Source organism: Balaenoptera ricei, chromosome 12 (assembly GCF_028023285.1).
Source record: "Balaenoptera ricei isolate mBalRic1 chromosome 12, mBalRic1.hap2, whole genome shotgun sequence".
NCBI lineage: Eukaryota > Metazoa > Chordata > Mammalia > Artiodactyla > Balaenopteridae > Balaenoptera > Balaenoptera ricei.
In genome coordinates, this window is record NC_082650.1 from 84,664,941 (window position 1) to 85,585,771 (window position 920,831).

General features: G+C 42.0%; 7 protein-coding genes across 11 annotated transcripts in view; 2 read left to right on the top strand and 5 right to left on the bottom strand.

The window, feature by feature from the left end:
* LOC132376451 (thyrotroph embryonic factor-like) overlaps window positions 1-220 on the bottom strand; it is a 965-nt gene extending 745 nt beyond the window's left edge. The window contains exon 1 of the mRNA XM_059942108.1: window positions 1-220. This exon is cut by the window's left edge and continues 745 nt beyond it. Coding sequence (XP_059798091.1) covers window positions 1-220 — 220 coding nt within the window.
* A 41,954-nt stretch (window positions 221-42,174) lies between these two features.
* On the bottom strand, window positions 42,175-57,969 carry DDX43 (DEAD-box helicase 43). Its single transcript, XM_059941646.1, is given in 17 exon segments — window positions 42,175-42,464; window positions 44,213-44,324; window positions 44,854-44,941; window positions 46,639-46,777; window positions 47,243-47,352; window positions 47,558-47,685; window positions 48,347-48,434; window positions 49,443-49,543; window positions 50,087-50,228; window positions 50,608-50,709; window positions 51,306-51,424; window positions 51,650-51,806; window positions 53,049-53,130; window positions 54,250-54,375; window positions 55,185-55,311; window positions 55,597-55,652; window positions 57,507-57,969. Coding segments are annotated over 17 exon segments (2,430 nt in total).
* A 20,036-nt stretch (window positions 57,970-78,005) lies between these two features.
* On the top strand, window positions 78,006-78,947 carry OOEP (oocyte expressed protein). Its single transcript, XM_059942109.1, has 3 exons — window positions 78,006-78,168; window positions 78,363-78,542; window positions 78,868-78,947. The coding sequence occupies exons 1-3, from the start codon at window positions 78,006-78,008 to the stop codon at window positions 78,945-78,947; spliced, it is 423 nt and encodes a 140-aa protein (XP_059798092.1).
* Window positions 78,948-88,258: 9,311 nt separating this feature from the next.
* Window positions 88,259-89,740, bottom strand: KHDC3L (KH domain containing 3 like, subcortical maternal complex member). The gene is made up of 3 exons (XM_059941647.1): window positions 89,542-89,740; window positions 89,196-89,399; window positions 88,259-88,950 (listed from the first exon to the last, which is right to left on the bottom strand). The coding sequence occupies exons 1-3, from the start codon at window positions 89,708-89,710 to the stop codon at window positions 88,259-88,261; spliced, it is 1,065 nt and encodes a 354-aa protein (XP_059797630.1). The 5' UTR covers window positions 89,711-89,740.
* Window positions 89,741-105,525: 15,785 nt separating this feature from the next.
* On the top strand, window positions 105,526-117,475 carry DPPA5 (developmental pluripotency associated 5). The gene is made up of 5 exons (XM_059941648.1): window positions 105,526-105,637; window positions 105,711-105,888; window positions 106,321-106,417; window positions 107,010-107,035; window positions 117,388-117,475. Exons 1-5 carry the CDS (start codon window positions 105,526-105,528, stop codon window positions 117,473-117,475), a joined length of 501 nt encoding a protein of 166 aa, XP_059797631.1.
* A 38,554-nt stretch (window positions 117,476-156,029) lies between these two features.
* Window positions 156,030-728,480, bottom strand: KCNQ5 (potassium voltage-gated channel subfamily Q member 5). 5 transcript variants are annotated; one of them, XM_059941797.1, is made up of 15 exons: window positions 726,792-728,480; window positions 355,081-355,171; window positions 303,018-303,144; window positions 260,688-260,863; window positions 260,289-260,414; window positions 245,808-245,918; window positions 239,989-240,084; window positions 230,338-230,432; window positions 226,179-226,205; window positions 221,989-222,045; window positions 217,688-217,908; window positions 180,698-180,806; window positions 165,105-165,236; window positions 162,623-162,749; window positions 156,030-160,287 (listed from the first exon to the last, which is right to left on the bottom strand). In XM_059941797.1, exons 1-15 carry the CDS (start codon window positions 727,199-727,201, stop codon window positions 159,400-159,402), a joined length of 2,793 nt encoding a protein of 930 aa, XP_059797780.1. In that variant the 5' UTR covers window positions 727,202-728,480; the 3' UTR covers window positions 156,030-159,399. The 5 variants fall into 5 exon arrangements, with proteins under 5 accessions (XP_059797780.1, XP_059797784.1, XP_059797781.1 ...); XM_059941801.1 differs by lacking the exon at window positions 726,792-728,480 and adding an exon at window positions 569,301-569,393; XM_059941798.1 differs by lacking the exon at window positions 226,179-226,205.
* A 132,269-nt stretch (window positions 728,481-860,749) lies between these two features.
* LOC132376453 (ubiquitin-ribosomal protein eS31 fusion protein-like) lies at window positions 860,750-861,296 on the bottom strand. The gene has a single exon (XM_059942110.1). It carries the CDS (start codon window positions 861,261-861,263, stop codon window positions 860,793-860,795), a length of 471 nt encoding a protein of 156 aa, XP_059798093.1. The 5' UTR covers window positions 861,264-861,296; the 3' UTR covers window positions 860,750-860,792.
* Window positions 861,297-920,831: the final 59,535 nt, after the last annotated feature.

The following is a 920,831-nucleotide window of genomic DNA, read 5'->3' on the forward strand; positions in this document are numbered from 1 at the left end:
CAGAGACGGCCATGGTGCTGGCCGCTGCAGCCTCGTCTTCCTCCAGCTGTTCCTTCCCCTCTTCCTTATCTAGGCGCGCCTCGCGCGGGGGGTTCTCCATAAGCTTCTTCAGGACCAGAGGGAAGGGGCCCGGCAGGCCCCTTTCCCTGGCTGCGCGCCCCGGCCCCGGCCCCGCCTGCGGCTCTACAGGTGGCTTCTTTCCGCCGCCCGCGTCGGACATCGCGCCCAGCGCTCTGCTCGCGCGCCTCGCCTCCCCCGCCCGCCCCCCCCCGAGATGGGACGGAGCTGTGCGACCCGCCGCAGCTGCCGACACGGGCCTCTTTTTTTTTTTTTTTTTTAACAGTTTAGCAGTTCCAAAATGTCCCTTCATTCCTTGCACATTCACATCCTTTTAATTTCCATAACTGAATTTTATACTATATTCTATTAATCAACCCACCATACTTACTTGCAACAAAAATATGAATGTAATAAAATATTCATACTCAATTTAGATATAATTATTTTAGTATATAATTGATAAAATAGCATAACTTATAATTTTGATAACTACTAAACATAAAAAGTAAAATATTATTGAAATATATCTCCTAATGAGATGAGTAGGGCTTTTAAAATTTAATTCACGTATCTGTGGATAAATATTACGTATTAATAAAATAAGACAAGCTTCAGCATCAGTTCTATTCATATTTTTCTTTTTATAATGCAAATTAAAAAAAATAACCAAACACCCTGCTCATATAATAAGTAGAGGGACTGAAAGGAGTTTTATTATAGCAATTCTACCTAATTCTCTGAACTCCTAGGATATATGCCAAAATATTATAGAATCACCCATCATAAAAATGTTTAGTAATCTAGGGACTTCCCTGGTGGTCCAGTGGTTAAGACTCCACGCTTCCAATGCAAGGGACGTGGGTTTGATCCCTGGTCGGGGAACTAAGATCCCACGTAAAAAAAAAAAAAAAAAACCCAAAAATATTTAGTAACCTAGATTGCCCCTGCTATTCTGTTGAAAGCAAAGAAGTAGAAATTACCCAACTTGCAATGGTATTTACTGCTCAGTCTTCGGAATTATCAGAATTTTTCATGAGATACTGAATACACAGACAATGGCCAGATCATATTTGACAACAGTCTCTGACCCACAACCTCTGCACAATTGGCCCAAAACAGTCAGGACTTGTCAGTGGTCAGTGACGGCAACTTCCCTCTTCTTGCTCCTCTGTTTTGCCTTTCAACCCAGGACCAACCAGAGTCAAACACAGGCACACCTTGGAGATACTGTGGATTCCGTTCCAGACCACATCAATAAAGCAAAAAATAAAGCGAGTCACACAAATTTTTTGGTTTCCCAGTGCATATAAAAGTTATGTTTAGATTATACTGTAGTCTATTAAATGTGCAATAGCATTATGTCTAAAAAAAAGTACATATCTTAATTTAAAAATACTTTATTGTTAAAAATGTTAAAACAGTTTCAACAGTAACATCAAAGATCACTGGTCACATGTCACCATAACAAATATCATAATGAAAACATTTGAAATATTGCAAAAATTACCAAAATGTGACACAGAGACCAGAAGTGAGCAAATAGTGTTGGAAAAATGGCACTTGCTCAATGCACCGTGGCCACAAACCTTTCATTTGTAAAAAGTGCAATATCTGCAGAGCGCAATAGTGAGCACAATAAAGGACGGATGGTGTACGCTCCAGAAACCAACCCCATGAGCTTCCCCAGGCCAGTAGCCACTCAGCAGAGCCACCTGAAGGCCTCCCTTCCCACCACGAAGCTTCCCTCCTCTGCCTGACTTCCAGTCTCTACCAAATGCAAGTGATGTGGCCGAGTCCCTTGCCAGAGCACACTCTGAATAAATAACCTGTTTGTTCTCATTTGGATGTTGTATTAGTCAGAGTTCCCCAGTGAAACACAACCAACTGGATACATATAAATAGATAGAAAGAGATTTATTATGAGGTATTGGATCATGCAATTATGGAGGCTAAGTCCTACGGTGTGCCATCTGCAAGCTGGAGGCCTAGGAGAGCTGGCGGTATGGTCCAGTCCATGTCCGAAGGTGAGAACCAGGAGCACAGAGGTCCAAGGGCAGGAGAGGATGGGTGTCCCAGCTCAAACAGAGTAAATTCACCCTCCCTCGCCCTCTTTGTCCTATTCTCACCCTCAAAGATTTGGATGATGTCCACCCACACTGGGGAGGGTGATCTTCTTTACTCAGTCTACCCATTCAAATGCTAATCTCTCCCTGAAATACCCTTATGAACACCCAGAGGTACTGTTGACCAGCTACCTGGGCATCCCCTAACCCAGTCAAGTTGACACATAAAACTAATCATCACAAGGACTTCCCTGGTGGTCCAGTGGTAAAGAATCCTCCTTCCCATGCAGGGGACTCAGGTTCGATCCCTGGTCAGGGAACTAAGATCCCACATGCTGCGGGGCAACTAAGCCCCTGCGTGCCACAAGTACTGAGCTCATGTGCCTCAACGAGAGAACCCATGGGCCTCAAACTACAGAGCTCACGTGTTCTGGAGCCCGCACGCCACAACTGCAGAGCCCATGCACCCTGGAGCTCGTGCACCACAACTAGAGAGAGAAAACCTGCATGCCGCAATGAAGAGCCCACGCACGGCAACAAATAAGATCCCGCACACCTCAACGAAGATCCCACATGCTGCAACTAAGACCTGACACAGCCAAAAAATAAAATTAAAAATAAATAAATAAATAAATAAATATTTAAAAAGGCCTTCTTAATCCAAAAAAAAGTCATTAAAAAAACCCTAATCATTACAGATATTCTTTGTTTATCTCCACTTTCCCTTGCTCTACACAACCAGCCATATCTAGAATCACCCCTTATTTGACAAGCTGAGGTTTTTACTCACTGGGGGCAAAGCCACACATTAAGCTTTAGGTTGGGTAAGAGCTGAGCTGCCTTTCATAAAAAGAGTAAAGGGTAACTGTGAAAGGGAGGTAGACAGGAAGGGAGGACATCTCAACTTGGACGTGTGGTCTCAGACAGACAACCTTAGAAAGGAGCACACGTGGAAGTTTAAGATCGGGAAAATGAAGTTAGACTTGATGCCAAAATCTTGGCTCTCTGCACGGATGCCAAATAGAAATACAGAGGCAGAATTTTGGAGGAAAAAGAGAAAGAGTAGCTATATTTGCCAGGCAAAGCGGGAACACAGCAGGCTAGCGCCTCCAGAACTGTGCCCTGGGGAATCAGGAGAAGTCTTGCAGGTGGGGCTCTCAGTCTGGGATAGGTGATCAGGATGAAAGTGGTGATCCTAACCCTAACCCTAACCCTAACCCTAACCCTAACCCTAACCCTAACCTGCATTATTTCAAAACAGTCACAGCTGGTGTCAGGCAGCCCCGTAATTGGGTCAGTTCCTCTCTGGGTTTTGGCCTGCAACCTTCTTTCTGAAATGCAGAATGCTACAAGGGGTGATTTGCTACAAGGGAGTGCAGGGGGTGTAAACACCAGGTGCAGGATGTAATTCACACAGAGTCAGAGAGTGTTAGAGGTTAGCTTTGTGAAGGAGGACAAGTCTAGCTACAAGTGTTTGTTAGTGGTTACAGCTAAAGAATAATCAAGATGGTTTAACTCTTTCAGGACTGTTTATGCTGTTTCCCCAGCCCGTTTATTGTTTTCTTATTTTCCTTGTTTATCAGAAAAGGCTCATTTCTATTTTTGCTACAACATACTGGGGCTAAGAAAAGGCAGGTATTTAAGAAAAATCTAAAGAATGGCTTTGAAAAAGGAGTCACTTTTTTGTTGTAAAAAGAGATACCTTTAAACTTTACTGGCATGTTTTGGGGTATGTATTTATGCTAACAATATACCAAGGAAAAGGCAGAGTGAAACTATAACATTGTAAAACATGGGGAATGAGTTACACAGAGTTATTTCTTTCTTTTTTTTTTTTAAATAAATTTATTTATTTATTTTTGGCTGTGTTGGGTCTTTGTTTCTGTGCGAGGGCTTTCTCCAGCTGTGGCGAGCGGGGGCCACTCTTCATCGTGGTGCGCGGGCCTCTCACTGTCGCGGCCTCTCTCGTTGCGGAGCACAGGCTCCAGACGCGCAGGCTCAGTAGTTGTGGCTCACGGGCTTAGTTGCTCCGTGGCACGTGGGATCTTCCCAGACCAGGGCTCGAACCCGTGTCCCCTGCATTGGCAGGCAGATTCTCAACCACGGCGCCACCAGGGAAGCCCACACAGAGTTATTTCTTATATACTTAATTTTACAGTGTATAAAGTATAGTCACTACAAATTAGAGTGTGGGGTCTTCCATCAGAATATTAGTCCCTTGAGAGTAGGAATCACGTCTTACTCTGTGTTATATTCTCAACACATATGACACTTATCACAGCCCTTAGAAAAGAGAAGAATCTCAACAAGCATTTGAGAAATGAATAAATGAATAGAAAAGGCAAAAAAAAAAAAAAAGAAATCAGGAAAATGACTCCCGAAAATGCACTTGCCCAGGGAGCCTTTGGAAAGTCTTCAAGGATTCCCAAGGATGTGCCTGCCATGTGAGACTGCTCAGCTACAACAAAGGGGGGCGTCTTCCCTTAAGCCGGAGGAGAGAGAACAGAACAGGATGGGAGTCCATGCGAGTCCGTGTGTCTGTCTGATGACAACCATGGTCTCCTCTGCCTGGTGTGCTTCCACGTAGCAGGTTCTTGTCAGGTTCACATCTCAGCTTCAGAGCACCTCTTCAGAGGAGCTCCCCTGACCTTTCCCTCTTAAGTAGCTGCCTAGTCTATTGTCCTCTATTCTCAGCACAGCACGGCGTTTTCCACTATCTACTGTTTCCCCTTCCTCTTCCTCCCTCCCCCCTCCCCCCCCCCCCCAATTTTCTCCCTTATTTCTCTGTCTCTCTCTCTTTTTTCTTTTTTCTTTTTTTGGCCAGGGATTGAACCCAGGCCCTCGACAGTGAGTGTGGAGTCCCAACCACTGGACGGCAAAGGAAATTCCAACTAGAATGTCAGTTCCTTGCAGGAGCCATTGTACCTGCAAACCTAGGACAGTACTTAGCCCACAGTGTGACACCCAGTATATATTTGCTGAATAAATAAATGAAGAAAAAAATGTCAAGAAGTTGAGGATACTCCTGTCTGGTGGACTGTAATTTCTCCGTGAAATGGGAGGCCAAGTCACCCCTTGAGAGTAAAGGTGAAATGTGGGGTGGGCACGTGGAAGAGAGAGGAGTTTGGGGGGCGGGAGTGGAAGAGAGTGAGGACAGAGAACATACGTGGATTGTTGGGCAGCCTTTAGGCCCTGAAACACTGAGGATACAAATGATTGAATCAACGAACTAATGTGAGCATGTCATTCAGTCGCCACTGTTTTGAAATAGATTTCTGATCAACTGAGCAAAGCTTAGTCACACAAATCTGTTACAGACAGAACAATGGCCCCTCGGAGATGCCATGTCCTAATCCCCCTGTGAATATGTTACTTTACACACGACAAAAGGGACTTTTGTAGAAGTGATTAAAGTTTAAGAACTTGAGGTGGGAAGGGTATCCTGGATTATCCAGGTGGCCCACTGTCATCACAAAGGTCCTGTTCGTGAAAGAGGGAGGCCGGGGAGTCAGAGTCAGAGAGGAAGGTTGAAGCCAGAGGCAGTGGTCAGAGTGACGGGGGAAGGGGCCACGGGCCCAGGATGCAGGCGCCTCCAGGAGCTGGAAAGTCAAGGAGATGAACCTCCCCTGGAGCCTGAGAAGGAACCAGCCCTGCCCACACCTTGAGTTTAGGACTTCCGCCTCCAGAACTGTTAAGATCATACACTTTTGTTGTTTCAAGCAGTCGGTTTGTGGTGATTTATTACAGCAGCAATAAGAAAGGAACTCACCCCTTCAGTCCTGTGTAGACAGTGCTTCTCAAGCTGGAACGTGCAGTCATCTGGGACCTTGTCAACATGCAGCCTGCAGGTCGGTAGGGCTGGGGGGTGAGAGTGCGATTCTGCACATCCAACAAGCTCCAGATGAGGCTGGCGCTGCATGACCACAGGCCACACTCTGAGTAGGAAGGACCTAGAAGGCAATGTCGAGACGAAAGTGAGAAACAGTTCTTGTAAGCGTATAGCATGAGTCTTCATTTGTATAGTTGCCCTGAATGTATACATTATGACGGCATTTTATAAACAGAATTGCTATGAGGCAGATACTGGTATCATTTTCTTTTACTGACAAGGAAAGTGATACTCAGAGAGGTAAGCAACTGACCCAGGCTGCACAGCTGCTCGGTTGTATTTGGCCTGGGGCAGGATCAGGACTTGAGCTCAAGTTTGTTCTTTCCAAGTTCTTTTCACTAAGGCAAACTCAATGTTTAAATCAAGATCCAGAAACAAGAAACAAATTCAGAAGCCTCAGTGTTACTCAAGGACAAGATGCCCCAAGTTAAAGAACTCACAGCAATTCCTGTGGAATTTAACTGACACGAGAATGGATGGGAAGAGAGATGACCTATTATATAATTTTTTACCTTTGAGATTTGACCAAAATGCTACTCATGCGTCAAGTCAACTCAGATACACTTGTACTGCTTTGTATCTTGATAATTAGTGTAAATTTGAGCCATTTTGTCCAGAACCTTTGTATTGCACTTAGCACTTACTGAGCGCTTCCTGTGTGCCAAAGCCTTATGCCAGGTACTACAGAATCGAATATAAATGAGGCATTGTCCCTGTGCTCTGGGATCTCACTGTACGATAGCAAAGAGATAAACGAAACAAAAACAAAAACAATCCTTATTTTGATGATACAATTATAGAAGCTTAAAAGATTAACGGAAGGGTCACTGTACTCTAGAAGAAGAGGGTGTTAAATATGAAAGGCTTGTTTTGTTTTGCCTCAGAGGAAACTGCACCTGTTCCAAAAAGTCTATTGAGATTTTAAAAATAAAGGTTCAATTTATTAAAGTCACAGATTCAAAACCCTAGTTCTTCCCAAAGTTTTAAAGTCCATATTACAATAATCTTTTTTTTTTTTTGAGCAATTATTAACTGTCACTTATAGGAGAGTTGTTATTAATGCTAAGTCTGGCCTATTTACACATTTTATATCTTTAAACTGCATTTGCAAATTTATTTATTTTTGAATTTTATTTTATTTATTTATTTTTTTATAAGCTGGTTCTTATTAGTTATCTATTTTATACGTATTAGTGTATATATGTCAATCCCAATCTCCCAATTCATCCCACTACCACCTCCCCACCCCTGCTTTCCCCCCTAGGTGTCCATATGGCATTTGCAAGTTTAATACATCCCATTTCCTTTACAAGTATTTTGACCTAATAAACAAAACCTAAGTATTAGATAATTCTTATAAATGTAATAAATTGAACTTATAGATACAGTAAAGTTTAATAAAGGTCACATAAATGTTCCAACTTAGGAAGATTTCAAGTTAAAATCACAAGTCTAAATAAATTGCTCGATCTGGCATTTTAGTTATAAAGCTGAAGTTCTAATAGAACAAATTATTTTATACATGAAAAATACCTAAGAAAGTCACACATGTTCCTTAACACAATAATATTATTGTTATGGTTTTGATTTTCCTAAACATTCAGAATCTTACTGACACTAAGATGATGCTTACCCACTAGGAAACACAAGCACACCTTGCAGCGTAGGGCAGTGTCCTCGATTCTAACAGAAGGACCACGGGCAGCAGGATGTCTGTCACGCGGGAAGCCACATGTATGCAGACAAGGAGTATGTGCGAAAACTGTACTTTCCGCCCAATTTTGCTGTGACTCTAAGCAGCTCTAAAATATATAATCTATTAACTCACTTTAAAAAAATAAAAGAAAGACAGTTACCATCTCTGTTAACCGGAGATTTTGGCTGGGATGCTACATTCTGGTCCACAGTCCTCAAGCCCGTGTCCCCGGATCCAGGTCCTACACATCCCCTAACTCCTGAGGCCCTCCCAGAAATCTACAGCCCACGAACATTGATCACTTGGCTTTTAAGACATGTTAATGTTTCTTCTTTCCATGTAAAGGTCTCCGAACCTTACTAAAAACCTGCATTATTTTTATTTTATATGTTTTATAAGCCCTCACAAAACACATGTTTCACAAGGTTTCCACTTACTGGTGGTTGTAATTTATGAAGTCATTCTAATAACAATGCTCCCCCAGCTCTGAGAGCTTATAAAAGAGATGTAGCTAAATAATGGTCCATATGGTGAAATATTCAAGTATAGCAGAAGCTCACATAAGACAAGAGGATGAACTAACTCTTGGTGGGGAGAGGCACTATGTATGTGTTTTCAGAGCACTTGATGATTGGGAAGACCTTAGCATGTTAAATAGGCAAATGCTAGGCAATGAATAGAGAAAGAAATTCCAGTAAAGGATGACGTAAGCCCAAATGCATACAGAATATTTCGGCTAGGACAGTGCCTAACACATTGTATAGTGCTCGATAATCACTTCTTAGGAAATGATGAATGAATTATGAATGAATACAGCATAAAGTGCTCACAGACGACATTAGTCCTAGAGTATAAAGTACAACGTAAGGTTATGGATTTTGAATTATAGTAAAAGAAGACCCATTCCTCCCCCTAAAAATCCCCTGCGCCCCTCCTATTTCTTCGTTCCTCCCCTCCCAGAACCCCTGGCAACCGCCGATCATTTTACTAGCCATATAGTTTTGGATTTTCCAGAACGGCCTATATTTGGACTAGGCAATACAGCTTTTCCACACTGGCTTCTTTCACCCAGCAATATTCACTTAAGATTCCGCCACATCTTTCTGCGGCTTCTTTTTACGCTGTCTTACATTCCTTTGTCTGGATGCATCACAGTCGGTTTATCCATACGCCTATGGAAGGGCATGTTGGTTGCTTCCAGTTTTAGGCAATTATGACTCAAGTCGGTAGAGACAATTGTTTGCAATTGTAAAAGGGGCTGATGAGTGACACTCTTTGTTCTTTTGTCCATGTCCATATTTACACTGGAATCTCTTCCCACGGGCCTTCCTGTCCTGTGTATTCTTATTGTGATGGCAAGCTCTGTCCAGAGCAAGGACTCACCCCTATTAAATCCCTAATAAACTGAATGGTTAAAAAAAGGATGGTGAAATATTTTTCCCACAGTGTGTTAAGTAAGAAATGTTATGCTTACAGGTGAAAATATATAGAGCTTTAATATCTACATGTCATTTTAAGTCCATCAAAATACATAATACTGTTTTTAACAACTGAATAACACAGTTTGGAGTAGCCTTTGCAGATTCTAAGAGTTGCTCCAGAAGCTCTGAGAAATCAAATGTAAGGCCTTATGGTCCAGAAAGAGAGGCCATTCGCTGCACGTGGCTGCCGTACAAGTGAGCGCGGCCCGTCTGAACTGAGATGTGGCTGCTAGTGTGAAACTGATGCTGGATGTTTTTTTTTCTTAAGTCAGTAAAACAAAAACAAACCAGATTTTATTAGGGTTGGTGACTAATAGCAAAGGGGTTTGAAAAAACTTGCCTACAACCATGCTGCATAAACACCTCTGTTCTGAGAGATGGTCTTGAGCAAAAGCTAAAAGGGCAGAGAATCAATAAATCTTCAAGCAGAAGCCAACACAGTTTTACTAACAAGGTGTCAGTGTAAATCTCCACAAACATTTTAACTCACAAACTTGATTCTGTGGAAACTGCCAATGTCTTTTTTGCCTTCAAAGTGTCTTTCCTCACCTGGTATCACTCAGGGAAGTACTTTCCCGTATAGGAGGGTCACAGCATGAGGTCTTCTTGCTGCTGGCAGTCTGGGGTCCAGGTTGGATTTTTTTTTTTTTTAATTTATTTATTTTTGGCTGCGTCAGGTCTTCGTTGCTGTGCGTGGGCTTTCTCTAATTGCGGCGCGAGCGGAGGCTACTCTTCGTTGCGGTGCGCAGGCTTCTCATTGTGGTGGCTTCTCTTGTTGTAGAGCACAGGCTCTAGGCGTGCGGGTTTCAGTAGTTGCGGCACACGGGCTCAGTAGTTGTGGCTCGCGGGCTCTAGAGCGCAGGCTCAGTAATAGTGGTGCACGGGCTTAGCTGCTCTGCGGCATGTGGGATCTCCCCAGACCAGGGCTCGAACCCGTGTCCCCTGCATTGGCAGGTGGAGTCCTAACCACTGCGCCACCAGGGAAGTCCCTCCCAGTCTTATTCTTGTATTTGATTTTTAGTTGCATAGCATGGTGGTTGAAAAGATGCTTGATATTTCAACTTTCTTAAATTTATTGAGACTTGTTTCTTAACATATGATTTATTCTGGAAAATGTCTCATGTGCATTTGAAAAGAATGTGTATTCTGCTGTTTTGGGATAAAATGTTCTGTATATATTTATCAAGTCAATCTTGTTTAAAATTTCGTTTAAGGCCACTGTTTCCTTATTGTTCCTGTCTGAATCCTCTATTGATGTAAGTGGGGAATTAAAGTCCACTACTATTATTGTATTACTGGCAGTTTCTCCTTTTATGTCTGTTAATATTTGTTTTATGTATTTAGGTTCTCCTATTTTGTGCTCACAAACATTTACAAATGTTATATTCTCTGCTTGGGTTGACCCATTTATCATTATGTAGTGCCCTTACTTGTCTTTTGTTACATTCTTTGTTTTAAAGTCTGTTTTGTCTGATATGAATATTGCTATCCCAAGCTTTCTTTTCATTTACATTTGCATGGAATATCTTTTCCATCTCTTCACTTTCAGTCTGTGTGTCTTCAGATCTGAAGTGAGTCTATTGCAGGCTGCATACGGATAGTTTTTTTTTTTAAATTCATTTAGCCATCCTATGTGTTTGAATTGGAGCATTTATTCCATTTACATTTGAAGTGATTATTGATAGGTATGTACTTATTGCCATCATGTTAATTATTTTCTGGATGTTTTTGTAGTTCTTCTCTGTTCCTTTCTTCATCTCTTGGTGTATCCTCTAGTGGTTTGATGATTTTCTTTAGTGTTAGGTTTGGGTTCCTTTCTCTTTATTTTTTGTGTATCTGTTACACAGTTTTGATTTGTGGCTACCATGAGATACATTTATAAAAACCTATGCGTATAGCAGTCTATTTTAAGTTTATGATCAGTTAAATTTGAATGCGTTCTAAGAACACTACATTTTTATTACAACCCCTCACTCCCTGTATTAAATTTTTTTTTTTAATTTATTTATTGTAGTTATTTATTTTTGGCTGCATTGGGTCTTCGTTGCCGTGCTCGGGCTTTCTCTAGTTGCGGTGAGCGGGGGCTACTCTTCATTGCAGTGCGCGGGCTTTTCATTGTGGTGGCTTCTCTTGTTGCAGAGCATGGGCTCTAGGCATGCGGGCTTCAGTAGTTGTGGCACGCGGGCTCAGTAGTTGTGGCTTAAGAACTCTAGAGCGCAGGCTCAGTAGTTGTGGCACATGGGCTTAGCTGCTCCGCGGCATGTGGAATCTTCCTGGACCAGGGCTCGAACCCGTGTCCCCTGCATTGGCAGGCGGATTCTTAACCACTGCACCACCAGGGAAGCCCCTCTGTCTTAAATTTTTAACATCATATTTTAAATCTTTTAATTTTGTGTATCCCATAACTACTTACTGTACTTATATAATTGATTTGACTTTTGTCTTTTAACCTTCATACTTTGTGTTTGATTTACTACCTTTACTTTATGTTTGCTTTTACCAGTGAGATTTTTCCTTTCATATATTTTCTTATTTCTAGTTATGGACTTTTCTGCTCAAAAAAAAATCCCTTTAACATTTCTTGTAAAACTGGTTTAGTGGTGATAAACTCGTTTATCTTTCACTTGTCTGGGAAACGTTTTATCTCTCCTTCAATTCTGAATGATAATCTTGTAGGGTAGGGTATTCTTTGTTGTAGGCTTTTTCTTTCAGCACTTCAGTATATCACAACTGTCCATTTTGGCCTATAAAGTTCCTGCTGAAAAATCAACTGATAGTCTTATGAAGGTTCCCTTGTACGTAATTGGTTGCTTTTCTCTCTCTGCCTTTAAGATTCTCCCTTTATCTTTTACTTTTGACATTTTAATTTGTAAAATGTGTCTTGGTGTGGGTCTCTGGGTTCATCTTGTTTGGGACTCTCTGTGCTTCCTGGATTTGGGTCTGTTTCCTTCACCAAGTTAGGGAAGTTTTCAGCCATTATTTCTCCAAATATGTTTTCTATCTTTTCTTCCCTCCCTCTCTCTCTTTTCCTTCTGGGATCCCTATAATGTTAATGTTAGTATGCTTGATGTTATCCCCAAAATCCCTTAGACTGTCCTCATTTTTGGGGATTACTTTTTCTTTTTGCTGCTCCAATTGGGTGATTTCCACTACCCTGTATTGCAGATTTCTGGTCTGTCCTCCTGCATCATCTAATCTACTGTTGATCCCTCTAGTGTATTTTTCATTTCAGTTACTGTATTCTTCAGTTCTGATTAGTTCTTTTTTATATTTTGTCTCTTTTATTTATTTTTTAAAATTAATTAATTAATTTTATTTTATTTTTTTTGGCTGCATTGAGTCTTCGTTGCTGCACACAGGCTTTCTCTAGTTGCAGTGAGTGGGGCTACTCTTTGTTGTGGTGCGTGGGCTTCTCATTGAGGTGGCTTCTCTTGTTGCAGAGCATGGGCTCTAGGTGCCTGAACTTCAGTAGTTGTGGCATGCAGGCTCAGTAGTGGTGGCTCATGGGCTCTAGGGCGTAGGCTCAGTAGTTGTGGCACACGGGCTTAGTTGCTCTGCGGCATGTGGGATCTTCCTGGACCAGGGCTCGAACCCGTGTCCCCTGCATTGGCAGGCTGACTCTTAACCACTGCGCCACCAGGGAAGCCCTATATTTTGTCTCTTTGTTGAAGTTCTCACTCTGTTCATTCATTATTCTCCTGAGCTCAGTAAATATCTTTATGACCATTTTTTTGCACTCTTTATCAGGTAGATTATTTATCTCCATTTTGTTTAATTATTTTTCTGAGTTATGTCTTGCTCTTTCATTCGGAACATATTCTTTTGTCTTCTCATTTTGACTAACTCTTTGTTTCTGTGTATTCGGTAGATGAGCTATGTCTCCAGGTCTTGAATGTGTGGCCTTACGTAGAATATTTCCTGTGGGTCACGGAAGAGCCATTTCCCCAGGTCACCAGAGCCAGGTGCTCTAAGGGTGTCTCCTGTGTGGGCTGTGTGTGCTGTCCTGTTGTGGTGGTAACGCGGTTGCTGTAGGCATGCCAGTGAGCGGGGTTGGCCCCTAGTGCAGCTGGCTGTGACCCCCACAACAGTTGCAGGCATGCTTGTGGGTGGGGCTGACCTGGGTGGGGAGCCACCCTGGGGGGATGCTAGTCACGGCTGAGGCCACCCACTGGGTGTGGCAGGGAAGGAGGCTCTTTTGGGGGTCACTGGTCCCTGCTGAGGCTGCCCATCGGGCGTAGCCGGGTGGGAGCCAATTTGGAGGGGCGCCTGCGGGGCTGGTCCACAGGGGAAATGCCGCGGCAGGGCAAGCAGCGCTAGCAAGATAAGTGGGGGATGGTGGAAATGGCGCCTGCCAGTGCTGGGCCAGCTAGGCAAGGGGAGAATTTTTTATTTTTATTTTTGTTTTTTAAATATTTTATTTATTTATTTATTTTTGGCTGCATTGGGTCTTAGTCGTGGCACATGGGCTGTTCGTTGCAGCGCACGGGCTTCTCTCTAGTTGTGGCCCGTGGGCTCCAGAGCGTGTGGGCTCTGTAGTTTACAGCACGCGGGCTCTGTAGTTTAGGTGTGCGGGCTCAGTAGTTGGCGGCATGGGCTTAGTTGCCCCGTGCATGTGGGATCTTAGTTCCCCGACCAGGGATCAAACCCGCATCCCCTGCATTGGAAGGCGGATTCTTACCCACTGGACCGCCAGGGAAGTCCCGAGGGAGAACTTTTTAAAATGTCGCCCATCAGCGCTTTGGTCCCTGGAGAAAGTTTCAACAGATCCTGCCCCTTTGGCACTTGCCCTAAACTTAGTCAATGAATCTCCTTCTCATGTGACCCAAACACTTTTCAAGCTGCTGCCTCTGAGCTGGGATTCAGAATGAGTGAGTTTGTGCACAGGCCCACTAAGTGTGGAGTCTTGGTTTCCTATAGCCCCCCAGCTCTCCTGGATGTAGCTCTGCTGGTTTCAAATCCAGATGATATGGGAGCTCGTCTTCCTGGTGCAGGTCCCCAGGGCTGGGGTGCCCGACGTGTGCTCCCCAGGGAGGACTCCACGTTTGTGATGTCCCCTCCTGCTCTGGGTCACTCGTCGGGGGTGCGGGTCCTGACTAGACTGCATCTCTGTCCCTCCTACACGTCTCCACGTGGTTTTCTTCTTTACATCCTTAGTTGTGGGAGAGCTATTCTGCTAATCTGCGGGTTGTTCTCTGGGTTTCTAATGTGAGAAACTCTTAACTATGGAACAGAGCAGATGTCTCCGTTTAAATTTCTCTGGAAACTCTCACTGTCTAAGGCAGTGGTTCTCAAGGTGTGGTCCCTCGACCAGCAGTGTTAGTATCACCTGGGAAGTGGTTAAAGATGCAAATTCTCAAGTTCCCACCCTGACCTACTGTATCAGACACTCTGGATCTTACCTCTGAGCCTTACAAGTGCTCAACACCCAGCCAACCTGAAACAAATCTCCCCCAAAGTTCCGTGACCCCCAGGCCCCTTAGCTTTAACCAGTAACTGTGCTGGAATTGTTAGGAATTTTAGAAATTTGAGGGGCATATTTCACCCCTCTCACTTGGAGCACACCAAGGAATATCAAATAAATTAAACAAACTCAATACTTCTCTCTCCTCACCCACTGCGAGGGCTCTTAGTACATAAAATAAAAATAAAAGACAATTTTATCGGTAAAGAAAAATCCATAGCAAGTTAGAAGGCTGCAGATGCCACGTTAAGATCAAGGTCTTGCGAAATGTTTATTCATAAGGGATATACAGATATTTTGTAAATTTCAGGGACAGGGAAGAAGGAAGGGTGGAGAGGAGTAGCTGCAGAGCGTCAGCGCCTCCTGCTGCTCAGCTGCACACCTCCTGCAGGTGCGCTCACCACTCCTTGGTAATGGTGCTTCTCACCCTGCACGCCATCCTCCCCAGCAGGCCTGCCCTGACCTCCTGGGCACCGTCACCTCCTGCTGCCCCCAGCACCGGCCACATCTCCTCAGCTTCCATTTGCCGTCTGTCTTTTGTGGGGTCACCAGTGCCTTCCTGTCTGTGCTGGGCCAAGGTAGAGGGCACCTGCGCCCTTCCTACCTCCGCTGGCCCGTCCCCTCACCCTAACTGTGCCCCTGATGGGAGGAAGCTGTGCTCACTCACCACCAACGTGCTCTCTTTTAGCTAAAGAGGGACTCAGTTCCAATCATGCCTTTCAGGTTGCTGGATTTACCAAATAGGGATACAGGAAGCCCAGCTGAATTTGAATTCCAGATAAACAACGAAAATTTTTTTCTGTAGTACAAGTCTGTCCCGTTCAATACTTGGGATGTACTTATACTACAAAATTACTCATCGTTTATCTGAAATCCATATTTAACTAGGTGTCTTGTATTTTACCTGACAAGCTCACTCCCAGGGAACAGGGGTTCCCATTTCAGCTGCCTGACCCAGGAGAGGCACTTTCCCTTAGAAAGGAACATATTTAGTCATAAACATAAGGACAAGCTTATCTGCACACGAGCCACATGTTGCAACATATTGATTACATTGAAATGATAATATTTTCACATATTAGATTAAAAGGTATTATGAAAATTAATTTCATGTGCTTTTTACTTTTTAAATGTGGCTACTAGGAAATTTAAAATTTTATATGCAGCTCACATTTGCAATCCACATTACATTCCAATGGACAGCTCTGGCCTAGAGAGGAAGCCAAGGCAGCGAGACCTGATGATCATCAGGCCGGGAGCTGGGTTTAGACTCTCCCCATTTAGAAGCTTGTGTAGCTGAACCGGTTGGGAGCGTAAGAATCCTTGAGTGTAGTTTGTGTTCACAAGTGTTCATTGTATTTTCTACTCTGACCAAACCGTGGTGGTTTTTGAGTGATGATAGAATAGGATTGGAGCTGATGTTTCCTGTTAGGTATATTTGCAGCTGAATCATGACAGTAGATTGAGACACGTGGGAAGAGGCAGGATGGGGTTGAAAGGGGGCGAGATGGGAAAGCTTCTGGTTTCTGGAAGCTGTGCTGAGTTGTTCTTTTTCTTCCTTTGGCTTTATGATTGCCCGTTGGTGGTGGCAGGACAGCTCTGACTGCATTTGCTAGAAGCGATGTCCACATTAATTTGGAATTTTAGAGATTGAAAACCAAGGAGAGTGCACTATGAAATATGGAAGAGGCAAATAGAAATTTTGTCAGACAAGCTAAATCTCTGCAAGTCTCCTGACTTCTGAAAACTATTTACAGAACTGGGTTCTTGGAAGTGGGACACCTTTTTAAAACTGACAGTACCTTAGGATCTCACAGTTCAGATCTAGGACTTAGATTCTCCTTGATCTGCCACTCCCTTCCTCCCCCACTCCCTTACCCTCTTCTGAAGTTCTTGGAAAGTAAAGAAACATTAGTCAAAGCAAAGCAAATAAAAACCCAAGACCTTGTGGAGGCCAAGGGCTTGGTCTGTGGTCAAATAACCTGGTCTTTTCCGAATTCTGTTCATTTGTCTTGGACCATTTTAAAGTCTTTATTGAATTTGTTACAATATTGCTTCTGTTTTATGTTTTGGTTTTTTGGCCCTGAGGCATGTGGGATCTTAGCTCCCCGACCAGGGATTGAACCTGCGTCCTCTGCATTGGAAGGCGAAGTCTTAACCACTGGACCACCAGGGAAGTCCCCCAAATTCTGTTTAAAATCTCTACACCAACCACATCAACCTAAAGAATCAGCTCTTGTGCAGGGTCCACCATCCACCCATGCATTCCCACTTTCTCTCCCCGGTTTCACTACCCACTGCCCGGGTGGCCACACTGCCCCCCACAGGTGCCTTGTCACCAGTTCCAGGACATGACATCCAAGATGTCAGGCCAGTGGGAAGGAGTTGCTGCCACACCACTTAGCAGCTGGCAGTCTAGTGAACCTGGCGGTTATATCATTAATCCGCAGCCCTCCCCGACCCTGGGTCTTCTTGGTGGCATTGCTGTCGTTAATTTGAGGGCTTCTGTAGGACATGGGTGACACATGGCTTTTCAGTAGGAAGAGCTGGTGGCGTTGGCTGGTAGAATGAGGCACAGGGCTGTGTGCCAGGTTCCATTTTCTGAGGAGAACGTCTCACTTCCGTGAAGCCTTGAGATCTCAGACGCAAAGGAGACTGAGGACCGAGCGTGTAGAAGGCGTGGTAGGGGCTGACCGGGAATTCTGAATGTGTGAGGAAGTATTGCTGTGGCTGCATTCTCTCCCTGGTGGGGAACCCTGGCTTGTGTGGAGGGGGGTCTGGGGCAGTGGTTATCTGGCCTGGAGTTCTGCCCGGTGCAGCTGGGGATTTGCCAGACGCTCGTCATACACTGGCCATCGGCCCTTGTCCTAGACCAACAGGAAACTGGAGATGTAATGTAACTTTCTGCATAGAGGTGCCAGGACAGATAAAAACAAAACAAAAAATTTAGAAGTCTTAGGCCCAGCTCAGCAGGCCATATTGCCAAGTGTTAACTGTTGGACTGTGCTTTCCTTTTCCTTATTTCCTTAGTCATAACCATGTTACTCACCTCGGCGTTTGTGCTATCTTGGGTTTCATCCGTAAGGCAGTGCAGTCTGACATGTAAAATCAGAGCTGGTAAGGGCAGCGACAGCGTCTGGATCTTAGCTTCATGCGTTGTCGTGGTGATGGGGGACAGTCAGCAAGGCAGGAGAGGAGCAGGACCCAAGGGCATTGCCGTCTCCAGTCCTGGTTGGGGCATGAAGCCCCTGTAGCCACAGCAGGGATGGAAATACACACGGGCGGTTCCAGTTTTGTACCGCAGCAGAATAAGCCATCCCAGAGTTAATGGTGTAAAACAGAAGTTACGCGTTAAGCTCATGAATTCTGAGTGTCAGGAATTTGCAAAGGGCATGGCGGAGATGGCTTGTCTCTGGCCCACACTGTCTGGGGCCTCAGCTGCGATGACTTGACAGCTAGGGCTGGAATGATGTAAAGACTTACCCACACGTCTTGTTGTGAGACTTTAGCTGGGGCTCTTGGCCTGAATTCCTACACATGACCCTTCCATATGGCAACTTGGGCTTCCTCACAGCATGGTGGCTGGGATCCACGGGCAAGAATCCCCAGAGAAGCAGGTGGAAGCTGCAGATCCCTTTCTGACCTAACCTTGGGAGTCACTTAGCATTACTTCTGCCACACTCTCCTCGTTGTGGAAGTCCCAAGCCCCTGGTCAGAATCACGTGGAGAGGACATAGACACCACTTTTCAGTGGGAGAAGTGATGAAGAAATCTGGGGTCGTGATTTAAAACACAATCTATCCTCTGACCACAATTGCTTACATTCCTGCCACATGCGAAATACTTTACTCCTTCCAAGCACCTACAGAGAAGTCTCACAGCATTATGAAGTCAGGTTCAGCCTCAATGCCCAGGTGCAAATGAGGCACCCTCGGTCTGGTTCCTCAAGCCCAGCTCCTTGAGTACCATCCTTCTCAATCTGAAGGCCTGTGAGCTGAAGGGGTTGGTGATCTGTCCCATGGTGGAGGCGCAGGCATGGGGTGACTGCAGTAGACACCCCCATTCAAAGAGGGGGCAAGCAGGAGACACACAGCAGCCACTGGGCCACAGCCGTTCTGAGACCAGCAAGGCACGTGTCACTAATTTCTTATTAGGGCCCACGGCTACCACTGTCTGGGGATAGCAATTCTGTGGCTCTTTTTTTTTAACTTCTTTTTTTTTTTTTTCAAGGGGCTTCCATCTGCCAGGGGGAGCGCTTCTTTATAACCTTCCACGTCCTTAGGCTGGCCTGATCACATAGACTCCTGGGAATTCTGATTTGAGGTCATCTCCATCTAGGGCGGCTCCCAGAGGCTGGCCCAGCCACGTCGGGTGTTCTTCCTTGGGGCTTTGCCCCACCTGCGCTAGTAGTGGCATTGACCCTCCCACAGCTGCAAGCCCATCTTCTTTCAGGCCGTCCTCACCGCACCCCTCAACCCCTCTCTCCTCCTGGGAGTTGGAGTGGGAGAGGAAGTTGCTTCTACCTGGAGCTTCCCAGGCTTTTTATAGTAGACATTCACTTGTTACATTCTTTTTTTTTTTTAAACTTTTATTGGCCTATAGTTGATTTACAATGTTGCTGTAGTTTCAGTGTACAGCACAGTGAATCAGTTATACATATACATGTATCCACTCTCTTTTAGATTCTTTTTCCCATATAGCTCATTAACAGTACTGAGTAGAGTTCCCTGTGCTATACAGTAGGTCCTTATTAGTTATCTATTTTATATATAGTAGTGTGTATGTGTCAGTCCCAGTCTAATTTATCGTCTCACCCCTTTCCCCCTTGGTAACCATAAGTTTTTTTTCTACATCTGTGACTCTATTTCTGTTTTGTAAATAAGTTCATTTATATCATTTTTTTAGATTCCACATATAAGTGATATCATATATTTGTCTTTCTTTGACTTCACTCAGTGTGACAATTTCTAGGTCCATCCATGTCACTGCAAATGGCATTATTTGTTCTTTTTTATGGCTGATATTCCATTGTATATATGTACCACATCTTCTTTATCCATTCCTCCATTGATGGACATTTAGGATGCTTCCATGTAATTCCACGGCTGTTGACTCTGCTCTCCGAGCTCTTAGTTTTACCCTCTGAGTTACCCTTCCTTGTCCACAAGAAATAGGCTCAGGTAAAGTCAGGCAGCCAACACCTGGGCCACCCTTCTGTAGGGAGCAGAGCTCTGGCCCCTGGGTTTGGTTTAGGAGCAGGGATCTGGCAGTTCCTGGGCACAGATGCTGGTGATAAGGTGAGGGGTATACACCCTGGTCCTTGTTGAGGGGACGAGACAGAAAAGAGTGTTCGACTTCCCTCACACACAGTGAGGTGGAGTGGGGGACCCAGGCAGACGAGTGGCTTTTCTTGTAAAACAAAGAGTGAAGCTCTTTCACTCCACGTGAAGTTGGTCAAATCAGCAAAGCCTTCATGCGTGTTTTTCCCCCAAGCTTAATTCACTTCCTGGAAGTCCTTTGAGAGCTGTATTCTTTCCAGCAACATTAATATAATGCATTAACTTTCTGTTTCCAGGTGGCACAGTAAAGGAGTTTTAACCTGAATTGATTTTCAGTTACAGCTACTAGGACATTTTAGTTATCTCCTTACGTTTATATTGTCACACACTTCCAAATAGGATTGAGGCAGTATACGTTAAAAAAGAAAAGATTATCAAAATAAAAATAAAGGATCAAAGACTATGTAAATAGTATGCTAAAATTAGAGTAAATTTAGTAACAGTGATTGAATATTAAATTTTCTCTGAGCAAATTTCATTCTGGAAAGAGCTTTCATTACAGCTACGTGTGTTTGATGTGTGTTTGAAAATATACAAAAGTCTAAGTACTTGCTTCTGGAAATATTTACTTCCAGCTCCCTTAAAGATGAAACTTCTCCTAGTGTATTTAGAGTGTTGTTTAGAAGTTTATTTTGAATGGAATGTCTGAAGTTGGAGGGGTCTTGAGATCACCAATTCCCGCTCTTTCTGTCTACAGATGAAGGTCAGATGGTCTGAGAGATTCAGGGATCTGCTCAAAGGTCAGACTGACTGAGCAGAGCTGGCGTTGACTGCCAGCCCCTGTACCACAGAGGAGAGATTCTGGGGTCTGAAGTTTTCAGAGTTACTGCTAAATAAAGCTCAGTGAGAAATGAAAAAAAAAAACCTATATATTTGGAATTAGAAATTTTGATTTGATACACACCGGTCTTATTTCAGATAGAAAGGGCCTCCAAGGAGACACGAAGCAGCAGGCTCATGGCGGGACACTGGTGAGCACAGAGGAAGAAGCAGAACCGAGCGAGATAAGGGTGAGCTTGTGGGGAGAGGCCCCAGGGAGACAGAGGTCGTCCTCCCAGTCGCTGCCGCGCGGGGAGGCCCCAGAGAAAACTGGAGATCAAGTCTGGATGCCACGACCCTGCTCTTCAGCATCCAGTGAGGCCAAGGCCATCACAAAGCAGGATTTGGTGAGATCAGAGAATTTCAGCTTCCACGCGGTGTTTGCTGACTTACTTCCTCCGGCGACTGCTTAGGGTTCAAGCCGAGAAGTAGAACCGTGTAAGTGATGTACAGGATTGATTACGGGGCTGAGACCCCACGCAGTTGCGGCAGCTGGTGGAGCCGCCTGTGCACGTGAGTCTGCTGCCCTGTGTCTGTGCGGGGCCTGATGTCACAGCGGCCAGCAGCCCAGCGGGGGAGATGGGCAGGCAGCGGGGGCGAGGAAGGACGCCCTGGGACCCCCATCAGTCAGTCAGTGCTCCAAACTCCGACCTCAGCGACACGAGTGACCTGCTGGCGCGTCCCCCCCCCCCGCCCCAGCACGGCTCAGGAACCTGGCCCAGGACCTGGAGCTGAGGAGGAGCTCCAGCCGGGGGCGGACAAGCCAGGAGCCTGGGGCTGCCCAGAGCCAGCGAGGGGCCACGAGGTGGTGAGTGTGCGTGGACTGCAGCAGTACCTGCCCTGAAGCATGTCCCTCCCCCCCGTCTCCTGCACACCTTCCTGTGGACGCAGCCCTAACCCAGAGCCAAGCAGGGAAGGGGATTCTGGGAGACGCTGTTCCGTCCGAGCTAAAGGGACCTCAGGCCAGCCTGTGAATTAAATTATCCTCCTTATCCTCCCAGGAACCTCACATGCAGGGTTCTAGTCAAAGGGCTGCAGGTTGGCTAGTTATTGATTTTTAGGAAAGCATGGGGGGGGTGGGTGTATGTCAGCACAGACGGTCTTTCGTGAAGCAAGTTAGCGGAGGCGTTCACGGATGGGCACACTGACGTAGGGGTTACGTGGCCATTTCCCATAACTGAGGCACATCTCTACCTGAAATTGTAACTTCTGAACTAGAACCCTGCACTCTGAATGGCTTGAATGTACTTCGTAAAAGAGCTCTGCTTTTATCTAGAGGATAAATTGAACCCTGGGAGAACCTGGATTGATTTGAGAGACGGAAAGAGGGAAGGGACGAGAGGGAAGGAAAAGGAGAGAGTGAATTTGAGAGTAAACTTCAGCACTCACCATGACCTCACGGCTCAGCAGAGCAGGCGGTTTAACCTCGAAGGCTCTTGAGATGTAAACTACAGGGCAGTTACTAACCACACCTTTTGGCCAATCTCCCCCTTGACAGTTCATCTGGGTGCCCTTTGACTGGGATGTGCTTTCACCCTCCCTTTAATAAAGCTAACGTGCACCAGTCCCCGACTTTCTTATCTGTCTGAAAGCTTAACAAAACTTGAAAGACTTCCCTGGACCACATGCCCACAGAAGAGGAAACCTGGGCGCGGGACAGGTGCATTTGCAGGCTTGTCTACGGGGCTCAATCCGGAGGCTGCTTCTCCAAGAAGAGAAACATAGAGGAGAGTATTAGCTTTACTGCTTTGTTGTTAAGTGGGTACTGAAAAGGGGCTAAAATCAATGACCCAGCGAGCATCTGGGGAATGAAGAGACTCAACGTGGTGCTGCATCCTGTTGGGAGCAGTGACAGGCACTGGGTTGGCTCTTGAGTCAGAGGAAGAGTCTGTCTTGGTCTGTGAATCGGGCAAAGTCTGATCACCGTGTCGGAGGCTGAGGAGCTCGCCATCCAGTGAGACAAGTGCTTACGTGCGCCTGCCGTTTCTACAGCACGCGTGTTTGGTTTCTTGAGGTGGCGTGCTTCATTACTCAAGTTCTTTCCAATATTAGAGCACAAGGGTTTTTTTGTAAAAAATACATAACATTAAATTTATCATGGTAACCATTTTTTATGTGTACTCTTAAGTCCTCTAAATTGCAACCTTTGAGCATCCAAAGATGCTATCCAGAAAATAAAGAGCCCACAGAACGGAAGAAAATGTGTCTACATTTTATACCTGATAAGAGTCTGTTCTTCAGAATATATCAAGAACTTTTACCGCCCATCAACAAAAAGACAACCCAATTTTTTAAATGGAAAAGACTTGCATGGACCATTCTCCAGACAAGACATACAGATGGTCAACAAGTACATGAAAAGACGTCAAACATCAGTAGTCAAGATGGAAATGCAAATTAAAACTACAATGTGATACCCCTTCATACACACTAGAATGCTTACATTAAAAAAAAACTAAAAATAACAAATGTTGGCAACAATGTAAAGAAATTAGAAAGCTTCAACATTACTTGTGTAAATGTAAAATGGTGCAATCTGTGTGTACAATACCTTGGCATTTTCTCAAAAATATAAACATGCAATTACCATATGGTTCAACAACTCCACTCCTAGATAAATATCCCCAAAATGGAAAAAAAAAAAAAAGTGTTCAAACAAAAACTTGTACACCAATATTCACAGCAGCACTGTTCACAACAGCCCAAGGTAGAAACAATTAAAATGTCCATCAGTGAGATAAGCAAAATAGGGTAGATCCATAAGCTGCATTATTCTGCCACATAAAGGAATAAAGTAAAATGGTGCAGCCACTGTGGAAAACAGTATGGCAGATCCTCAGAAACTTAAACGTAGAATTAATGAATAATCTGTCAATTCCTTTCCACAGTCTATATCCAAAATATTTCAGAGCAGGGACTGGAAGAGATATTTGTACACTCATATTCATAGCAGCATTATTCACAATAGCCAAAAAGTGGAAGCAACACAAGTGTCCTTTGGCAGATGAACAGATAAACAAAATGTGGTATATACACAATGGAACATGATTCAGCCTTAAAAACTAAGGAAATTCTGACACGTGCTACAAAGTGGGTAAACCTTGAAGTCATTATGCTAAGTGAAACAAGCCAGACACAGAAGGACAAACATTCTGTGAGGTGTCCAGAGAAGTCAAATTCAAAGTAGAATAAGACTGCCGGGGGTTGAGGGCAGTTAGTGTTTAATGGTTACAGTTTCACTTGGGGAAAATGAAAAGGGTCTGGAGATGGATGGTGAGGATATTTTTACAACAACGTGAATGTAGTTAATGCCATAGCACTGTGTACTTAAAATGGCTTAAATGGTAAATGTCATCTGTGTTTAATCACAATGAAAAAAAATGAAGAACTGATACATGTTACAACACGGATATACATTGAAAACATCCTAAGTGAAAGAAGCCCTACAGAGAAGACCACCCAGATCGGACTCGTGGTTGTGTGCTTTGAATCCATGAAGGTTTTGAAAATGAGGCAAAGTCTCAGTAATTGCTCCAAAAACAAAAAAACAAAAAACAAAAACAAAAAACTGGATCAGGATGGAAAAAGTCATTTCCACACAGTTGAGGCAGCTGGTGAAAGTTGAGGTTGGGCCTGTGGATTGGATTATGACGTGGAAACCATAATGATTCCTCATTTGGGGGTTATGTGCCCAGTTTGGGGTGAAACACACTGCGGTATTTCGTGTGAATGTGGAAAACTTTGTCCTGCCCGCTGTTTAAAGTTTCTTTATACTTTTGAAATTTACTAGAAAATTACTTTTCAAAACAACCATGTCAATACCACGCCAGAAAAACAGAAAAGACATCCAACTTTGCCATAGAGGCCAAGCCCGACCCAGATCCAGTTCACCTACCGTGATGAGACTAATCGCCCTGGGAGGAGTCCACATGTTACTAAGAGCCACTACGTCTTGGGTGCTATGGGTGACCTGGACGAAGTCGAAACAGTGGGACACCTGAGTTCTAGTTTTCCACATCCAACCACCGAAAAGCTGTTAGAACTAATAAATGAGTTCAGTAAAGCTGCAGGATGCAAAAATCAACACACAAAAATCAGTTGTGATTCCGTACACGAATGAACCATCCAAGAGAGAAATTAGGAAAACGATCCCGTTTACAGTTGCAGCCAAAAAAAAAATAACTAGGGATAACTTTAACCTCTGATGTGAAGGACCTGCACACTGAAAACGGTAAGACGCTGATGAAAGAAACTGAACAGACACAAACAAATAGGAAGATACCGCGTGCTCGTGGGTGAAAAGAATATCGTTGAAACGTCCATTCTACCCAGAGCAATGTACACATTCGTGCAGTCGCTACCGAGATTCCAATGACATTCTTCACAGAAACAGAACAATCCTAAGACTTGCGCGGAGCCACTAGGTACCCCAAATAGCCAAAGCGACCCTGAGGCAGGAGAACGGGCTGCAGGCATCTCGCTCCCTGACTTCACACTACGTTACGAAGCTACGGTCACCACAAAAGTGTGGAACTGGCACAAAAACAGGCGCACAGACCAGAGGAACAGAGCAGAGAGCCCAGGAATCAACCTACAGGTGTGTGGTCAGTTAACTCACAAGAAAGGAGCCAAGAACACACCCCGGGGAAAGGACAGTCCCCTCAGTATACGGTGCTGGGAAAACCGGACGCCACTCGCCAAAGAACAACACTGCGCTCTGTCTACACCACACACAGGAGTGAACAAAACCACACACAGGAGTGAACAAAACCCCACAGCTCTCCACATCAAGCCCCTCCTCTCCTGGCTCCTCGGAAGACGGACGCCCTCAGCGGTCAGCCACGCCCAGGAACCTTCTCCCCACTCTTCCTCACCTTCTCCCTCAGCGGCAGCACCTCCCGGCAGGTCCTGAGGAGACCCGGCTCCTCTCAGCGTGAACTGGACCCCGCAGTGTCCCAAAGCTGAAGCCCCAGCGGGTCCTGACGAGACCCGGCTTCCGTTAGCGTGGACTCGACCCCGGGTCGTCCCGAAGCGCCGGCATTCAGTATGGACTCAGCCCCGCGTGTTCCAGAAGCCAAAGCCCCAGCGGGTCCTGAGGAGACGGGGCTCCCGTCAGCTGGGCGGGCAGCGAAGTCCGAGGGCAGAACCCGCGTTCCCGGGGCGGGTCAGGGAGGCGGGCTCGCGTTCCCTGCCAGCCAATGGGAACGTGCAGATCAAGCCACCTCCCAGTTCAGTGGAGGCCCCGCCCCCGAGCGCAGGTCTGCTGAATCCATTAAACTGCAGAAATTCAAATTGAAATGGAGCCAAATATCCCATGACTTCTCCTAAATAGTTAAGGAACAATTCATTGGAAACCATATGGAATTAAAAAAAAGAAAAAAGAAAGACTTACACGATCTGAAGAGAAACCAGAGTATACCATATGGAATAAAATAAATGTAGACTCAAACTTTAAAACTTACACCAGGGGCTTCCCTGGTGGTGCGGTGGTTAAGAATCCGCCTGCCAATGCAGGGGACACGGGTTCGAGCCCTGGTCTGGGAAGATCCCACGTGCCGTGGAGCAGCTAAGCCCGTGAACCACAACTACTGCCTGTGCTCTAGAGCCCGTGAGCCACAACTACTGAGCCCATGTGCCACAACTAGTGAAGCCTGCGTGCTTAGAGCCCGTGCACCACAGCTACTAAGCCTGCGCTCTAGAGCCCGTGAGCCACAACTACTGCCTGTGCTCTAGAGCCTGTGAGCCACAACTACTGAGCCCACGTGCCACAACTACTGAAGCCCGTGCGCATAGAGCCCATGCTCCGCAACAAGAGAAGCCACCGCAATGAGAAGCCCGCACACCACAATGAAGAGTAGCCCCCGCTTGCCACAACTAGACAAAGCCCGCACACAGCAATGAAGACCCAACGCAGCCAAAAATAAATAAATAAAATTTTTAAAAAACCCAAAAAACCGTACACCAAATTCACTCAAATTTATTAACAAACATTTAAAATGCAAAACTCTCAAAATTATAGAGATAAATAGGGAAGAAAATCTACATGACCTTGGGTTAGGTCTTTAGATCATGAGCTTTGAGTTTTAGCACACAGCACAGAAAGCCAACCCAGAAAAGAAAAAAAGTAGTATTGTAGACTTCATAAAATTAAAGATTTCCACTCTGAAAAATCTTATTCAGAAAAGCAAAAGACAAGCCACAAACTGGAAGAAAAATATTTGCAAAACACATATCTGATAAAGGATTTGGACTTAAAATATACTCAATACAAAGAACTATGAAACAACTCCACAGGGCTTCCCTGGTGGCACAGTGGTTGAGAATCTGCCTGCCAATGCAGGGGACACGGGTTCGAGCCCTGGTCTGGGAAGATCCCACATGTCGTGAGGCAACTAGGCCCGTGAGCCACAACTACTGAGCCTGCGCGTAGTGCTCCGCAACAAGAGAGGCCACGATAGTGAGAGGGCCGCGCACCGCAGTGAAGAGTGGCCCCCGTTTGCCGCAACTAGAGAAAGCCCTCGCGCAGAAACGAAGACCCAACACAGCCAAAAATAAATAAATAAATAAATTAAAAAAAAAAAAACAACTCCATAAAAAATGGGTAAACGTTATATACGATGTTTAATAATATCATATATGCTCAACATCATATGCGATCAGGGAATTACAAATTAAAATCATGAGATATCACACCACACTTGTTAGGGCTGCTAAACTCCAAACATATCCATTGCTGGAGAATGAGGAATAACAGGAGCGCTCCCTCGTTGCTGGTGGGATGCATCTACAGCCACTTTGTGACACAGTTTGGCAGTTTTTCCCAAAGCTAAACAGGTCTCACCTTGGGATCCAACAATCGTGCTTCCAGGATTTAGGCAACTGCTTTGAAGATCTATGTCCAAGTGCAAACAAGGATGCAATTATGCACGGCAGCGCTACTCATAATGGCTTAAAACTTGAAAAAAATGAAGATGTCCTTCAATAGATGAATGCATAAGCAAATCGGGGTACATCCTTGTCAAGGGGAGCAGAATATGCCACCCCAAAATATGTCTCTTTGGCATAAGGATTGTTTTGGTCTGATTAAAATAAAAAAAGAAAAACTGGGACTTCCCTGGTGGTGCAGCGGTTAAGACCCCAGGCCCCCAGTGCAGGGGGCCCAGGTTCAATCCCTGGTCAGGGAACTAGATCATCCCACATGCATGCCACAACTAAGAGTTCACATGCTGCATCTAAGGAGCCCGCCGGCCGCAACCAAGAGCCGGCGCAACCAAATAAATAAAATAAATAAAATTTTTAAAAAAAGAAAAGAAAAACTGAGTAGAGGTTTTCCTTTTGTGAAATACATTTACATTTATTAGGGAAATCTCCATGTGTAAGGGTGTGTCCCTCTTTGTACTGGAAACAGAAGGATGATTAAATCTCAAGAGACTCTTACCAGTGGAGAGTCTTGACTTAAATCCACATAACAACCATACCCTTGTTTACTGTGCTTTGTGTGATAACCTGCCATCACTGGCTTCTCCCCTCCCCCAAGGTCCTTCATTTGTTTTTAGCTGAAGATGGTATGTAAGGTGATGGCTTTGGCCGTTTCAGCGAGTGACTCAGTTTTCCTGGGTATCTCTCATATATTCAGGAGGTACACATGCTATTACAATTCTTACAGGGGAATCTCAGTCAAGAGCCTACAAGGGTAGAGGGAAAATTGGTTTTCCTCTGATACACAGGCAATGGAATACTACTCAGCAACACAGAGAAATGAGCCATCAACCCATGGGAAGACATGGATGAATCTTAGGTGCATATTGCTGAGTGGAAGAGTCCAGTCTGAGGAGGCTGCACACAGCATGACCTCATTTGTATGACATTCTGGAAAAGACAAAACTACCTTTACCTATAGATGATAAGCAGATCATGGGGTGGGGCGGGTTTGAAGTATTCCACGTGATATTTTAGGAAGGATGCCTGTCACCATGCATTTGTCTAAGCCCATAGATGTGTACAGCCCACGGGTTCAATCATAATCTATTCAAATTTAGTTATTTAGGACATAGGAGTGTTGCAGGATGGAATACACAATGCGACAGAATCCAACTATATTAGAAATGCATGGAAGGTGCTGACCTAAGTTAACTTTGGAAATGAATGGAATCTGTAGACTAAAGGCAAAATGGACCATAATAAACAGTGGGCTTTATTTTATGGCGTTCTCTCCGGGGTGTCGTAGTTAACAATTCTGAAACCTCTGCACATAGATAAATGGCACATGGTGGGCGCCAGGCTCCTCGTTGTGGTGAGGCTGGAGATAGATGGGCTCCAGGTTAGGCATTTACAACTGGCCTCATGTTTACATTTCTTGGAGCAGGAAAAAGTGGGCTTCAGGCCAGACGCTTTCAACTAGCCTCCTGTTTGCATTTCCTGAGACAGGAGGTAGGTGGGCTCCAGGTTAGGCATTTACAGTCAGCCTCCTGTTTGCTCTCCAAAATGGAAGTAACAACAGAAACAGGGTAAATAGCCAAGCTTTGTCTCCTGGGGACACTTTTAAGATAGCAGTCATGGCATGTGTCCATCTTGGCTGAGAGGTGCCTTCGCACCTAGGGGGAGAGTCCTGAGACAAATTAGCCAGGGGGGACAAAGCAAGATGCTTGGCCAGCGGTGGGGACAAAAACCTGGAAAACTGCCCCCTTATAAAGGTTTTAAACTTCCCAAAGGCGCGACTCTCTCTGAGTTTGCTCATGCATCTTTTCACATGTACTCTGCTTTTCTAATAAACGTTTTATTTTTCTCTTTACCTTCCGCCTCCTCGTCAGAATTCTTTCTTCTCAAGGTAGGTAAGGACTGGGGATTTAGGCCCTAGCTGCTGGACTCTGTCTGTGGTCTAGCTGTTACGACTCCTGGTCAGGGAACTAAGGTCTCGCTTCCAGCTACTGTTTACTGCTGCTGCTTACTGCTGCATGAATCCGAAATCAGTGGAAGTGGGAAGTTACAGATACGCAGAGGGAGAGCCTCTGCCCTCATAATCCTGGATCTGAGCTTCCTGGTAAGGCGGTGTGGGGATGACTGGCCAGGGGAAACACACAGATCTTTACACTGGGAAGACCCTGCAGACATAGGAACCTCACACCCCATCTTTCCACCCATACCTGCTGCAAACACTCAGCCCTCCATGATCAGCCAGTTGCAGCTTTTTAGACATTCTCGCCCCCAGGCAGATAAAGGACCATGAGGGTCTTGCATTACCCCTAAGCTGTCCCAGAATCCAGGCCCTGGGGGGTGGAGCCAGGATGGGGGCACCTGGGCCTCTGACCAGCAGCTGGTTGGAAGAAAGGAGACCCGTCCTGAGGGCAGGGGTCCCCTGAAGTCTGTGAACCCCAGTGCCCTGATGGGATTCATCCCCAGTGGGGACATCGGTGGGACCTGCAGTGGTCTGTCTTCCACCCAAGCCCCTTGGTTAAGCCACGGCAGCGCCGGGCTCAGGAGTCTCAAACTCTGACACGACAGCTTTACAACGAAACGGGAATATGCTTCGGAACCTTCCAAAATGAGGGAGAGAGGAGTGAAACTGAAAGAGATGAACCTGAGGAGCTTTTCCTACAAAGTGCACTTTTTTACACTCACCTTTTTTTTGGTTTTATGTGGATTTTTTCTTCTTTTTTTGTTTTTTTGCTGCACTGCGCTTGCAGGATCTCAGTTCCCTGACCAGGGATGGAACACGGACCACAGCAGTGAAAGCGCCGAATCCTAACCACTAGGCCACCAGGGAACTCCCTCACCTTTGGTTTTAAGTGTCCTTCTGTTCAACCTCAACAGATGGACTTTTAGCAGCAACTAAGACACCATTTCAACAGCTGGTTTCAAGCCTGTCTCTCACCACAGGTGACACCAAAGCTAAGTGGTGGGTGCTCTCTTGCTGGAGATCCAACTCTAGGCCGCGGCTGGGCAGGTTTAGAGCCCTAAGGAGGGCCAGGGGCACAGTCTCCTGTCTGCGGGCTCCCCAGGACCAGGGAGGTGAATGAGAAACTAGACCTGGCAACTGCCCTCAAGATAGGGAGACTTCTGCAAGATGGAGGCAGATGGGAAAGTCTGTGACAGCCCCTCACTAGAACATCTGTCTTGGGTGGGAGGGTTTCCAGTCATAGGGGGACCGCCAGGCATTCTGCTGAAGCGTGTGTCAGGCTACAGTGGAACCTGGCCCATGTGGAGACGTGCAAGGTCAGCAGAGTGCCATGGGGGCTCCGTTCCCCTACACAGGTCACTGGACAGGACAGTGAATCTGAAGTTGACCCACACTCATAGGATCAACTGATTTTTGACAAAGGTGCCAAGGCAATTAAATGTGGGAAATCCTGGTCCTTCCAACAAAGATGTGCTGGAACAAGTGGGCATCGTATGGGGAAAAGGAACATTGATCTTCACTTCTCACTATCCATAAATAAATTTGAAGTAGGTCACAATCAAAATTATAGAAGCAAAAACAATCAAACTTATAGAAGAAAACAGGATAAAATATGTCCAAACGTGTGTGTGAGGGGGTGGGGAGATGCACAGGTGACAAAGGGCTTTAGAACCAGAATATAAGAGCTCTTAGATCCAGGGTTCTGGTCACAGTAAGACAAATAGGCCCCCAACAGGAAGACACCTCACAAAAGTTGTACAGTACAGTTGATCAATGAGCACATAAAATATGCTCAACATTATTAGTCATTGGGGGAAATTCAAATGAAAGTCAGCATGAGATACCACTGAACACCCATATGAATAAATAAAATTAGAATGATGGACATAGCGAGTGTTGGTGGGGCTTTGCAGCAACTAGGGCTCTCATCCACTGCTGGTGGGAATGGTACCAACACTTTGGAAACCAGTGGAGCAGTTTAAATAAACTTAAAATAGAATATGACTTAGCAATTCTACGTTTAGGATTATTTTTTTTGCCAGAGGAAATGAAAAATACGTTCACAAAGATTTGCACGTGAATGTTGACAACAGTTTTACTTAAAACAGCCAAAACTTGAAAAAAAAACCCAAATGTCCAACAGATGAACAACTTATGTCTTTACAATGCAATATTAGCTTTTTCAAAGGAATGAACTGCTGATACACATAATATCCATGAATACCAAAAACATTATGCTGAACAAAAGAAGCCAGACACAAAGGAATATATATGATTTGATTTGTATGAAATTCTAGAAAAGTAGATCTAATCTCTGTAGACAAGCAGATCCTTGGTTGCTTGGTGCAGATGGAAATGGGAGGGAAGGGGACAAGGGAATATTTCAGAGTGATGGAAATATTCTCTATCTCGATTGTGGTGGTTGTTAGATGGGTGTATATATTTGTCAGAAGCCATAAAACTTTACCCTTTAATTAAGTTTAATTGCATGTAGATTACACTGAGCTCATAAGAAGATACTTAACATCATTCATCATTAGAGAAATGCAAATCAAAACCACAATGAGAAACCACCTCACATCTAAGACGGCGTCCATGTAAATAGCAGAAACAACAGAAAGTAACAAGACTGGGAAGGATTAACAAGTGTTGGGGAGAAGGTGGAGATATCAGAACCCTGTACTTTGCTGGTGAGAATGTAAAATGATGCAGCCACTGTGGAAAACAGTTTAGTGGCTCCTCAAAAAGTTAACATTACCATATGACCTGGCAAATCTGCTCCTAGGTCTATACCCCAAAGAACTGCAGGCAGGGACTCCAACACATACTTGTACACGAATGTTCATAGCAGCCTTATTCACAGTAACCAAAAGGTAGAAACGGCCCAACCGTCCATCAGTAGGTGAATGGACACACAAAACGTGCCATACACAGTTGACCCTTGAACAACAAGGGTTTGAACTGCACGGGTCCACTCACACCCAGATTTTTTTTCAATAAGTACGTACCACTGTACGATCTGTGATTGTTGAATCCACAGATGTGAAATCAAGGATACAGAGGGCTGACTATAAAGTATACACAGATTTTTGACTGCATGGAGGGTCTTAATCCTTTTTTGATTTCACAGAATTGAAAGCAAAGAACATTAAGATTTTAATTTTGTTAGGGGAATGGTTCTCAGAGATGTAATTTGATGCTTGTATCTCCACCTGCCTGACCTCCGTCTTCACTTTGACGTCTGAGAGACGCCTCAACCTCACCCACGTGCAAAGCCACGACTTTCTGCCCCCCACTCCGTCCTCCACGTGCCTCCCCGATATTTGACGCCTCTTCCTGTTTCTCAGGCCCAAACAACGGTGTCATTCTTGGCTCCTTCCTTTTCCACAAACTCCAGATCTGAACTGAAGGAAAATAAAGCTGATTCTATCTTTGAAATGTATCTAGACCTACCCATATATGAGCACTTGCTTTATTACACTATTAGTACTGGAGAGCAGTGAAGTAGATTTTCAGTAAATGGTGTTTCATCAACTGACCATCTAAATGGAATAAAATCAATCCAACAGAAATCAATTCCAAGTGGCTTGTGGATCTAAGTGGGAAAGGTAGCGCAAATTGGAAGATGACATAGAATATCTTCATGATCTCAGGGTAGGCAAAAATCGGAGGGCAGGAATTTGTGTCTGCTACGTTTATGCTGCGTCTCCAGTGTAGACGCCCAGTATTTACAGAATGAACGTAAAGGACACTTCCACACTCTCTGGAGGAATATACACACATACAAGTACTTGGATCCTTGTGAAGACACACAATGTTCTTAGTGGTCAGATTGAATGTCATATAAATGTCACTTCTCATTAGTGTGTCATCTAATACCATCCTAACTAAAAACCCATTCAGATTTATTTTCAGAATACTCTGACTCTAAATTTCATAGAGGAAAAATGACCAAGAATACCTAGGAAAACCCTGAGGGGAAAAAAGTAGGGACAGGCAATGAGGTGTGATAAGGCCTATCAGGAGGCAAAACATATTTTAAAGCCACAATTACTATCTTTTTTTTTTGCAGGATCTTAGTTCCCCAACCAGGAATCGAATCCACCTGTGCCCCCTGCAGTGGAAGTGCGGAGTCTTACCGCTGGACCACCAGGGAAGGCCCACACAATTGTTACCATTTTGCTAAATCTAGGCCACTATGTATTCCAAGGTGCATCGTTGGTTCGTGTGCCACTAAGAAAAACACTGCCAATTAGCCTATGACGTTAGATGCCTCCTGACTCAAAGATCGCACAAGTGTGAAAAGACACGTGCCTGGGATTGGCATCAATGCATGGATTCTCAGACAGATGAACAAAACAATAAACACGCCAGACATAGACCCAAAAACATGCGTGATTTTAGTAGAAGATAATATTGTAGACAGTTGGGAAAAGAGGGATCTTTCATTGACTAGTATTGAGAAAATTAGGTAGTCATCTAGGAAAAAAGCCTCTTATCTCACACCTGATACACACACACACACACACACACACACACACACACCCTCCAGCTGGACCAAAGCTGTGAAACCAAAACCAAAAAACAATGTTTATATCATCAGAATAGGAAAGGCCTTTCCAAATATGTCGTAAGTGGAGAAGCCACCCAGAAAGGCTGATAATCTGACTGCTTCAAAACAAACAAGACCCAGTGTCGAGGCCAACGGTGCCCCACAATCGAAGTGAAAAACCAAAAGGTAAACTGGGAAGTAGCCTGGCCACTCACCCATCCCATCATGGGTCCAGGGTCTTCATTCTCTCCAGACCCCCGGCCACATAGCTGGTGCCGTGCCAGTTTATATAGGGCCTCAGTCAGCTCCTAAAATGAGAGGGTTACTTTACAGAGAGTGGGTTGAATGGTGGCCCCAAAAGATGTGTCCCCCAGAACCTGTGAAGGGAGTTTATCTGAGAAAAGGGTCTTTGATGCCAATAGACTTGCTCTGCACAAGGTTGCCACAGACTCTCAATTTGTAAAAAAAAAAAAAAACAGAAAAACAATGATCTGTGAAGCGCAGTAAAGCAAAATGCAATAAAACGAGATCTGCCTGCACTTAGTTTAGCCTAGGAAGATGCCTTGGCAGTGCCACCCACTGGCCTAACAGAACAGGGTCACCAAACATTATCACATCCAAACACGTCTGCAGTTGCCTCTGCCTCCCTCGTTGTCCTGCCAGCTCTTCTGCTTTTAGGGAGGCCCTTAAGGTAGCAGCTCTGTGGAGATATAATTCATACTGGGACTTCCTGGCGGTCCAGCGGTTAAGACTCCCCACCTCCACTGCAGGGGGCAGGGTTAGATCCTTGGTCGGGGAGCTAAGATCCCGCAAGAGGCACGATGCAGCCAAAAAAAAAAAAAGAGAGAGAGAGATAATTCATATTAACATGTAATTCATCCATTTAAAGTGTACAGTTCCATGGTTTTTAGTATATTCAAAAGGTGGTATAGCCATCACCACTATGCAATTCCAGAACATTTCATCACCTCTAAAAAAGAAAAAACCATACTTGATTTTTTAAAATATTTTATAGAAACACTCTAATTCTATAGTGCTTTACAGTTTTCAAAAGTTTCACACATGATTTCATATAATCTCATATAATGCCATAATAACCCTTTTTCTCCCCCATCCCTATATTGCCCCTCTCCCTTCCCTCCCCCCACTGGTAATCACTAGTGTGTTCTCTATATCTGTGAGTCTGCTTTTTTTATTAACTAACTTGTATTTTTTAGATTCCACGTATAAGTGTTATCATACAGTATTTGTTTTTCTCTGACTTATTTCACTGAGCATAATGCCCTCCCAGTCCATCCATGTAACTGCAAATGGCATTATTTCATTCTTTGTTATGGCTGAGTAATATTCCATTGTATGTATATACCACATCTTCTTTATCCATTCCTCTGTTGATGGACACTTAGGTTGCTTCCATGTCTTAGCTATTGTAAATAATGCTGCAGTGAACGTTGGGGTGCATGTACCTTTTTGAATTCGTGTTTTTGTTTCTTTCAGATATATACCAAGGAGTGGAATTGTTGGGTCATCTGGTAGTTCTATATTTAGCTTTGAGAAACCTCCATACTGTTTTCCACAGTGGCTGCACCAATTTACATTCCCACCAACAGTGCACAAGAGTTCCCTTTTCTCCACATCCTCGCCCACACTTGTTATTTGTGTTCTTTTTGATGATAGCAAAGAGTGTTCTGCCTATGTTTTCCTCTAGGAGTTTTATGGTTTCCAGTCTTACATTTAAGTCTTTAGTCCATTTTGAGTTTATTTTTGTATATGGTGTTAATGTTCTTTTTTTTTTTTTTTCTGGTTTCTCATTCAGATCGTTTATTAAGAGCAAGAGTCGGGCCGTCCCATCCGTGTGATGCTGCAACACGAACAGTCACATGCACGCTAAGGAGACCCCCACCCCAGAACTGAGAGCCTTTCAACAGTACAGAGCTACAGATTACAAACTTAAAATACAAATGATCCCACCAATTTGGCAGGAAACACGTACAATATGAGGAGGCCTGGAATGGAAGTGTGCTTGCTTTTTGTGATAAGGCAGTTACAAAATGGAAAAAAAAAAACACCCAAAACAAAAAACAGCCAACCTGCACCCCCAAAACACTCCGATGGGCATAAACGGATAACAGGCTTGTGAAACAGTGGAACCTGTACAAGCCTCTGTCATTGGCAAAGATGTGTTCATTAAGTGAAAGCCACTGAAGGGCTTGTGTTTGAAGATGCAAGCTAGATGAAATGACTGATTGTAGACATTCCTACCCTAAGAAAAGGTCCCTTCTTGCCCCCAGCTGGATTCCACCTAAAGAACGGGGTCACGGGCTTCCTTGGTGGCTCAGTGGTTAAGAACCCGCCTGCCAATGCAGGGAACACAGGTTCAAGCCCTGGTCCAGGAAGATGTCACATGCCGCGGAGCAACTAAGCCCGTGCACCACAACTACTGAGCCTGCGCTCTAGACCCCGCGAGCCACAACTACTGAGCCCACGTGCCACAACTACTGAAGCCCGCGCACCTAGAGTCCATGCTCCGCAAAAAGAGACGCCACCGCAATGAGAAGCCCGCGCACCACAACGCAGAGTAGCCCCTGCTCACCGCAACTAGAGAAAGCCCGTGTGTACCAACGAAGACTCAATGCAGCCAAAAAAAAAAAAAAAAAATTAATTAAAAAAAAAAAGGGGTCCACTTTACTCCTCCTAACCATGAACTTGGCAACAGCTTGTAATAAAATGAAAGGAACACAGAGGCGCCCTGAAGCACCATGCGTCCCCGGGCGTGACCTTGAGCTCACCTGTGCTTCAGATCAGCCACCTCGCTCGTTAACAGGGACGGGGCTGCGAATGGCAGGGCCACAGAGCTGCGTCTCTTCAAGTTAGGGTCACCTGAATGACCCGTGTGAAAGGCTCAAGCCTGACCCACAGACCACAGAGCAAGTGCATTTCGTGAGCATTTAGATTCTAAGACAACGTCACATTTCCCACCAGGACTCTGGAACCTTGGTCTTCAATGATAGGCTCCTTCTGTTCTCCCCTCCCGTTCATTTTGCAAAACTCAGCTGACGGCCTTCCCAGCCGTTAGTTGCAACCTGGAGTCCTGCAGGTCGGTTCTCTGTCCCTGAGAGCCAGGCTGGCCTTGGGAACCTCTGCTCAAGGGCAAGGTCTCGAGGACGTGAGGGCAGCCCCCTACAGGCCGGGTTCCCGCTCTGCGGAAAGTGGACGAGCACCAGGCGGGTCAGGAGGGCGAGGGGCTGGTCCAGATGATGCCAGGGTGCTCGGGCGAGTCTTTTCGAATTTCAGTTTCCCCATCTCTAAAAATCAGTGGCTGGGCAACGGCAACTTTAAAGGACTTTCCACCTAAGCTTTGTTTTCTCCATAAAAACAACGTGTGAAGTACTTGCAGGAACATTAAGGTACAAGCCTTCAGGGGCCACGTAACCTTTAAACTCCGCACAGATCATATTTTAAAACCTTCTCGCTAAAACTTTTCCTATGTGAAGTGAGCCTCCGTTTTTGTGATGCAAGCAGGGCACTAAGGCCTCATGTGTCTCGAGGTATTTCTTAGCAGCCTGATAGCGCTCCCTCCTCCACCAGCTTTAGCAACACCTAGGGAGTAGAACCAGGCTGACGGGCTTTCCTCAGCATCTCCAACAAGGAACCAAGTGGACCAACACTCAGGGGGGGAGGACAGCCAGGACACCAAAGTGTCTATTTGCTGGCTGCTCCTTCTAAAGACAAACAGTACGCCCCGGAGCACTGCCAGCAATTAACCTGGCCCCCACTGGCCAGAGACTAAGATGGAAGTTACAGAGAACATAGAAAAGCCAGAGGTTGACAAAGATCGAACAAGGGACTTCCCTGGTGGCGCAGTGGTTAAGAATGTGCCTGCCAATGCAGGGGACACGGGTTCAAGCCCTGGTCCGGGAAGATCCCACATGCCGCGGAGCAACTAAGCCCGTGCGCCACAACTACTGAAGCCCGCGCGCCTAGAGCCCGCGCTCCGCAACAAGAGAAACCTCCGCAATGAGAAGCCCCCACTCGGCACAACTAGAGAAACCCCGCGCGCAGCAACGAAGACCCAACACAGCCAAAAATAAATAAATAAATAAATAACTTTATAAACAAAAACAAAAACAAAGATAGAACAGGCTTCCCCAGGAGGCAGTAAGTTCTCTGTCCTCAGAGGTATTTAAGCCCAGGCTGCTCAAACCCCAGGTGGCAGGTTGCAGGCAGAATGTCTGGACCAGATGGCTAAAAGGCCCCTTCTCAACTGTTGCATCTTGTCATTGTAATGCCTGAGAGCCTTCAGGTGATTTCCATGCAGCAACAACTCTGGGATCCACGGTCGGGCCCCTGAGTTAGTTCCCTCCCCTACTTTCTCCTTTCTACCAGGCAGGTGCCCCTGCAAGAAAGCAGCAAAAGTTCCCACAAAATCAACAGCTGAAATGCCAAGGTTAGATGCAGCATTCTGACTGCAAACAGTTATTAACATCTGCTCCCTGGAAGACTCGCTGTGACTATTTAGCGGAGACCAGAACATCTAACAACTTGGCAGCTGTACCACATAAGTGAAATTCCTCTTCCTTTTACACCACTGGTCTTGAATCCCTCGGCTGCAATCTTTCAGGGGGTTCAGCTATGATCTTTCTCACATGCTGTTGCCAACCTAAGAGTTTGTTCATGGAAATAAGAAGTCTGTCCGTTTGTTTTTTTAAAAAACCTTAAAACGAAGCAACACGAATGGCAAGATGTGACACCCTTCAGGGCATATGAAAGAAGCACAGCAGGCCGGAACCGAGGCAGGAGCTGTGCTCTTTAAGAAGACAACACCAGTTCTGGATGGCACATGCCAGTTTTGCCCAGGAGCACCAAGCGGAGAGAAGGCAATGTGGCAACCTTACAGGTGGAGAGAAGCGCAAGTCCTTGACAGGTGGTTTAAAAATGCAGACAGCCATGGGGAGGGCTGCTTTCACCAAGCCCCACTGCTCCCCAGAGCCAGACAGGGTTGCTTTAGAGGATCGGCCACCTCTAAGAGGCAGAAGCCTCCTGCCCCAGATCAAGCTGTGGGAAGCTGCAGAAGAGGCTAAGGCACGTGGCTTCGTGGTCTGATGAAAGAACAGATTTCTGCACCCAAGAAAAACATGAGCTCAGAGAGCTTTGTCTCTTCTCTCACCTGACATGCTTTCAGAGGTTGAAAAGACACACACAACCTCCACTTTCCGAAGGACCTCTCCTTAGAGGAAAAACAGCACGGGACTGCGTGCGCCCAGCCTCTGGCTGAGGGTGAAAAGTGTCCCGGGCTTCCCGTGGGAATGAACGCGCTCTTCCAGACACACCGGAACAGACAGAGCCGAACACCACAGCTTCTCGTCCAGAGTCTCTCTCAACTGGGCACACAGATCTGCTGTTGAAGAGACGGTGCCATGACCTACACATCCACAATTGTGGCTCAAACATCAGACAGCTACACTTTTTTTTTTTTTTTTCTCAACAGTATGTGGATATTTCCAGAGAGCAGGTTACCAATGCCTTAACCCCATCTGCCCCCAAACTCCAGCCTGATATCAAAACACTCCCCTTGACAAAGGGGGTTTGGTGTTTGATTCCTTCGAACCCTTTCTAACTCAGCTTCTCAGGAAAAACTGACATAAGCTGCATACTTTAGAGCCTTCTTGGTGCCTACATATCAACAGCCTTGAGCTGTGAGCAGCGAGACGCTCTCTAAATACGCACTGAATCTGCACGACTGGAGACACAGAGAGCACCTTGATGTGCCAACCATGGTCGGGTGTATGAAAATACGATCCCCTCAGAGTCTAGAGGATGCTCTATGTACATTCAATTACGCATACTTTAAAAGGCTGCAATCGGCTAGACGTGCATCGTGAGCACTGGTGAAAGCGTGGCTGCCACGGACACACCACGTGTTATTTAGTGAGAGTGTCCTTGTCCACGGAAAGCACGCTCCACGGAACCGAGACCTTTGGCCACTCCGCCTCCCTGCTCGGCAGTGGTGGGGGCGGTTTCTGACTTCTCCGGGCAGATGCTCAGATGAATCCATCCGTGAGACACTAAAACGCTCCACCAGGCCAGGCTGTCCACTGCTGCTTTGATTCTTTGAGGCTTAAGAAAGAACTCAGGGGCTTCCCTGGTGGCGCAGTGGTTGAGAGTCTGCCTGCCAATGCAGGGGACACGGGTTCGAGCCCTGGTCTGGGAAGATCCCACATGCCGCGGAGCAACTGGGCCCGTGAGCCACAATTACTGAGCCTGTGCTCTAGAGCCCGCGAGCCACAACTACTGAGCCCACATGCCACAACTACTGAAGCCCGCTCGCCTAGAGCCTGTGTTCCACGGCAAGAGAAGCCACGCACCGCAACAAAGGGTAGCCCCCGCTCTCCACAACTAGAGAAAGCCGCCTGCACACAGCAACAAAGACCCAACGCAGCCAAAAATAAATAAAATGAATAAATTTATTAAAAAAAAAAAAAAGAAAGAACTCAGAATTAAAACTGAGTAAGAAGGCGATACCTTCGAACACAATATATGGCAAGGTGGTCAGAAATTAGAATTCAAGTCCTTTCTTCTCTTTCCTTCCCGCTCCCTGGTCACACTCTCTGCTCCCCCAGCACACTGACTAGAAAGTTTTGCAAAAGCATACTTTTGGATATAAAGCTTTATTTTCAAAGGATACTTTGGTTCTGATAGAATTAGATATAGGGGTCTGAGTTTTTGAACAGAAAGAAAAAACCAGGGAATTGTTAATACTTAAAAAAGTTTTTTTAGCAATCTTTCCCCCTAAAAGAGAGGCAAAGTGCCCACAGGAATGAGCATCAGACGGCACCGGCCTGTGCTGCCCAAAGCCGTGCTTCCTTGCTGACCCCCCAGTGCAGAAGGTCAAGGCTGCTCACAACTTCCACCCCAGGGCTGGACTCTGGAGCAGGAACCACACGGTCCTTGGCAGCTTTCTTGTGGTTCTGAATTAAGGATTAGTACTTCTGAAAACATGAGCCCCAAACCACTAAATGCATCCATGTGTCAAAGCATTTCCGGCCCAGGAGAACGGCTGAGGTCGCGATACGTAACTTTGCCCGCAGAATGAAGCGTGGAGGGGAGCACCAGGGGCCGCGGCCCCCGGTAGGGCCTCTGCATGTGTGTTTCTGGACCCTCCACAATACAGCTGGGCGCATGGGACTGCCTGAAACCTCGCCTGACCCGAAACCTCCTGTTGGTGTATCAGGGTTTCCTGTACTACACGTGCTGAGCAACAGAAACGGCAGGGGTCTCGGCACCTGGAGCTGGGGACCAGATGTGACAAGGCTGGCACTGAAGTGACAGCTCGATCAGCCAGCAGATGCCGCCTGAGTGCCCGCTGTGTGCCAGGCACAGGGCCGGCCAGGGACCCGCGTCAGACAGACTTGCTGACAAGCGACAAAGCTGGCAGCAAAGCGGGGGTCTGTGTCCCCAGCAGACGGGTCTGCTCACGCAGGTCCACCGCCAGCCGCAGGCTGCTGGACCAGGGCTACACCTCGCGTGAGGCAGCGTGGACTCACACAGTGACTGCCGAGACTGCTGTCACCCACAGTCCCAAGAGAACTGACTTCATGCTTCGTTGATGCGGCCATACATTGTTTTCCTTTCATTCTTTTTCTCATCTTATTTTTTCTTGTTTTTTTTTTTAGTCCAGTGGTTGCCTTAAAAGTCTGCATGTAAACATGCTGAATCAGGAGGACGTAATCCTCCTGACCTAAAAGATTTACAGTATTCATCAAGCTTTTTATTTACAGTAAAACTGAACAGCCTTCATGGGCTTAAGTGTAGCCGACATCAGTGTGCATTAAGCACTGCACTTACCCCTTGAAGATGTGCTCCAGTCTCACTGGAGCCGCTTGCCGCCGCCCCTCATTTCTGGTCCAGTTTGCTGTGGTCACTCTTCACCGGGTAGAAAAGTAAGGAGGGTCTCGTTTTCACTCACAGGTCTGTCCCTGAAGCCTTGGCTGATGGTTTCTGCTCGCTGGGCCTTACTGAAGCCTGGCCTGCTCTGCAGTTTGTAGCGTCCTCTGTAACGTCGGAGAGTGTTCACCTGAGGCTCCTGTCCACGTGCAGCTGGACCTTCTTCTGCGAGGTGCTCTTCTGGACCCTCTTGCTGAAGGATGTGACGCCCATGGGCCGGAGGCAGCAGCTCTGGCCGTAGCCCGGGGCAGCAGCGGGACGGGCCTTGAACCGGCAGCAAGCAGCCCACCGGTCCCTGCAGCCCCTGGCTGCATGCCGAGCCCCTCAGCCCCGGGGTGCCCTCCCCACACCCCCCAGCGTGTTCTAATTGCCGTCTTTCATAACCAGGTGTCCGGTTTTCCCAGCACCACTTACTGAAGAGACTGTCTTTTGTCCCCACTGTGTATTCTTTTTACGTTTCAGTCTGCACTTTTAGGGAAAGATGGGCTCCTAGCTGTTAGCCTAGCCCACCTTCGCTGAAAACCTGTCAGTAGCCCAAACTAATGTTAGTATTTCACTAATTTTAATGCACTTTCACGTAATGAAACTTATTACAAAAATTTATTCTCATTACATACACCTTTTGGTGGGTGTTTGTGGTTCTTGGATCATGAACATATTTCCTCAGTACTATTCAACTTCTGACAGACGATAACATGGTATAAGTAATTATCATGTAGGGAACAGAAAACTACACAAAAGTATAAGGGAAAGTAGGGGACGATGATTAGTCAAAGAAGCTTTCGGGGAAATGAATTTACCCAGGATTTACTTGATCCTGGAGCGCTAGGCTAAAATTTAACAAACAGCTGTTGCATATTTTGGCCCCATGAAATCCTTTTACTGTTTCATTTCGAAGTAGATAAAGTAGTAAGAAAAGTACCACCAAATAAAACACTATGTGGTAAACACAAAATTAAAGGGCTATTGAGAAAGACGGATCAGCTTGTCTTTTTATCACAGAAAAAAACTTATTGTGTTAACAGCATTTTCACTGCTATGACAACATCTGAACAAGCTTGAAACCCTTTAAAGATTGACTTTAACACAGCAACATTATAGGGGACAAAATTTACTTTTATTTCTTTCTTTAACATAAAGATAGCAAAAAATGAAATTTTAATGCTACATTCCTTAATATCGATAAAAAAATTTTCAACTCAAGTTTAAATACTTTTGATCTTATTAAAGTATAAAATACTGAATTCTACATTTTAAACACTATTATTTTAAGAATCAGTCATCTCTTCATACTGCCAGCATGCTTCCAATACTTCCACAGTATCTTAAATAAATATATCTCAAAAAAAATCTTGAATTCTGAAAAACAAGCAGGAAAAACCATAAATTGATGTACTGTGCCATTCTAATGGGGGTGAGGTGATCTTTGAATCCCCTAGTGATTACTGAAGCTGAGCATCTTTAACTTGTTGGACATTTGTATGTCTTTGGAGAAATGTCTATTCAAGTCCTTGGCCCATTTTCTAATCAGGTTGTTTTTGTTCAGTGTTAGGAGTTTCCTATGTCATAGGCATTAGGCCCTTATATGATATGATTTTCTCCATAGTTTATTCATATGGCTCCCTACTGGACATTTATGTCCAGAGGAATTGCTGGATCAAAAAGTATATGTATTTACAATTGATACATTACCACCTGATTGCTCAGAAAAGGTTATACCAATTTATACCTCCACCAGTTCTATTACATTCCATTATACTCTTACGACTGTACAACTTAAAGGTTTTTTCTCACCTCTGAATTAATACTTCTAAGATATATTAACTAGAATTTAGGTAACAGATAAAGAATAAGATCTCATTTATTATGTTAATGACTCTTAGAGATAATGCTGATTGTAATAAACACACTAACAAAGCCTAGTTAAGGAAACCAGGTGTTTGAAAGTCCATGTTATTCAAATTTTACCTCTTTTAAGTAGGCTGGTACCACTTTTCAACATAGACGTTAACAATAAAACTTCTTGGGTTTTCCTTGGGGTCTTTCCCATTTATTTTCCATTTCTTTTTTCAGTTTATTTGCTTTATATCTCTCAGCCATCACCACAAGATCCTCTGGGACACTCTGAAGCCATTAAACGTGTTATTAGGATTGAGGCGATTCTCGTTATATAACAGCTTTTCTACAGTCTTCAGAGAATCTCCACAACTGATTACATGACACCTTCCAAACAGAATGGAACGTGTCCCTCTGCATATGCAACACCGAATCTTCAAGGTATAAAAACCAGCCTAGTCTTAAAAACCCCGTCAGTAAGTACGCGGCCCTCCTGCCGGCGTGGCCCTTCAGCTGCTTCCTGGTGCCTTTGCCTGGTGTCACTTTCTCACCTCGGGGCCTGAGTGTGTCCTCTGCTTCCTCTGTTCTCTCCAACCTCCACCGCACTGGGATCTTCCTCAGCAGGGTCCAGTGATGTTCACCCCTATTAGACCAGGTTCCCCACTTATATACTGTAGTGCTCATCTTTGCCATGCTACAGCCCTCATAACACACTTAATTACTTGTTTAATATCTGTATTTCCTGACAGGCAGTAAAGCCCCAGTACTTGGAATAAATGAAATTTGAACCTTAGAAAACAGAGTTGCATATTCTCACCTGATTTGCTCTTTCCAGAATATTAATTAATTCACCAGCAATCTTCCAATCATTTCTAGTGATAAGGGTAACAGATACCCCGGTCCTCCTTCAAGGGGGAAAAAAGTCAATTTAATTTGATTTATAACTTATATTCATGATTCAGCTAGCAAAACAGAACAAAAACAGCAGCAGCAAAACCTCAACTCTTTCACAAGCCCAACTACGTATGATACATTAAGATTTAGCCATTCAGGGACTTCCCTGGTGGCGCAGTGGTTAAGAATCCACCTGCCAATGCAGGGGACACGGGTTCGAGCCCTGGTCCGGGAAGATCCCACATGCCGCGGAACAACAAAGCCCATGCGCCACAACTACTAAGCCTGTGCTCTGTAGCCCGCGAGCCACAGCTACTGAGCCCGCATGCCACAGCTACTGAGCCCGTGCACCTAGAGCCTGTGCTCCGCAACAAGAGAAGCCACCGCAATGAGAAGCCCGCGCACCGCAACGAAGAGTAGCCCCCGCTCACCGCAACTAGAGAAAGCCTGCACGCAGCAACGAAGACCCAACGCAGACAAAAAATTAATTAATTAATTAAAAAAAAAGATTTAGCCGTTTATATAAAGAAGATGTGGTACATATACACAGTGGAATACTACTCAGCCATAAAAAAGAACAAAATAATGCCGTTTGTAGCAACGTGGATGCCACCAGAGATTATCACACTAAGTGAAGTAAGTCAGACAGAGAAAGACAAATATCATATGATATCACTTATATGTGGAATCTAAAATATGACACAAGGGACTTCCCTGGCGGTCCAGTGGTTAGGACTTTGCCTTCCAATACAGGGGGTGAGAGTTCCTTCCATCCCTGGTCGGGAAGCTAAGATCCCACATGCCTCACGGCCAAAAAACCAAAACAGAAGCAATACTGTAACAAACTCAATAAAGACTTTAAAAATGGTCCACATCAAAAAAAAAAAAAATCTAAAAAATAAAAAATAAATAAATAAATAAAATGTGACACAAATGAACCTATCTATGAAACAGAAACAGAATCATGGACATAGAGAACAGGCCTGTGGTTGCCAATGGGGAAGGGGTTGGGGGAGGGATGGAGTGGGAAGTTGGGGTGAGCAGATGTAAACTTTGATATATAGAATGGATAAACAATAAGGTCCTACTGTATAGCACAGGGAACTATATTCAATATCCTATGATAAACCATAATGGGAAAGAATATTAAAAAAATAGAATGTATATATATATATGTATAACTGAATCACTTTGCTGTACAGCAGTAATTAACACAACATTGTAAATCAACTATACTTCGATTAAAAAAAAAAAGATTTAGCCATTCAGGGCTTCCCTGGTGGCGCAGTGGTTGAGAATCTGCCTGCTAATGCAGGGGACACGGGTTCGAGCTCTGGTCTGGGAAGATCCCACATGCCGCGGAGCAACTAAGCCCATGCGCCACAACTACTGAGCCTGCGCGTCTGGAGCCTGTGCTCCGCAACAAGAGAGGCCGCGATAGTGAGAGGCCCGCGCACCGCGATGAAGAGTGGCCCCCGCTTGCCGCAACTAGAGAGAGCCCTCGCACAGAAACGAAGACCCAACACAGCCAAAAATAAATAAATAAGTTAAAAAAAAAAAAAGATTTAGCCGTTCACACAGCAGTTTGGAACCTAACCTGCAGTTGTTTAAGCAGCATGTTATGGGGATTTTATGATGGTGCTCTCAGAGGGGAAAAAGGTCCTTTTTGTGACGAGAATGGGGAGCCAGGTTGGATGGACTGACTTACCCTGCTCTCCCGGTGCGCCCTACTCTGTGCACATATTCTTCGATGTTCCGGGGAAAATCGTAATTATAGACGTGTGTGACATCATGGACATCAAGACCACGAGATGCTAAATCGGTAGCAATCAGTATTCGCACTTTCCCTAAAGAGTAAAGCCAAAAGAATACAGACACATGCTGGTACAAACCAACCCAAGACATATCTGTCCCCTAATATCTGATCAGGTGAACTATCCTTGCTTTTAATATTAAAACTCTTTTAAAGACAGTGAAGACGGGAAAGGGTTACTTAGCCTTTTTTAACTGCTGGCAAGTTACAACACAATAGATTCCAAAATTCAAAGGGTCCATGAACCATGGCAAAGATATATGCCTCTCAAGTAAATTAAGACAACACCCTCACTGCAAATTACTGCCTTGATATCCAGGTTTTAAACATTAGCTTGAGATAGTTCTGAGAATCTGATTAATATTTAGAACAAGTATAGTTCTGGGATCTGCAAGCTGAGGGCAGATCTTAGACATGGGTTCCATGAAAAGGTGCCATCACTCAAGCAAGTCCAGGCACTGGACACTTTTAAACTGCAATACTAATTGTATAAATGTACCTGTTTTAAAGTTTTTTAATGCTCTCTCTCGATCACTCTGTTCTCTGTTGCCATGCAGAGACTCTACCGATATATGCTGGATACACAGGTCACTTGATAAATGATCAGCCCTGAAGCAAAAGATAAAGTCAGGGGTCTAAGTGCTTATTCTCATACCACCATCAATTCATACTGTTACTTCCACTGGCAAGAGTCTGAAGTAATGTGCATATTGTAAGACATACACCAACCCCCCCCATTTGAAATGCATATACACATAGAAACAATGCCAAAACAAACCATGACTGATGATTTGAATGTAAAAAATATACTCACACAGCTTTCCGGCTAACAAATATTATGACTTTGTCTTTGGGAGACATGCTCTCGATGAAAGTTTGGATAAGCGATCGTTTCTCGTCTTCTGTGGTGACAATTATATTTTGCTTCACGGTACTTACAGCCTAAAGGACTCAGAGATCATAGTTCATCAATATTAATGGGCAAACCCCATATATTGGCTCGAAATCCATCTTATTTCTATCATTGGTTAAATGTTCTCATAAACTGCTAGCAGGAAAAATGGCAGGTCCTTGCAAAATCACTGGTTCCTACTCAAGGATTTATGGCTCAGTCTTTCACTTTTTACCAGTGAGTCACCCACGCTAAGTTGGGAACTCTTGAATACGTGGCAGTGTGTTGAAAGCAGCCAGTTACTATTGTTGGAAAAGGAATAACCACGGTTTGAGGCCAAGCTTACAAAACTATCGCCGTGAATTTGGATATAGCCTTTGCAATGAAGATGTTCAGCTGATGACCCAAAGAGTTTCCATTCTATAAGTATTTTGACAACACAAAATTTCAAAGTATCGCTGGTACCATTTTATTGACCCAGAGATGAAATAGATTCTGAAGCATTTATCCTGTCTTTCGTGAAATCTCATGAAATGAGCCTAGGGCAATGACCCATTATTAATTACCAGTGATTTAAGTAAAACGTCAATTTTCATTAATGATTAGTTGAAAGGCCAATCTCAATTATGAAGTGAAAGGCCAGAGAGCTTTACAATGGCAAAACATTTCCATAATTAATAAGATATAAATAGTAATTAAAAACAAGCTTACAGCTAGATCCAAAGTACCAACATACACAATCATGGGCTCTTTCAAATAAGATTGTGCAAGTCTACGGACAGCACATGGCCACGTTGCACTGGAGATAAAACGTAATACAGAAACATTAAAAATGTATTATAAAGCAAACATTACTAAATTTCCCTAAGAATGCTATGAACCAAATTACTCATGAAAGACAAACTTAGTACTTTTTAATGAGGCCAATTTCACAGAAAACATTTGCTTCACAATGAACTGCTCAATAAAGCTACTAGATTAAACCTTTAAAAAAGTTTAATAGATTTGTAAACAAAAGGTGAAGAAGAGCTATACCTTTCTAATCTATGAAAAGGTACAAGGAATTCAGGTGTTAGATTAGTTCTCTCGGCCTTTATAAATAAGGCAAAAAACCCCAGTATTTTTCATACATTGTCAGCAGGCAAAACCAAATGCTCATGCCAAATAAAAACATTTTAACTGTACCAATGATTGGATATGTACATTCAGATGTTTCTTCAACCATATATTATGAAAGTCACCACCTTCTGTACTTTCACACTAATTACAAAGATGGGAAGTTTAGTAAGAAAACAAAATGAATAAATTTAGTCTACTTCCCCAATCACATACTCTTCTGCTGCCTCAGCTTTATCTTCGCCAAAAAGTATTCTGGACAGGTGATTACTTTTTCCAATCTGAGACCCCCCTGTGGTACAGTCTCCCCTGCATTTTTTTATAGAAATCTTATTCTTTTTCAAACATTTATTTATTTACTTAGGCTGTGCCAGGTCTTAGTTGCGGCACGTGGGATCCTCGTTGCAGCATGTGGGATCTAGTTCTCGGACTAGGGATCGAACCCGGGCCCCCTGCATTGGGAGTGCGGAGTCTTAACTGCTGTACCACCAGGGAAGTCCCTAGAAATCTTATTTTTAATTCAGGAAACCCAACAGTCATTGCTAAACTGTTACACTGAGTTGCTATACTAAGTGATGACATATCTTTCACCAAAGGATCTCAAAATACTTTTAAGAAAGGCTCTAAAATCAAATGGATTTGGTTCCACTGATTTCTACTTTGCAGACTAGCAAATTAAACATATACCTACCTTGTCATGACTGTCTGCCTGTCTGGGCGTACATCTAATAAAATCTTCATTATCTGGGGTTCAAATCCCATATCCAGCATCTTGTCAGCTTCATCTAATACCTGCATTAAAAATGGTTAGCTTAGGAGAATTCCCTGGTGGTCCAGCGGTTAGGACTCTGCGCTTTCACTGCTGAGGGCCCGGGTTCCATCCCTGGTCAGGGAACTAAGATCCCACGAGCCGTGCAGTACGGCCAAAAAAAAAAAAAAGATGGCTAGATTAGGTATGGAAGGTAGCTAATATATATGCTCTGCCTTTATGAATGCTAAGGTAATTTTTTCATTTCCTCCATTACCTAAGCTATCTGTAGTTGCAACACAGATTGATTTAAGTTTGCCAACTAACAGTTTCTAAATCTATTTAATGAAAAAGCAATTTAAGTGTCTAAAATATTCATGTGGAATTCTTTTGTACTTACCTACATTTTAAAATATTTATATAATACTAAAATGGAATGATCTTAAAATCTGTATTTTAACAAACTAGAGGGAATGAGCAACATTCCTAAGATTTAAAACCATTATGAAATGGACAGCCATTCTAAAGGGTTTGATGAAGAGTTCAGTTCTTCCTCCCAGGACCCCGAACCCCTGCTCCACGATTACCAGGTAGGTTACGCTCTTCAGGCACACAAAGTTATTCATTTGTAGATCGTGGAGTCTTCCGGGAGTGGCAATAATGATATCGACACCTTTCGCTAAGTCTTTTATTTGTCCATCTCTATCGCCACCACCATATATACAAACGCTTAAAAAAAAAAAAATACAGAGGTTCATGTTCACGTGGGGAATATCCCATCACAATTCAAAATCCCAACCAACCTAGGCATTTTGGGTATAAAATAAAAAGTACATAAATCCAAAGTCTCAGGTAGTACAGTATTGGCCCCTTTCTGAGAACCATCCACAACCACCAACCCACAGGGACGTGTCCTACGAGAGCCACGGTCGCATCCTTGTTATCTGACCCCACCACCCAGGTTATGGTCGATTTGGATCAGGGGTAAGTAAGCCTGACCCACGCTGAGCCAATCAGCTTCTCAGGCTGTGTGAAAATAATGGGGAGGATGTCTACAGCTACAGATGGTTAGAATGCTGATGCAGGAATGGTCAAAGAAAAGACTCACCTTTTAAGACCTTTATATGAATATTTATGGCACTCAGCTTCCACTTGCAGAGCTAGCTCTCGAGTCGGGGTGAGGACTAACATGCCCGGCCCATTCCTGGCTCTTTGGAGAGAAAACACGTTAGTAAAGTACCCATCTCAGATATACAGGACCTTCATTCAGTGCCTGCAATGAGGGAATTCCCTGGCGGTCCACTGGTTAGGACTCCGAGCTTTCATCTGCTGAGGGCCTGGGTTCAATCCCTGGTCAGGGAACTAAGATCCCATAAGCCTCGAGGTATGGCCAAAAAAAAAAAAAAAAGGCAGCAATGATTGTCAAAGCCACAAACAAGCACCACACATAAAAAGTGGAGAAATAAAGAAAAAGAGCCTAACAAAAAAATCCTAGGGTCCAGACACCAGCCTTTTCATTGAACAGGGCCAGAGCTTTCCTGTGTCAGACATTCTCACAGAATTGTACTGGACACGGTAATTTAAACAATTTGTTTCCAGTGTTTCACTATTAAGACTTTCGGTGGATACTACCTATTGCTTCCTAAAAATGTTTTGTCCATTTATAGCTCAACAGAACAGCACAAGTGCATTTGCCCAAAACTAGGCATTACCTTTCGACCAAGGCAATCGAAGAAACTTGCATTGCATTTTTGGAATCCATATCTGTTAAACCCCTAAAGAGAACCCAGATGTAGTAATTCTTACAGAGGTTGTGAGTCAATATGAATAAATCCAGGCATTAAGTAGGACAATGTCTTCCCCGTTCCAGTCTGAGCTACTCCTATAAGATCTACTCCTTGCAGAATGATTGGCCATGCCTGTGACTGAAACAGAATGAGAAATATTAAAATAAAAAGTGCATTGCTTTCTGTCAAGTGTTCCTTCCTCCTCTCCCAGCCCCAAACTTCTCAGCATTTTGAGTGCTAGGCAGCGGTGGAGGTGCTGGGGGGACACTCATAAGAGACAGCTGCTCCCTGGTGTTATAACTTCTAACGACCAGAAATTGAGGGGGGAAAGTCGATGAAATGTTAGAATTAAAGAAAGCATACCTGAATTGGTGTTGGCCTTTGAAAACCTGCCTTTTGAAGGTTTCTCATAACTTCAGGATAACAGTGAAATGCATCCTCAAAATTACCAACAGGGTTGGGAAGAGGACGTTTCTCACCACCTTTCAAGTCATCACACATTATATTATAATTTTCCCTCCTTTAAGGAAAAATAGAACAAGGATTAGTGGCTTTGGTCACTTTACTCCCCAAGCAAGAAATTTTTTCCAACATTAGTTCAGGTCATATCTAGAAATTCAACTGCAACTGATTAAAATTAGACTGCTGGTTAAGGTACAGTAAAACATAATAAGAAATAGAAGCAAGCCTATCTTTTTTTTACCAGAATAGTTCCAAAGAAGGAAAAAAATTACACTGTATGCATGAATGGGCCAATGAAAATTTCATGGAAAGGTTAAGAATAGAGCCTGACAATGCAGGGGACACGGGTTCGAGTCCTGGTCTGGGAAGATCCCACGTGCCGCGGAGCAGCTGGGCCCGTGAGCCACAATTACTAAGCCTGCGCGTCTGGAGCCTGTGCTCTGCAACAAGAGAGGCCGCAATAGTGAGAGGCCCGCGCACCGTGATGAAGAGTGGCCCCCGCTTACCACAACTAGAGAAAGCCCTCGCACAGAAACGAAGACCCAACACAGCCATAAATAAATAAATAAACAAATACTTAAAAAAAAAAAAAAAAAGAATAGAGCCTGAAAATTATATGCTTCATGAATCACAGTCAGATTTGGCAAACATCTGAGGGCCTATAATGTTTCACACACATTTCCTTAATTAATCCTCAACAATACTTTGAAGTGGGAATTATTCTCATTCGACAGGTGATCTTTAGTCACTTGTCCACGCTCAGGGCCCTACCCCAATCCTAGAATAACTGCTCTGTCTGCTATACCATACTCTCTTAGTTTTAGAACAGATATTAATAGAAAAAATGTTGCCATTAGGACCTATAATTCCAGATAATAAGGACCAAAGAGTAAGAAATTTGTCTAATATTCAGATATCAGATCAATTTCTCATGATTTTCAACACTTGTTGAAATAATTCTCAAAAACTGCTAATACAGCAGGCACTAACCACGTGTCTCTTTAAATTTCAAATTTCAAATTCAGTTCCTCAATTATATTAGCTACATTTTAAGTGTTTAATAGCCACATATGGATAGTAACTACTCTAGATCTAGACACAAATATAGCCCATTTCCCCTCTTCGCCAGAAGTTTTATTGGATAGCAATGCTCTAACATATATGATGTAGGGTGCAACCAAGTTTTCTTTTGAATAGGAAGCTACAGTTTCAAATGCAATCATTTCAAATCTTTTCCTCATGGGTTCATTTACCAGCATAAATCTACAAATACTCAATAAAAAGTAGTAAAACTATTCACCTCCAATTGTCTGCTTGGTCTTGTGACATTGAACTTGTTGTTTCTGACTCCACGTAAAAGTTTTTCTTAATTGGAGGTAAACCTGGGACAAAACCCAAAATTTTAACTTGGATGATTAATGAGCATTTACATTTCATTGACATTTATTCAAAGCAACAGAAATCAAACTAAAATATGTATCAGGTTCACCTTGCACAGATATAGCTCTAGACAGCTGTTCCACACTTTGCCAGCAAAGCTTTTGCCAGCCTCTCAGAGATCTCCATTTTTGCTTTGTCTTTCAATTACATTTTTCACCCAAGAAAGAGATCTTTAATAATTAAATATAAAATAAACCATGCTTCACAAGACACACAGACATCACAACTGATGAATCTTCTCTCATAGTAAGCTAACTTTCTTTTCTTTGAGGGTCCATCCCATTACTGTTTAGGAATAAAATATTTATCCTTATTCTATCCTCTACTTTGAAGCTACTTTGTTTTCTTTTTTAAATGCTTATCATACTTCCACCAAACTTAAATCCTTTTTCTGCTTCCCACCTCCACCCAAATTTCCCAACACATGTTGTTGAGATTGCATGAACAGGCTGACCACCAGAGTGGAATGAACCCTTGTTAATATTTGTCACATGGTAGTGTTCACTGTTTAACTTTAAATAAATGATGTTGTCCCACTGCCTCATTCTGATCAAATTCATGCCTGAATTTACTCTGAAATTCAGTGAATAATGTAAGAACATTATACTCCATATATAATTCCAAGTGAGAAGTAAAAAAACCCATTTCTTCAAGAACTGTACGATCTTATTAAATGTTTTTCCCTTTTTATTTTGCCCTTCTTGGCCAGGACACTCCAAGATCAATTTTTGCTCAGTCATAGCAAAATGTTAACTCCTGGTTGGCATGTTTACTCACTTCATTTCCCTTTTGGCCCAATTTTCTATTTTTATTAAACTTGTGCAGCGAGTTACCTCAAATAAGACAAGGTATAAATAAGTTTTAACTTTCCATTTGTAATGTAAACCGCAACACAGACATAGAAATATCATGTCCTAGAGACTAATTGCAGCATTTCAAATTCTACTGTCATTTTGCATATAGATTTCATTACTAAGAGCAACACATTTTTTATAGAGGTTAAAAACCTCAATTACTAGGAACAACAATACCACATGTAAGTGTTGGGATCCAGCACTAACCTGCCCACTTTTTTTTGTTGCATTTCAAAATATCTTCTCGGAACTTATCCCAATCAACCAATTTCTGATTTCCTGAAACAGCTTTCCTTGCATCTTTTCCATCCGAAGGTTGGACAACAGCAACATCTGTTAAAAATATTCCAAATTAGTTTCCAAACAAATCCTATCAGTATAAAATCCAAAACAATTTTACTATTTTCTGTTTTAATAACCCAACAATAATAATGCTTGAAACATTAAATTTAGGAATTTAGTACAACAGTGCCATGACAATTCTGGTCACGGTTTGCCAGTTATTTACTTCAGATTTCTGAAATGCAAAAAAAAAACTACTGGAGCAGTTAAAAAGCATGAGAGACTAGTGTCTGATAATAAATAACACATCACTTATCATTACGATAATTCTGTGTGGCAGATATTACCCCAGGTAAACAGAAGAAACAGTGTCTTAGAGGCTTTTTAGAGGTTCTTTCCCAAGAAACACTAAGAGGCAATGCTGCCATCTGGACGGAAGACTCTTCTCCTTGTTGCTTCTGGAAATAGTTCAATAATGGCTTTTTCTCTAGTCCAAGTAGATCTGAGATTTTTTTAAATATCAAATAATTAGGCAGTTTTCAAAGTCAGTCACATTCCAGGGAAGGGACCATAGACAGGAGGCCAGGACTAATCCTTGCTGTACCATCAACAGTGAAGTGTATTAAAAGGTTATTTTGTTTTTACTCAAAAGTAAAACTGCCAGGCTTAACAGCAGATATTAAGTGTCTTAGTTTGAGGAAAAGTATTCTGGATTTCATAGAAAAAAATTCTATAACAGACTAGATTTAATGATGGCAAGCCAAAGATTTGTTATCAGGAAAAGCAGCTATAATATGGCTTATAACACTGAATAAAACATTTAAAATTTTACAGGGCTTTAGTGGGCAAAAATTACTTACCAACTTTGGGTTCTGTTTTGTAGTCTTCTTGTTTTTGAACAAGATTATCTATCACTGTTTTCGCTTTGCTCTGCATTGCCTTGGTGCCAAAAATTCTTACTTCTGCTTCAGGGTACCCTTTTATTATCTAGATACAAGGGGGAAAATAGGTGAGATAAGTCCCTTCACCGTCCCCCCCACCGCACTCAACCTCAAATAGAATAAAAGTGTAAAGGAAATACAGGATTGCTATCAATCAGCATCTAAGATATAATGAATGGACTACAGCTTAGGTGAGCTCTTAAAAAGAAGTATGAAGAGCTTTGGCAACTTATCTAAGTTACAACAGTATGTTAATAATTGAAGAGAAATTAGAGTTAGGAATGAACCATAGTTCATCCTCTTTAAGGATTTAAGAACCCAAATAATTTACCTGTATTTTGGTGTATGTTGAGCTCTGGATCTCTTTTATTTTTGACCCACCACGCCCTGTTTTTAAAAATAAAGGGTTTTTTTAAAAAAATTGAAATCAATTATGGGGAACCCACTACCGACTTTGCTCAAAGCCTTCTCTAGTTCTTCCCAGATCATCCAAACAAAGGCTCCTAGGGTCCAGTAATCACTTTCAGTTTGGAAAAAGGGAAGCAGGCGCTTTCTATTCCAAATTGTGGTGGGTGGTAGGAGGTTCCTTTCCCAGAGGTAGATACTAAGGATTCACCATCAGCCCAAGGAAAGACTAATTGGATCCAAAGTGTTGGCAAGGATGTGAAGAAATTGGAACCCTTACACACAACTCAACCAAAAAAGTCCAATTAAAAACTGACCAAAGGTCTTGAATAGACCTTTCTTCGAAGACATAATTATGACCAACAGGTGTATATGAAAAGATGATGAAATCATCAGAGATATGCAAATCAAAACCACAATGAGATATCACCTGTTAGAATGGCTCTCATCAAAAAGACAAGGAATATGGGGCTTCCCTAGTGGCGCAGTGGTTAAGAATCCGCCTGCCAATGCAGGGAACATGGGCTCGAGCCCTGGTCCGGGAAGATCCCACATGCTGTGGAGCAACTAAGCCCGTGCACCACAACTACTGAGCCTGCGCTCTACAGCCCGCGCGCGACAATGAGAAGCCCACGCACCGCAACGAAGAGTAGTCCCCACTCACCACAATTAGAGAAAGCCCGGGCACAGCAACGAAGACCCAATACAGCCAAAAATAAAAACAAATAAATAAATAAATTTATTAAAAAAAAAAAGACAAGGGATAACAAGTTGGCAAGGATGTGGAGAAAGGGAACCCTTATGCACTGTGAGTGGGAATGTAAATTGGTGCGGTCACTATGGAAACAGTATGCAGAGTCCTTTAAAAACTAAAATTAGAACTACCATGTGATCCAGCAATCCCACTTCTGGGAACTTATACACAATTGAAACTAGGATCTCAGAAAGATATCTGCATTCCCATATTCATCATTATTCACGATAGCTAAGAGGTGGAAATCACCTAAATATCTGTCAACAGACTACTGGATGAAAAAAATGTGGCATATGCACACAAGGCAAGTTTTCAGCCTTAAAAGGAAATCCTGCCATTTGTGACAACACATATAAACCCTGAGGACCTTACACTGAGATGAGCCAATCACAAAAACCTGCAGATTCCACTTCTATGAGGTGTCTGGTGGCTGCCAGGGATGGGGGAATGGGGAAATGAGTTGTTGAGAGGTAGATTCAGTCGTGCAAGATGAAAACCTCCTGCAGATCTACTACACAACGTTGTTCTTAGGGTCAACAATACTGTAAATGTATGTTGTTTACCACAATTTTAAAAGGGGGGCAAACCTTAATTCCAGTCATTTCCAAATGTTTTTCAAAAACGAATTTGTAAGACTCACGCTATACTAAGAAAAAGAACACTTTTTTCGGCAGATTAATCATATTCAAGTTACAGAAACTAAGTTCAAGGTATGGCTAATGTTCCGAGCAGCCCTTTAATATCCTACGCTTTCTTATCTTGGGTTAATGGCTCTCCCCGGTGCTCAAACGGACTGACTCCTTTGTTGTTCATTTTGGGGTAAGCTGCCAAAGCTCTGACCTTTCATCCCAAAGATTTCATAAGTCTGAGAGTTGGCGCTCCCAAAACATCGTCTCTATAAACTATACAGAGATGCATTAAACGCCATCACTCTAGCACCAAAGCGTATCAGACAGGTCGGGTGGGGACCCGAGCCGCCCCAGTGGCCGCTGATTGGAGGCGAGGCGGGCGGGGCGGGGATGCCACAGGCCCCGCCCCGCCTCACCCACCCCGGCCCGCCCGCGCAGGCCCTCCGCTCTCACCTATCACCGCGCCCACCCAGTCGTTCTTCAGCTTGAAGGAGAGCGGCGGCTCCCGGAAACCAGCGCCCACGGGCTGCTGGACGCCGGAGGGGCCCCTCCAGCCGCCACCTCCGCCGGCCTTCTGGCCTCCGCGACCGCCTTGGCTCGGCTCCTTCTCCGGCCTCCTTTCCGGAGCCCGACGCAGCGCCGCGCTCCTCCGAGAAGCAACGACCCAGGAGGAGGCGTTGGCGCCGGCTTCCGGTCGAGACATGGCTCCGCGAACAGGATCCGGCGCCTCCGACGTCTTCCGGCAGGCCCTGCACCCTCGAGATGCCGTCGAAGGCTGGTCCACGAGGGCAGCCACGCAGCCGCTGCTCAAGGCGCCCGCGCGCCGACGCCCCGCCCAGGCCGCTGCCTATTGGCGGACGCGGCGCGGTGAGCGGGGCTGGTCCAATGGGCTGCCTCCATCCTGCGCTCCCTCCATCCTGCGCTCCCTCCATCCTGCGCTCCCTCCATCCTGCGTGCGCGCTTGAGTGAGTTCCTGCGCGGGCCTTGTTCTTCTCCGCTGCGGGCTGTCCGGTGCTCTCTGTGCTTTTCGGCTACACACCCGCTCCTGGGACCCGCATCTCAGGAGCGCGGAAAGCGCAGTCACGTTTAACAGCCGGACCCAATACAGTCATTAAAAATTTGAAACAAAAGATTGACGATAGCATTCACCATTGCTGTGTGAACAACACTTTGATACAGTTAAGCATATGTTAGGTTTTAAAATGGTGGTTGTCATAATTGGAAAAGATACATGTACCCCTTGGGCTTCCCTGGTGGCGCAGTGGTTGAGAGTCTGCCTGCTAATGCAGGGGACACGGGTTCGAGCCCTGGTCTGGGAGGATCCCACATGCCGCGGAGCAACTGGGCCCGTGAGCCACACCTACTGAGCCTGCGCGTCTGGAGCCTGTGCTCCGCAACAAGAGAGGCCGCGATGGTGAGAGGCCCGCGCACCGCGATGAAGAGTGGCCCCCGCACCGCGATGAAGAGTGGCCCTCGCTTGCCACAACTGGAGAAAGCCCTCGCACAGAAACGAAGACCCAACACAGCCATACATACATACATACATCCATAAATAAAAAGAATGTAAGCAGACAAGAATAGCATTAAAAAAAAAAAAAAAGATACATGTACCCCAACATTCATAGCAGCACTATTATAATAGCCAAGATATGGAAGCAACTTAGGTGTTCATGCACAGATGAATGGATAAAGAAGATGGGATATGTATACACAATGGAATACTACTAAGACATAAAAAAAGAATGAAATAATGCCATTTGCAGCAACATGATTTGACCTAGAGATTATCATACTAAGTGAAGTAAGCCAGACAAAGATAAATATCATACAATATTGCTTATATGTGGAATCTAAAAAAAAAAAAAATGATACCAATGAACTTATTTCCAAAACAAAATAGGCTCACAGACATAGAAAACAAACTTGTAGTTACGAAAGGGGAAGCAGAGGGAGGGATAAATTAGGAGTTTGGGATTAAAATATACACACTACCATTTGTAAAATAGATAACAACAAACTACTGTATAGCACAGGGAACTATACTCAACACTTGACCCAAATGTTGGCTGTAATTTAAGGGCTAATGAAATAAATTGAATAAATGCCTGAAGCACTCCCATTTTGCAGGCTGGCTCTGTGGCTGGACATACTATTCCAAGGATGCAATCCAGATGGGAGTGCCCCTACTTTGATTAGGATCTTCAAATTCTCTGAAGAGATCTCTGTTTGATCATGTGTTAATCAAACATAGTAGACATCTATTATAATTCTGGGTACTGTGGTCTGCGCCCAGGATTGAAAAAAAAAAAAAGTACTACTCATGGTCCATCCTGGGTTGAATGGGTTAACATGGAATTAACTATAACTCTTAATGCAATAAACCCTGGACTTAATCGGATTACAATGTTATTGCAGCACCCAGGAAACACATAAAAAGATTAATGTTTTATGTATTTAGTCTCCTTTCTCTAATCCTTACTCTGAAGTGGATTGTATTAATGATCTTTAGAAAGAAGTTTTGTTGGATTAGATTTGCTAATATTTTGTTGAGAGTATTTGCATCTATGTTCATGAGAAATAGTTCTGTACCTTTCTGGCAATGTCTTTGTCTGGTTTTGGTATTAGGGCCATGCTGGCCTCACAGAATGAGTTAGGAAGTTTTCCCTCTTGTTCTATTTTCTGGAAGATATTGTAGAAAGTTAGTATAATTTCTTTCTTAAATGTGTGTTAGAATTCATCAGTGAACACATCTGGACCTGGTGCTTTCTGTTTCACAAGCTATTAATTATTGATTTAATTTATTTAATAAATGTAGGCCTATTGAATTTGTCTATTTCTTCTTTTTTTTTAATTTTTGATTTTATTTATTTTTTATACAGCAGGGTCTCATTAGTTATCCATTTTACACATATTAGTGTATACATGTCAATCCCAATCGCCCAATTCATCACACCACCACCACCACCCCACCACTTACCCACCTTGGTGTCCATACGTTTGGTCTCTACATCTGTGTCTCTATTTCTGCCCTGCAAACCAGTTCATCTGTACCATTTTTCTAGGTTCCACATATATGCGTTAATATACAATATTTGTTTTTCTCTTTCTGACTTACTTCACTCTGTATGACAGTCTCTAGATCCATCCACGTCTCTACAGATGACCCAATTTCGTTCCTTTTTATGGCTGAGTAATATTCCATTGTATATATGTACCACATCTTCTTTATCCATTCGTCTGTCGACAGGCATTTAGGTTGCTTCCATGACCTGGCTATTGTAAATAGTGCTGCAATGAACATTAGGGTGCATGTGTCTTTTTGAATTATGGTTTTCTCTGGGTATATGCCCAGTAGTGGGATTGCTGGGTCATATGGTAGTTCTATTTTTAGTTTTTTAAGAAACCTCCATACTGTTCTCCATAGTGACTGTATCAATTTACATTCCCACCAACGGTGCAAGAGGATTCCCTTTTCTCTACACCCTCTCCAACACTTGTTGTTTGTAGATTATCTGATGATGCCCATTCTGACTGGTGTGAGGTGATACCTCATTGTAGTTTTGATTTGCATTTCTCTAATAATTAGTGATGCTGAGCAGCTTTTCATGTGCTTCTTGGCCCTCTGTATGTCTTCTTTGGAGAAATGTCTATTTAGGTCTTCTGCCCATTTTTGGATTGGGTTTTTTGTTTTTTTAATATTGAGCTGCATGAGCTGTTTATATATTTTGGAGATTAATCCTTTGTCTGTTGATTCGTTTGCAAGTATTTTCTCCCATTCTGAGGGTTGTCTTTTCGTCTTGTTTATAGTTTCCTTTGCTTTGCAAAAGCTTTGAAGTTTCATTAGGTCCCATTTGTTTATTTATTTTTTATTACTATTATTTTTTAATAAAGTTATTTTATTTTATTTATTTTATTTTTGGCTGCGTTGGGTCTTCGTTGCTGCACATGGGCTTTTCTCTGGTTGCAACGAGCGGGGGCTACTTTTCGTTGTGGTGTGCAGGCTTCTCATTGTGGTGGCTTCTCTAGTTGGGAGCACTGGCTCTAGGCATATGGGCTTCAGTAGTTGTGGCACACGGGCTCAGTAGTTGTGGCGTGCAGGCTTAGTTGTTCTGCGGCATGTGGGATCTTCCTGGACCAGGGCTCAAACCCGTGTCTCCTGCATTGGGAGGCAGATTCTTAACCACTGCACCACCAGGGAAGCCCTTATTTTTGTTTTTATTTCCATTACTCTAGGAGGTGAGTCAAAAAAGATCTTGCTGTGATTTATGTTGAAGAGTGTTCTTCCTATGTTTTCCTCTAAGAGTTTTATAGTGTCCAGTCTTACATTTAGGTCTCTAATCCATTTTGAGTGTATTTTTGTGTATGGTGTTAGGGAGTGTTCTAATTTCATTCTTTCACATGTAGCTGTCCAGTTTCCCCAGCAGCACTTACTGAAGAGACTGTCTTTTCTCCATTGTATATCTTTGCCTCCTTTGTCATAGATTAGTTGACCATAGGTGTGTGGGTTTATCTCTGGGCGTTCTACCCTGTTCCATTGATCTATATTTCTCTTTTTGTGCCAGTACCATACTGTCTTGATTACTGTAGCTTTGTAGTATAGTCTGAAGTCAGGGAGTCTGATTCTTCCAGCTCCATTTTTTTTCCCTCAAGATTGCTTTGGCTGTTTGGGGTCTTTTGTGTCTCCATAAAAATTTTAAGATTTTTTGTTCTAGTTCTGTAAAAAATGCCACTTGTAATTTGATAGGGATTGCATTGAATCTGTAGATTGCTTTGGGTGGTATAGTCATTTTCACAATACTGATTCTTCCAATCCAAGAACATGGTATATCTCTCCATCTGTTTGTGTCATCTTTGATTTCTTTCATCAGTGTCTTATAGTTTTCTGCATACAGGTCTTTTGTCTCCCTACGTAGGTTTATTCCTAGGTATTTTATTCTTTTTGTTGCCATCGTGAATGGGATTGTTTCCTTAATTTCTCCTTCTGATCTTTCATTGTTAGTGTATAGGAATGCAAGAGATTTCTGTGCATTAATTTTGCATCCTGCAACTTTACCAAATTCATTGATTAGCTATAGTAGTTTTCTGGTGGCATCTTTAGGATTCTCTTATGTATAGTATAATGTCATCTGCAAAGAGTGACAGTTTTACTTCTTCTTTTCCAATTTGTATTCCTTTTATTTCTTTTTCTTCTCTGATTGCCGTGGCTAGGACTTCCAAAACTATGTTGAATAATAGTGGCGAGAGTGGACATCCTTGTCTTGTTCCTGATCTTAGAGGAAATGCTTACAGTTTTTCACCATTGAGAATGATGTTTGCTGTGGGTTTGTTGTATATGGCCTTTATTATGTTGAGGTAAGTTCCCTCTATGCCCACTTTCTGGAGAGTTTTTATCATAAATGGGTGTTGAATTTTGTCAAAAGCTTTTTCTGCATCTATTGAGATGATCATATGGTTTTTCTTCTTCAATTTGTTAATATGGTGTATCACATTGATTTGCGTATATTGAAGAATCCTTGCATCCTTGGGATAAATCCCACTTGATCATGGTGTATGATCCTTTTAATGTGTTGCTGGATTCTGTTTGGTAATATTTTGTTGTGGATTTTTGCATCTATATTCATCAGTGATATTGGTCTGTAATTTTCTTTTTTTGTAGTATCTTTGTCTGGTTTTGGTATCAGGGTGATGGTGGCCTCATAGCATGAGTTTGGAAGTGTTCCTTCCTCTGCAATTTTTGGGAAGAGTTTGAGAAGGATGGGTGTTAGCTCTTCTCTAAATGTTTGATAGAATTCACCTGTGAAGCCATCTGGTCCTAGACTTTTGTTTGTTGGAAGATTTTTAATCACAGTTTCAATTTCATTACTTGTGATTGGTCTGTTCATATTTTCTATTTCTTCCTGGTTCAGTCTTGGAATGTTATACCTTTCTAAGAATTTGTCCATTTCTTCCAGGTTGTCCATTTTATTGGCATAGAGTTGCTTGTAGTAGTCTCTTAGGATGCTTTGTATTTCTGTGGTGTCCATTGTAACTTCTCCTCTTTCATTTCTACTTTTATTGATTTGAGTCCTCTCCTTCTTTTTCTTGATAAGCCTGGCTAAAGGTTTATCAATTTTGTTTATCTTCTCAAAGAACCAGCTTTTACTTTTATTGATCTTTGCTATTGTTTTTTTTTCCTGTTTCTATTTCATTTATTTCTGCTCTGATCTTTATGATTTCTTTCCTTCTACTAACTTTGGGTTTTGTTTGTTCTTCCTTCTCTAGTTCCTTTAGGTGTAAGGTTAGATTGTTTATTTGAGATTTTTCTTGTTTCTTGAGGTAGGCTTGTATTGCTATAAACTTCCCTCTTAGAACTGCTTTTGCTGCATCCCATAGGTTTTGGATCGTGGTGTTTTCGTTGTAATTTGTCTCTAGGTATTTTTTTATTTCCTCTTTGATTTCTTCAGTGATTTCTTGGTTATTTAGTAATGTATTGTTTAGCCTCCATGTGTTTGTGTTTTTTACGGTTTTTTCCCTGTAATTGATTTCTAATCTCATAGCATTGTGGTCGGAAAAGATGCTTGATATGATTCCAATTTTCTTAAATTTACCAAGGCTTGATTTGTGACCAAAGATGTGATCTGTCCTGGAGAGTGTTCCGTGTACACTTGGAGAAGAAAGTGTAATCTGCTGTTTTTGGATGGAATGTCCTATAAATATCAATTAAATCTATGTGGTGTATTGTGTCATTTAAAGCTTGTGTTTCCTTATTAATTTTCTGTTTGGATGATCTGTCCATTGGTGTAAGTGAGGTGTTAAAAGTCTCCCACTATTATTGTGTTACTGTCGATTTCCTCTTTTATAGCTGTTAGCAGTTGCCTTATGTATTGAGGTGCTCCTATGTTGGGTGCATATATATTTATAAGTGTCATATCTTCTTCTTGGATTGATCCCTTGATCATTATGTAGTGTCCTTCCTTGTCTCTTGTAACATTCTTTATTTTAAAGTCTATTTTATCTGATATGACTATTGCTACTCCAGCTTTCTTTTGATTTCCATTTGCATCGGATATCTATTTCCATCCCCTCACTTTCAGTCTGTATGTGTCCCTAGGTCTGAAGTGGGTCTCTTGTAGACAGCATATATATGGGTCTTGTTTGTATATCCATTCAGCGAGCCTGTGTCTTTTGGTTGGAGCATCTACTCCATTCACGTTTAAGGTAATTATCGATATGTATGTTCCTGTTACCATTTTCTTAATTGTTTTGGGTTTGTTTTTGTAGGTCCTTTTCTTCTCTTGTGTTTCCCACTTAGAGAAGTTCCTTTAGCATTTGTTGTAGAGCTGGTTTGGTGGTGCTGAATTCTCTTAGCTTTTGCTTGTCTGTAAAGCTTTTGATTTCTCCATCGAATCTGAATGAGATCCTTGCTGGGTAGAGTAATCCTGGTTGTAGTTTCTTCCCTTTCATCACTTTAAATATATCATGCCACTCCCTTCTGGCTTGTAGAGTTTCTGCTGAGAAATCAGCTGTTAACCTTATGGGAGTTCCCTTGTAAGTTATTTGTCGTTTTTCCCTTGTTGCTTTCAATAATTTTTCTTTGTCTTTAATTTTTGTCAGTTTGATTACTATGTGTCTCTGCCTGTTTCTCCTTGGGTTTATCCTGCCTGGGACTCTCTGTGCTTCCTGGACTTGGGTGGCTATTTCCTTTCCCCTGTTAGGTAAATTTTCAACTATAATCTCTTCAAATATTTTCTCAGGTCATTTCCCTCCCTCTTCTCCTTCTGGGACCCCTATAATGCAAATGTTGTTGTGTTTAATGTTGTCCCAGTGGTCTCTTAGGCTGTCTTCATTTCTTTTCATTCCTTTTTCTTTATTCTGTTCTGCGGCAGTGAATTCCACCATTCTGTCTTCCAGGTCACTTATCCATTCTTCTGCCTCAGTTATTCTGCTATTGATTCCTTCTAGTGTATTTTTCATTTCAGTTAGTGTATTGTTCATCTCTGTTTGTTCGTTCTTTAATTCTTCTAGGTGTTTGTTCTTTAATTCTTCTAGGTCTTTGTTAAACATTTCTTGCATCTTCTCGATCATTGCCTCCATTCTTTTTCCGAGTTCCTGGATCATCTTCACTATCATTATTCTGAATTCTTTTTCTGAAAGGTTGCCTATATCCACTTCATTTAGTTGTTTTTCTGTGGTTTTATCTTGTTCCTTCATCTGGTACAAAGTCCTCTGCCTTTTCATTTTGTCTATCTTTCTGTGAATGTGGTTTTCCTTCCACAGACTGCAGAATTGTAGTTCTTCTTGCTTCTGCTGTCTGCCCCCTGTCTATTTCTTCTTATGTGAGTTTTGCCAGATTATGTCTTTCAAGGAATTGGTCCATTTCACCTAAATTATCAAACTTGTGGACACAGACTTATTCATAGTATTCCTTTATTATCTTTTTAAGATCCATGGGATCTGTAGTGATGTCTCATCTTTCATTTCTGATATTAGTAATTTGTATCTTCTCTCTTTTTTTTCCTAGTTATCCTGACTAGAGGTTTATTGATTTTATTGATTTTTTTTCAAAGAACCAGCTTTTGGTTTCATTGATTTTCTCTATTGATACCTTGTTTTCAATTTCATTGATTTCTGCTCTAATTTTTATTATTTCTTTCCTTTTGCTTAGTTTGGATTTAATTTGTTCCTTTTTTTCTAATTTCCTAAGGTGGAGACTTAGATGACTGATTCTAGGTCTTTCTTCTTTTCTAATATATGCATTCAAGGCTCTATATCAATACTTCCCTCTAAGCAGTTTCCACTGTATTCACAAATATTAGGTTGTGTTTTCATTTTCATTTAGTTCAAACTATTGTTATGAAACCAAACTTGGGCCCACTCTCCTGCCACACAGCAAAGCCAATCTGTTGATACCAGGTTATGGTGGAGGAAATTACAGTGTTTATTTGTGGGGCACCAAGTAAGGAGAACAGGCAGCTCATGCTCAAAAGACCTGAACTCCCTGATGACTTTCAGGGCAGAGTTTTTAAAGGCAATATTTGGGGTAAGGGCTGCAGCTTGTGAAATTTCTGGTTGGTGGTGAGGTAACAGGGTGTTTTGGGAATCTTAGTCATAACCTTTTGTTCCAACCAGTCCAGGGTTTTCTCTCTCTAGTTGTGGCGCTTGGGCTCCAGAATGCATGGGCTCTGTAGTTTGCAGCGCGAAGGCTCTCTTACCAGCTCAGTAGTTGTGGGGCGTGGGCTTAGTTCCCCACCAGGGATCGAACCCGCGTCCCCTGCATTGGAAGGCAGATTCTTTACCACTGGACCACCAGGAAAGTCCCTCATTAGCTTTATATGTAAAATATAATTTAAATATTATTTAAACTTTAAATTATATACCCAAACTATTCATCAACTATAAGGGAAAGTTAAAAATATTAAACATGAAAAACCTTAAAGACATGGCAGATTTAAACACACGGCATTCATCAAGCACCCTGCCAAAATCCCTCTAAAAAAGAGATTATTAAAAGACATAAATGCACAAGGGTAAAGAATGGGTGTGTACACACACACACACTGACACATACTGCAAGCTAGAAAGCAGATGAGAATGTGATATTTGGTTTAGACCAGAGCAAATGGAAAAGTAAGCCTTGAAGAAGGCTGATTTGTTCTGTAGAATCCCAATCTGCTTCAGAAATGAGAGGCATCAAGTTCCTCTGAAAGTGGGGATGAGGGTTCAAGAATCATGTGAATGAAAAATATTGCTGCCATATCAGTAAAGAAAGGATGTTGCAGTCATCAGTCCCTCACATTACAGCTGCCCAGACCGCCTGGATGGTGAGCCCTGAGGGAACTCAGGATGGAAACAGGATGCCTGCCATCAAACTCGCAGCCATTGCAGCCACATCCAGTGGTGCACCCTGAAGGACTCAGGGTGGGAAAGCACAGGATGCAGGCCCCAGATAGCTGAGGTGCATATCAAAGGAACGAGTTCAGTGAGCCCAGACTCTTGCATCTTCCCATACATAGAAAAGCGCTAAATTCCTTGAGAGGTCTGGTTTTCTTTAATCAACAGTAATCTTTTGATGCTCTGCAAAAACTCCTATATATCCTGGCTCCTCCCTTACCTCTTCAGAGCAGTCCCTCAGAGCCATCTGAGACGCTGCCTCCCAGGCTTGAAGTCCTCAGAAAGTCTGCCAGATACAACGTAATTCTCAACTTTTAGAGGGTGCATTTTTTCAGTTGACATTAGCAACCCTTAGGAACAAGGCCCCGCTCTACAGACAGGGAGGGGTGGTGAGCCAGTAGTCTATGTCTTAACTTGCCCTCCAGGTAATTTTGTTGTAGCTCAAGTTTACAAACTATTGAGATATGTTATTTTGCAATGAAACCCTTGAATCAACAAGACTAACCCTCTCCTTAACAAAGCTGCCAATCAAGAGTTTGAGATCAACTCTTAAACAGGAACAGGCATATATAATGAGCAGATTCTCCAAGGAAATCTCTAACATAAAAGAGGCAGAAGAGAAGAAAAAAAATCTGTGAAAGCAGAAACAATGTAGTAGACAGAAGAAGAATTCAAAAGGCTAATTCGGGGGGACTTCCCTGGTGGCACAGTGGTTAAGAATCCACCTGCCAATATGGGGGACACGGGTTTAATTCCTGGTCTGGGAAGATCTCACATGCCATGGAGCAACTAAGCCCATGTGCCACAACTACTGAGCCCACGCTCTAGAGCCCACGAGCTGCAACTACTGAAGCCCATGTGCTTTAGGGCCCGTGTGCCACAACTACTGAGCCCACATGCTGCAACTACTAAAGCCCGCACGCCTAGAGCCTGTGCTCCACAACAAGAGAAGCCACCGCAATGAGAAGCCCTCGCACCACAACGAAGAGTAGCCCCCGCTCGCCGCAACTAGAGAAAGCCCGCGTGCAGCAACAAAGACCCAACATAGCCAAAAAAAGAAGGCTAATTCACATATCTTCTGGAAGACATTACATTCATGAAATAAGAACAGATTATATTAAAAAACTAAAAGAGTTTTATAAAATAGGAAAGAAAAATTAAGAAAAATATAAGAACAGTCTAGAAGATCCATCATAGCAACTAACAGAGATTTCAGAAAATAAAAGCAGAGAAAATGTTGGGGAGGGAATTATCAAAGAAATAGTTGGAGAAATTTCTCACAACTGAAATGGCCTGTGTTTTCAGGTGGAGAAGGCACACTGACTGAATAACAGAAAATTACACCAGCACGTCATCAGGACACTAAAGGACACACAGAAGATCCAAAACACATGATTTTGGGGGGCCATTGGGGTGCAGTGGCTTGAAGCAGGACCTCGGTCCTCATCTTCTTTGAAGAAAGAATTCAACAGAGAGACAGATTGTAAAGCAGATAGAGTGTTTATTAGAAAGCGAAGTACTTTGTGGGGTACACGTGCAGGCTCAGAGTGGGACGCGCCCCAAAGGGGGAGCTTCAGTCACAAGGCGGCAGTTTTCCGGGTTCCCTCTGGCCAGTTGCCATACTTGTGTCCATATTTGGTCTGACTCAGGGCCCTCCCCACGGGGATGTGCATCTTTCAGCCAAGATGGATTCCAGTGCGAGGGTTTCTGGGAGGTTGACAGGACATATTATGTGCTGGTGCCCCTTCCCTTCTTTGACCCCTGAGGAGACTTCCATGCATGTGTGTGGTCTGGGAGGTCTCCTTGACCACAAGAATGAGAAAGATGTGTCTGCCTTATCTCTTGCTCAGGTAGGGGCCAGCTCCTCTCTGTTCCTGCCTTTATCCTTGTCTCAAAGTGCCAGCGGAAGACAAGTTCCAGCTGCTCAGCCTGGGGCCCAGCTATTTCTTGCCTCTCACCTACAGACAGAGACAGAAGAAAATGACACAGAAAAGGAATGGGAACCTATTCTGTGTGACCCTGTAACAGTGGCTATTATACATTTGCTAAAATCCATACAATGGTCAACATCAAGAGTGAAGGGTAATGTATTAAGTATGGACTTTGGGTGACAACGATGAGTCGGGGTGGGTTCACTGATTGTTTACAAATGTCCCACTTTGGTGCGGGATGTTGACAGCAGGGGGGGCTGTGATGTGTGAGGGGGAAGATGGTGTGAGATAGGAACTCAGAGCTCAGTTTTGCTGTGATCCTAAAACTGTTCTCAAAAATAAAGTCTGTATTTATTTATTTATTTATTTAAATAAATGTATTTATTTATTTTATTTATTTATTTTTGCGTTGCGTCCTCGTTGCTGCACACGGGCTTTCTCTAGCTGCGGCCAGCAGGGGCTACTCTTCATTGCAGTGCACAGGCTTCTCATTGTGGTGGCTTCTCCTGTTGCGGAGCACGGGCTCTAGGTGCGTGGGCCTCAGTAGTTGTGGCTTGCGGGCTCTAGAGTGCAGGCTCAGTAGTTGTGGTGCACGGGCTTAGCTGCTCCGTGGCATGTGGGATCTTCCCGGACCAGGGCTCGAACCCATGTCCCTTGCATTGGCAGGTGGATTCTCAACCACTGCGCCACCATGGAAGTCCTAAAAAATAAAGTCTTAAAAAAAAAAAAAGGAATAGGAATCAGAATGGCATCTCGGTTCCCTAGCAATGTTAGAGGCCAGAAGACAGTGGAGAATTGCTATAAAAATTCTGAAGGAAAATTACTTAAGACCAGGATAATATAACCCAGCCAAATTATGGACAGATGGAGAATTTAAAACATTTTCAGACATCCAAGTGTCAACATCAAGGCACTTCTCGCCCAAGAACAGAATGTATCGTACCAAAAGCAGTCAGTTGATGACAGGCTCCATTCAGAGGACACACAACCAAAGCACTGTAGTCTCTGCAGGGAGCACTCGGGCTGAGCCCGCAGCCCCTCTGTCAAGCGCTCTTGAATATTTACATCCCTAGGTCTCTGTCAGAGGCCTTGGCGAGAGCTCTTCTCCAGGAGCTCAGGAGCCTCTGCGGGGGCACCCTCGTGGGGTGGGGAGAAGGGGGGACCGGGAAGACGCCTCCCCACTCTGGCTCAGTATCTGGTACTTTTCCACTCCGAGCCCTTCCTCCTTTCCCTCCTCCTCTGCCCCCCACCCATCCCAGGATCGTAAAACTGCCAGAGCCTTTTGTTTTCCCTCAATTGTGAGACACCTCTGTGCCCATCTACCCGACCTTGTTCCGTGAGGGAAGATGGAAAGGAGGCAACACTTCCTCAGGTTTAGCCTTTTAGCTTGTTGCTTTAATTGGCTACCCTGACCCTTGGCAGCCCCATATTCTCTCTCCCAGCTCAGCTGAGCTCCTGACAGCCTCCTTTCCTCGACATCCCTACCTGCAAAAGCCATTTCATGTAATTTTGCATGAGTGATCTAGACAAGCTCTTGGGGTTTTTAACTGAACTTTGTGGGAGCCACTGACAACTCACTGCTTACTGACCCAGCTGCAAACACGTGCCCCCCTAGTCCTAAGGCAACAGCTGCCCCTGCAAAACTTGATGCTTCTGCTGAACTAGGTCTAGGCTCTCCCTTGACCTAATGGTTCCTCCTGTTGTAACAGATATTTCTGGTGACTGAGAACACACACTTTTGTAACAGCCTTTTAACCCCTTACGAGGTTCTGAAACGGCCTGCTCTCCCCCTCGTGTGACTATTCACCCTCCAATACCTTGAGTCCTGCCACTTGCCTCTCCTACCAGAAGCAGGGGAGCCTCCTGACTTCCGTTAGGGAATGTTCTATACCCTGCTCAGATTTAACAGAGCTCCCCTGGGAACCCCACCCTAACATTATCTGCTGTTGTGTTACACCTCAAAACTGAAAGTGAAGGCAATCAAGCAGGATATGCTCTCACTAATGTAAGCTGTCCTTCAGAGTCTAGTCCTCTAACTGAGGAAAACTCAGCCTAGATGGGATTGCATTTACTAGAACTTGTCAAGTAGCCAAAGACCAGAGGGTACACATACATACTGACAGCAAGCATGCTTTTGGAGTAGTACATGACTTTTGGATGCTTTGGAAGCAAAGGAGGTTTTTTTTCTCTACTGAAAACCCCATAAAACATGGACAAGTTAAGGAACTTTTGGACACACTACTAATTCCTAGAGAGGGGGCTATTATAAATTCAAGGCTCACGTAAAAAGAGAGAATATGGAAGCTAAAGGAAATGCTCTAGCAGATCATCATGTCAAACAAACCATTTTAACCAACGTTACGATCCTATCTAAGCCTCCAAAGGATAAATTATTAATATAAAAGGATGTTATAAAATATCAACATTTAGCCCCTGATTTTGAAAAGGAAGAGGAAAAGCTGGTTGTACCCTTTGCTTAGGTAATCTCTGGCCCTCTCAAGATGGCACTTGGTGGCTCCAGATGATTTCAAATGGCTATTTGCTAAATTTCTCCATGAAACTACCCATCATGGAAAAGACAAATTGGTTATTATCATAAATCAACATTGATGGAGAAACTTTAGAAAGAAAACTAAGGCTGTTTTCAGATTATGTGCCACCTGTCAACACCATAATACTGAAAAAACCGTAAAGGTGGGACATTGCCAGGAAGCAAAGCCTCAAGGGCCCTATGAAGACCTTCAGATGGGCTATCCAGCTTTCACCCTTCACGGGACTTGAGTATGTTTAGTTATTGTATGTCTATTTCCAGGATGAGTTGAAGCATTTTCTTGCTGAAAAGCTACACCCTTTCTAGTCACTAGAAAGCTGCTTGATTTTGTGTTTCCAACCTGGGGCATCCCAACTTTTATATCAAGTGATTGAGGCACACACTCTACAGAAACCTTTATAAAAGAACTTTGTAAGGTGTCATCTCTTATTCAAAAACTACAATTTCTGGAAAGGTCAAAAGGAGGAATTGACATCCTTAAATTAAAATGAGCAAAACCTTCAGAAACTCTTCGAGTCCACTTGGCCACAGGTACTCCCACTAGCCCTTACGGCCGTGCTGTCCTCTCCCTCAGGCACATACCGCTTATCCGCCAATGAGCTGGTAACTGGAAGACACGTATTTAGAGATTTCATTTCTGACACTAGACTCTGCCGACCGCATGCAGACATGGCAGAACACGGCGAGGGGCTCAGGTACTGTACCCAGTCCTGTCACAACAGGTTAAGACCACCGTCCCACGAGTCTTCCTAAACAGCCTCTTCATGATCCTCAGCCAGGAGATTTCAGTAACAGGAAGAGATACCGGAGGAAAACTGCTCTTGAATCTCGTTGGAAGGGCCTTTATCAGGTACTGTTAACACCAAGGAAACACTGAAACCCCAGGGAGTCAACATTCGGGTTCATGCTTCTCAACTAAAAAGGCAATTCACAATTGCACACAACTGGAAAACTACTCCAATATGGGACCTCAAACTCAGGACTCTCGGAGATCTTCCAGAAGCCAATCTCGGGAAGCAGACAGCTACCCCAGACATTTGGAACACACAGAGGACCACAGATAGATCTTGGTCTGCCGTTGGACTAAGATACCTATCTAACTGCTGTTTTCTTTTTTGTCTGCTTGTTTATAATCATTCTTCTCATTTTCTGAAGACCCCTTGCTGTCATCCACCCGTAATGGACCCTTTTCTCTTTTCCCTCCTTATCGTAACTGTGAGGTCAGAACACACTCATTCTAATGCTATTCTTAGATTATCCTGAACAGTAACCACTGCCCTCAGTCTTACTGACTGCTGTATGTGCTGTCCATCAGCGACCCCCATGATAAAACCTGAGAATTACAGCGACGGTGTTTCCATCTGCACCTGTGTGGACAACTGACCTTAAATCAATCTGTGACTCTGCTAGTGTTCCTCTCTCCCAGAAGAAGAACCAATTATTACAAGCTATTGATTGACCCAAGGTAATTCTAAATTTGGATTCAACAATCTTCATAGTGCAATGGGCCAAATATCACTTGGAAGAGACTAAGAGAGATCCAAATATGTCACCCAGCTAATGTAAGGCCTTGGCTCCAACTTCATGTCGTGAACTCCCTTTCTTCCTGGATTTCCATGTGCCCCTACTGGATACTGCTTCCTTTGTGGCCATACTGCCTGGTCCTGTTTGCCTCAGACTAACATTTCATGCACTTCAGGAATAGTATTATGAGACTCGTCTGTATACAGAGACCCTAATTCTATAAATCACCAAGGCTGGAAATCCTGACCCAGACATGGGTGCCAAAATGAGGCCATTCTTGATTATTCAGGCACACAACCTAGGGGAATTACTGACTGATTATTTATGAGAACAGTCGAAGCAGTGTCCCCACTGGTAGGAACCATACAAATAGAAAAGATGGGAAGAAACCTATCACTAACTTTGGCAGAAGTTATTAATGATACCAGACGGAATAGAGATCAGCCTCAACTCATTGGCATGAGTAACAATGGACAATTGCATTGCTGTAGATTCCTTACTGGCTAGCCATGGTGCTGTCTGTGTCATTGCTTATACTTCTTGCTGTACTTGGATCAATGAAACAGGCAAGGTGGAACAAGCTATGTATCACCTTAAGGAAAAGGCACATGACTCTCATGTTCTATTGGATTTGTTCTCTTGGCCTAGGAGGAGCAGTTAGGATAACTGCTTCCAAAGCATTTTACAGGGATTATTAATTCTTGTTTTTGTCATAGTTAAAGAGAAACCAAAATGGAAGCCACAGTTTGAATACAGACCTAGACCAAACACTTAGAGTCATCTAATCAAAACTTAAAGCTGTCCTGATTTCCCTGAAATGATGACTCTGACCTTAAACAAAACTTAAGCTTTCTTCATGTCAGCATAACCTAGCAAATCAGCTACAGTAAAAAAGTAAGCTTATGTAATACTACTGCTCTAAAAGGAACGTAAGTTTCTGGCAGCCAATTAGAATCACAATACAAAACAATGTACCTCCTCATGCTTTATAAGCTGAGCTATAACTGCTCAGAGTGGAGCTTTAAGCCACTTTTGGTTTGGAAGTCTCCCTGTTTGTGAACAGTTTGTTTCTCACTTAATAAAATATTCATCTCAAGTAAAGCTCTCTGAATTTTCTTTTGACACATTCTATCCAGAGTCTTAAATGCTTCTACATTCATTCTCTCATCAGTTATCTCCATGACGATGCAACAAAAAGGGCAAGAAGATCTTGCAATACAGTTGACCATGCAGACAGCTGAGCAATCTCCAAGCAGTGAAGACCTGGATCTTTGGCTTTCCCTGAATTCGTCAACCTCCAGCAAATGAGAGAATTGTCAAAAACAGGGGCCAAGAAACTGAATATACAGACAATGGCCAGACTAAACATAAAAATAGAACTCTGACCCACCATCTTCAGCATGCAGTCCAGGAAGCCAAACAACCCCTATGGCAGTCAACACAAGATGTCCAGGACTTGATTAATAACTGACAGCTTCGCTAACTTTTTGCCCTTGATGTCAACTGAGGACCAACTGGGAAAGCCAAATACGCACCCCTAACCAATCACATACGATGCCCCGCTTCTAGTAAGCCCACCTACAGTTTCCCCAGGCCGACACCTGCCCCTTCAGGCACACCTTTTTTCCACTTTATATAAAGTTTTCCCGCTCCTCTGCCTGCTTTTGACACTCCGCCAAACACAAGTGATGGTGGCTGACTCCCTTTTGCTATAGCAAGCTCTGAATAAAGAGCCTTCGCTTGTTCCCACTTGGGTGATCTTTATTTCCACACAAGATAATCCATGAGTTGATACTTTTTGAAGTTGTAGGATGGGTATACTGGTCATTCATTTATACTATCTTCTCTACCTTTGTATGTTTGAAATTTCCCACAATAAAAAATTTAAAATATTTCAAAAATGTCAATGTCATTAAACAATAATAACAGCAACAGAGAATGACTCTATATTAGCTATACATTATTGGAAAAACTGGGGAAAATGAAATTGGATCATATATTAGACAACCGTATTAGACCAACATTAAATTTCCTGAGTGAATAATTTTGTATGGTTATAGAGGAGAATGTCCTTGTTTTTAGGAGATAACGTTGAAGTACCTGAGATAAAGTGTCATGATGCCTGCAACTTACAAACAGTTCATGAAAAAGTATGTGTAGGTAGAGAAAATAAACGAAGCAAAACGTTAACAACTGGTGAAACTAAACGAAAGGTACTGAGTGTAAATTTAATGTTCTTACAATTTTTCCATTGGTTTAAAGCTTTTCAAAATAAAAAAGTTGGTGCAAAAAGAGCACAATAAAGTACCTGTAATATTACCAAAAAAAATAAAAGCAAAAACTCCCAGATACTTATCTATACATTTTTTTAATGGAAGGATAACTCAAAAACTAATAATAGTTAACTATATCACGGAGGAGAGGAGCAGACAGGATAGATGAGAGGGGACTGAAAACTAGATTCTTCAGAATGTACACTGTCCATAATGTTTTAAAAATGTACTTTGTAAATTACTGTTATATTCTAAATAGCCTGTCAGTGATGATTTTCATTTCTTGCTTTACTTGAATATTACTTAGTAGTGTGGTATAATATCTCCTTATTTATTAATTTACCCATCCATCCATCCATCCATCCAGGGGAACTGGTATATAGTTACTGTTTGTAAATGCTCCTAAACATTAGAAGATTGTCCTCTATTGTTCAGAATACAGCTTTTATTGTATTCTTTTTCTGCATAATTGCTCCTAGTCTGACAGTGATTTAATATCTTACTAGTTTATTTTCCTCATTTTGACCACTTTTCTCTAACTATCTGTGACGTACATTTTGATGTTATTCTTTGGTACAAAAAAACTGGTGTTCATTGTGCTTTGTAACATTTTTCATTGTATAGAGATGTCATCTTAGGAACTGAAGATTACAAGAAGTGAAGTGATGAAGAACATAGATTCTCAATGAGAAATTACAAAACCAGTTCACTCATATACTATTGACTGAACCCAAATACCCTCAGACTGGTTCTTCGAGGGCTAAGCAGATAAAATGAAAGCAAGTGATCCCCTGGAAGTCTTCCTGCTAGTATTTTTAAAATTTTTATGGGGTGCAGAAAGTTTAAATAACTTGCATTCGGTCACACAGCTAGAAAATGCTGGAGCCAGTATTCAGATCATGCCTCTGTCCCACCAATCAGAGTCAAAGCAGGAAGCCTTGGAGGTACAGAGTGACAAAACTGATTCATCTTGGCAGATTCTGCTAAAGCCTAAAAACCTTACAATTCTGTTTTGAAGCTGGCATGGGTCAGCTAATAAAACTCAAGGCTTGCCAAGTGTAGGAAACTTAATATGGGGTCTCTGCATAAGACCCCAAATGACTACACTTCCAAAACAAAACTGAATCAGAAATAAACTTTGCCATCCAGATGAGAATGCCAAAGGAACTTTTCTTGACCTTGCCTTTCTCAGGTATGTCTTGATCTGATGATTAACTACCACAAACCAGCCTTGTGGCTAACTCATGCTACATGCAGGAGTCTGAAAATTTTCAAGGATGTAATTTGAAGAGGCCTCAAGTTGGATGCATCCTGAAGAGAATGGCTCAAGGGAAAAATTATCAATTTATAAAAAGATGAAATCATATCCCTACCTTACGCCCGATTTAAAAAATTAACCCCAGGTGGTTCAAGAATTTAAACGTTATGATAGAAACTTCAAAAGTATAGTGAATGTCTTTAGACCTCAGGGCAGGAAAGGATTTCTTAAGCAAGACACAGAATGTACTTACCCTAAAGACTGATAAATCGGACTATACTAAAATTAAGAATTGTATTCATCAAAAGATACCTTGAAGAAGGCAAAAAGACAATTTAAACTAAAAGAAGATATTCACAGTATACACCATTGAAAAAGAATTAGTAAGAGATTGAGGGAGAATATATGAAAGAGAGAACTTTCATATACTACTTTATATCCTCAAGACTTTTTTTTTTACAATATGCATGTATTATTATGTTGACTTTTTAAATTAAATTGAAGAAATAAAAATATCCACTAAAGTTAGATTCAATATCTCCTCTCAGACAACTGTTGAGGCTTAGAAGATGCAGATGAGGGAATTCAGTACATTAGTACCATCCCCCTTATGTAAATGATCGACACTTTCCGTGAGAAAGACTTAAAAAACAAACACTTCATAACTAATTGTAAGAACAAAGTCGTTTGTACAGCAGACGCTGTCTCTTCTAAAACAACTACCAAACAATACTTGAAGAAATGCACTAGGAGAAGTATAAGAACACGCACGGGTGACACACACCAACTTCAGGACATGATTTCCTGCGGGGAGGGAAGGAAAGGTCTTCACCGACATCTGTTTTAAAGAAGAGAGAGCGAGGCAAATGTGGGAAATATTAACATGTTAAATGGGGGGTAGTGGGGTACATGAGTGTTTGTTATACAACTTTTTAAAATGTGTGAAATCTTTCACAATTTAAACTTTTAACTAAAATTAAGAACATAGGGGGAAAAATGTGCATCAACACTCGTCGTCTCAGGATTTTGGCAATAAACGAGATTTGTCTCCACTTGCTACGTTTCTAGAATGACCACGTCTGGCGTCTGTATTTTAAACACGACGCACTTGTTTGAATGATTCTGAAGCGGTAACGAACCAGAGGCAGGAGATGAAAGAGAAGATGCAGATTCCACGAGCCCGCCCTCGGCCTGACCCGCCTGGGACGGAACCTCAGAACCTGGACCGGGCCTGGACGGGACCCCGCTCCAGCCAACCACACCGTCCATCAACCCGGCGCCTCGGGGCCGGGCGTTACCTGACCGGGCGGCGCCTCCGAGAGCCGCCGGGGTTCCAGGCGGAGGAGAAAGCGGGGCGACAGCACCACTCCCCGTACGAAAATCCCAGCACACCCCGGAGCCCGCGCCCACGGGGCCGCCCGGGAGCAGGGTGCAGGCGCACCGGAGGAGGCGGGGCCGGCCGCCAGCCATAAAGGGCCCGACTTCGCGCCTCTACAAATCCCGCGAGAGCTGCTCGCCCCTTACCCGCGGGCTGCCGGTTTCAGCATGATCGACGACGCGGGCGCCGCCGAGGCCCGGGGGGACGGGCTGCTGGGGTTCCCACTTCCGCCGCCACGGATTCGCTCCCGGCCGTGGTGGTTTCCTGTGCAGGAGCTGAGGAACCCGCTGGTGTTTTCTTTGGAGGCGTGGCTGGCCGACTCGATCTTCGGTGCGCGACCCGGGGCGTGGTGGTGGCCCCCCAGTCGGGAGAGGCCGCCGAGCCGCGCTCCGCAGCCCTTACCGGGCGCGCGGGCCGCGTGTGATGCGCGGTGCCCGGTTTCCTGCCCTACCCGTCCCGTCCTCTTCGGGCCAGCTCCTCCTGCCCTTCGCCGTGCCCCGCTCAGTCTCTCCTTTCGCGTTCAGGCCCAGACCGAGCCGTGGTTCCGGAAATGGAGTGGATGAGCCAGGCCCTGCTGACGGTGGACGCAGTTCACGCCGGGAAGTTGGTGGAAGTCACCGTCTTCGGGCGGCCGGCTGTCCAGCGCCGGGTGAAGAGCGTGCTCCTGAGCCTGGCGTCGAGTCACCGGGAGCAGCGCGCCCGAGGTGAGGGGCATGGAAAACGTGCGTGGGGAGGGAGCCCCGGGGGAGCCACCGGGCCTCCTCCCAGCCTCCATCTTCCCCAAACTCCCAGTATGCTACACGTGGTCCCTGGGCGTCCCTTGTGGGTGGAGTCCAAGCAGGACCCTGGGAAAGTAGGCTGAGATGCGATGCGTTCAGGCCCCTCACTGCCCGTGCCAGCCTCAGCTTGGTCGCGCCGCTGTTTCCAGGTCCTAGGTTCAGAGCTTCCACCCCGAGAAATGATACTGCCAGCACACACCCACCCCCATGAAGGAGTAGTTTGAAACAGTGAGCGTTTTTCCTTCTCCAGCTGAGAAGATGGAACGACTCGAGGAGTTCTTGAAGGCCCAGGCACCAGGTCCCCAGGTCCCCCAGCGTCCTGTTGCATAAGTGTTGTCAGGAGCATGAGAACAGTTCTCCTTCTGCTACTAAAGTTCAAGTAAAGCACATATCCTTAAATCTATGCATTAATTTTTTTCCTGTATCTTGATGGATAGTGGTTTGATTATTTTGCTGCAAATGTGAGTTTGTAGTGCCATTCTAGTAAATAAATGAATTTCCTTTTTTCCAATGGCATAAAGATCTTGGCTCACTCAAAATTAAGCAAATTTATAAAAGACTGACTCTGTTCATTCATATCTTGATGTGAGAGGCTGATAGGTGGTGAGTTTATTTTTGTTTTTTTCTTAGTTTCCATAGTTTTGAAACTACTAACCAACCCTTTTATGATTTTATGGTCAGAGTCAGGCCCTCATGCACAGGGGGCAGAAATGCAGGGTCAGTCTGCTTTGGGTTTCTTTTGCATCATTTGTTCTCAAACTTTAATGTGTGTAAGAATCACCTCGAGAACTTGCTAAAACACAATTTCTTAGCCCCTTTTCCACTGATTCTGATTCAGTACTTTGGGCCCATGAATATGCATTTCTAACAAGCTGTTAGGTAATGCCAGCGCTTCTTCTCTGAGCCTCTCCCTTTTAAGCTGGTGTTTGGTCCCTGAGTAGCAACCAGTGGGCCCATGTGTTTTCTTGGAGTGGAGTCTCTGACCGTGCACGTGGGTGGGCATTCCAACATGCAAGCTGAGGCGATCAGCATTCATTCTGCTGGTGCTGTGATTTACCAGAAGGAGCCACGGTAATGGGCAGCTTGTGCATTGGCAGGTCGCCTTCCAACCGGCTGTCTCCTCTGCCCCCCTCCCCAAGCAGGTGTCCTGCATGGGCTGGGTTGTTTTTCCATTACCCTCTACAATGCTATGACCAATCTGTGCAAAACAGTTCCAATCCCACGCTGCTTCCACTTTCAGGAAGCAGAATTCTTGGAGGAATGATTGCCAAGAGCTCTGTGGCTTTAGACACAAAGTTGGAGTTGATTTAACTCATGCAGTTTCTTCACCCCTTAGCAGTAATGGATTCTAGCCGTTTGCAAGGATTTTAAACACACAGATACACAAATCTTTGATTACAAGGGATATTGAACGTTACTCCACTTCACATTTTTGTTAAACGCTTTTATACATTTTTCTTTATTCATTCCTGTCATTACTTCTTTCAACTCTGAAGATAAGGATTTTTATTATCTGTAGAAGCTTTTGTAACAAATAATGGTCCGTTACAGCCAGTACTGTCCACCCCTTTGCTTCTCAAATTTTTTGCATACGAAAAATTTTTATTGTATGTAGTTAAACCAATTACTGTTTTCTGTGTGATTTTTTTCCCCTTATCCTCACGTTTTACATTTAAGCTTAGAGTGCCTACTTTTTCTCCTTTTGTAGAAATTTGATGACTATTACTACAGGTTTTTCCTGGTGGGATTTTTACAGAATCATGGAATATTTTTGACCAACATTTGGAGGAAGAGGATTATGCTTAATACTTGTCCAGTTTTCCAAAAATTATTCAAAACTAAGTTAGTAAATGATCCTGTTCTCTATCCTTTATACACGTTAACATATTGAAGTCTTAACCCCCAGTACCTCAGAATGTGACTGTATTTGGAAATAGGGTCTTTGAAGAGGTAATTAAGGTAAAATGAGGTCATGTGGATGGGCCAGTATGACTTTTTTTAATAAGAAGAGGAAATGCAGACACAGGTGTGTGCATACACAGAGGAAAGACCAGGTGAGGACACAGCAAGAAGACGGCCATCTCTGCAAGCCAAAGAGAGAGGCCTCAGAAGAAACCAAACCTGCTGACACCTTGATCTTGGACTTCTAGCCTCCAGAACTTTTAGAAAATAAATATCTATTGTTTAAGCCACCAGTTAATTATTTTGTTACAGTAGCCCTAGAAAACTAATGCAACATTTAATATCTAAAAAGGGTAGTTGCTCTGTCATTCTAACTTTCAGAATTTGGGAGTAATATTAGCTATATATTTATTGATAAGAGCTTGTATCACATACCAGGCCCTTGAGCTAAGCACCGAAATAGGATGCTTAGAGCCTAAGTAAGTTGCTGAGATCACAGAGCTAGGACTTGGGGGTGGGTGAGATTTGAACCAAAACGTTGATTCTAGGATCTTACCTCTGTAATATACTTTCCCACGTGCTTTTATTTTTCTCCACAGCTGAATTTTGGCTCATTTTCTTTGTGTGTGTGTGTGTGTGTAAGAGGAATTAGAATACACTTAATTTGTTAAGACTCCACAGTATTTGTTATTCTATTGAGGGACAAGACAATGTTTTTATTCCTAACAAGTTGCTAAGATAGAAGTATCTACTAGTACCACACTGAAAAATAGCATTGTTGATTTTTCTGATGATAAACATACTTACATCCTCAGTATTTTTAAATAAGGCAATATAAAAAGTATTAAAGTAATTACTCAAAAAATCTCACTGCTCATATGGTCCTTTCAAGTAGCTTTCCATTACTCCACATATTTCTCTATAATTTTAGTAAACATTTTATTTATGTATAGCATTCCATTCATACCAAAACCATGTACATCCACAGTGTGAAAAGATTCATCAAACAATACAAAGGAGACACATGCATGTAGCCAGCAGCCAGAGAAGAAAAGATATTACCAGCACTCCAGAAGCCCCCATTTGCATCCTCCCCAAGGATAACTACTGTTGTGACTTAACTATAAATGGACTCAATCTAGGATGTGTCCATGTTGCCAGCAGTTGTAGTTCCATTGTATGAATAAACCTTAATTTAGTTTTCCATCCTGTTGATGTACACTTTGATTGTTTCCTATTTGGACTTACAATGAATAGGGGTACTATGAAAATTGTTGTACATGACTTGGTGCATGCCTATGTGCATTTCTCTTGAGTATATGTCTGGGATTGGAATTGCTGGGTCATAGGACGTGCATAAGTTCAAGTTGCCAAGGTGACTGAACCAGTTGACTTTCAGCAGTGTATGAGACTTCGAGTTGCTCTACATCTTTGTCAACAGTCGATTTTTATTTTGGAGAATTTAGGTATTAGTGCTATTGCGCTGCAGTTTTAAAAAATATAATCACTTGGGCTTCCCTGGTGGCGCAGTGGTTGAGAATCTGCCTGCCAATGCAGGGGACACGGGTTCGAGCCCTGGTCTGGGAAGATCCCACATGCCGTGGAGCAACTAGTCCCGTGAGCCACAACTACTGAGCCTGTGCGTCTGGAGCCTGTGCTCCGCAACAAGAGAGGCCGCGATAGTGAAGAGGCCCGCGCAACGCGATGAAGAGTGGCCCCCGCTTGCCGCAACTGGAGAAAGCCCTCGCACAGAAACGAAGACCCAACACAGCCAAAAATAAAATATATTTTTTAAAAAATTACTATTAAAAAATATAATCACTTAATTGGTTCCATAATATAAAATTGTGAGTGTACAGTTCGCTTTCTTTTTTAGTAAATTTATGAGTTGTGCCACCATCAGCAGAGACCAGTTTGGGAACATTTCCATCACTTCACAAAGTTCCCTTATGCCTGTTTGCGGACAGTCTGCTGGCTGTCTCCACAAAGTTGCCTTTTCTGAACATTTAAGATAGGTAGAATAATATTCAATGTAGTCTTTTACATCTGACTTCTTTATCTAGTTGGACTGTCTCTGCTTTTTGATTGGGGGATTTAATGCATTCTAATTTAATGTAATCATCAGTATGATCGGATTTCTGTCTGCCATTTTGCTTTGTTTCCTATCATGTCTTGTTTTTTTCCTCCATTTTATGTTAGATAAATTTTTATATACACTTTTTTTTTTTTAAAGATTTAATGTTATTTATTTCTGACTGCGTTGGCCCTTTGTTGCTGCACATGGGCTTTCTCTAGTTATGGAGAGTGGGGGCTACTTTTAGTTGCAGAGCGTGGGCTTCTCATTGCGGGGGCTTCTCTTGTGGAGCACAGGCTATAGAGCACAGGCTTAATAGTTGTGGCGCACGGGCTTAGTTGCTCTGCGGCATGTGGGATCTTCCCGGACCAGGGCTCGAGCCCATGTCCCCTGCATTGGTGGGCGGATTCTTATCCACTGCGCCACCAGGGAAGTCCCTGTGTACACTTTTAAAGTGATTTTTCCCCCTTTGTTTTGCCTTAGGGATTATGAAAGTCTTAACTCATTACATTCTGCTTCAGATTAGTGAAAAGGAGGGAAGGAGGAAGGAAAAACAGTTGAAAAAGTGGAGACACTATGTTCTTAGATAGCAAGGTCAAGTGTTGCATATTTGTGGTCTGTTCTTCCCAGAACTCAGTGCAATTCCAATTATAGTCACAACCAGTTTTTAGGGGCTGAGGCTGTAGGATGAGAGTCCTTAAAGTCTGATTTTACATGTGCTTCAGAGGGACCTGAGAAGGCTATAATAAGGTTTTCTGGGTTTTTTTTAAAAAAATAAATTTATTTATTTTTGGCTGCGTTGGGTCTTTGTTGCTGCGTGCGGGCTTTCTCCAGTTGCAGCGAGCAGGGTCTACTCTTTACTGCGGTGCACGGGCTTCTCATTTCAGTGACTTCTCTTGTTGTGGAGCACAGGCTCTAGGCACGTGGGCTCAGTAGTTGTGGCTCGTGGGCTCTAGGAGCGCAGGCTCAGTAGCTGTGGCTCACGGGCTTAGTTGCTCCGCAGCCTGTGGGATCTTCCCGGACCAGGGCTCAAACCCGTGTCCCCTGCATTGGCAGGCGGATTCTTAACCACTGCGCCACCAGGGAAGTTCTATAATAAGGTTTTAACTAGGGTCTAGTAAAAAATTCTGATGAGGTAAATAGGGCAGATGTGTATTAACTAAACCGAAGTACGCAGGTGGACATAACAGAAATAGCCTGTCACTTATGCTCCACAGCTATGTTCCCAAGATTTCCAGAGAACCCATAAACAGCTGAAATTGTATTCTTTGATACCTTTAGTGAGCACACTCAAAGACACTGTCCACACTAAATTATTTGCTGCCAGCCAGTTTACCCTGCCCCCAAAACGTGTAGACAGGATTCGCTCTTCTCAGACTGCCTGCGGTCTTCTTTCTTGCTTACAAATCCTGCTCTTGTTTTCTGACGTTTCCTCATGGTTAGACCTAGGTTATATATTTTTGGCAAAAATACTGGGTAAATCATATTGTGTCTTGCTCAGAGCATCACATCAGGAGGCACATGGTTGGTTTTGTTTTTTCCCCACTCTTAGTGATATTTTAAAAGACCTTGTTTTGATTAGAAGTGTGGAGTTGAGAAATTCTGATGAGGGAAATAGTGCCAACCTGGTGTAAGTAAAGTGGAGTGACAGGAGGACCTGGGGGAGACTGTCACCTGTGCTCCACAGCTGAACCCAAACGTTTTCCACACAGTCTGTCAACAATGAACCTGTTTCTTTGGTGCCTCTAGTCAGCCTACTCAAAAACTGTTCAGGCTTCCCTGGTGGCACAGTGGTTAAGAATCCGCCTGCCAATGCAGGGGACACGGGTTTGAGCCCTGGTCCGGGAAGATCCCACGTGCTGCGGAGCAACTAAGGCCGTGTGCCACAGCTACTGAGCCTGCGCTCTAGAGCCCACGAGCCACAACTACTGAGTCCACGAGCCACAACTACTGAAACCTGCGTGTCTAGAGCCCGTGCTCCGCAACAAGAGAAGGCACTGCAATGAGAAGCCCACGCACCACAACAAAGAGTAGCCCCTGCTTGCACAACTAGAGAAAGCCCACACGCAGCAAGGAAGACCCAAAGCAGCCAAAAATAAATAAAAAATAAATAAATTAAATAAAAAACTGTTCAGACTGACCTCTTCACTAGCCCTCAAACATTTTACCTGCAAAAATGTACAAATAAGAGTCACTGTTCCCAGAATTCTTTAGTTTTTTTTAACTTTAAAAAATTGAAGTATAGTTATTTATAATATTATTAGTTTCAGGTGTACAACATAGTGATTCAATATTTTTATAGCTTATACTGCATTTAAAGTTATTTCAAAATAACGGCTATATTTCTCTGTGCTGCATAAGAGATCCTTATTGCTTATCAATTTTTAAAAAATAAATAAAATTTATTTATTTATTTTTGGCTGTGTTGGGTCTTTGTTGCTGCGCACGGGCTTTCTCTAGTTGTGGTGAGCGGGGGCTACTCTTCACTGCGGTGCGCGGGCTTCTCATTGCGGTGGCTTCTCTTGTTGTGGAGCATGGGCTCTAGGTGTGCAGGCTTCAGTAGCTGTGGCACGTGGGCTCAGTAGTTGTGGCTTGCGGGCTCTAGAGCGCAGGCTCAGTAGTTGTGGAGCACGAGCTTAGTTGCTCTGTGGCATGTGGGATCTTCCCTGGCCAGGGCTCGAACCTGTGTCCCTTGCATCGGCAGGCAGATTCTTAACCATTGCGCCACCAGGGAAGCCCAGGAAGCCCACTTATCAATTTTATACATAGTAGTTTGTATCCCTTAATCCCATCCCCCTATCTTGCCCCTCCCACTGCCTTGTCCCTACTGGTAACCACTAGTTTGTTCTCTGTATCTGTGAGTCTGTTTCTGTTTTGTTACGTACATTCGTTTGTTTTATTTTTTAGATTCTACATATAAGTGATAACAGTATTTGTTTTTCTCTGACCTATTTCACTAAGCATAATACTCTCTAGGTCCATCCACATTGTTGCAAATGACAGAATTTCATTCTTATGGCCAAGTAATATATCACTGTGTGTGTATACATATATATATATATATACACACACATATATACATATATATATATACACACACCACATCTTCTTTATCCATTCTTCTGTTGATGGACACTTAGGTTGCTTCCATATCTTGACTGTTGTAAATAATGCTGGTATGAAAATTGGGATGCATGTATCTTTTCCATAGGAGACTTCTGTAGTTTTTGCCTTCGTTCCTTGACAACTTCCATGGACGGCCTTGGGCCTCAGTTCCCAAACAGAATCTTCCTATCTAATCTCCATCTTCTTTTAATGGGTAAAATACACTCTTCTGTATATATAGTATACATGTCGTTTAAGGAATAAAATGAGCACTACAGCATACCTTAATAGAATAAAATCAATATTTTGGGAAGCCATCTGTATACACCTTTTCCCTCAACTAATTTTGTATGCATTTTAATAAATTGCAAGACTGCCAATTGAACAATGAGTAGGTTAGCCCTCTCAGATATTAAAACATTGTATAAAGATACATAGTTAAAACAGTGGGGTAGATAGAAAAAAATAGAAAAAATGATACACATGGATGTAAAATAGATTGGTAATCTTGAGTTTGGGTGAGTATAGTGAAAGTAGCTTTCATACCATGTAGTATGAAGATAACTGGTATGGCTATTTTGTAGGGCAGTTTGGCAATATAAAATCTGAAAGGGGCTCATTCTTTAACCAGCAGTTCCACTTCTAGGAAGTTCTCTTAGGGAAATATTCCAACGTGGACTCAAGGATGTAGGTAGAAATTCAAGACAGCAGTTTGTAATTGAGTAATTGGAGAAACAAACTAATCAACCACTAAGGGAAGGGGTAAATCAAACTGTACCCATCCTGAGAAAAAGCAAGCTGCTAGAAGAAGGGAAAAAAAGGTGTATACAATTACGTAAAAGTGCAAGTTAAACTTTTACTTCCATAAGACAGTAAGCTTGAAAGGGCAGATAGGAAGGTCTGGGGACTTCGATCTGGGTGAGAACTTGGACGGCACTGGTCCATGCCCTGCTTTGAGAGGAAACTAGTAAGGTTTTTTGTTTGTTTGTTTGTTTTTTTAAATCAACACTTTATAGGCATAAGGAATTTTACCTAAGTGTCATCACACCTAAATGCTTTTACTTAAAGTTCAGTCTCCTTTTCTTGGCTCATCTCCAACCAGGGATGTTTACTGTATCTTACCATTTTCTTTCATAAAATCACCTCAGACATGTCTCTGTGTGTATATGTAGGGTATTTTAAACCTAGTTTCGGGATAGTCACAGAGACTCCTGAATGTTCCATTGGTTTGCTAGCTACCTGCTGCTCAGTAATCTTTCTTGTAAAGGACAGAATTTGATGTTCTGGTCATGTGGGTACTACTTAGAGGGGGAAAAAAAATCAAGATTGAGTCTTAATTCTACTCTGATGTAGCCTCAATTGAAACTTTGAGTCTGCATTAATTTTGAGTCTAAATGTTTAAGGTTCACTCAGCCTTGCCTCTTCTGAAAATAGTTAATAGCCTATTTGTAAGTTCAGCTTTGCATCTTTATTTCCCTTGTTATAAACTAAAGGCTTATTCAAAATTGGAGTGATCATTACTGGTGACCAAAGGGTCTACAATAGACATACCACTCCCTGCTCTTTAAAATTAGGTTTCCTTGGATTTTTAAAATGAAAATTTTCATAGCACTAAATTGACTTGTGCTATTTAAAACAAATCCTAACACCCAGCTGTTAACAGTTTACTTCTAGCCAGGGCACCAGCGTCCCAGCCAGCAGCCAGGAACAGGAAGCCAAACTGACAGAGATGCTACTTCTCTCTACGGTGGTACTCAGTAGTACAACATGTGAGTGTATCACGTTAACATGTTGTACATCTTAATTTACACTGTATTACGTGTCAAATATATTTCAATTTCAAAAAGTGACAAGGAGGGCTCCCCACTGCTGCGGTTACTAGTTAGCAGGGAAGAGTCACCAGCACTGCTTGTGTCTCGCTGGCTTCAAACATCGCTGGAGGTCGAGTGACCCGGGCAGGACTTGGAGACGACAGCTGCGCTGTCCTGGCCATTTCAGTTTTCCCCTAGTTGCCAGCAGTTGCCCGAGCTGGGAAGTCTCTGCTTGCAGCGCTATAATGCACCCACCCGTGAGGCCCGTTGAAACCAAGTTTTCGCATCCCTTGTCTCTGAGTAGAAATATCTCAGGCTTGGAAGTGTTTCCCATGAGGACGGACTCGACGGCCCGAGAGGTCCCTCACCTTGCAAAGCCAGATGCGCGCGGTGAAGGAGCACAGGGGAAGCACCTGCCCGAGGCGCAAGCCACTGCGGCCCCGGGCGGCTAGAAAGCCAAAAGCTCTCACCTGCCTCTGGGTAGAAAGCCGCCTGGAGCAGATAATGGCTGCTGGAGCGACGTGCCTGTCTCTCCCCTTCCCCTGCCAATTAACAGACGTTAGGGAAATTCGATGCTTTATTAGAACTCTTTAGATTCGTGTTTGCAAACATTTAACAGGGAGTGGCGGGGAGCGGGGAAACCAAGAACCACACCATTCTTTTCTCAGCTTCTGCAGCAGAATAGGGTTCCAGGAGGGGCTTCCACTTTGACCTTGCCTGGCTCTCTTGCTTCTGGGCCCGAAACGCACTCAGAACCTGGTAACCGGACCCTGGATAGCTTCGGGAAAGCTCTGGGTGGCCGCCTCCCGGGCAGCGCCGGGGGACCGCTGGGTGGCCGCCTCCCGGGCTGCGCCGGGGGACCGCTGGGTGGCCGCCTCCCGGGCAGCGCCGGGGGACCGCTGGGTGGCCGCCTCCCGGGCTGCGCCGGGGGACCGCTGGGTGGCCGCCTCCCGGGCTGCGCCGGGGGACCGCTGGGTGGCCGCCTCCCGGGCTGCGCCGGGGGACCGCTGGGTGGCCGCCTCCCGGGCTGCGCCGGGGGACCGCTGGGTGGCCGCCTCCCGGGCTGCGCCGGGGGACCGCTGGGTGGCCGCCTCCCGGGCAGCGCCGGGGGACCGCTGGGTGGCCGCCTCCCGGGCTGCGCCGGGGGACCGCTGGGTGGCCGCCTCCCGGGCTGCGCCGGGGGACCGCTGGGTGGCCGCCTCCCGGGCAGCGCCGGGGGACCGCTGGGTGGCCGCCTCCCGGGCAGCGCCGGGGGACCGCTGGGTCGCCGCCTCCCGGGCAGCGCCGGGGGACCGCTGGGTCGCCGCCTGCCGGATCGCGCAGGGGGACCGCTGGGTCCCGGCCTCCCGGGCTTCGCCGGGGCACAGATGGGTCGCCGCCTGCCGGGCTGCACTGGGGGACCGCTGGGTCGCCGCCTCCCCGGCAGGAGGCTTCTCAGAGCCTGGAAGAAGAGCAACGACAGGAGGTCGCACCTGTGTCCCACATACTCTCCACATAAGGAGTTATCCCTTCGGGCTGCAGGGGTGGGAGCCCGGAATCTGAGAGTACGAGGTCAATTTGCTCCTCTGGATCCCTTGCAAAGAGGAAACCCTCTTCCAGTCGAATTAAGAGGATGAGACCGCTGCCCCGGCACAGGCAGGAAGCACCAGAATCCCTCCCAAGGAACCCGGGGCCTGCCTAGGGTACCTTTCATTGTTGCCGGCCCCGTACTTTGCGCCCGGAGTTGGCGGTGATAGTCAGCCAAGTTCATGATCATCGTGGATACATCTTTCTGGTAATAAGGCCGGCCAAATATCAAGATCTCAGCCTCGCCGTCCGGGTCCCACTGATTAACGTGAAGCAGGGTCTGCGACACACACTCGACATGCGGGATGTGCTCTCCGCCCAGGCCTGCGCAGGAAGCAACGAGGCCCTGAGCAGTGGGGCCTGGGAGGGGAGGCAGCGGGGGGCCCGGATGCGAGCCAGAGCCGCGAAGAAGCCGCCTGGGCGCGGCCAGCCTGGGGCCTCGGCCTCACCGCTCGGGCCCGCTCACCGAAGATTGCTTCCACCAGCCAGGCCTCCAGGTGAATCGCCCTCGGACTCTTCAGGTACTCGGAGTGAAACCAGTAGGGCCGCTTGGTGAGGTTACCGAGCACCTCGAAGAGCGTCCCTTCTCGCTGCTCCAGCTGGACGAGCGTCGGAAACCGCTTGGGGGCGGCCATGCCGCGGCGAGCCTCGCAGGGGGCTGTGGGTCCGCTGCCAACCGCCGGCCGCGCATGAAACCCGCCGCGGCGATTGCCCCCGGCCTTATATCCAGGGCTTTCGGCAGGCCCCTCCCCCACCCGCGCCCTCCCCATTGGACGCCAGGCCTCGCCTCCGAAGCCCGCAGCCGGGGCTTCTTCCCCGGAAGGCGCAGCTGCGCTGGGGCGCGCGCGCAGAGCGCTCTCGCTGGGCGGTAGCACCCGCATCCTGCCGCTTCCCCGCGCCCCGGGCTGGAGGCCACAACCGGGAAGCTGCGGAAGCCGTAACTGTGGACGCTGGGCGGCCAGGACAGCCCCGGAGACGTAGGCAAGATCCAACGTCGGGCCGACAGCTTTCAGAGGAGCGAATCGGTATTTGCAGAGAGACCCGGGTGCCTTTCAGACAGTTCTAATGGGACCAGTGTAGCGTTCCCGAGGGGTTGGAATAAATTTTAATGGAAAATCATATTAAGTACGTCGGAAAAACAAACGCTCAAGGAGCAGAAAAAGGTATTCGGAGGCCAAAGTAAGCCCCTCCCCACTTCCCCCTGAACCCTGACCACTGGGCTCCCTCCCAGATGCCACTGCCTCTCCCGCCTCGGCCTTAACCTGTTACAGACGGCTGCGCACAACCAGCAGCGCGTGGTCCGTGTGGTTTGCACCCCAGAGGGAAACCCCTGGAAACTAACACGATGATAGCTCCATTCCTTGATTTTTCTGTCCAGCTGAAAGCGTTGCCTATTAACTGCTGCTCAGGAACATGAAGGTACATAGCTCTCCCACCAGTGGTTGGCGTATCATGCCCAGATCCAGCGGCCAGAGAGCCTCGGAATTCAGTCAGGCTCCTTCTTGTTTGCTCTGTGGCCAAAGAAGTGCATGAGAAATTTGCAGGTGTCTGACAGGGTTAAAAGTCTTCAGACCTAAGCGGAATATGAATTAGGAGCCAAAGAAGGGCTCCATTCAAAGGATGCATTCAAAGCCTCACGGATGGGATAGACTTATAAACGTCCGTGGGTAGGCGGAACAATGAGGAGAGTGTATAACTGAAACCCAAGGGTCTGGGCTCCATCACCACCTTCCCTGTAGGTTCTGGGGGTCACTAACATAGCAACTAGAAATTGACATGTGAGGTCCCATCAGTGTCACCAACGAGAATCCAATTCAGGAAGCATCCCCATGAAAATCTCTAGTCTGAAATCTGTTTCTTATATCAAAATGATATAGGATGATTTTTTTTTCCCTTTGGCCACACAGCATGCTGGATCTTAGTTCCCGCACCAGGGATCAACCCCTGCCCCCTGCAATGGAAGCACAGAGTCCTAACCACTGGACCCAGGGAATTTCCTAGACGATGATATTTTTGTTCCTTGGTTGGCCTAAGAGGATACTGGCAGTTCTATGCATGTTAATGTCATTTGTGTGTGTGTGTGTGTGTGTGTGTGTGTGTGTAGAGATCCTTTACTTCTTTGAAGTTTCAGAATTGGGTAAAGAAATGCTTAAGAGAATTAAAACCATAGTATTAGTAATTGTGTTAAAAAGGAATCTGTCATTTATGTAAAATCCTAGAATATGCAAACTAATCTGTAGTGATAGAAATCAGGGAGTGATTGTCTGGAGATGGGGTGGAGAGAGGAAGGGAGTGGAAAAAGGCACCAGGATACTCTGGGGGATGATGGAAATGTGCATTATCTTGATTACAGTGGTGGTTTCACTGGATGTGTCTATATGTCAAAACTGGTCAAATTGTACACATTTTAGTATAAGCAGTTTATTGTACTTTAGATACTCTCCAAAGTGCTTTAAAAAAAGAAATCCATATACATGGTGCTTTAGGTTCCTATAATATTTTAGATAATTTAACATATTAGAGAGACAGTTTTGCAACTCCAATTTAAAATACATAATTAAGTAATGGATTTAGATGTGTGACTTTAAGATGAAATCCTAGTTTATATTCAATATTGGATCACTGAAGAGAACTTCAGGTTCAACGTATTAATGTTTCATTTATCTGGTTTGAAGGTATTAGTAATTGGGAAGTTCTTATTTGTTATTTGATTAGAGTACTTTGCAATCTTTTTGCCATGTATGAGGATGTTTAGTTAATTCAATATGTCAGTGGGACCTTGTGTCATTCAGAGGCCATTAAACATAATTGTTAAAACTTTCTAGGCTTATGAATAGCATAGTAAGGTTTGAAAGTAAAACTTGAAAGCTTAAGAAAGGACTGGTGGGGCTTCCCTGGTGGCGCAGTGGTTGAGAATCCGCCTGCCAATGCAGGGGACACGGGTTCGAGCCCTGGGCTGGGAAGATCCCACATGCCGCGGAGCGACTGGGCCCGTGAGCCACAACTACTGAGCCTGCGCGTCTGGAGCCTGTGCTCCGCAACAAGAGAGGCCGCGATAGTGAGAGGCCTGCGCACCGCGATGAAGAGTGGCCCCCGCTTGCCGCAACTAGAGAGAGCCCTCGCACAGAAACGAAGAACCAACACAGTCATAAATAAATAAATAAATTTAAAAAAATATGTACTTAAAAAAAAATTTTTTTTTAAAAAGAAAGGACTGGTGGTTTGGTTTTTATAATTTGAGAAAATAAAATATTAATTTTCAAAGCAGTCTCTAAACACTCTTTTGAGTGCACAGAAATCACTCTCACAGAAACCACTCTCAGCATCTTTCACTGTCTTCCTCCAGCTTACCTAGACTCACCAGACCTGGTACCCAACCAGTTCAGTTACACAATTTTGTTACATCAGTATTCAAGTTTATATTATTGTGGTCTTGTAAACAATATTCACAGCTGCATATAGTTTACTACGATTTCTTGCACAAACTTTTGTTTTTCTTGATGTTATAAATTCCTTCTTTGTTCAAATACTACTTTTTATTTTTTCAAATGCTTATTTTTCTATGTACTCCCAAACTCTCCCCAAATGTGTAAATGTCTCTCCAGGACTTCCAGTGGCACCGCAGCCCCTTTACCAGTTCATCCTCACAATATTGCTCCTGCAGTCTTTTTTTTTTTTTTAATTGAAGTATAGTCGAGGTACAATATATAAATTCCAGGTGTACAATATAGTGATTCACCATTTTTAAAGTTATACTCTAGCTCCTGCAGATGTAACTGCTTTTACCTAAGCCAGCTACTCTCTGGGACCCCCTGTGGATTACTAGAGCCTTTTCTGGTGTTGGATCCTGGGCTCTCTGGATGCCATGACTTACTTTTTATTCTTGCTTGTTTTGTTTTGTACATTTTGGAGTAATAGTGATAGCATTCAGGAAAAAATTATTAAATTGATTTGATATAGGTATAATCATCTTCAAGATGATCCTTGTGGTTCCTAGTGTAACTTATCTTTCCTACTTTCTTTCTTTCTTTTTTTTTTCCTGCTTTGTTTCTGATTAGCTTCCAGGAAGCTGGGAATGAACTAACTGAATTCCAGGAAGGAAGCAGAGAATTAGAAGCAGAATTACAGGAAAAATTGGTACAGGCTGAAGAAAGAAATAGACACTTGCAAGCTGATAACCAGACTGAAATATGAAGTGGAAGCATTCAAGGTAATTGTGGTAGTAGAAGCTGGTGTCTACTGTGCCGGGTTGATGAAAATGAGAAATACATTTTTTCAGGTGGAGCTTAAGAGCAGTGGGCAACAACAACAACAAAAAAATGTAAAAACAGGTTGCAAGTGAATTTTTGAAACAAAATGTTCTATTTCATGGAACCAAGGGAAAGGTGGTTTAGAGTTTAGAAGTTCACTTGGAAACCTCATAGCTGTCAGTTTTCTAGCTATAATGTTCCTAGGTATAATATTGTATCCCTATAATTTTCAAAGGCTGTCTGATTATTTGATAATAGATTGCCTCATTCTATAGTATTTGAAAATTGTACATATATGTGAAATATGCATTTATTTCATCGTTGTTCATTGTCTCCTCAGTTTTGGAGTCTAGTTTGGGTTAAAATAGTAGCTTTAAAAAGGAATTTTCAGCAGTAAAAGGATTAATCCCTTTCTTTGCACTTCACTACCTGCCTTAGCCAAATGCTTGGGAGTGTCTCTGTGTCCAGGGAGTGGGTGGGTTTGGGGAAGGTGGGGAGGTCAGGTAAGGATAGGGAATTTGGACTCTGAGTGGTAGTCTACCCTGGGCTTACCTGGGCTGCATTTAGCCTGCGAACCCAGAGGTTCCCACACCAAGTTCAGGGTTTTTGAGGCAATGCTTTCATTATTTTACTTCTCTTCAGGGAGAGACGTCCTTTCATTTTGATGAAGCCAATCCTCTGTCATTTCCTAAGGAAGAATGCGTGTCTGAAAATATTTTCATTCTATTTGCACAGCTAATTGGACATTTGGCTATAGATTCTTGACTAGAAATAATTTTCCCCTCAAAATTTCATGGTTTGCTTCAGTGACCCCTAGCTTCCAGTGATGCTTTTGAGAAGTTTAAGCCTTTCTGATTTTAATCTCTGGGAAATGTTTTAAAATTATTTTGTTCATCATTTTTTCACATCTGTTTTCTCTTACCTCTTTCTAGAATTCCTATTTATTCAAAAGTTGGCCTCTGGACCCATATTCTTCCTTTTTAAAAAATTTTCACCTCTTTGCTTTACGCCGTTTTGGGTTGTCTGGTAAGCACTAAAGCACTATGGAACTCTGCTCAATACTCTGTAATAACCTAAATGGGAAAAGAATTTGCAAAAGAATAGATACATGGATGTGTATTGCTGAGTCATTTTGCTTTACACCTGAAACTAACACAACATTGTTAATCAACTCTACAACAATATAAAATAAAAATTAAAAAAAAATCATTGATGGAAAATGCAGGGGGTGGGTGGAGGTGGGAAGCAGAGCATGTGAAATGGTGAGACTTCCTAGGACATCACATAGGATGATGCTTGCTTCAACCCAGTCCTACAGCAGCCATGACCTTTAACATTCGGTTATAAGATTTTCTCAGAATGATGTATTGAAATAACTCAAGTGTTCAAGGTTTTAACCTTCCAGAGTTTGACTTAACCAACACTGAAATTCTGCCCTTCCATATCCTAACAAAAATCCCCTTTTGCAAGAGGATATTGAGGAATGTTGGAGAAGTAGCCACTTTAAGAAGCAGAAATCGGGCTTCCCTGCTGGCACAGTGGTTAAGAATCTGCCTGCCAATGCAGGGCACCCGGGTTCGAGCCCTGGTGCGGGAAGACCCCACGTGCCGCGGAGCAACTAAGCCCGTGTGCCACAACTACTGAGCCTGCACTCTAGAGCCCACGAGCCACAACTACTGAGCCCGCATGCTGCAACTACTGAAGCCTGCGTGCCTAGGGCCTGTGCTCCGCAACAAGAGAAGTCACAGCAATGAGAAGCCTGCGCACCGCAACGAAGAGTAGCCCCTGCTCTCCACAACTAAAGAAAGCCTGCGCGCAGCAACAAAGACCCAACCCAGCCAAAAATAAATAAAATAAATAAATTTATTAAAAAAAAAAAGAAGCAGAAATCAAGCTACCATAGAGGTGGACAGTGGGAAGGCGGCATTGGTGGGGTGCCGAGTGGTACCCCTCTGGAGAGGAGGAAGACAGTCAGACCCCAGTGGAGGAGGATTGGGTTTTATCCGGGGTCGCGCGGGGGGGGGGGCACAAAACTGAAGGCTCAGGGAAGGCTCAGGCCAGGCTTCCACCTCCAGCACTTACCAAGGACTGCCCAGTCCTACTCCCTCTGGCAAGAGTGTCTCCGGTTATTAGAAGTCTTCCAAGGAGACTAAGTTCCTCCCCTGGGGAAAATCTGCACTCTGCAAATTGTCATAGTTGAATACATATTGTTATGCTCCTTACGGAGCGGGGGAGGGTTTTAAAAAGGCAGAATGCAGCAACATGAAGGGGCTCAGTGATGAAGGGGGAGAACGTGAGGTTAGCTGCCTCTTGTTCCAGGAATTGCCGAGTTGAGGCTGACACCTCCTCCGCTTCTAGGGGCCGCGCGGCTGGGCTTCATCACCAGTGGCTCCACTGGGAGGTCCCCGGGGACGGCGACAAGACCCTGGAGAAACGAAGGGACGGGAACCCTCGGGCCCCCGACCGCGCGCAGGGCCGCCCCAGGGTTGGGGGGCGACTCCGGGCCGGTGCTCTGGCGCCCCTGGGACCTGCGCTCGCTCTGGACTGCAGGTGGTTCGTAGGAAAAACTGGGGCCACGTGTCTCTTGGGCGGGGTGTTTCCCCGTGAAGACGCCGAAGACCCTCGACCCTTCCCCGGAATCGTCCTAGTGGCGGGAACCGAAGTGGCGTCTTAGGAAGGGAGATGAGGCTCCTAGCCTCATCCGATTTAAAACGCGATCTCCTGAGCAGCTCTGTTCCGGGAAGAGCGCGCGTTTCAGGATTCCTTTCTAAGGTCCGGAGTTTGCAGAGAAAGCGATTAGATCTGGCCAGACACCGCCCCGCCCCCGACAGTCCCTGGCGCCCAGTTCCTGGGGGCCGAAGTCGCGCGCCGTCCAGCGCACCCTGTGACCGGCTAAGAGCGCGGAAGGACGCAGGGGAGGAGGGGCGTCGGGGCCCACAGGGTCTCCCCCTCCGTCTCCGTGTCTGCTCGGACCCTGTGGGTCACCTGGCTCGCGCTGCGGGCGGCGGCGCTGGCGGCCGGACCTCAAACTTCCCGGGTGGCGATCGCGACCCTACCCTCAGGTCTCAGGTTCTCAAGGTCCGGACTGGGCTGGGTCTGGGCGCGGGCGCTGGGACTTGGGGCGGGACAGAGAGGTGTCCTGTTCAGGATCCGGTCCCACGAGGGCTGGGGCAAGTCGCCTTACTTGGTGTGAGCAGGAAAAAGGAAGCGCGGGGGCCAGCCCTCCCCTCCCCATCACCTGCCCGCACCCCCTACAAAGACCCGAGGGACACGCTCCCCATCTTCTCTCCCAATCGCTACCGCTTATCCCCTCGGTGGTCTCTGCAGTCTCCTGGCTTTAAATCGCATGGCTATGCCAACGACGCCGGACTCACTTTCCCAGCCCTTCAGGCTTCCCTGTAATTAATCATCAAGTTGCCCTCACCACCCTGTGAGCACACCTGCTACTCCTGCGGTCTTCCCCGCATCAGTTCACAGCAATGCCATCTTTCAGAATTTCCAGCACCAAACCCTGGAGTCCTTCTAAGATTTCTCTTTGTCTTTTTTTTTTTTTTTTTTAACCCAACCCTTCAACAAATCCCCTTAGGTGGAACTTCAGGGTGTATCCAAAGTCTAGTCACTTCTTACCAGCTCCCTGCTACCACGTGGTCCAAGCCGCTCCCAGCTCTCTGGGCACTGCAGCATCCTCCTGTCTGCCCTCATCCCCCTTAGGTATCTTCTCCAACACAAGGGCCAGAGGAATTCCATCGAAGGGAGATTAAACTGAGTCACTTAAACCACGAAAGGCTGCCTATTTTTCTCTGAGTACAGGCTGAAAGTTTTACAGCAGGGTCCCCGCCCTCTTTGATGTGTCCCCACTTTTTCTAGTCCCAGTGCCAGTTCCTTAGACAGTACCCCTACCCCGCCCCATGCTCTAGCTTCAGGGCCCTTGAACTGTCCTTCTTCCCTCCTGAGTGTGTAGCTCGGGCCCCTTCCAGACCCCACACCACCACTAGTATCTTCATGACTTGTACCTGGTTCTCAGGGAGACCTTCCATGTGCTCCGGATTTGAAATCACAACTTCACCCTCCTGACTTGCTTTCATTTCTTCCAAATTATCCAGCCAGGTATGAATTTTACTCAGTCTGGCTTACATGTCTGTTTCCTCATCACCAGCGCTACTACCACTAGACTATGAGCACGGAGTTTATTTTTCTGGGTTTTTTGGGCTGCGCCATGGGGCATGTGGGATCTTAGTCCCCTGACCAGGGATCAAACCCGCACCCCTTGCAGTGGAAGGGCAGAGTCTTAACCACTGGACCACCAGGGAAGTCCCCAGGTTGTTGCTTCTGTCAGTGGATTCTTTTTCTTGCTGTATAATAGTCCATGGTATAAATGTACCGCAGTTTGTTTATCCATTCACTTGTTGAAGCGAATGTGTTGTTTCCAGCTTTTGGCTATTGCAGGTAAAGCTGCTGTGAACATTCATGTGCAGGTTTTTGTGTGGACATACGTTTTCTTTTCTCTTGGGTGTATAGCTAGGGGAGGAATTGCTGGGTCATATGGTAACGATATGTTTAATCATTGGATAAACTATCAGGTTGTCTCTAAAGTTGTTGTACCATTTTCCCTTCCACCAGCAATGTATGAATGAGTGATCTAGTTCTCTGAATCCTCACCGGCTTTGGGGTTGGCCCTGATTTTTATTTTAGTCACTCTGATAGTTGTATACTGTTTTAATTTATGTTTCCCTAATAGCAAATGATGAGGAACATTTTTTCATGTGTTTATTAGCCATCTGTGTATCCTCTTCACTGGAGTGTCTTTTGCTTATTTTCTAATTGCATTGATTTTTTCACTCCTGAGTTTTGAGAGTTCTTTATATATTCTTGATATTAGTCCTTTGTTGAATATAGGATTTGGAAATATTTTCTCCCAATTGTAGTTTGTCTTTTTTTTTTTTTTTTTTTTGCTGCACATGGGATGTTAGTTCCCTGACCAGGGATCGAACCTGTGCTCTCGGCAGTGAAAGTGCGGAGTCCTAACAACTGAACCACCAGGAAATGCCCATGCCTTTTCATATTATTAACAGGCTTTTCCACAAAACCTTTAGGTGAGGTCCAATTGATCAATTTTTTTCTCTTATGGATCAACTGTTTGGTGACAAGTCTAAGGACTCTTAGCTTAAACCTAGTTCCCAAAGATTTACTCCTATGTTTTCCTGTAAAGGTTTTATAGCTATACATTTTACATTTAATCTGCCAACACTGCACAGTCCTGATTACTATATTATTTAATTAATTTATTAATTAATTTATTTAATTATTATATAATAATAATTAAATTTAGGCACACTGATCTTTTTTTTTCAAAATTGTTTTAGCTATTCAAGTTCCTTTATTTTTTCATATAAATGTTAAAATAATCTAGCCTATATCTATGAAAGAACCTTGCTGGCACTTTAATAGGAATTGCATTAAGCCTGTATATCAACTTGGAGAGAGTTTATGGAGAACAAGGTGGAAGCAAAGCGGGTTCTGTGTCCCTGAAGGCTGGGGAGAATCTGGGATAGAGAGGAAGCAGCGAGGGATTAGACCTGAGGTGTCACACAGGTTTGGAAGCACACTGTTTCTCAGAGGCTGAGGATACAGGTGTACCTGGAAGGAACAGCACACTTTGGATGTTGCTAACCAGTTTCCACAGGCCTAGTGATTCTTTTTTTTTTTTTTTAAGAATATTTTATAAATTTCTTTCTTTATTTTTATTATTATTATTTTTGGGGCTGCATTGGGTCTTCCTTGCTGCATGCGGGCTTTCTCTAGTTGAGGCGAGCGGGGGCTACTCTTCGTTGCGGTGCGTGGGGCTTCTTATTGCGGTGGCTTCTCTTTTTGCGGAGCACAGGCTCTAGGTGCCTGGGCTTCAATAGTTGTGACACGTGGGCTCAGTAGTTGTGTGTCGAGGGCTCTAGAGCGCAGGCTCAGTAAGTTGTGGCACATGGGCTTAGTTGCTCCGCAGCATGTGGGATCTTCCTGGACCAGGGCTCGAACCCGTGTGCCCTGCACTGGCAGGTGGATTCTTAACCACTGCGCCATTAGGGAATCCCAGGCCTAGTGATTCTTACAGGTGTGTTTTGTTTTACCCACACCATTTTTTTCTTCTACCTTTAAAAAAAATTATTTTATATTGGAATATATTTGATTTACAATGTTGTGTTAGTTTCAGTTTCTACCTTTTGAATCAGGTGCCAACATTATAAAAATGGGAAATTTCGCATAAAAATCAGAATATCTGGGGCTTCCCTGCTGGCGTATCGGTTGAGAAGCCGCCTGCCGATGCAGGGGACACGGGTTCGAGCCCTGGTCCGGGAAGACCCCACATGCCGCGGAGCAACTAAGCCCGTGCGCCACAACTGTTGAGCCTGCGCTCTAGAGCCCGAGAGCCACAACTACTGAAGCCCACGTGCCACAACTACTGAAGCCCACGCGCCTAGAGCCCGTGCTCCACAACAAGAGAAGCCACTGCAATGAGAAGCCCGCTCACCGCAACAAAGAGCAGCCCCCCGCTCGCCACAACTAGTGAAATCCCGCGCGCAGCAACAAAGACCCAACACAGCCAAAAATAAATAAATAAATTTATAAAAAAAAAAAAAAGAATATCTGGGCTCACATGCCAGCGTGGCAATTGACCAATGGCAATGAATAATCCCCTTTCTACTTGGGGACCTGGAGAAGGGACCTGGTGGGGGGCTGGAGGTAAGGCAGGCTATTTAAGGGATTCCCTCCTGTTGAAAATGGATGGCGGCCAGCACATGCTGTTATACAGAGGTTGAGAGAGCATGCACTAGATAACCTGCTAATTACCTCACACTTTTCTATCTGCTGGTTTTTATGTTCTAGACGTGGTTTTAGGTAGATAGTGGAGGTATCAATAACCTTGCTACTCAAAATGTGATCCATTAACTAGCAGCATGAGCATTACCCAAGAAACTGAAAAATGAGGAATCTTAGGCCTGCCCCAGACCTACTGAACCTGCATTTTAACAAGACCCCCAAGTGCCTCTTCTGTACATTCAAGCTTGAGAAGCTCATCTCTTAGTACCACAGGGTGTGTTGTTACCTAAGAATCCAGGGAACAGATTCTATTTGGTTGGTGTACTCATTAAAAAAATTTAACTTTTAAATACAGTGTTTTGTAATAAAGTAACAACTGAAATCTGGATGCTGCAATTGGGAACCATTTTTATTTTAATCAAGTGATTTTTTTCCAGGTGTTCAAGGGACATTTTTTGAAAAGCAGTAGGTCAATAAATAGCCAGAGTATTAAAAATTCTTCTGTCCTTTTATCTCTAATTCTTTCTGTGTCCTTTCATCTATAAAGGAAGCACTCTCAAATATGTTTAATGAGCCTAATGGTTTATGCTGATTTGTTCAGGACAGTGGATACATGGAAGCCAACAAAATCGGATAGTAAATTTGGACTGAGTATCATAGATAGAGCCGTAATAGAAGCAACTTAAAATCGTTCGTCAATAAGATACAGAGGTCGACATATGCTACTGGAGAGTTCTCACTATACTCGCTCTCAGGTCGTCCCCTCCCTCAGGTTTCAGGATTCAGACGCCCTGTGCCCCCTCCCCCGCGGGTTACACTGAGACCTAAGAAATGGGAAGCCCCGACAGTCGTGCAGGGCTGGAAGCGGCCGCGAGCGGCCTGTGGCAGAGGGTGGCTCAGTGAGTGTCCCTGCGCATTGCTCTTGGTCCTAAGCCAGCCTGAGATCAGCTGCTTGGCTAGGCCTCCAGGAAGGGCGGGGTCGCGCTGAGACTGAGCGCCAGGCCTGCTCATCGGCCCTTGGGGTCCCCAGAGACCCGTGGAAAGAGCTCATCCTTTCCGCCCACCGCGGCCTGCACGTGGCCGACGCCGAGGCAGAGCACGTGGAAATGGAAGAGTGCGTCGGCCTCCCGGGCTCCCACTGCCGCGGAGGCCTGGAGGCGCGGGTGGTGGCCGGAGCCCGCAGGCTCGCGGGGCCCCCGGGGACGCACGTCGGGGTGTCGCTGCCTGCACCCGTCTTCGGAGAGAGTCGGGCCGGGGACCTTCCAGGCGGTGGGCCTCGCGCCTGGGTCCCTGGTCGCCGTCCTTGCTGGCGTCTGCGCTGCGCTTAGGGCCGGGCTCGCGGGCTCCACTCCGCCCGGCGTGACCCCCACTCGCCACCCTCCCTCCGACGGCGCTTTGCGGGGCGCGGCTCCGCGCCCGCTCTCCTCTCCTCAGGCTCCTCCCGAGGGGGAACCAGGGCCTTCTGGGCTCGGCAGTGCCGCACGCGCTGGGCGACGCGAGGTCACGATCCTCGGCGCCCGTGGAAGGGCGCGGGCCAAGGGTCCGCAGGTTCGGGCCGCAGGCGCCCTCACAGTCGCTTCCGGAGCTCCTCCACCCCCGGCCCCTCCGCTCCGTCTCCCCCGGACTCGGCTCGGGCACTGCCGCAGTCGTCGGGGGCTCCGGAGTCAGAGCCGGAGCCGGGAAGCACGTCCCCGGACGTGTCTCCACGGGCGGCGTCGCGGGAACCGGGCGCTGGAGGCCTGGGCGTTCCCGGTGCTGGGCCCTCGGGAGACGAGGCGCAGGCGCTGGGCGGGCCGCGTCCGGAGACTGGAGAAGCCGGGGCCGCTCGGGTGCCGGCGGTGGGTGTGTTTCCGGACACAAGCGCGAAGCTCGTGGGGGTCGCGCCCGCTCCCCCCGCGCAAACCTTGGATCGGACCCAAGTGATGGGCTAGAATCTTCGCACAGGGGCGAAGGAGGGGGAGGACGGACTGCTCATGGGGATCTGGGCTGCGGTGACTGCTCTGGGCCCGAGGGAGCACTTCCTGGAAACTCCGGTAAAATCCCGCGCCCGTGGCAGGGCGGAGGGTCCCTGGCCAAAGAGATGCTGGCCCTCTTGGTGGCCTTTTCCTCAGAAAGAGGAGGGAGGAACGGGTGTCGCCGGGACTGCCTTTGCTGTGGCAGCGTCCCCGGGATTCTGCAGCCTTGTCTCAGTTTGGCCCTGCCCCAGGGGCCCTGGGTCAGTTCCTGAGTGATGGTCCAGATGAAAGGCCGCTGTGTGTCCTCGGGCTGCAAGGACCGTGCCCAGCCGTGCGCTCGGGGGTCCCCTCGGGCTCCCACTGACACGCCAAGGGGTGGATGGCCGGAACTTCAGGTGTGGCTGACCAGGAGGTGCCCTGAGTTTCCAGAAGGCCCAGAGGAAGAGCCCTGGCTGCCTCTGGCACCTCCGGTTCAGTGCACCTGGCACTTACCTGCCTGACCTCTGAGTTCCGTGGTGGGGGACATCGTGAGCTCCCTGCCAACTGCCCACCTTCCATGTTCCCTGCCCAGCAGTCTGTGTACTCAGAGTGGGGGAGAGGGATCATACCCTCCCTCCGGCTGAACCTGAGGTTCCCACCTGCTTCAGATGAAAAGCTGCTGGCCGGTAATATTTGGGATTGAGAGTGAATTTTAAGTGGTTTCGTCTCATGTGTACTCACAGAGCCAGGCTCGGAAGCTAAAGGTGGGCCTGGAGACACAGAAACAACTGCTTCCTAGGAATAAAAAAAAATTAAGATAGGAATCCCTACCCCCCAAGCAGGAAGGAGTTGGTGGCACCTTTTTGAGGAGGGTTCAGGGAGGGGGAATCTAACTCCCCTTAGTAAATCACACTACTCTCCTGCCAGCAATTTGAATCTGCAATTCTAGGTTCAACATCCGTTAATGAAAAATCAATGCAGAGTCACTTCTTCCAGTGGCAAGGCAAACAGCTGAGAATCCTTGATAGGAGTGGGGAAATGGGTGCTTATAAACTGCTGATGTGCCACACCTGTGCTGATTCTAAGCGTACACAAACTCCTTAGAAAGGATGTTAGTCATTAGTATACAAATTTGTTTGATAGTCATACTTTTTGAGCCTGTAATTTAAGTCCCGGTTGTTTATTGTATAAGTTTGTACAGTGTTACAAGTTTGAAATAAGTGTGTATAATTACGCAGGCTTCTCTCTAATACTCTTAAGTTGGACGCAATTCCTGTGCTCATCTATCTGCTTCTTTAAATACCATATCGAGGGACTTCCTTGGTGGTGCAGTGGTTAAGAATCTGCCTGCCAGCGCAGGGGACATGGGTTCGATCCGTGGTCTGGGAAGATTCCGCATGCTGCCAAGCAACTAACCCCGTGCGTCACAACTACTGAGCCTGTGCTCTAGAGCCCGTGTGCCACAACTACTGAAGCCCGCGCGCCTAGAGCCCCTGCTCCGCAACAAGAGAAGCCACCGCAACGAGAAGCAAGTGCACAGCAAGGAAGAGTAGCTCCGGCTCGCCATAACTAGAGAAAGCCCGTGCACAGCAATGAAGACCCAAGACAGCCAAAAATAAATAAATAAATACCATGTTGAACTTGCAGTCAAAGAAATGGTGTGTATATGGGGGAGGGGGGTGTTTAGAAAGCATGATAAAGGAAGTCCTCACTAGGGGATGGTTTACACTTTGTTTTTCCCTCAGAAGAGTTACTTTTTATTAGCTACCTGACACATTAGTACTTTATTTCCCTTTCATTGAAATTGAGAACTACGGAAGAGTAGAAAGAATTCTGTATATCCTTCACTGAGAACCAACTCTTGATATTTGTCACATTGATTCCCTCCCTCCCTCTCTCTCTCTCTCTCTCTCTACATATATAATTTGGGGGTTTCATTTTTGGGGCGTGCTGAACTATTTGTAAGTGGATTGTAGATATCAACACTTTACATATTTCAACATGTTTCTTGTTAGAACAAGGACCTTTTCTTATGCCATAAAGGCACCACACTCTAGAAATTGTATATTATAGAACATACAATGAAACACTATTTTACAATATAGTCCATGTTAAAATTTCCTCCACTGTCCTGAAATGTTCTTTCTCTTTGATTCAGGGTTTGAATCATGCATAGCACTTGGTTGTCTCTTTACTAATAAGATGACCTTCTGCTTTTTTGTTTTCATGGCTTTGACAGACCAGTAGTCCATTGGTCCCATTGTTGGTGATGCTAATTGTGGTCTTTGGTTAAGGTGGCATCTGCCCTCCAAGTCGCTATTGTGAAGGAATATTTTCTTCTTTGTAATTCATAATCTATGGGCTAGGCTTGCCAGAACTCTTCAATATCCAGTTAATAACCTTTCATTTGATAGTTAGCCATTGATTATTATCTGAATTGATTACACTGGTGGCTGCAAAAGAACAACCAACCCACAGGTTTTGATTGCAGGTGAAGAGGTCTGCCCTAATAAGTGGCCATGAAGGCTGCTGAGGGGACATTAGATGTTATCAGAACATGATCTTGGGAAAAGCCAGCTTCATCTCTGTCTGTGAAGCCCTAAACATTGAAACACACCCCCATCGGATAGATTTAGTGCAGTGTTTAGAGCAATCTGTTTTTTTAAATGAATAAAACAAGTTTGTTTAGGGCCTGAAGGCCGGACCACATAGTTTAGGCCACGTGAGCTTCGAAATCCGGGTAGATTCAAAAGTTCCAGACTCAGGGGCTTCAAGGAACGTGAACCGTGGGGCACTTCAGAGCCCCTATCAGGACCCTGGAAGAAAATGAATATCGGAATCTCATTTTCCTCTTTGTTAAGTGGCAGGAGTGCCTCCTCAGTCTCCTGAAGTTGCAGGGCTCGCCCCGCAGTGAAGTCCCGGGGTCCGGCTCCCTTAGGCCAAGGGAAGACACACCCTCCTTTGGAACGTGGAAGGCAGGGGCTCGATTTGGCAGCTGGGTGGCCGTCGCACCCCCAAACCTGTACTGCTTTCCGGGGTTCAGGCCCAGCCACTGTTTCTAGAATAACAAGGGTTTCTAGCGCCGTCTCCCCACTCATTCCCAAGGTGAAGGGATTTTGGTGCAGAGAAAACGAGTCAAACCAGGTGGGAGCCCGAGTCAACTCGGAGACAGCTGGGCCCACCCGCGCTCGGGAGCCGGAGGTGGGCGGGGAAGCGCCCTAGACAGTCAACCGGAGACGAAGGCGGCGCGGGGCGGGCGTGGCGTGGCGAGTGCGGGATTGCGCTGCCGGGCCGGGGGCGGGGCCTGGATGGGGCGGGGCGGGGCCTGGATGGGGGTTGGCCAGGGGAGCGGGGCGCGGGGCGTGGCCGGCCCAGGTGCTTAACTTTCCGCCGGAGGCAGCGTCCTGCCCAGCCTACGTCCGAGCTCCGAGCAGGGTTGGTTTAGACGCCCTGAAGATGGGAAAGCTGCCCGAGCGGAACGACATCCCACCTTGGGTGGGGGCTCCCGAAGTCCTGAAGGAGCCCGGGGTGTTCCAGGTGCAGACGGGGCTGCTGGAAGCCGTGTTCCGTGAGTGAGCCCAGTTCTGACCCGAGTGCCCCGGCCCTCCTGGGCCCGAGCGCTCATCTTCTCACCTAAACAGGCCCCGACGGATCTCGAATCCCATTCGTCGAGCAGGTGAGCAAAGTCGTGCTGCAGATGAAGGGTCTGGAAACTTCGGACCTCGCCGAAGTCATGGTTTACGGCTCTTATTTGTGCAAGTTCCAGACCAAGTGGGTGCTCCAGTCCGTGGCCTGGCGGCACCGCCAGCGGCGCAAGCAGGTTGAGAGGCCTCAGGACCAGGTGCCCTGGACCGGTCTGTGCAGGCGGCCTGGTTCCCGCCCCTCCAGCCCTCCTCACCCCTCCCTAACTATCCCCTCCGGGCAACCACCAACAGCACCTCGGCCAGCACCCACCCGGGGAGGCCTCTGTGTCCAGGCTGTGCCCCAGACTCCTTGGCAGTGCCGGCCCTTGGTCCTAGGGACCCTGGAGTAAGGCTGTGAGAGGTGGCCGGGGCTGGCCTCCTGGGGCGGGGCCTCCCCACCCGCCATGTGGGAATGAGCCCAGTTGGCCCCAGGTTCTGAGGTTCCCGAGAATCCCAGGCCCAGGACGCCTAGCTGGGAAGTCCCAGAAAGGAACCTTGGAAAGAGGCAGAGAACTGTTCAGGCTCTTACCCTCTCCCCTCACATATGCCTGCTGTGGCTTTCTGGTGCAGGGATGCTGCAACCTGAGGAAGCCATGAATTCGCTCGACGTAGCTCCTCGGATGAAGGGAAGCCAGTTTGCAGCCAGACCAACCTGGGACCGTGGGGTAGAGAGGAGGCTGCAGCCAGAGCTGCAGGGGGTCTGGTTTAAACTCTGCTCCAGCCTAACAAGGAACACCCAGCTGGTTTCTGGTCTCTGCCTCTGCCTTTAAGTCCTGATGTCCTTCCCCCCAAGGTTGCTCATTGAAGAATCAAATTTTAAGAGGTTTCTTGATGTGTCTTGATGTGTAGTTGAGGTGTTGGAGATAACATCACAGGTGAGGTGGCCCTTGAGCTTAACCCTTAGTGAAACCCCTAAGGCTAGAAAGAGGTCCCAGAGCACAGGGTGAAAAAGGGCTAGGGGGAAAAAGGGTCTGGAGAGAAAAAGGAAAAGAGTCTAGGAGTCAAGTTCTGAGATGCAGCTCTGACCAAAAAGTCAGATAACCTAGGAGAGATGTGATATTCTGGCACTGAGAGTTTCATATCCTTCTAAACTAAATTGGAGACTGCTGTCTGGGTTCTCATTTGCATTCAGCCTACTGCTGCACATTATTTAGGTTGGAGTGTGAAGAAAATTCAGCCTTACAGATAGGTATACAGGAAAGGAGAACCTCACACAGACCCCTTGTAATGGTCTCTGGAATTCTCCACCACACTTAGAGAATTGCTGCCCTGGCCTCCGAAGGGTAAGTGGGATTAGGGTGGATGAAGCATTACCATAGGTGGGGCTCACTCCTGAGGGTAGAGGAGCCATCAGAACCGGGGCTACAGTTTTCCCTAGTAGAGACCAGCCTGGTAGTTCACAGGCCAGAATGAATCCCCTCAGGGAGCTTTCTGGCCCTATGACCTTAGCCACATTCACTCTCTTACCCCCTCTCCCTGCTCAGGCTCTAAATTAAAGATAATAGCATCTGACCTCATGTGAAGTTGTGAGATTTACATAGGGTACTTAGAGCAAGCATGACACCAGAAACAAGTGTTGACTATCTTTTGGAGCAATTGAACAAAAATGGGGGAGAAAAACTAGCAATGAGCCATTTTCTGCAAGAGGCGTGTGGCCTGTCCATCAGACAGCTGTTCTCGTCCTCACTCAGTAAATGAATGGCACCAGCATTTTGGGCCAGTGGTTCAGGCCCCAAGCTAGAAGCCATCCTTGATGCCTGACCACCCAAAAGGACTTCCTGCTCGAACCCAGTCAACTTGACTTCCAACCTGAGTCCTTCCTGCACCTGTACGTGGTCCAGGCGCCCACCCCACCCCGGCGCCAACCTGCCTTGCCAGAACTGCTGAAAGAGGCTCCTATCAGGTCTCAAGGGGTTCTCTTTTAGTCATCTCACAGTAGGCTCCTCAGCCAGACTTAATTCTTTTTATTTTTTTATTTTTTAAGCATCTTTATTAGAGTATAATTGCTTTACAATGGTGTGTCAGTTTCTGCTTTATAACAAAGTGAATCAGTTATACATCTACATATGTCCCCATATCTCTTCCCTCTTGCATCTCCCTCCCTCCCACCCTCCCTATCCCACCCCTCTAGGTGGTCACAAAGCACCGAGCTGATCTCCCTGTGCTATGCGGCTGCTTCCCACTAGCTACCGGTTTTACATTTGGTAGTGTATATATGTACATGCCACTCTCTCACTTTGCCCCAGCTTACCCTTCCCCCTCCCTGTATCCTCAAGTCCATTCTCTAGTAGGTCTGTGTCTTTATTCCCATCTTGCCCCTAGGTTCTTCTGACCATTTCCTTTTTTTTTTTTTCTGATTCCAATATATGTGTTAGTATATGGTATTTGTTTTTCTCTTTCTGACTTACTTCACTCTGTATGACAGTCTCTAGGTCCATCCACCTCACTACAAATAACTCAGTTTCGTTCCTTTTTATGGCTGAGTAATATTCCATTGTATATATGTGCCACATCTTCTTTATCCATGCATCTGTTGATGGACACTTAGGTTGCTTCCATGAGCTGCAATGAACATTTTGGTACATGACTCTTTTTGAATTATGGTTTTCTCAGGGTATATGCCCAGTAGTGGGATTGCTGGGTCATATGGTACTTCTATTTTTAGTTTTTTAAGGAACCTCCATACTGTTCTCCATAGTGGCTGACCACCATGGTGGTCAATAAATAGCATTTATTGTTTGTAGATGTTTTGATGATGGCCATCAGACTTAATTCTTAAAACGTTAATCAGATGGCCCCTCCTCCAAAAGGAACTCCAAAATTCTCCAAAGTTTTCCAGCCAACTTAACCCAAGCTCCTGGCCCTGACCTAGAACGCCCTGTGTAACCTGCCACCTGCCTGCATCTCTGCTCCAGATCCTTATTCTTTTGCTGCCCCTCAAACAAACCGTCTTGTTACCACTTCAGGGCTTTTATTTTTGCTCTTCTGCTAAGAACACTTCTCACTTGTTTTTATTAAATTTTTTGACCACCCCAGGTGGCTTGCAGGATCTTAGTTCCCCAACTAGGGATTGAACCCGTGCCCCCTGCAATGGAAGTGCGGAGTCCTAACCACTGGAACACCAGGGAATTCCCTCTCATTTTTTTTTGAATGATTCTGTTCCCTTTTTCCCGGTGGTCCATGTTCCCTCCAGAGGTCCTCTCCTTCCCCACTGTCTCTGCTTGACCTACTTTAGTTTTGTTCATGGCATTTTAAACATGACTGACAAGCTAACCGTTCGTTTTCCTCCTCTACCCCACTGGAAGGTAAACTCTAGAAAAGATTTTTTAAAAATAGACAGTATGTAATATTAAATATTGAGGACAGGTTTCTAAGACAAGGACACCAGCTTGGCTGCTTGGGTTTGGGTCTTGGCTCAGCCTCCTTAGCGATGGAACCATGGGCCTTGTGCTTTGGTTCCCCGTCTGTGATAGGATAAGATCCGTCGCATGGGTTGTAGTGAGGATATCAAGTCTCAGAACAATGTCTGACACCATGGGCAGTCACACGTGATTTCTTGAATGCATGAAGGACAGGCCGCAGGACAGAAGCTGGATTGCTCCCTCCCAGGCTTATGGAGGAGGGACTCCAGCCTCCAGCCCCTGTTCTCACGTCGAAGGCTCAGTGAGGGGAGCTGGGAAGTCCTTTGTCAAGGGCACTGTCTTCCTGCCTCCTGGAAATGCAGGATGGTGTGTGTGTTTCCTGGGGTCTTTGGAGGCCATACAGCCTTTAGGTCACCAGGAAGCAAAGGTCCGTTTTGGCATGCTATTGAAGTTCATTTGGAGGAGAGGAAGAGGCTAGGCAGGTACCCTATTGGCATCCTGACACCCTCTCTTCCAACCTTTGAGAATTGCACCAGTACTCTGGCCTGGAAGTCATGGACCACTCAGCACAGCTCCTGCCCAGGATTTTGGAGGAGAAATCCGTCCCACCTTTCCCACATCCCCAGGAAATGATGATTGTTAAAACCATTGGCCCTCTGAGTTTGAAGAACTAGACACACATAAATGACTTTCCTCCTGTTTGGAGGGTCAGGAGGGACAGTTGGCTCAGTTCCGTGTGGAAAGAGGCCAAGAGTATCTACAGATAAATAAACAGGTTGACCTGCCTTGCAGATTTGTTCCTTCCCGGTAAGAAGAGCTGATGGGCTCTCATGGGACAATCATTGGGTGTCAGGATCGGAGGCTATTGCAGGGCCCAAGATGCTACAGATCAGGGAGGGGCTCGTGTTGGGATCAGGTGGGGTCTGGGCAGAGGGCATCTCAGTTTCCAGGGAAGAGACTGACTCTGATCCTGGTCACCTCAGGGGGGTCCCTTGTGGCTTTGGGCACATTTTGAATGCAAGGGCATTGGCAAGATATTTCTGGATACCTGTTAACAGTTGCAACAGTTCCCTACAATCTCACCCAGAGACACCTGCAAACTTTTTTTTTTTCTGATCTGTTAGGTGAACAGTCTCCCTTTTGTACTTCTTGCTTGAGTCTCCTTATGGACCAACAGTTGTGGCCCCCAAATTAGCCTCAGCCAGTGCACCCTTTAAAGAATCAGTTGGCAGTGAATGATTGTGTGTGGGCATGTCAACTGTAGAGTTATGAACCCCAATTTTGCAGTGTAGAGGGGGCATAAAAAACTGCCCTTGCCCCTAAGTCTAGAAATTCCCTAAGGGCAGTGCTTCTAAATGTAGAAAACAGCTTTAGGTTAGTTAATCTGGGTCAAAAGTATCAAGCTTGGAAATTTAAGACTGTGCTATAAATCCCATGCATGCCCTGGACTGAAGATTTTTCAGCACTAAAAAAAAAAAAAAAAATCCTAAGCAACACAAGACTTAGAGCAAATACATAGAAAAGTTTTGGAAATAGTAACCGGAAGGTTAAAAAAAAAAATGGTTGTCTTGCGGTGGTCCTTTTTGTTTTGAGTTTGAAGCTCTTGATCAATTTTCCGCCAAGGGTAAGCAAAAGGGCAACACAACCACTGCAGTGGGTGTGGGTTCGATCCCTGGTGGGGGAAGTAAGATCCCACGTGTTGCATGGTGCAGCCAAAAAAATAAAACTAAAAAGAAAAGAAAAAGTCAAGGCACAGTTATATGGTTTTTTTTTTTGACACAGGGCTGTACATCAAATGAGGTATTATTGAGAGTTTACACAATCCAGATCTAAAGGCCATGTGACTCCCTTATGGAGATCAAGAAGGAATGTTATCTTTTAAAGAGCTGTCCCAGTAATCTTGGGAGAATGTTGCTCCTTATGGTTGAGCGGGTATTTCTGCCGATGGGGGAGCTTGGCTGGTGCGTATTGCTGATACACGATGCACAGCAGAGGGGAGAGAGGAGGCCAAAGGGCACAGAAAATCTTTTTGTGTTTAAATTTTTCTTGTCTTGCGATGAAATACAAATTTCATTTCACAACAGTTAAGGTGCATATCAACGGAATAATTCCAGTGAGCCCAGACTCTTGCATCTTCCCATTCAGAGAAAAGCACTAATATCATTAACTTGAGATGTCTGGTTTTTGTTATTAGTGGTAGTCTTTTGATGCTCAACTACATTTTTTTTTCAGCAAAAACTCCTATATATCCTGTCTCCTCCAATACCTCTTTGGAGAAGTTCCTCAGGGCTCTCTGAGAGGCTGTTTCTGGGCTACAGTCCTCGGCAATGCCCCCAAATAAAACATAATTCTTAACTTTTAGGTTGTGCATTTTTTTTTTTTTCAGGAGACATCTCCATCAAATCTCTATCAATGGTCAAGCTTCTCTTCTAGAACTTCAAGGTGGGCAGTTGGCTGAGAGTTGCCTCACTCCCACCCCGCTCCTAATAGTCTTTATTTTTTAGAAGAGGCTAGGTTCACAGATAAATTGAGCAGAAAGTACAGAGAGTTCCCATAAACCCCCTGCCACACACTTGCCCAGCCTCCCTAACTACAAACATCCTATACCAGAGTGCCAACTACCAACTGGCACTGCCATCTGCCTCTGCAGTCACGAGCCACTGCAGACACTGACCTTCAGCACCCCCGAAAGGAGTTCAGGGTGGAGATCAGGGGTGAAGCCCTCTGTGCTCTGGGAAAAACTGGCAGAACAGGCCTTCAAATAGTTAGATATTTTTAGGAGAAGATTTCATGAGCCCAGTTCTTGCATCTCCTCATGTCTAGAAAAGCACTGAAATCATTAACGGTGACATCTGTTCCTTGTGACTAGCAGCAACCTTCTGCCTAAATGTGTGCTTGACGGCACGTACCCCCTTCACTAAAATCACATACATACTGCCCTTCCCCCCACCTCTTTGGAGCAGTTCCTCAAAGCTACCTGAGAGGCTGTCTCCCGGGCTGTAGTTCTCATTTGCCCCGAATAAAACTTAACTCACAACTCACGTTGTGCATTTTTTTTTTTTTTTCAGTCAACCAGAGAGGTAATCTGTTCGAAAGAGATGAGTCTACACTGACATATAACTAGCACTGAGAAAGTCCATGGTTTACATCAGGGTTCACGCTTGGTGTTGTGACCAATGTATAGTGACATGGATCCACCCTTACAGTGTCATACAGAAGAGCTTCACTGCCCTAAAAACCTCTGTGCTCACCCTACTCATCCCTCCCCCTTAACCCCTGGCAACCACTGATCTTTCTACTCTCTCGTAGTTGTGCCCTTTCCAGAATGTTATATGGTTGGAATCATATACTATGTAACCTTTTCAGATTGGCTTCTTTTACTTAGTAAATGCATTTAAGTTTCCTCTGTTGACAAAGGATGTCATTTCAGTAAACAATGGATGCAGTGGCCGTCAAGCTAAGTAAGTGCTAAGTGCTAAGTGCTAAGCTAAGTAAGTAAGTGGGTAAGTGCCTGCGCACTAGGAAAAAAGTTATATAACCTAAAGCTGTCAATCAACTTGTCAGTCAAATGACACAGTACACAGGGAGGGACCACCACTCTAAAAAACCCAAACCTACCCCCCATTGCGGCGCAGACAGCCTGCTCTCATCCTTTCTCGGGAGCACACCTTCTCTTCGCTTAATAAAACTCCTTGCTACTTAAAACTGCTCTAGGTCTCTCATCTGAATTCTCTCCCTGAAGTGGGCAAGAACCGAGGAAATCGCTGTCCCGCTGGTAACAGCCCTAGATAGTCAAGGTGCCCATCAAAGGAATAACTTCAGTAAGCCCAGGCTCTTGCATTTTCCCATACATAGAAAAGTGCTAAATTCATTAATTTGAGATACCTGGTTTTCCTTTAATTACCAGTAATCTTTTGATGTTCCACTGCCTGGTTTTGTTTTTTTTGGGGGGGGGACGTCACCTCCATGTCTTTTTGTGGCTTGATAGCTCATTTCCATGATCTGGATGGACCACTGTTTATTTATCTGTTCACCTACTGAAGGACAACTTGGTTGCTTTCAAGTCTGGGGAATTATGAATAAAGTTGCTATAAATATCTGTGTGCAGGCTTTTGTGTGGACCTGTGTTTTCAAGTCCTTTGGGGAAAATACTCAGGAATGAAACTCTTAAATTGTGGGGTAAGAGTATGTTTAGTTTTGTAAAGAGCTGTCAAACTGTCTTTCAAAGTGGCTGGACCCCTTTCTATTTCCATCAGCAGCGAATGAGAGTTCCTGCCGCTCTACATCCTCACTAGTGTTTGGCATTACCAGTGTTTAGATTTTGGTCATTCTCATAGGCGTGTGGTGGTATCTCGTTGCTGTTTTAATTTGCATTTCCCTAATGACATGTGATGTGGAATGACATATGAAGCATATTTTCCTATGCTTATTTGCCATCTTTATATCTCCTTTGGTGAGGTGTCTATTCAGATCTTTTTTCTCTTTTTTAAATCTGTTGTTTTCTTATTGTTGAATTTTAAGAGTTATTTGTATGTTTTGGATAAAAGTCCTCTATCAGATATGTCTTTTGCAAATGTTTTCTTCTAGTCTGTAGCTTTTCTTCTCATTTCCTTGACAGTGTCTTTCACAGAGCAGAAATTTAAAATTTTAATGAAGTTCAGCTTATCAACTATTTCTTTCATGGATCGTGCCATTGGTGTTGTGTCTAGAAAGTCATCATCAATACATACAATGAAATACTGTCAGCCATAAAACATAATGGAAGCTTGCTAATTATGACAATACAGATGGCCCTTGGGGACATTATGCTGAGTGAAATAAGTGAGACCGAGAAAGACAAATACCATATGATCTCACTAATATGTGGAATCTGAAAAAAAAAAAAATCAAAAAAGCCAAGCTCATAGATACCTGAGAATAGACTGGTGGTTGCCTGGGGGTTTAGGGGAAGTAGGAGACATGGGTGATGTGGGTTACAAGGTTCTAACTTCCACCTATAAAATAAATAAGTCATGGGGATGTTATGTACTATGTGGTGACTATAGTTAATAATACTGAATTGCATGTTAAAGTTCCTAAGAAGGTAGATCTTAAAAGTCCTCATCACAAGAAAAATAAGAAAGAGAAAATTTGTAGCTATGTGCAGTAACAGATGATAGCTAGACTTATTGTGGTGGTCATTTTGCAATGTATACAAATAACAAATGATTATGTTGTGCAACTGAAACTAATATAGTGTTATGTGTCAATTATACCATAGCCAAAAAAAAAGGCGTCACCAAACCCAAGGTCATCTCAATTTTTCTGCTATGTTATCTTCTAGGAGTTTTATAGTACTGCATTTTAAATTAGGTTTTTGATTCATTATGACTTAATTTTTGTGAAGGGTGTAAAGTTTGTCTAGATTCTTTTTTTTAAATCTGTTTGTTGAAAAGACTATCTTTTCTTCATTGTGTTGCCTTTGCTCCCTTTGTGAAAAATCAGGTGACTGTATTAGTGTGGGTCTATTTCTGGACTCTGTTCCATTGATCTATTTGTCTAGTCTTTTGCCAGTACCACGCTGTGTTGATTACTGTAGCTTTGTAGTAAGTCTTGAAGTCAGGTAGTATCAGTCCTCTGACTTTGTTTTTCTGTATCTTGTTGTTTTAATACATGATTCTCAGTAGTTAAGTAGATCATCTCATGTACTTGTAAGTAACTTATTTTCCTTTTCTGTGAATTGCATAGTTGTGTTCTTTGTCCCTTTTTCTGTTGCGATCTCCATCCAGTTTTTATTTATTTGGAACAATTCTTTACATGGTCTACGTATCAATACCTTGTTGTTGTTGTTTTTTTGGTGTTCAAGTATCTTCTTCAAATCTCTCATCCATTTGATAACTTTGTGATATCATCTTCTAATGTTTTTCTAATTGAGGTATAATTGACATATTACCTTAATTTTAGGTGTATGACATAGTGATTCAATATTTGTATATTTTGTGAATTGATCACAAGAAGTCCAGTTCACATCCATCACCACATGTAGTTACAATTTTTTTAAAAAAAATATTTATTTATCTTTGGCTGCATTGGGTCTTTGTTACTGTGCGCGGGCTTTCTCCATTTGCGGCGAGCAGGGCTGCTCTTCGTTGCGGTGGCTTCTCTTGTTGCGGAGCACGGGCTCTAGGCGCGCGGGCTTCAGTAGTTGTGGCACGTGGGCTCAGTAGCTGTGGCTCGCGGGCTCTAGAGCGCGGGCTCAGTAGTTGTGGTGCACGGGCTTAGTTGCTCCGCAGCATGTGGGATCTTCCCGGACCAGGGATCGAACCCGTGTCCCCTGCATTGGCAGGTGGATTCTTAACCACTGCGCCACCAGGGAAGCCCATAAATTTTTTTTTCTTATGATGGGAAGTTTTAAGATTTCCTTCTTAGCAACTTTCAAATATGCAGTGTAGTATTATGAACCATAGTCACCATGCAGTACGTGACATCCCCAGGGCTAATTTATTTTATAAGTGGAAGTTTGTACCTTTTACCTTCACCCAACCCCACCTTTGGCAGCCATTTGTTGAAAAGATATCCTCAAGTTTTGGGTATTTGAGACATACTTGTCCAAAAAATTATTTATCTAAGAGGCTTTTCTGCCGTTCTAGACCCTCCTCTTTGCAAGGGTTTTCTGTGAAGTCCTGTTGCTGTTAATATACTTATATGTGTTATAAACAGCCAACTTTCTCCTAACATTTAGTTAGGGACAAATTCCACAATAGAGAGGAAATCAGTTCTTCTTGGTCATCTTTTAAGAGCGTAGCTGTAAAACACAAGCATTGCCAAAGACTGAACGTGTGATCATACTTATTTTGCCTAGTGTCCTTTTAACATAACATATGGACACACACCCCCATCCCCCTTCAGTTAGGAATGCTACATCTCTGCAAGTTTGGTAAATTTCTAGTTTCAGTGGTTAGATGCATTGCTGGCCACCAGGTAGGGCTGGAGCCTTATTTATGCTGTTTTCTTTTTTCTTTTTAATTTATTTTTGGCTGCGTTGGGTTTTCATTGCTGCACGCAGGCTTTCTCTAGTTGCAGCGAGCGGGGGCTACTCTTTGTTGCGGCGCACAGGCTTCTCATTGCAGTGGCTTCTCTTGTTGTGGAGCATGGGCTCTAGGCATGCGGGCTCAGTAGTTGTGGCTTGCGGGCTCTAGAGCGCAGGCTCAGTAGTTGTGGTGCACGGGCTTAGTTGCTCCGCAGCATGTGGGATCTTCCCGGACCAGGGCTCGAACCCATGTCCCCTGCATTGGCAGGCGAATTCTTAACCACTGCGCCACCAGGGAAGCCCCTATGCTGTTTTCTATGCACCCTATTCCTGGCTGTCCCATTTCAGAGGTAAAGTAGCCTTCGTCTTATAATTTTTAGGACACTTTCCCAAAGCAGTCTTCATCTTTAAACTCCCCACAGATCATCAAGTAGATAAAGGGCAAAAAGGAAAGGAAAGAACTTCCAAGCTCATCTGCCCATCATGTTTCAGCATAATAACTACCCTTACTTGAGGACAAGTCTCTCGGCGGCCCTGAGCCTGGGGGCGGGGAGGGGGCTCGGTTCTGGGTACAGTCAGCCTCCTCCCCCAGTTGTCTAAGGGGATTTACGGGACTTTGGAGCCAAAGGTCAAGAGCACCTCCCTTTCCTTACCAGGCCCTACATGGATTGATTGTCTCTTTTAAGTATAAGATTGAGAACTTTACAGACATATTGTTCAAAACCACTTTTTGATGAAGATCCTTTTATTTGCTACTCAAGACATTTAGTAATAATCAGATGTTACTCGCGCTGGTTTCTCAGCCCTCTGCTAGTGAGGTTTTTACTGACTTGAATTGTTAAGAATTTGGAAAGTCGCAGCCCTGTGTTTCCTTTGTAGTAGTAGATCTGTAGGAGGAGAGGCTGGTTGATGCTCAAGCCGGTGGACACAGCCTGGTCATAGATTCCTGGGGGGTGAGGAAACTCTTCTCTTTCTTATACCAGAGTTAATGATGATATTTAAAACAACACTTTATCTTTCGTTCAGGTCATGGCATGCTGTTTTTCTTTATACTTTAATAAAAACATTACAAAGTGGCCAGTGAGACTATGATATAGAACCAGATAGAGATTCTGAAGAATATATGATTTCCTGTTCCCCCCTGCCCTCTGCCCTGTGGGTTGTAAATTGAGTAAGTTCTCTTTTGGAAGGGAGTAAACCGCTCAAGACTTGAGTGTCATGCTCTCCTAGTCGTTATTTACCAAATCCCTTTTCTTGTTTATAGGAAGAATTGTCACCTGCGGAATGCCCATGAGTCTCAACCCACCAAGCTGGGCTGGTTCAAGAGCTTCCTGGTCCAACAGCTGCGCTAAACCTTGGCTCTGCAGAAGAGGAGCAGTCACCACAGTGTCTGCTGCAATTCCAGACAAAAGCGGAGAAGAAAGAACATCAACTGCCAACAACAAAATCACCCCAAACTACCCGGCACTTTCATTATCCTGGGCAGCTTTATTCTCGGTAAATGTACCTCTGCTGGACTTTTTCATTTGTTAAAATGGCTTCCACGATTTCATTACTTCCTTCGTGGATCACAATTTATGAAGCATTAGTCTAGGCAGGCAGATAGGAAGATTTATTTTCCCTTTGCATCTAAAAATTATGTATTTATTTAAAACAAAACTTCTCCTGACACAGATGTGATTTTTTTTTTTTTTTTTTTAATGCAGTGAGTGTGAGTTCTACACAGTTCCAGGCATGTGCTAGGTAAACCAAATACACTGTCAAAGCATAAGGCAGGAAACTCATGGGATTTATAGTCTGGTCATTGCAATGAAGATTTATATTCTCTTAAGGGATTAAAAAAGATCCCTTGAAATTGTAGAATCAACTAAAAATGTAATTGTCATTTGAATAGACTTTCTTCCTTTGTAGGAGGTGTGCCAATAATCACATTAACGTTGTATTTTTAATTACACACTTACGAAGATAAACAGTGTGGAAGGATACAAGAAGACAAGCAAAATTCCCCTTCCTGACCATACTTCTTTGTAACCTAGGCTCAGACACCCACCCCCCCCATATCTGGGCATGTAGATTTAACTCATTCTTTTTTTATTAAACTTTCTATTATGAAAAATTTCACACACAAATGAGGTGGAGGAACAGTGTAATGAATCCAATCTATTGTTCAGCTTCAGCAAGTATCAATAATCTTGTTTTTATATTTCTTAAATGTAGATTGTTTTGAGGCAAATTCTAGACATATCATTTCATTTGTAAATAGTTCCTAACAACACCAGGATTAGGCGAACTGACCCTCCACACAGGGGAAAATCCACCCATAACTTAGTCACCCCTCCATATACTGGATTCCTCCCTACCTGCCCTTCTGCATCTGTGGATTCAGTCAACTGCCAAGTGTAGTGCTTTAGTATTTACTATTGAAATAAGTCCGCGTATAAGTGGACCTGCGCAGTTCAAACCCAGGTTGTTCAAAGGTCAACTGTATTTAATTTTTATTACTAGATTTTAACTTTTTACAAGTTTTATATTGATAGAAAAATTGAGTAGGTGGTAGAGTTCCATACTATATCCTTTCATGGTTTTCCCTATTATTAACATTCCCTATTATAGAGTGTATTATATACATTGTTAATAAAAGTATGACATATTCGTTAAAATTAATGAACCAATAGTGATGGACTATTATTAAATAGTCCACAGTTTATTGAATTTCTTTCATTTTAACCAGCTATCCCTTTTCTGTTCCAGATCCCATCCAGGACACATAACCTTTAATTATCATTGTCTCCTAAGGGTCCTCTTGACTGTGACATTTTCCCAGAGTGTTACTGGTTTTGACGTCCTTGGCAGTTTTGAGGGACACTGGCCAGGTGTATTGCCGGATGCCCCTCTTGGAAGTCCTGTGACGTTTTGCTCATGATTTACCGGGGTTATACGTTTTGAGAGGAAGATCAAAGAGGTCAAGCGCCATTTCCACCACGTCCTGTAGGTTTCTCTCTCCAGACAAGCTGTTTCAGGTTCTAGGAGCCTTGGTCTCCTCGCAGGTGGTCACTGGAACGGTAGAGGCCGGGCCCTCGGTCCGTGCTGCGACGCCCCTACCCCAGGCTTGGTTCCGAGCCCCTGGTCCCCCGCTAGGAGGGCAGCTGGTTCCTGGGGCCGCAGGAGACCTGGGCGCGAGAGGAGGGCCTTCTGGAAGGCATGGAGGCTCTGAGGAAGTGGAATCCCCAGAGCCGGCGTGGGTTCCATTCTTCAGCCGCCCCCCTTCACCCCCTGCCCCCATTTCCAGATTCCCTCTGCCTGGCATCCTAGGATCCTGACCCTCGGCGGCGACCCCCGCCCGCGCCCCCGCCCCCGCCCCACGTGGCTGTGCAGCCGGCCAGAGACCCTGACACAAGGTAGTCTGGCGGGCCTGGGGTTCTTCCGGGGCCTTAGAAGGCAGAGGCGGTGACCGAGACCATCCCGGCGCGGGAACTGCTGGTTCACGGGGCAGACGACACGGAGACAAGTCGGGATGAGGGATGAAGGATGCAGGATGCAGGATGCAGGATGCTGGATGCTGGATGCAGGTCGGCGCGCGCGGAAGGGGCGGGGCCCGGCCGCCTAAGAGGCCCAGCGCTCCCTCCCCGCCGCACGGGTCCACGTTCCTCCCCGCGCCCCTCAGGCGCTTCCTAGCGCGCAAAGTCTGAGACAGATGAGGGGCGACGATCACATCGCAGAGGTCGTTTACGTCGAGCCGTGCATGGTCCACGCGTTGTTTGGTGAGTGAGCCCGGAGCTGGCGCCCTCGGACGCCCTACCGGCCGCAGCTCGTCCGCTGCGTCCCACGTTACTCCTCGGGCATGGGGCCCGGATCCGGGTGCCCTGAGGTTTCCTGGAATCCTAGACTATCCAGGGGCCAGGCTGGGTGGACTCCGACCCCGAGGGCCCCTTTCCTCGGTGACCGGAACCTCGCTTCCCCTCCCGCGGCTCAGCGCCCCTTCCCTCCCAGGCCAGGACGGCGAGATGCTGGCGGCCTTCTACGGTTCGTTCAGGGTCTCACTCGTGGTCAGTGCCGTCCCAGGAGGCGGAGTCGGGATCTTCCTTATCGGATCGCCCTGTTACCAGTATGTTAGGACGCTCCTCATTGTGGCAATGACTTTCCAGCTTCGGGTCCACCGGGATCGAGGTGAGTGAGGGGTTTCATGGGCCCTGGCAGGGAACCCGTCCTTGGCCCAGGGGTCCGGGAAGGCGGGCTTGGGTCTCTGCCTCTTTCTGGTTCACTCCAGTTCCTTAGTCTGAGGTCCTGGAACAGTTCTGAAAACAACCACTCAGTCTAAAAACCCCCGGTGTGGGTCCCGGCTCCCGAGTTAGGGAAGGAGTCTTGGCGAGACCCACAGGGGAAAATCTAGCGTATCCGTGACTCCAGATGAGGGTCCCCGGTGGGTCCTTGGAGCAGCATCTTGAGGGGACGTCTTCCGCTGAATCCCTTCTGGGGGCCTGCCTATCACTTAGATATCCTAGGACAGGGGATTTCAAAGCATAGCCCCGGACCAGCAGAATCAGCTTCACCTGGGAACTTTCTAGAAATGCAAACTGGCGCCCGCCCAGACTCAGAGAACCGGAAACCCTGGGGGTGGGACGCGGAGATTTCGGTTTTAACAAGCCCTTCAGGTGATTCTGATGCATCTCCACAAAGCCGCCACCCGACCAGCTGCTTTCTTTTTATCCAGAGCTCGGACCCGACGGCTGCTAAATTTCACGTGGGCCTGGAGGCGCTCGGTTTCAGGCTGGGGCCGGTCCGGAATCCCTCATCCAGATGACGGGGATGGCGTTGCTTGCGGTGGGGGGGTGCTGACCTGGAGGTCGGGAGGCTAAGGCTCCAGCCAGCTGTGTTTGTGCCGTGAAAGGTGAGGATGGGGGTGGGCAGCTCTTCTCAATTCTGTCACGTTCAAGTGACTGCAAGCTCGACCTCTTAAGGAAAGTTTCTGTGGTTTTATAACAAAATGATCCTCACTGGTTTTGCCTTGGTCAGCGTTCTTTCCAGGTTATGATGGGGGAAAGAAAAAAATTTCAGAAAGTGTTTTCAGCTCCTCACCGTGATGGGGGGGCCTGTGTGGAATTTCTGGAGGCGTCCCCAGCCCCTCCCCCGCCCCCTTCCCCGCTCTGGAATCCTTTCCTGCCCGGGTCCCTACTGGGAAGAGTGGGGAGCTTCAGGGAGGGAGGTCCTGCTGTGGGGATTCTGCCTGGCGGTCCAGGCAGGTGAGACAAACAACTGCCCCTTGGCTTGTGTAGCCCAGGCTCTCAGCTAGCTTTTGCAGGAGCTGCGAGGTCTTAGAAGCAGGTATGGAGTGCATTGAAACGCGTCTGGAGTCTGTCTGGTAGACTTGTTTGGTAAGCAGGACCCATGCTCCTGGATGGTTAAACCTGGGCAGTTTTTGTTGAGGTGGGAACACAGAAATACTTGGCAACGGGGAGTGCATTGGGTCAAGAGTGAGTTTATGGCCTGCTGTAGGAAAGGGCCAGATGGCGGGCTGGGGCTGAGGCTGGGGAGGGAGAGGCTACCCACCTAGGGCCAGGTGGGGATATAGAGGCCTTCAAGCCCTTGTGAAAGCCAGAGGGATGCAACCCAGAGCCCTGGAGGGGGACCAGCTTCTGGGAGGAGGGGTGTGTGAGCAGGAGGCCTCAGGGAACTTTGTGGAGAGGTTGCTTCTGCCTGAAGAGAAAGAATACCCACTCTTACTTGTACCTTCTTTGATCTGACCACTTAATCTATGACTATTAACCAACGCTTCTCTAATAAAAAACACTAAATTCTTGTTTCTACTTTCATAACTAATAAGCCCAAACTTATGCTTTAACAAGTGTCATTAGCTCATATTTTTAAGTGATTGAATATGTGAATGAAACTTGTAATGTTTAATTAAATGACAAATTAATATATTAGATTCTCTTAGATGCCCAAAACGTTTGAACGTAGCTAGAACATTTAAAAATTAGATTTGCTAACATCTGAGAGCTTAAGGGCCAGGTCGTGTTCTGCTTGAGATGTGTGATATTATCAGTATTCAAAACAATGATGTAAGATAGGTCTTCTGATTATTTTCTTGAAATTCAGACACAGGGAAACCAAGCAACCTGTTCATGGTCACACAGGCAGTGAGTGGCAGAGCCAGGATTGGAATCTAGGCTCTCATGCCACCTGCCCCTTTATCATTATAATGACCACAAAATAGATTATAACAGTTTCATTAAAACTGGTTAGAGAAATGCTAATATTATGACTTTAAAATTAGTCTCTTCATTACTTCTAAACTTTTTTTTTTAAAACCCTAGTGGGAAACAATTTATTATATATATTCCCAGAGCTGCAATAATATTATCAGGAAATACATTCATGCTGTCTTTGGATTTCAGTCATTTTCATGACCTGAAAAAAAAGAAAAAAGAAAACTATCCCAGACCACAAATATTGGTGGCAGATGGATTCTGGAAGGAAACTGGACCTCCTTTCACAGTCCTGTGAAACCTCAGTCAATCATTAGGCTGAGTGCCTTTTTATACTGAAGACTAGCGAGCTGCTCACGGTGTCTTCAACTTCACAGAGGCTGTACTTAAAACTGGAAATATAGAACGCATGTCCATGGCTGAAAATGCAGAAGATGCAAAAGTGTACGTGGAGCAAGGTAAGCCTGGCTGTCCTCCCCGCCCCTCAGTCATCCAGCCTCTGCTCAGATTTTATCTTTGTCTCTATGTATATATTTTATATGTACACATATGGATGAATTGTAACGTGTGGCAGGATATTTCATGCACTGTTCTATACCTTTATTTATTTATTTATTTATTTATATTTATTTATTTATTTATTTTTAAATTTATTTTTGGCTGTGTTGGGTCTTCGTTTCTGTGCGAGGGCTTTCTCTAGTTGCGGCGAGCGGGGGCCACTCTTCATCGCGGTGTGCGGGCCTCTCACTGTCGCGGCCTCTCTTGTTGCGGAGCACAGGCTCCAGACGCGCAGGCTCAGTAGTTGTGACTCACGGGCTTAGTTGCTCCGCGGCATGTGGGATCTTCCCAGAGCAGGGCTCGAACCCGTGTCCCCTGCATTGGCAGGCAGATTCTCAACCACTGCGCCACCAGGGAAGCCCTATACCTTTATTTTTTATTTTGAACTAATTTTAGACTTACAAAAACATTGCGAAAATAGTACTGTGCCAATATACTTTTCCCTCAACTTCCACTTATGTTGCCATCGTATATAACCATAGGACATATTTGACAAGTACAAAGTCATTTGGATTGTAACGGGTTTTTCCAGTAACGTCGTTTTTCTGTTCGAGGATCCAGTTCTGGGTCTCCTCATATTTAGTCCTCGTGTCTCCTTAGTTTCTTCCCATCTTTGATGGTTCTCCAGTCTTTCCTTCTCTTTTGTGACCTTGATTTTGTTGAATCATTTTGTAGAGTATCCCTCAGTTGGAACTTGTCTGATGCTTTTTCATGATTAGATGGCAATGCAGCATTGAGAAGGAGACCACAGTGATGTGATCATGTGTCCTCATTACATCATATCAGGGGAGGCAGGCCGTCCGTCTGAGCTGCTGGTGGTGATCGTAACCTTGATCGCTTGGCTAAGTAATCATTTGCCTTGATTCTCCACCGTATGCTTACTATTTTCCCCCTTGTAATTATTAAATAGTTTGGAAGAGATAGAGTTCTTCCAGGTTGGATCCTTCAGTGTATCCTTTCAAACATATATATCCTTTAAAAATCTGTGAGCACTTCCTTACTTTTTGGTACCACAAGATGCTAAAGTATCCAAATACATGTTTATATATGCATATTTTATTTATGCATATGTATATTTATTTTAATAGGTGGCAACATATTTCACACATTGGTCTGTTTATTTTAAACCTAATTTTATCTTGGAGATTATTCCATATCAGTACATATACAAATAAACCATTTAAAAATGCTAAATAATATTCCAGTTTATAGATGTTGTACGGCCTATTTTACTGGTCTTCGTTGATGGGCATTTAAGCAACTTTTAATTTTTTTTTTTTAAAGGTCACAGGCATTTATTTAATTTTTTTAAAATTTATTATTTTTTTGGCTGCATTGGGTTTTTGTTGCTGCGTGCAAACTTTCTCTAGTTGTGGCGAGTGGGGGCTACTCTTCGCGTTGCAGTGCGTGGTTTCTCTTGCTGCGGAGCACAGGCTCTAGGCATGCAGCCTTCAGTAGTTGCAGCGTGTAGCTTAGTAGTTGTGGCTTGTGGGCTCTAGAGCGCAGGCTCAGTAGTTGTGATGCCCGGGCTTAGTCGCTCTGCGGCATGTAGGATCTTCCCGGACCAGGGATTGAACCCGTGTCCCCTGCATTGGCAGGCGTATTCTTAACCACTGCGCCACTAGGGAAGTCCCAACTTTTAATCTTTTGCTACAATAAGCAATGTATGTGAGAGGATATTTGTAGGATGAATTCCTTCCTAGCAATGTGTTTGTTTGCTGTTTTTTTAATTCTTGGTCATTCCTGGAAATATCACAATTTTTTTAAATGGTGAAATGTAATACACAAGTAGGAAGGTGCACAAAACATGAATGTAGAGGTCAGTGAATATCACAATATGATTATCCATGTAACAACCATTGAGGTTTAAAAAAAAAAAAGGCCATTGTCCACAGGCACCGGGGGTCCCCCTTGTGCCCTTCCCAGTTGCTCCTTCCTTAACAAAGTTTCTCTTATGGTAATCACTTCTGTGTTTTTGTTTGTATTTATCATCTAAGCATTCATTCCTAAACATTATGTGTAAGTTTTACTTTATTTATGAAAAAGTAGAAAAATACATATTGTGTGATTAGATGTCCAGCATTATTGATTCAGCATTGTTTGTGAGATTTCTCCATTTTGTTGCCTGTAGCTATGTTTCATTCATTTTCCTTGTTGTATAGTATTTCATTGTATAAATATACCACAAGTCGTTTATCCATTCTAATATTGATGGACTTTTTCCCCCCCAGTTTTTGGCTATTATAATGAAGGCTAGAGTGCATATTCTTTTTTTTTTTTTTTTTTTTTAGAAATTTCATGTAATGTCTGAAACATTTATATTAACATATTTCCATACATATTTCCATACAAATACAAATATGATTTTTAGAAATTTCATGTAATGTCTGAAACATTTATATTAACATATTTCCATACATATTTCCATACAAATACAAATATAAGATTTTTAGAAATTTCATGTAATGTCTGAAACATTTATATTAACATATTTCCATACAAATAACCCAATGAAAGTTTAGTATTAGTTGTTTTGTTTGTTTTTTTATACTGCAGGTTCTTATTAGGCATCAGTTTTATACACATCAGTGTATACATGTCAATCCCAATCGCCCAATTCAGCACCCCACCATCCCCACCCCACCGCAGTTTTCCCCCCTTGGTGTCCATATGTCCATTCTCTACATCTGTGTCTCAACTTCTGCCCTGCAAACTGGCTCATCTGTACCATTTTTCTAGGTTCCGCATACATGCATTAATATACGATATTTGTTTTTCTCTTTCTGACTTACTTCACTCTGTATGACAGTCTCTAGATCCATCCACGTCTCAACAAATGACTCAATTTCGTTCCTTTTTATGGCTGGGTAATATTCCATTGTATATATGTACCACATCTTCTTTATCCATTCGTCTGTTGATGGGCATTTAGGTTGCTTCCATGACCTGGCTATTGTAAATAGTGCTGCAATGAACATTCGGGTGCATGTGTCTTTTTGAATTACGGTTTTCTCTGGGTATATGCCCAGTAGTGGGATTGCTGGGTCATATGGTAATTCTATTTTTAGTTTTTTAAGGAACCTCCATATTGTTCTCCATAGTGGCTGTATCAATTTACATTCCCACCAACAGTGCAAGAGGGTTCCCTTTTCACCACACCCTCTCCAGCATTTGTTGTTTGTAGATTTTCTGATGATGCCCATTCTAACAGGAGTGAGGTGATACCTCATTGTAGTTTTGATTTGCATTCCTCTAATAATTAGTGATGTTGAGCATCCTTTCATGTGCTTTGTGGCCATCTGTATGTCTTCTTTGGAGAAATGTCTATTTAGGTCTTCTGCCCATTTTTGGATTGGGGTGTTTGTTTCTTTGATATTGAGCTGAATGAGCTGTTTATATATTTTGGAGATTAATCCTTTGTCCGTTGATTCATTTGCAAATATTTTCTCCCATTCTGAGGGTTGTCTTTTCGTCTTGTTTATGGTTTCCTTTGCTGTGCAAAAGCTTTGAAGTTTCATTAGGTCCCACTTGTTTATTTTTGTTTTTATTTCCATTACTCTAGGAGGTGGATCAAAAAAGATCTTGCTGTGATTTATGTCAAAGAGTGTTCTTCCTATGTTTTCCTCTAAGAGTTTTATAGTGTCCAGTCTTATATTTAGGTCTCTAATCCATTTTGAGTTTATTTTTGTGTATGGTGTTAGGGAGTATTCTAATTTCATTCTTTTACATGTAACTGTCCAGTTTTCCCAGCACCACTTATTGAAGAGACTGTCTTTTCTCCATTGTATATCTTTGCCTCCTTTGTCATAGATTAGTTGACCATAGGTGCGTGGGTTAATGTCTGGGCTTTCTATCTTGTTCCATTGATCTATGTTTCTGTTTTTGTGCCAGTACCATATTGTCTTGATTACTGTAGCTTTGTAGTATAGTCTGAAGTCAGGGAGTCTGATTCCTCCAGCTCCATTTTTTTGCCTCAAGACTGCTTTGCCTATTCGGGGTCTTTTGTGTCTCCATACAAATTTTAAGATGATTTGTTCTAGCTCCGTAAAAAATGCCATTGGTAATTTGATAGGGATTGCATTGAATCTGTAGATTGCTTTGGGTAGTATACTCATTTTCACAATGTTGATTCTTCCAATCCAAGAACATGGTATATCTCTCCATCTGTTGGTATCATCTTTAATTTCTTTCATCAGTGTCTTATAGTTTTCTGCATACAGGTCTTTTGTCTCCCTAGGTAGGTTTATTCCTAGGTATTTTATTCTTTTTGTTGCAATGGTAAATGGGAGTGTTTCCATAATTTCTCTTTCAGATTTTTCATCATTAGTGTATAGGAATGCAAGAGATTTCTGGGCATTAATTTTGTATCCTGCAACTTTACCATATTCATTAATTAGCTCTAGCAGTTTTCTGGTGGCAGTTTTAGGATTCTCTATGTATAGTATCATGTCATCCGCAAACAGTGACAGTTTTACTTCTTCTTTTCCAATTTGTATTCCTTTTATTTCTTTTTCTTCTCTGATTGCCGTGGCTAGGACTTCCAAAACTATGTTGAATAATAGTGGTGAGAGTGGACATCCTTGTCTCGTTCCTGATCTTAGAGGAAATGCTTTCAGTTTTTCACCATTGAGAATGATGTTTGCTGTGGGTTTGTCATATATGGCCTTTATTATGTTGAGGTAGGTTCCCTCTATGCCCACTTTCTGGAGAGTTTTTATCAGAAATGGGTGTTGAATTTTGTCAAAAGCTTTTTCTGCATCTATTGAGATGATCATATGGTTTTTATTCTTCAATTTGTTAATATGGTGTATCACATTGATTGATTTGCGTATATTGAAGAATCCTTGCATCCCTGGGATAAATCCCACTTGATCGTGGTGTATGATCCTTTTAATGTGTTGTTGGATTCTGTTTGCTAGTATTTTGTTGAGGATTTTTGCATCTATATTCATCAGTGATATTGGTCTGTAATTTTCTTTTTTTGTAGTGTCTTTGTCTGGTTTTGGTATCAGGGTGATGGTGGCCTCATAGAATGAGTTTGGGAGTGTTCCTTCCTCTGCAATTTTTTGGAAGAGTTTGAGAAGGATGGGTGTTAGCTCTTCTCTAAATGTTTGATAGAATTCACCTGTGAAGCCATCTGGTCCTGGACTTTTGTTTGTTGGAAGATTTTTAATCACAGTTTCAATTTCATTACTTGTGATTGGTCTGTTCATCTTTTCTATTTCTTCCTGGTTCAGTCTTGGAAGGTTATACCTTTCTAAGAATTTGTCCATTTCTTCCAGGTTGTCCATTTTATTGGCATAAAGTTGCTTGTAGTAGTCTCTTAGGATGCTTTGTATTTCTGCAGTGTCTGTTGTAACTTCTCCTTTTTCATTTCTGATTTTATTGATTTGAGTCCTCTCCCTCTTTTTCTTGATGAGTCTGGCTAATGGTTTATCAATTTTGTTTATCTTCTCAAAGAACCAACTTTTAGTTTTATTGATCTTTGCTATTGTTTTCTTTGTTTCTATTTCATTTATTTCTGCTCTGATCTTTATGATTTCTTTCCTTCTGCTAACTTTGGGTTTTGTTTGTTCTTCTTTCTCTAGTTTCTTTAAGTGTAAGGTTAGATTGTTTACTTGAGCTTTTTCTTGTTTCTTTAGGTAGGCTTGTATAGCTATAAACTTCCCTCTTAGAACTGCTTTTGCTGCATCCCATAAGTTTTGGGTCGTCGTGTTTTCATTGTCATTTGTCTCTAGGTATTTTTTGATTTCCTCTTTGATTTCTTCAGTGATCTCTTGGTTATTTAGTAACGTATTGTTTAGCCTCCATGTGTTTGTCCTTTTTACGTTTTTTTCCCTGTAATTCATTTCTAATCTCATAGCGTTGTGGTCAGAAAAGATGCTTGATATGATTTCAATTTTCTTAAATTTACTGAGGCTTGATTTGTGACCCAAGATGTGATCTATCTTGGAGAATGTTCCGTGCGCACTTGAGAAGAACGTGTAATCTGCTGTTTTTGGATGGAATGTCCGATATATATCAATTAAATCTATCTGGTCTATTGTGTCATTTAAAGCTTCTGTTTCCTTATTTATTTTCATTTTGGATGATCTGTCCATTGGTGTAAGTGAGGTGTTAAAGTCCCCCACTATTATTGTGTTACTGTCGATTTCCTCTTTTATAGCTGTTAGCAGTTGCCTTATGTATTGAGGTGCTCCTATGTTGGGTGCATATATATTTATAATTGTTATATCTTCTTCTTGGATTGATCCCTGGATCATTATGTAGTGTCCTTCCTTGTCTCTTGTAACATTCTTTAATTTAAAGTCTATTTTATCTGATATGAGTATAGCTACTCCAGCTTTCTTTTGATTTCCATTTGCATGGAATATCTTTTTCCATCCCCTCACTTTCAGTCTGTATGTGTCCCTAGGTCTAAAGTGGGTCTCTTGTAGACAGCATATATATGGGTCTTGTTTTTGTATCCATTCAGCCAGTCTATGTCTTTTGGTTGGGGCATTTAATCCATTCACGTTTAAGGTAATTATCGATATGTATGTTCCTATGACCATTTTCTTAATTGTTTTGTGTTTGTTTTTGTAGGTCCTTTTCTTCTCTTGTGTTTCCCACTTAGAGAAGTTCCTTTAGCATTTGTTGTAGAGCTGGTTTGGTGGTGCTGAATTCTCTTAGCTTTTGCTTGTCTGTAAAGCTTTTGATTTCTCCATCAAATCTAAATGAGATCCTTGCCGGGTAGAGTAATCTTGGTTGTAGGTTCTTCCCTTTCATCACTTTAAGTATATCATGCCACTCCCTTCTGGCTTGCAGAGTTTCTGCTGAGAAATCAGCTGTTAACCTTATGGGAGTTCCCTTGTATGTTATTTGTCGTTTTTCCCTTGCTGCTTTCAATAACTTTTCTTTGTCTTTAATTTTTGCCACTTTGATTACTATGTGTCTCGGCGTGTTTCTCCTTGGGTTTATCCTGTATGGGACTCTCTGCGCTTCCTGGACTTGGGTGGCTATTTCCTTTCCCATGTTAGGGAAGTTTTCGACTATAATCTCTTCAAATATTTTCTCTGGTCCTTTCTCTCTCTCTTCTCCTTCTGGGACCCCTATAATGCGAATGTTGTTGCGTTTAATGTTATCCCAGAGGTCTCTTAGGCTGTCTTCATTTCTTTTCATTCTTTTTTCTTTAGTCTGTTCCGCAGCAGTGAATTCCATCATTCTGTCTTCCAGGTCACTTATCCGTTCTTCTGCCTCAGTTATTCTGCTATTGATTCCTTCTAGTGTAGTTTTCATTTCAGTTATTGTATTGGTCATCTCTGTTTGTTTGTTCTTTAATTCTTCTAGGTCTTTGTTAATCATTTCTTGCATCTTCTCAATCTTTGCCTCCATTCTTATTCCGAGGTCCTGGATCATCTTCACTATCATTATTCTGAATTCTTTTTCTGGAAGGTTGCCTATCTCCACTTCATTTAGTTGTTTTTCTGGGGATTTTTCTTGTTCCTTCATCTGGTACATAGCCCTCTGCCTTTTCATCTTCTCTATCTTTCTGTAACTGTGGTTTTTGGTCCACAGGCTGCAGGATTATAGTTTTTCTTGCTTCTGTTGTCTGCCCTCTGGTGGTTGAGGCTATCTAAGAGGCTTGATGGGAGGCTCTGGTGGTGGGTAGAGCTGACTGTTGCTGTGGCGGTCAGAGCTCAGTAAAACCTTAATCCACTTGACTGTTGATGGGTGGGGCTGGGTTCCCTCCCTGTTGCTGTGGCGGTCAGAGCTCAGTAAAACCTTAATCCACTTGACTGTTGATGGGTGGGGCTGGGTTCCCTCCCTGTTGGCTGTTTTGCCTGAGGCAACCCAACACTGGAGCCTACCCGTGCTCTTTGGTGGGGTTAATGGCAGACTCTGGGAGGGCTCACGCCAAGGAGAACTTCCCAGAACCTCTGCTGCCAGTGTCCTTATCCCCACGGTGAAACAGAGCCACCACTCGCCTCTGCAGGAGACCCCCCAACACCAGCAGGTAGGTCTGGTTCAGTCTCCCCCAGGCTCACTGCTCCTTCCCCTGGGTCCTGATGCACACATTACTTTGTGTGTGCCCTCCAAGAGTGGGATCTCTGTTTCCCCCAGTCCCGTCAAAGTCCTGCAATCCAATTCCCACTAGGCTTCAAAGTCTGATTCTCTAGGAATTCCTCCTCCCGTTGCCTGACCCCCAGGTTGGGAAGCCTGACGTGGGGCTCAGAACCTTTACTCCAGTGGGTGGACTTCTGTGGTATAAGTGTTCGCCAGTCTGTGAGTCACCCACCCAGCAGTTACGGGGTTTGATTTTACTCTGATTGCGCCCCTCCTACCGTCTCACTGTGGCTTCTCCTCTGTCCTTGGACGTGGGGTATCCTCCTTGGTGAAGTCCAGGGTCTTCCTGTCAATGATTGTCCAGCAGCCAGTAGTGATTCTGGTGCTCTCGCAAGAGGGAGTGACAGCACGTCCTTCTACTCCGCCATCTTGGTTAATCTCCGACAGACCTAGAGTGCATATTCTTGTATATGTGTCTGTACTTATCAGCTCAGGCTACCATAACAAAATAGCACAGACTGGGTATTTAAACAACAAATTCATTTTCTCACAATTCTGGAGTCTAGAAGTCCAAGTTCCAAAGTGCCCTTGGCCTGGATGGCTGCTTTGTCTCTGGATCCAAATGATCTTTCCTTGGATGAGCTGGGGGAGGGGAGAGGACAGGGGAGGGGGATGAAAGAGCTCTGGTGTCTCTTCTTATAAGGATGCCAGTCTTATCAGATGAGGGCTCCACCCTTATGACTTCACTTATCTCTAGATGCAGTCACATTGAGGGTGGGGCTTCAACATAGGAACCTTTAGGAGGGACACAGTTCATTCCAGAACAGTCTCCCAGTACACCCAGGAGGTGTTTTGACTTTTGCCTTTAGTATAAAATTAACACGCATACCTTGTTTTACTGTGCTTTGCTTTATTGCACTTTGAAGATACTGTGTTTCTTTACAAACTTAAGGTTTGGGGCAACACTGCATTGTCGGGTGATGATTAGCATTTTTTAGCTAGAAAGTGTTTTTAAATTAAGGTATGTACATTTTTTTAGACATTGCTAGTGCACACTTTCAGACTATAGTGAAGTATAAACAGAACTTTTACATGCACTGGGAAACCAAAAAAAAAAAAACCATTTGTGTGACTTGATTTATTGTGGTATTCACTTTACTACAGTGGTCTGGAACCGAGCTCATGATAGTTCTGAGGTCTACTTGTACCTAGAATTTAATAGAAAATTTTATTGTTTTAATTATAGATTCTCATGCACTTTTAAGAGTAATACAGAAAGGTTCTTTGTACACTTTTCCCCAGGCTTGCAGGGATAGGAAGCACCAATTACCCACGTGGGTCACTTGGACAGGGCATGTCACCTTCCCCTCTTGGCTCCTCAACCCTATGTTCTACCTGCTGGTGACAGAGCACCTCATAAATGTCACTGCTGTGGGTCTAGACAGCTTCCTGGAGGAAGGCATGTCGTCTCGTAGGCTGTCATCTCTGAGCTGGCACTTGGGCTGTGATCATGCTGTCACTGTGTGTGCCTGGCAGCTGCCTGGTGCTGTGGCATCTGATGGGACTGGTGATCCCTGGCCACGTGTCCCCTTCTGCTCCTCCTGTGCCATAAAGTGGGTCCCTGGGTCTGAGGTGATATCATGTGGGATCCTGTATTGGTGATGCTGGCCGAGGTCCTGTGGACACACTCGTATACGGAAAATGTGTCTCTTCCTGTCAGAATTACTTGCTGCCCCTTTCAGAGGAGAGGGGGGTCCAAGGCACTCAGCTTTCCCCTAAGTGACTGGGTGGTCTTCCAGGGGATGGCGCCGTAGTGGGGACCTAGTTTTGCTCTGCTGCTGGCAGGACTGGTGCTCAGCAGTGGCAGTCGCTAGACCAGCCTGGGTGACTGAGAGCCGAGGCCACAGGTCCACACACAGGATCCCTCCCTTCACCGTGTCTGGTCCCTTCACGTGTCCGCGGTGCGTGGTGCACGCTGTGGTGGCCAATGACAGAGACCGGCCAACATCGGCTCCCGAGTGGGTTAGTCTACCTGGCCTGGTGGGTGGTTAACTCACACCAGAAAAACACTCGGACCTCACGCCTGCACCTGAATGGATCCAAACACCTGCCTCTACCCAGACCTCCTAGTTTCTTGCTGCCCTTTGGTGGTGGGATGGACTTTCTAGCGGTTAATAGGCTGCGCATGAGGCTGTATGTGCTTTAACTTTGGGTCCCTCTCCACACGGTGGATGACCAAGGGCACCATCTGAAGCCCCTCCCATGGGGGATTCCTCCCCCACACACTGTCTTTCCCAGCCACCCCCATGCAGCCAGAGGCGGGAGCTGAGGGCAGGGCTGCTGCAGCAGTGGTGGGTGATGAGGTCTCTTCCTGCAGCTCCTTGTGCCCTCGGGTCCCGCTTTGGTGACGCCCCGGCTGCACCACTTCCGTCTCATGACGGACTGCTGCTTGGCCCATGGGATCTAGTGACTTGGTGGTTCTGACAGGACCCAGCTCAGGGATTCTGGATGTGGCTGCACGGTCACGTGGTGCCCTATGGCCACCGCCAGGGCCAGCGTGGCAGGAGTGCTTTTCCAAAGGTGTGCGAATCTCCATTGCAGACGACTGTGGCCTTCCTCCAGGGCCTCAGGGTCTGCATTATGACTCTCCCATGGGGGCTTGCTGTAAATTGCACATGGCATTATTTTCCCACCACTGATACCCCTCAGACTATAGGATGTGCAGGATCACTTAGCCCAAAAGACGGGGCTTGCCGTCAGCACAGCCTTGGACCCGCCGGTGTCCTTTTCTGCTCCCAAGTCCACTAAAGCCTGTTAGAGATGCAAGTTCTCAGAACGCACCCCAGACCTACTGAGGTCTGGGGGTCAGGTGCATTCATCTGCGTTTTAACCTTCTTGGGGTCCAGCTCTGGTGCTGGGGTCGTGCCAGCCTCAAGTATGAACGTTCCCATCATACGCTGGGAAATGGGGGCTGGGAGATGACCACCAGGTGGGTATGGATCCAGTGGACCCGTGTGGACCAGGACTCCATTTATCACCTGACTGCCACAGGTCCGCACTCCAGCAGGGGGCCACGATGATGCCCTAAGCCCATAGGTGTCCATGCCAACTAGGACCTTGTGTCCAGTTGCCTACAATGTTTGGGTATTCTCTTTTTCCAGTGTACATTACCTGCGTAAGTGGCTGTAGGTTCCTGGATGTGAAGGACTCCAGGATCATTACCATGTACAGTTGCCACAACACTGCCAGGTGCTTCCTCCTGCAGGGCACTGGGTTTCAGGTTTGAAAACTGGCTTCCATCTGGAGGCTGGGCAACAGCAGGACTTTTTACTGTGGCTGCTGCCCTCAGCCTCCTGATCACCCAGCTTGATGTTTTATGTACAGACTAAGTAGTACCCCTATTGGCTACCCAGATATTTTCCCCCTAGAGATGCCATGTTCCATTAACCCCTGTGAGACTGGCCCTTGGACCTGGCCACTCACGATTGCATCTTCCTGGCTTTGGAGGGTTGAGTGGCTTCACTGAGCCTCTTGTTTGGGGAAGGGTGGTCATCACCCCGACTGCTCTCAGAGACCCTAGTTTAGCACGCAACCTGTGCCACTGTAGTGATAATTAGCACCTCCAGCACATTACACAATTATCCTTTTTTTTTTTTTTGGCTGAGCCACATGGCTCGTGGGATCTCTGCTCCCCGACCAGGGATTGAACCCGGGCCACTCCTAATCCTTTCTTTTTACCAATCCTTTCTTTTTAAAGTTCTAGTCTCTTAGCACATTTGATTATAGTGCAGTATTGTTGTCTATATTCATTATACTATGCGTTAGATCTCTATAGCCTATTTACTACTTATTGTAAGTTTGTGCAGTTAAACTACATCTCTCTTATCCCCCAGCCCCCTGACCTCTGGTAACCACCATTTGTACGAATTTGGCTTTTTAAAATTCCACATGTAAGTGATACCATACTTGACTTGTCCTTCTCTGTCTGACTTAGCACTGTGTACTCAGGGTCCATCCATGTTGCTGCCAATGGCAGGATGCCCTCCCTTCTCTGGCTGAATAATATTCCACTGTGTGTATACACACCTTAGCTTCTTTGTCCTCATCCGTTGATGGGCAGTGTGGTTGCTTCCATATCTTGGCTACTGTGAATAATGCTGCAACAAACATGGGAGTGTAGCTGTCTCTCTGAAAGGATTGTGTTCTCTTTAAAGGCTGAATAACATTCCGCTGTCTGACTCTGAGCCTTTAAATGCATTCTTCTACCTTTTGCTACGTGCCAACATTTCTGCTTCACTTAGTGTGGGCTACTGTTTTCTCTGTTTCTGGGAGCCATCCTAGTAGTGAGATTGCCTCATCTCGGGATCCTTGTCAGGTATTAGACTCTCTGTCTGTCGAAAGTGCTCACAAAATGGATAACCTCCCCCTTATCCAACCTTATGTTCTGCCTGCTCTTCATGCAGTACCACCAGCATCTGGTCCTTGCATCCTCTCCAGGTTCCCGCTGGCACAAGCTGGCTAGCTTCCGCAGCAACTTAACAGGGCAGCACACGCCCAGCCAGCCTGTGGTTAGTTATTGGCCTAAAAGCCTGTGGAGCAGATCCTGGGGGGTTTGGGGGAGGCACACGTTGTGTCTGTATTGTCTTCAAGCAAGCAGGGGATGTTAGCTTTTGGTTTTTTAAAAAAATTTATTTTACTTATTTATTTTTGGCTGGGTTGGGTCTTCGTTGCTGCGCACAGGCTTTCTCTAGTCGCGGCGGGCGGGGGCTACTCTTCATTGTGGTGCATGGGCTTCTCATTGCGGTGGCTTCTCTTGTTGTGGAGCATGGGCTCTAGGCGCACGGGCTTCAGCAGTTGTGGCGTGCGGGCTTAGTAGTTGTGGCTCATAGGCTTAGTTGCTCCGCAGCATGTGGGATCTTCCCGGACCAGGGCTCGAACCGTGTCCCCTGCATTGGCAAGCGGATTCTTAACCACTGCCCCACCAGGGAAGCCCCGGGATGTTAGCTTTTAACAGGGCGGTCTGGGCCACTCCTGCAGGCTTGGAGGGATTGGGTAACAAAGATTTTCAGGGGCATCAACCCAGATATCAGGGTCCCAACCTTTTCCAGCCTTGTCAGAGCTGTCCTTCTTTCAACGGAAGCTTCACTCTGGAGCTCAGCTACTCTCTGTGGGTGAAGACCTGGGCTTCAGCCTTCTCTGCTCTCCTGCAGAAAGTGAGAACCTCTTTTCCAGCAATGAGGTTCCGGCTTTCACACTTGTCTATAACTGTGTCAACTGCACTCAGCCTTTCACTGAGATTTTCTAGGCAGTGGTTCTCCAGGTGTGGTCCCCCAAAGCAGTATCAGCGTCACCTGGGAACCTGTGAGAGATGTAAATTCTCAGAACTCGCCCCGTAGTGACCCAGAAAATCTGGGCCTGGGGTGCAACAATCTGTTCTAACCAGCCCTCGGGGTGACTCCTGCCTTCTAAACTCGAGAATTACTGTTCTCCTTCAGAACTTCAGTCAAGCTTAACAAAGCCGCCTAATTCCTCTGTTGTCCCATTTCCTTGGTATTATACACTGTCTAAGTTGACTAGTGATGGAAGTTCCCTCTTGGATCATGACCTCGTGCCCGAGGCTGTCTGTGCTCCACCAGACACTTGTGTGGGCTCCAGCACCAAAACCCCATCTTTTTGCCCGTTTTGGGGGGACCACTCCTGACGTAATTATCGCAGGTGTAGTTTCTGGGGAAGCAGATTTTGAGATGGTATAATGCGCAGATGCTCCTTAGGGAGCGATCTTGGGTCAGGCAGGTGCGGAGGGGAGAGGAGGGAAGCGGACCGGCAGAGGGGCACGTGGGCCTAAGACGCAGGACAGGTGCTAGGACAGGTGTTAGCCGGCCCCCAGCCTTCCACCTCCACCTGGTCAGGCATCTGGATGTGGGAAACCATGCGGGGCGGGGGTGTGGTGGCCACGGGAGGGGGACACAGCGGGCAGTGAAGGGGCCCGCAGGGCGGCTCTGTTCAGCTGAGGTCCGGCCTGGGTGCCCACAGGCTAGGCCTTTGTGCCTCTCCCTCTCCCCGCAGCCGGGGTCATTCTGGAAGGCCGGGTGGGTTGACACGCCCGGAGCTCAGCGCGCACTGAGGTTCCTGCCTTCACGAGGACTGATGACCGGGCTTTAAGGGAGCCTCGAGAGTCGGGGTCTGCGGGGCCGTGGCGGAGGTTAGGTGGAGGAGGCAGCCCGTGCGTCCCGGGATGTCCGCGCGCCGCACACCTGCTGCTCGTGTGTGCGCCGTTTCCTCAGCAGGTAGGCGAGCGCGGCTCTCAGCGCCTTACCCGGTAAATGAAGAGGCGGTCTTGAGGGTGACTGTCCATTGCAGGTTCAAGCGAGGCCGGAAGGTGTCTTCCTCATCGGCCTCTTTCCCTTCCTAGTTCTGAGTTTCCATGTTGTCCAAGGAAAGACATTCTCAAGGGCAGAGGGTGGGTTATTACCCGGTTTTCACCAATGTCCTCTCATGTTGACTATTCCGAGGACTCTTCCGGACATCCCTTTTGATATATTTCTATCAGAGTTCTGAAGTTTTCCTTTGCTGAAGAACAAACGAACTAACGAGTCCATTTAGGACTAAGCAAGGACCGGGGTCTCCCTCAGGAGACATTCTGGGGGCTCTGGCTTCGGGGCGAGGCTGGGGCAGGTGTGGAATTCTCACCGGCTCCTCACCGGGGGGTTGTAAGTCTCATCCTTTTTTTTTTTTTTTTAAATATTTATTTATTTAGGCTGCGCTGGGTCTTAGTTGCGGCATGTGATCTTTCTAGTTGCAGCATGCGGACTCTTAGTTGCGGCGTGCACATGACCTATGGGATCTAGTTCCCTGACCAGGGATCGAACCAGGGCCCCCTGCATCAGGAGCCTGGTCTTACACGCTGAACCACCAGGGAAGTCCCAAGTCTTGAATAGATGGTTTTGCTGAATGATGTGGATAAGTAAGCTTATCTATTTTTTCCTTTTACCTATTCCCTTTATAAATATGGTTATGTACAGGAAATTGAAACATTTAGAGTGCTTTGGGAAACCGGTAAAACTCTGAGGCAAGAGGCCTTTTGTGTTACTTTTACAGAACTAGCCAGATGTGTAATTGATAAGATGGTCCTCCACCCGGTGGCTAACTCTGGGGTCAGCTCTCGGGACTAGGAATTGACCACATTTGGAAATGCCATAATTCTCTTAGAAATAATAGGAAAAAAAAAAAAAAAAAGCCCGCAAAAGGGCATGGAGGCCAAACCATCAGAGTCAATGTAGTCTTTGTCAGGGCTGTGGGATTCTTGACAAGGCTTGAAAAAAGCTCAGTAAAAAGTAACTCGTTGTCTTTGTATGGCAAAGCAAGCCCCATGGACATTTAAAGGGAGTGGGACGTTTCTATAATGCAAAGTATCCTTGACGAGGACGGGAGGGTGGAGCAGCTCACATCCCTAGAGAAAGGGCGGCCATGGGAGCAGACTTGGAGTCTCACACCCAAGCCTCGCAGTGTTTCCAGAGCCCTGGAGAGGACGCCTGGGTGGGTGGAGGGAGCTGGGGAGGAAACTTGCTGACCCCTTCTCATACTACAGTTATCAGAAAGCATGAAACAAATGAGGTCAATGTTCAACTCCCAAAATTAGAGAAAACAGAATCATCTTAAGGAAACAACAACTAAGGAAATAAAACGATTAGAGCAGAAACCCGTGGAATACAAAACACTAGGAAAAGCAAAGCCAGAAGCTGCTTCTTTAAAAATATTAGTGAGACATGAGTCCATATTGATACAAATCAATGACTGAATAAATAAGCCAGGGAGAATAGACAAACTTCCCATGCAGAAAAATTCTAAGTAAATTCATGCAGATACTCTGCCCTCCGGGCGTGGAACCTGACTCCTTGTGTTTTAATTAGGCGTGGGCTGCACAAAGTGACTGACTTCCAAGACTGCGGTCTGGAAGGGTGTTTGAGTGTAACTTTCCAGTGGAGAAACCTGACAAGCCTACCTTGGCTACAGTGATCAAGGTCAACATGGAGAGTGAAGTCAGGTTGATTGTACACACCTTTGATATGATGGGATGGCACATCACCTCTCCAGCTTCTTTCCCCAAACTCAAAACTCCAGTCTAATCATGAGAAAAGAATCAGACACATGTCAATAGAGGGGCATCTTATAACATACCTGACCAGTACTCCTTAAAATTATCAAGGTGAAAAACAAGGAAAGTCTAAGGAGCTACAACAGCCAAGAGGAGCCTACGGTGACGTGATGATTAAATGTAATAGAGGACCCCAGAACAGGAAAAGAACAGTAGGTAAAAACTAAGGGAATCCGAATAAAGTGTGGACTTTAGTTCCTAGTAATTATAGATATTGGTTCATCAGTGTGTTAAAAGATGAACTGACACTAACCACAAACTATCAAAAAGAGGAATTAAAGAAACAATCTCACAATCGCATTGAAAAGAATAAAATACCTAGGAATAACCCTACCTAAGGAGATAAAAGACCTGTACATGGAAATCTATAATACCCTGATGACATTGAAGATGACACAAACAGATGTTAAAATATACCGTGTTCATGGTGTGGAAGAATTAATATCGTTAAAATGACCATACTAAACCAAGGCAATCTACAGATTTAGTACAATTCCTATCAAAATACCTAGGACTGGGCTTCCCTGGTGGCGCAGTGGTTAAGAATCCGCCTGCCAATGCAGGGGACACGGGTTCGAGCCCTGGTCTGGGAAGATCCCACATGCCACGGAGCAACTAAGCCCATGCACCACAACTACTGAGCCTGTGCTCTAGTGCCCGCGAGCCACAACTACTGAGCCCACGTGCCACAACTACTGAAGCCTGCATGTCTAGAGCCCGTGCTCTGCTACAAGAGAAGCCACCGCAGTGAGAAGCCTGCGCATCACAACGAAGAGTAGCCCCCGCTCGCTGCAACTAGAGAAAGCCTGTGTGCAGCAACGAAGACCCAATGCAGCCAAAAAAAAAAAAAAAAAAAAAAAAAAAAAAAAAAAAAAATACCCAGGACTTTTTTCACAGAACTAGAACAAGTAATCCTAAAATTTGTTTTGTGTATACTGAAGAATCCTTGCATTCCTGGGATAAACCCCACTTGATCATGGTGTATGATCCTTTTAATGTGTTGTTGGATTCTGTTTGCTAGTATTTTGTTGAGGATTTTTGCATCTATATTCATCAGTGATATTGGTCTGTAATTTTCTTTTTTTGTAGTATTTTTGTCTGGTTTTGGTATCAGGGTGATGGTGGCCTCATAGAACGAGTTTGGGAGTGTTCCTTCCTCTGCAATTTTTTGGAAGAGTTTGAGAAGGATGGGTGTTAGCTCTTCTCTAAATGTTTGTTAGAATTCACCTGTGAAGCCATCTGGTCCTGGACTTTTGTTTGTTGGAAGATTTTTAATCACAGTTTCAATTTCATTACTTGTGATTGGTCTGTTCATATTTTCTATTTCTTCCTGGTTCAGTCTTGGAAGGTTATACCTTTCTAAGAATTTGTCTATTTCTTCCAAAACCTGCTTTCTTGAGTAATCGTTAATTTACATGGGTGTCCCATACTTCTTTCTTTGCTTACAATCCCCTAGTGGGATTAACTATTTAATCAACTACTTTGTCCCTTTACTCTGTCCCTATCACATAGAGTAACCCATGCATTTAGGAAATCACTTCTGACTGTGGACTCTGCCATATTGCACGCTTACGATTCTAAGTATTACAGAGGACTTCTATGATGTGTCCAGTTTTATCATCAATAGGTATAAGCAAGCTTCCCCAAATATCCACCTATTCAGCCTCCACATGATTGGAAACTTGGAAATTTAGTCTTTCGAAAGAGACTGAACTTTCAAAAATCAGGAGAAAAACTATCATCATTGCCTTGATTGAAAGGATTTTATTGGGAAACGTTACAGGATCCTTATGTATCGCCCAGAAGTAAATGATCTTTGGAAGAGAACTACCAGACCAAGAGCTTCAGATCAAGCCAATGATGATGTTAGAGAGGGGAGATTTCCCCTTCTATCCCTCTCGAGTTCTTGTGGCTGGACTAATAATAAAATCGACACAAGACATAATAACAGAAGAAAAAGAAACACATTTTAATTGTGCCACTGAGGTCTCATAGAAACGGGGCCTCAGAAGTGGCCAAAGAGGCAGCTTTTATAATTTTTAGACAAACAATAACTCTGTGAGAAATTGACAGGGAAAAGAAAGCTTTGGGTGCTCAGTTAGTGAAGAATCTAAACAGAGTTTGGGTTTGGGTAGTAAAGGAGCAACAAGGTGTGTTTATACAGGTTTCTCGGCCCCCAGTTCCCCATCACTGGTGATAAGGGTGCCCTTCTACCCCACAGGCAAGGAATCCACCTCTCACAGGGGAGAGTTGTTTCCTGCTTCCAGTGAGACAGTAGGGTCAAAATTTCCCTCTTGCCTCAGCTCTTTCTTAAATTACTTTAATTCAAAATGGTCAACATGCCATGATGGCATATTTTGTCCCACCCTGAACCCAACGATGACATGAAGTAGATAACTTCAACTCCAGACAAGAAAACAAGATACGTCTTTGGTAACAGCGCCAGCCTTTTTCATTTTGCTCTATTGTCATTGTCCTTTGGCGCCCCCTAGTGGTGAACGGAAAGGTTTCACGACTCTTTCACAGATCTACAGGCACACCTCCGAGATATTGGGGGTTTGGGTCCAGACCACTGCAATAAAGTGAATATCGCAATAAAACGTCCCATGAATATTTTCGTTTCCCAGTGCATATAAAAGTTATGTTTAACCTACACTGTAGTCTATTAAGTGTGCAATAGCATTATATCTAAAAAAATGTACATCCCTTAATTAAAAATACTAAATTGCTAAAAACTGCTAACCATCATCCGAGCCTTCAATGAGTCTTAATCGTTTTGCTGGTAGAAGGTCCTGCCTGGATGCTGGTGGCTGCTGACTGATCAGGGTGATGGTTGCCAAAGGTCGGGGCAGCTGGGGCAGTTTCTAAAATAAGACCACAGTGACGTTTGCCACATGGATTGATGCTTCCTTTCAGGAACAGTTTCTTTGTAGCATGCAGTGCTGTTTGGTAGCATTTTACCCATAGTAGAACTTCTTTCAAAATTGGAGTCGTTTCTCTTAAATTCTACCACTGCTTTATCAACACAGTTTATGTTGATAAAGCATAAAAAAATCTCATTTGAAATCTTTTGTTGTCATTTCAGCGATCTTCACAGCGTCTTCACCAGGAGTAGATTCCATCTCAAGAATCCACTTTCCTTGTTCATCCATAAGAAGCAACTCCTCATCCATTCAAGTTTTATCCTGAGACTGCAGAAATTCGGTCACATCTTCAGTCTCCACTTCTGATTCTAGCTCTCCTGCTGTTTCCACCACATCTGCAGTGACTTCCTCCACTGGAGTCTGAACCCTTCCATGTCATGCATGAGGGATAAAATCAGCTTCTTCCAGACTCCTGTTAATGTTGATTAGTGTGATTCTTCCCATGAATCACAAATGTTCTGTTCTTAATGGCATCTAGGATGGAGAATACTTTCCAGAAGGTTTTCAATTGACTTTGCTCAGATTCATCAGAGGAATCACTATCTATGGCATCTGTAGGCTTGCGAAAGGTACTTCTTTTCTTTTTTAAAATTTATTTATTTATTTTTGACTGCGTTGGGTCTTCGTTGCTGTGTGTGGGCTTTCTCTAGTTGCGGCAAGCGGGGGCTACTCTTCGTTACAGTGTGGGGTTTCTCATTGCGGTGGCTTCTCTTGTTGCGGAGCATGGGCTCTAGGCACGCGGGCTTCAGTAGTTGCGGCTCGCGGGCTCAGTAGTTGTGGCGCACGGGCTTAGTTGCTCCGTGGCCTGTGGGATCTTCCTGGACCAGGGCTCAAACCCGTGTCCCCTGCATTGGCAGGTGGATTCTTAACCACTGCGCCGCCGGGGAAGCCCAGTGAAATGTACTTCTTAAATAATGAGACTTAAAATCAAATGACTCCTTGATCCATGGGCTGCAGAACGGATGTTATATTACCAGGCATGAAAACAACATGAATCTCGTTGTCCATCTCCACCCGAGCTCTGGGGTGACCAGGTGCATTGTCAACGAGCAGTAATATTTTGAAAGGAATCTTTTTTTCTGAGCAGTAGGTCTCAACAGTGAGCTTAAAATATTTAGTATATCATATTGTAAACAGATGTGCTGTCATGCAGGCTTTTTTGTCCCATTTATAGAGCACAGGCAGAGGAGATTTAGCACAATTCTTAAGGGCTCTAGGATTTTCAGATGGTAAATGAGCATTGGCTTCCACTTAAAGTCGCCAGCTGCATTAGCCCCTGAAAGGGGAGTCAGCCTGTCCTTTGAGGCTTTGAAGCCAGCCAGTGACTTCTCCTCTCTAGCTATGAAAGTCCTAGATGGCATCTTCTTCCAGTAGAAGGCTGTTTCGTCTACCTTGAAAATCTGTTCACCTTCATGAATTATCTTAGCCAGATCTTCTGGATAACTTGCTGCAGCTTCTCCATCAGCACTTGCTGCTTCACCTTGCACTTTGTTGTTATGGAGACAGCTCCTTTCCTTCAACCTCATGGACCAGCCTCTGCTGGCTTCAAACTCTTCTTCTGCAGCTTCCTCACCTCTCTCAGCCTTCAGAGAATTGAAGAGAGTTAGGCCCTTTCTCTGGATTGGGTTTTGGCTTCAGAGAATGCTGTGGCTGGTTTGATCTTCTGTCCAGACACTAAAACTTTCTCCATATCAGCCATAAGGCTGTTTCTCTTCCTTATCATCCGTGTGTGTTCACTGGAGCAGCATTTTAAATTTCCTTCAGGAACTTGTCCTTTGCATTCACAACGTGGCTGTTTGGTGCAAAAGGCCCAGCTTTCAGCCTGTCTCGGCTTTCCTCACTAAGCTTCATCATTTCTAGCTTTTGATGTATACTGAGAGACGTGCAACTCTTCCATTCACTTGAACACTTGGAAGCCATTGTAGGGGTATTAATTGGTCTAACTGCAATATTGTGTGTCTCAGGGAACAGGGAGGCCCTAGGAGAGGGAGGGAGATGTAGGAATGGCCGGTCGACGAAGCAGTCAGAACACACACAACATTTATTAAGTTTGCCAGCTCGTATGAGTGCAGTTCTTGAAGCCCCCAAATAATTATAGATTAGAGGCCACTGCAACAAATATAATAGTAATGAAAAAATTTGGAATGTTGTGAAAATTGCTGAAGAGTGACACAGAGACCCAAAGTGAGCAAATGGTGCTGGTAGACTTGACCCATGCAGGGTTGCCACAGCCCTTCAATTTGTAGAAAATGCAATATCTGTGAAGCTCAGTAAAGTGAAGTGTCATGAAGCGGGGGTCACCTATACACATTTAAACTTAATCCTCTGTAGGGTGTGGAGAAAAGGGAACCCTTCTGCACTGTCGGTAGGAATGTAAATTGGTGCATCCAGTATGGAGAACAGTGTGGAGGTTCCTCAGAAAACTAAAAACAGAACTACCATAAGATCCAGCAATCCCACTCCCAGGCATATAACTGGAGAAAACTCTAATCTGAAAAGATACGTGCACCCCTATGTTCATAGCAGCACTATATACAAGAGCCAGGACATGGAAACAACCTAAACGTCCATCAACAGATGAATGGATAAAGAAGATGTGGTACATATATACAATGGAATATTACTCAGCCATAAAAAAGAATGAAATAATGCCATTTGCAGCAACATGGATGGACCTGGAGATGCTCATACTAAGTGAAGTAAGTCAGACAGAGGAAGACAAATATCATACGACATCACTTATATGAGGAATCTAAAATATGACACAAATGAACTTATCTATGAAACGGAAACAGACTCCCAGACATAGAGAACAGAAGTGTGGTTGCCAAGGGGGAGGGGGGAGGGGGGATGGAGTGGGAGTCTGGGGTTAGCGGATGCAAAGTATCATACATAGGTTGGATCAACAACAAGGTCCTGCTGTAGAGCACAGGGAACTCTATTCGATACCCTGTGATAAACCATAACGGAAAAGAATATGCAGAAGAATGTGTGTAGGCAGGTCCCAGCAGCTGGGGGTGGGGCGTGGGAGGGGCGGCGGCGGAGGCCAGGCAGCCCGGCTTCCCGAAGGCTCTCTGCGCCACGCCCGCCAGCAGGCACCCCGCAGGCGCCGGCCCCCCGACCAGGACGCCCAAGAGCAAGGTCAGCTCCCCCAGGGAGCGGCGAAGGAGGAGCCCAAGAGGAGATCAGGTGAGCTTGTCAGTTAACCGGCTCCTGCGAAAGTGGAACCAAAGCCAAAAAGGGCGGCGGGAAAGGATAAATCTTCAGACAAGGAAGTGCAAACAAAAAGGAAAAGGGGAGCAAAGGGAAAACAGGCCGAAGCGGCTAACCAGGAGAGTAAAGAAGACTTACCTGCAGAAAACGGAGAAACTAAAAACGAGGACAGCCCGGCCTCTGACGAAGCAGGAGGGAAAGAAGCCAAGTCTGATTAATACCACACACCCGGTCCTATCAGCGGTCCCTGTCTCCCTTCTTGCACGATCCAGAGGAATATTTTTAGCAACTATTTTGTAAATGCAACCTTATTAGGAGTTCTAGAAACATTTTTTAAAAGGAGGCTATCCCACCTCATCCCATTTTTTTAAGTGTAAATGCTTTTTTCTAAAGAGGTGAAATCATTTGCTGGTTGTTTATTTTTTGGTACAACCAGAAAATAGTGGGATATTTTTTGAATTTTCCTCACAGCGTTAATCCTAACCTTCTGTTCTATCAATATTGGACATTGACCCCCAAATAATGAACTATTAATACGTATGCTGACTTATGAAGCAAGCTTACAGCAGTAGAAACAAATGTCCTCAGTGACTCCCCGGCCTCCGCGTTAAGGGGCTAATAATTGTCCTGTTTTTCATTGTGATCAATGATATTTAAACTCCCTATTCCGGTTGTGCATCACTGACGTGCTACTTTTTTAAAAAATTGAAATTATATGTATTATATATATATAATATATATATATGTTGTTTTTACGAAACTAGTCCAGGTTTATTGCTGAGATGCTAGAGCGGGGCGCCGCCCTTAGGATTAAGGCCACGGCGGTGTCTGGATCCGAGGATGGAACCGTGACCATCCACACTGGACGCCGTGGCCAGTTTGTGGCCTCACTAAGGCCCCCGGGAGCCACGTTGCCTGGACCTGTGTCCCACCTGGCGCTGGGCTCTGCGGGCCAGATTGTGGTGCGGAGCTCAGCGCGGGAGCGTCTCGGGCTCAGGTCACCTACTCCTCGCACGTGTACTCGGTGACCGGGAGGCTGCGAGCTTCCCTGCCCTTGGCAGAGCAGCCCACAGCCCTCGCGGTGACGGGGCACTCTGTTCTGCTGGGCACGGCCCGGTGTGCCCTGAACAAACTGCTGCCGGCCGCGCCGCCCCTGCCCAGAAGGTGCCCGTGCGCAGCGTGGCTGTGACCCAGGAGCGCAGCCACGTGCTCGTGGACCTGGAAGACGGCAAGCTTATCGTGGTGGGCGCAGGGCAGCCCTCTGAGGTGCGCAGCTGCCAGTTTGCGCGGGAGTTGTGGCGGTCCTCCCGGCGCATCTCCCAGGTGTCGCCTGGGGAGACGGAGTACAAGCCGGGAGAGGCGCGCTGACAGCCTGCCCCGCCCCGGGAGGCTCCGCCCCGCCCCCGGAGGCTCGGCCCCGCCCCCGGGAGGCCCCGCCCCCGGGAGGCCCCGCCCCGGAGTCCGCGGGGAACCGAGGAGGGGCGACCTCCAGCCCACACTCTGGCAGGGGGTGGGCGGGGCCCCACCGCCGCCCAGCTCAGGGATTGGTGGGCGATGTCACTCCAGGAAGCCCCGCCCCTCGCCGGCAGAGGGCCCGTGTGGAGTCCCAGCACTGGTCTCAGCACAGTCCGGGGTGGGGAGCCCAGGTTCATCGAGCAGCACCGCCGGGGCCTGGAGTCAGAATATGTGCCCGCCCACCTGCACGAGCGGATCGACCTCATCTCTGGCTACAAGCAGCGGGGGGCCGGCTGCGGAGGAGGCCCGCAACGTCTTCCGTTACTGCACCTATGAGGGGGGCCGCGGACCTGGACCCAGCGGCGAGTGAGCGGAGCAGAAAGCCCCGGAGGGCATTATCAGCAGCTTCGGGCAGACTCTCCGGCAGCTGCTGAGGGAGCCGCATCCCGCTCGGCTGTCAGCTGAGGAAGCAGCCCAACGCCCTGCGCGTCCGGACGCTAACTCGCCTAGCATCTCCCAGCAGCTGGACCAGCTCAAGGCCTTCTTCGCGGAGGTCATCAGTGATGGCGTGGCCCTAGTCCTGGCCCTGGTTCCCCACCGGCAGCCCCACTCCTTCGTCACCCAGGGCCCTGCAGACCTGCTGGTGACCGTGAGTGCCAGTGGGCTGCTGGGCGCCCACAGCTGGTGGCCCCATGACCGTAACTTAAGCAACTACTTCAGCTTCAGCAGTATATCTGTTCGTTTTCAGATTCTTTCCCATTTAGGTTATTACAAGATACTGAGTACAGTTCCCCGTGCTCTACAGCACGTCCTGTTGCTTATCTATTTTATACATAGTAGTGTGTGTATGTTAATCCCAAACTCCCAATCCATCCCTCCCCTCCCCCCTTCCCCTTTGGTAACCATAAGTTTATTTTCTATGTCTGTGAGTCTGTTTCTGTTTTGTCAATAAGTTCATTTGTATCATATTTTAGATTCCACATATAAGCGATATAATATGGTATTTGTCTCTCTCTGTCTGACTTACTTCACTTACTATGATCATCTCTAGGTCCAACCGTGTTGCTGCAAATGGTATTAGTTCATTCTTTTTAGGGCTGAGTAGTATCCCATTGTATATATGTACCACGTCTTCTTTATCCATTCATCTGTTGGTGGACACTTAGGTTGCTTCCATGTCCTGGCTGTTGTATATGGTGCTGCTATGAACAGTGGGGTGCATGACTCTTTTCGAATTAGAGTTTTCGTCTTTTCTGGCTATATGTCCAGGAGTGGGATTGCTGGATCATATGGTAGCTCTATTTTTAGGTTTTTAAGAAACCTCCATCCTGTTCTCCACAGTGGCTGCATAAGGTACTCTTTTTATGTGGACAACAGGACTTCACCTGATTATTACCAAAACCTATCTTGCGTATATAGAGTAACATTTAGAAACTTTCCAATTTTAAAACACCTACTCCTACAGAAAACTGCTTCTCTGAGAAAGATACTCAGAGACCCAAAACGAGGGAAGAATGGACTATTCAGCAGAGCTTGCAAGAGACCTGGCCAGATAACTAAGTCCCTCTTCATCTCCATTCTGGGTGCTCCCATTCCAGTGGTAGAAATAATCTAACTAGAAAAGGTGGTCCAAAATTTGTCTCTGGTTATGGATAATTACGCAGCCTTTGTTTCCTTCTTGGCCAGCTAAGAACTTCGTTTTTTAGCAAACACTGCTTGCTAGCCTGGTTCACTATTGGTCAGGGAGAATAATTTGTGGTTGGTTAAAAGAAAAGATGACCTGGCTTTCTAGAACAGATTCAGATGGAATAGGACCTGATTTCATGGCCTGGTTTTGAAATCTACGCTCTCTCCTTTGTAGCCTATTAATAGGATTGATAATCACTTTGTTTCTAGTAATTATCTGTATCCTGTCCAGTCTTAAGTGCTACTGTGTAGTCATGAGCTCTTTTTATTTTTTATTTTAATTATTATTATTATTATTATTTTGGCTGTGCTGTGCGGCTTTGTGGGCTCTTAGTTCCTCGACCAGGGATTGAACCCGTGCCCCCTGCAGTGGAAGTGTGGAGCCCTAACCGCTGGACTGCCAGGGAATTCCCTCATGATCTTTTTAAATGATTCATCACCTCTTCTTGCAACCAAAGGCACATGGAACTAACTGTAGTGGAGACGCAGACCGTGTTCTCCAAATAACCGTGTGATCCATGGATTTTGATGATGGGATGGTGGGTCTGAACCCTGTAGATGAATGTCCTTTTGTCTTCTCTCTTTTTGCCTTAGGCCAAAAAGGGAGACTGAAAAGTGAAAAAACAGACCCACGAGTTGCAGCAGGAAGCTGGCAGATAAACTCTAACAAACATTTCTTGCCAAACATAAACATCTCCTGCAGAACATTTTCACTAGTCAAGACCACTCAGCGATTGTGATGGAACAGATGGGGAAAGACCACTTACTCTGTAACTAGATTTGAAACTAGGCAGAGACAATGACACTCTGCAATCAAGACAAATTAATCTGGGAATTCCCTGGTGGTCCAGTGGTTAGGGTTTTCACTGCCGAGGGCCTGGGTTCAATCCCTGGTTGGGGAACTACGATCCCACTAGCCATGTGGCAGAGCTAAAAAAAAAAAAAAAAAAAAGACCAATTAATATCCTTGCCTCCTAAGAATTGCCAAGATAACCACAAATTGTCCCATTAAAAAAAAAAATTATTTAGTTATTTTGGCCGCGCTGGGTCTTAGTTGCGGCATGCGGGCTCTTAGTTGCGGCATGTGGGCTCTTAGTTATGCCATGTGGACTCTTAGTTGCGGCATGCATGTGGGATCTAGTTCCCCGACCAGGGATGGAACCTGAGCCCCCTGCACTGGGAGCGTGGAGTCTTACCCACTGGACCACCAGGACGTCCCACAAATTGCCCCATTTTTACAAAACTGGACTCTGCTTCTCTAAACACTCCTTAGACTCACGCAGCCAAATCCCGTGATAGGCTCCCTCCCACCCATCCCATAAAGAGGCTCTGTGTTCCTCTCTCTCCGTGCAGGAGAATAAAAGAGGCCACTGTGTGGTCGGCAGGCGGCACCCTACGGTCTGAAGGTTTGTGCACCCACAAGGCGCACGCTGAGTTCCAAACCCCCGAGGCGATGGTCTTAGAGGTGAAGCTTTGGGAGGGATCCTCATCATGAAGGTGATGAGTGTCCTTCTAAACGAGGCCCTGGAGAGCTTGCTCGCCCCTTTAGCCACGTCAGGACACAGCCAAAAGGAGGCTCACCAGACGCCAGATCTGCTGGTGCCTTGATCTTGGACTTCCCGCCTCCAGGACTGTGAGAAAGCCCGCAGCCCATGGGATTTTGTTACGGCAGTGCCTGTCTGAACCAGGGAGGCCACTTGGAAACCCCTGCTCCAGAACATTCCACCCCACAACCCCAGGTCTGGTTCACGCCCAGCAGATCTGCTGCAAGATGTGTTCAGACTAGAATGAAGATACTTTTTTTAAAATTTGTTTTTCTTCTTCTTCTTTCTTTCTTTCTTTCTTTCTTTCTTTAATTTCTGGCTGCATCCGGTGTCAGTTGCAGATTGCTCTGTAGTTTGCACCTCTAGTTGAGGCGCACGGGCTTAGTTGCCCTGCAGCAGGTGGGATCTTAGTTCCCCCACCAGAGATCGAACCTGCATCCCTTGCATTGGAAGGCGGATTCTCAACCACTGGATCGCCAGGGAAGTGCCTAGAATGAAGATACTTTCGAATTCCTGGGCATCAGGGAGGCAAACACGGATCAGATAATCCAATTTGGATGAAGGGATTGGTGAAGAGCAGGTAATTAGTTGGAATGGATTTCCTTGAGAGCAGCTGCAGGGCGAGGTCACCCCTCCCTAGGGTGGGTTGTTTAGAGACAATATTTAGGCAGACCCTGGGCCTTTCCAGGTTTCTCTAAGTCCTGTTGGGATGAGTTCCTGGACTTGGCCCTCTTCAGAATCGGCTGGGAGCAGTGGGGCGTGGAGATCAAGCCGTGGCGGACGGTGCCCGAAAACTTTACCTTTCCTTTGGAATTTTACATAGAAGAGGACCAGGAGGAGCCCACGTGTGGTGAGTGGTCCCTGCCCACGCCCCCTCCCCCTGCCTTTCTTCCCTTCCCCGGCCCCCGTCTGTCCCAGCCCATTCCCCGCCCCTCACCTCCCCGCACTGGTCCTCCCGCCCCGCCTCGCAGGCCCCCTGGACCGGACCTGGCCCGCATCATCGAGGCGCACAGCCAGACCCTCGTCCGGCTGGAGACGCGCTTCACGGCCACGGGCCTGACGCGCGTCCTCGCCGTGGGGCCGGTTGAGTCCCGGCAGCGGCTGTTCCGCAGGATCTGGAGCCCCGGGAGCTGGGACCCCCAAAGCCGGGCCCGAGGTGGGTGACCTCAGAGGACTTGATGGTAGAGTCGCTGGCATCTCGGTTTCCTGGAGGATCAGCGGCCTGTCTGGGCATCCGGGGCTCCCCCAGCTCTGCAGAAGGGGGTGCCCTCGGGGAGTGAGGGGAGGCCCCGGGAGACGCGTTTGGGGCAGGCGAGGCCCGGGCTGCGGTGACTTCACTGGGGTCCCAGTGTCACCCCGCCCTCGCCCTGCAGACGCGCGATGCTGCCGTTGGTGCAGAACCTGCCCCTGACCCCGCCCGACCTGGCCGCCCCGCCGCGCATCGCGCTGGACCCGCCGGGCCTGTTTTCGTCCCACGGGAGAGGGCGCACCGTCTCCCTTCGGCCCTCTCAGGCTTCCGCTTACAAAATGTTTGGCTCTAGACGCCTTTCGATTTCGCTCTGGCAGTAAAAGGATTTTGCTCCCCCAGGGCAGTCGAGACGTGAGGGGAGTTTTGGATCCGCGTCGGTAAAAAGACCTGAAGGGCATTGACACAAGGTGGCATTTGTGGCCCGGTCTCATCCCTCAAAGGCCGTAAGTCCCCTGGGGTGTAAGAAAGTGGTCCACCAGCAAGGATCCGCTAGAACAAGCGGCCCAGTGTGCAAAGCCTTTGGTGTGCTGCTCCGTCCTTTGGATGAACTTCTCTGGCCCACGAGGGGCTTCTGGGCCAGTGCAGGAGAAGCCAACAGGAAAGACAACTGCGTCTCTTAGACCTGGAGCTTCCTCAGGCTGCTCTGGGTTGAATGAAAACAGGGGCTTCTAGGAAAGGTCCTCTCCTAGAAGCCCAGGGTCCCCTTGGACCTTAAAAGGCAGACAAGAGGAGAAAGGCGGGAGTCCAGGTGGAGGCAGAAGGTGGTCCCCCGCCAGCGGCCTGGGAGGTGGGCGCTCGGGCACTGTCCCCAGATTGCCAGCCGTAGGGGCTGGGATTGGTCGTGGTGGGGTGTTTCCGGGAGCAAAGCGTCCTGAGGTCTCTCAAGTCATGAATAAATTGACTAGTAAGGCTCTTAAGCCTCCATTCCAGAACTTCCCTGGGTGCCGAATCCTCATCTGGAGCTCTACCCGGGGTTATGGACTGGGGAAACTCCAGAGAGGGAGTTGTGACTGGTTTAAGCCAATCATGGCGGCTGCGGCCAGGTTCAGGAGTGAGCGTGTGACCTGCGTTAGTCTAATCAGGGGCCGGCAAAGGAGTTACATCCCACTGGGCTGGCGCCCCTCCCCCCCAAGAGGTCATCAAGGCGCTGTGTGGTGGCACCTCGTGGACAATGAGAGGAGCCCCCAGTACTTTCCTCCAGACCAGGAGGACGGCAGGCAGGACCGGAACGTTGACGGTGTCACTGAACAATCGGCTCTGTCTGGAGCCACCCTGACCTTCAGTTATGCTGGATAATAGAACGTCCCCGGGTTTTCTTATACCCGCAGCCAAATCTATCCTAACCGATAGGTTACCTGTGGTCAGGTGGTGAGGGTTAAATTCGGTAACACCTGGGAAAGCCCTTATTGGCTCAGCACTGAGCAGTCACTCAGCATGAGTTGCTACTTTTTAAGCTTTTTTTGGGAAGTTACTTGATTTATGAGGTTGTGTTAGTTTCAGGTGCACAGCAAAGTGATTCAGTTACACATATATATGTATTCTTTTTCAGATTCTTTTCCCCTATAGGTCATTACAAAACACTGAGTAGAGTTCCCTGTGCTCTACCATAGGTCCTTGTTGGTTATCTGTTTTATATATAGTAGTGTGTTCATGAGTTATTTTAAAGTCTGGGATCCACAGACTGTAGGCCAGCTCTGGCTATGGGCTTGGCATTGGTAGGGTATAAAGAGGGGTGTGGAGCCGGAATGTGGTTTCATGGGGCTCAGGGAGCAGGGAAGGGAGACGAAACCCCCTTTTCTCCTTGGAGCGACAGGGAAGTGGGAGCAATCAGGCCTCCTGGTGAATGGGCAAAATCTAGGCCTGGGTACCATGTGTGGGGTCTGAGGCAATGTATCTGTCAGTGGAGGAGGGACAGAGGCGAAGGATGCTGAGGCCTGGGGGCGGTGAGAGAGGGGCTGCTCCTCCAGTCCTGCGGGACACGGTCACTCACTATTTGGCGTTCATTAATTTCAGTAATTTCTTTCCCTTTGGAAAAGCCCAGAGACCTTTGGGAGAAGTAGCCGATCAAATCTGTGACACAGTGTGAATGAGGCTGAGGGTCACACCCTTCGTGAGAGAAAGACCTCTGAAGTTAGGGGTTGGAGCTGCTGAAACTGAGTAAAAGGCCAGAGAGACCAGGACACTTTCACCCATTCAGGGTTCTTTTTTTAAAAAATTAATTAATTAATTAATTTATGGCTGTGTTGGGTCTTCGTTTCTGCGCGAGGGCTTTCTCCAGTTGCGGCGAGCGGGGGCCACTCTTCATCGCGGTGCGCGGGCCTCTCACCATCGCGGCCTCTCTTGCTGCGGAGCACAGGCTCCAGATGCGCAGGCTCAGTAGTTGTGGCTCACGGGCCTAGTCGCTCCGCGGCACGTGGGATCTTCCCGGACCAGGGCTCGAACCCGTGTCCCCTGCATTGGCAGGCGGATTCTCAACCACTGCGCCACCAGGGAAGCCCCCATTCAGGGTTCTTGAGCACCTTCTGCCTGCGTGGCCTGGCGGGAGACGCTTGGGGGATATTGTGACATGTTCCCCTCAAGAAGTTTGTCTGGGGCGTCTGACCGAGGTGACTTCGGGCCCAAGGGAGACATTCAGAGCTGATGCTCGGGGCTGGAGACCCCTGATTGGGTGGGACCGCAGCGTTAGTAGCTGAGGTCACGGGTGGAGCCACCAGGGGAGGGTGTGAGGGGAGGAGAGAAGGGTGGGATCTGGAACACTGGCCGCAAAGCAAGGAAAGCAAGGAGCCTGGGACAGTGAATAGAGAGGACTGATCCAGAGAAGCAGGGACAAACGGGGGGGCAGTTTTAAGAGGAAGGAAGACTGTTCACAGCGTTGGCTGCCCCAGAGAAGCCAAGAGGGCTGCTGACCGCATGTGCTCCCGGGAGGTCATGCTGACGGGCTGGAGCTGGTTGTCTGGGGGGTGGGCAGGCGTGGGCGTGACTGTCCTGCTGGCTGGTGGACGGATGCTGGGGAAACAGAAGTACCTCATCCAACTTACGCTATAAATCGTTGGTTCTAAAGGAAGGTGAGATGTGGAGAGAAAGAAAGAGGAGGGTGACTTCTTGCCGTGCTGGTCACGGGAGAGGCTCACTTCTGTTACTGAGGGGGAGATGCCGCAGATACGGGGAAGGAGGGGGTCGGGATCCAGGGCAGGAGAATTAGTCGTCCCTAAGGGAGGAGCTCCCCCGGGGAGCGGCAGAGGCATTTCCGCCCCCGAGTCCTGGAAGCAGGAGGTGGTGTTGTACGTGGCCCGGAGGCCCCGGCGAGGAGTTGCAGATACGCAGAAGCATCTGTTGACCTGGGCTGCGCGTGGTCTGCTGCCTTCAGCACGGGGCTGCCCCAGGGGAAGGTGCGAGTACCTAGTTCCTGGGGTCACGGGCTGAGCAGGGTCTGGCAGTGCAGGAAGGTAGCCACACCACTGTAGGCAAAGGAAAGGGGAAGTAGAAGCAAGTAATGGAAAGAGATGGGCCTCACTAAAAAAAAAAAAAAAAAAAAAAAAAAGCAAGCAGGTGAGAAGTTGAGAAAGTCGGTGACAGTGTGTGGGAACCCTGGACCCTGATGATTAGCCCGGAGCGCACTGGACTTGAACTAGGCAACAAAACCATGATAGGAATGAACGGGCCATGGGAATGGGCAAAGAAATATATCACACCAACGTACGTTTGGGTTTTCTATTTATTTACTGGGACAGAAAAATTGCCCTTCACCAGTCTTGTGGTGCCGTGATTTCGGGGCAGTGCATAATCTGTAGTTTGCACATAGTGTACCTGATAAAGTTCTGCTTGGAAATGTAGTAAAAACCTCAATAACTTGGAGTTAGGTAGGCCAGAGGGTGAAGTCTTATTGTAACTAATTAAAATTTTTTAAAAATTAAAGAAGCAACTTTTACTTGTACCAGATGCTTGAAGTAGTCGAAAGCAGGGTGATGAAAGTGGGCACTTCAAGGTCTGGGAAGCTACTTGTACCCATGATGAGGGTAGAATAATTGTACGTATATTTTGCTTTTAAATGCGGGACTGAGAGAGGCTGTAAGGTAGGTGCGAAAGCGTTTGGAAGCTGTTTACGTTTTTGAGTTGGTCAAGCAAGCGCGGTCCAAGTTTGCTGATTATTTTCACTGTCTCCAGAAGGTGACAGAACAGACAGGGAGACCTGGGTGGGCTCCTCAGAGCCATGGGGGGAGGCCCCCTCACACGACAGCCCCTCACCCTTCCTCCTGCGTCTAAGGCGTCTCTCTTAGGGCTTTGTTGCTTTGTGTTCCAGAGCTCTAACATTCTGAGCCTCCTTTCAAATAATCCCACTGGAGTTAATGATGCACACCGTGCAAAAGTGCTAGTGGAACAGAAGGAGGGGGGGTTCTAGGGCAGAAGGGGAAGATCCCTTTTGGAGCAGAAGCCCCCTGGTTGGGCAGCGCTCGGTAGGTGCTAAAAATGGTCACTATGAGCAGCCAGGGGTTCCAGCATTTGGGCACCTGCTGGTCCCCACTTCTTATCACTCGTTTAGCAAACCCTTTTATTACAGCTAACACAAGGCTCATATGCGCTGGCATCTGTTTTGATATATCAAATAAAAAACATATAAAAGTAAATATTCAGTATAATATCAAGTTAATTTTTCTTATGATACCCTCAACAACATTTGCAAATCTCTCCTCTTCCCAAATTACCAATGATGATTCCTTCAGCAACACTGGAAAAAGGTAATTTTTAATTTCAACCCCAAATCTGTATACGATCAGTTTCATCGACTGGGACCCAGTTAGTTCAGAACAAACCAGTTAGTACGAGATGAAAGCAGTCACACTAGCTGTTTATAGACATCTTTTTAATGTTTTACTTTAAAACAAATAATCCCAGTAAAAGAGAGCAAAGGAAATTACATTTGAATGGTAGCTTGAAATGGATATGATATTCCTGATTTATTTGTTTTCAGGAAACAGACAACTGCATTGTCATACACGAATTCCAGAACTGCTCACTTAAATGCACATAATTATATTAAATTAAGTTTCTCTTACAAAAACATAACCATGTCATTTTAAGGCAAAAAATAGCTTCTGGGGAGATAAGTTAACATTTATGATATTTTCTCAATCTGGATGAAGTGACCTATTCACTTAGTTGCTCAGTTGCATCATTCCTTATAGTTTGCTTTGCAAACAGGCATGAGAATTAGTCACTTTGTGCCTGATTTCCTCCTCTCTGTTAGGCTTGTTTTTTACTGGCAAATTAAGAACGTTCAGAATCACTGAGTCAAGGGGAGGCAAGAAAGGCACCTTAGAACAGGAGATAAAGACTTAAAAACTCAATCAAGTGTCTTCTTTAAACAAAACTTGCAATCTACACATGTTAATTTAGTTGAACAAAATGCAAACATTTAGATCAGACAGAGCAAAATTTTTCAGTTCACATCCTAGAAGGGATGTTTGCCATGAAGCGTTAGCTCGATCAGCCCCACGAACTGCAGAAGGCAGACGAACACGGACTGAGAAAGCCGGCGGCTGATCAGCGCTCAGCTAAATTGTGCTTCGAGACGCCGTCTGGGGTTGACCGAAGGGACTTTGCTAAAGTGTAAGTGGGAGGCCCCTCTCAGCTCCACCGAGAGGAACAGAGCAGACACAACCCTCCAGTTTTCACACAAGACAACCGGCTTTCGACATCCAGGACTTTTTGCGCTATAGAGTAAGACAGACACAAAATGGTCATGGCTTGGATGTATGAAAGCTTTTCCCAACATGGTTTACCACACGGGGCTGTGGGTAACCCTCAGTGATGGGCTTAGGTTTGTTTCTGAATCTTCCGTCTTCAGCAACGCCGGATGAACTGTACTGTGTCTGAGGCCTAAAGGGGCCAAAGAAGGGGTCCCCCGTACATTCAGAGTTCCTGCTGCCAGTGGGGTTTGACCCGGACAGAGTGTGTCCAAGACTCAGTGCTACCTGAAAGCTGCTATCTCCTGCCTCTTCCTCGGCTGACACCTGGAGAGGCCTGCCGTGCACGGCGGGGGTCTGGCCTCGGGTCAGTGGAAGGGTGTGTGTGTGTGTGTGTTCTTGTGTACAACCTCCTTGGGAGGATGGATCACAACTTAAGAGTGGAGACATGGGTAGATGAAACATTGCATTTAATACTTTACTAACAAACACTCTACGTTTTGAAAATGAAAATAATGGCTTCGAAAGCTTGAGAACCTCTTCTTAACTGGAGTGTAAAATTTAGACTCTCTTCTGCCTATCTCCAGCACCCAAGCACACTCTGAACGACACGCTCCGGGGGAGTGTGCTAGGATCCCGGTGGGGCGAGAAGAGGAATCTTGCCAAATTTCAGTGTTTATCAAAAAGGACAGGGTCTTAAAAGGCTGAGAAGCGCATTTCGGGTGAGTGGAGAAGCGGTTTACTTGGGGATGTCGGCTGGTGAAGTCCAGAGGGGAACTTGTGGCAGGGAGCCCATAAGCCTGTGGAGAAGAAAAGTCGGGGGGAGTCTGGGGTGGAGAAACCCGGCTGGGGAGAGAGTTGGGAGGGACTTGGCAGGTGTCAGGGCATCTTCTGGCCTCTGGGTGGCCGGCGACAGCCCTGCTGCGTCCTCCTGGCCGCTGGGAAAGTTTTCCCGGAGGCAGCACTACTGCCAAGGAAAAAACTCTTCCTTTTTAAGTCCTCCTGTGGTGAGAGTTTAACCAGTGTTCTCTCGCTTCTCCTGGCCCTTTGGGTGCCGTTACCTTGGCTGAAGTTCTGCCGGTCTGGGCTAGCGAGGCTGGTTTCTAACAAGCGGTCAACTTTGCTTGCCTTCTGGTACATACATTTCTCCTTTGGTGTCCCTTGGTCTTTTTGCTGCCACGCTATATTATTAAGTGTTTTGATTCGCAGACCCCGCCCGTGTTACCTGACTTCGAACCATAAAATGTTTGTACCAGGAAACTGAACCAGTAATTTCAGACTGGGGGCAACATTCTTGGGAAGAATAGAAAATGTGCACTACAGTATAAAAAGTAAAGGACGTTTAGTTTTAGCCTTCCATATGCAAAATGTACTACCTAATAGCAAAAAACATTCAGGGCATATTAAAAAATAAATGCCTTTCAAAATTCTCTGCTTATATATAAGAATAAGGGATGTTTAGGTAGTTGAATTCCCTAGCAATATTCGTTTTCTACAAAAATCAAGTTCTTTTCTTTTGGTTTGTTTCCCTCTCTCTCATGGCCCTGGAGGGGGAAGTCATTTTCTTGAGCTTCACTTGTTTCCCGGTGTCGCGTCTGGATTCTTTTCAAGCCTTTTCCATCCCCGTCTCGATCACTCACACGTCCGCTCCCAGGATCACTCACACGTCCGCTCCCAGGATCCTGCGTGTGTATCAGCCGTGGGAAGAGCCTCTCGCACTTGCCTTTAGCGGAGAGCGCTGCAGGGCACATACAGGTCAGCCCTGCCCGGCCGGCTGTCCGCTGCTCGGGCCTTGGTGTGCTTGTGCAGCAGCTGATGGAGCGAGCCATCAGGGAATACGTTTCCACTGAAGTCAGATGTGTCAGCGAGTCAGCCTATTTGCCCCACTGGCCCTGAATTTCACCGTTTGCACATTTTCTAACCGACTAACATTCTCGCATAAAGAACATGAAAATGACGTGCAAAGTTGCTGGCCACAGCGTTTAAGCCACCAAAAGCGCACGAACTGACATTCAAATTACATTAATAATAAAATGCCTGACTAGGAACGGGTTGGCAAGTACGTCTTGAACAGGCAGCCGTTTCTGTGATTCCCCAATTCTGCTTTACTGGACACCCTGTTAGCAGCTGATACTATGTTTACATGTACGCAAGTCATGGCCTCATTCTGAAACTGTATTCTGTGTTTTACCACAAAGCAGAAATGCCTGAAATTTGAAGGCGCTTACTCCCATCATTTCAAAACACGGAGTCCAACCTTGTAAACGACCTGACCTTGACATTTTCACACACACCACAGCACCAGCAGTGTTGATTTCTCAGGAGTTTTAACTCGAGGTACCTTCCTGAATGAGGGGTAATGTTGTCCTACCTGGGAAGTTCAGCCATCCCCTGAACATGCATTGTCATGCAATTAAAAGGTAACGGGCTTGGAAACTGCCTTTCCTGCTCTTCCTGATTCTTGGGCATTCAACTTTTGAGAAGGGCCTCCCGAAGAGTTCATGCAGCGACATGTATGGCTGAGAGGCTGCGGGGCAAGGGAAGCGAACGAGGGCCTCATTTCAGCCTGGCGTGGGCCCGGCCGAGGGCCTCCGCGCCTCCCGCCACCGGGCCCGCGCTCCGAGATGATCGGGACCGTCCAGTCCTGAGAGAGTCCGACGCCAGGGCGGGTTCCCGGGCCGGCGGCCCCGCGTCCAAGGCGTCCGACCCGGCCTCCTCCGGACCCGCCTCTTCATCAGTTATAAACAATTTGGATTCCCTCCATTTGGGGTAAAAATCCTGGCTGCCCCTGGAGCCGCTGGACTCGCTCCCCGACAGCGGCACGTCCAGGTCCTCCGCGGACCGGATCAGGTTCTGCACCGACGCCGACTTGCCCCGGTCCTGGGCCGCCGCGGGCCGGACGGAGAGCAGGGCCGCGCCGTCCAGGTCGAGGCTCTGGCGCAGCGCGCGCTCCTTGGCCGCCACGCGGTCCTTGGCGGCCTCGAGGCGGGCGGAGACGTCGGGGAGGCCGTCGTGTGGGCCCGCGGGGCCGGGGGCCAGGGCCCCCAGGGCGGGCAGCGGGGCCGGGATCTGCAGGGTGGCGGGAGCCGCCGGCCGGGCCGCGCCCACCCCCGGCCCCGCCGGGCCGTCGCCCAGGCTCCCGGGCCCCAGGGCCGCCGGGGGGCTCAGCGCGTACAAGGTCTGCGCGCCCAGCTCGCCGGGCGCGAGGATGAGCTGCAGGCCCCGAGCCAGGCCCGCGCTGGCCGAGCGGGGCAGGCGGCCGCCGGGCGGGGCCGGGCCCGGCAGGTCTCTGCCGCCGGCCGGGCTCTGATAGTCGGCGGTGTGCTCGCAGTCGAAAGGCGGGATCTGCACGGGGGCCAGCGCGAGGGCCGAGGCCGAGCCTTTCCGCAGGGCGTGTTGGTAGATGTCCAGCAGGCAGTCCAGCTTGGCCTCGATGGACTGGACCTGAAAGGGGGGAAAGCGCACACCTGTTGATCAGAACGTAAGAAGAAGTCCGGCTATGCCTGCACAGTGAAGTCCGGAGAGGCAAGTAGGATGCCGTCCTGACTCGGCACCAGCTCAGGATGCCCCGTCCGGCCATGAGGGCGGCAACGGGGGGGCTCAGAGGCGGACGCTCCGGCGTCGGTCCGCCTGGTCTCCACTGGCGCCCCTCTGCCTCCCCAGCCTTTAAAATTGATTTTCAGGGGCTTCCCTGGTGGCGCAGTGGTTAAGAATCCGCCTGCCAATGCAGGGGACACGGGTTCGAGCCATGGTCCGGGAGGATCCCATATGCCACAGAGCAGCTAAGCCTGTGTGCCACAGCTACTGAGCCTGCACCCTAGAGCCCACGAGCCACAACTACTGGGCCCACGCACCACAACTACTGAAGCCCACGAGCCACAACTACTGAAGCCCGTGAGCCACAACTACTGAAGCCTGCGCGCCTAGAGCCCGTGCTCCGCAACAAGAGAAGCCATCGCAATAAGCCCTCGCACCGCAACGAAGAGTAGTCCCCGCTCTCTGCAACTAGAGAAAGCCCACGCACAGCAATGAAGACCCAACGCAGCCAAAGATAAAATAAATCATAAAAAAAAAATAAATAAAATTGATGTTTTGAAAAACCATATAAGCACTCTACAAAGGCAACTTCCAGACCCTCCTCCCTGATCAGGTTCCCCTTCCTCAGCCTCTTCCCTGAAGACATTCTGGACTTTACTGCTGTCTAGCAGGAAACTTACTCTCTAAGAAATCAAGACCCTAGATACTGGGACTGCCCTGATGGTCCAGTGGTTAAGACTCTGCGCTTCCACTGCAGGGGGTGCAGGTTCCATCCCTGGGCAGGGAACTAGATCCCACAAGCTGTGCGGTGCAGACAAAAAAAAAAAAAAAAAAGACCCTAGGTATCAATCTAGGCGATTCTAAATTTAAAAATAAAGGTATAAAATGCTTGGAATATTTATAATTAAATTGGGGGAGCATTTTGATTTCTAAAAACTGTCTGTATGACACAATACACTCTCAGGGTCAACAAACATTCAGTGCACTACCATAGTTATTATGCTTTTTTTTTTTAATTGACCTAAGAGAGAGGCAATGAAAATAACCAAAACACAAATAAAAAATAGATCTTCGTTATTCTACTGTTGGAAATCTATAGTTGTTTGCAGTTCGAGTGTTAACTGATGAGAGGAAATTTTCTATTTCTTATATGGAAATCCAAATGTTTTAGAGAAACACTGTCTATGCATAAAGAAAATTTAATTTATTTGCTCTTTCTTGATTTTATTCCTTTTAAAATCTATTACTCACTAAAATGCATCCAACTGCCTATAATCAATCTTGATTAAAAAAAAATTCTGGCTACTTCACTCCTGTTAGAATGGCCGTCATCAAAAAGATAAGAGATAACACATGCTGATGTGGATGTGGAGAAAAGGGAGCCCTCCTGCACTGTTGGTGGGAATGTCAACTGGTGCAGCCACTGTGGAGAGCAGTATGGAGGTTCCCCAGGAAATTAAAAATAGAACTACCACATGATCCAGCAATTCCACTGTTGGGACTATATCCAAAGGAAACAAAAATTAACTCAAAAAGATGTCTGCACCCCCATGTTCATAGCCAAGACTCAGAGACAAGTGTCCATTGCAGACCAATGGATAAATAAGTTGTGGTGTGTGTATATATATATATATATATACACAATGGACTATTACTCAGCCATAAAAAACGAGGAAATCCTGCCATTTGCAATAACAGGGATGGACCTTGAGGGCATAACGCTAAGTCAAATAGGTCAGGCAGAGGAACACGAATACTGTATGATCTCACTTATGTGGAATTTACGACAAAAAACAACCCCCTTCCCAAACACATAGAAAAAGGATCAGATTCATGGTGACCAGAGGCAGCGGGTGGAGGGAGGGGAGAGGAGGCAGGTGGCCGGAATGTACCGATTTCTAGTTATAGATAAACAAGTGCCGGGGGTGTGATGCACAAGGGGATGACTGTAGTTAATACTGCTGTGTGGTACCCAGGAAGGTGTTAACAGAGTAGATCCTAAGGGTTCTCATCACAAGGAAAACAAGTTTTTCTCTTTTTGTGCTTTCGTTTTTATTGTGTCTCTATGAGATGATGGGGGCTAACTAAGCTTACTGTGGTCATCATTCACAGTATTTGTAGGTCAGGCCATTATGTTGTATGCCTTAAACTTACACAGGGATATGCGTCAATTATATCTCAGTAAAACTGGAAAAAAATCTGGCTGAAAAGTTAAGCAGTTTAGTTGAGCTAAACCTGTTACCTGTTTTTCAACCTTGACCACTCGGCCGAGCATGCTGAGGTCATCTGTGGTCTCATGTTCTGCGGTTATTTTCTCTCTGCTCTTCTTATCTGATGGGATTTGCCCTTTTCCAAGAATTTGATCCACACTAGCAGAGAAAGAGATCTGATTATGAGTGCTGAAGGTGGACACTGTCCTAGGCTGGAAGGAAGGGTTTTGAAAAGAAAAATACAGTTATCTCTATTTACGTAAGAGGAAATACAAATGAACTTCTTCCAGTTGATGTGCTTATTTTCTTCACATGAAAATTACACGAGGTTAATTTTCTCATTATTCTAGTCCATGATGGAATCACTTATGGCTGATCTTCTGGAGGCAAAAATGTCCTAAACTACCAAGTAATTTGTCTGTTTCCACCCCTGACCAGGTGTTTCTTGAATTCAACCACTTAAAAATGACAAAATCATAATTATGACTATTTCATGTTAATAACAGAACAGATTTTTCAATGAACATTTATCATACATCTGACATATGGAAGATAAGCAGATAAGAAAGCTATAGTCTCCATCTCAGGATTTCTAGTTGGACAGTATACACACATCACATAAGCAAGAAACTCCAGATTAGTTCTGCGAATTCTGCAGCAGTTGAACTTTATAGAAACATTGGGAGGGCACTATACTCAATATTTTGTAATAACCTGTAAGGGGAAAGAATCTGAAAAAAAATAGATATAAATGCATGTATAACTGAATCACTTTGCTGTATACCTGAAACTAACACAACATTGTAAATCAACTATACTTCAATAAAAACAAACAAACAAAAAAACCAATTGAACAAACATATGTTAAATGAAAAAATGCTGTTTGTAATGTTATGGCATTCTCTCCAGGTCAATTGATTTCTGGAAATTATCAATTTAGTTTAAAGATAGTTTACTTTCAAAAACATTAATTCCTTCACCCTCAGAAAAATAAAACTTTACCAGAAAACCATAAATAATCATAGGAATAAATAACAGGATCCTAGTTTACATTTAACTTTTGTTTTGAATGATTAATGGACGCTATTTATGTAAACTATTTCTACCATGCAGCATGAAATGAAATTTAAATTGCAGATTTTACAGTGTATTTTAACTAGTGACCCCATCACTATGAAGAAAAATAAAAGAAAACCAATTACATTTGTAATAAACAAACAAGCAAACAAAAACGTTGGGCGCCTTAGGTAGTTCTATGAAAGGACTTGGAAAACCTTGGCTACCTGGGCAGAGATTGTAACAGGGTCACAGGTGATTTAAAACAATTTCCAAGGAGACCTAGTCAGCCTAAATTGGACGTACTTTCTTCCTTTTTGTGTGTTTTAGGACTGAATTATAAGGAATATTGACTCAACTTTCCAGTTTACTTTGTGTGCACAAGAGTACAAGCAGTCATGACAGCTAATCTATTCAACTGCAGCTCTACAAGGACTGGGTCATTTGTTCATCTCCGGGTGCCCAGGGTACCTGGCACACGTTGCAGGTTCAATACTTACCTGCTGAAGGAATGGACGAAACAACTGTGATTGCTGTAACTAATGTTATAGAAATCAGCAGGTGTTTTACTAAGCGCCTAGTATATGCGTCACCCTGGGCTAAGTGTGCTCTGGGCATAGACAAACATTGAAGACTCAGTCCTTGTGTTCTAAGAACTGTTCAATCGGATGCTGGTAGTTTGGGCCTGATAGTGAAGCAAGACTGTTAAAAAAAAATGAAACTGACTTAAATATTTTGGCTTCAAGATGACACAATCAAACACATGTTTGGAATAACATACTGAACTCATTTCTTTCAACCACTAGAGAAGATGCTCCCTGGAAAGATGGTGTGTATCTAGCCCTGTGCAGGACAGGCATGAAGGGAAGGGCCCAGACTTGGTCCAGGGCCAGGGGAACAAACTTCCCACAGGGAAGCAGTATAAGAGCCAACCCTGCGTTTCTCAGTTTGACTCTCCGGCACAGTATTCCAAGGTGAGGAGCGCTTTTACTCTCTGCAGTGGACTCTCTACTCTCTTTAGGGGGACAGAGGAGGGACAGGTCTGTCTTTGTGGGCTGGATGGTGGGTCAAGTTTAACGAAGGAGAAAGACTAGCTTTTTTCTGAAGGATGGTTAGGATTCAGGCGATAACAGAAACGACAGCAGCATCAACCATTAACATTCCCTGAGCACTTGGTGACCGTGCATTAACTCATTCAATCCTCACCACGACCCTAGGCGGCCACTGCCAATACCCCATTTTCACAGGTGAGACACTGAGACACTGTCGATACGTTGAGGCTTTTAACGACTGATTTACATTTAAATAAAATCTACGTTTCAACGCAAAAGTCCAGCTGTTCACTAAAAAAAAGAGTTAGAAACATGGAATTCAAGAGTTTTCTCTACTAGGGAGAGGTTCCTCCCAGACAGTTTCTGTGCCTGTTCCTGTAGAACAAGTAACCCCCACGTTGCTCACCGTGTTTGCAGGCTTTTAATTCTGCACAGCATGTCCAGGTGACCAGCAGAATACTGTTCGATGACGTCTTTTACGTCATACGGGCGTAATGTTTCCTTAAACTTCCGTTTTGCAACGTGAAACTTCATAATTCTGTAAGAGCAACATATTACATATGAATCTTCATAACTTCACTAAAACAAGTCACCCAAATGGCTCACTAGTATATAGAGGAAACTCTGGGGGAAAAAAGTCACGCATCAAATTATTTTAAGCTCCTGCAGAAATGAAACATGAAAGCCCGAGGTTACGGTGGACAATTTAAGAATATCTCCTGTGAGGCACAGCTTGAATGTAGAAAAACACACTAAAAAAGAGACTAAACATTAATACTTAAGTCTTGCACCTTTTTAATGCCCATTGAAACCCTGAATTAAAATCAAAGTCAAAATGCAATTCTACCTTTTCCATGTAACCCCAAGAAGTCCAAGATCAACACCAAGTGAATGCATCCCTATAAAAATATAAAAGTTGTTAAAATGGTCTTTTATGTAACTATATGCATTTTGGAGATGCAGATGTGCTACAAAACTCTCATTCTCTCTAGGGAAATGTACATTTGTATAGAAATTTATGAAAAGTTTCATAAATTATTTCTGCAGAATACTGCTCAATTAGCTACCCAAGGGTTTTTTTTTTTTGGTTTTTTGTTTTTTTTCAAATGTAACACACTGATCAACTAAGCTGGATGTCTAAACTCTTCAGAGCCAGAGGTTTTATTTATTTACTTATTTATTTGGCCACACCGAGTGGCACGTGGGATCTTAGTTCCCCGACCAGGGATCGAACCCATGTCCCCTGAAGTGGAAGCATGGAGTCTTAACCACTGGACCGCCAGGGAAGTCCCTCCTTTGCCCACCAGAGGTCTTTTTAATTACAGTGTCTCCCCCAACATGGACTCTGTGTTTTAAAACAATATTTCATCAATAAATTTCATGATGTCATGAATAGCTAAGCTGCTTAAGATAACCAGTTACTGCAGTAACTTGATATAATTCCTGGGGAATGCAAAGAAGCACAGCATTTTAATGAATCTGTGCAGCCTTACTGCAGGTAAATGTTAAACTTGTTGGTGTTTATTCAACTATTAATTGGCTCATAGACTCTTATTATCACGCTCATGGGTCCCAGGCTGCAGGTCAGTCAACTAGGCTCTATGAACCAAAATTTATTGTTCCTTGGAGGACAGTGGGAAGATTAGGAACAAATGTAGCGTTTAAGTGGAAAATTACCTATCCTAAGCGATAGCTGACTGCAACAAACCCAAATTGTTTTACTGGTTATAAAGCCCCAAACTCGATCCTGGAATTGTATTGTTAACTTCAAACTGATTGTCTCCTAATCATCCCTGAATCATTTGTCCGTAATGTTCTTACCCCCTTTCTCGACCACACTGGTCTTCCCTGGCCTACCGGGAGAGCGTCGCGTTCCCTAGCACATCCTACCAGCCCGTGGATGGTCTGGCCTCTGCCCACCCCCTCACCTCATCCTCGTCCACTTCCTCCTTGGAACTCGAGGACTTTCCTCTTCCTGAAATCCTACAGGACGCTTAAGACTCGGTTCTAATGTCGCTTTCTTAATGGAAATTTCTGCGATTCTTTCCAAGCAGTTAGTCACTTGTCTATTAACCTTCGTTCTAGTAACTAACACGCCACACTGTGATTACTTGCTTATATACGGCCTCCACCAGGCTGTAGGAGGTCCTTGACCGCAGGGCTGTCTCTGTCTGGAGGCTCCACCTGGCTAGGGAAGGGGGTGACGGGCGGAGACAGCGCCCCTCTTCTCCCCAGACGCTCATCCATCTCCACCCGCTCTTCTGCCTGCAGCCCCACGCCAGCCCTTCCCGATTCTCTCGTCATCAAAGTGCTCATTTCTCAGAGGTCTGTCCTGGCACGCTACCCGAAATGCTAACTGTTCCAGGTTCAGCTCAAGCACGGACCTCTCGAGGAGATTCACTGAGGTCAGAAGCTGTGTTTTCCATCCCAGCAGCTCATAAGATCGCTGGCAAGGATCAGCGAGTCAGCACGCGCTCGCTGAAGAACCGGATGAGGGCCAGCTCCCCTCTGGCTGCCCAAAGCTGTTTATGCTGTTCTATGCCAAGGCAGACTCCTGACACCTTCTGAACGGAACAGATCTGAGTTCTTCACGGCGCGTTTCAGGGAGGCCGTAAGACTCTGACTCTCTTTCGTGAATACCAAAAACTTTCTAAAGTGAAACAAATTTGTGTATTCGTTACTAATTAGGACCCTGCCTGATTCAGAAAAGAATTCTTTAAATAGAAATGCTTCTGAAAACCATGAAAATATAATATTCTTTTCCCTCAAATTACTAACATAATTAGGATTTCACAGAACAACGAAACCACAAATTATAAGATATCATTATGAGGAAGTAAGGAGAAAGAAAAACACACTGAAAGTCAAGGAATAAATGACACCGTAACCCAGTAAGTACCAAATGTAGAGGGAGTGCTAATAGCAAAACGAAACTGTCCAGGGTGAGGAGGGGAGAGCCTGGTGGGAGAGTAATTCAGTTGGCTGAATGAGTTTTATATATCATAGGACCATCCAGAAAACAGGGATGAACACGTGTGGTTAAAGTCTGAACAGAGTATGACCTTAGTTTTCTGGTCCTGAGAGACTGCTGCAGATGCTTCCACAGCTCCTGCGTGCCAGGCTTGCTCCCGGAGGGCGAGGATGGGAGGCGTGCTCCCTGCCCGTCTTGGCCACTGTATGACGACCCTTCTGAGCCAAGACCCCGGTCATCAGGGCCGGGCGATTCGAGATGTTTACACCATCCAGTCACCTCCGCTTCCCTCCCTCCACCCAATCCCCTTGCCTTTCCGGGGACTGCCCTCGGTTTTCTTGGTTGAAATCAGAAGGCAGAGAGCGGAAAATCTGGGAGGCTAAGCTGAGCCCCCTCACTTCCCTGGCCCCGCTGGATGTCTAGAGTGGCTTCCGTCTCTGCCCACAACCAGCTTGACCCGAGCGCTCAGTGCGCGTCTCCTGGACACGGAGCTGGACGGTGGGATGTGAAGGCCTCGCCCTCCCACCCCCTGCCCCGCCGCCTCACGTGGGGTGGGTCTCCCATCGCTGTGCCCTTGCTGAACGGCTGGCCCTGCCCTGAGCCCTTTACCTCCATTATGTCAATGTGGAAGCCCTAAGAGTTTTCCACCTTTGATATCTGGGTCTAGCGAAGGCTCTGGAGGTCGGGTAACCTGTCCCAGGTCACACAGCTAGTACGAGGCCGGTGTTGCTGACACCCCACTAAGCTCGCACCACAGGGCGCCTCTTGGGCAGGCACACTTGTAAAGGTTCAGGGGAATGTCCAGCTGTCTACTGACCTCCTCCTGCCTCCTCTGTGTGCCCTCTGACCCTCACACAAGTAAACCCGAGGCCACGTGAGTCTATTCATCTCACCGCCAGCTCTGTCTTCCCAGGGGGTCCAGTGCCCTCTGCCCTTGAACTGGCTCCCTTCCTTCTCTCCAAGGCCCCTCCCAAGAATCAGGCCTGGGCCAATGTGTGTTCCCCACCCTAATAATTGTAATGTTTCCCCTTTTGTCGCAAATTCTAGGGGTCCTCTGCTTACTTTACCCCAGTCGTAGGATACACACATTGGTCTCATTGGTCATTGGTTTGCTTTACTGTGTACGTTTCCCAGCTACCAGCTACCCATGATGCACTTAGCTTCTGCGAAGTGGAGTGAGTAGGACGTTTTCTGCTTATTTGCAGGAGAAGTGAAGCCCAGAGTTCAATAATTCTAGATTTCAGGAAAGACATGAAGGTGATGACAATTGAGGAGAATGTCCAAAGTGGCTATTAGACTATGAATTTGAAAGGCCTTTTAATTCTTCGATTTTTTTTTTCTCTCCCAGACCATTCCATGTCAGGTACTAAGCTTTCCGATTATGAGGTGAAGGGAAAAGGTGAGAGCTGGGGTTGGAGAGCCCCGAGTTGGGAGGAAGCTTGGTTCACACAGGCAATCCGGAATGTTACGAATCTCTGCCCTCCTAACGCAGCTGGATGTAAATCAGAGGGACCCAAAGTTTAGACAAGGGGTGGAAAGTTCTTTCTGTAAAGGGCCAGGCTGTAGGTCACATGGTCTCTGCTGAAACCACCCATGTCTGCACTGTGGCATGAGAGCAGCCGCAGGCAGTACGTACACAAGAGAATGTAGATGTGTTCCAGTAAAACTTTATTTACAAACACAGCATAGGGTTGGCTTTGGTTCCACCCTGTCGTTTGCTGACCTCTGGTGTAGACACAAGGAAGTGCCTTGAGGCCAGGCAGAAAAAGAGGCAGGAAACCTTAATGGACGCTTATAAAAGAAGTTGAATATGACCTACGTATTGCCTGGTAGAAAGGAGTGTTTGGGCAAATCATTCCGGAGTAAAATTCAGACCTTTAGAGTACATTTAGTGATTAAAATGACAACACTGCCAGGCGGCACTTGGCAGTATAGTCTGCGAGATGCGGACCCTTGTCAGCCCCAATTTGCAGATAAGGAAACTGAGGCCAAGAGCGGTTAAGTAACTGGCTTGAGCTTAAACAGCTGGTAAGTGTGGGATCTGAGCCAGTGTGGCTCCAGTGCTGAGCTCTTAATCACAATGTTTACTCTTGTCTTTAAGATGTTAATATTTTAACACAAAATAACAGCACAGAAGAGATACTTTGGTATGAAAGGGCTCTTTTTGCTCACACGCCTGGCACATAGTGAACGGTGTTCTTACTGGTGTTGTTGGAAGGGCCTTCGGAGGAGGACAGAAGGCGGGGCAGTAGGTTGCACTCTCACTGTCTTTTCCTCATGAGGGCAAACTGTACCCCTGGAGCTAGTACAGTAGCAGAGGGCAAAAGACCCTGAAGCCAGTCTCCTCCGATGCTGCGGGTACCGAAGAGGCTAGGAATCCCGGAGGAGACCTACGCTCAAAACAGACATGCTCCGCTGTGACCACTAGAGGGGGCCAGAGATTCGCCACAAACCTCAACTGGCAACTGGCTTGAAACGGAAGAAATCTGCTCAGGCAATTTTCTGAGCACGAAGAAATAAACCAAAGCAAAGTTAAACCCCGGGTGGAATATAGGCTATATATACACACAACACATGTGCACTTATAAGGAAGTGTAGGTGCATTTGTTGTGCTGCCATGAGTTACAGAATCTTGCAAAAGTCTTGTCCCAGGCCTCTGAGTCAGGGTAAAAACCCTGCATACGAATATGCAGAGATAAGAACGACGAGAAAACAGAAGCGGCGGTGACTGTGCCACCACCAGACAGATGGACGGGCGGCCAACAGCCAGACCTCGTGTGGGCGGAGGGCTCAGCCAACTGAACCAGGGAGGCAGCTTGATGGGCTTTACGTAAAGGGCAGCAGAGTCCCCAAGCCCCGCCGTCCCTTGCCATCAGCCAGGGAGCCTAAAACACGCCGACGCCTGGGTCCCACCTCCAGAAACGTCATTTAATTGATCCAGAGGCTTTATAAACCTCCTCGGGTGATTGGAACCTGCAGCCCAGGTTATGAACGACCGACAGGAGGTGGGACTGGGGTGGTACTGGGGTGGGTTAGAATGGCCTCCACACGAAGCAGTGACGGCGGGTCTTTGTCGTCTTCCGAGTCACACAAATCGTGCCCACGAGGCAGCGCGTTCATGTGCCTGGGTGTCAGACCCCCAGTCACACACAACCCAGTACCTCCTGCCCCCGCTTCCGGAGTAAGACCCGAAGTTCCACGCAAGAGCCAGCTAACAAGTCCCATCAGCTTCTCAAGGACTGCCTTGGAAGGGGAAGCAAGTGCCGGGTGACGGGTCCATTCATTCTTTCAGTAAATAGTCATCGAGCTCCTACCACGGTGTGTGTGTGGGCCCTGGCTGTGCTGGGAAGGAGCTGAAGAAGCCTCTAGGGACCACGTGGTGCCCGTCCGTCCCTCTGCGGCGTCCTGGTGGGAGGAACTGTCCCTTCGCCAGGAGCTCTAACAGGACTCAAGAGCCCATGTGCCTAGAGCCTGGGGCCCTGGACGAGCTCAGGGTGGTTGCTTCCCTGCGTGATGCTGGAAAGAGGGACCGAATCAGGCACTCGTCACACATTCACTGAGCACCTACGACGTGCCAGGCTCCGTGCTGGAGGCCGGGGATCGGTCAGGAGGGCAGGCAGAGAAGCAGGAGGGGAGCGTGTACCCCAGACTTCTCCCGCATGCACCCCCACCTCTGGGGAGAGATGATCAAATTCCTCAGGGCTCAGAAATGGCCGCCTGATGTCCCAGACCTCCTGTTTTTGGTGTGGATGCGCCCAACTTCATGTCGGTGCGTCGTGTCCGTCACCTCTACTGATGAGCGTTCCATACCCACCTCTTTTGCTGTTCAGCAAATTCAATCCCCTGATTGACTCCCCAGGAGAGACACAGCATCTGTCTGCCTGAAAAGGAGGGGCCCGGGGCTTGTCCTGCAAGTGACCCAGGGCCTCTGGTCACTGACTCTCTCCTGAGGCAGCCCTCTCGAGCCTTTCAGAGTCCAGTCAAGGGGTGGTGCAGATCACGGGGCAGATTCGGCAGACAACTAGGCTGAGAACTTGATAATGTGGGTCACCACCGAAGGCGTGTGGGTCACTAGTTGGATGATTCATTAAGGTTATTTTCCTGTTAATACCTAATCATGACTCAGTAATGCAGGTCTGCATTTGTGTATACGGTATCCAGACTTTGAGACTCTTCGAAACCAGTTATAGAATCGCATACCGAGACTCCTTTACCATCCTGTCATCTCAGACTGGGCTACTAGCCAGTGACTAAGGAGCCCCAGGGCTGCCCGGATGCGCTGGCCAGTCTCATTTTCTTGCTTTCAGCTCTTGATAGAGACGTAAATTAGCCCCACTGTATACAATCTACCAGATGTCCTCACTAAAGGGCCAGGCAGATACCTTCCGTGGCTGACTTAGGGGTCAGGAAAGTTCTGTCGTCACATTGCTCCCATCACTGGGAGTAGGGTTTTTCTTCTAATGCTTAATATTGTTTTATATTCAGGATTTAGTAAGTTCTTCTGTTCATTCTGTTTGGACTTCTTTCAAAGAGATAAGAGTAGTAAAACGCAAGTAAGAACTTCCGGATCCAAGCAAGTCTACAAATGGGTAAATTTCCTTCCTAGGCTTTTGTGAGCAGTAATACGGTAACTACATTTGGGCATTTTATTTTCCTAGGAGTATAAAATCCTGTACAAATTTTAAAGTGTGAAACAAACAAGTAAATAAACAAAGTGCCCATACATACTGATTGCTCTTGAATAGTTTTCGTCTCAGCAATGAATAGGAGATTCAGTTTAAATTATACCCAAATAAAAGGTTAAAAATTAGATGCTGCAAAGTAAGTGCGTTTTCAGTGAACACACTGGTTTAATGAAGTCTCAGGGCAAAATGCGGTCACAAGCAATTATCTTCAAAACAGAAACAAACAAAAAGAATATTCCAGGGCTTCCCTGGTGGCGCAGTGGCTGGGAATCCGCCTGCCAATGCAGGGGGACACGGGTTCAATCCCTGGTCTTGGAAGATCCCACGTGCTGCAGAACAACTAAGCCTGGGAGCCACAACTACTGAGCCCACGTGCCACAACTACTGAGCCCGCGTGCCTAGAGCCCATGTTCCCGATGCAGCCAAAACTAAATAAATAAATTTATATATAAAAAAAGACTATTCCAGGGAGTATATTAGCTGATTAAAAAAATCTCATAAATGATCCATAAAATGTTCCCCAGCAGCGTTCTGTACTGTCATGTGTCACAGACTTGGCTGTCAAGAATGACTTCATAGCGACTTGCAAACCAAGACTCACCATCTCTGCTAAAACAGCAGAGACGCCATCAGCAAAGTCAGGGACTGGTGATTAAACAGCTTGCGGATTTAACAAAAACCCACAGTGGCAAACATGTGCCTCTTCTTCTCTATTTGCGGGGTGTTCTTGCCTGAAGCTTGAAGTGAGGCTTGAGAAGGATGCAGAGCTGAAAATACATTTTAGAGGAGAACGTGCACGCCTCCTGGAGTAGGCGGAGCCCAGGGCGAGAAAACCCGAGAACCTCAGCACTCGCGCCGGCTGACAGCAAGGCCCGCTGCGCGCACCCTCAGAAACCGACTGGTCATCGGTGGGTCCCCGCTTGGCTGATCAGACCCGAGCGATGTCAGAAGAGCCGATGATGAGTCTTTGCTGGTTATAAAGAAATTCTGGACACCTCACCTCTGTTCCTACTAGCGTGAAAGATTCTCACAGGTGATTTGAAAAAATGGCTTTTACCATCTGGCTTCAACCTTTTTTTTGCCTCTACTGAGTTTTTCTCCAACGTCCCGGTGGCTTCCTCGGTGCCGCTTCCCAGGGACCTCCTGGAAAGGAGCAGGTCCCCTTTCTCCTCTTGACCTCTCAGCAGCCTTTCACACAGTGGACCCGCTTTCCGCTCCCAACGCTCCCCCGCCTCGTCCTCCGTCCTCCGTCCTCCGTCCCGTCTCCTGGTTCCGTCTGTCTGGCTGCCCCGGGTCCCTCTCGATCAGCGCCTTCTCTCTTCCGCAGCTCCTTAGGGTTCCTGAGCCGGAGATCCTGTCGGGACCACCGTCTCTCTTTCCTTCACGCTCTCCAGGGGACGCTTCTGGAAACCATCCACGTCTGCGCTGACGGCCGCCGAGGCTGTCCTGGTCCCAGCCGTCTCTCCTGGGCTTCAGATCCAGGGCTCCACCTGCCTGCTGGGCGGCCCCTCAAACGACACTGGCAACAGTGCGCCGTCTCTACCCGCCCCCCTGCCCCAGCGCCCGGGCGCCTGTCTCACCCTCGATTCCTCCGCTCCCTCCTCGCCAACCATTAAAGTCCAAACCCTGTTACTGTTTCCGTCGGAAGAGCCCCGGCGTCGTCCCCGCTTCCCTTCACCGGGACCCGTGGCCCCCGCCCCCGCAGATCCGGCGCTTGCGACGACGAGTGTCCCCTCGTCCCAGCCTGCTCCCGCGCTGCCGTCAGTCACCGTCCTGAGTGCGGGGCGCAGCGCCAGCCTGGGCGGGTGACTTCCGCACGTGCAAGCCCCGCGCCCTCCGGCTCCCCGGACCCGCGCCGGCCCCTCTCGGCCTGGCCTCTCCTCGCCCGTCCGCTCCCCGCCCCCTGGCTCCTGGTCACTGCGGCCGCCTAGACACACCCGCGGGGCCCGCACGACGGCCCCTCCCGGCTCCGAGCGGCGGCCGCTTCCTCCTTATCGTTTGCCCCTGTGGCCGGCGCACGGAGAAGTGTCACGTCTCATTTCAGCGCAGGCTCCGACCCCCTGGGAGGGTCTTTAGAGGGCGGCGTCCCGCGGCCCGTGTGGATGGGGGCGGCAGAGGCGAGTCACGCCCACCTCTCAGGCCCACTGGACGTCGTGGGACGGCGCTGCGCGACAGCGGGTCACCCACGGGGGCTGTGGGGACACTGCCGCGTGCTGGGTGACGAAACTGCCCTTCCAGCCGCTAACGGCGGCGGTGCTCTGGGCGAGTCCTCAGCGCGGGCCTGGTGGGGAGGAGACTTCAAGGGGAAACAGCGGGCGCTTCCTCGGGGAGCCGGTGGGTGCAGGCAGGCAGGCGCCCCCAGGTGCGAAAAAGGCGCGCTCCTTTCACGGGGGCCGCGACAGCAGGGGGAGCTCAGAGAGGAGAGGGCCTGGCCTGAGCGGAGGATGGGCGGGAGGGGGCCCAGCGCCCTGGGTTCCCATGCTGCCCGGCGCTCGGCGCTCGGCACACGGTACCCCGTGAAATCCTCACCGCAACAAAGGTCAGCGCCATCCCCGTCCCCACGTCACGGTGAGGAAACGCACAGAGAGGTGATGTGAGTTGCCCCAGGTCGCACGGCGGCACGTTGGGTTTCTTGCACCACCTTCCTGAGCAGCTTTGGGGGGCAGGGGGGCAGGAAGAATTAGCCAGTGAGGCCTGGTAAAGTCAGGCTGCAGCGTCAAGGAAGGATTGGGAGTCTGGGGTTAGCAGGTGCCAACTGTTACCTATAGAATGGATAAACAACAGGTCCTACTGTACAGCACGGGGAACTGTATTCAGTATCCTGTGATAAACCACAATGGAAAAGAGTATGAAAAAGAATATATATATGAGTATAACTGAGTCAGAGGGAACTATATTCAGTATCCTGTGATAAACCACAATGGAAAAGAATATGAAAAAGAATATGTATATGCGTATAACTGAGTCACTGTGCTGTACAACAGAAATTAACACAACATTGTAAATCAACTATACTTCAATAAAAAAAAAAAAAAAAATGAACAGTAGAAAATAAGATTCTCTGAGTTTTCACCCCAGACCTCACTTATTCATCCGATTCCCTGGAAGGCTGGGTCCAACCGGGGGATAAGAGGTCGCGGCCAGGGAGACACAGCGGGGGGTGTGGAGATTACAGCAGGGCTACCAGGAGATGTAAGGAACGGGATACAGCCCACAGCTTCGGGGCCAGCTCTCCTCCACACACTGAGTAATCTCCACCGCCTGGGTTCGGTTCTCCTCACAAGGAGAACAGGTTGCACCGTATTCTGATTCATTTCTTGCCGACTGACAGAAAACACAGTTATGTTAAGGAGAGCCACTGTTGCTGAGGATCTCGTTAGGAGCGGCCCTGACCCCAGATGTAGTGATTCTATGAAAAAATACCAGTGAGAAGCAGGCGAGCTTCGCCCACAAGGTTCCCACAGACCAAGCTGTTTCCCCAGCCGCCCAGGCCTGTACACAGCCCTCGTGTGCTGTCCTGCTGTGCACAGCTGAGAATTTATCCAGCCCGTGCCGTGCGATGGGAAAACAAATACAAACATCTCTTTTGTATTTTAAAAAATGATGATTCCAAGACCCTTTTATAAATGTAGAGTTGCATTGACTATCACCTTTACAATTTATTATTTCAAATACATGAGCATATCTTAATTTTTGCGTGAAAATTTGCCCAAGACTCACACTTATGTAGTGTTTCCACAGTGCCAAGTGCAAGCTTGAAAGGCAAGCCAGTCAACCTCTTCAGATATTCCTGGATGTCTGATATTGCGAAGGATTATCTGGGTAACTGATGGGCTTATTTTTAATCTGAAAATTTTGATACTGTGCCTGGGAAAATATTTTTTGAACAGTGATAGAAAAATTGGTGTCTTGCCATGTGTTATGGGCTGAATTGTGTCCCCCCAAATTCATATGTTGAAGCCCCAGGACCTCAGAATGTTACTGGCTTTGGAGACAGGGCCTTCAAAGAGGAGAATAAGTTAATGTGAGATGTTAGCACAGACCCTAACCCACTCTGACCGCTGTCTTTATAAGAAGGGAAATTTGGACACAGACACATACAGAGGAAAGACCACCACGTGAGGACACAGTGAGAAGGTGGTTGTCTGCAGGCCGAGGAGAGAGGCCTCAGAAGGAACCAGCCCTGTGAACACCTTGATCTTCGACTCTGAGCCTCCAGAACTGTGAGAAAATAAACCTTTGGTGGTTAAGGTTAAACCAGTTGGTGGTATTTTGTTATGGCAGCCCGAGCAAGTGAATGCACCATAATACAGGGGACACTGGAACAACACGGGTTTGAACTGCTTGGGTCCGTTTATATGTGCATTCTTTTCAATAAATATATTGGAAAAATTTTTGGAGATTTGTGACAATTTGAAAAGACAAACGAACTGTGTAGCTAGAGATGCTGAAAAAGTTAAGAAAAAGTTAGGTATGTCATGCATAAAATGTATGTAGATACTAGTTGATCTTTACCTAAGCATGAGTGATATTTAATATGAAATTAATAATGTGTTAGTTTTCTTACTGTTTTATGACTTTACTTTCAAAGAATTTCATTACTGTACAGCATGCCTCTCTCTCTCTCATAATGGGAGAAACTGCGTATCAGCCTATCATCACAGGGAAGTGGTTTTTAAAAAAATCTAACACTCTTTCAATTCTGTATTATGGATGTAACTGTGATACTGTGTGCAATAAAATTTTTAATAACAATTCATTCATTTGTGTACAAGCTAAGCTACCATGAAGCAATCATACTGCTGCTTCTTCGTTATCAGTACATGAATCGTTATACCTGTAAATACATATGTACTCCTTTTTCATGTTATCTTTTCGTTTTTGATGTCTAGTGTTAGTAACACATATAACATCTATAGTGTTTTGTATTGTATAAGACAATTTTGATGTAGGTACTGAGAGATGATTCGTCTTGTAAGCATACTTATGTATCAATAAACACAGTACAATACTGTAAATGTATTTTCTCTTCCTTGTGATTTTCTTAATAACATCTTCTTTTCTCTAGCTTAATTTTTGGTAAGAATACAGTATATACTACATATAACATACAAAATATGTCTTAATTGACTGTTTATGTTATCGGGAAGCCTCTGGTCAACGGTAGGCTATTGGTAGTTATGTTTGGGGGGGGAGTCATAAGTTACCTGCAGATTTTCTACTGCATGGAGGGTCGGGGCCCCTAACTCCTGCATTGGTCAAGGGTCAACTGTATAGTGGGAGTTGGGTGTGTAGAATGTTCAAGAGTTTATCAGTTTGCTTGTCAATCTGTTTACTTCCCTGCTAATTTCATCTTTCTATTTAGAAATTAATTTGTATGAGTGGATGAAAAGAAATTTAACATTGTTTGAATTAAATCATTAACAAGATAGATAGAACTCTTGTTAAAAATAAGTTCCATTTCCACCCCCAGAGATGAGTTTGAAAACACATTTCCAACAACTTCACGCACTCCAACTAAATAATATTTTGAAAAAAATCTGTGGTAATCCTGGAGGAACTATACAAAACTAAGTATTCTGTCTTTTAAGGCATAGTTTGGAAATATCTAAGAATAGCTGTTGTTCACTACTATAAAAAGTGATGTCATTCATTAAAAGAACAAGTCTCGGTGAATTTGGGTAATAGAATCCAGATGAATTCAGAGAGTGACCTTAATCATCTCATTGCCCGAGAATATTTATTCTCAAAAATAACTAGAAAATGTCAGATGCTGAATAAATATTAATAACTCAAAATAAGAATTCCTACTTTGCTCTTGTGAATGTCATCATATTATTTTCCATGCTGTCATCTCATACATATTTTCTGTTACACATTTTAATTTTAATTTGTCTCTTAGGAGAAAACTATTATTATTGTAAGCGCTACTGGAAGACAAAAGACATGTTCAGGTAGTCATATTAAATAATCAAACAACCAAAAGAGAACAAGGAAAACGCCAAAAACAAAGTCGCCATTTTAGAGTTGAGTAATAGATGGCTGGCACTTGCCATCAGTGACATACACAGAAAATCCTGTTTAAGGTGCGCTGTGAGCACTCGGCATGTTCTAGCAAAAGCACTCTAGTCAACTGATGTTCAGTTTGTTATGTAATTAAACTCATGAAAAGGACACTTTTGCATATGATTTAGGGACTTATACCTGCAAATCCTTTTCAGAAGTGCTAATTGCGGTGGTTGGTCCTTTAATTTTTAGAAATTAAGTTCTATCATGAGTCAAAGATTTCCAATTAAGTTATTAACTACTGACTGTAGCTATTATGTTTTTATAGAATCCAACAATTTTAAATGGAACTTAGAAGTGATTAAAAAAAAAAAAACGCACCAAGCAGAATCAGGATACAGGGAAGAAAAGCACCCCATGAAGAGTTATGAAGTAGCAAGCAGAAAGCTTCCAAAATCCACAAAAAGGAGAGATGTGTAAATAATAAAGTTCCTGTTAAAAATCAGAACCAAGAAAGAATTCTGAAGAGCGAGGGAATTCTGCAAAGGACTTTACAAAAATCAGTCAAGTTTCCAGAGGAAGGGATAATAACAAAGTAAATCGCAAGCTGCTGCTCAAGTGCTGAGCTGGCAGAATAAATCTTATTTCATTTTCTTTTTTGCAGCTCAGGATTCTTTGTGCAGGTTGTGAGGCAAAAGCAGAAAGCTTCAGAAGGTCTCGGGAGATGACACAAATTGGGTTAAGTATGACTTTTAGGAAACTTAATCTGGTCCCTTAGATAAGATTTTACTGTACTTGCTGCAAATTAGACCAGGGGTCTCCGCTGGCTGTAAGGAATGGATGGAAAGAATGTCGAGGTCACTTCGGGGCCAGCAGTGCCCCATAGAGCTTCCCGCCATGATGGAAACGTACTATGTCTTCTCTGCCCAACACGGAAGTCACTGGCTACGCGTGGCCCCTGAGCACTTTAAATGTGGCCGTACCATTGATGAACTGAACTTTACATTTTATTCCATTTTAATTAATTCAAATTTGAATCGCCTGGTGTGACCAGTGGCTACAGTGTTGGACAGCGCAGGACAGATCCTTTCCATCCCATCTACAACTGAAGGCTGTAGACCTCATTTTACTACGTATCCTTGGGTTTTCTGGGATTAAATATTACCCAAGGCTTCTGGGATCCCCCGGGGCAGGGCGATCATATCATTGTCCAAACTGGGAGACTTTGAGAAAGACATGGAGTGTCAGTAAAACAGTCGTGATGAGACAAGAGGCCCAGGACACACAGGACGGGACGGGACGGTCCCCCATCCACAGGGTTGTTGCTCGCAGGTTCTAGAGGGAAGTAACTAGGCTTGACTTCACTTCTGTTTAGGTGGCTGCTACAGATAATGTTTAAGTACCTTCTGGGCACACAGTTTCATCATACCATGATTTTCTTTGCCCCCATAAACATTTACCAAAATCTTTATAACTCACCTCTACTCTCCCAGTGACCCCCGACCACAGAGTTCAGCAATATCTAACAGGATGCTCAGACCAAAGTACAGAATCCATCATATCGATGTCCGAGCTTAGACTGCGTATCTGGGTGGCTAAACTGGGTTGGATAGTTTCAGCTTTCCTCAGGCTTTCTGGTAAGAGGCAGGAAAAGCCAAAAAGAGCAGAGGCATTTCTTTGCAGACAGTCACTCTGCATTGCCTGACAGATACACGTTCTCCCAAAGGGATGACACGGGGCAGGCTGAACAGCAGCAGTTCATTGAGTCCAGATCCTGGATTGTCTGGGGGAGTGGATCCTGGAAGTACAAATACACGTGGCCTGGGACCCTCTCAGTTTTCTGCCATCAGCAGAGGAAGTGTGTTACAGTCAGACTTTACAATTCTATCTCAGCGGGACAGGAGCAACCCCCAGGCTTCCCACGTTCAGAAGTCAGCCTGCTTTGAAATAGCAAAGACGGACTCTTCTTCGACACGAAATACAGAACATGGATTGAAGCACCAAGGCGTACAAATAATTTAAAAAATCCAGTTGTATCTATACGCAGATGTCCTTAAAGCAACAAGTTCACACAACAAGGCAATTCTCATGTAATCTGTCCGGTAAGGTCTGGCTTTTCAAATCCCACCCACCTTGTATAACCCATCTCGTGTTGAACACAGTCAAGTTTTGTATTAAAAAAAAATATTTCAAAATTTAATAGGCATGGGGATGAATAGGAAAAGAGAAAGGAATTATGGCGGGAGATTTACCTGCAGGAAAGAGCATTTAGCAACATAGTGATTCAGATAATCAGGGGGAGGTTTCAGAATCATTTTGTCAGAGGTTTTCACCAACCTGATCGCCCGAATGACAGTTTTCAGTGGTGGGGTGAGGTCCTCCACGGACACGTCACACTGGCATCCTTTGTCATCATACACGTCGTCGGTGCCAAGCGCCGTGTCAGCTGCAAGAGAAAAGGGCCAGTGAGGTAGCAGCACAGCGGCAATTTAAAACTTGTTACCGAATTGGTCTCACGTAGGGATGGCGGGGAACTCACAGACTCGGCTTATAAATTGACACGTATAAGGTCGGCCAATTGTTTTTCCCAGCATTATTCTTTCTCCTTTTCCTACGACCTAACCGATCTCATGTGGTTTGACACGACTGCCTTTCTGAGCTGTTTTCCACGGGGAAATGGGGCTGCTGACACACTTTCTTCCCGGTAGAGGTGATGGATTTGTGTCCATCCACTCATGCTCTTTTGCCCAGTTCTTTTGAAACTAACAGCCAGAGTTTAAATAACAGCTGTTCGGAGTTAGGAAAGCAGTTTTTGGACATTTAGTGAACTGGCCTGTATATACAGAGCTTGAAGCCCATGGCACTGACCCCGGTCGTCCCACGCCCTGAACGAGTGTGCTAAACGTTCGGATCCAAGCACACGGACTCCCCGCCGGTTACTGGACGTGGGCAGCCCAGGACAGAGCTTGCTGACGACAGCACTGCCAAGGCCGAGGGCAGATTCTCAGACTGGATAAGAAAATCAGTTTCCCGTAAACCGAGCAAAATAACTTTCGGCTTAACTGCAAAGTTTGACAAAAAGGCAGGGTTACAATAAACCCCAAATTACTAAGAATTTATAAAATTAATAAGGAATAAGCACATCACTGCAGCTTGGTTTTCAGTAACAGAATACTGAAAGCAGGTTGAAATTCCTGTAACGAGGAATAGGTTAAATAAGTATTGGTAGGTTTATTTAATGGAATATTGAGAATCTGTTAAACATGATGACTAATGACTGGAAAACTGTCACAATATATTATTAAAGAAACAATCTATATCTGGGATTAAGAATGATTTTTTTTTCTGCTTGGCTATATTTTCTAAAATCTCTGCAATGAACATGTATGATCCTGGTAATAAAGTAACAAAAGTGTACTCAGGAGAAAAGACTTATGTAGCCTCCAAATACTACTTGAACCTCTTTACTTATTATTTTTATTTTTTATTTTGGCTGCACAGCTTGCGGGATCTCAGTTCCCTGCCGGAATTCTAACCACTAGGCCACCTGGGAACTCCCCTATTTGAGCCTCTTTAAATGTTGACGTAACGAAGGGACTAAAGCTGCTCTTTGTCTCCTGCCCTGATTAGTGATCATCTACTACGTCATAAAAGGAGGAGGCTTTGCCATGGGCTGTCCTGGTTGGGTTACAGGTCCCGAAACGCTGTAGGAGGCCCATTCACTGGAGTAGTGCTCACATCCGGGATGCAGTTGGTGCATCGCTCGATTCAACGATTCACTGTGTGTTTACTCGGTTTATGGTGTGCTGGGAGCAGGGGTGGTGAGGGGAAGAGATACAGATGGGTCTTCACAGCTCTCTGTCATGGACCCTCTGGCCTTCTGGCCCCCAAGCCTCCTAGGTGGGTTCTCCAGAACCACCACTTCACAATAACAATCCTAATAGCAACCACTCGCTGAAATGTATGCCAGGCGCTTAGACAAAGCTTCTGCATGTATTAGTTTTCTTATTTACAGCAACTGTACAGGTTGGTGATGTTATGCCTGGTTTTTAGACGCTGAAATTGAGGCTCCGAGAAGGTAAGCATAATAATTAAACAGCATAAAAGTCAGGGTCCTTTTGTTGTTGTGAAGTTAGTGGAAAACTTTTTCCCCAGGTAGGTGCTGTCACAATAAGCACAAAAGTAAAGAGAGTGAAACTATAATGTTCGCATTGACTGTAAAGTGGAACGGGGAACATCCCAAACGGTGACAAGACAGTTTTCTCCCTGCCCCCCGTCCTGCACCCCAGTAAGACCTTCTGTCTCTGCTGGTTAGGATTAGGCTGGGCAGAGGATGGGAGACATTGTATCCAAAGCCATTTTATTAGGGAATTTCATTATACCACTTATAACTTGATTATTCAAGGCATAAATCAAGCTCTCAGTCTTTAAAAACAGTTTTTTCTTTTTGTAAGTTTGGTCAGGGCAAACTAATAGGAAATACATCTTTGCTGCCATGTGTTGAAGCAAGGGCTGAGTTAGAGAATTTTCCCCCTTGTTCCAAAGCCACAAAAATGGGGTAAATGCCATCTTTCTGTTTCGTAAGTATCTTGAGATGTCCATATTCTTTCCAGTGAGGTTAATGACAATTAAATGTTCTTCTCAGGATTCCTAGAGGCTTAAAACCCTGCGTGACCTCTGAGGCACCTGGGCGGGGCTGAGCTCCCAGCCACGGCTGGCTCTGTGCTCTCCGCTCTCCGAACACACCGCTGGCCCTCTGCCCTGGCATTTGGAGAATGTGGGTCATGGGAACAGGAGCTCACGTGAGCACCAATCTGCAAAACCCCAGTCCTGCAGGGCCACGTGCCAGCGGCGTGGGGTTCTCCCCAAGCCGTGCTCCGCGTGGGCGAGCCTCTGTGTCTGGTGGGCCTGCCCTGTGCACGCCCCGTCTGTGCTGGGAAGAAAGGAAGCTGGAAATACAGCCCTCTGTCTCCCCCAGGCCGCTCTGGCTCCTAGTAATTAGCTGTGCTCAAGATTTGCTTTCAAATACTTTGTTCCCCCAGGTTTTGGAAACTCTATTCCATAGTTTTTGGAAAGAGCCACTTGGACCTTACATGATAGAGAGGAGGTAAAGAGAAGATTCTGGAAACTTCTGCTACGTCCAAAGACCGTCTTCCTGTTCCCACTATAAATTTTGCCATCAAGATGCAGGTGTTTATGAGAAAAAGGACAGGTAGCTTCTGGTTCTTTCTCTTTGTCACCTGCTCTTACAGATTAGATTTCTTGACGAAATGATTACAGTGGTTTTCAACCTTGGCTGAATGTTAGAAGCACATCTCAGTACTCAGGATGGGCTGGAACCCAGGCCTCAGAGTGTTTACAAAAGCTCCCTGGAGGTGTCCATGTGCAGCCACGAAGGACCACTGACTGGAAGCGGAAAACGGTGCCCCTCGTTTCCCCCAGCCGGAGCCGGGGCACGTGTGTGTGTGACTAGTCTGCTATCGGACTTGGGCTCATCCCCATGTTTCCCCTCGCATCACCAGTGTATTTTGCACAGTTTGAGGCAATATAGGTGCTTCCCAAGACAACAGGAAATAATCACATCATAAAAAACAGAAAAAGAAATCCCTTACGAGCTGGTGACCTGGGAACAGGTTTCATCATCTTATTGTTCAGCCAGGAGGCCTTGGCTTTCTGAATTCCAGCCACTGTTTTCCACCCCTCAGTCACCTGAGACCCGCTCTGCAGCCCGTGACCCTGTTCTCTTTCAACGGAGTCACTACTGTTCTTACACACAGGAGACTCACATGTTCAGAGACAAAAATAAAGTCAAACTGTCAAAACCTAGCAGAAAACATTCGTTTGTCTGTGGAGGAAACGGTAAGGGCCTGATGTTTGGTCACTAAGAGGAATTATAAAGGAGACAGCTGACCGCCTTGGTCATGAAGACAGAAGGTGTTACCACCTGAAATGACCAAATTATAATGCAAAGGAAAGTCCTGATTAGGAAAAAACTGAAAGGTATAAAAAAGCTTAATATTTATAATGTATAAGAAGCTTATTTGAATGTATCACAATCCAAAATATTAATGTATTATACAAATAAGTCAGTCAGGAAAGACCACCAGTAGCAAAAAATGATAGAAAACTTTTCAACCTAACTAGAAATGAAAAAAAAAAATTAAAATAATTTGAAAGTATGGACTTATACCTATTTACTAGCAAAAGAATAATAACTAATACTAACAAAATTGAGGTGACTCTGGTACACTTTGACATTGCTAGTGACCATGTAAATCAGAACAAAGTTTTACGGCAAGAAAAAGTTTAAAAAAATTTAAAATCAACAATCTTATAATTTTATACCAGAAAAGTTATCTTTGGAAAATAATTTCAAAAATAATAATTTTTATTGCATCAGTGCCTATTATAGAGAGATAGCTATATAAATTTCAATGTCCCAAAGTAGGAAACTGTAAATGATAGTATTTCACCATGCTGATGTACTACACAGCTACGAAAATGATAATTTTGAAGAGTACATGGTAGTATGAAAGTATTTTTAAGTGTTCAGTAAAATTAAAATATGAAACCAAATACGTTGATTAGAACTATGTACCATGATATATAAAAAGAAAAGCAGCTAGAAGTAGAAAACCAGCTAGAAGTGAATATATAAAAATGAAATTAGCTGTATCAGGGCATAAGACTACAGATGATTTACATTACTTTTACTGGGTTGGCCAAAAAGTTCATTCAGGTTTTTCCGTAAGATGTTACTTAAGGAATTTAAAGATTTTTTTCCATCACAAAAAAATATATGTTGTTTGAAATAGAGTATTTGAAAAATAGGAAAACAATTAGAACGAAGAAAATAAAATCTTCCCAAGTTGCAGAACTTAAAAGAAACAACTACTGTAATATGTTTCTTATAGTAAAAATGTGAAAGCTACAAGTTTGCAATACATTTTAGGCATTTAAATGGATCACGTAATGATTCTATTCCACTGTGCTATAAGGCACACACATTAAAAAGGCCACTATCAATGGTGGTGATAACTAATTTATTACAACCTGTTACGAAATATAATTGATTTTCTAATTCTGCTGCCGCTTGTCTTTCAATTACCTTTTCCCCGCTATCATTTCCGATACCTTAAATATCATCTTAAATTTACAGTCTCCACTTCAGCCACGTGCTAGTTCAAAGGCATCTCCTTTAATCCAGCTGAGTTTAGAATAACTGCCTGGGTCCTGATGCAGCAGCACGATATTATTTTGCTACGTCCTTGTTTGGGGACTTTCCTTCTGGTCTGTGCTGGGTGCTGCTGTGTCCTCAAGACACTAATAAGAAACCCAGAAAAATACTCCAGATAATATATTTTTTGTTCCAGACTTTTGCCTTTTCAAATAGTTTTTGTTTTAATTTTTTCTCTCATTATGACAGTAATGCATGCTTCTCCTAGAAACTATGAAAATTTGAATTTTAAATTAAATCATGGAGAATGAGTAAAGGTTTTTGTAGTTCTAACACCCGGGCAAATCCTATTAAATTTTGGCCTCTTCCCTTCCAGTACCTTTCTTTGCATCAACTGATGTTTAACGTCAAAGTCTATTTCTCAACACCGATTAGAAGTTGTACATCTCTGGTTGCCATGGGGCGGGGGGGACTTTGCTTTGATAGCTCAAAAGCCCTTATTCAGCCTCATCTTATTGTATGGCTGTTTCATCTCATGCTCCAGCTACACCGGACGACAAACAGTTCCTCAAGGTGCTGTCTAAGCATTATTACCTTTGGCTACTCTCCCAAGGGCTACCCTCTACACACCCCCTTTCCATTTTTTTTGGCTGGCAATCTGCGGGTGCTGAATTTGCAGTGGACAGATGATTATATGCATAGAGCACCCCAAAATGAGAACATCGGAATATTTACAACAAATCACTTGCATTTCAGCATGCGTATAACTCTTGCGCCGTGTTGAAAACCAGAATTTTATTTTGCGGTTTAGCAATTCCTGTTGATTTTGAGTTATCCAAAGCCAAGAGCATGAGGGCAGTAGGACAGAGTTCAGAGCCTGAGATCCAGCTTTCCAGACACAAGGCTTTTGAGTCTGTGGCCTCCGGGAAATGCAGCCTGACCCCCAAGACTGACTCAGCCCTGTCCTCCTGTTCTGCATACATATCTCTTATATCTGTTGTTTACAACCCCTTTCCTCCGCAGACAGTGAGCTGCGAGGGCAGGGACCACATCCTTCATCCACGTATCCATCTTCCCCGTATCTCCTCATCTATGTACCTACCACCCCCAGAGCCCTGACGGTGCACGTTTGCTTCGTGAGTGAAGCATTTCCCCTTGACTCCAATAAAGTCTGGATGTAGGATTTTAGGACTGGGTTTAGGACCTTCGTTCATTCAGTCCTTGTGTGTGAGATGGTTTACAAAGGTGAGCTGTAATTTAAAATATTACACTGCAGGCTGGAAATATCGTGCTCATTCTATACAAATGAGGGAGCTGCAGCTCGGAGTGAAAAATGACGTAAGTGGGGCTTTTCAAATGGGGCCAGAGCCGCCGTCCCGGAGCAACTGCCTTGCATCCTGTTTTCTGACCCTGTGAACTGGGCCAAACTGCCAGCATCCCAAGAAGTCAGCAAGAATGAGAAAACTGTGTTGAAGGGACTGATGAAAATGAACCTTTACCTGGTGACCACTTTGCTGGACTAATCAGTGAAGTGCAAATCTAACAGCTTTACTTATCAGCACCAATGGACTCTTCTTAAGGGCAACCTGTCTCATCTTCCTCTTACTTGTTTCATTAAAAACCCTGATTCCCTCTCCTGTAATAGGGACACTATTTGTGTTTCCACCCCAATACATGCACCTCAAATTGCAATTCTTTGATCCCAAATAAATGCTCTTGCCTCTTGAATTGGTTTCCTGTTTTTTTTAGGTTGATATCAGTGAGCTTAGATGACCTGCCCAAGATACAGGGTTATTAGGGTACAGCAGTCCTTTTAACACTGAGGTCACGCCTCCCTGCGCACAAATCTCCCCGTGTTTTGCAGAGCAAAAGCTCGAGTCTTCAGAAGGCCTGCAGGGCCCCGTGTGCCGCCCCTTCTCCCACCTTCCCGTCAGGGCTCCCCTCTCTCTGTTCCCTCCAGGCCCCCTGGCTGCTCCGGGCACCGTGCACCTCTCTCCCTAGGGCTCCCTCTGGGGGTGCTCCCTTCCAGACGGCCTGGGGGCTCCGTAGCTGCTGAGGCCCCCGCTCAGTGTCAGTTCTCCAAGAGAACCACCAGGACTCCCTAACCCAAGGCCAAGAGTGTCATCTTGTTCTCTGATGTATCTCAAGTGCCTGGAACAGAGTGCCTGGAACAGGGTAAGCAAACTAGTATTTACTCAGGGAACCAGTCAGGGTGAGTGATACTCGTCCACTCCATCTCTCTGATCGATCACAAAGTTTAAGGCACTAGCTAACCACTGGATTTGGCCTTATCGTTTTCTCTTTTACTTTTTTTTTTGTTGTTGTTGTTGTTGTTTGTATGTTTTGGTGATCTTTCATGACTAGATATACTTTGAGGTCCTACTGTGGAAAAAAGATCCAATTTTTCCTCAAAGTGTTTAATTTTTATAGGATTTAAAAATAGGATTTTCCCCCAGTGGTCCATGAAAATATTTAAGAGGCAAAATAAGTTTAAAGTAAAAGCATGAATAACTTCTATAGTAGAACTCAGGAAATACTTGTTGAATAAATGAGGTACACTGCACTTTTACTTTTAGGTTGACACGCAACCTGTAGGTCCACTTTAAATTCTTGAGTCTATAAGTTTACAATTAGTGAATAATAGAAGAATTTTAACATCAGTACAACCAGCAGGAGGGCTCTCTACCCACATCCTCCATATAAATATAATAAAGAAGCCCACCCTGACTTACTTTCCTCTTCAGGAACAATGTATACTAATGGAAATGTAAATATACTACAGTGAGATACAGTGTAACTTCATAAATCACTTTTGGATACTCACTCCCCTGTGCATTTCCAAATGTGACCTTTAACCCAGTGCTTTACAGCGTTAGTACAGCAGGGACAAAGTGTGAGATTTCAGTCATGTGACCATTGTTCACTCAGTTCTGAATCTTAGGAGGTCTGGAGGAAACAGCTTAAAAGTGAGTTCTCATTAAGAATTTGGAAATCATCTCACTGAATTATGATAAAAATAAACTATAATGCTATAAGGAAATTTTTGATCCATCTGTGAACATTTTCTCATGAATTTTTTTTCTAGGCTGTAGAATTAAAATGCTATAGTACTAGGGAAAGAATTCTGAAAAATAAGTATTTGTTTTTATTGAAAAAAAGTCCCAGTATTCATATCTGTGGCCTCTACTGGTTTCAAAATAAAACATCCTTTTGAGTTTTTAAAGCAATATTCTAGTTAAAGAGCGACTTTTAATATTTTGAACAGGTAATTGCATTTTCCTGTGTATTTTTACCAAAGCAGATGCAAATGTTATTAGCACAATTGAAGATTATAGATTGATAGAGACTGCATAACTCAGCTGTGCTTGCTGTTTATTTTAGTTTTTGGTGTTGTGACATTCTCTATGTGGAGCGGAAAATTTGGGACCCAAAATATAGTCGTGGTACCCATAACAGAAATGAAGAGGTACATTCAAATACACTATCAGGGGAAGTGCAGCTGACCTTTTTTTCCAAATAAGAGTTAGATCTAGATTATCCTGTGACTACCACATTCTGAAAAAATGGCTCTATATACCATGAAAACTCCCTCAGCTCCTTAGAAGACTTTCACAGTAAAGAGAAAATACAACTGGCTGGACTTGACAACTTTGCTGTTGGCATGGCCTAGCATCAGTTTCCAAATCTGCTTGACTTTTAGACACAATAAGAAACACACTTGCTATTGCAATCTAGCGTGCGCACGCACACATACACACACACACACACACACGATAGAAGTTCCCTTCTAGGTTAAGACGGTAGAATGAACATACACATCTAATCTTGATCCCTCTGAAAAGCTCACTAAAACTATAGTGATGATACTTTTTAAAAAGACTTAAACACATAAAAGGGTAGAACAGGAGGGGAGGGAGCAACAACATAATCTTGAAAGTAGGAAAGCAGCTGGGCAAGTGAGGTAGCCGACTAGCTGGCACCAGAGAGAAAACCCCAAGCCAAGGCTGGGAAAAGCCAAGAAACAGCAAAAGTCACACTTCAGACAAGTCAGGGCAGCACTCGGTACCTACGGGGTGACTGACCGGAGGGAGGTTGTGTGCACCCTGCCTGCAGCCTTGGGCAGGACTCTGCTTCTCTTCCAGCAGGGTTCTGGCTGGGGGGCTTCGGACAAGGGGTCCTCAGGCATGGGTTCCAAGTGACCATATACAGCTTGAATGCTGAGAGCCCACTAGCGCCCCGTCACCATCTCAACAATGGCAGCAGGACCTGCACCTCCAGGTAGGAGTCTGGAGAAGACCTCTCTGGGAGTCTGACTGGCCCAAGACAAAACAGCTGAAGGTCCTGACCCCAGAGGTTTCCCAGGAAACGGCTGACCCAGATCCACCCATGGGGAAGGTCAAGCTGACCGCCCCCCGCCACATGCTCGGAAGTTCGTCACCCTTGTCGGATCCCACACTTCTCTGCGAGGAGACACCCAAAGCTTACTAAATGCCTGAGGAAATCGTCCGGCACAAAGAGATCAAGATCAACCCAAAACAAAGCAAAAGAAAACACTGTTATTAACATCTTCACAGAGATAAAGCAAGGTACTACATCTGTGAAGCAAAAACAGGAAGCTAAAATAGAGGGACACAGTAAACAATCACAACAACAATAAAGAACCTTAGAAATGATAGGTTTGGATGATAAAGTCGGCCAGAACTCCCCCAAAACAGAACAAAAAGACAAAGAGGTAGAAAATGGGAGAGAAAAGAAGAAAGTCAGATGGCCGGTCCCCAAGCCCTGCCTGTAAATAATGAATTTCCATGAGACAACAGAGAAAATGAAGGAAGGAGATCATTTTAAAAAAAAACACAACAAAACATTTTAGAACAGAAGGTCACAAATTACCAGTTTGAAATGACCCCGTGAGTCCCCACTATAGTAGATAAAAATACATCTGTGCCCAGGAAAATCATTATGAAAATTCAGAACACTGGGGACAAAAGTGGATCCTACAAAGTTCCAAACATAAGACAGACAACATCACACCATTGGTTACGTACAAACATCAGAATGGCTTTGGACTTAACAATCCTGAAAACAAGCACACCAGGGTACAATGCTTTCAAAATTCCAAAGTGACATGATTTCTGGCCTAAAATTGTATACCAAGCCAACCTATCAAGCAGCATGAAGATGGTAAAAAGCCATTTTCTGACGTGTAAGATCTCCAAAAAAAATTTGCTTTCCTTGTACTCTTCCTCAGGAGTGTTCTGGAGGACGCACCCCTTCAAAATGGGGATGTAAATCAAGAGAGAGGACGGCCAGGCGCAGGAGACACGGCTCAGGATGAGGGTGAAGGAAACCCCGGGTGGTCACCGTGGGCCAGGTGGAGACGCTTCCGTCCATGCAGGACTGGCGTGACCCATGCGCAGGCACGTGGTTGGAGGTCAGCAACATGCCTTCCATCATAGGGACTAAATCAAGAAAGACAAAATCATGAGCCCCTGTAGGCTGGGAAGGCAATCTAGAAGAACATCAAAAGGAAGCCAGAAGCTAACATCTGTGCAGCAGGCTTGTTGAGCAGACGGCCCAGCTGAAAGGAGGGTGGCGTCTCCAAGAAACACCGCCATGGAACTGGATCATTTAACTGACACAGCAGACCTTGTGAACAGTTTTACTGACAGATCATTGGAAGACATGGGAAGAATTATGACAGCAACAACAGCAAGAAATAGGCATTTATTTACTACCGGAAAAACAAACAGTAGTAGTACAATATAATACATATAGGTATAATGTAGACCCTGAATTCTGACTTATCAAAAAATTACAAAACCTAGATTGGAAGGATGGGAGGGTCTGCAGAAGGGAAACAGTGAAAAAAGAGCTAAATCTTCATTTACTAGAATTCTAAGTTAATAGAAGATGTTTAAAATTGATTAAACAGAAGTTAGCTGTATGCACATACTATTGAAAAAATATGGACATTTGTTAAGTATCAGAAGAAACAACAGAAAAATAGAAATGGTTGCTTCTGTTAAGAAATCCTGGGGGGGTAGAGTGGGAGAGCTGAGGCAGGGAAACATCATATTCTGATATAAAGAGTTCATATTATTTGACTTTTTATTTATTATTTTAAATTAAACTTTCAGTTTTGTTAGTTGTAACTACAAATTCAAATTTGTAATTGTGGAATCATATGCAGTTGAAAGAAATAATACCGAGGTCCTGTGTACCCTTTATTCAGTTTCCCCCAGGGATAATACCTTGCAAAGCTACAGCACAATGTCACGGCCAGGGTGTTAACGCTGATACAGTCCAGATACGGAATGTTTCCACCGCCACCAGGAGTTCCCATGTTGTCCTTTTACAGCCACACTCCTCCCTCCCATCCCCCCTCCGCCATGACTCCTGGCAACCACTAATCTCATTTCCATTTCTATAATTTTGTCATTTGGAGAATGTTATATAAATGGAATCATAGAGTATGCAACCTTTTCAAATTGACTTTTTTTCCACTCAGCATGATTCCCTCAAGATTCAGCCAAGTTGTGCACATCAATAGCTTGTTCACCTTTGTTGCCGAATAGTATCCCTGGTACATGTGTACCACAGTCTGTCTAACCAATTCACCAACTGAATGACATCTGGGTTGTTTCCAGTTTCTAGTTATTATGAAGAAAAGATGCTATGAACACTCGTGTACAGGTTTTCTATGAACGAAAGTTTTCATTTCTCTGGGATAAATGCCCAAGAATACGATTTCTTAGTCATGCTTAGTTTTATAAGAAACTACCAAACTGTTTTCCTGACTGACTGTATTATTCTACATTCCCACCAGCAACGGATAAGGAATCGTTTCTCTGCATTCTCCCCAGCATTTTGTGTTGTCATTACTTTTTATTTTGGTTATTCTGATAGGTGTGTAGTGACACCTCCTGTAGTATTAATTGGCATTTTCCTAATAGCAAATGAATTTAAACATCTTTTCATGTGCTTATTTGACATCTGTGTACCCTCTTCAGTGAAATGTCTGTTTTTATCTTTTGACCATTTTCTAATTCAATTTTTTTTTTTTTTTAACTCTTGAGTCTTGAGTCTTATCTATGTTGGACATGTGGTTTGCAAATCTTTTCCCTCAGCCTGCAACTTGTCTTTTCATCCTCTTAACATAGTACTTTGCAGAGCAAAGGTTTTAAATTTTCATGAAGTCCACTTTGTCAATTTTCCTTTCATGGATTGTGCTCTTGGTGCTGAGTCTGAGAACTTTTTTGCTTAGCTCCAGATCCTGAAGATTGTCTCTTACGTTTTTTCTAAAAGTTGTATAGCTTTATGTTTCTACATCTATGATTCATTTTGTGTTCATCTTTATTATATGACTTTTAAAACTAGGCAAATGTATTACTTTGGTAAAATATGAATTCTCTGAAAAAAATCTAAAAGGCTCATGAAATAATCCTGGCTCCTACTACTTGTGATGCAGTCTGTTTCCTATTCTGTCCTGCCTCATCCCATCTACCCCACACCTCCCACCTTGTGAATTTGATTTCACGACACTCTACCATAGATTGAAAAGGACTATAGACAGTCTCTTCTGCCTGGTGCAACCCCCATTTTTACTTCTCTTCATGACTTCTTCTTTTCTAACTTCTCCATCATCAGTTCTATCTCAGATGTTTAAAAAAAATCACCCGCTGCTCTTTGGCACGAAAAGATAAAAACTCTTTTTTTGTCCCTTTCACGCCCTTCCCCACCAGGTGGCACACAGAAATGCGTGCAGTCTGCAGCCCGCGTCTCATAAGGGCGGGCAGTGGGTGGACTCCACACCAGTTGAGATAAGTTACGGCCTGGGAAAACGAGGGTTACTCTCATGGCTTTCTCTTTGAAGTTTCTAAGTCACCTCAGAAATAGAACACTGCGTCCCTATTCTTCACCAAACTACATCCTTGATAACTTCCTAAAATATGATTTATCTCAACTTGCAGTGCAAACGTAGCCCATGGCTGATTACTCCCAGGCAGGTAAAACATACCACGCACAGTGCCTGCCGACCACGGGAAACTTGGTTGCTGGAATTCAGTCAAAATGGTAATCTAACCGTGTTTACCAAACACGCTAACCAGCACTCTTGCAATGTGGAAAACCAGATTTTTATTGTGTTTGTTCTCAGGCTTGCTAATTAGCAACATTCAGAAATACTAATTCACACTAATGAGGGATCTATTATGTAAGACACTACTGCACTTGAGCACTTTCTCTGTAAGACCAAAGACCCCACTCACGCTGATTGAGTAGACACGCTGATTGAGTAGATAATTCATGCACTATCAGCATCTTAAATTATGTTAATTATGATGTGAATTTCTCTAAGAGTCTCTATTAGGGATTGTCAATTAACCCTACTTACTGGCTAGCAGAAACGCTGGCAAAAATTCATGGATAGTTCCTGACACTTAATTAAAAGGAGTCTTTCTGTTTTGAGCGATGATATGAAGCTTTGGAGAGTGTTCAAAAATAACTGACGTGGTCTCTGTGCTAAAATTGCTGATCACACCATAACAGTGCCTAGTAACTGCCTAGTAAAATACTTAAAAAATTATTTTGAATTGCACAGGTTACTACTGATATATTCACCATCTTTATTCAAAAGGGAACATTGGAGTATGTTTTATACTTCTTTTAAAATTATTGCAATGATAAGGCAATACAGGAGTTTCATTATCTTCTTAAAAATCACTCAAATATCCAGTTTATTGACTACCTCAGCATTCAGTGATTCAGCAAAAAACACTTTTAATAATAACACACTCTGGGCTTCAGCGATGCATCTCATTTGTGTGGGGGGCTTTTTACAATCCCAAAGCAATTTCTATAAAGAGGTGCAATGAATTGACTCCTGAATAAATAAATATTAAATCATTTATTTGTTCATTATCTGTTAATTATCCATTCACAATAAATATTTTCTAATCAACTATTATGTGCCATGTACTGTGCTGTCATATAGTAAATCAATGCCTCTCTTCCAGAACAAATGCATTATTTCTGTCATCTTTAATAAAGGCAATGAGCCATGATAAAAAATAGTCTGAGATATAATAAGGATAACTTCATTCTTTCTGTGATTATATAAATTATTTACCAGGAAGACTCCTAAAACTCACTCTAAGGAATAAAGAAATAAAGTTTGTGTGAACATATATCTTTTAAACTTCCATTTACCATTGACAGAAATTGCCATCAAGTGCTGGAAGAAAAGAAGATGAAAACATGCAAATTAATCAAGTCCAGGACTTTAACTCATTAAAATTAATGCAGAAATTAGCATTAATGAATTAACAAATAATAACAATACATTCAATGTACTGAGTACCTATTCTGTGTCAGGCAAGAATACTACACACATTATATCTCATTAGTGCACAAACAATCCTATTAGGGAGGTTTTATTCCTGCTACTTTATTTTATTTTATTTCTTTGGCCGCATGACATGGCTTGTGGGATCTTAGTCCCCTAACCAGGGGTCGAACCCGGGCCCTCAGCAGTGAAAGCGCGGAGTCGAGTCCTAAGCACTGGACTGCCAGGGAATTCCCTCCTGCTACTTTAGAAAGAGAGAAGGAACTCAAGCACAATGAGGTTAAGTCACTTGCCTCCTCCCAAACTACCTCGTGGGGGAAGTGGGATTTGAAACAAGCTCCCTTTTATTCCCAATCTGTGTTTTTAACCACTGTGTTGGATTAATTTAATTTTCATAAAAAATTTCTTGAGAACTCACCATACTCAATTGAAAACAAATACATAAATAGTCACAGCTTTGTGAAAATAGTTTTTTTACTCATAGACACATAGATTGACTTTTGTAGACTTTCGTAGTTCTGCCGGTAAGTGATCGCAGTGTGTGCAATAAAAGCAAGGCAAATCCATAGTCCAGCAGGACTGCCTTTATTAGAATGAACGTTCTGGTAATCCTAGCACAGCCAAGTGATTATAAGAAAGCAAAGGCCAACCACACGCAGGTAACTGAGACAATCGAGGGTCCAGCCTGCTGGCACCACCTCAGCCGGCCTCCTTGTACAGTAAAATAACTGAACCAGGTCAAATTGGAAGAGGCTGATGGATAGCTCCTGCTATTCTAGACTAAGACAGACAGTATGTCACCTTAGGGAGAAACATTCTGAAATATGGCAAAGTAACTTAAGAGAACTTACTTAATCTTATCTCCAAAAGATGAGCTCTGTCTCCTTTGAACATATTCAGAGACATCTGATCACAATCAAACAGTCATGATTTGCAGTGGCCCAACAAACTGCAGAATTACAAATCTGCACTATTCATTAAACAATTCTGTTGGGGAATTCAAAATAGATCTGGTAAACTATTCCCCAACTTTCAATTCTTATTAGGCTAGCAGCGATACCGCCAGGAAATGACAACGTGTCGACATTTGTACCATTTGGGTGAGCTTGGCCAGAGATGGCAACGTTTAAGAGTGGCCTTTCAAAAAATAATGGGAATTACTGATGCGTTACATTGACGCTTGAAGGGGTGGGAAACAATACTTATAGTTTACGTAATGACTAACGGGGCATGGCTTGAGCAGATTGGCTATATTAATTGGAAAAGAAGATAACAAATCGTTTGACTAACACTACACTTATAGCTGATTTATTCCACATTTCATGCATTTACTCATTCGTGATGTGATGTATGTGAAAGAAATCTGCTAAGCAGCATGGTAGGACAAGAAGAGCTTTGGAATCATGCCTAAGCGCGATTCCAAACCCCAGCTCTGTATTTAGATTGCGCTACGTGGGCAAGTTATTTACATTTTCTGGGTCTCAATTTTCTTATCTGCAAAACAGCTGTGTGGGTGTTGAAGGAGCTAACAGATGGAAAATGCCTAGATGATTGGAATAGTATTGCCGATTGCTGGAACAAAGCTGGAGCCGTCCATAGGGGTGAATGGGGGACCACTGACGCCAGAAATAACAGTCTCCTACATTGCTGTTGCAACAGTATTCTTTAACAGGGGGCTATCATTACATACAGAGGAGCTGACAAGTGCTTTGGTGCATATAAAACTACATCTTTTTATTCAGATCTTTACACTTGCATTCTTCCCAGGAGCAATATGGCTTTTTCTTCAGCTTTTGTCAATCACACCCATTAATGAATGGTTTTTAAAAGGGTTGCAGACAGTAGGTTGCATGCCTTCCCCTGCGTCTTCTGCAGTGATTTTAGTCATGGCAGTTGGTGGAAAAGAGCCGTGTGGCTGATAGGGTCTTGGTGCTCCGGCTGGGTGTCAGGCTTGTGCCTCTGAGGTGGGAGAGCCAAGTTCAGGACATTGGTCCACTAGAGACCTCCTGGTTCCACATAATATCAAACAGCAAAAGCTCTCTCAGAGATCTCCATCTCAATGCTAAGACCTAGCTCCACTCAACGACCAGAAAGCTACAGTGCTGGACACCCTATGCCAAACAACTAGCAAGACAGGAACACAACCCCACCCATTAGCAGAGAGGCTGCCTAAAATCATAATAAGATCACAGACACCCCAAAACACACCACCGGACGCAGTCCTGCCCACCAGAAAGACAAGATGCAGCCTCATCCACCAGAACACAGGCACTAGTCCCCTGCACCAGGAAGCCTACACAACCCACTGAACCAACCTTAGCCACTGGGGGCAGACACCAAAAACAATGGGAGCTACGAACTTGCAGCCTGTGAAAAAGAGACCCCAAACACAGTAAGTTAAGCAAAATAAGAAGACAGAGAAACACATAGCAGATGAAGAAGCAAGGTAAAAACCCACCAGACCAAACAAATGAAGAGGAAATAGGCAGTCGACCTGAAAAATAATTCAGAGTAATGATAGTAAAGATGATCCAAAATCTTGGAAACAGAATGGAGAGAATTCAAGAAACGTTTAACAAGGACCTAGAAGAACTAAAGAGCAAACAAACAATGATGAACAACACAGTAAATGAAATTAAAATTTCTCTAGAAGGAATCAATAACAGAATAACTGAGGCAGAAGAATGGATAAGTGACCTGGAAGATAAAATAGTGGAAATAACTACTGCAGAGCAGGAAAAAAAAAAAGAATGAAAAGAATTGAGAACAGTCTCAGAGACCTCTGGGATAACATTAAATGCACCAACATTCAAATTATAGGGGTCCCAGAAGAAGAAGAGAAAAAGAAAGGGACTGAGAAAATATTTGAAGAGGTTATAGTTGAAAACTTCCCTAAAATGGGAAAGGAAATAGTTAAATCCAAGAAGCGCAGAGAGTCCCATATAGGATAAATCCAAGGAGAAACACGCCAAGACACATATTAATCAAACTATCAAAAACTAAATACAAAGAAAAAATATTAAAAGCAGCAAGGGAAAAGAAACAAATACAAGGGAATTCCCATAAGGTTAACAGCTGATCTTTCAGCAGAAACTCTGCAAGGCAGAAGGGTGTGGCAGGACATATTTAAAGTGATGAAAGGGAAAAACCTACAACCAAGATTACCCAGCAAGGATCTCATTCGGATTCGATGGAGAAATTAAAACCTTTACAGACAAGCAAAAGCTAAGAGAATTCAGTACCACCAAATCAGCTTTACAACAAATGCTAAAGGAACTTCTCTAGGCAGGAAACACAGGAGAAGGAAAAGACCTACAATAACAAACCCAAAACAACTAAGAAAATGGTAATAGGAACACACATATCGATAACTACCTTAAATATAAATGGATTAAATGCTCCCATCAAAAGACACAGACTGGCTGATGGATACAAAAACAAGACCCATATATATGCTGTCTACAAGAGACCCACTTCAGACCTAGGGACACATACAGATTGAAAGTGAGGGGATGGAAAAAGATATTCCATGCAAATGGAAATCAAAAGAAAGCTGGAGTAGCAATTCTCATATCAGACAAAATAGACTTTAAAATAAAGACTATTACAAGAGAAAAAGAAGGACACTACATAATGATCGAGGGATCAATCCAAGAAGAAGATATAACAATTGTAAATATTTATGCACCCAACACAGGAGCACTTCAATACATAAGGCAAATGCTAACAGCCATAAAAGGGGAAATTGACAGTAACACAATCATAGTAGGGGACTTTAACACCCCACTTTCACCAATGGACAGATCATCCAAAATGAAAATAAATAAGGAAACACAAGCTTTAAATGATACATTAAACAAGATGGACTTAATTGATATTTATAGGACATTCTATCCAAAAGCAATAGAATACACTTTCTTCTCAAGTGCTCATGGAACATTCTCCAGGATAGATCATATCTTGGGTCACAAATCAAGCCTTGGTAAATTTAAGAAAATTGAAATCGTATCAAGTATATTTTCTGACCACAGAACTATGAGATTAGATATCAATTACAGGAAAAATTTTGTAAAAAATACAAACACATGGAGGCTAAACAATACACTACTTAATAATCAAGAGATCACTGAAGAAATCAAAGAGGAAATAAAAAAATACCCAGAAACAATTGACAATGAAAACAGAGTGACCCAAAACCTATGGGATACAGCGAAAGCAGTTCTAAGAGGGAAGTTTATAGCAATACAATTCTACCTCAAGAAACAAGAAACATCTCAAATAAACAACCTAACCTTACATGTAAAGCAATTAGAGAAAGAAGAACAAAAAACCCCCAAAATTAGCAGAAGGAAAGAAATCATAAAGATCAGATCAGAAATAAATGAAAAAGAAATGAAGGAAACGATAGCAAAGATCAATAAAAGTAAAAGCTTGTTCTTTGAGAAGATAAACAAAATTGATAAACCATTAGCCAGACTCATCAAGAAAAAAAAGGAGAAGACTCAAATCAATAGAATTAGAAATGAAAACGGAGAAGTAACAACTGACACTGCAGAAATACAAAGGATCATGAGGGATTACTACAAGCAACTATATGCCAATACAATGGACAACCTGGAAGAAATGGACAAATTCTTAGAAAAGCACAACCTTCTGAGACTGAACCAGAAAGAAACAGAAAATATAAACAGACCAATCACAAGCACTGATATTGAAACTGTGATTAAAAATCTTCCAACAAACAAAAGCCAAGGACCAGATGGCTTCACAGGCGAATTCCATCAAACATTTAGAGAAGAGCTAACACCTATCCTTCTCAAACTCTTCCAAAAGATAGCAGAGGGAGGAACACTCCCAAACTCATTCTACGAGGCCACCATCACCTTGACACCAAAACCAGATGAAGATGTCACAAAGAAAGAAAACTACAGGCCAATATCACTGATGAACATAGATGCAAAAATCCTCAACAAAATACTAGCAAACAGAATCCAACAGCACACTAAAAGGATCATACACCATGATCAAGTGGGGTTTATCCCAGGAATACAAGGATTCTTCAATATACACAAGTCAATCAATGTGATAAACCATATTTACAAATTGAAGGAGAAAACCTGTATGATCATCTCAATAGATGCAGAAAAAGCTTTTGACAAAATTCAACACCCATTTATGATAAAAATCCTCCAGAAAGTAGGCAGAGAGGGAACTTACCTCAACATAATAAAGGCCATATATGACAAACGCACAGCCAACATCGTTCTCAATGGTGAAAAACCGAAACCATTTTCACTAAGATCAGGAACAAGACAAGGCTGTGCACTCTCGTCACTATTATTCAACACAGTTTTGGAAGTTTTAGCCACAGCAATCAGAGAAGAAAAAGAAATAAAAGGAATCCAAATAGGAAAAGAAGAATAAAGCTGTCACTGTTTGCAGATGACATGATACTATACATAGAGAATCCTAAAGATGCTACCAGAAAACTACTAGAGCTAATCAATGAATTCGGTAAAGTAGCAGGATACAAAATTAATGCACAGAAATCTCTTGCATTTCTATACACTAATGATGAAAAATCTGAAAGAGAAATTAAGGAAACACTCCCATTTACCACTGCAACAAAAAGAATAAAATACCTAGGAATAAATCTACCTATGGAGACAAAAGACCTGTATGCAGAAAACTATAAGACACTGATGAAAGAAAGCAAAGATGATACAAACAGATGGAGAGATAAACCATGTTCTTGGATTGGAAGAATCAACATTGTGAAAATGACTATACAATCCAAAGCAATCTACAGATTCAACGCAATCCCTATCAAACTACCAATGCTATATTTCACAGGACTAGAACAAAAAATTTCACAATTTGTATGGAAACACAAAAGACCCCGAATAGCCAAAGCAATCTTGAGAAAGAAAAACGTATCTGGAGGAATCAGGCTCCTGGACTCCAGACTATACTACAAAGCTACAGTAATCAAGGCAGTATGGTACTGACACAAAAACAGAAATATAGATCAACGGAACAGGATAGAAAGCCCAGAGGTAAACCCACACACATATGGTCACCTTATTTTTGATAAAAGAGGCAAGAATATACAATGGAGAAAAGACAGCCTCTTCAATAAGTGGTGCTGGGAAAACTGGACAGCTACATGTAAAAGAATGAAATTAGAACACTCCCTAACACCATACACACAAATAAACTCAAAATGGATTAAAGACCTAAATGTAAGGCCAGACACTATCAAAGTCTTAGAGGAAAACTTAGGCAGAACACTCTATGACATAAATCACAGCAAGATCCTTTTTGACCCACCTCTTAGAGAAATGGAAATAAAAACAAAAATAAACATATGGGACCTAATGAAACTTAAAAGCTTTTGCACAGCAAAGGAAACCATAAACAAGACGAAAAGACAACCCTCAGAATGGGAGAAAATATTTGCAAACAAAGCAACTGACAAGGAATTAATCTCCAAATTACATAAGGAGGTCCTGCAGCTCAATATCAAAAAAACAAAGAACCCAATCCAAAAATGGGCAGAAGACCTAAACAGACATTTCTCCAAAGAAGATATACAGATTGCCAACAAACACATGAAAGGATGCTCAACATCACTAATCATTAGAGAAATACAAGTCAAAACTACAATGCGGTATCACCTCACACCAGTCAGAATGACCATCATCAAAAAATCTATAAACAATAAATGCTGGAGAGGGTGTGGAGAAAAGAGAACCCTCTTGCACTGTTGGTGGGAATGTAAGTTGATACAGCCACTATGGAGAACAGTATGGCGGTTCCTTAAAAAACTAATAATAGAACTACCATACGACCTAGCAATCCCACTAGTGGGCATATACCCTGAGAAAAGCATAATTCAAAAAGAGTCATGTACCACAATGTTCACTGCAGCTCTATTTACAATAGTCAGGACATGGAAGCAACCTAAGTGTCCATCAACAGATGCATGGATAAAGAAGATGTGGCAAATATATACAATGGAATATTACTCAGCCATAAAAAGAAACGAAATTGAGTTATTTGTAGTGAGGTGGATGGACCTAGTGTCTGTCACACAGAGTGAAGTAAGTTAGAAAGAGAAAAACAAATACTGTATGCTAACACATATATATGGAATCTAAAAAAAAAAAAAAGTTTATGAAGAACCTAGGGGCAGGACAGGAATAAAGAAACAGACATGGAGAATGGAATTGAGGACACGGGGAGGGGAAGGGTAAGCTGGGATGAAGTGAGAGAGTGGCATGGACTTATATACACTACCAAATGTAAAATAGCTAGCTAGTGGGAAGCAGCCGCATAGCACAGGGAGATCAGTGCTTTGTGACCACCTAGAGGGGTGGGATAGGGAGGGTGGGAGGGAGACGCTAGAGGTAGGAGATATGGGGATATACATATATGTATAGCTGATTCACTTTGTTATACAGCAGAAACTAACACACCATTGTAAAGCAATTATACTGCAATAAAGATGTTAAAATATTAAAATAAAATAAAATAAAAAAAGAAAATGCCTAGTCAACTCCTGTTGTATATTAGGTGCTAACAACGTTGTCTTCCCTGCCTTTCCTTCTGAGGCTCTGGAAGTGAAGGAAACCATGGGGAGAAACACAAAGCGATCATCCATCGACACCGTGTCCACAGAACCAACTGCACATAATAAGAGTGAGTAAGCTAAAGTGGCGGGTGTGGGTTGGGACAGTGGAGTCCCCACTTCACGTTAGGCCGTCCCCATGATTTGCTGTGACCCTCAGGATGCAGTGGCTGTCACTCTGTGAGCACTTGAAGCGAGGCCTCGGCAGACCTTGCAGGTTCCGCTTCTACTCTTTTAACAGAGAAGAACAAGCTTGACTCCATACTGGATCTGCTTCTTTTACTTTAACCTTTGTATTCTACTACTTTTGCTTCCAGTTAGGAATGTTGCCTCTAGCCTGAAATATACAGAATAGCCCATTCTCAAGGCTCTGACCTTTAAGGGTATGACACCTTTACATTCATATAGAGATAACAAAGTTGCAGAACAGAGAATAACATTTGTCTTGTTCGAGGTTTACAGGAACATTGTGACCCGACCTACACGGACAGCTGCTAGAGCAAAGGATGCTACACAAAGAAGTTTGCAACAAGTAACCACGCCCTTCCCTCACCTGGCCTTTAAAGATGCTTCACTGAAACCCTTCAGGGAGTTCGGGGGTTTTTTGGGGCACGAGCCACCTGTTTTTCTTGCTCGGCCCTGCAATAAACCTTTCTCTGCTCCAAACGCCGACGTTTCGGTATTGTTTGGCCTCACCGTGCGTCAGGCACACGGACTTGCATTCGGTAACACTCTCTTAGGAACCTACCACCACGAGAATCTGCCCGACCTGCTGGAGTCTGGGAGACTGCATGGAGTGGAGATGGGTTCGCCCAGCAGCTGGTCACAGGTGTACAGGTGAGTCCAGCCAAGGCCCGAAGAACTGCCAACAGAAGTGCAGGCTGAAAAAGGGTTGCTGTTTTAAGCCACTAAATCTGGGGGGAGGGGACAGCTTTGTCTGAACAGATAACTGAGACAAATACAAGACAACGTGAGGTCATGACTTTTTTCAACCAAAACACAAAATGATGGGAACACAGGTTCAGTTTGGGGAAAGCTTATTCACTGGCTCCGACATAGTGATGTAGTACACCAGTTGCTACTGCATAAGTTTAATGAAAGATGGAAATCTCTCACCAGGCGGAATCCAGGGTTTCATGTGCCAATGAATTTTTGCGACTAGAGGTACAGGGGTTAATTTTCCCCAGGCAATATTCTTCTGAGCTTTCTATATTTTCAGAGTTTAGGAAGTGTTGTTATGCATTGTACATGGCAACAGAGGAAAGAGATGGCAAGAGAAGGAAAGCTGGGAAAAATTAGACGTTGAAAATAAAAGGAATTTAGAACAATTTGAGCTTCAGACTGCAGATAACAGAAAGCAAAGCCTGGGTAACTCGGCTTTTTCCTGGGTCAGCCATTGAAAGGATCCTGGCCTTTTTTTCTTCTTTCTTTCTTTCTTTCTTTTTTACCCAGTAGAACACTCCATGAGAGCAATTAAATATAACTTAAAAATTGTGTCCTATTGGTTTCTCTTTGTGGAACAGAGAACTAAGTGTGCCTTTGAAGGAAATAGCTTGAAATATATGAATGAAAAATCACCATGCAGCTGTAAAGTGCTCCCCTTATATAGGGGCTAAATTCTGTGCTTTGTGTAATAGCTGACTTTGTGCTTATTTTGTGGAAAGCGTGAAGGCTGCACGGTGAGGAAGATGCCTCCCCGCTCCCCGGGGCCAATCAACACGGTCACTGGGGTGGGGCTGGTGGTAAAGCTTACAGACAAATGGGTCATGTCTACTCACCTGGCCCCTTTAGTGCCGGAAAAATGCTGGCCCTGGGCAGTCCCCCCACATTCGGTGACTTGAATGGGAACCCACCAGTTGAAGGGAATTCACCGTCCTGTGAAGGCTCCACTCTGGAGCGCTCACGTGCACACACACACGCACACACACACACGTCAAGGTAGGCGGGGCACAGAGGACACACTTCTCAGGAGATTCAGGGCTGCAGCCGATAGTAGAAGGGAAGAGACAGAGTGGGGCTCGTGAGAGGTAAGAGGCCACGCAAAGCACTTTTCTCTGCATCGAGGGAGATGAGGGCAGGTCAGAACAGCGTCCCTCAGCCGGTCCTCCCCTCCCTCCTCTACTTTTCAGGGAGGATAAGAGGTGATGGTTAAGGAGCAGTTACAGAACCCGGGCTCAGAAGATCTCTCTGGGGGCGCCTGGCTTGACCTCCTCGGGGCCTGGAGTCCCGGAGTGTTGATGATCCAGGTTCGGGGTGAAGGCGCCCAGGGATGGACTCTCCCACTGGTGTGGGGTCTCTCATTGCTAGACTGTCCTGATACTGAGCTAAAAGCTGGTGTTCACACTGGGTTCTTGTGCCGCTCTCTGAAGTGACCAAGAACATCTCTTCAAGCTCTTGAAGCAGCTAAAGGCGGGCCACACATTATAAAAGAAAGAGCTCTGGGGTAGAGGTTAGCACACTTTGGTTTTCCTCCTGACTAGCTGGCTTCCTGCTTCCTCATGTCCTTTTATTTCTTGTCACAGTAATCAAATGCTTGATATGACTTTTGAAAGGCTGCACTAAGATTGGAACACAAAAGTCTAGCTGTCATGTGATCAAGGCTGACCAGGAGGTGCTGGGGTTTTTCTGAAATATAATACATAGGATTCTGGACGTGACACGGTTAGACTGGAGACCCCAAGCCCAAATGCCTCTAGAGGGAGGCAGGTAATGGAGACGATTGAAAGGGATGGGGAGCTGGTGGTTGGGGCTCCTGGAAAGACAGCAGGCAGTGGTGGAAACCTGTCACTTAAAAGACCTGCCAGTGCAATGGCATCTGTGTAGCTAGCCATTGAGACGGTCCCCAGTGAGTCCACTTCCAGGTACCCACCGCTCTGTGTAGTCCCCTTTACATGGTCCCAGAGTTGGTCTGTGTGACCCTGAGGTCACACAGGAGGAGGTGATGAGATGTTAGGCTATAAAGGACTGCAGCAGAGGTAGAGACAAGGACATGACCTCACCCCTTCTTACGAAAACACCAAAATCACAACTAACTGCTGGACAGCCATCGCCAAGAAAACCGCTGGAACATACTAAAAGAGATATCCTACATCCAATGACAAAGAAGAAGCCACAACGAGACAGTAGGAGGGGCACAATCACAGTTAAATCAAATCCCATATCCTCTGGGTGGGTGACCCACAAACTGGAAAATAATTATACCGCAGAAGTTCTCCCACAAGAGTGAAAGTTCTGAGCCCCTAGCCTGGGGGTCTGGCAATGGGAGGAGGAGCCCCCAGGGAATCTGGGTTTGAAGGCCAGTGGGGTTTGATCGCAGGAATTCCACAGGACTGGGGGAAACAGGAACTCCACCCTTGGAGGGCACATACAAGGTCTCGTGTGCACCAGGACCCAGGGAAAAAAGTGGTGACCTCATAAGGGCCTGGGCAAGACCTACCTATTGGTATTGGAGGGTCTCCTGCAGAGGTGGTAGGCAGCTGTGGCTCACCGCAGGGACAAAGACACTGGCAGCAGCAGTTCTGGGAAGTACTCACTGGCATGAGCTCTCCTGGAGGCCACCATTTTCTCCCCAAGACCTGGCCCCACCCAACAGCCTGTAGGCTCTAGTGCTGGGACGCCTTGGGCCAAACAACCAACAGGACAGGAACACAGCCCCACCCAACAGCAGACGGGCTGCTTAAAGTCTTCCTGAGCCCACAGCAGCCTGCTAAACAAACCCCTTGACACGGCCCTGCCTGCCAGAGGGACAAGGCCCAGCTCCAACCACCAGTGGGCAGGAACCACTCCCTCCCACCAGGAAGCCTGCACAAGCCTCTTAGACAGCTTCACTCACCAGGGAGCAGACAGCAGAAGGAAGAAGAACTACAACCCTGCAGCCTGTGGAAGGGAAACTGCAATCACAGGAAGTTAGCCAAAACGAGACGGCAGAGGAATACTTCCCAGATGAAGGAACAAGATAAAACCCCAGAAGAACAATTAAGTGAAGTGGATATAGGCAATCTTCCCAAAAAAGAATTCACAGTAATGTTGGTAAAGATGATCAAGATCTTGGAAAAAGAATGGAGGCAAAGATCGAGAAGATACAAGAAATGTTAAATAAAGACCTAGAAGAACTCAAGAACAAACAGAGATGACTAATACAATAACTTAAATGAAAAATACACAAGAAGGAGTCAATAGCAGAGTAACTGAGGCAGACAAATGCATAAGTGAGCTGGAAGACAGAATGGTGGAAATCACTGCCATGGAACAGGGCAAAGAAAAAAGAATGAAAAGAAATGAGGTCTAAGAGACCTCTAGGACAACGTTAAATGCACCAACATTTGCATTGCAGGGGCCCCAGAGGGAGAAGAGAGAGAGAAAGGACCTGAGAAAATATTTGAAGAGATAATAGCTGAAAACTTCCCTAACATGGGAAAGGAAGTAGTTACCCAAGTCCAGGAAGCACAGAGAGTCCCAGGCAGGATAAACCCAAGGAGAAACACGCTGAGACACATAGTCATCAAACTGACAAAAATTAAAGACAAAGGAAAAATATTAAGAGCAACAAGGGAAAAGCAACAAATAACACACAAGGGAATTCCCATAAGGTTATCAGCTGATTTCTCAGCAGAAACTCTGCAAGCCAGAAGGGAGTGGCAGGATATATTTAAAGTGATGAAAGGGAAAAACCTACAACCAAGATTACTCTACCCAGCAAGGATCTCACTCAGATTCGATGGAGAAATCAAAAGCTTTACACACAAGCAAAAGCTAAGAGAATTCAGCATCACCAAACCAGCTTTGCAACAAATGCTAAAGGAACTTCTCTAGGCAGAAAAGAGAAGGCCACAACTAGAAACAGGAAAATTACAAATGGAAATGCTCGCTGGTAAAGGCAAACATACAATAAAGGTAGGAAATCATCCACACACAAATATGATATCAAAACCAGCAATCATGAGAAGAGGGAAGTACAAATGCAGGATATTGGAAATGCATTTGAAATTAAAAGACCAGCAACTCAAAACAACCTTGTTTATATATAGACTGCTATATCAAAACCTCATGGTAAGGGCAAACCAAAAATCTACAATAGATACATACACACAAATAGAAAAAGCAATCCAAATACCATTCTCAAGTTAGTCAGCAAATCACAAGAGAAGAGAACAAAAGAGGAATGGAAGAAAAAAGACCTACAAAAACAAATCCAAAACAATTAACAAAATGGCAATAAGAACATACATATTGATAATTACCTTAAATGTAAATGGATTAAATACCCCAACCAAAAGATATAGACTGGCTGAATGGATACAAAAACAAGACCCATATATATGCTGTCTACAAGAGAACCACTTCAGATCTAGAGACACACACAGACCGAAAGTGAGGGGATGGAAAAAGGCATTCCATGCAAATGGAAATCAAAAGAAAGCTGGAGTAGCAATACTCATATCAGACAAAGTAGACTTTAAAGACTGCCACAAGAGACAAAGAAGGATACTACATAATGATCAAGGGATCAATCCAAGAAGAAGATATAACAATTTTAAATATATATGCACCCAGCGTAGGAGCACCTCAATACATAAGGCAAATACTAACAGCCATGAAAGGGGAAATCGACAGTAACACAATAATAGTGGGGGGACTTTAACACTCCACTTACACCAATGGACAGATCATCCAGACAGAAAATCAACAAGGAAACACAGGCCTTAAATGACACATTAGACCAGATGGACTTAATTGATATTTATAGAGCATTCCATCTAAAAGAAGAATACACATTCTTCTCAAGTGCACATGGAACATTCTCCAGGATGGATCACATGCTAGGCCACAAAGTGAGCCTCAGTAAATTTAAGAAAAGAAATCATATCAAGCATCTTTTCTGACCACAACACTATGAGATTAGAAATCAGCTACAAGAAAAAAACTGTAAAAAACACAAACACATTGAGGCTAAACAGCCAATGGATCACTGACGAAAAAAAAGAGGAAATCAAAAATTACCTAGAGATGGATGGACCTAGAGTCTGTCATACAGAGTGAAGTAAGTCAGAAAAACAAATACCGTATGCTAACACATATATATGGAATCTAAGAAAAAAAAAAAGGTCATGAAGAACCTAGGGGCAAGATGGGAATAAAGACACAGACCTACTAGAGAATGGACTTGAGGACATGGGGAGGGGGAAGGGTAAGCTGGGACAAAGTGAGAGAGTGGCATGGACATATATACACTACCAAACGTAAAATAGATGGCTAGTGGGAAGCAACCGCATAGCACAGGGAGATTAGCTTGGTGCTTTGTGACCACCTAGAGGGGTGGGATAGGGAGGGTGGGAGGGAGGGAGATGCAAGAGGGAAGAGATATGGGAACATATGTATATGTATAACTGATTCACTTTGTTATAAAGCAGAAACTAACACACCATTGTAAAGCAATTATACTCCAATAAAGATGTTAAAAAAAACAAACTTAAATTATATTAATATACACGTAAATAAATTCTATAAAAAAAATTACCTAGAGAGAAATGAAAATGAAAGCACGATGATCCAAGACCTATGGGACACAGCAAAAACAGTTCTAAGAGGGAAGTTTATAGCAAACAATCTTACCTCAGGAAAGAAGAAAAATCTCAAATAAACAACCTAACCTTACACCTAAAGCAACTAGAGAAAGAAGAACAAAACCCCAAGTTAGTAGAAGGAAAGAAATCATAAAGATCAGAGCAGAAATAAATGAAACAGAGATGAAGCAAACAATAGAAAAGATCAACGAAACTAAAAGCTGGTTCTTTGAAAAGACGGCAGCCTCTGTCTTGGGTACTCTCTCCCTCTCTCGAGTGTGTACTGTCTCTGCGGTCGCACCTCAAGAGGATGTCCAGGCAATGAATGAAGGGGCCAATGTGAGGAGGGAATGAGACCTGCCAGCAAGTGCTGCGGTGGGCTGAGAATGGACCCCCCCCACCCCCACCCTGCTGAGCCTTGAGATGACATTGGGCCCAGCGAGAGCCTGACTCTGAGCCAGAATCACCCAGCCAAGTCACTGCAGGACTCTTGACCTCAGAGACTGTGAGAGTGCAAGTGTCCATAAGTAACAGATAACTAATACAGCATTCCAATTCATTTTAAAGCACCCACGTACACATGCACATACACTTTGCTGTGCTGGAGAAACAAAATTCAGAGTTCCAATTTACACAACCCTGCAATTCTCAATAAAACCTGTATCCGCAGAAGGTGGACAGACATGGCTTAAGGTTGTACTCAGAGGTCACCTGGCAGCTTAGATTCTGCCGGAAGAAAGGAGGTAGAATCCATTCAAAACTCAGATCTAAAGCAGGGAGCTATTTTTTCCCCACCACGAGAAACCAAACATCATTTTCCCTATCACTGTAGGGTGACAACAAACATTGGGGAAGAACCTAGAGAAATCTGGACAGAAATCTTGTTTTGTGATACAGAGTACTTGGATTAGAATAGAAAGCCAGGGCAATCTCCAGTTCAATCAAAATAGAAACGCATTTCCCCACTTATTAAAAACCGGGAACAGGCATTTCACAAAAGTATTGGAAAAAGCAACCATTTACCAGAAATATGATAAATACTTAGTCTCTTACAGTCTATAACCAGAGATGGAAAGGTCTCTTCTCCCCAACTACCCCCCCCCCCATAGGGATAAGAACCCTGGGACACAAGAGCAGATGCTGGGGGACAGGAAGAGGGCAGGACACTCAGGAAAGAGGAAGGATCCGTCCCTGGTTGAATAAACGGGGAACCCGGACAACTAAGGAGAAAAGAAACCCGTGGACAGGAATTGAGGTGATTCCTCCAGGTAATGCTTTTCACCAGTTACCTTGGTGAAGGATGGAAAGTGTGTTTCAGATTCCTACTAAATACCCTCCAGGCTTTTGCACAGAATTATGCCAATAGTTAAGTTGGGCATAGACTGGACTTGTAATTTCCAGACTTTAGACCCAGTCATTCTCAGGAAATCCTTTTGCTCTGGTGTGAAAGAAAACCCTCAGGCTTTGCTCCAGGTGGAGCTCAGAGGAGTGGGTGAGCTCCCCAGTCAGGGGTCCCTTCCAGGGTCCAGCTGAAGCCCTGAGGGAACACAAGCCTTCACAAGAACTAAATCTGTCAGCACGACGCAGAGTCAGCATCAGGTAATTTCAGAAAGCGCCAGGAAGTATCACGTATTGTGGAAAACGATAATCAGAGTCTGGGTGAAGCTGGATCAACAGAGCAGGAAGTCAGGAAAAACGCTACGTGCAGTGCTATGCTTGGCATTTTGCGGAAACACCAAAATTGTCAACTGGGGAGACTGAGAAAAACACGAGGGAAGCAGATGCCATTGGAAGAGAAGCGCAGAAGAGGACCAGCACCAGATGAAAGGGCCGTGTGTACGGATGGGTGAAATATAAAATGCTGGTAGCTTGTGATTTCTGCTGCTTGGAGGAGAATACCCCGTTGTGGGTACAGGAGGCTGTTAGTTGAGGCTGGTTGCAAAACCACTGCACTAAAATGCTTCCCTTTCGCCAGTGTTCCCGTTGATCTTCTACTGACAATCTCAAACAAGATGTTTACGAGACGGTGGGCCGGGGACCCAGAGGACAGAGGTTAAAGAAGAGAGGAAGGGGATGGACGTTCTACCTTCAAGAGGAGTTGAGGGTTCCGGCATCCTGGGCTGTGCATTTCTTCTCTTTTGCTAATTTCAGGTGAGACCCAGTCGGCTGTCACTCACCTAAAGGGAAGATGGGGTGCCAGGCAAGCAGCCTGAGGCGTGGGGCGTCTGGGGCGTTGAAGAGGTGCTGAGGAAGGCGGCTGCCCCAGTATTCCCTGTCTGGTGGTGGTGGGGATAGGAAACCCACAATCTGGGCCGACTGCATGTGAGGACAGATTGTATTATCTAAATCCAAATTCATTTATTTTCCCCTAGGTTTTCCTTTACCCGCTTTGTCCTTCTTTTGAAATACAAGGAGTTAGGCCAGTCTGCGGTCACGGTCTCATGGAGATTAGGTGATGAAAGAAAGGAGGAAAAAAAGAAAAGATAATGATAAACAAGAAATAAACCAAAAACATGTCTCAATCTGGCTTTTAGACACTCAGAGGAACAGAAATGACATGTGGACAGAATATCTGGGAGGAAGCACGTTTAAGGGCATTCTTCCCCGCCGCCTTCACGACAAAGCAGGAAAGATTTCTTGGCTGTGTCAGACACCACTGGAGGTTTTCTCCCAAGAGCTGATCCCCAAACACAGACCCTCACATCTCTCCAGCCACATCCCCTGCCCTGTCCCTTGACCTACTCGCTGTGGAGGAGTCTGGCCGCAGACCAGGTGCCGGATGCCGACTGACAACTCCGGCGCCCGCTCTCCTCACCAGTGGTCATTTCAGGCGTGAGACCCAGTTCTGCCACGTAAGACGTGAGTGGACCGTTTTCCTCACAACCTAGGGCGCTCCCCCCTTTGCCTCTCAAAGCGCCGTGTGTGGGGTAGATGCTCGTAGACATCCGGCTGCCAGCCTGGAGGAAGCAGCACACAGAGCACAGCTGGGCAGAGCGAAAGGAGAGAGCCGAGAGCAGGAGAGCCAGGGCGCCTGCCTCCTGGCTGGGAGCTGTCCTGCCTCCGACCTTCTCTTCACATCGTGTGGATGACACATTTCATTACTGGTTAAGGTAGTGGAGCCTGCTTCTCTTGTGCCCCGCGGCCAAAGGCACCGTAGCGGGTACCCTGGCTGGAGGAGAAAGGCAAAGAAGAGAAGTGAAGAGAGAAGAGCTCCTGGCAGCGCCTGGAACAAGGGGACGGGCCTCAGGGACCCCCACGATCGGTAGGCATTTCGCCTCTTCGCCCCCCAGCCTCTGCTCGGGGACCCCTGCACCCAAGGCTGGCAGCCTTTCTCATGAACGTAGAGCAGCCAGCCCGAGCCCTGAGGGCTTCCCACAAGAACCGATGCGTTTCCCTTGAGCAGCAACAATGTTACACATGTTGAGACGTGCACGTTATAGGCAGTATTCGAGACAGATTTTTTTTTTTTACGCTCTACAGGGTGGAGCCACCTCCAGCTACTGCCTTATCTCTGTCGAGATTTTCGTGCTCTTTGATGCAACTCTGAAAGGCATTCCCAGTACAGCAGGGTCCGTCACGAAAGCCTCTTTGACAGCAAACTAACTAGTCAGCAGAAAGCTCGGCTTGCCCCGAGCTCTCTCTAATTGCATCCTTTGGGCTCTGCTGTCTGGCATTCCTCGGACCTGCTTCTGCCACGTTCCATGTGCTCGTCTGTGCTGACAGCTGTCCATCCCCTGATACCACCTTCTGTATCTGGAAACAGACCTCAGATGGCCTCACGGTCTGCCTCCCTCCTTGGCTAACAGACGCAGGCCAGATGGCTGTGATCCTGAGCCTCTGCCGGGTACTTGACCGACACAGAGACGGGTCATCTAAAGGCTGTTTCCCAATTTGCCGAACCTGCCACTCTTTGAAGATGATGCAGTTCAGAGGTTGGGAGAAGGAGGGGTGGGCCAGCGGCAAAGTCGAATGGTTTCTGAGGGGGATCTGGCCAACTGAAGATGGAAGAGCAACAGTGCGAAGAAGGAGAAATGAAAGATGCTTAAAGGGAAACCGATATGACATCTGAGGGCACAGCTCTGAACGTGTCCTACAGGAGGGCTGGGAAATCAGACGGTCTGGGTGTGCACCGAGGCTCCCCTGCTCACGGCTCTTAGATTTGGGCAGCTCTCAGCTCCCTCATTCACAACATGGGGATCATGACTTTCCTCCCTCATAGGGTTATCAGAAGAATGAAATGAAATCATCAAAGTAAAGCATTCAGAACAGTGCCAGCCAATAAATGTTACTTTCATCATTATTATTCTTGTATATTAAAATACAAATATTTTTAAGCCACCTAATTTATTTTTATTGTATTTTTAAAATGAAAATTGTACATATTTAAAGTGTACACCATGATGACTTGATATACATATACATATAGTGAAATGAAATTGTGGTATAAATTATACAATGGTGTATTACTCATCCTTAAAAAAGAAAGATATCCTGCCATTTGCAACAAGATGGATGGACGTGGAGGACATTATGCCAACTGAAATAAGCCAAACACAGAAGGACACAAAATGCATGATCACACACTCATTATATATGGCATCTAAAAAAGTCATATCCTACCTAAATTTTGAGATTGTATGAAGAGGCTTAAATACTATTGATTGACTAATGGAACATTTCTATCTCTTATTATTAGATTTATAAACTAAAAATACTATTCATATCATATTGGTCAAAATCAGTTTGCTATGGCAACACCACCCTAGTCCCTTACAGTTTACTTTCTTCCTTTTGCTTTTTGTAAATTTCTGGTGACAACATCTGCCTGTTACTTTCCACTTCTCCCGTACACATGGATGTGGAATTTAAAACTGTGTCCTTTAAAATGTAACATGTAAATTTCATCAAAAATGATAGCAAATAAAAAGAACATGGAATATTTAATAACCTTTTGTAAGAGTCATTAAATTATAACAATAATACCATCTGTAGTAAAGGGTATCGGATTTGGGAAGAATTATTAAAATTTACAGATTAACCTTAAATTTCTTTTGTTTTCCTATTATGGTGTCTTTTAGTTAACAGGCCCATTATTTTCCAAATGTAAGTTAGTTATTAACCTCAAGGCCAGTCTGAATTTCTATTTTTCTTTCTGCTATTCATCCACTCTCCCTGAGCTGTTAACGGGCATTGAAATGCCTAAAATATGTAAAGGGAAAACAGAAGTAGAAAAAAAAAGAGCCCCAGAAGTGAATGAGCAAATAGATCCAGAATAATTGGGAGTTGGATGCAGTATTATATATTATTTTCTATGGGTAATAAGTGGATTTTAGAAATACTTAAAACATATAGAGGCACTATAAATAAAAATGTATAAATTGAAGTCTACATTTATTTGATAGCTACTTCAGTTTTTTTTTTCTATAAAAAGTGAATTTCTGTTTTCCCAAGATCTAACCATGAGGTAAATCAGAGGTCAAGGTTCTGGGCTACTGTACAGAGCAAGGAGTCAGGAGTCATGGTCTCTTGCGGGTGGGCGGCCAGCAAAGGACAGCAGTCGGCCTCCTGTCACTTGGGGGACTCAGAACCAATTCAGACAGGCATCAACCAGGGAAAAGCACTTCCCTTCTAACCAAAGAGAACTGCACTTGTACGAGATGGTGCAGAAAATGCACGGTAGGAGACCTTTGCAGTTTGTGGTCTGGAAGAGAACAGGACTTCCGTTTCTATTTGTCTGACCCCTGAGACATCTTTGCAGTAACTGAAAATAGTGTGATGGATACTGCTGACTCTAGGGGTCTGTGAAAAATGCTTCCCCTCTGGCCAAACATACAAGTAGAATTCATTTTCCATATTCAGAATCTGGATTCTCTGACTTTTATATTTAGGTGTGCTCAGCCAACCGTAAGGACTTCACAGCACGGAAGCGATGCTTTCTGAAGCCCACGTTGGAAGGGTAAGGACCCGCTGTGGCAATACATGCGTTTCCAGTGCGTGTGGACCCAGGGCGAGGGTTGGAGCTGTGTGCACCCCCGGGGATGCTGTGCTGTGAGTTTGCAGGGGCTCCGGTATGGGCTGAACGGCATTCCGACAAATTCCACGTGCTGAAGTCCCGGCCCTCAGTCCCTGAGAATTCAGAGACACGGTCTTGAAAGAGATGATGAAGTTAAAATGAGGTCATCTGAGTGGGTTCTAATCCAATATGACTGGTGTCCTTATAAGAGGAGGAAATCTGGACAAAGACATGCACAGAGGGAAGAAGAAGTGGAGACACAGGGAGAAGGTGGCCGTCTATGACCCAAGGAGATCTCAGACTTGTAGCCTCCGAAACTGTGAGAAAATAAGTTTCTGTTGTTTAAGCCACCCAGTCTGTGGTACTTTGTTACGGCAGCCCTGGAGCCTAATACAGTTCTATTCGTAGTAGGAGCTGTCAAACCTCATTAGACAGTCCACGTCTACCCTCGGTGAAGGCTGGTCCCCGGCACCGAGACCAGGAGGAACGCCACCTAAGGAGAGGGGTTTGGTGGCCACCAGTTAGGCCAAGGGCCCCCAGAGTGAGGGAGAGGAAAAGGGCAGTGTCTGAGAGGAGGACCCAATTTTTTAATAGAAAGTCCTCTTCTGCCTTTTTATCACAAAAGCTTTACATGTTCATTGTAGAAATAATAGGAAATACAGATGAACAACATGAAGAAACAAAATATAACTCTGATCTTACCTCTTGGAGGTAACTGTTCATTCATTGTTATAAATCTTTCCAGAACTTTTACTATAAATATATGAATTTACACACACATCCACACACAGCCAAAATGGAATAATTTACTGTTTGTGATCCTTCTTCTATTTCAATAATTTTAGACTTATAGCATCTTTTCTAACGTCTGCTACTTCATTATATCGACTGTATCCTAGAAATGGAATTGGTGGGTGGGAGGCGTCCAAGCTTAGGCAGATGTAAAGGCTCTTGATATCTGTTGCCAACTTGCCTTCCAGAAATCATGTGTCCATTTATATTCGGCAAGTCTATTTTGAGTGCTACACAAGCCGTGTAACTGCTAACTCTTGACTCAGCTGTTCATGGGCTTTCAGCCAATTCCTAGGGAGGAGAGTGCGGAGACCAGAGGACACTGAGATCTGTGCCGCCAGTGACTCGGGACACTCGGGGGCTTGGTGTAGGGCCGGGAGGGGTGGCCGGTGCTGGGGGGAGCACTTCCCACCCTAGCACAGCGGCAGGAGGAGGGCACCTGGCGGGTCAAGTGTGCAGCCCAGATGGCAGCTGCGAGCTCCACCAGGAGGGCCTGTGCCGGGTCAGCCGCTGGGCGCTGCTGGAAGAGCCCGTCGTTCCTGGGTGTGCAGGGTGGGAAGTGTGAGGAGGGAACTCGGGGGCTTCCCTGAGAGTGGGGGGCGGCCCCACGAGCTCTGAATGGGCTGGGAGGGCCGGGGGCTGAGGGAGCCTGAGGTCACTGTGGGCCCCCGGGTTGTTAATTTTATCCCGCTGCCTGGGAGAACGCAGGTTCTGCTCGGGAGTGGGCACAGCGGGGCTGACAGCCTTTGCGGGCTTTTACGCATTAATGGAAGATGCGATTTGATTTTGGTTCTTTGCCCAGGATAAGAGATCCTGGGGGGTGTTCTTAAAAGGAAAGCCAAGCTAATCTTAAATGAAAAACAACAAAATGTTTTACTTCATAAACATTGAAATTATACGGCACTCAATAAAACGTGTTGGCAAGTAAGCTTCTGCCACAAAATATGATAAATAAAAAAATAGGTTTGGGCTTCCTTGGTGGCGCAGTGGTTGAAGAATCTGCCTGCCAATGCAGGGGACACGGGTTCGAGCCCTGGTCTGGGAAGATCCCACATGCCGCGGAGCAACTGGGCCCATGAGCCACAATTACTGAGCCTGCGCGTCTGGAGCCTGTGCTCCGCAACAAGAGAGACCGCGACAGTGAGAGGCCCACGCACCGCGATGAAGAGTGACCCCCACTTGCCCCAACTAGAGAAAGCCCCTGCACAGAAACGAAGACCCAACACAGCCATAAATAAATTAATGAATTAATTTTAAAAAAATAGGTTAATGCCTCTCAGGAGAAGAACCTGAATTCCACTTATCATTAGATAAGAACTTTCAATGAGAATCTCTCGAGCAAAGATGAGCAATGGTCTCTGATTTAGGGGAGAACAGAGCCTCGCAGAAAAGGAACAGCATCCTGACTGGGTCCAGAAAGGCTCCGGCCCCTTCTCCCTGTGTCTCAAGGTTCCCGAGCACCTGGCCACGTTCGGGCCTTTGCAGGTCAGACACGTCCTGTGCGTCCGAAGCACAGTCCTGTTGACCTGATACGGACCTCGCCTGAGAAATAACAATATGCTGGAGATATGAGTGAAGAATTAACAACACTGTGCCTGACTTCCCTGAAATGTAGACTTAGCTGTCAAAGTTGCTTCCAAAGGTAAACTTCTGTACACTCGCCCACAGCAGGGAATAAATTTCCAAGAAAACAAACAGTTCTCCCCCTGGGGTTGTCTCCTCCTCTCTGCGATTGGCACCGGGGAGAATTAACCACTCATCATGTCGAGCGTACAGTGAAACGGTTACGGAGAAAAGGCACGGGCTTACCATCTGCCACCGGCTTGGGCTGGGAGCTCTTGAGCCGCAGCGAGGGCCGGAAGCGGGTGCGGTCGTTGAAGCTCCAGCTCTTCTGCACTTTGGTGGGGCTGCCCTCGGCGGTGATGTCCGTGCTGGGGGACCGCCTGTCGCCCAGCGAGGCCTGCCTGCTCTTGACGCTCTGGCCCCGCGGGCTCGCCATGCGCACGCGCTCCTTGAAGCTGAGCTTCTGGCTGCGGGCGGAGCACAGGGCAGCGTTAGCGCGTTTCGGGCAGTGCCGTCCACCCACGTGGGTAAATGCTCGGATGGAACTGCATACGACCACGTACTTCAATACACAGAATGTTCTTAGCAAGTAGGGGCACAGCGATACAGTTTTCCCTTATTGCAAATTTGAGCTTTATTGAACCTCTCTGTTTGCATTCAAGTCCGTCTCATTCCACAGTTTTGCACACCCTTCCTGGATTCAACGAAGCCTGAGACCAAGCACAGCGGTTTGTGCACAATGACACTGGAAAGACCAGAGAACTGGTTTGGTGTTCGCCTTAGAAACAGATTTTAGATTTAACCTCAACTTTTGAGACCTAAGAAAAAGGTTTTTTTTTGTTTTTTTGGGGGGGGAGCCTATCTCTTTGTAATTTCTAAAACATCTCTACAGGAAAATGGGGATGACAGTTACACGTGCACATGTATCTACAGGCTGCATGCATTTTACACTCCAGGCAAGATTACGATTTCCAGATCCATGCAGTCTCAGAGCGGCTGGCGGCACTGCAGACAACATTAAACATACAACACTTAGCACCATGTTCATTCTGGGGAGACAAAAACCACAAGAGGTAGAACGAACACAGCTTATAATGAACGAGATGACTGATTGATGGAATGAGATGCTGTGTTCACCAACAGTTTCCTGATATTCGACAGGTTATTGATTTGCTGTGGCAGCTCCTGGTAAATTGTATTTGTTCACATTCACTTCTCAGACGCCAGCTAGGCCTGAACTGAGGTCAGTTGATCAAGGAAGTGTTAACAAGGCAGCAAAACCCAGAGTGCCAGTCCGGGCCCTCCTGAGCACGAGTTGGGTGTGAAGGGCCGGGAAGGGCAGGCTGCAATCAGAGACCTGGGTTTGGAGGCCTCGCCTCTAACTTGGAGATAAAAATAGCAACATAGCTGAGGGACTTTTGTGGGCATCAGATGAACTGTATGAAGCTTTGTGGACCCATTTTGTTTGTGTTCTTGTTCATTTATAAACTACTGTGCTATTCATTAGAAAGTGATGCCATGGGGGGAGGGATAAATTGGGATATTAACATACACACGCTATTATATGTGGAGCCCTACATCAAGGACACCCTACATCAAGGACACAGGACAAAAACTCCAGAATTAACCGAGCCCCCATAACAACTGTTGCCACGGTCTCTCCTAATCTAAACTGGACAGCCCCCCAACTCCATATTAGGCAAAATATTCACCATGTAGTAACCTTGTATCCTCCTGACCAATCACCTAATGCCATCCTGCCAGCAGGAATTTCCTTTGTCTTGTGGCTATAAAGGTTGGCTACTAGCCCACAAAGGGGGTTGGCTCTCCCTGGTCCATCAGGAAGTCGGCCCGCTGGATTCGCAGCGCCCCTCACCAACTCTGCTCTTCGTTCTAAATAAACTCACAATCTTCTAAAATACCTCATGTGTGGAAATTCTTTTTCCAACCTGTGCTTGGACCACAACACTATATATGAAATAGATAGCTAATAAGAACCTACTGTATAGCACAGGGAACTCTACTCAATACTCTGTAATAACCTCTATCGGAAAAGAATCTAAAAGAGTGGATATATATATATATGTATAACTGATTCACTTTGCTGTACACCTGAAACTAACACAACATCGCAAATCAACTATACTCCAATAAAAATTTTAAAAAATGCATTTCTATTTTTATGCAAAAAAAAAGTGATGTTGTTATGGAGTGAGGGGCCCAGGGTTCTCCAGGCCTGAAGCAGCGGACAGGAAGGGTCCGAGGCCCACGGTCTGGCTGCAGCCTTTGTGGGACATGGAGGCAGCCTTCTCACAGATACGGATTATCCGAGACCAGGTGGAGGCCCTTTCTTTTCCGCTTTCCGCCACATCCACTGTCCCCAGCTGCAGTGTGCAAACAGCAGATGTGTTTAGTGGCTCTGTGCTGTGTAGGTAACAAGAACAGTAACATTGATTCCTCCATGCCTAGTTGCTCAACAAATGATGTTCTAAAAAGACACCACGTTGTGTGTGTGTTTATGAGAGAACACATCAGACAATGAACTGTGCTGGTCAGCAGGTCCTGGTGATGATAAACACTCTGGCCATGAAGCTGACAGCTCCGATCCCAAGGGCAGACACAGCTGAGCGGCCGGACTGAAGGCACATGCAGAGAGCAGGCAGGCTGGCTGAAACGGGAGTCGGCGGTTCAGGGCTCTTAAGACAATCGCATCAGGCAAGGCTTTCTCTGTACTTGACCAATGTGTGATTACACGGTGGATTCATTCAGCAATAGCAATAATAACGTCATAATGCTGCATCTTCTTGTTCCCAGGCTAGGTTCTCCATGTCATCCAAAACTCACCATATCTAAACAAATCCTCAGAGGGATGGTGCTCAAAGTGTCTACCCTTTTCAAGCTTGTTTTTTTTTTTTTAATAGTAAAAATTTCAAACCTCTTTTCAGTTTCGGCCAATCTGTTCCATCATTTAAATTTATGACGATCTGGCTCAGGAACACACCACTGCACCTTTATTTAGATTAACGAATGGCTCGTCAAGAGAGCTGCCATTACAAGTGTTTTCCCTCTACTTTATCTAATCCATTACCTTTTCTGGAACTAACAGATGCTAATTACTATAGAAGGTTGGGTTTAGTTAATATCAAATTATTTCTCAAGCTTTCAAGATATCTCGCTTTCCTTTGCCAAATGAATGAAGAGGAAACTGATAAAAACATCATAAAACCATTTCATATGAAATTTAGTTCTCTTTTTTAAAAATTTCAATTGCTAAAAAAGTAAAAAAAAATCTAAAATAGGTATCAGCATTAAATCCACCATGGTTTATTTACAGTAACAAAATATTTAAAAACAATTGCTCCTATAAGAATATTTTTAAAAATTGCCCCTATAAAACATTTAATATTGTCTTTAAGAATTAATGGAAAGTGGAAATAATATTATTTTCTGAATATTAGTACTATTTAAGGCATTTAAGTTGATATAAATGAGTTCCAGGTGCCTCTTCCCCTTTTGTCCTTCTAAAGTACATGAATGTTTGCCAATGTCTAATGTTAAAAAAATTCTCTAGAACTATTTTAAAGTGAACTCAACATATTACACACTAAATTAGAAAAAAAAAGATGTAATGTTTTCAGTCTTTGTTCTGACATAATTGTATGACAGTTAAGAATAACATCCTAATCCAGAACTTTTTAGCCAAACAAAATTTTCTTTTCCAAGGCAAAGATCTGTTCTTGTGTCCTCCTACAAAAAAGTCACTTTCATTAATTTTTCTAGTTCACTTCCCCTTTGGAAATCAACAGAGTATCTTGATTAGATGACTATTAAACGGATTAGGTGGCTGTTATTGAAAACATACATTGATTAAAGATATAGACTCTTCGCTAGTCCACTGAAGTTTTCATTATTTTTTGGCTTTTTTTTGTGATACCTACGAACATGATTTTTGAGGAAGGTTTATGTAACAGTGTTTTTAGGTAGATTGCCAAAGATTATCCCCAAGAGACAACAAGGAGGTCTCTCTTTGGAGAAAGTAACCAAAAGGTTGCTGTGGTCATTGATGGTGTGCAGCCCCCTGTCACGTTCAAATGGCCGGGAAGCAGCCGGCCACTGGATGATCCCTGCCAGGGGCTGGGCGGCATCATGGCATCATGGCATCCCCATGGGAATCCTCTCGGACTCAGAACCCTGGAGCTACTGGTACGCTTAATTAGGGCTTTAGCCCTTCACAGGATTAGCAGCCTACAAATTCTCGCCTCCGGCACAATATGGCCTTGGAACCAGGACAACCCAGTGCGTGCAGAGCTCAGCATCGTCCCACCACCAGGAGGCGCTGCGCGGACCTGCCTGTTTGTCCCCAGGGCAGAGGGGGTCCAAGCAGGCAACAGGCAGCAGGGAAATTACGAGCGGGTTGGAAACCTCATTCAAGAGTCCTTAGAAGAGTGAGTCTGAGCAGGGCTCAGTAGGGTGGCAGAGTAACCTGGTCATGCACCTGAGGTTAGTTGGCATTCTCAGATCTCATGTCAGTAGCCGGATGCTGGTACCTCTGCTTCCATGAGGTGTGTATTCTGAAGAGCTTCTGCTTATGACTACAGACCTTACTAGGAGTGAGGAGACACAGCAGAAGTTACTAGGTGGTCACCACCAGGGAAGTGCTCAGGGGTTTGTGGTCTGCCTTGAAAAACAAAGCCATTTGGCTTCATTGTTTTTCATATGTTAGTACAAGGACTAGTTAAACACTAAGGACAAACTGTGTAATTTAACTGTGCTGCTCGAAACAGATCCAGTGCTCTTAATGGTTAAGTAGAAATAATTAGATTCGACATAGGCATTCCAAACGATGGTAGTCTATGTCTTAGCATCTGTTTCACACGAAAATAAGAATATAAATATTTTAGGATATAGCAACCTTTGTAATAAATAACAATGCAACATAGTATAAATGATGGAGGAATAAAATATTCCAGAACTTTTAAAGATAAATACTTATAGGAATCAATGAAATAAATAACATTAATTGCTTTGAAATTAAAAAAATTCTTGATTTGTATGAAGCCTGCAGTTGTAGTTAATATACATAACCAGTTGTAAGATAGAATGCATGTGCCAAAAGAGAGAAGAAAATAGTCTAGGTTGAATATAAGAAAAAAAGCATTTTTCTTGTATTAAGTCTTACTATGTGTTTTTAAAAGACTAAATCCTTACCCTCTATCAATAAAGGTGAACAGAAGGAGAGACCATTTAAAAAAAATGTTTTTGAAACAACCTAGCCTTTTGCCAATAAGGATACAAGTTGACTACACTGAAAAAAGAAAAAAGGTCTTGTCTTACTGAGCTTATTTTAACAACACATGTAGATCATTCACTGCACACAGAAGAAAGAAAATGTAAACAGTGGAAAATAAATGCAGAAGAAATATGAGTGCACAATGTTTTCCATCAGTGTTCTAGATTCTCTCCCAAGAGTCACACTTCTCAGAACCTAATAAAGGCAAGCACGCAGGAGCAGTTCCGGCAAAGTACCTGGTGGATCACAGCACAGGATGCAATGTAATAAAAGAGTATCACTTATGCTTTAACTTTTAAGACACCCATCTTTATAACAGTCTCACAAGCACCTGTTAAAGCAACTTCAGAGAGTCTACTAGGAAGTCCAGCAGGGTTCTCTTAATGCCTCATAAAGTGCGTTAAGGCAGTTTAACTACAAAGCAGGCATAGAGCCACCAAGTGTTGATTAAGGAGACAGAGTAAAGCAGAGGCAATGAGATTTACAGATAATCCCCAAATCTCTGATGTATGATCTATACCTGTAGCAATAAAAACTTAACAGGTCGGAAGAAGTAAAAGCTTTCTTGTACCATCGTGATGACTAACAACCTATTCAACCTTGTCAAGGAGGAAGACAAAAAGGTGAGGATACCGGCTGAATCCTGCTGGATGGGTTTACAGGTAGATTCTCTTCTCAGAAAGTGACAATTTATACCCAAACAGAGAACCACCTAGCTTAAAAAATGAGTTGGAAAAATTACTTAATGGGATGATTAATTAAAATAAAACCAATAGACAGCATTTACCACCACATATGAGATTAGAACTGTTTTAGTGGGAAGATAGAGGGGAACAAGTGAATGATGAAATGATGCCCAAGAAGCTGTATTTATGGCTTCAGCTGAGGAACAAAGCAGGCTCAGCTGAGATGAACGGGGATTCACACCTGACCCTGTACCGATGTTCACTCCTGTTCAGCTGAGCTAGATTAAAAAGCTCTTTTGGAGACTGACGAGTTGTATTTTTTTTCTTTTTTCTTTTTTGGCCGCACTGCGTGGCATTTGGCATCTTAGCTCCATGACCAGGGATTGAACCCATGCCCCTGCAGTGGAAGTTCTCACCACTGGACCGCCAGGGAATTCCCTGACGACTTGTATTTTTAAAGAAAAATTTTGGATCTGTCACAAACAACATGTAACCATCTTGGGGCTGGGTGTCTTTCCTTAGCCCAAGATGCTGTACATGCATTTTTTAGAAAACATATCCTAACCTCAGTGTAGAAAGACAAAATCTAACAAGAATGTCCCGAAGCAGGGAACCCAGTTCCCCAGGGGTGTACCTGAGCGTGTGTGGTGCCCACTCCATCCTGCAGAGAGAGGCCTGATCTACAGTCCTGGCCCCTCCGTCGGAGGGCGCCAGTGCCGGGCACTGGAGGGGCGCTGGCCGCTGCATTAGACTCTTCTACATCTGGGTCCCTCCCAGCTCTCAGTACAGAGGAACCCCCCCCGTAGGAAGTATTTAGGAGATTCCAGGCTCTGGAGGACAAAAGAGTCGGCTGCAGCTCATCTACGCTGGTCTATCCGAATCCCATCAATACAGCCTTGGCCCAAGCAGTAAAGGCTCTGCGCTTGGACTGTGCTGGTCAGTCCCTCTGAACTTGGGTCCAGCGCCCACCGGCAACATTCTGGACCCAGAGCTGCTTCTTCCAAGGGGGAATTCTCATTAGGATGCATTTCCTTTGAGCAGATTCGCTGGAGTGAGGGCAACTTTGTTATTTCCTGAGATGTTGCTATTGTTGTTACAATATCCTGCATCCATTAGGCAGTCTTGTTCATTTCAGGGCCACAGCAGGGGGAAGGGAAGGTAATATTCAAGCGGGGCTGCAGCTTACTTCCTTCAGAGTACTGACATGTTTTTAATTTTTCATTTTCTCTCTTTTTATATTCCTCCTCTTTACCTCTCTTGTTGGTGTTTTATCTCTCTTCACATAAAGTACTGGAGGTCAGGGGCATTTTATTACTCCATCCAAGAGGTATTTATTGAGCACATGCCCTGTCATAGCTTCACACACGGTGCCGTGATGTGTCACCGGAAGGCAGCAGACCCGAGTGTGTGTGGGTGAAGCGTGAAGTAAGGCACGCGTGCCACGCAGGAACACACGGTGTGTTTGTGGTGATTTCTGCCAAATGTCCAATGACCACAGAGAAGCCAGAAATCTCCGTGTGAGGAGCAACTCTTCAAGCTATTAAAACTTTCTGGAAATACCACCCAGGAATAGCCCATGTCTTCTGCTCTCTATCTGCCACGTAAGAGAAGGGTCTCTAGCACCATGCCCTGTGTAGGCTTCCCTACCCTGGAGGAGTGGGTGCGTCCGACCGTGCCTGCCTCCCATCGTAAACGAATGCGTTTGTTTTGGATCATAAGCGTTTTAAATGTTAATTAAGATAATGCAGAAATGGATGACCCAGAGACTTACCACCTCAAGAGAACTCTCAAAACTGATTTCAGGACATGAATAAATGTGTCATTAGTATATCAGTACCGAGCTAAAGGAACAACCCCTGGCCAGCCCTGGGCAGGGGTTGCCTGTGTCTCCTCATTACTAGAACGGGTGGCAATGACAGGAAAAGCCCTGTGTCCCTTGTGGAGAGGAATTCCAGGTGCCTGGGACTCCCTGCTGGTTCTGCCTCTGTCCCCCCTTACCCCACCTGTGCTGAGACCCGCCTGCTCTGTCCTCCAGCGTTCTGCTCCCAAACCCAGACCTTCCCCGGCACTCAGGAACCCAAAGATTAAAATGTTCTCTTTCAGTTCCTTTTCCCTCTGGGTCTAGTTTTCTGCTATTCAGCCTGATACAGCATTTCCTTCTAAGGCACGAAAGAATGACTATACAGTGTAGCTGATCTGGTGAACTGTCCAGGAGGATTACCTTCTTCCTAAAGGAAGGGGGACTATTCCTTTGGATCAGATCACCTGAGTAGACCTCAGCTCTGAATGAGTGGGAGAGGTCGCACAGAGAGTGCTCTTACCTCCTGGACACAGTGTTCATTTTGTCTCTCACTCCTACCCCCTCCCCAAACCATACCGTTTCTCACTTTAAAAGAAGGACCCTGGTGAAGGGGAGTATATCTTATCCTGCTTCATGGGATTTGAATACTTGGGTAAGACTTCTGTCTGGGAAAACAGTAGCAAGGAACAACCAAAGACCATAATTATTATTTTTACCCCAAACATCCCATGCTCTGCAGATTGTAAAAAGCAGTGAGTGAGTTAGGGAAAGACACTTATGCTCCCAAGGGAGGGAAAAAAAAAAATCAATAAAACAGCAACCTTTGCAGGCAATCTTGTGAAAGGTCCCTTTTAACCATCTTGTATTTGTTGACTGATTTTACTCACACGATACACATTTAAAACATCTGTTAGGCATCAGATTTATCAACAAACATGAAGCAGAACAGAAATCACAAACCTGCTTGATGCTTCCCCTTGTTCTTTCCTCCAGGTGCGTGCAGACAGAAGAAAAATGACGATAAATGGTGAATACATTTATAGCGCTTGATAATGACCAAATTGGAGACTGGGGAATGAAGTACCTTAATTAATCCTTTTCAAGCAAGAGCCATACAAGCAAGACACTTTATCATAAATGTACCCAACTTTCTGACATATATTCTTGGTGGTACAGACCCGAGATAGCTAGCACAGCACCAATACTGCCCACATGTGACCAAAAACTAGAGCCTCTTCATCAGCCTAAGTCATCCATGGTTTAGGCAGAGTGGTTCTGGTCTAACCAGCATCAGCAGAGACTGTTAGAAGGGTGGTGCGGGTTGTGTTGAAGCTGGAGTCCCTGTGGTTCAGGCAGACTCAATCTGGGTTAGTTCATCTGTGACCGTGGTCTTGTGTCTCCGTCACTCGTTGGGGCAGATTTTGTTTTTGTGCTGTACAAAGTATGAATGCCCTTGCAGGACATCAGGCACACAGACAACCTAGCTCAGTGTTGGGTGGTCTGTCTAATAAGCCACTTTAGCACGTTCGGGTCTATGCAACACGGCATGGGGTAAATGCGCTGTGTCCTTGGGCAGGAGTCTTGCTTTCCTGTGGGTCTCGGTGCTTTTATGAATAAACTGAAGGCGCTGGAGTTGGTAATCTCTGAATTCTAACCCTAAGGTACCACGTGGCACCCTAGGAGCTTGAAGACTCCCTGAAGCTTCATAAACGATCTGACTCATTTCCCAGAATAGCACATTTACCTGTGCTTCACCCCTGCAGAGCCTTCACTCCCTTTGACATGAAAATCAAGAAGTGAGTTCCTTCTCTAAATCCTTCTGTCGTTAAGACAAAACCTGGAAATAGCAACTGCTAAGCCCTCCAAAGTGCACGTGAGAGACGAACTGGACCGGAAAGGAGAGTGCCCAGCAGGTCTCAGCAGAATGGCCCCTCCCACGCCGCACGGCTGTCACACCGTCCTACCCCCTGGGATGCAGAAGTGCATCAGAGTCAGCGCACCCCACTGTGTCTCTAAGCTGGGGGGACGAGGGCACGGGCTGGTGTTCTTACTGATAACGTCATCGACGCTGCCGCTGCTTCTAATACAATCTCTTCCCTGACCAGCTGTTTAAAACCGCAGCCCCGAGCGCTCCCGCAGTGCCTTCCCTACTTTACTTTTCTCTTTAGCACTTACCATCATCTATTCTATTATATATTTTGCTTCTTTATTTGCACTGTCTCTTCCTAGTGTCTCTTGAATATGCACTCCCTGAGGCCTGGGATTCTGTTGGCTTTTCTCCCCCACTGCTGCACTCCCTGTGCCTGGAACAGTGCCATGCACACAGTAGGTGCTATAGGGGAGCAGAATCTGGCACCCCAAAGTGTGTCGCTTTGGCGTGAGGATAAATTCAGGCTGATTATTTTTAAGAGACAGAAGTCTCAGGAAGTTTTTCTTATCTCTCCCTTAACTGCCTAAAAGAATTTAGATAAAGTGCCTGTTCCCCCTGAAGACAGCTGTCACCAGAGAGGCCTGTAAGGAATACGGGCCAGGCGTGGTGGGGACTCAGCAGGGCCTGGAGGTGACAGTGTCTCCATCGGAGGGACTCTGTCCCTTGTCTCTGCTGGCCCAGGAAACACCCGCTTCCCCGTCCCCGTGTGAACTGCCCTTCCCCCCCCTCTGAGTCCCAAACTAGCGCCCGCAACATCTTCCTTTGTCTTTAGCTGAAGATGGTGTTTAACGAGAGGGTTTCGCCCATTTGGGGGGATTACTCAGTATTCCTGGGTCTCTCCTGCGTATACATGTTGTTAAACTCTGGTTTGATTTTCTCCTGTTAATCTGTCTCATGCCAATTTAATCCTTAGACCAGACAGAAGAACCCAGAAGGGCAGAGGGAAAATTTTCCTCTCTGACTGTGCTCGATGAGCACTGACTGCACGAACGCACGGATGAGTGAACGATCTTTCCCTTCAGAAGTTCTTCAACCCCGAACGTCATAGGAAATACACGATGTAAGGAAGAAGTTTTGGTCTATTTCTTACTGTATCACCCTGCACTCACTAAGCCAGTTAGTTATAAACATAAAACGAACCCTCTAAGTCACTGTAAATTATTCTCCTCACAAACCTACACATTTGATTAAAGCGGGATTGCTTCCAGAGCAAAGGTTCTGAACTCGGCTTCAGGGAGTTTGTGAATACATTAAAATTTGTAGGCAGAGTTTTGATTTTTTATGCGTTGAATATTTTTCTTGGGAAAGAGTCCATAATTACCACCATGTTCTTAATGGTTTAACAAAGAACAGCAAAGATTAAGAATCACTGCAGTTTGGAACAGTAAACTATGGCTGAAGGGAGAGTTGCAGGGACAATGCTTGCCCTTCTGGGCACACAGCCGTACTCCTCAGTAAATAAGGCCGAGACCCAGAGGCTAAGGAGGGCGCAGGGAGAGGAGAGTGCGGCTGAGGGCTGCTAGCTACAGTGGGACAGGATGGAGGCAGGTGTCCGCACGCATGCCCCTCCACCTCCGCCCCCACTGAAAACAGGGAAAACCACAGAAAAAAGAGAGGCTTACGGGAGTAAAATAATAGTTTATGCACTGGGAGAATTTGACTCATTATGGAATAGTTTTTCCAGGCTGCAGCATGACTTTTAATCCAAAAACTGCAGGAAGTGGGAAGCCAAATAAGCACGTATAATAAAATAATAGCCTACGCTCTCCTGTCACTTGGGAACTTTCTTTGTTTTTTTTTTTTTTTTTTTTCTTCCCCACTAGCCTTTTTACACATTACCTAGCAACCTTCATAAAGACGAGACGTACAATTTCCATACAGTTCCCGTTTTTGATTCATACCCTCAAGGAACAGATGGCACACGAGTTAGATTCCCTTTTTGTTTTAAAATACTACACTTTGGAAAGGGTCTAATTCTCAAAAAGGGAATTTCACTACATTTTAAGATCTAAATGCAAAGCGACTTCTCATCCATATGTTCGCTAGGCCGCACCCGCTCTAACACCCTGGGGTCAATGAATCTCTATGTTGCAGGTGCTGGCGCAGGTTTGACCCTGACCTCTAGGAGGTGGGTCCCATAGGGTCAGAGGTGACCTTGGCCAGCTCTGGTCCTTCGCCTTGTAGCTGCCTCCCATCCCGTGAAGCCACTGGGACGAAGGCCTTGATGGGCTCTGAAAGGAGACAGCAGGCGCTCAAACGCACGAGGCCAGCTGAGCCGCCCGAGAGCTCTGCACAACCCGGGGGACCGACTATTAGTCCAGCAGACTCACGGGGGACCGTCCCTGGCTTACTTGCTTTGCTTGTTTCACCGAGGATTTCTTTCATTAAATGGTGATTACGGTCTAGTCTGCGAGCTGCGCTGGAGCCCAGGCTTCCGGGACTAAGGGTTGTTTGGGAATTAAAGATGCTGCGGCAATCGTCAGGCCTGTGCACGATCTTTCCAGCCCCCTCCCCTCTAGGCACAGGGGGGCTGCACCTCCCTCCCGGTCCCCCCCCCACCACCCCCCCCCCCCCCCGCCACCCTGAGCTGAAGCACGGCTGGGTGACCTGCTTCGGCCAATGAAATGTGAATGGAAGTAACATCTCTTTAAAATTTTGAATGTTAATTCCAAGTTGTACTCTGAGTGGTCCTATCACCTCTGATGTTGGTTTGATCTGCAAGTGAAAGCCCAAGGCCCATCCTGTAAGGGGATCCCGAGGAGAAATGACCTTAAGGGACTTAAATGTGCAGACGTGATGCTCCCCAAGCAGCCCCGCCTGGGGTCAGGGGACGGGGGGAGTTTTAAACAGTCATTGCTTTTCAAGAACCAAGGCACCTACCTTAGGAGTTCTGGTGGGCTTTACGAAATGAGATATTAGAAAATAAGCATGAAATAGTATAAATAAATGTCTATAGAGTTTAGATTCTTTTCATATTTAAGCCCAGTCTGTGGATGGTGAGGAATGATACAGAATCCATTTAGTTTTGCACCTGAGTTGTTACCAAACAGCTTTGACTCTCTCAAAGAGCAACAGAGAATAAGACAAGCCCCGAATCGACACCTGGGCGTGCGTGCGTGCGTGCGTGCGGTTTGCTTTACAAACTTAAGGAAACGCGACTACAGCACCGACTGTCGCACTGACACCTACTTGGTGGGGCTGCAGGTGTGCAAGGCCTTCAGGTGCGGCTTCCAGGTTGCAACGGAGACAGATTTCTCGTCGGCTGCATAACTGCGCCAAACGCACTGCACGCGGCATACGCGGGGACAGAAGAAAGAAAAACGAGAGAGAGGAGGAGAGAGAACGCAATGAAAAGGGAGGTTAGTAAATTAATACAGATTAAGCATCTTTTCCTTGCCATGTTCAGCCCTGATAACTGCCCGAAGGGTGAAGAGGCTTGGGTGTTTTCGCCTGGCTGTGAAATATACTCCGCCACATCCACAGAATTGCTTTTCAGAATAACTCACATCAGAAGCAGAAGTACCACAAAGCATAACACAGAGGAGTCTTGGGATTGGTTAGGGAGAGACGTGGGAGGTGAGCTACCCGAGTGTGAGCGACTGTGCGTCCCGAGAGCCGCTGCGTGCCCTTAATCGCCACTTGTAAGATAGAGGCAAAGGACCCTGGCAGTCCATAAGGCAACTAGTAAATTAACTAGTAAACTGATGACCACCAGGGCGTGTTAGTGATGTAGTGAAATCCCCTGCGGTCGAACCACGTGGTACTTCTAAGGCTAACCACGAAGGTGGAGATGAGAGGCAGGACTAAAACAAGGTGGGGAAATGTATCCCCAGGAGTATGATCTGAAAGCGCATAACGATTTAATGCTGGGGTCTAAGAACACGCTTATAACTCTTTGATGTGAACACAAGCTCTGTGTACTACATGTAATTCTACCTGATATATATATAATACAAAGTATTTTCATGTAATCCCCACAGAGGGTGGATTAAGACCCTTACGACCCTTACTTTGTAGAAGAGAGAATAAAGGCTCAGGTAAATTAAGAGGTTAACACAAGGCTGGCAGAGGTGAGACATCACCTCAGGTGGCCCGGCTCTTGGTCTTCGAATCCCTCCATGGTCCTTTGCTGACCGCTGGGTGACCGCTGTTGGAACAGCTTCCCTCTGAACTGTCCACTTCAGAGGTTGCCTGAACTTACTTTCCATAGAGATTTTGGTGAATCTCTTCCTTTGCAATAGGTCTGAAAGCAGCTCTAGTGACCAAGTGTTTACGCCACTCTCCTGAGAGGAACATTCTTATTATAATTCATAAATCAAAACATTCTGTTTTGTGTGACTACTTCATATAAACAGGTCATGCCCCTGGCTGTCTTACCATCATTCATGATTTTGAAACCTACAATGAAGAAAACAGTGACCTAATAATATTCCTTTTCCTGACAATATCACTGAATACGTGTGTGCAGGAAAAGAAGAGTTAAAAATTGACATAACTAATTTGGAAAACTTTGGCTGTACCTATTAAAGCTGAAGTATATACACCCTATGATACAGCTACACACTCCTGCATGTATACTCAACAAATACGCTTACATAAGTGCATCAAAAGATGTGTACTCTAATGTTCAAAACAGCACTACTCTTTTTTTAAAATCTTAATATGAATTTTCTTATTTATTTACTTATGGAAGTATAGTTGGTGTACAATATAAGTTACAGGTATACAATAAAGTGATTCACAATTTTTAAAGGTTATACTCCATTTATAGTTATAAAATATTAGCTGTAATCCCCATGTTGTACAATATATTTTTGTAGCTTATTTATTTTATACATAATAGTTTGCACCTCTTAATCCCCTACCCCTATCTTGCCCCTCCCTCTTCCCTCTCCCCACTGGTAACCACTAAGTTGTTCTCTCCATCTGTGAGTCTAAACAGCACTACCCTTTTTTTTTTTTTTTTTAATATTCGAGTATAGTTGATTTACAATGTTGTGTTAGTTTCAGGTGTACAGCAAAGTGATTCCGTTATACATATACATATATCTATTCTTTTTCAGATTCTTTTCCCTTATACGCCATTACAGAGTATTGAGTAGAGTTCCCTGTGCTATACAGTAGGTCCTTGTTGGTTCTTTATTTTTTATATAGTAGTGTGTACATGTTAATACCAAACTCCTAATTTATCTCTCCCCCATACCTTTCCCCTTTGGTAACCCTAGGTTTGTCTTCTGTGTCTAAACAGCAGTACTCTTGATAAACCAAAGCTGGAAATGCTCGAGCAGCCGTCAGCAGGACCGTACCTGGGTGAGCTGTAGATCGCTGGCACAGTGGAGCGGCCCACAGCAACAGTCCACTACAACTACACCCAACAGTGTGGATGGACTTTCCATGAATACTGCTGAGTGCGAGAAACAAGACACAAAAGAGTACCTGCGGTGTGACTCCACTTCCATAAAGGACAAAAGCAGGGAAACCGACCCCTGCAGTTAGAAGGCAGCGGGGCAGCTCCCCCAGGGACGGAGGTGGAGAGAGGGTGCATGGGGCGCTGACCACCATCTGCTTCTTTCTCCGGCAGCGCAGTTTTCTAGGGTCTGTGCTGCATTCCCTATGCACCTTATACTTCAATAAGATGTTCAAGAAGTGATATAAAAAACTAGGAAGATATATGGTAGGACCTGAGGGTTTTTATATTATTAAGGAAGGTTTAAATAATTGAAGCCAGCTTCCTTGCCTGGAGCCTTTATCACATGGCTCATGTTGGATGAACCTACAAATCCCTCGGAACGTATGCTAAGCATCTTGGCATCTTACAGAGAACAAAGCAGTTGTCATTGTATCATCTTGAAATGTTAGTTTTGGCAAGTGCTGTACACTCACAATCTACAGAGTGATTCAGAGTAATCAATAAAGACACATGGGTTTATTATCGCAGCTTCTTCTGCAGTGAAGGCCAGAGCCTCGCCAGTGCTGCCTTAATTAAACAGCTTTAATAGAAGGCATCAGATATATGTGGACTTGGATACTGTGGAAGAAGGGCTCACGTAGAAGTGAGAAGCACATAGCAGGCCTGGGCATTATTAGATATCAGCGGAATAAAATCCCAAACAACAATACGACAAAAAATGGGACCAAGACATTACCTGCCAAAGTTATAAAGAACTGGGGGCGAAAGTGGCCACGCTTAGAAAATTGAAAATTTTCTTAACAATGAGATCTGGCTTCTTGCTCTTTTTCTATCAAATTGATCTCAACAGCTAGGCTCTTATTCCCTTCATTAGGAACAGAGGGCGAGTGGCATCTCCCTCGGGGCTGATACCAGTCCGCAGTCGAGTGGCGGAGGAGCGGGTACCTATTATTCTCACCCTCTAATCACTCTGTCCTGGCCTCAGCTCTCCCTCAGCTTCTGGAAGCTGAACCCAAGGCCACAACCATGTGATCGCGGAGCCGACGTTCCTCTACTTAGAGCTAAAATCACACAGTGGTTGGCAAGAGAAAGTGCCCAGAGGGATTTAATTTACATGGCACACACACTCCCAAGGAAAAGTCACCAAAAAGCAACATGAAAGCCAAATTCACCGTTTACTATGCGACCCTGGTGCTCAAGGTAGCCAAACAAGTTCACACTTTGGTCTGGAGCTACAAGCGCGATGTCAGTATAGTTACGTTTTAGGGAGTATTTAGCTTGCATTGTCTGGAGCATTACAGCTATGGCACATTTGACCCTTTCTGGAAACCTTAATTTTAGCTGAACATCCAAAGGTATAATCAACATGGAATGATTTTTTTCAAGGTGTAGAATTTAAGAAGCCGGAGAATGAAAAGATTTAGGGTGAAAACCAGTAATCCCTTTCCCCACTGTACTTCTCACTCATTTTTGTTCCTTCGTGGCAACCCCTTCAACTTTTATAGCTTCTGTTTCTAATTTTAAGAATCCTTATTTTTAAGGATTGTTCTCATATTTCTTTGAGGTTTTTAATTTTTTTACCATGGAAGATAGTGACATAGCCATTTACACACCTTCCCCTGATCTCATCCTACCACCAACAGTTTTTAGTTAATTTTAGTTAACTTTTAGTTAAGTGCTTAGTTAGTTAACACTGCTTAGTGTTTGCATAACTTTGACCACGTAACTACTGTTCCCAGCTCAGCAATGTGACGTACCATTGACTCCTTTCTTCTTTCCCGTGTAATTTATTTTGGTTTTTCTTGGAGCTAGTATTGCCCTATTTTAATTTCTTGATTTGCCTTTATGTACCTATGAGGAAAACATTCCTGAACTCTCCAACAGAACTCTAAAATTCCATTTGTCAGATACATCACGAAAGCTGTGTCTCCTTGCCGACCTCCCTCCGGCTCTCTGCTCTCCGGCCCTGCATCTCTGGCCCTGGGACTGCCCCTCAGCAACAGCCTAGAGATCCCCTCACTCCTCCCTGGGTGGGATCTCTTGTTCCCGGGACACCATGTCTCCTTCCTTTCTGGGTTCATCTCCTTGTTTTGGAGGATTAATTCTATCCAAGTAGCTTCTCCTTTTTTTCTTTTTCTTTCTTTTTCCATTTCAGCTTTATTGAGGTATAACTGGCCTATACGATTGTGAGATCTTCTAAGCTTACATCATGGTGATTTAATATATGCACACATTATGAAAGGGTTCTCCCCATCTAGGTAATTAACACATCCATCAACTCACGTATTTATTTGCTTGTTTGTTTTTTGGTGTGAGAACATTTTGTTTGTTTGTTTTGGGGGTTTTTTTGAAATGCATTTTTAAAGACTTTGTATTTTATTGCTATATTGGAGTATAGTTGATTAACAATGTTGTGATACTGTCAGGTGTACAGCAAAGTGATTCAGTTATACATATACAGGTATCTAATCTTGGTGTGAGCACATTTAAATTCTACAATCTTAGCAGATTCAATTATACAACACTGTTATCAACTATAGTCACCACGTTTCACATTACATCCTCAGGGCATATTCATCTCATAGTGAAAGTTTGTACCCTTTTACCCTATTTCCCCCACCTTCCAGCTCCTGGCAACCACTTTTTGCTTCTGTTTCTAGGAGGTTGACTTAAAAATTTTTTTTAAAGTCATATAAAAAATTCTACATATTCTACATATAAGTGAGACCATGCAGTATTTGTCTGTCTCTGTCTGGTTCTCTCACTCTGCATAATAACAAGGTCCATCCGTGTGTTGCAAATAGCAGGATTCCCTTCTTTCTCATGGTTGAATAATATTCCATTGTGTATATATACTGCAAAGGAAAACAGTATGGAGGCTCCTCAGAAAATTACAAATAGAACAGCCATATAATCCAGCAGTCCCACTTCTGGGTATATATCCAAAGGAAATGAAAACAAGATATCTGCACCCCCATGTCCACTGCAGCATGATCCACAACAGCCAAGATACGGAAGCAACCCAAGTGCCATCGGTAGATGAATCGATAAAGAAGATGTGATATTAGCTTCTTGAGTAAGGGTATATGGTAGGTAAAGTTTTGAGGTTTTGCATATCTGAAAGAGTCTTCATGTTACTCCCATACTCCATGAATAATTTGGTTGAATATAGAATTCTAGATTGGAGATAATTTTCCTCCATAATTTTGAAAGTATTGTTCCACTGTCTTCTAATTTTAACGTTACTAATGAGAAGTCCATGCAATGCAGATTCTGGACCGTTTGGGTATGTTCTGCTCAGAAGGCATTTAGGATCCCCTTTCTTGCAGGAGTTCTCATATTTCACACGGGCGTCCTCAGTGTGAAGCCTTTTTGTTCACAGTGCTGGGTCCTTGGGGGGCCTTGTACTGTGGCCCCTCCTGCCCTTCATTTTTGGGGAACCAGAATATAATATTTATTTGATAAAATTCCACACTTAGTTTCCCTGTATTCTTTTTGAGGTACTTCTGTTGGCTGAATATCTGATCTCCTGGAAGTGTCATCCAATTTTCCTACTGTTTTTTGTTTTATTTTTCATCTCTGTCTTTTTATTCTATTTTGGGGGAGATTTTCACAGTTTTATCTCCTTTTCTGTTTTCTTCTTTTTCTGCTCTCACGTTTTCCACATCTAGAAATTTTTTTTCTGAATCTGTCCTTATTCATGATTAAAGCATTACAAAGGCTGTATAAGCTCTGTATATGTGGCTTGAGTTTATTTTAGTGGCCTCACTTTGGAAGGCTCAGTTCTTTCACTAGAGGAAGCCAAAGTTTCAATATATAATTTGTTTTTCTTTTGGGCCAACTAATTTCCCTAGAGCAGCGTCTTCTACTCTCTTCCCTCAGGAAAATAAGCCCACCTGTCAGCGTTCATTTCACAAACTTGTACTTAATTCCCCTGTTTCTGTTTCCAATAAAGCACCTTGGCTCCACCCTGAACTGGTCCAACCTCTCTAGAAGGAAACCGCTCACACAGAACTTCTGAAGGATCTTGAAATGCTAATCCCCAGGCTTCAGTGATGTATATATGAGTCTTCGAGTGCTGGATTCAGATTCCGACACCAGGGACCTGAGTCCTACCTCTTGCCAAGTCCCTAGCCTTGTCCTGGGGATCAAGTGACATAATATAGCAGAAATACTCTGCACACTTGTGAACAGAAGCACTTCACAAGTCTTAGGCATTATTAATAAAAGTGGTGACATTGGGGCAGGTATTCAAAATGTTACTGAGGGCTGCTTTCTTTTCCTAGACTGCTCCGCTTGAAAGGAAAAGTTAATTTAAATGAATCATGCAAAGATGTTGACACAACTGAGTTTACTGCAAGCTGCTGGGGTTGTAAACTTTTCCCTAAAACCCTGAAATGCTGGTTAATTTAGTTGTCTCACCGACTGAACGACAAAGCAATCTGGGCATCTCCAGTGCCCTTTACGAAGACAGCAGCTCTGGCTCCAAACAAATGAGACTGGTGTTGGTCTTGATGCTTTGTGTGATCAGCAAACCAAGGCAGGTTTATTGCGTAAGAAAATGCATGGATCAGCAAATGAGGCTTGTTGCTTAATCTAAAGCATCCTTAAAATAAATGTCTACAATCTATAATCTAAAGCTTAAAGCCCTGACTTCTGGCTAGGGGTTACAGCAAGGAAAAACAATGAATACATTTAATAATTATATCATTATTCTTATGTCTAATAAATTACATTTGGACAGAGGAACAATCACTTTTTAAATTGGTAATTAATGAAACTATGATTAGATTTAAAGGTATTCTTGAACATTTCAAGCCTTTCATTTTATATTCTTTTTTGTTCAGAACAACACATAAGTTAGAGTTTTAAGTAAAAAAACAATTAATGATTTCACTCCACAGTTACCTCCCTTGGTACAAGTTCAATTATTGATCGCAATATATATTAAGTAACTCAGTTCCATAAAATAAAAATCTAGATCTTTAAGTAAACTTTGCAATCAGCCTCTTCGCTTTTTACGGCTGACCTCAGAGGAAGGCCTTGCCTTGCTTTGGCTGTTGGCCAAAGGCTGTTGGTATAAATGCCTCCGGTCCAAAGACTGCCTGCAGGAATGGTAATCCGTTTTCAAGTTCAATTGGAAATTTTTTTTTTTTTGCACAATTTGCTAGTTAATAATGATGAGATAGATCACAAAGTCCCTCCTACTATTCTCTGTATCTGTCTTGTGCAGTATGATAGCCAGTAGCCGTGTATGGCTACTGAACACCTGAGACGTGGCTGGTGCCTCCCAGGAACTGAATTTCTAAACGTAAACAGCCACCTGCAGCTCTTGGCAACTGTTTTGGGCTGCAGAGCTGGAAGCTCTGTGTCATCACAAGGGATCCACGGCTCAGAAATTCCTCAAAGGGCTCACTTTCCAACAGGACAGCCGATGGTCTAAGATTTTTTTGATGCAGTCCCCTTTTATACCCAGAAGTATCAAGGATCTGTACACAGAAGTGGTTGTACTTCGAGTACATGCTGATTGAGAAAACATACAATACAAAAAGCTAGTAAATAATTTCGCGAGGATCTTAAATAAGTTTGAACTTTATCCATGCCGACAGCACGGCCACGCTCCTGAGAGCAGGCAGCCTAGGTATGTGCAAGGTGTACCACTGGTTCCCTGCGTGGACAGGGCTTGCTGCCCGAATGGATGCAAGGAACCCAGGGAGTAGCTCTGCATTCACAGGCCGGAAAGCATTCTTCCAGAACTGAAAGGTGAATACGTTAAAGAGCAACTGAAAGATAAAAATAGCAAGGAGAGGGCTTCCCTGGTGGCGCAGTGGTTGAGAATCCGCCTGCCAATGCAGGGGACACGGGTTCGAGCCCTGGTCTGGGAAGATCCCGCGTGCCGCGGAGCAACTGGGCCCGTGAGCCACAACTACTGAGCCTGCGCGTCTGGAGCCTGTGCTCCGCAACAGGAGAGGCCGCGATAGTGAGCGGCCTGCGCACCGCGATTAAGAGTGGCCCCGCTTGCCGCAACTAGAGAAAGCCCTCGCACAGAAACGAAGACCCAACACAGCCAAAAATAAATAAATTAATTAATTAAAAAAAGTGCATTAGAAGTATGGGGACACCTCATAAGCAGTTAAGAAGCGCCAAAGGGTGGAGGCTCTCTGCTGGGGCATTTTATGTGCACCCCGGCGTGCGTGACGCCCCTTTTCATCATGGCCCTGTCATTCGGCCTCAGATCTTCAACTCCTACGACTCAGGGATCTTTCCTTCAGCAAAACAAAGTTTACTTTATCTTTGGCGCCTCTTTAAAACCCGGAACTTTTAAAACTAGAGCCTCTCAGTGGCGTGCATTACACGTCATGTGCAACGGTCAGGAGTCACAGCACAGCTTGCTCTAAACACTAATACCCTCATTTAGTCACAGATACAAAGGGGTCTCCTTCCTGATGCAGCCCCTCCCCGCCTCCCCCCACCCTGCGGCCACAGGCAGAGCCTGCGGGGTCGGGGTTGTGTCGTGGTTGCCGCCCTCCACCCCTGACGGGAACCTGCAAGGTACGTGAGAACAGCGGGCCCGCTACTGTAGCAGGAACCTCAGTCACCGCCCTGAGCCCCTTGGTTCTGCAGGTCGGGGGCGTCCGCTGCCTGGCATGGAGGGATGTTATATAATCATGTTGTCTACAATTAAACACGAACTCACAGCATGGATCTAGAGGAAAACATATTTTGTCATTCTTAAGCTGTTTCTAGGGTGGTTCTACTCCCAAAAGGTATGGATGGCAAAAGGAGAAGCATTCCTTTTACTGCTGAAGCAAATCCTGAGTTATTGAAACGAAGATTAAATGCTGAACAACCTATGTATTATGAGTTAGCTTCAAATGATATGCTTACTACTTCATATGCTCAAACATCGATGTATCCCATAATTCCAGCTCTTAAAATAAGAATTTCCAGTTATTGCTCTGGATGGCATTACAAGTGATTCCACGAGTACCTAACCCTGACATTCTAAACAAGTACGTTGCTCCTCAGAACGGTGGCACACATCTGGCAGCAGAAGGTAATTGCAAGGCAGGCACTGATGCTGTGTTCTGCTCCATCACTGAATGAGCAATGATCCTTCACCAAGTAATTCATGAGACATTCTAGGGCATTCCAGGAGCAACACGACTGCTGGCCCCGGCATGGCTCTGCTGGTGCCGTTAGTTAATCCGAACAGAGCGTGGACCGTTGGCTGAAAATACATAGTATTCTTTTCTCTTTGGGAGTGGGGAGCACTTGACCAAATCTAAGACTGTACATTAAGCTCCAGCTTCGTTTTTAAAAACAAAACCAAAGAGCAGCTCCCCTAAGCAAGGGCACAGAGGGACCGGCCCACGACCCAGCGCCTGCAGAAACAGGTGTTGCCGTCTCCCCAGTACACTGACGTTTACCTGGATGAGGTTGGCAGCTGGGTTCCTTCTTTTCTCAAAGTGCTTCTGGCGGTGCTGTTCTTGTACTTTTAATGCAAAACCTGAGCCAAGAATGCCCTGCAACAAAATACGGAAATAGCGCTGAAAATTTTTTTCCCCCAAACACCGTTAAATAATACAAATATTTTTTAAAAAACCCTCTAAGGAGAGTCTGAGAAGAGGCGAACAGTATGCAACCTGTCCCTAAACTCATTAAAACAAACACGATTTCCTCTACTATAACACGTCGGCCAACGGCAAGTAGCTGGGCAGGAGGCAGAAGGACGTCTGCCCTTCCGGAAGTCACCAGGCCCTACGGTCTCTTATGCGGTAGGAGGAGTCACCACAATTCCAAATAAAAATCACCATTTAAAAAAATGTTTTTGCGTGGCCTTCTCTGTGGCATTTCTTTACGCCTAAGTCAGAGAGAATGGTCCTATCCAGTGGTGGACAGAGGGGGATGAGGACTTGGCGCTGTTAACTGTCTCGCGGATGTGGACGTGGGAGCTTTCCCAGCACTCTGACGACACTACCTGATTTTATACTTTCCATTCACGAAATGGTGGGGGAGGGAGCGTTTAAGGTTAATCCTCAGCGATGCTATAATTCTACACCGACCAAAGGAAAGTAACCGTGGGGAAGGACAGTTGTCCAGATGAGACAGACACGCACTCAGTTTTGGAGACGTAGAAGGTTTGCCGTTTTGCGTGTGTGTCCAGTAAAGGCAAGAGCACAGGTCAATGCAAAGCACCTTCCTGTCTACCTGAGTCTTAACGGCACACGCTGAGCGTGACTTGCCCTCTTGGTCCTGGCTCACCGGTCGGATCTGGGGTTGGTAAGCGAGCGGTCCCTTCTGTGTTTATGCTAGCTTTTGGCTGGTTTGCTTCCTTCTGCGCATTGTCTCCACCTGCCAAAGTTTCGGCTCTCTGACACGGCCCCTCTTTTCAGTCTGCTTTGGTCTAAATTTGTGGCATCAAGATGCTTCGTCTCAGCCTTGAGTTGAGGCTGGCTTTGGAGTTTGCTCAGTTCAGTCTCCGGGCTTTGTCTCTAAGCCTCCACTTTATTGGTGTGGGACGCGGAGCCCCTCTGCTTTCAAGTCTGGGATTTTAGTTGCTAGCTGTAAGTTATTAGCTTCTTATGAAACTTCAAGGTGTCTAACCCTTAGGTTACAGCCGGGCATTTTATAAGCTCTAAGTCAGTATTTGCCACAGGTAAGGACCGCCTATTTTTCTCTTCTTCACATGTTTGAAGTCACTCAAAGATAGTACAGGCTGCTCAAGGGGGTGATGGGTCTAATCCTTGGGAGGTGTTAGGTCTCAGTGGATGAAAACTTGGCGAGGACATTTTTGGGTTCTAGGTAACCTTTAACCTTCCTTCTCATCCTGAGATTCCACAATTCTGAGTACCTCTGTGACAATGACCAGATAATAAATAACACAATTCTGTTTAAAATGCAGTTACGATGACGACAGTATTGCCATTAATGAGCAGTGACCGACTCCCCCATCGGTCAGGACGAGGGGCTGCACCGTGAGATGAGGAACGGCGTCTGAGGTCTGTTCCATCTCACTCCCTTAGTGACTGTGCAGCCTGAGGTCCTCACCTCATGCAGGCTGTGACCGAGCAAACCAAGCTCTATGAAAACCTGGTCTGTAGGATCTTATGTGTAGATTTAAACCACATTTCCCTCCATTTAGAGGTTATAAAAATGGCCTTCTGTTTCCAAATCCAAATCAACTCTTAGTTATGTATAACTCCTAAATTTCTTGCGGCTCCTTAAGAGCATTTAGGAAAAATTTAATTATTTTCCTTCTAATGTCATTTTTCATGAAGTTTAAACATGTTAAGAGACTATGAAACAGCAGAATTTATAGCATATATTTATAGTATGTATATTATGTATTTATATTATATGCATAGATGTGTATAATCTACTTAGAGGAAGCATAATTTAGATTTTACAGGCATTGAGTTAGCAGCAATAGCTACCATTTTTGAGCATTCATTATATAAATATGAAGTTCAGAGTTAGATCCCTTTTGGAAAATGAAGACAGGCCAGGCCCTACATAGCACAAACCTACCACCTGCCAAACAAACTACAGTGTGGTGAAAATCACATTGGCAGTGCTTAGAAACACTCGCTAGTAGATGGCAAATGTCGTCTGCATGTCTCCTGGCCAGACTGTGCATTACAGCAGTCACTGCACCAGCTCTGCTCATCGTCTTCTTACGGCTGCTGTCCAATCCTGCCCCACCTCCCTCCGTCCCCCGCTCAGAAACAGAAACACAAGGCTGGTAAAATAAAGCCTGTTATGTTACATATATATCCCGTAAGTTACATAAGTATATATACATGTAAATATAACTTACGTGCTATTCCTTCCTTCCAGTATCCATACTGATAGATACAAAGTCTCAGAAACTGATTTTTGTTTTAATTCATTTCCTAAGATCAGATAACTTAAATTTTGAGGTTTTAAGTTTTAGAAGTACTACATAAACACCAAATAGAAAGAAAACATGTATTGGTCAGTATTTAAAATATTTATCCCTTGTTTAATTATAGTTAAAATATACTCCCTTCCAGATTAGAAGAGCCTATCTGTGTCCCCCAGCCCTGCACTTGGCGAACAGGCTAGACAGAAAGATCCTCTCAGCAGGAGGTAAGGGGCTTCCGCAGGTGGAGAAAGGCCTGCCCCGCAGGGCGAGGTTGGGCAGGGGTCTCAGGGAAGGGGACCCCTGGTGGAGTTGGAGGTCTGTGTGACTCTGTGATGTGCGGGAGAGTCCTTCTGCTTTGAGGGAAAGATGGGGAAAGGAGCTTCTCTTTCTTGGTCCTCGGTTTCCTGGGTAGAAGGACCTCCAACAGGGATGGGCCACAATCCACCTCTGACTTTTCTTAGCAAAGTGCCAATATGTTCTCCTAATTTCAATCCGACACCCCTGCCGGCCCACGGGTGCACAAGACATAATGGCATTTCCAGCCACCTTGTTTCATTAAAGGTATGCGGGAGCCACTGAGTCTTTCATTCAAGTAAGAACTCAGTACCTAACGTGAGGCTGCAGTAAAAAGATCCATGGTGAAGCCTACTTTGCTTGGCACTGTTAGGGCGTGTTCTACGCAAGCAAGATGTTCAGATCTCCAACATGTATGAATTTAATTTGCATATAAAATTGTAATCACTTTATGGGGAAACCTTTACAAGAAAGACCACTTAGTCTCTGACCCTTAACCTAAGAGCCACACAACTGAACCTCCTGTGATGGTCCACGGTCTCGGGATGGAGGCAGGGTGTCTCACCGGGCGGAAGCAGCAGCGCCCGGAGGTGGGCTGACCTTCAGGCCAAGTGGCCCAGGTCTTTACACCTTTGGACACTTATGTCTGCTCACTTCTTACCCTTTTCTTTTCCCTCCCTTGCTGTTACCTCTTTCTGGTCTACTGTGTGTTCTATCACCGTACTTCTACGTTGCTGTCTATAGTCCTCAGAGGTATGAAACCACAGAGCTCAGTTTACCAGACATTTCTCTAAATTAAGCAAAGGTTATGAACGAGCCTCGAGGCTCTCCTGGGAGGACGGCACACACACGGGTGCCCATGGGAACAGCCCAGAGGGGGGAACAGCCCAGAGGGGGCCTCCTTCCCTGCCTGTAGTTCTTCGAGGGATCACACGGGTTGTTACATGTGTGGCCTCAGGATAAGTATAAACACAACAGAGGCAGATCTTTTGTGCCATTATTTTGCGAAAAGAGCACGAGACTGCATTTTACTGTTTCTAAAGGTATTTTCCTGTAGGGAATCTGGTTACTGAGTGGGTCTCTGCCCTGGTCTGAATTGCTGAGGTTGCCAGATTCAGTTGACTCTGGATAAGTGAGACACTTTTTGGACTCTGCTTCATTTTGTCACAGCAGGAAACACATACATCATGAAAATTTTCTTTGTGACAAGCACCTGACTTAACGTCATTGCTCTTAACAGATTTTCTCTGGGTGTGATAATTTTTCCTACCTGATATTGATAAAGAAATGTACTCAGGGTCTCTGTTACGGGCTGACTTGTGTCCAAAATTCATAGGTTGTAGTCCTAATCACCAGGACCTCAGATGTGACCTTATTTGGAGAAAAGGTCTTTACAAAGGTGATCAAGTTACAGTGAGCTCATTAGGGTGGGCCCTAACCTAGTATGTCTGGTGTCCTTTTTTTTTTTTTTTTAATTAATTAATTAATTAATTAGTTTATTTTTAGCTGCGCTGGGTCTTCGTTGCTGCACGCGGGCTTTCTCTAGTTGTGGCGAGCGGGGGCTACTCTTCGTTGTGGTGTGCAGGCTTCTCATTGCGGTGGCTTCTCTTGTTGCAGAGCATGGGCTCTAGGCTTCAGTAGTTGTGGCACGTGGGCTCAGCAGTTGTGGATCACAGGCTTAGTTGCTCCGTGGCATGTGGGATCTTCCCGGACCAGGGCTCCAACCTGTGTTCCCTGCACTGGCAGGTGGATTCTTAACCACTGCGCCACCAGGGAAGCCCCCCTGGTGTCCTTTTAAGAGGAAATCTGGACACAGACATGGGCAGAGGGAAGATGATGTGAAGACACAGTGATCAGACGGCCGTCTACAAGCCCTGGAAGAGGCCTGGCCACATCCTCCCTTGCAGCCCTCGGAAAGAACCAGCCCTGCCAGCTCCGTGATCTTGGACTTCCAGCCTCCAGAACTACGAGACAACAAAGTTCTGTTGTTTAAGTCAAGCCTACCAGTCCGTGATGCCCTAGCAAACCAACACAATCACACGTGGGTAGCACATGACAAACCCGGATTCAAAGCGGGGTCTGATGCCGTGCTCTCGCGTGGTCTCTTGGGCCCCTTCTCTGCCCTTGGATGGTCCGGGGTGCAACCAGCTGGTCAGTCTGGAGCTGAGCACTGGCCACGGGAAGGACAAGGGGTCCCAGGCAGAGGGGGAGCCCCGCAGCTACAGGCTGTGGTGCTGAAGGCCCCACCCCCTTGGCTCCTGGGAGGGGTGCCCCGGGGTCTCTGCAGCAGAGGCTGTGACGTGAGTCAGCCTGTGTCTGGGGCAAGACCGAGGCTGCTGTTGCCTAAGCGGGACGGCGGCCACGGCTCTCACAGTCCTGCTTGTCGCCTCCTCTCCAACAAGGGGAAGCCAAAAGTGAGATCTTGGGGAGGGGGGCAAGTTGTAATATTCTGACCAAGTGCCTTTGAAGACACAAGAGGATAAAACAATCAGAAAGGAAGGCTTCATCCAGTACGGAGAAAATAATCAGAAGCTTAAGAGAAGGTAAGTGTGTTCGTCATTCTGATAAGAAACTGGTTGTTAGCAAAAATCAATGATGACACAAGGAATAAATCATCTGACACATTAAAAACCCTTTAAATTCGTATGCTTTTCACTCAAGTGGATCCGAGAGGTAGATAGTCCACGTGGGCACATGCATCTCTTCAGGCGTGCACACCTTATGCACCTAATGGGAGCCATCAGTTCAAGAGGAGGATATCTTTAAATCTTGACACATATTTTCAATGTATTAGTAGCCTGTTGCCTGAGAGGTGGTGTGGCCTGAATTATCATTTGGTCCTAAAGCCTCAGCTGGTATAAAACTCTCGGGTTAAGCGACTCCAAGGGAAGACCATATTTTATAAATTATCCAACTAGATACATATAGAAAAGTCAACATTACATCAGAAAAATGATATTAGTAAACGCTATAGCTATGTTCTAGGGCATACCGTTTTGTGAAAGCTCGTGCTAATAAACCACCAAGATCCAACTGAAAGTGCTTAATTTTTGCAAAGATACTCACAGCAGGAAGCGCAAAGAAAGAAATGCCCAGGAGTGCAAAGCCTGCAGAGAGCAGCCTTCCCAGCCAGGTCAGGGGGGTTTTGTCTCCATAGCCAATTGTGGTCAACGTTATCTGAAAACAAAATAAATAGGACGTGCAGCTTAAGTACTTGAGAGGAAAGTCAGGACCCATGAACAGGAGGCAAAGCAACGTTTCCACTAAATCATCATTCAACCAGTCTGGTTGGTGCATTTTATTACTGTGCTTTAATTTTCCATGACGCATAACAGAACTTCTCTTTGTTTAAGGAAGGGAATAACCTACATACTTGTTCCTCCCTTATAACACAATTTTCCATCTTTTCTAAGTGCATTCAAAGAAAGGCTATATTATATAGTAAGTGGATAACCATCAGTGATACAGAAATGATAGCACTATGGATTTAGGACTGGATCAGTACACAAAACAATAATTTATGTTAATTCAGGCTGTCCATTTATTTCTTTGGTGGGCATTTCCTGAAGGTCTGGTGTGTGCAAGGTATGTGTTTTGATTTGTAGTGGAACAAAAATGAGAGGTACATAGCTCCTGTCCTGAGATATTTATGGCGTAAGAGGGGACATATGTCACACACAAATCATTAAAACGCAGAATAGGGCAAGACAGGTATTAGGATGAATGCACGAAATAATTTGCTGCTCAAATTCAAAGAAGAGATTATTACCAGCTTCAGGTATTGAAGAAGCTTTGTTGGGAAGATGTCATCATACCCAGGCTCTGAAGGAGGGGTAATATTTTGAGAGGCAGAAATGATAGAGTGATCTAGGGAGGGCAAACAGGTGACCAGCTGCACAGCGGTGAAATAAACAGGGTGGGTTCTGGAACGTGTATTCAGTTGGGCCGGAGCACAGTGGGTCTGAAGAAGAGGCTAACCAGCTACACTGAAGCTGGACCAGGGAGTATCTTTGAAAAATGATCCCTGCGTCATGTCTCCCCAATGGTCAACTGTTCCAGGGGCTGCCCATGTGCCTTGGAACAAAGCCCCGGCTCCGCTCCAGGACCGACGAGGTTCTGCCTGATCTGGCAGAACGATGGGGCAACTGAATCGGAACAGCGGGAGTGGGGCAGTACGGGGTGGAGAGTAAAGAGATGCGCTGAGAGGAAGTTCAATAGAAGCGTGTCTGAGAGGAAGGGGAAGACGAAATCTACATGACTTGAAAGTTTCAACTGGGAAGATGACTGCCCCATAAATAGAAATATGATAATGAGAAAGACGAGGGTTTGGAGCAAAGAAGAAGAGTGGCTTTCAAGTGAGGGTTTTTAAACTATCAGTATGACGCTGATCTAGAAATGTCTGAGCAACGCATTAAGAAGGAGAGCTTGAGTCTTGAGAGAGAGATTGAGGTTGGAGTGAAATCTGGGTTTTGGAATAGGGCACCGAGCGACCCTTTAAGCTCTGTGAAGAAATGACGTTGCAAAGGGTGCAAAGAAGGGGCCAAGGGCACCTCCTCAGGAGACACAGACATGTAAGGGACGGATGGGAAAGGAAAGTCAGAGGAGAATACGGTTTTTCAAAAGTAGGAGGACTAGGAATGGGTTATATAAACGGAAACTCAATGAAGAGAGTTTCACAGAGGACCAGGTGAGCCCTGATGCCACAGGCTCAGGGAAAACAAGGAGAATGAGGACTGAGAAAAGATGTGGACACGGAGACAGGGGTCACTGGTGATGTCTAACAGCGGCGGTTTTGGGCAGGTTGTCCTCCCCGGGCTTTGAAGGAGGGCCAATAAATTGAGAGGCAGAAATGGTGGAAGAAGAGACACTCTGTGATGGAGACCCTCCAGAAGCGCTCGGCTCAGCTGACCACCCCTTCCTAGACCCTCTCCTCTCTCCTCACTTCTGTGGTTTTCCTTTTACATCTTTGGCGGCTCCTTTTATGTGGCTCCTCTTACTCCAGCCAACCTTCAAATATTGGATTCTTAAGCTTTGCTTCTGGGTCTTTTAAAAATTCTGTTCTTCTCAGGACTTCCCTGGTGGCGCAGTGGTTAAGAATCTGCCTGCCAATGCAGGGGACACGGGTTCGAGCCCTGGTCCGGGAACATCCCACATGCTGCGGAGCAACTAAGCCCGTGCGCCGCAACTACTGAGCTTGCGCTCTAGAGCCCGTGAGCCACAACTACTGAGTCCACGTGCCACAACTACTGAAGCCCACGCACCAGAGCCTGTGCTCCACAACAAGAGAAGCCACCACAATGAGAAGTCCGTGCACTGCAACGAAGACCCAACGCAGCCAAAAATAAGTAAATGAAATAAATAACTTTATAAAAAAATAAAAATTCTATTCTTCTGTAACTTTCCTTCCCCCTGTCCCCTCCGTTCTCTCTCTTCCCCAGCGACGTGAAATGCGCTCATGGGTTATAAATACCATTTTTATGCTGAACACACTGAGTTTCTACCTCCAGGCCAGACCACTCTTCTGAGCTCTGGATTCACACGTCTGCAGCGGGTAATTCTGTTGGGATGCTGCACAGTCATTTAAATTGAACATGTCTAGGGACTCCCCTGGCGGTCCAGCGCTTAAGACTCCACGCTTCTCCTGCAGGGGGCGCGGGTTGGATCCCTGGTCGGGGAACTAGGATCCCGCATGCTGCATGGCCAAAAAAATAAATAAAGTAAAATAAAATAAAAGCAGGTGTTGTGAATTAAAGGATGTGAAACAAATTAAAAAAAATAAACTGAACATGTTTAGAACAGAAATTGTATCATCCTAAACCCGCCGCTCCCCGATGACACCCCCTCCTGGTCGAGAGCCCCACCGTCCACCGTGCCGCTCCATCAGAAGCCTCGGGGCACCGCTGCTGCCCCCTCCCCGCAGGCGTCTCTCTGAGTCCCTCAGCAGGTTCCGCTGCTTTGATGTCCCCAACCCCACTGCCTCTCTCTGTCATCACGGCCACCACCGCAGGTCGGGTTGCTAGAGCAGCCTCTTTTTTTCTTAGACGATAATTATTCCAGTTTTATTAAGGAATGGTTGACATGCATCACTGTTTAAGGTGTATGGCATGATGGTTTGATTGACACGTACTGTGAAATGACAACCACAACAGGGTTAGTGAAAATTCATCATCTCATAGAGATGCAGAGAAAGAAAAGAGTGATGAGAACTTTTAGGCTTTACTCTCTTAGCTTTCCTGTGTATCATATGGGAACGTTAACTACAGTCACCACGTGGTCCTAACACCCCTGCTACTAGTTTATCTTATAACTGGACGTTGGTGCCTTTTGACCACCTTCCTCCACTCCCCGCCCCTCTCGTAACCACAAATATCATCTCTTTCCGTGGTTTTTTTTTGGTAAGCTCCCACATATAAGTGAGATCACACAGTCTCTGTCTTTGTCCGCCTTGTTTCACTTGGCGCTCAAGGTCCATGCACGTGGTCGCGGACGACAGGGTTTCCTCGTTTTCATGGCTGAGTAGCACCGTCGTGTATACACCACACCTGCCTGCACACTCACCGCCGTGCACCCTGAGGCCGCCCCTGTGTCCTAGCTCATGGGCATCATGAGCCGCTGTCTCTCAGTTGCTCTTTCTGCTTTTGCTCTGGCCTCTCTCAGTTCCTTCTCTGCACACCTGCAAGGGCTATTATTTTCTTACTCCTCTCTAAAAATCCTTCCATGGCTATTCACCAAATACAGAATAAATTCTAAGCTCCTAGCTATGCACCTCGTGACCTGGTCTCTGCCCAAGTCTCCAAAGCCACCCTGGTCCCCCCTTGCTCACTGCACTTTAACTACAGTGTCCTTTCAGCTCCTCCAACGGGCCAGGCTATCCTGCCACAGGGCCTTTGCACACTCTGCTCCCTCAGTCCCCAGTCTTCCTGGGGTTCCTTCTCATCCTTCAGGTCTTCTCCAAAACACTCTGTCCTCAGAGAGGCCTCCCCTGCCCACTGTCCACAGGCGGCCTCTGGTCTCTCTCTGTCCTGCTCGTTTCCTGTCAGCACTTATCATGAGGGGTAGTCCACTACTGCTCTACTTTCCTCTGGGGAGGGGTCCTTATTTCCTCTACTAGAAGGAGGGACCGTGTCTTTATTCTTTGTTTTCTCTCTAACATCCAGCATGGTGTTTGCCACCAGAGTAAGAGGAACTCAATCAATATTTAGTAAATAAATAAAGAATTCTTTCAAGAACATTGGCAACAGAATGAGAAATATGGGGCCAGAACTCCTGGAAATCTCTGACGTGAGTGGGTGCTTTCTAGGATGTGTTTGTGCCTGTCTGCAGAGAGGCTGAGGCTGAGGAGGAGAGGGTGGGAGCTTTATGATGGGGGGGTACCCGAGGAGGAGGGGACATAGGGTCAAGGGCACGGTGGAGGGTTAGCCTTGGCAGTGTGAGAGGAGGGCAGGGCTGGAAACGCTCAGGCCAGTTCCCGTCAGCAGTGAAGGACAAGGAGGGTCACCTGTGGGGAGCAAAGGGCCTGGAACAGGAAAGGCCCAGGCTGTGAGGCTGTGAGGCTGTGAGAGGGAACTGGCAGTAGAACCCAGCAGCCAAGTGAATCACATGCCACCAGCAGTATGGGTAGAGGATTCTTGAAGGGATTCCTTGAGATTGCAGAAGCAGCATTCCTGGCTCCATTTTATTACAGGTTCCTAATTTTAAATATGTGGGAAAGATTTTAATCTATTATACCTTTCCTGCAAGATAGCTTAATACTTTGCAGTAGTTTATTAATAATAATAAAGGGAAGAAGAAATGTCATGGTTGGGTCACAGCAATAACTTTGCATTTCTCCGTCTGCTTTCCATTCCGATCACACATCTGAGCTGTTCTCCTTGGCTCAGTGCTCAGAGTGGGTTTTAACCCGCTGCCTCAAGACACAGTAAAGGGTGCCCGCACCCTCCTTTGAGCTCAGGCTGTCTCTCTTACAGGGCAGCCGGCGGGGAGATGAGGTGTCATGAGCCCCGAGAGCCGCCCCTGGGGTCCCGGGGGATGGTGGGGATCCCGCCCACCTGCTCCCCATGCCACCGGGGCCTGGGCTCTGCAAGACTTGGAGCTACCAGCTGCCCAGCTTGGTGGCAACCGCTTCCTCCGCCCGCCCGACTTCACAGTCGCTGGGGTGCTGCTTGGCTGAGGGCAGAGGGGCCTTCTGTTGCCAGGCGAGGCTCGGGAAGGATCCGGCAACAGGGTGTCAGGGAGGGGGGCGGGGGTTCCTTCGTTTCCTGCCTGGAAGGCAGATTGTTTCGCTTCTCGTGGCTGCAACGGGGACAACTGGGCCTCCTGCTCTGAACAGTGGGCATCACACTGACCCACCTGCTTGATGTGGCTGCCAGCTTTCTAAGGCAACGGCGGCTGCATTCGCCCAAACCCTCCCAGGTGAGGCCTGCAGGAAGGTCGCTGATTTCTTGACTTTCAGGTCAGGCTGTCCTCGAGGTGCCACGCTGCAGCTGTTACGGCTCTCCTCTGGTCCAAGCACCTGGCAGGCCCTGTGAAGGGTTCTGAGCTGCTCTTTGGCACAGGAGCTGGGGCTCAGCAGTGCACCCACTTCTGTCTTCCAGAAGCCACGAGAAGCTCCGGTGGCTGAGAGGCAGTGATGGTTTCATTTGGATGTCAAGTCAGAGGAAGGTCGGCTCACACAGAGCCCCGAAGACACCAGCTCCTCGGGAGCTCCCGGAAGGAACACCTGCTTGGTAGTCTGTACGTGTGATCTGCAGGGCTTGGCGGAAATCACGCCTGGAGGAGACCCACTGTACTGGGTGTAATTCCATTTTTGACGACTTCCAGGGCTTATAGGAGCTATGCTGCTTAACATCTGCTGGATGGTGAAATTTAAAAAATTTATGTATTTATTTATGTACATATTTATTATCGATTCCTACTCACTGACTTTTTTTTTTTTTTTCTACTCATTGACTTTTGACCATGGTGTTGACAGTATCATTGGAAAGGTCATGAAGTTTTGAATTTACTTTGAACAATTAAAAGATAAACTTTAAAAAAGTTCCAATATCTCTTTCAGTGCAGCTTTAGCGAAGTGATACTTGCATTGAGCAAGAGGGCGCACTGACTGTCACACTTTATGACCGGAGGTGGAAGCTGGCAGGCCAGCCCGACAGGACAGACCAGGACGCAGAGGGACAGGCCCACTCGACCTGCTGCTGCAGCAGCTCAGCTCAGCGATGCCCGTGGTTCATGCTGTCTCTGCAGCTGGGCGTTTACTGGACGATGGGGTGGCGGGTGGGAGCAGCTCAGATACAGTTTCGCCCTCCTGCCCTGGAGCTCAACTGCAGTCATGCAGGTGAGAAACGGTATTCTCTGAAAGTCGGTGGGTTGTCAATATTGGCATGAAGGTGTAATTGTGGTGGCAAAGTCGGAGGTCAGCTCGGCGCACCTTAGTGGGTTCAAGCATCAAGTATTTCTTCCTCAGGAATAATACTGCAAAACAAATGCAAATTCGGGCCCAGGCTTTCCTGATTTTTTTTTTTTTTCCTTTAATGAGATGGCAGATGCTGTGTTCAGATTATAATTTAAACACTGGTTGGGCTACAGTTATTTGTTTGTTTTCAATAGCAGAATTAATTTGAGACCAGGAGATATAAATTTTATCTTCTTTTCTTCAAGCAACAAATCAACAAACTTTTATTGGTCTGGTTTTGAGGATACAGTCACGAATAGTAGTTTATAGCTAATGCATTCATGTGAACAATTAAGAATATACTATCTGTAGATTTCCACATCACAGCATAATTTCCCCCTTAGGGTCTTTTTAAAAAAATTATTTTTTATTTTATTTATTTATTTTTTCTTCCAGTTTTATTGAGATATTATTGACACACAGCACTGTATAAGTTCAAGGTGCACAGCATAATGCTCTGACTTGCACACATCATGAAATGATTATCTTACTAAGTTCAGTGACCACCCATCATCTCATACAGATACAACATTAAAGAAATGGAAAAATACTTTTATTGTTTTAAAATCTCTGAGGATTTATTCTGTTAACAACTTTCATATATAATGTACAGCAGTGTTCATTATACTTACCATGTGGTACATCACATCCCTAGTACTTATAGCTGGAAGTTTGTACCTTTGACCACCTTCATCCAATCTCCCCTCCCCTCCACTCCCCACCGTCTGGTGACCACAAATCTTATCTCTTTTTCTATGAGTTTGTTTGTTTTTGAGGTCTAATTGACCTACAACACTATGCTAGTCCCTGTTACACAACATAGTGATTTGGTATTTCTATAACATTTCAAAATGATCCCCACAATACGTCTAGTTATGATGTCATCATACAAAGACATCACATAGTTACTGGCTATATTTCCCACACAGTAACCTTTCACACCTGGGACTCATTTATTTGCAACTGAAATTTGTACCTCTCCATCTCCCTCACCTGTTTCTTCCCTCTCCCTCCCCTCTGCCCTCTGGCAACCACCTGTTTGTTTTCTACATCTGTAATTCTGTTTCTGCTTTATGTTTGTTCATTTGTTTTGTTTTTCAGATTCCACATATAAGCGACATCATACAGTGTTTGTCTTTCTCTGTGACTTATTTCACATGGCATAATGCCCTCTAGGTCCATCCATGTTGTTGCAAATGGCAAGATTTCATTCTTTTTATGGCTGAATAATATTCCATTGTATTTATGTACCACATCTTCTTTCTCCATTCATCCACTGATGGGCACTTAGGTTGCTTCCATAATTTGTAAGTAACGCTGCTATGAACATGGGGTGCATATATCTTTTCCAATTAGTGTTTTTCTTCTCTTTGGAGTGGAATTGAGGGATCAGTGGTAGTTCTAGTCTTAATGTTTTTTTTTTTTTTTTTTCTGTTTCCTTATTTATTTTCATTTTGGATGATCTGTCCATTGGTGTAAGTGAGGTGTTAAAGTCCCCCACTATTATTGTGTTACCGTCGGTTTCCTCTTTTATAGCTGTTAGCAGTTGCCTCTTATGTATTGAGGTGCTCCTATGTTGGGTGCATATATATTTATAATTGTCATATCTTCTTCTTGGATTGATCCCTGGATCATTATGTAGTGTCCTTACTTGTCTCTTGTAACATTCTTTATTTTAAAGTCCATTTTATCTGATATGAGTATTGCTACTCCAGCTTTCTTTTGATTTCCATTTGCATGGAATATCTTTTTCCATCCCCTCACTTTCAGTCTGTATGTGTCCCTAGGTCTGAAGTGGGTCTCTAGTAGACAGCATATATATGGGTCTTGTTTTTGTATCCATTCAGCAAGCCTGTGTCTTTTGGTTGGAGCATTTAATCCATTCACATTTAAGGTAATTATTGATATGTATGTTCCTATGACCATTTTCTTAATTATTTTGGGTTTCATTTTGTAGGTCCTTTTCTTCTCTTGTGTTTCCCACTTAGAGAAGTTCCTTTAGCATTTGTTGTTGAGCTGGTCTGGTGGTGCTGAATTCTCTTAGCTTTTGCTTGTCTGTAAAGCTTTTGATTTCTCCATCGAATCTGAATGAGATCCTTGCCAGGTAGAGTAATCTTGGTTGTAGGTTCTTCCCTTTCATCACTTTAAGTATATCATGCCACTCCTTTCTGGCTTGTAGAGTTGCTGCTGAGAAATCAACTGTTAACCTTATGGGAGTTCCCTTGTATGTTATTTGTCATTTTTCCCCTTGCTGCTTTCAATAATTTTTCTTTGTCTTTAATTTTTGCCAATTTGATTACTATGTGTCTTGGTGTGTTTCTCCTTGGGTTTATCCTGTATGGGACTCGCTGTGCTTCCTGGACTTGGGTGGCTATTTCCTTTCCCATGTTAGGGAAGTTTTTGACTATAATCTCTTCAAATATTTTCTCTGGTCCTTTCTCTCTCTCTTCTCCTTCTGGAACCCCTAAAATGCAAATGTTGTTGCGTTTAATGTTGGCCCAGAGGTCTCTTAGGCTGTCTTCATTTCTTTTCATTCTTTTTTCTTTATTCTGTTCCACAGCAGTGAATTCCACCATTCTGTCTTCCAGGTCACTTATCCGTTCTTCTGCCTCAGTTATTCTGCTATTGATTCCTTCTAGTGTAGTTTTCATTTCAGTTATTGTATTGTTCATCTCTGTTTGTTTGTTCTTTAATTCTTCTAGGTCTTTGTTAAACATTTCTTGCATCTTCTCCATCTTCGCCTCCATTCTTTTTCCAAGGTCCTGGATCATCTTCACTATCATTATTCTGAATTCTTTTTCTGGAAGGTTGCCTACCTCCACTTCATTTAGTTGTTTTTCTGGGGTTTTATCTTGTTCCTTCATCTGGTACATAGCCCTCTGCCTTTTCATCTTGTCTATCTTTCTGTGAATGTGGTTTTTGTTCCACAGGCTGCAGGATTGTAGTTCTTCTTGTTTCTGCTGTCTGCCCTCTAGTCTTAATGTTTTTGAGGAATCTCTATACTGGTTTCCATAGTGGCTTCACCAATTTACCTTCCCACCAACAATGCACGAAGGTTCCTAAGGGGGTCCTTTAAGGGAAGAAGATTCATGTTGACAGTTGTCAACAATCTCCTTCTCCATCCCCTCCCCTTCTCCCTTCCCCCCTCCCCCCCCCTTCCCCTTTCCTCCTCTTTGCTCTTTTTCTCTTCTCTCGAGTCTCTCTTCTCCCTTCTCTTCTCTTTGGGCCACTTCCTGAGCATACGGTTTCAGATAGTGGGTAGTCACAGAATCTGCACAGCCAATTTTGAAATTTGGTCACCTTGAACTAGTACATCAGAAAGATTTTTGATCTTCAAACATCAGAAACTCCTGTGTTGGTGCCATCATAAAATTTGGGTTCTGCTGTGGCAGGGAGCTCAGGGCATTAGCATTCCATACTGTTCTTCCAGGACTGTGGTCAAATATGTAGTAACAGTGGTGACTAACATCTGTCTAGTGCTTGATAAAGTACATCTATATGTCCTAATCTCATTTAATACACACAGCAACTTTGTGTTTGGGTACTATTCTTTTCTCAGTTTTACAGAGATGTTAAATAATTGCTTAATATCACACCTTTGCTAACAATGGGGCTGGAACCCTGGTCTCCTGACTATAATACGTTTTTTTTTTTCAATACAGCACGTGCTCAGTGCTTATGGAGTAATACTGAGCAAAAGTGTCCAGAGTCGCGTGTGCGGTGACAATTTTCAAGGAACAGACATCTTAGGAAAGAGTTCCCCACAGAGACTTATAACCAGTATACCCCATAAACGCCCTTAAGGTAGGCGTGGCACTTGGAGAGGTTATTAACCACTCGGCTGTTTTGGGGGGTAATGGCTGGGGTATGTGTGTCTCAGTTTTCACTTGGTCGTTAATAATCTTGAATGGTTAGAAGTAAAGTAAGGCTTGGATACCATCGGGTAATGCATTGGTAGTAAGAAACACAACTTTAATTAACTGTACCAGCAGATTTACTAAATCAGAAAGCCACAGCTTATATGAGGTGGCAGAAAACATTTTGTCCTGGTGAACCTGATGGAAGGAGGGTTGATTCTTGGAAGGGTAACAGATGTTATCAGTGACAAGGGTATCTTAGCTCTTTCCACAAATGTGCACCATTTCTTATTCTTAGATTTTGCAGGGGGATGAAACTCATGGCATATATTTGGGCTGTACAACCTGTTGAATGCAGAGCCTCCTATACTGATGCTTGGAGAAAGACTGTCAGGTCTTTAGCATGAATTCTGGGACTAACTCTGGCCGACACCAAATCCTCTACATGCCTGAAGGAATCATCTCAAGCACAGGTCTCAGGTGGAGGCTGTAGTTTTCAGATGCTTGCTCAAGAGTAGATTTACACCATCTGCTGTTGTTTGCGTCTTTTAAAAAACCCGTAACACTGTCTTCATCACAGGAATAATGGTAAATAGAAAGAAGACAAGCTGGCCTTCAAGAATAGGTCATTACCAGGAAAAATTACTTCAGGAGGATGGGATCTTAAGTTGTTTCAGCCAATCAAAAGGAAGAAAATAATAACAGGAAAGAAGGAGATCATAATCAAAAGTAACTGCGGGAAAACCTGTTTTTAAATTACTTCAGAATAAACCTAAAGCAACTGGAAAGGAGGGTAATAATAATAGGAAATAACATTAAATGGAACTCCACCCAGCAACCAGAAGGTCCTCTTGTCCCGGAGCCACAGCTGGGGCCTCAGCCTCCCTTCCCCCGCCGCACGTCCACTGTCATCAACGCCTCTTCAGTTGCTCCTTCAGCAGCCAGAACATCTTTTCATCGAAACCCCAGTTCCCACGCCCCTTCTGCGCTTAAGCCGTGGGTGTGCCAGGAAGGTACTGCTCTGTGTTCCTTGGCTGTAGCGGTTCTCCCACCTCACATCCACGGCAGCCGCATCTGTGGTTGGGTACCTGCCATGCGCTTAGGACCAGCCCTTTGTATCGATTACCCCACTTACTCAGTGGGCTGAGTACTGTTGTTCGCTAGTATGGAATTGTTTTCAGGTATCAAAGTTCTCTGAATTGTTATTGGCTCTGAGCAGTGCTGATGGCACTATGTGTTCCTCCTGCAGTTGGTTTGGGTACAGCCCTCAGTACCTTCTTAATGGAAGGGGTTTCGTATTTAATATTTAGAATTCACTGGGACACTGGATCCATAGCCTACAAATGGCATTTTATACTAATGTCGATACTTCCGGCATTTTTTTTTAAAATAAATGAGGATTTACTTTTTTTTTTTTTTTTTTTTCACCAAAGCCTAGCACTAAGAAACACTCCAGTTCAGGATGGTTTCACTTCCCTATGTATTCTGGATACTTCCTTAGTTAGCAAGGTGTCCATTACGTGCAACATGGACAATTTTATCTTTATTTTAATTTTTTTTAACATCTTTATTGGAGTATAATTGCTTTGCACTGGTGTGTTAGTTTCTGTTGTATAACAAAGTGAATCAGCTATATGTATACATACATCCCCATATCTCCTCCCTCTTGTGTCTCCCTCCCGCCCTCCCTATCCTACCCCTCTAGGCGGTCACAAAGCACCGAGCTGATCTCCCTGTGCGATGCACCTGCTTCCCACTAGCTATCTATTTTACATTTGGTACTGTATATATGTCCATGCCACTCTCTCACTTGGAACATGGACAATTTTAACTAAAAAGTATCCAGACACAGATTTCATTAAGGTCTTCATTAACATATAATAAAAGGTATAGTCAGTATTTTAAATTTGTTTTACTTCACACTGGAGACCTAGTATGTTCTTATAAGGAATAGAACTAGTAAGTTCTCTTGTTTGCTTTTTGTGGCTTCAGACGATTTCATGAATGAGTCAGTTAATATCAACAAACCCACTGTGGACCAACAAGGCCTTTTTTTATTGCTAGAAGCGCAACACCTTAGAAAATTTTTACTCTTGTATTCAAGGCTAGATTTTTTTTTTTTAAAGAGACATAATTAGGCCATTCAAAGATCCTGTTAAGTACAGGTTAAACTTCAGTCAAATAGCACTACTGGAATGAAATCAATAAACAGATGTTGCTTTTCCCTGAAACAAACAGAGATGACCTTTGGAAACCTGCTACATGGGTCGTTCTGGCAAAAGAAACAAGCTGGTGACTAAGTGAGAGGCACATTCAGAGCTTCCCACACAGTGTTCAACTCACAATGCAGCATTTCTGATTAGTAGGAAGGAGAAAGGAAGACGGAAGGCCAGAAGGCCAGAGAGCTGCCAGGTGGACCCACCAACAGATGCACCTCAGAGGAGAAGGGGCTCCCGAGTGTCCCGTCACTCACGCACGTTAGAATTATCACAGAGGCGCAAAATCTAAACTTCAATTCAAATCGCTGCTTTGAAGCCTGGGTTAATCAGTTGTCTTCCCCTTGCTGGCTAGAAAAGCCTCCTGTTTGCTCAGTTTACACAGTTTATCCCACCACGAGTCATAGATTTTCATTTGTTCTCTACACATAAGAAGTATTTTAAGAACGTCAGATGACTGCTCTCCTCTGGGTTTTCCACTTTCCTCCTTTCAAAGTGGCCATTATTGCTTGTGGGGTAGGGGAAGGAGTTGGAAACCATACTGTTAAACCAACAGAATGCTTTGTTGTCAGTGGCACAATCTTGGAGACATTTAACGCTGATAATTTAAGGAAAACAAATCTGAATCTTCAGATGGATATATTTTTGATTCTTATTCATATTATTGGTGCTATGCAACACCCGCACATACCGAGTTCTGCTTACTACAGGCCCTGACGAGTTACCCATGTCCTTGGCAAGAGCTCTAGTTCTCACTGATGAGCTTCTGACAAACGGCGGAACAACGCAACAATTGGGAACTTAAATCCCTGCTCCACAAAGCAAACCGGCAAACAAACTTACCAATGTTTTAACCACAGTTTAAGAAGATGACAGATTTTTATTTTGGCAACAATCTAGCACTCGAGAAATACTGCCGATGGTTTGTAAGAGAACAAATTTGTTGGACCAAAGAGACAGGGAAAGTCTTCAAACAACTATAACTGCTCTTGTATTTTCACCCTTTTGGAATGTTTTAAGGAATAGAATTTAAAAAAATGTAGTTTACACATTGCATAAAGCACTCCTTTGTCCTATGACACTCTTAATAGGGTACACGTTTCATCGACTGTTTTATAGATTCTTTACACTGTAAAGACAATTTTTGCTTTGATGGAAAACTATGTGTTGTTTAGAGTACACTCTTCCAGGTTCTCAGTTCCTGCTTTTACGGGGCGGGCTCTGCACCTTTCAGGCCTTTGAGCTATTTTAGGACTACATAAGTTGTAGCAGCAATGCAAAATAATTCTTGCCTATAGACGTGTAAGTACATTCTGTCTGGTGTGGGTTCCTCTGACTTTCCTCTTTCACTGTGGAAGAAGCCAGGTGTGCCTCTGTTTGCACATTCATTTGAATACTTAAAAGTTTAAATAAAATCTTTAGGACATGTTTATTTTCTACCTGTATGAGAGTCATGATTTTACTTTCATTTGTTTGGAAAACTATCCTTTAACAACAATATAAAGGAAAAAGAGGTTTACGAGTGGAAAGTTTTGAAATTCAGGGTCTATAGTCTCTGATCTCACAGATGGTTACCACTCTTCTCTTCTTCCCTTTTTGTACCATAATTTTACTTTTCTTTCATTCAGCTAGTATTCCTTTTTTCTTTTCTTTTTTTTAAAACCTCAGATAAACTTTTTGATGAGCGGCAAAACAATGCAACCATTTGCACTTTAAAGCTGTGCTCCACAAAGTTAAAACGAACAAGCCCATGAACATTTTAATCACGGTTAAAAAATTACTTGTCTTTATTTTGGCAACAGTCTAGCATGCAAGAAATACTACTGATGATTTGTAAGAGAACGTAACTTTGTTGCACTTAACAGGGGAAACTCTTTAGATAATTATAAGTGCTGTATATTTTCACTTAACTCCCTTTTGGAAGTTCATAGTTTTATTGAGACCACTCATGGGAATCACTACACTACATCCAAAGGAAACATCTCACAACATCCAATAAATAAAACCAGATTCTTATACTCACCGTGCCCCACCAGAGTGCATCCGCGTATGTAGAAAATTCCTTATTGGCATCCTTTTCCACCAGATAGACAAGGAAAGACGAAAAAATCAGAACCAAAAATCCTATGTACCAAGCGGTGATTAATTCCTAGATATAAAAGGAAGGAGAGATTTTTAGAGGTGAAAGATCTTTGAAAAAGGAAAAAAAAAAAATCTAAGCATGATTCCACGTGTTTGACTACTGCTTGGCTATTTATGACGACTTTCACACGATCCGCTACACCTCGTGTCCCCCGCTGCTTTAAGCAGTTACTGAAAAGATCAAGCTCGCTTTGGACGGCTTTAGTCACTAAGGCGGCAGCCAGGGAGGAAGTTACGAACAGCCCGCCCGCACCGGGGCGGGGCGGGGCGGGGCCCCCACCTTGCTGTGCGCGTAGACCACGGAGCCCAGCAGCTTCCAGGTGCCGCCGCGCCTGTCCATGCGCACCATGCGCAGGATCTGCAGGAAACGCAGGCTGCGCAGCGCCGACGTGGCGAAGATGTTACCCTGAGTTTTGGCAGAAACTACTGCTATGGAGGCGATCAGGACGATGGTATCTGAAAGAAACAGGGCGAAGCAGCCGTAAGTAGCACGACCAGGAGGTTTTCGTTTCCAGAACAGGATTTCAGAAAGGGTCCCTATGACCTGTTTGGGGCCCAGGGAACTGCTCGGGAGCCCCAGGCCGGCGCGCGCCCCGCGGGCTCTGGGATCGCCGAGGAGTGGAAGGCGGAGGGCGTGGCCTCCTGCGCCTGCTGCCCCGGGTCTGACCCCCGGCCGTTCTCTGCTTTAGCCACGCAGGTTTACACCTTCAAAGGCCTGGACACCGCCTTCGGAAGGTCCGGTGCTCCGGGGGGCTTCGGGCTGGCGCAGCGTCCCCACGGCAATCCCGGTGGCACGGGTGCTCCTGCGTGTAGGAAGGGGCTTCTGCCTCCGCCTCTGCCCCAGCACCGCGGCCTGCTGGCTGATGCCACAGAGGGTGCACAGCCTGTCCAGCTGCGAAAGGGCTGCTTCGCGTAATCACGTCTCCCGTTTCCTTGCCGAAGAAGCTGGTAGCTCCTTTCTGCAGAAAGTGCACTTGTGTTGTGGAGGCTGGCCCTTCACAGCCTCTTAGACAAAGGCCCCAGCTGAGCGGCTGCTCTAAGCCCTCTGCTCTGTGTGCATGCTCTGTACCGCGCCAGTCAGTTCTGGGTAAGTTCTGTACACAAGTTAATTAACATTGCATTTGTTACAACAGAGTAGGTGATCATACACACCACGCGCTGCATGGGAATGGATATTTAATGTTTGACATATTGACGTTTGGCTTAAATCACATCTGCTCTTTTGTCAGCTAAAAAGAGAAAAAGAGCAGCTAAGGAGAGCATAGAAAAGATGAATGACTTAATCGCTCCAAGGGTAAATATCTGAGTGAGGGCAGGTAGGCTTTGAAGTGGGAGAGGTGAAGTGGGATGAATGGCTTCCAGTGGAGATTCTACAGCAGGTTAGCTTGACCTCATCATCCTCAGTAAGATGTCCTTCCTGCTCCGAGCGGGCTGTGCGCGACCAGGTGGCCACGCTCCAAAGAAGAGCTCCACCTCAGGGGGCTGCAGTTACTGACGTTCCTGGGAGCCTCAGGGTTAACTGCCATGTGAGTGTGTATTCTTTGTCCAGCCCAGTCGTTCCTGCCTTCAGGAAGGCCTGGCCCCTCGTGTGCACTAGGAGCACCCTCAGAGTCACTCTCCTGGTGCCCTTTTGGGTGAGGACTTGGAGAGGGTCGGGGGTTGGCAGGACGTGGGTCAGCCAAAGGGATTCCTCCAATCGGATCCGCACGCTGTGGGAGCTTGAGGCTGGGTGCACAGCCAGCCACAAATGCATCCTTCTTTCTCGCTCCATAGCTGTGGAGATGAGAAGGAACTACATACGCTGATACGGACATCAAAGACATTAAGCGACTCAAGTCAGTTGCAAAGCAGTATGTACAATGTACTCTTATTTAATAAAACATATATTATACACCTAGGAAAGACATGTGAGAATATACACAGAATATGACTATTAATTCTCTCTAGGGTAGAGAGTTGTGGTGAGTATGTGGATAAAGGGACTTAGCACTTTCTAAGTTATTAATTTTGGTAATGTTGGAGTTCTATAACAATGAAAATGTCTTTTGAAATCAGGAAAAAACTTTAAAAAAGAGTTAAATGTGAAAACATCTCTTGGCTTTCATCATCTGGAGGGACTTACTTCCAAGACAAGTGGTCTACAGACAAAGAGACATTCCTTATATGGCCCTGATGGATATGCATTTTGCTTCTTTTCCTCATGGCAGTCCTGCTTCCTCACAAGTGTACAAAGGAAAGAAAAAGGCACAGTACCCTATTGACCATGTTAAAATATTAGAAATAACTGAAATAAGTAAATGACCAGTAGGGGTGCAGAAAGCACAGACTTAAAATTTACTTCATGCCAGGCACTTTCTTTCGTTCTAGGTTTTTTACAAATGTTATATTATTTTAATCCTTATAACACCCGTGTTGGTTAGGTATTCTACAGATGAAAAAAGCGAGACGCAAAAAGACATATATTGTACTAGTTTTAAAAAATCAGCTATAGACCTGTTACACTACAGCACAAAAAGTATGCTATAAAGTCAGTTCATTAGACAAAACCTAGAAAAAGTAAAAGGAACCCTGTAGGTTTGAGGCAATTTCAAAAATTATGCACACAGTGAATCATAATCTAAAGGTTTTAAGTCACAAAATATGTAAAGGTAACCACAGATTAGATTTAATGCCCTCATTTTAATTCAGATCAGAAAGTCAGAGTTCAATGAAATGACGTCATAAATGAGCAACCAAATGGCACACGACGATTGCACCCACAAAAGTGTTTCTTGTTGGATTACAGTCAGCCACTGGAATTTTGCTGTCAGTACCACCTAGATATTTCCCAGGTTAATATTTTAGAAGTTATGAGTACTCTTGACTTTTATTTTTATTTATGTATTTATTATGTTTGTAGACCATTACTTAGCAGAATGGAGGTTCCACAAGGTTGGATACTTGTATCCGAAGTATCTAGAACAGTGTCTGAAACATGGTAGGCACTCAATGTTTATAGAATAAACTTAGGTTAATAAACATTTAAAAGTAGCTTGAGCTTTGTTCTCTTACCACATCAGTGGCTTAATAACTGGAACATCAATCTAAAATACCTGTAAGTTAATCAAACCAGCACAGAATTCTACAGCAATATACTAATTCACAGCCGTCAGCCACTGATGTTTATAAAAAGCAAGTCTCCCTAAGATTTACCTTTTATTGACAGTGGGCAGCCGTGGTCTTTAAAGATGGCATCACAGGAGACCCCTGAACCGCCGCCCTCCCACAGACACACCAAATGAACAGCTACACACGCAGTGATTCCCTCTGCAGGAAATCCAGAAACTAGCCAAGGGGCCTCTACGCACTGGGAGAATGAGAAAACGCTCACATCAAAACGGCAGCAGAGGCTGAGACGCACTCGCCGTCAACCCCCGTCCTAGCACACAGCAGGGACCTCCAACTCCCAGCTTTTCCCTGTGGGGCTAAGGGTTTGAACCCCATTTTTAGCGCCCCAATTTTTAAGACTCCCACCAGAGGGATGACCCCCCCCCCCCCCCGAACACCTAGCTCTGAAAGCCGTGGGCTTGCATCCGTGAGCCCCATATACTACAGCAAACACAGAAGCAGGTATTAGCGGGCGCGAGCACTGGGCCTCGGCTCACCCACCGCCCGAGTCCGGGCAGAAACGCCCGTCTCCCCGCCCCTTCCCGAGAGGGTTCTATTTGCGTCTCCCCGCCCCTTCCCGAGAGGGTTCTATTTGCGTATTTTAAAAGCTGCCGCCTGCCACTCAGGCCTCTAATTTTTAGCATCCAACTAGGGAGTGACTGCAGCTCTCTCCCGAGACCACAGAAGCCGGTGGACGCCTCCCCTGGCCTCTCCCCCTGGCCTGCTCCAGTTTGCCAGTATCTCCCTCAGGAAGCTTTTATACACATCTGGTGCCCCAGCTTTTGAGGCTGCTGCTTGACAGAAGAACCCCTGGATCACCTGGCTCTGACAGCCAGTGGGGCTTTCATTCAGGAGTCCCACAGGCCTGTAGCAAAGAAAGAAGTTTGTAATGGGTTCCGGACCCCACAGCCCCCTCCCCCACTCCATGGCTGTACAACTGGGCCCAATACAGAGGGGACAGGTGAAATGCCCACCTCCCAGTTTCTCCTTGGATGGGGCCTAATGACACACTTTCCCCACTGCTGCCTGAGGGTCCAGCTTCCAACTGGCCTGTATCTAGAAGCTGTCTGTGGCCCTCCCCCTGGGACACTGATCAGTGTGGCCACACGTTCAACCACCGGGAGCCACTGAGAACAGGGAAAGTGATTAGACAATCACACAGGATTTAGAGACAACCAGAAGCCGAGGCTAGGCTGACTGATGATGTTCATCTCCCACACAAGATCAGCCTGTCCAGACTGGGGTAGGTGGCTGTTTATCTAACACACAGAAACCCACACACAAGAGTCAAGGAAAATGAAGAAACAAAATAAAATGTTCCAAACAAAAGAACACGATAAACTACCAGAAATAGATCTTAATGAAACAGACAACCTAGAAGAAGTAGTTAAATTACTAGAAACATACAACCTACCAAGGCTAAATCAGGAAGAAATAGGAAAGCCGAACAGACCAATTACTAATAAAGAGATAGAATCAGTAATCAAAAACCTCCTAACAAACAAAAAAGTCCAGGACCAGAAGGCTTCACTGGTGAATTACACCAACATTTAAAGAATAAGTACCAATCCTTCTCAAACCCTTCCATAAAAAGAACAGAAGAGGAGGAAACACTTCCAAACTCATTTTATGAGGTCAGCATTACCCTGATATCAAAACCAGATAAGGACAGCACAAGAAAATAAAAGTACATATGCCTGATGAATGTAGATGTAAAAGTCCTTAATGAAATCCTAGCAAACTGAATTCAACAGTACATTAAAAGGATCATACACCATGATCAAGTAGGATTTATTCCAGGGATGCAAGGATGGTTGAACATCTGCAAATCAATCAGTGTGAAACACCACATTAACAAAAGGAAGGATAAAAATTATACGATCATCTCAATAGATGTAGAAAAAGCATTTGACAAAATACACACACTTTCAGATAACAACTCTCAACAAAGTGGATATAGAGGGAATGCACCTCAACGTAATAAAGGCCACAAAACAAGCCCATAGGTAACATCATACTCAGTGGTAAAAAACTTAAAACTTTCCCTTTAAGATCAGGAACAAATTAAAGATGCCCACTCTTGCCAGTTTTATTCACCTTAGTATTGGCAGTCCTAGCCAGAGCAATTAGGCAAGAAAGAGAAATAAAAGTCATCCAAATCAGAAAGGAAGACGTAAAACTGTCACTATTTGCAGATGACATATTATATATAGAAAACCCTAAAGACTCCACCAAAAAACTGTTGGAAATAATAAATGAATTAAGCAAAGTTGCAGGACACAAAATAAATATTCAAAAATCAGTTGTGTTTCTATATACTAACAACAATCTATCAGAAAGAGATATTAAGGAAAAAATCCCATTTACAATAGCATCAAAAAGAATAAAATATTTAGGAAGGAGTTTGATCAAGGAGGTGAAAGATCTGCTCAGTGAAAACTATAAAACACTGATGAAAGAAAGTGAAGAAGACACTAATAAATGGAAAGATATTCTATGCTGATGGATTGGAAGAATTTGTATTGTTAAAATGTCCATACTACCCAAAGCAATCTACAGATTCAGTGCAATCTCTATCAGATTCCAGTGCTGTTTTTCACAGAAATAGAACAAACAGTTCTAAGCTCATATGGAATCACAAAGACTCTGAATAGCCAAAACAATCTTGAGAAGGAAGAACAAAACTAGAAACATCACACATTCTCATTTCAAATTATATTACAAAATTATAGTAATCAAAACAGTATGATATTGGCATAAAAACAGACACATAGGTCAATGGAACAGAATAGAGAGCCCAGAAATAAACCCACACATATATGGTGAATTAATTAATGACAAAGGAGCCAAGAATATACAATGGGGAAAGGACAGTCTCTTCAATAAACGGTGTTGGGAAAACTGGACAGTCACATGCAAAAGAATGAAACTGGACCACTATCTTACACCTCTCACAATAATTAACTCAAAATGGATTAAAGACAAATGTAACACCTGAAACTATAAAACTCCTAGAAGAACATGGGGGTAAGCTTCTTGACATTTGCCTTGGCAATGATTTTTTTGGATTTGACACCAAAAGCAAAGGCAAGAAAAGCAAAAATTAACAAGTGAAACTACAGCAAACTGAAAAGCTTCTGTACAGCAAAGGAAACCATCAACGAAATGAAAAGGCAATGAAAGAGAAAATATTTTCAAATCACATAGCTGATAAGGAGTTAATATCCAAAATATATAAATAACGAATACAATTCAATAGTAAAAAAGAAAAAAAGAAAAAAAACCCCAAACCCCAAACAATCAAATTAAAAATCGGGCAGTGGATCTGAATAGACATTTTCCCAAAGACGACATACAAATGGCTAACGTGTATTCAAAAGGTGCTCAATATCACTAATCATCAGGGAATGCAAATCAAAACCTCATACCTGTTAAAATGCTGTATCAAGAAGGCAGGAGATAAGTGTTGGTGAGAATGTGGAGAAAAGGGAACCCTCTTGCACTGTTGCTGGGAATGTAAATTTCCACTATGGAAATTAGTATGGAGGATCCTCAAAAAATTAAAAATAGAACTATCACAGGACCCAGCAATCCTATTTCTGGGTGTATATCCAAAGATAATTAAAACAGGATCTTGAAAGATATCTGCACATCCGTGTTCACTGCAGCATTATTCTCAATAGCCAAGATATGGAAACAACCTAAGTGTCCATCAATGAATGGATGAATGGATAAAGATCTATCTATCTACCTACCTACCTATCTATCTATCGAAATATTGTTCATCCACGAGAAAGAAGGAAATCCTAATGTCTGCAAAAACATGGATGGACCTCGAGGGCATTTAGCTAAGTGAAATAAGCCAGATAGAGAAAGACAGATACTGTATGTCACTCATATGTGGAATCTAAAAAAGTAAAACTCATAGAAACAGAGACTAGAATCATGTTTACCAGGGTGTAGAGGGTGGGGAGAAATGGGGAGATGTTGGTGAAAGGTTGTAAACTTCCAGTTATAAGACGAATAAGTTCTGGGGAACCTAATGTACAGCATCGTGATTATAGTTAATAATACTGTATTATATATTTGAAAGTTGCTAAGAGAGTGAATCTTAAATATTTTCACCACAAAAAAGAAATGGTAATTATGCAATGTGATGGAGCTGTTATCGCACAATCATTTTGCAGTATATAAGTGTATCAAATCGATAGATTGTACACAAACTTACACCATGTTTTTGTCAAGTACATTTCAATAAAGCTGGGGAAAAATTGGGTAGAACAGCTTAAGCTGCACAATTAGTTATTTGTCCAAAATGTTTTTTGCAACATAGGAGCATTTGTTTTAAGTGAAGACAGCACCTTTTAGTACAATGTAGGAATTACAGGTAGCCCTCAAGGCTCATTGGCTTCAGATTCATTTGTTCATCTGTTCGTGTATGAAGAAGTTAATTGAGGGTCAAGCATTGTATTAGACACTTGCATTAGAAATGAATATTCATTCATCCATCTGATCATCAATCTATTGCAAATGTTTATCAAGTCCCTACTGTGTACCAGGCATTGTGCCAAATGCTTTATGTGCACCAGTGGTTGTCAGTGGGGATAATTTTGCCTCCCAGGGGCATTTGGCAACGTCTGGAGTCATATCTGGTTGTCATAACTGGGAAGGGGGTTGCTGCTGGCATCTAGTGGTAGAGGCCAGGGTTGCTTCAAAACATCCTACAATGCCGGGAACAGCCCTCTGAAAAAAGAATTACCAGTCCCCAGTGTTAGTAGTGCCAAGACTGGGAAACCCTGAGGTCCATCATTTCATTTAGTCCTCCCAACAGCCCTATGAAGGAGACAGTATCATTCCTATCTCCTCCTTACAAACGAAGAACTGAGGCTTGTGGGGGTCAACTAGCCAAGCACAACACCTACAAGCGGCTGAGCTGGCCCTTGCCTGACTCCAAAGCTGTGCCCTTAAGAGTCATGGTGCCCCATTCCTTGGATAAGGAAAATCTAGAGTGATGTGGGTTGGGCGATAGTGGTGGCGGGGAGGGTGAAAGGGGTAGGCTGCAGAAGCACGTGGAAACTAAAGCAAGAATAAATTGTTACGATAAAGCATTCAGGAAAGAAAGAAGCGCAGGGAGAATAAAGCAGAAATAAAATGGCACTAAAACAGATGGTACCTTTATGGATACATCCAGAGACAGTGGGGTTAGACAAAGAAATAGAACTGCTAATAAACATGGAGGAGCTCCAAGCTGCATGAAAAAAAAAAAAAAAAAGTGTAATCTGGAGCTCTTAAATGCCCCTCCCAACGGAAACAGAGGGGACCAAGTCAGGAAGCAGTGAAGAAATAGTTACTGATTACAGGCAGCCCATTAGAGATGTGGAATATAGGCTTATAAGGTATTAGGAAGTAGGCTCACATATCCACTGAGTCACTTAGAATGATTTATGGATGAATTCTTGAGACTTGAGGAGACTGCAAAGATTTGAATGAAGTAAATACTGTAGTGATATTTAAGACACGTAGGGAGTGTATGAGTTTATTATTAGACCCCTCTGGAACTTTGCTCCAGGATTAGTCAGCAAAATCAATACAAATTGATCACCCCGGATGCTGAGTAAAAGGGATTAGTCACTGAAATACTGAAAAGCCCTCATTATAAGGTGGATTCACATCCAAGGTTACCCTATAGCAGACCTAAGATTGGGCTAAAGCAGGGTCAATTGTACATCTGAACTCGGTGGGCTGTGTTTTGTTGCTACAATTACGTGACACAATGCATCTATCAGAAAGTATATTTTAGTATGTTTGGCCTAATTTAAAATCACAAAGGGAAGAACTAAATCACATAGATTAAACAAAGCATAGTTGAACACTTTTATACTAGTAATTGTTAGGGGAGAGAAGTTTTCTAGAGGTGAACCACAAAGGGGGTACATCTTGACGTCTAGAAACTGTCTGGAGACTTTAGGTTTTAAGAATTTTTGTAAATTATGTTAGCGTCTCAGAAAGATTCCCCTAATAGCTAACATAAATTTCCCTCTTGCACTTTAAGGTCATTTCATCTTGTTGCCTCTGGGCAAAACAGAAGTGCAACAATTACTACATTCCTGGTGATCCTACCCTCTCCCACCACCATTTTTGTTCTAATTCCTTGAGCTCTTTTCAGTGACCTCACTATAAGCTAAAATTTGGATAATTTTAATGAAATATCTGTTTTAAAATTATAAAAGTAATAGCTTCTCTAAAATATCAAAACCTTAGACATATGTATAAGAAGTAAATTTATTTAATTGTCTAATTCTTTACTAAGGAGCTGTAAGTTACTTCAAGTTTTGCTGTTAAAATGATGCTGAAATGAATAGCCTTGTACACAAGTTTTTGTAGGTATTCTCTTTAAGGATACATTCCTAGAGATTGGATTGTTGGGTTGAAGGCTGGCACGTTTTGAGTTTTGATATCAAAGTGCCCTCCAAATGATGGTACCAATGATCACTAACAATGTATGAAAGTATTTCTCTAATAAAAAGCAATGCTAATAAAATAACCATAGTAATAATAATAGCTAAAATTTACTGTTTACTGTGTAATACTGTTCTAAGCATTTTCAAGTATTACGTGGACTATTATAAACTTGTAATCTTTGCCAATATGATAGAGAAAACATCACTTTTTTTTTTTTTTTTTTTTTTACAGATTCACGTCATGAAGAAGTCATAGAAGGCACGTCATCAAGAAGGCCTTTGCCCAAGATTATAAAACTACTTTCCTAGATTCTATCTGGTGTATTCAGCTGCTCATTCAGTTAACATATGTACTCTGTTTGGCATGTTCTTTGTGGCAACGGTAGCTAGCTGTCCTCCACAGATGCAGGCTTCTCTTCTGAGGCGCAGAACTACCCCTGGGAAGGGGCTGCCTACCAGGGACGTCATTTCCCAGGTCTGCTCGCCTCTGGGTGGGGGGATGTGACCAGTCCTAGCTGATGGAAGGTGAGTGGAGATGGTGTGTGCCTCTTCCGGGCTGAGGGGAAGCAGATGGCCTTAGGGGCTGTCTTTTCCTGTCTGCCAGCTCATGTGGGCCTTCAGGATGTCCTTAGGGGCCAGATGCTGAAGACGGCGGGGCCTTGTCAGCCGGGTCCCGCGTGACTGCATGAGGCAGGGCTTCTACCACACACCCCAGCCCCAGTGAGAAGCACCTTCACTGGACTATCACGCAAGGAAGAAATGAACTTCTATTTTGAGAATTTACTGGAATTTGAGAATTTGTATGTTATAACAATTAGCATTACTCTAACTGAGACATCTTTAACTTTTATGAAATTTATGTTTGTCTCTCTGGTGAAGTAGAGAACTAATCTTACTTTTTATCCTATATGCTAGTCAGTTTTTCCAATACCACCTAAATAAAAAGTCTATTCTTTTCCAAATGTTTCCATATACTCATGGAGAGGTCTATTTCTAGATTCTTTCTGTTCTATTGCCTATGCCTCATCAGTATGACACTAGATATTAGACAGGGTAATATCCCTTCAATGTTACTCCTTAGTAAAAGAAATTATGAATTATTCTAAACCTATTTACTTCTCCAGGTAAATTTCAGAATAAATGCACCAGTTAAAACCCCAGCATCCTGATACAGATTGCACGCTCGATTTTAGGTGAGCATCTTCTCTAGGGCTTCCCTCATCTCACATCCAGGGAGCTGTGTACTTCTGCTGCTTCGGCTCCACGGGATCTCCCCTCTCTCCCCCCTCCCCTGGCCCTGTGTCCCCCGGCTCAGGGCGAGGCTCCCTCTCTCCCGGCCACGCCACAGACTCCGAACACCTCTTCTCACTCCTGTCTTTGCTTTCGCTAAACTCTTGTGTATTCTTTTGCCAGACTAAAATGTTAAAGTGATGACATTACTTCTCTGATCAAAAAAAGTGTTTTTGTTTTTTTTTCCCACTACTTAGAACAAAGATCGAATTCTGCTTCCCAGCTTCAGAGTGCTCTCCAGAATGCTGCTCTGTCTGGAAGGCCCTTCCCCTTCCCCGTGTGGCCACCTCTCAGCTGCTGCCAGGGCTCAGCCCAGGCGCCAACGTGTCACGGACGCTGCCCTCACGCACTGGAGCCCGGGGCTCTGGGTGCACTCCCGTCACTCCTACGACCACTATCAGTACCATCTGCTCGCCTGCCGGTCTCTCCCAGGAACTGTAAGACACTGAAGGCAGGCAAAGCACTTAGTCTTCCTTGTAACCTCAGTGCCTGCTCAGTGCCTGCCATAGTAAGATGTTCAATACTGATCTCATGGGTTATTTGCTTACAGTGAGCACAGAAATAGAATAACATTTTATAATTTCAAGGGTCTTAGAAACAATACAGTTAAAGAGCCATCATTTTGCGGTTGAGAGGCACGAATATACAAAATATATACAAGTTAAAAATATGTTAAAAAAGACCTTCAAGATGGCGGAGGGGTAAGACGTGGAGATCACCTCCCTCCCCACAAATACATCAGAAATACATCTACATGTGGAACAACTCCTACAGAACACCTACTGAATGCTGGCAGAAGACCTCAGACCTCCCAAAAGGCAAGAAACTCCCCCATGTACCTGGGTGGGGCAAAAGAAAAAAGAAACAACAGAGACAAAAGACTAGGGACAGGACCTGCACCTCTGGGAGGGAGCTGTGAAGGAGGAAAGGTCTCCACACACTAGGAAGGCCCTTCGCGGGTGGAGACTGCGGGTGGCAGAGGGGGAAGCTTCGGAGCCACGGAGGACAGCGCAGCCACAGGGGTGCGGAGGGCAAAGCGGAGAGATTCCCGCACGGAGGATCGGTGCCAAGCAGCACTCACCAGCCCGAGAGGCCTGTCTGCTCCCCAGCCGGGGCGGGCGGGGCTGGGAGCTGAGGCTCGGGCTTCGGTCGGATCGCAGGGAGAGGACTGGGGCTGGCGGCGTGAACACAGCCTGAAGGGGTTAGCGCACCACAGCTAGCCGGGAGGGAGTCCGGGAAAAAGTCTGCAGCTGCCGAAGAGGCAAGAGACCATTGTTTCCTGGTGCGCGAGGAGAGGGGATTCAGAGCGCTGCCTAAACGAGCTCCAGAGACGGGCGCGAGCCGCGGATATCAGCGCGGACCCCAGAGACGGGCATGAGACTCTAAGGCTGCTGCTGCCGCCACCAAGAAGCCTGTGTGCGAGCACAGGTCACTCTCCACACTGCCCCTCCCGGGAGCCTGTGCAGGCCACCACCGCCAGGGTCCCACGATCCAGGGACAACTTCCCCGGGAGAACACACGGCACGCCTCAGGCTGGTGCAACGTCACGCTGGCCTCTGCTGCCGCAGGCTCGCCCCGCATCCGTACCCCTCCCTCCCCCGGCCTGAGTGAGCCAGAGCCCCCGAAGCAGCTGCTCCTTTAACCTCGTCCTGTCTGAGCGAAGAACAGACGCCCTCAGGCGACCTACACGCAGAGGCAGGGCCAAATCCAAAGCTGAACCCCGGGAGCTGTGCGAACAAAGAAGAGAAAGGGAAATCTCTCCCAGCAGCCTCAGGAGCAGCGGATTAAATCTCCACAGTCAATCTGATGTACCTGCATCTGTGGAATACCTGAATAGACAACGAATCATCCCAAAATTGAGGCGGTGGACTTTGGGAGTAACTGTAGACTTGGGGTTTGCTTTCTGCATATAATTTGTTTCTGGTTTTATGTTTATCTTAGTTTAGTATCTAGAGTTTAATATCATTGGTCGATTTATTGATTTGGTTGCTCTCTTCCTTTTTTTAAAATATATAGATAGATATGTATATTTTTCCTTTCTCTCTTTTTGTCAGGGTGTATGTGTATCCTTCTTTGTATGATTTTGTCTGTTTAGCTTTGCTTTTACCATTTGTCCTAGAGTTCTGTCCTTTTTTTTTTCTTTATTACTTTAAAATATTTTTATTTTTAATAATTTTTTATTTTAATAACTTTATTTTCCTCCCTTCCTTCCTTCCTTCCTCCCTCCCTTCTTTCTTTCTTTCTTCCTTTCTTTTTTTCTCCCCTTTCTTCTGAGCCGTGTGGCTGACAGGGTCTTGGTGCTCTGGCCGGGTGTCAGGCCTGTGCCTCTAAGGTGGGAGAGCCGAGTTCAGGACACTGGTCCACCAGAAACCTCCTGGCTCCGCTTAATAGCAAATGGAGAAAGCTCTCTCAGAGATCTCCATCTCAACACTAAGACCCAGCTCCACTCAATGATCAGCAAACTCCAGTGTTGGACACCCTATGCCAAACAACTAGCAAGACAGGAACACAACCCCATCCATTAGCAGAGAGGCTGCCTAAAATCATAATAAGGTCACAGACACCCCAAAACACACCACCAGATGCAGTCCTGCCCACCAGAAGGACAAGATGCAGCCTCATCCACCAGAAAGTAGGCACTAGTCCCCTCCACCAGGAAGCCTACACAACCCATTGAACCAACCTTAGCCACTGGGGGCAGACACCAAAAACAACGGGCCTACGAACCTGCAGCCTGTAAAAAGGAGACCCCAAACACAGTAAGTTAAGCAAAATGAGAAGACAGAGAAACACACAGCAGATGAAGAAGCAAGGTAAAAACTCACCAGACCAAACAAGAGAAAATAGGCAGTCTACCTGAAAAAGCATTCAGAGTAATGATAGTAAAGGTGATCCAAAATCTTGAAAATAGAATGGAGAAAATAAACATTTAACAAGGACCTAGAAAAACTAAAGAGCGAACAAACAATGATGAACAACACAATAAATGAAATTAAAAATTCTCTAGTAGGAATCAATAGCAGAATAACTGAGGCAGAAGAACAGATAAGTGACCTGGAAGATAAAAGAGTGGAAATAACTGCCACAGAGCAGAATAAAGAAAAAAGAATGAAAAGAATTGAGGATACTCTTAGAGACATCTGGGACAACATTAAACGCACCATATTCGAATTATAGGGGTCCCAGAAGCAGAAGAGAAAAAGAAAGGGACTGAGAAAACATGTGAAGAGATTACAGTTGGAAACTTCCCTAATATGGGAAAGGAATTAGTCAATCAAGTCCAGGAAGTGCAGAGAGTCCCATACAGGATAAATCCAAGGAGAAACATGCCAAGACACATATTAATCAAACTATCAAAAATTAAATACAAAGAAAAAATATTAAAAGCAGCAAGGGAAAAGAAACAAATGACATACAAGGGAATCCCCATAAGGTTAACAGCTGATCTTTCAGCAGAAACTCTGCAAGCCAGAAGGGAGTGGCAGGACATATTTAAAGTGATGAAAGGGAAAAACCTACAACCAAGATTACTCCACCCAGCAAGGATCTCATTCAGATTCGGCAGAGAAATTAAAACCTTTACAGACAAGCAAAAGCTAAGAGAATTCAGCACCACCAAACGAGCTTAACAACAAATGCTAAAGGAATTTCTCTAGGCAGGAAACACAAGAGAAGGAAAAGACCTACAATAACAAACCCAAAACAATTAAGAAAATGGTAATAGGAACATACATATCGATAACTACCTTAAATGTAAATGGATTAAATGCTCCAACAAAAAGACATAGACTGGGTGAATGGATACAAAAACAAGATCCATATATATGCTGTCTACAAGAGACCCACTTCAGACCTAGGGACATATACAGACTGAAAGTGAGGGGATGGAAAAAGATATTCCATGCAAATGGAAATCAAAAGAAAGCTGGAGTAGCAATTCTCATATCAGACAAAATGAACTTTAAAATAAAGACTATTACAAGAGCAAAAGAAGGGCACTGCATAATGATCAAGGGATCAATCCAAGAAGAAGATATAACAATTGTAAATATTTACACACCCAACACAGGAGCACTTCAATACATAAGGCACATACTAACAGCCATAAAAGGAGAAATCGACAGTAACACAGTCATAGTAGGGGACTTTAACACCCTACTTTCACCAATGGAGAGATCATCCAAAATGAAAATAAATAAGGAAACACAAGCTTTAAATGATACATTAAACAAGATGGACTTAATTGATATTTATAGGACATTCCATCCAAAAACAACAGAATACACTTTCTTCTCAAGTGCTCATGGAACATTCTCCAGGATAGATCATATCTTGGGTCACAAATCAAGCCTTGGTAAATTTAAGAAAGTTGAAATCGTATCGAGTATCTTTTCCGACCACAACACTATGAGACTAGATATCAATTACAGAAAAAAAATCTGTAAAAAATACAAGCACATGAAGGTTAAACAGTACACTACTAAATAACCAAGAGATCACTGAAGAAATCAAAGAGGAAATCAAAAAATACCTAGAAACAAATGATAATGAAAACACGACGACCCAAAATCTATGGGATGCAGGAAAAGCAGTTCTAAGAGGGAAATTTATAGCAATACAATCCTACCTCAAGAAACAAGAAACATCTCAAATAAACAACCTAACCTTACATGTAAAGCAATTAGAGAAAGAAGAACAAAAAAACCCCAAAGTTAGAAGAAGCAAAGAAATCATAAAGATCAGATCAGAAATAAATGAAAAAGAAATGAAGGAAACAATAGCAAAGATCAATAAAAGTAAAAGCTGGTTCTTTGAGAAGATAAACAAAATTGATAAACCATTAGCCAGACTCATCAAGACAAAAAGGGAGAAGACTCAAATCAATAGAATTAGAAATGAAAAAGGAGAAGTAACAACTGACACTGCAGAAATACAAAGAATCATGAGAGATTACTATAAGCAACTATATGCCAATACAATGGACAACCTGGAAGAAACAGGACACATTCTTAGAAAAGCACAACCTTCTGAGACTGAACCAGAAAGAAACAGAAAATATAAACAGACCAATCACAAGCACTGGTATTGAAACTGTGATTAAAAATCTTCCAACAAACAAAAGCCAAGGACCAGATGGCTTCACAGGCGAATTCCATCAAACATTTAGAGAAGAGCTAACACCTATCCTTCTCAAACTCTTCCAAAAGATAGCAGAGGGAGGAACACTCCCAAACTCATTCTACGAGGCCACCAAAACCAGATGAAGATGTCACAAAGAAAGAAAACTACAGGCCAATATCACTGATGAACATAGATGCAAAAATCCTCAACAAAATACTAGCAAACAGAATCCAAGAGCACACTAAAAGGATCATACACCATGATCAAGTGGGGTTTATCCCAGGAATACAAGGATTCTTCAATATACACAAGGCAATCAATGTGATAAACCATATTTACAAATTGAAGGAGAAAACCTGTATGATCATCTCAATAGATGCAGAAAAAGCTTTTGACAAAATTCAACACCCATTTATGATAAAAATCCTCCAGAAAGTAGGCAGAGAGGGAACTTACCTCAACATAATAAAGGCCATATATGACAAACGCACAGCCAACATCGTTCTCAATGGTGAAAAACCGAAACCATTTTCACTAAGATCAGGAACAAGACAAGGTTGTCCACACTCATCACTATTATTCAACACAGTTTTGGAAGTTTTAGCCACAGCAATCAGAGAAGAAAAAGAAATAAAAGGAATCCAAATAGGAAAAGAAGAATAAAGCTGTCACTGTTTGCAGATGACATGATACTATACACAGAGAATCCTAAAGATGGTACCAGAAAACTACTAGAGGTAATCAATGAATTCGGTAAAGTAGCAGGATACAAAATGAATGCACAGAAATCTCTTGCATTCCTATACACTAATGATGAAAAATCTGAAAGAGAAATTAAGGAAACACTCCCATTTACCACTGCAACAAAAAGAATAAAATACCTAGGAATAAATCTACCTATGGAGACAAAAGACCTGTATGCAGAAAACTATAAGACACTGATGAAAGAAATTAAAGATGATACAAACAGATGGAGAGGTAAACCATGTTCTTGGATTGGAAGAATTAACATTGTGAAAATGACTATACTACCCAAAGCAATCTACAGATTCAATGCAATCCCTATCAAACTACCAGTGGCATATTTCACAGAACTAGACCAAAAAATTTCACAATTTGTATGGAAACACAAAAGACCCCGAATAGCCAAAGCAATCTGGAGAAAGAAAAATGGAGCTGGAGGAATCAGGCTCCTGGACTCCAGACTATACTACAAACCTACAGTAATTATGACAGTATGGTAGTGGCACAAAACAGAAATATAGATCAATGGAACAGGGTAGAAAGCCCAGAGGTAAACCCATGCACATATGGTCACCTTATTTTTGATAAAGCAGTCAAGAATATACAGTGGAGAAAAGACAGCCTCTTCAATAAGTGGTGCTGGGAAAGTGGACAGCTACATGTAAAAGAATGAAATTAGAACACTCCCTAACACCATACACAACAATAAACTCAAAGTGGATTAAAGACCTAAATGTAAGGCCAGACACTATAAAACTCTTAGAGGAAAACATAGGCAGAACACTCCATGACATAAATCACAGCAAGATGCTTTTTGACCCACCTCCTAGAGAAATGGAAATAAAAACAAAAATAAACAAATGGGACCTAATGAAACTTAAAAGCTTTTGCACAGCAAAGGAAAACGTAAATAAAATGAAAAGACAACCCTCAGAATCAGAGAAAATATTTGCAAATGAAGCAACTGACAAAGGATTAATCTCCAAAATTTACAAGCAGCTCATGCAGCTCAATAACAAAAAAGCAAACAACCCAATCCAAAAATGGGCAGAAGACCTAAATAGACATTTCTCCAAAGAAATATAAAGATTGCCAACAAACACATGAAAGGATGCTAAACATCACTAATCATTAGAGAAATGCAAATCAAAACTGCAATGAGGTATCACCTCACATCAGTCAGAATGGCCATCATCAGAAAATCTACAAACAATAAATGCTGGAGAGGGTGTGGAGAAAAGGGAACCCTCTTGCACTGTTGGTGGGAATGTAAATTGATACAGCCACTATGGAGAACAGTATGGAGGTTCCTTAAAAAACTAAAAATAGAACTACCATACGACCCAGCAGTCCCACTAGTGGCCATGTACCTTGAGAAAACCATAATTCAAAAAGAGTCATGTACCACAATGTTCACTGCAGCTCTATTTACAAGAGCCAGAACATGGAAGCAACCTAAGTGTCAATCGACAGATGGATGGATAAAGAAGATGTGGCACATATATACAATGGAATATGACTTAGCCATAAAAAGAAACAAAATTGACTTATTTGTAGTGAGGTGGATGGACCTAGAATCTGTCATACAGAGTGAAGTAAGTCAGAAAGAGAAAAACAAATACCGTATGCTTACACATATATATGGAATCTAAAAAAAAAAAAAAAAAGTTCTGAAGAACCTAGGGGCAGGACAGGAATAAAGATGCAGACGTAGAGAATGGACTTGAGGACACAGGGTGGGGGAAGGGTAAGCTGGGACGAAGTCAGAGAGTGGCATGGACATATATACACTACCACATGTAAAATAGGTAGCTAGTGGGAAGCAGCTGCATAGCACAGGGAGATCAGCTCGGTGCTTTGTGACCACATGGAGGGGTGGAATAGGGAGGGTGGGAGGGAGACGCAAGAGGGAGGAAATACAGGGATATCTGTATATTTATAGCTGATTCACTTTGTTATACAGCAGAAACTAACACACCATCGCAAAGCAATTATACTCCAATAAAGATGTTAAAAAAATATGTTAAAAAACCCACATAGATTGAAATGCAAAAAAAATCTTCAAAGAAATATTCACAACACATATGATGATGGACAAAGGATTAACATCATTAATATATAAAAATAAACTAATAAGAAAACATGCTGGTGGAACATTGGACAGAAGGAATAAATATAAATTTAACCCTAAGAAGTAAAAATGGCCAATAAGTATATGGAAAGAAGTGCTTCATAATTTCTAGTTTTGAAATTTAAGATAGTAGCAAGGTACCATTTTAATCTATCAAACTAACAAAGTTTAAAAAACAAATAGTGAATATTGGCAAGGAGGAGAAAAAGTTCTTTCATGAAGGTTTTATGTAACAATAAAATGGTTTAATTTTGGGAGGAGGGGCCTTTTGCATCACAGGCCAAAAAAAGTATTAAGTATTTGAAACCTATTATTTAAGTAATTTTACTTCTAGGAATTTAACCTAGTGAAAAAATTGTAGATGTCAATAAAGGTTTGCAGAAGAAGGCTTATTATACTATTATTAAATAATATAAAAATTAGATCTAATTCAAATCTCTAACAAAAATGGATTCATCAAAAACAATCCAGTCCATCTATTCTGGAGCATGGACTATGGAATCCGTCTGCCTGAGTTCCAACCCTGGCTCTGCCTCTTATTAGCTGGGTTACCCGGGTTAAGTTACTGAACCTCTCTGTGCTTCTATTTCTTCATCTGTAAAATGAGAATCATAAAAGTGTCTCTATCATAGAGATGTTGTGATAGCTAAATAAGTTAACACATTCGAAAGATCTTAGTACAGTGCTAGCCCATAATAAACTTTATCTAATTTATTATCATTAGTAGTAGTATTATCATGGATAATACCACTCCAATACATCATTATATAGAGAACGGCTTACACAGCAGGATTCAAAGGTTGATACCAACTTTGCCCCCAAAGAATTATGTGTTGTTACAGTACATATAAAACTAAATACTATAAGTACCTATGCTGCATGCTAACAGTGACTCTCTTTGGGTGGTGGGATTATGTGTAAAGTTTAGTTTCTTTATGCACATCTCTTTTGTCCAAATGATCTATAATAAGCCTGTGTTCCTTTTGTAATGAGAAAAGGGAGCATTATTACTTACTTAAAATAAGAAGCTATGGCCCAGGAAGGCTAGCACATTGGCCAAGGAAGTTTATCGAGTCAGTGGTGGGAAGGAGAAGGGAAAAGGCATTTACTGAGTGTCCCTGGTGTATGGGGCTGTGCCAGGGGCTCAGCACACAGGCTCTATTCCAGCCCTTCTCCATAACGGCCCTCTGAGGAGGCACAGGGCCGTGAGTGTGGACCTAGTGAGACAGAGCCCAGGTCCTCCTAGTTCTGCCCTCTCCTGGCTGTGGAACCTCAGGCTTCCTCATCTAGATGAGTCTTGGAGTGCTCTCCTGTAAGTAGAGGACAGAACCATTCCTCCCAGGGCTGTTGTGAGGATTCAGTGACATAATACACAGAAAGCCCTTAGGCTGCCTCACTGTGCCTGTCATGATGTTAACCTCTCTGCTTAAAAAAATATTTTATACACACACACACACACACACTTTTACAGATCAGTAAATTGATACCAAGGAATTTCAGGAATCTTATCCAAGGTCTTAGTAAATGGGGCCAAGAATCAAGTCCATATCTGCCTGGTTCTAAAGTGCTTTCATTTTACTCCATACTTCTTTTCTGATAACCTTTCTTTTGTAAAAAGACCAGTAAACAGGGATGTAGGCAAGTCTTACATGCTTAAATATAAAACTCCACGGAGTAAAGGATTATTAAGGACAGGGAATACGACTACTTGCAAATGGTCTACATTCAGGGAAATTTAGCAGAAATCTTACAATTACCTGATTTTTATATTTTAGTTTGTCCCAATGGGATGCAACCTGTGACAGTGTAGTGGTCAGCCTGTCTTGTCTATGTGGGACCATTTCTGCATGAATTTGTAAATTTTCAGTGTACCACGTATGTCATGTGCCAGATGCTTTAGTGCCAACAGAACAGCAAGACAGGAGGAACTGCAATTTTGTGGTCCCACTGTATTTTCCTGCAAATACAAAATTCTAACCTCTCAAAAAGAACAGAGATACAAAGTGTGGAGGCAGGAGCTTGAGCTGTGCCTGGTCCAACCATCAGTTCCCTTAGGGCTGGTTTCCGTATCTTCAAGAGTGAGGTGGACTAAACTGGAAAGGGTCCAAGATGCTTCCTGACTCTGTTCCTAGAATTCTAAGTGGTACATTCTTTATTTGGAGACTAAGTGGTTCAATGACGGACCATCAGCAGTTTTTGGAAATGATTTTTCTCGTGTTAAGTGTTAAGGCAATTCATTCATTCATGCAGTAGTTCACTCAACAAATGCTTTCAGTGCACGTCTGCTGTTTGTTGAGCACAGGGGGAGAGAGCAGCGAAGAAAACAGAAGCTTTTCTGCCCTCAAGGAGCTAACGTTCTACATAACACAGTGTATTGTAGACTGATGTTACACAAATGAGTAAGTACAGAATTCAAGGTCAGGTAGTGACACAGACTCTTGAGAAATAACAAGCAGGGCAAGGGGTGGGGTCACAGGGTCACAGGGGCTGCTCTCGGGGCGGGTGGTCTGGGAGGATGTCTCTGAGGCGATGATGCAGGAGCCCAGGTCCAGCGAGGTGGTGGGGTGGCCGTGGCCCCGTCCGGGGGAGCTGTCCCAGGCAGAAGGTGTGAAGACCCTGAGGCGGAGCAGGTGGTGTGCACAAGGGGAGGTGAAGAGGCCAGTGTAAGCTTGAGAGGAGTAGTGGGGACTCGGGCCCCATCACGGCGGCTCTGGGAAGAGCTTTAGCTGTCCTTCTAGGTGTGGTGGGTTTGGGGCAGAAGAGTGCAGGATCAGATTTGTGTTTTCCAAGGTCATTTTGGTTGCCTTTGGGAACCAGATCAGGAGGGGCTGGAAAACATGAGCGGAGGTCACAGGCCAATTAAGAAGCTACTGCCGGCGTCTGGACCGAGGGTGAGAGCAGCTTCGGAGGAGCCAGGTCGAAGTGAGCAGGACCCAGGGAGGGGGTGGACTGGGGACACGTGAGGGGAAGGTGTCAAGGCTCGCTGAAGGTTTGATGGTGGGGTGCGACACAAAGAAGGGGCTCTAAGGGTGGCTTCAGGACTTCTGGCCTGAGCAATTCGGTGAATAAAGGCTGTCTGCTGAGATGGGGGACTAGTGCGCTTGCGGGGACAGAAAGGAGAGCTGTTTGAGGGGTAAAAGCAGCAGTTCAGTTTTGGCCGTATCAAGTTTGAGACGCCCTCTCGACATCTGGGAGACAGTGGGTAAGGCTGAAGTTCGGGGAGAGGTCAGGGTTGCAGAGTCAGGCAGCAGGTGTGCGTGTTTGCGTGTGTGGTGTATGCGTGTGTGGTGTGCACGTGTGTGTGCGGTGTGCGCATGTGTGGTGTGCACGCATGCGTGTGTGGTGTGTGCGCGTGTCTGGTATGCGGTGTGCACCTGTGCGGTGTGCACGTCTGCGCGTGTGTGCGGTGTGCACGTGTGGTGTGCGCGTGCGCGTGTAAGCGGTGTGCACGTATGCGGTGTGTGTGCACGCGCGCATGTGGTGCCACAGGACTAATCTCCAGCATCAGTAACACAGTGAAACTTTTGCTTCCGGGTGTGAAGCAAAAGACGTTTAACTTCAGATGCGGCACAGGCTGCAGGATGTGAGGAAGCTGTTTCTTTCCTTATGAAACAGCGAGGAGGCATTTGTCCTCTGAGAGTCGCGGTGAACGAGTGGGAGGCAAACACATCCTATTTAAGGCACACCCTGGTACCCTGAGTGAATTACCTAGGTGTAACCCCATCAGTCCTCGATAAATCAAAAGGATGGAAAGCCAGGGGCATTTCTGGATGATTCAGAACATGTTTTAGGGCCATGACAAGTTGGCTTTATACTATGTTTCCTTATATAGAAAGTACAAGAATGGCTTTGAGAAGCAGCAGTTTTGCACACATCTGAGGAAGATGTTTAAAATTTTCACCTAGCGCCTATTTTCATACACACCAAACAGCAAACCTGCAGTCACTTTCAACTCAGCAGAGCCCCACACCAGTATTTGACTACATGGCTAAAAAAAGATTTGGATTCCCACCAGCGAATGCTCACAACTTCCACTGGAAATCCCCTAACATCCTACGATGAAATCCAATGCTTACATGTCTTGTTCAGTGCGCTGACCTGAGTGCTTATTCACCAAGAGTGAAACAGTGATGTCATTACAGGTATAACTTTACAGAGTAAAAACAAAATATCTAGCTTTCGATACTACTTTTTGGTACTTATTACTCCAAGCAGTTACTTGACACTGATTCTTTGAATCTTGGCGGGCAGTTGTGTTTACTAGCGTTCGGATAGGTACTTTCTCTTTGAGAAACTTGATACTTATTTTCAGATGACATGCAGGTTTTGATTAATCATCGCCTACTACTAAAAGCTTTTGAAAGGATATCTTCAGAAGTCCTTTGAATAGACTGTGCTATTTGCATTTTGCAGGTGGAGACACCTTTTCAGCTAAAATGTCAGTAACCAAAGGACACCTGTGGGTGGGAATTGACTCTGAGTGTCATTTGGGGATTTTGAGAATTACCTGGTACACCTGGTTCTCAGTCTTTTTCAAGGCACAATTTCTTATTTTTAGAAATAAGAAATAGATACAGTTTAGGCTTCTGGATAATCCTTAGGGATAAACCCTGGGGTGTGAAAATGGACTTTTTCTTCTGTGAAGAATGAAAAGATAGTGCTTTAAGAGAGTGAATTTGAGTAAATACAAGCCACAAATTAATACCTGACGCTCATTATAGTTTTGAAATTCCTACTTGTTGCCATGTGCAGATCTATTATATCCTTCTATCTATATTTTTAGGGGGATTATTAATCAAACAGATCACGATTAATTACTCACCTAAGTTCCACCTTTAATAATCACATCCGTGGCAAAATTCGTCCTCATTGGCACTAGATAAAGGGCGGTTTTTAGAGCTTTCTAATTTCAATTTTGCTTTTATGTGTTGCTGTTGTCGAAATCTACAAAGTATATTGCTGTTCTTATCTGTGCTTAAAAGGAAAGAAATAGTCCCAGAGAGGCTTGTGCAAGATGATAGAATAAGTTACTTCCAGAGACAGCATTACAACTCACGGGAACCAACCTGAGCCTGCAGCTCAGACTGTGGGATGTCTCATGACAAATCCTAAAGCCATGATGACAGATCCTACTCTGGGCTCACTTTCTTTTCATTATCAATCCCTTTCCTACTGTCACAAGATTTTTGAATACGACACGCTCTGTTTAGAGGAGAAGGAAAAACAAGGTTTATTGGAAGCATGTGGTGATACAATGTGGTGACGCTTTGCAAAGAGCTAGAGACCGCCCCTCAGGGCGGCCCCATCGGGGCAGGGTATGTCCCCACAAACCAAGTGTGGAGAGGCAGCAAGAAAGCGTAATTCAAAACAGTTTCAGTTTTAATGTTATGATCAGTAAATATTCCGGAGAACCACAGAAACTTGATAAGAGATGGATTCTGAAGTCACATGACGGCAAACGTCCTGAGGATTAGCTACACTACTTTGATCTCCACATTCCAAATACAGATTTGGAGTCTGTGGTAGGAGCTAAAATCAAATATTTAAAACATTTTGCAAAAGGCAGAAGTAAAAAAATTGAGAAAAAAGTAGCAGAAGAGCGTCCTGTAAAGGAGCCTGCAATTACCAGCATGCAAATAAGTACTGATACTTTATTTAACAAGATCATCACATTCACATGACCAAATTAAAGTAGGGAACTGAAGCAATTAGATTAAACAAATTCAGGCAAAAATTATTCTTCTGAAAACTCCTGATAACTGAGGTATAAAGGCGTTACTTTTTATCTTGCATTGCTTGGATAACTGCCACATTTTTCTTCATTTCCTCATATTGTGTTTACCTTGTGTATGTAGAGGGTGCAATGCAGGGGTGAGGTTCTGCAGGTGAATGCCTACTAGCTTGCCATTATTTTGAATTTTTTATTCACTCAATACACATTTGTTGTGGCCAGAAACTGCTAGGACCTGGGCTTTTAAGAGTAAAGGGCATGGATAGGTGGACGAGACAGATGCCCACGCAGAGGTGAAAGGACGGCTGGCAAAATGGACCGAAGGGAGTGACCATGACCAGGGTGATGCCTGTTCAGATGGCAGGGTCGAGGAGCAGGGCAGGCCCAGGTAACCTGGTTAAGGGCCAAGGAAGCCCCTCTGGGAGAAACGTGGGTTAAGCCATAGTGAACAGCCGGTCAAAAACAAAGCTACAAAACCCCTCTGCACATACTTTAGGGACCATAACACAACCATTTCTGAAATGACCACATCTAAAGAGCTCTAGACTCAGAAAGTACCTTGGGTGGTTCCTTGCCCCACTCCTCCTCTTTTAAAATAAAACTTATTTAAGACACATGGACTCTTAAAGTCAAGGAATTTAGTACTGAGGGAGATAATTTAAGAAAAAACAATCAGAAACATACCAAGAGGTCTTACTGAGTTGATAACTCTTTTCTGATTGTATTTGTTGATTCTAGGATTGTTCACTTCGTTCCTACTTATTGTCTTTACATGAACATTTTATTCTTAAAAAAATTCTTCCAATTTTTTTTTTTTTTACAAATAAAAGCAATGTGAATATATACTCTTATTTTTCTCTTTTCTTACACAAAAAGTAGCACCCTCTATATGTAGTATTGGAGTATCCTTTTTCTTCTTATTTAATACATCTTGGATCCTTCTGTATCTAACCAAAAGGTCTTCTTCATTGTGTTCAGTTTATTCAGCTGTACTTACTGCTTACTACAAATTGATGCAACTATCAGGAAGGAGAGTAAATGCTGTGTAATTTTGGTAGTAGTGACACTTTTCCATAAGGGTGACACCACTTTGCACTCCTGCTTCCTCACAGTCTCACTAAAAAATTAAGTGATCAGACTTCGGAATTTGCCCATCTGACGGCTGAGAAAATGCTGCCTTTTGTGTATCTTTCTTATGAGTGAGATTGAGTGTGTTTAAGAGACGCACGTGTATTTCTTTTACTGTGAACTGTCTGTTCATGTTCATTTCCTATCTTTTATTTTCCACTGGATTGTTGGGTTTTTCTTCTAGATTTCTAGAGCTCCTTATAGTTTAGATGGTTAACTTCTTGTCTCTGAGAGATGTTGTAAATATTTTCCTACGTGTGTCTTTTTGCTTGTTGTTTTGTTTTATCATGTGGTATTCTCTGACTTTATACAACCTAATCATATACTTAAAAAATCTTATGTAGCCTAAATTTATCAATATTTTCTTCTATGGTTTCTGTATTTTTCGTTATAGTTAAAAAGGCCTTCCTGGTTCCAAGGTTACAAGAGAATTTACTCATTTCTGCCATCCAGTATTTATGGGTTTTATTTAATTTAAATCTTTATTTGTAGTTTATCCTGGAGTATGGTAAGACAGATATGGATCCAACCTGATCTTCTCCCAAATGAGTAATTAGTTGTTCTAACACTGCTTAAAACCAGAGTGACGATGGAGCTGAAATTCATGAACTTGTGGGGTTGTTACTAACTTTTGAGAAAATGACTTTTCTTGTTGATTATGATGGAAGATTCACTGGAAGATATTGAGGGGGGTTTTGAAGATTTTAAGAATAGGGGGATTTTTAGAGCTACCATAAGATCCTGAAATCTCACTCCTGGGCAAATATCTGGAGAAAACTCTAATTCAAAAAGATACATGTACCCCAGTGTTCATTGCAGCACTGTTTACAATAGCCAGGACATGGAAGCAACCTAAGTGTCTATCGACAGATGAATGGATAAAGAAGATGTGGGACATATATACAGTGGAATATTACTCAGCCATAAAAAAGAATGAAATAATGCCATTTGCAGCGACATGGATGGACCTAGAGATTATCATACGAAGTGAAGTAAGTCAGACAGAGAAAGACAAAAATCATATGATACTACTTATATGTGGAATCTGAAAAAATGATATAAAACAGAAATAGACTTATTTATAAAACAGAAATAGACTCAGTCATAGAAAACAAACTTATGGTTACCAAAGGGGAAAGGGGGGAGGGATAAATTAGGAATTTGGGATTAACATATACACACTACTATATATAAAATAAACAACAAGGACCTACTGTATAGCATAGGGAACTATATTCAATATCTCATAATAACCTATAATGGAAAAGAATCTGAAAAACTATATATATATATGTAAATTGAATATATATAAATTGAATCACTTTGCTGTACACCTGAAACACAACATTGTAAATTAAATATACTTCAATAAAAATGGTTAAAAAAAAAGAAGAGGGGTGATTTTTGAAAGGTGGGGGATTAGGGAGAACAAATGACCTCTTTTTAGAGCACATCAGGACTATGATTATTGGGTCCAACTTGCTATAAAGCACCATTGGGGCTCGGTGACAATTTTAAACATTGTATTCTATGGGAGTTGACCTTTGAGGCTCTGATGTGACTATATGTATCCTTTAGCAGGCAGGTATAATTAGTATTGGTCTCAGTAAAGTTTGCTTGAATAAGGACTCCCTACAAAGTGAAGTTAGATTTAAGTAATGGTCCTTCAGGCAGTTGTGGTATTGGCTTTTTACATTAATTAGTCTCTCAACACTTCATCTATGTAAACATCAAATTTACATTCATTTACCAGAGCATGAAGAACTGCTCCTTAATGGGCTATATTTTCATTTGTTTCTTGACCCAAGTAGTTAATACGAATTTCAGAAACTTCTGCTTATTAAAATAATTTTCATAGAAAAACAGAGAAGCAGAAACACACATTTTCTATGAAAGTAATAAATGTCACTGAAGTCAACATGTATGTAATTTACTGCCATGAAGTATTTTAGTCATGTCTATATTTTAAAAGGAACAGTCAAATTCTGGGAACAGTTTGACAGCTTCCAATAAAGTTAAACAAACGTCATATGACCCAGTAACCCCAATTCTGGGTATTTACCCTAAAGAAATAAAAACTTAGGTTCATACAAAACCTCTACATAAATGTTCATAGCAGCTTGATTTATAATAGAAACTACCCAAATGATCTTTAACAGGTAAATGGATAAACAAACTGTATAATCCATATCGTGGAATACTAGTCAGAAATAAAAAGGACTGAACTACTTTTACATGCAATGACTTGGCTGGATCTCAAGAGCATTATGCTGAGCAAAAAAAACCAGACAATTTCAAAAGACTGAATTTATGACTATATGATTGCATTTACGTAACATTCTAAAAATGACAAAATTACAGTGATGGAGAACATATTAATGATTCCCAGGAGTTAGAATTGGGGCTGGGAGTGACTCTAAAGGGATAGCACCCCAAGTTTCTTAAGGGGGGTGGGAAGGTTCTGTATCCTGATGGTGGTGATGGTTAAATTAGCCATGGGATAAAATTTCATTGAGTGCAAGCAAAAATTGGTGAAATCTGAATAACGTTTGCAATTTAGTTAGTAACACAGGCAATCAACTTCCTGGTTTTGATAACTGCACTAAACTCACGTGAGATGTTATCATTGGGTGAAGGATACTTCGGTACAAGGCAACCCTCTCTATTCTTTTTTTTTTTAATTTAATTTTATTTATTTTTTTATACAGAAGGTTCTTATTAGTCATCCATTTTATACACATCAGTGTATACATGTCAATTCCAATCACCCAATTCATCACACGCCCCCCCCCGCAACCACCGCGGCTTTCCCCCCTTGGTGTCCATACGTTTGTTCTCTACATCTGTGTATCAACTTGTGCCCTGCAAACTGGTTCATCTGTACCATTTTTCTAGGTTCCACATACATGCGTTAATACACGATATTCGTTTTTCTCTGACTTACTTCACTCTGTATGACAGTCTCTAGATCCATCCACGTCTCAACAAATGATCCAATTTCGTTCCTTTTTATGGCTGAGTAATATTCCATTGTATATATGTACCACATCTTCTTTATCCATTCGTCTGTTGATGGGCATTTAGGTTGCTTCCATGACCTGGCTATTGTAAACAGTGCTGCAATGAACATTGGGGTGCATGTGTCTTTTTGAATTATGGTTTTCTCTGGGTATATGACCAGTAGTGGGATTGCTGGGTCATATGGTAATTCTATTTTTAGTTTTTTAAGGAACCTCCATACTGTTCTCCATAGTGGCTGTATCAATTTACATTCCCACCAGCAGTGCAAGAGGGTTCCCTTTTCTCCACACCCTCTCCAGCATTTGTTGTTTGTAGATTTTCTGATGATGCCCATTCTAACTGGTGTGAGGTGATACCTCATTGTAGTTTTGATACGCATTTCTCTAATAATTAGTGATGTTGAGCAGCTTTTCATGTGCTTCTTGGCCATCTGTATGTCTTCTTTGGAGAAATGTCTATTTAGGTCTTCTGCCCATTTTTGGATTGGGTTGTTTGTTTTTTTAAAATTGAGCTGCATGAGCTGTTTATATATTTTGGAGATTAATCCTTTGTCCATTGATTGGTTTGCAAATATTTTCTCCCATTCTGAGGGGTGTCTTTTCGTCTTCTTTATGGTTTCCTTTGCTGTGCAAAAGCTTTGAGGTTTCATTAGGTCCCATTTGTTTATTTTTGTTTTTATTTCCATTACTCTAGGAGGTGGATCAAAAAAGATCTTGCTGTGATTTATCTCAAAGAGTGTTCTTCCTATGTTTTCCTCTAAGAGTTTTATAGTGTCTGGTCTTACCTTTAGGTCTCTAATCCATTTTGAGCTTATTTTTGTGTATGGTGTTAGGGAGTGTTCAGGTTCATTCTTTTACATGTAGCTGTCCAGTGTTCCCAGCACCACTTATTGAAGGGACTGTCTTTTCTCCATTGTATATCCCTGCCTCCTTTGTCATAGATTAGTTGACCATAGGTGCGTGGGTTTATCTCTGGGCTTTCTATGTTGTTCCATTGATCTATGTTTCTGTTTTTGTGCCAGTACCATACTGTCTTGATTACTGTAGCTTCTAGTATAGTGTGAAGTCAGGGAGTCTGATTCCTCCAGCTCCATTTTTTTCCCTCAAGACTGTTTTGGCTATTCGGGGTCTTTTGTGTCTCCATACAAATTTTAAGATTTTTTGTTCTAGTTCTGTAAAAAATGCCATTGGTAATTTGATAGGGATTCCATTGAATCTGTAGATTGCTTTGGGTAGTATAGTCATTTTCACAATATTGATTCTTCCGATCCAAGAACATAGTATCTCTCCATCTGCTGGTATCATCTTTAATTTCTTTCATCAGTGTCCTATGGTTTTCTGCAGACAGATCTTTTGTCTCCCTAGGTAGGTTTATTCCTAGGTATTTTATTCTTTTTGTTGCAATGGTAAATGGGAGTGTTTCCTTAATTTCTCTTTTAGATTTTTCATCATTAGTGTATAGGAATGCAAGAGATTTCTGTGCATTAATTTTGTATCCTGCCACTTTACCAAATTCATTGATTAGCTCTAGTAGTTTTCTGGTGCCATCTTTAGGATTCTCTATGTATAGTATCATGTCATCTGCGAACAGTGAGTTTTACTTCTTCTTTTCCAATTTGTATTGCTTTTCTTTCTTTTTCTTCTCTGATTGCATGGCTAGGACTTCCAAAACTATGTTGAACAATAGTGGTGAGAGTGGACATCCTTGTCTTGTTCCTTATCTTAGAGGAAATGCTTTCTGTTTTACACCATTGAGAATGATGTTTGCTGTGGGTTTGTCATATATGGCCTTTATTATGTTGAGGTAGGTTCCCTCTATGCCCACTTTCTGGAGAGTTTTTATCATAAATGGGTGTTGAATTTTGTCAAATGCTTTTTCTGCATAAGTTGAGATGACCATATGGTTATTCTCCTTCATTTTGTTAATATGGTGTATCACATTGATTGATTTGCGTAAGTTGAAGAATCCTTGATCCCTGGGATAAATCCCACTTGATCATGGTGTATGATCCTTTTAATGTTTTGTTGGATTCTGTTTGCTAGTATTTTGTTGAGGATTTTTGCATCTGTATTCATTAGTGATATTGGTCTGTAATTTTCTTTTTTTGAAGTATCTTCATCTGGTTTTGGTATCAGGGTGATGGTAGCCTCATAGAATGAGTTTGGGAGTGTTCCTTCCTCTGCAATTTTTTGGAAGAGTTTGAGAAGGATGGGTGTTAGCTCTTCTCTAAATGTTTGATAGAATTCACCTGTGAAGCCATCTGGTCCTGGACTTTTGTTTGTTGGAAGATTTTTAATCACAGTGTCAATTTCATTGTGATTGGTCTGTTCATATTTTCTATTTCTTCCTGGTTCAGTCTTGGAAGGTTATACCTTTCTAAGAATTTGTCCATTTCTTCCAGGTTGTCCATTTTATTGGCATAGAGTTCCTTGTAGTAGTCTCTTAGGATGCTTTGTATTTCTGCGGTGTCTGTTGTAACTTCTCCTTTTTCATTTCTAATTTTATTGATTTGAGTCCTCTCCCTCTTTTTCTTGATGAGTCTGGCTAAAGGTTTATCAATTTTGTTTATCTTCTCAAAGAACCAGCTTATAGTTTTGTTGACCTTTGCTATTGTTTTCTTTGTTTCTATTTCATTTATTTCTGCTCTGATCTTTATGATTTCTTTCCTTCTGCTAACTTTGGGTTTTGTTTGTTCTTCTTTCTCTAGTACCTTTAGGTGTAAGGTTAGATTGTTTATTTGAGATTTTTCTTGTTTCTTGAGGTAGGCTTGTATAGCTTAGCTATAAACTTCCCTCTTAGAACTGCTTTTGCTGCATCCCATAGGTTTTGGATCGTCCTGTTTTCATTGTCATTTGTCTCTAGGTATTTTTTGATTTCGTCTTTGATTTCTTCAGTGATCTCTTGGTTATTTACTAACATATTGTTTAGCCTCCATGTATTTGTGTTTTTTACGTTTTTTTTCCCTTGTAATTCATTTCTAATCTCATAGCGTTGTGGTCAGAAAAGATGCTTGATATGATTTCAATTTTCTTAAATTTACTGAGGCTTTATTTGTGACCCAAGATGTGATCTATCCTGGAGAATGTTCTGTGCACACTTAAGAAGAAAGTGTGATCTGCTGTTTTTGGATGGAATGTCCTATAAATATTAAATCTATCTGGTCTACTGTGTCATTTAAAGCTTCTGTTTCCTTATTTATTTTCATTTTGGATGATCTGTCCATTGGTGTAAGTGAGGTGTTAAACTCCCCCACTATTATTGTGTTACTGTCGGTTTCCTCTTTTATAGCTGTTAGCAGTTGCCTTATGTACTGAGGTGCTCCTATGTTGGGTGCATATATATTTATAATTGTCATATCTTCTTCTTGGATTGATCCCTTGATCATTATGTAGTGTCCTTCCTTGTCTCTTGTAACATTCTTTAAAGTCTATTTTATCTGATATGAGTATTGCTACTCCAGCTCTCTTTTGATTTTCATTTGTACGGAATATCTTTTTCCATCCTCTCACTTTCAGTCTGTGTGTGTCCCTAGGTCTGAAGTGGGTCTCTTGTAGACAGCATATATATGGGTCTTGTTTTTGTATCCATTCGGCAAGCCTGTGGCTTTTGGTTGGAGCATTTAATCCATTCACGTTTAAGGTAATTATCAATATGTATGTTCCTATGACCATTTTCTTAATTGTTTTGGGTTTGTTTTTGTAGGTCCTTTTCTTCTCTTGTGTTTCCCACTTAGAGAAGTTCCTTTAGCATTTGTTGTAGAGCTGGTCTGGTGGTGCTGAATTCTCTTAGCTTTTGCTTGTTTTTAAACCTTTTGATTTCTCCATCGAACCTGAATGAGATCCTTGCCGGGTAGAGTAATCTTGGTTGTAGGTTCTTCCCTTTCATCACTTTAAGTCTATCATGCCACTCCTTTCTGGCTTGTAGAGTTGCTGCTGAGAAATCGGCTCTTAACCTTATGGGAGTTCCCTTGTATGTTATTTGTCGTTTTTCCCTTGCTGCTTTCAATAATTTTTCTTTGTCTTTAATTTTTGCCAATTTGATTACTATGTGTCTTGGCGTGTTTCTCCTTGGGTTTATCCTGTATGGGACTCACTGCACTTCCTGGACTTGGGTGGCTATTTCCTTTCCCATGTTAGGGAAGTTTTCGACTATCATCTCTTCAAATATTTCCTCTTGTCCTTTCTCTCTCTCTTCTCCTCTGGGACCCCTATGATGCAAATGTTGTAGTGTTTAATGTTGTCCCAGAGGTCTCTTAGGCTCTCTTCATTTCTTTTCATTCTTTTTTCTTTATTCTGTTCCACAGCAGTGAATTCCACCATTCTGTCTTCCAGGTCACTTATCCGTTCTTCTGCCTCAGTTATTCTGCTATTGATACCTTCTAGTGTAGTTTTCATTTCAGTTATTGTATTGTTCATCTCTGTTTGTTTGTTCTTTAATTCTTCTATGTCTTTGTTAAACATTTCTTGCATCTTCTCGATCTTTGCCTCCATTCTTTTTCTGAGGTCCTGGATCATCTTCACTATCATTATTCTGAATTCTTTTTCTGGAAGGTTGCCTATCTCCACTTCATTTAGTTGTTTTTCTGGGGTTTTATCTTGTTTCTTCATCTGGTACACAGCCCTCTGCCTTTTCATCTTGTCTATCTTTCTGTGAATGTGCGTCTCTATTCTTTTTGCAACTTTTAAGTAAGTCTAAAGGTACTTCAAAATAAAAAGTTGTAACAAAGGGCCAGATCTTAAGAAGATGACTGTTGGGAAAAGGAACGAAAATCTATTTTGTCTCAGACTTCACATTAGCCAGTGTCTCTTGTGGGGCGGGGGAGATCTGGGGATGGGACTCAGACTGTCACATGGTTTACTGATTTGCTCCTGCGGTGCTGTATGTGAGTGATGCAGGGTGATAACACGGTGTCATAGAAAGATGTTGGGACTTGACGCGAGCACATCTCTCTTTTTTTGTTGACTCTTTTGCTTATGCACTGTGACCCTCGATAAGGCCCTTAATCTAAGTCTCAGTTTTTCAATATATAAAATGGGAATCCTCATCTTTTTCAGTTTCAGTAAGATTGCTATGGGTGTTATATGAGATAGTTTGTAAATATGATTTATACTTTAAATCATGAAATTTTATTCCTGTTCATGTAACACCAAGTGCCCAAATCCTAACCTCCTGTTATATTCAGCATCAAAGGAAGATTTCTTATCTATATACAGCCCTAAACTGTTGTCCATTTTCTAATACGTCTGCAGTAAAGAAGCCATAGATGGTCCAGCAAGTCCACAGCCACTGTGGATTAGTGGAAAAGTAATCAAAATTCAAAAATGAAGCAAAGGCTCACTCATCTCTTGTTTCAAGGAAGGCTGTGAGTTGAGCATTTAATTCAATGTGGTTCTTTCTTTTTACCCAGAAGGAGTGCAGAGGGGAACTACGCACTCTTTTTTCTCTTATTATTATTATTGTTTTTAAAAATCAGGAAGTTTTATTTCTGAAAAAATGGTGGTTCTGCAGCATTTTCCAGTGGAACATTAACTTATATTTCAAAGTGAGAAAAATCAAGCAGTCCTTTGCCAGTTGCGGCCCGTGGAATCAGGATAATCTCTCACGGCAACGGACACCACCTAGAACACGCTGACAAGAAAGTTGCTAATCTATGTCACATGGTCTCCCACCAACCTGTTAATAAATTCCTTTTTCCTGCTCCCTCGTTATTCTTGCGTGTGGAGATTAAATGGACTATACAGTCATTAAATTTGACTCTCAAGAGGTAGTGCTTTAGAGCCGTGAGCCACAGGAGGCTGGCTTTCTGCTCCAGCCCCACTGCTGACTTGAGGGCTGAGCACGGAGCACCCGCCCTGTGCCAGGCCTCAATTTTTCTGTCTACAGAGTGAGAGAAGCAACGTCTCAGAGGGACATGGTGCTGCTTTACGAGCTCTATGTTCTAACTGAGCTCCAAATTCCGTTACAGAAAGGTATTCTTTGATGAATTAAAGATGCATTTATACTGTTGTTGAGATTCTTAGCAGGAATGAAAGAAGCTTTAAGATCTAATTTTAAAAGACTCCCACTGCACAGCACATTATCCAGCTCTCAAATGCTGCACACAGCTGTGCATGGAGCGCTCTGTGGTATTTATTAAAAATAAGACACAAACCCTGCAAAATGGTGCCGGGAATATCTCCACAGCGCGTACAGGCGCTGAACTGCTTGACTTCCACTGAGGCTATGGGGGCTCCTACTGGCAAATTCCAAGCACCACTCGGAAAAATGACCCCAGAGAGACAGCTTAATGCTTCCTACTGATCGCGAGTCTTCAGAGAACATCTCAAGGCAGAAAGGGACAATTTCTCAAAGGAAGTAAATACCCTTTAATGAAACAAATCTGTGTCGCAGCCATAACTAAGTATATGCCGCAGAGTCCTTTGCTAAGAGGCCCTTGGGAATTGCTTCCTGGTGATAGTTTCCAAGGGGAATGGGAGAGCTCTCATCACCTTCTCTTAATTCCTGCTGCTCACGGGAAATAACACGTTTCTTTTCAGTTTGGACATTTCATGTTTCTAAGGGTAGATATATAGATGAGTGGAAAAGTCCGAGGGATAGGTTTATATTTTTCTGGATGGGTAATGATTTGTATTTTCCAATATGAAGTTCAGACAGGTATAGACAGATGACCAAGAGACCCAGAGCCTTATGTAGCCATACTTTTTGTTGCCTGATCAAAAATTTTTTTAACCCAAATATTTAGCATTAGGCCCACCAGCAATCTATTGGACTTTTGCCTGGTGGCCCATCCTAGACGCTGCCTTGTCTCAGGCAACTATATGCCCTCACGCGGCCCCCACGGCCCCCACTGCCCCCAGGGGTGGCTGTCCGTCCATCACCTCCCACTTCTCACTGAGCTCCAGCCGCAATGGCCATGTGTCTCTTCCTGGTACCAGCCAAGCTCACTGGGTCTCAAGAACCTTTGCGATGCCTGCTCCCTGGCCTGGAGAGATCTGTGCCCACATCTTCTCATTGTGGCTTCTCTAATACTCAGGTTGACTTGAGTGTCCCACTCCTTAGAAAGACCCCCTTGGGCCACCCGATCTATAGAAGCCCCCAATCTGTTTATATCCTTCATAACGCTATCTCTAGTTGACATTATCTTGTTTCTAAAAAATATGTTTGCATATTATTTTTCTCTGTCCACTGGAATATTAGCTTGACAGGAAGGAGGACACTGCCCATTTAGGGCCACACAGCATCCCTGGCATCTACAACCGTGCTTGGACATGGTGGACACTGTGTAGACATTTTCTGGGTGACTGAGCTCAGAATGCAGGGGATCTTTCACTCCTCTGCTCAGTCGGTCATGATGTTCTACACCTTTCTGTCCAGACTGCTTCTACCTCCATCACCTTTGCTCTGAATCAACATAATTAGTGTCCCTCCTTCTCCACGGGCATGGGAGACTGTACTCTTACAGGCAGGGATCATGTTTTATCCATCTTTGGGTCATGTTTGGTACATAATAAGTGCTCTGTCTGTGAATGAATTTTCTTACATAACATTTGAAAGTACAGAATATTAGTACAATATATCGTAGTACGCCAATGAAGTTTATAGAAGGAGTGGGAAATAATCTTTAGCTATCCATTTCCTCTAAGTGTATTCTCTATATGGTCAAGTCTTACCAGCTGATCAAACTATATTATAAGTTCAAATTTGTGCACCAGGTCAACAGTGACCTAAACAGGTCTCCAAGGGTCTGCTAACATGAACAAACATGCGAAGGCATTTCTGGGAGTGATATCACTTATCCGGAGATGCCTCCAATTAGGAAATACCCAGGGACCTCATGATAACATTGATCAAAAGGGTATGCAGTCCTATATGAGGCAAGTAAGTCTACTTTAGGGTTTAATTTCTTCTTTAGGTTGGAGAGCAGCACAGGTAACCTGATCTAGTTGAAATAATAAGGCTAATATTTAAGGCTGATACTGCAATTAATGTCATTTTGTGAAGTCTGGCTTCTCATTCAAAGATTTCAGATTAGAAATGATAATATTTGTATACAAATAATGAATACTATAAATGTAAGTTGATGACAATGGACAAGGTTAACTAAATTTAATTTAAAAATACTAATGAACACTAAGCACAATCTTCTCACAGTTGGTAGTGTGGTACTCTGGGAAGTAGATACTTGCCCATTGTTCTGGGTTCCTTGCACACACTCCTGAACCTTGGAATCTCTGGCATGACAAGTGCCTTTTGTACGATAACGAGGTGGCTGGGGTTCCCTAGAGAGCTTCAAGATGGGGGCTGGTGACCAGAAAGACAAAGGCGGGATGAGAGGGCCAGCCCCACCCTGGACCTCTGGTGAGGGAAAGGAGCCTGGAGATGGAGTTCCATCACCAGTAGCCAATGATTTAATCACTTGTGCCTTTGGAGTAAAAGCTCCATGAAAATCTCTAAACCATGGGTACTGGAGAGTGTCTGGGTTGGTAAACATATGGGTGCTGGGAGGCGGGGTGCCTGGTGGGGGCATGGAAACTGCATGTTACCCAGTCCTTTGCCCCAAATACCTGCCCTGTGTGCCTCTTCCATTTGGCTGCTGTTCTTGGATTATAGCTATAATATAATATAATATAATACAATATAATATAATGTAATATAAGGTACAGCACTTTCTTGAGTTCTGTGTCATTCTAGTGAGGTGGGGAGTTACTGGAGCCCCCAAACTGTAGTCAGCCAGGCAGAAGTGTGTTAGCCTGGGCACCTCACTGTGGCTGGCATCTGATGTCGAGGAGGGAAAGTCCTGTGGGACTAAGCCCTGAACCTGCGGGGTCGGTGCTAGTACCAGTTGTTAGTGTCAGGATTGTACTGAGTTGTTGAACACCCAGTTGGTGTCCGGAAAGTTGGAGAATTGGTTGGTGTGGGGAACAACCGCCACATATTAGGTGTCAGGAGTGTTGTGAGTGAAAAGAGCTCATCAGGTAGGTAGGTATATTTTTCTAGACTGAAATCCTGGTTCTTTCATTCACCATCTTTCTAACTCTGGACAAGTTTCTTAAGCCTTAGCTTACTTCCTCATCCCTAAAAAGGATATTATAAAACTCATGTAGGATTAAATAAGACAGTATTTATAGAGTTCAAGAGCAGTACCCATCATGTAGCAAGTCTCAATAAATATCAGCTCTTATTAATTAGAAGGATTGAAATGGCTTTAATGTTCTGTGGTCAATCAACCCAACAGGGTTCAATGGTCCTCAGATGGTCCAGTGAATCACATGGAGGTGACCACATGCACCGGAGTTTGAACACTTAGATGGAAAGAGAAACAGCAGAAGAGTATACGACTGACAGGAAATAACCCAAGAGAACATAACTTCTACTAAAGGGCAGAGGAGATTAGAAGGTGTAGAAAATGACGCAGTTGAGTATGTCTCCTGGAACCAAAGATGGAGAACCTGGAGAGGTAGAAAAATGGTGTCTCAGTCTTCAGTTCAGAACCAGTGGCAGTCTGAGAGTCTCTGATACAGCTTTCCAACACATTAGCAGCTGAAGCTGCCTTTTAATAGGATGAACTCACAGATATATTAGAGTGGCCTCGGCTGTGTGGTTGATTTTAATAAAGGCTCCAATTTTGTTTTAGCCAAAGAAGACACTGGTTATTTTCTTCTCATTAAAAAAATACACTTGGCATTTTCAGGAGTGACTGTTATTGCATGTCAAAGGCATATATGCTCTATTCAGGGGGAAATATCCATGCTGAGGTTTGCCTCTTTCATCCTCTTGTGGAAATATTACACTGAAGGAGAACTGCTAAAATAGCAATTAAAAACAGACTGATATTTAGCATCAAATACAGATCCACGATTAACCACAGGCTCGTGCTTTCTGCTTCCCTGAGATGCACTGCAGGACTGAGAAGTATGGCCCTGTTACATATGTCTGTAGACAGAGTCACTGGGGCATCCAGAAAAGCCGCAGCTACAGGGAACCGGTTGGCCTCTTGACACATCAGGCTCCTTGTCGCGATCTAAGCACCAGCCTTTGGTATGGTTTGCAACTTTCAGGTAGGTCCTTAACGGAAGTTAGAAAAGGAGTGACTGTGAACTCAGTCTTCGAGGTTGTTTCACATGTTCTCAATACTGAGGCCACGGAGGGAATGAGTTGTGTCTGAATGTAGAGAAACCAGAAAGCAGCCGGTCCAGGTGAATGAGGGCAGCTCGTTAGATATCCCCAAATGTACTTGACTCTCCCAGTCGTAGGGCAGCGATTATGGCCCCCAGATGTATGTAGAAATGTTATTTCAACAGCGTCTTAGGGGAGAGATGTAAATTGAACGCATAGGTATAAGGAAGAATTTTGTAATTCAAGATAAGCTTTTACCAGTTTTCAAAGCAAACTCCTCAAATCAAGCAGAGCTAAATCAACATGGTAACGAAAGAGAGCATCTAATTAAAAAACAATTGAATAGATTTTTTTTTTCTTCCCTTAGGTTACAGTTGTTTAAAATATGTTTTTCAAACCCAAGAATATAATGGTTTTATGATTTCTCAAATCAACAATATTTGGAAATGCCCTGGTTCTGGCTCCAGTGCAGGGGCGGAGGGGTGGGCAGGTCAGGAGGGGAAGTTCTGCAGTCTTTGGGAGTCAGCTCCTGGGCCTCTATCACCTTGTGTCCAAATACTACCAGTTGGTCTGCAGGGCTCGCTAGGTGACGGCTGTAGTAGCTTTGGTCTGTTTCAGCTGGAGAGAGCAACACAGGGGTGCTTCCAGAAAACACCCCCCGCGCTGCAGGCACAGGCAGGCTACCAGTCTTCTCTGGATCCTTCCTTGAATGCTCAAGCCTTCTAAAAGTGTTGGGTGTGTATTTGGCATGTTCAGAGTAACCAAATCTTACAGATACATGGAGTCTTGAGAGAGGTTAGCTACATTTCCAAACTCACAACAGTTATCACGGACAGATGAGGGAGATACTACTTCTTTGTCCATTTTGCCACGGTAAATTCGGCCAAACGAGGGAAATCCAGGATTCACTTTACATTTTGCTTTATCGTTTAACCCCTGACATCAATCATTTTTTTATGGGCCTATTAAGCAGGCCTAGAAAGGGCCCCAGCAGCCACCTGCTACAGCCTGCCGCCTTCAGGCAGGTGACCTCGGTTCCTCTGTGTAGGTTACATCTTACTGACCTCATCCTCAAGACCCACGTGTGAACACGTTTCACTGTTTCATTGCTTCATCTGGACCATGAATCAAACCATTACACATACCTCAAAAAAAAGACTGAAAAGTGCATAGTTATCCTAAATGTAAGTACAAATCTTGTTTTTGTTCTAATGGGGATTCATCATATATTTATCCGTGAAATTTTCTTCCAAAGCGATAGATTCACTAGAGGTCAAATATCCAAACGAAGAAAAGGCCTGAAGCGGTAACTAAGCTCCAGCCACACCTAAACCGTGTCACACTAAATCTGTAAGGTCACAGTTGACGGGCGCAAAGGTGGCTAAGTTACAGACGACAACAACGTCGTCTTCAGAGCCATGCGTTACACCAAGACCTGAACGGATCCGAGACAGGAAGAGAAAGATTAAAAGACTAAGATGTGCTGATGTATCCGTAGCTGAGAACAGCTATCAAAGGGCAGCAGGCGTCTGGGAGAGAATCTGCTTTTTAGCTTAGAAGCCAGAAATACATTGGCACTGCCTCTGGAATTGGAATAAAACCAATTTTAAATTGGTTTTAAAGCCTGGAATGGAACATTCCTGCAGTCATCCGTGAACCAACCTTATCCTGTAGAAGCTGAGTGAGCCCTGGCCAAACCATCTACCTTGTGAATGGTTTTGTTTGGGTCCCTCATAGGACAGGAAGTTCTTGTGCCGTGATTCCACATCGAGTTACAGTGTTTTGTGGTGTAGCTTGAGCAGGGAATTAAAAAAGAGGAAAAACCTCCAGAGGAAAATCAAGTGCCTTCACTGATGCACCCCAGGGGCTGGGTGGACCCCCGCAGAGCTGGGTGGGCCCGCCTGGGGGCTGGGTGGACCCGCAAGGCCGGGCGTTGGCGCCCACTTTCCTCCACGCCTCTCTGGCAGAAGAGGGGCAGCCGGACAAACAGACTGCGTTAGTGAAGGCCAAACAAGATGTTTCAAGGTTGATGTAACTTAGAATTGCACCAGATTCACTGCGGTAACTGCAGGGCTTCACGCACAGCCCCATGTCCATAACGTCTGGTTAAAGGAACGGTGGCTCTGGAAACGTGCATGCGTGTGGGGAGCCCTCCCGCTTCCCTGTGCCCAGGACGTGCGCCACTCACACCGCACTGGGAGGAAAGATGGGACAAAGGGTTCCTCTTACAGTCCCCGTGGAGGGGGTTTCTCCACTTCCTCCTTAAGGAATAGGGGTTAGGGAGGAAACTAAAGGTGCTCAACAATTCCCAACTCCTGAAACAAAATGGCAAACCAGCTGCTGATGAAGAGCTTAGTCTAAACTAGCTTGTAAATAAAAACCCCACTTTCTCAGATTGGAAAGAGTTGAAATAAGTAAACCTCACCGAGAACTTTCAGCATTTGGATTTGAATGGCTACCAAAGAAGTGGGAAGGAAAAAAGAGCAAGAAAACCAAAAGTAGCTGTTGAATAACAGCAGCAACTACAACATCAACAATAACAACAAGCTTTTGTATACAGGGTTTTCTTTTTCTTTCCCCAAAGGAATAACATTCTATTTCTTAAAAATAGGCCGAATTCTTCAAAAATGTCAGTGTTGGGAAAGACAGAGAAAGGCTGACGAACGGTTCTAGATGAATGAGACCAAAGAAGCGTGATGACCAGGCACAGTTGTGACCCAGACTGGATCCCGCCCTGGAGGGAAAATGCTACAAATGACATTATTGGGTCAAATGGCAAAACCGCGATACAACCAGCAGATTAGTTAAGGTATTGTGTTAATGTCCAATTTATGGAAGGTTAGGTAAAAGAATGTCCTTATTTTGGAAAACCCACACTGAAATATTTAGGGATAAAGGGCCATGATGTAGACAACTTACTTAAAAAATTAATCGATTAATTGAAAATTGAGATACAATTGACTAAGGTTTTCAATTTTATGATCCACTTTTAAGTATATTACTTGGAGGTGCCAGATCTTAACTCTGAAATTGTTTTATAATTTCAGGCTGGTACCCAGGTGAATGGAATCTCTTTGAAAGGACGGCAGCCAGGGAGCTGCAGGGATGTGATATTTATTCGGGAACTGTAGGGTAGGGACTCAAATTTCAGAGGGTAAACACTTTATCAGGTCTAACAGTTACCGTGCATAAACATACTTGTAATTATTCTTGAGGCATGCTCATTAACATGCTTTACCAGGACAACTACACTTATACGTTCCAGCAGATCAAGAGCATAAAAGGGGTACTGCTTACACTGTAGAGCAAAAAGGGGTCTTTCTTTGTCCTTAGTGAAATCAATGCTCCCAAACTCAGGGCGACACTCGAGAACCATGTATTTCAGCATAACTTAACCTGACACAAGTGGGTATTTTAGAGCCAGACCATCTGGCTCAAATCCCAGCTCCACCACTAACTACCTGCATGACTTTTAGCAACTCACTTCACCCCTCTGTGCCCCAATTTCTTCATCTGTAAAATGGGGATAATAAAAATACCTACCTCATCATGTTATGAAGAGGATTAAATGAGTCAGCACTTTCAAAACACAAGATTGCTGGCCCATGGTGAATAATCCATGAATGTTAGCTTTTAACATTAACTAAATGCTGCAATACCGGAAACAGAAGAAAAGGATGTGGTGTCATAAATCTAGGTATCCAGGACTTTGATATTCACCTATAACGCAGAAGGGCTTCCGGGCAAATCTCAGTCTTCCTTGCCATCCTCTGTACCGGCAACAGCAGCCTGCAGACCAGATTCGAATGATGAACTCTAAACCAAAGACGACGATCATCACGAACTCCTAAAATGTCAAATGAGGTATGTCAGAGAGAGGTATTACGGATCAAACCACAGCAGGAAGCTCTGTGGATATTTCTGGACATTCAAGCACTTCATCTAAAATATCTGGTTGTTAAAGTCTGAAGTTAACATCGCCTTTTCTCCAAATCAAGCTAAACCCGGAGAACATCGGAAATGTATTTCCTATCATGGAATGCTATTGTATTTTCTATCATGCACATTGTTATTTCCTATCATGGGATGCTATTCCTCTTCAAGTCTCTAAAGCTTTGCAAGTTTAGGAGTCCGTTTTAATTCTAAATATGCAGGCTGAATTACAGATCCCCTTGTCTGGAATACACAGTCCCTCGAGATTGGTTCCAGGACCCCATGGACACCAAAATCCTCAGATGTTCAAGTCCCTTATATAAAATGGAGTAGTGTTTACATAAAACCTACACACATCCTTCCATATACTTTAAGTCATTTCTAGATTACTTATAATACCTAATACAATGTAAATGTTTTGTAAATAGTTGTTGGCATGCGGTTTGAGTTTTGTTTCTTGGAACTTTCTGGAATTTTTTTTTTCAAATATTTTCGATCTACGGTTGGTTGCATCTGTGGATGTGGAACTTGCAGATAAGGAGAGCTGACTGTATAGTGCAACTGACCTTAGAACCTGGTAACATGTGAAATATCTGAAATGAAAGAGCGAACCCTGAAAACACAGCTTCACAGTTTTACAGAAAACAGACCCTCATTTTGCTGCAAGGAGTGACACAATCCCTGAGCCCTTAAGAGTTGTTCTCAGAGGAGAAGTAAATATTTAGGAGGATACTGAGTTCTTTTGTTACGATGTCAAAATCTCCTTAGAAGACAGCAAGTTTTGACAGTGTTATTGTGTGTGGCACATATATCCTTTGCCAGAAATGAGACCCTGAAGCCTCTGGATCTGAAGCTTGTTAATTATTAGGCTGCCCTTTGGTGAGAGCTGCCTAGAAAATAACACTTGCTCCAGCAGGAGGGCTTTGAGATTTTCTAGGAAGAACTGTGAGTGAACCCGGGGAAAGGCCAACTAAAGAGGCTCATTAAATGTGGGTCACAGACTGAGAAACCACCGGACTCTGTCAGAAGAAAGCACCTCGGGAGCAGACCTGTCACAGTCACCTTGCTGTCCCTCTATAGGGGCAGCACTGAGTTTATCACATTTGATTTGTTTTCCTTTAAAAATATTTCCCTCTCTTGTTTTTTTTTTTTTGAATCTCTCTCTTGTTTTTAAACAAGGGTTGACTCAGCATTCATGATGTAGAACAATATTTATTACTTGATTTTTGTTATAATTGCTTAATTATAAAAGTGATACATGGTTCTTATTAAAGTCTCTAAACATCACAGACGTGTTGAGTGTAGAAAGTAAAAGTCCTAAGCCACTCCCCGTACTCCCACGTCCCAAGATGAAAACTGTTATCAAATTTAGAAAAATGGCATTTTTGTTGCAAGTTTCAGGCAAATGTCTGTTTCTTCAGTTAGAGCATGTGATGATATACTGCACTTTTGAAATGCCTAGTAGAGATACATCATTCTCTCCTTCTGTTATTTTGCACTAAGTAACCCACAAATATTTCTCATCATGGGAAATAAATCTCCAATATCATGGCTGCTTACTTACAGTGACTTAAAACTACCCATGGGCTAAATCTCCGCAGATGACTTTATGCAGATAACCAAAGCCATGGTCAATGCACACTCATTCATGATATCAGGGTTTTGTTTTGTTTTGCTTTTAGTTTTGAGTATACATCTAGGTAGTTGAGTTTATTCATTCATTAAGATGGCTGAAGCGCCACGTTAGGAAGAGCTGGGAGTGAACCCTGGGGAGGCCAGGCTTGGCTTAATCCTTCTCTTTCCTCATACAGAGCCTGCTGAGGCCCCAGGTGCCCAGCAGCCGTGTGTCCAGTGCACGTTTAATGGCAGGGCCACTTTTATCCCGGCCGCCACCTCCTACTTGAGCCAGGAAGTCTGGCACTCCACTTGCCGGGTCCTATTATCAGGGATAGCTAAGAAAATCCCAAATGTGGCCTGAGCAACTGGCACTACAGTAGAATGATTTTACTTTTTCATGGGAGTAGCTGCTACCAGCCAATGTATGGCCAATAATCTTTAGATATTGAATAAAGAATATTAGAATAAAGGACCATTCTATTACTTTAGGAAGGTAGGCCCTCACTGCATCATTTCTATGTTGTATCCTGAGGCAGATAAATTACATCTACAAATTCTTTATTCAGGGTCTCTTGTTCAGGAATATTGCCTCCTGCATTTTTTTTTTTTTTAATTATGTTGGGAAAAATCCTTCATTTCCAAATAAAGCAAGAGGATATTGTAATTGGATTTCACTACAGGGTCACAGTTTCTGCCTCGGAGAAGTAAGACTAGAGTCAGAATTCTCTCCTACTAGAGCATTCCTTAGTATTCTTTATGAGTGCCTGGTTTTAGACTTAGTGAGCGATAACCTCAAACTCTCTGGTCACCGAGCGAGCAGCAGGGAGGTGTCTGTGGAGCGTTTCTCTCAGGCCCGGAGCTACAGGACGTGGGGATGCTCCCTCCCAAGACTTGAGCTGATTTGATTGGGAGCAAAAGCATGAAAACCACTTTGACCAGATTCTGTCTCCTGTTTCCTGAAATTTCCATCTTATTTCAATTAAAAGGAACAAAGTGCTATTGAGAAAGAGGGGGGAAAGGATTCCAAATCTGACAGTCAGACCTGATGGGGAATGGAATTGTGAGAAGATCACCTTTTCTCTCTCTTTTTTCATTTCCCAACTTTGTTGAGGTATAATTGACAAATAAAAGTTCTGTATATGTGAGCTGTACAATGCGATGTTTTGATGTACGTAGATACTGTGAAGTGTTTACCATAATCAAGCTAATTAACATATCCATCACCTCACATAGGTTTTTTTTTTTTTTTTTTTTTTTTGGTGAGAACACTTAAAATTTAATCTCTTAGCAAATTTCCAGGACACACTAACACTATTGTTAACTATAGTCACCAGGCTGTATGTTAGGTCTCCAGGACTTATTCATCCTGCATAATTGAAACTTGGTGCCCTCTGTCCAGTATCTCTCCTTCCTGCCCACCTTCCAATCCCTGGCAATCATTCTACTTTCTGTTTTTATGAGTTTGACTTTTTAGATTCTGCATATAAGTGAGAACATGCAGTATTTGTGTTTCTCTGTCAGACTTATTTCACTTAGCATAATGTCCTTCAAATTCATCCATGTTATTGCAAATGGCAGGATTTCTTTTTTAAGGCTGACTAATACTCCCGTCTCTGTCTGTCTGTCTATCTATCTATCTATCTCACATCTTCTTTATTCGTTTGTCCATTGATGGACACTTAGGTTGTTTCCACATCTTGGCTATTGTGAATAATGCTGCAATGAACATGAGGGTGCAGATATCTCTTTGACATCCTGACCTCACTTCCTTTGGATACAGGACCAGAAGTGGGTTGCTGGTAGCTCTATTTTTAACTTCCTGAGGAACCTCCATACTGTTCTTCATAGTGGCTGCATCACTTTACATTCCCACCAACAGTGCACGAGGGCTCCCTTTTCTCCACACCCTCTCCAGCACTTGTTATCTTTTGTCTTTTTGATAATAGACATTCTAACACATATGAGGTGATATCTCATTGTGCTTTTTTTTTCTTAATTAATTTTTAGTTGCTTTATAATGTTGTGTTAGTTTCAGGTGTATAGCAAAGTGAATCAGTTATGCGTGTACATATATCCACTCTTTTTCAGATTCTTTTCCCATATAGGTCATTACAGGGTATTGAGTAGAGTTCCCTGTGCTACACAGTAGGTTCTTATCAGTTATCTATTTTATATATAGTAGTGTGTATATGTCAATCCCAATCTTCATTGTGGTTTTGATTTACATTTCTGATGATTAGTGATGTTGGACACCTTTTCATAATACCTGTTGCCCATTTTTAAATTAGGATATTTTATTTTATTTTTTGCTATTGAGTTATGGAAGGTACATATATGTTTGGATATTAACTTCTTATCAGATGTTTGGTGTGCAGATGTCTTCTCCCATCCCAGAAGTTGTGTCTTCACTCTGTTGATACTTTCCTTTTATGTACAGAAGATTTTTAGTTAGATGCAATCCCACGTATTTCTTTTTGTTTTTGTTTTTTGTGATTTTGGAGTCTTATAAAAAAATCCAAAAGACAACTTCTGTATGATATCACTTATGAGTGGAATCTAAAAAATAAAACTAACTAGTGGCTATAACAATAAACAGACTCACCGATATAGAGAACAAACTAGTGGTTACCAATGAGGAGAGGGGTGTGGGGAGGGGCAGGATAGGGGTAGGGGATTAAGAGGCACAAACTACTAAGTATAAAATAAATAAGCTACCAGGATATATAGTACAACACAGGGAATAGAGCCAATATTTTATAATAACTATAAATGGAATATAACCTTCAAAATTGTGTATCATTATGTTGTACACCGGAAACTTATATAATATTGTACATCAACTGCACCTTAATTAAAAAACAAAAACAAAAAAACATTGCCCAGACCAATGTCAAGAAGCTCCTTCCCTATGTCAGAGAAAGACAAATATCATATGATATCACTTATATGTGGAATCTAAAAAAGGGTACAAATGAACTTATCTTAAAACAGAAATAGAGTTACAGATGTAGAAAATAAACTTATGGATACCTGGGGGTAAGGTGGTGGGGAGGGATTAATTGAAAGAATTGGGATTGACATATACACACTACTATATATAAGATAACCAATAAGGACCTACTGTATAGCACAGGGAACTCTACTCAGTACTCTGTAATGGCCTATATGGGAAAAGAGCCTTAAAAAGAGTGGATATATGTATATGTATAATAGGTTCACTTTGCTGTACACTTAAAACTAACACAATGTTGTAAATCAACTATACTCAATAAAAATTAAAAATAGAAGCTCCTTCCCTATGTTTTCTTCTACTAATATTATAGTTTCAGGCCTTACATTTAAGTCTTTCATCCATTCTGAGTTGATTTTTGTATGTGGTGTGAGATAAGGGTCCAATTTCATTCTTCTGCATATGGATATCCAATTTTCCCATTCATGATAAAAACTCTCAGCAAGTCAGAAATAGAGGTTTACTATCTCAATTTGATAAATAGAATCTACAAAACCCTTACAGCTAATGTCATACTTAATGATGAAAGACTGAAAGCTTTTCTCCAAAAATCAAGAACACGGAAAGATGTTCCTTAGTTCATCACTCTTATTCAACATAGTTGTATAATATAGTCACTGCAATAAGGCAAGTAAAAGAAATAAAAGGCATACAACTGGAAAGACAGACATAAAATAGTCTATATTTGCAGATGCATGGTTGTCTACAGAGACAATCCCAAGGCATCTACCAAAAGACTCTTAGAACTAATCAGTGAGCTCAGTAAGGTTGCAAGATACAAGATCAATATACAAAAACCAATCAGATGTCTGCATACTAACAGTAAGGATGTGGCAGCCAAAATTAAAAGCACAATATTATTTATGATCATTCCAAAGAAATTAAATGTTTAGCTATGCACTTAACAAATCTGTACAGGGTATGCAGGCTGAAAATTACAAAATGTCGGTAAAAGAAAGCAGAGGAGACCTAAGTAAATGGAAATACCATGTTCATGAATTGGAAGATTCAACATAATACAGATGTCAGCTCTTCCCAAATTGATGTGTAGGTTTAATGAAATTCCTATCAAACTCCTAGCAAGCGTTTTCTTTTTTTTTTGTAGACATAAAGAAACTTACTCTAAAGCTGATGTGGAAAGGCACAGGCCCTAGAATAGCTAAAAATAATCCAGAAAAAAGAGAATGAAGTGGGAGGAATCACTTTATCTGTTATTAAGGCCCACTATGTAGCTCTAATAATCAGGACTGTGTGGTCTTGGCAGAGGGACAGACACATAGAGAATGATGGAGCACAACACAGAACCTAGAAATACACTCAGACAAACATGCTCAATTGATTACTTGATAAAGGTACATAAGTAATTCAAAGGAAGAAGAAATAGCCCTTTCAATAATCAGTGCTGGGACAACTGGACATCCATATACAATAAAATGAACCTCTATCTATATCTCACACTTTATACAAAAATTGATTCAAAATGGATCATGGGCTTAAGTATTAAAACTATACAACTTTTAGTAAAAAACATAAGAGAAAAACTTGAGGAATTGAGCTAAGCAAAGAGTTCAACTTTACACTAAAAGCTAAGTAAGGAAAGGAAAAATTGATAAATGGGACTTCATCAAAAGTAGAGAGGACCACTCCCTCTTGTGAGAGCACCAGAATCACAACTAACTGCTGAACAATCATTGAAAGGAAGACACAGGAACTCACCAAAAAAAGATGCCTGACATCCAAAGACAAAGGAGAAGCCACCATGAGATGGTAGGAGGGGCGCAATCACAATAAAATCAAATCCCATAACTGCTGGGTGGGTGACTCACAAACTGGAAAACACTTATACCACAGAAGTCCACACACTGGAGTGAAGGTTCTGAGCCCCACGTCAGGCTTCCAAGCCTGGGGGTCCGGCAACGGGAGGAGGAATTCCTAGAGAATCAGACTTTGAAGGGTGATGGGATTTGATTGCAGGACTTTGACAGGACTGTGGGAAACAGAGACTCCACTCATGGAGGGCACACACAGAATAATGTGCGCATCAGGACCCAGGGGAAGGAGCATTGACCCCAGGGGATACTGAACCAGACCTACCTGCCAGTGTTGGAGGGTCTCCTGCAGAGGCGGGGGGTGGCTCTGTCTCACTGTGAGGACAAGGACACTGGCAGCAGAAGTTCTGGGAAGTACTCCTTGGCTTGAGCCCACCCAGAATCTACCATTAGCCCCAACAAAGAGGCCAGTTATGCTGCAGTGTTGGGTCACCTCAAGCCAAACAACCAACAGGGAGGGAACTCAGCCCCACCCATCAGCAGTCAAACAGATTAAAGTTTTACTGAGTTCTGCCCACCAGAGCAACAGCCAGCTCTACCCACCACCAGTCCCTCCCATCAGGAAACTTGCACAAGCCTCTTAGATAGCCTCATCCACCAGATGGCAGAGAGCAGAAGCAAGAAGAACTACAATCCTGCAGCCTGTGGAACAAAAACCACATTCACAGAAAGATAGAAGGAAGATGAAAAGGCAGAGGGCTAAGTACCAGATGAAGGAACAGGATAAAACCCCAGAAAAACAACTAAATGAAGTGGAGATAGGCAACCTTCCAGAAAAAGAATTCAGAATAATGATAGTGAAGATGTTCCAGGACCTTGGAAAAAGAATGGAGGCAAAGATGGAGAAGATGCAAGAAATGTTTAACAAAGACCTAGAAGAATTAACAAACAGACAAAGATGAACAATACAATAACTGAAATGAAAACTACACTAGAAGGAATCAATAGCAGAATAACTGAGGCAGAAGAACGGATAAGTGGCCTGGAAGACAGAATGGTGGAATTCATTGCTGTGGAACAGAAAAAAGAGAAAAGAATGAAAAGAAACGAAGACAGCCTAAGAGACCTGGGACAACATTAAATGCAACAACATTCACATTACAGGGGTCCCAGAAGGAGAAGAGAGAGAGAAAGGACCAGAGAAAATATTTGAAGAGATTATAGTTGAAAACTTTCCTAACATGGGAAAGGAAATAGCCACACAAGTCCAGGAAGCACAGCGAGTCCCATACAGGATAAAGCCAAGGAGAAACACGCCAAGACACATAGTAATCAAATTGGCAAAAATTAAAGACAAAGAAAAATTATTGAAAGCAGCAAGGGAAAAACGACAAATAACATACAAGGGGACTCCCATAAGGTTAACAGCTGATTTCTCAGCAGAAACTCTATAAGCCAGAAGGGAGAGGCATGATATATTTAAAGTGATGAAAGAGAAGAACCTACAACCAAAATTACTCTACCCGGCAAGGATCTCATTCAGATTTGACGGAAAAATCAAAAGCTTTACAGACAAGCAAAAGCTAAGAGAATTCAGCACCACCAAACCAGCTCTACAACAAATGCTAAAGGAACTTCTCTAAGTGGGAAACACAAGAGAAGAAAAGGGCCTACAAAAACAAACCCAAAACAATTAAGAAAATGGTCATAGGAACATACATATCAATAATTACCTTAAACGTGAATGGATTAAATGCTCCAACCATAAGACACAGGCTTGCTGAATGGATACATAAACAAGACCCATATATATGCTGTCTACAAGAGACCCACTTCAGACCTAGGGACACACACAGACTGAAAGTGAGGGGATGGAAAAAGATATTCCATGCAAATGGAAATCAAAAGAAAGCTGGAGTAGCAATACTCATAACAGATAAAATAGACTTTAAAATAAAGAATGTTACAAGAGACAAGGAAGGACACTACATAATGAGCAAGGGATCAATCCAAGAAGAAGATATGACAATTATAAATATATATGCACCCAACATAGGAGCACCTCAATACATAAGGCAACTGCTGACAGCTATAAAAGAGAAAATCGACAGTAACACAGTAATAGTGGGGAACTTTAACACCTCACTTACACCAATGGACAGATCATCCAAAATGAAAATTAATAAGGAAACACAAGCTTTAAATGACACAACAGACCAGATGGATTTAATAGATATTTATAGGACATTCCATCCAAAAACAGCAGATTACACTTTCTTCTCAAGTGTACACGGAACATTCTCCAGGATAGATCACATCTTGGGTCACAAATCAAGCCTCAGTAAATCTAAGAAAATTGAAATCATATCAAGCATCTTTTCTGACCACAACGCTATGAGATTAGAAATCAATTACAGGGAAAAAAACGTAAAAAACACAAACACATGGAGGCTATACAATACGTTACTAAATAACCAAGAGATCACTGAAGAAATCAAAGACGAAATCAAAAAATACCTAGAGACAAATGACAACGAAAACAGGACGATCCAAAACCTATGGGATGCAGCAAAAGCAGTTCTAAGAGGAAAGTTTATAGCTATACAAGCCTACCTCAAGAAACATCTCAAATAATCAATCTAACCTTACACCTAAATGGACTAGAGAAAGAAGAACAAAGAAAACCCAAAGTTAGTAGAAGGAAAGAAATCATAAAGATCAGAGCAGAAATAAATGAAATAGAAACAAAGAAAACAATAGCAAAGGTCAACAAAACTATAAGCTGGTTCTTCGAGAAGATAAACAAAATTGATAAACCTTTAGCCAGACTCATCAACAAAAAGAGGGAGAGGACTCAAATCAATAAAACTGGAAAAGGAAAACGAGAAGTTACAACAGACACCGCAGAAATACAAAGCATCCTAAGAGACTACTACAAGCAACTCTATGTCAATAAAATGGACAACCTGGAAGGAATGGACAGATTCTTAGAAAGGTATAACCTTCCAAGACTGAACCAGGAGGAAATAGAACATATGAACAGACAAATAACAAGTAATGAAATTGACACTGTGATTAAAAATCTTCCAACAAACAAAAGTCCAGGACCAGATGGCTTCACAGGTGAATTCTATCAAACATTTAGAGAAGAGCTAACACCCATCCTTCTCAAACTCTTCCAAAAAATTGCAGAGGAAGGAACACTCCCAAACTCATTCTATGAGGCCACCATCACCCTGATACCAAAACCAGACAAAGATACTTCAAAAAAAGAAAATTACAGACCAATATCACTGATGAATATAGATGCAAAAATCCTCAACAAAATACTAGCAAACAGAATCCAACAACACATTAAAAGGATCATACACCATGATCAAGTGGGATTTATCCTAGGGGTGCAAGGATTCTTCAATATATGCAAATCAATCAATGTGATACATCATATTAACAAATTCAAGAATAAAAACCATATGATCATCTCAATAGATGCAGAAAAAGCTTTTGACAAAATTCAACGCCCATTTATGAGAAAAACCCTCCAGAAAGTGGGCATAGAGGGAACCTACCTCAACATAATAAAGGTTGTATACGATAAACCCACAGCAAACATCATTCTCAATGGTGAAAAACGGAAAGCATTTCCTCTAAGATCAGGAACAAGACAAGGATGTCCACTCTCGCCACTATTAGTCAACATAGTTTTGGAAGTCCTAGTCATGGCAATCAGAGAAGAAAAAGAAATAAAAGCAATACAAATTGGAAAAGAAGAAGTAAAACTGTCACTGTTTGCAGATGACATGATACTATACATAGAGAATCCTAAAGATGCCACCAGGAAACTATTAGAGCTAATCAATGAATGTGGTAAAGTTGCAGGGTACAAAATTAATGCACAGAAATCTCTTGTATTCCTATACACTAATGATGAAAAATCTGAAAGAGAAATTAAGGAAACACTCCCATTTACCACTGCAACAAAAAGAATAAAATACCTAGGAATAAACCTACCTAGGGAGACAAAAGACCTGTCTGCACAAAACTATAAGACACTGATGAAAGAAAGTAAAGATGATACCAACAGATGGAGAGATATACCATGTTCTTGGATTGGAAGAAACAATACTGTGAAAATGACTATACTACCCAAAGCAATCTACAGATTCAATGGAATCCCTACCAAATTACCAATGGCATTTTTTACAGAACTAGAACAAAAAATCTTAAAATTTGTATGGAGACACAAAAGACCCTGAAAAGCCAAAGCAGTCTTGAGGAAAAAAGCAGAGCTGGAGGAATCAGACTCTCTGACTTCAGACAATACTACAAAGCTACAGTAATCAAGACAATATGGTACTGGCACAAAAACAGAAATATAGATCAATGGAACAAGATAAAAAGCCCAGAGATAAACCCACGTACCTATGGTCAACTAATCTATGACAAAGGAGGCAAGGATATACAATGGAGAAAAGACAGTCTCTTCAATAAGTGGTGCTGGGGAAACTGGACAGCTATATGTAAAAGAATGAAATTAGAACACTCCCTAACACCATACACAAAAATAAACTCAAAATGCATTAGAGACCTAAATGTAAGACCAGACACTATAAAACTCTTAGAGGAAAACAGGAAGAACACTCTTTGAGATAAATCACAGCAAGATCTTTTTTGATCCACCTCCTAGAGTAATGGAAATAAAAACAAAAAGAAACAAATGGGACCTAATGAAACTTCAAAGCTTTTGCACAGCAAAGGAAACCATAAACAAGACGAAAAGACACCCCTCAGAATGGGAGAAAATATTTGCAAAGGAATCAATGGACAAAGGGTTAATCTTCAAAATATATAAACAGCTCATGCAGCTCATATTAAAAAAACAAACAACCCAATGCAAAAATGGGGAGAAGAGCTAAATAGACATTTCTCTAAAACAGACATACAGATGGCCAAGAAGCTCATGAAAAGCTGCTCAACATCCCTAATTATTTGAGAAATGCAAATCAAAACTACAATGAGGTATCACTTCACACGAGTTAGAATGGGCATCATCAGAAAATCTACAAACAACAAATGCTGGAGAGGGTGTGGAGAAAAGGGAACCCTCTTGCACTGTTGGTGGGGATGTAAATTGATACAGCCACTATGAAGAACAGTATGGAGGTTCCTTAAAAAACTAAAAATAGAGTTACCATATGACCCAGCAATCCCACTACTGGGCATATACCCAGAGAAAACCATAATTCAAAAAGACACATGCACCCCAATGTTCATTGCAGCACTATTTACAATAGCCAGGTCATGGAAACCTAAATGCCCATCGATAGATGAATGGATAAAGAAGATGTGGTACATATATACAATGGAATATTACTCAGCCATAAAAAGAAATGAAATTGGGTCATTTGTAGAGTTGTGGATAGATCTAGAGACTGTCATACAGAGTGAAGTAAGTGAGAAAGAGAAAAACAAATATCATATATTAACGCATGCATGTGGAACCTAGGAAAATGCTACAGATAAACCAGTTTGCAGGGCAGAAATAGAGACACAGATGTAGAGAACAAACGTATGAACACCAAGGTGGGGAAAGCGGTGGGGTGGGTGGTGGTGGTGGGATGAATTGGGCGATTGGGAGTGACATGTATACACTGATGTGTATAAAATGGATGACTAATAAGAATAAAAAAAAAAAGTAGAGAGGATGTAAGGACGAACTATAGACTGAGAGAAAATATTCTCAAACCATAGATATGACAAAACACTAGTATGTAGAAAATATTAAAACTCTCAAAACTCAACAGTAAAGAACAATTCAACTAGAAAATCAGCAAAAGACATGAACAGACATTTCACTAAAGAGGAAAATGGATGGGAAACGAGCACATGAAAAAATATTCAACATCATCAGCCATGTAGGAAATGCAAATTAAAACACAAGATAACACCACATACCTTTCAGAATGGCTAAAATTAAAAATAGTGCCAACACAAAATGCTGGAGAGAATGTGCAGAAAATAGATTTCTTGTGCATTGTTGGTGAGAATGTAAAATGATGTAGCCACTCTGGAAAACAGCTTGATAGTTTCTTATAAAATTAAACGTGCAGTTACTATATGACTCAATAATTGTACTCTTGGGCATTCATGCCAGAGAAATGAAAACTTATGTTTATACAAACAACTGTACACGAATGTTCATAATGGATTTATTCATAATGACCAAAACCTGGAAACAGCCCAGATGTCCTGACCATGTGAATGGTTAAACAAGCTGTGGTCCATCCATATCATGGAATACTACTCAACAGTAAAAATGAACAAACTATTGACACACACAACAACCTGGGTGAATCTCTGGGGCATTATGCTGAGGGGAAAAAGGCAATCCCAAAGGTTACATACCATGTTTTTCCATCTACATAATATTTTTAAACTGAAAAATTTTAGAAATGCAGAACAGCTTAGTGGTTGCTGGAAGTCGGGGATGGAGGGAGGAGGGGTGTGTGGGTGAGAAGGAGCATGTGGGTGCAGTTATTGAAGGACGACCTGAGAAATCCTTGTGGTGATGGACCTGTTTGGTGTCTTGACTGTGACCAGAGATATATGAGCCTCCACACGTGTTAAAATTGTATAGAACTAAATACCAACATACAGACACATACATATCCACATATAAATACCCCACGCAAAACTGGGGAAATCTGAATAAGATCTGTGGATTGTATCAGTGTTATTATTATCCTGGTCATGATATTACACTATAGTTTCACAAAATGTTATCATTTGGGGAACCTGGGTAAAGTGTACATAGAATGTCTCCGTATTATTTCTTACAACTACATGTGGGCCTACAATTACCTCAAAAAAAATGCAATTAAAAAAAGTCATTCCCCATCACCTAGCCCAGTGGGGTCACCTCCAAAGAGGAAACGTTCTTCTTCACGTCCAGATGCTGGATCTGAGCTCACTGTGTTTTGGTTTCATGGCTCCAAATGACTCTCGGGATGGGTCTCCTTATTTTATTTTCCAATCAGCTAAAAATACAAACATCTGTCGCGCTCATTTGAAATGACTTCTATTTGGGAAGAAGTTCCCCTGACCTTTGCTGGGCAGCGGAGACACAGGTGTTGGTGCCTTTGCTGCTGTACCTCAGGATCAATCAGCTCATTTTCTCTCGCTTTTTTTTTTTTTAACATCTTTACTGGAGTATAATTGCTTTACAATGGTGTGTTAGTTTCTGCTGTATAACAAAAAGTGAATCAGCTATACATATACATATGTCCCCATATCTCTTCCCTCTTGCATCTCCCTCCCACTGTCCCTATCCCACCACTCTAGGTGGTCACAAAGCATCGAGCTGATCTCCCTGTGCTATGCACCTGCTTCCCACTAGCTAGCTACTTTACATTCGGTAGTGCATGTATGTCCATGCCACTCTCTCACTTTGTCCCAGCTTACCCTTTCCCCTCCCCGTGTCCTCAAGTCCATTCTCTACGTCTGCATCCTCATTCCTGTCCTGTCAGAACCTTTTTTTTTTTTTTAGATTCCATATATATGTGTTAGCATACAGTATTTGTTTTTCTCTTTCTGACTTACTTCACTTTGTATGACAGTCTCTAGGTGCATCCACCTCACTACAAATAACTCAATTTCGTTTCTTTTTATGGCTGACTAATATTCCATTGTATATATGTGCCACATCTTCTTTATCCATTCATCTGTCGATGGACACTTAGGTTGCTTTCATGTTCTGGCTATTGTAAATAGAGCTGCAATGAACATTGTGGTACATGACTCTTTTTGAATTATGGTTTTCTCAGGGTATATGGCTAGTAGTGGGATTGCTGGGTGGTATGGTAGTTCTATTTTTAGTTTTTTAAGGAACCTCCATACTGTTCTCCATAGTGGCTGTATCAATTTACATTCCCACCAACAGTGCAAGAGGGTTCCCTTTTCTCCACACCCTCTCCAGCATTTATTGTTTGTACATTTTTTGATGTTGGCCATTCTGACTGGTGTGAGGTGATAGCTCACTGTAGTTTTGAATTGCATTTCTCTAATGATTAGTGATGTTGAGCATCCTTTCATGTGTTTGTTGGCAATCTGTATATCTTCTTTGGAGAAATGTCTGTTTAGGTCTTCTGCCCATTTGTGGATTGGGTTGTTTGTTTTTTTGATATTGAGCTGAATGAACTGCTTGTATATTTTGGAGATTAATCCTTTGTCAGCTGCTTTGTTTACAAATATTTTCTCCCATTCTAATGCCCTTTATTTATTCAAATGGTTGCTAAAGAGATTAGTGAATAATAATCAGAGTACTTGACCTACTAGGAGGAAAGCTGTAACGTAAAGCTGGTGTTATTAACTATGGTTCTGTATTTCTTCTTTGAAGATCCTGGAAGCTTGGCTTTGACATCTCTCCACAGAACTAAAGGCAATGTTTATAATTTTACTCATCTGTCTTGAAGGAGTTGTAGTGTTTCCTCACTTGTCCTCATAGAACTTTGGTAAAACATAGAGTACCTTTCCTATTCTTCTTAAAGACTTAGGAGGTGCATATAGAAATTAAGAAACCAAAGAGGTGGACTTCCCTGGTGGCACAGTGGTTAAGAATCCACCTGCCAATGCAGAGGACATGGGTTCAAGCCTTGGTCTGGGAGGATCCCACATGCCACGGAGCAACTAAGCCCGTGTGCCACAACCACTGAGCCTGTGCTCTAGAGCCCAGGAGCCACAACTACTAAGCCACACGCCGCAACTACTGAAGCCCATGTGTCTAGAGCTCGTGCTCTGAAACAAGAGAAGCCACCGCAATGAGAAGCCCGTGCACCACAACGAAGAGTAGCCCCGCTTGCCGCAACTAAAAAGAAAGCCCGCGTGCAGCAATGAAGACCCAACGCAGCCATAAAAAAGAAAGAAAGAAAGAAAGACAGAAAAAGAGGCAGGGGAGAGCTAGTCCTCTGTTCTATTATGAATATCCATTGAGAATACTAACCAGCATTAACCCTCTTTTCTAGCTATTAAGGAAGAATCTTCATATGATGCTATTTCATTGATATGTATAACTTTGCTGTACAACTTCAGATTTAAACTCTATTCTTGCAGTTATCTTGTTTTTGAGTTACTCAAAGAGGTTTTAGGCACAGATTGATTTTTTTGGTACAAATTCACAAGCCTAACAGCTCATGTTCTGGTTGTTTTCTCATTAATTAACAGCACTGTTCATTAAAACACAGTGACCTTTGTCTAATCTACAAGCTGTCTGCTGTGACCATTAATTTTTTGTTTTCATGCCAGCAAATATCATTTTTGTGAAGATGAGATGCTGACATTGTAAACCCCGTGACATTTGCACCAATTCTTGAAGAGCTGTGGCTAATTAAACGTACAAAATTGGAAGTACTGTCCTTACTCAGAATATCAGCATAATCAGTTTCCAGCTATCTTTGCTCCTTTTCTTGTATGTATACTTAAAGTACCACAGGGCTAGCAGGCCAGCATGCCTCCTCGCATAACCCCTGCAGGGAAAGGATTTGTGACGTAAACTGAGTCGTGAATCGCAAAGAAAGGCATCAGTCACAGGGGTTGCAGTTATAATTCTTTGTAATTTGGAAAATTCTATTAGTATAATACATACTGAGGAAATGAAGTTAAGATCTAGAAATGGCACAATGCTTAAATCAGAATGTGGAAATAAAAATACAAAAGTAAATCATTTGATTTTTGTCTCTTCGAAGGACAGAAAAAGACGCCAACACATGCTTACTAACTGTTACCTAGAGGCCATCACACACCATCATCAACCTAGCTTGACTTCACATTCATTTTATTTTGGGGGACGGTATATTAACTGTTAGTGAACTGGAAGAGAATTTGAGGAAATGAATGTTTTTACCAAAGGGATTGAGTCGAGGACAGGATCATGCTTGTATTGAGGGTGGTGGTGAGGGTGTGACAGCATTTACCAAGTGGACACTGAGTGGGGTGATCAGAGGATGGGGCGTAGAAGTGAAAGTGGGGTGACAACGGGGCACCAGCACTCCCACCTTTGCAAATCATGGTTGAGATGGTTCTGAAGCCCGTAACTGGGGTGCCCCACTGGCCGGAAGGCTTAGGAAGACACTGGTAGAAGAATTCGTCTCAGGAGCACCAGGAAAATTTAGATTTCCCCCTTGCTGGTTGGTTGATTCCCCAAATATCTCTATAAATAACTGTCCTTTCAAGTTTTCCACACCATTTAAAATGTAAATCTCCCTCTGAAAAATAATTCATTTAACCACATTTATATTGAGGTTCATTTATCCAGAGGTTTCTCAGAGGGGCACAGGGAAGGGAGTGGTTTGAAAATGTCCCATCCCGAATGACTGAGTCACACTTTGTTACCTAAGGACGACTAGGGGAAGGTTTTCTTCAGGTGTTGGGGCCACAGGGGCAGGAGGTAGGTGACCCCTTGGCAGGTAGACAGGACCGGAGGATGTTCCTGGCTTCCCCACAGTGCAGCCTAGGGGATCCCATATGTCCTAGTTGCTGGGGGGAGGCCCCTGTAGTGAATTTAGACACTGAGGTATGGGTTGGTTGCTGTCAAGTGCTATCATGCTCACCTGATGTGAGGGAGCCACCAGACGATCCCTCTGTGTTCATGTGTCACCTTCTTAAAGTCGCATTGACATCAGGGCAAAGGATGGCTTAGACCTTTCCCTCCGCCAGCCCAGGAAGGAGGGTGGGGTCGGTCTGCAGGACCCAAAGCAGCAGTGCTCTCTGCTGAGGCGCCCAGGTTGTCGGTGCACCCGGCAGGAACAGAAGGCAGGCTCACCAAGTGCCTTTTGGTCCCCCACCCCTAACTAAATTACACCTTAATTAGTTTAAGATTTGTGTACAGGTGTGTCTGCATGCAGCCACGTGTGTGTATAGCCGGGGTTAGAACAAAAACACTGAGGCATGAACTCCAAGCCAGAAAAATCAAAAACAGCTTGCCTCACTTTGAGCTGAACCTGATATTCATTCTGTTAAGGTTTTGCCAAATAATCACAAAAGAACCAGTTCAACTTGGAACTGAAGCTAGAAGTCCCAAATCAGATCGAAGTGGGAACACCAAGAGTCTCCCAAATGAGTGAAATCAAACCAAGTTTTCATTTGATTCACGTTGCTAATTTGTCAATTTCTCATCCTCCTACAGGCTTTTCTTTCTCTCAAGAACTATAGGAGTTTGTTCCCAAAGAATTTAAAATTTAAATTTAAAATGAACATTAATTCAACACCCATATATGATGAAAACTCTCCAGAAAGTGAGCATAGAGGGAACCTACCTCAACATAATAAAGGCCATATATGACAAACCCACAGCAAACATCATTCTCAATGGTGAAAAACTGAAAGCATTTTCTCTGAGATCATGAACACGACAAAGGTGTCCACTCTCACCACTATTATTCAACAGTTTTGGAAGTCCTAGCCATGGCAATCAGAGAAGAAAAAGAAATAAAAGCAATACAAATTGGAAAAGAAGTAAAACTGTAACTGTCTGCAGATAACATGATCCTATACATAGAAAACCCTAAAGATGCTACCAGAAAACTACTAGAGCTCATCAATGAATTTGGTAAAATTGCAGGATACAAAATGAATGCACAGAAATCTCTTGCATTCTTATACACTAACAATGAAAAATCGGAAAGAGAAATTAAAGAAACAATCCCATTTACCATCACATCAAAAAGAATAAAATACCTAGGAATAAACCTACCTAAGGAGGCAAAAGACGTATACTCAGAAAACTATAAGATACTGATGAAAGAAACAAAAGATGACACAGACAGATGGAGAGATATACCATGGTCTTGGATTGGAAGAATCAATATTTTCAAAATGACTATACTACCTAAAGCAATCTACAGATTCAATACAATTCCTATCAAATTACCAATGGCATTTTTCACAGAATTAGAACAAAAAATTTTACAATTTGGAAACACAAAAGACCACAGATAGCCAAAGCAATCTTGAGAAAGAAAAACAGAGCTAGAGGAATCAGGCTCCCTGACTTCAGACTATACTACAAAGCTACAGCAATCAAAACAGTATGGCACTGGCACAAAAACAGAAATATAGATCAATGGAACAGGAGAGAAAGTCCAGAGATAAACACACACACCTATGGTCACCTGATGTATGACAAAGGAGGCAAGAATATACAGTGGAGAAAAGACAGTCTCTTCAATAAGTGGTTCTGGGAAAACTGGACAGCTACATATAAAAGAATGAAATTAGAACACTCCCTAATACCATATACAAAAATAAACTCAAAGGATTAAAGACCTAAATGTAAGGCCGGATACTATAGAACTCTTAGAAGAAAACATAGGCAGAACGCTCTTTGACATAAATTGCAGCAAGATCTTTTTTGACCCACCTCCTAGAGTAATGAAAATAAAAACAAAAATAAACAAATGGGACCTAATGAAACTTAAGAGCTTTTGCACAGCAAAGGAAACTATAAACAAAATGAAAAGACAACCTTCAGAAGGGGAGAAAATATTTGCAAATGAAGCAACTGACAAGGGATTAATCTCCAAAATATACAAACAGCTTATGCAGCTCAGTATCATAAAAAACAATCAACCCAATCAAAAAATGGGTGGAAGATCTAAATAGACATTTCTCCAAAGAAGACATACAGATGGCCAACAAACACCTGAAAAGATGCTCAGCATCACTAATTGTTAGAGAATGCAAATCAAAACTACAATGAGGTATCACCTTACACCAGTTAGAATGGGCATCATCAGAAAACCTACAAACAATAAATGCTGGAGAAGGAGTGGAGAAAAGGGAACCCTCCTACACTGTTGGTGGGAATGTAAATTGGTACAACCATTATGGAGAACAGTATGGAGGTTCCTTAAAAAAGTAAAAATTGAGCTACCGTATGATCCAGCAATCCCACTCCTGGGCATATATCTGGAGAAAACCATAATTTGAAAAGACACATGCACTCCAATGTTAATTGCAGCACTATTTACAATAGCCAGGACATGGAAGCAACCTAAATGTCAAAGGAAAGAAATAATGCCATACACAGCAACATGGATGGACCTAGAGATTGTCATACTGAGTGAAGTAAGTCAGACAGAGAAAGACAAATATCATATGATATCGCTTACATGAGGAATCTGAAAAAAGGGGGTACAAACGAACTTATCTACAAAACAGAAATAGAGTCACAGATGTAGAAAACAAACTTATGGTTACCAGGGGAGGCGGGGGAGGGATAAATTGGGAGATTGGGATTGACATATATACACTACTACATATAAAACAGACAAACAACAAGGACCTGATGTATAGCACAGAGAACTCTACTCAATCCTCTGTAATGACCTCTATGGGAAAAGAATCTAAAAAAGAGTAGATATATGTATATATAAAACTGATTCACTTTGCTGTACACCTGAAACTAACACAACATTGCAAATCAACTATACCCCAATAAAAATTTTTAAAAAGTGAACACTGCTACTGGAAATAAAATAAGGCCATTCTATTAGTTTTACAATAAGAAAATATGCAAGGGCAATGGGTTTTTCTTACTTATAAAAATTTAAAATACTTATAAAATTTTAAATAAAATTCCACAAAACAAAGGAACAATGTATTTCAGTGAAGACAGAACCAAGCTGACCATACAGCAAATGTTACGTTGCCCTTTGGTGGCATTTCTCCTGCGGGTGGAGTGATGCCCGTGACAAGGCAGCCACTGGGACACAGTGTGATGGACTGAACGTCCCTGTGCGGAAGCCCTGAGCCCCGCGTGGTGGTGTGAGGAGGTGGGGCCTTTGGGAGGTGAGTAGGCACAGATGAGGTCATGAGTGTGGGTCTCCCGGATGGGATTAGCACCCTCACAAGAAGAAGAAGAGAGACCAGCGGACACAGAGAGAAGGCTGCCATCTACAAGCCAGGAAGAAGGCTCTCGCTGGGGACCTGAATCAGCCAGCACCTTGATCTTGGACTTCCAGCCCCCAGAACTGAGAGGCAAACACACCCAGCCTGCGGTATTTTGTTATAACGGCCAGGCTGACTGAGCGGCCGGTTTCTGTGCTACTGAGAGGCTGGGGGTCAGGCAGGACCAAGCACGTGGGCTCTTGGAGAGCTTTCAGGATTTTGCTTTCCTTACTGAGGAGGTATAGCTCTGCCTTACAGGTGCCTGGGCTTGGACCAAAGAAACTGCTCTTGTACTGGGAGATCCCCTGCCTTCCAGAAGATCTTCCCCTTCCCTCTTCTTTTGGGGTATTTGCGTTGTTTAGTACAATAACTGCTCTGTGACACCTACTTCATTTGTAGGTTTCATGAGTCACTTGACATATACTGAAGACCGTGGCCGGGTAGGACATCAACGGGAGCAGTGTGTCTGCCCCCTGGAGGAGGAGGTGGCCGTCTGTTTGGGATAATAAGGCACATGCACTGGAGAACTCACACGGTGAGGTGCCGCGAGGTCCCTCGAGAAGCTCCTCACCCACTGTGGTAACTCCCTCACTAAATGCTCCTTGAAGTATTCTTCAGTTCAAAACTTCAGGTTCAGCGAGAACTAATTAGCACACTGCTTTGTCAATCCATTAAAATCAAAGTTCTGAAAAAGAGCTAGCTGGAAGAAGAAAAATTGGAGTAAGCTCATTGGCCGATAGTTTTTTTCCTAAGCTGCCTATTCAGCAGTATTGACACTAATTGCAATTGGTGAGCAAGATGTCTGGTGTCAGCGTGCTTGTTTTGATGAACCTAAGCTAGAGGACAGTAACAGTAATTACCAATTTCACTCCTACGATTTATAACAATTTTGTTTTCCTTGGGGGTCGTGTGATGAGATCTCTCCTCTTTTACTATTTCACTGGAACAATAGGATTTTCCTCCATTGGTTAAGAAAGGTTCTTAAGACAGTCTGGGAAAAGAAAGAGAAAGCAAGGGACAGTTTATTCCTTTTATCTGAGCATGTTTTAGGCAGAATCCCCAAAGGTTTTGGTCTTTGAAGGACGTGGAACTTCAGGGTGGAGCCGAAGTGTCTCCTGAAAGCCCAGGAGAAGCAGCCAGGGTTTTATTTACTCAGTGATGGCAGAGGCTGTGCTGATGGAAGGAGGAGCCCTGAGACCCTCGCAGGCGAGCTGTCCGGGGTGGGGACAGCGCTTGGCTTGTTGGCAGGTTGTGAGAACGGGGCAGGGCGATGGGAGTCCAGCAGGAATCAGATACCGCTTTCCTTCCACATGCCGCCACTAACAGAAGGTGTGTACCAGCTTTCTGTGCAATGTCTGATAAACGTAAAATGTTAGCTATCCCCAAAGTATTAATACGTAAATCAGTGGCATTGTAACACTTCCTGAATTGAAGAAAAATTTGAAGATTTTGGCCCTTTTGAACATTTAGATCATCAAGAAAAATCAAACTGATGCAAGATCATTTATTTTACTGGTTTCAATTTTATTAACCATGTGAATCTTCACACTGTATCCTTTTAAAAACCTGTCATGATCCTGGGATGTTTATTTACATCTCTAGTTATCCATCAGAATCATTCAAGACCAGTCATGCTGTAAATCAAGGATATTCTTAAACTGGGAAGGTGAAGGGCCTGTTCATTGATCAACTTGAATTAATTTAATGAGCTCCTCTGCCTGTTGTTTATTTGAATCATTAAACAATAGAGTAAGAATGAATATGTCTTCTATATCCCTGGCTTAAGAAAAACTGAGATGAGGATAAAAACAAGAAAAGTACTTGGGAGATTTCCAACTGTTTCAGAACACCAACTTTTATGATCCCTAAGCACACAACATGGCACAGGGCAAATACTTATCGATTTGATTTAATGGCAAGTTATCCTGACAGCTGATTCCAAGGAATCCTTGGGGGTCTCCCTTGTTTCTATCACAGTTCATTTCTCTGCTGTGTCATTCATCAGGCCATGTTCTGATCCTAATTTGTTCTTCTGAAGTCTCCCTGCCAGGGAGAAAACGCCTCTCTTGCTGCGTCTAGCATTCATCTTAGACAGAGACAGCTCCTATTGTACAAAAGCGATCACTCTTACTTGCCCATAATGTTATTTTTGTCGAATGTCTCTGTTCCGGTCATCAGTGTATCTTGATTAATACACCACTGCCTGCTGGTCCCCGTCACGCACACCTGCTACACAACCTCTGATGGGCGATGCCTTCCGTTCACAGGACACATGGCTATCACTCAGACTGATCTGGAAAATCACTTAGTGTAGGAGGGACCTGATCTGTCATAGTAACTTGAAACCTTGCTCTGCTCTCTTGCTCTTTTCTTTGGTTGTAGACTCATTCCTCCCTGGCCACACGACACTTGATTGGAGACTAGGGTAGTAATTGAACCACACAGGAGAGGACCGATTCACAATTTGAACTAATAAAGCATCCTGCACACAATTAGGGACCAAAGCTGCGGAAATACAGACCCACTGACTCGGCAGGACATTAACAAAAAGTAGGCTCTGAGCAAAAATAACTGTCCATTCGGAGGTTAAGGCTCTGCCCCGAAAAGAATGGTCTGGAGAAAACGCCCTCTTTGCCACTTCCTGGGCAGCATGGAAGCCTGAAGAGAGGGAACGTTACGCGGTGGTCCGTGAATCCTCCGTAGAACCTGGACAGGAGAAGTCGAGCAGCAGGGAGTGTGAGAGCACGTTTACTCAGAGTGAGGGCTGGGGTCTGGGGGCTGGGCTGGAGGGGAGGGCTGAAGCAAGGAGGACCTGCCCGGTCCCTGGCTGCCATGGAAACAGCTCTCTCCTCCTCTGGTCTGCATCCCCTATTCATCCTTGCTCACCCTCCAGGTAGGCCCATGAAGCCCCCAGAGAGGAAGGGCCGCCTGGCCCCTCAAGGCAGCCTCACTGGGCAGCCCCTGGTCACGGCTGGAGCCCCATGGGCGCCGTTTGCAGGTGTGGATGTGTTGGACTCACCTGCCGCTCCCCCGCCTTGACAGGCAGGGGGCAGAATTGCATCCCGCAGGGAATCCGCACTCCCCTGCCCCATAATGAAGACTATCTAAGAGTCACCAAAGGCACAGGTTTCCAAGACTAGCTGCTGTACCCCAGATTAGTACCTTATCAGAGAGCGTAAACTGTTTATACTGTTGAGAGTTCCTATCTTCACTTCTTCCACTTCATTTACTCTGCTTGTTTGCACAGTAAATGCAGACCCAGTGGAATCTTACCTTCCTCAAGAGCGTAAATACAGTTCATCACTTCCATTTACACTCCACTAATTCAAAACTTGTGAGAATTCTGCTAGAGTGTGGGTACCATTTTTAAAAGGGGATTTTACTAGGCAAATTAAGAACAGAAATGAGAGGATAAGAGAGAAGGTTTAACATATTTAAGAGGAAATAGGTTTCAAGATCCTTAATAACACTTATCTGTATTTAAACAATTAATGGAATAATTACAAGCAAGCCATCTCATTAATTAAAGAAAACCCAGCAGGATTTTTATTTGGCAACAGTTTGTTAGCAGAGAGTCCCTGTTAGTCAGTATCGACTCGATGGCGAATGGCAAGAAATATGCCTGCTCCCAATTCTAATGACGCCCTTTCAATCATCGTGACTGTTTCCCAAACACAGAGGCGATCACTCCAGCCAGCGACAGCCAGCTGCTTACATCAGTGTGCGAACACGTGTCACCTGCCTGCCCCACACGCGCTCTGGGTCCCTGTGGTGGCTGGAAGCAGCCCCGGCCCAGGAGAGGCAGGACCAGGAGGGTCAGAAGGAGGTTCTACGGCTGACCCCGGCGTTTGAGACCCATCTCCCCAGCCCTGTGTCCCCCAGTCTTTGCTCTGCAGCTGCGTGTTCTGCTCTGATCCTTTCGTATCTCTCCGTGACCCGCCCCAGTAGACGGCCTCCTGCCTTTCTCTCCCTGATAACCAGGCCCTGGAAACCCAATGGGCTGCACGCTCCCCTTCCAGGGAAGCAGCACGGTGCCTTGACTAGGTCACTGTCAAACACTGGGATCACTCATGTGGCCACAGGAGGACGTTTAGGACAAAGCTTAGAAAATGGAGATTCCACCATGCTTCATTCATTCATTTGGCGGAGAGCATGGGTTAGAAGCATGGAGGGGCCCTGCCATGTGCCAGCTGTGTGACTTTGGACAATTTAACTTACAATATATTTTTTAAAATTTTTAGTTATTTATTTATTTTTGGCTGTGTTGGGTCTTCGTTTCTGTGCGAGGGCTTTCTCTAGTTGCGGCGAGCGGGGGCCACTCTTCATCGCGGTGCGCGGGCCTCTCACTATCGCGGCCTCTCTTGTTGCAGAGCACAGGCTCCAGACGCGCAGGCTCAGTAGTTGTGGCTCACGGGCCCAGCTGCTCCGCGGCATGTGGGATCTTCCCAGACCAGGGCTCGAACCCGTGTCCCCTGCATTGGCAGGCAGATTCTCAACCACTGCGCCACCAGGGAAGCCCCTGGACAATTTAACCTCACTGAATCTCACTTTTCTTTTCTGTAAAATGGAGATAAAACTCCTTCTTTCAAGGGTTGTTACCAGGGTTTAAATGACTTAATACTTGTACAGTGCTTAGGACAGTGTCTGATACACAGAAATCCTTCTTATAACTACTAAGTTAAATAATGCATTCAATATTTACTGAGTGCTTCCTATGTGCCAGGTGGTATTCTAGATGCTGGAGATACAGAAGTGACCCAAGACTCAAAAACCCCTGCCCGCTTCAAGCTTCCAGTGAGGAAGGCAGATAGTAACCCTGATAAATAAGAGCTCTTTGCAGACCGCGAGGAGGTGAGAGCTGCAGAGACCAGGAAAGGAGGACGAGAGTGCTGGGAGGCCGGGTAGGCGCCCAGCCTTGAGCAGGAGAGCCCGTGGGCCTTTCGGAGAGGCTTCCAGGCAGTGAGCTCAGCTGAGGTGTGGATGGGGAGCCGGAGATACGGGGCTGACAGGTGGGAACCGAGGGCGGGACTGCGGAGGGCCCTTCAGGGCATTGCAAGAACCCCGGCTTTACTCGGAGAAGGGGGGCTGTTCCAGGATGAGGGCCTCAGGAAGAACGGGCCGAGCCGTGTGTCCCCTCACACAGAGCTGCTCGGGCCATGCGCTGGGTTTGGGAGGGATGGGAGGGCTCCCTGAGAGGAACCGGGCACCCGCAGAGGGTCCAGGAGCGGGAATGAACACTGGGGCAGGATCCATGTGTGTCTCTTCCAGGTAAGAGGAGAGGAATGTCGACGCCAGGCCAAGAAGGCGGCTCTCCCTGACACCTGCTGAAGTGGAAGCCTGAAGCTGCAAACATGTCACGTCCTCATGAGACAGTTTCTCACAATGATCAGAATCTCCAAGGGGACGCTGTTCTGCCCACACTTCCTCACTCCTAGTGTTCAATGTAGCCCTGAACTGACAAGTTTCCAAGGGTGGCTCAGAGGCAGTGAGAAACAATGTGGGATTTGACATTTATTGGCAGTAAAGGAAAGAAAAACAGCAGGAAGAAAGAATCATCTTATATTTGAGTTTTATACTTTCCAAAGGGAAATTTAAATAGAAATTCAAAACACATGAAATGTTTTAATTATTTGGTTATTTATTTAATATTTTAATTGAAGTATAACTGGCTTACAATATTATGTTAGAGGTTACAACATAGTGATTTGATATTTTATACATTATGAAATGACCACTGTCACCATACAAAGTTATTACAATATTATTGACTCTATATCCTATGCTGTACTTTACATCCCTGTGACTTATTTTATAACTGGAACTCTGTACCTCTTAATCTCCCTCACCTATTTCACTCAACCCCCAACTCCCTCCCCAGTTTATCCCCTGCATCTATGAGTCTGTTTCTGTTTTGTTATGTTTATTCATTTTTGTTTGTTTTTAGATTCCACGTATAAGTGAAATCATATGGTATTTATCTTTCTCTGTGACTTATTTCACTTAGCATAATACCCTCTAGGTCCATCCATGTTGTTGCAAACAGCAGAGTTTCATTCCTTTTAAAGGCTAAGTAATATTCCATTGTGTGTGTTTATCTATCTATCTATTTATCTATCTATCTCACATATTTATCCATTCATCTCCATTCATCTATCAGTGAACATTTGGTTGCTTCCATATCTTGGCTATTGTAAACAAGGCTGCAATTAACAATGAATGTAGGGATGCATATACCTTTTTGAATTAGTGGGTTGTTTTTTTTCCCCCCTTTGGAAAAATACACAGAAGTGGAATTGCTGGATTGCATGGTAGCTCTATTTTTCATTTTTTTGAGGAAAAAAATACTGCTCTCCACAGTGGCTGCACCAATTAACATTCCCACCAACAGTGCAAGAGGTTTCCCTTTTCTCCACACCCTCTCCAGCATTTGTTGTTTGTAGATTTTCTGATGATGCCCATTCTAACTGGTGTGAGGTGAAAACCTCATTGTAGCTTTGATTTGCATTTCTCTAATAATTAGTGATGTTGAGCAGCTTTTCATGTACTTCTTGGCCATGTGTATGTCTTCTTTGGAGAAATGTCTATTTAGGTCTTCTGCCCATTTTTTGATTGGGTTGTTTTTTTAATATTGAGCTGCATGAGCTGTTTATATATTTTGGAGATTAATCCTTTGTCCGTTGATTCATTTGCAAATATTTTCTCCCATTCTGAGGGTTGTCTTTTCGACTTGTTTGTAGTTTCCTTTGCTTTGCAAAAGCTTTTAAGTTTCATTAGGTCCAGTTGGTTTATTTTTGTTTTTATTCCCATTACTCTAGGAGGTGGATCAAAAAGGATCTTGCTGTGATTTATGTCAAAGAGTGTTCTTCCTGTTTTCCTCTAAGAGTTTTATAGTGTCCAGTCTTACATTTAGGTCTCTAATCCATTTTGAGTTTATTTTTGTGTATGGTGTTAGGGAGTGTTCTCATTTCATTCTTTTACATGTAGCTGTCCAGTTTTCCCAGCAGCACTTATTGAAGAGACTGTCTTTTCTCCATTGTCAATCCTTGCCTCCTTTGTCATAGATTAGTTGACCTTAGGTGTGTGGGTTTATCTCTGGGCTTTCTACCCTGTTCCATTGATCTATATTTCTGTTTTTGTGCCAGTATCATATTGCCTTGATTACTGTAGCTTTGTAGTAATAGTCTGAAGTCAGGGAGTCTGATTCCTCCAGCTCAGTTTTTTTCCCTCACGACTGCTTTGGCTATTCGGAGTCTTTTGTGTCTCCATACAAATTTTAAGATTTTTTTTTTCTAGTTCTGTAAAAAATGCCATTAGTCATTTGATAGGGATTGCACTGAATCTGTAGATTGCTTTGGGTAGTATAGTCATTTTCACAATATTGATTCTTCCAATCCAAGAACATGGTATATCTCTCCATCTGTTTGTATCCTCTTTACTTTCTTCCATCAGTGTCTTATAGTTTTCTGCATAAAAGTCTTTTGTCTCCCTGGGTAGGTTTATTCCTAGGTATTTTATTCTTTTTGTTGCAGTGGTAAATGGGAGTGTTTCCTTAATTTCTCTTTCAGATTTTTCATCATCAGTGTACAGGAATGCAAGAGATTTCTGTGCATTAATTTTGTATCCTGCAACTTTACCAAATTCATTGATTAGCTCTAGTGGTTTTCTGCTGGCATCTTTAGAATACTGTGTATAGTATCATGTCATCTGCAAACAGTGACAGTTTTACTTCTTCTTTTCCAATCTGTATTCCTTTTATTCTTTTTCTTTTCTGATTGCTGTGGCTAAGACTTCCAAAACTATGTTGAATAATAGTGGTGAAAGTGGACATCCTTGTCTTGTTCTTGATCTTAGAGGAAATGCTTTCCGTTTTTCACCATTGAGAATGATGTTTGCTGTGGGTTTGTCATATATGGCCTTTATTATGTTGAGGTAGGTTCCCTCTGTGCCCACTTTCTGGAGAGCTTTTATCATAAATGGGTGTTGAATTCTGTCAAATGCTTTTTCTGCGTCTATTGAGATGATCATATAGTTTTTATTCTTCAATTTGTTAATATGGTGTATCACATTGATTGATTTGCATATATTGAAGAATCCTTGCATCCCTGGGATAAATCCCACTTGATCATGGTGTATGATCCTTTTAATGTGTTGTTGGATTCTGTTTGCTAGTATTTTGCTGAGGATTTTTGCATTTGTATTCATCAGTGATATTGGTCTGTAATTTTCTTTTTTTGTAGTATCTTTGTCTGGGTTTGGTATCAGGGTGATGGTGGCCTCACAGAATGAGTTTGGGAGTGTTCTTTCCTCTGCAATTTTTTGGAAGAGTTTGAGAAGGATGGGTGTTAGCTCTTCTCTAAATGTTTGGTAGAATACACCTGTGAAGCCATCTGATCCTGGACTTTTGTTTATTGGAAGATTTTTAATCACAGTTTCAATTTCATTACTTGTGATTGGTCTGTTTGTATTTTCTATTTCTTCCCAGTTCAGTCTTGGAAGGTTATACCTTTCTAAGAATTTGTCCATTTCTTCCAGGTTGTCCATTTTATTGGCATAGAGTTGCTTGTAGTAGTCTCTTAGAATGCTTTGTATTTCTGCGGTGTCTGTTGTAACTTCTCCTTTTTCATTTCTAATTTTATTGATTTGAGTCCTCTCCCTCTTTTTCTTGATGAGTCTGGCTAAAGGTTTATCAATTTTGTTTATCTTCTCAAAGAACCAGCTTATAGTTTTACTGATCTTTGGTATTGTTTTCTTTGTTTCTATTTCATTTATTTCTGCTCTGATCTTTGTAACTTCTTTCCTTCTGCTAACTTTGGCTTTTGTTTGTTCTTCTTTTTCTAGTTCCTTTAGGCATAAGTTTAGATTGTTTATTTGAGATGTTTCCTGTTTCTTGAGGTAGGCTTGTATTGCTATAAACTTCTCTCTTAGAACTGCTTTTCCTGCACCACATAGGTTAGGATCATCGTGTTTTTGTTGTCATTTGTCTCTAGGTATTTTTTGATTACGTCTTTGATTTCTTCAGTGATCTCTTCGTTATTTAGTAATGTATTGTTTAGCCTCTATGTGTGTGTGTTTTTTATGTTTTTTTCCCTGTAACTGATTTCTAATCTCAAAGCGTTGTGGTCAGAAAAGACACTTGATATGATTTCAATTTTCTTAGATTTACTGAGGCTTGATCTGTGACCGAAGATGTGATCTATCCTGGAGAATGTTCTGTGTACATTTGAGAAGAAAGTGTAACCTGCTGTTTTTGGATGGAATGTCCTATAAATATCAATTACATCTTTCTGGTCTATTGTGTCATTTAAAGCTTGTGTTTCCTTATTAATTTTCTGTTTGGATGATCTATCCATTGGTGTAAGTGTGGTGTTAAAGTCCCCCACTACTATTGTGTTACTGTGGATTTCCTCTTTTATAGCTGTTAGCAGTTGCCTTATGTATTGAGGTGCTCCTATGTTGGGTGCATATATATTTATAATTGTCATATCTTCTTCTTGGATTGGTCCCTTGATCATTATGTAGTGTCCTTCCTTGTCTCTTGTAACATTCTTTATTTTAAAGTCTATTTTATCTGATATGAGTATTGCTACTCCAGCTTTCTTCTGATTTCCGTTTGCATGGAATATCTTTTTCCATCCCCTCACTTTTAGTCTGTATGTGTCCCTAGGTCTGAGGTGGGTCTGTTGTAGACAGGATATATATGGGTCTTGTTGTTGTATCCATTCAGCAAGCCTGTGTCTTTTGGTTGGAGCATTTTATCTATTCACGTTTAAGGTAATCATCAATATGTATGTTCCTATTACCATTTTCTCAATTGTTATGGGTTTGTTTTTGTAGGTCATTTTCTTCTCTTGTGTTTCCCACTTAGAGACGTTCCTTTAGCATTTGTTGTAGAGCTGGTTTGGTGGTGCTGAATTCTCTTAGCTTTTGCTTGTCTGTAAAGCTTTTGATTTCTCCATCAAATCTGAATGAGATCCTTGCCAGGCAGGGTAATTTTGGTTGTAGGTTCTTCCCTTTCATCACTAAATATGTCATGCCACTCCCTTCTGGTTTGTAGAGTTTCTGCTGAGAAATTAGCTGTTAACCTTATGGGAGTTCCCTTCTATGTTATTTGTTGCTTTTCCCTTGCTGCTTTCAATAATTTTTCTTTGTCTTTAATTTTTGTCAATTTGATTACTATGTGTCTTGGCGTGCTTCTCCTTGGGTTTATCCTGCCTGGGACTCTCTATGCTTCCTGGACTTGGATGGCTATTTCCTTTCCCATGTTAGGGACGTTTTTGACTATAATCTCTTCGAATATTTTCTCGGTTCCTTTCTCTCTCTCTTCTCCTTCTGGAACCCCTAAAATGCGAATGTTGTTGCGTTTAATGTTGTTCCAGAGGTCTCTTAGGCTGTCTTCATTTCTTTTCATTCTTTTCTCTTGACTCTGTTCCGCAGCAATGAATTCCACCATTCTGTCTTCCAGGTCACTTATCCGTTCTTCTGCCTCGTTTAGTCTGCTATTGATTCCTTCTAGTGTAGTTTTCATTTTAGTTATTGTATTGTTCTCCTCTGTTTGTTTGTTCTTTAATTCTTCTAGGTGTTTGTTAGACATTTCTTGCATCTTCTCGATCTTTGCCTCCATTCTTTTTCCAAGGTCCTGGATCATCTTCACTATCATTATTCTGAATTCTTTTTCTGGAAGGCTGCCTATCTACACTTCATTTAGTTGTTTCTCTGGGGTTTTATCTTGTTCCTTCATCTGGTACATAGCCCTCTGCCTTTTCATCTTGTCTTTCTGTGAATGTGGGTTTTGTTCCACAGGCTGCAGAACTATATTTCTTGTTGCTTCTTCTGTCTGCCCTCTGGTGGATGAGGCTATCTAAGAGGCTTGTGCAAGTTTCCTGATGGGACGGACTGGTGGTGGGTAGAGCTGGGTGTTGCTCTGGTAGGCAGAGCTCAGTAAACTTTAATCCGCTTGTCTGCTGATGGGTGGGGCTGGGTTCCCTCCCTGTTGGTTGTTTGGCCTGCGGAGACCCAACACTGGAGCCTACTGGCTCTTTGGTGGGGCTAATGGCAGATTCTGGGAGGGCTCACGCCAAGGAGTACTTCCCAGAACTTCTGCTGTCAGTGTCCTTGTCCCCGTGGTGAGCCATAGCCTCCCCCTGCCTCTGCAGGAGACCCTCCAACACTAGCAGGTAGGTCTGGTTCAGTCTCCTATGGGGTCACTGCTCCTTCCCCTGGGTCCTGATGTGCACACTACTTTGTGTGTGACCTCCAAGAATGGAGTCTCTGTTTTCCCCAGTCCTGTTGAAGTCCTGCAATCAAATCCCACCAGCCTTCAAAGTCTGATTCTCTAGGAATTCCTCCTCCCATTGCCAGACCCCCTGTTTGGGAAGCCTGACGTGGGGCTCAGAACCTTCACTCCAGTGGGTGGACTTCTGTGGTATAAGTGTTCTCCAGTTTGTGAGTCACCCACCCAGCAGTTATGGGATTTGATTTTATTGTGATTGAGCCCCTCCTACCATCTCTTTGTGGATTCTCCTTTGTCTTTGGATGTGGGGTATCTTTTCTGGTGAGTTCCAGTGTCTTCCTGTTGATGACTGTTCAGCAGTTAGTTGTGATACCGGTGCTCTTGCAAGAGGGAGTGTACGTCCTGCCACTCTGCCATCTTGAACTAATCCTGCACTTTCATTCTGTTGATTGTTTCCTTCACTATGCAGAAGCTTTTTAGCCTGATGTAGTACTTGTTTTTGTTTTTATTTCCCTTGCCAGAGGAGACATATCCAAAAAAACATTGCTAATAATGAATGTCAAAGAGCGTACTGCATATGTTTCCTTCTAGGAGTTTTATGGTTTCAGGTCTGACATTTAAGTCTTTCATCCATTTTGAGTTTACTTTTCTTTATGGTGTGAGAAAGTAGTTCAGTTTGATTCTTTTGCATGTAGCTGTCCAGTTTTCCCAACACCATTTATTGAAGATGCTGTCTTCTTCCCATTGTATATTCTTGGGTTTTTTGTTGTAGATTAATTGACCCCGTAAGTGTGGGTTCATTTCTGGGCTCTCTATTCTGTTCCATTGATCTATGTATCTGTTTCTGTGCTGGTACCATACTGTTTACTTACTGTAGCTTTGCAGTATAGTTTGAAATGAGGCAGCATGATACCTCCAGCTTTGTTTTTCTTTCTCAAAATTGTTTTGGCTACTCAGAGTCTTTTGTGTTTTCATACAAATTTTAGAATTATCTGCTGTAATTCTGTGAAACATGCCATTGGAATTTTGATAGTGATTTCACTGAATCTGTAGATTGCCTTGTGTAGTCTGGGCATTTAAAAAAATTAATTCTTCCAATCCATGAGCAAGGTGTATGATTCTATTTGTTTCTGTCATCTGAAATTTCTTTCATCAATTCTTATAGTTTTCCTAGTACAGGTCTTTTATCTCCTTGGTTAGATTTATTCCTAGGTATTTTATTATTTTTGATGCTATCGTAAATGGGATTGTTTTCTTAATTGCTCTTTCTGATAGTTCATTACTAGTGTATAGAAATACAAAAGATTTCTGTACCTTAATTTGTATCCTGCAACTTTTCTGAACTCATTGAGTAGTTTTAATAGTTTTTTTGATGGCCTCTTTAGAATATTCTAATTATAGTATCATGTCATCTCTAAACAGTGACAGTTTTGCTTTTCTTTCTAATTTGGATTCCTTTTATTTCTTTTTCTTGCCAGATTGTTGTGGCTTGGACTGCCAACAATATGTTGAATAAAAGTGGTGAGAGTGGGCATCCTTGTCTTGTTCCTGATCCTAGAGGAAATGCTTTTAGCATGCTGAAAGCTGTGGGTTTGATGCTGGCTTACATGGCTTTTATTATGTTGAGGTACATTGCTTCTTGTTTCATGAGGTAGGCTTGTATAAAATTCCCTCTTAAAACTGCTTTTGCTGTATTCTATAGATTTTGAATCATTGTGTTACCATTTTCCTTTGTCGCCAGGTATTTTCTGATTTCTTCTTTGATTTCTTCAGTGACACATTATTTGTTCAGTAGTATTGTTTAGCCTCCATGTGTGTTTTTAGCATTTTTTTTTCTTGTAGTTGATTTCTATTCTCATACCTTTGTGGTTGGTTGGGAAAGATGCTTGATATGATTTCAGTCTTCCTAAATTTATTGAGACATGCCTAGCTTGTGATCTATCTTGGAGAATGTTCCATATGCACTTGAAAAGAATGTGTATTTTGCTGCTTTTGGTCGAATGTTCTACATATATATCTATTAAGCCTGTGTGGCCTAATGTGTCATTAAAGGTCAACGTTTCCTTATTAATTTTCTATCTGAATGATCTGTCCATTGATGTAAGTGGGGTGTTAATGTCCCCTACTATTATTGTGTTACTGTCAATGTCTCCCTTTATGTTTGTTGATATTTGCTTTATGTAATCAGTTGCTCCTTTCTTGGGTGCATATATATTTATAATTGTTACAGCTTCTTGCTGGATTGATCCCTTTATCATTATGTAATGTCCTTCTTTGTCTCTTGTTACAGTCTTTATTTTAAAGTCTATTTTGTGTGATATGAGTATTGCTAACCCAGCTTTCTTTTTGTTTCCATTTGCATGGAGTACATTTTTCCATCCCCTTCACTTTCAGTCTGTGTGCATCTTTAGAGCTGACGTGAGTCTCCTGAAGGCAGCATATATATGGGTCTTGTTTTGTATCCATTCAGTCACTCTTTGTCTTCTGGTTGTAGCACTTAGTCCATTTACATTTAAAGTAATTACTGATAGCTATGTACTTATTTCCATTTTGTTCATGGTTTTTTGGTTGTTTCGTAGTTCTTGTTTTTTCCTTTCTTTTTCTTTTGCTCTCTTTCTTTGTGATTTAATGACTATGGTTAGTTATGTTTGGATTCCTTTCTCTCTCTCTCTCTCTTTTTGTGTCAGTTATAGACTATTGGTTTGTGGTTACTGTGGGGTTCATATGTAACTATATCTATATCTATATAGACATATATGATTATGTGTGTGATCTCTTAAGTTTGAATGCTTTCTAAAACCCTGCAATTTTACCCCCCTCTGTGGGCTGCATAGACCTTTCTTTTGTTGCAGATCAACTGCTGTGGGTATGCTGGTGTGCAGGGGCTCGTTCTCATCCCTTCTGGCTGCAAGGCCCTGCCTCCTGCCTTAAGCCTCTGACATCAAATCTGGTCAAATACCTGAGCAGCAAATATCAATATAAGAGTTCAGTCACTGGCATCAACATTTACATCATTAGGACAGAGTAATTTCAAAGGAAAATAATTATTTTAAAAATTGTTTAAAGTTTTAGGTTACCTAAATATGTGTGCTTCCATTTTGTCATCAAATGATAGTTGGGGATTATAAAAACCAAATTTTGGGATTGTCTGGTGGTGAGATCAGAAAAGCCAAAGAGAAGAATTAATTGCTTGGGAAAATCTCCAAGAAAAATCCATCTGAAATGAGGGATTACTTTTTCTCTTGACTCAGAAATATAGAGGCACGAAAAAGAATTTCAACATGATTTGACCCTAGCCAGGGCCAGAATTCATTTTTATGTTTCTGTTGATGGCCAACAATTTTAAAAAAATTATAAGATGGAAATTTCTAACAACTGTGGTGACTAGCCACTTTTTATAATACTGGTATTTCAGATGAACAAAACCATTATTTAAATAGGTTCTCTTTCCATCAGACAGGAAAAATCACCAAAGCAAATAACCACACTCAACTTGTGTGAAGCATGCCCCAGCCTGAGGACGCTAAGATGGTAAAAGCACCTTGCATGCCCAGGTGTCACCCACCACCTCCTCTGCACAGCTCAGCACTGCTTAAAACCGTCTCCTCGATGCTCAAAGATTTCAACATTTAAGTCACAGTATCAACATATGCTTTTATTAACATCTGGAGCACTCAGCATTTGGTTGAGAGATGGGGTTGATAGCATTATTTTATCCCTAAACTCTTTAATAATATTCTCACTTTATGGTCACTCCTTTACACACAGATCTATCCCCCACTCCTCCTTCCCTATTCCAGTTATCCTCCAAGGTGCAGTCCGAATTATCTTTCTCAAAACCAAATTTGAGGGGCTTCCCTGGTGGTGCAGTGGTTGAGAATCTGCCTGCCAATGCAGGGGACACGGGTTCAAGCCCTGGTCTGGGAAGATCCCACATGCCGCGGAGCAACTGGGCCCGTGAGCCACAACTACTGAGCCTGCGCGTCTGGAGCCGGTGCTCCGCAACAAGAGAGGCCGCGATAGTGAGAGGCCCGCACACCGCAATGAAGAGTGGCCCCCGCTTGCCGCAACTAGAGAAAGCCCTTGCACAGAAACGAACACCTAACACAGCCAACAATAAATAAATAAATAAATAAATAAATAAATAAATAAATAAATTTATTTTAAAAAAACCAAAAAACAAAAAACAACCAAATTTGATCAGGTCATTGTGCTGCTTAAAGGCCTCTTATGATTTTCATCACTTACAGCAGAAAATCCAAATGACTTTACTTTAGAAAACCAGGCTCTTCTCTGTCTGGTTCCAACCCTCCTCTGAGTCTCTGTCAACCTGAATCCCCTACAATTGAGCCAGACTGATCTAGACCTTTGTGATTCTAGACCCTGCTCAAAGGTCCCCACGTCTGGAGGCTTCCTCACCTTGCAGTGGAGAATCAGTCACTTCCTCTGTTGTAACCAATTGTTCTTTTTACCCATTTCTATTTTACCATCATATTGATGGATCACATAATTTCTAATTCTACTTACTTTTGGTTCTCTCACTCACTTTTGGTTCTTTCTCTCTCCAGGCAAGAAACTTGGTCTTTTAATTCAGAAAATTATTTGAAATTTTACTTTAGGTTAAAAATGGGAAAAGATAGTTAGAATAATCCAAATGAGATGAGGGAGGAGGCTAGGGCGTACAGCCTAGAACATAATAGGTACTAAAGAAATGCTGGTTTAGTGCAGGGTTTAAAGCAAAATTTGCATCAAAAGTGAAATATAAATAACGGATTGCGTGAGATCTAGGAGACAGTGATGACTACGTCTTAGGTTAGGTGCAGTTGACCTAAAACACTACCATAGGAAGCTGTTTGGAGGCATTAGTCCCTACTGCTTTTGTCTCTAGAGATCATTAGTGAAGGAGTCAGTCATTGCTAAACGACTTTGTAATTAAAATATGTTAGTGTTGAATAACTGACTGGTCACTGCAGTAACTCTCTCTTGTTTTATGATCCTATTCATTTTTAATGTTGGCTACAAACTCATGTTTTATGTTAATGATCAACCTGCTTCGATATTAGCTGAGAGTATTTGCTTTAATAAAATAAATATTTGATGATCCCAGATTCAGAAGGGTAGTTGAAGCTCAGGAGAAAACGAGGACGAGTGGGGAAAAAAAGAGGCAAAAGTTAGCAAACAGTCATTTTATTTTAGATCTTGAAACTTGTGCTTGACACCACTTGATTATACTTGCCTTTACAGATCTTCCAAAGGATGAAAAATTGTTTTTGGAATTTTATACTGCTAAAATTAAAAGATTGATTGGAGCCAGAGTACTTTAATGTCTCCATGCAAGCACTGAATTTATACGCTAATATCTGCATTTAGTCATTCGTTTCACACAGTTGATAGCTTTATTTTGCACCTCTGTTCTCCCAGGCATTGAGTACCTCTTTTGTTCCAGACATTGGGGTGGGAGTGGTGAACAGAACAAGGCCCACTCTTAAGGAGTTTGCATTCTGGGGACAGAAACCAATAATGAAAGTCACAAGTATGCAAAAAAATAAAATCGTGATAATGCCATAGAGCTGACAAAACAAGACTGCATGTGGAGTAGGTAACCGGATTGGGTTACTTTGGATTGGGGGGCCGGGTCATTTAGTTTATTTGCACGGTTTTTGAGCATCCACTACTTGCTAGGCAGTGTGGTACAAACTAGGCAATACAGAGACCACTAACATGCAGTCCCGATTCTTAGATAGTTTTCAGTCTAGCAGAAATAAAATGTTTGGAAATCAATGATCATACTGGAACACGATGAACACTGGTATCAACCATCCACTGCTACAGACCACCCCCTGGGAGCTGTGCTGGACCCCAGAACACAGAGGAAGGGAGTGTAACAGCTCCTGGGGGGTCGGGGAAAACTTCCAGGGAGAGGTGGCATGAGACTTAACAAATGAGTAAGAATTACCACGGTGGTGAAGGGAAGTGGTAGTGCCAGGCTTTCAAATAGAAGAATTACCATTTGTGAAAACACAGAGGCAGTGTTCCTGGCCAGTGTGAATGGTTTGCTATTGCTGTAGCGTAAAGTGTGACTGTGAGTGTGTGTGTGAGTGTGTGTGTACACATGTGCACACAGGTATGCATACACCCATTGCTACCTGTGTGGGCACCTTTAAGGGAAACTGGTGCAGAAATAAGCCTAGAGAAACAGGAAGCACCAGAGAGCTGTGAGAAGGCTGTGTGCGGCAAGGTTAAGAACTGCATCTTCTAAGTCTGAAAATCATTTGGAATTTTACTTTAAGTTAAAAGCAGGAAAAGACAGAATAATCCAAATGTTACAGATTTTATGTACTGAGAAGATGTCAAAATTCATAGAGTTAAGGCGAAAAATGAAGTTTACAATTATTAAATCAACTTATATTTTAAAGAAAATATTCTCAATTTGCTCTATTATAACAGTCTTAAAATTTGTTTCAACCTGCAGCAACATTATTTTTCTATCTAAACTGCATAAAAGTTTCCTTTATTAAAATTTTGGCTAGTTTAAAAAATTTTGAACCTTTGAAGAATAGGTTTGCAAGGCTTAAAGATTTCTTTAACATAGCTTGATAAAAAGGAAAGTAGAAAAATTTGGATGAAGAATACACTAAACCATCATCTGACACAGGTTTTTATCCCTGTGATTTATTTGACCTAAGAATGACACCTCCCATGTCATCCTTATGACCTAAGGATGCTCTGATGTCTTTCACTTGAAAAGCCCATATTATCAAGCAGAATGCAGCGTGTGCTTCTGAATTGGCAGAATGGATAAACTCGAACCCACTTATACCAGCTTTCCTACCACAGTGCAATAAATGCATTGATGAAATGCTGGAGAGGGTGTGGAGAAAAGGCAACCCCCCTACACTGTTGGTGAGAATGTAAATTGGTGCAGCTATTGTGGAAACAGTATGAAGGTTCCTTAAAAAACTAAAAAGTAGAGTTACCATATGATCTTGCAATCCCACTCTGGGCATATATTTGGAGAAAACTGTAATTCAAAAAGATACATGCATCCCAATGTTCATAGCAGCACTGTTTACACACAATAGCCAAGACATGGAAACAACCTAAATGTCCATCAACAGATGAATGGGTAAAGAAGATGTGGTACATATATACAATGGAATATTACTCAGCCATAAAAAGAATGAAATAATGCCATTTACAGCAACATGGATGGACCTAGAGATTATCATACTAAGTGAAGTAAGTCAGAAAGAGAAAGACAAATACCATATGATATCACTTATATGTAGAATCTAAAAAATGATACAAATGAACTTATTTACAAAAGAAACAGACTCACAGACAGAAAACAAACTTATGGTTACAAAGGGGAAAAGGGGCAAGGGATAAATTGGGAATTTGGGATTAACAGATACAAACTACTATATATAAAATAGATAAATATCAAGGTCCTACTGTACAGCACAAGGAACTATATTCAATATCCTATAATAAACCATAATGGAAAAGAATATGAAGAAGAATATCTATCTATCTATATCTGAATCACTTTGCTGTACACTTGAAACTAACACAACATTGTAAATCAACTCTACTTCAATTAAAAATAAATAAATAAGTGCATTGATAAAAAGCCAGGTTTTAGGTAAGATTGCTCAGTAAAAAAATCAGGGCTTATGTTAAACATAGAGAAATAGAGTTAGGGCAAACCACTCTGAGCCTATGGACCTTTCTAAACAGAAATCTAAATAGACAACAATCCTAATAAGATATTAGTACAGTTAAAAAGAGATGCTGAGTTCTCACAGGGAGCTGCTTCAGCAGTCCTGGCCATCACCTACATCAATGTGGAGAGCGCCTGATGGGGGGTGTCGGGAGGGTGCAGGCCGCTGGGTTTGGAGACAAGGGCCCTGCATCACACGTCATAGGTAGAGAGGCGCAGGGTTTGCACAAAATACAGTGATGCTAAAGATGTATCGCTTTACGTTTGTGTCGCTTGCACAGGTTGGGAAGAATCGTCCCATAGGCACTTCCAAGGCAGAGCGAGTTTCCAAAATAAAGAAGGCGCCATGGCGGTGTGCGCCCCTTCAGGCTTGCTGCGTTCAGCTAGGCTGATGTGCTTTACGCTCAGCCGCTGCCGTTTTGGAAAAATCATCTTTAACTTCCCTGTTACGTTGACATCATTACCCAATTGAGCATCACATATGAGGCAATTTGCATTACGGAATTGTGAAGAAAGAGAACAAATTGCATTTGCATAATCCTCAAAATTCTCCACCTGATTTAAGTAGAAAAATGGTTTTGAGGAACTATGACAGACAGGGATAGGGAAGGTATGAGTGTCAGTGTACAGCTGGTGTGTACTGTGGGTTAGGGCCTCTGGCTCACAGCATCCCTGATAGGTGCTTAACGAATATTCGATGAGTGAATAAATGAATGAACGAATGAATCGATGAGCAGCTCAAGGTAAAGGATACCCTTCAGGCTGCAGAGGGGACTCAAGGAAGCACTCGTCCTCTGAACGTCCCCTCTGATGTTTCCCCTTTCTGACCCAGGCCCGGAGCTCTTTCCTGGGCTCTACAAGCAGACAAGCTTCCCAACCTGGTCACACACTTGCCTGCCTGAGCGGCGGGATGCCCATCCCTGCCTGGCTACAGTGACCCTGAGAATGCAAGCTCCACTGTGGGGGACCCCAGGGCAAAGCCAGCGAGTGACCCAGGAAGCAGCTTGCAGGAGACGCAGATGGGTTGGCCAAGAGGGGCAGAACCCTGCAGCCCCCGTCAGATTCACAGGTGTGTCATCAGGTCACATGTTCCCCCGTTATTAGCACCGTCCATGAAGTCAAAGAGGCCAAAGAGGCAGGATGCCCCCCCCCCCCCCACCGTGCAGGACACCCTCTGGCCAGGCTGTTCCTTTCTTTGAAGGCTGCACTTGATGTCAATTTGTACTTGATGCCACCTGATTTAAGGGAGTAAAGTTCAGGAGAGTTAAGGGTGGGCAGTGGGGGCCAGAGTGAGTCCTCCCTCCTGCCTGCACACCCAGGGCTGGTGCTCCTCCACTCCCGGCCTCACCCTAGGGTGTCTCGGTTGAGGCTGCTCTGTTTCCGGAGCAGGCTGTCCAGGGTTCCTCCGGATGCGCAGGTCTTGCAGCACCGACACGCCTGCAGTCTCCAGTAGCTGCAGCTGGAGGGCCGGCTACACTCACCAGTCTCCATTCTGTTCTTCATTTTCCAGTATGTTCTGTGGATTCATTATGATTTCCAGCCCCAGAGGAAGCCAGGCCTGCAGCATTCTCCTGGAATCCAGCCTGTAATGTTGTTTGTCAAGCTGCCATTTACAGCTTGGAAATTTTTTCTCTACTTTGCAGAAGCATGATGTGTCTTTTCACCTTAATCGTGACCCCTGATATAGGCCTGCATGGGGAACAGGGACCCCCATATTCCAACCCAATATTCAATATCTGAGCATGAGGTAGGCCTGCAGGGGAACAGGGAACCCCAATATTCCAACCCAATATTCAGTATCTGAGCATGAGGTAGGCCTGCAGGGGAACAGGGAACCCCAATATTCCAACCCAATATTCAACATCTGAGCACGAGGTAGGCCTGCACGGGAACAGGGACCCCCATATTCCAACCCAATATTCAATATCTGAGCATGAGGTAGGCCTGCATGGGGAACAGGGACCCCAATATTCCAACCCAATATTCAACATCTGAGCACGAGGTAGGCCTGCACGGGAACAGGGACCCCCGTATTCCAACCCAATATTCAATATCTGAGCATGAGGTAGGCCTGCATGGGGAACAGAGACCTCCATATTCCAACCCAATATTCAATATCTGAGCATGAGGTAGGCCTGCAGGGGAACAGGGACCCCAATATTCCAACCCAATATTCAATATCTGAGCACGAGGTAGGCCTGCATGGGGAACAGAGACCCCCATATTCCAACCCAATATTCAGTATCTGAGCATGAGGTAGGCCTGCACGGGAACAGGGAACCCCAATATTCCAACCCAATATTCAATATCTGAGCATGAGGTAGGCCTGCAGGGGAACAGGGACCCCAATATTCCAACCCAATATTCAATATCTGAGCATGAGGTAGGCCTGCATGGGGAACAGGGACCCCAATATTCCAACCCAATATTCAATATGTGAGCATGAGGTAGGCCTGCAGGGGAACAGGGACCCCCATATTCCAACCCAATATTCAGTATCTGAGCATGAGGTAGGCCTGCATGGGGAACAGGGACCCCAATATTCCAACCCAATATTCAATATCTGAGCATGAGGTAGGCCTGCAGGGGAACAGGGACCCCCATATTCCAACCCAATATTCAGTATCTGAGCATGAGGTAGGCCTGCATGGGGAACAGGGACCCCAATATTCCAACCCAATATTCAGTATCTGAGCATGAGGTAGGCCTGCATGGGGAACAGGGACCCCCATATTCCAACCCAATATTCAGTATCTGAGCACGAGGTAGGCCTGCAGGGGAACAGGGACCCCAATATTCCAACCCAATATTCAATATCTGAGCATGAAGTAGGCCTGCACGGGAACAGGGACCCCCATATTCCAACCCAATATTCAGTATCTGAGCATGAGGTAGGCCTGCAGGGGAACAGGGACCCCAATATTCCAACCCAATATTCAATATCTGAGCATGAAGTAGGCCTGCAGGGGAACAGGGACCCCCATATTCCAACCCAATATTCAATATCTGAGCATGAAGTAGGCCTGCACGGGAACAGGGACCCCCATATTCCAACTCAATATTCAATATCTGAGCACGAGGTAGGCCTGCAGGGGAACAGCGACCCCCATATTCCAACCCAATATTCAGTATCTGAGCATGAAGTAGGCCTGCACGGGAACAGGGACCCCCATATTCCAACCCAATATTCAATATCTGAGCACGAGGTAGGCCTGCACGGGAACAGGGACCCCCATATTCCAACCCAATATTCAGTATCTGAGCATGAAGTAGGCCTGCACGGGAACAGGGACCCCCATATTCCAACCCAATATTCAATATCTGAGCATGAGGTAGGCCTGCAAGGAAACAGGGACCCCCATATTCCAACCCAATATTCAATATGTGAGCACGAGGTAGGCCTGCATGGGAACACGGAACCCCCATATTCCAACCCAGTATTCGATATCTGAGGGTGACATAGGCCTGCACAGGAACAGGGGGCCACCCCATCGTTTCCAGCTTTGCCTTTATATAGTTCCGACCCCAAATTCCCTATATAAGTGTGATCAGTAGTACCTATATTGAAAATAGATTTTGGTAATCTTATCCATAGTTTTCATGAGAAATCAATGACTTGAGATAGGTTTATTCTCTCTGTCCATATATGTTACAGTGGGAATTAAGATGTCAAATTAACCCATTTTTCTTTCATCTCCTAATTTCATAATTTATTCTCTATAAATGCATGATTTCAAGGCTTTTCATTTTTTTCTGTGTCAGAGCCCGTAGACAGGAATGTGCTGTAGATCTGCTTCCAGGGCAGGACAGTGCCTTACTCATATCTGGGGCTCCAGTCCCCGGCACAGGGGCTGGAAGGTAGGAGGCACTTCATATAAATTGAGTTAAAACTGCAGCAAATTAAGGCCCGGAGCCCGGGGAATCAGGAGAGGGGGAATGACGGCGACTGCTCCCTGAGGGCTGCCACCAGAGACTCCCTACTCCGGTCCATTCTAAGTCAGGCACTGCATCGGGGCTTAATTTTGGTGCCATATCTATGATACTGTGAACAGTTCAATACTAATGCTGTGCAATTAAACCACTGGCCGTCTTGCCGTCTTCTTTCATCAAATTTCTTGATAATTTGCCGCCAGCTCCCACTGTACGGAGTGCTGTTGCTGAGTCAGCTTTGGATCCTGTGCTCCAGAGATGTACAGTCCGAGCCATGCCTCACTTTCCTCCACCCCCCTCTGGCTTCCTCTCCCTCAGTCACCCTGGTCCCCTTGCCCTTCCGAGGCTTCTACCCTGGATGCCCCATCTGCCGGGAACGTTCTCTCCTCTCATCGCTGCCCGGCGGGGTGCCCCACCTCACTGAGGTCTCTGCTAGGAGCTGCCCTGTCCGGTGGACCTCTCTGAACACACGATGGAAACACCCAGTTATCTATTCCTTTTTCCTGCTTTACTTTTATTCTTTAACACTTGATTGGTTCATTTGTTTACTCTATGTCTTCCCAGCACGAATGTGCGTTCCACCAGGACAGAGTTTCGCCTGCTTTGCTCATTGCCGTATCCTCAGCTTCCCCCAAAAAGCCTCACGGACACTGGGAGCTACAGAAATGCTGTGGAGTAAACGAAGAAGGGAGGAGATTCACCGTCAAGCGGCTGCTGCTGCGGGAAGCCGAGGGAAGAGCCAGTTCACCCCAGGCAGAAGCAGGTGTCTGAGCAGGTTTCAAACGGTGGAAATCACTTAAGCCTGGAAAGGTGGTAAGGGAAGGGCGTTCTTCCTTCTGCTGCAACCCCGCTTGGACTCTACCATTTTCTAGCAACCCTCTACCACCACCCTGTTGCTCTCTTTCCCTCTCAGCTGAGTATGCCTTTGTGGCGTCAAAGGGCACAGCGGGTCCGCGTCAGCGTGGGCCTGGCCAAGGGCTGCTCATCATGTCCCGACACAGCACCGGGCAGAGCGGTTCTGTGACGCACACTGGACCACCCGGTGAGACACCGGTGCTCACGTCGGAAGTGTGGAAGCTCTTCGCTTCCGTACTTGTGGATAGAGACGTGGTCCTGTTCAGGCATAATTCCATTATCTTCAATTTGAACAAGTCTTCCCTCTGAATGTGAAGTACTTTGCACAGAGCAACTCCCCTCCTGTATCATCATCCCTCGGTTAGGATTCAGTGTAGGTGCAAACTGCTCCTGCATTTTCTTTTCCGCCATTAGCAGACTGATGAGCCTCCATGAATCATTTTAAAGTTTATTTGCATTTTCCTTGACGAAAGACAAGCAAAGGAAAATAACTGCAGTTTCCAGTGTTGGCTGGGATATTCTGAGCGCTTTCTGTAGGAAATTACAGGGATGTGATAAACAGACAGGAGCACTGCTCATTCCTCAGTTCCGATCACTTCACATCTCCTACCCATGGAAGACTGAAGACCCTCCAACGGATCCTTGTCCTGACATTCTGTTATCCTGTCTTACAATGTTCATGCCAGAGCTTTAAATGTAAAGATCTCATGTAATCTTCTACATCAAATCCATATAATTTTATGCGCAAGTCTTTCTACTTTGCAAGGATGGGTAAATGTGTCTGTGGCTGATTCCCCACTCTGCCAATACTGACAGATGGGAAATGGTAACAACCTGTCTAATTCTTCACTACCGTGTTACATAATAGGTAGTTTACAGCAATTAAAAACACACACACACACACACACAAACCCCGCATGTATCCACATTAGAAAAAGAAAACAAACATGGAACACAGATTAATTATGTAGTTATTAGCTTCTCAAGGGGGACTACACTTAACAAAAGGATGCACTACAGATTTTCTTTAAATAGTAAGCTACACTAGTGCATTGAAGATGTAATTAGATCTGCCTAAATTGGATTTGTACACATTTCAGGAACTGATTCATTGTGCACAGAAACAGCAAACCCATGTTTGCTTTGCTACACAAAGCAAAACCAGCAAATATGCATAAACTCTATCCAGAAGGTGCCAAACAGCTAAGATGTTTGGGAAAACCTGGATCTCTGACCATGTGTTTGAGTCTCGTCCAGACGTTTAGCACAATCCATTTGTGGTTGGGAGCCCTTCTAACACAGCAGGAGGGAAGAGGAGCAAACACACTGAGATATTCTCTTCTTGCTAAAACTGATAACAACATTCCTTTTACTGCTTGTGGGCGGGCAATTTTAGAAATGACCACCTTCAATGAAAAGTTTGCAAATGATATACATCATTTTCATTAAGAGAGGTCATCAGGTGAAGATTTGTCACCGGAAATATGTACAAATCATCATGTTGGACAATCTACATTTAAAGGCCAAAAATGAATACTTTAAAATTAATCTGGAAGACCAGAAGATATCCAATACAAAGGAAATGCACTCCAAAACAGCACTGCTGTTAAGAAGGTGGGATATGAAATGCAGAAACATACCACCTCAGGCTCGTGAAATCAAAACAAACCGAAACAAAACTTTCCACAGTAGTTTAACTGGAGCTAGGAGCGCTCCCTTCACCAGCACCGCGCTCAGCTCACCTGCACAAAGCGAGCTGGGACTGTTTACCCCACAGATCGGGCTGCTGATTGTTTACAAAATCAGATTTGGAATTCCTGACACAAAGAACTGCTAGTGGTGTGAAGGGATACACCCACTTGTGCTAACTTTGTAGATGGACTCTGTAAGAAAAAGGAAACTAACCTAATCTAAATGAGAGGGTCGCGGGCATCACTTGGCATATATAGAACCACTAGGAAGCCTCAGCCGGCAGAGCTTCCCTGAGCCCTGGAAACACACTGGGGAGACCCATCGGTCTCGACTGAGGCGCAGGAGGGTGCGAGGCGGCGGCCAGGCCTGGGACGCAGCCTGGGCTCTTGCACAACTTGGTACGGTAAAATGGGAGGAATAATACTTACATTGCAAGGTTTTTTGTGTTTCTTTTGTTTTAATAAGAAATCAAAGAGTCTGATACGTGAAAGGTACTTAAAAAAATGCTAGTTCCCTTACAGTTCTGAAGAATTTACAAAACCGAGGAAATCAACACCAGCTTTTCACTGTCCCTGGCACTTGGGCACATGGCTTTGCACTGTCCTCTTGAGTTCATAAATTCTGTGCCCAGAGTGAGCTGAGCAAGCCGCTCTGTTAGATCCCGGGCTATCCCTCAGCAGTGCTCCACCCAGCCAGCTGACGCTGAGGGGAGAGCTTTGAAAGCCATGAGCGTGGTCATCAGATGCATTTACCAGAAAACTACAAGAGGAGAAATCTGTTTCCTTAGTCACCAAACATAAGAGATTATTGTGCACATGAGCAATGCACTGAATGCGCCCCAATGAGTCACCTCTGGTTGGATGGACACGCCTGTGTGAAGAGCTGCCGTAATTTACAGTGTTTGTGGTGAGATACTTGTTTTTCTACGACAAAAGTACGATATGATCGCAAATGCAGCCTTTTCCAATACCCCCGGTTCAGTGCCCTTGTGCCCCCATTAGGCTCCACTGTATATGTTAGAGCCAGTGACTGTAATATCTGATGCCATTCTGTGTGCTGAGCCCAGGGCTAAGCACTGGCATTTAATCCTCACAACAACTTTATGAAGTAGCAGATATTACTACCCACTTTTAACAGATGAGAAAACCAAGACACAGAGAAGTGGTTTCCTGAACTCACTAGCAGGGGGAGTGCAGTTCTGGATGAGAACGATGAGAGCCTCCCCTTGGGGTGGGGGACAGAGAGTGGAGGACTCCGTGGGGACCCCAGGAGGTGAGGAGGCACCTGCCCCTAACATGCTGGCGCGCTCAAGGAAACAAGTGGAAAGCGCGAGTGTCAAGGAGGTGAGTGCCCTGGAAGCTTGTCCAGGGGCCGGTTTGCCTAAATGCGCTCCCTGTCGGAAGCGTCGGTGTCTTCTACTTGCCAGAAATAGGATTAGTTAGAATGTGGGAATATCTTTCAAAGTGTTTAAAAAACCCCAAAATGGACAGAGTTATGAAAACATACGCAACTGTGATATGTGATTTACACATAACTCTTCAAAATTTACACCTCTGTGTTGTATTTGTGACCAAAAGTGTACAAAAGTGACTTTATTGTAAATTGTTGCAGACATTTAAAAGCCATTCCTATTACTATTTGGATGGCAATTCTTTAGATATGCTTCATCTTGGGAACTAAAAACACTGCTAGTCAGAATTGTGTTCTATGTATTCTGTTTGGTTAAATTCAGAGGATCGACAGAAATCAGATTAACTGTTTCAAAAACACATGCTAAAAGAATAAATACAATAGTCCCTAAATAATTAAGATTTCTCTTGGTTTTTTTCCAGTATTCTACAACTGATTGAACTTTTATAATATACTATATGAACTGACAGTGAAAAGAATTAAAATACACATGCTTTTCCAGCTTATTACCAAATAAGAAAAAGAAAAAAACAAAGGCTATACTTGATCTTTTTTTGTCCAAATAAAACACAACAGTCTTTGGAGAAAACACTGATGAAAAGAATAACATCAGTAAAACCTTAGACTCACAACACAGTCCAAATATTTTTAGGTAGGTTTTAAGATTACACTTTGGTTTAAAACATACACCTCGACAATTTATCACTATAGCACAAAAATAGGAGGATACGCAAACTCTCTCCCTCCAGAAAGCCATGTAGCAACGGCTTTCAGAGACCATCCATCTGCAGCACTTACTACACTGCTTAACACAAAGGCCTCACTTGCATAAAAGGACTGGTTTCTACTTTGCTAAATCTAAAGGCATTCAAGACTGAGGGATACTCCTACATTGTTGGTAGGAATGTAAATTGGTTCAGCCAATTTATGGAGGTTCCTTAAAAAACTAAAAATAGAGCTACCATATGATCCAGCAACCCCACTCCTGAGCATGTATCCGGAGAAAACTCTATTTTGAAAAGATACACGCACCCCAATGTTCATAGCAGCACTATTTACAATAGCCAAGACATGGAAGCAACCTAAATGTCCATCAACAGGTGGATGGATAAAGAAGATGTGGTACATATATACAATGGGATATTACTTAGCCATAAAAAAAGAATGAAATAATGCCATTAGCAGCAACATGGATGGACCTAGAGATTATCATATTAAGTGAAGTAAACCAGAGAAAGACAAGTAACATATGATAGCGCTTATATGTGGAATCTAAAAAATGATACAAACGAACTTATTTACAAAACAGAAACAGACTCACAGACGTAGAAAACAAACTTATGGTTACCAAAGGGGAAGAAGGGGTGAGGGATAAATTAGGAGTTTGAGATTAAACTATACACACTACTATATATAAAATAGATAAACAACAAGGTCGTACTGTATAGCACAGGGAACTATACTCAATATCCTATAATAAACCATAATAAGAAAGAATATGAAAAAGTATATATATATATACATATATATATATATATAGCTGAATCATTTTGCTGCACACTTGAAACTAACACAACATTGCAAATCAACTATACTTCAATTAAAAAATATACAAATAAATATCAAAAGTATTATGTTGAGTAAAAGAAGCCAAACACAAGACTATCTCTATAATGTCTCATTCTTTCACTCAACATAATGATGGATATAATTATCATATATATGACATATATGAAATATATATGATATATACAGTGGTACTTTTGTTACAGCAGCCCTAAGAAACTAATACACATGACAATATGTGTTTCTCAAAACTCATGAAACTATACACTTAAAATGGGTGATGCTTATTCTATGTAAATTGTATCTCAATAGACCTGATTAAAAACAAGGGCATTAGAGGAAAAAAAAAAAAAAAGACTGAGGGGTAAAAGAAGACTTACAGATGGCCAACAGGTATGTGAAAAGAACTCGACATCACTAATCATCAGGGAAATGCAAATCAGTACCACAATAAGATACCACCTCACACCTGTTAGAATGGCTATTATATTAAAAAGCGAGAGAGAAGTGTTGGACAGAATGTGGAGAAAAGGGAACCCTCCAACACTGTTGGTGGGAATGTAAACTGGTGCAGCCACTATGGAGAACAGTATGGAGGTTCCTCAAAATATAAAAAATAAAACTACCATATGATCCTGCGATCCCACTTCTGGGCACACATCCCTAGAAAACTATAATTCGAAAAGATGCATGCATGCCGATGTTCATTGCAGCACTATTTACGGTAGGTAAGACATGGAGACAACCTAAGTGTCCACTGACAGATGAATGGGTAAAGAAGATGTGATGCGATATATATATCACACACACACTGGAATAATATTCAGCCATAAAAAGAACAAAATCTTGCCATTTGTGACAACATGGATGGCTCTTGAGGGCATTATGTTTAGTGAAATAAGTGAGACAGAGAAAGACAAATACTGTATGATTTCACTTATGTGGGACCCCTGAACTCACAGAAACACAGTAGATCGGTGGTTGTGCAAGTGTGGGTGGAGGAAATGGGTGAAGGTGGTCAAAGTGTACAAGCTCCCAGTTATAAGACAAATGAGTTCTGAGGATCTAATGTGCAGCATGGTGCCTAGAGCTAACAGTACTGAACTTTCCACTTGACTGTTTTGCTAAAAGAGTAGATCTTAGGAGTTCTCACCACACACACACACACACACACACACACACACACACACACACACGCACACACACCACACACACACCACACACACACAATGGCAACCATGTGAGGTGATATACTGTTAACTAACTTCACTGTGGTAGTCATTTTGCAATATGTATGTATATAAAATTGTCACGTTACACACTTTAACTTTCACAATATTATATGTCAATTATATTTCAATAAAGCTGGCAAAATAAAAAGGATGAGCGATGTGTAAAACGTCTACATTTTTATCTACTCACATGCACTCTAGTTACTGAACTCTGGTCAGTTGTCCACTGCTCAGAAAGTTTTAAAAATCATGGTATTAACCAGCTTTTGGCTTTTGAATAACATGAGTTTCTCTGGATTATTTAGAAACTCATTAGCAATGACTGAATTTATATTTCAGAGATTTGGAGGATGTAAACCTCATATTTTGGATTCTTGACCTGGTTATAAAAGAAACCTTTTTACAAGATTCTTAATGCTTGATTTACTCATAATATATATCATTGGTCATGCAGTAAATCCAGCTTTTCATGCTCCCAGGTCTAAAAATCAGATTTATATTTTCGATCTAAAATTCCTAGCTGTAGTTCTGTATATGTACCCAAAAGCCAGCTCTGCCTTAGACCTTGGCTCAGACCATTTGTTGTTATCCAAGGGGTGCATGAGGCTAAAAGCCCACTTGCTACCCAAACGGAACCTTGTAAATGGAACAAATCCTCAGTGGGCTCTTCGGTCTATCTGCTTTCTATCTTGGGTTTCAACATAGTAACCTTGACATTAGCAATATACCGCTGAGCATGATTTGTATGGAGACAAATTGGGATAGATTTGTTCCAGGTTCAAAAGCGATTTCTCCCTGTCACAGGGCAGAGACTTGATGAAGTCTTGTCACTCTAAGCACCACACAAACCAGCCTCTGCGAGCACAGGGGAAAGAGCAGCTGCCCAGGTTGTACGAGCTGACATCCTTCACTTCCCACCTTCAAGGTAAGAATACTTTTCTTGTATTAAATGTTCGCTGCTGTGCATAACCAATTTCTGTTTATGAAGGCACATGGCCATCTTACCCCACCCCCTCTTTCTTTCTTTTCCTCTCTAGTCAAGCAGGTTTGATGCAAAAAGTGAGTTGTTCCAATGTATAGTTCATTCAGACAGTGCTGAGACTGTCAAGTTTGATTTTTGGGACTGAGTGAGTGGGTCAAAATGGATGTAAATGAACCAAACTTTCAATCAGATGTGATTTGAGTATACACTGCTATAGTTCAGTTGTAATAGAAAGTATAAGAGTTTAAAAGGCCCAGAATAATTCAGACTAAAATATCTTGGGGTATTTTTCCATTTTAAAATGAATTGAGCAATTCTCTGTGGTTGAGGATTGACAGCATAATGGAAACAGAGCAAATTGCAGAACTTCTCACCAGGTAACTTCATTAGCAGCAAAATTCATAATGCAGTCTGTTGGTTGAAAAGAGCATGAAGCTTTCTGTTTTCCTAGGAGGTGCCATATGCTCATAGTTCTTGGCCGACTATACATAGTTACCGCTAAACTGTGGTTACTGGAAAACGCTCTCTCTCCTGTAACTTATAGCAATATTGTAAGAGACCTCAGAGATGCTGATTCTTCTTGTAATTTACTACCATAGAGAAACATAATTAAACCTGCTTCCAAGTATTGCCTTCTACTTATGATGCAACTATAACACATGATACTGCTACGTAATAGCAATCTAGAATATTTCTATGTATTCTTGGGGATTGACTAAAGGTTAAAACGGCAGGCAAACGTTTCAGTGACCTTTGAAACTTTTATACTTAAGAGAAACTCTCTTTTTTCTAGAGATAACTTTTCGTGGGACAAAACGCATTGCATAAATATTATAGACAATTCTTGTATTATGTAAACTTTATGTACATTTTTGTTCATATGTTTCACTTACCAGAATCAAGAGGCAACTTGAGGCCAATTTTGTGTGCTCGGGGATGGTGGAAAACACTGACAAAATCAAGCAACCAAAGACAAGGAGAAAACTGTAAAACAACAAAAAAAGAGAAATCTGATGAGAACTTTGCCTTAGCATGACAGACTTAAGTTCTTATTTCTAATGGATAAAACACCAGATCCATTTGAATTGGCATTGATTAAATCATAACAGCCCTAAAAGGGACTAGCCATTTTGAATATCAAAATACAATGTGATGTCCAATGCAAATGGGGCTCCTTTGCAACTGTACTGATGAGAAGAATGAATGTGTGTGTGCATGTGTATGTATGCGTGTGCGCGTGTGTGTTGCGTGCTATACTTAAACGTCCACAGCTAAGAATCTGCGAATCTCCTATAAAGGGCTTTCCCAAGCAGGGGTCCTGAAAGGCCCAGATGGGTTTTGTTCTCCTGTTCCGGAGCACATGCGGTAGCTGCTCTCCTGTCAAAGGAGCAGACTCACGCTCCCGTTCGGCAGCTCTGGTGAACTGTCAAGGGTTCTAAGTGGTTACTAAGCCACTGGCTCCTTTTCAGAGTCTAATATTGTTCCTGGATTCTCATTTGCCATTTCTTTATAGTAATAAGAATAGAAAATGACTTCGTCTGCTACCCATGAGCTTTCCATTCCCTTCCCGTCAAACCCCTAGAGAAATGCCCCCAGCTCTACTTGTGCTGCAGTGACAGAGAGCATTTTCTACTAGCCCATCTACAGACATTTTTATTCCTAGAAATACGGAACTTCTGGAGTCCAGGGAGGTGAGCCGAGTTCCCAAAGTAAACATCTAATAAAAAGGGCAGGCTTGGTTTTAAAGTTGAAGTTACTAATCCCGAAATTAAAAAAAAAAAAAAATCCCAATATCTATTTTCCCTAAAAGTCATATTTCTTACTTTTACTCACATCATACTCATCTTTTACTCAACAATCTCCTGTAAAACATCGGCTCTGTGTTCTTTAGTACAGCTGGCCTCTGCCTCCTCTTGACTTGCTCTGATGAATCTGCACGTCTTTCTACCACACTTGACTGGGGGCTCCCAAGGGCTGAGAGCCAGGGATTGGTGACTTATGGCCTGGGGACAAATCTGGCCAATAAAGTTTTATTGGCACACAGCCACACCCGTTCATTTGTGTATTCCCTATGGCTGCGCTCACACAAGAACTGCAGAACTGAGACTTGTGCTCTAAGCAAAAGTCTGAAATATTTACTCTCTGGGCTTTAGAGGAAAGTTTGCTGACTCCTGATTGATACCACGTATTCCTTATTTCTTTGTATCTATTTCAGCACAGAACCCGAAGTGGGTATGCTGATAATTACTCACATTCGGAGGGTTTCGTATAAGCGAGATACTGGGCTAAGCCCCTTTCACATGCACTATCCACATTAACCTCTCAAATTTATGGAGTAGAAATCTCATTGTTCCCATTTTGCAGATATGGAAACTGAGAATTAAGAACATTTTGTGACTCATCCCAGGCTGCTTGGCAGGAAGAGGGGTTCAAGCACTGTGTGTCCTTGAGTTGCCACATGGTGTCGCTGAGGAGCACAGAGGACGACGGCAGTGACGTCTTGGCTCAGCAAGACTTCTGGGGGTACTTCTCTATCTCTTCCAACCGAGAGGGAGGTAGTTATTCTGAATAGCAGAATCCTTCAAGAGGAGGGACTCTACTAGGGAAAAAACCTGGTACGTGAGTTAATAAAAACTCATCAACTTTTGTCTCATGTACCTGATGATTCAGGATTGTTTGGACTGTATTTTAAATTGGCCCTAGCAGACTGGGAATTGTAAACTAGACATCAGATTCCAGTGCACCTACAGGCCCCCGAACTACTCACGAGAAAGTGAAATCCAGGGATCACTGAGGGAGTTTGGAGGATGAAGTGGCATCAAGTAAAGACAGTGACACATGTTTCCCTCCAGGGAGGGGCTGTTATCTGTAGATGCCTCCTGAGTCCAGGTTCAGCAGAAAACATTCGCAGAAGCCAAGCAGGGGATGACTCAGTCACTAAGACACCTTCTTCCAGGGGCATCCCAACGGCGGCCTCATGATCTCCGTGTTTGTTCAAAACAGACCTACATCACGAGCACTTTTGCTAGCGGCTTCTTCATTAACAGTTGGGTGTTGCTTAATCTTTTCCCTTCATGTCACTACTTTGCCCATTTTCTTTCTTGAGCTGATCTTACCCTCCTTTCTGATAAGAGTAGTTTCTGTGCTAGAATTCTGTTATTTCTATGGGGACCCATCTGACGACAGCAAGCCAAATACCTGCACTGCCCTGGCTGCCTGAGGGGCTTTGATGAACAAATACATTCATTAATTCATGAATTCCTTCCTTTCCTCAACCATTCATCCACTTGTCCAATCAGAAAATACTGATTAAGCATATAATACCAGGCTGAGCCACAGGCATATAACAATAAATAAGATTTTCTTTTCTTGCCTTCTCAGAGTTCAGGATCTGTTGAGGCATACAGGGTAGTAAACAGATGTAAAAAGAAAATTAAAATTCTGAGTGATGATAGCAAGGATAGGGAAGGTACAGGGGATGCCAGGAGCATACAAGAGGGGAGGGATTAGGCAGGACTGGTTACTTCGCTTGTGGAGTTGAGTGCTAAGTGAAAACGTGAGGGCCCTTTGTTTAAAAAGTATTAAGAATTTCAAGATGGTGACAGCAGAGCATGACACCAAGTGTGGCACCTTTCAAAGTTCTGGGCTCCATAGGACTGCACAGGTGGAATGTCCACGAAGCCAGACTTGGGGTTTGGGAAGACTTCCTGAAGCACGTATGGACCAAAATGAGCCTTGAAGGCCCAGGAGGAGTTAGTCAGCACAATGGCTGGGTGGCTGGGGAGAAGGACACTCTAGGCCATTCACCCGTGTGGGTGAAGGCCAGGTGCAAGTACAGTGTCACCAAAATTCACTAAGCAATCAACAGGGTAGAGTGAGTGAACACCTACTAGCTAGCTTATCCTCTGGTGGTTCATGAAAAACATAAGGCAGGTCATTCCTGCAAGTTCATTTTTTGCATAGGAATCATCTTGGTTCCACTGAAAACATGTCCGCGAAAGACGTCATGCCAAGCACAATCGAGGGACGAGGGTAAATCAGAGCAGCCCCTACCTGTAAGGAACTGAAGATCCAGTGCGGTGTGTGAGGTGAACACACAGGGTCATCATAAAGGGTAGAGACAGACGTGTGCTAAGAGAAATGCCCCAGTGCCTGAAAGTGGGGAGGGGTTCTCTTCAGTTGGGAATCATGGAAGCACATCAAGAAAATCTCCAAAAATGGGTGTTGCTGGAGCTGGTCTTTGAAGGAACGGTTGGGTTTCAACAAGAGAAGTTTCTGGAGAAACACATTCCAGAAAGAGGGTACCACAGGAGAAACGCAACACGGCAGAATATGAATAAGATAAAGTATTTGCTCCCTGTTTCATGGAACAAAAAGTTATCGAGCTTAACTGTAGCACAGGATGAGACAGGTGGCTGAATTGGGAGTCTGGGGCCATGGTGGGTAAGTCAGGGTCTGTCTTTAGTTCAGTAGACAGTGGGAACCACTGAACATTTTTGAACAGGAAGCTAATATCGTCAGAGTTGCTCTGCGGGAAAATAAGTCGGCAGGCGTGTGTGTTCGGATGTCTCTGAGTACCTGAGAAGCAGGGTCAGGAGTGATGGTGACCAGGTTAGGTTGTGAACTCATTGGCAGAAACGAGGGTAGGACAGAGAGGCAGACTGGATGCTGTGAACACAGGAGCTTCCTGACTTGGTAACTCTTAGGCTCAGGCGTAGAGGTTGGGAAGGGAGGGGGCGCTGAGAAGTCTGAGGTTTCTGTCCGTAGTTATTGGTGATGTTCCTAACAAGCCAGGAGGGGAAAAGTCAGGAGAGTGAGGAGGAAAAACCGATTTTGAGGATTAGAGGACAAATCCAGTCTTGGACATCCACATGGAATTGTGGGTCTGAATCTTGGGCACAAAGTCTGGCTGGAATATGGAAGTGCTTTTCTCCTGGAGGAAGTGAATGTGTAGACCGAGCATAGAAGAAAGTGCAGACGGAGCACAGAAGGTTTGGGTAAGTGGCATAAAGGATATCTGGGGACACTTCCTCATCTTGGAGAGTGACACCATGGAGAAGGATGGACACACGCTGCTGTGAAGTGGCTCTCGGTGGCCCTGCCAGAGACAGACTCCCTGGCTGGAGAAGCACTGGGCTGACAGCGTCATCTCTGAGGGGACAGCCTGCACTGCTGGGTCCGAGTGTGGCTCTGCTGACCTCCCTGCTCCTGAGGGTCCCACACCTGTGTGCACGCTCTCAATGCCCCCTCTCCACCTGTGTGTGGGCTGAACAGAAGTGGGAGCAGAGGCAACAGTCACTGGACAAGGGGTGTCTTAATCCAGGGCCCATGGGCCTCCAAGGGGTCTGCGGATAGAACTTTGAGGGGCTGTGAAAGTGGATGGGAAAAGATTACGTCTTTGTCACGAACCATGACAAAAACCATGATGGCGTCAGCAGGACTCGTGACTCTGTCACTCAGAGAAATCACAGATATTTTCATATCCCATTTTACAGTTGTAGATGAAACAGTTACGTTTCTTCTTAAATACTGATTTTGCCGCATCACTGTTGCAAGATTATGGTAGTTATTAGACCCACTGCTGGGAGTTGTTTTTTTTAACGCATTAATAAAGAAGCACATGTATTACTATATCAGAAACTTGTTTACTATGTTAACAATAGCATTTCAATATAATTTTTTTGTTTTGTAATCACCTGTATTTTATGCATTTAAGAACATTATTCTGAGGAATGGTTCACAGGCTTTCCCAGACTGCTGATGGGTCCATGGCTCACAAAAAATTAGAAGCCTGTGGTGGGAGATGAGGAGGTCAGGGACTGGGAGCTGGAAAATGGCCCGTTTGGCGGAGGTCACCAACTTAGGTAAGGTTTTGTTTTGTTTTTTTGATCCTAGAGCATTTTAGATATTTACTTCCGTATATTTAGTCCTAATTGTTTATTTTCCCCCAGAGGTAGGTTTTAAAATAATTTTGAAAAAATATGAATATTCTTTCTTTTATACATTAATCCTGAGATATCATAAAATCTGTATTCCTGCAAAATTATTCTGTAACAGCTACTGGCTTTTATTTTGCCTGAAGCAATCATTTATATTTCTTTTCTGAGGAAATTCACTTTGATGTAGACCTTTCGTCCTTTAGAAGGCAGAGATTATTCTAAGAGGAGAAGAAGGGCATTTATGATGCAAAATATTATCAGCTCAAAGCCTTCTATGTTTATTCCAGAAAACTACCATCAGCTTTTGCGGGCTAATTAAGAACCAATTTGCCAGATTTACTTTGGTAGAAAGCTCTACTTGGAAATATCATGGGGGCTTGTGCAACAGATGATGTCCATGACTTGGGAAGCCAAGGTCATGCTTCGAGCAGGGGTTCATTTTGCAAGAATTAAAGTGATGTGAAAATAAAGCAAGTTACGCAACGTCATTCACACACACCACCCCCCACCCCAGCCCCGCAGGAGCCACTGTGGACTCTGCCGTGGAGAAAGGAGGCGCAGGGCTGATGCCGCCCGCGGGCCCTCAGCGAACTGAGCTCAGCTGGCAGGTGGACTCGCAGCACGAGCTCTGTGGGCCGCCCTAACCACACGGTCCCACCTAGAAGGTGCTCGTGGCGAGGCTTTTGGGGGACAATGCGCTTTCCATGTGTAACTGTCCACGTGAGTCAACTGTTCGGAAAACTCTGGGGGAGGGGAGATCTCGAATGTCTTAAATGGATTGGAATCATGGGATTAAAAAATAAAGAAGGCTAACAGGAAGTAGATAGGAAGTTTTTAAAGAAAACAACTCTTTAGAAATAACTTCCCAAGGAAATTCAACCCTAGCTCTGACTTTTCATAAATTTTTCAGTATTGCTTTGATAGAGTGTGTATTTTATTTTATTTTTTTGGCTGAGCCCTGTGGCTTGCGGGATCTTAGTTCCCCCACCAGGGATTGAACCCGGGCCCTTGGCAGTGAAAGCGCAGGAGTCCTAACCACTGGACCACCAGGGAAATCTTAATAGAGTGCGTATTTGAGGCAAGAACTCAGACGTGCATTGTGAATGATGAGGGCTGGAGCCCACACGCAGGCATCAGTGACCACAGACGACCCACCGGCTGCCCCCGCACTTGCCTGAGGACATGCTCCCTAAGAAATCAAAACCTCACCACAAGAGAAATGGCTGGAGACCATTTTTTTTCTTCCAGCATCCTAAGTTTGCCTTTATTTCTAAACTTGGCACTTTGCAAAATGTCCTTTCTGCATAATTTTTCCATAAAAGGGCATCTCGCACATGAAATCTATCCACCGCATGCCCTAGCTTCCACTGCAAAGCAGCAAAAATTAAATACGACATTTTTGGTGTCTTTAAAGGTGAGCTGGAATATTTGATTAAAAACACTGCACAATATTGCTTTTCAGGTGCAATGAGCCCTACATGTTAACAAAGACCCTGATAAATAAATACTAGCACCGTAACCTCTGTGAAGTTGCAAAAATAGGTCATCAGCTAAGAGTTTCAAAAAGAGAAACGCTGCCTTTTACACCTGTGTGGGGTGAAAAGGAGATCAGAGGATCCAGGAAAGGGCGGTTTCTGCTTGCACGGCGAGTTTCCGCAGAGGGCCAGGCTGATGCCAGCGAGTGAAAACAAGAAAGAAGACCCAGAGCGGTACAAGAGCCCCCCTCAGAGCGGCAGCATCGGGCCTGCTTCTCACCCAGGAGCAGGAATCCCAGGGGCGAGAAGGGATCTGACTGTGCTCCTTCTCGAGCCAGGGGCTGCTGTAAAGACGTCACTGGTGGACGACTGTGCAGGCCCAGCTCCTGAGCCCCCAGCACTTAGAGAAGCACAGGCCTGTGACAGACACTCCTGCTGGAGCCAGGGGCCCCGCTCCGGGGCCCCTCCTCACCTCACCCTCCTCTCCAGGGCCTGGACCCCGAGGACGCGCCCCTCCCTCCATGCCTGTTCTTCAGAACATGCCTGTTCTCCATGCTTTACCACGACTCCCCGTCAGCCCTCAGCTCACACACACCCCGCGTGTCAAGCAGCGCCCATGTCTGTCTCCTCGTCACTGCTGTTTAAAAGCACATCCCGTTCGTTCCCGCATCCCTCAAGTTTGACTCAGGCCCATCATTATCCTCCAGTCTCAGCAAAAGATGGAGCGTTTAGTCATCAGCATGAAATATCTGCACCCTCAGTTCTTGCCAGGGAGTCCAAATCCAAACTTTCCACTGCCCAGCTATCAGCAAAAGTCTGCTTTCAAAAAAGACTGTCTTGAAGATACGCACTTGCTCATTTTCCTGTATTTTTCCTGCCACGTCACAGGGCGTGGAGCAAACGTGGCCACTGACAGCCTGTGTACTCGGACCTCATTACCTTGATTGCTCATAGAACTATTTCCACGAAACTATGTTTGCTTTTTTGCTGTTTTCTTGAGGAGTAAAAAGCCTTTAACCAATTTACTATATTTTAAGAGTTCCTCTGTACTTCACCTTGTATTTGTTCAATGAGGTATCATGTAAGAAATTTCTCAGGATTTTATCACAAGAAACATCTTCTTGCAAAATGACGGGCAAATTGTTGGCCATTTTTAATGATTTTATGTTGCTGGGTTCAGATTTATTATGTTATAAGGCATCAAAGTGTTTGTGGATGAAACTGAAAAACTTTTATGGATAAATGTTAATAAATCTTGAAAAATGTAATAGGTCCTAAATGACTAAAGAGAGGAAAATATTCTGAGTGTCAAAAAAAAAAAAAGAGTAAAGTAGGGCACCTTGGACTTTGTATATTGATAAGCTCAATCACAACTCCTACAAATATCCCAGATAGAATATAAGCAAATGAATTTTTAAAAATTCAAGAGAACAGCTATGATTACCAGAAAGCAACACAGGTTCACCAACAGTAAGAAATACTAAACTATGCTTATTTCCTGTTTTCATTGGTTTCCCAGCTTGCTATATCAGGGGCATAGAGTACAGATAAAAAGTCTTGATTTCAGCAAAGCACTGGTAAGTGGTTTATAATATCCTTGAAGAAAAGAAGTGGAAATTCAGGCAGGATAGATGCTACAACCCTTGGGAGGACATGTACCTGGTGAGAGGTCTGGAGAGCTGAGCCACGGGGTTTGTAAGAAAACTCTGAACACTTGTGTCTTGAACACAGGTGAAATCCTATGATCCATCAAGCCAAAGCACCATCCGTTGCTTCTGGGAAAAATGATGGGGTTTTACTTTATGGAGACAGCGATCTTTTAACATAGTTGTCTCCTTGCCTTGGCTGCTAGGAAGCTCGGCAGTGAATTTGTGACTCGTTTATAACAGTGCAGATCCCTCTGTTAACGGCCTCAAGTCCTTTCTGAATGATACAGGGTATCTGGGGTATACCTGATGAAGGCGTGATTTTGTCTATAACTCCTCTTTCTTTGAAGTAGGAGTATTAATGCAGCCTAAAGTTGCACTCTTTTTAAAGAAGCAAATGACACCACTGGCTCAAATTTAACAATGTAAACTAAACCTAAATTTCTCTCACTTAAGTTTCTGAAAAGCTATTTACATTTGTTGCTTTTACATTTTATTATGTTAATCTTGATTCATTTATTCCTAGCATGAACTACCAACTCCCTACTCCAAGAGTCCCCAGGTGTTCTGTGCTTGTCTTCAGAGGCAACAGAACACTATTTCCTAAAGGGCCTGAGGTCTGCAATTTAGAAATCCACCAGTCAGGTCCTTGCCTCTGCAGGCTGTTTCTGTGTCCTTTCCAGGAAACACTACTGAGACTGAAAACCAGTGTACATGATTCAGAGACAACAAATTTAAAATAAAAAACAAAACCGGTTTTCCTACTGTCCTATATTCAATGTATGCAACAGGAGAGCATTCTATTTGATATTTTATCTCTTTGTTTCCCTGTTATATTTTCCTCTGAGCAAACAGCGTCATCTGGGATTCTTATTTGCTTGTTTATTTTGGTCTCTTCTGTTAGAATGTAAGCTCCACGAGGGCAGGAACAGATTCTCTCTCTTATTTGCCACTTTATTACCAGTAACCAGAATCAGGTCTGTACTAGCAAATTCATTTATTCATGTAACATGTATTACTCAGGGCCTGCCATGTACCAGGCACTGTTCTTGGTGCTGAAGGCATAGTAGTGAATAAGACCGACAAAAATCTGTGCCTCACATTCTAGTAGGAGAGTTGGGTCATAAACAATGTAAATAAATAAAATGTATACAATGTTAGAGAGCGATACCTGCTAAATAAAGGACAGGATGCAGACACTCAGGGAACTGAAAGTTTGGACAGAGCGCCCGGGAAGGTCTTACTAAGAAGGTGACGTTTATTGAATTTTGAATTTCAGAAGTGAAATCCCACGACCTGTCAAGCCAAAGCAATGGTGCATTTGGGATTCAGCTGGCACAGGCCTTCCTGGCTCTGCTCCCTAAAGCACTGCTTCTATCATGCCAATTCCCTGTTTTAAAAGTTATGGTTCCTTTCTTTTGCTGTCACATCCAAACTCCTTTGCCTGGGTTTTAAGATCCCCACCGGAACATTAATTCCTCCATTCTCCCAGAGAGACAGACCCTCTGGGCAGCCCCATCTGCTCTATCTTCTGCACAGTACCATGTGTAATATGATAATGGGATATAATAATGGGACTTCACCCTTCCACGTGCTGCTCCTCTGAGTCAGTAAGTCATGTGGCAGCTGGTACCCACGCTCCTGCTTTCTGGCCCATCCAGCCCCCTGTCCACATACCTCCCTGCCTCTCCCCTAGAGCTGTTTTAAAGACTAAATGAGGCAGCATCAAACTCAGAATTTGTGTTTCAACATAACAAATAAGTATATAAATACCAAATTGCTTTAAAAATGCCAACTGAGCATCCCATTGACACATAATTGCTACACAATTTCTACAAGTTTTAACAAGGATAAAATCATGACAGAATTAAAGTGACTTATAATCTAAAACCTCTGCTTATAAAGCAGGACATTTGAAAATGTAAAACATGGGACGATGCCCAGCAGGGTCTGAGGTGCTCAGGTAACTTGACGGCGTGCCTAGGGAAACCCACGTGAACGACAACGTGATAAGGCAGCTGGGCTGGGAGGCGTGACCACGTCCCCCAGGCTGACTAGTTGCAGGACATTCCTGACGCACAGCGGCCTTGGCCTGCTGGACCTCAGCGTCCAGTCCCTTGCTACTCCAGCTTCTGGAAGGGACTCGAGGCTGCTCGGAATTAACAGGTGGCAGCACCAAGAAGCTGCCGGGCTGCGGTCTGTACGTGGGAAGGAGCCTCGGTTGAATTGACCAGGCAGAGATTCACCCTTAAAATGAGCGCTAAGGACTGCTGACCAGGGCTGCCTTGCTGATGCACAGGCCACATGCAGTTGCCCGACTGAGAAAGGGGCCCCAGCAGAAGAGCATGCTAACCACAGCCGTGAATGAAATAAAAGCTGTCTGTAAAGTCTGGGGAAGGGACAACATTGTACAATCTATGTGAATGTTCCTTTTAAAGGCATCTTTTCAAGAGGTAATTTTGGTGCTGACACCATGAAAAATAATCCAGTCTAATAGTTTTGATAATATGAACCCATGTGGATTAAATTTTCCATGCTTTGTTTCAAAAGGTCTGTTTATGCAAGGAAGTGAGCTACGGCAAAGGTTGAAAACATATGTTAAAAGATGTTTGACAATAGTTGTCTGGCCTGAATGATTTTTCCATAAAAAGATGGTCAATTTATTAGGCAAATAATAACTTAATCATTGCAATTTTCTATGAATATATGATAATAACCATTATGTTATCTGAAAATGAATAACAGAAATTCTGAAATAATTTATTTAAATATTTTTATTGCAAGAAAAGTAAAAGGGGATAAAAGTAGGCTTAAAGTTTTAAGCAAAAAGCTATTTTAAAGTACTATATTTGGTAATAAAATATCAATTATGAATTTGTTTCATAAGTGGATCCATATGATCCACTTACTTTAAAAATAGATTTTCCTTAAAAGGTTTCCTGAGAGCAGTCACAGTACATGAGAAATCTTGGTGCAGCTCTTTGTTACACATGTGCCAGGAGGACCCATCACTTCTCGTGAAATGAGACTTTTAAGTCTCACAGAATAAAAACTTTCAACCCAGTGGAGTCAGGTTATGCTATGGGGGCTACGGAGTGGGTGACTGCTACTGATTTTCTCTATTTGGCCTACAGAAATAAAGTAGTAAAGTGACTAAAACAGCAGAAAACAAAATCTTTGCAAGTAAAGTACTCTTGGCAGTAGACTTTATGATGTGGTACAACATCAGAAAAAAATAAACCCAGAAAACAGATGTCTCCAGATAGTAGTAACCATAAACTCTGAAACTACTACACATGTAAGTACCTGCCCAAGGGATAAGGAAGATGCATGTTTCTTTTGGGGACTGACCTGCAATGGCACTTGTTGCTCTTGGTGACTGAGCTGAATGGAAGCTGAAAGCGGCATCACACCGAGTGGAGCCCCTGAAAAGTTTATGGACCAGCAAAGCTGGCAAGCATAGACAGACACTAGACAGAACGTTATTTCCCACCTCTAAAAATATATTGTAGTCAGTTTTAAAAACTGTAGACACTCCTCCAGGGCCCAGTAAGTAAGTAAAAGGGTCTGCTTTCTCTTGCTGCTGCTATGTTGATAGACATCAAGAATATTTTGTGTTTGTTTCCAAAACAGTGAAGTTGGTGGTTCCATGTATATAATAAACACAACTGAGGTGGGCGTGGCTACCGTGGTGGGGCAGGAAGACCCTGAGCTCACTTCCTCCCATGGATACACCAGAATTACAGCTACCCACACAGCAACCGTCTACAAGAACCACCTGCAGACTAGCAGAAAAGATTTCCCACAACTAAAGATACAAAGAAAAAACCACAACGAGATGGGTAGGAGGGGCAGAGCCACAGTTTAGTCAAGACCCACACCCCCAGGTACGGGACCAACGAACAGGAGGATAACCCCAACTGCAGAGGTTCTGAGCCCCACACTGGCTCCCAATCACAGGGGTCTTGCACTGGAAACACAAGCCCCCACCCCAGAGCAGCTGGCATTAAAGGCCAGCAGGGCTTACGTACGAGAGCCAGAGGACTGGGGGAAACAGAGACTCCATCCTGAAAGGGAGTGCACAAAGTCTCACAAGCTCTGAGTCCAAGTGCAGAGGCAGTAATCTGAAAGAAGCCTGGGTCAGACCTACTTGCTGATCTCAGAAAGACACCCAGAGAGGCAGGAGGCAACTGGGACTCCCGCTGGGGACACAGATACTGGAAGCAGCCATCTGGGGGCTCATTTTATCAGGAGGACACTGGTGCAGTCAAGCACCAGCTTGGGGTTCTTCTTCCAGTCTAGTAGTGCCGGGGGCTTACCTGCCTATCAGCATGCCAGCGCCAAACCTGGGCTCCCTGGGCCCCACAGCCAGCCACGCTGGGATCTGGCCCTGCCAACCAGCGTACCAGCAGCCACTGCACAAGGCAGGACCTGGTGGCCAACTGGGACAGGGGCCAACCTGCCTACCAGCACATCCACAATAGTCAGCCCGCCACAAGAGAAGGGCCCACAGAGCCCACACAGGGGGCACCCCTAGAGCATATAGCTCAGGTGACAGGTGGGGAGTGTGCTGTTGGGTCCCATAGGACATCTCCTACATAAGACCACTTCTCCAAGATGGGAAATGGAACCAACCTACCTAATACATAGAAATAAGCACAGAGAACTTGGCCAAACAAGGAGACAAGGGAATATGTTCCAAACAAAGGAACAAGATAAAACCCCAAAAAAAAAGAACTAAGCAAAGTAGAGATAAGCAACATAGCCAATAAAGAGTTCAAGGTAATGATCATAAAGACACTCAATGAACTTGGGAGAAGAATGGAGGAACACAGTGTGAAGTTTAAGAAAGAGCTAGAAATATAAAGGAAAAAACAGAGCTGAAGAACACAATAACTGAAATTTTAAAAAAAACTAGAAGAAATCAACATTAGATTAGATGATACAGAGGAACAGATCAGCAAGCTTGAGGACAGAATAGTGGAAATCATCCAAGCTGAACAGAAAATAGAAAATAGAATGAAAAAAAGAGAGGATAGTTTAAGAGACATCTGAGAGAACATCAACACTATAGGGGTCCCAGAAGGAGAAGAGAAAGAGAAAGGGACAGAGAACTTATTTGAAGAAATATAGCTGAAAACTTTCCTAACCTGGGGAAGGAAACAGACATCCAGGTACACGAACACAGAGAGTCCTAAACAAAATGAACCCAAAGAGGTCCACACCAAGACATACTATAATTAAAATGGCAAAAAGTAAAGTTAAAGAGAGACTCTTAAAAGCAGCAAGAGAAAAGCAACCACTTACATACAAGGGAACTCCCATAAGACAATCAGCTGATCTTTCAGCAGAAACTTCGAGGCCAGAGGGAGTGGCATGATATATTCAAAATGATGAGAGGAAAAACCTACAATATGAAGAACCTAGGGGCAGGACAGGAATAAAGATGCAGATGTAGAGAATGGACTTGAGGACACAGGGAGGGGGAAGGGTAAGCTGGGATGAAGTGAGAGAGTGGCATGGACTTATATACACTACCAAATGTAAAATAGATAGCTAGTGGGAAGCAGCCACATAGCACAGGGAGATCAGCTCGGTGCTTTGTGACCACCTAGAGGGGTGGGATAGGGAGGGTGGGAGGGAGACGCAAGAGGGAAGAGATATGGGGATATATGTATATGTACAGCTGATTCACTTTGTTATGAAGCAGAAACTAACACACCATTGTAAAGCAATTATACTCTGATAAAAATGTTTAAAAAAAAAAATAATATTCTACCCAGTAAGGTTCTCGTTCAGATTTGATGGAGAGCTCAAAAGCTTTACAGACAAGCAAAAGCTAAGAGTTCAGCACCACTAAACCAGCAAAATTGTTAAAGGGACTTCTTTAAACTGAAAAAAAAAAAAAAAAAACAAAAACAGACCACGACTAGAAATATGAACATTTTGAAAGGAAAAATCTCACTGGTAAAGGCAAACACACAGTAAACGTAGTAGATCAACCACTTATAAAGCTAGTGGGAAGGCTGAAAGACAAAGTAGTAAAATCATCTATATCCACAATAAGTAGGTTAAGGGATACATAGAATAAAAATTTATAAAATATGATGTCAAAAACATTAAATGTGCAAGGGGAGGAGGAAAAATGCAGAGTTGTTAGAATACATTCAAACTTAAGAGATCATCAACTTAAAATAATCTCAACTTTATATATGTGTGTGTATACATATATGTGTGTGTGTGGGGGGATATATATATATATATATATATATATATATATATATATATACACACACACACACTAATATATGAACCTCGTGGTAATCACAAACCAAAAATCTATAACAAATACACACACAAAAAACAGAAACGAATCCAAGCATAACAATAAAGACAGTCACCAAATCACAAGAGTAGAGAATAAAGGATACCAAGAACAAAGACACCACAAAAAAAGAAAATTACAGGCCAACGTCACTGATAAACATAGATGCAAAAATCCTTAACAAAATGTTGGAAAGCCAGATTCAACAATACACTAAAAGGATCATATACCATGATCAAGTGGGATTTATCCTAGGGATGCATGACTACATATCCATAAATCAACTGACATAATACACCACACTAACAAACTGAAGAACAGAAATCATATCATCATCTCAATAGATGCAGAAAATGCTTTTGACAAAATTCAACATACTTTCACGATAAAGACTCTTAACAAGTGAGTATAAAAAACATACCTCAACGTAATAAGGGTCATATGTGACAAGCCTACAACCAACATCACACTCAACAGTGAAAAGCCGGAAGCATTTCCTCTAACATCAGGAACAAAACAGGGATGCCCACTCTTGCCACTTCTATTTAACACAGTACTAGAAGTCTTAGCCACATCAATCAGATAAGAAAAAGAAATAAAAGGCATCCTAACTGGAAGGGAAGAAGTAAAACTGGCACTATTTGCACATAACATAATATTTTATTTAGAAAACCCTGAAGTCTCCACCCAAAAACTGTTAGAAATTATAAATGAATTCAGCAAAGTTGCAGGATACAAGATTAATATGCAGAAATCTGCTGTGTTCCTATCCACTAATAGTGAAATATCAGAAATAGAAAGTAAAAAAAAAAAAAAAATCCCATTTAAAATCTCATCAAAAAGAATAAAATACCTAGGAATAAACTTAAACAAGGAGGTGACAGACCTATACTCTGAAAACTATAAAACACTGATGAAGGAAGTAGAGGATGACACAACAAAATGGAAAGATATCTCATGCTCTTGGATTGGAAGAATTAATGTTGTTAAAATGTCCATAATACCCAAAGTGATCTACAGATTTGATGCAATCCTTATCAAAATACCCATGATATTCTTCATAGAACTAGGACAAACAATCCTATGGAACAACAAAAGACCCTGAATTTCCAAAGCAATCTTGAGAAAAAAGAACAAAGCTAGAGGTATCACTCTCCTAGACCTCAGAGTATCACTCTCCTAGACCTTGTACTATACTACAAAGCTATAGTAATCAAAACAGCATGGTACTGGCACAAAAACAGACACATAGATCAATGGAACAGAATAGAGAGCCTGGAAATAAACCCACACACCTATGGTCAATTAATCTATGACAAAGGAGGCAAGAATATACAGTGGAGGAAAGACATTCTCTTCAATAAGTGGTGCAGGGAAAACTGGACAGCTACCTGTAAAACAATGAAATTAGAACATTTTCTCACACCATAAAAAAAAAGTAAACTCAAAATGGATTAAAGACTTAAATGTCAGACCTGAAACCGTAAAACTCCTAGAAGAAAATATAGGCAGGAAGCTCTTTGACATCAGTCTCAGCAACATTTTTTGAATGTTTCCTCCAGCAAGGGAAACCCGAACAAAGGTAAACATTGGGACTACATCAAACAGTGAAGAAAACCACCAACAAAACAAAAAGGCAGCCTACTGAATGAAAGAAGATATTTACAAATGGTATATCTGATAAGGGGTTAATATCCAAAAATATTTTTAAAACTCATACAACTCAACATAAAAAAAAAAAATCCCAAACAACCCTATTAAAGATGGGCAGAGGACCTGAATAGAAAATTTTCAAAGAAGACAAACAGATGGCCAACATGAAAAGATACTCAACATTACTAATCATCAGGGAAATGAAATTCAAAACCACAGTGAGATATTACCTCACACCTGTCAGAATGGCTATCATCAAGAAAATGAGAAATAAGTGTTGGCAAGGATGTGGAGCAAAGGGAACCCTTGTGCACTGCTGGTGGGAATTTAAATTGGTTGAGCTACTATAAAAACCAGTATGGAGACTCCTCAAAAAACCAAAAATAAGCTACCATATGATTCAGCAATGCCACTTCTTGATATTTTTCAAAGAAAAACCCCACTAATTTGAAAAGATATACATCCCTATTTTCATGCAGCACTATTTACAATCGGAATGATATGGAAGCAACCTCAGTGTCCACTCATAGAAGAATGGATAAATAAGATGTGGTATACATATACAAACGGAATATTACTCAGCCATAAAAAAGAATGCAGTCGTGCCATTTTGACAACATGGATAGACCTAGAAGATATCATGCTAAGTGAAATAAGTGGGATGGAGAAAGATAAGTACTGTATAATTTCATTTATATTTGGAATCTAAAAAATGATACAAACAAACATAATAGAACAGAAATAGACTCATAGATACAGAGAAAAAACTGGTGGTTGTCAGAGGGGAGGGAATGGGGTAATGAGCGAAATAGATGAGGGAGATTAAGAGGTACAAGCTTCCAGTTATGAAATAAATCATGGGGATGTAATGTACAACATAGGGAATATAGTTGATAATACTGTAATAACTTTGTATGGTGACAAATGGTAACTAGACTTATCATGGTGATCATTTTGCAATGTATAAAAATATTGAATCACTATGTCATACGCCTGAAACTAATATAATATTGTAAGGCAATTATAGTCCCATGAAAAGAAACCAAAAAAACCCACAAACAACCCAAAAAAGTGAGACAAAATGTGGCTGTATTTAATATTATACCCTTCACTGACAATTTTAGAGATGTTTACTTAAATTCTGTTGTTGTTTCAGGTACATGATTGAAACTAAAACATATTAAGTGGTGATGGAAAAATATAAAAGTTGAAAGTGGTAATAGTTGAGTTTTGCTCCAGATCTTCGGTTTGCATAGGCACCCATCCTCTAAAAATATCTCAGTTTTCTCACGAGTAAAGTGACAGGGATTCACAAAATACACCCTAGCATCCCCATCCATTAAAATTCAGTTGTTTCTGGGTACTCTGATGTTTCTGCTTCTGTTCAGACAGCAGTGGCAGCAAGGCTGTGTTACTGAAGAGCCAGAAATGGCTTCTGATTCCTGGGCCCTTCAAAATGCACGAGGCTGGCAGGGACCCAGAAGTATCACCTGCACAGTCTAGCGAGAAAACGCATTATTTCCCCTTCTTGCCATAAGAGAGTCTAGGCTATGTCTTTTCCCACTAGTTATTGCCTTCTGCAGGAGAGGAAGGGAAAGGAGAAAGATTTACAGCAGAGATTGGCAAACTTTTCCTGCAAAAGGCCAGATCATAAATATTTTAGACTACGTGAGCCACATAGTCTCTCTTGGAGTTACTCAGGTCTGCAGTTGTAGCTAAATGAATGGTGTGGCTGTGTTCTAATAAAATTTTATTTACAAAAATAGGCAGTGGACCAGATTTGATCCACAGACTGTAGTTCCTTGATTTAGAGCTGAGGGGCAACAATGTGATTTCCGCTCTCAGCTGGCTTGACAATTGTAATTCTCTCGCCCTGGAGTTTGTCCCCCAGAAAGGTTTTCAGTTTGTCTCCTGCTACTCAAGTCCTTGTGATAAAGGGCAATCATGAGTGGCTCAGAATTTGTTTCAGATTTAAAGGTTATCATTCAAAAAAAATTTTAAATATAGGGAAAATTTTATGTACAGTATTAAATGCTTTTTGCCTCAATAAATACAAAAATAACCAAAGAACAAATAGATGAAAGCAAAATGATGTCCCATACCTTGAAATTTTTTTTGGCAGAACTAAATTCAATACTATTTTGTGATTGACAGAAGAGAAAAGCAATTTCCCTTCTTTATGATTCCTGTTTTGCCATTTGTATTAGCTAAAATGAGTATCAGCCAATCAGAAAAGTATGGGATCTTTGTCTTCTCTGTTTAATGTTGCTTGGTGGAAAACCATACCTGAGAGAAAAGCAATAGGAAATTAACCAGGTACTATGATCTGTAATAGGTTTCAGGCAACTTTTCCATCACTGTAAAATTTTAAGAGCTTGAAAAGTTTTCCAGAGTATCTATCTTTGCCACGAAGCTTTGGGAAATAAAAAGTTACTTAACGTTCTCAAATTTCAAAATGATTTTCCATAATAATTCAGTCTTTTAAAGGATTTCTACAAAACCCTTACCCTCCAATAAAAAAAAGCAAATGCTTTAATGCACATACATACACACATACTTTAAAAAAGCATCTGAGAATAACTCTCCAACATTAAATTCTTGAAAAAAAATCCATGGCATCTCCAAAAATTACTGTGGACCCCAAGGTTTTAACATTCTCTTTCCACTGAGTAAAGTAAAAAATTTTCAAACATGGATTTTCTTTTCATAACTAAAAAGTTCATAGCCCTATAAATATGGTATGACTGTGATAAACAATAATCTGTGGCCACAAAATATTAACTGAGGGCCACGTGTTGTTGAAAGTGGGACACTTTTTTCTACTCGTTTGGGGCATCAGTGAATGAAAAAGTGGATACTGCTTTCTTTTGTCGAGATGCTTCCTTTTCAGTTTGATTTTGTGAGCCAGAGAGGTTTGGTGGAACTAGCATTGGATTAGGCATTAGAAAGCCTGGATTTTAGTTTAGCTTCGCTACTTCCTAGCTTGGAACCTGTGATGGTTAATTTTATGTGTCAACTTGACTGGCCACTGGGTGTCCAGGTTGAAAACATTATATCTGGGTGTGTCTGTGAGCCTGTCTCCAGGTGAGATTAGCATTTGAACTGGTGGACCAGTAAAGTAGACGGTGCTCTCCACTGTGGGTGGGCACCATCCAATCTGATGAGGGCCTAAACAGAACAAAACGTGGGCAAAGGAGGAATTCACCCTCTCTTCCTGCCTCACTGCTTGAGCTAGGACAATACATCTCATCTCATCTTCTCCTGCCCCTGGGCTGGGGTTTAGGCCGTCAGCTCCCCTGGTTCTCAGGCCTTAGGACTGAACCACACCACTGGCTTTCCTAAGTCTCCAGCTTGCAGTTGGCAGACTATGGGACTTCTCAGCCTCCATATTCACATGAGCCAATTCCTCACAGTAAATATCCTTTATATATATCTCTCTCTCCTCTTGGTCTGTTTCTCTGGATAGCCCTAACGCAGAACTCTTTTTTTTTTTTTTTTTAGCATCTTTATTGGAGTATAATTGTTTTACAATGGTGTGTTAGTTTCTGCTTTATAACAAAGTGAATCAGCTACACATACACATATATCCCCATATCTCCTCCCTCCTGCGTCTCCCTCCCTCCCACTCTCCCTATCCCACCCCTCTAGGTGGTCACAAAGCACCGAGCTGACCTCCCTTAACACAGAACTCTTGGCCAAATCTCTTGTTTCCTTTGTGCTTTGGCTTCCTCATTTGTAAAATGAGAAGTCTAATATCTGCCACACGTGGGTAGGATCTAATTATATGTGTGATAAAATGAAAGTATTACACAAACGCATGGTACTCTTGTGAGAGGATTATGAAGTCTCTGAAAGCAAGCCTTTGTCATACTTCTTGGAGTCTAAGAAAAATTCACTGAACACCTACTAGGCACCAGCATTACCCACCACAGCCTTATACAAAGAAGCCACTCAAAAATTATTCATTGACTTGTACTAGTTAAATGCTATAATTAATAACAAAGAGAGATTCATCTATTCACTGGTGAAAAAAATGAAGGTCCTTCTAAGACTACATTAGATTTCTGAAAGGAGGGTCTGAAAACCAGCTGTGGCACGGCAGCTTGCATTCAAATTGACAGTAGTTAGCCGAGGTAGAAGCTGTGACAAATAGTTATGGTTAGAGAATCTCTTTACCAGCAGCTAGGAAGGCACTGTAGCCTTTGACGGCAGGCAAAAACCATGGCAAACAACTGTTCCTGTTTCTATGAAAAAATGTCTGTCACAAAGCTCATTAGATTATATTTAGCACCTCCTGTAAAGTCTAATTCTCCTCAACCGGGTAATTAGATTTGATATTACTGAAACCACATGTGGAGAAAACCCACTGCAATTTTCTATTTTCAGATCATAGTGTCGATATTGTATACATGTGCATATGTATTACACACATGGTGGTAATCCATGGAAGCTGGTAGTTATCCTGATTTATAATCAAAGTGGGGGCCAATGGAGATTGAAATATAGGGGACAAGATAGAAATAGGCGTGCTTGAATTGGGGGTGAATATTTTCTCGAGAGCATCTGTCCTAGAGCCAGTCGTCTACGCAGGCTTTTAGAACTCCTGCCAAGCAATTCGGTAGAGACATTAGGTAATCAGAGGCTGTCATATGTGGACGGAGTCCTCTCAGGTACCTGATTTCTGGGATCTTCTAGATGCTCTTAGACAACAACAAGAGTCACAGAAACAGGGACAGATGACAGAGAAAGAGCAACAACAATGGACTCAGTCTGTGTCTGTGATACTGAACTCAACACAGGAAATGGCTCAGCATTTAAAGATGGCTACAAGTTATCAGCCTGATAAATAATGTTTAGGAGACAGCATGATACAGAGTAGAATGACCTGGAAGTGGAGGAGGCCAGAAAAGTTCTGTCCCAAACTGGGAATGTGACAGGAGTCAAAATGCCCTCCACCCTCCAAACACAACTGGCAAACTGTCTACCCAAGTGAGGAGACTGGTATGGAGTGAGCAAAACTATTCGGTTTAAATTTACAGATTTACAGTGAAATTGCCATTATTTGACTTCAGAAACAATCCAATTTCAGCAGTTTCACATGGTCCAATCTTACATGTTATTCCTATTATCCTTATACTTTGCTGCATATATATGTATATACATTGACATACACTCAACACAGAAGTTCATATATACCATTTTCCCAGATTCAAAAAATCCCCTTAACAATAATATCTTAGGGCGATGAAGGGAAAAATGGCTTTCCAAGCAGACAATATTTATAAAATACTTCCTGTGTCTCAACGGTTTTCTCTTCAGTTACTTTCAAACTTGGTTGTGTTTTCAGATCAAAAACACGTAGGCATAAGTAGCTAATTAAATATTAAAGGATACTTTAAAATGAGATATACTTAAAAAAAGATACGCTGAAATTGAGGAGCAACGACAAAGTTCAAGTTGGCTATTTTTAGCTTGCTCCTCAGTTGATTAGTATCAGGTTGATTAGTTCATGATTAGACAGGCAGCCAAAAGGGAACCTTAGTTAGGAGCCCACACTGTTTATTCTCATCCCTGGAGCCAGCAGACTTGCGAGAGGAATGAACAGGTGCCACCTATGCTTGCAACACAGGTTGACCTTGGTGTCTCAACTTCTTTTCTGGGCCAAGATAGTGTATTTGCACACCTGCCTGTAAATGCTGCACACACACACACATATAAAATCATGGAAGTAAAGATCTATTCACATTATTAGTTCTTCTGATAGGTAAGCCTTAGTGAGTTTAGGAAAACATCTGATTATAAGAAGATGTCATTGTCTCATGGAATAAACATTGTTAAAAACAAGCACACAAATAACACAGAAATGTGTAACTTAGACCAAGTTCCTAGTAATAATCACTGTCTGCACATTTGCCCATCCCCCCCCCACCCCCCCCTCCAAATGAGCAACGTCACCACTTCGGGAGCTAGAACCTGAGTTTTACCTTCCTCGCCTCGGAATTCCGCTTTTTTTTTTTCAGCCACACTTTTCTTTTGAAGTACAACCTCCTGAGGTTCTTCTCTTCACCAGCCTACAGCACACTGACCTTTCCCTCCCCCACACTTACAGCGCTGAGTTCGCACTCACACGTTAGCCGTAAAATGTCTTCCGAAGCTCCCGAATTCGGAATTTCCCAAACCTTTTCCCACAGAACACCACTGTCCCAAGAGACTTCCACTGGCCTTACCGTGGAAACCGCTCCTCTGTTAAGACACGGGGGAAAGCTGGGTGCCGGAGCAGCACCCGCGGTTCTTTATCACGAGACTTGGGGAATGCTGGGTAAAGTGGCAGCACCTGGGGTTCTTTATCGCGAGACTTGGGGGAAAATGCTGGGTAAAGTGGCAGCACCTGGGGTTCTTTATCGCGAGACTTGAGGGAATGCTGGGTCCAGAGGCAGCACCTGGGGTTCTTTATCGCGAGACTTGGGGGAATGCAGGGTAAAGTGGCAGCACCTGGGGTTCTTTATCGCGAGACTTGGGGGAATGCTAGGTAAAGTGGCAGCACCTGGGGTTCTTTATCGCGAGACTTGGGGGAATGCTGGGTTCAGAGGCAGCACCTGGGGTTCTTTATCGGCGACTTGGGGGAATGCTGGGTCTAGCGGCAGCACCCGGGGTTCTTTACCGTGAGACTTGGGCCAGTTTAACATGTAATGTGAATGGTGGGGGTGGGGTAAGTTTTCAGTGTCCCTGTGTCTAAAACTGATCGAGGAACCCCATGTTACCCAGCCTCCTGTTGATATCCTAAGTGACGCTTGTATCTCGTAGAACCTGGTGTGGCAAACGTCACATTCTTGACAGCAGGGAATATGTTCTTTTTTCCTTTCTAGACCTTGTAGTGTATAGCATGGTCTGAAGATACCAAAGTACCCCCAAATTATTTGTTGATTGCTTCATAGGCATGAAGGAAAATAAGAAGAAAGGAATGAAAAATATATCAAAAGATAAATATGTGCTAAAGGCTTTCACCATACTTTTTTTCTTATTGACTTATCTTTAATTAAATAAAGGGATGCCTTCTGTTTTAGACGTACCTCTTAAGATTCCTTAACGCCATTACTTTTCACTGTGCTGACCAAAAGTCACCGCAGAGGAAGGGGACAGGGACTGTCACATCGCTTAGAGAACTTGAAAAATGTATTGACTAAAATTTTTATGGGGCTAGGAATGTGTTTCTATCCTAAAGAGGGTAATAAAAAGGAGGAAATAAAACCCTAAAATTAATATCATTAGGTTTATGGCATTTCATTTCCTATGTGTGAAAGGAGACTTTCATCTTAACTGTGGACTTTCTCCCTTGTCACTGCTGAAGGGAGCCAGGGCTGAAATTTTGCTCCATGCAATAAAATGTACAGTAGGAGGACATATTGTACCTTAAGTATATCCCTGTCCTTGTATAATCTTCCTCTGACTGCTACAAGGCATAAAACAAATCAGTTCTCATTCTTTAATTTCTTCAACTCCTTCCAAAAACAATTCTTCAAGGCATAATCAAGTGGGTTTTATTGAAATCAGCTGTTGGTAGACGGTGCCAATCACCAGACCGTGCCAATCACCAGACCGTGCCAATCACCTGTGCTGGTTACTGAGTCGCGGCGCGGGAGCTCTGGGCTCCCAAACACCGTCTGTACTGAGTAAATTCTTCTCAGAACATTTCTTTGCAGTGTTGTCCACGATGCCTCCCAGCTTGACCCGCTCAGCATCCAGTCATGGGTTTCAAACTGAACACAGTGAGTTTCTGTTTTCCTAATGAAAGTTCAGCTTTAGGATGAGTATTTGAGTGTCATCACAAACTAATAGAAGGGTACCTTTCAAAATATTGCTTGCTTTCTTAAAATGAAAAGATAACATTTCTGATCTAAGTTAATTGGGAATACCTGATTTCTAATCACAAAATGTGCTTAAAATGATGAGGAAGAAAAGTAATATGTTTACGAGCTAACAACAAGAAGTTCCCTTGGGGCTTGGGGTGACACCTCAAAGTAGTAAAAATGTCTTCTCTCTTCTGTAGTTGGCCTCAGCACTCACAGGAAGGGTGACCTGATGGGGCGGACACGCTCACAGGATTCCCAGCTCTGCCCCAGCATGTGGCTTTGGGCAGACACCCTAACCTCCTTGGGCTTGGCACTTCCCTTCTGTGAAACCAGAGGATGATCTGCATAAGCTCAAGCATCACTTTCAGCTAAATCCAAATCCATGACACTATTACTCCATGAGAAAGCATGCTCTTGCCCCTCTCAGCCATAAAGAGAGTTACTATCTCTTTACATAAGGCACTCTGCTAGGTGTTGCCATAGGCCTCTATTGTATTGACCCCATTTATGAGCCTTTTCTAAAAATCTAAATGATGATGAAACCAAGCAGGACCCTGTGGAGCTCCTGGGTACAGAAGCCTTTGTGTCCCCCATTCCTTATATGTAGGGAATAGACTCCAGCCTCCATGACCTTCCCTGAGTCCCAAAGGGCAGATTCAAACATTTGCTAATCAGGGAAGGGAAGGGATTCAGAGACAAGGAAGGAGCAGCCAAGAAACCACCTGAGGCCAGATTGAAGGAGTGCAGGCCCTGCACACACCCTAATCTTATCAGCAACCCTACCCTTGAACTATTGCTATAAAACTCCTCACCAAATCCTCCCCAGTTGGGACACACAGTTTTGAGGGCATTACCCCACTGTGTCCCCCTTTGCCTGGCAAAGCAATAGAGCTGTTCTTTTCTACTTCACCCAAAACTCTGTCTCCGAGATTCGATTCGGCACCGGTGAACAGAGGCTGAGTTTTTGGCATCAGTGGTGTCTAAACCTAATAAGTTAAAGTTCAATAGCAGCCTGATTGTTGAAATTTGGGTTTAAAAATATATGAGAGTCCAGCGGTTAACAGTTCTGGAGACTACTGGGCCACTTTCCTCCTGCACATTGTTTGAAGGTGTGCAGCAAAAATGGGCTCCAATGACACATCTGACATTCACAACCTCCCATAATGGCTCTTGAAGAAATACCTGGAAGGTCGCTTCTAGGAAAGAAAAAAACAGGATGGTCGACTCCTGTTGTTTGCGGTAGTGGTATGTTCTGTAAAGTTGCTTTGAACTCTGGGTTAGTGAGTCCTGAACCACGCACCGAGGGAAAGTAGAGTGAGACTCCTGGAGCTGTGGTCACACGAGTCTTTTCTACCATTCAATACATACCCTTGTTTTATGTGTGTTTCTGTTTCAAGCCATCTTACTTAATGTGTGTTGTTTATTCATTAACATTGAACTCCGGGCCAGTAGCAGCGTTAACTGATGCCTGAAAGAAGCTTATCTCACTCACGCCCTTTCTCCAGAAGGCACATCACAGCTCTCTTGTTTTAGGACACTAGACAGCACTTCAGCACCAGCTTGGGGACCATTTTAAATAGTGAAATCATCAACAAAAAGCATGAAAATGTGAAAAATGTGACAGTAAATAGACCATGAAAAGAATACTTGTTGACAGTATGGGAGCTGAAACAAGGCAGAGCAGAGCCACGTCCAATCTCAGCTGGAAACACACACATCGGAGACTAAAATCCTTCCTGCTCAACCAGTGAACACAGAAGGGCCACAGGGATTGACTTTTGTCTCACAAATAAGTGTTGGTTAGCAAATCTGTAAATAGGGACCTCATGAATAATGAGGATTGATTGTGTAAGCTGCATAGAAATTCAAAAACTTCCTTTATTTAACAAGCAAATAATGGTATTACTGTTATCAACTCATGTAAAATACGAGCTTAAAAGAATACTTTCCTATAAATATAGAGTATATGAAATCAATGAAATGTTTATAGTTCACATAGAAATCAAATCTTTCTGTGCCCTAAAGCCTATTTTCACTGTGGATGAAGGTTTTAGAATGAACAACTAAACAGGAGTTACAACATGAAACACTATGGCAGCTGCAAAGACTCAGGAACTGGAGAGTAATTAGACTTCCTCTTACAACTGACACGAATCATTTGGCACGTGCTTACAATAATCCACATACAGTTGTAAAGGGCAGAGAGAGGAGTAAAATGAGCAACTTAGATGATGCAGTTGTTCTTAATGTTTCACAGTTTACACTTAAAAGTCTATCAGGGCACAATTACAATGACTGAGTCCACTGATTGAAGTGCAGAGCTGCCAAGGCACTCACTCCGACTTGAGAACGAAAGTGGTAAAAGGGCCAAGACAACATCATTGTAATCTATTTAAGTGGATGTCCATTCTTTTTAATTTTCCCAAACAACAGATAATTGTGGGAAATCAGACGTGGCACTGAAACTCCTCATGACCGACTAGACAAGGAATATAAGCTTGCCATCTTAAAAATAAGAGCTGTGATGAGTAGCTACCGCAATCTAATTGGAGGTTTCAAACTCAGTCTCTAGCATGAGTGCTTTCTACTCTCATTTAAGTGATGTGTATTTGTTAAGCAAGATTCCTTTTAGATTTTAGGCATTTTCATGCTATTAAAAATGCAGATGTCAACTGGTTTTCTGTGGCATTTAGTAGGAAAGAATAATCATATATTAAAATAAATAATAAGTTTAATTCCAGTAAGAGTACAGTTTTTTCTGTGAAAAACAGGAGTTAAAATATATTAGTTAAATCATATTTTCACTCAGGCTTTAAATAGATCATTCACAAATAGGAATTCCATGTATGTAGCCAATGTATTGCATTGTGGTCCAGCAAACAGGTTTTTTTCCTGTCTCTACAGGATAACTTTCCACCTTTTAATAAACAAAGGTAAGAAGCCTTTCTAAAATATTTTACTGGGGCTTCCCTGGTGGCGCAGTGGTTGAGAATCTGCCTGCCAATGCAGGGGACACGGGTTCGAGCCCTGGTCTGGGAAGATCCCACATGCCACGGAGCAACTGGGCCCGTGAGCCACAATTACTGAGCCTGCGCGTCTGGAACCTGTGCTCCGCATCAAGAGAGGCCGCGATGGTGAGAGGCCCGCGCACCGCGATGAAGAGTGGTCCCCACTTGCCGCAACTAGAGAAAGCCCTTGCACAGAAATGAAGACTCAACACAGTCATAAATAAATAAATAAATAAATAAAAGAACGTGAATTTCTTTAAAAAAATAAAAAAAAATAAAATAAAATATTTTACTTTAGCTCTGCAGTTTAAACCAATGTCACTGCCTCCAAAGGAGACTGACTCCAAAGTGTCTGAAAATATCTCCAGTCACTGAAACTCAACCAGCTACAGAATGCTTTTCTTTTGCAAACAGGTAAGTTAACCTTTATTTGTGATTAATGTGTGTAATGTTTTAGCTTGTAAATGTTAGAACTTGGATGAAACTGTTTCTTCCTCAGAAAAGTGTAAGCTGTAAATCTCATCACTTTAGAGGAAAAAAAATAATACTATCTTTACAATGAATCTAATTACTCAGGTGACAAAATTTGTAAATGCAAGATAGTTGTTGAATGTAGCCGGGCATTACATAGTGACACAGTTACAGTCTTTTGCAGGGGACAGTGTGTGGCCCCAAGAAGCAATAGAATTGGCTCCGCCCAGCCAGGCTCCCAGACCCTCACAACTGCTGCCACCAGCTTCTTATTAGTCTCTTGGGCTCCACGTTTCCTCTGCCGTCATGCAGTCTACAAACTGCTCCTAAATCCTTCTCTGATCAGTTCACTGTCCCCTTCCTTCCAACAGCCTTCAGGGGCTCCTGATGGTCTTGAACCCAACAAGGTTCTGCCCGCATCCCAAGGTCATCATAAGTGACTGGACTTGGTCTTTCCATTCTCTGTCAACCACTGTCCTCCACGTGCACGATGCTCTGGCCTGGTCTCCCCAGTTTCATGCTCATTTGGCGTCTTTTCTCATGTTCATACCTGAAACACTTTATCCCGTCATCTCAGCCCACCCCAATCCCCCACCAGCGCCCCCCTTCTCCAGCCCACCCCACTCCATTTTCCCCGACATCCAATCACCTGCTATAATGCCCGTGGTCTTGCCCAGTTTGGCACGTGATTATATATGCGTGTGTGTTGTCATCTAACTTTTCATTTAGATCATTCTTGTTCACAAGTAGGTGATGAGAATCAGCAGCACCATGTTCAATACTTTTCGGTTCCCCAAACTGTATCAGCTTTAGAAGTGAATTAGCTAAATTATTAATTAAATTAGTAAGGATAGTCACTTTTTTGTTTCAGATAATGTTTCTGTATAAAAATAACTTATCTGGGGCATTGAAATATAGAATATTGGGGAAACACTTAAATATTTATTAAAAAGTTTAGAAAGTAAAAAAATAGAGAAGTAGTTGATAAATAAATTTTTTTTTTTGGTCGCGCCTCATGGCATGTGAAATCTTAGTTCCTTGACCAGGGATCGAACCTGTGGCCCCCTGCAGTGGAAGCACGGGGTCCTAACCACTGGACAGCCCGGGAATTCCCAAAGAAATATTTTTATAAATTGACATCATAGGTAAAGATTGTCTTAATGGCCTACTATCAGATCTTACTGTAGGTCCATTTGTCACCCCCCCCTCCCCATGTTGTCAAGCTTCTTTCATTGTGATCCCATCTATCACAGATGGAAACTCAGTGCACACAAAATCATGTGCATCAGAGCATTCCTTTTCACTCTGGTCTATGGTTGGCAGGCTTTCAAAAATCCTCACCAGCACAAAATCACTCTATATTACATTTATTGGTTTTAGAGTGTTAGATGAAAAGAGCTATTGCTGAAAGTTTAGTTAAAAAATTAAACACACTCAAGACACTTCCCATAGTTTTGTGCTCTGGGATGTCATTCCTGTAATTAGATTTGAACTGTATTGTGAGTCTCCTAGATCCTCAAGTTGATAACTAAACTTTTAATTCACCAACAATTTCAGTCTGAGTTTTCTCCCAAAGCAATGGAAAAATGATAAAACGATTGCTTGTATTATAAACTCTGAAATGAGAAAGTGTGATTTATTCATTTCCCCTAATTTATGGGGAAGTATTCTTGTTTTCCTTAACATTTCTGTGTTTCAGGGCTGCCCAGAATATTATATAACCAAAATAAAGTTGCTTGCTGCTCTTTCGATTCAGATATGCTGTGCTAACTAAATCTTGTCTCCTAAAATATTCTCATGGCATCCTTAATTGGTAGCACAATTCTAGAATTAAGGATCTGTGTTGAATGTCTTTGTAGTAGTCCATATATATGCATGTTTTCTAAAAATACGGAAACCTGAAACTTGATTGGGAGCTTTGTTCCTCAACTCCAGCAATTTTTAAGCATCTTCCTTTTCTTGCCCAAATATGAAAGTTAGTGTTAGTTTGATGCATATAAATTAAATAGCAAATATGAGACAGCAAAAATGAGAGCCAAAAAGGCCCTGGGCAAGGTTCCCAGGCAGAGAGTCTAGAATTCTAGCTCTGATTTGCAGGGTCATTACTGCCCAGACCTCACCTGAAAGTTAAATGCATTTTATTTTGCTTATCCATGCAGGCTCTGCCTCATAACAACACCAGAGATTTCTAAATTCATTTTCTCCTGCAAAAAATCTGATTTAAAGTTCACATTTTCAAATGGGAAAGCAAAGAGTACTACCTGGCCGGCAACATCCTAAGTGTTAACAATATAACTCAGGAATATATAGGAGAAAAGAGGAGGAGAAACACGTTCTAAACCCAACTCTTCACTTTGCCTGCAGTAAACAGGCTTCCATGAAGTTTGTTATCTGTTGGTTGTTATTAGTAAAATGGGTCCCAGCTGTGATTCAGGAACACTGACATATCTATCTAATGTGGTACTGATGGATGATCACCACGTGTTTTCCTGTTTTCAGATAACATTTTATTACACTTTGAAAATGTCAGAAATCACGTTTCAATAGTGCTACTTCCAGGGCTTCCCTGATGGCGCAGTGGTTGAGAATCCGCCTGCCAATGCAGGGGACACGGGTTTGAGCCCTGGTCTGGGAAGATCCCACATGCCGCAGAGCAACTAAGCCCGTGCACCACAACTACTGAGCCTGCGCGTCTGGAGCCTGTGCTCCGCAACAAGAGAGGCCGCGATGGTGAGAGGCCCACGCACCGCGATGAAGAGTGGCCCCCACTTGCCCCAACTAGAGAAAGCCCTCGCACAGAAACGAAGACCCAACACAGCCATAAATAAGTTAATTAATTAATTAAATTTATTTAAAAAATAAAAATAGTGCTACTTCCGTAATGGCAATGGAATTCTTACCTATTCTTGACTTTAATGTAAAGCCTGTTCAACACCAGTCTAACACACCTTTATTATGTGTCCTCACATAATATGGTTTTCATATTTTGTTGTACCTTAATATATCAGCATAAAAATAGCTAAATTCCCTTACCATGCTGTTTAATAAAGAGGCAGTGTTTGGCTTAACAGCTGACAAACAACTGAAAGTGAGCACGTTTTGGGGACTTCCCTGGTGGTCCAGCAGTTTAGACTTTGCGTTTCCACTGCCAGGGGCGCGGGTTCGATCCCTGGTCGGGGACCTAACATCCCAGCTGCTGCACGGTGCAGCACAAAAAAAATTAAAAAAAAAAAAAAATAAAGTGTACCTTTAGAAAACCAAAAAGAAAGAAAGTGAGGACGTTTTAATAGAGAAGAGTGTTTTGTTGTGCCCCTGGATGTGTTGGGAGAAAGTGTAGATTTCTGGGGTTAGACCTCACATGAAAAGTGTGCATAAATGGAACACAACAACGGTTTTGTGTTTCTACTAAATCTCTGTTATGAATAGGATATTTGAGACAATGTCTATCCTTGATACTATGATTCCATCAAATCTAACCACTCATCTTCCCAACTGGTAAACTTGGGATGACGGTGGGGAAGCTCTAGCCCTTTTTTTTTTTTTTTTTAAACATCTTTATTGGAGTATAATTGCTTTACAATGGTGTGTTAGTTTCTGCTCTATAACAAAGTGAATCAGTCATACATATACATATGTTCCCACATCTCCTCCCTCCTGCATCTCCCTCCCTCCCACCCTCCCCATCCCACACCCCCAGGAGGTCACAAAGCACAGAGCTGATCTCCCTGCGCTATGCAGTTGCTTCCCACTAGCTATCTATTTTACATTTGGTAGTGTATATATGTCCATGCCACTCTCTCACTTTGTCACATCTTACCCTTCCCCCTCCCCATATCCTCAAGTCCATTCTCTAGTAGGTCTGTGTCTTTATTCCCTTCATGCCACTAGGTTCTTCTTTTTTTTTTATCCCTTAGATTCCATATATATGTGTTAGCATGCTGTATTTGTTTTTCTCTTTCTGACTTACTTCACGCTGTATGACAGACTCTAACTCCATCCACCTCACTACAAATAACTCCATTTCGTTTCTTTTTATGGCTGAGTAATATTCCATTGTATATATGTGCCACATCTTCTTTATCCATTCATCCGATGATGGACACTTAGGTTGCTTCCATGTCCTGGCTATTGTAAATAGAGCTGCAATGAACATTTTGGTACATGACACTTTTTGAATTATGGTTTTCTCAGGGTATATGCCCAGTAGTGGGATTGCTGGGTCGTATGGTAGTTCTACTTTTAGTTTTTTAAGGAACCTCCATACTGTTCTCCATAGTGGCTATATCAATTTACATTCCCACCAACAGTGCAAGAGTGTTCCCTTTTCTCCACACCCTCTCCAGCATTTATTGTTTCTAGATTTGAAGCTCTAGCTCTGAGTCCCTCAGTGGCCCGTGTGTTTTATGTTCCGTTCAGACTGTTCTCTGGTCATGGGTAGTGGAGGCTTCATGAGGGAACCGTATTCATGTAACACTATTCAGAACTCAAGATTCCATTGGCTAAACTGGAAGCCTTTCATTTATGAAGGAAAAACATGGAGCACCCCTTAGGTGTCAAGTACTCTGTGTTAGGCCCTGGGTACCTATCAGCTCATATGGCATATAAGGCCCTCAGGAATCTAGTAAAATACTGTAGTCATTCTGAAAGGGGACTCAGAATTTTTCTTTTTCACAGTTTGTGAGACTTAGCATTTAAGAATGATTGATAGAAAACATTGAAATGACCTGGAAAAGGAAGATGAGGACAAGAATGCAGTATTTTTCTGGGGAGCCCCTTAGGCTGTCAGCCTTTCTTGCAAGTTTTCTGTGGGAAAGGCCAATCATGTGATCGAGTAATGTGGACACTAGGAGAGTGAAAGTTTTAAAAATGAACCTTCCTTCAGTTCCCGATGCTCTGGAACAGGATGGCTGAGACATTTCAGAATGTCCTAGTTAGCGTTCGGTAACAAGACAACCGTGGATCTAGACATGGAAGATCAAGGAGCTGGTGGTTCTATAGCCAGGTTGCACATTAAATAGTAGAATTCCGATAAACCTCTATAATTCACATGCTAAGTATTAGTCTATATTTTCTATTAATCTAACTTTCTGTGATGATTCACTGTAACACAAAACATGGAAATCAAATGACATACCTTCCTTAATCTTTCACTCTCAAGGGAAGCAAAATCATAAGGATAGAAGTAAAGGTCCTCGATACAGAAAGCAAATTGTGGTTACCAAAGGGGCAAGGGGTAAGGGATAAATTAGGAGTTTGGGATTAACATATACACACTACTATATATAAAATAGATAATCAACAAGGACCTACTGTATAGCACAGGGAACTCTACTCAATATTCTGTAACAACTTATATAGGAAAAGAATCTGAAAAAGAATAGGTATATGTATATGTATAACTAAATCGCTTTGCTGTACACCTGAAACTAACACAGCATTGTAAATCAACTGTACTCTAATGTAAAATAACATTTTTTTTAAATTGCAAAAAAAAGAATGTCCTCATTAACATTTCAATGGGTTTAGAAATCAAGATCATTGGGGCCGCACATTAGTATCATCCGGGGAGTGTTTAAACACATTCACATTCAGGCTTCATCCAAAGATGAAAGCAGACTGGACTCCCTGGGAGGGGGGCCTGGGTACTGAAGTTTGTAAAGCACTTCGTACACACGTGCAGCCAGGATAGAGATCCACTGCTCTAGGTCAGCCCTCACTCACCTCCGAGCTTAGGAAAGCCAGGTGCCCGAGGCTAAGTGAGGTGCTTGAGATCACACTGTCGAGCAGAGGCAGAGCTGAGCCTCACACGCATTTCTGGATGCTGTGATGCAAGGGGCCCGAACGCTGCGTGCTCCAAACATCTGCTTTTGCCCATGCTGACTGTTGAGGAACCTTCGGGTGGTCTACCAACAGTAATTCTATTACACATTCAAAACGTCTGACATCCCTTAAAGTGTTGAGACGCCAAAAGCTCACCTTGGCGGGAGGGGGGAAAGCCAGACTTTTAGGGGTCCAGCCTGCCCTGCCCCTCCTCCAATCAGAGTATCTCAGTTTGTATCTGTTTAATATACAGGTTTTCCCTGTAAGCTTTCATGTCAAGAAAAAAGCTAAAAAGGACCTTAAAAAAACACCAAAGTCTCCTCCATACCCTCAAGGAATACGATAACTTGTGTTCATGTTTAGATATCGTTTAAATTATGCCCACTATCCTTGAAAGAGTATTTATGCATGCGGGAGGGCTAGACATTAAAGGTAATATAATTACGAGGTTGTTAAATAGTTTGGCCCTGGTTTGGAACTCTTCTCTGATAATTGACTTGCTGTGTGGATTTGAGCAACCTCTCTGAGCCACGGTGTTGTTTCATATGTAAAATAAAGATATTGTTACTGGGTTATTGCCAAGTATTACACGAAATGCTAAATGCAGTAAAGGATTTAGCACAAAAAAACATAGTAAAGCACAGAATGTCACATTCAACATAAATGCTGCAGAGGGTGTGGAGAAAAGGGAACCCTCCTACACTGTAGGTGGGAATGTAAATTGGTGGAGCCACTATGGAGAACATTATGGAGGTTCCTTTAAAAAGTAGAAATAGAGCTACCATATGATCCAGCAATCCCAATCCTGGGCATATATCCAGAGAAAACTAATTTGAAAAGATGCATGCACCCCAATGTTCACTGCAGCTCTATTTACAATAGCCAAGACATGGAAGCAACCTAAATGTCCACTGATAGATGAATGGATAAAGAAGATGTGGTACATATACACAATGGAATATTACTCAGCCATAAAAAAGAATGAAATAATGGTATTAGCAGCAACATGGATGGGCCTAGAGATTATCACACTAAGTGAAGTAAATTAAGACAGAGAAGGACAAATACCATATGATATCACTTATATGTGGAATCTAAAAGAAAATGATACAAATGAACTTATTTCCAAAACAGAAATGGACTCACAGACATAAAAAACAGATTTGTGGTTACCAAAGGGAAAGAGCAGGAAGGATAGATTAGGAGTTTGGGATTAGCAGATACAAACTACTACATATAAAATAAATAAACAACAGGTCCTACTGTATAGCACAGGGAACTATATTCAATATCTTGTAATAAACCATAATGGAAAAGAATATGAAAAAGAACCGGAAACTAATACAACATTGTAAATCAACTCTACTTCAATTAAAAAACAAACAAAAAAAACCCCATGAAATGCGTGTTCAACATTTATCAGCTTCATTCCCTTCTCTGCTCTTGTAGTTGACCGCAAAGGAAAAGTTTCTGTTAAGTGGTAACATAGGATAATGGCTAAAGAACTTAGCACATACAAAATTTTAAGGGTGGCCTTATTTTGATAACTATTGTTTTTGCATAGTATCTTTAGAAAATATAAGCTTAAGAAGACCCATTTTTATGGTACTTTGGTGCATCACGGTGCTTCCAAATTACAAAAAGCAAAATAATTCAGTTTCAAGATCAATGCTATCTGAGATGCTATTCAAGAACCAAGTCCTAATTTCTTCTCCATCAGTCCATGCCACTCCCCAAGGAACCCAACCACCTAAGGTGGATTAAATCACCTATGATATATGTTGCCTTTGTTTTATTAGAGGCACACATTTCTTACTTGTAGTTATAACAGGTTACAGTAAGCATGCATTTTGGCAACACTCAAAGCAATTAAAAATGATTTAAAAGGCAAAAGGACAAAATTACCCGACATGAAATACATCAAAGTAATCTAGTTGTTCAGTTTTTTATTTAATCAATGGCCTCCATTCGACTTTTTGTATTAACTTTAAAGAAGTGTAAACCGAACAATTCAGAAGGACTTTGGATGATCTATTCATGTTCTGTCATCATGTTTATGTTTCCAATTTAAATTTAAATTTCACAACTGCTCAGACTACACAATGATAAGAATGGACAAGGGGCTCCCTTTAGGAGTGACGCTTGTGAGTGATTCTGCTCAGCGCTAAAATAAAGGGATGAAAAATTGTGGAACAACTGCCTGTGAAAATAACCTAAACTAATGTTTAGATCTGTCTTAGTCCGCGACTGGCTGCCAAATTTCCATGATGCTACTAACTTCTTCACTGCCTTTGAGGAACTCTGCCAAGAGGCTTCTCCTATCTGGAGGAAGAAAACAAAGGGAGACCTTTTCCATGAGCTCAGAACAAATCTCAAGTTAACAGCATCCAGATAACAAGGTTGTAACAGCTGACAAGACTGGGAAAGCGTGTGAGATGATGTAATTGCGCGCGCGCACACACACACACACACACACACACACACACACACACACACACACACGGCGTCGTGGCCCCAGATTCCCTCACGTTCAACACCAAGGTTTGCCCTTCCTTCCAAGCACTGTGCTCATTAAACAGACGTCAGACACCATCTCACCACACATGTGAAACCAACCATTCACACCAACTTGCTGTGCTAAGTTTTTCTGGGGAAAGGGTTGCATTTCTAGAAAAGCACATTTTGTCACCATGTCATACTTTCAGCTTAAATTCCTGCTACCCTTTACTATAGAGGAATATTTTTTATAACCAATGACAGATTAACAAAAAAAGCTTATTCTAAGTTTACCAGAAGTGAGAGTTTTCTCAACACACACACATACACACACAGAGTCTTGGAAAAGTCCTCTGAGAATACAATTAGACTCTACTTCCTCGTTCACAAAAGTATAACTGAATGAATAACCCTTCTTTAAGTGGATACACTTTCATAAGAAAGAAATCTTGGTTTATAGCCAGTTGGCTGCAAGTCAGGCTGAAGTCCACTTAGGAAAATGTTAACCGATCAAAGTTTTAATACAAATATATGTGTCTCTACTGGATAAAGGTGTGTCAGGCGTTCTCATTATGAAAGCCCATCACTGGGCTGGAAGACCTGTGAGGGCAGGTTTCCCTCACCCGGTCATTCCAAGTCCAGACTTTGCCTGGCACACACTAGCTCTCAACACACAGGCACTGAGTGAATGAATGACAGGATCTTGTGGACCAGCCCCCTGCAGGGCGGTCCCTAAGCAATTATCCATTTGGGAGCACATTCCTGGGTCCCCAGAAGAAACAGAAAAAGCACGTAAGAGAACAGATGCCCGTTTCTGGAATTTACAATCTAGATGTAGCATATGAGTTTATGACTTTTGACCTAAAACAATAAAATAGGGCTATTTTAAGAAAATAAAAAAGCCTCAGTTAAGGAACAATTTGTCAGGATGATAAAAAGGGAATGAATGGTAGAGAAAATTCCGGAGACAGCACTCCAAGAGCTTTGCTAATTAGAAAATTACTGAGAAGGAAGGAATTACCATCGAGTGGAAAAGAGAATTTCAAAGAAGGTGAAATCTGATAATCTGGCTTTGAGTCTCACAATGTCTGACTCCAGTTCAAGCTGGAAAATAATTTACAAAATGGACTTAGGTTTAGAACTCAGCATTGTTGTAAGGGGCTAATATATTTTTATCAAATTTCCAACTTTATTAAGGGGATTTCACATCACTATAAAAATATGTTCTTTCTAAAATTTTGCAGTTGCAAGACACAGATTCTAGAACACTGAGTTCTAGAAGGAGAAGTTCTATGCACGTTAAAAGAAGTATACAGTGCAAGGTCTGAGACTGCATCTAGCATCACGCCCAATAGAGTTTCTTTCCAACGATGCACCTGAACTTGGTGTCTGCGTTGGCTTTGTGTGTATCTGCGTACATGCACATGCATGTTTTCTTGGAAGGTTTCCTTTGGAGTCAAACTTTCAAGTTGACGCCTTCATGTAACATAGCAACTGTCCTTATTCAAAAATACTTTGCTAATCTCACTGAATCCTTCCTCTTTGCCTGCATTTCACCGCCCACCCTTCTAACTTACTTCAACTTGGCAGACTTACAATGGCCATTTTCTTTTCCACACGGACAAATTTCTCCTAGGTAATGACTTCGGTTGTCAGGCACAAACACTATCTTTTCGTATCTAGCCCCAGTTATACAAGCCAAACTACTTAATTCCAGAGATACGGCCAGCATTTTATTTGGTGAAATGTTAACTACTTTTCCATCCAGTTCCTTCAATCTCTCTTTTAATTTAATGGATTTGGAAAGTACATTCCTCTACACTCTTCAGAAATGAGATCAGCCTTGTCATGTGTTAAGAACTAAACTTTGCCCTTTGTTCTAGGTGCATCATCCCCTTCCCTAAGAGGTATTTGCTGTCCGGGATGTTCTATGGGAAATGGCTGTGGATTAGGATAAAATCAAAACACCATTTCCAGGTAACAAGTGAGCACAGTTATATATTTTCCTGATTACTGAGAGGTTACATGTCTTAGAGGAGGATAGGTTTCTATTTGAGAAGGCTGAGGGATTAAATTAAAGAAGAAGTAAGAAAAGAGGATATCAGAAGAACGAGAGAGCTGAAACTTCAGATCATGGGGAGAATGTCCCTCTCTTGCTCCAAGTTCAAATGCTTCTTCTGCTCGTGAAAATACTCAAATTCTCAAGACTGGTTTTCAGGATGTGGGGGGCAGCATGTTTCAGGAACTGGAAACCAGGCTCAAAGTTTTCAGAAAAACAATCTACATTCTCAGATCTAAGAAGCAGCCACAGAACAGGCTAGAGAAGATTGTTTTAAGGTCTTGGGATTGGATATCTAATCTAATCAGTAATAGGAACTTGATTTCACATGACCTTTTGTAGAGCACAAAAAGTTACATGTGGATGATTAATCCTGATGACATCATCACAGGCAGAAAGAGTCAATATGTGAGTTTCCCCTTCCACGATATGGCCTTCCTCCAAGCTCCAACATAGTTTTAGAATTCAAGACGGACCATGCCAGCCTGGGATCGCTCTACTGCCCCAGCCCTTGGAATTCTCTCTCCCTCGATGGGCTCTGAGGCACGCACAGCTGTGGACCGACTGCCCACTTGGTGTGGTGAGTGCTGCCACAGGCATGGGCATCTTCTTAGTCATCACCGCCAGTAGGTGATACAGGGCACGCAGCTGGCTCAGCCCTGGCACAGGAAGGACCTGGTGCCACCTTGGTTCCTGTGACTCACAGACGGAGACCAGACACTTAGAGCCTCACCATCCAGTGGGCTTTTCTTTCATGCATCTCACAGGTTGGCAATAATCGTTGAGGATTTTCTGTCCGATTTTGGGATAACGATTTTAGTTTTCTTTCTTGTAAATCTATAGTCTCATCAACTCCACTCAGTGACACCAACGGTGCCCTGACTCCAAACAAGTGAATCCGTGGAGAGGATGATGACATTCTGGGTGACAGATCATCTTTTAATCAGTTTGTTTGCTAAAATTGGCTGCTAGTGGCATTTCATGAAAAAGTGATATTGGATACTCTATTGAATACAAATGACTATCAAGACAGACTTTGAATAACAGCCATAAGGGAACAAATTTGTAGAGCCTTTGAGGGCACAATTTTTAGTTTTTCTTAGCTATTCTTGATTTTTAGTAATCTGACTTACCAGGATAGTTGTTGAAAAAGTTCAAGAGAAATATCTGTGTTATTCTTATACCAATTCTGCTCCTGAAAGAACAAAAGCAAATTTCTTGCATCTCCTTTTTGAATTTTAAAAAGGGAGAAGTTTTGAAAAAAAAGATTGTTCATGACAGTTTTGAATAAGAAACAATCTGAGAGGATAGAGCTTTCTGAAAAAAGAGAAAGAAGTCTTGTTCTTCCCTTATGATTAAATATAGCATTAAATTGGTAATCATTTTTCAAAATAAATTCAGTTTATTGGGGAGGGGGGCAGGATAAAGCAAATATCACCCTTGCTTCCCAGGGTAACTTTGGTGAGAGTAGCAGGTAGACTTATTCCAATTATGATTTATGAAAAAATGGCAAGAATGATTTGTTAATCACTGCAGAAATGTCCATTTACAGTCCACTGAACAAAAGTGCCAAAATCGGATATGATAAAGTATTGACTTGAAGCATAAGTGAAAATGAGTACAATATGAATACTTTTAAAGCTATACCAGTGTATCAGTAGTTAAATTTCTTCTGTACAGTTTGTAATACTGACACTATAAAAGCACATGGCATATAAACTCAGGAAAATCTCACATTGCCTAATGTTGACGCTTCATAATCAATTTTAAAGAAACGGGAGAGACATAAAAGCACGAGGGTATTTACAGCTGTCCTTGCCCATCAAGACACCCGGGAGGCTCTGCTCCAACGTGGGCTACTCAAGTGTCCTGCTCCACTTGGCATGGTTGGAAATACTATTTGCCACATGTAATTCTATTCTGCATCATTGGACTCCAGACCGTGAAAAACAAGTGCCACAGTATCTCCAAGAGAGGAAACAATACTTCTACTCTTCATATTTCCTGAGAGACAGCACAGGCACATGACTTGTATAATGTTGTAGAGAATTAATATTCAATGCCAGCTAGGGCTTAACTTTCCAAACTGGAGTGCCCTTTTGAGAGGGCCAAGACCCGTGTCTGCATTTTATCTTAATTGTACTGAGTTAAAAATATGTGTTCCTTTCTGCTTTTTCCTGAGTCAATATAAGTAAATACAAACACTGCCAAGAAGCAATTGTGACCCGTTAGCAACACGAACGAGAAAAGAGTAAAAAAATCGTAAAATAGAAAAGTGGTAAGGGGGGTAGTGATTCGAATGAGACTGTGTACGTGCATTTGTTTGCTGTTTAAAACTTCCTTAGGTCCACATATCTGCTATCATTCCCCCCTACGGAATTTCAAGAAGATAACGTTGTTAACATTGATTATTACAGTAACTGCATATAAAATCTTCATCTTCTCTTGATAAAACTTAGGCTCTTTCAGGTCTTTTCTGAATCTATTTAAAGAAAACTAAAATGAACTGTTAGCATGTGTTAATCTATTAGTGTAAGTAACCTAAATACTGCAATATATATATAGACCATAACTTAAGGGAATATTTTTCATAAATATAAAAACATACATTACTTGGGGGTAGAGGCAGCCTTAAGATAACTGAGAATCTTAGTAACTGGCAAGGGTATAAGGAAAATATAAAAGTAATCTCCACTTTCTCTTTTCTCCTAATGCGTACCTTGAGAGGAAAAATTGGTACTGACTATAAATCCATTAAAAAGAAAAAAAGGATTTTTCCTTCCACGTGAGAAAGGAAGCCAAAACCTAATCAAACACTGTTTATATGCTAATCAGAGAAGCCGCTCTGTCTCTTGCCCCGTGGGTAGGCAGCCAGCAGATTCAGAACAAGCTGTTCTCATGATTCTTGACTGCGAAGTATGGTAACGACAGGTCAGTTGAATTCGTAAGCCAGCTGGTTTTAGAAAGGTCCTGGCTGTTTGTGAAGTCAATCCATTTTTGTCTTTTTAATCGCATAAGAATGACCTCAAGGAACCTTAACAATTTTCCTTCAAATTTGTGGTATTGGCAATCAAAGTTCAGGCCGACAATTTTTTTAAATTAAGGATCTGATCACCGTGAGATTTGACCCTGATATAGAGAGGAAAGTTGATAATTGCTTTTTAAACTAATGATTTGAAATTAATTGATTTTTTTGGTGTTCTGGGAAAACCCCAGCATGTTGGTACCTCTTTATAACATCATATAATTGGACCCTCAGGACTTTTATGAAGCTTTTAAAAACCGGTTGTTTACATTTTTACCGTATCTAAATCGTAAAGAAGCCAAAGTTCTAGTTAAAGAATTATACTGTAAGACAAAATTAACTACAAACTATGTCCCTGTAACTTATCTGTATAACTTTCCAAGTAGACCTGTCCTCTGAAGCTGCAATGATAAATCTCGTTATTTAATATTTGACAAACAAATGTGGCTATTACAGATAGACAGACTGATAGACTGATAGAGACCTATGCCATGTGGTCTCTTTATAAGATACATCACATTTTTTGCTTTTTGAAGTACAGACAGATAAACAGATAATGTTTCTGGATGAGGCGCAATTGTATCTATTAGGATTTTATACTAAGACTGAGAAACTCTTTGGTACTTTCATTGGTGTTTCATTAGAGACATTCCCCTGACCTTGGACACCCCAAATCAGTACAGAATAGGTTCATGACCTATTAAACACACAAGAAGTCTTGTATCTCAGTTATGTTTACCAGGCCAAACCCTGCACTTCTACTATGAAACACAGTGTGTAATAAATATTATTTGATGATGATGACAGCTTTAGATGCTCCAAACTTTCCCTCCCAACTTAGGGTCAAAAGAGTAAATTAAAAACTGCCTGACCTCAGATTTGCAGTGTGAAACTACTCATATTCCATGTTCAAAGTTCAGGAGAACTACATATCAAATGGAGTATATTTATTAGTTTCAAAATTTTACCTTTTTTCTCTGGACACCATCATTATTAATTAGGATCCATGAGGACCTATGTACAAGGCCCTGGCAGCTCACTGATATGTTGCAGTTAGTACTGAGGTTCAAAGGCAATTGTGGATGTTTGTCATCTGGGGATATTGTTAAAATAATCACTGGTGGGAAAGCAAAGTACATAACCCAGGGATATGAAGAGTCATGAAACTCTGCCTGACTGAGGCCACCAGGCCACCAGGCTCCAAGTCTAGACACTGGGTGGGGTGACACAGCTCACTACGGAGCGCTGGATAAACCTGGCCGTGCTTCATGTTCAGGTGGAGAAAAAGAGAAGGGAAACTTCCTCCTCCACATGTTGTAAGCGAGACAAATGTATTTTAGATACTTTAAGATTTCCATATGCAAGTAGTTCTACAATTGAAATATAATTAACAGCAAGATCAAGCACTTTGCCAATCAACAAGTCCATACTTATTTCCTTTTCTCCTTGCTTTGCCAATTAAATTTAATAAACTTTTAGGTAAGGAAAAAACAAATGTGTTTGGTTTCCGAGAAGGACTAGCTAAACTCAAAGTCATACAAGATCTCTGTAGCCTTTTGATGTGTTTCCAACTCTTTCTACAAATGGATACAAAAATGTTCCAAAATCAGTACATTTCTATTGAAGTTAAAATGGCTCATGACCTACTAAATAAGCAACAAGTCTTGCTTTGCTTGTATCTCAGTTATGTTTTCCAGTCCAAACTCTGCTCTTCTAGGAATTACAGTGAAATATTATTTGATGATGATGATGTTGACTTTAAAAGGTGCATCATAACATGAACGGGAAACGTGCTAGTCTCATCTATGCCAATTACATTACTTGTATTCCTTTTAATGGAACATCAGGTGATTTGTTAAAAAGGTAGCACTCCATCTGAGAGGTGTAACTGACTTAAAATGGTTGTGGATAGCTATTAACTCAATGGTTTTTTGAGGGATCACATGCAAGCATGTAGAGATGATTCTTCCTGCTAATACTGATGTGATATATGTGACACCATAAAAGACAGTTCAGAACCTCTTTCTCCTTTGCATGGCACTGGTCTTGTAATCATACGTATGATCTCTGCTCAAGTGAAATACTGTGATTTCACAGAAGAGACCTGGCCTTTGGATACCGCGGGTCTAAGCCTGATTCTGCTACTGCAGTGAACTTGGGCAGATCCACGGCTTTCCTGAATCTCTCTTTTCATGTGGTTAAATGAGGATTAAATGTACTTACTTCCAGATTTGTTGTGACAGTTAAAGGAGATTATTATGTATTATGTTAAATTTCTGAGTGGTCAATGTACATGACTTTCCTTTCTCCCCTGTCATATCTTAAGAATAGATCATCAGAACTGCAGAATAAAGAAACACTCATGCTCCTCCCTTAAATTTTTAGGGGATTAAATTTCCTATACGCTCATAAATTTCCCTCCAAATACAAAATGACTAAAGAAGTACCTTGAATAATAATATTGTTATAATAATGAGTTGTTTTTCCTTGTATAGTCAAAGAACATCATCTGATATGATAAGCCTTCACTACTTCACTAATATAAGTAATCATTTCACATGAAATTGATGGTAGCAGAATATGGAAAAATAAGAAACAAAAAAACTAAGTGCAGAAGGGAAACAACATAAGGGAATAAGATGAGCCTCAAATTCTGTTCTCAGGACTCTGAAATCCTCAGCTTCTGTTTTGGAACTCTGATGGCTTTTCTCCAGCAGTGATGGGGAGAAAGGGCCAACCCGTGAGCCATCCACTCATGGCCACCAGAGAGAAACACAGCTAGTGCGTTCTCCCCCTGTGGATGCGGTTCTCAGAGATCCTGAAATGCCTTTTCTTTTCTTTTTTTAAGAAAAATTTTACTGGAGTATAGTAGATTTACAATGTTGTGTTAGTTTCAGGTGTACAGCACAGTGATTCAGTTATACATGTACATACGTCCACTCTTTTTTTAGATTCTTTAGGTCACTACAGAGTATTGAGCAGAGTTCCCTCACCTCCCACCCCGCCCCCGGTAACTGTAAGTTTGTTTTCTACATCTGTGACTCTATTTCTGTTTTGTAACTAAGTTCATTTGTACCATTTGTTTAGATTCCACATATAAGCGAAATCAAAACTGCAATGAGGTATCACCTCATACAGGGCAGAATGGCCATCACCAAAAAGTCTACAAATAATAAATGCTGGAGAGGGTGTGGAGAAAAGGGAACCCTCTTGCACTGTTGGTGGGAATGTAAATTGATACAGCCACTGTGGAGAACAGTATGGAGGTTCCTCAGGAAATTAAAAATAGAACTACCACATGATCCAGCAATTCCATTGTTGGGACTATATCCAGAGGAAACAAAAATTAGCTCAAAAAGATGTCTGCACCCCCATGTTCATAGCCAAGACTCAGAGACAAGTGTCCATTGCAGATCAATGGATAAATAAGTTGTGGTGTGCATATATATATATATACACACACACACACACAATGGAATATTACTCAGCCATAAAAAAAGAATGAAATAATGCTATTTGCAGCAACATTGACAGACCTAGAGATTGTCATACTGAGTGATGTAAGTCAGACAGAGAAAGACAAATATCATATGATATCACTTATATGTGGAATCTGAAATGCCTTTTCTTAAGTGCATGGGGGAAAAGGCAGTGACACAGCCAACGGTGGCCTGTGTGATGCATCACCCTGCTAAAGTCCCAAATGCTTAACCATGGAAGATTTCAGTTTTCGTCGAGGTGCTGCTTCCCAGAATTAAAGGTTCTAGTTGGAATTGAGTCAAGGACAAAGTGAGGTAAGCTCTGTGACAGCCAGGACCTTCACTGTCTTGTTCTCTGCTGAATGCCCTAGAATAGGTCCCAGAATATTGCCAGGCATGTAGTAGGTGCCTTATTGCACAAACAATTATTTGTAGAAAAAAAATGAATGAATGATTAAAAAAAATTGACCTTGACTGTTTCACACTCTGGTGTATGAAATTATAGAAACCAAAAATGTTTGATGCCTTTTAGTATATGTTGACCTCAAGATAACCTTACCAAATCCCACAAAACATAGCTAACTACGGTGTAAAAAAATTAAATTTTAGTGGACTGTGATATATTTAATGCAATAAAAGAAACTACATATAGTAAAATAGGGTTTATAATTTTTAGAAACCAATAATAGTAATTAGCGCTCACTTAATGTTTACTAGAACCACACCACAGTCTAAGTGGTTTATATATGTATGTAATCTCATGAAGTAACAGCCCTATACTGATGTGTGCATCAGGCATTGTAGGGTAGTGGCTGAGGACAGACTTTGAGGGTAGACATCCTGGGTCTAAATCCAGACCCTGGTACTAAGCTGCCTCTGGGCAAATTGCTTTACTTCTTGGTTTCTCAGTTTTCTTATCTGTGAAAAGAAGAAAATAATAGTGCTCATTTCATATGGTTGTTGTGAAGATTACGTGCATGACTGATCCCAGATCAGTATGAGGCATGTGGTATCTATCCACCAGCCTTCTGTCTCTCTCTGCCTCTCTCTCTTTTCCTATCTGTCTGTCTGTCTCTCTCACTTGCACAGAACAGTGCCTGGCACAAAGAAGGAGCTGTGTAAATGTTAGCAATCATTGTGTATCGTTGTCACCCCCATTTTACAAAGGAGGAAACTGAGGCACGGAGAAGTAACTTGCTCAGGATCACACAGCTGGTAGGTATTGAAATGAACATTGGAAGCAGCTAGTCTAATGCTAGAGCTTGTGCCCTTAACCTTTATGCCAAAGCATCTCCCCAAATGAATGTACTGAAAATGTAGTAAGTTCATTCTGAGTAGGAAACTGTTCCTAGAATTTATTCAATAATTTTCAAATGATACTTTGACACTCCTTGACTAGCATATCATTTTGAAGATTTCTGATAAATAAGTACAAGTGTTTCTGTAGGTTATTAATAAAAATATGCTAGTATTAACAGTTGCCTGATTAACTTAAGAGCCAACACACTAGGAAATGATTACTGTTTTCTGTAATTTAGTCTTCAAAAATTGGCAGTAACTGAAAATAAACCTTATCTCAGTGAGACCAGCTTTACATTCATTTGACACTAAAAATCCCTCAATGTTCATTCCCATCTGAGGTGATGGATTCCCCACAAGAACTGTAGTTTAGGTTGTATTCAGGCAGATTCCACATGGCACAAGGAGGGGCAGGTTATCTTTCAGTGACTGTGTAAGGGACTGGTGCTTCTGAAAACAGCTGAACCACACTTTTACTAAAAAACAAAAAATAATGTGGAACAGTAACATACATTACTAACAATGCAGGGTATATTTAAGATTGAAGGAGAAGATATTGTGTTTGTTTAAATGTCGTGTTGCCTCTTGGGTTGCACCCATGGTATGATTATGAAAAAGATAAAAAATATAGATGATCTAATTTCCAAATCTCCTCTTAGAGTAGTTTAACCTTATAAGTTTAAACAGCCTGTGAAACCTGGCATCAAACACATTATTTATAAAGAGAAAGACTGAAGCTTCAAAAAGGTTATTTTCCATTAAAAATGACAACGATTTTCCTTCCTGAAATCAGCCAAATACGCGTCTACACAGCAATGCAGGCCAAGGCGGAAGTGATGAGCTTTTTGGCTGATTTAAGTGGTCGTTTCAGGGCTACACGCTGCCTCTGCTGTACGTGTTCCTCGTCACCTGCGAGCCCCCGCAGAAGCACAGTGAACATTCGAGGAAAAATGAAAGAAACCTGTCTTTCTACTTGGAAAACTCAGGGGTGCTTCTGAAGCTTCAAATCTCTACTCAAAATTTCCCCCAATAATCTGAAAAGTTAGAAGGCAATTAGTATACCGAAAGCAGAATCTCTCTGCAACTGAGGTTAGGATTTCTTTAACTCTATTATCTGTCAATCTCTTTAATTTTTTTATCTGTGAAATAGATTTTTGAGCCTCTTCTGGATGCCTACCTGACAGCTACAGAGCTGAGGTGTCAAGAGCGGCTCCATGTCTCGATTTTTATAATTGTAAAATCCTCGATGAATATTTGGCTATATAGGGGGGTAATTATTGATCATTATATTAACACAGGTTTATGTAGAACAAGAGAAATCAGTTTAATTTTAATACTCCAGGTCAATTAGTGAATGAATATACATATTTTAAAGTGAATGATTCTGTAAATGGAAAAAGAAACTTATTTAGAAATAAGTCACAAGATACTGTTTGGTTATCAGCAAGGCAAAGTGACTTTTTGCTAGATACTGTGATATTTTCCCCCAAATCTTTCCAGTGCATCTCTGGAAAGAGAAGAGAACAAATGAAGGGAGGGAGACAGGACACAAAGAAAGGAAAAACAAAGAAAGAAAAGAAAGTAAAGGGAATGCAATTAAAGATATAGGGTAGGCGGCAGGAACCAGTACTTAGGAGACCTACCTTAGTCTAGTCACTTGACAAGCATCTCAGTTTGGCCTCATGACAAGCATACAAAACGGAATCTTGCTCTGTAAGACCCCACCCAACCGCCAGTGCCCTTCGCGTCTAAGACCGCGTTTTCTTTGCCCATCGAAATGTCCTTTTCTCTGTGGCTTGATTTTAAGTTTTCTCCACGTGCAGCTACAACACAGATAACTATCACAGAGTGTTTATCACGTGCCAGGTACTTTTCTGAATACTTTGCACAGACTATCTCATTTCATCCTCCAAACAGCCCGATTATTATTCCCATTTACCAAGGCTGAGAGTCTCAGAAGCCACAATTCCAGCACCGGAAGAACAGACTCAGAGCGCATGCGCTGATCATGGTCTCCGACTGCCCCTTCGTGTGGAGCAGACACGTGACTTGTCTCAGTGTCTCTGTTTCTGGCCCAAATGGTTTAGCTGGACGTCCACACTAATGCCACCGCTGCCCCCCTCTGCGGGTGCCGACTGACAGATGGGAGTGTCACAGACTCCTGGTCACACCTGGTCACGCCCGGCCTGTCTTCCCAGTGGCCCAAGGACCACGCCACCAAGGAGTGGACGTGAGCACTACGGTCCCAGGGGGCGGCGAGGGATGGACACACGCTGTGGTCAGATGAGATTCCGGCCAGACCGCATGACCCCCTCCTGGGCATGGAAACAGACAGGGCTGGGCAAAGAAATTGTTCTTGCTGAAACTTGAATAATTTGACTGAAATGATAACCATTTCAATAATAACGCGCAAATAATTCCGCCGGATAAAAGGGGTCTTCTGCTAGGTGAGGAAGTTGTTAAGCCTTGTTTTGGGGGAAAGTCAGGCCCATTTGGTTCTTCTTCAAACCTGCACTTCTCATCATGAAGCTAAGGGCTGAATTTTGGGGTATGTTTCAGAGTGTCAAAGAGTTTTTAAGCTCAAAAAGGATTTAAATCCAAGGAGGTCATGAATCCAACCCCCTGATTTTATAATAGAGAAAACTGAGGCCCAGAGGACAGTTTAAGAAGAATGAATACTTCTTTCAAACCTTAAAATGACCCAGAGAGAAAGACACCACGGACAATAAACATTTTTCACGAGCTGCCCTCACATTTAGTTACAAACTTGAGAAACCAGTAAGTAAATGACTGTTGCTTTTACTCTTTTTAGTCATTTCCACAGAAGTGAGTATAAAGAAAGGCCCACCTCTCTCTGCTAAGGGAGCTTGTGCTTATGGAGTTGCTGGGGCCCAAGCACAAGGGTCTCAGCTGGGAGATGCCCACGGGCTTATATGGTTTAGTGCCAGAGACATCACCTGACTTTATAGGCTTGCATCAACTTTCACTAGGTAAGAAAGCCTAGTAAATGCTTGTTGGGCGGATGAGGGAACACACGATCTGGTCAGCGAGCACGTGTGGGCCTCCTCCGCCTGGGGTGGGCGGCTCAGGCTGGAAGGACACGACCTCCAGGGGCTCCTCAGGAGCGGACACTGCGGAGAGCTCTCTCTCTAAGGGCCACTCGTCTGTAAGTGGAAAAGGAGATCGGGGGCAAAGGAGTTAAACTAGGACAACTACTGGAAATACAAGAAAACTTGGAAGAGCTGGGATCCAACTTCAAACCCAGAGCAAGGGAGTCCTTTCCATATTCCTAAGGCAGAAAAGCGTCTCTGGATACAGACAGTGCCGCCTGGAATCCCGCCCCCTCCTTCCAAGTGGAGCAGATCTCCTGGCCCGGGTGCGTCTGGGGTCGCCACTCGCCCAGGCCCTTCCGTTCCGCCTGTTCTGTAATGTTGTAAATGCAATTCTACAATTATTAGCACCTTTACAGAATTGTGTAACCATCATCACAGCCTTATGTCAGATCACTTCCATCACACTCAAGGGTCTTCACGCCCACCCCACCCGCAGTCCCACAACCACGAATCCTCCCTCTGCCCAGTTCGTTCTTAAAGCCCAGTGCCTGGGGAAACGCTGGGCGCCTACTAGGAGCTCAATAAAAGTTTGTTCCATCAAGGTCTTATGAACTAATCATCGGGGTCCTAGGGACAGGGCACTTTTTGCCAAGGAAATCCAACTTTTCGTTTGTCCACCAAGTACTTGAATATGGACTCACACTTTATCAGAACAATTCGGGAAGTGGTCAGCGCAGGATGACGCTTTCTGAGGACCATAGACAGATCTAGAGTGGCTGAATGGTGTGGTCCCATCACCCCCTGCAGGTGACAACGTTGTGCCTTTGACTCCACAGCCAGTAGTTCACTCCATCCCCGTCAAAAGAGGTGACAGAATATTGAGAAAACTTGGGTTCTACATAAATATATTTGGAATTTTACTTAAAAGAAAAACTCCCACTATTTTGAACCTTGAATTTGTTTGAAGTAGTACAACAACAAAAAATATTTTTACCTTAAAATGATGTTTACGAGGGCAAAATAACATGGAGAAGGGAAGAAATTATTTAGGGTTTCTAAGAACACACATTTCTTCTGTCATTTGGCTAATTCAAGAGCGCACAGCCCCCCTCCTCACCCCACGCCCCCGGGACCCTTTGGGTGTCTGGCAGTCCAACCTTGCCCTTCATTTTGGGCGAAGAGGCTCACCTCTTCCTTTACCACCATAGTGACATGGGAAAGAATTATGAAATGGTGTACAAAAGAAAAGGAAATTGCTTTTCGTTAAAATATACTTTTTAAACTTGATCAAAATTATCTTATTTTCCTGCGTGCTGTATTTTACAGATGTATGATTCTGTGCGAGAAACAAGCATAACTTCCTTTAAATGTGGTCTGGCTGCTGCCTGCCTGTAGAGGTTTGCTCTCCTGTCCCTCAGGGCAGATTCTAGGTGATTCAAGCAAAGGATGACATAGCTCCTTGCCCCAAGTGCCTCAGGCTTCACATGACAGCTGAATGTCTCCTGGGCTCACAGACGATCTCCCAGGACCTTCAAGTCCTGCTGCCCGAATATCCCCAAAAGCGAGGGGAGGGTGAGCTTCTCTGGACACCTGAACCCCTACTTCCTCCTTTATAGAGCATTATTACAAATTACTACAATAAAATTTTACTTCACTCCCTTAAAATCCCAGCTTATCTGTATACTTTACTAATATGAATAGTTGTTTTATGAGCTGGCTTATTTTGTGTGTGCTCTCAGCTCCTCGGGGGACATTTCACAGCCCCAATTACAGCTAGAGTTTTATCCTAATTATGCAAAATGCGCAATTGAAAGTGTGGAGAAATAAAACTAAAAGCTGGTTCTTTGAGAAGATAAACAAAATTGATAAATCTTTAGCCCGACTCATCAAGAAAAAGAGGGAGAGGACTCAAATCAATAAAATTAGAAATGAAAAAGAAGTTACAACAGACACAGCAGAAGTACAAAGCATCCTAAGAGACTACTACAAGCAACTCTGTGCCAATAAAATGGACAACCTGGAAGAGATAGACAAACTCTTAGAAAGGTATAAACTTCCAAGACTGAACCAGGAAGAAATGGAAAATATGAACAGACCAATCACAAGTAATGAAATTGAAACTGTGATTAAAGATCTTCCAACAAACAAAAGTCCAGGATTAGATGGCTTCACAGGTGTATTCTACCAAACATTTAGAGAAGAGCTAACACCTATCCTTCTCAAACTCTTCCCAAAAACTGCAGAGGAAGGAACACTCCCAAACTCATTCTATGAGGCCACCATCACCCTGATACCAAAACCAGACAAAGACACTACAAAGAAAGAAAATTACAGACCAATATCACTGATGAATATAGTTGCAAATATCCTCAACAAAATACTAGCAAACAGAATCCAACAACACATTAAAAGGAACATACACAATGATCAAGTGGGATTTATCCCAGGGATGCAAGAATTCTTCAATATACACAAATCAATCAATGTGATACACCATATTAACAAATTGAAGAATAAAAACCATATGATCATCTCAATAGATGCAGAAAAAGCTTTTGACAAAATTCAACACCCATTTATGATAAAAACTCTCCAGAAAGTGGGCATAGAGGGACCCTACCTCAACATAATAAAGGCCATATATGACAAACCCACAGCAAACATCATTCTCAATGGTGAAAAACTAAAAGCATTTCCTCTAAGATCAGGAACAAGACAAGGATGTCCACTCTCACTACTCTTATTCAACATAGTTTTGGAAGTCCTAGCCATGGCAATCAGAGAAGAAAAAGAATAAAGGGAATACAAATTAGAAAAGAAGAAGTAAAGCTTTCACTGTTTGCAGATGACATGATACTATACATAGAGAATCCTAAAGATGCCACCAGAAAACTACTAGAGCTAATCAATGAATTTGGTAAAGTTGCAGGACACAAAATGAATGCACAGAAATCTCTTGCATTCCTATACACTAATGATGAAAAATCTGAAAGAGAAATTAAGGAAACACTCCCATTTACCACTGCAACAAAAAGAATAAAATACATAGGAATAAACCTACCTAGGGAGACAAAAGACCTGCATGCAGAAAACTATAAGACACTGATGAAAGTAATTGAAGATGATATAAACAGATGGAGAGAGATACCACGTTCTTGGATCGGAAGAATCAATATTGTGAAAATGGCTATACTACCCAAAGCAATCTACAGATTCAATGCAATCCCTATCAAATTACCAATGGTATTTTTTACAGAACTAGAAAACAAATCTTAAAATTTGTATGGAGACACAAAAGACCCTGAATAGCCAAGGCAGTCTTGAGGGATAAAAACGGAGCTGGAGGAATCAGATTCCCTGACTTCAGACTATATTACAAAGCTACAGTAATCAAGACAATATGGTACTGGCACAAAAACAGAAGTATAGATCAATGGAACAGGATAGAAAGCCCAGAGATAAACCCACACACCGATGGTCAACTAATCTATGACCAAAGAGGCAAGGATATACAATGGAGAAAAGACAGTGTCTTCAATCAGTGGTGCTGGGAAAACTGGACAGCTACATGTAAAAGAATGAAATTAGAACACTCCCTAACACCATAAACAAAAATAAACTCAAAATGGATTAGAGACTTAAATGTAAGACTGGACACTATAAAACTCCTAGAGGAAAACATAGGAAGAACACTCTTTGACATAAATCACAGCAAAATCTTTTTTGATCCACCTCCTAGAGTAATGGAAATAAAAACAAAAATAAACAAATGGGACTTAATGAAACTTAAAAGCTTTTGCAAAACAAAGGAAACTACAAGCAAGATGAAAAGACAACCCTCAGAATGGGAGAAAACATTTGCAAATGAATCAATGGACGAAGGATTAATCTCCAGGATATATAAACAGCTTATGCAGCTCAATATTAAAAAAAAAACAACCCAATCAAAAAATGGTCAGAAGACCTAAATAGATCTTTCTCCAAAGAAGACATACAGATGGCCAAGAAGCACATGAAAAGCTGCTCAACATCACTAATTATTAGAGAAATGCAAATCAAAACTACAATGAGGTATCACCTCACACCAGTTAGAATGGGCATCATCAGAAAATCTACAAACAACAAATGCTGGAGAGGGTGTGGAGAAAAGGGAACCCTCTTGCACTGTTGGTGGGAATGTAAATTGATACAGCCACTACGGAGAACAGTATGGAGGTTCCTTAAAAAACTAAAAATAGAATTACCATATGACCCAGCAATCCCACTGCTGGGCATATACCCAGAGGAAACCATAATTCAAAAAGACACATACACCCCAATGTTCATTGCAGCACTATTTACAATAGCCAGGTCATGGAAGCAATCTAAATGCCCATCGACAGACAAATGGATAAAGAAGATATGGTACACATGTACAGTGAAATTTTACTCAGCCATAAAAAGGAACTAAATTGGGTCATTTGTAGAGACATGGATGGATCTAGAGACTGTCACACAGGGTGAAGTAAGTCAGAAAGAGAAAAACAAATATTGTATATTAACGCATATATGTGGAACCTAGAAAAATGGTACAGATGAACCGGTTTGCAGGGCAGAAATAGAGACACAGATGTAGAGAACAAACGTATGGACACTGAGGGGGGAAAGTGGCCGGGGGGGTGGTGGTGTGATGAATTGGGAGATTGGGATTGACATGTATACACTAATATGTATAAAATGGATAACTAATAAGAACCTGCTGTATAAAAAAATAAAATTCAAAAATTCAAAAAAAAAATAAAAGAAAACGTGGAGAAATTATGGAGACAAGCAAACACATGAACACATTTGTAGGATAGTAATGTTAAGACAGAGTCAGAGAATTTGAAAGCTGGAAGTCACCAAGTCCAAGGATGAGGAAACTAAGGTCTAGAGAGATTAAATAACATGTAGGAGTTGAAGTCCAGCAGCCGAGAGGCAAGAAGGCGGTTTTGACCAAAGCTAAGTATTTGCTACAGAATTTATAATTTAATGAGTTATGTAGATTTATTAATTAAAAACCAGATTATATATATTATATATATGACTGAATTATATAAATATACTTTATATTTTTAATATATTTTATATTTTATAAATTATAATAAAAATATAATATCTGCCATGATTGAAATATCAGTTGTGAGAGGTTGGAAAAATGATACATTTATCAGTTCAAAATTGTGCACGTGACTCATTTAGTACAACATGGTACTTTCTCTTATTCTAGGAAAACCCCTCAGGTAGATTTCTGAGTTAAATTTAAGGTTAAAGTTGAAATGTCTACTCTTTCATTCATTGATTCATTTTACAAAAAATATTTACTGAATGTCAGCTATGAACCAAGCATTTCTCTGTGCTCTGGGACTAAAGCCAGAATAAGACAGACAGGTTCCCCGGCCTTTTGGAGCTTACATTTTAGTGAGGAGGCAAATCATGCACCAGAAAATCAATGAGTGAGTGAGAATTCCTGATTAGCGACATGCACAACTGAGGGGAAAAAAAGGCAACGGGACAGAGAGTGCCTGGGGAAGTTATTTTAGATCAGACCGTCAGGGGAATCCTCTGTATGGAGGGGATATTTGAGTTAAGACCTAAATGGAGAAGACGGTTCTCAGAGAAGCAAGGAGGGAAGGGCCCTCCCTGTGGAGGGATCAGCAAGTGCAAAGGCCCTGGGGCAGAAACAAACTTAACGTGTTTGAGGAACAGGAAGATTAGGCAGCCGGAAAGCAGTGAGGGGAGGAAAAGTGGTGGAGGAATATGAAGAAATAGTCAGGGGCCACCACGCTGAGAAGCTGGAATTTTATTTTAAGGGCAAAAGAAAGTCAAGAGGGTTTTAAACAAAACAGAGCCATAATCTGATTCACACTTTTAACACAGGTTATTTTGGCTGCCGTTTGGAGATTGGATTATAGGGTGCAGCCTTGGAAGCAGGGGAGTCATTAGTAAGCTATTGCAAAAACCCAGGCTAACAAGACATGAAAATAACCTAAGTGTCCACTGACAGATGAATAGATAAAGAAGATGTGTTACATATATACAATGGGGTGTTACTCAGGCATAAAAAAGAATGAAGTAAGTCAGACAGAGAAAGACAAATATCACATGATATCACTTAGTATATGGAATCTAAAAAATAATACAAGTGATTCTATATACAAAACAGAAACAGACAGACATAGAGAACAGACTTGTGGTTGCCAAGGGGGAGGTGGGTGGGGAAGGGACGGAGTGGGAGTTTGGGATTAGCAGATGCAAACTAGTATGTATAGGATGGATAAACAACAAGGTCCTACTGTATAGCACAGGGAACTCTATTCAGTATCCTATAATAAACCCTAGTGGAAAAGAATATGAAAAAGAATGTATATATGTATAACTGAGTCACTTTGCTGTACAGCAGAAATTAACACAATATTGTGAATCAACTCTACTTCAATAAAATAAATGAAAAAATATAACCCAGGCTAACGAGATGGGAGCTTGTAATGGCAGTGGGGGAGGGGAGAAGTAAGCGAGTTGGAAAAAGGGACAGATGTGAAATATTTGAGGAGAATGGACCAGACTTGCTGATAAACTGGATGTGCAACAAGGAAACGGGAAGAATCAAGAATGCTTGCTGTCAGTATAAGCAACTGAGTGGAAAGCGCCAGTTACTGAGCTGTGGATGATGAGAAGAGGCATCACCGTTTTGGGGGTGACATCAAGAGTTCTGTGCCTGCGCTAACTTTAAGGTGACCCTCAGACACATAAGCGGAAATGTCAAGGAGCCTTCGAGTTGTGTGAGCCTGGAGATCAGGCGAGAGACACGGCAGCCAATAAAAGACGGGCGTTATCCTCCTAGAGATGGGATTTGAAGACACAGCATCCATGGGGAATTTGAAACTAAAGGCGGCCCCGTGCTGAGTCCTGGGACAATCCCCAGTGTAGAAGACGGTTAGAGAAGAGAAGCCACTGAAGAGGCTGAGAAGGGTCCTTCCAGGAGGGAGGAGAAAACCAGGAGAGTGTGGAATCTCAGAATGCAGGAGACAACGGTTTCTAGGAGGCTGGTCATTTGCCTGGAATCCTGCCCTGAGGCGAGTGCAAGGAGCACAGAGCCAGCCGAGGCCACTGAACTGAGATTCGTGAGGACTCTGAATTTGGCAAAAGCAGAGACAGAAGCTCATCGGCCATGAACTAGAGTGAACGGAGGCTAAGGAGAGGAGGCAGCAAGTGCAGACCATTCCCTTGGGGAGTTTTGCTGTGAAGAGGAACAGACAAGGAGGTGAAAGTGAACAGGGGTAGGGGATCGAAGGTGTTTATTTTGTTTTGCTTTTGTTCTTAGTTTTAACAGGAGATATTAATTGCGCTTTACTGCTGATAAGAATGTTGCAATAGAAAGGAAACCACTAAACCTGCAAAGGAGAGAAAGTTTGATGCCGCTGTCTCCGCAAGAGGGTTGTGAGGACCCGGCTGAGACAAATGGCCAGCAGAAACTTGTGTGACTTTCTCAAGGGCAGTTTAGCTGCTCAGGCATGGGATAAGAGGAGGCCAATATATGCGTTTAGTCAAAGCTTGGGGTTTTCTGGAGAGAGGGGCTTGCAAGGGAATGTCATAGTGAAGGTACATGGAATTTACATTAGTTAAAAGAAGGAAGTGAGCACACAAGGGAGGAGATGGTAGTGTAAAGTGTCAGGGTCGCTGGATTGGAGGTTCCAGTGGGCTGGAGATTTATGGCATTGGGGAAAACAAAGTAAGTGCTACAAAGGTAGGAAGTGAGGTCCTTGGAATCAAGTTTTCAGAGTTGGTGACCCTGTTGATTGGTGGAGTGAAAAGATAGAGCTGAGCTAGGCAGGTGATGAGAACCCAGACGGAAGGGGAAGAGCAGCTTGTCATCAAGCTGAAGTCGAGGGTCCTTCAACAGATGATGGGTTCCCTGACTCCTGCAAGTACTTACGGAGTACTTTACAGGGGATCCCTGTAAAGACATGCCAATTCTCTAGGAGCTCCTCTGAAATAACAGCCCAAAGGCCAAAATTCAGGTCACCTTCTAAATCTCATCCTTATTAAATATTGTGGTTTGGGCGTGTATCATTCACTAATTGTGTGACCATGGCATTTAATTTAGTTCTGTTGAGCTTCTTTTATAAAAGAAGCTCATCACCATCACCACCACCACCATTATCAACATCATCATCATCCTCACCATTGTCATCGTCATCATCATCATCACCATCACCATCAACATCACTGTCATTATCCTCACCATTATCATCATCATCACCATCATCATCACCAGCATCATTATCCTCACCATTATCACTGTCATCACCATCACCTTCATCATCACCAGCGTCATTATCCTCACCATTATCATTGTCATCACCACCATCACCGTCATCACCATCCTCCACCTCACCATTATCATGGTCATCACCATCACCATCATCATCACCAGCATCATTATCCTCACCATGATCATCGTCATCACCACCATCATCATCACCACATTATCCTCACCATGATCATCGTCATCACCACCATCATCATCACCACCACATTATCCTCACCATTATCACTGTCATCACCATTGTCATCATCATCATCCTCACCATTATTGTCATCATCATCATCATCTTCATTCCCCTTCTCCTCCTCCTCACCATTATCACTGACATCACCATCACCATTATCATCATTATCATTATCGCCTGTATACAGGTTGCTATCATTTATTTAGGGCCTTTCCACTGGCTCTGCATGGAATACTCTGTCCCCAAATGTCACCTCCTCAGAGAATCCCAATCACTCAAACTAAAGGAGGACCTTCTGACACTCTATTCCTAAACACCCCGTTTTATTCCTTACGGTATTTATGACTATCTGCAATTATCTTTTTAATGGGAGATCTAATACATTTATTTGTTTACTTATTTATTGTTTGTATTGCCTCTTTCAAGAAAAATTTCTATGAGATCAGACACATTGCCTAAAGATTAGAGCAATGCCTTATTTATAGTAACAGTGAATGAAAAGGTAAACTGTAAAATCCTCTACAGTTATTGTTATTATTGGGAGGAGATGTGTGACCTCAGTACAACCAGTTTAAGAAAGAAATAGTTTGTAACACAAAGGGAATGCACTTGATTTAGACATTGTGTTTTTGAAGCATGTTTCGTATATATTTATTTTTGAGAAAACTTTCAACACTTAAGAGTTATGGAGTAGAAGACAAATACTGGTCAACTCATCAGACCTAGCTTGAAATAATCAAGTAGAGTCAATTACCTGTGACCCAAGACAGAAGATCATTAATGTGGTCAGAGGCAAGGTAGACTCTCCAGAATGATAAGGGTGCTGCTGTCACTCCCCCTCCGACACCCACTCCCACAAACAGGGACGATCATCCCAGAAGTACCCTGGACCAGAAGCAAATGCATTATCCTTCAACAGATGACATTATTGTCATCTGGCCAGGAAAGGTTAATCTCCTAACTTCCTTTGACTCTCATTTATAGTTTTCACAATACCTCACAAGGTAAACCCTAATCTAATTAAGCCTTTTACCTTAAATTCTTAAAATTCTTAACATAGTAAATTCAGTGCAGAATTCTTTCCAGTCTGAGCATCTGAAGGTGGCTTTCATTTAACACACTCCTAAATATATTGGCTCATAAAAAGTCAGGTTTTTCGCCTCTTGCTGCTTTATTGAGGATGGTTACTCCAGAATAGCACTGCGTTTGCTTTTTCATGCTCAAACATGTTTCAAAGCCAATATAATTAATTTGTGTTTCATATAAATCATAGTCAACTGACAGACATATTCTTAGGAAAAACAATGTTATATACTGGTCCATGAGAATTAAAAAAACACATTTCCCAGACATTTTAAAAAGAAGTTTTAGTGTAAAATAAAGTACAAAAAACCTGTAATGCTAACAAATAAACCATATAGGAAATGAATTCCTTGAAGCAATAATAATTTAAAAAGCAAATTTATAAAAATTCTCTTAAATTTTATACCACATATAATTTATATTTAATGTAGGATATTTGATATGACAAAGGATGGGGCTTCTCTACATGGTAATTCCTAGGGCTACGTGGATCTTAAAATGAGAATTGTGAGGCTATATATGAAAATGAGCTATAAAGGACAAACTGGGAATTGGTAAAGAAAGAATAGCGGCTTTTTCTTACTTTCCTTAATGTTTGCTTTTAAAATGAGAACTATTTAAGCACCTCTTATAATTTTAAATTTAGGCTCCTTTAAAAAAGATCAAAGTGATACATGCATGCAGTTGAGAGATTCAGATAATTTCCTGCTCCCAAACCAACTGCTTTCAAGGCTGATAAAAAATAATCTAAATAAGATGCTCCTTTGCTGCTTCTTGGCTCTTCAGACGTTATCTATTGACTTTCTCTTACTAGGATGAGGAAGTAGCTCCCTCTCTCCTCATTTCCCTGCACTCTCAACACACACACACACACACACACACACACACACACACACACACACACACATTTTCTGTGCCCCAGCTCTCCCTCTGCCAACAGAGTTGGGACACATTTGGTAGGATCCGTGTTCAGAGCTCCTATTCCACCCACACAGCCCCATCCTCTGGAGGGAGCCTACGAGCTGACAGGAGCTCCGTGGGCTGGTGGGTCTGTCCGTGGGCACTGCTCCCCTACCCGGCACCTCTGTGGAGTCGAATCTTCCTTCTCAGGCAATGGAAATTCCCCAGGGAAGGCGTTCGCGGTGCTGGGATGGGGGTGCAGTCCTCTTGGAAATGGTTTTGGATGTGCTAACTGCCTTCCCTGCCTGTTCTCAGCACAGTATCCACCCACCCCCGTCCCCCATGGCGCTGGGACCATGGTCTGCATCTCTCCAGTGTCTGTCAGGCTGGGGGAGGGTGAGCTACCCGACGTGTGGAGTTGGGGGTGGCTCTGGGGTCCAAGGGCCTCTTTAACAAACTTACAAGAAGCCTTTTGTTTTAGCCCCTCCCTTCCCCTTCCAGGAGACCTTTCCTCGGCAACATAGTATAATCACCCTGCTGCTGGTTCAGGATTTCACTCTCTATGTTCTGTTCAGTCAGTTCCCACTTGCCCAATATGCTTTCCAGCCTTGTTCTGTTCTTTCTTTTATTTCCTGTGTCCTAGTGAGTTAGGACCTTGTAAAAACCTCTTTACACTCATTTTATTGGGATTTCAGAAAGGGATCAGAGGCAAAGGCATATATTCAATCCACCATCTTTATCCAAACATCCTGAAGTTTGATTCTTCACAAAGGTGATTTAAATAGCATTTAAGAAAAACATAGGTTTTTATATGAGATATTACAGTAGGAGGGTATTAGCACAGTATATCAGCCAACATGATGCAGACCGTGGGGAACAGACTGATGGAATAAAAAAGTGAACTTTTGCTTTAATAAGAGATGAGTTCTATTATTTAAAAAATGTCATTTGTCTATAGGAATCACCTCTCTAAGCACAAACTGTAGTATCCAATTAAAACTGGGCCATGGGAACTATATTCAATATCTCGTAATGGAAAAGAATCTGAACAAGAATAGATACATGTATGTATAACTGAATCACTTTGCTGTACACCTGAAAATAATACAACATTATAAATTTACTATACTACAATAAAAAAAAAAGTGGGCCGAATATAAATTGGTGCAGCCACTGTGGAGAACAGTATGGAAGCTCCTTAAAAACTAAAAATAGAACTACCATATGACCCAGCAATCCCACTCCTGGGCATATATCTGGAGAAAACCATAATTCAAAAAGATACATGCACCCCTATGTTCATAGCAGCACTATTTACAATAGCCAAGACATGGAAGCAACCTAAATGTCCATTGACAGAGGAATGAATAAAGAAGATGTGGTACATATATACAATGGAATACTACTCAGCCATAAAAAAGAATGAAATAATGCCATTTGCAGCAACATGGATGGACCTAGAGATGATCATACTAAGTGAAGTAAGTCAGACAAAGACAAATATCACATGATATCGCTTATTTGTGGAATCTAAAAAAAGTGATACAAATGAATGTATTTACAAAACAGAAACAGACTCACAGACATAGAAAACAAACTTATGGTTACCAAAGGGGAAAGGCAGGGGAGGGATAAATTAGGAGTTTGGGATTAACATATACATGCTGCTATATATAAAATAGATAAACATCAAGGACCTACTGCACAGCACAGGGAACTATACTCAATATTTTGTAATAACTTATATGGGAAAAGAATCTGAAAAAGTATATGTATATATGTATAACTGAATCACTTTGCTGTACACCTGAAACTAACACACTGTAAATCAATTATACTTCAATAAAAATAAAGAATATTAGGCATGACATAGTTTGTCTATTTCTGTTTAAGGACCAGGTGTATGTCTGACTGTATGAAAAGCACAGATCAATTCTGCCACAATAATAGTAAACCGCAGTCAATGATCACCCAATTAACTACAGAGAGAAAAAGATAGCAAACAAATGTAGAGGTTCATGACTCTATTACTTAACCAGGAATGACTACACAGTGATTACAACTGGATTAACACGAGCATCGCTTCCCGAGTATCTTTTCTTTTTTTTTTTTTGGTGTAAGTTTGAAGTGTACAAGTATTGGTTTGATACATTTATATATTGCATTGTGATTATGGCAATAGCGTTAGATAACACTTTTATCACATCACTTTTTTTTTTTTTTTAATTTTTATTTATTTATTTATTTTTTATTTATGGCTGTGTTGGGTCTTCGTTTCTGTGCGAGGGCGTTCTCTAGTTGTGGCAAGCGGGGGCCACTCTTCATCGCGGTGCGTGGGCCTCTCACTGTCGTGGCCTCTCTTGTTGCGGAGCACAGGCTCCAGACGCACAGGCTCAGCAATTGTGGTTCACGGGCCCAGCCGCTCTGCGGCATGTGGGATCTTCCCAGACCAGGGCTCGAACCCGTGTCCCCTGCATTGGCAGGCAGACTCTCAACCACTGCGCCACCAGGGAAGCCCCGAGTATCTTTTCTAATGTATTAAGACACAGGACAGCTTGAGATGGCAGATTTAATTTAAACAAGTAAACCAGTGGTTTACTTCATTGTCTGCAATCACTTCCACAGCTGATATGAACATTTGTTAAGTTACAAATGAACAGAAGCCAAAAGTGTGTGGCAGAAATTAACTTATGAAAGCAATTAATGTAAGCAACATATGCATGAACATTCTCATGTGGTAGTGCATATGGTTAATTAAAGTTTAACATAAATTAGATCTACTTAACCTTATTTCAAGGACCATTGGCACAGTTTTCTTTTGGTAAAATGCCCGTATATCTTAACTAAGGTGATTAACTGCATTTTAGTAATGACCTCCAAAAATTAGCCAAAGCCTCATGGTTCATTCCTTAGTTAGCAGCAAACATGGCTCAAATGCTCTGTTTGTTTTCGAGATGATTCCAAAAGCCAAGACTGGATAAAATACATAAAAGCCAAATCAAAGGATCAGTCTTTCTGGAAATAACTGATATATTTTATATTTAAAGAAAAACTTCCCTTTGTAAATTGTAAGGTTATAAAATATACCATAATTGCTTCTGCCAGATGAACCTGAATTGCTTTAAGTACATTGTTTGATGTCTTTTACTCTTTATTTACTTTATATGACTCCACCAATAAATTAATACTTAATGTGGCAAAGGTATGTTATGCTACTATACATAAAGAACTCTGTCAACTCTGTGATGTGTAGGCACGTATTTTTTCTTATTATGTACACCTTTTTGCAAAGATGATTTAAGATAGCTTATAAAAATGGCCACACTTTCAAATGAGATCAGCGCAGAACAAGAAAATCAGATGTAAGCACAGGAGAACAGCACAAATGTTCACTAGTTGCTATGACCATGCATCAAGTTTTACACTAAACTTCTTGACATTCAAGGAAACCCCTCCCCACCCACAAAAACAAAAACAAAAACAAAAAAGTTAATTACATATATTTCATCTAAAAAAAAAAAAAAAGAATCAAATGTGGTTCCTGCCCTTGGTATTTCCTGTCACAAGGCTGTGTCTAATATGCACATCTACCAAATGTTTTCTTCGTGTTCTTTCTCAACAATTTTGTCAACATTCATACTTTGTCAAAAATTATATTTAACAAATGGTGCACACTTTGAATTATCCTAGAAGAAATGAACACTTTTGATGCTTTGGATTTTGCATATTCTTATCCTGAGCCATTTTCCTATGTCCTATTAAATGTCTGTTTTAATCTAATGGATCTTATATACATTCAGCACAACCTAGGGTTTCTAAATGGACAGCTTTGCAGTTTAAAACCTCATGAAACACACGGAGTTGGTTTTGTAACTCCAAAATATAAGTATCTTAACTCATATACTCCAGATGTGAATAAACAAGACACTCTGCCAGAGATTTCCTCACACCCAGACAAATGAAAGTGCCTTCCGTGGCGGTGACTTTCTGTGCAGGCGGGCGGCTTGAGAGGGTGGGCCGTTCACGCTGTGCATTTGGTCTTCTCCCACTGAATATTTATTTTCTCTTCCCTTTGATTAACTGACACAAGCTTTTATCCCCCCTCTCTGCAGCCACATCAATGTGGCATTCGATCAACCAGCATCCTCAGCTACATCCTATAAACACGGAAGGGACCTCAGTTTCAGCGTCACATTCTACACTTCAAACTTCTCAGGTCATTGGGAGGAGAAAGGACTTGTTTATTGCTTTACAACTGGTTTAACAGCCTCAGTTATGAGTCAGCATTTATGAAATTAGGGTTTTAAAATATCACTTCCGTAACTGATGAATTATGTAATCATAACGGCACTCCTAAACTCACATACACGTGACCCTCCTATAGTCCCATACGCAGGACTGAGAATCGGGAGCTCACCATAGGATGTTCTGTGAGCCTCTGAATGCAGCAACCAAGTCTCACTTATCTCCAGCACTGAGTGAAAGTGCCTGGCACAGAATGTTCAGTAAATGTTGGTTGATTGAGTAAGAAATTAATAAATGAAAAATCAAAACCTTATTGGCACCTGCCGAGTAGGGAACTTTGTTGGGGGTATTACCAGTTCATCCTAATGTCTAATTTCCATGGCAATTAGACTAAATTTCTTCACTGATACACGTGCAGACAGACATTAGGGTTTACTCTCTATCTCTATTATATGTCTATCTAGGAATTTCTTTTTTCTAAATTAAGGCTTATTTGAAAATAAAATGAAGGCTTCTCATGCTACCACAGATCTAAAACACATCAGGCCTTCGGTTTATTTTCTCTGATATTAAAATTAATTTAAGTGGAAGTTTCTTCAAAATTTTATAGAATGAGGTGGTTAAAGGATAACAGAAAATTACTGAATGCTAAGATCCTTCCTATGGAGAGAAGATATGAATATAAATGTAACCCACAGAGCAGTTATAAAGCATACTCTGTGGAATCTCCAAGGTTTCTCTGAGTTTTTTTGGCATGGGTTCTTTCAATTGTATATAGTTCTCATAACATTGAATGTTTGGGCATATTTTAGATCATCCTCTTCCCTAAATTCAGTGAAACAGCCAATAAAATATTTGCCCAAGCAAACTGCCTAAAAGCACGGTTGTATTTCTGATTTAGCCGGTTAAATGAGACTATCTCAAACTAAGAACTTTGCAATCTTTTGTGTATCTAAGGACTTGATGCATGTTAGAAAGATTGACATGAAAGCTTTAGTTTCTTCTCAGGTAACCTTACCTACCTGCATTTTTCCTCATTTATATTGAGATACCACTGACATAAAACATTGCATTAGTTTAAGGTATACAACATAATGATTTGATATACATATATATTGCAAAATGATCCCCGCAATAAGTTTAGTTAACATCACCTCACATCATAACAATTTTTTTCTTATTATGAGAACTTTTAAGATCTACTCTCTTAGCACCTTTCAAATATACATTTAATAGAAAGAATTTTGTGGCTTAAAGAGTTCTAAGCAGTATACATTTTTTACCATGTAATTTTTGTATTCTCCCTCCTTTTCATGTATTTATTCCCTGAACTAAAATTTTCAAGGTCCTATTTTTCTTCCTTTGATGCTTTGAAGTTCTCAGGTACAGGAATGGGAACGAAGGTTTGTTGAATAGCTGTTATGATCAGGAACAGTGCCTAGAGGTCTGTAAGTCCAGAATGAACCAGTGCCAAAATAGGTGGAAAAACACACCTGCATTGGTCACCTATAAATGACTGTAAATCAATATCAATATGTTTAATTAAAATAAGACAAATTCACTGGGTTCCAGTTCAAGATGGCAATGTAGGGAGATGCTGAACTCACCTCTTCTCGTGGACGTGCTGAAACCTACACCTACACATGGAATGCTTTCCTCCTTAAAAAAACTAACTTCTGGCTGAGTGACGACTACACACGGGGCGATAGAGAAGAAAACCACATCGGGGGTAGGAGAGACCGGGGCACAGTTTTGCCATAAACCACACCTCTGGTTCGGGGACCGGAGCTTCTCCCTGGCGGGGTGAAGCGTTGGAGCCCCAGATCGGGCATCTTGGCTTTTAAGACCTGCGCCTGCGAGATGAGCCCCCCGAAACATCTAACTCTGAAAGCCTACGAGGCTTCTCTCCTGAGACCCACGAGACAAGTGATCTGAAAAACAGCTTTGAAAGGGCTTGTGTGCTTGGACTCAGCGGCCCCAGGGCCCAGCTCAAAGGTGATCCCGCCCAGGCGCAGAGTGAAGGAGGCTCAGCTGCTGATAGTAAAGAAGGCCCGGGGCAGGCATCTGACCCAGCAGACACGCGGGAGCCCGCCGGCCGCTCTCCGGGATGGAGACAGGAGGGTGCCAGCCCCGTGCTGTCCCTTTGCTGTGCTCCAGAGAGGGCGTCCACACGCCTGGTGCCCTGATGGTTGTGGCCACCGCCCAGGGGACACCTCTCGACTGTCTGGCTCTGCAGGCCAGGGGGATCTTGCCTTCCTGCTCCCATGGGACTCTCATAGGTGGTGGTTCCCGGAAAGGCATGCATAATCCTCTCTGGTGCCCTGAGTTTTGCGGCTGCTGCCAGGAGACACCTCTACATTGCCTGGCTCTGGCGGCCAGCAGGGTCCCGTAGGACCGCAAGCAATGGCAAGATTTCTTAAATGGCTATCACACAGCAGGAGGCAACAGACGCAGGCGCTTGGTCTTCCAGTTGAGGAGGCCTATTTTTTAATCATCATGGCTGTGGCCTGAGGGGCAGGCTTCTAATAAAACACCATCTGGGGCTGACCGTAGTCCCTTCCTGAGACGTCAGAAGGTGGGTGCTACCTTCACCCTTTCCCTCTGCTGGGCCCCAGGGCACCAGGGTCTCCTGGGGGGAAGCTTTACCGGTGTCTCGGGCCCTGGTTTTTACATATGGTGCCCCAGTTTTTGTGGCTGAACCCATGGGATGCCTTTTGGTTGCCCGGCTTTAGTGGCCGGGGTGCTTGCATTCCCTGGTCCCACAGGACTGTGGCCATCAGAGATGTTTCTCGACAGGTTCCCCATCCCCCCACCCCCCGGCAGGGCACTGCACAGACAGCAGACCGAGCCCCCGCCCCCCACCAGTCTTTCTGTGAAGGAGGCCTCTTTGGCATCCTGGCGCTTCGGCCTGAGGGGCAGGCTTCAGGTTTGGTGCACGTCTGGTGGCTGACAGAGTGGATCTCAGGAAGGCAGGCTGTGGGTGCTACCTTGCCGCCCTCCCTCTGCCTTGCTCCAGACTGCTGGTATCTATCAGAAGAGAGCTTATGCACCCCTCTGGAGCCCCAGGTGTTTGCAACTGCCAGCCAGGGACACCTGCATATCGCCTGGCTCTGGTGGCCAGTGGGGCTTACACTTGCAGTCCCACTGGACTGTATATATTTGCACACTTTAAAAAGCTGCTGCCTGAAGGTCTGGCTTCCAATCAGCCTGAATCTAGGTGCTGAGATCCTCTCCTTGGGGACCTGACAGGTCTTGCTACACCCTCAACTACTGCGAACGATTGAGAATGTAATAGGCTCTTGGAAAATCACAGAGGTTTGAGAGAAAACAAACAGCTGAGGCAGGATTGAGTGACAAGGTTCATCTCCTACACGAGGCCACTCCTGCAAGACTGCAAGAGGTGGCCGTCTCAACTGCTGTATGGAAACCAACACAAAGGACCAAGTAAAATGAAGAAACAGAGAAATATGTTCCAAATGAGAGAATAATATAAAACCTCAAGAGAATACTTTAATGAAAGAGATAGGTAATTTACCTAAAAAAGAATTCAAGGTAATGGTCAGAAAGATGTTCACCAATCTGGGGAGAAGAATGGATGAATTTCAACAAAGAGATGGAAAATATATGAAAGTACCAAATGGAAGTCACAGAGCTAAAAATACAATAACTGAACTGAAAAATACACCAGAAAGATTTAACAGCAGACCAGATGAAGCAGAGGAAAGGATCAGTGAACTAGAAGACAAGGCAGTGGAACTCATTCAATCAGAGCAGCAGAAAGAAAAAAGAATGAAAAAAAGTGAAGTTAGATTAAGAGACTTATGGTGCAGCATCAAATGGACATTCATATCATGGGGCTCCCAGATGAACAGAGGGAGAAAGGAACAGAAATTTTATGTGAGGAAATAATGCTGAAAACTTCCTTAACCTGAGGAAGGAAACAGACATCCAGATCCAGGAAGTCCAGAAAGTTGTTGATAATATGAACCCAAAGAGACCCGCACCAAGACGCAGTGCAATCAAAAATTCAAAAGTTAAAGACAAGGAGAGAATATTAAAAGCAGCAAGAGAAAAACAACTTGTTATGTACAAAGGAACCCCCATAAGACTATCAGCAGCTTTTCAGCAGAAACTTTGCAGTCCAGAAGAGTGGCATGATATATTCAAAGTGTTGAAAGAAAAAAAACAAAACAAAACCTTCCAACCAAGAATACTCTACCCAGCAAAGTTATCATTCAGAATTGAAGGAGAGATAAAGAGTTTTCCAGACAAGCAAAAGCTAAAGGAGTTCATTGCCTTACAACAAATATTAAAGGGACTTTTTTTTAGCTGAAAGGCAAGGGTGCTAATTAGTAACAAGAAAACACTGGAAAGGTAAATATACAGTAATAAAGTAGCAGATTAATCACTTAAAAGCTAGTATGAATGTTAATGGACAAAAGTAATAAAAATAACTAGGATTACAATAATTAGTTAAGGGATATATATGAAACAAAAAGATGTAAAATGTGACATTAAAAACATAAGATGTGCTGGAAGGAGTAAAACGTTGAGCTTTAGAGTAATAAATTGATAAATGCAGTGCAATCCTAGATAGAAAATTCAATGAATGAAAGCAATAACGTATGCAATATTAATGACAGGTACAGGGTATGGTTGGGTTGGCATTCACACTATTTACACCATGATCTTTAAATATTTTCTTTTCTAATAGGTACAAACTAGCCAGATTCTCCTCCCTCCCTCCCAAGTCATTTTATCATTCATTTTATCATTTCTCTAGACTGAAATGATCGTATTTTTTGAGACACTGAATTTATTTGAAATGCTTACTGAGTTAGTCTCATTGTCAGCTACATTGGGCTAAAAGTCTTTGTTTGTGGAAATCTCTAAGCTCACCGGGGTCAAAGGACACGTGGAAAAACAAGTCATTATAAAATAAGAGATCACTGGCTTCTCTGATTTGTAGTATAAACAAATTAAATGTTTTCCAGAGTGAGATATGAACAAATCGTATTTTCTGAAACAAGTTTAAGCTTGTCATAGTTGACATATCTGAGGATCTCAGTGGGACTTAGTCCAGGGATATTTGACACATTAAAGCTACAGAATTCTGGGTTGTAAACGTTTTAGCATTTCTACATGGCTAATAAAGAACCACTGAGTACTACTGAAACTACTATAAAATTTCCTGCTGTGAGACCAAAGTTAGCCAGTTTTGTAGATTTTAATTCCTTGTGTCAATGTTTTCTGAGGCTTAGATTTTTATTTTTTAAACAAAACCTCAGAGGCTTGACTCTGTCTTAACGTTTACCAAGTAGTAAAAATGATCTGTTGAACTTAAAAAATAAGAAGTGGCTATGGTCACGGAAGCTTGTTGGAGCACATCATTTGTCCCTAAATATTTTCAATAAAAATATTTCCCTTAAAGATGCTATATGAAAAGGATTTTGAATTTTCACGATGAGAAGTGTCCCCCAACCCTTCCCAAAGAATTAAATGGAAAATTCTAAGGACCGTTAGGGTTGTTGGCAGCTTATATATTTCTCATTGTCTTTTAATATAATTTGGGGCTTAGGGAGTCCTTAGATACCATTGCTTACATAACTACCTACATGACCAGAAGTAATCATTGTAGTTAAAAATACACTGACTTCCAAAAACCAGGATACGATGCCAAAGAGAAAGGAGACAAAGGGAAGAAATCATGCCTCAGCAGACACTGTGGACAGATGTTTCCCATAAAAAATGTAAGCATGTTAGTTTTTAATTCAGTGTCGCTTTTCACGAGCTGATAATTTCTTGCAGCAGTAATATTAATTAATCTTTTTCTATCCAGTTCTGGGTCCCAGACCAATACAGTTCTGTGGGGCAGAGCGGTTTATCATCCTCCCCGGCAGTTAATGGAATGAATGAAGGTGGATCCCCGAAGGCAAAACAGTGAGCAAGCAGACACTCCGTCTGTGCTCCATCTGTACATCCTCTCCTGCCTGAAGGGAGCCCTGCAGGGCCACTCCTGGGTCCACCACGTGGCCAAGATGCAACCTCTTTTGGCTTCCTGCCCTTTCTCTTGCCTTTCCATGTCTCTTTTCACCATGAGAGATGGCGTAATCTTTATCCAACATCCAGGGAACCACACATCTAAGCATCAAAGTGTCAAATTCATAGCTGACTTCTCACTACATTTCATATAAAATGTAAAACCTCTGCCTCAGCTCACAAGGCTCTGTGCGGTCAACGGCTGTCACCTGCAGCAGAATCTTGCCTTCGTCTGCAAGGCTCGGACTGGAGCTTCCCCCGTGGGTTCCTTGAACTACTGAGCAAGTTCTTCCCTCCCACAAACTGCTCTCTGCCCAGAATCCTCCTTCACCCCTGCCTGGATGATGCCGCCTTCGGATTTCAACAAGGCCACCTGTTTTATTCTCCCTGTTGTCGTTCCCATTTATTTTCCTCCAAAGCCCATATCGTGAGCTCTAATTATATATCTATTGGGTATTTGTTTTTTGTTCTATACCCTAGTGTCATGTAAACTCCATGAGGCCAAGCACCAAGGCTGTTTTGGCTGGAACATGCCAGAAGAGCAACTGGCACACAGTAGGTGCTCAATTAAAAAAATGGTTGGATGCAAAGGGGATGATTATTTGTTGGATGATTATTCTGATTGATGTTGGTCTCTTAGGAATGTAATTGCAATATACAAAAAACTACCTGTGTTATAAAGCATTTAATTAATTTATTCAGATACGAGACAGCAGTTTCGAGTGATTTTTGTAAACATCTTTACTGAGTTGACAGATTTGGACTGAAGATCTCCATTTGGAGGGATCTCATGGAGATGTCCAAAGCTCCACATATGTTGATAGTTTGCCACTTTTCCCTTCTCACCTTTTCCCAGGAAGCTACATGACCTCCTTATCCAGGATGTGGGGCATACTTATTTATACACTTTTCTGGAAAAAGAATCATTAAAATTACTCCCTTTATTAAGAGCTGTTAATGTTTCACTAAAAGATAATTTTCAATGGTAGGTTCATCCATTTCTGCTACATACTATCAAATGCAAATAAACACTTCCATGGTTTATAAAATGGGTTCAGAGGATCATTCCCCAAAATGATAAATTACGAGAATAAATGAACAGTAAAAGCACCCTCTCTTCCTTTTTCATGTACTTGAGGGAAGAAAAAGAATTAAAAGAAGAAAGTGAGGGACTTCCCTCAGGGACACTCCCCACCTCTCCCACTACCGCCCCTCGCCTATATGACCAGCCGTCCCGGTTTTAGCTGGAAATTCCACATCCCAGGACACCCTTCAGTTGCAGGCAAACTGGGATAGCAGTTGCTCACCCTACAAGGCAGGTCACGGGGTGACAGTGTGTGGGGGGTGGAGGCAGGGAGGCACCTGTCCCCTGAGAAAGGCTTTGAGCTTGAAGAGTCGCTTTCCAAAGAACCCACCGAGCTCAGCACGGAGCTGGCGAGGTACTGTGGATGGCGATCAGACCGGGGTCGGGGGGTCTGGAAGGACAGGATGATGCCCATAACCAAGGTGGGGATGGGGACTGATGGGGTTGAGGACATGCTACCCCAGAGTGTGGCACCTGGTATACTGAAGAGTTTAAGCTGAAGGAGTTCGAGAAAACAGCAGAAGCAGGAAGGTCATTCCAACTTCTTCCCTAAAACAGGTCATAAAGTCCTCCTGTGGGAGGTGTCCTCTTTGTACCAGGAGGAGAGGAGTGTCCTTATCCCTGAGGACAAAGGGACCAAGAAGAGTCCAAACCAACAGCCGTTCGCTGCGATGACCTTGTACCCCTTAGCCTGTCATTGTCCTCCACGACTGTCCTCTCCTTATCAACCCCAGCAGGACAAGACACATGACTAACTGCTTCCTGGAGTCTTCATTTCCTTATGAAGGGCCCCGGCTCCTGTAAAATTTATATTAAACCAATTTGCATGCTTTTCTCCTGTTAATCGGTCTTTGTCAGTTTCTTTTTCGGACCCAGCTGGGGACTCTAAGAGGACTGATGAAAACTTTTCTCTCCCCTACAGGACCCACCCAAGAAGACACTTTATCTCACTTGGAAGACCTCACTAAAAGTTTTGACTTTTATATAATTACTGACTCCACATTTCCAGTATTAACTGCTGCTCAGAAACAATTGCTAATTCTGCTTTATGCTTTCAAAAAAGCCTGTCATGAATTCATATCTCAGCTACATTGGAAGTTGTTTTGAAAATGATTGGTAAGTCTCAGAAGAGCATGATATGGCACGTAATAATTAGAAGATGAACTACAAGAAAAAGAAAAAGCCAAACTTCTTCAGAAAAAGGAACTAAGAAAACAGTATAAATATTTCCCAAGTTGAATGTTATTGATGTTACCTGTGAAGTATTAAAAATTGTTCTAATTTAGTAAACTGCGATTGAATTACTTTAATATCTTTTTCCAAACTCATCTTGACTGAAAAGGAAACCGTTGTGTTCAAAATCATCCCCAAAGACCAAAACTGTGTTTCCAGGTCTCTTTTATTTGAAGATCATATAAAGAAGTAGAATAGTAAATACTAGGTAACTAAAGCACACGTAGAAAATGGTGCTCTTCCGTTAAGTAACCTACTAGAATTGACAGCATTTGCTATATGCTTAGAATCCTTAGGAAGTTTACACATAAAATAAGGCCACCAAAACGAAGTCAGTCATAATACAGAATTGGGGCTGGCACCTCTGATATCTTCTGAGTGAATTACTAAACCATTGCCATTGTTTTGTAAGCTGTAAGTAGATGGATTTTTCTGGCATTTTTCCCTGAAAACTCTCCCCAACCTGGCCCCTTTTGGAGGAACATCCTTTGACAGTATCAAGAATTTCAAGCTGAGGAGACATACGTCTTAAATTTTTCTTTACATCCTTAACTGACAAAGTTACTACATGTATAAGAGTCACAAAGCCAACTTAGGTTCAGTGAGTCAATGAGTTCTGAATCATCGATTCCCAGTTTTGATTTGCTCCACTGGGAAACTGTCAATGGCGATGTTCAGTTCAAGGCTCCCTAGGATGAAAGATTAGCTAACAGATTTTGAGTATTAGTAATAAGTACTTCCTAAGTACTTATTAAGAATTTAACGTGGTTTAGCTCACGTAATTCTTAGTACAACCTAGTGGAACAGAGTCTCTTATGTTTCCCATTTTGCAGACGAAGAAACGGAAGTGCAAAGAGATTCTCGTGTTCCAGTGAGGTTGTGCGTTCAGCAAGAAGCGGAGCCAGGACTCAAACGCCGACCCCGGCTGCACTGTCCTGCTCTTTGCCACTTACTGCACACTCGAGCCTCGAGAAACGCCCCAGACCCCTATTTCCGGCTCGTCCTCCACACCTAACGTGCTCCCGACCCCAATCACACCACTTTCTAAACGTGCCCCGTATGCGTCTTTGCCCCTACGTTTGACCACTGGTTAAAGGAGATGCTTGATCCAAATTTTCGTGTGTAGCAAAACCACTACGTTAAAAAAAAAATCAGACTAAATATAAACGTAAAAAGGATTGGCTAAGATTTAGTAAGAAAAGTATTTCTAGAAGACAGACTGGAATTGGGTAAGGGATTGGAACCATTATCATTATTCTGAGCAAAAATGTAGAAAGTAGAAAAAGGAAAGGGCATCCGGCGGGCTGTTTCTTCACTGAAATGAACGTCAGGGAAATGTTAAAGGTTAGGGTTTTTGGATTCTGAAATAACACCTGAGGGGCAGAAAAGTCACCAGGAAGCAGCTCTCTTGGCCACCGAATCAGTGGTGGTGTAAACGACCTGCACAAGTCACAGCTGGTCTGAGGTGTGGGGTGTCATGCCCATTATACTTAAAGGGATCTGACTTTCTTTTGATTAATCAACGGATAAGGGAGACATGGGTCACGACACAGGAAGACAGGATGGTGAGGAGGTGGAGGTCAAGGGTCTCAGGGAGCAGCTGGGATGTGGTCAGGATGGTGGCGACTGGTGCCCCTGCACTGGACACAAGCTGAGTGCTGGAAATGACCAGTGAGCACACCCATCCTGGGCATGGAAATTCCAACACAAGCTACAGGGCGGGTCTGCCACCACTGGCGGGTCTCTTTTAATACCGGCTGATGCTTTCTATGAAAAACCAGCCCACCCAGAACAGTTTGACAAATTCTAGGCATCTAACTGCCTGAAGTTATTATTTCACTTTCTGATTTTTTTTTTTTTTTTCTTCAGAGAGGGAGCTCAGCAGAGTAACTAAAAGACCGAGTCAGATGCCTGGGCTGGATTCCTGGTTTCATCATTTATTAGCTTCTTGGTTTGGGGAACTTCTTCTCTGGTTCCCTGTTTCCTCAACTGTAAAATGGGAAGAATAAAGATATCTACCTCACAGGTTTGTTATGAGAATAAAATGAGCAAGTCACCGAAAAGCATTTGGAAAAACACCAGACATACACAGAGTTATTAGCACGACCACTAAACACATGCTAGTTGTTATTCTGATGAAGATGTACGTCAGTACCGTTGGAAACTAAGCACAACAGTGGGTTGTAAGAGCTATGTTTTGGGGTTCCTGTGTCACCCATAACCTCTCTGAGAGCTGCCTTGGCCCTTACAGCCTGCAGAAGGGGCAGGTTGAGGTGACCCTATAAGTATTCTGTGCCTGCCCTCTCTTCCCCTGGCTGTGAGGTCACTAGACCAGGGGCAAACACCCGATCCAGGGCCAACTATTCCATTGGGTGACCGTGGATACTCAAGTCATTTGGGAAAAGGTCTTATAGAATCAGGGCCGACATCAGGCCAAAGTCTCGTGCCAACTGAAGTTGTAGGAATGGAAACAGTGAGGAAGCGGGAGCCTGTCCGTGGAGACGAAGATGGAGTAGCCATCTTGACAAATCGGGGGGAGGGAGAATATGGGGGAAGGAAGGGAAGCCAAGACAAGAGACAAGCAGGGAAGTGGGGACTGCAGACCTTGAGGTGTTCCCAGACCCCAGCTCTAGGCTCCAGGAATTCTTTCTGGACCTCATGCATCTTTTCTTTTCAATGCCTGCGGAGTGTTGACTTGAGCTTGTCAACATGAGTTTTGTTCTTTCCCTGTAACCTATTACAATGCCATAAGTAATACACAGAGGGGCCCCCAATGAATAGACAGGACCCCCAAGTTTTCCTTGGTAGCTATTTGGATCAGGTACTGTGATGTGTCCCCCTCTCATTGTCTTCATTTGTTTGGTTGGATGCTTGGGGAGAAGGGAATGTAGGGCAGCCAGCAGCCAGTGTCCTCGGAAGCTCTGATCCGGAACTTGACAGATGGTCTTCTCCTCTTCTCCGTTGCTCTGACCGCCCCCCTGCCCCCTGCCAGTTCTCAACGCTCTGGGAGGAATAGAATTTGCCTCTCCTCATAAAATGACCTCTCTCTCATGACTCTGAAACATATTCACAAAAATGGTTAATTTCATGTTTGGAGATTTTTTTGATCACAGGAACCATTAAAATAATAACAGAAATTGTCCTCTCTACTAGGGTCTGTCAGTCAAAGCCCATCCAAAATGCATTTCAAGGATGAGGAGCTTCACAAAATACTGACAGATATTAGTGGAAAACAGGGGTACCATCCTTAACTAGATTTGGCTTGGGTTTAAACAAAGCCAAGCAGGACCGAGAGATTTTAGGATGTTACTGTGCTCTAGGAATCTTTAAGACGTCATTTTTTCATGCATGATGGTGACACAAGGAACCCGGTTTGGAAAGTTGAATCTAGACCAATGGTGCTCAATCAGAGACTATTTTGTCCACCCTCCTTGGGGACATCTGGCAACGCCTGGAGACATTTTTGGTTGTCACGACTTGGGGAGTGGGGACGTTATTATTGCATCGAGTGGACAAAGGCCAGAGACGCTGCTCAACATCCTACAAAGCACAGGGCAGGCACCTACGACAAAGAATATCTGCTCCCAAATGTCAATAGCGCTGAGATGGAGAAATCCCGGTCTCGATCAGAGTAACTTGATCTGGTAACATTAGCAGTGACTTGAGGGGTGGCCTCCTTGCCCACAGCCTTCCTTCCCAGGGAAAAACACCTTGTGAAAAGCTCTTCAGTCTCCCCGAAGTTGTACCCGAATAAGTTCTCTGCAGGTCCCCAATGTTCCCAGTTCAACAAAGAGCTTTCTCATGTCTCTCAGTCCTATTCTATTCATTCTTTTAAAAATATTTCAAATTTACAACATAAGAGGGAAAGTAAGGGTGAAATCAGTATTGGTGGTTTTTTCCTGACCTCATGCTTTCTCAAGATTTGCTCAGTCTAATTTATTTCTACAGCGTGCCCTGGGCGATAAGCGGCAGAGGCGTCGCTGGTGACCCCTGCCAGGGGATTTTGAGGACTGTCCCCTCCCCACCGTCTTCCTGGGCCCACTCTTCCCTCAGTGCCCTGGGCCCCTCTGGGGTCACCCTGCCTCTCTTCCCAGACGGGAACCCCTTCATGTGAGTGTGTAAGGGCATGAGCGTGTGACCGCTGTGTGCCGGGGGCATCTGTTCCTGGTGCAGAGAGACGAGGGAATGAACATTCCAGCGAAAGCATTCGGCGACTGTACTTCTGTGCAGGGTCTGCGGAGCGCCTCCCAAGTCTGTCCTGTAGGTGACTGGAGAACTTGAAACTTCTGACATTTGAGGGTGCCTTTCAGAGGTATCATTCTTCATAAGGAAACGTCATCACCAAAGGCAGAAACGGCCCATCTGAGCACCCTCGGGACACACCCCCCGCACCATCTCTGTACCATGTCTCCCTGAGCATCGTGGAGGTCCCCAGTGTGTCCTGGGGTGGTGGCACCCTGAGAATCCTGAGATGCCTGGGAAAGGCATCCTCACGGGGCCAGTGTAACCCCTGCCCATCTCTCCCGGCCCTTTGCAGGGAGATAGTTGCTTTCTCTGGCTGACCACTGGAGCTGGCCAGCTGTGTACAGAAAAGCTGTGTTCCCACAGCTCAGACGGCTCTTGAGAGGTATTAAGCGTTAGATATTTCTCCCATTTTCTTCAAGCTTAAATGAAATAAAGCTGGACCACCCCTCCAATCTGCTTCTTAATAGGCCATTGTTAATACAATTATGTATTAAGGTCAATCTTTTTTTTTCGGTAAATAAAAGCAAAATTATTCAATCAAATCTTGCAGAAGACTGTAGTCATGTAGGAAAACTTCTGATTTACGGAACGGTAAGGTACTAAAAGGAAGACTCCACTTCCATCACAGAGGAACTGAGCACAGGAACATGGTTTCCCTTTCAGACTGGAGAAGGCTGACAGCTAAGACCAACAGCTGGAGAATGAAAGCTGGACGCGGGGTCTTTTCTGTCCCCGAGAGCTAGGGAAGCAGTGGGTCCACAGAGCGGTCCTAAGGAGGGGGAGGGGACCCTGTGCCTTGGACCCCGTGTAGCCATCCCCTCCCCCAAATCATCATGCAGCCCCTATTCTGTGTCCCCACTGGCTCACCGAGATCTCCCCTGGAAGGTCTAGGACAGCGTGTGCTAATATCAGTTTCATCTTAAATATTTCCAGGCAGGCACAATATCTAGAAGTTATTGGGTTATAGCCGTATAATGCTCAGGGCAAAACCTGAATTGTGTTTGCTTTGTATTAGGAATTAATACCCATTACTAATCCTGTGTAAATAATAAAGTGGCTGGAAAAAAGACATAAGATGAGAAATTGCTGCCATAGAAACTGCCATCTATTCTGTTTTGTCACTGTAGTTTTTGGAGTTGTGTGAAAGAGCTCAGGTTTAATAATTTAACATTAAAAAATAAATGACTTGCCTTCAAACAACTGATTCCATAGCTATGTCTCAGTTCCCCAAGATTATCTCTCAGGGATAAAACCAAAGTCACTTAATAGCCACAGTCTAGGAAGTGGTTCAATTAGCTAATTCGTGTGTGGGGCTCTGTTTGCACTCGAATTTCTGTACAAGTTCAGGCTTAGGTGAGAACCCTGGTACTGACTATGATTTTTAGTAGTGTCTATGCATTTCATAGGTCTTACATTTCAAGCCAGATTCATGTCTATGTGTTAATACCCAAGCAAGATCTTACATAAATAATTATACAAGGTTAGACAGGAAAGCAGAAGTACAATGAATGAATCTGTCATTTTTCTAATGGTTAGAGATTTTTTAAAGCACTTAAAATTTAGTCAGTGTGCCTGTGTGTGTGTGTGTGTGTGTGTGTGTGTGTGTGTGTACCGGTGAAGCACATCACACAGAAAAAGTTCTGCTGTTCATCTTCTTTACCCTTTCAATCTTCAAGCCCTTAGCACAGACACATACATTTCTTATTTTAAAGAAATAAGGTTTTCTAAAATTTAAATACTTAAGATAGAATCTCCTATTTTTCAGGGAGAATTAAGGAATATTTATTTTAGGGGAATTCAGGAAAATTACTCAATATGGAGGCCATTTCATCAATTTTTCTGATTCTTTGTGGTCATTTTTTTAGACAAACAAAAGCAAAAAATTAGGACCTTTTTGTTTGCGAGCAAAGAAGCAATGGTTATTTAATCTTTTTAAAGTAAGAGGCAAAACATCTTTGAAGCCAGACTGTATCATCATCAGGCAAGCTCTACACCCCTTTTAATTAGAACAGACACCCCTGTGAGCCTAGAAGTTCTTCCTCGTATCTAACCTAAATATATGTTGGTAAAAAAAATAGATCTGCATTTTTGCTGCTACATATATATATATATACATATATATATATACATATATATATATATACATATATATATATGTATATATATATATACTTTTTTTTTTTTTTTAACTAAAGGCAAAGCCTTTACTAAGTCATTCCTTTGGCATCTCCTGTCTTGACTAAATAACCGCAGCTCCTTCACCTTTTCTTAATTAATAGGTTCTATTTTCTGGTTCTTGTGCTATCCTTGTAAGTTTCCTTCCCACGTCTTCCTGTGAAAAGGCAGAGCCGTGGAAAAGGCAACGTTCTCCACCGAGTGGGGCGAGCAAGCCAGGGACAGCCGGCCAGGAGGGTTGATTTGGTTTGGGTTTGGCATGTTTCCTTTGACCACGAGACCTGCCGAGCTTGCACCCTCCAGAGGTTCCCTGCCCTCTGAAGGTACAAGAAATCCAGAGCTGCCCAGGTCAGGGCAGGGAGTCAGCCGGGCTCTTGTGGAGGCACAGCTGCCCTCACCTCCACGACGTAGCCTCATAAAACCCTCTCCTCCGTCAAGAAACCAAGATTGAGCCCTCAGCTCTTTCGGGCCTTCTTTTATCATTGCATCGGAAGTTTTCCTGTTTTATTTTACTTTTTTCAAACCTGCTTTTACTGTGCTTTATATTTGTATTTGTATTTTCACGCTTCAAATGGGGAAAAGAGAGCCCTGTGGGCTAGCAGATGTGTCAGTGGGAAGCTGGGGTCTCAAAACGTGGGACCCGCTGTGCGTCCCCCTTCTCCCCCCATCAGCACCGGCAGGTGGAGTCACACAGGTGACCTGGCCCTGGAACATGGCCCCTCTGCTGAGCCTTGACAACGCCATCCCTGAAGCACCTGCTTGTGGCGATAAAACAAATGAACACATTTGTAGGCTAAAAAATTACCCTCTTTCCCTTTCCCTTACCAAGGAAACAAGCCCATGGATTCTTCCTAGGTTTTCTCTAGTATGTTTATTTTATGTTAAAAATTTTTTATTTTATATTGGAGCATAGTTGATTAACAATGTTGTGTTAGTTTCAGGTGTACAGCAAGGTGATTCAGTTACATTACATATACATGTATCTATTCTTTTTCAGATTCTTTTCCCATTTAGGTTACTACAGAACATTGAGCAAAGTTCCCTGTGCTATACAGTAGGTCCTTGTTGGTTATCTAGTTAAAAATAGCCGTGTTCTAGTATGTTTATTATTCTATTTTATAAAGTTCCTCTTGCCACCTTCCCCAGCTTGGACTTGGTGAGTAACCTCTCCAGATGCCACCTGGACAGGCTATAGATTCTGTGTTCCAAGTAGCTATATTCCAAGTCCTTGACCTTCAAGTACAAGGACCCCATTTAAGAGGGTCTATAGGAGGGCAGCTGTACTTTATGCAGCTGTGAGTTGAGAAAGCACAGGACAAAACTACTCACATTCAGTACGGCTTTTGAATGAGTTTTTCTAATCACAATAGCATCTGGACGCCTTTGAAAAACATCTGTAGACATACATGGGATACCTAATATTGATTTTCCAGCCACAGCACTTAGACCTGTGGGCACACACACCTCTTGCACATACAGTGGGGCTCCCTGCTCCAGGGAATAGTCAAGTTGACGCATATTCCTCAGCTCTCAAGATGCTCTGGTGGCCTTGAGATCAAGTTCAAGTCTGAATTTCTATACTTTTACTGCAGGAAATGAAGTGAAAGTTTCCCAAGTTTGTCAGGCATCAACACCACCACTGATCAAGGTCTAACTGGAATCTACTGGTGGGGAGAGAAGAGAAAGTGGAAAAAGACACATGGAATTTCAGAGTGCAGCTTACATCCCAAACATTTCCATTAGTATTTCATCCAAATTAAATTAAGTTTGCAGTCTAGATCATGAATGAAGAATGCAGAAGTAGAACGTCAGATTCAGAAAAGTTTGACAACTGGTGCATAGTAGCCAAGCTGAAGGTCCCATGATTTGAATTTACACCCCAATCAGTGTAATGACGAAGCCTGACCATTTTGCATCACATGAAGCTACAAACTTCTCCAATAAATTCAGCATAAAGGAAACACTTGTTGCCAGTCTGGGAAATCACAGACAGCTCTGAAACTAAGCAAGAGGGACCCTGGATTAACAAGGAGGCAGAAATCTCTATTTTCTAGTGGAATATCTATAAACTTAGTAAACAGATCTAATCCATTCATGCTCATTATTAAAAAGTTATGCATTAATAAACCCATCAAATCGTTTTCATTTGCCTCCTATGCGCACAGCCCTGTGTTGCCAGCAACACGTAATTCCCCCAAGTCATGATTTTCAGTGATGATGAGTATTTTGGATCTTATCCAAACTTAATCTATCAACGTTCGGGATGAGAATGCCAACGATTAATCAAAATACTCTGCGAGAACTCGCCAGGTGTGCGTCTGCTTACTGTCTCATGTTCGTTCTCCAGTCTCTTCCTCTCCTAGATGTTAATAATTAGAAATCTTATGTGTTTGAACCTTGCTGTGAAGAAAGAAGGAAAAAATGTGCACTGCCAAACGGGGAAGGAGAAAATGCATGCGCGAGCCTTCCAAAGCACAGACGCCATCAGCAACACTGCCAGCTCAGAAGTAATGCAACTTTAGTGGTAAAAAAGTGCACCCTCTCTAAGGAAAGGAAACTGCCAGAAGGGAAATGCTTTTCTGTCAAACAAAACAGAAAACTTCCTTTGCCCTGGATTCAGCACGCCACATAAATACACAGGAGGTTCTTAGGTTTGCAGACTTGTATCACACACTTCATCCTAAGGCAGACTCGATGACCAGCCGCCATGGTAGCTGGTAAACCCCTCTCTTGCCTGGATTTCTGCATCAGCACCAGGGCTGGTCTCTCCACCACCACACACTCGGGACTCATTGATGGATCCCCTCTTATTGGCCACGCACCATTCTAGGCACCTGTCTGACTCACCACTCATACCTTGGACCTGTCTTTCTCCATCCTTCACATTAAAGCCAGAATGATTTTTCTAAAACCTAAATCTGGTCATTTTCTTGCTGTACGCTTGGGCTTTCCATTGCCCTCGGGATAAAGTTCAAACCTCCTTAGTGTAGCTAACAACACTGTTCACACCTGAACTTGGCCCCATCTAGAGTCACAGGTGCAGGTCTTCCCTCCTCAGGCCTCTCCCACACAGTCCCCCTGCAAACGTCTAAGACAATGTGTACCTTCCATCTTCGGCTTCTTGAGGGGGATCAGTCGATATGAAGTTGATGAATCTCCGTACCTGCGTCAGTGTCCATCATGCAGTGAGTTCTAATTCACACTCAGGTTCACCACTTTATATGTAGTTTACTCAAGTTAATCAGCTTCTCCTGTAGGAAGCTGTCTGGAGACTCAGAACGTTCAAATTTAGAGTTCAAGGGTATTTGAGTAAGAAAACTAGTAGGACCCGGGAGGAGGGGAGGAGCATGCATAGGGGAACAGCACACAGGGGATAATGATTTATCAGCCTCAAACACACAGAAGAACCCTTTCCATTCTATAAAAGTGATTACAAACGAAAGGGTTTCCACTTAAGAATGTCTACACATTAATCAGCTAATCAGGTGAAGAATGATAGGTAAGACAATGCTTCACAGGTGATAGTAATAAAATTCGATACTCAATATATAAGCACTGTGTTTACTGGCAGATGGTTTCTTTTTCTATCTCTGTCACTCTGTAACACTGAGAGCAGGCTTAACCTTTACGGTTTTATTTCCCCAACTGTAAGATGAGAAGGTTAAAAGGAGTGAACTTTAATGTCATGTCCAGCTCGTTCAATACTTTCATTGGCACTTTCTTAGAAATGTGTAAGAAATAAAAATATAATGGATAGGAAGGAGGCCAGGGGAGAACAGGAGAGGCAGGCGGGAGGGGCCCTCCAGGACCACAGGAGCAGGAGAGCGTGGAGGGCGTTGGCCCCGCCCACTCAGGCCCTGGAAGCCTGCTAAGCTCCCAGGCCGGGTCCCCTGCCCTCCAAGACCAGAGACAGGCCTGGGCCCCTCCTGTTGCACTGAGCCTAAGCCCCACGCCCGCCACACCCAGGGCCTTTTCCAGCCCTGTGGGTCCTAAGCATAGGCCCCGCACACCGACTAAACTCTGTCCCGGCCTAAGCCTCACCGCCAAACCCAAGGACTTTTCTGCCTTTTAAAAACTTTTTAAAATTATTTTATTTTAGTTTAGTTTTTTCTCCTTTTTACTATTGTGGTTCTGTTTTCCTTTCTGGTTGTTGTTTCATCTATACTCTTTTTTTTTTTAAATTTTATTTATTTATTTATTTATGGCTGTGTTTGGTCTTCGTTTCTGTGCGAGGGCTTTCTCCAGTTGTGGCAAGTGGGGGCCACTCTTCATCACAGTGCGCGGGCCTCTCACTATCGTGGTCTCTCTTGTTGCAGAGCACAGGCTCCAGACGCGCAGGCTCAGTAATTGTGGCTCACGGGCCCAGCTGCTCCGCGGCATGTGGGATCTTCCAGGACCAGGGCTCGAACCCGTGTCCCCTGCATTGGCAGGCAGATTCTTAACCACTGCGCCACCAGGGAAGCCCCTATATTTTTATATTTATATTCTTTCTAACATATCTGTTAGTTTCCTAGTCTAATTTTATTTTTTACTCTTTGTTATTATTCTGCCCCTTTTTTCCTTTTTTTTTTCTGCCACCCTACACAGCTTGTGGGATCTTGGTTCACGAGCCGGGGTCAGACCAAAGCTCCTGCAGTGGGAGCTCTGAGTCTGAACCACTGAACTAACAGAGAACTTCAGACCCCAGGGAATATTCATTGGAGTGAGGTCTCCCAGAGGTCTTCATGTCGGCACCAAAACCCAGTTCTACACAACAGCCTACCAACTCCAGTGCTGGAAGCCTCAGGCCTAACAATAAGTAAGACAAGAATACAATCCCACCCATCAGAAAAAAAAAAAAAAATAAGACGGCAAAAAAAATATGTCACAGATGAAGGAGAAAGGTAAAAACCTACAAGACCAAATAAATGAAGAGGACATAGGCAACCTACCTGAAAAAGAATTCAGAGTAATGACAGTAAAGATGACCCAGAATCTCGGAAATAGAATGGAGGCACGGGTTGAGAAAATACAAGAAGTGTTGAACAGAGATCTAGAAGAACTAAAGAACAAACAGAGAAGAACAACACAATAACTGAAATGAAAAATACACTAGAAAGAATCAATAACAGAATAACTGAGGCAGAAGAACAAATAAGTGAGCTGGAAAACAGAATGGTAGAAATGACTGCTGAGGAGCAGAATAAAGAAAAAAGAATGAAAAGAATTGAAGACAATCTCAGAGACTTCTGGGACACCACTAAATGCATCAACATTCAAATTATAAGGGTCCCAGAATAAGAAGAGAAAAAGAAAGGGTCTGAGAAAATATTTGAAGAGATTATAGTGGAAAATTTCCCTAACATGGGAAAGGAAATAGTCACTCAAGACCAGGAAGTGCAAAGAGTCCCATACAGGATAAACTCTAGGAGAAACACACCAAGACACATGTTAATCAAACTAACAAAAATTAAATTCAAAGAAAAATATTAAAAGCAGCAAGGGAAAAGCAAACAATAACATACAAAGGAATCCCCTTAAGGTTATCAGCTGATTTTTCAGCAGAAACTCTGCAAGCCAGAAGGGAGTGGCAGGACATATTTAAAGTGATGAAAGGGAAAAACCTACAACCAAGATTACTCTACGCAGCTAGAATCTCATTCAGATTTTACGGAGAAATCAAAAGCTTTTCAGACAAGCAAAAGCTAAGAGAATTCAGCGCCACCAAACCAGCTTTACAACAAAGGTTAAAGGAACTTCTCTAGGCGGGAAAAACAAGAGAAGGAAAAGACCCACAAAAACCAACCCAAAACAAATTAGAAAATGGTAATAGGAACATACATATCGATAATAACCTTGAATGTAAATGGATTAAATGCTCCAACCAAAAGACACAGACTGGCTGAATGGATACAAAAACAAAACCCATATATATGCTGTCTATAAGAGACCCACTTCAGACCTACGGACACATACAGACTGAAAGTGAAGGGATAGAAAAACATATTCCATGCAAATGGAAATCAAAAGAAAGCTGGAGTAGCAATATTCACATTAGATAAAATAGACTTTAAAATAAAGACTGTTACAAGAGATAAGGAAGGACACTACATAATGATCAAGGGATCAATCCAAGAAGAAGATACAATTATAAATGTTTATGCACACAACATAGGAGTATCTCAATACATAAGGCAAATGCTAACAACCATGAAAGGGGAAATTGACAGTAACACAATAATAGTAGGGGACTTTAACACCCACTAACACCAATGGACAGATCATCCAAACGGAAAATAATAAGGAAACACAAGGCTTAAATGACACAATAGACCAGATAGATTTAATTGATATTTATAGGACATTCCACCTGAAAGTGGCAGAATACACTTTCTTCTCAAGTGCACATGGAACATTTTTCAGGATAGATTACATCTTGGGTCAAAAATCAAGCCTTGGAAAATTTAATAAAATTGAAATCATATCATACATCTTTTCCGACCACAGTGCTATGAGATTGGAAATCAATTACACGAAAAAAAAACTGTAAAAAACACAAATATATGGAGGATAAACAGTGTACTACTAAATAATCAAGAGATCACTGAAGAAATCAAAGAAGAAATTAAAAAATACATAGAAACAAATGACAATGAAAACATGACAAGCCGAAACCTATGGGACACAGCAAAAGCAGTTCTAAGAGGGAAGTTTATAGCAATTCAATCTCATCTCAAGAAACAAGACAAATCTCAAATAAACAATCTAACCCTACACCTAAAGCAACAAGAGATAGAAGAAGAAAGAAAACCCAAAGTCAGTAGAAGGAAAGAAATCATAAAGATCAGAGCAGAAATAAATGAAACAGAAATAAAGAAAACAATGGCAAAGATCAATAAAACTAAAAGGTCATTCTTTGCGAAGATAAACAAAACTGATAAAACCTTAGGCAGACTCATCAAGAAAAAAAGGGAGATGACGCAAATCAATAAAATTAGAGATGAAAAAGGAGAAATCACAGCTGACACTGCAGAACTACAAATGATTATAGGAGATTACTACAAAGAACAATACGCCAATAAAATGGACAACCATGAAGACATGGACAAATTCTTGGAAAGGTACAATTTCCAAGTCTGAATGAGGAAGAATTAGAAAATATTAACAGACTTATCACAAGTAATGAAATTGAACCATAATTAAAAATCTTCCAAACAAACAAAAGTCTAGGACCAGATGGCTTCACAGGTGAATTCTATCAAATATTCAGAGAAGAGCTAACATCCATCCTTCTCAAACTCTTCCAGAAAATTGCAGAGGGAGGAACACTCCCAAATTCGTCTACGAAGCCACCATCACTGTGATATCAAAACCAGAGAAAGATATCACAAATGAAGAAAATTACAGACCAATATCACTGATGAACATAGATGCAAAAATCCTGAACAAAATAGTAGCAAACAGAATTGAACAACATATTAAAAGGATCATACACCATGATCAAGTGGGATTTATCCCAGGTACGCAAGGAATCTTCAATATATGCAAATCTCTCAATGTGATACATCATATTAACAAATTAAGGAATAAAAACCATATGATCATCTCAATAGATGCAGAAAAAGCTTTTGACAAAATTCAACACCCATTTATGATAAAAACCCTCCAGAAAGTGGGCATAGAGGGAACTTACCTCAACATAATAAAGGCCATATATGACAAACCCACAGCAAACATCATACGCAATGGTGAAAAACTGAGAGCATTTCCTCTAAGATCAGGAACAAGACAAGGATGTCCACTCTCGCCACTCTTATTCAACATAGTTTTGGAAGTCCTAGTCACAGCAATCAGAGAAGAAAAAGAAATAAAAGGGATACAAATTGGAAAAGAAGAAGTAAAACTGTCACTGTTTGCAGATGACATGATGCTATACATAGAAAATCCTAAAGATGCCACCAGAAAACTACTAGAGCTAATCAATGAATTTGGTAAGGTTGCAGGATACAAAATTAATGCACAGAAATCTCTTGCCTTCCTATACACTAAGAACAAAAAGTCAGAAAGAGAAATTAAGAAAACAATCCCATTTACCATCGCAACAAAAAGAATAAAATACGTAGGAATAAACCTACCTAAGGAGGTGTGAGACTTGTACTCAGAAAACTACAAAAGACTGATGATAGAAATAAGAGATGACATAAACAGCTGGAGAAATATACCATATTCTTGGATTGGAAGAATCAGTATTGTGAAAATGACTAAACCACCCAAAGCAATCTACAGATTCAATGCAATCCCTATCAAACTACCAATGCCATTTTTCACAGAATTAGAACAAAAAATTTTACAATTTTATGACAACACAAAAGACTCCACATAGCCAAAGTGATCTTGAGAAAGAAAAACGGAGCTGGAGGAATCAGGTGCCCTGACTTCACACTATACTACAAAGCTACAGTTATCAAGACAGTATGGTACTGGCACAAAAATAGAAATATAGATCAATGGTACAGGATAAAAAGCCCAAAGATAAACCCATGCACACATGGTCACCTAATTTAAAACAAAGGAGGCAAGAACATACAATGGAGAAAAGACAGCCTCTTCAATAAGTTGTGCTGGGAAAACTGGACAGCTACATGTAAAAGAATGAAATTAGAACACTCCCTAACACCATACACACAAATAAACTCCAAATGGATTAAAGATCTAAATGTAAGAACAGACACTATAAAACTTTAGAGGAAAACATAGGAAAAACACTCGTTGACATAAACCACTGCAAGATCTTTTTTGATCCACCTTCTAGAGTAATGGAAATAAAAACAAAGATAAACAAATGGGAGCTAATTAAATTTAAAAGCTTTTGCACAGCAAACGAAACCATAAGCAAGATGAAAAGACAACCCTCAGAATGGGAGAAAATATTTGAAAATGAAACAACGGACAAAGGATTAATCTCCAAAATATAGAAACAACTCATGGAGCTCAATATCAAAGAAACAAACAACCCAATTAAAAAATGGGTTGAAGACCTAAATAGACATTTCACCAAAGAAGACATACAGGTGGCCAAGAAGCACATGAAAAGCTGCTCAACAACACTAAGTATTAGAGAAATGAAAATCAAAACTATAATGAGATATCACCTCACACCAGTCAGAAAATGGCCACTATCAAAAAATCTACAAACAATAAATGCTGGAGAGGCTGTGGAGAAAAGGGAACCCTCATACACTGTTGGTGGGAATGTAAATTGATACAGCCACTATGGAGATCAGTATGGAGGGTCCTTAAAAAACTAAAAATAGAACTACCATATGACCCAGCAATCCCACTACTGGGCATATACCCTGAGAAAAACCATAATTCAAAAAGAGTCATGTACCACAATGTTCATTGCAGTTCTATTTACAATAACCAGGACATGGAAGCAACCTAAGTGTCCATTAACAGATGAATGGATAAAGAAGATGTGGCACATATATACAATCGAATATTACTCAGTCATAAAAAGAAATGAAATTGAGTTATTTGTAGTGAGGTGGATGGACCTAGAGTCTGTCATACAGAGTGAAGTAAGTCAGAAAGAGAAAAACAAATACTGTATGCTAACACATATATATGGAATCTAAAAAAAAAAAAGGTCATGAAGAACCTAGGGGCAGGACAGGAATAAAGACGCAGACCTACTAGAGAATGGACTTGAGGACATGGGAAGGGGGAAGGGTAAGCTGTGAGAAAGTGAGAGAGTGGCATGGACATATATACACTACCAAACGTAAAATAGATAGCTAGTGGGAAGCAGCCGCATAGCACAGGGAGATCAGCTCGGTGCTCTGTGACCACCTAGAGGGGTGGGATAAGGAGGGTGGGAGGGAGGGAGACACAAGAGGGAAGAGATATGGGAACATATGTATATGTATAACTGATTCACTTTGTTATAAAGCAGAAACTAACACATCATTGTAATGCAATTATACTCCAATAAAGATGTTAAAAGAAAAAAACCCAAAAAAACCCAAAAAGAGACATGTACTCCAATGTTCACTGCAGCACTATTTACAATAGCCAGGACATGGAAGCAACCTAAATGTCCATCGACAGATGAATGGATAAAGAAGATGTGGCACAAATATACTATGGAATATTACTCAGCCATAAAAAGAAATGAAATTGAGTTACTTGTAGTGAGGTGGATGGACCTAGAGTCTGTCATACAGAGTGAAGTAAGTCAGAAAGAGAAAAACAAATACTGTATGCTTACACATATATATGGAATCTAAAAAAAATGCTATTGATGAACGTAATGGCAGGGCAAGAATAAAGATGCAAACACAGAGAATGGACTTGAGGACATGGGGTAGGGAAGGGAAAGCTGGGGTGAAGTAAGAGTAGCATTGACATATATACACTACCAAATGTAAAATAGATAGCTAGGGCGAAGCAGCAGCATAGCACAGGGAGATTAGCTCAGTGCTTTGCAACGACCTAGAGGGGTGGGAATGGGAGGGTGGGAGGGAGACACAAGAAGGAGGGGATATGGGGATATATGTATGCATATGGCTGATTCACTTTGTTGTACAACAGAACTAGTATAGCATTGTGAAGAAAATATACTCCAATAAAGATGTATATAAAAAAAGAAATAGGATATGAGCAAAAAAAAAAAAAAAAAAAAAAAAAAAAAAAAAACCAAAAAGAAAACAAAGCACATGTGTTAAAAAAAAAAAAGCCATAATGAATCCTAGCACTTAATGTCATAAACAATGATCAGATTAGCTTTATTGTTAAATACTATTCCTGCAATTCAGGTGTATTTCCATCAGGTGGCAGTAATGTGCTGTATCATGCAATTCAAGTAATGTAAAAACTGATCTGTATTTGATAAAGAGATTCATATATTTTCTTACATTTTATTATCAAAGATATAACTCTGCATTAAAGAAATTCAGTAACACTTAACACCATGGAACAACCTGGGATTGTTCTCACTGATGATCACCTTTTACTGTATCCACTGAATATGAGCTTCATGTTTGAAGTTCTGATGGGATGTCTTAAATCTTTGATCTTACTGAATGGCAGTTGTTCAGTTCGGAACTTTTTGTTTTCTGTATTAGCCACAGTAAGTCTACTCAGAAACTCCCAGATATTTCTGTAGGTATCTTAGCTTTAAATTGTCTGTCTTCTATACTGGGGAAGCTAAGAAACCTCCAAATACGTGTGACCTTCACATAGGAGTGCTGGCTCTTGCCATGGTCCTAAGGACCCCAGCCCTGGATTAGTCACAGCACAGGCTGGTCGTCTACCCACCTAAGGTGTCTCAGCCTCCATTCACGAAAACAATCTGCTGGTGGCCAAAGATCACCATTCACGCTTTGGAAAAATTTACACTGAGTGCTTTAATATTCCATCAGATTGATCAAGGAAAAAGCTTGGCATCCCTTACATACTATGCTCTGATTTAATCTTCTCTTTAATTTTGCTCTTTCTCTGCTGTTACTGTTTCTGTTTCTTTATTTCTAAAACCTCACTCTGTATCACACCTCATTTCTCTTCTGTCTGCCCCAAAGTCATTTTCTCTAGAGAACACTATCAGTTTTTGTCTGATATTTCTCACAACCATTAAATCTTATGACCTGTAACTTTCTCCCTTACACCTACGTTTTCCTTTCAAGTGATTTAAGATCTGACTATGCCTCGATAGTTTTGCCTTTTTTTTGAAAACCTCCCCATTGAAACATTATAGCTTTAATTTAAAAATATGCACGGATTTAAAATATCACAAGGATGCTTGCAGGTCTGTTGAGGATTTTTGTATTTTATGTATTCAATTCCATAAGAATATTAAATTATATGTATATAATTTAAATTGCAGACCATGAGGAATATTTGTGAAATTAGATGCATTTTTCTAAACTTATAAAAAGAATGTTGAACATCAGAGTAGAGCACAGGTGTTATATTCAAAGTAGCAGACATGTTTTAATTTTAAAAAGGAAGATAGAAAGATTTGTAAGAATTTCTTCAATTCACTGATTCTCATCCATGCCCCCAAATTAAATAATCCTTAATACCATCATATGTTAACTTACAGAATTTTGGTTCTAAAGCATGAAATTGTTTCCTCCACTCCTTTGATCTCCTGTTTTTGAATAATTCACTATGGCTTGCTGCATTCAGTGCTAGAAAAAGTCTCTTCAAGTTCCAAAAAGCTTTTCTTAATTTTAGAAAGTCCATATGTTTAGCTTCTGTTGATAAGTGCTTTCTGGAGACATGGTTAAATGGAAATGGATATGAAAAATCTGCTGCAGATAAACTATATTCCTTCACATATTTTTAAATGTCTAGGGGAAAACAAAGATGATAGAAATGTTGAACAAATGTATATACTAGGTAAAGGCACTTGTGGAAGAAAATGTCTTTGCTTGTCATCACATTTCTATTAACATTGCTGGCTCAGACTGGGCTGTGTGGTACTTTTGTTTCCAATACAAGAAAATACACGTATCTATGCTGAATGAGGATGAAGAGCTACTATGACTCTGTCTCAATGAGCCAAGGGAACAATGGCATGGAAACGTACGAAGGCTGTGAGGGCAGGGTTGAGAGGGTAATTAATGGTGTTCAGGAGGCGGGGACTCAAGCTCTGGCTTTGCCAGCGGTGGCTCCAGCCGTCTGAGCTGGTCTCTCACGGGAATTCTCCATCCTCACCCTCCAGCGGTAAGATGCAAGGCCGGCTCTCAGGCAGCTTTAGAACTAATCTGAAGGCTAACAATTTTCACGATACGTGTTATTGAAAAGATTAAGTAGAAAGCAATTTAGGAGACCTGTCTAAAAATAATACCGTGGCAATGTCCCTATATATTAAAATTTCAAGGGTCACGATAATTACTTGTCGTGGTTCACTGTATATACTAATCACTTAGGAAGAGAAAAGCTTCCATCTCCACTGGTGTCACAGCATGAAAGGTGCTTAGAAATAATTAAAGAAGAGAGGCACCACTAAGCTTTTATTCTCTAATGATGTGGGTTTCAAGCACTAAGTCTTTTAAGTGACTTCCTCCTAAAACTCACTTTTTATGAAAAGTTTTCACTTGATTGCTTAGAACCCTGAACTAACCTATTTTGTACATAAAGGTTGAAGCTCAGAATCTCTACTCCAAGTGAAGTAGAATAATTTAACCTGACTTGTCACAAACTGCTCTGAACATTTATATTTTTATCAAAATATAAAGTATAAGTTGGTCTGCAATGTCATGAGACTACTTACACATATCAAAGAAGTAAAAGAAATAGCCCAGAATGAAATATACACAAAGGTCATTTTACTTATAATGAAGGAAATGTCATAGTGGAGAAGGGAAAGATTAATAAATTGTAGGACAAGTGGTTATTTACGAAGAAAAAATAATCTTAAATGTTTGTCTCACACCGTTCACCAACAAAAGGAAATTCCATATATATTGGGGCTAGCTGTAAATAAAGCCCAAAACATTCTAAAAAATATAAAAATAACAATTATTAATATAGAAAATCAATGTGAAGGTGCACTTTTAAAAGCATGTACAAAATAACACAGTAGAATGGCCATCACCAAAAAGTCTACAAATAATAAATGCTGGAGAGGGTGTGGAGAAAAAGAAAGTCTCCTACACTGTTGCTGGGAATGTAAATTGGTACAGCCACTGAGAACAGTATGGAGGTTCTTCAAATAACTAAAAATAGAGTTGTCCTATGATCCAGCAATCCCACTCCTGGGCATATATCCAGAGAAAACTCTAATTGAAAAGGTACATGCACGCCTGTGTTCATAGCAGCACTATTTACAATAGCCAAGACATGGAAACAAGAAGATGTGGTACATATATACAACAGAATACTACTCAGCCGTAAAAAAGAATGAAATAATGCCATTTGCAGCAATGAGGATAGACCTAGAGAATATTATGCTTAGTGAAATAAGTCAAACAGAGAAAGACAAATACTATATGATATCACTTATACGTGGAATCTAAAAAATAATACAAATGAATCTTTATACAAAGTAGAAATAGACTCACCAACATAGAAGACAAATTTATAGTTTCCAAAGGGGAAGGAGGGGGGGACAAATTAGGATTATAAGATTAACAGATACAAACTACTCTATACAACATAGATAAACAACAAGGATTTACTGTATAGCACAGTGAGGAATTATACCCAATATCTTGCAATAACCTATAATGGAAAAGGATCTGCATAAAACCAAATCACTATGCTGTACACCTGAAACTAACACAATGTTGTAAATCAACTATACGTCAATAAAAACCGTTAAATTTCTGTGTGATCCAAAAGAGTACATTGAAATTAAAAAGGTAGATCACAATCAGGCTGGAAAATATATAGTACTGTTAACAATATGTGACAGGCATAGACTACAAAACTCTTTCAAATCTTTAAGAAAAACATTATGATCCCAATTAGTAAAGAGGCAGTAACACAAATAGCAAACTTACAAAGAAGGAAAATGACAGGTAAATAAGTTTGACTCGACTATTAATCAGTGATGTAAATTAAGAAAAATAATGTATTTTGTTATCAAAATAATAAAACATGATAAACAATTTTACACTCTGCAGAATATGTGTAAAGAGTACAAGCCTATTTTCAAGGTAATTTGGAAATATGTATCATGTTGCCTCAAAAATACTCCTGCCGCTTGACCCAGTAATTTACTATTATGAATGTAGCTTCAGCAAATAATTGGAATAAGGAAAAGCCTTATGCACAGTGATATTCATTTCAATATTATGTATAAGAGAAAAAGAATCTTAAGTGTCTCAAGGAAGAATGATGGTTGCTGAGAAATTTCGGGACAGGTTAAGTTGAAATACTATATGGTTATTAAAAATAACTTTTGAGGGCTTCCCTGGTGGCGCAGTGGTTGAGAATCTGCCTGCCAATGCAGGGGAGACGGGTTCGAGCCCTGGTCTGGGAAGATCCCACATGCCACGGAGCAACTGGGCCCGTGAGCCACAACGACTGAGCCTGCGCGTCTAGAGCCTGTGCTCCGCAACAAGAGAGGCCGCGACAGTGAGAGGCCCGTGCACCGCGATGAAGAGTGGCCCCCGCTCGCCGCAACTAGAGAAAGCCCGCACACAGAAACAAAGACCCAAGACAGCCAAAAATAAATAAATAAATAAATAAATATTAAAAACAAACCAAAAAAAAAATAACTTTTGAGAGAAACATGAACTATCAGGGGAAAATGCTTTTGTTAGAATGTAAGTGAAAAATCAGGACACAAAATTATTTGCTCAGTAATACCTACATAAGGAGACAGACATTTCCCCTCATTGTCATTATTCATTAATACACAAAAACATACTTGGCACACATTTTAAATGAAATAGCAAATTCTTAGTACTTTTTAATTTATCATTGAAGAAGAACAAAATATTCCAGGAAAATATTCCTACCTTGCCCTATACTGGTAGTATGGTCAGGAGAAACAGGGTTTTTGAAGTGTAGACAGGACAGACACAGCCTCAGTCTTTAAATAAAGGTGTTATCAGGTAAAAACATTTCCTAGGAAGGTCATTTAATCTTAAAATTTGTCCTCGAAAAGTTTCCACCCAACCCCTGCTGCCCGCGTGAACTTTCGGCTGTGACCCTGGACCTCCTCACGTTTCCAGGGCCTGTCCTGCTGCAGCCCCAGCTGGCTCGCAAAGGTTTAGTGTTTCCTTTCTTCCTTTTTCCTTCTCTTTTTCTACCTCTTCTCTTGGTTCTATTTTTGTTGAACCCCATAACTCTCAAAACGGTTCCCAGCCTTCCTTGTTTACCAAGTATTTCATACATATTCTCTTAGTTAACCAAGAAAAAAGAAACTAATGGTTTCAACTCTGACTGGCCCTCATTTTCTTACAAAAATCTGCAATAACTCCCATGACAGGTACAGTGAAATGCCAGTTCTTTCCCCCATTATCTTGGGCCCCAAAGTGAACCAATGTTATGCTTTCACCCTCTTCTTCTCCTCCTGGAATAGTTTGCTTTTCTCACTGTTAGCCAACTGTGTTCTGCTTTCTGCATTGGGTGTCTTATTCTTCCTTCCATTTTACTTGGAATGACCTTCTAAGATGAGTGTCATACCAGAATATGGGGGTTAAGAAATTACTGGGAAAAAAAGGACTCAGAATTGCTCAGCAACAGAACACCAAATGGGCCTTCCTTCAGAGTGGCTTCTACAGAACTTCTGAAATACTACAGTACTTTGTGTACATTTCTGAGAGGTGGCTCAGTGACCAGCACACAGCTGAGGGTACCAGTGACTATTGGGGGCGGGGAGGGGACATGCCTAAGAATTCTAGCAGCGTCACTTTTTACCTCTTGGGAGAGTTTAGGAAATTTCGGGCACTCTAAACTTCAGCTGACCATAATTTAGCATTCAAACTAGCACGCTGAGAATACAAGTGGGTGTTATTAAAAATTATACAAGGATAACAAGTGAAAAGCAGAACAGTTTTGGACAAACGTTTACTGCCTCTTACTGTGTATTTGTTAAAAATATAGGCTCCTGGATTTCTGATCTTCTGAGTATGAGTCTCATAATCTGCATTTAAAAAAGGCTCCTTAGTTGCTTATTAATTTAGATTTGAGAACCGCTACTCTAAAGATTTTTTTTTTTTTTCCCCAATACCTAGGTATTTCTTTGTGATCGTCTTCAAGAATCTTCCTCTAACATATAATGGAGATCATCATTAACACATTTTATTGAGTAAGTGCTCTGTACAGAATGCCTTTAGGGTACAGTACACAAACAAACTTAAAACTGGCTTTCACTCTGATATTTCCAACAATGCTTTTATACCCACTATAGGTATTCAATTTAAAAGCTTGATTTAAATACTGTAATTATACAAGTATTGTTTTCTGCTATCTTTCAGGGCAATTATATTACATTTCAATTACAATGTGACCTTTAAAATTCTTGTTGGGTATGTTATTGCGACTTACAAATAACATCGTTACAATTTAATAGGCTTGCTAAAAAATGAACCTTTAGAACTCAGCTCATGTCTATATTGAGACCATTAAGTTTTGTAACTCAAGCACACTGTTTGAAAATAAAAGAAAAATTTCTGCACTGTCCAACTCTTTGGAGTTTGGAATTTGTCCAACTCACCTAGTAAAGATCTTACCGAATTTTCTAATAAGTAAGTAGTTTTCTGGAGAAGATACAAAAACTTAGAGTTGTAACACTTTATAAATCCTTTGAGAATTAAGGATTGTTTTGGATGTAAGAGAACAGCCTTTAAAGTCCTTTTTTTCCATTTTTTAAAAAGGCTAACAATTTCAATATACATAGTTAAACATTAAGTAAATGCATTTGGCCTATTGCAGGTAGGTTATAAATACATCATCGGTGGTTGAATAACATGTAAATTGAGTGCATTATATTGTACATGTAATTAATAATTCAAAGTATCAGTTACTGTCCCAACTGCCTTTGGTTTTGTATTTGCTTAGAGAACCTTCATAACTGCATGCTGTCTTGTTCCTCTTCAAAAAGTCCTGCTCTCCCCCTGCTACCGCACACAAAAAAGCAGGCTCTCGGTGGCATGCATCTGAATAGCTCATGAGAAGCACGGGCAGTATCGCTGTTATTTTGCAGCCCAGCTGAGGTTTAAGCAGCATGTTCTGTGGTGGTTCTTGACCCGGGCTGAGCATTCACATCAACTGCAGAGCTTTTGAAAACTATGAATTCTGGAGAGGGTGTGGAGAAAAGGGAACCCTCCTACACTGTTGGTGGGAATGTAAGTTGGTGTAGCCACGATAGAGAACAGTATGGAGGTTCCTTAAAAAACTAAAAATAGAGCTACCGTATGATCCAGCAATCCCACCCCTGGGCATATATCCAGAAGAAAACATAATTCAAAAAGATATATGCACCCTTATGTTCATAGCAGCACTATTTACAATAGCCAAGACATGGAAGCAACCTAAATGTCCATTGACAGATGAATGGATAAAGATGTGGTCCATATATACAATGGAATACTACTCAGCCATAAGAAAGAATGAAATAATGCCATTTGCAGCAACATGGATGGACCTAGAGATTATCATGCTAAGTAAAGTAAGCCAGACAAAGACAAATATCACATGATATCGCTTGTATGTGGAATCTGAAAAAAAAAATGACACAAGTGAACTTATTTACAAAACAGAAATAGACCCACAGACGTAGAAAACAAACTTATGCTTACCAAAGAGGAAAGCGGGGGAGGGATAAGTCCAGAATTTGGTATTAACATATACACACTACTATATATTTATAAAATAGATAAACAACAGAGACCTACTGTAAAACACAGGGAACTATACTCAATATTTTTTAATAACCTATAAGAGAAAAGAATCTGAAAAAGATTATTTTTATATATAAAAAGAATACATATATATAACTGAATCACTTTGCTGTATACCTGAAACTAACACAACATTGTGAATCAACTATACTTCAATTTAAGAAATAAATTAATTACATAAATTAGAAAAAAAAAAACCTCTGGACCCCGCCATAAACCTACTGAGGCCTACATGTGGGTGTTCTCATGGGCGCCCCAGGTGATAAGCACTGCCCCTTCTTCATGAAGAAGGAAACCGCTGATGGCTATGAGTGTGGCTTAGCTGACAGTATCTGATTGCTTTAGAGTTTGGGCTTTAGTTTCCAGGGGAAGATCCAATTCAAATCCCTATCTGAACACATGATAGTTGTGTGACCATGTTATTTACTCTCCGAGATTAATTCCTACTCTGAGGTTATCATACCAAATTCAAAATATTATTTTTGGTAATCAATATAAGACAACCAACCTAAAGTACCTGAATTTCCTTCTATGTAAAACAAATTTTCTTCTTTAGCATCTAACAGGAATTATTTTGTGTGAACAATATTCTTTATATCGTTTTGTTAGTTTTCACTTCATCTGACAGATCTGACAGTCCCCATGAAAAATCATAAAAACAATCCACGTTATCCCAGAAGAATTGTTAACCAAGACAAAGCTGGAGGGAAATTCATTTCACCAACTCTTAACATTTGACTTATAGAGAAATTTGTCTTTTCTTGCTTTCAGAAAGAAAACTTGAGACGTAATCTCTTGGAACAATTTGTGTATCGTTTCTAACAAAGATGTTATGACCATCTCTCAAAGCTCAGTGCCACTCAAGCTGCTGAGCAGGACCCAAATTATCACAGAGGTAAGGGTGACAGCTGTTGGGCTGAATGCCAGCAGAGAAACAGGAAAACATCAAGGCACTGGGTAACTGTGTCTTCATGGCTGTTTTCTAAATCACTTCCTCTTTAAATGTGATATATTGATCCTACAGGAGGGGGAGGCATGTAAAACATACATGTTTCCTAGGAAGCATCAAAGGCAAAATTTCAAGTGTCAGAATAATTATTTTGACTCATTTGAGTCAAGAGAATACAAATGTTCAAGCAACCCTGCTTCTGCCTGGAAACTCTTCCTTCAGATATTAATATTTGCATGGCTTCCTTCCTCACTGCTTTTCCAAGTCTCAGTTCAGATATTTCCTTTTCAGCAAGACTGCTTGCTGTGATCTCCTACTTAAAACTGTAATCCCTTGTTTGCTCAGGGACTTTCCAACTCTCTAGCCTTTTAAAATATTTCCACAGTACTTACCACTTTCTAATGTCCTTTAGAAGTTACTTGTGTATTGTGTTCATTGTCTGTATCTTCCTACACACACGCAGACATACGCACAGACACAAAGAATGTGGCTCCATGCCGGCAGGGATTTTCCTCCTTTTGCCCAGCGCTGTGTCCCCAATGCCTGCAAAAGGGTATCCTGCAGTAGTTGGCTCAACAAATATTGAATGATGGGTGATAGATGGGTGAATGAAGGATGCTCTAGGAATGCAATGTGGCAGGAAGGCAGAGCATCTCTGTAAATGGCCAGACCACGGACATTGCCAAGGCTAGGTTGAGCAGGAAACTGTCATCATCTGGGGACACCTGAGAGGACTAATGCCACGTTACGTGGACTGACAGTGGTTTTGGGTTTTGCTGGCACTAAGTCAGCGTCCCCCACTCCTGAGACCAGAAACACTTATGGTTCATCATCGACCCAGCCTGGACCACCAAGCTCAGGCCACCAGAATGACTGACCTCAAATCAGAATCTGATCATGACACTCATCTGCTTAACACCCTTCACTGGTCTCACTTGTTTCAGGATAAAGTCTAACAAAGCACGTAAAACTCCCACTTGGGGTCCTTCACTTTCTCCTCGATACAGCCTGCCCTGTGTGCACTGAGTCACACCCAGGTACTTGCAGTTTTTCAAAAATGCTATGTTCTCTGTGTCTGCGCAGTTGTTTTCTGTTATCAGTTTTATCCTATTTATCTGGCCAACACCTGGGATCCTTCGAGGCCCGGCACAGAATCTTCCTTCCTTCCCTAAAACCTTCCCAGAATTGCCGAGGATGCACTGTTACCCTTGACTTCTTAGCATACTGGATTTGTCCATTTCTTCCTGTAGTTCTGCCAGTTTTCAATGTTTTATTTTGTGCATCAACCCTCTTTATCTCTCACAACCTTTTTTGTTTTAAAACCTATTTTGACTGCCTTCAATGTAATTATACCACCTTCCTTCTGGTTAGTTTTCTTGGTATATATTTTCTCATAATTTTCTTCTCAATATTACTGTGTTATATTTCTAAGTGGGTTTCTTATAATTATAATACAGTGAGTTAAAAAAATCTGTCAATATTTGTCTTTCAATTGGAGCATGTAGTCTGTTTTCAACTTATTAGGTTAGCAATCTAGTTGTTTTGTTTCTTCTAATGTTTCTACTTTCAGACTTTTTGAATTAATTAGATTATTTTTCCTGTCTCCTAGTTTTGGAATCGTACTCTTGAATTCTTTTATTCTGGTGCTTACTTTAACTTCTGATATGCATATTTGTCTTAAAGTTTAAATTTAATCAATATATTTATCCTCCTTTGGAATCATACAAGGACCTTTGAGCACCTTGCCTCTGATCACCACCACCAGCAACAGCAACTGATATGCTTGTTGCCCAGGTTTTAAGTTATTTTATTTAACGTGCAAATTAAATACTATGTTCAACCATTTGTAGTCAAAGGCTGTTTAGCTTTATCTACGTGTTTACTCTTCTTTGCTAACTACTCTTTCTTGCATCCGAGATCTTCCTTTGAAGAAAATTTTCCCATTTCTTTGAAACAATTTTATTCTGATAATCCCATCAAAATGTATTTGCTGTTGTCTTTCAGTAGTTTTAAAAAAAATTTTATTTTATTTATTTTTTTTATACAGCAGGTTCTTATTAGTTATCCATTTTATACATGTTAGTGTATATATGTCAATCCCAATCTCCCAATTCATCCCACCACCACCACCCCCAGCTGCTTCCCCCCTTGGTGTCCATATGTTTGTTCTCTGCATCTATGTCTCAATTTCTGCCCTGCAAACCGGTTCATCTGTACCATTTTTCTAGTTTTCACACATATGTGTTAATATACGATATTTCTTTTTCTCTTTCTGACTTACTTCACTCTGCATGACAGTCTCTAGATTCATCCACGTCTCTACAAATGACCCAATTTCGTTCCTTTTTATGGCTGAGTAATATTCCATTGTATATATGTACCACATCTTCTTTATCCATTCATCTGTCGATGGGCATTTAGGTTGCTTCCATGACCTGGCTATTGTAAGCAGTGCTGCAATGAACATTGGGGTGCATGTGTCTATTTGAATTATGGTTTTCTCTGAGTATATGCCCAGTAGTGAGATGATGGGTCATATAGAAATTATATTTTTAGTTTTTTAAGGAACCTCCATATTGTTCTCCATAGTGGCTGTATCAATTTACATTCCCACCAACAGTGCAAGAGGGTTCCCTGTTCTCCACACCCTCTCCAACATTTGTTGTTTGTAGATTTTCTGATGATGCCCATTCTAACTGGTGTAAGGTGATACCTCATTATAGTTTTGATTTGCATTTCTCTAATAATTAGTGATGTTGAGCAGCTTTTCATGTGCTTCTTGGCCATCTGTATGTCTTCTTTGGAGAAATGTCTATTTAGGTCTTCTGACCATTACTTGATTGGGTTGTTTGTTTTTTTAATATTGAGCTGCATGAGCTGTTTATATATTTTGGACATTAATCCTTTGTCTGTTGATTCGTTTGCAAATATTTTCTACCATTCTGAGGGTTGTCTTTTCGTCTTGTTTGTAGTTTCCTTTGCTTTGCAAAAGCTTTGAAGTTTCATTAGGTCCCATTTGTTTATTTTTGTTTTTATTCCCATTACTCTAGGAGGTGGATCACAAAAGATCTTGCTGTGATTTATGTCAAAGAGTGTTCTTCCTATGTTTTCCTCTAAGAGTTTTATAGTGTCGGGTCTTACATTTAGGTCTCTAATCCATTTTGAGTTTATTTTTGTGTATGGTGTTAGGGAGTGTTCTAATTTCATTCTTTTACATGTAGCTGTCCAGTTTTCCCAGCACCACTTATTGAAGAGACCATCTTTTCTCCATTGTATATCCTTGCCTCCTTTGTCATAGATTAGTTGCCCATAGGAGTGTGGGTTTATCTCTGGGCTTTCTATCCTGTTCCATTGATCTATCTCTGTTTTTGTGCCAGTACCATATTGTCTTGATTACTGTAGCTTTGTAGTATAGTCTGAAGTCAGGGAGTCTGATTCCTCCAGCTCCGTTTTTTTCCCTCAAGACTGCTTAGGCTGTTCGTGGTCTTTTGTGTCTCCATACAAATTTTAAGATTTTTTGTTCTAGTTCTGTAAAAAATGCCATTGGTAATTTGATAGGGATTGCATTGAATCTGTAGATTGCTTTGGATAGTATAGTCATTTTCACAGTATTGATTCTTCCAATCCAAGAACATAGTATATCTCTCCATCTGTTTGTATCATCTTTAATTTCTTTCATCAGTGTCTTATAGTTTTCTTCATATAGGTCTTTTGTCTCCCTATGTAGGTTTATTCCTAGGTATTTTATTCTTTTTGTTGCAAAGGTAAATGGGAGTGTTTCTTTAATTTCTCTTTCAGATTTTTCATTATTAGTGTATAGGAATGCAAGAGATTTCTGTGCATTAATTTTGTATCCTGCAAAGTTACCAAATTCATTGATTAGCTTCAGTAGTTTTCTGGTGGCATCTTTAGGATCCTCTATGTGTAGTATCATGTCATCTGCAGACAGTGACAGTTTTACTTCTTTCCAATTTGTATTCCTTTTATTTATTTTTCTTCTCTGATTGCCATTGCTAAGACTTCCAAAACTATGTTGAAAAATAGTGGTGAGAGCTCACTTGTCTTGTTCCTGATCTCAGAGGATATGTTTTCAGTTTTTCACCATTGAGAATGATGTTTGCTGTGGGTTTGTCATATATGGCCTTTATTATGTTGAGGTAAGTTCCTTCTATGCCTACTTTCTGGGGGGTTTTTGTCATAAATGGATGTTGAATTTTGTCGAAAGTTTTTCTGCATCTATTGAGATGATCATATCGTTTTTCTCCTTCAATTTGTTAATATGGTTTATCACATTGATTGGTTTGTGTATATTGAAGAATCCTTGCATCCCTGCAATAAACTCCACTTGATCATGGTGTATGATCCTTTTAATGTGTTGTTGGATTCTGTTTGCTAGTATTTTGTTGAGGATTTTTGCATCTATATTCATGAGTGATATTCGTCTGTAATTTTCTTTTTTTGTACTATCTTTGTCTGGTTTTGGTATCAGGGTGATGGTGGCTTCATAGAATGACTTTGGGAGTGTTCCTTCCTCTGCAATTTTTTGCAAGAGTTTGAGAAGGATGGATGTTAGCTCTTCTCTAAATGTTTGATAGAATTCACCTGTGAAGCCATCTGGTCCTGGACTTTTGTTTGTTGGAAGATTTTTAATCACAGTTTCAATTTCATTACATGTGATTGGTCTGTTCATATTTTCTATTTCTTCCTGGTTCAGTCTTGGAAGGTTATACCTTTTAAAAATTTGTCCATTTCTTCCAGGTTGTCCATTTTATTGGCATAGAGTTGTTGTAGTAGTCTTCTGGGATGCTTTGTGTTTCTGCTGTGTCTGTTGTAACTTCTCCTTTTTCATTTCCAATTTTATTGATTTGAGTCCTCTCCCTCTTTTTCTTGATGAGTCTGGCTAATGGTTTATCAATTTTGTTTATCTTCTCAATGAAACAGCTTTTAGTTTTATTGATCTTTGGTATTGTTTTCTTTGTTTGTATTTCATTTATTCCTGCTCTGATCTTTATGATTTCTTTCCTTCTGCTAACTTTGGGTTTTGTTTGTTCTTCTTTCTCTAGTTTCTTTAGGTGTAAGGTTAGATTGTTTATTTGAGATATTTCTTATTTCTTGAGGTATAGCTTGTACAGCTATAAACTTCCCTCTTAGAACTGCTTTTGCTGCATCCCATAGGTTTTGGATCGTCGTGTTTTCATTGTCATTTGTCTCTAGGTAGTTTTTGATTTGCTCTTTGATTTCTTCAGTGATCTCTTGGTTATTTAGTAACGTATTGTTTAGCCTCCATGTGTTTGTGTTTTTTAAATTTCTTTCCCTGTAATTGATTTCTAATCTCATAGCGTTGCAGTCTGAAAAGACGCTTGATATGATTTCAATTTTCTTAAATTTACTGAGGCTTGATTTGTGACCCAAGATGTGATCTGTCCTGGAGAATGTGTTGTGCGCACTTGAGAAGAAAGTGTAATCTGCTGTTTTTGGATGGAATGTCCTATAAATATCAATTAAATCTATCTGGTCTATTGTGTCATTTAAAGCTTCTGTTTCCTTATTAATTTTCATTTTGGATGATCTGTCCATTGGTGTAAGTGAGGTGTTAAAGTCCCCCACTATTACTGTGTTACTATCGATTTTCTCTTTTATAGCTGTAAGCAGTTGCCTTATGTATTGAGGTGCTCCTATGTTGGGTGCATATATATTTATAATTGTTATATCTTCTTCTTGGATTGATTCCTTGATCATTATGTAGTGTCCTTCCTTGTCTCTTGTAACATTCTTTATTTTAAAGTCTATTTTATCTGATATGAGTATTGCTATGCCAGCTTTCTTTTGATTTCCATTTGCATGGAATATCTTTTTCCATCCCCTCCCTTTCAGTCTGTATGCGTCCCTAGGTCTGAAGTGGGTCTCTTGTAGACAGCATATAGATGGGTCTTGTTTTTGTATCCATTCAGCAAGCCTGTGTCTTTTGGTTGGAGCATTTAATCCATTCACGTTTAAGGTAATTATTGACGTGTATGTTCCTATTACCATTTTCTTAATTGTTTTGGGTTTGTTTCTTAGGTCCTTTTCTTCTCTTGTGTTTCCCACTTAGAGAAGTTCCTTTAGCATTTGTTGTAGAGCTGGGTTGGTGGTGCTGAATTCTCTTAGCTTTTGCTTGTCTTTAAACCTTTTGATTTCTCCATCAAATCTGAATGAGATCCTTGCTGGGTAGAGTATTCTTGGTTGTAGGTTCTTCCCTTTCATCACTTTAAATATGTCATGCCACTCCCTTCTGGCTTGTAGAGTTTCTCCTGAGAAATCAGCTGTTAACCTTATGGGAGTTCCCTTGTATGTTATTTGTCGTTTTTCCCTTGCTGCTTTCAATAATTTTTCTTTGTCTTTAATTTTTGCCATTTTGATTAATATGTGTCTTGGCATGTTTCTCCTTGGGTTTATCCTGTATGGGACTCTTTGCACTTCCTGGATTTGGGTGGCTATTTCCTTTCCCATGTTAGGGAAGTTTTCGACTATAATCTCTTCAAATATTTTCTCGGGTCTTTTCTCTCTCTCTTCTCCTTCTGGGACCCCTATAATGCGAATGTTGTTGCATTTAATGTTGTCCCAGAGGTCTCTTACACTGTCTTCATTTCTTTTCATTCTTTTTTCTTTATTCTGTTCCACATCAATGAATTCCAGCATTCTGTCTTCCAGGTCACTTATCCGTTCTTCTGCCTCAGTTAGTCTGGTATTGATTCCTTCTAGTGTAGTTTTCATTTCAGTTATTGTAATCTTCATTTCTGTTTGTTTTTTTTTAAATTCTTCTACGTCTTTGTTAAACATTTCTCACATCTTCTCGATCCTTGCCTCCATTCTTTTTCCAAGGTCCTGGATCATCTTCACTATCATTATTCTGAAATCTTTTTCTGAAAGGTTGCCTATCTCCACTTCATTTAGTTGTTTTTCTCGGGTTTAATCTTGTTCCTTCATCTCGTACATAGCCCTCTGCTTTTTCATCTTATCTATGTTTCTGTGAATGTGGTTTTTGTTCCACAGGCTGCAGGATTGTAGTTCTTCTTGCTTCTGCTGTCTGCCCTCTGGTGGATAAGGCTATCTAAGAGGCTTGAGCAAGTTTCCGAATGGGAAGGACTGGTGGTGGGTAGAGCTGTTTTCACTAGTTTTTAACACTATGAATATTAGGTTTTTTTGCATTTATTTGCTTATCTTTGCCTAATTATGCTCACCATTCTTTCTTTTCTTTCAGGCAAGGTATTTCTTCTGGGATCATTTGCCTTTTTAATTTAAGTATAAATACTTAATACTTTTAGACAAATACATGTGTGAGGGTGTCTTGGTAAGAAATTCTTTTGTTTTCAATTTTTGCATTTATTTTTTGGAATGACTAATAATAAATTTGTTTTGCCTTTGGTCTTGAAAGAAATACAATTATACTTGTCAGTAATTTATCCCTTGGAACTTTAAAATCATTATTTTACTGCCTTCTGTATTGCATTGTTGTCATTGAGAAGTTATAGTCTAAGTGTCATTCCTTCTTAGGTTATTTACTTTCCTCTTGGTTTGGCCTTCTTATTAGAATCTTCTGTGTTGTACAGTTTGCCTGTGATGTGTATGTATTTGTTTGTATTTATCCACTTTGGAATAAATGTGGCTACCTAAATCAGAAAATTGGCATCTTTAATTCTAGAAATTTCTTAACAATCATGTTGGGGAATATTCCCTCTTCCTCATATTTTTTATTCTTTATGGAATTCTGATGAAATGTACCTGAACCCTTCTTTCTAAATTGTTCACACTTTTCTCCTTTATATTGCATTCTTGGTAATTTCTTCATATTTATATTGTACTTCACTAATTCTCTCTTCAGCTGTGTTTAAAATGCTATCTCATGGTTATTACACACACACACACACACACACACACACACACACACTCACATGCAGTCACACAATACATATCCAGAAATTCTGTTCATTCTTCTTTCAAATATGATGACTGGTTATCTCTAATGTTCCTTAGTAATATCTGTGGCATCCTCTTATTTCTTTAAACAGATTTACATGCCTATTTTATTATGAAAGAGCAAAAAATACAATATCTGCAATCTTTGAGGGTCTGATTCTGACATCTGTTTCTCTTGCTGACCCTCACTCGTGTCAGCTCACATTCACTGGGTATATAATGTGAGAATTCTTGGAGTCCTGAACAGAGGATTTTCTTTTGCTTATGTCAGGTGAGTATTTAGGTTTTGGGAGAACACATGAGTAACATGACATCAAGTCCACACTTCCCATAAAGGCTGGCTTGTTGTTCTCAGCACAGACTTTTTCTTCCCTCAAGTGAGACCCATTGATGAAAGAAATTAATTTCTTTAGTCTCTCACTTTGCAAAGTAGTTGTCCCACCCCAGTTTACGACTTCTCTGTGGTGGTTGTCCTCACAGAGTTCTTTCTTTACTTGGGACACTCCTACCACACCCCTGGGATCTGCCTCCTTTCCCCCATGTATGTGTGATCTAAGCTCCAGGCTGCTGAGCATTGGCAGAAGCACATGGCAGATGCCAACTACCTTCTCTCTGCAGGCATGATTTCCCCTTAATCTTGGCCTTTGAGGAGCTCCCTTACTTTCTTACCAGTTCAGTTATGGGCTCTTTAAGTGATATTTTAAGAGGATTTCAGGGTACATGTTCCATTATATTGTTAGAAAGGTAAGACCCTCTTTCAGTAGTCTGAATCGCTCATTTGATAGCATTTAGTACATTCTTTTGTAAATGTCAATTAACTGTTTTATCTATCCCAGTTGATCAAGCTCATCCTGGGGGCAGCAACGGTTCCTTTCCATGTACTAATTTATTCAGTCAGGAAGTATTATTCAGTTTCTATTAGTAACTCTGCACTGATGTGTTGTTAGTTGTTGTATATACAAAGGTGGTCTAAAGTGAAATGGTCTGACAATATAAAAATAATAAAAGCTAGTGTTTGTTGAATCATTTCTAGTTCAACAAATGGCCAGTTGTTCTGATGAGTGCTTTATGTTTATTGTCTCATATTAATCTTCACAATTACCCAATGAGTTTGCCTTATTGCTATTGAATAGTTCCTTCCAAAGACGAGAAAATGGAGGGTGAGAAGAGACTTGTAAATGATAAGAGAGTGCTGATTATTAGATAAGCGGGTCATGCCACAGTTTTTAAAATTTAAAATAATTCTTTCTATTGTATTCTTTCAATGGTTGCCTGTTGCTGGAGACTCACCATTATACACAGTTTCAGAGGTTCACTTGAACTCATGTAAAGGAAAGCGTGGAGGCCTCCTTGAGGTGGACCCAGTTGTAGGCTCTAGATTATATCCTGGATCAAAGAGTAAGTAACTCCAGACAAGAGCACCATTCCCATCATAGCATGAAACCTTTTGCTAAAAGGATCAAACCTCGGTTATTTTACATGTATCAGAATTTTTAACTGAGTCATATCTTTGGACACCTACTTGATTTATCTCATCATATAAATTCTGAGAAAATGAAGAAGACATATTGGTTATGCCCTTAATGGTATGGGTTCTTCATACCTATCATGCAGTGACAATAGATCTCTATGCAGTATGTAGCTGCATGTAATTTTATTAACAACATCCTTTCAGCAGCAACTTGTACTTTGTTCAGCCTCACTTGTGGTTCACATTTAAAGGCCCCCCACTCCTCTTAGTCTACCTTATTTTAGGTTCTAACCTCTTTCATCCTTTGTTTTTTGCACTTCCTTATCTTTCTTGGCAGCCGAGGCAGCTACCTGGCCGCCTGTTATTCTCACTCATGGCCTGCTGTGTGATGAGCTGCAGCATGAGAAGTTCCTGTGGGTAGCAATGGGAACTTTTCCATTCCATCTTCCGGCACCCCTGGCCTCTAGGCGTACACAACACTCTCTTTCTGACGTTATCCTTCCCCGTTGCTTGCAAATGCTCTATTCTGATGATTTCTTTTTTTTTTTTCTGAGTCAGTTCCATCCCAAGTGTATTTGTTTCATATTGGATTCCTCCTTCTTTTTTCTTTTTCTTTCTTTTACTAAACACTTTAAAAAGTTTTGGCTGTGAATTTTCAAGAGTAGTCTATAAAACCCAACAATGGATGCCTCAGGGATTTTTAGTAGAGCATGAACTCAGCAGGAAAAGTAGTCTTATCAGGATGTTTCATGTTATAATTTCTCACTTTGTTTCAGAAAGACAGTACACCCAGGAAAAAACACATTGTTCATTTGCGAACGGAGCCATCAGCTGTTCTAGAAGGAAATTATGGTACAAGTAAATAGACAAAAAGAGTGTCAGAGGAAAAGTCACCCTGAGGAACATTTTGAGGAGTGCAGAGAGCACAGGTGCTGTTCTTACTTTCATCAGCTCTGATCAGACAGTGATTCCTGCACACCTTGAGGGCAGAGAAGGAAGACTGGTGTGCCCAAGGCTCACAACTGCTGGAAATCCCACAGAGGAGTGGGTTTTGGATGGATCTTAGGCTTGTGATAATTACAGACCAACAACTGCATGAGTCATAACTTCTTAGTCACATTAAAACTCTATCTAAGTCAAGTTGAAAATAAAACAAAGCTCTGTTTTTCCCACATGAAAAAGTAAAAGTGGTTTCCAACATTAACGACCATATAGCTCCTACAATGATGCATAGACTGTTGTCAGGCTTCTCTCAATTCTTCAGAAAAACATCTCACAATCAACGTAAAACCAACAGAATGCAGAGAAATGAGTTAAACCATCCCTAGAATATGTGCAGTGTGTGCTGAAGAGAGAAGAAAAGAATAATAGGAATATGCCCAATATGCACGATTACTCCAATACTGTCAACAGTGAATTTTAAAAGGACTGATCTTTAGAAACATGAATACCTGAAAGTTAAAGACAAGCCAAGTAAAAAGTATCAACATTTCTGAGTATTTAAATCTGATTCTTTTAACAACTTATGCAATATCAGTGCCTTTTGCTTTCCTTGAAGACATTACTGATGGATTCTCTCATTTCACTCCACAATCTCTGACAGCATTTTTCTTTATTTTTATGATGTCCTATGTATTTAAAAGAAGTTCACCAAAGATTTGCTTGTGCAAATTCAGGTCTTTTTAAAAAGAGTATGTCCTAAGTACTGCCTGTGCACTGCTCTGCATTAGTAATAATTATGCAAATGAACTTTAGAACCACCCACATCCACTTCTAACATGAAGCTCTCTCTGTACAGTAGGACTAAAATTCAGAGATTAAATATATCTGTACTAGTGCTGGACTTTTAAAATTTAAATTGGGATATTTTGGCTTTTGAAGTGGCAATCATATATTTTATAAAAGTATTACTTAGTGGCATGGTATACTGTCTTTTATTTTCCTATTCTGTTCATTAAAAATATTAAGTGCATGGGCAAGCCTCCATAGAAATTCACCTGTCTCTATCCTTTTCCCTCTTTTATCAGTGACCATACAATCAAAAAGCCGAAAAGTAAAGAATGAATTGCAGAATCACCAGCTGGAATGTGTCTTAAAGGTAACTGAATTTATTCCTGGCTTTTATCCCAAGTAGCATTTTGCTTATATTTTTATTTATAACAGTTCTTTTATTCTGCCTGAAATTACAGTTAGTCTCATCCTCATTTATCTGCTTCAGTATACTGAAAACTCATTGAGGAAATTGTGTTTTTAGCTATTTTTGAATGTCCTCTCATGCTTAGCACATAATTGATGCTCAAGAATTATTTGTTAAGTGAAATCTAAGGAACATCGGTTTCTATCCTGTATTTTAAAAACTTCCAGAGAAAATAATCAGAGACATACCCAAGAAAGGAGTGAAAATGATTTTAAAATGATTTATGCTGGAGTTGTCCATTACCTCTATTCCTGTCCTTCTTAGAACTAAAGAAATTAGCTGATGGTCTGGTGTTGAGGATTCTAAGCCTGGATTTGTGTCCTGTATCCACCAATCCCTAGCTGTCCCACCATGAGCAAGTCACTAAACTTCTTTAGGACCCAGTTTTTTCACCCCTAAGATGGTGATAATAACAGTTACCTTCCTCATATGTTTTCCTAATGATTGAATATGATGCAAATACAAAATATTTAGCAGTGTCTGAGATGTAGTAACACGCACTCATTAATTGTTGGCTATCATCTTTACCATCATCATCATCATCATTACCATCAAACTGGATTACCAATCAATAGTTTCAAATATAATATTTAATTCCTTAATTCCTTTCTGTTCCATCAACCTTGAATCAAACCAACTGTCCATTTTTTTGTTTTGTTCTTGTCATTTGCCCTTTGAATGCTATTAATCCTACCATTTAACATTGTACTGGAGGTGGTAGCCAAAGCAATAAGGCAAGAAACTGAGTTGGAAAGGCAGAGAAAAAAGTTGACGTGACTGATGGATCTGATCATCTATAAACAAAATCCAAGATTATATAAAACTATCTATTAAAACTAATTAGGAAATTCAGCAAGGTGGCAGGATATAAGACCAATATATAGAAACTAGTAGTGTTTCTATTCAGCAGCAATAGCTAAATACAAAATGAAATAGAAAAAAAGACACTATGGCAACAAAACATTTAAGTTTCCAGGCATAAATATAACAAAACATGCAGGTGTCTGTGATATTTATTGCTATTCTCAGGAGACCAGAATGAATGGCAAGTTAGGTCAAATGCATGGATAGGAAAACACAGTACTATTCAGATAATAGTTCTTTCAAATTTAAAAATAAATTTTGTTAATTTCCAAGCAAACTATAAGTGGTTTTTATTGGAGAGGGGGTAGATTAACAGAGTGATTTAATTATCTTATAGAAGAGTACCAGTACCAAGACTACTAGAAAAAAGAAAACAAAGGAGGGGAGAGTTGCCTTATCAGATGTTTTAAATATACAGCAATCAAGAGCATTGGTGGGTACAGGGATAGACAAAAAGTAGATCTGTACAAAAGCACAGAGAGCCCAGAAGCCTACTCATAGGTATGTACACACATGGATCTTGTTACGTCATGAGGAGGCATTACAAATTAGCACGGAAAATAGGAAAATGGACAGTGATGATATTGGGACTATTGGGACAACTTCCTTTGCAGATAAAAACAAAATAAAATGACTTGCTTTTTCATACCATAGATAAAAATGAACTCCAAATGATTTAAAGACTTAAATGTGAAAAAAGAACTTAAAAAATCTTGGAAATGTAGAGTATCCTTTTTATATCAGGGCAAGAAAGGGTTTTTTATATAAGACACAGAACATAGATGATAAAAAATTGATGAATTCACTATATCAAAATAGAAAACTTCTTTACAATAAAAGACATCACAATGCTAAAAGTAAAGTACCTGAAACATATATATGTTAGCATATATAATGTGGTAAATATTTAGAATATATAACATCATTCAGAAAAAAAACAAAAGAGAAATGGGCAAGGATGAGGACAGGAAATTCCCTAAGCAGGAACCCTGAATGGCAATTAATGATGCTTATGAAAAGATGCTCAATCTTGTAATCAAGGCAGTGAAGCAAAACAATGAAGCAGAGCCATTTCCTGTGATCAGAAGTGGAAAAAATTAAAACATCTGACAACGTCAAGTGTTGATGAGAATGAGAGGAGATTGAAAATCTTATATGCCCCTGGTGGAAGTGAAAATTGTCAACCCAGTTTGAAATGCAATTTATCAATATCTAGTAAAGTTAAAAGTGAAGCGTGAATAACCTAATAATTACACTTCTAGATATAGACCCTAGAGGAACTCCAGCACCTGGTAGCAGAGACATGTTTAAGAATATTTGTTTACAGCATTGTCTCTAATAGTGAAAAAATTAGAAACACTAAATCTCATGGATAAATAATGATATAGTCATATTAGGAACCACTATGTATGTATGATATCTATCTATTTATACTGTATAAATACATATAGTGTAGATATATACGGAAAGACCTCAAAAACGTATTTATCCAAAAATGAATGTAAAATAATGCTTTATCTAAAGAAAGAGAAGACCCAGTTGCAGCTGAGATGGATACAGGAGCTAGCAAATCACATCTAGTTAGACAAAGGTTACATATGCTCATAACTTAATCATATAATCTGATATAGCTTATATGACATTTTCAAACTGGTGAAATAATGGTAGTATGAAAGGGAAAAAAGAGATAAGACATTTTACCTTAGAACACAGATATTAAACAGACCTTAGTAAAATTGAATTTAAAGGTAAAATGAACTTCATGCAGTTCACATAAACTTCAAAAAATGTCTCTGCCAGCTCTGTTAAAATGCCACCGTGTCTTTCTCCCATCCTCATAAATCGCAATCTGATGTGCACCCCTGATACCCAGATTTTGGCCTCTTTATTCCATAAAAGGAACCAGGGCTCCTTGAAGAGTAGTTGATTCCCTGTGACAGGGTAGGGAAGATAAAGTTGTACTTGAAATGTGTAGCTCTTACCAGAAAGTGAGAATGCTTTCAAAGATGTCTGCAGAGAGTACTCTGGAGGGAAGTGCCTCCAGGGGTTGTGACAATCAGAGGACAAGAAAAGAAAATAAAGATCCGGTCAGAGGCATAATATAATTACTCAAAAGAGACATAAGTATATAGAAACAGAGGCATCTATGGGTTTCCAACAATGTCTACAGAAAATAGGTATATCAACAGAAACTATGTAAGTATATTGTATTTTATTTTCATCGGTCCCACTAGGAAAAATCAGAGGGTAAAAATTTAAGGAGGAAGCTTTTGTCAAAAAGTTGAGGAGGAGATGCTAAGAAAAAAATGGGTAAGGGTGACCATTAAGAAATGCCCATGGGATGCATTGTGAGAAACCTTTTCTCAGTAACAGGCCAATTGACACCTAGCAGCAGACCCCATCCCAATAATCTCTGGCTCTGTGGGACCACATAAGAAGGAACATTTAGGTTCCTATGTTTTGGTCCCAAATTTCTGGCTAATAATCTAAATCTATAAACATATTCAGGTCCTAATTCTATTGATACAATCTGTAAACTTAATCTCTAACCAAATAGCCACCTTGAGATGGTCATTTTGTTTCCTTGACAAATAAATTATGCAGATGATAAAGAAACAAACCAGGGCTTCCCTGGTGGCACAGTGGTTAAGAATCCGCCTGCCAATGCAGGGGGCAGGGGTTCAAGTCCTGGTCTGGGAAGATCCCACATGCCGCAGAGCAACTAAGCCTGTGAGCCACAACTATTGAGCCTGCACTCTACAGCCCACGAGCCATAACTACTGAGCCCGTGTGCCACAACTACTGAAGACCGCGTGCCTACCGCAATGAGAAGCCTGCGCACCGCAACGAAGAGTGGCCCCCACTCACCGCAACCAGAGAAAAGCCCACACACAGCAATGAAGACCCAACACAGACAAAAAAAAAAAAAAAAAGAAAGAAACCAAATTCAGCATCAATTTTATATTCAGTGCAAGTGTAGTAACGACTTGTAATCACTTTGTTAACTTGTGATTGTGCTGTTTAAAGGGTAGCATGTAAAGCAGGGGTCCCCAACCCCCTGGCCTTGGACTGGTACCAGTTGGTGGCCTGTTAGGAACCGGGCCGAACAGCGGGAGGTGGGCAGCAAGCGAAGCTTCATCTGCCGCTCCCCATTGCTCGCATTACCACCTGAACCACACCACCCTCCCCAGGTCTGTGGAAAAGTTGTCTTCCACGAAATTGGTTCCTGGTGCCAAAAAGTTTGGGGACCACTGATGTAAAGGAATCTGACAAAAAGGATTTGAGATTTTAATTGAAATACTCAGGAATTTTTAACTTAACTTTATGATCAATATTTAGATGCTCAAGGCAATCTGACTTCTTAGAACCATCCATTTAGATTTATCGTATGTATAAGCAGCATTTGAGTGCTTGGGAAGATTTTTTTTGTTTGGATTCCTTATGAGTATTTGAAAGTCTGACTTCCTGGATGTTTTAAAGTGCTAGAAAGAATCAGATATATCATATTTGTGGTTTTATTTAAAAACATTTAGGACAGTTTGCTTAGGTTTTCTGCAAATATTTAAAAATATTTACTGTACCAAATGCATAAATAAATTGAATATTAATTCAGGAACAAATACAGGCTAGTATTTTAATTTATTCACAAAATTGCTGGTTTTAGAAAATAGATTTATAAGTTTACTTTGTAATCTTATGAAAAGCTAGGCTTTAAAATTAAAACTCTATTAAACAGGATATTAATTTAAAGACAAATAACTAATTATAGATATTCTTTTCTGCGTACAAAAGCCACTTCCCCACAAGATATTAAAAAGGCAATTGACTAGGTTAAATGAAAAAAGCAAGTTATAGAAAATAATATACCTTATGATGTAATTTTTATAAATGAAGAAAAATTAAAAATTTCATGTATTATATATGGATTACCATATAGAGAGCAATAAAAAGTATGAAAATGTGAACTGAAGAGTGGAATACAGCAGACATCAAATTTTAGTGAGATTTAAATTCTCAAAAAATCTAAGACGATCATAACAAAATGTTAATATTTATTTATTTGTGGCATTTATGTTGGTAATTATTTTACTATCCATTGTGTTTTTAATTTTTCTCAATTAAAATATCTCTAATGTAAAGATTCAAGTCATATTATACTAAGAACCCAAGGGACCAATAATATAGTGAATTGGACACAGACTTGGGCTATTTAAGTAGATTAATTGTGAGGATAATGACTGAATAATTAAAATTACAAAAGAAAACATTTGCATTTAAAACAAAACAATTTAAGGCTGAAAGAAGCAAAATTTGAATGAAAAAAAGAGAAGAGAATGAAGTTTCTGCCAAGATGTCTCACACATTGTGACTGATCTGAACAAACAACTTGAGATTTGTTGTGTTCTTTCAAGTAGAGTGGACAAAATAATGTGCATTTGAGGAGAATAATAGTTGGTGATGGAATATGTTGTTTCCAATAAAACCTGGAAATAAATCATAAAAGTCTGCAGTAGAAACTCCAACAAGGAGAAAAGTTTATTTGCCAAAATCTAAGTGAAATGGTTGTTGATGTATTTCTGTGCCATCGATGACATTATTACAGAGAATTCATAGTATTGGGTAAAATACTCAATTAAATTCATTGTGATGAGAAATCATGATGCATCTGAAAGATTCTGTGTGAAACAAAACCAGGGGATTGCGGGGTGTGTGTGTGTGTGTGTGTGTGTGTGTGTGTGTGTGTGTGTGTCTGCCTTCACTACGTTGACGTTGTCCTATGGGCTTTTGGTAAACGAGTTTCTGTGCAAATGTTGTACTATCTGCCTTAATCTCCCACCTTATGCATAAAACAAGGTTCTGAAAGCCTTCAAGGCTGCTTCTAAATGTGAAATCCATCTCTAATGGACAAAGACTTTCCATCAGTGAAGACTGTCAAGGGAATGTGCAATTCCAGCACCAGATCCCCCAGTACTTTCATGGATGGCAGTATTATTGGAAGAACTATACATAGCGCTATTTAAAGAAAATAAAAGTTGACTGTAAGCCCTGCTATGTTTTTTTGAGAAATTTGTGATTCTGTTTTGCACAAATATGATATGATGTTTTCTTTTGGTGAACTTTTTTTTTAAAGATTGCTCTAGAACTATTTTACATCCTTATTTGTTTTGATACTGACACACTTCTTTTTGTATTTTTATTTTATTTTTTTTTGGCCCTGCCTTGCTGCATGTGGGATCTTAGTTCCCCAACCAGGGATCGAACCTGAGCCCCCTGCAGTGGGAGTGTGGAGTCTTACCCACTGGACCACCAGGGAAGTCCCCTTTTTGCTACACTTTTAAAGACAAATATTTCAGGAGAGTATATAACTTAATGAAGCACCTGGGCTATGAATTCAGCTAGGGGTTGAATTTGTGTTCTGCCCACTAAGTGGGACTTAGTTTCTGCGTCTGCAGTGGGGATGAGAGGACTTCAGTGGGCGGCGAGGCAGGATCCATCCCAGTGTCTGGTCTGTGGCAGACACTCAGAGGTAGCTATTATGATTACGATGGCTATTTCTTATGATAGTATTCATTTGACAAAAAGCCTGTCAACATTTTTCTTCTCATTAAATTACTCCCATTCGACTTGAGAAATGATATACTTTTCTGTCTTGAGTTTGGTTATTTTAGTGAGTGAAGTAAAAATAAATTTCCCTGAAAAATCTCATTGTATGATTACTAAGTCCCAGAATTATATTCCCCACCATTTCTATATACAACACAATCACTCTACTTAGTCAAAGATACTCAGTGTGATGTGGATATTGAATTCTTCCAGGTGAATGAATGTGTTCACTTATTTTTTTTTCTAAAACAACAACAATCAAACCTGTATTTAGCTTATCTAATTTGGTTAAATTAATGATACCATTTTCCAGAAAACTAAAACTATGTCCTCCTTTATTTTCCTTCTCTGAATATAGCAAAGATGAATTATGTTTTATGTTATTTTTAAGGAATTTTTAAATTGAAGGATAGTTGGTTTACAATGTTGTGTTAGTTTCAGGTGCACAGCACAGTGATTTGGTTCATATGTATATGTATGTGTGTGTGTGTGTGTGTGTGTGTGTGTGTGTGTGTATACATGTGTATATGTGTATATATATATATCTATTCTTTTTCAAATTCTTTTCCCTTATAGGTTATTACAAAATACTGAGTAGAGTTCCCTGTGCTATACAGTAGGTTTGTGTTGTTTATCTATTTTATATATAGTAGTTTCCATGTGTTCATCCCAAACTCCTAATTTATCCCCCACCCCTTGCCCTTTGGTAACCATAAGTTTTATGTTATTAAGATATTTCTCCTACCAGGTTGGAGGACGCATTCTCATTTGGGTTAAATAACTATGATTTTTAATGCTTCAGTGATATCACAATTAAGACACTAAGTATAATATCTGCTGGTCTTAGGTTTACTCACATGTAAAATGTGGCACTTTAATCCAAATATACATTTTCAGAGTCTATTCATCACCGAGTGTCATGGTTTATACAGTCTCCTCCCCCCTCGTGCTATCAGTATACTCACTGATGTCACCAGAGCTTCGTGAAGGATATACACATACGTAATTTGGGGAAGCACTTCAAAATATACACGTGTGCCTGTTAAATGACTACTTAGACTGTTTCTGGTGGATGGACCTTAGCTCATCTCACTGTCTAAGATTATTCAAAATATACTAAAAACATTACTCTTATTGAGATACTTTGGAAACGTAATTAAATACCAAGATGACTACTGATATGATTAAGGAGAAAGAACAGCTAGGCTTTTCTAAGCCAGTTAAAGCCATTGGGCCTGCTGCTTACTCAGTAACAAATCGCATCTGATATCTGGAAGCAGAAATACCAGGTAAGCATTTCTGTTCTTGTCCTGTCCATAAAAGGTTGGAAGATTGTATTAGAATAAGATTTCTGATGGAGTCAAATGAAGTCGCACCCAGACTGTGCAGGTACCTGCAGAACTGCTTTCTTTAGGGGAGTTTGAGGTGGCTTTGCAAAATTGATGCTATACTTTAGGGCGGGCACATCATGTTTGTGGTGGATATAACACAGAACCATGGACTACAATCATTGTTAAATTGCCTGAGCTGAAGAGCATAACTTACAAGTTCCAATAAGTAAGTGTAGCAAACAACAACAAAAACGCCGTTAAATTTAAATATCACCTCCAGTTGGTACATTTTACTTTAGGTTTAGTAATATTAATGCCAGAGAGAAAAGATGAATAGAAAAATTATCTGAATATAAACTATCAGAGAGAATGAAAATCTGATGTCTTTGATTTAAGAGAAATTGAAAGCCATACTAGTTCTAGGAAGGTTTAGATTAAAAGGAAAGGAGATTCTTCCTCTAAGCATATCAGGGTCTCAAGAAACATGTGAGAACTGTCATTTCTGGAGACTTAAAGCAGAAGAGTCATGCATATCTTTCTGATTTTGTTTTAGTAGAAGAGCTATTTGTTGTCTACAAGGATTACATAGGCTTTCCAAAACCGATGTGAATGAATGACTGATTCCATATCAAAATGATTTAATGTAAAATAAGGACACCAATTTCAAGATTTTTTTTTTCAATTTTGGTCACATAATACACACTTTGAATACTTGCCCAAGATGGTAGCAATGAAGAGCATTTCATTAGGGGAGCTTTGAATGCAGACCCCCCAGCAAAGCAAAGGCTCTGGTGCTGGACAGCTTGGGTTCAGGTCGTGACTCTACCAATTCCTAACTGCGTGACCTTAGTCTAGTTACTCAACCACACTGGGCTGTAAAATAGGGGTAATAATACCTGCCTAAGAAAGTTCTCGAGAGTAGTAAGTGAAATAATTCACGCTAAGCCCTTGGAAAACTTGCTGGCACAGAGAACTCAATAAACATCAGTTATGATTGCTATTTCAGAGCAGTAACCCCTAACATTTTGTTTTTGCTGAGACTCACAAGACAGAGAATGTCCACAGATGCCACACACCCTGTGGGTCCAACTTCTACAAAGCAGCCTTCCTCACTCTCTCATGGCAAATATCGTATTGGAATGCAAATAAGCAAGAGTGACATCATTACAGAGATAACTCTGAATCTGTTCTAACTTTAAGAAATAATTTTAAAACCTCAGCGCTTGATTTTAGTAACAGGCTAATAAGAACACATGTCCCAGTAGACTAAGACACAGTTAGTTCTTCTGAGAACATTTCTTTTAGAAAATAAAGGGAAGGGAGAGGTCCTGAGGACATGATTTTGGATAAAGTCATTCAGTGATCATTACTTATGATCAGTTTCTTTTCCATCTGTCCATCCACCCACCTGTCTCTCCATCCATCCATCCATCTACCCAACCATTCTTCTATACATCAAATATTTATAGAAAATCAACATGGGGCTGAAAATACTGAAGAAACTTTGTCTAGAAGCTTGTATGCTTCCCTGGAGTCCTAGGTTTGTTTGCTTTGCTGTTGTTCTTGGTTGATTTTTGGTTTTGTTTTTTACTCTTTAGGGGGAACTTCCTATTTGGCAGAAGGAAGGAGAGTAAAATTTCTCCTAAGAGGCTCAAAATGAATTATCTTTCTGAGTTTTCTTGTAGCTTGTTGAATTTCTTCCTAACAGCTGTTTTAAATTCTTATCAGTTAGAGCACAAAATTCAAGGCTCTGTCTGATAAAAAAAAATCTGAGGCTGCAGATGAATGCCAGCCCAATCCCAGAGTCTGCTAGATGGAAAGTATTCTTGAGCAGACGTTCAGAGCAATGGGAGGGAAAGGAAGAGGCATCTTTATTACAGAACCAGAGTACCTTACATGGTACTTAGGGCAGTGTCTTTGATTTTCTTCCAGCTTTTATTATTCTGTATTTAGTGAACCAACAAGGTAGCTTTTGGTTTACATTTAGGTTAAATATCATTCTTTGCAGATTAATATGGCAAGTATAATTTAGAATATTTTTTGTTGAATTTAGCTTGTTACTGCTACAAGGGAGTTATTATATTCAAAGTAAAATCAATCTTTAACTTCAGTGGGTAGCTACTTCTTTAGCGATTGGTACTGGCCCATGTTTGTTTATTTAACACGTTAAAAGACGAAGAAGCTGGCGGCCATATCCTCACAGTATTTCCTACATACAGATGTAGATATACCACAAAGAGGGGGATAGAAGAAAAAGGAAAAAGTTAAGAACCTACCTCTCTTTGTTGCCCAGAGTTTCCTACCAGGTTTTGCATAATCAGTAACAGTATGTTACATGGTCAAACAAAAAATGTTAGAAGTTAAACCACAGAAGTGATACATACTGAAATTACCCATAAATTTTCTTTAAAATGTGTGGTGATGATTAGGAAGACAGGGGTCGGGTACCTAGGACGCTGCTCTTGGTACAGGAGACCCTCAGTGACCGTAGCTATGACTGCTTGTAAAGGCAGCAGGCGGACCAACCCGGGGCCGCCGTGTGTGAGTTCTCAGGGCATCCACTGGGAAACTAGGAAACCTTTTCAGCAGTATAGATCTCAAGTGGTTAACACAGAAAAGGAAAAATAAACACAAGAGAAAATTGAAGCAGCAGAGAAATAACCATCATCCTCTTCTGTTGAGTATTTGACTTTAAAAAGTCTGTGTAATATAAATAGAATAAATCATAGACATGATGATGATATACACAACAAGTGTGCATTACTGGATTATTTGTGCAATGTATGACTTTTTCCCCAGGTATAAAATTTTCAGCTGGTTACATGTTAGATAAAAGGGCATTCAGAAAAAAAATATAATATTTTCAAGACAATAAAATGATGATCAGTTGGTCTAATACATATTTGGAGGCATTTTAATAACAATGAGGAATTTATTATATTTTTTGCCAAGCTTCCAGGGCATATCAGCATGGAGGAGCAGGCTTATCCTGATGTCAGGGTGGTCACAACAGAAATCCAGTTATCTGACTCTGTAATGTAATAATTATACCAGGATTCCAAATTTCTACATTTTTAAAAAAGTACTCTAAGAAAGTTATAATCAAAATGCCAGCAACTCAGAAATAGTTGTACTTTCCAGAAGGAGCATGTGCAGGTGAAATTTTGATGTGGCCAACTTGATGCTGTGGACTATTTTTTTTTTAAACGTCTTTATTGGTGTATAATTGCTTTACAATGGTGTGATACTTTCTGCTTTATAACAAAGTGAATCAGCTGTACATATACATGTATCCCCATATCTCCTCCCTCTTACGTCTCTCTCCCACCCTCCCTATCCCACCCCTCGAGGTGGTCACGAAGCACCGAGCTGATCTCCCTGTGCTATGCGGCTGCTTCCCACTAGCTATCTGTTTTACATTTGGTAGTGTATATATGTCCATGCCACTCTCTCACTTCGTCCCAGCTTACTCTTCCCCCTCTCCGTGTCCTCAAGTGCATTCTCTATGTCTGTGTCTTTATTCTTGTCCTGCCCCAAGGTTCTTCAGAACCATTATGTTTTTTTTTAGATTCCATATATATGTGTTAGCATACAGTATGTGCTTTTCTCTTTCTGACTTACTTCACTCTGTATGACAGACTCTAGGTCCATCCACCTCACTACAAATAACTCAATTTCGTTTCTTTTTATGGCTGAGTAATATTCCATTGTATATATGTGCCACATCTTTGTCCATCCATCTCTCGATGGACACTTAGGTTGCTTCCATGTCCTGGCTATTGTAAACAGAGCTGCAATGAACATTTTGGTACATGACTCTTTTTGAATTATGGTTTTCTCAGGGTATATGCCCAGTAGTGGGATTGCTGGGTCATATGGTAGTTCTATTTTTAGTTTTTTAAGGAACCTCCATACTGTTCTACATAGTGGCTGTATCAATTTACATTCCCACCAACACTGCAAGAGGGTTCCCTTTTCTCCACACCCTCTCCAGCATTTATTGTTTCTAGAATTTTTTGTTGATGGCCATTCTGACTGGTGTGAGGTGATACTTCATTATGGTCTTGATTTGCATTTCTCTAATGATTAGGGACGTTGAGCATCCTTTCATGTGTTTGTTGGCAATCTGTATATCTTCTTTGGAGAAATGTCTGTTTAAGTCTTCTGCCCATTTTTGGATTGGGTTGTTTGTTTTTTTCATATTGAGGTACATGAGCTGCTTGTATATTTTGGAGATTAATCCTTTGTCAGTTGCTTCGTTTGCAAATGTTTTCTCCCATTCTGAGGGTTGTCTTTTCGTCTTGTTTATGGTTTCCTTTGCTGTGCAAAAGCTTTTAAGTTTCATTAGATCCCATTTGATTATTTTTGTTTTTATTTCCATTACTCTAGGAGGTGGGTCAAAAAGGATCTTGCTGTGATTTATGTCAGAGTGTTCTGCCTATGTTTTCCTCTAAGGATTTTATAGTGTCTGGCTTTACATTTAGGTCTTTAATCCATTTTGAGTTTATTTTTGTGTATGGTGTTAAGGAGTGTTCTAATTTCATTCTTTTACATGTACCTGTCCAATTTTCCCAGCACCACTTATTGAAGAGGCTGTCTTTTCTCCACTGTATATGCTTGCCTCCTTTACCAAAGATAAGGTGACCATATGTGCGTGGGTTTATCTCTGGGCTTTCTATCCTGTTCCATTGATCTATATTTCTGTTTTTGTGCCAGTACCATACTGTCTTGATTACTGTAGCTTTGTAGTATAGTCTGAAGTCAGGGAGCCTGATTCCTCCAGCTCCGTTTTTCTTTCTCAAGATTGCTTTGGCTATTTGGGCTCTTTTGTGTTTCCAAACAAATTGTGAATTTTTTTGTTCTAGTTCTGTGAAAAATGCCATTGGTAGTTTGATAGGGTTTGCATTGAATCTGTCGATTGCTTTGGATAGTATAGTCATTTTCACAATGTTGATTTTTCCAATCCAAGAACAGGGCATATCTCTCCATCTGTTTGTATCATTTGTAGTTTCTTTCAGCAGTGTCTTATAGTTTTCTGCATACAGGTCTTTTGTCTCCTTAGGTAGGTTTATTCCTAGGTATTTTATTCTTTTTGTTGCAATGGTAAATGGGAGTGTTTCTTTAATTTCTCTTTCAGATTTTTCATCATTAGTGTATAGGAATGCAAGAGATTTCTGTGCATTAATTTTGTATCCTGCTACTTTACCAAATTCATTGATTAGCTCTAGTAGTTTTCTGGTAGCATCTTTAGGATTCTCTATGTATAGTATCATGTCATCTGCAAACAGTGGCAGCTTTACTTCTTCTTTTCCTATTTGGATTCCTTTTATTTCTTTTTCTTCTTTGATTGCTGAGGCTAAAACTTCCAAAACTAAGTTGAATAATAGTGGTGAGAGTGGACAACCTTGTCTTGTTCCTGATCTTAGAGGAATGGTTTCAGTGTTTCACCTTTGAGAACGATGTTGGCTGTGGGTTTGTCATACATGGCCTTTATTATGTTGAGGTAAGTTCCCTCTATGCCTACTTTCTGGAGGGTTTTTGTCATAAATGGATGTTGAATTTTGTCGAAAGCTTTTTCTGCATCTATTGAGATGATCATATGGTTTGTCTCCTTCAATTTGTTAATATGGTTTATCACATTGATTGATTTATGTATATTGAAGAATCCTTGCATCCCTGGGATAAACCCCACTTGATCATGGTGTATGATCCTTTTAATGTGCTGTTGGATACTGTTTGCTAGTGTTTTGTTGAGGATTTTTGCATCTATGTTCATCAGTGATACTGGCCTGTAGTTTTCTTTCTTTGTGACATCTTCATCTGGTTTTGGTATCAGGGTGATGGTGGCCTCATAGAATGAGTTTGGGAGTGTTTCTCCCTCTGCTATATTTTGGAAGAGTTTGAGAAGGAAGGATTTAGCTCTTCTCTAAATGTTTGACAGAATTCACCTGTGAAGCCATCTGGTCCTGGGCTTTTGTTTGTTGGAAGATTATTAATCACACTCTTAATTTCAGTGCTTGTGATTGGTCTGTTTATAATTTCTATTTCTTCCTGGTTCAGTCTCAGAAAGTTGTGCTTTTCTAAGAATTTGTCCACTTCTTCCAGGTTGTCCATGTTATTGGCATATAGTTGCTTGTAGTAATCTCTCATGATCCTTTGTATTTCTGCAGTGTCAGTTGTTACTTCTCCTTTTTCATTTCTAAGAAGTCTATTGATTTGAGTCTCCTCCTTTTTTTTCTTGATGTGTCTGGCTAATGGTTTATCAATTTTGTTTATCTTCTCAAAAAAACAGCTTTTAGTTTTATTGATATTTGCTATCGTTTCATTCATTTCTTTTTCATTTATTTCTGATCTGATCTTTATGATTTCTTTCCTTCTGCTAACTTTGGGGTTTTTTGTTCTTCATTCTCTAATTGCCTTAGGTTTAAGGTTAGATTGTTTACTTGAGATATTTCTTTTTTCTTGAGGTAGGATTGTATTGCTATAAACTTCCCTCTTAGAACTGCTTTTGCTGCATCCCATAGGATGCTACTGTGATTGTGTTACTGTAGATTTCCTCATTTATGGCCGTTAGCATTTGCCTTATGTATTGAGGTGTTCCTATGTTGGGTGCATAAATATTTACAATTGTTATAATTTCTTCTTGGATTGATCTTTTGATCATTTTGTAGTGTCCTTCTTTGTCTCTTGTAATAGTCCTTATTCTAAAGTCTATTTTGTCTGATATGAGAATTGCTACTCCAGCTTTCTTTTGATTTCCATTTGCATGGAATATCTTTTTCCATCCCCTCACTTTCAGTCTGTATGTGTCCCTAGGTCTGAAGTGGGTCTCTTATAGACAGCATATATATGGTCTTCTTTTTGTATCCATTCAGCCAGTCTATGTCTTTTGGTTGGAGCATTTAATGCATTTGCATTTGAGGTAATTATCGATGTGCATGTTCCTATTACCATTTTCTTAATTGTTTTGGGTTTGTTATTGTAGGTCTTTCCCTTCTCTTGTGTTTCTTGCCTAGAGAAGTTCCTTTAGCATTTGTTGTAAAGCTGGTTTGGTGGTGCTGAATTCTCTTCACTTTTGCTAAGAGAATTGTGTGTAAAGGTTTTAATTTCTCCGTTGAATCTGAATGAGATCCTTGCTGGGTAAAATAGTCTTGGTTGTAGGTTTTTCACTTTCATCACTTTAAATATGTCCTGCCACTCCCTTCTGGCTTGCAGAGTTTCTGCTGAAAGATCAGCTGTTATCCTTATGGGGATTCCCTTGTATGTTATTTGTTGTTTTTCCCTCGCTGCTTTCAATATTTTTTCTTTGTATTTAATTTTTGCTAGTTTGATTAATATGTGTCTGGGCATGTTTCTCCTTGGATTTATCCTGTATGGGACTCTCTGGGCTTCCTGGACTTGGTTAACGATTTCCTTTCCCATATTAGGGAAGTTTTCAACTATAAGCTCTTCAAAATGTTCTCAGTCCCTTTCTTTTTCTCTTCTTCTTCTGGGACCCCTGTAATTCGAATGTTGGTGTGTTTAGTATTGTCCCAGAGGTCTCTGAGACTGTCCTCAATTCTTTTCATTCTTTTTTCTTTTTCCTGCTCTGCAGTAGTTATTTCCACTATTTTATCTTCCAGGTCACTTATCCGTTCTTCTGCCTCACTTATTCTCCTATTGATTCCTTCTAGAGAATTTTTAATTTCATTTATTGAGTTGTTCATCATTGTTTGCTTTTTAGTTCTTCTAGGTCCTTGTTAAACATTTCTTGTATTTTCTCCATTCTATTTCCAAGATTTTGGATCGTCTTTACTATCATTACTCTGAATTCTTTTTCAGGTAGACTGCCTATTTCTTCATTTGTTTGGTCTGGTGGGTTTTTGCCTTGCTCCTTCATCTGCTGTGTGTTTCTCTGTCTTCTCATTTTTCTTACCTTACTGTGTTTGGGGTCTCCTTTTCACAGGCTGCAGATTCGTAGTTCCTGTTCTTTTTGGTGTCTGCCGCCAGTGGCTAAGTTTGGTTCAGTGGGTTGTGTAGGCTTCCTGGTGGAGGGGTCTGGTGCCTGTGTGCTGGTGGATGAGGCTGGATCTTGTTTTTTGGCTGGGCAGGTCCACATCTGGTGGTGTGTTTTGGGGTGTCTGTGACCTTATTATGATTTTAGGAAGCCTCCCTCTTAATGGGTGGGGTTGTGTTCCTGTCTTGCTAGTTGTTTGGCATAGGGTGTCCATCACTGGAAGTTGCTGGTCATTGAGTGGAGCTGGGTCTTAGCATTGAGATGGAGATCTCTGGGAGAGCTTTTGCCATTTGATATTACGTGGAGCTGGGAGGTCTTGGGTGGACCAATGTCCTGAACTTGGCTCTCCCACCTTAGAGGCACAGGCCTGACACCCGGCCGGAGCACGAAGACCCTGTCAGCCACACGGCAAAAGAGAAAATGGAAAAAAATATATATATCATTTTTCCCAAGGTCCACCGTATGAATTTTGTGATGATTCGTTGTCTATTCAAGTATTCCACAGAAGCAGGGTACATCAGGTTGATTGTGGAGATTTAATCTGCTGCTCCTGAGGCTGCTGGGAGAGATTTCCCCTCCTCGTCTCTGTTCGCACAGCTCCTGGGGATCAGCTTTGGATTTGGACCCGCCTCTGCGTGTAGGTCGCCTGAGGGTGTCTGTTCTTCGCTCACACAGGACGGGGTTAAAGGAGCAGCTGCTTCGGGGGCTCTGGCTCACTCAGGCCGCGGGGAGGGAGTGGTACGGAGGAGGTGGGGCGAGCCTGCGGCGGCAGAGGCCGGCGTGACGTTGCACCAGCCTGAGGAGCGCCGTGCGTTCTCCCGGGGAAGTTGTCCCTGGATCATGGGAGCCTGGCCGTGGCGGGCTGCACAGGCTCCCGGGAGGGGCGGTGTGGAGAGTGACCTGTGCTCGCACACAGGCTTTTTGGTGGCGGCAGCAGCAGCCTTAGCGTCTCATGCCCATCTCTGGGGCCCGTGCTGATAGCCACGGTTCGCGCCCATCTCTGGAGCTCATTTAGTCGGTGCTCTGAATCCCCTCTGCTCGTGCACCCCGAAACAATGGTCTCTTGCCTCATAGGCAGTTCCAGGCTTTTTCCCGGATTGCCCCCCCACCCCAGCTAGCTGTGGCGCACTAACCCCTTCAGGCTGTGTTCACGCCACCAACCCCAGTCCTCTCCCTGCGATCCGACCGAAGCCCGAGCCTCAGCTCCCAGCCCCGCCCGCCCCGGCGGCTGAGCAGACAAGCCTCTCGGGCTGGTGAGTGCTGCTCGGCACCGATCCTCCATGCGGGAATCTCTCCGCTTTGCCCTCTGCACCCCTGTGGCTGCGCTCTCCTCCGTGGCTCCGAAGCTTACCCCCTCTGCCCCCCCGCAGTCTCCGCCCGCGAAGGGGCTCCTAGTGTGTGGACACCTTTCTTCCTTCACAGCTCCCTCCCACTGGTGAAGGTCCCATCCCTATTCTTTTGTCTCTGTTTTTCTGTTTTCTTTTTCCCTACCCAGGTACGTGGGGAGTTTCTTGCCTTTTGGCAGGTCTGAGGTCTTCTGCCAGCGTTCAGTAGGTGTTCTGTAGGAGTTGTTCCACGTGTAGATGTATTTCTGATGTATTTGTGGGGAGGAAGGTGATCTCCACGTCTTACTCCTCCGCCATCTGGAAGGTCTCCCTGTGGACTTTTCAATGCAGCAGTTTTGGCAAGGGAACATTTGACATGCCCTAAAGAGCAAATCATTAAATTCTCATCCTCTTGAAATGCCAAGTTCTTTGCACAAAAGTCATCCGCATTCTTCCCTGATTCTTGTCACATCCCTGGTGCTTGAACTGTGTGGAGGCACATGGAGCTCATGTCCAGCCTGACCTTGACCTTGGGCCTCACTCACCCCATGGAAGGTATCGTGAAGGATGCACATCTTATGCCCACTTGAAAACATCACCCCCCTCCATATATTTTTTAAAAAATCTTACATCTCGAAATGACTGAATGTCAAAAGACTGTGTCAAAAAGTTCTGTCTTCAGAAGTGATATGCTCGTCAAAGGTGAGAGAGGAAACCTGCAGAAGAAAAGGCCCTCGTGAATTTACCTAAAGTACCTGCAAAAATGGAAAAACGAAGTGCAAGACAGTCCATATATTATTACAGAATCAGAGGGCTTCAGGACTGGGAAATACCTGGAGAGCCTGCAGTCTAGACAGTGACCCCACACCCGAGTTACCCACAGGTGGCCTGGTCCCTGGGCTCTCAAGGGTGCTCCCCCTCCAGATAAGAGTCCCTGACACTCCCCCATCACAAATCCTGCTCCACCATGAGCACGAATGCTAAACTGGGCATTTTCCTACAGCCGAGACTAAGTCCTGGCCAGAAACTTGCTCCTGACACAGTTTCTTGTGCTTGAATCTCTATTTTTGTCATTTTCTTAAGAAATGGGGGCTGTCCTCCTCTCCCCGTGTCCCTCCTAATACCACATTAGTACAGTTTTTAATTTAAAAATGTATTTTTATATTTTATGTATGTACTTTGTTAGTTAACTCATCCTTCATCTCACATAATTTTCTTGCTGATATTGTTGTCATGGTGAAAATATTTATGATTTACTCTCTCGGGGGCTTTCAAGTACACCACACAGTGTTGTACATTAGATCCCATAACTTTGTCCCGTCACAGCCGGAAGTCTGTGCCATTTGACCAACATGGCCCTCATCCCCCAGCCCCCAACCCGCAGAAACCACAGTTCTACTCTGCATCCACGGGTTCAGCTTTTTCAGATCCCACATACAAGTGATATCACGCAGTTTCTGTCTTTCTCTGTCTGGCTCATTTCACTTAGTATAACGCCCTCAAGGTTCATACATGCTGTTGTAAATGGTAGAATTTCCTTGTCTGTATGGCTGAGTAATATTCTATTGTATACATTTACCGCATCTACTCTAGCCATTGATCTGTAGATAGACACTTAGGTTGTTTTCGTGTCTTGGCAATTGTGAATAGTGCGGCAACGAATGAAGGAGGACAGATACTGCTTCAAGATCCTGATTTCATTTCCTCTGGATATATGCCCGGAAGTGGAATGGTTGGATCTTATGGGAGTTCTATCTTTAATTTCCTGAGGAACCGTCACACTGTTTTCCATAGTGGTTGCACCAGTTTACATTCCACGCACAAGGGCTCCCTTTTCTCCACGCCCTCACCGGCACTAGAAGACCACCTTCTGTGGGAGCTTTGCCAACTCCAGACGTTATCTTTCTGATGTCGATGTACATCCATTTGGCTGTATCTCTGGAGTTTCCTGGCTCCTGTCTCTCCGGGGACCATGCTGCAGCTGTCTGTCACCTGTGCAGGGCAGGCCACCTGCTGCCTGTTACAGGGCTCACTGAATGCAGCGTGGCACCTGCCTGAATGCATTCCCTCCTGTGCAGTGAGGCCCACTCTCTCAACAACCACTGCCAGTGTCGGAAGAGAGGCTCAGGTCCTGGCCTTAGCAGACGGCCTTGTTGCATGCACCTCTCGGCATCTCAACTAGAACGTAATTTCTATTAAGTGGTCATTCAATTGCTAGAGTCTGCGAGGTCTGAGGACGAACTAGTTTTTGAGGAAGTACATTTCTTCTTATGAAAACCAATGACTAACAGAAGTGTTCTTATTATATGAACTTGAAATCAGGGCCTACATAACACACACAGTGATTTTGTGCAAAGTGGAAGAAGTTCCCTCTCCAGACAGACCAATTTCAAAAAAGGCCTCTGCATCCCACAGCCTAATCCAGGCCATAGGGCTGAGCTATGAGTGTGGACAGAATTTCAGTCCCGACCCCTTGGCTGGGTGCCCTTGAGCAAGACAAACCCAGGCAATGCTACACGGTGGTCTGTGGATTGGTTCTGGTTCTGCTTCTTTGAGTCTCAAATAACAGGTTTAAATGGCTCTTTCATACAAGAATTCTCCAATTATTGGGTAACAGCTATTCTATTTCCTCTGCAACTTCTCTTCTTTGGGTTAAACATCTCTACTTCCTTCAATTATTCCTCTTCACAAATGTTTCAAACCCCTTCACCTCGCTGTTGGCTTTGTTTGGAACATGCTTCTATTTATCTGTATTTTTCTTCAAGTGCACTATGAACCAAACACAACAGGACTGCAGGTTGGTTTCACCAAAATGGAGTGGAGTGGGGTTCTAATTCCTCTTGTTCTACAATGTTCTCTGTTTCTTTGAAATCAGCCTAAGATGGCAGCAAGTTGGAAGAGGCTGGCAAGAGAGACTCTGAGCTTTAAATACCAAGTATTCTACGGTAAATAACTAACGAACAGAACAAAACCAAAGTTATATTTTCTTAAGATCATTTCTCAAAAAGGAATATAAAGAAAGTTGTGAGTTACTCTGAGAAAGCAAGAGCTAATCTGGTTTCGTGTGAGAAATCTGATTAGGTTAAGGTTTAGCAGCTTGTTTCCCTCCATAGAGCAAAAGCTGATTTATGTACATATTTTCAAACTCTCTTCCTTCAAGTCCATGTACACACATATATTTATCAATTATTAAAATAATATGCAGTCTGCGCTTCGTATCAGTGGTCGCACTGTCAGAGCTTAACGGGTTAGAATAATTTCATAAAGACTAGACAGAAGAAAAAGGGGGCAGAGAACATATGTGAAGACACAATAGCTGAAAATTTCCCTAACCTATGAAAGGAAACAGACATCCAGGTAGAGGAAGAACAGACCGTCCCAAACAGGATCAACCCAAAGAGATCCACACCAAGACACAATGTAATTAGGATGGCAAAAATTAAATAAAGAGAGATTCTTAAAAGCAGCAAGGGAAAAGCAACAAGTTACATATAAGTTTTGAGCTATTATGAATAAAACTGCTATGACACCCTTTCTAGAGAGATGTTTTAATTTCTCTTATTTAAATTCTTAGGAATGGAACTGCTGAGTAATAGGGTAGATGTATGCTTAAACTTTTTTGAGATTCCTCCAGATAGTTCTCCGAGGTGGTTGTATCATTTTCACTCCCATTAACAATGTAAGAGATTTACAGTCATTCTGTATCCTCTCCAATGTTTGGTATTTTAGTTTTAAAATTTTTATCTGTTTAAGAATATGTGTATTGTTATCCATTGTGGTTTTAATTTGCAGGTCCCTTAACATTAACAATATTGAGCACCTTTTCATGTATTTATTGATCAGTCACACAGTTTCTTTGGTGAATTATGTCTTTCCAAGCCTTTTGCCCGTTTTCAATTGTATTGTCATTTTATTAATTAATTTGTAGAATTTCTTTATATGAACTATATTTATAAGTCCTTTATCAGATATATGCTTTCAAATATTTTCTTCTAGTCTGTGGTTTGCCTTATCATTTTCTTAATATCTTTTTGAGGAAAATATTTCAATTTTGATATATACAATTTATTGATTTTTTTAAATGGTTAGTACTCTATGTTCTAAGAAATCTTTACATTTTTAGCTCTTACATTTAATTCTGTAATCCATGTAAAGTTAATTTTCTGTATGGTGTAGTATGGGTCATGGTTTAATTTTTTTCTATACGTTATATCCAGTTAGATCAGCAATAGTGTTAGAAGACCACTTTTTCCATTCAAGTAAAAAATAGTGTTTTCAAAAAAAAAAGACTAGACAGAAAAAAATTAAACGTATTTTGGGAGGAGTATATTTCATGCAGAAAAAGGGGAGATGGAAAAAGTGAAGAGATTTTTTGTAGTTTTCCATATTAAGAAAGGATCTTCTAATTTAGTGGTATTGAAATGTTGATGATAGAGGTCATGAAGTTCAAGGTCTGTAGGCAGTGTATTAAATCACAGTGCTGTCTGAATCCTGAAACTGTTTTCATGCTTTTAAAGTCATCGATTGATGGTTGGATACATGGCAATGATTGAACTACCTAAATGGTCTGACAAAAATGAGTTTCAGAGGCAGACCTATGTGTCCAGTTGTTGACGCACATGTGCATCACCTTTTGGGGCTTTTCCCGTAGATCAGACTAAGATCCTCACAGAAGAGGCCCAAGAGGGAGATGTTTGAAATAAAGAGGGTGACGGGAAGGGAAATGGGCATGACGGGGAGATTCCGAGGCGGCATAACAAAGCTGTAAACGTATTTATAGTTCTGTCATTTTATACCGTGTGACCTCTGGCCACATTACCTAATGTATCTGAATCCTAGTGTTTGTATTTGTTAAACAGGGTTAATAATAGCTATTTTGAACCATTTTTGGAAGAATTAATTAAGATTTTATTATGTAAATATATATACATATATTATATAAAGCTCCCGGGATATACTAATATGTTCAATACACTAACATATTAATATGTTCAATATACCAGGATATACTGATATGTTCAATAAAACGTTTATTTCCCAGGAAAGTTGACACAGGCAGTATGGTACCAGGAGCTGTCTAAAGGAGGGGCTAGCTGGGTTTAGATCTTTAATTCATAACTTTTGTTTGGTTCCAATGCTGTTTAGAAACCCCGGGTTTTATTCTTTTACTTTAAAGGGATGTGCTGTGCAGTTTCCATTAGCACACGCAGAAGAGCTGTGTACAGCAGCCCTTCTCTGCTGAAAACCAGTATTTCTTTCCCCATTGCCCCACTTTAAAGATTCTGGGGACGTAAAAGTTCCTTACAGTCAGGAGTTAAATGACTTCTACAGACGGAGCTGATGACTTGGAATCCTCCTGGATGCGGCTCTGTACGAGCAGAAGTATTAGTGATCTCCAGTTGTCAGTTGTGAAGGATGTAGCCAGGAACCAAGTAAATGATATGTCCTAATTTCAACACACTGCTGGCTTTGGAATCGGGGCCAAGTTTTCATGTCATGTCTCCAGCTGGCATCCCAGTAGTGCTGGTTTTCTGGTTGGGAAAACATCCTGTCCAGGACCCCTTATGATCAAAAGAACTCAGCATGAGGATTAGCCTGTCAAAGAGATAATGCACTGAATCCTACAAGGAGTAGGGTTGTGACAGGACCATTGTGTGACTCTGAGACGGGGTCAGTACTTTGTATTGAATCTACTAATTCCACTTGATTCCTTTAATTATGGTAGATGAGGGAGATTATATCTATGAGATAGTTTGCCTATTAATTTTCTGTATTTTGGCCAAGACTGTCTTTCAGCATACTTTTTCATGATGACTTTTAGACATACCTGCACTTGAATGACAACACAGAAAGGAGTGACAACACAATGGCATGAAAGAACTTGGAGTCAGACCCAGTGGGGTTCAGGTTAGGTCTGCACAGACAACTTGTAGGTTTCAAGGCAAAGTCACTTCCCTACTTTAGACTTCAGTTTCCCCATCGACAGAGAAGGGGTTACAATATCCACCTCCAAAGATGCTGTAAGGGTCACACAAAGGAATATAAGTAATGTAATGGAGACCCTAAAGGTAGAACGTTCTCAACAAGTGTTTCCTGGATCAAAGGCATGAAATATTTCTCATGGGTGGTTCTCCAAATAGCAGAAACTGTATGAGCTGCTAATTGAAACAATGTTCAAATATTGGTTCAGATGTGAAAAGCTCTGTGTAACCCTTAGGATTCTAGTTTTTCCATTTACGTGGAATACATATCAAATGCTCTGACTGAAGATGTCAAGCATCTGAAACAAAAAAAAATCAAAACTAGAATTTATTATTCAAAATTTATAAAAATACATAAATGAAAAAGAAACCTAAGTAATTAAACTTTCAAAAGATGTTTTCTGTAACTTTGTAGCATTTATATTTCTAAGTTAATGAAGCCTAAAAGTCATGAAAATGTTTGGCACCCTGTGTGTGTGTGTGAAACTAAGTTACGTACCGTTGTTATTACTGATAGAAAATAGTATTTTCAGATAATTCTGCATGGCTTCCTAAAGTCAAATTCATTCAAGCTTTGGCTACTGCCAACATTTTAATGTTTAATAAATGTTACCTTATGAGACTCTCAGGTTATTTTGCAAATAACCAGGCTAACACCTCAGGAAAAAAAAAAAAAAAAAACAGATAAAGGAAAGACAAGTGGCTTAATTACGGTCAGGTTCTGACCTAGATTTTCTTAGTGAGCAAACATTGCTTCTGGGGAAAGAGTTTGGTATTTTGGAATTGGCATTAAGTTACTACAGCTACTAGGATAATACTTACTAGGACAGTACTTTGTAATTTATTATATATGTGTACGAAGTAGCTTTGTGTCTTGAGTAGTACTGATGGTCTATTAATACCTTAATGATTATAGAAAGCAGCACAGAGAGGCAGGCAGCACTGGAATCAGCCCTCATGGGACACAGACGCGGCCAAAGCACGCACTGCACCACAAGCAGGTTTCAAGTACAAGGGAAAGGGCACAGGAACAAGGAAAGTGTAAGTAAAAGTAAAGCATATGGGGGGGTAGAGGCAAGATGGCGGTGGGGGAGGACGTGGAGTTTGGGTCTCCCCACAGCTAGGGCGCCTGCGGACACTGGTGGGGGGACCTTGACACCCAAGGAGATGGGAGGAACCCCCGAGGGACCAGGCAGGACGTGGGGGGAGTGAGGGGGGAGGAGAAGTGGAGGCTGGATAGGACTGGCGCCCCCCAAAGGGGCTGGGAGGGGGGAAGGGTTCCCATGCCTGGAGGGACCCTTGGGGGCTTGGAGGATCAGGGGGGAGTGTGCCTAGCATTGCCCCACCCAATCAGGGCCCGGGAAGCCTGCAGGGCTCCCTGGCCAGGTCCTCCACCCTCTGAGGACCTTCTGGGCCGCATTGGTCCTAGGGGCATAAGAGGGAGGCTGGGGGGAGAAGAGGAGAGGTGGACGGGGAGGGATCGGAGGATCGGGGAGGCGTGGCAGGCGTTTCCCCCACCCGCTCGGCCCTGGGAAGCCTACGGGGCTTCAGGTCTGGTACCCTGCCTTCAGGGGCCCCCACTGGCTGCCTGGGTCCTAGGAGCATGGAGGGGGGAAGAAGAAGAGAGGCCAACGGGGAGGGGCCCTCTGGAATCAGAGGATCAGGGGGAATGAGCCTAGCGTTTCCCTTGCCCACTCGGGCCCAGTGAGCCTGCTGGGGTCCTGGACCTGGTCCTCATCCTACAAGGCCAGAGGTACTCCTGGGCCTCTCCTGCTGAGCCTAAGCCCCACCCCCCCGCTCCCCAGGGCCTTTTCTGGCCCAGTTGGTCCTAAGCATAGGCCCCACCCACTGCCTAAACCTGGCCCCTGCCTAAGCCCCACACCTCGCAGCCAAGGCCTTTCCTGGCTTTTTTTTTTTCTCATTTTTTAAAAAAAATTTTATTTATTTATTTATTTATTTTTTGCTGTGCTGGGTCTTCGTCTCTATGCGAGGGCTTCCTCCAGTTGTGGCAAGCGGGGGCCACTCTTCATCGCGGTGTGCAGGCCTCTCACTATCGCGGCCTCTCTTGTTGCAGAGCACAAGCTCCAGACGTGCAGGCTCAGTAATTGTGGCTCATGGGCCTAGTTGCTCCGCGGCATGTGGGATCCTCCCAGACCAGGGCTCGAACCCGCGTCCCCTGCACTGGCAGGCAGACTCACAACCACTGTGCCACAAGGGAAGCCCTCTCCTCTTTTTTTATTTGTGGTTCTGTTTTACCTTCCAGTTATTGTTTCATCTATATTTTACTTTTGTTATTCTTTCTAACATATCTGTTAGTTTTCTAATCTTATTTTATTTTTTACTCATTGTTATAGTTCTGCTCCTTTTTTCTTTTCTTTTCTTTTTTTTTTGCTGCCCCATGCAGCTTGCGGGATTTTGGTTCACGAGCTGGGAGTTGGGCCAGAGGTCCTGCGGTGGAGCTCTGAGTCTGAACCACTGGACTAACAGAGAACCTCAGACCACAGGGAATATTCATCAGAGTGAGGTCTCCCAGAGGTCCTCATCTCGGCACCAAGACCCAGCTCTACCCAACAGCCTACAAACTCCAGTGCTGGAAGCCTCAGGCCTAAGAACAAGTAAGACAGGAACACAATCCCATCCATCAAAAAAGAAAATGAGATGACCAAAAAATATGTCACAGATGAAAGAGCAAGGTAAAAACCTACAAGACCGAATAAATGAAGAGGAAATAGGCAACCTACCTGAAAAAGAATTCAGAGTAATGGTAGTAAAGATGATCCAGACTCTTGGGAATAGAATGGAGGCACAGATTGAGAAAATACAAGAAATGTTTAACAAAGATCTAGAAGAACTAAACAAACAAACATAGATGAACAACACAATAACTGAAATGAAAAATACACTAGAAGGAATCAATAACAGAATAACTGAGGCAGAAGAACGAATAAGTGAGCTGGAAGAGAGAATGCCAGAAATAATTGCCGAGAAGCAGAATACAGAAAAAAGAATGAAAAGAATTGAAGACAATCTCAGAGACCTCTGGGACAACATTAAACGCACCAACATTCGAATTATAGGGGTCCCAGAGGAAGAAGAGAAAAAGAAACGGTCTGAGAAAATATTTGAAGAGATTATAGTGGGAAACTTCCTTAACATGGGAAAGAAAATAGTCACTCAAGTCGGGAAGCACAGAGTGTCCCATACAAGATAAACCCTAGGAGAAACACACCAAGACACATATTAATCAAATAACAAAAATTAAATTCAAAGAAAAGTATTAAAAGCAGCAAGGGAAAAGCAAAAAGTAACATGCAAAGGAATCCCCATAAGGTTATCAGCTGACTTTTCAGCAGAAACTCTGCAAGCCAGAAGGGAGTGGCAGGACATATTTAAAGTGATGAAAGGGAAAAACCTACAACCAAGATTACTCTACCCAGCAAGGATCTCATTCAGATTCAACAAAGAAATCAAAAGCTTTACAGACAAGCAAAAGCTAAGAGAATTCAGCACCACCAAACCAGCTTTACAACAAATGCTAAAGGAACTTCTCTAGGTGGGAAACACGAGAAGAAAAAGACCCACAAAAACAAACCCAAAACAATTAAGAAAATGGTAATAGGAACATACATATCAATAATAACCTTGAATGTAAATGGATTAAATGCTCCAACCAAAAGACACAGACTGGCTGACTAGATACAGAAACAAGACCCATATATAAAGAGATGCACTTCAGCCCTAGGGACACATACAGACTGAAAGTGAAGGGATGGAAAAAGATATTCCATGCAAATGAAACTCGAAAGCTGGAGTAGCAATACTCATATCAGATAAAATGGACTTTAAAATAAAGACTGTTGCAAGAGATAAGGAAGGATACTGAACAATGATCAAGGGATCAATCCAAGAAGAAGATATAACAATTATAAATGTTTACGCACCCAACATAGGAGCACCTCAATACACAAGGCAAATGCTAACAACCATGAAAGGGGGAATTGACAGTAACACAATAATAGTCGGGAACGTTAACCCCCCACTTATACCAATGGACAGATAATCCAAACAGAAAATTAATAAGGAAACACAAGCTTTAAATGACACAATAGACCAGATAGATTTAATTGATATTTATAGGACATTCCACCCAAAAGTGGCAGAATACACTTTCTTCTCAAGTGCGCATGGAACATTCTCCAGGATAGATCACATCTTGTGTCATAAATCAAGCCCTGGAAAATTTAAGAAAATTGAAATCGTATCAAGCATCTTTTCTGACCACAACACTATAAGATTGGAAATCACTTACAGGAAAAAGCTGTAAAAACCACAAATACATGGAGGCTAAACAGTGCACTACTAAATAACCAAGAGATCACTGAAGAAATCAAAGACAAAAATACATAGAAACAAATGACAATGAAAACACAACAACCCACAACCTATGGGACACAGCGAAAGAGTTCTATAGCAATTCAATCTCACCTCAACAAACAAGAAAAATCTCAAATAAACTAGCCAACCTTACACCTTAAGCAACTAGAGAAAGAAGAAAAAAGAAAACAAAGTCAGTAGAAGGAAAGAAATCAAAGATCAGAGCAGAAATAAATGAAATAGAAATGAAGAAAACAATAGCAAAGATCAATAAAACTAAAAGTTGGTTCTTTGAGAAGATAAACAAAATTGACAAACACTTAGCCAGACTCATCAAGAAAAAAAGGGAGAAGATACAAATCTATAAAATTAGAGATGAAAAAGGAGAAATCACAACTGACACCACAGAAATACAAAGGAGTATAAGAGATTACTACAAACAACTATATGCCAATATAACGGACAATGATGAAGAAATGGACAAATTCTTGGAAAGGTACAATTTTCCAAGACTGAACCAGGAAGAATTAGAAAATATAAACAGACCTATCACAAGTAATGAAATTGAAACTGTAATTAAAAATATTTCAACAAACAAAAGTCAGGATCAGATGGCTTCACAGGTGAATTCTATCAAACATTTAGAGAAGAGCTAACACCAATACTTCTCAAACTCTTGCAAAAAATTGCAGAGGGAAGAACACTCCCAAACTCATTCTATGAGGCCACCATCACCCTGATACCAAAACCAGACAAAGATGTCACAAAAAAAGAAAACTAGAGGTCAATATCACTGATGAACATAGATGCAAAAATCCAACATGCAATATCATCTATGAACATAGATGCAGAATCCAACAACACATTGAAAGGATCATACACCACGATCAAGTGGGATTTATCCCAGGAATGCAATGATTCTTCAATATGTGCAAATCAAGCAATGTGATACACCATATTAACAAATTCAGGAATAAAAACCATATGATCATCTCAATAGATGCAGAAAAAGCTTTTGACAAAATTCAACACCCATTTATGATAAAAACTCTCCAGAAAATGGGTACAGAGGGAACCTACCTCAACATAATAAAAGCCTTATATGACAAACCCACAGCAAACATCATACTCAATGGTGAAAAACTGAAAGCATTTCCTCTAAGATCAGGAACAAGACAAGGGTGTCCACTCTCGCCACACTTATTCAACAGTTTTGGAAGTCCTAGCCATGGCAATCAGTAAAGGAAAAGAAATAAAAGGAATCCAAATTGGAAAAGAAGAATAAAACTGTCACTGTTTTCAGATGACATGATGCTATACATGCCACCAGAAAACTACTAGAACTAATGAATGAATTTGGTAAGGTTGCAGGATACAAAATTAATGCACAGAAATCTCTGGCATTCCTATACAATAACAACAAAAAATCATAAAGAGAAATTAAAGAATCAATCCCATTTACCATTGCAGAAAAAAGAATAAAATACTTAGGAACAAACCTACCTAAGGAGGCAAAAGACTTGTACTCAGAAAACAATAAAACACTGGTGAAAGAAATCAAAGATGACATAAACAGGTGGAGAGATGTACCATGTTCTTGGATTGGAAGAATCAATATTGTGAAAATGACTATATTACCCAAAGACATCTACAGATTCAATGCAATCCCTATCAAACTACCAATGGCATTCTTCACAGAATTTGAACAAAAAATTTTACAGTTTGTATGGATACACAAAAGACCCTGATTAGCCAAAGAAATCTTCAGAAAGAAAAACGGAGCTGGAGGAATCAGACTCCCTGACTTCAAATTATGCTACAAAGCTACAGTAATCAAGACAGTATGGTACTGGCACAAAACAGAAATATAGATCAATGGAACAGGATAGAAAGCCCAGAGATAAACCCATACACATATGGTCCACTAGTTTATGACAGAGGAAGCAAGAACATACAATGAGGAAAAGACAATCTCTTCAATAAGTGGTGCTGGGAAAACTGGACAGCTACTAGTAAAAGAATGAAATTAGATCACTACCTAACACCATACCAAAAATAAACTCAAAATGGATTAAAGGCCTAAATGTAAGACCAGACACTATAAACTCTTAGAGGAAAACATAGGAAAAACACTCTTTGACATAAACCACCGCAAGATCTTTTTTGACCCACCTCCTACAGTAATGAAAATAGAAACAAAAATAAACCAACGGGACCTAATTAAAATTAAAAGCTTTTGCACACAAAGGAAACCGTAAACAAGACAAAAAGCAATCCTCAGAATGGGAGAAAATATGTGCAAATGAAGCAACGGACAAAGGATTAATCTCCAAAATATACAAACAACTCATGGAGCTCAATATCAAAAAAAGAAACAACCCAATTAAAAAATGGGCAGAAGACCTAAATAAACATTTCACCAAAGAAGACATACAGATGGCCAAGAAGCACATGAAGAGATGCTCAACATCACTAATTATTAGAGATATGCAAATCAAAACTACAATGAGGTATCACCTCACACCCGGTCGGAATGGCCATCATCAGAAATTTACAAACAATAAATGCTGGAGAGGGTGTGGAGAAAAGGGTACTCTTTTGCACTGTTGGTGGAATGTAAATTGATACAGCCACTATGGAGAACAGTATGGAGGGGCCTTAAAAATCTAAAAATAGAACTACCATATAACCCAGCAATCCCACTACTGGGCATATACCCAGAGAAAACCATAATTCAAAAAGAGTCATGTACCACAATGTTCACTGCAGCTCTATTTACAATAGCCAGGTCATGGAAGCAACATAAATGCCCACTGACAGACGAATGGTTAAAGAAGATGTGGTACATATATACAATGGAATATTACTCAGCAATAAAAAGGAACGATATTGGGTCATTTGTAGAGACGTGGATGGACCTAGAGTCCAAACAGTGGACTCCACACAGAGTCCATACAGAGTGAAGTAAGCCAGAAGGAGAAAAACAAATATCATATATTAACGCATGTATGGGGAATCTAGAAAAATGGTACAGATGAACCTATTTGTAGGGCAGGAATGGAGACACAGACGTAGAGAATGGACATGTGGACACAGGCGGGGAAGGGGAAGGTGGGATGAATTGGAAGATTAGGATTGATGTAAATACACTACCATGTGTAAATAGATAGCTAGTGGGAAGCTGCTGCATAGCACAGGGAGATCAGCTCGGTGCTCTGTGATGACCTAGATGGGTGTGATGGGGGGTGGGAGGGAGGTCCAAGAGGGAGGGGATATTTGTACACATATAGCTGATTCACTTCATTGTACAGCAGAACCTAACACAAGATTGTAAAGCAATTTTACCCCAATAAAAAAAAAATAAACTCAAGCGGAAAAACTGGAAAATTAAAAAAAATAAAGCATGTGGGACGAGAATGGTATGTCGAGATACAAGCATTTATGCACCTGGGCAGCAGCGTGTGGACCCAGTTTTGATATCTGAGTGTTTTATTGAGGGTGCAATCCTTCTGCGGTGGACAGAGAAACAGTCAGTCCCCTGGTAGGAGAAAGTGGTGATCAAAAGAAATTCACACTTCACACTTACAACACACAATGCTTATGTTTGTGCAATATGAATTTAAATATTTGATATTTCCAGCTGTAATTTTTACACTACCATATTCAGCTGTAGTTTTAAAGAAATTTATTTTTGAATAAACAAAACACCTTAACAAAATATAAAAAATAATACCTTAAAGAAGTATTTGTTATAGAAATACCTGTATCTGATGAAACTAATAGCCTACTTTGTTGTTCAGACAGAATTTAACCAGTCTTCTTTGGGTCCACTTAGTCCCCTTTATCTACCATTGAGCTATTTTCAAATATTAGTTTTTAATTGGTTCTCAGAATGGTTGTGGAGCTGGCTCTCTTAGCAGAGAAATTTGCCCTTCCCTAAGAAGTCCTTTAGAGTCTTTTCAATAAAATGCGTTGGGTTTAACGAGAAAAATATTGTGCAGTCCTATGCAAAAACAGGAATCTAAAAATGTAAGTTTCAGGAAATGCATTATTGAGAAAACACAAAGAAATATTTATTTCTAAAGAGGGTATGACTTATGGTGTTAGGCTGACAAGTCTCGCCTCCTGAGGACAGACTTGTTTGACCCGGTTTGTGTTGAGCTCTCTGGTGACTTTTTTGTAAGGATTAATATATAAAGGAGGGGCTGGAAAAACTGTAGTCTCTCTGTGGGTAAACAATATGGGCGTGCAAATAGAGAGACCAGGAAAGGCTGATTTTTCTAGAAGTCTGGGATCATGCCTGTCCTATATTCCCATCCACCACATTTCAGACACGCCTGCTTGCTGAGAAATGCACTCTCTGCCCATGATAGTGTTCACACACACAAAATCAAGTGAGTCCATGAGCTGCCGTAAGCCACGTGCAGTTTTTCAGCCTGTGCTCTCCGGAAAATAACACCGTTTCTCTTTTTTGGCTGTGTGCCTATGAATAACAGCGCAAAGGTATTTCGCTGAGAGGAAAACAAACAAGTGTTACTATCTTTAGATATAAAAAGACATCGGTTGAGTTTTTCCCTAGTGTAGCGGAGTTGCTGGGAGGCTGCTCTAACACTGGAATGAGCTCATGAGATACTCTGCAAATTAGCGCAAACGTGTTTTGAAAGCTGTTTGCTGAGAGTCTGGAAAATGATTGAAAATCTAAACAGAGAGACTGCAGGAAAGCAGAGGTGAATAATGGGGAGAAAGCCGGCCACGTGCTACTGCACTTCCTCATCCAGCCATCGGCGTGTCCTAAGTAGATTCAGTACCCTGAGTCAACTTCCTTTTTAGATACGGTAGACGTGGCATTCCTGCCAACCCACTGGCTCCTCCTTAGAGACGCCGCCTTCCCTCCCCCAGGACAGGCCCCCCTCCCCCAGGACAGGCCCCTGCCGCCCAATCTCAGCTGATGGGATCCGGGTGACAAGTGGCCAGGGCCGGACTGTCGGCCCCTCTCTGAGGAATCTGGAATCGAAGCCTAAGGACAGGCGTCAGTTATTTGCCTGCAGGGGTTTGCTTTGAAAGTACCTGCAGAGTAGGAGCCAAACTTCCCACCAGTGCAGCCCACAGGCCAGCCCAGGCCAGGATCGCATGGTGGCCGGGGAGGCCAGAAGGGCAGGGCAGGTATGCAGACGGAGGGAGGAATGGGGGGGGGGACACAGAAAAAAGACCCCACGAGAGATGAGCCCCTCGAGTTGGTTTAACTGAGTTTCTCGACTTGACAACGGGGGTGGGAGTGGATCCATGTTTTGTGGGTCCTGAAACATAGCACCATTTGGGGAGCCTTCTTTCAGAAGATTTCACAGTCGCAATACAAAACTCGGTGCAGGGCCCCGAAGCTCAAGCTCAGTTACCCTACAGGTACCCTGGCTTTATGATCGAGAGGTTTCTGACCAAGGCAGCCAGAACCACACTAAGGGCCCAGGGGGAATCAGGGCAAGTCCCTTACTTTGGCCACTCCAAATCTGGAAGCCTTGTGTGCTCCTGGGACCCCGAGGGTGACACCCACTAATTCATCTCTGGCCACCCCACACACATATATCTCTGGTCCTCTATTTCAATTTTGCTGCTAGCCCTCTGGGAATTTACTTGTGTTTTAAATTATCCTTTAAAGGAGTCTCTGATGTTTATTTTCTGTATTTGGAATTTTGCTGGTTGGTCCGCATAGTTAAAACCACGTGTTTTCTTCTGGAGTCATTATTAAGAAAAAGGGAAAATTTATGAGGCACATGCTGTGTCCCTGTTTGGCTGGACTTCTCCATCTGGGCACATCCTAGAAAGATTTCAAATGGCTTTGTGGCCACTCTTTTAATCCTGTGAGCCTGGGAATACTTTAGGAGACTGGGTAGTAACACTTATGCTACTGTTTGAAAAGGTGAGCTCTTTACCCCAAGCTACACAGGATGCTTCAGATAAAGCTTCTAACGTTGTGTATGTCAATACCAAGCTCCATGAAATGAACAGAAAATAGAGCCAAAGGGAAAACCACTCAGAACGGAGCGTGAACCCTCTTCCCTCCCTCTATTCCCCCAAAATACACACACACACGTGCACACACACACACATCCAGATTTTAGAGCCCTAAAGGGCAGCAGTGAGCCAGAAATACATTAACACTAAGACAACAAAGAAATAAAGATCACAGGAATTAAATCCATACCCCAATGTATGAAACACAATACTGTAATGTTTTGAAGGAAGAACTCTACCTGGAATGAATGGGTTTTACAGGGAAAGTGGATACTGCTTGATTAACTTTCTGACAGTAGAGAATGAATAAACTGATTCTCTATGCCAGGGCTTTTAAAAACCATTTTCCCCCAAGAAAGACCAAGCACTTTGCAAAGTTCTTGTCGAAATGATCAGCCGGGACTGAAGTTTGAAGAGGACTGGGTCTCAGGTACCATATTTGTGACATTCTGCTACCTTGCAGGTGGCACTTCAGAGGGAGACAAGAGAGAACAGAAATGGGGGTGGGCCTGGGGAAGTGTCACCATGTGTGTGACACATACCATGGTAAACCTCGAATCATTTTATCTGAGGACTTGTCTTTCTTCTCTCTCCCCTGGCCTTTGGCTTTTCAGAAAAGGGCACCGTGTTCCCTCTGGTGTCCTGTCCAGTCTCTGACACAGAGAAGAAGGTCAATAATCACTTACTGAGGGCAGAGATTACAAAAGGAAAAAAGAGATTTTTTTGATCAGTAAGATTACAAAATTATAATGAAATAACAGAAGAGGAGGACAAACAGGTATTTAAAAATCAGGAATAAGTAAAGGAGACAGCCACAAAGATACAAAAATAAAATGAGCACAGAGCTTAGATATTTTAGGAGAAGCAAAGATAAAATCATATTGGAAGAAGTGATGAATGATGAGGTAAACTTGAAAGAAAAAATTTAAAATGTGGGGAAAACAATTATAAATTATTTGTCAGTGATTTGTACACATTGGAGTAGAGTTAATTATACCCATGTTAAAAAAAACCCAGTATTATTTCTACCATTAGATTTTTAAAATGCCATTGATGGGATTTTTTTCTTGTAGTTAAAAGGAACAGTTTATTATTATTATTACAGGACTCTATTACAATAAAACTTTATTATCATAAGAGAGCCTTGAAATTTTTTAATGAGGAAGTTTATACACACTTTGAGTACATAAACCTCTTAAATTTACATGGCACAAATGTGCCCAGTCTGAAGAAAGATGGGAATGAGAGAACACCTTAAAATTTTAAAAATTTTGAAATAAGTACAGACTTACAGAATTTGCAGAAATAGTATTGAGAGGTCCCGGGTACCCTTCACTAAGCTTCTCCCAATGGTAATGTCTTAAGTAACTATGATACTTTATCAAAACTAAATTGGTGGGGCTTCCCTGGTGGCGCAGTGGTTAAGAATCTGCCTGCCAATGCAGGGGACACGGGTTTGAGCCCTGGTCTGGGAGGATCCCACATGCCGCGGAGCAACTAGGCCCATGAGCCACAACTACTGAGCCTGCGCGTCTGGAGCCTGTGCTCCGCAACAAGAGAGGCCGCGATAATGAGAGGCCCGCGCACCGCGATGAAGAGTGGCCCCTGCTTGCCACAACTAGAGAAAAGCCCTCGCACAGAAACAAAGACCCAACACAGCCAAAAATAAATAAATAATTAATTAATTAAAAAAAAAAACTAAATTGGCATTGACATGATGCAAATAACTAAACTAAGACCTTTCTCAGATTTCACCAGTTTTCATGCTGTTTTGAATCTGTGTGTATAATTTTATGAAATTGTATTACATGCATAGATTTGTGCCACTAACACCACAGTTAAGACAGAGAACTGGAGAACACCCTTTAAAATGAGAGATCAGATAGATCAGATAGAGAGATGCCGCATATAAGAAAGCTATTCTAAGAAAGGCAAATCAATGGGATAACAGCCCAGAAGTATTAAAAGGAAAAAATTGGAGAAATTAAATATAAAAGAAAAAATATAAAAAACTGAAAATATAAATATAAAGGTTGGGGTGCAAGGATGTAAAAATCACATTTTGAATGTTACTACCTTCATAAGACCTGGGAAATATAAACATATGAGACACGTTGCACAACGAAGGGGTCAAACCCAGTAAAAATTTAACGTGTCAGGAAAACAGCCTTTCTTCTTGAAAAAAGGGTGTGAAGTGACAGAAACATAGGAACATCTGATCTTATTGAGGAAATGCAAATTAATTTTTGAAACAAATTTCTATGGGCACAGAGATATAGATATTAAGAAAAAAATGTTGTCAATAAGATCGTTACTCAAAACAAATGGGTGATACAGACTACAGCTATAAAATGAGAATTTTTAAAAGGCTCACGGAATCATACATTTTCATAGTTGTTAAAAATGTGTATGCATAAACAGCAAGGCCCTACCATAGCACAGGGAACTATATTCAATATCCTGGGATAAACCATAATGGAAAAGAATATAAAAAAGAATATATATATGTATAACTGAGTCACTTTGCTGTACAGTAGAAATTAACACATTGTAAATCAAATATACTTCAATAAAATAACTTTTAAAATGTGTACACCAAGCTGCAAACAGTGTCCACAAGCTGAACTTGCTTCCTCAACCTTCTTCACAGCTGGTCCATGGACATACAATCCGATTCTGGCTGATAGAAGTAAAAGGAAAGTGTGCTAGAGAGCATTCCAGGAAAGAATTTCTTCCTGGATTAAAAAAGGAGAGAAAGAGACTGAGAAACAGGAAAAAGAGATAAGAAGCCCTCTCTCCCTTCCTGCTGTTGATGTTCTATGAGGACAAGATGTTCTATGAGGACAAGATGGATCTGCTGCAGCCATCTTGCAACCATGAGGTAAGGACAGGAGAGTCACAGAGAAGCTGAACCATAGTTCTATATACTGAACTAACTCTGTCTATAGTCTGTCTCTGGACTTCTTTTTATTTGATCAAATAAAACCCTATTGTTTTGGTCAAGTATGGCCAGACTTGTACTTGAGGCCAAAGCACCCTGACTGATTCAGTCACTAAGATCCAGTGGAAATGCAGCAGTCACTTACTAAACACTTTATCATGTGCCAACACGACACTATGTCCTTTATTCAATATCGCCTCCAATGAATTACCTATGAATACATGGACTGTAAATGACCGAAAGCCAAGAATAGGCCAACGAATAGCCCATCCATTTATCCTGGAGATGGAAAAGAATCCACAAGGAAGCTTTGTTTTTTTACAGCAAGGAATTTATGATTTTGGGGGTGCTGGTGGTGAAGGCAGATATGAAAAGGGAACTGAAATACTAAAAAAGAAAAATGTAAATGTGCATCTGAAGACTGTTCCTTTGTAAATATATTCAATGGCTAAATATATTTTTCAACCATAGAACCTGGAAGTATGAGATTGCCTGCCAAGGGAAAGGCCATTTTCTGGCTTTATGGTTATGAATGATTCGGTCTGTATGCTACACGTCTACAATAAACATCCATAATATGTGGGTTTGTGATGTTTCCTCTCCCCCAAAAGGAGAAAAAGAGGACAGGAAATTCTGTAAATGTAGGAAAATCACTACATTTGGATAAGCAATGATATTTCTCTCCAGGAATGCCATTGTCTCAGTTACCAAAAGTTTGCACTCATTTGGCGAAAGAAGTTGAATGTATTGAGAAAGGATGGTTTAAGCCATTAACCTTAGATGACGCCTGTAGGAGGGGAAGGTCTCATCCAACAGAAATCACTTTCTCCACTGGCTGTCGTGCACCAAATAAGCAGAGAGAATTTCACGATAGCTGCCTCCCTGGCAAAGCTGCTCTTGTATAGTTTAGCAGAAATATAGAAAATCGTGAACTATAGAGATCAGTATCTGAAAGATTTTTCTATTCATAAATGAATTTTTCAAAGCCAAAGAATATTTTAAAGTTAAGTGCCATAGGAAAAATCTAGAATAATTTTGTTCCAATGTATCCTCCATACATAGTTCTACTGGTCATGATCAGCTGAAAGTCTTCTTTCTGCGATGACTCTCCCCAGACTCTCAGGTCCTTACTGTCTGGTCTGTTTTCTGGATGCATATCATCGACCACTTAACTACACTTTCCTCACACATTGGTGCAGGATGCAAGTTCTCTGAGGCAGAGTTTTGTGCATTTTCTCCTCTTATGTAGCCCAAGAAGTCTGCCCAGTGCCTGGCCCACAGTCAGCTTCCAGATGTTTATTGAATACATTAAGAAATACAGTTTACCCTCTAAACTGCAAACTCTTTGAGAGTAGGGTCCATGTCATTCTGTATCGTCTCCTGCATACATAGTGGGCTCTGAAGAAATAATTGTTAATAAACAGGTTGGATGATGTAAAACATGTCAAGAGAATTCCCATTATTTCAGGTCACAGGTCAGTGCCCTGGGTCAACAAAACCACCATTGTTTTCTCTCTCTGGACTTGTAAATATGCAATAAACACAAATTATTTCACTGGGCAAATGCTCATTTATACTCTAAAGTCATTTAGTTTCATGCTTAAACCAAAAGGGAGATGAATGGGGACAATTGCAAAGGCTTCATCTTGTAAACTTGCTCGGTACTTAAAGTGGAACCTGCCAGCATCAGTGCAGGCTGTGAAATCACAGCTGAAGCCACGCAAAGTGACCTGAATAACCAAGGGAAAATTACGACTGACCGTGATATTTCAACATTTTTGTCAAAACATTCAAAATTCTCTGATTGTTGGTTATAAAGGTATAGGGAAAGAAAAAAAGGGTGCAACAAATATTTTTTTTAGTATAACTTAAAACCTTAGAAACATGAATTAAAGTGTTTTACTTCATTGTAAAAAAACATGAGCAGTTTGAATAGTGCTTTCTTCCTGTTTCTGTTGGGAAACACCGTCATGCCAGCTTCTGGTTGGTACCTGGGCTCTTAAGAGGAGTGGCCTTGGCAGTGAGCACATCCATCACCTTACAGAGGTAACGGAGTGGCGTGTGTGTGTGTGTGTGTGTGTGTGTGTGTGTGTGTGTGGTGAGAATGCTTAAGACCCACTCAGTAAAGTGAAAAAAATCATAAAGAGTGGCCGGGGGCCCTGACACCTCCTCACTGGGAGATGAAGAGCCCCCCGGGTCTTTGGAGGGAGCATCTTTCCCTGGTCCCTTTTACTCCAGCTCAAAGTGGGGTGTGTCAGCCCCACCCCCCTAGGCAGCGTGGACACTGCCTGTGGGAACTGATGCATCGCAAGGGGCTGGGCCTTGTGCACGTTCTCTCCTCTTGCTTCACGTAAATGCTGTGCCACTTACACCTGGTGTGTGCCTTGTCTGTTCTCAGGGACCTTGAAACCTGCACCGGTCCTTCCCTGGGTGGCACTTACCTGCCTTTTAACCTTGGCCACACAGCCTGGCCACCCAGTGGATGGTGAAACATGCACAATGTGGAAAAAGCATCTTTTCCACGGCTTGGAAAATTGTCACCCTGCTTTCTAGGTTTGGATTAGCTGCCAACATTTTGTCCTTTGCACTTTTACGGGATGAAATGTCTCTGAGAATTCCTTTAATGTGAATTTTTTTGTCACTTTCTCTGGGACGTCTTCATCCTTTCCATCCCCCTGCCCCACCTTCCTCGCGTATGTCAACAGGTTTGCTTCCCTGAAGTTCCCATGGAATGGGGAGGTGCCAGCATTTCCACAGTCAGCTACTTCTTCCATAATTCCATTCACATTTGATTTAAATTTCACTTCTGGCGTTATTACTTTTTGTTTCTTTGCTGCATTTTCATTTCTGTTGGCATTTTCATTGTTCAGTTTTGTGAATATATGCACAGAGCACGTATGTATATATAGTAAATGTTTTGCTGTCAAGGATTTGGTGAGATTACAATTGGCCTACTTTTATTAGTAATTTTTCTTAAATCATACATCTTCCAACTATGTAAGAACCTTTGTCTAAGAGACTAAACTCCAGGTAGGGAATCTTTGAACCTTTTAAGGAAGGGGTCCTCAACCCCGGGCCGTGGACACGTACGCCGGGCACACAGCAGGAGGTGGGCGGCGGGCGAGCGACCAAAGCTTCATCTGCCTCTCCCCATCGCTCCGCATCGCTCGCATTACCGCCTGAGCCATCCCCCCACACCCCGTCTGTGGGAAAATTGTCTTCCATGAAACCAGTCCCTGGTGCCAAAAAGGGAGCACTGTTTTAAGGGAAGAGGCTCCCCCAAATGATGTCACTGTCGACTGCAAGCATTATTGTAACAAACAAACAAACAAACAAATCAGCAAGTGAATACATGTCAGGCAGGCTGTGATCTAAGCCAAAGTTCCACGTGTGTGCTGACTTTTCAGAAGACCTCTCTTTAGAATCCCTGAAGAAGATGAGGAAAAAAGTCAAAGACAGAAATGATAGAATCTGTAACAGAAAAGAGCCAAAATAGAAACACCATTGGTATGCAACTGTGTCTAATAAACATATTTAAAGATGCTCATTCAAAATCTAAACAGCAAGAGTGTATATGTTCCTCAATTCATAAGGAACAAAATCCCTCATTTTAGCTTCTCTTGGGAGGGATAGATATGAATTACATACCTTAAATAGGATCTTATCTTGTACTTCTTGGTTAATCAAATCTCAAGGTAAACTCAGATATACTGACAAATTCAAAGCAACATTTTAAGGTTTTCAGAAGACAGGTCTTTAGCTCAAATTTAATTTAATTTCTCATCTATACCAGAGGCTGAACTCTGCATGGTGAATTTTATCTCTCAGATGGTAGCGCTCATTATTTCTACAGCTTAATATGCTCCTGACTCATAAACCACTTACTTCCAAGTCCTTGGTTTCCATAATAGTGCTTATTTGCCCCAGTCTAACATTAGCTAAAATTTCACCAGAGTGCCTTTCCAAACCACATTAGCCATATGAATATCATTTCCTTGGTTTCTTGTTGGAATAACTGAAAATACTTTAAAAAACTGAATAAATAAAAAAACTGAATACTTAAAAAAACTGAAATAAATAATGTTTGTATTCTCGCCTTGTCTAGACCGTGGTATATAAAATTAACACCTACTTACTTTTGCATGAATTTTGTGTGTGTATGTGTTTATACTCATAAAGTCAGAAACAAAGATTACCTGTCCTTATTTGAATTGCTATTTGTTTTAATAAGTCTTTATTTCTAAAACCCAGTATTTTAGTAAAATAATGCATTTAATGACTTGATGAGCATTTTTCTAGCTTCTAGTGAATTTATATAGGCCATTTTACGTTCCTTAAAAATAAACTTTTAAATTTCAAATAGTCTTAATATATCTTACTTAAAATGCTAGATCTGTTGAAAGATAATTTGGTATCCCATGGCATAGTTTCTTATCTTCCTATCAAAAGCATGAATTTAATTTGAATGTCTAATCCTGGTGAGGCTAAGTGAGAACATAATAATTTGCACTGGGTGAGGCTTGGTGCTGTTTCTTTTCTAATGTGTGAAAATTGATGATAAAACAATGGCCATTGATGAGTGAGTGCTTTTATGGCACTTCTTGTTCCTCTGAATGAAGGAAGAGTATCATTATCCATGGTACAAAATGTCAATATCAAGAGTCGTTTGCTCAATGAGGCCAGGGACGTTGAAAATGATAATTATGTCTTTTCTTCCACAAGGCCATGTAATTACAATAGGAAAATTGTGAATCCATAAGTGACACTTCTCATCGGGCATGATAAAATTAATCTCCTTGCTCTGATCATCCATGTAACATGGTTTTTTGTGTGTATGTATATATTTCTATACCTATATAGATATACATACATACACATATGTATTCTTTCTGTTACCAACTTCTTATCAAGTCATTTAGGTATAATTTCTGCATGCTTTGACACTATAAAAAGTTTGGATAGAAAATACAGTCCCTTAGAGGACCGAAGTACGATAAAAGAATCCTTTAATTTTTATTCACACAATTCTTCTCTCTTTAAAGAATTAATGACAGATAATGGAAACTTCTTTGGATTACTAAAAAACAGACTTCGACAGAATTTTAGAGTACTATTGAATGTTTTTTACATGTATGAACATATATTAATAGTAAAAAGAAACATTTCCATCAATTAAAGCTGTATAATCTCATAAGGGTTTTGCCACCATGAATAATATTCTGATAATCCCATATTTAGTGTTGTCTCAGTAAAGTGTGATTATAAATATCCTGAATGTAACATTAGTTGGTTAATTTGAAATTTCAATACAACCAGATTGAAAGACATGATTTACTGACATTCATACACCTTTTCCCCCCTCTTTTTCTAACTTTACTAGTTGGGACAGAAATGTTTTTCTACTACACTGTAAAAAATCTGTATTATATTTTAGAAGGAGAACTCATTTAAGAATCCAATTTAAGGAAACCACCTAAATGTCTACCAGCAGATGAATGAATAAAGAAGATGTGGTACACACATGCAATGGAATATTACTCAGCCATGAAAGAAGAATGAAATAATGCCATTTGCAGCAATATGGATGCAACTAGAGATTATTATACTGAATGAAGTAAGTCAGAAAGAGAAAGATAAAAACCACATGATATCACTTATATGTGGAATCTAAGATATGGCACAAATGAACATACCTACAAAACAGAAACACATAGACAGAGAACAGACCTGTGGTTGCCAAGGGGGAGGAGGGTGGGGGAGGGATGGAGTGGGAGGCTGGGTTTAGCAGATGTAAGCTTTTATGTACAGAATGGATAAACAACAAGGTCCTACTGTATAGCACAGAGAACTACATTCAGTATCCTGTGATAAACCATAATGAAAAAGAATATAGAAAAAGAATGTCTATATGTGTATAACTGAGTCACTTGGCGGTACAACAGAAATTAACACAACATTGTAAATCAACTATACTTCAATAAAAAAAGAACCCAATTTAAATCCTGAATGTAATGTTGCATTCAGATTTTTAAAAAGCACTCTTGTTGTGTTTCTATTTATCAGGTCATTGAAACCTCACTGCACAGACAGCTCTCTGCAAAGCAGGCATTGGCATGATCAGGTCTGTGTGATCCCTGCTGGAAGTGGGTTACACAAAAGACAAACTGATTCCATCCAGGAAGTGTACAGTAAGTCGTACATGTAGTTTGGCTTTAAGATTTCAGTGTATATATTAATCATGCAACTACACATTTCTCTAAATATCTATCTCTGTTTTACAAGAAACAGGATAATATACTACAAAATAAAAATGAATAGAAACTGAATTGTGAGGGCTCAGGGCACTGCTGGAAAGGGCTACTCATGTGTGACTTTGATGAGCTACATCTAGACCGAGAACCTCCCAAGGTTGCTCTTTTCAGTGAATGTTGACCGATCTTCATTTCTGCCACTGGACACAAGGGCAAGCTGTCTGACCAGCTTCCATGTCAGCCAGGGCTGCCCCACTGAAGGGTGCAAAAATGATCCTCCAACCTACACCTGAAGTATATTTTTCAGTGTTGCCTAAGATCCTATCTGATTTTCAAGTTAGAAAGAGGGCTTAGAATCATCAAATCTCAGAGCACTTTTGACAGATTGGAAGGCACAATATTGTTGTTTCCTCATTTTCACTCAAGTCTATGAGAAGGAGAAGGATAAAATGATATGAAGAATCATTAGAATTAGACATTCACCCAGTAATTTAGTTAGGATAGGCCAAGGGCAAGCTGGTAAATGTTTTATTAACCAACTCTCTAGTGAAAGAAACCCTGATCTATAGGATGTGCTGATTTCCGAGGTGTAAATACCCCCCCACCCCACCCCCGGCCACTTTCAAGCTACCGCCTTGATGTCACTGGATGTGAAGTTGGGAACAGATTAGCTCATGACCAAAACCCCATCACAGGAACACAATAAGGAACTTAGACCACACACAAGAAAATTAAGGTTGGATGAGATTTGAGTATTTATTAATTTTGGTTTAAATGTACTTTATTTATGTATAAATTCAAGTAGTTAAAATTTAATAACGTGTGTTTGCCAACTGGTTCACAAAATTCCTGAAAATTTAACATTCAGGTCCTACAAGTTGCTGTGAGCCGCGCTTAGCACACGGCTGGGTAGGGAGACTTTTATCATTTTATTTTTTACAACTATAGTGAAGCATGTCCTACTTCTGCTTAAATTATTGTTTGTGTTCTCTTTAGTTTTGTTACAGAGTTAATTTTAAACATTATTAGAAAGGCCACAAAGAAACTTGCTATTTGCTAATTAATTGTTCTTGAAGAAAAACGGGAAATGAAAGGGATAGTTTATTATCCACAAATACTACGTACATGTCTATTTATATATGTAGTGAAATACCTCCATCTCACTATAGCTATAGTCTATCATCTATCTACTATCGAGATACATAGATTAATATTGTGAGAGATCTATCTTTATTGATCTACATATGAATATAAACTATGTTCTGGAAAAAGCATCTCAATTATTTACAAGAAAAATAACTCTACAAAATATGATTTTACAAAACTATTCATAAATATTCTTAACTTTATTAACATGTATAGATACATTTTAAAAAGTATTAATTTTCCCCTACAGTATTTACAGAATAATTTCTATTTTATGCAAACAACTATGGTGGGTGGAAAAAAATTAGTGAACACGAATTGATAGAATATGTATCAAAAATCTAAATAACCTGCCATTTACCTTAGGTAAGAGTTTATATTTTGCCATGTACATGCCAATTTCCTCAAAAGATGACCTTTTCAGTAAATTGCAAGCAATGGCAATAATGACGTAGAAATGAAGAAAGCAAATGGGAATAAAGTTTTACCCAGAGAAATATGACGTACTGTGAATTGAAGGACCAGTGGCCAGACTTGACTAGCTTATAGGAGTCTTTGTTGAGTTGGTCCCAGATTAACAGCTGGAAACGAGCTGGGTCCATGACTGCTGCGTGCTGATTAATACCGCTCACTGTCGACACTCATTACAAGGGGCACAAAATTGTATTTTTCAAAAAGTGTCATTGAGCTAATAATTTCAGATGGATGCTGACAATTTTAAATAGCAGAGGTTTTTGGCAACTTACAAAATGCATTTGCAAAATATTCAGCAAGTCCATTAAAAACCTGCATATGAATTAGTTTCTAATGTTTGAACTACTTGAAAAGGTGATAACAATATGGTCTTTAATCTGATAATGCATCATTTTAATGCTATAATTTCTTCAATTGTTATGGAATTCAATAGGACTTTAAAAATTATTTATTTCAATTATATATGGACCAACTTCTAAGCAATCAATTACTTCTGGGTTTTGAACATCTTCGAAAAAATCTTCATGAACATAAGGAATATCTGTTAGCCAAGAAGAAAGTGGTTTTTTTCTTCTAATGTATAATAAATCATGAAGATTTGAGGCACTTTACTTGAAAGGAACAAAAGAGATTAGGAGACTTTTAGTCCATGTAAAATACAATTTGATCTTTGTAGCCATATCTTCTATTGGGCAATGAGTCGTGGACATGTATCAAGAAAAGACACATCAGCTATCTCAGAATGAAACAGCACCCAACCAGGAAAACTTGGCTTATTAGAGAAGCTACAGACGCGGGCTGTGGCCTGGAAAGGCTGCACGCTTTTGTGTTTACATAACACGTTCGTCTGAGGATTTCGCGTACTTCACAAACATGCCCTTGTCAATTTTCACAGCGTCTCCAGGAACCAGACAGTGTGAAAGATGACGTTTCTCACAGGAGAGTTGGGGGCAAGAGCCGTACAGGAGATGAGTTTGCCAGGAGTCACAACGAAATGGATAGAGCGATTCTGCCGTGCATGCAGTAGGTGCTCAATAAATACCAGTAGCAGAGCTGAATCACAGCCTGAGCTAAGTAGTCTGCCTCTTCTCCCTCCCTTTTTCTTATTTTCACACTATGATTGTTAATTTTATTTGTTCAATGGCTATTGCAAGCATTAAACCAAGTGTGGGGATGGGTAAATTCCTGAGTGGGCAGGGAGGACGCGGCGGTGTCAGCGGTAGGTCCCTGGATCCTCCCACTGCTGAAGAAGGGCTCTCTCAACAGCCATGGAAACGTGGTGGCACCATCTGAGTTTGGGATTGCTGGAATCTTCGCACTCTCTCTCCTCAGCCCCGTTCCTCAGCACCTGTCTGGTGGCATTCGGTGCTAACTCCTGTTCACGTGCCAGTATGGAGTCCCATGGCACGAGCTCATGACTCACCTGTATTCCCCACAGACCTGTTTAAGGACACTGACTCTGGAGGAACCTGGAAGTGGCTGCCTCATCTTCTTATGCATTTTAACAGCACTGATCCTGGATCACTGCTTTTCCATTCACTTGAGTATTTAATGATTGCTCTGGGAACATTTCGATTCCATAATTCAAATTTCAAATTCTGTTGGATATCTGGCTAGTTAAACTGGACTACTCTTCTTTTTTCTTTCAGTCAATACATGGTTGGCTGTCTTACAGCGGAGCAGACTCAGGTAAACATGTTTAACCTTGTCTATCAGGTATCTGAAGTCAGAAAGGATGTTTTTATAAGCTGCCTGCCAACCATTTTCCTTTGGGGTTAGATCGACTTTGAGGGGTGGGTGAAGGGTCATTTGAGTTACAAAGCCAGATCAGAATACCCCTTTCTTCATTCCAAATTGCACAAGAAAACATTAATTTTAATCTTGTTAACTAAGTACATTTGTGATGAATGAATCAGCGTTGATCAATGTAAATGTTTATCAGTATTACAATCTTTTTCACTAGTAAATCTTATCAATATTAAAAGGCCGTCCTGAGAGCTTTTCATGAAGACACTATACCAGGAGGCCACACTGGCCCTTCAAGGGCTCAGCAAATGTCACAGCCCCAGTATCCTTGGCCCCTTCCAGACACGGGCTAGACTACTTTCAGATATTTCCTTTGAAACCGGATGATTTTCACCAGGGGTTGTCTTTCCTGGCTTTTCTGGAGAGAGATACAGTGCCAGAAATTCAAGGTTCTCTTCAGATAGTTGCTGCTTGTGATGTATTATTCTGGTTATACAAGCAAGTTTAATTTAAATTTCTATAGCTGTTTCTAAGCTATTTCTCTCTCTGAGGAAGGAGCTCTGCAGTTCAGAGGTGGCTTACAAGTCTCCGTTGATTCACTGGTGAAGAAAGTGGGCACAGAGGATAGAGGCGTTCCTTGGTGGCAGAATTCGGCTGCTTTCTCCTTCTCTGAAAGTTCCTTTGCGTGATGCAAATATTAGCAGTTAATCACATGGCAAACTGCCATTAGCTAGTACCTTTCTGACAACTGGCGTAAACAAGAATTGAGATGCGGGGAGAAATGGGGGTGCCATCTCATTGGGAGATGAAATCAGGGGAGCCTGATGGGGGCGCCTCATAGGGGTTCAAAAATCAAACTTTCTACTTCTAAGTTTTGCCTAAGACCCGTTCCCTATTGCTGGTAAAATCCTTCACTCCCATTTTTTTTACTAAATTGTTGTCTCCTCCCTCCTACCATCACCATTAAGACTCAGTTGGAGGGCAAGGAATTTTCCCAGGGACCTCAGTCTTGTAACATCCTGGAAGGAAAACAATGAGTAGCTATCCTCGTCTCTCTCTCTACTCCATCCCTTATTTTCTAAAGGGAGCAAACCTAGAGCAAGGCAGAGGTTTTCAACTTGGATTTTAAAAGAATGAGGCCCATTTCTGCTTTTCTTGAATAACTCACTTATCCAAATAAGTAGGATTCCCATCAGGGCTTCCAACTTAGCGGACTAAACCTTTAGAGCAATGCCTTTGTTACTCAGAACGATTTTGGAACTGATTAAAATAAACCACGACAGAATCCCTATGAACACTTTGCCTCTTGGCATGTTTTCACCCTTGGAAGATGGATTTGGCTCTTTTTACAGCCAAATGTCATCCAGAGCCAACTCTGGTGAGGAATGTGCATGATCACGCAGGCCGGGCCTCTTTGGTTAAGAAATAAGGGGGGGATATAAAGCCATTAGGCTAAGTGGTGTGCATTTGTGGCTTATACACTGAGTCTGAAGTCAGCCTCCAAGGATAGCGCTGCAACTGTTTTGAGAATTGGTGGTGCCATTAGTACAAGATGAGAATCCCAGGGGCCTATTCTGAACCTGTATGCAAACGAAACCAACGGGGTGTAGCATTTGTTGGACGACAAGCCTCATTACTTTACTGTCATACATATTCTATTGTAGTTTGATGTCTTCCTCTAAGCAGTGGAGGATCATTCACTTATTTATTTGCTCATTGAACAAGGATGTATTTATCCACATCGTGTTGGTGTTAAGAGAAGGGCCCAGAGCCAGACTGGCTGGCTCCAAATACAACTCTGATACTTTGTACTGTGTCACCTTGGGCCAGGTTACCTAACCTCACTGACCCTCCGTCTCTTCATCTGAGCAGAATGGGTATGATGTTAGCGCTGTTGGTGCCTCAGTGATCAATGCACGCACTGCCTGATGCCCACAGGCATGACTCGTACGTGACAGTCATCAACAAAGGTTTACTGAAAACCCATTTTGTGCCACTCACTGTGCTGCTGAAACTCTTGGTTTGGGATTGAAATGAATCAGAACAATAATTAAGAACTGAAATACATTCCAATAAAATAATATTGAAATAAACAACATCACTTTCATCTGATTATTTATTTAAAATTGCACAAATACACAATTCTCTAAAGATACTCGCAGAAGATTGATCTGGGTAATTGCACCAGCGAGTGACCAAAACATGACTTGTTATGACAATGGTAGCTAGATGATAGTTATTTTAAATTCATATATGCAAATGGCCCTGAAAAATCCTCATTAAAAGCAACTGATGTTTGCATCTGAAAGCTCTTAGCATTTCAACTGGACAAAGAATTTACCTTCATATAACAATATTTGAAGTATGAGCTGCAGAGAAATATTGTGCATCAAACCCCATTATGGTATTATTCTTCTAGAGATACCGCACATTTACAAAGATGCAAGAGCTTTGGGGTCAGATAGTAAGTGAGACAGTATTCTAATAAGGCCTCTCCCTGTGATGCCGAGAGCTGAACTGCCACAGCCAGGACCACATCTGACTCATGGAAATGGGATGCTCCATTGTGGAATTCAGTAGGACAAGACTGGAGTCTTTCTCTTTAGTTACGGAGGACTGATGTTCACAGCCATTCTTTTCCCTTGTATGTGCTTCTACATTCATTGCATACACTCCCTGCATATAAACAGTGCGTCTGCATTGCTCACCAAGTGGGCAGTGTTAGAAGTGGCCTTCTGTTTAAGAGGATGTTGAAGAATAATAAAGCCTTTCCATGAGGCTTTCCAAACAATAGTTTTAGTTTAAGATTGATCCCACCAAAGGTATGATTTCCCAGTTATTTTGGCAGTTGCAATTATAGTTCCTTGGGCTTAAATGCTTAATTAGGAGGCTTTGGAAAGTTTCATGTCAAGCTAAAAATATTCCTAATGTACACTCTCTGCTTATTCAAAGCTGTGTGGAGCTGTAATTTACAAAGGAAACTTGTTCCCTTAATTGTCGTGTCAGTCAGCAAAAGCACAGGGGGGCAGCCCAACATAGTCTGTTTATATTTAGCTGTGCCAGTGGCCATGAAATGTCACAACCTTCATGTAATTTAAGGAAAGGTTAGGGACATTATTTCTATACAACTGATTGCTTCACAATTTGTTTTATTTTTTTGAGTATGTACTTGGCAGGATTTTTTTTGTAGGACCTTACATCTTTTTTTTTTTATTGAAATGTGGTTGATTTACAATGTTGTGTCGGTTTCAGCAAAGTGATTCAGTTATACATATATATCTATTATTTTTCAGATTCTTTGCCATTATAGGTTATTACAAGATACTGAGCATAGTTCCCTGTGCAATACTGTAGGAGGTTGTTGTGTATCTATTTTATATATAGTAGTACGTATCTGTTAATCCCAAACTCCTAATTTATCCCTTCCCCCCTTCCCCTTTGGTAACCATAAGTTTGTTTTCTATGTTGAGGACCTTTACTTCTATCCTTACAATTTTGCATCCCTTGAAAGTGGAGACTTGAGGAAAGTTGATCAGTTGATTCCCATGTTTTGTGTTACAGTGAATCATCACAGAAAGTTAGATTAATAGAAAATATAGACTAATACATAGCGTGTGAATTATAAAGGTTTATTTTATCTGAATTCTACTATTTTTATACTGTCTTCAGTTTTTGAAGAGTACGTTTCATTTTGGAATAGATTTAGAGATGAATAAACTGAAGAGAAGTGCACATTTTCAGGATGACTCACCTATTTACCAAGTGCGAGGAGAGAAAAGGGGAAAAACAAAGACAAATAAGCAAACAAGAAAAAAACGATGCCTTGCGCCTCCACAGGATTCTCTGGAAGGCTTTTCACATCCATGATGCAATCTTTCCAGGGAGAGCTCACAAGGTCTGTTCTCATTGGATGAGCTCATCCCCCCAAAGTGTAGGGGCCTGAGTCACATCCACGCCTGAGACTTAGGTGGCTGTACGCTGTCATTCCAGCTCTGCCACCTCCGTCAGCGTGGCCTTGGATGAACTACACAATGTCTCTGAGGGTCGGGTTCTTCCTCTGAAAATGCAGATCATGACAACAGTTTACAGTTTGTCCAGCCATACACATGGGCCGGTGTCTGCCTGTGGCACCCACTCAGTGGATCACAGCTGTTAATTCTTCTTGTGATCATGGCTATTGCTACCTAGCCCCAAAGGCAGAGGGAATACTTTCCAGCTATTTTGCCAATGAACTTACAAAGAGAGAAAGCTGTTTCACTCTCTTTCGGGAAATCCCTTCAATAGATGATGTCCACGTCTCACGTCAGGCTCAATTCTACACCCCAGTAACTTCCAAGTGTCATTTCTTAGAGTTGACCCTCCCCGCTCAGGAAACTTTTCAGCCTGATCTCTAATGAACCCTTGCTTTATGATGTGTGGTAATCTCCAGTTTATGGAATCTAGTTTATTCTATTCTTGAGTTAGTTGTGATTAAAATTATTTTTGTACTCAAAAAACTAAAAATAGAAATACCAAAAGACCCAGCAATTCCATTCCTGGGTATATATAAAAAAACCAAAACCACCAATTTGAAAAGATACATGTAGCCCAATATTCATAGCAGCCCTATTTACAATAGCTGAGATATGGGAGCAGCCTAAGTGTCCATCAACAGATGAATGGATAAAGAAGATGTATATATATATATATATATATATGTATATATACAATGGAATATTACTCAGCCATAAAAAAGAATGAAATAATGCCATTTGCTGCAACATGGATGGAGTTGGACGGCATTATGCTAAGTGAAATAAGTCAGAGAAAGACAAATACTGTATATTATTACTTATATGTGGAATCTAAAAAATACAACAAACTAGTGAATATAATAAAAAAGAAGCAGACTCACAGGTATGGAGAACAAACTAGGTTACCGGGGGGGAGGGTAGGGGAGGGGCATTATAGTAGTAGAGGATTAAGAGATACAAACTATTGAGTATAAAATTTATAAGCTACAAGAATACATTGTACAACACAGGGAATATAGCCAGTATTTTATAATAACTATAAATGGAGTATAACCTTTAAAAATTTTGAATCACTATATTACAGACCTGTAACATATATTGTACATCAACTATACTTCAACAAAAAAACTAAAAAAAATATTTTTGTGCTTTGTGTGCATTAATCAAGAGGTAATATGATAGCAATTAGGGACCTCTTGACAACCAAGAGCCAAAAACAATCTTCTAAAAGTATTTAATTTCAGCATCTTTTTAATACATTTACTTTATGCTGTATTTAATTTGAATATCCCTTAAATGTTTCATAGTAATTGCAGTAATGTATAGAGTTAACCTGTTATCAAAACAAGTGGGCATATGAGTTTTACATCATTTAGGAACTAAGTACTGGGATTCAGTGTTTAATTAGCATCCAGTATATAAATGAAAGAAGGAGCATTTTCATACTTATGTGGTTTTGAAGGAGTAATCAGGTATAATATTGGCAGAGAAAGAGCTACGGGTTTATGGTGAATAAAGACCGCATGTAAGAAATATGGCACTACAGTTCTGAGAGGAATAAAAATAAGAAAGAATGTAGACTCACTTCACCCCGTACAACAGTCTCTAGGTCCATCCACGTCTCCGCAAATGGCACAGTTTCGTTCCCTTTTATGGCTGAATAATATTCCACTGTATATATGTGCCACATCTTCTTTATCCATTCGTCTGTCGATGGACATTTAGGTTGCTTCCATGTCCTAGCTATTGTAAATAGTGCTGCAGTGAACATTGGGGTGCGTGTATCTTTTTGAATTATGGTTTTCTCAGGGTATATGCCCAGGAGTGGGATTGCTGGGTCATATGATAGTTCTATTTTTAGTTTTTTAAGGAACCTCCATACTGTTCTCCATAGTGGTTGTACCAATTTACATTCCCACCAACAGTGTAAGAGGGTTCCCTTTTCTCCACACCCTCTCCAGCAGAAAGAGAAAAACAAATATCCTATAATATCGTTTATATGTGGAATCTAGAAAAATGATACAGATGAACTAATTTGCAAAGCAGAAATAGAGACACATGTAGAGAACAAACGTATGGATACCTAGGAGGGGGTGGGTGGGATGAATTGGGAGATTGGGATTGACATATATACACTACTATGTATACAATAGACAACTAACGAGAACCTACTGTATAGCACAGGAAACTCTACTCAGTGCTCTGTGGTGACCTAAATGGGAAGGAAATCCAAAAAAGAGAGAATACATGTATACGTATAGCTGATTCACTTTTCTGTACAGCAGAAACTAATACAATATTGTAAAGGAACTATACTCCAATAAAAATGAATTTAAAAAAGTAAAGAATATGATATAAAGTGATAAAAAAACAAAACAAATAAACAAACAAATAAACAAAAAGAATGTAGAAATCTAGAGGTATTTCTTTCAATAGCCCAAGTGTTTTGTTACAAAGATCTGGATAGAGAGTGACATGGTGTATCTATGACAGAATAAGGATGAGGGCCTGTTCATAACATAGTAGTAAAGAAAGTTGGAAGAATGGATAAATGCAGTTTAAGAGGGTCTTTTCAAGATAGATAGAAGTTTTGACTCAAGTGATAAGTACCTAGCTGGTCTTCATCATCAGACGTTCACAATCACAAGACTGTTTTTACAAAACGAATGGGAATTATGATACTTTTATAGAAATTAATCAGTGAACACTATGCTGGGACAGGCAGGCAGCCAGTTTAAGTTAGATTTTCTCAGCAAACCTATAGTAAGCATTGCGATGGATTATTTGGAAAGTGATGGAAAAACTCTCTCTGCAGTTACTTGGGATCACAGTTGATTTCCCATCAGTCTGGGTGCTTTAGGTGAGTACTTCAGTGAAGGTAAGGACCAGGGACAAAAGTAAGACCTAGCCTTAGAGTTTGTGCAAAATGTCACCCATACGCTCACTGGTATGACGGTGTCAAAGTAACCTTGTGCTTGCGACATAATATGCTTGTACTCTCAGGGTTGCTACAGACAGATGGCTGTAACTGCCTGACCCTCACGGAGGCGTGTGAATCACAGCCTTCCTGAATTTACATGTTATGGCAATGCTTCTGGTAAATGGCAGTAAAATGTTTTGTTCCATAAAGTCAATATAGGCGTTTCCCCTTCTGGTAGGAGGAACAAGGTCCTAACTGAACCTTTTACAAATAACTATAAATTCTGATCAAAATACAAAAAGAACAACTACCTGAAGACTCTGAAGAGTGAACAAAAGTAGGAATATTTTGAAGGGAGTAAAGACTTGGACGAAGCAACCAGAATGGACTGAGTTTCAGGTGTTTGAGGTTTTACTCTGAGTGTCACTGGGGCCACTGGTGGAAGGAACCGCTGGAGACAAAGTGAGGGTCTGAGAAGGGGACCCCAAGGTGTGTGCAGCTTCTTCCCAGACTCTTCTTAAGCCCTGAAGTTGCGTGTGCAGGACACACTCGGAGCAAAGTGGGCTGCCAGGACTGGGGGTGAGACAGCTGGCAGTGTGTAGCTAACCCAGAGAATCACCTGTTGACACAAAACCCTCAGTGCCCTTTGGAGGAACACGATGGAATCCGGAGCCTCTGCAACGTAACACTCATAAGGTCCCGGATACAACTCAAAATTATGTGAGAAAAAGCAAAGAAAGCACGACCCATTTCCAAGGGGAAAATAGTCAACAGATGTCAACCCCGAGATGACCCAAATGTTGAGATTGTAAGACAAGGATTTTAAAGCAGTTATTATACAGTGCTCAAGGTGACAAAGCAAAATATGCCTGTAAAGAAAAAAATGATATAAAATCTCAGTAGGGAAAACTTTAAAAGAAAACCAGTATATTACAATGATTTCTAAACATGGGGAAAAAGGATCTGGAGGAAAGTGTGTCTTTTTTATTGCACAAGGCATTGGGTGGACTATCCATCAAATCCATCTTCCTGGAAAATACTTAAAGCTTGTTCCTCTTGGAAGGCCATAAAATAGTTAAAACTCACCCAGAAAAATTACTTTTAAGTCCTTGGAATCAGCCTCATATAAAAAGTGAGCTAAAACATAATTTAACAATGCTAGGTGAGAACTAAAACATGCAAAATTTCCAGTCAGTTTCATATTCTAACAGACTTCCAATAAATAGAATATAGAACAACATTTATAAAGAGAATGCCAGCTATATAAAGTGGTATGAAGTTAATTTCTCACAAATTTTTGGTCTATAACTATCCTTTTTCAAATGTTGGTGTTTTTTCTTAGGTTGTAAATTAAAAATATACACTAAAAAGTATAATTCATGAAAAATGAAAGTGATATAATTTGTGTGCAATATTATTATAAGTTATGTTATTAAGTTATGGTTTGTGCCTTTAGTCACAGCAAAGCTGGTAGATATTATTTCTGAATGATTACGGAATTTATTCACTGATTTCCTCTTACAGAGTATTGTTTTGTTTATTTCTGCAGGGAATACAGAGGTCTATTTTGTGAACTGATTTGACGAGAACCTTGTAGCATACTGTATAAGAAGCATAAGAAACAAAGGAGTTCAATCAGTCATGTCCGCAGGAGAAGAGTTAATGGGGTGTTCGATACTGATGCCTTATTCAGAGAATTGGTGTTTGGAGAAATGGTCAGGAGCTCTCAGAGACCTTGCTGTCTGTGATATGTATGATCAGTTTCTACTTAGCACATTAATCCAATCTGTAGTGTATTCTCCAAATATTACAGGTAGCAACAAAACTTATATGATGACTTCTCACATTTGCTTTGTCAGGATTATAAACATGAATGTTTTAGACTGGCAAAAGGAAATTGTATTGTAAAGGAAACCCAGTAATATAAACTGAGAGGCAAACTCTTTATTTCTGCATTTTATATGTGGTGTCTTTGGGGGGCTCAGTGGATATATACCCATCTTTTTAGTGTAACCATTCCCATGGGTCTTTTCTCCAATTAGGGTGAAAGTTCTTCAGCATTCAGAACTGTGTTACATGTGTCTCTAACGTTCCACATTGCATCTAGCACAGGTGTTAAATACAAAAGCTTAGAATTAAGAAACATTTATCTGGAATTAGATCTGGACAAGTAACTTGAACTGTCCAAACAAGAGTTTTCTCATCTTTTAAATGAGAATAATCACATCTACTTCATAAAGTTGTTGCACATTTTGTATAAGACAGAGCAGGTAAAGTGCATATATTAGGACCTGAAATACAGTAAAAGGTCATTATTATGTTTATATTATTATTGTACTTGGTAAAAAATTCATTGAACGAATGAACAAATTAATGAATAATGACATAATTTGAAAATTTTGAAAATTTTATCTTATATTGACCTCCAAGAAGTGCTAAATTGTTCATTTGAAAGTTCACATAAAAAGTGAACTAAAACAATATGTGGCAACCCTAGGTGAGAACTAAAATATGCAAATTTTCCACTTAGTTCCATATTCTAGCAGACTTCCAGGAAATAGAATATATAACAGCATTTATAAAGAGAATACCTGCTATGAATCTTAAGACCAGATAAATTTCACAATTATTTATCAGCACCTACAAACTTCAACACATTATCCCAAGACAAAGGGTAGAATAGGAGGATGGAAATATAAAGATAAAAAGACATGGCCCTGGGTGGGATGAATTGGGAGATTGGGATTGACATATATCCACTATTGATACTCTGTATAAAATAGATAACTAATGAGAACCTACTGTATAGCACAGGGACTTCTACTTAATACACTGCGGTGACCTAAATGGGAAGGAAATCCATAAAAGAGGGGCTATATGTGTACGTATAGCTGATTCACTTCGCTGTACAGTATAAACTAACACAATATTGTAAAGCGACTATACTCCAATAAAAATTAAAAAAAAAAAAAGACATGGCCCTGTTTTGAAAAACTTTCACTTAGTAATTGAAACAATAGATTATCTGGTATGGACAGTGGTCCCAGACACTGGGGGTAGCTAGAGATTATAAAATACATCATCATGCTTGTATAAAAATGGATATATACATAAAAAGGTATATATAGATACACACACAATAAAGTGCAAATCTCCTCTAGTTTTGCTCTAATAAATACACTCTAAATTTCAGATACTTACCTGAGAGTCATATAATCATCAGTTTATGTCCAGAAGACCCATTTTCTATTTTCCTATTTGTCATCTAATGCGTATTCTGTTAAAATTCAGGGCCGTTTCGTTAGTAACGTTGTAATGAGGCCCATCACTCTTCTCACTTTCCGATTAGACACATCTACCCAAATCTCAACTCACTCCAAATTATGTGAATAGTGAGGAACCCAATGGAGCCAAATGCAACGACAAACACAACATGAACACGCCCACCAGCGTGGTCAGTGGTGCGTGTTTAACAACTGGCTCTCAGACAAAACACAACTAAACAGAACCCTGCTTGGTAGCATTTGCCATTTTCCGTGGCGTAAACTCTCCATCCTTGGCTGACTGCAAGCTACCTATGTAATGCCCCTGAATGCAGAGCTGGGAGAAAAGTGCAGCAATACACTGTCATACTGTCTGTCCACCAGAAAGGCACGACGGATGTAAATAACATCGAGAGTTATAATAGTAAGCTGTAGTACATAATTAGGACGTGATGGATAGACCCTGAGTATTTATTGCCTTTATTTTTAATGTAATTTACTTAATTTTAAGTTTACATAATTTAATTTTTAATAGTGGCCAAAGTACAAAATTCCTGAAAATTCTTTGGTGGGCTCTTGTGAGCCAATACGAGAAGGCAGCACACTCTGAGTTCAGTGCAGTTGTTCAAATGCAGGGCACACGGGCTGAGGCTGGACCTCCAGGCATTACTGGTCAAATAACCTAATCTCCCTACACCTCAGTGTTCTCATCTGTGTAGTTACGGTACTTACTTCATAGAGATGTTGCAAAGATAAAGTGAGGAAATACCTGTATGACACTTAGCACAATGTCAGAAACATAATAATAATTCACTCAATGTATTGTTATAAATTGTTACTACCGCAATACATTGTTGGTAAAATTACTTTGTTCACACTGAAAAAAAACCCTGAAATTTTATTGATGAGAAAATATATTTCTTATTTTGTGATCTATGAAGAGACAGCAGTTTTGCTTCCTAGACAGCAGATGGTAATCTGCTACTAGAAACTGAAAGGGGAAAAAAAAAGTCTCAACCAATATGATTGAAGCAATGCTTTATGAGCTGGATCGTGAAGCAGAAAGGGATTCCCTACATTCTGGAATCGTTACACCTGCAGTAAGAGGTTTCATCTCATGTAATAATTTTGGTTAACTGAGCATCAGACTGAAGTTGAATGTTGGGAGGATTCTGAGGTTGCCTCCATGCTTGCTGGAGAGAGCATTTTAATATATAAACAAACAATAGTCATTGTAGTTAATGATGGAGAGGAAAGAAACCACAACATGTACTTTAACACCCTTGACCTATGTCCATGCCTACAGTGCTTGTAGAAAATTTATATTGCACGCTACTTGCAAAAAAAAGACATTTAACATGGTCCTGAGTTTGGGGGTTATTTACATATTTGAAATTGAGGTTGACTGAAATATGGTGTTACACAATTTATGGTCATAGAGCAAGAAGACAAAACTGGCTCAGTTTTTTGGGAGAGGGGCAGCTGGAAAATGATGTAAAGCACATGGGACTTGGAATCAACAGAAAACTCAACAGTTTTCTTCATTCCATTCGAGAGCCATTCACAAAAAATAATGATGCTGAAGTATTATTGGGGAAATGTCTTAATGGAAGTTATACATGCATTTCAAGAAAAGATTATAGGGTTTGCTTTGGCTTTCCACACAGTAGGACAATCCCATTTCCACATAAAAAAAGCAAGGACAGTGAGGTCTTGCAGCAGAAGGTCAATTCCAAACTTTCCTTAAGTGAAGAGGGTAGAATTTAATTGTGTCTTGGCCATTTTACCAAGAGGTAGTTTATGTTCTGTGGGGTGATTTTGTGTAGAACCCTTGACATGTACCATGTTACCCAGAACCCGGTTCCTCAAATCATAAACATCAATGCCTAGGTCCTCCAAACATCTTCCAGAGGATTCTCTTTAGAGTCTCTACTTTAAAAAACTAAGTCTTTTATCCTAGGAACAAGACAAGGATGCCCACTCTCACTACTTTTACGCAACATAGCTTTGGAAGTCCTAGCCATAGCTATCAGACAAGAAAAAGAAATAAAATGTATCTGAACTGGAAAAGAAGAAGTGAAACTGTCATTCGTTGTAGGTGACATGACACTATACATAGAAAATCCTAAAGATTTCACCAGAAACTACTAGAGCTCATCAGTGAATTTGGTAAAGTGGAAGGATAAAAAATTAATACACAGAAATCTGTTGCACTCCTATACACTAAAAGTGAAAGATCAAAAAGAGAAATTGAGGAAACAATCCCATTTACCATTGCATCAAAGGAATAAAATAATTAGGAATAAACCCACCTAAGGAGGCAAAAAACCTGTACTCTGAAAACTATAAGACACGGATGAAAGAAATCAAAGACGACACAAACAGATGGAAAGATATTCCGTGTTCTTGGATTGGAAGAATCAATATTGTTAAAATGACCATACTACCCAAGGCAATCTGTAGATTCAACGCAATCCTTATCATAATACCAATGGCAGTTTTCACAGAACTAGAACAAAAATCTTAAAAACTGTACGGAAACACAAAAGACCCCAAATAGCCAAAACAATCTTGAGAAAGAAGAATGGAGTTGGAGAAATCAGGCTTCCTGACTTCAAACTATACTAAAAAGCTACAGTGATCAAAAGAGTATGGTACTGGCACAAAACCAGACACACATAGCAATGAAACAGGATAGACAGCCCAGAAATAAACCCATATACCTATGATCAATTAATCTACGACAAAGGAGGCAAGGATATACAATGGAGAAAAGATGGTCTCTTCATACAGCAAGAAGACAAAACTGGCCCAGTTCAACAGGTTTGTGGGAGAGGGGCAGCTGGAAAATGATATAAAGCAGATGGGACTTGGAATCAACAGAAAAATCATGTATACACTACTATATATAAAATAGCTAATCAACAAGGAGACACATTTACAAAAATGACATCCCAGTATACAGGCTACTTGTCAAGGGGTTCATGAATATTTTGACTCTTTCACATTTCCTTATCCTAATTTGATCACAATGAATTAAGAAGGCATCTATTGAGGAAAGTTACTAAAATAAAATCTTATTTCCAAGTGCAGAATCACTAGGAGCCTGGGCAATGCACTGGTGATCAGGCAAGGGGATCGTCAGCAGGAAGCACACAGATGTGCTCTTCATTCACCTTGTGCGTCTGCGAACACCCTGGACGAATGTGACCACGTGTGAACTCCTTCCTGGTCTCCCTCGGTGGTTTCACATACACGCGTTAAACTGGAATTACTTGAAAAAAGATGGGTGTTTGCTTGCTTTTGTGTAAACTATTTGGTACAAAACTGGCATTCATTTTTTTTACTTTTATACACCAATATTTATATAATTTGCTATTAATAACTCCTAAGAATCCAAAATAAAAGGAAGCAGCAGCATTATTCACAATCACAGCACCATTATTCACAATTATCCCAAAGTGGAAATAGCCCAGAAGACTATCGGCAGATGAATATACACACAAAATGTCGAATATACCTACAATGGAATATTATTCAGACATTAAAAAGTAACGAGATTCTGATACATGTTGCAAATGGAGGAACCTTGAAAACATATGCCAAGTGAAACAAGCCAGTTTCAATACTGTATGATTCCACTTATATGAGGTCCCTGGAATAGCCAAGTTTATAGTGACAGAAAGTAGAACAATGACAACATTACTATCAACTATATTTCAACAAAAAATAAATTAAAAAAAAAAGAAAGTAGAACAATGAGTAGCAGGGAGGTGGGGAAGGGAACAATGGGAGTTACTAAGTAACGGGTACAGAATTCCATCTTGGGGTGATGAAAAGGTTCTAGAACTGGACAGTGGTGATGGTTGTCCAACACTGTGAATGTACTTAACGCCACTGAATTGTACACTTAGAATGACAAACTTTATGTCATATATTGTCATCAAAATAAAAAGAAAAAAAATCAAGTAATTCTAAATGGTCTATATAAAACTGGCATTCTCACATTGAGTATTTAGTTTTGTTTTTTGTTGTTTTTTTCAGGGAAACGTGAGGGAAGAGTTGGAGGCCCTGGTAGCAGAGTTTGTTTGCTTCTGAAAGGATTTCTATTTTTCACTTCTTGTAGGAGATGAGACCCTTTGAGAGACAGTGTTTGTCTGACTAGACAAGACGTTGAAGGGATTTTCCCTTGGCAAACACAGAGCAGGGTTTTTCAGCCTCCGCACTACTGACATTTTGGTCCAGATAACTCTGCTGTGGGGTCGTCCTGTGTGCTGCAGGATGCTCACAAGCTTTCCTGGGCTCGCCCAGGAGCACCGCACACCGCCCCGCCCCTGCGCTTCTAACAATATCCTCGACCTGGTTGAGAACTGCTGGTGTAGAGACACCTAAAACAGAAACAATAGTAAAATCTAGGGCTGGTCATTAAAATGTGGGTAAAAGCTATCAAGATGCTGCTCTCAGTTATTCTCTTTGCTCTCATTCTTTCAAATATCGCCTCATCAGTCGATACACGAATCCTAAGTCCCCCAGCCCACATCTGGGGCTGTCCGCAATCTGTCCACCAATCTTCCTAGATCTCACATAAATGTGAAAACTTGCCTTGTCTCAAACACCTATTCACTCTCACTTGTGTGCTTTTCATCACGTCTTCCCTTTGCCTAGAATTCCCACACCTTCTCCTCCCCCGACTGGACTTCTACTTATCTTTGATGACCTCGCTGCTGGTTCAGACAGATGCCACCTCCTCCCAGAATGCTCCTCTGATCCTTTGGACCAGAGCATCCTTTCTCCTGGAACCCCATGGCATCTGCAGAGTGGCCTAAACTATTCACGTGGCAAATCCATACTGCAGAATTTGGGGTATGTGGCTTATGCCTTAAAGCCGTGTCCCGCAGTTCCTAGCACCGGGCCTTCCACGTAGAATGTGTGTGTTGGATGGATGGAAGAAGGCGTTAAGAGGGAGAGGAAGAGCAAGGCCTTCAAGACTATTGTCAAGTCATTTGCAAGCAGAATCAAGAAGGCTCCTTTGCCTGGTGTGTGCTGCAAAAATGCCTTGGGCCCAAAACAACTCACCTATCTAATTGCTGCATGAAACTCCACTTTCAAAAATAAATTCCTTTGTCGTCTTGAGTTTTTTTCAGATTTTAAGAATGTATTGAAATCAGCAGAGGCTAGTGGATAAGGATCTCTCCGTACGAGGTCCTGTTGCAGACTGGTTTTGGGTCCCTGGGGATGAGAGCCACGGTTCACGGGGAGGATAGATGAGCCAGCGACAGCGGATGCAGGACACATCACGGCCGAACTGGTTTACCGTGAGTGCATCATATATATATATGCCAACATACTTGTATGTACAAATGTACACCTAGAAATGCATACATATACGTGTATGTGTGTATATGTACCTTATTACATATTATACAACCCACATTTATTTTGTGGGTTGGATTAAAATCAGGAATATATATATATTTTTTAATTTAAGATCATAGCGGGGACACTGAAGAGTTAATATGAAAGATAAATATGCTTATATTTAGGCAGATAGGCATGCAAGAGAGCTGAAATAAAAGTCATTTTTTCCCAATTAGAAGCAGGATATATTTCCTTCTATTCATTATTTCTTATGATGTTCTTGTAGCTTCTGAGGCAAAAGGCTGGTAGACAGACACCAACTTTCACTATTTCTAAGCTACAAAAAATGACTTGTTTCTAAATTTAGCTCATTAAAATTATCTGGTTTTTCCCCAAACCTGCCTGATTCACCTGATTAAGCTAACCAGGGGGTCTAATGACTGATCTCAGAAGAAGGACAGCTGTTGACTAATGTATTCCCAGTGTCATATATGAGTATATGTCTCTTCTGATGGTTAGAGCAGATTAAACTCGCATCTTGACCCTGCAGGCGAGCAGTTCTGCAGACACACCCCGAACTGCTGTGTGTAAATTACAGCCCCCAGAGCCGGAGCTCCTGGCCGGGGTGGGGCTATGACAGCAAAGAGGGGGGAGCAGCGCCCCGGAATCAGACGGGCTCTTCAGCCCGGGAGCTGTGACGCGCGCTGGCACAGCACCACGTTTGACCCCGTGAAGGCAGGTGTGATCGGACACCTGAGCTGCCCTCCCAGACTCCAAACAGCCCTCCTTTACTTACTGACTTGGCCTGATGGAGGCTTTCCCTCCACAATTAAGGATAAAGCTTTCCCACAACATCGATGGACTTTAACATAAAAGTGGCTGGCGTCATCCATCTATTATTCATTCGTTCGTTCCATCATTCACTGGACAAATGCGGTGCCCCGCGTGTGCCGGTGTGGGTAGATAGACAGGAGTGACCCTCACAACTTTCTTTAGGTCACCCGGGAAGGAGAAGCCTGGGCTGAGGGGCTGCCCCCGACTCAGCTGATCATGGGCCCCGAGGGTCCACATGTTATGCTACGGGGCCCCATGGGCTTCTGTAAAGGGCTGATCCCTACGGCCAGACCGTTGGTGACTCTAACTCAAGCCGTATTTGCCTGGCTCATCAGACACCTCCCTCCGGCCCCTGAGAAGGAGAGACCCAGCCCCGCCGCCGCCCAGGGGAGCCCCCGCCGACGCTCCTGCCCCCAGACTGCACCCGGCCACTCCTGCCGGCCTTGACCTTGCCCTTCGCTAGCACTATTCCGGTTGCCGGGGAGACACGTACAAAACAGACAGAAAGCCTGACCCTCAAGGATCGGACATTCCGGCGGGGCAGCCAGACGACAGACACGTGAAATGTATAGTTCGTCCCAAAGTGGTCGGCGTGGTGGGAAAAGCAGCAAGCAGGAGAGGGGGGCAGAGTGTCGGGCGTAGGGGCGATGTGATCATCTCTTTGCAGAGCAGATCTGGAGGGGGAAGGGGAGAAACAGCCCGAAGGCCTGGAACCTTTGAAGGTGGGGGGCGAACATGACACCAGGAGAAAAAGGGAAAGGCACATCAGGGAGCGCCAGGCCAGCACGGGCGTTTTGCTTTTTGTTTCTCCCCAGGCTGCTCCTAAAACAAAGCTCACCTGGCCGTTACAAGACAACATTGCCTAGGGGTCCTCCGGGACGCCGCAATGTGTGAGGACGGGGCTGTCACTCTCCCTCCCGCCCGCCTCTCAGGGGTGCTGTGAGGATCAAAGGAGAGAGGGCTGCAAAGGAGCTTTGAAAACAAGGCACGCTCTCCACGCCGGCAAGGGAACATTGCTGCAGAATCGTGTTAGGAATGAGCGGGGTGATGGTGCCTGGATCCAAACATTACTAACTGCAGCAGAAAGATGAGAGACAGAGATGGAGAGATGAAACACGGGCTTGGTCCCTCCTAACCTAAGTACCAAGCTGTCAGCTGACTTCCTCCTCCCACCCCTGCGGAGAACAGCTCGCTTCTTCTTGAATAATTTGGCTCCTGACCGTTTGACTGCAAAGCCCATGCTCCCTTCTAGGACAAAAATATTGACTTTACCCTATTAAGTAAATGTGTAAACTGAAAGGCAGGCTAACTTTGCCACCTCTCAACTGACTCAGGCAATAGAAAATTACAACAACGGCCAACGAGAAAAGAGGAACACAAATGAGAAAAAGATGTCTTTTAAGAACACATAGCAAACGTGGAGATTAATTAATAACTTGATACAAGAAACAAAACTAATAATTTCTTAACTTAGTTACCAGTTTTGTTCTCTTTTTAAAAAATCAAATTTTTCCTTTTTCATTATTTCATAGACTCCCCTCTGAATTCATGAGATCAAGAGTTGATAAATTTGAAGACCATTTCTGTTGTTCAAATACTTCTAAAATAGTAGGTAGGGAGCTTGCAATTAGTTTATGACTCATAATCTTCAAATATTAATTTTCTGAAACAACATGGGAGACAAACCTCTAATGTTTAATTTTTATCTCATTGGAATACAGTGATCCTTTTTTAAACAAGAATTACAGATAAGAAAGTTAAAAATGGTACTTATTAATAGAAATAATTTGGAAAAATTAAAATGAATCTAACAAAAACACATGAAAGTATTCTATGTATTGTGTACTATGGAGGAAAAGTAATCATAAGTGTCCATCAACAGATGAATGGATAAAGGAGATGTATACACACACACACACACTGGAATACTACTCAGCCATAAAAAAGAATGAAATATTGCCATTTACAGCAACATGGATGGACCTAGAGATTATCACACTAAATGAAGTAAATCAGACAGAGAAAGACAAATGTCATAGGATATCACTTATCTGTCGAATCTAAAAAATGATACAAATGAACTTATTTACAAAACAGAAATAGATTCATAGACATAGAAAACAAACTTATGGTTACCAAAGGGGATCGAGGAGGGCGAGGGGTGGCAGGGGGGAGATAAATTAGGAGTTTGGGATTAATAGATACACACTACTATACATAAAATAGGTAAACAACAAGGATCTACTGTATAGCACAGGGACCTATACTCAATATCTTGTAATAGCCTATAAGGGAAATATATATATATGTATATAACTGAATTACTGTGCTGTACACCTGAAACTAACGTAACATTGTAAATCAACTGTATTTCAATAAAAATTTTTAAAAAAGAAAATTAATCATAGACAAATGTGGATGCAGTCGATCAAAGCAATTGATCGGAAGGTGGCCAGGCTTCACCGGATGAAATGTATTTGGATATGTTGTCCTCACCACCCACAGTCTACCCATTATATTTGGTTTACAAAGTTAATTAGAGGTTTTGGGACTTCCCTGGTGGCGCAGTGGTTAAGAATCAGCCTGCCAATGCAGGGGACACGGGTTCGATCCCTGGTCTGGGACGATCCCACATGATGCGAAGCAGCTGAGCCCGTGTGCTGCAACTACTGAGCCTGCAGGCCTAGAGCCCGTGCTCCGCAACAAGAGAAGCCCGCGCACCGCGACAAAGAGTAGCCCCTGCTCGCCGCAACTAGAGAAAGCCCGCGTGCAGTTAACGAAGACCCAACGCAGCTGCAAAAAAAAAAAAAAGTTAATTAAAGGTTCTTTCATTCCCATGTCCTCTATTTTTCAGGCCTTGAGCCAGCATGTGGTTTGGTCCACAGGGTGCAGCCTTCGAGGTGCAGCAGCCTCAGAAGCGGCTCGGCACATGATTCGACCACTTTATCAAGCAGTGAAACCCTCAGTGTTTTTTACGAACATCCTTTGCGGCTCCTTGAGAGTCTGCAGATGTGCAGTCACCCAGATGACCACGCATCCAAGCCGGAGCTGACCAGGTGACATGGACTGAATGTGTGTCCCTTCAGACATATGCAGAAGCCCTAACCCCAGTGTAATGGTGTTTGGAGGCGGGGCTGTGGGAGGGTAATTAGGCTTCAGTAAGATCATGAGAGCGAGGCCCCCATGATTGGATTCCTGTCTTCTCAAGAAGAGGCAAAGAGAGCAGACCTGTCTCTGCTGCGTGAGAACACGGCGAAAAGGCACTGTCTGCAAGCCGGGAAGACTCAGCTGGCACGTTGATCGTAGACTTCTAGAGAAATCCATTTCTGTTGTTCAAGCCACCCAGTCTATGGTACGTTGTTATAGCATCCGAGCAATAACAGCGTTTCCTATGAGGAAAGTTCAAACTGGCGTTGAAGGATGTGGCGGCTCAGGAGGCTGCATCCTCAGTCACTCCGGGAACTTGACAGTCTCCCCAAGCTGGTCAGGAAGTGGTGTACGCAGGAGATATCTTTCGCAGGAGGGCGGCGCGGAGCATGCGCTCTGCCTCGGTCCTAGGCGATGAGACTGATCAGGAAATCAACAGCCTTCCTGAGACTAGCAGAGAAAAGGCGGAAGTCATACCACGGGGCAGCTCAGGTGTGATGAGAACCTGGATACAGGGACTGAGTTCTTGGTCCTGGTTTATTCGGCAACAAGAAGCATTGCAAGAGGTGTGGAGGGAAGAACTAGAAACCATCAGACAGAGTTGCGTGAGTGCAGTTTCGGCAGCACGGGTACGAGCGTCCCGGACCCCGAGAAACACAATAACAGGAGTATGATGTCCAGGTGGGAAATAACCGGTTTTCAATAAAAGTAGAAGCAAAGGAGATGGAGGGATGATTTGAGAGAAGCGTGATGTCAGAAATCAGCAGCCGACTGGAGGTGTGGAGGAGACTGTAATACATTTTTTAAAATCCCTTGAAACTTCATGAGTGGAGACGCTGCAATAAACACCCTTCACAAGGAGAGATAAATGGCTGTGGCATTTCAGTTGCGATGGAAGATTTAGCTCCAAATGTCTCTCACGGTGACAGGACATAATCTATGAAACTCAGTGGAAGGCAACTGGGGAGGAAGACAAGTAGATCTGTCTCTCATTTATACGCATGCTGCAGTCGGGCACAAGGGAAAGGGCAATGTGTCTAAGTGTGCAAATGTCAGAGAAGAGAATTAGAACCCAGGACTGAGCCCTGCTGTTTCTTCCTGGCATGGCTGTAAGGGGTGGGTTGGAGCTGGGAGGGTGTGTGGAACAGAAATTGTAGTAGAGAGCCCCTTTTGTGGACAGATTATGAATTGGCTGGAACACTCATGTTCCGTAACTCTGCGGAATATTTTCGCCACCATTTACAAAATGCAGCTGCAAGCCTGCCACGCTGCTGACACGGGTCCCACCGTTACTAGAAGCTTATCCGTCTCTTCATCTCAACATCCTCACATCCTCATCACAGCCATCCACACAAGCACTGGTGGGACCCGTCACTCTTCTTTCTCTGTCCTAGTGCTGTCACAACACACACATTCACTCTCTATCAGCTTCTCTACCCCAGTTGTCCGGCTAAAAGTCCAGTGATGTAATTTAATGCAGCCTCTGCACATTTATGAATGCGCTCATGCCTTATCCCAGCAATCACAAGATGCACACGCCAGACACTACTTGGAAAACGAGGATTCTTACACCACTTCTATAAAACGCTACCTTCATAAACACTAGTGTCCGGCTCTGAGGCTCCCCTGGTAGATCCTCAGGACAGAGGAAAGGGTACAGCTCGGCGATATCTCCAGGGTGGCCTATGTCTTCTTTGTGAGTCTGTCTTTGATTTGCTGCCAGAAAGAGCAAAACTGCCATTTTCTCTGAACGTTTCCCCCAGGCCTGCTCTGTCTTTCTGTTTGCAATGCATTTCATTCTCCCTACTATAGGGAAATGAGATATTCAAATATACAACTTCTTACAGAACGCACCTACTTTTTGGAATGTATGCGTAAGTTCACAACCTATTAAAACTACTTAAAAAAGGGAAGGTAAGGCCCTGCTGGTGACTTGTAATGGGTTAGTAGTTAGTTAGTGGTCTCCTCAGTATTCCACCCCTCCCACTTACCCTCAAAGGGTAAGGTAAGGGCTTAAGGGCCCACACGTGGACCTTCTGACCCTCTGCGCTCGAATCTCAGCCCTACTTCTCACCACCTGGTGGCCTGTCTTACCCCCCCTACACCTCGATTGTCCCCACCTCTCCAGGTAATAGGGGGGAGGCGATCAAAAGGGCAGAGGAGTAGGACGTGGAGCTCATCTCCTCCCACATATACAGGTAATGAGAACTGATATTTTGGCCCTCAAATGGGAACCATGACATCTTCTATTTGGTCAACCTGAACTTCCACACGCTACAATACAGGGAGTTGACAGGTGTCCCCCCGCAAAACCTAAAGGGAGACTCGATTACGAGGTGACCCAATGGGCCTTCGTTGGTGTAAGGGGAGGGGCCCTGGGGCCTTGGATGTGCAGAGTAGGGGTGGGGGAGGGGTGCAGCGCCAGCTGCAGGGGCCTCTGTAAAGGGCATCCGTAAAGCACAGGGCAGAGGACAAGGTGGGAGCAGAGGTACCAGAGAGGAAGCAGAGAGAGGGCCCAAGAGCAGGACCCAAGCGTGGGGCTGCCCGCCTCGCAGCAGCTGCCCAGGGAGTCAAAATCAGGAGCCACTGCAACAGGCAGAGAGAGGGTCAGCACAGGTCACCTTCAGAGAAGCCCCAGAGGCGCTGGGCCAGAGCTGAGCTGGCAAAGCCCAATAGGTGAGAAGTTAGTCCACCAAGTAAATCCGCCAGACAAGTGTGATGGTTCACCCAGTGGATCCACCACAGAGGCCTGGACATTGGGCTGGAGGTGGGGGGATGACGAGGGGGACAATCTTTCCTGGAGCAAGAGAACCGTCCACAGGGCCCCAGCAGTTTTACTGAGTATTCGTCTGCGCTGGTCCTCACTGGGGTTGCTTCTGGAATATTATATAATTCTTACTTTTAAATACTCTTGGAAGAAACACCAAACAGCTTTGATTTTAGTAGTGATTTTATAAAAAAGAACTTCAAACTATGAAGAAATATGAACCCAGTGATGTGATATCATGATTTCATTTTAAGTCTTGGTATTTTTATTAACAGATTTACTGGGGTTTTTTTTAGCAGCTTTATCACCGGATGAATATTAACTCCTTGTATCTATTGCACATATTACTAACTTCTCAAGTTTTCAAATCATGACATGTTGGACATCAATTGTCATAAGAGCTTTTTGCTGCAAAATGAATGAATGAACAGACATTAACTCTCTTTCAGAGCGTATGTCACATCTAAGCACACACACATATCCAGCTGGAGTATTACTGTGAAATAGGAAACAAGTCAACTAATTCTGTTATTAAAGATTCCAAAATACCTCTAAAATAATTGCTAACACATCAGGGTCAAGAGACTCACCCACATGGTGTAATATTCGTTTGGCCAAAAGGTTCATTCATTTTTTCTGTAAGATGGCTCTAGTAGTACTTAGTTGTCTTTAACTTCATTCGAAAAAATTTTGTTAGATTGTATGTGACAGCTGTCATATCAGCATGTGTTTAAAAAAACACTTATCAAAATTGATGAATTTTGTGTAGCCATTTTAATATTGAAGATGGAAGAAAAAAAAGCATCATTTTCAGCATATTATGCTTTATTATTTCAAGAAAGGTAAAAATGCAACCAAAATGCAAAAAAAGGTTTGTGCAGTGTATGGAGAAGGTGTTGTGACTGATCGAACTTGTCAAAAGTGGTTTGCAAAGTTTCGTGCTGGAGATTTCTCGCTGGATGATGCTTCACGGTCGGGTAGACCAGTTGAAGTTGATAGTGATCAAATCGAGACATTAACTGAGAACAAGGAACGTTATACCACGCGGGAGACAGCCGACATACTCAAAATATCCAAATCAAGTGTTGAAAATCATTTGCACCAGCTTGGTTATGTTCATCACTTTGATGTTTGGGTTCCACATGAGTTAAGCAAAAAAAACCTTCTTGACTGTATTTCCGCGTGCGATTCTCTACTTAAACATAATGAAAACGTTCCATTTTTAAAACAAATTGTGACGAGCGGTGAAAACTGGATACTGTACAATAATGTGGAACGGAAGAGATCGTGGGGCAAGCAAAATGAACCACCACCAATCACACCAAAGGCCGGTCTTCATCCAAAGAAGGTGATGTTGTGTATATGGTGGGATTGGGAGTCCTCTATTATGAGCGCCTTCCGGAAAACCAAACGATTCATTCCGAAAGTACTGCTCCCAACTAGACCAACTGAAAGCAGCACTCGATGGAAAGCGTCCAGAATTAGTCAACAGAAAACACATAATCTTCCGTCAGGATAACGCAAGACCGCATGTTTCTTTGATGACCAGGCAAGAACTGTTATAGCTTGGCTGGGAAGTTCTGATTCATCCGCTGTATTCACCGGACATTGCACCTTCGGATTTCCTTTTATTTCGGTCTTTACAAAATTCTCTTAATGGAAAAAAATTCAATTCCCTGGAAGAATGTAAAAGGCACCTGGAACAGTTCCTTGCTCAAAAAAATAAAAAGTTTTGGGAAGATGGAATTATGAAGTTGCCTGAAAAATGGTAGAATGTAGTGGAACAAAAGGGTGAATACGTTGTCCAATAAGGTTCTTGGCGAAAATGAAAAATGTGTCTTTTATTTTTACTTAAAAACCGGAGGCACTTTTTGGCCAACCCAATACTTATACTTCTGTAAAATACAACTCAAATATAACACACCCATTATAAGGAATGAATAGATTTTAGTTAAATATTAATGGAAATGTTCACGTAAATTTCAAATTCGCTGATCTTAGCTTTCATAAAACCGATATTCAAAACAGTCACATATGCACTGTGAACACAGCTAAAATGTATATACCTAAGAAAAATACCCTTCCTAGCTGTTTTCTCCTTGCAATATGCTCACTTTGAATAATAAACAAATACAGATTCTTAAAATTCTAAAAATCTCTTAACAGTTCCCAAAATAATGCAGTCTATATTAATTAGTGTCCATAAAATTTATTGAACTATGAGATGACGATTTTAGTAAACAGAGAAAGCAAGTTAATTTTTAAAACCATGCTGAAAATAACAAACAACTTCTCAAGGGATTTGTTTTCATTAATCAGCGTTTCTTCACACTCAATACAAGTTTAAATAAGTCTGTGTGAATGCTTATTCACAAATTCTTCTAACTCTTGTGATGAAATGGGCTAATTCTATTGCTTGTGAGTCAAGCTTCATTCAAACTGAGCTTAGATATCTTTTTAAAAATTAACTGATGAATATAAAACTATAAAATGTGTCAATTTAATGTACCCTACTGATTTATTGAAGGGACTTTGATTTATCTGCATCATTTAATGGGGTCTCAGGCACCTCGAGCTTCTTTCCTCAATTATAAAGCCAGGACGCTGTCAGAGGAGCCTCCAAGTTCCCATCCAGCTTTAATTATGGCTCCATGTTTGGGCTGAGTGGGACTTTCTTCAACTTGTGCTCAATTTTGATGCATTTTTCTGAAGTATTATCTCTACTTTTATGCTATATTTTTAGCTGCCTTTGTACTTGTGCTCTAGCCACATGTTTCATATTTTTTAAGAATCTAATTTTGAGTAACGTATACCTAAGTAAATCCTTGAATTTGGGGGGTTTAGGTATTTAAAATGAACCTACTATGACCATTTTTTCTCATGAATTGAGTCATTGTTAAGCTAGGATAAATTGTACCTTATCCCCACTATTTCTCGATTAGATATACAGTAGCAAGTGGGAAGATACGTTGTCACCACTTCTATTAAAGCTGACAACATTAATAGTAATAACCACATTTTATATATACATATATATATATAGATACACACACACAATGGAATATTACTGAGCTATAAAAAAGAATGTAATAATGCCATTTGCAGCAACATGGATAGACCTAGAGATTATCATACTAAGTGAAGTAAGTCAGACAGGGAAACACAAATATCATAGGATATCACTCGTGTGGAATCTAAAATAGGACACGAACTTATCTATGAACCAGAAACAGACACATAGACATAGAGAACAGACTTGTGGTTGCCAAGGGGGAGGGGAGCTGGGGCAGGGATGGAGTGGGAGTTTGGGGTTAGCAGATGCAAACTATTATATATGGGATGGATAAACAACAAGGTCTTACTGTATAGTGTAGTGAACTCTATTCAATATCCTGTGATAAACCATAATGGAAAAGAATAAAGAAAAGAATGTACATATATGTATAACTGAATCAGTTTTCCGTACAGCAAAAGTAACATAACAGTGTAAATCTTAGCACTGTAAACTGTACTTTAATAAAAAAATAATAATAATAACCACATTGATTATAGCATTTGAATGTGATTTCAAGATAGAGGCTTCTCTAAATCCCTTCTTGGTTGTAGAAGTAGACACATCTTTATTATATCTTCCCTAATATTTTACTCTGAAGCAATTCTAACTCAGCAATAGCAATAAGCACATCCTAGCAGCTCCTGGATGATATCTCAAATATCCTTCTGTACTTCTCAGATCTGTGACATACTTGTGTAGACTCCTATCTTTTAGACACAAGGCAGGTTTTAGGAGGACTGTTGTTCCCGGCCCCTTGCTGAAGGCAGTACTGAGTCTGGGTTCTTCTTCCATCTCGAGGAGCCCTTGCGAAGAGATACTCAGTCTGTTTCTCTGATGTTTCTGAGAAACGGCCACGGAAGGAAGATGGTAACAAAGAGATAAGGGCATTGGTCCATGGGAAGATCAGCCACCTTCCTCGGGCAAGCGCAGGGCTGGACCCTAACACAGCTCATCCAGCCCTGGGGTTCTGCTCACGGCCAGGTCCGAGCAGCTGGGGAGACACATTCATCCATAACCTGTGAACAGTAATCTATATGCACAATGTGGAGCTCGTAAAATTGGAACCTATCAGTCGTGTCCTTGGTCTCATATGTAACCTCTTGCTTTGACATCTTTCACTCCTCACTATTAGTGTTCAAAATGAATCCCTTACGGTGTATGGGGGACTGTCTTTCAGTTCATAGATCTGTTGCACTCTTCCTGTCCTTACAAAGTTACTCTCATTTTACTATTCCCCTCAATTGCCAGGCGAGGTTGGTGACTTCCAAGGGAGTGGAATTAAGATAATTCTACCACTTTCCTCGTAACATCCTGATAAAATCTTCCATGCTCACCACACACCCCTCCTTAATCCTACAGTGTGGCTTTGGCCATCATGGCTCTTCTGCCCTCATGAAAGGTCACCAGTTTCCTCTTAGTCACCAAATTCAGCGTCTATTCTCAGGTCCCATATTTATTTGCGACACTAAAATTCTTGTCGGCACTTTTCTTTCTGACACTTTCTCCCCCTGCAGCTTCCTCGACACACCAAGGTCTTCACGCCATCGTTTTGCCATTGCATTTTTGTGTGTCCTTGCTCTGTATTGGAGTGTCTGTCAAGGAGTTGCCCTTAGTCTCCTGTTCTCAGGTACTTTCTCCCTTGGCAGTTAATTCTAAGGCTTCAGTTATCTTCTGTCTGCGAATGATCTGCCCACTGAAAATCTCTCTCATGAATGTCCTGCCAGCACCTCAACTTCATAGATCCCTGGTTAAACTCGCCCTCTCCCCTGTCAAGCCAGCTCTTCCTTCTTGGGCTGTCCGGCTCTGCTAATGGCACCATCGTCTGTCACTAGGAGCTCAAACTGAATCATATCAGTGTCATCTTCCAAATGCACTGGTCCCCTCCTTCCTATGCTCATTGCCAGGTGCTTCAACTCTCACCCCTATTGTATTCAACACTGGAAACCTACTGATTCATTTAAATAACTCGTCCTCCTGAAGCTCAGCTCTGATCCGGCCATTACCCTGCTCTGACGTCTTCCCTGGGTCCTCATTGCCTAGAGAATCAAGTCTAAGTTTCCAAGCCTAACTTTCAAGGTCCTGATTGGCCTGGAGCCAAACTACTTTTCGACCTCCTTTCTCACCACTTCCCTTTCCTCAAACTAAACTGCCTACAATTACGCCCACATGTCCTGAATCTTTCCACCTCACTGCCTTTGCTGGTGTGTCCTCCACCCACAAGGCCATGCGTCCTGCACGTCAGTGAGGACCTGGCCCAGGCGCTCACCCCCCATGACTTTCCCTCTTCTCTCCGTAGAATTTTACATCTCTCTCAGGTCACCTATAAAAACTTGGTTGTGACTTTTTACTACATTTTCTCATTTTGCTGTGTTCTGGGGATAAAAAGTGAGCAATTCACAGAGTTCCCCCATGTCCCAGGTACATGTCAGGTTCTGGGCATGTGAAGTTCCCATGTACATGCCATGTGTCACCTACCTGACTCTATAAGCTTCTTGAGAATAAAAACTGTGCTTCTTTTCTGCATCTTCTGAAACATCAAGCACTGGAACTCCACCCATGCACACATCATCTAAATGGATGATCAAACACTGAGTCCCAAGCTTCCTGACCACGGTCCCCTCTCCCACCTCCGTCCCCTGCCCTCTGCTTGATATCTGCTCTTGGATTTCAGAATTCAGTTGACAAGGTCTATGTGAAAATCCATGCACAATTATGAATATCATACCAAATTGTTTCCTGCTTATAAAACTCAAAAAAGGGGTTCTATTCTGCTTTAAAAGAAATGCATACAAAACCAGCCAAGGAAAAGTTGCACTTCCTGTTGTCACTGGGGCCTTGATTGGTAGCATCCTTTTACCTTTGCCAGCTTACAAGATAAAGGAAGGAACACCTCCACGTTGAGGCGTTCCACACGAGGATACCTCTGGATTTAGATTTTAAAATCAATTTACTCCAAAGGATTTGGTAAGGAAACAAAGACCCTCGCAAATGCTATTGGTGGAAGAAAGCCACATAGAAGGTAAAGCGTTCAACAGCACGTCCTTGGAGTTCAACAGACAGCACGATGCCAAAATGCTGCCTCTGGCTCAGGTGTTGCTGTCACAGGGGAGAGCCAGGGCATTTTCTAGGATCTAAGTAACCTTCCCAGGAATCTCTGAGGTTGGTAATGATTTTACATCTACTTTATAAGGAAGACACAGGGACGAGGAGAGCTTGAGGCATCCTCGTAAGGTGGCACCATCAGTACGTAGCAGGGGTGGGGGGGTGTCTGAAGCCAGGCAGCCCGAGCACAGGTTGAGGGGTGAACGGTCCCGCAGCCGAGAACCGAGGGCTGCGGTGGGATGTCGCTAGTTCGCCCTATTCTCAGAGGGTCCACGTTCCCCACCGGCAGGCTCTTCCTGGCGGCAGGGTGGCTCCGCCATCCTCCACCGGGAACTGGCCCTTTCCTGCCCCTTTTGCTGTACGATGCTTTGTGGTCCACCCCCTGTGCTTTCCTTCCATTCGGGTCCCCGCCCCGCTGTGCATCAGTGGCCCTGGGGCGGGCATGGGGCATGCCGGGCGGCAGCAGCTCTGGTGCCCTCTTTCCTGCCCTCATCCTGCCTGGCCCCATGAGCCCTGGGTGACCGCAGCACAAGTCGGGGCTCAGGACAGTCAGTGGTCCCGGGATCCCAGCCCCAGCCCCAGCCCAGCGCCCACTGCTAAACGCCTGATCCAAGGGGCACAGTTAGGTGATTTAATGAGAGCCTTCACTTAAAAAGGGGGTATGTGAGGTGCTGTGAGATACAGTAACGTCTGATAATTGTGAGAAGCAGAGGCTCATGTGGATAAAGGTTATTTCTCTATTCCCGGGTACAAGCGCCTGCAAGTAAATCACTGAAAAACCTTGTAAACGCCTATGACTGTTACCCAGCACTAAGCAGGCTTCAAACATGACTGTCTCCCCAGGAGGCTGACCTCATTCTCAGGGTGAGAGCTTCATGCTGGGGCGGGGGGGAGGGGTGGTCCTAGAAGCAAGCCTCTGCAAAGAAGGCTATTTAAAAGTTTTATTTGGTTTAAGTATATATTTCTCAGACCGCTCACTTTAGTCGAAGGTAGCTGATAAAAACAAATACAATGAACCACAAAAATTAAGTAAATGAAATGCCACAGTTCCTTACTGATGAATAAATAGCATTTTTATGCAAACTATTATATATAGGGTGGATAAACAACAAGGGCCTACTGTACAGCACAGGGAACTGTATTCAATATCCTGGGATAAACCATAATGGAAAAGAATATGAAAAAGAATGTATATATATGTGTATAACTGAATCACTTCGCTGTACAGCAGAAACTAACACAACATTGTAAATCAACTCTACTTCAATAAAAAAAAAAATTGCATCTCTAGGTAAGAAATACAAAAGAAAAAGCCAGACAAACCCCAGAATGCTTGATTTCACCAGGAAAGCGATCACATTTAGAATGCTTCCAAAACAGTTTCACTATATTGTAACACTAGCTTAGAAGTAAATTCTCAATACGTTGTAAGTCACCTAGGGAAGGATGCATTTTGGTTCATTTAAATAAAAACAAATTTTCTAATTAAAAATGCCACTGCCTTGACCCAGCAATTCTCATGACAAAGGTTCTGAGCTCAGCCCTGGCCTGCGGCTTATTTTGTCATTTGCGCTCACTTGTTCCTGAAACCTGTGCAATGTTTCCGTGCAGTTAGAAGTGAAGCTTGGGTGCACATACTGTGCCATTCTTGGTGGTCTTGCCCTGGAAGCCAGTCCAAGCAGCCTCTCTCCATTCTGTGCGAAGCTAACCAGCCTCCCAGCCTCCAGCCCGGACCAGGAGTGACATTCCTCATGCAAAGTGGCTTTTTAGCTCTCTCTCAATGATTTTTATCATGACAGTTCCAAGTTAACTCTGTACACAATTTAAGCAGCAGGTCCGTGACAGAGTATGAAGGGGTTTTGTCATTAAACGAATTCTGACAATGGATAAAGAAGATGTGGCACATATATACAAGGGAATATTACTCAGCCATAAAAAGAAACGAAATGGAGTTATTTGTAGTGAGGTGGATGGACCTAGAGTCTGTCATACAGAGTGAAGTAAGTCAGAAAGAGAAAAACAAATACCGTATGCTAACACATATATATGGAATCTAAAAAAAAAAAAAAAAATGGTCATGAAGAACCTAGGGGCAGGACGGGAATAAAGACGCAGACCTACTAGAGAATGGACTTGAGGACATGGGGTGGGGGAAAGGTAAGCTGTGACAAAGTGAGAGAGTGGCATGGACATATATACACTACCAAACGTAAAATAGATAGCTAGTGGGAAGCAGCCGCATAGCACAGGGAGATCAGCTCGGTGCTTTGTGACCACCTAGAGGGGTGGGATAAGGAGGGTGGGAGGGAGACGCAAGAGGGAGGAGATATGGGGATATATGTGTATGTATAGCTGATTCGCTTTGTTATAAAGCAGCCAAATAACGCCTAAGCATGCCCAAAGAGGCACTTCATTTTTATAGCCCTGCTTACAGAAAGCCAACAGCACCTGGATGACTTCTCCTCTCTAATTGCTTGCGGACGTAATTTCTAGCACGTTGTAGTAGCTGGGGCTGTTTGCAATAGCAAAGCACTTCCTTCTTCATTTCAAGCGCAGCAAAAAAAAAAAAAAAAAGTTTCCCTGCAGAGCTGGACGGTGAGAAAGTTTGGTACTCTCACCGCTCCTACGATAGGAAAGGAAAAGAGATTTCTAGTCTGGTCAGATAACTAGAAATCTTGGTTCTCCAATTCCCAGAGGAACTCTATGCCCAGCAAACCAGAATATCCTAGACTGTGCATTCTGTGACATAAGATGCCACAGCAGGTCAGGGTTTACAATTGTGTGTTGGGTGGTTTTCACCTCCTACTTCTCTGAAAAGGATTCCTTTACTCACCAGGTCAAAGGATATGGTTGGCAAAGTTTACTAAAGAATTCAGAAAGCAAACTAAGATACTTCTGGAGGAAGCAGGCGCGAATGATGTGGCGTCCTTGTGAAGGGACATTTAGCAGTAGAAACCCAGAGGACTGATTCGCTATTTCAGACCCAGGGGAACGTGGTGCAGAGAGTAACAGCTATGAGCTGGGAGCTTGTTTAATGACATGTTAGCTCGAGCCTAAAGTGTAGTAAACGTTCACTGCCCAGAGTATATAATGAAGCGGTGGGCAATGCCTTTTATCAGATGTTTCTTAATCATCTGGGGCCCATTAACAGTCACAACAGAGGCAAACAGAAACTGTGACATGTGCCTCTAAAAATACTGCTTATTGGCAACTGCCCCCTGGAAGAGGTATTTTGTGTTCATTGGAACCATGAGTGTGTGAGTGAAATTTTCCAGCAGTTCACAAAAATACCCGGACCACATCAAGGGCACGTCTGCGAACTCTAGAAAAAAGTGAAAGTCCCGGGAAGCATTAGAAACCCGAGTATCTCCTATGGGGCAGATTGACCGTCACTAAACAGCTCCTTTCGTCTTGACATAATAAGGATTAAACGGTAGGGAAGTGATCTACGTGCAGATTTCCATCCGACACGGTTCGCCTCCAGCCCACGCGGGTTACTGTTTCCACATGTGCTCTTCTGTGTGCAAGGTTTTGCCCGGTCCACACGGCTGTGACTCAAAACGTGTGGTGTCACTTTTGCAGTCATTTTCACTCCCCACCGGCTTGGGAAAGGCTCCTCTGTCACTCCAAGGCACAAGACATGACAAGAGCAGACAAAAAGGGTCTTTGGTTTTTCTAGCTTTAAACGGATTTATTTTAGGTGGGCACGGTGGACCATCAGGATGACTAACGCAAGAAATAAAGTGACAGCTAATCCAAAGGTCACGTGGTTTTGGTGACCATCACCCCTCCCCCAGTGACACGGAGGCCTAACAAGGGTGTGTTTTATTTGGGGGATGTAGATGCCTTCCCTGAAGATTCCAGACCAAACAAAGAGACATCAATTTAGCTGCGGCTTCTTTACGTGGCTTTGCCGCCTTTGCCCACCCCAGGGTGGATGCTCTTCCTATTTCCTGTCTTAACCGTGCATTCGGTCATTTGAAGTCGAAAATTCAAAATTACACGCAATAACTTCTTCCTTAGATTTTCCTAAGAATCTCTCAAAGCAGCCCACTTCTGTCCACTAACCCAGATAAGGCCACCATCGACTCTCCTCCAATTTCTTCCCCGGTTAACTCTTCTTATTGCTGCCAGAAGAAGGATCTTTGTAAGACAAGCATTTGGTCACATGAATCTCCCGCTAGCTCTTCTTTACCAATTTATTACTGTCAGGATAAAGCCCAAAGTATCAACACTCTGACTTCCTACTTCCTCCCTACTTCCCTTTTTCCATAGGGAACTTCTTCCACTTACCCCCAAAGAACTTGCACTGGCCTTTGCACTTGCAGCTTCCTCTGCCTGGAATGCCCTCCTGCTGAGAGTAACTCCTCTTCATCCTGCAGGTCCCACCCCGCATGTCACTTCTACTGGGGGGCTGGCCTTGGTGGGGGCCAAGGGAGGGGTATGTTGGCTGCACAGCCCGCTAAACCACGTAGGAGCGTAAAGGGTAACGATGTACCTCCGTGGTCTGTAAGCTCTAGGGGGCCTCGCAATTGCCTGAGCCCCACGGGCAGTAGGTTTGGGGTGTGTCCTGGACATCAATTTGACAAACTCCCCCAGGTGGCTGTGTTTCACGCCGAACTTCGAGGACCAGTGCTTCAGCCCAAAAGTCATCAGGGTAGAAGATAATACGTAGAGAAAAATAATTTCAAAGTACAAAAGATGTTGATCTTAGATGATAATTTATACATTATAATTTAATAGATTTTTGTCTCCCCTTGAGAGAGAAAATGACTATTGTGTAAATCAATTACACCTTTGAAACATCTATTCTATTGCTATATATGGCAATACACAGTAAATAGTAAATAAACATGACGAGGTAAAAATAAACATTTGTTGAGTGCTTATTATGAATCAAGTCCTATAGTGTAAATATCATATGTATTAGAAAGAGGTAGCTGGTACCTGAACCCAGATATTCTGACATCAAAACCTGCAGTGTTTCAACACTTACTGTGTTGACTGATTTAAAGAATTCAACTGTAGGATTTCCTGATATCAAATATAAACAAACACACAGAAAAATAAATAATTGGAATCAAAGCACTGTACCACACGGATTGAGACAATTCGCACTGGCAAATCTCCTGAGAAATGAGACACACCTATAATAAATAAGAAGAAAGAAAATGCTACTTACGGTGTGGAATATTTACTTTGTGTAGAAAAGAGATTTTCAAACTGTAAAGCCATCTATAGATTTATTCCCATACATTGGAAAATAAAAATTAACAAATACAATTAAAAAGAAGAAACTGATTCACCCTCAGAAAGATGAGGTAAGGAGTCAGAGTCAATTCAACAAAAGCCTTAAGGACCAAAACCGGAGGAAAAACATAGCAACAGAGAAAGTAAAGCAATAAGCACAGACTCATAACGCTTAAGCATCCTCAAGAGGTCATCTGGCGATGACCTGTATGAGAAAAAAACTTTGTCTGAAAATCCCAAGACTCCAAGCTATCTGGCCAATGCCTCTATAACCAGGGAATTAAATGTTTGTCCTGCATTTCCCATACTGTTAATTTGGCCAGTAAGTTTATTACTGGGTTCCCACTACTACTTCCTCAAAGCAGTCCCATTTTTGCTCCCTGCACTAAAAACCACTGCACTGGAGCTCACAAGATCTTCCTCCAAGTTCATCCAAAGCATTTAAGGGCAAAAGCAGCATGCGAAACATGATGACTAGCTATGGATGAAAATAAAAGGAGGAAAAAAAAACACAACACATACTCTGTGCTGCGCTTTAAGAGTCTTAGAAAACCCACACACTCGTTAAGAGGAAACAAACAACCGACAGCAAACAGGATGAAAAAGGGCTACTTCTCATTAGCCTGTACTGAATTCTTTTAGTTTCTGAGTGCTTATATCCAAGAATATAATGATGTAATTCACTAAAGATAATCAGTGGTACCTGGCAATTAAGTCTTCTTCTAATATTAACATTTCCATATTTAATCTCGTGTCACTGTGAAAGGGCACACACACCACATACCACATTACCAAAGAGCTCTTATATGAATGCTTTTCAAAATTCACATTTACATTCGTACTTGAAAACCTACCCCTCGTCTGCTGCACAAATGGATTTCATAATTAAGACTTTGATAAAAGGAGTGGCGAAAGGGTAAATTATACATTGCTTACAACCCTTTGTTTTTTTAATGTGTGTGGAGATAGCCTTATGAACCATTAATACCTCTTCTAGAAATCTATCCCAAAGAAATAATCTGATACACACACACACACACACACACACGCACGATGGTATTAATACAAAGGTGTTCACCATTGTAAACTTGTAATGGTGAAAAATTGGAAATAAACAAAATGTTAATCAATAGGGAAATTCCACATGATGAATTATTACCAAGCCATTAAAATGAGTTTTGTGAAGCATTTTTCAAGAAAACAGATAAATGATTATGTTGCAAAGTTAAGTGAATATGAGTAGAATATATAGTATGACCCAAAATGGTCCAAACACATACATTCTAAAAAGATCAGAAGAAAATATAGCAGCATGTTAGAAGTAGTGGTACTCAGTATAGTGGGATTATTAGCAAATTTTGTTCCTTCTATTTTTCCTAGTTTTCTAATTTTACCCAGTAAATGTATATCACTTTTTCAGCCAGTAAGATAAGGCAGCAGCCCTATTTTTAAGGGCATTACACAGATGGTGACCAACCCTTTTCCTCATGTGTGCAGGTTGTATCACCTTTTGCACTTTTGCCTGTTTTATTTCTTTCGTCAACTGGCTCCACCAACATTGTTGGGAATGATGACTGTGTCTCCTTTTATGATTAAAAAGATAGTTAAGAAATTAGCACTATCTAGCAAGGATCCCAGTCAATGCCAAGAAAAAAAAAGAGAAAACAGTCTTGGAAGCTTCAGTTTGTCTAGGCACATGGAATTGTTTACCATCACGAAAGTCGATAAGTGCAAACTACAGCAAACTGTCAAAGAAAGAGACGAAGTCACAGCCCAAGATATTTCTGGGCTCCACTTCTGCCCTGACTTCTGCTTCAGGTCACCAGCTGCCTCGCAGTAGATTTTAGGCACCAGCAAGAAGTAATGTGCCCTATGAAGCATCTCTCAAAAATCCAGAGCAGTGACATGTACGGTCCTATGAATGTGACTAATAAATGCTTCTGCTTTTATTCAAGAGTTTAAGTTTTATAAATGCTATGCTTTTCTCATCTCCTAAAATGCGTCTACTTAGAGCTGAGAAGATTATCAGGGAATGATTACTGGGCTTACATTTCTCACAAACAAAAGTAATATTTCTAAGAATAAAGAAGACTCTTTCTTTGGGGATCTCTGAAAAACCACTTCAGGAGAATACAGAAGATGAGAAAGACTGTAGAATCAAGCATTTGGTCAAGGAATCAATTAAATAAAATTATCTGTTGACAACAAGTAGGACCAATACTTGCCAGTGACTACTGTCTGTGAACATATTAGGAATATCTTTTTCTTTTTCTTTTTCGCAAGCATATAAAACATTTAAAGCATTAACACAATGCAACCAAAGCTCCAGAATTCGGGAGGGGAATATGGTATGAGACTAATTTATAGGGCAGATGGAATGCCTGTAGGCACTTTCTGTTGTGGATACATCGGTCAGACCTCGTTGGTACAGATAACAAGCTCTACTTTTGGAAACTGAAACCGTTAAGCATAAACTCTTGGAAAGGCCCATGACAGTTAGATCCTTGCAGAAATGCACAAGCTTGGCAGTTCCCACCTCAGAGGTGGGGGGCACAAAGGCAGCGAGAAGGCAGTATGGGGGCTCTTCCCCCAGGAAGCGTCTGTTCCTTGCCCCGATTTTATCGTCGGTCCACTGCATGGATTTGGATACGCAAACGTTAGTTAAGTGTTGAGAACGAACCTGTGCATGATGCCGGTCTACACCCCCTCCACGTCGGACATGAAGTTTCTTTTGAAGCACAGGGGTCAGTGGGAGCAGAAACATAGGAACAGAGTATGCCCAAGACAAATAAGGAGCGTCACTGGCCTAAGATTGGCCTCTGCGGTGGCCTCAAGGAGATGGTCAGGGGACTTCCCGGGTGGTCCAGGGGTTAGGCCTCCAAGCTTGGTTCCACCCCTGGTCGTCGAGGAGCGAAGATCCTGCAGGCCGCGCAGCCAAAATTAAAGAAAAGAAAAGAAAAAAAGGAGAAGAAGGCCAGGTCCTGCTGTTAGAGACAGAGCAGATGCCCTGGGGAGATCCCTCAGAACCGCTCCCTGATTATCTCTGCGGAACTGAACGCTGCTGCAGTCTGGAGGGCGACAGGGCTGGGGCAGGGCCCTGAGGAAACAGGCTCATTGACTGTGATACAGCGTCCTGGTGGGGGGCGGTCCTCAGGGTTAGCGCAGAGATGCACATTCAAGGAAGGAGCTTACAAGGAGGAGGGCTTTCACCGGACTGAGCTCTAAGAGAGGGCAGAGGGCAGTTCACTGGCTGGGCTGCAGCTGGGGGTCTGAAACCGTCCCTGCTCCACTTCTAACCAGCATGGGATGTAGGCTCTTGGACCTTATTAACAGGACCCTGCTCTACGAACCCTGAGGCTCTTTCTAAACCAAATACTTTTTTAAAAAAAACCAAAACCATAAACTAATACATTTATTAAAAGTAGCTTGTTCAATGGTGAAGAAAGGAAGATTTAAAAATTATCTAACCAACATAAACCAAATACTTTGATTCAGAAGTACACAAAAAGCCCATCTTCAGAAGTATGTCTTATATTGATCTTCATGACTGAAACTCTAGGTAATATCAATAGAATTTATAAGTTAAAATAATGCGATGAGGTCGAGTTTTGCTTTGCCTGCCTGAGGGACCAGTGGTTAACTTCATCAGCACGTTAAGTTTGAAGAGGATGGTTTATTTTGTTGAATAAAACGCTTGAGTATGGGATAAAGAGATTAAGTAAGATTTTATTAAGAAGCGCGTGGCTTGGGACTTCCCTGGCGGTCCAGTGGTTAAGACGCTGCACTTCCACTGCTGGGGCCCAGGTTCCATCCCTGGTTGGGGCACTAAGATCCTGCATGCCACGGGGCATGGCCAAAAATAAACAAACAAACAAATAAAATTAAATGCACTAAAGCTTAAAAAAAAGTAAAAAGTGTGTGGCTTTACTTGTTGAAACTCCAACTGTAACTCGGGGAGTGTAGCTGGGGGTGGGACTGAAGGCGGGCTGTCTCTGGTAATGATTTGTTAGTCTGGTTATTAAGATCACGTGATCTAAAGCACTCATGATAAGGTGCTAATAATCAAAGTAAATTGTTGCTCACCTCCCTCCCCCCGGCTTTAATCTGAATTATTCTGAATGGCCCTAAAATGCAGTAATTAGGAAGTTTGGATATAATAAGTGTAGATCAATAAAATCAGAAATATAGTTTTTCAAAGCAGACCTGATATTTCTTCAGCATCACCTGGAGGCCACAAACCTAAGTCTCAGCTCCGCCTCGTGGGCGAGTCTCATGAGGCTGCCGTGAGAGGTGAGTGGGGACCTGCTCAGGGAAGGCTGGCTTTCATTCTCATTCAAGGGGGGGATGTTGGGCGTACCCGAGTCAGGACTCTCACGCCACCGACTCTCACGCAGGGCCGGGCCTGCCTCACACCCATTTATTTCTCACTCCAGTCCTGGAGCCGGTACGTGTGATCTCTGGACGATGTCACCAGACCGCGCTGTACAGAGCACAGACTCTGCTTCCTTCGTGAGTCGAGATGGTTGACTTAGTTAAACGCACAAGTCTATTTTCTTGTCGAAGCTATGCATGTAATTTAAGTTAATAAAGTTACTGGTGCAGCCACTATGGAACACAGTATGGAGGGTCCTTAAAATACTAAAAATAGAGCTACCATATGATCCAGCAATCCCACTCCTGGGCATAAATCCAGAGAAGATGAAAACGCTAATTTGAAAAGATTCATGCACCCCAATGTTCATTGCAGCACTGTTTACAACAGCCAGGACATGGAAGCAACCTAGATGTCCATCGACAGATGAATGGATAAAGAAGATGTGGTACATATATACAATGGGATACTACTCAGCCATAAAAAGGAATGAAATAATGCCATTTGCAGCAACATGGATGGACCTAGAGATGATCACACTAAGTGAAGTAAGTCAGACAAAGACAAATATCATATGACATTACCTGTATGTGGAATCTAAGAAAAACGACAAAAATGAACTTATTTACAAAAAAGAAACAGACTCACAGACATAGAAAACAAATTTATGGTTACCAAAGGGGAAAGGGGGGAGGGATAAATTAGGACTTTAGGATTAACATATACACACTACTATATATAAAATAGATAAACAAGAACCTACTGTATAGCACAGGGAACTGTACTTAATGTCTTGTAATAACTCATAATGGAAAAGAATCCGAAAAAGAATAGGTATATATATGTATAAAACGGAATCATTTTGCTGTTCACCTGAAACATTGTAAATCAACTATAATTCAGTTAAAAAATAAAAAAAATGAATACAAAGTAAAGTTACTTGACAGGGTGAGAGAGATCTTCCTCAGCAGAAGAGGACACCAGAAAGCCAGGTGTGAAGGCTAGCTTTATGTATTGACTTGCCTAAACTATAGGACTCAGTTATCAATCAAACACTAGTCCGGGTGCTGCTGTGAAGGTATTTCGTAGACGTGCTTAACATCTACAATTGGTTGACTTTAAGGAAAGGAGATTATCTTGATTAGGTGGGTGGGCCTCATCTAATCAGTTGAAAGGCCTGAAGAACAAAGCTGACGTTTCCCTGAGGAAGAAGAAATTCTCCCTCAAGACTGCAGCATCGGCTCCTGTTGGGGGTGTCCAGCCTGGCCTGAAGACTTTAGGCCTGTCAGTCCCCACGTTCACGCAACCCAGTTCTTTGAAACGAATCTCTCTCTCTCTAAGTATCCTGTGGGTACTGTTTCTCTGGAGAACCCCAACTCATACACCATGTCCTTCCATTTGTGTAAATAACTGTTTGTAAGTTTAAAAACACATCCCACACATTATTATATGGTGTGTGTATATATGTATACATGTTTGTGTATATATGTACATAAATATGAAAGTCTTACATTAAATATACACAAAGAGGGGCCTATGTGGGAAAATGGGATTGAAAACAGGAGATGAAGTAGAAAAACACAATTTAAAAATTGAGTATTCTATATTAAAGAAAGGCAGTCTTTGGACTAACAATACCAGTGTACCACAAACTGGGGGCTTGAATAGTCCCTTTCTGTGCCCACCTGAGAATATTCACATTTATAAATCATATTATGTGTAATAACATGTCTTAGTGAAACCTCATGCCCGAAACTGAAATATCAGCTTAAAAGATATTTTCAAAAATGTAGACTGATTACATCTAAGGGACTATTAAGATAACAGGTATCTGGACATAATTGTGAGCTTTCAAACACATTCCACTAATATGAATTCTATTCATCTCTCAAGGCTCAAGTCCCATAATAGTCTTGTTCTGTTTGTCAATGAATAGAGCATTCACTCTCCAAATCACTCATTGGGTATCACAGAATGATTTACACTGTTGTTATTTTAAGAATTTCATGTCTTGCAGCCCATCTAGCCTGTAAATTCCTTAAGATCAACGATGTTTATATTTATTTGTTTCCCCATAGTGGCTGGTTTAATGTCTTGCACATGGTGACATTCTTATTTTCGGTACTCAAGAACTGATTCATGGTAACTAATAATGAAGATAGGAAGTAACTAATAATGAAGATAGGAAGTATAATTCTAAGAAAGAATTAATAAGAGTTTTAAAAATTGTAAATAGAATCCTAATAACTTAATATGTTGATTTTTCCTGCCAAAAATACTAGCCAAACTTTGATTTTTATTTTGTTATTATTTATTTACACCACAAATCTATGCTGTAGCTAATGAAGTAAGCCCCGATTCTATAAAACTTTAATAAAATTTCTTAATATGTAATAAAGCCAATTCACACAATTAAAATCTCAACTGAACTAAATAATACCATTATAATAACCTATTAAATATATCATTAACTTAATTGGCTAAGCTCTGACAGCATATTGGGATATTTGCCAATGTAACTATAACAAATAGTATCTACGCTTAGGATTTTAAAAAATTAATTAATTTATTTATTATTTATTTTTGGCTGCGTTGGGTCTTCGTTGCTGCACGCGGGCTTTCTCTACGGGCTTTCTCTAGTTGCGGCGAGCGGGGGCTACTCTTCGTTGCGGTGTGCATGCTTCTCATTGCGGTGGCTTCTCTTGTTGCAGAGCACGGGCTCTAGGTGCACAGGTTTCAGTAGTTGCGGCCCGCAGCCTTAGTAGTTGTGGCGCATGGGCTTAGTTGCTCCGCGGCATGTGGGATCTTTCCAGACCAGGGCTTGAACCTGTGTCCCCTGCATTGGCAGGTGGATTCTTAACCACTGCGCCACCAGGGAAGCCCCTATGCTTAAGAGATTTTAATAAATAAAAACACTGACATAGTTCAGAGTCATTATGAGTTTTATTTGATACGCTATTCTGATGAACTAGAATAGCTGATAAATAGTTAAAAAAGGTAAACTTAGGATTAAATACAAATTGAGTTACTTCCATGAGGCTTTGCTGAGAGTCTATGATAAATGTTTCTGTTGTCAAAAGCAAAATCAGGATTAAACTATAGCAACACTATCATGTGTGCTCTGTATCTTCATTTTCCTGTTTAAGCTAAGGACACATCTGCCTGAGAATAATCTCATTACAGTCAATGAACGGATTCACCACTGGCTCTGCTTGCCCTCTAATCCTATTACAGTTTCTGTCTGCATTTCAATTTTTGACCTTTGCAAAATTTAAAATCAGTATTTCCTGCAAAATTTAATATTACTGTTCTTAATACGAGGAAGACACCTAATTATGTTGAAACGTTAAATAAACTTTCGTGGGTCAGCAAAAATCAGTTGGATACCTTCCCCATCCTTTCAGAATTTCCACGTGAGAGGGAAACGCCCCTGGAATGAAGAGTCTGCCAGCTCAGGAGGGAGGGCGTGCAGACGTGCTTATAGGGCTGGTTGCTCTGTGTTTCTCCACATCCTTCAAGCCGGGTTCCCCCTAATGACAACGACAGTGCCAGTCTGTGGCCTCAGATCCAGGGTGCTCCAGGTATCCCAGAGGTCAGAACCCTGACCTCCACCAGCTCTAATGAACTGAGGGACCAGCTGCAGACACAAACGGTGCCTTTGGCTCCCTGCGGTCCTGGCTAGCTTTGAAATATGACACCCGCTTCGCATTAAAGTTAGAGTTGGGAGAATTTGTCCATTGGGGGTTCATTTTCTATTCCTTTTAAAGGTGTACGTTTTCTGAAATGAACACATATACAGTTACAGAATGATTATTTCTGCTAACAAAGAGGGCATACCAGCAGCGCTTATCTGCAATAATGAGGAGAGACAGAGATCAGAGGACCCAAGAATATAAAGAAGGAAAAGTCAGAATTACTCTTCAATAAGCATCTTAGATTGACTAACAAGTTATGATAATAATAAAACTTTAGAAATGATAAACATAGCTGGGAAGTGAAAAAGATGGGATTTTTAAAAAATTATTTTATGCAAGCTTTTGGTAATAATCCCTGTAAGTCTACTTAGGTGCCATTCCTGAAATATCTTTGGGATATACACTGAATGCTTTTAATAAAATTCTGATTCATATTTTACATCCCTCCTCTCAAGCACTTTGCACTGCTGGAAGGTAACCAGCTCTCACAATTAGCAAGACTCAGTTTAAAGATGAACAAATTCTCAAAAATTACTTAAATTGATGGTTTTCAACTACATAATTTACAAAGTCTCTTTCAGTTCTAAAATTCTGTCATTCCCTAACTATGCATTCTTACATCTCAAAAGGAAGATGAACAAAATTAGAATTTATGTAACTGTCATATAAGTAAAACAGATTTTCTCAATATCTGGCTGTTCCTCCGGGGTTGGGCTGCCAGCAGTTGGAAGACACGCAATCTCATCTCCTCAGATTTCGGTGCATGTGGCTCAAGTTCTGCTGGAGCTGACACGCCTCCCTCTCTGAAGGCACATAACCTTGGCCCGGCAGCCAGCATCTTCCCTCCATCCCTGGTCCACGATATTTGTTTCATGGGAATGTTGCCTGAATTCGTTCAATACGACACACTTTTTTTTTTTTTAAGTTTTTGGAAAAAGGACATTTCGCTCTGCTCGGATAAGGAAAATTTAGGCAGGATGAGTCCGTCAACGACATGTTGAAAGAGTCTACTCTGGAGTGAAGTCAATTCAGAGGAAGCACAGCAGAGTCCAGAAATGGAAAGCCAGACACCAAGCCAATAGCATTTGAGTCCCTGTACCCAGCTACGCCGGAAGCAAGGAAGACCCTAGGACTTCGCAGTTAAGCAAGCTAGCGCATGTTCCTTTGTGCGTAAACCAGTTTTATTTGGGTTTCTACAACTTCTAACCAAAGGGAACCTAAGAAAGAAGGGTTTATAAAGATTGATGCTGGGCATCTTTGGTTTCATCGCAGTGGCTGCCTCATGCCACCTTTTCAGCATAGGTACCCTCTGTCTCGAAGTCAGCCCTTCCTACGCTGTTTTATTCCTTCTTAAGGCAATACTATGGTCAGTAAAAAAACAAGATGCACAGATACACACACCTCATTCAGTACCAACCTCTAGCCTTACCTTCGCATTTTAAAAAGAAAGCAACCTGTCACCTACTCAAAATTATAATATGTTTAAGTTGACATCTCTGAAATGTTATATACTAAAGTAATCTTCGATGCTCAGAAATGCCTAGTCAATCTCTGTGTATCAGAAAGGTCCTCTTTTGTCAGTCTTTCAAAACTATATCAACCAACAAAGGAAGATAAGTACTGAATTCTGATAAGGTTTAAGTTGCATACAGTGCTTTTAAAAAATAATTTTGTCAGATTTACGACTGCCATCTCTCCCGGTCTCAGCCTCTTTTCTCTCTCTCTTTTTTTTTTTTTTTCACTTTCTGGTTCACTTTAGAAATTTAAATTTTTTTGTACTTTCTAAATGCCTGGGATTTGGCTTAGTGGAGACACCACTCTTGAAACAACTCCACAGCTAAAAGTAGGTATAAACATATGTGTAGCATTTCAGTGTTCATTTATCACGGGTGGATGTGTCCCGGGAGCTATAAATAGGGAGCACGGCACTGGGTGTGCACTGACATGCATATGCATGTGAATTCCTGCCTGCGTCTACTAAGATCTTTTTTCAAATTTTATGAGGAGACTCCTTGGTGAAAATGTCATTAGCTACCATAAATCAGGCACTGAGGCTGTCACTTATTTAAATAATGTTAACGCCCCAGCGATGTCAAGAATAGTCATCTATTCAGTTCCTCCCATTCTCTGCTCTCCTCATGCCAAGCAGACGGCTCCGAACAGGCCATGCCGGGGCCAGAAGACCCAAAGCACACCTGGCAGTTCTCAGCATCGGGCACAGAAATGAGATCGTGCATCTGACGGGCTGGGTGCAGTGCCTGACACACAGTAGGAGCCGAAACCAAGGCCAACTCTCCCACCTGTTTTTCCTGCCTTTTCTTTCTTTGCACTAAAGTGCAGGCAAGCAGCATTCCCCTTCTCCGGAAGGAGCGATGTGTTTTAGAGGAACTGTCCTTAACTTTATCTCACCTAACTCTCCTTTAAAGACATAATTACATTCTAAGGCCCTGCTAATACCGTGAAATGAAAATCACAGATAAAATAATTTGCCTAAACACAGAATAACCCCCAAACCCTAACATAAAGGAAACACGTAAGGAAAGGAATTCATAATAAAAATATATTTCCATAGGTAAATGTTTGGGCATGACACACTCGACTAGAAGACACCATTAAATGTCGGGTGGTGGCACCTAGATACAGAACCCTCGTGACGGCAGCTGTTGTAAATGTATAACCGTTCAGGAATGTTTTGTTGGCAACTCCAATGCCCCAAGGTGTGTTGCCATCAATGGCATAATTTTTTTTTTGAAATAAGAACCACCTCTTTTTTTTGGAAATAATAAGCACCTCTTTTTTTTTAGAAATACTAACCACCCCTATGTAAAGTTCCGAATAAAACTAACAACAGTCATCTCTTGATTTACACAGTAGTTGAATTCCTGCAAAATCTGGTGATAAAATGGTGCAAAATTACTTTTGCGTTTATTTGCAAAATGCAAGTAGGCTCTGAATGTAGTTCAGACAACTATAAACAGGCTTCTTACCTACATAAACGTCCAGCAGGATTTCAGAGTGCAAATGCCCTCTGCATTGCAGACAGGCAACATTTCCCATCTCTGCCCGGACATTGCGACAACCCAAAATCATCTCACCCATTTAAAAAACTCTCCTTAAGGGGGCGATTCTATCCCCACTGAGACTTTTTAGGGTGACACATTTTATTTCAAACCACATCTTTAATTATAATAAAATATTTGCAACACATGATGAAGTTTTCTGGCTTTGCTGTCCATTGCAATGAAGACATCACCGGTGCTCCTCTGCGTTCCTGTATATGTACGGATAGCCTCTGGGTTTTGAGTTTGCTGAAATGGCCTTGAAATAGAGACATTAATTACATGCTTAGTTGGAGACTATGTAATAAGCTTCCTTTGCCAGAGTAATTGGAACCCTGCAGTTATGTTTTCCCGGTTATTATACAGTAGCAACAAGTTTTTAGGCACATAAAACACCAGAGGCAGGTTGAAATGTAACAGCATCTCGAAGTCAAGTGAAAAAAATTCTAAATTAAGATTTAAAAAAAACACATGACCAGTCACTGAAATGCTCTGATTCATGACTCTGTGATTACCAGAACATAGCCATTTTAAGAGCCATGTTTATTTAAAGATCTATTTCATTCAAGAGCTGATTTACTTGCAAGGCACCTAGAAAAACATTGATTCCAAAATACTGGTACAAGAAAATATCTCGAATGTTTATTTTATTGTGCTTGAAAAGAAAAACATGGCAAGATTTTCCCCATCAAAGCAGAAAAAATGGCCAAAAGAAACTCGAATTTAAAATGAGATTTTGCAAAGGTTTCGTGAACAGTGATTTTGGGAAATAAGCGGAAATGGCAAAAAAAAAGGACTCTGAGACATTGAAAAAAGAACAAAAGAAACAAAATTTAAAGACTCTTCGAATGTAAAACACTAGCTTTTTCCATAGAGTCACAAATGTATTCAACAATTTGACTTGCCACCATGAGTAAGAAATGAAAGTCAAAACGGGGTTTAATACTCATAGTATCCAAAGAAGATTATTTTGCGGAAGTCTTAATTTAAACAGTATATTATATTAGTTCCTTTGTCCCGTGAAAATATGGAGACCTTCTTTTGCTGGATGCTAGCCTTTGAAAATGAATGACTTCCAAATAGTTGAACTCACAGAAGCCACCCACCAACCAAGCATAGACAGGCATCATTTGCTACGACTTTCTGAACTAGAGACAATGATGCACCTTTCTGGATGTCGATATTTTAACTCTTTTCGCAAGTTACATGTGTGCATTTGAGGTGGAGGGAAAGAATGGTGGGACTTAGAACACCTCAAAGTACGACATCAAGGGAATTTTCCATCCTGATTTCTAGAGAGTAGTCTAGCTGATGTCACACTGTTATAATTCAGAGTGTGTGTGTGCGTGTGTGTGTGTGCATGCACTAGCGCTTGTGCACATGCACACACACAGACACACACACACTATTATGCACTGTGGCCCCCCCTCCTTCCTCTTGTATGTAAAGTGGTTACATGGGGCATTTACATAAACCACTTCCTCTGCCCAACACGCTCTGCCACCAACTTGTCAGGTGGGTGGCTCTCAGCCCTCAGATGTCATCTCTTCAGAGAAGCCCTCCCTGACTCTCTATGTAAAGACGTCATTCTCACCCACCACCAGTCATTTTTTCCTTCATGGCATTTAAAAAGCCTCAATGCACATGGATGGACCTAGAGATGATCATACTAAGTGAAGTAAGTCAGACAGAGAAAGACAAGCACCATATGATATCACTTACATGTGGAAGCAAAAATATGACACAGATGAACTTATCTACGAAACAGAAACACTCACAGACATAGAGAACAGACTTGTGCGGGGCTGGGGGAGGGGTGAATTGGAAGTTTGGGATTAGTGGATGCAAACTGTTATATAGAGGATGGATACACAACAAGGTCTTACTGGATAGCACGGGGAACTATATTCAATATCCTGAGATAAACCATCATGGAAAAGAATTTTTTAAAAAGGCTGCACTGATCTTGTTACTGTCTGTTCACTGATGATCTCCCCCTACTGGAATGTAAGCCACTGGAGGGCAAGGTCCTTGTCTGTTTTGTTTACCGTTCTTACTTTCAGACCTAGAACAATTCCCGGCATTTCGAAGATACTCAAAAAAATCTTTGTTGAATACGCAAACATTGAATATAATTCTTTAGATCTAAAAGTTCTGTCCTTTACCTTCACTTTAGTTTTCCCAAATAGGTTTAACCTCCACAGAGATAAATAACCAAACAAGTTATTTTTGTATATTTAATCTGTGGCTCAAAATGACGCAGTGGCCACTAGACACACCATCACCTCATGCCGGTTCGCGTGACGAACTTGGCTTCTCTGGGCTCCCTACCTTCTCATGTACACAGAGGACCTGTCCTACCCTGGGACTTGTCATTTCTCGTGACAACTCTCATTCTATAGAGAGCAAAAGACCTAGACTTCAAGGAAGCATAAAGAAAAGCTCATTAGTATAACTTTTTAAGCACTAAAGGTATTGCTTTCAGAAACTGTTCATGTTTAAATCAACATTTTAGTGAGACAAATAGGTTCAACATTTATCTTGACGAGTTGAGTCTAGATCTGATTCTATTTGGACACCAAGATCCCCTCAAAGCCATACAAGTCTGTTCTCCTGGACTGGGACCCATCCAAGTTCATTGTTAACATGGCTTTTGTGAAACCTAAGCACAACTTGCTCACACCCGTTTTCCATGGGGCGTTTCCACCCAGCGCCCCAAAAGAAAACGGAAGAAAAAAGACACCCACATACTTAATTTATCAGAGAAATAGCCCTATAACATCTTCCTGAGATGTTTTACATGATTTCTGAGTACAACCTGTAACGATTAGGCACAGCCTGTAAAATTTATAAGTTCACCTTTTCATGCATCTTTCTCTACTTTTCTAACTAAAGAGAATTTTGCCATACAGTTAATGAAATGACCAAATCAGCTGAGATAATAATGCCTGCTGGGAAAAAAAACCCCCAAAAGTTGAAGAATTGTACAAATACAAGATTCTACTTTCGGAAAAAGAACAGAAAGGCAGGACTGAGTCCTCTGATTTGGGTTTGTTTTCTGACTTGTCCATTCACCATCTGTGAGACCTCAGGTCAGTCTATTGACCTCTCCGTGTATCAATTTCCTCATTTTAAAAATGGGAGCAGTAGTAGTCAACTCACAAAACAGACCCAATGACTAAAGAGTCACCATACGAAATACATAAACGGTGCTTAATTGAACTAAGAAATGAATGGAGGGCTTCCCTGGTGGCGCAGTGGTTGAGAATCTGCCTGCCAATGCAGGGGACACGGGTTCGAGCCCTGGTCTGGGAAGATCCCACATGCTGTGGAGCAACTAGGCCCGTGAGCCACAACTACTGAGCCTGCGTGTCTGGAGTCTGTGCTCCGCAATAAGAGAGGACACGACAGTGAGAGGCCCACGCACCGCGATGAAGAGTGGTCCCCGCTTGCCGCAACTAGAGAAAGCCCTCGCACAGAAACGAAGACCCAACACACCCCAAAATTAATAAATAAATAAAAATTAAAAAAAAAAGAAATGAATGGAACATGTATACCTTAATGCTTGTATCACTGTTCCTCTCTTGATAGCCACACATTTCAATTAATTTAAGCACTATCCCATATAGTGAGGTTTTGCATGCATCAAGAAAACTGCATGTCCTAAGTTCTGGGTTTGGGAGTAGCTTGGATACTGGTCTAGAGGAGAAAAAACTGGGGTTCAGCTCCAGTTCAGCCGAGGGGCACTGGGCCAGTCATTTAACCTCTGGGCTGCATCTCCCCTCATGTGTATACACAGAGGGTGGGGCAGATCAGTGGCTCCTGAGCTTGGCTGCACCCTGGTGTCATCTGGAAGATTGAAAAGAGGTGATGCTCGACTCCACCCTCAGACCTGGGGCCGGGCAGTGCCGGGCACTGGGATCCTAAAGTATCTCCTCAGGTGATTATGACACAGCTGTACAGAAACAGGTCAGGGGCCAGACCCCAGGCCACGGAGGTGACACCAAGGCACCTGGCATGCCTCATGGCAAATGGATTGGGACTCTCAATTTTATCCACCGGTCTCGGAATCTTGTCACTAGGATCAGGATTCTGAAGTAAATCAACTTTAGCACTCGGAACAAATCAGGTTTTTCTGAATCTATGAGGCTGAGATCTAGACTCGGGGATGGTAAAGTCACTAAGATAAGCGCCTACTTTTGGGAAACAGACTAGAGGGGCCGGGGGTTTTCCCTCATTATCACATGCCACAAACTTGTATATCGGACACATATCAGGCATAATTCCCAAGTTTTATAATAAATCATTATTTATGCTCTAGGACAGCACTGTCTCACGTGGCAGCCATTGGCCACATGTAGCTCTGGTGGCTGTTCTGAACTCAGATATGCCATAAGCATAAAATACACATGGGATTCTGAAGGTTCAGTGTGCAAAAAAGAATGTAAACTATCTCATTAATAATTTTATATGGAATAATAATTATCATGTCAAATAATATTATGTCAATATGATATTGATATAAAATTTAATAAATATTATTTAGACCAATAATTTTTTGAGATATTAGTTTAAATGAAATATATTGTTAAAATTAATTTCACCTTTTTTTTTTTTTTTTTTTTTTACCTTTTTGAATGTGGCTACTGGAAAACTTAAAAGTAGCCGTGGGGCTCACTTGGGTTGGGTAGTGCCGCTGTAGGGCAGGGGCTGAACTGCACTAAACCCAGAGCTTCGGTGGAGCTCGGAGCAGGATGAACTCCACGTCGCTGGCTGCTGGGGAAGGATGTTGTCCTGAACTGGGGGGGCACCAGCTGTCACGGGGGCACAGGGGAGTGACTCAGACCGCCACGGAGGAGAGATGCAAGCAGACCCCGAGGAGGGGGGTAATGCACTGGAAGGCTAAATTAATCAGGGGCCGAAGAGGAAGAGAGGTGAGAAAAAGCAGAAGAAAAAGCTTCCCTGCCCCGGTTTCTTTACTCACTCCCTAGCCCTGCCATGGTTTCTGCTCACTGGATCAGCTCTACATCATCTCCAGCCTTTGCCACCGGCATCTCTGACCTAGACCAAAGGAGCACGTAGTGTAAGGGGACTTGGCCCACAACCTTCTGGGAGAGAAGATTGCTTTTGTAAGTTATAAAACATTGTCGTCCTGTTTGTCCTTTAGCAGTGTGAGAATAGAAACATTTTACAAGATGGAAACATAAAGCAGAGAAAGTCTAGAGCACTTGGTCAATGGCCTTTGTTTGCTCTCCTCTTTCCTGGCTGATGTGCACCTCTCTATCTGATGGCCTTTGATCGTTAGAACTCCTGCTTCACTTTGCACAGCTTGGCAGTCATAGATACAGGTGCACTTCAGAAACAGTGCAGGTTTGGTCCCAGACAACCGCAATAAAGCAGACATAGCAATAAAGCATGTCACATGAATACTTTCTTTCTGTGTGCAAAAAAAAGTTATGTTTATACTATTCTGTGGTCTATCGGTTGTGCAGTAGCATTATGTCTAAAAAACAACGTAGGAGACCTTCAAGATGGCGGAGGAGTAAGACGTGGAGATCACCTTCCTCCCCACAAATACATCAGAAATACATCTACACGTGGAACAACTCCTACAGAACACCTACTGAACGCTGGCAGAAGACCTCAGACTTCCCAAAAGGCAAGAAACTCCCAAAGTACCTGGGTAGGGCAAAAGAAAAAAGAAAAAACAGAGACAAAATAATACAGACAGGACCTGCACCAGTGGGAGGGATCTGTGAAGGAGGAAAAGTTTCCACACACTAGGAGCCCCTTCGCGGGCGGAGACTGCGGGTGGCAGAGGGGGAAGCTTCGGAGCCACGGAGGAGAGCGCAGCCACAGGGGTGCGGAGGGCAAAGCGGAGAGATTCCCGCACAGATGCTCGGCGCCGACCAGCACTCACCAGCCCGAGAGGCTTGTCTGCTCCCCCGCCGGGGCGGGCGGGGCTGGGAGCTGAGGCTCGGGCTTCGGTGGGATCACAGGGAGAGGACTGGGGTTGGCTGCGTGATCACAGCCTGAAGGGGGCTAGTGCATCACAGCTAGCCTGGAGGGAGTCCAGGAAAGAGTCTGGAGATGCTAAGAGACAAGAGACAATTGTTTCAGGGTGCACGAGGAGAGGGGACTCAGAGCACCACCTAAATGAGCTCCAGAGACAGGCGCGAGCCGCGGCTATCAGCGTGGACCCCAGAAATGGGCATGAGACGCTAAGGCTGCTGCTGCCGCCACCAAGAAGCCTGTGTGCGAGCACAGGTCACTCTCCACACCGCCCCTCCCGGGAGCCGGTGCAGCCCGCCACGGCCAGGGTTCCGTGATCCAGGGACAACTTCCCCGGGAGAACGCACGGCGCACCTCGGGCTGCTGCAACGTCACGCTGGCCTCTGCCGCCGCAGGCTCACCCCGCCTCCTCCGTACCTCTCCCTCCCCGCGGCCTGGGTGAGCCAGAGCCCCCAAGCAGCCACTACTTTAACCTCGTCCTGTCTGAGCCAAGAACAGACGCCCTCAGGCGACCTACACGCAGAGGCGGGGCCAAATCCAAAGCTGAACCCCGGGAGCTGTGCGAACAAAGAAGAGAAAGGGAAATCTCTCCCAGCAGACTCAGGAGCAGCGGATTAAATCTCCACAATCAACCTGATGTACCTGCATCTGTGGAATACCTGAGTAGACAACAAATCATCCCAAAACTGAGGCAGTGGACTTTGGGAGCAACTGTAGACTTGGGGATTGCTTTCTGCATCTAATTTGTTTCTGGTTTTATGTTTATCTTAGTTTAGTATTTAGAGCTTATTATCATTGGTACATTTGTTTATTGATTTGGTTGCTCTCTTCCTTTTTTAATTTTTCTTATATATATATATATTTTTTTTCCTTTTTCTCTGAGTGTGTATGTGTATGCTTCTTTGTGTGATATTGTCTTTATAGCTTTGCTTTTGCCATTTGTCTTAGGGTTCTGACTATCCTTTTTTTTTTTTTTTTTTTTTTAGTATAGTTTTTAGCACTTGTTATCATTGGTGGAGTTGTTTTATGGTTTGGTTGCTTTCTTCTTTCTATCTCTCTTTCTTTTTTTAATTACTTTTTTATTTTTAATAATTTTTTTCTATTTTAAAGACTTTATTTTATTTATTTATTTTTTCTTTCTTTCCTTCTTTTTTTCCCCCTTTTCTTCTTAGTCGTGTGGTTGACAGGGTCTTGGTGCTCTGGCCAGATGTCAGGCCTGAGCCTTTGAGGTGGGAGAGCTGAGTTCAGGACCTTGGTCTACCAGAGACCTCCCAGCCCCGTGTAATATCAAACAGTGAAAGCTCTCCAAGAGATCTCCATCTCAACGCAAAGACCCAGATCCACTCAACAACCAGCAAGCTACAGTGCTGGACACCCTATGCCAAACAACTAGCAGGACAGGAATACAAACCCACGCATTAGCAGAGAGGCTGCCTAAAATCATAATAAGTTCACAGACACCCCAAAACACATGACAGGACGTGGTTCTGCCCAACAGAACGACAAGATCCAGCCTGATCCACCAGAACACAGGCACCACATCCCTCCACCAGGAAGCCTACACAACCCACTGAACCAACCTTACCCACTGGGAGCAGACACCAAAAACAATGGGAAGTACGAACTTGCAGCCTGTGAAATGGAGACCGCAAACACAGTAAGTTAAGCAAAATGAGAAGACAGAGAAATACACAGCAGATGAAGAAGCAAGGTAAAAACCCACCAGACCAAACAAATGAAGAGGAAATAGGCAGTCTACTTGAAAAAGAATTCAGAGTAATGATCGTAAAGACAATCCAAAATCTTTGAAATAGAATGGAGAAAATACAAGAAACGTTTAACAAGGACCTAGAAGAACTAAAGAGCAAGTAAACAATGATGAACAACACAATAAATAAAATTTAAAATTCTCTAGAAGGAATCAATAGGAGAATAAGTGAGGCAGAAGAACGGATAAGTGACCTGGAAAATAAAATAGTGGAAATGACTACTGCAGAGCAGAATATAGAAAAAAGAATGAAAAGAATTGAGGACAATCTCAGAGACTTCTGGGACAACATTAAATGCACCAACATTCAAATTATAAGGGTCCCAGAAGAAAAAGACAAAAAAAACGGGACTGAGAAAATATTTGAAGAGATTATAGTTGAAAACATCCCTAATATGGGTAAGGAAATAGTCAATCAAGTCCAGGAAGCCCAGAGAGTCCTATACAGGATAAACCCAAGGAGAAACACGCCAAGACACATATTAACCAAACAATCAAAAATTAAATACAAAGAAAAAATATTAAAAGCAGCAAGGGAAAGCAACAAATAACATACAAGGCAATCCCCATAAGGTTGACAGCTGATCTTTCAGCAAAAACTTTGCAAGCCAGAATGGGGTGGCAGGACAGATTTAAAGTGATGAAAGGGAAAAAGCTACAACCAAGATTACTCTACCCAGCAAGGATCTCATTCAGATTCAACGGAGAAATTAAAACCTTTACAGACAAGCAAAAGATAAGAGAATTCAGCACCACCAAACCAGCACTATAAAAAATGCTAAAGGAACTTCTCTAGGCAGGAAACACAACAGAAGGAAAAGACCTACAATAACAAACCCAAAACAATTGAGAAAATGGTAATAGGAACATACATATTGATAATTACCTTAACTGTAAATGGATTAAATGCTCCCACCAAAAGACACAGACTGGCTGAATGGATACAAAAACAAGACCTGTACATATGCTGTATACAACAGACCGACTTCAGACCTAGGGACACATACAGACTGAAAGTGAGGGGATGGAAAAAGATATTCCATGCAAATGGAAATCAAAAGAGAGCTGGAGTTGCAATTCTCATATCAAATAAAATAGACTTTAAAATAAAGACTATTACAAGAGACAAAGAAGGACACTACATAACGATCAAGGCATCAATCCAAGAAGAACATACAACAATTGTAAATATTTATGCACCCAACATAGGAGCACCTCAATACATAAGCCAAATACTAACAGCCATAAAAGGGGAAATTGACAGTAACACAATCATACGAGGGGACTTTAACACCGCACTTTCACCACTGGACAGATCATCCAAAATGAAAATAAATAAGGGAACACAAACTGTAAATGATACATTAAACAAGATGGAGTTAATTGATATTTATAGGACATTCCATCCAAAAACAGCAGATTACACTTTCTTCCGAAGTGCTCATGGAACATTCTCCAGGATAGATCATATCTTGGGTCACATATCAAGCCTTGGTAAATTTAAGAAAATTAAAATCGTTTCAAGTATCTTTTCTGACCACAACGCTATGAAACTAGATATCAATTACAGGGAAAAAAACTGTAAAAAATACAAACACATGGAGGCTAAACCCTACTAAATAACCAAAAGATCACTGAAGAAATCAAAGAGGAAATTAAAAAATACCTAAAAACAAGTGACAATGAAAACTCGACGACCCAAAACCTATGGGATGCAGCAAAGCAGTTCTAAGAGGGAAGTTTATAGCAATACAATCTTACCTCAAGAAACAAGAAACATATCAAATAAACAACCTAACCTTACACCTAAAGCAATTAGAGAAAGAAGAACAAAAAACCCCCAAAGTTAGCAAAAGGAAAGAAATCATAAGGATCAGATCAGAAAAAAATGAAAAAGAAATGAAGGAAGCGATAGCAAAGATCAATAAAACTAAAAGCTGGTTCTTTGAGAAGATAAACAAAATTGATAAACATTTAGCCAGACTCGTCAAGAAAAAAAGGGAGAAGACTCAAATCAATAGACTTAGAAATGAAAAAGGAGAAGTAATGAATGACACTGCAGAAATACAAAGGATCATGAGAGATTACTACAAGCAACTATATGCCAATACAATGGACAACCTGGAAGAAATGGACAAATTCTTAGAAAAGCACAACCTTCTGAGACTGAACCAGGAAGAAATAGAAAATATAAACAGACCAATCACAAGCACTGAAATTGAAACTGTGATTAAAAATCTTCCAACAAACAAAAGCCCAGGACCAGATGGCTTCACAGGTGAATTCTATCAAACATTTAGAAAAGAGCTAACAGCTATCCTTCTCAAACTCTTCCAAAATATAGCAGAGGGAGGAACACACCCAAACCCATTCTATGAGGCCACCGTCACCTTGATACCAAAACCAGACAAAGTTGCCACAAAAAAAGAAAACTACAGGCCAATATCACTGATGAACATAGATGCAAAAATCCTCAACAAAGTACTAGCAAACAGAATCCAACAGCACATTAAAAGGATCATACACCATGATCAAGTGGGGTTTCTCCCAGGAATGCAAGGATTCTTCAATATACACAAATCAATCAATGTGATAAACCATATGATCAAACTGAAGGAGAAAAACCATATGATCATCTCAATAGATGCAGAAAAAGCTTTCCACAAAATTCAGCATGCATTTATGACAAAAACCCTCCAGAAAGTAGGCATAGAGGGAACCTACCTCAACATAATAAAGGCCATATATGACAAACCCACAGCCAACATCGTTCTCAATGGTGAAAAACTGAAACCATTTCCTCTAAGATCAGGAACAAGACAAGGTTGTCCACTCTCACCACTGTTATTCAACATAGCTTTGGAAGTTTTAGCCACAGCAATCAGAGAAGAAAAAGAAATAAACGGAATCCAAAATGGAAAAGAAGTAAAAGTGTCACTGTTTGCAGATGACATGATACTATACATAGAGAATCCTAAAGATACTACCAGAAAACTACTAGAGCTAATCAATGAATTTGGTAAAGTAGCAGGATACAAAATTAATGCACAGAAATCTCTTGCATTCCTATACACTAATGATGAAAATTCTGAAAGAGAAATTAAGGAAACACTCCCATTTACCACTGCAACAAAAGGAATAAAATACCTAGGAATAAACCTACCTTTGGAGACAAAAGACCTGTATTTAGAAAACTATAAGACACTGACGAAAGAAATTAAAGATGATAGAAACAGATGGCGAGATAAACCATGCTCTTGGATTGGAAGAATCAACATTGTGAAAATTACTATACTACCCAAAACAATCTACAGATTCGATGCAATCCCTATCAAACTAGCAATGGCATATTTCACAGAACTAGAACAAAAAATTTCACAATTTGTATGGAAACACAAAAGACCCCGAATAGCCAAAGCAATCTTGAGAAAGAAAAACGGAGCTGGAGGAATCAGGCTCCTGGACTTCAGACTATACTACAAAGCTACAGTAATTAAGACAGTATGGTAGTGGCACGAAACAGAAATATAGATCAATGGAACAGGATAGAAAGCCGAGAGGTAAACCCATGCACATATGGTCATTTTATTTTTGATAAAGGAGGCAAGGATATACAATGGAGAAAAGACAGCCTCTTCAATAAGTGGTGCTGGGAAAAGTGGACAGCTACATGTAAAAGAATGAAATTAGAACACTCCCTAACACCATACACAAGAATAAACTCAAAATGGATTAAAGACCTAAATGTAAGGCCAGACACTATAAAACTCTTAGAGGAAATCATAGGCAGAACACTCCATGACATAAATCACAGCAAGATGCTTTTTGACCCACCTCCTAGAGGAACGGAAATAAAAACAAAAATAAACAAATGGGACCTAATGAAACTTAAAAGCTTTTGCACAGCAAAGGAAACCATAAACAAGACGAAAAGACAATGCTCAAAATGGGAGAAAATATTTGCAAACGATGCAACTGACAAAGGATCCATCTCTAAAATATACGAGCAGCTCATGCAGCTCAATATCAAAAAAACAAACAACCCAACCCTAACATGGGCAGAAGACCTAAATAGATATTTCTCCAAAGAAGATATACAGATTGCTAACAAACACATGAAAGGATGCTCAACATCACTAATCATTAGAGAAATGCAAATCAAAACTACAATGAGGTATCACCTCACACCAGTCAGAATGGCCATCATCAAAAAATCTACAAACAATAAATGCTGGAGAGGGTGTGGAGAAAAGGGAACCCTCCTGCACTGTTGGTGGGAATGTAAATTGATACAGCCACTATGGAGAACAGTATGGAGGTTCCTTAAAAAACTACAAATAGAACTACCATACGACCCAGCAATCCCACTACTGGGCATATACCCTGAGAAAACCATAATTCAAAAAGAGTCATGTACCACAGTGTTCATTGCAGCACTATTTACCAGAGCCAGGACATGGAAGCAACCTAAATGTCCATCGACAGATGAATGGATAAAGAAGATGTGGCACATAAATACAATGGAATATTAGCCATAAAAAGAAACGAAATTGAGTTATTTGTAGTGAGGAGGATGGACCTAGAGTCTGTCATACAGAGTGAAGTAAGTCAGAAAGAGAAAAGCAAATACTGTATGCTAACACATATATGTGGAATCTAAAAAAAAAGAAAAAGGTTCTGAAGAACCTAGGGACAGGACAGGAATAAAGATGCAGACGTAGAGAATGGACTTGAGGACACGGGGAGGGGGAAGGGTAAGCTGGGACGAAGCGAGAGAGTGGCATGGACATATATGCACTACCAAACGTAAAATAGATAGCTAGTGGGAAGCAGCCGCATAGCACAGGGAGATCAGCTCGGTGCTTTGTGACCACCTAGAGGGGTGGGATAGGGAGGGTGGGAGGGAGACGCAAGAGGGAGGGCATATGGGGATATATGTATATGCATAGCTGATTCACTTTGTTATACAGCAGCCACTAACACACCATTGTAAAGCAATTATACTCCAATAAAGATGTCAAAAAAAACAATGTATAACCTTAATTTAAAAATATTTATTTGGTAAAAAATACTAACCATCATCTTGGCCTTCAGCCAGTCATGGTAGTAACATCAAAGGCCACTGATCACAAACTATAAGGTCCTATTGCATAGCACAGGGAACTATATTCAATATCTTGTAATAAACTATAATGGAAAATAATTTGAAAATGAATATATATATATGCATATAACTGAATCACTTTGCTGTACAGCAGAAGCTAACACAACATTGTAAAGCAACTATACTTCAATAAAAAGGTCACTGATCACAGATCACTATAACAAATATAATAATAATGAGAAAGTTTCAAATATTGAGAGAATTGTCAAGCTGTGATGCAGAGACACGAAGTGAGTCAATGTTATTGGAAAAATGGCACTAATAGACTTGCTGAAGGCAGGGTTGCCAACAATCTTCACTTTGTAAAAAATGCAATAAAATGAAGTGCAATAAAACAAGGTCTCCTGAATTATTTTCCTTGTATTGTTTGCTAGTTTGGCCTTGATCCACTGTGGTTGATTCGACACCTATAACCACCCACTTCTGTCTCAGTGCTGCCATCTGCCCTAGATGCTGGAAAACTAAGTCCCCAAGCTCTCCGTCTCCCTTGCACATAAGGGTTACCATGTAACTCAGTTCTGGCCAAAGGCACATGGGTAGAAATCCCTGGAGAAGGATCTTTTCCCTTTAAAAGGTCAAACCTTGTTAGGAACCCCTAGGGCCGTTTGCCACTTGACTGGAATGCAGCTGTGAGGTTGGAGGTGAAGCAGCCATCTTGCGACCATGAGAGGACAAACATGAGGATGACAGACTGAGGAGGGTGGGGCAGACAGAGCCCAGTCCTTAATGACACTGTGGAGGCTTGACTTCCTCCAGACTTCTTGTTGTGTGAGAAAAACAAATCCTGAACCTGATAGGCCACTGTTAGTCCAATTTCTATTACCTGCAGATAATATAATCTTAACTAATACAGTAACGATTATTTATAGTGATATCATAATAAGTCTTGTTTTTGTTCATTTGTTTCCTGGAAGTCTCTCAATGACTGTGCCTCTCTCCCATCTTCCACCCCTTTGCCTCTCTCCTCCCCATCACGTCTTGCCTCAGCAGGTTCCAAACTCCCAGGAAATGTAGCATAAAGGAGAAACACGGTGCCCTGAACTGTAACACACACGGCACAACACATGCGACACCAAGCCCCCGGCCCCCACTGCTCTCCTCCACACCCCTCCCGAAGCAAAGTGTCCATCAGAACACTTGTGAGTTGGGGCCTTGGGGGGAGGGCGAAGTCACCACCAGCGCTACAGAGGCAGGGAGGGTGGCAGTGGCAGCTGCCCCGTTGGCATGCTCATCGTTTTTCCCCACCTGGTGAGCCCTCGGGCACGACAGGACATACTTCAACGTACTTCAGTTCTTCACGGCGACACTGTGGTAAACCCACACGAGCCCTGTCAGCCCCGCAAAGCCATCAGGCTCCGGTTAGAAAAGCATTCCTTCCCACAGATAAGAAAAAGGAGTCTCCAATCCAAAAACAGCCAAGTCAACAAAGGAAAATTGAAAAGGTGCCCAGGCAACAGCACAGAGACGTATTAACTCCGAAAAGGAAAATGTCTTTTTCCCCTGGAGCTGTTTATTCAGAACTTTCTAACGTAACCAGATGACACTGGGTAATGTTGATACAGCTCTGGTCTCCACTTTTCCTTCAACACGGTGACATGCTCTGCTTTCTTTCCCCAATTTCTTCACCTGGCAATACATACCTAGGTTGTTTCTGGTGAAATAAGCCTCTCTTGTTTCCTATAAAAAGCCACATGGGATCAGATGGAGAGAGAACAGGCAAAGGCATATCCCCAAGCCAGGTGCCTTGACCCGAATATTTGCCTGAAAGTGTTTTGCACATTTCAGCTCAGTTATTTTATTTCAAAGTCCAAACAGCTTTTTTTCCAGCCTGTTATTTCACTGTGCACCACGCCTATGTTATGACGCCATTATACATGAAGTGTATACATACACATAGGATTTCAAAGTGCATATTTTTTTATAAAGCCCCCGGAAATGGTACTTGGGAATCCAGCAATTCTCTTTGAGAGTCTCATTTACTTGTCACATTTTATAGGCCAGCGTTAGAAATGCTCAGCTTCCATCCCCGCTCCTCACCTCTCCATACACCTGCCCAGAGGACACTGATTTAGGACGTCCCCTGTGGTCCCTGGCTCACTGCTGCCTTGTGCCCTGGCTCAGGATGTCTCCCCTTCTGTGTCTCTACAGATCTTGAAGCCAAGCCCTTCCCAACACGACCCAAGTTTCTGCCCAGGTCCCCACTCGCGACCCTGCTTCTACGCCTCTGTCTTCAATGACGCGGCTTCGCTCTCTCCATCCTCGCCCTGTGGTTCCCGGGAACCTGCCCTGCAACAGGGGCTCAGTCACTGAGCAGATCCTTACGCAGCGGCAGGCACAGTGCCCGGCCCGTAGAGGATGCGCCGGGGAAGATGAGTCAGAGTCCGCAAGTCCGGACAGACGGAAAATAGGCCGGTGAATGAGTTAACGACCGAGAAAACTCAGGTGAGTGTTATGACCAGATCAACAGAGCTCCCCAAGGGGGAGACATTTCAGCTGGGATCTGAAGGTCAAGAAGCGCCTCCTCACCGCTGACCTTAGGATCTGCAGTCTGTGTTGTAACATTACTCGTTCACCACAACAACCGCGAAAACCTCGCAGGAATGGATTTTAACAGGGAAGTGGTGCCTGCCCTGTTACTGTGTATTTGGTTTCTGGAGAACAGGGCTGTTATTAACCTCCATATGTACACATAGCTCACAATACTCTCGCTCACTGGAAAGCATGAAATGAACAGTATCGTCCGGAGTCAGGGTAGCAGGTGCAGAGAAGAGAAGATGCCCCGAGCAGAACTGCTCAAGTCACCACGTCTCTCTCGGTACCATCAGGCTGCGCCTCCAGCTCTTCTGGGAGGGTGTGTGTGTGTGCATGTGTGCGCGCACGTGCGTGTGTGTGTAGGTGTCTCTGTGACTGATGCATCTGCGTAGGCGGCCCCAGAAAACCTCAAATACACTTGCATCCAGCTTTTCTCTGTGAAAAATGAATGGTAAACAGAACGAATCCCAGAGCATCTGTGAAATAGTTAACCAATATACGCGACACGTCAACAAGAAAATGGCTTGCAGAGAAAAGGATAAACGATGTTAAAGTTAAGTCCATGCCACGGTATTAGTAGAAATTAAAACGATTTCAACTCCTTTTGTTACGAAGGAGTGACATGCCAGTTCTGTCTGGCCAGCTCTGAAATTCTATGATGCACCGTTGCAGAAACTCGGTCTTTCAGATACGATGGGAAAAGACTCCCTTTGTGTTTGATTGCTTACATTGCTTATCATGAGCTTGGGAAACAGCTCCTGATATTTCCAGCCTTGAAGAAGAGCAGGCTCTGTCAGCTCCTGGGTTGGGGCAAAAGCCAAGCCTGAAGCAAGCTTGAGCACTTTCATACCCTGTGACAAGCACCAGAGGTTGGTGTTTTGGGTATAAAGTCAATCCTAACTTCGTGTTATTGCCAGGCTAGGGTAAAAAAAGAATTCTGTCTTTGGAGCCCCAAAGATATAAAGTGTGGCAACAAGAGAAGGTGAAAGCACGACTCGCCCCGGGGAATCCAAATGAGGTTAGTCTATTGGGCAAATGGCAGGAGACGTAATAAAGATGGCCTGAGGAGAGCCTTGGTCATGAAGGATTTTTCCTTCCGAAACCGTGCACTTAACTGGACACAATAATATATATATATCATTATAGTATATTATATATTATTATTAATTATGTTTTATATAATAATTATACATAATTTAAATATAATTATATATAATATATGTATATTATAATTATATATAATTATAGTATATATAAATATATATACTATAATTATATGTTGCTATATACTTATATTAATATAATTAATTATATTAATAATGTTTTGATTATATTATAATATTATATATATAATTGTGTCCAAATAACTTGAGTACAGAAAGCTGTCGTGTTTGTTTCCTAGGGCTGCTGTAACAAATTACCACTAACGTTTAGGCTTAAAACAACAGAAATTTAGACTCTCACAGTCTGAAGCTAGAAGTTTGAAAGCCGGCTGTCAGCAGGGAGACGCTACCTCAGAAGGTTCTAGGGATCGACTCGGCCGTGTCTCTCCCTGGTGTCTGTGGGGCTGGCAATCCCTCGCCGTCCCCGGCTTTGAGCCGAGCCATCCCAAGCCGTGTCCATTCTCATTCTTCTCCGCACGTCCTTTCCTCTCCTTACAAGGACACTGGTGACTGGAGTTAGATGAGGTCACGCTTAACAACTGATTACATCTGCAAAGACCCTGGTTCCAAGTAGGATCACATTCTGAGGCTCTAGATAGATGTAAAGTTTATGGGGGACACCAGTCAGCTCACTACAGGCGTCATGAGATCCATGTTTAGATATCAACAGGGAAACTATGAAAAATCAGGAAACCCTGGCTCAGATCTAGGACCTGGGGCTGGTCCGCGCTTCCCTTCCCCCATTGCTGTGTCTTTTACCTAAGGTCACTGCATCAGGCCCGCCACCAAGATTCTGGCCTCAGCCAACCCGCCTGTGTCCAGGTTCTGCCTCTGCTACGTTTTAGCTTTGAGACCCTGGCAAGTTACTTAACCCATGAGTGTCTTGGTTTCCTCACCGGTGAGATGGGAATAATTATACTCACTCATAGGGTTTCTAGGATGATCTCATCACGGAATCTGTGTCCATCACTCACACAGTGCCTGACCCGGAGTAAGTGACAGCTTATCATTCTGATAGTTATCAGTCTCTCCGTTGTATAATCCATCCTGCCTGTTCCTGGCAGGGTCATGTTTCTAAAACTGAAATCTGATATCATCTCTTCTGTAAGACCTTACATGTTCTCCGGCTGATTCCCAGATAAAGGAAGTTCTCAGCTGACTCAACTCCTGTAATATCGGTCCCATATCTCACCCAACCCTCCCACCCCACACTCCACAGTTGCCCTGTTTCCCAGAAGCATTGAGCAAAAATCAGCCCCCTCCTTATGGCTTCTTGCTTTGGCACTCACAGCCCCCGAGCGTGGGACACACCCCTCCGCATCCAGCCGGTGACCACTGCCCGCGTGGCTCACATGTCAGCCTGGAGGGAGGACCCTTCCTTGAAGCGCAGTGATAGGCCCCTCTTCCACGCTGGGCACGGCAGTCCCTCACATTCACTTGAGATCATTTATTGACATAACTTCTTTTTTTTCCTAAGATTTCCTATTGGTTTTTATTTTTCTTTCAACCCCCAATTGGTTCCTTTTCATGCCTGTTTTTTTTGTTCCATGTCTACCTGTTTTCACCTAACACTTCTTGCTAGTTGTTAAAAATGTATTTTATTGACGTATAGTTGATTTACAGTGTGGGTTAATTTCTGCTGTACAGTAAAGAGATTCAGTTATACATACATATATTCTTTTTCATATTCTCTTCCGTTATGGGTTATCACAGGATATTGAATATAGTTCTCTGTGCTATACAGTAGGACCTTGTTGTTTATCCATTCTGTATGTAATGGTTTGCATCTGCTAACCCAAACTCCTAATCCACCCCTCCCCCTTGGCAACCAAAAGTCTGTTCTCTATGTCTGAGTCTGTTTCTGTTTTGTAGATAAGTTCATTTGTGTCATATTTTAGGTTCCACATATAAGTGATGTCATATGGTATTTGTCTTTCTCTGACTTACTTCACTTAGTATGATAATCTCTAGGTTCATCCATGTTGCTGCAAATGGCACTATTCCATTCTTTTTTATGGCTGAGTAATATTCCAGTGTATATATGTACCACATCTTCTTTACACATTCACCTGTCGATGGACATTTAGGTTGTTTCCATTTGACATAACTTCTTTTGTGGATTAGAAGTTCCCTGAGGCTAGGCAAAATGTCATATCAATTCTTAAAGCTTCTTAAAGATCGATTCTGACTCCTTGTGAGGAAGTAGAGTGTTTTGGTGAACACTATAGGGTTTGGTGTTGGTGCTCTGCCTTTTTACCAGCTGCGCAAACTTGGAGAAGTTTCTTAACTCGTAAATCGGGGTAATAAATATACCCACCTACTGGGGTTTAGGTAATGTTTGCAATGCATAAAGCCAATAATTTATTAAGGGAAACTTAATAAAAGCCTTTTAAAAGATTCTGTTAGCTTGGTACAACTGAAAAAAATCATACAAGCTTGCAGATCATTGTGTCAGACATTGAGTCTCCCATCTTAACAGCCTCAGTTTAGTCTTTTTATTTTCATCCTCAGTAATTCCCTTACCCCTACGCCTTCATCTTCCTCCAAATCCTCTCTGCTCTCCCAGGAGTCTACTTAACTTCATTCTCAGAGGATGACTCTACCTCCTACTAGAAAAACTAAAGAAGTAAATAAAGTCTGCAACATGATCTTCTGCCCCCTACTGCCCCACCACCCTTTCTGGGACACACACACACACACACACACACACACACACACACCTATATATTCATTTCTGCCCCCCCTTCCCTCCCTCCAGAGAAGGAGATATTCCCTCACTGCTGGATGGCAGCCCCTCCTTCTGTGTGCCCCTCACCCTGTTCTCTCCTGCCTCTGCCAGGGCTCTGCCTTATCCCAATCTCTCTCCCCATTACCTGCCTTCCTAGTGGGCATGTTTCTGTACAGCCTACAAATACACTACACATCTCATCCCCAATAAAACAGACAGCAGCTAAAGAGTCTCCCTCGGCTCTGCCTCTAGACGTTTTCTTGCCTTTCTCCTTTCACCCTCACCCAAACCTTCCCAGAATAGCCCAGAAAAGCAGTCCCCTTGTTTTCATCACCCACCTCACTGCAATTAGGGACGACCACTCCGCTGAAACCTCTGCCACTAAAGTCACCCATGTCCTCCGCATTGCCGGATTCAATGAATACCTTTGGGTACTGTTTCTAGTGACTCTTTTTCTAAATTCAACACCATCGATCACTCTCTCCTGAAAACTATCAAACTTCTACGCTCTGGGATACAACTCTCTTCTAGTTTTCCCAGTAGACTTTTTACTATTTCCTTGAACCTTCCACTGAAGACTTTTCTTCTGTTCCAAATGCTGTGACCTGGAGACTGGCCTCCTTGGCCTGCCCTTCTTTCCACTGTTCTTCTCCATGAGAAATGGCATCACTTTCATGTTTTTTTTTTTCCTCACCATAACTTATGACTCTCACATGGGTATGTCTTCCCTGGATTTCAGACATGATTTTCCTACTGCTTTTTGAATTTCTCTAACTGAATGCTCTCAGGCATTTTAAATTTTGCTTGTTTAAAGCTAAAGTTATTATCTTTTCTCCTGATCCTCTTTCCATTTTCTGTCTTTATAGGCAGCTCAGTCATCCGGTCACCACAGCCTAACACAGGATGCATCAGGGCAGGGATTCAAGGCCGTGCTTCTTTTGGGGTACACTTAAAATTTAGGGTGGGCTCTCTGTAGCCTCGGAGTGAAGACAAAAGCCTTGGAAGCATATCCTCTTGGCTCTGCAGAGAATCACCCTGATGTTTTCTCTTGATTCTGTGAATACACGGCAAGAAGGCCCCTCTCGTCCCAGGATGAGTTTTATTGTTGTTGTTGTTTGTTTTCTTTCTTTTTTTTTAAAAAAAAATTTATTTATTTATTTATTTTTGGCTGCGTTGGGTCTTCGTTGCTGCGCACGGGCTTTCTCTAGTTGCAGTGAGTGGGGGCTACTCTTCGTTGTGGTGTGCGGGCTTCTCATTGTTGTGGCTTCTCTTGTTGCGGAGCATGGGCTCTAGGCGCGCAGGCTTCAGTAGTTGTGGCACGTGGGCTCAGCAGTTGTGGCTCGCGGGCTTTAGAGCTCAGGCTCAGTAGTTGTGGCACACGGGCTTAGTTGCTCTGCGGCATGTGGGATCTTCCCAGGCCAGGGCACGAACCTGTGTCCCCTGCATTGGCAGGCAGATTCTTAACAACTGCGCCACCAGGGAAGCCCTGTTTTCTTTCAAATGTCTGTCAAACTGCTTCTCTTGCTTGTCTTCAGAGCTGTTTCCTGGGTGGCGGTGGACGAGTGGGTCCAAGTGGCCTGGGGATTTTGTGTGCTCCTTGACATCTTCCAAAGACAATGAGGGTCGGCCAGCACCTTCATCCATCCCCCTCCCCACTCACCCCGCCCACCCAATTAATCATCAATCACTTTTCTTCAACATTTCTTTCTTTTGTGGTTTATTTTTATTTTTTTTAACTTTTAATTTTATACTAGAGTATAGTTAACGACGTTGTGTTAGTTTCAGTTGTACATCAGAGTGATTCAGTTTTACATACACGTGTATCTATTCTTTTTCAAATTCTTTTCCCATTTAGGTTGTTACATAATATTGAGCAGAGTTCCCTGTGCTACAGAGTAGGTCGTTGCTGGTTATGCATTGTAAATACAGCAGTGTGTGCATATACTGAATGCACCTCCTTCTCTCCACACTTACCATCTTCCTAAACCAGCCCTTTGCCGTCTGTCTCTTGAGTTCTGTAGTCACCTCTCGGAGAGAGTTCCCAGTAATTAGTCTTGTCCTCAGATCTGTTCTCCACAAAGCCATCCGAGCGACCCCAAATTCAAAATCGTTCAATAACTTTCCACTTCTTGTAGGATAAAGACTCAGCTCATTAAATGGCACAAACCCTCCCCCCGCCTAGAATTCATAGTTTGCCCCTGCTTCTGGCCTGCACTAGTCAGTAACAGCAGGAAGCACAGAGTTTCCTGTATGACACCTTACTCGCCTCTTTGCGTTTGGCTCATGTAATCAGCTCTGCTCAGAATGCCTGCCCCTGGCCTCCTCACCTGTCTAATCCTGCCACCTCCCCAAGGCTCAAGTGATGCCCCGCTGTGTCAGGTGACCTGCTCCTCCGTTGTCATGGCACCTGTACTCCCGTCCACCCGCTGGCTGCCACCCTTGCCCTTGCCTCGTCCTCCTGAGGGAGGAAGTCTTACTCATTTGTATAAACCCTAGCACCCATCACAGCACTTGAAACATAATAAGTACTCAGTAAATACTTGTTCAAGTGAACAAGTAAATTCCAGCTCTCCTGCCAACCTATGATGACCTTGGGCAAGTCCAAACTCGCTGGCACTCAGTTATTTCATGTAACGTGAAGGAGCTGAGCTAGTCTCTTAAATGTCCCTTTCAGCTCCAGTGTTCTATGATGCTACTATTATGTTTGTTGAAAGAGTGTACTGGAGTGAAAACTTATTTTTAATAGTCTGTCATTACTTACAAAAACATTTCCTCTTTCATCACTCTCTTCTTCTGCATGAAGTTTAACACTTGAAGTGTTTAGCTGAAAATATCTCTGAGTGAGTTATAGCACAGAAAGTTCCCACCTTCATGTGTTGAAGTAAACAAAAGAAATTCACATTCATAAAGTTTAATCACTAGAAATGCATTCAGACTTGGAGAGAAGGCAACTTGGTACTGGGTTATAAAATTAGTCATTGTTGCCTACTTTCGTATTTCCTTTTTGTTAATAACTTGATTCCGCAGGGTATGCTTCCTAGTTTAGGACACAGTGCTTCTTATGTGGGTTATTTTTCTTTTAAATAAACTTTTTATTTTGTAATAATTTTCTTTTTTCTTTTTTTAAGTTGAAGTATAGTTGATTTACAATGTTGTGTTAATTTTCGCTGTACAGTAAAGTGATTCAGTTTTATATATATATCCTTTTTCAGATTCTTTTCCATTATGGTTTATCACAGGATACTGAATATAGTTCCCTATGCTTTACAGTAGGACCTTGTTGTTTATCCATCGTATATACAATAGTTTGCATCTGCTAATCCCAAACTCCCTCTTCATCCCTCCCTCAACTCCCTCCCCCTTGGCAGCCACAAGTCTGTTCTCTATGTCCGTGATTCTGTTTCTGTTTCACAGATAAGTTCATTTGTGTCCTATTTTAGATTCCACATACATGGGATAACATACGATATTTGTGTTTCTCAGTCTGACCTGCTTTACTTAGTATGATAATCTCTAGGTCTACCCTTGTTGCTGCAAATGGCATTATATCATTCTTTTTTTATGGCTGAGTAATATTCCATTGTGTGTGTCTGTGTATTTATATATATACACACCACATCTTCTTTTTTCATTCACCTATTGATGGACATTTAGGTTGTTTCCATGTAATAATTTTAGATTTACAGGAAAGCTGCAAAGATAGTGCATAGAGTCCCGTTTCCCTTATTTTTAACATGTTACAGTAGTAGAGCATGTTTGTCATAATTAATGAATGAATATTGATATACTATTATTAAAGTCCATACTTTATTCACATTTCCTTAGTTTTTACCTAGTATCCTTCTTTTCATCCAGGATACTGCCTGACATTTAGATGTTACATCTCCTAGGCTCTTCTTGGCTCTGATATTTTCCCAGACTTGCCTTGTTTTTGATGACTTTGACAGTTTTGAGGAGTCCTGGTCGGCTATTTTGTGGAATGACCCTCAATTTGGGCTTGTTTGATGTTTTTTTGTGATTAGAGTGGGGTTATAGGCTTTTGGAGGAGGACCACAGAGGTAAAGCATTATTCTTATCACATAATACTATGCATACACACTGTCAGTATGAGTATCGGTGATGATGTTGAACTTGATCACCTGCTAAGGCAGTGTTCATCAGGTTTCCACACTGTAAAGTCACACTTTTCCTTTCTTTCCGTACAGCACTCTTTGGAAGGAAATCAATGTGCTCAGCCTACCCTTGGAAGGGGGGGGGTCTTGGTCCACCTCCTTGAGGGCGGAATATCTACACAGATCATTGGAATTCTTCTGCAGGGGAGGTGTGTCTCTTCTCTCCCATCTATTAATTTATTCAACATTTATTCTTATCAGCATGAACTTATAGATTGTGGGTTATTTTTGGAACATCAGACTTACATTAAATAGAAGTAAAAGGAGAACAAAATAAACATGAAGCAAGGAAAGGGACAGAGAGCCCAGGGGCATCGCCTTCCATTATCCTTAGACAAAAGTGCTCTGCAACTGAGTCAAGCCTGTACAGCAAACCACAACGGAGTGCACACCTACACGCACATCACAATTAATCCCCACAAACTGGACAAACGGATGACACCGGTACCTTGTTCAAGAAACAGAATGTCACCAGCCCCGGGGCCCCTCCACATGCTCAATCCCTTCAGTCACTGTGTTCTCCACCCCAGGGTAACCAGGAACTTCAGTTCCAACAGTACATATCAGTTCTGCCTGTTTCGGAACGTCATACAAATGGAATCATATCACATGTATTCTATTGGTGTCTGGCTTTTTTCACTCAATATTTTTTTGGAGGGTGGCACTGGGGAGACGTTCACCCATGTTTTGCATATAGTTGTAGATTATTCTTATTGCTACTTACTAGGAAAATATATCGCGTGAATACACCACGACGCAGTTCCTTGTGTGTAGTTGTAGATCTTTCTCAATGCTGTAACCATAGTGTGACTAAACCACATGTATTTATGTTCTTCGGTTGATGTGGTTTGGGTAGTTTCCAGCTTGTGACAGTTAAGGAGAGTGTCACTGGGGACATTCAGGTACACGTCTTTTAGTTGAACATATGGGACAGGTTTATGTTGATTTTATAGCAAAGAATAGAATTGTTGGGTCACAGGATGTACCTATGATTACATCAAGTAGATAGTCCAGTTTTCCAAAGGCATCACACCCCATTTACACTCTCACCAGAGGATGTGAGAGGCCCATTCGTCCTGCGTCCTTGACAACACTTAGGGTTGCCCACCTTTTAAGTCTGTGTCTACATAGTAAAATATTATTGAAGCTTTATTTTTTTATTTGCCTGATAACTAATGAGGCTGAGAAATTTTCATACGTTTATTGGCCATTTGGATATTAACTTTTGTGACATTCCTTTTGTAAAACTTTCAAGAATTTCTTGCCTTTTTTTCTATTGGGTTGTCTTTCTTAAAAAAATCTATTTATTGGGTGTGTGTGTGTGTGTGTGGGCGTGTGCATTTATATATTCTGGATATGAATCCTTTGTTGAATATATGTATTTTGAATATTTTCTTCTACTCTGTGGGATGCCTTTCACAATCTTAACAGTGACTTTTGATGACTAGATTTAAAAATTTAAATGTAGTCTTATTTATCAAATTTTTATTTTTTGTTACCACCTTTTGTGTTCAGTTTAAGAAATCTTTGCTTACTCCAGGTCAGAAAGATGTTTAGAACAGACATTGGGAAACCATGGCCTGCAAGCCAAATCTGTTTTTGTAAATAAAGTTTTATTGGCGCACAGACAGGCTCATTCACTTCTGTGTGATTCACGGCTGCTTTCTCTCTTCAACAACAGAAAGCTGAGTAATCGCAACACAGACTGTATAATCTGTGAAGTCTAAAATATGTACTATCTGGCCCTTTAAGAAGAGTTTGCCAACCCTTATTCTAGAAGCTTTTTTCTTTTTGACTTTACATTTAGATATGCAATTTATCTAGATTTGATTTCTATGTATGTTGTGATAAGGGGTCAAGATTTGTTTGTTTGTTTGTTTTCCATAAGGCTATCCAATTCACCTTGCAGATCTTATTAGGAAAAACAATCCTTTTCCCACTGTACCACAAAGTTGTCTTTGTCATAAATCAGGGGACCTGTATGTGTGGGTATGTTTCTGGACCCTATTCTGTTCCATTGATTTATTGCTGTCTGTCCTTACACTAATATTGCACTATCTTAAATGCTACGGTTTTATAACAGGTCTTATACTTTGTAATGCAAACCCCCCAAAAGACCCTGGCTATTTTGGTCCTTTGCATTTCCACATGTATTTTAGAAGGTTTGATATTGATTTTTGCCAAATATTTTGATTGCTGAGGAAGTGGAAAAAAAGTTTTCCCTTTTAACAATATAACTTTCAGATATGAAAAGGAAGCTTCAAACAGACGTGAATTTGAAATTTAAAAATATTGAGACTAGTGAATAGTTTCTATATGTTATTACTTTTGTTTATTGATATATTCAATACTGTGCATTTAATAAAGTAACATTGCGAAGCTAAAATCTAGATTATCTGTGACATTGAAATAAAAGATATCCTTGGCAATTTAGTTCAATTTTAAAATGTCCTGTTTGAGATCTGTAAAGTAACCATCACAATTCAGGTGTGGTGGGTGTGAAAACCTTATATTTTCAATAAAGACCACTTTTGGGGTATCTTCAGCGTTCTCAGGAAAAAAGCTCTACCTGAACATTTCTCAGCGTTTTTTTTTTGGGGGGGGGGAGGCGGTTGGAGCGCAGTTTTTTTTTTTTTCGAATGCTGCAGTTCAGTGAAGTTTGCTTTAAAAGTAGTATTGTCTTCTTACCCCAAAAGCAACAGTTAATATGTTAAGAATTTTCACTTCTACAAAGCCCATTTATTTTACTAGGATAAAAAGGAAGTTCATAGGATAAACTATCTCAAGATATATCATTCACTAATTTAGGGCCAAATTTTAGAGTGCAGTATTTTTGACAAACTTGGAATAATAAGGATATGAATTAGTGAAAAGTCTGTATCATAAGTTATGTAAAATAAGTTCCTGTAGATCTTAGCCTTTTTGGAGATATGAATCATTTTAGAATTTGTTGAAAACTACCGACTATCTCCCCAGAAAACACACACACACGCAAATTATTTGTATACAACAGTTCAGGAACTCTCAGTGGCGTTGTTCCTTATCCATAAGTTTCCTGCCGGTAGATCCCGTCCTCTGCTCCCTTGTACCTGCCTCTCCAGTTTCTCAGACCACAAGAACAGTTACATAAATCTGTTATCAAAACCACAGAAGTCTGTTTAATTAATGGAGGCTGAACAAAAGTTCCTAATTATGAATCACATCAATCACCATCAACAGCCATTTATCAACTACTGTAAACTAGTTGGGTCTCCTAATGGGTTAAACGTCGCATTCTTCAAGGCCTTTATTCCAAAAAGTAAGTTTAATGGAAGGGAAAGTCATACAGTGTTAATTTCTTGCGTTGGAATAAATGAGCGCATGCGCATCTCGTCTCAGCCGCGCATCCCACCGGAACGTAGAGACCTGCTCCCGCATCCCCCGCCCAAGAACTGCTTCCTGGCGCGCAGCCTGCATCCCGCCGCCTCTTCTCGCTTCCACCCCCCACTCACCTTCCCAGGAAGGCTGCCCTCTCCTTCACCTGCTCCTCCTCTAGGTGCCCAAGAACTTCTTTCAGTGCCTCGCAGTCCTTGCCTTTCTTGGATGTAATCCCTCTCCCTTCTCTCATCTCTGGACCAAGGGTCCCTTGAAGGCTGTGATTTCATGTTTCTTTATATACATCTGAATGCCTGAGACAGCATTTAGCACATCTATTGGCACAAACAATAAAAGTTTGTGGATGAATACATGAATGAAGGAATCTTTTCTGTATTTGTACATTTACCTAAAATATTTTTTTAGTGTGATAAGAACACTTAGCATGGGATCTACTCTCTACATCACAATAGGGTATTGTGAACTACAGGCGAAAATCTCCCTCAGGGGCTGACGTTTGCTAATTTATGACCGTAAGCACAAAGGAGCCCTCAAGGACCTGCTTTCAGTTTATTCTATGATATTTACATGGAAGGACTGAATGAATCGTAATAATATACAAGGAACTGTAATATTTAAGTCTGCATGCAACAGAGCACCCCAAAGGCATGGAAAATGAGATGGACCCACATATATGATTTATGGTTCCTTTCTACTTGGGATAATTATTGGTTTCACACTGGAATGTTCTTGATTTAAATATAATTCAGGTCATCTCACAGGTGTTAAAAACGACACTAACTTTTTTTTTTCCAGATTGTAATTAGTGTATTTCATTCCTTTCAAAGACAGTAATATTTAGTTTCATTCTATTTCTTTCCTTTCAGACTTCTTCCTCAGACTCCAAGTCATCATAGAAACTTCTCTCAAGTGTCTGCTGATGCTTTTGTGTCTTCAGCACAAAAGCAGAAGAGCAGGTGAGAAGCCTGCCGAGTTCTCTGTGCTAATACCTGCCGGTCACCTGGAGGACAAGACCCAGCCATCCTGCCTCTTTCCTCTCCTCTCATTGCTTCTCTTCTGGGAACTATTGATAATAGAATAATTTCACCTGATATAACTTTGTCTAGAATTTACTTCTTCTGAAAAAAAATTTTTGCAATCAAATCAGCCAGTAAAATCGATCTTTAAACCATTTCCTCCATTTGCCCCTTCCTCATCCGGTTGCTCAAGATGGTACTGAGAGGGTTTCTGCTCTGCTGGGTCTGTTCACAGATTTACAGGATTCTGTTTCTTTTATTGAACGTGATTTAAAAACTTGTACATACTCTAGGCAAGCCCTCTCCAGCAGGGTGTGACAAAAGGGGTCACCTGTCAACACAGTGCCTAAAATAGTTCTTAAATAATCTGCTGACTTCCCGCTTCGATCTAATTAACAGCTGTTGAGTCCTTGGCATCTCCCAAGTCTGTTGAACTTTTTCTTCTATTTCCCCATCTTGAAACAAACTAAGAGAAAACCCCATCATTTAGCTTCTTGTCCTTTATACACAGTTTTCACACAAAGCTATGAAGTAAGAAGTTTCTGAAGGTGTAGGGCTGCATTTTAGTGGGGTTTTTTTTCCCCCTTCCATATGTCTTAATAGGCAGTTTGCAATGGCCAGGACACAGTTCGTGATAAAGACTGTGCATTTCTAGTAGGCATTCTCAGTGATAAGTACAATGGTCCTCAACTCTCCCCTACATGGAATCATCTGGAGAGCTTTAAAAAAAAAATTAGTGCTTAAGACTCACAGCTACAGAGAACAAACTAGTGGTTATCAGTGTTGGGGGAGGGGTAGGTACAAACTACTGGCTGTAAGACAGGCTCAAGGATGTATTGTACAACATGGGGAATAGAGCCAATAATTTGTAATAACTGTAAATGGAAAGCAACCTTTAAAAATTATATAAAAATTAAAAAAAATTGATGCTTAGATCTCCATCCAGAATTCTGATTTAACTGATCTGTGGTGAAGCTTAGGCATTGGTATTGTCTTTAAAAAGCTCACCGGATGATTCTAAAGATTGAAAAATACAGATAGTTTTTTACAATTCATGGTGTATGAATTTACATTTGATTGTGCTTAGATATATTTTGATACTTTAAAATTCTATCAAACAACCCAAAACACAACTGTTACCTTAAAGGCTGTATTTTTATTACGCACACAGCATTAAACATTATAACATTGATTTTATTCCCATCTTACTTTCAAAAATCCCAAATCACTTCTGAAAAGATGAACAAAACAGAGAATACACGCACTTGTTCTTTACTCATGTGTTGGCATGCCACAGTATTGCTGTTTTACTTTAAAATTATTCTACTCTGTTCTTCTGGTAGTTCAGCCTTTTCTGATCACTGCATGAATGAAAATAGGAACAGAGGAGAATTTGGAGAAAGAGGACAATTTGGGGAGTTCCTGGCTGGGGTCAGGTTTAGGGAGACCTGTTATCTGGGGAGCTATCCTTCTGCACATGGTGAAATGCTCTCCGCTCCTCCACGGCAAGAATTGTTGGCTGAAGCCCAATAGAGAGCTCCAGGAGTGAATCGGCCAGTGAAATATTTATGCCTGTGAACCTTGTGAGATGGCTCCAGATTGGGACATGATGAAAGGGAACCCAACATTGGGTTTTACAACTGAAATAAATTTCACACACACACACAATGTTTTTAAAACAAGGCAGCTACAAAGAAGCCCACAAACCTCATGAACTAGACTGTGGTATGCTTACTGGGACCACTCATTTGTACCCACTCTATCTGCCTTCCTTCCAATCATGTTGGATAAAGTATTCCATCCCTTATCCAGGGTGCATCCCTTTTCCTCACAGGCTATAAATCCCATCTTCTCTCAGAGACTTTCTCTCGTAATTATCCTGTATCTCTCGTAGCATCAATTTCTCCTTCTGTACTAGAAGAATCACATCAGAGAGCAAAGTTGCTTTAAAATAAAAGAAAACAAAGCAAAACAAAAAGCAGCAAAATCACCCGGCCTTAACCCAACTCCAGTCCCATCTCTCCACCCACCTTCAAAGCAAAATTTCTCGCAGAAGCTGTAAGTCGTTATCTTCCCCTGCTCACCTCCTTTTCTCTTCCCCAGCTGGTCTTTCCCGCTCAACTCCACCAGGAAGGCTCTTCACCGCCTGCTGCCATGGTGCCAAACACAACAGTCCATTCTCTGGTCTCTTTGTATTCAACCTCTTTGCAGCATCAGGCCCAGTTGACCATCCCCTCTTTCTAGAAACTCATTCTTTCCAGCTCCTGTGACAATGCATTTCACTAGCTCTCCTTCCAGGACACTGCCTGCTGCTTTGCTGCTCTGCTTTTTCTCCTTTAATTAACTAATTTTTTGGTAACAGTTTTACCAAGATATAAGTCACATACCATATAGTCACTCATTTCAAGTGTATAGTTCAATGGTTTTTTGTGTGTGTATTCAGAGTTGTGGAAGCATCACTACAATCAATTTTAGAACATTTCATCACTTCAAAATGAAACCTTAGGGCTTCCCTGGTGGCGCAGTGGTTGAGAATCTGCCTGCTAATGCAGGGGACACGGGTTCGAGCCCTGGTCTGGGAGGATCCCACATGCTGCGGAGTGGCTGGGCCGGTGAGCCACAACTACTGAGCCTGCGCGTCTGGAGCCTGTGCTCCGCAACAAGAGAGGCCGCGATAGTGAGAGGCCCGCGCACCGCGATGAAGAGTGGCCCCCGCTCGCCACAACTAGAGAAAGCCCTCGCACAGAAACGAAGACCCAACACAGCCAAAAATAAATAATAAATAAAAACAAATGTGGGGTTTAAAATGTTCTGATATGAAAAGAGTACTTCAAAAAAAAAAAGAAAAATGAAACCTTATACCTTTTAGCAGTCATTCCTCATTTCCTTTTAACCATCTCCCTCCCACCAGCCTTTGGCAATCACTAACCTACCTGCAGGAACAGGTATTGGATTTTGTCAAGTTCTTTTTCTACTTACGATATAATCATGTGATTTTTTTCTTCTTTAGCCTATTGATGTGATGAATTGCATTAATTGATTTTTGAATGTTGAAGCAGCCTTGTATATCTGGGATGCCTGGCTGTGGTGTATAATTCTTTTTACACATTATAGGACTAGGCTTGCTAATATTTTATTGCAGAATTTTGCACCTGTGTTCATGAGAGATACTGGTCTGTAGTTCTCTTTTCTTGCAATATTTTTGTCTGGTTTTGGTATTAAGGTAATGCTGGCCTCATAGAACGAGTTAGGAAGTATCCCTCCTGCTTCTATCCTCTGAAAAAGATTGTAGATAATTGCTATAACTTCTTTCTGAAATACCTGAAATTCACCAGTGAACCCATCTATGCCTGGTGCTTTCTGTTTTAAGGTTAGTAATTGTGGATTTCATTAATAGATATGGGCCTATTCACATTTACTGTCTCTTCTTGTGTGAGTTTTGGTAGATTGTGTCTTTCAAGGAATTGGTCCATTTCTCCTACTTTAACAAATTTATGGGCATAGGGTTGTTCATAATATTCTGTTATTATCTTGTAATATTCATGGGATCTGTAGTGATGTCTCTCTTTCATTTCTGATATTTGTAATTGTGTCCTCTCATTTTTTCTCTTATAGATTTTGACTGTTTTAAATAACCAGTTTTTGGTTTCATTGATTTTCTCTATTGATTTCCTGTTTTAAATTTCATTGATTTCTGCTCTAATTCATATTATTCCTTGTCTTCTCTAATTTCCATTCTGTCTCTCTAGATTTGCCTATTCTGGATATTTTATATAAATGGAATCATTGTGATCCCATTTTCAAAGTTCATCCATGTTGTAGCATGTATTAGTACTTCATTCCTTTTGAATTGCTGAATTATGCCACATTTTACACCACATTTTATTTATCCATGCATTAGCTGGTGGACATTTGGGTTGCTTCTGCTTTAGGACTATTATGAATAATGCTACTATGAACATTCATATTCAAGTTTTTGTGTGGACATACAATTTCATTTTTCATGGGTATATATCTAGAAGTGGAATTACTGGGTTATATGGTGAATCTATGTTTAACCCTTTGAGGAACTGCAAGACTGTTTTCCAGAGTCAGTGCACTATTTAATATTCCCATTAGCAGTGTATGACGGTTCCAATTTCTCCATATCCTCTCCAGCACTTACTGTCAACCACCTTTTTTATTATAGCCATCCTAGTTGAAGTGAAGCGGTATCTCATTTTTGTTTGGTTTGCATTTCCCTGATGGCTAATGGTGTCAAACCATTACTAGTACATTTCATGTACTAATTGGTCATTTTTATATCTTCTTTGGAGAAATGTCTATTCAGATCCTTTATTCATTTTTAAAATTGGGTTATTTGTCCTTTTATTACTCAGTTGTAAGAGTTCTTTATATATTCTGGGTACTAGACCCTTATTGAATATATGATTTGCAAATACTTTCTCCTATTTTATGGGTTTTCTTTTTATTTTCTTGATGGTACCTTTTGAAGTACAAAAGTTTTAAATTTTGATGCAGTCCAATTAATTTATTTTTTCTTCTGTTGTTCATGATTTTGGTGTCATATCTAAGAATCCTTTGCCAAATCCCAAATCTTGATGATTTACCCCTAAGTTTTCTTTTAAGAGCTTTATAGTTTTAGCTCTTACCTTTAGGTCTTGATCCATTTTGAGTTATTTTGTATATGGTGTGAGATCAGGGCTCAACTTCATTCTTCTGCATGTGGCTATCAAGTTGTCCTAGCACCACTGGCTGATGTCACCGCCTCCTTGTTTTAAATACCTATTGCATATTAACAAGTTCATCCACATGCGTAGCAGGTATCTCCGATTTAACATGCAAGAAGAGAATTCTCGAGTTTTCCTAACTAACTTATCACTGCTCCTTCTCCAGTCTTCCCCAACTCAGTGAATGATATCATTACAGACACTTGTTCAAGCCAATAATTTATCCTTGTCTTCTTTTCCTGATCCATCAGCAAGTTCTCTTACCTCTATCTTCAAAACACATATTAAATCCATTCTCTTTATCATCTCTTCTCTGTTCTATCTATCTTCACTTTTCAGGTGATTTCACCTAGTTCCATGGCTTAAATACTATCTATATGCTATACACACTGTGGTAACACAAACTCATATTCCTAGTTTCATCTCCTACTCTGAACTTTAGTCTTATATATATACAACTGTCCAGTAGACAACTCCACGTGGATATTTAACAGGCATCTTGAACTTAACATGTCCAAAAGCAAGCACTTGGTTCCCACCCCACCAGCACCACAGCTCCATACATTTCATATTTTCCCGCTCCCATCTCCAGCAAATGGTACCACCATTCACCTATTTGTTCAGGATAAAAGCCTTGGCATTTTCTTGGCTCCTTTGCTCTCACACCCAATATCCAATTGTTTAGCAAATCCTGCAGGCTCTCCCTTCGAATTACATCCAGAACACGACCACTTCTTACTACTTACACTGCTACCAACATTGGCCAAGCCACCATCATCTTTTAGTCTCCAAATAGAACCTCTGCTTCTTTTCTACCTCCCCACACCCATTGCCTTTTTTTTTATACAGCTACCAGAGCGATTCTTTTAAAATATAGAATCTCTCTCCAAAAGCTTCCAATGGCTTTTCATACAATTCAGAACAAAATCCGCAGTCCTCACTGTGGCCTACCTGGCTGTGCACCATCCTGCCCTCGCCTCCTCCCAGCTTGCTGCTGTGGTCACTCTCAAGCACACCCCACCCTAGGGTCCTCTGGCTGGCCCTGTGCCCATGTCCTCCTTTCTCAGACACTGCAGTGCTGGTCCCTCACTTCACTTACGTCTGATCAGAGGGCTTCCTTCACCAGCCCACCTGATACAGGCCCACCTCCCATCAGTCCCCTCCACTGGCAATATTCTCCACTGAATATAGACCACATGAGGACAGGTTCTTTGCTTTTGATCCTTACTGCATGTCCAATGCCCAGAACAGGATTGGGCATCCAATATTGGGCTATCAATAAATACCGTTGAATGAAAGAACGAATAAACCAACGTCTTTATTATGACCTTCCTAGTTTAAGCCACTGTGGTCTCTGCCTGACAATTCAGTAATTTCCTAACGGGTCTTCTGGCTTCCACCTTGCCTCTCCCGGTCCAAGTCGTCACACAATGCAGTCCCAGTACAACACAATCCATCCACTGCACTCGCGCGCTACATCCAGACCCCTTCCACGTAGCATAGGAGGCACACAGGAGCTGTCTCCTGCCCGAGTGTCAGCATCCAAGTCCACACTTCCACCTTGATCAGTAACTCCAGTCAGACGGACCCTCAAACACCCCCAGCTCGCTTCCCTCTCAGGGCCTTCTTTTGTGCTAACTTGTCCTTCTTCATGGAACACGGATACCCCAGGCTTCACAGGGCTGGCTTGTTTTTGGTCATTGAGACTTCAGTTTAAATATCACCTCATCAGAAGGGACTTTCCTGCCCACCTAGTGCAATGCAAACACCAGTCGCTCTGACTCATTGCTCTCTCCATAGCCCTTATTTTTTTTGAAGGGTAGTTGATTTACAATGTCGTGTTAGTTTCAGGTGAACAGCAAAGTGATTCAGTTATACATATCCTTTTTCAGATTCTTTTCCCTTATGGGTTATTACAAGAGTTCCCTGTGCTATACAGTAGGTCCTTGTTGTTTCTCTATTTTACATATAGTAGTGTGTATATGTTAATCCCAACCTCCTAATTTATCCTTCCCCCCAACCGTTCCCCTTTGAATGAATTTATATACAAAACAGAAATAAATCCACAGACATAGAAAACAAACATGGTTTTCATAGTCCTTATCTTGACCTGATATTCTTCTCTCTTATTGATGATTGTCTGCCTTGCCCCCTCCCACTCCCAACTAGAAATATAAGCTCCAGGAGATGAGGGATGATTGTGTTTTCCTTGTTCGACACAGTATCCCCAGCACCTACTACAGTCGTCGGCACATACTTGAGGCTTAATATTTATTTCTTGCATCAAATAGTTTGTAGTTTTTAATATTATCTGATTGCAAACACCTTTTCTAGTTAGAGGAGTATAGTCTGGTAAATCCTGATACAGTTTTTTGTTTGTTTGTTTGCTTGTTTTGTCATTCATTCCAAATGAGTACAATTTTGAATTGGGACAAATTTTCCAATTAAACTAGCGGATGTTTCCTCAGGATTAAGAGTCACAGACTGACAACATCTGCTTAGTGTTCTGAGTGGACCTTTCTAGTGACTTGGGTCACCTAGAGTTTCTCTTCCTCTTCTGGGGGGCTATTACCCACATAATGATCATAAGACCTTCTAGTTGTACAGTAACTTGAAGTCACAGAGTCACTTACAAAAGCAAGCTCTTGATCTGCCCCCAACCCTGTATTCATTAGGGTTGTATATATATTGAGATGGAGAGAAAGTGCAAAGAGATGAATGACTTTCCCAGGGACACAGGGCAAGGAGCTCCATCCAGGTTTCTCTTCTCTCCCCACGGCTTGCTCTGGCCACAACAGCACATGATCACCCGTCAAGGGACTTCTTGGAAACATGGAATGTTAAAAATGCATCTTCCCCCTCTTCAGGTTTTCTCTCTCCTTACTTGCAAAACCTTTACTAGGATACTATGGAATTCATTAAAAAAAATTTAAAAATTAATAAATGAAAAAGAATACTATGGAATTCAGAGGAAGCGCTGGCTGGACCCTTCCTTTTGTGACAGAAATTACCATAGAAGTCACGGACTTGAAATGAACACCTCTCCTCTGATAACATAATTTGTTCTGCTACTAAAATATTAGAATTACAAGAATTTACATTTTAATTACTCAGCCGTAAAAGGGAATGAAATTCTGCCATTTGCAGCAACATGGATGGACCTAGAGAATATTATGCTTAGTGAAATGAGTCAGACAGAGAAAGACAAATACTGTATGATCTCACATATATGTAGAATCTAAAATATAGTACAAATGAATATACATGCAAGACAGAAACAGACTCACAAACATAGGAAACAAACTCGTGGTTATCAAAGAGGAGGGAGGGCAAGCTGACAAATTAGGGGCATGGGATTAACAATTACAAACTACTATGTATAAAACAGATAAGTAACAAGGATGTAGTGTACAGCACAGGGGATTATTGCCATTATCTTGTAATAACCTATAATGGAATATAATCTGCAAAAATACTGGATCACTACACTGTACACCTGAAACTACATGATACTGTAAATCAACTACACTTCGATAAAAAATAATTTATATTTTAGGCTTTCCAATACGAAGAATCTTGACACAAGACAAGAAAGGGCACCAAACATGACTTGTAACTGACACTTTATGCATTTATTTAAAAGAAGGATTTATTGCAAAACACTGGAAATTTGCAAACTTTGGGGAAAGAATATGACAGGAGATGAGTAAATGTGTGGGAGAAAGACGAAAAATAGGTTCTTGAACCTGTAATTTAAACTCCCACTCTGTTTCTCCCAAACGTCTCCACGGATAGTGTTTATCATAACTCATCCCTTTCAAGCCGGCACAGCCTGCCTGTGGGGCTACTGACGCCTGTTTAAAAAATAATTAAGCTAAGTTTGTTGATATTTTTCAATGTGCTGTGGAAGTGACACATCCAGGGACCAGGACACTAGCACTTTTCCAGAAAAATAAATAAGAAGATATGTCTTTATAGGAAGGATAATTTTAATGTTTGTAATACGTGATATTACATCGTTCACAGTTCATAGGTAACGAAAATCTACCATTTATGGAACGAATTTTTATTGCTGTTATATGAAAACAGGTCTGATTCTGGATAATAACTCATCAATCTAATTGTGTAGGGTTGTTTTGTGTGTTTACTACAAGCATAACTAAAATGGTTCAGTGCTACTCAATTAGCTTTATATCTTGGGAAGATGACGTTAAATGTTTAAATCAGATTCAAATGACAATGAGAAGCCAATTTAGCAGAAAGCATAAAAGGCAAATTTTACTCAAATGGATGAGCGTGATATACTAACTTAAGTAATTCTTGAGACACAGCAGTGAATGTAATGTGTTCAAACAGCAGCAAACAATGTGTAGGATTACTTACTCATTTCATCACCACAGAGGGCCATCCTCCTCCTGTTTGGACAATAGGTTGTGTTTATTCTAGGAACTAGGAAAATTCGCCCAGCTTTGGATGCTAATCTAAATTGGATTCCTGGAGGATTCCAACAGTATCACATTTCTGGCCGTACTGCACTGCCTCTTGTTCCTGACATTTTCCAAATCCACCAGTGTCAAGCACTGGTTGACCACCGTGAAAGCTCATGTCTGATTAAAATGATGAATGATCTGATGTCACATCATTAAATGTGTTGTCTTCGGTCAAGAGACGTGGAGCCTCTAAATTAAAAACATATTGAAAAAAACACCCTAAGGTTTACCCAGCTAGTCAGGGGCCAAGTCTTCTCCTTCTCGCTTCCCTGTGCTTTCTCACTGAATTGAACTTACACACTGATACTTTTACCTCTGTCACGTTACAAAGAAAAGCATTCTTCCTGATTGTGTTACCCTATTCTTTGTTTCCCCCCAGCATTTAATGTGGTTTTATGAATTCTTCATATTTGATACGTTTGATTGACTGGCCCCACTAATGGGGTTCCTCTGGCTAAGAGCGAATACCTCCTGCAGGTGGGGCTGGGAAGAAGGAACATGTTTCCTGATCATGCCCTGACCCGGCTCTAGCGATGAAGGGGGTGTGTGGGCCTCGCAGACACTGTAACGGGAAGGAAAAGGCCCTTCCAGAGCCTGGCTTTGGACACTCCAGATACCGTCTCGGAATCTTGATGCCTCCTGCTTATCAAAGGTATCCAACTCCTCCTGCTGCTATTGGGGGCAAGAATATCTTAAGTGTAACTCCACCGCACACTTGGGGAGGGCTAGCTGTAACATTTTAGATTATTGCCCCCTCTCCCCAGTCCTTATTCAAAGATGTAAATACCAAACAAGAAAATATGCATATTGTAGTACTGCAAAGATGTCTTTGAGAACCAGAGGTCAAATTAGCCACATAAAGAAATGAAGTGACATTTGGAGAATATGTATATTGTTTAATAATCCTGGAAGCATTGTGGAAAATTATGACTTCATAACCTTTTATGTTTATATGTGTGATGATTACATCATACTTATATGGCTGTGTTTTGGTAGGTTATCAAGGAACACGTACATATGTTAATTTTTATTTATAGTGCAGCTTAGAAAACACATTATTCGAAAGAAGGCTAAGAGATATGGGGATATATGTTTATGTATAGCTGATTCACTTTGTTATACAGCAGAAACTAACACACCATTGTAAAGCAATTATACTCCAATAAAGATGTTTAAAAAAAGACAGAAGGCTAAAGAGGGAAAGATAAAAGGAGAGAATGAAGCTGTAAAAAAATTTTAAAGACTGTCAGTCATAAAATTAGTCATAATTTTTATCTACTGAAACTTATGTGGAAACTACCGTATAATTTTATGTACTCTTGCATTTTGTAATCTTTAAAAATATTTAAGCTCTTCTTATCTCAGAATCTGTAAAATGATAGTGATTACAGCTAGTTATTTTGTTCAAGTTCTTTTCCCAAAAGGGCTATAATTCCAAGAGAAAAGAGACAAATAAATTGACCATTCCTGGCTCTTAATATTTTTTGCAATTTTTATTTTCCATCTGAAAGTGAACAAAGTAAGACTGCCCAAGGGCCAATGTAACAATGTCATATTCCACACAGACCTTACATACTTTAATTCTTTTAGTTCCTAGGAATCAACAAAAGCATCTAAAAACAGGACCACCCCCCGACAGAATGCGACAACGTAAAAGAGGGTGACTACTATCATTGATAAATATATGGAACAAATAATATAATAAGATTTGGCCACAACCAGGGACTCAAAGCTAGGAATTAGAAATTAGTTACAAAAACTAAAAGCATAAGCACAGAATGTGAAACAAGGCAGATGTGTTTCTTTATTTTCTGTTGAGCTGCCTTTGTGAACATCTTCTATTAAGTAGAGTCACTGCTGTACTTTTCTTCCCTTCAGATGAGCAGACCAGATATGCAAGTGCCTTTAGGGTTTGGTTCATCAGTTCTGACAATAGGTAGAGTCTTATGTTATGAAGAAGAGTGATGTGTAAATGGGCAGAAGTATCCAACCAATAACTGGTGAAGAAATAACACCCGCCCCTTGTAGCCCAGAGGGTTTCCATGGGAATCCTGTCTATATTAGCTTTGGCAGAGACGTGCGGCTATTTTTAGAGGATTTGCAAGCAACTAAGAATGCCTTTCACTTTTATTCCAAAGCTGATCTGGTATCCACAATTATGAACCCTCTGCCCACATGCACATACCACACACACACACACACACACACACACACACACACACACACACACCACTACACACACTCCTGAAAAAAGTGATTGTATTCAGCTTGAACTTGGGTACAGTTTGAAATCCAAAGCCAAGTCACTTGGTCTCTTTTTCCACATCATTCAGGGGCTGACAAGCCTGCCTTTTTAATTAGTTCTAATTGCTCCTAAAGATTTACCCAGGGGCAGGAGGCCTCGGAGATTAGACTTAAATCTGGAGGCCAGCACTGCACTCGCAACAGGCCCTTTCCCGGTGCAGCCAGACTGACAGACCTGGTTGAGCAATGAAAGTTACTGACTGCGGACGAAGTCCAATAGGATGAAGGGAAAGGCTGTCACCTGGAAAGGGGCTCCTTTCCCCCATGATTGTCTGCTCCAGGAGCCCAGGGTCATCGTCTGCTCTGCCCAGAAACTGGGGCCCCCAACCCTTGCAGTGAGGGCCCTCTCATCTGCACATCTTTTCTACTTTCTTCCTTTTCTTCTGACCATGCTTTTAAGTCTCACAGGCACTTGGATTAAAAAAAGACTGGAGTGTGTGTGTGTGTGTGTGTGTGTGTGTGTGTGTGTGTGTGAAGCTTTGTCCCTTTACTTGTGTTGTGCTTCTTTTACTTCAGTTTATTTATTTATTTTATTTTAACTTTTTTTAATGTGACTATTAAATGTACGACGTTTACCTTTCAGCAGTATTTAGCACTATCTCTGTGGGTGTGTTCAGCTGGTAGTTTCCCCTCTAGGGAGGGGCTTTCTCTGGAGGGAATGCCTGTTAGCAGGGTGACCTGCGGTTTTATATTTTCATCCAAACCATATTTTGAGAATGGAAGAGGCATAAACTGGGACTGTTCCAGGTAAACTGGGAGGCACGGTTACCTACCCACGGGGAAACAGTCCTCTGTTTATGTACAGGTAAGACCTGGGCGATGCCTTCACTGGAAACAATTGTTCCCAAATCCCCAGCTGTCGGATCAGGCATAGAGATGGGAAGAGGCAGACTATTCTCACATGAAGCCGAGATTAGATACGCTCCTCCTTCAACCTCAGCCAAGATCAGCTTGAACCGATCTCCCTTCTGCTGTAATATTTTTGTGCTTATAACTGAAATGGGAAAGAGACTGAAAGCCTAGGAGAAAAGGGACTTTGTTTGCTAAGATTTATGTCTTTTGACCTCAGACTCACAGCACCAAAATTTATGGACCAGTTTTGGGACTGAGACGCATCTCCGCATCTCTTCCTTCTTAGGGAGGAATCGTAATGAGGAGAACACGTCTCTCCTAAGGATTTGATGCACTTCTGATCACTGCCCAGCAGTGGTTCGGGGCCGGACAGCCAGGTTCACCTGAAATAAGAAGCATCACGTGGTGCCTTTGACTGTCTTTTGGCTTTAAAGTGTTTTGTCTGACGGAAGCTTCTTGAAAGTCAAAGATATCCTTTCCCCACTTATTTAACCTCTAGTTTCAACAGATTCTCTCTCATAATTATTCATGGTGAATTTCTGGCCATTCTGGCCAATGTTAATAACCTCTTCTTAACACACCTTCATTCCTTTGGTTGTACCTTTAGGTCAACAGGGCCTTGCTCTGACACGCTCCTTCTTACAGATGCATAACTTCCTATTATTTTTTATAACAGTAAAGTAATGGAAAAATCAAAATGTAAATAAATATGCAGCACAGAGGGTGTACTGTAAATAAGTGAATACATTCAAAGATGATTATAGGCACTGCATAAACATATGACAATTGCCTTAACTCACATTCCTATTCCGCTGCTTGTTTGCACACCTCTTCTTGCACTTCCCTAACTGCCAAGTGGTAATGTCCAAGGCGTCTTGCTATATCCTGGCCGTCAGCTCAGGCTTCAGCTCTGCCTAGAAGTCTGCTTTCACCTAAGCTCCTTGTAGTTGGGTAGCTGGTGAAGACACAAAGAGAAAATTTACACCTGTTCTCCTGAACCCTTCTGGGTTATCTGTGGCTACAGATTTGATAAAGCATGCTTTTTCGCACAAATTAATAAAATTGTCTAGTAAAAATGTCTTAAGATCCTGAAAAGTGATATAAAATAAAGACACAGGAAAAATAAAAAAAACAATAGTTCTAAAATAGCATAGCTTTAAAGTGCACACACATGAACAGCAAAACCGAAAGGTCACTGCTGATGGGAGAAATGAGGGCTGGGGTGATGCATGTGGGTCACACGTAGAATTCCACGTTCTTATAGAAAACTTAGGAAGCTCAGTTTTGAGGTCCTCTGAACAGTGTCCTGGGCTGAGAAGCGGGGATTCTTTTCTATGTTCTTCCTGCAGCATCGCCATCCTGCAGTGTCTGCATCCTGCTCTCCTCCCTGGGCTGCGTGGGGACCTCTGGGCATCTTGACTCCGTGTGAGACTCACGCAGTCCTTGTGGCTTGGTCTGTGCTGAGCTTCCTTCACCCGCTGACCAGACCAGAAGCCACTTGAGAGCAGAGACTACGCTACCGCAGTGGATGAACGACCTGGTCTGTGCCTGGCAAGTAAATATTTCTTGATTTACTCTGAATCAAAAGCTAAGCTCCTCAAAGTCCAAAAAGAGCTAATTGACACGCCTTGTAACGCCATAATTAACTTTGTTAATTTTCTTTTACTCTTAGAAATGGATTTAAACAAGTGTTAATTCCCCAATTACATTAATTTTTCATGGTGGAAAATTCTAAAAAGGAAACCAACACAGGTATGTGCACAAAAGATGTATATATTTTCCTTAAAAGACGCCTTCGATGCACACTGACCAGGCAATGTTCACGTGAATAGCGTTTACCTAGGGTGCCTCACTCAGCAAAATTTGCTTTATCTCTCATTCCTGCTATGATTTAATCTGATCGCATTTTCTAAAGGGCTAACGTAGAAGTATGCTGCATGAAAAACTCAATTTGAATGCTTTATTACAACCTAACAGTTTCCCTTTATAATAATTTGTATAATAATGTTAAATTTCTTCACAACATCCCAGCATAAATGAAAATAAAATTATTTCATGGGCATTGACATTATTCTTTATATTTGAATTGCTATATTAATTCCATACACCTAGAAGGCGGCTTTCACTATCCAGAAGCTGGTGTTGTTTCTGATATAATAACATATAAGCATTTCAAGAGAATCATGAAACTTTGTTTTCTTGTATGCAGTCCAGATTCAAAGGAATTAAAAATAACTATAGTTTTTTAATGGATTTAATTTACTTTTATCAAGTATGTATCTTTAAATTATTTGAGTACATATGAACAGAGAATGCTAAATATGTTCTAGAGATCAGTTGGCTATTAATCTTACATATAAAATTTATAGGAATTAAAATAAGTACAATGTAATAACTAGGAATTTAGGCAGATCACAAGGTCAATCTCATCACAGCCGTCAACCCCCAAATGCTCCTCAACCTTAAGCCATGGAATTTATAACACTTGCACAATTACTGCTTTTGGGGAAATGATTCTAATGCTTATGTAGAACTATACCCTTTGGGGTCATGATAAATAATCTCTAAAATCAAAAACCCCACAAGGAACTAATAATATACTTCTGAATAATTAACAACTAAGATAAGAAAAGATACTCCCGGCAATATAGGCTCCATTCTAAAACACATGTAAAATGGAGTTCCAAAATGCTTTGAGCCATTTCAAATCCAGAATCTATTAACACTTGTGTTTGTCTAAGAGGTGGAAAGGGGATGTCCACTTCAACAGAGGAGGTAGAGGACACCAAAAACCACAAGATGAAGCTCCCCTTCTTCAAAGACCAAAGCCAGAAGACACACAAAATTTCAACTTCTTTTGAGCCCCTCAGAGAGCTGAGGTGCAAGGCAACCAAGTAGACTGAACTGCAAAGAGTGACAGGCCCGCCTAAGGGGAGCACACAAGTGTCACATCTTTGGCAAAGTGTGAGAGGAAGAGGGGGCCTCCCTACAGAGGGGCAAGAAGAAATTAGCTAAAATTCTAGTGAATTTGTAAGGAAGAAGCATGGACTAATATGTCAGTTTGAAATAGCCGGGAACTCCACACACAGGGAGTCCACACTGGCTCATCAACTCTTATCACCGGGCCCTCACCCGGTGCCCATGGCAGGAATGAGAGAGAGGTCCCTGTCTAGGCAGAAGCTTGCAGGTGACCAGCTGGGGGACAGGCATGGACTCAGCAGCCCTGCGGCACAAGAAAAGTTAAAGGAAGTTCTTCAGACAGAGCGCACGTGATACCAGATGGCAACCTGGAGCTATCCAAAGAAATAAATAGCACTGGAGATGGCAAAAAGAAAGTCCATATGAAAGATATCTTTTCTCACTTTTAAAGATAATATGATTGCCTAAAGCAAAAATAGTAACAATGTATTGTGAGGTTTATCTAGAGAAGTGAAACCGGTGATAAGAATAGCACAAAGGATGGGAAGGAGTAAATGGAGTATGTGTTGAAGGTTCTCAAATTACAGGTGAAATAGTATAAAGCTATTTGAAGGTAGACTGTGATAAGTTAAAGATGCATATTATAAAATGTAGAACAAGTAAAAAATTTTAAAAGAACAACTACTCATAGGCCAATAACGGAGATAAAACAGAATCATAAAAAACATTTAATTCAAAGATAGGAAAAGAAGAAAAAGGAAGAAAGAGCATGTGGAACTGATAGGAAACAACTAGCAAAATGGTAGATTTAAGTCCACTACACCAACAATCACATTAAATATAAAGTAGCAGGATACAAAATTAATGCACAGAAATCTCTTGCATTCCTATACACTAATGATGAAAAATCTGAAAGAGAAATTAAGGAAACACTCCCATTTACCATGACAACAAAAAGAATAAAATACCTAGGAATAAACCTACCTAAGGAGACAAAAGACCTGTATGCAGAAAACTATAAGACACTGATGAAAGAAATTAAAGATGATACAAACAGATGGAGAGATATACCATGTTCTTGGATTGGAAGAATCAACATTGTGAAAATTACTATACTACCCAAAGCAATCTACAGATTCAAGGCAATCCCTATCAAACTACCAATGGCATTTTTCACAGCACTAGAACAAAAAATTTCACAATTTGTATGGAAACACAAATGACCCCGAATAGCTAAAGCAATCTTGAGAAAGAAAAACGGAGCTGGAGGAATCAGGCTCCTGGACTTCAGACTATACTACAAAGCTACAGTAATCAAGACAGTATGGTACTGGCACAAAAACAGAAATATAGATCAAAGGAAAAGGATATAGAAAGCCCAGAGATAAACCCACACACATATGTTCACCTTACCTTTGATAAAGGAGGCAAGAATATACAATGGAGAAAAGACAGCCTCTTCAATAAGTGGTGCTGGGAAAACTGGACAGCTACAGGTAAAAGTATGAAATTAGAACACTCCCTAACACCATACACAAAAATAAACTCAACCTGGATTGAAGACCTAAATGTAAGGCCAGACACTATAAAACTCTTAGAGGAAAGCATAGGCAGAACACTCCATGACATAAATCACAGCAAGATCCTTTTTGAGATACCTCCTAGAGAAATGAAAATAAAAACAAAAATAAACAAATGAGACCTAATGAAACTTAAAAGCTTTTGCACAGCAAAGGAAACCATAAACAAGACCAAAAGACAACCCTCAGAACGGGAGAAAATATTTGCAAATGAAGCAACTGACAAAGGATTAATCTCCAAAATTTACAAGCAGCTCATGCAGCTCAATAACAAAAAAACAAACAACCCAATCCAAAAATGGGCAGAAGACCTAAATAGACATTTCTCCAAAGAAGATATACAGATTGCCAACAAACACATGAAAAGATGCTCAACATCACTAATCATCAGAGAAATGCAAATCAAAACTACAATGAGGTATCACCTCACACCAGTCAGAACGGCCATCATCAAAAAATGTACAAACAATAAATGCTGGAGAGGGTGTGGAGAAAAGGGAACCCTCTTGCACTGTAGGTGGGAATGTAAATTGATACAGCCACTATGGAGAACAGTATGGAGGTTCCTTAAAAAACTAATAATAGAACTACCATATGACCCAGCAATCCCACTACTGGGCATATACCCTGAGAAAACCATAATTCAAAAAGAGTTCTGTACCACAATGTTCATTGCAGCTCTATTTACAATAGCCAGAACATGGAAGCAACCTAAGTGTCCATTGACAGATGAATGGATAAAGGAGATGTGGCACATATATACAATAGATTATTACTCCACCATAAAAAGAAACGAAATTGAGTCATTTGTAGTGAGGTGGATGGACCTAGAGTCTGTCATACAGAGTGAAGTAAGTCAGAAAGAGAAAAGCAAATACAGTATGCTAACACATATATATGTTATCTAAAAAAAAGAAACTAACAAAAAAATGGTTCTGAAGAACCTAGGTGCAGGACAGGAATAAAGACGCAGACGTAGAGAATGGACTTGCGGATACGGGGAGGGGGAAGGGTAAGCTGGGACAAAGTGAGAGAGTGGCATGGACATATATACACTACCAAATGTAAAATAGATAGCTAGTGGGAATCAGCCACATAGCACAGGGAGATCAGCTCGGGGCTTTGTGACCACCTAGAAGGGCGGGAGGGAGACGCAAGAGGGAGGAGATGTGGGGATATATGTATATGTATAGCTGATTCACTTTGTTATACAGCAGAAACTAACACACCATCGTAAAGCAATTATACTCTAATATAGATGTTAAAAAAAAAGACGTTAAAAATATGTAAATGCTCTAAACACTGTAATTCGGAGACAGAGACTGTCAACTTGGATTAAAGAAGGTCTCACCTAGAGGATGTGTACAGAAGCACACTTTATAGAGACATGGATAAGTTAACAATCAAAGGATGATGAAAAATATGCCACATAAACACTAATCAAAAAAAGCTGGATGACTGTATAAAAGAAAGTAGACTCTGGAACAAGAAATATTACTAGGAATAAGAGGGACATTATGCAATGATAAAGAGGTCAATTTTTCAAGAATTTATAAAAGCCTGAAAGTACCCAACAATCGAGCTTCAGAATCTGTGAAGCAAAGCTGACAGAGCTGAAAGGGGAGGTGACAGGCTCACAGTTGCAGGTGGAGACAGCAGCACTCTTTGCTCAGCCATCCACAGAGCAAGGAGGGGAAAGATTCAGCCACGCTGCGGAGGCTTTAACGACACCATCAACCAACCTGACGGAACTGACATTTAACAACAGCCCCTCGACATCAAGAGAATGCACATTCTTTTCACATGTACACTGAACGTTCACTAAGACAGTCATATTCTGGGCCATAAAACATATGTGGACAAATTTTAAAGATTTGGAATCCTGTAAGGCAGGATGTCTCGAACTTGTCACCACTGACATTTGGGGCCAGATCATTTTTTTGTCATTGGGAGCTTTCCTGTGCAATTTAGAGGGTTTAGCAGCAACCCCGGCCCCTACTCACTAGATGCCAGTAGCAAATCGTCCCCCTCTTCCTAGTTGTGACAACCAAACATGTCTGCAGACATTGTCAAATGTCCCCTGGGAAGCAAAACTGTCCCCAGTTAAGAATCGCTGATATAAAAGACGTTTTCAAAACACAACAAAAATCCAGTGGTACAGAAAAAAGATAATATATTATGCCAAAGTGCTTTTCTCCTAGAAATGCAGGATTGAGTCAATATTTGGCGACTGACAACAGCTGCACTAATAATAATATAATCATCTCAGTGGATATGGAAACAGCATTTGACAAAATTCAGGATCCTTTACAATAAAAACCCTCAGGAAACTAGGAATAGAAAGGAACTTCCTCAACTCGATAAAGGGCACCCACAACAAACACACAATTAACACCACACTTAGTGATGGAAGAATGAAGGCTTTCACCTAAGATCAGGAACATGGCAAAACTGCTTCCACTACTCCTATTCAGCCTCATAGTAGAGATCTTAGCCAATGCAATAAAGTATAAAAAAGGAGTAAAAAGTACATGGATCAGAAAGGAATAAATAAAACTGTCTTTTATTTGCAGACCACATGATGCCTATGTAGGAAAGCTCAAAGAATCTACATAATTTAAAAATAGACTGCTAAGAAAATGAGAAGCCATAGATTCTGAGAAAATATTTGCAAAACACATTAAAAACTCTTCTATTCAGAACTTATAAAGAGCTCTTACAATCAATAATGAAAAACAAAGAACCCATTTAAAAAATGGGCGAAATATTTTAAAAGATACTTCACCTAAGCAGAGAAATGGGTGGCAAGTAACATGCAAAGATGTTCACCACCGTCAGGTATTAGAGAAATGCAAATTAAAGCTACAATAAGACACCACTATACGACAACTAGAACGACTACAATTTCAAAAACTGCCTCTGCCAGGTGCTGGTCTAGATACTGAGGGACCGAAACTCTCACCTTGCTGAGTGGAATGCAGTGATAGAACCACTTTGGAAAAATAGTTGGCAGTTTCCTGTAAAGTTACCATACACTTACCATACAACCCGGGATAATCTTTTCTACATCTTTATCCACATAAAATACCCCACAAAGACCTCTCTGAGAATGTTTATAGCAGTTTTATTCATAGTCACCAAAACCTAGAAATACAGTAGTATTGGACTTGTGTTTTGTGGAACATTCAGAGGGAAAAGATCTCCAAATGAAACCAACAGTGTATAAAGGGGCTGGAGTATGAATTCTGCTCTGTTCAGGAGTTCAGTACCAGAAGAAAGAAAGGATTGAAAAGTAACTAAACACCAGACTGACTCCACAGTTTCTTCCCCTACATCTCACAGTTTTCTCCTATTAGCCTACATATTTTAAGTTAATATTTGACATCTTTTGTCTGTTTTAATAACAAATAAATTAAAAGCTTTCTTACACGAAAGCAAATTTTCCATCATCTTAGCAAGTGAGAAATTGCATTGTATTTTAATTATTAATTTATAAATAACATCCCAACGTTCACAGTGGGCACAGTCTTCCTGTCTCTTCAAACCTCATTCTTCTAGAATCTAGAAGAATCTATAGCAATTGATTCTTCCCTTCCTGCCCTTTGTCACGGCAAGTTGTGCCCTGTTTCTGATAAAACCACTTATTCAAATGACAGCAGTATAAGGACCAGAAACACAGTGTCACAGATTACTAGGACAGAAACAGAGCTTCGGAATAATCTCATCTAGTTTCCTACTTGACACGTACTGGCTGTCCCAGTTTGTCAGTATAGACTGCGTGCCTAGTAGGAGGGAGAAAATTCAGGCGGGTGTGGCGATGCTGTTTGCGTGATGGACCGCGGTGGTGCCGAGGTTGACGATGGCGCCCATGTCAGTGGGGGAGGCGGGGCCAGGGTGAAACTAATATGTTCTTAACACCCTGGCTTTTACTGCCCAGCTCATCTGCCTTGAGATAGAGCTACTTTTTGAAGAAAGCAAAAATAGGGAAAAGCTATTTTCTTTGCCTAAAATCCTCTTATCTTTTTTACTTGCTAACGCCTACTCAACCTCAGGTCTTCGCTTAAACGCCTGAGGCCATTCTTCCTGCCCTGGCATCAAGATACTCCTCTTACACACTTTATACTCACCTGTACTCTGAATTGTAGCACACAGCTTGACTTGAGAGAAGCAATTAGTTTGTAATTAGTGTTTTTTTAAAAATCTGTCTCCCAGTACAAATAATTTAAAATCTGTTTCCCAACTCAAATATAAACTCCACAAGAAAAAGGACAATGTCTTTCTTGGCGACCGCTGTTCACCCAGGACCTGATTCTGTGTCTAATTCAGGACATTCGCTCAACACACCTATGATTTTTCACTAAGGAATCCCTGGCCATGCTGCAGAAATAGTTTAGCCCCCATATGCAGCAGATATCAAAGCCCAAGTCCCAAACATACAAAAAGCAAAAGATGTAACCCTGAAATCGAACACTATCACTTACTTGCTAATGATTTGGGGAAACTTAATAAACATTCTGACCATAATTAATCCTTTATAGGAATCTAGCACCAGGTGAGGAACAGAGGTATGTAATATGTGTGCTTAGGACATAGAAGGTGGTCCAAAAAAGTGTAGAATCAATCCAGCGCTTTTCACTAAAGCACAGTGATGCCTCACTCAATCTTAATTACATTACATTTTAAGAACGTCTTTTCATAAAACAAGTTAAAGACAAAATACACATTTCTGATTCAAGGATGAATTTATTAAGGTGAAAACTAATGATATTTGACAATTACTGATTTTCAAAACTGATAACTTCAAGTGACCCAAGCTATTTGATGATTTTGTATTCCAAGTATGCATATTTTCTCTACATTTATCCTTGTTATAACCTATGTGAATATGACCTGATGACAGAAAAACTCACCAAACATACTTTCGTGGTCCCCCATTACCAACAGGAATAGTCTTAACTCCACAGTGTGTTGTTAAGCTGTCTCAAATCTGGCTTCACCCTACATTTTCATCCATATTTTCTAGTCCCCTTTTCCACTCTGAGCCCAAATCCTACCAGATGATACATTACCTGAATGCACCCTGGACTTTCCTGAGTCTGTGCCTTGGCTCACACTGGCCCCGCTCCTTGGAATTGTCTTCCAACATTTCTATCAAAAGCACTGTCTATCCCTTAAGATCCAGTTCAAATGTTGTTTCTTACTCCTCATCTATGCCTTTCCCTCCCCCACCACTGCCTTGGATAATCCTTCTTGTATTAAAGCTAATTTTGGACAGCTTTTTTTATTGAGCCAAATCGTAGGCTTCTTAATGGTAGGAACAACGTGTCAGCCATTTTTTGGCACTCAGTGCCAGCTCTGTCCAAGTGAACATCTAGAATAATATCTTTGGTCAACCGGCATACCCTGAAGGTGTATATTTTTGAGTGACACACATTGGTGACAGTCACTAAATACACGTTGAAGGGATGGAAGTGGGAGGATGTAACGGTACAGTCTGTTTTAGGATATTATAATCAGGTAAAAGGACTGATCTCGGGCACATTACACTTGGTATCATTGTCACTTTGCTTACAAGATACAAGATCAGTGTAAGTGTGACCAATGGATCAGGCTTTTAAGAACTATGTATCTATTTAATTCAGAGCTTTTTAATTTCCAATTCAGTGATTTTAATGTATCAAATGTATACTTGACCATAGGGTGGCTTTACATTCTGAATTATCGGGGTTGTGGCTTTTTTAACCAAGTGGACTTAGAAAGCACCATATTGTGGCAATATGAAAAACCATTTCAACTGAAGAACAAAAGCTCATTACTTTTCTATAGCTCAGCCTGTGACCAAAATCTGCCATCATCTGGTTTTATTGTTCAAAAAATATTCCCAAAGTACACTGATAATTCACTGAGGGTTATCTGACCTGAGTCAACTTTAAGTCGTGCTGTTTCCAAACCTGTGTGTTGAAATGGAATATTTTCTCTTTTGAAAACTAAATCTAAAATGACACTGCACTTGGTTTCTAGTAAATCTTTATTATTAAATAATTAATACTTAATCATCAGACTTCACAGATTATTTATTTCCAGGGCATTCTTTCACTCTGGATATACGTAGTGCATGTGAACCCACAAAACACTCTTTTAGGAGATGCATTTGGGAGTTTCTTTCCAACGTTTGTGAATGACTCACATTGAGGCCAGGTTATTTCCTTCTTTGTCGCTTAAGTTTCCCCATTTATAAAAACCATGTAGAATTTGCCATGTGTTATTCTGAATAGCATTTTGACAGCAAGATATACAGACCAAGGTTTTATGGAAGTTCAATTCCATGTTATTTGCATTTCAACTTAAAAATTATAAATAATGAAGTAATTATGGGTTTCAAAAAAGGTTTTGTAAGGGAATGTAAATTGATACAGCCACTATGGAGAACAATATGGAGCTTCCTTAAAAAACTAAAAATAGAATTACCATATGACCCAGCAATCCCACTACTGGGCATATACCCAGAGAAAACCGTAATTCAAAAAGACACATGCACCCAAATGTTCACTGCAGCACTATTTACAATAGCCAGGTCATGGAAGCAACCTAAATGCCCATCAACAGACGAATGGATAAGGAAGTTGTGGTACATATATACAATGGAATATTACTCAGCCATAAAAAGGAACGAAATTGAGTCATTTGTTGAGACGTGGATGGATCTAGAGACTGTCATACAGAGTGAAGTAAGTCAGAAAGAGAAAAACAAATATCGTATATTAACGCATGTATGTGGAACCTAGAAAAATGGTACAGATGAGCCAGTTTGCAGGGCAGACGTTGAGACACAGATGTAGAGAATAGACATATGGACACCAAGGGGGGAAAACTGCGGTGGGGTGGGGATGGTGGTGTGCTGAATTGGGCGATTGGGATTGACATGTATACACTGATGTGTATGAAATTGATGACTAATAAGAACCTGCAGTATAAAAAAACAAACAAACAGCTAATACTAAACTTTCATTGGGTTATTTGTATGGAAATATGTTAATGTAAATGTTTCAGACATTACATGAAATTTCTAAAAATCTTATATGTTCTGGTATAATGTTATAAGTCATAATCCTAGCTATTACTTTAAAATGTATATCTCAGAAATAACTAATTTTCTTGTCAACTGCATTATTATGAACTATCATCAAATCTTTAACCGTGATCATTTTTAAGTCTTTTGTCATTTACAGACAGTTCTGGGTGTACTCTGATGCTTTTGCAAATATGTTCCTATAAAAGGGTTTCATCTTCAAGGAATTCATGGAAAAGACTCTGACAAGTACAGGTTTCTGGTAACTGACTGTACTGCTGAACTGAATGAATAAGCATTTTCAGAACTCTAATGAAAAACTGATGAACTCATAAAAGTGCTAACAAAAGATCAAGATGAAAGAAAAAATTAATTACATGGGGCTGAGTGAACTGATGAGGATGAGTATAATTTTTGTGACTTTCTGTTTGAATTAAAAAAAAAAATCCCACAAGGACTCAGAGGCAAAGAATATACAAATCAATTTTCACTGCAAAGTAAAGGAGCTGTTACAGTGGAGGATTACTGGACTGAATGTCAATATTATGACATAGTATGAGTGTGTTTCGTGTTTGGTAATTGCTATCATTGTTGCTTTTGTTGTGGTCAGCCATGTACAATGCTTGGTGTCAGTCTATTTATCTCTTGTAAAAATAAAATACAGTGTGTGTGTGTGTGGAAAAAAAAAAAAGAATCAGGCATCACATCGTATGTGTGATAGGAGGATGTTATATTTTTAAATATTAGTGAATAAATCTAACTTTCCTTTAAAAAAAAAAAAGGTTTTGTTTTTTTGGATAGTATTGTCATTGTAATTGTAACTGGACCATGAATGGCGAGTACTACCTGGACAGGTTATATTACTGTATATGTTTGCTTTTAATTAGATAATGCTTTCTGAAGAAACAAATAAAGAAATATTCTATGAAAAGAAAAACCAAAGGCCTCAATGGTATGTCAAAACAACCCTAAGTTGATTACATAAATGGAAATGAAAACATTTTGAAAAACTGTCAGTGACTCTTGAGGGCTTGATTATTCTCTTTGTGGGCTTTTGTGCCTTGTATTTTTCCATCCACCTACCTATGTTGGGACCATTTCCCTGCCCATTTTGGGTGGAATGGAAAGCAGAGCATGGCAGGAGAAATAAATCGTAATGACGTTCAAATCCTTCCTTTTGGCTACTTGTAAGCAGCTGGAAGAAGTGGCTGAGGGTGAGTTTTAACAGCAGGACTAAAGTTTGCGGAATATTAATGATTTTAATTTGTCCACACGATTCCATGAACGGGGGTAGCTGAAGATTAAGTGAATGACCAATGGCATCCAAAGCATATTTCTGAATGAGAATAATGCCTTCCCTCGACTAAAAAAATAAGCAGAAAGTGAAAACACCTCACACCCAGGTGGCTTTAAAGTATAAACAAAAATCAGTCTCTCTAATTGGCTGGAGAAGTTGGTATTCTGTTTGAACTTTTCACAGAACCTCAACCTAAATATCAGAGCCAGGACCTGCCTTTGAAAGAAAATGCTTTGGAGCACTGAGAATTCCTTCTGTAGTTCATTCAAACTTCTCTGAATTGTAAAGTTCTGTCATGGCAATGAGCAAGGAGGAGAAATATGAGGAGGAAGAAAATAAATCCGTAATTTAGAATTTGTTCTAGATCCAAGAGTTAACTCCCTTTTATTCAAGAAAGTCGAGTCATGGGCAAACCACAGGTGGTCAGGGGGTGGGTGAACCATGACACATCTGTTTCTCATAGAGCCAGACTGTGCCATTCTAGAGCTTTGACTTTTTCTGAATGAAATACATTCATGTGTGAACATGTCACAGCCAGTGCGGGAATAACATGAATTTTCTCTGGCACACTAGACACTTCTGATTTGCTTCATTGCAACACTGGGGCCCTCTTGTTCCCACTGAGCTCTCCTGGCAAGTCTGTGGTGTTGACAGGGGCTGGTTTTTCTAATCCACTGTGCTCTCCATTATGAAAATCTGTTTACAGCCTCTTCTAGAACATTTGCCTGATTTAATGAGATTTTCACCCAAAGTAATTAGTAAAAGCATTTTTATTAGTCAGGGGCCTCATATCTCTTGACGAAGGTATAAACAGCAGCTAAAAAAAAAAAAAAAAAACTATGGAAGAGAAAGTGTAGGAATTTAGTCATCTCTTAGGTATAGTCAAGTCATCAGTGCTTCTCAAAATTTAATATGCATTCAGATCACTTGAGGATCTTGTTAAAATGCAGATTCTTTTTTTAATTTTTATTTTTTAAAATGTATTGAAGTAGAGTTGATTCACAATGTGTTAATTTCTGCTGTACAGCAAAGTGATTCAGTTATACATAACTATATATTCTTTTTAACAATCTTTTCCATTATGGTTTATCACAGGATATTGAATATAGTTCCCCGTGCTATACAGTAGGACCTTGTTGTTTATCCATTCTCTATATAACAGTTTGCTTAAAATGCAGATTCTGATTCAGTAGGTTTGGGATGGGGCTCAAGATCCTCATTTGTAACAGGCTGCCAAGTAAAGCTCCCTGAACTAGGGACAGGTAAATATAAGAATTATAAAGTAATATAATCCTAAAGAGACCTCAAAATTCATACCCTTGTCTCCTCCTAGGCAGGATTACATTACAACACATCATATTTCATTACTATAATTGAAAGGGTTTGCAGTTCTGCTAGATAGAATCAAGTCATTTCACTCCTGTGGGCAACCACTACATTAGTATATATAATGTATGGCGTATATCACTTTAACATAGTAACATAGTTTAATATAAAAGGATGCTCTCGGGTCTCAATTTACAGTCGTCCCCTCTCATCCTCAAGGGATACATTCCAAGACCCCCAGTGGATGCCTGAAACCATGGATAGTACTGAACCCTATATGTACTATGTTTTTTCCTATAAATACATAGTTATGATAAAGTTTAACTTATAAATTAGGCAGATGAAGATAAACAATAGCTAATAACATAATAGAATAATTATAACAATAAACGGTAATAAAAGTTATGTACAAAAGATACAAAATATCTTATTGTACTGTACTCAGCCTTCCTGTGCTGATGTGAGAGGATAAAATGCCTGCATGTTGAGGTGAAGTGAGTGAATGACGTCGGCATCGTGACCTAGTGCTAGGCTACTGCTGACCTTCTGATGAGGAGTCAGAAGGACCATCTGCTTCAGGTGATGCTGGACCAGGGAGCCAGGATGATGTCGATGGCTGCGGATCCCGGGCGGGATGGGATGAGATTTCCTCACGCTACTTAGAACTGGGGTGCAATTTAAGATTATAAATTGTTTATTTCTGGAATTTTCCAATTAATATTTTCAAACCACAGTTTACCTCAGGTAACTGAAACTGAAGAAAGGGAAACTGTGGATAAGGGGGAACTACTGTATTATCCGGCTCTACTGAGTCTCAATTTATTAGCCTAAACGGCATTTTCTAACTACTTTCCTGATTCCTATATGCAAAATTATATTAATGTTACTTTGAATGAAAAGACAGTGCTCCAAAATTTCCCTTAGATTTAAAAAAAAACAGTGTTTAGCTAATTGTATCCAAGTAAAAGTTGAAAAGCAAGAGGGAAAAGCAATTCCAAGTATCTTCACTAAAAGCAGTGCAAGCCTTATTTTCTTTTACCACTGCTTCAGATTTAGTTCAATGACAGCTACCCTTAGTATCTGTCAGCAGATCCCAGAAATGGGGGTCGGGGGAGAAGAATGACTCACCCTTTATCACTGGCATGTCTCCTCTGGTTCATCTGAACTGCCTCCGACGCTTTAAAAATGGAAGGTGAAAGTCTGACAAGTCTCACCGAGAAAATCATGAGAAAGAGAACTGCTACCGAGGAACTCGGTCTTAGGGCAACTAAACAATGCTGCAGAATTTTAAATAAAGTGGCAATCAGAAGCAAGGGGAATCTCCTTGATGAAATTAGTCTAAGTCGTGGATTTTGGGGCTGGGAGAGGGGGCATTCCACAGGGTCTTGTAAGCAGTGTGCCACAGATTACAGAAAGTTTCAATAATGCCATTGTTGTGCGTTGAACTGTGTCCCTCCAAAAGATGTTGAAATGCTAACCTTTGGTACCTGTCAATGTGATCTTGCTTGGAAATAGAGTCTTTGCAGATGTAATATAGTTCAGGTGAGGTCACAGTGGGCTTTCAGTCCAATGGCTGGTGTCCTCAGAAGAAGAGACAAAATTTAAAGACAGAGACACAGAGATACACAGGGGAGACAGAGGGAGAAGAGCCATGTGATGACAGAGGCAGAGACTGGAGTGATGTGCTACAAGCCAAGGAACGCTGAGGATTGATGGGAATCTCCAGAAGCTGGGAAGAGGCAAGGAAAGATTCTTCTCTGGAGCCTTCAGAGGAAACATGACCTTCCCACACCTTGACTTCAGACTTCTGGCCTCAGAACTGTGAGGGAATACAGTTCTGTTGTTCCAAGCCACACAGTTTGTGGTAATTTGTTATGGCAACTCTAGAGAACAAACACAGCTCCATCCTTTAAGAAGAGTGGGACATTCACTATGACTAGCATCAAGGCAGCACCTAGTTTTTATCTCCAAAAGTTGCTTTAATTCCATAGCAAAGTATTAATTCAGTTTAAAGAGAGCACGACTGCGATTCTACCATTAATAGAGGCTAAAACGTAGTAAAACTAAGGAAAAGTTGCAAGTACCCTGACCGATCCTGGCCTTGATTGCTGAACCCTGGGGGGAGGGTCCTGAGACTGTAGAGTGTGACAGTTACACCCAGTTGACTCAAACACTCAGTCTAGTCTTTTGTTGATCTGATACTATGATGCATTGCTAAGTCTAGACAGCACAATTCAAGCAATTAAGATCAGAGGCGACAGGGGCTTCCCTGGTGGTGCAATGGTTAAGAATCCGCCTGCCAATGCAGGGGACGCAGGTTCGAGCCCTGGTCCAGGAAGATCCCACATGCTGCGGAGCAACTAAGCCCATGCACCACAACTACTGAGCCTGCACTCTAGAGCCCGCGAGCCACAAGTACTGAGCCCGTGTGCCTAGAGCCCGTGCTCCGCAACAAGAGAAGCCACCGCAATGAGAAGCCCGCGCACCACAACGAAGAGTAGCCCCCGCTTGCCGCAACTAGAGAAAGCCCGCACGCAGCAACAAAGAAAGACCTGATGCAGCCAAAAAAAAAATAAATACAATAAATTTATTAAAAAAAAAAAAAAAAGATCAGAGGCGACAAAAGTATGAAGGAGCCAATGATTCCTCACTGGATCTTTCCAGCTTTGAGGAGCCACTGCGCACATAGAAATAGACACACTTTCCAAAATCCCTCTCACTGCTAGGCTTTTAAATGGCAAAGCAATAAGGCAAAGTGCAGGAGAAACGGAGACAGAAAAGCTGAGTCACTAGAGTAAAAGGTACTGATATTTTAGCAAAAACAACATAAATGTGCTCATTAAGAATAGCCCAGAAATCAGAAATTCTGTGTTGAATTTTTCTTCTCTGTATTTTAGTTCATCCTTTCCTCTCCGTAAATCCATATCCCTCCCATTTTTCAATATCCAGTTCTAAACTGGTGTTTCTCCGAAAAATCTTCCCCAGTCTCGCTATAGAACGCCTTAGCAAGTACGGTGACCCTCTGTCTTTCTTACTATTTTTTCTAATATATACGTATATATATTTCTAGTATATATATATATATAACATATATATTATAATACATTTCTAGTATATATAATATACATTATATATAATATATATTTTCAATATATATATTTCTAGTATATATATTAATATATATCTAGTATATATATTTTTATATATATGCACTAGATATATATATATAATATATATATCTCTAGTGTATATATATATACAAAATGTTCCTAATATAAATAATATACGTTTCTAGTGTATATATATATTTTTTAGTATATAAACATAAACTATTCCTTATATTATATATATTTCTAGTATATTTTATATATATAACATACATATAACATGTTCCTAATAACTGTGTATATGTCTCAAAAAATGTATCCTGATCTTTATTTATTTTATATGAGAGCATCTTCTCTTCTCAAGTCTTGGGTGCACATATACACAATTCAGAGTAGAAAGTTACATAATGGTCCTCCCTACCACTGCAAGACAAACCTAATTTCTTCACTCAATCCATGTCAGGATGAACGAGCTCCAGTTCCAGGATAAAATACCTGCGATAATCATTAGGGCCCATCACTGGTCACAGGTGTGCCTGACCCCCTCCTTCCAGGCCTCCGGTGGACCGGACTTCTCCACTCCCTGTAAAGTGCGGTGTGGCCTTGGACTTGCTTTGGCCAATGAACATGAGCAGAGTCGGTGGTGTGTCCTGTCTGGCAGGAAGGCTTAAGCGCCAGGACATAATTGCTGGCAGCCTCCCCTCGGCTGGTGGTTGTGGAAGCACAGGTTGGCTGGAGCATCCATTGGCCTGGGCCTCGCAGGGCGTAAGGAGCCGACCAAGCTCCTGCAGACCAGCAGGAGAGAGGGAAACAAACATCTGCTCTTCAGGCCACTGAGATGTGGGGCTTTGATTTTCTTTTGTTATTGCTGCAAAACCTGGCTTATCATGAGGGCAGCAAAAACAACAATTCATACTACATCCAATACTTTATTTTCATTTCAGTTAGGACTTGTCCATGAGATGGGCAGGGTTCACTAGATAGAAGGTTAAGACTACAGCCCTGGTAAGAATACAAAGCAGAAAGCTGCATCCAGCTCCAGGCTTCTCTCCTTTATAAGCTGCTTGTATTAGATACAAAGTGAACACAAGCATAGTCCTAACAGATTCCTAATGATATCTGGATTTTAACAGGGTACATGTTTATTGCAGCATAACATTGGTATGGTCACTACTAGAGACGTTAATAAATTGAATTTATGAAATTGCCATTATGCTCTGTTTTCATCCACTATATTCTATAATGAAAAATGAAAATAAAGTGGGCTTGTATTTATAACAAATTTATTTTAAAATTCAAATTATGAAGCTGCGTGGTAATATTAAATTAAATTCCATTAAAATTCTATTAGCATAATTAAATTACATTTTAATGACTAAAATCATGAAGAATACTTAATGAAATACATTATTTATATTATGAAGGATTTCATTAATTAGATTTAATAACATTTGGACTCATCACCAGTAGAGAAAAACTATAGCTTATTTATTAATGCTTTTATGTATATTGCTACATTTCTACCGTTACTTCATACTTTGATCTTTAATTTTTCTAAGTATTTAATGATTGCTGCTACATGACCTGAGGTCGAGACTGCATTTTAGATCAAGTTACATCTAAAGTGGTCTAAATGATCAAAGGTTTTTGAAGAGTCTTATGCAGAAGCTAGACAGAGTAGCCTTCAACGTGAACAATTTTAAGATGAAAATGTTACAGGTTGGTTTTACCCGTGAAAATGTTTTCTATCCCAGCTTTTGTTGACTGAGATTTTTCTCACAGAAGCAAGAATACTTCAGCTTTCTTTTAGTCACAGTGTAAGGGGCATGAAAAGAAGCAGAAGCCCACACTCCCTAGTTTTGAAAGACATCACAACAGACTTGAGGCACATCAGACAGCTGCACCTATTGGGTACGTATGCTCATTTCTGCATTTGTACTTGACCGAAGTCTCTCACAGAAATTCCAGCTCAAGGGCATGGCCTCAAAAGACCTCCACTGGGCTTGTCTCTGAATGTCCCTGTAGTGTTTAAACTCAACTTACCTGCTCACTAAGAATAGTAAAGTTTTTAATACAATCATTGCGGTAAGGCGTAATGGTTATTGAATTGTATATGAAAAGTATTAACTTATATAAGTAACAAAGCATATCACGGACAAATCATGAATATAAGTAAGCAGATACCAGTTATGTTACCTGGCAATCTTGAGCAGATCATACTTAAGAGAACTGTGGTTATTTATATCCGATGTTGTGAAGAAAGCTGATCTCCCAGAGGGCAGCTGATATAAATAGCAGTAGAAAGAGGAGCCGGGCAAGTCACATTTGTATACGTGAGCAGATCAAGTAGAACTTCTGCAGCCCTTACGAACTTTGAAAACTATTTCTACGACAGTATTACGACGGCATCTGTTACACAAGGGAAGTTTGGCCGCATATCGTTTTAAGAGAAATACAAATTCTTTGGTGACCTTTGAGTTGCATTGCATTAATATTCAAATGACCTCTTACAAGAAAGGATACTGAAGCTATTTTCTAACCAGCCTTCCATCATTATTCTCCCCCAGGGAGATTTCACACTCACCACCCCGCCTCCACCAAATCGCTCTATGAATATTTGACAACCTAAAATTTATCCACAAGCCAGGAAACTTCAGTTGCTTCCCTACTGTATGGAAGCATCTGAGAGCCAGTGTGTGGGAACAGGACGGGTCATGGGGGGGCGTGGAGCTGGAATTAAGTGACCCCTAAAATTTCAGCCAGAAGATCATATCCTTCAGAGTCAGCGGATAATGGAGTTTGATTTGTCTACCTCTCCAGCCACTGCCAGACTTCTTGTCCTTTCCCGATGCCCTCTCTAGAGACTCGCTTCAGCAAACTGTATTTGCTTGGATTTTGTCTTTTCCTTGCTGATCTGTGAGTCTTCCTGAAGAGTTCTTAAATTCTCACTTCAGCTGCATGGGATAAGCCAAGTCTCCTCTAATTTTGTGGCTTTATAGTGTATGTAGACCCTAATCATGTCTTCTAAGGTACGTTTTCCTTATTCTATAGCTCCCAAGTTTTGCTACTTCAAGTGAGGTCTGCAGATCGCCTGGGAACGTGTTAGAAATGCAAATTCTCACCACTCCACCCCCCTCTCCTACTACATCAGGACCTGCATTTTAACAAGGTGCCCAGGGGATGTATATGAGCATATAGATTTGAGAAATGATGCCCTAAGAGACATCTGGACTCTTGCTTCCCCATCTGAGACTGAGTGTCATTCACCCTGGAGGCTCTTTCTTACAGGCTGCCTCGTAAAGGGGGAAGAAAGTTGAGGGGTGCCATCCTTTCAATGAAATCAGTCTTCCTGGTGACCCATTACTGTTAGAAAGGCAACAGAAAAGGAAACATTGCGGGATCTCCTGTAGGCAGGAGATACTCGAGACCTTAGCCTTGGAGCTCCCTCTGGGAGCCCGTTTACTGGGCAATGTTACATTTAAGCGGCAGCTAAAGTTCAATTCATTCCCAATTCAACGTTCTTGAACATCCCCTTAAGGAAAGGACTAGCGCATCGACTGCTCCATCCAAACTCCCATCACAGACCCTCTTCCCTAACCGAAAGAAGACCCAATGCCAGCCTCACATTTTCAAGCCCTTCTGGAAGGAAGCACCTCCACCTGTTGCTCCTGCTACAGGGTTCATCACACTGCAAGACTGGGAATGCAAGCTCCTCAGTCAGAAACATAATCTCCAACATAATATCATCCCAGAACAATTCCCAGGTCTGCCTCCCCAGAGATGCCCAATTCTGGCATCAATCAAGTCGTGCTTAGAGGACAGGGGAAAGGGCTGGAGGAGGACATGAGAGCTGACAGGATGCAGCAGTTAAGATCCCAGGGTTCTAGCAGAGTCCAAGGTACCAGATGGGGCCACTAGTTTGTTGATACTTTCAGCATACAGTTCTCCTTCCTAAGACTTTCCTTCCATCTGTGTAACTGTGCTTGGAAAAGTCTTCATCCACCTTCGATCCTCTATGAAGAATATCCTCCTCCTCGTGGGCTGGGAAACATGAGTACATTCCAATGATAACATTGTCATGAAGCTGCTCCTTGCACCGGGTCTTTCACTGAGAATCTCATGTGAGCCCTTCATCCTTGGAACGGTCCTTGTCGACTCAGATGACCTTGGCTGGCTGCTTTGTAGTCTCCGGATACAGCAGCTGCCCATGGCAAATCTATCATTAGCAGAGGATGCCCAGTTATTCACTAGTAGGGAAGTTTCGCTCAAGACAAACTGATCCTGGCAACCACTCTGAGTCTCTTTCCTCCTCTCAAAACGATTCAGACTTGGCCTCCCTTAATGTCCCTCCCACAACCTGCTTCACTACAAGACCACTCATTCCCTATGATCAGGTCCTCTTATTCATCTCACGTGTCCAGTGCCTTGAACTGGCAAATAAGAGGCACTCAATAAATATTTGTGAACCGAAGGCAATTGGAATGGAAAAACTAGAGTGGGTCTCTGTAGATGCTACTCTATCCAGGGCAGAAATTCAAACTTTTTGAGAAGGTTATGGGATTACTGTAATAAACATTGGGAAAAGCTATTTCTTTGGTAAGTACTTCAGTTTTTTTGGTGGCCCACGACTGCCTTTCAGTCTGGTGAGACCCGGATCTGAGAACCCAGATAAGCTGTGCACAGACACCTCGTGACCCACAGAAACTGAGATCATGAACTCATGTTGCCTTGAGCCCCTGCGTTTGGGGTAATTTGTTACACTGCAAGAGATAACTAATACAACAGCCTAAGCTTATAGCGCTGTAAGTATTCTTAAAATACAAGAGAATTTTATTTTCTCATTTTATAGATTTATAGTGTATGAAGTTGACTCTGAATGACATCAATTCCTGGGACCATAAAATAGCAGAAGAGTTGCTGTGAGAATTAATAGCTTCTCGGGTCCAAGTTGTCGGCTCACTGAGCACACCATCTGCAGCTCCGTTGCCTCCTCTGAGAGAGGAACAAATTATTTAGGGGATTTGATGTTCTTTCAATGTTGTGCTTGTAAGAGTGGCGTCTGTATTATCATTTCTAAGGAAGAATAGGTTTAAAAATGAAATTTAGTGGAGCGCAAAAGCTCCGAGTTGCTGTTATGAAATGAAAGAAGTTCAGAATCAATAGAGACCAAGTAGAGGAACACCAAATGAGCCGTGAGTGGAAAGGTCATTGATAGAACAGGATGTGGTAAGATTTAAATTTTTCCTTCTGTCTTATTTATTGGTCCCATGCAACACATCACAAATGGTGGCTTCTGTCCTTCGGATGCAGCACTATTCTCAGCATTTTTCAGCAGTTACTCCATGGAAGCTGGAGAACAGATTTCTACAATTCCCCACAACTGCACCCTTCTCACAATTCTTATATTAATCCCTAATTTCTTTTTTAAAAAGTATTTTAAATAGACTTTATTTTTAGAGCTGTTTTAGGTTCACAGCAAAATTGAGCAGAAATGTAGAGATTTCCCATGTAGGCTTTGCTCTCACCCATGGACAGCCTTCTCCACTGTCACCATCCCCACCAGGTGGCCCATTTGTTACAACTGATGGACCTACACTGACATGTCATGGTCACCTAAAGTCCACAGTTTACATCAGGATTCACCCTTGGTGTTGTGCATTCTATGGCTTTGGACAAATGTATAATGACTTGTATCCGCCCTTATAGCATCATACAAAGTAGTTTCACTGCCCTAAAAATCCTCTGGGCTCCACCTACACATCCCCCCCTCCACCAGCCTCTGACACCACTGACCTCTTTACTGTCTCCATAGTTTTGCCTTTTCCAAAATGTCATATAGTTGGAATCATACAGTGTGTAGCCTTTTCAGATTAGCTTCTTTTACTTGGTAATAGGCACTGCAGTTTCTTCCATGTTTTTCTATTGCTTGATAGCTCATTTCTTTTTAGTGCTGAATAATATTCCAGTGTCTGCACGTACCACCATTTATTTCTCCATTCTCCTACTGAAAGACATCTTGGTTGCCCTAATTCCTTTTAAAACTCTTTTTTTTTTCTGTGCTACCAAGCAATTTCTTGTAATTTACCATGGAAAGTAATATAATAAATTCAATACAACAGCAGAACCAAAAATAATAAGAAAAGTAAGGTTGTCTGTGGACTATGTGAATTGAAAGTCTTACTAGTTTATTTGCATATAGTTTGGGATATACTGAGAAATATTGAATGGCTACTGTTGAGAACCTGAAATGTAATGTAATATTTTGGTATATTTACAGTCATTTACAGAATAAAATTATTTCACACACCAGAATATCTGGATCCTGGATGGAGTCTCTGAGAAGTGAAAACAGGCTCCGGGTCCCTCCTCCAGGCGAAGGGGGGGTGCTCTTTCGAGTCTGAGGGACCTAGACATCAATGTCTTCAGGCCTCGCTCAACGACAGATTATGTTTGCCCTCTAAGGCAGCATTTTTCAAATGTTTTTCACCCAGATTGTAAGTAGTACATTTAATATTCTCCATCTCCACCCCCCAACACAAATCTGAGACAAGTTTCATGAAACAATAGTTACCTATAGGTATTGTGATAAAGTAAAAACATAATAAAGTCAATATTAAATGTGATTTCATTCCAGTTCAATAATACAAAAACAAACAAGCAGAAACAATCACGCTGTTGTTTATGCACTAAATCTACATCAATCCCGTCTACAAGACCCATAGGATGAAACCCCCTCCAGAGCCCACCCAAGCTCCCCATCAGGAAGCTGCTCCCAACTCTGGCCAGTCTGGTGGCTTCCAAAGAGAAAAAACCATCACCTGTATTTTCTGGAAGCCCTTTGAATCCAAAGGCAGAGACTACGTCTTAACCCTCTTTGTGAGCCTTGTACAAACTGTGCCCTTTGGGGACTATATTTTAACTAATTACTGAGGTGCTTCAGTTCTAAAGAAGAAAAAGAGAACATGAGGTTCAATTCCTCCTGAAAACATTTTAGAGTTAAAACTGCAAGCCCAAAGCAGTGATTTCCAGCTCAGACTTTGCTCAACACTAAGCTGCCTAAAATGATCCTAAAAGGTGAAAAAATAATCAAACTGTACTCACTTTATTCACTTATTATCCCTCTAGGTGTTTTCCTTGCCCCCTCTCAATACACTTAGAGGAGGAAATTCTAAAAAGAATGTTTACTGGTCCTGTCAGGGACCAGAAGTTGCCTCCCTGGAATCCATTTCCCCATCCTCCTTAGTAACAGAATCTCTGTTTTCTTGAGAGCAGCCCCTTGTACAGATAAGGATGGGATGAAGTGAAAAAGAGTAGGGCTTCTGAAAGGTCTTAGAAGAGGGTTGGATCAGCTTGGGGGCACACGCTTTTGCCCTGTTCTTTGTCCTCATGCCTGAAAAGTGCACGTTGGCAGGAGCTTTGGCCACCATCTTGAACCACGAGGCCAACTTGACGATGGAAATCACACACTACGAATAGTAGCAGAAAAAGAAATAAGGACCCTGGATCACTGATGTTTATGGAATTATCCCACTAATGTTGGAGTGCCAACACCCAGAATGTATGTACAAGAGAGAGAAATAAACCTCTATCTTGTTGAAACTCACTGTTATTTGGGAGAGCTGTTATAAGCAGCCAAGCCTAAATGACACAAATTCTTAAATCCATTTCCTTTTTGCTTCTAAATGACAACTGTTCTGTCTTCCAGGGCCTTTCTATGTACATTGTGCTTCGCCTGGTGGCTTTCGCTGGATGGGATGACAACAGCTAGTTAACACCGAGTATGCCATACCTTCCCAACTGTCCCCTCATTTTCACTTAAAACTTTTGTCTGCTTTCTTACAACGTTATCTGTCTGTTTGTACTAATCCTTCAGGAATCTGGATGTAGAGCCAGGGTTAAAACAGCTCCCTTCCTTCTCAGCGTCACATATGCTAAGCCATAAGAAGAATCTGAAAGAAAAGTACTTAATGGGAAATATGCAAGAACCACATGAAGGAAACTTTAAAAAGGCTTCTAAAGGACATTAAAAGACAACCTGAACAATGAGAAACACATACTATGTTCTTGGATAGAAAAACTCACTCTAAAGACATTTGTCTTCTCAAAGCTAATTTGTAAATGTAACTGCACCCAAAAGAAGTCAGTATTTTTTTTTCCCTAGAACACAGTAAGTTCATTCTAAGGTTTATATAGAAAAATAAATAAACAAGAACATCCGGGAAAATTCAGGAAACGAGCAATGAGGAATAAGTAACTCTACCACATAAGACACACCTTAAAGCCTCAGTCATTAAACCAATATGGAAAGACGGCATGCCTGAGTAGAGATGGAAAATTTTAAAAAAGGTTCAGAAGCAGACACCAAACTATATAGAATTTTGGTATATGATAAAAGTAGCATTTCATATCTGTGGAGAAAAAATGGACTATACAACAAGTGGTGTAGACAACTGGGTAGCTATATAGAAAAGAGCTGGGCCTCTATCTCACACATACACCAGAACAAGTTCTAAAAGGATCAGAGACTAAATGTAACAAAACAAACGAAACAATAAAATTACAAGAAGAAATGTACATGAGAATTCTTTTTATAAACTTAGAGAAAGGTTTTTCTACTACACAAAACCTAGACGGCACAAAAGAAAAACTGATAAATTAGGCCACATATTAAAGAAAAACAAATAAAATTCTAAATAGTCTTTTAAAAAAAACTATAAGCAAAGTTAATAACTATGAAGAATATTTGCAATTCCAATAACCGAAAAAGGACTAATTTTCTTGATATATATGCAGCTCCTTAGTCAATATCTACTGAAGGCAGTAAGAAAAAATCCAACAGCTCAGTGGAACTTGGTCTCAGTCTAAGAACAGGTAATATGTTTTAAAAAATACAAATAGCTCTTAAATACATGAAATAAATTCTTCCTCATTTATAATAAAAGAAATGCAACTTCATTTTTCAGTTAGGAAATTGGCCACATTTCCAGTAAGGCTGTAAATACAGAGGCTCTCCCTATATTGTTGGTGGGAGTAATATTGTTAGAAATACCATCAAAGGCAATTTGGTAGTTTCTTTCAAAATTATAAACCCATAAACACTTTGACTCAACATTTCCACTTTTGGATTTTTTTTCCTACAAATATACTCACCAGTGTGTAAAAAGACTTATATATGATTATTCATTGCAACATTATCTGTCACAGCAAAACACTCAGAACACACTAACTGTCCTTTAATGTGGGACTGATTTAAAATTACGGTTAAAAAATAAATAAATAAGTAAACAAATAAATAAAATTATGTATATTCATTCAATGGAATAATACACAGCTCTAAAAAACAATAAGGGAGCTCTTTCTGTACTGATATGGAAAAATCTATAAAATATGTTAACCGGAAAAAAGAACATTGCAAAACACCTTTAGTATAACACAATACTATTTTCTGTTTAAATAAAGAGAGGAAAAATGGAAATATATTGGGAAGTAGATTGTTCACGTTACATCTTTGTATACATTTTTATTACTTTTATTGAAGTATAGTTGATTTACAATGTTGTGTTAATTTCTGCTATACAACCAAGTGATTCAGTTATATGTGTATACATTCTTTTTCATATTCTTTTCCATTATGGTTTATCACAGGATATTGAATATAGTTCCCTGTACTAAACAGTAGTACCTTGTTGTGTATACATCTTTGTATACTTTTTGATGTTTGGGCCATTAAAATATATCACCTAGTCAAAGAGCTAAATAATACAACAAACAAGTGAATATAACAAAAAGAAGCAGACTCACAGATATAGAGAGGAAACTGGTGGTTACCAGTCGGGAGAGGGAAGGGGGGAGGGGCAGTATACAGGTGGGGAAACTAAGAGGTACAACCTACTGGGTATAAAATAAGCTACAAGGACATATTGTACAACACAGGGAATATAGTCAATATTTTATAATAACTCTAAATGGAGTATAACCTTTAAAAATTGTGAATCACTATATTGCACACCTATAACTTACATAATATTGTACATCAACTGTACTTCAATTAAAAAAATAATAAAATATTTTTTTTTCATAAAATAAAGGAAAGAATATGTGTACATATTACTGAGAACTTTACAAATCTGGAGACCTATGTGCTGTCATATTAAAGAAGCATAAAAAGTGTCAAAAATAAATCGAAAGGAAAACTTTTTTCTTTCCTTGTCTTGAAAATCCTGATGGCTTCTGAATACGTTCACCAAGACAATAACTGATACAACCTCCTTTCTTACCTGGCTAACCCCCAGGGAGCAGCATCAGTACCTCAAGGGGTCAAGGGCTATTCCCTTCCTCCAGGGTAGGGAGACCCAGTAACACTGGTCCAGAAGGATTTCAGAACTGCTAGGGACCAGTGACTGCTCCATGCCTCTCACTGTCCCCTTGTGAATGCAGTGTCACTGTGACTGTCCTACCTGTGTTTCACAATTGTGTGTTGGGAGTGTAGGGGTCAGGGGGGTGGAGGAGGATTAAACAACTTCTCTTTTAAACTCACAAGTCTCCACATCAGGAGGAGCTGCATCGAGAACTGATCTAAATTATACAATTCTGGACTTTGAACCTGATACCATAAGTTAATGATAATTCCAGGATTTGGGGGAAAGCAGATCATTAGAATTAAGGTGTTTTGTGTGTGGAAGGCTTGTGACTGTGATCTAGAAGGTGGAGCAAGGCAGACTGCACTACTGTTCCCTACACTCCCTGCTTTTCCAGAGCTGCGCCACGTGCCGTGTGACTGTGCAGAAAGAGAATCAAAGCACATTTTCTTTTCTCACTGATGTGCGGCCACGTGACTTGCTCTGGCAGTGAACTGTCGACAGACGTACACAAGCAGAGGGTTAAATGTTCTTTCCGGTTGGGCTCTGGCACATGAGAAGACTATGCTTCCTGTGGCTTCTGGTCCAAGGAGGATGAAAGACAGGTGCAGCCGACCTGGAACAAACTTGCAATCTAAAGCTGAGTCCAGCCGAGGCAGCCTACCTAGATCAGCCAAATTTCAACCGGCCCAACAGTCGTGCGAAGAAGAAATAAATGCTTCTTGAATGCCCCTGGGTTTACGTCATCTACTATCCAGTATTACTGTGGTAACTGCCAGCTAATACACCAACCAGGAATCCGAAGAATTATTGAAGGAGTAACAGCTGTTTGATATTGATTCCAACTTATTTCAGGGGCAATTGTTGCTAAGTCGTCGCTATCTGGAATATGTCTACAGAAGTCCAGAAAGATCCAGAAAATTATGAAACCAAGTGGCTGCTTCTCAGAAAATAATGGAGATAGTCTCTGAGAGGGAGGGGCACTGAGGACATAAATGCTGTAACTGAATTGAAACATGAAAACATTTTCATTTAATATGAAGAACAATGTTTATTATGAAATAAAAGTCTTAAATGGAAACAGGAAATCATGATCTCACAGATGCAGTTGACATTTTCTGCACTTATTATGAATTTTGATCCAGATGAAAAGTAGGAATCTCCAGCCCAGGAGCTAAAAGTGACTCTGCGAAGAGCTGCTGCTCAGAACGGCTCTGGGCTCGTCCTCCTGCCTTCAGGGCAAGGACACTGCTGTGCTACATGGGGACCAAGGGTTTCATCTGCCCACTTCAAGGAAACGTTTCCATCTGTGAGAACTGCATTGCTATGGCAGTTAACCAGCTGGTGACTATTCTGAGAAGAGCCACTTTTCCTGCATGCCTAAGTGTGAGCTCACACCACAGAGCTCCAGCCTACCTTCTGTCTCCCTGATGTTAATCCCTCTTTCTCCATCTCCATCAGCTCCGGCTGCCATAACGAGTCACCACGGATTGGGCGGGTCACACACAGACGTTTGTTTCTCACGGTTTGGAGGCTGGAAGTCCAAGATCAAGGTGCATTAAGTCTAGAGAGCCTGCCTACTGGCCCTCAGATGGTCGTCCTCTCGTGTTTCCTCATGGGGTGGGGGGCAGGAGGCCAGGGACCACCCTCTGTCCACTCTCCGAGGGCACTGATTCCATTCCGAGTGCCTCACCCACATGACCTGATCTCCCCACCTCCACCCTGTACCACCACGTCGGGGGCTAGGATTGCAACATACGTATTTGGGGAAGACACAGACATTCCACCTACAACATTCTCTAACTTTTATTCTTCACTGTTCTTCCTTTCCTTCAACCACAGCACAGACTTCAAAAGGGTATTATCTATTTTCTGTGTTTATTCAATAACATTTCATAATCTATTCTCCACTTAACTTTGCTTTCTAATTGCCTTACCATCTCCCCATATTTGCAACCCCTGCATTGGCCAGTCACCTTTGACAAGAATTTAAAAGGTGCCCTATTTATTCTTAACATTGAAATTTATGAAAAGAAGCCATTTGTTGTGAGAAGGTGATAATATTGAAAAATACCTGGATAAACTTAAGGGATCATGCTATTATTATCAAGTAAACATTTTCTTATCAAATTTCTGCTTTTTCTAGATTATGTGAAACGAGAACTTTTATGTACAATGAATCTATGCGCTCTGCATGTAATTGACTTTGGGAGTAAGGCATTTTTGGAAACTGTACTATCTAAGACATGATGATGATGTATCCATTTTTGTTTTTAAACAAGCTATCTGATGAATGTATGTCTGATTTTATGAATTATTTTCACTGGAAAATTCAAGTACTTTAAACCAAAATGGATTCTTGCTAAGAATAAAAATAACCAGGTTATACTATCTTTTGTGATTAAAAATAATTCTTATAGGAATTATTTTTCCTACTACACTTATTAAAGAAAAGTCATGTCTCACCACATATACTACTTTTAAATTAATCAGTGAAATTCCTTCCCCGAACATCGGTTTTGGGGAAACTTGCGTAAGCATAGGAAAAATGATTGCTACTTGACTTTCATTAAATATATGAAGCATTTATACATTTTTAGAATATATGTTTATATATTAAGAGTTGAATACAACTCAGTGTTACTTTGTCATCAATTAGATTATCATATAATTTGACACCTCATTAAAAAGACTATTTGAAAGGATAACATGGTTCCTCTATTAGCTGATCTTTTATTAAATGAATCATGTCTAGGGGAAAAAAGAATCCCTATTTTAGTATACAAATCAATTTTTAACATATTCGTTAGGATAGTTTGTTAATTTCTTCATGGGTGAACTAACATATTATTAGGATTATACTGAGTTGTTTAAATTTGTTGTGTCCTAATGCAACCATGTCTTAAGTAAAACAGCTTGTATTTCTGCTCTGAAGTCTATGGTAAGTTAAATTATATATTTTCTATTTGACGTCAAATGCCTCTTTTTAACTGAAGGACCTACACTGAGCGGGCACAGACGGATATTCTGTGCAAACATGAGCTGTTGCCTATTCACAAAGCACAGGTCATCAAGTCCAGAAAGTCACAGGGGCTTTGTTCAGCCCCGCCTCTGACTTCTCAGCGGTGGCTCTCATGCCTGGCGGTCAAACAGGAAGATGCAGGTATACATCTCTCAACTCAGCAAACGTTTTCCACTTTGTCAAATGACTTCTCCATTTCTCATTTTACATCCACCTCTGGGGCATGTGAGTGAGTCCGGGGGTCAGAATGCCTCCCTAGAGCAAAAGGAACAGTTCTCCAAGACACTGGGCTACCAGGCAAGGCTTCCAGGGAAAGCCTGCAGCCTCTTTTGTATTCTAGCAAGAACACGCAAAGACAGACTGTCCCACAGGTTTTAGGGGAAATTCTCAGTTGCCTTTTAGGTAAATTTAATCCCCTACATTATTTACAAAATTAAGTCTTTCTTTGAATAATAGAGGCCAAAGGAAAAAGAAGAGAGTTAATCTTTCTTTGCTTTAAAAATAACAAACGACAAGTGGTGAGTTCTGAGTCATCTACTTAGTACATTTGAGTATACTTATTCTTTTCCTTTATAAAAATTAGTTTCATTTTCCCTAGCATTCTTGTATCAAATTTCCTTGGTGATATGGAGCTATTTATAAAATAAATAAAAATGACTAATTCCAAGTCTCTCTAAAACAATTAGAGGGCAACCAAGGAGAAAATATCTATACAAATTATATACACATGCATAGAGACAAAAGACTTGCAAATAAGCCTGAGTTTCTAAATAAGAAATCACATCAAAAGAAACTCAATTACTTAAAAATCATATTATAACATTAGCAGACAAAGGAAGTGCAGAAGATGTAATAGACCTTAATTTCAGCATAGGAGCTCGGGAACTTGCATTTGAAGCATGAATTCAAATGAGCTGGAATAGGAGAGCTCTCATCCGTGCGAAAATAGCAGGAAGGGCTGTAACAGGAAGGTAGTGATGAATGGCAATGCATTGAATCGCAGATTTTTTTCTTTTTTTTTTCAAAAATCATTCTAAAATCTAATGTATTGAAAGGACTTAAAATACCAAAGGATTCATATGATCACCTGAGATAAAAGAAAGAGAAGGAAGGAAGAAAGGAAAGAAGCCAGAACAGGATGGAGAGAGGCAGGCTCACTGTGGTTGGAACATCGCTCTGACAGCAGCCCTGCAAGCCTGCGGGCCTCGTGCTTCAAAACGCACGTGGCTGCAAAGCACGGCTTCGGGTATTAGATAGATTCTCAGGTTTCCTCCTCCCGTGTCTCATATTACTGCCATATAAAGTAACAGGGATATCAAGGTTTATATTATGGAATAAGAAGTAAAAAGAAAATTAAATACTGATTAACATGGTTACCATGTACTCAACTCTTCCTATATTCCAGGTGCTGTGCTAAGACTTTAAATTTATCATCTTACTTATTCCTGAAAACCAGTTTTAAGAGGTAAATACTATTATCATTCCCATTGTACAGATGAAAACACTCAATTCCTTTTTTCTTAAATTTTTATTTTATATTGGAGTAGAGTTAATTTACAATGTTGTGTTAGTTTCAGGTGTACAGCAAAGTGATTCAGTTATACACATATACATATTTATCTATTCTTTTTCAGATTCTTTTCCATCATAGGTTATTACAGTGTCCTGAGTAGAGTTCTCTGTGCTACACAGCAGGTCCTTGTTGTTTATCTATTTTATATATAGCAGTGTGTATATGTTAATCCCAAACTCCTAATCTATCCCTCCCTCCACCTTTCCCCTCTGGCAACCAAAAGTCTATTTCTTTTCTTTTGAGACAGCCAGTAAGTTGTGGAGCTAGAACTGAAACAGTCTGACGCTCCTTTCATTATATCACTTTGCTATTATTATTGTTGTTGTTGTTTTGTTGTTGATTGATTGAATGATTGGTCACCATGCTCACTTTCATGCAGTTAACAGGTAGAGAAACAAAAACACAAACACATTAAAATATAAACAACGTGGTTGAGTAGCTCTTCAAGGCAACAGTCAGAGATCTACTGAGAGGTAATTCACGGGGTCCCCAGCACATGCGGGGTCCTGATTCTGATTCAGCCAATTCACTTCTATGTGGAGCATCTCTCAACTTCACAGCCCTACAAGGTTGACTCCAACAAAGACACTGAGACAGAGAGTTTAAGAAACTTCTCCGAGGTTAGAATCAGGATTTAAACCCAGGTTCTCTGATTTGAGAGATTTTTGCACTAACCACGCCTGGGTGGAGATTTTCATAACTGGACACACAGATCCCAAATGCCTTAGGATTCCAGAGAAGGGAAAGTCTCTCTTGGATGGGAGGATAGAGGAAGGCTTTTGAACAAATAGGAGAAAGGATTTATTCAGAGCTTTGTAAAATTAGCTGAACTAACACATGAAGGAGAACAAAAAAAGGGTGTGTCTGGAGGAGGAAAGCGGGTAGAGCTCAGAGATGCGAAAAGCCCAGGCCAGTCCAGGGAAAGTGCAGGGACCAGAGAGGGAGGAGCGAGGGCATGAAAAGAGGGGCACTTGGAAAAATAAAAGGATTGGTTTTCTATTGCTGCTGTAACAAATTACCACAAACTTACTGGCTTAAAGCAGCACAAATCTAGTTTTAAGAAGGGGGAGAGAGAAGAGTGGAAAGAGGCGGAAGCAATGACTAAGAAGCAGAGGTTGGGGTCTTATACTGGCGCTGGGCCACCATCCCTGGGCCGTGAAAAAAGCCCTGCATCTCTGTGGTCTGTGTCTTCGCAATCTGAAAATAAGAGGACCAGACAAAGCAACCTCTAAAATCCCTTCCTACTTGACATGTCCAGGAGTTTTATGATGGTAGCAATTACGAATTCACATCAAACATCACCCATCGCTCCACACTGATTCCATCATGGTTTCCTCGAAGAAAGACTTCTATGTCTTAGCAGAAACCTCTCTGGCTGAAAAATGACTAAATAAGAAAGAAATTGAAGAAAATTACATGCTCAACCTTGCCTAGAATTGGTGGGAACAAAGGGAAAAGAAAATATCGTTTACCGCATACTTATTCCAAGGGTGCAGCAACACAAATAATAGAATACAGCTGAGAGCCTCAGAGGCGGAACCTTCCTCGGAACAGGCGACAATGAACTCGGTAGATTCGGAAACCTAAGCAAATGCAGAGAAGCCCTTCCCTGGGAGTCCTGTCATCTCTCTTTTTAGATACAGTGTGAAAAAGCGTGAGTTCCACTGGCGATTGAAAGCAGCAAACCTGCCGGAAGCCTAAGTGAGCCGGGCAAATACAGCAGAAAAAGCAATGGAGGGGAAAGTAAACCTATCAAAGGCTGATACAGTGACTCAAAGGCCTGGGTCCAAAGCCCCTGAGTGACTGTGGGACAAAGGTCACTGCAGAGGGCAGTGGTAGAACGATGATGGGCACTGTCTCAGGAGCCAGACAGACAGATGGCTTTGGATCTCGTGTCTAACGCTGACTCAACTGTACTGAGTCATCCCCGGAGTCTGGTTTACAGGAGGCCGGGAAGGATGGGCATGAGGAAGAATATGAGACACTTGCCCGGTCCTTCAGGCTCCCTGCGGTTCACCAGGAGGCCTGAGTCCAGGTGTCCTTGAGGAGAAGCCTTGGGAGAGGTCTAGACGGCCCCCGGCACGAGAGGACTCTGGGGACGTGCAGAGAGGACCCTTGCACCGTCCATCCCGAGGACCTTGGAGGAGGCGAGGGGAGGAACCAGGCAGAGAAGAGGAACCTACGAGAGCTGCCCCATCTTCAGCTCCCATCACTACTTGAGAAGCTCAGGGTGCACGCTGAGGAGCCCAGAAGGAGCCCAGGGCCCGGAGGGGCACCGCACGTCTGCAGGGACCCCCGCCTCTGCCGTCCACACAGGCCAATTCATCTTGAGGCTTTTAAAATACTTCTCAGAGCGAAGAAAGAATAACACTTTCCATCCGAAAACCTAGCAGAGTGTGGGTGTGAAAATCCGAGTGGGAGTTCAGACTCCTGCTGGTTTGGGGCAAGATTACAGTTCTTCCATCCAGGCTGCGTGTTTTAGGGGAGTACAGTTATGTTTTGTTCATCTCTGTATGCCCCACAGATCCTAACAAAGAGCAGATGCTCAACAAATCGTCTTTGAAAGAAGGAATGAATGAATGAATGAGTGAATACTGGATGAGCCTCTCCTCTGATGCCAGTCGCACCTTTTTTTCCCCCATTGACTGTAATTTACATCCACGTCTGAGCTATTTCTTAGGAGCCATTTTTAGAAAACAAAGCTAGAATATTTTTACATTTCAACACAAAAGGAGCAACCGATAAAATACAGGCACATACAAAAGCAGGCCTACAATGGGACTTCTATTGGGTGGCAGGGAGAAACTGTCATTTTTTTTTTGTCCTTCCTTGCCTGGGTACCCCCTCAAAAATGTGAAAGAATTTCAAATAAGACCATCAGAAGGAGCAGAAGGGAAGAGTCTCCAGACCTGGCTTAGCTCCCGAATCTCCTAGTGAAAAAAAAGACAAGATACAGATAAGGCAGCTGCTGCATAATGCCACCAACTGCTGATGGAAAACTGGCGAGCAAAGCAGGCAGACCAGCAAAGGAGGCCTACCTCTGTAACATAATTAACTATTCAAAGCCCCTCAGAGATCAGTTCAGAGGAACTCCTTTATAAGATCACGGATCTCAAAAGGAATTGAGAAAAAGTAAACGCTGGCTGCCAGGGCAACCTCAGTTTCTCAGGAAAGCCTCTCAAGGGAAATTTTTAGCTCCTCTTCACAGCTCTTTGCCAAAGCCAGTTTGTAAAAACCTAAGGCTGCTTCATGCACGAGGCGTGCGTATGCCCTGGGGTGGCTGTGGTGAGTAGCGGGGTGCATGAAACACAACCTTTGCCCTCCAGAGACGTAGGGCTCAGGACTAGCCGCGCGGTGTTTGCTGGAGAGAGTCATGAAGTCACGCAGGGAAAGGGTCCAGGGCAGGGCTCCAGTTTCTGCTGGTGCTACTGTGTACTCAAAGCTGAGCGAAGATCGACTCAACAAATGGACTTGAAAAAATAAAGGGGTTTTTCAAACGCCTCCTTAATGTTAGGGATACTGTTCATGCTTTTCGGGAAACTTATTCATGAATACATAAGCAAAAGTCTTCACCCAGATTTTATTTCTGTGGCTTAGATGTTAAAAAATCCAGAGGTGTCCTTGTGGAGGCTGGCTTAGTGACGCTGTGCCCATCAGCCTTTAAACATGTGGGTGATGCCGAGACAAAGAGCCCAGCCTTCATTAAAGATTGTACCGGAAACGGGTTCCTACACTGACCCTTCACATGTGTATTTTCTGAAAGCATATGTCACCCAAGATCATTCTCCCATAACACATGGTTTGGTAACTCCTGGCAAATCCAAGGTGGGCAACCATGGGATTGCAACAGGCCATTTACAGCACCGGTGAAAGAAGGATGAGTGTCAGGCATCCCGACTGTGTGGATTTGTTTAGAGCTCCCTTCTGTGATGTAGTTTATGAAGCTCATCAAATTATGCCCAGGAGACCCCACTGCACTGGGCTCATTACTCACATTTTGTCAATAATCAGAAACAGGGCTCACACATAACTTACAACATCCTTGAGAATCCCCACCCTCCACTAGAGTACAGACTCCTTGGGAGCTGCGTTTGGTTTAAGGCTATTTTCCCAGTCCCTACAACACTCTTTGGCACATAGTAGGTGCTTAATAAACATGGTGTTGATCAAATGCATAAATGGATTTAAGTTGCTGCTTTCAAATGGCACAGGGGAAACAGCGGCTAAAGAAAACAAGAGGTTTATATGTCACTTTATGAATAAGTATCCCTGAAATCTCTTCTTGAAAGATTGCTTTTGTTAAAACGCAATTCTCTCTCTTGTCTCACCGAAGTTGAACACTTCTCTCAAATGCCAGGAAACCTAAGCATGACAAGGTACGTGTCTGACAGCAGACATTCACCCCACAGACAGTAACTGAACGCCTACTGTATCCTGGGTACTCTGACAGCCACACACCAGTGAACCAAACAGATGTGGGCTTATTCATGTCATAAGAATGTGAAAATAAATTTAATCTTGTGGTATTGAACCAGACTTTACAAAATGTGGTGCCCGGGATTAGAAAGTAAAGCTTCTGCTGAAACTAACGATTAAAACTACATATAAAATAGATAACCAACAAGGACGTACTGTATAGCACAGGGAACTATACTCAATATTTTGTAATAACCTATAAGGGAAAAGAATCTGAAAAAGAATATATCTATATCTATCTACCTATCTATCTATCTATCTATCTATCTATCTATCAACTGTAACTGAATCACTGTGATATACACCCAAAACTAACACAACATTGTAAATCAACTATACTTCAATTTTTAAAAATAATAAAATAAAATAAAATTTAAAAAGTAACAGTTAAAGACCATGGAAGCGTCTCTGATGGAGGGTCTCACCTCCCTCATTGCAAAACCGGAATGAACATTCAACGAAGCAAAAAACCCTAAAACAAAATAAGAAAGGTTTTAAAAGTGTCCTTAATGCTAAGAAGAGTTTTTTGTGCTATTACGGTAATGCATTCATAAGTAAATAAATGAATAAAAACATATGACTGCACATACCTTATCTTACACACCCAAATAATTGCTTTCCTTTATAAAACAGTTACCATGTGAGACATAGGTTTATTTCCATGAACAGCCAATTAAGTATGTCAAAGTCACTTTTTAATTTTCTTTGGAACTATGTCCCATTCTTTAAAATACAAAAATTATAAATTTTACTTGCGGAGCCTGTAAAAGGTCATTTGGAGTTTCCTGTGACAAACAATATAAATAATCAACGTGGGTAATGACATCTGGGAACAAGATGCAACTATAACATATTAGGGACCTTTTCATATAGTTAATAAGTTAGTCATAAAGGCAAATCCAAAAGAGGAGTTCTAAAATAATTTTGAACAATAGCAATATCATTGGAGTACATGGAAAGTTTATTATGGTGACTATTGTTAAGATCAGCTCCCATTGTCTTATTTAAATGTATGTGTTCTTGAATCTCAGTATGTTTTTTATTGATTTACAATGTTGTGTTAATTTCTGCTGCATAGCAAATTGATTCAGTTATTTATATATATATATATATATATATATATATATATATTCTTTTAAAGTGTTTTTACCATTATGGTTTATCACAGGATATTGAATATAGTTCCCTGGGCTATACAGTAGGATCTTGTTGTTTATCCATCCCATATATAATAGTTTGCATCTGCTAATCCCAAACTCCCAATCCATCCCTCCCTCACACCCCCTCCCCCTTGGCAACCACAAGTCTGTTCTCTATGTCTGTGAGTCTGTTTCTGTTTCGCAGATATGTTCATTTGTGTCATATTTTAGATTGAATCTCAGTATTTTATACTTACCTTTAAAGATGTGTTCCTAAAAGAATATTTATTCATCACATTATTATTTTTTTTCTCTAAAGAAATCACACATAGGACATTGCTGCAAACCTTTCAAAATTTCATACTTAAAAGTGAAACATAAATTTAATAATAGGGCTAAAATAACCCATAAGCAGAGAAAATGTATTAAAATTTAAAATATAATGGAAACTATGTCCCCAAGAGGGTCTATAGGAAATGAAGATTTGGCCTGTGTTTGATCTGATCTGGTATTTTAAATTCAATTTAGGATTTTTGTCCCACAACCAGTTCTTTATATCATTTCCTTTAAGTTTTAGGCCTTTCTTCCAAATAGACATATATAGTTTGTTATCTGTTTATGTCAAATCCCAGAAAGTAAGGTTTCTTGGTGTTTTATTATCATTTAGAAGTTCTTTAGAATAAACGATTCATGAAATGACATTCATAAAATTATTGTCATAAGTTATTATAGTATGGTACTGAATTTTCTTTAAATATGTGTACATATGTTATAAAATGTATTAAATGAAAGATCAGAAGGGATATGAAAAGTTAAAGAGCACAAAAATTTTATGCTTGAGAACTAGTGTGTGAAAAGATTAAAATAAACTTATCAGCTATCTTTTAATTTGTTATAAATCACATGAACTAAAAGTGTTCTATTTGAAACTATTTTTCAAAACAAAAGAGCCTCCCATAAAATCCACTGCATTATTTTGTCTATGATATACATAAATATCATGTTTCTAGATGCAGATTCTAGTGCTATGAGGCAAATATTCTCTCACATTTGTATTTCATTTATTTCATCCTTAACAAACTGTACAAGAGTTCTCATTGTCTTAAAATAGGTGCACAATTATAATCTCAAATATATTTTTATGATTTTACATGTAATGACATAAAAGTAATTATACCATAAACATCAGTCATGAACTTTTAAATTTTGATATATGTCATGGGGGAAGATTATTTTAGTAGATGTACGATTTCACAAGGCAGATGAAAAACTGAGACAATATTAGAATATTCAGATATTGTGAAATAACTATCCTTAAGAACTCAGTATGAGAATATCATTATAATTTCATAATATTTTATTATTATCTGATTACCATTAAAATGCCATAACCCAAACCAAGTATTATTTTTAAGATATTTTATAAATGTCATCTTATAAATAATTTCCCTTTTTTAATTTAGATGTGTCTACACATCAAAGTAAGCAGTTACACAGGATGAATAAGTTCTAGAGACAATGTACAGCATGGTGACTATAATTAATAATACGGGTCTTCCTTGACTTATGCTGGGGTCCGTCCCAATAAACCCCTTGTAAGTTGAAAATATTGTATCAAAAATGCGTTGAATACACCTCACCTACTCAGCATTATACTTGGCCCAGCTTACCTTCAGTGTTCCCAGAACACTTACATATGCCTACAGTTGGGCAAAATCATCAACACAAAACCTATTTTAAAACAGAGTGCTGACTATCTCATGTAATTTATTGAAGACTGTACTGAAAGGATGGTTGTCAGCGTATGGGTGGTTCACCCTGTGATCCTGGGGCTGATGGGGAGCTGTGGATCTCTGTCCCTGCCCAGCATCTCGAGACAGTGTTGGGACCGCATATCGCTAGCCCGGGAAAAGATCAAAGTTCAAAATTCGAAGTACGGTTTCTACTGAATGCACGTTGCTTTTGCACCACTGTAAAGTCAAAAAGCTGAACCACTGTAAACCAGGGACCATCGGTACTCTATTGCACACTGAAAATCTGCTAAGAGAGTAGATCTCGGGTGTTTTCAATACACACACACACACACACACACACAGGGAACTATGTGAGGACGTGTACATGCTGGTTAGTTTGACTACAGTATTCATTTCACTCTGTATGGTTGTTCCTCGGTATCCGCAGGGAATTGGTTTCAGGACCCTGCACAGATACCCAAATCCACAGACACTTATATAAAATCCCTTATATCAAATGACGTAGTATTTGCGTATAACCCATGTATATCCTCTCGTATACTTTAATTCATCTCTAGATGACTTATAACACCTAATACAATGTAAATGCTACGTAAATAGCTGCTGGTGCACAGCAGATTCAAGTTTTGCTTTTTGAAACTTTCTGGAATTTTTTTTCACGGGTGGATTGAATCCGTAGATGGGGAACATGTGAATATAGAGGGCCGACTGTTATGTATACCAAAACATCATGTTATAGCCTTAAATATATAGGACTTTTATTTTAAAAACAACAACAAAGTAAATTACATGTTATTATGTTGTTTCACGGCCTCGGCTGGGGAGAGGGTCCATCCTCTTTACCTATTAGGGAGGGACCAATTGAGAATTAGCTGCTTCTGCTTGGTCCTCTTTTCATCCTATGCTTCAGGGTCTTGTCTGAAACCTCTGTACCAAGTAAGCTTTCGTAATAATCAAAGGGCAAACACTTACTGGAAGCCTACAGGTACAAGACTGGGATTAACAGTCATGGTTTGCAAGTGAAAGCCAGAGCCCTGGGGGCTTGGCTTGGGGATTTGGGATGGGTTGGGGGAATTCGATTGTACTTGAACACCCTGAGAGTGTGAGTGTATTCTTCAGTGATCGCACCGGTGGGTAGGTGGGTAGGTAGGTAGGTAGGTGGGTAAGTAGGTGGGTAGGGAGGTAGGTAGGTGGATAGGTAAGTAGGTAGGGAGGGAGGGAAGTGGGTAGGTAGGTAAGTGGGTAGGTAGGTAGGTGAGTGGGTAGGTAGGTGGGTAGGTAGGTAGGTGGGTGAGTAGGTAGGTGGGTAGATAGGTAGGTGGGTGGGTAGAGAGGTAGTGTAGGTGGGTGGGTAGGTAGGTGAGTAGGTGGGTAGGCAGGTGGGTAGGTAGGTAGGCAGATGGGCAGGTAGGTAGGTAGGTAGGTGGGTGGGTAGGTAGGTGGGTAGGTAGGTAGGTGGGTGGGTAGGTAGGTAGGTAGGTAGGTGGGTGGGTAGGTAGGTAGGTAGGTAGGTAGGTAGGTGGGTGGGTAGGTAGGTGGGTAGGTAGGTAGGTAGGTGGGTAGGTAGGTAGGTGGGTGGGTAGGTAGGTAGGTAGGTGGGAGGGTAGGTAGGTGGGTAGGTAGGTAGGTGGGTGGGTAGGTAGGTGGGTGGGTAGGTAGGTAGGTAGGTAGGTGGGTAGGTAGGTAGGTGGGTGGGTAGGTAGGTAGGTGGGTGGGTAGGTAGGTAGGTGGGTAGGCAGGTAGGTGAGTAGGTAGTTGGTGGGTAGGTAGGTGGGTGGATGGGTAGGTGAGTAGGTAGGTAGTAGGTGGGTAGGTGGGTAGGTAGGTAGGTAGGTGGGTGGGTAGGTAGGTGGGTAGGTAGTAGGTGGGTAGGCAGGTAGGTGAATAGGTAGTTGGTGGGTAGGTAGGTGGGTGGATGGGTAGGTGAGTAGGTAGGTAGTAGGTGGGTAGGTGGGTAGGTAGGTAGGTAGGTGGGTGGGTAGGTAGGTGGGTAGGTAGTAGGTGGGTGGTTAGGCAGGTAGGTGAGTAGGTAGTTGGTGGGTAGGTAGGTGGGTAGGTAGGTGGGTGGGTAGGTAGGTAGGTGGGTGGTTAGGCAGGTAGGTGAGTAGGTAGTTGGTGGGTAGGTAGGTGGGTAGGTAGGTAGGTGGGTAGGCAGGTAGGTGAATAGGTAGTTGGTGGGTAGGTAGGTGGGTAGGTAGGTGGGTGGGTAGGTAGGTAGGTGGGTGGTTAGGCAGGTAGGTGAGTAGGTAGTTGGTGGGTAGGTAGGTAGGTGGGTGGGTAGGTAGGTAGGTAGGTAGGTGGGTGGTTAGGCAGGTAGGTGAGTAGGTAGTTGGTGGGTAGGTAGGTACGTGGGTGGGTAGGTAGGCAGGTGGGCAGGTAGGTGAGTAGGTAGTTGGTGGGTAGGTAGGCGAGTAGGTAGGTAGTAGGTGGGTAAGTAGGTAGGTAGGTAGGGTGGATAGGTGAGTAGGTAGGTAGTAGGTGAGTAGGTGCGTAGGGTGGTAGGTAGGTGGAGTCGGTAGGTAGGTGGATAGGGGAATGGAGTTAATCTTCACACCCACCCTGTGAGGACCTACCTAAAATTGACCACTTTAGAGACGAATCACATTCTCACTTACCTCAATCCAATTAAAAAACTATTCACTAGTAAATTATTTGGCAAATGCTTCTTGGTCATAAAACATTTAAACATCAGTTTGGGTCCCAATAGAAAGACAACTTATTTAATGATAGGAGCAAATACTATGTTATTTAGCTGAAGTGTATAATTTTAAAACTCTTGCCTACATTTATAAAGATCCATGTATTACTAGTTTCCAAAAGCAATTAATCTGTTCACCGAGACTATATTTTTCCTTTGTAACATGTATTTTTTTGTCCATTTCCTGTATTATCTTCTGTTAGAAAACTGTTTCTAGCATTAATTTGTTTATTCTAAATATGAAGGCAAAAATCCATCAGATTTATAGCCCAGACTCCTTTGGTGTCCATGAATATGATCCTTAGGATATTAGGGGAAATCACGTTTTTGCTATTTCTGAACTGCCTTGGCATTAGCGGATATCATTTAGGAACCAACGGAAATCAGCCAGTACATGAAGGAGCTCTGACGTGTGTCAGTTGACAATTAAGCTCTGAATCTGATGGTCATTAGTGAAAGCACAGCAGCTATCAGATAACACCCGAGGCTACCACTACCCGCATTGATCATAAAGAGATTTTTATGTCCTTTTGTCACCACACAGTATTAGGCATGAAGACACAGCAACTGCTCCTGGGCTCCATCAGAGAACGAAGGGAAGTATCAGCCATGTGGCCTAGAACATTCCATGAAGGCTCTTTTGCAGACCAGTGGAGGGTCCATCTCCATTCTGACCCTGAACACAGTGTGAGGCTTCCTAGCAAATGGGCTGTAAAGCCTCCCCTGTGGCTACTGCTCAGAGACACAGAGCGCCAGGGAAACAGAGCACAGCAGGTAGTGCTGCTGTACAGCTGACGTGGGCACCCCCAGAGCACATTGAGGGAATCTGGCGATGCCTTAGAAATACATTATGATATGAAATTGAAATCTCACATAGGTAATCAGGTAGAAATTAAGCCTTAGTAATAAGGGGCCTTAAACAGAAAAAAAAGGACTTACCAAGCACATATGTTTCTAAGATGCTCAGAAGCAACTCCCCAGCAGGTGTAAGTGCTTCTACAGAGGCATGAACCGAGTCTGTGAGCAAAGGGAAAAGGCTGAGTCCCGCCCGGGGTGGCACGTGTGGCCTGACGAGTGAGCTGACAATTGAGCCGGGCTTCTCCAAATGAATGGGATTTTATTACATTGTAAGAGGAGAGAGGCATTCACTCCAGTTAGAGGATTAAGATGATAAAAGGCAAACCCAGGATGCAAGTTCATACCCCTTCCGGAAACAACACAAGGAGTGATGTGGAGCGTCTGTGGTTAGGGTCTTGGGAATAGTCTGGAATGGAGCCAGAAAGGCAATAGAGTCTGGGGAGACCATCTTACGTTTTAGTCTCCTGTCAACAACAAGGATGAACGTTTTTGTGAAGGGCAGTGACGTGAGATCTCTGGTCTCTACGCCCTTCTTTCTATAAGACGAAGGGCCCTGTGGGGGGCGTGGACAAGTCCTTGAGCCTCGAACAGACACGTGAAAGGAATTCAATGTTTGTTTACTGATGAATTCATGTTCACATCAGTTCCTTGCTACCTTATTTTAACAGATCTCAGCTGACAGTATGTAATAAAGATCGGACAAGACTAAGGCCCCCGGGGACCTCAGCAGGCCACCGCACTGCTGGGAGAGGGGGCTTATCCCATGAGCCAGGGCAGGGGCCGTGTGGTTTGGAAGGTGGATATAAGAGGCCGGTAGAGAAGAATGAACAGGACTCGGTTGGGTATCTGAAGGAGAGAGAGAGGAGTTTATAACTCAAATCAGCAGGCAGATGCTGATGCTTCTTTCAAAGATAAGAAAGGCCTTGAGGAGGAGGAGATGGGAGGGTTGGATGGTGGAGACACCTTGAGTCCAAAGTACCTGCTGGATCTTCAGGTGGAAACATCCAGCTTGGAGCTGGAGCTTAGCAGGAGTCAGCTGGAGGCATGAACAAGCCAAACTCTGCCTGGATTTCAAATGTGTGACTTCATCCCTGGAATTTCTCTTCAGACTAAACTGGAAACTCAATCAACAGTTTTATACCTACCTCCTGCCATTAGGTTTAAGCATCTATTCACTCTCTAAATTACGGAGCACCTACAATATGGAGGCGGAGTTTGGGAGCTGGGGGTGGAGCCAATGGTCCTGTCCTCAGGCCGATTATCTTGCAAGGGAAGAGTGACCCGAGACCAAATAAAGTAATAAATATATAATAACATTTCAAGTAGGAGAAGTGTGTTGAAGGAAAACAAAGCAGGGAGGAAGAGGGAGAAGTACTTCTTAAACTAAATATTTACAGTCTAAGGTTGAAACTTAAACCAAGGACTAATTAATGACTTTTCACCTTATTCTTTCCACTGCAGATAAGAACATGTAAAAGTCAAGTGGATTATCTGCCTCAAGGAAAAGGCCATTCAGGTGCGAAGGAAAGCTGCATTCCTGCTGAATATCCCGGATCTCTAGGTGGAGACCTTGACCCTCAACTTAGATGGTCCCGAGGGCTCCACGGTGCGGCTCCAAGGAAGGGAATCTGTGTGAGAGTAACTAGGATTTGAAGTATCCTCACAACCCTGGGAATTAAGTACAAAAGGTACCAAAATATCATTTTTTTTTTCCTCTGAATCAGTCTATCTTTTCTTTTCTAGAAGGTATACAGGTGGTGAAATAAAATTACTTTTTCACCGCTCATCCAAATCTTAATCGTGACTCATCATGGGTTTTGCGTGAAGCTAATAGAGTCTCCGTGGTGCAGAAGTGGAGGGAAGCAGATCACAGGGGAGGGGAGGAGGAAACAAGGCACGTGGAGGTTTCATCACAGAGGAGACGCCACGTGAACTTGTCAAGAAAAGCTACTGGAATTCTATGACTTGAATACATCTTTTTGCAACTGTCACTATAATCATAGTTTAATGCAAAGAATGATGAGGAAATTATACCCGCCCAGGCTGGGAATGTGTCAGAGATGAGCCTTCAAAGGTGGTTCCAGGGACTTCCCTGGTGGCGCAGTGGTTAAGAATCCGCCTGCCAATGCAGGGGACACGGGTTCCAGCCCTGGTCCGGGAAGACCCCACATGCCGCAGAGCAACTAAGCCCGTGCGCCACAACTACTGAGCCTGCGCTCTAGAGCCCGCCGAGCCACGACTACTGAGCCCACGTGCCACGACTACTGAGCCCGTGCCTAGAGCCCATGCTCCGCAACAAGAGAGAAGTCACGGCACTGAGAAGACCGCAAACCACAACAGAGAGTAGCCCCTGTTCGCCGGAACTAGAGGAAGCCCGTGTGTAGCAACGGAGACCCAACGCAGCCAAAAATAAATAAATTTTAAAGTAAATAAATAAATAAGTAAAACTAAAATTTCAAAAAAAAAAAAAAAAAGGTGGTTCCAGAAGACCATTATCTAAGGTAAATCTTACACCTAAGAAGTCAGGTCTTCTCGGATTCAAAGACTGACAACAATGATAAACACGTTCAAGAATTTGAAAGCCTGTCTAGCTGCTAAGGTTGAGAAGTGTGCGCTCATGTGCTGGGCTTGCTGCTGCATGCCACTCACTGCAGACATGGACTTGCCTTCTCCCAGAAAAGCCCTCTTCCCTGGCTTCTTGAACTTCAGACTGTGCCGGCTTCTTCCTCTCCCTCCCTGTTCCTTTGCTGCTTCTCTGTAAGTTCATCCTCTTCTACCCCACCTGAAAAGTGTTGGCATTCCTCAAGGTTCCATTCTAGACCTGTTTCTCTTTTCGCGTTAAATTTTCTCCTTAGGTAATCTACTCATTCATTCATTCATTCACTCAGCGAATGTGGACTGAGTGTCTCCTGTTTGTCGGCAATGTTCCATGCACCTGGGACACATCAGTGAACAGAACAAAGAAGATCCCTGCCCGCTGAGAACTTACATTGCGGCAGGTTTCAGTTACTCTCTGTATAGGCTGGTGACACCTCCTGAGTTTCTATCTCCAGCTTCCATCCGTTCTCTGAGCTCCAGATTCATCCACTGACCGATTCTCCACTTGGATATTTTAGAAGTATCACAAATTCAACATGCCCAGGATGGTAACTGGTCAGGTTTGGGGATAAAATTATGAGTCCAGTGTTCCCCACCTCAAGAATTGTATCAACTTCCTTCCATCTGCAAAACCCAGAAATGTGGGAGCAACCCTTGCCCTGTCAACTCTGTCCATAAATATCAGTCCCCTTTTCTGCATTATCACCGCCACCATTCCAGTCCAGCTACATCTTTTCTCAGGGGCCTCTGCAGTGGGTCTCCCTGACCCCACTGTTTCCCTGATCACGTCAGCCCCTTCAAGACAGAGGCCAGAATCCTCGCCAAAGCCTACCAGGCCTTGTCTGATGTGACCCCCTCAGCCTCTTTCATGTCTCCACCAACTGCTTGCATCTTTGCTCTCAGAGCTTCAGCCACGGAGCTTTCTTTCAGGTTCCCAAACATGCTACATGCTTCCCAAGGTAGAGCGGTTACTGGATACAAGTCCATGTGCCCTATGCACAGTGAGTTCAAATGAACCAAAACCTGGGAGTGTGGAGCAAAGAAATGTTTATTGCAGGGCCAAGCAAGGAGACCGGGTGGCTCATGCCCAAAAAATCCTGAACTCACCGATGGTTTTGCGGGGAGAAATTTGTTTTGGCAAAATTGAGGGTGAGGGCTGCAGGGTGTGTGATTTTCTTCTGATTGGTTGATGGCGAGGTGACAGGGCGGTGTTCTGGAAATCTTGCACTCAGCCTGAAATTACCATCCTCCACCTGGTGGGGGGGGGCCTGAGTTCTGCAGAAGAACTCAAAGATATTGTTAGGTGTATCCCTTGAACCAGGACCCTGCCCCAAGGCTGCACTATCATATCTTGACTGCCCCTCCTTTCTTTCTATATCGCCTCACTTCCCTGATTAGTAACTGCCTGAATTTGCTCCTTGTTATTCAAGAAGGTCCAGGAGGCTGAAGCCTTTGTCTTGCAAATAAGGAACTGGGACCCAGAAGGGCTTTTGTACCCTGGAGGGCCCCATGGGGTCCTGCTTGGTTTCACAGTCTCTGCACACACTGTCCCCTTATGCTTCATTCAAGTGGTTAACTCCTACTCATCCTTCAGCTTTCAGCCCAAAGTTCACATCCTCAGAGAAGCCGTGTGACTCTGCTCTTGCTTCCACAGCAAAACGCTAAAGACTGGGTAGCTTAAACAAGAGAAATGCTTTCTCACAGCTGTGGAGGCTGGATGTCCAAATCCAGGTGAAGGCAGGTTTGGCCTCTCCCGAGGCCGCTCCTTGGCCACCTTCCTGCTGCATCATCACATGGCCCGTTCTCTGGGTGCAAGGACCCCTGGTTTCTCTTCCTCTTCTTTTAAGGACACCAGTCCTACTGGATTAGGGCCCCATCCTTCTGACCTCATTAAACTTTAATTACCTCTTTCAAGGCCTTATCTCTAAGTACAGTCAAACAGGGGGTTATGGCTTCAACATGTGAATTTGGGGACACAATCCAGTGTCCAATAGAAGCCTCCCCTAAATCCCCAAGTCAGGATAGGCTCCCACTTATCTGTACTTGTAACGCCTTTCGTTTGTTACAGAGCACTTTCCTCAGTTTGTAATAACTCAACCTGTTCGCCATGCGTGAGATCCGGCCCCTTCCTGCCTCTCCCACCTCACCCCCTCCACTCCCCCCCACCTCCGCTCCCACCACTGGGCCTCTAGGATGTCAGGCACACTTCCTGCCTGGAATCCTCCTCCCATGGCTCTTTCCCCCTCTTCATCCTGGTCTCTGTTCTAACAGCCCCTGGAGGGTCCATCCCTGACCCCTGTGTCTCTAAACATATTACCCCAACTCCCAATTCCTGTGCCCTGCCATGATAATACCTGTTTTTTCATTCGCTTACTATCTTATTTGCCTGCCAGAATGTAAGCTCACTAGGTTTTGGCACTGTATCCTCCAAGTCTAGAACAGGTCTGGAACACTGGAGGCACCCAAGACACATTTTTTGAGTGAATAAACGAGTGTGTTTACTAATACAATTCTTTGATTCTTCTCTGTTTACCCCATCAGACTGTAATCTCTGTCAAACGGGAAGAATTCTGCTATGCTCACCAGTGACTGGGCACTCAAGACTAGTGGCTGGAACATGGTATGTTCTTAGCAAATACTTGCCAAATGAATGAATAAAAAAATAAAAGCAAAATAGCAAAAGTTTATGGAAAACATCTTGAAACAATCTGCAGAACATGAAGAGAAGTTGTGGCATTTCTGGCTAGTTCACAATTCATTTTGATTCATCAGAGGTGCACCCTCAGTTTACACATGGCTTTCTGGGCCAAATCTCTGTGAGGGGCCATGAAACTGCCATCAGAGTGCTACGAAAATTACAGCAGAAAGAGAATAACAGTATTTTTATTTCTAGAAATATTTCCTTTCCAAGGACCAAGCATAATCCAAGATTATTATTTACTTGGATGGTCTTTTCATTCACCAATGAATGCGATTCCAGGACCAAATTATTTGGATATTTTGTACGGATTGAAATAAAGGTCTTAAAAACAAGGCAATACACATTTAGAATGACTCCTACTACAAACCAAGTAATTATTTTTGAAGTGAACATGTTCTTTATGCCTGTTTTATTTTTAGAGAATCTTAAAAGGAAGAAAAACTGATTAATATTTAGATAGTATATTACTTTAGAGTCTGTCAAAAGTAGGTGTAACTTAATAAAAGCTATATACATAATATTTGCAATTTCTTAGAGAACTGTGTTCTTTCTCCTCCAAAGTACCCTGGTAGGAGGAACCTGATTCCTCATTAAAAAGTACATGAACCAAAAAAGGAACTATATTTATCATCATTTTGATTTGTCCCTCCGTCTGGAGGAAAGTTTGAAAAAAGTATTTGTTTAATAAGCTCAAATATAACTTTTTTAATCCCTTTACAATAGGGTAAGATTCCAAAAAATTTCATGTCTTTAAGAACATCTTAAAGAATTCTCCCTTTTATATTTCAAAAATTTTTCCTAAATTTTTTTCTGCCCTCACTCCCTTTAATTTCATATCTTAATACATATGAAATATGTACTGATATGCACAATTGGAAAAAATCAAACTCTCGAATGCACTGACACTTAGTTGTAATCAAAATTTAAATATCAAAAAACAGTATTTTGGGGGGGTGGAGGATGGGCAAAATAAAGGAAAGGGATTAAGAGGTACAAACTTCCAATTATAAAATAAATAAGTCACAGGGATGTGATGTGCAGCATAGTAAATAGAGTCAATAATACTGTAATAACTTTATATGGTGATAGGAGATAACTAGACTTACGGTGATCATTTTGTAATTTATAAAAATATCAAGTCACTATGTTGTACATCTGAAACTAATATATTGATAATATTGTAAGTTAATATACTTCAATAAAAAATAAGTTGACAAAAACAACAACAACAAAAAACCTTATTGCAGGAGATAATATGAGTAAGAAAGGGTGAAGCGTGCTTGCATCCCTGGAATGAACCCTACTTGATCACAATGTATAATTCTTTTAATGTATTGTTGAATTCCATCTGCTAATATTTTGCTGAGGATTTTTACATTTATGTTCCTTAGGGATATTGACCTGTAATTTTCCTTTTTGTAATGTCTTTGTCTGGTTTTGGTATCAGGGTAGATTCATAAAATGAGTTTGGAAGTGTTTCTTCCTCTTCAATTTTTTGGAATAATTTGAGAAGGACAGGTGTCAACTCTTCTTTTAGTGTTTGGTAGACTTCACCTGGAAAGCCATCTGGACAAGGACATTTGTTTGTTGGGACTTTTTTTTTTTTATTATTGTTTCAATTTCATTATTAGTAATCAGTCAATTCAGATTTTTTATTTCTTCATGATTCAGTCTTGGAAGATCGTATGTATGTGTAGGAATTTATCCATTTCTTCTAGATTGTCTAATTTGTTGCCATATAATTTTTCATATTAGTCTCTTATGATCCTTTCTATTTCTGTGGTATTGCTTATAATTTCTCCTCTTTTATTTCTGATTTTATTGATTTGGGTCCTCTCTCTTTTTTTCTTGATGAGTCTGGCTAAAGGTTTGTCAATTTTTGTTTATCTTTTCAAAGAACCAGCTCTTAGTTTCATTGATCTTTTCTATTGTTTTTTCAGTCTCTATTCCATTGATTTCCACTCTGATCTTTATTATTTCCTTCCTTCTGCTAACTTTAGGCTTTGTTTTTCTTTTTCTAGCTCCTTTAAATGTAAAGTTAGATTGTTTATTTAAAATTTTACTTGTTTCTTGTAGGCCTGTATTGCTATGAACTTCCTTCTTACAACTGCTTTGGCTGGATCCAATAGATTTTGGAGATTTTTGTTTCTATTTTCATTTGTCTCTAGGTATTTTTTTATTTCCTCTTTTATTACTACAGTGACCCATTCGTTGTTTAGTAGTGTGTTGTTTAGTCTTCACGTGTTTTTTCCAGTTTTCTTGTAATTGATTTCTAGTTTCATACCATTGTGGTTGGAAAACACAATAGATATAATTTCAATATTCTTAAATTTATTGAGACTTGTTTTGTGGCCTAACATGTGATCCAGCAATTCCCCTCTGGATATTTACATGAAGAAAATGAACACACTAATTTGAAAAGATATATGTGCTTCTATGTTCTTTATTTACAATAGCCAAGATATGGAAGCAACCTAAGTGTCCATTGATAGATGAATGTATAATGAAGGTGTGGTACATATACACAATGAAATATTGCTCAGCCATAAAAAATAATGAAATCATGCCATTTCCAACAACATGTATGGGCCTTGAGGGCTAAGTGAAATAAGTCAGACAGGGAAAGACAAATACTATATGATTTCACTTATATGTGGAATCTAAAAAACAAAACAAATGAACAAACAAAACAAAAAAGAAACAGACTCGTAGGTACAGAGAACAAACTGCTGGTTGCTTGCAGGGGGAGGGCGCTGGGGGGGACAGGTGAAGTGGGTGAAGGGGATTAAGAGGTACAAACTTCCGGCTATAAGGTAACTAAGTCATGAGGATGTACTACACGACCTAGGCAACATAGCCAATAATATTGTAATAACTGTATGTTAATAAATGGTAACTAAATTTATTGTGGTGGTCAATTTGTAACGTATAAAAATATCAAATCACTATGTTATACACTGAAACTAATACAATACTGTATGTCAATTACACTTCAGTGAAACAAAAATAAAGGGTAAAAGCCACTGAATAGCACAAAGAATAAATTTAGGAAGAAGAAAGCTGCTATCAAAGGATAAAGGTGGTCCCCACCATATTTTGATAAATACAATGTAGACTCAGTTTATCTTTGATTTTTATTGCATGGTAGCCATAAGAACTAAGTTTCTAAGTCACCTCTGGATATCTCTGTAGTATTTATTTGATCTTCCATAAATAGTGGGAAGAAAAAGGAGAACTGCATATAATTGTGTCCCATGACTGAATCCCTAGAGGTTCTTTCTTTTGAGGAAATACATAAAATCCTTGATTATTTACAGTCAGAGGTAACATCTAGTGAAGCAGGATTTCTTAACTTCAGCACCACTGACCCTGGGAGGTGGGGATAACTCATTGCTGTGCGGCTGTCCCGTGCACTGTACGATGTTTAATAGCATCCCTGGCTTCTTCTCCTTAGATGCCATAGGACCTCTCTCCTAATTGTGACAACCAGAAATGTCTTCAGACATTGCTGAACGTCTCCTGCTGTTCCTGGTTGAAAACCACTGACTTAAAGTTTCATAATGATCTTGGTAATCTACTCAATAAATGAGCATTCACAGAGTGCCTGATAAGGTTTTCGTGTTCCACTAGGGATTAAGGGAAGAATAAGACCCAGCTCCTTCTCTTAAAAAGCTGAGTCCACGTTAAAGAGACAAAATCATTGGAGTAAACTAGAAAACACTTATCACTGAGGTCTAGATGGCCTGTACTGGCAATAAATATTTCAGTGATTTAGAGACTATGCAGAGTAGTGGAGAGTGATGGGGGCAGATTCTGGAAGGCATGCCTGGGCATGGGCTCTGAAGACTGGATGGGATGTGGAAGACAGAATTAAGAGGAAAGCACATTTCACGGGTGTCATGGAAAACACGTATTTGCAAGGGCCTAACGCAGAACTGGGTGAGGTGAGTGTGAGAGAAACCAGTGAAGTAAAGGGTGAAGAGAATTCCCTAGGAGCTGACAGAAGGCAGTTCCTTTAGAAATACGATAGGATGTCAATGGAGGAAAAATAGAAGGTCTGGTGGCAAAGGAGGTGGGTTTCTTAAAAAGTGTGTCTGGAATTTGAGGAAGTGATGTGATTTCCTCAAACCTGGTCTAAAGTCCTGGCTGAGCAATATGGGACTGCAGCTTTAGGACAGATCAACGAGGTGGAGGGGAAGGTCTGAATCTTAAACTAGGAAGAACTACAGTTTGGGAGCTGAGTTTAGGAAAAGGTCAGGTAAGAATCAGACTCTGACTGTCCTGGCTGATTAAGTAAATGCCAGCATGTCGCTGTGGACCCTGAACCCTTGTTCACTTGCTCTGGACAGTTCTTAGGAAAAAATCTTTTTGATTCAGATTTTATTAAGAAGTTCTACGGCTGCTGAACGATTAAGCATGTTCATATAAAAATGACAATTTGTATCTAGTTTCTATTCTGTCTTAAATTAACTATTATCAGGTTAATGAATAATTTAAATTCCAGGAGATTTCAGGATCATGGAATAAACTGAACATTCTCAAGCACTCTATCTTAGCTGTAATTTATCTCAAGCACTATTTTGGCTGTTTTTTCAGTATTATTCATTTCAATTGACAAATACAAACTTTATTTCATTTCCTACTGAATCCAGATATACAATATAATAATGTCATTTCTTAAAACATCTGAAATACACACACGTGTACACACACATACACACACATAATCAAAGGCTGGATAATGCCTGCTGGAGAGGGAAGAATGATCACATACAGGACACTTCTAAGTTAATTAGGGCTTTCTGCCTTGATATTTAAAAATGTTTCAACACCGGTTCCCTAGCGAGATAGGCAACATCTGTGAGATTCCACAGTTCACATTTTGTAACAGAAATGGTCAATACTTTTAAAAACTCAGGTGGCTTTGTGAACATACACCCAAATCTAAAAACCACGTATGAAGTAGTTAGTTGCCATTCCTAGCTGGAAACCCTAGTTGGTACACATGTTTAAGTGGGTGTACCTACATACACACACACTCATGGTCTGTGTGACTGTGATACTTAGACATCTCTGTCCCTAATGTGGAAACCAAGAAACAACTAAGATAACAAATTTCCCCCAAAATATCTTAAGTATAATACAGGTAGAATGATGATGTAAACGTGGGAGTCTTCATGTTTTTGAATATGAGTGAAAATTAGTGCATGTGGTTCTAATTCCTATTCTTTTGACAAGAAAGGAACAGATAAAGATGACACTTTATCATCACTAACGGTGTGGATTACTATAGAAAAACTATTTTGTGCTTTTCTTTTTCTGAACATTTGCAGTAGTCACATTCTCCTTTTTTTGTTAAATTGTGCCTTGGTTTCAATTTAGATATTTTAGGAAGGCACCTTGGTGCTTTCAAGGCCATCATGACACCAATTTAGAGTGTCACATTAGGAATCAGCTAAAATAAAGAATCTGTTGCCTTATGGAGTTGATGTGCTTTCTTATTTGCTTAATCTAATAGCAAGAAGTGACTTGGGCAGGGGAAGAATATTAAATAGGTGGTTATGGTCCGATATTCATAAACTGATTAAAAACATGAATATGTGTATATATACACACCCATGCACACACAAACATTCATATAGATGCTCAGATTTTTGCAATTATAGATATATGCATATATGTGAATATATTATAGCATATAAAATCAATATTTTGGAACTGCCCCAGAAGGCCATGGGCAAAAATGGTCACTACCCTTGTGATTCTATTATATCTCATACAATCATCTACATAACAGTTATTATTTCTGTTGTATTTGTTTGGTTACAAGTCTGTTACCCTCCCTCTTTTGAAAGTCTCTGAGGAATGATAGTTATAATTCATCTCTTTATCCCGAGTGTCTACCACTGTGTCTGGCAAAGAGAAAGACCCAGGAAATGCCTAATGGATGAATGAATTTGCCTTTTTTTAATTCTTACCTTAGAAATATCTTTTAAATCTCAATTATAACAAGACTTTTTAAATATTAAATTTTTCAGAATTTCTCAACTTATACAGAAACATTCTTTCCATTTCACAGTTTGTACTCAGAATATCTTAATGCTTCTGCTTTAATAAAAGGAAAGAGAATAATCACCAGATTTACAGTGGCCAATAAGATGCTTCTTTTTTGAACCACTCAATAACTCATTCTAAAAAGAAAATACAACTACACTTTGAGTGGCATTTTACCAAATTTAATTTTATAATGTTTAATATTTCTGATTCCTGCTGCCTCATTTTATCAAAATTCCAAGGCTAATTAACCAAGCCTTTTGTGCAGTTAACATTTGTCAAATACCGCAAAATAATTTATGCAAATGTAACACCCCATTTTCACAGTCAGTTTGCTATTTTTTTTTGTTTTGTTTAACTTTTCCCACAAAAATCCTCATTTTTTTTTAGTAGAACAGCAGTATCAAAAAGAAAAAAAAATTATCTTCTACTAGACTTCTTATTTTGATCATTTATTTCAGGGAATTTGAGCCTGTCAACATGGTAACAATACAACAAATTAGCTCTCAAATTGAAGTAATTAAGGCATAAAATCTGACAGCTGTTTTCACGTTAAAAATTAGAAATGATAATTGCTTTGAAAATACCCCCTTACTTTTTAAAGGGACCACAAAATCTTGCAGGAGGAGAAATCGAGTTTTACAAATTTTCAATTCTCTTATTGGCTGTGCTTTATCGAAAAAATACTTTGACAGTAAAACCTGTGGGCATATTTTAAAGAATAGTTGCACAATTAAAAGCACTTCTACATTTCAAACTGCACCTACTCAAACTCTGTTACTTTTAGGAAAACACGAAGTCCCCACAGAGAAGCAACTGGCATCTCTCTTACTGTATCGAGGCAATTCTACCATCTATCTCTCGACCAAGTATGTCTGTCCTATTCATACTTATTAAACACTGATAAAAGAAGTAAATGGATTCAATATGAAGACACAGGCTAGCTTGAGCTTCTACTGTTTAACTTTACTGATGATTGATAGACATGCAGTGAATTCTAATGACCCAGGAGACATCCTTCCAACTTCACCATCGAAATCAAGGTGGATAATTTGTTCTTTAGGACACCCCAGGGTGCAAGTAATAAGAAAGTCACCACCTGTGTGGTCAAGGGAACTGATGTGGATGGGATTTAAATGAACTCAAAACAGAAGAAAGCACATCAGGTAAAAGAAGTAGGTTGAGCAAAGGCAGGGAAACAGAAAAGGACAGAAATCACTGGAGAAACGCTGACTAATTCAGTTCATTTGGAGCTACGACACCAAGAGTGAAGTCAGAAATAACTTGAAAGCCCTCAGCCGTTGTGTAGGCAATGGAGGCCTCTCTGTTCTGAACCAACCGAGGGGTCATAATAAAGTCAACAACTGTCACATCTTCTCTGTAAAGAACTTTTATATTCAATGCAATAGCACATAATCATGTTTTAAATGCAATAAACTTAATGGAGTAGAGGAAGAAAAAGGGAAAGAAAGAGCATGTCTTACACAGTATCACCAAATTGAAAGCTTTGTAATGGACCAGAGCCGGAAATCGGAGACACAAAGATCAAATAACAGCCTTCCATGTTTAAAAAGATTGCTAGTTACTGAAATTATAATTCTAAGCAAAGAAGAAAATTTTTTATATGACTGTAAATAACTTTTCAACACTTGCAACAATTATTTTTCAGAAAAACCAAGACTACCTTTTTTAAAAGCTAGAATAAGATGTATGAAAAATTTAAACTTATGTTTCCTTTTTCTTAGGAAGGAGCCACTTAAACTCTAAAGTTGCTATTGGCATATATCATTCCATATGTGACTTTATTTTTTGGAAAAATGTTAAAAATATCATACTAAGTAAAGAAAGTCATTATTGCAATTGCCTAAAATAATTGATTGAGCATCTCTTACAGACACCTCTCCAGGCTTCTCAACGGATAATCTCTGAGAAATGAGAAACAGAGCAATTTATAAAGACACAGGAGAACATGCATGCTGTTAATGTATCATTTAAAGACTTAAATAACGAATCACTACGTTGTACACCTGAAACTAAAATAATATTGTATGTCAACTATACTTCAATCAAAAAAGAAAAAGAAAATAATAAAGACTTAAATAATAGCTTTGCAAATACTTCAGTTTGGACTTTATGGGTGTTAGAAAACAATATCTTTTATATACTTAACATGATTTTAATCATTCCATAAATATAGGAAGAAATATTTTTGAAAGATTTATGATGGATATGTTAAAAAAAGAAAATAGGAAATAATCTTCCCCCCAAACTAATTACGATATACCAAAAACATATCTAAAAATGCGAAGCTCAACCCTAGAATAGAAACTACTGACGATTTTAAAAACACAATTAACATGCTATGTGCAATTATCAGTATTCAGAGAGAAGTAAGATAGGATTCACTTTTATTTTCGCAGAATAGTATGGGTTGGCCATATTTTGTAAGGCACACAAAAATGTGGTACTAAATATTTGTATTTAAAAACAGCCACAATTAAACCATTTATTGGATTTGCCCTATTTTAAAACCTTACTTTAAGAGAAAATCTCTCAGAATGAGTAGTTTTACAAGTTTCACAAGAGCAAACGTATCAGATATTCTCATTCTGGGTAATTACTTCCTTTGCAGGGCCGTGTACATTCTTGCAATCTAGCTGAAAATTAAGGCATACATTACAAACAGAACTGGTTAAATGGGAAAAATGCTGAAAAAAAAGATCAGAACCAATGAAGAAATACTTAAAGACACTGACCACCTGAACTTGCTAGTTTGTAGACTGAGTCGGCTTCTTTGCAAATGCTTCTTTGCAAGAATATAAGGCTGTGTACCCTGGTGCTGGCCAAATACAATATTTTTTAAGAAATGGTTTAACTCCACGTTTTCACCACTTCTGGTTTTGCTGGTTTTTGTGACACTGTTCTTATCCCCCCAAAGTTAACCTATGGGGGAGGCCGACTTACTAATAATGACAAGACAATGTGGAGGCCGGTAAAGGGTCAAGCTCATTAGAGCTGTCTGCTGGTCCTGGGGGTTAGGGTCAGGGCCACTGCAGGGCGCCGGCAGGGGGTGACAGTGACGGATCTGCACCCTAAGTGGACAGACCACTCTGCAGCTTTTGGGAAGACAGGCTGGAGGAGGAGCCATCCAGCTGGGAGCCGGGCAGGAGAGGGCTGACCTGCGGCAGGTCGGGGGTGACAGAGACCACAGGAGCAGAGAGACTCGTCAGTACATTGAAAGGAATCAAGACTGATTCCAAGGAGATGAAAAGGCTGAACACTTGGAACAATAATAAATAAGAATGATCGCTTTTCACTTGGATCTGTCAAAAGTACAGCTTTACCAAGTGAAATCTTACTGGAAAGTCCCCATTTTTGTTTTCAATGGCAATGAAGTCTTGACAACGGGGGTCAGTGTTCTGCGTGAAGGCGTAACTTGCTGAGGACATGGGACCACGACAGCCAAACTTACCCGAAACTGCACCCCGTCCTGGAACTGAGTCTTAAAGTATTTCCATGGAGGGTGGGATAAAACAAAGGGAGCTTCTGTTCCCTGAAATTCGAAAATGCATCTTTCTCTACGTGAACCATGGCTATTTATTGCAACATTCCAGGAACTTAATACTTTTTTTTATCACCTGCAGAAACTACCTGTTTCCTAAACCCTGTTATGTACTCCTTTAAAAAGAAAAAAGAGGGCTTCCCTGGTGGCGCAGTGATTGAGAATCTGCCTGCCAATGCAGGGGACACGGGTTCGAGCCCTGGTCTGGGAAGATCCCACATGCCGCGGAGCAACTAGGCCCGTGAGCCACAACTACTGAGCCTGCGCGTCTGGAGCCTGTGCTCCGCAACAAGAGAGGCCGCGATAGTGAGAGGCCTGCGCACTGCGATGAAGAGTGGCCCCCGCTTGCCACAACTAGAGAAAGCCCTTGCACAGAAACGAAGACCCAACACAGCCAAAAATAAATAAATAAAAAGAAAAAAGAAATCTGTATTTCTGTGAGCTTGGCCAATACTTCAGGAATGCCCACCTTTATTTTCCTTGAGCCACGTGAACTGGTGATTGTATTTGGCTTCTACCTTTTGACCACGTGGCGCTTCACACTGCTACGTAGATCCTAGTATGTTACCTTTGCTCAACTCCACTCTCACTCTCATAATGTATCTTCATTGAAAAGGCATTAGTTTGTGCTTATTGGCTTTTCTCTGGAAGAGTGTTCTACAAATTAAGAAAAGCAGCCAAGAAAACAATACCGTATTTGCTTTGAATGAGTCTATAATTTTAACGCTCTAAATTATTCTAGGACTAATTTAACATAGTTGAACATTCTCTTAGTACTCATGTACAGTGATGTAACCCAGAGTTTGTTGACTCTATCAAAAACCCCAGTCCATAATATTCTTTTTCTCCTTCTATATGCATGAAACACAAAATAATTCTTAGCTATAGAATTTATAATACTGTCTTTTTATAAAACTACCACATGTTAAATTAATTCCTGGATAGTATTTTATTTGCAAAACTGATATCAAAATATTTGGCATTTGCTTTCCAGAAGTAAAAAAAAAAAAAAAGGGTGGGCCTAGAGTAGCATCTTTTGAGGTTATACCAAGCACAGTTTGTATCAGAGGGTCTAAAGTTGGGGTTTTGTAAACTTTAGTTCTTTATTGTACTATTTTACTATAATGAGTGAAATTACCTATGACACAGCTGTGGTTGAGAACCACAGAATTAGATATTGTCTTCTAAAAGTAGAAACTCCATCTAAATCAGATAAATATTTTAAAAAAATTAGAAAACAAAGACTTGAATGGGAGAGGGCTGAATGGGTCTGAGCAGAGCTAGGACTGCGGAAGAAGGTGATAAGGTTATTCAAGGCAGGGTTTGTGTGAAGAATTTGGAGTATGTTACAGTAAAAAAAGAATTCGGTAGCTGTTTAGCTCTTTGAACGCAGATAAGGGACTGGGTTTGCTTCTCAGCTTTGCCAGCTCCTTGCTGTGTGAACGACCAGCACACTTAAAAATGTCAGTAATAATACTGCTTATCTCCTATGGCTGTTTTGGTTATCAAAACAGCTGATTTTATTCAATATCTTACATTGATCAAGTGCTTACTCTACTGTTCTAAGTGCTTTATGTAAATGAGCTTACTTAATTCTCAAACAAGCCTTTGAGATGGGTCTAGTTATTACCTCCACTTTACAGATGAAAAAGCAGAAAAAGGAATAACTAATGATGCATGAAAAGTCAGGTGTGATGCACAGAAAATACGATGCCTGGAACACAGATTCAAAAATGTTAACTGTTTTGCTCACAGAAGTTTAATCTAACAGTGTAAGGAACAAGGAGCACTCCAGTATGAGAGTACTTAAGTCTACTCTACATTAAGTTTTCAAATTAACCAAAGTTCAAATTAGTCATTTCATCTCAACATAAACCAAACTAAGCGGCTAAGAATGAAATTTATGTGGTTAAAGGGTTCTTATATTAAATAAAACTTCAACTCATCAAATTGTAAATTCTCAAGATTAACAGAATCATCATTTGTTCTTCAAGTGTAATATTTATACAGCTCACAATGAAGTCGGGGGTTTGGCAGTCTTCTAATGACCTTGATGATACAGGCAGCCAAGGAGGGTAATTTAACTCATAGTAAGAAAAAATTTGAGCTAAATCATTCATTTGAGAGGTCAAGAGAAGAGCTAAGAAATGTCTTCCTCAGCTGTCATGAATAAAGGAATCGTTTCGATGCCTTTTTGGCCAGTGGAGCAATTTGCGAAACTCTAAATGGCAGTTTGTTAGCATTTCACCACTGATCTCATTTTCAGACATTGTTAGTTTCAATCTGACACAGTCATCTGATAGATAATATTTCACACCACAAGGAAGACTAGAGCAAAACTTTCTCACTTCCTAATTTCCTCTCAATTTTCCAATTCTGAAATTCATCTTGGATTACAGTTTGCTTTGCTGCCCTCACCTGCTTTCTTTGCCTATAGTTTAGAGAAAAATGTTCTTCCAGGAATAAGCCTTGAATCTGTATTCCAAATTTCAGCAGCAGAAGCCGCTGAAATAAACACAGCTGTGACCCATCATGAATTATACTGGATCCGCTAACTACTCTACATGGCCCTTCCTCCCCACCCCCCCTGCATCCCACTGGTTACCTCTTCATTTCAAATGGTACCCAGGAACGCATCATTGGCAAGAGCCAGGGAATAAGGGAATAGTCTGAGCGGCCGGTAAAAACAACCATCCTAATAGAGCTGCTGAATCAATACTCTGAAATACTGTTTCACAAGGAAAAGGTCACTCAGTGGTCCTTGAGTGGCCTGAAACCATGAAACTAAACCCTGCTTGATCACCAGATTTCTAACATTTTCATTTCACAGCATGAAAAAGGAAGAGACTATCCTACCAGCTTCCCAGTGATGAATATGACAAGACGTGAAAATGAAGAATGAAACCATGATTGACACAACTCTGAGGCCTGGAAGGGTCTGTAGGAACTTGCTTATCCTCCTCCTCAACGGAGTTTATCACCACAGTTACTAATGTGTGGACTGAAGTGTCAATCACTGATTAGTGCTAAAACTACTACCTTCCAAACTATGGATGCACCTTTCTTCCTTGTGCAATAGATGTATTACTGAAGCATTGAAAAGAAGGTTGGTACACTGAATCATACTTAAGATACCATGAGTGTCCCTATGCAAAGATGTTTATAACTGTAAATCCTGGTATCCTTCTCTTTTAAGCCCATGGCGTTTTTTTGTTTTTTGTTTTCAATTAATTAATTCATTCATTTATTTATTTTTCGCTGCACTGGGTCTTCGTTGCTGCATGCAGGCTTTCTCTAGCTGCGGCGAGCAGGAGCTACTCTTCGTTGTGGTGCGCGGGCTTCTCACTGTGGTGGCTTCTCTTGTTGTGGAGCACGGGCTCTAGGCACACGGGCTTCAGTAGTTGTGGCACGTGGGCTCAGTAGTAGCAGCTCGCGGGCTGTAGAGCGCAGGCTCAGTAGTTGTGGCGCATGAGCTTATTTACTCCACGGCATGTGGGATCTTCCCGGACCAGGGCTCGAACCCATGTCCCCTGCATTGGCAGGCGGATTCTTAACCACTGCGCCACCAGGGAAGTCCGAGCCCATGTTTTAATGTGCCAGATTTTCTTAGAGCAGAGAACCCTAAATAACACTACTGTAAAGGACTTCTTTGACTGTGATGCACTAATAGCATAGAGTATACAGTATCCAGCAGAGAGACAGTAGAAAGCTTTGCCCCCTGGCACTGCAGAGAAGCACTGGACTAATCCCCCTATGCTCATCCCCCCTCACTGAAGGCCACCACCAGCAAGAATTGGAGCATCTGAAGGCCACGGGTTTTGCTAACCGCGATGCCAATATCCAGATCGCAGGTGGAGACATCCACAATGCCCCTGACAGGCTGCCAGAGGTACCAGAGGCCTGGGTCTCACCAGCTGACACCCACAATATTAAGGACCAATCATGAAATAACTATGGTTTTGAGAAAGAAAAGTCTTGGAAACAGTGAATATAAATGTCTCTCTCCAATTCAAATCTGTGGGGTCCTAGTTTTAATGTACTCTTTTTTATTTTATTTTATTTTTTACAATTAATTAATTTATTTTTTTGGCTGTGTTGGGTCTTCGTTTCTGTGCGAGGGCTTTCTCTAGTTGCGGCGAGCGGGGGCCACTCTTCATCGCGGTGCGCGGGCCTCTCACTGTCGCGGCCTCTCTTGTTGCGGAGCACGGGGTCCAGACGCGCAGGCTCAGTAGTTGTGGCTCACGGGCCCGGTTGCTCCGCGGCATGTGGGATCTTCCCGGACCAGGGCTCGAACCCGTGTCCCCTGCATTGGCAGGTAGACTCCCAACCACTGCGCCACCAGGGAAGCCCCTGGGGTCCTAGTTTTAAAACCCCTGCTTATTAGCTCAGAATTTGGATTCCATATGAGGAATGAAAATATTCAGCTCTCTGAAATTCGTTAGGTGGGGTCCTGGCCCAGGGCGTGCAGTGTAAACACCCTTGTTCCTCCGTCCTGTGATGATTCTATGACGAGGGCTTCCTCGACGGGCATCGGTTTAGTTTCATTTTCCTGGAATCCTTCCTTTTTTTCCTCCAGAGAAAAACTTTTACTCCGTTAGGTTCCCTCTCTTGCCCCCCAGAAACTCCTTTTCTCCATTACTAACAAGGTTTTTTTTTTTCTAACAAACGAGACCTTATGAAGTGAACCCAACGTCCCTAAGGTTCAAATGACCTCCAGTTGCCAAATCCACTGGCACTTTTGCAGTTTCATCCTGCTCGGCCCTCGGCGGCATCTGGCACCCTGCGAGGTTCCTCTGTCTTCAACGGTCTGCTCGCTCGGCTTCCAGACAGCCTTCTGGTTCTCAGTTTCCCCATCACTCCTTCACAAGGTTCCTCCTAGTTCTTCCTCCTTTACCTGCAATCACAGACACTTCTAAAGAGTCCTTCCTTCCTTCCTTCCCATTCGTCTTCCTATTCTACCAGCTTTTCCTCTGTCCTCCCATCCACGGCTTTATTACCTGTCAGTTAGCAATACGTACATTTATTCCTCCAAGTCAGTCTGTCTCCTGAAAACCCAAACTCGATACATTCCCCATCTTGCTACTGGAATTATTCTCTTTTAAAAAAAAATGATCACACCTCTTCTCTTGAAACATATGATGACTCCTCTGCCTGGTGGACGAAGTCCAAGTATCCTAGTCCCACAGACAAAGCCTCTACAGTGTGTCCTTATATTCCTTCCTAGTCTCCATCCTTTCTGATCCTCACCCTAAAGCTTGCCCCATACCGCAGCAGGGACCCAGCAGCGCTCCTTCACTCCTCTGTGTCTTTGCTACGTTGACCATATTTACAGGATCAACAGTGTCAGGGCATAAAGCCTGATAAGCAGGTTCTTACCCAGGTAAAAAGATTCATCTGAAGTTCAGACTGTCTTAGGAAACAGAGACTGTTCCTGGCTGTGCCTACAGAGCTCTCTCCCCTCTTCATCTGTCATCTTAGAAAATGTCAACAACATCATGCGCACATAGAATGTATCTGCAGAATCTTCGGTCGAGGAACCCAAATTCTAGACTCTCCACTCTGGGAGGAAGAATCTTCCCTAGTTATCTTCTCTAACCAACAAATTAGTTCCAGAAGTGGAGAGGAAGAAAAGAGACAGGCAGAGAAACAAACAGACCAGTTGGATGAGCCTTGATAATCAAGGAAGTGACCTGCAGCCGGCAGATGCTTCTCACACGTCCACAAGATAAATCTGACTTAATCAGTGAACAGTCCTTCTGCATTCCGATAGCATCTAGTTCATGCCTTGATTATAGCTCATAGTATACTAATCTGTCGTTTCTTGATTCTATGTCCATTTTCCCAATCCATCTGTGACCCCTAGCACAGAGCAGATGCTGATAAGAGAGTAATGAGCACACACTTCAAGACCAGCAATTCCTTGCATACAATGAAGAAGCATCTTTAAGATTCTCTGCAATCATAGCAATGGCTATATTAAAACAGCACAATCTGGTCAAAGAAATTATGAATGCTGCTATAGACACATCCTGTGAAGTCTCTCTCATTAAACCAATATGTTCCAGAAACAATTCTCCAAATAACTTAAAGCAACTGTAATGGCGCAAGCTATTTGTGCTCGAAGATACAAGATTAAAAACTTGATCAGAATGGCCATCATCAAAAAAATCTACAAACAATAAATGCTGGAGAGGGTGTGGAGAAAAGGGAACACTCTTGCACTGTAGGTGGGAATGTAAATTGATACAGCCACTATGGAGAACAGTATGGAGGTTCCTTAAAAAACTAAAAATAGAACTACCATATGACCCAGCAATCCCCCTACTGGGCATATACTCTGAGAAAACCATAATTCAAAAAGAGTCATGTTACCACAGTGTTCACTGCAGCTCTATTTACAGTATCCAGGTCATGGAAGCAACCTACGTGTCCATTGACAGATGAATGGATGAAGAAGATGTGGCATATATATACAATGGAATATTATTGAGCCATATAAAGAAATGAAATTGAGTCATCTGTAGTGAGGTGGAGGGACCTAGAGTCTGTCATACAGAGTGAAGTAAGTCAGAAAGAGAAAAACAAATACCGTATGCTAACACATATATATGGAATCTAAAAAAAAAAAATGGTTCTGACAAACCTAGGGGCAGGACAGGAATAATGACACAGACACAGAGAATGGACTTGGGGACATGGGGAAGGGAAGGGTAAGCTGTGACCAAGTGAGAGAGTGGCATGGACATATACACACTACCACATGTAAAATAGATAGCCAGTGGGAAGCAGCCGCATAGCACAGGGAGATCAGCTCGGTGCTTTGTGACCACCTAGAGGGGTGGGATAGGGAGGGTGGGAGGGAGACGCAAGATTGAGGAGATGTGGGGATATACGTATATGTATAGCTGATTTGCTTTGTTATCAAGCAGAAACTAACACACCATTGTAAAGCAATTATACTCCAATAAAGATGTTAAAAAAAAAACTTGACAAATACCGCCCTATGCAATTCCATCAGAAGCTCTTTTGTATTTTTTCAAAATCCACTAAGAACCAGTGACATATGTTTGTCTTACAAATGGAAGTCTTGCCCCAGCAAACGATGCTGATTTTCTAGCTATAAGGGAGGAAATGCAGAGCCCGCAGGAGGTTAGGACATCTGTCCAAAATGCCAGGTGGTGCCCAAGAAAGTGCTGATAGGAATTTGCTTTCTGATTTTCACCTCTCTCAAATTCCTCTTTATATTCCTTTCCCGATATTTCACATTTATGCGAGTGCTTTCCCTGCAATTTAGGTCTTTATTTAGCTCACAAAGTAGGCTTTATACTAAGAAGGTAGACTATTCATCTTTTGGCGTCAGTACCGGTTGCCCTTAGTAACCACCACTTGAAGGGAAACCTTATTTTCATCTGGTGACTCGAAATAAGACTGAAGGGTCAACTGCAGAGCAATTGTGAAAGGCAGGTCTCAAACTGGCAAATCGCTCAGTACAAGCCCCTCTTTCATCTGGATCATTCCAAAGACACTGAGAGTTTTGTTCACAAATATTTCATAAATCACAGGGTTTAGACATTGGCTTCTAAACAATACTTGTAAAAATAGAACTATACAGTCCAACTTGAAATCTCATGATTATTGAGATTACAGAGAGAAACCATATAATTGACACAAGTCTAAGGCAAACAGAGAGATAGGTAAAAGGAATACATATTCATTTCAGATGTAGTATGTCAAGTACTCTGAAACTATACTCCTGTTGAATTTACTGATCTTTTAAAATTTGAGTTCAAGCTTCCAAGAACCTATGCTAAGAAGCAAAGCCAATTTGCTGTCTGTTATTAGTTTAGGCTAATAAATTCGATGATAGAACAGCTAATGATTTTGGATATTTTTGAACCACTATTTGATATATGACAATTGTTTACCTACTACTAAGGAAAAATAAGGGAGAAATGTAATTTTCACTCTTTGAAGCCCACTTATATCTAACTCATGTATAGTACTCTAAATGATATTTAATATATATCCTTCTCATGAGTCAAAGAATGAAAAGATAAACATTTTTATTTTTATGCAAAATAAAAATAATAATAATACACTTCCATTATTGTGGCTTAAGAAATCTAAACCCTCAGGCTGTTTGGCTTTTTTGGCAAGAGGAAGATGCCTGGTCATGCTAACATCAATGTTTTACACTGTTTAAGTGGATTCAATGCAGCTATGTATGACAAGAAATTTTACTAGTGGTCTAAATAGGACGCAAGCATATTTTATGAAACACAATTTAGCAGGGAGGTAAGGCAAAGAGCAAATGGGAACTAAGGCACAGAGAATTGGAAGCAGGTCAAAAATTCAGGGAAGCGACTTGTAAATATGATTATGATGATGAAGTTATACTAATCAGCATAAGAGTGTCTGTGTATTTCTGTATGGCAAAAGGATTCCATAGAAACAGCATGTTTTCCCACTTTTGCAAGCTTTTCCAGCTAAATTCTGAAATTCACATGTTACAAATTTAATCTTGTACTCTTTAACTCTTAATAACTCTTGAAATAGAAGCTAAATCAGTTACTGAAGCAGATACTGTCAACTTACTATTGAGTTTGGTTTTGTTTCTCATTTTTCCTTCAGCATTGAGGATGAATCAAAAATGGTTGTTTTCCTACTAGAGAATGGACTTGAGGATATGGGGAGGGGGAAGGGTAAGATGTGACAAAGTGAGAGAGTGGCATGGACATATATACACTACCAAATGTAAAATAGATAGCTAGTGGGAAGCAACCGCATAGCACAGGGAGATCAGCTCTGTGCTTTGTGACCACCTAGAGGGGTGGGAGAGGGAGGGTGGGAGGGAGGGAGATGCAAGAGGGAAGAGATATGGGAACATATGTATATGTATAACTGATTCACTTTGTTATAAAGCAGAAACTAACACACCATTGTAAAGCAATTCTACTCCAATAAAGATGCTTAAAAAAAAAAAAAAAGGTTGTTTTCCAAACTTAGGGTTACCAAAGGGGAAAGGCGGGGGAAGGAATAAATTAGGAGTTTGGGATTAACATATACGCACTACTATACATAAAATAGATAATCAACAAGGACCTACTGCATAGCACAGGGAACTCTACTCAGTACTCTGTAATGGCCTATATGGGAAAAGAATCTGAAAAAGAATGGATATATGTACATGTGTAACTGAATCACATTGCTATACACCTGAAACTAAGACAACATTGCAAATCAACTATACTCCAATATAAAATAAAATTTAAAAAAGACACAGAGAATAAAACAGTATTCAGAGAGCAAAAATGGTTGTTTTCAACTAAAAAAGCTAAATATAATTAAACTACTTTAAAAATCCACGTAATGTCTTTGAATTGTAGTGCATTTCTTGTATGTGAACTTTTCCTCAACAACAATAACAGAAAACTTAATATAATTCACACAGATAAACAGTTTGCTCAATACTTCGTAAGCATGAGTACATATATGGTCTTTGAATTCTTATGTGAACACGACTTCTGAGCTACCGCGAAGTCGGCCGCCTCCGAAGTGTCTCTCTCCAAGGAGACTGCAGTCTCGTGGTGTGGACCTATAGCGGTGCGTTTTGCTCTGTGGTCAAGGATGCTGGTCCGGACCCTTCACCCACCAGGATGCTCCGGGTCTTTCCGAGTGGACGCTCAGAGCCCTCACCCGGCCTCCCTTGTGATAAACGGTGACATCTGTGAGAGGCCTGGAGGAGCCCGAGGATATTGTCTGAGACTGAAGCGCATCCCTTCGCGCTGTCCTGCTGTTCCTGCGGGAAGGCCGACTCCATCCGCAGGGGAGCGGCCTCCTGACTTGAGGCCCGCTGATCACTGCTTCCTTGTCACTCGTTCTGTCCCGATGGCTGACATCAGAAACCTCCACACATCTGCAAAGTTTGTATCCCAACCAGGGGACTCCAGGGGCTGTCTCTGTGAAGCTTACTTTAAACCGCAAAATAAACTGCATAAGAGACCGTCAGAAAATTAAGTTCCCAATTTCCAGAACCTCGAAGGAGCAAAAGATGTTTAATGACTCAATGTGACATTTTTAATAGTCAAAACCCTTCAATTGTTTTTATTGCTGCAATGCTTCTCTCATTCTAAAGAATTGTTTTCATTTTACGTGTGATCTATTTTGACATGAAATATTTCTGGAGGTGATAAGTATTTACTAAGCTTCTATTTTTGGCAATTCAGAGACACTGAGAAAATATGCCAAGAGACCGAAATTTTTAAAAACTCACTTTTTTCAATCATAGGAAAGTTTCACTGTTGTATACCATTGAAACAAGTTAGATGGATAAATATAATAAAATGTAAATATTTTAATAGATAAATATAATGCAATTTTAAGAAAGGGTTTGAAAGCATGTCGTTAAATGTGTTCTGGAAAACTTTTGTACTTTACTTGTTATGTATGATCATACCTCACTTATCCCCAGATAACTTATCTAGAAACTTCAAGTGTATTGAATGTTGCCGAAAATTAACCATAATTTTCATAACAGATCGGATGACAGATGTAGGAGGAACATCACACTGTTACAGGGCTCCAGTCACTTTTTTCAGGTGTAATTCTGACCAGCATCTTCACCTGTGTTCCCAAACCAGACACGGGAAGAAGAGCAAACGAGAAGGGGCAGAGAGAAAACATGCTGGAGGCAACCTTCAGATCCCAATCTGGACTTGGACAATGGAGAAGACAGAAAACTCTTAAAAGAGTGACCTTCGTGACCCAAGTCACCCAGGAGGTCCCAAATGGCCCCAGAAAGGTTCTGTGCTGTGCAAAAGACATTCTTGATGGTATTTCTGCAACCCTTTTTTATTGCCCTGCTTTCTTTTTCATTCTATGTGTTTATTTGGTTTAGGCCTGATGTATAAACAACCGGAATGGAGGAGGAACAATGTCGTATGCCAAGAAATGCAGCCCAGAGGGAAATGTTTTAAAGCACCATGTTGAGGAGGAACAGAGTGATGCCTGGAGTCTGATAATGACGCCCGGGGCAGAGGCAGGTCTGCTCAAAAAGACCCCGATGAAAGTTTTCGGAAGCTTTTACTGTCTGTCAGAGTGGACAGTTTCCCAGGCAACACGGTGAATTAAGTAACACGCTGGGCGGAAACCTAAATGCTTTGTCACTGCAGCCTCTCAGCCTACTGTGTGGATGTGCCTTAAAGTGGGCGAGGGCCAGGGTCTCCTCTTTCAGGGACTCCAGGTGTCAGGGGAGCGGGGGGTGTGGTCTCTGCTGATACAAAACAAGAGCTCCTGGACCTGACCGAGGAGCGAGGCTTGCCCACAACGGGCTGGAGGTCGGGGGCTGGGAGAACCACGGGAGCGGAGCCGACTTGCGGGAGTTGAGATCAGCATAGTCTGTGTGTTGACACAAACTCCCTAAGTCTCAGTTGCATTACTGGTAAAATAAAAGTACTAAAAGCTATCCTACTGGTAACGTTTCCTCTGAGGACGAAAGTGATGATTTATGTGGATGTGTAAAAAATAAAAAAAAACAAGCTAGTTGTTAAGAACAATTATAAAACTAAACTCCAGGCACTGTAAATCTGAACGTTCTGACACAGTCACTCTGCTCATAAGTAGGTAAGTTAACTGGCAAGCAGGTACACAGGCGCCCTAACCGGGGGCAGTTCAGAGAGAGCCAAGCCCTGTTAAGATGAGCCGGGCGAGAGAAAAGGGGTGCCCGTCCCACTGGAGCTTGTGTCAAGGTTCTCCTGGAGACCAGAGTCCAGGAGTGGATAGGGCGTGTGGGGATTTCCCATTCCTCTGACCACAGTTCTCTGACGATGCGGGTACCGAACGCCCGAGGAGGTCTGGAGGCAAAGGCTTGGCTTTAGCGTGAGGCCCACTTTTAGCACTTTCCATCTGTGTGACCTCTAATTGCCCTTCATTTCCCCACTTACAAGGCTGTGATAAAGACGCCCCACAGAACTGGTTGTAGACTGGAATGCAAGTCAAATCAAACATGGAGAATCAAGTGTTTTCCATCCGCTGCATCAGGTCAAGGTGGACACTGTGAGGTCCTGGGTCAGATACGGTTGGGGGCAGAGGAGTCCCTAGAGGGGCTGCACACTCAGGAGGGGCGGAGCCGGGGCATGTCGATGTGGGCCAGCCGTCAGCTCCTCCTGCAGCACAGAAACGACAGCCTCCTGGAGCTGGGGCCACGGCCTCTCCCTCCCCCTCCGTTCTCTTTGCCAAGGGTGAAAAATAAGCAGAAGTATCCCCCCAACAGTCCCTTTGCCCTCACCACCCTGGCATTCCACCAATAAAGAATCACCTGCATTCATAAGTACTTCCCAGCCCACCCCTTTCCTAATAGGAAAGTAAGAGGTACCAGGGGTCATTCACTCTCAGTGTGAATCAGTTCAAACAGCTTATTTTCATGGTTCCTTAAAGAGACAGGCAATTTAATGGACAGAGTAAAGTGGGGAGGGGGCCGTCTATGAGCAGTACTTTGGGGGCTGGGGCAATGTACGAGGGAGGGACTGTCCCAGCCAAGAGGGCACCGAAGGGAAGGGCGGTGAGAGGGGTGGAGGAAGCCAGGAGGGTCACATATTGGTGTGAAAAGAAAAAGAATGCAAGTCTTGTTTTGTAAACTGGAAATGATCAGAGAAGCAGAGATAGCAGAGCCAGAAGTGTGGAAGACTGGGTCTTCTGGGGGCTTCAGAAACGAATGTCTGCAGGGCTCAGGCAGAGAATATCAATCAAGGAAATGGGATGGATGTGACATAACAGCCACCAGAGGGAACTGTGGAGAGCCAGCAAGTGTGGCTTTCCTAGAGACAATGTAATTAACCATAGTAATAACCCTGTGCTGGACAAAAGGATTTGGCTGTGGAGGGATCGGTCCAGCCCCTGCAATGTTACCAACGGAATTGCTAAGCATTAAAATATATGTAAAGAAATATTTTAGGATGTGACCTTGTACAGAAATAGCTCCATCAGGCTCTTTTCTCCAAGCACTTGCAAGTTGGGTCAGATTTGAAGATCTCATAAGAAGTGGATTAGTTTCCGCTACTCCAGGAAACCCTCAAACCCAGGAGAACCCCAGGAGTTTCCCAGTTCTCCCTTCAGGTGAAAACTCCTCTCCTCCTCCAAGACAGCCCAGGAGCAAGTCCTGAGTACATTTAGAGTACATTCCTCAGAGGAAAATTAAAGCATTTCAGGGTGATTCTAGTATAAGTCAGAAGCGGGCACTGAAGTTATTGAAAGGGGAAGGTTCACGAGCTGATCCCATTAAAACTCTATTGAACCTTCTCCTGAAAAGCCTAAGGTCACAGCAGGAGGAATGACAGAGAAGAGCGTAGGGTCCAGAACACAAGCAGGTGAGACGGGTTTATTTGCGGCACACATGCAGCGTCTGGATCTTCTGGGCCACAGGATCCATATTATCGTCAACATAATAGGTGTGTGACATAGTCTTAATATCAAACATTAGTTACCCCTCTTTGACTAGTTCAAAGAGACAGGCTTTGGATTTGGTCCAGCCTGTGTCTGAATCCCGCCTCCATCACTTATTAGTCACGGGACACAGGGACAATCACCCCACTCTTCAGTGTCACGCTTCCTCACCTGTAAAATGGTGATACTAAAACCTACTCTGGAGGTTGGGAAGTTAAGAGGTAAAATATAGATGCGAAGTACCCAGCAGATCGTAAGTATCTGCTGCCATGATCACGACTCATCCTTGTGATTTTATCGTTGTATTAGTCACAGACAAGTGCCGTCACCCAGCAAGCCCTCATGCCTGCTTCTCACCCCTCATGCTGGGGTTTCCCAAACACGCAGGACCTGCGTGTTCCCTGGAAGACCTCTGATAACCGCACAGCTCGCTCCACGCGCATCGTGCTTCGCAGAAGCAAGTAACGGGATGAGCAAAGCTTCACCGCCAGTGCACATTTTTTTATTCAAGCTCCTTGGTACACAATTAGTCAGTGGTATTTCTAGAAGCTTGTGATTGGCCATAAGTAATTGTAGTCTAGAGCTCTTTCTTCTATTGCCACTTGCTAAACACCCACTTAAAGTATCGGATCACGAAACTCACTACAAATTGAAATTTATGTTTCCTTTTGGGTTATCTGGGAATAATCCAACAAAGACAATGAAGAGAACATAACGCTCATTTCTACTCTTGGTTTCATAATACTACACTGATTATTTTCAGACTTAATTTGGTGCACAACAATTAAAGGATATATTTCCTCTATATTTTTGTTAATGTGGATTTGGCGGGGGGGGGGGGGGGGGCGAGTTCCAGCCAACGAATTTATACTACCAAACATCAGGCAAAGTAAGGAAAAGCAAAATTAGCCTACTGAGGTGTTTTCGTAAGAAAACAAATTCTCCTGTTCTCTACTGCCTGAATAATGGAAGTCAGGGTTTTTCTTTCTAAAGGTAACTTCTTGTCATAGACTGTGATTTTGTTACTATGAGAGCAAAGGCAAGAATCTTAATTCTTGTCCAGTTGGAAACTAGCATGGATTGCATTCCGACTCCAGTCTTCAGATTTTTAGTATGAAAGACATATATGACCCAAACATCCATCAACTGACTGATAGATCAACAAAATGTCTATCCATACAGTGGAATATTATTCGGCAACAAAAAGGAATCAAGTACTAACTATGTCACACCACGGATGGACCTGGAAAACAGTATGTCAAATAAAAGAAGGCAGACACCAAAGGCCACATATTGTATAATTCCATTTATACTAAGTGTCCAGAATAAGCAAACCCACAGAGAGAGAAAGTGCATTGGAGGTGGCCCAGGGCTGCAGTGCTTGTGGAAGGGGTGGGGAGTGACTGCTAATGTGTGTGAGGTTTCTTTTTGGAAGGACAGAAATGTTTTGGAATTACATAGTGATGATGGTTGTACGACTCTGTGCATATACTAAAAACCAGTGAATTTTACACTTTAAAGGGATGAATTGTGTGGTATGTGAATTATATCTCAATACTCTACGTAGAAAATTCTTCTCTGTCATCGTCATCATATTCCAAAGCAAATGTTCACTGCAAGCCTACCTTGTGAGGTTCAGTGAATTCTGGAGTGACACTGCGTTAGCAAAACAAGTTTAGAAATCCTTGTATGTAAATCTCAAGTTCGTCTCCATAGTTTTATAAACAAAATTTCCTGCCAATTTTAAATTTTGAAAAAAATTGCCTTGGGTGATTCTTTCCTCTTATTGGCTCTTCTCATAGGATACAAGAAGTGCTTGCATTTCTTTTTTTGTTTGTTTTTGTTTTTGGAATGAAGTGGAGTCAAGATGGAATTAAGTAAGAATTATATTGTGCAGCTTCCTGAAAACAGCAGAAGATCAAATATAGAACATACCCAAAGTGGGAGAGAAATACTTACTTAATAGAGCACATTAATAAAAAAGACCTCACAACTTAAATGTTGTTCCAAAGACATCTTAAACACTTCCTGGGGCATCACACACATACATGTTGAGAAAAAGCCAAGTTTTATATTTTAGTCTTCTAGCAAATTAATGCAATGAAAATTTCCAGATAAACAGGAAGAAAAAGGTAATTTTCATTAAAAATGTACACATACATTATGATCGCTGTTCCTTTTTTTTTTTTATTGAAGTACAGTTGATTTACAATGTTGTGTTAATTTCTGCTGTATACAAAGGGATTCAGTTATACATATATACACATTCTTTTTCATATTCTTTTCCAGTATGGTTTATCCCAGGATATTGAAGAGAGTTCCCTGTACCGTACAGTAGGACCTTGTTGTTTATCCATTCTCTATATACTAGTTTGCATCTGCTAATCCCAAACTCCCACTCCATCCCTCCCCCACCTTTTCCTTGAGTTCTTACTGTAATGCATTTAGAGGTGCCATTAACACAAGGTTTCACACATAATGTGCAGGGACTTGGTGTTAAGAGGACAAGCCCTGGTGTCAGGCTGATTTGAATCCTGATGCCCCAACTTATGCCCTTGAGAAAGTCTCTTAATTTCTCTAGTCCTCAGTTTCTCCATCTGTGAAATGGGGATGGGGATAGAGGGTTGAGAGAATTCAACGTGACGATACCTTCAAAGCGCTTAACATGGTGCCGGGTTCAGGCTGAGCTGACGTGCTGGCGTCATCAGCCTCACCTTGCTTTCAGCGTTGCTTAATGCCCTTTTATAGGGCCATTTCTTATTCCAGTGACATTTCTGATAGAATCCCCAGATTTCAGCCAGAGAAGCAAGGACACCCACCCATTCAGCCCTACAGGGAGACACTTTCCTCTGTTTCCCTCAAAAATTCAAATTGTAATTCCAAGAAACCACTCATCCTTTTTGCTAACACAATTTCATAAAAGGTCTTTTTTTTTTCCCATAAACAAAGCCAAACATAATATCTTGTTCATCTGATTCTACGCAGAATAGCTGTTATCTGAGCACTGCCTCATCACACACGACAATGGCAGTAATTACTAACCACCCGGAAAAAAAAAACACCTAAGGAAGACATGGGTCTCCATCCACGTAATGAAAAACCAAAAGAGGCAAACAAGGCTGCTTGTCCCACTTTGTGTGTCCGTGTCTGATTTACAGTTCAGCAGCCTTATAGCAAGTCTACAAGTCACTCTTAGGTACCCACTGTGTTTTGAACATGGTAGGTGACCAGAATAAATTTCTTCTTCACTTGAATTCCCTTGTATTGTGCTGGGTGTCATAGATACAAACTATGGTTAAAACCTGGTCCCTTCTCTAAACCTTATTCTGAAACGTGCTGTGTCTTCAGAACAAAAAATAGGAAAGTGTTTCAGTGACAAGGTAAGGTTTAGTCAAGGCAAGACAAGCATCAGTAAAATGTTCAAGCTGGATACATTTATTCTCTGTGACATCAGACACGGATCCCATTCCAAGATAAATGCAAGTAGTTTAGAAAAGTTCATGGTGAGACAAACAGCAAGTAATCTTTACCACAAAATGCCTCCCTGCCAGAAAATTATTTGATGTTATCCTAATATAAACATCTTCATTCCTGAGGATCCCCAGTTTTCTGGGGACTATTCCACCTGTACCATTCCTGGAGAGCCTCTTATCAGGGGATCTTAAAGCTTAAGGCTGGTGCTGGTGATTCTGGAGGGCAGCACCTGAAAGGGCAACCAGTTACTGATGGGTCTGATGTTGAGTAACCCCACTGGCCTGTCACATGCCACAGCTGGGGAGCAGGGCCATGGAGGGTTCAGAGACTAGTGTGACGTGTGTGCACTTGATCCCGAGAACCAGGTTTCGGCTGACCCATTGTTAAGGAGACAAAACCAACTGAGACTACAATTACTGAACTAACTTGATTTGGTAGCCCAAGGAGAGAAGCCTTAAACGTATCAAAGCTTATTATGGAAACACAGACACACACACACCACACACACACACGCACACACACAAATCAAGCCAAAAACAAAGCTGAAAAGAAAAAATACTAACCAAAAAGCAATGGTACCCAAGACCTGAGCACTCCCTGGTACCCAAATAACTGCTTTGGATTTAGGCCAACAAGAACTCCTAATCACTCCGAAATAAACTCCTAAATCACATGTGGTCCTATGTGATTCTCCATCAGGCTTCTGAATGAAAACAAAGTGAAAGATTTAGACACATCAATTTCATCTCCAAAGAAAGAGGTTTAGAAAGTCAGAATTTTATAAAGAATCAGGATAAATTTAGCGTAACAAAGATTTCACTCAGATGTTAAAGAAAATGTCAAATTTATGGGAAGACGCAAAAACAGGATATTAAGTTGAGTGACAGAATTTTTTGAAAAGTCATGCTGGTCCATTAATGTCACAACTGCAATATAAAGAAAGAAATAGCAAAGCTTCTTTCTAATTACCAGAGTCTTATTTTCTATCATGGCCACACAGAGATCTTTATATTGTTTTTTAATCTAGGAAAGTTTGAGATGCTTACTCCAAAAATTCACTTTGCAAACTAGGGACATGTTTAACCACCTGCTTCCCGGACTTGGCATAAAACAGAAATATGCTGGTCCCTCCTACGTCATCGGTGACTGTGCTCTGACTCAGTGTAATTGAGTTTATAATGGAGTGAAATACTTTATAATGGGACTTTTATTCTATTATTCATGAGAGAGAAAAACAACATTTAAACCATCCAGGAAAAAAGAGGGAGAGGCACTTTTCCATATTTTGGACGTACTGCACCCCAACACTCTTCTCCTATCCCTAGCTCATAGGCTCGGAGGTGCCTCTGGGCTCAAGAGAAGAGCAGGGAATAACTAGTCCTTTCCATGGAGTCTAAATGGGATGGACTAAAGCAAGGCAGGTTAGACAGGTCCCATCAGTAACCTCCAAAGTTAGAGGGTCTTTGTTAAGATTTAATGAAATCAGATCCTATAACAGTAGCTCCCATTTATGTAAACAGTTACATAAGGAGCAACACAGCTTCAAAATCAATAAGCGGCTCAGACTGGATATATTTTAAAAACAAAGGAAAGACTGTCCCAGTAAATTAGGTTAGAATGTCCGGCGAGTCACTCCCTCAATTCTAAAGTGGATCAATTCTTTGAAGCCACGGATATCATCTCATAACATCACGACTCTGCAAATTGATAATATAAGGCTACAGGAATATAAAACCCTAAGGCTTAGTTGTAAAGAATCTATGGTGGAACAAGGGAGATGGATTCCACAAAGGCAGAGTGTCACCGAGGGTCATTCTGGAAAAATATGACACAGACCCTCAGAAGCTACCAGGAAAATTCACAGTTATTACCTCACCGGGAATTCTACCACTGTCCAGTCATTCAATCTGAACCACTGACGGTCAATGTCAGATGGCCGCCGTCTGTCTGAGTAGAAAGCAAGGCTGCAGGACCAAGTGGGAGCAGACACGAGGGCCTGAACTGAGAATTGAATCAGTGGCCCACAGACTAAGACTGACTTTCCACAGCAGAATCAAAGGCACAGTGTTTTAACCTAGATATTACTTCAATTCCAAGATAAGTTCATACAACTCAGATCTCTTTCTCCAATTGTCCCTGGGAATTAAACTTTTAAACTTGTATGTGCACCAGATGACAATTTAATCATTTCTTTTAATGCCCTTAGATAAGAAGTATAATTAACTTGAAAATTTAACAAATAAGTTCATGACCAAGCTTTATGTGTCCTTAACAGTCTTTTAAAAGGTTTGTTTCGTTTGGGTTTGGGTTTTTGTCTCAGAAAGACCTGAGCAAACCAAAAAATTATTACTGGATTTTTTAAGGATTGAACTACAGTGTCTTACACAGCGAAAAATATAAAGTGCAACATAGAGAGAACTTTCTACAAAATAGTCCTTATGTAACAATCACTTAAAGAAAGAGCTCTAGAAGCATCCATGAAGTTACGCTTACACACATATTTACTCACTGATCAATAAAGAACATAGTGTTATGCTGTGAAGCAGAGGACCGGAATTAGTTGATAGCAAAGCCTTACTTAGATTGTCAAAAGACAATTGGCAACACCTACTTCCTACCTTGTTAAGGACCCCTGTTTAGCATCTCTTGAATACATCCTTCAACCCATCTAGTTAAGAAATTTAACTCTAATTATTATCAAGGCTTTGGGAAGCCTTGATAATAATCTCTCCTAAAATAATCTCTCCTAAAAAACAAAAGAAAACACTGGAGATGATAGATAGATGGGTAGATACATAAATATAGATAGACAGACACAGATAGATAGATAGATATAGATATGAAAATATAGCTACATAGATACCTAGACAGACAGATAGATAGATTTTCCTTCTCTTGTTTCCAAAAAGGATCCAGAGTGACACTTAACTATTCATTGCATCATTTCAATGTTCACATCTTCAAAGTTAGCTTATAAGATAATGTTTCATTAGAATACAATAAATAATTTGTCAATCCCTGTCATGTCACATATTGTATGAAGACTGGTAGAAATTCTAGAAACAAAAAGCTGATTCACGTTAAGCTCTTCCTACAGCTGAAGTGGAGAACTGGTTTGTGAACATCTGGTTTGATCTCATGCAGATGAAACTGCTTTGTCACTGCTTCTGCCGTCCAGAAAATAATGTCCAGTGGCTACTCAGGTGGCCCTCTCGAGTTACTGCCCCAAAGTAAAGGAATCAGAGGGCTGAACCTCTGGATGAAGTTGTTACCAGGTAACCAACTTTCAAAGGCAGGAGATAAAGGCTAGCAACGCTGACTTCCACAGTGTAAATGGACAGCAGGTGTGCCCTTCGCTAAGCCTACAGTAACCTCACTTCCCATCCTCCGCCTCCCCCTCCTCTCACCCACCCCCTCCTCCCCGAGGCTGGACCCTCCTCTGCCTGAGCCCCTCCCCCTCCAGGCTCCCTCCCCCGCCCCACTCTACCCCTTTTTCTCATCTTCTCCCCTAACTCCACCACTTTAAATGAATACAACCTCCCTTGGAAAGAAGTATGTTTTACTATTTACTGTCATCATTGAATACATTCTTTCCAATATTTTAAAAGAAAAACGGAACACTTGATTTTTCAAGGAGGGAAATACACTTGCTGTGTTGTGTATTCAACGTGTGACTTTCCGTGCTGGTTTATTTTTCTGTAGGTCAACAACCTTCACCAGGACAATCAGAAGTCCCCTTGTTCACTATCCCAACACCCGAGATTCACAGGGAGGCACACAGAACCCGAGCTCAGAGGGAGCCCTGGGTCTGGGGATCTGGGTCCCCGACTCCAAGGCAAGGTCAAGGGTCCCCAGCCAATGGGACAGTTGCCACAAAAGGGGTCCCACAGCCTCCCAGAAGCCGGTTCTACTTTGCAGTGACTCTCACTGTTGCATGGTTGTTTTGAGTAATTCGCCTAAATAGCTCATGCCTAACGTCCCCATTCTCACCGCTACCCACGCCCTGGAGGAGTCTTCACTGTTGCTTGGAGACAACTATCGGATTATCTACTGGCCTTCTCTTCCTCCTGCACAATCTCTACAAATCACTGAACCTTTTCACAAGTGCTTTTTCTTACTCCTATGACATTTTAAAAATATTTATTTTCAGCTGCGTTGGGTCTTCGTTGCTGCGCACGGGCTTTCTCTAGTTGCGGTGAGCGGGGTCTACTCTTTGTTGCGGTGTGCGGGCTTCTCACTGCCATGGCTTCTCTTGTTGCGGAGCACGGGCTCCAGGTGCACGGGCTTCAGTAGTTGTGGCACGTGGGTTCAGCAGTTGTGGCTCGTGGGCTCTAGAGCGCAGGCTCAGTAGCTGTGGCGCATGGGCTTAGTTGCCCCGCGGCATGTGGGATCTTCCCGGACCAGGGCTCGAACCCATGTCCCCTGCACTGGCAGGTGGATTCTTAACCACTGCGCCACCATGGAAGTCCCTCCTAAGACTTTTTGACTATAATACTAATACCTCTAGGCTTTCACTACCTTTAACTATGAAACAAAAAAGTGATAAATATTAGAAAATAATCACTATTATAAAAACGAAATAGTGAGGGAAATAAATGTAATGTTTTACAAAGCCCTCTCCTGGGCCAGATGTGTTCCGACGCTGACAAATCTGCAGGGTAGGTCTTGCACGGTGTATTGCTCCTGTTTTCCTCAGATGAGGAAACCAAAGCCCCAGGTGGTTGTCACTTTCCAAAGAATGTGCAGCCATGTAGTGCCAAAGACTGACCTAGAACGTGGGACTTCTGACACCTAAACTCTTACACTTTTTATTACTAAAAATGCTAGGCTGCCTATTCGTGCCAAAGCCTGTGATACACTCTTAGGGAATCTTTGGTCTTTCTTTCATTAAAAATATTACTATACATGTAAACATACATATATTTACACTTTACAATGTATATATCTCTATGTATGTCTGTATCTATATATTTATATATCACCACAAAGAAATATTTCCTGCTAAGGATCTGAGTGCCCATGTGCTCTGCCATCATCGATTGGGTTGTGAGGAAGCTTGTTGTCATGGTTACTTTGATAATCCCCATACACTTTATGTATAAAGGGGAAATTACTATATATTGTATGAAATTGATGCTATATCTTGAGTAAATAATATTAGAAAATTTAAGCCCAAGAGGCAGCCCAATTCTAAACTGATGAATAAAAATGTGCTCACTCTCATTATCTTGTCTCTCTAGAAAACAAAAGTCAAGAACACAGAGATATGACATTTGGAGATAAGGTTCAAGACCAGCTGAGTAATCCCAGCTACAGAGACTATCTAAACACTGGTGACAAAACTACGAGAAACCCTTCTGGCTATTCTGACAGTAAACACGTCTAAGCCTCAGCCCTGCAGGACCTCACTGTGGATTCCACTTGAAACTCAACGGCATCCCTCCTCCTCTCAGAACTGACTCACTCAGCTTTCTCAGCGTAAACATGGTCCGCTTGTGCAGACTGAATGCTGTGTCTCCCTTAAATTCATCTGTTGAAGACCCCATCCTCAACGTGACTATTATTTGGAGACAGGGTCTTTACAGGGGGAGTTAAAGTTAAGACAGATTCCTGGACCCAGAAGTGGGTGCTACTGTAACAAATACCTAAAAATGTGGAGGCAGCTTTGGACCTGGGTGACAGGTAGAGGCTGAAAGAGTTTTTGAGTGCAGGCTAGAGAAATTCATGATGGCCATCAGTGGACCGTTGGTACAACTGTGGTGTTAAAGGTAATTCCGGTGGGAGCTCGGAAAGAAAAGAGGAGAACTAGAAGGAAAGCTTTCACCTTCTTAGGGGATACATATCATCACGAACAGAATGTTGGTGGAAATATGGATGTTAAAGGCCACTTTGGTGAGGGCTCAGACAGAAATGAGGGACAAGTTATTGGAAACTGGAAAAACGGCACCCTTGTTATAAAGCGGCAGAGAACACGGCTGAACTACAATCTAGTGTTTTGTGAAAAGGTAGAATTTGTGATTCATGAGGCTGGATAGTTAACAGAAGAGATGTTTTCTTTTTATAAATTTATTTATTTTTGGCTGCATTGGGTCTTCGTTGCTGCGCGCGGGCTTTCTCTAGTTGCGGCGAGCAGGGGCTACTCTTCGTTGTTGTGCTTGGGCTTCTCATTGCGGTGGCTTCCCTCATTGCAGAGCACGGGCTCCAGCGCAGGGGCTTCAGTAGTTGTGGCGCATGGGCTTAGCTGCTCCGCGGCATGTGGGATCTTCCCGGACTAGGGCTCGAACCCGTGTCCCCTGCATTGGCAAGCGGATTCTTAACCACTGTGCCACCAAGGGAGCCTAACAGAAGAGATTTTTAAGCAAAGTACTGAAGGCGTGGCTTGGATCCTTCTGATTGCTTATAGCAAAATGTGAGAGGAGAGATGAACCTGAAGAAAGAACTGTTAGGTGGAAAGGAAGATCTGGAGGTTTGGAAAATTCTCAGCCTATCCAAGGAAACACTAGAGGTGTGGCACTTTTAGTGTGTCTGTCGGGAGACAGATAGGTTTCCAGCTGGAGAGGAATTTTGCCTCCAGATGAACCGTACTTTGAATCCTACCCATATCTGACTTAGATGATACACAGATGGGACTTTGGATTTCAGACTTAAAAGTTGGTTCTGGTCCAAGTGAAGACTTTTGAGACTGTTGGGACAGAATGAATGTACTTTGTATAAGAGAAGGACATGAATTTGGGAGGGCCAGGGGTGGAATGTTATGGACTGAATGTTCGTGTCCCCCCAGATTCATAAGTTGAAGCCCCAGCTCCCAGATTGTATCTGAAGACAGGGCCTCTATGGAGGTAGTAATGTTAAACAAGGTCATAAAAGTAGAGCCCTGATCTGGCAGAGTTAAAGTCTTTATTGCAGCACTACTTACAATAGTTAAGACTTGGAAGCAACCTAAGTGTCCATCGACAGATGAATGGAGAAAGAAGATGTAGTATGTATATACAATGGAATACTACTCAGCCATAAAAAAGAATGAAATCATGTCATTTGTAGCAACATGGATGGACCTAGAGACTATCATACTAAGTGCAGTAAGTCAGAAAGAGAAAGACAAATATCATATGGTTTATCGCTTATATGTGGAATCTAAAAAAATGATACAAATGAACTTATTTACAAAATGGACATAGATCACAGACATAGAAAACAAACTTATGATTACCAAGGGGGAAATGGGGGGGGATAAATTAAGAGTTTGGGATTAACCTATACACACTGCTATATATAAAAGAGCTAAATAACAAGGACCTACTGTAGAGCACAGGGAACTCTACTCAATATTTTGTAATAACCTATAAGGGAAAATAATCTGAAAAAGAACATATATATTATAGGTATGTGTAGCTGGATATATATGTATGTATAACTGAATCACTGTGCTGTATACCTGAAACTAACACAACATTGCAAATCTACTATACTTCAATTAAAAATAAAGATCATATCATCTGCAAATAGAGATAATTTTACTTCTCCTCCTCTCCCCAAAAAAAGAGACAGAAGGGAGTCCCTGGTCTCTGCCCTGAGGATGCAGTGAGAAGACGGCCAGCTCCAACCAGGAAGAGGGCTCCCGCCAGGAACCCAACTGGCCAGCACCTGATCTGGGACTTCCAGCCCCCAGACCTGTCAGAAAATTCATTTCTATGATTTTATCCACCCAGTCTATGGGACTTCCGAGCTGATGAAAACAGCCAGGAACTGCCTGGGTAACACAAGGAACACTCTCTGCTTCCACAAATGGGGCACCTCTTAGTCCCAAGTACCTGCACTTCCTTGCCATTCTTTATGCTGATCTCTGAGCCTGGAATCCTTCTCCTCTGTCTTCTGTCAAGATTCAATCTACTCTTCAAGTTCTAAATGTTATTACTCACAGAAAGCTTTTCTAAACCTACCATGCCCAACAGACAAACACACGTGCGTGCACGCGCACACACACACACACACACACACACGCTCGCGCCCACACACGCTCGCGCCCACACACGCAGCCCCAAAAGGCCGTCATCTCTGCCTCTTCCGTGTCAGCTCTCAAGCCACTTGCTTAATTTACTTTATTGCTCTCACCAAACTATAATTCTTTGAGCCAAGAAACTGTGTTTACCCATCACCCTGTCTTCTGCAGTGCTCAGCTACATAGTGGGTGCTCAGGAATTGTGTTTAGTCCCTGCAACTGAATTGTACTTATGTGAACTGTCAGGTTTCCTTTTTAAAAAATAACTTATAAAATTTTGCATTCGTTCTAGACTTACGAAGAAGCAAAAATAGTACATAGAGTTCCTATATACCCTTCACCCGGCCTCCTCAGTGGCAGCGTCCCATGTAAACAGCACATTTATCAAAACCAAGAAATTAATACTAGTACATTCTTATAAATTAAACTGCAGTTGTTTGTTTGTTTTTAATTTCACCAGTTTTTCCTCTAATGTCTTAATTCTTTTTCAGGTTCAAACCAAGATCCCACATTGCATTTACTTGTTCTATCTTCTTAGCCCCCTTCAGTCTGGGACAGTTTTTCCTTCCCTTTCATGACCTTGGAACTTTTGAAGATTACTGGTCAATTCTTTTGTAGACTATTCCTCGAGTTGGGTTTTCACAATATATTCTTTTTGTTAGATTGAAGTTATGCATTATTAACATGAAAGCCATCATACAAGGATATGTAATTTTATTATGTCCTATTAGCATCCTTTTGGGAAACATGACACATGTATCTTATTACTGCTGATGTCAGCCTTGATCATTTGGTTAAAGTGGTGTCTTCTGGGTTTCTCCACTATAAAGTGACTATGTTTTAATACCTTTTGGGGGGGAAAACTTTGACACTATTCAAACATCCTGCTTCTCCTCCAACTTTCAGTTACTCCTTTTAGCATCCACTGGCAGATCCTGCTAGAAACAATTGTTTCTGTAGCGTTCACCTAATGGTAATTTTAAATTTTCCTCATTCTTTTGATCTGTCAAGCTTCAAAACAAACTGATCAACTGCATTCCTCTGCAGAGGCACAAAAGGCAAAGGCCTGAGTTTCCCTGTATATGGAAGTAAGGGATGAAGTCAAATAAAAGGTCTAAGGGCTCAACACAAGTACAATAGGGGCTTATGAGCATCCACATCCAGAGCGGGGAAAGATACCAGGCGTAAGTAGCTTTGGCGGCTGCTTTAATTTGATAGATCAAGCCCATCACACCCCTTTTCTCTTCATTTCATGGTAGGACCCCATTTTTGAGCTGAGTTAGCCTGAAGGCTTGCTGTGAACACAACTGAAAACAGGTGGAGGGAGAGGGGGAGTAAAGGCATCAGACATCTTTCTCACCAGTAGCTGTTTCCTCTTTGAAAAAACACAGTATTTCATTAGTTTCTTAATGAATATTTGCTAATGTTAAAGCAGCACACATCTTTTTAAAGTTTTCTTAATTGATTTGTTTGGTGATTGATCTTGGTCAATATTTTAGAAATGTTTATCATGGTGTATCTATAAACAATGAAACATAAAATTGTGGAAGATGAGAACAGTAACCTAAAAATTGTACATTTAGTTCACCATCATATTACGACTTTACCTGATACTTTTCTTTTTGGACTTTCTGCTACTTTATTGTGAATTTTACAATAATGCATTTTAAAAGTTTTAAGCATAAATGTTCATAATAAAATAATTATAAGGAAGTAATTGTAGTTAATTATTAAAATAAGTATGTCTCATGTTTCATGTTAACATTTAATAAATCTATATTTCAGATCACCTTCTAGTATATTTTGTAAATATTTAGAACATTTTCATACACATGTATAATTTCAGTATTTCGTTATGTCAAAGAAATTAAATACTTTTTAAAGGCATAAATAAGATTTAAACTTATGTATCTAAATTGATTCAAAATAAGAGGAAATCACTTATCAGCCTATTAAATTTGGTGAAAAGTATTAAATTCTCCTTCATTTTTAAATGATTCTGTTTTACAACACTGACACTCATGACTTGATAATATCAAGAAGATAAGGCTTGGCTTCCCCACGAATCAATAAGTAAATTTATTTCATTTGTTATACTCTCTTTATAGACTGATCAAATGAATAAATACAAGTTCAGAGGTGGAATTGTTTAATAATGACATTAAAGGCCTTTGATTCACAATATATGGCTCTATTTCTTTTTTCTTTATTGTTATTAACTTCTGAAAAATGAATGATATTTAATTTTATTTTTTAAAGCACAGAAATAATCTCATCAAATCCTTGAAGATTCTCATGTATATGAGGTGCAATCATATCAGAAGCTGTAAAATTGTTTATTGTACTCCTACGGCTGACCCCATTTATGGAACTCCTGGTTTGGAATCGTTTCCTTTTATTTTGATTATGGAAACAAAGATGAAGTCATTAGAAGCCAGGAGTAGTGAGGAATTTGGAAGGTGGGTGACAGGTTTGGGGTTTCATTCATGACCAGAAGCCAAATGATGACTGAAATCTTCATGTGGTTCATTAAGTGACTGAAGACAATTCCATCCAGGCTGAAAATAGCTCCCCGTGATATAATCCACCAGTGGTACGGCCTCCTGGGGATGTCACCCCAAGGACAACGGGGTGGGGATACGTAACCCCTGGCTCAGTGCATCCACCCTCCCACAAACAGCTCTTGAGAATGTGCACCAACGAGGGTAAACAAGGGGAAATTTGAAAAGGTGGGCTATCCATGAAAAAATACAGTGAAATGGAAAGGAAGGAAGTCGCCTGATGCCTTTGGGCAGAGTTACCATGCTTCTCAAGGCCTCAAAGGAGCCCTGATTCTGAAAGTGGATTCTTACGTAATGGCCAGTCTACAATGTGAATAATCCACACTGAGCTAATTACAGGCTTATGAAGATGCTACTGATTCTCCTTCCAGAAATTCTTGGCAATTCTTGGGTGGATCTAAATGATGACAGCAGAGCCTTAGACTCCGGTAGTTTGCAAACATTATACTGCACAAGTGGATTTTGTCCCCAAATTACAGTCTTAGAATTGAACATTTTAATGGTTGCAATATGTACTATATGAATACTATCTTGTGAAAAGGGGAACATTTTAAAATTTATAGGCAAGACTTCGCTGTATATTTTAAAAGGCTCTGTTTTATTCTAAAAAACAAGGCTTTTATGCTAAAATATATTTGCATATAGTAAACGACAGCCTGTCTACCTATCTGATAAAATATCTATGTCGCTAACCACTTCACGCTTTTAGCAATTCAGGGGAGATTCGTGAGATTAACGACAAACAGATTTAATGGTAACAGTGAAAGTAACAGTTTTAAATAACAAGCCTCATTTCTTTTTTATTTACTTAATTCACAGTGTTCCAATAAAGTTCCTTTGAGTCATGGCCTTAAATCAAAGGTTTGATCCCTTTATTTTCTCAGCCTGTCATTTCCTGAGTTCTAATTTTATTCTCCTTGCCTCTCACACAGATTTCCACACATTTACTAATAACACTGCATTTCATGAATATGAGCTGTATTTTTATAGGATACATTTTGTATTTCACCCCCATAAAAGTTGAAAAAGATGTACCTTTGAAAGAAGGCTTTATTTTCTTTTAATTTTATTTTTGGCCACGCCGGGCAGCTTGCAGGATCTTAATTCCCCGACCAGAGATCGAACCCGCACCCTCGGCACCGAGCCCTAATCGCTGTACCGCTAGGGAATTCCCAAGAAAACCTGATTTTAGAACTGAAGTATGCATTTTAAAAGCACCACACCTGAGTGGGAAAGTCCCAGAATTAGTTCACTTCTCTGAACTCTCATTTCTTCACTTGGGAACTTATATTTGAGATCTTTTTGACATGGTATGCCGGTTCCAGACTTATTCTTGGCTTACATCCTTAGAACCCAAATCTGAACATGACTTTGAGGCAATTCCACTTAATTTTAGACACGTGAGACATCCTAAGAACTTCAGGTTGGGTAAGGGAACTAGGGGTGTGACCTCAGAGCGTGCACTCCTGCCCCACTCCCAGCCCTGGTCAACACTGCAGGTGGCTGAAGGCGTCGGAGATGGGGGAGCCCGAGGGCTCGATCTGCTGCTGGAGGGTAACCCCAGACTTCAGCAATTTCAGGACACTGATTGTGAGTGTTAGAGACCAGACTGCGCTGTTCAGCAAATCACAGAGCTTATTTCGTAGAGTTTCTTCACATTGGACTAGGGTTACATTCAAGAACGAGGTAGAATTTATCACAGGACCATAAGGTGGGTCCAAAGATACATCTCTCTTTGAGAGAAAAAGAATGCAAAATTATAAATATAAAATTGGGAAATTAAATTCAGAGGCTTGCAAGGGGCTGGGCGAGTGAGGGACTGTGAAACTTAAGGTTCATTTGCTTTGCAATAAACTCGCCTCTCTCTCTCTCTCTCTCTCTCTCTCTCTCTCTCTATATATATATATATATATGTATACACACACACACACACCTTCGGAAAATGTAGACATTTTGTCTTTTTATTTTCCCACATCAGAAGTGTTCTTCCCCGAATCCTAGAGTGTGAGGTACCAGACCAACAAAATTTGGGTCTTTTGTGTCAGCTCCATACAAGGTAACACGAGGACAAGTGTAACATTACTTGCCATGTGCTTCTCCTTGTTGGATCAACCCCTCACCTGCCCTGCTTCCCCCCAATGTCAGGGGTGGTGACAACACACGAGGCTTTCTTCTCATTCCACTTCGTGGTGTGATGATGTAAGGCTGACCTCCAAGGAAGATGCTCTTAGCTCTTCTGAAACCAGAGGAGAAGTGTCCACGGAGTGAACTCTAGAGAAACTGCACCGCCTTTGTCACTACTGAAGGCCCTCCAAGGACCTGCTTGGAGGAGGAGGCACTTGGGGAGGAGCTTCAGGGCCAACCTGGAGGGAGGAGGATGGGACGAGCGGGGCTTGAACTAAAGTCAGCAAAGTGTCTGGTCCTGAAGGGGCCATGGACTCGCCTTCCTAAAACTGTCCCCTACTTTCTGGGTGGGGGTCAAAGTCCCTTCCACGCTCGGAGCAGCCACTGCGGATGAGGGGACAGCCCAGGAGGGTGGAAGGGAAACCCTGGAATGAGGGACGAGGGGGACGAGGGCAGAGGAAGGGGGAGAGAGGCTCCGGGTGGGAAGCCTCAGCACAGCCCAGAGCCCTCATTTCTACACAGAAGAAAGAATAGTTTGAAACCCCTGACCCGAAAGGATGTCCCTCCAGAAGTGCATTACGCTAAATACCAAGTATGACGATAATTGCAGTGGGTGATCTTCACATCTTATGACAAATCTTAGTGAAATGAAACTTTCAGCCTCCTTGGAAACATGACTGTTTTAATGATCAGGCAACTCTACTGCACCTGCAAGAGTTCCCGGAAGACCTTTAAAATATTTCATCTTTCCTCTTGGCAGGTTCTTGAAAGAGCAACACGAAAACTCACCAGTATTACTCTCTATGCCTTTATAAAAGTTCAGGGAAAGTTTGGCAATGATTCTAGATCATCACTTTTACGGGTTTTAGCTGTCAAAGCAGCCTTGTTTACTTTTCTTGTACCGATCATTAGGGTGGTTTGGACAAAACAGTAACAATAAAAAGGCAATCAGAAAGGATGAAGCGTATGCCAGTTCTTAAGTTGCCCAAAACACTGTGTTTGCTAAATGACACCGCGAGCCCTTTCTATGGGTAAGAGAAAAATACCCCGTTAGGTATACATATCAAAAAACCTCCTTTCCCAGGAGGTAACCTGAGTTTTTGATCACTCACTTGTTTCAGTGTGATTATTTGTGAACATTATTTAATTTTTAATTTCTTTTTCGTCTCTCATGGGCTTAGTGTAATGTTATCTACCTTTTAGCTGCTCCACACCTGCCTTTTGATAAATAAAAACATTCCAGATGAAAGTGACTTATGTCAACACATCGCCACCACCCTTCTTGAATGGCTATAAAGAACAAAATAGAAACTACAGATACATTTCTACACAGGGCAGGGACAAGATTTCATTGACTTTTCCTCTTATTCCCGGAATATAGATATCTATTTTTCATTGGGGGGGGGGGGCACTTTTAATCATTGAAAAATATTAAACAGTAATTGTAAGTAGAGCAAATGTGCCTATTGGTTATAATTCTTCTCGGCTGCACCACAAGGTCCAGGATGTAAATGTGCCGAGAGGAAAGAAGTGATAATAAACATGGCTCTCAAAACAGGAGAGAAATTGGAAGACAGGTCTGAGTGTGGCCCTTCTACAGGGTTAGGTGCTGCGACGTGATGGCTACAAATAAACACATGATGTAGGAACAGCCCAGCCTTCATCTCGTGAAGCTTATTCTAGCCCACGATGAGCTAAATCCAGAAAAAATTGCTGAGTATGTGTCAAGCAGTCTGCTACATGCCTTACAGACATGCAGCCATGAAGAGCGCTATCAGGAAGATTAAATAACTTGACCAAATACCAAAGTCTACACAACTCGTTAAGTACCAGGCCAGCCTTTAAGCCCAAGCCTTTATGTCCCTAGAGCTCATCTGATCACTACAGTAGTGATCCAAAATGGTGCATGTGTCATCAAGAATACAGAACAATATAAAAATGATTTCCAAGCCTAAATCAAAGCAAAAGCGTAAAGCCAAATGAATGGGAAATGAATGTAAAAAAAAACCTGACCCCTGTGGGAAAAAAATCATCAATGTGCTTTTAACTGTGTTAGGATAATTTGATAATATTACGGTTGGTGGGTTAACTTGTATTTTTCCAAGAGTAACTCTCAATTTAGGAATAACAGCTCAAGGCAAGCATTCACTGTTCATTATTTTGATTTTATAATTGAGCACCGGTGATCATGCTACATGAGTTGATAAGCCTGCAGGGTAAGACTAAAGAAAATTAAGTTTTAAAAGTGTATTAGGATGGATAATCATGTCAATTTTATGTTGTACTCAATTCAGTAAATTTACAATGTGTGATTATTATAATTTAATAGAAATATTAATCAATTATGCAGAATTTTAAGCGTTTCTAAAACTATAGGGACTGAAGAACATATTAGTGGCTTAGTTCTTGGCAAGAGAGTTAGGTCTCACTATATATTATGAGTTTCCTTTGGACAGTCATTTAGACGTGGCTACATTAATCAATACTGGAAAAGAAGAAATATATTAGAACTGGGTAGTGGATGATATTTACATTTGCTTAAACTTCATGGAAAAATTCAGATGCGATTTTTAAAATTTTGTCACCCACACAAACAAATGAGTCTCCAATACATTTTTAACGGTGCTTTTCATTATATGCCAATATTTAGGTTATAATGATTTTGGTTCCAATCGTTATTAGTCTGATAAGATACAGTAACACTAACACTACCCAACTGAACTAAACTTCTTTATCTACAATTACATTTCTTTTAGTTCCTGCTAGTACCAATTAAAGAATGGAATTTATTCATGCATTTTTCTGAGAACAGCATTCATCACTTGCACTCACTTCTCACCTTAATGAACAATGATTTTAAAAATACAGGGATGGTGAAAAAGTCAAACTTAATAGCAGAATTTCAATGAGGACTAAACTGCAATATAAATGTTAGAACTCAGCAGCGGTAGCTCAGCAAGAGACCAAAACGCCACTGGCGCCATCAGTGTCAAGAGAAATACTGGGTGGTGCCTGAGAGTACTGCTGAGTACTTCTTAAATAAACAAGATGCTAACTAAGATAAGAAACTTCATCACGAAGTTACCCTTCAAAATGTGTCACATGTTATTGTTGGCGTTTTTCATCAATAAAAATGGATTATCAGATAAGTCTTGTTTATAACAACCATGCCACGCGAAGAGGTTACCAGGAATGAGAGAACAGAGCTTTGTTTTCTAGTGTCCCTGCTCCGAATCTGACTGCTTCAGTGCAAAGCAGAGCTCCGCCACCTCGCTATCCGAGTGATCTTCAGAGAGTGGTTTCATCCTGCTTTAGCTCGGTTTCCTCACGGGTAAGACAGCGGTGATCATAAGAGATTGAGGTCAGGATAAAGTGAGAACAGGCATGCATGCTTTAGCACAGGTCTGGCTACACAGTAAGTGATCAACACAGATTAGCTTCGGTTATTACAATCGTGTACGCAACATGGCACTGATGTCACTGGAGGGTTTTCAACAGAGGAAGCACACACTCTAACTCAGGTTTTAAAAGGTTCACCTGAGCTCCGGTGCTGAGAACAGACTGGAGGGGACGGTAGCAGAAGCAGGAAAATGTACCTCAACAGCCACTGCATTAACTCCCAGCTTGAGGATGGAGCCCATGGCACCAAGTGGCACCAGAAACATTGGGAGGGACTGCCTCATCGACAGGGCCCGGGGCTTGAGGAAGAGAAAAGAGAGTGAAAATTGTTGATTTGGGGTTTTGTTTTTCGTGGAGGGGGTCATTTGCTTGTTTGCTGAGGGTCTTTGCTTGCTTTTGTCTGAGTGACCCTGAGGATGGAGTCTGAAGTGGCGAGATACCTGGATAGGAATGCTTATGCAGCAGGTGCAGGTGGGGATGAGGAGAGGAGGACCACCAGGAATCTGGTTGTGCACATGTTCAGGGAGAGATGCCCATCACACATCCACGTGGAGAGGCCAAGGGGACAGTCAGATAAACAAGAGAAGAGGTCTGGGCTGAAGATTCAAATGTGGAGTCACCGCTGATTAAATTATATTGTCAGGACTGAGACCCAAATGTGAGATGGCAAGTAGAAAGAAGGCAATCCCAAGTGGACAGTTAACCACACAGTAAACTAATTTTTCCCTCAATAGGAATTTTTTTTTAACCCTTAAATGATCTGAATAATCACTAAGCTGTGTGCATGACACACTTTGGCATTGTCTGGATGGTGTTAAATACGTCTGGAAATCTCACACTCTTTCAAAGCCACAGACCACTGTAAAAAAAAAAAAAAAAAAATCACAATTCTAAGAAACATCTATCAGGAAACATGCGTATTTGAGTAAGAACACAGGAAGTGGCTGATACTCAGGAAAAAGAGTTCAGTCACCAGATCTCAACTGTTGATCCAAGGAACACTAATCATGGCTTAGTTACAAGATTCAAACACCAAAATAACTCTCCACAATTCAAATGGGCAGCTGGCTGTCATCCCTAAGAACTTATAGCAATTATTCGTTCAGCCAGTCAGTCACTGGGAATAACGATGACAAGTCAAAGCTGGAGACGCGAGGAGCCCAGTGAGGAGAAATCCCGTGCCTTCCACCCCAGGCTCTCAAGGTGTGGAGGAAGCTCAGAGGTGGAGTCAGTCACTGAATCCGTGCAGTCCTGGGAGACTTCCGGGAGGAGGTGGCTTTTCAGAAGGTGGAGCTTGCAGACTGAGAACGTGGAGTGGAAGTAGATGCTAGAGGGCGTGCACAAGGAAGAACTCGTGTCCATGGCCTCTGCTTTGGCCCCTGTAGCTGTCCTATCCTTATTTTTGGAACTGAACTGTCTTCACATCATTAAAAATGAAGCAACTGACTCTTAAATTTGACAAAAGTAAATTACTGATTCACAGAACAAACTGACTTTATTTTCAAAGGGTCCTATGTGGACATTTCTTCTTTCAAGACAGGTATTTTGGAATGTAGATGGAACCTTTGTCAAAGACCTAAGCACAGACAGGAAGGACTTCAGAAGTTCCAGGAAAGCTCCTTGGGTTTCCCATCTCACCTCTTGGCCTGCAGGTGCCCCAAATATCATTCTAGCCTGCGACTCATTTGAATCTAAGTGGTGGATAAAAACGCAAACTTCGCGAGAAGTCTGGTGATAGTTACATCTTAATGTCACTTGAGTGCTTCGGATTCTGAGGACCTTCCCAAGAAAAGTGAAGTGGGAGAGGTTGCTAGGTAAGAATAACAACTGAGATGGGTAGATTTGGCAAAATTAAAGAGAAATTAATTTTGCTTTATAGGCTGCATTAAATTCTCTAGTAAAATCCTGACAATGATACAGGTTTGATATATACCTATATTTGTAAATGTAATCACAGAATCACTTGCAAATAAGCTATGAATTTCTACCAACAAAGGCCTTTGTCTGAGGGAAGAGTTTCACAGCCTTGGCCCTTCTGCAGCGTTGAGGAAACCACTAAGCACCTCCTAGAAGCACAGGGAGTGGACGACCCTGTTCTTCTCACAGGCGCTAACAGCCCACGAGGCAAACTCCAAAAGCTTTGGAAGTAAAATAAGTTATCTTTTGTTGTTCTAAGAAAGTACACTATAATACTTAAATCGACTTCACTGAAAAAGCCTCCAGCTATCAACTGGATGAGTTAAGGAGGAGACAGATTTTGAAAAAGGAAGAGAAAAAAATACTAAAAATCATACTACCTGCCTAAGACTTCTCCCAATTAAAAAATATGACTTGATTACTCACTGTATTTAAGTAGAGGCTAAAAAAAAATTGTGAAATGGATTTTTTATTCAGGGTCTTATTTTTTTTTTTGCTCATTTCCGTCATTTTATTTGGCTCAAAATTGTCCTGTGATTCATAGGATTTTGGTTAAAAAATAAAATAATTTATTTTAGGATGCTGTGTAATAATGTCCTAAGGCACCTAGCGATAGAGCCAGATGTATCACAGGCGCACTGGTCGATGGGGGTGACAGGTCCAAGCCCAGAGCCTCGCGGCCAGAGCCGAGGGGCTCACGGTGGACACGCACGTGCATGGTGGCGAATCCCTCACGGGGCACAAAGGTCAGGAAGATAAGTCTAGGATGCTCACTGGATTCATAAATGAAGAAAACTAAATTTGCTTTTCATTAGGTGAAAGGACGAGAAAAGCAAGGCCAAGAACAATTGGCTAATCATTTGAAAGCAGCTCTTTTGCCCCTTTCCTGTTTGCTCATTTCTGTTCCCCTCTAACCTTAAAAGAACCTAATTATAGGAATGAGATCACTAAGCGATTGAAACTAATTCCTGACTTGCGCTCTCCTGAATGTACACCATGCCTTGTCTAACCTGTTGATTGTTTTCCTAGATTTAAAGAAGAAAGAATGAAGAATTAAGCAGTTAAAGAATGACTAGTCCTCTACCCCCTAACAGCCCCCTTAGCAATCCTGCAGGCAGATCATGCAGATAAGATAACATCTGAAGAAAGAGTCAGCCAGTCTGCACACAATGGAGAATAATGCAGAACCCAACCCACTGCCTCAATGATTCATTGAGATTCTTCCCCCATTTTCCCTTTAAAAACTGTCATTGCTGAGCAGAATCTTCAGAGTTGGTCTTAGGACACGAGTCCACCTTCTCCCAGGCTGCCGGCTTTTCTGATTAAAGCACCTTTCATTTCTACTGACACTTGCCTCTTGAACTGTTGGCTTATGAGCGGCAAGCAGCCAAACCTGGGTTTGGTTACACACTGATTCTTGTTTTACAGTTATTTGTGTTAGAAGTTTTAGTAGAATTAAACACATCTCAATATTGCAAAGATGTAACAGGTGAATAAGTAATATGATATCACTAACTAAAATGCTCTTTGCACAGAGATTATTCTCTTCACTGAGTAGGAAACCGAGATTCATGAAAAATAAATACAGCAATACATTTTCAAGCACACCAGTTGCTCCTGATGGAGTACCAGGTAGAGCTGTATTTGAGGCCTGAACCCAGAGGGCAGACATGCGATGTCCAAACTCCAGTGGAGGAGGGGGAGCAGCTGTCTTTCTAGAGTAATGAAGAAGCATCTCTAAAACTCCTGGGGCAACCATACTGTCTTCTACGGTCCTGAACCCCCGGTGGAATTTGGCCATGTGAGGACCCAGGACACGCAGACGAGAAGCGGCAACTGACTTGACTTAAGGATCCACTCTCCTGGCCCAAGAAGGTGAGAAGAGCCCATTAATATAGAACAAAAGAGGTCTTCTACAGCCAAGGTTCCCCTGTGCAAAATCAGAGCACAGCTCTGCCTGCACCAAATAACCGGGGGCAAAGCGGAAAATGAAGACAGCCCTGCAGACACGTGCTCTGCGGAATCCCACAGGAAATGTTCCCAGAGGCCTGCATCTCGGAAGACCCCTGGAGGACCTTCCCTTTTCCTTCCATCCTGTTCAGGCTTCCGTGGGCTGTGAGGCTACAACCATAGGTTCCAGCTGCTTCCCTCAGCCCCTCCGTCTTCACTGCAGAGCGCAGCACTCATTGTAACCTGTCAGTCTTTAAACCTCCGCTCCAGTAACGTCCTTCCCCCACTCAGAATCCAGCAAGGCCTCCTCACTGCCCCCCCGTCGGCCAGAAATTCCCCACACCGCACACTGGCACTCGGGGTGCCCCCCCCGTCTGTTGCGTCCTAATCTCCTAGCGCGGCCACTGTTATGTCCTTTCTCCTCCAGCCAACAGGACGGTCATCGCCCAGGGACACGGGGCACCGAGCCTGTCTCCACTCCTTGTTTATTGGCCCCTCATTTCCCTCGAATTAACCTTCTCCAGGAGGCTCTTCTTGCTCCCCCTCAACCAGGTGGGCTCTTTCTCCTTAGAACCTGCACAGTCCTTTGGAAACGTCTCATGGTGACCCACACGCTCTCCTTTGTGTCAAGGTTATTTACATAATTGTCTCCTCACACTTGAAGATTGTGAGCCTGTGGTTTGCTCAGAAATGGGCGGTCAGTACAGATTTGTTGATCTGAGCTGAGCCCAGCAGGCTCAGGATGCTTCTCTGGCGATGGGGTGTGTTGGCCTGTAGACATCATACAAGGTCCATCACAGTGGATTCTGAAGACCTTTCCCCCACTTTCCTCTTCTGTTTGCACACAGCCACTGAGACAGAACATCCGGGTTGGTTTTTTTTTTTTTTCCTTTAAAAGAAAACCTGTGCTACTACACGTAACAAAAGAAGGAAAGCATTATTTATCGGAAATAGATCTGGTTTACTACAAACGATGCAGAAAATCGCAGAACTGAACATTTTCGAGCATTTGAGCAACGCACGTTCAGGATTCAGGCAAAAGCACATCCTTCACTGTTCCCTGAACAGCTGCTTCAATACCCTCACTTTCATGAAAACAATGATTTCATACTACAGAACGCAGACACGTGCAATCCTCTTCATCTGTAAATATGGTAGAGACAAGCCAAGAATAGGCTATCTTTAGCTTCACTTTCTAACACTGTAACTTACAAGGATGATCCTAAACTCTAAAAGCCATACTCGATGCCGATAGAAGTGAGGCTCCTGAACACCCATCGTTCTTGGAAGCCCTCTTCTCCCCTCACACAGTGCTCTCGATGCATCTGCAGCCTCTTGTGCTGCTTCCTTGGAGGTTCCCTCCTCCTCCTCCTCCTCCCCTGTTTGCCATCCAGCAACTCCTCACGCCTGGCACAGGGATCCTCACTCCTCATTCCCCCAGAAAACTGACTCACAAACTCACACACTTCCCTCCCGTGTTTCTCCCCTAAGTGCGGCGCCTAGTACACAGCTGGCTCACAATATGTAACTCTTGGAAAAACAAGTAAATGACAACAACATAAAAGTTCTGGTCCAACCCGTGAGACGGTGACAGTGCATCTTCGCCGCAGTGACCTTCTATCACTTCCAACTCAACAGATCCCAAACACAACTCAGTATTTCCTCTTCTCTCCCAGCCCCAGACCCCCATTTCCTTCTGTTCCTATTTTTATATTACATGGTCCCAAAACATGGAGTCATCTGTTTATTTCCTTCCTGTCTCCCCCCTATCTAAAATATTGATTATTCCTATGGTTGTATCCCTAAGGCATTATTCTAGGCTTTGTTTATGGCATGAATTCAATCGTGATATCTACCATTGACTAAGTACTTACCCCCTGCCAGGCACTGAATGGAGCTAAATATACAGTCTTTTTATTAATTTTCAAAGTTGCTCAATGAGAAGATGCTACTATTAGTTCTATTTTACAGATGAGAAAACAGTCTTTCAAATTTGTAGTGAGGTGGATGGAGTTAAGAGTCTGTCATACAGAGTGAAGTAAGTCAGAAAGAGAAAAACAAATACAGTATGCTAACACATATATATGGAATCTAAGGGAAAAAAAAAAAAGGTCATGAAGAACCTAGTGGCAAGACGGGAATAAAGACACAGACCTACTAGAGAATGGACTTGAGGATACGGGGAGGGGGAAGGGTAAGATGTGACAAAGTGAGAGAGTGGCATGGACATATATACACTACCAAATGTAAAATAGATAGCTAGTGGGAAGCAGCTGCATAGCACAGGGAGATCAGCTCTGTGCTTTGTGACCACCTAGAGGGGTGGGATAGGGAGGGTGGGAGGGAGGGAGATGCAAGAGGGAAGAGATATGGGAACATATGTATATGTATAACTGATTCACTTTATTATAAAGCAGAAACTAACACACCATTGTAAAGCAATTATACTCCAATAAAGATGATAAAAAAAAAAATTTATTGAGTACAAGCGCATGTAATTAATTGTATATGAAACCGTCTGATTTCCAGGTATATATAAGTTTCCAACACATGGTTAAATATGTTCATATCTATAATTTTATGTTTCCTAGAACATTTTCTCTAATAAACATTTGGAAATAGTTGTCTTGAAAAAATTATTAAGATAATGTCACTTGACTTGGATAAATAATTATCTTTAGCAAGAGAACCAACTGGGGTTTTTTTTTTTTTTACTTTTTTTTTAAACATCTTTATTGGACTATAATTGCTTTACAATGGTGCGTTAGCTTCTGCTGTATAACAAAGTGAGTCAGCTATACTCATACACAAATCCCCATATCCCCTCCCTCTGCGTCTCTCTCCCCCACCCCCTACCCTACCACTCTAGATGGTCACAAAGCACCGAGCTGATCTCTCTGTGCCATGCAGCTGCTTCCCACTAGCTATCTATTTTGCATTTGGTACTGTATATATGTCCATGCCACTCTCTCACTTCGTCCCAGAGCTTACCCTTTTTGTATCCACACTTAGCAACAGGAATTGTTATTTAATACATATTTGCACTGGCAAAATAAAATGCCATATTTGCAAATATGTTATTCAGAGATTGACATTAATGCAGTAATTCCAAATAACTATTTTTAATAAGCAGTATAATGACCACAGCTATAAAATAATGGAGTTGATAAAACTTGTCAAAATACAGTAAAAATGCAAAAAAGGCATTTTTTTTTAAGTTCCTCTTTTGGGTACCATCCACTATCTTCTCCTCGCTAAATAGTACTGAAAGAAATGAACATCTATGAAACAAATTCACGGTTAGAGATGAAGATGAAATTATGTAAACAGACACTGATAATATACTCAAACCAAGGGAGACCCTTAAAGCAACAACTGAAGCAGCAGGAGACTCATTCAGTGTATCTAAGAGACAAAGTAAATGGCTTTTTCCAGTGATTCTGACAAACTGCAGGCTGGTTACCAAACACTGACACAAAGGCTTGAAGACGTGGAAGTTTCAGAAAGTGTGGCCGCCAAAGAAAACCCAAGGGAGAGGTCCTCTTTTGAAGCAAGTTAAAACTACTCTCGTGGAATAAACAAATGCCCATGAGCAATTGCTGCCCTGATTCTTATCACCTGGGATACCTGTGACTGGTGCCAGGGGGCCGGGAGGTATGGGCACCAGCATGGGGGTGGGGGACAGCGGGACCAGGCACTGGTTCCTGGAGCCACGAGACACTGGGCGAGGTCCTGACCATCCTCGACTCACAGATGAGGGAACCGGGCCTGGAGGTCTCCCCCCTTTAAGATCTACTCAGAGTAGCCTGGGAAGCGGAACTGAACTCTGCCTTCTGACTAGGATTGTGCTCTTTTATCCCCTAGCATAGAGCCTCTTTTCAGGGTTGAAACAGAATACAGCAATTATTTATTCATTCATTCATTCATTCATTCATTCATTCTTTTTCACGTTCTTTTCCATTATGGCTTATCACAGGATATTGAATATATTGGGCTGGCCAAAAAGTTCGTTCGGGTTTTTGTAACATCTTATGGGAAAACCCAAACGAACCTTTTGGCCAACCCAATAGTTCCCTTGTGCTGTACAGTAAGACTTTGTTGTTTATCCATTCTATATAATAGTTTGCATCTGCTAATCCCAAACTCTCAATCCATCCCTCCCCCACCTCCTCCCCCTTGGCAACCACAAGTCTGTTCTCTGTCAGTGTGTCTGTTTCTGTTTCATGGATAAGTTCACTTGTGTCATATTTTAGATTCCACGTACAAGTGATAAGATATGATGTCTGTCTGACTTAGTATGATAATCTCTAGGTCCACCCATGTTGCTGCAAATGGCATTATTGCATTCTTTTTTATGGCTGAGTAATAGAATACAGCAATTTTGATGTTAATCAGTGTGCCTTCCCGTGAGCAGGGTGAGGGGAGAGGTGGGCTGTGACAGGATCGGTGAAAGCCTGAAGGACCCAAGTGTAGACACATCCTCTTCCCGTCCTGAAGCCGCGCTTGAGACCCGGTGGGGAGAGGGCAGGGCTCAGCTCCATCCTGCTCCAGCTGAGGGGACCACGAGCTCTGGAGCTGGCAGCGTTGGGGACGTGCAGGAGGGGAGGAAGGAGTGGCGGGGAGTTGGAGGAGAAGGAGAGAGAAAAACAGAGCGGGGCTCCGAGGCACAGAGAATGATTCAGAGGAGTTATTCTCCCACTCTGCTGAGGAAGCACATAATTAAAACTTCTTCACCTTCTGAAACATCAACTAAAAAAGATCCAAGACTAGAAAGCCTCTTTCTCCCTTTTTTTTTTTTTTTTGCTTCTGTCTCAAGCACTTTTAAAGTTGCCTACACCTTACTGAATGTTTTATGTGTGATCTCCTTTTCATGTCCCAGTGAATATCTGGAGTGCTGCCCAATTTATGTCTGGTGTGGTGGTGTGGACACATGGGTCCCATGAAAAATAAAAATAAAATGATGTGAGTGTCCATGTGAGTGTATGCATTGAGGTAGGATGAGAAGGTAATTTAAGGGGATGGAAGAAGCTTATAAAAACCTGTTTCTTACCCTATCCACCTCCATCAAAAAAACCTATAATTCATGAATAAAATATAATCTGAGTTCTACATCAGCATTATGAAGATTCTTATTGAGCATGAGTTTTTTTTTTAATGTTATTGTCTTATAAAATTTGATGGAAAATTTTTCTTTCCCTTAAAAATAAACCCAAATACCGCAGACATTTCCCCAAAATTCCAGCTGTCTGCTTGCTGCCCTTGTTCGTCCAGAGCTATTTTATTTTTCCTCCATGGGTAGTTTAAAGGTGTCTGCTTTGATATGTAACACCATTTGAAAGAGTTTAACAGAATTAAGATTTTTTTCCCAATGTACTAAGCAGTTTATTTTCACACAACTGAGGTACACGTTGCAAAATTCGTGTTTTAATTGGAAAACTTTCTTTACTAGTTAAAAACTGTCATCTCAATGAAGGAAATACACTTCAAAATCAAAGGAGAGTTTAGTCCAACAATTTAACAAGCATACTGGTGTATGCATGAGTGTGAAATTTTGGAAGGGCCAGGCATAGGGGGAAATAATTTATAATTTGTAAAATCCAAGTCAAAATATTTTTATGTACTACCACGCCCAACGTCTTGCATTTTTTTCTTCTGTGTTGTCTTTGCCACTGAAGTAATCATAGCTCAAGTGCGTTTCTTTCTAAATACAAAGCATCCCTCTATGCACGCATTCATCCATCCATCCTTTCATTCATTCAATTAAACAAAAAGAGCATGCATTTTGTACCCACCAGGCACCTGGCCCTGTGCTAATCACTAGGAAACAGAGATGAATGAATACTGTTCCAACTCTGGAGAACTTTACAGAGCAGATTAAAGGGTCATCAGGTAATTATAGCACAGTGAGGGGGCAGCTCCGTTAACTATACGGACAAAAGGTGTGAAAACAGGCTCTGTGAAGGCAGAAGCCTCACCTCTTCCTTCACCTCCACACGCCAGGGACAATCTATGCTTCACAAACGCAGTTCACAACGTAATCTGTCCTGCCTTTGGCCTCTGTTCCCCATGGGATTATGAGGGATTATTTCACCCTCGTAACACACTGCGGTTCCCTCGGGTTCCTCCTTAAAACTGTAACTATGTGAAGGCAGGGGACATTCGTATGACCAGTGCTCACCACAGAAATGTGTGATCAATGGAAGAAGAAAGAAAATAACTACAAGCAAACAAGACCCCACATTAGTACATGTCACTGTGCCCCCAAACACATATGTACCATCCCCCCACTACGAAGAACTCCTGTTTTCTTCCCCTGTAACAGTAAGAATTTAAAATATTTTCTCTTTTAAATAGATTTTTCCCCCAGAGGGCAAACCACTCATTTATTCTCTTGGCAGAGAAAAATAGTACAGTGTCAAAATGTCTAAGGCAGTTTGAAAATATTCTGGAATTTCTGGTTTCTTTTCCTTGCTTTTTACACGGCTATATAAATGTGGACCTGTTCTGAAAGTCAGCTGGAAGCACACATTTCAAGGTATTTGCCGTCCTTTCTTTTTCCTTTTTGCATTTCATTTGGCTGGACAGTTGTTTAAAATGTGGCGTAACCAGACTGCACCTATTTATACTGGTTATTTCAAAATAGATGACTTGAGTCACTGGTTTTATATACTGTAGCTGGTCAGCCAGTTCAGAGGAAAAGAATGGTTAAAGTATTTGAATAACAATGACTAGATGAATTGTCTAAGAAGGAAGACAAGAAGAAGGAACTTAGTTTATATCTCACTTAAGTGCATTTTAATTGTCCAATCAAACTAACAACCATGTAAATATTATTTCAGAAGAATGAGAAATGGATGTTATAAAAGAGTCATTAAGTATTTAAATCATGAATTAAAATGTGTAACAGTCAGAAAAAAAAACATAGCACTTGGGATGAGAGACTGTCTGTACTAAGCATATTTGGATACATCAGTCACTTGCAATATTTATTCAGTGAACCCAGTTTCTGAGACTTTATTTCTGTTTGCCACCTAGTGAATAAAAATGTGTTAAGTTCATGTTGTCTGTGACCTTTTACTAAAAATGTCATTCCTTAGTCACATTCTTCATTGGTGGTCAGAGTTAGATGCCAAGAATGTGCTTGTCATCTGAATTCGCTTTCCCATGCAACCCTTCGGCTGGATCATACCACCCAGATGACTGCACACGAGGTGGCATACGAGGTGACAGACAAGCTGAAGAATGTCCTATGCCTGGTAGCTTCGTTCTTTAAAGAACCGTTCAAGAATCATCACAGAACAATTACAGCAAGGACAGATTCTGTGCATTTGGGTCATTTGTGCTCCAAGGCGGTTAGCAGGGTGTCTAGGTCAACGCCTAGTGGCACAGACCCTTTCCTGAGTCTGCAGTCCAGAGTCCCGTGTTGTCATAGAAGCTGCAGCACAGTTGTCTTTGCTGGAGAGTTTGCCCAAATCTATCCAAGGCAATGTGTCTACCCAAGAGGTCCTTGACCAAGGTTCTCAGATGCCATGGTCTCTGAGCGTCTGGAAATGGATGCAATCGTGTGTTTATGGATGTACACACGTGTGCATGTTTGTCTAAGGAGATGGCTCATAAGTTTTTTCAAGATCTGGAAGAGGCCTTGGCCCCAAAACGTTTGGAACCTTAGCCTCTTAGTACATGCCAGAGTGCCCAGAAACGCTGTGCCCTGCCCGCCTGCGCTCAGCTGCCCAGCTGCGGGCTGCACAGGGCCTGGGCTCACACACGGCCGCCTCCAGGCTTCACTTACGAACTCTGACCACAGGACGTGGCGCCGTCACGCCATCACAAAGCGAATTTCACTCGCTCGACTAGTACGATTCAGCACATAAGAAAACTGAGGAGCTCAGAGCTCAAACTGGGTCCTAATCCACATCATCTGGCCTGGGAGATGCCCTGAGTGTAACCATCCATGCTTCCTTTCTTTGGGATTGTTTTCGCTATAAACACACTCGGGCTTTTCTCCTTTTCTCTTCTGAGATGTTTCAAAAAGAAAAGGTCTGAGACTAATAAAATAAATGTGCATGTTCCCAACACCCATTTTACTGTATTTCCTTCATGGTTAGGACTTGTTCTTTTTGGTTTTTGTTTTTGTTTGTTTGTTTGTTTTTTTAAAGGAGAATTAAAATGTTCAGGTATAGCTGAAACCCAGCATATGCCTCTTCAACCCCATTTCCCTCCTTCCTTCCCCAGATTTACAAGCTATCCAGGTAGCTATCAATTCTAAACATTAAAAAATATATTTACAGATCAATGGAACAGGATAGAAAGCCCAGAGATAAACCCACTCACATATGGTCACCTTATCTTTGATAAAGGAGGCAAGCATATACAGTGGAGAAAAGACAGCCTCTTCAATAAGTGGTGCTGGGAAAACTGGACAGCTACAGGTAAAAATATGAAATTAGAACACTCCCTAACACCATACACAAAAATGAACTCAAAATGGATTAAGACCTAAATGTAAGGCCAGACACTATAAAACTCTTAGAGGAAAACATAGGCAGAACACTCTATGACATAAATCACAGCAACATCCTTTTTGACCCACCTCCTAGAGAAATGGAAATAAAAACAAAAATAAACAAATGGGACCTAATGAAACTTAAAAGCTTTTGGACAGCAAAGGAAACCATAAACAAGACCAAAAGACAACCCTCAGAACGGGAGAAAATATTTGCAAATGAAGCAACTGACAAAGGATTAATCTCCAAAATTTACAAGCAGCTCATGCAGCTCAATAACAAAAAAACAAACAACTCAATCCAAAAATGGGCAGAAGACCTAAACAGACATTTCTCCAAAGAAGATATACAGATTGCCAACAGACACACGAAAGAATGCTCAACATCATTAATCATTAGAGAAATGCAAATCAAAACTACAATGAGATATCATCTCACACTGGTCAGAATGGCCATCATCAAAAAATCTACAAACAATAAATGCTGGAGAGAGTGTGGAGAAAAGGGAACCCTCATACACTGTTGGTGGGAATGTAAATTGATACAGCCACTATGGAGAACAGTATGGAGGTTCCTTAAAAAACTACAAATAGAACTACCATATGACCCAGCAATCCCACTACTGGGCATATACCCTGAGAAAACCATAATTCAAGAAGAGTCATGTACCAAAATGTTCATTGCAGCTCTACTTACAATACCCAGGACATGGAAGCAACCTAAGTGTCCATCATTGGATGAATGGATAAAGAAGATGTGGCACATACATACAATGGAATATTACTCAGCCATAAAAAGAAACGAAATTGAGTTACTTGTAGTGAGGTGGATGGAGTTAGAGTCTGTCACACAGAGTGAAGTAAGTCAGAAAGAGAAAAACAAATACAGTATGCTAACACATATATATGGAATCTAAGGGAAAAAAAAAAAAGGTCATGAAGAACCTAGTGGCAAGACGGGAATAAAGACACAGACCTACTAGAGAATGGACTTGAGGATATGGGGAGGGGGTGGGGTGAGATGTGACAAAGTGAGAGAGTGGCATGGACATATATACACTACCAAATGTAAAATAGATAGCTAGTGGGAAGCAGCCGCATAGCACAGGGAGATCAGCTTGGTGCTCTGTGACCACCTAGAGGGGTGGGATAGGCAGGGTGGGAGGGAGGGAGATGCAAGAGGGAAGAGATTTGGGAACATATGTATATGTATAGCTGATTCACTTTGTTATAAAGCAGAAGCTAACACACCATTGTAAAGCAATTATACTCCAATAAAGATGTTAAAAAATATATATATATATATTCACACCACATATACATGCTAGGCTAAGCAATATACAAGTATTTGTTTCATGGTTTTTCTTTTTTCTGATTCTTTTCCCTTATGGTTATTACAAAATATTGACTCTAGTTCCCTGTGCTATACAGTAGGTCCTTGTTGGTCATCTATTTTAGGGACAGTAGTGTGTGTATGTTAATCCTAAACTCCTAATTTATCCCTTCATGTTTTCAAATACCATATAGTTGGTCTCATCCTGTAAGAATGTTTTGCACCTTATTTTTGGCTCATGAGATTTGAGATCCATCAGTATTGATCCACGTAGCTCTACTTCACTTCTTTCAGCTACTGGATGGTACTGTACTGTACGATTTACCCTTTTCCGCCCTTTATGGACATCACCAGTGACCTCACCTGCAGGACACCGCAGGACGGCTTCCCTGTCTCTAAAGCAGGAAGCAACTCCTCGTCCTTGCGGGCAGCAGGACTGTTCTTCCAAAGCCAAAGGCTCAGCCTCACCCAGGTCAGTACCCGTGGTGCCTGGCACATGCGTCAGTGCATCCTGAGTGTGCTACAAATACTGACTCCGTCACCTTTAACCACCACTGATTTCTCTGTATGGCGGTTGTCGGTGTACCCAGCCCAACCTTCTTACAGGGTTGTGTAATTACGTCCCCTGGGAGTGGGTCTTGTTACATCGTGTTCTCAACCATCAAACTGTCATTCACAGGCTCTTTATATTTAGTAGGTCCTCAATATTTAGAGAATGACTAAACTGATGAAATGAAAGGGGAAATGTTAATGTCATGAAGTGTGAGGTATCTTAACTGCAGACGACTTTACATTTAAGTTTTCTGTGACCACGGTTCTCGTCCACGACATCACACGACTGTTCCACCCAAGCGAATTTACCGGTGCTTATTGTCAATACTGGGACCTAAAGGGGGCTCTATTAGCATAGGAACTGAGAAATAAGGGAATTAAATTTGCCTCATGATGCACAAGCACACACTGGTCTCTCTTTTTCTAAATTTTTTATTCTCAAACAATTTTCAAAGGTTATACTTCATTTATAGTTGTTTTCAAACATTGGCTCTATTCCCCATGTTGTACAATACATCCTTGAGCCTGTCTTACACCCAGTGGTTTGTACCTGCCCCTCCCCACCCCTATATTGCCCACCCCCCGACTGGTGACCATTAGTTTGTTCTCGACATCTGTGAACCTGCTTCTATTTGTTATATTCTCTAGTTTGCTTGCTGAATTTTTTAGATTCCATATGTAAGTGATATCACACAGTATTTGTCTTTGTCTGACTTATTTCACTTAGCACAATGTCCTCCAAGTCCATCCATGTTGCTGCAAATGGCAAAATCACTTTCTTTTTTATGGCTGAGTAGTATTCCATTATATATATATATATATACACACACACACACACACACACACACACATATATCTCACATCTTCTTTATCCTTTCAGCTGTGGACGGCCACTTAGGTTGTTTCCATGTCTTGGCTATTGTAAATAATGTTGCTCTGAACATTGGGGTGCATGTATCTTTTCGAATTAGTGGGTTTTTTTTTTTTTTTTGGATATATACCCAGGAGTAGAATTGCTGGGTCATATGGTAGTTCTATTTTTAGTTTTTGAGAAACCTCCATGCTGTTCTCCATAGTGGCTGTATCAGTTTACATTCCCATCAACAGTGTAGGAGGATTCCCTTTTCTCCACACCCTCTCCAGCATTTGTCATTTGTAGACTTTTTGATGATGGCCATTCTGACAGGTGTGAGGTGATACCTCATTGTAGTTTTGATTTGCATTTCCCTGATGATTAGTGATGTTGAGCAGCTTTTCCTTTGCCTGCTGGCCATCTGCATTCCCGATTTGGAAAAATGTCTCTTCAGTTTTTCTGCCTACTTTTTAATGAGGTTATTTGGGGTTTTTTAAATGTTGAGTTGTATGAACTCATTATGGTCTCTTTTAGTCCCTCTCTTAATTGAAGAAGAGCTCCTTGACTTATACAGACACAAGGAGGCTTATGTGCCTGTACGCATGGGCTGAACAGTTGTCAGAGACGCTGGGAGCTTGAAGAACAACCTACTCTCGGCCTCGGGGATCTATGGTCATTCTCTCTCTCATCTCCTGGCATCTCTGCCTTCTCTGGCTCAGTTCTACGCCCCTCTGTTTCCTGACCATGTTCTTTTCCTTAACCCATGGTTTCTGCTTCCTCATACCTTCACCTTGCACTCCCCCTGGCTGTGACCTGAACTCCAGCTAAGAGCATTCTTTCAATTTCAACTCTACTGACAACTGACTCACCGTGTATCTGTTTTCATCCCGTCTCCATAGTCACCTGCCAAAAAGGCAAGGACACGTGATAGAAAACAGGGCTTTCTGGCCTAAGCCAGAGTGTAAACGTTTTCAGTTTTGGGGGCCATAAGGTCACTGTTGTGACTACTCAACTCAGCTGATGTAGAGTGAAAACAGTCATGGACAATACACAGGCAAATGTGCACGATGGTGCCCCAATAAGACTTTATTTATAAAGACGGGTAGCAGGTCAGATCTCACACCAGTCAGAACGGCCATCACCAAAAAGCCTATAAATAATAAATGCTGAAGAAGGTGCGGAGAAAAGGGAACCCTCCTACAATGATGGTGGGAATGTAAACTGGTGCAGCCACTATGAAGAACAGTATGAAGTTTCCTTAAAAAACTAAAAATAGAGCTACCGTATGATCCTGCAATCCCTCTCCTGGGCATATATCTGGAGAAAACCATAATTTGCAAAGATACGTGCACCCCAGTATTCATTGCAGCACTATTTACAATAGCCAGGACGTGGAAGCCACCTAAATGTCCATGGACAGGGGCTTCCTTGGTGGCGCAGCGGTTAAGAATCCACCTGCCAATGCAGGGGACACGGGTTCGAGCCCTGGTTGGGGAAGATGCCACATGCCACGGAGCAACTAAGCCCGTGCACCACAACTACTGAGCCTGCGCTCTAGAACCCGCGAGCCACAACTACTGAGCCCGTGTGCCACAACTACTGAAGCCCATGCGCCTATAGCCTATGCTCCACAACAAGAGAAGCCACCACAATGAGAAGCCCGCACACGGCAACAAAGAGTAGCCCCTGCTCACTGCAACTAGAGAAAGCCCGCACGCAGCAACGAAGACCCAATACAGCCGAAAATAAATTTTTAAAAATAAAATAAATAAATTTAAAAAAAGACAAAAATCACTTATAATTCACTTATAGAAAAAAGTTAAAAAATAAATGTCCATTGACAGATAAATGGATAAAGAAGATGTGGTACATATACACAATGGAATATTACTCAGCAATAAAAATAGTGAAATAACGCCATGTGCAGCAACGTGAATGGACCTAGAGATTATCATACTAAGTAAAGTAAGCCAGACAGAGAAAGGCAAATATCATACAATATCACTTATAGGTGGAATCTAAAAAAAAAAAAGATACAAATGAACTTACGGTACAAAACAGAACTAAACCCACAGACATAGAAAACAAACTTACGGTTACCAAAGGGGAAAGAGGAAAGATAAATTAGAAGTTTGAGATTGACATGTACACACTACTGTATATAAAATAGATAACCAACAAGGACCTATTGTATAGCGCAGGAAACTCAATATTTTGTAATAACCTATAAGGGAAAAGAATCTGAAAAAAATAGATATATATGCATGGATAACTGAATCACTTTGCTGTACACCTGAAATTAACACAACATTGTAAATCAATTATACTCCAGTAAACAAAAAAAATTCAGGTAGCAGGCTGGATGTAGCCTGTGGTGTGCTACCCCTGGCCTAAGGAATAGTGGTCTCAGGAGGGAGGCATCTCCCCACATCCCTTATATAGAATCAGAATAGGAACAGGCAATGGTCCCTGGATCCACAGGACAGGACCAGCATCTGACTGTCCTGTGCTTAGGCTCACCAAGGCATCATCTGATGATACTTTGGTGCTGCACCTGGTCTCTGCTTTTAGGAAGAGAATTGGATCGTTGTGTGCCTTGGAGGAGTCTAAGTCATTTATCTGTAGTCATTTAGAGATTTATAGGGCTAGTGAACAAGAAGAACCCCTTCAAATGTGACTCAGGTGTACAAGGTCATGGGGGCTCATACGTCAGTGCTCACCGACGTGGCTGGATGGTGACGTGTAAATGGGACAAAGCACTGGGGGCGCAGGCTTCGCCGTGGACAGCAGCATTACCTTGCAATGTACACTCACAGGACAAAGACACTAAACCAGCCACAGAGAACTTGACCCCAGCGAGTTCCCAGCCAGAAGCGTCCTCAGTAACTCCAGAAAGCCTTGGCCAGTGGAGCACACTTGTTCTGATCCAAAAAGGTCCATTTCATTTTACCTGAGGCTCCTGTGTACAGATGCAGCTGTAAACGATGCAGGCCACGAGGTGTCCAAATGCTTCTTCCTAAAAACCTGCGGTTTTGCAGACACAGGATCTGCAGTAACTACAACCTGTTCCACTTGTGGGTAACTGTCATATTTGGTGAGAAAAATAAACACTTGATAAATCTTCCTATTTTTATTTTCAGAGGTCCACGTATGAACAAAGTTTATTCTTAAACTTCACCATTTGTTGCCGAAGTTATTCTTTACAAGGCTGTTAACTCTTTTTTTCAAACAAAGGGGTGTTTTTACACATTTTGATTATATACGTGTATAGGCATACAAACATTTTTAAAAGACAGTATTCTCAATGTTTGAGAAGAAATACGGTGACGGATGGAATCGATCCATCTGGCAGAAATCCAATTACACAGAAATTTGAATGATTTTAGGTTACAAACTAACAATGGACAGAGGGTAACAGCCCACGGGAGACCATTAATACTAATGAATCCCAAATATAACTAGATGTGTGCATGCCTTATACATCTTTTTCTTTACCCGTTGTCAGCTCAGCTTCAGCATGCTTTTAACCAGGGTTACGATAAATCACAGGAAGTACCTGGGGGAAAGTGAAAATCTCCCGATTAATTAGGAAGAAAGTCTTTCAGGGAGGTTACTTTCTAGTCAGGCTTTCCATAGGTGGTAAAAGAAAAGAACACTGTGCTATATGCAAGGAAGGACACATTAGACAAAATTAAAGCTTTTCTCTCTTTTCTAAAGTTACAAGTTATGAACGGCAAGCCTTCAAAAATAATCCAAGAAACCAAGCACAGGAGCTGGGACAAGCCAGAAAAGGATGCTCTTGAGTTCTGGACGTCCTGGGGAAGGTGGAGACCAAACCTGGGGACTTGTCACCTCTTCTGCCACCAACGAGGTTGGGGGGAGAGACAGAAACTGGAATCTACTTGAAGGAAATTTCCACACATGTGTCACATACAACTTGATAGTTGCCACTACATCCTTAATATTAGTCCAGTTGTTTCCTACTTATTAAGCGTCCATTCTGAGAACCCTGGTAAGAATTTAAGCAACAGTATTTGCAGAGTTCAAGTGCCCTGAAGTCTAGGCTTCCCAAGGTGCAGGGAGATGGGTAATATTCTGTAACACAAATTTCCCAAAGAACTCATATTCGGAGTGTCACACTCAGCATTTGTAAAATGCTCTTCATTTGCAAAATTATATCGACCAACTTTGCCAAGAGCCTGATTCAGTGGGTATTCATTATGATAAATTTGGCTCCAATAAGATCTTGTCCCTAGAGCTCCTCAGAAAATGCACACGCCTCGTTGAGAGAACGGGGTGGCGGAAGTGGGACAGGAGGGAAGAAGACACAGAAGAAGGAGCTATGGGTTATGGACACAGTAGAAAATCAAGTGGGCCAGAGAGTGTGACCCTAGAAGGTGCACCTCCCGTCCTGTTCAACAGATCAGTTCCTGGGAGCAGTTGCTTTCGTCCTTTTATTTGTACGCACGCATAAATGGGGGTGTGTGCGTGTGTACATATATTGCCGATTCTCATGACTCACACTTTCTGTGTTTGCAGATCTGCCTGCCACTAAAAGTTATTTGTAACTCCAGCATCAATGCTCACTGGGCATTCACGGTCATTTGCGGACACGCAAACTGGGGCCAAAAACCTAGCTTCCCTCCCAATGCCCACGCTCCCAGCTGCCACTGAACAAGGCGATTCTACACCTTCTGACTTCAGCTCAGGTTGTAAACAAGTGTCCATCTCAGGGTCTATTTAATGTCATGATTTTTGCATTTGTGTGCTTTGTGTGTGTGTGTCTGTGATTTTGCTGTTTAAAATGGGTCCACTGTAGTGCTGAAGCACTGTCCAGCGTTAAGTGCAAGAAAGCTGTGATGTGACTTCCAGGGGAACAGACACGTAAGGTAAGCTTCATTCAGATGGAGTTACAGCGCTATTGGCTATGAGATCAATGTTAGTGAATCCACTGGATCTTAAATAATGTGTCTTTAAACAGAAACACACATAAAACAAGGTTATGTATCGATCGGTTGATGGAAATGTGACCAAAGACTCCAAGGAGCCTATCCCCCTGTTTCTGCTAGGAGCAATGATTCTGTATTCGCTAATTCAGTGTTCGCAGTGAATTCGTAGGCCCTAACTAGCATGGACCATGAGAATCTACTGTGTGTGTGTGTGTTTTTAATTTACAAAAGTGGATCTTGTATACACTACATACGGTGTGTTATACCTTGATTCTTTTTCACCTAATAATTCACTTTAGAAACCACGTCATGCATACTTCCGTCCTTCTTTTCAAAGGATGCACAGTTTTCCCTTGGACAAGTTTACCGTCATTGATTATCTAGTTGTTTCTGTACTTTTTTGAAAACAAAACAATGCTTCAGGGAAAATTCTTACACTTACACCTTTGCAAAGGACACAGATCTCTGGAACGAAAGAAAATTCTGGCCTCTGTAACCAGCGCATAACTACTGGGGCCGTATTTAGGAGCCATCAAAGTCTTTTTAAAGACTTTAAAAGACTGACAACACTACCTGGGGTGTGGATGTGGCCTGTGGGCTTGACGAGTGAGGGTGTTTCACAAATGTCACAGGATCAGACTTTCTTTCATACAGACGGTCAGAGTTTATTAACTGCAGCATCCCTTTATTTGAGGGCCAGGGTAAGTGCTTTGCATTTGTGTACAAATGGAGGCCTTTGTAAAGTGCTCTTTGCTTTGTGGCGCCAAAGCAACCCTCTTCTCTAAGGAAAAAAGCAACAGCCATGTGTCAAGGAGAACAGACCCTCCTCTCCATCTGTCCCCACCCCCCATGCCCTGCTGTCTGTGCTGGGTGGTCCATGAAGCAGCTCTGCATCAGGACCACTAGGGAGGGGGTCTGACGCCCGAGAAAGGATGTCCTAGGTATTCAAAGATCACGGGAGTAACTTAGGGCATAAAGAATTGTTCATAAAATTAAATGAGAGCCCTTCATTTTCTCCAAGTCACTTCTCTGCCTCAGAATTTTCTTAGCTAAAAAGATGTCTGAAGAAGCACCGATAGGACACGTCAACCTTGCAGCGTAGGTACGTGACGCATGCAAAAATGGCCATCTTTAGGCCAGCAATTTAAACCCCACCCAAATTCCTCTCCCTCATAATCCGCTAATGAAACCATTAGTTTTCTAATGACACTGTGAACTATAAAAAGCATATTAGATATAGACAAAGAAACACCAGGAGGGTGGAAACCAAGTTTAACTTAATTTTACCCACTCACATTAAAAAAGAAGAAGACACTGTGCTTGCAAAGCTGGAGACGTGCCTCACCCCCTGAACAGGGCAAGGATTTTCAGACGTTAGGAGGGTGACCTCACCCTGCTGCTCCTGCCTGGGCCTGACTGTCCTGGTCCAGGCCCTCCTGGGCATACAAGCAGGGCGCTGGGTGCACCTACGTGCAGATGTGTGAGCTCATCTGAATTTCTGGATGAACACATCTGCTTTCCCCTCATGAATTTATCAAGCGTAATTAGATTGTGTGTGTGTGTGTCTGTGAGAGAAAGACAGAGACAGAAACAGAGACAGAGACAGAGAGACAGAGACACAGAATGAAATAGGGGCTTTTGGATCCTCATACAATGTTTACATGTACTTTCTCCCACTCCCGCTCCCTCGAATTCTGGGGCTATCTCTCACAAAATTTTCCTATCTGGAAAGAAACCACAGTGCTGCAACTGTGGTTTACTGAATATTAATACTAAGGTGCTAAATACTACTTTGTTTCTTATTTGCTCTCTCCATTTATTGGAGCCTTTGAAGAGCAAGTCAATATATGTTTTAACCCATAAAGAGACCCCTGCTTCAGAATTTGACTTCTTCAGAAGAAAGAAAAGTCATAAAAAATAATGTCTTTTGCTGGCTTTTAGGAATTTGTAACAGAGAGGAATATTCTCTCTGTTAATATACAGAGAGAAAAGGTTCTAAACTGCTTTTTAAAAGAATATGCTTCACGCAACCAGAGAAAGCCCACGCGCAGCAACAAAGACCCAACGCAGACAAAAATAAAATAAATAAATAAATTTATTTAAAAAAAAAGAATATGCTTCATATAAGAGTTGAACAAACAATAGGATTTGAAATGTCACTACTTATTTTTTTGTTTTCGTTTTACTGATGTTTGATTTTACAATGTTGTGTTAGTTTCAGGTGTACAGCAAAGTAATTCAGTTTCATACACACACACACACCCAACACATATTCTTTTTCAGATCCTTTTCCCCTATAGGTTATTACAAGATACTGAGGCACATGTAAAAACACATGTTTAATGAGTAAATCAATGAACACGTTACTTATTTTACAGTAGCATTGTATTTGGTGCTAGGATTACATACCAAGAGATTTACTGTTGTCTCTAGAAGCTCTCTGCACTGGAACAAAAAGATTTTTCTATAATCTCTCTATTTTTGAATCTACAGAGAAAAGCACATTCTTAAAGCTTAAAGTTGGAAAAATTGTCAGGGACTACTGCTTTGACACATTTAGTAATAGGTTCACAGAGCTGCAAGGACCTTTGGTGACCTATTCCTACACTGTCCTTTCTTAGCTGGGAAAACTGTGGCTGCAGAAAAGTCAAGTGACTCGTTCCACATCAAACACTGCCAGGGGCAGCCCTGGTGGCCGGGCCTCCCATCAGCCTTACAGAGATGACTTCGCGATCTGCCCTAAGCTCCCTCTACAGAAGGTTCTCTGTGGTTTTAATACAATGAGAAGTGGGGAGGGACAAATTAGGAGACTGGGATTAACAGGTACACACTGCCATATATAAAAGAGACAACCAACAGGGACCTACTGTATAGCACAGGGAACTTTACTCAGTATCTTGTAATAACCTATAGGGGAAAAGGTGCCTTGCACTTACCCGTGTCTCTCTTCGGACTGGAAGGCTGCTCCCACACGAGACTTCCCTGTCTGCTCACAGAGGCGCTCTGGGCACCCCCCGTCTCTCAGGATACACCTTCGGGACATCCCTTGCACCTGTGGGATGCCTTCTGAATGCTGACTGCTGTGCCCCACACTGTCTGGTTGCTGGGTTACTTTGGCCCTTTTCCCAGGACGCAATTTCTTCCCTGTGACACAGGTGTCCTCGGAGCATGTGGGGCTGCAGACCTGTCCCCTCCTAGGTGGTCCCCCCCTTCTAGGTTCTGGCCGTCCCTGCTCTATGCTGCTTGTCTACATCACTGCCTCTTATTACGTCTACATCTTCATTTCTACTCTTTTTTTTTTCTAGAAATGAAGAAACTTTTGTCAGTAGCATTTTGTAATTATATTGAAGCATAGTTGATTTACAATGTTATGTTATCAATAGTTTCAGGTGTGCAACATAGTGATTCAATATTTTTATAGATGATACTCAATGTAAAGTTATGGTAAACTATTGGCTCTATTCCCTGTGCTGCAGATTACATCTTTGAATCTTATTTTATACCCAGTAGTTTGTACCTCTTAATCTCTTGCCCATCTCTTGCCCTTCCCCCAACTCACTGGCCCTCTCCCCACTGGTAACCACTAATTTGTTCTCATATCAATGAGTTTGTTTCTGTTTTGTTATATTCATTCTTTTTTTTTTTTTTTAAATAGCACATATAAGCGAAAACAATGTATTTGTCTTTCTTGGACTTAGTTCACTAAGCATAATACCCTCCATATCCATCCATGTTGTTGCAAATGGCAAAATTTCATTCTTTTTTATGGCTGAGCAGTATTCCAGTGTGTGTGTGTGGGTGTGTGTATGTATCACATTTTCTTTACCCATTCACCTGTTCATGAACACTTGGGTTTTTTAAATGGATTAAATACCTAAATGTAACACAGGAAACAATAAAACTCCTAGAAGAGAACATAGGCAGTACACTCTTTGGCATAAGTCTTAGCAATATTTTTTTGGATCTGTCTGCTCAGGCAAGGGAAACAAAAGTAAAAAAGCAAAAAAAAAAAAACCCAAATGGGACCTAATTAAACGTAAAAGCTTTTGCATAGTGAAAGAAACCATCAACAAAACAAAAAGACAACCTACTAAGTGGGAGAAGATATGTGTAAATGATACGTCTCATAAGGGGTTAATATTCGAAGTATATACTGAGCTCACATAATTCAATATCTAAAAACAAACACCCCAATTAAAACATGGGCAGATGACCTGAATGCACAGGTTTCCTAAGAAGACATACAGACGGCCAACAGACACATACAAACACGCTCAGCACCACTAACCATCAGAGCAACGCAAACTGAAACCACCACGAGATATCACTCACGCCCGTCAGAATGGCCATCATCAAAAAGACAAGCAAAATAATAAATGCTGGAGAGGGTGTAGAGAAAAGGGAACACTCCTACGCTGTTGCTGGGAACGTAAATTGGTGTAGCCACTATGGAGAACAGTATGGAGGGTCCTCAAAAAACTAAAAATAGAGCTACCATATGATCCAGCAATTCCACTCCTGGGCATATATCGGAAGGAAAGGAAATCACTAATTAGAAAAGACATACACGGGGCTTCCCTGGTGGCGCAGTGGTTAAGAATCCACCTGCCAGTGTAGGGGACACGGGTTCGAGCCCTGGTCTGGGAAGATCCCACATGCCAAGGAGCAACTAAGCCCGTGCACCACAACTACTGAGCTTGCGCTCCAGAGCCCGTGAGCCACAACTACTGAGCCCGCGTGCCACAACTACTGAAGCTAGTGCGTCTAGAGCCCATGTTCCGCAACAAGAGAAGCCACAGCAATGAGAAGCCCGCGCACCGCAACGAAGAGTAGCCCCCACTTGCTGCAACTAGAGAAAGCCCATGCGCAGCAATGAAGACCCAACGCAGCCAAAAATAAATACATTAATTAATTAATTTGAAAAAAAAGAGGGAAAAAAGACAAAACATATACACCCTAATGTTCAGAGCTTCATTTCTTTTCTTCATAATACTCTCAGCCCATTGCACTCCTTCTTTGAGACCTGGTCCCCCTGCAGATGCTGTATTACCCTGTATTGAGTCCTTCTCTTCTCTGTCTCTTTCACAAGCCCCTTTTCTCCTCTTTTCTCCCCAAATGCCAGTATTCCCTAATTCCCCCTCTCCCTACATTCCTCTCCAGCAGCTTTTCAATTCTGTCACCAGCACCTCTACATCACTAACTAATGACCCTCTCCTCCCTCTCCCAAAGCTCGAATAGGTTATATGCTCACCTGTGCATCCCATCTCTCCCTAAAACAGAATTGAGCATCTTTGCTTAGTCACAGTCACATTTGCTTGAAACCGTGAAAACTCTGATTCTTTCATCTCCTCTGTCTATCAAACGCAGATCCAGGGCTAGGAACTCTGGTTCTCCCTCTGAACTCTCTGCTGTCCTCCCCTCCTTCACCGTCCCATGGCTGATGCTCCAGGCCAGGCCCTCATGGTGCTGTGTCACTGCACCCCCCTACGCCCCACCCACCAGACACTAACTCTGGCATAACCACCAGCTTCACCTGGGGCTCTGCAAGCAAGTATGAAAAGCACACGATAGATTTCACGTGACTAGGTCTCTCCAGTGTATTGTCACGTGCTTTGGAAATCTATATTAAGGCTGCAACGTGGAAAGGGACTTCAGAGCAACAACAAATAGAAAAGAATTCGGGTAATTGCCTTTCACCTTTTTTGGAGGAAAAAAGAATGCTCTCTCATTAACGACAATTGTGAATTATGGTACCTACCCTTGAATTAGATGAGTATTCTGTTTTCTCTGGCAAAATGTGATAGTTTCTTAACTATTCTTGTTTATGGTTGTCTCAGTACCTCCTTTGGTGCCATCTATAAATTTATTTGTATTATCCACTTCCTGCCCCGAAGCCTGGAATAAAACTCCATACCCACGAGCTCCGAAAAACAGCTCTCCGCAGCATGACCCAACTAGCTTGGGAACAGTCATTTGTAAAGTAACTCATCAGGTCCAACACTGGGAGGAAAAGCTCTGGATCCATGTAAGGGAATCTTTCCTGCTAAAGATAACTTCCACTTCCAGTGGAATGACTACAGTCCCTTCCACTGAGAGACAGAGTAACTGAAACGTGGTCCCACCAAACCGGTGGCCCGAGTGACCGTGCAGAAGTCAGCACCATTGGCACAAATGTGACCTGCATACTTTTTCCTTTCCTTGTGTGTCTCCTGTCCTACCTTTGGAAGGTCTGCAGGGCCATCTCAGTGCCTAGCTGGTTCCTTTGTGCTGATTGTCAACCATCTCTTTGTGTTTATTCTTTGGTGGATCTGAATCTAAAGGACTTATCTGATTTTCTTCTAGGGAAAAAAACTTGGGTGCCAATTTGAAATGTTCAAGCTTGGAGATAATGTTGCCCCTAAACAGAGTGACTGTCATTTCTTCCAGGTGTCAAGGACCACATGATCTTATCTTGAAGGTTATAAATGAGTTCCCCCAAAGTCATTTGTATTGATGTCCAACTTCCTCGCCTTTTCCATTTGATGGAGCAGAGCAGAACTAAAGGATCTAATCATCTGGCTCCGGTAAATTTAAAACTAGTTTAATGTCACCGTGTAATTCTGTCACGTGACTGCCCATCTAGTTCAGAAATACATCTGAAGGTTAGGCTGTAGTCTTAAGGAGATAACCAAGTGCACCTTAAGGACTGCAGTGAACACACATTCTTACACTCAAAGGCTTTACCTTCACTCTGAAGAGCCACTCTCTGGTTGAAGAAAAAGAGCCATTTCCCACATGCCTGGAGAAAGTCGATCAAATGGGAAAGAGTATTTCCAAAGTGTCCCAAGGACGTGACATGAGGTGGGCACTCAAATACTGAATGAATGAAATAAAGAATGAATGAATTCTAGGCCCCATGGAAGGCCTGGTGTAATATCTTCCCCCATGTACTAAAATAAAGAAAGTTAACAAGAGTAGAAATTTAGCATATATACTGAAGATGAACAGGCATTTCATTTGATTTTTTTGTTTTTAGAAACCAAACTTTTGGTTTGCATTATTTTTTTTTAAAGATTTATTTATTTTTATTGATTGATTGATTGATTGCTATGTTGGGTCTTCGTTTCTGTGCTAGGGCTTTCTCTCGTTACGGCGAGCAGGGGCCACTCTTCATCACGGTGCGCGGGCCTCTCACTATCGCGGCCTCTCTTGTTGCGGAGCACAGGCTCCAGACGCGCAGGCTCAGTAGTTGTGGCTCACGGGCCCAGTTGCTCCGCGGCATGTGGGATCTTCCCAGACCAGGGCTCGACCCCGTGTCCCCTGCATTAGCAGGCAGATTCTTAACCACTGCGCCACCAGGGAAGCCCTGCATTATTTTTTGTAAGTCATTTTGGGGAGAAAAAAAATAACATCCCCAAACAAAGTACTATGAAGCAGCATTGGTTTCTTTTCTATTTTTAAACACACTTGAGAGCAAATTAAACATACTCAGAATGTTTTATTAACTAGAACATTTAGTTTAACTAGTTTAATTACTGCTCTTTGGAAATTACTGGGATCAGTGGGAACTCCTGGGTTGGGTCTCTGGGATGCACAGAACTGAATGCTCACCTGCATGGGCAGCTGGGCACCCAGCTTCCAAGTTTCCCAAGGGGTCAAGAGAGCTGGCAGTCAGCAGTTCTCTGTACGGTGATCAGACTTTACCCTGAAAATCCCTTTAATAGGAGCAGTAGCTAAATGTCTCTGGAGAAAGGCCAACCTTTGCTTTCATCCTGTCAACTCAGAGAGGTGGTTTTTGTAGCTCAGTAAACAGTAAACTCATACCCTTCTGGAGTAAAAATTCCTTGAAGGAATAAGATGTGTCTTATTTCCGTTCAGTTTCTGTAGTTCTTGTGTAGTTCAGGTCCTTATACATAGCATGAGGTCACTTTATTGAACAAACAGTGAAGAATTATGTCCTAACTGTACAACCCAGAAAGCTGAGAAATGTACTCGATGACCCAAACACGGGAGAAGAACCCAAATTCTCAATCCCATCCAGTCCCAAATTCGTTCAGGTATGAGGGGAAACAGGTTTCGAGAAAAGGGAGCCCTAAACTTGGTACCTATTCCATAAAAGATTGTGGGAATAGCTTTCACAAAGCCTATGCCTTGGAAAAATTTCCAACTAGGAAAAAATACAGGTGGTTTTCTCTCGCCTGTGCACTCCCCTGACAACTTGCATTTTGAGTCCATGCTTTAATCTCCAATTAAGCAGGAGAACTGCAGCTCTCTGCTGCCAAATTATAGATCTATTTCCTGGCTCACTGAGAAAGGAAACTGCTAACGACTGTAAACAGTCTACATGATAAATATTTTTTTTATGGAAGTATAGTTGACATCCAATATTATGTTAGTTTCAGGTGTACGGCAGGGCGATTTGACAATCCAATACATTACGAAATGAGCACCATAAGTCTAGTGACCGTCTGTCACCAGACAGAATTATTACCGTGTTATTGACTATATATTGACTATATTCTCTATCCCGTACATTACATTCCTGTGACTTATTTTATAACTGAAGGTCTGTGCCTTTTAACCCCCCTCATCTATTTTACCCAACCCCTGCTCCCTCTGGCAACCACCAGTTTGCTCTCTGTATCTATAACTCTGTTTCTATTTTGTTTTGTTTGTTCACTTGTTTTGCTTTTTAGATTCCACATATAAGTGAGATCATGTGGTATTTGTCTTCCTCTGTCTGACTTATTTCACTCAACACAATGCCCTCAAGGTCCATTCTTGTTGTCGTAAGTGGCAAGATTTCGTTCTTTTTTATGGCTGAGTAATATTCCATTGTATATTTGTATCACATCTTCTTTATCCATCCATCTACTGACGGACACGCGATGAATGATTTTAAGTTACCTGCTATTTAACTCTACATGACAAACATATTGACTTCTTCAATGTGCTTTTTTCTACAATAATTCCATCAGGAATAAAAATAATTTCTTTCTCAGCTATATACAGTAGTCAACTTCCAAAATGGAAAGTATGATCTTTTAAAAATTATTCACTGAATATCTGAGTACTCCCAGATTTCAGAAATAATAGGTAGATATTAGAAAGCCTCAGAGAAATTGTAAGGCTTCACTCTCTTATTTCCTAAGAAACCTGAGCCTAACTAAAACTCCCAGAAAAGTAGGGTTCTCTAACCCCCGCATCTTTCTGGAGGCCTCAGTGAATTACTGCAGAGCGATGTGTACATTAGGTGGCCCGGTCTGCTGATGCAGGACACTCTTGCAGCCTGTAAGCAATTACAGGGTCAGCCCATCTCCTGATTAAGAGCAGACAGCTTTAAGAGGAAGAGAAATCAAATTATACAACCTGGTAAAAAGAAATAAAGAGAAAACTCATTTCAGAAATATAGATGCCCAGAGAGGAAGGAAAAAAAAAAAAACTAGCAATAGTTTAATTGGGGGGAAAGATGATGGGACAAATGAGAGAAAGAAAGGAAGAAACATCCAGGAAAAATGTGGATGGGGGAGGGGAGAAGGAAGCATGGAGACTAAATGGAAGATATTTATGTTAATGTGAAGAAAACATGAGTATTCTATTAGTTTAAAGAAAGAAAATCCGGTAAAATCAGTTTGGGGCAAATGGTTCTATGGTACATTCAGCCATTATGAAACATAAATGAAGCAACTGCTGCTATTTTAAATGAATCTTAGGCATTCTGCAGTGAAAGTATACATTCAAAATTTAATGTTTATAGGAAATGATATTAAGAAGTTATTATAGCAATTTGGGTCCTCAACATAAGTTGCTCCACAATTTAAACTAGTAGAAATTAAGGAAATTCCTGTTTGAAAAAAAAAAAAAAAGTTATAACATTCAAATAGTCCCCCTGGTAGCGATAAACTAGGTAAATTTTGATTAAAAACAAAGGATAAAAATCTGGGCTTGATGTCATAGGAGATACAAATAAAAAGGGTACTTTGGTTTCTTTAGACACAAATTATTTTTGAAGAATTAGTTAAATGATCCAATTAGAAAGCAATGCGAGAATGTAATTAAGGGCTAAAATACATGGTCCAAATAATAAAAGCTATGTGAGGTAAATAAAAGTAAGGAAATAATCCAGAGCTATCAAGAGAAACTTTATGGAAAAATTAAAACTTGAGCTGGTTAGAATTTGGAGACAGAAACAAACATGCCTAATACTGTTAAGTTACATGTAATTCTCTGATACTAAGTTATAAGGGGTTTTAACCATCATTTTTTTCAACAATATTTATTGTGCATATGCTGTTTTGCTAAGAGCTATACCACACCCCAAAGCATTTTTTAATTTTTATTTATTTTTTTAAATTAATTTTTATTGGAGTACAGTTGCTTTACAATGTTGTGTTAGCTTCTGCTGTATAGCAAAGTGAATCAGCTGTACATACACATATATCCCCTCTTTTTTGGATTTCCTTCCCATTCAGGTCACCACAGAGCACTGAGTAGAGTTCCCTGTGCTGTACAATAGTTTCTTATTAGCTATCTATTTTATACATAGTATCAATAGTGTATATACATCAATTCCAATCTCCCAATTCATCCCACCCCATCCCCCCAAAGCTGTTTTTAAATGATGCCATCTATGTAATAGGAGGGGCCCTGGGCCCACAGGAATCATCCACAATAGTGGTGGTTACGGTGGTTAAGAACACGGGCTGTCAGCCAACCCGCCTGGTTCAAAGCCCTGTTCTGCCATTAACTCGGTGGCTGGCTGACCATGGTCAGGTCACTGACCCTCACCCTGCCAGCATCCTGGTCTGTTCGCAGGAGATGACGATCCTAAATACCACCTCCTAGGGCTGTTCTGAGATTAAAAGACTGAATGTGTGTAAGGCATTAAGAACAATGTCCAGCATATAATCAATAATTACAATGACTACCGTTGATGGTAAATAACCTTCTTTCCTACAAGTTCCCCTCCCTTGTTCTCCCCTTTAGTCTTTTGTGTTTCCTTCAAGCTAGAGTTCAGTCTCTCTTGTTATATTCCCACTAAACTAACTGAATACAGGGCTCACGCTCACCGACTCCTCTCATCACTTCCAATTCATTTCCCAGCGAACAGCATCCTGGCTTCTGCCCTAAGCGCTTCCTTCACTGACGCCGCCCATGCTGCCGTCAGATCCAGTGGTAACCGCTGCCTATATTTCATAGTGGACTATTTCTTGAAACTCTCTCAGTACCCTTGGTTTCCACGACCTCCTGGCCATCCTTCTGTCCAGTGTTTCCTTCCATCTCGCTGTCTGCTCCTTTTTATTCCCCTTTCTCCACTCACCCTTACGTGTCGGTATTCTCCAGGTTTCCATCCTCTCTCTTTTACACACTCTCCTTGTGATTTTAAGCGCTGTCGGTACCTCCGTGTCTCTTAAATCTTCATCCACAGCTGCCAGACGTATATAGCGAGGAGCCCACAGTCACCGAAGGCTCAGCATCTTCAAACTAAACTCATCTATCACCCCAACATCCCCTGCAGCCTGCTGTCCCCCCTGTATTCTCAATCTCATTTAACGGCCCCCACTACGTAGCCCACCACGCAAACCAGGAGCCGGGAAACAGCAAATCCATCCTTCTTCATCTTCCACGTTGACCCCTCTAATACATTGCAACTGTATCACCATATTTTCTTTTTTTTTTAATTTATTTATTTAATTTATTCATTTTTGGCTGCGTTGGGTCTTCGTTGCTGCACACGGGCTTCCTCTAGTTGCGGCGAGTGGGGGCTACTCTCCGCTGCGGTGCGCGGGCTTCTCATTGCGGTGGCTTCTCTCGTTGTGGAGCACAGGCTCTAGGCGCGGGGGCTTCAGTAGTTGTGGCTCGCGGGCTCAGTAGCTGTGGCTCGCGGGCTCCAGAGAGCAGGCTCAGTCGTTGTGGCGCACGGGCTTAGTTGCTCCGCGGCATGCGGGATCTTCCCGGACCAGGGCTCGAACCCATGTCCCCTGCATTGGCAGGCGGATTCTTAACCACTGCACCACCAGGGCCATATTTTCTTCTCCATCTTTGCTACCACTGCCCCCTGTCCAAGTCCTAATTATTTCTTGCCTCAGTTGAAACAACAGTTTTGAAATGGATCTCCCGCCTCGTTTGTCCCCTTTAAGCCATCATTCCTAGAGCTGGCACACTGGACAATCTACAATGTAAATTCAATGACATTACCACCTGCCTAAACCCACCAAATTCAAAAACTGCCCAGCACCTACAGGAGAGCATCCTGGACCTTGACAGAGCAGTCTCTCCCTCCATCACATTGCCTCTGTATTTCTCTCCTGTTTCAATAATGACCATGTGCTCATTGTGATTATATGCATGTATATTACATACATATAAAATATCGCAATACACTGATGTAATATTATTATTCCTGTTTTACAGATTAAGTTGATGGTATTGGAAGCAACTTGCTCATAGTCACGAAATCAGTAAAGTTGATAACTGAATCCGAATCTAATCATATTGCCCTTTCCTTGAGGCCATGGTCCACCATGGTTCCCCATTTTGCACCACGAGCACCTAGCACATTCAGTGGTACACACAATGACTGTATTCATCTGAATTGATTGTTAAAAAAAAAAAGAGAGAAATTATAACATGATAATTATAAAAGATGATCCTGCCACTGACTGAAGATGGAACTGAGTTTCTAGAATTACCTCACAGGCTCTATAAATGGAAGCAACAAAGACTATGACTAAGTTTGTCAAAAGTGTTTTCTTCATACACAGTTAAATTTAAATATCTTTCAAGTTATGCTATAATCTCCATATGATCTTTTTATTTTCAACTGCATTCTATTCAAATGTCTTATTCACTTTTAGAGGAGCAAAAATAAGGTAAATGTAAATATTTGCACTACCAAGTTCTGTGCTAGGACACAGTATGTATGGAACACATGTGTGCATATACATAGAGAGAAATACAGATATATAAAATGGAAAAAGCACAAAGTATTTTTCAGTTTATAAACAGATGACCTCAGCGACATTTCGGAAACTCACTACTTCCACAGGCTGATAACAAAGTATCAAAAGGATCACCTAAAACTCTGAGAGCCATCAGAGAATTTTAAAAATTATGAAACAATGCAGTCGTGTAGCCAATCTGTCTACCAGGTTGAAACCAAATAAAACTTCAAATAGCATCCTTGAAATGGATGAAGGAAAAGGAAATTGAAGTGAAAACACCTACCCCTCGTTAAACACAACTAGAAGCTATGGCGGCCCAGCAATTGGGCCGTTTCAAGCACTTTCACAGCAGGGGGCTGGGCGAAAACTCGCTCTGCTGGCGCTCTCAGTTGCCAAAATAGCCATTTGCAATTAAAAATTAAAACTGGCACCTCTTCTTCACAAGCTATTATCAAAAGACTGCTGGCTACCTACCTTGTTTATAGTGGTTCTTGTATCAAGACTTCATGCCATTTTGAAATATTTTTTTCTTATGTTTCATTTCTCTTAGGCCCTAATGTTCCCAATGCTAAGATTTTAACACTTTCAACATTTCTAATTGGAATATGATCCTCAAACACTACAGCATTGTTTCAATTTCTGAAAACAGATTGATTTGAGCATTTTCTGTTCCTAGATTAGCAGGGCAAAAAGCAGTATAACTTGTAGAAGGCCTCTCTGTATTTAAGGGAAATCAGTGCTTTTTAAGGAATGCAGGAGCGAAAATAAAATGCAAACATCACTTTCTACAGACAGAGATTTAGCTCTGAACAGAATATATATGTAAATAATGAGGTTGTTCATCACATCTGTTGGAGTCCTGACACAGGGAATGGCCAAGAGGGTCACGTTCCATCTTCCACCAGGAAACCAGCAGTGTATCTTGGGGGATGAGGGGCGTGAATCAGTTTGCACGCATGGAGCATTTTCTACGCGCCAGACCCTGGGCTGGGTGCTGGTGATACAGCAGAGAGAGAACCAGACGACAGCCCCTGCCCTTAAGAAGCTGGGTAGAGACGGCGATCAGCAGATCCTTCGTCCAATAGGGGAGTGCTGCGTTCTGTTTAACTCCTTAGAAAGACCCCCTTGGCTACTGTGCGGCCCACTGCCCTCCCCAGGAGTTTGGAGTTAACGCGAACAATTAGGAGGTGGGCCTGCAGCTCGGAGCTGAGGAAGGGAAAGGATTAAGAGATCAGGTCACTAATTACAAATACTCCTTCCCCTTCCGATTACATTTCGGACCCTCCACAGTAGTCTCCGTCACCATGGCTGCCTCACAAACACCTCTGTGCCCGTCTCACAGGTAAGATTTGGAGGCCCAGGAGGGGGAAGTAACTTATTCCAAGTCACAAAGCGAATCAGTGGGCAAGTTGGAAGCAAAGCAAAGATCTCCCGCTTCTGGACCCATACCTTTCTCTTCTAAATGAATCATCAGTACCTTACTTCTAAGCAAATCAAAAAAGACTTGGTAATTCCTTCAGCTTTGCTTCACTCTGCAACTCCTGTACGGAAGGTTTCCAAGGAAAATGATTTACCTACTCATGAAGCAGGCATGTACGGAGGCTCTACTACATACAGGGCACCTTGCTAGGTGCTTGGGATTCAGAGATAAATAGGAGATCTTCTGTACAGGAAGTTCACCCTCCCGTGGGAGAGACAGACCTAGTGGTTCACAGGGACCGCAAGGCGGGGCAAGCACCAGGGTCATGTCGTTCCCGGGGGCCCATGGAAGCCGACGTGAGAGGCACCTAAATTATCCTGGCAGCGGGAGTTGTGCCCAAGAGGAGGCGACCCTTGAATTGTGTTTTAAAGAAACAGTAGGAGTTGTGCAGCCAGAATGCAAGGGGTGGGAAAAGCCCCAGAGAAGAACGTGAGCAAATACTGTGTCCGGCGGCAGATACAGGACGGGGTGTCTCAGCAAGGCTGGGGCTCAGGAGTGTATTAGAGATGAGCCAGGAAAGATGGCAGAGGCCACGTCACGAGGGGTCTCGTGAGCCGGTCCAAGGAATCTGGAGTTAATTTACACTCCTGTCCCCACCGTCCCAGCTCTCAGCCATCCTCAACCCACTTAAATCCCAGTCGTGACACCATCCCACTGATGCTGCTTTGGCAAAGGCCATCAGGGAACCTCCTTCATCACCAACCAACGAAATCCTAACACACCTCTTCTAGGTCTTTCTGCAGCACCGGAAATGCCGACTGCAGCTCCTTCCTGCGCACGTCTTCCTGCCTTCGCTTTTATAAAGAGAAGGCCTCCTGGCTTTTCCCTGTGGCATTGTGGTCACTGTTGAGGTTTCCCAGGTCCTTCTGTGATCTCTTACAGAGCTCCATCCCCTGCTGGCTGGTGCCGTCCCCACTCTGTCCTCCGTCCCACCCTGCATCTCTGGGCTAACTCACTTGTCCCACTCATTGCTTTCACCAGCACGAAACTGCTGGCAGCTTCCAAATCTGAATATCTAATCGAGACATCTAGATTTTGCTCTAGATTCGTAAAGGCAGTCATTCTTTGAAATATATTTGATTGATTTTTGCTCTCTTTGCGACAGAAATGGTTCTGGCTGCTGAGCCAAGACCCGATGGAGAGAGACCATGCGTACCTGGTTCACTATTGTGTGTTTACCACTTACGATCTCTCCCTAAACGTCTTACAAACGTTTCGAACTCAACAAATGCAAGTCGGAACTCATTATATCCCCTGAAAGCATGCCCCTCGCCCTTTGTCCCATGCGTTAGTGAATGGTACTTCCGTTCCCCAAATCACCCAGCTCAGGGCCATCCTTCTCACACCGCACATGGGACTGGTGAAAACAATCTGCATGGTACCTACATAGCTGCTCTCTAATTAAATTCCTCCGTCTTGTCCCTACGGTTACTGCCTAAGCTCCTCAGGCAATCATCTCTCACCTTTCCAGAACAGTCCATGGCACAAAGGAGACAGTCGACAGACATCGTGGCACGAATTTATGGATAAAAGGATACAAGAATGAGTGGAAAACTTGGACAGTTGCTGTCATCTCCTCACAGGCCACACTGGTCCCATCTGGCACCCTTCAATCCATTTACCGAACTAAGGAAAGACACATCTTCCCAAAATTCGTGTCTGATGACATCATCCCTCTGATTACCACCATTCACTGACCAGTACCAGCTACAGGATAAAGACTAGATTCCATGGCCGGCGTCTGAAGCCACTCAAGGTCAGGCATGTGTGCCTTTTGCTCTACCCTCTTTTCCTGAGGTCGTGCTCACCCTGCAGATACTCACCAGGACCCAGAATTACCATGTTGATTCCAGTGCCACGTCTTTACCTAAGCTATTTTCTCCATCAAGATTGCTCATCCCCTCCTTGCTTTTACACCTGAAAATTTAGTCATTTGTCAAAACTCAGCTCATACCTCACTTCCTCTCTAAAGCCTGTGCCGACCTTTGTGCTCTCAGCTCCACTTCCTCCTCTTTTCCCACGTGACTCTGTACTCACCTCTACAACAGCAGCGTTTCACTCCTGTTCACGGGCTTGCACTTATCCCCTGCTGGAGTCTTTTCCCTTCTTGAGAGGGAAAAGGCCTTCGCCTTATAAATTTGGGATTTAGCACACGTGGACACTCACATGTTTGCAGATGGATGGATGAGTGAACAGATGAGTAGATGGTAGAGAGCCATGGAAAGATTAGAGGCAAGGGGATATGATAAGATTTGCATTTTAGGAACAGCACTGTGGTGTCAGAGCAAACAGCTGGAAGGCTGAGACCAGAAGCCGGAGACCATTATAAATAATCCAGTGGGGATGTATGGAGAAACAGAGAGGGAGGGTAGCAGTAGCAAAGGAGAGAAGGGAATGGATTTGAAAAATATTTATAGAGTGAACACACAGACTTCAATGATCACTTGGGTCGACAGCGGGATCGAGTCTGAGAAAAACGAAGGCGTTAAGGATGACTGCCGGGCTCCTAGCTTGGGTGACTGGAGGATTTCTTCTCGTTTAAAATATATATCCGTTCTGATCCATGGTATTATGCCTGGCAAAGATGCACCGGACAAAGCGGCGAGTTACACGTGTCTGCCACACTGCTACCTTTGCTGTTTCTCAGAAACACATTTGTTCCTTCGGCGCAAATTGATAGATGGAGCCCATCGTGTGTTTTTCTATTACCACTATTTACTCTAAACTTTTCCCCAAAAAAATGAGGGATTAAAAAATGGACAAACAACATTCAAAGAAGTATGCCACCTCATATTTGAATAGCTCCTCCATTAAACTAAAGGACAGCTGAAAACAGGAAACCAGGAAGCATCCTAAAGCACAGTAAGACAACAGACGCTCCTAATTTCCACCGATTTATAAAGATTGGAAGAAAGGATTTGCAGCAGGCCATCTCTTGTTCTTGCCAGCCATCTCATCAGTGGGCTGGGACATAAACACTTGAAACCACATTGTATACCATTAAAATACCATTATAATCATGGTTTTTGCATATTTAACAGAAATGTTTCTTCACCTGAAACTTAACTTTAAACATACTTTTCTTGCTTCTTGGCAAGGAAACATGGGTCGACCAAGTAAATCCATCCCTGAAGTACCTCATTAATCACAGTGCATTTGTTCTTGGCAAGAACCTTAATGTGCTACAAAACCTGTTATTAAAGTAAGATTTGGGGATTCCCAGGCTGGCAAGGAATTAGTTAGTTACACTGCTTTAGAAATGGTTTCCTTACAACTTCCTTTATTATTAATGGTCTTGTTAGACTTACAGCTCAAAGTAACTTTCCTTTATTAATTTAACGTGTGAAATCCAGCTATTCTAAAGCTTATTTAAAATCATAAGCAGCAATTGCCAAAGACGGCCTGTCCCCCACTACTACATCAGCTGTAGTTGTGCAGGTGCTTCTGTCTTTGTGCTAATGTGGGTCTAGCACCCCTACCCGATCGCTCAAGCATTACAGTTTCAGGCTCTAGAAATCAGTAAGGCAAAACTTCACAGCAGCACGTGGCGTTGACAAGTACCTAATTTATTTTGGATCTACCACTGAAGACAATGATTGACCAATAAAGCCTGGTGAGTAGAGAATTATTCAAACTTGAACCTCTTCAAAAATGATTTGTCAAAAATTTAAGATTCTGTAAGGCCAGAAAAACCTGTTAGACCCCCAACATATTGAAAAGAAAATGTTGCATTACAAGAAGTCCTCATTCATGCTCAAGGGCAACACTTAGGAGATACAAAGCATGAGCACCAACCAAAGTTGTCTCTCACCCTTTCTGAATATACAATACATAAATTACCAAAAATTAAAGTCCGCTAAATAGCATCGTATTGTAAAATCAAAGCTATGAACGTTCTGAGCAAACTCTTGTGTAAAAAACCGAAAAACCAAAAACCAATTTCCATACAGTATATATTTTGCTGCCAAATTGAGCACAGATCATATTGCTAAATGTTTTAGTGGATCCTGACAGGATTAAATAATTATCCTGACAGGTCAAAATAATTTATCAGGCTCATTAGGTAATAGGATTCATTATATATCAACTCAGAGGGCATGAACATGAAAAGTATCAGTAGCGTTTCTCTAAGTCTAGCATTTACTGCAATAACCACATCTTAGGCAACGTGAATCTTACACACATTATACCTTTTGATGTAATAATGGTGCTACACAAAGTCCTCCTTGTGTACACTGTAAAATGGAAAGTTGGCTGGAATATTCCACCTCATGCTACATGTTCACATCAATCTGGGGCTGTAAAATTTTCCAGACACCAGAGTCACACAGATTGTAGACTCCACCAATTTCCTGACTACTATGTGGTCAAATTCCAGGCTCACCTATTTACCAAACCAGCCACTTCGTCCATGTTATTTCAAAAAATGTTTCTGGAGTCGATGCCAATCCTCCATCCCAGGTGAGAGTTATGTTTGGATGACATGCCTCATTTCTGAAAGACACCTAATTCATGTGTTCCAAATCTTTTTTACTAGGAAACAAGGAACCTGTCAGTGAGTGCCTTAAACTTTCTCTACTGGCCTCCTACGGCTGCTGTCTTTATATTTCATTTTAACATAAAGAAGCAAAAAAGGGGAACTAAAAAGAGAGGAGAAAAAGAAGAAGAAAAGATGATGGCGTAACGGCATAAAAACTAGCTTCAAATGTCCACATAAACCTAACTCTAACAGGAGACTGAATGAATGGTCATTGTGGGAAAAACAGTAGTAAACTTCAAACGCACTGAAAGATTTTAAATGCCTAAGGGAAAAATAAACATTTGCTTCCAATCATTTTCTCATCAAGCATCCTCTGCTAGATGATGAAGCCTTAACACACACGCTCTGACTCCAAGCCACCACTGCCGGCTTCACCCACTGCCTGCTTCACCCACTGCCAGCTTCACCCACTGCCTGCTTCACCCACTGCCGGCTTCACCCACCGCCGGCTTCACCCACCGCCAGCTTCACCCACTGCCTGATCCCGTCCCGGGCGGCGCGCCGGCCCGCGCCCCTGCGCGCCGGGCTCCCAGCCAGCCTCGGCTACTACGCCCGAGCGAGCATCCCCTCGCCCGGCCCTGCTCGCCTCCTCCGGACCTCGGCCACCCCTGTGGCAGGAAGGACTACGTGCACTGAGAGACTTTCCGTTAGTGGCGGTTGAGGTGGCTGCGAGGCGTGTTTCCGGGCACGCTGGAAACCTAGCTGCTGTCCCACCCCCGCCCCGAGCGGCAGCCTCCCCAGCTCCGCCCCGGGGACCAGGACCCGGGCCTGCGTCTCTCCTCTCCCCGCCGCCTCTACCCCGCCATCACCTCCTAACCTTTCCAACACACTCTCCCGAGCCTCACGCGGGCGCTCCGCCTCCCTGAGCCTTTCCCAGCTCCCGGGCGCCCCCCACGGTTGGAGTGGACGTATCTCGGGACCTAATCGCTCCCAATTATCCGCGCAGCCGGGGTCCCGCGCCTGCCCGGCTCTACCCCCGGGCGCCCCGAGCGGCCGGGTGGCTCAGCGGGTGCGCCGACGGGAAGGCTCCGTCCGCAGAGGCGGGAGAGGTGGGGCTCAGGGAGCTGGCAGGCTCTAGGAGGAAGACCCCAAACACGTGCAAAGAAATAAAAGCCACCACGTGTGCGCACGCGAGTGTGTGCGCGCGCGTGTGTACATGTGCGTGCGTGTGTGTGTGTGTATGCGCGCGCCCGGCCAGGGCGTCTGCGCCGGGCGTCCGGGGGACCAGGCAAGAGGGCCCCCGCCGCCGCGGTGGCGGGGGGCGCGCGGGGGGCGCGGGTACTCACACGAAAGCGTGGTAGACGAACGCCCAGCCGCGGGGTCTCTCCAGCACGTTGTACAGGTAGTTCTGCAGCCGCCGGTACTTGACGTTACGCCGGCAGCTCTGGCCGCTGCTGTAGGAGAGCGGCTTCCCCAGCAGGCTCATCCGGGCGCCCTGCTTGCCCCGCCGGCTCTCCCGCAGGCCGCCGCCGCCGCCGCCGCCGCCCAGCGCGGCCGCGCGGGTGCCCAGCAGCAGCAGCCCGTCGCCCCCGGCGGCCGCCGAGTTCAGCAGCGCCCTGGCCCGGCCCGACTCCACATCCTTCATGCCGCAGCCCGCGCGCCCCCAGCCCGCCGCCGCCGCCGCCGCCGCCGCACCGCTCCTCACCCAGAGCCCGGCGGCGCCGCCCTCCTCTCCGCCCGCGTGCTGGCGGGGCATGGCATCACCGCGGGCACCGCGAGGGGGGCGCCGCCGGCGGGGGCCGCGGCCTCATGCGCGCCGGCCGCTTTCGAGGAGGCGGCGGCGGCGGCGGACGGGGCGCCCGGCGGCCCTCGACCTGCGCGCCGGGGAAGGGGGAGGAGCGGGGGCGGAAGGGCGCGCGGAGGAGTCCCGGGGTCGAGCAGCCTTTAGCTTCGAATGCGTAATCGGGACGTGTCGGGGGCGTCACTCCAAGAGGGCTTCTCCGGCCCCTCCGTTCCCGTGGCGGATACTCCCTCCTGGCGAAGCGCCCCCGGGGCTGGAACGGCAGCTCCCCCGCGCGCACGCCCGGCCCCGGGCTCCCCACGCCAGAGGGGACCGGGCCCCGAAGCCCCTCTCGGAGGCCGAGTTCGGCGTGTTCTCCCCGGCGCTTTGGAGGTGTCCGGAAGGTGCGGCCCGCCTTGTGCCCGGAGGAGGGACGGGAGAGGCAGGCGCCGTCCCCTCCCGCCGCTACGCCGCCGCGAGGGCTGGTCCCGCCGTCCTTCCGCGAGGGGTGTGCGCGGGAACGGCCCGGCCCTTCCCTCCAGGTACCAGCCAGTGCCCGGGCGCGCGGGCCGAGGCTCCGGGCGGGGGCGCTCGGGTCCCCGCGTTCAGGGTGCTGACCCGCACGACACGGCCGCCGAGCCGGCGAGGTGGGCACCGGGCATCTCCCCGCCGCTCACTCCGGCTGGCGGGCTGTGACTTTCCATCCCGGCATCAGACAGAGTAGCCGGACATCCCTGCCAGCCCGGGGGTGGAGTGTGGGGAGGGCGTCAAAACTCCAAAGTGGCTCCTCCGCGGTGCACGAGCGGCCCCGAGCCGCGCCTGGCAGCCGCGCGAAGCAGGGATGGGGAAACCGGGTCCCTCCGTCAGGAATTTTCATTTATGTCCGAGATAGTCATACAACGGCCGAGTCTCGGCAGTGGCGGCGGCGGCCCCAGAGTTTGGGGGGAAAATCCTGGAGGACGGAGAGCCCAGGACACCGGCTTCGCGGGGTCCCCTCCCCACCCCCGTCTGCCGCCACTTACGCGGTGAGAGACGCGTCGCGAGGGACGAGTGGCTGGATCTCCTGCCGCCCCCAAGCCCCCAGCCCCCGGGGAGGAGGGAGGCCGCGGGGTCCCTGGCTGCGCCTCTGGCCTTCAGCGAGCCCGCGTCAAAAACCGTAAGCCGCCCAACCTCGCAGTCAGCTGGGGACGCCGAAAGGAAGCCGGGCTTGGGAACTTCTTCCAACAGAGTGGAACCCCTTCCCCCCCCCCCCCAAATAGGAAGGAAAGGATCACAAGTTAGACTGAAGGAAGAACTGGGGTTCCGCCACAAAGCCAGAGCAGACGCTCACGAGGTAGTGCGTCCAAGTGCCTCTCCCTTCCAGAAGCCTAAAGCCGAGGCGCGAGTCCGGTGGCGGCTGTCGCCGCCCCTCGGAGGGAGATGCTCTGCCGGCCCCGCTCTGGGCGCACACCCACGGCCGCTCCCGTCTGCCTTCGGCAGCCGCGGCACCTCCACGCTTTGCCCTTCCTTTTATTGTCGTCGCTGTGAGGCCCGCGCGGCCCTCTCGCCGGCTCCAGGCCGCCGGCGGGACCCCGCTTCCCTCCCGCCTTGTCCCCAAGCCTGGCGGCGGCGGCGCACGCTTCCCCGCGGCGCTCCGTGCAGCTGGCGGCGGCGCCACGTGACTGCTGAGCTCCGGCCCCCGGAGTCGCTCTCCGGTCCCCGAATTCACTTCCCACCCGCGCGCGTGGAGGGGCGAGGGGGACGCCCGGTGGCCCGATGTTCAAGCCGAGGCAGAGCGGGCCCTGGAGCGAGCGCTCCGGTCCCCGAGCCGCGCGAGGACCCGGCCGAGGGCGGGGAGTCGGCCGTCGCTATATTTAGACACACACACACACACCCCCCCCCGGAGTTTCTGCGCGGGGACTTTCAGGGTGAAAGCCCTAGAGGCCTAAAAGGACTCGTGTGCACGCTTTAAACGTGAACATCTTGGCTTTTCTGCAGGCAGGAGAACGAAAACCACGTTCTCTTGACCAAGCGGGTTTTCCTTCTTGCAGACTTTGCCCCGCCCCACCACGAAGGTCAGGTCCCTTCCATCTCGCGGGCGCACCGGGCCCAGCGTGCAGGCAGGAAGGTTCGGGAAGGCAGGACACGTTTCGCGGAAAAGAGCCAGTTGCCTGATCTCCCAGGGATGCGGGGTGATGGGGGGTGCGGCAATGATATTAGTGAAGCCGTGGTGTTGATGAAGTAAATGCATGAAACTTTAAAACAGCATCAAAGGTGGTGATTAGCAGCGGTTTAGAGGTGGGAAAGACCAGACACCCCAGAGGGGACCGGACCAAGCGCTCACAGGTGGTTGCTATGAGGGTTACTAGGAACCCAACAACCTCGCCTCCCAGTTTAGTATCCCTTCTTCCCCACCCCACCCCAGTGCTGGTTCCGCATCTTTAATAGAACATGTACAAAAGAGCATATGGTTGTATTTCACTGACTCTGCCTGCTACCTTGGGAAAGAGGGGTTTAGCCGCAAACCCTAACACCCGGCCTGCGCGTGCTCCGAAGGAAAGGCCACGTGAGGCTGCACGGCCTCTCACCCCGGATTCTCTGTGTGGACGCGGCTTCTTCACTACCAGCTAACTCCCCTCAAAAGGCAAGAATTAACTGTGGGGAAAACAGAGTGTTCTGATCAAGCTTTTTCTCTCTTTGTGCCTTTGAATACAGATGTTGCTAGGAAACTGCCTTTCATTCTTTTTGTTGAAATATTAAAACCTAATATCACAAGAGAGGGTGGCATATAGCACAAAGAGTAAAACAATATAGTAGTGTATATTATAACCATAATAATTACATTAGAGCATTATAAAGAGGTATAAGGGTAAAAGATGACCACCTTTTTCAAAGCAAATGTTTATTTCTAGTGTAGAGCATGTGAAGTGATTTCCACTCGCCATCCTTTGAAGATGGGAGTGCTTTCAACGCATTGTAAGATGCCTGCCTGAAACTTATGACCATGGAAACTTTTATTCTCTGAAGTCTACCTGGAGATGGTTTCAATTGAAAATAGTTACTAGAAATATTTTACTTCAATGTGTTTTCTATCCCATTATATTTTTCATCTGAAGGGTACTCTAAAATAGTAATATGGAAAATTCTATACAAGAGCTAGACATGCCCAGGGAAGACTTTTAAGGCAGAGCTGGTTTCACAGAATGTCAGTGACCCCATGACTCTCCCCCTTTCCTTCTTGTCTGTGCCCCCCTGCGAGTTCCCCCTCTGCCACAGCCCTACCACTTCAACACACCTCCCATCAAGTCACTGTCATGGTTCTGATCATCTAGTGACGGATGGAAGTGCTACTTTTTAGAGATAGGAATGCATTTTGACCCACTGTGAGTTGCTGGGTCAACCAGATGGTAATGACAAATAGAATCCTCAAACCTTAGAGCAAAAGGGACATCAGCTGATGAAGAAATGGAAATCCATTGTTGGCTGCTGTTCAGCGACTTGCCCAAGACTCGGCTGTTTGCCTTTGGAGGAAGGACTGAAGTCCCCTAACTCTTGAGTGGAATGCCCTTTAAGCCATGCCACCCTTTCCCTTAGCTTTTGTTTCCCTCCTATCAGATCATCACCAAACCTACAAGCATAGCAACTATAATTGTGTTTCTCAGGTATCTTATAACCATTGATACACTAAATATATTTACTTCCTCTTATTATTTTAAATGTATCAGCATTGTGTACCACAGATATCATTTTTAGTCCATTGAGGATTCTTATCTAGGAGACATGATGCTGAGATTCTCAATGTGTTTCACCAACAAGTAGAAATTAGAGAACCCAGGGCAACATTAGAGATCGTAAGAGCCTGGCCAGACTACATGAGGGTTCTAACACAGCAGCCCTGCCCTCAGTGGATGAGGCGTGGCCCCTTCAGAACAGCCTCTGCCCAGGGATGCAGAAAAGGTGTAGGTGTGAGCGGATGCAGGTGTGAAGAGAAGCTGCTTGGGGACCAGACAGATAGTGTGGGAAAGGCTCAAAAGTTCTCACCATTTTCATCCCAGGAACTATCAAAATTTACTTTCCTAGGAATTACTGAAATAATGTGTCAATCACCATTGTCAAAACAAAATAATAGCAAATATTTAGCACGTGTTTACTGTGCACGAGGCCCTGTGATTTCCAAGAATTATTTCACTTGATTCTGACGACAGCCTCTTAGGTGAGCACTGCACTCGTATCCAGTTTATAGGGGAAAAACTGAGGTGTGAGCAAGTTAATAATTTTCCAGAACTAATAAGCAGTTGAGTCTGGACTCAAACTTACAGGTATTTAATGCAAAAACAGAACCAAACAAAACCCACAGAAACAAAAAACAAAACCAGATTTTTAACTACGAAACTATATTAACTTTTGAAATAAAAAGCTTTAGCCTATTATTGTCTTAATAATTTTGACTGTTTTTCTTACCAAAAGAGAAGTGTTGGAAAGTTTCTAGTAGCTGTTGTAAAGCAGGATTTGGAGTTTTATTCTAAACACAGAAATAGACTTCATATTCCTGTTCACTTTTCCTGCAGAAATAGGGCTTCCCCGCATAGATAGTTTTTTTTTTTTTTTGGATTCAACATTTTAAAACAGTCCCAAATCGTGTAGTATCAATGTCTTGGAATTGTATTTACATTTTTAGCTTTTTCCTAACATTACCTTCAGTTTTATTCACAAAACCCTGTTTATCGTGCTGGGCTATGCCTGATTTCATTTTTTTTCTGACGTGTTAGTACGGCAGTGCTACTGTTTTTCTTTCAGCCAACTGCTTAAACACTTCTTTCTGGAAATAATTTGAATACAGTTACTTGATCTTTCTAAGATACATATACTTAGAAACTGTGTGAAGAGGTTGATACAGAAGGCAAACCTCTCCTTTGAGCAAGTGGACGGGAAAATTCTGTTATAATTCTGTGCCCCCTAGTGGCACTCACATTTTACCATAACCTTTTTCAAAGAGGAAATAAGAAAGCATTCTTTATGAATCTCCCTAAACCTATTCGTCTCTTCAGCAAGCAATCATTAATCATCACTGCTGTGCTAGTTGGAATGGGTGCAGAGAGGAAAAAGCGTCTTGATGCTTATGTTCATGGGCTGGTGGGGGAGATGGATGAATAAGTAATTCTGACGTGGTGAGTTTCCAGAAATCCACCCTTCCAGTTTGCACAGGACGCTATGGGAAGCTGCAGAGGGTTTCCTGAGGAATGTAATGCTGTGCTAAGTCTTAAGGAAAAGCTGGATTTCGGTGACATCAGGGCGGGGTGTTCAAAGAAAAAATACTTGAAAAACTGTGAAGGCTTGAGAGCTGATCATCCATTGAGAGCGGCAAGTGGTTGGATTCTCCCACAGCCCAGGGCACTTCTGAAGGTGTGACTATAAGTCAGGGGCTCCACGGCTGAGGGTCTCAGCAAGAATTCAGGATTCTGTTCTGACTTGAGCAGGGAGCCACTGAAGAATATAAAGCAAGAAACTCTACTTGTTCCTATTTCCACTTGCAGAAAAGCACCTGATATTAGTTCAGCTTAATGAAAAAAAAAAAAAAAAAAGTGTGGCTTGCGCACTCGTGCATGGCACACACTGGTCCAGGCTGGGATTCAGAGATGACGTGTCTGTGGAGAGTAGTGATGACTGCCAGTCCTAGGGCAGGTGTCGAGCAAAACCTCCCGTTTTCAGTCCTGAGTCTCTGAGTAAACTAGGAGAGACCCTCTGGCACGGCCGTCTGGGGAGGGGGAAGATGCTGAGTTCAACTTCACGTTGAATATGGCCGGCCTGCTGAGACAGCCCAGTGGAAATGTCCGGTGGGTATACGGCTCTCGGCTCAAGGGGGAGCTAGGATTCAAAATTTGAGAATCACCAGCATATATATGTATATACACATATAAAAGATATAACCACCAGCATATGTATGTGTGTGTGTGTGTGTATATATATATATATATATATATATATATATATATATATATATATATACTTTCATATATATGATGAAAGTGATGGGTTGGGGTCAGATTGCCTGGGAAAATACATAGATTGGCTTAAAAAAGAAGAGACCTGAGGACCCAGCCTGAAGGTGGGAGCCTGAGCATTGAGGGTTGGGAAGGAGGAAGGAGAAGAGGAGGCTGAGTGATTACCGAGGACCACCGAGGACCACTGCCTCGACAGCCACAAAAGAAGCTTCAACAAGGAAATGCTGAACAGAGACCAGTTGAAATAAGTGTTTGGGATTTGACCACAGGAGGCCATTGGAAGAAGTTGTTTCTGGGTTTTGTTTTCTTGCAGAATTTCTTGTAGAAAGAAAAATCAAGTCAGAGTGGGCAGGAAGGAATTCAAAGGTGAGGTAGTGAAGACGATGATTCTGGAGGGGAGGAGAGAGGGCGCTGCAGGCAGAGGCTTTGGGTTTGACGAAGGCTCTGAACATGACACAGCACGATGCTGACTCAGGACACTTGAGTGGCTGGCGGTCGCAGCCAGGCTCACAGGTCGCCTGGCTGAGTCTGAGCTGCAATTACACTGACAATATTTCACTGCCAGCTGCGAGGTCTCAGACGACTTGGACAACATCTACTGATTTTGCTCAGTACTTTTATAGCATTTTTAATTTAAAAAAAAAACTATCACTTTTTCATTTCTAACATTTCCCCCAAAGTTGAACTTAATACATACACATTTTTCATGTTTAGTTTTATCTGGAAGGAAGATGTATGTTGGATAAATGACACATTATTCTTTGATTTTATTTATAATGAAAGGCTGTGGAACTGACCAGATCATTCAGGAAAAACTATGCATACATCTCTAATATCTGTTAAATATTCAACACAGTTTTCAGGCAGTGCCGCCGAGAGCCACGAGGAATGCCTGGGATCTCTCAGACAGGTCAGGAGATGGCAGGGGTCCGGGTATCCAAGATCCTGGAGCTTTAACTGGGCATTTGTTTTTCTCTCTCTCTCTTTTTTTTTTTTTTTTTTTGTATTTTTTTAAGCATATTTATTGTAATAAAATTGCTTTACAATGGTGGGTTAGTTTCTGCTTTATAACAAAGTGAATCAGCTATACATATACATATATCCCCATATCTCCACCCTCCTGCGTCTCCCTCCCACCCTCCCTATCCCACTCCTCTAGGTGGTCACAAAGCACCGAGTTGATCTCCCTGTGCTATGCGGCTGCTTCCCACTAGCTATCTATTTTACGTTTGGTGGTGTATATATGTCCATGCCACTCTCTCTTTGTCACACCTTACCCTTCCCCCTCCCCATATCCTCAAGTCCATTCTCCAGTAGGTCTGTGTCTTTATTCCCGTCTTGCCACTAGCTTCTTCATGACCTTTTTTTTTTCCCCCTTAGATTCCATATATATGTGTTAGCATACTGTATTTGTTTTTCTCTTTCTGACTTACTTCACGCTGTATGACAGACTCTAACTCCATCTACCTCACTACAAATAACTCAATTTCGTTTCTTTTTATGGCGGAGTAATATTCCATTGTATATATGTGCCACATCTTCTTTATCCATTCATCTGTCGATGGACACTTAGGTTGCTTCCATGTCCTGGCTATTGTAAATACTACTGCAGTGACTATTGGGGTGCATGTATATTTTTGAATTATGGTTTTCTCAGGGTATATGCCCAGTAGTGGGATTGCTGGGTCATATGGTAGTTCTATTTTTAGTTTTTTAAGGAACCTCCATACTGTTCTCCATAGTGGCTGTATCAATTTACATTCCCACCAACAGTGCAAGAGGGTTCCTTTCTCTCCACACCCTCTCCAGCATTTATTGTTTGTAGATTTTTTGATGATGGCCATTCTGACTGGTGTGAGGTGATACCTCACTGTAGTTTTGAGTTGCATTTCTCTAATGATTAGTGATGTTGAGCATCCTTTCATGTGTTTATTGGCAATCTGTATATGTTCTTTGGAGAAATGCCTATTTAGGACTTCTGACCATTTTTGGACCGGGTTGTTTGTTTTTTGATATTGAGCTGCTGGTATATTTTGTAGGTTAATCCTTGTCAGTTGCTTCATTTGCAAATATTTCTCTCATTCTGAGGGTTGTCTTTTTGTCTTCTTTATGGTTTCCTTTGCTGGGCAAAAGCTTTTTAGTTTCATTAGGTCCCATTTGTTTATTTTTGTTTTTATTTCCATTTCTGTAGGAGGTGGGTCAAAAAGGATCTTGCTGTGATTTATGTCATAGAGTGTTCTGCCTATATTTTCCTCTAAGAGTTTTATAGTGTCTGGCCTTACATTTAGGTCTTTAATCCATTTTGAGTTTCTTTTTGTGTATGGTGTTAGGGAGTGTTCTAATTTCATTCTTTTACATGTAGCTGTACAGTTTTCCCAGCACCACTTATTGGAGAAGCTGTCTTTTTTCCATTGTATATTCTTGTCTCCTTTATCAAAAATAAGGTGACCGTATGTGTGTAGGTTTAACTCTGGGCTTTATATCCGGTTCCATAGATCTATATTTCTGTTTTTGTGCCACTACCATACTGTCTAGATTACTGTAGCTTTGTAGTGTAGTCTGAAGTCAGGGAGCCTGATTCCTTCAGCTACGTTTTTCTTTCTCAAGATTGCTTTGGCTATTTGGGGTCTTTTGTGTTTCCATACAAATTGTGAAATTTTTTGTTGTATTTCTGTGAAAAATGCCATTGGTAGTTTGATAGGGATTGCATTGAGTCTGTAGATTGCTTTGGGTAGTAGAGTCATTTTCACAATGTTGATTCTTCCAATCCAAGAACATGGTATATCTCTCCATCTGTTTGTATCATCTTTCATCAGTGTCTTATAGTTTTCTGCATACAGGTCTTTTGTCTCCTTAGGTAGGTTTATTCCTAGGTATTTTATTCTTTTTGTTGCAGTGGTAAATGGAAGTGTTTCATTAATTTCTCTTTAAGATTTTTCATCATTAGTGTATAGGAATGCAAGAGATTTCTGTGCATTAATTTTATATCCTGCCACTTTACCAACTTTGTTGATTAGCTCTAGTAGTTTTCTAGTAGCATCTTTAGGATTCTCTATGTATAATATCATGTCATCTGCAAACAGTAACAGCTTTACTTCTTTTTCGATTTGGATTCCCTTTATTTCTTTTTCTTCTCTGATTGCTGTGGCTAAAACTTCCAAAAGTATGTTGAATAATAGTGGTGAGAGTGGACAACCTTGTCTTGTTCCTGATCTTAGTGGAAATGGCTTCAGTTTTTCACCATTGAGAATGATGTTGGCTGTGGGTTTGTCATATATGACCTTTATTATGTTGAGGTAAGTTCCCTCTATGCCTACTTTCTGGAGGGTTTTTATCATAAATGGGTGTTGAATTTTGTCGAAAGCTTTTTCTGCATCTATTGAGATGATTATGTGGTTTTTCTCCTTCATTTTGTTAATATGGTGTATCACATTGATTGATTTCTGTATATTGAAGAATCCTTGCATTCCTGGGATAAACCCCACTTGATCACAGTGTATGATCCTTTTAATGTGCTGTTGGATTCTGTTTGCTGGTATTTTGTTGAAGATTCTTGCATCTATGTTCATCAGTGATATTGGCCTGTAGTTTTCTTTCTTGGTGACACCTTTGTCTGGTTTTGGTATAAGGGTGATGGTGGCCTCGTAGAATGAGTTTGGGAGTGTTCCTCCCTCTGCTATATTTTGGAAGAGTTTGAGAAGGATAGGTGTTAGCTCTTCCCTAAATGTTTGATAGAATTTGCCTGTGAAGCCATCTGGTCCTGGACTTCTGTTTGTTGGAAGATTTTTAATCACAGTCTCAATTTCAGTGCTTGTGATTGGTCTGTTTATATTTTCTATTTCTTCCTGGTTCAGTCTCAGAAGGTTGTGCTTTTCTAAGAATTTGTCCATTTCTTCCAAGTTGTCCATTGTATTGGCATATAGTTGCTTGTAGTAATCTCTCATGATGCTTTGTATTTCTGCAGTGTCAGTTGTTACTTCTCCTTTTTCATTTCTAATTCTATTGATTTGAGTTTTCTCCCTTTTATTTCTTGATGAGTCTGGCTAATAGTTTAACATTTTTGTGTATTTTCTCAAAGAACCAGCTTTTAGTTTTATTGATCTTTGCTATTGTTTCCTTCATTTCTTTTTCATTTATTTATGATCTGATCTTGATGATTTCTTTCCTTCTGCTAACTTTAGGGTGTTTTTGTTCTTCTTCCTCTAATTGCTTTAGGTGTAAGGTTAGGTTGTTTATTTGAGATGTATACTTTTTCTTGAGGTAGGATTGTATTGCTATAAACTTCCCTCTTAGAACTGCTTTTGCTGCATCCCATAGGTTTTGGGTCGTGTTTTCATTGTCATTTGTTCCTAGGTATTTTTTGATTTCCTCAGTGATCTCTTGGTTATTAAGTAGTGTACTGTTTAGCCTCCATGTGTTTGTATTTTTTACAGCTTTTTTCCTGTACTTCATGTCTAGTCTGATAGCCTTGTGGTTGGAAAAGATACTTGAAACGATTTCAGTTTTCTTAAATTTACCAAGGCTTGATTTGTGACCCAAGATATGATCTTACCTGGAGAATGTTCCATGAACACTTGAGAAGAAAGTGTCTTCTACTGTTTTTGGATGGAATGTCCTATAAATATCAGTTAAGTCCATCTGTTTAATGTATCATTTAAAGCTTGTGTTTCCTTATTTATTTTTATTTTGGATGATCTGTCCATTGGTGAAAGTGGGGTGTTAAAGTCCCCTCGTATGATTGTGTTACTGTCGATTTCCCCTTTTATGGCTGTTAGCATTTGCCTTGTGTATTGAGGTGCTCCTATTTTGGGTGCATAAATATTTACAATTGTTATATCTTCTTGTTGGATTGATCCCTTGATCATTATGTAATATCCTTCTTTGTCTCTTGTAATAGTCTTTATTTTAAAGTCTGTTTTGTCTGATATGAGCATTACTACTCCAGCTTTCTTTTGATTTCCATTTGCATGGAATATCTTTTTCCATCCCCTCACTTTCAGTCTGTATGTGTCCCTGGATTTGAAGTGGGTCTCTTGTAGACACCATGTATACGGGTCTTGTTTTTGTATCCATTCAGCCAGTCTATGTCTTTTGGTTGGAGCCTTTAATCCATTTACGTTTAAGGTAATTATCGATATGTATGTTCCTATTACCATTTTCTTAATTGTTTTGTTTTTTATTGTAGGTCTTTTCCTTCTCTTGTGTTTCCTGCCTAGAGAAGTTCCTTTAGCATTTGTTGTAAAGCTGGTTTGGTGGTACTGAATTCTGTTAGCTTTTGCTTGTCTGTAAAGGTTTTAATTTCTCCGTTGAATCTGAATGAGATCCTTGCTGGGTAGAGTAATCTTGGTTGTAGCTTTTTCCCTTTCATCACTTTAAATATGTCTTGCCACTCTCTTCTGGCTTGCAGAGTTTCTGCTGAAAGATCAACTGTTAACGTTTTGGGGATTCCCTTGTATGTTATTTGTTGTTTTTCCCTTGCTGCTTTTAATATATTTTCTTTGTATTTAATTTTTGATAGTTTGGTTAATATGTGTCTTGGCATGTTTCTCCTTGGATTTATCCTATATGGGACTCTGTGCTTCCGGGACTTGACTGACTAATTCCTTTCCCATATTAGGGAAGTTTTCAACTATAATCTCTTCAAATATTTTCTCAGTCCCTTTCTTTTTCTCTTCTTCTTCTAGGACCCCTATAATTCAAATGTTCGTGCATTTAATGTTGTCCCAGAGGTCTCTGAGACTGTCCTCAATTCTTTTCATTCTTTTTTCTTTATTCTGCTCTGTGGTAGTTATTTCCACTATTGAATTCCAGGTCACTTATCCGTTCTTCTGCCTCAGTTATTCTGCTATTGATTCCTGCTAGAGAATTTTTAATTTCATTTATTGTGTTGTTCATGATTGTTTGTTTGCTCTTTAGTTCTTCTAGGTCCTTGTTAAACGTTTCTTGTATTTTCTCCATTCTATTTCCAAGTTTTTGGATCATCTTTAGTATCATTATTCTGAATTCTTTTTCAGGTAGACTGCCTATTTCCTCTTCATTTGTTTGGTCTGTTGGGTTTTTACCTTGCTCCTTCATCTGCTGTGTTTTTCTCTGTCTTCTCATTTTGCTTAACTTACTGTGTTTGGGGTCTCCTTTTCACAGGCTGCAGCTTTGTAGTTCCTGTTGTTTTTGGTGTCTGCTCCCACGTGGCTAAAGTTGGTTCAGTGGGTTGTGTAGGCTTCCTGGTGGAGGGGACTAGTACCTATGTTCTGATGGATGAGGCTGGATCTTATCTTTCTGGTGGGCAGGACCGCATCCGGTAGTGTGTTTTGGGGTGTCTGTGGCCTTATTATGATTTTAGGCAGCCTCTCTGCTAATGGGTGGGGTTGTGTTCCTGTCTTGCTAGTTGTTTGGCATAGGGTGTACAGCAATGTAGCTTGCTGGTCATTGAGTGGAGCTGGGTCTTAGTGTTGAGATGGAGATCTCTGGGAGAGCTTTCACAGTTTGATATTACATGGAGACGGGAGGTCTCTGGTGGACCAATGTCCTGAACTCAGCTCTCCCACCTCAGAGGCACTGGCCTGATACCTGGCTGGAGCACCAAGACCCTGTCAGCCACAGAGCTCAGAAGAAAAGTGAGAAAAAAAAGAAAGAAAGAAAGAAGAAAAAAAATAATAAAATAAAATAAAGATATTAAAATTAAAAAATAATTATTAAAAATTAAAAAGTTAAAAATGAAAAAAAAGAAAGAAGAGAGCAACCAAACCAAAAAACAAATCCACCAATGATAACAAGCGCTAAAACTATACAAAAAACAAACAAAAGAAACAGACAGACAGAGCCTAGGACAAATGGTAAAAGCAAAGCTATACAGACAAAGTCACACAGAAAAGCATACACATACACACTCACAAAAAGAGAAAAAGGAAAAATATATATATATCTATATATATATATAAAAAAAAGGAGGACGAGAGCAACCAAATCAATAAACATATCTACCAATAATAATAAACTCTAAATACTAAACTAGATAAACATAAAGCCAGGAACAAATTAGATGCAGAAAGCAAACACCAAATGTACCGTTGCTCCCAAAATCCATCGCCTCAATTTTGGGATGATTTGTTGTCTATTCAGGTATTCCACTGATGCAGGGTACATCCTGAGGCTGCTGGGAGAAATTTCCCTTTCTCTTCTTTGTTTGCACAGCTCCTGGGTTTCAGCTTTGGATTTGGCCGCGCCTCTGCGTGTAGGTCGCCTGAGGGTGTCTGTTCTTCGCTCAGACAGGACGGGGTTAAAGGAGCAGCTGCTTCGGGGGCTCTGGCTCACCCAGGCCGCGGGGAGGGAGGGGTACGGAGGAGGCGGGGCGAGCCTGCGGCGGCAGAGGCGTCGTGACGTTGCAGCAGCCTGAGGCACGCCGTGCGTTCTCCCGGGGAAGTTGTCCCCGGATCACGGGACCCTGGCAGTGGCGGGCTGCACAGGCTCCTGGGAGGGGCGGTGTGGAGAGTGACCTGTGCTCGCACACAGGCTTCTTGGTGGCGGCAGCAGCAGCCTGAGCGTCTCACGCCCATCTCTGGGGTCCGCGCTGATCGCCGTGGCTCGCGCCCGTCTCTGGAGCTCGTTTAGGCGGTTCTCTGAATCCCCTCTCCTTGCGCACCAGGAAACAATGGTCTCTTGCCTCTTAGGCAGTTCCAGACTTTTCCCCAACTCCCTCCCGGCTAGCCGTGGCGCACTAGCCCCCTTTAAGCTGTGTTCATGCCACCAACCCCAGTCCTCTCCCTGGGGTCTGAGCTCCCAGCCCCTGCCTGCCCCAGCGGGTGAGCAGACAAGCATCTGAGGCTGGTGAGTGTTGGTTGGCACCAATCCTCCATGCGGGAATCTCTCCGCTTTGCCATCCGCACCTCTGTTGCTGCACTGTCCTCCATGGCTCCGAAGCTTCCCCCCTCTGCCACCCCAGTCTCCACCAGTGAAGGGGCCTTCTAGTGTGTGGAAACCTTTCCTCCTTCACAGCTCCTTCCCAGAGGTGCAGGTCCCATCCCTATTCTTTGCCTCTGTTTTTTCTTTTTTCTTTTGCCCTACCCAGCTACGTGGAGGAGTTTCTTGCCTTTTGGGAAGTCTGAGGTCTTCTACCTGCGTTCAGTAGGTGTTCTGTAGGAGTTGTTCCACGTGTAGATGTATTTCTGATGTATTTGTGGGGAGGAAGTTGATCTCCACATCTTACTCCTCAGCCATCTTGAAGGTCTCCCCTCTGTTTTTCTCTTTTTTTGTATGAGGCTTCTGGATAAAATTATACTAACAGAAAGGCTGTTAAAATTATTTTTAAAGACAAGTCCTGTTTGTTGGGCTACTTAGGGTCATGCTTGCTGACTTTCTGTGTCGTGGCTACAAAATGGGAAGAGTCACTGCCCACTGGGGTGTAGGGGTAGGCTAAGGACAGCCAGAGCTGATGGCCTGAGGCTCCGGCCATCCTGAGGTCTGCAGCTTAGCGGCTGGGATGCTCTGGATTGTGGAGAGGGTTAGGATCCAAGTGTACGAAGAGACTGGACCTTGTGTTGGAATCTTGAAAGTAAAAAGAGCTAATTCGTGTGAGAGGCAAGTGTCCTGAGAAACAGAGGGGAGAGTGGGATTGCAACCAAGCTGTTTTAGTTATTTTTTTTTTTGAATGTCTTTTGCTACTATGGTGTAAAATTTTGATGAGATACAATAAAAGGTCAATGAAATAGAGGGACTATTACTTTGTGCCTTTTCAAAGTTTTTGGTTTTGTTTTTGCTTGTTATTTATGTGAGACTGAGGCATTTTGAGAAAAAGAGGGACAAAGTTGACAATCGTTTTAAGGAAGAAGATATTTCCTGATGTGTATAAGAAGATTAAAATGAGGAAGAAACTGGGGGCCACAAGACCCAATGTTGTTTTGGGTGTTGAGAATCGGAAGTGGACCAATAATTAGCAATAAATTACTTTTTGGGGGGTGAGAGGCTGGAAGGACTCTCTTTTATTTATTTGTTTGTTTATTTGAATTTTTAAAATTGAAGTATAGTTGATTTAAATGTCTTGTTAGTTTCAGGTGTACAGCACAGTGACTCAGTCATATATATATTCTTTTTCAGATTCTTTTCCATTATAGTTATTACAGAATACCAAGTATAGTTCCCTGTGCTATGCAGTAGGTCCTTGTTGTTTATCTATTTTGTATCTAGTTGTATGGCCAATAAGTTACTTTTAAACTGGTTAGGATTTGGGAGTCAGAAAAAACTTCTAAGTTATGGGATCCTGGTTCTTGGCTGAGTTACTGAATTTCTCTGTCTTCATTTCTTTCCTGTTGAGAGTGGAGATAATTGTATCCTCATCACAGGGCTTTTGAGAGGGTTAAATGAAAGAGTTGATGTAAGGCCTCAGCTTGGCTCTGACAGTAAATCTGACCACTGCTCCTAATGATGACGCACTGCAAGACTTACCTCAGGTTCAGTTTGTGATTCACCCCGCAATTTGAAAGTAATAGCTAATGAATCTTCTGAAACATTAGCTTCTGTAATTTTAAATATTAACTGAAATTTAACAGACACATAAAAATAATAGAAACATGAACTTGTAAAAAGATACGGTTTTTCTGGGTAAACCTTGAGATAACCCAGAAGTGAAACTTTTAAGTTTTGCAGATGACAGCTTTCAGTGAACTGTTTGTGAAGTTTAAAAGCAAATGAAAGCAGCCACAGCTGATAATGTACCAGGTTATGCATTCATTTTTTATTTAATAATACTTTATTAAAGGTGAATAGATATAAGTAAAAAAAGTAAACCTTTAACATACTTAGCTTTGGATATTATTAGACTTCTAATAGCAATATTCAAGTGGTGATGGGTGTTTAATTCTTTCACTCTAAAATACAGGTGACATTTTAGATGTCTGATGATAGGTGTTGAATTCATCACTCTAGAATATCTGTGAATTTATGATTCTGAAGTTTCTCTGGATGAGAGAGGTTTGAGAATTTGGTGAAAGTCTCAGAAAAAGTCTGAAAAGCATACCTATAATTTTGCAGACAACCTCTACGGGTCACAGACACTCTGAAACAAATCATAAAACCTGGAGTTTATGGATTCCAGACTGCGAGTCCTTGCGCTGTACTCTTAAAGGAATGCATTTTACAAGGGTTCTCTGGAGACTGTCTTCAGGATGTTTTGTATTGGGTGTATGAGAGCAACAGGAACAGCAGAAATTTCCTCGCCCTCCCCGGAACAACCAATTCTATTTCTCAAGCTGTAGTTAGGAATACCCTGATGACACAGATTGTTCAGAGTTTGGATATTATAAATCCAATAGTATCACTCTGTGTGTGTGTGTGTGTGTGTGTGTGTGTGTGTGTGTGTGTAGCTTAGTGTATGTATATATAAACACATATAAATATGTATGAATATAATTGCAATCCAATGCTTTAAAATATTGCCCACCAGCACATAAATCCACCAAGAACCATCTGCTTATGCAATACAGGGAAGATTATGGGCCCACCCAGGGCTTCAACTCTGATAACTAAGCAACTAAGCCCGTGCACCGCAACTACTGAGCCTGCACTCTAGAGTCCGCGAGCCACAACTACTGCAGCCCGTGTGCCTAGAGCCTGTGGTCCACAATAAGAGAAGCCACTGCAATGAGAAGCCCACACACCACAATGAAAGTGTAGCCCCCGCTCACCACAACTAGAGAAAGCCTGCACGCAGCAACAAAGACCCAACGCAGCCAAATAAATAAGTAAATGAATAAATTTAAATAAATAAATAAGCTACAAGGATGTGTTGTAGAACACAGGGAATATAGCAAATATTTTATAATAACTATAAATGGAGTATAAACTTTAAAAATTATGAATCCCTATATTGTACACCTGTAACATATAATATTGTACATCAACTATACTTCAATTAAAAAAGGTTAAAAAAAAGTAGATCATGTAAGTCATTCCATCAGCAAAAAAAAAAAAAGAAAAAGATCATACTATCATCTAGAATAAATGTTTTAAAAATTTAGTAAAATTCAACATCTATGCGTTGATGAGTACAAAATTTTTTTTTAGCAAGATAGTAAACATAAGCAACCTCCTTAATCAGTTTAGACTTTTGTATTGTGAATGCACCCTGCCTACTGTCTCCTTGTGGCTTTTTCTTTGTCTTTGGAAGTAGAAGATCTTTTTGGTAGGTTCTAGTCTTTTTTGTCGATGGCTGTTAAGCAGTTAGGTGTGATTTTGGTGTTTCCATGAAAGGAGGTGAGCTCAGGTTCCTCTACTCTGCAACTTGTCCCACAAATGTCCAGATTAAGCTTCTGAAAATGAACCTATAGCAGCAAATATATATATATATATATATATATATATACATATATATATATATATATACATACATACATACACACGATAGTCTGCTACCGTGTGGCTCAACGGCATGAGACTTAAATGAACAATTCCTCACCTGGGCCCCCAGGTGGGCCTCTCAGTGTTCAGCTTGGCAGTGGTCAGCTGGGTCATGACTAGTAGTACCTGAGTTTAGAGAAGACGCCCATCTCATTCTCTTAGTGAGAATTTATTTACTCATCCACGCATCAGTTCATGCAACAACTCTTAACTGAGTGCCTACATGTGTGAAAACTCTAGAACACTTATTATCTCTGTGTAATGCAGCCTGCAGTGTACTGTAATTTTTCAAAAGCTTTAAACCCTTTTTAGACCAGAGTTTTATACGTAACATGGAATGATAGAAAGATGATCTAAAACTGTATATAACATAGAATGATAGAAAAATTATCTGAACTTGATAATCCAAGACCAACGAATATGCTCTTTAATTATGCATTCCTCTTTGCATTCTCTTTTTTTAAATTTTTACTTATTTATTTATTTACTTATTTTTGACTGCGCTGGGTGTTTGTTGCTGCTCATGGGCTTTCTCTAGTTGCGGCGAGCAGGGGCTGCTCTTGGTTGCGGTGTGTGGGCTTCTCATTGCGGTGGCTTCTCTTGTTGCGTAGCACGGGCTCTAGGTGCATGGGCTTCAGTAGTTGTGGCTCACGGAATCAGTAGTTGTGGCTCTAGAGCGCAGGTTCAGTAGTGTGACGCACGGGCTTAGCTGCTCTGCGGCATGTGGGATCTTCCCGGACTAGGGCTCGAACCCGTGTCCCCTGCCTTGGCAGGCGGATCCTGAACCATTGCGCCACCAGGGAAGCCCCTCTATGCATTCTTTACACCAGTGGTGACTTTGCCCCTGAGGGGGATTTGCAAGACCTAGAGACATTTTTGGTGGGCACAGGGCAGGTGAGAGAGGCAGTGGGGAGGTGTTGCTATGGTGTTCAGGGGGTAGAGGCCAGGGATGCTGATAAACAACCTACAACACACAGGACAATCCCCACAGCAGAGTGATTCTTCCCCAAATGCCAATAGTGCTGAGGTTGAGAAACCTCACTATAGAGAAACCCTTTAAGCCAGCCTCTGAAGGCACTGAGGAAGGGAGTTTTTCTTGCTGTCATCTGGTAATATATGTTGCTCTATGCACCATATAGTTCTATATTTAGAATTTTAGTTTTTAGTATGCACCTGAGGAAATCATGCTAGATATTCATAGGAAAACTATTTTCTCATTTAAAATAAAATATTTCAATGTCTACAATACCAGTCAATAGGTAAATAAGCATGTCTAGCTCAGTAACATTCTAGAAGGTTAGAGCAACATCAGTATTCTTTTTCCCTAAAAATTAGCATATCTTTCTGCCTCTACCACAGACAGAAATGAAAGAGGCAGCAAAAGAGCCGTGGAACAAATGAATGGCCAGTTGGTTCAGGGTTTTGAGGACTCTGTGAGACATTCTTTCTTGGTTGCATTTCAAATGATGCCACAGATTTATTCAAGATTTATCTAATTTCACATAAATTTATACAAGAGCCCTTTAGGTTAAGATGATGATAAAATGCGAACAAGCAGATTAAAATAACTATGGTTTACAGCTGACCATTCACCACTTTCCTGGAGATATTTTATGAGCGATTCAAGCATGGACATTTGGTCTAAGTGCCATTTTAATGCAAGTATTTCCATTGTGGGTTACGGCATCTTTTTTTTGAGAAATTTAATAAAAACACATATACATTGCTTGTGGTAATCATAGCCTTAGAAAAGCTACATCAAACTGACAATATTTCTTTACTTCAGTTAATAATATATGAATGTATTATAGTGGCTAATAATTTTCTTGCATAACAATGGTCTCTGGGTTAGAAAGAAATCTGTCAGATGGGAAAATATCAGAAGGAATGAAGTGACAATGCATTTTCTTACTGTCATGTTATTCGTGAATAAATTTACCTATTTTTTATGGCAAAGCTTGTTTCTAAGCTCTCTTTTCTTAATCAAAGACATGTTTTCTATAAGTAGTATTTATTTTTTTATGTGTACACATATGCATATACAAGTTGGTTACAAACACATGGGTACATAGATCCTCTAAAATATTAGCTTTATTTCCACCTTCACTGATCTATTAAGCTCCTTAAGCTTCCTCACTGTGGAAGAGCAAGTAATTCCTTTAAGAAAAATAAAACTCCCTCAAATTTGAATTATAAAGTATTCCTATTTCTTTAACACTCCTTGAACGGTGTTCCAATTTTGGGTTTAGATAAAAATGATTTAACTTGTGCTAGATTTTTTTCTGTTATGAATTAAACTGGAAAAGTCAGAGGTTTACTGGATTAGCTTAAATCATACTTTATTTAACATACAAGTAAACTTAGACACATTATTTAATCTCTTTATCCCTCATTTTTCTCACTTTCAAAATGGGAGACAAGAGTTGCTGGTAGATGAATTCAATTATATAATGTATGCAAATTTCCCCGCACCCTGTCGGTGCTCTGGCAATGTTAAATAGCTTATGGATGCTTCTAGTTTGTTAAGGGAAAATAAAGAAGATACTTTAGGAAAAAATATTAAGAGTTACAACATGTTGAAATGTTTATCTATTCATAAAAACTTTTTTCTTGTAAAGGAACATGGTTAACCAGCAAATCCAACGTTGCTCAGCCATACAGATTCAAATGTTTTTTAGCTGCTCCCAAACTGAAGTAAATATATGAAAACGTTCAAGTACATGGATCTAAACAGGCTTAGTCTCTCCCTCCTGCTCTATGTTCTTTCTTTCTTTTTCCTTTTTAAACTTTTTATTCTAAACCCCCATGGGCTGTGTTTCCATAGCCAGAATGAGCTATTGGTCCAAAACGGTGGGTGTTCACATTCCCTTTATCACTTTTAGTCATGGCTAAACACAAGTTTCTTACCTCCTTTGGGACACTGAGGTGCTTGTTTGTCTCTAGTATTTTATAGAAACATAAATCACCAGCAAACATAATTTCAAAGAAAAGCAAACAAAAAACAGACAGAAAGAAAGACTTAACAGAGAATTTGATGACATTTTATATTCTCTGTCTTCTGGGGAAGGTCACAAGAAACTGAGTTTTATTTCATCTTCTTTCCAGAAGGAAAAACCACCACATGGTGCCGTCAGGGGTCCGAGGCTCCACAGAAAAGATATTCTTGAGGGGCAATGAAAACGGAAACAACACAAAATGAAAATGGTAGGTGATCAAAAATGTTAGTTAAATAAATAAAAATACCGTACTGTTACCCTCGGACATAGGCATTAGATAATTACTGACTTTTTAATGAACAGTGGATAGCATATATGTTTACACACACACTCATATGTACACTAACGGGAGTAATAAGGGAACGTGCTATTGATGTCTGTGTCTGACATGGTGAAAGAAGATACACCCTGATCCAGCCTCCCTCTGGGGCCAAAGCCTGATGACAGTGAGTGCTCTGACAGGTAAGTGCAGCTACCACCCTGAAGGTATTTGTAAAATTTAAGTGAACTTGAAATTCAGGTTTCACAGGGCATCGGGTTGGGGGCAGGTCGAGTCAGGAGGCAAACCTACTCAACGTTGGGGTCTCCTAGGTGATTCTCCTTGCATAGAACCTCAGCGCATTAAGTCCTCAATTACAGAGCAAATTGGAAGAACATTGAAGGAAAATTACCTGTCTTGAAACTGGCGTTAGGTTTGTGGGAAAGAAGGTTTTCCCATTAATTCTTAACAAACCAGTGCACAGCATTGCAGACTGCAGTCCTGTCATCCGGGTGGTTCAAAATGGCTGTCAGCAGTATTTCAGTATAAAGGTGGCCTCGTGAGTCTGGAAGAACCGAATGCAAACCTACTACCCACCACCAAGGCCTCAAGGAATACTTGCAGATGTCATGTCGAAAAACAGGGCTCGTCGTCAAAACTGCAGACACACAAGAAAAGAGGACAACACAAACAAGCACCATAAGAGTAAACAAACAGCTGAATCAAACGGGCAAAACTTCCAGATATTAAATGTATCAGACAGACCATAAAATGGCTGTGTTTAGCATTCTTAAAATATCTGCTTTTAAAAAGAGGTGATTAACAGCAAAGGAAACCATAAACAAGATGAAAAGACAACCTTCAGAATGGGAAAAAATATTTGCAAATAAAGCAACTGACAAAGGATTAATCTCCAAAATATAAAAGTAGCTCAAAATCAAAAAACAAACAACCCAATCCAAAAATGGGCAGAAGACCTAAGTAGACATTTCTCCAAAGAAGACATACAGATTGCCAACAAATACATGAAAAGATGCTCAACATCACTAATCATTAGGGAAATGCAAATCAAAACTACAATGAGGTATCACCTCACACCGGTCAGAATGGCCATCATCAAAAATCTACAAACAGGGGCTTCCCTGGTGGCGCAGTGGTTGAGAGTCTGCCTGCCAATGCAGGGGACACGGGTTCGAGCCCTGGTCTGGGAAGATCCCACATGCCGCGGAGCAGCTGGGCCCGTGAGCCACAATTGCTGAGCTTGCGCGTCTGGAGCCTGTGCTCCGCAACAAGAGAGGCCGCGATAATGAGAGGCCCGCGCACCGCGATGAAGAGTGGCCCCCGCTTGCCACAACTAGAGAAAGCCCTTGCACAGAAACGAAGACCCTACACAGCCATAAATAAATACATAAATAAATAAATAAATAAAAATTAAAAAAAAAAATCTACAAACAATAAATGCTGGAGAGGGTGTGGAGAAAAGGGAACCCTCCTGCACTGTTGGTGGGAATGTAAATTGATACAGCCACTATGGAGAACAGTATGGAGGTTCCTTAAAAAACTAAAAATAGAGCTACCATATGACCCAGCAATCCCACTACTGGGCATATACCCTGAGAAAACCATAATTCAAAAAGAGTCATGTACCAAAATGTTCATTGCAGCTCTGTTTACAATAGCCAGGACATGGAAGCAACCTAAGTGTCCAGCGACCGATGAATGGATAAAGAAGATGTGGCACATATATACAATGGAATATTACCCAGCCATAAAAAGAAATAAAATTGAGTTATTTGTAATGAGGTGGATGGACCTAGAGTCTGTCATACAGAATGAGGTAAGTCAGAAAGAGAAAAACAAATACTGTATGCTAAAGTACATATGCGGAATCTAAAAAAACAGTACTGATGAACCTAGTCAGAGGGCAGGAACAAAGACACAGATGTAGAAAACGGACTTGAGGACAGAGCAAGGGAAAGGGAGGCTGGGACAAAGTGAGAGAGTGGCATGGACATATATACACTACCAAAGGTAAAATAGATAGCTAGTGGGAAGCAGCCACATAGCACAGGGAGATCAGCTCGGTGCTTTGTGACCACCTAGAGGGGTGGGATAGGGAGAGTGGGAGGGAGATGCAAGAGGGAGGAGATATGGGGATATATGTATATGTATAGCTGATTCACTTTGTTATACAGCAGAAACTAACACAACATGATAAATCAATTATACGCCAGTAAAGACATTAAAAAAAAGGAGGTGATTAAAATATAAAGTGCTATAAAATTAAATAAGCAGACTTGAAGAAGAATACATAGGACTTTCAGAAATAAAAAAATATATATATTGAAATAAAACCAGTGGCTAGGTTTGATGGATAATTAGAGACTTCATGAGATTATCTAGATAATGATGAACCAGATGATAGATCTGAGGAATTTATCCTTACGGTAGGACAGTGAGAAAAAGAGAAGATATAACACAAAAGAGACAGGTAGAAGAGAGTGAAAAATGCCAATATAATTCAAATATTTGGAGTTCTAGAAATAGAGGACAAAGAATGAGGTACTGGTAACATTTAAAAAGAAAAAGACTGAGGAATTTGCCAGTCTGATGAAAAATAGCAATCTATAGGGTCATGAATTCAAGGTAAATACAAAATAAATGAACACATAGATTATCTAGCTCAAAGCACAGAAGGCCATAGACTAAAAGAAAAATCTTAAAAACTACCAGAGAAAAGGAAAGTATAATCAGGCTGAAAACTGACCTCTCAGAAACAACAGTGGAAGCCAGAAAACAGTGGAATGAGAGAAAATATCTGTCAATCTAGAATTGTATACTGAGCAAAAATCACTTTGAAGAAAGAAAAAAAGAAAAAAAATATTGCCAGATGCAGAAAAGTGAGAGGGTTTGTCACAAAAGATACACTCTTTAAAAAATTCAAAAGATGGCTTCCAGGCAAAAGGAAACCAATTTCATATGGAAAGATGTAAAGAGGAATAAAGTACAAAGAAAGTAGTAAATATGTGGATAAATATAAACAACACAAAACAATACTTCTTTTGTGGTTCAAAACGGTAGAGCTATAATATTCAAAAATAATGACATGTAAGTCAGAAAGACATCATTAGATTTAAAGGCTTAATTAAGGTCATTGTTTAAAAAGAGTGAAAATTATAATTTCAGATTTTGATAAGTAGGCAGGCTGGAAATGCTAAGATAACCAACAAAAGAATAGACGTAGAAGGTTTAACTTTCAAATCTGTAGCGAGGAAAAGGAGTGAGGAAAACCATCCAATCAATATTTTTAAAAAGTAAAACAAACAAACAAAAAAGAAACAGATAAGATGGAACAAATAGAAAGCACCCAAATAAGATAGTAGAAGTAATACAAATCGATATCCCTCACGTCTGAGCTCTCAGTAGTTAGGTATTTGCAATAATGACTTGCATATGTTTTATCAAAAATGTACTATCTGAAATGAAAACCAACTAAGATATAACCACATACGTATCAGCAAAAATGTTAAGTTCTGTGTATGTTCGGGAAAGAGGTTTTTCTGTTCTTGCAGAAGTATCTCTGCTGTTTTCTTGATAATGTCTAATCTCTCACTAATGTTATTTTCCTGAGGGTTTAGCTTCTGTTTCTTTCTGTAGGTTACCTAGGGGCACGAACACCTAGATCCAATTTAGATAGTATCCCTACCATATTTAACATATGATTTCTTTGTTTAGTTATGTAACAGTACATGTTTATTATTAAGCATAGAAAGTCAAGTTAATTTGCATTCACTACAGAATAAACACACAGCAGACCAAACATACTCACTAACATCATTAAGCACTAAGTAATTAGATAAATTGGGTTTAAAATGTTCTGTACAATGCAGAAATCTTTGGTACTTTGTTACAATGAGTTTCAGAGTGTTTCAGTGATGCCTGGGGAAATTGACCTCAGTTTTTGTATTATTATTTTTTGCCTAATTTTATTTGCAGGAATATAACAGTATAAAAAAAATTAAAGATCCATTTAAAAGACAAGAATTTTTACTCTTGATTAAAAAATAAAAGACCCACCTGAAACTTCAGAATACAGTCTGAAAATGTAGGGTAGAATAAAGATACATTGGGCAAGCAGTAGTGGAAAGAAAGCTATAACTCTTTAAACGTCAGACAAAATAGATTTTAGGACAAAAAACATTAGTAGAGATGAAAGGGTAATTATAAGTGGAGAAATGTTTCAATTTACTAGCAAGATTTAAGAATTTTAATCTGTATACATCTGCTTAATAATACAGTCTTTATATATGCATGAACTGAAAAGGATGAAAAGACATACACTATCAGAACCGGAAAATTTTAACGCATTCATCTGGTAACTGAAAGATAAGGCACATAAAATCAGTGAGTGTACAGAAGATCTGAATAACATGATTAACAAGTTTAGCTTAACGGGTGAATTGCAAAATGCTCATCTGTTCAAGGGCACTTAGAACCTTCACAAAACTAACCACATACTGTGCTGTAAAGCCAGACTCACCAAACTTTAAACGGCTGGGGTTATGTAGGACACATGCTCTGACCACAGTGGGACTACGTTAGAAATAATTAACAAAAAGATAAGACAAAAGTCCTACTTCTGGAAACTTAACATTTCTAAAAAATCATAGGTCAAATAAGAATTCATAATGAAAATTAGAAAGTCCTGAGAACTGAATGGTAATGAAAACGCTGCATATCAAAATAATGTGATGAAGCTGATGTGGCTCTTAGAAGGACATACAGAGCTTTAAGTCATTATGTTAGAAAATTAGAAAATAGAAAAGCCTGAAAGTAAGTGAACTTAAGAAATTAGACAAACAATCTGCATTCACCTCCTAAAAATAGGCAGGAAATAATAGAGGACCAATGCAAAGAAAACAGACATACAATAGAGAGAATCAATAAAGCCAAAAATTGATTATTTGAAATAGATAACAAAATTGCCAAACTCTGGTGAGACTGAGCAAGGAAAAAAAAGTGAAAAAGTAATATTAGCAATGAAAAGGGGGGGAGGGTATAACAAGATACTCTGTATAGTTTGAATGGTAAGTTAATATTCAAATATTATTCTAATGAATGTAAAACGTTATACAAAGTGAACAAATTCTCAAAGTATAAATTTAATTTATAGAGAAATAGGGAGACACAAACTAAATAGAATTTTCACTCTTAAGAAATTGAATCAGTAGTTAAAAACTCTCCCCTCCCCTGTACCTTCCCAAAAAGGCTCAAATATTTTACTTCTAATTTCCATCAAACATTCAACAGATGAATTCATTCCAGCTTTACACAAACTATTCTAAAGTATAGAAGTAAAGGAAATATCCCCTGTTCATTTCATGTGGCTCTCCTGACCTTGATTTCAAAACCTGGACATTATAAGAAAACTATGGGTCAAACTAACTTGTGAACATAGATTTTAAAACCTTAACATCTGACAAATTTATGTTGATTCAGAATTATAAGGTGGTTTAACAGAAAATAAACTTCAATAATATACCATATTAACAAATTAAGGAGAAATGTAAAATCATATAAATGGATGCAGGTATAAAGGACTTGATAAACATTGCTTTGTGTTAAAATGCTTATCGAACTGAGAAGTGAAAGCAAAACATTTTCCTAATTTGAAGTATTGTCAAAAGCAGGGAAGAGAATACCTAATGATAAAACTTTGAAAGCATTCTTTTTAAGATAAGACAGAGACAAGGGTTCCTTCTATCACCACAGTTACATTTTATCAGGACAGCAAAGGAAGACAAGAAAAGATGTAAAATTTAAAAAGAAAAAATGGATCTCTTACTTTTCACAGATGGTATAATTTTTTGGTTTGTTTTTTGTTTGGGGTGTGTGTGTGTGTGTGTGTGTGTGCGTGTGTGTGTGTGTGTGTGTAGAATCCTCTAAAGAATCACTGAGTAAATTTAGCAAGATTGCTGGACACACATAGCAATGAAAACCTTCAATCATACCTCTAAACATTAGCAAGAAAGAGTTAGAACGCGGAATCAAACAAATATAACCTTTACCATGATGTTATAAAAATTAAGTACTTAAGGATAAATTATCAAAAAATATGCAAAACATTCATTGAGAAAATTATAAAATGTAATCAAACAGCATTAAGCAAGACCTAAGTAAATGGAAAGAAACACCATATTTACAGGGTGGAAGATATAACATCATAAAAAATCAACTTTCCCTTTAGTGAATCTGTAAATTCAACGCAATTCTAACAAAATGTCTGACGAATTTTGGTTTGTGTTTGTGTATATTTTATTGTTATAGAACTTAACAAACCAACTGATTCTAAAATTTGTATTGAAGAGCAAAAAGTCCAAAATAGCTAAGACACCCCTGAAAAGAATAAACTTGCCTTACTGAGATAAATTGTTAAGAATAATTATAAAACTATAATAATCAAGCCAGTGAACAAAATAGAAGAGGGCCCAGAAACAGAAATGAAACATATATAAACTTGATTGATGGTAAGTTGGCATTTTATATTAATGGAGACAAATGGATTTTTAATGAAAAGGCATTGGGATAACTATGGTGAAAATAAAATTGGGCCTAAACAGAAACACATAAATAATTTCCAATTGTTGTACTGATGGAGAATATCTTTATGTATACAGCATAGGGAAGGCTTTCTAAAGCAAGGCCCCAAATGCATTAATGGATACATTAAATAACTTCTGCTCAAAATATCCATAAGTTAAATAAAAAGACAAACCAAATTCAGGAGATACTTGCAATATATATAACTGACAAAGGATTAGAGTTCAGGATGTATAAAGAAATCACAAAAATCAACAGGAAAAAGACAAACAATCCAATAAAATGGACCAAAAAGAAAAAAAAGGGAAAAAAAGTACAGTCATTTCACTTGAGAAAACAGGCAGCCAGAAAATATAAGATGTTCAACCTCACTAAGACTCAGGCAAATGGAAATTAAGACTGTAATGAGAAGTCAATTCATACCCACTAGATTGGCAAAAAATTGTAATGTGAGACCATGATGTTTTGCCTTGAGTATGGCGCCAGCAGGACACTGTGGTAGAAGAAAGTGTGAATTGAAACCAAAAATATTTGATGTTTTCCAACGGAGTTGAAGATACACCATACCTAGGACCTGTACATTCCACCCTTGTCTCTATTCCTGAAAACCACGTGCACACAGATTACCAGGAAATGTGTGCAAGAATGTTATTAGAAGCACTGCTTGTTACCAGCAAAAAACTGGAAACAACCCAATAGTAGACTGAATCAATAAATTGTGGAATATTCGTACATGGGACTGGTAAACTACAGGAAAACAAGTGAATTACAACCATATCCAACGTGGATGAATCTCAGGGGCAAAAAAGCCAAATTCAAGAAGGCACTCGATAATTCCATTTATATGAAGTATTGATACTAAAGTAAACAATATGTCATTTGTGTATATATACTTGGTGACAACTTTAAAAAGCAAAGGCAAGATGCAGAAAATGTGGTGATGGTTACTTGGGATAGAGCGGAGAGGTCAGGAAACGGGATGAGATTGGAGACCAGCATTTAGACCTAGAAAGCAATATCAGTGCTGGGTTGCAGGTAAACAGGTGTTTGTCCAAGTGTTGCATTGCTATTTTTGTACTTTACACGTATTTTATTCTTTTTTGGTATCTACACAATATTTAATGAAAATAATTGAAAAAGACTACCTTCAATAAGTGCTGTGCATCAAACTCACATTCGTAATGTGATAACTGCAGACCTCCTTCTTATCATTCCCTGTGAGGCATTCATGTTACCTGAGAACATCCCAGGGCCTATCAGAGCAGATGTGATTCTAAATAAGTCAACCCTGGTGCAACTTCTTAGATATGTTTTCTCAATGTAGAACCATTTTGGCGGGGAGAAGGGATAAGCGGCAGGGCAATGACAGCACACAAATCAACACTGTTCTCCGCCTTCTTCAGATTGCTGTAAGAAGAGGGTTAAAATACCTGGAGGATAAAACACAGCTCGATCACTAAGTGAGTTTGCTGTCTGGGGATGCACTTATAGACAATATGAAATGGGATTGACTTACAGACATTCCATATCATCTTTTGTCTTAATTTAAACTACAATTCTTTTTACGTGAAAAACATCTTACTGTTTTCTGTCAATATTATGAACTACCCACCACTGTTGTTTTATTTTACAGGTTATGAAATAGGAACTCTTGGGTTTTTTTTATTTCAGTTTTATGTAGGTCCTTATGTCTCCATTCGTGTTATTTTAATTGTTTCTGTCTTCAGGGAGCTTATAATCTATAACTCTTTGCTTAAGGCATAATGGCTCACCAAGGAGCCACACTTAAGAGGCACTAAGCTATTGGTTTTTTGAAGTTGCTGCTGCCTTGTAGAGATGTACCTTCCCTTAATCGTAGATCAAGGTACAAGCTTTCTTGCTTATATTCTTATATATACTTTCTTATATTCATAGTGACTTTTCCAGAGCTCACCAGGCAACTGAAGCCAACTGAATATAGCAGTACCAGTCATGATACTTTCCTCTTAGTTAAGTGGAAGGCACAGTTTTTAAACTAAAGAAAAGATAACCGATACACTATTTTAAATTCGACTGCCTGAAAAACTTTCAGTAGTAAACAAACTTTTATGATTAATATGGAAAATAAGTCTGATCTCCCCTACCCCCATGCTCCATTCTGTGTTTTAGTTGTATTTGTGCCAAGAAGTTTTGGCAATCTGTACATCTTTTTTTAAAAAACCTCAAAAGTAAATAACAAAACACAGACTCCATGGTTGTGTGGCTGATTTTACAGAGTATTATGGCATGGAGAGCTGTGATAAAATTCTCCCAAAGCTTTCTACCCCTACAAGTGCATCTTTGGAATTTTTCCATAATGTGTGTGCATGTGTGCGTGTGTGCATGCTTGTGTGTGCGTGCACCGTGTGTAATTTCTAAATTGGTATTACATTAACATGACTCAAAATTTCAAAAAAATTTTTAAAAAATGATATCTAATGGCCCTCAGAATCCTGAAATGGTAACTAAAAAAAGCTGGGTAAAAAGTTTAAAATTTTTCTAAAAGCATAAAAGTGCTGACAAGATAATGAAGAATTACCTGGCCAAAATCTAGGAGAAACTGAAAATTCAGAGGGTTAAGCTCAAAACTAAAAGCTGCTTTTGCCCAGATGGTATTTGTCTATTGAAAGAAACAGCTGTGGAACTGAGCTGTGGTTTTGGCAGCCTCCTGAGGCAAAAGGACAGGCTTCAAAAATCAATTCCTACCCAACTGCAGAGTCTGAAAAGAGCTATCCCCTCTGAGGAAGGGTGACCCAGAAAGAAAGGAGCCCTTACTAGAACCCGCAGGCTCTGCAGAGGACAATTTTGTAAAGCCCCCAAGACCCTGATGAAAGCGAGTGAAATCTTTTGAGGCCTTGAATTATTCCTGCAATTATTTTTTTTCAAATACAATGATCAGACACCCCGAAAAGAAAATACCATAAATTAGAACCAGCAAAATAAAGTAGACATTAGAAAGAGATTATAATGAATTCAGATATTTAGATTAACAGACATGTATTATAAGACAACTTATGGTTACAAACTAACACTATAAAAAACAACAGGCAGAAGAAATAAAAATTATTTTAAGAAAGACACTGATTTTATAAAACCCAAATCAATCTTCTCATCCTAAAAACTGTAACTAAAATTAAAAGCTCAGTGGAAAGATTTCACAACTGAATAGAAATAGCTGAAAAGAAAATTAGTGTGCTAGAAGACTGGTTAGGAATAAATTATCCAGATTGCAGCATGAAGAAACAAAGAGATGGAGAATGCATAGGACACACTAAGAAACACAGAACATAGATGGAGAAGACCTCAAATAACTCGGGGAGGAATTGATTTTTGTAGTTTGTCCCTCTAGACCCAGGAGGCTGTGTAGGGAGGTGGGTGTGGTTATAAAAAGGCAACATGAAGGATCCTTTCGGTATTGGGACTATTCTTTACCTTTGCTAGGGTAAGGGAAACACAAGCTTACGTATGTGATACCGCTATATAAAACTAAACACACACACATATGCAAACAAGTACAGGTAAAACTGGAGAGATATGAATATGATCAGATGATTGTACAAATGTTAATTTGCTCGTCGTTATACTATAGTTTTATAAAATTTTAACATTGGGGAAAACTAGGAAAAGTGCACAGTGAGATCTCTCTGTATTATTTCTTACAACTGCATGTGAATCTACAATTATCTCAATAAAACTTGAATAAAAAAGGAAGCACACACCTTGATGCATGATAATGAAAATGCAGAATACCTAAGGCAAACACAACAGGAGAAAGAAAAGGTAGATTACCTCCAAGAAAGAGCCCAGCAGCTTGACTGCCAGCTCACTCCTTAATGCAACCAAGGATGCCAGGGGTCAGTAGAATAATATCGTCAACATTTTAAGATAGATAGACAGCTGGTGAAGTTATCCTCTAAAATGAAGGTGAAATAAAATAGAGACATCTTTAGATAAACAAAATTTGGAAGTGGTCAACACCCACAAAACTATACTAAATTCTAAAGGATGTATTTCATAAGAATAAAAATGACCCTCGGTGAAAGATTTGAGATACACAAGGGAATAAAAAGCAGTCAAAATGGTAAGTGATAGTTTGTGAAACATGACAAGGTATCAGATATCTCAATGGGGTATCAAGACTTAGTAACATTAAGACTGTGTGGAATAATTGATAACCCAGTGGGACAGAAGAGAGAGCCTGGAAACAGGATTAAGCAGTGCAGAGCAGTGGGAAAACATATCTTTTATTTTTTATTTTATTTATTTATTTATTTATTTATTTATTTATTTATTTTTGGCTGCGTTGGCTCTTTGTTGCTCCATGTGGGCTTTCTCTAGTTGTGGCGAGCGGGGGCTACTCTTTGTTGTGGTGCGCGGGCTTCTCACTGCGGTGGCTTCTCTTGTTGTGGAGCACGGGCTCTAGGCACACGGGTTTCAGTAGTTGTGGCACACGGGCTCAGTAGCTGTGGCTCACAGGCTCTAGAGTGCAGGCTCAGTAGTCGTGGCACACGGGCTTAGTTGCTCCACGGCCTGTGGGATCTTCCTGGACCAGGGCTCGAACCTGTGTCCCCTGCATTGGCAGGCAGATTCTTAACCACTGCGCCACCAGGGAAGTCCCCAAAGCATATCTTTTAAATAAACAGTGCAGGAAGCGGTAATAGGTATCTAGGTGGGAAAATATACAAGTGGGTCCCTACTTACACCATTCACAGGTGGATGAGGCACAATGATAAAGTTGATGGAAATGTTTGCATAACATATTCATGGCATCTGGGAAAGGAAATGTGTCTCAAATGAGACACAAAGAGCACAAGTGAAAAAGATAAGAAAAAGAAAAGATAAAAAAATAGGACTGTCTTAGAATTACAAAATTTTCTCGTCAAAAGGTACCATAAAAATGACTAAAAGACAAGCGAGAGTGGAAGAAATATTTGCTAACAGGTAAAGGACTCATATCCATAACATACAACGAGCTCATACAAATCAATAAAAGGGAGAAGATCCAATAGAAAAAAATGGGCAAAGTACATGAATAGGCACTTGCCCAAACAAGTAGTCCAAAAGGCCGATAAACCTTTGTAAAAAGTGCTGGGCTTCATTTACAACCAGGGAAATGCAGGTTAAAAATCATAATGAGATAACCATACTACCCCCCAGTGCTCACCAACAGATGGACAAGGTTTGAATTCTCAAAACCCAATATAAGAAAAACAACTCAATTTTAAAATGGGAAGAATCTTTTAACAGACACTTCACCAAAAATATTCAGGTGACAAATAAGCACATAAAAAGGTGCTCAACATCACAGGTCATTAGGTAAGTACAGATTAAGATCACAGCAAAATACAACTACACACCTATCCAGAGCTGGTAGAAATAATTTTCTGTAGCCTTACGTGTATGTTGAGCCTGGAATTTACCTGTCTCCTAGTTTCACTAAAAAATAGATTCACGTTTTGGTTGCTTTTCTATGTTTTCCAGTAGAAGAAGGAGGAAAGCTGACTTTTACAGCCATGCTCATCGGGAAACATTCCTTACATTTTTAAGTGGTTCTACTGGATTGTATAATGCTATCATGAAACAAAAGAGAAAGAATATTTCTATGCTACTTCTTATACGATGAAAATTAATCTGATCCAATGTATTCCGTAACATAGAAAGGGAACATTACAATCAGAAAAATGAGTGGTAAAGGAAAGCAAAGCAGTTATACCGTCCTAAAGTAAGATCCAGTACAATAAAGAGAAGAAAAACCACGGAGATGGTCTCACCCAAGGCACAGGACTGTGTGAACGTTCTTCAGTGGGAAGGGTGTTTACCCCGTGGCAGACTCATGGCGGAGCTGGACGAGGTTGCCCACCTGTCTCCTGAGGGCTAGAGTCTCATTCCTGGAGACCCCCGGGGCGGCTGAGGGTCTGCTTTTGTTATGGGGTAGATCTGACATTTAATTCCTAGGCTTTGAACACAGCATGAATTCAAGAAGGCCGCAGGAGTGCCTTTCTACATTTCTACTGATAGCTATTGGACATTTTATGCTTGATAAAACACTAAGAAAGGCTCTCTCAGAAGCAATTTGGTTTTCAAGAGGCTTTTTGTTTTGAGTCACTATTGCCTAGAGATGCTCAGCTCCATTCCTCCAACACAGGAAATCCTGAATTTCTTTTCCGTTTCATTATCCCAACCTATTCCCCTGCAAATGTCATCTTATATTCACTTCATTTGTTTAACTACATTTACTTCTCGAACTTTTCTGTCTTCTGTGGAATGTCTGCAGACGTCTCTCTTCTGAAAGGTAGAAAAGAAATACGAGGGAGAAGTTGGCGTGGGGGACGATGTGGGTTGTTAGTCCAAGAGGGAAGGCAAATGGGGAGAAGCAGGAAGGAAAGACTGAATTTCGTGTAAAAGTGCGGCCCAGACGGGCTGACAGAAAATGCTTTAGGATAACATATACCCTGATTCAGACTAGAAGTTAAGTATGTCAGGACAGAAGGCAGGTGACTGAGTTAAGGGATATTTTTAAAGAATTAAATCAAACTGAAGGTGGAAAAATAAACCTAAATATCGGGGTTGTATTCTTGGTTAGGCTAGGTCATTGGCAGAAACCCATGAGATGCCCTGGGTCTAACCCTGATTTTTGTGTAGCTCTCTTGATATTTGTAGGTGTAGTTCTCTGAAAAATGAATATATTTCGGAGCTCCAGTGGACTTGGGTTCAAACACCATTTTCACTAATATTGTCTCTTGAGCAATTATGGGTTAAATAATGTCAAATAAAGACCTGAATGAATCGTAGGGGCAGCAACCATTTTCCAACCATAACAGATAAGCTAACTGGCCCATCACACAGCTACGGTCGGGGTCGGTCTCACTCTGCGCGTGCGGGGGTTTTGCAGGTTAATTACCCTGCCCACGTGGTGGGTTCTTATAACGTATAACCTCCCATGAAAGGGAACGCATCAAGGCACCATAGTGTAGAGAGAATGGGTTTCTCAGATCCCTTACATCCAGGAGAAGAGGTGTCAGGAGAGCACAAAAACTTGGGTACTGGACGAACCACGAAAAAGGGAGATTTCTGACGGACAGAACAACAGTACCTATCTCATGGTTTTATTAACTGTTAAATGGGGAGTCTTAGAGCAGATATTCTAGGTGTTCTAGGCCAAGAAGTGCTCTTTTCCTAATCATCTTGGGGTGCATGTGAGAAGGATTCCTAGGAAGGATACACCTAGGCTCACCTTAAACATTGTGACCTTCCGTCTCTACTGTACACAGAATAACGTTTAAAATTCTCAGGGACTAAAAAAGAAAATCTAAGTACTGTATTACTTTATTTTCATAGTGAGTAGGGAAGATTTCAATCAATCCCAGTCTACTGGCTTTTAGAAACAATAAACTGACACTTTCTTTTAAGAGTCCCCACAATCTAAGTACTTTTGTGATGTATTTGTTATTGCCTTGCCAGGCTTTTGATCATATTTGTCCTTGCAGCCTTTTACCCTAATGCTTCTAATTTCTTTATTATTTTGCAACTGTGATTTGTTTTATACATAATTAAACACTTTGCATTCGCACGCAGTCTGCCTCATTTCCAACGCAGAGGAAATGGCTTGTGTACATTTTAGGAGGCTATGATCTTACAACACTCCAGGAAACAGGATCCTTGGATTCATTATTCACCAGCTGAGGACAGTCTTTAGACAGAGTGAAGGAAAGGCATAATTCTCTGCAATAAAAGGAAAGATGAACTCAAGGGACTGTATCAGCTTAACTGTTGAGGACAGTTAGTTTGAGAGACAAAGACTGTGGCAATCCTCTCTGGGCATTTTAAACCCACAAATTTAGGTAATAAACTCGACGACTGCGGATTGAACTATGCCATTATCTCAACAGGGGATGTTTCACGATGCACTTAACAGCAAGTGTGAAAATCTGGTTGAAAGGTACCACTTACTAAGCCCATCGCAAGTGATGCAGAGAAGGCCCCCCCCCCAGGCAAGATGAGGCTGGAAATGAATCCCCCAAATCAAGGAGCCACTCCAGGCAGCAGACGTCCCTGGACCTGAAGGACATCAGGACCCCCGGTGTCAGAAGAAGGGGACAGAGTGGAACCGGAGTTGATGCAGGAGCTCAGGCTTACCTGGCAGTCTCCCTAACACACAGCAGGTCTCACGGTGATGAATTTTGCTCAGGAAAAGGCAACCTAAGTAAGAAAATAAAATATCAAAGGTTTATAATTAGTGACATGGTATGTACCAGTTTTCAGAGGAGTTACAGACGGCGCTTCCAAACGGGTTGTTGGTTAAGGAGCCTCAGGGCTGTGCACTTGGGTGTGACCTTCCCTGTTGTCTACAAGGTGATCTGATCACGAGCAGATTCCTCCCTCCACTTAGATAGCCTTCAGCTATCAATACGGATCTTTGGCAATACTCTTCAGAATAATGGGCTCAACTATTTTTTTTATGTCTCTCTATATCTGTCCTATTTTATTTTTTAGCTAAAAAATAAGCCCTTTAATGAAAAACAAACAATACGAACATTTCCCACTAAACTGTATTATTAGTGCCATTAAGTGATCTTTGCTGCTTCCAAGTACAATAGATTTTTTACCTTTCTAGGAGCAAGCTGAAAGATAATAATAGCTTCACTTTATTTTCTTAAAAATTGTATTGAAATATAGTTGATCTACAGTGTTGTGTTAGTTTAAGGTGTACAGCAAAGTGATTGCGTTTTATACATATATTTATCTATCTATCTATATATTCTTTTAAAAATTCTTTTCCATTACAGGTTATTTATAAGATATTGAGTATAGTTCCCTGTGAATAATAACATCACTTTAGAAGAGCTGAAGCTGATACTACTGATAAGTATTAGGTGAAATTATTACACATAAACTTTTGAAACAGAGAAAATAGAGTACATTAAAGCCATAGTTTTAGTGTAAGAATCACAAAGCTAATCATTATTGTGAACTGTTTCTAAGACAGTTTCAGAAGAATTTTCCATGTCAGAATGCTGTTAGCTTGTGTTTTCTTTCCACACGTGGATTGTAAATTGATAAATATGATGTCGGCACTTTGTAGATTCATTAACTCCTATTAACCTGAGTGGCCACTCTACAGTAGCCGGAAGCATGCAGCAGATGGCACTAAGAACATTTAGCAAAGCAGAGGTCTTCCCGAAATTGCTCTTCAGGGTCACAGAATTGCCTGAAAAGTAACATACACTAACTAACGGAACAGAGCCCTTCCCGAGAAAGTTACACACTAGATCTGCAAGTTCCAGACACTGTCTTCTCCGTTCAGAAGAAAGTACAGGATTCAAAATAAACACAGAAGTAATGCCATATGGACCCCCTTCATGAATCAGAATATTGTGATACTTTCTGACATGCGAGCTCTCATAGCCATTACTTTTCATTGTCAGATGAAACACATTCGTTTTCACTTTGTAAACGTAAAATACAATGTGTGTAATTTTTATATTCCAATAAAAAGGATGATTCATACAATAGATGGCAAAGCAGTATCTCTTGTCCATGATTTCATTTTGTTCCTTCCTTCTCTGATTTCCTCCGAAGCAGTGCTGTGGAATTTTTTTTTGTCACAGTTAGGCGCTTATTCTCTCCCTCGTGCTTTTCTTTAGCAAACTGATATTTGTTGAAGAATTGGATTAAGTTATGATATCTTTAGATGCCCGATAATGCACAACTAAACCGTAGATTAAAACTGAACTAAGCTAATGTCTTCAATGGAAAATAAAAATCAAGCAAGTTTCTGAGTCAGTGTTTTGCTTTTTAAAATAACCTCTATTATAGAGTAATTTCTTTTGTATCCACAGTGCAAATTACATTATTTTTTTTTGTCCACAAGTAACTTTTATATAAACTTTTTTTACATCAATAGCACATATGTATACCAAAATCATAAGGTGCAATGGGTTTTGAAATGTATTTATTATACAATGGGAAGAAAATCACTTTTTAGTCCTTCTCTTTCAGTAATTGAAACTTCATTTTAAGAAAATCAACTCTTCAGGGGTATGGATAGACAAAGCTGTTCATTTTGGTGAACCTACATCGTGCAGTGACATTCTGTCTCTATGGATGACCTGTGGTCATGGTACTTGGTTATTCCCCTTGGCTTCTGTCATCCATACCTTCTAAAACTAGCAGTAATGAAACCTTTTTGTGCTTTTTGGCTGCTGATTGAAAATTTTAATCAAATTAGTTTTACATATAATACAGATGAAAATAAATATGACACCTTCTGTAAAGGAAAGATGGGAAGTAGTTCTTGTCTCATTTCTTTGTGGAGAAATTATTCCCTACAGGATGATTGTATAGATGGAGGAAGGAAATCATTGGTTGATCAGGTTGTAGTTCCCTGAGAGCGCCATTTATCAGACTATAGCAAAAACGGAATTTAATACTCATCATTTCTTGAAGGTTCTCTATCTTTAAGTGTTACCGAACTCAGGTCTGGCTGCTCACTGCTCGAAAATCAATACCCAAGAGAGAGGCAAATGTTGGTAGAACGGAATGTTGCTTTTAATCAGAATGCTGGCAATCTGGGGAGAAGGTGGACTCATGTCTCAAGACCACCTCTGAAGATTCTGCTCAGCTATGAATGTTTTTAAAGGGAAAAAAGGGGAAGTAATCTCAGTTAATCATGGAGTTGGGGGGTCAGAGTTGTCGCCATCTACCACTGTGTGCAGGCTTGTGTGCAGGCTTGTCGATTCCTCGTGATCTTTCTTTAGATGCTATCTCGATCACACAGTTTGTTCCCAAGATTACTGAACAGGAAGCTAGGGAAGAGATCTGGTCACCTCTTAATTACTTATTCTTCATTTCTACTTCTTTGATCTACTGGAAGAACCAACAGGTTAGGCAAGGTATTGTGTGATCAAAAGATTTGAAAGGTGTGCTAGGGCAGGAGATGAGTAGAGCATGCGGGTGCCTGGTTAAAGTTAGTGACAAGACAAGGGAGCCTCCTGCAGAGAGCTCTGTCCTGCCCAAAAGCTTCTTACATAACAGCAGGTTTAATAGTTTCTGCCAGCCCTAACGTGCATATGTTTATCAGGAGACCACCTGCTTTTGAAGGAATATAATACGTCCTGTTTCCAGCAGTGTCTGTTAAAAGAAGAAATGAACCTATAGCTTAGCAATCTCCTCTGTAGACATGCTTGCGGACGTTTGTCAGGATGAAAGAAGGTACTGTTTGTTCACTCAGGGTCTTTCAATAGAATATTTCTTCTTTGCGCCAAAGGTTATAATTGTCTAGTACAGAATTTTCCAAATCCCGTTCCATAGAACACTAGTTCTATGTGTTCTATGGAAAAATATTAACAATACCTTTCCTTTCAGATGTATTTTTTTCCTTGGAACACCCCAGGACACAGGGCCTCTCATACAGTAGGCATTCAGTTTTTTTTTCCTTTCACTTTTATTGAGGTATAATTGACATGCTGTCAATATTCACTGTGTAAGTTCAAGATGTACAGCATAATGATTTGACTTACATACATCATGAAATGATTATCGCAGTACGTTTAGTGAACATCTATCATCTCACATAGATACAAAATTAAAGAAATAGGAAAAAAAACCATTTTTCTTGTGATGAGAGCTCTTAGGATTTACTATCCTAACAACTTTCATATGTAACATACAGCAGTGTTAATTATATTTATTTTGTTGTACATTACATTTCTAGTACTTATTTATCTTATAACTGGAAGTTTGTACCTTTTGACCACCTTCATCCAATTCCCCCACCTCCACTCTCTGCCTCTGGGGCAGACAAATCTGATCTCTTTTTCTATGAGTTTGCTTGTTTCTTTGCTTTTGAAGTCTAATTGACCTACAGCACTATGTTAGTTATTGGTACAGCACAGTGATATTTGATATTTGATATTTCTATAACATTTCAAAATGATTGCCAAGAGAAGTCTAGTTACAATATGTCACCATACAATGACAGTATGTAGTTATTGACTATATTCCCCACACTGTACATGGCTATCTATTTCTCTCTCTATATATCTATCTATGATTATTTTAAGTTGCTGATCTCTAAGTTTGAATGGATTTTAATAACCCTGCATTTCTACTCCCCTACCCCACATTTACTGTTTTGGACATCATATTTTACATCTTTGTGTTTTTGTATTCCTTAACTACATATTATGGATATAGATGATTTTACCACTTTTGTCTTCTAACCTCCCTACTAGCTTTATATGCAGTTGACTTACTACCTTTACTGTATATTTGCCTTTACCAATGAGATTTTTACTTTTGTAATTTTCATGTTTCTAGTTGTGAACTTTTCTTTTTCACTTAGATAAGTTCCTTTAGCATTTGTTGTAAAGCTGATTTGGTGGTGCTGAACTCTTTTAGCTTTTGCTTGTCTGTAAAACTTTTGATCTCTCCATCTAATCTGAATGAGAGCCTTGCTGGATAGAGTATTCTTGGTTGTAGGTTTTTCCTTTCATCACTTTAAATATCGATATATCATGCCACTCCCTTCTGGCCTGCAGGGTTTCTGCTGAAAATTCAGTTGATAACCTTATGGAAGTTCCCTTTGTACATACTGTGTTACTTTTCACTTGCTGCTTTTAATATTCTCTCTTTATCGTTGATTTTTGCCATGTTATTTATAATATGTCTTGGTGTGATCCTCTTTGGGTTGCTCCTGTTCGGGATTCTCTGTGCTTCCTGGACTTAGGTGACTGTTTCCTCTTCCAGGTTAGGGAAGTTTTCAGCTGTTATGTCTTCAAATATGTTCTCTGCCCCTTTCTCTCTCTCTTTTCTCCTTCTGGGACCCCTATAATGTGAATATTAGTGTGCTTGATGTTGTCCCAGAGGTGTCTTAAACAGTCCTCATTTTTTTTTTTCATTCTTTTTTCTTTTTTCTGTTCTGCAGTAGTGATTTCCACTATTCTGTCTTCCAGCTCACTGATTTGTTCCTCAGTATCATTTAGTTTACTGTTGATTCTTTCTAGTGCATTTTTCATTTCAGTTATTGTATTCTTCATCTCTGCTTGGTTTTTTTTTTATATTTTCTAACTCTTTGTGGAAGACTTATAACTTCTCACTCTATTCCTCCATTCTTCTCCCAAGTCCTTTGAACATCTTTATGATCATTACTTTGAACTCTCTGTTGAGTAGATCCACTTCACTTAGTTCTTCTGGGGTTTTGTCTTATTCTTTAGTTTTGAACATATTCCTCTGTGGTCTAATTTTTATTTCTATGTATCTGGTAGTTTGGTTACCTTGGTGAAGTGGCCTTATGTAGAAGACATCCTATATGTCCCAGCAGTGCACTCCCCTCTGGTCACCAGAGCTGTATGCTCCAGGGGTGCCCCCTATGTGAGCTGTGTGGGTCCTTCTGTGTGGTGGGCTGACTATGTGGGTGGTCCAGTAGGTGTGCCTGTCCCCCAGTCCAGTTGGTTGCCAGGCCCTGCCTTGTGAGGAGGCTGCTGGCCACTGGTGCATGGGGCCGGGTCATGCAGATGCTAGCTGTGGGAAACCAGGGGGTCCCAGGACTAGTGCTGGCCCACTGGTGGGCAGAGCCAGTTTCTGGAGTGGGTGGTTTGTGGGCTGGGGGTCATGGATCTAATGTCAGCCTGCTGGTGGATTGGGCCAGTTCCCGACATGTCTGGCTGCCAGGTGTGGGGTGTACCAAAGCTAGTGTTGGTCCACTGGTGGGCAGGGCTGGGGCCCAGGCATTCCTGTGGCTGGTGCCACCCTGCTGGTCAGTGGGCTGGGTCCTGGTATGGCAAGCTGCAGGACTGCAGTCTTCCTGGGGCTGGTGTTAGCTGCATTTTTTTTAATGTTAGAGAAAGTTTTAAATATTTAGATATTTGTTTTATCATTATTCTGGAATCTAACTCTAAGAAAAATTCACAAGAGTATTAAGAAGTCAAAAAGAAAGCGCCTGACACAGGCCGTTGGACCACTGTGTTAAACAGAGGCAGAATCCACATATTCCTGGTGCTGAAAGACCAACCTTGACCTTCTGCTTGTGCGGCACCTTCCGGTCTTGGACTTTTACCACATGATGGTGACATTTTCAGCGCTGAAGGCATATGAAATGCTCACAGATTAATGAGTTCCTGTTGGGGTTCTGACAATACATCATAATTTAAAAATAGTTTTGGGATCAAATACGTGTGAGATATGCAGCTCTAGAGAGCAATTTTATAGTTATCAATGGTCCATGAATAACAAAATCTGCACATTATTTAGAGGAAGAGAAACATGAACAGAAAATGTTCACATCTTATATGATAAGTAGCAATTTTGTATACATATAATAAAGTCATTATTTTCAATTTTGCCACAGTTGTTTTGATAACATTTCCAATTCTTAAGTACTAGTCTACAGAGAATAAGTGGTATTGTTACTTAAAGATTTTTTTGAATTAATAAACTTCGTGTTTTACTCCAGTTTTAGGGTAAAGCAAAATGAACAGAAAGTACATAGAGTTCCCTTATACCCTCTGCCCCCACTGTCAACATCCTGAACCACAGTGGTACCCTTGTCACAAATGATGAACCTACACTGGCACCTCGTTATCATCCAAAGTTTATAGTATATATTAGATTCACTCTTGGTGGTGTACATTCTATGGGTTTTGACAAACGTATAATGACATGTATCCACTGTCATACAGAATTGTTTCACTGCCTAAAATTCCTCTGTACTCTACCTGTTCATTCCTCTCTCACCCCATTCATCCCTCCACAACCACTAATCCTTTTGCTGTCTCCATCGTTTTGCCTTTTCCAGAATGTCATAAAGTTAGAATCCTACAGGGGCTTCCCTGGTGGCGCAGTGGTTAAGAATCTGCCTGCCAATGCAGGGGGCATGGGTTCGAGCCCTGGTCTGGGAAGATCCCACATGCTGTGGAGCAGCTGGGCCCATGAGCCACAATTACTGAGCCTGCGCGTCTGGAGCCTATGCTCCGCAACAAGAGAGGCCATGATAGTGAGAGGCCCGCGCACTGCGATGAAGAGTGGCCCCACTTGCCACAACTAGAGAAAGCCCTCGCACAGAAACGAAGACCCAACAAAGCCATAAATAAATAAATAAATAAAATTTAAAAAAAAAAATCTTCTAAAAAAAAAACTTCTAAAAAAAAAAAAAGTTAGAATCCTACAGAATGTAGTCTTTTCAGATTGATTTCTTTCACTTAATATATGCATTGAGGTTTCCCCTGTGTCTTTTCTTGGTTTGATAACTCATTACTTTTTAGTGCTAAGTAATATTTCATTGTCTAGATGTACCACAGTTTATTTATCCAGTCACTTACTGAAAAATGTCTTGTGTGGGTTTTTTTGGTTTGAATTTTAATGAAGTTTAACTTACCAGTTTCTTCTCTCATGGATTGTGCATTTGGTGTTCTATCTGTAAAAGCTCATTGCCATACTCAAGGTCACCTCAATTTTCTTTTATATTATCTTCTAGGAGTTTTAAAGTTGTACATTTTAAATTTAGATTTATTATCCATTTTGAGTTAATTTTTGTGAAAGATGTAAGGTCTTTATTTATGGTAGTCTATATTTTTCAGTCTACTATATTTATGGTAGTCTACTTCTGGGCTTTACATTCTGTTCCATTGATCTGTTTGTCTATTCTTTTGCTAATGATCTTTGCAGCTTTATAGTAAGTCTTCAAGTTGGGTAGCATCAGTTCTCTGATTCTTCTCCTTCAGTACTGACTTGGCAATTGTTTGTCTTTTGACTCTCCATATAAACTTTAGAATCAGTTTGTCAATATCCAGAAAATAACTTGCTGGAATTTTGACCGGGATTCTGGTGCATCTACAGATCAAGATGGTAAGAACTGACATCTTGACAACATTCACTTTCTATCCCTGAACATGGACTATCTCTCCATTTATTTAGTTCTTCCTGGACATCTTTCTTCTAAGCCTTGTAGTTTGCCTCACATAGATCTTGTATATATTAGAAATATACCTCGGTATTTTTTTGAGTGCTAATATAAATAGCAATGTGTTTTTAATTTCAAATTCCACTTGTTCATTACTGGTAGATAGGAAAGTGATTGACTTTTGTATATTCGCTTTGTATCTTGCCACCTTGCTATAATTGCTTATTAGTTCCATGATTTTGTTGTTGTCATTGATTCTTTCAGATGTTCTACATGGATGGTTATACCATCTGCATTTTTAAAAAAAGGGTTTTATTTCTTCCTTCCCAATCTATGTACTTTTTATTTCCTTTTCTTGTCCTACTATATTATCTAGAACTTTCAGTATGATGTTGAAAAGCAGTGGTGAGAGAGGACATCCTTTCTATGTTCCTGACCTTAGTGAGGAAGCTTTGGGTTTCTCACCATAAGTATAATGTTAGCTGTAGGTTTTTTGTAGATATTCTTTATCAAGTGGAGGAGGTTCCTCCCTATTCCTAATTTGCTGAGACTTTTTATCATGGGTGGGTGTTGGATTTTGTCAAATGTTTTTTTCTGCATCTATTAATATGACAATGTAATTTTTCTTCTTTAGCCTGTTGACGTTACATGTTACATTAACTGATTTTTGAATGTTGAACCAGCCTTGCATACCTGGAATAAATCTCACCTTTTTGTGGTGTATCATTTTTTTAATACATTGTTGGATTTGATTTTCTAATATTTTGTTGAAGTTTTTACATCTATGTTCATGAGAGAGATTTGTCTGTAGTTTTCTTTCCTTGCAATGTCTTTGTCTGGTTTTGGTATTAGGGTAATGCTGGTTTTACAAAATGAGTTAAGAAGTATTCCCTCTGCTTCTATCTTCTGGAAGAGATTGTAGAAAATTGGTATAATTTCTTCCTGAAATGTTTGGTAGAATTCAGCAGTAGCATTCAACCCTTCTTGGCCTGGTGCATTCTGTTTCAGAAGATTATTAATTATTGATCCAATTTCTTTAATAGGTATATTCAGGTTGTCTCTTTCTTCTTGTGTGTTTCAGCAGATCATGTCATTCAAGGAATTGGTCCATTTCATCTAGGTTATAAAATTTGTGGGCATAGAGTTGGTCATAGCATCTCTTTGTTATCTTTTTAAAGCCCAGGGTATCTGTAGTGCTGTTCTCTCTTTCACGTCTGATATAAATGATTTCTGTCTTCTTTTTTCTCAGTCTGGCTATAGGCTTATCAATTTTATTGCTCTTTCCAAAGAACTAGCTTTTTTGTTGTTCATTTTATGTAATGATTTCTTTGTTTTCAATTTCATTGATTTCTGCACTTTTTTTGCTTAATTTGGATTTAATTTCTTCTTCTTTTTCTAGTTTCCTAAGGTGGAACCTTAGATTATTGATTTTAGGTCTTTCTTTTTTTCTATTGCATGTATTCAATGCTATAAATTTCCCTCTGAAGGAAGTGCTTCACTTCATCTAACAAATTTGGTAAGTTGATTTTTACTTTCATTTTGTTCAAGATATTTTTAAATTTCTCTTGATATTTCTCCTTTGAACCATGTGTTATTTTTAAGTATGTATTCTAATCTCTAAGTATTTGGGGATTCTCCAGCTATCTTTCTGTTATTGATTTCTAGCTTAATTTACTATGGTCTGAAATGTTGTAGAATTTCATTCTTTTAAGTGTGTAAGGTGTGATTTATGACCCAGAATGTGGTCTATCTATCTTGATAAATATTCTATGTGAGCTTGAGAAGAATGTGTATTCTGCTGTTGGATGAAGTCATCTATAGATGTCTGTACTATCTGATTGCTTGATAGTTCTGTTAACTATGTTATTCCTGATTTTATACCTCCTGAATCCATCTATTTCTGAGAGAGGAGTGTTAAAAGTCTCCAACTGTAACAGTGGATTCGTCTATCTCCTTGCAGTTTTGCCTCATGTATTTTGATGCTTTGTTGTTAAGTGCATATACACAAAGGATTGTTACATTTTCTTGAAGTATTCACTCTATCATTATGTAATGCTCTCTTTATCCTTGATGACTTTCCCTGTTATGAAGCCTGCTCTGCCTGAAATTAATATAGATACTCTCACTTTCTTTTGATTACTGTTTGCATGGTATATCTTCCTCTATCTCTTTCCTTTTAATTTATATGTGTCTTTATCCTTAAATTTGGTTTCTTGTAGACAACATATTTTTGAGTTTTATTTTTTTATTCACTCTGACAATTTCTGCCTTTTAATTGTTGTATTTAGATCATTGACTTTTAAAGTGATTATTGATACCCTTGGATTAATGTCTACCATATTTGTTACTGTTTTCTATTCATTGTTCTTGTTCTCATAAAGATTTTTTAAGTTGCCAAAATAGCACTTTTAATATAAAGCTATACTTTTTGAAATGTTGTTGAAGGCATTATGTTATAAGCTAGTTTGGAATATAGCTTCATAGTTGAATTTAGATACCATGGAAATACTTAGAATTAATTATTCTAAATTTTCCAAAGTCAGTCTTTGTTTTCAAGAAGAAAAACTAGACTGATAAGCATGTAATTTCCTGCAATAAATTTGAAAGAAATCACAGGTTGATGAATTGCAGGTAAGGATATTTTCTCTGAAATGGGTATAAATTTCCACTCTAAATATTTCAACTGATTTACTTGTTTTTAACAGGAGCCTTGGTTAGGTACTTCTAAATACAGTAAAATTTATGATAATTTTCAGAAATTTTATTTCTGTTAAAATGTATTTAAACATTCTTGTACTTGGAAGTCATTAGTCTTCAGAATGACAAATGATACATTTTGCTCCACCTCTATTTGGTCATAGTAGAATACATTTTGGTAAAAATTCAGTTTTTATTTTAATCTGGAATGTGCTTTGTAGGTTCATTTAAAGTTTTGTATAAAAGTTGTAGTTGGATAAGATGTAGAAATCAGTGGCTCCCCTAACTTCTCCTTTTTCAACTATTTACCTGCTCTATTAGTATGATTATGTTGCTTTTGTATTGGTAAGAGGCTGCATTTGAGAGTAGAGTGATCTTTCCTCTCTAAACCTGAAGAGATGACATATACCTTTCCTGAAATAGCTATTTGATTTGCTTAATTGTATTTTATTTTCTTAACATTTCCCCCCAAATCCCATTTATGTAAACAAAGTGTTTATTAGATTGAGTGGCAAGGTCACCAATAAATTTTTAAAAACAAGTTTTACAAAAGATAAAGTTTGTTATATTTTTTACACACCCAGCAAGTGTGAATTAATACTCAACTTGCTATCACTAATGGCACTGACCTCACGTCATTATTCAGTTTTCATATTTCTTACATTTTAGAAATATAAGCTGAGTTTTGAATTAACTTTTATCTGTGTCTTGAGAATTTTATAAATGGAACAAAGAACATATTGTCATTATCGTTGAAGTCTTAAGTAGTTAATTATATTTAAAGAATAAAGATACCTTTATCTTATTTTTTAAGAGGAAAATATAAGAACGCAAAGGATTAAAAGACCATTTCCTGATATTTTACATTCTGCTGTGCATAATCTTTGAACAACAAAATATCAAGAACAGATATGAGTCCTAAAAGAACACTCTTAAGCTGCTGCTTCAAATAGCTTCAAATATGATGCTCTCGGGGGCTCCCAAATGCCTGGTCACTTTTCATGGTGGCATTTACGGTAGAAAATCTCACAGAATGTCTGACTGTGCTTTTCCATCCCCAGTGGCTTTTCAAATGCCAAATGACATTGCTGGCCAGAATGATTCTCAGTATTTGTTTTCCCAAAGCGTGCACTTTAAAGCTGTTTTTCACACTCTTGAGTTCAATAAGGACAAGTAGCCACGGTCTCTGCCCTCAAGGAGCTTCCGTGTATCAAGGGAGACAGACGGACAACCAACCAAACACAGTCAAGTTAAATATCCTGCTCTTAGTGGGAACACAGGGGAGGAAGCTAGTAGTTCTTCTGAAAGGATTAGAAAACCTTTTACAGATGAGGTCCTTGACCATGGAATTCATTCCACAGAAACTATATCAGAAAGAAATGGGAAAAAATTAAGAAAGCCAACTCACAAAAATCTGCAAGCTTGCAAGATGGTATAATTGGTCATTAGAAATAAATCAAGAAAGATGCTTGGCACGGGAAGAAAGGGAGCTACAACTCAGGACATTCAGGTAGAAGGACTCATTTCTACTCTCCCTTTCTAATGAGTACAAAAATCATCAAAGAACATAAAAATGCTTGCACTCTAGCAGCCATTTGAGTATTTATTAAGTGCAAGCATGGTGATATTTCCTTTGCACGAGACATCCCATTTGGTCTGTCAACAGCTCTTACAGTTAGGCATTACTGTTTCCATTTTATAATTGGAAAACCATTAAGATTAGTAAAGTTGGGTAAACTTCCTGAGGTCACCTGGTTAGTATGTGCTATGAAAGGGATCCATGACGTCTGATTCCAAAGTTCATCCATGCTCTTAGCCACTGCAGCACGCTGTGCCCCTTGTACAAGGGATGTGCTGGAAAGAACATCAAGACACCTGGACCTACCTGGTTTGGTTCCTGACTTCCAGAAGGAGGCACTCAGGGAGGGGCTTAGCATGGAAGCTCGGTCTCTCTCTGCAGAGACCTAGCTCCAGAGTGCTTACTCTGCTGGTGTTTTTTTAATTGATGGAGACCACCAGATACCTCTTTTCCCTCAGTGAAAACTAAGATGTTAGCAATCCCTGAAATTCAGTTTCATAATCCAGGAGCATCTCACTCCTTTAACTTAGAGCTATAGGATAGTCTTTTTTTTTGTTTTTTAAATGGTGACTTTTATTTATTTATTTATGTATCTATTGGCTGCATTTGGTCTTAGTTGTGGCATGCGGGCTTCTCTCTAGTTGTGGCGTGTGGGCTCCAGGGCACATGGGCTCTGTAGTTTGCTGTACGTGGCTCGGTAGTTGTGGTGCCCGGGCTTAGTTGCCCCCCCGCATGTGGGATCCTAGTTCCCCAACCAGGGATTGAACCAGCATCTCCTGCATTGAAAGGTGGACTCTTTACCACTGGATCACCAGGGAAGTCCCTAGAATTGTCTTCCGACTTCCCATTTTCTTGGCATGTGACTACAAAATCCTAACCTACACACATAGAAACCAACACTCCTGGTCTCTACCCTTAAGATCCCACTGATTAAGTTATTTTCTTGTTTTTAATTTTTGGAGTCTCTATCAAACTAAGAATTCTCCACTGTTAATAACTGAGAATTGCCCTGCTGGGGAAATGTGAGATGGGGGATGGAGGTCAGAAACTGTTGATTTTGGCTGAATGTTCCTGCTGGATAACAAAGAGAACTTGTGCTGGCAGCCAGGGCGTTTCTGTCTCAATCTGCATGTCTGTGGTCCACAGGCTGCAGGAAAAAGTGTCTGGCTGACTCCCTGATGGTCAGCGCAGATTTTTTGTCATGGAAGGCCACGTGGGCATCGGTCAAATGCCTGACTCCTGGGACTGACCAAAGCTACTCTTTAATAGGTAAATCCTATTCCTCCCTAAAACTATTACTCAGAAATACACCAGCCAGTCACATTTCTCATGAGGCTTTTTATTTTACAGAGTAGGTCTTAGTTCCATGTTGGAAGGAAAGTGAAATCCATCCTTAATTCACCTATTTCATACCCAACTGAATATCGTGAGTGGTATCTGGAAACTGCTTGACTTTTTCTTCCTCTCAATTATCTATAAAAAAGATTAGTATTAAAAAAGACAATAGGTTCCAATTCTTGATTCACATTTTCCTATGAAAATTAGACTATAAACGATCTTATCTAAAGTTTTCAGTTTAGAGATACGCTTGAAGTGAGAAATGAAAAATTACAATATCCGGAAGATCTCTGTGTTCATGGGCAAGTTTCAGCAAGTCTTATGTGGAGCACAGAGAAAATGATGCTTTTTATGTTAAACTCATGAAGCAAAAAGGGAGACTCTATGGAATGCTCTTGTGTCCAGTATTCACAGTGTGCATATTAGCTGAGAGCAAAAGGAAATTATGACAGAAATTGATTTAAAGATGTAATACTGGGGACGTTAATTTAATTTGACAAAGTTAATCTGTTCAGCAGTGCAATGACTACATATGCAAACCTCCTAATTGGATTTTTGTCTTTATAGCACTTGCACTTTATTACAAATGAAATGGAGCATTGCCCAGATAATTATCACTTAACTTGGAGCAAGCACCTCTGAACTCGTAACTCATATAAATTTGGACTTTGACTCTTGAACCAGAGGCTCAATGTATGTACCTTTAAGTTATTACTCTATCGTAACTCTTGTAAAATAAAGGATGGGATGCTATAATATTCTTCTGTTCTCATGTATTAGAGATAAAAAAAATATAAAATGGGCACTATAGTAATAGGCATTATAAATTATAAAAAACTTCATTAAAGAAAATAGCTTAACTGTTATCGCTAGTATTGCCAGTATCATAACTGTTCAGGATAATGCTATACAATTTTAAAATAACCAGTAATAAAGTGATGTCTTCAGAGTATTATTACCTTACAGGGTAAAATGAATGAACATTACTTTATCAAACACTGAGACATAGAACTAACAATTTGTCTTTATTGAGGCAGCGTGTTTTAACAAAAGTGATCTCAGAAATGAGTAAAAACAGAAAAATACATCAACTATATATAATTAAGTAACTGGGAGACAAATTATATTTCTTTACTTAAATATCTGAAGTGAAAAAAAGGATGAAAACCTGAGTATACTTGTTCTAGCCAGCAGTACAAAGAGTCAGGATAAAGAAATCTGAGAAATAGGAAATCAACCTGAGTCTGAACAGTTTCTCCTTTGGCCTGAGCCCTGGTACCTGGAAATAGGCAAACACTCGACAGAATACACTTCTCTTGATTTCTGTTCCCTTAACATTCTATTAAAATGCTATTCTTGGTAAGCTTTCCTCACTATCAGCAGAACAATGCCCTCTGATCTAAAGAGGTGTGCTTGGAAGGCATGATGGGTTTACCTCCCCCTCGGAGCTGAGGAGTGAGTGCCCACCTGTCCCCTGCACAAGGCATACAACAGGCCCTGCACGACATGAGAGACGCCAGGCCCCTGGGCTGTAACCCCCCCCGAGGTCCAGCATCCTGGGTCTGCAGTGAAGCAGGCGGAGACGTTTGGAACACGCAGCTGGACGTATGGAACTGAGGCCCGGGACACAGACTGTCTGGAGACAGGAAGAATGAGTCTGCTTTTCTTGGGGGGTAGCTGATAATGTCGGGGGTGGGGCTGGCGAGCTAGCTCTGCAGGGTGCAAAGGCGTCCAATGAGAAAGGTAGAGGGTCAAGACGGGACCCTGGGAAACACCAAGGGGGAAAAAGGGATGAGCCACAGAAGGAAATCCACTGGGACGGCAGGACAGGTAGAGAGCATGCTTTACAAAACGGGGAAGAGGTCTAGTTTCAAGCACGATGCTCCGATCACAGTGTCAAATGATGCAGGAAGATGAGCGTTAAAAGGACTGTGGATGTGTCAGGTAGGAGTTAGCGGGTGACCTTAGCAGGTGCAGTCTGGGTGGACCGCGAGTGTGGAGGCCGGATTCCCACTCTCTGAGGTGAGTTAGAGCGGGCACGTGGTGAAAAGCCGGCTTTGTCTCTGCTGACATCGATTTCTGCTGTTATTTCCACCGCAGAGATGGCGGGAGGAGAAACAGATTAGCTCAGCGACACAGTTCTCAGCACTGCAGTCACCTTCAGAAGGGTTTCTTTAAAATTTTTTAATAGTAATTAAGCCCAAACCAGTTAAATCTGAATCTCTGGGGATGGGACCTAGATATTGATAGTTTAAATAGCACTCCAGGTGATTTTAACGTTCAGCTAAAATTGACAACCAATGGACTCATTAATAAGAATATGGGTTCTAGAATCAGCGTTAGTTTAAATGTCAGCCTCACTAAATGTGGGAACTTCAGTTTCCTTAGAGAAGTGGGAATAGCAATAGTACCTTCCTCATTGGAGTATAAGAAGGGTGCAGTGGCATGCGGTACTATTACTGGCTGTTGTTGTATCATTAACACACACAGCTGACCTCGCTGGTTCCTCTGGCCCTCTGGGACAGCTCTCTCTCTCTCCACGGTATTTACATCATCTCGTGTAGCGCAGCCCAGCTGCAGAGCACTTGAGTACAAGAACAGCTGCGGAGGGTGGCACGGCATCTTCTTCCCGACTCTGAAGTCTCTGCTGCTGTGGCTGGAACCGGCCAGGGAGCTGGAATGTTGGGTGTCCTTCTGGGGGCCAGGCCAGGACCTGGACTACTTCTGTGACCTCCTGTAGAACCCAGTCCAGAGCACATGTGCGCTTGTCTAAGCGATGGAGTGACTGACCAATGCGCAAAATATAGGTTCTTCTCTTTACGCGAGAGACAGAGAGAGAGAGAGAAAGTACAGCCCTTGGCGACCACATAATAACCAAGACGCGAGGAGAGGCAGGCTGTCCCATTCTGCGCACATCACCTACGCAGCAACCCTGCTCCTGCTTACGCCTGGTCATTGGCTCTTGCCCCAGCGTCAGCTGGGTCAAAGCCTTTTTGCTTTGTTCTTGTTCTTGCTGGAGTTTTACATATGCATCTTGGGCCTTTTGTCTCCAGCGCCAATCATAGGAATGTATGATTCCCTCAGAGAACTTGATAGGATCTCAAGCCACTGTTCATTTTCTACCCCGCATTAAAGTCACCTGTGGTCACACCGTATGTGCTGGGAGACCATAAATACTATATTCTTTGCCATGGCAGCGGGTGGATAGGCATTTGGAAACGTTCACCGGATGATGATGGTACCTGCACAGCCCCTGGTTTCTTTCCTGGCTTCCTACTCTTGGGTACCATTACCTTGGCTGCCATTGTCAAAGCAAAACTTGTCCTGGAGCAAGTGAAACAGGCAAGGAAGATTTTATTCAAGGCTATTTCAGTGTGGCGGAGAGACTCAGTCTGAACAAATTTCTGCTGAAACAAAAGGCAGGAGGTTTTTTTTCTTTTTTAAAAAAAATGTTTATTTAGACTGAGATATTTGGCACTCATTTTCTCTTTTTTTTGTTGAAATAGTCGATTTACAATGTTGTATTAGTTTCTGGTGTACAGCAAAGTCATTCAGTTATACATATATATGTATATATATATCCCTATCCACTGTTTCTCTGATTCTTTTCCTTTATAGGTTATTACAAATTATTGAGTATAGTTCTCTCTGCTATACAGTAGGTCCTTGTTGGTTATCTATTTTATATAAAGTAGTGTGTATATGTTAATCCCAAGCTCCTAATTTATCCCCCCGCCCCTTATCCCCTGGTAACATTGTTTTTTTTCTACATCTGTGACTCTACTTCTGTTTTGTAAATAAGTTCATTTGTATCTTTTTTTTTTTTTTTTTAGATTCCACATATAAGTGATATCATAGGAGTGTTTTTAAGTGCCAGGTGAGCTGGTGGAAAAGCACTGGAAGATGTTACGGGGGAGATTGAGTAACGGGGTGTGTGTAACATTGAGTTATTCCTGAGTTTGCAAGTGTTCGTCTCTGTGACTAAGACATCTGCGTTTGCTAATTGGTGCCCATCAAGTCAGGCTCCTATTCTCCCACAGAGACTGGGAAATCAGTCAGGGCTCTTTCCTAATGAGTACATTTCAAAGGGGTGGCCCCCAGGTCCTTTACTACCTACATTCTGAGGTAGTAAACCTGGAGAGAGGTTGGGAGGAGATTTACATCTCAAAGGGGCAGAGAAAGAATTTAGGACTACAAGTTTTCTAAAATAAATGCTCAGAAAAGTAGGTCAAGGTCTAGAGTCAGGAAGACAAGTGCTCTCAAGTTCCAAGCTGAGGGGAACGTGAAGGCTGTCTTGGTCACCGTGTTTGAATTTTCTTTGGTTTAATATTTTTCTTAACATCAGTTCCTCTAGACTCTCTTGATTCTGGTTTTAGTTCTGCCTTTATACTATGGTTTAAGTCAAATTTTTATTGTACTAATACATTTTTTAAAATCTTTGAAAAATTGTATTAATTGGGAAAAATACATAAATTTAAAATCACACACACACAGTCTTTAGATTTGGAAGCAATCTTAAAATTAATCTTGTAACTAACTGATTGACTCCATGTTGCATCTGTTTCTTTGACTTTAGCCTTTGCTCTTTGTTGCTTTTGTTATTATAATCACACCTAATGCCCTGCCTCAGGGAACCCTGCCGCCTGTGGATGGCTTCAAGAAAGAAGAAATTAACACATCCCCTCCCCAGATAATTCCAGGTGATTATTTGCAAGACTGAAGGCCCTTTTACTTTACTTCCTCATCTCCTCCCCCCTCTCTGTGGAATGGGGGGAGGAGATAAAAGAAACTGACATCCAAACCCAGATAAGATGGTGTATCGGAGACACTAGTCCGCTGTCTTCTCTGTCTTCCGGCTCTCCGAATAAAGTCGTATTCCTTGCGTCAACACCTCATCTCCGATTCATTGGCCTGTCCTGTGGTGAGCGGATGGAGCTTGGACTCAGTAACAATCTAACATAATCCTACGTCAGATATTTGAGTCTCCTTGATAGCATTCTGCTCCAGTTTAATTATCTCTAGGGAAGATAAGTATCAGATAATTCCTCCTTTCTTTGGCCATGTCCTCACCCTCAAAGATAAAAATGTGCAAATGTAACTTTCACTCACATGAGAGTCCCTGTAGTAAATATACACATGGTTGAACTTTGGCCTTCCCTTCCCGTGTCTTCTCTTCTTTGGTTTGGACAGCCACTGTTCTGTTTACGAGGTTGGTTCAAGGCAGCTCATTACCTTGGTTGTTTTTTTCAACATTAAGATGCAGCACTCAGCAATGAATGCAAAATTTCCGAATGACCCATTCAGAGTAGGAAATGATCACCCCATGGACACTTTAATTCCATTAATGGAGACAGAGATCAAAATCATTTTTGGTAACTTTTCACATGTACTTTCTTACTACATACTTAAATCGTAAGTGTTGGACTTTACGTAGACTCTAATTGAGTATATTGTGTTGGATTTGGTCCACCATTGTGGCTTGTCAAGACCATTGGAATACTGGTTGTATCCTACATTTTCTTAGCTAGTTTTTCCATTTTCATGTACTCTGCTACACTGATGAAGGTTACCTCTGCTTCATCAGCAGAGTCTGAGAAGAGCCATTGCCCAGCACTTAACAGTGAGCCTGCGCTCAGAGGACTTGGGCATTCAAGGAGGTACATATTCGCATCTTCCTTCCCAATCTTGCTTCCTAAGACACCTAATGTGCTCTTGCTTCCTGAGGCACCTAATGTGCTCTTCAACAAGTCTTTATTACTTTCTGATTATTCTCATAAACTTAGTTTTTAAAAGGCAAAAGATTTAAAAACAATTATAGTAGATTCTTTATTTCAGTTTGTTCTTCAACTCCCTCGTGGTATTTCTGGGCATTTATTCCTACCAAAACACATAGCTGGAATAGTATTTAAGAAAACCCATGCGACCTATCTGAAAAGCTTATAGTTTCTCTGGGAAAAAAATTGCTAGAATTATTCTTGGAAAAAACCAAAACTGTCATTTTTTACACTCACGAACAACCAAGAGACAGAAGGGCCGGGTGTCCTTTGCTTGATTTCTTTGTCAGAGTGATGTCTTCTCTGCTTTCAACTCAGTTAGGAAAACATTTCAAGGCATGAGCCTTCTTTAATCCCTCACATAATTAGTGTTCAAACATGAATTTTCATAACTGGAGTGTTTCTGAATTGGCATTCTATGGATTTATTTGGCAGCAGAACAAAATTTTGGGATGATTTTTGAAATTTTTTATTAGGTAACATTCTCTGCATATGAAGACGTGTAGCATATAAAGTATGATGCTAGTAGTACAACGAATATGCACCGCTCAGTTTAGGAACAAGAACATTCACCAAGGTCACTGTGGTTTTCCTTTGTGACCTTCCACTGCCTTCCTTTTTGGGAGGCAATTTTCATCCTGAATTTTATGTTGAGCATCTCTTTCCTTTAAAGAATATTATTACCACATATGTAAGTATCCCTAAATAATAGATTAATTATGCTTGTTTGTATATTTTCATTTTCAAAAAATGAGGTAAGCATCAGAAAAGCTTAGATACCCACGGTGGCCAAAATGGAGATTTCCACGGCAAATTCCTTTAAGCAAATGAGCCGACTGCACCCTGGACGGTCTGCTTCTGTTTGGACTCACCATCTGTTAAGAAGAAGCTTCTGAAGACTACCTATGGACCATGTATCCTATACTCCCCATTTGCCAAAGTACTTCTTTACTTTTGCTGTTTGAAAAGCTACATGCAGTATATGCAATAATTTTGCTGGTGTTAATAGCATATTAGAAAATAAAACATATTAAATTCAAATTTTGACATAACAATGACTTTGACCATTCTACCTGAAGGAATAGTCAAGTGCTTTCACAAGTGAAATGATTATGCTGTTTAATTTATAACATGATTAAGTTGACTATAAGTATAAGTGCTAAATTTCAGGTATCGAGACTGTGGTTAGTTGAGGGTCTGTCATCTGGATCTTGTAAAGCCCTGTGGTCCTTTTTACACGGTCTTTATTCTCCTTGATCACCTATTGGCTGCTCACGTATTTATTGGTTCACCTCCCTCCCACTTGAATTTTGCCCTCTCTCAACCTGTCTTTCCTTAACCCACACTTGTTTGGCATCTGTCTTCACATCATGTCATGTCTGTCTCTACAAGTCTCTCACTCTTGCTTTGTCCAAGATGCAGAATGAATTTAAATTCTGAGTGACTGGAGTGCAGATTGAAACCTTCTGAAGGGACTCTGGCCAGATCTAAAATAAGTTGTTGATCACAGGGAGAGAGATGCAAAAACTTCAAGGATAGGGTGGCAGATATGAAGATAGACAAGGAGAAAGTGAGATGTGGAGAGGGATGGGGGTAAAAATTTAGTACAAGATGAAAAATAGAAAGAAAATTAATTTTAAAGGAAATCTACACTAACAATTTTCATTGTTCTGGACAATTAAAACTCAAGTTTAGTTTTCTTATTTTATCATGGGCTGTTTGCTGGGGCTTCCTCATAAATAAGGCCACCAGATTGTTTCAATAGAGCTTGCATCTAGCTTGTAATACAATTAATTGGTGATTCTGTTTGTATTATCCTTCTACAATCTATGCACTCAAGGCACCCCTTTAAGTAGACAATACATTCTTTTTGACAGGATAAGACTCTGGCACTAGGCACTTAGCCAAAATTAATCTCTTGGATATTAAATAAACATCCAGGAAAGGTGATCCCTGAGGCAGTGAAGAATAAAGCAAAGGGATGGGTGGGAGATCTGTCACTGAAATCTCACTGTTGGCTGCCAGGACTCCCACCCTCTTACACTGAACTGAATTCTACGTGGTTTTTCAGGCTCAGCTTTGAGTCCTTTTTTTAATTTTATTTTTTAAAATGTATTCATTTTTATTTATTTTTTATTGGCGTATAGTTGATTTACAATGTTGTGTTAGTTTCTGCTGTACAGCAAAGTGAATCTGTTGTACATATACATATATCCACTCTTTTTTAGATTCTTTTCCCATATAGGTCATTAGAGAGTATTGAGTAGAATTCCCTGTAACTAAGAACTAAGTAGATTCTTACTTAGTTATCTATTTTATATATAGTAGTGTGTTTATGTCAATCCCAATCTTCCCATTTATCCCTCCCCTGCTTTACCCCCTGGTAACCATATGTTTGTTTTCTACATCTGTGACTCTATTTCTGCTTTGCAGATAAGTCCATTGACAGATGAATGGATAAAGATGAGGTAGTACATATATACAGTGGAATATTACTCAGCCATAGAAAAGAACTAAATAATGCCATTTGCAGCAACATGGATGGACCTAGAGATTATCATATTAAGTGAAGTAAGTCAGACAGAGAAAGACAAATACCATATGATATTGCTTATATGTGGAATCTAAAAAAAAGAGTACAAATGAAATTGTTTACAAAGCTTTGAGTTCCTTTATGCAGGAAGCACATTAGAGCCAAGAAGTAACACGGGGCTGTGACAGGTCTGATCCCAGGGGGAAGCTTCCGTGTCATTGATTTTCTTGGGAATCTTAGGAGAACTAGGACTCCCAGAAAAATATAGAGTTTACACTTCTGCGACGAAAAGGCATTTTCAAGTGTGGCTATCATTGGTCTCTACTCTGGTTCACTGGGATGGAGAGGAGCTGCCCTGGTCCTGGGGTCCTGGAAGATCTCCCGACACAGAGCCGTGAATCTTCTGAATAGGAGGAAAATTGATGGCCAGAGGAAGCCCCCAAAGCTGGTGTTTCTCCAATTTTCGTGTGCTTACGACTCCCCAGGGGATCTTGGTAAAATGCAGATTCCAGAGCTACTGATAAATTGAGTCGGGGGGTGGGAGGGCACCGAGAAGCTGCCTTTCCAGCAAGTTCCCAGGTGTCACTGCTCTATTATTTTGCGGGCTAGACTTTGAATGGAACGGCCCTAAGAAGTCCCTGTACCACGATTAATTCCATCAGGAAACCAGAACGGCTTCAATGAATATTCACAATCAAAGAACAGGCCTCTGGAAGGCTGCCCACAGGCTGGAGAGAGACCAAGGGCACCCCTGTCCAGCCAGTAAGATCAGCAAAATTGACTCTGGAATTCAGTGCGGTCGATGACAGAGCAGATCACCTTTCCAGCCAGGAACCAGCATCCTGAGCAAATAGATGAACGATGTTTGTGACCCCGAATGGGAAACCCCAAGCACAGAACCTGGGTGACACCAATGGCAATGAATGAGGGCCACCCTGGCTGTGCTAGCCGTGGTGAGTGACCCGCTATTTGTCCGGGCACGCAGAGAACCCAGCAGGGCAGAGAAGTGACCAAGACCCCGGCCTCTGGTGGGGCAGCCTGGGTGCAGGACCTGCCCTGTCATGTCTTAGCTGCGTCCCTTAGGAAGTTCCTTAGCCTTTCGGGCCCTCATTATTTTCCATATGTAACTAGAGATATTAAAGTGCCTTCTTCCCCGGGTTGTTGTGAGACACATAAAAACACTTATCACCGTGCCTGGCACTTAAAAATGCTCAATAAAGATTACTTATTATGCTTCCAGCAAGATAAATTTTGCCTTTGATGATATCTAGTGACTTTATCAGAATAAAGACTTTCTTATACACCTTATTGTGACAAATGCAAAATATTCACACAGGAGCTGAAGTTTTGTTTTTTTTTTGAGTTCACTTGATCGGAGTATATAAATTACAGTAAGTTCCCTACATACGAATGAGTTCTGTTCCCAGAGCACATTCATAAGTCCAATTTGTTCATAAGTCCAACAAAGTTAGCCTAAGTACCAAACTAGCACAATCGGCTAGATAGTACTGTACTATAATAGGTTTATAATGCTTTTCACATAAGTAATACATAAAAAAACAAACAAAAAATAAAGAAAACATTTTTAATCTTACAGTACCTTGAAAGGTACAGTAGTACCATACAACAGCTGGCACACAGGCGCTGGCACCGAGTGAACAGGCAAGAAGAGTTACTGACTGGAGGAGGGAGAGGAGGTGGGAGATGGTAGAGCTGAAGGAACGTCAGCAATAGGAGACGGAGGGCAAGCTGCAATTTCACTCATGCCTGACGTTGATGGCACAGGTTCCGGTTCCTTGCTGGATTCAATTCTATCTACCCTCTTGAAAAAATGATCCAGTGATGTCTGGGTAGCAGCTCTTTTTTTCTCGTCATAGGTGACGCAGTAGCACTGGACTGCATTCTGAACGGCTGCTGCAACCTTCGTGTACTGTTCTACGTTCAGGTCCTGTGCATCAAAAAGTAACGGTGCCTCCTTAAATAAAGAAAATCCCCTGCCGTTTCCTGCGTTGTGAATCACTTTGGTTCTTCAGTTTCTTCTTCTTCCTCTTGTCTCTCTTCGTCCTTTCTGTGAGCCTCCAGTTCCTGGTGCTTTTTAGCAGTACCAGCTACATCACCGCTGCTTTTACAGTTGTTTCGAGACATCCTGGGCTTGAAATAAAGATACTGTGCTACTGTACTCTATACTGTACAGTAGAGTAAAGTACACAAAAGCACAACCATTTGTAGAGGATGCAGGCACGTGACAATGTACACCAGACACATGAACTAACTTACATGATTGGGCACGCCAATGCACGTTTACATCTTTGAAAGTCCGCAACTTGAAGGTTCACATGTAGGGGACTTACTGTAGCTTGTTAAAATTAGTTTGCTGTTTTTGTGATAATAACCAGGCAGTAGCATAAAGCCATCCTAGACCATTTCCTCTAAATTAGCATTCTAACTTAGGGACAGTTTCATCTCACAGATTAGCCAGTTTTAACAAAGTGAAAATATTTGTCACTTCTGATATCCTGACTCCTGGGTGTCTTTGCTGGCAGGCCTGCACAAGCATCAGCTGGATTCCGAGTTCTCTCGGAATATGTGCTGTGTTTATGCATAATTCATTCCGTTCTTTGCTCTCTGTTGTACACGATCTATTCCTATTGCTATGAGAATAGCGATTCAATGACAATAACCTCTTTACTTTGTTTCAGTCATCTCCACAGTTGCTGTGGTGACGGGTTGATTCGGGCTTTGATGCTGATGAAAAGGAAAAGAGAAACTTCTTTTTAATAAAGTGACTCTTTTCCCCTCAATTTGCTTTGCATCTCTTTGTGCCTCAAATTTAGCAAGTGAAACGTTTGTTCCCAGGGATGATCTGAAATACAGGGTTGGCTGTCACATGCATGATTGATTCTAAACGTACGCCTGAGTCTCTCCTACGAGACTGAACCCTAGGACAGCAAAGCACACTGTAAAAAAGGCTTTCCTGTCATTGGCAGGTACACCGTCATGTCTGACTTAACCCTTGGATTGGAAACAAACAGCGGCTGGCAAGAGATCACCAACAAATCCAGTCTCTGAGTCTCTGTTTTCACAAGTCTCGCCAGGAAAGGTATCTCTCCGAGCCATCACTCCACTTCACCCTCTCTTGGTCCTTGACTCTTTCTGTCCCCCTCCGCCCAGCCATATTCACTGTCCTTGTGTCCTTTTTTGCATCCGTCTGCCCCTCTCTGGTTTCTGTGGCTGAGCAGTGAGTCATGGAAACTACTCAAGACCCATCTCTCGCGGTTTATCCTCCAGCCATATCCTGTTATGTGTTTGTCTTTCAGCTGCCCTTGGAACAAGAGGCCTTCTTCAGCGCTATTTCTCTTGTTTAAATTTTCTGTCTTTGAATTACCAGCCATCACCCCCAGTTTTAAATATTTTCTTTAATTTCTTTTTTAAAAAGTGGTAATTTGGCTAAATGACAGTGTCTCTTTCAGTTATGACCTGGGTAATGGTATAAGGTGCTAACTTTAATGAGTTCCAATCAGTGCTTCAAACCCAAGTGGTCCTGTGATCATTCTCTCTCTCCAATAGCAGTGGGATATAGTACAGATTTTCAGAGTATACGTGCAAAAGTTTGATCTCCATTTCTCTTAACAATCATGCTATTTTTCTGATTTGGGAGAGTCTAGCTATATCCAATTAGTGGGACTGATGTTCCAATAAGTTAAATTGAATGTCTCTGGAATATTGGCTAAGTGCCAGTTCAAATGTGACATGAGTTGGAAAACTGAATCTTGTGGGTCAAATCTGGCCTGACACCTGTTTTGTAAATAGTTTTATTGACACACAGCCATACTCATTTGTTTATGTATTGTCTGTGACTGCTTTCACACTACAGAGACTATGCCCTGCAAAGCCTAAAATATTTGCTGTCTGACACTAGAAGAAAATGTTTGTGCACTCGTGGACTACCCCACACACCAGGCCTGGAAAATGTCCCTGGTTATGTTTCAAGGCAAAGTTTATCAGAAGTTCAGCCTGATATCTGAAAATCTCTTTTCCCCCAATTTGTGAAAATCACATTTTTTAAAAAATTAATTAATTTATTTTTGGCTGTGTTGGGTCTTCGTTTCTGTGCGAGGGCTTTTCTTTCTAGTTGCGGCGAGCGGGGGCCACTCTTCATCACGGTGCGCGGGCTTCTCACTGTCGCGGTCTCTCTTGTTGCGGAGCACAGGCTCCAGACGCACAGGCTCAGTAGTTGTGGCTCACGGACCTAGTTGCTGCGCGGCATGTGGGATCTTCCCAGACCAGGGCTCGAACCCGTGTCCCCTGCATTGGCAGGCAGATTCTCAACCACTGCGCCACCAAGGAAGCCCCAAAAAAATCACATATTAACTCATAGGAAAGGCCAGATTATTCTCAGAGATACCACAAAGGTATTTTGCTTACAAACAGGGTTGCCAGATAAAAGACATAGGACACTGAATTAAATTTGAATTTCAGAAGAACTACAAAGATTTTTTTGTTATATGTATGTTCCAAATATTGCATGGGACACACACTAAAAATTTATTTATTTTTCTGAAATTCAAATTTGACTGGACGTCTTGTGCTTTTATTTGCTAAATCTGACAGCCCTCTCTATAAAAGGATGAAAAGAAGGACAATGAAGAGAATTTGAAGCAACGTCTACCTCACCGTGTGAAGTTTCTAGTTTATTAGCACCTTCTGATGTATTGTCTGGTCACATTCCAGAGTTGTCCAGTTTATATTCATGCTTTGAATCAATGATGAGAGACTTCATTCTTTACACCCAGGTGTCTGGCACACAGGTGGTCTGCTTTCCAACCCCGGAATCCATGCTGTTTCTTGGCAGTTTGAAATTTTCAATTGTCCATCAGATTTCAGGAGGGAGAGCGCTTTTCAATACAAGATGAAGGGGAATTATGCAGTAGGACTTCCTAGGTTTGATTTAATCACAGGAGGAGAGCAAAAAATAGAAAGTTTTACACAACAAGTGATTGGGAGAATTGGCAAGAGTCCAGTTGTTCTAATACTGCTCTATCTGTAAGGAACAGTGTTAGGGATTTAACTGTAATTTGGAAACATTGGGCAATGTAGACTATTAACTGAGAGAAAGCAAGGTTAGTTAAACAGAAAAATAAGATATTAAAATTTCTATATTAGAGCCAAGCTTTTGCTTAGGTGTGTCTTAGACTACTTAATGGACTCCTGGGAAGGCTTTCTCTAGTTGCGGTGAGCGGGGCTACACTTCATTGAGGGTGCACGGGCTTCTCATTGTGGTGGCTTCTCATGTTGCGGAGCACGGGCTCTAGGCGTGCAGGCTTCAGTAGTTGCGGCATGTGGCTTAGCAGTTGTGGCATGCGGGTTCTAGAGCGCAGGCTCAGTAGTTGTGGCGCAGGGGCTTAGATGTTCTATGGCACGTGGGATCTTCCCGGACCAGGGCTCGAACCCGTGTCCCCTGCATTGGCAGGCGGATTCTTAACCACTGCACCACCAGGGAAGTGCTTTGCTGAGCGATTGTAAGTCAATAACCACACGAGTTTGGTTCTCGATTTCTCATCTGAAGAAGCTACGTTAGAAGATTTTGAAGGTTCTTACCAGGTCTAAACCTTGACTTCTGTTACATGCCTATGCACGTTAGATTAGATTGTGATGTCTACAGTATGTCCAAAATATCAAAATGATCAAATGTAAATGTGAACACAAGCCCCAAATTTGGCAAACATGACAGCATTGGAAGCTAGCCTCTATAGACGAGACTGATTCCCATCAAATTAGAACAGACCTGTTTAAATTAGATGGAACACTGGTTTAATATCTTAGGTTTGTCTACTTCTAGCACTTGTTCATGAAATTTTTGTATGTCTGAAATTCTGTTCCTCTCTTTCTTTATAAATATTTTAGTTTCCTGGTGGTTCGTAAAAGTTTCAGGGAAAATTTTTATTGACAGTAACTTCCATTATATGGTGCCCGGTTTGAAAGTAGGCACCATAGAAAGGAAATCTGTCTTCCGTGGGGTTTGTGATGTAGTAATCCATCAGTTCGATAGAAAAAAATACACATGAGGTTATGGTAAAATTTTCAGGGGAAATAACTGACTCGATATGCTTATTCAGAAATAGTTATTTGGGATAATACAACTAGAATTGGGGAGATGCTGATGTGTGTTCTCCATGTTAAGTATTTGAAAAAATACAGATCTAAGAGAGCAAAAAGAGTAGGTAGGTATGCTAAGATTAACTTATATGTCTGCTAAAACACCATTTCTAAAAATTGATTTTAAATTTAAAACATTCTAGATGAGGCTAAAATCGCCTCTGCCCACCACCCTGATTCTTCTCCCTTCACCCCCACCCCTTTTGAGGTAAGTACCACTGTTGTTTTTGTGTGGGTCCTTTCAGGGGATTTTCAATGCATCTTCTCACAGAGATTTGACTTTGCTGTTTTCTCTATGTGTTAATAAGCCCAGCCTGCTATGTTTGTCAGTGTTGGATGGGAACACAATGCTGCTGCTGAAAGACCTTTAGCCCTGGGCTTGATTATCAGATTGAAGACGGCTACACTGTGGGCTCGCATCAGGGCAAGGAGTGTGTGTGTGTGTGTGTACGTGCGTATGCTGTCATGTGTACACACACGCACGTATAAATTTAGTTCACCAGCCACTCTGCACCTCAGTTTCCTTATCTGCACCCCAGAATGTGATGATCCAGAACGTCACGAAGGTTCGTTCAGCTCTTGGTTTCTCTGGTCTCTTATTCCGAGTGCTAACGTAGCTGAAAAGATGGCTATGTGACAAGACTTCTGTTCTTTCCCCATGGTGTTTAGTTATAGTTTCTGTTTATGGCATCTAATATTGTTTGCAACAGCTGGACACATAATCATTTGCTCTAAGTAGATCCAACTCATTTCTGTTCCCACAGACCAGGAGGGAAGGTCCGGTGATATTGGTCATCCTTTAACAGCATCTCATGGTCATTTCTTATGAGTTTTGTCCAACTCGTTTGGAGTTAATCCCACTAAATTTACCCTCTCATAGTTGTTCTGGGTATCTCTCTAATCCCTCATCACACCAAACCTAGTGAGCAATGCTAACAGCTCACGTGTGATATCCTGCAACCCCTTGTTTCAGAGCCGAAAAATAAGCTCAGCTTCTGTGAGTCTTTCTAAGATAGCTCACTTTCTCTTTCTTCCTCAAAACCGAAATTAGAAATTCGAAAAGATATACGCACTGCTATGCTCACAGAATCACTACTTACAATGGCCAAGACATGGAAACAACCTAAATGTCCATCAACAGATGAACAGATAAAGAAGATGTGGTATACATACAATGGAATACCACTCAGCCATAAAAAAAGAGTGAAATAATGCCATTTGCAGCAACATGGATGGACATAGAGATTATTATACTAAGTGAAGTAAGTCAGACAAAGACAAATATAATATGATATCACATACGTGGAATCTAAAAAAAATTATAAAAATGAACTTACTTACAAAACAAAAACAGACTCACAGACATAGAGGACAGACTTGTGGTTACCAAAGGGAAAGGTGGGGGGAGGGATAGAATAGGAGTTTGGGATTAAAATATACACACTACTATACATAAAACAGATAAACAGGGCTTCCCTAGTGGCACAGTGGTTAGGAATCCGCCTGCCAGTGCAGGGGACACGGGTTTGTGCCCCGGTCCAGGAAGATCCCACATGCTGCGGAGCAGCTGGGCCCGTGAGCCACAACTACTGAGCCTGCGCGTCTGGAGCCTGTGCTCCGCAACAAGAGAGGCCGCGATAGTGAGAGGCCCACGCACCGCGATGAAGAGTGGCCCCCGCTCGCCGCAACTAGAGAAAGCCCTCGCACAGAAACGAAGACCCAACGCAGCCAAAAATAAATTAATTAATTAATAAAAACAAACAAACAAACAAAAACCAGATAAACAACAAGGACCCACTGTATAGCACAGGGAACTATACACAGTATCTTGTAATAATGTATAAGGGAAAAGAATCTGGAAAAGAATATATAGATATAGATATATGTATATGCATCTGAATCACTTTGCTGTACACCTGAAACTAACACAACATTGGAAATCAACTATACTTAAATTTAAAAAATTGGGAAAAATTCCCTGCTACTTGTACTAAAGCATCAAAAAATAGATTTTTTTTTCTTTACAATACCAGATCTGATTTATTATTATTATTATTTTTATTATTATTATTATTATTATTATTGGGTTATAGTTGCTTTCCAATGGTGTGTTAGTTTCTGCTGCACGCCAAAGTGATCAGCTATATGTATATATATATATCCCCTCCTTCTTGAACCTCCTAACCCCCCATCCCACGCATCTAGTCATCACAAAGCACCAAACTGAGCTCCCTGCGCTATACAGCAGGTTCCCACTAGCGATCTGTTTTACACATGGTAGTGTATATATGTCAATCCCAATCTCCCAATTCATCCCACCCCCTCTTCTGCCACTGTGCCCATACATCCATTTTCTCCATCTGCATCTCTATTCCTGCCCTGCAAATATGTTCATCTGTACCATTTTTCTAGATTTCACATATATGCGTTAATATACGATATTTGTTTTTCTCTTTCTGACTTACTACACTCTGTATGACAGACTCTAGGTCCATCCACACCTCTACAAAGGACACAGTTTCGTTCCTTTTTATGGCTGAGTAATGTTCCATTGTATACATACACTGAATCTTCTTTATCCATTCATCTGTCGATGGACATTTAGTTTGTTTTCATGACCTGGCTATTGTAAATAGTGCTGCAGTGAACATTGGGGTGTAGCTGTCTTTTTGAATTATGGTTTTCTCAGGGTATATGCCCAGTAGTGGGATTGCTGGGTCATATGGTAGTTCTATTTTTAGTTTTTTAAGGAACCTCCATACAGTTCTCCATAGTGGCTGTATCAACTTACATTCCCACCAACAGTGCAAGAGGGTTCCCTTTTCTCCACACTCTCTCCAGCATTTGTAGGTTAGGTGTATTGCATGCATTTCAATTTATGATATTTTCAACTTACAATGAGTTTATCAGGATATAACCCCATCACAAGCTGAGGAAGATCTGCATGCCACTTTAACCCTATATATCTGGATCCTTTTCATTGTCTTAGAAAAATGCGAGTAAAGACTTTGAGTAAAAATTAAAATTAAATAAATATTTGCTGGCTGTTTTGAACTTTCTTTGATCAAAACATTGCTCTGAGATGGAGCCATGTGGATCTCCAGGTTCATAAGCTGGTGCTGGAGATGGGTTGTGAGGCCCTGAGCTATGTTAGTGGTTAGTGAAAACAGCGAATCCCTCCTCCAGAGATCTCTCCATTTCCATAGCCTCAGCTTTAACTACCTGCTGCTTCACCTAGAAAATTGCCAACTCCTGCTTTCTTCCATCTTCTTGCCTATCCATCCTCTTTCTTGTTCTATAACACGGTGTTACGGGACATCCTTGCAATTTCATGTCCAGGTTTTTCTGGGGTTTTTTTTTTGCTTACCATGTCAGGGAACCTCAAGATGAGATGACTGCACTATTTTGACAGCTCTCCGGAGCTCTCTTTGAGTCTGCCCTAGCAGCTCTTCTGGGAGAAGCTTCAGACTATGGTTTGGCTGAGTTGCAAGCAGCAGGGTTTTTAGGGCATTAGGCATATGGAGATATCAGCTTTTTTCCCAAGGATGGTCTTTAAACTCAAAGGGACATCTGGGATTCCAAGCAAATAGGCAAAATACAAAGGTGATAAAGTAGTAGAAAACAAAATCTGTTAGAGTTAAAAAAAAAAAATCCTATCGAAGTGCTGCTTTGTAAGTTTTATGGGGAGTAAGAATTTTGCTTTCAGAACATACATAGCTAAACACTGTGAACACACTTGAAGAGCTGGAGAGCCGTCCTACCCAGGGCTCATCCTGGGGACACGCTTCCCGAGGGAGAGTGTGGGCTGTCATTAAAGCGGGGGACACTCTGGTCTACCTCCTACTTGACAGGACGTGACATCTCATGGGGCAGAAGCTGAGCTGTCACCCCTGAGAGACAACCTGCAGTCCGGGAGCAAAGTTCAGGCCCTGTGCTCAGGCCAGCTCTCTGTCCTGCTCTCCTCCCTTTTCACACACAAACACACGTGCTCAACTCCACCGCCCACTGCTTTAGGGGTGATTTAAAGAGTTTAAAACTACTGGAAAGATAGACATTTTTCCTCACACATTTTTGTTTACATGTGATTTTGACTAATCTCTCTCAGTGTAAGGTATAAAGGTCAAGAAAATTCAATGGGGGCTAAAACCCTGAAAGACTTGAGTCCATCAAGTGTTCATTTAGTCAGTCAACAAATATAATTGAGAGCCTGCAAGGTACTAGGCAGTGAGGCAGTCTTCTGGGGGCTACAAATAGAGTGATGAGTACGACACAGGTAGGACACCCTGCCCTCTAGAAGGATACAGACCAGTGAGGGACTCAGGTAAGTAAGTGGGTGAATAGATTACATGCTGTGTACTAGAAGCCTTAAGGACAAGGTACTGAGGGAGCACAAATGAGAGACCCTCAGTGAGTCAGGATAGGGGAACATGATGATATTCAGGGAAGTGTGACTCAGGAGTGGATCAGTGTTGGGGGAAACACGATAAACTGAGGTGTCTGGTGTGCACATTACTGTGTAGTCAGGTCTCAGCAGAGATCATTATTGCAATATATTTAATATTTTATTGTACTTTTACTTTTATTGTACTTTTATTGTACATCTTTCTTCACCCACACATACATGTTTTTCAAATAAAAGCATTCTTTCATTTATTCATTCAGTACTTACTGAGTGCCTCTTAGGTGCCAGGTGCTAAGCTAACATACCAGTGATTCTGCGGTGAAAAGGGCAATTGTGATTTTCATGGGACATAGTCTCTAGGGACCCCAAACTCCGATCATGCAGGTAAGCGAAGTCAGCACGGTACACTGCAGTAGGGCTGATGAAGACTCACTAACCTTGACAAAACTTTCTCTTGTCTACAGCATTAAAATTCAGATTACTGAGCAACACTGAGTCACTCACAGGCTGCCAATGGGAGGCTCCAGCAAGATCAAGAGACGTAATTGCTTCACACTTATAATATAGGGGGGGATGTCTGTGATGCAGCTTCTGGGGGATTTTTGAGTCACGCCGTTGAACATGGGAGCATAGGGAAGATAGACGTGAGTTCTGGGGCCCAAGCGAATCTGAGGCAGCACTTCTAAGCTTGGCTCCGGAGCCTTTGCTGTCAACACTGAAGAAAGCACCGCTGTGCCACTCATCTCCAGCCCTCACTCCTCTGCACTTATCTGCTGACAGCGTTACGGAACATCGCGCCCGGCTGCTCGCTGCTCTAACGCCAGTGCCCGAGAGGCAAGGTCGGTGGAAAAGAAAGTGTGTTTTATTTCGGAGGCCAGCAACTGGCGGAGAGAGTGGACTCATGTCCAGAGGCCGACTCGCACCTCCCTTGACAATCAGTGGGCAAGAGCTTTCAAAAGGGAGTTTCAGGGGTGCACAGGCAGAGAGAGGGGGCCACATGCAGAAACAGCACAGGCAGCTCTGACAGTCATCTTCAAATTGGTCCTGCGGTGGTTGGATCAGTGCCATCTTGTTTGTTTTAAGTACAGTTAATCCTTCGTTCCAGGGTCAGTTTGTTCCCATTTCTTTGAGGCCAGTTCTCGGAATTGTGGCAGCTTGTGTCATGGCTACAGTCTGGTCATGTAGTTAACTTCTTCCACCTAGTGGGGCTTTCAGTATCCATAAGATAGCTCCCAGGATAAGGCTCAGAATATTCTCTATAGCCCTTGAGAAGGAACTAAAGGTCACAGACTTTGGTTAATGACTAAACTATTATTATTTTGTCCGGTTTGACTGTTTTCCTTTTCTTCTGCATTTTCTCACTTCTCTGATTAAACTTATTCTTCGGCTTAAATTTTTCTACAGACAAAAGGCAGGCAGAGGGCATGGGAGGCAAGGACCATTGGGTCCTGCTCTGTTTCTATGTTATATACCTTGGGGGCTGAATCAACTTCACTTTTCTTTCTGGCTCTAAGTTAGGTTTCCAGTGAAAGAGAGAAATTCACAAGAGAAACATAAAAAACAATTACGATTATGACGCTGCTGAGTTGCAGGAAGAAGTCATAGAGTGATGGAAAATCATCTCCAGGGGGAGGATGGGGAGAACTTCAGACTTTGAGGGTGGAGTGGAAGGAGGGTCCCCCCAGTTCCTGGGAACAGAGAGGAGGTATGACTCCCACAGCGTGAGGGGAGGCATTGCGTGAGAACCTACGTCCAGGAGGAGCAGAGCAGCCCCAGGACAAAGCCCACACTCTACCCCAGAGCACTGGTCCAGCCCGTGGGACACAAACAAGCTGTCAGCGACCCGAGGAAGACAGCCTGGCCGCACGCAGCCAGGGCTCAGCAGAGTGACACGTGGAGACGGAGGAACCTCAGCAGAACCCTGGCTGGGGGGCACAGGGTCGCGTCCCCAGAGCCTCTCGTCGTGGCCACCATGGGAGCCAGAAGAGCACTGCTGCAGAGGAAAGAAGCCCTGCGGCTGGGAGCGGAAGTGGGGAGCCTCCCTAGCTTTTGACTGTGGCAGAGGAGGTCAGCAGGTTCAACAGCAAGTAGGGCACGGCTGGGAGCTGCCGTGGGACCCTCCACGTGAGGGACAGATGGCGTGGCACTGATGTGTGCTGCTGAAAAGCCACGGCTGCCACCCCTCACTTAGGGGCAGTAATCTGGGAAACGTGGCTTATGCACGCTGTCCTGTATAAGACCCATAGCAAAGAGAGGTTTTTGTTTGTTTTAGATTTCATATGTAAATGAGATTATACAGTATTTCTCTTTCTCTGTCTGACTTGTTTCACTTAGCATAATGCCTTTAAGGTCCATCCATGTCACAAATGGTTTCTCTGTTTTTTATGGCTGAATAAAATTTTATTGTGTGTGTATATATGTATATATATATATACTGCTATGACTATGGGGGCACAGATATGTTTTAGAAAATTTTTTATTGGAGTATAGTTGATTTACAATGTTGTGTTTGTTTCAGGCATACAGCAAAGTGAATCAATTATACATATACGTATATCCACTCTTTTTTAGATTCTTTTCCCATATAGGCCATTACAGAGTACTGAGTAGAGTTCCCTGTGCTATAGAGTAGGTCCTTAATATCTATTTTATATATACTAGTGTGTATATGTCAATTCCAATCTCCCAATTTATCCTTTCCCCCCTGGTTTTCTACAATAAGATTGTTTTCTACACCTGTGACTCTATTTCTGTTTTGTAAAGAAGTTCATTTATACCATTTTTTTAGATTCCACATATAAGCGATATAATACAATATTTGTCTTTCTCCGTCTGACTTACTTCACTCAGAAAAGAATCTAGAAAAGAGCGGATATATGTATGTGTCTAACTGATTCACTTTGCTATACAGCAGAAACTGACACAACATTGTAAATCATCTATACTCCAATTTAAAAACAGCAAAGGAAGGAACAACAACAGCAAAAAAGAAACAAAACAAGTGGAGTGAGCACTTCTTCCACTTTCAGAGTTTTCTAGAAACTCTTCTATCCTTTGATGTCAGAGTAGCATTACCAGGCCAGGGCATATATTTCCCACGCCATCTGGTGGTGGTAAACTTCTAACTGCCTCCCCCTTGTGAAGGGGAAAGAGCCAATAAGGGTTTTCATGAGCAATTGGCTTAATAGAGCATCTTGAAAAGTAGCCACACATTCTATTAGAAAATTACATACTTTGCACAAGGGACACATTTTGGGTGAACACATAAAGCTTAAAAGTAATCAAATAATCGCTCCATACTGTGTTGGCAAAAGAAGTAGTTTTTTTCTAAAAATATCTAGGCGTAAAGTGAAACTTGATATAATAATGTTGGGGGATTATGAATCGTTGCCGTGTATGTTTATGTTTGTATTTGAAAACCAAACCTTGGGTAGCTTGTAGTCCAAATGCAGCCTTTCAAGGGAGGCGCATTCCTCAGGCCAGTTGCAATATCAGCGTTTTGTTAAGCAAAGGTGATGTTAAGTAAACACACATCACTTTTCCTCCCCCCAAAAAAAGCCCCAAATTGCTTTCTAACATTTGCTTCCATATCTCGTTCATTCTGCTTTGAAGGCACTCTCATGGCTTTTTCCATTTCTTTGCAGAACTGATAACAGTGTACAGAATATTTAGAGGTTAACATCAAAGTTTATCGGAAGCCTTTTTTTTTTTTTTTTTTTTTTAAAGTTATTAGCACCTTTAATTATTATTTATTTATTTATTTGGCTGTGTTGGGTCTTCGTTTCTGCGCGAGGGCTTCCTCTAGTTGCGGCAAGCGGGGGCCACTCTTCATCGCGGTGCGCCGGCCTCTCACTATCGCGGCCTCTCTTGTTGCGGAGCACAGGCTCTAGACGCGCAGGCTCAGTAGTTGTGGCTCACGGGCCTAGTTGCTCCGCGGCATGTGGGATCTTCCCAGACCAGGGCTCGAACCCATGTCCCCTGCATTAGCAGGCAGACTCTCAACCACTGCACCACCAGGGAAGCCCGGAAGCCTTTTTCATAAGAAATGCAAACATCATCTCTCCCTTATGCCCTTGTTGCTACTTCTTAAGTGTTGACTAAAATAATTTATATCCATGGTTTCTTCCATAGTTGAACAAGGGTTACTATAAACGGAGTTGGGAACATCTTTCTCCATACATTTTCATAGTTTCTCTTATTGGATACTAACTAACTTATTCTGCTTTACTGTAGTTCTTCTCTTAGCAGATCCCTCAGACTGAACACTTGGAAGTCGAGTAATTACCCCGTGTATATATTGACAGATCAACATTCTCAAACAAGCAATGAACAAAGTTGCTACATATGTTCATCTCACCACAGATGCTTCCACCCACCCTCACTCTGGTTTTTTCAGTGCATCAAATATTAATAAATGCACTTGTGAATGTTCTTAACATATGTCTCTAAGATAATCTGATTTTGTACCAAAATTCACCTCTACGAGGTTTACAAAATCTTTATATAGGCAACTCTTTTGTAACAAAAAAAAGTCCTGAGGGTGGCACAGTACTGTAAACACAGATAGCTACAGACAGAGAAGCAAAATGATTGATCAGCGCGATTTAGACTCAACCAACTATACTGAAAGTCTCATAGCCAAATAATTACTGTTTAAGAAATTCAGAGTCGGGGCCAAGATCGCAGTGGTATGGAATGCTGACTCAGATGATGCTGGCGCTGCATATCTGGTAAACTGTCAGCCAAATCCACTGCCGTCAACAGAAAGGCCAATGTTAATCGAGTCAAGTTAGGACCTGCTGAAAACTCACGGGTGGCATGAAAAGCAGCAGGCTTTCCCGCATTTGGAATGGAGAAATGATTTTCCCCGGTGATTCTCTATATGGTGACGCTTCCTCTGGGAAACACAATGAACCCGTTTTACTGAGCAAGGTCAGCCCACTATGTGCAGATCACTGTGGCTACGATGAAAGTAAAGTGAGGCTTCAAGCAAATAATTTGTGGTAAGAAGTGTGGGTAATAGGCAGTTGTAAAAGCTCCAAGCTTGGAAGCCAGAGACTTGATTTGGGGTCCCAGTTTCATATTTAGTAGCTCGGGGATCTTCTCTGGACCCGTGTCCAGGATACAGTTGCCTGCCCTGTCTGACCCACAGGTGATTGTGCGGGTCAGAAGAGAAGTCACACCATTGGAGATTTAGGCTCCTCTCCTATGTGATGGGTGAGGTGATGCTTTGCCCGCATTACACTAGAATCACTGAACTAGACCAAGCTGGTTCGTGATAGGTGGTGCATTTCACCTACTAGTTTAAGGGTTCCTCGGTGACGCTCCATTTATTTTATCTTCTGTCCTGCCCTGACGCTGTTCAAGGTTACATGTAACGGAGATTGCGTGGTAAGGGGGAAAGCCTGGGATTTACAGTCCGAGGGTCCAGCTTAAACCCCTAGTCTGTGACTCAGGGGTTAAATCTTTATCCATCTTGTGATTCACGCCTCACATCAACCTGCGTATCATCCTTGGTTTCTGAATGAGGAAACAGAAACTTACAGAGTTTATGTGACTTGCTGAGTTAACCGGTATTGGAACCAGTTAATAATTTGAACCCACAGGGTCTGATCCTATGATCCGTGCTACGATCTGCCATCCTCCCACAACATGGAGATCATAACTGATACGGAGGGGCTGTGGGAGCAGAGGTCAGCACCCCAAGACACACTCAGGGGTTCATCCGAGACTACAGAGCCCCCGCAAACAATCTTCTGGGAGAGGAAAGCTGTACCAATCCCTTCTCTGTCTTTCCCTGGGATCCCTGCTGAATCCACGCTCGGCCAAGGGGAGTCTCCAGTGCACCCTGGAGGGTGGAGGGAGCCGCTTCCCCAAGTGCCCCTGGCACTAGGACAGCCAGCACGAGGGGCGGCAGAAAGGAAGGGTTGCTATGATCCAGTTCAGTGACTAGGACCTTTATTAAATAACAGAGATTATGTCACATCATGGAAGCTCTTGCTTATGAAATCTTTCCTGTCAGTCTCCACAGAAAGGAAGACTTTTCATCTCTCTGAGTTTAGCTTTGGCTTAAACCTATGGGGTTAATAGTGCAAGATGACTTTCAAAATCCCTTCTAAATCCTTACGACACTGTGATGCTATCCACGTTTAATGATAATTTTTCTTTAATAAACCCTTGAAAACAAGCCCTTTTATTATTCAACTTGCTGGGATCACCAGAAAATTTTTAAAGATTAATGAACTTTTGACTGAAATATCTTGTAAGCAATCCAAAAATGTGCATTTGTGTTTACATACGTAGGAACTGGCTTAATTCCAATTCAAATGGGTGAAAAGTATCCTAAAACACTCAAGATCCGGTAAATTGTTTTTTGGGAACAGATGTTGTTGTGACAGTTTTAAAAACTTGATTACATTTGAATGTGAAGATGGCTACAGCTTGGGGGGGGGCGGTGTTTGAGGTCTTTTATAACAAAAGCTGACATTCTGGTCCGGTTGTTGCAATGCCTTGGTGACATTGGTATTGTTACTATTGTTTTTGTGGATACGTGGTTTTGGGGTATTGCTTCTGAAATCTTTCTGAGATTTTTATTCTCAGTGAAGATGTTTTAAATATATAGAAAACCGAACTTTGGAGTAAAAGCTCTTTACTAACTAGGCAGGCTTTATTTTTTATGTTTTTAATTTTCTAACTTATTTTATTTTTTTAAACCAATTTTTACTGGAGTATAGTTGATTGACAATGTTGTGTTAGTTTCTGTCGTACAGCACAGTGAATCAGTTATACATATACATATATCCACTCTTTTTTAGATTCTTTTCCCATATAGACCATTATAGAGTATTGCGTAGAATTCCCTGTGCTCTACAGTAGGTCCTTATTAGTTAACTATTTTATATATAATAGTGTGTATGTGTCAATCCCAATCTCCCAATTTCCCACCCCTTTTAAAATAAAATCATCTATTTAATTCTAACTAGGGGAGGTCAATGGGGCTTATCATTAATACGTGAAATAGAAATAAAGATAGTAATCAATCGTACTTGCGAGTAGTGCACACACATGGGCCAGCATTTCCAGCCTCGTGGGGGTGGTAATGATTTAGGGGCTGGTGTGCATGTCAGTGGAGGAACACAGCTGCTTTCTTGACAGGGTTATCAAGGACCCACAACATATACAATATGGTTTAAGGCATTGACACCTTTTGTTAAAATGCAGATATTAATTGGCACGCTGACGTTTTCATTACTGTCGACATTCGCCCCTTAACTCAAGTGCATATATAAGGTCGACTTAGTACTAGGCTCAGCTTTTAGGAGAACGTTTGACATGGGCTGTATCCTCTCAGCTTGGAGATGTGTGGAGTAAAGAAAGGTATGGAGTATGAGGGCACTCCTGGTGTTGAAAGATTCAGGTTGCACACTCAGCTTGAAGGGTGGTAGTTGGGATGAAGACCCTTGCTTGTTTCCGTGGACACGGCGTAGATGCTGGGAGTGATACAGTGCAGATAGGAAATGCGATGATGCTTAACCGTGTCTCTTTCCCTGCAGTAACTCAGTGCCTTTTAATATGAATATGTCAAATAACCACTCCCCTCAGCCAGGAAACTGATCTATAATCACTCCCCATAGTGAGCCAATATCTTTCCCCCCGAAACTTGGACTCATTGATTCTAACTTTGTCCCTTTGGACCACACAGAATTTGGTTTAGGGTCAAACACATGTAGCATCTGTTTTTGTTTCTGTACAGAGTATAGGGCAGCTGGGATGATATAGATACAGGATGCAAAGGACGCTGGAACAAAAAGAACCCCCATATGTATGCATCCAGCTACTCGTAATTAATAACCATCCTGGCTGTGTCCTGCAGGGTGTAGGTCTGTATGGCTTTGAGGGCCTGGGAGAAGAGATGATGTGTCTATAAAAACTCGGTAGCATTCATAAAATTTCCTGTTTCTTCCCATGTTTCAAGGAAACAGTGGAGAGGGGTGGATATTTCAGAAGCTCAGGCTGGAATAGTGAGGCCAGAGTGGCTATGCCCAAAAGAGAATGGAAAGTTTACTGGATTGATCTCAATCCAGGTTTACTTCTGTAGAGACATGACAAAAGACTCTGTTTCATCCTGTTCTATGGAACAGTTTAAATAAATGGATTTAGAAAAACGCATATTTTTGACGGCATATTAATCAAATTCATAAATTAAAAAAAATAGGAAGAATAAATAATGCATTGGCTAAAGAAGCAGGAATCAAAAATAACTTTAAAGGCTAGAACATTTAAATAGAACGTAAAGACATGTAAGAGGTCTAAATGCAAAGTTATGTGGTCGGGTTCAGAAGTCAAGTAGCACATTTCTAGGTTAGAGGGTACTTGTCTTAGCCAACTGTGAGCTCAACGAACAATGAGCAGATGTGTTTGCTAAGAAAGCGCTGGGGGTTTAGGCCGGGTTTATAGAAAGTGTCTAAGTGGTCTTGCTGGATTTTGTGTTGATTAGACCTCACCAAGAATCATCTGTTCAAGGAGAGGTCAAGAGCCTCCTGATGGGTGTCCAGTGGGAGGTGTTTGGAATAGCGAGTCGTCTAGAAATCAGAGCCCATGTTGTAGGAGAGCAGGATGAAGACTTTGAGGGAAGGCCCACGATGGGTGGGCCCTTGAGGACACTGCACACAGGAGAGGGATTCCATTTCTTCCGGGTGATGTAAGAAGCAAAAGCGGGAACCCACGGGTCCAAGTTTTAGGGATAAAAATACTGGCTCACTACAAGGAACGTTATAGATGATGAGGAGGGGGTAGTGTTTATTTGATGTGTTTATACTTAAAGGCACTGAGTTACTCCAGGAAACCCACAAATCCAAGGAAAAAGGCAGTCTTTGGCAATGGTGTTTTCCATTGTTAGAGATGGTTAGAAATAGGCCGAAAGATCTAATTTTCAGGGATGTGGTTATATCTGGGGGCCGTTTAAGCCCTCCCATCCTGAATTTCTGGGAGATCCTCTACTTTTCTGGGCCAGACCTCAGAGCTCTCCCCTCACTCTCCACACATTATTTGACTCTTGGTAGCTACGCTCAACTTGGAACAGAGTTTTGAAAGGTAAAAAGTTAACTTTACAAATGAGGGAAGAGTCTGTAAACTATACGTTTTGTGACACTGGCTTAAGTTCTGTGAACAGCGTTTCATTAGAAGTCGAAGAGACCTCACCACCGGCGACAACGCAATAATTTTAGAGCTCTCTACTCCCGCAGAAAAGAAGGGAACAAGTGCGGGAGTGGGATTTCTTACTGACACGGGAAGAAAAGGCAAAGGAGGGGGGAAAAATAAAAATGCTTCTGGAGAATTCAGAGAACTGAGTAAGTGAGAACTACTTAGTGAGACAGAAATGAACTAAGAGGAAATGATTCAAGCTTTTCAAGACTCCCTTCTGAGAGGGGGGATATATTTTGAGTCCAAAGTTTGTCTGGTTCTTGTGAAGTATGGTTGCTGAGGTGAGCGAAGTCGTCACAAGATGTCTTATATATAAAGTGGAACGGAAGCTTTGCTGTTAGGAATCTTATCGGAAATGCACTGAACTTAAAGCTTGTTAGTAATCAGTTCCTCTGAGAAGCCACGTTCCATCATGTTCTTCTCTCAGATATCCTGGTTACTAATAGCTTCCTCTTCATAACCGCCTTTACCACTGTTTCAAGAGGCTAAAGAAAGTGCAGGGGAGAGTACGCGAGGACTCTAGATTCCTCTTCATAAATATTTTCTAGCTGCTGTTAGTCATCGTCGTCTCCTTCTCATCACACAGCACCTCCTTCGGTGCCCCGCACACACATGCACGCTCACAAAATGCTTTTGTTGACCTATTCCTAGGAAGATAAAAGCCTATTGCCAGGACAACTTGTTCACATTCACAGTTTTGCCCGAAAATAAAGTCTTTGGTTAAATTCACTGGGAAAAATGTCTGTAGCAGGAAGTCCAGGCAAAGATAAAAGTAACTTATCACCTGATAAAGATCGAACATGGGTTTGGTTTTTCACTGCTGGGGCATGGGTTGCTCTTCTCAGCTTTGAGCTGGGAAGTCCCTCGGGACTAGTGACTCCCTAAAGACTGTCTCTTAGGTATGGAAGGTTTTCCCTTCTTACCTCAGGGAGAATGAACGTGTCTCCCCAGACAGTCAGCTCCGTGGTGAGGGAGAGGAGCATCTTTTGGGTTTTCGGGGTTTGATGCAGTATGTGACAGCAGCAAGGGGGGGAAGCAGCCACTTGAAAGCCCAGAAGGCTCTTGTCCTGAGGAAGAGTGAGAGAAGGATACTGGACAGACCTCCTTCTGGTCTGCGTAAGCCCCCGGATCTGGGGACAGTTCAGGGAGTAGAGACCATTGGCTGAGACTGGAGAGACCCTGGGCTTCCTGCCACGTGTAGGGCGGGCACTCAAGTCCCTGTGCCTCTACTTCGGAGCCACTGAAGCAGCGGATGGTACTGGGTCCCCAAACACTCCGGGCCTCCTAACCCAGCACCCATTTCCCGTGCGGGATGAAAGAGCGTCGAACAAAAAGTATTAACCGATGACCACAGACAGTCTACTTTACTCACTTCCACTGGATGGGATACGGAGGGAGAGAGGTTATTTTTTTCAAAAGGCCTGGGCTTATTTATCCATTCTTCACTAATTTCCCGTGCTCCACACCCCCCGCCCCTGCCCCCTGCCCTCGCGGGGGTCTCAGGTCTTGAAGCAACTCAGAAGCGACTCCTGGTCCGCAGGTCCGGGCACACCTTCGTGTGTGAAGACGGAGAAGCTGGGCGGTCCTGGCTAATGCACATCACCACCTCGTGCGGGCGTCGTGCCCTGGCGACGGGTCCAGAGCGGACAGAAACGCTCCCCGGGGGCCTTCAGGGGTTCTGCTGGGAAGACTGCTTCTCCGATGACCTCACGGGAGCCGCCTGGGTCTCAGCGACCTCCTGTGACTCCATCCCCGTCCCCCCTCCTTTCTCCCGTCACACGGAGGGAGTAGGGCTGACGGTTGTTGCTTTCTTCTCTTTTTTTTTAAACATCATTATTGGAGTATAATTGCTTTACAATGGTGACAGCTGTTTCTCGATTTCAGTGGACATAGAGATGTTCTTGTTCTTCTTCTGGGGTAATCAGTCGTTCTGCTTCGCCCTCACTGCCCCAGATTCAGCAGCTAAGAGTTCAGTGCCTCAGGAGACCTCTCAGTCCTGGACAAACCAGCACGGTGTCCACCTTATGTTGTTCTGGGGTGATTTTTAAAGAAAAGGGGCCTTTACTCAACCATCTTAATCTGAAAAGTCCTGTCAGTCCCACGATCCATGGGGATTGTTGTCTTTTTCTAATTCTTGCTAGTAATTTGGAGAAACCATTAGGAACTGCTAAGCAGGCACAATTTGAAGCCACAAACAGAGAGAGACACATTTGAATTACCAGAGGTACAATCTGCCCCCAAAATCATTCTCAGTAGGTATATTAGACTTTGGAGGGTATGTTGAAAATTATTTCACAGAAAGAAGATTTTGCTTTGGGAATCAAATTATCCTTTAGATATAATGATTTTGTGAAATGACCTTGAAGCTAAAAGTCCCATATTAATGGTTACCATTAATTATAGTCATTATTAATTTTTTATAAACTATATATATATTAGTCAGGGTCCTCCAGAAAACCAATAGGATATATACGTGTGTGTGTGTGAAAAGAGAGAGAGACAGAGAGAGGTGAGAAGGAGATACTGATTTATTATAATGAACTGGCATTTGCCATTATGGAAGCTGACAAGTCCCACAGTCTTCTGTCTGCAAGCTGGAGACCCCAGAAAGCCAGTGGTGGGTATTTCCAGCATGAGTCTGAGGTCTGAGAACCAGGAGAGCCAATGGTATACTTTCTGGTCCAAGGGCAGGAGAAGATTGAGGTCCCAGCTCCAGCGGTCAGGAGGAGAGAAAAGATTTCCTTCCTTCCGCTTTCTGTTCTATTCAGGTCCTCGACAGACTGGACGATGTCCACCCACATTGGAGAGGGCACTCTGCTTTACTCAGTTACCGATTCAAATGCTAATACCCTCATGGATATACTCAGAAATCATGTTTAAACAGCTGTCTGGCCAAGTCACGTTGACACATAAAATTAGCCATCACATTTCCACATTCTTTTATGTGTTGCGCCATCTTTGCCTTCTCTTCAAAAATTTCTCCTTTATGAATTGTTTCTGGCACTGTGCCCTTGGCTCAAAGAAGAAAGTCAGTGATGGTGATGCCCCTTGGAATCCAAAGCCAGCCAGGTCTTATATTAGAACTTGACAGTGTATTTTAATTTTAAAAGCAGTTTTGAAGAAATTTTTATTGCCTTAGCTTAAGAAAAAAATGTAGTATTTTAGAGAAGATTGCAGACTATAATAATCATCAGTATCTTAAGAAGAATCTCTTTTTCCCATTGCAATTTAAGTTTTCATTTGCCCCTACAAATGCTGATAATTTGATTTAAAGATGATGTGTATTCCTGGTATGGTTTAATCCTTAATTGTTATGAATTATGGCTTAATTTTAACCATCCTATTTGTAAATTCAGAATCATAGATTATTTCTTAAAAAAGAAAGAGCATCCCTCTTACTCTTTGATACCCCCTCTTATGAAGTCATTTTCATCACTTCATTAAATTTTGACTCCCACTTGTACCTTTTGAGACGTTCTATCCAATGGGTTTATTTGTTATTTTGGTGTTTATTCACTTATTTTTTTTTTTACAGTAAAAAACTGCAAGTTTTTAAAGCATTTATATTTAACTAAGTTACACACAGAATATTACTTTGGAGCTTGATATCCATCCATCCAAATTTTTTAAAAAATATTTTTTGCTGTTGTCATGGAATACTAAGAATAACAACTGGTTCCTAACTTGTTTTACTTTACAAAATTTTTGTACTCCATTCTTTTTTATTTTTAAACATCTTTATTGGAGTATAATTGCTTCACAATACTGTGTTAGTTTCTGTCGTACAACAAAGTGTATCAGCCATATGCATACATATATCCCCATATCCTGTCCCTCTTGAGCCTCCCTCCCACCCTCCCTATCCCACCCCTCTAGGTGGTCACAAAGCATCGAGCTGATCTCCCTGTGCTATGCGGCTGCTTCCCACTAGCTGTCTATTTTACATTTGGTAGTGTATATATGTCCATGCCACTCTCTCACTTCTCCCCAGCTTCCCCCTCCCCCATCCCGTTTCCTCAAGTCCGGTCTCTACATCTGCATCTTTATTCCTGCCCTGCCACTAGGTTTATCATTACCTTTTTTTTTCCCCCATATATATGTGTTAGCATACAGTATTTGTTTTTCTCTTTCCTACTTTCTTCACTCTGTATGACAGAATCTAAATCCATCTACCTCACTACAAATAACTCAATTTCTTTCTTTTTTATGGCTGAGTAATATTCCATTGTATATATGTGTCACATCTTCTTTATCCATTCATCTGTTGATGGACATTTAGGTTGCTTCCATGTCCTGGCTATTGTAAATAGTGCTGCAGTGAACATTGGGGTGCATGTATCTTTTTGAATTATGGTATTCTCAGGGTATATGCCCAGTAGTGGGATTGCTGGGTCGTATGGTAGTTCTATTTTTAGTTTTTTTCAGGAACCTCCATACTGTTCTCCATAGTGGCTGTATCAATTTACATTCCCACTAACAGTGCAAGAGGGTTCCCTTTTCTCCACACCATCTCCAGCATTTATTGTTTGTAGATTTTTGAATGATGGCCATTCTGACCGATGTGAGGTGATACCTCATTGTAGTTTTGATCTGCATTTCTCTAATAATTAGTGATGTTGAGCAGCTTTTCATGTGCCTCTTGGCCATCTCTATGTCTTCTTTGGTAAAATGTCTATTTAGGTCTTCCACCAACTTTTTAATTGGGTTGTTTGTTGTTTTGATATTGAGCTCCATGAGTTGTTTGTATATTTTGGAGATTAATCCATTGTCCATTGTTTCATTTGCAAATATGTTCTCCCATTCTGAGGGTTTTCTTTTCATCCTGTTTATGGTTTCCTTGCTGTGCAAAAGCTTTTAAGTTTAATTAGGTCCCATTGGTTTATTTTTGTTTTTATTTTCATTACTATAGGAGGTGGGTCCAAAAAGACCTTGCTGTGGTTTATGTCAGAGTGTTTCTCTTATGTTTTCCTCTAAGAGTTTTATAGTCTGGTCTTACAGTTAGGTCTTTAATCCATTTTGAGATTATTTTTGTGTATGGTGATAGGTAGTGTTCTAATTTCATTCTTTTACATGTGGCTGTCCAGTTTTCCCAGCACCTCTTATTGAAGAGGCTGTCTTTTCTCCATTGTATGTTCCTGCCTCCTTTGTCGTAAATTAGGTGACCATAGATGCGTGGGTTTATTTCTGGGCTTTTTATCCTGTACTACTGATCTATATTTCTGTTTTTGTGCCAGTACCATATTGTCTTCATTACTGTAGCTTTGTAGTATAGTCTGAAGTCAGAAAGCCTGATTCCTCCAGCTCTGTATTTCTCTCTCAAGATTGATTTGGCTATTCGGAGTCTTTCGAGTTTCCACACAAATTGCAAAAATCTTTGTTCTAATTCTGTGAAGAATGTCATTGGTAGTTCAATAGGGATTGCACTGAATCTGTAGATTGCTTTGGGTAGTATAGTCATTTTCACAATATTGATTCTTCCAATCCAAGAACATAGTATATTTCTCCATCTGTTTTTTTCATCTTTGATTTCTTTCATCAGTCTTTTATACTTTTCTGAGTACAAGTCTTTCACCTCCTTAGGTAGGTTTATTCCTAGGTATTTTATTCTTTTTGCTGCAATGGTAAATGTAATTGTTTCCTTAATTTGTCTTTCTGATTTTTCATTGTTAATATATAGGAGTGCAAGAGATTTCTGTGCATTAATTTTGTATCCTGCAACCTTAACAAATTCATTGATTAGTTCTGGTAGTTTTCTGGTGGAATCTTTAGGATTTTCTATATATAGTATCCTGTCATCTGCAAACAGTGACAGTTTTACTTCTTCTTTTCCAATTTGGATTCATTTATTTCTTTTTCTTCTCTGATTACTGTGGCTAGGACGTCCAATACTGTGTTGAATAATAGTGGCAAGAATGGACATCCTTGTCTTGTTCCTGATCTTAGTGGAAATGCTTTCAGTTTTTCACCATTGAGAACGATGTTGGCTGTGGGTTTGTCATATATGGCCTTATTATGTTGAGGTAGGTCCCCTCTATGCCCACGTTCTGGAGAGGTTTTATCATAAATGGGTGTTGAATTTTGTCAAAAGCTTTTTCTGCAACTATTAAGTTGATCATATGGTTTTTATTCCTTAATTTGTTAATATGGTGTATCACATTGATTGATTTGCGTACATTGAAGAATCCTTGCATTCCTGGGATAAATCCCACTTGACTATGGTGTATGATTCTTTTAATAGGTTGTTGGATTCTGTTTGCTACTATTTTGTTTAGGATTTTTGCATCTATGTTCATCAGTGTTATTGGTCTGTGATTTTCTTTTTTTGTGATATCTTTTTCTGGTTTTGGTATCAGGGTGATGGTGGCTTCGTAGAATGAATTTGGGAGTGTTCCTCCTTCTGCAGTTCTTTGGAAGATTTTGAGAAAGATTGGTGTTAGCTCTTCTCTATATGTTTGGTAGAATTCGCCTGTAAAGCCATCTGGTCCTGGAATTTTTTTTGTTGGAAGATTTTTAATTACAGTTTCAATTTCATTACTTGTGATAGGTCTGTTTATATTTTTGAATTCCTCCTGATACAGTCTTGGAAAATTGTAACTTTCCAAGAATTTGTCCATGTCTTCATGATTGTCCATTTTATTGGCATATAATTGTTTGTAGTAGTGTCTTATAATCCTTTGTATTTCTGCAATGTCAGTTGTGATTTGTCCTTTTTCATTTCTAATTTTATTGATTTGCGTCCTCTCCCTCTTTTTCTTGATGAGTCTGGCTAAGGATTTATCAATTTTGTTTATCTTCTCAAAGAACCAACTTTTAGTTTTATTCATCTTTGCTATTGTTGTCTTCATTTCTATTTCATTTATTTCTGCTCTGATATTTATGATTTCTTTCCTTCTACTGACTTTGGATTTTCTTAGCTCTTCTTTCTCTAGTTGCTTTAGGTGTAGGGTTAGATTGTTTATTTGAGATTTTTCTTGTTTCCTGAGGTGAGATTGAATTGCTATGAACTTCCCTCTTAGAACTGCTTTTGCTGCATCCCATAGGTTTTAGGTCATGGTGTTGTCATTGTCATTTGTTTCTATGTATTTTTTAATTTCTTCTTTGATTTCTTCAGTGATTGCTTGGTAATTTAGTAGCACAGTGTTTAGCCTTCATGTATTTGTGTTTTTTACAGTTTTCTTCCTGTCATTGATTTCCAATCTCATAGCATTGTGGTCAGAAAGGATGCTTGATATGATTTCAATTTTCTTAAATTTTCTGAGGCTTGATTTGTGACCCAAGAGGTGATCTATCCTGGAGAATGTTCCATGTGCACTTGAGAAGTGTAATCTGCTGTTTTCAGACGTCATGTCCTATAAATATCAATTAAATCTATCTGGTCTATTGTGTCATTTAAAGCATGTGTTTCCTTATTAATTTGCTGTTGGGATGATCTGTCCATTGGTGTAAGTGAGGTGTTAAAGTCCCCCACTATTATCGTGTTATTGTCAATTTCCTCTTTTATAGCTGTTAGCACATGCCTTATGTATTGAGGTGTTCCTATGCTGGATGTATATATATTTATAATTGTTATATCTTCTTCTTGGATTGTTCCCTTGATCATTATGTAGTGTCCTTCCTTGTTTCTTGTAACATTCTTTATTTTAAAGTCTATTTTATCTGATATGAGTATTGCTACTCCAGATCTCTTTTAATTTCCATTTGCATGGAATATCTTTTCCATTCCGTCTCTTTCAGTCTGTATGTGTCCCTAGGTCTGAAGTGGGTCTCTTGTAGACAGCATATATATGGATCTTGTTTTTGTATCCATTCAGCCAGTCTGTGTCTTTTGTTTGGGGCATTTAATCTATTTATATTCAAGGTTATTGTCAATATGTATGCTCCTATTGCCATTTTCTTCATTGTTTTGAGTTTGTTTTTGTGGGTCTTTTCTTCTCTTGTGTTTCCCGCCTAGAGAAGTTTCTTTAGCGTTTGTTGTAAAACTGGTTTGGTGGTGCTGAATTCTCTTAGCTTTTGCTTGTCTGAAAAGCTTTTGATTTCTCCATAAAATCTGAATGAGATCCTTGCCGGGTAGAGTAATCTTGGTTGTAGGTTTTTCTCTTTCATCACTTTAAGTATATTCTGCCACTCCCTTCTGACCTCCAAAGTTTCTTTCTTTTTTTGTTTTTAACATTTTGATTTTATTTTTTAAATTTGTTTATTTATTTATTTACTTTTGGCTGCATTGGGTCTTCGTTGCTGTGTGTGGGCGCTTTCTAGTTGTGGTGAGCAGGGGCTACTCTTCATTGTGGTGCTTGAGCTTCTCATTGCAGTGGCTTCTCTTGTTGCAGAGCAAGGACCCTAGAGTGTGTGGCCTTTAATAGCTGTGGCGCACGTGCTCAGTGGTTGTGGCTCATGGGCTTTAGAGTGCAGGCCCAGTAGTTGTGGCACATGGGCTTAGTTGCTCCATGGCATGTGGGATCTTCCCAGACCAGGACTCAAACCCATGTCCCCTGCATTCAGGTAGATTCTTAACCACTGCGCCTCCAGGGAAGTCCACCTGCAGAGTTTCTGCTGAAAAATCAGCTGATAACCTTATGGGAATTCCTTTGTAGGTTATATTTTACTTTCCCTTGCTGCTTTTAATACTTTTTCTTTGAATTTAATTTATATTAGTTTGATTAATATGTGTCTTGTGTGTTTCTCCTAGTTTTCATCCTGTATGGGACTCTCTGCCCTTTCCTGGACTTGGGTGACTATTTCTTTTCCCATGTTAGGGAAGTTTTCCACTATAATCTCTTCAAATATTTTCTCAATCCCTTTCTTTTTCTCTTCTTCTTCTGGGACCCCTATAATTCGAATGTGGGTGCATTTAGTGTTGTCCCAGAGGTCTCTAATATTGTCTTCAATTCTTTTCATTCTTTTTTCTTTATTCTGCTCCTTGGCAGTTATTTCCACCATTCTGTCTTCCAGCTCACTTATTATTTCTTCCGCCTTAGTTATTCTGTTATTGATTCCTTCTAGTGTATTTTTCGTTTCTAGATCTTTGTTAAGCATTTCTTGTATTTTCTCAATCTGTGCCTCCATTCTTTTTCTGAGATTCTGGATCATCTTTACTATCATTACTCTGAATTCTTTTTCAGATAGATTGCCTATTTCCTCTTCATTTAGTTGGTCTTGTAGGTGTTTACCTTGCTCCTTCATCTGTGACATTTTTTCTGCCGGTTCATTTTTTTTTTTTTTTAATGAGTGGGATTGTGTTCCTGTCTTACTGGTTGTTTGGCCTGAGGCTTCGAACACTGGAGTTTGTAGGCTGTTGGGTAGAGCTGGGTCTTGGTGCTGAGATGAGGACCTCCATGAGACCTCACTCTGATGAATATTCCCTGGGGTGTGAGGTTCTCTGTTAGTCCAGTGGTTTGGACTCGGAGCTCCCACTGAACGAGCTTTGGCCCAACCCCCGTCTCGTGAATCCTGCAAGCCACGTGGAGTGGAAAAAAATGAAAAGTAAAAAAGGAGAACAATAACAAAAGGTAAGAAATAAAATTAGACTGGGAAACTAACAGATATGTTAGAAAGAATATAAAAATAAAAATATAGATGAAACAACTGGAAGTTAAAACAGAACAACAATAGTAACAAAGAAAAAAAAAAGGCAGAAAAAACTTTGGCTGTGGAGGGCGGGGCTTAAGCAAGGGCGGAGTTTAGGTGGTGGGTGGGGACTATGCGTAAGACCCACAGGGCTGGAAGAGGCTCGGGGCGGTGGCAGGGGGGAGGGTTGAGGGTGTGGCTTAGGCTCAATAGAACAGAAGGGGCCCAGTCGTGTCCCTGGTCTCAGAGGGTGGGGGCCCCAGCCTGGGAGCCCAGCAAGCTTCCTGGGCCTGAGTGGGTGGGCAAATGCCCTCTGCTCCTCTCCCACTCCTCCAGTCCTGGAGGGCCCCTCCCACCTGCCTCTCCTGTTCTCCCCCTGCCCTCCCTCCTATGCCACCAGGACCAATGCGGCTGGAGGGGGCCTCTGAGGGCATAGGACCCAGCCTGAGAGCTGGGCAGGCTTCCAGGCCGACTGGGCAGGGGAAACGCTGGGCACGCTCCCCCAATCCGAGCCCCCGAGGGTCCCTCCAGGTGTGGGAACCCCTCCCCCCTCCCAGCCACCCCTCAGGGGTGCTGGTCCTGTCCGGCCTCCACTTCTTCTTCCCCCTCAGTCCCCCCACGTCCTTCCGGTTCACTTGGGGGTTCCTCCCATCTCCTTGGGTGTCGAGGTCCCCCACCAGCATCCGGCAGGTGCCCCAGTTGTGGGGAGACGTGAACTCTGCGTCTTCCCACGCCACCATCTTGGCTGTGTCCCCCACTTTAGCCTTTATAAGTACAATTTCTTGATGTATTTATCCTGCCAAATATGGGGTAATATTGTTAGACGCTTTTTATCAACCTACTGTTCTCTAAAACAGGATCTTATTTTTAACTGAGCTAATTAATTTTTTTCTTCTAGTTTTATTAAGGTATAATTGATGTACATCACTGTATACGTTTAAGGTGCAGAGAATGATGACTTACATACAACATGAAATGATTATAGCAGTAAATTTAGTAAACATCCATCATGTCATACAGATAAAACATTAAAGAAACACGATAAAAAAAACCTGTTTTCTTATTTTGAGAACTCTTAGGGTTTATTCTCTTGATGACTTTCATATATAACACACAGCAGTGTTAATTATCTTTATTATGTTGTACATTACATCCCTAGTACTTATTCATTTATAACTGGAAGTTTGTACCTTTTGATGCCTTCATCCAATTCCCCCTCCCCCCACCTCCCACCTCTGGTAACTATACGTCTGAACTCTTTTTCTATGAGTGTATTTGTTTGTTTTTGAAGTATAATTGACCTAAAACATTTTGTTAGTTCCTGTTACACAACATAGTGATTTGGTATTTCTATACATTTCAACATGATCACCACAATAAATTTAGTTACAATATGTCACCATACAAAGAAATTACATAGTTATTGAGTATATTCCCCACACTGTACATTTCATACCCATCACTTATTTATTTTGCAACTGGAAGTTTGTACCTCTTAATTTCCCTCACCTACTTCTTTCCTTCTGAATAAGCTAATTAATTATAAGTAGCAAAATGTTTCTAAGAAGTTTAAAATTCATGTATTTAGAAGTTACATTTCATATAATTGCCTTAATCTCATTATCATTCTTAAATACCTTTGATATTTAAGTGTGACAGTTATATACCTGGACTACCTTAGTCTGCAGACATTGTGGATGAAGAAACACAGTATGAATAGGAAGCCCTGCAGACAAACAGCAATAATAATCCCCAGAGACATTGCTGTACCTTGTGTTTCTTGATCAAATCCCATAAAATGGATAAAATAGATTATGTAACCCCATAAAACACTTCCATTAATCAAATCTATTTTAATTTGGTAGCATCCTCTAGGTTTTTATCCTAATTTAATTTCTGAAGCAAAATGAAGAAAACTTTATCGTTATTGTTTGATAGGCCAGTTTGATCTTGGCTTGTGGAGGCAAATTTATTTCTTGTAGAATCTTGCATACAGATTTTGTTGTGGTTCAACGTTGGGATATAGAGAGATGCTGGATTCACCAGTAAAACAGAAACACAAAAGAGCACGATAATAATGACAGCAGGAGAGTTGGTGATGGGAAATACCTTGTTTGAAGTCTCACGAAAAGCAATTAGTAAAAAATATGCGTCTACTGGAAACTAAAGATAAAGATCAATCATATTCTCAAGTCCATCAATGCCTTCTTTCTCCATCCGTTGGGAGTATAACGATCCGATAAAATAAAGCAATTGGCAGGGTGGACGTCACAGTCCTTATCAATTCATTCCCTCGATGATGGAACATAGAACCCTGATATACAGGTAATGGAAAGATAACAGCTATTCATATGGATTTATTTCCCCTTTATCTGAGCTTAACAACTCCATTTCCAACGGAAAGTATCATTAGCTGTAAAAAAGCATAGGTTCTGATTCACACATCTTGCAATGTGTAGCCTTCCCAGAAATAAATTTTCCTCTCCAGTGGCTGGATTAAAAGGTAGCAGCTGACCTAAGGACAGATACCTCATAGATGAGCAGTTGCCTACTAAACGACATGAAAAATTCTAAATGACATGAAAAATTTTATTCAAACTGGGACAAATGAGACCAAATTTGTTATTCTGTCTTGGGAACCTAAAATGGGTAAGTAAAACATATCTTAAAAATTAATTTCACCGGGCTTCCCTGGTGGTGCAGTGGTTGAGAATCTGCCTGCCAATGCAGGGGACATGGGTTCGAGCCCTGGTCTGGGAAGATCCCACGTGCCGCGGAGCAACTAGGCCCGTGAGCCACAGCTACTGAGCCTGCGCGTCTGGAGCTTGTGCTCCGCAACAAGAAAGGCCGTGATAGTAAGAGGCCAGCGCACCATGATGAAGAGTGGCCCCCGCTTGCCGCAACTGGAGAAAGCCCTCGCACAGAAACGAAGACCCAACACAGCCAAAAATAAATAAATAAATAAAGGAATTCCTTTAAAAAAAAATTTAATTTCACCTTTAAAAAAAATTTTTTTAAAGTGGCTACTAGAAAAATGTGTAATTACACTTATCAAGAGAGGGTAGACAACCCCCAAAAGAGATTATATTATTTATCAGTAGATAGTACCTATTATTTCAGTAGAGAAAAGAAGGATTACTTGACAATCAACTATTGAATAATTTAAAAATTCTTAATTTTTCTATAATAGATTATTCAATAAATATTGCCCTTATAGTCCCATGCTCATGATCTTGCACATAAAATAATTAAATATTAATATGAGCAACTATTTCTTTTTTAATTTTTATTGGAGTATAGTTGATTTACAACGTTGTGTTAGTTTCGGGTGTACAGCAAAGTGAATCAGTTGTACATATACATATATCCACTCTTTTTTAGACTCTTACAGAGTATTGAGCAGAGTTCCCTGTGCTATACAGTAGGTCCTTATTAGTTATCTATTTTATATATAGTCATGTGTATATGTCAATCACAGTCTCCCAATTTATCCCTCCCCCCCATTTCCCATAAGTTTGTTTTCTACACCTGTGACTCTATTTCTATTTGTAAATAAGTTCATCTGTATCATATTATTTTTTAGATTCCACATATGAGTGATATCATACGATATTTGTCTTTCTCTGTCTGACTTACTTCACTCAGTATGACGATCTCTAGGTCCATCCACATCACTGCAAATGGCATTATTTCATTCTTTTATGAGCAAGTGTTTCAAGAGCATGTACAAAGGAACCACAGGGAAAGGCTTGTGGCCTAACGCACTGGAGGTCCCTGGCTGAGCCCCACGCTGGTGCTAACAGCCCTCCAATTGTTGCAGTGCTCTCAGAGAAGTGGTTGCAGGAAAAATGTCTCAGTATTCAAAGCTGGTTAAAAACAAATTACCTTCATCAAATTTTAAAACTTTTGCTCTGTGAAAGAGTCTGTTAAGAGGATAAAAAGTCAAGTTACAGACTGGGAAATAATAATTTCAAACCACATATCTACAAAGGACTTGTGTCTAGATTATGCAAAGAACTCTCTGAATTTAACAGTTAAAAAAAACTAAATAATTCAATTAGAAAATGGACGGAAGACATGACCAGACATTTCACCAAAGAGGATATACAGATGTCAAGTAAGACACGTAATTAGCAACTAGAGAAATGCAACTTAAAACCATATTGAGAGAAACTCAGTCCAGTTCTGAGGACAAGGTGGATTAAATGCACTTCTCCTTATTGCTCCTGCTAAGTCAGGTTTAAAACCCTAACATTATGTACTGAACAAACACTGGATGAATCTGAAAGGTGGAGAGAAGCCAAGTAGGTTTCCTGGCTTTTCTTTTTGTCTCACGACCCTAACTGTGTGCTGGGAACACCAATGGGTGAAGACCGAAAAAAAAAAAAGTCCTAAGAAAACCCTCCTCTCTCAAGCCAAAGGATAAGAAAAGGGGAAGCCTAGAAACATAGAAAACTTTCAGACAATAACCTCTGTCCTTAGTGCAGCCAAACACCATGGACAAAACTGTGACTGAACCACCCCCCCGCCCCCAACAGCAAAGGCAGAGTGGTGAGCCTAAATGTCCACCCTGGTGAAGCTGTACCACCTTCACCTCTGGGGTGGAATCAGTGAGGGTGCAGTGGGAAGCCAGAACTTTCCTCCTTTCCCAAAGCTAACAAGCCCACCCCACCCTACGCTCATGGTGTCAGTGGAGGCCATGTCAGGGGGAGACATTCCTCCCCCCCAGGTCAGGGTGATGTCAGTAGAAGCTAGTGGTGAGCCTGTAGTCCCACACTCACCCAGTAACAACAAGGCATCCTTTCCTGGAGGGTCAACTGTGGCGGCTAAGTGGGAAACACAATCCCAGTTGGCGGTAGTGAAACTGTGCCTCCGTTTTTCCATTGGCATGATGTCAAAGGAGGCCTGCTAAAACAGATGGTTTAAATAATCTACAGAGTCTCATAACATAGTAACCAAAATATCTAGATACAATACAAAATCACCTGTAATACTTAGATATAGAAAATTCCTATCTTGAATGAGAAAAGACAATCAACAGATGAAAACACCAAGATGATGAAACAACGGTTGGAACTGTATAACAAGGATTTTAAACCAGCCATCCTAAAAATGTTTCAACAAGCTTGAAGTAACTGAAAAAATAGGAAGTCTCAACAAATAGACTCTGCCAAAAAAAATTAAATACAAGATATAAAAAAGATGCCGGGCAGGGCTTTCAGCTTGGACATCTGGTTCCTCCAAAGATGTGCTCTCACCCCTCAGGCTGTAGGGCCTTATCCATATTGGAAGTATAATAAGGAGCATACGAGTATGTATCTTATCTCTGTTGTGGTTTTGTACAAATTCTAAGTTTTTGCATAGACTTATAAACAATGAGCTGTGGAACTGAAGGAGACTTTAGAGATCATCTATGAGTCCAACTCCTTATTTTACAAGTTCTCACTAAAGACCAGAGAAGTTAAGTGATTGACTCACCATCATAGTGATCTTGGTAGCAGAAATGTGGTACCTGATTCAATGCTCTTTCCATTGTGCTGACTTTCCATCTTCACCGGAGATAATTTAATTGTTGTTAAAATCACATTAAAAAAATCACATTTAAAAAAATTTAATAAGCTTTTTTTTTTTTAATTTAGTTGTGTTTTACTTTCTTTTTTTTTATTAATTTATTTATTTATGGCTGTGTTGGGTCTTCGTTTCTGTGGGAGGGCTTTCTCCAGTTGTGGCAAGCGGGGGCCACTCTTCATCACGGTGCGCGGGCCTCTCATTATCGCGGCCTCTTTTGTTGCGGAGCACAGGCTCCAGACGCGCAGGCTCAGTAATTGTGGCTCACGGGCCCAGTTGCTCAGCGGCATGTGGGATCTTCCCAGACCAGGGCTCGAACCTGTGTCCCCTGCATTGGCAGGCAGATTCTCAACCACTGCGCCACCAGGGAAGCCCCAATAAGCTGTTTTTAATAGTATCGTTCAGCTTCTTTAGAGAAATTCCCTCCTGCTCAGCGGATAGAAGCCTGCTTCTGAGTGTACTTCATGTGGAGGCTGGGGAGATGGATGTGTGGGGCAGTCCCTGGGCCACATACAGACTTTCTATTCTCCCTCCTGTTTTTAGCCTCATGCCTAACTTTGCTCTCAAGTGAAAGTAGCATTTTTCAGTCCTAAGCATCACCTGGATTCTGCATTACAGATGAGTTTAGACTATAAGCTTCTCTGTGTATCCCAGGCTTGAGATTTCCTCTGACCTAATTCCCAGTTAACACTTCTCCACCTCTTTTATGAATTCCATAAATTTTCTAAAATCTCTCATCTGTTTATGACCCATCTCCTCTTCTTTATCTAAATAGCAGGTTCATAAAATTTTAATGGGGGTGTTGGATATAAGATATAACGCATCTTTAACCACGTGTTTCCTAGGTGCAGGTTTATTCTGCCTGTCCCTCTAGTTTATAACCTGTATGAAGGTAGGAATTATGGATGTTTTCACTGCTGTATTCCTAGTGCCTATAGTAATAACAAATAACGTCTTAAAATACAGTTATTGGGGCTTCCCTGGTGATGCAGCGGTTAAGAATCTGCCTGCCAATTCAGGGGACACGGGTTCGAGCCCTGGTCTGGTAAGATCCCACATGCCGTGGAGCAACAAAGCCTGTGTGCCACAACTACTGAGCTTGCAATCTGGAGCCCACGTGACACAACTACTGAAGCCCATGCGCCACAACTACTGAAGCCCGTGCGCCACAACTACTGAAGCCCATGCGCCTAGAGCCCATGCTCCGCAACAAGAGAAGCCACCACAATGAGAAGCCCACACACCGCAACTAGAGAAAGCCCACCCCCAGCAACAAAGACCAAACTCAGCCAAAAATAAATAAATTACTTAATTAATTAATTTAAAAAATACAGTTATTGAAAGAGCAAATAGGACTTGTGGAAACATCTTCAGGGAAAGTGCAAATGCAAAAATAAAACCACTGCTTTTAATCACATCTTAGACATTAATTGTTTTAAAACATTTTAAGTCGTTGGATCAAATTTTAAAACATTAAGAAGGGATAGAACCTGCCTTGCATAAAGTTAACATAAGAGTCGACCTTAGCTGCTTGTTTCTGTATACTGAAAAGAGCGATACTGGAGCAAGAGGAGTGGCAAATAACTTGGCGTGTTCTGGAGCTACTGCCCTTTAAGAATTTATATCTGTGTGTGTGTGTGTGTGTGTGTGCGCGCGCGCGCGTGCGCGAATGCACGCATGATACATTTTTTCCCCCAGTGGGATGTCATATTTATTTATTGTGTTTTTTTTTAATTTAAAATTTTTTTAAATTGAGGTATAGTTAATTTACAATGTTGTGTTAGTTTCAAGTATACGGCAAAGTGATTCAGTTATACATATGTATATTTTTTCAGATTCTTTTCCGTTATAGGTTATTACAAGATATTGGGTAGAGTTCCCTGTGCTCTACAGTAGGACCTTGTTGTTTATCTATTTTATGTACAGTAGTGAGTATCTGCTAATCCCAAATTCCTAATTTATCTCTCCCCTCCCTCAGCCCCAACCTCCACTATCCCCTTTGGTAACCGTAAGTTTGTTTTCTACACACAATACCTTTTTGTTATTTTTAAGATTTTTTTAAACTTTTAATTTTATATTGGAGTATAGTTGATTAACAATGTTGTGACAGTTTCAGATGGACAGCAAAGTGATTCAGTTATACATACACATATATCTATTCTTTTTCATATGCTTTTCCCGTTTAGGTTGTTACATAATATTGAGCAGAGTTCCCTGTGCTATGCAGTAAATCCTTGTTGGTTATCCATTTTAAATATAGCAGTGTGTACATGTCAATCCCAAACTGGTTTTTGTTATTTTTCTGTGAATTCCCTGTATTCACTAGGCACTGAACTTGTCAACCGTGATTTTGCCAACTAGAGTGTTAAGTGAAGCAGTGCTCAGAGCTGGTGAGGCATAGCTGAACTGCAGAGCCCCGGCCAGCAGACCTGTCTTCTGTCCGGCTCCCAAGTATTCACACACTGTGAGGACCATTAGCCGCTCAGTTAATTTAGTCACAGCTTCCTGAGTGTTGAACACCCAGTGGCTACTGCTGTTTCACTCATTCATCAAATAACTATGAATTACCTACTATTTAAAACGTAAAAGAGAATCTGTGTGTATTCAACCCAGTAAACAGCTATATAAGAACAGCATGGGTGAAGAGACACAATTTTGTAGCCAAGAACACAACCTCCACAGCCCAGTAGCACTGGTGTCACAGCGATGGGTGTGGGGAAGGAGAGGGGGCACTGTGGCTTGCAGCTACGGGGTCACTTAGGTGTCTGTCCTGGGGAACAGAGATTTGGACACAGGGTAGCGACCCAGACCCCCAGAAAGCATGGCCGAGCAGGTTTGGACAGAGCAAGTTAATTGCATGCACGAATACAGGGTTGCCAAGAGGATCCCAACACACCTAACTAAGCCACAATTGGTTTCGAACCTGGCTTTTTGGGCAGTGAAGGTATTGACGCACCCAACTGCAAGGAAATGGGAAAAGCAGAACAAAGAAAATAATACAGAGGCTGACACAGGAGGTTGCAAAATGCATTGAATAAACTGGCTTTTTTGGTTTAGGTTCTTAATAAAAAGGTGTGTTGACCCTATTATCATTTCTGGTGCCTGGAACTCTCCCTCAATAACTGTGGTCTTGGATCCCTAGAGAAATGAACTTAATGGTGGGGTTTCAGCCAGCAGAGAAAAGAAGGTGGTAATCTGACAGCTCAAGCTCGGGCTGATGGGGTAAACTTTGGTAAAGACACCTTCTGTAAATTAAATGTTTCTCCGCACTCTGGGACCTTGGCTGGGATGACAGGTGGGAAGTCTAGTTTGCACAATTTCAGGGGCTGCTCCCTCCCAAAGCCGTGCAAGACCACCCTGCTCTTGCCTGGCACTTGCCTGAGACCACCATGCCCTGCCCGCCGCAGTAAAGCTTGTCTTAGGGCAGCTGCCCGCTCCCAGCCTCATCCCCTACCCCAGAACAACCTACACCTCAAGATAAGTAGTGATGGGATTATCTAGAGAAATGGGAGACACACGCCTGAACGTGAGATCTTCACCATCCATCTAAAGATATTTGTCCTTATGTGTCTCATTTGGTGATTTTCATCTTCTTTAGCTCTTGGAATCCTGTAACAGAACAGCACATGTCTACCAGCCATTTTTGGTGGCTTCTAAGAGGATAGAGAACGTAGTTCAGCAAGTTGCATTTGACACAAAGTTGGCAGGGTAGTGAGTTTACTGTGTGCCAGAACCAAGCTCCTGGAAGATCTTGACAGCCTGAAATGATGGGCCAAATATAATAAGATGAAACTGAATAGGGATAAACGTCTGTACTTTGGTCAGAATTCCAAATCAACGAGTACAAAGTGGCAGAGATTCGCTTAAAAGGCAACTCTTCCAAAAGACTTAAAGACTTCATTCTGAACAGTGTCAGTGAGTCAGTCGTGCAGTATGTTTAACCCCAAATTAAATGTAATTTTAAGCATTTTTGAGAGAAGTCCATTATCTAAAATGTGGGAGGTAATAGCTCCACTCTGTTTAAACACAGCCAACCCCCCATCAAGGGGAGTGGGCAGCTCTTTCCTTCAAGAAAACCTATTCGTGGCCCCCTGTGAATGGCATAGGTGACTTATTTAGGAGAGAAAGTGTGGTGCTGGGGAAGCTAAGTGTTCTGGATAATAAAGTAATGGGAATTTTCTGGGAGAAAGGTCTTTGTAGGTGGACACAGGGTCTAGCAATACAGTGGCAGGCTGGGAACTAAGGAAAAAAAAGACCAAGATGAGTGAGAGCTTTCTCGTTGCAAAAAAGCCTCTGAGGTTTCGGAATTGCTATTTAATAGTAGATCGTTTTCTCTTCTGAATTGTAATTTTCCCTTAAATCCCCAAATCTTCATTACAGATCAGTAATGTACAGCAGACTTGTGTTTGGTGGAAGAAAGAAGGGAAAATCTCTTGCGGGGGACAGAGGGCAGCAGCCGTAGGAAGTGGAGAGTGGAACATGGGGCAGGGATTAGAGCAAGAGGTGACAAACCACTGCTGAAACCAATCACTGCCGTCCCCTGATGGGTTTTTAGCAACATCAGCCAGCTTGCTGGATTTCACTTGGCATGGGCTTTTGAATTGTTTTATATTATGTGATCAAAGTGAAGGGTGATTCTGGAAGGCTGGACAACTTGGGAAAACTGGACTGCGTTTGCATAATTGGGGTCTCTCCCATCGGACGATGAGTTTTTGTCACTGGACTGTGTTTTTCTCACTTGCATCTGTTGCACACAGCTTGGATACACAGATAACCCCAGTATCTGTTGAATGAATTAGTGAGAGTCCTGCCTTTGATATGCCAAGGATGATGTCACATAAACAGAGATTGATGAGTGAGTCTGTCATCAAGAAGCCTGTAATCCTATAGGGGAGTCATTCGTTCAACTAATTATCTATTGAGGCATTTTTCTTGGCATTAGGAACATGTACAGAAACAAAGCAGGCAAGGTCTGTACTCTCATGGAGTTGACCTTCTGGCTGGGGGCACACAGGTAAGAAATAAACAGATTAATAAAGAAGATAAATAAACAGTAGTGATGGGTACAATGCCGAGAGTTGAAATGGTGCAGAGGGCAGAGGATGATGGAGGGGCTGCTGCAGATAGGGTGGTCTGGGGAGCCTCTCTGCTGAGATGACATTTAAGTTCGGTACGAATGACAGGAAGGATAGCCCACGGAAAGACCGGGGGATGCAAGCTAACCTCCAAGTGAACATGGGCCAGCAGCATGTGAGGACACTGGGGGTGGTAGGGAGTAGACTGGGGGAGGTGGGAGATTTGCAGAGGGGTCAGATAATGTGAAGTTACGAGAACCAGAGGGGAGAAGTGGATTTCACTCTGAGAGTTGTGCGAAGCTACGGAAGGATTAGAAGCTTGATTGTGGTTACGAGGGTAGAGACAGAACATAGCAATATGGTGCGATAAGTGTTTTGATCGAAAGACGGGACAATCACAGGACTCTGAGGGCGGAGCCAGTGGCTGAGGGACTGTTGGGAAACACCTGGGGCCTCTGGGTTATGGCCAACAATTAACCAGCTGATGAAGGAGAAAAGAAATGGGGCATGAAGCGTGTTCCGGTCAGAAGTTGGGTAAAGTATGGCTTTGTCATGGGACAGCAAGGGGCACAATGTTGATGAGAGGGTGAGGGTGAGAAAAGATGAAGCTGAAGAGGTGAGAGGTGCCTGGATGGGGAAGGATGGCTCACGTCTTGCTAAGAAGTTCACATTTCTGCCCAAAGGCAATGGCAAGACAACACAGGATATTGTGATCAGAGGATTTTCCTGGTAGGATGGTACTGTCACTTGCCTACCCGGCATCACCATGAAGGCACATTGGAGGCGGGCAAAACCAACCTTCTGTGCAGGACACCAACTCAGGCTGTAATCCAGAGAAGAGATAACGGTGGTCTGAACTGAGACGGTGGGAGGGGAGAGAAATAAACGTATGGATTTGATAAATCATAAGGAAGTTACAAAAGATCTTTTTGGCTGATTGGCCCCTAGGTAGATAGTGATGTGTTTCACTGCAGCAAGCCTGGTGGAGGGGATTTAAGGGGGGGGGATGGGAGATGGCGTTAATGATGTACAGACTGTGAGATGCTCGCGGGACAGAATGTGGGCGTGTCCAGCAGGCAGTGGGCCATTCAGGTCGTCCTCAGGCGTGGTCTCTGGCCACAGGAGAGACTCGAGCCCATCAGCAAGCAGGTGATGACCAAGACTGAAGAGGCAGTCAGGAAAGGTGTGCATTACGGGCTGAGATGACACAGGAGAACAGGACTCAGAAGAACATCGACATTTCAGGGCCTATCGGAGGGAAAGAGTCTAAAGATGCCACAGAGAAGCAATTCCTGGAGAGGCCAGCGCCGAGGAGGTCTGTCACAGAGGTCAGGGACAAGAGAGTTTCAAGGAAATGGAGGTCAAGGGCATAAAAGTTTCGGAGACATCAAGCAAGGACTGATGTGTCCTCAGAGTTTAATAATAAAGAAAGAGATAGGTGAGAACAACTGTTAAAGCAATTTCACTCAAGTGGCAGTGGGAAAGTTTCTAGAAAGAAGAGGGATATCCAAGTGAAACCAGAGCAGGACGCTATGGTCCTTGTCCCCCATGCCCTCCGCCTGCCTTTTGTCTGTGGAAAAACTTTAGCCAAAGAATAAGTTTAATCAGAGAAGTGAGAAAATGCAGAAACAAAGGGAAACAGTCCAACAAGACTAAAAAATAAAGTTTAGTCATTAAGCAAAATCAAGGACCTTTAGTTCCTTCTCCAGGACTATAGAGAATATTCTGAGCCATATCCTGGGAGCTATCTTATGGATACTGGAAACCCCATCAGGTGGAAGAAGTTAACTACATGATGACCAGACTGTAGCCATGACACAAGCTGCCACAATTCTGAGAATGGCCTCAAGGAAAGGGGAACAAACTGACCCTGGAACTGAAGATTAACTGTGCTTAAAACAATCAAGATGACGCTGGTCAGACCACCGATGACCAATTTCAAGGTGATGGTCAGAGCTGCCTGTGCTGTTTCTGCATGAAACCCCCTCTCTCTGCCTATAAAAGCTCTTGACCACTGGTTGTCAGTGAGGGGAGTCGGCCTTTGGACAGGTGTCTGCCCTGCCCCCCCACCGCCCCGCCCCCCAGTTGCTGACATCCAAAATAAAGCAAACTTTCCTTTCCACCAACTTTACCTCTTTATTGGCTTTTGAGCGGCGAGCAGCCGGACCCCACTTGCGGTAACACAAGGAGGAAAATGAGACGGTACCCTCACAACGACGTGTATTCAAGTACCACGACTAGCTCGATAAGGTTTTGCATAATGAAAATCCAATCCCAAGAATTTGTTTCAGATTTTAAAAATCATAACTAGTAATTTATAAGATGAGAGTGTAGTAATTACTGACTTTTTGCTCCAAAGTAAACAGACATAATGGTTAAGGGAGTATAGCCAAAGAACTGTACTCAAAGAAACCAGCAATATTTCAGATTGCTGATGGAATAAAATGTTCCATTTTATATATATATATATTTTATTTTGAAACAATTTCAAACATGGGGAAAAGCTGCAAGAACAGAGCAAAGAGTAAGTTGATGATGTGGTGCTCCATCACCCCAAGTACTTCAATGAGTGTGTCTTATAAATGAAGACATTACCTTACGTTACTACAGACCATCCGCATCAGGAAATTAATATAAATATACCACTCCTGTATAGTCTCAGATCTCATTTACATTTTATCAAACCATGTTTTTTACGAGAAAAAGATTCAGTTCAGAATCACATGTTGCATCTAGTTGTCATATCCCTTTACTCTCCTTCAATTTGGGACAGATCCTCAGTATTTCCTTGACCTCATGACCTTGGCACTTTCAAAGATAAAGGTCAGCTATTTTGTAGAATGTCCCTGAATTTTGGTTTGTCTTGTGTTTCCTCATAATTAGATTCAGAATATGCATTTTATGCCTGGCAGGAGTATCCCAGAAGTGGCACTACATTTGTCTCATTGCGTCCTTGATTTGATTTGTCCTATTGACTATTAATGTCAATCATTTGTGTAAAGTGGTGTCTGCCAGGATTCGCCATGAGAAATTACCAGTTTTCCCTTTGTAATTACTACATATTTAGTGTGTATGTACTTTGAGATTATGTAAGTATGAGAGATGGCCTCATCAAACTTTCAATTAATTTATGTAAGTATGGGCTCATGGATTCTTATTCTATTTGATGTTATAGCCTGTTGCTATTATTACTTATTTTGTCCTGGTTTTGGCCAGTGGGAGCCTTTTCAGGCTGACCCCTGTGTCCTTTGACGCACCTTCACTATTCCTCCAGCACTTGTTTACAGCACAGCAAGATGGTCCAGGATTATCTTATGCTTTCCCTACCCAGCCATGGATTCAGTCATTTCTCCAAGGAGTTCTTTTAAGGGAGAATACTATTTAGTAACCAAGATCTGGGTGGTAGGTATTTTAAACACAAACACAGAAGCACACACACACTGTAATGGTTAATTCCATGCGTCAATGTGATCGGGCCATGGGGTGCCCAGACACTTGGTCACACAGTATTCTGGGTGTGTCTGTGAGGGTGTTGGGTGTTTCAGGTAAGATTACCCCGTGAAGCAGTGCCCTGAGTAAAGCAGGTTGCCCTCCGCAATGGGGGTGCCTCATCTAATCAGTTGAAGACCTGAATAGAACAATCCTGACCTTCCCACAAACAAGGGGAAACTCCTCCTGTCTGACTGCCTTTGAACTGGGACATCCATTTCTCCTGCCTTTGGACTCAGACCTAAACACCGGCTCTTCCTGAGTCTTGAGCCTGCTCTGTCCAGACGGGAAGTACACCACCAGCTCTCCCAGGGTCTAGCTGGCCAACTCCTGGTCCTGGGACCTGCCAGCCTCCGTAATCACCTGAGCCAATTTCTTACAGTAAACCACACACACACACACACACACACACACACACACACACACACGAACATCTTACTGCTTCTGTTTCTCTGGAGAACCCGGATACACACACATTTACCTCTGCATCTATTTCTATGTCACCTATGTTGGAAAACATGACTTCATGCCGAGATCTCCAACTTTGATGCCACACCACAAGATTCATTCTCGTCTTCTCCCTTTCCGTATTCGTGCCCCCTCCTCTGACAGTGAGAAACCTGGCTCTCACCAGCCCTGACATAGTCTCTACTGGATCGGACCCCTCTGTGTGACCCGTGATCATCACCGCGGCCACCCCATCTCCCTGCACCGGTGCCCTCCTTACTCTGCCCAGGCTGTCAGCACTGCCGTCCCCTGCCCAGCCCCTTACAGGTCCCAGTGTCGCTGCGGCATCCTCTCCACTGCCCTCCAGATATCCCCTCCCCCACTCGGGTACCACACCTCACTGGACAGTGGCCTCTGCAGGTCCTCCCCCCGGCGTGGACGCTGCCCACCCTGGGCAGGGGGCTGCCCTCCTACAGTCCACAAAACAATATGGAAAATTCCCAATAAATAGTTTTGACATTTTTTTGGTGTAAACAATTCTAAGTCACCTGAAATAGAACAATACCTACATGAATATGGAATCACATAGCCTCCTTCTTTATTCTCCTCTCAAGCCTTCAGAGGCAGCTTCACCACTAAATGTAGTGAGGAAACCCATGGCCTTGAAACATCAAGAGGTCCCCATACTATATGTTGAAAATGGTGTTCTAAGTCTCACTTACAAAAGTTGTGTATTCAGATTTTGAATTCATGGCAGCTGTGCTGCTATGCTTAGCAGGAAGGTAGGTTAGAAATTTAATTTTGACAAATTTCTCAACAGAGCTTAAATCTTGTGTTGAAATATAAGTTATTTAAAAACAAAACAATTATTTATATAAGTGTGCTTTTCAAAGTCTCAATTTAAAATATTCATGAGTTTAGTCATGAAGCCATATATATAATGACAAATATCCTCATGTCAGGTATAGTTCTTGTAACAGGTTGTTTTTCTTTAAGAGAAAAATGTTTCTACATTGAAACACTGGCAAAATCTTTTTATCTTTCTAAATTTTTTGCTCTTTCATTTAGAAAACAATGAACACTCTCCTTTACTGGGCACTGAAATGCTGACATATGAAGTGTAACATTTATTACTTTTCACAAGGCAACATAATGGTTGGCAGATAACGTGTTTCTTAAGATTAAAGAAGAAATATTGCAAATTTCCTCGCCAAATACAATGCTGATAGGAGAGCTATATGTCATTTATTCTGAGTAATAGAGTTGTCTAGAAATAGGGAAAAAAAGAATAATATTCTGGAATGATTCTTCATATCAATGTTGAATTGATTCCTATCACTAGCTTCATTTCAAGAAAACTATCCCATAATCGTATTTTACATTAGAGTATCTTGTTAAGAAACAAAAAAATAAATCACACTAATAGAAAAGGAGAACCATCAGAGAGCTTTTTCACAATAGGAAATATGGTTCAAAATGTTTATAATCGACCTAGAAGACAGAAAATGTCAACCTGGTGATGGCAAATCCTGCTTCAAGTCTCAGCCCGCTTCCATTGAGTTCAATGTGTGTGAAATATCTCCAAAAATTCTCATCACAAGCTATTTGCTGTCACTAAAAAGTAGTGCAGGACTTCCCTGGTGGCACAGTGGTTGAGAAACCACCTGCCAATGCAGGGGACATGGGTTTGAGTGCTGGTCTGGGAAGATCCCACATAACGTGGAGCAACTAAGCCCGTGAGCCACAACTACTGAGCCTGTGCTCTTAGCCCGTGAGCCATAACTACTGAGCCTGCACTCCAGAGCCCACGCGCCACAACTACTGAAGCCCTCGTGCCTAGAGCCTGTGCTCCACAACAAGAGAAACCACCGCAGTGAGAAGCCCACACACTGCAACAAAGAGTAGCCCCCGCTCACGCAACTAGAGAAAGCCCACGCACAGCAACAAAGACCTAATACAGCCAAAAATAAATAAATAAACAAATACGAATCTCATGAAAAAAAGAAAAAAAGTAGTGTGGCTTTGGCAGTGAGGATCCCCTATTAAGGAAATCGATGAGTTTCAAGTAGCCCTAAAAATTAGAGAAATTACTTATTTACTTTTTACATACAGCCTTAATTATTTACAGAAGTTGGGTGAATAGAAATCTGTGTAAATCAAATATGGTAAATATACTAAAGCAGTATTTTCCAAAATGAGTCATAAAAGAAATTGAGTGGCTTAGAGCTAACATTTAAAAACTGAAATAGTTACAGAAAAAATATCAGAAGCCCTCCTATATAGTGAGAGGAAGTATTATATTTGTAAAATTTTAAATTTCTTTATTAAGCATGATTGGATGGGGAGAATTTGTGATATAAAATGTATTCTTACTATTGATTGTGTAAAAAGATATCTTGAAAGTCATTTTGTTCAGGGCGTCCCATAGTTGAGTTTTTTACACTGTTCACTGTCTCACTCAAGATCTAATTCTGTTTCCTTAACGGGTGTGTGTGTGCATTTCTCCGAACTTGCTAAAGCACTGAGCACACAAAAGCACTTGATCATTTTTAAGTTTATTACAATCGTCAGTCCTGGTTCAGCAAGTGCTGGCTGGTCACTTACTGCGTTTCCTGTATCGTGGTCGGTCCTAGGGGATCTGAGGTCTGTGTTCCAGAAAGTTGGGTTGAGTGGGAAAGAGAGAGAGACAGGACACAGGATCAGAGTAAGCAGTGATCCGAGTGTCTTGGTAAATTGATGGACAAAGTAAATTGACAGGGGCACACGTGGGCCTGACCCCGAGCATCCTGTGCAGAGAAGTAATATTAGAACAGGACCATGAGGGTGACGGGCAGTAGCAGGAGGAGACACAGAGAGCATGTACATGGACTTGACCTTGTTGTAAAACTAAAGAATGAGGAATCAGTCATGACTGCTCTGCCGGGGGTGGTGCTGGGATGCAGCCAAAGGGCGAAGGAGCACAGTCCTAAGGGTCCTGTTTGCTGTACGGAGATGCTAGGATTTTATCCTAAAGGAGACGAGGAAACGCCCTAGGGATTTTCAGGCACAGAAGTGACAGGATCAGTCTTTATAATAGATGGCTTGCATTGGAAACATTGATTGGAGGTGGGAGACTCGGTGTGACCTTATTATACTAGGAATGGCAAGGGTATGGACAGAGGCCCTGACAGGGAAGGACGGCAGGAAAGGGGATGGATTTGAAAGAGGACTTGGTGACTGGGTTGTGAAGGGCAGGAAGGATGGGGGTAGGCGTTGGCGGAGCTAAAACAAGTGAGTTATGTTAACCTTTGCTGAGACAGTGAACACAAGGAAGGGGTAGATTTGGGCGGTCTGATGATCAATTTAACTTCTGATATGTGGATTAGAGCTGTTGGAGGACCATCTCTTGGAGATATTTAATAGGGGCTGGCATAGAATAGGCTCTGAAGAACATATCCTGGCTGAACGAGTATATGAACATCGGAACCTGAAGGTGGAAAGCTCAGGACCAGCACCAATGGTTTGGGAACATCTGCTTTGGAAAAAGAGAAAACAGCCTGCAGGAAGATTCCAGCCAGCACCAGTACTTTTGGAAGCAGGAAGGGGAAGGGAAAGTGGAGGAAGAATGGAAGGTCTGCATCATTTTGGTCTAAATGTGAATGTTTAATTTCAAGACCCAGTATCCACTTAAGGAACGATACTCATACAGTGTGTTATGTGAGGTCAGCTATCTTTGCTCGGTTGTAAAGTCCTCCAGACCACGCTGGTGTAAGCATTTAAGGAACGGATATTTAGAAACTACGATATGACTCAAAAGATCTTCAGACACACAGGCACCCTGGGTTTTTGGATGCTTTCACATTTTGAAGACGTCTATGAGTTAATCAGGAGCAAAACGACTTGAATTAACAGGGCTGGGAATCCAAAGGCTTTTGCAGTGACCAGAAGGTTACAGAGTGTGAACATTTCTGCTCCTGGGGCATCTACACATGGTGAAGAACTGCAGAGCTGTGGCCGCCGTAGAATGACAGTCTTCACTCAGTCTCATTAGGGAAACTGGGATCGGTTATTGGACCTCTCAGAAAGCACACTGCAAAAAAACCGTCCCAGCATTCGGTGACTCTTCAAACTGTGAGAACCAACATGTCTTTTTAATTTTATATTCAAAACCTCTCTCAAATCTGTCCGACCTCTCCGCTCCAGTAGTGCCCCTCTAGGACAGGCCGCCACCCCATCGACCTCCCTCACCTGGACTGACCTACTACCTTCCTCACTGTTCTCCATCATTTTGACACCAATCTGTTCCCTGCACACTAGCCAGAGTGATTTTCCAAATGCAAATCTGATTCTGTCACCCTTTGCTTAAAACTTCAGAATAAAGACTCAAATCCTTCTAATTATCTTAAATTTTTAAATCTAAATTGCTAAATATAATATGCAGTGTATTTCATAATTTTCCTTCAGCTATTTATTTGGCTGTAAATCTTTGGTGTTTTAAATAAAACATATCTTTTCTCTTAAAAAAAAAAAAAAGACTCAAATCCTTGCAGTCTACACGTTCCTGCACGATGTGGTCCCACAGAACTTCCTTCCCTGTGCTCTGGGTTCCAGATGGGATGGCCTTCAGCGGGTGGTACAGCCCAAACTTTCATCCTTGTCTTACTCTCAGCTCAAAGGCAACTTCCCTAAGTCTCTGGGCCGGGCTGGACAGGCCCTGAGACCATATCACAGGACGCTGAAACTTCCCTTTATCACACGAAGTACACTTTGTACTGACGAATGTACTTGTGTGATAACATGAGTGATGTCTGTCGCCCGCACTGGGCTGGAAGCACCAGGTGGTCAGGGGTCACCGTCATCCTATTCATCTTTGTATCCCGGCACCTGGCACAGAGCTAGGAACACAGAGGGGCTCAAAGCCACTTGGAATGAATGGAGCCTGGGAAGGAATCAGCTGAGCTGGGTGACAGGTGTCCTCTTGGAGGAGCAGAGAGTTCTTTATGGAACCAGCCCCAGGATATGCTGATGTGAATGTTCCTGGCCATCCTGCCAACTGGGAAAAATAATGACAACTAGCTTACTGAGAAAGCCTCTTTATTAAGAAGTTTTAGGGTTGAATGATCTCTGTGGTCCTTCCGGCCATGAAAAGTTACTACTTAATATGATATTAAATATGAGTGTCTTTATACTTTACTTGGAGTGTTTGTACCAAGTAATATGCTTTTTCTGCATTCTCTACTATTTGTAGGCCATGTTGTTTTTAATCAATGCTTGCTTTTCCTATTTTTTGGAGGGGTCTTTAATAAAACAAAGTAAATACAGGATCAGAAAATGCTTTCCTGGCAGGGAGGGAAGAGCTTAATGACTTAGTTTACATCTATGCAAGTGTAAATTGTCCTAATAGTATCCTTTGCCTCAAATTGACTAAAATGAAATTTGAATTCTGCATTCTGGATGAAAATTGCAAGTACTTGTGCATGTTAATATAAAGAACCCACTTAAGAAATAGCTAATACTGAGTACAATATAATTAATAATTATATTAAAAATTTAAACATTGTGTTAGAGAGTACTAATTATTAGGTTTATAAAATTATCCCCCCACTTATGATTTTTTTTTAAAATTTTTGGCCGTGTGGCATGTGGGATCTTAGTTCCCTGACCAGGGATGGAACCCACACCCCCTACATTGGGAGCTTGGAGTCTTAACCACTGGACTGCCAGGGAAGTCCCTGAGGTCTTTTTTTAAATTTATTTATTTTATTTATTTATTTTTGGCTGTGTTGGGTCTTTGTTGCTGTGCACGGGCTTTCTCTAGTTGTGGTGAGCAGGGGTTACTCTTCATTGCGGTGCATGGGCTTCTCATTGCGGTGGCTTCTCTTGGTGTGGAGCACGGGCTCTAGGCATGCAGGCTTCAGTAGTTGTGGCTTGCGGGCTCTAGAGTGCAGGCTTCAGTAGTTGTGGTTCGTGGGCTCTAGAGCGCAGGCTCAGTAGTTGTGGCGCACGGGCTTAGTTGCTCCGTGGCATGTGGGATCTTCTCGGACCAGGGCTCGAACCCGTGTCCCCTGCATTGGCAGGCGGATTCTTCACCACTGCGCCACCAGGGAAGCCCAGTCCCTGAGTTCTTAAACATCCTTGACACATAAGGCACAGTAGGAGATGAGCTGATGGCAAAGGGTTCTGGGAGGGTGGCGTTTGCATCCTCATTGGCCATCCTCCTCACAGCAGAGGCCTCCAATTTTAGTTTTAGTTTAAGGTTCTTCCCCATCCTCATTCTTTTAGGCCAGATGGGCCTCCGTCCTCAGCTCTAAAGTGGAACATAGGGTGACAGAGCCCCAGGTCTAACAGCTCATTGTGTTCTCATAATCCCCTGCTCACAGTAATTGATAGAGGGATGGGCAGTGATGAGACAGAGTGTAACTTTCAGTTGGGGTATTGAGACAGGGACAGGTCATCTTTCCATTAGACCTGAGGCTGGAAGGATGTGAAGCTGTAGATGCTGCAAACATCTTGCTTCCATGGAAAAGGTATCCACCTGGAAGAAGAATCCACATGGAAGAGGAATCCACATGGAAGAGGACTCCACATGGAAGAAGAATCCACCTGGAAGAGGAATCCACATGGAAGAGGAATCCACATGGAAGAAGAATCCACCTGGAAGAGGAATCCACCTGGAAGAGGAATCCACATGGAAGAAGAATCCACCTGGAAGAGGAATCCACCTGGAAGAGGAATCCACATGGAAGAAGAATCCACATGGAGGAAGAACCCAGGGGATAGTTTTGGTGGCATGAAGACGCTGCTGAAACCGTCCTGTTCCCCGACCTCTTCAGTCATGTGAACCATTGGATTCCCTTTGTATTTTTTATCCTTTATGAAGTGTTTTTTTTTTGTCACTTGTAACTCAGAGTGCTAATACTGGTGCTTTCAAGAATTTCTACCAGGAGCTGAATTTATACCATGAAAACATGAAATATTCATTCATTCAGGAGACCTCTGATATTTGCAAGGTAATTCTTGGGTCTTTCACATCCTTGGTTTAGAGGATTTCTGTAACTTTAGGCATAGCTTCTTTGGAGAATTATTTTTCCAAGAAAGAAAAAGTTTTTATCATTGCATAAGAGTTATGTACTCTATAACATGAGTCAATTTTAATTAGAGAATTCTTTACTCCAGGCCATCCAGCTGGACCAAGTGACTTGTTCCTAAAATTAGCCATGAAGATAGCACAATTCAACACTGTATTCAGACAAATCCTAAATTACAACGCCATGAATCTGCATGCATTTAAAGAAGTCAAAACTAAAACACCTCGGACTTCCCTAGTGGCACAGTGGTAGGGAATCCGCCTGCCAGTGCAGGAGACATGGGTTCGAGCCCTGGTCTGGGAAGATCCCACGTGCCGTGGAGCAACTAAGCCTGTGCGCCACAACTACTGAGCCTGCACTCTGGAGCCCGAGAGCCACAACTACGGAGCCCGTGTGCCACAACTACTGAAGCCTGTGCGCCTGGAGCCTGTGCTCTGCAGCGAGAGAGGCCACCACAGTGAGAAGCCCGCGCACCACAATGAGGAGTAAACCCCGCTCGCCACAACTAGAAAAGGCCCGCGCACAGCAACAAAGACCCAATGCAGCCAAAAAATAAATAAATTAATTAATTAAAAAAAAAAAAAACGAAAACACCTCAAATGCCAAGGAATATTAGGAATGGTTTGCTAGTGGCCCGTGCTTGCTTGTTTATGCATTTTTTTTTAGGAAATAGAGGCAAAGCATTGTCATTCTCAGTCTGTTTTATGCCTAATCAAATCCATGTTGAGTAAGTTGATCTTTAAGGTAGAAGCAAAGTTTGAAAGTGTAAAAAGACACACCCTCTTGCTTTGGGGGAGAAAATGGGTTTACTCTAGTGGATGAAAGACTATAAAATTCCTGTGAGGTAGGTATCTGGTAGCCAAGGGGATCCTGCTGCAGCGTGGAAGCAATGTGCAAGTGTTAGAAGGAAAAGATGGGTTTCCATCGTCCTCTCAAAATGAGAAATAATTACTAACTGTCTGGAACTGTCTGCTCTAAAGGAAATTGTGTCTTTCTGAGTAGATGAACTCCTCTGGGGTGGTTCCCTCTAAGACTCAGGTCCATCCTTTTACAAGGAACCAGACTTTGTAGATGCCCCTTGTTTATGAGCAGATAGGGCTTGCCAGGGTCTCCAGACATTTCCCCAAAAGCCATCCTCATTCTCCAAACAAGCATCAGCAAGCACTCACTCTCACTAGCCAGGTCTTTGCGTGGCAACATTTTGTTTGCACGTGGGAAGAGAAAAGTTTCTACCGAAGGGCAAAAGCAAGGAATAATTCTGTTCAAGGAGGAATAGATTTGAATTTCACATGGGTTATTCATCTTCGTGTGCTACAGTATCTATATTTTCACATCTGTAAACACAGCAGATATGAAGGAAGATCTGTCCTGCTCATGATCTCCTGTGCATCAACTCACACCAAAGAACTGCTCAGTTTAGCAAGGCTGCCAGGACCGACTGCAGGGTTCAGTTCCAAACTTACCTTTCCCTGGTGCCAAGCCACTGCTTACATGAATGCTCTCAGGCACGCTATTTATTGAATCACCTGTGGGGGAAGAAAAACAAGCAAGAGTAGGCGCCTCATGGGTCATCTAATTCTGAGTTTTTAAGTTTACCATTTTCCTTGGTGTATTTGCTTCACTTTGTTTTTTACTCTTTCTCCTAAACATCATCAGGGGAGAAGACATAACCCCACGTAAGATATTAGATGCTGATTGTTTTATAAGTTAAAAAAAAATCTATTTCAGTGATCAACACATGCTTTTTTCAGTCAAGCTCTCATCTCACATTTTTCCAGAGTATAAACATTTAGACATCAATATTTTCATCATTAGCAGTAATGAAAATACTGTCATTTATGTTTTGTTTTAAATACAGAAACGCTGTCAGAAGCCGGTTTAGTGATTTAGTCCTTTGAGGGGCGTTAGCGAGAGAAATCCTTATGCCGAGTCTTAGCTACGTGAGGAATCGTTCTTTTTATTTTATTTTCTTCAGAGAGTTTAATTATAAAATTGACTTGTAAGGAGGGGTGTCATTTTAATGCTAATTAGAAAAGATCAGTCTCTTCCACTCAAGGAAATTTTTTCTCAAATCAAGAGAAAATCAATGCACCCACATGTATATTCAGGGCTGCTAATAATTACTCTCTGGTCTAGAAAAAATTGTGTGTCTTTGAAAAACAAAACTGAATTGGCAAAATTAAAAAAAAAAAATGAACCTCAGTTTTTCAAAACCTGGACAATAAATAAGGAAAGATACTTACTGCTATTCAATTGTTGCTTCATCTTATTTTCTGATTCATATTTAAGCAAATCAGCTTTTTGATCCTCTTTCTATTAAGTATTTAGTGATTTATAGTGTTTACAAAGATGCAACTCAAATGGACGCTATGTTCCATCTGCAGTGTGAGAAATCTTGTTGAATAATGACATTCTCTAATGTGTCTGTCTACAAACAAGATTCAAGTACAAATGTTAAGTATTCTGTTTAATAATTTAAAATGCTGTCTCAGAGAGGGCTGGAAGGTACATCTCTGCAGAAAAATTTTTCTTAATGTCTTCCCATCCTCTGGAAGTGTGGATTTTTATAATATATATCTAGAGATATGTACATGTGTGTTTGCATGTGCACACAGACACACACATAACGTTAGAGGTGCAGACGTATGTTACACAGCAGTAGTTCCCAGACTTTTAGATCTCAAAAACAATTTTAATATCAAAAATGTCTTCTCATTTCCATAATAGCTGAAATCTATATATCCATTGATCGAGAGGATAAAAAGCCACCTAGCATTAATGTATGATGTTAAATACTTTTGTCCTTCATTCATCACAATGTTATCTACATACTTGGATTAGCCACTGTCCATAGGTGTGTGAGATGCTCTTTACCCTTTATTTAGCCCACAACAATGGTGTTTGTGCATATGAGTCACCACTCACTAGGAATAGCGCAGTGCCCACCAAGGTTCATGGCATCCGTCCAGGCTGGAAACACATACTGAAGAGAGACACGCAGGCATTTCTTTCTGAGGGCCATTGGGATGACTTCCAAGAGATTCCATAAGGAAAAAAGGATAAACTCATGAAGTGAACATGAACTCCGTGTTACCTTTTACATGTCTAAGAGCATACTCCTTAAGATGTCAGTTTCTTAGACAATTCTGCGCTGTTTCCCTTGTGCACCGTGACTCTCAGGGCGTTTCACCAGGAGCGTGATTAGCGTTATCCCTGGAATCCATGACGACTACAGTGGAATAGATGGAAATGGCAGGGGAAGGGAAGGATGAGGCACAGGCAAGAAGGATGGGGAAGCAGATTCAGTGTAGATGTTTTACTTGGTGTTCCCGGTTTGTAAGCTTGCGTTCCTTGATCTAGAATTCACAAGATGCTGATCATCTTTGGGGGGCTGAAATAGCATACATATCTAATTAGTAACAGAGAAGAAGCAAGACTGCCCATCTTTCTAAGTTATTTTTTTGGAAACAGAAGGGTCTCCTGTATTCTTCATTTATCCATTCCTATGCTGATTTTCTTTTAGTTTTTATGCAATGACGATTTCTCCTTATTTCAGTAGCCCAGCTCAAGGTAACAACTTACTCTTCTAGTAGGTTTTACTAATATCTTGGTTAAAGCCATTTAAGTCTAACTGAGCACAGTATTCTTTTGCTGTGTTTGAATAACAGCTAGGAAGCCAGACTTTACAGTCCAACATGTTTATGACTTCTTTCATGCTCCAGGATGTTAAATATTTATAATAAATTAATTTTAAAACTTTAAGCTATCAATGATACCAAACTAGCTTAGTAGAGTTGAAATGCGCATATCCTAAAATCCAACAATCCCGCTTCCATGTATAAATGCTAGAGAAAATGTGGCATGTGTGTGCCAGGAAACAGATAAATGTATATTCATAATAGCAAAACAAAAACAGAAATAAGCTACAGACTCATTAACAGTAGAACAGGTAAATAAATTGCAGTATATTTAATACCATGGAATACTACTAACAGTAACAATAGAAAACCCCACAGCTAAATCCTCTACATAGATGAATCTTAAAGGAATGTTGGGGGTGAGAACAGCAAGTTGTGGAAGAATGCATACAATATGATTGTTCCATTTATATGAAGTTCAGAAACAGGCAAAACCAAAAATTACATCAATGGTACATACAAGAATAAAAAAATTATAAAGAAAAGCAAGGGAATGATTAACACAAAACTCAGGGTTAAATGATTAACCCCCTTAAATGTGCTCAGGAGGATAGCTTGTAGAGAGAGAGTGAAGGATTCTGTCAGCATTTATTTCATAGGTAGAGTGAAACCAATGGTCTTTCCCAAATCAAAAGTTCACATGGGGCTCAAGTTCAGAGATGGTAGGCCAAGTCTTTTTTTTTTTTTTTTTAATTAAAAAAAAAGTCAGATGGAAGAAGTCTGGATAACTTGAACCCTGTACATTTGAGAATTGCTTTGGGACATGGAAACTCATTGTATGTTGAAAAGAGGAAGAAATTCTTAAAATGTTCTCATTCTAGGGACTTCCCTGGTGGCACAGTGGTTAAGAATCTGCCTGCCAATGCAGGGGACATGGATTCGAGCCCTGGTCCAGGAAGATCCAACATGCCATGGAGCAACTAAGCCCATGCACCACAACTACTGAGCCTGCGCTCTAGAGCCCATGAGCCACAACTACTGAGCCTGCGTGCCGCAATGAAGAGTAGCCCCCGCTCACTGCAACTAGAGAAAGCCCATGCATAGCAAAGAAGACCCAACACAGTCAAAAGTAAATCAATAAATAAATTTATTTTAAAAAAATGTTCTCATTCTACCTTCTAGTCTTACTGAGGAGAAAGCCAAGGCCAAGAGAAGATAAAATCATTATAAGAAGTTACTCAATGAGTTAGCAGAAGGCCAGCATAGAAGTAGTTCTCCATTTGACCTAGTTCCTGACTTTACAATCCAGTGATTAAGCTTAGAATTTTAAGTCAGGAAGCCCTTGAGGTTCAGGTTCACTTCTTCCACTTACTAACAGGGCACTTTGGGCAAATTAAATTACTTAACCTCTCAGAATCTTAAAATATAAATCTATGAAATGGTGACAATTATAGTTCTTATTACACAGGGCTTGTGTAAGGATTGAATGCGGTCATACACATACAGTGTTTTATACAATGCCTGACGCTCAGTAAGTGCATGGCACCTATTTGTTACTATGGGTAAAAAGCAAAAACAAAAACAAAAACAAAAATTGATTTGCAATCAAGTTTGAAGCTGGTTTTGGTTTCTAAATGTTCTATAAATCATATTACAAACTGTTCACACTTTCCTAATTACAAGGAAAGGACATTTTACTATTTCCTTCTAGAATCTTACTATATGTTACATGCAGTAAAGTCAGACACACCTAGAGTTCAATTTTTTCTCTCCCATTTATCAGCCTGTTATCTTTTCTGAGCTTCAGTTTCTTTCATTATATAATAATATGGATAGAAAGACTGTGTGAAAATGAGATGAGGTGATTGATAAGAGAATGCCTGGGACATCACACTTGGACAAATATTTTCTTCTTTTTATATATTTCTTCATAAATCACTCTTCCATCATAGTCAGAAGAAGGAGAAAAATTGAATTCTGCTTCCAGAGATGAGAGAAACTCTCAAGGCACAGTTGTAATATTAACAGTAGAGAGAGGAAGTTGAAATACACAAAGCACAACAAAAATATTCACCAGCATTATGATTTCTAAGCTGATGTGTGCCTTATACACCATTTTAACCTCTTATTTGCCAAAAGTATTCCTGTCATCTTATTGAGTAATATTTTTCTTGAGGTCAAATTATTTATATCAAAGTGGAGATTTATAGGAAAAGGAGATTTCTTTTCTAGTCAATATTGTTTTACTACAATGTACACAATAATTTCTTTTATGCATTCAAAGTGTTTTTAATTTCATCCAAAAAAATGAAAGTTAGACCACAACAAAGTCTAAGGCCACAACCTACGTATACATCTTTATATCTGGAAATGTATCTTAGTTGTAATATTTAAGATACACAAAGTACAATCCTTAAGAGGTACGTGCTGACAGAGTGTATGCTCTATGTTGTAAGATCAAATATGAATATCAGGCCTTATCTGCAGATACTGGGAATGCTGGAGTCTTATAGTTGTCACACAACCAAATTCATTTTGAGGAAACATCTTTCATGGCAAAGATTCACGCAATCATGGCATCCCAGTGATAGAAGACGTCTTAGACCTTATTTGATCAGAATCCTGATTTTTCAAGTGAGCAAGTTGAAAGTCTCAAAAGGCAAAATGAAGTGTGCCAGTCACACAATAACTTGGGTGAGGAGTCCAGACTGTCATGGAACTTGACATCCACCATGGGGCATCCGACAGCCCCCGAGGCCGATGCAGGAGGCCTGTGAAGGAAAGTCTTTCCAGAGGTTGTGTTACCGAGTCCAAGCTCGCTCTGCTCTGCTCGCTGCATGACAGGCCAATGAACCTCGGAGACAAGGTGTTGGGGCAAGGAATACGACTTTATTTGGAAAGCCAGCAGACCGAGAAGATGGCAGACGAGTGTCTCCGAAAAACCATCTTATCGGTGTCTGGATGCCAATTTCTTTTACAGAATCAGAGAGGGAGAGGTGGTGAGGAAGTAATGTAAAAGGGTCATCAGTCTTGCAAATATCACCTGGAATGACCAGCCTCAGGGAGGGGAGGTGTTAATTTCTTCTTTCTTGCAGCCATTCACAGGTGGGCAGGGTTCCCTGAGGCAGGCGGTTATGTATGATTATAATAACAAAAGCAACAAAAAGCAAAGGTTAAAGTCAAAGAAACAGATCCATTGTGGGGTCTGATTTAGCTCTGGCCGTTGTAGTTGCTCTCCACACTGGGACATTTCTTATCTTTTCAAGTTATGAGTTGAGCAAAGGATAGTTGAAAAGGATAGGATAGATGTCAAACATCAGACAGGTGGCAAATCTTGAATAGGCCCTAGATACATGATTTTTTCCCCCTTAATTTAATCCCAGTAAACTAGTCTGTAAATGAACTTGGTAGGAGTAGTACCATCTTGGGCCACATTTCCAGTGGTGACTCCAAACATTTGTGGTTTGGGAAGACAGGGGGAAAATGTATGAAATGGATCAATTGTCGGATGCTGGAGCCTCAAGCTAGGTAAGATGGATACAACTACAGAGAAGAAGCTGTAAAATTGTCAACTATTGGATTAACAAACACCTATTGAGTATCTGTTATGTGGAAGCCAACCTATACTAAGTACCTAGAAAATGAATAAGAAAATAGTGTAGTTAACTAGCATAATACTGTGTTTGTCTACAGGAGTTGAATAGCTCACATGATATAAGGAAAGAGGGGGAGCTGGCCTTGGACATTAATCTCTCTCTCTAGGGACTTGGCTGATGCTTTCAGGGCTCCTCTTTCCCTCTATCTCTTATCTCAGCTTCTTTTGGTTAAGCTAGTCTCATTACCTCTACACTCAGGGACCATCTAAGCCACATCCATATAGCATCTGACCCAGGAGGAAAGAAAGGACTTGTTTCTCACCAATATGGAAAGTTCCCACAAAGTGTTCTGATTGGCTCTGATTAGGTCACGTAGCCAAAGTCTGAACCCATAACAGAAGCCAAGAGAATAAGGTCCTATGATTCATGCACATCTAACATGAGTGGGCAGAAAAGTACCGAGGAGACAGTCCAGTCAGAGGCAAATAATTTGAGTGGGAGAAGTAGTTTTCCAAAGGAGTAAAATAAAAAGAGCATATTTTAATAGGAGAGCGGATGCTGGGAATGTGAAAACACAAAACTGAACAAATTGTTCTTACATTTTAAGTCTACTTTCAAAGAACTCCCCACTGGGTAAAGACAAACAGATGGTGGCACAATGTTACAGGTGACATGGTAGCGATGCATGAAAAGGGCTGTGCATGAAAGGATAGAGAAAATGTTAGTTAGTAAGATCTAATATGGGTCTTAAGAGATGAGTAAGATTTTGTCCCACAAATTAGGGGGAAAAAAAAGAAGCAAAGGGGAAGAACATTCCAGCTGAAGGCAGAGGCAATGATGAACTTATCTTGCCAAAAGAAAAACTGCTTAATAGGCAAATCCATGGGACAGAAAGCAGATTAGTGGTTGCCAAGAAAAATGACTGCTAATGGCTGTGGGGTTTCTCTTTGGGGTGCTTAAAATGGTCTGGAATTGTATAGTGGTGATGGTTGCACAAATTTGTGAATATACTAAAAATCTGATTTATACTTTCAAAGGATTAATTTGATGGTACGTTAATCATACCTCAATATAAAATAAATTTATAAAACTAATAGCTGTTTAGCTTCAGCAGAATATTGAAAGGTTAAGGAAGAGTCACAAAAGGGAGTGCAAGAAAGGTAAATTTGGGCCAGCTTTGAGAAGCTTAGTAACTTATGCCAGGAAGTTTGCATTTTACTCGTCTGGCTAGGGCCAGGATTAGGGTGATGCAAAATTTAGGGAGCACCAAAAAAATTCAGTAATCAAGATAAATAACATTTTTGTGCATTGTTTTGGCAAATTAAAATTAGTGTATTTCCATTTCTCTAGGAGGTGGGTCAAAAAGGATCTTGTTGTAAGTTATGTCATAGAGTGTTCTGCCTACCTAGAGAAATGGAAATAAAAACAAAAATAAACAAATGGGACCTAATGAAACTTAAAAGCTTTTGCATAGCAAAGGAAACCATAAATAAGACGAAAAGACAACCCTCAGAATGGGAGAAAATATTTGCAAACAAAGCAACTGACAAAGGACTAATCTCCAAAATATACAAGCAGCTCATGCAGCTCAATATCAAAAAAACAAAGAGCCCAATCCAAAAATGGGCAGAAGACCTAAATAGACATTTCCCCAAAGAAGATATACAGATTGCCAACAAACACATGAAAGGATGTTCAACATCACTAATCATTAGAGAAATGCAAATCAAAACCACAATGAGGTATTACCTCACACTGGTCAGAATGGCCATCATCAAAAAATCTACAAAGAATAAATCCTGGAGAGGGTGTGGAGAAAAGGGAACCCTCTTGCACTGTTGGTGGGAATGTAAATAGATACAGCCACTATGGAGAACAGTATGGAGGTTCCTTAGAAAACTAAAAATAGAACTACCATACGACCCAGCAATCCCACTACTGGGCATATACCCTGAGAAAACCATAATTCAAAAAGACACATGCACCCCAATGTGCATTGCAGCACTATTTACAGTAGCCAGGACATGGAAGCAACCTAAATGCCCATCGACAGATAAATGGATAAAGAAGATGTGGCACATGTATACAATGGAATATTACTCAGCCATAAAAAGAAACGAAATTGAGTTATTTGTAGTTAGGTAGATGGACCTAGAATCTGTCATACAGAGTGAAGTAAGTCAGAAAGAGAAAAACAAATACTGTATGCTAACACATATATATGGAATCTAAAAAAAAAAAAATGTTTCTGAAGAACCTAGGGGCAGGACAGGAATAAAGACTCAGACGTAGAGAATGGACCTGAGGACACGGGGAGGGGGAAGGGTAAGCTGAGACAAAGAGAGAGAGTGGCATGGACTTATATATACTAACAAGTGTAAGATAGATAGCTAGTGGGAAGCAGCCGCATAGCACAGGGAGATCAGCTCGGTGCTTTGTGACCACCTAGAGGGGTGGGATAGGGAGGGTGGGAGGGAGGGAGACGCAAGAGGGAGGGGATATGGGGATATATGTATATGTATAGCTGATTCACTTTGTCATACAGCAGAAACTAACACACCATTGTAAAGCAATTATACTCCAATAAAGATGTTAAAAAGAAATTAGTGTAAAAATCCATGGTAAACAAAATATCAGAATTTAAAATGGAAAGAGGATGACTGGCAATGGGAAATTAAACCTTTTGGTGGAGACGTGATTGATCAGATTAAAGCTTTGGAGAGAGAACTTCTGGTGATAACAGAGAGTGGATTTAGAGGGAAAAGCCGGGGGGCAGAGCCATGCTCAGCTGGCTATTGGAAAGTCCCAGTAAGAGATGAGGTGCCCTCGTGAGCACGACTCTGTGCCACCTGCCTCCTGCCCTGCCTGGCGGATGGGCCTTCCCGCCTTCTCCACGGTGTTGCTGACCATCTGAAGAAGGCATCATGTCTCTGTATCCTTGTTCCTGTGGCAGGACACTTTGTACTAACGCAAAAACATTTGTTGAATAAATGAATAATGAATGAATGCATGGATGAAAAGTTGATTACCATTTACAGTGTGTGTGTGTGTGTGTGTGTGTGTGTGTGTGTGTGTTGGGGGTGATGGGGGTTGGCTATGCAGAGTGACCAGTTGAACGTGACTATCAAATGGACAGCTAGATAAAATAGATGGTTAGCGGTACCATGGTGGTGTAATTAAGAGGAAATTTAGGTCAGCATCTGATGAATTTTCTGTCATAGTATATGGCCCAAGACAATGGCTTTTGATGGAAAAGATCGTGCCCCAAGAATTTAAAAACAGTCAAGTTGTCATTGATGCATGTACGGATGCAAAGAACATATTCAGAGAGGTTACAGAGCAGAGAGAGCACTGGTGATCTCTCCTTAACCAGAAAGGTACTTGAAAATGTGTTCCAGTCAATCAGGACCTTATAGCAACTGTAAGCTCAACAGTGGGAAATTCACAGACCATACAAATAAGCAACGAACCTTTCCCTCCCTCCACAAAAACCTGTAAGAATACAGAAAAGAGAGGGGGAAAAGTCTGTTAAAAACTAAATGTAAATGTTAAAGAGATTTATTAACGTAAAAATAATAGTAATAAATGATAATAGACTATATTTGAAATAATTGCATTAATAAAGACTGAAAATTCAAGCTGTAGCAAGGAGAAATAAAAATGTCTTAAACGTATTTGGTTGAAGTATTCAAAAGATAGTATTTCATTTTTGTATCTAGTAATTAGAAAAAAAAAAGGGGTTAAAGCTACTTTTACAAAATGCAAGGTTAAATGTCAGCAAAATGAAAAACAAAGTATATAGCTTTCAAAATTGTAGGAAAGACCAAAACGAAGGAACAAAAAAGAATAGTCCATATATCAAAAGAACAAAGATAAAGAATTCTCTAGAAGCAAAACCAAAACCAAAAACAACAAAAAAATTAAAAAACCAAACCAGATGGCTTAGAATCAAATGATAGAATTTTTAATACTTGTTTTAAGAAAAATGTAAATGGGTTAAATATCTCAAAGAAGCAAAGAAACAAAAGGAAATCACTCATACTGAGTCAAAAACAATAACCGCTGATAGGAATAAGCATATGAAATATACCGAAAACTGATACCAAAAAATAAAATATCAGATGGTAGGTAAATAAAAAGAAAGCAAGAAAGCAACAATTAACATCAGGCAAAAAATAATGCAGGATAAAAAATGGCAGTCATTGGACTGAAGTAATTGTGTTATGTTGACAGAGTGTCCAAATCATTATGTACATGTAATTTTCATGAACATTAATGACTGAACACTTCACATTAAGACACATAAAGAAAAAAAAAACACTGAATAATAAAAGGAAACATTTACAAAACATGGAACTGGAGAGATTTTTAACATTTCCCTTAATCTTTGACTAATTAATGTGGCAAAACAATAAGCATTTAAGATATACAAAATCTGAGTAGTACAAATAATAAAGTAGAACTAAAAGATCTATATTGAACTTTTACCATCTCGAGAATTCATCTTATTTTCCAGTGTCTTCAGAACATTTAAAAATTCTTAGTCCAGAAGAAAATCTTAGTAAATTCCAAAGCAGAAAATGTACAGGCCACAGTTGTAGCATGGTGAAACGAAAATGGAAATTTATTGATTAATTTACTTATTGAAGCATAATTGACATACAACATTATATTAGTTTCAAGTGCACAGCATAATGATTTGACATTTGTATATATGGTTGCTACAATAAGTCTAGTTATCGTGTCATTATACGAAGTTACAAAAATATTACTTTCTTGTGATGAGAATTTTTTTTAATAAATTTATTTATTTATCTATTTATTTTTGTCTGTGTTGGGTCTTCACTGCTGTGCCTGGGCTTTCTCTAGCTGCAGCGAGTGGGGGCTACTCTTTGTTGCGGTGCACGGGCTTCTCACTGTGGTGGCTTCTCTTGTTGCAGAGCACGGGCTCTAGGTGTGCAGGCTCATTAGTTGTGGCTCGTAGGCTCAGTAGTTGTGGTGCGCAGGCTCAGTAGTTGTAGCTCGCAGGCTCTAGGGAGCAGGTTCAGTAGTTGCGGCATGTGGGCTCAGTAGTTGTAGCTTGTGAGCTTCAGGTGTTGTGGCACGTGGGCTCTAGAGTGCAGGCTCAGTAGTTGTGGCATGTGGGCTCAGTAGTTGTGGCTCATGGGCTCTAGAGCACAGGCTGAGTAGTTGTGGCACACAGGCTTGGTAGTTGTGGCTGGTGGGCTCAGTAGTTGCAGCACTCAGGCTCAGCAGTTGTGACACGTGGGCTCAGTATTTGTGGCATGCAGGCTTAGTAGTTGTGGCTCATGGGCTCAGTAGTTGTGGTTCGTGGGCTCAGTAGTTGTGGCACACGGGCTTCATTGCTCTGCTGCATGTGGGCTCTTCCTGGACCAGGGCTTGAACCCATGTCCCCTGCATTGGCAGGTGGATTCCTAACCCCTGCACAACCAGGGAAGCCAGAACGTTTAATACTTACCCTCTGAGCAACTTTCAAATATTATATGTACAACAATATTATTGACCATGGTCACCACACTGTACGTTACATTCCCATGTATTTTATATCTGGAAGTTTGTGTCTTTTGATCTCCTTCACACATTTCACCCATCCCCCAACCCCACCCTCACCCTTGGCCAGCAACCACCAGTCTGTTCTCTGTATCTATGTGTTTAGTTTAGTTTTGTTTGTTTTGTTTTTTAGATTCCACATATAAGTGAAATCATACAGTATTTATCTTTCTCTGTCTGACTTATTTAACTTAGCATAATACCTTCAAGGTCCATCCACGTTGCTGTAAAATGGCAAGATTTCATTCTTCTTTTATGGCTGACTAGTATTCCATTGTATATGTACATATATATCACATCTTTTTTATCCACTCATCTTTTGATGGGCATTTAGGTTGTTTCCATATATTGGCAATTGTAAATAATGCTGCAGTGAACATAAGGGGTGCATGTATCTTTTTGAACTAGTGTTTTCCTTTTCTTTGGAAATACAGCCAGGAGTGGAATTGCTGGGTCGTATGGTAGTTTTATTTTTAATTTTTTGAAGAAGCTCTATACTGTTTTCTATAGGGGCAGCAATCAATTTACATTCCCACAAACAATGCAGGAGGGTTCCCTTTTCTCCACATCATCGTGGACACTTGTTATTTCTTGTTCTTTTGATAATGGCCGTTCTGTTAGGTGAGAAGTAATATCTCATCATGGTTTTGACTTGCATTTCCCTGATGATTAGTGATGTTGAGCATCTTTTCATATGCTGGCTGGCCGTATTTATGTCTTCTTTGAAAAAGAAATTTATTTTTTTAAAGATTTAACTATGACGAATACAGTCACCTAGAATTTTTTTAAAAAAAGAATTCTGCTAAGCAATTCTTGGACTGTGAGGAAATTAAAATGAAGGAGACTTTTTAGAAATCACCAAAGAAAAAACTGTATACAAAAGCTTATAGCATGGGCTTCCCTAGTGGCACAGTGGTTAAGAATCCACCTGCCATTCCAGGGGACACGGGTTCAAGCCCTGGTCTGGGAAGATCCCACATGCCATGGAGCAACGAAGCCCGTGAGCCACAACTACTGAGGCTGCACTCTAGAGCCCAGGAGCCACAACTACTGAGCCCATGCACCACAACTACTGAAGCCCTCTTGCCTATAGCCCGTGCTCCGCAAAAAGAGAAGCCACCGCAATGAGAAGCCCGTGCACCACAACGAAGAGTAGCCCCGGCTCACCGCAACTAGAGAAAGTCTGTGTGAAGCAAAGAAAACCCAATGCAGCCAAAAATAAATAAATAAAATAAATTTAAAAAAAATTAAGCTTATAGCATGTAGCCAAAACTAAAATCAGAAGAAAATATATCATTTAAATTATTTCATTATTAATTTATAAAGAATAAAAATAAATGAACTAAGTATTCAATCCAAGATACTATTTTTATAAAAGCAAAGGAAAGTGGGAGAGAAGGGATAATAAGGATAAAAGCAGAAATAGAAATTAGGAAAAGGCATAATGGTAGATTTAATCAATCAACCCCAAAGGTCTCACTTCAAAGAGTGATTAAAATAGCCAACTGTTTGGCACAGAAAATCAAGAAAAAGAGAAAGAAAATCATATGAACTTTAAGGATAAAAATTATCAAATACCACAGATTGAGAGCAGATAAAAGTTCTGGGAACATAAAATATATAAATGACTGATGAATGTAAAAAAAAAACTGGTACAATGGATAACATTTCTAGGAAAATTGGCTTACATAGAAGAAAAAACAGAGAATAGACTAGTAAACCAAAAAGGATCAAAAATAAATTGCTTAATAACGTCCTCTTCTTCAAACATTTAGGCTCAATTTTATAGACAGGTTTTAATTTGAAGAAAAGATGATTCCTACAACCTTTAGTTCATTCCCAAACATAGAAATAGAAAGAAAATTCTCTATTACTTTTATTAAGGTATTGTAACCCTGATGTCAAAATATGATAAAAGCAGCTTGAGAGAGAGAGACAGAGAAAGAGAGAGAGAGAGAGAGAGAATTATCATTTATGAACACTGATATAGAAATTCATCATTTAAAAAGGAAATTATATCAGGACCTACTTACCCATTATGCACAGCAGATACAGTGCCTAGGGCCCACCAGACCTTTAAGAGACCATGAAAGTGTTTTTATTTCTTTTAAAATCAGGAGGAAAAACAACTTTTTAGTTCAAATAAAATGTTCAATACATAACATTAACATATTTACCTCTATACTGACACAGTTCTAAAATTACATGTATATTTATATCGTATATCATGGAGGAAGGGGCCGTCAAAGGCAAAGGCAGAAGCTACTGAGGGCTATGAAGGTCACAGTGGGCCTTGCTTGCTTCAATGATGGCTCGATGACAATAGCTGATCTGGGCTTAGCGGAACCGTGCCAGGGAAATTTCTCTGTAATGTATCAGCGTGAGAATAAGAGTATCTGTGTTGAGATTCATTTTCTCATTCACTAATTTCCTATTTTCCCCACATATCTCATAGTGTCTTTGAAGGCTGACAACTTATTATTCTTTGTAAGAAGAGACACATACACACAAGGGTTTTAATACAGAGCCACTAAGCGTCTGCTTGGTTCCCGAACAAGCCTGCAGTGTGAGGTGCAGGTGGGCTTGCCCCAGAGCCAGTGTGACACCTGGGCCGGGGGGTGGAGGCAAAGCCAGGCCTGGGAGCTGGGCCCTGGGCCCAGCTTCCGAACCACTACAGGGGACGCGTCACTGTCTCTCGTTCCTTCCACTCCATCCCTCCACTGTCATTCAGCAAGAATCCCTTTCACCTAGAAGATTATAGAATTAAGTCTGCAAAGCATTGAGGGAAGCACTCGCTCTCACGATTCTAAAGCAAATAGAAAATACAGTGGAAGAGATAAAGTTTTAAAGGGACAGGTGTTTTCCCCTTAATGAATAGTAACATTAACCTCTTTCAGCCTCAGACCCACAATTAACAATTCACCCAGCCTCAGATCACTGCTTTTTTGTGATATGTATAAACTCAGAAGATTTTCTCTTTCTCCCTCCCAAAAGTCCTTATGTACCTCACGTTCGTTGCCTGTGAAATTGTCGAAACTCTCCCAGGAGAGAAGAATTGCCACTAAAGGAGCAAAGAGGATGGGTCTTAGGTCCATCGTGGGGGGATGATGGCATTGAAGCTAGTTTTTAAAAGATGAGCAAGAATTAACACAACGTTGAAATTCAACTATACTTCAATTAATAAAAAAAAAGATGAATAAGAGGTGGTTCAGTATTTAGGTCTTTATCTAAACCCAGCAGATGAAGAAGGTATGTGTGTACAACAAATAGAAACTAAGGTCCTAGAAAATGTGTCCTATAGTCAGAGTAGTAATAATAATACTTAATTTTTCAAGGTTGTCTTAAAGATTAGAAAAAGTGTGCTATGAGCCCTTAGCAGAGGGCCTAGCATATAACAGGTGCTCAAGAAACAAAAAGTATTACCAATGTCAGTAACATTGGCATCAGACAGAAGAAAGTCTGTTGAACCAAAATCTCTTTCACGTAATTGCTCCCCAGTTTACAAATTGATCTTATGTAAAAACCTTGTACATATTTATCTCATTTTCAAACTCTGGAGGCCAGTATTTCTATACCTGCTTTTAAAACCTGGTAAACTAAGATTTGGGAAATTTAGGTCACTTGTCCAAAACCACACAGGCCCTTTTATTCCAAATCCTGTGGGTTCTTGCGTATAACAAGTCAGCTGTCATAATTTCACAGACCAATTAGCACACATTAGACATTGCTTCTGTATTTGTTGGAACCGTCACACAATCCCACTGTCTGCCACTTTCAATTGATTAGTTGAAGAGATTTGGTAATGACTCCTTTTGAATACCTTGTATTTCCTTTTTCCACAAAGAGGTAATTCCATTTTTAGCCGTCAACACAGTATTGAACCATTGGCTAAAGTGGTAGATTCTAGATAAGTGTTATTTTAGAGTTTACAATGCAATAGAATGAGGGGTAATTTTAAAATTCTCTTCTCTATGTGTTGTTTCTAAAATAAAGTTGATACACCTCCAGCACTTTATACGTGTACACTTCATATAATGTTCCTAGTAGATAAAGAATCTTCCTCTGTATTCCCTGGACTTAACCACTTCACGTTTGCAAGTGTCAGACACACTGGCATTCTCAGTAGTTTTCATTGATTGCAATGAAAAGCACTTACTTCATTTCCCATTATTGCTTTCTTCTTCATCTTCATTGCATTGTGGTGGTGATTGTCAATTTTCCAACAGTGCTAAAAATATTACTGGTTCATGCAATGACTTTCTGAGTTTAAGTGAAGGTCCTGACTGAGCCTGTGTGCTAGAGATGAAGACTTGAGGCATTACACTTGGAGAAAAGGTAACCGGCAGCTAAAAGCAAATTGCTGAATTATGCTATGTTGCCTGTTCAATTACTGGAAACGGCAGCAAAACTAGCGCAAGACCTCAGAATAATGGCAGCATCAACCCAGGGCAAGTGTAGAATCAGATCTATCAGAGTCAACCCGCCCAGTTAGTTAAGAACAATTTACTTCTTTTAGCAAAAGGAAAATACTTCTTTTTTCAATGCTGGGGAAACAAGGAGCTTTATGCAAAGAGAGCTGAGAGCAGGAAAAGGCTGAGTGGACCTTGGAGCAGCTGCTCAAATTCAATGAACTGAAGGAAAAATCAGGGCAATCAAATCAAAACAGCCACAAAGCTAAGGTAGTTACACAGCCAGTGGCCATGCTGAGGAAGCAATAAGATGATGCCTGCCCCGGGGCAACAGTTGTCCCCCGAAGTGGCGCTTTCTGATTCTGTGCTGCCAGCTGTGCTGCTTGGACCCATGGTCCAGATGTCCGGGGCCTGAGTCCAGATGCACGGAGCTGGTCCTGTGACCTAAAGAAGAAGATGCATCCTAGTGATGTCTATTAAAATGTGCTCACAGTGAAGGTCCTTGGCTCTAGAAGCCCCAGGAGGCCCTGCGTCTGGATTTTCTCATTTGATTTGAGCTGTGATTTCAGTAAATCCCACAACCTGCCGCAGGGGCCTGAAGCCATTCAGCCTGGTTCTGTTTTCTTGATCTGTAGGAAACAGAAGATAAAAACAGACACCTCAAAAGGTTGCTTCTCTCTCCTCTCCTGTTTCCTAAGGGGGGGGTGGGTGGGTGCTGTCAGCTGAGCTCCAATGGTTGATTGGTCCTTGTCTGGATGGAGCTCTCCCAGTTCTGTCAGAGAAATGCCTTGAACAGGCCCTGGAAACACAAGCTGTGTGTGCTGGAGTGGGTCTAGGTGCCCGATCAGAGGATGGAACCCCTAAACATCCCCTGGCTGTGCCGGTGACACTCTGGAGGGACAGCTAGGTCCTCAGAACTAGTTAATTTTCCCGTTAGATGCTGGCCACGCCCTCTCATGTTTCCAAATATGTATCACATTCTCCTTTTACTTTGACTTGTTTCTCTTCTGGATCATTTAAGGGAGACTTTTCTGTCCCCCTTCCCTTCCCCTAAGAACTGTTCGGGTTCTTTTCTAAAGTGGTTGTGCAGCTAACATGCATTTAGCCACTGCCTGACACTATAAATTACTCAGTTTCATGTGCTTGCCAGCAAGAAACACAAACAGGCCGGCCTCCTGTAGCTCGCTGTGTTTTCTCAAGCCTCCCTGGGATTCAAGCCTACACTGTGTGCTTTCATGCATTATTTTACTGGCACACCAGGATTTTTCCACATGGTTCAAAATCACATACTTTCAGCTTCGAGTGAGAATTCACTGATGTCCCACAAACCAAAACCTTGTTAAAGGCAACTTTTACTCTCTTGTGAAATACTTACAATTTTTTAAAAAAACTTGTTGGCTTTAAAAAAAGTGACTTTCAATTTGTCTTATATAAATTTTTGTTCCAGGAATGCCGTAAAGTGGAGTTCGGCTAACTCTTTCTGTAAAGGGATAAATAATAAATATTTTTGCCATTGTGGGTCATTGGGTCTCTGTTTCAACTTCTCAACTCAGCTGTTGTAGCTTAAAAGGAGCCACATAAATGAATGGGCATGATTATGTTCCAATAATCCTTATTTATGGACACTGAAATTTGAGTTTTTTATTATTTTTACGTGTCATGGAATATTATTCTTCTTTTGATTTTTTACCAACCACTAAAAAAATACAAAAACCATTCTTAGTTTGTAGGCCTTACATAAGCGGGCAGCAGCGGGCCAATTTTGGTCCATGAGCGGTAGTTTGCTGACCTCTGCTACTAATACATTTCTTTCAATTAGAGACAGTGTGTGCTATACAGAGGCATCAGTGAAACAACATTGTAGCTCTACGGAGACTGTTTATTTCCCATGGAAAAGCTGTAAGAACACCAAGTAAAACCCTGAGGACTAACAGCAAAATATCAAGAAACTACACTTAATCATTTCAACCTCTTGAGCTATGTGAATGTCTAGTGCCCACTGCTTGAATTAATCATTAAGCAACATTTACTGATTATAACCAGAGATTAATATCATGAAGAGGTTTTGGAATTAAACTTTCTGAAGTTAAGTATAGCCCTGATAATTCGGTAAGGAAGTGAAATTTTCCTTATGCATACATCAGCTACTTCTCCCTTCCTGCATCCCCACGTCCAGTGGTTTTGATTTTAAGGGAAGTGATTCTTCCTTTTACTGATAACATCTTCCTTCTGACTTAGCCGTGTAATGAAGCCATCACGGAAAAGGAGCAGCTCTATATAAGACTGATAGTTTGATTACAGCATGACTAGCCTAATGGTCCCTGCAAAAAATAATATGCATTTCATTTTCAGCTGGTCTCACAGTTAATGGTCATCAGGCATATTTCTAGATTCCAGGGGATAACAATTTTGAAAATATTTCCAGACTGCCATAGTATGGTTCAAGATAATGGTATCTAAAGACAATTCCATACTGAAGTCTACAAGCACAATTCATGATTGTTATTATTATATTATAAACAATGAGACTGGAGAAAACAAGGCAGTTTTTTTCTGAGTGCAATTCATTTAACTTCATGTAATTCAACACAACATTCATCTTTGCTTTCTTCCCGAAAATCAAATAAATTGATAATTGACCCTGAGCTAAGCGAGGTTGGGTACACATTTCCCATCAATGGTCATTACTGTTGGGTGTTGTGTGGCAATCCCCAGAGGCTGTGTGTCTCTGGTACGGATCCCTTGTTTTTAACATTGGGATAAATGCTATACTTTTGTCCTGTCCCATTTTCTCTACTTTAAGGTTGTCAGTTACTTTTGAAGCTCATAGGTTTTATATTTTCCTTAAAACTCAAATCTTCATTCTATTATCTATTATTCCTTTACTCCAAAAATTCAACAGCATTCACTTAAATAAGAACAAAGTTCAAACATCTCAGCCAGATGCTCAATGTCTCCATAATTTGATGACCCCAGTTACCTGCCTTTGACCTTCACCACATTCCTTCTCTCCATCCTTTCACCCTGGCTGCATCCGTGCCTCTGACCATCGATGGACGCGGGGCTGCCCACAGCGCCAGCCGCCTATACAGCTGCCCGGCAATGCGCCATCATCTTTCAACTCCTAAGTCAAAAATCAGCTCTTCCAAGAATTTGTCTTAAAAACTCAAAGGTGAGCTCTTCTTACCTTAGATAGTCATGGTTATTCACAGATTGCCTTGGAATTACAAACACACACATATACACACACGTGTGAGTATACATCCCCCTTTTCTTTTAGGCTATAAGCCCATGGAGAATAGGTGTCTTTGCATGTTTCAGAGCATCTGGCATGGTACGTAGCATACGTAAGAACAAAGGGCCATGACTTCTAGAGCTTTGGAAGGATCATCATTTGAGAATCCACCGTCATCATTGCCAAGATTGAGGTCTTCGTTTAAGACCATGTGTTATCAGAGGCTGCTGAGGAGAGAAGTACACATTACCTTGTAAGTAGCTTTAATTAAACCAAGAACCTTCTGCTGGGGGGAGGTGGGTGGTGGGTGGTGGGTAGAAAATGGAACAAAAAAAAAATTCCCAAACCCTGTAATTGCAAAACTTCCAGTTACTTTGTATCGGAGCTAGAGACTGGAAATCTCTTTTGCTCCAGACTTTTTTAGATCAAAGAGCGCTGTCTTTTTTTTTTTTTTTTTTTTTTTTTTTTTTTTTAATTTTTGGTGTGGAGCGGGTCGTGCTGCTTTGTTTTGTTTTGGCCAAGGTAAGGGAAAGCCGACAGCTGAAATGGAAATTGCACTGCTTTTGTGGCTCTGAGGAGAAAAACATTTTCTTCAGAGGGAAAAGAATGGCATCAGAGAGAAACTGTTTCCAGGGAGCTGCGTCTCAGAGGATGGAAAGATGGACGGTAGGTGAGCACATTCTGGTCCGCATCCCTCACAGAACTAGGTGACTCCGACATCCCGAGACCGGCAGCTTCGGGGAACTGGAGAGACTGGGCCTTGGTGTGTGCAATGGTGTCCTCACCACGAGCACAGTCAGCAATGCCTGTGGGTCTCCAGGACAATTCATGGCCAAAGATGATGGACGCGTGGGCGCTGGGGCCAGAGAACCAGCTGGAAGCCGCTGACCCAGAGCTGCAGCCGTCGGACCAGGGCTGTTTTCCTGCCAGCCTCCTTCTGGAGACGCTGACGACTGACTGTTGGACCCTCTGAAGAGGCTGACGTTGTGCCATCATGAGAGAGGATGCTGGGATCTTAAAATTGATGGGACTTCATTTTGTAGACAGAGGTCAAAACATACAGCTATTTAGTAAATTTAATAAAATCTTGTCAATTTTGATTTGACTTCTGGGTGATCAGAATTGTCATTCTGGGGTAATCATCTCGTCTCAGAAGCTCTCCACCCCACACCCTAACATAGGCATTGAGACATCCAGTAGCCCACTGTTTTACATCCAAACAGAAATATGCAGACCCATTCAAGAACACGAACTCAGGCAAATTTGACATTTTAAGGGTAAAGGGCAGGGCTTCCCTGGTGGCGCAGTGGTTAAGAATCCGCCTGCCAATGCAGGGGACACGGGTTTGAGCCCGGGTCCGGGAAGATCCCACATGCCGCGGAGCAACTAAGCCCGTGCACCACAACTACTGATCCTGAGCTCTAGAGCCCTCGAGCCACAACTACTGAGCCCGAGTGCCACAACTACTGAGCCCACGTGCAACAACCACTGAAGCCCGAGCGCCTAGAGCCCGTGCTCTGCAGCAAGAGAAGCCACAGCAATTAGAAGCTGCACACTGCAACGAAGAGTAGCCCCCGCTCACTGCAACTAGAGAAAGCCGGCGTGCAGCAACGAAGACCCAACACAACCAAAAATAAATAATAAATAAATTAATTAAAAAATAAAATAAAATAAAATTCAGGTCACATTACAGACATCAGAATTTCAACTCAATTTCAATATGTTTTAAAATTTTTATTTAATATTGGAGTAGAGTTGCTTTACAATGTTGTGTTAGTTTCAGGTGTACAGCAAAGTGATTCTGTTCATATACATATACATATGAATGTATATACATATACATTCTGTTATACATATACATACATATACAGTATACATATCTATTCCTTCTTAGACGCTTTTCCCACATAGGTTATTACAGAGTACCGAGTAGAGTTCCCTGTGCTGTGCAGTACGTCTTTGTTTATTAACTATTTTATATATAGCAGTGTGTATATGTTAAACCCAAACTCCTCATTTATCCCTCCCCACCACCTTTCCCCTTTGGTAACCGTAAGTTTGTTTTCTATGTCTGTGAGTCTGTTTCTGTTTAGTAAATAAGTTCATTTGTATCATTGTTTTTTAGATTTCAATTGAAATTGATTGCAATTTCAATATTTTAAAATTATGCATGTATTATATATTTATATTCACACACAGATGCTCACACATATATATTTATCAATACATATGTATATTGACATACACACACATTTAAGAAACAATGCAAACTCCCAAGGATCCTAAATACCTTTTCATTTCCATCCTCTATCAGCCAGACCTATTTGTATATTCCAATATGCTTTTGATTTTAATTTTATTAACATCAGTATAGGCTGTGTGTATGTCTTTCCTCTAATCTTCTTTTCATGTTTTTATTTTAACCATGTGGCTTAGGGAAATCATGCCTATTTCTTTTCTTTTTGACAGAATATTCTCACACTATAAGTATTCTCCGCACATTTTAAGAACATATCTTTAATCCAGTTCCATTTATGGATTCTCGCTGGCTATTTTTAAAAAGACCGTTTTGAGGGGATGGCAGAAAGGAAGCGTAAGAACAAGCTGATTTTTATGAATTTTTGATCTTTTTTTTCTATATGTTGGAAATAGCACTTTTGCTTTAAGAGATAGGGAAGAAGAGAGGAACCTCCGTATATTCCCTAACGGGCTGCTTAATAAGGAGTTTTGCCAGCAAGGGGAAGAGTAGCGTTAGGACTGCAGTGGGGGACCTGGGGGGTCTGCCTGCCCTGGGGGGGCCTCCTTGTACAGCTCGTTGATCAGGTCAGGACAGCCGTATCCCTTCCCCTTCTTTCCTTGGCCAGATACTTCCGGATGAGTCATTAAGTAAACGGGATTCGCTGATGGGGTGTTGGTTCCACCATTTTCCAAACACTGATGTGGACAGCAGGTTGTGGCGATCATTTTTGTCCCCTAATTTCAAGCTCCCTTTAGAAATGCTGTCCTTACGGGGAGCGCTGGGGTATGGAGAGAGACGCCAGCACAGCCCTTGACGTTCCCCCTCTCGGAAGCTGAGTCAGGGTGGCTCAGGGAGACTTGACAGCCTGCATTCTCCAGTCTCCTGGTGACACTCCTACAGCGCCCTGGGCCTCAGCCCGGGCTGCAAAGCTCCGCAGCCAGCCGTGGTGGGGGTCCCACGCATCAGTGAGGGCACAGTCAAGACTGATGCTGGAACAGAGATGGGGAGGATAAGCCTTTCCCCAACATCTAGCTCCATGTTGGTCCACGGCTTCTAAGTAGAGCCGTGCATGCAGGCAGAGGCATTCACAGAGGAACTGACCTATGATTGGAATTTGGATTTAGACATAGGAGTAACTAGAAAAATTTGTTAGAGGGAAGAGTTCATGGTGGAAAAGCTGGGAGAAGGCCTTGTTGGTTTCAAGGCGAAATGGTAAAGGGAAAATTGTGGCCGTGCATCATCTCCTTAACAGCAAGACAGAGTAAATCACTTGATTGGGAGGATAAAGAAATGTTTGTAGTAAATGGAGGAACGTGTGAATTAAGCCCTGAAAGCTGTAATTGATGGGGAAAGAGAAGATCTTCTCCATACTTAGCAATGTATTTTATTCAGAGTGACTGCACCAGGTAATGAAAGATTAGCCATGAGTGACACTGGAGACCAATGTGAACCACTGCTTTGTCACCTCTGCCAGACATTGGTTCAAATAGCTCGAGTGGCCGTTCTGGAGATTAGGGTTTCATGTTTCTCTGTAAACCCACAGGGTGATTGCTGTGCTGTGAGAAATCCCACACCCTCATAACTAGATCCCCAAGTGAGTTCCATGCTTCTGACAGATGCCAGATTTTTCACTTCCTCATGTCCACAGATTCATGTTTGATGAAGAAAGAGGTTCTCAACAAGCCTAGTAAGGACACGTTGTCTGCGCAGTATTATTATTTCCATGGGAAAAAAACTTCTGAGGCTTGATGCATTATTCTAGGATAAAGGGAGAGGAAAAATAATGTGTGTAATTTAGATAAACTCTACTCCAAGTAGAAACATAATCCTTTTATTTGTGAAAAGGGAGCACGTGATAGGAATTGATTTCATGGTTTTCCATGGGGTTCAAAATAGAAAAATAAACACATGCACGTGAATTAAGAAAATTATCTGGTGATACTGGTAATGATATTTAACTGGCAGATGAAAATAGATTTTGACCTGCAAATATAAGTTAGAATTCCAGAACATTAGAATTGAAAGAGAACTTGGGGGCCATTTAACCAGGGAAGTGCGCTGTCACTCAAGGTCACACAGCGAGTAGAGAAATAGCCCAGACTCACTGAAGATGTGATGAGAACCAACTGACCAGAGACAGGTGTACAGGTTAGGAAACAGCAAGCCCTCCTTTCTCATCTTTTTCACTAACTTAAGGGGAGAGATCAGGAAACACTGAGACAGAGGAAGTGAAGTGCTCTGCTCGTTGCAAGATCTGTTACGAGCGCTGCGTGTGGTTTGGTGTGAAAAGAAGCTGAAACTGGTATCTAAGCCAAAATCTTTCATTCTCTCTCTGATGCCGAAAGTTTGGCCTCTGTGCACTGGTGCTGAATCGAATCTCAGAGACAGAGTTCTGGGTGAAGTAGAAAAGAAAAGCTTTATTGCTTTGCCAGGCAGAGGGGGACAGAGCAGGCTTGTGCACTGAAGAACTGTGTGTCCCAACCTGGGGGGATTTGGTGAGGAGTTTTACAGCAGTAGTTCAAGGGTGGGATTGCTGATAAGGATCTGGGGGCACGCAGGACCTGCACTCCTTTAATCTGGTCTCAGGTGGTCTCCTGATGAGCTTCTCTGGTTCTTGAGTCTATCAAGCCATGACCTTCTCTCTGGAATGAAGAATGCTTCATCAAGTAGCTCATCTTCCATTTGCTGGGGGTTTTAGTGCTGTGAAGAGCTCAAAGATATTGTTATGTGTATCCCTTGAGGCGGAACCAGGACCCTGCCCCAAGGCTGCACTATTGTTTCTTTCTTTGTGTTTTTTTTTTTTTTTTTTTTTCATTAGTTCATGTCTTTTATTAACCAATATACAATCACTTGTCTTCTGGTTTGTTGAAACAATAGGTCAGACAACATTTGCCACAATAATGTCTGTCAAAGGGGCTGGCCATAAAAACTCCAGCACCACATTCATTTGAAGGGCACTCCCGACGAAGGAGACTGATTTTGCCATTCTCATCCACCTTATAGTATTTCAGGACAGCCAGCTTAACCTTCTTTCTCTTATGCTTGTTCTTCTTGGGAGTGGTGTAAGACTTTTTCTTCCTTTTCTTAGCACCACCACGAAGTCTCAACACAAGATGAAGAGTGGACTCCTTTTGAATGTTGTAGTCAGACAAAGTATGTCCATCTTCCAGTTGCTTGCCAGCAAAGATCAGTCTTTGCTGGTCAGGAGGAATTCCTTCCTTGTCCTGGACCTTGGCCTTTATGTTTTCTATTGTATCCAAGGGTTCGACCTCGAGAGTGATGGTCTTCCCCGTCAGGGTCTTCACGAAAATCTGCATATTGGCGGCGGTGCCACCGCAGATGGCGGATCCGAAAAACTGCACTATTGTTTCTTGACTGCTCTTCCCTTGTCTCTGCGTCCCTTCCCTTTCCTGATTAGCAACTGTTTGAAAGGCTTCCATGCCCAGGAGCCCCACAGGGTCCTTCTCAGTTTCATATCCACTTTGTATTTAGAATTAGTAGTTGATTGCGTAACTGCTCATGGAAGAAGATGGTGGTACCCAAACCTCTCATCCCATTGTCCTCATCAAGAGACAGGTTGGTTTCTCCACCTGCTCCACTCCTCAGCCTCAGACCCCCTCCTCATCGTGTCCTTACACCTGGATGCTCCTCTGGGACTGTTTGGTCAGCCTCCCCGTTGTGTTGGGCTGTTTGCCTTGGGATCAGCCTCTCCACTGGGAGGGAAGCCCAGGCCGCCCCGAAGGACCGTGTGTAGTTAGGTATTCCGGCTGGAGGCCCAGCAAAGGTTCCAGCCAACAGCCAGGTGTGTGAGAAAGCCTTTAAGGTGACACCGGCTGCCACCACCAACTGTTTGCAGCTGCATACCGCTCCCTGGACAAGGAATCCCTAGCTGAGCCCAGTTTCCCTGACCAACAATGAGAAATAAGAAGAAGAGATTGCTGTGATTTTAAATGGCTAAGGTTTTGAGGTGGAGTGTTTCCATAGGTAAGGGGAATGCTACTCCTAAAAATGGGGGAGGGGGGTAAAAATAAAGTTATTATTATCATTTAAAGGCAAAATAAACTTGGACTCAATCAGACTTACATTCTATCACAAAGGTAAAAATTGATTTCAAAGAAAATGTGAACTAACAGCAAAACCCATAGATAAGAGACTGTATGACAGCGGGGGGCTGCGCGGTGGTCAGCAATATTTTCTAAAGTTAAAATGCTAGGTTATGTAGACTCAAGCACCACCATGCACACATCTCTGTATTTGCTGAAAAATTAGGCAAGGTGACCTTATTCATCTTTTCCACCTCTAACTCCTGTCATTCTGTCTTTAACGTGTGGGTGTTGGGTTTGCTGAAAAAGCCAGATTTCAGAACAGCTTTCTTTCGGAAATGATGTTTTTAACATTAAGGGAAAAAAGCTTGCCACATTGTAGAAGTGGCAGTTATAAAATTAGATATAAAATCAACTGAAAATTCATCACAATTGTACTGCAAAAGACACACGGAGGACTGAGTTACAAAGTAAAAAGAAAAAAGTGGGCTTTTGACTAAATGAGTTAAGCCAGGCTCCTTTCAGGATGATCATGTGTTGGAAATGGCTAAAGAGATTGCAAAATAGGTGAAGAAAACACTATGTGTACAGTGCTAGATTGGGCCAGCATAAAATAAGAGTTGTAGAAAGTCGATCTTGAGGTATAAGGCAGGGGTCAGAGGGCTGGGTTAATTCCTAGCTCTAACATAAAGAACACGCAAAACCGTGATTAGAAAATGCAGAGAAATGGAAACCAGGATGTGTCGAAACCTTTTCGTACTGGTGGAAAGATGCTAAGGTAGAAAACCAAGGGATTTGGACCGGGTTGTGTAAGATGAAAAGTACATTCTTTCTCTCCCCTCATCTCACCACCGCTGTCCTCAGATACACATCAACACCATATGTTTTTAAAGAGCAAAGAGACTTCACGTCTCCCACTTACATCTGCACAGATGGAACAATAATTCATCCGTTTCCGAACAAGCCACCAGCACACTCTAAGCAACGGCTGGAGACCTTCACCGGATTGAAGTTCTAATAAGGCTAAGGCTTCACTGAAGTTCCTCTGTTAACAAGCACTTTTTGCTCACTTAGCATCTACCTAGCACCATGTTAAGTCCTTTGAAAGGATGCAGAGGTCTAAAGCCTATGAGCATCTAGCTATTTCCTAATTGAGGAGACAGTTAAATTCATAAAGAAGCGTGAGTCCTGGAAAATCCAGGCAGTGTTACTGCGAAGAATGGAATAAGTGGAGTTTGAAGTATGGGTGAGGATAGATCCGGAGAGGAAGTCATTCCTGACAAGGGGCTTGCTCTACACCTGGGACGTAGTAGCTGCTCATGAAATTTTTACTGAAATAAATGCACCAGCAAAGGCAAAAGTGTGCTGGGCAGTACCCTAGCCCAACTAGAGATGCAAGGCCAAGGGTGGAGGTCAGGGCAGAATCCGCTCAAGGAGGCCCGGGAAGGAAGGGATACATTCCTTTTCTGTAATAGGAAAATGGAAATCGATAAAGCTGCCTGCTTCTCAAGAGAGGTCACCCTGACAGCAGAACGTGAGATGGGACAGAAGCGAAACTGAAGTGAGGTGGCATCAATTTCACCTCTGCCCGGCTTGGCGGGCGCGTGTGCCCGCTGTTTTCAGCTGAAGCGCGATGCTTCTGTGGGCGTGGGGTGCCTCTGCAAGAATATGATGAAGGGAATCCCTGCGTAATGATTAGTGAGATCACTAATCCGGGCTGCTTTAGGATCTGCGTGTCCTCCAAGGGGCATGGACCCTAAACAATAAGATGTTAGCCCCAGGTGTTTTCTAGGAGCTTGGAGTCAGGGGCGCCCAGTTCAAGCTGAGCTGGTTACGACTGGATAGGACCACCGACCCTCTGACCGGGCCTGCGTGTCTGCTGCGGTGGCCCTTTGACATCGGAGGGCCGGAAAGCCCCCTGCAGATCACACTAAGCACCTGCATTTTTGATCGTGGAGAGGCCTGTAGCTTAGTTAACGCCTGAGGCAGAACGATTACTGCACATTTTTCCAATCACCTTTCCCCCGTGCTTCCCACGCCCGGGCGGTCCTGCTTCTTTATTCGTTACCCCGTAAATGCCCCAGCCCCTTGCCTTGGGGAGGCGGACCTGAGACTTGTTCTCCTGTCTCCTCCCCCCGACGACCTTGTGAATAAACCCTCTCTCTGCTGCAAACCTCAGCATCTCAGGGTTTTCACGTAAGGCAAACTGGGTTCAGTAACAGAAGCCCAGTGGGCCCTGGCTTTGTGGTGATTCCAGGTACGTGGACAGGGGGCTGAGAGGTGGGCAAGTCAGTCTGAACCAAAACTTCCAGAAAAAAAGCTTACGAGAAAGTATGTGAAATAAAGCCTTAGAACTCAGAGGATGGACCGCACTGAAGTTTACCCTCTGTGCGTCATGATGTTTACCAAGAACCAGGTTTACTTGTCAGAAGAGAAAAGTAAGCCTACACCTACCTTTAGCCAAGCCACGAGGCGCATACCATACTTAAACAAACTTTAGCAGAGAAATTCCAACACTGAACGTTTTGCATCTCTGCTGATGCACTAAATGTCTGGTATTGGGGATTAGAACTGATGGCTGTCATTTCACTGGAAAAGCAGCAAAGTTCTCTGGGCTCCGGAGACAGGCTGCTTGGGTTTGAATATCCCACTTACTAGCTCTGTGCCCCCCTTTCCTCATCTGAAAACGGGGACCATTCTATATGAGGTTATAATGAGGGTTAAACATAATTACATGTGGGGTGCTTGGATTAGTACTTGGCTCGTAGGTAGTGATCAATAATTATCAGCTACTATTATGACTGTATTAACCTTGTCTTTTTGCCTCTTTTTGCCCAAAGAAGAAACAAATTATTATTATCCGTTTTTCTTTTTTATATTTAATTTTTGAAAATTTAATAAATTTTATTAACTGTTGTTATACATGTAAAATGTGTTCAGATCTAGCATTCAATGTCTTTCTATATGCCAATGAAATGAATCATTTTTCTATGGTAGAATGTCAGAGAGAGGCAACTTGGTGGCTTGTCCTAAGTAACACGATTAACTACTTGGTGACATTCAGAAAGCACTCCCTTCTCAAATCTTTCTGGTAAGGAGAACCATATTTTTATTTTTCCGGAACAAAGTTTAAAAAAAATACACTTACAAAATAGAATCATAAGTAAAAGAGTTGAACAAAATAGACTCATAAATAAGTTAGCTGCGTTTTTCTGTCTGAGAAGACCTAAAAAATCATCTTCCTTTCCATTGGAAAGGATGTCTAAAAGGAACCAGACCACACAATGACACCAAGACGTCTGTACCTGCAGTAAAATGAATCATAGTGGAAAAGGATGATATCTGCCAGGAGGCTTTGGATATTGTTTTCATTATCCCGTTATTTTCTACGTAAAAGCCACTCGTGTCTTGGAGTGGACCTTGTCGTCTGAAAAGCACTTCATCTAGTTGCATTTCCAAAGATTTAAGTGGAAATTGTTGCTTTTGGGAAACAGCCAGAAGGATTCAGGACTGCATTTAAAAGCCTCGATCCATTTGCCTCCTAATACCAGTAAGTCCTCCCGTTTGCAGAAGGTTCTGCGCCCCACCCAGAAGCTAATACTAATCTAATAATCACAGAAACGATCCCATCTTCAGAGCGCTACGCACACACGACTGTGTACATTGTGTAGTCACGTGAGGGATTGCTCACATGTAACTCTCAGCAGCAACCTTGCAACGTTTGTCTGATTTTTCTAACTTTACAGGTGGGAAAAACGAGGCTACAAAAGTATTCTCCTGTTCAAGGTCACACAGCCACCAGGGGAAGGGATAGGAAGAGTCATTTCCACTCAGCTTCTTTGTTCCCACTCTCCGATTACTACCACCATCCTCAGGGGATATTGTTCCAGCTCTTTCATTCAAAATAATAGAAAACAAAAAAAAATGGAGCCGTTGCTTTCAGGGATTCCTACCTGAGCTCGGGCAACTTAAAACAAGATTCACAAGACACGTCCTGTCACTATGCTTGGTGCTCTCTGGACATCAATCAGTGTCATGGGAACTGGTCTTATGAATTTCTGGTTACGTAAATTCACAGGAAATTCATTGTTTGGGAGCTTTGGTGTCTCATTTTCTTGCCTTTAATATGGCATCCCCAGTGTTTTAACACTGTAACACTGATAACACTGTATTCTATGTATAGAATATAACATACATATGTATGTATGTTATTAATACACAATGAAATGACTTTTCCTATAAAAGATTCTTTAGAACGTTAGGTGGAAAGTAAAACTGACTGTTCACAAGAGTGTTAAGCTAAAAACGAATTACCAGGTTAAAAAAATTAGTGATCTCAAATATTACCCTTTGAGCCTTCTTTCTAAGGAACCGCATTGAATGTATAAGTTATTCATTTTAGATTAGTAGGTGTGTTGCTAACAGCAAACTTTTCTTTCCCAGATGCATCATTTATTTACTGACATTAAAACTCTAAAAATATGCTGTCTCTTGGCTTATGGGAAAAAAATAAAACAAAAATTGTGCATAACCACACTGCTCTGTGTCTCTCAGCAGAGCAATGCTGGAAAACTCATATGCAAACACAACTGGCCATTTCTTTGCTATCTCACGACAGCTGCTTTAAAAAAACTCTAGGAATGTAGAGAGCAAAGGAAGAACAAGAGAAATTTCTAATTCTGTTTGGGTAACTTGATTATTTTTGCTTTGATAGTATTACATGGCACTTTATACAACTAACTGCAGAAATCACAGTCTTTTCTAGCACATACTGATATTTAGAAAAATTAGCCATATATTGGCTATAAAATTAACCATATATTAGTTATAAAGTATGTCTCAACACATTTAAAGTATTGAAATATTACAGACTATGTTTTCTGATCATAAAGCAATTATGTTAGAAATGGAAAACAACCGTAAAACTAGGACATATCCGTATGCTTAGAAATTCAAGAAATAACCATAAATAATGTATGGTTCAAAGAAGAAATCATAATAGATTAAATAATATTTCAAATTGAACAATGAAAATATAAGATTTCATAACTTGTGAAATGCTGGTAAATCATTACCTAGAGGATATTTTATTTAAAATACATTTATTAGAAAAGAAGAAATGATGAAAATAGGTGAAGTAAGCAACCATCTCAAGAAGTTATCGAAAGAAAAGCAAATTAAGCCAAGGAAAGTAAAAAGAGGGAAAAAAAGATAAGAGCAGAAATTCATGAAATATAAACTAATCATACAGTGGAGAGAATCAAAAGAGCCAAAACTTGGTCCTGTTAAAAGATAATAAAATTGATATAACTTTCCCAAACTGACACACACACAAAAACAAAACCCAAAAAACCAAAACCCTACAACTATTAAAGAAATAGTAATAAAAAAAATTTTTACCTTAAAGAAAACTTCAAGCCCAAATGGCTCTAACAAAAATATTATGAACTATTAATGAAATTGGGAAGCTATGTGTAAGACCTCTTTGTAGAAATTCATACACACTTAAGTGAAATTTTAAGACTGAAATAAATGGAGATATATATTACGTGCATCGATCAGGGAACTTAATATTTTAAAGATGTCAGTTCTTCCAACATTGATTTATAAATTCAGTGCAAACTTCATCCAAATCCCAACACAGATCTCTGTGGAACAAGAGAAAGTGAATTTAAATTCATACAAAAATGCAGAGGTCAAGAGTAACACAGAGACTCTGCAGAGCAAAGTGGGAGAACAGGTTCTAATGGCTCCTAACTCCTATTATAAAGGAATGGTCAGAGGCAGATTTACTATGGAACCTACACTGTCCGCTTTCAGGACCCCTGGAGCTGTCCTAACACTGTGTGCACATGATTACCTGTTTCTGTAAAATGCATAAGTAAGGTAACTTAACCATAGACAGTTAACTGCTAGGTCTTTTCTCTCTAAATTAACCTCCATTATACACCTACTCATGTTGGCAGGCTTTGGAATTGCTGTGGCATTTGAGGGGTTTGATTGAGAAGAGTTGAGTTGGGGATCTATTTAAAATTCGTGCAGTGGCATATGTATGTACCTCTCTGTGACTTCCATATGTAGTTACTTAATGGCTAGCCTTCAGCTGAAGAATGGCTTCTAGGAATGCACTGAAGGTCCCTGGGCTAACTCATCAGTGATGTGACCTGAAGGTGTGAGACTGGAGGCTATGTCACAGCATGGAACTGGTCACAGCATGGTTTGTCTCATGATACCTGGTGGGTGGAGGAGGAGAAATCAGATGGAAAAAGTGGTGCCTGAAGCTACTCTGTGGGAAAGTTTCCCAATGACACACATGTAAAACATGAAGAAGAGAATTCAGTTCTCATTGATGATGAAATCGAAATGGAAGTTCTTTTGTTTCAGGCATATATCTGGCAATGCAGGGTATAATCATAAGTTCACTATACATTTTTTATGGGGACCATGCAAAGCAGAAATGATCAAAGTTCCTCCATTTGTAGGGCACAAACTTGTAGCAGTATACAAATGGTGAGTATATCTGTAACTCAGCTGTAAAAATTTTGGTGGATGCTTTTGAAATTTGACAAAAATTCTAAAATATTTAATCTGTAAGTAACAGTGAGTTGAAAACTTTCCTAAATTCATGAAAATAAAAAATAAATTTTGATTAGCTAGAGGAAGGACTGAATTTTCTTTTCATTTTTTAAATAGAAAATGGTATTATAAAATTATAATTATAGGAAAAGTCAAAGAATATGGAACCAAAAATATAGAGAAAAACCTCTTAAGTGGTTCTGGATTTCATGATGTTTATGGTATTTGCCAGCTATTAAAAATTTATAATTTATTGTGGTTTATTTTCTCATTTACTTCCATGCCTAATTTTAGATTTTTTTCTAGTAGAAAAGCACAAAACTGTATAAGCTTCAGGCTCCTCAATGCTTAGACACGCCCTCCCCACCCCAGTTCTAGCAATTCAGAACTAAGTAACTACAGCAATTAAAATAGTGTGGAATTGGCATAAGGATAGATAAAAGAGGAATGGAATATAATAAAGAGCCTAGAAACAGACCCATAAATATATGATCACGTGATTTATGATAAAAGTGGCACTTCAGAGCACTTGGAAATGATAACATTTTCAATAAATGTTGTTGGAACAATTGGGTTTATATGGGAAAAATATTGGACCCTCTACCTTATACTATTCACAAACAATTGTAGATATAGCCATAAATATGAAAATCAAAACAAAATAGCTTTCACAAAATAATATAGAACAATATCTTCATGACTTTAGAGAATAATTTCTTAAAGAAAATACAAAAAGCACTATCCTTAAAAGTATATATAGATAGATAGATAGATAGATAGATAGATAGATAGATAGATAGGTAGATAGATAGGTTGTCTTTTCATTTTGTTTATGGTTTCCTTTGCTGTGCAAAAGTTTGTAAGTTTGATTAGGTCCCATTTTTTTTGCTTTTATTTCTATTGCCTTGGGAGACTGACCTAAGGAAACATTGGTACGATTTATATCAGAGAATGTTTTGCCTATGTTCTCTTCTAGGACTTTTATGGTATCATGTCTCATGTTTAAGTCTTTAAGCCATTTGGAGTTTGTTTTTGTGTATGGTGTTAGGGAGTGTTCTAATTTCATTGATTTACATGCAGCTGTCCAGTTTATCCAGCACCATTTGCTGAAGACACTGTCTTTTGTCCAGTGTATATTCTTGCCTCCTTTGTCAAAGATTAATTGACCATAGGTGGGTGGGTTTATTTCTGGGTTCTCTATTCTGTTCCATTGATCCATATGTCTGTTTTTGTTCCAGTATTACACTGTTTTAATGACTGTAGTCTGAGAGGGTTATGCTTTCAGTTTTGTTCTTTTTCCTCAAGATTGCTTTGGCAATTCTGGGTATTTTATGGCTCCATATAAATTTTAGGATTATTTGTTCTAGTTCTGTGAAAAATATCATGGGTAATTTGATAGGGATTGCATTAACTCTGTAGATTGCTTTTGGTAGTATGGCCATTTTAACAGTATTAATTCTTCCAATCCAAGAGCATGGGATATCTTTCCACTTCTTTAAATTATCTTCAATTCCCTTTACCAATGTTTTATAGTTCTCAGTGTATAAGTCTTTCACCTCATTGGTCAGGTTTATTCCTAAATATTTTAAATTTTTAGATGTGATTTTAAAAGGCATTTTTTTCTTACTTTCTCTTTCTGATATTTTATTGTTAGTGTAATGAAATGCAACAGATTTCCGTATGCTAATCTTGTATCCTGCTACCTTGTTGAATCTGTTTATCAGTTCTTGTAATTTTTGTGTGGATTCTTTGGGGTTTTCTATTTATAATATCATGTTATCTGCATATAATGACAATTTTATCTATCCCCTTCTAAGTGATGGGCATGGATATGTTCCCATAAAACCTTACAAAACAAGGAGCTGGGCATAGAATGGCCATCATCAAAAGGTGTACAAACAATGAATACTGGAGAGGGTGTGGAGAAAAGGGAACACTTCTACACTGTTGGTGGGAATGTAAATTGGTGCAGCCACTGTGGAAAACAGTATGGAGGTTCCTCAAAAACTAAAAATAGAGCTACCGTATGATCCAGCAATCCCACTCCTGTGCATATATCTGGTGAAAACCTTAATTCAAAAAGGTACATGCACCCCTAGGCAGCACTGTTTACAATAGCCAAGACATGGAAACAACCTAAATGTCCATTGACAGATGAATGGATAAAGAAGATGTGGTACATATATACAACAGAATACTACTCAGCCATAAAAAAGAATGAAATAATGCCATTTGCAGCAAACATGGATGGACCTAGAGAATATCATACTAAGTGAAGTAAGACAGAGAAAGACAAATATCACAATAGATCACTTATATGTGGAATCTAAAAAAAATGATACAAATGAAGTTATTTACAAAACAGAAACAGACTCAGACATAGAAAACAAACTTATGGTTACCAAAGAGGAAAGGGGGAGGAGGGGTAAATTAAGAGTTTGGGGTTAGCAGATATAAATCACTGTACATAAAATAGATAAAAAAACAAGGTCCTACTGTATAGCACAGGGAACTATAATCAACATCTTATAATAAACTATAATGGAAAAGAATATGAAAAAGTATATATAAAACTGAATCACTTTGCTGTACACTAGAAACTAACACATTACAAATCAAATATAGTTCAATTAAAAAATAAAAACTTTTAACAAATATATATAGACATATTTAACCTTGAAGGGGAGCAGAATATGTCACCCCATTATGCCTCTTTCACGTTAGGATTATTTTAAGCTGGTTATTTTTTAAGAAACTGCAGATACAGGAGAAGCTCTGACAACTAAGTAAAAGTTACCCTTTTGTAAGAGGCATTCACATTTGTAAGGGAAATCTCCCTTTGTAAGGGTGTCTCTCTCTGTACCAGGAAGAGAAGGTTGGCTCTAGAAACTTTTATCAAGAGAGAAGGCAAGGACTGAAATCTGCATAACAACCTCTTGTTTACAGCATTTCCCCTGGTCACCTCCCATAACTGCCCCCCATTGCACATCTTCTTTGGTCTTTAGCTAGTGGTGTTATTTAATTGAGGACTTGGGCCATTTCAGAGAGTTACTTGGTTCTCCTGAGTATCTCCCATGTGTACAGGAGGTATACAGTCGTCTCCCTTATCCTCAGAGGGGTACGTTCCTAGACCCCCAGTGGATATCTGAAACCACAGACAGTACTGTACCCCATATATACTATGCTTTTTCCTATACATACTTACCTATGATTAAGGTTCTTATTAGTTATCCATTTTATACATATTAGTGTATATATGTCAATCCCAATCTCAGCTAGCATTCTGATTCTTCCTAGATATATAATAAAACTGAATAAGAGACAATTCACTAGTGGAATTTGCCAAAATGTATTTATACATTTATTCCAGAAGTATTTATCGAGTGACTTCTCTGTACCCTGCACTGTTCTAAGTGTGCAGTTTATTGCAACAGACCAAGCAGTCAAAAATCCATGCTCTCTTGGAGTCTGCATTCTCATTTGGAAGACAGGTAAGAAACAAATAGTTAAAATCTTGTCAGGCAGTGATAAGTGCTGTGAAGACAACTAAAGCAGGATGGAGGGGCAGAGGGTGAGGATACAAACCCAGGTAGGCTGGAATGCTGAATGTTGGTCTTTGTGTCATCAGTTTGCTGGTTTGTGAGGTGGATAGGGCAATTCCTCAGAAAGCAGATGTATTTTGCATGCTGGGAGTGTCTCCAGGAGTATAGAAGGCTGGTGAGAAGTGGAATATTTCCTGCCATGTCAGTAAACCAAGGACGTCACAGTCATCAGCGATTGCAGCCCTCCAACGTGAATGTGTGAGGCGTAAAGCAACTCAAGAAGGAAAGAATACCTGCCATCTAGCAGCCATCAGACTGCAGCCACTCCCAACAGTGAGCCCTGAGGAAACTCACGATGTGAAAGCACAGGATACTGGCCCCAGGTAGCTGAGGTGCATATCAAGGGAATGATTTCAGTGAGCCCAGACTCTTGCATCTTCCCATACACAGAAGAGCGCTAAATTCCTTAACTTGAGAGGTCTGGTTTTCTTTAATTAACAGTGATCTTTTGATACTCTGACTACTTAGTGTTTGTTGCAGAAACTCCTATATATCCTGGCTCCCCCCTCACCTCCTTGGAGCAGTTTTGTCAGGGTTACTTGAGATGCTGCCTCCTGGGCTTGAAGTCCTAGGAATTCCCGCCCAATAAAACATTACTCTCAACTTTTAGTTTGTGAACAATTTTTTAGTCGACACTGGGTATTCTTCAGGAATGGGAAAGCTACAAACTCTGTGTAGGGGGAAAATTTCTATGAGATTCTCAGACAAACTTCAAGAAATAAGCTAGTACCTCATCCACCTTTTTCAATTCAGGCTTTCCGGGAACTAGTTTCAATAAGAGGTTGTGGGTCTCTTTGCTATATTCACACAACATTATGAGATTTTTATTTTCTAAGGAAAGAAGTTGGGAAGTAATAACTCAGGGGTCAGCTAAAAACTTCTTTTATTCTCTTACTATTGAAATTCTTTCTAAATCATGCAATTTTTTTTTTTAACTGCTGCCTGTAAAAGAATGATTAAATCCAGATGATTAAACGATGTGTGGATGCTTGATACCCTCGTACGCTGTGACATCATTGTTTTCGACAGCAGCTGACCATCTTTAGGTTTGGATGCAGTAGAGAAGTAAACTAGATGTGTACAGCCTGGGACCACCTCCGATGAGTGTCAACATGATCTCTGTGATAGGGCACCCCTTCTCCCTAAAACTGGAACATAGCAAATATAAACAAATAAATGCATAGAATAAAAGCACTTTCAAAACCTGAAAGATTTGAGCAAAGGTTATTTATAGCCCGCGAGCTTAGTCCTTGTTGTAGGACTTGGAGGTGAAGCACCTATAAGTCTGAAAACTTCTTAGGTCTCATTTGCTTTTTTAGCAAGCGTCAGATGGATATCCCTACGTCTTTCTTGGAGACTTTTTCACAGCTTAACTAGAAGTCTAAACTAAATGAAATTCCAGTAGAAAAAAAATGGGCCCGTATCTACTTTTCTAGTACTTAATGAATAACACTTATTTTAGACAACTATTTTTAAAATAAACAGTGCCTGAATACATTCTTGAGTTTAAGCTGACACATCTCTTTTTTTCTCAGCTGTTTCTCAAAAGTCACCATCACTAGTTTGTTGCTGCAGTTCTCTTTAGCTGCTGTGTTCATAAGAGATACAGGAATGCCAGTAGTTCTAAAAGAAGTGGTTACTATTTTCAGGGAATAGTATCTGTTGTGTGATTTTTGAAAGACACCAAGAGTTTCCTTAGTTACAAACAGACTTCTGAACATTTATTGGAGTCTGACAAGTGCTGGACTGCTCAAAACTACGAGAGGGGACCAAAGAGAGGTCTCCTGAAGCAGATTATGAGAAGCATCCTGTCGGGAGCAAAATCTGCCCCACAAAGTGTCTCTTTAGCGTGAGGAGTCATTTAGGCTGATTATTTTTAAGAACCAGAAGACTCAGGAAATTGTGTTTTTGTTTTTTTATAATCTACACCTTAATTGCCTCAAAGAATTTAGATAAAGGCTCTGTTCCCAGAATAGAGCTGTCATCAAAGATGTCTCCAAGGAATAAGGGCCAGGCGTGGGGGGGAGAGACTCAGTAGACCTGAAGACCAGAGTCCACTCCGTCCCTTGTCTCTTCTGGCCCAGGAAACACCCGCTTCCCCATCCCCATGTGAACTGCCCTTCTCCCCTCTGAGTCCCAAACTAGCGCCCGCAACATCTTCCTTTGTCTTTAGCTGAAGATGGTGTTTAACGAGAGGGTTTCGCCCATTTGGGGGGATTACTCAGTTTTCCTGGGTCTCTCCCGTGTATACCTGTTATCAAACTCTTGTTTGATTTTCTCCTGTTAATCTGTCTCATGTCAATTTAATCCTTAGACCAGACAGAAGAACCTAGAAGGGCAGAGGGAAAGTCTTCGTCCCCAACAGTTGGCACAGCTGGCAGAATTCAACTTTACTGGCTGAACAGTATTCAGCCTGAGGCTGCTGCAGCTCAGAGATCCTGGGACAACCAACAAAAGGCTCCCTTCCCTTCTCTTTTCTAAATTTAGATTTAGCAGGAGAAAGTATTTTTGGAGCTGGTTTGGACTTAGCAACTCCGGTAAATTTGGTGGACTTAGTGATCCTTTTACTCCCAGAGATGGTCACTGTTTTTCTTTGTCTCTGTCTGTTGTGTCATTTGTCTTGTCTTATGTCCCGAGAGCTTGACTCTATGACCAGGGAGCATATTCTCTCTGGTCTCTGCCATCAGAAAGGTGTGTGTGCCAGCGGGCATTTGGCAGTCAGTCAAGCGGACTGGGAGTTTGAGCAGCTGCAGCCAGTTGGTCTGAAACACAGGCAACAACCTGAGCTGTGCCGGCGCTCAGTGTAGTTTGTCATAAGGGGTCCCATAAAGGGCCTTTGTCATCTCAACCTTCCTTGCATTGTTAGTGCTGGCACTACACCAACCTTAACTCCTGGGCAACAAAGGTCTTTGCTTTCTTAAGCTGTTTGGGGAAGTTACCTTTCTGGATCTTGTGAGGGCTGCATCCCTTGCACCCTCTTGTGAAATACCTCTTGCATCCTTGGTTCAGCCATAAAAAAATCTTATTGGTTTGATTCACTATTACCATCCTCCTCATCAATGGCCAGACAATGGGTCCTGTGAATTGGAAAAACTTCTAAATTGGTAAATATTTAGAGAACTCTCACAGTAAACAGCTGTTTTATTGGTACTTATGGAAAGACTAAACTAAAAGGTGGATACAAAGAAATATAACAGCTAGCCTGAAGAACTTGCTTAATTTAAAGAATGGTTTGGGAAACATCAAGTTTGCTTCCCCTCATGGGTCTTAACAGATGCTAATAAAGTCATTAGGTTAACTAACAAGAGAATGGGAAGAAGTCAAGGGGAAAGTCAAGGGACTCTTCCCAACAGGTGGAAATTTTTAAAGAAATTTAAAATTTATTAAGAAATAAGGTAAATAAAGCAAGTATTGAAAGGTGGAACAAAGAGGAATCAGGAAGGGTAGAGCCACAGGACTCATCTCTACAGGTGGGAATATTTAGTTGGTTAATAAGACATGGGATGAATGAAATGGACATTGATGGGGTAAAAACAAAGGTTTCAATACAGTACTACCTAAAGTTTAGGTGGGCCAAAAGGGCCCCTAGTGGTCCCCCAACATGAAAGGACCCCCAAAATGTTCACTCTATTTACCCCAGTTTGGAGAAATTTTAAAAGCCTGAAGGCAAAAATTACAATGAGAGGGCTTCCCTGGTGGTGCAGTGGTTGAGAATCTGCCTGCCAATGCAGGGGACACGGGTTCGAGCCCTGGTCTGGGAAGATCCCACATGCCGCGGAGCAACTAGGCCCGTGAGCCACAACTACTGAGCCTGCGCGTCTGGAGCCTGTGCTCCGCAACAAGAGAGGCCACGATAGTGAGAGGCCCGCGCACCGCGATGAAGAGTGGCCCCCGCTTGCCGCAACTAGAGAAAAGCCCTCGCACAGAAACGAAGACACAACACAGCCATAAATAAATAAATAAAAAATAAAAATAAAGGAATTCCTTTAAAAAAAAAAAAACAAAGAAGCAATTAAAAAAAAAAAATTACAATGAGAAACATGGCCAGAATTTGCTTGAAGCAGCAGTGAGACCAATGAATCACGCTAAAGTTGACAAAAGGTCCTGGGTCCCTTGGCTCCACCCCTCCCTGGGGACCCAAGCCCTCTCGCACAGGAGGGGGTTAAATGGCTGAAGGGTAAAGAGGAGGAATTTCCAGGACTGCTTGAGGCAGAAGCTCCATGATCTGTGGTACCAAAACCCACTGGCGGGGCCCTGACTTGGGTTGCAGTTAGATTGAGAAAATGAAAAGTGCAAGGGTTGATAGGATGACAGAGGTTGGAATGTTTGTGCGGGTGTTGCGTGAAAAGGTTAGGTCAGTGTTGCCTGAGTGCTTTATGGGCCTAGGTGTTCTGTCTGGCCGGGAATGCTCCCCCTTCTCAGTAAGTAAGACTGAGGCTCGTTGATAGGGTCCTGGTTAGAGGTGATGAAATTGAGGTGCAAGCTTGGAGGAAATCTGGTGTATTTGAACACGCTTTTTGTAAAGTGGTCGTGTCTCTTTTGCCTGATTGTACTGTAGGGATGGACATTGTGTGTCACTGGGAATGTTCCCCCTGCCTGGAATTGTCAAACAGGGTGCAGGAGTCTGCCCTTCAGGCAGCGTTAACTGAACTTGCCAAGGGGAGCCAGTAAGGTTGCCTGAGCCCCCAGAATGTGGGACTGATAGTCAAGCCCTAATAGGAGAGATGGTGGAGGCATTTTTTGCCCCCTCGGGGAAATTGGTCTATTGAATTGTGCTCTGGAACAAAGGGCCATTGTTGAATGCCTCTTGCAGATATTTTTTTAGGTGTGATCATTGAACCCTGAAGTTCTAGAACATAGAAATCTTTCAATTTGCAATTTTAGTTGGAAATCTTCTCCCTGATACAAAGAAGCATATTAAAGGAAATGGAGTTGGACGGGCAAACAGACTTCTGATATCACTTAGGCAGCAGTCCAGTTCTTTGGGGAATTAAAAACAACTGTCTTTGTCTTGCAAATATCTACAAAATCAGAAACGTAAACACAGCCCCCTGTCTCCTGAGACTGAGACCAGTTAACACAACTGGAAGAACCTGACACCAGGGGGAAAAAATTGGAGGGAAAGATGCCTTTTAAAAAAGGACAAACTACTGGAAAATCTCCCTTGCCCAAAATCCAGCTTACAGCTTCCTTAAGATTATTTGTCAAGGACAAACACAAATCTTAAAAGTTTTTTTTCCACAAAAGTAAAGAGCCTTGGGCTTCCCTGGTGGCGCAGTGGTTGAGAATCTGCCTGCCAATGCAGGGGACACGGGTTCGAGCCCTGGTCTGGGAAGATCCCACATGCCGCAGAGCAACTAGGCCCGTGAGCCACAACTACTGAGCCTGCGCGTCTGGAGCCTGTGCTCCGCAACAGAAGAGGCCGCGATAGTGAGAGGCCCGCGCACCGCGATGAAGAGTGACCCCCACTTGCCGCAACTAGAGAAAGCCCTCGCACAGAAACGAAGACCCAACACAGCCAAAAATAAATAAATAAATAAATACCTTAAAAAAAAAAAAATAAAGAGCCTTGACCATCTGAGCAGATAAACTTAATTTATTCCAACCATTATTTATAAACTAGGGACTTTTATATAACATAGGTGTTATATTTATACCTGATTCATGACTAAGGTCTTAAAATGAAAGCTATGAAATCTCTGATTGCATCTGTATGTACGTCTGTGTACATTACACATAGGGCCTTTTTCTACCTTCAGACGGAACTGACAAAAATCACTTTGTAAAGTAGCTCAATTTAATTGGCTTAAAAAGAGTGCTTATGAAATAAATATTTCTAAGTCTCAGAAGTATCATAGAAAGTAACCCAAATGTTTTTCAAGTCCATGTGGTCTAGGATTAATCTTTAATAAATAATAGCAAGTTTAAGGTTTTTAATTTGATTAAAACAAACAAGTCTTTAATTATCAGCATTAAGTATAATATTTTTATTCTATCTAAGTTTACTAAAAGTCATGTTATCTGTTACAAAAATTTGCCAACAAAAGAAAAAGAAATAGCTGGGGATGATGGTTGACTTTGTCTAATGTCTCATGAAGGTTTCATAGGTTATATAAACAATTGTTAACAGCAAGTAAAGTTAAATAGATATACGATAAAAGGGTTTTAGGTAAACTTATAAAGGTTTATTATGTGTTACGGTTTATGTGTTCTTAAAACTAGCTTTCAAAATATTTTTGGTTACTAGAAACCTTAAAGTTTTGCTAAGATGAGTTAAATTATAAAGTAAATTTATTGAATGTCTAGATGATTTACAAATAAAACATAATGGTGAAAGATTAATGACTAAACATAGGTATATCTGCTTTTAGCTTCCTATTACAAAGTAAAGGTAAATTTGGGTTTATTAGTAAACATGTCTTGTGCTTTATTGAAAGATTATAGTATGAAGTAGTCTATGTCTCTAGAATTATAAAATGTATTTGTAAATTTGCCAAGCCATAAAATGCTAATGTAAAAGACAGTTCACAGTTGTTTACTTCTCAGTTAAGGTTTCCAGGGGTTAAGATTTATAATTAATATATGTGATTAAAGTTACTGAAAATTATACGAAAGACATCTCTGTACGGAAGAAAAGTAAGTTGTATTTTTGGGTAAGAAAGATATGAGAAATGGAGATACAATTTTGTTGAGGGAAATGAAAATGATCTTGCCTAAAATAAGGCTGGTTATTTCAAGAATGGCAAAAAAAAGAAAAGAACAAGGGATAAACTAAAACGGAAATAGAATGTTGTAGAAGGTTTGTCGAAAAGAAACCTTGAGAAAAGTGTTTTATGCATGCTTAAGCTGGTTAAGATCAAAAGGAATTTAAGTGAATGAATTTTAATATCAAAGTAAGTTGGTACAAAATTAGAATTTGGTTTTCTCTCTGTTAAAAAGACAGAAGTCTGAGCTTGTAAAGAAATAGTAAAAGGTTTTTCTTTACCTTTAGTAGTCTGCCTAAAAAAGCGAGGAGGGATTATGTTTTATCAAAATAATTTCCTATGTTGTTTTTATCAGGTCTTTGAATGCTTAAACTGAATCTTTTCAATATTAAAAGAGCTATGGCTTTTTACAACTATTAAACCTTCTGTATTTGCCTGTGAAGTCTTTGCCGTTTTGGGTAAATTGTTTTCAGTGACCTATGTTCTTATTTGACCAAGTGTTTTAAGACCTTTTTGGTATTTTTGACAAACTTCCCCAAAATCAAATTTTAAATGAAGTCTTATCGACCTGGAACTAAGTTTGGGATTTTACAGACAGCCCCTAGAACACTTGAAAAGATATGTTTTCTTTCCTTATAAAAGAGCATTATTAATCTAATTAGGCTTATTTGGTGTATTAAATTACATGGTAAGCATTGTCAAATGAATAATGATAAACCTTCCTAGGCTATATTGTATGGGTAAATGTTTTTAATATAAATGTTCTGGAAATTATATAAAATTCCTAAAATTCAGATATGTCTTGGTATAATGTTATCAGTTATAATTCTAGTTATTATTTTATAATGCTGTGTGTCACAGAAATAACAAAATTTCCAGGTCAATTGTATTATAATGAATCAGATCTTTAACCAGACCATTTTAAGTCTTTGTCATTTATAGACAGTTACTGTTTTAATCTCATGTTTTTGCAAAAATGTTTATCTTCAAGGAGATTCACAGAAAAGACTTTTTGATAAATATAGGTTTCTGATAACTTTCAGATTATACTACTGAACTGGGTAAGAAATTACAGAACTCTAATGAAAAAACTGTTGGCTTCATAAACTGTTAACAAAAGTTCAAGATCAGAAATTCCCTGGCAGTCCAGTAGTTAATGCTCTGCACTTTCACTGCTGAGGGCCTGGGTTCTATCCCTGGTCAGGGAACCAAGATCCCACAAGCCACGTGGTCCAGCCAAGAAAAAGAAATCAAGATCAACAAAAATTAATTATTGTACATGGGACTGAATGAATTGATGAATATGATTATAATTTTTATGACTTTTGGCTGAAATATTACTCTTTAATCCTTATTTTCCAGATATAAGGAAATCTTTCCTCTTAGACTAACTATGACCTACAGCAATTTGGTAAATTATACCTTTGTAAGCAGAACTGAAACATTTATCTTTTTCTCTCTACCTGATCCCTCCAGAATTTGGAAACTCTTAGTATGTATTATTATTTTCATGGCAATATAGTTATTTACATAAGTTCACTAAGAATTTGTTCTTGTAACAGGACACAGTTGCAAACATTGATTACATTACCAAGGCTTTGACTGGAATATCATATTTGAGAATGTGCATAGACTCAGATATGACCAGACAGCTTTAAGGAAATAAGATTGACCTTATGGAGCAATATTGATTGCCCCTTGGAAAAACAGGCAGGTACATTGCTTACAGGGTTCCCAGCAGCCCTACCAGGTGAGTAAGGAAGGTCACTTCCTGGTAGGTGTAGAAACCTTAGGATATTTGGGAGGATCTCAGGAAGAGAGGAATTCACCTAAATCTATAGTTATTACAGGCAAGTCTGATGGTAAGTCTTTGTTTTGGCTTCCTGGCCTCAAGAGACATTTAAAATTCAATCTGGAGATTCCTTATGAAAAGTTCCAGCAAAGCAGATTTTAAAAAGCCTTTAAGGTCAATCACTATTCTTGCTGGCCTTATGCAAATAATCAGGCCAATTTTATTGAAACTACACTTATTTGGCAAACAAATTAGCCTTAATTTGACTATCTTTGGTAAAAGTAAGGGTAATTTTAGAGAGAAAAATTGTGTTTCAGTAGAAACTATAATACACAATCATAGATACTAAATTAACATCTCCATTCCAGGTGATGGCAGCTCCATTTAACAGAACTAAAGTTCTGTTAATTTTCTTTGAGGTTTTGCTTTTCCACCTGTAAATTGGACTGAACCCTGAATTTTTCTATTTTCCTAAAATATTTAGCTATAGCTCTCCAAACTAACGTTTCCAACTTTTCTCCCACTTTCGATTTGGAATCGTTGAAAACTAAAGCTTCCTTCTCCTGAAGCCCTCAAAACTGAAGCTGAAAAACTTGATACAAACTTAAGAGGGATCACCACAATAGCCCGCGATAGACAGTCTTTGTGCCTATTGCTGTGTAAGCCATTCAGAAAGCTTACCTCCACACTGATGACATCGTCAGAGACATTAAAACTACAAACCAAGAAAATCTGTCAGATTGCCACTTTCTGTCCTCACTCCATCTCAAGATGCTTCAAGGCTGACACCTAGAAATGTTCTCAACTGGCAGCTCTCAGGACTCAGACGCTGTGTTATAATTTGCTCCGATCGATAACTGTTGTTTTTCTTTCGTCTCCATAGAAATGGCTCATAGTAAAACTTAATTGCTTGCACCTCTTAGGCCTAACTTTGGAAGCCCACCTGCTCACAGCCTCCTGAAATGAACTTAACAGGGCTGACTCATTGTCAGGATTATGAGACTGGTTTAATGAGCTGGAACAATCTACCAACTCAGCTTCTGGACTGTGAGACTTCTTGGAGAAGTTTCAAAGGCAGGACCGTGGAGGAGCAGAATCTGGCAGCCCAAAATGTGTCTTTTGACCATGAGGATTAATTTAGGCTGATTATTTTTAAGAAACAGAAGACTCAGTAAATATCTCTTTACCTCCCCCTTAGCTACAGGAAGAATTTGGATAAAGGAATAGTGCTATCACCTGGGATGGAGGTGCTATCACCTGGGATGGAGATGCTATCACCTGGGATGGAGGTGCCATCACCTGGGATGGAGGTGCCATCACCTGGGATGGAGATGCCATCAAAGAATAGGGTGTGGGGGGGACCAGAGGGGCTTAGCGATCAGAGGTCACTCAGTGTCCCAGGGTCTCTGCTGTCCCAGCAAACATGTGCTTTTCCATCTCCATGTGAATTGCCTCTGAAATTCCAAGCCCCTCCCCCCAACATCCTCTTTTGTCTTTAGCTGAAGATGGTATTTAAGGGGAGGGTTTCAGACTTTTTAGCCAGTTGCTCAGTCTTCCTGGGTCTCTCCCATGTACACACATGTTAATTTGTCTCATGTAAATTAATCCTCAGACCAGCCAGACCTAGAATTAGAGGAAAATGTTTTCTCCCCAACAACTCCACAAGGCAGCTGTTGACAGTTGTACAGGTTGTGCACTGTACATCTTCAGGGCACTATTAACCTTGTATGTGGCTGCTATGGCTTGATGAGAAAACAGCATAATCCTGTGCCCAGAAAGAAGTCCTTTGAGATAGAAAGGAACCAAGTATCTGTAGTTCTCAGCCTAAGAACAGAGGCACTTTTGCAGCACTGACAATGCCCCCTGGGGTATAGAAGATTGGAAACTGTGTAGCCTCCGGAAACAGGATCTGCTTATGCAAAGCAGTTCCATTAGTGCACAGTGATTCTTGCATAAACCACTACAGTCTCTGGATAATTTGTCCACTTTCCCAATGTCCCAAGAGACTGGGAAGAGAGTGGGTTAATTTGTAACCAAGAACCTGAAAATGTATCAGCATGAAATTGGAGATTGTACTGTGAATTGAACTGAAGTCTTGCATTCTGCTCACACCTTCGAATTACAACTCTCCAAGTAAGGCATTTGAGGACAACAGAGAACAAATCCATTTGAAAGGGAATAGATGCTTTCTTTGGACACAGCATTGGGCATATTGTGACATTTGGACAATGAATCTGAGTGTAAGCTTTCTTATAGCCAAGAAACGTGCTAGGGTTCTGGAGTTTTCAGTTTCTGACAACAGAAAACATACAAATTTATCTCTAGTAAAAAAAAAAAAAAAAAAATCCTAAATGGAAATGGCAACAAGAATCTATCATGTGTATAGCAGCATCATAGGTCTTAAATGGGTCTAAAAATCATCTCATTCTACCTATGTGAAAACTAGTGCTTAGAGAAATGACTTGGATAATGAATCACAATATTAGCACATACTCTGGATTAGTTCTCTGTGGGGATTCTAAAGATGTTTGTATCAAAGAAAATCTGCTGATTTATTAACAAAGTAGGAAGAATTTTGGAGTTAGAAGGGACATTGTGAACTATTTAGTTGAATATCCTTGATTTCCCAGAGGAAGAAACTGAGACTCAGAGAAATTAAAAAAAAAAAAAAAAAGCAGCACAAGTTAATAGAAGAGGGAAGAAGAGTAGTAGGATTGTGAATTTCCAGTTTAGCTTGATGCTGGGAGATTGAACTCTAAACACAAATCCTCTAAGCTACACAGTCAAACATGGGTGGAATGGTTTGTTTGTTTGTTTTAAATATGTATATAAGACATACATATCTTACATACATATGAGATTGCTTGATATAACCATTAATGATTAAACACATAACCATCACATTTAAGTGAGCAATAAGAGATTTACTGTAAAAATCTGCAACTCTTTAAAAAGGCCATCGTACAGAGCAATAACATATAAAAGACTAGAGATCTAAGATCACCCTTTGTAGGAGGAGAAAGTTAGAAATCCAGAATCAATTTCACTTATAATAAGACTGAGAGCAAATGACAGTCACCAATTCAAGTTTCCATTAGAATAAACAAATTTGATTTGTGGGGCTGCAGGCCTATAATATCAGTTTAAGTAAGATCAGGCAGAGGAAAGAGAGAACAGAGAGAGAGGGAGAACCAAGGGTTGGGAATATGATGGGAACCACAGAAATGGGATACATTTTTATGGATCCGGACAAAGGCCAACTGAGAAAATAAGAACCTCATCTTCCTTAGCTGATGAGTACTTCCTGCTGTTAAAAAAAAAAAAAAAAAAAGGTAATCTAGGGTAAGAACACTGAACTTTCATGATCTTGTTACATCATGAAACTGTATGAGCTATTGGCTAAAGTAGTCTGATTTTTCTGGATCTTGCCTTACCCAGAAGTCTCTGATTTCTTTAAATTTTTAACAAAATTTGAGTTCTCTCAGAAAAGACATTTAAACACTAATTTTTGTGAATGTGGAGAAATTGGAAAATCCAGGAAGGATTAGTGTGAACTGAGCACGTCTTTTTATGATTCTGATGAGCCTCCTTCCCCAAATCACAAGTGACATCTTAGTCTCAGGCTAGCGACCAGCAGAGAGGTAGTCAAACCTCCTCAGAGGGCCCTTTCCCCAGACTTACCTGATGACCTGACCTCCGCCTGGTCAACAGTTCCCTTCTCAGTGTCCTCAGGCCACAAGGGGGCCCCTGGAAATGCAGAGCAGGGAAGGAGCAAAGTGAATGAAATAAGAGGAAATATGTTTTACTGAGGGAGTTTATCTATACTATAAAGTCGTGGACTGATGTTCTTATTGATCATTGGATGCATCTTTGAACTAAGTCTAAATGCATTTCCTATGAGACCACTTGATACAGAGACAATACTCATCTGGACAGGAAAGTAAATTAAAGGAAACTATTCTCAGTGCTTTCAAATAGTGCAAAAGAGCTGATCTTTGACAATAACTGAATTACAACTATTGCTCTTCACACATTTGTATTTCTTTGTAAATGTGGGCCCAAGAAGGAAGGATGTTTGGTGTGTGGTTTCAGGATGAAAATCAGTGATTTGAGTTTGGCCATTGTTCAAGCAAAAGCTTTGAGGACTTCTTATTGTGAAGCCATGGTTGGAAAAGAGCCACACGGTGAAAAATTCAGTGCAGGTTAGACAAGCACATTCATTGTAAAGTCCAGTATGTTTTGCATAAAGTCAGAATGAAGGTACAAGGTGAGACTACTAGTGCTAAATGAGATGAAACATAAGAAAGCTGAAAATTATTTTTTAAAACAAATTACCGGTTGTTTCTTGCAACAGATGCTCTGTATCTATTGGTCAAAAATCAGATTTAGTGGCCCTAAGTCAGGTCTACCTAAAGAAACTGTAGACTTCTTTTTTTAAAATCTTTTTTTTTAAATTGAAGTACAGTTGATATTATATTAGTTGTATTAGTTTCAGGTGTGCAACAGAGTGATTCAATATTTTTATAGATTATACTCCATTTAAATTTATTATAAAATATTGGCTACATTCTCTGTGTCATACAGTATCTCCTTGTAGCTTATTTATTTTATACATACTAGTTTGTACCTCTTAATCCCTACCCCTATCTTGCCCCTTCCCCATCCCTCTCACCACTGGTAACCACTAGTTTGTTTTCTATGTCTGTGATTCTGTTTCTGTTTTGTTATACCCATTCATTTGTTTTATTTTTTAGGTTGCATTTATAAGTGATAACATACAGTATTTATCTATCTCTGTTTGACTTATTTCACTAAGCATAATACCCCCCGGGTCCATCCATGTTGTTGCAAATGGCAAAATTTTATTCTTTTTATGGCTGAGTAGTATTCCATTGTATATATGTACCACATCTTCTTTATCCATTCATCCGTCAGTAGATACTTGGGTTGCTTCTACATCTTGGCTATTTTAAATAGTGTCTCTGTGAACATTGGGGTGCATGTATCTTTTTGAATTAGAGCTTTTGTTTTTTTCAGATGTATATCCCGAAATGGAATTGCTGGGTCATATGGTAGCTCTATTTTTAGTTTTTTGAGAGACCTCCATACTGTTTTCCACAGTGTCTGCACCAGTTTACATTCCCACCACCAGTGTACAAGAGTTCCCTTTTCTCTCCATCCTTGCCAGTTATGGTTATTTGTGTTCTTTTTGATAATAGTCATTGTGACAGGTGTGAGGTGATATCTCACTGTTGTTTTGATTTGCATTTCCCTGGTGATTAGTGACGTTGAGCATATTTTCATGTGCCTGTTGGCCATCTGCATATCCTCTTTGGAAAAATGTCTATTAAGTTCTTCTGCCTGTTCTTTAAATTGGGTTGTTGGTTTTTTCAATGTTGAGTTGTATTAGCTATTTACTTGGGATATTAACCCCTTAACAATCATCATTTGTAAATATTTTTTCCCATTCAGTAGGTTGTCTTTCATTTTGTTGATGGTTTCCTTTGCTGTACAAAAACTTTTAAGTTTAATTAGGTCCCATTTGTTTATTTTTGCTTTTATTTCCTTTGCTTTAGGAGAGAGATCCAAAAAAAAATATTTCTATGATATATGTCAAATGGTGTCTTACCTGTGTTTCCTCTAGGAGTTTTATGGTTTCCAGTCTTACATTTAGTTCTTTAATCCATTTTGAGTTTATTTTTGTATATGGTGTTAGAGAATGTCCTAATTTCATTCTTTTACCTGTAGCTGTCCAGTTTTCCCAGCACCACTTATTGAAGAGGCTGTCTTTTTTTCTATTGTATATTCTTGCCTACTTTGTCATAGATTAATTTACCATAAGTATGTGGATTTACTTCTGGGCTTTCTATCCTGTCCCATTGATCTATATTTCTTTTTTTGCGCCAGTACTCTATGCTTTGATGACTGTAGCTTTGTAGTATAGTCTGAAGTCAGGGAACATGATTACTCCAGCTCTGTTCTTCTTTCTTAATATCATTTTGGATATTCAGGGTCTTTGTGTTTCTATAAAAATTTTAAAATTATTTTTTTCTGGTCCTGTGAAAAATGCCATTGGTAATTTGTTAGGGATTGCATTGAATCTGTAGATTGTCTTAGGTAGTATGGTCACTTTAATAATATTGACTCTTCCAATCCAAGAACACAGTATATCTTTCCAAATGTTTGTGTCATCTTCAATTTCTTTCATTACTGTCTTATAGTTTTCAGAGTACAGGTCTTTTACCTCTTTAGGTAGGTTTATTCCTAGGTATTTCATTCTTTCTGATGAAATGGTAAATGGGATTGTTTCCTTAATTTCTCTTTCTGATAGTTTGTTGTTAGTACATAGAAATGCAACAGTTTTTTGTATATTAATTTTGTATCCTGCAACTTTCCTGAATCCATTGATGAGCTCTAGTAGTCTCCTGGTGGCATCTTTAAGATTTTCTATGTATAGTATCATCACGTGCAAACAGGGACAGTTTTACTTCTTCCTTTCCAATTTAGATTGTTTTTATCTCTTTTTCTTGTCTGACTGCTAAGGCTAGGACTTCCAAAACTATGTAGGATAGAAGTGGCAAGAGTGGACATCCTTGTTCCTGATCTTAGAGAAAATGTTTTCAGCTTTTCACCATTGAGTATGATGTTAGCTGTGGGTTTGTCATATATTGCCTTTATTATGTTGAGGTAGGTTCCCTCTATACCCACTTTCTGAAGAGTTTTTACCATAAAAAGATGTTGAATTTTGTCAAAAGCTTTTTCTGCATCTATTGAGATGATCATACGGTTTTTATTCTTCAATTTGATAATGTGGTGTGTCACATTGATCAAGTGTGGCTATTGAACCATTGTTGTATCCCTGGTATAAATCCCACTTGATCATGGTGTATGAACCTTTTTTTTTTTTTTCTATTTTACACATAGTAGTTTATTTATGTCAAACCTAATCTCCCAATTCATCCCACCCTTCCCTTCCCCACCTGTGTCCACACGTGGTGTATGATCCTTTTAATGTATTGTTGAATTTAGTTTGCTAATATTTTGCTGAGGATTTTTGCATCTATGTTCATCAGTGATATTGTCTTGTAATTTTCTTTTTTTTGTGATATCGTTGTCTTGTTTTAGTGTCAGGGTGATTCTGGCCTCTTAGAATGAGTTTGGAAGCATTCTTTTCTCTGAAATATTTTGGAATAGTTTGAAAAGGATAGGTGTTAACTCTTCTCTAAATATTTGGTACAATTCACCTGTGAAGCCACCTGTGAAGCCACTGGACCATTGTTTATTGGTAGTTGTTTTATTACTGATTCAATTTTATTACTGGTAATTTGTCCATTTATATTTTTTATTTCTTCCTGGTTCAGTCTTTGGAGACTGACATAGTGTTGGAAGTCCTAGCCACAGCAATCAGACAAGAATAAGAAATAAAAGGAATCCAAATTGGAAAGCGGGAGTAAAATTGTCACTATTTGCATATTACATGATACTATACACAGATTCTAAAGACACCATCAAAAAAGTATTAGAATTCATCAGTGAATTTCATGAAGTTTAAGGATACAAAATTAATATACAGAAATCTGTTGTATTCCTATACGCTAACAAAGAACTATCAGACAGAGAAATTAAGGAAGCAATCCCATTTTCAATTGCATCAAATAGAATACAATACCTAGGAGTAACTCTAAATAAGGAGGCAAAGACCTATACTTGGAAAACTATAGGACACTGATGAAAGAAATTGAAGACAACAGAAAGATTTGGAAAGTTATATCATGCTCATGGATTGGAAGAATCAATATTGTTAAAATGACCATACTGCCAAAGGCAATCCCCATCAATACATCAATGATATTTTCCACAGAACTAGGACAAATAATTCTAAAATTTATATAGAAAACAAATTTACTGCGGAAATACAAAAAGAGTCAATTAGCCAAAACAATCTTGAAAAAGAACAAAGCTGGAGGTATCACACTCCATGACTTCAAGATACAGCAATCAAAACCGTATGGTACTTGCACTAAGAGACACATAGATCAATGGAACAGAATAGAGATTCTAGAAATGAATCCACACTTATATGAGAATTAGTCTATGACAAAGGAGGCAAGAATATATAATGGGGAAGACAGTCTCTTCAATAAATACTATTGGGAAAAGTGGAGAGGTACATGCAGAAGAAGCAAACTAGATTACTCTCTCACACCACGCACAAAAACAAATTCAAAGTAAATTAAAGACTTAAATGTAAGACCCGAAACCATAAAACTCATAGAAGAAAACATTGGTAGTAAGCTCTTTGACATTCATCTTAGTAATATTTTTTTGCATGTGTCTCCTCAGGCAAGGGAAGCAAAAGCAAAAAAAAAAAAAAAAAAAAAAAGGACTACATCAACCTAGAAAGCTTTTGTGCAGCAAAGGATACTATCAACAAAATGAAAAAGCCACTTACTGAATGAGAGAAGATATTTGTAAACAATATACCTGATAAAGGGTTAATATCCAAGTTATACAAAGAATTCATGCAAACTCAACATCAAGAAAGCAAAAAACCTGATTAAAAAAATGGGTACAGGATCTGAATAGACGTTTTTCCAAAGATGACATACAGATGGCCAACAGGCACATGAAAAGATGCTCAACATCACTAATTATTATATAAATACAAATCAAAACTACAACAAGATATCATCACCTCACACTTGTCAGAATGGCTATTATCAAAAAGACAGCAAATAATAAATATTGGTGAGGATGTGGAGAAAAGGGAACCCTCTTACACTGTTGGTGGGAATGTAAATTGGTGCAGCCACTATGGAGAACAGTATGGGGGGTCCTCAAAAATTATAAAAGAATGACCTCAAGGTCCAGCAATTCCAATCCTGAGTATTTATCCAAAGAGAAGGAAAACACTAATTAGAAGAGATGTATGCACCCCTATGTTCATTGCAGCATTATTTAAAATAGCCAAGATATAGAAGCAACCTAAATGGCCATCAACAGATATGTACGGATAAAGAACTTATACATATACATATAAAATGGAATATTATTCAGCCATAAAAAGAGAATGAAATCTTGCTATCTTTGGAAACATGGATGAACCTAGAGGGTATTATACTAAGTGAAATAAGTCAGACAGAGAAAGACAAATATTGTATTATTTTGCTTATATGTGGAATCTAAAATACAAAACAAATGAACAAATATAACAAAACAGAAACATTTATAGATACAGAGAACCAAAAGTTTTTTGCTGGAAAGGAGGCAGGTAGGGGGAGGAAAGAATTAGGTGAGGAGACTGAGATGTACAAGCTTCTCATTGCAAAATAAAAGAGTCACACATCTGAAATGTACAATGTGAGGAATCAAAGACTATGTAATATTTTAGTATGATGACAGGTTGTAACATCATATTGTGGTGATGTTACAATATGATGGAAATTGAAATGCATGGAAATATCAAATCACTATGTTCTGTAATAGGAACTAATAGAGTGTGGTAGGTCAATTATACTTCAAAAACAAACAAACAAACAAACTCATTGAAAAAGAGAACAGATTTGTGGTCACCAGAGGCAGGGGGTCGGGGGCAGGGGCAACTGGATGGAGGGGGTCAAAAGGCACAAGCTTCCATCTATAAGATAAATTACTACTAGGATTGTGATGTACAGCATGACACATATAATTAACACTGCTGTGTGTTATATGTGAAAGTTCTTAGAAGAGTAAGTCCTAAGAGTTCTCGTCACAAAGAAAATTGTTTTTCTATTTCACTAATTTTGTATCTGTATGAGATGATGGAAACTCACTAAACCTATTGCGGTAATCACTTCATGACGTATGTAAGTCAGATCATTATGCTGTACACCTTAAACTTACCCAGTACTGTGTGTCAGTTATATAGCAATAAAACTGGAAGAAAAAAAGAAACAAAACAAAAAAAAAAAGAAAAATACTTTTAAAGAATAAAAAATAAATGTTTATAAGATGTTGCCAAAGTGTCCTTCAAAAAGATGTTTCCAATTCCTATTCCTTTCTAAATGAATATGAGAGTACTTTTTCTCTATTTTCTGTACCTTTTCTTTCATTTTTTCTCCACATCCTGGAGCAGATGATGTAGATGGCTGTGACATAGACAGCTAAAGCTTCACTCTGCTCTTTACATAAAGGGTAAAATTGTTGTTAGGAGGGGACTGTCCAGAGAGGGACTGCATTCCCAGACCCTTGAACTTGTACTGAATGGTAACACTTCAGCCCATCCCATGAGTGAATAATGTTTAGATATGAACTGCTTAATTTATGAGCGTGGGTGAGCCTTTTTTTTCTTAAGGAATGTTATTATACAGGACCAGCTCCCAAAACCAATTGTTAAAAAGACATCCAAGGAAATAGACTGAGAACTGGAAGGCCATTGGGAAAAACGGAGTTTCCCTCTCATGGCTATAAGGGCTGTCAGTTCTGTTTTCACTCTCTCTGTCTCTCTCTCAATCAGCTCTCTCTGCTGAACTAGATGATACTGGCAAAGATGACACATCACAGCACCAGAGTGCAAGCGAAACAGTGACACTCTGATTTTACATCTTCAGGAGGGAGGCACTGATGGGTCCAGTTAGTCGATGGTTCCACAGTATGAACACTGTGAAAACAGGGTCCTGCATCCTACTCGCTGTAGCTTCAGGGGTAGGAGAAGGAAGGCGGTGAGTAGTGGATTAGGAAGGTACCCAATAATGTCCCTACCGCGTGGATTTCCCATGAAGGTCACACACAGTTTTGACTTGTCAGCTGGAATTGTTCTGCCTGTACAGAGTTGCTCTTCGGTACTCCTCTATCACAGCCTATTTCCCCAGCATTTTAACTTCAAATTCATGAAGGCCTCGTAGATCAGACCCTCCCCCTTCTTTCCTTCCATCACCTCTTCTACCACATCTCTTCTTTAAACCTACAAATCCTCACCCCCACCCCCCGATTTAAACAAAAATTACATGTGACAACTGTGAATTAATTCACCCACCATCTTTCTGTGCTATACAACTGGACTTCTGCACACTGCCAGAAAAAGTCCCCCAAACAAATGGATTGTTCAAAGCATTTAAACTTTTAAAAACCTGCAGCAATATGCTCAACACCCCTGGGTGATCCTGTGCCTTCCCCTCGCCCATGCTCCCCGACACATGACAAACTTTCAACCCCGCTCACGTCTCTCACTCCGAAACCTCTTCCTGGCCGCAGGGAGATTGCTGTGAAACATGAACTGGATCATGTCCTTTTCCTCTGCTTAAAAGCACCTAAGGACTCACGTCCTCACTGTCACACAGAGTCAAACGTCCTCAGTATTCTGTACCAGATCCTTGATGGATGGCTTCTGCTTACCCACGCCATTCTATCCCATGTCCCTGGTGCTTCCACGCTCCATCCAAACCAGTTCCTGGGGGTCTCGGGAAGCACCAGGCTCCCTCACACAGCTTTGTCCTCGCAGGTGCCTCTCCTTCCTTGGCGTGCTGTCTTCCCCTGCTCTGCTGTGAGCGCCTCTCCACCTCTCTGTTGGGCTCAGCTGTCACCTGCTCTGAGTAGCCCTGCCCTTCCCGCCACCTCCTAACCCACGTCTTTCTCCCTCCTGGGCAGCTGTTCCCACCTGGCACCCAGAGACCCTGTGCTCACTTCTCTGCTGCCTCCTGGTCCTCGTCCTACAGCTCATTTTATGTCTCGAAACCTGAAAATTGCAGCTGCCCCACCATAAACATTCAATAAATGTTTCTAGAGTGAATGAACAGATGCGTTTTTAATATGAGAAGCAGAGCATTTTGTTTAGTAACTGGGGACCTGGGAGAGAAATGGAGATGCCCGCGACCCAGCATGTAAGATCTGCTCTCCCCATTTGTAATATCACTAAAACCAGTAACCTGAAACCAACAACAGAAAAGTCTCAATCTGCTTAAAAGAGAGGAAGGTCCTTCCTTCAAGTGAATTGCCTTCAACAATATCTTATGGAGAACAATTTTTAGTCGGTGAGGTGTCACCTGGGGCTGAGGCTGTGCTGTCCCCACCTGCTGCTCTGTTCCCAGTAAGGAAATAAGGGAGTTGCACTGAACTTTTGATTGTCACCTACAGAGACAGAGTTTTCCAGGCTGGCCGTCTTTACTGCAACCTCTGAAGGTGTCAACAGGGTGAAAGACTGCGCTGACCAGAGCACGATTGGGCAGAATCCTACAGAAGCAGAGACAGAAGGGCAGTTACAAAGGTGACCACAGTTCAGTGTTTCTCAAGCCCCTGGGGCGCTTGTTAAAAACGTCGGTGACCAGGCCCCATCTCAGTGTCACTAAATCATAATCTCTGGCAGTGGAGCCATGGATCTGAGTTTTAACACGTTTCTCTGATGTTTCCTTGGTCCATCAGCCTTGGGAGCACTGACTCAGACGTGCCCCTGCCCAGAGCTGCCCGGGCAGGGGGAGGGTCCCCGTGTGGAGACGGGCATCGGAGGCTTCAAACTGTCAGATTACATGTCTCGATTCCGTGCTCACTGGGCACCCTCTGGAATTCAGTTTCCACTGTAACTAACCTACTGGAGGGGACTGATGCAGCCAATGTGACGTTCGGTTCTTTTCAGAATGTTTCTCATTGCCAATTAACAAATAGTCCTGGTTGCCCTGTTTACTAATCTCTTGTGAGCTCTGTTCCTGTGAATGGGAACCCCGAGTCCGATCAATTCTTTAAGAATTCTTTTAAGTGTATCACACATGTGAATATGCGAGGCTGGAGAAACTCCGGATGATCCCTGAGGGCAGTCTCACCTCTGGTCTCCTCCCTGCGATAATTTCTCCCGAACCCAATTGTCTTGTCTTTCTCTAATATTTATAATCAGTTTGTTTCGTCTGAAGAGATTAAATAAATATAAAATATCTAGCCACGTTCTTCTGTTTTAGTCAACCAGGGCTCAAATGATGCCTCTTAAGAAACTTGAAGACAGAATCTAGCTTCTATTTTTCCTGTAGGGAGAAGGTCAAACTCTGAAACAGTAGTTTTCAACCAAGGATGAATTTGTCCACCAGGAGACCTTTGGCAATGTCCAGTGACATTTGTGTTTTTCACAATTGGGGGTTACTACTGGCATCTAGAGGACAGAGGCCAGGGACTATACTAAACATTTTACAATGCATACATCAGCTCCCTACAAAAAAAAGAATTATGGCAGGGAAAGGGTAAATGGGAACTGTTTGTACTTTCTGATCAGTTTTCCTGTGAACTCAAAACTGGTCTAAAAAATAAGATTTTTTTTTTTAAAAAAGAGAATTATCTAGCCCCATATGTCAATAGGACCAAGTTAGAAAAACCTTGCCCTGAAGGAAGCAAGAAAAGTTATTTTCCTACTTCTGAACCTACTCCTTGCAACACTGTGACAATGCTAGCTGTTTTTGTACAGGGTAGCAATGTTGTATATAAATGCTTCCCAAGTGAGTTCAGACGTGCATGTCTATCTCATTTCTTGCTCAGATCAGAAGATGATGTTATAATTGAAGAGCATATGCTCCACATCACTCTTCAGGTGAAGCCATTTAGCTACAGCACAGATATGATCCATGCTGAGGTGAGAATTGAATTCGCTTTTAATAGACATGCTTATGAGATGTCAGTGCATATTGAAATGTGGTCTTGGAGTCTGATTATGAGGGATGACCTATTTCGTGGGGCTTTCATTTTTGATTTCCAGAATCCGTGTGCTTCCCTCAGAACACAAGCCTTCTGTCTTGTGCACCATATGGGGCTCTTTTGGAATGACTTTCATTTGATTTTATCCCTTATTTAGAAATATTTATCTTCTTTTCTCTCTGTCAGACAGGGCTGAGGGCCTTGAGGAAGGGTCTTTTGCCCAAATTCCCCTCTTGCTAGTACTTACCTTCGGTGATTCCCTGGAACTCTTATCAGAACAGTATATCTTCTGAAAAAAACCAGAAGTATAACCCTGTTGGTGAAGTTTAGGAAAAAAAATTTTATATGACTTATTTGGATGTAGAGAAATAAAAGAATCCTCTCTTCCTCTGTGGTCAGGACATCAATAATTAACGTAGGTAAAAAATTCACAGATTTCTTTTGTGTGGTAGGGGGACTGGGCCAGAAGGGACGTAACTTAGAGGTCAGGGATGGAGAATGTAAGGGCTGCTTCCTGAACCGCATCCCTCAGAGCCAAGGAACAAGGGCATCTGACAGTGTCCCTCGTGGCTTGAGTGGCTCAGCACTAAAGATGAGGGAAAATGGTGAACTAGTATTTCCAAGGACAAAGCCAAATGAAAGGTGGAAATTAACTATCTGTTAGTATGAAAAGATGCCAGCGGGACAGCAGGAGAGAATCAAGATCAATTAAGCACAGTTAAGGGGTGGAACTCACTGAACCAACGCAGAACCTGGTCCCTTCCCAGAAAGCCGGCACTTCCCCTGTTTTCCATCCTTGTGCACCTTTGGATGCAGTTGCTCTTTTCAGGAACACTCAGTTGCCTGTGAGGCAGGGAGGAGCTCTCCCCTCTGTCTCCTTCTGTCAGAATGCCGCCACCTCTGTGTCATCTCTTCCGTTTGCTTAGGAATCTCCACCGTTGCATTTTCCCCGGAAATTCACACGTGGTGAAACTCCCGGTTGGAAAATTGCTTCTCAGTAGAAGTGAGGACAGTCATTACTTGTAGGGTGACACCTTCGCTCATGTTTAGTATTTCAGATCATTGGGAGGCCTTTCCCAGTTGATGGTTTGGTGTCATCTGCACAAAGCCGGCAGCTTTAAAGCCAGGTTCAACATGCTGTGTCCGTCACAGAAACACAAGTATGAAGTCCAGAATAGTTGAAAAGCGATGTGCATCTCTACTGCCGAGGCTGAACCCCCTGTCAAAAGGGGTTTTTGTTCATATCGCACAGGAAATAACCTCAAAGTCTCTTTCCCCATCTCTCTCCTATTATCCAACAAGCTGTTGGGAAATTTCTCTTCTCTACCCTACAACACTGTCTCCAAACTAAGTTCCTCTTAGGTCAAGTACCTTCTACCATCTTTTGTTCTCTTAAACTGTCCATCAAATGTTCTTCTTTCATTGTGATCTAGATTAATCTAGACCTTCAGAGTGTTTTTAATTCTCCTTTCTGTGCATTACCTGGGTCAACAAAACCAAATGCCAAGTACCTGCCAAGCAATGAGGGCTTGCTTGCTGCGTTGGAAAGTGATTTTCAAGATGAAAGCTTAACAAATCCACAATTTTCCTTTACAAAACACACACATATGCACACAACAGCAAGGCACTCTGTTCTTCTGGAATGAAAAAAGGCTATCAATTCTTACATCAAATTGTTAAAAGTATGTCTATACAAGATTAGTATTTGGGTGGCCCAGGGCAGAGGAAAGCGTTTCAGCAAATCCCCTGGGAAGAGTGACCCCACCCTACAAATTGGCTACTCTCCGAGCAAGCTCCTGAAACGTTCTAACTGGTGCTGTCAAAGCCAGAGTTTTCTCTTTCTAAATATCTTAATGCCACTAATCTCCAGGCAGAAAGAGTGGTATGTCTTCAGGCTTCTCTCAAAAAGGATGCTTTTCCCCACTCTTCAGTGAGTTGACTCTGCTGGTGGGTGACTCCTCAGGGGCAGGTGTTCAGTCAGCCTTTGGTGTACCCAGACTTCAGTTTCTTCTCAACCCAGAGAGAACCCTGAACTGGCCAGGGTTCTGTAGACAGCTGTCAGCAGCCGATTAGCAAGAAGAACCTAGGGCCTTGGTACTGTGTGCACATCTGTGTGTGTATTTTGTAAAGGAAAGTGTGGATTTATTAGCACTTTATCTTTAATATCACAAAATTCTTAAGTGCTAAGTTAAGTGATGTACCCAGTGCTGCAGAGGTCCAGGTGGCTGGAGGATGGGAGCAACTGGAGTTGGTCCTGGGGGGAGAAGGAGGGACCATATGGGGATGACCAAACACCTAACCTTGAGCTCTCTTTAACCTAATTTCATTTTTCCAAATCTGATGAAAAACCCAAATATTAGAAATTTTTCTCTTTTTGGCATTTTTCCAAATTTTGTACCTAGCAACTTAGAAACAATTTTCTGCGTACATAATTCATCTTTTATTTTTATTATTTATTTTAGTAGCATTTGTTGCTTCCTCCTGACTACAAAAGGAATGCTCCACATTCAGCATCAGTTGTCAATCATCAGAAGTGAACCTATTGATCGGGGTTCATTAACTCTATACAAGAGAGAGAATTTAGAAGCTACAGAAAAGAGCACCTGCAACCCCTCAACCCAGAGATAACCTCTGTTTGCATTTTGGTGTTATTTTCTGTTTTTAATTTTTTTCCTGAAGAATGACTTCCTAATATTTTGACAATGTATCAAGGGATTCTCTAATATTTTGAACATTTTATTATGACACATAACCATTCATAAATACAATCATTAGTTAATTTTTCCCTGACTGGAAACAGAGGCCAGAAAAGTTCTTTTTTGAGCTGTGGGCACTCAGGCCTGGCCCTATAAGCCCGGAATGTCATTCTTTCCCAAAGCCCCTGCTCACAGAAGCATGTCAAGGGCACTGACAAGTGAAATGATGACTTCCTGGAAGCAAAAAGCCACCTGCTCTTACAAATAGTTTCCGGAGGGCCTTCCATTACTTTCTGGTTTTTTTAACAACCTCTAACCCCAGGTCACTTGGAAAGGTACACTAGTCTTAGGTGGCAACCCTTCTGGAGTTTTAAGGATATTTTTTCTATTGCTAACGTAAAATGTTAACAATACAGGAACTGCTGACTTTTCTGTCCACAAAGAGGATGACCCTCTAATTTAGCACCAAATAGGTCTGATTCCTCACAAGATAGTAAGCCTTCCATTACCCTCATAGTTAAATGTAAGGACTTGTTTTACTTATTATTTTGTTTTCCAAGTGTTGACAGTACCTTAAAAATGAAACATCTGAGTTATAAAAAGTAGCATATTTGAAAGTATTATATTTATTAGGAGGGCATTTCGACTTAGCAGTATTCTTAACAGTATTCTTCTTTTCCCCCTCCTAAAAGCATCTTGAAGACATTTATGCTATTTTCCGTTGCCACTTTGGAATCCATGCTTTCCCACATGGCTCTAAAAAAAAATAAAGAATTATTTCCAGGCTCACTTTGTGAAGCTCCACCTCCCTGGTCACAGACACTGTAATCAATCACTTCGCTACACACACTGCTAGGATTCTCCCATCTTCCCCCCAACTCCTGCCCTAACCTGGAAGAATTCAATTTCCAAAGGAAAAAACCCCATCCCATAGATGAAGCTGTTACACGATCATTTTCGGTCAAATTACTTTTATCTTATGAATCAATAATTTTCTTTGAATTATTAAACGAAAAACAGTAACTGTGACCTTCCCCTCTGCAACCACACCCTCCTTGTCTCCCAGTCTCATTTACTTTCACCAAATCTGCTCTTTGACCGACTAAACCTCTAGGTCTTTGTTTGCTCTCTAATTCTGATTGATCCATTCCTTATTGGCTTCGCTTTATGGCTTATATATTATGGTCAGACCATTTCAAGAGTCCTTCCTAATGACTCAAAGTCTTACCAACGTGTGCTTTTGTCTGCCTGGTGTGTTGTGTAGGAAACCCCACTACTCTTGTGTTTCTTCTTGACAGACACACTCAGCACTTCTGATGCCAGGTGTGTAGTGTAGGGTCTTTTCCGTGCACCTAGCGATCCTGTGGCACCAGCTGGGTGTCCAACGATCTCACTCAATCCTGACACCATCTACCTGGAGGCAGCAGCAGGTCCTCCGGGTTACAGCTCTGTCCCTCAACACTGCCCCCCTTCAGATGCCAGTCCCAAGTAGTAGGTCCCCAGATTACCCACCACTGCGACTTCCCTACAAACTGGAGATTCCTATGACCTCCTCCCCCTTGGATTAGGTTATTTGCTAGAAGAGCTCACAGAACTCAGGGAAACACTTACTTACATCTACCAGTTTAAAGGACATGATAAAGGTGAGCAGCCTAATGAAGCGACACAAAGGGTGAGGTCTGGGATGGTCCCCAGTGCAGGAGCTTCTGTCCCTGCGGAGATGGGATGCATCACTCTCCTCGTACAGGGGTTTGGTCACCAACTTGGAAGCTCCCCAAACCCCATTTTATTGGGATTTTACAGAGGCTTCCTCATGGAGGTATTATCAGTTATTAACTCCACTTCCAGCTCCCCCTCCTGTCTCTGGAGGATGGGGTGTGCGGCTAAAACTTTCAAGCTTCTAATCATGGCTTTGGTCTTTCTGATGACAGGTCACCATCCAGGAGCCATCTAGGAGCCCACCCAGATTCACCTCGTTAGAATAAAAGACACTCATATCACCCAAGAAATTAGAGAGGATTTGGGAACCCTACATCAGGAACCGGGGAGACCAAATACTGCAACAAAAGATGCTCTTAGTGTTCTTATCACTTAAGAATTTACAAGGGTCTCAGGATCTCTGTGTCAGGAACAAGGGGCAGATATTTTTTATATATATATATATATATATATTTTTTTTTTCCCTGTTATCTCATGTAAGTGAACCTGCTGAAGATAAGAAAAGATAAATCTCAAAACTTTTCAGATTAAAGTTTGAACAAATGTATTATTTCCAATCTCAGCTGAGCCTTTTGTGTAGCTTTGGATTCCTTGTTCTTAGAAAGATCACTTTCCCTTTTCCCACCACTCTCTCCAAGCCCCCACCTGATCTTTCCTGGCAGGTGGCCTGGGCCCCACTTGCTAGTGAAAGTAACTAAGTTCCCTCAGCTTCCTTCTTGCTCATTTCCCATGTCACAGAAAGGGGTGTTTTCTTTCTCTCTAGAACAAATCCCTCACTATGACTACTGGTTTCTTCAAAGACTTGCCATGAATTATTTTCTTTTTTAGTTTTTTATGAAGATTTCTTCCTCACCAGTGAAATGGTCATGTTCATGTCTTCTGAAGTCTGTAGCCAATCTATGCTTTTAATGCTTCCCTAAGCATTAAATAATGTATTTTCCTAAGTTTGTATGTATTGCTTTTGTCACTAGTTGCAAACACAATCCAAGGTAATATAATCCATTCTACCTCTGTCCTTCTTGGACAAATTTCTTGAAAGAATGATGCCATTCAACTCCCTCTTGCTAGAGGACCGGAATCACAGCTAACTGCTGAACAATCTTCGACAGGAAGACACTGGAACAAACCAAAAAAGATACCCCACATCCAAAGACAAAGGAGAAGCCACAATGAGATGGTAGGAGGGGCACAATCACAATAAAATCAAATCCCATAACTGCAGAATGGGTGACTCACAAACTGGAGAACAATTATACCACAGAAGTCCACTCACTGGAGTGAAGGTTCTGAGCCCCACATCAGGCTTCCCAACCTGGGTTTCCAGCAACAGGAAGAGGAATTCCCAGAGAATCAGACTTTGAAGGCTAGCAGGATTTGATTGCAGGACTTTGACAGGACTGGGGGAAACAGAGACTCCACTCTTGGCAGGCACACACAAAGTAGTGTGTACATCAGGACCCAGGGCGAAGGAGCAGTGACTCCATAGGAAACTGAACCAGACCTACCTCTTAGTGTTGGAGGGTCTCTTGCAGAGCCGGGGGCCAGCTGTGGCTCACCGTGGGGGCAAGGAAACTGGCAGAAGAAGTTCTGGGAAGTATTCTTTGCGATGAAACCTTCCAGAGTCTGCCATTAGCCCCAAAGAGGCAGGTAGGCTCCAGTGCTGGATCGCCTCAGGCCAAACAAGCAACAGGGAGGGAACTCAGCTCCACCCATCAGCAGACAAGCAGATTTAAGTTTTACTGAGCTCTGCCCACCAGAGCAACACCCAGCTCTACCCACCACCAGTCCTTCCCATCAGGAAGCTTGCACAAAACTTTTAGATAGCCTCATCCACCAGAGGGAAGATAGCAGAAGCAAGAAGAACTACAATCCTGCAGCCTGTGGAACGAAAACCACATTCACAGAAAGATAGGCAAAATGAAAAGGCAGAGGGCTATGCACTCGATGAAGGAACAAGATAGAACTCCAGAAAAACAACTAAATGAACTGGAGATAGACAATCTTCCAGAAAATGAATTCAGAATAATGATAGTGCAGATGATCCAGGACCTCAGAAAAAGAATAGAGGCAAAGATCAAGAAGATGCAAGAAATGTTTAAAAGAGACTTAGAAGTATTAAAGAATAAACACCTAGAAGAATTAAAGAACAAACAAACAGAGATGAACAGCACAATAAATGAAATGAAAAATACGCTAGAAGGAATCAATAGCAGAATAACTGAGGCAGAAGAACGGATAAGTAACTGGAAGACAAAATGGTGGAATTCACTGCCATGAAACAGAATAAAGAAAAAAGAATGAAAAGATATGAAGACAGCCTAAGAGACCACTGGGACAACGTTAAATGCACCAACATTCGCATTATAAGGATCCCAGAAGGAGAAGAGAGAGAGGAAGGACCAGAGAAAATATTTGAAGAGATTATAGTCGAAAATTTCCCTAACATGGGAAAGGAAATAGCCACCCAAATCCAGGAAGCACGGAGTGTCCCAGGCAGGATAAACCCCAGGAAAACCACACCAAGACACAGAGTAATCAAACTAACAAAAATTAAAGACAAAGAAAAATTATTAAAATCAACAAGGGAAAAATGACAAATAACAGACAAGGGAACTCCTGTAAGGTTAACAGCTGATTTCTCAGCAGAAACTCTACAAGCCAGAAGAGAGAGGCATGATATATTTAAAGTGATGAAAGAGAAGAACCTACAACCAAAATTACTCTACCCGGCAAGGATCTCATTCAGATTCGACAGAAAAATCAAAAGCTTTACAGACAAGCAAAAGCTAAGAGAATTCAGCACCACCAAACCAGCTCTACAACAAATGCTAAAGGAACTTCTCTAAGTGGGAAACACAAGAGAAGAAAAGAACCTACAAAAACGAACCCAAAACAATTAAGAAAATGGTAATAGGAACATACATACTGATAATTACCTTAAATGTGAATGGATTAAATGCTCCAACCAAAAGACACAGGCTTGCTGAATGGATACAAAAGGAAGACCCATATATATGCTGTCTATATGAGACCCACTTCAGACCTAGGGACACATACAGACTGAAAGTGAGAGGATGGAAAAATATATTCCATGCAAATGGAAATCAAAAGAAAGCTGGAGTAGCAATACTCATATCAGATAAAATAGACTTTAAAATAAAGAATGTTACAAGAGACAAGGAAGGACACTACATGATGATTAAGGGATCAATCCAAGAAGAAGATATAACAATTATAAATATATATGCATCCAACATAGGAAGACCTCAATACATAAGGCAACTGCTAACAGCTATAAAAGAGGAAATCGACAGTAACACAATAATAGTGGGGGACTTTAACACCTCACTTACACCAATGGACAGATCATCCAAAATGAAAATAAATAAGGAAACAGAAGCTTTAAATGACACAATAGATCAGATAGATTTAATTGATATATATCGGACATTCCATCCAAAAACAGCAGATTACACGTTCTTCTCAAGTGCGCACGGAACATTCTCCAAGATAGATCACATCTTGGGTCACAAATCAAGCCTCAGTAAATTTAAGAAAATTGAAATCATATCAAGCATCTTTTCTGACCACAACGCTATGAGATTAGAAATGAATTACAGGGAAAAAAACGTAAAAAGGACAAACACATGGAGGCTAAACAATACGTTACTAAATAACCAAGAGATCACTGAAGAAATCAAAGAGGAAATCAAAAAATACCTAGAGACAAATGACAATGAAAACACGACGACCCAAAACCTATGGGATGCAGCAAAAGCAGTTCTAAGAGGGAAGTTTATAGCTATACAAGCCTACCTAAAGAAACAAGAAAAAGCTCAAGTAAACAATCTAACCTTACACTTAAAGAAACTAGAGAAAGAAGAACAAACAAAACCCAAAGTTAGCAGAAGGAAAGAAATCATAAAGATCAGAGCAGAAATAAATGAAATAGAAACAAAGAAAACAATAGCAAAGATCAATAAAACTAAAAGTTGGTTCTTTGAGAAGATAAACAAAATTGATAAGCCATTAGCCAGACTCATCAAGAAAAAGAGGGAGAGGACTCAAATCAATAAAATTAGAAATGAAAAAGGAAAAGTTAAAACAGACACTGCAGAAAAACAAAGCATCATAAGGGACTACTACAAGCAACTCTATGCCAAGAAAATGGACAACCTGGAAGAAATGGACAAATTCTAAGAAAGGTATAACCTTCCAAGACTGAACCAGGAAGAAACAGAAAATATGAACAGACCAATCACAAGTAATGTAATTGAAACTGTGATTAAAAATCTTCCAACAAACGAAAGTCCAGGACCAGATGGCTTCACAGGTGAATTCTATCAAACATTTAGAGAAGAGTTAACACCCATTTTTTGTCAAACTCTTCCAAAAAATTGCAGAGGAAGGAACACTCCCAAACTCATTCTCCAAGGTCACCATCATCCTGACACCAAAACCAGAAAAAGATACTACAAAAAACGAAAATTACAGACCAATATCAAGGATGAATACAGATGCAAAAACCCTTAACAAAATACTAGCAAACAGAATCCAACAATACATTAAAAGGATCATATAACATGATCAAGTGGGATTTATCCCAGGGGTGCAAGGATTCTTCAATATATGCAAATCAATCAATGTGATACACCATATTAACAAACTGAAGAAGAAAAACCATATGATTATCTCAATAGATGCAGAAAAAGCTTTTGGCAAAATTCAACATCCTTTAATGACAGAAACTCTCCAGAAAGTGGACATAGAGGGAACCTATCTCAACGTCATAAAGGCCATATACAACAAACCCACAGCAAACATCATTCTCAATGGTGAAAAACTGAAAGCATTTCCTCTAAGATCAGGAACAAGAAAAGGATGTCCACTCTCGCCACTCTTATTCAACATAGTTTGGAAGTCCTAGCCACGGCAATCAGACAAGGAAAAGAAAGAAAGGAATCCAAACTGGAAAAGAAGTAAAACTGTCACTGTTTGCAGATGACATGATACTATACATAGATAATCCTAAAGATGCCACCAGAAATCTATCAGAGCTAATCAATGAATTTGGTAAAGTTGCAGGATACAAAATTAAGGCACAGAAATCTCTTGCCTTCCTGTACACTAACAACAAAAGATCAGAAACAGAAATTAAGGAAATAATCCCATTCACCATTGCAAAGAAACAAACAAACAAACAAAAAACCACCTAGGAATAAACTCACCTAAGGAGGTAAAAGACCTGTACTCAGAAAACTATAAGACACTGATGAAAGAAATCAAAGATTACACAAACAGATGGAGAGATATACCATGTTCTTGGATTGGAAGAATCAATATTGTGAAAATGACTATACTACACAATGCAATCTACAGATTCAATGCAATCCCTATCAAATTACTAATGGCATTTTTCATAGAACTAGAACAAAAAAATCTTAAAATTTGTATGGAGACACAAAAGACCCTGAACAGCCAAAGCAATCTTGAGGGAAAAAAAATGGAACTGGAGGAATCAGGCTCCCTGTCTTCAGACTATACTACAAAGCTACGGTAATCAAGACAGTATGGTACTGGCACAAAAAAAGAAATATAGATCAATGGAACAGGGTAGAAAGCCCCGAGATGAACCCACACACCTATGATCAACTAATCTATGACAAGGGAGGCACGAACATACAACGGACAAAAGACAGTCTCTTCAAGAAGTGGTGCTCGGAAAACTGGACAGCTACACGTAAAAGAATGAAATTAGAACACTCCCTTACACCATACACAAAAAGAAACTCAAAATGGATTAAAGACCTAAATGTAAGGCCAGACACTATATAACTCTTAGAGGAAAACATAGGCAGAACACTCTATGACATAAATCACAACAAGATCCTTTTTGACCTATCTCCTAGAGAAATGGAAATAAAAACAAAAATAAACAAATGGGACCTAATGAAACTTAAAAGCTTTTGCACAGCAAAGGAAACCATAAACAAGATGAAAAGACAACCCTCAGAATGGGATAAAATATTTGCAAATGAAGCAACTGAGAAAGGATTAATCTCCAAAATTTACAAGCAGCTCATGCAGCTTAATATCAAAAAAACAAACAACCCAATACAAAAGTGAGCAGAAGACCTAAATAGACATTTCTCCAAAGAAGACATACAGATTGCTAACAAACACATGAAAGGATGCGCAACATCGCTAATCATTAGAGAAATGCAAATCAAAACAACAATGAGGTATCACCTCACACCAGTCAGCATGGCCATCATCAAAAAATCTGCAAACAATAAATGCTGGAGTGGGTGTGGAGAAAAGGGAACCCTCTTGCACTGTTGGTGGGAATGTAAATTGATACAGCCACTATGGAGAACAGTAAGGTGGTTCCTTAAAAAACTAAAAATAGAATTACCATATGACCCAGTAATCCCACTACTTGGCAAATAGCCAAAGAAAACCATAATTCAAAAAGACACATGCACCCCAATGTTCACTGCAGCACTATTTACAATAGCCAGGTCATGGAAGCAACCTAAATGTTCATTGACACATGAATGGATAAAGAAGATGTGGATAGACCCTCATTCATTCTGGTGACTTTTCCTTATGAAATTGCTCTCTGCCCTAAATATGACTTATAAGCTTCTAAAGACTCACTGCTACGTGAAAGCATAGCTTCTTCTGACAGCTGAATGTTAGTGCAGTAAATTTGCAATTTGCTTCTATTATTTCTTCTTTTTAGCCAAAGCAAATAGCTGCTTTTGTCTCTATTTCCTGTAACAGATATTGCTACCATTAATCTCTCCAATAAGTTTTACAGGGAGGCATAAATCCACCCTCAATACCAGATAAGATAGACACTCAAGGAAATAAATAGATACTTAAATTTAAAATGATGCAATTTTAAGCTGGATTGCATTCTTTTCTGAAAAATTGTATATCCATTTATTTGACCACTCATGACTCCATTTACACACTCCTATACATTAATTTAAGAAATAACAACAATCTGTTCTATAAGGTAAGCAAATGAAATTTAGGACATTTCATTTAACCAAACATTTCAGTTCTAAAAGATGAGCATGCTAAAATTTGAAAGACGCCTTTCAATGGGTAGATGCCTTTCAATAGGTAAACGGATAAACAAATGGGTCTGTTTGAACGATGGAATGTTATTCAGCTATTTTTAAAAAACTAGCAATCACACCGCCAAAAGGCAAGGAGGAACCTTAAATGCATATTATTAAGTGAAAGAAGCCAGTTTGAAAAGGCTACATTCTGTATGATTCTGGCTCTGTGACATTCTGGAAAAGGCAAAACTGTGGAGACAGTAAAAAGACCACTGACTGCCAGGGCTTCACAGGGAAGGAGGGAGGGAGGGATGAATAGGTGGAACAAAGACCATTTTTAGGGCAGTGAACCTCTTTTGTGTGATACTGTAAAGGTAGTTACATGTCATCGTACTTTTGTCAGAACCCATGGAATGTACAACACAAAAATGAACCCTAATGTAAACTACAGACTTTACTTAATAATATTGTATCAATATTGGCTAATCAATTGTAGCAAACGTAGCACACTAATGCAAGATGTTACCAATAAGTGAGCCTGGGAAAGGTGAGGGGGTAGAGGGCACATGAGAACTTTCTGAACGCCTGCTCAATTTTTCTGTATGCCTAAAATTGCTCAGAAAAACAACGTCTATTAGAAAAACAAAAGATAGGAACTTGGTTTTTAAAATGTTATTTTATATGCCATGGGTTATATTCTTTAGTTAAATCTTTTTTTTTTTTTTTTTAATCTCTAAGATAATCCAATACCTTAAGAGCTAAAGTTGTTAGTGGCTTGTCTGGATACAATTAAAATTCAAATATAAAAATGGGTGTTGCAATGAGCATGCTCAAAGGTCATGTTGCCAAATATATACAGCTGTAAGCCCAAGGGATGGTTGATGTCTATTGCCTGATAATATGCTCAGTACACCCAGAATATCAAGCCGCCCCGGGTGGGTGCACCAACTCTCACCTGCCACCCCTAAGCTCGCCTCTCCATTCCTCCAGCTTGTCTGAGCAGTGAAAGGACTTTTGTTTGGGTGGGAAATAAATGTCTATTGTTTCATCTGAGAATGACTAGTCAAAATATTTTCAAAAATGGATCTTGCCGTAACATTTTGAGAGACGGGTGTGTATCTGAAAAAAGATTAAGAAAATGAATGAATGAATAATGAGAGTAATTCTAGGTTATTGAAATTAATTTGATATTATTTAACATTTATGAAGCATTTAGTTTATGCCAGGCACTGACAAAATGATTTACAGGCATTTATACAACATTTACTAAACAAACATCTAATGTATGCCCACTATATGCCAGGCATTATCTTTTTTTTTTTTTCATATTAAAAAAAACTTTTAATTTTTTAAATGATTTTTCTATTTCTTGCAATATATTCCTTCCTCCAAGGGGTTTCTTTGTTATCCCTAAAAAAACATATGTTGGAGCCCTAACTCCCAATCTCCCAATATCTTTGATTGTGACTTTATTTGGAAGGAATTTTTACAGAGGTAGCCAAGTTAAAATGAAGTCATTAGGGTGGGCCTTAATTCAATGTGACCAGTTTTCTTATAACACGTGGAAATTAGGCAAAGGGACACACAGGCACACAGGGAGAATGCCATGTGAAGATAGAAACAGAGATTGGAGTGAAGTATCAGAAAGCCAAAGAAGGCTAAAGATTGACAGCAATTCACCAGAAGCTGGGAAGAGGCGTGGAACAGATTTTCCCTCATAGTCCTCAGACAGCATTATCTTATTTGTTTCTCATTATAACTCCATAAAATAAGAGCTCTTATTATCCATTTCTTCTGATGAGGAGCCCAAGGTTTTCAAGCTTAATGAAATTTCCCATCGTCAGACAATTAGAGGGAGGCAGAGCTAGAATTCTTTTCAGAGCCCAAGCTCTTACACCAGAGGTCATACTGCCTCATCAAACCTGGAATCAGGAAGCTGGTTTGCAATGCATAACTTTGTTCTCATAAATGGAAGAAGCAGGGAAATAAGTCGAGTGAGAGCTAAGGAAAGAGAGATGAGAATCAAATCATTCTACTTGAAAAGTTATACAGTTTTGCCACATATTAGTAAAATCTTCAAAAGTTTCCTTTCCTTCCCCATCTTCATTCTACCTTAACTGACGGTATGCTCTCTCTATAAAAAGTCCTGGTTTATAGCATTTGCCAATTTCCGTGGTGTAAACACTCCCACGGTGGCTGATTTCAAGCTTCCAATGTGATCGAACTGAACACAGAGTTGGGGAGTCATACACACCATTCGTTCTTGGAACCTGTCTCCGACACCATTGTTTTTACCCCATCAGAATGGGCACTTCGTCGTTGAGAAGTGATAAATTCCACAAGGAAACTGGGGGTTGAGAGGTTTATGCCCTATGATATTTTTGGTACATTGAGTTTGTTCCTGAGACTATCCAGAGAGAAACAGTTTCCCCCAGTAGATTTTGTGGTATTCCTTTCAAAACCTAGCAGGGCTTTGAGTAGTTTCTCAGGTGATGCGCTGATTCCAAAGTCCTAGGATTGCAGACAATGATTCTATCCAGCTGCAGAAGCCAGAGGTAGACGTCTGACGTTGTTGCTGGGTGATGTGCTGAATTAATTCTCCTGTGGGCCAGTTAGGGCCCTAGCATCTGTTCATAGGGAGGAACCAGTAATGAAAGTAGGAAACAAAAATATTCCTAGAAACTCGTCTGTGAAGGGCCATAACTTGTGATGTACATTTAGCATTCCCAGTGAGAGCGGCCCTGGGCCAGGTGCCATCCCACCGCTGGCCTCTGCATCCTGGCGCAGCCCTGCGGGCTGGAAGGAACCACTTTCTGCAGCAACTCTCAGCTCTCCGTTCACATGCTCAGGACCCAGCCGGCCAGGAGGACAAGCACAAACCCTGCGCACCCCCAGGTGATACCTGGTGTGTGAGCGGCTCTGTGGGTGCGGGACACGCACCCAGGCTCTACCCCTGCTACAGCCAAAACCCAGACACTTGTCCCTCAGGTGGCTGGGTGCTTCCAGGACAGCGGATGCTGCCACGCTCTCCCCAGAGGGAGTGTGTGAGTAATAAACCTCTTCACAGCCTCGGGGTGAGGCAGGAGACAGATGGGCCCCTGGGGCAAGTGGTTGGATTTCCTTCCTGTGGGCCGATACTCCGAGGCGGGAATAACAGGACAATGGAGAGAGGAGGCTGGGCCCTGCCCAGATAGAAGATAAGAGACCACATATTCCTCATTCTCGAAGTCAGGAGACCACCCCGACCACACATGTGCAGAAAGGTTCCTTGGAGGTCGACAAGGGAGTGATGCTAAGCTACCCATAGGCCTCTTTGGTAGAATCCATCTTGGCTAAGAGAGGCTCACGCACATATGGGAGGATCCTGAGATAAACCAAATATGGACTCAGAACCAGACAAATCAAAATGATTGGCCCAAGGAAACCTGGAAGAAATGCCCCATATAAGTGATTCAAACTGCCACGAGGTCACGACTCTCTCTCTGATCCTGCCTGTGTGTCTATCCGCACGTACTGTACTTCTTTTCCTCCTAATAAATACTTCCCTTGTTTCACTACTTCCCGTCTTTGTGGGAATTCCTTTTCTGCAAAGCTGTAGGGCCAGGGCATGTCACTGGCCGTGGGTCTAGTGGCTACGATTCGATGCTCTCACTGCTGCGACCCGACCTCAGTCACTGGCCGGGAACGGAGACCCAGCTTCAAGCCGCTGCAGGCCGAGGCCACCCGAAATCATGGGTGTCAGTGTGGCACCATCGGTCTTGACACCCAAACCAAACCAATGTTGAGTGTGGGATCGATCCCTCCCTTAATGGGATGGCCACAAAACACTAAATCTAAGACTGCTGATTAATACCTGAAAGAGACCAGAAGATCTACGGAGTCTGTCCAATCACACATTTGCACCCAGGCTTTCTTACTGGCTTCTGCTGGGACACAAGTTGAGTAGGGAAGAGTGGGCCTGGGAGCCACCAGGGGTCAAACATCAGAATGGAGTCACTGCGTTTAGGTGTGAAAATAGTCATGCACGGTTTGGCTCAACTTAATATGCAGACAGGTGTGGGTAGGGTATAAATAGATGATGGCCATTTGTGCTGGGTGAAAGTTCATTATACTTCTCTGTTTTGATATGTTTGAAATTTGCTATAAGTTTTATTTTACTTTTTATTATTTTTATTGAAGTATAGTTGATTTACAATATTGTGTTATTTTCAGGTGTATAGCAAAGTGATTCAGTTATACATATATATGTATCTATTCTTTTTCCTTACAGGTTATTACAAAATATTGAGTAGAGTTCCCTGTGCTATATAGTAGGTTCTTGTTGTTTATCTATTTTATATATGGTAGTGTGTATATGTTAATCCCAAACTCCTAATTTATTCCTCCCCTCTCTTTCCCCTTTGGTAACCATAAGTTTGTTTTCTATGTCTGTGGGTCTATTTCTGTTTTGTAAATAAGTTCATTTGTATCATTTCCTTTTAGATTCCACATATAAACAATATCACATGATATTTCTCTTTCTCTGTCTGACTCACTTCACTTAGCATGATAATCTCTAAGTCCATCCATGCTGCTGCAAATGGCATTATTTCATTCTTTTCTATGGCTGAGTAATATTCTGTTGTATATATGGACCCATCCTCTTTACCCATTCGTCTGTCGATGGATTGGCATTCAGGTTTCTTCCATGCCTTGGCTATGATAAATAGTGCTGCAATGAACATTAGGGTGCATGTATCTTTTCGAATTATGTTTTTTTCTGGATATACGTCCAGGCATGGGATTGCTGGATCTTATGGTAATTCTATTTTTAGTTTATTAAGGAACCTCCATACTGTCCTCCATAGTGACTGTATCAATTTACATTCCCACCAACAGTGCAAGAGGGTTCCCTTTTCTCCACACCCTCTCCAGCATTTGTTGTTTGTAGACTTTTTGATGGTGGCCATTCTGCCTGGTGTGAGATGATACCTCATTGTAGTTTTAATTTGCATTTCTCTAATAATTAGCGAAGTTGAGCATTCCATAAGTTTTAAAAAAGTCTTCTGGTCCAGTCTAATATCAAAACTTCAACCTCTCACCCAATTTAAGCTTCTCACTTTTGCTCAGAAATCTGCGGTGCAGAGTGGGGCATGATCAGTTTCTCTCCCGTTTCCATTAAATCCTCCTCTTTGTGGCTCCCAGCTGTTCCAGGGCTGTGCCGAGAGCTGGTGAGAGGGTGAGGGACCTGAGAGGGTGGTGATCCAGCCTTGTGCCCTCCACAGGGTGGGTGTATCCCAATCCTCCCTGCCCACCTCCCCCCTCAGCCATAATTCCCAGATGAGTGATGAGGTCCATTTCTGGTTGGCCCTTTACAACACCCTTCCCACCTTCAGCCCCTGTAACTCTGTGTCCCAAGTCTCCTTCTGCCAGGGATGCCTCAGTCCTCGAGGGACCCTCAGAGCAGAGTCTTTGTCAGTGTGACTCAAGATCAGTTAATTTTTATGCATCCACTGGGCTGGAGAGAAACCCAGAATAGGAGCACTGGTCACTCTGCAAGGGCTCTGATCTCCCTGCCTGGAGGGGATCTACACCCCTGACCCCTCAGCTAGGAGTCAAATGCCCATCCTTCGGGCCCTCACTCCAGCTAAGCAGGGCAGCATGTGTAAGAACTGGAGACTGAGGGCCTGCATTTTTTTGCTTCTTACAAACCAGCCTGGGGCAGGGGGGCAGCTTCCCCCAGGAGCGGGTCCTGGGAGCTCTCCCTACCCAGCCCTCTTTTCTTACCCCAAAAAGAGACACTCTGAACTCTAGTTACTCTCCCCAGAGAAAATCTTCACTCCTAACCTTCTCACAGTCTCTTTTTTTTTTTTGGTAAATACCCTACAAGCAGAGTGTTGGGTTAAAGGTGGTCAAACTGTGTTTTGAATTACCACTTTGCAAATTTTGCCTAAATGCTCTGGCATCTCCTCTTAGAATGTGCAGGCAATTAACACCTCTCCTTATCAGCTTCCTTCTGAAACCTCAGCCAAAATTCTAAAACAACAGGGAAATCACACTTAGCGCCCTCCTGGCTTGCGTTTGAGATTATTTTAAGGCACTGGTACCCAAGACATTTCAGGAAAAAACACAAACGTATTACACAGTGTGATTTGTGGTTGTTTTGTAAAGCCTCTTAGGATTTAGTGAAAATCATATTTTGGGTAATAAACATCAGAGGTGCAGGACACTGAGAGAAAGTCGCGGGCATTTAGAGAAAATGGCTGACAATTTGCATCGACAAATTACTGGATTCGAGATTTTAAAGACTGGGATGGGGAGAAATCCATGGAAGTTGGGGAAGTCTCACTATTACTACCCCACCAATTACAACTGAGAAAAATCTTTGTCGCATTAAATCATGATATTCGTGATATAGGACCCCACTTTTTTCATACCGGATGCGGAAAAAGAAGACAAGAATAAAAAGGCTGGAGGGGAAGATGCCAGGGACTAACACCTACCAGGGGAAGTTCATGTCCAAACAGAAGAGACAGGACCTAGTGAAACTCGGGTACCAGGAATGACCAGAGATGAACTGAGGTATTCGACATCACTCTTATTAAAAAAGGGACTGTCACGTCAACTTACATGTACCTCCTATCTTGTAGTCACTAAGAGGAGTAGCCTTTCACCAAATGGCTGTTTAGAAATCCCGAGGCGTTTTATACGTAACAACAACAAAATCTTCTTAAGTTCTGCGTCTCAGCCATGGCTCTTAAACCATTCAGTTGGGTTGGGGGCAGGGAGTCTTCTTTTCAGTGGCAGCTGGATGGCAATGCTCACTTTGACTCTGGGGACCATCTGGACGCCCTCCTGGTGATGTGTCAGAAGGTACTTGGCACAGAGAACAGATCTACACAGAAGCAGAAATAATAAGGTGAGAAACGGGAGCCCCTCAGAGACCAGCCCTTTGCTCAGTCTCTGCCTCGCAGAGCGGGCGGGGCTGCACCAGGGACCAGCAGGGAGGACCCACAGCCAGAAAGCCACTCCAGTGACAAGATCCCTTTTACAGACGAGGCTTCTGCTTTCCTTGGAAGACAGGCTGCTGCTGCGGCAAAGAGTAATAATAATCATAGTAACAACAGTAATAATAATGTTTTAAAACCGCTGATGTGGTTCAGCTCTCCCACGTCCTGGGCGAGGGGTTCCGAGGGAGTGGGTGACTTGCCCAAGCGTGGCACGGGCTGTGCAGAGCTCCAATGCTCCTACCGCGCTGGGCGCAGGTCTGTGCAGGTGTGCTGGCTTGGCTGCCTCCCGGGGGTCCCACCCACTTCCGACCCACCCTGAGACGCAGGGACCCGCAGGAACTGCACCCTTGGAGGTGAGCAGGCTTCTGGCTTAGTCATGTTTCTATCATTCCGTCTTAATCCCTCTGCGTGTCAACAAAAGCCAGGAATGTGCAACAAAGACTTCCAAAACAAACCTCTCTCACGCGCTGTCCTTTTTGTCTTTTTCCTTTGTGTGGCTGTCACTGAATAATTCTCCCGGAGCTGGCTCACATCACTCTAAATCCCTGAGCCTGTACTGAGGAGAAGGAAGGCAGCCAAGCTACCTCTGTGCACATGGAGACGTGATTCCTGGCATTCCCACGTTCCCAGAGTGGCCCCCAAATGGAATCTCTCCAGAGGCAGAGGAAGGGAATCAAAAAATCAGTTCAGGAAGCTTCCATCTTCACGTAAGACTGTTGTGTAGACCTCAATAAAACGTGCGTGTGATCAAACGAGATAAGCTCGGTGAAGAGTCTGAACCGGGATACCTAGTGGAGGGGGGCTGTCCCTGGGCTTCAGGATGGGTGGTCCTAGTCCTGGCTCTTTCTCCAACAAGGAGCTCGAGAAGATCACTTCACCTGTCAGCCCTCGTTCCTTCCTCTAGAAAATGAGGAGTTCCTGCCAGCTTTAGCAATTTCAGATTCAGTCACATTTAGGGAGTTAAGTCAGACTTCTGGCACTGCTTTTCGTAAGGCTGCTTTTGACCTAAGCATATGCAATGCTAAATATAAAGTTCCAACTGCATTTCTGTCTCTGCTTATGGCTCCTTTGACTAAGCCAAGACGGGCTTGTTTGGTTCAAAGCTAGACAGCCGGTTGCGCTGAGCACATTCAAACTGCACTGCCTGTAACTGCAGCCTTTCTGGACTTGCCCATGGAAAGGCAGCAGGCATCTCAAGCGGGGCTACAGTCTGAATCACCAGATAAACGGCAAAGACAGGGGCTGTTATTAACTGAGTGAAGCGAGTGCATATTTGGGCTGAAATGCATCTATTTACCAGGGTCCCATCAACTGACCTGCAGGAAATCCCCACCTCCGTCTCTGGGCCAGGCGGCCACCTAGGAACCGACTGGCCCTCTCGGGTCTCCTCTGTACCTCCAGAGCGGGCGAGGCGCACAGGCAGATGCCCACGTGGGCCTCGGAAGGCTCCACTGGTTTCCTCACAACCCTCAGGCTGTGGGATGCCGAGCAGCGTGGAAGCCCCGTGCTCCCTCTTCTGCGGACAGGCAGCTCCTCACCGAGGCACAGGGTCTGGGCTCGGGAGCCCCGCTGCTGTCACCACAGCAGGACGTGGTGCCTCAGCTGCACAGGGCGGGGGTGGGGGGGTCTTGGCGGGGCCAGGGTGCGGGGAGGTATCTCTAGTTTTGGTTTTAATTGCAGGCCGAAAACCTGCCCTTCTATGGCTTGTGCCCAGAGACTTTTCAGGAGAGCCTCAACCACGGACGATGGTGAAAGGATGGAAATTTGTTTGCAGAGTCAAATGCAGGCTGCGGAGAAGGGGGACCTGCCTTTGATACAGGAAATTCAACGGATAATAATAATAGTGGAGAGTTGAAATGTAGAGTTTTTAAAAAGTGGACAATCCCTGTTCTTACATCTGTTTGTAAAGAAACTGTAATATCTTTAAATCACTCTTCTGTAAATAGATTACCTTTTTGCAGTGTGAAACAAACAAACAAACAAGCAAAATTGGGAGCAAAGCAAACGTAATCGCATAAACTCTCTAGGGTGAAGGCCAGCCAGCTCTGGAACCGCGCCAGTCCAGAAGCCCCCAGGAGGCCACCACTGGGTTGGAGAAAGTACTAGCTTTCTGGGGATGTTACCAATACGCCCGATTAAAGTGCACAGTGATGGTGCGGAAGAACGCTAGCAAGGGGGGCTGTCCATCATCGGTGAGCACCGAAGTCCTAAGGACCAAGGCGGCTCCTTCTCCAAGGAGGAGGCGGGGCCGCGGGAGTCGGCGAGGCTGCTGATTGGCAGCTGGTGGTTGCCTAGTGACCAGTGAGGCTGCGTCTGGACCATCAAATTACTTAGAGGGCTTCTCCCGGGTGCAGAGTCTTCTACTTACGGGGTACATGGATTAGCGTGTGACAATGAATTTACAGAAATAGCAAAGCCACCAAGACATAAAAAGCAAAGACCGCGTCCTTTAAAAAAGCTGTTATTTAATGAGTTTTGTGCAAAGAAAGCACGTTTTCCTCCTCTCCTGGCCCTGACAAGCTGGGGCTGGGCGCGTGGAAGGGTGAGGAGATCCGACAGGTTTTCCCACCTGCCCACATTAAATAGGGAAGAAAAACGGAAATTTTTTTTGTGAATTTGAGTTGGTGAGCAGGGGCTAAGAGCCTCTGCGTGGTACTTTTTAGTTTTCAGAGGACTTCCTCAAATTATTCTTCCCGCTTACCACTTCCTTTCACAGATGTGGAAAGGATGTCGGAGGACTCATGCACATCCCACAATGATTTGTTGGCAGGTTGTGATGAGAATGCTGGCTCACCAGGCAGAACCCTTTCTCTTCTCTTGGGGAGCACCTTTCCGGCTTCTCTAAGATTTTAAAGGAGGGGTGATTTTGAAATGATACTCCAGTGATAGTCAAATTTGAGCAGCTCTTTAAGCCAGGAGTCCCGGCCACATGGCAGGAGGTGAGTGGTGGGCAGGAGAGCCAGCGAAGCTTCGTCTGTATTTACAGCCGCTCCCCATCGCCCGCATTACCGCCTGAGCTCCGCCTCCTGTCTGCATTAGGGTGAGTTGTATAATTATTTCATTATATATTACAATGTAATAATAATAGAAATAAGGTGCACAATAAATGTAATGCACTTGAATCATCCCGAAGCCATCACCCCCCTCCCCCGCCCTGGTCTGTGGAAAAATTGTTTTCCATGAAACCGGTCCCTGGTGCCAAAAAGGTTGGGGACCATTGCTTTAAGCCTTTAAAAAACCCCACTTTTTATAATAAAAGTAAGCTCAAGAATTAGTATGATGTGTTGATAATAAAGATGATAAAAATAACTCGTTGAGCACTTATTATGTGTTGTAAATTGTACTAAGCATATTTGCATGTATCGTCTAATGTAATTCTCACCGTAATCCTTTTAGGAAAGGAATATTGTGTGCCTCAGTTTGGGTGTGAGGGATCTAAAGGACAGTGTTTACTTGCAAAAACTCCAAAGCTAGTGATTCCTGCAGTGTGGCTTTCCCTCCACTGTGCCTTGTCTGTAACGGTGCTGGGTTAGTGATCGCACATCACCTGTTCTCACTTGAATCTGAGCTCACGCCCTCCCACCTGGGATGGTTTCACCACCACCTGAGGTCTGCATCTTGCCCTCTGGAGAAGGCCATCTCAGAGGCCCCAAATGACTTGTCATGAGACCCTGAACAGTCTGGCGTAATGGCTGAGAATACTGCTTTACATCAGGTGGACCTGGGTACAAACCCAGCTCAGGAATTGACTAGTTGGGATGCACGTCTAAGTTACTTGTTTAGTTGCAGAGGTTGTTTCCTTTTCTAAAAGTGTAGGCTGCCACACCTACCTTACAGGATTGGTGGGGACATGAATATTCAATGCAATGATGATATAAAGTCCTGGCAACTAGTAAGGCTTCCATATGATGATTGTTTTGTTTCTGCTTCACTGAGGTTTTCTGAAAAACTCATCATTGTTTAGCTGTGCTTGCTGCCCCTTTTCTCAGCCTAAACTGAGGGAGGGTAATTCATTCAAATAAAGATTGAGGACTCACTCTGCCAGACCCTCAGAAGAGAGAAATAAGCATCATCCTTGATCTTCAGGAAATTACTTGACTGGTCAAAGGAGTCGACCCAAAATAGTTACAGTCAAATGTGATAACGAAGGCTGGAATATTGTATTTGGGAGCACAGAGGGACAACTAATTATATCTGGGGGCAGTCAAGAAGAGCTCACAGATGTGCAGTCAGCAAGGCAAATAAAGGGCGGATCCAAATCCTGAGCCCCTCCAAAAGAAGAAGACGGCAAGACAGTTTCTCTGTGGTCCTTCACGAGCATCATGCCAAGACAAGGCAAAGATGTGATCTGAGGCTGCCCTCGTCTGTGTGTTCCCAGGTTTGCCTGCAGAAGAATGGGAAGACTTCACATCTGGCTGAGACGATGGTTCCCCATAGAGCCCGTAAGTCCAGACTTGAGGGTTCTCTGTTCTGTTTATTGCTCCTGAGAAGGCTACTTCCCTCCCTGTCCTAATGAGGTCTGCTGGGGCAGAAGATGGGCACGATCCCTTTCACTGGCCATAATTTGCTATCGCCCTGGGTCACTCGCAATACATGTCTTTTACGTGAAATCTGTTCTCAGCTCAACCCATCAACCAAGAACCTGGACTGCCGCATCTCTCTTGCAGCAGCTTCCTTGGCAACCAGGGTCCAGCCAGAGAGCTCGCCAAGCCACAGTGGGACCAAGTGAAACCCTGCGGGAGTGTCAGCTTGCTTTCTGCTTTGAGAGAGCAAGAGACCACCCCGGAGACACGCTCTCCTGCAAAACTGCCAGCGCAGCTGCCAGCACTTTGTGTCTGTAGAGCCCCTTCCATCTGGGCACCTTAGAGCAGGAATGCTTTCAGAGCCCAGCCTCACCCTATTGATAGGAGCAGCATCGATATTCACATTGTTCCATAAGGGCTTCTCCAAAGGGCTCTTCTGGCCTCTTCTTTTCTTCTCTTCCCTTTTCTTTTCTTTTCTTCCTCCTTCCTTCCCTCCCTCCCTTCCTTCCTCCCTCCCTTCCTTCCTCCCTCCCTTCCTTCCTCCCTTCCTTAATTTCTTCCTTTTTTTCTTCCTTCCTTTCTTTCTTTCTTTCTTTCCTCCTTTCTTTCTTTCTTTCTTTCTTTCTTTCTTTCTTTCTTTCTTTCCTTCCTCCTTCCTTCCTTCCTTCCTTCCTTCCTTTCTTTCTTTCTTTCTTTCTTTCTTTCTTTCTTTCTTTCTTTCTCTCTTTCCTTCCTTCTTTCTTTCCTTCTTTCGTTTTCTCTCCTTTTTTTTTTTTTAATTTTAAGCAATGCCTTTGACACACCCTGGCAGTTACTCTTTCAGTTGCCTGTGAAAATGTCACACTAAAGTGCTGGGGTGAAGATCACAGAATATTCTGTGTTTCCCCATCGGTACCCCGTCGATCTCCCACAGTAATCAAAGCTGAACCCAAGCACTGATGTCCAAGCCAGGCGTCATGGCTGTGGTTCATGCTCTGGCTGGGGGAATTGTCAGTGACAAGGGTGACCCCCATCACTGCTCACAACTGGGGTGTCCTTAAAGAGCCAGCCCCTAATGGCGAGAAAAAGATTGAGGGTCCTTGTCATAGTATATGAAACTTACCAAACAGGGACCATCCAGAGCAGGGCTTCCCAAAGTTATCGTGTCTGTAGGAATCGCCCAGGGAGCTTGTTAAACAGCCAGTTCTGGTGTCATCAGTCTGGGGTGGCACCGGAGGGTCTGCGTTTCTGGCAAGTTCTCCAGTGATGCTGGACTCACAGGAGCCGGAGTTCAGGCTCCGTGTCTGTGTTCACATGACCACACGTGTGCCTGTTCATGCTGCGAAAGTGGACGAGAAAGGAAAGCTCGCCTTTCATTCTGCAGTGTTGTCAAAAAAACCTTTTCATGTATGTGCCTCTTAGGTAGCAGAGTAGGTAGAATTAGCCCAATTTTTCTGCCCAGGGACACATAACCAATGAGATTCCAGATCCAAATTTTCACACCTTTTTGCCACAAAAGACTAATCCAAATGGAATATTTTTGTCACTATTATGTTGGTCATTATTATAGTATTTGTATATAAATGAGAAAATCAGTATTATGGCTGCTATTAAACACACACACACACACACACACACACATAATATTGAAATGCTCTAAATCTAAGTGGCCTTAGGTTACCAGGAAGTTTTTTCATACATCACAGTGGGGGGTCACAGAGACATCTCTGGAGAGGGGGGTTTCTTTACCCCTCAAAGTCCCATACTCATAGTCAAGTGGACTTTGTTGCCTTGGCCCAGTATTTACTGGCTGCTGCCCAGATTGACTGAAATTCCATAATTCTGGTGAGGATAATTGAGAGATGTCAGGGAATAACCTGCCTCCAAGCTGTAGTGAGTTGAAAGGTGTACCCTCCTCCCAACATAAAAGTCCACCTGGAACCTCAGAATGTGATCTGATTCGGAAGAGAAGAGTTTTTGTAGGTTTAATTTGGGTCAGGATCTCCAGATGAGATCCATCCTGATTAGGGTGGGCCCTAAATCTAGTGACGAGTGTCCTTCTAAGAGACAGAAAAGGAGAAGATACAGAGGGACCCTGGGAGGAAAGGCACATGAAGATGGAAGCAGAGACGGGGTGATGCTGTCAGGAGCCAAGGATGCCCAGAGACATCAGGTGCAAGAAGGGGCAGGACGGAGCCTCCCCTAGAGCCTTTGCAGGGAGCGTGGCCCTGCCCACACTGTGATTTCAGATTTCTGGCCTTCAGAACTGTAGAACAATACATTTTTTTGTTACTTTGAGCCACGGAGGTGGTGGCAATCTGCTGTGGTCTCCCTGGGAAGCCAATGCACAACCCCAGGGTCAAAGTGGTCCAGCCTTGGGGACCTGTCCCCGGGCTGCCCCGTCCTGGTGTCCCAGGCTCTGGACCTCAGCTTGGAGGTCCACGTGGTGACCATGGGGAGCATGGCGGGCCCAACCCTGGGGACAGGGCAACTTACAGTTTGATACATGGAAATGATAGCCTCTGTCCAGACACGTTTGCAGATGGAAAACCAACTTGCCATACCCTCAGGGAAGGGGACTCACAACTCAGAATTCATTCAACAAAATAAGACCTCTTGATTACTTCTTCTTCTGTTTTTTTTTTTTTTTTTTTTGATTGGTTCCATTGCAACATGGCTCTTTTATTTCAATAATTAAAAAAAATGGAAGTATAGTCGATTTACAATATTGTGTTTGTTTCAGGAGTGCAGCATCTTGATTACTTCTTGATGGAGATGAACAGGGAACAGCTTTGGGCTTGTTTATTGTCAGCAAATGTTTCTACTCTCAGATATTTTTATACTTTCAAAAAGGCTCTTTCCCCACAGGTTTTGTCCTTAACCTTAAGATCTAGCTCGCCCTGGTCTGGATCTTCCTGAGACCCGCACAGTGTCTTAAGCAGCCAGACGAGGTCCTCCATCCTCGAGACCTCCCTGAGCTGTGCAGTACCACTGCCACCGTGTGGCCGGGATGCGCCAGCACACCCCCTGGGCTGGCTCTAGCTCTGATCCAGAGGCAGGGATTGAGGCTCTGGACCGGAGACTGAAATCCTTGTTTATAACCTTGAGCTTTTGGCATTTAGCTAGGAGGACAGGGTGCTATCTGAAACTGAATACCAAGAAGAACCATATAATACGACGCCTGTTTGCCTGTTATGAAGACTGTGGAAATTCACAAACACTGCTGCGGCCTCCCCGGAGGGGGAAACATACCACTAGAGGTACTAGTTTACCTTTCCAATCCTTTTCTTAATCCCCACCGGTCCTCTGCTGCAGTGGTAGCCAGCAGGCGGGCACCTGGGCTGGGGAGAGGATGAGGGTCAGAGCCTCGCTAATACCTCCTCTGCCTGCTCTGCGTGTTCTGTGACATCTGGCACTGAGAGCCACCTCGCCCTAAACGGCTGGAACTTTTGAGTGCTTGTTTAACTCTCCAACAACTAGGGTTTTGATGGCCTGATTTCCTTGGAAGTGGAATCTACCTGGCTCAGAAATATTTGCTGCGT

Coding starts and splice junctions, on each gene's coding strand:
- OOEP (XM_059942109.1), top strand. CDS start 78,006: ATGATCGACGACGCGGGCGCCGCCGAGGCCCGGGGGGACGGGCTGCTG. Junction 78,169..78,362: donor GCTGGCCGACTCGATCTTCG/GTGCGCGACCCG, acceptor TTTCGCGTTCAG/GCCCAGACCGAGCCGTGGTT. Junction 78,543..78,867: donor CCGGGAGCAGCGCGCCCGAG/GTGAGGGGCATG, acceptor TTCCTTCTCCAG/CTGAGAAGATGGAACGACTC.
- KHDC3L (XM_059941647.1), bottom strand. CDS start 89,710: ATGGCCGCCCCCAAGCGGTTTCCGACGCTCGTCCAGCTGGAGCAGCGA. Junction 89,400..89,541: donor GCTGGTGGAAGCAATCTTCG/GTGAGCGGGCCC, acceptor CTTCCTGCGCAG/GCCTGGGCGGAGAGCACATC. Junction 88,951..89,195: donor GGGGCCGGCAACAATGAAAG/GTACCCTAGGCA, acceptor CTCTTCTTCCAG/GCTCTGAGAAGCCTCCTGCC.
- DPPA5 (XM_059941648.1), top strand. CDS start 105,526: ATGGGAAAGCTGCCCGAGCGGAACGACATCCCACCTTGGGTGGGGGCT. Junction 105,638..105,710: donor GCTGCTGGAAGCCGTGTTCC/GTGAGTGAGCCC, acceptor TCACCTAAACAG/GCCCCGACGGATCTCGAATC. Junction 107,036..117,387: donor GCTGCCCTGGCCTCCGAAGG/GTAAGTGGGATT, acceptor TCTTGTTTATAG/GAAGAATTGTCACCTGCGGA.
- KCNQ5 (XM_059941797.1), bottom strand. CDS start 727,201: ATGCCCCGCCAGCACGCGGGCGGAGAGGAGGGCGGCGCCGCCGGGCTC. Junction 260,415..260,687: donor TGGTCTACGCGCACAGCAAG/GTGGGGGCCCCG, acceptor TTTTATATCTAG/GAATTAATCACCGCTTGGTA. Junction 162,750..165,104: donor ATTAAAAGCCTGCAAACACG/GTGAGCAACGTG, acceptor TTTCTCTGCTAG/TGTGGATCAAATTCTTGGAA.
- LOC132376453 (XM_059942110.1), bottom strand. CDS start 861,263: ATGCAGATTTTCGTGAAGACCCTGACGGGGAAGACCATCACTCTCGAG.